Source organism: Podarcis erhardii (genome assembly GCF_964252035.2).
Source record: "Podarcis erhardii genome assembly, chromosome: 10".
Lineage (NCBI taxonomy): Eukaryota > Metazoa > Chordata > Lepidosauria > Squamata > Lacertidae > Podarcis > Podarcis erhardii.
The window spans coordinates 18585723-19579141 of record NC_138500.1 but is presented as its reverse complement, the minus strand read 5'-3'; the positions used below and the strand labels follow the sequence as shown (position 1 = coordinate 19579141).

General features: G+C 42.2%; 13 protein-coding genes and 6 long non-coding RNA genes across 65 annotated transcripts; 8 read left to right on the top strand and 11 right to left on the bottom strand.

Moving 5' to 3' along the window:
• Positions 1-7449: 7449 nt before the first annotated feature.
• KDM5A (lysine demethylase 5A) lies at positions 7450-50207 on the bottom strand. 7 transcript variants are annotated; one of them, XR_014160793.1, is made up of 30 exons: positions 49281-50206; positions 46407-46484; positions 45047-45169; positions 43104-43274; positions 42519-42653; positions 37729-37834; positions 36589-36677; positions 35322-35480; positions 34331-34450; positions 32618-32776; positions 31269-31450; positions 30238-30400; positions 29556-29675; positions 27572-27766; positions 27263-27444; positions 26901-27025; positions 25413-25563; positions 24021-24138; positions 22365-22720; positions 21476-21614; positions 19864-20043; positions 19273-19434; positions 17784-18335; positions 16533-16676; positions 15995-16154; positions 15467-15687; positions 14186-14596; positions 13632-13849; positions 11168-11230; positions 9191-9235 (listed from the first exon to the last, which is right to left on the bottom strand). XR_014160793.1 is itself a non-coding variant. In XM_081878781.1 (29 exons), exons 1-29 carry the CDS (start codon positions 49455-49457, stop codon positions 9023-9025), a joined length of 5151 nt encoding a protein of 1716 aa, XP_081734907.1. In that variant the 5' UTR covers positions 49458-50207; the 3' UTR covers positions 7450-9022. The 7 variants fall into 7 exon arrangements, 5 of the variants coding, with proteins under 5 accessions (XP_081734907.1, XP_081734906.1, XP_081734909.1 ...); XM_081878781.1 differs by lacking the exon at positions 13632-13849 and having other exon boundaries at positions 7450-9235; positions 24021-24135; positions 49281-50207; XM_081878780.1 differs by lacking the exon at positions 13632-13849 and having other exon boundaries at positions 7450-9235.
• A 10269-nt stretch (positions 50208-60476) lies between these two features.
• On the top strand, positions 60477-77839 carry CCDC77 (coiled-coil domain containing 77). 3 transcript variants are annotated; one of them, XM_081878904.1, is made up of 12 exons: positions 60477-60728; positions 61784-61839; positions 62753-62966; positions 63892-64034; positions 64992-65088; positions 68892-68964; positions 69093-69187; positions 71216-71364; positions 72302-72824; positions 74574-74699; positions 74824-74976; positions 76109-77839. In XM_081878904.1, exons 1-12 carry the CDS (start codon positions 60492-60494, stop codon positions 76253-76255), a joined length of 2013 nt encoding a protein of 670 aa, XP_081735030.1. In that variant the 5' UTR covers positions 60477-60491; the 3' UTR covers positions 76256-77839. The 3 variants fall into 3 exon arrangements, with proteins under 3 accessions (XP_081735030.1, XP_081735032.1, XP_081735031.1); XM_081878906.1 differs by lacking the exon at positions 60477-60728 and adding an exon at positions 60738-60889; XM_081878905.1 differs by lacking the exon at positions 60477-60728 and adding an exon at positions 60738-61023.
• Positions 77840-83055: 5216 nt separating this feature from the next.
• Positions 83056-154567, top strand: B4GALNT3 (beta-1,4-N-acetyl-galactosaminyltransferase 3). 3 transcript variants are annotated; one of them, XM_081878835.1, is made up of 21 exons: positions 83057-84087; positions 127759-127862; positions 129424-129504; positions 134265-134360; positions 135373-135463; positions 136627-136727; positions 137270-137337; positions 138925-139003; positions 139947-140013; positions 140507-140650; positions 140841-140950; positions 142191-142291; positions 143140-143219; positions 144076-144812; positions 144849-145117; positions 146882-147177; positions 148942-149095; positions 149536-149608; positions 150519-150672; positions 151391-151517; positions 152045-154567. In XM_081878835.1, exons 1-21 carry the CDS (start codon positions 83940-83942, stop codon positions 152148-152150), a joined length of 3186 nt encoding a protein of 1061 aa, XP_081734961.1. In that variant the 5' UTR covers positions 83057-83939; the 3' UTR covers positions 152151-154567. The 3 variants fall into 3 exon arrangements, with proteins under 3 accessions (XP_081734960.1, XP_081734961.1, XP_081734962.1); XM_081878836.1 differs by having other exon boundaries at positions 144076-144851; positions 144888-145117; XM_081878834.1 differs by having other exon boundaries at positions 83056-84087; positions 144076-145117.
• Positions 154568-155859: 1292 nt separating this feature from the next.
• On the bottom strand, positions 155860-208372 carry NINJ2 (ninjurin 2). Of its 2 annotated transcripts, none has more exons than XM_081879018.1 (4): positions 208041-208372; positions 160076-160307; positions 156891-157071; positions 155860-156631 (listed from the first exon to the last, which is right to left on the bottom strand). In XM_081879018.1, the coding sequence occupies exons 1-3, from the start codon at positions 208071-208073 to the stop codon at positions 156902-156904; spliced, it is 435 nt and encodes a 144-aa protein (XP_081735144.1). In that variant the 5' UTR covers positions 208074-208372; the 3' UTR covers positions 155860-156631; positions 156891-156901. The 2 variants fall into 2 exon arrangements, with proteins under 2 accessions (XP_081735144.1, XP_081735143.1); XM_081879017.1 differs by lacking the exon at positions 208041-208372 and adding an exon at positions 173668-173684.
• A 45250-nt stretch (positions 208373-253622) lies between these two features.
• WNK1 (WNK lysine deficient protein kinase 1) lies at positions 253623-364318 on the top strand. Of its 10 annotated transcripts, XM_081878767.1 has the most exons (32): positions 253624-255396; positions 289035-289207; positions 295157-295377; positions 297191-297348; positions 314069-314157; positions 315228-315447; positions 316744-317080; positions 319747-319934; positions 321948-322202; positions 323587-324795; positions 327308-327385; positions 329307-329450; positions 330454-330927; positions 332221-332496; positions 333158-333261; positions 334676-334838; positions 336073-336189; positions 337104-337250; positions 337569-337626; positions 337788-337925; positions 339014-340407; positions 342629-342712; positions 345295-345378; positions 346833-346902; positions 348641-348714; positions 349285-349928; positions 351608-351810; positions 353839-354018; positions 354888-354959; positions 358306-358347; positions 361172-361353; positions 361518-364318. In XM_081878767.1, the coding sequence occupies exons 1-32, from the start codon at positions 254614-254616 to the stop codon at positions 361830-361832; spliced, it is 8676 nt and encodes a 2891-aa protein (XP_081734893.1). In that variant the 5' UTR covers positions 253624-254613; the 3' UTR covers positions 361833-364318. The 10 variants fall into 10 exon arrangements, with proteins under 10 accessions (XP_081734897.1, XP_081734893.1, XP_081734896.1 ...); XM_081878771.1 differs by lacking the exon at positions 342629-342712 and having other exon boundaries at positions 253623-255396; positions 354888-354980; XM_081878770.1 differs by lacking the exon at positions 358306-358347.
• LOC309351387 lies at positions 255403-283094 on the bottom strand. The gene is made up of 4 exons (XR_014160813.1): positions 282946-283094; positions 278659-278766; positions 262676-262816; positions 255403-258806 (listed from the first exon to the last, which is right to left on the bottom strand). It is a non-coding gene; the product is annotated as an uncharacterized lncRNA (long non-coding RNA).
• A 700-nt stretch (positions 364319-365018) lies between the features above and the next one.
• RAD52 (RAD52 homolog, DNA repair protein) lies at positions 365019-384656 on the bottom strand. 2 transcript variants are annotated; one of them, XM_081878981.1, is made up of 12 exons: positions 384417-384656; positions 378211-378263; positions 377307-377408; positions 375002-375095; positions 372729-372796; positions 372147-372265; positions 371975-372050; positions 370390-370577; positions 368633-368766; positions 367383-367460; positions 366154-366363; positions 365019-365752 (listed from the first exon to the last, which is right to left on the bottom strand). In XM_081878981.1, exons 2-12 carry the CDS (start codon positions 378259-378261, stop codon positions 365691-365693), a joined length of 1182 nt encoding a protein of 393 aa, XP_081735107.1. In that variant the 5' UTR covers positions 378262-378263; positions 384417-384656; the 3' UTR covers positions 365019-365690. The 2 variants fall into 2 exon arrangements, with proteins under 2 accessions (XP_081735107.1, XP_081735108.1); XM_081878982.1 differs by lacking the exons at positions 378211-378263; positions 384417-384656 and having other exon boundaries at positions 377299-377408.
• Positions 384657-384803: 147 nt separating this feature from the next.
• Positions 384804-543456, top strand: ERC1 (ELKS/RAB6-interacting/CAST family member 1). Of its 12 annotated transcripts, none has more exons than XM_081878821.1 (21): positions 384804-384878; positions 395417-396236; positions 408358-408774; positions 416011-416085; positions 416558-416713; positions 417802-417885; positions 420170-420337; positions 429764-429931; positions 433315-433452; positions 435026-435166; positions 437110-437250; positions 439855-439890; positions 444529-444722; positions 461204-461339; positions 466920-467051; positions 472274-472327; positions 477412-477572; positions 507218-507362; positions 521088-521189; positions 530176-530364; positions 536714-543456. In XM_081878821.1, the coding sequence occupies exons 2-21, from the start codon at positions 395568-395570 to the stop codon at positions 536849-536851; spliced, it is 3444 nt and encodes a 1147-aa protein (XP_081734947.1). In that variant the 5' UTR covers positions 384804-384878; positions 395417-395567; the 3' UTR covers positions 536852-543456. The 12 variants fall into 12 exon arrangements, with proteins under 12 accessions (XP_081734947.1, XP_081734945.1, XP_081734946.1 ...); XM_081878828.1 differs by lacking the exons at positions 384804-384878; positions 536714-543456 and adding exons at positions 384981-385294; positions 523064-523130 and having other exon boundaries at positions 530176-530310; XM_081878817.1 differs by lacking the exon at positions 384804-384878 and adding an exon at positions 384994-385294.
• Positions 429595-430328, bottom strand: LOC309351390. Its single transcript, XR_014160816.1, has 2 exons — positions 430191-430328; positions 429595-429784 (listed from the first exon to the last, which is right to left on the bottom strand). It is a non-coding gene; the product is annotated as an uncharacterized lncRNA (long non-coding RNA).
• A 6678-nt stretch (positions 543457-550134) lies between the features above and the next one.
• On the top strand, positions 550135-680246 carry WNT5B (Wnt family member 5B). 8 transcript variants are annotated; one of them, XM_081878976.1, is made up of 6 exons: positions 634753-634890; positions 636563-636705; positions 662018-662157; positions 663362-663609; positions 671217-671509; positions 678694-680246. In XM_081878976.1, exons 3-6 carry the CDS (start codon positions 662027-662029, stop codon positions 679150-679152), a joined length of 1131 nt encoding a protein of 376 aa, XP_081735102.1. In that variant the 5' UTR covers positions 634753-634890; positions 636563-636705; positions 662018-662026; the 3' UTR covers positions 679153-680246. The 8 variants fall into 8 exon arrangements, with proteins under 8 accessions (XP_081735099.1, XP_081735101.1, XP_081735096.1 ...); XM_081878973.1 differs by lacking the exons at positions 634753-634890; positions 636563-636705 and adding an exon at positions 550135-550226; XM_081878975.1 differs by lacking the exons at positions 634753-634890; positions 636563-636705 and adding an exon at positions 552050-552353.
• On the bottom strand, positions 630444-634596 carry FBXL14 (F-box and leucine rich repeat protein 14). The gene has a single exon (XM_081879340.1). The coding sequence runs from the start codon at positions 633882-633884 to the stop codon at positions 632682-632684; it is 1203 nt and encodes a 400-aa protein (XP_081735466.1). The 5' UTR covers positions 633885-634596; the 3' UTR covers positions 630444-632681.
• On the bottom strand, positions 653463-658936 carry LOC309351402. The gene is made up of 3 exons (XR_014160829.1): positions 657844-658936; positions 654328-654427; positions 653463-653543 (listed from the first exon to the last, which is right to left on the bottom strand). It is a non-coding gene; the product is annotated as an uncharacterized lncRNA (long non-coding RNA).
• On the bottom strand, positions 672214-688290 carry LOC309351393. The gene is made up of 3 exons (XR_014160819.1): positions 688015-688290; positions 678673-678804; positions 672214-673518 (listed from the first exon to the last, which is right to left on the bottom strand). It is a non-coding gene; the product is annotated as an uncharacterized lncRNA (long non-coding RNA).
• Positions 688291-688520: 230 nt separating this feature from the next.
• ADIPOR2 (adiponectin receptor 2) lies at positions 688521-721098 on the top strand. 2 transcript variants are annotated; one of them, XM_081878984.1, is made up of 8 exons: positions 688521-688681; positions 699909-700144; positions 712424-712537; positions 713614-713785; positions 715041-715227; positions 715650-715837; positions 718809-719002; positions 719652-721098. In XM_081878984.1, the coding sequence occupies exons 2-8, from the start codon at positions 699977-699979 to the stop codon at positions 719775-719777; spliced, it is 1149 nt and encodes a 382-aa protein (XP_081735110.1). In that variant the 5' UTR covers positions 688521-688681; positions 699909-699976; the 3' UTR covers positions 719778-721098. The 2 variants fall into 2 exon arrangements, with proteins under 2 accessions (XP_081735110.1, XP_081735109.1); XM_081878983.1 differs by lacking the exon at positions 688521-688681 and adding an exon at positions 694080-694226.
• LOC309351405 lies at positions 706630-708101 on the bottom strand. The gene is made up of 2 exons (XR_014160833.1): positions 707989-708101; positions 706630-706978 (listed from the first exon to the last, which is right to left on the bottom strand). It is a non-coding gene; the product is annotated as an uncharacterized lncRNA (long non-coding RNA).
• A 1468-nt stretch (positions 721099-722566) lies between the features above and the next one.
• Positions 722567-886161, bottom strand: CACNA2D4 (calcium voltage-gated channel auxiliary subunit alpha2delta 4). The gene is given in 40 exon segments (XM_081879036.1): positions 722567-724267; positions 724763-724833; positions 726084-726096; positions 726099-726210; positions 730443-730560; positions 736235-736255; positions 737506-737561; positions 741398-741450; positions 744730-744805; positions 746557-746627; positions 747591-747653; positions 749934-749978; positions 754135-754149; positions 755713-755774; positions 804755-804832; positions 814097-814224; positions 823835-823930; positions 824777-824870; positions 827145-827242; positions 828748-828793; positions 829444-829511; positions 830847-830908; positions 835940-836011; positions 837683-837769; positions 839622-839696; positions 842964-843044; positions 844631-844708; positions 848550-848683; positions 849472-849550; positions 851161-851274; positions 853932-854021; positions 854835-854909; positions 858797-858947; positions 861868-861928; positions 864510-864641; positions 865703-865865; positions 869142-869201; positions 870677-870793; positions 881646-881727; positions 885977-886161. Coding segments are annotated over 40 exon segments (3321 nt in total). The 5' UTR covers positions 886105-886161; the 3' UTR covers positions 722567-724171.
• On the top strand, positions 763300-792573 carry LRTM2 (leucine rich repeats and transmembrane domains 2). 2 transcript variants are annotated; one of them, XM_081878985.1, is made up of 4 exons: positions 763300-763577; positions 785527-785680; positions 789081-789671; positions 791890-792573. In XM_081878985.1, the coding sequence occupies exons 2-4, from the start codon at positions 785614-785616 to the stop codon at positions 792345-792347; spliced, it is 1116 nt and encodes a 371-aa protein (XP_081735111.1). In that variant the 5' UTR covers positions 763300-763577; positions 785527-785613; the 3' UTR covers positions 792348-792573. The 2 variants fall into 2 exon arrangements, with proteins under 2 accessions (XP_081735111.1, XP_081735112.1); XM_081878986.1 differs by lacking the exon at positions 763300-763577 and adding an exon at positions 782425-782554.
• Positions 799322-833397, top strand: LOC309351384. Of its 3 annotated transcripts, XR_014160808.1 has the most exons (5): positions 799322-799789; positions 814353-814458; positions 823491-823583; positions 829028-829189; positions 831298-833397. It is a non-coding gene; the product is annotated as an uncharacterized lncRNA (long non-coding RNA). The 3 variants fall into 3 exon arrangements; XR_014160807.1 differs by lacking the exons at positions 823491-823583; positions 829028-829189; XR_014160809.1 differs by lacking the exons at positions 823491-823583; positions 829028-829189; positions 831298-833397 and adding an exon at positions 814899-817826.
• A 14304-nt stretch (positions 886162-900465) lies between the features above and the next one.
• On the bottom strand, positions 900466-936290 carry DCP1B (decapping mRNA 1B). 4 transcript variants are annotated; one of them, XM_081879868.1, is made up of 10 exons: positions 935893-936290; positions 934322-934460; positions 933742-933782; positions 931603-931730; positions 917960-918026; positions 913768-913903; positions 910947-911075; positions 907416-908261; positions 901380-901625; positions 900466-900589 (listed from the first exon to the last, which is right to left on the bottom strand). In XM_081879868.1, exons 2-10 carry the CDS (start codon positions 934355-934357, stop codon positions 900509-900511), a joined length of 1710 nt encoding a protein of 569 aa, XP_081735994.1. In that variant the 5' UTR covers positions 934358-934460; positions 935893-936290; the 3' UTR covers positions 900466-900508. The 4 variants fall into 4 exon arrangements, with proteins under 4 accessions (XP_081735994.1, XP_081735995.1, XP_081735993.1 ...); XM_081879869.1 differs by having other exon boundaries at positions 935897-936290; XM_081879867.1 differs by lacking the exon at positions 934322-934460.
• Positions 936291-993419: the final 57129 nt, after the last annotated feature.

Genomic DNA, 993419 nt, shown 5'->3' with positions numbered 1-993419 from the left:
TGCCAGCTAACCCCAGCAGAACCAAGAGATCAAGAACGGAAATTCCTAAGCTGTTTGAAAACATTGCAGTGTGTATTGCACTCACACAGGGGACATTAGAGAACTGCTGGATAACCACGCTAAATTAAGTTCTCACACACTTCAAGATATTCTTTATTGTTTAGACAGCTAAGCAGCTACCCTTGAACCACAGCACATTAAAGAAATTCATGACCTAAACGGTTCACACCTGCATCTCAAAAGCTTCCAAATTCTGAGCTCATCATAAATTATGATCAGTTAAATGTATTCAGTCGCACTAGATTAATCTCAGTTGCCAAACTTTTCCCCAGGAACCTTCTGTATTTTCTCCCTCCCCCCCCCCCACTCCATAAACAAAAACCAATGGCTATGCTAGCTTGGAATGATGGGAGTTATAGTCCAAAGAGGATGCCTTAGAACTGTGTCAACATCGTCATAGAGATACATTTGACAACATACAGTCAAAGAACTACACATTCCTCTCTCTGGAGAAATATATGTGAATCCACAGCAATCACAATTCTGTACCAGAATTCCCTGTCCATGTAAATAATTTTTCAAATAACTAACAGCACCAGTTTAGAGCACTAGTTTGCTGGAGAAAATTTCAACCAGTGCTCTTAATTATTTTGCCTGCAACTACCGTAAGTATGCAACAATTGCCAGTGGCGGTAGACATAAGAGAAATCGTAGAATCTATTGGCTCAGGTGTAGAGTTGGTGTGTTTTAATTTATTAGCAGCATGCTATATTTGCAATAAAAATAAATAAAAGCTAGAGGAGTCTAGTTTTGCTTTAAAATTCTGGCCATCTCACCCCCCCCACCTCGTATGACAGGTAGGAATGCAAAAGAAGTAGCAGTGAAAGACAATGTTAAGTGTCTCAGTAATTACAAAATAGTGAATAATATGTCATTACAATGGCAGGCTTTGTGGGTTAAGTCACTGAAAAGGGACCATGGTGCCTTACCATCACCCCCTCCTACTGTTCTTTAGTAGCTTCCTAGGTTAGCAAGAGTATACCCACTGAAATCAATCGACTTAAGTCAAGACAATTTATTTCAATGGGTTTTTCTTGGGTATGACTTAGGACACAACCCTGCCATTCCAGTTGCATAACCTCACAAATACACACATGGCAAGCAGGGGTGGGGTTTTTTTATACTGAAGATGTAATGCTTGTGAAACTACTTTTGCTGAGATTTGGTTCATCATCTGGAAATAGTGAGAATGTAGGACAAGGGTTGACTAAACCCCAAAGCCGAATCTGGCCTCTCCAGGCAATGTTTCTGCCCCCTCAAACCCCACCAATTTTGGTGGCAAGAGTAGATGGCAGTTGGGTAGATGAAGACCAGAACCCTAACAAGGCTGTAGATCTCCCTTCCAGTCATTGGATTCATTGATGGAGAAACAATCAGTATGAGTCATTTCAGTAGGGATTCCAAGTGCCTTTGTGTGTGTGCACATGCATACAAGTTTATGGGATGGCCACACCTACTGCTGATATGTGATCCTCCTTCCCTGAAGGTTGGGACAGGGTGAATACAGGCCACAGGCCAAAAGGGTTAGCCAACCATGCTGTAGGAAATCCTTGATTGCTCATCATCTTCCAAGGACCTTCCATTATCTTGTGCCATCTGGTGCAAGGCCCTCGCCAGTGCTTTTGAAAAAGGAATGCCAATACTTACCGAACCTAACTTGCCCCTTACGAATCAAGAAGTTAATTTCTCTTCTGCTCCTGAATCACTTTGCTCTACATTTTTACCATGTTTCCCAGCTTGATGTCACCTGCAAATTTCAAACAAAATACTCCCAGCTGTCCTTCTAACTAGCTAACGACTGAAAATATGGAACAATTTGGTTGCCCAAGACTGTGGGCTCATCATCAGACTTCCACTTGTCCCACCGCTTTCCCATGAGGAAATCTGATTTTTACAGCCAAATCGAAACCAACATCGATGGGGTTTTAGAGTGGATTGACATTTGCACCAATTCAGCACTAAAGAGTGGGCTTTCTTGGAGAAAATGGACCCATGTCTAGAAAGCAAAGAACAAGCAGGGAACTTTTCAGATCCCTGCTTTCTAGGCATGGGACAAGCAGAAGTGTGGACGAACCCTGTGCAAAGTCACTCCACTGCTTGTCAAATTGAAAGCCTACACCATCTTTCCTCTTGCCCCCAACTCCATTAATGCTATGCCTTACTACAAATTCAGGTGCCAGCAGGAGTCAGATAGATTACTCTAGGAACTCAGAAACAGGGCATTACTGTATGGCTATGACCCTCCCCACCCTTTGTGCATCCATATTGAGAAGCCAAACCACCTTCACAGGTTTAATTTCACTCCTGAAAAACACTTTTGAGTTCGGTCAGACTCTGTGTAAATGTATTGGGCTGTAAACTTCACAGGAAGTAGCAATTCACCAAGGAAATATTTCTTATACAGCTTCATCACATCAAATGGATTATTTAAAATGTTTGGATTTTAATACATCTACATTTTGTTCAACATACCAGTTGCCCTCTTAAAAAGTATTTAAGTATAGCCTTACTTTTAGCAAACAGACTTGGCCCCTATTTCTGCTTTCTTTGCCACCTTTAAACTACTCTCTTTTGTTATTAAACTATGCAGCATGGGGAAATCTGTACCCTTCCTAGGAATTGCTTTATTCCTTGGAGCCCAGGTGCAATATTAGTAGCTTTAAAAACTGTCCTCCTCAGCTTCATCTCTGAAGTTGGAAATGGCTCGTTGTTTTACATTTCTAGTCCAATGGCTGGTTCTATTCACCCCTTATCCTCACTTTGATCTTTCCTGACTTCACCATTTATATATACCATTACCTCCCCCCTTGGCAGTTAAGCCTTGCACCTGATGAGTGTTAAAAGTCTCTAGAAAGATGAACGTTCTCCCGAGAATGTTATTTCTGTTCCAGAACTTACCGATAATCAAGGGCACTAAGATATTCAAAGAGTGGCAAAGAGGAATCTCAAAATATGTCTGGCAGGGCAAAAAACCAAGGATTAAGTTTAAATTGTTAACAGAAGCTAAAGAAAGAGGGGGATTCGCTCTGCCAGATCTGAAGTTATACTATGAGGCAGCGTGCCTCTGCTGGGTGAAAACATGGATAAAATTGGAAAACAAGGAACTATTAGACCTGGAGGGGTTCGACAATAGAGCAGGATGGCATGCGTACTTATGGCAGGGGAAGAGGAAGCACAAGGGTTTCGCAACACATATTTTTAAAGGCCCTCTATTGGAAGTTTGGGAGAGGAATAGATTTCTACTAGAACCTAAAGTACCACACTGGCTATCCCCATTGGAAGTTATGAGCGTGAAAAAAGTAAACATGAGAGGTGATTGGATAACTTATGAACAATTGTTAACAAAAGTAGGGGGGACATGGAAATTGAAACCATAGGACCAGGTTAAAGGAAAAGTCTATGATTGGTTACACTATTTCCAAATAAACGAAATGTTTAGACAAGACGTTAAAGAGAGAGGATACGCGGATAAAGAATCTAAATTCCAGACTGAAATAATAAACAATGACTACAAAATTCTTTCTAAAACGTATAATATGCTATTAGAGTATAACCTGATAGATGAGGAAGTGAAGTCTGTGATGATTCATTGGGCAAGGGACATCGGCCATAATATATATTATGAAGAATGGGAGAAACTCTGGAAAAAAACCTTAAATTTACAGCTTGCATAACGTTAAAAGAGAACCTCATGAAGATGTTCTACCGTTGGTATATAACACCTGCAAAATTAGCAAAAATATATAAAACTTGCAATAAATGCTGGAAATGCAGGGAAAAAGAGGGATCCTTCTTCCATATGTGGTGGGACTGCAGAAAGGTCAAAGGCTTTTGGGAAAGTGTATATAATGAAATGAAAAGTATATTAAGATATAACTTTGGGAAAAAGCCGGAGGCTTTTCTGTTAGGCCTAGCAGGAAGTGATATAAAGAACAATGACAGTAAATTCTTCCAATATGCAACAACGGCTGCAAGGGTCTTATTGGCTCAAAATTGGAAACAACAGAACATACCGACGCTTGAGGAATGGAGAGCAAAACTACTAGAATACGCGGAGATGGACAGATTGACGGGGAAAATTAGATATTTAAAAGACCAAAGGTTCATTGAGGACTGGGGGAAATTTGTGGAATATCTGGAAAATATAAGTGAAGGTCAGATAACGCTAGTCGGGTTTAAAAAAGCTCTGTGAAAAGGTTGGAATATTGTCTAAAGAGAAAAAGAAGGAAAGAGAAAATAATGTCAATATAAGCTAGGATTTGTGTGAATTTGTTAAATTAGGGTATGGATGATTTCAGGGGAAGCTGAAGGAAGTCTTATAGAAAGAAATCTGTGACAACAAGGTGTAAACTGTTTTATTTTCTTGTTTGTTATGATTTAAAAACAATAAAAATTATGCGAGGAAAAAAAAAGTCTCTAGAAAATAAGAATTTTGATTGTTGCGTGGGAATGAGCCAGCTGTACATGTGGCAAAAAACGGAGCAGAATGATTCAAATTTAACTATGGCACATAAGATTTCTTACCCAAGTATATGGATCAAACATAAAGCTTCACAAATAATACAGTGGTACCTCGGGTTAAGAACTTAATTCATTCCAGAGTTCTGTTCTTAACCTGAAACTGTTTTTAACCTGAAGCACCACTTTAGCTAATGGGGCCTCCTGCTGCCGCCGCACTGCTGCAGCACAATTTCTGTTCTCAGAAATTGAAGCAAAGTTCTTAACCCGAGGTACTATTTCTGGGTTAGTGGAGTCTGTAACCTGAGGTACCACTGTATTCTGAAGCCCACAAATCCCAGTTAGCTTAGGTGTTTCTTGCTCTTCACCAACCCCTGCCTCACAGAAAACATTTGGAGCATGAACCATACTACAAAAGGTGCAATATTCAAGTGTTTGAATAGGTGTAGCGTACAGGCCATGGTGAAAAATGGGCTGTGCTTATTGAACATCTCCTAACCATTTGACATTAGACTACCTACAAGTTGAATATGTAGATTTTCATCCCCTTCTTCGCATCCAAAAGGAAAAATTGTCTTGTTTTTTTTCATCAAGAGGAAATTCTGAGAACTCTGTAACAGTCACAGTCCACTGCAGGAAATCATACACACTACTAAAGGGAGGCAGAAACCCTGACAGAATGATTTGTAAGCTATTTCTTAAAAAGCATACATGTCCTGTTCACAAGCTGAGAAATATCTCCGTGGTCAGACTTTTTAAATGAGAGAGCACTTTTCTCAAACTGCTGAAGGAGTCTGCCCCACACCCTTTCTATTGTTGGTATCATATTGCCCAGCAGGTATGTCTTGGTAGATCATCCGTAGCAGTGACCAGAGGAGGAATGACCACTGGGAGGAGTGCAGAGAAGCAGTGCCATGGTGCATCTGCAGTGGCACAACAGGATGCCTTCATCTGCCCCAGCTGCAACAAAACATGTCTTTCCCATATCTGTTTCTACAGCCACAGCAGGCGCTGTAACCTTCCAACAGTTTGACTTCATCCCCAAAGGGATGCTCCATTGTCTCCAGAGACAGATGCCAACCAATGGGTAAGTCATCAACATTTGTAGCAACCACTGGCCCTCCTAGACCTCAAGAGATGGGTTTTCTGACGCAGGACTGAGCTTTGGGGCAATCTGAAATCACCTGCCCCAGGCCAGAACAAGCAGAGGGGGTGGTGGTCTCTGAACCTCTCCCCAAGGCTTCACCGCTTTCAGAATCATCATAACTGCAGGAACTTTCATTGAATTTGCTTTGAACTTCAGAGGCACGTGAAAACATAAAGATCATTTTCAGGTAAGAGATTACCCTGCCTCATTTGCCAAAAGACAATGTAAACATGTTTCTTTCCCATTTTCAAATGAGTGTCAGCGATAGTCAAGACCTCCTACCCTTAGAGTAACTTAAGTGGGACTCATTAAATATAATAAAGCATTCACACGACTTTCCCTGAACATCTAGGGGAATTGTTGTACACTCTTACCCTCTTGTAAAGGAGGCTAGTATTACCCTATTACTTTGAGGAGAGACAGAAGCACACGCCAACAACAAACATTTGGCAGCCTAAGGTCAGAATAGAGAAGTCCTGGCTTAGTGAAGATCTTTGAGGACTTTGACATACGTCATACTCATAAATGCAATGGGCTTTGGAAGTAAAGTGAGAACACAAAGGCAATGTTAACTGAATAAACTGATGCATTTGGTCTGGTAGGGTGGGTCAACTAGGGTGGTGAATTCAAGGTAGGAAGGTTCCTAGGCTACTATTCAGGGTGGCTATATGGAACCTCTACACTGAGAGGCTGTATGTTACTAAATGCTGCGAAGTAACAGAAGGTTATTGCCTTCACACTCTTGCTCATGGATTTTACAGAGATGTCCAGTTGGCTGCTGAATGAAACAAGGATGGTGGGCTGGATAAAACTGTGGTCTGACTCAACAGGCCTATTATAGGAACTTGAAAAATTGAAACCAGTGCTGCAAAAGGGTAAAAACAGTCCAGATTGGAAAGCAGACTTAAATAGGCCATAAAACCAGGCCGATGCATAATGAATGCAGAAATACTGCAAATCTATACATTATGCACATTCAGTAACAAAAGAGGGGACTAAAATGTTTGTTTCACCTTAATGATTTCTTGGCCTGGGAAGACTGGAAAGTGTGGGGACAAACACCTCCTCAACTAACCCTATAAAGTCACGTTGCTTTAAATTTTCTTTGACAGTTTAATATCACAACTTTTCTGCTACCACTTTCTGTTCAGAAGTCTGTGGTAATCGAGTTGACTAGGTCTGACCTTCATATTGTAGCTCTGGCTGGTATTTGAGGCTGACCAAGTGAGAAACTTTGTTGTTCCAGGGATCAATAATCTGCTTTAGTTGTTCTTTGCAAATCACTACACTTTCTTACCTTGCAGCCACACAATTGAGAGGACACTTTGCTTCCGAAATCTTAAACTGCAATCCAGAAAGCTATATAAATGAATGGGGGAGACCAAGGAAACCCAGACAAGAGATTTCTTTGAAATGTCAACTATGATTGCATGAGCTGTTGAAGAGGAAAGATGTTTTTCAATTCAATTTTACAGCGGAAGCAGAAGTGGGTTGCCTGCCTCTTCAACATGTAGTGAAAACCTGAGAAACTTGTCAGCATTTTCCACTTCTTCACAAAGGAGTTAGAGGGTCAAGTTGAAATGCAGCTCAGGAGAACACTTGTGGGTGCTGTAAACAGTTTTATAAAAACACTAGACCCACCCCTTGACTTAATGAGAGTCCCCCACCCCGATATTATAGGAGGTGCATTATTTGCAGACGGAAACCAGCGATGTGCTTCAGGACAAAGATGCTTGATCAACGACATCTCCAAGTACCGGTTACAACAGAAGGGACACAAAACAGTCAAGGCAGAACACTACAAGATTTTTATCTTTTAGAAAATCCCAACCCCTGCATCTATTAAGACTGGACACTATAGTTACAACACTCCTAGAACTGTAGAAGAATGGAAACACAATAGATAATGGGAACGGGGGGGGGGGGAGAGACACCACCATGGCCAGTTTCAGCCACTCACAGAAAAGCCAGCAAGGATCAAGATGCCCTGCTAACAGAACAAACTCCAACATGAAGGTAGCACATGAAATGTTTTGTTTTTACCTATTTAAAACACAGGCAGCAGGTGGAGCAAGGATGTGGGGAGTAACTGCTAATTTCCTTGTACTACAAGGAAGGAATGAAGTTAAAAACCCAAGCCTGCAGGCAGGTTTTTTTGTATGTGTGTGTGAACCTCTCTCTTTTTTCTGTGCTGCTGGTAACCATGGTAAGTATAAAAACCAAAGAAAAATAATCTTTCTCTTTTTTTGTAGAACAAGTCAGTAGTCCGAGACATAGAAAAAAGTAAAAACCAGTCCTTTTTTAAAAATTGGTTTACTAAAACAATTGCCACCTGCTCCCCAAGTCGCCTCTCTTCCAGGAAAGCGGGGGGGGGGGGGGAGAGATTGAGCCAGATTTGTAGCCAAGTGTAGGGCTTTAATCCATAGAAACCTAAAGGCGAGGAAGCAGGGCTGCAATCTGTAGACTGCATTTTTAGAACTGTGAAACTACCGTTTGGTGATGCTGGGAATACTTGTGAGCTGGCGTTTTTCACAGAAGCATGTCAGTGTGGAATCGTGAGGAAGCTGGGCTACTCTCGGCCCCCATCTCCAACCCCATGCACTCGTGAAACCTACCATACCAGCTGCACCTTGCTTCAGACAACTTAGTGACAGGGTGTCAAGCAAAGCCTGAGACAAGGGGAAATGGCCACCAGTGCAGAGAGGAGTGCTTTGCCAAGGAAACATACCCTCAGCTACATGTTAATTTATACGGTGAGCTTTCCCCAACAAGGGGAGGGACCACCAAAGGAAGGAGGGCAAACACAAAATCAACGTCTGTTTCCAAAACCTATAGTTCCTTTGCCTTCTAACAACAAAACCAGGAGCTAATTTGTTTTTGTTTTTTTCCACCCACCCATCTCCCCCTGTGTGGTGCTCGACGCAAGTTCCTTGTCCACATAACATGGCCTAGGCACCTCTGCCCAATCAGCCCACCACTCAAGAGGCAAACTTGTGGGTTGCAGGATTCTCAACAATGACCCCCATTTGAACCGTTGAGGCAAAGCAGCTTAATCCGTGGGCCTCATATCTGCTCAGCCTGAAGGTGGTATCTATGCTTAGCCTCTTTTTTTCTTAAAGGAAACATGGGAGTAAATACACTGGCTGGGACTTCCAACAGGGTGGTATCTGCATAGCTGGGTCAGTACCCCTGTGCCCATGACATCCCTTTTGCGTAAAGGAAGCCAGCTATACGGGGCCAGCTCCGCTATAGGGCTGTACGTCCGCAGAAGTGGAGCATTTCCAAGTGGCTACATTAGCTTCACGCCGCCATCTTAGTGTTCCATTTCCCTTAAGTCCCAGGAAGACCAAGCGGCTGCTAACTCGTCTCCTTGAGGTCCTCCAAAGGTAGTTTGTAGCTCAGCAGGAAATGAGGAGGTGGTGCGTGTGTCGGACTGCCTGCCCCCTGCATCTGTTTCTTTGCACAGTTTATACAGATATAATCTTCACTCTCGGCCATTTCTGGCGAGACACCAACGCAAACTTGATGAAACCACTCATCACAGCCGCCATCGCACTGCACCCAGTCTACCTGTAAGATACAACAGACACGTGTTAGTGACATCGCAACGGAAGAGAAACTCACAAAAGGCGACAGAATTCTCCAGCTTAGCATTACAGAAGCTGAGAAACTGGAGTACAAACCTATTCAGGTGTCATTAAAGAAGCAAGGGTTAATACATTCATTCTTTACCACCAAACCGGGCATCTTCGGAGGAGAGAACTGCATCTGGCCCCAGACCTTCAGCCTGTCCATCAGGAGCAGCGTTAAGGATGCCAGAAATCAGCAGCAGATGCTACAGCACCTCATCAGTTGTTCCCAGGTAACTTCTGCTCAAGGGGACAGACTGAGGGGTGCAGAATACTTGGCTGGGAATTCACCAGGGAGGACGACTCCCTGGTTAATGCAACAGAAATGGGCAGGGAAAGTCTGAGAAGGAAAAGCCCCATTCTGTAGGATTTACCTGGAGACTTCATTTTTGAAACCAACATATCGCAGGCGCCTCTCATGGTTCAGATGTTGCAAGCATGTTTTAATTCTCATTCAAGTAACAAAGCAGGGTTTTCACAGCCTGCACCCAGAAGACTCAGAGATTCATACAGCATCCTAGCTTACATACAGTATGAGCATACATTACCTGCATAAACTTCCATAACACAGAGGGGACTATGATTCCAGTAAGTGGGCAATTAGGCTCTTGCATTTCACCACCAAGATACATGGCACTTTGCATAAAAAATAATCATGTGAAATGACATGAGCACAATCCCAGTTCTTGCAGTTAAGATCACAAAGGCCAGGGACATAACACAGTGGGAATTAGCTGCTGCTGCTATACATTTAAGGCTCACTTTCTAGATAATTACAATGTCCATTTGTTCAATATACTCCATTTCCTCCTCAAGAACATACGCACGAACACACACACACACACACACACACACACACACACACACACACACAATATTTCCAGTATTAAGGTGTTCCTGACAGAAACTGGCCCTTCCTGAAATCTGTGGTTTCAATGTCATGTACAGGCAAAATTGGAAGTAAAAAAGTAAAGGGAGAGTCCACAGCTTTATGGCATAATATATGCATATATGAAGACATTCATGTTCAAGCCTGCAGCAAATCCAGACCTGGATAGCTGCTGCCCGTCTAAGTAGTTGGGCCAAAGGTATCAGGCAGCTTCATATATTCAACTCTAACATAGGTATCAAGTTGAAACAGACCATCATCCCCTAAATTAGTAGTTGGCTTGATTTTCAAGTAGTATCGGATTTTGTCCCCTAAATTAAGTGCACTCTACTTTAAAAGAATTTAAAATTTATTGACTATCTCAAAGTAGCCATAAACCCAATTCAATCATATTATTGTAAACCTCCTTAATTCAAGTCTATTCTAAACACAGTTTGCTTCCCCTTTTTGCTGTTCTGAGCCAAGCCTACTTTTTTGTTTCTAGCAATGCTTTAGTCACTGATCAAAGAATTCCTGCTTGTGTTTTTTTGCCCATATGTGGCAGAGGGTTAATGGCCACCATGCAGTGGCAGGAGCAAATAAAAGAGGAAGCACAAGTGAGATGGAAGTGCTAAAATTATCAGTTAAACCAAAGGCAAGCCTGCTGCCATCAAAAAGCTTTGGTTCCCGACACTGAGAAGCATTTATTTCAGCAGTCAAAAGGATTTTAACTGAGCGTCTGACCTTAATCCTACCCAAAAAGATGAATGAAGTACAGTAAATTAAGATACTCCAACATTTGAACCCAATTCCCCCTCCTCTTGTCTCCAAGCAGAGCACTTCAAGAGTACTTGAGGAGGTGCTAATTCTGTGTCACTTCCTGCAATTGCTGGGGTCTTTTAGGGGTGCAGGGCTGTTGCCTCCAACCTGTCATGGTTGTTGGAACCGTCAGTGGGCAATTAAACATTTATTATCCATTATTTAATTCTGGATAAGGCCACTGACCTTGTGTGCGTTATGAGACCTGGCTGAGTAAGGCCTGGTTTTGGTCTCGTGCAAGTATCCAAACTGCAGTGGGGAGAGAGAAGTGTCAGTTATTGGTAAAGACAGTTATTGGTACCTTAGCTATGCATTAAGGTATGCGGTTCTTAGTTCATCGAATGCAAAATCTATTTCTGCAGTGCTGGAGGTTGGGCAGACCCATTATACTGGATAATTCAGCATACAAACCAAGGCCGGAGCTGACTTGAACTTCTTGGTCTCTGACAACCATGGGTCTACACTAATACCTGGCTCTGTTCATGCAACAGGGTAAGTTCTGGGGTCCATGATCTGCCCTAGTCTGAAAGCCTATTAGGCAAGGTGGGTGACACCACTGCCAACTTGGAAGGAAGATCCCTCCCTCGGGTGCCCTCACTGGGGTAGTAGGCCTTTTAGGCTGGTGTGCCACTGGATTCATGAAGCAAGCTGGATTCCGCAACTCTGGAGGATAAGCAACAGAGAATGGGTACCTGTCAATGGTCTGGCTGATGTGTACAACAGAAGGTTGACTTTAGCCAGTGTTACTCCCAATAGCCTTTTCATTGGCACTGTCTCCCTAGTTTAGGAAGTTGCTGCACGTGAAGGAGAGACCAGTGTTAACTCTTATTAATGCCAAAACTGACCAATGGACACATCAGCCTTCCCTCTTTGCTGCCACTGTATCTGTAAAGCATCATCCAGTGGACCTGTTCCAAGTGGCAAATTGCACCCCAAAAATAATGTTTTCTAAAATTCCTGCCAACTTGACTTTTGGTCTAAATGGCACAGAGACTGTGATTGTGGCCTTTTGATTGTTTCTCCCACAGTAGATGGGAATCAATCTCCTACAGGCCTTGTTACGACTTCCTTTGCAGCCTTTCAAAGTACTAGCCATGAGTATATGAACTAATATTCATAGAATTGCTTGGCTATTGTGTTCATTCTTGAGAGAAACCCCAAAGGCCAGTAAGATGGGATTGCTCACCTCCCTGCCTCACCCCCACCAGCCCTTCTTACAGAATCCCATAATGCACACCCACTATGTATGAAACCACTGGGAGATATCAGGTTTAGGGATGGCATTATGCATTCCTCATGTACCGATCGCTATACTTTTTGTCCAATCCAGGTTCTGCAGAGTCTATGCCTGATGTCTGACCACTGAGGATCAACGTTAATTAAAGCCCTATCTAGATAAGACTAAGGTGACCATGGTTAGCAGGTAGGAAGATGGGGGCTTGAGCTTGGTCCTCAAGCTTGTAGCTTTGCTGGGGGCAGCAAACAACTCCACCTGTTCCAGCAACCTCAGATTCAGACTTAAGGAACCATTCATGTCTTCATAGCTTTGAGGCTGGAATGTCATAAAGTGGCAGAATGGAGTCCACACATTACTGTGCTCCAGCATCTGCATCAACTTTCTTATTACCTGTGTCCTTCTCCCTCTTCAAGACCATGGACTCTCCTTCACTGGAAGTTTTTAAAGCAGAGGTTGGATGGCCATCTGTCATGGGTGCTTAAGATTCCTGCATTGCAGGGAGTTGGACTTGATGACCCTCACAGTCCCATCCAACTCTATTTTATTATTCTTTGACCACCACTTTCCACAGGACCAACCATTGGATCTTAGAACAAGTGTGCCATCTTAAGCAAAACAGTGCAAAACATTAGAATAAGAGAAATGTACAGAAACATTATTGATGGCTACTGTATGCCATGAAACTCTTTCTCCTATAGTTTGCCAGTGTTTAGCAGCCTCTTGGCACTGAAACTTTTTTTACTTGTATTTTTTTGGACAAGTGCACAGTGGGCTGGGCAAATATGAGTGGCAATATTAAGTTTATAAAGGAACAAATTAGCAAGGATGTTACACAATATCCTCTGACCTGAACTGGTGTGGATAGTGTGAGCGATCAGTCTAAAAAACAGGCAATTTATAGCATCTTCATGGTGTGTTCCCTAGGTCTCTGCAGCTAAATTCTGCAGCAAACCCCTGGCTTTTGCAGCATATGGAAATTTCTGCAGCAGCTTATGCACTTGTGCAGGATTTACATTTTGAGGCGTGTGGCTTTTTTGCAAAAGGAAAGCTTTATTTTTCAACAAAGAACCACACAGCCAACAGCAATCTGCATTGTTCACCTGCACAAGAACCCTCTGTTAGTGCATACCCTGTTTCCCCATTACTGCACATAGGCAACAGCTGGCATTGCCAACACACAAGTCAATCCTAGTTATGCGTGCACACACATGCATAGCAGCTTTGTGGAATGTTCTCTGAACAGAAGCAGCACAAAACTGTGATGGAGTTTGAGTGTTGCTTCCAGGAGACTGCTCTTGCAGAGCTGAAAGTAGAGTCCAAAGTTGCTGCAAGTGGACCTGAAAAAAGGTCTCCAGGGCGGAAGAGATTTAATTTGCTATAATCCGATCAGTTCTAAAAGCTCTGCAGATTTACCTCCAGCAAGAAAAGTGGGGCAGTGCAGCATGTGGCTTCCCTCAACCTGCAGACTCATGGCTCACAGGCTTTATGCAAGAGCTTTTGGAAGATTAACTTTCCTAGACGAGGACCGCACGGCCAGCTTAGAGACTTTCACTTCGATACACACCAAGGCCTGGGAATACAGTTCTCTCTCAAGTCTGGAATTAACTCCTGGGTGTCAGTCAGCAGGTTTTCTAGAGTGCCAGCAGGGAAGGAAAGATGAGGAGATGGGAAAACTTATCAGATGGACGCACTATTTTCAGATTTACCCATTTCTCTACTGCATCTCTTAAACTGCATCTGTCAACAGTCAGAATCCAGTTAGCAAGACTGAATTCTGCTTCAGAACAGCCTAAGTCATACATGCACAAATGGTACACACGCATAAAATTCCTTGTTCATTATTATCAAGCATACATTTGTATGGTTTCTACTATTTAAATAAAAATAAAATGACAGAATGCTAGACAGCCTGAAATCTGAAGCAGGCTTGCACTGAGCTCTGAAAAGGTTCAGCCAAGGTGACCCACCTTGTCCTTGCAGGGCCTCTGGCAGTTCTGTGCAGCGCATACTGCATTTTCATCATCAGACTCCTCAGCTCCTGACCAGTCATACTTGGAGGGGATATCCAAGATTTTCTTCTCCCTCTTTTTCTCTGTGCACTCTTTCACCAGCTCCACCTTGGCCGCAGCCGCCTTCTCACGCTTCTTCTTCCGCTCCTCCTCCTTGGCCAGTTTTTTGGCCAGTTTGTTCAGCTCCTTCGTCTTATCCATAGTCAGTTTTAGCTTCTTCTTCTTGGGTTTCTCCAACTTCTTCAGCTCTTTAGACTTCTGCTTCATTTCGCCAAAGAACTGCTCTGCTTTCTCCAGCTTGCGCTTGCGCTTCCGCTCAGAAGAGTCTCTTCCCCGCATTTTTAATGGCTTCTCGTCCATGCTGTCATCCTTAAAGAAAAGGTAGTTTGGACAAAAGAAAGGTTAGGAAGATGGACATATCACAAAGCAAAGTCAAGGAACTTGGATTGTTTAAATCCTGTAGCGATTCCAGAGAGCGCAACACATACTGCTGTGATGCTACTGCTCATTGTTGGAGTGGAGGCAAAATGAAAACTCTTCATCCGCCCCACAACATTTCAGTCACCACTGGGAGGGCACAAAAGAGTGTATGTAATGCATATCAATAAGCAGAATGTGTGCACATATACACAGAGAGAGACAGGCTACATGACCCAGAAAGGCAGGTGCTGCAGTTCTAAGTTTTCTCAATCGTATACAGAAAATGACCAGTTGGTCCATCAAGCTCATACTGTCTACACCAGAGCTCAGGAACCAGCAGCCTTCGGATCCAGCCTGCAGCCTGCCTGCCTTCCCTCTACAACAGATAGGCTTAACTAAAAAGCTCTCACACACACATGACTGAGTTTGTTTTCCCCAGAGCGAAACTGCCTAGTAAGGAGGAGATTTTTGATGGGGTAGGGAAAGAGATGAAAATGTGATGGGGTGGAGGAATGAGGCTTTCCCTGCAGGAATGCAACCCTCAACACAGAAAAGCTTCCCCACCCCTCCTCTAGCTTAACTAGGCAGGGAAGAGAAGGTAGTTGTTGTTCTAGCCAATTTTGTTTCGTCTCCTAGACCCAGAGCCACAGGCAGTCCTGCCTTCCTCAGTGGATGTGGAGGAAACAGAGGGGAACCCTACAGCATTAAGCAAGCATGTCTTGAAAAAGGACTTGGGGGAAGGAAAGAGATGGAAACTCTTCCTTTTGAAGGTAAGTTAAGGGAACTAAATGATTCTCAGTATGGAACATCCATCCTCACCTCCATAATATGGAGAAACCTATCCTCTGATGGTGGGTGTGTTGCTTGCAAGATCCGCCAGATGTGCTGGGTCTCATCCAGAGAAACCTCTAGGAGATCTCCGATCATCATTAAATCTTCTAGCTGTGATTTGGCTCCAGGAGACAGCTCTAGCACAGGAGGTTCTAAACTGCGAGGTACCAGGGGGCTTTTGCGAGGCTGCTTCCTTGGGGTGTTGGAGCCTTTTAGAGAGAAGCCAAAAATCACACCAGACAAGTCAATAGAGAATGGTTTAATTTTCCATTAACATAAAAAGGATTAGAACAGACAAGACTTCAAATAAACATTTCAAATGCTGTATTTCTTAGTAGCGAATGGCAATTATTTCCCTTAATTATGGCAGACTGCAAAGTCTCTTGAATGATCAAACACAGCAGTGGAAGCTAGAATTATAGTTAATTACTCAAGAGCCACAAGGCACTCAAGTGTTACATGTTACTGTGAGGTCAGACAATCCCTTAGATGCCCCATATATATAGGAAATGTTACCTTGAGAGCAGCTTTTGGAAGCTGATGAATATGCATGTTCAGCACAGAAGGAGGGGGCTGTCCACATGTGTGTTACAACTTCTTCAGATTTAATGGGAATTTCTTCATCACAAAACAAGTTGGGCTCCACACTGCTAGAGGATTTTACACTGGCATTGTCCTATGAGCAGAATGTAAGTGGGCATAAGCATAGAGTTATCTATTTTTGTGCCAACATATGTTAAGCTAGTGTGTTATAGGAACATGGGTTATGGTTTACTTTTTAACCACTGCAACAGATAGACAAGAGGGTCAATACCTCTCTCCAGATTTACGGGGACGGACATTGCATTTTTGCTCATTTCCAGTCAGTTAATTCAAATGCTAACTCTGCAGTAAGATTAAAATCCATTACAAGCTTCACGACACATCTTGGATCACCTTGATGTGTCAAGCAACTTTTACAGCTGTGAATGTAAGCTACAGTAAATTGGCTGAAGTTTCATTGAAGAAATAAAACTGACATTAATGGCTCAAAGATTTTTACTGCAGTGCTGACCTTTATGTCATAGCCAAATGCTTCCCTGATGCCTTCATCTGAATCTGTCTCCTCATCATCATAGTCTATAGTCTGTCGCGGAGATGACGACACACTACTCATTGCCCGGTTAAAGCCAGATTGCTGAAAACTAGTCAAGTGACCCTAAGGGGTGAAAAAGTATTAGGAGGTTAAAACTAAGTTAATTTAGAAGAATTCAACAGGTGGTCTCCTTTGCTTTGCTCTGTGGATACAATTCAGATCCAAAAATGTAACCTTCACATCTAAATAAAATACAGTATACTGTATTTTGGCAGAGAAAGCCAAAACAGAAAAAGGAGTGAAGCAAACAGGAGGCAGGATACCAAAATGTAAATTAGTAACTCTTCAAAGTAAAGCTATAATCCCATCAGTAAAACAATACGGGAAGTACACCTACATTCACCTGTCCTGATTGTCACATTTTACAATCTCTGGCTTTGCAGCTTATAAACCCCCTGCTGGTCACTGAATATACTTTATGTGCTTAAAGAAAACGGATGTGATTTGGCCACTTACCTACATTCGTAACAAACTTGAGTTTATTAAACTGTGAACCCACTCCTATTCAAACTGAACCTTATCACCTTATTTTGTAAGCCAGGGGTAGGCAACCTAAGGCCCAGGGGCCGGATGCGGCCTAACTGCCTTCTCAATCCAGCCCGCGGACAGCCCAGGAATCAGCATGTTTTTACATGAGTAGAATGTGTCCTTTTATTTAAAATGCATCTTATTTGTGGGGAATAGGAATTTGTTCATTTCCCCCCCCCCAAAAAAAAATATAGTCCAGCCCACCACATGGTCTGAGGGATGGTAGACCGGCCCACAGCTGGAAAAGGTTGCTGACCCCTGTTGTAAGCCTTGTGACTTTATTTTTGTAACACAAAAGAAAATGTGATCAGCTGGAATTCCAGAGTAACTGGCCATTGTCTGAATGGTGCACTGCAGCTATGAAAACTGAATATACATTTTTATAAAATTCTGTGCCTTATTGTTTTTGCGGTATTTTTGCGGAGGTCCTTATTGTGTATATCATTGTAACCTTCACTTGTAGGCCTTACAAGACACCTAAATTAAAAAAAAAAATCCCCAGAAGCTTTGTGTTGCAGGAGATGGGCTGCATTCAGATCAAACTAAGCGACAACTTTTCAAGTGTTCCCAGGAAGAAGCACTACATACACCAGAGAAACAAACTACATCCTATGTATTGCTTAGGCCCCGCCTTACCCCTACCTGTAGGTCAGGGTTGGCTGCGGCCTTTTGTAGCTCTGCGCTGATAATTTTCTCTGTTTTCTCCCGGGCAGCCTGTTCCACCATACGTTGGCTCAACACAGAGAGCTTGGCCAATGCAGAGGACAGTTCATCTGTAGCCAGAGCTTGCCGCGCTCGGTCCTGCCAGCTCATAGCCCGCTCTGTCAAGCACTGGAGTGCCTCCCCCTCCGGCAGTCTGACTGGCAGCTTTTGCAAGGACACAAGCAGAGATAAGATGGTCTCAAGGCGGGGTCTTCGCGAACGCATGCAGAGCGGGCATAGGAACTTGACTTCTTTGGCAGGCCAGCTGGAGCCTTTCTTTTGGGAGCTGGTTTTGGGGAGGGGCACACAGGTGCTGTGAAACCAGTCTTTGCAGAGTTCGCACTGGAGCATGAACCCACTGGCTGTTTTGCGACAGATGCAGAACTTGATCTCCTCAATGCGGTCCACCATCATCATCTTTGCCAGGTTGGCTTCCCTGAGGGCATGCATGGCTTCAATCTCCTTCTGCTCACGGTCCTTGAAGACTGCCACCTATTGGACAGGGAGAAGAACAGGTGAAAACCCTTCACTCAGCTCAGCTGCTATACCCCATTTTCTTCCTTTAAGTGGGGAGCTGAGGAGGCAAAGAGGCCACAGCATCAAACTATGAATCAGAAGATCCCTTGTTTGAATCTCATCTCTGCCATGAACTAACTAGCTGGCCTTAGGCAAACTTTTCTCTCCATCTCTGGCACATTATTACTGAACACAAAAACTCATGTGAAGCACTATAGAAATATATCATTTTTAAATGTGCAGAAGAAGCTTCATCTTAATTTCCACAGAATTTCCTATGAACTTACGTTTACAGATTAGTCCAGTATTCAAAAGCAGTTCACATCTCTCCACGTAATGAGGATTTACAGCATAATTATATCATTATCTTTATATGCAAATACATTTTATCATTCTTCCAAAATGCTTTCCATTTTTAACATAACTTTTAAAATTATGATTGAAAGCTTTCCATCTCAACACTGAAGAGACTTCCACTGAGCAAACAAGAACTATGTAGCATAGCTATTCTGTTTTATTTAATTTCAAAAAATTACAAACAACTACCTCTTTACCCGCCACCTAAAACTATATAGCAATGAGGCATGTTGCACCCTGGTTGGTAAGGCATTCCATTGGTGACCAGGGAATGCCCTGGTCCTGGATGAGCTGGACCTCAGGTCATGATCACAGCATGTGGAGAGGAGCCTACAAATGAAGGCAGACATTAAAATACCTAGAGACCCAAGCCATTTAAGGCCTTAGTATCAACACTTTGTCCTGAGCCTGGAAACAAAAGGAGTGATCAAAAATTGGCCAAAATACCTGCCACAGGTAACAACACTCACAAGCATTTATTGTTCCATGAAGTTAGTATGTAAGGGCCCCCCATAGAAGAAATCAAACCAAGTGCAGTGCTGTTATAGTTCCTTACCACAGTTGCAGTGTCTCTGGTCTCTTCTAGTCCATCTTCTAGCTCACTCAAGGACTCCAGGTCAAGTTCCTTCTCTTTCTCCTTCTCTATCAGCTCCTTGACTCTTTTTCGCCTGTTCTTACTGCTTCCATAAACACCAATGTCAGTTCGAGGGCTCAGAACCTGCAACCAAAAAGCAGACCAGTTATAAGACCACTCAGATTGAATGCTTCACAGAAACATTTCAGACAAATTTCATTTGAAATCAGATTTAAGTCAGAATTCTCCATTGGGACAAATTAAAATGATTTTGGTAAACAGTACTTAATTAGCAAGCTGAAACTTTTTGGGGTGGGGAATCAATTTCAGGCAAAGCAGACCCATTTTCCTAAAGATAACCCCTTAACATGGTACTGAAGTTCATGTATTTTCATCTCACTCATGTGCAGATTTAATGCTTCTCAATCAGTTATGCATTAAGACACTGGGAAGTGTTATGGCTATACCAGCGCCAAGCATCAGATAGAGATGGTCACTAGCCCCAGTTAACCATTTGAAGGCAATGCTAAGGCCATTTTTACAGGCCCCAATACAGGATTACCCACAACTTACCTGTAAGAGTGTGTAGCTCGAGTTCTTCTTAAGGAACGTTCTGCCTGTTCGCTCCCTCCAGGCACGGGCTGCTGCTACCTGTGAGTCGACTTGTGGCAATGCCTCAAGGCGGACGGGTATCAGGCGGCCTTTTGCAGACAGATTCTCTAGCTGTTCTAAATATGCATAGTTGCTCCCATTCTAGGGGGGGTAAAGAATAATTCTCAGCTAAACATTCCCACCACCACAGTAAACTGAACTTATGCCAACCTATGCAGCCACAGGTGGATTTCAACACTGTTCAATTATATTAGGATAAAATGGGTAAGTGCAATAAAATCACATATGAGAATTAACACAGCATGACACAATAAGAGAATAAAATTACAACAGTAAAATAAAAGCAATTCACACTAATAGACCTGAGAAAATAAAAGGGTCCATGTCTGCTGCCAAAAATACATTGGACAATGCCTTTTAGGAGAAATATTTACCCACCTAACCTGGCAATACTGACCACTATGGCAGTGGTTTCAGAGTTTCTTGCAGTGGTCTGGCCCATTACTTGCCACCTGATTTTTTTAAACTGAGAGGCCAGGGATTGAACCTGGGACTTTCTCCATCCAACACAGGTGCTGTGTTGCTATGCTATGGGCCCAACCCATAAAGTAAGGAGAAGGCCCTAGGCAATCTTCCTTGGGATGAGTGTCCTAAGGCTGGGGTGCCAAAATTGAAAAGGCTCTTTCCTGCCAGACCTCAGAGGGCAGAAGCATTTGGAAAAGGGCCTCTAAGGATGACCTTAGTGTACTGGCAGGTTCATATGGAAGGAAGTGCTCCCAAGCAGCCTATTACTCTACCAGCTCTCACCCATAAAGCACACACGTTTAATAATTTCCTACACATTTCAAGTTTCTATAATTTACTCCAAAAGCAAATTTTATAATTTGTACGTACATAATTCCAGAACATCTATCTGTAAATAACAAATGACTTCACTCTGCTTGTGAGGAACAAGTGAGCTTGTATGGGTGCATAAATATAAAATTGAAAACCTCTGTAAAAGGACCTGTTCAATTTTTGTTCAAGGAAATGCAGCTATAAGGCTAAATCTGAGACATAAGGGGCAGGGTGGATGATGCCACATATTTATCAATACAAATACAGCTCATTTAATTGGAGAAGGCTTCAGTATTCAAGTTGCTCCAACTGAGCAGTTGTCACCAGCAGTGACTATCCACCCTTACATACTGAAGCCAGTTCAGAGAACTAAAAATGTCAACTTTCATTCACAACTAAACACAATCACAGCCAGGGAACAGAATCCCTACCATTCTTCGCTTGAAGAAATTTTACAGTTTTATTCTATTTTTGCAGTGTATCGCTTGCCACCTTCAGCATCTCTATTGAGATGAAAAGGCAGGACATAAATACGGTAAGTAAATATTAAGAAGACACTGCAACGCATTGCCAGGATGCATCAGGATTAAAAAGCATGGAAATGAATGGGACAATCAATGAATATCAGATTTCAAAATGAAAAAACAATGCTGTCTTTTCAAGGAAGGAAGCAAATGCCTGTTGGAAAGGATTCAAGGATATATACACCAGCTGCATTGCTTGCTGTGAACCATACCTGAATAGCCTCCACTTTGGATGTCCAGTCTCGCGCTCGCTGCAGGGCTTCTCTTAGTGCCAGAACATTGGGCAAGTAAGCAGGGATGTTCTTTGCTTCATTGACAATGCTCTCCAGAGCTGCTATGCTTTGCCGAGGCCTGGGGGTGCAGGGGGGCACAACCTGATTAGCATACAGTCTTGCTTTCTTACCTGAAGGAGCATCTCCACCCCCATCGGTCTGCCCGGACACTGAGGTCCAGTGTCGAGGGCCTTCTGGCAGTTCCCTTGCTGCGAGAAGCCAAGTTACAGGCAACCAGGCAGAGTTGCACCCGCCCTGTGGAATGCCCTCCCACCAGATGTCAAAGAGAAAAACAACTATCAGACTTTTAGAAAACATCTGAAGGCAGCCCTGTTTATGGAAGCTTTAAATGTTTAGTAGACTATTGTATTTTAATATTCATGTGGAAGCTGCCCAGAGTGGCTGGGGTATAAATAATAAATTTATTATTATCATCATCATCATCATCATAAAGTAAGTCCTAGCTACCACGTAGTCATTGCCTGAACAGCCATCACCCAAAACTAACCCCTTCTCTGTGGCAGTGCATTTTTCAGCATTATTTATTCCATTTTTAAGGCTGATTATGAAAACTGAATATCATCAACAGGATTCAAAGTGCAGTTTTAGTGAGGCGCTCCCAAACCTATCTCTGAAGAACGGAATTAGAATGTGAATGCTTTGGTTTCATTTTTTGGCCATATGGCAGGCACCGCTCCATAAACTTATTAGAGGAGTCAGTTCACGTGTTGGGAGGCCAAGACTCGACTACAACTCATTGTGGCTTAAATGACACCGCAGTTCCGAGGTCCTGTAAACAAAGAGCAGAATGACCAAGAGTAATACTCGCCTTGCTTGCAGGCAGACTTTAGCTTTCTCTTCCCACCTCTCGGAAACTGTGAGCAGCTCCTGCAATTCAGCCATGGCCTTCTCTACCGCGTGGTGTGGGGCCAGCCCCACCCCTGAGTCAATCAGTTTCTTCATCACATCCAAGGTGACTCTCTGAGGATCTGAAAGGGTCACCCGCACCTCATCCAGCCAGCGTGCCTGCTGCAGCTCTTGCTTCAGGCGAGGCAATTCAGGAAGTTCCACATAGAGGCCAGTGCCCATGTCTATCAGCATCTGCAGCTTAGATGAGTCAGGGACCTCATCCATCATGGCCTCTTGAGCACGTTCATGAAACTCTTCAACATCATCCAGCAGGTTCTAAGGGAGTGACAACAAGGTGCTCATTCACTACAGTGATGGCAGCTGCCAGAGGGGTTGCAGACTGCATAACTAGTTACTGGTATGTTTGGGATGAGCTGAACGTTCAGAAATGTTGAGGTTCCAAGCAATGAGAACTGATGTCAGGCAGAAAAAAAGCTACAATGAACAGTTTATTGCAAGAAATGCTGCCCAGAATAACTGACAACATAGGAAGAATCGCTATTCTAAGTGCTTTGACTGGAATGGCAAGAAGTACTAAGACACTTGCTTCTACCTGTTGTGTTAAACCTGAAACCCCTCTCCATAAAACACTTTTCTTGACTATGACTACTGGAAACAATCAAATTCAGTCTCATTACTGTCCATGTTTTGTTTTCCTGGGAGGCTACAATGTCCAGCTCACTGCTTCCCCACTTTGAACAATTTACTTCTCAAACTATGAGAACAGCAAGCACTGCCAGGAAAACAATCTGCCTTTGTATCACTTTGGCTATATTTAGAGTACACAAAATGCAAATTATTTTTTGTTTAACATTAGGAAGATTTAAAGACCACAGAACTAAATGGAATAGTGTATTAAACACAGCCCCCGGGTTGCACAATTTTCAAACTTAGATATGTTCATTAATTGATTATCTTGCAGAACGTTCATTTCAAACAGGAAATGGAAGCTCTAAATCAGAGGCAGCTGATTTCCAGATGAAGAGCCTGATCCAGCTCCCTTCCCCACAAACCCCACTGATTTTAGTGGCAGGAGGTAAAGAAAAAAAGTAGAAAGTGCTAAGATTATTACAGTTCAGTGCCTTGATGGCAATCAAAATCACCACCTCATAAGATCAAACATCTGTTGAGCAGAAAGGGGTTGATAACACACCCATACTCCCTGCCACACACAGACACAGACACAGACACAGCTGAACTGCAAAGATCAGCTGAGGAGCAGGGGTTGCAGGCCTGCGCATGTCTGCATGTGCGGGATGAATACCCTTCAGTCACTTCCATTCTAAAGAGAACCAAAATTTAATCCAAGTACAGTGGTACCTCGGGTTAAGTACTTGATTCGTTCCGGAGGTCCGTACTTAACCTGAAACTGTTCTTAACCTGAAGCACCACTTTAGCTAATGGGGCCTCCTGCTGCTGCCGCACCGCTGGAGCACAATTTCTGTTCTCATCCTGAAGCAAAGTTCTTAACCTGAAGCACTATTTCTGGGATAGCGGAGTCTGTAACCTGAACCGTATGTAACCTGAAGTGTATGTAACCCGAGGTACCACTGTACAGCCTTCTCCAAAAACCCACCTTTACTTGCCGGGCCTGACTGATGACACAGGGAAGGCTAAACAGCTGCTGCACAAAAGCTTTCAGTTCTTCCACAGTCAGCTTGGTCCGTGTCCTTCCACTCTCTGGGGTCAGTCTACTATGGGGAAAGAAAAGAACCTTGTAAATCATATACACAGTTCCTGGACGGCAACAGAGTCAACAAACGGGCCAAGTTCAAGGTGTTGGTACTAGCATGTAAAGCCCTATACAGACCAGAACCAGTTGTTCTCTGGGGAAGTTTCTCCTGCAAATTCCAAACATCTCAGAAGCCCGCTCTGCAGTAATTTGGAGCAGGGCTTTTAATGTGGCTGCCCATTCTGTGGAACAGCATTCCTGTCAAGATGCAACAGGTGTCACTATCTGCAGTTTTTGGCAACTTTTTTTTGTTGCTGTTGTTCCAACAGGCTTTCCCAGCTGAATAAATAAGTCATTGCCATAAGTGTCTATTTTGTACCATTTTAGTTTTGTTTTAAATGTATTGGGTGTTTTTGTGTTTAACTGTTTTTTACTCTTTTATTGCACATCGCCTTGAGACGATTGAGACAAAGGCAAATGTGATTAATAAATTAACAACAACAACACATAGTAAATTTCCTCTGGTTACGTAAACAAATATGTTACATAAAATAGAGGCTGTAGGGGAGTTTGAGGCCTTACCATCACACACTCTGAGTTCAGATGTTAACTATGTAATAATTTAAAAGCTGTAGAGCCAAATATTTTATCAGAATTAATAGTAGTGTAGATTTTCATGTAAAAATACAGAGTTAAAGCTTGCCAAAATCTCTACCAATTTTCACCTCACAACAAGCACAAATATTTGGGGACAACATTGCTCAATGCTGTCACCATCAACCTAACTTTTGAAGGTGAAGTAACCAGAGCAGGGCCTTCATTAGTGATTTTTATTAACATGCAAGTTCACATGGAGGAGAAAGGAGTCCTTCAGGATGCCCATGTAAATATTAATTAGGTCTTTCTAGTTGAACCCAGAAGCAGCAAAATTCCTTCAGCATGAGCAAAATATGATCAACACCAGTTTGGTCATTTTTGAACACATTATTTCCAATTTGAAATGTTTCACCAGTTCCCTAATTCTCTCGCCATTGCAAAAGTTTTCTACATGCATTCTCTAGGGGGTAGAATCCTTCTGATTTGACTTCTCTAAACACTTTCCAATTTCTCCCCCCTTCACGACGAAACTGCATTTGCCACATCCCCCCAACCGCCTATCAAACTAATATATTCCATTTGAAAAGTGTCAATTCTGGCAAGGCATGCACAATTTATTTTGACAGTAGAATAAGCGTTTTTGGGTTGCTGATTTATACAGTTATGCCAAAAATCTACCTCCACCCTTCCTGGTCATACCTGTGCTTTTGTTTTTTGCTCAGAAGCAGTTGGGCCACTGAAGCACAAGTCTCTGCCTCTTTCACAGCATCTCTTAGCTTGCGGAAGAGGTCATTCTCTGGGTATTTCCTGTCTTCAGCATCCTCCAACATCACTCTCAGCTCAATCACATCTGCAAGAAATTAGCCAAGAGGCCATTTGCACATATACACAAGCACAGCAAACTACTCCCCACACCCAACCACGAAGTCCCCAAGAACAGTAGACTGAACACATTCAAGTTATCATATGCATAGCTATCCATTCGTTATGAGCTATTTCCTACATCAAGAAAGTATTTGCTCCTCACTTTAGTCAAGATGCCTCAATTCATGGCAGTATTTTAGCCTCGTTTCTACAAAAAAATTGTGTGAAAGGCAGGCTGGCAATCCAATACTTCCCCTAACTAATTAACCTTGACTATCTTGCCATATTGGCACTTTAAACAGAAGAATGTCTCACAAGGATGAGCACACTAGCTTGGTATCAGAAACCCTGCACACATTGTGTAACACACCCATCACCTTGCTACATGGAATCAATGTTAAGTATTAAACCTCCTCAAGAACAGAAAAAATTTCCAGGGTGATAGCCATCTGTTGTTTTTAAGAGTCAAACTACAAATTTAATTCTGAACTAGCTATCCCTTGCTGCAAATGTATGTCCCGCATGATCTAATGTTGAAAGCATTTGCTGCTTGATAAATGAGCAGCAACTGATTGGCTGCTTCTGGGCAACTGGTCCAAATATATATATATATATTTAATGAAACAGGAAGTCAAGCATGCAGTACTAAAAGGAACAAGTATTTCAGACGTCACAAGAAGTGACATTCCCAGCTGGAATGTCATATAAGCTTGCTTGGGTCATGTAAGCTTGCTCAGGTCAAATGCATACTGTCTCAATCTTATTTTGAAAGCAAGAAAACTATTCCCTCTCTGCAGGACATAGAGCCACAGTGTAGAAATGTATGGAAGTAGCTTCACATCCCAGCACAGCTTTTCTGACCCTGTAGCCCTTCTTTGTGTCACATTACAAGCTGTTCCTCTGAGCTCAGGGACACTTCCAAAGTATGTTTTAGTGTACATGGTTCTTCACTTGCCCGCATTTTGTATCTTCCCCACAAATCAGGCAGATTTGGCTGAGAGTGTGTGGCTGGTCCAGTGAGCTTCATGGCTGAGTGGGGATTTCAAACTGATCCTAGCCAAACACGCTTAATTGCTATGCCACATTGGCTCTCTGGAACTCACTGTGTTTGCTGACTTAATTCAGTTCTATGTTGAACATTTCAGTATTTTTAGTTTTAAATACATGTTTACATGTCTTAGTGAAGTATTTTGTGTAGCCTTCCCTGAAATTTATATATTGTTTTAGGATTTGGTTTTGCTCAAGTCCATCTCCCATTTGTGTTTCCAACCAATTGAAAATCTTCCTTAACAGATTCCAATAGGAAACAAAACTGCATCTAACCTTTCTTGTGGTTGAGGTTGGCCGACAGCGCATCTGTGACCCTGCTGACCCATGTATCATAGGACTGTGCTCTGACTTTCACTCCGTACAACAAGGAAGGGAAGTCCTCTAGTGGATACCGGTATCTGGAGATAAACAAGGAGGAAGAACTTTCAAATGTACTGTAACTTTCAAGTGTGTAGAAGCAACAACAACAACAAAAAATTGGGGAAGATGATAAGAACATTGTGTATTTGTCAGACTACTATGCACTGGATCTTTGAATAAGAGGGAACATTATTACTGTAAACATTTATCCTAGTTTAGAGGCAGGAAATAAGGCAGTATACAAAAGGAAGCAGGATGGACTGGGAAGATGGTACCTTAAACATTTCTTCTGCATAGAGCATGAACACAAATCATTTGGATGATATAGGCATACAAGTCGCTCAGGGTTACAGGAACACGTAAGAGCAGACAGGAAACAGGTGGTCCTACAAGCTGCACACTGACGCTCATCATCTGGAACCAGCTCAAACACTTCCTCCTCTGACATCAGAACTCCCTAATGCAAAGAAAAAGGGACATCTAACAAAGATACTGGTCAGGGGAAGACCTTTTGTTTCCAAGGCCTCACACAATCTCTTTGTTCAGTCCAAAAGGGCATGAAAGCAGAACTTCTCTGAACTCACCATCTGTATGACAGCCTCCCTTAAACGTGCCTCATCTTCTGTCATGAGAGTCATTTCTTTGCAGACCATGGCAGCCAGCCCCACATCCAAGCACTCTGGGTCGGCAGCCATCTTGAAAATTAGTTCCTCGTGAGAAAACACACAGTGACGCCTCAGTCGCCGATAATGGCTGACACACTGCCGACCTATTGGAAGCTAGAAATGCAAGAAGCGATAGTTTAGAACTATCCCCAGCTCATCTTGGGCTTCCATACTGGAGTTCATGAGAAAAACACGTTAAAATGGTCTCATTAAATGATATAGGCAATTATTATGAGCATTAAGTGTGTCACACTATCCAGGAGTAGGGTCTCCAGGGGCCTTGGGTAAGCCAAGCTCTTTGGAGTCAACTTGGGGGGGGGGATATGAGGGAATTGCTTGTGTGAGGTCTGGAACCCAAGGGCTTCATTTCACATGAAGCCAAAGGAGTCTCAAATAGCCTGTCTGAAATCAGCCTCTCCCCCAGAAACTCCAAGCCAACCACATAATTAGCTGGGAACAAAAAAAGATAAACAGCAATGGGGATGAGAAGCAAAAAACAAGAGGAGTGAGACTTGAAAGTCTCTCAAGGGTATACCATCTCCTCATAATATGTGAGAAACCAAAGAAGCTGCAAGAGCCAACATTTTAACAGAGGAAAATGATGTCAACATAGTAACAGAGTAAGAGTTAAGACTTACATTGCAAGACTTGAAGTATATCACCTAGTCTCCTGCCAACAGTAATTATTTCAGCCAAAAAACAAGTGAGGCAACCTTAAAGATCAGATATCCAAAAAAAGGAAATTTTGCCTCACTTGAATATGAAAAAGTAGAAAATACAAAGGTTCTTTCAGAATGATCAACTTTGCATTATATTGCAACATTGCATTATACCAATTTTAATTTTCAAGCTCTGGTTCTATTAAAAAAGAAGGTGTCCAAATGCAGAGCAAACAGACAAAAGGACTTTCCAAAATATATAGTATATCCATTTCATGTTCTTCAGAGTGGTGAATAAAGGTTTGACTTTGTAAGTCAGTACAGTGGACGCTCAGGTTGCGAACGTGATCCATGCGGGATGCGTGGGTTGCGATTCAGCGCTTCTGTGCATGTGCAAAGCGCGATTTAGCACTTCTGCGCATGCACAACCGCCGAAACCCGGAAGTAACCCGTTCCAGTGCTTCCTGGTTTCGGCGGTCCACAACCTGAAAAACACAACCTGAAGTGGCTATAACCCAAGGTATGACTGTACTGAACAAGTTTCAATTTCCCCAATATGTGAGATTTAATTTCGAAAAAGACGATTACTACACAGAGCATGTCAGAGCCTCTGGAAATTCTGCAAGGTTTCAGCTTGCATCTAAGCTAGATAAAATACCCAGGCTTTGGACTGCAACAAGTGTTGTGCTTAAAATTGGTTTGATGCAAGGTATTTTGACCATTCAGCCTTATGTAACTTATCATCATAGCATGGTGTAATACAGTATGATATGCATAAATTATTCAAGGGGCTTATACGAGTGGACACAGAGGTAACAATAGTGTTGTGTCTTTTGCTCAATCAAAAAAAAATACACAGACAATATGAGAAAATTTAAAAGCAAACCTTAAGCAATGTATCTGGATATGCTGGTTTAATAAAGTTTTAACGAGGTGTCTTAATACATGCCTGTCTAATGTAAACAGCATATTAGTATTTGGATACCAAACACCATAGAGTTATTATAGTAAGTTGCTTGTTCCATACTAATGGCAAGAAGCAAATTGGAGAGCTGCCAAACCTTACCAGCAAAAAGCTAAATAGCCACAACTGTATTTTGCCCAATGTAAAGAAAACTGCACCTTGAGCTGTAACCAAAACAATAATCCTTTTCAGATGGGTACTACGTGGATGCCTTTTAATATATAGCACCAGACAGTGCCCAGATAAGAGAAAAGCTAGGTTATGCCAGATGTATACAGACCCAGTCAGCAGTGCAGAAGTTCACAGCTTCAGCAAAATTGTATCCTTGATTAAATCCAGAGTGATAGGCACGTGGAAAAGTCACAACAAATTCGCCAGCACACTGATTGGTCCGGTACACCTAGAGACAGTAAGAAGTGAGAGATTTTGGAAAGAAAGCATCATTATCATATTCATCTTCATCTTTCAGAAATGGAGATTAACATGGCTGGTAGTAACTACTAATTCATGAATGAACTATGCTATCACCTTTTCCCTTCTCAACCACTTCATAGAATCTACCAACTGATGCAGGCTGCAAAGAAACTGGTTTTTAAACCTCAATCTTTTTACATAAGGCTCTTAGGGCATATCGCCAAAGGAGCATCTTTCCACTATCTACAAGTGAAATCACTAGTTGCCTAGATAAGGGTTAAAAGCGTTTAGAACACAATCTATACACAGTAGCTAGAAGGATGTCGGGGTTGATGGTGTTGAAAGCTACTTAAGATTCCACTGGGAAACCTTCATAGTCCAGTTCCTGGCACAGGTTTTTCAGACCTACCAAAGCAATCTCAGTTCCATAATCAGGCCTGAAGCTGGATTGAAATGAATCTACAGAGTGTTTAAAATGCTATTCCAAGTCATTCTGTGTGACACAAGACAAGTAACCTATAGGCAGGTAAAGGTTCTGCAGAACTTACAGGCACACCATGCTCCATTAGCACATTGGGGTTCATGATGGTTACTAGCTGGTGCAGAAGGTCAGGTTGATTCTCAAATAGTTCCGGAGCAAGCTCTCGCATTACTTCCTCCAGCTGTTCTGCTGCATGGGAGGGCACTCCATACCACGTCTTTGGCTCTCCCCTAGCAAAACATATCATCCATTACCACAAAGAAAGCACATTCTAGCATGAGGCATATTTTCCAACCCTAATCTACAAATAGGCCGAGTCTTCTAGAAGCAGTAGAAGTTTGCCAAGAATAAATTGAACTGGAAAACAAGATGCTTCAAGTCAAGGATGAGCTACTTATTTATAAGCCTGGTCTTCAGGTAATACACAAACAAGGAGGATGCTGAGCAATGGCAGGGAAACATATGATTGTTCAGAAGCTGACTGAAGAGGTTCAAAGACATTACTCTGGCCCGCCCCACATATTTGGAGTGTTTTGCGACTTAGACATATACCAGCTTCTCTCATTAATAACTGTCTTTGCATCGTTAAAGGTAAAGGTACCCCTGACCGTTAGGTCGTCGCCGACGACTCTGGGGTTGCACGCTCATCTCGCTCTATAGGCTGAGGGAGCCGATGTTTGTCTGCAGACAGCTTCTGGGTCATGTGGTCAGCATGACTAAGCCGCTTCTGGTGAACCAGAGCAGCGCATGGAAACGCCGTTTACGTTCCCGCTGGAGCAGTACCTATTTATCTATTTGCACTTGACGTGCTTTTCAACTGCTAGGTGGGCAGGAGCTGGGACCGAGCAACGGGAGCTCACCCCATCATGGGGATACAAACTGCCAATCTTCCGATCGGCAAGCACTAGGCTCTGTGGTTTAGACCACAGTGCCACCCGTGTCCCTTACTTTCGCCCTTACTGGACACTCATTATTGTATTCAATGCTCTTCTCCCTTGAGCAGAGAACTTGTGTAACATTCTAGAAAAGATAAGGCAAATAAGGGTGACACTACCTGGGCATGCACACCCACCCACCCAATGTGGCAGGGGTCCATACCAGTGAAGGTAGTTGATGGAATAACTCCAGTGATCCTCAATGTGCCAGCAGAAAGAAGAGAAGCACATTCCCACATAAAGCCAGGGCACCTTCATGCCAGAAATATCAGCATTGATGTGAGCAAGAACAGATTGTTCCAGGACTGGCATGTTGTTGAGGTTCCAACCAGAAAGGGCATACTCCTGCCAAAAGAACAAAGACGAGTTTGTAAAGGAAGTGGCAAGAAGACAACTAATATACCCCAACATAGGACAAGAACCAGTTCTTTACACTCTCCTCCTAGAATGGTTATAATCCTCTGCCACATTCAGGCAGTAAATAAGGTTCTGCAGGTGCTTCACCATCGCTTGAACCCTGGGTTGGGGCAGGAAGGCTGGGTGGGGTGGGGAGGCTGTAACTGATGGCAAACCTGACCTCCATCCCTTACACAGGTCAGCCCAACCTTCACTTACAGCAGGGGTGAAGAAACTCTGGCCCATGACACCATTTCCCCAAACCACATCCACCTGCCCCACATTTGGGGACATATGTGACACCAGGTGTGGGGAAGATAAGGACATGGCTACAAAAGTACAATTGGGAGCTCCCAATTGCGCCTTTGCAAGCAGGGTTCATTGGCACTGACAGCAAGTCCCACTGCGACTGGATGCAGTAAGATGCTCCCCCTCTGAAGAGGAAGGTTTTAAAAAAAACAGCTAAGGGAGTTTCAGCTAGCAGGAAAAGTTTAAACACTCTCCTTCTGCCTCTTTACAACACCAATTACCACTTCTAGTGGCATTGCTGCAAGAGGAGTCAGTGAAAGGTGTCATTTATCCCCCTACAACTTGTTGCTAAACCAGTAACAATAAAAGTGTTGGGGGGCTCTAAGTAAGCTGCCCTTGGTGGTCGGTCTAACATCCCACCCATCCTCACCATTCATCAGATGATGGAAGCGCTCCTGGCACACACATGTACTGGCTGGTGCCTCCATGCTAGTGATACTGCATCCAACATGCATATATAAGGAATGAAGTCATTCATACGGCAATGCACACACATTTGGACTAAGAACTCCGCAGAACTCAGTGACACCATAGGGCCACCCCCCATAAGGAGCAGGGGCAATAATGAGAGGGTACAAATATCTGTTCAGCCCCACTGCCAGCCTGATGAGCTAAATCAGCAGCAGTGGCCTGGCCCCAAGCTTTCTGACCACAATGCTCGTTGGGGCCAAGAGATATCATAAAGAATGTTAACTGTATGTTAAAACTGTTGCCTCTCAAAACTGAAATACCCCCAAACACATTAATCCTAATAACATATAGAGTCAGCTTTCTAAAGTGCATGCAGATTGTGTATCCTAGCCACACCTCCTCTTCCGGCATTAGCTTTCGCCTGCCATCCTTTATAGGGAAACCACTTCCAAAGTCCTTGGATGAAATGTCGGCTCCATACTCCACAATTACATCCTCCTCAATGCTGCTCACAAGTCGCCAGAACTCCTTCTCCACCAACTCAGTGGGAACCATCTGAAAGCACAGAGGGAAGAGCTTTAAAACTAGCAAGTTACATGTAAATAGAATGGAGCAGCACTTACCGCTTCACTGGTGTTCAATGCTTTCCCAAACCCACATTTAAAGCCGTTTTTCTCTCCAGACCAGTGCTGAGGAACTTGCAGTGTTCTGGGAAATGTTGGACTTCAATTTTCCCTAATCAGCCCAGCCAAAGCACAGGGAAAATGGAAATTGTAGTCCAACAACATCTGGAGTGCCAGGGTGTCCCCACACCTGCCTTACACAGGTGCAGTGAAAGTGGGAGGAATCACACTTGAATGCTCCCCTTCTTCCCACTAGGGAAGCAAGGGTATGCATGTTAGAGAGAGAGAGGGGGGGGGGAGGTTGTGAATTATAACAAATGCTGCTACTCTGCTCAAATTCTACATCTGGAGGAAACCAACCAGAGAGAATCAGTCACTGTGCTTGTTTTCTTGAAGCAACAGAGTGCTATTGCTACTTTTTTCACCACAGATCAAGGGTTCATAGGAAACAGAAAGATAGGTGGGCATTACAGATAATTTTTGTATGTGTGTCCAACTCCAAATTTCTGTAACATTCTTGTTGGATCGGAATTTAAATAAATGATGACATCAACGTAAGAAAGGATCAATCATGATTAGAATTCATAATCCCTTTTACGATCTACAATTTTTCTAGCAACTAAAGCCAATTCACGAAAATGGCAAAGAGTGGCAGGGGATGGAAGAAAGGACATACAGTATTTACGCAAATCTAATGCACCACTGAATCTAACACTCACCTCAATTAGCAAAAAAATGAAACCAAAAAAAGTATTTGCTTTGTCAAAGGTGTTTTTCAAGCTTGCAATCAAATCTAATGTGCCATCAAATAATGCGCACCATAATTTTCGCAACGTAATTTGGTCATACAAGAGTGCATTACATTCGAGTAAATATGGTAGTTTAGTACTACTAAGCATGCTTTGCATGTTGGAAGCCCCACATACCTAAAGAAGCAACAGGACTGGGAAAGAATTCTGTCTGGGGACCTGAGGAGAACCACTGACAGTTATAGAAGCGTCATCTCTGGCCTAGATGGGTCAGTGGCCTTGTCAGTAAACAACAACCTTGCTATGGAGTGTTTATAAAAATACCTGAAAACATTTTTTCAAAATTGAAGACAAAATCCAACTCCTAATGCTGCCAGAATAAAAGCCCAACTGGATATTAAAGAGCTTGGCACCTGAACTGCATCCATTTTCCTTCCATTTTGAAATGCAAGGTTTTTACCATGGATGTAGAGAAGGAAAAAGGACTCCATTGGGGCTCTCTGGCCTCTAAAGACACATTCCCCCATTTTTGTCCCATGAACCCAATCCCTGAGATCTCTACAGAAGAGGACAGAATTCTAAATTCTAAATTCTGCAACAACAAAAATAGAAAAAGAAAATTTAAAAAACCTATAAAATAGTTAAATAGCAAAGCTGTATGGGCAAATCTGAACTGCCTATAGGTTTTCCGACTACTAGTGAGAACACTTTGACTGCAACATATATTACATACTTACGTGGACTGGCATGTTGAAGTAATCAGACTTGAAGTTATCTGCCATCTCACCAAAGCTCTGAAGGGTGTACTCTCGAACAGCTTGTTCAAATCCAAAGGCCTCACGTGGTTTGTTACATTCCTAGAAAAGAGAAAAGGTGTTATTTGGCATCACAGAAAGCAGTTTAATCAGAGCATCCTGCAAAAATGGAATGAAGTTCCTTCATTTAACTAAATATAAGAAAATATTAAGCTTTCGGTTTTTTTAATCTGTCCAGGTAAGTTGACTTAGGCCAATGAGCAAATGCGGCAGTGTTGGTGGACAAGTGGACTTGCTTCCCAAAATACTGAGTATCTGCGCCTTTTGCAGTACACTGCTGTTGGGGAGAGAAAGACAAGGAAGAGAGCACAGCAAGCTGTACACAGCTCATCAGCGAACCTGGAATGTGACAAACATCTGGAGCAGGACCATTTGAAAGCAGGTTCCACTTCTCCATATTAATCTGTAGCTAACTCAGCTGTACAGGCAAGAACTCTGACAGAAGCTTGTTCAGCTGTTTTCTGGACTTAGGGCCTCTCCAAATATCATCAAGTCCCTACACAGAAACGCCTTCCAGATAGGAAGAATCATGAAAGATCACATATGACAGCTGCCCATGTCTCAGCAAGCCACAATTGACTGTAGCTACTACAAACTTCAAAACAGATGCATTTTCCTACTGTTAACGAAGAAGCCTTGTCTCCTGGACAAAATTCCTCAGAAGGGGTAAACCTTGGGTAGCTAGATGAAAAAGAAGACAGGATTCCTGAATCTCAACTAGTTGAATTGAAGAAGGAAGGTATTTCAGCAAGTGTAGCTCACATGCCAAGCTACAATTTCCAAAATTTCCTCTTCTATGCAACTAAAATGACACAGAAATCCTATCCTCTTTTCTTACCTGGCTACCTTAGTCGAACCACTAGTGTTTTGTGGCCTCAATGTTTCAAATACGCCAAAAACAAAAACAAAGTACCTCAGCAACGCATTTAGGGCATCTCCAGTCACCTTTGGGCACATCAGGCAAAGGGGGTATCAGGCAAAAAGTGTGGTAGCTGTCGTCACATCCATCACACAGCAACAATTTGTCCTCGTTGTTGCCCCGGCCACAGAACAGACAGACATATAGGTCAACCTATACAGGAAACAGCATCTTGAGTTTCATGTCTTCTATGCATAAGACAAACCTACCCCAATCCTTCATTACATCTAATGTAGCTGCATGCAGTGGCCTCCGCAAGGAGATTCTAAATAAGCCTCCACTGGAAAGAGGAAAGATGTCAATCATCATCCAAGGAAGCCACGGGCTCTTTACAGGGTTGGAATAGCATTTGCCAGGCACTGGCCAGCATGGGGAATCCCTGGTTGAGGAATTCATCTTTATGCTTATTTTTTGCTGCATTTTCAAACTACAGTTAACAAAAGCAAATTAACATATGACTTACCAATAACAAAATTCAGTGGTTAATACTACTATACACAACCCAATATTATTCCTGGGCTCACTGATTATAGCCAGGCACCTTTTTTGTATTTCCCCCCTAAAAAACATCTATTCTCTCATTAAATATAATCCTCAGTTGTGTAGTATGTAAAGTTATGTAAAATTCAGCGATATCATCTCCCTAATACTAATTAACACATGTTAGAGATGTCACATAATTAAGACTCATTAATTGACCCAAATTTCTCACATTCTGCTATTGGAACACTTGGAATGCATCAAGGTTACTCTGAAACCAAAACAAAATCTGGAGGGAGCTTGTTTTTAAACACTCATTGTACACATGCTTCTTCCATGAGATGCATAGACACAATAATGATGATCTGGCAGCTCTCCAATTAGCACAGATTTTCTCTGTATAGGCAACTGCAAGCAGTCTTGCTTAAAGACAATGCATAAAGCCAGGAAGACTGAATAACATTGCATAGTCTCAAAAACTAGTATTTGGTAACAAGTATCCAAGATGTTAGCTGTGATCAAACAGAGAACGCCTTGAAATTTCAAATTTCTCATCTTGTAGACCTCTCTCATGAGGTTAATGCAAACAGTTCCAAACTGTAGCCTGAAGAAGAATTAGACTTCTGCAACTAAAGGCTGGATTAGAAGTTGCTCTCAACCAAACTACAGCACTACCAGCAACTTTAATAAAATGAAGGTGTTTTGCTTCCTTCTCCCCTCATTCATCATTTCCCCAAGCCAGGTAAGAAGCAACTTATCAGATGCTCAAGAGCAAACTTACAAAGTTGACAGAAAGGGCCCCTTTCCGCTGCCTCATCTGCATGCCGAAAGCTTCCGACCTAGTACCTTTCCGCCTTCGAGGTACTTCATCTAGAGAGAGAATGTTATACTAGTTATATTCTCTGCAAAGATTTCACAGGGTCAGTCTGGTGTCTTGAATGGAGCAGCAAGCGAAGCATGCTTAGCAGTAAACCAAGGAGTCATCATTTAACTGGATTGCAATGGCACAACTAGGCACAGAATGTTTCCTCTATGGAATCGGGCAACTTGATAGCATCTTAAGAGCCCAAACCTTTTGTGTTTAAGGTGAGCAAAATTTATCACGATAACTGTAAAGCAGAACTTTAAAGCCTGTGAGCAATCTGTACCAAAGGAATGGAAACCAAAAGGACGTTGATATGATTCCTGAGACTTGGGTCACCTCTTCAAGGCCACTAGTCCTATCAACTCCACCACATATTCTACTCTTACCTTCACAACCTTCATTCCAAAGTTCCCAGTTACAACCTATTAAAAACTGGAATGTGCACATCACAAATTTTACCAGATGAAAGCATATAAATATATTCCTAACACCCCTTTTTTTAAAAGGGGGGAACACAGCTCAGGCATGCAAATGTGGAAGATCCATCTGGCCTGCATCTCACTAGCTCATAAGCAGCATGTCCACAATACGCACATTAGTAGGCTAGAAGGCTCACCTTCACTGAAATCCTTCCCCCCATAAACTTAACTAGGAATCACAGTGACATGTGAAATCTTTAAACTACCGTACATCATGTTCAATTATTTGCAAGGCACCAAGTTCCCTCAAGGTTTCGGCTAAGTACCACAGTAGTTTATTTCATGCTGGCTTCTAGTAGTGCCAGTTTTAACAAATATATAAAACTCTATAGCATCTGGAACTTACCAAAGGTTCTCAGTGAAGTGGGCATGCAGCTGCTATACAATTTTTGGAAAGGCTTGTGTCACCACTTTGCACCAGCAGCTAAATGATGAACCACCAGGCTCAAAACTCTATGTTGAAGAAGTTAACATACCTGTGATCCTCAGATGAAGGATGGTCATAGAAATTTAAAAAATAAAATAAAACAATAGCCTCGCTCCGCTTTAATTGCAGTGGCTCAAAGCTGCTGCTTACCTTCTTTTTCTTTTGCTCCCAAAGCCAATCCCATCATCTTTGGTCCTGCTCCAAAGATCTGGAGCTTCTTCAGTTCAGTGTTTCTACTCATCTCGCCTGCCTCTGCCTGAAAACAAGATCACATCAACTCACCATTAGTATTTACACAGAATGTAATTGCTCTCACAGTAGATGACCAGAGGAGTTATGGGGCTGGAGCAAACTCCTGCTCCACAGACATTGGTCTTTGCACAGTCACTGCCAAGAGCAGATACTCTGGAAGATAGTGTGGCTTTTATCTCTACCATCCTCATGTGTAACAAATTTCAAATAATCAATACATTTTACCTTGCTTGGAATGGCACCCAGCTGCAAAATGTCAAAAGCAGGAAGAAAATTAAAATTAGATCATATTTACTATCCCATTTCTACTAACTGACACCATCTGCTAATGCACTTTTTAAATTGTTCTGTAATGAAGAATAAAAACCTATCACATTAGTTATTAAATGACAGTTCCAACAATAAGGAACAAGAATAAGTGTTCATTATACATATTCAAACCACTTTGAGTTTTTAAAAAATCAAATAGTATATAAATTATAGGAAATAAATACTATTAGAATATAGAACTAAGTATATGTCTTTGTTCATGAGATTGAGTCTTGCAGGCTTGGATGCTCTCCACTACATGTCTCGATTTTTGACACATGCAACATTTATCTATAACCATCCTGCATCTTCTGCTACATTTCTAGTGTTTATTAAAATGGTCCAATCTGCTGTTCCTCAGAAATCCAGGAAAGGCTTTATCTTTCAACGGGCTTAAATCATTATTTTTTTCACATTTCCAAATTAAATTTTGTAACACTAAATAGTATCTCTCATGTTCCTGTCAAGTTGTTTAAAATTCAAAAGGGACATGATTCTTAGTGAATGGAGATCACAGCAGTGCCTGAACAAGATAAGGCAATAAGTAGAAAGTGAGATGCAGTTTTAAAAAGAGAGAGAGTAAGAGAGAAATTTCATTAGGATTCTTCATTTTACATGATATCTTGCTTAACTTGTAAATCAGCACTTGCTAATTGCAATCGCAACGTCTTCAGCAATACTGACTGTCTACCTCAAAGTTAGCCTTTAACAAAGCACTGTACGTTCCTTTTAACTGTGATCAGGTGATGGAGAGCATTAACTTGCACTCCCTAGACTCTCCCTTCTTACTCAACCACAGTTCAGGGATATGCTGGCACCAACATTTATTGCAATTAAGGCTAAGCAGATTCCATACTTTAAGGTTTCTTAAATCAGGATTTCTGGCTTGCTTAAGAAGTGTAACCATTAATCAAAATTTTGGAAATGAACCCTGGTTAATGGGGGATTGTCTTTAAGGCCACACCTTCATATCTCTTAACTATAGTTAAGCAGAAGAGATGATGGAGTGTGCATGACCCTGAAAGCTTGTTCTTGGTCACATTTAAGAATGCCTTTGTTATGCTATGCTGGCACTAAAATTGTGTTTTAGCTAGGTGAATCACAAATGATCTTGTTGGGAGCAAGCATCTCATTTGGAACAGGCACAATTGTAGCACCTGCCCCAATGTGGAGAGATTTTGTAGAAACCCTGTAACGTTTCTGAAAATGGGGTTTTTGTTTTCTGAACAGTTGTATGCTAAGCTGTGCACTGAAAAAGCTGTACCAAGATTCCAATATAAGTACAGAATAAACTGCTTTGAGTATTTCATAGGGTTTCCCAAATTGGTAAGAATGGTCCTGCCAGTCTAAAGAACCAAAACAGGCCTATTCCATCCGCATCCAGATATATTTTATCCACATTTCAGGAGAAATATGCTTTGCTACAAACCACACTGTATTAAGAGCAGGGAAGTTGAAAAAGAAGATCAAGAATACTTTTAATGTTGGTCCGGAGGGAAGCATTTAAGTAGAGTCTGGGGAAAGCCACTCTACTCCACAAAAGTACACTACTGGGAATGGTCTTGCTAATTTACATATCCAATTCCAAAAAAACAGCAGCAAAACAAGATGGACCATGAGAATTGCTTTGGAAGACTCAAAAATAAATATGTTTAAACCTTCTTAAAGAGTTGAAGGGAAAAAGAAACCAAATGTGATTATCCACACTCAGTTAACAAGACCAACAGTGGCAGTGGTAGTATTACTCAAGCATTTAAAGTACTTTATTCCATGTTTTGATTGCAGAAAACACATAGGGGATCCAGACTTTGTTGTGCTTAGAGGAAACTCACCAAAGTCAATGGGACTTAAATTAGTAATAACTCTCAAGTCCCAAGTGATCTCAATGGGTCTATTCTGAGCACAACTAAGTCTGGATTCAACCTAGGATTTGTTGCATGGTCAGATACCACCCAATGACCAAATCATACTCTGAGCAGACACACTGAAAAAAACCAACCAACATGAACAAAGTTCAGCAATTTCAGTGGGTCTACTCTGACTTGTATTGCATTCAAGTTAGAGCCAAGTTAGTGATGCCATTAATTTCAATGAGTCTACGTGGAGTATGACAAATGCTAGATATACTGTAGCCCTTTATTTTTCACTTCATACTGAGGGTTTTTCACGCTCATGGTTGAAATTATACATACAGGAATGCAATTCAGTTATTCTCTCAAAACACTTAATTCTGGTAACTGTGGCTTATAAACCAAAATCAATTTGAAAGTGATGTCTTAATAAGATATTTCTGTTTTGACTGTCCAGACTCCTCGCCATCTTCATTTTTATTTTTCAGAATTTCACACTAGGCTACACTTGAAGTCTTCAAGACATAACTAATGTTATTTCATTTGAACTTTAAGAGATTTGTATACTATATATCTATGCAAAAACCATGATTACAAAACTACTAAGGACTAGATAGAAAGCGTACTTTGAATGTATGTGCCTTCTACATACAGTATATATTTTTTAAAATTACTGTTTCGGTAACCCTAATAAGCTCCACAAGGCCTCCCCTATTTGGCCTCTGAGGCCATTCTGGCCTCAACATTCACAGATAAATATGTAGTTGATTGTCAAGACTTGCAAAGCACAGGCAAAAATGTGTCACCTAATGTCCTTATGATGCCAGGTAACTGGCAGGTCAGCAGTCCCACTAACCAGTCAAATTTGGCCTGTGGGAATGGAGCGGTTTCATCCAGTTCTTCCACCCCTGTATTAATTTGATACTCTTAGGACACTTGATATTTGTGGACTATTTCTGCTGCGCTAGCACAACCCTCCCTATTCCCATACCTGCACCAGAGCAAGTAGAAAAGTGCAAGCAAAAACCAGACATACCAAATATACCTGGGAACCCTTCATAGCCAAGCTACGATGTACCAAGTGCAGGCATAGAGAGAAAACCCATCAAATTATTCCAAGTTCAGTCAAGAAACTATATCCTCAATTATTATTTCAGCATCATTTAGCCTAAAAAATTAAACTATAATTGTCACTTCATACTTACTTGCAAATGTTAGAGGATTAACCAAAAAGCTAACTTTCCTTTAAAGCCAACTGACCAAAAAGCTACTAGAATGTTTTGTTTAATGAAGTACAGAACGTGTCTCTCCTTCCTTTTCATTCTCCTTTTGCATAATCATTTGTATCATTCTCAAATGTATCTGCAACTTAGTGTTTTTATGTTTTAAACTGAGCTATAGCCACCTCCCCTGTGAGCAATCACTCTTATGAGAGCTTTTAGTACCAGCAGAATGATGATGCATATGGCTGGTGAGTTATAATTGTAGCAGTTGTTTTTTTAGTTGTTAAACGATGTAATGAAAATTTTAATTGTGCTTTGTTTTATATGCTGTATTTTAACTTATTACATTCCCCACTTTAGGATTGCTGCTTCAGTGAAGAACAGGTAATAAATATTTTAATTAATTAATCAAAACATGAAGAATACTTACTTTAAACATACACAGAGTTTAACTATTAAAGAAAAAGGCGGTCAATGCTAGTTACAATTTTTCATATATTTATTTCACTCTGTTAAAAAAGAATTGGGCTTTAAAAGTAGTTTGTGTCATCACATGTTCTGGAAAAAAATACTCTTAACCTTCATGAAATAAAGTGAAATACTGAGAAATTTGAACGGAAGAAGTAGACATTGCTTAGAAAGCCTTTACTGCTACAAGCAATTTCTCCCCTTCAGTGTTAGGACTATTCTGAAGACTTCCGGCCACCACAACACACAAAAAGAAGGTTGTCTACAAATTAACTGAACCAAGTTCCTACATAACTACTAGTTCTGCTGGTGTTAGTGTGCATCAGCCCATCTCCTCATCCATACCAATACTAAGCATTTATACAGGACTTTAAGTTTTCAAGAATACTCAAAACAAGCATTTCATTCATTCTTATAAACAATCCTGTAAGGTAGACCAGTTTATCACCTTTGTATTACAGCAAGTGGGGAGCTGAGGTTAAGAGATAATGGTTTGCTTAAGGCCACACGGCGAGGCCACAGTCCAAATGAAACCCAAGGAACTCCTCAGCTTAGCCACCAGCTCAAACTGATATAAAATTCAGAAGCTGGCATGAACACAAGTCTTTTTCCTCTTAACATAGTAGGCTTATTCAGTGAGAGAAACGTTAAGTGAGGCCAGCACAAAGTGAGTGTTTTTATCTAGCATGCTCACTTTTGATCTTTAAAAGGATGGCTTCCTCATGAGAAGTTTTGAGTGAGCCCCCACGGCCGGACAAAGGCTGTTGCATTTCCAATGCATCTGCACTGGTGCAAAGACTAAAGCACTCTGTCTACTGTGGCCAAGTGATCTGGGTACCTGGGACTTGACACGTCTGGTTCTCTTCAGCACAACGTTCACTCTTGTACCCTGCTTAGGGGGAGACTGGGCACCAATGCCGAGGTCCTCAACCTCCACTTTTTCCTTAAGGTCCAAGTTTTGCTTTTGGATGCCCTAAAGAATCAGAGCACAGAAGGACACCAGGTTGGTTGGATCTGGGATGGCAGACTCTGGTTTTCAAGATGAGCAGCACTACTGGGAGAAAGGGCTACCAACAATGACACACTGCATTACAAATGTCATCTGGACAGAGTCACCCACGAAAACTGAATAAAACTGATTTCTCAAGTGCTGCTGCCTAGCCAAGGAAAGATTCCTTCCCATGTTTGATTCTTTTCCAACAAAGTCCTCATCCTATCAAGGTTGACCTCAAGCATAAACAAAGAAGTAGATACCATCGCAAAACCAGATCACAGTATAATACATATCTCTCTTGATCGTGATATAAGCAACTTGTTTCCATGAGGCAAATGCACAAGAGCACAAAACCTTGTGTTAGTATACAGTAGACAAGCAACATACTGTATCTCATATTACTCTCCTGCAAACAAAGCCATCTCTCACCATAAGGCTGACACCAGACTGGAAAAGCTCATATGGATATAAGATCCGTTCATAGTGTGACTTCAGCAGTGAGCCAGTTGCCTTTCCTGGTAAGTAACCAAGACGACTTGCAACTTTAGACCACTTCTTTTCTTTAGTGACCACTTCAAAGCCTCCTTTGCTGGCAACAATCTGAAATAAAAGTAAAACAGATATATATTTTTTTAGAAAGCTACATACAAGTTTCTTAAAGCATACAGGTCACAGTCCAAATATAAAACTTCACCAGATCCTCTACTTAATAACAAGGGGATAGTTGTTCTGCAGAATCAAATTCATTTCTCGCTCCAAAAGCTTAATGCATAAAGACGATTTGGATGCCTGAAACCAGACAAGAAGCAGTTCCCAAAGATGTTTGAAATAGCAGATTCTCACTAACAGCAGCCAGAAACTTGACTTTCCATCTTATGAAAAGCATTAATTTAACCTGCTGTTCAGTCCAGGTCAGAAGTCAGAAGAGCTGGAGATCAAGAATAGTGGCTATGCAGACACTCCCAGGAAAGAGTCTTAAGGCAACAGATTACTGCATGAGGTAAAACAGTCTGCTTCTTTCAAGTTGAAGGTGGCAGCCACAGCTATATTCAATTCTTAACTGATTCTTATCAATTTAGATCCTCAATGGCTTGATTAAACCAGTGTTTATTTGCCATGAAGAAGATGTTATGAGAGTAATACGGTCAGCATCAGGCCCAGAGAGCCTTCCTCCAACACCATATTTCCTCCTCCCCTTAAATTGTCAAGTAAATTTGAACAGAATTACAAGCCAATTGTAAAATTCCCTTCCCTGGATATGTACAGCTTTCTATTTGTTCAAGTTCACATCTAACAAGCCACTGTTGTGAAATACTACTCATCTCACTCAAAAGGGCCCATAGCTGTGCATACCGCAAATCTGTGTTCTTCCTTCTTGGCATTCAGGGAGGTGACAAGGCACTTTTGAGAAGGCATTCATCTGACAAATGAACTGCCATGAGACCAAAAGTGCTATTGCACAGTTGGAACTCTCTGCACTACTACTCTTATTATTAAACATTTTCTAAGCGTTTCACAATTAAGGAAAGACAAACCAGTCTCTGTTCTCAGACTCACAATCCAATAGTTAGAAGACAGAAGGGGAAAAAGTAGGAGAGGGGAAAGGAAAGCAGTTCCAACAAGTCCTTCACTTATTGATGAAAGGATTCAGGTTGGTCTGCCCTTTACCATGATTCCCTGAGAGGGAGGGATGCAGCCTCCCAGTGGCCCTTCATCCCCAGCTATGGCAGAAACCAGGCTGTTTCCATTGGTTTGTATTATACCAAGGTTGCAGGCTTTAAATAAGTTGTATGCTACGTGCAGCTTTGGAAAGGCAGGTTTAAAACATTTTATAAAAATAAACATTTAGTACTACAAGAGTTTAGCATGCTTTACAGGCACTTTTAAAACCAGAAACAATATTATTTAGCATTATTGTATTAATGATAGTTTTAAAATGTACTACTAGCTACCAATTAAGTCACAATTCACAGCTTTCTGCCATGATGCAATGCATATGCTATGAACTGGTATGGAAACACTAAGAAGCTGTGCAGTAGGAACCCTACGTGCCTGGAAGTTACGTTCTAGTAGAGTAACCATATTAGTCTCCTGTAGCAAGACCCAACAAAGAGTCTTAAGACACTTTCAAATAGTTAGAGTAATTTGCCTTGCTGATATAGAAAGCTACTGCACCCAAAACTCCTTATTGCTTATGTACCCCGATAAAAATCCATGGACTTAATATGGAGGGAGGGGGAGTTATCAATGAACACACCATATTATTCAAGCCATAAGCTAGAATATTTTATGATTCTCTATTACAGCAAGGAAAACATGATTTTATGAGAAACCACTAACACCCTACCAAAGGATTGTAGATTCACACTCACCTTGCTCAGTGAATAAAGATCTAGTATTTTTCTCTCCACGACTGGGATTTTTAATGTAGATCCTTGAAGTTCCCAAAATTTTGCCAGCTGATCTAAGAAGTCCAGCTTCACTCTAGTCATTGCCTATTAACAAACCAAGGCAAGGGACGTCATACAAGTTAGGTATGAGAGAAGCACAATACCCAAGGAAAATAATGGCAGCATGCTCACAGGCAGCTCCTCTATTTTGAAAGTCTTCAAAACTTAGACCAGAATATGTCCTATCAGAACCAAGGCCATTTCAACAAATGACAAATCTGGATATAAGCTTTCTACATTCCTACAACTCTGGTGGAGACTTCTCCTTTACCACTGGCAGATATTTCTTGCACAGCAGAAGTCAAGAAAAAATATTAGGAATGAGGAGAAGAAACAGATGAATCCAAGTACAATGAAAAATACTACTTGAATGCAGATGCCTTGCGTTTCCTCTTTTCAGAATTTTTAAAGTCTCTTGCAAGTTGCATGTATATCATTTAAGCATTTTCAAATCAAAATGCTGTGCAGTAAGAAATAAAGATATCGATGTAAATTGAAGTTTAAAATATCAGAGTAATATCCTCATGGAAGAGTTTCATTCACTATCTGAAAGCTGAGGAGAGTCTATGTCTCACTAGACTATTATGCTGGTATTAAGCCTAATTTCAGCTCTAACCTATTTACTTGAAAACAAGTTCTACTAGAATCATTGAAACAAATCCTATTCAGGCATTCAAGCAAACACGCAAACCTTGCAAGGGACACGGGGCTGTGCAATGTCCCCTATATACAATGACTGTCTGTTCCACCCCAATCTTCCTATAGTTGTCTAAATGTGTCTAGAATCCTCCTGAAAAGCAAACTTCCCTATCATGAATAAGGTTCTAAATGTATTCAGCCAAACATGCTTACAATCCCCCTTCAAACCTACTGGAAAGATCAAAAGCTTGGCTGGAGGGAGCAGGGGGAGCAGGGAGGGACAGCGTGTGTGTAGATGTTAAGCAGTGAATGTACTCCCTACACAGTTTGTGCCCTCATGCATTCTTCTGAGCACCTGAATACGGTTATAGTTTCAGGGGATGTGTTTTAAACTGGTGTTGTAAGACATTTCCAGTAGGTTGTAAAGAGCTCCTGCAATGATGCACGGTAATAAAATGAAATATTGCTCATAGACACTTGAAGTTAAATTAATCAAATCATGTAAATACAAATGATGGAAGGCTGAGATGTTCTAAACATTTCTTAAGACAATAACTTTGTACCTCATAAAAAAACCCCCAAACAAACAGGTCTAATGCTTTATATAGGGGTACAGATTTATGCCAATGGTTGGGAAGCTCACCTCTAGTTCATTCAAACGCTGAACTCGTGGCGTGAAACGAAAACTTTGTACATCACATGCAAAAGGAGGCTGCCAGTCCTAAAAAGAAAGGAGGGAATTTAGTTTCAAGATATAAGCCTTCAACGAATATCCAACACATCCCCATAGCTATTTCCCCAATATTTTATAAATACTGGATTTTTATTCTTACATGCAAGTTAAATCAATGCACACCTGAGAATATCTTCAGATGAATTAGAAAGTAAAAAGGCTTTTAAGAACAAGGTTAATTTATTTTAGAGCTGACAGGAAACAATCAGAATGCTGGCATACTTGAGAATGTATCTGGTTTAAAAAGGCCCTAATTCTTCCAATGTCTATAGTCATGTGGGTCACTAATGTATACAAGCAGAAGCAGAATCTGCAATCCAATAAAACCTTCACTCCTGCAAGGAGATGTTGGCATGAGAGGAACACAAAACTGAGAACAATATGCAAGGTAAACCCAAGGATTCATCATGTTGTAAACATGCTTAGACTCTGACTTCAGCAAATGCACTTCAATTTCTTGTCAGTACAGCAGTATGCCTCACAAGTTACAAGTCCATAGAACACTTTACTTGCCTGCCTGCCTACATCTCTCTTTGCCATTTATGGCCCAGTATGGCATGAGTCAACAACAGAAAAACCACTTGCCATAAGCAATCAAATTACTACAAACTTTTTAAGGCTAAACCTTTTAAGGCTAAACATCGAAGCATCTATAAGAAAAGAGATAAAATCACTTACAATGCAATATTTCAAAAACATTTAGAATAGCATACTGCTTAAAGCTTCTAATATTATCAAGCACGCAAGTAATTCATTGCTGAATGAAGATTTAAAGTATCTGCCAACGTAACCAGTTCACTATGCAGGTGCTGAGGCTGCTAGTAAGAATCAGAAGACATTTAAGCTCACCAGAATTTTGAGTTTTCATCTTAGAACCACAGCAGATACTACAAACAATCCAACGTATTTGATGTGGTCCTAAAATAGGCATCTACTTATAGAGCAACATGCCACAAGGCCAAGTAGGTGGATTCAAGAATAAAACAGAGGCAATAACAAAACAAAGGCTACAAAACTTAATGGCACCTTTTTTTCAGTATTTTAGTGAATGATAAGACTTGTTCCTGAAGTGCTTTTTAATCCTTATGTATTGCTACTACACTGTTTCAAAATTAAATGTTATGCTACTTTGCACTTGAGATTATGCTCTAACTTGCAAGTAAAGTGCATTGCAAATGCATGCACAATGCTGAGATGCAAAATTATATCTTTTTAGCTGAACAACTTTCAAGCAATGTGCTCTTTTTAACAGTATGCAATAGTAATCATCCATAATTGCAACTGAGGATTGTCCTGAATAAAACCATGTTTTTTAAACACAATATAGTAATAGAACTGAAGTTTTTATTATCACTCATCCCCAGTAAGGACTAAATGGGGCGCAACATTACTTCAGAATTCATTTCATTCAGTAACAAGTAACCGAAATATATTTAAAAATTAGTTAAAAGCTTATTGCCAGATCACTGATACTCCAAAACCATCGCTCAATCCACTTTAGAAACCCCTCACTATTGTGAAATTAAAAAGAGAAACCCAAATACCCAACTCTTTTAGTGACAGACAGGGTGTCCACATCTTATTCTGGCAACACTCCTTTTCCAGCACCTACCAAACTCAAGGTGCAAAAGCAATGCCAGAAAAAAAGCAGTTCTAATCATTGCTATTGCTTTTCCCTTTCTACAAGTTATTTGGGGCAGGGAGCTGAAAAACTGAGAATGAAAACTCCAGCACTTTAAACACCTCTTGAGATTAAAGGGAATGTGATGAGTAAAACCGTCTTTCATACAATGCCATGGAATATAACTGAAATATTGTACATTGAAAATGCAGTAACAAAGATGGAAGACAGGATCTAGATTGACCTTGGATGGTGAAGGGGAATTAGCAACATTCAAAGCAGGATGCAGCAACTGGATCCCATTTCCCAAAGCCAGAAAACGATTGTTCAAGGGGAGAGCAAGGAACTTTTTAATGTAAAAAAATAATAATCACCCATCATATGTTAAATTGATATTTTAGATTATTGAAGAAATGTACTAGAGAAAAATGGAGTGTAGGATAGAGGACTTTGTTAAATTGGTATAGTGTTTTCTGCTACTACCAAGTTGCCTCCAGATAGACAAGCAAAAAGGCATTTTTACTAGATCAAGTTACGCAGGAACTGCACACAAATTTTTGATAGGGAATTTTATACACCTCAAAAGGCTTAGGGGCCCTTCACCCTAAAACTAACAGAAGTTAGTCTTTGTGGCCTAGGTAACTTGCTCTATGCAAAACGTAAACATGGTAACCCTCCCCCAAAGTGAAAGTAAGTATTCTTCTTGTATTGATCATAGCTACTGTATCGTATATTGCTACAACACTGAATGGACCCTTAATCTTCAATACCCTCTCTTCCTGTTTTCCTCCTTTCCACCCACCCAGCTTTGCTTTTTTGAAACATCGTTACGGAATTACATAGCCAAAATTAAAAACAGGTCAGTATAACAAACAAAAATCAAGGAATCCAAAGGGGAAGTTGCCCCCTCGTTAAGGAAGCGCCATCCCTTGGGCAGCTTTCACGGGCGAAGAAGCATCACAGACCGTGGCAGCTGGTGCTGCGACCGGGCACGGGAGGCTGGGCCAGCGAGGAGATGAAAAGCCAGGGGAGCGACTTCACGGGAAAGCCGAGATCCTGTTCCGAAGACCCCACCCGCCCTCCCCACTACGGACCCCTTTCCAGGCCCTGAAGGGTGGACCCCACTTCGCCATCCCCCCTCCTCCTCCTCCTTCCCCGGGTACCTTGGGAGGCCGGATCTTGCAGATGCCCGTTTTCTCGGCCAAGGGCCGGATGCGGCCGATGAAGCCTAGGGGGTCGCTGAACTCCTCCCAGCTGGGCTCGAAGACGGGGCATTCGGGCGGAGGCACGAACTCTGCCACGTAGTGAGACCCGCCAGGGCCGTCGTCGTCCCCCGACATGGCGGCGGCGGCGCCGTCGACGGTGATGATGCCGCCGCCTCAGGGCCGGGGAGGGAAGGGGCTTAGCTGCTGCTGCGGCGGCGGCGGCGGCAGAGGAGGAGGCGGCAGGCGGGGAAGCAGGGAGGGAGGGAGGGAGGGCGAAGGGGGGAAAGGCGAAGGGGAGGCAAAGAAGCTCAAAGAGGGGCCTGGGGGCGGAGGGACATCCCGGTGCCCATCGAGGGGGGGGGCGCTGCTGCCCGCGAGCCCTGAGGCCCTCCGAAACAGGCGCCGGAGTCTCGCGGAGCCCGCGGCTGACGAGGCCTCTCGTTTGTTTTTGTTTCCCCCTTCGGGGGGTTTGTTGTTTTTTCTTCTTCTTTCCTTTTCCTCCCCTTCTTGAGGCTCGCCGGAAGTGACGCGTCTGTTAAAAACCCTTTCTTGCGGAAGCGAGCCGTGTGAGAATATCCCTCCGCGAAGTAGTTTATGTTCAAAATCATTAGTACCGGCCTTCTCTACCTCGGGGCTTGAGCCGCTCCTCTCTTCGCGCGAAGCACCGGCTCGTATACGCGCCAAGTTCGCGAGTCGCCTCCTTTTGCTCCTGCAACGGGTTCTAAACAGTAGGAGCAAGTTAGGCCGAGGCCCTTTTTTTCGGTTCGCGGAGGAATGTGCAGTGCGTTTTGTGTGATTAGGCTCACCTCGGCTAGAGAACTTCCGGAGCCGACTGTCCATGTACCCCATTCTCTCCGTGTGCGAACAGATTCTGCCCCGCCCCCCTCCGTGGAATCTTCGCAGAGCCCCGCCCGCCTCTACGAGCCTTAATGCGCTCCTTTCTCTCACCTTCCCCCCCCCCCCGCATCCACGGGCGGAAGCCGCCTCAGCTGCAGCGTCTCTCTTGACGTTTCGCTCCCCCACCCCGCGTTCGAAACGGCCCACCTGGACTCCACCCACTTATAGTTCCCACAGCAGCTGTCACTCTCAACATCTACCTTTCCTGCCCCGCCCTAACGGACGCCGCCGTCCGTTCTCGGTCGCCAGAGCAACCGTCCCTCCCCCCGAAGCGCCGCAGTTCCCTGACCCCCTCGGAGTCCCTCAGAGAACAATCCCTTGGGGGGCCTGGCTGGCTGTCTGAGGCGGTTTTAGCCATAGTGATTAATGAAAACGACTTTCCCAGTAAATAAACTTGCCAGCTAACCAGAAAAAAGAAAACAAAAACCACGAGTTCAGTGTTTTAAAATCGTGTACCTGCCACTTTTCCTCCTGCTGGCTGCAGTTTGAAATATTTTTTTAAAAACCTAGCCCTGCCTCTCGCTGCCTTGCACCAGCTGATAAAATATATTTTTATTCCAGTAGGCAACAATTTAAAAAATTGCTTTTCTTTTTAAAACCTGCAAAGGTCATTTTTAAAATCATTGTTGCTTTTAAATGTATTTTTAACGTGTGTTTTTTAGGAGCATTATTCCGATTTTAAATTTTTGCAAGCCAACCTGAGGGATGTGTAATCACTAGAAGATCAGGATAGATATAAATTAAAACAGGTTTCCCTGCCTACAACCATTTTAATCCTTGCAGCAATCTTGGCGAGGGCAGGATAGGCTAGGCGGAAAAACAGCAGCCTACTTTGCAGGGCGTGAGGTTGCAGCACCCATGTTTGCTCAGAGAGATTCTGAGTAAAGAGATTTTAATCTGGATGCTGTACATCCACTGGCTCTCTACACATCAAGCCTCTCTCCCCCAAAAAAGATTGCTGGGAAGGTGCTGAGAATTGTAGCTCACTAGTGGTAAATTACAGTTCCCAGGATTCTTATAGGGGTGCGTGTTTTGGCTGCCATACTGCTCCTACTCTTTTTACGTCATGTTGGTGTGCAGAACTTCAGCCAGTGACTTTTTCATAACAAGCATAATTGCATTATCCTCTTAAGGTCTTCTATTAATGGAACAATATCAGAGACTGGTTAAAAAAAAATAACAACAAACCAATAGGGAAAAAATGGAGGTACTTTGTAATCTGTAGAGAATTGGGGCTCACCCCTCACAAACAAAGGGAAAAATTGGGTTGTTTGAAATTTAGACTCCATAATACAATACCATCCCTCAGCATCATCCCACAGCTTTTAGCTTAATTGTAATTATAATCTTTTAATATCTTATAATATAATATTATAATATAATTATATATTTTTTAATATCTGTTTTTTACTTTGTTACAATGATAATGTTTTGGTTTGGTTTTGTGTGGGGTTGTTTTGTTTCGTCTTTTGTTTACCTCTAAGAGCTTCTATTTACAATCAAGTGGTACATCCTTGCTTCTGGTCACTCACTGCCTTCCAAAACCTGGAAACTAGAAGTGTTGAATAATAGGTAGATAACCTTATTTCAGGTTATTTCATATGGAATAAACTATGTACCCCTAGTTTTGTCATTAATCACCAACATCAACAAACTGTTGTAAACATGTATCGAAAGAAGAGAAAACAAACCACCTATATGCGTATGATTGTTCAGTCTCTTCTATTTTGTGGACAAAAGGGTTACTAATCTGCTTTTTCCAGGCAGCTCCACAACAAAAGTGGAGCAGAAGGGGGCGGGGACTGCTGTGATTCTGCTTTTGTCAAGGTCCTGAGCAAGAATTGGGAAGCGTATTTTCCATTCAATCTCATTATTTTATTTTAAGGATTTATAAAACGTCCTTCAAATATGTTTCTGGGGGACTTTCAAAAAACATAATGGCATCACAATAGAAATAACAGCAATTCATAAAGCAACAATTAGGACAACTAAACAAACACAGTATAAACCAATTGGGAAAATCCTGGGAAAATAAAAAGGTTGTTGTGTAATATAATATGGAAAGGTTGCCCTGTCTCACATTTATTCATTTTCATTTAATCTAAATGAATAACAAATAAATACCACCCCCCTGATTCTATGCTGACAGTTGCTAATAATGTTTAGGATTGCATTCTACTTGATTATGTACTGCAATAAATTCACAATTTATACCATTATGTAACCCCAGTGTTTACAGGAAGTTGGTTTGATGTGCTATGGCAAACTCTTGTCCACGATCCGCCTCACTGACTATTTGCCAGGTGGCAGGTGCTTGATGAGCCCCCTGTTTTCTTTTTACAGTCCCAGAAGGGCAAGAAAACCAGGAAATCAAACCCTTCATGAGTTGTTATACATAGCTAGTAAGCTGAGCTTGATTTGGTTCATGTTTAGGCCAGAGCAAACTAATGTGTTCATTGCTTTTTAAAATATACTATACTTACTTAACTCGATTCATGCCCATCCTTCAGCTGATTCCCTTTCAACAGCCATTTAACACCCATAAATCCTGCAGCTGAGGGTTTCCCCAACATGTAGAATCAGTGCAAGGAAAAGCTTAGATTCTGCTCTGCGTCCTATAAATTAATGCTACTGACTTATTGGATCAGTAATTGATTTCCAACGCTATTCAGGATTATTCTGGGAACTTACAAACAGAACATGAATATTACAGCCATTCCCTTGTTTGTGTGCAGCATCTGGTATTCAAGAAATATATTGCTTCTGAACATGGAGGTTTGATTATTTGTTAAATGTATATCACATCTTTCTTCCACGGACCCAAGACAATATTTATAAAGCTTCCAGGCAGTCTCCTATCTGGACACTGACCAGTATCCATTTCTGCTTAGGGTTAAACACAACATGAATTAGTCTAATGCTATCTGCTGAACATAGGGACGTGGGTGGCGCTGTGGGTTAAACCACAGAGCCTAGGACTTGCTGATCAGAAGGTGAGCGGTTGGAATCCCTGCGATGGGGTGAGCTCCCGTTGCTAGGTCCCTGCTCCTGCCCACCTAGCAGTTCGAAAGCATGTCAAAGTGCAAGTAGATAAATAGGTACCGCTCTGGCGGGAAGGTAAACAGCGTTTCCGTGTGCTGCTCTGGCTTAGTCATGCTGGCCACATGACCCGTAAGCTGTACACCAGCTCCCTCAGCCAATAAAGCGAGATGAGTGCCGCAACCCCAGAGTTGGTCACGACTGGACCTAATGGTCAGGGGTCCCTTTATCTGCTGAACACCTGCTGACTTCCTGCTTGCCACACGTCTAAACTAGTTCAAGGTTCTTGTCTTAATTTACAAAGCCCTTACCCTCTTGCACCCAGGATATCTTAAACACCACCTTTATATCCAGCCCAATTACTAAGATCGTTGGGGGAGTCTCTGTAGGTGGTCCCCCATGGCTCAGATACATAACTACTAAAAGTGCTATACAAATGAAATAAATAATGAATTGTTCACCTAAGAATATTTTCAGAATGCAACCGGTTTGGTATCTGGCAATGTTGTCATGGACTATTTGGATACAGAGGAATGGTGGGAGGAAGCAGCTGGGGAAGGCTCAGAGCCCAGGAAGTGGTGATAGGACAATGATGAGGGAGAAGGAAGTGTCAGAAGCTGAAGAGGTAGCAGGGCTTAGTGAGCAGACAGTGTTTATGGCAGAGAGAAGTCCAAAAGCAGACGCTAAAGCAGGTGAGTGGGATGAGGGAGGCCAAGAGGCAGAGATGAGTCAGGCTGGGGAAGGTGCAGAGGTGTCTCACCGTCCTGCTGCAACAAGCTCCCCTAGCTCCAGCCTGGTTTCCCAGAACCAAGAGAGGCATGAAGAGGATGATGGAGAAATTAGCGTCATACAGGCAGTCTCAGATTGCTTTGGGAAAACCCTGGAGACCCTTCAACCTCCACAACTGCTTCATAAGGGCACCTACCAAAGAAGAGCTGCTGTGCTTGTTTGACCTAATACTCCTGTGCAGATCCTTCCCCCCCCCCCCCAATAAAGAGTTAACTGTACTTACTTTGTTGCTCACCAGGGCAAGATAAGCCAATCCTGGCCTTACTGCACTGGTACCAATTAGGATTTTTTTAAAGTACCACTGTTGTGACGTGGGGTTTGTGATTTCAGCTCTCTTGACATAATATGCTGGAGACAGTTCTCTAGTAACACTTCTTTATTAAAGCAACAAGACTGAAGACTGAGGAGGGGAGAGCTACATTTATAGGGACAGGGAACAAGCTAGAAAGGATACATTTTGGAGGGAACAATATCAGGCAGTCACAGTCCTGCCTTTTGGAGGCAACCAATAAGACACAGGATCCAAATACAGCAGCTTAAATGAACCAATAGTAGCTGTACCCTCTGGAACCAAAAGGCAGTTACTTTACCCTAATGCAAATACAGACAATAATAATGCAGATATAAAATCCTTTGACTCAATACACAACACCCCTCCCCCCCTAGTGAGCACAGCAGACGTAATCTCTCAGGTACTGTGGGGTCCTACAACTTCTACTTGATCTCCTGACAACAGGTGTTGCCAGTTCCGGATTGGGTGTCACCTGTGGTAGGGGGGCTGCTATAGGGGTTTCGTCAGGAACAGAAGGAGTCCCAGACATCTCAGGGTCCCCTACCTGTACCTCGTCATCCTGAGGACTAGCAGACCCTGGTTCATTTGCTGAAGCCCCTGGTGATTGCACCTCTGGGCCATTTTCACTCTGGTCTTGCAGCTCTGCGTCGTTAGCCAGGGATGAATTATCAGACTCCTCCCTGCTGAGCGCCCGGCGCCTCAGCTGATCTATATGTCTCTTCCAAACTTGCCCATTTTCCAAGGTCACATAATAGGACACAGGTCCACTAGCCCGGGTGACCACACCAGCCACCCCCCGCGAACTTCGTGAATAGTTCCTCACCCAGACCAGATCTTCAGGGGCGAAATACCTTGTTGTGTCAGTCTCAGCCTGGGGGTTTGCTCTTGAATTACGGTTTGGCATTTTATCCGGGTGGACATAATCCAACACCGTTACCAATCTTCTACCCAAGAGCAGCTCAGCTGGCGACTTGCCCGTCGCAGTACACGGCGTCGCATGCTGCAAAAATAACATTCGCGCGATGCGAGCTGACCAGTTACCCTCCATTAAGCGCGCAATGGATTCTTTGGCTGTTCTTACCATGCGCTCCGCCTGCCCATTGGAGGATGGGTGAAAGGGCGTGGATGTGACCCCTCTTATGAAGTTATCAGCCAAGAATGCCCTGAATTCTTGGGATACCAAAGGTGCCCCATTATCTGAAACAATGGTCTCAGGTAACCCGTGGGTTGCAAACAGCTGCCTCAACACCTTGATTACGGCAGCTGATGCCATGCTAGGGACCATCGCCACTTCTAACCATTTGGAATATGCATCGACGATAACCAAAAAGACCTTCCCCTGGAATGGCCCAGCAAAATCTAAGTGCAGCCGGCTCCAGGGAGATCTGGACTGCTCCCACCAGTGAACTGGTGCTCTGGCCACTTCTGGCCACACCTCTTGGCATGCCTTGCATGTTCGTACCCATTGTTCTATGTTCTGGTCCATTCCAGGCCACCACACATAACATCGGGCTAGCGACTTCATCCTGACCATTCCCGGGTGTCCCATGTGAAGTGTCTCAAGAACCCTGTTTCTCAGTGGTGCTGGGATGATCACGCTATCTCCCCACAGGAGACAACCCTTATGCATGGATAACTCGTGCTGCCTTGTCGCATAAGGCCTGAATTTGTCTTCATGTGGACCACCTGGCCACCCCCTCCCCACCCAAGTGAGCACACGGGAGAGAACAGCATCTTTCCTCGTTTTCTCAGCAATATCAGTAGCCGTTACAGGAGCCCCCGGAAGTGTTTCCAGCATCATTATGTGCTCCGCTGGAGCAGGATCCTCATTGCTCCCGCCAGGAAGGGGCAATCGACTCAGCGCATCAGCGTGGCACAAACGCTTCCCCGGCACATGGGTCAAGGTGTACTGGAACCCGTTCAGGAATATAGACCAACGCAACATTCTGGGGGAGAGAATTTGTGGCGTTTGTCTGTTCGGGTTGAACAACCCCAACAGTGGTTTGTGGTCCGTTTCAATGGAGAAATGACGACCGTACACATAATCATGGAACTTTTTGATTCCTGCCACAGTTGCAAGCGCCTCTTTGTCAATTTGAGCATAGTTGCGCTCCATGGGCGACAACGTACGGGAATAGAAAGAGATGGGCTTTTCCGACCCATCCGGTTCCCTATGACTCAGCACCGCCCCCAGGCCGTATTGAGAGGCATCACATGCCAGGACCAGCGGCTTCGATTCATCATAATGAGCAAGGACGCTCTTGCTACTCAGCATTCCTCGCAAAGAGTCAAAAGCCTTCTGCTGCTCCTGCCCCCATCGCCACACATTCTTTTTCTGCAACAGTCTATGTAATGGTTCAGCTACCGAAGCTTTCTGGGGTAAGAACGAATGATAAAAGTTAATAAGTCCCAGGAATGACTGCAACTCCGTCTTGTTCTGTGGTCGTGGTGCCTCGATGATGGCCTTAACCTTAGCATCTGTGGGGTGGATGCCTGATGCATCAATTTTAAACCCCAAGAATTCCACAGTTGGCACCCCAAAACTGCATTTTTCCTTTTTTAGTTGCAACCCCACCTCCTTGAACTTGAGCAACACTGCACGGGCACGCGCAACCAGTTCCTGTGGGTCTTTTCCAGCAATCAAAACGTCATCAAAAAATGGCAAGACCCCCGGCAGACCTCTTAACAGGCGTTCCATGAGCCCTTGAAAAATCCCTGGGGCCACACAAACTCCAAATTGTAATCTGTTAACTCTGAACGCCCCTTTATGTGTGACAATAGTCCGTGCTTCCGCTGATTGTGGGGTTACTGGCAGCTGTTGGTAAGCTTGTGCCAGGTCAAGTTTGGCGAACACCTTGCCCCCAGCCAGTTTAGCCAACAGATGTGATACGACTGGAATGGGGTATGAGTTTCCCCTGAGTGCCTTATTGATAGTACATTTGTAATCAGCACAGATCCTGACTTCCCCATTTGCTTTAAGGGGCGTGACGATTGGAGTCTCCCACTTAGCGGAGTCCACGGGTGAGAGAACTCCCTGCTTGACCAATTTATCCAGCTCTGCTTCGATCTTGGGTTGCAGTGCAAATGGCACTCGCCTTGGTTTGAGTCGGATTGGGGCCACCCCAGGGTCCAATTTGAAGTCAACTGGGGGCCCTTTATAACAACCCAGTTTTCCATTAAAGAGACCAGCAAATTCTTTGCATAATGCCTCGCTCATCTCAGGGCAGGTTTGGATTGAATTAAGCCCTGATATACTCAGTCACAGGGCGGGAAACCAGTCAGTGCCCAGGAGACTGGGGCGACTGCCCTTCGCAATCACCAGTTTGAGTACCGCCTGTTTGTCCCGGAACTGTACTCTCACGGCACACATTCCCATGACATGGATGCGGCCCGCTGAGTATGACTGCAAAGTTGCCGGGAAGGGCTCCAGAGGGGGCAACTTACCCCTGGGGAAGAATGTCCTCGCGGTCTGGTCCGACACGATAGTGAATCCAGATCCAGAGTCCACCTCCATGTCGCACAGCTGACCCTCAATCTTCACCTTGACGTGTGCCTTGCCTTGCGCTGGAAACTGCACGACCCTCCCGTTGATCTCCGTTACGTAGTGGCAGTCCTTTAGAACATGGTTTGCTGTGGGCGATCTGCGATGCTCCAGTCTAGGTGCTCCTGTCGCTCCCAACATCGCCGATCTACAGACCCTGGCGATGTGACCTGTCTTTCCGCACGTCCAGCACATAGCATCCCGGAAACGACAACTCTTCCGCTCATGGTTTCCGCCACAACCAGGGCACCTGCCTCGGTGATCTTTGTGCACTGTGCAGGCCTGACGCACTGACTCGACCCCATGGACTGGGCTCTGGCTCGGAGTAGCCTCTAGCTCGTCCACGGCATGCACAACTTCTATCTGTGGCTTAGGGACCCTGCGACTGGCATCAAGCTCCTCTCTTTCATAATTCTCCGTGGCGGTGGCCTCCTTCAAGGCTGAAGCAAGGGTAACCTCTTCTTTAGCCACGATGCGTCTTCTGGCTTTCTTGCTGCTCAGACCACCGACAAACCGATCCAGGAGAGTCTCTTCCAGATCTTGGAAGTCGCAGTGCTGAGCGAGCTTCCGCAGTTCAGCTAGAAATGCAGATACAGACTCCCCAGCACTCTGCTGCCTCTTATGAAACTCCATCCGCCGGGCCATCTTGGTCTCAGTAGGCACTAAATGGCTTGTTAGGCAAGCAAGAATATCTTTGAGAGATGTCTCACTTAGCTTCGCTGGGGCAAGCAATGCCTTGGCCAGCTTGAAGGTCTCAGGCCCACAGTAGCTCAGGAATGTGGCCCTTCTTTTGCTGGCATCGGTGATCCCTTTAGCCACTGCGAAGAACTCGAAGCGTTCGACGTAGTCTTCCCACGTGTGGGGCTCTGATGGCTGGAAGGGCTCCAATACCCTTGGACTCTCCATTGTCCTGTGGGCAGGGTCGTCTTCTCAGCTGGCCAGTGAGTCTTGTTCTTAGCTACAATCCGGACTCTGAGGCAGGGCTGCGTTTAACCGCTCCTCAGCATTCCGGATCCCATCCTCGTCGCCAGTTGTTGTGACGTGGGGTTTGTGATTTCAGCTCTCTTGACATAATATGCTGGAGACAGTTCTCTAGTAACACTTCTTTATTAAAGCAACAAGACTGAAGACTGAGGAGGGGAGAGCTACATTTATAGGGACAGGGAACAAGCTAGAAAGGATACATTTTGGAGGGAACAATATCAGGCAATCACAGTCCTGCCTTTTGGAGGCAACCAATAAGACAGAGGATCCAAATACAGCAGCTTAAATGAACCAATAGTAGCTGTACCCTCTGGAACCAAAAGGCAGTTACTTTACCCTAATGCAAATACAGACAATAATAATGCAGATATAAAATCCTTTGACTCAATACACAACAACCACAATGTGTGTTGGAACAGTGTTTTGATAAATGGACTGTTGTCCACTTTTAAATTTACAGGATAGCCATGTTAGTCTATTGTAGCAAAAATTAGAGTCTTGTGGCACCTTAAATACTTGTAAATGTAAATGCAATAAACTTTCATGAACTATTTACCAGATGCCCAAAGGTCCTGAATTGACAAGCATCAATACACATGAGGGAATTTAGAGGATTATTGTTTTAAGTATTATTGAAGGTTGTTTGATTTATAGTGATTTATAGTGATTTTACTATTTTTGTTATTGTTCAGAGCGGTTTGGTAAGCAATGTAGTAAGTAAGCAATATAACCAACAAAGAGTGGGGTGTGATCCCATCCACGCTTACAGCAAATACAATGGGGCTTATTTCTGAATATATATTTAAAAGGACTTCAGTTATAGACTAGCTGATTTATTCCTGCATTGCAGGGCGTTGGACTAGATGATCCTCAGGGTCCCTTCCAACTCTACAATTCTATGATTCTGTAACAGTCACAATTCTGTACGTGTTTACTCAGAAGTAAATCAATACTAAACGGAATCTACTCCAAAGTAAGAATGTACAGGACTGGAGCAAGGAACACAGTCGGATTTATTTCCAAGTAAATATGCACAGAATTGCAGTGATAGCTGCAATCCTATGCACACCTCCCTAGGAATAAATACCATTAAACTCAGTGCCACTTTCTGCCGAGTAAGCTTATTAAAATTTGCAGTGTCATTGTCTTCCGGGGCACCAACCCTAGTTAAGTTTATTCAGAAGTAGATCCCACTGCCTAACGCCTAAGCGTTAATGAATTTTTTTTGCCTCTTAGTAAACATAGGAATGTGCTGTGCTTTTAAAAGTATCCCAAGGCTCTTAGTCAGGCATCCCCAACCTGCGGCCCTCCAGATGTTTTGGCCTACAACTCCCATGATCCCTAGCTAGCAGGACCAGTGGTCAGGGATGATGGGAATTGTAGTCCAAAACATCTGGAGGGCCGAAGGTTGGGGGTTCCTGCTCTTAGTTGATGCTGCAAACTGATTAACAGGGTGACTTCTCTGGAAATAAACGACGTAGTAATTTATTACTCACTTAAATGGGGATTTAATATACCAGAAAACGTTTTGCTTTGATTTATATTAATTCCCTCTTTGCTTTCGTTTTGGCGAAGGGTTTGGATTAACTTTTAACATGCCTCTATAAGCCTATCGCCGACTCATCGCATGTGCCGCCGCTTTCCTTTCTTCCCACGTTTGGGCTTCGTTTCCCCTTGTAAACGAGAGTTTAAAAGTATTGCTGGATGGCAAGAGAGCTGGGATTGGGCGAAAAGCTCCGACTCCGTTTCTTACAGCTCTTACGATTGGAGAATACTTGTAGGCGCGGAGGGGCCCTCGGCTTGGCTTTTTGGTTCGTCGGTTGAGAGGAGCACTAGCTGCGGCGCGAACGGGAGTGTTAGAGCGGTTAGTGTGTTTGGGGTGAGCGGCGGGGAGGCGCGGGATGGCCGAAGTGGGGCAGGAGCGGAGAGAGACACGATGCAAACTGCTTGCTCCGTGGGGCGGGTTCACGGTGCTTTGCTAGGACAGAAAAGAAGGGGCTCCTGTTTGATTTTCATCTTTAAAAGTTGGGGGGCGTCTAATTCAGATGACTAGGAGAGTAAAGATCCCCACTTATTATTATTACTATTACAGCGGGTTACAACCATTAAAACGCAATACTCAGAAGCAATGTAAAAGATCTTACAGCCACAGAAATCAGGTGGGTCCCCACAAATATGCCCAAGCAGGCAAATATACAGGTTTACAGCCAGCAGATTATTTGGGGTGTGGGGTTGGAGGCAACCAGCGTGTTGTGTTGCCTAGCAATTTGGGCTTGGGGAGAGTTGGGTTTAAGTCACTTTTTAGCTAAAAGTAACCCTGGACCAGTCGCTGTCTCTGAGACCACTCAACCTCACAGCTGTTTCAGGGATAGAAAGCGGGGTGGGGTGGTAAAACGGTTGCACCAGCCCTAGGTACGTCCCTTGCTAGCATCTGCTCATAACAACTTGCCATAATTTAAGCCACTTTTCCGACAGTCATATTACGGTACTTTATTTCTCTCTACCCCGTCCCATGACATCCTTCCTGTTTTGACTATCCCTGCTACCTTTCCCACTACTTTATTCCTTGGCCACAAACCCTGGCAAATTCCCAATTCTGTGTGGGTAGGCTGGTAGCAGACATTAGCCCCTGCAGAAAGGTAGGGGCCTTTTGGTTGAAATTCCTAGCTGTGTGTGATAGGATAAATGTAATAAATCATGTATATGTGCACTATCGTGTATGAAGCCTGTTACAAGTGCATAGTTTGCCATATCAGATTGAAGAATTTGGTTCTCAAACCACTTTCTTTGAGCACATGCATCTGTTTGTGAGGAAATAAAAATGGGCCACCTGAGAACCGTTAATACACTTTCTCTGAATCTTTGGCTTTATGCTTCTGTTACCAAAGAGTAAAAAAGGCATATTTGGCACTACTACAGGTGGTAGGAGTGAGCAACATGACTTCCTCTCCAAGAACACCCTCTGCCTCCAAAAGGTAAGTCAAGGAAATGACTGCTTGATTTCCTCTTCATTTGTATTAAGTATTATTAATATCTTTTCTTGAAGACCATCTGCCATTCCACACGTAGAGGTAGAACATTGTATTGTAGCTTGGTACCTGCCTACCCCTAAGACAGAGTTGTCCAACTTTTGTCGGTCCAAAGGCCACATTTCTTGTTGGCCAGCCCTTTAGGACTGCATAGGCCAAAAGCTGTGGCATAACCAAGGCTAAAGTTGGTGCGGGTACACCACTCTTGTGTATACACATGCAGACCACACACAACCAATTTTTGTCATTGTGCTAATTTCCCCCTTTTTCCTTAAATGAGCAACACAAAGGAAAGTATCTGTACAGAGGACAAGGTGAGGTAATTCCCAAGAGCAGGTGGAAATTCAAATACCCTGAAATGCCCATGCGTCTTTCAGGTGTTCCTGCATGTATATGCTGATGCATGAGTGTGGTGAAGTGGAAGAGCCAATTTTGGATGTGGAACAATGCCAATGTTGACACCTTTGGATGTTTGGGTGTGCTTAGTCATGCCTTTGTCCAAAAAGGTTTTACAGAAGGTAGGGGAAAGGTACCTTCTTTAGGAGAAATTGAGTTTCTCAAAAATCAAAGATGGATCACTGAGGGTCTTCTCCCAAGGTGCAATAATGCCACTCAGTTTTTGTCTAGTGGGAAAGAAAGTTTCAGAATCCTTTCCAGGTGTTTCATTTTCCCCAAAGGGAGCCTGCCACAGCTTTTGAGAAACTGGAGGTGGGATAGATTAAATTCAGGTCTAGATTTTGTGACCTGTGTGAAACCGTTCTGTGTTTTTATGTTATTGCTAACTGCAAGAATTGACGTTTGGTAGTCTTTATGACTTTGTAATAGAATTGTTCTTGTTATATTCAATCATGGTGTTCAGGTCAGCTGCCGGCCACGGCTCCCCCAACTCTAGTTTCCCATCACCTCACCAGAATGATTGTACTCCTCTTCCTTCAATCAACGAACGTCTGGCCTTTCTCCGCCCTTCCCGGCAACTGCTGGAATACTACCGAAAGAAGATTGCAGACTTTGATGAAGAGCATGAGGAACTGGTCCAAAGGCTGGAGAAATATAAAGCTTCACATGATGAGCAGGTATGGGAAAAGCAAAAGATGGGTGAATGGATCAGTTTATCCGGTGGTTGGCAAAGCCAGGTTTAGTATTTTGAATTAGGATTTAGTGTTTGCTGATATGCTTTGTTACTTGGTTTACAAAGAGAGTATTTGCCATCTTGGATTTTCTGGGAAATTCCAAGTGAGGAGTGTTGGTCCATTTTGAAAATACAAAGAGGAGTAAATGTGAATGGAGTGGGGCCTGGCAGTAGCTGCCAGAGTTATCTATAGCTCTGGGAAGGACCCTTAATACTTAATACTAAGTTGAAGTATTGAGCAGTGAAGTCTTTGTGCTGCTCAGTTTTAAAACTATAAACCTGGGTTTGAGTATCAAACCCTTAGCCTCATCCTAAATAAAATGAATTCTAATATGGCAACTATTAAACCAGTAGCTTATTTTATTGAAAACTAATATCAATCAAATATAGATGGGATGTAAGGGGTTGTACCTAATGTAGGGTCAGAAAGGCAAAATGGGGATTTTGCTGGTGTCCCTCCAGTGCCGCTGCCCAGCAGCTTCTGTGACTGAACTGGCAGAGTTGGTGTTGGAGAATCCCAGAATGTTAGTTTTCAATAGTGGACCATCATGTCATCCTGGAGTAACTTGGGTTGGGGTACAATAGTGCCACTCCTACTTCCAGGGTCACTACCAGGACTAGCATTGGGAAACTTATGTGGCCTCATAGCAATTGTCCTGCTGGGTTCCACAGTGCTCCGTTCTGTCTTTCGTACGATTTAATAGGTATATGAAACAGTTGCGAGTAGTAATCCGGGGATTTGGAGCAAAGGTTATTTCATCAGTGCAGTATTTGTTTCCCAATGAGCAATGAGAAACCCTGTCTCTGCCCTACCTTTGCTGTAACGGCTAGGTGATCAATAACAATATGCTTCCCTTTCCCCCCTGCAGCACAAATTACAATGGGAAATGCGTCAGCGAGAAGAAGAAATCGCAGAGCTGCAGAAGGCTCTGAGTGACATGCAGGTTTTCCTCTTTCAGGAGAGGGAGCATGTCTTGCGCCTTTACGCTGAGAACGACAGGCTGAAAATCAGGTTTGTTGCTTAGGTGGCAAGAGTGAAAAAACAGCCTGCAGAACAGAGGGGAGTGGCATGTTTGTGCCATTTCTTTTTAAAGTTACAGGGATTGAGATACTTGCTGTTCTCTCTCACATGAAGAGATCTACAGGGAAGAATGTGGTGCATGCTACCTATCCTAAAGTAGATGTGCTGCTGTCCCATCTCCTCTGCTGTTGTTCTAGAGGCTGAGAAAAGGGCAAGCAAAATGATAAAGAGGTGGAGCAACTCCCACCCAAGGAAATGTTGCAGCATTTGGCACTTTTTAGTTTAGAGAAAAGGCAAATAGGAGGTGACATGTTAGAAGTTTATAAAGTAATGCATATCATGGAGAAAGTGGATAGAAAAGAGTTTTTCACCCTGGACCCAGCTATACAGCTGCAAATAAAATGTTTTAAGCGTGTTGTAAAGTGCAATATACAAATGTGGCACTAGGTGGCGACAGTGCTCAGGTTCTGTTTGCAGGCTTCTCACAGGCAGCTGGTTGACCATGGTGAGAACAGAGTGCTTGACTAGATGGGCCATTGGGCTGTTACAGCAGGCTGGAAGGGCTTCAGAGACTATTTCTTTTCTTTTTGCTGAACTGCTGTGTTAGGATATGCAGAGCAGTTGGCAATCTGAGTCCTCATTTTGAGTAGGAAGGAGCTGCTATATGCTCCGTCAATTCTTTGTGGAATAGATGCAACATTAGTGAGAAGAGAGAAAGAAATAGGATAGGGGAAATTGGGGACCTTTCACTACACACTGTCTTTACATAAGATCTTGTTCAGCAGCCAGATTCTACAAGAAAGAGAATTTCTCCAGTGTATGCAGACAGACAGGCAAGCTATCTATTCCCACTTCTTAGATGTTTCCTGGGCTTCCACTAGTTAGCCTTAGGGGTGCACCAACTAGTGCCTTTGGGAACAGAAATAAGTCATTTTAAACTGATTTCAGAGAGCTGGAGGATAGAAAGAAGATCCAGCATCTTTTGGCTTTACTGGGAACAGACAGTGGCGAAGTTACCTATTTCTGCAAGGAACCACCTCACAAGGTAAGAGCACCTCTGTTAACCTGCAAGACATTTTTATTTCGGGTTCTTTCTAAACTGTTCTTTGTTGCCTCTGTGAGATATAAATTACATTAAAGGCATTGCCTTTGGTGGTTCACAAAGCATATTAACACAATAAAGTTCAGCAGGATGTGACATGTAAAGTAACAATAGTAAATCGTGACAGCAAAACAGTAAAGAATTGCAGCAATATATAGTGAAATAGCTAGAGTAAATTTCTGGAGTGGAAATAACTATATGCCATGCTACACAATCCTGTGAATGTCTTCTCAGAAGTAAGCGCTGCTGAGTTCAGCCTGCTTCTGGGTAAGTGTGCAAAGGATTGCAGTCTAAATCCCTAAGCAAAAGTAGGCTAACAGAACTATCCTTCTAAAATCTGTAACTGTGGAATAGCCTTCACAAAGTAACCCATTGAGCAAAGCCTAATAAATATATTGTGATACTGTAAAAGTTTCCATTGGTCAGAGCCCACTTTGTCAGATATGTAGCTCAACAGATCTGCAGTCTTTCCTTTTTTTGAAATTGCTTATATGCTGTTATTCATTTCTTAATCTTCTGCTTAGCGAAAACTAAGATAAAACAGTGATTGCTGTAGTTATTCTGCCTATACCCACTTCAGGTATCTTAAAAATTGAGATTGATAAATAGGGATTAGGATCCTTAATTCCCTTAAGATGCATTTTGCTCATGGGATACTCCCACTGGGGGAGGGGAGGTCATTTTTAACGGTTTCCCCCACATCCCCATGCGCACTGTGAAAATCTGCTGCAGAAGGTTTAGAAATGGGTACTAGGGGCTGAAATCTTGTCAGTAGGAACCCCCACTGCACTGAAGTTCCTCCTAAAAAGGGCAACTCAGGATCCAAGCCAGGTTATGACTGTAGTTAATATTGTTGCTATTACAATGGTACCTCAAAACTCGAAAGGCTCCATTCTCGAATGTTTTGGCTCCTGAACGCCAATAAGCTGGAAGTAAGTGCTCCGGTTTTCGAATGTTCCTTAGAACACTAACATCTGACGTGGCTTCTGCTGTGCAAAAACCTAGCTGTCAGCCAATCGGAAGCCGCGCCTCGGAACTCGAATGGTCTTCCGGAACAGATTACGTTTGAGTTCCAAGGTACCACTGTCATAAGAAGTAATTGGTGTGTTTGTGTAGGGAAGTTTTAATGCTTGATATTTTATTGTGTTGTTATATCTGCTCGAAGCCACCCAGAGTGGCTGGGGAAATCCAGTCAGTTGGATGGGGTACTACTACTACTACTTTTATTATTATTATTATTAAAAGTTTATTGATTTTACCCCATACAGTGGTACCTTGGGTTACATACGCTTCAGGTTACAGACTCCGCTAACCCAGAAATAGTACCTCGGGTTAAGAACTTTGCTTCAGGATGAGAACAGAAATCGTGCTCCGGCGGCGCAGCAGCAGCGGGAGGCCCCATTAACTAAAGTGGTATCTCAGGTTAAGAACAGTTTCAGGTTAAGTATGGACCTCCAGAACGAATTAAGTACTTAACCTGAGGTACCACTGTACCACTAAATCCAGTGCCTTACATAGTTACAAATTCCAGTGGGTAGTCTTTAAAAAGCAACAGTTATCTCTGCAAAAACAGCTACTTAATACAATCAGTGCAAATGATTTCAACCAGCTGTCTACCATTATTTGTTCCGGAGGTTTGCTTGTTTTTGATTTCGCCAGCAAGTATACACAGATGAGAAAGACACTTGTAACAAAGGGCTTGGTGTCCAGTTTCCTGATTCTGAGCACATTTACTTCCTTACTTCCTCAAAAGGTTTTAGGAATGCCCGAGGGGCCACTAGGGGCGCATCAGAAGGTGGCTGACAATAACATCTCTCCGACCCACAGGGGGTAATTAGGAGGCTGTGATGGGAGTAAATAGCCTCCCTATCCCCCCAAGATTGTGGGGGGGCTGCCCTTGCCTGCTGTGCCCTATACCACCCCCGAATTTGTGGGGATGGGAGCACTAGGCCCTCCTGTGGATCTCGGTGCTCCTGGACGCTGTCTCTGATCCACGCCGCTAGCTGCAAGAACTTCAGAAGGAACAATTAGGAAGAACGAATGCACATATTTCAAGGAAGGAGGGGGAGTAAAGACTGCTAACTGAAGAGTTCTCTGATAAACAAGACGAGTCGGAGGAACAAGAATCAATCATGAGAAGATATGCCAAGACTCGGTATGGCAAAGGGACTGGATGGGGGAGGGGGAAAAAAACTTTCCTTTCTTTCCTCTATGTGATTAAACAAGAATCCCCCCCCCCCACAAGTCAGAAATGCCATTTTAATGACTTAAGCTTTGGATTTACGACTGTGTGGAGATAAATTTTCTAACCAAAGCATGTTTTAAGAAGAGCGTGGAAGGTTTAAGAGCTCTGGAATGACGCAGTTAAAAATACCATCGCCATATTGGCAAGCTCTGTTGGAGGACTTGAGTCTGGGAGGAGGAAAAGAGCTGTTTTTATATTGTGGGTGAGACTCCTCAGTGGGACTTAAGAACGACAGATCCTGAGATTAATGATGGAAAGAGCGATGTTATTTATGAAAGTGATGATATATGGAAACCATCTTGATATGAGGATTGGACGAACGGAAAAATCCACACAGGATATAATTGGTGTTTTTCTGCTTAAGGAGATTATCAGAAGAGATCTTAAAGAAAAAAGAAAAAATATGCGAACAAGATGCGATGTGGAAACAGCAAGATAAGACTGGATAGAATTATGAACTTTATTTGGACTGATTTAGATATGAACGCAGTAGCAAGAAGATGATCGGAATCCCCCTTCGGATCTTGAAATATGGGTCCCCTCAACAAAAATTTAAAATTCGGCTTTGTAATTCGGAATTTATGTGATGTGATTTGATTTGATTTGATTGGTCGGTTAATAAAAATTATTTTAAAAAACAAAAGGTTTTAGGAATGCTCAGGCCTAACAAGGACATGCTACTAGTGTGGGGGTTATAATGTTAGAGCAAGAGCTACAACCCTGATCATTTGCATTTACCAGAAAAAGAAATTGACTCTGCAGGGCAGTAATGGTTTGCACATTCCTCCCAGGATGAAAAGGCAGCACAATGGGTTGTAGCTCCACCTGTCTTCCAAAAGCGGGAAATACACTCAACATTGTAGGAAGTAGGTATGGCTTAGGCCTCATCAACCCTAGTCAATGTTCTGTGTTTGTCTGAGCAACACCCCCACACCAAAAAAACCACCCTTCTCCTTTCTCTCCCACAACATTCCAGAGCACATCTGTGGAGCAGAAGGAGAAAAAGGGAAAACTTCCGTTCTGTAAGCAGAAGCCTGTTCTGCAGCCAAATCATCCCCCTCTACCTAATTCTCTGCCGTTCTGTGCTTCGCTTGTGACTTCATGGAGCACTACAGATCGGTGCATACAGACCCAGTCCTGTACATTGCAGTGCTAAAGGACCAACTCTTAGGACCCAGAACACAATATAGGGGGCAAGCTGACTCCTAATTCTGAAGCCCAACTCCAGCAGTGACACACCACCCATTTGGTGCTGTTGGGTGGCAGAGCTAGTTGAGACCTGTACACACAACATGGGTAGAAGTTCCCTTCTAGGAACTGGGCTGCTAGAGTAACGAAGCTGCAGGGAGAACTGAGCCACAACTTCATGTTGCATTCTGGGATTCAGTCATGTGCCTATTTTACTTTAAAATTCCTTTCCCTCTAAGGCTTTTTGCATTGTATTGCTACTGAAGCCTATCTCAAAAGCAGAGCAGAAAGTAAACTCCTTTTTTCCTTGCAGGCCACTATACCTCAAAAGCTAATCAAGGGCAGAGATTCACATGATCGAAGTGGCAAGCATACTTCAAAAGCAGGTAACTGAGAAGCTAAAAATTATCTCGGACATCTGAAGAGAGAGGCTATTGTGGACATGGGGGGGGGCATCTAAATAAAGGAGTGATATAGCTTTTATTTACCAATTCAACTTTTATTTCTGCTCTAGGTATAAAACTCTGTGCCACAAAACCAGCAGAAAAGGGAGAAAAACCAGAAAATGAGGATAGATACAAGAAAGATGAGCAAACACTCTTATTACAGGTAAGTGGCTTTGTGCAGCCCAGGTGGACTTCTGTTGCTTTTAGATCTCTAAAACCAAATAGTTCTTTCTCCGTGAAAAGCCAGCTTTGCCAATGATGGGCATGGTTTTATGCACATTGCCATCCATTGAAATCAGGGGAGCAAGTATTTAGGTCAGTGATAATCCCCTCTACCAGGGGTCAGCAAACTTTTTTAGCCATGGGCCAGTCCACCGTCCCTCAGACCATGTGGTAGGCTGGACTATATTTTGAAAAAAAATAATGAACAAATTCCTATAACCCAGAGATGCATTTTAAATAAAAGCACACATTCTACTCATGTAAAAACACGCTGATTCCCAGACCGTCCGTGGGCCAGATTTAGAAGGTGATTGGGCCGGATCTGGCCCCCGGGCCTTAGGTTGCCTACTCCTGCCCTGTACGATGAGCCATCCTCAGGGAGACAGAGACACCTTTGGAAGGTGAGAGGAAGAACTGCTCTGAACATTTCCTTTGACCCTGTGACCCTCCCCCAACTCTAGTGTACTTACTGCAAAAAAAGTGGTAAGCCAACTCAGGTGGGCTTTTAGCCCTTCCTGTTCATTTTGCGAAGTGGTACTCCCAGAGCTTTGCTCCAAAGTCCTGTCCCAACAGCACCACCGGGAAGAAAGGAGAGTAAACATTCCTTCCGTTAACTTTCTTCCGTTAAATTATCTTAGAACGCTAGCCAACAAGAAGTATATCATTGCTTAATTTTATTCATTAAATTTGTATCCCAACCTTCCTCCCGTAGGAGCCTAGGGCAGCAAACATCAGACTGTTAAAACAGCACAATTTTAAAAAAAATATTAAAACATACTTAAAGCCATTCTAGAACATTAACCCTTCCAGTGAGTTAAATGCATAAGACTGCTTCCTGTGTTTGTGTTTTTGTTCCTGTTGTCAGTGAGTAAGGCATTCCTGTGGTGTTTGTTTTCAGGTATGTACTTTCAGGCATCTTAAAACAATACTGTAAATTTATTTGAGACCCTATTCTTTCTCTTTGCTTATGATCTCATCACGCTCAGTTAAACTTTGATTTTTGCTTTAAATGCTCAGAGCCAACAGTAAAAAGAGAGAGGCCACAATATTCAGAGAAGAGTTGTCTGTTTTGCATTGGACTTCAAAAAATTTAAATCTTTCCTTAGGGTGGCTGATTGTGACAACACCCCCCCACCCCCATACTTGTAAGCCAGTGTAGCAACTCATTCATATGGTGATGAATCAAGTGCATTTGAGGAAAAGGGAGGGAAATGGGGGAAATGGCTCCAGATCACTGGCTTGTCATATGACAATTGCAGTAATCATGGTCAGTGAATAGCATGATCATTGAATTAGTAAAGGAACTTAAAAACAGAGTTCATTGATTTGGGTACTTAGCTGCCTTATTTCTCTTTCATTGTAGTGTTTGACTGCCCCAATCTATCATACGATCTCTTAGCTTTCCAATTGGTTATCAGTATTGCTTTTATATTCCAAGATTGACAGTTTAGGTAGGTATGAAGCTTTTTATTGTGCAAAACCTAGAGCTTCAGAGTTATTTTTATAGCTGAATAAGGCTGCTTAAAGTTGTCTGTTAAAAAGCAAGAACAAAAACCAAATCCAACATCAAATGCTGCTCTTTTTTTCCTTTTTTTGTCTTTTAAAAATGCAGTTGCAAGAACCTGACCGGGATTACTTTGCAAAAGCATTTTTTTAACCAAATGACTTCCATAATAGTCTCACAACAGGAACAAAAAAATAATATCCATGCTAGCTCTTCCTAAGGTCCATCTAGTTCAGCATCAAGTCTTCCATTGCGATGAAGAAAGAAAGTTCATATGGAGGGTATGACGCCATTTTTCTGCTATTCTCCAGCATCTAGCTGCTTTGGACGGGTTTCTAAGAATGTGGAAGTCGCACTTCTGAACATTATGGCTCCCAGTTATTCTTTGTGTATAGAACAATGTTAGCTGTTCTGCCAGAGGAAAACATAACAGAAAATTCTACCCCCTTTTCTGTACTTGTTTAGGTTGAAGCTCTTCAAGCTCAGCTAGAGGAACAGGCCAAGCTGTCCAAGGAACAAACTGAAGCATTGCTGGAGGACAGACGAATCCGTATAGAAGAGTCTCTGGTCCAGCATCAGAGGGACCAGGAGAAGATCAAGGAGCTTACTCAGAAGTAAGTGCAAGAAGAATGTGTCTTTGCTTTCAGTCTGAATACAAATCATTTTATTTATGTTATTTTACATACATTTCTATCCCACCTTTTTTCATTGTGGAACCAGTGGTGATGTACGTGTGGTTCTTAGGCAGTCGCCCACCTAGGTTCTGACCAGACCCAGACCTACTTAGCTTCAGCAAGATGGTCACCTCTTGTGCCTTCATAGCATATCAAGGGGACCAATAAAAACAAACCCTACTGTGATGGGCAGAAGTGCTGGTCAACTGTATTAAGACAGTGCATGGACCTCCTATTGGCGTTGATTTGATACTGTGTGAAGTCACAGGGTACTTTGTGTCTCTCGTAGCAGGTATAAAGTGGCAAGCATAACATAAGGTAGAAACCAGTCATACATTTGCACTGTCCTACTCCTTAGATATGAACTTGGACTCATTATATGCATGCATACAGGTAGCTCTTGTCAATAGAGCATCATATTTTTAATATGATGGTCCAGGGTTTGGGTCCCTACTCAGGTATGGGAGAGAAGCATGGCTCTGGGTGCTGGCTTTAATTTGAGGGAGGGTTCACAGCTCAGTTGTAAGGCACATCCTTTGCATACATATAAGGTCCCAAGTTAGATAACCGGATCTCCAACCAAAGGATCTTGTGTATGGTAAGTCAGGTGAGCTGCTGACAGTCAGAATAGACAATATTGAACTAGATGAACAAATGACTCCAATGTAAGCCATGGATCAAAGATTCTAATATAAGACAGCCTCTATGTTGAGGTCCCTCATAGTGGTTTTATGTGGGTCCAAAGCCAGGGACAGCTGCCTGTTGACAAAGTGAATTGCACTGTCAAGCCATTGATTCCCATCCCGATTTGTAACTGGGATAATGGAAGTGCAGGGGAAGAAACTGGTGACCGGCTCATTGTCATTCCTCTCTCCAGTTACCACAAAGTTCAGAACTTGCTGCACGAGAGCACCAGAGATTTTCTCCAGATGAAGTTTGACGCACGGGCAAATGAGAAATCCTGGATGGCAGAGAAGGACATGCTTCTGAGGAAGCTGGACAAAAGAAAAGCAGCACCCAAGTGGAGCAGGATCCGGCGGGACAGCGGCCGAGGTCGGGAGGACATCAAGAGAAGGCAGGACGGCGGCCGAGTTTCGGAGGACATCAATAGAAGCCAAGACAGCGGCCGGCGAGACAGTGGCCAAGGTTCAGGAGACATCAGAAGAAGGCAGGACAGTGGCCAGCAAGGCATCAGCCCTGGGCGGTGGGACAGCAGCCCGGAGCAGTGGGACAGCAGCCCGGAACAGTGGGAAAGCAGCCCAGAGCGGTGGGACAGCAGCCCGTACCGGTATTCTATTGGCAGAGTTTCTCCTGGCAGGAGGAAAATGCAAGACAGAGGTGCCAAGCACTTTTCACGAGCAGAGCATGAATGCCGTAAACGATACTGTGCAGAGATTAAGGTAACAGGGACTGCTATAACCTAACTGCGCTTTCTGACGGTTTAAACATATATTACCATGCAATGTCAACATCCCCTAGTGCCGTGGCACATTGAGATGTAGCCTATTATTATTATTATTATTATTTATTTATTATTTATTAAGTTTTATTTATACCACACCCTCCCCAGCCAAGACCCGGGCTCAGGGCGGCTAACACCAGGTATAAAACCAATTGATTAAAATACAACTTAAAAACAAGATTAAAATACAATGTTAAAATGCAGCCTCATTTCAGTAGAAACTCAAATCAAAAACTTTTTGGGGATGAAAATATCAAATCTTCACCAAGGCCAGCTATCCAGACTGGTCCTGCGTGGGCCAGAAAAAGCCAGTCCTGCCCTGCCAGTCATGTCTTCTTTTTCAATCCACCGTTATCAAGAGTAGCTTTTTCCTCACCACAGGAGTGGTACTGTGCTCAAGGCCTGATTGTGAACTTCCCACAGGCATCTGGTTGGCCACTAAGAGAACAGAAAGGTGGATTAGATTAGCCTTTGCTCTGATCTAGCGGGGCTGTTCACTTGGTGATGTAAAAGTTTGTATAAGATCTGCATCCAGGTTGTTGATTGGGGCCGCTTTTAGGGGACATACGTCTCCCTTGTTATAGCAGTTCCACTGCTGACTGGGTTTGTTTCCAGGCACAGTTCAAAGTGCTGGTTATGACCTGTAAAGCTCTGCCTATCTTGGGTCCAGGCTGTCTGAAACAACGTATTTCCTCATACAAACTTGCCCAGGTTTTGAGATCTTCAGGGGAGGCCCTTCTCTTGATCATGCCACCCCCACAGATAGGCTTGGTAAGGATGCAGGAAAGGGCCTTCTTGGTGGCTGCTCCCATATTTTGGAACTCCCTCCCTAAAGAAGCTAGACCGGCTCTCTCCTTGCTGTCTTTCCACCAGCAGGTGAAGACTTTCTTGTCCCAAAAGGCTTTTGGGAACTGATTGCTTTTAATGAAAGGGCTGGTCCTCTGCTGTTTTCATTGTAATTATTGGTATGTTTTTATAATTTTTATATAAGTATCTAGTTGTAATTCTATCAATTTTTTTAAAAAATTATGTTAGCAGTTCTTATTTTTATCTGTAAGCTGCCTTCTCATCAGGGAAAAAGGCAGAGTGTGTGTGTGTGTGTGTGTGTGTGTGTGTGTGTATTATAATAATAATAATAATAATTCCTGACAGGTTGAGAGTGCCTCTTTCCTTCATTATCATTAGTAGTTCTGTAATTCATTCATTCATTTATAGCATATCACTTGTCGCTGTTGTTGAAAGACTGAAAAATATGGGTCTGTTTTAGTGTGCAATGGAGGGGAAAAGGGGGTTAAGAATAGTCCTCAGACACACAAATAGTTATCTGTGTTCATTGTCCAGGCAACATACACACAACACCGAACGTAGTTCAGTTTGGTGCCCATTCTTCATTTGCTGCCTGTGCAAAGTTAACTTGTTGAATTCTAAAGCGTTGCAACTAGAGCATGTGAGCTAAAGTACTATTAGTGTCTCAAACCATCTTAACTTTAAAACAAGCACAGGGTGGTCCTGCTAATGCCCTTCTTTGTCATAATAGAAGCCACTAATTATTCAGGGTGATCTAGTTGCCTTCGTAGTGCTGTTTAGGAAGAAAGCAGTTCTGCATAAGGCCTCTCTCTGCTTTATAGCATTTTATAAGCCAAGGTTTATATATATATATATATATATATATATATCTCAATCACAGAGGCTACAGGAGCGATTAACACAGGAACAGCGGCTATCAAACATGTTCCGAGAGCAGTGCGTTTCCCTGGAAGAGCAGCTGGCTAAGATTCGAGAGGAAGGAGATGTAGGACGAGAGATCTTCAAGGTAATGCCTTTCCCTGCTGTTGTTAGGCTTAGCAACCACTTTGGCATGCTGTGATAGTCTCCTCCATCCTCTTTACTGCAAGGGTTATTCATGGGATCTGTAATCTTCTGTTTGCTTTCAAAAGGAGCGCTCAGAAAAGATGGGGAAGCGCCTGCAGCTGATGACCCAGCGCTATGAGGCCTTGGAGAAACGGCGTTGCATGGAGGTGGAAGGCTTTAAGACGGACATCAAACAACTTCGGCAAAGTCTGAAGGAGGTAGAGCGACTGCTTTTCAAGGTAAGTGTTGTTATGACCAGGAGAAGAACAGGACTGAGATCCACTAGGGTGGAACCTAGAGACGTATAAAAAACGCTGTGAAAATCCTTTTTTAAAAAATGTTTTGAAAAATATATTGAATTTGCCATAGCTCGCTATCGCCATCTAGCGTCACATTTGTATAATGCACTTTACAACACTCTTAAAACGTTTTGTTTGCAGTTGCGTAGTTGAGTCCTAGGTAGAATTAATTTTGAATGTTCAGACAGAGAATTCCTCTGGTGCAATATTCAATTCTGTTACAAGGAAGAAAAATAAACAAATACTAGCCCACAACTAGAAATCCTGCTAGCTGTGAATGGAGATGTTCAAAATTGATCTGGTATCCCTTTTGCTATAGTTTTGACTGGCCTTTTAATGAGTTTATGGGACAGGGATTATTGGTTTGCTTTTGTTCTATTATGCATTTTTGTGTTCTCATTTTTATTTTTATGTTGTGAACCATCCAGTTTTAAAAAACAGATAGAAAAATGGGGTGAGGGGAAGGCTTGGATAGCCACAAACCTTTTGGCAACCCAACACGGAGACCCACAAAAGCAGTCAAGAAAGCATTTTTTTAACCCTGTAAGTTTTTTGAAAATGACGAATTGCAGGAAGGGGCAGCAGTAGCCAACAGACCACAGGATAGCCAAACCACAATCTAGAGCAGGCTTCCTCAAACTCAGCCCTACAGCTCCCATGAGCCCTAGCTAGCCAGACCAGTGGTCCGGGATGATGGGAATTGTAGTCTCAAAACATCTGGAGTTTGAGGAAGCCTGATCTAGAAGATACCAGGTTGACTTAACCCTACAATAGTCTAACCTGGAGATAACAAGAACAGAAATTACCATGGTGAGATCCAGCTTTTTTCGGGAAGCGTTGTAGTTGCCATACTAGCTGAAGCTGGAAAAATGGTTCTCCGACTCAGTGTTGCTACTATTTTTTAAAGGACTCTTCTTCCTTTGAGGACACGAAGAGTGCTAGACTAAGGTGGAAGATGCATTTGATCCTGTCCATTATCTTCTTCATTTAGGGTGCCAATGCACCTTTTGAAAAATGATGGTCAAGTTGACTGAACCTTTATATATCCATCTGTTTTTGTTTCCCTCTCTAGGTGACGGCAACTGCGGGGCCAGAGCAAGACCTTGCAATTCTGCAGGAAGTTCGCCAGGGGAATAGGAGAACTAAAAAAATTCAAGGGGAATTGAAAAATTTAAAGTCAAAGATCTATGGGCTAGAAAATGAGCTCAGAGCCTGCTAATAAGAGACACGCCGGCCAACACCAGTGGCATATAGATAAAGGCCATTGTTGCAACAGCTTTCTCGTATCTTTATTTTGTGACACCACGTGGAGCTTACTGTGGCTCTAGGATGTACCTTTATACTCCAGGACTTAAGGAACCCATTAAACCTAATGTGAGGTTTGGAAGGAAACTCTCTTACTTTATTTTTATTTTTATTTTTTTACATGGGTTTAGAATTGGCTTCCTGCTTTTCTCAATGTCAGTTTATGCACAGATTGAGCTGGAGTCATTGGCTAACTTTTATGTTGCTCTTGCAGCTTGCAGGAATGTTTTCATCTGTTCTAAGAACGATGCAATATTCAGGCATCTCCAGAAACCAGCTCAAGTAGATCTCATACTATGTGTGTCAGTGGTTATTAAAAAGAGGGAAGCGACTTCCCTATGTCCCTCAGGAATTACTCTGTAACGGGTGGATGACAGTCTGTATGAAGAGAAGCCCTTGGTTAAATCCACACTTTTGGGCAGTATTCAGCTAAACAGTTGCGCAAGCAGAACACCTTTTACTCACACAGTGGAACTCCACACACTTCCTGCATATGTGCGTGCCCTGCACAATCTGCAAATCTGCTGTGTTGTGTTGTGTTGCAGGGCAGGAAGAAGATTAGGAACCCCAAATAATTTGCTTCCAAAGAAATGCAACTCGAGTCGGGTTGTATAATGCTGCTTCAGTCGTGGGAATCGCTTAGGTTTTCTTACAGAATTTCTTCTGCTGCAAGATAAACATTTGAAGTGTTATCAGGCAGCATCATTTGTCCCCTGCTATAGCATTAAACTTGACATTAATTTAACATTTCTCTTGGTATTTGTCACCAAGGCTTCCATTTCCTACCACCTCTGCAAGCCGAAATGCAAGTCTTAATTCAGGCAATTGCTTGCCTTTGACCAATATGTCACACTTGGTTTCCATACTTTTTCCTAGAGGGAAGTGCTTTCCATGCAGGAAATATATAACCTTTCAAGTGATCCTATCAGAAGTCTTATTCCTTTTGAGGTTTCTGGTCTCCATTCTCTTGTGGCTTTGTGTGGGTACTCAAAACAGCCATATCACATTGCTGCTAATGTGTAAACGCTAACATGCACCTCCAGACAGAATTCACAACAAAAATAACTGCAGCTGGAAAGTCTGTTTGCGCCTCGTTGCTTTCTTTAAAGAAAGCCAGCAGTTATAGTAAGCAAGAAGCTGAGAATGCAAAACAGCAGGCAGGCAGATGGATTTTGTTTTTCCCCCTTAGAAATCTGACACGGTAAGCAAGAGTAATGTAGATGAGACTGTTTGCACTGCAAATATTAAATGTGATGTGTTAGGTGCTCTTTGCCTGCACCAGTAACATAATAATATCAAAGCGATATTCTCATCTGGCTTGAACTGGCTTGTAATGATTTGGACATGCTTACACACAACAACACCTTGAGGATCTCTGAAGAGCAAAATGCTGTACAGTAATTGAACATGCCTTAGCCGTGTCTCTTTGTATTTTGTACCTTCTATGCTATACTTGTCGATTTCTTCAAATTTTATAATAAAATTGGAGTTGAAACACTTCTAATTAGATTAATTAAAAACACAGTTGTGTTATTCCTTACAGGAATATTGGGGGGAATCCAGTCAGATGGGTGAGGTAGAGAACCTATGGCCCTCCAGATGTTGGACTCCAGGTCCTATCAGTCTCGGCCAGCATGGCCAATGGTAAGAGATTATGGAAGTTGTAGTCCAGCAACATCTGGAGGGCTACAGGTTCTCATGTCTAAATTAAGTTCTGTGATCCTTCTCAAGTGCCTAGCTAACAAACCTGTAGGTTGCAATGCAAAGTCAATAAAAGATTGCACTAGCTAGTGTTGCCCAATTTCCTCCAAAAGGTAGAGCCTATTCCCAGCTTTCCTTTTCTCCCCGATTGCAGATCTTCCGAATCCGCTTGCTTAAAAGATGATACCAAGAATGCTTGTATATGATGAGATGACGTCCTGAAATGCATTTGTACTTATGGTGGAAATAGAGATGAGGAAATGGGAGGAACAGGGCAGCTACCATGAAAAGAAAAGGCTAAGACTTCAAACATAAATTGGCTCACGCTCTGAACATATGTTGAGCCAATAGCACAAGTGGATGTCTGTAGACAGCTGCCCCTAGGTGATTGGGATATGGGCTTGTGCAACTAACTCTTAGCCATAAAGACATGTGTGGAGAACTGAGGGCCAAAGATATTAATTTCTATAATGCTGGAATATGGTAATAGGTGAGTTTGACACTGGAACTTCACCATATGCATGGGAAGATCACCATATCAGATCATGCTGGCATAGCATTACACAGCTTTTACGTCTTCAGTTGTTTCCTTCCCACTTTCCAACATACATTTTAAAGATGCAAGTAGAGAAAAGTAATATAACTAGTGCCACAGGAAGCTGCCTTATTCAGAGCCAGACTGTCCATTCAGCGCAGTATTGGCTGCTCTGCCAGGGAGGAGAAGCTCCAGTGTCTCAAGGCTTGTTCACTGGAGATGCCAAGACTAAACCTGGAGCTTCTGCAATCTCCCATTTTGCTATGAACCCTTGCCTACCCTCTTTCCATAAAGTTAATCTAAACATAATTCCAGCCAATCCTTTATTTTTTTAATACACACACACATATCCTGTTTTACATCTGTCGAGAGTGGCTGGGGCAACCTGGGCAGATGGGTGGGATATTATTATTGTTTTTATTATTATTCAGGCCACTCTTCTGAGTCTTTTATGATACTCTGCGTCAGGGTTAAAATTAGTCAGCCCCAGAGCAAGGGGCAAAGTTTTTGAGTACATATCACCATTCTCACTAGATCACTTCTGAATTTTATAGATTCACACACACACACATAATGTTTAGTATTACTATATTTCTGTGTTTTTTAGTTGTGCTAATGTGTATTTTCATGAATGTTATTGATATAAAATGTTATAATGGTCTGTTGACTGCAAATAAGGATTCCTGTTTTGTTGTAACATAAAAAAGCACTAGGGGGCGCAGTCCCTCTGTTGTATTAAGCGGAGCAAAGGAACTGCTCTTTTCCTGCTTATTTATCCTATTATCGAATATAACATGTGTATGCACAGTGTGATTTCATTTGTAACTATTTTTAAACATGTGTGTCTCTTTAGGTTCCTTGCAAGGCTTTCTCCAAGTCTTCCTGGAGCTTTTGAGAAACAGATTTAATTCCTTTTGCCTTCCTACTCCAGCAGAACGCGGGTTGGGGAGGAAGTCATGCTGCGCTTCCTGGTCTGGGAAGACTGTTCATCTTGACAGCATCTCTTGTTGCTCGCTATCTGTGAGAGAGAACAATCCAGCAGCCCATAATGCCCTGCTGGCCAGTGTCCCATTTGTTTAAACTCCTGGATGGTTTTCTTATTGGGCCACAATGAAAGGAACTTCCTATCAGGCCCCAAATCAGCACAACTTTCGCCACTTTTGAAAACCCAGATGCAGCTCCAGATGTTGCAAGAGCACACTTGGATACACAAACCAATCCCACTGCCTGTTTTAACACATCAAAGCTTCTGCTAGCTAGGACAGTAGGTAGGGAAGAATTGCAATGCATTCTCTGTTACTTTATGCCAGGAAGATGGTACAAAACCACTGCTGCAGTAACTTCTCTACATCCACATTCAGCTTCTGGAGTTGTCTTCATGTTATGAAGTTGGAGTATCTTCAAATAGTACTTTTCCTTACTCTGTGCTCTATGGGGAAAGGGTGAGTGAACTTCTTCCGGAAGGAGCCCAGTACAACTACTTTTTAAAAAATATATATTTTATTATTAAGAAAATTAAATTAAACAGCTTCCATAAGGTTAAAGGTAAAGGACCCCTGAACGATTAAGTCCAGTCAAAGGTGACTATGGGGTGCAGCACTCATTTTGCTTTCAGGCCAAGGGAGCTGGCGTTTGTCCGCAGACAGCTTTATGGCTCATATGGCCAGCATGACTAAACCGCTTTTGGCACGATGGAACACCGTGATGGAAGCCAGAGCACACGGAAACACCGTTTACCTTCCTGCCACAAGATTTCCTATTTATCTACTTGCACTAGTGTGCTTTCGAACTGCTAGGTTGACAAGAGCTGGGGACAGAGCAACGGGAGCTCACCCCGTCGTGCGGATTCGAACTGCTGACCTTCTGATCGGCACACCCAGGAGGCTCAGTGGTTTAGACCACAACGCCACCCGCATCCTGCTACAAATTCCATAAAGCTGAGGCTGAAGGGGTTGTGCAGTACGTTAAAAAAGCCCTGCTGGATCAGACCAAAGTTCCATCTATTCCAATATCCTGTTCTTACTGTGGGCAACCAGATGACTATGAGAAGCCTTCAGCCAGGACCTGAGTGCAAGAGCAATTTTCCCCACTTGCAGTTCCCAGCGACTGGTATTCAGAGGCAACTTGCCTCTGATGCAACCATAGATGTTTTGACACAGAAGAAGGGGAAACAATGGGCAAGGAAGTTTATCCCTCTGGAGAAGGAGCAACGTGGGACTACAGGACCTTCCTCCAATGGCTGCACTGAGACCGCATCACTCACAGCAGGCTGCCCTCTAGTTTCCTCACTAGCACAGCCACAACAGAGAGCCAGTATGGAGTAGTGGTTAGAACATCAGACTAAGACCTGAGCGACCAGGGTTCAAATCCCCACTTGGCCATAAAGCTTACTGGGTGATAATGGGCCAGTCACCGTCTCTCAGCCTAAGCAACCTCATACAGTTTTTGTGAGGATATGGCCATGTATACCATTTTGAGCAACTTGGAATAATAAGTAAACCTGGAACAGATGTAAAGTGGGATAATCAGCCATTCAAGGAATAAAGCAGAATATATATCTAAATGAAATAAATAAATACAGCACCACGCTATTCACTTCCTTAGGTGTGGGCACCACTTTGCTCCTGTGCGTTTAGCATCTCAGTTCGAAACACAACCGGCTTTTAGAATACTTGAAGCACATGACAAATGCAGCTCCTCATTTTGATAGCTGCCACTCCCCTGTTCTTTGAGACCAGCTTTTATTAATGTTTCACTATGCCTGTTCCTAAAGCAGGGCTTTGCAGCCTTTGATTTTCTGTCCCACAATCAAGTTTTAGTTCATGATACTCACAAAGCCAGGGAAGAAGCACTGGGAACAAGGGTGAGAGCATCTCCTGTTCACCAAGAGTCTGTTGTAGAGGGCAATGCATTCCTTGGAGGCCAGATCTGCTGCCCCTGTGCATCCTACCACCCAGGGCAGTTGCCTCACCCCTGCCTGAGTACAAAGTCCCTACATTCAAAGTCACCACATAAGGAGCTCATGAGACAGTATGCCATCTCTTGGGAGAGAAGAAGTGAGCCTGAGACTGGCCCATCCTCAGTTTATATCCTGCTACTGCTGTGTGATCTGGGACGTCAGATCGCTAGTGGGTTTTTCCAGAGCTGTGTGGACAAGGCTTAACTTACAGCTTGTTGCCAAGTAACATGTCCAGGATGAATGGGTTTAGGAGCCAGCATGTCCCCTCCTGCCCGTTCCAACCCCACCACTCCCCTAGAATGCCCACTTGGGGAAATTTACACTGGCATAAGATATGCCAGTCCCAATGAGCAAAGCTGAGCCCTGGCTCAGCTGGGATGGGGTAGTTACACTGGTATATCCCAGCTAAGCCAGGATTTTGCCACCTGAGTCAAAGTTCCACCACATCCTAAGTCTTTCAGCCTAATGGTTCTGAGCTCAAGATTGCAGCCATAATCTCTGATCTTAGAAATACTTCACCAATACGCTGCAGCGTTTGTTTTAATTTGCCCCAATTTGTTTGCCTTGCTAATTTATACATTTGGGGGGGGGGAGGCTATATAAACAATTAAGTATATAACTGGGCTAATTACTACTACACTGTGGATGTGTCCATTGTTTGTGCATTTTCAAACATGCAACTCTGTGTCTGCTGTAATGAGAACAGCCAAACCTCTATTCCTGCAAGCAGACTTGGGTGCCTTGAAACCATACAGGTAGGCAGCATCCATGTCAACAAGCCAAGCTTATTAAAGACAATCAAATGATTGCATTTTAGTGTATTTCTTGGAATTCAGGGATATGAGGTTAACCTGGCTGCATCATGTCACCTCATTGACAGAACCCACATGATTTACATAGGAGACGTCACCAAATCCACCACCAAATCACATTGAATCCATGGACTGAGCCATGAACATCATGAAGCCAGTGCCACCAGGAGCAGATCTGTGGACCTGAAGCATGGATCCTCTGGATTTTTACTAGGGAGATCCACAAAATCTCTAATCACATCAGTAGCCACAGACTGCTCCACAAAAACCCCAGATCTGGTGATACATGGCACCACAGGGCAAAGAGACATGAATCCAGAGCAGAGATCCCTGTGAACCTGTTTATGTTTTATGTATCTTCTCCCCTCCAAATGAAACCCATAAAACCAAGGATTTGACTAAGGCTTCGTGGGGATTCCTATGAAAATTCAGTGGATCCTCAAGGAATCGTTTCCTGGATCCGAAGGACAGAATCTGTGCTTTCTATGACTCAGGTCATGGGCACAAATGAGATGGGATGGCTGCTGTTCTTGGATGACCACATATTAAAAAACCATGAGGATCTATGAGTCAACTAATTTTTGTGTCATGCACCAAAAGCCACAAGACCCTTGATTTTTACAGCTCAGCCTGTGGAGACTGTTGTGACCTGTGATTTGGTGGTGGGGACAGTATCCTCTGTTTTGTTTTGTTTTGATCACGTGCATTCAAGAAGTTGACTTGTAGACGACTAAATCCTCCTTAGAGCAGACTTACTGAAATCAGTGGTTGTGGCCAACTTTTAGGTCCAATGATGTCCATGAGTCAACTCCGAGTAGGACGTAGTTGGTTGGGTACAACCAGATCCGTGTTTGGGTTTGGTTCGATTTACTGCTTTCAAGGTATGGCGCGTTCTCCGCCAGAGATTGGCACGAAGGAATCTCGTTCCCCTCAGCCGGTGGGTTGGGTCGGCTGGGGCGGACAGGTGCAGGAAGGGAAAGAAGAGCCTCTGTAACCAGAGGAGGAGGCGCGCGGGCTGCCCTCGGAGATCCCTCCTCCCTGGAGAGACAGCGGGGTGTGGGTGTTGCGTTTGCGGGGAAAGGGAGAGCGTGAATGAAAAGGGAGACGACAAGCGGGCTCCGTGCCTGGAAAGGAAGGCGGGAGAGGAGGGCGAAGAAAGGTGGGACGAGGGGACTGAGGAGGGGACTGTGGGGAGCCAGAGCGCGCGGGAAGGGCCTGGACCGGCCACCCGAAGGAGAGGCGCGAAGGAAGGCGCGGAGGCAGAAGAAGGTGGCTCCTGGGCTCAGGGAAGGCGGCGCGTCACAGGGCGAAGAGGCTCCCGCGGCGCCGCCGGGGACCTTACCGTCCGGGCAGCAGAGGGAGCAGGACCAGCCCCGTAGTAGTCCGTTCCCCCCGCCGCAACCGGACCTAGCGAGGGAGGGGCGACGACGGCAGCAGAAGTTGAATTGGGGCAGCGGTGTGAGGCGAGGCCACTCACTCCGGCGACGCTGTTCCCGCTCGGCCGCGGGGAGGCGGCGGAACGAGAAGCGGCGGCGGCGGCGGCGGCGGGAGCAGCAGCATGGTCTTCCCCGGCGGCTTCGCCTGAGGCGGGATGAGGAGCCGCCCGTCGCAGCTGGGCAAGGTGCTGAGGAGGAGGTTCCGCCTCGTGCTGGTCTTCGGGGTGCTGGCCGTGGCGCTGTGCGCAGCCTACCTGGAGCTGGTGGTCTTGGCCGACGGCGGGGGACACCCCTTGAACCGCAGTGAGTGGAAAGGGGGTCGTTGGGGCTTAGGATTCCCACGCGAAGACTTCAGCCGAGTTTAAAGAGCTTAGAAAACAGGCGGGCGTAACCGAGGCGAGAGTGTCTCTGAGCGTGTGCAGAGAGCCTTACCCCGCTCCTCGGGCCCAGGGGTTCCACTGGGGATTAGGGAGAAGGGAACGCGGCTTCCCAAGCAGATTCGGACTCAGGTGCCTCCCCCCTCACCGTGTCTGGTCTGATGGGGGCGCAGAGGGAGACAGGTGAGTGTCGGGGAGCAAGGCAGACCGCGCAGCTTCTGCCGACCTCACAATGCTGCTCACTCTGAGGCAGATATCCTGCACGTGCCAGAGCTGCTGTTAGTGAGTTGGTTAAGGGCGGAGAAGTTTCCTGATCTAGAACCTAAAGGCCTAGATTCATAGGATGAGAGGGTCAGGAGGGAAGCACACCTCAGTTGTGATCCCAGGCGGAAATGTCTGGCTACCTGGAGTGCTCATTCCAGAGATGGAGTCCTTCACGCTCCCTGAAGCCCATCCTACTGCTCTTCTAGCCGGAGAGAAAAACCATAAGCAGGGGCGTTCTTAAGGGTTGGCCGCATGGCGCCTTTTCACCCATGCGCTCCCTGGGCTTCTCTTCCACTTCTTTGGGCCTTGGAGGAAGCCACTGGTGGGGTGTGAAAGGCAACAAAAAGCAAACTTTTTGAGTTTATGGTCCATGATCTGGGGGCTGGGGGTGTCACAAGGGATGGGAGGGCACCATCCAGGTCCTTGCCAAGGGAGCCAAGACATGCCTCTGACCATAAGGAATAGCCGTAGGGGAAGGTCCATGGTCAGTGTACTTTCATAGAATCATAGAGTTGGAAGGGATCCTGAGGATCATCTAGTCCAACCCCCTGCAATGCAGGAATATGCAGCTGTCCCATACTGGGATCGAACCTGCAACCTTGGCATTATCAGTGCCACACACTAACCAACTGAGCTATCCATGCTCAGGCTTTGGATGCAGAAGGTCCAGGTCCATTCCTCCAACAGGGCTGGGACTGTCCTCTGCCTGCAACCCTGGAGAGCTGCTGCCAGCCAGTGTGGACAGTACTGAGCTCGATGGACCAGTACTGTCCATCTGTCAACGACCTTGACAGATTAGAGAACTGGGCCAAAACAAACAAGATGAATTTTAACAGGGAGAAATGTAAAGTATTGCACTTGGGCAAAAAAAATGAGAGGCACAAATACAAGATGGGGGACACCTGGCTTGAGAGCAGTACATGTGAAAAGGATCTAGGAGTCTTGGTTGACCACAAACTTGACATGAGCCAACAGTGTGACGTGGCAGCTAAAAAAGCCAATGCAATTCTGGGCTGCATCAATAGGAGTACAGCATCTAGATCAAGGGAAGTAATAGTGCCACTGTATTCTGCTCTGGTCAGACCTCACCTGGAGTACTGTGTCCAGTTCTGGGCACCACAGTTCAAGAAGGACACTGTCAAACTGGAGGGCAACCAAAATGGTCAAAGGCCTGGAAACGATGCCTTATGAGGAACGGCTAAGGGAGCTGGGCATGTTTAGCCTGGAGAAGAGGAGGTTAAGGGGTGATATGATAGCCATGTTCAAATATATAAAAGGATGTCACATAGAGGAGGGAGAAAGGTTGTTTTCTGCTGCTCCAGAGAAGCGGACACGGAGCAATGGTTCCAAACTACAAGAAAAAAGATTCCGCCTAAACATTAGGAAGAACTTCCTGACAGTAAGAGCTGTTCGACAGTGGAATTTGCTGCCAAGGAGTGTGGTGGAGTCTCCTTCTTTGGAGGTCTTTAAGCAGAGGCTTGACAACCATATGTCAGGAGTGCTCTGATGGTGTTTCCTGCTTGGCAGGGGGTTGGACTCGATGGCCCTTGTGGTCTCTTCCAACTCTATGATTCTATGATTCTATGACCACTGATCTGATTCAGTCTAAGGGCTAGGGTTAAGCTCTGGACGTCTTAACCAAGCCACTATCTCTCGACCTCTGCCCTCAGTATCTGTAATAGTGTGTTAATAGTACAGACCAGTCCTATAGAGTTTTTGTAAGGGTTGAGGTAAAGGCTGTGTTCACATTACTGGCTAAAAATGCAGCTAAGTTGTTCCTTTCCTCAGTTTTGACCCAGCTTGTTATTTTTCTAAGAAATGACAGCATTGGTAGCAGGATAGATATGGATTGTGGCTAATGCCGTGTGCACACCGCTTCCCAAACAAGCAGTGGATGCAGAGTAAACAGGAGTGTGTACACAGCCAATGTATGTAAAATATTGAGCTCAGTAAGTATGTAAATACTGGCGTTATTATATGTGTTGGAACATTGCCGTTAGTCCCCGGACTAACCCATTTGGACAGGACTTGCAAAATTAAGGCTGAAAACCCTATGCCCACTTATCTGGGAGTAAACCCCTTTGAATTCAGCAGGACTCCTGAGTAGAACATGTGTAGGATTGCGCTGTAAATTTAAAGATATCCTTGGGGTTAAAATGCACCTTTGGTGAATCTTTCCGCAAAGAAGCTGCCTAGAAATCATGGCCAGAGAGCATGCAATTAAAGACGCATCGAAGACACAGAGAACTGTAGCCAAAAACGTTTTGCCCAAGGTTGGAGTTGTCTTCTTGGGAGCCAAATGTGCCTTTGGCTAAGGCTAAGACTTCCTCCAGAAAGGGGCTGTAATTAAAACCTGCCAACTGAAGACAAGAGATGAATCCTTTCTCATCAGGCAGTGTGAAATTAGTAGGTCCGGAAGAGGCACGTGTTGACAGTTTAGCCATAGGATATAGCAGAGCATGCAGGGGATGGTGATTACGATTTCAAACGTCCCACCACTCAGGACAACTAGAAGGATTTACTTACAGCTGGAATTGAAATGGGAGCATCCTATCTCCAAAGTAGGGGGAAATAGATAGTAATTTGCACCTATCTCTTTTTCTTACGTGCGCATCCAGAAATGTGGGTGTACTCAAATCTGACAGAATATAGTTGATTGATTCATGTTTGGTTATTTCATTTCTATGCCGCTTAATATATTAACAGTATGAGAGTTGCACAGAAAACCGAAGCAGCAACAGAGAGCTTAGAGGCAAAGTATTGCAAAAATACAGTTACATATAAAAATGTTACATTAATACAAAGTTACTAATATATATATGTGTGTGTATTTTAAAAGTTGCTTCATCCTTTCACACAGCCGCCCCTTTTCATGCATTGCAACCCTTTTAAAAATAGCAAAGCTAGTATCGTAAAACACTAGGGAGTAAGCCCATTGGACACAGTGGGACTTATTTCTGGGCAACTAATTATGTGTAGGATTGTTCTGCGCAGCTGAACTCGGACAAATTTCCTTCCTCCGTTGAAACAAGGTTGTCTGAAGGCCATAAAGAGGGCACCATAAATTTGATAGATTCTGCTGCCTCTGGTGCACTTCAGACTATCTGCCAAAACCAGCTTGCTAGAAATCTGGTTATAATGTAAATTCATCATGCTTTAGACTTAGTCAGATGGATCTTAATGACAGTTTTCCTGGGTTTTTTCAATCGTGAAGAGGAAGAAAAAATGGTGGTGGCTTAATCGGAGCTTGTCCATACTGTTATTTAATGTGGGCCTTCCTGTATTGCCATTGCCGTATTTTTCTGTCTATAAGACGACCCCATGTATAAGACGCCCCCTATTTTTGGGGACTCCAATTTAAGAAAATGGGGGGAGATACTATCCGTGTGTATAAGACGAGCCCAGATATTGAAAATTATTTTAGAGTAAAAAAAAATAGTTTTATACACGGGAAAGTATGGTAATTCTCTGTTGGATGTTATCCTCCAAATCACTGCATTCTCACACTTTCCCTTCCTTCAGTCTGGATTTTCTCATACGAGGGATACTCTGGAAAGGAGAGGGTGAGACCATCTGGATTGAGGGAGGGGAAAATGTGGGAAGGCAGAGATTTGGAAAAGAACATTGTATGGACAGTGGAGAATTAATGGAGGTACAGGAAGCTTTTTGTCCACATTAAACAACAATATGGATGAGAGCTCAGTGATCCTGAGTTAAAACCTCAAATACTGAATTGCTCTAACGAATGGTTCACAATGTATTTATATCGTCGGACAACTCCACATTGCAAAAGTGGGTTGACTGAATGTGGATTAACATGTGGATTGATCACAAACTGTTTCATAAACCAGTAATTCAAATCATGAACCATGTACCTTTCATTCGGTGTTGCTGGATAAAGTCCTCTTACAATGGGGGGAAACTGGTGGACACTTTTGCATCTTGCACTTGTCCACCAGTTAAAACAAGAGCCAGTGTGGTGTAGTGGTTAAGAGCGGTGGACTCGTAATCTGGTGAACCAAGTTCTCATCCTGACGCAACCTGAGGAAGGGAAAGGACATTGTGAGTCGCTTTGAGACTCCTTAGGGTTGTGATCAAGCAGGATATCAAATCCATGAGTTTGTACTATTGGTTGTGGCATAAGAAGAGTGTGTGCTGTATTTATTTACATATTCACATTGCGTGGCAGCAGATAACCTTGTTGCATTTACATCAAAGGTTAGCAGCGAACTGTAGCTCAGTAGCAAGTGAGAAACGTATTACCAATTATCTAATCCAAAACAGAAGGTGAAGGAGATTGAGGTTCTCCAAACATTTGAATACTGCACTACATCCAGACTTCATCCAGACTGTGTGTATGCAATAATGAAGATTGATTGTGTCTTGGTGAGAATGGGATCGAGGATTACTATTTCAGGCTCTATTAGGGTTATATAAGGGCAAACCATGATGGCTTAAAGAAAATCACAACAAAATATATTTTGGGAAATGTACACTTTTAAATTGTATGTTGTCCTCTAGGTACCTGACAAAAACTAGAGGAAAATTAACTTCTGTGTTTAGTTTATGATTGAGAGGGGAGTTTTTTAGTGGCTTGTGGAGGTAAACTTTGAGACTGCCAGTGCTACCCTACTACCAATAAAAAAATCTATTTTGAGTTGTAGTAATGAAAAATAAATACATTTTTTTCATTTTGCCTTCCTAACTCAGTAAAATTTCCACCTTCTACAGGTACAGGCATGCTCTATGTTTGTTTTCTGTTAAAAAGAGCTGGTCTCAGGCTGAAGGAGACAGAGGATGTTAGGAGTGGAGTTCTTCCAGCATTTTATTCATTCTCCTTTATTTTTGTTAAATATTTCTTTATAGTGTCCCAGGTGGAAAACCTAGTGACAACACATAATTGGGTACCAGCCAGCATTTATAGCATTGCCTTTGCTGATGCAATAGCCTCCTTCTGCGTTTGTTGTTCTGCATCCCAAAGGTAGATTTTTCTCCAGTAATTTTCCAGAGCTGGAAGTCAGTCTATAGATCATTATTTCCATCTCTGTTTGCAACAGAACACTCACTGTTTAACTTTCTCTGGAACGTACTTGTGGCACATGGGATGCGTGGGATCCCAGCCGGCTCCCCCCCCCCAAGCTTGGTGCTAGCATTCACAGCATCACTCTGGATTTATTACTCCTGTTAATGGAGGAATCCGAGGGCTCCCTTGGGCAAAAAACAAAGACACCAACCAGGACAATTTGGAGCAAAACAGTAGTCTGTAGGCTTGGCCTTTATTGGAAACTGTCGCGACAGGACTCCCACCCACAACAAGATGAAGCAAAATGGAAGCCCAGAACAAAAGAAGACCCCAACTTTTATTAGTTACTAATCCTCCAAACTACACCCCTAAGACTACATCACAAAAAGGAGGGGTTGAGGGAGGAGTTGTGGAGGTAACCTGAGTATCTTGTCACCTGGCTAGTTCCTCCTTTTCCCTCTCCCCATGAGTACTTTCCAGGTGACAAAGGGGAGTTTGCAGTTTCCTGCCCCCAGAGGGAAGAGCTGATCATTGTCCTTTGTTCCAGTCCGTGCTGAATCCACTCCTACATGCAAGTTCTTTGTGACCTTGATGGTCTTCTGTCTAGGACCATCAGGGTTGGCATAGCCACTGGGCAGGGCTCCTGTGTATGTGCTGGTATGCTCAAGGGATTATGGCTGCCCTGTATCAAACCTTCCCCATTTTGTAGTCCTTCCTTCATGGAGTAAAATAAAAGTGGAACGGTGCAGATCCGATGTATGGTTGATTTTCTATGAATTTATAACAGAAGCATAGTGTATGTAGTGTGTGTGTGTGTCAAGTTTGTACAAACTGAATGATTTGGGGGGGGTTTCCTGCGACACTCTGGATTATATTCTACTATGGCATTCCTACTTCCACTCACACAAACACCAAAAGACTGAAATATTTGCTTCTACAGTGGTACCTTGCAAGACGAATGCCTCGAAAGACGAAAAACTCGCAAAAGGAAAGAGTTTTTCGTTTTTTGAGTTGCTTCGCAAGATGGATTTCCCTATGGGCTTGCTTCGCAAGATGAAAACGTCTTGCAAGTTTGTTTCCTTTTTCTTAAAACCGTGCATTCACTTCGAAGAGCAACTCATAGCACGCGGTGTGGTAGCCTTTTTTGAAGACTTTGGTGATTTTTGAAGCTTTTCCAAAGTCAGTGCTTCGCAAGACGAAAAAATCGCAAGACGAAAAAACTCGCGGAACGAATTAATTTCGTCTTGCGAGGCACCACTGTAATGGCTTTTGTAAATGTCCTGCAGCATCTGCAATGGGGTCAACTCAGCACTGCTTCACATTTAACATTATGGAATAAGGGGAAGGATCCCATTATGAACTGATAAACTGTTTCATAGGTCCATGATTATCAGAAACAAAATTCCATTCTTCCACCTGGCTACCAAATGTGCCAGACCTCTAGCAAACACAGACGGCCCAAGGGAGAGGTGAAGTTGTGACTCATATACACAAGACCAGTATCCAGCCAGTATCCATCTTTTAAAATTGGGTTTGCCACTAGGAAATACTGGCAAGGGAGCAGGCATCTGTTTCCCAGTGAGAAAAGATGGGTCTCTGTGCCAGGTTTGGGGAGCATGAGAACTGCCTACAGCCCAGGTGCAAGAGGGCATGTAAAGCCTGCTGAATCAATTGCGATCGAAAGGCTGGGATTTTTTTAAAAAAGAGCTGTGTTTATATGCCAAATTCCCTATTTGATTTTTCAGTTTAAGATTGCTATCTCAAATATCTTTCTTCAGATCTATTTGCTTGTGAGAACTTGTCTTAATGAGTCTTGTAGCTACACCTTCCTCCTATGCTTGGTCCTGGATGACTCAGCACTTCTGCTGGAGAAGGTTGGACTGTTTGTATACATATGGAAAAGTTCAAACTCTTAATGCAAGTGTAAGAAGCCTGAAAGAATTGCTACCTCCACCCATTAAACACATCAGATGTTGCCGTCTGAGGAGTATTTTGAGGAGCCTGAAATGAATTTGGTCAAAAACAAGAAGCTCTTCTCATATGCTATATTACAGTTATATTTGCATTTAAAAAGCACACCTGCATTGAGCAAAAATGTATGTCTCCCTGACAAATCTGAGGGATTTCATCTGCACGACTGTCAGTGCGCAGAATGATTTGCAATAATCACTTGGCTTGTACTCAATCCTGTCAAACAGGTGATATTATTTGCATATTTCAGGAATGGGGATGGAGTGGGCAACCTGGCATTTGAACCTAGTAAGGCAGTAGTCACTGACTCATCCAAATAGTGCCTAATTTGGGCTTAATTGAAAAATGCCAAACATCTCTGTACAACTTTTGTCTTAATGATTGGAGACTTGGGGCCACTCCAAATTTCTTCATGGAAACTGAAGAACTGTTGTGTAATCTGCAATTAGATTGTCACATGTATTGGTTATGAGTTTACGTACTTCACTACATGTTGATTAGCAGGAAAAATACAGCCCATCGCAGTTTTTCTGCAAACCCCCCCCCCCAATAAAATTGGTGCATATGCTTTTGTCACACATGACAACCAATAGATATTGCCTGTTGTTGCCTATGCATAAGTGCTTTCCATTGTAGCCACTGTGTAGGGACATAATGGGACACACCATGCTTGCAAAGGTTCTAGCTTCAATGTTCTCTCCCGGCTTGAACATAAAGTCCCCCATACTGTCTAAGATTTATTTTAATCATTATTTACATCAGCATCACTGTGAACATGGCAAAAGCAATCTAGGATTGTCTTCGTAGCCATCAAAACCAAGGAACAATGTTGGTTTACAAACCATGGTTAGGAGCAAGCGCTGATTAGCTTTAACCATGATTGTAATAGAGGGGAAGGGAAACATTTCGATGTGAAAGGGATATGGAAAGCCACATGCAAAATACGTGCCTTAGTGTGCTTTAGGTTCCTTCTGTGCAGATTAACATCCTAGGAAACAATCGGAGGGTTGTGCACCCATCCAAAGAGCCTCAGGGGTAAACTGTGTTGTCAGCAAAATGACAGAAAAGAAAAGGGCCCCTGTCCAAACCTGCTCTCTTCCATCTTTCCACATCTTGTTTCCCTGCATTTTTTATAAGGTATATGCTATATTTCTCTCTGGCCTGTGACACTCTATGAGTATTGCCAAACTTAAGCATAGTGGCAGCTCACCTACAATACAGTCACACCCAGTATGCAAGTCAGTCTGTGGACTCTGTTATGAAGAAAACAAGAGCGCATCAGAAAGAGTGCTAATGACTCTTCTAAAGGACCCCGGGGGCTTTCTCACCCTCGAAGCAGAGCTTAATCACTGCTAACACTAAATGTTTTTATGAACTTACTTGCTAGCGCTTCCAATACCCTAAGGTAAAATAGTTTACAGGTTTCACAAAGGTAGAGATAGCCTTTTCCTTTCCTTTCTAGGTCTTTGTCCTCATCTGTATCATCTCATATCCCCAGAGTATATTGTTATGAGTTTGGGGAGAGGCCGACCCCCCATAATCTCTACAGTCAGTGGTTAGAATTTAAGCAAACTCATAAATTCTGGCCAGTTCTTCACTCACTTCCCACAATCCTTTCAGTTGCAAAGAGACATTTCGCTCTTTGCAGTCTAAAGGTAAATACAGTTTAAGGCAGCGGTTCTCAAACTTTTTTCCTCCTGGACCACACTTTCAGAATAAAATTTTACTTGTGCCATACTGAATTTTTTATTGGTAAGAAACACATTGGAAAACAGAAATAAACAACAACTAGCAATGCTTGATTTATAATGTAGAACACAATTACTTTATAATATGATCGTGGGACACCCAGAAAGTATAAAACAATGCAGCTACGTAAAAATGTGAATAAGCTCAGTTTGTTAGAGCATGGTGCTGATAAGGCTAAGGTTGCAGGTTTGATCCCTACATGGGACAGCTGCATGTTGCACTAGATGATCCGCAGGGTCCCTTCCAACAATTCTATTATTTCTATGATTCCCAAAATATAGTTCTAAATGAGTTAAGCCCTGTTCCCCCCCCCCCCCACACACACTTTTCTGCTTGATGAGCCTGTGACAGCTATTTTACATTTTCATTGCTTACATGCAGTGGTCCTGTGCAATCTCTCTTTTATTTTAGTGTGCCAAAATCGTGGGTTGTTGTTTTTTCAATTTCAAGAAAATCCAACACGGACTAAAACTTTTGGCCTTTCACATCAGAGGGTGGGGCGCCTTAAATGTGCTTCATTGAGTTGCACCCAGCAAATGTGCACAGAGCTGCACCCATCAGCCTTGTAGTACAGGTTGAATTATGATAGAACCCTCCCAGTAGCTACTAGAAGTGAACAAAGTGGAAGTACAGCAGTTCATTCACACAGCCTTCTGTGGTAGCTCAGAGTGCAATAAATAAATAAATCCCATTTGTGTAATATTTTACAGGTCATATTATTTCCATCCACTCAAAGACAGTTTTAGGGTAGTACCACCAGTGCTGTTGCACTGGGCACTGTCCTGCGAGGGGTGCCCCAAAATGCTGTAGAATGGACCACGAAATCCTCCTCCCCAATTTTTTGCGTTGCACAGGGTGCCACTGGAATTTGAGAACCCAAAGCCTGTAACTGCTCCACTTGTGGCCCTTTAACAAAGTGTAAACCCCATGACTCAGGGGAATTTGATGAATTACGGTAGTACTTGTATACTGCAGAGTTGACTGGGAACATCTCTGGAGAGCAATGATGTGTGTCAGGTTCACATTTATTTTCACAAGCAAGTTCAGGCAGGAGGATGGCATAGATTGGCTTCGTTTTTACTTACACTGCCGCTTTAACTCTAAGACTGAAGGCATGTGCAGGGCAAGGGTTGTCTGGGCATGTGAATGGGTGGGGATTAAAAAAACACAGCACTGGTTGGTGTCCTCCCCCCCCCCCTTACATCCTGGTATTTATCATGGCTTTGTTTCCCACACTCTTAAATAAGCAGCAAAAGTACTTGCGGAGTTTTTATTTTGATGATTTACACAAGGTCTACCAAGACTCGGGGGGGGGGGGCGGAATCAGAATTAATAGGATGAGGCTTTTAAAATTTTATTTGGCAAGCATTATGAATCAATGGCTCCAGGCAAAACTTGTCCTTGCTTTGTTCTCTCTGGAAAGTGAGAACAACCCAAAGGTGTTTTTTTTTTTTTTATCAAGACTTACTTATTATATATTTTTATTTTTTTCCATTTATATCCCACCTTTCCTCCAATGAGTTTGAGGAGGCTTCTATAGTTCTCCTCTTCCCCATTTTATCCTCACGCCAACCCTGTGAAATAAGTTAGGCTGAGGAGTGAGTGACTGTCCCTTTATCCAGGCATTTAACTCAGCATTGTAGAGTGGTGGCTAAACATAGCCATGTTCATGTAACTTGGTTTGAAGTGAAGCCCCTTCCAATACACCAGGCACCCCCAAACTTGGCCCTCCAGCTGTTTTGGGACTACAACTCCCATCATCCCTAGCTAAGAGGACCGGTGGTCAGGGATGATGGGAATTGTAGTCCCAAAACAGCTGGAGGGCTGAGTTTGGAGATTCCTGTAATACACCTTGAACACAGGATGTTGTGCCCACTGTGTGCACAGGTAAGACTAGCCCATAAACCTCCTCATACCCTCCAACATTTCTCTGATGAAAATAGGGACATCTTAAGGAAAAGCGGCATCAATTCAGAAACTGGGGCAGCTTCACCCAGTCAGATGGGCAGGGTATAAATAAATTAGTAGTAGTAGTAGTAGTAGTAGTAGTAGTATTTCTGAAAATCCAGGACTGTCCCTGGCAAATAGGGACACTTGGAGGGTCTGATGCCTGAAACCCTCCTCACACATTATTTCAAATTGTGGGTAGATCATCTGGACCCCTCTTGTCTTTCTGCCTTATACAGTGGTACCTTGGGTTAAGTACTTAATTCGTTCTGGAGATCCGTTCTTAACCTGAAACTGTTCTTAACCTGAAGCACCACTTTAGCTAATGGGGCCTCCTGCTGCCGCTGCGCCGCTGGAGCATGATTTCTGTTCTCATCCTGAAGCAAAGTTCTTAACTTGAGGTACTGTTTCTGGGTTAGTGGAGTCTGTAACCTGAAGCGTCTGTAACCTGAAGCGTCTGTAAGCCGAGGCACCACTGTACTGAGGTCTTAGTCTACACAAAGGAATGACATCTTATGGTAAGTAGTAAGCAGGGAACTGCCATGACATGAGGCCACCACATTGCTGAAACTAAGTGGGGCCAGGGCTGATCAGTGCCTGCAGAGGTGACTGCTCATCTACACTTTCTTAGGTTGCATGGCATGTATTAAGATAAAGAGTAAATGAATGAATGTTTGTTTGTTTTTACTATAAATATACTATAATAGGATCACCTTTGGACTTCCATACCCAGTCCTGTGCTTTTTAACTGTAGACTAGAAGAGCCATGGTTGAAATCACTGACAAGAAGTGCCTCGAAGTCTTTGTCTAGTGGGCTTCATTCCAGATTTCACACAGGCCAGCTTGAAGGCTCGGATCCTGCCAGCCCATTGGAATACTGTCTGCTTTGGCACTCCCTTGGGACTCTGTTTGCTGCCCAGATGCAACACTGTGCCTGGGGGAATGGAACAGAGTAGTTCTGGACAGCCAGCTCCCATGTATGACAACATCTTGGAAGCTCTGCAAAATTCCACAAAGTGGCCTTGTTCCAGATTTTCTACCACAGCAGAGCTCCAATGTGATGCTCAGATGGATCAGTCCTTAAATAAATAATAGTCAAAGCAGGTGTGAATATGAATGAAACATGAAGAGACAGAGGTTAAAATTTATTAATGTCCATTGGGTCAAGCATCAGGCTGTGTGTGACAGAGCATTAAAAACAGTACGAGTAATTTTCTTGAAAAACATTGAGACCTTACATACATTTGTAAGATTACTTACAGAAATGTAAATTGGAGGCAGGAAAATGGCACCCCCATCTTCATCTTGCAAACTTGCGAAAGGATCTTCACATGATCTGCTTTTCAAGTTTTTATTTATTATTATTGATTGTCACAGTCCCAGGGGCCCAGACCCCTCGGTGGTCATCCAGCCATCTTTTGCTTTTTTCAGGCACAGACTGGCCTTCCTTCTCGATCTTACCAGAAGAGAGAAGACCTGCTCTTCAAAGGGAGGGAGGGGGTGAAAGAAATGAACCCACCTAGCACCCTTTGTTGTTGTTTAGTCATTTAGTCATGTCCGACTCTTCGTGACCCCATGAACCAGAGCATGCCAGGCACTCCTGTCTTCCACTGCCTCCCACAGTTTGGTCGAACTCATGCTGGTAGCTTCGAGAACACTGTCCAACCATCTCGTCCTCTGTTGTCCCCTTCTCCTTGTGCCCTCAATCTCTCCCAACATCAGGGTCTTTTCCAGGGAGTCTTTTCTTGGGAGCACCCAGCAGTTACAATAACCTCATTTCCTGCCTTCGTAGGAGGCTTACAAGCAATCATCCACAGTCTGGATCTTAGCAGCCCCTTTCCAGTTCCACATTTCCTCAGGTGCAGCTATCCTGGCTGGTTGGGCTCCTGCGATGAAGCAGCCCATTGACCTGCTTCTTTACCACACCGGTGATTAGGCAGACAGCTGTATCTTCTGTTTCTGTTTCCTTTTAGGACAAATAAGGAGCTACAGCAGAACTGGATTAGTATGACTGCTGATAGCTTTTGAACTGAGTATGTGTCTGTTTTTTTGAGGGCGGAGGCACCTTTATTACAGGGGATGGAAATAAGAATTGGATAGGGCAGTTCAGAGAAAGAAGATGCGACAGTAAAGATATTCCAGTCCTCTCCTTCTCCCTTTCCTTGGTAATCCTGCCAACTGGCCCATATAGATCTTTGTTTTAACATTTGTTTTGGATGTTGTTGTCAGAAGCTGCCTTGAGTTTTGTGGAGGCAGAATATAGATAATAGTTCTAAATACATGAAAAAATGAAAAAAAATGCTGTCATGTTCAATCAGCCCCCTATCTCTTGACACTTCACCTTGTTGCACGAAAGGCAGAGCAAGGGAATCCCATGATGACATGTAGTGCAGGCCAATCAGATATGACAACTTCTTGATGGAGTTGGATTGCCTGGGGCTTATCTGTACCCCCTGGGACTGCCAAGTCATCTTTCTGCAGGGTTGAATGAAGCCCATGTCACTTTTCAAAGTACAGTCATACCTTGGTTGTCGAACGCCCTGGAACTTGGAGGTTTTGGCTCCCAAATGCCGCAAACCCGAAAGTGATCGTTCCGGTTTGGGAATGGTTTTTTTGAACCCGAACATCTGACAGGGCTTTTGCAGCTTCCGATGGGCTGCAGGAGCTTCCTGTAGCCCATCGGAAGCTTCACTTTGGTTTTCAAACATTTTGCAAGTCAAACAGACTTCCGAAACAGATTCTGTTCAACTTCCAAGATACGAATGTATTTAGGGGGAGGGGGTTATTGGTTTGTTTTGCTTTTGCTTTATTATGTATTTGGTATTTTCATTTGGTATTTTTGTGTTGTGAACCATTATTTGGTACTCTTCAGATGAACAGCAGCAGACAAATTAAATGAATAAAGTTTATAAACTTAATATTTGAGTATACTGACTGTGAAACTTGAATCAGAATATTTGTGCAGTGCAAAAAAGTGTGACAAATCAAACATATATAGATAATAAACAGGTCAAGGAGTTAAAACTTCTTGTTGAAAGTACAGTATACTCAGTGCAAACCCAGGTTTGTTGCTGTGCAATGCTTAAAATGGCCCCGAGACCTGCTTCAGGCACAGAGAATGCAAGCTTGTTTCCTTACTTTGTGGTTGTGGAAGTAGGTTTATATTTAGCCGGGCAGTCTGTGGGCCTTGCGGGCGGCTCGAAGAAAGAAATAATCTCTCCCAATCATTACCTCACATTGCCTAGCTTCCCAGAGCATTTAAGCTGCCTGGGTGGAAAACTGGGTGATAAATTTAGATGAGATATTTCTTGCCAAGAGCCATGTATCTGACCCGGCCCGGCCTGGTAAGACAGAAAGGGAGAACGACATAAGATCTCCTCTCAGAGAGGAGCTCAAAGTTCTCCAAGTCTTCCATGTTTCCAAATGGAAAAAGAGAGTGCCTTTCTCAAGGACATTGAGAGTCCCATAGGAAAGCTCTTGGGAACAGATTACTGCAGTGGTAGCCTTGTGTTTATAGTGGAATGGCCAAGCTATATCTGTCTTGCATAGCATGGAGTAAATACCTTCTCCATTGAGCTCCCTAAGTATGCCAGCAGGCAGCTGATATGCTTATGTGTGGAATGCTATAGGGCTTTCCTGAAAGAAACCTGACACAGATATAAAGGCCTGCAGTGGCTGTCCTGAACTTCCAAATATTTGGGAGAGGGAAAATGAAATGTAAGGAATCCCAGAGAGCAAAGTACCTGGATTCCCTGGAACAAAGCTTGGTTATAGCTCATGTTGTTGTTATTGTTTAGTCATTTAGTCGTGTCCGACTCTTCGTGACGCCATGGACCAGAGCACGCCAGGCACTCCTGTCTTCCGCTGCCTCCCGCATTTTGGTCAAACTCATGCTGGTAGCTTCGAGAACACTGTCCATCCATCTCATCCTCTGTCATCCCCTTCTCCTTGTGCCCTCAGTCTTTCCCAACATCAGGGTCTTTTCCAGGGAGTCTTCTCTTCTCATGAGGTGGCCAAAGTATTGGAGCCTCAGCTTCAGGATCTGTCCTTCCAGTGAGCACTCAGGGCTGATTTCCTTAAGAATGGAGAGGTTTGATCTTCTTGCAATCCATGGGACTCTCAAGAGTCTCCTCCAGCACCATAATTCAAAAGCATCAATTCTTCAGATCTCCCATGAAACATGTAGTTTGACCCATGGCATAAATCTTGTTCTTATAGTTTTCACTTGCAGCTGTTTGGGAACACTAGTTTATGCTCTGTCTCCTCCTCCATATTGTCACTCAGTATGCATTTCCATATGGCATATGGGACCTGCTTAGTCTTGGGCATATCATACGAAACCCCTCCTACCAGACATGTTTTGCCTTTCAAGTGCTTGACTGACACAGTCACACTCCTCCCCCCACCTCTTTCTCAGTCTCCGGCAAGGAGCACTTATCAAGCTCTTGATGGGTGCCAGATGTAACTAATGGGCTGTGTTCAACTTTGTGGAGGTCTGTTGTACATATTTAAAACTCGAGTCCATTAACATTCGCCCTTGAACATATGCATGTGGACTCATCCCTGTCCTCCAATAACAGAGTTTACAGATGGTTTTTACTGTCCCTGATATTTTTTGCTACTTTAAATAATCCCTTTTTTGTTTGAAAGCCAGCTGTGCAGTCCTTTATGCCAGAGCCAAACTTGCTGATGGGTGCAAGTGCAAGGGTGTGGTCTACTAGTCAGAGCAAAGGGATGGATGCCAACACTCCCAGCAGTCTATATTTGGCTTGGCCAGCAATGCGTTGTGGGATTTTAAAGGAAGCCAGTTTACCTCACTCTGGCTGAGCAAGTTTTTTGGGGGGGGAATGTTTTTTTTTTTAAATAAATATGTACTTGTTCATTCTTGGAAGATGCTGTGTTTTAATCTATGCTTTAAAAATGTGAAAGTTTCTTAAGCACAAGGGGACAGAATCGGTCGATGATGGACTGAAGAGATTCCACGTTAGACTGTAGCACCCTGCTTGTGGTTAACGCTTAGCTGGAATGAAATATTCAACGCAGCAATAGAGAAATTAAAATAGTAATTTATTTGTCAGACAAATAAATAAGAGGCACAGTGGTACATGGTTACCAAGCTCTGGCCTGGCCTCCTGCCATTCTGGCCAGCACTTATATTCCCTTAATCCAGCCCCCTTTGCTCCTCCTGTGGCTGCCTCTGTCCAATCAGCCTGGTTGAAATTCCTATTGGCTGTTTGGTAGAACCAATCACAAAAGATACACCCACAAAAGATACACCCACTTCCTTGCCCTTATAAGGGAGACAAAGAGCTATATATATGACATATAAGTAATAATATATCTTACATGGAATCTTAATTACCAGCTCACCTCTTGCCCTATTGCCTTCTAAAACAAATGGTTAATCTTACATTTTTATGTTCAACAGATGTCAAGGATCTTGAGTTTCACATCAACATTGAAAGATTTCCTTCATTTAAGGTTTCTAAACAAATGCCTGACAACTATATATCAAGACTGCTTGGATGGCGTCTTCTGTCTGGCAGGGGGGCTAGGCTCATTTGCCCCTCTGGTCTCCTATTGCAATATGACTCTATGAAATAAGAATCTAGCATTTCTTAAATCCTTTGCATAATTACATTTAAGCCAATATATTTAAGCTAATATATTTCATACATTTATCATAGGTAGCCTCTTAAAAGAATAAAGCTTTTCAAAGTAAAAAGGAAGAAACTCAGTAAAACACAGCTTTTAAAAGAAGCCTCTTCAGTTTACACTTCCCCCTTTCACTCTCCTTTCCAGCCAGCTGCTTTCCCAACATTTATTGCCTTTTAACTCTCTCAGTTTAAGAAAGAATGGCTTTAGAAAAAGACTTCCCCAAAAATGCTCTCTTTCTTTCTGCCAGCTAAATGTTTTTCCCCATTTGCCTCTGGCCTTAGAAAATTTAGCTCAAGGTTTTAACGTGAAGCTCCATGATATCATTTTACTATTTACCCATTCCTAATTGTGTTTTCTCAGCCTGCAAGGGCAGTGTATGTAATTTCCCCTTTTTATGACTTTGAGAATTGTTTTTCTACTATAAATCAATGGGGCCCCCTTGTCTTAGGAGAATGGCCAAGGTTTTCTCTGCCTGGCATGAAACATTTGAAAATCTAAGCCCATTTAATTTAGGAACCTGATCAAGATATAAGCCAATATAAGTCTTGATTAAAAATGCAGTCTATATTCAGATGCCACAAGACAGTAGGGAACAGGTGTTCTAAGACCCTCAACACTGTTGATAGTTTCTGGTTCCTCAACTTCAGTAGTTGAGAAATTACTCAAATATTAGCTGTGATGTCTGGAAAATATCTTTTAAAAAGCTACAGAATTTACCAGCTTCTTGGCCTTTATGAGCCTTCAGTCATACAACATGAAATGAAAACAATGAAAAGCTCGTTTTTCAAAGGTACACATGTTTACCATGGAAACCTTTAAAGGGTGACTGCAATATGTGTAAGGATGTAAGAAGACAGGGATTTCCGTTACAACCTGCCATCATCACAGTTAGAACTGCTTCTGTTCTGCTGCAGTTCTGTTTCCAGCAAATACTGCATTGCTCATTTCATTGACTGCTATTTATCCTAATTTATGTTATGAATTTAATGCAATTAATGATGTAATTTTTTCTCACATAATTTCTTTTAGTGCAAAGACCATTCATTTGAATATTTGTTTTAGTGCAAAGAACATTCATTTTAATAATAACATCAAACATTAAAAACATCTCCTGCAATGATTTTGCAAATTTTTTTGCAGATAAAATCGCTCAGATTTGGGAAGAAGTAGACTCCACTGTGGGAGCAGGGCCGGGGCGGGAGAGTGCTAGAGTTCTGTCTAGTCAAGTTGTGTGGGATCAATTCCAATCTGTTACCCCCGAGGATGTGGACAGGCTGCTTAGACGAGTGAAACCAACCACTTGTCTCTTTGATCCTTGCCCATCCTGGCTTATAAAAGCTAGCCGGGAAGGACTGGGCGACAGCGGTGTAGCGTGGGTTGTCAGCACCCAGGGCAAGGCAAGTAATTTGCGCCCCATAACCCGGGGCAAGGCAGGTAATTTGCGCCCCTAACCCCTAACCTGCCGCCGCTGCCAGCTTCTTGCTGCTGCCTGGGCTGGGGTATTCACAGTTCTACAAATCTTTGGCACTGGCTTGCTCCATTAGTTTAACTTGGGGGGGGGGTGAGAGAGAGATTGCAATCGTGCTATGTGCACCGAGAGGGGGGGGCACGGTTGCAACGCAGTGGGGGGGAGAGAAGAAGAGAAACTAGCAGGAGAACCTTGATTTCCCTCTGCAGCTCTGTGGGGAAGGAGGGCGCAGACTGGGCTCCTTCCTCGCCACAAGATCCTGGCTGCGGGGCGCAATTCGGGAGGGCTCGGCTGGCCGGGCCCAGGCCCCGCGGGGCTCCTCCGTGCTCCCCTCCCCCGGCCGGGCGGCGCCTGCAAAGGCTGCGGGTTCCGCTGCACCTCCGTCTCTCTTTCCACTGGTAGCGAGAGCGGGTGGGAGGAGGCCACCCGGGAGCCAGAACTGGGCGCCAAATAAGGAGAGTGGGGCGTGCCTGGATCCTGGCCTTGTTTGGCCCTTCCCCTCGGCCGGCGGCCCAGCCAAGCCCGCGGCGGCGGCGAGGCGATGCCCGCGCAGGGGGGCGCCCACCCCTCGGCCCCCGCCCGGCGCTGCCGCCCCAGCACCTGCCCGCTCCTCCCAAGGGGCCTCCTCTCCCTCCCACCTCTTCGCAGCAGTCCTCGCGGGGGGGACAGGCTCAACTCTCCCCTCCCTCTTGCGCCCCGTCCTGCGCGCGATCCTGGCCAGGCTCCGGCTCCAGACCTCCTTGCTGGCGCCTGCCGCTCCCCCTGGTCGCCCAGCCCGACCCCTCCTCCCAAAGGAGCTGAGCCCCGAGGCTCTTCGGCGACTCTGGAGGCGGCGAGTGCGCCCCCCCAGATGTTGCGCCCGGTGCGGCCGGCACCCCCTGCACCCCCCACGCTACGCCACTGCTGGGCGATGGGCTTCATGGGGTGGTGAATGCTTCCCTCCGTGAGGGAGCCTTCCCAGACCCGCTGAAAGAGGCGGTTATTAAACCGCTTCTTTAAAAACCAGCTTTAGATGCGGCCACGATGGCCAATTATCGCCCAGTCTCAAATCTTCCATTCTTGGGCAAGGTGATTGAGCGAGCGGTTGCCGAACAACTCCAGGCACGCCTGGAAGAAGCGGACTATTTGGATCCCTTCCAGTCGGGATTCAGGCCTCATCATGGGACTGAAACTGCTTTGGTCGCACTGGTTGATGATCTCCGGCGGGCTAGGGACAAAGGTGAGAGCTGTTTCCTAGTTCTGCTGGATGTCTCAGCGGCGTTTGATAACATCGACCATAACATCCTTCTGGACCGTCTTGAGGGGCTGGGAGCTGGGGGCACTGTCATACAGTGGTTCCGCTCCTTCCTCCTGGGCCATGTTCAGAAAGTGGTGGTGGGGGATGAGTGTTCAGACCCCTGGGCTCTCACTTGTGGGGTGCCTCAGGGTTCTGTCCTCTCCCCCATGCTTTTCAACATTTACATGCAGCCGCTGGGAGAGATCATCAGGAGGTTTGGGCTGGGTGTTCAGCAGTATGCGGATGATACCCAGCTCTACCTCTCTTTTAAATCAGAACCAGTGAAGGTGGTGAAGGTCCTGTGTGAATGTCTGGAGGCGGTTGGAGGATGGATGGCGGCTAACATATTGAGGTTGAATCCTGACAAGACAGAAGTACTGTTTTTGGGGGACAGGAGGCGGGCGGGTGTGGAGGATTCCCTGGTCCTGAATGGGGTAACTGTGCCTCTGAAGGACCAGGTGCGCAGCCTGGGAGTCATTTTGGACTCACAGCTGTCCATGGAGGCACAGGTCAAATCTGTGTCCAGGGCAGCTGTTTACCAGCTCCATCTGGTACGTAGGCTGAGACCCTATCTGCCTGCGGACTGTCTCGCCAGAGTGGTGCATGCTCTGGTTATCTCCCGCTTGGACTACTGCAATGCACTCTACGTGGGGCTACCTTTGAAGGTGACTCGGAAACTACAACTAATCCAGAATGCGGCAGCTAGACTGGTGACTGGGGGCGGCCGCCGAGACCATATAACACCGGTCTTGAAAGACCTACATTGGCTCCCAGTACGTTTCCGAGCACAATTCAAAGTGTTGGTGCTGACCTTTAAAGCCCTAAATGGCCTCGGTCCAGTATATGTGAAGGAGCGTCTCCACCCCCATCATTCTGCCCGGACGCTGAGGTCCAGCGCCGAGGGCCTTCTGGCGGTTCCCTCATTATGATAAGCAAAGCTACAGGGAACCAGGCAGAGGGCCTTCTCGGTAGTGGCGCCCGCCCTGTGGAACACCCTTCCAGCAGATGTCAAAGCGATAAACAACTACCTGACATTCAGAAGACATCTTAAGGCAGCCCTGTTCAGGGAAGTTTTTAACGTGTGATATTTTACTGTATTTTTTGTTTCCATGGAAGCCGCCCAGAGTGGCTGGGGAGGCCCAGCCAGATGGGCGGGGTATAAATAAAAAAATATTATTATTATTATTATTATTATTTCCCTATACAGAGCGGCCTCCAGATGTCTTGTAAAAGTCAGTTGTTTATTTCCTCGACATCTGACAGGAGCGCATTCCACAGGGTGGGTGCGGCTACTGAGAAGATCTTCTTCCTGGTTCCCTGTAATGAGGGAACCATTGCTCCTCTGCCTGGTTCACATTGAGGGAACTGCTACAAAGCCTCAGAGCTGGACCTCAGTGTCCAGGCTGAACGATTTAGGACTGGAAAGAACAGCAAGAGTGACTAATAATTGGTACTGTACTTGCTGGATTCAGTTCCATTCCGGACATGGCACGAATAAGCATTATTTCCACTTCCATTGGAATTCTCCAACATCCCTAGGGATGTGCCACCAAGGCCCAAACAATGGAGCTCTTTGAGTATGTGGATACGTTTTATTGTTCAGACTCTATGTCACTTCATTTTTTGATCGCTTGTGGCATTTAAGATTTGTGCTTGTAAGAGACAACACAAGTGAACCACAAGGAAAAATACACACAACATCCTCTTAAAGATGCCAGTGAACAAAGAGTAGGAACTATAAGCAGAAAGAGGCAGAAAATCTGAAAAACCCAGTGTAGACATGACGTTGTTCATATGCATATTTCTACAGAAATGGTTCCTAAAACATTTCATTGGAGGCAAACATTACATATGAGCTAGTCCTTAAAGAAGTGTGCTATTTGTTGCTTTGCTAGACATGCATCTGTCTGGCCAGATAATAGCTTCTCCTTCCCAGTTGCAACACCATGCAATTTTCATTCTAATTAACTAAGGAAAATCCTTTCATTTTCTTTGATGGAGACCAAGGGAGGAACCGTTAGGGTATTTATAACATGATGAAAAGACATAAAAATATCATTTTTCCAGTTTTCGTCCCAGACATTCTAATCTAAAACCAGAACCCTACAGTAGTTTTATATCATAATGATTTTTTAAAAAAAAACACACACCACATACCGAAGTTCTGTTTGTTGCACTCCTTTGGAATACTCAAATCTGTGCTCCAGTGGCTGGGATTGTACTGTGGAGAAGTGCCTCCCACACTGCTGTGTATGTTTGTAATGGAAGTCTGAGGTGACCACAAGACTTGCCTTGTACCTGCAGCATTTGGAAGAAGCCTAATCTGTTTTGGATCTACTTGTGTCATTTCATTCAGATTCATTATTAAAGTGAGATTCTGATCTGTTAAATCTAAAGCTCTGTTTTACACACACTATAATGGGGAATCTAAAAACGATGACAACTTTTTTCCTTTTCACATAAGTGGATGAAATTTGCAGGTAAACGAGCACCCCTGCCCCAAAGTAAATTAATTAATCAGGCAGATGCATCTGGGGGTTTTCGTGTAGAGAACCTTTCAATTGTTCGTTTGTTTAAAGAAAAGTCTTTCAGCTTAAAAAAAATAAATAAATTCTGAAGGAAGGATTTCCAACCCCTAATCTCTCAAGCTTTGGGCGCTTCTCCAGTCAGTCTGGTTTAATTTCTCAGAAAAAGAAAGTGGGCAATGCATTTAATTTCTTGGAAAAGCTGAGACCAGAGAACAACTCAGAAGCTTAGGGGGTCTCTGATCCACTTTAAGATGCCTTGAGACACTTTGTCAACAGCACAATCCAACTCAGCACAATCCAACCATGACTCAAATCACCCTGGCTCACCTTGCTCTTCGGGCTACACACTGAGCCAATGAACACTTCTAGTATTTAAAGGGAGCTTTAATCTTTGCAGTTGGGCACAGTAGAGGGGGGGGGGAGCACAGTCGGAATTGCAAATGTATCTGTTTGGCTTTGTGTTTTAAAATCCTTCATAATTGTCATTATTTGCAATTTATTTCTGCTCTTAGTAATAATAAAAAGTGAAAATCTTTCTCTTTAGACATTGGAGACAGGACAAGGATAATGGTACCACATTATGACATTTGCAATGTTCATTTCCGATTTCTTTATAAAGAAATCTGCCCTTTAGTATCTGTACATAGTTCATATTAAACACTTGCCTATGTTATCAACTTATGGTGTTTTTCTTCTACGTTTCCCCATTCTTCGGTGCTTGTTTGGATTATGTCTGCTGTGATCTGTTTGCATAGCAAGGCAGGCAATGAATAAGAAAACAGAAGTAGTAATTTTGCAGCTGTGTATACCAAAGTGAAATAACCTCCGGGAACCTTATTGTGCTTATGGTTTGCACAACCAGCCCAGCAAACTGACGTAGTGGGTGCAGTTTTCCAGTTCAAATACCACAACAGCCTGGCAGAGCAGAAGGTCCACACGCAAGCTGCCTTTTGCATTGAATATGCTGAGCAATTGCAACAAATGTCTGCCTTGAAGGTAAACTTGCAAGATTAGCAGCTTTTCTTGTGAAAAGTCTCCAGCAAACACCTGTTCTCTTTTTGCTCTGTGTAGTCCAGAGTTGCAGGAAAGACGACTTTCATGTACAGGCATTGATAGGTCTGAAACAGCAAGTAGCAAATGACCCATTATCATCTTGACTTGCCAACTTACTTGCTACTTCACAAAATCACCTTTTATAAGAAGAGCACTGAGCATAATGACTTCTTATCTTATGCCAAAAGCAGTGTGTCCAACTTCGTCTCCTTTGAAATTGAGACTGTGACTCTGAGTTGACTTATTGTTGTTGGCATGTTGACCAGCAAGTCTGACGCTATTTGAGACACATGAATGTATTAGTTCTACGCATTACTAGCCGTGAGCAGTGAATTAAAACAAAAAAAATCCAGCAGTAGAGCTGAATTTTCAGTTTCAGCTCAGATAATTCAGCACTATCAATAGTTTTAAGAAAAGGAAACAGCTGGAGTGTTCACACTACATACAGGTTTTGTAGCCTCAAGTATGTTTTGTAGCCTCAAGTATGTTTTGTTTTCAAGAATGAAGATGGCTGGCGTGAGAAAAATATTGCAAGAACAAATATTTATTGCATAGTTACTTAGCAGAATCTATGCACTGCTTGATTAAAGTAAAACCTCTAAGGAGTTTATAAGAATTAGTAAAATTTATTTGTTTGTGTATTGCTCATTGTTCACCATAAGGTCCCAGGGCAGGATACAGCCTTAAAAACAACATTGAAAACAATTAAAAACAACTTACAACCATAAAAATAAGGTGTGATAAAATTATAAATAGAAGTTAAAAACATTTTAAAAGATAATTAAAATTAACAGAAGAAAGAATAAGACACATCAACATCAATGTTTCTGGATAGCCTTGCCTAAACAAAAATGTTTTAAGCAGGCACTGAAAAGAGTACAGTGAAGGCTATTTATTTTCCTTTATTACCATAGGAATGCAGAATGCTTGTGCATGTAAGGGACATTCCACCCATTAAATGTACTAGAAATATTATATTTGAAGTGGTCGCTAATGTGCCAAGGGGAAAAAAAACATTTCTGGGGCCTGTGAATATGTAGCAAACTTGCTCACAGCATCATGCGTTTGGGCATGGCCCACAGCCTTTTCAGACCAGAATTTGGAACCTATAAAATTGCAATAAAACCAAATGAGGGTGGAGGGACCAACTGTTCTCTAGGTTTGACCATTTATGCATGCCAGACCATTAGTAAGAAGAGTTGCTGCCAAAAACCTCATGAGAAGTTCAGTCTGGAATAGTACCTTCATCATAATCACCACATTATAAGATGGGGGAGGGGGGACCGGCTGTGTAAACAAATCTTTAAATGCTCCAACTGCGGTTTCTCCAACTGGGGTGACTGTGGACCGTGGGCTATAAAGGGTTAATGAGAAATCTCAGCTCCTGAGGTTCTTTCTTTCACATTGTTTTCTGTAGGCAAAGTAGGTTGGTTGGTTGGTTGGTTGGTTGGTTGGTTGGTTGCTAGGCGTGTGCATAGTGTACTTCTGGCTGTGGTACAGTGAACATAGGCTTGGACTGTGGGCAAGTGAGCTGGCAACTTAGGAACCAGTGGCCATAGGGCTAAGTGAATAGTCAAAATCAAAGGGCAAGACAGGAGGCAGAACCAAGGCACAAATGAGGAGGCAAGTCCAAAATGCTAGCCAGATGTTGAGACAGAGCGATGCAGAAATCACTTGTTGCTCAAGTACTACGGAGGATTTGGTGGGTGTGAAAGAAGTACTTTAAAAAGTAATCTATCATGGCATTTTCAGCATTTGGCTTCCATGTATGTCCATGAGTTCTAGTGTTAGGAAAGAGGGAGTAAAACTTGTCTACATCAACTTTCTCCACACCTTTCATAATTTTATAATTATGTGAGTGTGAGCTGTGAAAATAGGCTCCAAACCATGTCCCTGTTTGTCTGCAGGCTCAGACACTTGTTCAGCAATTCCCTTCATGTGCACTCCAAAGTGGGGTGGGGTGGGGAGTTAAAAAGTGCAAACTTGAATCTTGCAGGGGCAGGGAGTAGAAAACAAAACACAACATTTTGCTCCAGTGTACTGAAACAAAAGTGTTGTGGATCTCATTGACTCTTAACATTGCTTTATCTGATTATAATTAGGCTGTACTAGGACCTGGGAAACCAGAGTTCGAATCCCCACTCAGCCATGATGATGCCCATTGGCTGACATTGGACCAGTCAGTATCTCTCAACCTATCTTACCTCCCAGGATTGTTGGGAAGATTAACATGGTGAGGGAGAGAAGTTTGCATGCCACCTTGATCTTCTTGCAGGACAGGTGGGATATAAATGTAGTAATGAAATTAAACATAGACAGTAGGTGGCAGTAACAGGGCCTCTTCTGAGGTATTGCAAATGCCCTTAAATTCTAAGAAGTGTTGCTGGAATGGGAGCTGTGTTCAAATCTTGTATGACTTGGCTATGGCCAAGTACTCTCATTACCAGTGCAGCCAGTCAATGGTGAGGGGGACGATACCAGTATTAAGATGTTGTAAAGGCATTCAGGATATTGGGCTGTCAGTGGGAAGCAGGCAGAAGGACAACAAACTAAGCTTTAATGAAACAAGCCATGGTTTGCTTGGTCATCTGTGTGGCAACTCATGATTTGTTCTCGACAAACCACAGTTTAGCATTGCGTGCAAACCTGGCCACTGTATGCATCCATGTGGCTTTACAAACAAAACAAAAAGACTGGAATGCATGTACAGGAAAGATTGGGGGCCACAAACAATAAATCTAGTGTTCTGTGTAATATCTGAAAAGTACTGCAGTCTTCTTTCTCTGAAGGGAGTTGTGACCTTTTGCTGCTAAATGTGTACCTCTTGTTTGTTTTTTTAATAAGAAAAAAGAATTTCACTCTAGGACAGTCTGGGTCCAGATGGTTAGATATCAAAGGTATGTGTAAGGGAATGTATTGTATGGTTGGTTGTTCTTGATATATTGTTAATCTGTTTTCCAGATGCCACTCTTATAGTACAGCAGGACCCCTAGGCTGTTTAGGCTAGTTACTTCCTGGGTCAGACCATGGGACAGATGCCAATCTGTCAAACCTTGAATGTGACTTGTGTGACTTCGGGAGGGGTGGGGAGGTGAAGAGAGAGAGACTGACAACACTTTAATGGCTAAGTGAAAAATGTAGCTGCGTTTTGTGTTCACAATGGATTTATTGCAATGTAGAGATTAACAGTGGGATGTGGGTGGCGCTGTGGGTTAAACCACAGAGCCTAGGACTTGCCGATCAGAAGGTCGGCGGTTTGAATCCCCATGACGGGGTGAGCTTCCGTTGCTCGGTCCCAGCTCCTGCCCACCTAGCAGTTCGAAAGCACATCAAAGTGCAAGTAGATAAATAGGTACTACTCCAGCGGGAAGGTAAACGGCATTTCCGTGCACTGCTCTGGTTCGCCAGAAGCGGCTTAGTCCTGCTGGCCACATGACCCGGATGCTGTTTGCCGGCTCCCTCAGCCAATAAAGCGAGATGAGCGCCGCAACCCCAGAGTCGGCCACGACTGGACCTTTACCTTAGAGATTAACAGTAGAGATTTTAAGGAGGCTGTGATTTCCGACCTGTCCTCTTCTCAAACAGCGCTGTTTCCATCCTGCTACGATTTGGGTTCCACTAAAACCTATGTTACCTGTCCCACTGTCCACTACAGCCAAAACTAGTGTAATTAACTGCATAATTTCAGTGCATTTCAGTGGAAGGGAAATGTGGAAAACAACACTATTATTTATGTAACAGTTGCCAACTAAAGAAGCAACTCTAGTGAATACTGCTTGTGTTCGCTTGCAGGATTTCTGTTCCTGACCTCGGATGAACGTGCAAATTGCAGCAATTTCCATTTCCAGAGGAATTCTCCCACATCCTTAATTAACACTGTCCATTTAAATCGGCTGCTGAATCAGGAGACTCAATAGCTGCAGATAGCTCAATAGCTGAAATCCTACTGATTTCCCCCTCTGGTCCTGTTATCTGCCTCTGTTCCCCTGCTGCAGAATGCCTAAGGGTAAACGGTCCCAAACATTTCTGCAGAAAGTTTCAATTGGTCATTCAAATTTAGGGTGAAGCAGTGAGTCAGAATCCAGGAGAAGCAATCTAAGGTATAAACAAATAAGGAACATGTGTCACAGTACAGCACAGGGCTGAAAGTGTTGCCTGCCAGCCTTAGAAGCATCCTCTTCCTGGTCCTTCATTTAACGTTTCTGGGAAGCTGCATAAATCAGGCTCCCAGTGAAAGCTGGAAGTGAGGGCAAGTCAGTGAAGTACATTTGCGTTTTTCCATATGATGAGCCAGCACTGAACTAGCTCAAGTGTGCAGAACTGGGTCCTGTACTTCTGTAGACTTAACTGTAATCAAAGTGGAAAAACTTGAGCTGTTACTGGCTGAGAACCAAACTAAGAAAGAAAGAAAAAGTCGTAATTGAGGTTTGATTCTCTGACTTCCAAATCAGCACACATTGCATAATAGAATGCCGTTTCTAGAAATGGATTGCTGCTTAATGAATCTTATTGCTGTTTTGGCCTTACGCAGTTGAATGCTCTATCCAAACCTGATTAAGAAAATTTGAACTGAGATTTGAACAAACAAACAAACAATATTTATTACGGCCATAGGCCCATACAGGTAAAAACAACACATAAATAACAGCTTGTGCACGTGGTGGGAGAAAAAAACAGCCGCTAAAACACCACCATAACAATAAAATACTATAAAATAGAATGGCATACTACGCCTTAGTTAGCTTGTAGTCCTCCTTGGCGTCGCTTTTGGGTAAGGACAGCGACCAGGAACCTTGCCACATTCAGGGTCGTATGAGTAACCTTATCCTGCAAGATTTGGGCAAGGTGGAATTTTGGTGGGGTACCCTCTAGTTTCTGTATGATTGATCCCAACAAATTTGCCCGTGGCACATTGAACAGGGGGCAAGTGAACATGATGTGCTGGAGCGACTCCGGCGTCTCCTTATCACATTCGCACGTGGCGGGGGCTTGGCCCTTTGAGAATCTATGTCTCAGGACGTTGGAGGGAAAAACGTTGAACCTCGCTTTGGTGAAGGCCAGTCTATGGGCAACAGTCGAAAGGGAGGAGAGGTATGATGGAACGCAGTAAGTTAAAGTGATACCAATGTTCTGGGGCGAACAAACACCTCCCCCCAGCATATAATTTCGCTGTAGATCGATGTCATCCAGTCTTTGGCGGATCAGTCTTTGAGCGGTAATTTGGTCTAGTTTTAGGGAATCTGAAGGAGAGATTCCATAACTCAGGAGTTTGGCATGAATTCTACTAGACCAAAGGCTAGAGAATTCATCTCGCCATAAGCATTGGACAAGGTAGTGGTTTGGTAATCTATGCCACAATGATAACCAATAATTGAAGACTTGCTTCCACAGGCAAGTTTCTAAGGATGCGATCTTCAGTTCTAGTCGCATGGCTGCGTTGCTTACGCACAGGGGGAGCATTAGGAGCCGACGCAGGAATTGATTTTGCAGTGTCTCAAGAGGAGCAAGATCTGTCATCACGGCCCAAAGCGGGGCAGCATAAGCAAGCGCGGCAACCACTTTTGCCTTGAACACCTTTAGGGCCGAGGGAACATGCAAAGCTCCATCCGAAAAAAAGAATCGGAGGAGCGCATATGACAGAGTTTTGGCCTTGTTAAGTAGGTGTTGAATTTGAGCTTTCCACCCCAAATTGTGTTGAAAAATAACTCCTAGGTATTGAAATTTTAGGACTTGCTCTATTTTTGCTCCACCAAGCTTCCATTCGTATAATCTCCGGCTTCTGGAGAAAATCAGAATCTTGGATTTAGCATGGTTGATGGTTAATTGGCTGAGATTTGAACACATTCTTTTAATTATGCAGTAGGTTGCAGACATGTGCATGCGTTCAACATACCGTAGATACCTTTGTATCTATTGAAAATTAGTAGATGAAATTAGCAAAGCCTTGCTGCTGCTGTGTGTATTTGTTCCCCCTTCTTTTGGAAAGCCAGTACATCAGGTCTACTGTCATGTGTGCTGTTAATTTGGAGGCCTAAGCCCCAGAAGGAAAAACCTAAAAGAAGCAATAGCCTTGTGAACAATGCATATTGGGGCTGTCTTCTGTCAGTCAGTGCTGTAGGAAAGGGAGTAGCCTAGAAAGGGGTATGAGGACAGTTCCCACACCCAGTGGAACTGCAACCTACAGAAGAAACTGCTAAAGAAGGTAGACAGAGCTCAGCCATCAAAGGTATGCCTTCCATGCTGAGTTGCAACATTAAAGGATATGACTTATCCATTATATAAAGCATGGTTTTCCTCAATAAGGCCTTTTATCATTTCACCTGCAAACATATTGGAATGGGACACTGCCTGTAATTCCAGGATGTTTTCGACTCTGTACATTCTCTCTCTGAATATCTTTAGCTGCTCAAATATTCTGTGTTTTCCAGGTGTCTGCCAGTTCATCGTACCCTTCACTCAGCCCTGCCTCCTTCCCCTACCTTGCAAATCTGAACCAACCAGTTGAACAAGATCTCCTTAATAGCTTCACTTACTCAACCAAGATGACCTTGTAGGGGCAACATCAAACCAGGAAGAAATGTCTGGGTGCCTGGTCAGTTCATGTAAAGTGACTGACTATAAATCTAGAATATGCCAATATGTAATGCTTTAAATTTGGTGCAACAATGCCTGCATTGCAGTATCAAATTAGAATGGAAAGAATTCAAGGAAAGGAGGGATCAAAAGCTGCTGGTCTCCCAGAAGAGCTGATGGAGAGGCTGCCATATTATGTTTTCAGATAATTGCTGTAGTGTTTGTCTGCAGGACAGCAGTTATCATTTCCTGAAATGTCCTGGAATGCTTGGTTGTTGTTGCTGACCAGTGTATAGGAAGACAAGAAAACTCCCACAAATTCTTCTGTACCCAAATTTGACTCTGTATAACATATAATCTGCATGCTATGTCCATCTTTTGAGGACACATTTTAGCTGGTTTGTGGTGTCTATGTTGCATGCTTTGTAACGTGGCATGACAGCTCCAGTTCTGCTGCCTAGTGGAAATAAATTTAGCTTTGTAATCTTGGCTACCATCTGCAAGCTCAGCATCCACAATATCAATCAACCTGTGGTTATATTGTTCTGGAGATTACAGTTATAGCAGGAACTTGACTACATAACTAATGGAAATGAATGACTACTTCACACTAAATAACTTGATTAATGCAGTTCACTTCTCTGCTTTTTATGTTAAGTTCTATTTAGGCCATTGTAATCTTAAAATGGATTTTCACCCTGCCTAATTTCATAAAATGCAAAATATTGTAAAAATAAAACTCATCTTATCAGGGGGTCAATTTGTTTTCTCCAGGTAGCCAAGTATATGAGGTTCCCCAGGTTAACATATGACGTTAACATTTGCCCTCCTCAGGTATTTGCATAAGAACAAGTTGATGGTGAACACAGAAAGCTGCATTATTGTACCTGAAGCAGCCTTTTGATGTTTGTGGAAGTCATTTTTGCAAGATGTGTTCTGTAAATTAAATATCTTCCTATATACATACAAAAGTAAGGCTGTCGTCGCACAGTCCCCTTTGGAAGATTTGTAGTGCTGTATCACAATCTTGGATTTGCATGAAGTCAGAGTGTGGAAAGGGGAGCAAAAGAGAAGGGAGGTATTTTAAATGATAATTTTAAGCAGCAGAGGTTGGAACAAAGCAGGGGGAGAGGAATACAGAGAAGTTTTAAGGATATGGGTATGATCGAAGGAGCTGTGAGGATATGAGGGGTTGAGTGTGGTGTATAATAGGTGGGAGGTTTGGTGGGGTATGCGAAGAACATGTGCCAGTACTGTTGTGATGTCATTGCTGTATCACAGTCAAAGCCTCCATTCCTTGCTAATCAATACTGATGGGCACAGAGGACTTTGTGCAGCCACATTCTACTTTGTAAAAACAGATAAAGAAATCAAGATTACAGTACTTGAAATTGTGAATAATGGAATCCTGTGAACATTTCTTGCCTCAAGCAAACCTTCTTCTACTCTGTCCCTTCATTAGGTGGTGTCTCTGTATTTTCATTTTGCCATACACATCATGACATCTAGTTGCCTTAATAGGCAAAAGCCCTGTGTTGCACAAAGGAGAAGGGAACAATGGAGCAGCTGTTGAGCTGAGGCCTCTGCACTGCCTTTTTATGGAAATCTGTTCCATTATTTCCATAGGAACTCTTGGGGTTATTTTGGCATCCAAGACATTAGAAAGGACACTGGGCAGCTTTGTTAGACAAAGGCAGCCCTCCTGGTTGGCTCTGGCAAATACCTGTGTCCCTTCCAGTGATAAGGTGGTTTCAAAAAGCACCCCCAAGCTATGTACCTGCTTTTTCAGAGGGAGTGCAATCCCGTGAAGAGCTGGCCTTTCCCTTTAATTCCTGGACCTGGAAACCACCCAGCCAAAAGATGCAAGTGTGATACATATCAGAGCATGAGACTCTTAATCTCTGGCTTGTGGGTTCGAGCCCCATGTTGGGCAAAAGATTTCTGTGGTCCCTTCCAACTCTACAATTCTATGTAGAATAAAGTAGTAAATGCAAATTTCTCAATGTACAGTAAGCACTTTATTTTCAGAAAAGTGTTCATGGCACAGGAATGGTGCCAGATGTTGGGGAGGGTGCTTGGCATGGGGCATGGGGGGGGCAGGACAGGGTGCAACTGAACTTGGCTGCTGTTCAGAAGTGACCCCACCACTGAAAAGCGTCTGGGGCTTGACGGGGAAGGCAGAGAATGGTGACATCCTGAGTCAGGCTGGTGAGAGGACTTTCCCTTCCTCTCAGGCCCCTGTTTGGTGCCTGAATGAACCAACTGCAGTCACTGGTTTCAGAAGTGAAGAGTTATGACAATAATTGCCACCATGGAGCCCAAACATGACTTCTTCTGTATTTATTGAGATTGTAGCTTTGTTGCAAAACGATGCATGGTGGACTTTGGCATTTAGATCTTAGAACTTCAGGTTTATAGGACACTTATAAATCTACAAAGCAGGGCCTGCCTGTCTGTGTTTAATTAATTCACATGTCTCTTCCAGAGTTGGGTCATCCTGTTTTACTGGCAGGAAACTGAGGCAGAGCAACACTGGTTTGCCTAAGACCACCTTTTTTGAATCAGTGACATGGGAGGCTTGGCTGAATTCTTGTTCTTCTACCGACTGGGCCAACCAGCTCCCTTGTAGATTCACTGCCTTGAAATTAGGAATTGATATGTGTAGTTGTAATAGCCTTGTGAACAGCAGGAGAGGAGAGATGACACCATATGCAGATTCTGCGTAAGAAACCCCCTGGGGCCTATTTCTGCGATGAAAGAGAAGTCCTGGCTTGCATACTCAGCTATTACTTTTCAGGTGCTAACACTGGTGGGAGGTTATTTTGCAGCCTTCTCTATTAACCATCTCTCTGTGTGGCATGAAAATCTTAGTGCTGTGCTTGGGTCATTGTCTGTGCCCTTATAACAAAGGCAGATCGCTTACTCGCTTGAGAAGAGGAGATGACGAGAAATGAAGGACCTGGCGATCATTTATTTATGCCACAGTGTTGCATTTCCTTTTGACTCTTCTAGACTTTTAAAGTCTGTAGAGAAAAAGAGAGAAGTGATGATGTTTAAATAAAAATGGCTGAGAAACTTGAGAGGGGTGGCAGGAAAAGGGCTCCAAAAATGGGTCAGTAAGGCATGGGTCTTATATTGCTGTGGAAGTGTTGCAGCTTGGAGACACAGGCAATATTACATTAATATGTATTTGTATGCATTTATGTTCAAATTCTTTGCCTGCATTTCCTTCCAAAGGCACTCCAAGCAGCTCACATGAAAAAATCTAGACCATATGAACATGTCAAGGAAGATTTGGTTTGGTAAAGAAGTCCAGAAACAGGGGTAAAAGCAAGGGAGTTACTGCTGAGAATGGGAGAGGGTAGCTAGGTAGTTTTCTACACTCTGGCTAGGAAGGAAAACTTTTTTTTGTGTGTTTTTTGTTGTTGTTATGAACTACTTCCAGTTGGGTTGATAACTTTTTATGGTAATGCTGTGCTTTACAGATTTCACAGCCATCTCCTTCAATTATCCAGGCTTGCACAGTGAGCCTTTGCCTGCTATTAGGAATCTCTCCCCTTTTCTACATCATTTGCAGATCCTTGGCCTCTGTCCATGTACCCAGCGATAGTCTTGGTCAGAGTTCCACTTCAGCTATATCTGACAAGACGTATGTCAGGTATGTTACGCCACTGGCTCCCCCAAAGCATGACGGACATTCAAAGGGGGAACAGAAGAATTTTGAATTTTGGTTATATATAAAAACAAAACAAATTCCTTCCAGTAGCACCTTAAAGACCAACTAAGTCAGTTCTTGGTATGAGCTTTCGTGTGCATGCACACTTCTTCAGATACGTATAGGTATCTGAAGAAGTGTGCATGCACACGAAAGCTCATACCAAGAACTGACTTAGTTGGTCTTTAAGGTGCTACTGGAAGGAATTTGTTTTGTTTTGACTATGGCAGACCAACACGGCTACCTATCTGTAACTGGTTATATATAGTTATACCCCATGTCATTTACTCCTTTGTTTTCATCCCAGTTGGTGCTCGATAATTGCATTTCCTCCTTGGAATGCTTTTCTGCTCCACATTCAGCCCCCTTAAAAAGCTCTGTAGTAAGTATCATTGTGGGAAGGGCTGTGGCTCAGTGGCAGAGCATCTGTTCTGCGTGCAGAAGGTGTGCAGGTTCAATCCATGGCAAGTCCAGGTAGAGCTGGGAATCTTCCCTGTCCAAGAACCTGGACAGCCACTGCTAGTCAATGCAAATTTTTGTTGTTGTTGTTGTTTAGTCATTTAGTCGTGTCCGACTCTTCGTGACCCCATGGACCAGAGCACACCAGGCACTCCTGTCTTCCACTGCTTCCCGCAGTTTGGTCAAAATCATGCTGGTAGCTTCGAGAACACTGTCCAGCCATCTCATCCTCTGTCGTCCCCTTCTCCTTGTGCCCTCAATCTTTCCCAACATCAGGGTCTTTTCCAGGGAGTCTTCTCTTCTCATGAGGTGGCCAAAGTATTGGAGCCTCAGCTTCAGGATCTGTCCTTCCAGTGAGCACTCAGGGCTGATTTCCTTAAGAAGGGTAGGTTTGATCTTCTTGCAGTCCAGAACAGTCTCCTCCAGCACCATAATTCAAAAGCATCAATTCTTCGGCGATCAGCCTTATAAATGGAAAAGTGCTCTGACTCAGTTGAAGGCAGTTTCCTAAGTATCACTTGGCCCTGCGTGGGAATTCTCAAGCTGCTTTATACCTTTCCTCTGATGCGTAGTTGTTCCTCGGCTATCCCTGAAATAAGAGCCTTTCCATTATCACTGATGAAAAAGGCACAGTGATTTTAAAATAAGCAACAATTTATTTCTGGCTGTTTGGCACTGCACAGGTTTTGAATCAAGAATGCTGACTATGGGACCCAGACATGCTCTCTGCTTATCTGTGGCAGCCACTGATGTACATTTCTAGAATGACAATTCCATTGTCTGGCAAGTGGGACTTCCTAGCTGCTCTAGAAAGCATTTCTTGGCAGGAGAATAAATGACAGCTGCCCATAGGAAACAATGGAGAAACTGAAGACTTCAGCAAAGCTATAACTAGGTAGCAGAAGAATGAAACACACACCCCTCAGCCACCATAGAAAGATAAACAAGAGGTTCAGCTTCTTTCTAACCTAGGTCTTACTTTTCATGGGGGGGGGGAATGAAATTTCTGCTGAGGGAGTGGTTTTTATGAGAGCTCTGCAGTGTAGTCCAGTGGTGTTATCCCCACAACCACCCCACATAATTGTGACATAAGTGGCAGGCAAATGAGATTGAGAACAAAATTGTCATAAGACTCTTTAGAAAAGGCTGTATGAATTGTCACTCTCTTGACACTTTGTTGAGGAAATGTGTAATCATAGATCAACATCAGAGTACAAATGCTTCAAGTGAATTTTTTTGCAAAGATTTGAAAGAACAGGTCAAGCAGTTAACTACTGGTTAATGAACAATACTGATTTCATCAAAGACTGTATTTGTGCATCTCTAAAGTACACTTTCAGGCAGCATATTGCAAATAATTTAGATGTACTTTTCTGATTATGGTTTTTGTCAGCGAAAATATTTGTGACTCAAAGAATTCATTATAAAAACCATGAATATACTCACTATTCTGTATAACAATCAGGATTGTTAAAAAGCACTTTAAAATGCTGCAGTAGGAGTAATACCTCTCCCCTGGCCAAAAAAAAAAATATCCCTGGTGATTATTTCAGATACCCAGTGGGAAACGTTCCACAATATAAAATATATCTGGTTGCAGCAAGCATAGCCTTGTTTGACACCTTCAGTCACCCTGCAAACTTAAAACCAGGACTCCCTGGAATGTACTGTGTGCTGTTCCCAGGCAAATGGGAGCTTTGAGGAGACGGGATGATGTGTGTGCTTGTGTGTCACAACACAGGTGCAATGGTCAGACCCCTCCCTGACAGCTCTGCAGCCCTGATACAGATCTTCCCTCCCCACGGCTGCTATTACACACGAGCCTTTGACAATTCTTTTGGGGATTGTCAGAGAAGCAGTACTTTGCAGTGGTTCCATTCCCATCAGTAGCGATGGTTCCAAAGAGTAGCAGTGGGAGACTTTTCCTCGGCCCTGTGACATTTCTGCAGGTTTCAGTCTTGTCTCTCATGCTGTTCTAGATGTGGAGCCATCGGGAACAGTCATTGTAGGATTGGGAGCAAAGTGCCATCAGTATGCTGATGACCCCCATCTGAGTGCTGAGCCATTGTCTGGAGGTGGTAGTGGGTTGGATGTGGGCCAATGAATTGCAACTGAATCCGGACAAGTTCTATGGTTGGATGGTTCTTCAATTCAGGATTTCAAAGAATGTCCTGTTTTAGATGGGGTTGCACTCCTCTCAAAGAAGCAGGCAACATAGCTTGGGAGTACTGTTCGAGTCATCTTTGTCCCTGGAAACCCAGGTTGCTTCAGGGGCCCAAAATACTTATGCCCAACTGTAGCCATTCCTGGACTGTAATAGTCTGACTAGTTACCCATATTCAGTGCACCTCCAGATTGGACTATTGCAATGAGCTCTACATGGGGATACAGTTGAAAATGGTCCAGGGGTTAAAACCAGTGCAGAATTTGACAGCCAGGGCACTAATGGATGTTCCTGGTCACATGCATATAACACCAATTTCAAAAGAGTTGCATCGAATACCAGTGGTATTCTGGGTCATGTTGTGGGTGCACAAAGAGATATAGATGTCAGGGATGAAAAGTATGAGTAAAAAGGATGCACTGAGCTGGTACATGTGAACATGTACATGAATGAAGATCACAGTCATTTCACTCATCATGTACTCCTCCTCCTATTGTGAGCTGGACCATAGTTGTTTTAACAATAGTGGTCCAAACCCAGCGTTCATGACTTGTCTCCGTTAGACAAACCATGAGCTGTAAACCCAAGAACAAGCCTATAGCAACACAAACTGGGTTTGGACAACCTGCTACACCAAATCATGGCTTAGCTCGGTGCAGCAGCAGGACTAGAGGAAGAATAAAGCCACTATGATCTCCTCTCTGGGAGTCTCCACACTTGTGCTAAGCCATAGTTTGAGATGCTTGGGATGGACAACTGATCAGCCACTTGCCCAGTCACCTGTAGCTAATACAGAAGAATGGCCTTTAAGCAACCAAGTGGGGAGCCAAATTAGTCTTCATTTTAAGATGCAAATTATTAATATAGGTATGTGTAGTCAGGTGATTGGAATACAAACTGTTGTGGATTTATCTGTGAGGCTGGTTTACAGACATCATTAATTTTTTATGTGTACTAAACTATGGGACCGAGTGCTTGGATGTGTAAAAATAATCCAATCACATCCTTTGAGGTGAAGAAAGATGAATTCCTCTAGGAATCAAGAAGCAGTCTGCATCACTTTCTAAAAGCGGTAGACTTATGGGAGTTAGACAATTATGCATTCGGCACTAAACATGATTACATCTACTCTACTGCTAACCTGATTGGTAGTTATGTGCTATTAGCAATGGCACTTGAACTGATTGTTCTTTCTAAGAGCTTAATTTCAATTTGTTGGCCGCTAACAAACAGTTGCTTTATTATGTCAGCCACACAGCCATGGATAGTGAAGAATAATCTTAGATTCTAATCAGATCCAGATAAGAAAGGGCATCTTCTGGCTAAACTTGTTTTTTCTTATCTAGTGATTCTGATCCCTGTATGGACCAGCTGCATATTCCTGCATTGCAGGGGGTTGGACTAGATGATCCTCAGGGTCCCTTCCAACTCTACAGTGCTATGATTCTGCTATGATTAGTTTTCACGCAACAGTTAGGTTGTTGGGTTATCCAAGCTTTGTGCAATTAATTTTTTTTCCTGGTACAGATCTGCTTTGTCACCTGAACTTGGCAGATCCCCCAGCACTTTGCAGAGCATAGCCCTTGCAAAGAGGCATTAATTTAGCACTTGGTCTCCTCTTGCAGCTGCTTTTGAACATGGAAGACCAGGGTTAAACTCTCTCCCAACCATAAAGCTCTGTGAGTAGCCTACCTAACAAAGTCATTGTGAATAATGTAAGATTATAGTTCAACTTACATATTAGATTAGTTGTTTCTACTTTGTACTTATCGTCTTCAGTGTATGAGTTGAACAAGCTCAGATATTGGTCTGATGTGTTTTCACATAACAAACTGATTCTTATTTTCAATGCATCTACTATGACTATCATTGGATATCACCCATTATTTATGGATATTGATAACTGTGTGTCGCCTGCACCAAAGTCCCTAGGCAACTTACAACATACAGAATAGGAAACACCATGAAAAATAAATAAAGATGATCACATAAGAGCATAAGTAACCCACTCTTGTATTATTTAAAGCTCTACGTAAAAAGCTTCCACATCTAAAATAACAACCCCAATTAACAGCACAGAAAATGATCAGCAGGATGAAGAAGCTAATTATAAAACCCAAAAAACTGTGATACTGTTAAAACTATTAAAACTACTAAAATTTACTGAAATGCTTCAGAGGGGCCACCACCATAAAGGCTTTCTCATTGCCACCCTCCACACTTCCCATAGAGGGGGCACCCTGAGGCTTAAGGACATCAAATACTGGATCCTGGAAATGCAAAAACATGGATCAAGTCATGATCAAAGCGAATAATTTATTTTTACTCTTAAAACAGAAAAGTTCTTTATTTCTGAAGACTTTTGTTAGGTTTTCTGGTCGTGCTGGAATTAAAGGCAAACTTCCCATAGGCATGCAGGGACTCTACTTAGTGGTTTTATCCTCATCCTCAAATTTAAACTGATGGTGCAGTTGGATTTTTATAAAGCCAAAACACCAATAAAAGTTCACTAAACTTTTTTTTAATGCAAGTCAAACCACCTAATCTGCAACACGTGGGTCTGGTTTTATATCTAGCTTTATTTATGTATTTAAAAACAACTAGCTGGCTACCCCACTCCCCTTTTAATTCTTATATATTCTGGGACCCGGTTGCTGATGGGACATAATTTTTTTCTTTTCTTTTTTGCATACATGAAATAAAAGAGTGAGCAATAGATGGATGTTGGCAACATAATCTTGTGTATGGTGCAACATGGCCTAGATATTGCTGCACCATAAAATCTAATCAGGCTCCACAAACCCTGCTCTGTCTTCTCTTAATGTGCTAGGTTGGTGACTACAGGGACATACTGGGAAGGGAGCCAGTTTTAATTACAGGATCAGGTGGAAAAATAAATATTCAGATAATCATGGCACCAGGTGTCTGACAAACACATCAATGGATTAATTGCTTCATCTGGTGCTGTTCTCTGCAGTTGTTTGGCTGAAATTGTATATAGCACTGCTGCTGTGTGTATGGTCAGAGGCAGGGGTGGACCGGCTGGGCCACTGGCAGAGGGCCCAGGACCTCAGGGCAACACACAGCGCCTGGAACTGGACACCTCTCCCTTCCCAGCCTCTTTCCATTTTTTATATAAAAAAAGAAGAGTAAGCCATTGGCACACACACACACACACACACAAAGCAAAACATGGCGCTGCTGTGTCCTCAGCCAATGAGAGCGAGCAGAGCTGTTTTCAGCCAATGGGTGGGGACTGAGGACAACTGAGTTGTTTTGGTCAGCGGGTGATAGGATTCTATGCTGCTTGCCTAACTTTCTTCCCTGTGATTCCTTTCATCATAGAAACCAGTTTGTTTGTTTTTTGTTGTTGTTGAGGCAGGTGCTTCCAATATTTATTTGTGTGTGAGTGCAAATATTAGTATTTCATGTGTACGTGGATCTTAAAGACACGCCTCCCCCCCCCCCCCGGCAAATTTCATGTATGCAGCAAAAATAAAGTCAATTTATTTTGCATTAAGAATCCACTATACAGTTAACTTTAAGGACCTAGGTATATAGTATGTCTGCTCAGCAGTAAGTTTTTATGTTTAATGGAGCTTATTCCCAGTTAAATTAAATGGGGTATCAGGGTTGCAGTAATCAGACCAGATTAATATTGCTTGGAACTGTTTGGCAGGGTTGGGGGCAGAAAATATGGCCCTCCATAGAACATAGATACATCACTGTTGTTAATGAAAGTAAAATTTGATGCCTACAATTCTTATGGGGAAACACCTCTTACTGTTACTTTTTGTAAGGATATTTATATATCTCCTGAAAAAGAAAAGGGGAATGCGGTAAAACTAGCAGTGCTGAAACATCTCTCTGCAGCAATATTTTGTGGACCTTTTTATTTTAACTATTATAAATAAAGGGTGTATTCTTTCTGATCTGGAATGTATGTGGAGTCGTGGATAGGGGTTTCTGACTAAAAATAGTGTCCCATTCCATGCAAAGCAGGCTATGGCGTGACTCCTACAGAGAGTCAGAGGTGATCTGCATGCAGTGCTACAGGGGGAAAACCAGACTTCTTGAAATTGTCTGGATAAGCCTTTATTAATTTACCCTGACATGATTTTTCATAGGGAGCAACCTCCTTTATTACATATGTCAAATATGCTAACAAGGTAATAGATGTACGTACTCTAAACTACATTGGAAGAGAAATCAAATTAACAGAAGGTTATTAAAGGACTAATATACAATGATTACTTAAACACCAAGCATTTATTTTGCAATGGAAAGATGTTCTATTATTTTGTGATACTCTTGTAACATTGCACTAGAAGTAAAAAGAAAAAAAGTGAATGAGATATATGTTAATTATATTTGCTCAGCTCTCCTTTTCTGGTACATTTCAGGGGCCTTCAAGGGAAAAATACTAGATTATAAATTGATAATATCTGACCCACTTTACCACTGTATGCATTGCATACACAGCATACATATAAAGTAGTTTGAAAGCACCCCACCTCAGAATCCTGGGAAATGAAATGTATACTTCGCAGAACCATAGTTCCCAGCACCCTCAACAAACTATAGTTCCCAGGGTTCTTTGGGGAGGTGCTTTAAAGGTATGGTGTGTATGCAGCCTCAGACGCATAAGAAATCCTCAAAGACTGAAGTCTCCTCTGGGGCTCACAGTCTGCAAATTCTTTTGGAAGGTTTTGGAAGGCATTCATCTCCACCCATTGATTTTTACAGTACACACTGGACCAGAAGGTTGCATATTCTTTTCCTGCCGTTCCCAGGAGCACATCTGGCTGGCATAATTCCGGTCATACAGCAAAGGTGGTAGCATTTTTAGATCAAAGGCAAGCCTAAGAAGCTTGGAAGGAGTTGCTTTCCTTGAACTGGCTGTTCCCCTTCTGATATAATGAAATCTGATGCCAATAATTTATTTCATAATGCATAATTGGTATTCCACGCCTTCAACATGAATGCGATTTAGTTCATTCAGTTGGTTAGCATAAGGAGAGGCCTGTTGGATCAGACCAAAGGCTCATCTCTTCCAGCATCTTGGTTTTCTTTTCCCCAGGGGCCAACTAGATGCCTATGGGAAGCTTGCAGGCAGGACCAGAGTACAACAGCCCAGCAACTGACATACTGCCTTCAACAGGGGGCAGGCTAGAGCATTGCCATCATGGCTAGCAGCTCCTTGATAGCTTTATCCCCAGCTATTCATTGCTTCACATGGCCAGGAGTCCTAAAGTGATGGTCAGGGACTGGTTGGACGCAGGTTAAATAAGCGCTCTGAATTTTGTCCCTAGTCCCATGTCCAACTGTACTGTGTTGCTGGAAGAGAGTGGTCTTGGCTTGCCATAAAATGCCTGTACTGTACTTTCAAGTTGTTTTAACCTATAATGTGGGTATCACAGTTCCCAAGCTTTAGACTCTCAATAATCTTTGTGCTTTTACATGGGATTAAGTCCCATGTAAACGATGAGGTGGGTTTGTAAGTAAATACACAGTGGATTTGTTTATATGGCACTTGATTATCTTTAACAGATGCACAGCATTTTCTTATGCCTTATATAAAGGGGTGAGAAAACACTGCCAGCACGACGGCCATGTTCAGACCCTCCAAGCATCCCTATTTTCCAGGGACAGTCCTGGATTTAGAGAATCCATCCCAGTTTCTGATTTGGCACTGGAATGTCCCACTTTTCTTTAGGACATCCCTATTTTCATTGGAGAAATGTTTTTGTTTTGTTTTTTATATTATATTTTTATTAGTTTTCAAATACAAAAACAAATTTATACATTCCATACATCTTAGTTACATCTTACTTCTCTTTTTTGACTTCCCTCAATTTGTCTGCCATTCCTTCCTATTGTTACTTTTTACACATTTCTGCCTTTTTAACCCTTTCCCCTCACAGAGCTTCCTTAAAGCTTACAAACATAATTTTATTATCACTCAGTTTTTGCATATATTGGATAAACTTTTCCCAATCTTCTGTAAATCTTTGATCTCATCGTATATTTCAACATATTCTTCAATTCATTATAAATCATTTCCCAAAAGCATTTTACCTTCTTACTTACATTCCCACCACATATGAAAAAGGTACCTTCTTTTTCTTTACATTTCCAACATTTGTTACTTATCTTATACATTTTTGCTAACTTCACAGGTGTTACATACCATCGGTACATCATTTTCATAACATTTTCTTTTATAACTGTGCATGCAGTGAATCTTAAACCATCTTTCCACAGTCTTTCCCAATCCTCCATTTGAATATTATGCCCTATATCTTTGGCCCAGTCGATCATAACTGATTTTACCTCCTCATCCTTCGTACACCATTCCAGTAATATCTTATACATTTTTGCTAAATTCTTATAATCGTTATTCAATATTTTTGTCTGAAATTTTGATTCTTTGTCAGGAAAACCCCTCTGATTTAAATCTTTTCTAAACATCTCATTAATTTGAAAATAATGCAGCCAGTCATTCACATAGTCCTTAACTTCTTCAAATGATCTCATTTTCTATTTCCCTACACTTTTACACATTAACTTCTCATATGTCACCCAACCCCCTGTCATATTGACTTTCTTCACACTTATCGCCTCCAACGGCAACAACCAATATGGAGTTTTTTGTTCCAACAAGTTTTTATATCTTTCCCACACTTCAATCAAAGACCTTCTTATAATGTGATTTTCAAAACCTTTATGTACTCGTCTCTTGTCATACCACAAATACGCGTGCCACCCAAATCTATTATCAAAACCTTCAAGATCTAACACATCCATGTCTTCTAATTTCATCCATTCCTTCAACCAACAGAGGCAAGATGCTTCGTAATACAATTTCAGGTCTGGCAGGGCGAAGCCTCCTCTTTCTTTTGCGTCCGTCAATATCTTAAATTTTATCCTCGGCTTCTTACCAAGCCAGATATACCTTGAAATTTCTCGTTGCCAATTTTTAAAAATCGCTGCCCCTTTGATTACTGGAACTGTTTGAAACAAGAATAACATCTTCGGTAGCACATTCATTTTTATCATTGCAATTCTTCCCCAAAATGAAAATTTCATTCGTCCCCACACCTTTCATTGGAGAAATGTTGGCGGGTATGGAGTTATCCAATCCCTGAGCCAAGGAGATAAGTAACTATGCAACTTTAGAAAACATCTGAAGGCAGTCCTGTATAGGTTTTTAATGTTTAATGTTTTATTTCTTTTTTATATATGTTGGAAGCTGCTCAGATTGGCTGGGGCAACTCAGTCAGATGGGTGGGGTATGATATTATTATTATTATTATTATTATTATTATTATTATTATTATTTAGGACGTCCCTATTTTCATTAGAGAAATGTTGGAGGATATGCATGTTTACTTGTGGGCAACCTTCCATGCAGTGCATGGCTAGGGTCAAAGGTTGAGAAGTGGGTGGAGCAAAGGATGTGACTCTTGTCTTTGCAGAGTAGGCTATGTTCCAGCCACACAAAAGCCTGAGTTTTCTAAAACAAACAAACGACACACACCCCACCTCTCACTGAGATGTTATGACTGTTTAAGGACACAGTCCAGCCAGGCAAAGGCAATCTGAGGATGGTGCAGCTGCATTTAACCCTGAGGCAAAGAGGTTTCCCATTTCTAGCCTATAGGAATTGTTGGTGCTTCCATAATGGTTGAGTTGCCATTGTTTTTTTAACCTGAAAGTTTATTTCCGCATTTTCCTTTTACCTTACAGGATATGGAAGCTGGAGTGAACTAGCTAAAGCTCTGAGGAACCAGGACAGCCCTATAGTGGATCCAAGCCTGCAGTTTTATCTGCCTCAGAAACCAGAAAATCTGGTAAGTTGAACTCATAAATCGTAGTAAGTGCTCCAGATTTAAAAGCAAACGAATTCAAGTCTCAGGTTAGTGAAAAGAAATGGGGTTGCAAAATCAAGTTTCATCAGTGTACAGTCTCTGTAAGTGTTTACAGTCTATGTTAATAGATAAGAACTGGATCCTGAATTGTTACACAAAGGTGTGGCTAAAATTATGCATTGCTTTTATTCTAAACAGTTTATGCCCCGCATACCTTAGACACCAGCTATGCTAATTACTCTCTTGGATACAATTGCAGTTGCAGAGGGCACTCTTTTAATAATTACAGATAATTATCAGGTATTTGCAGCAGGAACAAAAAGGGAGGCATTCTTTAAGGCTGTCTATCCACTCCACCCCAGTTACAGTAGGAACTCCCTGCCATTGCTGACTCACCTGACTGCTTTTCAAGAGCATTGGTAAGACCTGCCTATATGGGCTCAGTTTGTGTGATCATGGGAAGACTAAAAAGGTGGAGAAATCTCAATAAATTTTAGTAGGATGAATTCTTAATCTGTTCTGCCGAGAGTGTGTTTTTGGCATACTTTTATTACCTGCCCCTAACTTTTTATAGCAAAATGAATACAGTAATTCAATTCCTTAATCTTTTTATCTGAGCCCTGCATTGGGCAAAAGATTCCTGCATTGCAGGGAGTTGGACTAGATGACCCTCGTGGTCCCTTCCAATTCTACAATTCTACAATTCTGTGATTCTCTGATTCTGTAATCGCTTTTTGCCACCTTAACTGTCAGAAAATGTACTGAAGGTAGCAAGAAGAAGGAGCACTTGGGTGTATTTGGCCCAAATACAAAGAGTACACGCCAGAAGAGAATAAACAGGATTCAGCAGCTTGATTTACCTCTCAGATTTTCCTGGAAGACATATGGAGCATTCATTTTGTAGTCTAGACCAATGTAGTCCAGCCTTGTAGTTCAATAAAGCCTAGGGACCCAACTCCTATCACCCTCAGCAGCTTATCCAGTTGTCAGGGATAATGGGAGCTGCAGTCCCAACAACATCTGGGAACCCAGGATTGAAGAACATTGATCTTGGCTGCTCTGTCCACTTCTGAGGAAGACATTGACAAACTGGGGTGCTTACAGGGGAGACAACCTAGATGGTGAGGGCTTTTTGGAAACCAAGTCATAAAATAAATGACTGAAAGAGCATATCATGTTTAAGCTAGGATATGAGATTAAGGGGAGACATGATAGTTGTCTTCAAATATCTGCAGCGTTGTTCCATAGAAGATGGAGCAAACTTGTTCTCTGTTGCTGTAGTGGCAGGGAAGCAGGTTTCAGCTAAGATAAATTTTCTCCTCCATTTTCTTTCTCATAGACACACCCACACACCATCCACCCATCCTGTCTGCCACACTTTTATCTTCAGTCTGTGCAGTCCCCAGTGACCTCAGCATCTCTTTTATCTTTTGTTTTGAACAAGTTTTGATTTGCTTGTGGTCCACAAGCCACCAGTTGTCCGCCTCTGAGACATATTCTAGCCAGCCACACAGACTTATTTCTTGTTTTTCATTCTGTATAGGTTCATAGCAGAGTTAACAGAAGAAGCAACAATAAGACAGATCCTGCAACTTTGATTAACTCTGCCACCTGGAGGCCTGAGGTTAGTGTTCAATATAAGGTCTTGCAACTGAATTAATAAACCCATTTAGGTAAGATGCATTTCATACATTTAGTCCGTGTTTATTCAGAAAATGCCCAAATTAGTTGGAATTAAAACTTAGTGAAGTTTTATTTATAAATATCCTCTGGATTGTGCTCCCAACAAAAGATCTAATATGCAAGCAGCCATTAAGCTGTTTGTTTACAGTGTTTGTAGGATATGAGAGATTAAATACATCATAATAAAAAACTGTTAAACTTGTATAAAACTGAAAGTGTACAATTATGGCTCCTTGAACTCTGATATGCAACCCTTGAGCTGTCTGTGTCTATATGGTGAGGATGTGAGTGAGAGGCTTCTCGGTGGCTGCTCCCTTCCTTTCCAGAGAAGCTGGACTGGCTCCCTCCTTGTTGTACTCCTGCAAACATTTTTTTTATTCCAGCAAGCTCTGGGGAACCGACAGCTTTGACGGAAAGGGCTCTTGTGCTGTTTTTGTTTTACTATCTGTGTTTTAGTAGATATGTGGGGGTTTTTTACATTTCTTTAATTCCATAGATAGATTTATTACTTTTTAGCAATAACTTTTTACATGTTTTATCTGTGTATATTTTATCTGTCTTTATTTTAATTTTTGTGAGCCACCTTGAGTCCTGGTTCTGGGTAAAAGGCATAATAATAATAATAATAATAATAATAATACTTCTTGCCTGGATGGAGGATAAAAAGGAGCGTGTCTAGAGAAAAGCGTAATGTACAAAGGTTAAATTCTCATCCATTACTTTGGCCACTTTTGTATCTAACCCCGTTCACCGCTGGCATGCGGCTCTTGGCTCATAACAGCTCCCCATCCCTCCTTTCTTTGGTTGATTTGGAAGTGTGCCTTATTGTCTTTGTTTAGTTATTTGGGCTTAAAGGCTTTCCATCTCATTTTTCTGGATTTGGTGAAGTTGTGTTGATAAAAGTTTGCAAAGCCATGGCAAATGCAGTTCAAAATGGCAAGTGATTTTATTTCCACACACATCGACCTACAGTTTTGCTAATTCTGACAGAGACCCTTTGTAACCCAGATTCTTTTTACCAGTGATATCAGCTAACCTATATTGTCACTGATTTCTGTCAAATTTGGGGGGCAGGGTCACTGGGGCGGAGGAAGGGGGTGCAGTGGGGGCACACTGCCCTGGCTGTCTTCGCTGAGGGGGGTGACATTGGCACACCGCCCGCCCACGACTCCCAAGCCTACCCCAAGCTGTCGGGGGAAGTGGGGGAGCTGCGCCACTTTGCCAGGAGCATTCCCCCCTCCCCCCTTCGTTTTGACCATTGGGGGAGACTTGGGAATCACAGGCAGATGGTGCGCCGAATGTTGGCCATGGGTGGCATTCCGTGCACGTGGGTGGCTATCCCATGCCTAGGAGGGCACCTTCCACACCCCACACCCCTCGGGAGCGCGCCTGCCCTGGGCAGGGCGGGGCGGGCATATGCTTTGCCGCTGCATGGTCATCTGAGGCAAATCAAAGGATTATGAACTGAACCCTGTTCTGTTCCTGAATTGATTTTTTATTTTTTTGTTTTTTTGTTCCTCAGATTAATTTACCGTTGAAACATAGCAGTTTGTGGATTAAGCATGAGAAATCCATACCACTTCACAAATTAATTACGGGGGGTATTCAATACTTCTGTTGTATTGTCAGCATCTGCCTAAGCATGCTATTGCGCTGTGGTTCCTGCGGCTGATAAAAGGGCCCAGAAAGAGGATTGGGGATGGTTTTATTTCTGCATGTAATAGAGCTAGTCTTCGTTTGAACAGAAGATATGTGTTCCTGGCAATAAAAGGAGGTTTGCAACAACAAGGCATCTGTGACAGAAGAAGAGGTTTGGCATCTTTCTCCCACATAGCAGTTTTTAAGAATAGAAAACCAGAACGGGGATTGACCTTGAAAACCTGGTGCTACTTCACTCATGATGGTTGCAGCAGAACCCCATGTGAGTTTTTGCTGTTCTTCGTGCATCCAGGCCAGGGATCAGCAACCTTTTTCAGCCATGGACCAGTCCATTGTCCCTCAGACCATGTGGTGGTCCGGACTATTTTATTTTTTTTTGGAGTGGGGGAAATGAACGAATTCCTATACCCCACAAATAACCCAGAGGTGCATTAAAATAAAAGGACACTTTCTACTCATGTAAACACACGCTGATTCCTGGACCATCCGTAGGCCGGATTGAGAAGGCAATGGGGCTGCATCCGGCCCCCAGGTCTTAGGTTGCCTACCCCTGATCCAGGCTGTGATTCTGCCAAGCAAAAGTGCTCATTAGTACAGTGGTACCTCAGGTTACAGACACTTCAGGTTACAGACACCGCTAACCCAGAAATATTACCTCGGGTTAAGAACTTTGCTTCAGGATGAGAACAGAAATCGCACGGCAGCGGCAGCGGGAGGCCCCATTAGCTAAAGTGGTATCTCAGGTTAAGAACAGTTTCAGGTTAAGAACGGACCTCCGGAACGAATTAAGTTCTTAACCCGAGGTACCACTGTATTTGACCAGCAGCGGCAATTGTTAGAGAGCTCCCCAATCCTGTCCTAAGGGAATTGAGTTTTCATGGTTGTTCAGTGTTCAAGAAAGCTTGTGACTACAGGACAGTACAGACACATGTTGTTAAACTACAAGTCTTAAAGGTATTCTGGAACTGGCAGTTCTGAACTAGGATTTGTAACGGTAGTGCTACTGACCCTAGACAGTACTTGAAAGTGAACCGTTTGCTTGTTGGAACAGGCGGTACCTGCAAGAATTGATGACATTGCTGCCTTCTTTTTCACCTCCTCGCTATACCTGAGAATAGAAGAGGTCCTTGTTGCTGACATTTCTTAACAGATTTTTCACAAGTGCATAGTTTTGCATCCAAGTCGTGACTATAGAATGGCTATAATCATTGGAAGTTTATCTAGGGAGGAGAAGCCTGGATGTTCAGTGGAGAAACACAAGAGTCATATAAGCAAAACTGAGGGGGGGGGGATGTCATACGCAGCACCACAATGCCTCCATTCTTCTCTGGCTCAAACCTCCTTTTTGTCTAGTTTATCTTCACCTGCATTTACACATTCTTCAGATTGTGTGTAGCTGATTTGCCCTGGAGATATGGAACTGCCAAACAATAAAAAACAGAGCAAAGCTTTTTGTTTCCTTTATTTCTAGCAATTACAGACCCCTCCCCAAGGGGCTGCTTTCAATGCTGCACTTCTATATTTTGAGTTTTGCAGGATGGCAACCAGAAAATGGCTGGTTCCGTGGAACTTGGTCATAGGGAAGAAGGCAGCCAAAGTGGTGTCCTCCAGATGTTGTTGTTGGACCCCGATTCCCATCATCCCAGTCAGCATGACCAGTGGTGAGGGATGATGGGAGTCGGAAGTCCAACAATATCTAGAGGACCCTTTGCTGTCTACACCATAGCATAGGGCATTTTACAGCAACCAAGTCATCTTGCCTGATGCTAAGCAGTTCTGGGTGTGGTCAGTGCCTCTAAGGGTGACCACCTGGAATCTTTCCTTCCTCGAGGTTTCCAAGAGGAAAAGGACAAGGTATAAAAGTAACACATAAAACTATTTTTCTAGTTTGGGTATGGTTGCATCAGATGCACAAATGAGAGTGTTTGGATTTTTTTTGTATAGGGATCTTGAAATTCATTTTCTGGCCACTTCTCTTGTTTTAAACTTTTTTTATGGTTTTATGTTATTTTTATTTATTTATTAAATTCATTTTTTATAATGAATTTTTATTATTTTCTTCATATAATCCTTTTCCCAACAATCCTTATTATCACAATATAATCCCTTATTTATTAAATTTATATATTGCCCGTCATCCAAAGATCACAGGGCGGTTTTCAATATATAAACACAAAAAACCCACAGCATAACAGCAACAACAAAAAGCAATATCCCCTTCCCTGTTTGTTTATTGCTGTAAACTGCTTTGTTGTTTTTTTATCATATAGTGGTATAAGAATACTTTTATAAATAAATAAAATATGCCTTTTCAAAATATGGCGTATGGAAGGTGTTCCAAGCTCTCTGTCCTCCCCTTACCCCCATAGCTTTCTGTTTCAGCAATGTTTTGGCCTCTTATCTTTTCCTTGCCCTTAGTTCTCTTTTTCGAGGAACACGTCTGGCAGGAATAAATATTTGCTGTGTAGAAAGAGACGACCCTTTTGCAGCCCACGTGAGACTAGAGATTTATAGCCTCTCTTTGTTGTGCAAATCTACTTCTCCCTATAAAGCTGTTTACCCAGAAAGGGTTGGGCTGCAGGGCCTGGTAACCTAGAATTCCATTTTAAAATAAGTAGAAATCTCTAGGCCACCAATGTGCATGTCTAGTAATTCGAGTCAGCCAGCACTTCTGATAAAGTACGTGAAAAGACCTGTGTACACACCTGACTGTTAATACACCTGTTGAGTAAGCTTTAAATTAGGACTGTTGTCCAGCACTCATTTAGAATAGATCCCAGGCCTAGCTAGAGTTCTCTAAACCTTGGACAGGATAGAACTATGCAAAATTGGCAAGTGAAAGGCTTCATTCAATTTGGAACAGTTCTGGTTATTTCCCCACTAAGCCATAAAAAGCACCAGATGGGCAATACGTTCCTCTTAAAAACCTTTGGCAAGTCAACACTCCCTCTTGCTATACCAGGTTGCAAATGAGTGGGTGTGCCATATGGGCACCAGATCATCCGGACTGTGAATAATAGGAGTATCTCCTTATGCTTGAAGTTCCAGGGCCAAGTCAACCTTCATGTCTTTGAGGACTGGTGCGGTGGCTCCGTGGAACAGCTGAGGAGGAACCTCCACTTTCCGCTGCATCCCCACGTGAGTCTTTTGTATCCTTGTGCCAAATGGAGGGTCCTCTTTTCTTAGGTTCTGCCCAGCTTCCTAACCAACTGTGAGTCAGTGGAGGTTGGTCCCGTATTGGTGAATGGGACACTGTCCCTCCAACCTCACTCCACCTGCCTGCCTTCTTACCTACAACTTCTCAGGGTGTGGCTCCACCTACTGCTGGTCTCCCTGCCTTCCTCCTTACTTGTCCCAATGGGCACCGGCCACCGCTGCTACAGTCAGCAGACGTTTTCTGCAAATGCTATACACACTTAGCTAGGAGTTATTCCCATTGAATTCATTGGGATTCATTCTGAGTAGGGTTTTGACTTGAAGAACCACCAGCTTCATGGTTTGCTTGTTTTTAAGCATTGTAGAAGATACCTGGACACTGAAATTTACTTCCAGAGAGTAGCCAGAAAGAGAAAGAGAATGAGAGAGAATATCTGTTTTAGCAAGGGCTTCACTGCAAACTCATTCATGATCCTGGAGAAAGCTGAACTCCTGCCACCCAACTGCAAAGGGAGCGGTAGGAGCACACTTTGCTCCAGAGTCACAAACGGGATTTCACTGAACCCTCTGCTGACATGGAGCAAAAAACCTTCAGTTTAGCAAGGCCTTCGATGCAACCCCCTTTGTGATCCTGGAGCAAGGTTCTTTGAAGGTGTGCTGGGAATGTGCCTTCAAAGAGGTTTGCACCTGACATCATTGTGGGCGGTCCTACTCACCTGTCAGATTTGGCAGATGAGGGGTTGGGCAGATATAGGGGTAGGGCTGCATGTTTTTCATACTGACAAGGAAAACCCAAGCCTGTAAAACACTCCAGGAAATGGAGAGCAAGGACCAACCCAGGGCCATTCCTTATTTCAGGTTACTTAGCCTTTGCTCTTCATTTTCTGCTTCTGTGCTCCCTTCTCTACCTTCTCCCCATAGATGCTTCCCCTTCCCCTGCCTTCAATCCAATTTCATAATTGCATACTTGCTTTTTTCCCCATTACACTTTCAGACACGGACTACTCTGAAGAAACTGGCAGCATCTCCAAAGTGGACAAACTATGGGCTACGCATCTTTGGCTATCTGCATCCCTTCAGTGATGGTGAGGGAGAGACTGATATGGGCCCAAGTTGGAGGGAATCTGATGAAAACAGAAGGCTTTAATCCCGCACAAAACAACATTTTATGTTTTTTTATTTATTTCAGGTATTTATGTACCGTTTCCAGATTTTAGAAGGAGGTTCTTTCTTATTCGATGCTCATTTGAAAAGAAACTTATTGAGGTTTCTCACAGATGAGCAATAGGGAGCCTGAGACCCTCCAGATGTTGCTAGACTCCAAACTCCCTTAAACTGGAGTCAGCATAGAGCCAACGGTCAAGGATGATGGGAATTGTAGTCCAACAACATCTGGTGGACCATAGCTGCCTCCACCCTGTAGCAGAGAAAAGATGTGTGACACGCCTTTACAAAATCTTTTCCCATACTGCTGTTTCCAAACGTGTATAGCATAGCATCTCGACAAGTTTTCCGGAATTATTAGTGATACCTTGACCCTTTATAATAACTCATTTGATGAGAACAAGGGGGGCTGCTTGCAGTTTGCTTTCAGATAGCCCCATGCTGTACTTAGAAGTCGCAGCAATAAGGGCTTCAAAGTGTAGCAACCCCTGATGTCACTAGGATGTCAAGTGACTGTCAGGTGGGCATTCTAAGTGGCCTGCCAGGGGTGGGGAGATAATGAACTGACCTGCAGACTAGAAGAGCTTTGTCACTCCGGATATAGAGGTATTTAGCAGACTTCTTGGCAACCTTGTAAAACTCCCATCCTTTTGGGGAGCAGCCTTTGCCAACCAAGTGCCCTCCAGATGTTGGACAGAGCTTGCAGCTCTGATGGGAGCTGATGGGAGTTGTAGTCCAACAACCTGTGGTGGGCACCACATATAAATCCTGTTGGATAAATATATATATAACTAGATATTTCACCAGCAGTATGCATTCCAGTTTGTTGCAGTGCCCATGACAGGAGAGGAGAGTGCAACGAGAAAAGAGTAGGTCAGGCAAAGGAGAGCGCTTAGAACATTCCTTTCTGCTCTCATAGCACAAAACTAGAGGTTTATGTGTCTACATTCTGGTTCTCCTCCCCTTCCACCTTCAAAGGAGGGGTTAAGGCTTGCCTTCCATTGGAGAAGAAAGCCATTCTCTCTTTGCCTCCCAAACAGAATTTCCTAATGTACCAGTTAATCCCAGGAATCTCTCTCTCTAGGTGAGTTTCAGTTTGCCATTTCTGCCGACGACAATGCAGAGTTCTGGCTGAGTCCAGGCGAGAGCATCTTGGGCCTCCAGCTGTTGGCAAGTGTCGGCAAGGTACAGTACCTGAGGCCTGGTGGGGCAGCGGCGATTGGCACTGTGGCCAATGTGCAAGCCTAGCAATGGTGTCGCAATTGGCAGTGAACTCCCTTGCAAGATATTGGACATCTACTTTCAGCTTTGCTTTGCAACAGCTGGATACTGCTCTGCCTCGAGGTTCTAGAATGACTAAAAATACCAATCAACAGCACTGGATCCACAGGAACATAAGGCAAGCCTGCTGGCCTATAAGGCTAATGGCCCATCTCTTCCAGCATCATGTTCTCACGGTGACCGGCCAGATGTTTATGCAAAGCCTGAAAACTAGGTGTGAGCACTCTGCCCCCCTGCGATTCCCAGCAACTGGCGTTTAGAGGCATATAATGCCTTTTGACAATGGAGGTAGAACATAGCCAGCATATCCTTTAGTAAATTATTGAACACTTGCATTATTTAACTTGGGAAGGGCTCACAGCTGCTCAGTAAGCAAACAAGGAGTGTGTTGCAACTCCATCTGCTTGAGGAATAACGTAAAGGGGACTTTTTCTGTCTTTGTACAGACTGGGAAGGAATGGACGGCACCTGGGGAGTTTGGGAAATTCAAGAGCCAGAAGTCGAGGCCAGTGAAGTGAGTGAACTACTTAGCTGCTGCTTCTGTTTTGCCCAGCAGGCTGCAAGTCTACTCAGTTGTCACGGACCACCAAGGACCAATGCAGCCTCTTGCCCTGCATTAAACACAATTGGCATGCATTCTCCCATACTGATCTCCCAAGCTTTTAAAAACACTGTTTTAGAACACTGCAACAACGTGTGTGTGTGTGTGTGTGTGTGTGTGTGTAAGTTAAGGTTACCAGACATCCCCATTACCCAGGGACATTCCCCGGATTTACAAACCAGTCCCCTGACAAAATCCATCCATTCCGACTGAAGTTGAAAAGCTTCCCTGGATTCATTGAAAAAAATCTGGTAACCTTAGTGTAAGTAAATTAAGCTTTCTCCTTATCAGTAGTGTGCTGTGTGTCCTGCTTAAACCTTAAAATAACCTGAGAGTGCCTCCTGGTGGCTATTATCTGTATTTCCTAGAGACAAACTAATTTCTCTCTCTTACTTTTCTCTGATGAGATAAATTTCCCCTAAGATCTCAATAATCAAATGGCAACTATGGATTCAGTCAGCCAATGTTGTCCATGTCTAGGCTGCAATAATCATTTGACAACTGTGCCATCTGAAAATTAACCACCACCACCCCGTCTTGTGTTGCTCCGTTTCCCTGCTTTGAGGAACTGGAAGTTGTGGCTTCTGTAACTCTTGAGCTGCATGCACAGCACATGTTTGAAGCGCAGTCTCTTTTCCTGTGCTCTAGATGTTTCTTCTGCTTCTAAATAATCACACCCACGCCATACATGGCTTCCCCCACGAAAATATTGGGAACTGTAGTTTACCCTTCGCAGAGCTGCATTTTCCAATACCCTTAACAAACTACAATTCCCAGGATTCTTTGGGGGAAGTCATGTGCTTTAAATGCATGGTGTGTACACAGTCCAAGGGGCTGAAGGCTCCACTGTGACTCTTACCCAGGCAGGTGCTCTTGTATACTGCTAGCCAGGCACTTCAGCTGTGGTGTTGAAGTTCCTGCCTGGATCACCATTTCCTTAGTTCCTGAGAGAGACAGGAGGGTATAGAACCCAGGAACCCAACCCAGGCAGCTGGTGTGGCAATCTCAACTCCTGAGGCAGGGATGGTTGGATCCAGTGACTCCTTAGTTTCTAATCCTGCTGTTCCTCAAAGGACACTTCAAGTTATAGGTCTGGGCAGGTCTGAACTGTGACACTCCGTCAGTCTTTCAAATTGCACAGGTTGACGCTGTCAGCAATGGCAGAAAGTATTCCCTGCCCTCCATGGAGACTTTGCCATTAGACGAATTGACTTGTTCATTGCCTAATTTGAGCAGAGATGAAGGAAAACATAGAATTCAGTGGCTATATCCCTTAGCTGGAAGGAATAATTCATCGAAGGCTTAAATAGAAGTCCAACCCAGTTTGAGTTCTTGGAAGACATCACTGTACAGAACAAATGGAATCCACCCTCTTTTGGCCAAAGAGTAGATACAGTCTTGTAGTCCAAAGTGATGTGGCTACTTCAGTTTCCATGATTACTTAAGTGGGAAAAGATGTTCTGCATTAATAGTGTTTCTTTGTCCACTTCCCTCTCGCAGGTTGTCTGCCATGAGCAAGTACTACTTTGAGGTGCTACACAAGCAAGATGACAAAGGAACAGACCATGTGGTAGTGGCAGTGAGTAGTCAGGCTAGGGCTGCATTCAGATGGCACTTTATTTCATCATCCCAACATTTCCTTCCCAACTCATTTTTGCATTTTTATGTGATCTTTTCCACATGCTCAGAGAAGACCAATTAATTGGTCGCTTGAAATGTCTGACATACTCCTGAGTGTTTCATTGTTGTTGCTGTTTTTAATTTAAGAAGACTAGAAAATCATGTACATCAGGCAGATGACAAATACTAAATTCGATTGAGCAACCAAAACAGTAACTGCAATGTATTCTTCCAGTACTGTACATCTAATAATGCCAAAGGCACACACTAAGCTTTCTCAGAAGCAATGATCAAATTAAACAATGAGCAATGAGTGTTGTATTTGATAGTTTTGCTCATCCGCTTTCCCCTGGATATTCCTCCTTTGTGAAAAGCCTCACTATCTTCACGCAAAGTGTAATATATTAACAGGATCTGAAATTGGGAAAGGATTCCTTGACTTTGTAGATCACAATTGTATATTGTGTACCGAATTACCTTGCATCAGCCATGTATAAGTACAGAAGAGGTTGAGGCTCTTAATAGTTGTGCAGAAGAGGAAGTTTTAGCAAGGGCAGCCTTTTCTACACAACTATTAAAGGTACAGGAGCCCCCATGCTGTCTCATTTTGGCCACCAGACCTGTATAGCAGTCCACCAGGGCAACAAATCTCCTGGCTTTTCTGCTTTACCAATACCAATAGCAAACTTAGTTGGTCTCTAATGTGCTACTAGAAGGAATTTTTTTTATTTTGTTTCAGCTTTTCTGCTTGCTAGAGATCTGTTAAACCACAATATGTAAGCAGTGGACTTTATATAGCTTGGCAAACTCCTAGTCGTGTGGGTCTGTTGTATACAGATCTCTCTTTCCTTTCCTAGTTGTCAAATTTATAAACTTTGAATGCATCCGTCTTTCTTTTTCAGTGGAAGCTGAATGACCCAGAAACCAAGTTTGCTGTTATTGACTCTGAATCCCTCTCCCTTTATGCTAGTAAGTATCTTCCCCTCCTGCCCCCTGGGACTAATAAGGCCAAATGGGCTTTTTGTTGCTGTTGGTCTTCCTTCCTTCCTATCAACAGAAAAGCTTTGCCTCTAACCACAGCACATCCTAGGCAGATGCAGAAATATTGCACTATACCCTTCTTCACTTCATACCAGGTTTATTTCATAGGCTTTTGAGAGACACTGAGCTTTGAGAGAGGGCAGAAAATAGCCTGGGAGGCTTGTGAAATGGGACTTGCATGTAATTTACTGAAATTTGGAATTCAGGTTGGGTTGCCAGATTAGCATTTAAAAATAAGGAGCACTCTGAGCTGTGAAATCCCTTGAAGCTTGTTAGCAGTATGTAACAGAATTGACAAGAGTTAGAGTTGCATGAAGAAGAATATATCCAGCTGTCCTAAGAAGGTATATTATTCCTTCTTCCTTCCTTCCTACCCTTTCCCACTATTTCTCTCCCCCCCACCCACCCTAATGTGCTTTAGATGAAACGCTTTTGAAAATGGACGAAGTTGGTCACATCCCGCAGACACTGGCTACGAATCCAGAACAGATTGTGTACAATCAGGGTGCAAAGGAGCACTCAGCTGACATGCTCAAGCCTGACCCCCGGGACACCATTTATAAATGTAAGCATCTAGCTTGCTGCCAGAGCATAGGATTGCAGCCTTAGATGGTTTTGCTTGGGGCTGATCTAGAGCGTCTAGATACAAAAGAGAACAAGCTCCTATGTCTTTAATGGTTAGTAGGAGCTCTCTCCCGACTGCTTTACGCCGATCTGCTTCTGTCCTAGCCTCTCATTTATTTTCTGTTTCTCAGTGCCTCTCGTAAGGAAGTCGCAGTTGCGCAAGATCCTTCCAGACTGCCCTTACAAACCAAGCTACCTGGTCAATGGATTCCCTCTGGAGCGCTATCAAGGGCTTCAGTTTGTAAGTCTTAATTCTCAATTCAAGTCTTTGCCCAGCTTGCAGCTGCTGCTAACATTGAAGCTTAGGTTAAAGGCTGGCTTTCCTTTTACGAAGCTGTGTGTAGTTGTCCACAGTGGCATGTGAAGTTAGTGGATCTCTTGCTCCACTGTCATTTTTGTGTGTGCTTGCATGAACTTTCTTTCAAAGTGGTAGCTGGATGTGAGCTCACGTGGTGATGCCCAAGCTCAGTAGCTAAGATGGCCTCTGTTTTGCTTGCTCTGCTCCTCTAAGTTCAAATGTATCTTCTCCACTTATCTTGGGGCCTTAGTAGGGGGCAGTTCAGTTTTGGTTGCCACACATTTGATTGGCCGAACACCAATGGCATTCATTCTTTCTCCAGTTTAGGTGCTAACTGGGATAACTTGCCACATTGAGTTTACACTTTCTTTTAACCAGTTCACCCAGACGAGAACATTCCTGTGACATGAAATAATGAATCTCTGTAGTGCAGAGCTTTCCAAACTTTTCATGTTGGTGACACACTTTTTAGACATGCATCATTTTGCCACACAGTAATTCAGTTTTACTAGCAAACTGGAGGTTAAACTAACCACTTTCCAGCCCGCCCGCCCCCCCGGAGGAGCATGGGGTGTGTTCACATCACACACCTACACACTGCAGCCGACACATGAATGTGTCGTGACACATAGTTTGGAAAGCTCTGCTGTAGTGGATCAGTCAACATCTCAGACCTTAAATACCTTATGGGAAATGCAATTGATTATTTTGAGCAGTACTTGATGGTCATTTGAATAGCATAGATGCTCAGTTACCCTGAAATTGCAGCTGCTGTCATGTGCTTCACTGTTTGTTTCTGTTACAGAAGAGTTAAACCCAGGGCTTTAAATGTTGTTCTTGTTAGCATATATCAGCTACCTTTTTCAAGCTCAAAAATAAGGAAAAGAGCTTCTAAATGTTTACAGGTGGTTATCTCTCCTCCTTCGTTTTGGAATAAGTGACTACAAAATCAATAGCACAACCGTTGTCCCTGGTATGGAAAACTAAGCATCTCTCTCAAAATTCTACACATGTGCACAACAGTCAGTATAAATACATCTGAGGCAGGTTTATTGATTTTGGGGCTAATAGACCTGAGCTGTGCTCTGAAAACTTTGGCTGTCCTTGATCACACAAAATAGTCCTGAAGTTTAGTTTTAGTACTGATATTTTTTGTATGTGGACTCCTCCCCTCCCTTTCTAGGTCCATTTGTCATTTGTATATCCCAATGACTACACTCGTTTGACGCACATGGAGACACATAACAAGTGCTTTTACCAGGAAAATGAATATTTCCTGAACAGGTAAAGCCTTCCTTCTTGGTAACTGAACTCTGTTGCTTTGTCACTGGAAAGCAGGGGCTAAATTTTAGGAGAAAGGCATTTCTAAATAAAATATGTAAACTTTTTTTTTTTTTGCTGTAGAAAGTCTTTTCAGTAACTTGGTTCCTGCTAAACATGATGGGATCTGAGGGTGCCGGGTGCCTTCAGAAAGTCAAAAGGAATAAAAGAATAAAGACTGCTTCACACCGGATTATTTCCTACGTGTTTTTCTACATGGAAGAGAGAGATCTGTATTGCCTTATGCAAGCAGAATCTAAAGCTGCTATTGTTGTTTGTTACAACCAAGGTCCCGTTCACTGCCCTCACTTATTCAGTTAGCATTTATTATTTGTTTCTGTATCTAGCATGGAGTCCATGTCAGCTTACAGTATATTTTTTGTTTCTGTCACTCAGTCCATGTAACTATATAAATCCCTCTTCTTTTTATCTAAATATCTGGCTATCCAAATGCACAAGATACTCCCTGCCCAGAATATTTGTGCAAAAGAGAGTTCGCAGTACCAGTATTGCAAGAAATATTTTTAAAGAAGCTGCAAGATACTTTTGGAACTGAAAAATAAGTAGGTTGCATTGCCACAAGGTAGATTACAAGTGCAAGGGAATAGCATAAACATGCAACCTGCTACCTGCTACCAGCAGCCTGTAAGTAGTACAGTCCAAGCGGACTTTTACCACTTGATTCTACTGGTTGCATAAAATGACTCCCCTTAAGCAGAAGAGATGTTTAGCAGAGCAGAAATGTTGCATACTGGCTAAGCTTAAAGAGTGTGGCAATTGTAATGCCTGGGTTTGCTTTTTAACTCCTGCAGATTTGGATTCTCCAGGTATGTGAAAATGGACAAGCCAGAGGGGAGGAATTCAGATTCTGAGGAAACAACTAAGTTGCCAGGTATGGAAAAACCTGGAAAAGTTGTTTTATGGTTGACTAATGAGTGATAAAGAAGAGAGAGACTGCAATGGGCAGAATCGTAGGAGGTGGTTTCATATCTACATCAAACGAGGAACAACCAGAATGGGAAACATGGCTGAGTAAGATGCTTAGTTCATATGGAAGCATGTCCACCCCCCTGTTCAAAATGCAACAGTTATAGAATCATAGAATTGCAGAGCTGGAAGGGACCATGATGGTCATCTAGTCCAACCCCCTGCAATGCAGGAATCTTTTGCCCAATGTGGGGCTCAAACCCACAACCTTGAGATAAAGCGTCTCATGCCCTACCCACTGGGCTAAATGCATCAAAAGAGAAACTTGGGATGCCTGTATTTTTCACCTATAGGCCAGGGTATTGCTAAGTAGTAAAAGGACTTGGGGCACAGGTTCATGACACAAATTTGCATATGCTAAATTTTTATATATGGATGCATCTGGAAATTAAGATGATGGATGACTGGATGGTCACTGCTCACCAGTATTGCACTATTCAGGCTGCATAAACACTGTACCTTTAAAGCACATGAATTTCCCCAAACAGTCATGGGAACTGTAGTTTGTTAAAGGTGCTGGGAACGATAGCTCTGTGAGGGGGAAACACCAGTTCCCAGGATTCTTTGGGGGAAACCATGTGCTTTAAATGTATGGTCTGTATGAAGCCCTGGTCACCATGTAAGTGTTGGGATATTAGCTCCCACAAGCTGCCAGCTGCAGGATGTTGTGTTAAGAATTACTTCAAAATTAAGAAGAGAGAGCAAGAGAAAAACAACAACAACCAAGGCACAAGATATGTAATTGTGTTTGATCTTTTCAGGCTATGAAGGAGAAAATTTTGATGATGCTCAGTATGAAGACCCAGATGACATGCATCCTCCATTAAGCTCCTCCAGACCCAAAGTGAAAAGAGCTCCCATCCTGGCAGCGGAGTACGCCAATGTTTATGATTATTCCCCACTAAAGCCTCGGACTCTCCTGTCAGTGGCTGGGAAAGGTACACAGAGCAAAGCTGCTAAAAAGCGGGTAATGACATTGGTCAACCAGACCAACAATAAAACCATCCCAGAAATAAATTCACCAGTAGGAAGGCTGTATCTGAACAGCAGAAACCAAGAGAACTCTCCTCACCGTGACAGAAGTGCCCATGAGTTGCCAGCTACCAAGAGGAAAGGAGGAGATGAGGGCATGCAGACTAACAAAAGGACCAAAGGGATTGGAGAACAAAATCCCATCAGTCGCAGGGATTCAGCTGGAAGGATCCCAAGAGAGACTTTGGGTTTTAATGCAAATGGAAACATGGACCTGTCATCATTAGAAACCACAAAAACAAGGAGGCAATCCCAGGTGCTTGACAAAGGAGCAGGGAAGGCAGCCCTCCAGGAACAGCCTGCTCATGAGGACCAATGGCTTAACCAAGTAGATTCGTATATAGCCCAGCACAAGGCAGCAGATGCTGCAAATGTCATTTTAGGAAGAGTGGATCTGGATCCCCAGCCACCTGTCAGGACTGATTCTGCCCAGCCAACAGTGCACAAGGTGGAGGATGAAGAAAAGGTGGTGGTGGTTGAGGAACAGGAGGAAGAAGAAAAGGCGGTGGTGGTTGAGGAACAGGAGGAAGAAGAGGAGGAGGAGGTGGAAGGGGAGGTAAATGAAGAAGAGGAGTTTCGTTACATGCCTGCATTTGACCAACTAGTGAACTGGCAGCAGACTTTCAGGGCAAGTAACTTAGACTTCCAGGTGCTGCGGACAGACTGGATTGACCTGAAGTGCAACACTTCAGGGAACCTGCTGTTAAAAGAGAAGGAAGCCCTTGAGGTCACTCATGCATTCCTAAAGAAGCTCAACCAGAAGAACAAAGGGTAAGCCAAAAGTCACCTTGCAGACTCTGGTCCTTATTAAGGCTGGCAACTGCAGCATGGAACAGACTCTTTGGGTCTGGGTAGGTAGCTAAAAGTGCTGTCAGATCTCATTGTGAAATGAGGACTGAGTCACTCTTCATCCTTAAAAGGGATGTTTGGATATGTTCTTCTGTAGTCTTGGGGAGCTAGGAATGAGCTCTGATTTCATCTGGTCTTTATCTTTTGGCATTTTCACTGTCACATTGAGTGCCACAGACTTAAACTTGGAACCTTTTTTTAATTCACTGCATTTATATCACACCTTTTCATCCAAGGAGCTCAAAGTAGTGTACATGATTCTCTACCTCCTCATTTAATCCCCACAACAACCCTGTGAGGCTGAGAGGTAGTGACTGACCCAAGGTCACCCATGTCCAAGTGGGGATTTGAACTCTGGTCTCTCAGATCCTAATCCGACACTAACCACTACACCACTGACCTGTGATACCTTACTCTCTGTATCAACAGAGTCAATAGCTGGAGGGTGGAGTTACAAGGAATTGAGTCCAGGGTGCTGACCTTCAGCTGCTTAGGGCTGGACTAGTCTCCACTCAGCAGGTGCCCTTCAGATTCTACAGGGCCCCAGCTGTCATCATCCCTGACCACCAGCCACATTGTCTGGCGCTGATGGGAGTCAGACAACATCTAGAGGGAGTCAGTTTAGGGACAGCTGGGTAGACCTGGCCAATGCTTAGTCCTAGTCACTTGACAAGCCCAGAGGGTCCTAAGGCCTGTGGCCAGTATGGGATGGTTGCAAAGCAAGGAAGGGCTGAAAGGGGGCTGTCAACACTACAGGTTGGGAATCTGCGGTGGGCTTTGGGTCTGGACTGCTTGAAGACCACTGTAGGATATTAGGCAAGTTTGTTTGGGAGGCAGAAGTTGTCTTGTCTTGTTACAGAACTTGCCATTTTTATTTTAGTTTTGAAATGGTTGGTGGCTGAACATAGTTGGGGGGAAAACATTAGCATGGCGAAGGCTTTAGTATCTGGCTGATCTCTTGCAGTGAAAACAAAAATTAGGCAAAGGGTACAGTGCAAATGTTTTGTGCATCAGGCCTGTGGACCTGGTGCCTGGTGCCTGGTGCCTGGTCAGACACGGCCTAAGAACCTGGTGTGCAAATGTGGTACTGCATTAGAAAAGCCTGCTGGATCAGGCCAATGGCCCATCTAACGCAGCATCCTGTTTTCACACTGGCCAGCCAGTTGTGTGTGGGAAGCCTGCAAGCAGGATCTGAGCACAACAGCACTCTGCCGACCTGCAATTCCTCCACAAAGCTCAATACCACTTATGGAGAAGTATATCACCAAACTAAATAACTCTGTATGTGGTTTCCAAAAATTCATTGTACAAGAAATTTAACACCTTCTTAAATGATATTTACAATACCAAAATAATACACAACTCAATATCTCTAAGCCAAACCTGCAATTCCTAGCAATTGGTGTTCAGAGTTATACTATCTCTGACATTGAGCATAGCCATCACGGTTAGTAGGCATACATAGGAAGACACAATTCCTTCGTATAATAGGAGGACACCTTATACCAAGTCAGACCATTGCTCCATCCAGCTCAGTCCTGTCTGCATAGGTAGGGACTTCCCGAGTGTTCAAACTGGGAATGTTCCCAGGCCAATTCCTGGAGACGCCAGGGCTTGAACCTGCCACCTTCTGCATGCAACACATCTACTCTGCCACTGAGCTGTGGCCCTTCATGCCAATTTCAGGCGATTCCAACTGCTGTGCGTCGTCAATGTAGAGAAGCGGCAGGACCACCTGCGAGGCAGCCGCTACCTTCTGGAGCTGGAGCTGGTTGCACGGGATAAGCGCATTGTCCGTTTCTCAGAATACGTATTTGCACGGGACTGGCATGGTAGCAGCAGCGGTGAGGAAGAGGGAATTATGAAGGATCTGGCATGGGGCCGCCAGCGCCACTTGTTGGCCAGAAAAACTGAGCCAGCCCTCTGCTGGCCAGCAGGCTTTTCCTGGAACCATCGTGCCGTTGTCCACTTCATAGTGCCAGGTAAGCGGGATGTGATAGCTGTATGATCTTGTCAAAATAGCTGCAATGGAGAATGATGGGATTTTGACTTCTGCCACCTGTACTTCATCTGGTAGAGGTGCTATATCAGGGAGATGAAAAGTCTCAACCATATTTTCCCTTTGATTTTATATGCTGTATCCTACATTATAGAACAGTATTTTTAGTTCCCATCTGGGATGCAGGTGGCGCTGTGGTCTAAACCACTGGGCTCCCACTGCTCTGTCCTAGCTCCTGCCAACCTAGCAGTTCAAAAGCATACCAGTGCAAGTAGATAAATAGGTACTGCTGCAGTGAGAAGGTAAATGGTGTTTCCGTGCACTCTTGGTTCCGTCACGGTGTCCCATTGCACCAAAAGCAGTTTAGTCAAGCTGGCCACATGACCTGGAAAGCTATCTGTGGAAAAATAGTGGCTCCCTTGGCCTGAAAGCAAGATGAGCACCACAACCCCATAGTTGCCTTTGACTGGACTTAAGCACCCAGGTGTCGTTTACCTTTTATTTCGTTAGTTCCCATCTGGCAACCTTAATTTTTCTTCTTCTAACTCTCAGTGACTGGTTAATGCCCCATGCTCTTTCTTATATTTCCGGAAGAAAGACACAGCATATTTTTATCATGTAGCTCAAATTGTCACATATCCTAAAATTCTCCTAGGACAAAATATCCATCTTAAGGTACTAAAACAGAATCGGTCGTCATATTTAGCTATATGATTTTGCTCCAGTTTCAGGTAACACCTGTCGAACTAAAGGAAATGTGATAAGTGTGTTTCACAGGAGCACAGAAAAGCCATAGGTGTGGGCTTTGGCTCTAAGAATCCAGCATCCCAAGAACTCAACAGCTGTGTTGGTGTTCTGTTTTGCTTTGTTTTGGTTTTAAGTTATGCATGAAAGGAGCTAAGCAGAGGTTTTCCTCCAGAAAAATTCTACTGGTCAAGGGATGGAGTGTCTAGGTATTGAACCCCTCACAATCCTCATAACTATCAAAACCATAGAATATATATATTTGTGTGTGCATTTTTTTTACCAAAATAAAGAGCAGAATATTGCAAAAGGAAGTAAGTAGTGAAAACATGCTTAATTTGGACAATTCGTTCTTAGCTTTTGTCACAGAACTTGGGTTCCCTTAGCGCAGAATCAATTTGGATAATTATTTTGCACTCACAGCCCTGGGTTGATGCCCCAGTATCATAGAGCTATACTATTTAGAGAATTAAATGATGAAGCCTAGCAATTTTTTTCCTGATATTGGCCTAGATAGCCCACTAAAGACTCTGCCTATAGTTGGACAATACAAACTGGTCAGTGAAAGACTGATCCAGGAAAGCATACCTGCTTTCCTCTGAGCAAACTGCTTCATTATCTTCACTGCGCCTCTTTGTTTGCTGTATAGCAATAATGCTGTATATCTGTATTTGATAAATTAGTAAGCTCTTAAGTTGCCACAAGACTTCATATATTTTGCTGCAGCAGGCTGACCTGGCTGCTCCTCTGGAAGCGGCTGCATTTGCATTTGCATCTGTAGCTGAATAGGGATATGATGAGCAGCCTTATATTGAGTCAGACTCTATTCCATATAGTCTCGTGTTAGAGGTGTCAGCAATGGCATACAGGGACATGCCCATGTTTACTAGAACAGGAAGGAAATTGTGTATGTGTGTGTCTTGCCTTCTTGGGACACAACTCCATCCTTTAAAACCAACTCTGCCCTCATTCTGTTCTTCTCTTTGTTCCCGGTGCCAAACAGTGAAAAACCAGGCACGTTGGGTGCTGCAGTTCATTTCTGACATGGAAGAGCTGTTCAGGGTTACTAAGGACCCCTATTTCAACGTCATCATCACAGACTACAGCAGTGACGATATGGATGTAGAAAAGGCTCTGAAAAAGTCCTCATTGCGCAGGTGAGAGCAGATTTATTGCATTTGCGAACAGGAACATGGGCCAGCATATTTGAAGCATATAAGGGACAGATGCAATAATAATAATCCTTATTCATAGAATCTTAGAGTTGGAAGGCACCTTGAGGGTCCACTAGTTCAACCCCCTACAATGCAGAAATCTCCACTAAAGCATCTATGCCAGATGGCCACCCAACCTCTGTTCTACTGTCAAACAACTCTTACCATATACTTCTGTTGTTGCAGCCTAGAATAGCATTAACTGGTTTTACTGCTGCATCAGCTTGTGGTCTACTACAACCCCTAGATCCTTTTCACACATACTATTGGAAAGCCAGGTGTCCCCCATCTTATATTTGTGCAGCTGATTCTTCCTGCCTAAGTGTAGAACCTTACAAAGCCTTACTTTGTCTGTAAAAATATAACCCATTTCTTGTCTTCAGGTACCAATATTTGCGGTTAACGGGGAACTTTCAGCGCTCCGCAGGCCTGCAAGCTGGGATAAACCTAGTGAAGGTGAGTGATAGCTGGCTAGGGCAGATGCTGTGAACTACAACTCCCATCCCCCTGACCATTGGCCATGCTGGCTGAAGGTAATGGGAGTTGTGGTCCAAAGTGTATGGAAGGCAGCAAGCTGGGGAAGGCTAAGCTAAAGCGCCTCAGCTGCCAAATGTTAGGTAGTTTCGGAATGATTTAAAGGGGTTTAATATAAGGTTTTCTTTGCTCTGGAGCTTTCTCTATGAAAACCAGCTCTGCAGCACTCAATTGGAGCAAATGTCAATCTGCAGAAAACCTGAATTGACATTTGTTCTGATGGAGTGCTAAAGAGTGGGTTGGCGGGGGTAAAAAATAATCAGCCTTGCCTGCTCTGACTCTCTACAGCAGCCTTTCTCAACCTTGGGTCCCCAGATGTTTTGGGACTACAACTCTCATCAACCCTAGCTAGCAAGGCCAGAGCTCAGCGATGATGGGAGTTGAAGTCCAACAACATCTGGGGACCCAACGTTGAGAAACCCTGCTCTTGGGTTTCAGGTGGGATAATCCAAGCCTTATCTGGAGATGATAGGGATTGGGGCCTTCTGCAGGTAAGACAAGATGCTCTATGGCGGAATGAACATAAACCACATGGAAGTAGATGTAGATTGAACATTTGGGTTCATCTTTCTAACTGAAAGAGTGGTTCATCCGTAAAAAAAGTCTGCCTATAGTAGTGGAAACTCTTTACACACACACACACACACACAAATTCAGGTATCTGACAGGTTTGTTCTGCATATCAGAAGTTGTCTTGGAGCTGGAGGGTGTTGCATGATGTTGTGTGATGTTCACATCTTCCTTGAATGGGCGTTTCTGTGAGCCTTTCCCCACGCGCACAAGTGTACTGTGGATAACGATCTGACTGCTCCGTTTCTCTGCTTAATTACAGGATTCGCACAGCATCATTTTCCTGTGTGATCTTCACATCCATTTCCCGTCAGGGATCATTGACTCCATTCGGAAGCACTGTGTGGAAGGGAAAATGGCCTTTGCACCTATGGTTATGAGGCTCCACTGTGGTGCATCCCCAAAATGGCCTGATGGTGAGGTGCTGCAGGGAGGTTTTTTGCATAAAACCCATATTCTTCTGGTCATCTTTCTTCCTCATTATCACAAACAGATTTTTCTACAGTTCATAGTTTAGCCTTGTAGAGATGGTTAAAACAGCGGTTTCATAACAGAGGGAGGAAGGTCTAGGACAGACAAGGAAAATATTCTGTATAGAAGGTTTGGTAGAATCTTTGTCAGCCCAAAGTCAGCAGTCCTTTCTGGGCAACCTCCCAGGGCCCATGTGCTAGTGGTGGCTTGGGGTGGAGAGAGGCAAAAGTGGGTGGGGAAAGGAATGTACAGTACTTTCCTTGGTTGGCTACTTTTTATGCATAATCATGCATTCCTCTCTACCCTCCTTCCAGGCAAGTAAGAGGCAGTATCAGAATTCCAGGACACATTCCTGCCAGGCAAAACCATTCAGGGAGGGTGCAAAGCAGGGATCAGTGAGGGATGTGGCCTGGGGAGATTCATGAGGACTGCAGTTAGCCCTTCCACCCCCAAGTCCTGAAGTTCTTCATTCCGGCATCCTATTACTTCCCAATGAAGAGTGGTTGCAACTCATTAGGATGTGTGTGTGTGTGTAGTTGGATCTTTCCCTATTAATCTGTTACATGTCTGGACCAGTGGGTGCCACAGGTTAGTCTGAGAACTTTAATTTTTACTAATAAACCATGTAGATGTGGCTGATGCTTTTGTGTTTCGCTTTCATAGGCTACTGGGAAGTGAACGGCTTTGGCCTCCTGGGTATATACAAGTCAGATCTAGTTCGCGTTGGAGGCATGAACACCAGAGACTTTGGGGAAAAGTGGGGAGGAGAGGACTGGGAACTCCTGGACCGGTGAGTGAAGATGTGCAGCAGCAAACTGGCTTTGGGTTCTCTTCTCATAGGAACATAGGAAGCTGCCTTATACTGAATCAGACCATTGGTTCATCTAGCTCAGTAATGATGGATGAAGTCTAAGAGGAAAAGCACAATGTGGAACAACTAGCCATTAAAAGCAATTAACCAAACCGCTATTAAGCACTAAGTTTCATCCTCGTAAAAAACTTCCTCCTACACGCAAACAGAGCAATCTTATACATTCACTCAGAAGTAAGTCCCATTGGTCCAATAAAAACCCACTGCCACTGAAGTGTCCCCCTTACTCTTAGTTGGAGGGGTAGTTTCCTGTGGCTGCCATTCCTGTCCCAACTTCCCACCCTCTGGATCACTTGCTTAATCAGAATTTAGAGTCCCGGTTCTGATAAAGACCTGGCCCATGGTGCTTTAAAGATTCCCCCACCCTCCCAATCCAAGCTCCACAGAAGCAGGCAGTTCTAGTTAGCCTCTCATTCCAATCTCTCTCCTTCCCTCTCCTTCCACAGAATCTTTCAGGCTGGTCTGGAGGTGGAACGACTCTCTCTCAGAAACTTCTTCCACCATTTCCACTCCAAGCGGGGCATGTGGAACCGACGGCAGCTGAAGATGTGAGGAACATTTGCACTCGCAGTGCAGACTTTATCCAGGCATGTCAAGGAGAATCCTCCAGTACCACAGAAGTCAGAATATGAATTTAGGCGTTATGAGAAAATAAGTTCAGGCGCAGAACTGAGAGTTTTTATCTTGTGAGAAAAATGAAAATGGGAAGAAAACGATCCTACCTCTAGCGTCTTACATCCACGACAGCCATCTTTTTAAGAGCACAAAACCAAACTTTCTCACCAGCATGTCACAGATGCACTTCTGGGAAGCAAAAAGCACACATAGGAAGCTGCCTTCCTCTACGTCTTAGCCCAGTATTGTCTGCACTGACTGGCAGCAGCTCTCCAGGGTTTCAAGCAGGAAACATTGTCAGCCCTGGAAATGCCGCAGATTTAATACGGGACCTTCTGCATAAAAAGCAAGTGCTCTACCACCAAGCTATAACCCTTCCCCTTTCATCTTCCCCTGCATCATCCCTCTGCCTCAAAAGCCTCTTTTTGTGGTGCCTTCCTACTTCTTCCGAGGTTTTACTGAAATGCTTTCACTTCTTAGAAGCATAAGTAATGCCGCAGTTCTCTGGTCAACGGGTACAAATGAAAAGGAGTGCCTTCCACAGTGTGTTAGAAAGAGGAATATAGCCTCGTTATGTGTAGTGTGAGTTGTTTTTAATGATGCTTCCTTTTTTGAGATACTTGAACAAAAACTGTGTCCTGAAATCCATGCCTTTGGACCAAAGTCACTCTGATATGTGGGCTGTGTCTGAATACCTGTACATAAGCCCAGCCAGGACATACTAAAGGGGCCTAGCGGATTCTTCTCCTCACTTAATGCATATTGTGCTCTGCTCAGGTACAGCAAAAAGAATTACGTTGAAGCCTTCACCTTGTGGCTTGCCTGCATCTGTATTTCTCAATAAGTGGCCTCTCTCTCTCTTACCATTAAGCTGAGTCAAAACCCTGTTAGGCACAGAATTGTGTTTATCCTGACAGTCATATGAAATGGGGAAAACAGGGAACTGGAAATATGAACTTGAGACAACAACCCTTGAATAGCCTAGAACTCGAGAGATTAATGTACAGCAGGAATAAGGAAACTCTGGCCTCCCAGATGTTGTTGGGCTACAACTGCCTTCATCCCTACCTAGCAGGACCAGTGGTTAGGGATGATGGGAACTGTAGTCCAAAACAAGCTGGACACCCAAGTTTGGGAAACACTGATCCCTGACAACGGGCCATGTTGATCAGTTGGAGTTCTAACAACATCTGAAGGGCCAAAGGTTCCCCATCCCTCATTTACAGTGCAATCCTGGGCATATATTTTAGAAGTCCCATTGAGTTAAATAGCTTTTATACACTGTCCTCCCACCCCTTCTATTTATTTTGTAGTTTTAATGTTGGTTTGTTTGTACTCTGGTTTTAATGTGTTCCAAGCCACCCTGAGGCACGGGAAATAATCTTTTTTGAAGGACAAGATATATTTTGTAAAATTAATTGATAAATTAAAGTTATGGTTTTGTTACTACGTTTTGGTACTGATTATGTATGAAGACCAGGTGTCCTTGCATCAGAAAATATGTAAGAAAATGAGCAATCTATGTTGCAGTTTTGGAAGGAGTGGGAAGAAGTTGTGCTAACTGGAAGTCAGATTTGGGCCTGACACCTTCAGGAAACAAACCAGTCCTTAAAGCAGGTCACACAAAATGGGTAACAGCTGTGTGTAAAATGAGGAGCTGAGTTGGTTCATTGATGCAGGTGGGTTAAAGTATGTGTGTGTGTGTGTGTATGTGTGCCAAATGATAATGGGAATGGCATTTTCTGTCTCTGGAAACATACGAGTTTCCAGACTCCTTTCTTTTTTTAAGTCTTTCTTCACCCACTGTAACCCCACCCCCATGCAGCATAAATTTTTGTAGTTTTTCAAGCCTCAGTGTGGAGGAGGAGGGGGATGAGGCAAGGAAAGGAGGATGTGAGTGGCCTGTGGGTCAGTGGTTCCCCCAACCCAATTTAAAAACAAAGTAAACCTCTTTCTTCAGAACTATTATTTAATCCTGTTTAAAGGTGCGCAGATTTCATTGATTCAACAATATCTCTTTGACTTGGTGACACACAGATACATAAACATCAAACGTTGGATGTGTGTATTAGGATTGGGTTTTGCTATGAAGTCAAAGAAGGAAATTCTAAGGGCCTATGCTGAAAGGACTTACCTGTATGAATCTATTGTTTGTTTGTTCCAGTGTCATCAATGTCACCTTCACTGAAGTACCTCTACAACTTTTATAGCTTGTGTAAATATCTGAAATGTTCTTTGGTATATTTAAATTCACTTTTGAAATGTGTGCCTTATTGACGAGTCCCAAACCTTTTCTTACTTGCAAGAGGAAGCGTAAGTGCCTCCGTTTACAAATACAGTTTCCTTACAGAAAATGTGTGTGGTGTCTTTTTCTGACCCTCAAATGCCTGCTTGTAAAGTAGACCAATCTAATGTGAATTTTTTTGCATATGGGACCTGTCTCCTCTTCTGTATCTGGGTAGCTATGTACTATTCTATAAAAGGATATAAAAGAAAGATGTTTAGCGCTTAAGATTTTCATTCACAGTCTGCATTGAGTAATTTGATATATAGACCAAGCCACACCTTTGGATAAAATATACTTTAATAAATAAAGAGAAAGCAAATAGTTGGAATGTGCAAAAGATGCACCAGTTCTAAGTGGGATGACAAAATTGCAAGTCCTTTATAAAATATTGTAAGAGTGGCTAAGGACAGCATGGGAATAACTTTCAGAAGCAATGCACTGTTTACAAAAATCAAGGTTAACTTGTACAGCTTTAAAATGCTTTGCATTACTATGCATAGTATTATTGCCACCAGCAGAGGTTTATAATGCAATTTATTTTTTGCCACATGCAAGCTGATGGTCTGTATTTCCACTATAATCCTAGTTTTATACCTTTTGTGTGTGTGTACACACACAAAATACACTTTTTATTTTATTTAAATAACAGAATTTGTATACAGCTTAATTGCAAAAAACTAAGCAGCTTTACATAACAATTTACAGTCGTGGAGGAGCAGGACTAAGTACAATGAACCTCTGTGTGTGGAATTACCTCTCCTGCTTGGGCAAAACATAGAAACTATGGGAATCTTGGCTATTCAGGAGTTCCAGCAAAATAACAGGAGTTTCAGCTAGTTGCATCAGAGCCTCTGCACCACCACTGATTACTGGATCGGGGTAACATAATGCTCTTCATTTGATAATTGCATTTCTCAATGTTTTAGTAGCTGGGGCAGACGCTTCTCTGATCTAAAACTGGAGGTACACTTCTCATTCTTACTTTTAGGGTAATAACTGTCCACCCTCAGAGGAGCCAACAACTTGTGCTCCTGTGTGAGTCACTATTTGGGGCTGGTCATTCTGTTGCATCCCATCATTGAGAGCAGTTGGTCCCATTACACAACACAGAAACAAAGTCTCATCCGGAGACATGCATCCCACACTAATTCACTGCTCAGGTGGACGCCAAGCAAGAGCAGTGAATCAAAAAGAAACACAGTGGGCAGCCTCTTCTCTGGGTGGGTGCTGTGTGCTCATACAAGATGGCTTGGTCTGCAATGCTAACTCCACTCCCCTGGCAGCAAGCCCCACTGAATTCAGCAGGACTGACTTTTTAGCAGTTGTGGTTAGGACTGCAGCCTTAAATCATTTTCCCCCCTCCTGCTTTGCAAATCTGTCTTCATCTGACAACTTAGTGTCCTCTTGGACAAAATTTGAACTAGTGACCTAGCACCTGCCCTTTATCAATTGTGCTCATTTGTAATTCTCTTCCAATGTTTTATTTTGATACGGTTGTCCCTGTCGCTTATATTGACTGCTGCTGCCATTGATGGAGTACATCAAGTTGAATCACTGAGGGCTGCTCCTTTCCTGATGGGAGCTGGAAAGCTCTAGCTGAATGCAATATTCTGAATTGCAGAGGAATCTCATTACAACCAGGGGTTGGGAACATTTTTCATATAGTCCCTTCTGGGGCAGAGACAAAGAAGAACAAACTTTTTTTCATGTGTATGGTAGGCTAGTTTTTACACACACTCGCACTCACTGAAGAAGGGTGCAGAGTAGGGCCAGTGGGTGATGTAAGCTGGGGAAGAGAGGAGTGTTTGGCTGAGGAAGAAGTCTAACCTTGGGAGAGTCCGAGAAAGGCCTGGAGGGCTGCATTTGGCTCTCCGACCTGAAATTCCCCACTACTCCATTACAAACATCATTATGGGTTGAGATGAGGAGAGGCTGCTGTCAAGATCAGCTGAAAAATTATTCACCTCTTCAGAGCGGTAAACATGTTGCAGAAGTAGCCCACAAGGAGCAACTGACGTACTTGCAATAGGGTTCACCCAGGCAGTTGTGTATCTTAAATGGATCATCAAGTTTGAGATCAATAAGGCTATACGGAAAGGCATTCCAGCTATCTTCTACCATGTGCTCCAGCCTGCAAGGAAAAACAAGAGGCTCAGGCAGGTTGTGCATCTTACTGTTGATGGTGACAAGGATCAGTCTCCTCTGCTGTGGAACTGTCTCCCTAGATATAACCACCCTTTTCATATTGGAGGGGGGGGAGAGAAAGAGAGAAGAAAGAACTGCCACTATCCCACTTCATTACTTATGAACCGCCTAAGAATAATGATTGATGGAGTATCCTATGTCGAAATAGGCCTATGTCAAAGAAAAGAGACTCACTCTTTTCTTACCCTTTCAAGGCTTAGTAGATTCTCCGACCACCATAAATGCTAGGATAGAGACCCGTCTTCTGCACACCAAAAGCGGTAATGAAGATGTTGACAATGACTATGATGAAGACGAGGATTGTGGCAATGTTGTTGAGCAAATTCAGGCGCTGCTGCTTTGTCACATCGTTCAGGTTCATCCGAGCTATGAAAAACAAAAGACAAAACCAAGACAGAATTCAGAGAAAACTCTTCTGCTCGATACATTCTGCAGAAGGTGTGCCGCTGCCACCATTATTATAACTCTCTTAAATGTTTGATAGGCTTATATTTCTGTTCCTCCAATAAGGTAAGGGCAGGAAACACAGTTTTACACACTATTCCTTTCCTTCCGTCTGGGAGGGCGGAGCCTAGATTGACTCCAGCTACAAAAGCCGAGCTGCCAAACAGACACTTGGACTGGGGTATCGTTGCTCTTATTGATATACTGGTGTGTGTGTGTGTGTGTGTGTGTGTGTTATCTTTGTGTAGTTTTTGATGTTTTATTTATGACTACTTTTGTTATGTTTGTGTTTATATGAATGTTTTCATGCCAGATGCCATGAGCATGGTTTTAACTATGGAAAGGCAGAATACAAATAAAATGATGATGGTGGTGGTGGTGATGAAGCAATGCCTGGGTCAAACTCTTCCAGCAAGATTCTTATCTAAGTGTCATTTAAACCACAGATGGAATAGCTATGCTTCCCTTCTCTGCTCTTCAGCCTGGTGCAATGTTAGGATGTTGCCTGCCACCTTGAGTTGAAAATTTACTTATAAAAAAATAATCTGTGACCTAATTTTGCCCATGAGTACAGCTTTTTAGTCCTTTTCATATTTCCGTGAGTTTTCTGCCTGATTGCTGTGGTTTAGAGAAAAGGGTGGCTAATGTCCTTTAATGGTCGGTGTCCAGCTGTGCCAGCCACATCTTTCATTTGGAAAAAGCATGTTAAAAGCAAAGAATGGCCTGGGAAATGCCTCTCAACAGAAGCCAATGGCTAGGGAAAAAACTGAAGATTTTTCTGGAAGATAAAGAGAGCTAAAACAATTTTCTCCCACCCTAGCTCCAAGTGGGAAGCTGTAGTTTGGGAAGGATGGCAAGAGACATGGAAGCAGAGAGCTAGCCAAATCTAAAAAGGCTTGGACAAGGAGCTTTTAAGCATGGCTCTATGCCTGGAAAGAGCAAGGCAAAGGGTAGGTATGGATAAGCCTTAAAATTGGCTACAACCCTCAGGTTTCCAGGGATCTCTCCCACAAAAAAGAAGCTAAATCCTGCCCTTCTTTCTTGATGCACAAGTATACACCTGAAAAGTCAAGCATGAGTGTGCCAAAAATGTTCTGGAAAGCATGTTTATTGTCCAGGTTACATTCTTCACAGAGTCAGGACTTGCTGCCAGCCTTGCTGAAACCTGTGCTCAGTGGCAAAAAGTGGTTTTCTTACAGCCTTCTTCAGCCTGGTGCCCACGCCCTGGTGTTTTGGGCTACATCTCCCATTAGTTCTAGTGAGCTCAGCTGTATGATGCTGGGGCGGCTAGGAATTGTAGTCCAAGCCATCTAGAGGGCACCAAATTGAGGAAAACCTGCTGTGGTCTATTGCTTTGTGCAATGCCTTAGATGCAACCACCTCTTTAGTGTGGGCTAACTCTAAAACCAAAGGCAACCATCCAAAATGGCGAGGACCATTTAAATTTTTTTTTTAATAAAGCAGACTACATCCAGCTTTGCGAATCTGGTGCCCTCCAGCAGTTCTGGACTATAACTCCCATCAGGCCTAGCCAAGCTGGCAAAAGCTGAAGCAGATGACTATGAGACACACACCAGATATTTCCATTTTTAGATGGCTTTGGTTCTCTAGGGCAAGCCAGAGGCTGGAGGCCAACAGCAGCTGCGGATGCTGAGGAATGTTTGCGGTCAGGCCCCATAACGAGAGAAGAGATTCCATTGATGCAGCATTAGCTGTAGCCCAAGTTCACGACCCCTGCCGTTCCTTTCAATGCCAAACTCACAAGCGGAGAAAGACAGGCCTGTGTTTATAATGTAAGTCTTATCATGTAAGGGGACAGTGGGGCTGACCCAGGGTCGGGCCAGACAGCTCTGAAGACTATAGCCTTCTGTATATTAACTGTAGGGGCAGCAATGGAATGCGGGGGAGAAGGGAGGTGAAAGGGAGGAAGGGATGGGGGTTATAGCTGCAAATGATGGGGTTTAGGCAGGCGGGGGTGGTAGAGGCTGTGCAGGGCAGCTTGGGTAGAGCAGCCTTGTTTCCTACTTCAAAAAGGTGGCCCTGTATTCGAAAGCATCCTCTGAAGGACTGTCCGGTTGAAAGATGCAGAAACCTAAGGGAGAGCAAGAGGGGCCTGGAAACTGTCCATTAACAGTGAGCACCCGGACAGCAAGCTGAGAAGGCACATAGGCCAGCAGGTCCCTATTGTTTCCCTATTTAAATTACAGTAATTATTTCTAAGTTTTCATCTATACATTTTATAATTTACTTTCATTGTAAATCAGTGCTCCTTTGCTGGTGACACATTTATTTCTCTTTTTGCCATCTTGTTAAGTCGTTGCCCGAATCTGGAACGTCTGTGTGTGTGCTCAAACACTAAATGAGCATCCAACGTATTTCTTCCTAAGACCTATTTTTAAGTCTTTTGATTAAGAGCAACACTGGGCATTATGGAAATGAGATTCCTAACTGAGGCCTGTCAAATGGAGCATCCCTCAACACAGCCTTGAGAAAACTACATGGGCTCCTGGCCCTTACTTTTAATTCTAACTTTAAAATTACTTGCAAGATTAGATTACACTTGCTATCTTGTGAGCATTTTTTCTGATTTATTTGTGGGGAAGTTAGATGACGGTGCATCAAAGTAAATGTTATCTTCACTTTCCAAGGCATTTCCCCACCACTCTCCTTACCGGGGGGGGGGGGGTGTCCATATTTTGGGAGAGCATGTTTGTTCAGCCAGGCAGATTCTCTACCACTGAGCAGTCCCACCCCAGCTTCCTAATCACATGGCAATGTTTGAAATTTGGTAAATGACTCAAAGTAACATCTGAACTGCTCTGTCAAAAGCACTGGAGCACTGTGCTGTGTATCACTCTTTCTTCATATGATGATCCCTGGAATGAACTTTTGAAAGAAGCAAAGAGGGCTGCAGAAAGAGACTTACCTATAATGATCAGGAGAATCCCAATGACAGTTTGGAAGAAGAGAGAAATGGTGATGAGAGCAGTCAGGACAGCATAATATTGGAAGGACGTCCCCTGCTCCAGCACTGCCTTCAGTTGCGCAGCGTTGGCCATGAAGAGCGCCACATCCAGCATGCTCTCAGCCACGCTTTTCTTGGTGGCGTAATGATTGATGTTGATGATGTTTTCCAACCTGGAGCCAGGAATGGATGGCTAGAGGAGGAGAAAGAAAAAGGGATTATCTTAAGAATGTAAAAAGAGCCCTACTGGATCGAGCCAAAGGCCCCTCTAGTCCAGCAGCCTGTTCTAAGTGCCACCAACCAGATACCCGTGGGAAACAAGGAAGCAGGATTCAAGTAGAAGAGCACCCGAAAGTCCACAAGCAGCACACACTCACACTCTCTCCCACTTGGGATCCCCAGCAGCTAGTGTTCAGAGGCATACTGCCTCCAACAGTGGAGGTACAGAATAGCCATCACATCCTGTAGACATTGCTAACCTTCTCCTCCATCCATTTGTCTAATCCTTTTAAAAAAGCAGCAAGTTGGTGCCCATCATTAAAGATTCAGATCTTCAAATTCTACCATCTATTTTTAATAGTTATTACCTCCTGTTCTCATGGTGGCCATAGGGGGGAGCTCTGAGTAACCTCTAGTCTAGCAGCATTTGCCAGGAATGAATGGGCCAACTGCCCAACAGGATAGTAAATGTTGTTGAAAGGGAGCCAGAGCAAAATCATACTACTACTAAAGATAAATAAATATTTTGGGTACAACCCAGAGAACCTCACTGGGTTTACTGCAACCACATTCAAATAGTCACTGCTGGTTAATTATTACCTAGCTGGAAAAGAGGTCACCCGCATGACGGCTAATTGCCTTTGCAGCTTCTTACTATCTTATGGACTGTTTTGGTGCTCAGAGCAAATACAATAAACAGCAAACTGCCATGCCGGATATTTGTTAAAGGATGGCTTGCGCCAGAAACTAGGTGCAAAATGCAAGACCTGTGCTCCTTCACCTTCCCTCCCTTATAGTTGCTTTTAACCATTTGTCCTTGTTTCTATCTTTTTAAGTATATATAATCCCCTTTTAATTACTAGCTTTATCCCTTACCTGCTTTAAGTCTTATGTGTTCAGTTTATCTGTACGTTTTATCTTATGCTGGTCTGTGACCGAAATAAAGTTTGATACCGATTGAATAAACAGCAAACAACCCTGCTTCCTTACATCCCTACAGCAGGTCTCCTTATTAGTTGTTGTTGTTGCTGCTGCTCCATCGTTTCTCTCTCCAACAGCGATTTTATCCCCAACACAAACGTCTTGAAAACCAAAGGCAGTACAGTAAAGGGTCAGGGATGATGGGAGTTGCAGTCCAAAACATCTGGAGGGCACCAGATTGGAAAACACTGTGCTAAAAGGCAAGACTGAAATTTGTTCAGACATACCAGCTCAGCTTGCAAGGAATGTGAAGCCAAACCAAGGAAAGCACAGCTGCTTTACTCCCTGGACCCCAAAACCTGTTGCTGTAGCTAAGAAGCAGATCCTTCAAGTGTCCCTATTTTCTTTTTTTTTATATGAATATTTATTAAAGTTTTTAAATATAAATGCACAAATAATAAACACTCTTACTTCTGTCACAAACATAGTTTCATCACTTCTTTGGACTCCCTCACGTCTCCCGCTCCCATTTACATCATTAAAAGTTTTTTTTCCAAACAAATTATCAACTTGTTTACAATCTCATATCCACTCATTCAAATATAATCTAGTAATTCTTCCAAAAAAAATTATATTTTCTTTAGTCTCACTTATCATCAAATTTAAATCTAATTTAGTGGTGGCCAATTTTTTATAATCTAGCATCCTTCTTAACATTCAACCAAATTACAATGTTTTTGTAGATACATCTTAAATTTCTTCCAGTCTTCCTCTATTTTCTCTTCTCCCAGGTCTCGGATTCTGCCAGTCATCTCGGCCAGTTGCATATAGTCCATCAGCTGCATCTGCCACTCTTCCAGTGTGGGTAGATCTTGAGTTTTCCATTTTTTTGCGATGAGTATCCTTGCTGCCGTTGTTGCATACATAAAGAATGTTCGGTCCTTCTTTAATACCTTCTGGCCGACAATACCCAGAAGGAAGGCCTCTGGTTTCTTAGTGAAGGTATACTTAAATACCTTTTTCAACTCATTATATATCATTTCCCAGAAGGCCTTCACCCTAGGGCATGTCCACCAGAGGTGAAAGAATGTTCCTTCATTTTCTTTACATTTCCAACATTTATTATCAGACGAATGGTATATTTTGGCAAGTTTAACTGGGGTCATGTACCATCTATATATCATTTTCATTACATTTTCCTTCAGAGCATTACATGCGGTGAAGTTCAACCCAGTGGTCCACAACCTTTCCCAATCCTCAAACATAATGTTATGCCCAATGTCCTGCGCCCACTTTATCATAGCCGATTTAACCATTTCGTCTTGTGTATTCCATTTTAACAGCAAGTTATACATTCTAGATAGTACCTTAGTCTTTGGTTCTAACAATTCTGTTTCTAACTTCGATTTCTCCACCTGGAACCCTAACTTTTTGTCATTTTTAAAAACTTCTTTAATCTGAGCATAATGTAACCAGTCTCACACCTTATCCTTCATTTTCTCCAAACTCTCAAGTGTCCCTATTTTCTAGGGACAATCCTGGATTTACAGAAGCTGCCCTGGTTTCAAGGGTTTCAGAAGCTGCCCTGGTTTCAAGGATTTGATCCTGGAATATCCTGCTTTTCCTTAGGACATCCCTATTTTCATCAGAGAAATTTTGAAGGGTATAGAATCATGTGGCCCCCGAGCCAAGAAGATAAGAACATGACAACCTTTACATGTCACGGAAATAAACAACTATCTGACTTTTAGAAGACATCTGAAGGCAGCCCTGTATAGGGAAGTTTTAAAATGTTTTATGTTTTATTATGTTTTTATATATGTTGGAAGCCACCAAGACTGGCTGGTACAACCCTTTCAGATGGGCAGGGTATAAAGAAGAAAAGTATTATTAATTAAATAGGACATCCCTATTTTCATTCGAGAAATAGGGTATGGAATGGGGTGCAGGTCAAGGAGCACCTCAAAAGAACAGAACAAAAAAAGAGGGAGGGAACTCAGGGGCTCAATAAAGAAAAAAAAATATTTGTGAAGATTTTAAAAAATAAAATAGTGAAAACGTTGGGTTGCATCCATTGTGGGTTTTCGAAGGAATATTTGCAGAGACCTTTCATGGGCAGCAAAGGCCCTATGGCACAGGAGATACTGGTGGGCACCCATGGACATTGTGTGTGGGGTTACTGGTTTCGTTTGACCCTCTGTCTATTATCCTTTAAGCCCCACAAGACTGCTGCTTTTGCAGCAACTGACTAACATGACTACCCTTCTGGAAGCAGCTATCATAAACAAATATCTATCATAGGTTGCTCATATCCCCTAGGTTACTGGGAGTGGAAACTGCTGATGCTCACTTGCTCATCCCATGTTCAGAACAGAAATAAATCCAGTTAATACATCACTGCTGTTGTTTACAATCTGCAGATGATACGTGACAATACGTAATTGATTACTCACCTCCCCATCCCATTTGTATTGTGTTTCCTTTGCAATGAAACCAATGATGTGGAACAATGTAATGATAACATAATTAATTGCGCAAAATTTCACCACAGCAAACAGTGAGACGAATAAAGGGGTTTTTTTGTCGGAAGCCAAACTGCAGAGGAACAGAAACAGGGCAGCATATGACAAATATGGGGCAGGAAGGGAATCAATGCCTTCTTACCTCCCTAGTTACCAGTGTCATTGCCCACTTTGAGGTCTTTAAGCAGCGAGGGAAGAAACAAAAGGGCAACAGGAGAGCACGAGACAGAAAGACAGGGATCATGTGAATGATAAATAACCCTCTTTGAGTGTGTTTGCTGGCAGAGACTAGGTGTGGAGACACTTTATTAAAAGGCCATTAATTCCAAGCAAGTTGCTGTGGGATTCCAAATAAAACGCAGAAAGACACCCAGGCAATTCACACACAGGGAACAAAAAAGGCATCCCATCCACTGGGTGCAGGAGTCCAGGCATTTTATGATTGTACAATTACACTGTTTTCTGAAGGCTAGAGATACAGAATTTGTTCAGCACTCACTGAGGTCACCACTAGAACTTGAGCCAAAAGGCAAGAGGAGAAGAAAGAAGGCAAAACAGGCCCCTTTTTGCAAAAGCTTGTTCCTATTTCTTAGCTTAACAGAAAAATGGGGAATCCATATTTCTAAAACACATCTGCCACTGAATGTCACCAAATCTTGATTTCCCCCCACAGCTTTATCTGCCACTAACCTGTATTTAAAATATACGAACACACACATATTTCAGAAATCTGACATGTTTTAGGATTTGCAACAAGAATTGATGTAAACCACATTAAGCATATTACGGAAAGCATATAAATACATATAAATTGATATACTCATTGGCATTAAGAAGGCCATTTACATCAACAAGGTATTCACAACTGAGCTGTTCAAAAGCTCTGGGTTTGCCAATCTCAATGTTCAAAAGCCTCAAAGCCAAAATACTGTACTGTATTAACAGTCATGACATTTTAAAACATAATACATCTTCTGATATTCTCTTGCAATGCTTTCCATTTTCTGATACTTGGTTCTTTAACTGAAAGGTAAGATTTTTTAAAAATACGGTAGTTTAATCAGAATTTTACACTCCAATGAAAGTGCACTGCTAGTAAGCTAGTGTTAAATTCTAACTTTCAATCTTTCATCCTGTAAATGGCCCTGTATCAAGAAGTAATTCTTGACACATTTTTCATTCCCATGGCAACATATCACCTGTTGTTTACATAGCAGAAGGATGTGTCTAGCCACACCTGACCAGCAAGTCTAACACATAAACCCTCTCTTATTTAACCTCCAGTCTCATAACAGATGCACACAGGGATCAGTTGTGCCCCAGACTGCTTAAATAAGGGCTGAGTCTGCGAAGTGGAGCAAATTTGAAGCTCTGCACCAAGAACAGGTGGTACAATCCAACTGCATTGACTGCATTCTGTTAACATTTCCACCCATACCCGTTTCCTGAAATATGTGTGCCAGTAACCTCCCACTAAGAGTTATTGAAAGTTAGGAAAATACCACACTTTTTCTTTATTTAACTGTTTATTAAATTTGTAGATCACTTCCCAGATGAAGTCCTCAGAGTGGTTCATAATAAAATAAATGTCTCAAATGATTTGAAACATTTATCATATAAACTAGTTTAAAACAACAATAAAATCCAAGGCAAAAATCAGTAACACCTCTCTAATTTGAAACATACCAACTAATACTTGCTCAGGGTAGATCCTGACTATGCAAAAAAACCTCCCTAAAATGGCAATATTATTCACCAAGCGGTTTTCCTTCCCATGTTCTAAATGTGCAAAACTGAAGCTCAAATGTTCAAACTTCTCATTTTACTTGGGAGTCTTTTGTTTGAGATTTCACAAAGCTACACACTTCCCAGATGTGCTTTTTCAATGTTGTCCCCAGGAAACTGGGCAGGGAGGCAACGGGACAGAAGAGGCTGCTGATAGTGATCAAACGGGAGTCAAAGATTTGTTTCCAAATCTGAGCTTAACAGACAACATTCAAACTGTTAATAGATGCCCCTGCTGACACATTCCCTTCCCAAGTAACAACATGGAATAAAGGACAAGAATGAGATCTTGGCTTTGGCCCTGCAGCGTACAACGTTTAAAGTGCAGGTAAATCACGGCAAAAGGATGCCAGTGGACAGCTTTATGGCTTCCTTGGAACACTTCAAAAGGCACACAGTCATTCCATCAGAATCAAATGCCAATTAATTGTTTCTCATCCTTCCATCACACTCCCCTGATATTGTAATTGGGATTGCAGACAAATGTAAAAACAGCAAGTCTAATTTTTTTTAGCCTTCTAGGGAGTATTGCGGGTGTACCATATCAAGGCCCCAACTTTAAGGAAGTCCCAAAGATGTCTTTCCCCTACCAAGGAACCTGCGTTTCACCAAAGGATGGAGACAGAACTGGGTAACAGCTGGGTTTTATAATTTATGATATGGAGGAGGAGGAGGAGGAGGAGGGGGAGGAGGAGGGGGAGGAGGAGGAGGAGGAGGAGGAATTTGGATTTGATATCCCGCTTTATCACTACCCTAGGGAGTCTCAAAGCGGCTAACATTCTCCTTTCCCTTCCTCCCCCACAACAAACACTCTGTGAGGTGAGTGGGGCTGAGAGACTTCAAAGAAGTGTGACTGGCCCAAGGTCACCCAGCAGCTGCATGTGGAGGAGCGGAGACACAAACCCGGTTCCCCAGATTACGAGACTACCACTCTTAACCACTACACCACACTGGCATTGCATGCTCCTTCCCTGCAGTCCTGGGAGGGCAGCCTGAAATCTACACAGCACCCAGCAGAGCCTCGTTTCAGTGCCTTCAACCTCTTCCCCCTGTATTCTATCTTGCTTACCAGATGCAAACTCCATAGCTTCACCTTGGTCAATTTTTCTCCACTGACCCATCAGCTCTGTCTACCATCTAACCTGATGAGGAGTTCCTTGAACTCAGAGCTTGCGCACTATTTTGTGACACTTGGTTTGGTCTAATAAGAGGCTGCACCAGGTGACCACTCCAGGTGACTTCCTGATTTGCTGCACAAAGCTTACATGGTGGTTAGCCATTACTGATCAACCATTCTGATGTTACTGGGGTAGTTTAACAACAATGAGCATCCACCCTGCATTCATCCTGACTTGCTTGTGGGGTGTTTACACGTCTTCCTGCTAGTCATTTGTTCATCCCACATTTTCCCTGTCACTTGCCAAACTACAACAAAATCGGCTGCATATCCGGCACAAAGGCTTCATCTGGCTTTCCTTAGAGCTACAGCAGCAGCAAGCAACTGGGAAAGCTCATCAAATCCCAGTATTGCCATCTGGTTTAAATGCCTCTGGGATCACATTGTAATGGAAAAGTTTGCTCAAGCAAATGAAGGAAGCAGAAGGGCAGAGTTTGCAAGAAATGTTCTATACCACCTGGTATCCTTTTCTCAATTATGCAGATCACTCATTGGGACAAATTTAAAACATGGCTGACTTGATGAAATGCCTTTAAAGCTACCTTAATCTTGCATTGGAAAGATATATATTTGGCCTACAAGTTTTTTTAAAAAAATATTTAAGGGTTTTCTAGAATGTAACATTTCCCCCTAGTTAATTTTATGCTCCTCTACCAGCTATATTTTAGGTTTGCATTATCATATACATTTTAGTATTTTCCTTACATTTTTATCCTTACTATAAAGTACTGTACCCTGGGAATTTATTTTTGATGAACAGCATATAAATACTCAAAATAAATAAAAACACAAAAATAGGTTATTTGTCTGTGGTACAGTGGTACCTTGGTTTAAGAAGAGCTTAGTTTATGAACAACTTGGATTAAGAACACTGCAAACCCGGAAGTAGGTGTTTTGGTTTGTGAACTTTGCCTTGGAATAAGAACATGTTTCGCTTCCTGTTGAGTGTGTTCCATTTGTAAATTGAGTCCCCCACTGCTATGGGAAAGCATGCCTTGGTTTAAGAATGGACTTCTGGAACGGATTAAGTTCGTAAACCAAGGTACCACTGTATCTTCATTAGGCAAGTCTGTAGTGTCAAGAGTAGGCAGTATCCAATGATGCCTCCCTACTTGTGAAATAAGACCAGGGTCTGCCCATTCCACCCCCCAAGTCTCTACCATGACCCCTAAATCTGATCAAAAGGGTTCTCCAACCTGCTGGATCAGTTATGAAGGGTGCAGTTATATGGCGCTGCAGGTGGACAAAAAGAAATGAGAAACATATGCCTGCTTGCGCAAAACTCTTAGGATAACTCTTGCTTTGATGCAACATCATCTTACCTCCACACATACAAATCAGAATAAATGCTCATTAAATAGCCAACAGCCACCTAATCTCCCTGCAAACAAATCAGGGTGGAAGATCAATAAACAGGTCATCTGGAAGCACCCAGAGTTCACTTCTTAAGTTCCCGGCTAAAAAGAACAGTAGATTGCCAAGATGCAAGCTCCAGGAGACTGCTGTGCATTGCCTCCTCCTGGCTGACCTAAACCTGACCTGGGTCAGTCACGACCATTAAAAACAGGACATTGACACTCTGTGCGAGCCCAGTATTCAGTGTGTTAGGTTTCAGCATGACCTGGGATGGGATGGGTGTGTGCAAAAGCACGCAAAGATTCATGTCCCAGATACTGTTGCAAATAACCTTGCTGGGTGGTGAGCAGGGGGAATCATCGGGGCGCTTCAGCGTTAATGCAGATTCAGATTCCTTTTTAATTTATATTTATACATTTCTGGATATACTATAGCCTGCGATAACCAAGTATGCTCTTACAAAGACAACAGGTGCAATTGAGCCAAAATTAAGCACTTCTACATTCAACTGAGCTCAGTCAGAGAGTTAAGCATGTGCTTAACCCCTCAGAGTGTCATCAATGAGAAGCTCAGCGGTAAAGCGAATGCTTTGCATGCAGGAGGTGCCAATCCTGGCATTTCTAGTTAAACTGATCTCAGGAAGCAAAGCTGGGAAGGATTTATGCCTGAGACCAGGGAGCCATGGCCAGCTGGAGTGGACAGTGCACTGCAAGGCTAGGTAGGTCAGTAGCCTGGCTCAGTATAAGGCGGTTCCTATGCTTAACTATGAGAACCAGTTTTGCGTGGTGGTTAGAGTGTCAGACTAGGACCTGAGAGACGGGCTCGTTGGGAGGCCTTGGGCCTCTCAGCCTAACTTACCTCACAGGGTTGTTGTGAGGATGGGAAGAACCGCGTATGCCCCCTTGAGCTTCTTGGGGGGAAAGGTGGGATGTAAACACAATAAGCAAGCAAGTAAAGTTGCCTGGAAAATTATGGGGTAGGACTGCAGCTTGGTGCCAGAGCATCTGCTTCACATGCAGAATGTCCCAGGTTCAATCGTTCACAAGTGGCAGGCTGGCATTGTTTTTAAAAGTGCTGGTACCCATAGACCATAGCCTTTTTCTGTGGTGATTACTTCACCCACCCTCTGTGTCAGACCTTTACCTTGGATATCTTTCATCATGGATTGTCAAGACCAGAACGGATTTTTATGTCCAGCTACAACTGGCTGGGAGTAAAATCAGGTTTCCTTTAGTAAATGGAAACATGTTATTGTGAGGGGTTACATTTCCTGTCACAACAGTGGTGGAAAACGCCTTTGGGCAGGATCATCGACTGAAGAAGTGCCATAACAACAGGCCACAGTCCTCACTTAAGGCAGCCCAGCCGAACGTCACTCAACTCAGGCTGCTAGCTGGTTCCCAAATGCTTGGTCTGCACCACAATGGGGGCTGCTATGTAGGCAACTCTCAAGGAGTGTGTCCGCCAGGAGAGCTGGTTGTGGTTTCGAACAGTGGGCAGGTTGCCATGCCAACCCCACACACTTGTCGCCAATAACGTTGTGGCCTACTTGAACCCATTCTACGGGCTGCTGTCTCATCTCGGGACATGCCCTTGCACATTTTGCACAAACAATGCTTCCAGTTTACTTTAAAGGTACTCTTAAAAAGCTGCTTTTATTATTATTTTACTTTAAGTGCATAGGCTATATATCTTCAAAATCCCACATGCTTCACTGGTTTGGATGTGTGGGCGCTTTTCTAGTAGCACTTACAGTCCTTTAGGGTAAAGCCATTTCCCCTGTGATGCGTCTACAGAGATGGTGTTTTAGTAACTAAGTCTCACCTGCCCAAAATATGAATTAATCTCCTCAGCTGGTGTAAGTGGGGGTTCACCTCCAGGAGTGGCTAGGACAGGTTGCACACACTGGATAGCTCGCACTGTGAATAAAGGCAGATTAAGCGGAAACCTCAGCATGAGCAAAGAATGAGGACGACACATGCCTTTCGCGGCACAGTTATTTGAGACCAACCTGTCTCCCTGCTGCGGCCCACAAGAGACAACGCCAACTGTTCTTGAACGAGAGGAGCAGGCCTGCAAAAGTCTCAGAGGGGGGAGATTTCTTGTGAATGTGCACACACTCTCTGTCCCCCTTGTCCTTTGGCTGACATTGAAACACAATTCTGCTTCTCAGCTGTCTGGTTGCTTGGAACCTTCAGAAACTTTGCCTGTCAGATCAAGTGCACACTCCGCAAAGCCTCCTCAAACTCTGCTACCCCCATATTTTTTTTAAAAAAACCTACCATGTAGCACCTAGGAAAGCCTACGCTATTAAGGATGCTCCTCTTAATGCAGATCAAAGCAGACGTTGTGGTTTTAACACCAAGCTGCCCAACACCCACATACACACCTTTGCTTAACTTCCAGCCTGATAAAGAGCTCTGGATATCTTGAAAAGCTTGCTCACTATTTTGAGGTATTGGGGTCATAGCCACACCGTAAGTTGAAATCACTCCTATACAACTTCTTAATAGTCATGGCCTCTCCAAAGAGTCCTGGGAACTGCTGTTTGTTAAGGAAACAGGACAGTTAACCAAGCCCTTGTGTGGAGGAACATCAGACATAGCTGTCAATGGGCAGTTGATTGGTTTGGTAGACACACAATGTACCGTATTGGCCTGAATATAAGCTGCACTTTCCCCCCAAATTCCGACTGTGAAAAGTTAAAGTGCGGCTTAAATTAGGGACCTTACAAAAACTGGCTTTTACAATATCACTGCTGAAACAGACATACGGTAAAATGGAATGGGTGTCAGTGCCTGTGGAATTTTAAGGGAGCAGCTTATATTTGGGTATTGTCTTTTTTTCTTTTTCCCCTTGAATTTTAAAAATGTGGCTTATATTTGGGTGAGGCTTATATTCGGGCCAATACGGCACACAATGGTCAGATGAATCATTATCACCCCCATATAGTTGATTGGGGATAACAAGTAGAAATGGGTATGTGGTGATGATGATGATTTGGGGACAAGCCCCAAATGATGTCATTGCCAGTGGGGCTGCTTGAGGATTTCATTCAGATTTCACTTTTAAGTGAAGCAGCCTGATTTGCAGTTCCTGGACTAATGTGTGGATTGGAGCACCATTGCCTTTTGGTTTTCATCCATCTATGAATTTTGCAATTCAATTCCCAGCTCAAAAAAACAAAAAACCCCAAAATGCATATAAAATGTGCATTTTTGTTTTAGGATGGTATAAAAGTACATAATTTAGGCTAAAATGCATATCAAGTGTATTTTATAGTAAAATGAGTAAAATAAGTGCACATTTTGTGGGAAAACACAGTAAAAATAAGAATTTTAATGTGAATGATTTTACAAATATTCTCAGATTGATACAGAAATAGGATGAAATGAATGAAAATGTGTGAAACTGGCATTCACTTATCATTGAAAATGAGTGAATCTGATATCAGCTTGAACACTGATTGATATTGATTGAGCTTAGCAATGCTGAGAGGTGGTATTAAGAAATATTTTTTCTCTTTGCTTGATGAAGCCCCATTTTCTTAATGTTAAAGTAACTTCAAATGAACATGACCCTAAAAACTGCTTTGCAGAAGCTCTTGCGACTTGCTAATGCAGTTTCATATACAGTAGCTCCCAGGGGAAACCCTTTCCAAGATGAGAAGTGTCATGTGTACAAGGAGGATTACTTAGAATAATTATTTTAAAAACCAGGACACAGAAGCTCTATATATTTGACTCACTCCTATTTAGCAACCACAGCGGATTCCTCGCCAACAGTGCTTAAGGTAGGAAAAGACATCAAATTAGAAAGACCCTGAAATTAAAAGTAGGTTAGCAGGAAGCGGAGGGGGAGGCATATATTAAAAATTGAAGAGAAGTAGGGAAGTACAGGAATAAGTGCATAATTATTCTTACAAATATAAAAGTGTAAAGGTACGGTAACTAGTTTCCCAGGATTGCATGCCTTATGCCCCAAAATACCAAGAGCCAAGTCTAAGAAACATAAATGGCCTTTACATCTGAGGTTCAAGTAGTTCCCTTCTTACCCACAGTTATGATCCCAATTTGAAGAGCTTTTCTGTGAAATTTAGGTCCAAGATCAATGTTTCATCCAGAACAAAAGAGTAATGGATTTGTACAGAAGACAGCAGCAATTTGGGGGGTAGGTCCTTCTTTCATGCTGAGAGGACCTTGTGATGATCTAGTGACTACCTGTGACTATTAAGACATCCTAGCATGTGATCTTGAGAACTACTTAAGAATATTTATTTTTAAAACTAGTTCTTTCAAAAGAAGGAAGTAGCTTGAAAGCTACAATTTATCTATGGAAGTTGCTTGGCATTTTTTGACCACAAATTTTACCAAAATTACCAAAAAGGGCTGCTGCTGTTTCCATTGCCTCTGAATGCAGTCTGCCTCTAAATATAAGTTGCTGGGGCCCACAAGCAGGGAGAATGCTATTGCATTCAGGCTCCGCTTGCAAGCATCCCAGGAGAAGAAGAAGAATTTGGATTTGATATCCCGCTTTATCACTACCCTAACGAGTCTCAAAACAGTTAACTATCTCCTTTCCCTTCCTCCCCCACAACAAACACTCTGTGAGGTGAGTGGGGCTGAGAGACTTCAGAGAAGTGTGACTAGCCCAAAATCACCCGGCAGCTGCATGTGGAGGAACGGGGAAGCAAACCCGGTTCACCAGATTATGAGTCTACCGCTCTTAACCACTACACCACACTGGGTCTTGCCTTAGCTGCAGGGGGTTGGACTTGGGGTTCCCTTCCAACCCTACAATTCAATGGCCTCAGAAGGTGACAGGCTTTCATTCGTGGGAGGTTTTTCAAGAGGTTGGATGGCAACCTGTCATGGATTCTTCAGCCATGATTCCTGCATTATGGGGGTTTGGATCAGATGACCTCTTGGGGTCTCTTCCATCTCTATGACTCTATGGTTGGCCACTGTGAGAACAGGGTACTGGACTAGATGGGATTTTGGCCTGTTGAAACACGGCCTTTCTTATGCATTATGACAGTATCTTTATCAGGGGGAAATGAAGATACACGTAGCTTTTGGAGAAGGATGTTGCCTTTATGGCCTGCTTGTGGGATTCCCATATAGACATCTGATAGGCCTCTTTGTTTTATTCAGATGGGTTTTTTGGGATGTTTTACATTCAATCCCTATAGTTACAGAAAAATAGACAATTTTTTAATGCCTTCTGCAAAAGTGGAACATTTGCTTGCTTGCAAAGATGTGACATAGAAATTATGGGCAGTTTGCCTAAAGATCTGTCATTCTGGTGGGTGCTGCATTTTTGGCCACTGAGGCAAGATATGTCACACTTTTAATTATCTCTTTGGTTGGGACTACAGAAAATGTAATCAGCACTGCAGCCCCCTCACAAAGTTGCCAAACAATAATAGCTAGGGACCTGTATGAACCTGTTTTGCCTTTATTTTGTACTTTGAATACCTAGTCCTGAAAATCCTCATAAACTTCAACTATTTCTAAGGTTGCTTTTTAAGAGCAAACACACACACTAGGTGGAATGAAATATATCCCTTTTACCTCTTTGGTGGGCAAATGTGAAAGTGAGAATGTCTCCAGCAAAAGGCATGGGCTTGCCATGGAATGTACCTGTTGTCAAGCAGAGAGATATATGTTTCTTACACAACTGGAAAATCAAGATATACCCAGTGTATAAACTCTTGACCCATTCTGAAATGAGTGATGCTTTTCATGGCACTTGCACCATAGAAACCTTAATGCAATGCTCCCTGAACCGTTTCTCAAGTTGCTGCCTGTCCACGTGATCTGCCTGACAGGGAGATCAGCAAAAGGAATTATGTGAGGCAGGAGAATGGAACAATCTATGGGCAGTCTTTTTCTTCAAGCAGCTGATTTTTTTTTTTTAAACTCCACACTCAGACCAGCCCTACAATTAGACAGAGTGCAGTGGCCCCCTCAGGCAGCGGTCGCTGGAGGTCGCAGCAAGTTGCTGGGGGAAGAAAACTGAGTGTGCTACACAACCTGCCCTGCTAAGTTTGCTTGTTGTCCTTCTGTATGTGGAATGTGTGTGCATGTGAGGCATGATGCAGTACAGATGTGGGCACCCACTTAAGCATGGTCGACTTGCATGTGATCACGTATACGTATGGCACCATGAAATAAATAAATAAACAGAACCATACCAGGAAATGGTGGGAGAGAGATAGAGAGTCCGTGGGGCTCGCAAGAAGACACCCCCACCCAGAGCCCAAAGAGGACGTCTGTGAGGGCGGAGGATGCCCCAAAGAGATGGAGACGCAGCGGGGCTTTGTTTGGGCTGCTCAGCCTCCCTGCCTAACAGCTGGTGCATGGGGTAGCGCAGCAGCAGCAGCATTCCTGCACGTCCTCCAAAATAACTCAGGAAGAGCAGATACAGAACATACTTCTACCATTGGGAGCACAGCAAGGAGTGTGCAATGGAGTCCAAGTCTGCTTTAAACTGATGGGCTTTAATCATAGTAGGATCAGCCTCTAACACCACTTGAAACATGAGACCTTAAGAACATAGGAAGAACCCTGCTGGATCAGGCCAAAGGTCCATCTGGTAAGTTCAACTTCCTGTTGTGCTGGTCCCAGGGGGGATGAGGTACTATTACCGTAGGCCAAGATCAACAGGGAGCCGGACGGGGTAGCAGGAACGATGGTAGGGCAGAAGCAGGAAGCCAGGCGAGGAACCGGAACACTGGTAGGGTAGAAGCAGGAGTCCAGGCGGGGAACAGGAACACTGGTAAGGCAGAAGCAGGAGTCCAGGCGGGGAACAGGAACACTGGTAAGGCAGAAGCAGGAGTCCAGGCGGGGAACAGGAACACTGGTAAGGCAGAAGCAGGAGTCCAGGCGGGGAACAGGAACACTGGTAAGGCAGAAGCAGGAAGCCGGGCGAGGAACAGGCACACTGGGAGTGCCGAACAAGGACTGGGTAAAGCAGATACTTCACAACGACGTTGCTCCCGCAACCTGGGACCGGGCTGCCTGACCTTTATCTTCTTCTAAGGCCGGGGGCGGTCCCGGCCCCCAGAAGCCCCGCCTCTCTTGGCCTTAAGGCGAGCACTCCTCCTGGGAGACACCAGTTCCCTTCGCCTCTCTGCCCTAAGCCTCTGCAGATCAGGAGAGGCCGAAGGGTTACTGGGCCCCGGGGGAGGCTCACCTGTAGCCACTGAGTCTTCCAGCACCTCTGGGGCCTGAATGATTTCACCTGGTGCCTGCTCTTGAGTTTCCTCAGCAACTAGGCCTTGCCCCAGTTCAGCCGGCCCTGGAGGCGGGGACTCCTGCGCCGGCTGGGATTCCTCCGGATCACTCTCAGACTCGGAATCCCAGGCCATCACACCATCCCCCCTCCCAGGCCCCCCCCTCACTTGAGGGCCCGGACCCGGCTTGCTGGGATACGCTGCATGAAACTCCCGGATGCAGGCAGGTGCGTGGACGTTGACCGCTGGTTCCCAGGAACGGTCCTCTGGCCCATACCCCTTCCAGTCAATGAGATACTGCAGCCTTCCCCTGCGGTATTGGGAGTCCAGAATGCGTTCCACCTCGTACTCAGGCTCTCCCTGCACCAAGACTGGCTGCGGTCGGGGACGGTCCGGGTGGAACTCGTCGGGTGGGGCCACCGGACTCAGAAGGGACCTGTGGAATACCGGGTGAACCTTCAGGTTTGCTGGCAACCGGAGACGGAATGCCACAGGCGAGACCTGGTCCACGATAGGGAACGGGCCGGTGAACCGGGCGTCCAGCTTCCGCGAAGGTCGAGAAGGGTGGAGGTGGCGAGTGGAAAGCCATACCAAGTCACCGATGTGAAGTTCCGGCCCCACCTGGCGGTGGCGGTCGGCCTGGACCTTGTACGCCTCCTTGGCCTGGTGCAGCTGCTCCATCAACAGCTGTTGCTGGGACTGGAGCTCCTGAAGCCACTCTGTCACCGCAGGGACCGTAGATGCCGGCAGCACATCCGGAAACAACCGTGGATGAAGGCCATAACTGGCTTGGAACGGGGTCTGCTGGGTGGACGCATTCACCGCGTTGTTATAAGCGAACTCCGCCAATGCTAGGTGGTCGACCCAGTCGTCCTGCTGGTAGCTGCAGTAACACCGGAGGTACTGTTCCAGTACCGCGTTCGCCCGTTCCGTCTGGCCATCAGTCTGTGGGTGGTAAGCAGATGAGAGACAGACCTCTGTTCCGAGGGCCTGGTGCAAAGCACGCCAAAACCGGGACGTGAACTGAACGCCGCGGTCGGATACTACACGCTCAGGTAGGCCATGCAGGCGGAAGACATGCTGAAGGTACAGCTGCGCGGTTTCCTTAGCTGAGGGTATGGATGGGCAGGGGGCACAGTGCACCATCTTCGTGAAGTGGTCGGAGAAAACTAGAAGGCAGGTGCAGCCACGAGACGGGGGTAACTCCACTACAAAGTCTAGAGAAACTGTGTGCCAAGGACGTGGTGGAACCGGCAACGGCTGAAGGAGGCCGGGGGGTCGCCCGGTAGGCCCCTTGGCCCGCCTGCAGACGTCACAACCAGCGACGTAGCGAGCCACGTCAGCCTTTAAACGGGGCCACCAAAACTCACGGCTTACCAGATGGGTGGTCCGATACCGCCCAAAGTGCCCCGCCGCTGGAGCGTCATGGGTCATCCGGAGAACCTCAGCCCGCAGCGGCCCTGGTGGGATGTACAGGCGCCCGTAGTGCAGCAGAAGACCCTGATGCGAGACCAGCCCTGGATACTGAGGGCATGATCCTTCGGCCAGTTCCCGGAGTCGTTCCTGGGCCCAAGCGTCGACCCGCTGCTGTTCCCGCACCCGAGCCTGCAGTGGCTCGACCTCCTGGGTGGCCAGGAACGCAGCTGGTGGTAGGATCGTGGTGGGTGCTGCTTGCTGAACCGTGTCTGCGTTGTCTTCAGGTTTCCGGGACAGGGCATCCGCCTTCTGGTTTTGGGAGCTAGGGATGTAGCGGATCCGGAACTGGAACCGGGAAAAGAACAACGCCCACCGGATCTGCCTTTGGTTCAGCTTGCGGGTGGTCTGGAGGTATTCCAGGTTCCGGTGGTCGGTTCTCACCTCCACCGGGTGTCTTGCTCCTTCAAGATGGTGGCGCCAAACCTCAAAGGCCACCTTGATGGCCAGCAGTTCCCGCTCCCACACGGTATAGTTACGCTCCGCTGGAAGGAGCTGGCGGGAATAGAAGGCGCAGGGTAAGAGTGGCGCTTCCGGTCCGTGCTGCTGAGACAAGACGGCACCAAGAGCCGTACTGGAGGCGTCAGTCTCTACCACAAAGGGTCGAGAAGGATCCGGATGTTGCAAGATTGGCGCTCTCTGGAAACAGGCCTTCAACCCTTGAAATGCCTCCTCCGCCTCCTTGTCCCAGGAAAACGGCGTCTTGGGGCGCAGAAGCCGGGTCAACGGGGTGGTGCGGTGAGCATAATCCGCAATGAAGGTCCGGTAATAGTTGGCGAACCCCAGGAAACGCTGTAGGTCCTTGCGGTTCCGAGGTGCCGCCCATTCTCGAACCGCTGCCACCTTCCCAGGATCCATTTGCACCCCACCTGGTGAGAGTCGATGACCCAGGAAGTCCACTGACTGCTGATGGAACTCGCACTTGCTGAGCTTTGCATACAGACGATGCTCGCGCAAGCGCTGCAGCACGGTCCGGACATGGCCCTCGTGGCACGCCGGGTCACGGGAGTAAACCAGAATGTCATCCAAGTACACCACCACGTACTTGTCTAGCAAGTCCTGGAACACGTGGTTGATGTACCGTTGGAACACAGCAGGCGCGTTGCACAAACCAAAGGGCATAACCAGGTATTCAAACTGTCCGTACCGGGTCCCGAATGCTGTCTTCCACTCATCCCCGGCGCGGATCCGAATCAAATTGTAGGCTCCCCGGAGGTCTAGCTTGGTGAACACCTGCGCCCCTTGCACCCGCTCCAGTAACTCCGAAATAAGGGGCAAGGGGTACCGGTCCGGGATGGTAATTTTGTTCAGGGCCCGGTAATCATGGCAAAGGCGGAGCTCCCCACATTTCTTTTTAACAAAGAGCACTGGTGCAGCAGTGGGCGAGGTAGAGGGTCTAATGAACCCACGCTCCAGGTTCTTGCGCAAGAAGTCCTGCAAAGCCTCGCGCTCTGGCTCTGTTAACGAGTATAAGCGACTCACCGGTAGAGGCGCTCCGGGCTGGAGGTCTATGCCGCAGTCAAAGGACCGATGCGGCGGCAGCTGGTCTGCCCCCCGTTCCTCGAACACGTCGTGATAGTCCCGGTACTCAGCGGGGAGCGTCGCAGCCGCCTCCTCAGTGGGCGCAGCTGCTAGCATCTCAGTCTCAGCAGGAGAATTGGGGTCTGGGAAGTGTACAGTCCGTTTGACCCAGTCAATCTGCACATTGTGAGCCTCTAGCCAGTCCATCCCAAGCACCAGGGGGAACCGGGGCATGGAAGCAATATCCAGAGATCGTATCTCACGGTGCTGCTGGAGGCACAGGACCAGGGGCTGGGTCTCTTGAGTGACGGCGCCCGAACGCAGTGGCCGTCCGTCGATTGCCTCCACCTGTACCGGTTCTGGCTTGTTCCGAAGTGGCACCCGATGCTGGGCAGCAAAAGCAGCGTCCATATAAGAGCGGGTTGCCCCTGAATCCACCAGAGCATGGGTAAGAATCCATGGCCCTCCTGGAGGGTATAGATGTACCGGAACCATAAGGTGTTGTAATTCAATTGGTGCGGCCCCATTCTGTGCTGTTTGGGACCCCCGGTAGCTAGGGCCATCAGCTACTGGGGTTGGCGGTTTCCCTGCGGCTGGCGTTTTATTTGGACAAGACCGAGCGAAGTGTCCACTTCCGCCACAGTAAAGACAGAGATTTCCCTCCCGACGCCGCGCCTTCTCTGCAGGGGAAAGGCGTGGCCGCACTGCCCCGAGCTGCATAGGCTCCTCCGTTAAATCAGTTGTGACCGTGGGGCTGCTGGAAAAAGCTGGTGCCGTGAACTGGAAGTGTCGACGACCCCGGGCCTGACGACGATCCTCCAACCGATCGTCTATTTGTAGACACCGTTGAATGAGAGTGTCTAGCGTGGTGGGGCGTTCCATTGTGGCCAACTGGTCCAGTACCTCGTCTGAAAGCCCCTCGAGATACTGGTCCCGCAGTGCCGAATCATTCCAGGTCAAGTCCTGTGCCAGCAGCCGAAACTCCGTGGTATATGCGGCCACCGTGGACTTGCCCTGTTTCAAACGCCGAATCGCCCGGTTGGCTTGACTCCCTTTCTGGGGATTGCCGAACGCGGCTTCCAAATGATTGCAAAACCCCGTATAGTCTGCCAGCAAGGGGGAGTCTTGCCTGAGTAGCGGCAACGCCCACTTGGCCGCCTGGTCCTTTAACAAACTAATCAAAAAGTGCACCTTGGTGCGGTCGTCAGGAAAGTTCCGGGCTCGCCCCTGAATATACAGCTTGGCCTGGGCCAGGAACATGGGAAAGCTGGCCGGGGCTCCATCAAATTTCTCAGGCAAAGCCACTGGGTACTTGCCAGGAGCCGGGGCGTCGGCCCCAGGAGCCGGTAGGGCCTCCAAGCGTTGCTGAAGTGCCACAACCGCGTCACTGAGCTGCTGCACGGTGTGAGTCAAGGTCTGGTTCCTCTGGGCCAAATCCACCAGTGCAGCCGCCTGGTCAGCCATGGCCTCTGCCTCTTCCCGAACGCACCCCTACGAAGGGGGAGTGCGGGTATGGCGGGAGCAAACTGTGCTGGTCCCAGGGGGGATGAGGTACTATTACCGTAGGCCAAGATCAACAGGGAGCCGGACGGGGTAGCAGGAACGATGGTAGGGCAGAAGCAGGAAGCCAGGCGAGGAACCGGAACACTGGTAGGGTAGAAGCAGGAGTCCAGGCGGGGAACAGGAACACTGGTAAGGCACAAGCAGGAGTCCAGGCGGGGAACAGGAACACTGGTAAGGCAGAAGCAGGAGTCCAGGCGGGGAACAGGAACACTGGTAAGGCAGAAGCAGGAAGCCGGGCGAGGAACAGGCACACTGGGAGTGCCGAACAAGGACTGGGTAAAGCAGATACTTCACAACGACGTTGCTCCCGCAACCTGGGACCGGGCTGCCTGACCTTTATCTTCTTCTAAGGCCGGGGGCGGTCCCGGCCCCCAGAAGCCCCGCCTCTCTTGGCCTTAAGGCGAGCACTCCTCCTGGGAGACACCAGTTCCCTTTGCCTCTCTGCCCTAAGCCTCTGCAGATCAGGAGAGGCCGAAGGGTTACTGGGCCCCGGGGGAGGCTCACCTGTAGCCACTGAGTCTTCCAGCACCTCTGGGGCCTGAATGATTTCACCTGGTGCCTGCTCTTGAGTTTCCTCAGCAACTAGGCCTTACCCCAGTTCAGCCGGCCCTGGAGGCGGGGACTCCTGCGCCGGCTGGGATTCCTCCGGATCACTCTCAGACTCGGAATCCCAGGCCATCACACCTGTTCTCATAGGGGCCAATCAGATGCCCATGGGAAGCCCCAAAGCAGGACCTGAGTGCAACTGGGCTCTCCCCACTTGTGACTCCCACCAACCGACATTCAGCAGCATGCAGCCTCCAACAGCAGAAGCAGAACATGGCTAGCAGCCATTGATAGCCTCTTCCTCCAAAATTGATCTAACCCTCTTTTAAAGCCATCCAGGTTTCTGGCCACCACTGCCTCCTGTGGCAGTGAGTTCCACAGTTTACCTATGCACTGTGTGAAGAAGTACTTTCTTTTGTCTGTCCTTAATCTTCCAATATTCAGCTTCATTGGATGTCCTGGATTCTAGTGTTCTGCCAAGAGAAAAACTTTTCTCCGTCCACTTTTTATGCACCATGCGTAATTTTATATTCTTCCACCATGTCACTAACCTGCCTTTTCTGTCTTTAATATGCCCTTTTCCATAAGCCTGTCTCTTTTTCTCCTTCTCACTCTTTCTTCTATCTTTGCCTTCTCTGTATTGTTCTCTTCCCCTTTCCATTATTCTATTGTATTCTTATTTCTAAAAGCAAACATATGGGCTAACCAGCAGGTGGTGCTGGGTGGTAAATCTACACTGAGCTTGCTCTCCGCCCCCCGCCCCCCCCCCGCCCTGAGTAATCTTTCCTAGTGCATTAATCATCTGCTCTCCATCCTTGTCGGCCTAATGCACCGGCAGATTTCCAGTGCATTATGGATTAGATGTGATAACGCCTAAAAGGGGTCATATGTTATCAGGATAATATATCCCACTCCTGCAAGAAACCACAAAAGTGCATTTGTGTAATTCAGAGGCAACCTGTATTATTATTAGGACTTGAAAGCATGGAGGTTAAGAGTTCAGAAACCAACAAAAAATGTTCATTTATATTTCCAGACACTTAATGCAACTTATTTAGAGCAAAGGACCGCAGCTTTATCAAGGACTGAGAGCTACCCTGCCCATATAAATACATACACTAAAGAGGGCTCTTGGATGTGATCATTCTGTGCTGCATGAAAACCTATATTAGGATCCTAGCAGCACTAGAAAAGAAGAAACACAGGAAAACCAAGCCATGAAGAACATACAAGCGTCTTGAGGATCCCGCTTGAGGCAACAATGATCAAATTACACGCTGGATTGGGGCTGGGAGAGGAGCTGGCATGTGCTTTGAAAAATTAAGCCACCATCTTGGATGTCTCCACCACTCCTCGTCCCTTGGAGCAACCGAGGGCAGATGCAGCACTGATACAAGAAATCAACCTTTTTTTGTGTGGCGGCTCCCACACTTTTGTAAGACAGCACTCAAGTGTCTATTGCCACCAGGCAGGTGCTTTCATTATACTGTACTCTTTTTGCTGCCTGCAAAAAAACCCCACATTTTTTGTTTAAGCAAGCCTACTAAGATATATAAAACATTGAAATGTGTTTTACTCTGTTTTTAGTTTAGCACTGATTTTAATTGTTATTGTTTGATTGTTTGAGTCTTTTGAACTGTTTTTTTATAATGATATTTATTAGATTTTGACAAGAAAAAAGTTACAATTAACACACAAAAAAAGAAAACACCAGAAATATACAAAAAGCCAAAAATTTAACATAAAAAGAAGAGAACTGTTTTTACTGATAACCTGATTGTTTTGTTCCTTTTGTAAATCACCTTTAGGTTGTTTTTTTAAATAATCAGACAGTATATGACTTTCATGAAATAAATAAATAAATATCTTTTTCCTTCACCCGAGTTCTGATACAAGAAGGCATAAAGGAGGCCAGTGAGGGTGGCATAGCTGTCAACTGTTCCCTTTTTTTAAGGGAAATTCCCTTATTCCAAATAGGATTCCTCGCAAGAAAAGGGAAAAGTTGACAGCTATGGAGGGTGGCAGCGTGGAAAGCAGAGGTGCAGTCCAGAGAGGATTTTTGGCCTGGGGAGTGTCCCAAGAGCTAGATATAGAAGTCTGGAGGGCTGTAGTTATATACAAAGTATTGCAAAAATGCCATGAATCTCCAGCACTCTCTCCTCCAAATGTAACTGGCCCTTGGGTCTTATTGACACTCAAGGAAGTGAGGAGTATGAATTTTGGTTGATTATATGTATTGTGAGCTGCTTTTGAGGAGCATTGTTTGTGGGGAAGTGGCATATAAATTCTAAGCAGATCTAGAAAGTGTGAGGGCTTGTCAACTATTATTCTCAACTATTACTCTGCCCAACTATTATTTGGAAATCTAGCCAAAGTTAAGCACTTTGGAATTGGGATAACAGTCTGCTTAAATTTCATTTCCACTGAAATGCATGGGGCTTTTAAAAAGTTATTTCTATATCTAACTGATCAGGCAGTTGAAACATCTTTTTTTTGTCTTCTTCAGTTGAGCCAAAATGGACTTATGCGCATGCATTACAGAAAGTAACACACAAAGGTTCGTTACATTAGGGGAAATTGATTTGCAAAAAAAGTATATATTAGGCAAAACTGCAAACAAACATGCATATTTGGAGAAATTTGCATTAAAATGCTGGTGAATTTTCTTGAGGACCTCAAAAGAAAATTGTGAGCTGATGTGGAAATGTGGAGAACTGTACTTAAAACTGGGACAATGAGAAACTGAGAGAAACCAAATTAGATAGATTTCTCCATCCCTATACATCACTCTGTCCTCCAACAGAAGGAAACAGCCAGGGGTTTCAGGAAAAAACCCTACTACCCCACACCAAACCGGGGCAGTAAGTCACTTCATTCATTGATCCAGCACAGTAGCTGTCTCTAGGGATCCACACTGTAGACATTTTGAGCCTCATCTGGAGATGTCACAATTGAACCTGAGACCTTCTACATACAAATGACATGACTACCATTGAACAAGGGTTGGGCTCTATTCCCAGATTGCCTCTGTTCACCACAAGGAAAGGGAAGAACTACTTCCTCTCTAGAAAGTAGGGCAGAGAGAAATTGGGGCTCTCCTAGGATGACTTTGTATAACATGACTCTTCTAGTAGAGAATGTAGGCCCTGAGCATAAAATGCACATGTCAGGCATAGGCAAACTTGGCCCTCCAGATGTTTTGGGACTACAACTCCCATCATCCCAGACCACTGGTCCTGTTAGCTAGGGATGATGGGCGTTGTACTCCCAAAACATCTGGAGGGCCAAGTTTGCCTATGCCTGGCATATGTGAACAGTGCAGTGGAAAGACACTGACTTCTGAAAAGCACTCAGCACAATTCACCCCACAGGAATGCAATCTCTGAGCATGATTCAGAGCCGTTACAGGAAAGCAATGCTGCATTGCAATGCTGATCCTCTCCACTTCCTTCCCAATGGAAGTCCAGTATTCTGATGTGCAAATGTATGAAATTAAGGCATGGTTTACTTCTACAGGAGGGATGTGCTTATGTCTGAGGATCAATTCTGGATCTGCCTGAATCACTTAGCAAAGGGGAGGAGAGTCCAATTTGGACAGTGAAAGGAACAATAGGGGAGGGGTGCTGAACCTTCTCCCACCTGTGGCTTATCTCTTTGCAGTATCAGTTTCTCTCTTATCACATCTGCATCATACACTTAAAGCACATCTAAAGTTCACAGCCAAGTTTGGCCACCACTGATTTAAAGCATGAACCAAGAAGAGTTGGGTTTAAGTAAATGGACCCGCTGTCACTACATCTAGTTTGGACCTGAAAGTCAAACAACCAGTCTGGCGAGTCACTCTGGGTGTTGCCAGAAGATGAAAGGAAATTGGGAAACTGCCTATCAGGAGTAAGTAACTAGCTGTGTGGTTGGCACCAAGCAACACATGGAGCCTGGGAAATGTGGGTGGGTGGTGCTTTTTCTTTTCTGGTTTTGTTTTACCTTCCCAAAACCAAAGAGCATTGACTGAGCGCTGCTTAGGAAGTAGGTCAAGAGGAAATCGTCTCTCACTTCATATTCGTATCATTATTATTTTACATGAGCAAGGCAGTGTACTCCCCATCATTGCGGAGTGGAAACCAAAAACTGCTGATTCTTGGAAGGAAGTTTTGAAAAACAATGTGCACAGTCAAATATTGCCTCCAAGATGACATCTGCAAGTGATCTCCACTTTCAATTCCCCATTGCAAGTTTCCCCAGTAGTTAATTGAACAATTCAGTGGGGGGGGGGGGAGAATCTAGCGCATGATGCACTTATTCCTACTACAGTGAAAGCCAAACTTTGTCATGCTCCTAGGATGCAGACCAATAACTGCCCTTTGCCAGTGGTGCTGGAGGACTTACTGGAAACTCTTAAGGGCATCATCCATATGGAGCTGCAGTTTGCATCTGTTACTTTTCACTGAAACCAACAGCCCATTCCCATTGCCAAAATCCTTCATAGTGTGGACTGCTGGAAAGTACCCAGATCTTTGATTCACATTCCAGCAACATTTTTTTCTCTGAACGCTGAAAAAAATCATGAGGGGAAAAGTTAGTTTTTGCATGTGATCACCTTGGCAATGGTTGCATTTCTTTGCTCTCTCCCCCCCCCTTTAAAAAAAGACTAAAATGATTTGAGTTGTAGCTATTTAAGAAGAAGATCTACCGTATTTTTTGCCCTATAGGACGCACCGTCCCATAGGACGCACCTAGTTTTTTGGGGGGGAAATAAAGGGGAAAAAATTTATTCCCCCCAGCCGCGGGAACTCCCGCAGGGCTCCCTAGGCTGCGGATATCTGCCCAAAGCGCGGGGTGCACTGCTTGAGCGCGCCCCGCGGGCTCCCCAGGCTTGCTGATAGCTTCCTGAAGCCTGGAGAGCGAGAGGGGTCGGTGCGCACCGACCCCTCTCGCTCTCCAAGCTTCAGCGAAAGCCTGCATTCGCCCCATAGGACGCACACAGATTTCCCCTTCATTTTTGGAGGGGGAAAAGTGCATCCTATAGGGCGAAAAATACGGTAATTTGCTTAAGGTTGTAATTTGGAATATCTCTATCCGGAAAGACAATGATTTTTACACATGTGAAATTGGAGCAAACAACCCTCAAAGTGCAGTCTAGTTTCAGTAGCAGTAGCTGTTTCACCTTCAACTTAAATGGATTATAGATGTAAATGAAAAACTCGGGGTTCTCCAGATGTTGTTGGACTGACACCCATAGTGCCTGTTGATTGGCCATGCTGGCTGAGACTGATGGAAGTCCAGCAACATCTGGAGGCTGAGAGGTTCCACATCCTTGTCCTGCATCTTATACAAATATACATACAGTGTTATGAGGTTTTTTTTGGGGGGGGGTTAAGTAGGCTGTATGCTGAGACCCATCTTTAGCAAAACAGTATATATGCTTAAAATTTAATATATCAGGTCTGGTGTATATATAGAATTCTGTTGCTAAGTCTATCATTTCCATGTAGGGAGCTGATCTATGCATGCAAATTTGGATCACCTCCTTCCATGGAAGTGAACGGAGATCCGTACAGACACAAGAACTCTATGTGCATCAGAGAGCATGCACTCTTCCATGCACTCTTACTGTGAAACGAGTAAGTTCCATTGCACTCACAGGGCCTTACTACCCAGGCAGTGGCTTTGAACCAAAGCTCCATATCTATTCCGAGTCTGACCTACAGAACTCTGCCTCACCTTCCCACTGATTTCAGCACTGTGGGGCAGCACTCTCTCTCTCTCTCTCTGTGTGTGTGTGTGTGTGTGTGTGTCTGTGTGTCTGTGTGTCTGTAATTTGTAAGAGGTAAGGCTATGTGAGTTGGCTAAAGGCTGAAGGCCTCTCTGAGGACCTGATGTGATTATAGGGCAGATCTGCTGCCTTCTAAGAGTGCCTGCTGACTGTTTGCATCCACTTACGCTCTGTTTCTATATTTGTAAATGAAGCAAGCATTGCAAAAACAGTGCAAGTCTTCAGTGCTCTCTCATCTAAAGGAGGCCAAGCCTGGGTAGGACTGCCTGAGGAATTTGTCACCACTCGAGGAAGTGGGAAAGCAAGCAAGCAACAGAGTGAATCAATTAACTGTTAAGATCATGCTGTCCAAAAACATGGATTCTGAAATATACTAAGAGTATATTTCATGCTCTTTATTGCAACTTGTAAAACAGTGATTGAATTGCCCCCCAAACCTCAGGCTTTTATATACATTATTTACACAATGAGTCCCGTCTAATTGGCTGATTCTGCTTCCCTCCTGGAGCTTGATTGGTCTTTTCCTGCAGGCTAATCAGTTGTTGCATTCTAGGATCCTACTTGCCTATTGTTCTAGGATCCAAGCTTAGTACATAACAGATTTGTTGACCATACCGCTAAAGTGCTTCCTCCTGCCATGTACAATGCATTCAGCTTCTCCTTGTTTTCCCCACAACATCCTTAACAGTCTTCACCAAGGACCGATTTAACATGATTTGAATGTTTTAAAAGCAAAGAAAGAGAAATTCCAACATTACTGCTGTCTCATTTTAATACATACATAGTCTAATGTTGAATGCTGCCCTGAACAGGATGTTCTAAAGCTCATAACCTTAATTCTCTCTTATATAACTTTAATCAACAGACAGACAGGTCACTGGAAGCATGAACTGGTCAAGTCAGAGATATGGACGAATACTGCAAAAGTATGAATACAATGAAGCATGAGTCTTTGTTTACTTCGCCTCTCATCATTCAAGCAACACTTTATTTCAAAGATGCATTTTGTACTCAGAAATGCTTAGAAAAATAAGGCCAACTCTGTGTTCCATGGAACTGAAATTCAAACAACACCAGTGCCCACACAGCTTTCCTTTTCACCCAGATTTCCCCGTCCCCAGGCAGCCCCTCTTATATGAATAGTGAGAATACAACATTTCAATTTCAGATTGTAATGCTTCGTACTGCAATATGCACCACCATCATAATGATAATATGCATGCCATAAAAACACAAGTTTTTTTGGACCAATTCCAGAAACTATTTAAATCAAACAGAAAGAAGGGGCAGAAATGGTGAAATGGTATTAAAGATGCAATTAAACAGAATTGGCAAAGAAACAACATACAGAAACTCCTGGCCTGTTAAGCCTGGGTAAATGTCATTTCTTTTCAGACAATAAAGTAACTTTGTTTTAGCAAAAAAATGGAAGAGAGGTTTAATTCAGTTTGCATTTAAAGGTGAACTGACCTAATTTACATTTTCCAAAATAAATACAGAAGATGAAATACAATCATCCTTTGAAATTCACACTCCTCCAAATTTTGAAATGCAATTTTCCAGGAAAGTAATATTTACCCCCCCCCCAAAAAAAATGCTAGGGTATATATTAGTGAAAATTGCATGCTTCCTACTGCAATATATTATGGGGAATTGGTTTGCAAAAATGTGTCTATTAGGCAAAAAATGAGAAATTTGCATTAAAATACTGGTGAATTTTCATGAAGATTAAAAAAAAATGACAAAACATTTGTGGAGAATTGAGCATAAGACTGGAAAAATGAGAAACTGAGAGAAACTAAGATTGACAGGTTCCCTCATCCCTAGTACCGCAGGCACCATGCATGACTATTTCTTCATCCCTGGCGTTTGCTTATCTCTCAGTCATAACTGTCGCAATCTTTGCAACTGGTAGTCGTGTGTTCATTTCAACAGTATTGTTGCCACACTGTTATTTCCTTGACCTGCTAAAACATGTGGCTGGTTTCTACTCAGAAGCATCAACAGAAGTATAGTGTCCAGATCAAGGGAAGTAATAGTACTATCTTATTCTGCCTTGGGGTCTGCGCCCAGTTCTGGACACCACAGTTTAAGTAGGATATTGAGAAGCTGGAACGTGTGCAGAGGAGGGCAACCAAGATAAAAAAGACTCTGGAAATGAAGCTTTATGAGGAATTGTTTAGCCTGGAGAAGAGAAGACTGAGAGGTGATATGATCAGGACTTTTCCCCCCAGCTGGAACTCAGTTCCGGCAGCTCTCAGGTGGATGCCATTGCCATTCTAAGAGAACAAGCAAGGTGTTCATGGTGAGTTCCGGCACCTCTTTTTCTAGAAAAACAGCAGTGGATATGATAGCCATTTTCAAATACCCAGGGAAGATGAAGCAAGCTTGTTTTCTGCTGCTCCAGAAACTGAACCAATGAATGAAAATTACAAAAAAGAACATTAAGAACTTTCTGATGGTAAAAGCTGCTTGACAGTGGAATGGTCTGCCTCAGAAGGTGGTGGACTCTCCTTCATTGGAGATCTTTAAATAGAGGATGAATGGTCATCTGTCAAGGAGTCTTTCAGGGAGTTGGACTAGATGACCCTTGGGGTTCCTTCCAACACTATAATTCGGTGATCATGGGTAATATATGATTATTAATGAGATGCCAGCCATATGATGAGAAAAGGGTTGAACATTGTCAAAAGAGATGTCTCACCAAAAAAATGAGGACACTCATTTGCATGAAGGTAATTTATGCAAATTTAGAAAGAATTACTATAATTTAAATAAACAAAAAAGTACATCTCACCCTAACAGTGTGAGCAGGTAACCTGAGTGCTTTATCTGTCGGCTGTCCAGGTTCTCACTGTTAATTGATAACTTGAAGGCCCAATTACAGTGGTACCTCGGGTTAAGAACTTTATTTGTTCTGGAGCTCCATTCTTAACCTGAAACTGTTCTTAACCTGAGGTACCACTTTAGCTAATGGGGCCTCCTGCTGCCGCTGTCACGCGATTTCCGTTCTTATCCTGAAGCAAAGTTCTTAACCCGAGGTACTATTTCTGGGTTAGCGGAGTCTGTAACCTGAAGCATCTGTACAGGTGCCACTGTACTCTCCCTTCTTAGGGTTCTTTATATTTCAATTTGACCATCCTTAAAACAGAAGACATTTTCAAAAACTGCACTGACCTCTGATAGTCTTTCAAAATAGAGGGTCATATTCTGTAAAGTAGGGACCATGGTCACCCGTGAGAAGAATATATATGGAGACATGACCATATAGCTGGGTAGATGAGTGCCAGTCCCACTCTCTCTGACCTAGTCACAGTTAGCTTTTGGCCCACTTTTCTCAGCCTTGCCTCATGTTTCTTTAAATCAGCCTTAAATCACTAGGAGAACAGCATGCTGGACCAGGTGAGCTTTTGGTCTGATCCATCAAGGCTTATGAGATTTTGTGGGCAGCAATCTGCATCATCGCCAAATGCATAAGCTTATGAACACATTCAACTTTCCATCACACAGCCTAGGGAGTGTCCTTATATCATTACTGTCCAGTACAATATCTATATATAGATATATATAATCAAGAAGCAAGGGGAAAACTTTGTTTACCTTAATACATTAAACTATTATTATTAACAAGATGACTTTTATTAATAATAACAATAAACCTGCACTATTCTAGATTCCTACAGAGATAAGGTACCCTGCCAGTCAGGTGGATATCTGTTTATTTAGCAGGATCTTTCCTGATCTTTTCCTCTGCCCTTGAACTTGGCAGCATGCAGCCTTGTTTTTATAGGAACTCCTCAGGAAGGTTAAAACTATTAAAATGTATTCTGCAAGGGCCTTGCCTCAGATCACTCCAGCTGCTTTCAAACTATGAGCTGTCATAACAATTGGCATTTCCTACACCATTGTGTCCACTTGCCTGCTCGTGACTGTTCCAAAATTAACAAAATAATGTCCATCCCTACGACACGCACGCCTAATGCCCTGAATGCCAGCTTTACAAGATCTTGCAATGCTTTGCAGTGTATTTCACTGCGGATCTGAAATGTCTACTGTTCAGAACCTACCTTCCTGCCAAAAGTAGCTTCCCACCTGGAGAAAATAAGCAGCTTCAGGGAAAAGGGATTTATTTTCCAGGAAGGAAGCATGGAGGGGATTATCTCCCACTCCTTGCATGCCATGGCCTTGAACCTGTTTCCCACTCACTCTCACATGGTTTTTTTTAAAATAATAATTTTAAAAGCAAAGACAAACATGAAATTGCACTCAATGTAGTGAAGATAGCCCAGTTTACAGAATTTCTGCAAAGTGCACAGTGCCTTGGATCCTCCCCAGTCTCCCTTTCAATTCACATCCCTGCCTGTCACAATGACAAGCCTTTTGCTTGTATAAAATGCTCTCAGGTCAAAACTGAGCACGCCGCTTCTCTCTGGCTCAACAGCAACACCATCATGTGTCTTTCCCTCCCTCTATGTCCTTTCTACATTGATGGCTGCTGGAGCAGCACCTTTCCCTGCAGCTGGCCAGAACAGTGAAGTCAGCTGCTTCCACCGGAGCCAGAACACTTCTTGTTTATACATTGTGAAAATGAGCCTGGAGGAAGAGCTTTAAAGTGACCCATTCAAATGAAAGCTCTCCCCACCCAAAGCGTAAATACCTGAGCTCACCACAAAGCTGGCCCAGTTCCTAGAGTTTCACAAAATCCACTCTGTCAAGTAAAATCGCTACTGGCAGGGAGAAAGCGGTGCCCAAAAGACCACTAAGTCCTGGAGATCTGACTAGCCATTGGAGGGATATGTTGGGTGGAATTAATTTGCACTAAGTCAAGATCTGAAAGGGCTCAGTTCTGGCATATGAGAAAAAGAATGGAGCAAGGGACAAATGCTTCTTTTTGGCATGACCAGAGTTCCTTCCAACTCACTGATCAGGTTCACACATAAGACAAAGCCATGGTTTATAAACCATGATTTAATTTAGTAAACCAAGGTTTAATTTGATCATCCAAACTTGGCCTAGTGTCTTGACGATGGTTTCTTAACCATGAAAAAGCCACACTCCTAAACCATTGTTTGCTGCTTGTTTATAAACCTTGGTTTATGTAAACCATGGCTTAGCATTATGTGCAAACCAAGCCATTAAAAAAGAAATCTATTATCATGCTGGGGAAATATTTCCAACAGAACCATTTTTCTCCAGGTTCTTACAAACGTTAACCTTTTTTTTATCCTCTTGTCTTGAACCACCATATTTCATACAAAACAGGCTGTGGAGGATCTGTTCTTTTGCCAGCACTCAAAACAGATTAATTTGAGAAAGACCTGTATAAACCCCATTAGTTCTTTAAGTGAGCAGGGAATCAGAATTTTTTTTTTTTTCTTAAAGGCCTAACTCCTCAAAACATTTTATTTGGAGTCCCAACTAGTTTTTGTTTGGAGGAGCATGCTTAATCCCCCTGAAGCCTGGCCTTCTAGTCTCAAACAGTACCACCCCACGGCCATCAATTTCTTGCTGGTGGAGAAATCCTGCCATGGGCAAATGCTTCCTCGCTTTAACTTTGATGGAATGGGCTGTTCTCTCCACTTGTGATTCACAGCAATTAGGGTGGGGTGCAAATAATAAAATTATTATTAAAATTATTATTAAAAACAGAGGCACAGAGTGATGCAGGCAACTGATGGTATGTGGACAATTAATTGTGGCCTTCAATCTCATTGATTTAAATGGACCTCAAAGTGCACTTAACCTACAGATTGCAGCTACCTATGTGGACGTTATTTTCACCACTTAGGTTACGTGCTGAGGATAACATCCCCATAATGCAATCAGCAGAAAGTTAAGCGTGCTTTAGTGCCTATTCATATTCGTGGAGCTGAAGGGCACAGCTCCCTCTTATCCCTTCTGCGACTTTTGCTGCGTGTGGATCAAGCTGTCCTGTTTGCTATTTGGACTAACCTTTTAAAATATTGCTAAATAGGCCAGGGATCCTCATGGCTCGTACCTTCTCTCAGAGAGGCCCCAAAGCCGATGAGAAAAGAACCAGCACAGGATAATGACGTATAGTAGTGGTGTGTTTTTTGTGTGTTTTTTTTTAAAGATAAAGATTAAAAAGATAGATAAACCAGGGCGGGCTGGAGAGGGGGGTGTTTGTGTCCTGCCCCTGATGTGTTTATTTTGCCTGTGTCAGCTGACCTTGTTTTTCTGAGCTGCCCCTTCATTCATGGTCTCTCTGCAGCTGTGCTGACTCATAGGCTTTCAGCAGAAAAAATGGTGCCACTCAATGCAAAGGACCCAGGCATCACCAGCTCCCATTACAGCAGTTACATAGTGATGTCGCTTCTTCAGCTGCACAGTATCATGCTCTCCTTCTCAATGCCAACTGAGTGGTGGAGCAGTGGTTCAACTGTTGGCCTGGGAGACCAGAATTCAAATTCTGCTTTGGCCAAAACAAAGTAAAAAAATTCCTTCCAGTAGCACCTTAAAGACCAACTAAGTTAGTTCTAGGTATGAGCTTTCGTGTGCATGCACACTTCTTCAGATACACTGAAACAGAAGTGTGCATGCACATGAAAGCTCATACCTAGAACTAACTTAGTTGGTCTTTAAGGTGCTACTGGAAGGAATTTTTTTATTTTGTTTTGACTATGGCAGACCAACACGGCTACCTATCTGCTTTGGCCAAGAAACATAAGGCTGGCCCAATACAAAATTAGCTTCTGCTATACACCAGTGGCAGGGAAGCTCAGGGTTCAAATGTGGCCCTCCAAGTCTCTCTATGAGGGTTCTTCCCAGGCCAAATCCCTCCTCACACCTCACCCTCTCTCCCCACACCTTCCTTATTTCACTCTCTCATTGTGTTGCCTGGCAGGAATGTGTTGCTGAACTGTGATTAAAGCCTCTTGCTTGCCAGAATAGAGAGAAGGGTGTGTGCAGAGAACCCTCTGGCTTTTGTGTTGTGTTTTGTGAAGGCAGCTCTGTTTAAGGAAGCTTTTAATATCTGAAGGACTATTGTATTTTAGTATTTTGTTGGAAGCCGCCTAGAGTGGCTAGGGAAACCCAGCCAGATGGGCGGGGTAGAAATAATAAATTGTTGTTGCTGCTGCTGCTGTTGCTGTTGTTGAAATATAGCTGTACAAAAAGTAAGTGTTGCATCTGTTGCCCCGCCCATTTTCCCCTCTGGCCCCACCCACCGACAGAATGTGGTCCCTGGAAGGCTGTCCTCAGGAGTCCCCATGCCTGCCACAAATGTTTCCTTTAGGAAGTCCCACTGAACTCCATGGGACTTACTTCTGAGGAAAAACACAGAGGCTTGTGCTGAGAATTCGTTTGCTCTTCTGCTGCTTATGGAGACATAGATAATGAAGAAGTTGTTCCTCCCGCCCCACAAGAATGCAGTCATGATGGAGCCTGTTGTCACAAGATTCTGCAGCCTGATTGTCACCCTGGAGGCTAAATTAATCCCTAGAATAAATCTATTAGCTTCCGTGGGAGTTACATAATGGGTGGCTTTAACTCCTGATGGTAAGCAACCTGCTTTATTCAAATTTCAAGACAACTCAACAAACAAATTTACTCAAATTTCAAACCAACCAACCCCTGGCAGTACAAAAGGTGCTTGATTCAAATTTCAAAGATACCAAGAAACAGACATTTTGAGATCTGTCCTGCACATTGTACAGAGAGATGGTTGCTTATGCATGGGTTGGAACTGAAATCTGGCCTCAGGATTTTGGAAACGGTACTGGAAGGCCAGACAAGAGACCTCTTTACTATATATATATAGTATATATATATATTATATATATATATGCAGGTTTTGGTGTCCTCGGGGACACGAAACAGGACACGAAATTAATTTTGCAGATTCCAAATTGCTCTTTAACACGGAACATCACCACAAGAGAATAATCATGGAAGCCATCGAGATAGAGAAACACCCTCACAACATGAACAAGCGTGACGACACATCCCGCTTGCCAGACATCTGGAAATTAGCCCTCCCCACAAAAACTGACACCAGATCCAGAGGCACACAGAACGCCAACACCAATCAACCACACCAGACCCAAACCCAGACCCTCTCCACAGATGAATTACAGACACCATCCAGTAGCCAATCCATGGTGGCACCTCCGGATGCTGCACCCCCCTGCAATCCCTACACAGATCTGGCTGACACAAGCCACAAAACCACAGCTCGCCCCTATACACGAAGCCAAGCCAGAGCACAACTAAGTACAGTACAGCCATCTTCTCAGGAAAACTCTTCACAAAGTTCAAGAGGTCAAGACACAAAGACTTTAACAACTAATCCACACCTAATGACCCACCTAAGTGGTACTCAGGATATCACTCAAGAAATCACTCAAGATATCTCTCAAGTAATTAAGGAACAAAAGAAGAAAAGGCACACTAGCCTGGGAACTTCCTCTCTGCCCAGAACATTGGAGGCTATACACCACACCCCCTCTACAGTATTTATAGGAACTCAAACACTGAGATCCTGCTCTGTTCCAGTAACAAGAAGCCGAAAGCACCAGCCTGAAGATGACGAGTGAGACCTCGTCGAAACGTCGCCTAGACACCCCAACTTTTACACGGGAAGACACCCGAGGACACCAAAACCTGCATTCCTGTACCCGTGAAAATCTACATAGTATATATATATATATACACACACACACTATATATATATATATATATATATATATATATATATATATATATATGTGTGTGTGTGTGTGTGTGTGTATCGTTTTCACAAATAAGAAAAGTCCCAAAGAAAACCAGAATGCCACTAGGGACCATCTGTGGTCCCAGTCCCAGTTCCCCCGCCCCCATCAAACAACACAGAACTTTATTTTCTCCTGCAAATATAACATTACTCTGTTTAGACTCCGACATACACAAAGTATTTCAGATTAAAAAGCAACAGCCTCAAGCTCAAGCTGTGCAAAGGACCATACAGAAAAGAGACTGCATTATCTATGCAATAAGCAGAATTACTGTCTTCATTGCCCTGGTCAGGGGAAACCGATGGGCTGCCTGGAGAGGTGGAGTCGTTCTGAAACCTGAGAGGACATAATCACCCTGGAAAGCTTTCAATTTTCCAGGCCTCAAATATCTCACCACTGGGGGCAGCAAAGCACAGATTTGGAGGCTCCAGTGGGGAAAGAGAAGATAAATGTGAACTGTGTGCTTCACAACTGAAGTATTAAACAGGACCATCAAAATAGGAGGGTCATAAATTCATGATCGGAAGTTATTTAGCTGTACCACTGCCTAGAACAGAGTTAAGAAATCTGGTTCTCCAGATGTTGTTGGAATCCATCTCCCATCAGTTCATAGCTGTCAAGTGTCCCTTATTTGAAGGGACAGTCCCTTATTCCAGCGCCATGTCCTGCTGCTGTCCCTTATTGATGGATGTCCCTTAAATGTCCCTTAAATGATGTCCCTTAAATTTCAAAGGAAGCAGCTCCTCTCCCTCCCTCCCTGCCGGCCAGAGAGGAGGGAGGCTCCAACTGTGCTGCTTGGCTGTGTTGCTCACCCAATAAGAAGTCTAAGAACGACTGGGGGGTAGAGCTTGAATGCCTTGTGTGTGGCTAGTTAATGCAAGCTGAGGGGTTTTTTGAATGCTGGACGCCATTTTGTTGCACGTGCTGCTGCAAACTTTGCAGTGCAAAGCCAGGCCAGGGAGCCATCTTAAGTTGAGGCAGTATAGGCCTTGTGGTGCATGTGATTCAGATTCTATTCAGTTGAACCTCTGGTTACAAAGTTGGTTGGACAGTGTTCTCGAAGCTACCATCATGAGTCTGACCAGACTGCAGGAGGACAGGAAGACTGGAGTGCCTGGAACAGGTGAGGCTGCAGGTCCCTTAGTTTGGCTGCTGGTCCCTTATTTTCAAAACTAAGTTGATAGCTATGCATCAGTTGCAGCCAACATTGTCAACAGTGAGGAGCAATGGGAGCTGTAGTTCAACAATATTTTGAGGCCTGACCTAGACGGTCCTGATAGCATATTGTAACACTCTTGCTGGATCATGTCCATGGCTGTATTAGCTCTATACCAAAGAGAAGCCAAATACCGGTAATGCATCAGAGCTGAGCAGTAATGAGTAATAATTACACTGACGGCCTTATTTCTTATTCCAAACTTCACATTAAATTATAGCTTCTACAATACAGTTTGGTATGCATGAGAGGGGCAGAGCTATTTATATTTATTATTCACAGCTATAAGGGAAAATGCTGCATATGTTAGCAAATCATTACTTTCCATCATGCCTGAAGGTAGTAGTAAATAAATTTATAGCATTATTTGTAATCTTTGTCGCGCTTTTGAATAACCATCCTGGCTTTGCACTTCAAAATCTTACTTAGGGGGTCTTTCTATGAAACTTTCAACATGGTATCAGAAGTTTAGTTGAGTTTTAAATGGTTCTATCTTTTGGTTATGGCTCTAGGCACCACAGCCTTCTACAAAGGTTGTCAACAGCATTCCCTGTTGCAACTCCATTATTTTGATCAGTAACAGAGCAACCACTTTGTCGGCAAAAGGTCCTAAATTCAATCCCCAGCATCTCTAGGTAGGGCTAAGGAAGCTCCTGCCAGTCAGTGTAGACAATACCGAGATAGATGGATAAATGGTCTGCCGCAGTAAAAGGCAGTTTCTTGCATTCCTACTCTATGTCTGCGCACACACCTACCCTTTTTAAAAGAAAAAAACATTTCAGCATGTCCAATTTCTTGCACAAAGCATGCTACAGTTGATTTACAACCAGAAGACTAGCCATTCAAGTTCCCAACAATGTGTTTCACAATTTATTTCCCTATCCAATGACTGGCTGATGTGGAAGTATGTTGACAATGACTGCATGGTGCAGTTGAGCAGTGACAGATAATTGCTCAGCAGCAATACCATTAGCAAAATATAGCTCAATCAAAATGTCTGCATTCACTGTTGGTAGCCCACCAAGAGCATCCAAACAAAGACTTAAAATACTAAATTGCCCAAGTTCATTATTCTATCTAATCAAGCACTTGGAACAGCTTAATAAGCAATTGGCTCTAACTTAACAATGTTGAAGCTGAAGCCTTTTACAATTCTGAAGCATAGTTAAGAGAGTTTCCCACACCCTCCCATCATTGGCCTCAACTGATGGAAAGTTCAGCCTGATTAACGTAAGTAATAATCAGGTGTTGATGGTGACACCATCAGCTTCAGAGTGGAGATATCAAACAAACAAGAGTAGCACTGGTTGCTTAAAAAAGCAGCAGCAGCAGATAACTAAACCAGAGGCAAATATCAGAATGTTAGAGTTAGGGCCTGAAGAGAGATTTTGGTTTGGTCAAAGCTACCAAATTCATGTTTCCTGAAACAATACAGGAACTGAAACACAGTTATCCTTTGAAAGTCACACTTCTCCAAATTTTGCAATGCAGTTGTCCAACCAAATAATGTCTACCAAAATGTGTGTAAAAAGGAAAGCTGCATGAGAATGTGCATATTAATTTTTAAAAAATTAAAAGCATTATATTAGGGAAATTTGCATGCAAAAATGTGTCTATCAGGAGAAATGCGCACTAAATTGCTGATGAATTATCATGAGGACTTACTTGTTTTTACGTGCAAAGGGATGCAGAAATGTGGAGAACTGAATTTAAGATTGGAAAAATAAGCTGAGAGAAAATGTAACTGACAGATTTGCCTCTCATTGCACTGCGCACTGGCTCACTCCCTTGGCGAACAGAGGGTGAGGCTGGGCAGGGCAGTAGAGTGGCTACTTTACAGTCTTTTATCTGAAGTAGTCCTCTATCTGAAAGGCTGTCTGCTCCAAGTCTGGCTTATAGATATAGACCCATAAGAAGGGAGGGCAGCAAGGAATTAGGAGCATGGAAGTAGTCCACTTGTACAGCAGACTGGACAGGCACACAGCTCACCTGGTCACTGTCCCCACCATAGTGAGATGTACAGTATTGTGTTTCTATTTCAGTTCAATGGGTATGTGGAGCCACACGGGTGTGGCAGGAGTGTGACAGGAAGATTCAAGGACAGTCTCAGAATCATGTAAACCTTTCATTTGTGTTGATGAGGAGGTAAGAGTTTGTCTTGAATTAGACCCAATATAAAGGAGATTACCTGGCAAAAGCAAGCTGACATCTCTCACTGAGTTTGTATATGTACTTAAGGTACCTATGTAAGAGGCTTGTTTATAATCCTAAATTGGGAATGAGTCATGTTCTTATGTAGCTGCATTGTTTTATATTTTCTGGATGTCCCATGATCATATAATAAAGCAGTTGTGTGCTATGTTATAAATCAAACACTGCTAGGAGTTGTTTCTTTTTGTTTTCCAGTGTATTTCTTATCAATAAACATTTTAGTGTGGAGTGACTCGAGAGCAAAATTTATCCTGAAAGTGTGACCCAGAGAAAAAAGTTTGAGAATCACTGTTCCATGTAAATTACAGTGACTATTTACACATTTCCATCTATATAAATTAGCACAAGCAACGTTTATGCAAATCTGTGTCCTATTTCTGATTATGCATTTCCTCATATCTGGCAATGGCTAAGTGGCCATCCTAGGGCTAGTGCAGAGCACAGTGGTGGCACATTCTGGATGGTGGCAAACTAGATGTTATGGAGCAGATAGAGGGGCAGGAAACAACATGGTACCATGGCAGTTCCGCATCTGCTATCGTGTCTAATTCTACCCGCAGGTAAGGTCTGGATTAAGTATCTCTCAACTCATACTCTTGGCTCATACACGATACCTCTCAATTTTTCTCTCTCTATATGCTCCAGTTCCTCCATGCAGAGTGACTATCTATAGGCTCCCTTTCTCCAATATGCAGAAAAATGCACCCCAGGGTAGTTATGATGAACGAGCAAAGGACAATTTAGAGGATAGGGGAGAAATATCACAGTTCAATTATAGAACAAAGATCAAATTAGTGGCAACTTACAAAAAAAATCCCTTCTGTGCATATTTTCATGCCCCAAGCTCTCTAGCATCACAATGTTAGGCTATTTGTGGAACACTTTCTAGCTCAGAGTACAGTCACAGCACTGTGTGAGTTGCGGAACAGACATAACTTTTGCTCCACATCTTAAATCACCATTATATTGGCAATATTATCTGGCCCTGGCTAAAGAGTTTGGACAAGTTTCAGATACCACCTGGATACGTTCCCTTCCACTTCTTTCTCCCCTTTCCTTCTGTACTTACAGGTTATACAGATGACCTTTAGCTGTTGAAGTGTCCTCAACTGCACGGAACCTTTTGCAGAATATCCTTCAATCCTCCAGTGCAGAGGTGATAGGAGAACAACCCTTGCTGCCGAGTTATATGTGCTTATATGTTAAGTATACTTCTTTTACAAAATAATTAGGGCAGATATAACTCTGGAAAAGGGATGCTTACATAGTTGGATGAAAAAGATAGTATTTAATTTAAAAAATAAAAATGGAAGTCTTTTTAAGGGCTAGACAAGGATCGTGCACTGGAATGTTGCCCTAGGACACACTGAACCTCTAAAACCGTAGGCAAGGCACAGGAGGTGGAAACGTTCTGGTGGTGGTTAGTGATAACACAGCCATGACCCAATAGGCACCTACACCCACTACAAAAATACATTCTGTAGAGCACTTGCATTGGCAGTGGAGGTAGCATTGGCGGACCTTGGGCTCTCAAATTTCAATGGCACTCAGAGTGATGTTAAAATTCAGCACAGACACACACACACACTTCACACGCTGCCTTCTACACCATTGTTGTGGCACCCCAGCAGTTGGCGCCCAGTGCAACCACACCAGTCACAATACCCTAAAACCGCCTCTGGAAGTGGTACGCAGTGCTTTTTCTTCTAGAAAAATAGGTGATGGTACTCACCATGAAGTTCTTGCAGTAAGTGTCACACTTTTTAACAACAAAAAGAGGTGCCAGTAATGCATACCCTTGAGTACCCCCTGAAGAGAGGAAAAAAGCACTGGTGGTACCTATGGGAAGAAGTGGAATATTATGAAGATGTCTGGATTCTTTAGAACAGCGATGAGCATTCACCCTAATTTGATAACTGAGTGTTTATGTGTCTTCCGTTAATCACACTTTTCAGTGCTTTCCCACTGTCACACTTTCCGAAAAAACAGAAAGTCCATGTTTTATTGCACTAGCACAACAGGGTGCTTTTATTCATTCTAACTACACACTTAAATTTCAGGATGATTGGAATCTCCTGCTAGATAAGCAGTCCCAAAGTCCCCTTCCCTACTTCTCCAGTGCTAGAGGCCCAGTTCAAATCCTTCCACCCCGGGATTGCTTTTAAAAAGGTAACAGGAGATCTGATCATGGGCCTCCCAGGCCACATGCTCTTTGACCCTAAAAGGCCTTGCTTAAGTCTAACAGCAGAGGGGCAGGGCTTCATCAGTCAGCAACCTCAGATGGTCACATTTCTAGGAAAACCACTAAAAGAGAGCAAAGGGCTCTGTTGCACTAGAAAGCATGCATTAGTTGACCATTTCCGCACATGCCAACAAATGTGCTTTCAAGGTAAAGATTTTGTAACCACTCAGAAACCACTTTTAAAGTCACAGAAGCAGAAAAATGGAAGTCTCTTTCTTTGGTTACCAAACCAAACCCACTTTCTTGTCAGTGCCATGAAGGAAACAATATATATATGTGTGTGTGTATGTATCTGTTCAGTGCTTTCATCTTTTACTCTCTCTTTCTATGTATCTCTGCAGCCCTTTACATTCTGAATAAAGCCATGTGACAACAGGCCATGTGCATATTCTGCATCTAAATTTAGCAGCAAGAAGAACTGGATTCTATGACTTCTATAAATTATGCTAATTATGCTAATCTGCCTGCAATTTGATTATTTTACATGGTCTATTGGTTAGCCATGAGGCATGGCAAAAACTATGCAAGACAATCAAGACTGGGCCACAGCTATTGGAAAATCCCACAAGCCATCCTGACCTCTGAGGTTGACACTGCAATCTATATAAAGCCTACTCAGAAGTAAGCCCCATTGAATTTTGTGGGATTTACTTCTTAGTAAGCAGCCTTAACCAAATACAGGCGGCAACTATTTTGTGCGGGGATTCTGTTCTTGGCCCCTGTGTGTGTCAACACAGCACACACAAGCCCACCCTGTTACGACTCCACTCTGCCCTCTTCCGGGTCTAAAATGATCTGTGCATCAGCGGTCATGCATTAACTGGACATGCGCAAAATAGTTACCACCTGTACTCACTTTTAAGCTGACTTTCACAGCCTTAGGGACTAGAAACATGCAGAAATTTGCAGGATGCTGAATTCTGATCCTAGTACCAATTCTGAGCTTAGTTCCAAGCCTGCCTTTTCTTTGAAACAAGAGTGATGAACCTGAATCCCCACCTGATGTCACTCCAACTCCCATCAGTACCAGCCAGCTTGGCCAGCAGCCAGGGATGATGACAGCTCCAAACCAATAGCATTTGGTAGGCCCCATGTTCTCCATTCCCACTTTAAATCATAATGCCAATTACAAGCTAATTACAAGGTGAATTACAAGTTAAGATTCGGCTCTTGTGCATTACAAAATAGTGCACAAGTGTGTGCATTCACAGAGTACATGTGGTGGTGTCTCAGTTTCAGCTGAAACCGTACTTCAGAGAGTTAAGTGGAAGTTAACAAAGGGTCTTGCTACAGAAACTCTTCTTCCATGCTCAGGGTCAGCTCTAGACAACATACTGCTGAAGGCAGAGCAGCAAATGACCACCACCCCCTCCACTAATCAAGGGGCACACAGTACCCAAGGCCAATCAAGTTATTTTGGCACAGGGAAATAAATCCTGCATCTGCCTCTTTGCCATTCCCTGTCAGTAAAAATACAACTAAACATTTGTTGCCTTTTCATAATCATCTGTCTGAAGCGGAAACCTCCCTCTGCCTAATAGTAGAGCCAGCCCTGTCCATCATCGGCATATCCTGCTATCTCTTGACACGCAAAGAAAGCTATTATTGTGGCTTGATTCTGTGCAGTGTCTTGGCTCATATGTGTACAACACTGGCAAAGAGTCACCACCATGTGGGACAGTGGGGTCCAAGGAAAGATGAGCAATTTGATGGCACTTGTTCTGTTGGACCAATGCACAAAGGCAGAACATCTATCATCGCATTGTAGGATGAGTCAAAGGGTGTCCTTTGATAGATAACTAAAAACGAATGCACAAATTTCCAGCCAGAAATTACAATCATACCCATCTGGATTCTTGCAAATAATACAATAGTTTCTAAACAGTTTGTGAAAACAGCTTTCAGCTGTTGTGCTCCTACAAACTAGTTGCTAAGCTTTTATTCAATAGAAGGCAACGTTACTCACTTTGTGACCAGAAAAAGACGCTGCTTATTGATGAACAGGCTCACACACAACTACATAGGAAAATGAAAGCAACCACAAGATCAAACTAACAGGTGGAGTCTTAGCTCCAAGCAATATTTAACTCTACAATCACCAATTACTACACAAGTTGTTATTTCCTAGAAGGTACTTCCAGTATGTCAAAATAGGGTACTTAAATCATAAATGTACACTTCCTAGTTCCTGAAACTGATTAGTTCAATTTTCACATCAGGGACACAGTAGGATAAAAGCAAAATGATGAACAGCAGGGCAGCACTGAGAATGTTGCCAAAGGCATCATGGCTTAAAAAGGGAAAGTGGACTACAAACACATTACTTACTTACTTACTTACTTACTTACTTACTTACATAAATAAATAAATAAATAAATAAATGCACAAACAAAAGCACTCTATTTGTTTCACACAAGCTAAAACAACAACAACCAAAACAGAACAATAAAAGGAAGAAACATCCAGGGTTGGTTTCATTTCTGCTTTGGCCATGGAGAGGAACAAATGCTTCCAATTAATGTCATTTCAAATTTCAGACAGACGCTAGAGGTTTTGGTGTGATTGCATTTATGTCAGGTAACTGGCATCCATTGTAAACTTGATCAATAAATGTCATTTGTAGTAGCAGTAGAAGTAGTAGTAGTAGTAGTAGTAGTAGTAGTAGAATTTATATTCAGCCTTTCTGCACCACTGAGCCTCTTGGGCTTGTGGATCAGAAGGTCGGCAGTTTGAATCCCCGCGATGGGGTGAGCACCCATTGCTCTGTCCCAGCTTCTGTCAACCTAGCAGTTCAAAAGCACACTAGTGCAGGTAGATAAATAGGTACCGCTGCGGTGGGAAGGTAAACAGCATTTCCATGCGCTCTGGTTTCCATCACAATGTTCTGTTGCGCCAGAAGCAGTTTAGTCCTGCTGGCCATATGACCCGGAAAGCTGTCTGTGGACAAATGCTGGCTCCTTTGGCCTGAAGCGAGATGAGCGCCGCAACCCCATAGTTGCCTTTGACTGGACTTAACCGTCCAGGGGTCCTTTACCTTTTTACCTTTACCTAGTAGTACAATTTATATTCAGCCTTTCTGCACTTTCACTCTTCCGCAGGTAACTTACAGCATGCAAATAGCTTAAAAATGAAATCACATAAAAATTATGCTATGGATTGGTGAACATACAATAAGGAGAAGTGGCAGCAGGACCAAGAAAATCTAGGGGTTGGCAGTGGACCCCTTGAAGGGGTGTGGGCCTTGGCAGGTGCCCGATAACACCAGCTCCTGATGCTGGCCCTGCTAAGTGCAAAAAGCAAAGGTGTTTCTCTGTCCTTAGTTGGGTTAAAGGGAGAGCTGAAAGGTGCTTACTTCAAGCTCTGCTTTCAGCAGGGGTTGGCTGCACTACTGAGTTCCATATGACATCAAACATGAGTTCCATCATGTTTGATGTTAGGCATAGGGAAGGTGGGTGTGGTTTGAGTAAATGGCCTTGCAGGCCAAACTGGAGCCCATACTGGCCCTAATTACAACTGTGGGTCAAGTGTTCCCCGCTCCTGGGTTAAACAGAACAAATGGAAAGGCGGATCATTTCATTCATTCGTTTGTTTTTGTTTTTACAAAGCCGTCTTTATATTTTTCCCACATTACATCAGGGCTGAGGGAATGACTGGCTTGACTGGCCTGTGGGCCAGATCCGGACTACCAGACTTCTCCATCCAGCTTGCCAGGCCTCTCCTGTTAAGACACACCCATGCAAGTTCTCTGTCTGGCCAGCTCACTGTTTTTTTCTTTCCAAATACTGGGAAAAGCGGAGTCCTTTCTCAGCACCCGGTGATAGAAAGCAGGGAGTTGGTGATCCAGTAAGAACAGTTTGCAGCATTTCCTCTCTGTACACTGAGAGGCAGGAGCTTCTCAGTGCAGAGAGATGCAATTCAGTGAGAGAATAAGAGTGAGAAGGCGGAGGAGAAATAGAGGACAGGAAACAGTCTTTATTAAGTGTGTGTGTCAAGTGTGTCTGTGTGCTAAGTGTGTGTGTGTGCCTTTGTTAAGTGTGTACATATGCTGAGCCCCACCCACTTTTAGTCCAGACCAACCCACTCTTGGAATGCAGCCCCCCCCATAACTTTCCACCCCAGTAATGCAGCCCTTGGCCACCCCAAAAGAGCCTCTACCTCTGCATTACACAGACAAACATGCGTGGGCAAGATTGCTAGCTACACTTTGCCTGAAAGAGTCACTTTTCTGCGTTTATTTGCAGGGAAATAAGCAATGGCTCTTTTCTTCATTCTCTCCCTTAGGGAGAGGTGGCAAGCCTCTAAATGCTGGCTTTTAAGTTGTTGAAGGAGGTGGTTGAGACATTGGGGGTTGGCCTGGGCCTTCCTCCAGTTTCTACTTCTCAGCTCTGTTTCCTCACAACGTTTTCTGACTCACAGCTTCTCTCAATTCCAATTCAGGCTTCCTTGGAGGCAGCAATGCTTCAAAATACCAGTTGCTGTAAACCACAGGAGGGGAGAGTGCTCTTGTGCTCAAATCCTGCTGTTGGGTTTCCTGCAGGCGTCTGATTAGCCACTGTGAGAACAGGATGCTGGACTAGAGGGGCCATTGGTCTGATCCAGCAGGCTCTTCTTATATTCCTTCACATGAGGGTATTCAACAGGTTTCTGGGTCTGAGCTCTCTTTCATGCCCCAAGAAGTACTGAGCACCAATTTTTGGAACCATCCTTTGTGCCTTATGGATGTGATACCCAGGGGGTATTGTCCAACAGAAGACAGTCAGACCTGCTTAAAGCCAAAGTGAATTAACTCAGATCTATTCAGGTCCAGCTCCAGATCACAGGGGTTTCCCAGAATGTTCCAGTTGATGAGGTGTCCCCACAATTGTCCTCTTTGCAGTGGCAGTGCCCCTTATTCCCTCTTCTCTGTCTCTGCCACCGTTACTTTGAAAAACAAACAGCTTTATTACCATTGCAACAGTGGCAGCGGCAGCTGCTTCTCTGCCACCTCTTCCGCATCTGGTCTCTGAGAAGGAATCAAAGAGGGGTCCTTCTTCAGAGACAGGTATTTTGTGGGAGCCAACCAGGAGAATGCCTAGGCTGCTGCCCAAGTTTATTTTAAAGGCTTATTTAAAAAGTATTTGTAGTTGCCATAGGAAATCACACAGTGCAGGTGTTTTCCCGACCACCTTTGATTCAGTTCATGCTTTTCGAAACAATACGTGAACACAGCCATCTTTTAAAGTCACTTGGTTGCAATTCCCCAACCAAGTAATGTGGACAAAAATCCAGACACAAGAATAAAATGTGCATATTAATGAAAACAACATACAAAAACGTGTATATTAGAAGATAGTTGCATTGAAATATTGATGAATTTACATAAAGACTTTTTAAAAAATTGCAGACTATGTTAAAGTATGGATAACTGAATTGGGAAAATGCAGACGTGAGAGAAACTGAAACCAAGAGTCACCATCCCTCGTGCTACATCTCCCCTCATTTCTGGCACTAGAATGCTATAATACAAACAGTCTTAGGAATCCACAACAAATATTTTGAAAGCTCCCATCTTTTGGCATGTTAGCAAGTCATATATTTTCATGCACTGCCAATTATAGGAGGTCGCTGAAACAATGTTATCAGTATGCATGGCTAGAAAGACTAGGACAGGGAAATTAAAAAGGACTTCACAAGAAAAGGTGGGCTTCGAAGGAGGCAAGAGGGGTGAACATAAAAACCATGCTGGATTAAATTAAAGGTTTCTCTAGTCTAGCATCCTATTTCTCACAGTGACCAACAAAATGCCTTAGTAGATCAGGGGTAACCAACACAGTTCCCTCCAAATGTAGACTACAACTCCAATAGTCCCTCATAATTGATAACGCTGAGCGATGATGGGAGTTGTAGTCCAAAACATCTGGAGGGCACCATGTTGGCAATCTCTGATTTAGATGTTCTGATAGGGGCTTCAATGATTTGCCTGCTCTAGCTCCTTCAACCATTCCTTATAAGGCTTGGTTTCCAGACCCTTTGACATCTTGGTTACCCTCCTCTGAACATGTTCTAGCTTGTCAACATCCTTCTTAAATTGTGGTGCCCAGAATCCGACACAGTATTCCAGGTGTGGTCGAACCAAGGCAGAATAGAGTGGTACTATTACTTCCTTTGAACTGGACAGTAGACTTCCGTTGATGCAGCTTAGAAGAGCATTAGCTTTTTTTGCTGCTGTGTCACATGGTTGATTCATGTTCAACTTGCAGTCCACCAAGACCACTAGATCCTTTTCACATGTACTGCTAGTAAGCCAGGTGTCCCCCATCCTATATTTGTACATCTTGTTCTTCCTGCTTAAGTGCAGAACTTTACATTTCTATCTTTGTTATCTTGGACCCAGCTCGTTAAAGTCATGTTGAAATCTGATTCTGTCTTCTGCAGCCTTAGCTACCCCTCCCAGTTTGGAATCATCTGCAGATTTGATGTGCACCCCCTCAATCCCTTCATCCGAGTTGTTTACAAAGATTTTGAACAACGGGCCCTGAAAAACTGGCCACGTTTTTCCAGGATGATGAGGAACCATTAATGAGTACTCTTTGGGTTTGTCAGATTATTTATCCCTGTCTCTTTTTACATTAAGTTGCATTAAAACAAAATATTATTTCCTTGTGCTGCCTTAGTGTCCTTTCTCGTTCTGGGATTGCATTAACAAGGAAGAGTGGGTTATAACTATGGCAAATAAATAAACAAGATATAAAATACCTCAACATCTGTTAAGTCTTGCTGTGTGGTCAACTTTAAAAACTCTTAAAACTCAACTCTCTCTCCTTTGCTTTAGCGGGGTTTATTTTAAATAAAATGCAATCCATCTGCAATAAGCAGCCCATTCAAGAGACACCCAAGTTCTAGGAAGCGCCTCTCCTCAGCAAACAAACTCTGAGGAGCAGAAAAAGAGGAGCCTGAGAGGGCTGGATCAAGAGGTTTTGTTTCTCTAGGAACCCCAGGTAGGAATTTGGGTCCAGGGCTGTCTCGCTTCGGTGTTGCAGTGTTTATTTCTTTTTCCCCTCATGCCTCGGGTTGGGAACGTTTTCTAATCAAGCACAGAAGGGCTCTGTGAGGAAGGACAGAGAGAGATGGAATAACTTTTCCCAGCTTGTCAAACAGGCACGCTTGCCTCTCTCAAGAAAAGCTCTTTCTAAGCAGCTCTCCTTGTCTGGGACTCTCCTCCCTATCGGAAAAGCTTATCAGTCCTTTGATGGGCCCTGTTGGGATCTGGCTCCTGTGAACAGCCCAGAAAGTGACAGAGAGCATGAAGGAGGTGAGAGGAGATATATCCAGAAAGAGACTTCAAAGAAAGGCAGAGGGTGAAATAAAAAAAGAGACAAAGAAGTGACTGACAAGCATTAGGCCTCACTCACCAGCCCCCAACCCCTCCTTGATATGCCCAAAATGGACTCACATGAAGGTTGATCATTTCTCCTTCCGATCCCATCTCTCTTTTTTCTTTTTTTCTTCCCAGGTTTTCTTTTCAATCCTCTCAGCCCGGACAAGAGACCAAGTCTCTGCAGCTTTCTGGAGTCTCCCAGTGCCTTTGCTGGGTGGGAGGGAAAGCACAGCTGCTGGAACAGACCTGCTATTCATCTGCATGATGTGGGACTCTGGCCTGGGCTTCAGCTTTTGAGGGCAGGGGGAGGAGGAGAGGAGAAGGGGTGGTGGTGGTGGAAAAAGTGGGCACACGGATCCTTTATTGTCTCTTAAGATGCTGAATGGCCCTCCTGTCATCATAGCCATGACTACATGTCTCCTTGGCTTCTGGGCCCAGCTGAGCCCTGTGAGGTCACTTGCGCTGCGATGCCGTTGTGCACACAATGTACCAAGAGGCTCAAGGCACAGACCATGCCAGTTTTCGGCACACATCCTAAATGCCACCGGCTGTTACAGACCCCTTGTGTGCAGATGGCTTCTATCACGTATGGCTGTTGACACAGTTACTGAGCCTCTGTCACGCTCCTTGTTGACTAAGAAAAAAAAATCACATGTAGCTTATGAAGCCCTTTCCAGTCCATGATTATACTTTGGGGCTATTTCCAACACACCCAAATTTGGTTTGGGAATTTGCAATTAGAGTCCCCAGGTGCCAAGCTGAGAGTCATAGCCAAGAATGCAGCTCTGCTAAAGTATATCTTTAAAAAAATACTCTTCCACCACCTGCAGTAGGAAGCAGGGATTTAGTTTTGCCCCAGAGCAGGTGGTGAAAAGAGTAGCAGGCCAAGAGGCTCAACAGCGGAGTGGAAAATCACCTGCGGTGCCTGCAGAGGGTCCTGGGCTCACTCTCCAGCAGCTCCAGGTAAGTCTCGGAAAGATCTGTCTGAAACCCTGGAAGTGCAGATTAGGCGATACAGAGCTAAACTGAACCTATGGTCTGACTCAATATAAGACAGCTTCCCGTGTTCCTAGGGATGCTTACATATTATATTCAAGTTGTGTACAATCTGTGTACCTGTGTACAAATTAGTTGAGCTGTACCTCCTTTCACACAAACACTCATCCATGTGTATAGACAGCTTGCAGTTGTGTTCAGTGCAACATTTGAACAAGCCGACAGAGTCAGACCATTGGTCCACCTAGCCTAGTATTGATCTTTTCAGAGTCAAAAGCAGATGTCTTTCCCCCAGCCTTGCTTCCTGAGCTTATTTTAATTGGAAATACCAAGACTACTTGCAAGGAAAGCATGGGTTCTCCCAAGAAGAGATGCAGCGTCCTTTGCCACTTCAGTCCTTTTCGGTCATTGCATTTCCTGAATTTACAACCCCACACCTTCCAACACACAGTGTTTCCAGGGTGAAATGAACATAAAACACACCAGCAAAATGTCAAGTGCAGCAACAGCAGATAAAACAGCAGGCCTTATCTGAAAGCACAGCAAAACTAATTCACTAGCTTCCTCCACTAAAAATAGTATAGTCCAAAGCCTGGGGAAATGGTTGTGGTCAGGTGCTGAAATGACACCAAGGTAGGCACCAGGTGAACATCTCTGGGGATTGCATCCACTTTTTAAAAGTGGAGGCATTTTCTCAGGTTGACACCTCCATCCGTACTTGTCTTTTACTTGATGGGAACATTTTTGTGAAAAGGCAATACTTCTACATGAGTAGCATATTGCTTATTTAGCATCATAGGAAGCTGCCTCATACCAACATGTTTGCACTACTTTGTATTAGCTACAGTGACCCGCATTGGTTTTCCATAATTCCAGAGAGGGGCCCTACCTGAAGGTGCCAGGAGTTGAACCTGGGAACTTTGCATGCAGAGCCTGTGATCCTTTGACTGAGCTGCAGCTTTTCTGATACTTTACTCACAGTCTTTTATATCCCAAGTGGCAAACATATATAAACTTCTTGCAGTAAGCAATGGTTTACTGTGAACACATGGATAATTCCTGCTTCATGGTTTCCCACCAGCGAGCTGGAGCAACAGTCCTTGATTTAGCATTGCATCCAAACTGGGGATCATAGTTTGTTTTGTCAAAACAGACCATGTTTGATAAGCCAAGAACAAAGCTTGGCTTCAGATTGTGGTTTGTTGGGGGTGAAACAAATCATGATCCCCAGCGCAAACAGAACATTAAGCAAGGATCATGGTTTGTTGCTCCCACTTGAGAATGGGAATAATCTGCAAGGAGTTATCCACAAGCAGGTCATTATCTGCCGTTTCATAAGCCATTAATCATAGTTTACCATGACATGCAAATACAGCCATAGAGAAACAAGATATTGCTATCATACACCAAAAGAAACCAATGTATTAAAATCAACAAGTCAAACGCTATTGGGGAAAACAATAACAATGAGAAATCTCTAGTAAAAACCCACACAGGACAATGGCTGCTGGAAAATATGGATCTTTGGTGAGCAAAAGGAAACCAAGTTTCCTTTGTTATGCAGAGTGTTTCATTGCCTTGGCACCACCACAAAAAAGCCCCTGTTCCTCATGCCCACTCATAGTACTAAAAATTATGCTGAAGACACCCTCCCCCCATCTGCGGATTGATGTTTGTTCTGATTCAGCAGTAAACAGTGGGTTTTCCAGGGGAAAGCAGTGGGACAAAAGAAAAACCTCTTCAACCCATGCCTAGAAATTATTGGGGAAGCAGAAGAAATCATGAGACAAAGGGAAGTGTAGATGAGCTTTATCTCAAGGTCCTTGGAGGAAAAGGTGGGATATAAATATAACAAACCATCACCATCACAAGCTCTGATGGAATAACAAAACACAGCATGGTTGCCAACCGCAGGAAGGGAGGCTACGCAAGTGGGAGAGAATAAACTGGGGCACTGAGGACACACACCACACCACAAGAACTGTGGAACTTCAACCATTTCTAATATGATGTTTTCCCTACATCAATAGTACTTCTGTGTAAGAGAAAGCATGCAAATCACATGTAGATCATTATGATCATCTACAAGCCATGAACATTTAATGGCTGTTAATGCCTCTGTCCTCAATGATCCTTTCAGCAGCAATAGAGGGCTGCTCCTTTGCTCTTGAATGGGCAGTTGTTGCAGAAGGGGATGAGATAATTGCAGGTATTGGTGGTTAATTTTGCACAGATGGAGCGTTCTATGTGCTTAGATCAGGGGTGAGGAATCGAAGCCCGGAGACAAAATATGGCGCTCCAAGCATCTCTGTTTGCCTCTTTGGACTCTCAAGAGGCCACTACTACTCCTGCACTCCTCAGGCCATATCCCTCATTGGTTCTGCTTTGTACTCGCCTTAAGTGCCTTTGCCTGGCTGGAATGTAGCCTTGAACTCTAAAAATGCCTCTTTCATGCCTAGATGGAAAAAAGAAAGATGTACAACTAATCTTTTGCACAAAGGTAACATGCGCATCCATTGCTTTGCCCAATTTGCTTCTAGCCCTGCTCACCACTGGCCTAGAAGGGAATTTGGCCCTCAGACTGAAAAGGGTTCCTAACCCTTGGCTTAGACCCGTTGGCATCAGACTATCCAGGGTGCCTAACAGTATTCACTAGGAAATGAGCTATGTAGAGATGGAGTGGTGTTAGTGGTTGCTGCCTCATCCCAGGCACATAACGGGCTTAATGCCCTGGAAATTACACCCCATTATCATCATCATTATCATCATCATCATCATCCCACTCTTCGCTCTAAGGTCCCAACATTTACAACATTAAAACACAATATTGTATTTAATTTTTTTAAGACAACTCACAATCACAAAAATAACGTGTGTCCTAAAATATATATACTTCCAGTGTCACAAACGCCAAGTAATGGTTATAAATGGTTATAGATAGACAAACTTGCAGTTAAAATGTGAAAACCAATAGCTGCTGAAGTCCTCAGATCCAAAATTCATAGGACAATAGAATGATGCATCACCATACCAAGGAAAATTGGACTTGTCAATCACTGGCACTTTTTTCTAGAAAAAAAGGGGGCTGGAACTTCCCCCCTCACCTCTACTACATTCTCCCCTTGCCCCTCGTCCTCCTGTACACCCTGGCAGGCTGTTGCTGTGCTTGCTGTTTTTATTTTCTCCAAGCAGGTGGCAATGATGATAAAATACAGTGGTACCTCAGGTTACATACGCTTCAGGTTACATACACTTCAGGTTACAGACCCTGCTAACCCAGAAATAGTGTTTCAGGTTAAGAACTTTGCTTCAGGATGAGAACAGAAATAGCATGGCGGCAGCACGAGGCCCCATTAGCTAAAGTGGTGCTTCAGGTTAAGAACAGTTTCAGGTTAAGAATGGACCTCCGGAACGAATTAAGTACTTAACCCAAGGTACCACTGTAGTGATTTCCAGAATAGCCACTTTGGTCACCTGCTGCAGCAGACGCAGAAAAACAGGTTGCAAAACCAAACCTGGTCACAGATTTGGTGACAGAGGCTGTGAACCATGGGAGAAACGGCCACTGCAAACAAACTTCTGCCCACAAAGAACATCCAGTTGAAGGTAGACTGAGGAAACTTAACGGAGGGTGGGGGGGGGAGAGAGGAAAGCGTGCTCTGCTGCAAAGATGAGTGTGCGCCATCGGTCCCTCCCTCCCTCCACTGCTATCCACCAAACTTCCAACCCAGCCATGGAATCTTCTGCTGCAGCCTGCTTGCCCTTCCATCTCTCTCGTCTCCCATCCACAGAGTGGTGGCCATGCTGCTCCCGCTGTCCCAGGGTGCCTGGGCCAGGGTGACAGGAGGCCGCCCCCCCCCTTGCTCAGCCACCACCTCAACCAGAGCCAGGGCTTTTTTTGGCTGTGGCCCCGATCTGGTGGAATGCTCTGTCACAAGAGACCAGGGCCCTGCAGAACTTGACATCTTTCCGCAGGCCCGGCAAGACAGAGCTGTTCCACCAGGCCTTTGGCCAAGGCACAGTCTGAACCCCTCCTCTGGTAATCCGCACAGAACTCTAGCCCAATGGTTGCTATTAATTTTGTTTGAATTGATTTTAGAATGAATTGATTTTGGAATGCTGTGTTACTTTTATTGTTGTTAGCCGCTGAGCCCGGCTTCGGCTGGGGAGGGCGGGATATAAATTTTTAAAAAAATTATTTATTTATTTAATGGTACCCACCTGAGAGGTGCCGGAATCTATGATGATAAATGTTAAAAGTGAAAATGAATTTTTAAAAAAAGTTTAAAAGAAAGAGAAAGAGAGGGGGGTGCTAGAGCCGAGTTCCAGAGAGTTCCAGCTGACAAAAAGCCCTGTTCCTTGCTGTGAACACCTTACGCCGTGGCCTGGCTTCCCCTCCCCCTCCCTACTTGTTCCCTCCAGCACCATGACTTCCCTGTTGCCTCCTGCTAGAGCAGCCTCAGCATAGCCCATAGGGAGGAGCAATGGCATGGCCATGTTGGGTGTGTGAGAGAGGGGGAAGGAAGAGGAGAAGGGTTCTTGTTTTGGGAATTGGTTCGTACCAAGACTCAGGGCCAGAAGTTGTTGTTCGGAACTACGCTCCGGCGCACTCCAAGTGAAAAAAGCGCCGTCAATCACCATATAAAAAACCGTTGGGAACCACCGCTTTACAGTACCCAACATAAAAATGAAGTTATAATGACACTTATCTAACAGGAAAGGGAAAGAGAAAGAGAAAGATAATAAAGGATTTTGATGGTAATATTGTGTCACTGTAAGAGTCATGCTAGTTCAACACTGAGGTCAACTTCAGAAATATTTCATAATCTATGGCAATTTCCCTTTATTGCCTATGATTAACGTAGTTTATACTGGTTTTTATGGACGCAGTAGATGCCAAACTGCAGCTGGTAAAGATTAAATGCTTATTCTACAACTGTAGCTGGGAAATATCAGTGCCTTGAAAATTCTAAATATTTGAACATTCAAAAATCCGTAAGAATTTAAAGACACCATAAAGTTAATGACTTAAAGTCTTCCCCCATAATCTTTCTACATATTTTCTCATCCAGTTTTCAAACATTTAGGAAGGAACACAGAAAGCTGCCTTATACTGGTCCACATAGCTCAGTATTGGCTGCACTGACTGGGGCAGATTTCCATGATTTCAGACTGGGGTCTCTCCCAGACCTTCCTGGAGATGCTGCAGATAGGACCTGGGACCTTCTGCATATACTATCATATACTATATCCTATACTAAAATCCTGTAAACCCGGCTTTCTCAAACTCTGCCCTCCATATGTTTTTGGCCTACAACTCCCATGATCCTTAGCTAGCAGCACCAGTGGTCAGGGATGATGGGAATTGTAGTCTCAAAACATCTGGAGGGCCGAGTTTGATAAAGCCTGCTGTAAACAGTCATTCAGAATGATGGTTTGTCTACTAGGTTCCCCTCTTATGCATTGAATCCTCCTCTCCACTAGGGGCACAATAGTACAGGTCAGGTTTTTAATTTCTTATTGCAGCTTCAGGGGAGGAAACCTAAGAGCGCTATCTGTGTTTACACAGCTGACAGCTGACTAGAAGTGGGAAGTCATACAGTAGTATTTGAGGAGGGAGGAGGTTGTTGTAGATCTGTCCCCCTTCTGACTGTACCAAAACACTGCTGCCAACATGCATGGCTGGTTTGTTTACAGCCACTGTTTTCGCATGAGGAGGTGACTGCATAAGGTGCAAGGCTGTGAAGAAACATTGTATTTGAGAGTGGGAATGTGCATCATATACCATAATTAAGGAAAAGTCTGGCTGAGTGAATTGCTGGCCTTCAAAGAAAATCACTATTATCTTTTCTGGCTAAGAGTAAGAAAGGAAGCAGTACTATCTGAAACACTAGGTCATTTAAAGTTTTGTGGTTAAACCATAAATTCCACTAGGGAATCAGGAGGAAGTGAGGAATGGGTCAAGCTGAAATAAAGAGAGGGTAATAGACGCAGAGTCCAGCTTTAAATTAACAGCTAAAGATCATATGGTTAAGTGGCCCCCTCAATTCCTAGCTGAAATCTGCAGCTTTCTTTAGATTTTGTTTCCATCATGAAACAGAGTAAGCAAAGCCCGGAGAAATTAGAGGCAACTTTTGAACTGTGCCTTTCATCCACAGGTGAAGCTCTTCACAGACCAGAGTTTCATGTGACAACTTCTCATTGCGTGTCGAGGTCCCCAAGGCCACCCCAATAACTCACACATCACACAGAATTTTTTGTTTAAGGTTTTTGGCATAATTTTGGCCACAACTTTATTAAAATACAAAAATGTGAGTGGTTGCTTAGGCATTGGTTGCGACTATCTGCCCCCACCATGGGGGACAGACTGACATTCCGCACAATGCGAAAGTCAGAAAAGGGGAATACACTTGGGGGTAGCGACGGAGCAGGGAACCTGCCCTCAGCCCAAATGCAACCAGGAGCTCATTGCTATGGCCCGAGCCCCCTTGACAGAGTGGACAAGCAATAGTTAGCCCCCAATTCCTTTAACAGAATCCCTCGCAGCAGCAGCATTAGAGGGGCAGGCACAGCCAATCCATGCCCCTCAACCAACCAAACCATAAACCAATGCCTAACCGCAACCTTACAAGTTGTGACGATTTGCTACGCGGTAGGCAAAAACCAAATGGCCCCAGCCAATCAGCCAGATGGACAAAATTCCTACCGGGCCCCTGCCCCAAGAGCAGACGACCCCATAACAGGCATAGGAAGGTCAAAGCGAACAACCCTAATTCTAGGGAGGGAGGGACGGGCAATCCGATGCACGGGCGAAAAGAGGAAGCCCTAGCCTCGTGCAAGGAGTTTTAGCATTTCTGGCTGTCAATCAACAAATGGCAACATTAACTTATTCCCAACAACAAGGGAAGCCCCAGTCGCATCAGTGGCCAACGATCAATTAGCCCGCCCCCAACTTTGGAGTGTCCTGGCGGCCCCCACCGCAACACGTGCTCTCCATGGAGGAGAACACGCTTTGTGCAAGCCCAGCTGCATCCAACCTGATATAGGACAAGTGGTGGCAGAGTTCGAGCGTGTACTTTAGGGTTGAAGTCTGGAGGCTCACAGCCCAGGGCGGGGGGCAAACAGCACCAAAGTCAAAGTTGCAAAGGCAAACAAGACACCCCATGTGTAAAACTGGATTTTTGTTTAATGTAAATGATTTGGGGAACTTTTTATGTTTTGATGGCTTGCATTTTCAGAAATGCCCATTTATTTTTGGAAATGCAAGCTGTCACAACTTACAATGGTCAAGTTCCCCAAATCATTTAAATGTTTAAAATCCCCTGTTGTGGCTTTTAAAAAAAAACCACACTCATAGTGGGGCAGCCAAGACTTGTCTTGTTCAGATCCTAGAGTTAGAGTCAGGGTTTATCTAGCAGTTTCTTATCTGACGCCCAATAGCATCCATAGAAAAGTACCTAAAATGTCGAGATAGTTAATTATTTACAAAGAACAAATCCTTGTTGCATAATAGGGCAGTTTGAGTTAAGAAGTCATCCTATGGACAATAAAAATAATATTTCTAAGGATTACATATAGCTTCTAAATCATCTTTAATTGGAACCCTTTGCACCAATCCAGCCCAAAAATTCTAACATCCTAGAAAGCACTGCCGAATGCCTTAAAATAACAACTGAAACCCAAGAGGGGAGAGCTTCATTCTGAAATTGCTTTTCAACCTAACATAAGGTATGAAGGCTGTTTCTGCTGGGTGTCTACAGTGGAATACTCACACTTTGTTCACTTATTTTCAGGGGACATCTGTGTGATGTGAGCAAAACATCCCCACATGTTTAGCTTCCTCCCCACCCACCCCAGACCACAGACATTCCAACTTTTGTTGTTTTTTTAAGATAGTGGAACAACTGCACAATTTCCCCCATTATAAATGGCCTATTGTGGAGCTCTTCCAAAGGCAGCTGGGTTAGTTATGGCCTGTATAGATAGCGCAAGACATTTGTTTCTTGTGGTATGTCTCTCTCCTCCCTAGAAATCAACTCTGTAACTTTAACTCTTCTTTTTCCAGATAGCATTGCTTTTGTATCAATTTCAGACTATTGGTCGATCTAGTTCAGCATGGCCGGCCCACCCATGAGGCCGACTGAGACAGCTGCCTCAGACAGTGGAATCCTAAGGGGCTGCACCCCACCTGCCCCTGCCATGCCCCCAAGAGAAGCGAGGAGAAGTGGTAGTGGCAGATTCCAGCAAGATCTTGTGGAACTATCGCAAGATCTTGCATAGTTCATGCAATATTTTGCTGCTGCTACAGCTTCTCCTCACTTCTTTCATAGCAGCAGGGCACCCTACCTGCTCCCCTACTGCTACCACTGCCACCAGAAAAGCAAAGACAAGTGGCGGTGGCTTCCGGGTTCAAGCGAGATCTTGCGGATCTCTTGCGAGATCTCGCCAGAACCCAGAAGCTGCAGCCGTGTGACTCCAGTGAAGTGTGACTCCAGTGAGACTTTGGCAGGGCAGCATCTTCTTGTTTCCCCTCAGGCATCAAAAGAGAATGAGCTACAAATCAGTATTGTCTACAATGACTGGCTGAGGCTCTCCATAGTTTCAGGCAGGGATCTTCCCCCAGCCCTACCTAGAGATGCTACAGATTGAACCTTGGACCTTTTGCATGAAAAGCAGATGCTCTCCTACTCATCTATGGCCCTGCTGTTTTTTTTTTTTTTAAAATAATTTTTATTGGGTTTTTACATTTTATAACAACACACACACACACAAAGACAAAGACACACAAATACAATTACATACCCTAATTTTCTTTACCCACTTTCATTGACTTCCCCCCACCCCCTCCCCTTACATCCCAGTTCCAATAATTAATTCAGCAAGTTCTTACCTAACCTCTTAAACATATTCATATTGCTTTTAAAAATTTAATTCTTTTTGTTTATCTATATTCAACTTATCCAATTCTCTTATAATCATTAATTTCTTTTTTTTTTAAGGTCGATCTAACTTCCCTTCCACAAATTTTCCCTTTATTATATTAATTATAGGTCACATTGACCAATAAAACAAATCATAACATTTTATAATTCTATTCTCTCTCCCCCCCCCGCCCCGGTTTCTGTCCCTTCCCAAACAAATGTCCAAAAAACAAACAAAAAATAGTTCTTAGCCCGGATTCCTCACGTCCGAGGCGTCTGATTCTCTGTCAGTTCCTCTCTGCCAACTATATTGGTAGTCCTCTTTGTTGGTCTTAAGACCCCGAAGGAGTTCAGTCAGAGTCACATCATATTTTCTTTCATCCAGAATGTTAAAAAGTGTTTGCTGCGAAGAACCATCCAGTTTTCCATACTCAAGAGGAAAGTCCCAATCATGTTGCTTTATTCTTTTTAGTTTTAATATTCCAAGTACTCCAGGGACTTCCCTCTTCTTCTTTCTCATCTTTCGCAGATTTGTAATCCAAAGGTCTTCTTGCTCATACTCTAACAATGTAAATTCCTGGTTGGTATTTTCCACTTGTAGTGTCTGAACTCCTTCTTTCTTCTCTGTCAATTCCAAAGGCATCTCTTCCTGCTCAGCTGCAGAGTCTTTATCATACGTCTCCTTTGTGCATTCAACAGAGTTGTTTGTTTCAGAATTCAAGGTCATAAATACTTTACTCAGAGCCATACTCTGCTCTTGCAGGATTCCCACGAGAAAGAACATTTTTTCTATCTCCGCCAGTAATTTTCCCTCTGCAGCCATTGTAATGTCACTAATTCCCCCTAGGGGGCTTTCAGTTATTTAGTAGTCCTTTTCCAATAATCTGTTACTTTGTTATTATCAATACTTTGTTTCCAATCGCCTCAGTTCAAATGTATCACCTTTAATTCAAAGAGTTGTTAAATAACAAAATTCTTTACTTTGTCCACCCGTTTGACAGCTTCTTTTGACAGCTGTCAAACTCCTTTCACTTCTTCCTCCGGCACCCAAATAGGACACTCCCGGGTTTTGGGGGGGGATTACACACAAAGTTCCAAAGTTCCTCCCTTTCTCTCCAGCACAAAATCTTCTTCTATCGAATTTGTGAAAAACTTTTAAATCATCAAAACAGTATTCATTCCGCCTTAATTCTCCGTTCCTTGCTTTAAATCGTCTATAAGTAGAGGGGGTGCGGACTTCCCTTTAACACATCCCCCGATCGTGCCGAATTCACAGGATAAAAAAAAATTTTAAAGTCCAAATTCCACTACTCACGGGTCCTTTGTTATCCAGTCCAAATTTTGGGAAGAAAGTCAGCGCTCTCCAGCCATGGCTTGCGGCTTCGCTCCACTGAAGTAGCGGTCTACTCTCAGCACCACGCCACTCTCCGTACCCTCTCCGTAGCCTTTAAAAAGGCTCTTCGTGGGTCGGGGAGGGCGCTTAAGGTGCCCACCGAGTCACCAAGTCCGCAGGCATCCGCGCCTGCGGTTTCTGAGGGTCCCCGTGTCGCCGGCACGGCAAGACCCGTCTTCAGCAGAGCCGATTCCCTCCGGAGCTCGGAGGGAATCCGCCATTAGCCGTTCGCGCTAACCCGGAAGTCCATCTATGGCCCTGCTGTTTTAGCATTGGTGGCGCCCGCCCTGTGGAATGCCCTCCCATCGGATGTCAAGGCGATGGACAACTACCTGACATTCAGAAGACATCTGAAGGCAGCCCTGTTCAGGGAAGTTTTTAATATGTGACATTTTAGTGTATTTTTTATCTCTGTTGGAAGCCGCCCAGAGTGGCTGGGGAAACCCAGCCAGATGGGCGGGGTACAAATAATAAATTATTATTATTATTATTATTATTATTATTTTGTCAGGGGGTTCCATAGCCTTTGCTTTTAGCAGTGTGCTAGTATGGCTGTGTGATATACTGGAAGGAAAATCATATAGAAGAGTTTTTAATATTTCATTGCTATGATTATGAATGTATTGCAATAGATCTATGGTGCTAAATGTTTAGGTTTAGCAAATTTTAGGATTTAATTAGAAATGTATGTTACAACTGGGATATGTTATAAGACAGTCTCAAAGTGCATTAGAAGGGAGTAATGTAATGAGTTTGAGGCGTTTAATTAGCGTTTATATGTACAGACTGTGACTCAGAGTCTGAAGAATGTATAGTAATCAAGATCCATGTGTATGGGAATATGTGTGTGGACCTACTTCTGAGCATCAGCAATTAGCATGCATAGAAGTAATTAACCTAGGTAAATGTCCTAAGTGTGTACCAGCCTTTAATCTTAGTCAATCAACAAGTGGTTGTTAGGTGAGCCTGGAGGGATTAATCATTAGTACTTCAAAGCTTCAAAAGAACTGGGTATTAGAATGCAAAGGAATAAAGGGGGCTAATTTTTTTTAGGAACAGCAGAATTAGGAGAGATGGTATTAGATTTATATACCACCCTTCATCAGAAGATCTCAGGGCAGCTCACAAGATAAAAATGCAAGGTAAATACACAAATAAATAGTTAAAATGAAAACAACAAAGCAATACCTCCCTCCCACCAGCGTACCAAGAAGTGGCGAAAGAACCACATTTGTATGTGCCCTGGACACCAAGATAGGCTGCAGAGCAAAAAGTATGCTGTTGCTGCTGCTGCTGCAAGGATAAGCTAGCACAGTAAGGGGTGCTGCTTGTTGCACACCAGCCTCCATTGTTCCTAATTTCCCCTAGGGAAATTAGTTTGGTTTGTGGCCCAGAACCTTGCAATCAGGGCATAGATTGGGATGGCTTGTAATGCTATTATGCTATTTTATATTTTATATTGTTTTAAAACTGTAATCCACTATTGGAAAATAGTGTATTTTGCACAGCAGCCAATAAATTTATTAAATAAAAACTACATAAATTCCTGTTTCAAACTCCTCTGAACCCACTACCAAAAGCTGCTTTGATATATATCTTTCCCATTCTCTGATGCAAGCTACCTCCCTGCATTAGCAAAAGGCTTATTGTCATTGACAAAGTGGGCTTTGGATCAGTCAAATAACTGGATGCAAAATGTGCATTTCACCTGCAGACATTTCCAGATCAGAGGTTTCCCTTAATTGCTTTTGACTGCTTCCTGTTTGTCCCTCACATCCTGCCATTGATACAAGAAAGCTTGCGCAATGTGTTCCGCTTTCACATAATTTGTAATATTAGTACCAGATATTTTATTTTTGAAGATGCCTTCAGTTGAACCTTTGTAGTGCTGGATGTGTGAATTTCGATCTTGGATCTAGGTTTCCTATAGACCTAAGGTCACATATGGCTTTTACCATACTGTCATTTCGTTGCCATAATTAGAAATAAATACAGGGTGAACCAGAAATGCAATTTTGTTTCTTATGCACTGTCCTAGATTCTTCATTTCCCATTATTGAACACGGCACCCATGAACATCAGGTTTGCTTTAGGGTTGGTTGAAACCTTTGGTTTCCCCACACAATCTGGTACTTGCAATAACGCAAAAATGCTGTCCAGTCTCTGATCTGCATTTCCTCATTTGTTTCGCCCCGTGTGTTTGCACGTGGGAGTTAATACATCATTAAAGAGGTACAAAGCTTTCCACCATTAGACAGAACTCTCCCAGTGTCTCTGCTTTTGCCTTTGCCCTTCTAATTACTTCAAGAAGAGGAGGAGGGAAGGAGAAGCAGATGCTTTCTGTCTCTGTACAATCCTAGAGCTTTCATCTCAAGGACATCATCTCTTGTTCAGTAAGATGCACATAAATGTGCATGAATGCAATGGTACCAAGTCCATCTTTTCTCCCTCTTAATACAAAACCCAACAGTGCTCCTGACAGTCCTCCCAAGAGGGAGAAGAGTGTGTTGACAGCTGCTTTCATGAACATGGCACCTTCCAGATATTTTGGACAGCAACTGCCATCAAGCTTCGCCAGCACAGAAGGTGCCAGGTGGGTGACGGCTGTTGTGTAGGAACTGCATGGAGATTAGTAATAGAAAACAGAGGAGCCAACTGATGCTATGAATAATGAGGAGCGCTAGTGCAGACTCTGAAATTGAGCCCCCCCCCCAATAATTGGGATCAACATGGGGTCATGGAAGGTTTAAAGCAGAGGTGGGAACCTTTGGGGCTTTTCTGTCCTACCCCTGCAGACCAACTTTGATAGGTGGGTAGGACAACTCATCAGTCAATCACCTGGTGTCATTATGATGTCAGATGCCAAGCACTTAGGAACCACAGTGCAAGGGTCTTTTTCAGAGCTTTCTGCAAGGCAAGGATGAGCGACTGAGTTCCCCACAGGGAACTAAGCAATATAGCCAGTCCAGCAGAACTGAACTTCTCACTCATCAGCTGAAGTCATCCCTGCTTTATGTCAGGATTGGCTATGTGACTTAGTTTCCCACATTAGGTGTGACACCAGGTCGGTCTGCAAACTGGAAGTTTCCCACCCTTGGCTTAGAGAAGAATTTGGGAGATTTACAAGAAAGCTACTGTCTTTTTTCAAGAAGACAGAAGAACAACCGGATTGGAATTTGCTTCATTGTCTTGAGGAGCTCAGGTGGAGTTATCCCTTATGCACAAGTACACTGCATTTCATTTATTCTAAGGGCAGACAGAAAGCCACTAAAAAGGGAAGGGCCAGGCACATATTATGGTTGTTTTCATGAAAATGACTTCCATTCATCCAGCAATATCAGTTTCACAATGTGATAGGGTTATGCAATATGCCTTTTAGAGCACCATTGATTCGGGATTACAGCTTCAATGCCTTTGTTAAAATTTGCAAATGTGGCGGTAGTCTTGAATACCTAACCTGGCTGTCATGATCAACTCCTTCCAATTCCACGGGCAGAGAGTCTGTGCACACACTACAGTTTAGTGTGCATCCAGTGTGCTCTGTATGCCAGGTTTTCTTGTTAAAATATTGTGCACGCAGCATCAACCCAAATCCAGACATATCCTGTTTCCACAAGTTAGTGAGCTCCCCCCACAAACCAGCATTGTGTTAAGATTCCCGCTCTGTGATTGCAGTCATGGGTTTGTTGTCTATCACATGATGGTGTATGTTTTGACTCCACAGAGTGGGAAGTGACGGAGACAGGATGTTTGTGTTACCGTGTTCCATGAAGTGGGACTATTGTCCTTTGTTCTTTATCTTTGCTGTCTGATGCTAGAGAGAGAGGGAGAGCCATGTTGCAGTGCTCCATGTGTGTCTATATGTAAATAAAGTAGATTAGCCAAAATGCTGAGTTGCTGAGGTCTGTCATGCACCTGCGAACTCTGCAGATCCCTGAGGGTGCTGATGTCCGTTGGCATCAAATATCACTGTGATATTTGGGCAAAAGAAAGCTTTTGAAGCTCCCGAACAATCAACCAGGAGGGAGAGAACATACCAGTCGGGCATGTGTCTCTGCCAGGGTCCTACTCGAGAGTAGGATGAGCTCCTGAAACATTGGTGCAAAACAAGTTTTTAAAAGTAAATAAATCCACTTATGCCAGTCTGCATACCCTTCAACATGCTGAGTCCCCAAACCAGGATGTATGTCTTCCAGGCCATGCTCCTGTGTGAATCACATGACTCACACAAGAACACAGAGCCCAAAAGATGCACTTTGGGGGGGGGGGGCTGCTCTCACATGGGAAAAAATGGGGGGAGGTCCTGTTTTTTCCAGGATACTTGCAGGATATGCTCTGTGTGTGCAAATGAAAGTGCACGCAAACAGTACCGTTCTTGTTGTGGTGGTGCCCCACCATGGTGATGACACAGTGGGTGTGTACCACAACAGAACATCCCATTTCCTTTCTGCCCCTTAGGACTGTCACTTAATTTAATTGTTCATTCACCACCATCTCCAATGTAACCTTAGCTTCTGCTTTATCAGCAGGGCTGGGTGTTAAACAGTTTCTTTTAAAAATCCACTATTTTCTGAAAGTTGAATATATTGGAAAACTTGTACTTTAAAAAGTTTTACATTCTCACAATGGACCTCAGATTTTTCGAACTCAGGGTGGGTTGGTTAATAATGGGGCTGGGTGGGAGACACTTTTTTTCAACCTACTGTTTTGAGGTGGGATACAGATGTAATAATAACTAAAAGGGAGGTGGGATGCAGATGCAGTAATAAATAAATAAATAAAATAATAAACATTCCACAGCTGTTTATTTTATTTATGACTACACCATATTTCCCATCAAAGCAGCCCCCCAGACATTTAGCTCTTCTCCATTTTCTTTCCTTCTTGGGATCAAATTACAGCATTTGGGACATACATTTGAGGAATATTAGCAAGCCAAAGAGCATATGCATGTATAATATATTGAATCTAAACTCAGGATTTAAGTTTCTGACTAGCAAAGCAGTTGTCAAAACAATACGCTTCTTTTAATTAGTCTTCAGGGAAGAGAAATGTTTTGGATCATTTTTTGTAGCACTGGGAATTGTTCCAGAGCAGTGGCGTGCAGTGATGTTTTCAACAAGGAAAAATAATAATCTTCTAATCCCCAAGTAAATAAGAGTCAGTTTCAACTATCTGAGATGGTGGGTTTAGGCAGGACAAATGCTTTTGAAAACATCCTCTCATGAAATCTGTGTCCCACTTCACAACTTGCAGTGCAAACTTAACCATGTCTTCTTAGTACAGTAGTAAGTCCTATTGAATTTAGTATGGCTTAGTCTCAGGTAACTGGGTTTAGGATTCCAGACTTACCTCCTCAAGGCCGCTGCATACAAAATGGTAGCCATACAGAGATTGCTTTAAAATGTTCTCCTCAGTGGCTTCCTTTATGTTAGGGGTGGGGGTTCTGTAGCCCTCTGGAAGTTTTTGAACTCCCTTCAGTCCCAGATACCATGGCTAATAGTCAAGGATGATGGGAGTTGTAGTCTGGACTTACCAGGTATCAGAACCTGATGTGAAGGTTCAGGTTTTCTTTCCTAAAGGCAAGTCAGCAGCTGAGATTTTAATCCTAGTCTTTCCTTTGACTAGAATTTCATCCCAGGGACAAGAGTTGTCATTCCCCAGGCAGCCATTTTTTTAAATGCTGTCTCTGGAAAGGAAATGAACATGACATAATTTCCCTTCCCAGGAGGATGGCACTGAGGTTTCAATTTGTGTGGCACCAGCATCCTACAGCAAGCTGAACTTCTGGCTTGCCTTTAGTAAAAATACAAGGAAGATCACCCACTGCAGACCTTGTCTCATCCTGTATGTCCAGTAGTGGACATGCAGAAAGCCCAGGAATTTCTTGGAAACAGCAGTCTAACTGGTAACAATGAGGACACCTGGTCACTCTACAGGACAGCTACTTCCCACAGGGACCATTCCTACCCTTTTCTCTTTATTCTAACATTTAAACCACCCACTGTTTCCAAATATTCTTCCAGGCTTTGGATATTTCTGTCATTGTGGGGGAGAGTAATTGGCAAGTTGGCACAATAAATATTGTTGAGAACCACTTTGTGAAACTTTTTGTTTGAGAAGTGGTCCATAATATTTTTAATTAAGCAACTTTTTTTTTGGGGGGGGGAGGCAGAACCATATGGCAATAGCTACATTAATCGCAGTGCTGATGGTAAACTGTAAAGTCAACTTTGTGTGCCCTTAAAAGTGGTACATGCATTTTATACAGGATTGTTCCTTTTTATTCTTTTCATAATACTTGTATCTTACTTTCTAGATCCAAAAGGCTCTCAAAAGCACCTTATTGCTACAGGAAATTAATTACCTGTAGCTGTCAGTGCTTGGAATAAGCTAGTTTAACAAAGTTCATAAAATTCCCCAAAAATCTCTGAGCTGCTCCTGAAAGTGGTTCTCATAGTTGTTGAGTGAACTGAAAGTGAATTGATTTTGGGATAGATATTTGAATGATTTCTAGTTAACCTTCAACTTTATTCTCTTACATGTTGTCCTTACTCTATAGATTATTGGGGCCTTTAAGCTTAAATATAACAATTGTTGGGGGAAATAAATCAAACAATTCACATTCTGTTGTATGTGTGTTTTGATGTCTTCTTAGCTGTATCATAGAATCAGAGAGTTGTATAGAAGGGACTACAAAGGTGATATAGTCCAACCCCTAGAAAAGCCTTCTTAAGTATATCACAGGTGTGGGGAACCTGTAGCCCTCCAGATGTTGCTGAACTACAACTCTGATAATCCCTGGTCACTGGCCATGCTTGCTATGGCTGATGGGAGTTGTAGTTCAGCAACACCTGGAGAGCCAAAGGTTCCCAACACACAGGTATATTTCATACTTCAGCACAGCAACTTGTAACATTCAGAATGAAAATATTTTTGCTGAGGATCTTTGGATCAACTTGAATTGAACTGTGAACTAACCATGAACCAGTTTATTTTGTAAAGGGCTGAACTGAAACTAGTTCCTTTTAAGACATGTTATACTTGAAGTAGAACAAATTCCTTTTAAAAATGAACTTTACAAACTTTGATATTGGCCTCAAAACTGTAGAATTAGCTGTTAAGAATGGCTTGCCAATATACAGATTTACAGACATTTTGCAAGCGAGGGGAAAATATTTTTGTGCAGTAAATGTGCTGGCATTGGTTCTAAAATGTTTACTATGTTTTAAAAACATCTTTACTATACAAATTTTAAAGTAGATTTCGAATTGCACTTAATGTATTATTGTTTAAACAGTTCATACTGTTGTGAACTGCTCTCAACAGTGTAAGATTTTGCAGTGTAAGATTATGGTGCTGGAGGAGACTCTTGAGAGTCCCATGGACTGCAAGAAGATCAAACCTCTCCATTCTGAAGGAAATCAGCCCAGAGTGCTCACTGGAAGGACAGATCCTGAAGCTGAGGCTCCAATACTTTGGACACCTCATGAGAAGAGAAGACTCCCTGGAAAAGACCCTGATGTTGGGAAAGATTGAGGGCACAAGGAGAAGGGGACGACAGAGGACGAGATGGTTGGACAGTGTTCTCAAAGCTACTAACATGAGTTTGACCAAACTGTGGGCAGCAGTGGAAGACAGGGGTGCCTGGCATGCTCTGGTCCATGGGGTCACAAAGAGTCAGACACGACTAAACGACTAAACAACAAGATTTTGCAGAGCACATTCATCAGATGCCTGGAATGTAATCCTAAATTGGCAGGCAAGTGAGCAAAGTAGAGTGAGATCAGAGGGAAAGGAAATTCAAAAACAGCAGACATGTATAACTATTTAAAAAGGAAATAGTTATTTTGACAGTAGACAAGGGCAATGTTGGTGATATCACAAATAGCTTGACTAATTAACACCTAAGATATACATGTTTACTTTTATATCTTGATTATTATTTTTTAGTATATTTTAATCCTGTTTTTTAAAAGTATTTCTTATTGCTCTTATTATTGCATTCTGCTCTGAGATTTTAAAAAAGATGGACTGGATAAAGTTTAAATAAATAAGAGGCATATCAAAGAACACACCAAATGCTTCCATTAAAAGCTTGCTTAATATGTGTTCTTGCCGAAAATCACTGGATGTAGTCACTGAAAATAATGCTTTACATAATTCTTTTAAAGGTTATCTTCATTGATATAACTATAAGGTACTTCAAAGAGTGCTGTTGACTAGTACAGCAAATTAGTTGGGAGGCTGAGATGTGAACCAGGAAATTCTTGGTTCAGAGCTTCCCTATGTGATATAGCTCTCTGGATAACCTTAGGCAAGACATTTTCTCTTAGCCCTCTTAGCTATGATATTGGGATAATAATGATATTGCCCTACTAGTGCTTTTCTTCTAGAAAAAATAGGTGCCTGTACTGCAAAGCCTTGAGTACCCCCAGGAAAAAACCCGCACTGGCCTTACATTGCCTACTTGTTGTAATGCTTGGGGTGATCAGGTATGTAATGTGCGCAGGATACTCAAGTGCCATTTAAATTGTAGCCATTATTCTTGGAAGAATCTGCAGTCATGGCTAGTATGTCATTCTTGGTGGCACTGTATGCGAAGATTGACAGCAGCTTAGATTGAAAATGTGAGGGATGGCAGCATTCACAGTTGTAATTCTTGAAACTTTTAAGTGGCAGAATTTAATGGAGAGATGAAATATACATTGGTGGCAGACAGGAAATCTATTAGATCCAGACCCTTCAGAGTCAATAGGAAAAAATATAATTGTGTTGAAATGCAACACAATGCACAGAGATCATTCTGCTTACGGGTTAATTCTGTTCTCGATGTTAGTTAACTGTGTGTGTTGGTGTTGCTTAGCAACCAATTAGAGTGCCATGATCTTTAGTGAGGTGGCACACGCTCTGATTGGCTGTGCAGTTCTAAGGCAGTTTTCCTCTGTATGTTTTACTTTAATGTCTTCCTGCTCTGTACACAGCCCGGAGTAAGTAAGACAAAACTCTTCTGTTTCTTTCTCCTCAAATTATAAACTGTTTTTGTTCAGTTTTGCTCAATAAAGTGTTACTAGGATTTCATTTCTCTCTGGACTCCACCTGCGTGACATCAGTGGTTTCACTAACACACTGGAGGGTCTCCTTTATTCAAAAAATAATGCAGTGAGGAAGTCAGGCAAGTGTCAAAGTTGAAGCATTCACATTCCTGAAAATTGTGTTGCCACTCAGCAAAGTGGGGGTGCGGGAAGGGATGCAGGAAGGCAAAGCAAACCTGCAAGAGCCATCTAAACATCATATGAACCATATGAGAAAACATAACCTTTGTAAAACTTCCAGGTCCGGCCAGGCTCTTTAGCTAGAGCAATTCCGCGCTTTCCAATTCCGTGATAGTGTGGATAGTGTCATTATATAAGTGAGTCACTAGGTGGCGCTGGAGTTAATTCTGTCTGGGCGGAGTCAGGTGTTTTCTGCATCTATTCTGTTTTTCTTTAAGATACAAAAAAGTTCTTGTCTAGCTTTGTGACTGGTGAGTTCTCTAGGTCTACCACGGCAATTATACTCTAAAGACCTGCCTTGCCCTGTGACTCTTCCCATCTGAGAGCCTGCAAAAGATCCCTCTGTGAATCCCTTCTCAGCTGACAATGCTTACTCTTGAGTCTTCAGGACAACAAACTAAAGTGAGGTTAGGAACCAGAGCAGGCTCCACAGGAATGGCCATATCATGGCCTCTGTAAATAAAAGGAGCAGGGAGAGAAGCACCATAGTATCAAGTGTTCAGATGAGGTCATCCCTTGAAACTCTGCCAAACAACATTCCCTTCCAGATCTGTTGAGCCAGTGGACAAGTCTGCTAAAAATGTATGTCTTCCAGAAAGGGTGTTTTAAATTAGGCTGTCAGCTGACTCAAGACTGTATTCCCCTCTGTTGTTATTCTGAAATGCCCTTGCTTCTCCCATCCTCTCTGCCCACTATGTGAAAGGGGCTGCTGCCCCAGCAGCATATTAAACTGCTTTTCTGTGGGTTAGGGGCACCCAGGCACCATTTCCTAAATATCTGTATGTGATGCATAGCTTTTCAAGAGCTGCATCTTACATGAGAAAGAACACTTTTCTCAAGCAGGGCCCAAAGGAAAGAAAAGGCGTCCATTCATATGGTAATCCTCAGCGATCTTGCCTCCCCTTTGCTCTGTTTGCTTGTCTGAATTAAACAAGCATTGCTTCATCGGTTCCTGAAGTAAGTGTCAGATTGAGGTCGAAAGAGCTGCTGGAAAGCAGGACTGCTGAGGCTGGAGAGGTTGTTTATAGACCACCTAAGGTGACCCAAGCCGGCTCCCTCTTGTTTGTTTGTTTATTTTGTTTCCTTTGGCTTCGAGTGGTGTGGAAATGGAGTAGAAGGGCTACTACATTTCAAATGCTGGAAACTTTCAAGGACTCTGGGCTGGAACCCAGCATGGCTGCAAGTGTCGAAAGGCTGAATGTGACACTGGGGGCCCTCTGCCAAGGGTTTACTACTACTGTTGCAGATGGAGAGGTAAACATAAACTCAGATCCAAGAAGCTTGGACTTGGTTTGTGTATAGCAGAGGAGGTGGTGACAGCAGTCAATCTGGAGACCGATACAGAGATACAGAGAGAGAGAGAGAGCGTATTCCATGGTGGGGCCCAAAGCATGCCAGGGTGCTGGTAAGAACTACCTGGTGAAAGAAAGTCAGATCCACTCTCTGAGCTAACTTCAAGAAACATGGCTAAAGATACATACATTCCAGGTGGTGCCTTCAGACTACTACTATCCTGTGGGTGGGATGCTGGAGCTGTTTGCACAATTCAAGTGGAGTAAAGACAACCTGTTTGTTGAGCATTCATGCTGATTTCCTTGCATAGCTTCAGGCTTTATTGAGGTGTCAGAACCCAGGCAAAAATGTCAATAGGGCAAAACCAAAAAACAACAAGAGGAACAGGGACAGGGAAAATGGGAACTGTTCCCAGTAAACAGGGATTCCTGGGGCACATACGTAGACATGAATTTCAGTATTCCCATTAAAATATAGGTCAGAACCAAGATTCTTAACCTGGATGAGTATTAGGATTATGACCTAGAAGAGCGGAATAAAGCTCACAAGTTAAAGCAAGACAAAGGTACAATATCACATACAAGCTTTATCACTTAAAGGGGGGAGTTACGTCAATTCAGATGAATCCATGGACAACCTCTGCTGGAACAGTGTCATGATTTCTGGCCACCATTTAAAGCTGTGTCTCTCAAGAGCATTCCTGGGAGTTAATTCACCTTAAAGCTCAGGAATTTGCAAATTGAACCCTTCTGTGCCAAATAGCTCTGAGTCAGTCCAACTGTGGGTAACAAACTGAATAGTAAATGAGATAATGCTAGTCATGATCTCTTTTCCAGTTATGAACAACATAATGCTTGATTTATTTCATCATGCTCAGATGTGGGACAGGGTGGGGGCATGGGAAGACTTTCCTGTCAGGATAATTATCTGTTCATCTCACATAGCTCCGTTGTTGCAACTCGTTTTAAAAAAAAAAGATAAGATGTTTGCTTTTGTTGACCAATAAATATTAAATTACAAATTTTATCACAACAGTTCGTATTAAATGTTGCAGGGAGGTAAATTTAGATGAAACTTTCTAGTGATGGACACAATTCAAGGAACTGCAAAGAAAGCTCCAAATGCCTAGCAGAGCTTATGACTTTTTTCTTTTTCCAATTTCCTTGCAATTGAACAGATTACTTTTAAATGGAATAATTAAAAATACAGTTTGCTGCACTGTGTTTTTTAGGCATTGGTGGGGAGAGGAGGTGCTGCTGTTCTAAAGTTTTGCTAGACATGAACAAGTTCTTGAGCACAGCAAAAGGACTCCTCTGAATTTTGGCATGCAGCTGCAAATCCACCTGGGATGGTATAGTGCAGGAGTGGGCAACTTCAGGCTTGCAGAACCTACTTTATATTTTACTAGAATCCTGATATTCACCAACCAGAGCTAGATGTAAAAAGCATGCACTTAGAATCAAAAATACTATGAGCCCAGGAATTTATGTTAAGTGCCAGAACCAAACTGAGCTCATAGTCCTCCCCCACAAAACCCACTCCTGGTTATAGCCACCACCACCTGCTTTCTTCATCAGAAATACTTGCCAGTCTTCTTTAATTTACCCAGATATCTAACTTCTGCCCACCTGCGGTGTAGTAGTGGGTAAAATAAAATTAAAAATCAATGGAAATGTGTGGGCATGTTTTTGGGTAGTGGGTAAAATGACAGACAAGGATAGGGAAGAAGACCAAGAATGAAATCCCCATGCAGTCATGCAGCTCACTAGGGGATGATGCTGGCCTGGTCATAATATCTCTAGTGATGGTCACCAAATCAGATGGCTTTAAGAGGACTTCAGATAAACTAAAGGAGGGAAAAGTTATCAGTGGCTATTAGCAGTATGTCTCTGAATACCAGTTGCTGAGATTCACAAGTGGGGAGAGAACAGTTACACTCAATTCCTGTTTCTGGGTTTACCACAGGCATCTGGTTGGCCACTTGGTTGGCCAAATGCGTTAAGGGTGGATGTCTGGGGTAATAAACAATGGAGGAAAGGTTTTTGTAGTACACTGTACTGCCAGGGACAAACATTTTGTTTTACTGTGCTGCAAACAGCAAATCTATCCACAATCACCCCAAGGAGGAGTTCATGGATTCCACAAGTGGGCAATACTGATCTGGTACCTGCATGCCTGAATCCTCATTGTCAGAAGAGTCTTCCTTTTAAATTTAATCACCTGATGTCATATTACTTTATCTGATATTGAAAGTGGCCTGCAGAGTGTGGGTTAGATTTGTATTTAGGCTTTAAGGTATTGAGAGTTCTGTTTTCTAGTGTACGGGAAGATGCACTTGAGCAGTTAAAGAAAAGAGCACTGGGGACTGTTTGGGATTATTGCATTAGAGACTATTGCTATTAGGAAGGAATCTGCCATGAGAGTATGACATACATAAAGGAGAAATCACTGGGGTAATTTGAAAAATGGCTGACAAATGCTTGTGGAATGCAGGGCTCTATTTGTTGAATAAGAGCTTTTGATGTTCCTTTCTCATGGCATCATAAAAGCTGTCAGTGCTCCGATTAGGTAACTTTCCTAAACCCAACGTCTGTCACCATCTAACAGATAAGGATCTTATGTTCCATGTATTGCGTTTCCTGTTTCTGCAGTTACATTGTTGTTCGGCTCATGACACTTTGACCACTATGCTCTAGTCTGTATGTAGGGAAAAGAGTAAGATAAACATTTTTTTAAAAAAATCTAATTGATTCAGTAATGTTTTTTTTCACCCAGTGATGGAAAGGATATGAGGTGGGGCTGGGTGAAGCCTATCATAGTCTCTGACTGATGTCTACATTCACATAGAGAAGGCCAAAGTGTCACAGGGGCAAGTGCCTCTCCCTTGTCTCCCATTTATCTAGTGAATTTTGTATGTTATTTATGCATTGTGATGCCAGCAAGTGTGCAAAAGTAGCTGGGTAAAAAAATGAACAAAAGCCTTCAAGCTTCAGCCAAACAAACACACAAAATGGAGGAAAATGACTGCTATGCCCTTTGGCTATGATTCTATTACTTTTGTCAGTATTACAAATGTCCTCCAGATATACAATGGTACCTCGGGTTAAGTACTTAATTCGTTCCGGAGGTCTGTTCTGAACCTGAAACTGTTCTTAACCTGAAGCACCACTTTAGCTAATGGGGCCTCCTGCTGCCACTGCACCGCCACTGCACGATTTCTGTTCTCATCCTGAAGCAAAGTTCTTAACCTGAGGTACTATTTCTGGGTTAGCAGATTCTGTAATCTGAAGCGTATGTAACCCGAGGTACCACTGTACATGGATAGCTTTGGAGAGATGTGTTGTGTTAATTGTTGAATACAAAGGAGAGAAACTGGGGCAATGTCTTGGTGCATATACAGGTGTTTCACTGTGTATACACCATACATTTAAATAAAATACTTGGCTTCCCCCTAAGAATTCTGGGAACTGTAGTTTACCCCTCACAGGGCTGCAATTCCCAGCACTCTGAACAAGGTAAAGTCCCCAGGATTCTTGGGAGGGGAGTGTACTTAAATGTATGGTGTGTACACAGCCTTCATTTAGCTGACCACAGCTATTGATCTCTAGTTGTGTGTTTGTTTATTTGCATACCCAGAAGTGACAGAGACAAAAATCTAGTTTAACTCACCCCTGCATGCCATTGCCCTGTTTACTCTTCTTAGCCTAGAATTCCTGCTAGGAATGATTGATTAGCAAATATAATTGACCATGCCCCACCCCTAAACACTCCTTCAGGGTGACTTGCCCAGTTTCCTGCATCTGCACTCCTGCAAACTCCATCCAACAATAGTAGTTAAACTGTCTAAAACCCTGTCTAAGCCTTGTTGTTACTTCAGACAACTACAGCACAACTATCTTTCGCTTCCTATTCCTACAAACCATGAGCAGGACTGTCCACTTATCTAGTGACTAAATTTGTTCAGGAATCTAGTGAACGGCTTTGTAAAAACTTTTTGGAAGTCCAAGCAGGTAACACTTACCAGATTGCTCCTATCTACATATTTGAGGCTTGACACTTGTAAAGAATTCTAAAATGTTGGCAGAAGCCACACTGATTTACCCTCAGGAAGACTTGTTCTTCTGTGTGTTTTAACAGTTTGAGCTTTAACAGTGAATTTTACCAAATTATCTGGAATGGAAGCTAGGCTGACAGTTCTGTAATGGCATAACTTTGCCAACCATCCTGTGACATTGTGATCAGGGATCAGAGGTTTGCACCTCTGGTGTTACCTGCTCATTGTTGTTACTGCAAGCCTACTGCTGTAAATCTCAGTCAGCCCAGGGTTCTCTCACGCACAAGGCTATAGAAAATGAATGAGATTAGCTCTAGGGGCTGAGAAGAGAGATAAAAAGAGATGAGATATTAGCACAGATCTTTTTTTCAGATTATCCTGCAGCAAAGCATAAATTGAAAAAAGATCAAAGTGGTTGTGGAAAGGAGTGGTGCAGAAAATTAAAGGCTGGGATTCATTCAACTTTTTTTCTTTGCTGATAGAAAGGAAAGGAATCAGGATTTTCACATACGCTATTCAAATGATTTTCTGGGCCCATAAGTAGGCAGTGGTACCTTGGGTTAAGAACTTAATTCGTGCTCGAGGTCCATTCTTAGCCTGAAACTGTTCTTAACCTGAGACACCACTTTAGCTAATGGGGCCTCCCACTGCTGCCGTGCCATCGCCGTGCAATTTCTGTTCTTATCCTGAAGCAAAGTTCTTAACCCGAGGTACTATTTCTGGGTTAGCGGAGTTTGTAACCTGAAGTGTCTGTAACCTGAAGCGTCTGTAACCTGAGGTACCACTGTATTCGAAACCACCTGATATAATAATTCAGAGAAGCAGGTTTGAGCGTAGCCAGTTGCTTGATGAGAGACTACCTAGGAACCCCATACTCTGGTCTCCTTGGAGGAAAAAGTAGGATAGAAATGTCATATTTGGTTATGAAGTACCATGCAGACAGATAGCAGTGGTGTATTTCTTTGCGTATTTCATTCATGCTGACATTTCTATCCTACATCCTGTCAAAGTTTGCCCTGCAGACAAGAATGAAACAGCCTTATTGTATTTGACATATTTTTTTAAAAAATCATATTTACTGTCAAATCCTTTAATGAGTAATCTCAGTATTGCTATTTGACAAGTGCAGTTACTGAAAGCTGAACACTGAAATGCAAAATCACTAGTTTTGGGGAAGTTTTGTTCAGAGATCAGGGGCTCCATTTACAATTCTATGGCTTCACGCCAAAGCAAAGTGGTGCCCAACCTGGTGATAACAAGGGGGTAGCTTCAGCCCAAGATAGGAAAAGAGGAGACAGGGGAACACCTAACTACTTTAAATTAATCCAAATCTTCAGGGCCTAATGAGCTGCACTCAAGGGTACTAGAGCAGGCATGTCCAACTCTCATGAGACTGCGATCAACTCCCACTATACAGTATATAAACTATCAGTGATCTACCCATTGGAGGAAGGAAGATCCAAAGTTGTTGAGCTTCTTGCCGGGAGGCTTCACCAAAGTTGTTAAGCTTCTATTGAGGTGCATTCGCCAAAGTTGTTGAGCTTTTTTTGTTTTTTGTTTCATTTTTGGGGCGATCAATCAGGATCACACGATTGACTAGGATTGACCAGGGATGCCCCGTGATCAACCAGTAGATCGCAATCAGCAGGTTGGACATGCCTGTACTAGAGGGATTGCAAGCTTGGTGGATCAGGGGAATGCTGTAGATGTACAGTGGTACCTCGGGTTACATACGCTTCAGGTTACATACGCTTCAGGTTACAGACTCTGCTAACCCAGAAATATTACCTCGGGTTAAGAACTTTGCTTCAGGATGAGAACAGAAATCGTGCAGCAGCGGCACAGCGGCAGAAGGCCCCATTAGCTAAAGTGGTCCTTCAGGTTAAGAACAGACCTCCAGAACGAATTAAGTTCTTAACCTGAGGTACAACTGTATATTAATTTCAGTAAGGCTTTTGACATAGTCCCCCATGATATTCTTGTGAAGAAGCTTGTAAAATGTGGGCTGGAAGAGGTAATCGTTAGGTGGATTTGTAGCTGCTTGAACCAAAAGAGTTGCTCACTAATGATTCCTCTTCATCCTAGAAAAAAATGGCAAGTGGGGAATCTTTATAAACCACTTGGATAAAGAAATTTAGGGGATGCTCATCCAATTTCAGATGACACCAAACTGGGAGGGGTAGCTAATGCTGCAGAGACAGAATTGGAATTCAAAATGACCTGAACAGATTGGAGAACTGGGCTCAAGCTAATAAAATGAATTTCAATAGGGACAAATATAAGGTTCTACACTGAGGCAGGAAGAACCAGCTGCACAAATATAAGATGAGAACATCTGGCTTTCTAATAGTATGTGTGAAAATGATCTAGGGGTCTTGGTGGACCACAAGCTGAACATGAATCAACAGTGTGATGCAGCAGTAGCAGCAAAAAAAAAAAAAAAAAAAAAAAAAAAAGCTAATGCCATTCTAGGCTGCATGAACAGAAGACTAATGTCCAGTTCAAGGGAAGTAATAGTACCACTCTGTTCTGCCTTGCCATCTGCAGTATTGTGTCCAATTCTGGGCACCACAATTTACAAACGATATTGACAAGCTGGAACATGTGAAGAGGAGGGCGACCAAGATTATCATGGGTCTGGAAACCAAGCCTCACAAGGAACGCTTGAAAAAAGGAGACTGAGAGGAGATATGATAGTCCTCTTCAAATATCTAAAGGGCTGTCACATGGAAGGTGGAGCAAGCTTGTTTTCTCCTACTTCAGAGGGTAGGACCTGAACTAATGGATTCAAGTTACAAGAAAGGAGATTCCGAGCAAATCTCAGGAAGAACTTTATGACATTTAGAGCTGTTCAACCATGGAACGGCCTCCCTCGGAAAGTGGTGGACTCTCCTTCATTGGAGGTTTCTAAGCAGAGGTTGGATGGCCATCTGTCATGGATGCATTAGTTGAGATCTCTACATTGCAGTTGGACTAGATGATCCTTGGGGTACCTTCCAACTGTACAATTCTATGATTTTATGAGTATGCATGTAGCAGGACCTCCCAATGCCCTTCTTGTCACATTAATCCCTTGGGTCACCCTCTGCCCCAAAGCCCACCTGACAAAGCACAAGGGGTAACAGTAAAAAGTGAGCATTGCAAAAGTCCCCATGCACAAATGTAAGCACTTGGGGGCAGGGCGGGGGGAGTGTACAAATGTTATTTTCATCTTTGCCTACAAGAGGGAAGCTCTGTGATGGGAGCACTATGTTATATGAGAGCTCTCCCCCCCCCCCCCGAATCTTTTCATATGAGCTCTAAGAATTGAAGTGGCATTGACAGGGAGCTAAGCCATAGTATGGGGATGAGGGCGGCAGTTGGGGTAGAAGATCTGCTCTTCTGGCCAGTGTACTCCTTTTGCTTTTAAAACTGAACTCACCCACTGTTTCCTTCATTTTGAATGACTGGGTCAGTTTTGAGTGGATAAACACTCACAACTGCTGCCATCTGGTCTAGATAAGCCTTCAAAAAAAGGAAATGGCCAATTAAAGTTGTCCCCATCCTCCTCCCTGCTGATTTCTACAAGGGCAACAATGAGCTTAATATGGAGAAGGCTGACAGCAAGTGCCACTGGCCAGACTGGTTGTTAGTACAAAGACAGGCAGGTGAAGGCTGGCTGAAGGCAGATTGATTGTGGGGCAGTGCCCCATTTACCCCACTGTCCCCACTGTCTGCAATGTAGAAAAGAGGGGGCGAGGACATACAAATAAGTCTTGAATTGCAGGGTTGAATTGCCTTGTGGTGAATCTTTCATAACCTAGCTGAAGAGCCAAGATCCTTTCCATCTTCCATGTGGTTTGAAGAGATCTGTGCTGCAGATCTGCTCCATGAAAATGTAAGGTACACTTTTAAAACTATGCTCATTTTACTTTTCACAAATCTGGGGTATTAGTTTTTGCATCTCTGCTCCATTTCATTTGAAGTTAGGGAGAGGGAATCACATGGAGGGGTACTTTTAACATATTCAGAAAGGAAAATCCTGACATGTTGCCAATTAGTTTGCTTTTATCAAGAAAGAGCAGTTATATCATCATGACGTGGCAAAATTATTACAGCAAACTAAATGGAAATAATCAATGGAAAATTAAGCTCTGCTCTACTGTGGGGTCAAATCAGGATAAAGCAGACTATACTGAAGGAAGTTGGGAGTTGTCTCTTCTACAAGTATTGCCCTAGGGCCTAGGTAGGCAGTCTGAAAATTTTACAGGCAGAAAGTCTGAAATTCATTTCTATAGCTTCACATGTTCCTTACTTAGTGTTCCTTCCTGGTGTAATTTAGAGGCTTCTACATATCCCTGTGTTTGGCATCATGGATAAGTCTGTAAATGTGGGTTAAAACAAAGAGCTGCCTCATTCTTATATTGGTGAGTCACCAGTCCATGTATGCCAGTGTGAGACATCCTCGAAAGAACCATACCTTTTGAGCTAATTCAGTATAAGTTCTGAAAGAGATACAACAAGAAAATTAATTCCTGCAACTCAAGATTTGTGAGTGGCAGAAATTTCCCAAGGACTCAGGCTAGGAATGGAGGAGAAAGTCGACACAGTTCACATTTAAAGACAAAGCTACCTAATTTGCACCTTCTGAAAGAATACATGGACCAACACAGTCATCTTTTGAATTTGCTCAACTTCAAATTTTGCAATGCAGGTTTTCCAGCTCAGTAATATATTCATTTATTTTATTTCGTTAAATTTATATACCACTAGATTTGGGTGGGACCTCAAAGTGGTTTACAAAAAGATAAAACAATAAAATCAAGAAAAGATTATAGCCATACTTTAAAAATACAAAGGTTAAAATACTAAAACAAAATTACTTCAGCTTCCTAAGTATCTGGGTAGACTTTTCTAAACAAAAGTGTTTTTAGCAGGCATCAAAAAGTAATGTGTGTGAGGGTATAGTGTGCATAAAAATGTATATATTCGTGAAAATAATATAAAATTTGTGTTGCATTAGGTGGCTTTGCTAAAATGTGGATATTGGGCAAAACTGCATACAAGCATGTGTATGCTAAGAGAAATCTGCACTAAAATGAAGATGAATTTTCACATATACACATACATATACAGCAGCCATTTTTTGACTGGTGTCCAAGGTACTTCCTAAAAATTCCAAATACAGTGGTACCTCGGGTTACATACGCTTCAGGTTACAGACTCCACTAACTCAGAAATAGTACCTTGGGTTAAGAACTTTGCTTCAGGATGAGAACAGAAATCGTGCTCTGGCAGCGCGGCGGCAGCAGGAGGCCCCATTAGCTAAAGTGGTGTCTCAGGTTAAGAACAGACCTCCAGAACGAATTAAGTTCTTAACCCAAGGTACCACTGTATACCCAGTGGCAACCACTGTTTTCAGGCCCATGCAGAGGGTGGGGGAAAGCTGGGTACACTTACCCTGGACCTCAGAAGGCTAAGCTGGCCAGTGGGCCCTGCCATGGCCTGCCTGCTTTTTTGTTTGAGTTTATAACTTTATTCTATCAAGACTCCTGCCCATTTATTCAGAAGTTACAATACAGCTTTGTTCACTGACATATATTGTTCAGGTTCCTGAAGACCCCATGGATTTTGGAGCAGCAGCAAATATAGAGGGGAGGGGGTAGGTAAACACAGCATGGAGGTGGGTGGGTGGTGGTGTAAATTGCCCTCTCCCTAGTCATTAGATCAGTTATTTGATCAGCAGTGAGGGGGCAATAACACCCCACATCTGTTCTTCATGGAGCAGTTGAGGAAGGGTGCTGTGTGTGTGTCTGCCTATGCGCATCAAACCTCTCCATTCTTAAGGAAATCAGCCCTGAGTGCTCACTGGAAGGACAGATCGTGAAGCTGAGGCTCCAATACTTTGGCCACCTCATGAGAAGAGAAGACTCCCTGGAAAAGACCCTGATGTTGGGAAAGATGGAGGGCACAAGGAGAAGGGGACGACAGAGGACGAGATGGATGGATAGTGTTCGCGAAGCTACCAGCAGGAGTTTGACCAAACTGCGGGAGGCAGTGGAAGACAGGGGTGCCTGGCGTGCTCTGGTCCATGGGATCACAAAGAGTCGGACACGACTAAACAACAACAACAACAACAACATGCGCATCTTGTGTTTGTGTGTGAGACTGAGAGAGAACATGCCTGTCTGTGATGACCATACTGACCATTGGCATGTGACTCCTGTATGATGCAGCCCTCACACCCAAAAAAGGTAGTCACCCATGGACATTAACAAGCCAAGTCCACGACATGTGCAGTCTCATCCTACATGTGTTTATAGTCAATAGAGCCTACTTTCAAGGACGGACATATAGGCTTCCTATCCTATTCTACAGAGTGAAGCACTATTACAATATACCGTAAATTATATATATCTGGAGCTTATGCATCATGTATATTTGTATTTTACATATTTAAATACAGCTTGGAAGATGATATCTGAACATAAGGAAAACCCATCAATGCTTTTTCACCCTGAACAGTCTGCTTCTCCTCTCAGTTACGTTGGATTTATGCTGGAACCAGCTGATAAGATTGACTCTGATTTATGCTGAGAAGTGAAAGGCAATTCAGTTGAGTGTGATGCTGTTGATCTACCAGTAGCAGTTGTAAAAATTGCCTATGGTTACAGGATTATTTCTATGGAAACACTTGAGTTTAATCAGAGCTGCTTCTGAAATAAATGTCTCAATAATAGGTGTTAGTACATTATTTAAAATACTTGCACAGTTTCTTGTCACCTGTGTTTTAAAACACACACACATATACACACTTTGGCCTAGAAACTTCACAATGGTTTGACTCGAGTGCTTGACAAGAACAAGAACTACATAGGAGAGGCCTGTGACTCTGGTGTTGAAAAGTTTGCTAGCAATTAAATAATTTTAGTCACAAATTATTGCAGTTCTCAGTACACAGGAACCTAAGAAGCTTTCTTATAGTGTGTGGGGCCATTGTTTCGTCTAGTGCAGAACTGTCTACATTGACTGGCAGCTGATCTCCAGGTTTCTGGCCAGGAATCTTTTCCAGCCCTACCTGGAGATGCTGGAGATTGAACCTGGAGCTTTCTGCATACAAATCAGATGCTCCACCACTGAGCTATGGCCTTTCCTGTACTTACAAACACTGCAGTGTATACCATATGCAAGAAAAGCTTAGCTTGTGCAATGTTGACTTGGAGCTGTTTTGGCTCATTCTGAGCTGGTTGTGCCTATATGTACACCATGGCAGACTTAATTTGGCTTGTGGTATATCACGACAAAACACCTCAGTTGTAGGGTAGCAATAGGGTGCCCAAAGGTGAAGCTGGAGCTAACTCAGCTCATAGCGGCACAGTCTTCTGGGCACTCAGTTCTGTCAGAGGAACAAACTAGAAATTCTGGAAAAGTTGTTAGTTTAGCTTGTGGGTGTTTGTATGTGCTCATGTCTTCTAGAAAATGTTTTCTGTCACAATGCAGTTAAAGCTCATTAAGGCTCTGAAAAGGGCTCTAAGGCCTAAGCATAAACAGCCAGAGGAATGGAAAAGCCTGAATCAGGCCAATGGTCCATCTAGTCCAGCATCCTGTTCTCACAATGGCCAATCAGATGCCTATGGAAAGCCTGCAAGCAGAAGCTGAGTGCTCTCCCTTCCAGCTGTTTCCAGACACTGGTACTCAGAATAAGCATGCCACCTCTGACAGTGGAGATAATAATGGCTAGTAGCCTTATCTTTTATGAATTTGCTGTATCCTCTTTCAAAGCCATCCAGGTTACCTATCTGAGTCTCAGGTGGCTCACAAGTCTAAGTAACAGGCTTCAGCTCAAATTATACAGGACAATGGCCTGTTTGTTTAAATCTGCGTCTACCACAATCACATACGAGGAAGACATTGTGGAGTCTGATTTTACAGCAAAATATGTATGCTGGGAGGGGCCTATGGACACTCCTTCATGTCCTTGTTGTTGATTCCACCCCCAGCGTTTTCTTTCCAGCTAGGCAAGCTTCCTACATAGCAGCCCAGCATATATATTGGGGGGGGGGGGTGACATCAGGCAAACAGGTGTGGTGGGATAGCCAGGTGCAAAAGAGGGTGGGGTCCTGCACCTTTAATAGTTCTGTAGAAGCAGGGATTTAAGCAGGTGAAGCTGCTGTTATGAAAACTACATCTGCTGAAATTCTTTACACACCTGTTAAAAACCAACCAACTAACCAACCCACAGGTCTTCTACTCTCCACTCTGTGACTAAGGAATATTTCAGTTCACACTAATAGATGTTCTGCCATCTCATGTAGTTTAAGCCAACCATCTCTGTTTGTTCCAGTGACCCCTATTAACCAGTGGCAGTTCCTGTTTTATGTAACCTGTCCCTGGAAAATTACTGTCCCTATTTTATTTTTGTTGGAGGGATGTCCTGTTAAATTTGTCAATGTAAGTTAAAGTGACCAGATAAAAATCAGACCAGGTTCCTGCACTTTTAATAGTTGTATTGAACAAAAGGAATTTTAGCAGCAGTGGCTTACGTGAGTAAGATACACACAATTGCATTTCCATTTCTACTTAATTATTATAGGTGCAAGAGTTCTGTCCTATTTTTCACACAAAGCCTTCATTAGGAGATGTACTTCCCTGATTATAATAGCAGCAGAAGATAAGAACCTGGTTACTAACAAATTTGCCAATGTCTGTTCATACTCAGTAACAGAACCAGAAAATCCAGGAACAGCTGAACTTGGATACGTGTCCCTAGAGGCCTGGAGCTCTGTTACATGCATACCTTGGAAGACTCCATTGGAAAGCCCCACTGAACTGAGGCTGTACGAACCTTTAAAAAGCACTCTAAAGAACAGTAAGAACTGTAGTTTGCTAAGGGTGCTGGAAATGGTAGGTCTGTGAAGAATAAGCTACAGTTCACAGGATTCTTTTGGGGGGGAGGGATGGAATGTGCTTTAAATACATGGTGTCTGCACAGACTAAGTGCAACTTATTTTGAAATAAACATTTAACATGTTTTAGTATACTTTTACAATGTTTTGTGAACCACTCAAGAGGACTCATCAAAAATAAATAAGTAGAAAAAAGGTTGTCCATGTGTGTGTACGAAGTGTAAGGTTGTAGGTACTTGTTAGACTGTAAAGTATTATTATTATTATTATTATTATTATTATTATTATTATTATTACAGTATTATTATTGACAAAATTTCTAGACCGCCCTTCATCTAAGAATCACAAGAGTGGTTTACAATATAAAAACAAACAAATACACAGCATAGTAACAAACATAACAATAATAACCCCCTGGATTAAAAGGCCAAAGATTGTTTAATTAGCCAAAGGCCTGGGAAAAGGGGAATGTTTATGCCTGGCACCTAAATATATGTAACAAAGGTACCAGGCAAACCTCCTTGGGGAGCGTGCTTTGCAAGCAGGGAATCTTCTCTGCTGCCTTCACTGCCACTAGGCTCAATGATGAGCCCTCACCAGCATTCGATCGCATTCAACTGGAGTTTTCCTCCACTCACGTTCCTTTTTTTCTCCCAGCTTGTTTCCTCACCATAAGCTCTGGACTATATCAGTGAGCCAAACGGGCTGCACTAAGCAGGACAGGGTGCTCAGGGTAGAATGTGTCAATAGCCAGAACTGTTTGGATGTTCCAGAGGTTAGCCAGGGTTTCGACAGGAGTGCCAATCATACCAGACTCTCAGATAGACGTGTGTTCCCATTTTGTTTTGTATAGATTTGTCTGGTATGCAAAACACATACAAATATTCTGGCACTCATCGGGGTGCTAATTACATTTAATTGATTTTCTTCTGCTTAGACAGGCACACACGTTAAATAAGCTCTAGAGAAGTTCTGTGCCTTTAAGATTGTAGAGAAAAGAAAATTCAACAGCTGTGGTTCTCCCTTTTTCTGCAGCATAGTGACAGGAAAACATCACCAGATTTATTTTTATGTTACTTTGTTAAGACTATTATCTCACTGTGTAGGGCCAAACCCTCACAAAGCAGTTTACAAAAGGAGCAACTAGGATCAAAACATTAATACAATACTGCAACTATAAGAAGATTAGGCATTCTATGTAACATTTTGGGCTGATTCACACATACAGGCATGTTTATTATTCGGATGTCTGCAGCATCAAGTGATGACTTGCCTTTGTGCAGGACCTATGACAAATCAAACACACCCCAGACAGAACTTTCATATCACTTCAAATTCAGCCTCCTTCCATTGGACATCTCAATGTGGTCAAGGGATCCAAAGATTTTATCATGCATGTGCATGGTAAACTGGGCTTTTACAACAATAAAAGCCCTCAAGAGGGACTAGATCTAGACCCTTGCTTCAAAAGTGACATTTTCCCTATTTTTCTCTCTCACATCCTGACCACATCAGCTAATGCTTGCATTTATAAACTAGTTATTTACTCTGTTGCTTCTTTCCCATAATTTAAAAGCTGGATAGGATGCATGTTCTGACAAGTGACATTTTAAATTAAATTTATTTTAAAATCTGCACTAGCTGTTCGTATAGATGCAAGAGTTAACAGTATATATGACAGAGAGGTCTATGCTACAAGTATTGAATTGTTTATCAGCCATGTCTCTTCCAGAGAACTCTGTGAGTGTGGTTCTAGGCAGGAGCAATCATCAGCATCCTCAGATCTACTATTGCAAATAAGAGTGTCCTGGTAAAGTAATTAGTGACTCTCACTGGCCATGCTTGGACATCACTTTAAACCATAGGTTAGTGTGGTGAAAACAAGCCTAGGAAAGTCTTGGACTCATATGGCCTCTTACCTCTAGTGGGTATGTGAGGAGGAGATTGGAAAGTTTTGTGCCTATTTTTGATTAAGTCAGTTTTAACATTACACCCTAAATTTAAATTGAGTTAATCTTAACTCTGGGCCTGTGCTCAGGATGACTATTCCAACCCACCCGCAGGCAATTTAGCATCAACTAATCTGTGAGGGGAAAAACCCAGAAGAGAGGGAAGGAAATCTCAAGGCTGGACTTTCACCTTTCCTCACCAGACAATCTTCCACCAGCTGCCCTGTGGGAATGATCTTGATGTGTTACAGACATGTTAATTTTTAATAATAATAATAATAATAATAATAATAATAATAATAATGGTAATTGAATGTTACTTGTAACCATCTTGGTAGGTTTTACATCCTAAAAGGCGAGATATAAATATTGTTATATATAATGAGTCCAGAAGGTCTAAAGATGTAACACCATTTCTGGGCCAACTGCACTAATGCCAATGGTGTTTCTGAGCACAATTCAAAGTGTTGGTATTAACCTTTAAGACCTGAAGCCATTTGGGTCCAAGTTACCCAAAGGACTGCCTGCATATGAATGACCCTGTCTGTGATCTAAGATCTGTTTGAGGTCATGCCAAGGTCAGAAGACAAGATGGTGGCAGCTAAGCAGTAGTTGAACTCTCTTCCAGATTACATTTGATTGGCTCCTTCCATTCTGGCATTCTATAAGCCCTTATTAATTTATTATTGTCTTGTGAGTTTAGGTGATCTAATTCAGTTTCTCTCACTGTGTTATTTGTCAGTATTCACTCAATGCTTCTTATTCTGCCTGATAGTCTACTGTTTTTATTTCTCTCTATGCATTGCTTTGGAAGAGCCTGGCCTTGAAAAGGAACAAATAAATAACCTGAATAAATGGAACAAGGTGCAGGAGCCATACTCCCTTTTGCCTCTGGCTACCCTAAATTTATGGACACTTTGAGTCAGATTAGAATTTTGTTAGCATTAATAGCTACTGAATGGTTAGAAAAACATTGATATGTTATAAGGTAGTTAACACCTGCAGTGATTCCTGCCAGTTTTTACAGTCACATTTTCCTATTTTTCAAAAGTGCTGTTGTTTCACCTGTTTCTTTAGGCAGCGGGGGTGGGGAGTAATCCTAAAAGGGGAAACAGATTGACTTGATCTGAAAGGGAAAACAAATAAATCATGTATTCATAGATTTCTGAGCAATAAAACTTGCAAATTATTAAAACATGTTGTTAGAGCAAAAAAAAGAGTGAAGGAATTGAATTTATTACAGCATCTTTAATCAATTTACCGCCTGATTTTGCTATTTTCCCTTTCCCATAATAATATCTTATTTGTGGGCAGTATTTATTTAAGTTATGAGACGAGGTGCTCAGAGCTTCCTAGGATAGCTGGAGAGCTTTAAAGTTGCAATGTTTTTAGAGGTACTTTAGAGAAGCCATCCTGCTTTCTGATTTAATCCCAGAATGTCACACTTTTTCTTAGGATGTCCCTATTTTCATTGGAGAAATGTTGGATGGTATGGAGTTACCCGATTTCCAAGCCATCTGAAGGCAATCCTGCATAGGGAAGTTTTAAAAAAATGTTTTATTATTTTTTATATATGTTGGAAGCTGCCCAGTGTGGCTGGGGCAACCCAGTAAGATATGTGGGATATAAATAGTAAAATTATTGTGATGGAATGGGATGTCCCTATTTTCATCTGAGAAATATTGAAGGGTATGTGAGCCCGGCAGAGGGAAAACAAGTCTCTAACAAATCATTTGACTTACCCTTTTTGCTAGTGTAACTTCCAAAGGGTTTGGCATATTACTAAGCTGAAAGGAGTTTGGAATAGGAGTAAGTCTCCCCTGCCCAAAGCATCCTTTTTTCGGGCTTTACACTAGTCTCAGCTGAGAGTGCTTTGACTGAGCTGGAATGGAGGCATTATACCACTGTTATTTCTGGCTGAGCCAGGTTGAAGTAATTCAGTCAAGGCAGCCCCAGCTGATCCATTTATTCCCAATAGATATTGGGTTCATATTGGTCCCTTTAAAAGTGCAGCATTAAACAGTTATATTCTCCATTCCTTCATCTATTCTTTCCCTAATAGGGTTTTCCTTTCCCTGTGAATCTTGAGTATAGTGCAGCTGGAAAGTAAAAAGCTCTCTTCAACTTAATTGAGAAAAGAGGTCTCGACAAATTTGACAGAACAAGCATCCCACTCAGATACCCGAGGCAAATGAAAATCTAGAGCAAAAAGCTGTTTACAGCCCACACCCATGATTCCACAAGAAATATTCACTCTACAGACAAATACACCACAGGCATGAATGGGCATGAGGATTCTGTAAACTATCCAAATTGCAATTATTAACTGCTGTACAAAGGAAACAAGGAAGAATGCCAGTAAAGCTGCTGCTGTTGCCATTTTAAAATACAACGTAAGATGTAATGAAACAAATAGTTTTAATTTATCTCTGGTAAAGTTTTGTTTTTAAAGTGATTTGGCCACCATCAGCAGCTGCATATACTTTAAATAAATGTGCAATTTCTCAAGGGTGCTGGGAATTATTTCTTGTAAGTCCTTACTCCATGCCCACTGCCACATAACTACAGTTGTACCTTGAAAGTCGAACAGAATCTGTTCTGGAAGTCCGTTTGACTTCTGAAATGTTCAACTTCCAACGTGCAGCTTATGATTGGCTGCAGGAAGCCACACCGGACGTCCTGCTTCCAAAAGAACGTTTGAAAACTGGAACACTCACTTCCGGTTTTCGATCATTTGGGAGCCGAAACATACGAGTTCCGGGGCGTTCGAGAACTGAGGTACGACTGTACTGTTCTTCTATGTTTCCCTGGAGAGACAAAATCCCTATGAACTATAATGCCCTTACTTATTTAAATTGTCCTTCCACACAGCATCGTTGTCCTAAATTACATGATTTATGGTCAAAAGCTTAGTGGTATATAAAACAACAGTGTCTCATATATTTTACATATTGTTCTTGCATCTTTATTCTAGCTAAAGTCCTACCTTCCAACGGCTACACAAGCCTTAGTAACTAGAACCTTTTTGCTAAAATCTAAAAAATGCTGTGCCCCAAAACCACAGACTACAAGCCTCCTTCTATGTGGTTCATTCAAATTAAATTCTGTTTTATGTGTAACTTTCAGCCTCAATGCTTCCTAGAAAGAGGTATTGCTGCTTGTATTTTATTCCTCCCTGTTCTCCTGCCAGCAATACAAAGATTTAATGATCTATTTGTAGACTTGTCAGGTATCACAAGATCTAAACTGTTACTGCAGGCTAGGGCCATTAGAGCTGTTCCAAATTATTCTTACAGCCCATCAGAGTTTAGAAAGCTGCAAGGGAAAGCAGTGGAAAAGGTACTTCCTCCTTTATGGAAATGGGGGCAGGGAGAAAGACATTTCCACTTCCATTCATACATTCTTCTGCAATTACCATCCAGTTAGCACATGCACAAAGCCAATGAGGTGTAGTGGCTAGAGTGTTAGACTAAGACCTGGAAGACTAGGGTTCAAATCCTGGGTGACCTTGGGCAGTTCACAGTCTCTCAGCCTAACCTACCTCACAGGGTTGTTGAGAGGCTAAAAATGGGGAGGGAGAACGATGTATACCACCTCAAGTTCTTTGGCAGGATATAAATGTAATAATAAATAAAATTCCTGGTGATTAGCACTATTGGCCAACATTAGGGAAGCAATTATTTCGGATTAATGGAACTTCCTTCTGAGTTCTGAGCAAGTATGCAAAGAATCAGGCCACACATTTTCAGGTCATAAGCTTGCTCATGCATGTTGCTCATATCTCTAAAAACAACATGGAAATAATTTCTACATGAGTTGGGAGGTGGTGAGCATGTAGAAACAGAAAATATGTCTTTCAGATTTTAATGTGTTGGCAGATATGAGTTTGGGTTCAGAAGAGGCGTGACTGAACCATTAACCAGTTACAGCAACTATATTTCATTTCTGATCACGCTTCAGAAAATGCTTACAAATCAATAGTAAGCTTGGGGAAGGAAGAACCCCAAGGTGTGACAATGCCAAAATAATTTGTCTATGGATTTAAGGGTTACAGATCAGCATTGTGATAGCCTGAAGGTTTTTAGTATTTGTTTTACAAAATGTGTACACAGAGCTAACCTGTTAAAACTAGAATCCTAAACATCCTTGCTACAGAGTAAGCCTGATTAAACTCAATGAAGCTAACTTTCAACTGTATATCTCTAGGATTGCCTGGCACTGCCACTGCCACTGGCACTGCCACAATCCCAAGCAGAGTTAGGTGCTCCTAAAACCACTGCTTTCAATGGGCTTAGGCATGTTCTCACCTCTCGAAAAGGTACAGACTTGAATACAAAGGCTGGTCCTTGACTATGTAGCAGAGGTGACACACATGCAACAAAATATTATATCCTGAAACAGCTCACAGATAAATCCTGTTTTTAAATTATCATTATCATAACTTCTTCTCAAAAACTACTGTCTAAATGTGATTTACACATAAGAAAAAGCAGTTAAAAGCACAAAAAATGATGAGCTATGGTGGCTCCTTCAACAGGAATAATGCAGAAGAGGTGACACACGTGAACAAAATGTTATATTCTGAAAAAAGTTGCTATACTAGTGAATCCTGTTTTATTACCATTCATTTATTAATCTCCTTCTAAACCAATGCAATTTTAAAAGTTTAAAACACGAAAAAACCAATATAAAAACTGACCATCTTCAATTTATAGACTAATGGAATTCTTTGCCCTTATGAGTGTCTCTAATGCAGGGCTAGGGAACCTTTTCCAGCCCATGGATAGAACCTTCCTACATCCAACATATGGAGCCTGCTGGAGGACACGTGCCCGTTCTGAGTGGGGCCAAAGGCCAAAAAACATTGGTGAAGCAAGACCACATTCCAGTCATACAAAATTGTGCACACATAGACACCTTAGCATCCTCAAGAGGCGTTGTCACAGTTTAAAGACACTTTCCAGCTGAGCAAAAGCATGCAGTAGGACTAGGAATGGGTTTGGTTTAGGAAGAATCCTGGAAGGCCACATTTGTCCCCTGGGCCTGAGGCTCTCCCACCCCATCCTAAGGAGACAATCAATGGCTACTAGCCATGATGGTTATACTCTGCTTCCACAGGGGGAAGCCGTATCCTGAATACCAGTTGCTGGAAACCACAGGTGAGAGCTCTTGCGTTTGGGTCCTGCTTGTAGGTCTCCCACAGGCATCTAGGTGGTCAGTATGAGAACAGGATGACTGGAATAGATGGGCCGTTGGCTTAATCCAGCAAGCTCTTCATATGTTTGCCTCATATTACACAGAGCTGGTAAGTCTAGGTGACTTTTAAGCACTTGCTTTCTTATTAATTGTCTATTCTTCTAGTCAGTGTACCAGTCATCGAAAGAAAGTTCCAGTCAATAGACGTATAAAGAAGAATCAATTGTGCTTCCTTGCATTCACAGCCAAGTGTTTTTGGTTTTTGTTTTGCAGTGCTCCTTAAGTCATTTGTATTTGGCTGAATCACACAGATTGAGTTCAGAACTCAATATTTCGGATGCAGCACAAGGTCTGCTGATTTTTAAAGCATGCTAGTGTTATGAAGTATTTAATCAACACTGCAAAGCTGTTTAATATAATGTTAAAATGTTGCATATAATTAAAAGCTGGTTTTGAGTCAGTTCACAAAACAAAAGGCTTATTTACTCACAAAAGTCTAAGGGCTTCCTTGAGTTCATCGGGCTGCTCTTGTGAAGACAACAAAATATTTCTGAAAAAAAGAAGAAAAAACTTGGTATAGTTAAAACATTACACAAAGTGATATATGTTGTTTTCAAAAGTGTGAATTGGGTACGTACACCTTTAAATATGCATGGAATTGAATTTCTCCCCCATCCCTAAAAAGCAACAACAAAACCAAAACCAGAATTGGGCCAAATATATAATAAGCAGCATCTAATTCAGAGGTCATCACTCCTTGTGGAAAAGTGGACACACTTCAGATTTTGAGAGCGTGCTATGAGTGGCGTGGGGGTGGGGACTGGCACAACACAAATGGCTACTGTGGGGGGGGGCATAGCATAAAACAGAACAAGAGAGATCAGTCATTGCTGCTCTCCCTTCACCCAGAAAACTGTAATGTTTACCACAGGAAGTTAGCTGTCTTGCTAGCCCTGATTTTGAAGATATAGCTGTTAAACAATACCTCTGTTTTCTTCAATGGCAGTCTTAAACTGAAGTCTGTTCTGCTATCCTGTACCCACTTACCTAGGAGTAAGCCCTATTAAACACAAAAACTTACTTCTGAAGTAGTCATGAGTACCCCCTACTGTACATTAACTCTACAGTGCAGCTAATTATTAATGAATGCTTGGACATCACCTTTTGCATCACAGGAGACATTAAGCTTCTTTGCAAAGTTTCCATATTTTGCATTTGTCATTTGGAGTGAAGATTCTTTAACATTCACCTGCACTTGTTGTGTAGTAATATTTGCAGAAAATAACTGCTAGGAAGTTCCTGAACTCAGATGAATTCACCATAGGAATAATGCATTGTTGTTGTTGGGAAAAAGGAGCAAAGTACAGAGATTCCAAGGACCACAAGAAAATAAGAGTAAGCAGAAAAAGTTTACAAAAGTGGATGTGGGTGGGGAGACCCTAGGTTTAGGGTTTTCTGTGGCCTGGTGTTGAAATAGTTCACTTATCAATCTAACTTCACTAATAAACCAGGCATGAGCAGCTAGGCTGGCTAATTTCACTGAAATTGTTTAGAAGGCTATCAGTACATTTTGTTTCATAACTTACTTTCTAGGAGGGCTATAGAATAAGGTCCTACCTATCTTGACTATATATTTAAAGCAGAAACAATAATGGATTTCCCCAAAGAATCAGGGGGACTGTCATTGGTTCAGAAACCTCCGTTCTCCTCCAAGAGATAGAATTATCAGAATGGTATAACAGCCAGTCCCTCTTTCCAGGAAATTCTGGGAATGGTAGCTCTGTGAGTACAGTATAGGGGTCTCCTAATTCTCACTACCTTTAATAAACTACAGTTCCCATGATTCTTTGACAGAAACCATTACCTTTTAAAGTGGTCTGATACTGCTTTAAATGTATAGTACAGATGGGCCCTAACTTTTAAAATTATTTTTATTATAATTAAAGCTTAGATTCTGGGGCCCCTGCCTGCACACAACAATGAAGGCCCACAGTTGCTGAGTTGGTGACCCCTAATCAAATCAACCAATCAGTCCCCTCATAAAAAGATTATCATTTCATTTAGAAGGTATTATGGGAGAAACACCAGTGGAATGCCAATTCTGAAACTCAAATATTAATTAGGAGGATTGTTCCTGATTACACTAGGATATCACATCAGTTTCATTTGTAGTTTGCCACATGTGCTGATGGCTCAATTGCCCGTTTCACTGTGTAGAAATGCAGCAAGAAGCTGTTACTAGTCATGTTTTCCAGCCACATACACCATTAAAGACATACACATACATGGATTCATCCTGACTTAGGAAATTTCTCTTTTGTGAAGTGCAGAATATAAGCAGCTGCCTTGGGGCGGGGTTTACATGTTCTGCAAGGACTGTTTCTTCACTCATTACGTAACCTATGAGTTGGAGTAGTAGACAAATTCATGGAAGATAATAAGGCTTTTAGCCATGGTGTCTCTGTTGGAAGCAATATCTCCGAATGCCAACTGCTGGGAATCACAAATAGAGTGTGTGCTGTTGCCCTCAGGTTCTGCTTTCATGTTTCCCATAGGCTCATAGAAATTTAATAAATTAATAATAATAATAATGGTTGGAATTGGAAATTGTTTCAGCTGGGCACTGGACTGAAGGGGTCACTGGCCTGCAACAGCAAGCTCCTCTTATGTTGTTAACTAAACCAACAACCACCCAAAGCAAATCATTGGCCCGCTTAAGATGTACAGTGGTACTTCGGGTTACATGCGCTTCACGTTACATACACTTCAGGTTACAGGTTACGCTTCAGGTTACAGACTAACCCAGAAATAGTGCTTCAGGTTAAGAACTTAGTTTCAGGATGAGAACAGAAATTGTGCTCCAGTGGTGCGGCGGCAGCAGGAGGCCCCATTACCTAAAGTGGTGCTTCAGGTTAAGAACAGTTTCAGGTTAAGTACGGACCTCTGGAACGAATTAAGTACCGTACTTAACCCGAGGTACCACTGTAATACTAAACCATGTGAATAATCAGAAGTGAACTGGTTCCATATTTTGAGTTCTATCTAGTTTCAATCCCTAACAATAAACCTCTCACTTAATTTAAATCATAAAGTGGGTGAGTCTAACTGTTTACTGTGTTCCATGGAGCTTAATTCCAGGTAAATGTGAATAGAATTGCTTCCTAAACTAAAAAACCACGGACAGATTTAGCTTACTTTTAGGCTTTCTCACATAGCTCTCTAAAACCAGCGCCGGTGGCAAAATAAGAAGTACGAAACAATTCTCCTGAGAAGCTGGGCTGTATAAAATTAAGGAAGGTACTTGTTCTCATTTAAAGTTCACAGCTTCTGCTGGAAGTCCAAAGTAGGTGAGTTAAGCATGATGGGAAACTCCTTCGCTTCAGAAACAACCCACTGATAATGGCTCCTTTCCTCTCTCTCTCCCCCCATCTCCCTTTACTACGTACTCTCCTCTGAGGCAGCGAACGGAGCGCGCGTGCGAGGGGAGAAAGCTTCCAAGTCCTCTGTGAAAGGAAAACTACAACTCCCACAGTTCCCTCCAATTCCTCCTCAACCCTCTCTGCCTGCGGTGCATCACGGGATCTGTAGGCCGCGCCGCGGCGGCCCGCTTCTGAGACACCCGCGAACTACATCCCCCAGGCAGCCGCGAAGGAGAAGCGGCGTTGACGCAGGCGCGGTGGAGTGCGGACGGAAAAAGGGGGGCGTGGCCTCCGAGGCTTGCTGTCTCTGTGGCTCCCTGTGAGTGAGAGTGTGCGTGTGTGTCGGTTTCGGGTACAGTCGCCATTTAGCGCGGCGAGTTCCCCGGGGCTGGGAGAGGTGGCAGCGGGGAGGCCCATCCCCCACTCCCCTCAGGAGCCGCGAGCGAAAGGAGGACGGGAAGGAGCTGAGGCGGACGGGCGGGACGAGCTCGTCTTCCCTTCTTAGATTATAATATTACGAATTTCTGCCTCCTTCCCACACCCCGCCTCTCAGGCCAGCCACTCTCGCAGCGTGAGGCGCGCGGTGGCCTCCTCCTCCTCCTCCGGGTGAGAGGAGCGAACGAGGGAAGGAGGGGCGGCGACGGCGGCGGCGGGAGTCCCGGCATCGTGTGAGGGGACGGAAGGCGACTCTCCGGCGGCGGCGGCTGGCTCTCTGACTGGACCGGACTCGAAGCAAGGAGCGGGCGGCGGGGCGAGGCAGAGCGCGCGCGGCCCCGACAGGGAAGGGCCTCGGCCAGCCCCGCACCCCACCCCGTCGGCTCGGGGCCTGCCGTGGGCTCCCGCCCGGCTCCTTCTCCGCCTTTCTCCTGCGACCCCCCCCCCCGCTCCTCATCGGATCCCTCCTCATCTTCGCCGCTGTTTGCTGCTCCATGTCGGCCCCGCTGCTCGGCCCCCCGCTGCAGCAGGATGGATGCGGACACTGACCGCCTGCCGCCGCCGGCCCAGCCCGCTCTGCTTCCACAGCAGCAGCAGCAACAGCCGTCGCCGCTGCTGCCTTTCCTCCTCGCGGTGAGGAGCCTCCGGGAGCCTCCACTGCCGCCGCCGCCTCTTTCGCCGCCAGAGCAGCTCCTCGGCGCGCTCCCCGCCTTGCATTGACCCTCCTCGAGTCAGCTGCTGTTGCTGCTGCAGCAGCGGCAGCTGCTGGTGCTGCTCCTGCCTTCGCCGCGGCTCCCGCGCCTTCGCCGCGTTTCCCCCCTCCTCCGGCACCATGTCGGGGGGCGCTTCGGAGACTCCCCGCTTCCTGGCTCCTCCGCCGCCCCCGCCCAAGAACGGCTCCAGCTCGGACAGCTCCGTTGGTGAGAAGCTGGGGGTCGCCGCCGCTGCCACCGCTACCGCCGGCACCGGGGACCCCGAAGGCTCGGAAGGCAGCGGGGCCCGCATCGAGGAGTATCGCCGACGCCGCCACACCATGGACAAGGACAGCCGTGGCGCGGCCGCCACCGAGCACCGCTTTTTCCGCCGGAGTGTCATTTGCGACTCGAATGCGACCGCTCTGGAGCTTCCGCGGCTGCAGCCCGCAGCGCCTCCCCCTCCTGCAGCCGCCCGAGGGAGCATCCCGCCCGTGCTGGGCTCGCCGCCGGAGTCTGTCATCCAGGCAGCATGTGCTTCTGTCACTGCTAGCCAGGCTCCCACGCTGCTCCTGCAGCAGGCACCCCCTCTGCCTCCACCCGCAGAGGGGCAGCCTGGTCAAGAGGCGTTGGTAACAAAGGACGTTGCCCCACTGCTGCTGTCCAAGGAGGATGGAATAGAGGTCACCCCACTGCCCCCTACCAGTACAGCGGGAACCACTGCCGTTTCTGCCCGGGATCTGCAAGAAGAGCGGACTAAACAGCAGGAAGATATTGAGGAGCTGGAGACCAAAGCTGTGGCCGTCTCCCCAGATGGCCGTTTTCTTAAGTTTGACATCGAGATTGGTAGAGGCTCCTTCAAGACTGTCTACAAGGGGCTGGACACGGAGACCACAGTGGAGGTTGCTTGGTGTGAGCTTCAGGTAATAGAAAGGTGTCAGCTTGCCTTCAGGGTTAGGGTAGACAGGCACTCACTCCCCTACTGCCAAATTGATAGTCCCAAAAGAATGGCTGTATTCCTGTGCGTGATCCATGGAAGATTACAATTGATCGTGGCTATATATTAAATAGTCTCATTTTTGTGTGTGCTGTAAAGGTGATCTGGGAAGCATTGGTTACTCTTAATGGCCTGGAACCAGGCTCATGATACTGGGCTTGTGGTTAAGTTCTCTTCTTACTAGCCACAAGCTGTAGCCAAGGTTTATTCTTGGCTACAGCTCAACCATGGGCCAGAGTTTGGATAACACACTAAATGAAACTTTGACTTAACTCTATGTGGTGTGACAATGAGGAGGACTGGGGAGAGGAGCACAGTGGCTGTGAATTACTCTCTGGGAGTGTGTGGGCGTGGTAAACCATAGTTTAGTGTACTGGGTTGTGCAAATCACGCCAATATGTGAATCAGGCCTATATCTGCTAACATTAGATGATAGTCTCAACTTAAGATTTTGGTATATACTTTGGTAGCTTCACTACTCGGGCTGTTGAGTTTTGGTTCACATGTGCAACCTGTCAAATGATAGCAAACCCTTTTTAAATTAAAAAGAAGTCAGTAGGGAATGGTTTTATATTGACTAGGGCTGAGTCCATTGTACAATGTGGTGATAAAATATTTGGAAAATGAGAATTCTGTGGAGCTGCAAAGGCACTAAGTTTAGCACAACCCTGTTAAATTTGTGCAAAGCCTTCATATTTCTACTAACTGTGTACCTCAGCTTAATAATGATACTGCAGCATACATTGTTTATTATATGCTTGTGTATGTAACCCGAAGTAAAAAAATCTTTCTGATACGATATTTTCCCTGGAATAACTATCCAGAGATTTTCTTCTTGTTCCCTCTCCACATTTAATAAAAAATCCCAGTTACAGTATGTTTGGCTGTGGTAATGTGTGTAGGGCAAATGTGTAATATCAAACAAACTGTGGTCATGCACTAGAGAACTGTGACTATTACAGTTCACCAGTGTACATTGCATGCTTGTAGGAGCAACACTGCCTGTCACACTAGTGGTTTGCCCTGTCTGTTGTGAAGTGACTCTTAAAGTCTGCCTGCCTGACACATGTTAGGTCATGTTTAAAGTGAGGTAGAAATGTAAATTGGTATTGCTTCAGATATGTTTTATGGAATGGTAAGTGATTAAGGCTTCAATCCTAAGGGGTGCATTTGTGTGGATGGGAGGAGAGGGGAAGAATGATGGTGGTTCTACCACATTATTCTACTCCAAACTGACAGACTCAAGCTGGCACTGTGGAAGTGAGGGTGGAGGGATGTTCTTGAGTTCGAATGGGTTTATCCAATTCTTTGTGCATGTAGTTCCATAGGTGCAATGGGATTTCTATTTCCTCTCTACTGTCCATACTCCCAAACTCTGCTCTGGAGGATGCCCCAATCCTCCACAGCTGATTTAGAGGATGTGGGGGGTGGGGTGAGGTCTGGAGGTGACAGGAGAAGAGGAGGAAACTCCATTGTGCACACAGAAGTCAGTTGCGCCATTGTAGCTGCAGCATTGGAAACAATGAAATGAAGAGGAGATAGAGATCTAAATGCACTCAGAAGTGGACTGAATTTCCCTCCAGTTTGCGGGCATGTCATGGGACTGGAAGGAATCTGGATCATTCAGGTCCAAATCATTTTCTAGCATGCTGCTTTTTGACAATACTGATGCTGACATCAGTTAGGCCAGGGCTTTGAAGGAGCTAGGACCATAGCATTGCCCCCTTTGTGAACCAAATGAGGGTCATTATTGTATGTAGCTGTCTGTACATTGTCAGCTTTCTGGCTACCCCGTGTTTGTGCATATGGGTGCATGAATTGAAAGGATTGCAGGTGTTCTTTGAGTGAGCTACTCGCACCATCTTTGTAGTTAGGCAAGTAGTAATTCCTTCTTGATAGGTCAGTAGCAGTATTCCACACCCAGTTAACAGACATGAGTGGTAAGTGGGTAGGCTGGCAATTTTGGTTTGTCATTTCTTGTACTCCACAATCATTTCACAGTAAAGACACCAATAATAGTTCATATGAATTGAGTCTAAGAAAGAAGTTGTTGCATTGCGAGTTGAACAGTAAATACATGAAAGGTGCTCATTCTGCTTGGGGAAAAAAATCTGGGTTGAAAAATCAATGCTGATATTTTCCAGAGGCATAGGGGGCAGTCATATAATTTGCACTGCTCACCAGTGAAGTTGCTAGCTCCAGTATATGTTGAAAAAGTTTGTATGAACAGTGATATTAAAATATTTTAAATAAATATTAGATGCACTAAACTTCAGAAATGTAAACCAGTGATCTCCAATTAGCAAAGTACTGTGGACTTTCAAAACCCAAAGCCATGAGCTCCTTACTTTTGAAAATTTTAATATCTCTGTGGTAGTTTTTTTTTATGTGAATGGTGCCATGGACCTCCTGGGTATGTTACACAGACCTCCTGGGGTATGTAGACCACCATTTGGGAACCACTGATGTAAACAATACAAGTTGCCTTTCAGAGAACATCTTGTTAAGTCTGGCAAACTGGGTAAAGATTCTTCAGTTTATATTGGTTTGTTTCAGGGTCAGCATTTGAAACAAACTCATGCTCACATGAGAATTCAAAGAACTTGGAAGTTTGTTGCAGGCAGAATAGACCAAATGCAGCAGTGAGGAAGATAAATTAACCCATGAACTAATTAATTTGACTCCCCTATACCAGTGAGGATGGCCAAATACAGACTCCCCTGAGGTTTCCCTTCCTATACTTAAATTTAAAACTTGAACTCTACTTGTAATGATTTCTTTTTTACATTTTATTTAAGTGCTTGCTTAAATTGAGACTATCAGCTTAGAAGTAGAAGCTCTGTAGTAAGATTGTGTGCTTTGGGAACAAATTGGTTTAAAGTCAGTCTGATATTAGGGTTTGTCTGCACTAGTAAGTTGCCTGGTACTTATTGTGCTCTGCTTTGGCCTTAATCAAAATTGGAGCTTTTTATAGATTGAGGAAAACTTTCCTTTGAAGCAGGATTCAAGTGTGCAGCTTGACAACTGCACTGGAATAGCAGTTATGCCTGTTGATCACAGTGTAGTTTTGTGTGGGCCGGTTTGGGGTGCAGAACAACTTGTGGGGGTTGGATGTGCATCCAGTCCTTGAATTTATGCCAGGATGCACTTGCCCTTGAAGACTTTGAAAAACTAATGGTGAACCAAGAGTAAGTGAGAATTTTAAAGTGTTGTCAGAAGTTTGTATTCTGGGTGAAATGAACCTTGAAGTGGTTGATTTTTGTTTGCCATCCTCAAGTACCTTTCGTTTGAATGCATTATGCTCTCTCTTCCATGGATTTTTTCTCATCTTGAGTCCTTAATAATGTAATAGCAAATTTATCTGATAAGTATCAATATGAAATTAGAACAGTATCATCCCCATCATCATATTTGTATACCACTCTTCATCTGAAGATCACAGAGTGGTTCACAACATAAAAGTACAAAATGAGAACACAAAATACATAATAAAACAAAACCAAACCAATAATCCCCCTCCCACAACCCAGTTAAACGGCCATAGAATGTTAATCGGCTAAAGCCTGCTTATAGAGAAACATTTTCACCTGGCACCTAAAGATATGTAATGAAGGGGGTGCATTAATTAAACAGGGAGCAACCACAGAAAAGGCCTGTTCTTGTGTTGCCAACCTCCGGACCTTTCATGGAGGAGGCGCACCTTAGAAGATGATCATGGGGTCCAGGTTTGTTCATGCATACTTCCATGCTCATAAATTAACTGAAAAGGGGTGTAGAGAAACATGTCTTTGTAGGCAATGTTTTGGGGGGTTTTTTATACAAGGTGTTTGCAGTTCTACATAGGTACTGTGTTGGCCTGATGCAGTGAGATGCAACAGGCTTTTTGGTGAGTTCTTCAAGCAGGCCACACGCTGGATTTGATCTTTGGCATCGGTATAGATGTGATCATGTTTCCTTCAATGAAGGTGCCATGGTCTGATCACTATGCTCTGAAAGCCAGGATTGACGTTCCACCCCCACCCTGCTTGGGTGGCGAGCCAATTTGGGCTCGCCCGCAGAGGCTGATGGACCCTGATAGATTCCGTCAAGCCTTGCGGGACCTTTCTCCCCCTGGCGACTCATTGACTGAGCTTGTTGAGGCCTGGAATACCCAGCTCCTGGCAGCCATCGATGAGATCGCACCTAAGCGCCCTCTGCGACCCCGCAGAAACCGGGCTCCCTGGTTTACCGAGGAGCTCCGGAAAATGAAGCGGGACCTCAGACGGCTAGAGCGAGTATGGCGGGGTGCCCGTGACGGAGCTTCAAGAACATCTTATAGGGTTTTTATGAAAACCTATGAGATGGCAGTGAAGGCCGCTAAGAAGTCCTACTTCTCGGCCTCCATTGCATCCGCTAGCTCTCGCCCGGCGCAATTATTTAGTATAATTCGGTCTTTAACGTCCCTTGAAGGACAGCCAAATTTAAATAACAATTCGACACACAGCTGTGAGGCATTCGCGAGCTTTTTTGCGGAGAAGGTCTTGTTGCTCCGCCATGACCTCCCTGCCAATTTGGATACAATAAAGGAACTGGAGGCCCCTCGACTGTCCTCGGGTTCAGTATTAGACCACTTTGACTGGATATCCCCAGCTGATGTGGACAGACTCCTCCGAGCTGGAAAGCCCACCACCTGTCCTCTCGACCCGTGCCCGTCCTGGCTGATTAGAGCGTGTCCAGACGAGGTGCGGGGCCCCCTGGGGGATATCATCAATCTGTCTCTTGGCGCTGGGACATTCCCAGGGGAACTGAAGGAGGCAGTGGTGCGCCCGCTCTTAAAGAAAACATCATTAGATCCTTTAGATCTATCCAATTACCGCCCGGTTTCGAATCTTCCATTCCTGGGTAAGGTGATTGAGAGAGCGGTTGCTGAACAGCTTGGTAGGTTTCTGGATGAAACATCAGCTCTGGATCCATTCCAGTCCGGCTTCCGCGCTGGTCATGGGACCGAGACGGCTCTGGTCGCCCTAACAGATGATCTCCGCAGGCAGCTGGATCGAGGCGGGTCGGGGCTGCTGATTCTTCTAGACCTGTCAGCAGCCTTCGACATGGTCGATCACGAACTCCTAGACCACCGCCTTGCCGACGTGGGGATCCAGGGCACAGTCCTTCAATGGCTGCGCTCGTTTCTCTCTGGTCGGGGACAGAGGGTGGCGCTTGGGGGGGAATTGTCATCCCGCCACTCCTTGGTGTGTGGTGTGCCCCAGGGTGCAATACTCTCCCCGATGCTTTTTAACATCTTTATGCGCCCCCTCGCCCAGCTTGTCCGGAGTTTTGGGCTGGGCTGCCATCAGTATGCTGATGACACCCAACTCTATCTGTTGATGGACGGCCACCCGGACTCGGCCCCAGACACACTGATCAGATGCTTGGAGGCTGTGGCTGGATGGTTTCGTGGGAGCCGGTTGAAGTTAAATCCTTCGAAGACAGAGGTCCTCTGGCTGGGACGGGACGACTTGGGACTGAGGGGGCAACTCCCATCTCTTGCGGGGGTGCAATTAGTGCCAGCACCATCCGTTAAGAGTTTGGGTGTAATCTTCGATACCTCCCTTTCTATGGAGGCGCAGATTGCAGCTATAACAAAGGCGGCATTTTTTCATCTCCGCCAAGCTAAGCAGTTGGCTCCTTACCTCTCTCGCCCTGACCTAGCCACTGTGATCCACGCGACGGTCACCTCCAGACTGGATTATTGTAACTCGCTCTACGTGGGGCTGCCCTTGAGACTGACCCAGAAACTCCAACGGGTGCAGAATGCCGCAGCGAGACTCCTTACGGGGTCTTCGCTTAGAGATCACATTCATCCGGTGCTATACAAGCTGCACTGGCTCCCGGTGGAGTACAGGATCAGGTTTAAGGTGCTGGTTTTAACCTTCAAAGCCCTATACGGCCTAGGGCCCTCGTACCTACGGGACCGCCTCTCCTGGTATGCCCCACAGAGGAACTTACGGTCTTCAAATAAAAACACCTTGAAGGTCCCAAGCCACAGAGAGGTTAGGCTGGCCTCAACCAGAGCCAGGGCTTTTTCGGCTGCGGCTCCAACCTGGTGGAACGCTCTGTCACAAGAGACAAGGGCCCTGCAGGACTTGACATCTTTCCGCAGGGCCTGCAAGACAGAGCTGTTCCACCTGGCCTTTTGTTAGGGCGCAGCCTGACTCCCTCCTTTGGCAATCTTTTCAAGACTTTAGCTTATGGTTGCCATTAATTTTGTTTTTAACTCATTTTTATAATGTTTTATAATGTTGTATTGTTTTAGTGTTGTTAGCCGCCCTGAGCCCGGCTTCGGCTGGGGAGGGCGGGATATAAATAAAATTTATTATTATTATTATTATTATTATTCTTGACTGTACAGGCAAGTGGAGAGCTTTGAGGCTTAATAGTAATCATGATTATTTATGAAACTTTTACTAAATTCCCAGTTTCAGTATTGTCTGTGTTTATGGCAAGGTATAAATATTTTGGAGATGGTAGGATTTGAGTAGTCTGCAATGGAAAGGCAGTGAAATCCTTATTTGCTGGGGTATGTATGTGTGTGGGAGGGGGGAAGTAGGTTAAGTGTGTTGCTATACTTCAAAATGCTTTGTTTCCAGTCTGAATCATCTTCCTCTGTTTTGAGTCAGCAGCTTGTTCCCTTAGCTTTGATGGATGCCAAAAACTGCTTCATGGATTCTTGTTCACTTCTGAAAGTTCATGCAAATATAATCATGCAAATAAAATATAAAATTATCATTAGGCAGGTAAAACCAACCTACCAATTATCCTATTGGTTTCTGATACAAAAACTAGATTTAAAAAATGTTTGTGTATATAGTGGTCTAAATTTTCACTGATTTGACAGTTGCTTTTTCAGAATGTGTTCTTGAGTTTATAATAGCCTTCCTAGCTGAGATAGTATGGTTAATAGGCAGAAATCCTTTTTGCCTTCACTATACTTCTGTAGGGCAGAGGAAGTTAAGTATGCAATTGATTATTCATTAATGCAATTAAAGTGTTGGGTGTGGCCTGTGACCTCCAGTTAAGTCCCTCCTTCCTTTTCATTGAGTCAGTTCTGGGTGGGAATGCGGAGCAGATTCTTAATTCATATGTGCTGAAAGCACACCTGTGAAGTAATTAGCTCATTGTGCTAAGAAATGTTCTGGCATTGGATTGCTGTTGAGATTTCTGTTACTCACCAAGGAGCCAACCCTTTGTGTAGTATAATCTTGCACCATAAGAGGAAGTGTCATCTGTCTGATCAGTGGCAGGTTTATTCTAAGCATTTTTTCTTCCTCCACAAGTAGCCAGTACACTGCCTGCCCCTGAACTTTTCATAACTGAAAGAAAGAACATGAAAGAGGGAAGAGGAAATAAGAATTAACAGAGAAGGATGGGAAAGAAGAAAGAAACAACCAACAGAGAATGGAAGAAAGACAGGAAATTTGGGGAAATGAAAGCACAGTGAGGGAGCAAGAATAATAGAGATGCCTTAAAAATAATGGGGGATTAAGGAGGTCTCCCTTCTGAAACCAATAGCTGAGCATTGATTCCCTTCCCCCATAAATCATAATGAAGACACTGAACCCACACAGTAAATTATAGTTTTGGTGAATAGGATTTGCCCTCTTTTACAAAATGGCTACTGTCCCTGTAAAATATGTTTAAGATTCTATTTGCATTTACAGTCATAGTATATCAAAGGTTAATGGAGGATCTTCACAAAATGGCTGCTCAAAAACTGCAAAGTTGCTGCCTGTAACCCATGTATTATTTACAACATTGTCTGGAATAAGGTCCAAGACACAAATTTATTAATAACAATATATTTCCCTGTCCTTCTGATTGTCTGGAACCTTGTGCTTCTTGGCCTATATAGTTCACTCTGTGAAGGCTTCCAGTCTGTTGGCATTAGTGGAGGGAGGCCTTGTCTCAGTCTGGGAATTTCTCTGAGATGCTGCCTTTGATTAAATTGAAATTTCCAGAAGTCTGGCCATGTGATGTAAATCTTCTTCAAGGATTAGTTCTATAGGATAGGTGAAGCTCAAAATTAATAGGTATCCTGGGAATTGTAGTACGATACAACAGAGACCTGTCCTATGCTTCAGCTGCTGTTATAATTGAGAAAAGAAAACAGAAGTGTTGGAGAAGGGAGGACAAGGTGCCTGCACAAAGAACTGAAAGAAGAGTTGAGGACTTATACTGTGATTTACTAAGTTGCCTGTTGAAAGAGAACAAACTCTGCTATCAGGTCTAAGTTCTACTGAAGGACTGAGGGGAACTGTAGCTGCTGGAGACAGTTCTTGGACCACAGACTGCTGAACAATAAATCATACCACCATGTCTTTGGAAAGAGTTTCTTGCTGGCAAGGACAAGCACAAAGTTTGTGTTTGTAGGGATATTCAGCTGGGGACCAGGAGGAAAAATAGGTTATACTGCCTTCGTTTAACCCATATATCCCATTCAGTCACTTCAGTTACTAATCTTTAATACACATTTTAAAACTAAAGTTAAACCTGAACTTTTGCCCAAGACTAGTAGCACTTTGTACCAGAATGAAAAAGCATTAATTCAGGACTGCTGGTGAAAAACCAACTCCCATTCAGCACTGGCTTGTAGCATGCAACAGTTCACCATCAACACCACCTACGGTGGTACCTCATGCACCAGCTCCCAACGCAATATTTGCAGATATGTTTAAGGGATTTCCCCCCCAGAGGTTTGCAAATGAAATTGCTCAAAACACCCAGTACCACAATTTCATATATATATATATATATATATATATATATATATATATGTCAATTTCATTATGGGTCAGTAAATGCATTTGACTAGTCAAGTAGTAAGTTCCAGAATACTATTAATATAAGCTTCATTTTCTATTTCGTTTCACATTTTCTCATCTATTTCTTTTTAAGAAATAGAAACCTAATTCCTTATTAAATCCCATATGCCCAATTCACAAAAACTTATTTCACACATATTTTTTACATTGCACAAAATATGTCTAGCTGCACATTAGAACAAACCTTAATCAGTCACTTTCTAGTGAAATGTTCTGGAAATGTCAACTCACTTGGAAGGTGACATCTGAAAGCTAGTGGCACATAAGCAATACTTTACTTTGTTTAGCACTGTTATTCTAGAACTCTTCAAGGATTTATCTTACCAGGCACCCTCAGTACTCAACTACTTACTCCAAAACTTTGCTGCTTCTGTGATGACAGAGTAGCTAAGCCACTGGCTGTTTTTGGACATTCTGATGGACTATGGTTTATCATTACAGGAGTGAGTCTAGCCTCACACCTCTTCCTGTGCGGTAAAGGACTTTGGAAGATTTTCCTTCTGTTTTTGGTGCATGGCAACTTGCTGTGTCATCCAGACCTGACAAAAGAATGTTATGTCATTTCCCCCTTTCTGCTTTTTTGTAGTGATCGGAATGGACCGTGCCTTCAGGGACCAGTTCTTATTTAACTTATCATGCTGCTGTACCTAATTGTGCAGTATGTTAAATGCTGCTGCTTAGCATTTAAGTGCTTGCTACACATATATTGGACTTTTGTAATCTCTACAGCAACCCTTTCAGGGCAGTTTGGTTTTATACCTAGGTTGAGGTTGAGAGAGTGGTTTAAGGTCACCTTCGGAATTCATGGCAGAAGCAAGATCTGACTCAGGAACTTCCTGATCTGTAGGTCAATCTCAGCCACTATGCTACTTATCCCCAAGCTCCCTTTGTTTATGATGTAAGACAGATGTGAATTTAAGAGATAAATAGTTCAAAAATAGATGTTTGTTCTACATTGTGTGAGAATATGCATAATATATATCACACAAGATTACAATGCTGTTCTAAATTACTATGTGTCCGTAGTAAATTGCATATGTCATTTGTTTCAATTTTCTTTGTACAGTGTTGTTGCTTTGGAAAGGTTGCAGTATGCTTAACTAGGCCATGGAGTTAAAAAAAGATTTACCTGAAACTCAAAATCTCAAAGTTCTCTAAGTTGGGAGATCTCTGTGTAGAAAAACATGAACATTCAAGTTGCAATGTTTATTTTTAATATTAAGAAGTGTTAAAATTGTTTGTAAAACATGCTTTGTTAGGAGCAATGGAATTACCAATCAGCCTGGGGAAGAAATAGCCAAGTTAGCTTCCTTCTATGGAAATTTTTATTTAAGGAAGAATGTACCACATATCTTAATGTGGAAAAAATTCCTGACTATAGAAAGAATGTTCATCTACCCCCAAGTGTTTTTATTGACATTCTGATCAGTCTCCTTCAGGCTTGGAAATCAACTCTTGCGGTAGTTGTCTGCCCCAACCCTCCTCATTTGCCTTCTCTACACCATGTTCTGTTGGTACTTTTTGACCACTTCTTTCTACTGTACTGCTCTCTCTTCCTCCCACAGCATCCTTTCACTTCTGCAGATTGCCGAAGGGGGTGGCGGCAAATGCCATTTATGGAATGCTAATGTTGCCTATTCTTCACCTTGCCCGCAGCTTGCATGATGGAGTCTCTTGAATTATGGAGGCTGCAGATAAGGCTTTCTTGTTCTAGTCATATAATTCATTGATAGAAGGTTAGAAAGGAGATTGCCTTGTATCCAGTGTTCAGAATGTTTTTTGAAGACTATAGCCAACACACTCTTGCTTGTCCTTAGCATTCAAAATGCACAATGGGTTGTCTTTGTCTCTTATCTAGAAAGGAGGCTGGGTAGTTAAAATCTTAACTCGCCACAGGTGACCAGGCTAGCGGTCAGCAGCAAGCATGATCTTATTTTAAAGTATTGCTGTTATGTAAACCGACTTTTGCTGAAACATGACTACTTTGTTTACACAGAATCTGAAAATAGACTGCAGAAGTTTAATGATTTGAATTTCCAAGACACAGCTGATCTTAATTGATTTAAATTATTTACTGTGTTGTAAATTGTGCATTACCTAAACAAGTGTCCAGTACTAACTGGTTGCCATAAAAATCTTTTTAGAGAATATGCACCACTAACTATATTGTCACATAATGTTAAACCATGGTTTAATGCTATGTGGATGGATCTCATTGAGCTGAACAAAGCCCCTGGCTTGCATCCTCCCCTCTTCCCATGCAGCTGACTGGAAGAGAGTTGCCAGTTACTTTGTTAACGTGACTCTCACCTTGAGTAGGAACCAAACACGTAGTGTAAAACAAACAAACAAAATAAGCCAACTTCAAGCTATGGGTTATGAAGCTGACTTATTAAACTGACCAGCTTTTACTTTAAACCAGGATACCTTGTTTGTTAGTAACACAGCCAAGATTCATGGAAACTGAAAGTAGTCTTTGCAGCTCTCCTGGCTATAGGGATGAAGGTAGCTGGAGCAGTGTGTGACCCTATTCCTTTCTTCAGGCCTGGTGAGACTTTTCCATATACAGGCAGCCTCCCCCCCCCCCCCCGGTTTACGTGTGTTCAATATGTGTGCAACCATGCATCATGCTGAATCTAGAAGTGGCCCAAAAATGTCACTGAAATGCCACTAAACGTGCGGGCGGGGCGCAGAATGAGGTACTTGTAGGTTTCTTCAATGGGTTTCAATTATACAGTGGTACCTCGGGATACAAATGCTTCAGGTTACAGACACTTCAGGTTACAGACTCCACTAAACCAGAAATAGTACCTTGGGTTAAGAACTTTGCTTCAGGATGAGAACAGAAATCGCGTGACGGCGGCAGCAGGAGGCCCCATTAGCTAAAGTGGTACCTCAGGTTAAGAACAGTTTCAGGTTAAGAACGGACCTCCAGAACCAATTAAGTTCTTAACCCAAGGTACCACTATACATGATTTCACCGATGTGCATGGTGGCTCGGAATGTTACCCACGGATGTAAACCGGGGGCTGCTTGTAATTCTAAACTATGGTTTAGCATTACTGTGTGTGTAAATGTAGCTTTCGTATCCTTGTGAGGACACTTCAGGAAGATCATTCATTTGAAAATAAGGGCCACCATCCAATACAGTAAAACAGTCCAAGAATGTTATAAAAGCAAGGCTGATAATTTCTGGGTAAAAGCTGTATTTCTGGATTAGATATAAAATGGCCATGTTGTTCAGCTGATATTCTATAAATACCAGGGGACTTGCTCCAGTAATAAGTACAATAAATGATATATTGTTCCACATTTATAAGGCTTGACCTCAGCAGTCAAATATTCTCCCTCATCCTGTTTTTTCCCTCCTGTGTGTCTGCTAGAAGATCATGGATTCAGTCTTAAGAGATGCATACAGTTTCAACATATTTGTGTATCAGCTCAGATTTCATCTAATTTTTTTAGAATCAACCCTTAATTGTGGTTGAAATGAAACTGAGTATAAGCAATTTTGACTTTTAAAAAAACACACACACCAAAATTATCCACTCTTAACACATCTTTAGCGCATGGTTGAACAGCTATACGGTGACAAAAAGTGTTAGGGAATGTGCTCTACACAAGGTCTTGTGTTTGAGTAGTCATTAAAAAAGTTAAGATCACAGCCATTTTGGAGATGTAACTATCAACCTTAGCAGGTGTCAGATGCAGGTCTAAAATGGTTAACACAATCTATTTACTGTATACAAATGAAGCCTGTAGTCATGCATGTGCAACATAAAGTGAATTTGCAGTAATTATATCTGTGCTCACTTTTGTACCCCTGAATATAATGCCTGCTGTTTTGTTTTCATAGTTTGCCCGAAATTAAGAGTAGTTCTGAGTCATACTGAAGTAAAGCAAATTTATGTTACACAGTCTTGTCATCTATTGGGGGGGAGATATTTCCAAACTTGAAAGTTGGTTGCTATATTTCATGGAATACATTTGTATTTATATTGCTTTGCATGTGGTTGAAATGAGTTGGTCTCCAGTGTAAATTGAGGATTCATTGAGTTGTAATGCTGGTTAAGCCCTTCCTCCCGGATAAGTGAAAATAACTGATATTTTAATAGTATCTAGAATCATAGTTGGCAAATTTAAGGCAAAGCTGTCTCAATCAGAGTAGCAATGTGGGTAAATCTCTATGTAAACAGTTTATATAGAGAAAGTGATGCAAGGCAGCTGGTTTTCAGTGATGTCTATAGTTGTCATTCAGCTCACATTTAGAATGTACGTACAGTAATTGTAGCAATAGTGGATGCTGCAGTGATGTGCAGAAGTAGTAAAACTAAACTTTGGCTCCTTGCAGTTCAGAAATTTTACAAGCTTTTATTTTAATTTTGCAAATTTAATATTGTGAAGGTCTGGTTCACATGTCGCTTTAACATGTTACTTAAGCTTAATTGTGGTTTAAAGTTGAAGGTGGTTCATGGTGTGAACATTATAGGAGCTCCACTCTTTTCCCTGCTCCTGCTTTCCTTCCAGGAGATATGCCATGTTTGGGTTTAGTGTTGCAGTGCCTATGATTTGTTGGGAGCAGATTAACTATGAGCCTGGGTTTTACATAACTTGAAGCCAAACCATTGCTTGGCTCCTGCCAATGTGGCTATAGTGGTGGAGGAGCAAAGTGCCTGTAATATTTGGTTTGTTTACCATATTCAAATCTAAAAGTTGTGGGAAGGCTAGAACATCAATAAACTGTATTAACTCCGTTACTCTGACTGTGGTAAAATACATCCGTCAACAGAGTAGCTCTAATTTTGTCAATGATTAGATATAGGGTTCATAGTCATTGATGCCTGCTGAAGGGGAGCCCCACCACTGCATGTTCCTTGCAGTGTTCTTCTTAGTGTTAAACATGTGTTGTTCATATCTTCATTTTAAAAAATGCTTTCCATCTGATCTGCAACACATAGCTTTGTTTCTTATCCTTTTTAAATGGCGGATTTCTATTTTTTTTAGGACTTGGGAACTCTTGGGATCTGCTTTGCTGATGGAATAAACTGTGTTTTAAACGCAGAATTGAAATTTAGGGAACAACTCGCACCTGCCAATTTGTATCAAATTAAGATCAAACCACAGTGAGCTATACTTAAGATAATCTCTCATGAAATTGGCTTGCTCTGAAATATAAGATGACATTTATTTTTTATCTCTGTTTCTTCAATGCAGAATATAAGTACAGTGCCATTCTATATCACATTTTGCTTATTGTTCTAGCTGTCCCTTTCCCAAGGATATATTAGAGCTTTAAAAAATATAGGTAAGTCATTAAAATGGTTAAGAGCTTGGAGGACCTTGTGAGGAAGAGCTTTTGGGTTGGCTTTTTAGCATAGTGAACAGCTTAGAGATTGGCGTGTTTATAAAACTCCAAATGGTTGTGAAAAGCAGAACTTTTTCTTCTATTATTTGATCCAGCTTGCACGTAATGCTAAGCAATTGTTGAGTGCTACCTACACATGTTGGAATAAGCCTGCATTAAGCCAACCTCCCATCCGATACAGTCATACCTCATGTTACGTTCTTTCAGGTTGCGTCCCGCGGCGACCCGGAAGTACCGGAAAAGGTTACTTCCGGGTTTCGCTGCTTTCGCACGCACAGAAGCACCTGCGCAGATACGGCGCTTCAGATTGCGCTCTTTTCATGTTGCGAATGGGCCTCTGGAACGGATCCCGTTTGCAACCAGAGGTACCACAGTACTCATGTCTGGTTAGGAGAAAGACTTCTGAAAGCTTTAGTTTCACTTTCCACAAATCATGATTTGTGACTGCAGATGAACTTGAATTGTAGTTTAAACAAACTCTGGCTAGCTTCAAAGCAAGCCAATTTCAAACCATAGGTTATGAAAGCTCACTTATTTAGCTAACTAGAGTTTGGCTATGGGTTTACATGGGATTAAGTAAACAATATATATCACATATCCATCCTATAAGCCTTTTCTTACTACTCTCAGACTTCGAATTATTGAATCACTTATTTTGAACCAGTTCCTGGTATTTGTGTGTAAATAATCAGTTTTGTATTTTAGGGCCAGAATGTTAAGGTTTGGGTTTGATTCATTTCAGAAAACAATCCTCTTAACAATATTTTATTTTATTTGGAATTTGGAATTGGATTCAGGTTTAGGTTTAGTTTTGCTTTAAATAATTTTTTGTGGATCAGCTAGTTACCTGCCACATATGCCTATTGTCTATTTCAACTGTCTTACTACCTTTACAGTAAAGTCTCCAGGATTTTACATTGCCTTAAAATCAAGCTGGGGCATGTTCATTTGGATGAAAACTATATTCTGTGAGACATCATTAAACTTTCAGGCACTGTTAATTTGGCAGGTTTAACAGGACAGCCTTGATTCCTGGCCATTTTAAATTAAATGCATTTAACAGTGTTGCCAGTTAATGGTAACCTTGTAGTATGAGCTTGTGTTCTTGCCTGACCAATTGACCTGTGTTGCATTCTACCTACGTTTCACTTCTGATCATCTTGCCCTGCTTTGTCAGCAAGCTGCTTTTGGCCCTGCTCTTTTGACCATAATAAAACTTTGATTCTTGATCCTTGTTAGGACTGATAGCTCATAAATGATAAACCATAAATATTTCTATTAAAATCTGCAGTGCAGTCTGATTATCTTAAGGATTTGAACATTTACACTTATGTAAACATCTTTTAATAGCAGCTTTTTTGGTTTGTTTTCAGGTCTGATCATATTTTTAGGTCTTCTGAACAATTTTGTAGTAAATCGTTACATTTTGTAAATATTAAGTATCCTCTGTTGATTGTTCTTACTTACATTTTAATATGGACATGTCTGTCAAAGGCTGACTACCTTCGACTTTACTTAAATTCAGTTTGGGATACCTCTGCTTGTGAGTTTGCAAAGAAGCATTGTACTAACACATACTGCCATTTCTGTAGGCCTATAGATGCATGTGGCTTTTTTTTAAAGGCTGGCTTAAAATTATATTGAAATAATCTGTTTGACTTGGGCTGAAATGCACCCTGGTAAAGAGGCATGCAAGCTGGTGTGAAAATGTAAAGGTATTAAATATATTGGGTGCTTACCAGCTGCTCATTCTTTATACCCTGATGGGAAAAAAGTTAATTTTGGAAGAAGAAATGCAATCAGATTTTGTATGTATCATAAAACTTCCTGTGCCATATTTAGTTCTTGACATTGCCCTTTGTGGTTTTAGGTGAGCAGCACGTTGTGGTATTTAGAACTATCTTTGCGGGGTAAAACCTTCATCTTGCTCACATTTGTTTGCTTACAGTTAACACACTAACCAATAGCGTGCTGCAGTGGTTTGCACTGTGGAAATTGCTGAGGATGCATTAAGCATAGTCTCTAACTTTGGTGCTTTTCATTTGCATGTTGCCTCAGTTTACAGCCATTCTTCTTTGTGAAGCACTAGATCTTGAAGTGTTGGTATTTTTCTTTCTTTCACAGAATTTATTCAGTCCTCGCTTACTAATGAGGATATGAAAGCAGGATCTGATTAGCTTACTAACCTGTTTTTTTTAAAAGTCTGGTTTCATATTATGGTTAATAAATAGAGATGGAACCACTGTTTCCCCATTTGGTTGTAGCAGAAACTGTAGTTCAGAGTTCTAACAGGATCTAATACAGGAGTGGGCAGACTTAAAGTCTGGTGGGATCTATTTTACTTGAACCTTAAGGGTTCTGCTCACCTCTGGCCTAATAGATACATTGGTTTCTGCATGTTCCCATGTTACCTATCCTACCTGAGTAAAACAGACATTGTCTTTCAAGTTTTAAAAACACTTCTAAATCTTAAGATGAGAAGAAATCATATGTACCTCATAGAACTGGCTTGGCAATTATCTTGATGTTATGTTGAAGTAACTGTAGAAGCCAGGCAAAGTGAAGTGCTGTCTGTTTGACTGCAGAGCTGTAAACAAGTATGTGCATGAGCTTCTCTGAATAAGTATATTTGCTTTATACAGTGATACCTCGGATTAAGAACTTAATTAGTTCTGAAGGTCCATTCTTAACCTGAGGTACCACTTTAGCTAATGAGGCCTCCTGCTGCCGCGCGATTTCTGTTCTCATCCTGAAGCAAAGGGTTAGCGGAGTCTGTAACCTGAAGCATCTGTAACCCGAGGTACCACTGTACAGTACTCAATACAAGACTTGAAGATAAGTACAGAAAATGCACAGCATGCAGTAAACTTGCTCAGCTTGCTCACTTCCCCTTATTGCAGTTACAAAATTGCTCTGGAGGAAGTGGCTAAAATTGCTGTAGGTGAGTGTCTGAAATGAAAGTAAAATGTATGCAACTCTCTATCCTGTAGGTGATTGTTCTTTCAGAAATATGAAAATGAAACTTCCATTATCAGCTGTGTGTGTTATAATTACAGTTTTGACATATTAAATTCTAACCCAGAAGCTTCAGGGTTTCTCAAATGATTGAAAATAAACAGAAAAAACTATAGCAATACTGTATTTCAAGATGGTACTTCAGGAAAACTTCTGACAAACTTTTGAACAACTCAAATTACAGCATTTAAATGAGTCACTAGAGAGGCCAGCCCTTTGTTCAACCTTTATTGCACCTGTAGAAATAGATTAAGTATTTGCCATGTAAATGTTCGTTTTCAGGTTTCTACAAAGCAGGGAACAACCATAATATTTTTAATTAATTTAACAGGATTTATGTACCGCGTAATCATCAAAACTTCTATGCAATTTAGATAATTAATTCATTTTAAAGTTGCTATTATGAAATACTTTCTACTCATTTATTTAATAAAATTTGCATATCACTGGACTGCAGAAAAACAATCTTATCTCTGGGCTTCTATTCAGTAGATTCATAAAGGTCATGATATATAGATTTTGATATATGGCTGGATCTAGCTTCAATTTGGCCATGGCTTGCTCAGGGGCCTGTAATGTTTTTCCAGTCTTGGTATATTTCCAGTCTGCTTTCTTTCCATACTTTAATCTTAAAATTTCTCAGTTGCCTTCAGAAATGGAAAGTTTTTTTTAAAGTTTTCTTTAAAATTCTCTTTTATTCATTTTCATCTTTAAGCTGTTTAATGTGGTTGCATTAAGATACATCTTTGTTTACATAAGAACATATGACATGCAACAATTACATAAAATTAAAATTAAACAACTATAAACACTCAGATAAACGTTAATAAATATATTAACAAAGTTATGTTGAAGTGTATCTCTCAAAATTATTACAATTGGTACATATATGAAATGATATATAGTAATGTGTATTGCTTAGATTGCTGACCATAAGTAAAAGGTATTTTGTATCAATAAACTAAACAATTGTCATCTAATAAAGATGCCAATGAAGAGGTTTTAGGTGAAAAAGATGGTTTATTGATCCTAGATTCCTAAGCATGCATTTATTACATAGGATTCTCCTCCATAAACTGTTTTTCTCATCTCTTTACCTATACATAATAGGTTTTTGATGTTTGTCTTAACTGAACAAGATATTAAACATGAAAGGAAATTGAATAGTAGTTTTGATTTTAAAAAGCTAAAGCAATTAGACAGGCTAATTTAGTCTTGTCGTAATGAGTTTGTAGGTGTTTGCTTGTGAACCAAGCAAAGGCCAGCTAACAAAATCTGAGACTGCTCTGTATAGACTTATTACAGAACATTCTTAAAGCCAGTTGACACATGCATGCCTGTCATTTTTAATCTCATCACTTGATTACTCAACACTTGATGGCATGATCCTTTAGATAATCATCACTGCCTATTTATATTTTATTGAAAACTTGTGATTTTAACTAATCTCCTAGTTTTATTGACTTTTTTCCTAGTCAACCTATGCTTCAGCATGGAGGAAGAGTGGGATTCAAAAATACAAAATAATTTAATGAAGCAGAATATACACTGACCACTGAAAAGCCTTTTGTTTGAGGTGATATAAGGTGGTGGTTGATTTATGATTGCTCAGTCACATGCAAGGACAATGGTACCTTGGTTTTCAAGCATTATCCATTCCGGAAGTCCGTTCGACTTCCAAAATGTTTGAAAACCAATGCCTAGCTTCTGACTGGCGCAGGTGCCCTGGAAACAATAGCCGACAGCTGCATCGGACGTTCAGCTTCCAAAAAACATTTGAAAACTGGAACACTTACCTCTGGGTTTTCAGCATTCGGGAGCTGAAATGTTCAAGTACCAAGGCGTTTGAGAACCAAGGTTCCACTGTACTAGATTATACAGCTGTAAAGCCATTGAACATGAATGTGTTCAGTGCTCTATATTAGCTTGTTAAAAAACTATTCCCTATGTTAGCTTGTTAGCTTCTTGCTCTGTGTTAGCTTGTTAAGAGATTATGGGTTTTGTTTTTGTAAATTAATGGACTTAATTTAACTGCTCTGTGGCATTTTGTGTGTAAAATCTTTTCCCCCTGTCTTGTTGAGAGTTGAGTTCTCTAAAACAAAGCAAAAAAACACATTTCTACTTTGCCACTCTAAACAGACATAATTTCATCAGCTGTGACTGTTAATTTTGTTTCTTGTGGAAATTTAAATGGCATATGATTTTACTAAACACAATCAAGGTCTAAGGATTGGTGTGCAGTTTCACTGCTCAAAGGCTGTGGCTGTTACTTTGATAAAAATTAGAGACATCTGTTAGTCACAATGGTTCTGATACAGTTTTATTGGCAAACTATGAGGGAGGCTTAGTGCTGGAATGATGTAAGAATCCTTGGAAGAATCCTTGCTGCGGGGGAGAAAACTACTTTGATTCCGCCCCCCCCCCTTAATCATGATCATGGGGTTCTGATTATGTAGCTCCCAAACCATTTAGAAGGCTTAGTGTTAACAGATCTAGGAATCTTTCCCCAATCTCATGAAGTATTTATGTAGTTGTAAAAGTCTTTTTAACAACATGGAAAAGCAGAACAGGAAGGAAACGTCACATTTTTAATAGTCATTAAAATAGTTTTTGTTTCTTCTAAAAACTGAACCAGGGGAGGGACAAGGCTTGAACTTCAATTTGGGCACATCAAGACTTGGCCTTTGGAACCTATTTTCAGTGGTGTCTCTGTATATTCCTAACACTTTGCTTACCACTTGTTACCACAAGCATTTCCCACATATCTGGCATTATCCAGACATCATTCCCAGGCCAAAGGATACAACCTGCAGTTAAGTTTGAGCTCCTGTTTCTACCATTTCAGAATACTGGGAAGGAAGCAACACAATCCACTGGTATGAAGGATAGTTTTAATTAGTGCCCAGTTCCTGGAAGGTGTCTTTCAACTTCCCCATTCAAATAAACCTGTGTTAAGTCAAACTTACTTGGAGAAAAGGTTGGAAGCTTAGAAATTCCTGTTGGCTATGTTAATTCATTTTGCGTTACATGCACTGTTGAACATAATGTGAAATTAAAAGTACCATAAAAAGTTAAGTGCCAGGTAACTCCACTGAAAACGGCCTTTAATGGGAGAACAAGCATGGTCCTAAATCTACTTGAATGGTTCTTAGAGGCAATTTTATGCAAGCAGAAAAAAAGGATTTTTGCTAGTGAAATCTGAAAAATTTAATAGTACAGAGGTACCTCGGTTTACAAACTTAATACGTTCTGGAAGTCCGTTCTTAAACCAAAACCGTTCTTAAACCGAGATGTGCTTTCCCTAATGAGGCCCCCTGCTGCCGGTGCCCTTCCACCATTCGGATTCCGTTCTTAGACCGAGGTAAAGTTCTCAAACCAAGACACTATTTCCGGTTTTGCAGAGTTTGTAAACCAAATCGTTCTTAAACCGGACTGTTCTTAAACCGAGGTACTACTGTAGTTGCTTGCACTACTCCTGACATTTAGTATCATATACTGGGAGGCTTAAAACTGTTCCTTTCAAATGATTTTACATATATATTAGGGTGTGAGTTAGGTTTTTGTTTCCTAAAGTTACTGCTGTATTTTATTATTCTGAATAAAAACATGGTAATTTCTTTTTGTGTGCTCTGTGATTAACTATGGAGTTCTATGTTAGTATGAATTCTGTGCATGGCGAGCATTTTTGTTTTTACCTGCAAGAAACAAAAATAGATGGCTTATGTGGCTTTAATATGTTGGATGCTGAAATTTTGTGGAATATCAACAACTTTGGCTCGCTTCCTAGTTGCATTGAATTTGACCCAAATAAAAATAGCAGTGAGTAGACAAAGGGTGAAGGTTATTGGAAGAATTTTTTTATCAGTAATATTTTGGCATGGGCATTGCTCTGAATGATGTAGTAGCATACAGTGAAAGTGCTTCACTTGTGATAGTGTGTTCTCCCAATTGTGTTGTGCCAGCACTAAAATTATATCATTAATGCAATTCTTTTAGTCTGCATTTTTGTGTGTATCTTTAAATGTTTGTTACACAATGAGCCCAAGCGATAGTGCTAGAAAAAAAAGTTGAAATATAAAAAGAAGTAGTCTTGTGGTCGTGATTGACAGTGATATTCTGCATTGGTTAGAGCTAGTGGGTTAAGGTTAAGCCTGTAAAAGTTTGGATTGTAATGGGGGCATATAGGGAGGAAAAGCTGTTATATTTTGTTGAAGCTGCTTTGTAGCCGATTGTAGCAGTCTTGTAAATAAGCCCATGAAAGTTACCGGTACTTACATGTGGCAGGTGGGGAGGATAATTTCTAGCCAGGGTGGGGGGCTGGTTGAAGTGGGATGAAGAGCTCTGCCCCTTACACTTTTATGCATGGCAACCTGCATGATTTCTATTCTGTGTGTAGAGAAGTGATAGATTTGCCAGCCTATTCACTCAGCTGTGCAGTTCCTTGTCAGCTTATGGCTACTAGGCAAGTCTTAAATGTGCTGAAATATAAGGCTGGATTATAGTTAGGTACTTAATATATACTGAGCTCAATGTTCCCAGCTGAAGCTCTTGATTTTCTCATGGTGAGCAAACTGGCAGTATACCCTTTTGGAATAATTTTAAGTTAAATAAACCATAAGTACTATCTGAATTTGAAAATGTCTGTTGTGAAAATACAAAACTTTCCAGTTGAACTTGAAATAAGTCAGAATTGTAACTCGGGCACTGAAAGCTGCTTGACAGTAGCGTGTTTCTTTTGACTAAATCCACTTTACAGATTTAATCCTGTTGCAGAAAGGATTTTAATGAGACTTCTGAAAATATAGTAAATGTAGCAAATTATTGGAATAAAGTTGGAATAAGCAAACAAAGTTTTTGCAAATTGCATGTTGCTGAAAAATCACTTGGCAGAGATCCCATAGGGTTCACTTTTTCATGAGATGTGATATATAAATTTAATAATCGTAAACCTAACCTACATACATTGGCTGTTATTGGCATTGGTTTGGCAGGTCTTGTGGCCAAACGCCCATCGTGGTGTGGATGTGATGCCAACTCACAGAAGGCACTATCCTGGAAGTGTAGATGACCACGCCAAGCGACCTAAATCTTGTATTTTCTCCCTTCTCCCTGCTGGTGCTACTTTAAGTGGGTTGCTTCACATTACTTCATGATAGGGTGTGTCCTGGGTAGGAGCTGTATAGAAATTGTGATTATACACAAAACTCTGAGATTGTTGCTGCGGGTCATGTATTTTCAGTTTCTTGATAGGTAGACAAGCAGCGCTGTCTTATAGCTGCTGACACTGGGACTGGCTGTAGACTACCCTTTGCGGGAGTTAGTACCAGAGGTGGTGTTAAGAGTGGCAATGATTCATTGTGTATTTATGGTGTGCTTTAGCTGGCATTAGTGGGATGTGATCACATATTCACAAATGGTCTTGTGGTGTTTTAACAATGGTTATAGCTGCTGCTTCTGCTACCACTAGTGTTTATTCAGTAAACATTTGTGGTAGAAATTGTGCATCACAAGTTGTGCTGTTAAAATATGACTACGTAGATGAAGTCAAGTAGTTTGAAGCCTATAGATGTCTTTTTATGTTTCTGGCAAGATGCCTTTGTGCATAGTGATAAAAAAATGCACATCTAACTGCCTAAGATGTGATTACAAAGCCACCTATGTTCCAAATTTTTCCGAAAGTTTTATTTCTAGGATATTAGCCATGGAGATCAGATTAGCTTCCCTAACATCGCATAGGACATTTGTTGTGAACAGCATGCCAACTTTTGCATTCCAGTGTTATGTAACACTTTATTGCTTTTTGAAGGAACTTAGAGGACTCGGTTGTGTAACCAGTGTTGTAGAGATTGGCATGGTAGCAGTTTGACCTTCACATATAACGTTTCTTTTAAAAGGTATGGGATTTGTTAGCCTGCTTCATAATAAATGCAAAAGCTGACCTCTAAAATAATACCTCTTATTCCTTCTTGAAGTGATATATTTATACTATTTTGAAGTTGTAAAGGATTCTTCACTCTACTAACACATTCTTTTGCAGGATGGCCAATACTTTTCATCGTTCCTGGAATAGGAAAATACAGATTCAGTCATCCTTTTGAGCAGTGAACAGAATGAAAACTCATTAGCATTTAATACTTTGCTGCTTTATATCTGGCAATTTCAGTTTGTCTTTAAGAATATATCAATGCGCAGTTCAGAATAGTAAACACAGTGTGTCTAGAAACTTCTTAATTCTTTGGAATTTCAGAATTCTTTTTATTTCATACGCAATATTCAGCATAAACTTTAATTATTTCTCCATTTCTTAGCATGTAATATACACAGCTTGGCTGTGACAACTAAACTGCAATTTGAAAGGCGGGCATTGTGGTGTGGTAGGGCTGGTCATTTATATTTTAAAAGAGAAATGCTAATAGTGTTTGTTTTCATCTTCCCCATTTCTTCTCACATTGAGATTTGCAACTTGTCTATGTTGAATTATACCATCTTCAGAGATTCACAAAAGACTTAAGTGGGGCAGAAGGAAGGTAATAAGCAGTGTTAGAAATTAGCCAGGTGCATTTTGCTACTGGCGTGGGTCTAGTTGCGGCCACATGAAATCCATATTGTGATATTGGTTCCATAATTTTTGATCATGCATGCAGTATGCAAAAATCCCAGTGTGTTAAAAACTGTGAAGCTAGCCAATGCTTCTACTTAGCTCCATCCTTGTTTCAGACATTGTGACATAGCCATATATCACAATGTTGAAAACCAGATATCACCCAGCCCTAATCTCTAGATGCCAGGTTGGTGACTGATATCTCCAGCTTTCTTAACCAGGTAAGCAGAAGAGCTTATTTATGCATTTATACCCCACCTTCTTCTCCAAGGAGTACATGGTTTACACCCCCCCCCCATTTAATCTCTACAAAGACCCTGTGAGGTAGGTTTAGAGGCCCAAGGTAACTCAGTGAGCTTCATGACAGTGGGGTTTCAAATCCTGATTTCCCAGGTTTTAGTCCAGTACTCTGACCACTTCACCACACTGGCTTCCTAGAGTACTTCTGCTATGGGGCAGCTATATAAATTAAGTAGGTAAATAAATATGGGAAAATTTTCACTTAGAGAAGGATCTGAAATATTTTCTTTGAAGCTTGAATTTGTTTTATTCTGGATTATTTTATTTGATGTTTTAATGTGTTGTAAACAGCTTTGAGATTTTTTCCCTTTAAAATATTAAGTGGTATAGAAATGAAAATCATCATCATCACACCACTTTAAAAAAGGCACCTAGACATCCACTGTGGCAACCATAACCTAGGTTTAAGGTTCTGTTTGGTGATTAGCTTATATATTTGAGTTCCTAACACTGGTAATAAGATGTAGGGACTTGATTATAATAGGCTCCTTGAACCATGAAAACCGACAGAGTTTTGGTTTTGAATCCTGAGAAATATCCTCCAAACTGTTCTCATTCAGGCTTTTGAAAAATAGAATGGCGCAAAACCAAGGACAACATGTGTCTTAAAATACAAAGTAATGAGAAACAGACTTCTCTGTTGGTAAGACTGTGTATGAATAACATCATAGGTATCTTGCTGTATGGTGCATTTAGGTCATATTGTTCATCCTTAACAGTACTGACATTTCACGGTCATTCTCTTGTTCTGTCCAGCATTCTTGCAGAATAACCAGTCTTTTACTTTGAATTCTCTTTCATCCTTACTGCACTTCATGTTTTCTTGTTTACACCCCATTCAGAAATATATAAAAATGCTACATGGCGCAATAATTAAATACTTCACAGATTCAAAACCATATCCTTTTGGCTTCCTTATCATTAGGCCTTATACACAATTACCACAGCAAACCTCTGAGTTATTAATAACACCAAATGTCTCTTTTGGTTATGCAAGCTAAAAAAATAATGCCTTTGGACACATTAATCCACTAATCCTTACAACCACCCTGTAGGGCATATCAGTATTTTTAAAAACTCAGTTTGGAAGGACAGGTGAAAATGCATAATCTGTTTTTACTTGAAAGTAGTCAAGACAATTTAAGAGATTTAGAAGCAGGAATACAAACACCGCAACCACCTAAACAAGTATTTATTTATTTATTTTATGGATTTCTTCCTGTTAAATAACTTTGAGATCTTTCATAATAAAAACAACAACAATAAAAGCACATGAAAATAATTTCAAGCATTAAAAACAATATGACATCTGACATTGACTGAAATAAAACAGTAAAACCCACACTCAAAATCTAAAGCATACCAAATTGCAGCTTTCAGGCATGGGATATCGTACTGTGATGTAGAAAGAAGGCCTGGCAAGAATTAGGCTTTCAGGTGCTTCTTGAAGCATGAGAGAAATTGGTCTAGACCAGTCTCCCTAGAGAAGAGTGAGTTCTGGAGCTGTTTTACAGCTGAAAACTGAATTCCACTAGCACAGGAAAATTCTAAATGGGATTCTCTTTGCTCCCTACATGCAAAGGGTAAGCTTGTGCTGAGGCTCAGAGCTATCCAGTTAGTTTTTGCCTAGCTGTCAATTGATGGTAGCAGGCTTTGGGGGAAGAGGTTTTCCAGTTCTTTTTAAAATATTTATATTTTATTATGATGGTTTCAGTTAAATGAAATAAAGTGATACAGAAAAAGGGGGAAAGTGAGAGGGAGAAAAACAATAACAATGATACATTTAAAAACACAAATATACAAAAAAGAAGAAGCAATATACAATATTCCCATACATTCTTGTATAAATTGGTATAGTGTTATTGTCCTGGTGCTTATGTAAATGTTAATAGCCTACGACATTATGTATAAACTCATTCCAAATTTTATCGTATTTATCCATACAGAGTCTGTGCCTGTAAGCAGTCTGTTCATAAATTGCGAGTGATGTCATATCATCTGTCCATTGATGGAAACCTGTCATATCTTTATTTTTCCAATTCCTCAATATCAATCTCTTGGCCACCATTAGGGCACGGAAAATCCATTTCCATTGTCTCGTTGATAATTTCCATACTGCAGGTATATAGTTCAATAAAATATTCGCTGCTGTAAGATTTAACTTTCTGCACAGTCATAGTTACACACTCCAGCAATTTCTTCCAAAACTTGTTAAGTAAAGAACACTGTACAAACGTGTTTCAGAGAGGCATTGTCCTTGCCACATCTCCAACACTGAACTGTCTTATCTAACCCTTTTTTATACAACTGTAAAGGGGTCCAATAAACTCTAAATAAACTCTATTTTCTGTTGTATTAGTCTTAATTTTAAATCTAATGACACCTTAGGTATTGAAGCTAATACATTTTCTTTAAAAAAATGTGCTACTTTAAAAATGTGCTCTATGTGTGAGAGAGATGTCTATTATGTATTCTGGAAAGGTGCTTGCTATACATTTGAATATTTCATAATACATTGTGCCCAAATATTGCTAGATGGTTCCTGAGGTTAAGGAACAGGTTTCTGTCTGTGTTTGGATACAGCTGGACACTATTTGAATCAAGATGGTGGAGTGAAACTTTAAAAGCTGCACTGATTTTTTTGATTTCTTACAATTCCCAAGCAATGCCAGTTATGAGTAGTATATATTAATTGCTTAGTATGAATTATTCCAATATAAACAGTAGTTAGATCTTCACATGCAAGGCAAACTGTACCTATGAGACTAATTGGGACGTTGTTGAATTAGCCAGAAATTATAAACTTAAATCTAGAAGAAAAACATTGATTTAGAGTTCTAGTATGTTAGCTGGCATATTGCTTATATTTGAGTTACTCATAGGATAGGAGAACTGAGCAGGCAAACTGGTGATAGTTATACGTATTACTAAAGGCTATATTTGAAGATGGTATTTTCCTAGGGCAGCTTCCTTGTAAAGAGGAAATGAATACAAACAAAACTGAACATTGAACGGTGACCTTATCCAAAACTATGATAAGAACTGCATTTGCCCTGCACATGCTTCACTCACACTTCGGCTTTATGCATACAAGAGTTTGTAGTTGATTTCCTCACCTTGGTAAAGTGTAAAATATAGGAGCTGTTGGCACTAGCTTCTTGGCCAAGGTTTCTTTTTGTTTGCCTTCCCTTGGAACACATTAGTCTTATGTAGCCCCAGGGAAGGTGCGAGTGCGGGAACCCCAACAGTTCTCTCAGACTGATGTTTGTTTCAGGAGTTGGCATGTGCTCCCTGGTCTGGGTTTCCTTGCTTCTGCAAGGAATAATATCTGACACTGACCTCCTTTTGGAATCTGTACAGTTCAGTAATATCTTTTTGAAAACCACCATCTTGTTCTGCTGTTCTTGGGTTCATGAATGCTAGAATTTTCTCCTAGGCAACTGCTCTATTCCTTCCAGTCCCCTGTGCTTATGAGCAATGTGCACAGGTGTTAAACATCTGATTGTTTGTTGCCTAGCTACAGTTACTATAGTTTGGAATCCCATTGTTTTAATTATACTTTTTTTTAAAGTGTCTTTGTGTAGTTGCTGAAAATGCCATAGTTTGTAAATTTAAGCACTTGCAGAATGGCCGGCATTTTAATTATTTTATCTACTCTTTATCGTTTCATGTAAACAAAAACAGAATTTTGAAGATATCAGTTGCTATGCACTTGCATTTCTCATAGTCTTTGTAATAGCTGTCCTTTATAAAATATCAGTGTTTTCATCTTAGAAAACTGTAATCGGAGACTGTGTACTGTATTATGCATGTGTGTGTGCTTTTAAAATTATCTTGCTCATTTAAAATTTATAAGCTCTCAAAGACAGTTTAACTCACCCATGTGAATTAAGATCAGCTAGAAAGACTTTGCTCTGGGTTGTCACCATCATCTGCAATGAGGATATCGTCTGTTAGAAATGCCCCCCCCCCTGCAGTGACATACGTATTGTGACACTCCAAAGGGAGATTCGCCAGTCTTGCTCCACTTAAAACTTTAGGGGATTGGTTAAAAAACACAGTTGGAATTCAGAAAATATGATCAGTATTTATTTCTGGGACAAAAAATTGTCTTAATTTTGGAGCAACTATATTTCCTTAAAAACAACAACACTTAAATGTTGTTTTAACTGACTTAGTTGGTCTTTAAGGTGCTACTGGAACTGACTTAGTTGGTCTTTAAGGTGCTACTGGAACTGACTTAGTTGGTCTTTAAGGTGCTACTGGAAGGAATTTGTTTTGTTTTAACACTTAAATGTGTTTGAAAAGTTATATTGGTGACCCATAGTTGGCTTTGCTCATCCTCACTTCTATTTCCTATTCACCTTCATCTGCCCATGATGGCAAAGTCATTCAATTGACATCACTGCCCAGAGGGGGAGGGCAGATGTGTGTGAGCAGACTAGTGGCTGCTGACCCATCTTCCTTGTTTCCATTGCCTCTTGTTCTTTCCTGTTCAGAAGGAAATGGTGGATTAGCAGTCAGCAGTGATGAGGAGAGGAGGAGCAGGGTTAAAGACCCTGAAATGGAAGGCTTACTTCTGGGTTACGGACTTTGGAAGGTGCAAGGAATAGCTGACTCAGTGCCATGCCTGAATAACCTTGTTAGTGATAGGAGGATGCAAAGTGCCAACATGGACCTAGAGAGAGAGTTGTAGTATTCTGATTTACTAGTGGACACACAAGAGTGGTAGGAAAAATATTTTTTAGAAACAGCTCCTGTAAAAACCAGTGGGGGGCAAGGACTGTGTAAGCATGATTCCTTCATGCTGCCCGGACATGTTGGTGACAGAGAGTGGTGCACAGGGATAAGGACCTCCTGGAGTTGGGGGGCAGTTTCATTCTACCCACTCCTTTATATAGTGAGGGTGGATGGGACATGGTAGCCAAGTATGCAACTTGAACAATTGCTTTGTGGTTCTCTGCTTGTGAATAAAAAAAAATATGAAATGTCCACTGGGGAAATGGGTTGCTATTACCTGAATGTTCTATGAAGTTTCAGGGGACTGTTTATTTGGATCTGGAGCTAAATGAAGTTGACCAAGTTATAAGTGAAGGTTCTTCTAATCTTGATGCTAGATGGGAGAAAAATTTGAAGGAAGTCTAGCTGCTGGCCTGGCAGTTGTATGAATGTTGTTTAATGTGCCTCCTTGATACTTAAAAAAGTTACATGCAGAAAGGAAAGGAAAGTTAAGCTTTGGAACAGACAACTAAGCATTTTTATTTGGATGAACTTTTTCCAGAAGCTGCTTATTCATTTGTGTATTCACAATGTGTATTTTGTGTGAGTTACAGGTTGAGGTTTATGTTTTAACTCTTTCCTAATGGACACAGAGTGGTTGCAGTAACTGTATAATGGTATTGATAAAAGTGTCTTAGATAAAGGGAGAGAGAGATATGTAAACCAAGGTTGTAAGCAGAGAACAACTTTTGGAGTGTGTGTGCAAATTGCAGTTATGTTAAAGATTCTTGAAATGGTCGGATGAAATGGGGGAGGATGAGGAGATTTCACCCCTCCCATATCCAAGAATTTCCTGAGGAGCCTGCTGATTCTACAGAGAGGAGGAGCAATGTTCTGCTTTCTACTTATTCAGTGAGTGAATCAGCAGTCAGCGAGTGAGTCAGTCAGTGTATGGGGGGTGGAGAGAGAGAGTGTTAGAGATCGTGTCTAGAGATAAGGTTGCTGCTAAGAGCAGCTGCAGACTCTCAGTGTAGCATTGATTTATGCTTAGATCTTTTAGCTCTGTATATAGTTTTGTATCATAGTTGTAGCTATAGAATAAAAGGAAGATATTCTATAGAGCTGCTCTCCAAGTGGTTTATACTCTGCAAGACTCTGCAAAACTCTGCTGCGCAACGACTGTGAATCCGGTGCTCTCAGCTCTAAGCTGTGAGTCCACAGCACGGTGACCTGTCCCTGTGAGAAAGGTGGTCGCTGGCAGTGCTACCCAGCTCGCCTAGCCCAGTCGGGGTTGAAGTGCATGAGTCCAGTTGGTGCACTGGCTCAAGGGGCGATGCTGACAGAACTATCAATATAATTCGGACTATGATATAATGGGTTTAGTGCTACACATTGGGCATCTCTAAGACTGAATGCTGATTCCAATGTTGAATACCTGTCAAGTATAAATTGCCAAGAAAGGCTAGTTGTGGTTTGAATGATTCTTTTATTTTCTGTCCACATTTAGTGCCCTTATATTACAGAAATGCAAGTCACATGCTGGGTAGTGTTGCATTTCTGTTGAAACAATGTCAAAACAATTTAATGTGGGTGGAAAGGAATGAACAAAGCTAGCAGACAAGGCTTCATGCATCTGTTTCAACTTGCTAGGAAGGCAGTATTGTTGAAGGGGATGTGACGAGCCCTGGAGGTTTGCTATCAAGGAAATGCAGTGTTTATCCATTTTCTTTATTATCCTTTGGGATTTCATTTATGATTTGTTCTAATTATCTGTTTATAACTGTGAAAAAATAAATGCTATATAAGCCGTGGCCCACTCTTAGTCAGTACACAGCAAAGCACATGTCATCTTAATATTGTGGGGCAATTAAATTGAAATTGATAAGCGGTAGAACATGGTTGAAGACTTCCACATGGTCATGCAGATCATTTAAATGACCAGCCTGTGTGCTGTAGGGGTTTTGCCCTGATCGGTAAGGAACTATGTATTGTTAAAAAGGTTGTGTACCATCCCCAATCCCTGCTGAGCAGTAGCAAGATTCCAGGGGTTCCAGGCGGCTACCCAGAGTTGTGTTTCCTTAAACAGTATATTATAATACATTGTCAGCTGCAGTGCAATTCACTCCTTTCCCAAATGACTTTGGAGCAAAGTTAGCATTTGACACACCCTGCAGAGAACAGGGAAAGCATCTTAAGTCAAAAATTCCATGTTTACATCCAAAGGTTAAAGGCTTCCAGTAAGAAACATACTTAACTGGCCTGGTTTTGCTGTCTAGTCATCAGTAGTTCATTTTTAAAAATGTGTGCAAATGTGTTTGCTTTCTCATTTAAGTAAGTCTTTGAGGAATACTTGAAAATGTTACATATACTGCTTGTTGAATCCTTGCAATCTGAGAGAATTTGCAGAAGACCCAAAATATGTGGCTTACCAGTCAAGTCAGTTGCCCTCTTCCAAAAGTGTAATTTGCTGTACCAGCACTTCTAATAGCATGTTTTCTTCTGCTTTTAGTGCAACAAAAGTGAGATTAATTCTTTTGTCATGCATATGTTTGTGAATTTTGGGAAAGGATGGTAGTAGACGAGTTTACAGTACAATCACATATTCCACACATTTAACTTACATGATTGAACACCGGCCAGGTAAAATTGCACAACTGGAATGTAATCAAGGTGGAGAGCTTAAAAGCTATTTTGGGGCCAGGTCCACTGTGTGGAAAAAGCTTTTAAAGGGCAAGGGCTGCTCTGTGTACAGGTTCTAGAAGTTCTGGGCATGTTCTCTCTCTTCCCTTCCCCCATTAGCCACAAGGATGTTCCAAGGGTTTGGGTATACACAATTTTTGTGTATATGCGGAACCCTTGGAACCAAAACCCTGTGTAAGATGTGGTTATATTGTATTCTGTTTGCCATTACAAATCTGTTGCAAAAGTACTTTTAAGAAGAGAATTGTGGTGGTGGTGAAATTCAGGCTTTTGAAAGTTCTGTACAGTATTTAAATTTCTCAGATTAGGTTACTAAGTGTTTCTAAATTTGTAGAAAACAATTGCATGTGTTTTGCTTTTCAATCCAGGGTTTTCTTTACTCTTTTGGAATTCAGCATTGTTGAGATCGCCAGCCATTTTGAATACCAGTGGCTGGAAACCACAGGTGCCGGGGTGGGGGGGAGAGTGCTCTTGTGTTTGGGTCCTGCTTACAGGTTTCCTACAGGCACCTGGTTGGCCACTGTGAGAACAGGATGCTGGACTAGATGGGCCAATGGCCTGATCCAGCAGGTTCTTCGTATGTTTTTCAAGTAGCATTGTTACATTGTTGTGGATTACTGAGGCATTCCCTTTATGCTTTGTGTGTGAGCACATTTGCTTAAATTCTTGAATAGCAAGACTCTGAATTCTAAGATAACATTCAGTATTTCATGCTAAAAAAAGGACCTAGCAATCAAAACTGTCACAAGGGAAAAGAAAAGCAGCATTCAGTAGAAATACCCAAAAAATAAAAAAAATATGAATTGCATAAATTAGTATATAAAGCCCTTAACAATTTAGGACCAGTTTACCCACGAGATTGCCTTACCCTACATGTGTCCACTTGTCCTCTTCAATCGGCAGAATTGGCATTACTACAGGTGCCATGTAGAACTCGTCCCACATTTGTCAGAACTTGGTCATTTAGTGTGGCAATGCTTACACTTTGGAACTCCCTACCTATTGAGATCAAGCACCTTCACTGTGCTATTTTCAGTGTTTACTAAAACCAAATTACCTCAACACCTGATTCACACAATAGCACAGCAGAGCGGGAGGGAGGGAGACAAATTATTTTTGCTGCTGAGTGATTCAGGGGATCTGCAGGGTAGTGTAGCAGCAAAAGACACGTATTTTACAGTCGCGCTACCCTGCAAGACCCCCTGAATCACCAGGCCAGGCAGGTGGAGATGTTAGGTGTCAAAGGTGCTGCCTTGACATCTCCATCTGGTCGTAAGAGGCCAGTTTCAAGTTGCAAAATGTGACTAGCACCCAGCTGATTTCAAACCCTGGTCATATCTTACCCTGACTGGGCCTGATAGGAGTTGGAATGCTACAGCATCTGGAGGGTCACCACAGTTCTCTGTTATTTCTTTTATCATCCTTCGATAGTGAGTAATTTTAAAGTAAGGATTCTTTTATAGGGTTATGAGTAGTCATGCAGCATATTTTAAACCTTACAGAAACTAGAAATTAAAGTATTAAATGAGCAAGTTGTATTTTTAAACAAGGATGGTCTGCAGTGGTCAAGTGTGCATATGTTTGTAGGCGAAGTCTGATAAGTTTGCCATAAATTCAAAAGTAAATTCTCCAGATGGGTTTTTAAGGAAGAAGATAATCAAACTGCATGAAGTTCTGTAAAAGCCACACTTTTCTAGGGAAGAAGTAGCTGTTACAAGTTTATCTGGTCACCTGAGGTGTCTTTCTCCTTACTGGTAAAATTTAGTATAGCACAAGTAGACACCACTGACTTTCTGCTGTGGAGATAAAGAATGGAAAACTGCAGTGATGTTACATCACGTGTTGGCTAAGGGGTGTGTGTGTGCAGCTGGGCTTCTTCAGTCCTGTGTGTCTTGTAGCATCTAATCCTGCCCCAAGAGCCTGCATGTTTGTGGCCTTGCCTATATAATTAAGTTTGATTTGTTTTTGTTCCAGTTTTTCATATATGTTTTCTTGCTCCCATCTTTTAGGATCGGAAGCTGTCCAAATCGGAGAGGCAACGATTTAAGGAGGAGGCTGAAATGTTGAAAGGGCTTCAACATCCTAACATTGTTAGGTTCTATGATTCCTGGGAGTCTACTGTCAAGGGAAAGAAGTGTATTGTTCTGGTTACAGAGCTTATGACATCTGGCACATTGAAAACGTGAGTATAGGCTTGCCAGAGCCATACACTGATGATGAACATGGATATCAAAATTACCAAAAAAATAAATGAAAAGTTGTTTGGTTTTTGGGGCAAAAGCCTTGTAAAAGCCATTGGATATATATTTGGATATATTGACCATTTCTGAGAAGGAGGTTCAGAATGATAGCTACTGTGTACTCTTTGGGCTTTAAATTATGAAACCTCTCAACCCATTGTCAGTGCTGTACTGTGATGGAAGAAATGTTAATAGGCTTTGAGGTCCTACTTTGGCAAGCCATATCATGTCTCCTGTACAGCAAATGCTTGAAATTCCAGGCAAAATAAGCAGCAAGGGAGTCCTCTAGTGGTCAGTGAAGCACTCTTTGCTCTTCTCTATATTTTGATTCAGAATAGAATTATGTATCAAATAAACTATGGGGAAGGACCATAAATATAGCATCTGCCTTGTATGCCGAAGGTCCCAAATTCAATTCCTGGCATCTCAGGTAGGGCTGGGAGAGAACCCTGCCTGAATCCCTAGAGTGCTGCTGCCAGTCAGTGTAGATAATACTGATCTAGATGGACCTATGCTCTGGCTTGGTATAAGGCAGCTTCCTATTTTCATAAGTTCATGTAATATAATTAAGAAATTCTTACTTAATTAAACTGTTTTTAAAATAAGAATTCCTTAATGCCAACTAGTTTTTGTGTGGAGGTACACTGTGAGAAAGAGTATCTATCAAGTTTGAAATCCTCTTAAACGAATGGAATCAGTGAGTTACGGAAAAGGACTGTAGATAAGCTAGTCAAAGTATCTCAACTTGAGTTCTTTCTGAGGTCTACTGATACCCCAAAATAGGATTAGTTAAAAAGCGGTAAAAGGGTCAGTTACCAGTTCTGCCAGATTCCTTTTCAGAAACTGTGGGTTTGGAGACCAGTTGCCATCTTCATGCCAGATTCTTGTATTTCAGCACTTTGATGAATCTCTTTATTTCCCAAATCAAAGATAACAGGATTAATTGAATTTACCTGGGTTGTAGTCGAAATTTGGCTGTCCATAATGGAATTAAGTTTAAATTGTGAGTGGTTTACTTCTGTCCAGGTGCAGAAGCCTGTAATTAGTCTCTGTTGGCAACTTCTGTAGGCTTTATTATCGGCTTGCATGTGCAGTGACTGAGCACATGTAACCACCATTACAAAATATCTTATTTGAGCAACAGCTGTATCTGCTAGCATCTTCTAAAGCCCGCTTCCCCCTTTTCCCAAGTGAGCAAACCGTCAATCTTAGAAGTTATGGCTTAAAATAAACTTTAGTTAAACAAGCCCTCCTTCATAAGCCTGATTTAAATTGGCTTAAATTGACTAGAGAATAAGAATATAATAAAAGCTCTGCTGGCTCAGACCACTGGCTGATCTAGTCTAGCATACTGTTCTCACAGTGGCCCAACCAGATGCCCATGGGAAGCCTGCAAGCAGGACCCGAATGCAATAGCATTCTGTTCTCCTGTCAGCTATTACTACATTTCCTCTTTTGCATGCTTTCTTGATGTCCTTTTTCATCTCAGGATCTCCCTGAGCATTTAGATAAGGGAGGGTGATAGTACATACCCCATACTAAATTACTCATGGGGCCCAGTATCACCATCCACAATAATTTTGTGGTCAAGCCTGCCTCTGATGGGATTTCTAGTTGGCTTGATTCAATGTCCTCTTTGATGTACAGAGTGAAACCATCTCCAGTACAACCTTCCCTGTCCTTACTATAGAGTCTATATCTGGAGATAACAATTTCCCATTACCTCCCTCCATTCTACGAGATTCCCATTGTGCCCACTATATCAATGCTGTCTTTTAAGACCATGCACTCCAGTTTGTCCACCTTGGCTCAGAAGCTTCTAACATTAGCTTATAAAGATTTACATACAGTGTCCATCTTCAAGTGTCTTTGGCCTGGGGTGCTTTGGCCTCTCTGAATTGCTGACCTCTGCCCCTTCACCTAGTTCTACAGCTCCACAGTTTAAATTTTCATCATTCCCCCCCTCCCCCCAGCTTCATCTCAGGGGGCAGATTTGTTCCAATCAGCTCCTGTTAGCACTTCCCCTGTAATCAGTTCAAAAGCTGCTATGCCGTCTTTTCTCTTTCAGTGTCAGTGGTCTGCTTCCATTCTGGTTCAAGTGGAGTCCGTACCTTTTGTACAGGCTTGGCTTGCTGCAAAATGTTCCCCGGTGCTTATCAAATCCAAACCCCTCTTCCCACAACCAGCATCTCATCCACACATGGATTGCTAGCCTGCACCACACTAGCTGGTCCTGTGTGTGGAACTGGTAGCATTTTGGAGAAAGCTACATTGAATGTCCTGGCTTTCAGCATCCTATCTAGCAACCTAAATTTTCTTTCCAGGACTTCGTGACTACATTTCCCCCATGTCACTGGTGCAAACATGCACCATAACCACTGATTTCTCCCTAGTACTAACCACCTGTCTAACTGTGGGCAGTGGGCAACCTGCACCCTTTGCACCAGGTAGGCGGTTCACCATGCAATCTGTATGCCTATCATAATGACAACCATCTATGCCCCTAATTATTGAATCACCCACAACCAGGATCCATCCACCTCCTAGAAAAATATCCTTGGCACAAGAGGACACCAGCTCATCCAAGGAATGGGTTCCTTCTAATGTATTATTTTCCTCTACCTCAGAGCAATGACCTCCTTCCCTGAGACCCTCAACCTCTCTGACAGCTGGGGAGCTTTCATTCTGGGAGTGGGCTGCATGTTAGATCTTCATGAACCTAGAAGGCTGTTGCTGTGTTAGTCCTAGGAAATGATTTATTATTTTTGCAAGTTTTGATAAGGTAGTATTTATGTTACAGAAGTTCAGGATAAATGGGAAAGTAGATGATACTCAGCATTTCAGAGGTGGCTAGAAATGGAAATGCATTTAGTTATAGCGAGTACTTAAAAGATTTACAAGGACACTTGGAAGTGACTAAAACATTTGAATTAAAAGCCACATGTCACCCACATACCGTATTTTTCGCTCTATAAGACGCACCAGACCACAAGACGCACATAGTTTTTGGAGGAGGAAAACAAGAAAAAAAAATTCTGAATCTCAGAAGCCAGAACAGCAAGAGAGATTGCTGCGCAGTGAAAGCAGCAATCCCTCTTGCTGTTCTGGCTTCTGGGATAGCTGCGCAGCCTGCATTCGCTCCATAAGACGCACACACATTTCCCCTTACTTTTTAGGAGGGGAAAAGTGAGTCTTATAGAGCAAAAAATACGGTAAATTGAATTACAGGTGCTATTTCACTTCCTCTGATAGATTTCAGTGACCTGTAAGCTCATTTTCGTTTGCTGCAACATATGATACTAGTTTACCTGCCAATCTGTTTTAACAGAATTAGTCAGTACTGGTATGCACTGCTTTCAAATTCAGAACAGTGCTTTGGTTCATTGTTGCTTTCCCTGGGTGAAATGGGGGAAGGAGCATAACTGCAGAATGTCAACTCGGAATGAAAAGAAGTTTTTGTTGGAAAGTGAATGACAGCTATGATGTCACTGTAGCAACCACTTAGCTATTGAAACATTAAATGAAGGAGCTCAGCCAGGAAGCCTTGGTTACAGTGTAAACTTGCCTTTACTTGACTGATGGTAATTAAGCTAACAAATGAAAAGATTTTTATGTTCTCCTTGAGACCTTGATCCTGTCCAATGACAATATCTGCACTAATTTTAAGAATTTTAGAAACGTATTTTTAGTTGGCATATTCTGTATTGTGATTTTCTCCCCACTACCCTTTATCTAAATGTGAGTGAGGTGTCAGTGCTTCCAGAAGCATTTTGCTCCTCCTTGAAAATCTGGTGGGAAAAGTTATTTTTGTGTGCCTTGACAAGCCCATTGTCCTGTGAACAAACCTCATTATACCCCAGTTAGCTTCCAGGAAAATAATTTAATTTCTTAGTTCAGCCTTTAGCAATACCCCTTCCCCCCATAAACCTTTCCTCTATATTAACAGGCTTCCTCCTTTCCATGTAATGTTCAGTGTTCAAAGGTTGCTTCTCATGTCACCCCCCATGACAGGTGTTTGGGATTCTGTGGCTAGCTTGGATGCCATTATTATATGATCTTACAATAGATGCTTATCGTGATTATTCCACAACAATTCAGTGCATGTTCTGATCTCTACTTATCCACTTCATTGTAAGAGCATGTCTTGATAGAATAATTTGGACAGCTGCCAGTTCTGGATGATTGATACTAATCCCCATTGCTACAATTTCTGTAGTTCAAAAGGAGGGACTTTGAAATCACATTTCAAACATTAATCCTGGTGTGAAAACTGCCCTGTAAAAAGCATTTGAGAGATGGTTTCAGAGGGAAATTGGAGTTCAGCTTGGAATAAGAGTTGAGAAGAGGAGGATATTAGAAGGAAAGTATGAGTATGAAGGGCTCATGGGAGACTGGGAGAGGAAACTGCTGGTGTACATGTTCTGATTTGATTTCTTGGCTGAGATACCCTTTGAGTATTTTGCTGCTCGCATAATACCACTCAGGTTTTTGTGCCCATTGCACAAGATACATCTTAAGAGAGGCAGTTTGGCTCAGCTATAGTGTCTTTGCTTACATTCTTGGCTCTTAAAACGTACTTGTCTGTTGCCAATTCTCTTCTCTTAAAGGCTTTGGGCCCCAACTTTTCCTGCCAGGGATGCTGACTTTTCAAATATTATCCTAAGCTGGTATCACTTCTGAAGTCTCTTGAAAATGGAGCTTTTGCAGGAAGTGTAACAGCTAGGTTTTAAGCAAAATTAATTGATGTAAAGCTAATTGCTTAAAAAGACAAAAAAACTATTACAGCATGTACAGAAAACTGAATGGATACTTAAAATTATTTTATGAAGAAGAGAAACTGCTTTGAGGTAGTGAATGTGCTTATTTTGCCTTCCTTTTGAAAAACATATAAAGATGAAACAGGACGAAGGAAGAGTTTTCCTATGTGCTTTTCAAGACTTCAGGCAACTGATTAGAAAGTGGAGTAATTAGGAGGAAAGGAAAGAAAGGGGAATAATGATCTTCTAGGACAGGCATGTCCAACCAGTCAATTGCGATCTACTGGTCGACTGTGGGCTGTCCCTGGTCATTGTGGGATCGCAACCTGCCCCCCCCTACTATTGAGCAGCAACATAAATCTGAGGTGTCAATCCTTATGGAACCTCATAATTTGTACATGGGATCACCTCAAGAGTATTGTCAAATCATAGTCCACCTGTGTCACAGATGTGTTCTGTGATTTGATGGTAACTTTGTTGTCATGTTATGTAAAAATCATGAAGATACATGAGAATCTGTGCCTTGGGCATGTTTTTGTGGTGCTGGCAAGCACTGTCACTGCGATTTTTACTGTGCAACCTACTACTAAAAATGCTTTACCTCATATAAAATCATGCACATTAAAAAAGATTTGTTTTAATTCTACTGAATCTCAACTTTTACCCAGAACCCAAAGGATATGAAAGAGAAGGAGTGTGTGCTTATGTGAGCATGTGCAGATAAGGGAGTTAAGGAAAAGCACCAGAGGTGGGTTGCTCCTATACCACACACTCAAAATTTCAAATGTGCCCACAGGTTCAGAAAGATTGGTGGCCCCTGGATTCTAACTCATGAGCCAATCAGTTCAGTGTATTGATTTATATAGATGCTGCAGGTGTAGTTATTCTTTTTGTGAAGGAGCCCTGCTGTGCAGTTTCTATTACCTCTGAAAAGGAAGACTGGTTTTCAGTACTCCCAATACTTCTCTTTGCCCTATGTTCTTTTTCTGGAGGTGTGGAGTTTGGCTCATACGAAGCCTGCTTTTGTTACGAACTGTTTGTTTGATGGTTTGTAGTTCACTTGTGGCATTCCAACAGCATGGACTTCAAGATGAAGCTTGAAGCTTATTTTTATTCCTGTGGCTCTTTCCCTAGGTACTTAAAAAGGTTTAAAGTGATGAAAATCAAAGTACTGCGAAGCTGGTGCCGGCAAATACTGAAGGGTTTGCAGTTCTTGCACACGCGTACTCCTCCCATTATCCACCGTGACTTGAAGTGTGACAACATATTTATTACTGGCCCCACAGGATCAGTCAAGATAGGAGACTTGGGTCTGGCAACCTTGAAGCGGGCTTCCTTTGCCAAGAGTGTGATAGGTAAGCATCTGGTTTGTTTTAGCAGTTCTTACTTGAAAATTTGCCTAATAGAATTTTCCAATTCTCACAAAGCAAAAAAAGGAAATGAAAAAAGCTTCATCCCTGAAAATTCTGGAGTTTTAGGTCTCATAAAATATGGGTCCCTGATATTAGTATTCTCTTAAAGAATCTTCTCAAGGTGTGTAGGCTCATTCACTTAGCAGAACACTTGATAAAACCAAAGTATTTCCATCCTTTGAAATAACTGTTCTGAACTGGGACTAAGGGGAAGCACAGAGTTTTGAATGAAAATTCTTTTTTTAAAAAATACAAACCTCTGCCTTATACCTAAAATTTCTGGGCTGCTGCATTTAAGTACCCTACAATAGCTTTGTCAGCTGGTCTGAAACTATGACCAGATAATTGGTTTTAACAGCTCTGTTCTGCTATTTGTTTTGTGAAGGATGCAAGCTAACAAGGGAAAAGATGGTCCTTTTTAGTCTGCATCTGCTAGTGTGTGTTTTTAGAATGCAATCTACAGCTATTTCTGAAGTTCTGTTTTCAGAAGTTGTAATACCTGATTTTAACAATACAAATTCACATTTGCAAATATCTTGGCCTTTGTGACAATGAAACATTTCCTGCTTTCCAGCCAGTCTAGAAACAATTAATGTTAGTGGAAAGGGGAGAATATTCAGTGGGAAATGACCAACTTCCTTAACATAGCAGTCTCTTTTCCATATGTTATGATCAACTTTCAATTGGAAAACTGCCATATTCTGACTTTTTTGAACAATTGAATTAGTATGCTCCCTTTCAGTTAAGGCTGGAACACCACTGAATCATGGGAAGATGGATAGGGAAGTAAAAAGTGATTGATTGGTAAATTTGCATACAATCTGGTTTGTTTGCAGGAAATAATTCTCTGCTTATTGGTAATTTCTGGCTCTTACATATCTCTGATTCATATAGTGCAGATTTCTGTGAAATGGAAGGGTGCATTGGTTTGATGCATCAGGGATAATACACCTCCTACAAATTGATTTTAAAATTAGGATTTATTGAATCTCGCCCTCTGTGCCTATAACTCAATCTCTCTATATTTCTGAGTATTTTTGCCTGTAGGATGTCCCTCACTATTTCCTGTATCTGCAGTAGGCCTATAAAATGTACTGCAGGTGAAATGGTAAGTATGTAAAAAGGGCTCTGGTGAGTGGCCTTTGCAGAACATTTTTGAAAAATTAATTTTTAAGAAGCCTTTATTCATAAACACAGGGTTTTTCATTGCAAGGCTTTGTTTAAAGTGACACTAAACAGAAGTAAATGGAGTGTTACAGGTCAGAGACTAGCTGTGGACTCTTTCCAGTACTAATTTTTTACAGCAGAGGGCAGGCAGGGATGCTGAAACAAGCCTCATACCTCCTTTCTCACAAGGAGGAAAGGTAAGTGTGTCTAACAAGTATTTGGTTTGTAGTCTAGCTAGTCTCTTACTTTATTTTTCTCCGTTTATCTTCAACCTGGGATTCAATCATATACCATTATGAGTAAAATCTTCATATGTTCCCCCCGATTCTGTTCCATTATAATATATATAAATGGTGAACATAAAAACCTTTAACTGTTGGTTCCTCACTTCTTGCAAAGGCCTTGCAATGGAAGACCCATGGGATACGTTGATGAAACAGAGTGACTGAGGGTGTCCTCCCTCTTCTTTTTGCTTCCACTTCTTCTTTTCTCACAGGTCTACCCATCTACTCCCTTCTGCGGTGAGTAACGCCAGCAGCCTCTGCTCGCTTTGAGACATTTAGAGTCTGAATCGTTCTTTTAATTTAAGGTACCCCAGAGTTCATGGCACCCGAGATGTATGAGGAGAAATACGATGAATCCGTTGATGTATATGCTTTTGGGATGTGTATGCTTGAGATGGCTACGTCTGAATATCCTTATTCTGAGTGTCAAAATGCTGCACAGATCTACCGTCGAGTGACCAGCGTAAGTCTCCTATAACCATCTACAATTGTAGAGCTCCTACCACAGCTAACAAAAGATTTCTTCCTTCAGTGATAGAGGATGGGTAGCTTTGCAGGAGAGAAAAAGAAAAGAAAGCACACACTTGGGAAAATGTAGATGCTCTCTTTCCTAGCTCTACATGAAATGCAAGAGGTTGAATGCTACAAAAAGGAAGAGCCACAGCCCACACTTAAAGCTCAGGTAGAAATCAGTTCTTTAATCCTACTGTTCATTGGCATTCATTCAGGAAAAGTTGCGTAACCAGGTACTGTACCAAACTAAAATTGGATATTGGTGGAAATCTTTTGACCCTGTCAGTTTTTTCTTCATTACAAAACATTAACTTGAACATTAGCTCTTGATCTGAACAAATATGTTACAGAATGAAAGAATTATTATAGGCATGTGTTGCTTAACTAGGATTCTAAATACTTGTTTATACAAGCTGTAAGTAAAAGTTTAAAATACTTTTGCCCTACCATTCAAGGAAATATTATTTTCCGTTGGTTTCCAGTGGAAATATCCTTATTTCTGTTTCAAGTCTTAGCATGCTTGCACAAATATAGCTAAAGCTACCACCTTCATATGAGGGATAAACAGACTGGGGTAAGCTTGAGGTTTGTGGGGGTGCAAAAAATAAGTGGTGGGAAGAAGCTCCCTTCCCAAAAACAACACCCAGGGAGAATTCAGTGGCTATAAAAAGCATTAGTAAAATCCAAGATTGTAATGTAGCTGAGATTGAGCCCAAGTGTTTCGACCAGGTCCATGAAGATGGGGGAGGGCAGCTGGGTACACTTTCTCTGGGCCCTGGAGGGCTAAGCTGACCAGGGGGGCAACCCAGGACCAGCTGCTTTTTTATTTTTGAGTTTATAACTATAACAAGACTCCCACCCCAGACCTCAGATAAGCTCTGCATGGGGCTGGTTTCCACCCCATGTCCCCCCCCCCAATTGTTGGGAACCAAAATGGAGAAAACTACCCACCACATAGAAGCCTCACTGATGTGCATCTGCACGACTCATTTTTCTAGACTTGCACTCCTTAGAACAGTGACTCGAGCAGAAATACCCAGGAGATGGCCTCCTTCGAGTGTGGCAAATTCATAGCCTTGCACATGAATAGGAAAGCTTTCCGAGTTCAGTAGCAAAGTGTGCCTCTCATATTCAGGGGGAAATAGTGTGTCTCCACAATTAAGAAACTTTGGGGAGAACTTAATGAAAATGGATGCGGGTTTCAGCCTGTGTTCAGTTCAGTTCAGTTCAATAAACAGTGCCTTTTGATAGTAACTCATAGTATTAAAAAATAATTTATCAAAGCACCAACCAGTGCCAGTTGAGATAATTCCTCTGGGAAGGGGCTTCCTCACTCAGTGCAGCAGCACCATCACAGGCAACAGATTTTTTTCCATTTCAGTCACAAAGGAGGTGGGAGTTAAGGCTAGTCAGCTGGTCTCACCTAGGCCTGGATGGGACATGCGCTCCTTTGCAAACAGAGCCTTTGAATTATTCTGGCCTTTTCTTCCTTGTTGGTGACTTCACTGCAGCTGCCTCCCTGAGCCACCTATAGGATGTTGCATCCCCCACCCCGCAAACTCGTTCTCAAAAGTCCACCTTATCTATGAAGCCTTTGGCACAACCACATTATCTGTGGAAGCTAAGCCTAAGTGCAAATGAATTGAATACATTTTTCTACTTCCTTCCTCTATTGTTTTGCTTGTGTAGGATTTTAAACTTTTTGGGCAGGGACCAGCTGTCTTTTTTCTCTGTAAAGCACCATTCACACTGATGACACTGTGCAAGCCTACCTTTTAAAATAATAAACTGAATAGAATGCAGTGAACTTTATTATTAAAGTTTCTGTTTGTATTTTTTCTTTTAGCTGATGTTCTGTAGTACTGAAATTTTAACTCTGAAATTTGGTGTCTCTTATGTTGGTGACTCCAGGCAGCAGTGAGCAGCATCTTGTTTTGATGGTGGGGTTGCCTAGGGGCTTGACTCCCCACCCCCTCCCCACCTTCATCCTAGAATGGAATTTCTCTTGTCACCCTCATCAGAGGGCTATGAAATATGCACTAAAGTGGGATAAATTTGGACATACTGTGGGACCTTAGGGGGAAGGGTGGGTGATTAATAATAATAAGTGAGTGTGATTGTGCAGAGCAGAGGGAAAACTTTGGTATACTGGGGCAAGTTAGAAAGAGGAAGATCAAGCCTTGTATGCAGGCCAAATTTGGTTCAGGGTGGCATACACATTGCAGATTTAGGCATACCGGTAACCCACAACATGAAGGGTCAAGTTAGAAAAGAGAATCAGAGACTATAATCCATTTCATTTCACTTTTGCCTTTTAAATTCATTCATAGGAAATAGTGTTTCTGTAACGTTCCTGAAATAGAGAATGATTCTATTGGGTTTACAACTGAGCAGGACAAAAAGCTATTAAAGTTCAGCAGAAACAGTTTAAGGGAAACCAACTTCATTATTCGCATGTGCTAAATAAAGAGAACCAAAAGCAAGACAAAACTACCAGTAATGCAGCTGCAGAAATCAGGATAGTTATTGTTTCCCCTTTACTTTGTCTTGCCTCTCTGCATGAGTTTGTATGTCAAACAGCAAAGATCTGAAGATCAGAAATCAGACTTGTAACTGTACAGGCAAAAGTAATTTATTTTAATCCTTTGTGAATACAGTGAGTAATACAACTTCCAAGCTACTTCAGAAGTATGCAGAGCTCCTGGGGCTAAAATGTTAGGTATGCTGGCCTCCTGTATTTCCATACAAATGTGTGTAAAAGATCCAGGTTTATTGCTAATCTCCCAGGGCTACACTAAATACTTAACCATGAATGGATACAAGTTGTTTTGGAGTTTGGTACTTGTTAAAGGACAAACTGTCCTTGAGTTTCCTGCATCTTTTTTAACCTTTCAAACCTCTGCATGGAAGCTGTTTTTCAACGTCATGCTAAACCATAGTTTAGCATGAAGTGAATGAGCCTAGGTGAGCCTCAGGCTTGTATTCTCCTCTTCTCTCACTCAGCTGGGCAGAGGTTTGAAAGCTTTGGCTGTACTAGTTTGTTCCATCCAATCTGGTAAACATTAATGTTCCTTGAAACAAGTTGGCTTGTTTCAAACATCATAGTTCTCATTAAGCAGTTTGTTGATCTGGATGAAGTGACAAATAATGAAAAAGTGGAAGCATCTGTCTGCTCTCAGCTGTGTGGAGGAGGAGAGAGATCATGTATGTGTGAGACTAAGGCTCACCTAAGCTTGTTCGTGTCACTGAAGCTTCAGTATAGTGTAGGAGTGTGGAATTTAAGCCACTCCAAAGTAGCTGGACTGTCAACTCGCATCAGCCCAAGCTATTGTGGTTAATGGTAAAGGATGATGGGTGTTGTAGTCTAGCAATATCTGGAGTGCCACAGGCTCCCCATGCCTGGTTCAGCACAATGTCCAAACTTGGCCTGAGTCCGTTATATGGGACTAGCATTTTTGTTTCATAGCTCTTCTGGTGATGCAGGTTTTTCTGTATTTCCTATAGGATTGTTTTGTACAATTCAGCATTAATTGGTTCAGTGACTTAGATATTGCCCACAATGTGTGGAAAATAAGGTAGATTCAGATAATTGGAGTGATTTCAGTGATTCCAAGGTTTAGTTAATTGTATGACGTTATCTTCAATTGTTCACATAGGCAATAGGTTTTATTTATGGACAACTTAATATATACCGTATTTTTCGCTCCATTGGACGCACTTTTTCCCTCCTAAAAAGGAAGGGAAAATGTCTGTGCGTCTTATGGAGCGAATGTGTGGTCCCTGGGGACAAATCGCTGTTGCCCTGCGCTGCTGGGGTGCTCTTTGGGGGTGGGGGGAGGAGCCACGGTGCTCTGCCGGCAGCCTCCGCTTTCCCCTGAAGCCCCGGCAATGTTCACAGGCAGCGGGAAGGCTGTGCGCTCCTGGGCTGCATTTTGGGGGTGGGGGGAGGAGCCATGCGGCTCTGCCGGCAGCCTCTGCTTTCCCCTAAAGCCCTGAAAAGGTTTGCAAGCAGAGGGAAGGCTGTGTGTTCCTGGGATGGGGGGGGGAGGAGCCACACTGCTCTGCCGGCAGCCTCTGCTTCCCCCTGAAGCCCCGACAAGGTTTGCAAACAGAGGGAAGGCTGTGTGTTCCTGGGATGGGGGGGGGGAGGAGCCACACTGCTCTGCCGGCAGCCTCTGCTTTCCCCTGAAGCCCCGACAAGGTTTGCAAGCAGAGGGAAGGCTGTGTGTTCCTGGGATGCTCGTGGGGGTGGGGGTGGGGAGCAGCAAATTGCTGTCTCTCAGTGCCTCCTAATTCAACTGCAAAGGATTGCCTAACTGGATTCTGAGCTCCATTTGAAGTTTAAAAATATTAAGTTTGGGGATTTCTTCAAGTAGCAGTTTTGCAGAAATAGTCATAAATACATGCAAAGCATCTCCACAAACCAGTAATACTGAGCTCAGCTACAACTGAGCAGGCATCTGGCTCAGGAACAGTTTAAACTGCACAACTATAACCAGACATCCTGTGTGTTTGTGTGTGGACCATGTTCCTAGCAGCTAATCTTTATTGCTGAAAAGAGGCACTGATATTCCACTCCAAATCTATAATTCATTATACAAATTCTTACAAGTACAGTCCACCTATACCAAACCAAAAACATTGTGTTCTCTTGTTATTGAATGGAAGCTATTTATCTGCCCTCTTTTCCTCCTCTGTTCTTTGCTGAGTCACCCCATTTTGAATCTTCCTTTCAAAACAACCATGCCTGTTTTGAGAAAACTTCAGAGATTTAGGAACTGGAGCGCAATCATGTGATCTCTTTGCTGTTCCTCCATACTCCAAGCACTTCTCATTTGCACAGCCCTGGTTTCTCTCCCTGACTATTAATATTCTTGATTAATAACAGTAAAATGCTCAAATTTTAGTTTTTGTGACTGCTGCCAATACTGACTTCCCAGTGATAATGAAAACAGCTAAAATTATAATGGAATGTCTGTCCTTTTTCCATTCTCTTCAATATATACCGTGGCTCGCTTTAAAGCAGCAAAGTGGACAGGAGCCACCCACTTTGCTGTTTTCAATAGTTTAGTACAACATCTGAGTCAGATATTTTTTTTCTTGTTTTCCTGATCTAAAAACTTGGTGCTTCTTTTGGTCAGGTGCGTCCTATGGAGCGAAAAATACGGAAAATAGAACCATAGAATCATATCTTAAAATAACACATCTGTCTTAAAATGTTAGGCTTTATGTTTAAGTTCTAGGATTCATTCATTAAGAACCTCGTTATTTGAGATTTTCATCCCAATATTATGGATGTTTGCTCAGGAGGAAATCCCAATAAGTTCAGGAAGACTCCAGTAACCTCCTCACAGAACTAGTCCAGGAGGATACTGCTGTCGGTGGTATCAAAAAATTTCAACAGATTGAAAAGTAGGAGCCAAAGATGCATTCTCCTTGCCTTGTTCTTGGTACAGGTCATCAGGGCAACAGAGGCTGATTTAGTCACCAAACCAAGCCTGATTCCAGATAGAACTGGATCCAGATAGTTTGTATTCAAGGACTGCTTCTCCCCATATGAACCGACTCAAACCATGCTAACATCATCTGAAGCCCTTCTTCGTGTGCTTCTTCCATGAGAGGTCTGGAGGGTGGCAACATGAGGACAGGCCTTTTCTGCGGTGGCTCCCTGTTTGTGGAATGCTGTTCCCAGGAGGCTCATCATGAGCCTTCTTTACTTACTTTTAGGTGCCAGATGAAAACGTTTCTCTGTAACCAGACCATTGGCTGATTAAGCAATCTATGGCCTTTTAAATGTTCTTGTGGAAGGGGGCATTAATGGGTTTGTTTTCTTTTTCTTGCTATGTATTTTGTGTAATCATTTTGTGTGTTTTGCTGTAAACTGCCCTATGATCTATGAAGGGTGGTATACAAATTAAAACAAAATGAACCAAATGAATAAACCATATGAATGAACAAACCAAATGAACAAACGAACAAAAAACCCAAATGAACCAAAACCAAATGAAGAAACAAAATATCCTGCAGCTCCTTTGCCACCACCTTGCCCTAGAAGCGAGTATTGGTGACCAGGTGGTACTTATTGTAAACCTCTTCAAGAGTGAATGTGCCACTGCTTTTTTAAGACCAGCAAGCCCCACTTCATTGCACAGTGGCATGTTCTCCACACCCTGGACTGACCTGATCAGCCCCCCCCTCCCCCCTGGCTTTCATCAGCCAGAATGGGTAGCGTTCAAGAGAGCTTGTTCCATCATTGCAAGAGTCATGCCCACCTTCGCAGTTCACTGTGAAGAGCCAAAGGGGTTTTTAAAAAAATGAAACTCTGCAGAGGTCTATGGCAGTTTTAAACTATTTAAAGGTGGCCGAAACATGTTGAGTGTGTTTTGCTCCTGATGGCTCTTGAATCTGTACTATATAAAGAGACCATCTTATCTATTATGCTATTGCACTTTGTTATTATAGTACTGAATTTTGCTACTGACCCATGTCCTCATTGAACTTAGGGCCAAGATAGTGATATTTAAATATGTGAATGCATTTAACTTGCTGACTTCTCTCCCCCTCCCATTTGTTGTTGTTTAGTCATTTAGTCGTGTCCGACTCTTCATGACCCCATGGACAAGAGCACGCCAGGCACTTCTGTCTTCCACTGCCTCCCGCAGTTTAGTCAAACTCATGCTGGTAGCTTCGAGAACACTATCCAACCATCTCGTCCTCTGTCATCCCCTTCTCCTTGTGCCCTCAATCTTTCCCAACATCAGGGTCTTTTCCAGGGAGTCTTCTCTTCTCATGAGGTGGCCAAAGTACTGGAGCCTCAGCTTCACGATCTGCCCTTACAGTGAGCGCTCAGGGCTGATTTCCTTCACAGAGAGAGGCTTAGAAATGCAGCCTCTTGGATTAATCGTGTTGCTCTGAGTAAATCTCCCCTCCCCTTCTCTCCCACTTCCTCATTCGTCATCCCTTCTATGGGTGGCGCTGAGGGCCCTTTGCTTCTGAGCACTTTGCTCTCCTACTTTTAAGACTTGTTGGGTTCTGGAAGAAGGGGGGTCTGGAATGTTTTCTAGTAATAACATGTCAGCCAGCTGTTCCGGCTCTTCCTCTTCCTCCCTCTTCCATTATTTCCCAACTTCTCCCTTCATCTCCCTCAAACCCCTGTTGTAATTCTGAACTGTCTTCTTCTTCTCTGGAAGGGTCAGGCTGGAGAGGCAGTCTCCACCATTCCTCCTCTGCCCAGTCCGTGACACCACCAGAGCAATTGTCCCCTTCACCATTTCCTAGTGGTCTTGAGTTGTGCAAGTACAGAAGTAGCCGCTGTAATGCCCTCTAGAGCTGTTTGGAGTTGTAGTCCACAACACCTGGAGAACACAAGGTTGACTATCCTTGTCCTAGCTTATGCTGCCTGCTCAAAGTACAAAGCTTCCAATTAGGAGGTTCTGGGTATGCTGCACAGCTTTAGGATGGAATATAATCTGTTCTTTATGACAATGGTTGTTGTTGTTTAGTTGTTTAGTCATGTCCGACTCTTTGTGACCCCATGGGCCAGAGCACGCCAGGCACTCCTGTCTTCCACTGCCTCCCGCAGTTTGGTCAAACTCATTGTAGCTTCAAGAACACTATCCAACCATCTCGTCCTCTGTCGTCCCCTTCTCCTTGTGCCCTCAATCTTTCCCAACATCAGGGTCTTTTCCAGGGAGTTTTCTCTTCTCATGAGGTGGCCAAAGTATTGGAGCCTCAGCTTCACGATCTGCCCTTCCAGTGAGCACTCAGGGCTGATTTCCTTCAGAATGGAGAGGTTTGATCTTCTTGCAGTCCATGGGACTCTCAAGAGTCTCCTCCAGCACCATAATTCAAAAGCATCAATTCTTCGGTGATCAGCCTTCTTTATGGTCCAGCTCACCACCTCCCATAAGATGCCATTAATGCCAATACCTGCTTCATCAGTACTGCAATGTTTGTGGGGAATAATTAAATCTCTCCTCCCCATACTCTGCAGTTATGATCTCCCTGTGCCTTTAAAAACCTTTTTAAAAAGTTTGACTGTCATCATGAATTTAATGTTTTGTCTAGCTTGATTGTTGGCCATTTTTTTGTACATGTTTGCCTATATAATGCCACTAATTGTCTAGGAATGAAACTGGGCTGAATATATTTAGTCTGGTCTTTTAGAACGATCAGTTCCCACATGCGTTTTCCCCACTTAATGCAAACAGCTATCACAGATGAAACATTATAGATGGAGCTTCTGTATGACTGTACTTTCTACAGAGGAAGTTCACACATTTAACTGCAAGTCAACTGACAAGTCATCACAGGACTAGTTCATTTGCATTTTTAAAGTTTCTACCCCCTACGTTCAGTTCTAGCAATCAAAATAAGCTGTGAATCTGTCTCTTTAGTGGGTATTTATAAGGTAACATAGTGCATTTCATTCATCCAAGCAACACTTTAATGAAAGTATCTGCTGTAAAGTGTTGAAATAGGTATGGACTGTGGAGTCAAAGATGTGTAGGAGATCCTAAAATGGAACTATATTTGAGACTTGCCTGTCTCTACACTGCAGTGAAGGTAACCTCCCTCTGAACAAAATTACTGTAACCAATTCATAAACTGATTTGTGAATCCTCAGGGATCTGATGATGATTACTTGTTTGATTACTTGGATTTACTAGGCTAGGATATAATAACCCAAACACATCAGGAAAGTAATTTCAGATTCACTCCAGGGCCAGATCCACATTGCAGCCCTTTGCCTTTCTGAGGCAGCAGTGTGCCAGGATTAGTGCATTAGAAAGTGGGAGGATCTACATGGCATTTGAAAGGTTGTCACCCCCACCCACCCTGGGGCCATGCAAGTGCCTGTGTGCATTTGGGTAGATGGCCATGCACAGACAGTGCACCATTTGTCTCGTCATGAGCAGTACAGGATCTGCATCCTGCTCTAGCCCCAGTGGTCCCGGGAGGGAACCCCAACCAAGGTTCACAATGTGAACTCACAGAGTATAATTCCCAGAATGGAACTGAAATGTCGAGAGAGAGAGGGAAGATGGGGGGTAGAGGCAGAGGCAGAGGCAGAGCCAGCTATCAGAGGAATTCAGTGCCTCCTTCATAAGCACTGTTCCACGTCATCACTGATCTTCCTTCCACCTTCCACTGTGTATTACACTGCCAGTTGACCCCACTCACTACTTCATTCTTCACTGTTTGTCTTCTCTCATGCTTATGCCTAATTCCCCCTTTCACATACTGCCTCCAGCAGAGCAACAAGTTCAGCCCATCCTCTGGATATGTTTAAGGAAGTGCAATGACTAGCAGTGTTAATAAGTGAGAACTACATTGGATTTATGAAGATGCACATTGTGAAGTAACTCCACACCCCCCCATCATAATATAACCATTCACTTGATAGGAATAAACTGGAGAACAAAACTTCCCAAACGTACACTGGAAAGTCAAAGATGGGGATGAAGGTGGGGAAAGGAGAGTCAAACTAGTTGTGCAGGATAAAAGCTGTTATGATGAAGACAGTACTGCAGTGCTGGTTCACAAAATGTGGACTATGGTGGTAAAATTCAGTATCTCTAAGGCATGGAAAGTATTCTGAGAAATCCTGAAATACTGTATTTTTTGCTCCATAAGATGCACTTTTTCCCTCCTAAAAAGTAAGGGGAAATGTGTGTGCGTCTTATGAAGCGAATGCAGGAGGGAGGCAGGCAGGAAAAGCCCCCGAAAGCCACACACAAGCTCAGCGCGGCTCTTGTGGGCTTTTCCCCAGGAGGGAGAAGGGATTGACACGGCCAGTCAGTCCCTTCTCCCTCCTCGTAGAAAAGCCCGCAGGAGCCACGCGCTCCTTAAAGGGTGCGCGGCTCCTGTGGGCTTTTGTGGGAGGTGGGGGAATTGCCATAGCCGCGCGCAGCCTCTCTTGGTCGGAGAGGCTGCGCACGGCTAAAGAAGCCAAGACAGCGAGCGGGATCCATCCGGCAGCCCCAAGAAGCTCTGGGAGAAGCGGTCAGGCTGCGTGCAGCCTATCTGTTGCTCTTTGGGGATGGGGGTGGGGAAATAATATTTTTTCTTGATTTCCCCCTCTAAAAACTAGGTGCGCCTTATGGTCAGGTGTGCCTTATGGAGCGAAAAATACGGTAAAATGTGTTCATACCACTAAGTAGGGGTGAGTATTATGTGCATTACTAGGGCATAGCAAGCTGTAATACCGGTAAGAAAAAACACCATAATTTGGATTGGATATTGGTATTTAAAATTGAAGTTTAGCTGGGCAAGCTGTAGAGTCAGGAATGAAGTGCTTAAGCATGGATTGGGTAACATAACAGAAATTTGCATTTCATAAGATGCATGGAGTAAATTAAATTACCTTGCATAGTATTGCCTCAGGGTTGGGAGGAAGGGGTTAACTTTGTTTTCCATTAGGATCATGAGTTCTTTTAACATTTCCTTTAACGGTTTGTAGCAGCCTACATCTAGCTCAAACCAGTACTGAAATAGCTTAGTAAAAAAGTAATGGAGGTTTTTCAAAGTACCTTGCAGCTTGACTCTAGAGTTCATGGGCCAACATAATTAATGGCAAAGTCTAAAAGAAGATTAAAGCAATTAGAGTAAAATTCCTTTCAGACTCTATTGTTAATCCCCTTGTTTGGGGGAAATCCTAAATACTATTATCAGCTATCACTTCTTAGCACTTCCATGTAGGAAACTGCATGTAAATTGTGCACAAATAGTTGTGTGTGATCTCACGGGAGGGCAGTAGGCACGGGTTGTGGCTTCCTGATGTGGATACACAGTGACACAGATGCATATTCAATTAACTACATGTGATCTGAATGTGATCTTGCATGAGTTTCTTGTATATCTAAAATTGGAAAAAGTTTCCAATCTTCTTACAATCCCTCCCCTCCCTTAGCAGTCCTGCTGGCACGGCCACTCTTCTATCTTTTCTATGAAACCTGCCACTGCTATGCACCAACATGGTATCTAGCAGATTGGTGTCTTTTCAGTAGAAAGACTTGGATTGTTTTGTGGATGTTGTCATCTGAATACCAGTTAAAATGGGCATGTGATGAGTCAGTGTGGAAAAGCAATGTCATGTTTTGTCTTGCCCAGTAGCTTGGGAAGAACAAGGGGCTAAGAGTGTATTAAAGGTGCTCTCCAGCTTTGGCAGAGGTAGCTGATGTTCTCAGTTATATTCAGCATTCAAAATTAGCTGGGCCTTTTGCGACTGGATGGAGATGTTCAGGAGCCACCCTTGGCGCCTAGCATCTCCACCTTTCTGGGTGCAGTCAGCTGGTCTGCAGGGGACAGCAGCAGCAGCAAAATACACTTGTCTTTTGTTGCAACACTATCCCGGCAAACACCTGATTTGCACAGCAGCAAAAGATGTGCCTAATTTTGCTGCTGGGTAAATCAGGTGTTTGGTGGGGTACTGTGCTACCCTGCAGACCCCCTGATTTACCAGGCAGCAAATAAAAATAAAATAAATTGCTGCCAGGTGAATCAGGTGTTTGGTGGGGCAGAGCGGTAACAAAAGACGTGTCTACCCTGCAGACCCCTGATCTACCTGGCAGCATTTTTTATTTTTTACTGCAGGGCTGCCTGGTCTGGTAGTGGAGCAGCCGCCTACCCCAATGGTGTCTAGACATTTTGTTTTGGTGCCCACAACCTAGGTCCCAGGAGCCACATGGCTCCTAGCATTCATATCCCAGTTTCTAACAATGGTATTTTAGTGCTGCATGTGGTTTCCTTGTAAAACTTTTCAACAGTCCATAAGATAACTGGCAAAAGAGCAAAATGTAGAGGCATAGGTAAATGCAGGGACATAGTTCCATTATTTGCTCCCAGTGTGGAGTAAAATTAGAAAATAGGTTGTGTGACTACTTATAAAAAGAATACAGTAATCTAGGTAGAAAGAGGAGTTCTGTAGCTGCGTTTGACTAAGTAACATCCTAGTGGTGCTATCAGATTAATTAATATAATTGCTATAATGCCAGTCAAGTGGTTGTGCCTTAAATTATAAATTATAAATAGAATCATCAAGACACTTCAGTTTCAGCTACATTCTTTTTAATACTCTGCATGATAGAACAGGGAAGCTTGGACAGAGACTATTCTGGGTTTTGCAAAAGAAGATGCCAATTTGCCTGAAATAGCAGGGAAGGATGAAATGGGAGGAGCCCTAAGAAGGCTTACCTGTTCCATGGCATTTATTATTGCTGTGTGTCAAGGGGCTTGGCCAGTGGAAAACAGAGTTCTGATTTCTACAGGCTGACACAGGATGAGGGAAGGCAAAACTGTAGAGAAGACTATGCTTCCTTCAAAGCTTTATCCCTGCTTTCCTTCTGCTGTGCGTTAAGTGTGGACTTTAACAGTCCATTCTCCTTTTGCGTGCACAAGTCTCTCAGCATATTTGCCTCTGAGTCTCCTAATGGATCTTTCCAAGAGAGATTTTTGCCCAGTGTTTGTCATCATAAATTCACACTGTTGTTGTTCTCACACAGACTGTGGTAAAGAGGTAAGAATTTCAGTTATACTAGCTTGCATTCATTTAAGTCATATGATGGGAAATAGGGGGTCATGATGCTTCTGTAGAGAATTCTGTATAGATCTGTTCTATAACTACTTTCATGTGTTGGGTGCTATGCTGTGGCAGTCCTGACTTCAAAATATTAAGTATCTGGACTTAAGTATGGATGTAATGGTTTTGGTGCAAATTAAGTGGAGAAAGGACAGCTGAGACTCAGGTTTAGTGTGGATCTGTTTAGGAATTATGGTCTCCATGTGCATGGAAAATAATGTTGGCACAATTACCTAGATAATGCCTGGAAATCTAGATACAGTACTAGGACTTTCTAGGGCTTTCTGACTAGGATGAACAAGCACACCAGCAAACTGTGCAGAAGAGGGGGCAAAGGAATACATCTAGTATCCTTGATATACTAGATGATATACTAGATATGGGTTCTTGAATAACTCTTCTCATACACAAGTGAAGGAGGCATGGGGCCCAACCATAACTATGCACAAAATGCAGGTTTGTCTCTGCAAGAATGAAAGGTAATCAAAAGTTTCAGTTAATGTAATTTAATGGTGGTGCCTGTCTTGTGCGGTTGGAAGGAATAGGAATGTTTAAACGGGCTAATGTAAGTTAATTACACTTGACAAAGATATGGAGTATTAAGCACTCTTTATTTTGATAAGTGCTGTGTTAACCTATGCCACTTTAATACAGATACTATATTCTGGTGCTTGGTTGAGCAGTTAAGAATTTATTTTTGGCTCTGAAGTTGCTTTTCAGCATATCGTTCACTTGCCATTTTGAACTGCTGTGAAAGAAAGCTTAGTGCAAATATATTAACCCAGTTTTCAACACAAGTAGTGTGAAAGAGAGCTATGCTCACTTGATTCTAAAATGCTTTAAAAATAGTTAACACACAAAAATTTATGTAAGTGACAGAGTAGGCTATAGTTTAAATTGGCATGTAATAGCAAGCAGGAACTTCTGCAAAAACAGTGCAAAGACAGCAAATACTTAATCCAGGGGATTGCCTTGAAAGGAGGAAATGTCGTTATTATCCAGTGTACCATTTAACGTACTTGGAAACTAATTGATGAAAGAGGAAGGTCTGATTCACTTCAGACTTCCTTCATCCTGTTCCATGAATGCTCACTCTGGTGACTTTGGTTTCATTGTCTTGCTTCTTAGCTACTACACTATATTAGCTCAAAGATAACACAGAGTTTTTCTGATTATCTTTTGTTATGATTGATTATCTTTTATATATGCAAAGCTGGTATGACTTCGAGAATGGAATAAAGTATTTACATTATTTGATACAAAACAATTGTATATCAGTGAATCAGTCCTCTTTCAGTTGAAATATTAACTGTTCCAAACCATTCACTGGCCTTTATTGTGGTTAGTGAGTATACTTCGGTGTATGCTAATACAATACTGAGCATAGGTTCACAAAAATTATCAGCCCACAAGTTGTTACTAATCCTATGGTGGTCATTTAGGGTGTAAAATACAGTGGTACCTCGGGTTAAGTACTTAATTCGTTCCGGAGGTCCGTTCTTAGCCTGAAACTTTTCTTAACCTGAAGCACCACTTTAGCTAATAGGGCCTCCTGCTGCCGCTGCGCCGCCGGAGCACGATTTCTGTTCTCATCCTGAAGCAAAGTTTTTAACCTGAAGCACTATTGCTGCGTTAGCCGAGTCTGTAACCTGAAGCATATGTAACCCGAGGTACCACTGTAATAATAAACAAGCAACTTTATATTTGTCAATCCCAAACAAGTGCCATTGTTCTTGAGCTCTTATCATCCCTTACCGTTGCCCTTGCTGACTGGGGCTAATGGGATTTGTAGGGGAAAACATCTGGAAGGCAGCTAATTGGGGAAGGCTGATTTAAACCTTACCTGTCTAGTCACCTCGATACTACTCTGTAAGCAGCTCTTTTCACAGAATAAATAAGACCAAGTAGTTTGGAAGAATGTGCTAATAGATATCAGTGTGTCTCTTGCCTATAATAAGTCATCAAAGTTTGCACTACTAAGTCAGCATTATCTAAATCATGCTCTGCTAGTAACTGGAAGGCATACTTCGTATTATATGCAGGTACAATGTGTTGTAGATATGTGTGTTGACCAAATGTGATGTGTACTAGCTTATACATAACTAACACTGCTTCTCAATGTTAGCTTGACCCTCAAATGGCTTTGTGTACATGGCTGGAAGCCCTGAACAGTACAACATGTCCTTTACTTGCTCTCCCTCCCTCCCTCCTTCCCTTTGGTTTGTTTTTTAAATTGTTTCGGTGGACTTTTGAATTTGTATTGTAATCACTTCATGTGATCAGATCACAAGAAGGTAATTTGAATTCAAGACTTTTCCCTTGAATAGTTCTGCATGAAAATACATAGATCATAACTCTATGCAATTAAGTGTTCTAACTGATAAGGGCTGCCTGTCAGATTACTAACAGTTTTCCCCCCTTTTTGAGTTGTAGATTAAAATGTTTTATAAAAGTCTGTTATAACTTAGAACTGCAGCCTTTAATTAGGGATGCCTCATTAGTCAGTTAACATATATGTCTAAAAACAAGGGAAGTATCATTTTTATTCAAAATCATTTTGTTGTATTTGGTAGTTTTCCTTTAGTAGGTGAGCAACTGAAGAACAGGGTTTTGTTCTGTTTTTGCAATGCAATAAGAGCAGGGACTTTTCATCGAAATTCATACTTCTAAAAGAACAGGAACAATTCATCTGAGCCAACAGCCTTTGTTGATAAGGCACTAAAAGTGAGCTGGTAGGAGTAAATTTAATAGGGCAAAATGGTGGCTAAAAGCCCCTTGGAATGCCAGTTAGACAGTAGCTTGTATTGTATCGCAGTTCATGATATCAACAGTTTTTTAACTTTTTACATGGCCCCCAAATTCCAAGTTGGTTACTACTACTCAGATAATTTTACTGCTCAAAGTGCCAATGTGGATTGAGGTTTCAATCACCTGTGAATAAATGTTTATTTAGGAAGAGTTCTGAGACTGTTAGGTTATGTACAAAGGAACATGAAGCACAGGTCAAAGGGACCATGCCATATAAATTAGGACCTTCTTATGTGTGTTCAGTTCTGGGTTTAATAAATATTAATCTTGTAAAACGCACACAGTCCTATCCTGTTCTGTCACATCTGTTTTTCTGTCTCTCCCCCCCCCCCCCACCACCTCAAAATCTTTGCACTGTGGCTTAATGGTAAATATAGGTTATGCCTGGTGAGAGGAAAATCTGTTAATATTAATTTTGTGCTCGTTTATGTACAGAAAGATAGGCCATGGTGAAGGTGAGAGTGACCACTGGGTTTGACATAAGAGTAGTATGATCAGAAATCAGATCTTGGCCTGTTTGGATAAACCATACTAAAACTAACCACAGTTCCCTATTTGGAGGAAAAGACAAACTGCAGCTGGTATAAAATGGAAATGGATGTGTCAGAGGAGGAGAGAGGAGGAAGAGCAGGCTTGTACATACTAAACCATGATTTAGTGTTGCATCATTTTGGGAATGAGAAAAGAAAGGATAGCGATGGATATAATAAATGTGGCAATGTATTTGAGAGAAAACAAAGTGAATCTCATTTTGCCAATTAGGACCAAGATAGATTCTGGGTAAGTTGGAAACCAGTGGTTACTTTAGAGAAAGAAATTATCTTAGCATGCCTTACTTAATTGTTGCAGACTTCTGGCAGAGAGGAGGGCAATATATTTGTGTGTGTGTGTGTGTGTGTGTGTGTGTGTATGCTTGTTGGATTCTTTCCAGCATTCCTCTTTAAAAATGGATTTTTACGATTGCAGTAGCATTTAAAATATATAGTTTCACAAATACAAGTAAAATAAGAAAAGTTGTTTTTTCATAATTAAGTCTGGAAGTTCATTTGATTAAAAGCTGACATTTTCCACACTCAAATATAACTAATGCTTTGATCGTTGAATTGGAGAGAAATCATGAATCAAATCACCGTGGCGTATCTTGTGAAGAATAAAACTGTCCATATGACACAAGCATTGTGCCTCTATAAGATTGAATGTCACCAGCCATGCTAAACTTCATTAGAGATTTAAATAGACATTTTTGTTACCATATTTTCTCACATATTCTTCTGTATTTCAGGGAGTCAAACCAGCAAGCTTTGATAAAGTTGCAATTCCTGAAGTAAAGGAAATCATTGAGGGATGCATTCGTCAAAACAAAGATGAAAGGTAAATATTCATTCCATTTGGATGAGGCACTTCAGATATTACACAGTGCACAATAACAGTGGTGTGTACTCCTTGAACAGTCAGATAAAAATAATAAAGAAAGAGAAATGAAAAGGACTTTCGATTCCCTGTCTGTCAGTTCCATATAAAAAGATTATTCGAAGTATTCATTCTACAATAACATCCAGCTGTTCTTCCTTCTGCTAAGTGATACTTTCTCAGTCTTCAGACCCAAATGTCTCAAATTCATTAATTTTCCTTTCCACACGAAACATCTAAAAGGGGTTCTCCAATTATTATTATTGATAAATGTCGACAATAATTTTTTTCTAGCCCAGTGTAACAACTTTTCCTCCAGTAACTTCAACAACCTTTCTTCCATATTGAAAAATAATAAATTGTTTCATCTTTGTTCACACAAAAGTCTCCACACTATGGTCATATGTTAAGATAATATTTGATATTTATTTATTGTATGTTTGTTAATTCACACTCAGTTCTGTTATCTTCCGATCCTATTTTCTGTTGGCCGTGATTTTCCTTCCTAATTTTATTTTGTAAGTTCTTTCCATTTCTCACCAATATAGAAATAAAAATGAAGCTACAGGGAAACTAACAGAATATGAAAAGAGAGTAATAAAAGATAGTATAATGACTAAGGGATTGATTTTCCTTTTATACAAAACCCTTATTAAGATTTTGCCCTCAAAAACATTTTAAAAACTGATGGGAATTAATTTGGGATATAAACATTGAAGAAGATAAATGGAACAATTTATGGACAAAAGGACCATATAAATCTCCATCAGCAACTAAGGATTGATTGCTAAAAATTGTGCATGGATTGTATTTAGCATTCAGTATCAGTCATCCTTATTGTTTTAAAAAAGCAAGTCCCTTTAGAAATGGCATGGATATATAGAGTTTGTCTTAGAACAAGATTTAAATATTCTGTGGAATATGGGCAGCCCAATTGGAAAATGGAGGAATTGTTTGTGTATTGTACTATGTGATAACGTTCTCTTGTCTTTTCTATTCCCCTTTTATTATTTCCTTTCCGTTATGATCAGGTATGCTATCAAGGACCTTCTGAATCATGCATTCTTCCAGGAAGAAACTGGTGTGCGGGTAGAGCTAGCAGAAGAAGATGATGGAGAGAAAATTGCCATCAAGCTCTGGTTACGAATTGAAGACATTAAAAAACTTAAGGGCAAATATAAGGATAATGAAGCGATAGAATTTTCTTTCGACTTGGAGAGAGATGTCCCAGAAGATGTAGCACAAGAAATGGTATGTCATATAGATATGACAGATATTCCCACTTCTGCACCTATTTTGGCAGATTCCAGAGACATGGAATTGAACCCTGTCGCTGATCTTTTTTCTTTCATGATTTTGCTCACCCCAGTGCAGCCCAATTAAACTTAATACAGTGGGAACAAATGGTGTCTTCTTGTTGTGATGTCTTTCTCAGACAAGCCAGAATTCCATAGCTGTCTGAAAAACAGTAGCTGGGGAAAGCAGTCACACAATGTAAGGGGCTGAACTCTGCCACCCTTCTAATTTGAGCATACCTACAGAGGTAGCTTTGACTTTCATTTCCCCTTGCTCCCCCAATAGTTCCCTTGCATGCACATATTTTCAATAATGGATGAATCCCATATTTTTCTTAAGTAAAGAATAATCAGTGCACTTAAGAGTTGCTCTGCTTCATGGGTAGCCCATGTGATACTCTTCAGATGTTGCTGAACATAAAACTTCCAAAAATCCTTGCATCAGGGATGATGGTAGTTGTAGTCCAGCAGCACCTGGGGGCACATCATTGGCTACCCCTGCTCTAGATTATGTAGATGCAGTGGGCATTTGTTGAAACTTGCCTTTATGATTTCCCAGAAGGGTTAATTTGGGGGATTAACTACTACCATCCAGCTGTCAGTTCAATGATATTTTAACACTTCTTTCAAAAAGTTATATACTTTAGGGCACTTTTACCACATAGAGAAACACATCTGTCTATCTGCTCACTTGCCATTATAATTTTAAGCTGGATACAGTACTTACATTTCTACCCTCCAAGGCATAAAACACCACCAGAATCAGTTTTTGCAACAAGCTTCTCTCCAATAAATTAGAAGGGTGCAAATGTTGCTAGGTCTCATTCCTTAGCCAATTCCAAACTAACGGTTGAGTACTTCTGAACAGAAGGTTGATGCAGCTGCTTTGACCTTGCAGCTGGGGTAGAAGACACTGTATCCATCTTTTCCTTTCAAGGTGATTGCACTGACTGCCATATAAATGGGAAGGCAGATGCACTTAGTAGTATATGTGCTATCCATTACTTCATGTGAAGATATTATTTGGTTTATGATAGGATCTTATAATCTTTTTGCCTTGACTTTTTCCCAATAGTGCTCTTTCAGAAGACATGCATGAGCTTGCAATAGTTTAACTACTGCAACATGTATTAGCTGGAAATGCTGCAGCATTGGAAAGCTAACCATCTTGGCGCCTTTGATGTATAATTATAGAAACTTTTATTTTGCTTTATCATTGTTTATCTGATGGCATGAATCATCCACTTTTCAGGTTGAGTCTGGGTATGTCTGTGAAGGGGATCACAAGACAATGGCCAAAGCTATAAAGGATAGAGTGTCCTTGATCAAGCGAAAGAGGGAGCAGCGTCAGTTGGTGAGAGAAGAACAGGAAAAAAGAAAGCAAGAAGAAGTCAGTCAGAAACAGCAGACAGAGCAGCAGTTACAAGCGGGCACTACCCAGCAAGGAACTAAACATGCTGCACCTGCCACTGGTGTCACTCCCATCCCTGCTGCTTCAGCTTCGGTTTCCACACAAGTAGAGCCCGAGGAGCCAGAAGCCGATCAACATCAACAGCTGCAGTATCACCAACCTAGCATTTCTGTATTGTGTAAGTACATGCATCTTCTGACCTGTATTTTTGGACAGTTAAGTCAATACATAAAGCCCGGTGTGACTGAAACATGTCACTATACAATAAACTAGTCACCATCCTCCTGGGTCATCCACAGGCATTTATGATTTAGATAAACGTAAGTGGTTAAGATAGATGGCTCCACTGCTCTCTTGGTAGACCTCATCATATCAGCTGCTCCTTGAACATCTGAACAAGCAAGACCACCTTTAAGAAGCATACTTGCACTGAGGCTGATGCAGACAGTTCCCCAACCCAAGCTGCCCTTGCAACAGATGCAACCCCCCTTCCCTGGGAGAAATTTTCTTTTGCTCAGAATGGGAAGTGAAGTCACATACACACACACACAGCATTCATCACTTTGCCTGCAGACTAAATGTACCTTGGACTGACTTTGTGTAGATGTGTGACTGGTCCACTAACAGTGTTTACTCCAAACACTGAAGCTTGAGAGTCCTTGTAGATCTGTGTCTTGTGAATCAGCAGGATGCAACTATCACAACAGCAGTATACAAAGAGTTTAAACCCGGGTACAGAATGAGGATCCTGATGTAGCTCCAGATTTTGAGCAGACTTTCATTCCAGCTCCCATAGGTGGCTGATGTTGATCTTGACCTGAAGGTACTGTTCTTGGAAGAATTGTATAATGAAGGTGAGGGTGCTGATGACTTGGCCATGGTTTTGCTGCAGCCTGATTTCCACTTTCGATGGCTTTGAAGACAGCTCTCCTGACTAAAAAAAGCCAGAATGAGAGTGGCTGCTATCTGGAGCTTTATCTACAAGCAGAGAACCTTGACTTAGCCATGCAAGCATCAGCCCTATTGCACCCTAACCTGCCCATCAGGTTTATGTTCCATGTCCTGTCTTCCCTCTTTCTTCTCCTTCAGAACAGAAACTCTCATTCAGGAGGAGGGGAAAGTACAGGAAATTCAAGTGTTGTGGGACTAACATGGGTAGTGATGGTGTTTCAGGCCACAGTGGTGCCCTCATGGTGGCATTGTGCTTGGTGGGGTGGGATAGGGTAAAGTGGCAGTGAAGACAGAAGAGCTCTGGGTTGGTGATGCTGGCATGCATGCTGACCTGTGGGACTGCTGCAACCAACTTAGAGATCCTCTAACCTTGCTGGACTATTGTAGCAAGTTCACATTGCTGCCATCAGAAAAACACCACTGCCACACCACCCTTCCATCATGTGCCATTACTATGTTCAGGCATAGTTGAAGAGCCAAGCCTGAGACTATGTGATGCCTGTTGGAAAGCTATGGGGAGAAGTACCATTGAACATAAGACAAAGGGCCAGACAAAGGGACTTGGGTCAATAAATAAACATGGTACAGCTTGAAAAGGATTATGTTAAGGCCACCAGGGAAATACTGAAGATCCCTACACGAATCACAAATAAAAGTTAATTGCAGAGGCATATGAGGAAGGGGAGTTTAAGGGACTCTACCAAACAGTGGTCACATCAATGTGCTCTTCTGATGCTGAATTCAAGAGAGCCATGCCACTGTCCTAGAGAGGCAAGTGACTTGGTAGAAATCCATAACAGACACACTAAATGAACAACTGGCAGCTCTGCAGCCACCTATCCAGTATTCTCACTGCCGGGATACATCCTACTGTACGTTAGCAGAATCACGCACAACCCTGATTGAACACAAATCTTCTCTGAGTCAATAGATCATCCAAGGAAGACGCAAGAGCTACTGTAGATGTATATGGACCAGCTACTGTTCATTGCTCATTGTACATTGCACATTGGCTATTGAAAGGATATTTGAGGTCAGGAGCACCACTGCCTTGTAAGACCAGCTGAACTTTGAAATGATAATGGCTATGAAGATATGGGCCTTTCTGAAAACAGAGGCAGTCTGCTATTTGGCACATAATGTGGAAGAATAGGATGGTCCTTTGGGATGTCTCATGAGATTTAAGAAATGGTATAGGAGGAAATGTGGTGTCGAGAAAAAAACTCATGTTGACCCTGTACAAATTGGTCCTTAATGGGAGCTCATTGCATATCAGCAGATCATAACATCTATGGGCTGTAAAATCTTCAGAGACGCAATATGTTCTTTTGATTCCTCTCCTATCTGTATTTTGGTCCCTAAAAGCCAAATGTTTCAACCGTGTTGTATTCCAGTCTATGGATGGATGCCAAGGGCATGTTCATAGAGATGGACATTGGTATGTTCAGCCAATGTCACAATATGGCCATAACATTCTATGTTGTGAAGCATTGAATCTGGACTTCTTGATAATCTCTTCACTTTTAACAAGAACAGATTTGTTGCCATTTTGGGACTAAAATGCAATCAGCATTATCTCTGTACTGTGGAAATAAAAGGTGTTATGGACAGGAGTTAGGGCTTCAGGTTTCTTGTACCTGTCCCTGCTGCCTTCCTGAGGCACAACTTCGTTACTGCCATTATCCTTGCTAACATACTCAATCTGAGCACAGTTTCTGTGATTTTGTGTTGTAGGATTTGGGGGAAGTAGGAGGCATGTACTAGTGCTGCTGAGTGCTGCTGTCTCTACCTTAATTTTGTATAAATTTAAATGAATTCACAAGCAGTTCTGGAACTTTGACTCAGCATGAGTTCATGAGCAATTTAAAACCCACTTCTTTATGGTCTTTACAGCTGATGGCACCGTTGATAGTGGACAAGGATCATCTGTCTTTACCGAATCATGTGTGAGCAGCCAACAGACAGCTTCTTATGGTTCCCAGCACGAACAGTCTATCCCAACAGTTCAACCCCCAGGATATGCAGCTCCTATTGGCCAGCCACAATCACAACAACCGGGAGGATATCAGACGTCTGGAGTGGTAAGGCCAAAGCCAAAGTAGTAGAGGGAATACTTGCTTGGAATTCCTTTATTTGTGTAGGCTTTTAAAAAAACTTGTAGTCTGAGGTTTGAATGGAAGTTCAGATATATTTTGTGTGGGTAAAACAACATACACAACAAAGTAAAAATCCTTTCTCTGATAGTTCTCCAGGCGAGAGAGAGGGTATCTCATAGAAAGGTATAAAGGCAGCAAAACTTGGGGTGGAAGCAGCAATAAAATTCCCTTTCACTTGCTGATTTTGCCTATAGAGGTATATGAAATTCTATTTAGCCTGCAATGCTTAGTGTGTGAGGAAGTTTATAATTGAAAAGTTATGATGAGCTTTATGAAACAGCTGAGTGTATTAAGAGAACATATTGTGCAAGATTTTAATTACAGCCACAGAAGGTAAGGATTCCTAACCATTATAGAATGCTGCATGCGGACACTGCAGTTTTAAATGATCCCACTTCTGTTTTGCCATTTATTTATAGCTTGCATTGAATTGCTCATGGGCACAATTACCTTTCCCACTTCATGCGTTCATTTGTGTTACCCTTTATTTGGTACCCTTTTCTGGTATGTTTTCAGAGCTGACCTTGGGGGTCTTCTAGAAAAACTCTTTTACTCAGATCTTTTTACAAACCTTGCTGCTTGTGTAAAGGCCAAAAAAAAAGTAACTGTTCCTCAAGTAATTTACCTATATCTAGAGGATGCAGCCTTTCTGGTTTGGTTATCTCTGTTATTATGATGATATATTTCTGTAAATTACATTGGCAAGAGCTATCGTAGAAGATAATTCCTCATTGGAGGAAAATTCTTGCCAGTTTTTACAAACAGAGCATCTTTCCATTCTGTTCAAATGCACATATGAAGTTTTGTGCCCTTTTAAACACATGATCAATCACAACTTTTAATACTTTTTTGAAAGTTTATTTGAGTTGAGTTCCATTGCTGCAGTTCAAGGACATGCCTTGGATCAATAACCCATTAAGCAATCTTCACATGCCTTGCTTCAAGGTTGAATAATCATGGCTAACACCAGGGGAATACACTAACAGTTCTTCTGAGCAGACCAGGTTTGGATGATGAATTGAAGACTTCCAGAAAAACTTCCATGCAGACTCTTCTGGAAGTTTCAGGTGTCAGTGCAGTTTCATTGGGAAGAAGACTTCAAAAAAGACCGATCATTTTGGTTTTCCCCAAGAAGCTCTGGGGGAAAAATACAGAAGCATGTTTGGGGGGGATGACGATCTGGCTGCTGGAGGAACTATTACATTTTAAAGCAGTAATTTAGGTGATAATTTGTTTACAATGAGAAAAATAAACCAATGACCTCTGGGGTATAGGCAGATTGCAGCAACTATCTTCTCTAATAAACTCCTCTCCTGGAAGATGGCCTAATTCTAATTTTAAGACAGCTGTCACAATTAAAGTATTGCCTTGTTCCACAGTTTATGCTATGGTTGATTCCTGTTGTCTTGCAGTCCTTGACTGAATAAATAACTTAAGGTGGCCAGTCAAATCCTGTATTTAGGAAGCCAGTTCACTTTAGAATGAAATCTGGTGTCAGCAAAAATACTTGAAGACAGTTACACTAAATTTGGAAAGAAGAAAAACATCTTTGCACACACCAAGTTGCCAATTTCAAACCAATGTTCAAACCAATGTTCATTCCCTTTAGACTTCTAGAGGCTTTCAGTTAGGAAATGTATCGGTGCTGGGAACAGCTTAAACACATTTTTTATGGAACCAGGGTGACGAGAACATATGTCTACTTCCTGCATATATATAAACTATTTGACAGAAGTAATGGAATTTGACAGTCAAAATAGAACCTGCAGTCCTCTGAGGTGCTTATAATCCTCTTTATTGTACATGATGTCACTGTCAAGTTCCTTCATACCCTGTTTGTTCTGATCAGCATTGGCCCTTTGTCATGAATGTGTCTCCCTTAGTTCTAGCTCATTAGCCATGTGGTTTGTGTTCACTTCTTTTTGTTTCCTTCCTTAGCCTCAACGTGGCTGTAGCATGTCGGTTTGTCCTTCCCCTCTTTCTTTCCCTCCGCTGTCCCAAATCCCTCCCAGTGCTCCTTCTACTCCACCATCAGTGTTATGTGCACCTCTTTCTCCTTCTTACCTTCGGACTGCCCCTGAGGAAACTTTTGGTGAAAAGCTTTCCAAAGCCTTGGAGAATGTCCTGCCCATGCACACCGCCTCTCCACGCAGCAAGCGGCGTTCCAGCCTGCCTTCCCTCTTTCTCCACCCTGTATGTCACTGTATGCCTCCTGGCACATTGCAGATAAGTCACCACTAAATACATCCTGGCGACATTCTTCAAATTAGATAAGAGACAAAATGGGGACTGTGTTATCCTGTGCTTCTGGAAAGTTGATTCTTCCTCCTCCTCCAAAACCTAAGAGTTAATGTGCCTGAAGTTTCAGGGAAAAGCTGAAGTGCAGCATGCAGTTTAAATGAAATCTGCAAATTATATGGATTAGTTCTGATCTGATTTATACACTTTGATTTTGGGGTTACAGTTAATAATTCTTCAAATCATATGTATATGTAGCTGGCTAGAACCATGCCAGTGCCATTGAAAACCATCATGGGGCATCTGTGAATGCTTGCTGCCATTTAACAGGGGGGAAAGTTTCCAGCTCTGACCATTATGGAGAAAAGGTTCTGGTGAGCAGGCAGTATAAATCAAAGACGCAAATTGCTAGAAGCCTAGTTCTTCTGTTCTGCTCTTAATTTTTGTCCTGTGCTGCTTCCTTGTATACTACATTTCTCCGTTCCTTGTTCTTACTTCCAGAACTGATGCCAAAACTAATGTGACGGTCACTGCTTCCACTTGGGGATAATTGATTTCCTATTAATTTATTCTTGCTTTGATTGAAGTGATAAGTCATTAGAGCAGGAGAGGAAGATAGAATCACTTTCTACAGAACAGAAAAACACATTGCCTTCTATTCACAGAGGGTGTAGGACTAATCCTCACTCTGTACTGTTAATTGTGTCATATAAGAGTTTGCTCCTGCTTTTCCAGAATATAAATCAAAACTTTGGTGCAGTGGGAGAGAGAGATAAATAGTAAGTGGCATATAAGGGTGAAGTGGCATATAAGCTTTATACAGGAGTGCTATAATTGATCCCATTGATATTTGCTACAATCTTTTGTGCATGAATTAGGAGATTAGAAATCTCCTTGGTGATGCACTAAAATGTTCAACACTTAATTGATGGTACACGTTTGAAAGGACAGTGAGTTTCTGAAGAAGTTAATTTTTTTGTTTCCCCCCAGATTCACAACAGAATCTTTTCCTTGAAAGGCAACTAATTTTGATAGGAAATAAAGGATGTGTTGAGAAATAACCATTTTCATTAAGGAAAGTTGTCCAAAGTTTTTTATATTGACAGAAGGAGATGGGTGGAAAAGCAGCTTCTAACAAAAGCAAATACTCATATAGACACTGATATCTGCCAAGGATGTATTTAATGGATATGTATAACCCTTCAAAGCATTTTACGTGTTGACCATGAACTAGGCGTAGCCATTCTATAAGGTTACTAAAGAGAGCTGCCTATTGAGCTGAACATGCTAATATGCTTCTATAACGTGTGAATTACTTGTCTTGTTCATGTCAATACAGCCTCAATCCATGGTGCATCCGTGTGGGGGAACCCCAACGTTCCCAGATTCCCAAGTATTTTTTCCAACCGTTCATGAACGGCCAGTGTCTTTCTCGCCACCACCCATCTGCCCTTCACGGGTGGCCATTTCTCAGCGACGCAAGAGCACTTCCATCCTTGAAGCCCAAACCTGCCACTTCCAGCCCTTGCTCAAGACTGGTCAGAGTTTTGTTCTCCCTGTTGGTAGTCCAGCCACTTGGACACCAGAGGGACTGGTGACAGTGAGCAGCACAGCTGGGGAGCATATGCAGGCTAACCCTGGTTTTGACTCGGCTCAAGGGTTGAGTGATTACAGATCTGGACAAGCGCCTTCAAAGGATGCTACAAGCATGTTGACTCAAGAATCAATGTATTTAGTGGGCATGCACTACCAGTCCCAGTTGCCAGAACACTATGATACAGTGCCCCAGAATCCCCAGGGGACTGAGCAACACTTACAGCAGGCTCCTGAACAGAGAAATTTGCAAGGCGGCCCCCCGCAGAGTTCTACTTTTGAATATCAAACTGGGCAGCCATTTCTGGCAAGACAAATTCAGAACTTGAGACTGGATTCTGGAATGAATCCACCATCACCATTGTCTAGTATGTCAGCACCACTGAGTGCAGATGCCACACAAATGAATTTTCACCCAGTATTTGTTCCACATTCTGCACCTGCCATACTCACTCACAGTGGGGACGGTCGAGCAAGTTGTGTGTTTGAGTTCCATGTTCAAGCACCCAGTGCAACTGCAGGAGACGGTGCTGTCCTCTCACAGCGCATTTATAGAAATCGTCGAGGCTCCACAGATTTTAACCAGGAGGAGTCCCCTCAGACAACCGTACAGCCTGGTCGTCTTCAGCCTGTAACGGAAGAGCAGTGCAGCTACCTAGGTTCCGAGTTCATGGTGCCTAGAGGCAGTTCTGTCTTACAGAGCTGGCCAGAAGGTAGCCCAGGATACTCCAGTGATTCATCACAGTTGACTTCCTCAGACACTGGTGACTTTCTTTCTCCTCCTCCCACTGGGGTATCTGCATCGTATGGTTCAGGCTTGCCTCTGCCTGCTGCCCAGCTGACTCAGAAGGCATTTCAGGATTCACAGATCATCTTCCACTTCCCACAGGGAACTTCATCTCAACAGGCTTTCTCGGCACTGGCTTCATCAGGACCATCTACACTCTATCCTCAGGTTACAGGAACAAATGTTTCCAAATTACTTCGTTTTTCGTAACCCCCCCGCGCAACTTCATAGTGCAAAACTCCTTGTATTCCTTATCCTGTTTCGACCTTTCCTTAATCTCCTCACATCCCTGCAAATTACTGCAGTATTTGAGATTAGAACAGTATGGTGTGGTTGTTGAAGCTTCTGTGGTCCTAGCTTACTAGGTCAGCCCTCATTGTGATCAGTATATGTCATATGTATTGATGGTTGTCAAAACCTTGTCGTGTGAGCCTGTTTAATATGGTAACAAGTGCTGGTCATTTAACAATGTTGAAAAAAATTATTTTTTACTTATCTGATGCTCACTTGGATGCTCAGGTAAGAGAAACACAGACTGTTTCACAGCCTGAAGATGTACTAGACTGGATGAAGTAATAACCGTTCTTTAAACACAAACCAAAGCAGTACCACTCTACATTCATACTGTGCCAAGTAGTGCCATCCTTTCTTAACACATGCACTTTCTTGGTCTTATTGTAGGTTAGAGACACTGTGTTGTACAGAACTGATTAGAGTTGGAGGTTTTTCTGTCTTATTGTTGCAGAGGTCAACAAGTGTCAATCTCTAGGTCAAACCACCCTCCTGCGTGATGTGTGTTTTCTAACTGCCAACCATAGAGGGGTATTCATAAGCAGTAATAGCAGGAAGGTGTGAGAGTTTGGCTTATTCTGTCCTCACCATAAATAGGTAAGGGGACTGTCCAGCAAAATTATTGGCTGACCAGTTGGTGTGGTCTATGAAATAGATTTTGTGAGTCTTCAAAGCATTGCAAAAATGCACAAACCTGTTTGATTTGTAGGACAGAGACAAGGACAGAGACAATGATAGTGTGCTCCAAGGAAGACTTTATTACTCTATTTACAACTCCCTGGGAAAACTTGGTGTAGCATTGAAGAAGGACTATTCTGCAGTCATAAAACTGCAATAGCCTGGTTCATACATTATGCTAAGCCATGGCTTGTTTAGCCAAAGCATGGTTTGCTTGAATATCCAACCTCTCCAGAGCAGACCACAAGGTGAAGCTATAGTGGTGGTTGACTTACAAACGGTGGCTTGTTTTCTTCTAGAGTTTGACATATCTAAATCCATCAGTCTTGCCTCACTTGTAAACTGTTGCCTTCAGCCCTCGATTGTCAATATGAGGACAATAAGCTGACCTTCTTTACAGGTTTCATGAGATAATGTATGTCCAGTGTTTTAGTAAAGCACCATGCAAGTATTTAGTGTCTTAGAAGTAAATGTTTTTTTCTGAAAACAAAACCTCACTTTTTACTGATAGCAGCATTTCAGTAACAGTAACAGTAGTGAAACTAGTGATGTGGAAGTTTTATTCCTTTACTCACTTTATATTGGTGACTTGTAACTTGTTGCTTTTTCTGGGTCCTAGTAGTCTTTTTTAGGAACAGTAGTCACATTTTTTGTGGGGGGGCGAACAGTTTTTATTACTGAGACACGGGAATGCTGTATTTACAAGTTCCTTTGTGGATTTCCTTGGAGAAATCAGCAGAAGTTGAGAAATGTTTCTGTGGTGAAACTTGAACATAAACAGGCTAAATAGATTCCACAGAAGCACTTAATTCAGATCCAAAACTTACAGGATGAACCTCACAAGCTAAGTGAATAGTATTTTCTCCCACCTCTCAAAATGACCCCACAGCTCTGTCCCATGTTTCCACCATACTACCAGCGTATATAGAACATGCTTGTTTGATAACAATCTGACACCATACGTTCTTATAGGTTTGACTTGGCTAAATGAACCCCTCGGCTACCTTTTTTCTTTCAAATTCTTTGTGTAATTGTCCAAATATTGTATACCTTATTCAACCTTGTCACTGCAACATTACAAGCTTTAGCTCTGATTTTTCCACTTTGTAAATACAATTTTCCATTATATACTGAGATAAAGCCCAGAATGTGGTATACATTTCAGTATGCTGCAAATGTATTTTTCAAAAATGATCATTGCCATTCCAGTTTGGGTTGTTGGCTTTTCTTTTCTTTACATCCATTCATGATTATTGTGCCTTGCTTACTTATTAAAACTGGAAGTTATTAGCTGGAAATCAAAATTCCAGGACAAGTCTTAGTTATGATGCTTATTAAGATGAATTAATATTGGCCTAGATTACATATTGTTTGTAAATGCAGATGTTTCATGGAGCTAAACCAAACTACAGCTCATTGTTTCCTCTTGTGCTAGCGTAGCCTGATGCAGATCTTTGACAAACTGCAGGAGGATGAGATTTGCATTGTAGAAATGCATCATGCAGAACTTAGACTTGCAACTTGTATTAGATGCTACAAAAAGAATGCATTGTAAAACAATGCATTGCAATGACAGTACTTTGTTTGAAGCGTCCATATTGAATGCTGTTCTAATTCACTGGGGATGTTTAACTACAGGCCAGTGTTGTTCAGGTGCTTATTTCAGTATAGAAGTTGGCAAAGAATCTGATTCTCTGTCTTTTTCCTTTAGGCGCAGATGAAAGGGCAGCCATCCTCAAATGCTTCATCAGTTGGCACATCATCCCAGCTAATGCAGCCAAGTCAACAGGTAATGATGAGCAACTGTTTTTCAAATATTTTTGTAGGTTGAGGATATTCAGTGCAGTTATTTTTTTGTAGTGCTTTCAGTGTTTGACTCGGTAGCAGGTTGGACTACTCTATGGCTCTCCAGTTGATGCTGGACTCCAGCTCCCATCACCATGAGCAAATACAGGCAATGGTCAGAGAAGATGGGAGTTGTAGTTCAACAACATCTAGAGGACAAGAAGTCAGCTACCTTGTTTCTAGGTAGGAAAGGTGGGTCATTGTTAAGTTAACATATACTAAAGTGAATTTTGTACATTTTTTTCTGATTCCTTTGAGGATTTGCTGTGGAATTTGTTTAAGATTTATATTTTTAAAATTTTACTTTTCTGCTTACAAGTTATAGGTGATTATCATTCCTTTGACTTAGCTTGATTTATTCTGTATGTTTTCCCCATAAATGTGCCCAAAATAATATTTGGTGAAAGTTTGTTAATGTGTTGAAAATAATTAACTGTAGAAATCAGTGTCATTTAACAGTTAGCTTTCATCTTGCATGAGACAATTTCATGTGGTGTTCCTATGTAACCTTTCTCAAAAAGCTTTGCTCTGCATGCTAACTTTTCTAGTATTAGTATTTGGCAAGGTATAGATAGAATGTTCCTGGTTCCAGTGAACTATGATTTCAAAGAGTAAAAACAAGCAGTGAACTTGAGCTGTATCTCCTCTAAGCTCTGAGGGCCTTCTAGCTGCTCCCTTACTGCAAGAAGTGAGGTCTTCTTGCTTGTGGCACCCATCCTGTGGAACTTCCTCCCGTCAGATATCAAACGGATAAATAAATATACGACCTTCCGTAGACACCTGAAGGCAGCCCTGTATCAGGAAACTTTTATTGTGTGGTGTTCCATTGTGTTTCTGTATATTCTGTTGGAAGCCACCAAGAGTCCAGAGAGCTGGGGCAAGCCAGTTAGATGGGCAGGGTACATTATTATTATTATTATTATTATTATTATTATTATTATTATTATTATTATCATCATCATCATCATCATCATCATCATCATCATCATCATTATTAATTCTTCCTATGTCTGGCTTCAGAACACACTGTTTACTGTGTTATTTGAACTGGGAAATGGTGTTTCAAGATCTCCCTATGAACTTAGATTATAAGACATGTTTGGTTTGGGTTTCCACAAGGCCTTAAATCACAGTTTTCTGGTTTGAGCTTCCTGTTTTTTTAAGCCAAGTTCCAATGAAAGGCTCAACTTCACCTTTGTCTGAGTGCCAGTTGTTGATTCCCTTCCCACCATGCCCATGCTTGTATAGTGTCACCTCCCCGCCCCCGACCTTTAAGTAAAGGTAAAGGTAAAGGGACCCCTGACCATTAGGTCCAGTCGTGGCCAACTCTGGGGTTGTGGTGCTCATCTTGCTTTATTGGCCGAGGTAGCTGACGTACAGCTTCCGGGTCATGTGGCCAGCATGACTAAGTCGCTTCTGGTGAACCAGAGTAGCGCACGGAAATGCCGTTTACCTTCCCACCGGAGCGGTACCTATTTATCTACTTGCACTTGATGTGCTTTCAAACTGCTAGGTTGGCAGGAGCAGGGACCGTTCAACGGGAGCTCACCCCGTCACAGGGATTCAAACTGCCGACCTTCTGATCAGCAAGTCCTAGGCTCTGTGGTTTAACCCACAGCACCACCCACGTCCCTTGACCTTTAAGTAGGCTGTGCTTATTTTCAGTTGTTTCTCAGGAAGTTTGTGCTAACTCTACTTCAGTACTGTTGAACATCTTAAAACAAAATATTATCATTAGAATACACACATACACAGCAGGAATTCAGATATACCCAAGACAAGATCAACTGCTGCAAAATATTTCCAGATAAAAGGTGTTTTTGTCCAGTGTAAATAATCTGCTGTTGTTTTTTCTTCTATGACAGAGCACCCAGCCTTCAGCCTCTTCACAACAGACTGGGCAATACCAACTTCAGCAGCCTTCAGTTTCCAGTGGAGCTGCTTCATCGCAGCCAGTTACACAGCAAGCACAAATAATGTCTGTGCCTCAGGTAGCAGCTGGGACACAGGTAAACTACAACTTGCTAGCTCCTGGAAGGCTTCTGTCTGGACTACCTGAATTGTTTGCAGCTAAGCCCCCTTCATTTATGTGACAAAACAGGGTGTATATATATATATATATCTAGTTGGAAATGTGTTGTCTGGAGGAGTACAATGAAAGTATTAGGATAAGGAAAATCAGTGTATTAAATGGGAAGACTTAACCCATCAACTTTTGTCATGGTCTAAAATGCAATGCCTGATTTTGAAAAAGTTAGAAAACCTGTGTGTTGTTTGAGAGTGCATGTGTGTGTGCATAGTTTTGGGGGTTTTTTAATCAGTGTAGGAGGGCAGTGGCTCAGTATCCCAACACTGAGTGCTCTTCAAGATGAGTCTCCTTTTTTCTCCACATCTCCCTCCTTCACTCTTTGCCCTAGAGGCCTTTTGGTGACTCCAGATTGGTCCTGTAGATGTATATACTTTTGAATCCCAGAATACTAAATGTTTGTGGCAATTTTGCTTAAGTTTCCTGAAAAATTTCCTGTTGCATTTCTTGCTCTGCTTTTTGGCACTAACAAGAGTATCTCTATATGTTGGTCGAGTGGCTTTTAATTCCCCCTGACCTCAGGCTCCTACACCCATATGAGGGGTTATTAGAGGTGTGTTCTATATAAACTGATGCCATGCTATAATAATAATAATATATTACTACTACTACTCCTATTATTATTATTATTATTACTACTACCCCACCCATCTGGCTGGGTGTCTTGACCTTGTTTCTCCATCCTGAAATTCTCCTTTGATAACAAGGATAATTTCTCCAAAATGTTAAAGATAGGCATCAAAAAAGGCCACCCAAAACTGCTAATTGGAAGTAACCCTCCCAGCCACTCTGTCAAATATGTTCCTTCCCTGCTCCTGTTAAGTGTGGTGTAAACATTTCTCCCCTTTTCTTGGACTAATGCAATTAAAAGCTTGCTTCCTGCAACCTTTCTCCTTAAAGGTCTATCTTTTTCTTTACCTCCCCAGCTTCCTGTTTCCCAGCCAGTGCCGATCATCCAAGGTGAAACACAGTTACCTATGGCAGTGCCTTCCCTTCCTCAGCCTTCAGTTGCCCCTGTCATGTCCATTGGCTCTCATTTTCTCCCCATGGGCCCGCCCTTACAGACTCCCCTTCACCCACAGTTCTCAGTTTCTCAGATGCCCATAGCAACACCTCATGTGTCAGTGGCTCAGCCTGGTTTCCCAACTCTACCCATCTCCATGGCATCTGGTGTTAGCCAGCCATTGCTCACTTTGGCCACATCTGCTGCAGCAGCTGCTATTCCTGTGGGTTCAACTGTTGTCCCTAGCCAGCTTCCAACTCTTCTGCAGCCCGTGGCGCAGCTGTCCGGCCAGGTTCTCCCACAGCTTCTACAGCCATCTGTTCAGCCCATGGGATTGCCAGCCACACTTGGACAAACTGCTGAAGTACCACTTCCACCTACAGATGCTGTGTACCAGGTATTGTGGCAGTCAAGAAAGAGTCCCTCTCTTCTGCTCCTCTGGTGCTTTAGAGTCCGCTAAGATGTCCTGAAAAGTTACTTGCAGTCTTTGGAAGGAGATGCCAAATGGTTTTTCAGTATACAAGGGAAATTCCTGATTTCAAACCAACTTTGATTAGTAATGGTATTTTGTTTTCGCATTGGTAGTTTTACTGAGGAATGAATCGTAGAATTATAGAATTGGAAGGCACCCTGAGGCTCACCTAGTCCAACCCCCTGCAATGCAGGAATATGCAGATGTCCCATATGGGGCTTGAACCTGCAACCTTGGTATTATCAATACCACACTCTAACCAACTGAGCTGGAAGAGTAATGTTGACTGACATGTAAATGAGTGTCAGATCACTGAAGGGCCACAGTTTCCCCACTCAAATACCAGTGCAGGGTGGGGAGCCTGTAGCTCTCCTGAAGTTGTTGGACTACATCAGCCCCAGCCAGCAGGGCCAACGAGGCATGATGGGAGTTGCAGTCAAGCAACATTTGGAAGCTACAGGTTCTCCATTCCACTACTACCTTATGCTTGAGTGTGATGAGGGCATCTAGCATCTAGGTGTTTCATCTCAGTTAATAGATTCAAGCTATGAAATTGCCAGGCTGCAGTGATAATTTGCTGGAGTGCTGGCCAGGCAGTTTTGACTGTCAGCTGGAGCACAGCATAAAAAGCTTAACAAGACTTAAATTGTGAAAGATGCGGAAGCACCATGATATACACATGGCAAGCAAACAAATTTCCAATGTTCCAATTTTAGGGAAACATATTGAACTTGTCTTCAGTAGACAGCATAACAAAAATAAATAACAAGTGAAACCTCTCTTTTTGTCTCTGGAAAGAGACTGGCAAGCAGGCATTAGAAGAGATGGAGCCCTGTTGCTCTGACTTGACTGGGGCCTGGTCATCTGACAGCTTCTTTGCAGACCTGGTAACTTGATGGAGCATTTATAGTTAACAGGACGGGGAGGACCTTTTTAGTACACAGGTTGCTTTAAGGTCCCTTTAGTTGTGTGGTGCACTGCTGTTCCAGAGTGCATGATGGCTTGGGATTTAACATTGACCCCAAGGCAAGTAGGCTTTGTTCCTTTTTAAAATAAGTTACCCTGGAAGTTGTGCAACAAATCTAAGGAGTTCATGGCAGGAGGGAGTTAAAAATCCTATGCAGCTTGCCTTGCTTTCCCCCCCTTCCTATCTGTTTCATACTGTTTCCCCCTGAATTACCCTAAATTACAATAACTTGGCTTCCTCATTTATCGCAGGGCTTCCCACCTCGGCTACCAGCACAATATACTGGAGACTCAAACATTGCTTCTTCTGTGGCCTCTGCTTGCCTCCCTTCTGCAGTACTATCCCCTCCCTTACCCACAGATGTACTGGCTCAGCCAGGCTATCTTGCCGCAATGGTACAGCCTTATGTGGAGCAGAATGTTTTAGTTTCTTTGGGCAGTCTAGGCGGACAGGTTCAAGTGCCACAGCCTGCTTCCTGTTTAGCACAGCAGGTCTCATCTTCAGCTTCCCAGCAGACAGCATTAGAGGTAAATGGACTATGCATGTTGCTGTGTGTGTGCATTCTAAAAACTGAGTTTCAGGGCATGAATTTTGAATTCACTTCCATTTGGGGTAGCAAGCTGAAAAATCATATGCTAATCGTCAAAATGAATTTCTCTTACAGCAGAATGTGATGCCAATGTGGAGACCTTGTTGCCCCTGGCTATGCTGTTGGGAAGTGAGTGGGCCTCCCAAGATGCAAAACACTTGCTAGCACTTCTCTTCTGGCTAGTAATGCCAATCATTGTATTGAAGACATGCTGTACTCAACAGTCACTGGAAAAAAATCTCTCCTCAAACGTGTTCCCTGCAGCCTTGCTGTAGCTGGGGGAGATTTGAATGGACTTTGCACTCTGCATTGGCTTCTCTGTTGCACATTCTGCTAGTAAGATTTCTGGTTGCATGGCAAGCTGTAGTGCCACCATCATGTAGTAAATAAAATGGTTGACTTTCACCAGGCAACTTGTTTCAAATTTGCACGAAAACCTCAATTGGGGTTAAAAATTTGAAATGTTTAGATGCTTTAAGATGTTCTAGAGAGAACAGTGTGCTTTTCAGCTTCTAGTTACCTAGATGGATGGACTGTGATGGGGCTGGAAAAAGAGCTCTTTAACAAGATGCATGAAGGGAATGCTTTATCTTTTGCAGAGTACTTCTGGAGTTACTCAGACAGCACCTGCAGAGACTCAACCACAAGTGCAGCAGCAGCAGCAGCCTTCGCAATCAACCCCATTGGTTTCCTCAATAGATAGGTAAATAGTAAATTATTGCATTTCAACTTGGATAGTTATCATTACAGACATGGTGCTTCTGTTAATCTGTTTCTGATTTGGGCGGACTCTTCGCATGTGAACTCTTAACATCTGCCCTTGACATCTAAGCTGGGGCATGGAACTTGTTTGACTCCAGTTCCATCATCCCTGACAATCAGCCATGCTGGCTGAGGCTGATGAGACCTCTGGAGGGTCACAGGTTACCCATCTCTAATTGTAGCTGATTACTCCTTTCCTGAATTACAGCAAGGCTGCTCAGACACTAGTTGTACCAGGCTCATAATGTCCTAACTTAACTATACCTTACCCGTTGCAGCACCCTATTAAAAATGGCCTGTGTCTTTCCTGTGAGTGACTCAAAAGGTGACTCTTTCTTAAAGCATGTAGCATAGTGATTCCCAAACTTTCCCCCCTACAGAAAATTGGTGAGGGTCTTGGTAAACTACTTAATTATTTTTATGCTTGTTATAGAAATTGTAATGTGCTGCGGTAGATGCTGTATGTTTTTTTAAAATTGCATTTAATTGCTTCTTGTACTTCTTATATATTGTACAGTCATATCTTGGGTTACAGACGCTTCAGGTTGCGCATTTTCGGGTTACGGACGCGTCGAAACCCGGTAGTACTAGAACGGGCTACATCCGGGTTTCAGCGCTTGTGCATGTGCAGAAGCACTAAATCGTGCTTTGCACATGCGCAGAAGCTCCAAATCACAACCATGCCTGCGCAGACGCGGTGCTGTGGGTTGCAGACATGCCTCCCACACAGATCACGTTCGCAACCCGAGCACCCACTGTATGTTATTGTAAGGCAACCCTCCATTTTTGCAGGGTTATGTTCTGAGTTGCTGCACACATCCCTTGCGGGTTTGGCTCAATGCACATGTGCGCAGTTGCACATATATTGAATGTGTGTAAAGGGGGGGGGGGTTGCATGTATTACAATTTGAAGTCTGTGGAATTAAAACTGTAATATAAAATATAATATAAGAAATAAAAGAAGCAATGAACATACAAGTAATAATCAATACATTATGAATGTTTAAGGCAATGAAAAGTACTGTTTCCCCGTTCAACCACAAATCCACAAACATGCTGTGGATCACCTGAATGAAGGCCACAGACTACTAGTGGTCCACAAGCCACAGTTTGGAAACTCCTGATGAAATATACAAGAGAGGCATTTAATGACTAATTAAAAAACACATTTGAGCCTCATTTCACTAGTGCAGATTTAATCATCTTTATCAGCATGTAGTGGTAGGATTTTCTAAAGAGCATTTTACTTACATTCCTTGATTTGCTGAGAGTGATACTCAGCATGGAAAGGAAGTGGGGGGGGGGGGATTACAGGTAAAAAATGGCTGATTTTTTCCCTGTCTGTTTTTCTGTAGTGCACATTCAGATGTTGCTTCAGGCTTAAGTGACTGCAATGAAAGTGTTCCAGCATCTAGTGGTAGACATGAAGGGAGGACTACGAAACGGCATTATCGGAAGTCAGTGCGCAGCCGCTCTCGGCATGAGAAGACTACACGTCCCAAACTGAGAATTCTTAATGTGAGTTTCTTTTGGTGATACTGCACTGTATAGTGCTGAATTATGGTTTAGTGTTACATCTGAATCAGTCCACTGTGTTTTAAAACCTCTGTTTTAGTGCATAGTTTATTAAAACTCTGTTTATTAGAGTACGCAAAAATCTTGGCCTTAAGTGCTCTCCCCTCCCATTGTCCTGCATGCAAGGGGAGGAGATTAGAAATGTTGCTTATTAGTTAACAGCAAACTATGATTTGCTCAAACCAGCATTATAAAGTATAGTTTGATCCAGGTTTGTAGGTAAGCTTTGGTTTGCTATTGAGTAGAATCTAAAGCTTCATATCTCACTTTGCATGCAGAGGAAGGGGAGGAGGGAGTGTGTGAGCCAAGGGCTTGTCTCTGCCCCTCTTCATAACAACAAACCAAGGTTTCTCATTATATCTGAATTCAGTCACTGTTCTAACCTCTTGACAAATTGTTCTCCTGTGCTGCTTTTTCTGTCCTAAATTCTTACATTGGGTTATACTATTGTGTTTCTCTGTGTTTGTTTGTTTTGCTTAAGATGGCATATATTGAGTTGTGCAACTATTGTGTCCCCATCAAGCTTCCACCATATTTTAAGATGGTGTATGTATGTGTGTGAGGGGGGACAGGGGGACAGGGGGGGAAGAGAATGGCTTTATTCACACAGCGCTAAGCCATGGTTCATTTAACAAACTATGAGCTGTCACATAGACAATCAGACTGTTGCTTGTTTTCCCCAAGTTCACCTCCTTCCAGCTGCTCTCATACCTTTCTAGCTTGGTGAGCTTCTGGGGTGGAGAGGCCAGACAAATCATGGTCAAGGAAGGTGGTTAGTTCACACATAACACAAAGCCATATTTAAAAGAAACCAAGGTTTGCAAGTCAGTAACAAATCATGGTTTCAGATCCTGGTTTGCTGGCACTAAATGTACCATAAGTATACTACTCGCCTGTGTTTAATAAACCATGGCTTCATGTTATGTGTGAACCAGACAACTCTGTCCCCTTGTAATATATGGAATTTCACTTTTATGGGAGAAGACTGAATTCAACCCCCCATGCCCCTGAATGCCTTGTTCAGTCCATTTATGGCTGTGGGGAAAATCCCTGGTGGTTCTTGATAATTTCATCTGTGTATTTTCCTGCCTCTATATTGCTCCCAGCCCATCTACAGCTATCATTCTCTTCCATTGTGTTTACTTCTCATCTTGAATAACAGAATTGTCTGTTCCAGGTTTCAAATAAAGGAGACCGTGTTGTGGAATGCCAGTTAGAAACTCACAATAGAAAAATGGTTACTTTCAAATTTGACTTGGATGGTGACAATCCAGAGGAAATAGCCTCTATCATGGTAAGCAGTTCAGATGGAAGCTTAATTCTGTGTTCAAATATTAGCTTCAGTACCTAATATTTAATTACTACTGAATTTGCTTTCTCCAAGCGCTTGTTTTTAGCACAGTTCTTGTTGTAATGTGTCTGCTGAGTTTGCCACAGTTTGCTGGTTAACGAATGTCTGAAGTTGCTGTATGTAGGCTAGTACTTGCTTAAATCAAACAGTTGAAGACATGAATCAACTTCTTTCTCAGAACTATCATTTCTTCGAGCAAACAATTGTCCAACTGTTCTGCACTCAAGGGCCATGATCCGGAAGGGGCAACTGGCTAGCCCAAAAGCAGAATGCATATTTTTATTTTGGGGGGAAATCAGACCTCTAATATTTGTTTCCATAACTACTGAATGTTTGGGAAATTATATACGAAGTATTTAGTCTATCAAGTAACATAATGGAAGGCCCCCAGTAAACTCCATGATTACTGAGAATATAGCTGTTCATCCTCTGTTTAGATTGGTTATCCCTCCCTCTTGTTATCACTGCAAGAGATGCAGTCACGTTTGCAGAAGACAGAAAGCAGCAGATTTGGCGAGTGTCTCTGTGACCAAAGCTGGGCATAGTTGAGTTCACTATCTCACCAGTTTATTTTTTTATTTCATAAAATTTTTACATCGCTTAATTGTAGAGAGAGAGAGAGAGAGAGAGAGAAATGCCTCAAAGTGATTTACAAAAAGTGTTCAAACTAGTACAGTACTTGTAGATTGGAAGGCTAGTTTTCCTTTTTAGGATAGGAGAGAAAGGGCAGCATCTGTAACTGCCATAGTGCTGCATAGTTTTCCATTTGGTGCGTCCGCCTGAACTGCTGCTGTTACTTGCTCAGGTGAGTGGAAGGTGACATGTCTGTACTTACCACAATTCAAAATTTCATGCAGGTGCAAAATGAATTCATCTTGGCAATGGAGAGAGATTCATTTGTAGAGCAGGTGCGTGACATCATAGAAAAGGCAGATGAAATGCTCAGTGAGGATGCAAGTGGGGAACCAGAAGGTGACCAGAGCATGGACAGTATGCATAACCAGGTAAGGGTTTATCTTACTGTCTGCACTCATGCCTTCTGCCACAAGGTCTATGCGTCTTTCTACTGCTCTTTCTTCCAACAAGCAGTCTTGGCAAAAGTTATCTATCAACTTGAGCTAAAGTCTTAATGATAAAGAAATTATGAAAGCCATGAAACAACTTCTCCTTGGCTGTGTAAGTGGAAGGGAGTTCACAAGCTCCAGAGTAGGTTTACCTAGAACTAAACCAGAATTTACCATTTCACCCAGACATGGCCATCAGTGTATTTAGTGGTCGAATGCTGGGATTATGCAGAAAAATAATCATTTCATTTGTTGCAGAAATTGGATGGAGACTTCAAACAGCCAGATCCTGTGTCTTCTATGCCACAAAGAATAGGTAAGGGCTATTGAATTCTCTTAACAATCTTCTATTGCTGGTTTGTATTCTAGGTGTAGTATAAGACAGTCATGGCATGATTCAGGACCGTGTGGTAGATTGTACATAGCTCAGTAGGAAATTGCACAACTGTAATCCTACATTTTTCTCTGTTACTTTAGGTGTTCCTCCTAACTCATTGACGCAGGTTGTCCATTCTGCTGGAAGACGGTTTATTGTCAGCCCTGTACCCGAAAGTAGGTTACGAGAACAGAGATTTTTCACTTCTATCCCATCAGAAAGTGAGCTGCTTGATATAGGTGAGTTAATCACCATTCCCAACACAGCCTGCTCTTACCACTAACAGAATGTGTGGATTTCAAGGAAACAGTTTTACGGGGCTTGTATCAATAATGAATTTATTATTTGTTTCTAAAGGCATGTCTCTCTCCATGTGTACCTACCTGTGTGTTGGGTTCTTCTTCAGAGGCCCTTCTCAGTGTCTCCAGCCAAATGAGCTGCAGCCGGTGGCTATGGGGGAGAGAATGTCCTTGCCTGGTGACCACTTTGGTGTCAGCACCAGGCGAATGCATTTTTTAAAAAATCAAAACATCCAGGTGGTTTCATTTGCTGTAGCTTTAACATGTTTTTATTTCATCTGACTCTTTTGTATTTTTTTATGTTGGGATTTTGAATGGTTTTATTGTTTATTGTGAGCTGCATTGAGAACTTTATTGTAGGGTGGCTTGTAAATATTGTAAATCAAAGATGGGGAACCATTGGCCTTCCAGATGTTGTTAGACACCAACTCCCATCAGCCCCAGCTAACAGAGCCAAGGATGATGGGAGTTGTAGATCAGCTGCACCTGAAGGGCTGCAGTTTCCCCATCTTTGTGGTAAAAATATATAGGTAAAATGAAAGTAAACCTACCTTCTTTCTTTATTAGCATGGCATAAACTGTTGCCATCTATTTGAGTGTGCAGTACTGTGAAAGTTATACTGTTAGAAATAGAAAATTAGGATTCCTAGTCATAAAGGGGTATCTAGCTGCCTCTTGCATCCATAAGCTATCTTGCATATATATGCTTGTTTCCAGTACTTTATAAGCCTCGGTGACTTGAATTTGTGGTAGTTCACCGTTGCTGAAACCTGTGGGAGCAGGGGAATCAGAAAAACAACTAATTTTGCCACAGTGTTCCTCCTTCCCCCAAGTTTCCTTTAGGTAGAAAATGAAGATGCAGTCAGTGCAAAAATCTTTTGCTATAGAAAGTACTTATGGCCTTTGATATCTTTCAGAAATCGAAGTTAGGCCCATTGATTTCAGTGGGCCTACTCCGAGTAAAACTTCGTTAACTACCACCCAGTAAGTTTCTGCAGAGAAACTGACTTTGCCTCTCTTCCTTGCAGTTGCTGCTTCTCCATCTCATGGCCCTGGAATGAATCTCTCTCACTCTGCATCTTCACTCAGTCTGCAACAAGCTTTCTCCGAGCTCAAGCACGCTCAAATGACGGAAGGACCAAGTACAGCTCCCCCAGTTTTTAACCAGGCTGTGCCACCTTTTCCATGCCTAAGTTCAAGCATGAATGGGGGGCTGCCACCAACATCGGTGCCTGCTCCTTCTGCCTCAGTTCCTTCCACCACCGGTGTTTCTTTACCAGCAACAGAAAAAGTGACAGCAGGGCTTCCGTCGGGTGAAGAATTGCCAGGCTCCAGCTCTCCACCACCAGGGTTGCAGTCACAGTCAATTAGCGGAGTGCCTTCCAGCGTCAGTGCACCTTCTTCTTTGTCCACAACTGCATCCCAGGCGGCTTCTGCTGTTGGGGAAATTGTTCCTAGTGTTAGCACCCCTGCTTCTTTAACATTGCCACAAGCCGGAACGACAAGGCCTAGCATTACAATATCGGGAGTTGTGGCACCAACTGCGACATCTCAACAGGTTGGTGCTGGCAGTGCTGCCCCGGCCGTTTCTCAAACTTCAGTCCCTGTGTCTTCGGCACAGAGCGTGGTTTCACAGTCTTCTCAGTTGAACACGAGCGGCTCTGTACCCAGCCTAGCTGAAATGGTGGTAGTTAGTGTGTTGCAGCCAAGGTCAAAAACCGAACAGTCACCGGAAAAACCACAGCAAGTCAGCGGAGGTGGACTGCCCGCGCCTGTTTCTGTACCTATATCTTCTGCAGTAGCATCAAGCATATCTAGCTCCATCTCGCAGCCGTTACCCATCCCACCCACAGTTACCTCATCTAGCTTAGGTGCGGCAGCAGGTGCTGTCTCTACCCCAGTATTACCTGGCATTCTGCCATTGGCACAACCAGTAACGAATGTCCCTGCAGTCCAGCAGACTTTAATACATACTCAGCCTCAACCAGCTCCATTAGCCAATCAACCTCATACTCACTGCCTGGAAGGGGATGTTGACAGTCAACCCAAAGCACCCGGCATAGATGACATAAAGACTTTGGAAGAAAAACTCCGGTCCCTTTTCAGTGAGCATGGCGGTGTTGGAGCAGCTCACCCATCGGTATCCCTGGAGACATCACTGGTGGTGGAGACTACAGTTATGCCTGGCTTGCCGACCACTGCTGTTGCGCCCACAAAACCTGCGGCACCTGTTGCAAGTACCAGTATACCACCAGCCAGTTTGATTCTTGGTCCAACAGGCTTACCTATTGCGACTCCAGTAGCCACACCGGGGCAAGCAGGCACTCCAGTCACTTGTGTTACTACTACAACATGCAGTACGGCCTCAGCAACAGCCAAATCAGGGACACCTCCTTCAAAGCCACCTCTTAGCAGGGCACCGGTAAGGAATCCAGTGGTCTTATGAATGCGTTTTAAAATATCCTAAGCTAGGAGCCTTCTAAGACTGACCTGGAACATTTAGCTATTCCTTCCATGGTCAGTTCTGTGCATTTAGTGCTTTAATTCAGCTGTTCTTTCCCCCATTTGTTTGCATACCTCTTAAGTATTGGTGCTTGCCATGACCTCATTGTGTACAAAACAAGGAAGAAATAATGTATCACTAGCACCATGGGCTGTTTTCATTTCAATTCACATTCTGGGTGGCCAATAGCCATGGCAACTTCTTCAAATGCAAGGCAAACATCTGACCAACATTGAGACAATTGTTGCAGTTTGCAGCTGAGCGTCAATTTATTAAGATGTAACAAGAAACATGCATGTGGAGCATGCATGTACACATATTGTTAGCTGTTTTTGGGTGGGCATATGAGTTCTGTTTTGTGGCATGTACATTCAGTAAATAGAGGAGATTTTAAGTGCCAAAGTATGTAGTAGGATTTGTAGTCTGATGGCACACTTGACATATTAACTGTAGTTCTATGATAAACATGGGCTGTGCCATCGATATAAATTCTACAGGGGAAACTACAGTTGGAAAAGATTTGTGGTGTTCACAGAAATTTGTATCAGATTGTGTAGTCAATTGTTTCCTAAAACTGTCCAGTGTCAAAAGTAGATAGCACTAACTTTCAGTTCATTCATGTTGCCAAAAAGTACTGTACACATTGATTATTCCAGGCTGAAATTTGTACAGCTATGTGTTTTTAAGAGGGAGATGAGAGAGTGTTCAGAGATCCCACACCTTACCTTTTAAACTTTCATTTCTATTATTACATACGGAAGTCGCTGGAATGTTCTGTCTAACTTTGCTATGAGACTGATGTGCTTCATTCTACTGCCTCTTATCTAACAACCTTTTTGTAACTTAGCTGAGTTTTTCCTTGCATTTTGCATGTTCAACCTTCTTTTAATAAAACACCCAGTAGACTGCTAGTTTTTATGAATTCAACTAAACCCAAACATGCACCATCCATCCATTTGTTAGCTCCTTTTTACACTTTTGGTTGATCAGCCTTGCAAATAATTACAGTAACCGTAATCCACAAATACTTACTTTAGCTAGCCAGACCTTCTGAATGTACTTTCGCATCAAAGGATGGCTTGAGACATGCCATACTGCAAACTACTTGCATGGGAAGAGAGGTTTTTTCCTCTCAGTATAGCATGGTGTGTAAACAATAATACACATTCAGTAGTTTCTATCAAAATGGCTACAACAGATGCTTTGTTGTAGAATGGTAATAGGTTTCTAAGCATAAGTGCCATAAGATTGTAATACTAGGCACTGTGGATTTCTGTAATGTTTGCTGTGCCTAACTATGTCTCATGAATCAGTATCTGAGATAACAGTGTTATCTTAAGAATTGTTTGGAGAAGACTGCTAAAAGTATTTTCCTCCACTTGGGGCTATATCACATATGACACTATTTTATGCCGCAATTAGTCTGCTGGAAAACTAGGTACAGTATTACGTGTTACAAAACAAAATAAAACTGCCACATGAGTTTACAAGCTTCTGCGTAGAGTAGTTTTCATATAGGAAATTAACATGAGTAGAAAAAGGTCCATGTATGAAATGAGTATAAAGGCAACTCTGGCATTGACCTTTGAGAGCCTTTACCTGGTCTGGGTGGTAGTCAGCTAAGTTTTACTCAGAGTAGACCTGTTGAAATTAGTTGCTCCCTTAGTAACGTTCATTCATTTTAATGGCTCTATGATTCTGTGAAAACTTGGCTGTGTATTGCCTTGTTCAAACTGCCCTTAAATACAGGGGTTGATTGTGTTCCCTCTAATAGCTTTCGCTACACTTTATGTTTACAGTCAAATAACCCAGATCCCACTATCAATCCAGTAACAGGTAGGAGGGTAGGAAATCTGTACCAGGGTTAGTGAGAGATAAGCAGTTGCTAGGGAGTGAGCAGAGAAGGGGCAACACTATGGAAATGGGAAGTCAGAAAAAGGTGGCAAAGCGTCCCAAGTGCTGGACCATGTTTTAGCATTTGTGGTGGTTGAGTCAAAGCACATTGTCTCAAAATTTGTTTCTATTTTGTTAATGGTACTCCTTCAGTATTAAAGCTTCTACAGTGAATTTTCTTTTTTCCATATGATGTTACAATCTTTTTCTTCTGTGACTGAACTTGAATTTTACCATCTATTCATAGGGGCCACTGGTAGGTTCTGAACTTCCAGCTGGCACTCCAGCCAGTGAGCCGCTGCCACCCTTTCCAGGACCTACACTAACTCAGGTGCTATATCTGCTTCTCTTTTTTCCCCTTTTCAAAGAGCATGTTTAAATTAAACCCTATTGCATGTTATTTCTTTCTATACTTTTTTTTACACCGAGTAACCTTTCTTTTTTAGGGACGCGGGTGGCGCTGTGGGTAAAACCTCAGCGCCTAGGACTTGCCGATCGCATGGTCGGCGGTTCGAATCCCCGCGGCGGGGTGCGCTCCCGTCGTTCGGTCCCAGCGCCTGCCAACCTAGCAGTTCGAAAGCACCCCCGGGTGCAAGTAGATAAATAGGGACCGCTTACTGGCGGGAAGGTAAACGGCGTTCCGTGTGCTGCGCTGGCTCTCCAGATGCAGCTTGTCACGCTGGCCACGTGACCCGGAAGTGTCTGCGGACAGCGCTGGCTCCCGGCCTATAGAGTGAGATGGGCGCACAACCCTAGAGTCTGGCAAGACTGGCCCGTACGGGCAGCGGTACCTTTACCTTTACCCTTTCTTTTATAAAAATTGAAATGGTTTCTTCATTTAATACTCCTTTTTTCCTTTGAAGAATGCTGTGCCCCAATGTCCAAGCCCCACAAAGAAATAAAAGCTGCTGAACTTCATGAGCACTAGTTTAATGCTAATTGTACTTTCTTGGGGTTAGCATTGTAGACCCAAAACAGCTGGAGAGCTGAGTTTGAGGATGCCTGTTCTAAACTAACCTTAGTCACCTCATCAGTCAATGTTGCTATGATATTTTCATGGCTGGATATGTAAACAAACTCCTGAATAAATTATAGCAATTAAAGGTATATTTTTATACTTTTACTTAGGCCTCTCTTTCTGTTTTCATACTATTCCTTTATAACACAATGCTAACCATGCTTACGGGTGGCGCTGTGGGTTAAACCACAGAGCCTAGGACTTGCTGATCAGAAGGTCGGCGGTTCGAATCCCCGTGACGGGGTGATCTCCCGTTGCTTGGTCCCTGCTCCTGCCAACCTAGCAGTTCGAAAGCACGTCAAAGTGCAAGTAGATAAATAGGTACCGCTCCGGCGGGAAGGTAAACGGTGTTTCCGTGCGCTACTCTGGTTTGCCAGAAGCAGCTTAGTCATGCTGGCCACATGACCCGGAAGCTGTACGCCGGCTCCCTTGGCCAATTAAAGTGATATGAGCCCCAGAGTCGGTTACGACTGGACCTAATGGTCAGGGGTCTCTTTACCTTTAACCATGCTTAAGATGTTGTAGGAAACGTAAGATGAGGCACACTTTGGGTAAGTGTAATATCTCGTTTCCACAATGGCCTGTAATGGGTTTCATACCTATCTGGAGAGCAATTTCTAGGCTTTGTCCTACAAACATGATGGAAAGAAACATCTCAAAAATATTAGTCTGATATTATGTGGCATTGCATGCCTAATAGCAGATATTCTACTTCCGTCATAAGTTGATTGAGGTATGGAGTCATCAATACAGAGTTGTGTATAATTAGAGCCAGATTCTTACATTTTAGTACTTTGGGGAAACAAAATGAATCCATGGAGATGTTCTCCAAGGTCTGAAACAGATGGATGAAGTGTAAAGGATGAAATTTAATGAATGCACATGAGCTGGTTCCTTTGATTCCTAGATTATGGGGTAGATAAAACAACTGTGTTTGCCTATGAAGGCTAAGGACTGGTTTATATGGAGGTTTTTATTGAGGTGCCAAGACATGGATTGAACGGATTTGATTGTAGTTGATTTTGCATTGGTCATATAATAACATCATGTAGCTTGTTTGCTTTCAACAGACATCTACTGAGCAGTAAGGAGTGATTCTTTTGGAAACTTTGTAAATGACAGTGTGTTAAATGTTGGATGGGTAGAAAAATGTAGCCCAGAGTATTATGGGAATCTGACATCTCAACAGTCACCTGACTGGCTCAAGGATGCTTGTATTAAGGGTGAAATTCAACTAAGCTATACTCAGAGTAGACCAATTGAAATTAATGAACATGACTAATTTAGGTCCATTAATTTCAATGTTCTACACTGAGTAAAGCATAATTGAATACCATACAATGTGCCCATTTATCTCTCCTCTTATTTCCTGCCATATAGCTGTTGAAAACTGGAAATAACTGTTCTCTGAAAGTTTAGTGCATCTCAACTCTGGGTATATATCATGTAAGCAGCAGTCCATTTTCAGTTCACTTTATACACCTCAAGTAGGCTGTTGGCTACAAACATTTATCCCAATAAAGTAGTTTCCAAGGTGCCCACACAGGATTATTCTGAAGGAGGCTTTGTGTGTGTCTTAAGTGACTGAGGGCTGTGGAATACACAAACACACAAGTTCTGGACTCTTCACTAGGTTTCTTTAAAAACATGAAATTGATTAGCTTCCGAGAAGCTTGACTGCTGCATTGTATGTTGTCGTAAATGACATTATGGTGAAGTAAAGTCACATTCGTGAATGTTCTATGATTAAAAGATGATCATATTGTGGTCTTCTGCTTAATCATTGAATTTCTGATGTCACTTCAGAATTCTGTTGTAGAATTCACAATAGTTTAGATGTTACATGTATAGCAAGGTTTAAAGGGGCAACAGCTAACTGTTCCTACTTCCTGCAGTCCCAGCAACCTCTGGAGGATTTGGATGCCCAGCTGAGAAGAGCCTTGAGTCCAGAAAATGTTCCAACATCAGCTCCTGCCGGTGTAAGTTTTGCTGAACTAGTGACCAAAAAGTTCAACATGCCCATCTGCGTCTGCACTGCTTCTGTGTGATGGAAGCCCAGGGCAGAAGGGACATGTTTACTAAGGGCTTACAACTTGCAAGATTCATTTCCAGGGGCTGGAGGGGTGAGCAAGAAGCAGTTGGTTTCATTTGGCCCACCACAAGCTCTGGAGTACAAGTATTTATGTGGCTAACGAGGGAAGCAGGATTCTTTGCTTAGAGATTGGGAGAGGCAGTCGTCTCTTGCAGCTATGATGAGTGGAGGCACCAGGGACAAAATAGATTATTGGCTTAGAACAAAGGTGTCATTGGTTTATTGCCTGTTTCCATACTGTTTGTTTTGTAGTATTTTAATTGTGGTTGAACCTGATTCTTGTGTTCTTTTTTTAAATGGAAAAGCAGGAGTGGTCAATGCGCTACCCTCCAGATATTGTTGGCTACAACTTGCATCAACCCCGGCTGTTGGCCATGCTGGCTGGGTCTGGTGAGAGTTGCCCTCCAGATTTTATTCAAATCAATCATGTTTACTACCCCTTCAGTATAAAATAGGCACCACATACCTTATTTTAGACTCCATTTATACATGTAGAGGTCTATGTATTCCTCCGTGTATGTGCAGGCCCTACATCATGCTATGTTCCTCATAATTACATACACCATTCTCTACTCTTTATATATACCGTATTTTTCGCACTATAAGACACATTTTTCCCTCCTAAAAAGTTTTCTGTGTTGAAGTTTTTTGCGTGTGGAATAGTATTCAGTCATGTGAACCTCCACCTGCAGCCCAGACACAATTTTACCATCTCAGTGAGAACTAGCATTTTCTCCAACTATGAAAACAGGCAATGGAGTTGTATGGAAAACAAATTGTGTTATATGAAATATAAGGCCTGTACAGTGGAACCTTGGTTCTCGAACTTAATCCATTCAGGGAGTCCGTTTGACTCCTGAAACCATTCAAAAAACAAGGCGTGGCTTCCGGTTGACTGCAGGAGCTTCCTGCACTCAAGTGGAAGCTGCGTCGGATGTTCAGCTTCCAAAAAGCATTCAAAAACCAGAACACTTCTGGGTTTTCGGTGTTTGGGAGCCAAAATGTACGAGAACCAAGGTACGACTGTTATTAGCAACAGCAAAGCTGTTTTTTCAGGGTTTCCCCTCCCCAACTTTAAGATGCTGTGGTGTGTGCAGAATCATTTGAAACAGGATGGCCTTGCATATGCTAATACTGGATTTGGGAAGGCTGCTTAAGGAGAGGCCTTGGCTTGCTACAGTGGATACTCGTCAGTGCTTTGCTTTGGTATCTGAAGCTTAAGAGAATTGATGTGATCCGGTGAATAACTACGGGCAAATTAGTGCCCTGAATTTTTTTAAAAAGAAAAGGAAATTAGAATATTCTGGTGAACTTTATTTTGTTTGTTTGTATTTTTCATAGCCTCTGCCATCAGTGGCTTCTACAACGGTTACTGGAATGGCATCTGCACCAGAACAGCCTACAAATACTGGTAAGAACCTTTTGGAATGAACAATGTCTGAACAAGAACACTTGGTGTCTGCTGTTTATTATACTAGAGGTTTGTTCATGAATCCTGTGCTAAAGGATTATAATCTCAAAAATATTGGCTTTTGGAACTCTACCTTAAAACAAATGAATAATAATTAAAAACACCCAAGTGATTATGTGGATAGTTTGACACGGGGTGAAAGTACGATTGCTCTTAAGCAGTGACTAAAAGGATCTGTTGGGTTTATTCTTTTCCCAGTAGCTTTTATGGGTAGCACATTCCCTTTTGCTCTTTAACAATGATTTGATTGTACTGTGGTCACTCAGGCATTGTAAATATTCAGGCTGTGCACCAGATTTGGCTGAAGCCTGAACTGAATTGGGACAGTTAGGGAGGAGGGGAATCCCAAGTTGGGTAGAGGCAGCACCAGACTGAGCCAGGTTGGGCTGCCTGGAACAATCTGGGGCTGTTAGGGAGTGGGGCATTGGTTGGGATGCAGGAGAGGCAGGGAGTCTGTTTCTCCAGCAAACTCCCCGCAGGGAATGTGCTGGGGAAGCTGACCCCTGAAGGATTGAATTTTCTGGTAAGCATCTAAAACAGTATTCATTTTGCAAGTCTCTCTTGCTGTTGTAATCTTACCTGATTTCCTCCAGCAGACCAGCAGCTCCTTCTGCTGAAACCGAACAGGGATTTGCGTTGCCATACAAGACCCTATAAAGAAAGTGCCTACAGCGGGTCTGGCTTCTGCCGCCTCCATCCACACTACTCATTGCTCCCATCATCAGCCTCAACAAGTTCCCTTCCTGCCTATCTTACCCTTTAAGCAAGCACCAAGCACATTCCATGGATGCTGCTGGGTCTTGGGAGTTCAGGCTTCTCCCACCTGCGCCATTCCTTGCTGCTACCCAGCTGTCCCTTGAGGCCTTTCAAGTGGAACACACTGCATCTTCCTTGCCAGCCTCTGCTTTTGCAGCACCTCTCAGATGGTGAGGGAAGTGAGCGCTGTGTCTCTTTCCCCACTCATGAACAGGAGGTTTCAGTCCCGCTGACATTCGGGCCCTGCTCTGCCAGTGTGCTCCCTGTGGGAAAAGGTCTGGTGGAGCAGCTCCCAGCAGAATTAAATCCTGCCCTGGGATGAGGTAGGAGGAGATGCAGTTTGCTCCTTTCCTCTCCACTCCCCCAGTTGATTTGGGGCTAGATCTGGGCCTGGTGTTACCCACATTAGCCCAGGTTTTTTTGGGCTAATGTGGGAATGTTAGGAAATAGGTCATTGTTTTCCCATTGCAACTTTAGTTTTACACTAAAGTTATTTTCTCTTGTAAGAATTGCTTGCTCTTCTCTTCCAATAGGGCCTAATGAGTTAATATATTAGTAATTCCTTTAGGTTTCTCTTGGGTAGACAAGCAAAATTTCTGCTAGTAGAATCCTGTCATGTGTTGTCAAAGCCAATATGAAAATAATCAGTTTTTGTTAAGGAAATGTTCAAATGAGGTACCACATGCCTTTTTGTAGAAGGTGAATACTGCGTGTTCCCAAAACAAAGCCCCCACCTACCCCTGGTTAACTAGAAAAAAGTAAGATGACTTAACTGAAACTGTTAAAGCAGTTTTGTAACAGCTTCCTTTGATCTAATTAGAGGAACACATTTCTGATTGACTTTTCTCAGAGAATTTTGTTCACAAACACAGGGGGCAAAAAATTGAATTGCAAATCCTCTTCCCACTTTTCCCCATTTCAGAGTCTCAGGATGCAGGAAGCTGTTCCACAACTACCACCTCAGGAGTTGCAGTTCTTAAGATGGGTCGTTTTCAGGTATTTTACAGCATTTTGTTGTGTCTACCCTAGCTACTGTGTGACTTTTATGGTTCTTATTTTATAGACAGGGAGCTGAGACTGGGACAATATTGTACAACTGTTATGGCTGCTCTGGCCCATCAGCATCAACAACACTCTTGCTCTTTAAGCATTACTAGCATTCTTCAAAAGATGCCCATCTTGTCTCATTATCCATTTTCTGCTTTCATCTTGTGACTATGGTGTCAGCACAAGTTTTTATCAGAAAATGATCTAATGCAGTGGTTGGCTCCTTTTGGAGGGAGAACTGTTTAAAATTGTTCTTACTTTTTATGTGAAGCCTTGGCACAAACAACCCTTAGTTCCTGTGCCTTACTGTAACTGTAACTAATCCTATACATGTGAAGCAGATCCACATATTTTTCTGTTTAACCCTGCTTCCACTTTCTTTTCCTTTTTGTTCTGCATCCCCTGTGTCAAATTTCAGACTAAGCTGCTCAAGGCAGGAACCTATCCTCTTAGACTTTGTAAAGTGCCACTCTGTAAAGGTGCTCTGGCTATAATACTGTATGTCTCTATTGTCTCTAGGTGTCAGTAGCTGTGGATGAGCAGAAAGAGAGTGGAAGTAAGCCCAGGCACTTTGACACAAGCAGCTCAGATTCCTCATCTTTGTCTAGCAGCAGCAGCCCTGAGAGTACTCTGGTGAAGCCAACCTCCAGTGGGATAGCCGAGGCCATTGCTGTTACCTCTGCAGATGTGGTGGATGGAGTTTTTTCACACACTTCCACCGCCAATTTGCAGCCAACCAAGGTTGGGCGTTTCCAGGTGACGACGACAGCAACAGACCAAGTGGGCCGGTTTTCTGTGTCTAAAACTCAAGATGAGGTGACCTGTGTGGAGAGAGAGGCCCCTGCAATAGTCCCTCTGGCTGTAAACTCTGATCACGTTTCTTCTCCCATCAAAACGCCTAAACCAGGGCTTATAGCGAGAAGGCATTCTCTGCACCTGAATGGGCCATCATCTGAGCTGGAAGCTGCCTTCCTGAGTGGTGCAGCTAAGGAGCAAGATGATGGCTCAAGGAGTCCAGACTCTCTCCATCCACCTGGGTCAAAGATCAGTCTTCCAGTTCAGAGCCTTAGCAACTCATTCAACTCTTCGTACATGAGCAGTGATAATGAGTCGGACATAGAAGATGAAGACTTGAAGTGCGAGCTGCGCCAATTGCGAGAGAAGTAAGTCCTCTTGCCCCCCCCCCAACTTTTTTAAGAGGACATAATGAGTAGAAGCATGACTTGATTGAAAGCTTTATCCCATGTAGTGGGACTAAAAACAGTTATTTGCAGTCAACACTTGCAGGGAATTTGTATAGTGAGGTCTACAACATTTGTCCCCTGTTTTTCTAGTGGAATGAGTGCCTCCTTGCAATTGACATCTCCTTATTAAAGGATAGGCAGCTGGGGATGAGAAAATAGGGGCTTCTCTGAGAGTTCACAGCAGAGGCAAGATTTGAACTGGAGATGTCTGGGACACTGTTCAGTCTTAGGTGCTAAAAATGCATGAGCGGACTAGATGTCTAGCTCTTTGGTGTTTTATGAGTGGACTAAAGTACAGAGAGCTCCCATGCTTCTGGCTTTCTCACTTTAGCTAATTGCAAATTCAGGTGATTCAGTGTTGAGAATTTCATTCCTCCTGTGCTGCAGATGTGTGTGTTACATGTCACATGTCTGTTTACATTCCAGCACTGATTGTTAGAGTCTCGTGAGAGGAAATTGAGTTACACTGTTTCCGCTCTGTATAGCTTTTGCTTTTGCAACAATCTCTCCGAGGAAGACAGACAGAGAGGAGCCATGTTTTCTTTGTTCTGTTATGTTTGGTTTAATTTGCAATAAATTAGGCTTAGATGTTACTCCTCAAGGCTGAGCTTCTGTTTTGAACTCTGCTTGTCGTGTGTTCATGTCCCTGGATATGGACCACATCAGCGTGACGGGAGACCGGAGTGATGAATCCCGGGTGACGGTGCATTGGGGGGAGGCACCAGACCTCGGCGTTCATTAAAGAATTAGAGAAACAGTTCCAAAACTGCTTGGGAAGAACCTCTGGGCTTCCAGGATACTTTGGGCAGTTGAGCCAAGAGAGAAAAATGGATCTAAGCCAGGGGTGGGGAACTTGTGACCTTCCAGATGTTCTTGTACTCCAGTTCCTATCATCCCTGTCAACTAGCCATGCTGACTTGGGCTGATGAGCTTAGTTTATTATCTTTTTATTTCTTTAAAAAAAAAACAGACTCAGGGGAGGTTGCAGTGATTAAAACATAATGAAGCACAAGAAAATAAATCAACACAATTAAGTAAAGTATCAACCATCTGTCCATATATTAATATATAGGCCAAACCTTAACGTTCTTGAAACACATGGTGGTCCAAGGTCCCCCATTTCTGATCCAAAGGAACCAGGCTCATCTAGTATCAGTGAACTCTAGGAGTAGGCAGTTGGCAGTGGGAGAAAATGAAGGGCAGGGGAAGAGAATTTAACTACCGATGGTCCATGTGTTTTACAGTAAATGTCCACTTTTCCCACTTTCCTCTCCTCCCTGCCCTCTTTATATAGCTATAAAATCCTTAGTACAACAGGAGAATGCTGGGGTGGATTTTTTTCTCTCCCCTTTTCCTCCTGAAACTATTTGCTTCTCCCCCTTCACTAGCCTGCCCTGAACTGCCCTACACTGTTGCATGCTGTTTGGAGCACTCCTCTGAGAGGGTGGTAATCCACTGTCATACTGTGTGCAGCCATAGTTGTATAGGATAATGCCTAGATAAATAGCTTCTAAGTTGGGTTCACTTCTTGTCCATCCATTATTGGGATGATTTAGTGGTATGAAAAGTGACACATATTTCCTTTCCTGTTCATTTAGGCACCTTAAAGAGATCCAAGAGCTTCAAAGTCGCCAAAAGATGGAGATTGAACTGCTTTACACGAAACTGGGCAAGGTACCTCCAGCAGTAATCATCCCTCCTGCTGCTCCTCTGTCAGGCAGACGAAGAAGACCCACTAAAGGAAAAGGCAGCAGATCCAGCCGCAGCAGCTCCCAGGGTAACAAGAGCCCTCAAATTTTGGGTAAGACACTTTAGAAATGGCCATGGGTTGGGTAAGTTGGCTTTGTGTAGTGTCTTGTGACTTTTTGTTTAATATGGGCTGCTTAATATGGGCTCGACTGGCTACCATGAACTCTCCTGCTGCAAATTCTCCTTCCAACTGCCACTGATCTTTATCCCACTTCCTTCAAGGAGCTCAGAGTAGTGCACATGATCGCTGCCTCTCTCTTCCTTTTGTAATGTAGATTAAGCTGAAAGCAGGTGGCTGGCTTTCTGTTTCATAGTGAGCTGTATGTCTCACTGGCAACTTGAACCAGGGGTGGGGATATTTTTGTGCTTGGCCAGCCAAATCCTTATTTCCCCACGCCTGGTGAGCCAAATTTGACAGGTGTGCGGGGTGCCTACCTCTCAATCACCTGACGTCACTATGATGCCATGTGACATTGCACTTTGAAGCCCTTCAAAGGACACTGCAGGGCTGTTGGAAAGTGTTTTGCAAACAGCCCAGTGCTGCTCTTTAAACCTGGGGAAACTGGAGCTTTAAGTAGCAGCTTGAGGTTCTTTGTAAAAGGGCTTTCCAACAGCCCTGCACTGTGCTTTGAAGCAGCATGCAGCAGGGCTGAAGTCTCCACTCCTCAGCGGATGAGTGGGGACTTCCAATTCTGCTCTCTGCAGGGATCTCAGCAGGATTTAACTCCCCTCTCCATCAGCGGATGAGCAGAAAGTTAAATTCTTCTGCAGTTCCCTGTGGAGAACTGGTTTGTGCAGCTAACACAGAAGGCAACCCCATGCCCCCAACAATCATCTGGTGCCTCCCTGCCCATCAGTGTGGCAACAGCTGATTGGCAGGTGGGTGTGATTTTGAAGAAATAGCCTGCCTGGACAAATTGGGGGCCCTGTTGGACCAAGATATGCCTGCAGGTCAGAGGTTCCTCACCCCCAGAAACCCAGGTCTTCTCAACTCACGTTCAGCTGTCTTTATCCACAACACCACTCAAGTGTTACGCAAAACGTAAGCACCAAAATTGTATCCCATAGCCTTTTCACTGTGCGTTTTAGACTTTAGATAAAAACTCAAGAAGTGCTGAGGGATTGTATTGGGCAAAGCAAGGCTTCCTGCAGCATATTTCTGTGGGGGATGTGCAGTGAAGACATGCAGTTAAGGTGTTTATTGTTTACTGCCTTGTAGATTTTAATTTTAAGATATGGAATGTAAATATAACTAATTAGTCCTCTGTTACCGTACCCAGTAGAAACAGGTGGATGCTGAGTCTTAATTTGTGTGTATTGCCCTTGTTGACAGAGTATTCTTTCGATTGTTAGCCACAAGCAGCAGTGTAGCAGTCCTGTGAAAGCATTTCATTTTTTGGCCTGTGTTCATTTCTCCCATTAGCTGTTGCTGGTTTCAGCCTAGTTTAATAACTAAAGCAGGGGTAGGGAACCTCTGGCCCACAGGCCTAATCAGGCCTTGCATAGCCCCCGTTTGGCCTACAAGGCCATTTCCCTCCATGCCATGCTGACCTACCGCACACACAACATAATCAGATGTGATGTCAGGTGAGGGGCAGGTAGAGCCATAAACTGCATTCCCAGTTGTGCATTGGCAAGGGAGATTTGCTGTCATGCATGGGAAGTTCTATTGGCTGATATGTGGTAGTTTAAAGCCCTTTTTTCTGCAGGAATTGTCTCTGTTGTAGTGTAGTGCAGTTTATCCCTGCAAAAAGCAGGTTTGAAGTTGCTGCCTGTCAACTGATGAGTGGCAACTTCAAGCCCACTGGATTGTATTTGCTACCATGTTTCCTGGTAGCACAGCTGGTCTCTGCAGAAAGCAGGCACCCACCAGTTAAAGTGGGCCACTGGAGTTGGGGTAACCCACAACTAGCCCCCCCCCAGCTGGATCCAACTCCCTACCCCTGATCTAGAGTTTCCTTTTATGTGCCAGCAGAGGTCATCCTTAAGAAGTGAAATATGAACACTGTGCATTTGGGATGGGAAAACTTAAGTACCCATCATGTTGCCAGTGTCCTGATTTGCTTCCCTCTCTCCCTAGGCAATCTGTCTGCTCAGAGTGCACCTTCGGTCTTGCCCCAACAGCAGACCCTCCACCCTCCTGGCACTGTCCAAGAAACAGGACAGAACCATCTGTTACAGCCTCTGAAACCATCTCCTTCTAGTGAGAACCTCTACTCTGCCTTTACTAGTGATGGTGCCATTTCTGCGCCAGGCCAAGGTAAATGTTGTAGATTAGCAGCATGGAGAGAAACGTGACTGGGGGCTGAGGTGGGGGATTAAATATCCTGCTACATTTCAGATTATCTCCTTCATAGGATGAAGCTGTGAGGCCTGGGACACTTCAGCAAGTAAAATTAAGGATATGACAGTGAAGGTTGCCCTGTATGTTTTTGCACCTTCCACATCAAGGAGAGATGATGGAGGGGAAATCTTGAGGCAGATAGTGCAAAATGTCTCCCTGGATAAATTGGGAGCTTGTCAACTTTACTTGCACAAGTTAGAAGTTTATCATGGTCCCTGAGAGACCATATTTGAATTTGCAGTTTGCATGCATAACTTACTCATTTCTGACACACACATTAATGGTGTGGGTGGAGTGGCAGTATGTTGCTTCAAGACAAGGAGGTGGGTATATCAATAAAAGAATAGAATATGCTACTGCTTCTTCTAAGTCACCTTCCTAATGAGAAGGGAGCTTCTGCTCATTCCTTTTTAACCATATGAGCCCTACTAACCTGTACCTCATGTGTCTTTCAAGTTGTGCAATGTATTATGTCAATGTGTGCATTGGCTGTTTTATATCACTTGTGGCATGCAACCCTGTTCCTGCTGGATTAACTATTGGAGGATAGCTCTGTTCCAGTTGAGGAAACAAACATGATTTTGAGAGTGGGGGTGGGGGACAGAAGAATCCTGGCTCCTTGTGTCTTGCAAATGCTCCTCTACCGGATGTGAGGTTCTTTTCTCTCGTGTCTTGCTAGTGCATTTCACCACCAGCTTAAAGAGTTTTCTAACATCTTGTAGTTGTGTTCTGTCTCTCCTCTCTTCTCCTTGTTCTTCCCCTCTTTTATTTTTGTTTTATCACAGGGTGTGTGAAGTTTAACTGTGCATCTGAGCGGGTGACATTCAAGCCTGGTGGCAGGAGGACCCGATTTCTGAGTACGCCCTGCTTGGCTCTTTGTGTGTAACACCTTTACTCCTTCCTCGTCTTTTTGTTTTCTGCTACTTGGATCTGTTGTCACATGCTGTCCATTCACATCTGCCTTCTTGTGTCTCTCCAACCCCAGGGCTTGGCTGAGTTGCTCTTAAGTATATCCTCCAGAAAGCTGTCTTAAAAAAATTATTCTGCTGCTCAGCCAAAAGGCTACGATGATAGTGGCCTACGTTTTTCAAGTTTTAATGATGCTTTGGGTAGCAAACTCCTTTCCTCAGTTTATAGTCTTCCCTGTAGTAACTGCAGGGAAGGCCATGATGGAACCTTTCCTAGTGGTTCAGCTGGGGTTCTGTGCAGACCTGGGCCAGTTTGCATAACTCTGAAGAGGCACAGGCAGCTGTTTATTTGTTTGGGCTGAATGTGTATGTGGCACTGACTGTCACACTGCTTCAACATGCATAGCATCAATTCAGGGTTGAGGGCTGTGTCTATTGTTGAATTGGTGCTCACGATGGAACATTTCATAGAATTGTAGAGTTGGAAAGGTTCCCAAGGGTCATCTAGCTCAACCCCTTGCAGTGCAGGAATCTTAGCTAAAGCATCCATGGCAGATGTCTCCTGCTTTTCCACCAAAGGACTTGAAATCAAGACAACAGTCCAGGAAGCAGTGTGACTAGTTTCTACTTTTGGAGCTATGGGCATTGTACCTTGTTGTTACTCCTGTTGGAGGGAATTGCTAGCTTTTTTTGCCACTTCACCCCACCAGCTCAATTCTTAGCAGAGGAAAATGTTTAAGGTCCCTGTCTCTTGACTAAAATAGGAACCTGGGAAGGGATTATTTGTATTAGCTCATGAGTTGCATAGCGATATGATCAGCTTAGCATATGGGTGCCTTATTCAGGTTTAGACATGCAAAACCTACTTCATGCTTCATCAGTTTTAGATAGAAGAGTGACTTGTGGGAATGTATTCTTGAATGGGAAGGGCCAATGTTTGAGAAAGGGTATTCCTTCCCTCTTCCTGTGCTTTGGAAGGGAAATGTTATCCCTTAATAATTGGGATTAAGATGCTTCCAGCGTAAATATTTCTTGCACAGCATCTCATGTGTTGCTTGGCACTCTGTCCTTGCAGAGTATAAAAACATGTTCAGCCTGCTTTGCTGGAGCTGTGTATTGCACTTCTGAAATTAATGGCATTTAAAGGACTATAAGGCATTTAACAGATAATATAGACCTAATAAACAGATTAAAATTGTAGCCAAAGGAATTGAACTCTAAAAATAGCTGTTCTACATACATTTGATTGGGTCTGTCTCCAACCTCTACTGAACTAGGCAGGGCCATGGAAATAGGTGGAAATGGATGGGTCGGTTGTGCTGTGATTCTCCAGCAGTTTGACTTCACCCCTGGAGGCACACTCCATTCTCTCTCAAGACAGGCAGATGCCAACAACATGTGTCTATTGAATTGTGTGCTTATGCTGCAGATAGAATACTATTTTCCTGGGTGTGCAAATTGTATTCTTCTTCCCAGACTTAAAAAAACAAGCAGGATCTTGGGATCCTATTTTTGAAGAGCATCTGTCCATGTACACTGAGCAGCAGCTCAGCCACGCCGGGGATTTTTCTATGCCTGTACCTAATGAGCCGAGCAGCAGATTCCAAGACAGCCTTGCACAAGGACAGCTACAATGAAAATCATAAGATGATAATATTTGACTTCAGAGAAGTTAAAAGAAACTACCTTTTTAGGATTTGAACCTGCAGCACTGCTTTAGCCTCATCGTACTTGGTTTTTAGTTGCTTGGGGCAACTGGAGTACTCTTTAAGTCATGCATATTTATTCTTATTTAAAGCATTTATATCCTGCCTTTCAATCCATATGGATCTATAGGGTGGCTGGCCAGCACCCATCATAAAAACTCTTGCAGAACAACATGCAGCTCTTCTCCCCATCTCAGGCTTCTTAACTGGAAATCTTAATGTGGACAGTATAAGGCAGATCTGAAAGGATCTGCAACAAATAGTGATAAAGCCAGGACTAAGAACTAGCTTCTCCCAGAAAATATTGAATTGCAATAAAAGATTAATAAGAGATCAAGGAATAGTCATCCTTTATTATTGTGGTGGATAATTTAATAAATAGCAAAGATACGGCTAATCTTGCTGCACACTTGCTCTAGTTTTAATGTGGCTCTTGAACAGGAGGCACCTTTGTGAACTAAGATCCATGATGGGGAGACAGAAAATGCTACTTTGGTCTCTGGAAGTAATGGCATATGTGCAGTACCCTCTGCTGCATCCCTCAGTTTATTGCAGCTGTCCGGTAAAACAAGGCAGCACTTGTGGAAGCACGGCTTGGCTTGATGCTCAGTTTGTTTACAGGTTTCTTGTTTTACTGGATTTTGACCTGACATCCTATCACAGATTCTGGGATGGTGGGAAAAGGTTTCTGTTAGAAGTTAGAAGACTGGGCACAAATAACGGGTGGGTTTCTTGATAGCTGGACAAGAAGTAGAAGAGATTCAACAGGTCTGTCCCTACCTCTGGTGGCACTGATGTTCCAGAAAATAGGGAATCAGAGAATGTCGGAATTGAGCCATTATAACGTACTCTCAACACTGCGGGAAGTTTTTATGCCATTCCTTTTTCAGTCAGAAGGAGAAATCTGATCAGCTGGGCATAAATTAGAAGAAGAAGAAGAAGAGTTTGGATTTGATATCCCGCCTTTCACTCCCTTTAAGGAGTCTCAAAGCGGCTAACATTCTCCTTTCCCTTCCTCCCCCACAACAATCATTCTGTGAGGTGAGTGGGGCTGAGAGACTTCAAAGAAGTGTGACTGGCCCAAGGTCACCCAGCAGCTGCATGTGGAGGAGCGGAGACGCGAACCCGGTTCCCCAGATTACGAGACTACCGCTCCTAACCACTATACCACACTGGCTCTAAATTAAAGATTTAGTCCAGTGTTCAGTTCAGGATTTGTTTGACTTTCAGTTTGAACTGGACTGAAGCTTAGTTTCCTCCAGTCAGTAAGAGTACCTGAACTGTTGTCTGAGACTCACTCAGTCTAACTCACCAAAACCTACTTAATATTGGATGAAATGATTAGGCCACAATCTATACATGTGAGAGATACAGGTGCATAAACTAAATGTGAATATTGATGCAGCTCCTCCAGTTGCCACTGCGTGTCTTGCTAGAAAAGTCCTGAAAGAATCAAAAGCAGTGTCACCAAAGGACAGGGTCCTGTTGTATTCTCCCCTCTTTATAACCAGGCTATTTGTGCTGTTTGCTTGACACTAAATGTTTCTCACTGTTTCTCCCTAACAAAATGCTTTCTCTTTGTGCTTCAGGGAAGATGGTGAAAAAAGTCTGCCCTTGCAACCAGCTCTGTAGTAATTATTGCATTTTGGTTACTTCTGAACTCTGATTGCCAAGCTGCTGTGTTTAAGTTTTCCTCTGATCTCTGAAGCTTAACCTCCCTGAATCTGTCTTGAGCACAGCATCTGTCTCTTGTGTCCCTTTCTAACTTGTTTCTGCACTAACACTGCAACAGGCCTGGCCACCTCACGACGGCAGTTCCTTGCTGGAATGGCATGTTTTGACTATCAGTCACCTGTGTCCTCCTTGCTGATGAGGAATGATGCCAAAGTGTACATTAGCACAAGTAATTTTTGGGTCAGAAGGCAAAATCTCCCTCGTTCATGGGCTTTGTGTGCAGTGATCATAGTGGAAGGGGTTTGCCCTAAGCACTGATCCAATTTCAAAAGGAGCTTCCATATCTTACTAAGAGGAAGGGCAAGGACCCTGATGTCCTTAGAGAGTACCTGCAACAGGAGAAAGTGTCATCATCGATGAAGCGTCAGTAAATGGGAGTGAAGCAAATTGGCAGCGTTAAGGTGGGGAAGGGGCAGCGGCGTGTGCAGTGATGTGACTCACAGGGCCAGTTAAGCCTCTGCATTTGTTCAGTTGTATGAAGAGCCGAAATAAGTTTCTGTAACGTTTGCTGTGACTGAGCAAGATTGGAGGGAGGTTTTTTTCCCATGGTCACTGACCTAAGTGCTCGTCAGACTCTTCTTGATGGCTGGTTCAGTAGATGAAGTGTCTCGAGAACTGGCTTCATAATAAACCAGACACAAGAGTATTTTCAATACAGCTCACATTTCATATGACATTCCCTCTTATATTTTTTGTTTTAGAGGGTTCCTGAGACAATCTGGTGCATTTTCAATAGCTTGTAAAGTAAAAAGCCAAACATTAACAGACCCCATCTATCACTTCTGGGTTGAAACTCTCTCCCCACCCCCAATTACTTAGAGATGCAAGCAGGGCAGAGTCTGGGCACTACACTTACCAACAAGAGCTGTGTTTTCTGGCCATCAGGAAGGGGCTGATGGATATGTGCTGGTCCCTGCATGAAATTGTAGTCAGGAGAATGCACTGATATTTTATTGGTACCATGTATCAAGATTCTTACCACCACCACCACTTTCTAAAAATCTGTGTTGCCTGTTCCCTCTACTATTCTTCAGGTTGCTCATTTTTTTTTACTTAGATGTGTGTTTGTGTTCCAGTTTCTCTCACACTACATGGCTGAATCTTGTTGCATCACAAGTATAGTTTCCTTTGCATGTAACACAGTTACAATCTTATTACTATTAACTCCGCATTCCTTCCTCTCACCTGGGCAGAGGATTCTTCCTCCTTCCTCTTCCCTGCATGTGGATGAGCACCACTCCCATCTTATTTAGTAGTTTTTTGGGGGGGGACTGCTGCGTCTTTCACCACCTTGGCTAGTTTTACCCGCTTGTTTGTATTTCACAATGCAGTGGCACCTTGCTCAGTTGCTCTAACCAATTATAATGTTTTGAATTCTTGTCTAATCTGGCTTGGATTCAGGGAGGCCAGTTTTATCCCAAAGAATCAAGGGTCCAGTTAAGTTGCCAGTACCTATGACTTTGCTTCTGACAGCAAGTTCTTGAGCAGTGGGAATGGATTATCAGTTTTTAGATTTGACTCTTGTGCAGTGGGAACTCTTGGTTCCCTATTTGACTTCTTTTAAAGCTTCGACTCCATTATTTTGACAGTCCCACGAGCAAGTCGGGTGGAATTAATGTGCTACCTTCTACTGGTCTAATTGGTGTTTCAGAAGCTGTTTTGCATCAAGTTGTACCTTCACTCCTTCCTTGTGTTGAAATAGGAAGGCCTTTTCAGTGGACTTGAATTGTACTTTAGGCTTTCCCAGATGCACTTCTTGTGTACAGTCTTGAGCAATGCAATGGGCTCATTGGCTTCTATACATTGGAGACCGTGTCCTATCTCGGTGATCATGGTGCTTGTTACATAGCACATGTGGGGTTCTCAACACTCTTAAACTCTTGCATTTAGGTTGCTGCTTCCTGAATAACCATTTTGGGCAAGTAAAAACAACTCTTTCACACCATTCCACTAGAGATTTGCTATAGAATGGCCATCACAGCAGAAACTTGGATGCTTTGGATTTCCCTTCATTCTTAGAATTTGATCCTACCAGGTGCCATATTCTAAAGAGAAACAGTTCCTTGCATTTCTCTTTGCAGAGCTGTATAAAGTTCTGTATGGCGTGAAACCCAAATGTGCAGGTTCTCCTGGAAGCTGCCATCTGAGTTGGAAGCACCATTGTGCTTGGACAGTAAGCCAGCAGGTTGGAAGACATTGTGCTTGGACAGTAAGCCAGCAGGTTCATGTACATTCACGCAGATGGAAGTACCTGCCAGTAGCACAATGTCTCGTTCCAATAACGAGTCCCTGGGGCTTCTTAGTTTCCATCTGCAGAGCAGAGCAGCTGTCCGTGCTGAGTGAGTGGGCAGAGTTGGCAGTAGCATTAACTTGATATAATAGGTGCTTGTTGACAATGTAGAGGAACCCATTAATCATGGACCTGTCATTGATACCAAAAGCTAGTTCATTCCCCAGTGGAAAATGGCAACGTTGCAGACCACCCACTGATCTGGAAAATAACACACAATTACATGATTAACCTAATAGGAGTGAAACTGCTAGCTGAACCCTAAATCCCTTCCTCTTCATTATGTCCTGGTACTGAATTGTAGAATTCATGTGCATGGCTTTTTAAACTCTTGCTTTCTCCTATTTTTCCATTGTAGCTATAGTTTTGATGGCCTTCAGGAGCTATCATGCAGTCAGGTTTAAATGACAGCCATTGCTTTGCTCTTCTAGGGACCAGCAGTACAAACACTGTTGCGGGTACAGTGAACAGCCAGGCACCTCAGTCTCAGCCTCCTGCCTCTAGTCGAAAAGGGACCTTTACGGATGACCTGCACAAGCTAGTAGACAACTGGGCTCGCGATGCCATGAGCCTCTCTGGCAAGAAAGGAGGCAAGGGGCATGGCAATTATGAGGTAAGTACTTGCTTGGGGCTTTGTGTCTGGTCGTAGGCACTCAGCCGACTTACAAGTCATTCATGGAAGAATCTGACACATTTCTGAGGGAGAAGCCTCTAAGGACTGTTTTAACATTGTTTGGAAATTCTGAAATAACCTCTTGGGTTGGGTTTTGTTTTTAGGGCCCAGGAATGGCAAGGAAGTTCTCTGCACCAGGTCAGCTCTGCATCTCGATGACGTCTTCCCTCGGTGCTACACCCATCTCTGCTGCGTCAGCTACCTCCCTAGGTCACTTCACAAAGGCCATGTGCCCCCCTCAGCCATACGGTTTCCCAGCAGTGCCCTTTGTAGCTCCCTGGAGCGGGACAGGTGGTCCAGCACCGCAGCCTTTAGGCCAGTTCCAGCCCGTAGGTGCCACCTCATTGCAAAGCTTCAACATCAGCAACTTGCAGAAATCCATCAGCAACCCCCCTGGCTCTAATCTGCGGACCACTTAATGAGACCCAGGCATGCTGCTGGGTAGACTTGAGGGGGGAGATCGGGCCCTGAATCAACCACTAGGCTGCAGTGAACTGACTATTAGCGCCCAAAGGGAGGGGGTGAACTTCCTCCTCTAACCATTGCTCTCTGCTCTCCGTAAGAAAAGCCCTCCATTTTGAATATGGGGAGAAGAGTGATCAGGATCTTCCACGATGGGACATGCTTCCTCTCGTCTGTGGCAAGTGTGTAAAGATGAAAGCTACCACACAAGCCAAGGGCTTCGTGCTGTAAAATTCATTTGGCTTAAGATGCTGAATCTACATGGGTTGAGACGGGAGAATTGTTGTTAGTTTTAGCATGAATCTTTAGTATGCCATTTGTCTTGCTCTGAGGAATTAAGCCGGGGGTGGGGGGAGCTGTCCATTATTTCCATGTCTCTTCCTTCCGTCAGACCATCACACCGAAGTTCCTGAGCTGATGGGGCACACAAGTGGACTTGCAGAACAACCCGTGCTTTGACATAGGTCATTACTGCTTTAAGTAAAAGATATTAACAGCTTTGACTGCAGCATTAGAGCAATTTAAATTGTTTAGAAGACAAATTTTTTAAAAAGTTCCCTGCGGACATGTACTTACCATCAGTTTTGATGTGGAAACACTGTGATATATAAATGTTGTTGGACAACAGTAGTTTAAAAAAAAAATGAGTGGCATATAGAGGGTTAAACAGTTAAAAAGGAAAAAAATGGGGGGAAAGCTAGCTATATCCTGATACTTATTGGAGACACTTTAACTTTTTTTTCCTTTGTATTTTCATTGTATTAGATAAATGTGAATGTATAATTGTATAAATTAATGTACTTGAATACTTGTCTGTTCTCCCAGTATGCTTGCTGGATATTTTAGTGCCTTGGACTTTTATTGCTTCTACAGTTAGCATCACCTTCCCAGCAGACTTTCGCCAGGCAGAGGGAGGTTATTTGGATATAGTCACTGGAATACCAAAGGCATAACACATTGGATGCTTATACTGTAATAGTGTCGAGAGTAGGTGTTGGAGGGGGAGCTATTGCAGCTTTTGTGTCGGAAGAGTAAAGCTATGGAGCGGTGGGGGAAACTGATGTGGCTGATGCAGCAGCAGTGAGGGATTTATGCGGAGGTGCTGAAGAGAATGAACACAGTGACCAGAGTAGAAGCTGGGTTGAGAATAAGGGAAGTGGGGGGAAAAGAGGGACATCTTGGAAGGGGTTAGCACCTACGGGTGGGTTGACTTTTAAGCTATAAAGGTTTTTTAGCAAGGGTAATGTATGTCAAGGGATTGGAGCGATCACTCTGGAGAGGGAGGGTGTTTGCTGGGATTTGCTCCCCCCCCCCCTGCCCTGCCTGTCAATCCAATCCTGAAAGGCCAGGAACTCATCTTCCTGGTGCAGCATCCATTGCTAAGGATGGATACACTTGAAACAGCCAGCATCAAAAACAACTTTTTCTTTCTATGTCTAAAGGACTTAAAACTGGTACCAGGACTGTAACTAACTGTGTTGCCTTTTAGTAGGTGTACTATGTCTCCTACTCGCCTTCCTCTTTCTAACTCAAAATACTGGTTTCCCCGATCAAATGAAATAACTGCAACCAACTAGTATTACTTTGCATTGCAGCAGCAGGCTGTGAAGTCAAAGTACTTCTGCTTTGGACTTGGAAGCAGCTTTACTGCTTGGTCTGGAAGTCTGTTTTCTCTTTCCCCACCCCCAGAAGTCCTCTAAAGTTAGCAAGGACATTTGTTCTTTCTGTATTTCTTTCACTCTTTCCTCAAACATATGCACAAGTCTTTCTTTCTTTTCTTCCCTTCGCCTCAAGTTGAAGTTTACAGTGGTTTTGTCAGGCAGAGGTAGGATTTGGACCCGGTGGCTGAAAACAAAAGACGTAAGTCTAGGTGGCTGGGATTCAACAACTTTTCAGACTTAAATAAAAGTCCTCACAGGTGTGATGGGAAATTCAAGGTGAGGTTGATGTGCAGAAAGCAGGAAGGAGCAATGGATGAAAAGATGCCACCAAATGTTAGAAGATCTAGTCAGCTGAGTGTTGCACAAGGATAGTATTTTGGTTTAATATGTTTGAGGTCGAGTTTTCACTTAGTTATGCAAGTACTGGTTTTATTTACCATTGATTTCCCTCCTGTGGATGAAATAACTGAGGTCTAGAGGAATTAACTAATGCTACTGAACTGTTAAATTATTTTGTGTTATTACACTTTGAATACCTTTTTCCACAAGATCTGTTTCTGAATTACAGATGTTTTCTTTACATTATTTAACAATGTACACTGTAAAAAAATAAAATAAAATGAATTCAAACCTTGGGCTTCCCTGGCCGTAGTTAATGGTATGTTTTGCACTAAATCCAGGCATTGCGCTTCCTGTATGATTGCGCTTTGTGCTGCAGTTTGTTACCTTCTTTGTAGATATTTAATGAAATCATTCAAATAAACCAAACCTGCTTTTGTTGAGCTGTGGTTTTTCATTTTCGAATGGCCTTGGTTCCTCCTGTGCCCGAAGCTTAACAATTGTTAGTGAGCTCTTGTTACTCCCACTAGCATTATTGTTAACAGTCATTTGAGTCTGAAGGAGTGCAGGTGCCTTCAAACAAATATTTAAATAATACTTGAAAATTTATTATTTGGTTTCTGAGACTTATACTTTTTGAAAAGATCTTTCCACAGACAACACTTCCATAATAGAAATCTAAAACGGGCAATTTGGTAATAATCAATTTACACTGTAAGGTCGTGCCAGTAAACCACCTAAGATTGTTGATGTTGACCCATTAAGTGTTTTGTTGGCCTTGCCTCATTAAATTTAAATAATTTGCTTTTACCAAAACACACTGCAGAAAAAAGGATAGTCCTAATTACCCAGAAAAGTCCTCCAGCCACATATATAACTTATAAACTCTATATGCCAAAATACAGCATCTTTCCTATACTCTTCACTGGTTCTAAGGAGGAAGATTCAACCCAGGCAGCAACCATTTTGCACATTGATTCCAGTTGTGGCCCACACAAGCGCCAGCAGAACATTCATAGGCCGCCCCATTCCGGGTCCAAAAGGACCCAGGCGTTAGCGGTCACACATCAATTGGATGCATGCAAAATGGCCGTCGCTTGTATATCAATTCCGAACCTCTTTAGTAAGCTTCGTGTCCAACTATTAGCCTCCAACATTTTTCTTTATTTGAAAGAGAACAAGGGAAAAATGATAAATGTGTATGTGTGGCTGGTTCCAGTCTTCATACAGTGGGACATCAAATCTCACAGCTTTTCTGAATGAAAAGATTTAATTTAACCACTTTAATAAGCAGGATTCACATTGCATAATTAGCACACTGGCATCCTAGCCTTAAAAAACTTTTCATTCCACAAAAGTAAATTACTATTACTGTTACACGAAACTTGTTTCAGAGTACATTTTTAAAATGCTGTTACATTCCTTCAGCTTTGGTTCTATTTTTTTCCTTAGGAAAGGGCAAATAGTACAAAAATAGTTTGCCTTGCTTTATAAGATGCAGCCTTGTTAAAATGGATTCCTTCCTATTACAATAAAGGGTGTTAAGAATAAAGCAATGTTTTGTATTTGGATATGGAGTTACATCTGTTAATCTTAACGGGGAAAAATACTGGTATTCTTTTCTGAAGATACAGTTGATGGAAAGCAATGTTTAAAACTTTCAAATTCTGAAAAATCATGAGCACAACCTTTTTCCTGTTTAGTGCTTGATATAGTAAGGTCTGAAAAATATTCTCCATTCTGAAACTTCAGAGTGCAAATTGCGTTCTGAAACCTGAACAGATAAAGCACCACAGTCAAGTCATTCATCTTCTGCTATGCAGGCTCCAGCCTTCTCTTCTTCATCCCTTGGCTCCTCCTGTATGGGCTGCACTCAGCTAAAACAGGAAACAACTGTATGTAGGAGAACTTTCTTTACAAGTCTCTTACACAACTGAGATATTCCCTACTTTTGTTCTCTCTCTTCAAGAGACCATTTCTCCGAACAGTTTGCAAAGCCTGAACTTAGAACTGCATCTTAAAACACCTTTACTTCGACGCAAGTTGCAGCAATCTTGGAGGAGGCTTTGAGACCGAAAGCACCAAAAAAAGTAGCAAGAAATCTTTCACCGCTTGTTGCTGGGCACCGCAAGATTCAGAGGTAGCGTAGATGATTTGCAATTTGAGTGTGCTAAGCTAAAATAGATATACATGCTTGCCCCATTGTTGACAAACCACCACCCTATATTACCCAGTTTCTGCTGCTGTCTACATTTGCTTCTCCACCTCTTAAACTTACCTGGTATGTGAGGTCGAGGACTAGTAGAGGGATGCTGTGGTTTTGCATAGGGCCTCTGGTTATTTATCTTTTGTGGCGTTCTGCTGCGTGTCATAATGTCATACTGCCCACAAGGTGTGCCTGGGTTTTGGGCTGGCCCAGCTGCCGTGCTGTGACTGGTAACACTAAGGTCCGTGGCCTCCAAAGGTAAGTCCCAAAGCTCAGGGTCATCTGGAAGAAATTGAACATTAACAGTGAAGGGTTAGGCTGCTGACCATTCCATTCCATGTCTTGACTGCGACTGGATTAAAACTGTAACGGGGTGGAACTAGACATTGTGTCAGCAAACACGAAATCCCAAGCTTGGGTTTTGCAATGACATAGGAACACACCGGGGTGTGTGGGTGGGTGTGCTTGCTTCTTCTGTGTCCACTGATTTTGCCTTACAAAGAAAGGGCCTCCATCCGTTTCTCCTCTCAGATGGTGTTATGGAGGAAGGAGAATCTAGAAAAAGGATGCACATTTCTTCTTTGTGTGTCCTGTTGCCTGAAATGCTGCAAGAATGTGAACCAGCCACAGCAAGACTTACTAAAATGCACACTGTGGGCCTGTTTTTGGAAGCTGTAGTTCTTACAGAATGTGGCTACCAGTTGTTCATGGGAGCCAATGGATCAGAGTATGTAACACTGACTATATCAGCTGGTTCCTTTAGCATTTGGGGAGCTAAAGTGGTTATGTTTAAAGCTGTAAACAACTTGGGATCAGATAGTAAGATAAACTGCAGAGGCTCTTCCTGCAGATCTGCTGGTAAGGACTGGTGGGCACAAGAGATGGGGGGTTTTCAGTGGCAGACCTGTCCCCATGGATCTCCTCCCCAGAGGTGGTGCATTTTGTTTTCTGCTTTTGAACAGGTTTTAAAGACTTGGCTGTTGTAACTGAACAATCATAGGGACCACAAGGGTCATCTAGTCCAACCCCTGACAATGCAGGAATCTTTTGCCCAATGTGGTGCTCAAACCCATGACCCTGATATTAAGAGTCTCGTGCTCTACCAACTGAGCTATGTCGGTAGGTACCCCTGAATCAGAGAGTTGGAGGGACCACAAGGGTCATCTAGTCCAACCCCTGACAATGCAGGAATGGGACTCGAACCCACGACCCTGAGATTCTTATTTGTGACCCACATTAATAACATGTTTCCCTAAAAAGATGGTATAAAATACCTGAAAGTACCAACAACCCTCACCCACCTGCAAGGAACTCCTCTTCCACAGCTGGTTCCAGCTGTGCTGAAGTGCTGTGCTTAATAGCAGGAAGAGCACATGCTTCTGGAAAAGATAAAAAAGAAGCTTAATGTTACTGAGATTAGTGGAAGAGTACATATTTCTCTGGATTTAGACTATTTGCATAGAAATAATGCATAAGCTGTCTTCCTAGGCTGATAGGGGGTGGGGAAGAGACAGGATAGTGGTGGTTTTGGGCTTTATCGATAATGGAACAAATAATATTCTTCACAAGAGCTGTCCCACATCATAATGACAAAAAAGGACTTGCCAAAATGACCCAGCATGAATAAGCTATTAATTTCCATTTCATCCAAGGAATGCCAACTTATCTGAATTTGGCTCAATATGGAGAAAGATGGTTATTTCAACTATTAATAACAACAGATAGGTGTTGTTATTAATATGCTCTAACCTAGCCTGGACCCAGACTGATATACCAGCTGCTCTCCCCATCTCTATCACAAATCTGACTGCTGCACTGTTCTGCCATCTTAGTTGGGGCTTACAGATGAATTGGGCTTACAAACACCAACATTAAAACAAGTCCCTCATCTGACAATCACCTTATTAATGGGTTTTATTAATATTGCTACTTACTTTTATAGGTTGGGTTAAGGCACTATTTTTCAAAAATATATTAGGCCTGCCTGCTGATTATATAATTTTTTGTTGATTTGAGTTAACTGATGGATTAAATAATTATATCTACATTTTATGAAACCTTCAATAATAGGTGCCATTTTCACAATGCTAAATGAAGTGAGACGTAACTACTTAAGAAACAAAAGTTGACACCAGCATTGGAAGGAAATATCTTCTTTAACACATTCAGCGACATGGGACAGAAAAGTTTCTGCTGCCATTTATTTTGCCAGGAAAATTCAATCTCTAAAAATGCAGCACCACATGAAAACTAATGAATGGATAAAAAACCAGTCAAATGAGATAGTTTCAAAAATGTAACCGCCCCCCCCCCAGATGCTAGTCAAGGCAGCAGCAGCAGCAGAGTAAAGTTTGGGTTAAGCCCTCATTTTGACCTCTTTAAAGAGAGTCATATCCAGGGAAGACACACTTGTTTTACATCTCACTTTCAACTCTTACAGTGATACAGTTAACACGGCAGGAAAGAATTAGCCCTGTTACTTAGGTACTTCATCTGCCCATTCTGAGCTTCTTTGCAGTGCAGCGGATGCAGATTCTAACTAGCATTTTACCTTGACCTCTAGGTTCACAAGCTGGAGTAGTTGACTGGATTTGCTGTTTCTTCTGCATCTGCTGTCTGAACTGCTGCTGAAGTTGTTTCTGCCGCAACTTCCGGTGGTATGTTGCATCACACAGCGAGACCTCACTACAAGAGAATACAGGAAGAGGGAATGTTACCACTAAATTCCCCATTTCATAACCATACTTGCTCAGAGTAGACAATATAACCAGGATGTGGGGTGGGGGGTGACACTTTAGCATATATGGCAATAGCCAAGGGCTGTGTAACTACATTCACATGTAACTTGCATAATTTATTTAACTACAGACCTTCTCTTGCCTCAGATTTCCTATTCTGTCTACTTGCATGCATCCAGTGGTCCATAAAGCAATCCATAAAGGAAGAAGACTTTATCCTACAAGACTTGGCCTAAGGTTATACTAGGAGGTACTTCTCACAAACCAGTCTTTCTCCTGCCATCTCAGTGAATGAACACTAGTTTATAGTCTGCCCTGACTTTTAAAAAATTGTTCAGGGAAGAATTGAGATTAAACCTGTGGTCTGCAGATTGTACTCAAAGGAACCCTGAGCCAATCTTGCAGTTGTGTATCTGAAGGAAAGTTTATTACTTCCATTGCTCTCAGGAACACATACCTGCATGTACTAACCATTCTTGTACTCATAGCAGGCCTCATTCATTGGGGAGTCCTCCTAGCCCACCTTGGCAAAATCCTACTAAAGAGTTTAATTGCAGGTAGAAGTAGAAAGAACTGGTGGCTGTCTCCCTTCCAAGGTCTTTGATGTGTCAAGGACCGCCTTCATTTAGAATGCAGATTGCAACATCAGGAACTGATCTTCAACTCAGTACAAGCCAAGGTCTTTATTTCCTGAGCAAGGATACAGAAGCTGGTTTGGCTCCCGAGCACAAGATAGTTGCACAGACCTGGTACCCTGTTGCATTTCTTCAAAGAGTATGCTACTTCATGGGCTATTTAAGTCTCCAGTGTGCTGCACAGAGAAGTCACCTGTTCATCCCTGCACAGAATTTAAGTTTTTTGTATCTTTAGTCAAAGGGTGCTTCAATGTACGCTGCTAGCCAGAATCCTGATCTCTCTCCCTCCCTGGGAATTTGGAGCACTGCTTTGTTAAGCTCCTGGGTTAGAGACCACTGGATGGTGACAAGTTGGAAGAACAGAAAAAAATTGCACACCTCCACTGAAGATTATTTTCCTTACTTGCCAGCTTTCTTCAGGTCTGGATTCTGGCATGGAAATTAGGCCATGGGTTAGGTGCCAATGTGCTTCTCTTATTCTCACTGTGTTATCAGGGTCTGGTTTGAGGAAGGAAGTGGAAAGCATTTCCTAGCCCAACCAAATGTGTTCTTCTAGGGAAAAGAGCCTGCCTCCCAGTGGACAGGGAGGAAAGAATCTCAGTATTATGGACTACTGTCTGGCAAGAAACTAGAATTCATGAAGGTAAGCAAAATTCTCCATTTTTTGCTCTAGAATATACAAAGCATTAGCAATTAAGACTACAGTAAGTTCGCAATTTAAGCAGAGGTTATGTTCCAAGGAGTCAAAACACACTGTGTTAAATAGTGGGTGGGATTACCAAAGTCTTTTTTGCCCCAACCAGCCAGCCACTCTTTTTTTCATTGCTTTTATTTATTTTTGCCAAGCGAGTAAAGCTGAATAGGCACAAGTTAAATGTGCATAAGTTGCGGGCTTACTGTATAAGCTTACGTATCTAGTGTATTAGATCTCCAACCTGCTTTGCTGATCTTGTTCAGAAGTACTCAAAGAAGACTCCAACTGCTCAGTTTTGACAGGAGTCGCTGTAGAAAACTGCTGGTGGTCTTCGCTTGTCTTCTTCAAGCAGCTATTGTATCTTGCCTTTTCTATAGCAGGCTCAAAATCCTGTCTTTTAGCATTGCTCAAATCAAAATCTGGGGGCATCTAGTAATAGGAATAAAACAAACAGCCTTTCAGTAGCTACAAAACTTCAGAATGTAATGGAAACATTTCACAGACTCATCTGTCATGTTGCTCAGGAGACAAAATTGCTTTCCTGGAACACTTTGCCTGTTCACAACCAAGTTTCAGCCTGGTGCTGTGAACTTAACCAATGTGGTTATTTCTCTAACTTAGTGGAGATTTGTCATGTTTAGTAACCAGCACCAACTCTGTCAACATGTACTTTGTGGATCAGCTTTGTTTCCTTGCAATTCTCTGTGATGTTGATTTCCCCCCCTTCTTAAAGCAACCTAGGAGTTATTTTAAAACAGATGTAGAAAGAACAAATGAAGAAAACTGCAGATTAACAGCCTGGGAATGCTGTAGAAATCAGTAAACATGACAATTTCAGCCTATCTGCAGCTTTCAATCCATCACAGCCAAGAGCATACTCTGCCTTCTTTGATGGAATGCCAATTTAGGTGACACACACTATGGGCTGCAGTCAGCAAGGAATACTGTAGATGTGTGAAGGATGGGTCAACCAGAATGCAGAAGCTTAAATGATGATTCACTGGGGTGGGGTAGTTGTAGAAGAGCCCAGTTAGTAATGCTGACTGGAGATGAAGCTGTTTTGAGGAAAGAGAAGATAAGGACCTTTTTCTGAAAAAAGGATATAACACCTAAGACAGATTTAATTGAATGGTTTAGAGAGCAATCCAAACCAGTAAGGCTTTATAGACTGGTAGGGCTACTACTGCATCTGCAAACCAATCCAAGCCCCCTCTATCCCCAGCCCAAACAGGGCTCGGATTCATTCGTTGGCCATTCATCCTTGTGAAAACAGGCTTAAGGGCATCCTAAGAAAAATGCATTTTGGCATTTCACTATTAAAAATAATGAATCCCCGGGAATCTGCTCAGAAAATAATGTAACAATTCTGCAAGACAAGCTAGTTACTTTAGAAAGAGATCACTGTGAGGGGAGAAATGGTGCAATAAGAATTACAAGATGGGGGCTGGACTGTCCTATATAAAAAAAAGAACAACATAGTAAGCTCTGATTTTCAGTGTTCATTGGAAGGTACTATAATTTTCTGCTTGCTCCTGAACAGCTCTTGACTGGAAAGTGAAAACACACACACGAAAAATTATTGAGTTTTTTGAAGCAGAAAAAGTGTAAGCAAAGACACACACAGTAGAGATATGGTGCGTCAGAAAATAATCAGAAGAATTTTCAGCTGGAATATCCAGGCAATGAAATTACCTATTCAAGAAGAATGTACTGTTGCATGGCAGAATAAAGAATGGAGCCTTTCTTGTCTGTATCATCTATACTCAAAGCAAAATTTGGCATTTTTACTGCAGAATTCTAGTTTTTGGAAGTCCCAAGTAACACACCTGGCGAGGAAGCTTATTCACTGATCGCAAGTAGTCTTTGTCCAGGATGCAATTCCCAAGAGCGTTACCAAAGCACCTGAAAAAGGACGAGAGTTAGTCGTCTTTTAGAACACAGTTCCCCTTTTTCATTGTTTTCGGCTAGCAAAATGTCTTCTTGTTGATTGTCACTTACTTCAGTGCCCTCTTCAGTCCATCTGTAACAGCTTCCTTCCTTGCTTTTTCTAGGGACAAGGCCTTAGACTTCAAGCCTTCACTTACTCCATAGCCAACATCTTCATGGTATGAGCCATCCTGCAATTTAAGAATACGCAAGAAAAACAAAATGGCCATTTGGGTTTGACTGTAGTCATCCTAATGAACCTTGCCTGCAGTACATTCAGTTTTTCTGGAGTCTACAGGGACTCAAGTGTCAATCAAACCTGAAATATTATGCTAGTTCAAAGTATTCCAATCTTCCGCCAGATACAGCCTAAAAAATGGAAACCAATAGCATTTGGATACATGCATTGCAGTTTAAGACTTGTCACTGTTTAAAAGCAAATGCGTAAGTCAGGATTTTTTCCTACAGTATTTTATTTCATCTTAAAAAACAGGTGTGTGTTTTGACCAGTAACGGGTCTAATAAATATGCATTTTTGTTTGACAGGAAGTAACAACAACAGTCATATTGTTATGTACCTTTTGCATACTGTTCACTTTACTTTCATGGCTCTGAAGAACCAGCACCACCAACATATCTCCTGACCCCATTTACCTTAAGTTGGACTTTCACAAAGGCACAGACCCCCACATAGAACTTGCCATTATTAAGATCCACAAAATCTGTGAAGAGTAGAAACAAAAAACAAAAACATTTACTCTAACATATGGAGCTGGATGATTGGTCTGCCTATCATTACTTGTGCACTGGTAGCTAGGCAGTCGTAAAGAGATGTAAAATATAGGGAATTTAGAATATGGTCACAACACTATTGGCATGGATGCAAATGTTTGTCAAAGAAATTAACCAGAAAGGATACAGAGACATTTCCCAAGCAGAATGTTGGTTTCTGAACTAGAGGTTTTTGAGGATAATGTTCAGATAAAGGAGTACATGGACCCGAAAATTACCCTTAAGACATTACTGCATTATTGACCTTAGTGAACTGTGGGAATGCTGTGGACCCCATTTCTTTTTATTTCAGCAAAGCGTTTGACAAAGCTTAGTTTTATTAGCAGACTCGTTGAATGTGTACTGATAAATAATGCTGGATTCAGAGCTGGTTGGAAGCCATACTCAGAAGGGTATCAATGGCTTCTCATTAAACTGGGTGAACGATTTGAGCGAGGTGATGTAGGGCTCTGGGACTCTTCAACATCTGATCAATGATTTAAATGAAGGTGTGGAGGGAATGCTAACCTATTTGCAGAAGACACAAAGCTAAGATAGATCACTAATGCCATACCAAACAGGAGTAAAATTCAGAATGAACTTGGTAGCTTTGGCCTAGCTCCCCATTCTTACAAGATGAAATTCAACAGAGGCAAATGCTAAGTCCTGCATTTGGGGGAGGTGGGGAAAACAAAAAAACCCAAATGGACAGAGAGTCACATTGAGTCAGCATGTAATAGTAATGCAGCAGAAAATAGTAATGCAGTTTTAGGCTGCCTTAATCAAGTCATAACGTTTCCCATCAGCTTTTAAAAATATTTTTAAATCAAACAATTTCATTAGTAGTAATATTCTATGAGGAATTTCAGCTTCTGATAATCTGAATCACATTCAAGATGACAGAATCAGCCTCCCTAGGAACTGGTCTTTATTTTGTAAATCTCTATGACTCTATCCTCTTGACGAACTGAATATGTGCTGAGAATTGATAATTAAACATATGTAGGTTCAGAGTATTCGCCAGGATATTTTATTTTTTTAATGCACAGAATGCTACCAATTTCTAGGAGGGGATTAAGGTTTTGTATGCAATGGAATGAAAAAGTGAGATATTCATTAGCAAAGCAGATAAGAGTAATGTCAGGGATGACAATAGGTTTCAAAATATGAAAGTGCAAACTGGATCTTTTACCGAAATACTTTTTATGGGAAAATCTATCCCTACAGAAGGCAAGGTTATAATGAAGTATAACTTATAGCTTACAATATTGTGCTTTTGCCTTTCTGACAGCTCTGTAGTTTTTGTTACCTAATATCATTTCAGATCCTTAAGGTGATCTAGGTGAAGTTTTTGAGATGGGGGTTTTATTCTTCCAGTTGTTGTTACTGAGTTGAAAGACTTAAGTGTCTCCCCTCTGCCTTTTCCGTTCAACCTCCTGTTGCTAGGCCACAACACAACAGATCTTTTGAGGATGAGACAGCTGCAGCCATAATTTTGGGAGACGTTTCCCCCGCCTGTACAGGATTGCAGTTTTCAGTTAATTTTATTTATTTATTTAATGAAAACTGTTAACTGCTAGGGCAAGGATTCTTTTTTCTATATGTGTAACTGACAATACACTGATTTCTGAAATTTAGGGGGAAACCACTTCAATATGTTGTCAAGGTTACCCCATGCCAACTCATGCTGTGCCCCCCCCCCAACCGCCGTGGAAAATTCTGCTTCCAGGTGACATGTGAGAAGCACCTTTTCTCAAGATCTGGAAATTCATAATCATAGTGTGTTGCATCTAGCAGAGGTGCTCTGTTCATGGAAAACTCTGAATACTAACAGAAGATTCCATGAATGAATGGGCAGGGCACAAGGTTCTCACCAGTTCTCATTTATGCTTTCCATGCTACTTCCTACATAACTCTTGGAGGGGGGGGGTACCCCACTCCTCTAGAGCAGGTTTTTGAAGAAAGCAGGAGCCGAAGGAGGAATCAGGGGAAAACCATTGCTTTCTTCACTTTCTATTCATGAAAGCTGCTGCTGGATCAAAAACTTCCTTAAGTGGAACAATGCCATTATTTGCACCCAACCTCTTATTGTTTCACTCTTCTTAGGATAGTCTTTTGCATGAAGCAGCTGGAAGAAGCTTAAAATTGGTTCTCACCGACATTCTGCTGAGTGACAGAATGAGCCCAGCCATTGTAGCCAAACATTTCATTGGCCAGACTGATGACTCTGTGTCCTTCAATGTAGCAAACCTGAAAGTAGAAAGGACAAAAGTGACAAAAATTCTTCTTGATCGGTCAATCTCATTAAATTATTGCAGAAGCGACATCTACTTGCAACATGGCTTCCAGGCACTGTGTCAGACCAAGAATCATTGTAGCACCCTTCTTGTGGTTAACGTTTAGCTGGAATGAAATATTCAACGCAGCAATAGAGAAATTAAAATAATAATTTATTTGTCAGACAAATAAATGATAGGCGCAGTGGTATATGGTTACCAAAGCTCTGCCCCCTCCAGCCCTGATGGCCAGCACTTTTCCTCAACCCAATTTTCCTCAACCCAATTTTCCTCAACCCAGCCCCCTTGCTCCTCCTTTGGCTGCCTCTGTCCAATCAGCCTGGTTGAAATTCCTATTGGCTGTTTGCTAGAACCAATCATAAAAGATACACCCATTTCCTATTACCTTTTATGGGAGACAAAGAGCTATATTTCCTTCTATGCACAAATGGCAGACAAGTAACCATATATCTTACATTTGCCTCGACAAGGCACCTTAATTACCAGATCACCTTTTGCCCCTGTTGCCCCTGCATTCCAAAACAAATGGCTAAAACAAATGGCTCGTGGTATTAGATTCTATCTAAACAGAGATCTTGGGTTCACATTCTCACACACCATCAATGAAATAAGAATCTAACATAAGAATCTAACATTTCTTACTTTCTAAATCCTTTGCCTAATTACACTGAGCCAACAAATCTCATACATAGATAGCTTTTTAGAAGAAAAAGGCCTTTGCAAAGTAAAAGGAACTCAGTAAAAAAACAGCTTTTAAAAAAAGCCTCTTCAAATTACACCCCCCTTTCCCAGCCAGCTGCTTTTCCCATTAGCTCTCCCCAAAATTTATTGCCTTAACCCTTAGGAAAATATGGTTAGGGTCTGATGGGAGGCACATGGTATTATTTTCTGTTAAACAATAAATCTTACTATTTACCAACTCTTAATTAGTGTTTTTGCAGCTTAATTGTATTCTGTAATATGTAGGGTCAGTGTAACATTTGCTCCCAGCCTGTAATTCCCTTTTATGACTTTGAGAAACTTGTCTCCTGCTACTGCTATAAATCAGGGGGGCCCTTGTCCAGGAGAGCAGAAAGATAAACAACTGTCAAAGTACTTAGCCAGCTGGTTTCTGCCTGGCATGAAACATTTGCAAATATATCTTTAAGCTCATTTTAAAATACAGGCCTTGATCAGATGCCTCATCATCATATCAAAAGAAAATTGGAACACACAATATACCAGCACCTAGTATTTATAAGTGTGTTCCACGTTACAGTACCAAACAGCTAACCAAAATTAAAATTAATTGTTCTGAGTTTGAGATATTAAATTGATAAGAATTTATTAAATTTTCAGCTGGAGAATGCTTGCACAAGGCAGTGGTATGGAGCACTTGCAAGGAGATGGGCAAGGAAGCATTGAGCATCATGGTCAAAATTCTAGGGTTTATGATTCAGTAGCATAGCACACAAGATTTTCAGCACATTTGTTTTGAAATTATGAAGGCTATTACATGTGAAAAGAATCCTACACCCCACATCTGCCCTGTACTGCACTTATTTCTTTAAATCCCTAGCCAGTAATGGAAGAGCGGCTTTGAGGAAAGGTAGTGGGCCAGGGCTGTCCCCCTCTCCAAACTGGAGAGCCAGAAAGTACTTTCATTAACAAATGCTGATACCTCTGTGGACACCAGATTTGCCTCTGACTTGGAAGATTGCAGCATACAGCAAGCACTACTTGCAGATAACCCTACACCAGGTATGCCCACCAGGTTGATCGCGATTTACTGGTAGATCCCTGGGAGGTTTTGGTAGATTGTGTTTGAACACTGGGTCCCTTTCTTTAGTATTGGTAAAATAGAATCCGGCCCCACCCCCTCCCTTTGAGCTTAGGCTTGCATTCTCAAAAACCGTGGCTTTCCTCCTCCCTAAAAAGCTCAACAGTTTTGACCTGAACCCCCCCCCCCACAACGGGGGTAGATCACTGCCAGTTTTTAATTCTGTGAGTAGATCACAGTCTCTTGGGAGTTGGCCACCCCTGCCCTACACTATGGTGGTACTCCTGAGAAAGCAAGGGCGTAGGGAACTGCTGCCCAAAAGGATTCAGGGAAATATGCATTACCAACAGGCAATGGGTAATTTTCAATATCAAGTAAATAAAAGCTGTGTACACACTTTTGTACCTTCTGTCCTCCTCCAGCTTGCCGGCTACTGATGTATTCTGGGCCCAATCTCTGTCGCAGGGCAGCCTGGACGGCCTGGTACTCATCTGCTGTATATTGACACTTGAGCAAACCACATACACAATCATGGAAAGATCTAGTATATTCATAACTAATTTCTCCCCCTTTCTTGCAACTGATTTAGTTCAATCAGTCCCATCCCCCACAAGAACTTTTAATCTAGTTATACTCTGAAAGCCATATCCAAAAGAAAATATTGTACCTCACAGGGTAGCTCCTTCATTATGATAATGCCATGAATTGTTTAAAATGGTAACTACTTTGTTGCATGAGTTCCCCCAAGTTCCCCTCTGAGCGCTCTTAAGTATAATTCAGCCAAATCAGAAAGAAATCCCAGCTGGTAGATATTTTCCCAATACTTGTCACCAAACACCAACTGAATTAAATAGTAATAATAACGCTTGCATTGTAGTGTGAGATAAACAACAGCAAAAAGAGTGCAAAGAAATATTAAGAGTATCCCACCAGATTTTGGATTTCCAGCTACTCTCTAGGGAAATGGTTTTTATACAAAAACAATTCTGCTTTCTGCTTTAAAAAGGAGCACTTTGTACCATATTTTGGATATGATTCATGTCTCTTCTGCCTATGTAGAGTTTAAACCAACTACAGTTCCCCAAGTTTGGACGTAACAGGGAACTGTGGTTTATTTAAAAGAAGTATCTAACCGCTTCTCCATGCCCAGGGTAGGAAACATAAGAAACCAAGGTTTGTGCAGATTCACTCACATACTTTGAGGCCATGGTTTCCCATTATGTCTCAACTGGGCTGTTATCTATAGTAGATTTTGCATTGAACCCCACCAGAAAATCTCACACAAATCTGAAGGTGATGGTAAACTGACCTGTCCAAACCACAAACTGGAGTTAGCATTGCTGCTGCTGATTCCAGACATTCCTAAAAGAAAGTAATATGAACGTCAATATATATGATCAAAATAGAAACAGTTATTTACCAATTTTTAAATAGTCATATTAAAGACCGTATAGTTTGTAATAATCATATTAAGGTCCGTATAGTTAAAGCTATGGTTTTCCCAGTAGTGATGTATGGAAGTGAGAGCTGGACCATAAAGGTGGCTGATCGCTGAAGAATTGATGCTTTTGAATTATGGTGCTGGAGGAGACTCCTGAGAGTCTCATGGAATGCAAGACCAAACCTATCCATTCTGAAGGAAATCAGCCCTGAGTGCTCACTGGAAGGACAGATCCTGAAGCTGAGGCTCCAATACTTTTGCCACCTCATGAGAAGAAAAGACTCCCTGGAAAAGACCCTGATGTTGGGAAAGATGGAGGGCACAAGAAGGGGACGACAGAGGACGAGATGGTTGGACAGTGTTCTCAAAGCTACCAGCGTGAGTTTGACCAAACTGCGGGAGGCAGTGGAAAACAGTAGTGCCTGGCGTGCTCTGGTCCATGGGGTCACAAAGAGTCGGACATGACTAAACAACAACAATCCCATTGCGAATAGGCAGGACAGGATACTCAGTAGCAGGAGTATCAAACAGGTTTTGCTCTTACACCCCCCAAATGTTCTTTATGTGTCTAAATAGGAGTAAGGAGTAAGCGACAGCTATTCACTTCTACATGAGATGTGAATATAAGAATGTATATATGAGAGCATATATAAAGGGATAAATACACTCAGGGATACCCTTGAAACCTGTCTTTCTGTCTTGTTGCCATCCCATCTTAGATCCTGTCCCTCTTCTCAGCTCCAACCCCTATGCAGCTCTGCATCCTCTGCTGCTCAGCAGTTTCTGATGTTTAGCTGTGGGGGATCTTGGAAAGTCTGTAACCTCATATGCCTGCACTGCTCAGCAGGAAATAATTGTGCAGTGAGGGAAGAGTGGCATGGTTACGAGTTCAGCTCACGACAGAGTGAGAAAACTCTCTTCCTCCATCAGCAGCTTGCTGTGTTTTCACACGGAGAGAACTCCCTTTCTCAGTGGCTATCAAGGCAGAATTATCCTGAATTTGTGTGAACTGGAGGTGAAAAGTGTGTAAATGAGTTCATTTCTGTGGATGTATGAGTGTGGATCTGTGTGACTTTGGCTCTGCACTCCAGTGGAAGGTTACCCATGAAGGAATGCAGTCTTTTGATTGAAAACAGTCAAAACCTCTCAGCTAGTGTGTGTGTGTGTGTGTGTGTGTGTGTGTGAGAGAGAGAGAGAGAGAGAGAGAGAGAGAGAGAGAATGAATCAGCAAAGGTTATCTGCTTTAAACATGAAAAGACTCAGGGTACAAGACTATAAGTGGGCTTCCCATAGACATTTGGTTGGCCACTTTGAGTACAGAATGCTTGGACCATATGGGTGACAGGCTTCATCCAGCATGCTCTTCTTGTGTTCTCCTTTTCCTGCCAAGTGCTATTCTCTTAAACATCCGCATTTTCCTCTCATCAATGACACATCACAGCTATCATTAGAATGTGCTAGCATTTTTTAATTTTGGAAATGTCAACCCCGCTTCCTTAGTTTTTTGTTTTTACTACGAAATGTGCTTTTTTAGCATTCTGCAAGCTTTAGTATTCCAAATGCAACAACTTTTCACAGACCACCTATGCTTTTTGTCAAAACTTTTTACCATATTACATGACAGAAATACAGGTAAGATGTTAATTTTACTACAAAATTTTCCCATTCAGAATTATCATTATAAGTAACTTGTAACTTGTGTGCATTCAACTTGTGTGCATTCAGCTTTCCATGCTTGGTAAAAATATATTTTTTAATTAAAAAGGGGGCAGCCATCCAGGAAAAAAAGATTTGGCAATCCCATCCACAACTGAACCCAAAATGTTTTGAGTATATGCAATTTGGCTTGGAATGTAACCCCTGTGTAAATCAAGAGTCACCTGTAATTTAGCCCATCTATTCAATTAGTGGCAAAAGAGGTTGATGACCCACCACTTTAAATTGTAAATGGCTGAGATCCTGGCCTGTCATGCTTCACTTCTGTCTCAAAGCAGCCTTATGGGGAAACGGCTGACGAGGACCTATGGGTTACAAAATAATAAACAAACTGCAGAGGTAACCAGTGAGCTTCCAGTTTCAATTCAATACGCTGACACAATCACAGCTTGATTTGTGGAGTAACTATCCCCATGAATCCCTATGTTGGCTGTAATCATTAGATCAAGCCTTACTCATATTCCCACTATAGCAAGTGAAACAATCAGCTACAAGGAGGAGTTTCTCTGCAACCACCCACAAGATTGGAAGAAATCCCAAAGATAGAACAAGACTATGTGCTGGCATACTGAACGTGTTTTATTATTTTATTTAAAATATGTAGTGCACCTTTTCCCAAGGTGCCTTGCAATCAAAGTAAAGTCAAACACAATGCTTATCTATGGGTTGGCAGCTATGATTAATATGATGACCTGGGGGTTGAAGATTTTATTGGTAGGCTGTGGAAATTTACCATGAAGCTTACCAAATCTGAATTGTTGTTATACTTCTATATTATGTTGCTTTAGATGTTTTTATTCTTACGCAAAATGCTTTGATATAAGGAAAGTAGGTATACAATTTTGTTAAATAAATATATTCTGCAATAAGAAAAATTTAGCTGAGGATTTCCTACTGATGGGAATTTAAAAGCTCCTTGAATAATCACTTGGGTCATTTCCCAGAACTGACTAATAAAAGCTGTTGCCTGAAAATTTATGATGGAGCACAGTATCTTTACACTTGCATTTCCAGTAGTCATTATTTCAGAAGTCACCAGTCTAACGGGAAACATGGTACTCTTTAAAGCATAAGCCATCAGTTATATTACTTATGGGATAACCATAGCATTATTTTAAACAAAGGCAGTGTTGAAGCCATTAACTGAAAAGCTGTGTTCTCTTTTCCCCATAGCTCACGACTTGGTTCACTTCTGCCACTTGCAGTGCTTTTCTAATCTTTGGCTGTAGGTTTGGCTAATGTGGGTGAATATTTTGCATGATAAGGTATGAGACTAACAGAACAATTGAAACCCTCAATCCACTGTGGTTCACCAGCTTCCACCCCACTGCTGGTAGGGAAGTCACTCTGTTGAGAAGTGTTCCAATGTCCCTGCCCCCCCAAAAACAATATGCATAAGCTATCACCCACAACCAAGGGTGCCAACTTGAATAAAATATGGAGGGCAGGTAAGCCCCACCCCACATAACTGATCATCACAAGACACTGCGAACACACACCATTTGAATGGCAATGGCTATCAACTTGGGGGGCTAGCCCCCTCAAATATTTTGTTGGGGGGAGTGCCACAACATCTCCAGCAGAGGTAGCCAGCAGAAACCCATGAAATGTGAGGGCAATGGGCCAGATGCAGACCTCTTCGCTGCATCAGTCTGGGAGTAACAAAAACCACTCATACATCAAGTCATCTCACACTCATTGCCAAAGCATGCTCAGATAACATATCCGGTATTCTGTCTAACCACTGCTAAATGGAGTTAAACAAACCAAGTAATGGTTACAGATAGGTAGCCGTGTTGGTCTGCCATAGTCAAAACAAAAAAAATTCCTTCCAGTAGCACCTTAAAGACCAACTAAGTCAGTTCTTGGTATGAGCTTTCGTGTGCATGCACACTTCTTCAGATACACTGAAACAGAAGTTTCCAGACCCTTCTATATAGTGAGAAGGTGGGGAGGGGTATTACTCAGAAGGGTGGTAGGAATGGGTGATTGGCAGATAGCTGTGATGAGCCTGTTGACGACTCTTAACGACTGCAATAGGTCTTACAGGAGGAAGCAAGGGGTGAAAAGGTGAAAAATGGCTTTGTCATGTATAATGAGATAAGAATCCAAGGTCTTTGTTCAGGCCAGGTTTCTCCATGGTTTTAAGTTTGGTGATAAGTTGTAATTCAGCAGCTTCTCTTTCCAGTCTATTTCTGAAATTCCTTTGTAGTAAAACAGCTACTTTGAGATCTTGTAGAGAATGTCCTGGGAGATTGAAGTGTTCTCCTACTGGTTTCTCTGTCTTGTGATTCCTGATGTCCGATTTATGTCCGTTTATTCTTTGGCGTAAGGTCTGGCCTGTTTGTCCAATATAGAGAGCTGAAGGACACTGTTGGCATTTTATGGCATACACAATGTTAGACGATGAGCAATTAAATAGTCCCGAAATGGTATGTGTGATGTTGTTGGGGCCAGTAATGGTGTTGTCCGGGTGTATGTGGCAGCAAAGTTGGCATCTGGGTTTATTGCAGGCTCTGGTGCCAGTGTCCGTGTTAGGTCTGGTTGTAGTATTATTGTGGGTTAGGAGTTGTTTAAGACTGGGTGGCTGTCTGTAGGCAATGAAAGGTCTTCCTCCCAGAGCTTGAGAAAGAGAACTGTCATTGTCCAGGAGAGGTTGTAGATCTCTGATGATGCGTTGTACTGTTTTAACTTGGGAGCTGTATGTGATGACTAGAGGTGTTCTGTTATTTTCTTTTTTGGGTCTGTCTTGCAGCAAGTTCTCTCTGGGTATCAGTCTGGCTCTGTTGATCTGTTGTCTAACTTCATCTGTTGGGTATTTTAGTTCTAAAAAGGTTTGCTGTAGATCTCTTAGGTGAGAGTCTCTGTCTGTAGAATTGGAACAGATGCGGCTGTAACGTAGTGCCTGGCTATATACAATGGACTGTTTGGTATGTTTGGGATGGTAGCTAGAGGCATGTAGATATGTTTGTCGGTCAGTTGGTTTACGGTATAAGGTGGTGTCTATGTGCCCATCCTGTATTTTTATAGTAGTGTCCAGAAAATGTATTTCTTGCATAGATTGATTCATTGTTAGGTTGATTGTGGGGTGAAAATCATTGAATTTCTGGTGGAAGGTGTTCAGGGTCTGTTGTCCATGTGTCCAGATGATAAAAATATCGTCAATGTATCGCAGGAATCACAAGACAGAGAAACCAGTAGGAGAACACTTCAATCTCCCAGGACATTCTCTACAAGATCTCAAAGTAGCTGTTTTACTACAAAGGAATTTCAGAAATAGACTGGAAAGAGAAGCTGCTGAATTACAACTTATCACCAAACTTAAAACCATGGAGAAACCTGGCCTGAACAAAGACCTTGGATTCTTATCTCATTATACATGACAAAGCCATTTTTCACCTTTTCACCCCTTGCTTCCTCCTGTAAGATCTATTGCAGTCGTTAAGAGTCGTCAACAGGCTCATCACAGCTATCTGCCAATCACCCATTCCTACCACCCTTCTGAGTAATACCCCTCCCCACCTTCTCACTATATAGAAGGGTCTGGAAACTTCTGTTTCAGTGTATCTGAAGAAGTGTGCATGCACACGAAAGCTCATACCAAGAACTGACTTAGTTGGTCTTTAAGGTGCTACTGGAAGGAATTTTTTTTGTTTAAACCAAGTAATATTATACTACCATAAACTGAAGTAGTAGGAATACTACAGACTAGCTATGAGAATAATTAAGATTACATAATTCCCTCTTGGGAGGCTTCAGCTAAATGCATAGTTGTTGGCATCTGTCTGTCTGGAGAGACAATGGAGTGTGCCTCCAGGGGTGAAGTCAAACTACTGCATTATGCATAAACACATAGCTGAGATAATTTCATAATGGTTGCAAGCATATATAACTCTGGACATTCTCCCTACCACAAAGCTACTTTTAAATTAGAGAGAGAGAGAGAGAGTTATATTCCTTATAGATCTGTGTTTTTAACATTGATTTATATGGTTGAGTTGCATGTGTTTGTTAATCATTGTTGTAAACTTCGCTGGGATTTGCGCTGCAGAGCAGGGTTACCTCATAAGCCCCCTTACCCCACGAACTCGCGGCGGAGCCGAATATTAATTGACCCCACCCTCAAAGAGGCCACATTTCCCGGGGCCCCGTGAGACGATTTTCCTCTCGGAAACCCCAACGAAGGTTCGCCCTGATCAACGCGGCGTTACCATTTCGGGCGCCTAAGACAGAAAGAAGGCACGAGAGCGAGCCTCTTACGGGGGGCCGGGAAGGGCAAAGGCGCGCATTGAAGGAGTCGGGGAGACCTAACACCCCCCCCTTTTGTGTCAACTTGGTGACTTCCGCCCTCCAGTTACCTGCACGTGAACGGCGGGCAACGGCAGCCACCGCAGAACCTCTTCCCAGCACCAAATCTTCAGTCAGGGGCGCCGCTACGGCAAGCGAACGAAGGCAAACTTCCCGCCCGCGGCGGGCGCGCTTGCGCAATACCTCGCCCTGAGCCCGTGGGAGGAGCCTCTACGTAGCTCGCCCGCGCGAGTCAGAATTGGAGCGGCCCCGCCAGTGGTGTGTGGCGGCGGCGACGAGGCGGGGGGGGGGGACAGGGGGGCAGACCAAGAATCTGGGACGTGTCTGGGAAAAGGCGGCGTGGATTGGCGAGGGGAGGCGGGAACGATATTCGGCAGGCGAACGCCTATTGGCCAGGGGAAGGGACCGCCGCGCGACTAACGCGATTGGCTTCCGAAGGGCTGGCAGGGAAGGTGGGCGGGGACACGAAGCGCTACGGAGAGCGGAGGGGCCAAGAAGAGGGTCGTGAGCGGGTGCGCTTGGGGTGGTTGGCGGGCGGAGGGAGGGGGGGCGAGTGGGAAGGCTTGTAAGCGGAGCATGCTGGGTGTAGTACGAGTGAATCGATCGATCCCATCGACGGTCGCGTGAGGCGGGCGGGGCGGGCGTGTGAGGGAAGAAGAGGTCCTAAGCGTGTCGCGCGCGCCGGCGAAGAGCGAGGGGAGGCAGGGCTCGCGCCAGAGGAGAGGCGGGGCTTGGTGTTCGCCTCGCGCCGGGGGCGCGGGCGGGGAGCTGCTCGCTCGGGTGAGGAGGAGCCGGAGCGCCAGCCGTGAGGGGAGCAGCGGGCGGAGGAAGACCAGCCTGCTCGGTGCCGCCGCCGCCGCCGCCGCCGCCGCCGCCGCCACAGCAGCTGACAGACAGTGGCAGGGAGGCTCAGCCGACCCGGAGGCAGGTCAGAGAACTGGGCCTGTGTGCGGCGCGTGAGGTGAAGCCGACGGTGGTCGAGATGAGGGGTCTCGACGAGGGTCTGTGTCGCTGAGGGAAGGGGGGGAGGTCGGGTGGGGCCTGCCCGCCTGCCTCTGCCGGGCGTGTGGTCATAGTTGGCACCCCTTGACCCGGGGCCTATCAGCTGCTCCACGGAAGCGGGAGGGAGAGGCCCGTCCCCTCCACACGAGCCGGGCTTCCACGTTCCGGGAAAAGGTGCTCCATCCAGGATGCCTCCTCTTCCCCGCCCCCCACCCTAAACTGGCTCTGCCGAGGCTCCCTGCCGTGCTCAGAACCGTGGCCTCTCCCTCGACCCCACCCCGTTAGTATGAGGCGGCGGCGGGGAGGTGGACGAGCCCCACCTGTCAGCCTCGTCGGCAACAGCCAGTGAAATAATTTTTTTCTTTTGTTAGGGGGAGGATAGCAAAACGGATTTGCGGACATGGGCGCACCTATTGTTGCGGCTTCTGCCCGGCGCTGCAGCCCTTTTGCACATCCTGACAGCTGATGCTACTCTTCGATAGGTGGCTTGATAAATGCACAGTGGATCTTGTAGTCTTGTAGCCGTCTCTCTTATTCACTGCCTCATGTTAGCAACTGTTAACCTTGGGGTGGATGCGATCATCATCTTTTTCTGTGGCTTGGCAGTCCATTAGTGTAACAAGGTGCTCGCTTTTCGTTTCCTTGAGCGGGCTGATGGTTCAAAGAATGGCAAGGAAGCAGCCTTCTTGAGGAATATGGCATGCAATACAGGACCTGAAAATAAAAAATCTCTGGTATGGTGGCAAATTTATCCTTTACTGGAACGGTGTAGTAATAAAATATTTTCTGGAGCCTGTGCATAAGATGAGCAAGAGTTTTAAACAGTAGCTTACCTTTCATAATTCCATTTTGTCTTTAACTCTGATTGGATTGTGAAACTCTGCCTTGTTCTGGTAATTCCATCAAATATAATGGGATGGGGCTCATGCTGTGGAGGAGCAGAAATAGATGGCATTTCCTTGCAGGGGTTGGGATTGGTGATCCCTAATGTCTTCAGTTTTGTTTTAAAAATTATCATATGGAAGGATCTGTTTTGAAGTACCGTATTCTTCGCTCCATAGGGCGCACCGGACCATAGGGCGCACCTAGTTTTTTTGGGGGGGAAATAAAGGGGGGGAAATTGCACACCAACCCCTCTCGCTCTCCAGGCTTCAGCGAAAGCCTGCATTCGCTCCATAGGACGCACACACATTTCCCCTTCATTTTTGGAGGGGAAAAAGTGCCTTCTATAGAGCAAAAAATGAGTTGTTGCCATTGAAAATAGATTGGCTAGATGAATTATTAACCTACCTCAGTATGTGGCAGTTTCACATATTTAGAAATATTCACCCTTAGTTAGGAAAGTGTATAGTCTACAGGGTTTGTCCTAATCATCATATAATACAGTTTAAGAAGTATTGCCTAGAATTTGGCATAACTTATCACTTGAGATCATTTTTGTGCTGTACATGAACTGCTTCTGAGTATTTTAAATGGGCCATTTTAAAATGAAGCAGAATTACAGTCAGTGCAATCTCAAAAGAGACTTCAACACTTTGATTTTGCACAAACTGAGTTAGATGTTGTCAATATAGCATGTTTCTCTGGTATAACTTAACTATTTAGAATAGTTTTTAGGAAAAAATATAGTGTTTTCCTTTGTCAAACAACATATTGATATTTTATTGATTTATTAATGGTTTGCTGAACAAAAGAAATGACTTTTGTATATCACATAACATTTTTAAATTTAGATTTTAAAATGTTTTAGCTGTTGGTCTGATATGATTTCCCCCCCTTTTGAGTGATGAAGCCATAAATATTTTTTACAACAAATCCATTTTTTTGTAAAGTTGTATTGATTGTATCTTGCAGAGAACATAAGAACATTACTAGTTTTGATTATTCATAATAGAAGACACTGTGGTGCCTAAACACTTCTAGAGGCTGAAGTCTAGAGTGCAAAAAATATTAGAGGTGTTAATTTTTTAAAATTAAAGATCCAATAAAATAATAATAGCATGGTGTTAAAAAGTAATCTACAGCAACAAACACATTTAAAAAATAAAATAATAAGATAATAAATGGGCAAAACTGTTATATTCTGGGAGCCAGAGAAACCCATGTACAGAGTTCTGTCAGTACAGGGAGGGGTGGCTTATTTTTCCCCTACTATGTCATAATGTCATTGGTGTTCCTCATCCTAAATGTAATTTTTGGTATATTAGTATTATACTGTTCATTCTGCTTGTATCTACTAGGAATTGATAAAGGTACATGCACTGATAGCCTCTCCTGTACTGGTTTTGGTATTTTGTTATTTTTGTCTGGTTGTTGCTTTGCAGGGATGTGCTTTTAGGCATGTTCATCCATTACACAACACAGACTTGACTTCTCCACCCACAGCAATCCATTTTTTAAATAGTGAGTAAGAAGCAAGAATGCCTCTGGAAAGAAGAATCAAGTGACAGGTCTAGTTTGAATACGCCTTGCCTGATTGTGTTTAAGAACAAGCTGACAGTGGCATAATTAAGATGGTATTTTTGTGCACATCCTGAGAGCAAGCAAATACCAGTTTCAGGAGTTAGGAAAGTCAGAATCCATTTTCCAAGCATCATTAACTGCCTTAAGTTCATGTACCTAACATCTGATGGATAGTATAAGTCAACCTTCACCAGCTGGACTGGCTGGGGCCAACCAGAGTTGTCGAAAACATCTGGAGGGCATCATATTGGCAAAGGCTGATTTAAGGCATGCATGTTATCCAGAGCTGAAGGAAATGTGTACAGAACGTTTGAATAATGAGCACAAGACTGATTGTATTTTGTGATGCACTTTGAGTGAATGAGGATTTAATCCTTGCACAAACTCTGTAACTTAGGCCAGTGCTATCCACAATTGATCCTCATGTATAATCCAAAACTGTTGGGTGTGCAATGGGGCTAGACCTCTGTTAGAAGTGTCAGTTGGTTGCTCAAGAGCAATCAGGCAATATGCTTCAATAGTCTGTTTTAAAGGTTTCTTATTGGTGATAAAAACCATTAGAATGCAGAGCGCCTCTATTCGGTGTCTTGCTCATTCACTGGCAGAATCCGAGAGTGGGCGGTCCTTAAACCTTCCCCAGCAGAGTAGTTTCTTGACGCCCAGTCTGCGCCTCCCCTCTCTGCGCGGAAGCCTACTGCGCAAGGAAGGTGTGGGTAACGGGGGACCTCTCTCCTCCCCACTTTGCTCAGGCAAGGTGTCCTGGCACCGCCTCGCCTCCTCCGAGCCCTGCATCTCTCCACTAGAGGCGTGGCTTCCTTTCTCTGCCGATGAAGAGCTGCTTCCCACGATCTTTGGGGGCTCTCTGTAATCCATATGGCTTTTCCTCTCTCGCCCCTGAGCCGATGGCAGTTCCCTGACATCCTCTCTAAATAGGATGGTAGCTTAGTGGTAGAGCACCTGGTTTTCATGTAGAGTGGTACTCCAGGTTCAGTCCACAGCAGCACCCATCAATATCACCATCTGAAATCCTAGGGGGCCACTGCTAGTCCATGTAGACAATACTGATCTAGATAGATCAGCTGTATAAGGCAGCTTTGTCTGTTTCCTGTAGTTTGCATCTGATATGAGCTTTTGACTAGAGACTGCTCCTCTACCAGCTCTGATTCTAATGATTTGATTTTCTTTCCTTAAAAAACTTACCCCAGTTGCATAGCATAAACCAGTGAAGTGTGTGTGAAGGAGTGGGAAATCTGGGGAGAGCTGAAGAAAATCGTACTTATTGCAAGTAAGGTAAAGGGACCCCTGACTATTATGTCCAGTCGTGGCCGACTCTGGGGTTGCTGTGCTCATCTCGCTTTATTGGCCGAGGAAGCCGGCGTACAGCTTCCGGGTCATGTGGCCAGCATGACTAAGCCGCTTCTGGCAAACCAGAGCAGCGCACGGAAACACTGTTTACCTTCCCGCTGGAGCGGTACCTATTTATCTACTTGCGCTTTGACATGCTTTCGAACTGCTTGCAAGTAGTGTGGCTTTTAAAAGTGGGAATTATGCATGCACTGCATGATGCCCACAGCAACTGCTCCAGGTTTAAAAGCATATAATAGGGGTAACCAGTGTGGTGTCCTCTAGTTGTTGGACTTCAATACCCATTCATTCCTGATCATTGACCATGCTGCTTGGGGCTGATGGGGGTTGTAGTCTGACAATATCTGGAGGGCACCATGTTGGCTACTCCTGTATATTTTGGAAAATGCTGATAGGGTCAGGTCACTAACATTTTGTTGTTGTTCTTGCCCGTTTGCCCACAAGTCTCTTTCTAAAGATTAAAAGTTCCCAGCCATAACAGTCCCTGAATATATTTGCTACCTATAAGTAGTAAATACAGTAAGTATTTGGTAAAAGTTTAGAAGGAAGACAAGTGAGATAGCTTCTGATTTCTTCTCATGAGGGAAAATAGAAAGCTTTGTGGGATGTTTTAATCTGATAATTTATTGAAGGTCAAGCTGTTTTGCAGGGAAAAATGAGCTAAGCTTTGAGGAAAAATGGCTCTGTAGGTCTTACAGCAGGGTACTGATTTCTTTCAGCCAAAGGGCCTTGTTTCAGGGGTAACAAGCAAGAGATATTATGCGAGTTTCGGGTCACATTTCTGCTACTCTAAAGGAGGGCAAAGAACAAGCCATAAGTGGACATGGCCTTGTGAGTTCTGAGGACCAGAAAGGCCTGGAGGTATATATTTGTTTTTTTTTTTTTTTATAAAAATTTTTATTGGGTTTTCAGCTTTTTCAGACAAACACACACATATAAAACAAACACAAAACAAAACATCTGTAATTTCATAGTCTTACATTCATTACCTTCTTTCAGTGACTTCCCCACACCCCCCTACCCACCTTCCAATTTCATTAAGTATCTCAGCAAGTTATTTGTTCATTTCTCTTAAATATTGTTCATATCTTTCTTAAAATTTATCATTTTTCCATTTTTACTTATCATATCCCATTATATACATTGAATCCTTTCTCTAAGGTCGGCCTAATTTCTCTCCCACAAATTCCTCGGTCTTTATATTAAACCCAAAAATCATATATTGAACCAAAAATCATAATATTTCAGTTCTAGATCCCAGAGTCTTACCACCCTACACTCCCCTCCCTCCCCTACCCCGGTTTTTGCCCCTTCCCATATTTTTAACCCGGATTTCTCACATCGGAGGCCCTTAGGCCCCAATTAGTCTCTTTCCACCAATTTTGTTTATAGTCCTTTTTGTTGGTCTTCTCTTCTCGGAGGAATTCTGTCCCCAGTTCCTCATATTTTCCTCCTTCCAAATCAAACAGAAACAGTTTCTGTCCAGGATCAACAAATCTCCCCTGTTGCAGCTTAAAGAATAAGTCCCCATCAAACTTGTTCATTCTTTTATAGCTCGATATTCCAGTTATTCCAGGGACTTCCATCTTTCTTTGCAGATTTGTAATCCTTTGGTTGTCTTCTTCATTTCTTTTGTTCCCAAAAGTTACAGACTTTTGATTACTCTCTTCCTCCTGAACTCCCTCTTCTCCTTCTTCTTTTTCCCCCAGTTCTAAAGTTATCTCTTCTTCTGCAGCTGCAGGTTCTTTTTCCATCCGGTTAATTCCATCAACAGAGTTGCTTAGTTTAAGATTGAAGGTCATCAATTGCTCACTCATAGCCGAGCTCTGTTCTTGCAGAGCTCCCACCAAAAAAAACATTTTTTTTATCTCTGCCAGTAATTTTCCTTCAGCCGCCATTGCAATGTCTTTAGTTCCCTCCAGGGGGATTTCCATCATGGTTCTTTTCCAACAGTCCATTACTTTGTTGTTCAAAATTAGTTTGTTTCCAGTGAATTTAATATAACACTTTTAATCCAAAAATATATTTGTAGCACAGTTCCAGGTTTTAACTATCCGTTTGACAGCTCTTTTGACAGCTGTCAAACTCCTTATTCTTTCTCTCGGGTTCACACACAGGGCGCTGCCCGGGTTCGGGGGGGGGGTCAGCCAGAGAAAACAAAAGAAAAAAACCTCTGAAATTCCCCTCTCTTCACTCCAGCACAATTAACTTTTTTAATCCAATTTATGAAAGCTTTTTCTTTAAACACCACAGTTTTTCCGACTTAGTGTTCCTCTCCTTACTTTAAGTCTTTTGGTGGGGGGGGGGAGTGTGGACTTCCTTTTTGACACGTCCCCCGATCGTACTCGAATTCAGGAATAAAAACTTTTAGTGCCAAAATTTCCTTCTACTCACGGGTTGCTTTTTTCAGTCCCAATTTCAGGAAGAAAGACGGCGCTCTACGGTCATGGCTCGCGGCTTCGCTCCGCCGAGGTAGCGCTGAACTCTCAGCACCACGCCGCTCCCCAGTCCACTCCGCAGCCTTTAAAAAGGCTCTTCGCGGGTCGGGGAGGGCGCTTGAGGTGCCCACCGAGTTACCAGGTCCGCAAGCTTCCGCGCTTGCGGTTTTTAAGGGTCCCCGTGTCGCCGGCACGGCAAGACCCGTCCTCGACGGAGCCGATTCCCTCCGGGGCTCGGAGGGAATCCGCCATTACCCGTTCGCGCTATCCCGGAAGTCCCTGGAGGTATATATTTGGTCCCTATCATTGTCTTACAGTGGCAAGTTTATGTGTAGAACATCTATCAGCACACAGGCAGTTGCCAATCCGTCTGCTTCCTCATATCAGCCATTGAAGAGTACTGTATATCATGTGAATCTGCTTTCTCTCGGAAACTACAAGGGTGGTTAATTTTTTTTTAAAAAAGGTGTGACACCGTCTATAGTTCTGACATTCAGAGTTGTTTTCTATGGTCTGTGGATACTGGGATTTGGAAGGACAGTTTAAAGGACCTGTTACCATACTCTGGAATTTAAATAAGTGGTGTGCATTGCAAAGGTCACACTTGCATTTCTGTGCAGGAACTCCCACTTCCTAACACCTGCCAGGGTTGGCAGTTCCATGTCTGACTGTAGTTCCATGTTTTTCTTCTCTGTCTTTAAATATATTGTTAGGAGGGCAGAGATTCTTGCGTTTCAGCTAGTTTACGTAGCAGTCTTGTAACTTCCAAACACTGTGTATACTTGGTAAAGTAGGGAGACCTGGAATGATGTGAACCAAAATGTAGCAACTCTGTAAATGTTGTTGCAACATATATCCAAGGGAAGAATTAAAAAACAACAACCAAAAAACCCTTCTTTAATTTAGTTTTGTGGATATTAAGAAGTTGGTATGACCTCTCTTATTTTGTTTTATGGCAGTTGAAATATATAGCTGTGGTGACAAAGGGTAAAAGTGATGTGGTTCAGTGGGGCTTAAGTCATGACTAGCTTGTCCCATTGATTTCAGTAACACTAACTTAGACCCCATTCTTCTACACACTTATCTGGATGTAAGCCCCATTGAACTCAATGGGATATTGAGACTTCATTCTGATCAGGCAGATAAAGAATTGCAATGGCAGTCTAAATCTGACTCAGCAGAGTTCCCAGTTTGGCTTGTGAGGCTGTTTCCCCCAAACCACATGTACCTCCTTTCATCTCTGATGTCCAGTGAGAAATGTGTGGAGGTGTGGCTGCCAGTGTGTGACTGGAAACCTTAAAGTGTGCTTCAAATTGTGACATTGCTGATTTGCAGTGAGAGCAAGCCAGTTAGGTCAGTTGCACTGAGTTCCCCATGAGGAACTCAGAAGTGTAGCCAGCCACTGCAGATTATTGGAGCTTGAACTGAGCGCATTCCAGCCTACCTGTCACAGATGTTTGGCAGCGATGGGGACTGATTAAGATCTGGCCTGTTGAGCCAAAAGGGTTCCCCACCTCTCCCTGGTCTATATCCTTGCTGTGTAGTTTTTGGTGGGGTTTTTTGGGTTTTTTTAAAAGAAAAGATTTGGAATTGTATTGCCTGTTGTAATGGGTCAGTTTTAATGAATTGGGCCAATTCATTTAAGCAGCCATCAAAATTTCATCCCTGTTATATTACAAATCTGATGGGACGACCTAAATGGTTGTCCCAGATTTTTTTCCTCCCTTTTTTTTTGTGCTATGGAATAATTTTTCATTCTCTCATGTAATTATATATTTAGGGATCCCACCCAACCCCCATTTCATCGTGGCAGATGGTATGGCACCCACCACTCGTTTTGTTGCTGCTGTCAGGATGTGATTCATTTATTTTTTTGCCACTGATTTTAAAAATAGGATAGATTATGGAAATACTGAATTTCCTTTTTAAATTACTTGAACAGTAGGAGCCTATGTGGCTTTTTGGGGTCTCCTGCTCTTTCCCCACATGCTTTCCCCCTCCCCACATCCTAGGTATAAAGTATGCACAACTCGAGTTTTACCACACAAAATCTGGGGAAGTATGGTGAACTTCCAGAGGAAGTTGGTGATGTCCTCAATTTTAGTGGAACACTGTGATACTGATAAATTTTTACTACTATTCTGAATACCTGGTAGTTTTCTTATTAATTGGTTTAACAGTCAGTCGTCAGTCTGTTTGTACCTAGAGACAATGCAATCAGTGTCATTCCTTTCTTCCCAGTCAACAGATGTTCTGACCTTGTGATGAACTCTTCCACACTTTTTCAGCCATCTTTCAACAAATGTCAGACATAATTCTTCAAAGGAAAAATAACTGATTTTGATGGTGGAAAGGGTCAGTATAGAGACCCTTGTCATCCAATTCTACTATGCCACTCATCCATATCTTGTCTGCCAAAATCCATTTACCAACATAATTGTTCCTTTGCAGTCAGAGCATACCCTGTGACTCCTAGCTCTTTCTAAGCTAAACCACTTTCCCATGTCCTATTTTTGGGATAGGGAGATCTCCAACCTATGAGCTGAATCAGGCCTACCAGCCCTCTCCATTTGGTTTGTGAGGTGTTTTAGGTGAGGCCATCCCATCAGGTGTCGGGCAGGTAAAGACATGGCTGGGCCGAAGTGGATTTGCAGTCACTACTGGTTAACTCATCAAGGGCACCAGCACAACACATTGGAAGCCCAAACAATCAGGGATTGCATAGCTCAGTGTGACCCATAGTTATCAAACTTAATTCACTGGGGGTTGTCCTACCTGCACTCCCAACCCCCCTTGCACCCCAAACTTATTTCCCCTACATCCCGCCTGCCTAAATGTCTGTCACCCATGTCTGCTTCTTAAGCAACCACCACCGATTCCACACCCTTCTCTGCCCGTCAGACAGACTGCACACCCCACACCTTTTTACCCTGGCTGCTAATTTAAGGGAGAGGCTAATGTCAAAGAATGCACTTGCAACTCTTGGTAGGTCAACCCTTTTCCCTTTTAAGAGCATTGCTTCCCTGCCTTGATGATGTTGTAAGGACCAGTGTGGTAGGTGTGACTGCATTGGGAATCCCAGGGAATCTATTAAGATTCTGGGCATTATGTTTTATAGACCTGCTGAAGAGTAAGTCCATCCCACTTGTTATATTAAACACTAGATTTCCCTTCAACTAGCAGGGATAATGTTAACCTTTTTGCCTGTGACTGTTCATGGGCTCCTTTAGGCAGGAGGGCAGGTTATAAATTTAATTGATAAATAAAACCTGTAGTAAGGAAAGGGCATAGTTGGTATACCAATAAGCATTCCTTGCCACCAGAAGGATCTAGGAGTACCCCAAAACTATGCACCTGCTTTTTTGAAGAAACAGGTGCAGTTCTGTCCAGAACTGGTGAACTAGCAGACCTGGGAGCTGCTCACCCATCGATTCTCACCAGGATTCAGTCTGTTTGTTGGTCCTCATCCAGCTCACCATTGCATTCAGGTCACAGTCTCTCCTGAGGCATGACATGGTGTCCCAATTCTCCTAATGACCACTCCAGGAAGTTTCATATAGATATTAAAGAGCACTTGGGATAAGATGGTGCCCTGTAGCATTCCACCACACAACTGCAAAGGGGCAAACACATAATTTGAGGCCTGAACATATTGTTGAGCATGAACAGAAAGGGCAATCAGAAGTACCGGAGAGACATTTTTCTATTTGCATGTTTGAATCTTCACAGAAAATAAGGAACCAACACTTGTTGGAAACTGAATATCTTTCTTTCTCTTACAGATGATGATCAGCTCCAAGAAACTATGTCTTCAGAAATGAAAGCTTGTACCTACTATAAACAGTGATCGGCCTTAAGTAGACTAGAAACTATAGTCAAGAAACTTCAGAGGAACTCGTCCTTACCTGGTTACCTTGTGTCATAAATTCAATCATGTATGGAAGTGCTCGGTCAGTTGGTAAAATTGAGCCAAGTAGCCAGAGTCCTGGGCGTTCACCAAGGCTGCCACGATCGCCACGGCTGGGCCATCGTCGAACCAACAGCACAGGTGGCAGTTCTGGAAGTAGTACTGGGGGTGGCAGTGGCAAAACTCTTTCTATGGAAAATATCCAATCCTTAAATGCTGCCTATGCCACTTCAGGCCCTATGTACCTAAGTGACCATGAGAACGTGGGTGCAGACACGCCTAAAAGCACCATGACTCTTGGACGATCTGGGGGGCGTCTGCCTTATGGTGTTAGGATGACTGCTATGGGCAGCAGCCCCAACATTGCCAGTAGTGGGGTTGCCAGTGATACTATAGCATTTGGAGAGCATCATCTTCCTCCTGTCAGCATGGCATCCACAGTGCCTCATTCACTGCGCCAGGCGAGGGACAACACTATAATGGACCTGCAGACGCAGCTCAAGGAAGTGTTGCGGGAAAATGATTTACTACGCAAGGATGTAGAGGTGAAAGAAAGTAAACTTAGCTCCTCCATGAACAGTATCAAGACATTCTGGAGTCCTGAACTCAAGAAGGAAAGAGCCCTGAGGAAAGATGAGGCATCCAAAATAACTATTTGGAAAGAACAGTATCGAGTTGTACAGGAAGAAAACCAGGTTAGTAATCTAAAGAGAATTCTGCAAGGGAAGGGTAGATACAATTGTTTTAATGAATGTGTTTCAGAGAATTTCCCTTGGCAGTCTTGAACTTGAGACAAATTATTCTATTGATCTAGAGTCAATAGACTTCCAAGTAGCACCATGGAACATGCAAAAGTGATTTTTCTGTTTCACATTTTGTATCCACATTGCAGTTATGTTAACAGGCATGTTCAGAGTCCGTCTTGGGGGCCTAATCCGGGCCGTCGGTCTCAACGACTTCAACCTCATAAAAAAAAAAAGCTCAGCAACTTCAATCCTTAAAAAAGCTCAACAACTGTGGTTGGCCCTTTGGTCGGCCCTCATCTGGCCCTCTTTGAAAAAAGTTTGGACACCGCTGGCATAAGAGAACAGTGAAGTGGGGGGAGAGCATCCAGTCCTTTCCCATCAGTTCACTATTCCAGCTCAATCCAGTATAATTCTAGGATTCTTTGCGAGAGTTCTCTGTAAGGAAGTGAGCAGAAGATTTATATCTTTGTAACATGGAAATTGTTGGATGTATTGGGTACTAGGAATAGTTAGACACTTATTCAGCAAATATTCCTGGAAGTTTGTCAAACTGTTGTGTGACATATGGTTGAAAATTTAGACTCTAGATTTTAAGACTTATAAAATTATAAACAGTATGGAAAAACTGAAGAGAAACTATTCCCTTTCTCGCTGCATTTCAATTTGGTTAAATCCACTTGAATCCAGTGGCAGTAGATCCAACACATATCTAATGAAGTATTTCTTCATAATACACAATTTGTTTATAAAATTTGTTGCCGCAGGGTATATTTTTTAATACTAAGATGTACGTCTTGCAAATACTCCTTGCATTTTGTTAAGATGTATAGGGGACAGTTGATGAAAGACTTCCTTTGAAAGATAGTTAGAGTTTCTTTTGACAAGGTCAAGGTCTTATAATATTTTCAGAATAAAGCCTAGATTCATATTCAGTTGAATATATTTGTTTATGTAACCAAAGCAATTACCTTTCAAGTATCCTTCATGCACACAGGCTGGAAATACTCTTGGTGGTTTTCTACCAGGTGTAGATTGGAAATTTCTCCCTACTCTCACCTTTTATGTCAGCCTTCCAGGGTTTGTTGAAAGGTACCAGTGGCCCATTTCCCTGGCTGCTCCTCTGCATTCAAAAGCTTGTTACTAGAAGTGTACCCAACCTCACATGTCCCTACAATGAATGGAAGATCCACCTCCCCTAATTCCACTTGGTTAAAATGAAAACTATTTTATATGAAAATTTGAAATCTGCTAAACATAATGGGTGATCCTTGCTTCCTCACAAGTGCCTTTGAAATTGTTATTTAAGATTTCCTAACTTAGTGTAAGGTTTTTTTGTTTCTTTTTTATGCTATCTTTTCCCTCATGCCCATCCTTAATTTGAATTAATCTTTTGATTTTGAATCTAGGATTATTGTATACTTTTGACAACCAAATAATTTTTCATACTACATTATTCAACCGGGGGTGGAGGAAGTAAGGGGAAAACAGACAAGTTGTGGTAGCTGCCCCCTACCTGGCTAAAAATTAATCTGCAAGTGTTGGAGTTCTTGTCTGACAAGAGCTAGTGTTAATCAAGAGAATTGTGTCAGACCAGTTAGTCAGTCTCCACAATTGTTTGTCAAGAACCTAGGAGTAAGTGGTGTATTAAGGAAGGAGAGAGTGAATATAAACTGCAGGATAGTGTCTAGTTTCTTCATGTAGTTCCAAACTATGCATTCAGTATATCTGAAGAAGTGTACATGCACACGAAAGCTTATACCCAGAACAAACTTAGTTGGTCTCTAAGGAGCTACTGAACAGTTTTTTAATTTTTTAATTTATTTTGTATGCATCAGAATTCTCTAGTTCACAGTTCAGATAAGGAAAGTACAGGGTGATATGCATTGTTGAGAACCAGTATGGTATAGTGGTTAGAGTGTCAGACTAGGACCGGAAAATCTAGTTTTCAAATCCTCTCTCATCCATGTATCTCACTGGGTGACCGTTGGCCGGTTATACCCTCTCAGCTTAACCTACCTCACAAGGTTGTTGTGGGGGTTATATGAGGAGGGGGCAAACCATGTAAACCACTAGAGCTCCTTGGAGAAAATGCAATAAATTAATAAATAATGTTAGTCATACTTGGATTAGATCCATTAAAACCAATAAACTTAAGTGCATTGATTTCAGTGGGTCTGCTGTAAGTATGACTTAGTTTGATATAACTCATAATACATGGATAAAGGGCAAAATCTAAAAGAATGATTTTACATTTTAAAAGGACTGTCCCTAGAATTAGTGAACATTTTGTGGTTGATTAGAATTTTGGCTGTGAAAGGCCAACATTTTTTTCAAATACTACTTTGGAATCTGTCTGAAATGACACCTCTTGAAATCTAAATACTGTAGTAATTGGAATAAATAGGATGCTTTGGAACTTTGAAAGTGAATATTACTTTAAAAAATAGAATTGTCTTTGCATGTAAACATGTGATTGGTATGTGGGTTTGTTTGTTTTTTCTTTGCTTGTTGGATCACTGAAAACGTTTCTTACTTAATGAGAGGTGGGGGTATGCTGGCTTTCATATATCCTATTTCTGTCATTCCTTACACCCATTCTAATTATTCATTCAAGTAAACTGCTAGAGCTTTATTTTCTGAGCCCACTATAATTACTACTATAATGGTAGGACGGTAGAACTGTAGTCCAAAAAATAAATGGCACTATTTAAAAGCAATGCGGAATATGTAATGAGATACACAAACCAGGCACGCTAATTAGTCCACCTCTAATTAACTTGTTTTATGCCATCTATATCAGTTGTCCGTTTGTATCCTTTAGAGTAAATCTGATCAACCTAAATTTTATTATAAACAGATTTTTCCACCTAGGGCTTTGGACTAGGGATTTCTTTGAACTAAGTTGCGAACACATTTCAGCCTATCAGTTAATCTGATAATTTAAAAAATATATCTTCAAGGCTTTTGGATAATATCTTGGCAGAAATGCAAGGAATAACTGAAGGACACATTCCAGATCTTAACTGGTTACTATACTTGTTTCCTCTTAGATGTGCAAGGTTTGTGACTTTCTCAGTTCCAAACATGAGTGTACCAACAATATAAGCAAAAGTGAATACAGTGGTGCCTCGCAAGACGAAAAGAATCCGTTCCGCGATTCTCTTCGTCTAGCGGTTTTTTCGTCTTGTGAAGCAAGCCCATTGATGGCTTAGCGCTATTAGCGGCTTTTAGTGGCTTATCGGCTTAGCGGATAAGCGGCTTAGCGGCTTAGAAAAAGGGGGGGGGGAAACCCCGCAGGAACTCGCAAGACATTTTCGTCTTGCGAAGCAAGCCCATAGGAAATTCGTTTTGCGAAGCACCTCCAAAACGGAAAACTCTTTCGTCTAGCGAGTTTTCCATCTTGCAAGGCATTCGTCTTGCGGGGCACCACTGTATTCAGGGTCATTTTATATATGAGTTCAACCAGCTGATGGGCTGTGGGATCTGGGATGATGGGAGCCATAGCTCCAGGAACATCCCTATCCTAGAACCTTAGCAGGAACCTTGCCTTAGGACTTCATGCACAAGCACACAACACAACTCTATTGCAATTGCTTTGTAGAATTTGCAGTGTGCAGCAGGTCTGTACCCTGAGTTCCTAGACCCTGCTTGCATAATAGCTCATTTTTTATTGTGAAAGGTATCTTAATCCATAGTTTCAAAGTTATGGGGTTCCTTTCACACCCTGTTTATTTAGGAAAATGGAATAACTGCGATTAGACTAAACAACCCTTGGGGTTACTTCCATCTCCACAGCTATGTAATTCTATGGATGAAGCATGTAAAGTGAGTACAGTACATTGAGGAGGGAGGAAATAGTTTCTGATGGGGAAGGTGGTTTCGTAAAGCTGTAACTCTACAGAATCACCGCCTGGCTCATGAGTGGCCTCCATGGAGGATGTTTGAGGCTTCAGAATACCCCTTTCTGAACAGCTGCAGCCCAAGGCTTTAATTAGGTTGGCTGGTGTAGGGTAAAGACTCCATGGAGCCAGAATTTGATTTGCATGCAGTTTACATTGACTATTTTGGGGAGCTAAGAACACCCCTTTGTGGACAGCAGCATGAAAGCCCCAAGTCTTTGTTTTATGAGTGTTCCCTATTCTCCACTTCGTCAGCATGTATAGTCAAAATAATGCAATTACTCATCATTAATAGAAACACTGCTTTCCGATAACAGTTAGCTCTCAAAATTAGCTCTCAAGGGTCAGTTCCAGGGATTGGAAAGCACTTGCTGGATGCAGGCTGCAGCTGGATTTCATCTAACCTTCTGGATCTCCTTCTTTGGGCTGGCCCAAAACATTTTGCTGCTTAACATGGGGACAAGATGGCACCTCCACTATTCCATGGAAAAAAGCCAACCCAACTGATAGCTGGATCTTACTTCAGCACTGGCATTATGAAAAGTGAACCTGAGGACAGTGGGCTTCCTTCAGGCCACAGAGCAGGCTGTATGGCATAGAGAGCTATGTTCTCCAGCACCTCACAGCTGCCTCCTTTTCCTCAGTATCTGCTGCCTAAGGCAGCCACCTCTGCCAAGTGGTAGGGGCAGTCCTGCCTTCCATCCTTCCATTATTTAGCAGAGAACATCTGAGATGGGAACAGACTTTAATGTTGTGCAAACTGTTGCACCACCTTCCTCTACAAGAAGAGAGGGGAAATGTAAGCAGAGAGGTAGACGTTTATTTGCAAATACACAAAACATCATGTGTGGTTTTTGCAACTGCAAACATGCAGTTTATGGGATGCAGTTAAATTTTAAAGCTTGAGGCTTTGAAAGCAGGACTTTGCATTTCAACTGTACATTGAAGTTGTTTACATTCTCCTGGGATTACTGATTAGTTCTTGTTTTTTCTGTCACGACAGATTAAAGTGTGTTGGAAAGCTTTTAAAAGTCTGTAGAGAAAATAGGTGAAAATTGAGTGGAATTACTTTGAATTAAATATTTGCTTCTGTTTCCATTGGATATAGCTTTGTGCATCTGTTAAGGGTCTGTATGTGGGTCTGGCCCCACCTACTATTGGCCCTCTGCCCAAAAATATTTCCACGCCCATGTCCTTGGTGTGTGGACTCTGCCCCCCACCCCTGCAAACTGAACTGTCTGCTGCTCATGCAGCAAGGTAGCTTTTCCTCTTGTTGTTGACTGACTTGTCTTTACTGATTAAATTGGCACATGATCAATTATCTAGGCAATAGATTCAGTCTTTGCACTCAAAATGTCAGTTTGATTTCATTAATGAACAGTGCACTGATATACTAAACGGTCTGGCTATATTAGAAGATTCAGTTACCAGGGGTCCACAAGTTTTAATTTTCTTAAAAGGTAAAGGGACCCCTGACCGTTAGGTCCAGTCGCGGACGACTCTGGGGTTGCGGCGCTCATCTCGCTTTACTGGCCAAGGGAGCCAGTGTACAGCTTCCGGGTCATGTGACCAGCATGACTAAGCCGCTTCTGGCAAACCAGAGCAGCGCACAGAAACGCCATTTACTTTTCTTAAGAGGTAGCTATTACCAGCCTTTTCCTAAGTCTTTTGCATGTGACAGGCCTTGTTCTGCTTCTACCTTCTGTAAATTCCCAATGTGAAATGAAACAAGAGAAGGTCCCTTTCTTTGAGTTCTCTGACACAGAGAGATAAATAGGTACTGTACTTGTTTCACTCTTAGGAGCCTTTGCCGTAAGCCAGAAATGACATAATTCCTTTTCGTTTCTTCCCCGTTCCCCAGTGTTCATTGGAGGCATTGTGAGTTCTTGGCAACTTATAGAGAGCTCATGAAAAAGATCAGTAATACCATACAAGTTCCCCTGAATGTCAGCTAGCCTGAAAGTAACAGTCTTCCTCTGGTTTATATTGGCCAGTTGAAAGCAACTGAAAACAAGAATGGAAAGTTGTTTCCTGCAGAATACCAACAAGGTGTTTGTTACATACCTTAGTTATGCAGTCTGCCACTAGTACCTTCTAGCAGAATGCAATGGACACCCTCTGGTTCCATTAGGAGTAGGGCAACTCAGTTGTTCAGTTGTTCTTGAATCTTGGATAATTTGTGCCCTGAATAATACTGAGAGGCATCGCCTGCAAATCTTTTGCAGATTTTATTTCTCTGTTGTCTAAAATACTGTGCACATGAGTATTGCCCTGTGTTAATGTCTCTCTCAGAAGTACAGTCATACCTCGGGTTACAGACACTTCAGGTTGTGTTTTTTCAGGTTACAGACACGCCAAAACCCGGAAGTACCAGAACGGGATACTTCCGGGTTTCGGCGGTCTTGCATGTGCAGAAGCACTAAATTGCAACCCGCGCATGCGCAGATGCAGCACTGTGGGTTGTGAACGTGCCTCCCGCACAGATCATGTTTGCAACCCGAGCATCTACTGTATATTGTTACAAGGGTTGTGTGCTACACACAATCTCTGCTGAGCAGTAGCAAGATTCCAAAACATTACACCCAAATAATGTCCCTCTTTGGTCCTCTCATAACTTCAGTGAGCTTGGATCCAAAGCAGCAGTCAGTCATGGCCCCCAACTTCTCAATGTAGCCTCCTCAGCCAGCATTGCATGGCATCTGCCCTTCAGCCCCCCACATGCATGGAGCCTTCCCCACGTCCTGCTTCTCCTTCCCAGAAAACCCTTTGCCAAGCATCTCTTCCCCTTCTGTCTGCTCACCTGTCTTCTTGCTATTCCAAGCCTAGTTTTAAGAGGTGATAATTTTCCTGTAACCTGTAACGGCATTGCTCAGCATAACCTTGGCAACCTCCGTTGGCACAGACTCAAGGATTTCCATGTGATGAGCCACCAACAGCTTTCATCATGCTTAATGGCTTCTATCTCAGGTGAGACCCTGGCCTAGAAAGGAAGCTTAGCCTGTATTATTCCACTGGCCTGGCATCTTCTCTTCAGTAGTCCAAAAAACGGCTACATCCTACCCTTTCATTACTTTATAACATTTATTAACTCTATCAGTTATAGGTGCCCTCTGTTACCACAGATCTGTAACAGTATTATAGTAGAGGGTGAAAAGTAGGGCATTTAGCCATAGAAGTTAGATTCAGGAATTTTATAACAATATAAAATTATAAAAGGTGTTAAAATAAGAAAATATCTCTTGATACAAGCATACATTTTTCAAGTGAATTTTTCCCATCTTTGTAACAGAATATTTCAACAGACCATTACATTTGTTTTCCTCACGGTTCTCATTTATTCTTTTATCAGTATTTAGTCTCTCACACTTCAAGCTAGCAGTTTGAAACATTAGAAGTTGAAGTGTTCAGACTTCAGCAGTGGCTGGAAAGCTTGGAGATTAAAGGAGGGGGGGAAATACAAATCCACCTCAGCCTTGCATGCCCTCTCTGTCCCTTTTGGTTTTAGTCTGGAATCCCAGCTACCTTATATTTAGAAAAGATAAGATAATTTGTTCCACCCCCAAACACTCCTTCAGAGTTCCCCCATCAGTATCTTTAGAACTTGATCTCATCACCTGCCATGAGGCTCATTCACTTGAGCCAGAGAAGACAAACGGGATGCTAACCAGAACAAGGAAGGATAGAATCTGTGGCATCCTTGGTAGCTCTTGTGGGCTACATTTTCTTGTTTCTAAAGTATAAGCAGGCTAACATGGTTGTCATTTAGCAAATCACTTCTGTTTCCTTAATCCATTTAATATTTGTTTGCTATTCTTACTATTTCTAAGCACCATTCTTATTTTTCTGTGTAATTGTGGACCAGGAGGTCAATATTGGACTAGAAATACCACCGATTTATCGATTTGTGTTCTTTTTGATGCAAGGACCAAGTTGTTATCTCCCCTCCCCCAATGGTGCTGTCTTCCTTCAATCTCTTGAAAGGAAATAGCCTACATTTTTTTAATGTAATAATGCAAGTAAAAGGGATTTGTTAGATACGAAGTCTTTCAATCTTTTATGACTCTGATTAGTCTTCAGATCATGAACATCTGATTACACTTAATTTAATATGTAAGGCACACACACACACACACGGCTTATCAGTGGTGATTTGACAAGTTCCATGCTGTGTCTTCATCTGGCATCTGTACCAGCAGACGGTCTTGTCAACATAATGCTACAAAGTGTCCATATGTTGGCATATTGGTAATCTCCTCAGGTGTACTCATAGATTTCCCTCTTCAGATACTGCTGATTAGCATTTTGTCAAAGTTCCATGTTTGTCATTGAACTGTTGTTTGCCATCACTTTCCTTTATAGAGACTAGCCTGGATAAAAATAGATTTAAAAATATGATTTTTTAACATTTTGTTTTGGATTTTTAAAACATCAATTATATTATCTTTCAAACTAGCCTTCATTTTAAAATGAAATATAAATGTACTACAATATAAATGTTTTAAAGTCTTCTCTCAGTCCCTTAAAACTGAATTGATGACATCTTATCAAACAAAGTTAAAGCCTGTTTTCCAGGCAAATAACTGAACCAGAAGTAAATATTTGGTGACTTTTGACATCAGGCATTCTCAATATGACAAGAGCTCATACGTTGTACAAAGGCATGGTCAGAACTTGTGGACATTTACTGGAGCTGAATGTTGGGGGAGATTCAGGATAGATAAAAGAAAGTACTTCTTCATACAGTGCATACAGTTAAACTATGGAATTCACTCCTATAGAAGGAAGTGATAGCCACCAACCTGGATGGCTTTAAAAGAGGATTAGACAAATTCATGAAGAACAGCCATGGTGGTTATGCTCTGCCTTGACAGCTGGAGGCAGTTATGCTTCTGAATACCAGTTGCTGGGAATTGCAGATGGGCAGAGTTCTGTTGCGCTCATCTCCAGCTTGCAGGCTTCCTACAGGCCTCTGGTGAGACTAGGATGCTGGACCAGTTGCGCCTTTGGCTTGATCCAGCAGGGTCCTGCATCCTTACAAAAGTTTCACAGGTACATTGGGCTCAAAGAATCATATCTTCCAGAGCCAGTCCACTTGATGCAATCATTTAAGCAGCAATTGTTTTAAGCACATTTGGTGGACTTGGCCCCAAATAAAGTTGATAAATCAGATTATCACTTTGTCAACATTTTGAACCTCATGAACTATACATCCTTCTCAAATTGTAAGGAATATAATACCAGAAATACATTATTTTGTAAGCAATTTCTTTTGCTTTAACATCAGTTATCCACAGCACCAACACACATGTTGGACCATTGCCTAGTAGATACATTTAAAACAATTTCTGTTCATTTCATTTGAATGCCCTATGAAAGGATATAGGTTTGTACATTTTTATTAATCTCTTTGGGAAGACAATTCCAACCATTTTTCTAATAGTTACTGGGGAAATTTTTGTACTTACCTGATTTTTTCAATATAGTTCTCAGCTAAAAAATACAAAAATGTCTTTTTAAAACCCACATATTATAGAGTTAAACATGTTCATAAATGGTATTAATATTTATTAAATTTATTACCCACCCTTCACCAGCAGGTCCCCAAGCAGGTTGCATCAATTTAAAATTCAGAATTAAAAACAATTAAAACAAATTATTCACAGGAATAGGGTTATGCAAATATGGGGGACCTGCTTCCTGCCTTGCAGGCCTTTTCCACCTGACCTAGGAGGAAGGGCCCTGACTGACTGCACTTGCAAAAGCTAAGGCTGCTGAGGAGGCCAGTGACAATCTTGGCTGTGAGAACCTGCTTTAACTTATGTGTTTTTCGATACAGGGACTTTGTTGTTTTTAAACTGAAAGGTGTGGGATGTGCCCAATCACAGTGGTTCAAGGTAGGGTTGTGCCTCTGAAGACAGTTTGGAAACTTCAGCTGGTGCAAATTTGATGGCTGGGCTGCTCACTGGGGCATTTGTAGTTTTATGTTGCGAACCACCCTGTAATCTTCACATGAAGGGCAGTATACAAATTTAGTAAATAAAGTAAGAATAAATAGAACAAGTTGCCTTTGCTTCCTCTTTCCTGCATCCTGTAGTTACACTCTGTGGGATGTATAGTGATTGTATTTTCTATTCATGCACTGACGTGTATGCCCTTAAACCAAACTGAGTCATTTTCCTGAGCCTTACAGAATTGACAAATGTACTAGTAGTAGGCTACTTATATGCAGAATTTTTAATCCCTTTCCTTTTCTGCTGCCTTTGAGATAATTCAGCACAAGAACTTCTTTAAATGTAAGTTGATTTGTGGGATTGCCAGATAGATTAAATCCTATTAAAATCATAGCTTTGCTTCTAAATGAAGCTTTCAAATGCTACAGAAATAGCTCTTGTATTTCCATACAAATAACAGGTCTGATGTCCCAGAGCAATTATAAAGTTAGAATGGCAATATGTGTTGGAGTTGGCACATTCTACATCAGCAAGGTCCTGTTGGACACCTGACATTAGCTCCTTTGCTAGCTTTTCTGAGTGGGTGGAAACAGATTGTCAGCAGGGAATCCCTTTGGACAGACAGGTCTTTGCTTCAAATGTGCATTAAGCAGATTCTATTTTTTGAGAATGCAAACTGTTTTTAAGAGCAGATTAGCTAGATGTTTTTAAAAGAAACTGAAGACTTTTTAGTGTTTCTACTTCATTGTAGTATGCTTTAGGCATCACCCTTCCTCTTCCACCCCAAATGCTATTAAAAAAGAGAAAAAAATGGCTGCTCCTGCTTAACCAGCTTTCCAGGTATGCTTTTGACATGTTGGCTTCCACACATGCCCATTTTTTCAGTCATGAGTATTCATTGCTGTTCTGCTGCTTGTTTTCTATCTATACCAATGAGTGAAGCTTGGTGCAACGTGTCCATTTTCATGCATTTTGTTTTCTGAGAAAATAATATGGATGTATTGCACAAGGGTGAGATTTACTTGAAAGGCTGCAATCCTAAGCCTTATTAAATTCAATAGGACTTTCTTCTGAGTAGATATTGTTAGGATTGCAGTGTAAGGCTTGCACAAGGGCTCCTGCTTACTCTTTTTTTTTAATTAAAAGCCCAATATATGTCAAGGCTGGAGTCAGATGCAGGTCAGAATGAAGAGGCAGAGGCAGTTGTCAGTGAAGTTAGGTATTTATTCAAGGAAATAGTATGCAACTCAGAACACTTCCCAGCAGCTCTTGCCGCCATAGAGCAGTTGCCAGGACTGAGGATTTTCCCTCCCTCTGCACTGTTCTAAGTCTCCACCCCTAGATGTTTCACAAGCCGTCTCAAACTATGCCTATGCACATCAAGTCACTGTTCTGTTCTCATTATCCTGTGCATTCTTGGAGATCGGAGAGTAGGGGAGCTTGGCGCAGTAGGAGAGGTAGACTCCCAGGATTCTTCAACAAACTCTTGACACCCCCCCTCCTCTGTGTCAACCTCTGAGTCTGAAATGCTCACCGAAACCTGTTGCCCCTTCAGCATCTGACACCTCCCCACAATCTTCTCCCTCTGACTTCTCTGTGTTTCACCACCAATCTTCTGGCTCTGAGCTGTCCTCTTCTGGGGTTTCCCTTCGGGGTTCCCCAGGTGGTACCTACCACCAGTCTTCTTCATTCAGACAGTCACTGACAATTGGTGTACTGTGATGAGGCTCCAAGGTAATCCAGTAGGGAGAGTGGATGGTTGGGTACAGCTGCCTGAAGGCATCACAGGCAGATTGAACAGCAGTGTCCAACTCTTGCTTGCCCACTTCTCCTGCTCTGGAGCAAAAAAGGCCTACAAGGAGAATTATTTTTTGGTGTGTTGGCCCTGTGGTCTTACCTTCTCCTTCCCAATCCCCCTTTTCTTTTGTTATGTCTTTCTGTTAGACTTCTCTATTCCACAGGCTTGGAGCAGATTAGTGTAATATTCCCCAATGCATTGCTCAGGTTGCTGAAGATTTAGAAAGCTGCTTTCATACAAAGAACATGGGATTAAATGTTGTTATTTTCTTTGTTTTATAAGCCTGTCTTTTCATCATATTTCAATGTTTGGGGAAGCAATATGTTTGCTATGCAAAGGAGTTGGACCCCTCATGTTGTTCATTTCTTTACAGTTCCATTTTTAACATAGTGAATTCATGGATTTGGGTTTCTTATTTCCAGCATATGCAGATGACAATCCAAGCTCTTCAGGATGAGCTTAGGATCCAGAGGGACCTGAACCAGCTTTTTCAGCAAGACAGCAGCAGTCGATCCAGTGAGCACTTTGTGACAGAGCTTACAGAGGAGAACTTCCAACGGCTTCATGCAGAACATGAGCGCCAGGCCAAGGAACTTTTCTTGCTCCGCAAAACCTTGGAAGAAATGGAGCTGCGCATTGAGACGCAAAAGCAGACCTTAAATGCTCGTGATGAGTCCATCAAAAAGTTGTTGGAAATGTTGCAGAGCAAGGGGCTGTCAGCAAAAGCAACAGAGGAGGATCATGAGCGGACTAGACGGTTGGCCGAGGCAGAGATGCATGTGCACCACTTGGAAACCTTGCTGGAGCAGAAGGAAAAGGAGAACAATTTGCTAAGGGAGGTGAGTTGGGATTCACCCATAGAGATTCTGTTCTACTGTCTAACTTTATTACTTGCAGTTCAGACTTCTGTCTTGTCAACCCATGTTTACTTGAAATAATTAACTCTTAATAGTTTTGATTTTAATTAATTTCTATTAAATTAATTTTTTTTAAGAAAAATATTTTTATTAAAGATTTTATTTGGTTACAAAAGTACATAGAGACTATGTATGTTTCCAGATCATAAAGTCCTTTGTGCAGATTAGTTCTATTCAATGTGAGATCTGGATGTATACAGTATAAGGTTGGGGGGAAAGAGAGGTGGGAAGGGTATATTTAATTAAAAAGGATAAAAAAGGAAGAACAACAGACAATTTAAAATATTATGAAAATACACGGTAACATAAAAAACATTGCATTAATGCAAAGTTACTAATATATATATCAATTTCAGTTCATTTTCCTTCTGACACACCCTCCCTCTCAGCCTCCTGGTTCTCACCTGAGGGTCCAAACTCTCAGCTCACCCACAAAAGTCTCACAACTAAAAGAGTTACTGGAAACAGCGGGCATCACCTAGTCTCTTATCTAGACTTGCTTTTTCTGGGCAGTCTCAAAGTCGATGCTAATTCCTCAGGCTGCTCCCAGCTATGTCCCATTCAGCTGCACTCTCTACACCCAATTCCAGGTGCAGCAGATTTATTGAGTGTCCCTGGGGTTCCAATGGATGGGAAAAGAGCCCCCCTCCACTCACAACCCTTTCTTCACCCTATTTTCTATCCTACCTCTCCAGATGCTTTACTGCTCCATGGCAGGGCTTGCTAGTTCACTTTCCATCCTTGGCATAAGCTGTGTAATTAAAAACTATAATGGTTTTGGATGTTCCTTATGCCCCTCTGTTAAAGCATATAGTACAATTGATGATGCTGTATAAAATGTATAGAAACTGGCAATTACTTAATTGCAGATTTGCTTTCTGTGTATGTTAGGGGTGGCTGAGCTGCGACCCTCCAGAAGTTTTTGGATTCCTATTTCCCATCAGTCCCAGTCAATATGGCCAGTGGTTGGGAATGATAGGAGTTGTCGTCTAGCTACACATAATTCCATTTGGACCAAAGTGTACTCAGTACAAGGTCCAGTATATTCTTTGTGTGTGGATGTATGTGTGCAAACGACTTGGATGTTTCTGGCAGAAATATAAAAATAGTAAAGCTCCTTCCACAATAGCTAGAAAGCTAACATTTGAAATGTTGGGCTTTGGAGATCCACACACTTCTAGACCTGGACTTCAGGAGAGTAGATTTGTAGTAGCACCCAAGAACATAAGTCTAGATCAGACATACATGGTTGGAACTTGGTCTTCATGTACCTTACAATCCTCTGATGGGGGAGGGAGAATTACCAGTGGCAGCCAGGAACTTGTGCTTGCAGAGTGGCAAGCTGTATTTATTCTCTCTCTGTGTTTGTAAATACTACTAGTGTAACCATCTGAGGATGCTGCTATATATTAGTCCTGTGTGTTTGTGTGTAGTTTCATTAGAAAGCTGTAAATGAGCATCTACCTGTGTATAGAAGAATAAGGAGAAATATTGGCAGCAGTAATGGATGGTTGCTCTGCCATTTCCATGGAAACAGCCACTTTGCTATGAAGGTTATTTGAAGAAATCATTTGCTGCCTTGGTTGCATAGTCCAAAACACACTATTTAAAGTGAATAAGTATTGCACTTTATAGTATTGTATTCTTTATAATTTTTTGATGTAAATAATTCATAAAGTAATAGCTAAATGTAGCTGAATAACTTTAGGCAATAAGCACTCCTGCTAAACAAAGAAGCATAATATCGGCTAGACAGTCACTGCCAGAAAGTAAGGTAGAAAGCGATGTGTGTGGTCTGATGAAGGAATAAAGGACTAGGTTGATACACTAGTGTTCACACGTTCAGATTCAACTGAAAATTGAGCACAATAGAAAGTTTTTTTCATCCTAATATTTGTTAAACATAACTGTTGTTGTGTCCTATGATGCTCAGAGCTCCGCTGCATGCGTGCAAATTTTAGGTAGCTTGGTGAAGGAAATTTCAAGTAGGGCCTTTTGAGCAGGTATTGAAGGGTGGGTGGTAGGGACAATATATGAAGAAGGGCACTTCATATTAGCAGAATGCAAGCACCTTGAATTAGACCCAGTAAACAGGTGGTCAGTACAACTGTCACAAAACCAAGCGGATGTTTCCTTGTTGCCTTGTGTGTCTCAGCAGCTGAGCTTCCATGACAGAAGTTCTGAACACTTTTCAAGGGCAGCACAGGCATTAATTGAATCTACGGAAAACAGTTACCAGTATATTAATGACACCACATTACTAACAATTTTGGAAGCTCCAAATAAATATTGAACTTATTTTAGTAAGTTTTCTCTTCCAGTTAACTCTTCTTTTTTTGGGGGGGGGGTGAGGGGGAGATACTTTGGTACAATCAGCATTAAGTCCAAAGAGCATCAGGTTTGTCTTTCCTGCAAACGTATTCAGTGTCCAGAAGATGGTGGTGTATTTCCTACAGTCTCCCACCTTGTTGCTGTTGTTATAGAGGAATAATGTTTGACCTTGCTTAAGGCAAATGCAGGTTTAGTGGGAAACTATCCTGTAGAATATGATTAGAAATGCCCTCCAAATATTTTAATGATTACTTTTATAATAAGGATCTATTTAATTTTACTGGCTCTTCTTTGTTGCTTGAAATTCTTTTAGAAGCTGTTCTTCTCAGGACAATTAATTATACTTTTAATTAGAACTTTAATTATGGCTTAGCTCCTTCAATGTGAAGTCTGTTATCAAATTACAGGATTTTAATCTAGATTTTCTTTGTTCTGCAGTGCACATAGAAACCTTTGGGTTAGCTAGAAGTTCCTCACACATGAAATTTTGCAGCCTGAAAACAGCCTATTAATTATATTAAAGATTCCAAAGCCTTCCATTTTTTATTCTTCTTCAAGTTCAACATTATTGCTGCTTCCTTTACTCTGATTAATAAATTCAGTACAAATCATGAACTGCTATTTGCTCACATTCACCCAAGCTTACTGAAATGGGATGAGGAAATCTCAGTATTTGTTTATATGTACCATATTTTTCACTCCATAAGACGCACTTTTTTCCTCCTAAAAAGTAAGGGGAAATGTCTGTGCATCTTATGGAGGAAATGCATGATTCGTGGAGCCAAATTGCCCAGGAGCAAAAAGCAGATTGTGCTGCTTTTTTTTTTTTTTTTTTAGAAAGAGGGAAGGGGGTGTTGAAACAAAGCCGCTGAGCAGCTGATTGGCAAACGATCAGAGGGAGATAAGGGACTCTAGCGATAAAGGAGGCTGCCTGGGAGGGGGCAGGTAAAGACAGCGAACTTGCAAGGAGAGGAGACTGGAAAACAAGCAATGAGGAAAGAAATTAGAAGAAAAGGAGGAGCAAAAAACTGCTCCAGCTAAGGAAAAGACACTAAGGCAAACAAGAGGGAAGGGGGTATTGAAAGGAAGCTGCTGAGCAGCTGATCGGCAAGCGATCAGGGAGGGAGATAAGGGACTCTAGAGATAAAGGAGGCTGCCTGAGAAGGGGGAGGTAAAAGCACATGGATCCTCAGGATTTTTGCATTGGGTCACCCCAAATTCACCATCAGATCACATAGCATGTGTGTGGTCACAGCATGAACAACAAAAATCATACATCCACTGTTTCATTCAGAATTTTTTTTTTCTTGTTTTCCTCTAAAAACTAGGTGCGTCTTATGGTCAGGTGCGTCTTATGGAGCGAAAATACGGTATTTAGAATCTGTAGAAATTTTATATTGATAACCATTATTAGATTGCCACGTAAGAAAGAAGGGACATCATGGAACTTCAATGCTTGTTGCAAGAATTTAAAAAGGAGATAGGGCTTTCTGAAATAAGGGGCATCATTAAATTGCTGTGGATTTGGTGTTTCCTCACATTCCTCTCCCTTAAAATAAGCTGCTGTTTAGTCTCTTCAAGCTACCTGCAAATTGCTAAATTGAAATACTGTAATACTTGGAATTGAAATACTGCAGCTGGAGGAGGAGAGGACAGAGGATGAAGAAAGAGCTGTGAGTGGAGGGGGGTCCTTTTCCCATTCTTTGGACCTTCTGGGAAACCCCCTGAGTTTCTTGGACCCTCCCTGAGGCTGAGAAGGAGGGTGTGCCAGAAGGAAAATGGAACGAATATTGATTTATATCTACATTAGTATTAATGTAACATTTTTATATGTAACTGTGCATTTTGTAATATTTTGTTTAACTTCTCTGTTGTTGCTCCAGTTTTGTGTACACCACAGATACATTTTTAATATATTAAGTGGTATAGAAATTAAATAATCGATATTATAATTGTTCTCTTCTGAATGTAATGGCTTTGTTCATCTTCTTACAGCAAGACTGGACCAAAAAGGGGTTTGGCAAAGTTTAGGATCATTGGTATAGTTGCTTTACACCTCTTACACCATTTGTTTTGACAGTCTAATTGACCTCTGAGCTGGAAGTAAAGATATAACTGATTTCAGAATAACTCCAGTTGAGCATAAAGCTAATTTTATTACTATTGCATTCCAAAAATATATTTTAACACTGAATCAGAAACTTAATTTTACCTTAATTTTTTTAATGAAAACATTTGGATTAAATCAGACTCCACATTTAAAAACATAAATTACATTTATATATAGATAAACATTTTTCAAATGACAGTTGACCACTTGAACGGTAAAAGAAAGCACTTTCAGAATTCCATCATTCTACAATATAATGCTGAGGACACATATATTCTACGGCTACCATCTTTCTCCAAAAGTAAGACATCCCCCGAAAATAACACCTAATTCCAGTTTTGCCTCTCGCTGTAATATAAGGCATCCCCCGAAAATAAGACCTCCCCGATAAGGCCTCCCCCGAACATAAGGCCTCCCCGGAATATAAGGCCCCCGAAGCTAATGTAAGGCGTCTGACTCCTCTGGACCGTAGCGGCAGGCGCCACCGTGCAGCTCACTGATTGGCCGCAGCACAGCTGGAGCTGTTCAGGCAATGCGAGGTCTCTTTAAATCAGAGAGCCCGCGCCGCCGCCAGGACAAGCTGCCGCCTGCTGCTCGCTCTGCCCTCACGGAGTCTGGCTGACTCACAATTAGATAATAAATGTGTACCGTATTCTTCTTCATGGAAAAATAAGGCATCCCCTGAAAATAAGACCTAGCGCATCTTTGGGAGCAAAAATTAATATAAGACACTGTCTTATTTTCATGGAAACAGGGTAACTACTAAAAGCTTTCAATGATGGCATTGCTGCCATGATTTGTTATCATCATTTCTATAGCAGATAGGACATCTGTCCATTTCTTTGTGTCTAGCTGAATAACCAGTGTGTGCTGAGCAACTCTTGAGTCTCTAGCTGTGTACAGCTGGGTATCTGGTTGTTTTGTTAGGGGCAAACAGAACTGCGATTGGGGAAAATATACATCCCACCAATTAGGCAAACCTTATTTGGCTATCAGCAAGCCCTGGAGGAGAAAACAGAAGGGAAAGCAAACAAATGAAAAAATGCTTGTGGTAAATAATGGAAGGGGTCCAATGTACCTCAGTAGTCTAGTAAGCATTGTAAATAAGAAATCAGTGTTGCAAGATTGCACTATGAAAGTGTTACTTCCTATATCAAGATAAAGCCACTAAGGTAACATTTACTTCTGGAGTACAATGAACCCCTGTAGTGTTATGTAAAGTTTTTTTTGGGGGGGGGGAGGTTAACATGCAGGAATGAACAGAAGCAGTATAAAAGCAGTATAAAAACTTACTCCAATGCTCTTGAAATACATACAGAAAGTGAAATTTACATACATACATACAGAAAGTGAAATTTATGGTACTGACAAAATGCTGAGTTATTTTCCACATCCTATTTTGAGAAGTTGCTGGAGAGAGAATTGACCTCATCTAGTCTAGGCTTTCAGTAGTTTCAGCATCTCATTCTTTTCTTTAAGGATATGTCAGACTGCTGATAGGGCTTAAAAGTCAACACAAATCAGCTGGTGATAACTTCTAGACATGCTAGGATCAACCGCACTCTAGATTTTCCAATAAAATGTTTTCATACTGGAAACACTAGTGTTATTTCACAGTTACAAAATCTAACAATAAAAATGAAAGCCAAAAGAAAGGAACGTAGCAGAACAGACAGAAGTGTGCTTCCTGATTCCTTCTGTTGCCAGGTTGGTGTCATGGGTGATCATAGGTGATGTCCTTTGCCACTGATGACACCTTTGTTTTCTGCTTCTGTTTGGAGATTCCTTTTAGTCATTGCAGGTAGCAAATGGGGGGGGGGGTTTGCTATTCTGCTCAGTTTGACCCCACTGCTGCAGGATTGCAGGCAAGCAGACCACATTCCTACCCTTGCTAATAAATGTCACATGGCCCCTGTAGAGCTAGTAGCTGATGTGCTGCTCCCTAGCCATTTGTGGCAATGGTGCCAACAATAAGGTGTGTGGACCTAGTTGCCAGAATTTCTGACACCTTGCATTGTCTTAATCCCTTGTTTCCTTAACTCCTGTGTATTATGTGTGGAAGGTAATTACAAAAAACTGAAGGAAATACAGTATAATTGGCTTGTACTCTGTAAAATACAAAGAAGAATTGATTCTCTGGCACCATGCAGCCCTGCATTCAGCTTTTTTATGTTAGAAGTGCTTATTCTGCGATACTTACAGAAATATAGGTGCTCACTTTTACACCCATTGCGTGTTGACTGTTTTGATGAACAACCTAGTGAACGTTCTCTCATCCCTTGCTGTCTCTCTGGAGAAAGCTGTCGTCATCAGTAACTAGGTGGTTGCTACTCTGGGCGTGTAGGAGTATTATTGGCACAGATGCTTTATCAGCTTGTTAAGTACATACCAGATTGTTGCTGTTATTTATTAATCCTCTTTTTAAAAAGTATTTTTATCCTCCCACCAGAAGATAAAGTTTGAAAAGACCATATAAGGAATCATCTAGCTGAAAGGTATTGGGGTTTTTAAGTTGCTTCAGCTGCCTGCTGTTGAGTGTTAGTTGTTGGAAAGGCAGATGATTATAACCATTTCACTTGTGTGTAGATTTATTTCAGTGGACTGTAGATGTCTGTTGTTTGATGTGAAAGGTCATCCAAAATAGTTGGATAATGTTGCTCATGCTCTTTTGAGTAAAGTCTGTTGTGCTTAGCCTTCTTGTATTTCTTTCTGTACAGGAAATGCATCGTCGTTTTGAAAATGCACCCGATTCTGCCAAGACTAAAGCTTTGCAGACTGTTATAGAGATGAAGGTAAGAATTCTACAGTTACATGAAAGAGGAGATGCCTATTCAGAGCAAAGGGCATAATATTTCTTGTTCTTTTGCTATTCGGGTTTTTAAATTTAACCATAAGCAGCACACTGTGGTATATTAAACCACAGACATTCATTGACTACACAGGAGATAGGATTTTTACAAAGAAGTTGATGAGCAGAATGTGTTGAGGACCCCTGTCCTTTCCATCTCGCTTGAGAGCAAAGCTGCAACACCTTTTCATCCAGCCAGATTATGGAAAATGCTCTTTGCTCTTCCTACTACTGTTGGAATATTTTCAGGGTGTTGGGGCTTCATGTTTCAACAGATGGAAGATTTCTCCCTTCTTGTCTTTCTTCACTGACTGACAGTGTTCCTGTAGGAGGGCCTGTTTTTTGTTTTGCCATATTAGGGTGCTTTTACAATTTATGAAAAAGACTAATTTGCCCATTGTTCACTGTGTCTGAAGGATTCTAAGATCTCTTCCATGGAGCGTGGACTCCGAGATTTGGAAGAAGAGATCCAGATGCTGAAGTCAAATGGAGCCCTCAGTACAGAGGAACGAGAGGAGGAAATGAAACAAATGGAGGTGTATCGTAGCCATTCCAAATTCATGAAAAACAAGGTAATGAGTGAACACTATCTGTTAGGCAATGATATACTCCTCTAAGAAACTAATTAAACCAACTAATCACAAAGCAGATGAGGCACTTGCATTCCACCCTCTCTACTAGTGTATGTAGGTAAAGGTAAAGGGACCCCTGACCATTAGGTCCAGTCGCGGACGACTCTGGGCTTGTGGGGCTCATCTCGCTTTATGGCGGAGGGAGCCGGCGTACAGTTTCCAGGTCTTGTAGCCAGCATGACTAAGCCGCTTCTGGCAAACCAGAGCAGCGCATGGAAACGCTGTTTACCTTCCCGCCAGAGCGGTACCTATTTATCTACTTGCACTTTGATGTGCTTTTGAACAGCTAGGTTAGGAGGAGCAGGGACCAAGCAACGGGAGCTCACCCCGTCGCGGGGATTCGAACCGCCAACCTTCTGATCGGCAACTCCTAGGCTCTGTGGTTTAGACCACAGCACCACCCGCGTCCTACTAGTGTATATACACACACTCAAATTGTTGAAATGGAGTTAACTCTTTTTCATAATTTGAGTATTGTTCTTCAAACAGTAGTAATTTTTATTTCATAAACTGATGCAGAAGCACCACCCAGTCTCTTCTTGGGGAAATTAATCACAATTAAATGCAACACAAAAGGGCAGTAGACCTCAAAAGGCCTGATTATTATTTTTAAAGGAGATCCAGTTATTGATCTACTGCATAATAATCAAATTAAAAACATTCTGCATAGTCTTCTTTCAAATTTATGTATTTTATTTTCAGCAGTGTTTGATACTTGGCTCTTTAAGCCGGTAATTTTTTTCTCAAATTGTTCTCAATTACAACAGTTTGTCTCATTACCAAAAACCGGTGGTGTGTTCTAGATAATGACATGCCATCTTTGTTGTTATATGTGCAATATTTCCTGTATGCAGCTTAGGAAGAAGTGTTTTATTTTAGAGACCCTGCCTTTTTGCCAGGGTGGAGGGTTTGGCAAGTGTTGAATCTGCTGGCTGTTTTTTTGCTACGATTTGCCTCCGTGCAGACTGAGGACATTTGACAGGAAAACATTCTAATATAAAAGTAAGAGAATAATAATGTCGTGGCAGGTAGAGCAACTGAAGGAAGAGCTAAATGCCAAAGAGGCCCAAGGAGAGGAGCTGAAAAAGAGAGTGACTTCTCTCCAGACTGAGGTCTCTGCCGTAAGATTGACTTCTCTGTGTGCAGTGCCGCTTACTTGGGCTCTGATGGCTTTCCGGGTAGCTTACTTTGCTTACCTTGCACTCTGCGGCTGTGAAAAGCACTATAACTAACTGTAAATCTGCATCTGTCTTTAGCTTACTTATGGTTGATCTAAGTAACATCACAATTATAATCTACTTCAAACACCCAATTTTCATGACTTGAGCTAAGGTGCCATGCTATATTCTTAGATTCTTTCAAAGTGCTTCAGATGTTTCTGAGATGCATGTACTGAGCTCTTGAAAACGCACAGTAAAATGTTATGACTTTGATTGTATTCCACACTATATTTTGTCAGGCTGTGTATTTTCATTGTGTGAGATTAGGAGCAGAAATGCAGACCTTGTTATGTCCTCATTTCCTGTCCTGCCTTGAAGTATGTGCTGCACATTTAATCTTAAAACATGTCTGGATTGCAAGTTTTTTGACTTGTTGATGTATTTGGCTTCAGTTTCTAGGATGAAATGAAATAATATCTCTATGATAGATTCAACAGAGAAAATATTTTTCTACATGAAAACTGAGCTGTGATCTTACCCTGATTACAGGAGATTGTTGCTCTGTTTAAATAAATCTGATTTGAAGATTGTATAAATGCATACATCTTTTTTTAATGGGCTACCATGGTGCACCAGTGTATGAAAATATTTTGCAGTTAATGAAAAAATAATGTAAGAGAACAGGGAGGGGACCCAACCCATTTTTGGCAAAAGTACACAGCTCCCAATGTCCCTCTAAATCTATGCTGTAGGGTCCCACAGGGGGCGAGGAAACAGTTGGAAATTGCTTCCCTTCATGTTTTATTCATGGAAGTCTAACAGTCATCTGAGTGACACTGTTTACTACAATCTTAGGCCCTTATACTAAAGTTAAAAGAATACAAGCTTTGCCTGCAGGTTCATAATCTAATACAGACAATGACCTGGATTTTACTTAACACTAAGTCATAGTTTGTTCAACAAATCATAGCTTGGTTTGCAAAGTTTGGTTTGTTTGTCTCATGCCTTTGGAGCTTGGTGAGTGTCTGAGGTGGCCAAACAAACCATGATTAAGAAGGGTACTGGGTTCACATGCCATACCAATGGTTAAAACAAACCAAGCTTCATGAGCTGACAACAAACCATGGCTTCAGAACATGGTTAGTTGGTGGTAAGCAAACCATAGTTCCACAGAACTAAATGACCATCTCTGTTTCCGTTGAGACATGGCAGGCACTCACTATCTGTGCTTTCTGTGCTTTTTGGTTCATCCATCTAGAAAAGTCTGTTGAAACAATCTCTGTTTGAAGTGTTGTTTTAAAAATGGTACAAATCTTCAGTTGTTTTTGTACTGTTTGAAAAAATATCGTTAGGTTTTTATGATGTGTCTGTCAATTGCCTTGAAACATATGTAAACATGATTAATTAATTAATAGTTAAGCTGCTGGGCAGAGTATGGATGATCAAACAAATCATAACTAAATCATAGATTCTTCATGGTTTAAAGTTATGTGCAAACCAAACCTATAATTAATATAAATAATGTTTATAAGACAAAATGGGGAAGGAAGGGAGCCTTGACATTACTATTGGAACAAAGGATTTATAATTTGCTGAAAGCCTTGAGAGTACTCAAGAGTGATGTCAATATAGTTACTAGTTAATGTTTAAAGTACTACCTGGGAAATACATTGAAGTTCCCTCAATTTTCAAATGCATATTTTTTTCACATCTTTGCTAAAATATTTTCCTCAGTCATACATAATTGTAACACAGAGAAACACAGGTATTAAGTAGTAGGAATGTAGGCCAGAAACAAAATGATATTGGCACTCTTCAACAAAGCAGAACAGCTCCTTTTTAAAATCAATGTTTTTTGCTTCTGCAATTCACTACCAAGTGCTTTAAAAAGCTTAGGCAATAACTGATTGGCTTACTGTTTGGCCTATTATTTGTTCTTTCAGTTCTTGGTTCATCAGCAATTGTTGGGCCTCTGCCTGAAGTTGAATGTAGTAGTGGAATAATATGCATATTGGCTACAGTCCAGTTCTATTTTCATTTTACAACATTATTTTAAGACTGTACTTGCACAGGCGCATGCGCTTAGTGAAGTTTACTGTCCTTTCCGATTTCCTGAGCCAGCTTGGTGCCATGCCTTTGTGATAGCTGGAAATATTTCCGTAAATAGTTCTGTTTACTTTGACAGATTAATGTACAGTTTGATAACCTGTATTTTTCTCTTTGGTTCCTTCTTTAGATTGGTCAGGTGAAACAGGAACTGTCACGCAAAGACACAGAGCTGTTGGCCTTACAGACAAAATTGGAAACCCTCACAAACCAATTTTCCGATAGCAAGCAACACATTGATGTTCTGAAGGAGTCCCTCACAGCTAAAGAGCAGAGAGCTGCCATTCTGCAAACAGAGGTGAAGGGCACAATCTTGAATTATTGCTGTTTGTTAACTATAAGGGGGCCTTTTGAATTCAGGGATAAAATACAGAAATGTAATGCTATGGAGCTCTTGAGCATGGTATGACAACTTTCCTCTGTTTAGAGAAGTCTAAGCCTGATTTCTATGTATCAGAAATCAGAGTGTGACAGTTAAGTTTTTCACCTTAATTTCCACTGTAACAACTGCTGCATTAAAGAGGTAAGTTAATTCCCCTTCTTATAAGCACATAGAAAACTTAATGTTCAAGGATATCTTCAGGCACTTAGCAAATATATTTCTTTTACTTAACAGAACTTAAGCATTGCAGAAAAGGACATAAATGAGGTTAATAGCATAATAAACTTTATAAATTGCTGCTATTACAATTCTCAAATATTGATTATTGATGCTGAACTGAGAAACCCCAATTAGTTCATAATTGTCTGAATCGGCAAGGCTAAAATAGGGCAGCAAATAAACGGTTAGCTGGACCTCCCAAAATGAAAGGGGCTCAAAGGAAGGGATATTTACTCCCAATTTTTCCTTTCTAACCTTTCACAATTATCAAAGATTTCACCATTTTGAATACTGTGGTGTCATCCACAAACTTGTGAAGTCCTGACTAGGTCATTTGTGAATACATAAGCCCGCAACTTATGCACATTTAACTTGTGCACATTCAGCTTTACATGCTTAGAATTTTTTTAAATGGAAAGCGGGCAGGAATCAGCCGGGGGGGGGGGGAGACTTTGGCAATCCCACCCACATTTGCACCCAATGTGTTTTGACTATACACAGTTTTGGCTTTAGGCATGATCCCCAGAACATAACCCCAGCATAAGTTATAAGCTTACCGTAAAAAACCCCCCAAAATCCTGGTTCTGTTACAGCTCCTTGGAAAAACTCAGCTGCCACTCTCCAATGTGCCCATTTCCCGTTCTTTAACTAAATACAAATCCATAAAATATGTCCTGTTATCAGACTTGATTAACTGAGTCCCCAGTTGACAAGGGTTTGCTAAGCAGCTTCAGAGTCTATTTTCAAATCCTGGTAGAAAGTTATAGTTACAAACAGAAGGGAAAAGCTAGCATTCCAGTGGCTTTTAGTTTGGTTACATTATTGTTATCTGCTCGTATTGGTGCATTTGTATATATTTGTTATGCTTACAGCCTAAATGTATGTTCTGCAGACCATACTTTCTGAAAATAGCAGTCCTGTTCTATAGACCACACCTTCTGAAATGCATATATTTAAAGGTGTGATAACTTCTTAAAATGTTGAACTATGCAACTCCTTTTGTTCAATCACAATTAACATAGTCTGGAAGGTTTTCGAGTGTAAGCATATGGAGCTGTTTTGTATGAACACGTACTTTTATTGCTTCTATTTGGATAAATAAATATGTTAGCCATAAGAGGGCGCCAGTGTATTGGTTATTATAACACAGTACTTCACATTAGTTCCTAATGTTCATCAGAATGAACTAACTAGTTAGTGGCAGATGTTTATATTAAGAGGAAGATGAAAAAGTATGGCATAATTTATATGAATATTTCAAGCTTCATCAGAAAGCCTTTTATTAGTGAGTATTTTCTTAACCATGCACAATAAAATTGGTGTTAACCTTGTGCGCTGTATTAACAAAATTGTTGAGTGATATGGCTTCCTCAATAACTCTTCTATTTTGCATTTGTTACAGAAGAGTTGTTAAAAGTATAAACATTAGAGTGCTTCTATAAATTTTGCTTTATACCCTGTCTCAAAATACCATAATGCTTGCTTCATGTGGGATTAATTTGACTCTCAGTACTCAGTGCATTGCCCTTATAAATATTTGACTGACATAACACTCGGTAATATTACAATAGACTGTTCTACTGGATTACAATTTAGCATCCTTTTCTGGATTTCTTTGGAGAGAAGGTAGGGCAATCTTTAGGCAATGCTTTACTGCAGGAGTGAGGAACTGGCAAGCCACAGACCAGTCCTGTGCACAAAAACCTTTCAGACCCAATTGCCAACCTCTGAGCTCTCCGCCACTCTTCTCAGCCAATGGCAGGCCAGCAAAGATGTCCTCTTCTAAAAGAGCTGCTTGGACCAGTAATAGATAAAGCAGGCTAGAAGCACCTATCTGAACCTTCCCAATTTCCAGTGCTTGCAGTGTTCCATCCACCTCAACTTTCAGGTACTGCTTAAAATCTTGGTTCAAAGGCTTCTCTCCTCTTGCCTTAACCATTTCCCCAGTGAGACCAAAATGTTACAATAAAGGTAGTAAGGTAGCTGTATAGGACACCTGCAAAATCCAGTACAGTGAAACTTCTGTAAATGTGCTTGTTCAATGTGCATCCTGTGTACTGAATTTCATTTCTCTAACTTTAGTTGTATGCACAGTGAAAACATTACAGAATACGATGGTAAGACTGCAAATGTTTTTGCTTCTATTAGCCTAGTTTTGTTAATGACCTGAATGTATCGCTTCAGTGTCAGTAAAACTGGCACCTATAATAAGCATGAAATTATCTTAAAAATTGGTGCTCTGAGAATTAAGGTTTCCTCTTTTTCTGTCATATGGATATTTGTACCCTAAAAGTTAGAAGGAAGTTAGAGCAGAAGAAAGGAATCTAACCCAAAACACCATCTGACAGTATTAACAAATGCTCATGTTATATCATTTAAAAGTATAATCCATGTATACATTCACTGAACATTTTTTTAGTTTGAAATGCAATAACATTGTAGCAGGACACTTTTTTTTTTACTAGACCACATGACCAACAGATAGTATTAATAAGTGATGCATATTCTTTGCCAAGGAAACCAAATGTATGTGGGGGGGTGGGGGGGTGCCCAATATGCTGCTGAATGTGTATAATTTAATCAGTCCACAAGCAAGCTCTAGATTTTGCCAAAAGTTCCAATTACTGTAAGGACTGGAGTGAATGAAAATCATGAAGTAGAAAGTGGAAGGCTGCCAATTTATAACACATTACCAGTAGACTGGTTGTTGTTGTTGTTTAGTTGTTTAGTCGTGTCCGACTCTTCGTGACCCCATGGACCAGAGCACGCAAGGCACTCCTGTCTCCCACTGCCTCCTGCAGTTTCATCAAACTCATGCTGGTAGCTTTGAGAACACTGTCCAACCATCTTGTCCTCTGTCGTCCCCTTCTCCTTGTGCCCTCAATCTTTCCCAACATCAGGGTCTTTTTCAGGGAGTCTTCTCTTCTCATGAGGTGGCCAAAGTATTGGAGCCTCAGCTTCAGGATCTGTCCTTCCAGTGAGCAATCAGGATCAGTAGACTGGTAGTTGGTATCAAATAGGAATTGTTTTCTAGTAGCCAAAACCCAGGGTCTTCAGACACAAAAAGGCCAAAACAGCTGCTTTTGAGAAGTTATTTATTTTTTATATGGTTTTATATGTTCAGTAATAACCTGCCATGCAGCAGCTTTCTTACTTCTTATGCTCCATAACAGAAAAGTCATCACAGAGGACAGTCACATTTTTCTCAAAATGAAAGAGTTGCATGTCTGTTGAGCACACATACTTAGTCTATAAGCCTATTTAAATTGTTATAACAATAGTCATTCAGTGCATAGAACTGACCACAAGTCCTACATGGTGGTATCCCAATCAATAATTTCATGGGGTCTGAAAATATAAAGAGGGGGCAGCTACACACCATTGCTAAATGGTGTCCCTGGGTACTGCCACCTTGATCTTTATTTATAAAGCTGTTGCAGGAACATGAGTGTTGGGAGTTAGGAGGGAGAAGCCTCACTTTTACCAGAATAACTCTCCAAATTCCAAGCTCTTTTAAAAATGGTGTGCCTGTATTTTTCAGCCTTTTCTCTACAGTTATGCAGGCATGAAATATTTGTTTCCTTCGTTGAAAAGTGTAACATATTTGAGGCAACTGTTCCACTTTGATGCGTGTAACAAATAACTGTGGGTTTTTTGTTTTTAGTAAAAGCATGAAGCTAGGGAGATACCACTCTCTCTTTTTAATTGTCCACAGACATGTTGATATAAGAAATTTGCTTTAAAACTGTTCAGTTATTTTAAAGATGTACCATGGAAACCTGGTACATCTATCTTCTCTATTTAAAGCATCTGAATCCAAGGCTTGGCAGTTGACATCTGTAATACTGGGTCTGAAATGCAAAATGACCTTGTTTATCCTAAGGGCAGGTAGGTGGAGAGGATGTTGAGGTTAGTTTCAATATGTAAAGGAATCTTTATAAATAGTTGTAGAAACTTAAAATATTTTTGTAAATAAAGCAAAATAAAAAGCAACATTTATTTTGGAATAAAATGCTTCATCCATATACAATTTTATTACTATCCCACTGAGTCCTTTTGCTTGGCTCAGCGTTGGCAAGCATATGGCTAATTCAGTCTCTTGAAATATGGGTCTCCCCAGCACCGTAATGTCTAAGTTACTTGGTCCTTTGACCTTCCCTGTACCAACCCAGTGCCAAATGAGGAAATTTGTATGCAATAGAGAACTGAATCCAACACCCAAGAGGTTTGTTATTTACCTTGACTTTACTAAGCTATTTGAGGCTCTTGCCATGTAAGAATTTATATGTATTCCACATGATTTTCATATTTTCCAGTTCTGATCCTCTGTACACCTAGTATGGGAACAGTTTTCAGACACCTACTAGGGACATTTTGACATGCATTGCTTGTCTTATTGAAAACTCAGAACACAGATTTATCAACAAATGTTTTTTGCCTGAAATAGTCGTTAGAGCACACAAAAAGGACAAAGTGAGACAAACAACAATCTGACTTTTCTCCTGAGCTGAGCTCTCTAGTTGGCTGAACTGCAACAATGGCATGTAAGCTTAGAGGTCAGAACAGACAGAACTCTGGGTTTAGTTTATTAATATTAGCTTATCTGATTTCTCAGTATTCTCACTTGAAGCACACCAGGATAGCATTGAGGAGAGGGAGTTGGAATGCTGACTGGTGAGGAAACTGATTAATTGTGGGAGAGACAAACTAAATCAGCGAAGAGAGATGATCTCACAGCAGCTGTTGTGACCAGAGTGCTCTTCGTGGCCCTTTTTCAGGCATCCAGCCCCACAGCACCAGGGAAAGGAGGAGAAAGATGGATATTGTCCTGGTCACACCCAGACCCATGAGGATGAGTGACTGGATTTTTAGTTCTTTATTGGCAAAGCACTCGGGTACATCAGCTCCTAAGGTGCATGGGATATACACACCACTCGCCACTAACTTGCTGTCTAGGCAAGCTCCCTCCGCAGCCCTGTGCCCTGTCTCGGACAGTGGAAGCAGCAGCAGGGCCTCACCCCTCTCTGCTTTCTTAAGCCCCCTTGTCTGATGTGGTGCATGCAAACACCTGATGGCTCTTCCTTAATGGCAACTCCAACTGCTCTCATCCTTCATACCCCTCTTTGAGCATGGAGACAGCAGAGGGGCAAATGGAGGAGTTTGCAAAGGCCTGACTCTCCCTGGGGCTGTTGCTGGCTTTCCAGACTCTGAGACCTCCTGCAACTGCTCCTCCACATCCTTTCCCCTTGTGTCTTGCCACCCAGTCTCCTCCTCTGCTGGCGACTGCCTTACAGGTGGCTCCGAACCCCACAAATCACTGGCCCATTTCCCTGGATCCTCTTCCTCCCCACTTGCCTCCTCTGCCCATTCCTCAGGTTCCTGCCCATCCCTGACAGATATAAACAAACAGCTCTGTCCTTCCTTGGTCAGTGGAGGATCCTGGAGGAGTTCCATCAGCCATAAATATTTTTAGGCCATGCTGCTGCTCTGTAATTAAACATAAATCAATATCATAAAAGAAAGAAGGCCAGCTTTTGGTTAAAATAACTTTCCTAGTCAAAACTAGGAAGGCTGTTTCTTTGGAATAGCTTTTTGAGTACTGAGAAAGTTACACAATGACTTTGTTGAAGTTGGCACTAACCTGCTTGCCACAGAACTTGAGTGTTGGCATTCTGTGTGAGGCATCCATAAAATGTGTTGCTGTGTATAAGCAAGTGCATAATTTCTGCCCGCAAGAACAGGGTTAACATGATGTCTCTGTGCCTTGCCAGCTCTTAACAAACTGCTGAAAGCACATTCTGTAGTTTCTAAGATGAGACCTCATACAAAAATAAAACCAGGAGTTTTAGCCATCCCAAATATTAAATCAATATTGAGTTCAAAGTATATTTCCATTGCAGATATGAGTGTTTATTCATATACTTAAATTGATTTCTTTGATTGGAATTAGGTATAAATTAAAATGCTGGTTTTAGGGGGAGATAGGGAAATAATTCCTGACAATGAAAATGATTTTTTCCCCTAGGATCCAAAGTATGCTTGATATAAAGTTCTGGACATTCCTTCTGTAAGGCACCAAGTGTCTCAAACATGAGCCTCTGGTAGCAGGGCTCTGGCATCTAACTCCCTAGACACTAAGGGCAATTTGGAGATTAACTGTTGTTCTGCAGCACAGCTGTTGCAGGTGGTTAGAGGGTGTGCTACAACTTTCTGAGCCAACAGTTCCAGGAAACCACAGGAGGGCAGAGTGTTCCATCCTGCTTACAGGCATCTGGGTGGCCACTATGGGAACAAGATGCTGGATTACATGGGCCCTTGGCCTGATCCAGGAGGCTTTCCTTATGTAAGTGACAGTGTTGCAAGTTGCTAGGCTTTCTTCATATGCCTGCTTTATTTAACATTGCTCCTTACTTTGAGCAACTCGTTGCTCAGTGCTGGTTTGACTGCTACAGAATGTCTAGAAGCCAGCATGGATGTGCAGGACAGCTGACACACCTTAATTTTTTTTATTATTTTTTGAGAAGATAAATGGTAGCTGTTAATCGTGTTCCATTCTCCTGGACAGATGGTCCACCTTGATAGGTGAGTTTTTCAGGAAGCTGGATCAGCATCTTAATTTCTCAAGGCATCAACCAACCTTGAGTGCCTTTGAAGTAGGTTTTTTAAAATCAGATATTGCTTAGGTTTGGCCCTCAGACCAGCCTTCAGATCAGCTGGGAGCAGGCTGAAGAATATGGTAGTGGAGAAATACATGTTTTTCATAGCCAGAAAAGAACCTGCTCTCCATTTGGGCAAATTGATTATTTGTAATTATGGCTGATGCCTCCTAATATTTCTAACAAGGGAAGTTTTATTTCTGGACCTGGTCTCATTTCTTAAGGCAAATTTATTTTTGATTTGGCCAATTAGGATCCTTTTAAAAAAAAGGAGGAACAGCCCATTAAAGGAAAAACCTAGAGCATCAGCTGCAGTTAACTCGTTGTCTGATTAAACAGCTTTTCTGTATTTTGAATTGACCAAGTTTCCTTTAACATCTTGAGCTTGCACAGAGGGAACCAAAGATTCAGAATGCAGCCAGCTTACTCACCGTGACTGATGGCCTTGTAATGAATTCAGCTAATAAGCACCAAATCTGATACTGTCAAATAGGATTAACAGCCACGTTAGCTAGCTTGAACTGCTTCTGAAAGCCAAACCGATAAGGGTCAGTGGGTTTCTTTTGGGATCGTGAATGGCCTGGTGTTGTCACTCTTACTCTGCAGTGGTCTTCCAGGTTGTTCTTTTCTTTCTGGTGGCCATCTTGCCTAGTCGGAATTAGTGTTCAAACTGTTCTCATTCCTGCTACCATCCCCCCATTGACTTTGGAACATACATAGGCTGAGAAAACGGAACAAAATATTCTGCAAATTATCAGAGCTGCTAGAGTATTTATGAACTCTACATTATGTCACTTCAATTCTGCTGTTTTCTTTAATCCTTGTTCTCTAAAATGTCAATACAAACTTGGTGAGAGGGCATACTGACTACTAGATAGTGATGCACAGTAGTGGTTTTTTTTTTTTTTTTGTGGTGGGGTGCTGCTTTTCCTTCTTGGACTTGATACAGTAATATCATTTGCCCACACTCATTCAGTGTTAGCCTTGTCTCTCCCATTCATTTTTCCCCACTGTCAAAATGCAACCTGCAAGCTTCTTGGATCAGTGACTTACATTTTGCTTAGGTTGTAAAGCACTATGTACAGTGGTGGACACACCTACGTGAATTTATGTGGGATTATGTGCTCTCATTTTTTTCCAATGATATCTTTTTGAAAAATAAAAAGCCTACTTGCCAGCTGTTTTGAATGTTTAGAATTAATTTATATTAGAGTATTTAGGTCCATTATTAGTAATGGCATATTCATTTATTAGAATCGTTCCTAATACTTCAAACATCCCTTTCAGTATGAGTCTGACCCAGATGCTCACTCAGCTGTGGGGTTAGAACTCGTGTATACAGATATATCTATATAGATACACATTTTGCTGAACTTGTACTGCAACTTGCCACATAGGTGATGTTTGGGGAGACAAAAGGAAGGGAACATGTATTATTTATTTATTTATCTTTAATTTCCCAGGAAAATGTACACTGATCAAAGGGGCTGGGGAATCACAGGAGTTGAAGTTGTGAAACTCAGAACACCAGGCGGTTCAAAAGACACAGGAGTAATGGTCTTTGGAGCTGCTTCTCGCATTACTTTTTTTACACCAGGATATATACCACAGTGCAAGATATCTGTGTTTGGATTATGTTAATGGCATATTAACATTTTTTACCTCTTTTTTTACCTTTTTAATAGCATATTTAGATTTAAATTGCCAGCAATTGTCAGCAAAATGCAAGGAAGCATAGGACGTGTCCTTTTCAGATTAGCCTTTGAAAAGTGGCAGATTAAGCATACATTTACCAGGCCCAATGTATTCAAAGCTTGCATATATGTTGTATTTGGTAGTCCATGATGAAATACAAAAAGTTAGATGAAATATATCCCTAAAGCAATTCATTATTTATTATTATTTATTATTATTATTATTATTATTATTATTATTATTATTATTTATTGTATTTCATGCCTGCCCTTCACCAGAAGGTTCCAGGACAGGTTACAGATGATAAAAACACAATTGAAACAGTAAAAAAACCCACCCACCTATAAACCGCAAATCAGTAATTCATACATTACAGCAAAGCCACCTAAATCAGTTTTTCAATTTATAAAGACCAGGGTAAAGAGCTGTGTCTTCAGCTACCAACTGCTTAATCAACCAGATAACAGGTCAGCTGTTTTATTGGAAAGTGCAAATCTGCTTTTTCAACTGCTTTCTCAGTATACTGCTTTTTTTAATTAAAAAAAGTGGTTCAGCGCTCTTACTATTTACTTTTACAGTTCAGCATCTACTTTCTACTATAAATTTAGCATTTTTGATTCAAGATTTATGTTTGATGGGAAGCAGAGAGAAATAAACTTGTGAGCTGAATCTGGTAATACAGTTCAATTCTTTGTCAGCAGAGTTTTCCCTTTTTTAAAGGCTGTCTTGCTTGAAGGTAATTGGAAGTCTTGTTTCTTTTGACTGATTTCAGGTGGATGCTCTCCGGTTACGTCTAGAAGAGAAAGAGACCATGTTGAATAAAAAGACTAAGCAAATTCAGGAGATGGCTGAAGAGAAAGGAACTCAAGCTGGAGAGATTCATGATCTCAAAGATATGCTGGATGTGAAAGAACGCAAGGTTAATGTTCTTCAGAAAAAGGTAGGCCAGCCAGGTATACAAAGTTCTGCACTCCAACCCTTTTTGTCCGAAAGTGGTAATACCGATAGCTACAAAAGTCTCGTTTACTGAGGATTGTGGTTCAGCGTTCTGTTGCAGTGGGAGGTTTGGTAATGATAAACCTGAACAGAGTTTTAAAATTAGCAGAAAAGCAACACTGTGTTGATCAAAAGATCTTTCACTGTGTTTCTAATGCTACATTAGTCTTTGCAATGACTGGAATGTTAAATCTCATATGTACTCTTTTGTATTGCGAGTGGTGGAGTCTGCATAAGTTCCTGGAACGACTGTGTGATTGATACGAACAAATAATATGATAGTCAGGGAAGTGAGCGTTGGTGATTAAGCCTGTATGTCATACGCTTGTGCAATCACACACCTGGGTTCTGTAACTATGCAGAACAATTTTTGGCTACATTCTAGATCTTTAGCTATGGAAGTGTTGGCCCATAACTCCTATTCTTGAGCCTCCCCCTCAATCTGGATGTTCCTGAAGGGGCAGGGTGGGTACTTTCCTGCTCAGTTCTGTCATAACCATCATGACTGGAGCAGATTTGAGAAGGTTGGTTTCTTTTTCCTCCTGGAAAAAGATTATTAAGAATGCCTTTAGTTTACTCTCATTTCAAAATAGATTGGCTTTACCTAACATTTTTCTTTTTTGATAACTTAAGTTTCACACACTACAAATGATGACAATCAGTGCCATCTGGGCGAGGAGGACAAGTAGACTCATTCATGTGTGGCCAGAAGTTTGCATAACAGTAATATGGCCCTTCCCAACTTGATGCCTTTCTTCTGTTTTGGACTGGTGCTCCCAGCAGCTCAGTATGGCAGCCTTTTGTGACTCAGAACTTTTGGGGTGCACCTTAAAGGGGTGGTAGTCGACTTTTCTGTGCCCCTGTAGAGAAGCACCTCTAATATTTGTTGTTGTTGTTGTTTAGTCGTTTAGTCGTGTCCGACTCTTCGTGACCCCATGGACCAGAGCATGCCAGGCACTCCTGTCTTCCACTGCTGCCTGCAGTTTGATCAAACTCATGCTGGTAGCTTCGAGAACACTGTCCAACCATCTCATCCTCTGTCATCCCCTTCTCCTTGTGCCCTCCATCTTTCCCAACATCAGGGTCTTTTCCAGGCATTCTTCTCTTCCCACGAGGTGGCCGAAGTACTGGAGTCTCAGCTTCACGATCTGACCTTCCAGTGAGCACTCAGGGCTGATTTCCTTCAGAATGGATAGGTTTGATCTTCTTGCAGTCCATGGGACTCTCAAGAGTCTCCTCCAGCACCATAATTCAAAAGCATCAATTCTTCGGCGATCAGCCTTCTTTATGGTCCAGCTCTCACTTCCATACATCACTACTGAGAAAACCATAGCTTTAACTATACAAACCTTTGTTGGCAAGGTGCAAAGCTTGTAGAGTGGTGCAAAGCTGCTTGTAGGATGCATTCCCACAGTTCCTTGTGAATTTCTATGTCCATAGGCTGCTATTAACATAGGGTGTCATGCTTGTAAGGAACATCAATGGAAGCATTGGGCCAGATCAAATTGCATGCTGCCTCATAGAAGATGCTCTGTGGGAGTGTATGATTTGGAGTGTCCCAAGGCTTTTTGTGGAGTGAACATCTTAGCTCAAAGTGGGCAGAACTTTGGAGAAGTCACCCGTCTATCTTTATTCAATGTAATTACAAGACATTTACAAAATGGCAACATTAAAAATGCTTAAACCCATCAATTTTCCATATTAATCCATACATAACATTCCTGCAGTAAAAGCAATTTTAAAGAAGTTTTTATTACAATTTTTGAACAATAAAAAGTTAAAATGATCATTCTCTTCGCAGAAAAGAGCTCGGAATGGTCTTTAATATTCATAATTCAGTGGACAGTATAATATATGTGCTTTTAAAGGTTCAGTGCTTGTTATACTAGGATTGATGTCTCCCCCCTCACCCACCCTCTCTCCCAGCACACATAAACACTTATGTGTTTTTCAGCTTAATTTCCTGTATAAGATAAATTAAATGGGACAATAGTAGCTGGCTGGACATTCCTTGCATGAAATTAGCATAAAAGCCATCCTCTCAAGGGTTCCCCTGAGGTTTCATGTTACAGTGTATTTCTTGACTTTGTAACAAGTTACTGACTTGGAAAATGTAATTGAATGTTTGAATTAAAGCCTCTTTGAGAACCTGTGTTAAAGTTGTACAGCTTCCTGCTTGACTGACTTGCTGCTGCAGATGCCAGGATCATTCCCTTTCTATCTGGCTCCAAAGACACTTCAAATTATTTTTTATTCTCCCTTGGCAATATCTGTAATGTAGGCCATCTGATTAAAGATGTACAGCCTAAAGTAAATCTTGTTGAATTCACTGTAACTTAGTAACATGTGCATGTAGCTACAAATTAGCTACAAGATGGTTAACTATTAACCTATTTTAATTAGTAAATAAAATACTGCAGTATTTTATCAGGCTTAACTGCCACACTTACATAACACACTGTGTTTACTGAAATACTGTTCATGGTGCTCTTGAAGCTGCAAGGATGATACTTGATGAGTTTGCAATTGATGTGTGTGCTGCAACCAGAGCAGATATTCATATAAACTTTTGAACACTTGATGCAGAGATGTGGAAGAATGGAAATGATTCGTAGTATAGATTAGAAGGGTAAATGCAGTTTTATTAGCATATTTCCTTACGATACTGTATGTACAGATTTCTGCTAGGGGTGCCTACTTTGAATTATTTTAAAATTTACTGGATGTCATTTTCTGTGTTCTTCTGAATGGTACATTGCCTTCCACACATATCTCAAGAGAATCATTCAATAATGCAGGGTAGCATAAAAAAGGATGGGGAACTGGAGAACTGGGAAGAAAGAGGTAGTCTCAGTGAATTAGGTGGGAAGGCACAGCTGACTGGGCTTCCATCTTAACATCAATTATATATATATATATATATATATATATATATATATATATATAATATATATATAGGCTATGTAAGCCTGGAACTTCCCTCATCCTCAGCTAATGATTTTCCAACTTAATCTCTAAGATGCATTTTATTCTTATTAATATTACTATTAAATCATAATCTTGAATAAACAATTTACAAAACTTCTTGTAGCCCTATTAGCGATGTCAGTTGTTTACAGTTGTCTTTCAAGTACAACATAAATTTATTCCAGTCTTTCAAGAAATTCTGGTCCTGCTGGTTCTGAATTTTCCCAGTCAGTTTTCCAATTTGGCATATTGACTGGGCACCTCTAGTAAGGAATAGAATGCTGTGCAATCTTTCTAAAAACATGTTGCCCATCTGTTTCATGTTAATCTGATTCTTTAATTGATCTTGCTTTATTTAAGATTGAGAATCTTCAGGAACAGTTAAGAGACAAGGAGAAACAGATGAGCAGTTTGAAAGAAAGGGTAAAATCCCTGCAGGCTGATACCACCAACACCGATACTGCCTTGACCACACTGGAGGAAGCACTTGCGGAGAAGGTGAATATGAAAGAAAGACAACCTTGCCTAAACCCTGCCCCCCCCCAAGCCACAACAATGTATTCTCCTTGTGAAGAGTTTGTCCTATCTCAGGCAGGAAGATCCCATTTTCATTGGATGCTATCAGTTTAGCTTAATCAGGTGCTGCAGTTTAAAACACTTCCGATTGCATTTGGTATGTGTATTAATCAAGCACATGTTGACTTAAAATCTTCTGAAAACTGTTCAACTCTGAGCTTGGATATACGGCTTGAGAAATATATGAATTAGATAAGGAAGCTGGAAATGACTTCTAACCTGTGACGCTATGATAGTTGTGCAGCTCATCTGAGAGATGCTGTTTCTGTGTCATTTTTGAGATTCCTAATAATAATAATAATAATAATAATAATAATAAATTTTTTATTTGTATCCCACCCTCTCCAGCTGAGGCTGGGCTCAGAGCAGCTAACATCATAAAAACAACACAATATGCATAAAAACAGACATCAGTTAATTAAAATACAACTTAAAATTAATTCAGACAAGTTAAAATCTGGGCAGGTGGCAATTATCAGGTTGGAATTGAGAGTGGTTAGTTTCTGGCTGTAGTTTAGAATTAAACTGTAAGCTTGGTCCAGTGCTGCATTTGTTTATTGTAAATAATACAGCATGACAGGTTTATATTTTTAATCACTGTATGGCAACAGTTACCTCATAGTCACTTAGAGTGCTGGGTGGTGAAGTGAATTTTGCTGCGTGTTGAGTAACTTGTGTTTGCGAGCATCTCCTGGGCATAGTAAAATTATCCTTGCCACCTAGGAGGACACCACAGATCACAGGATTTCAGCATTGGTAGTCACCCCAAAATGAATTTATAAGTTTGCTTCTGAATTTAATCAGAGATTCTGTGTTTCAAAATGTCTTGCCTCTAATGTCTTTCCATATTTGTAGGTTGCATTTTTTATTCTGGTCTATTTTATTTCTGATTAACAGCCCATATAGATTAGTGCAGCCGATGGGGTCCCTTCAGATGTTGCTGGTCTGTAGCTCTCATTATCCCTGACAATTAGCTACCCTGTCTGGGGCTGATGAGGGCTGGAGTCCAGCAATATCTGGAGGATACTGTGTTGGCTACCCTGGCACTAGTGTCATCCTGGTGCAGCAATTGCACAAACTTCTTTATTTGGTGCTCTGCATAAGTTCTATTGGGAGGGGGACAGTGATGACAAGGGATCTGTTTAGCTTTATACTGCATGCTTGTGAAAACTACGTCAGAAGCAGCATTTCTGCTCTCTCACTTCTTCAGTTTCTATGAATGTCTTGTCTTTGTGACATGATTGGTGTGGATCTTGTTCTACCAGGGAAACGATTTTAGCGAAGACCTATCATGTGTTTAATTTGTATAACAACTATGTGTGTGAAAGGTTACAGAAATTTATTTAAGTCTGCAACACTATGTACCCTTGGGAACAAGACTCATTTGAACTCAGTGTGGCTTGTGTCGATGAGTAAACATGCATAGACCTTCTCAGAATTAAGCATTTGTCCAGCCAAATGGATTTCTTTTGACAGAGTGCTCTGTTTTTGTCAGGAACGTACAATTGAGCGCCTGAAGGAGCAGCGCGACAGAGATGAGCGAGAAAAACAGGAGGAGATTGACAACTATAAAAAAGATGTTAAAGACCTGAAAGAGAAAGTCAGCGCCTTGCAAGGAGATCTTTCTGAGAAAGAGGTTAACCAATATATATTATAGGCATATAACGTAAAGAATCTTCGTGTTAAGAAGGGTAGTTTTCTTGATTCTCTCAGCAATTTTATCCACTAAAAACTGAAATGTACAACACAGACATTCAAATGAATATGCATGGAAAATCAGATGAAGTTTAATATTGCTGATACCTAGAATGTGTTTGTTGATATTGGTGAAAACTGCAATTTACGGCTTATTTTCAACTTTTGACATTATCTTATTGCCTGGATTGGTCACTAGACATAGACATCAATGGATACTAAAACACTGAAAAATTTAATGTAACTGGGATTGAGCATAAGTGTGCCCGTCAGCAGAAAAGGGAAATTAGGGGTATTGGGAAACAGTAAAACAGTAAAACCTGAACAGGAAAACCTGAAACAGGTGATTGATGAGTGCAAATGCTCAGTGGGGGCACATTTGCAATCATTGCCATGCTGACTGACTGCTGCTGGGGTATGTGTGTGTGTACACGCTGGAATTTTGAAGAGAAACACTTCGCACTATAACATTTTGTTGCAGGACCCTACTTATCATTGACACTTGAATGCTGCTTCTGGTCTTCCCATGCTGATACTTATAAATCCAAAATCGAAAACCAAGCATGAGGGAGATACATTGCCAACTTGGGTTAACTCAGAGATATGTACAAGTGTGTGTGTATGTGTGTATATAGATATGCAGATAAATAGATAGATAGATATGCATGCAGATAAATATATAAATATAAATATATAAATATAAATATAAATATACACATCCAAAAGAGACCCATCTAGTGGCATGGAACACTGAGAATTTGGGGTGGTGGTGAATAATTGGGGAAAACTGACAGCTGAATAGGAGGGGGAATAGAATGGAGCAGTTGAAACAGGAGAACAGAGCTACAAACCAATGATTGGGAGTGATGGGAGTTACAGTCCAACAACAACTGGAGGGCCACAGGTTTCCTATCCCTGGACTACAGCAGTTTAGGAAGTGACTGTAGGCTACAATTGCACTTTTATTCAATTGAGAGAGAGAAAAAGTCAGATTTTATGAGTGGGGGAACAGTGAAGCTGAATTTGGGTGGGGGATGAGAGGGGAATGTTGTGATAAGTGAGTGAACAAAGCACAGCTATTCCATAGTAAATGGATGGTGTGAAAGTAGTCTTTCTGTTTTATGCCCATAGACATTAATGGCAAAATTTAATAATGAAATGTAACTGGGATTGGGCATTGTCCCTTTCCCCATCCCCAAAAATAATAACCCAAATGGAGGGGGGGGGATGAAAGCAAGCCAGTGATTTCTGCACATGCTCAGTGGGCACAGAATGCTAACTGACTGTAGGGGAGGAGGAATGGAATAGTAATAGCCGGACTCCTGAACAGAAGCACTGAAAAGGGGAAAGGGTGGAAGGGCTGAAGAGTCTTGTGGTGCCTTAAAGGGTGGAATAAGAGTCCAGTTCAACAGATCATAATGTGCTTTTACACTTGGCATATGGATTAAATAAAAAAATAATGCAGTCAGCTGGAAATGAAATCTTGTTATGTAAAATGGAAATGGATAAAATAAACTCTGGCAATTGTGTTAAAAAAATCAATATATATACTTCATTGGTTTCTATGGGCCCAAGACTCCTTGTTGTTTTTTATTCAGCATAGCTATCCCTTTTGGGACTGAGCTCAGTGACAGTGTGAAGTTAGTAGCTGATTGTTTTTCTTCAAATAAGACATAATTTCATCTAACACATTTAGAAGTACTCCCTTCCACTGAAAAAAAGAGGTTTTCATATATGATGCTTATAAGCCTCTAACGAAATGTATTGATCCAGAGCAGAAAACAAAATGTAATTGATATATAGACTGGGAACAAAATATTGGTGCTAGAGCTGAAAAGTATAGTTTTGTTCTTCATGCTGCTACATGTGTTACCTTTGTTGTAGACTTCATTACTGGATTTGAAGGAGCATGCATCATCTTTAGCATCATCAGGACTGAAGAAAGACTCTAGGTTAAAGACATTAGAAATTGCTTTGGAACAGAAAAAGGAAGAATGCCTGAAACTAGACTCTCAGCTGAAAAAGGTAAACACTAGAAACCTTTATCCTTTCAAATGGAAATTGCTGGTCTTTCTCAGACTTACCCTTCTTTTTTATCATTCCCTGCAAATATCCTCCTGCAAATTTTAGATAATAAATTATTACTTTGGGATCAACAAAGCATTGTCGTTCAAAAAGAGTGTGTAGGATGATTGCATTAGTGATTGAGGTTCATTTCAAGCCACTTTTGCACACAGCAAGAAAGTGACAATAGAGAATACATGTGTGACTCATGTCCTTTTTCCATGTTTTTGGGCATAGTACGACATAGCTCACACATTTTCCCTTGATGAGATGAAGAGAGATGCCAGTTCTCTCACACATCATATCCAGAAGTTTGTATCTTCCTCTCCCTGTTTCCTTGTATCATGCAAAGCAATACAGAAAGTAAATAGACTGATAAATTCTGTCAGCAAAATTCTAATAACTAACTAGGAAAACATTAGTTATTTGAATGGATGCAAAGGCATTTATAACAGAGCTAGTTCATAAAGTGTTGAGATGGGGAGGGGCTAAAATTCTACTGCAAAAGAGCATCTTAACAGGCATCAAAGTAATAAAACAGTTAAACTTCCTAAACTAAGGAGATGAGAGTTGTGGAATAAGGGAATGCATTCACATTGTAATTAAGTTAGGAAAAAAGCAGTTGAAATAACCATTAATTGGAGAAGAAGCATAGTGGAAGAGTAATCTTAATTAATAGAAAATATTTAATATTCATTTTTGCAGCTACTCACTGTGGAGATGCTTTTAAATATTTGTTTTCTGTTCCACAAGTCTTGGAATAAGTTTCATCTGAGATTTGTCTTCAGTTCTTAGTCCTGTTGTAAATCCTGTTTTAGTTTTTTAGTTTTTGAAGCATTTCCCATGCCTGGGCCTATTCCAGTTGCTTTAACAAAAAGAGATGCAAATAACCTGCTGGGGCTCTTCATGTAAATACTCCTGGTCTGAAATGCAAACCTTTCCCCCGCTTTTGGCTACATGAAATAATTAATTACCATCAGAGAGGAACGGAGATCAGCCTGATTCTTTCCACCTGCCAGAGTCTTCCAGCAACTAAGTCTGCCTCACTTCTCACCAACCAGTAGAATGCCATTTTAAATGCCAGGGCACAGTGATTGTGAGAAGGAAAGAGACTGATTTGGCTCTGCCGATGGATCAAAAACTTTGACTGTGCCCAGCCAGTAAATCTCAAATCTTTATGCACTAGCCATTTGGAGAGCGTTTGAGGTAAGATAGATTTCAGCCATTTGCTGGAATTGTCTTGGAGCCATTAGCAATAGTGATTGAGTTTCTCTTGGCCTGCTGTGATTCCCACAAAGTAAGCCACAAAGCATTCAGATGAAATTGTCAAGACAAGAATCTAAACTTCTGGAGATACTCAAACAAAAGCAAATGAAGCTGGCAGCAGTTATGGAAAGAAGAAACTCTCTAAAAAGGAGAAGCACCAGCAGATAAACTATGAAGAGTTTCAACATATCATCTTACAGTAGAATTGTGGGTGGTTGTAGTTGTTTTTTGCATTACATTGTAAGCTTTCACATGGGGGGGGGGGGACAGATTTATAAAGCTTGCATGTTGGGATAAATTTCTATCCTGGTCTTCTCACTCACTAACTTTGTGCAGTCAGCATTCAGAGCTACTGATCATGTGTGTTACCTTTCATTGACGGATTAGCTGTTACATTTTATATTTATAGTGCAGAGAATATGTACTCAGTGCTAGATAGAGCACATGCAAGAGTTCCTAGATTCAATCCTTAGTATTCCCAGGTTTGGCTGCAATCCTGGAAAGCTACTTTCAGTCATTGTAGACTGAGATACATGAACCAATAACCTCGCTCAAGATGTTACAACTTTCTGCGTTCAATGTCATTGTAGGAAGATTCATGTTCCACTATCACATTTGAAGTATGTCATGAGAGTGTTGCTCCCAGTGTATAGCTGCACTAGGTTTGCCTGGTCAATGAACCCTGTTGCTCTGTACGTTAAACATTAATATGTGTATATGTTCTAAATACAGCTGTTGCAACATTGAAATATTCATACATTCAGATACTGAGTAGATCCATCAAGTTATCTTTTACAGCATTTTTGAGGTATAGTACACTCGCATATTTAGGTTGCTGAACTTATTCAGCAGAGCTGACATTTTTAAATTGAGTGGGGGGGGGACAAGCCCATCAGGAGGTGAAACCTTTCATCCTATATTTATTTAAATGTTCAATAAAATCATAGCTCGGTGCTGCCTTAGTCAGCTTAAGGCTTTTTTCTCTAAGGAGCTTTCCAGCTGTTAATTGGTTTAAGTATGTAATGTATTGTACAGCCAATGGTTATCCAGACTTCTGCTCACTACCCGAAAGAGACATATCCAAAGACTGAAGCAGAAAAATCCATTAAAGGGAAAATAAAGACTGGATTTGGTTAAAATCTCTACTTCAGATTAAATCCTAAATCTACAATCAGCTCCTTTTCTCCTACAATGAATGTCTCTACATCTTTCTGTAGATTGTTTGTGTTACATTTTTCTCTCTCTCTTGCACTGTTCCTTTCCCCAATTCTTCCCCTCTTTTCCTGTCTTTCTCCTTAGCATCCTGAAGTCTTATTGAGTCACCCATCCAAGCCAGTAAGTGTTATGACAAACTGGAAGGCCATAGCCAACCCCATTTGATTGTGCTGTTTCTGCATGTGTAGTCTCTTGTGTCTTTGTATTCCGTTCCCAGGAGACAGTGAAAAATTTCAAGGCTGTCATGCCTAGGTCAGACAATGGATGTGGACTTTCCTTGTTGCTTTGTTTTAGTTTTTTTATTTAATCAGCTTATAGTTCTGCTACCTTTCTGCTTCTCTGCTTAGTTGCTTTTCTAATCTGTATTTATCAGATCCTATTTTTTATATGTCAAGTATAGGAGTGCTGTAACAAATTTGAAGGTGGTAGACTCTACTTCATTGAAGGTTTTTAAACAGAGGATCTGTCAGGGATTCTTCAGCTGTGATTCCTGCATTGCAGGTTATTGGAATAGATGACCTTTGGGGTCCTTTCCAACCCTACAATTCTATGTGTCTATGAAATCCAAAATCCTTGGGAGTGTATATTGCAGATCAGGAAACGTAACATGAGGATGCTGGCATGCTTAATGAGCAGAGTTAAAGAAGCTATCAGAGGCAAGAAGAGTTCCTTCAAGAATTGGAAACCTTGCCCTAATGAAGAGAACAAAGGAACACAAACTTTGGCAAAATAAATGTGGGCAGACAGTAAGGGATGCTAAAAAATAATTTGCACAGCACAATGCTAAAAAGACTAAGATCATCAACAACAAGTTCTTTCAATATATTGGTAGCAGGAAACCATCTAGGGAGGAAGTTGGACTCTTGGATGTGTGCTAAAGGAGGGTAAGGTGATTGCTGAGAAGCTGAATTAATTATTTTTACCTGTCCTCACAGGGTAAGATATAGGGCAGATCCCAGTGCCTGAACTAACTTTTGCAGGAAGGGAGTCTGAGGAACTGAGGCAGATAGTGGTGATAAGAGATTAAGTTCTATTTTTTTTAAAAAATAATTTTTATTAAGGTTTTCCAAATTAAAACAAATTAAATCCAATTTATAAACTTTTTCCAATAACTAGGACTTCCCCTCCCCACCCCCTCATGTATTCCAAATCTTCCAAATAAACAATTAGGTTCAACAAATTCTTATCCCCAAATTGCAATCATCCTCCATTACCCAGTTTAGCGTAATTCCCATCCCCCTAAGATCGATCTATTCCCTTCCACGAGTTTCCCCCTTTAATACCAATAAAAAACAACAACATAGAATTAAATAATAATTTTACAACCTTTGGATTCCAACTTTCCCTCCCCTTTTTCCCTGTTACGTTCCTCCTAGCCCTCCATCTCTAATATCTTCCTGGAGTTCCCACATTACATTAAACCCACATCCCTCTGATTCTTTGCCAGTCTTATTAATTGCGAATGTCCAATCATTTAATTACGAATGTCCAATCCTAAAAAAAGTCTATCGAGAAGAGGGTCCATTTCTTCTATCCAGATTTTTATATCCAGGAGTAGAAACTCCAATTTTAATTCCATAAGCTTGTCAAATCTGGATATCCCAAATATCCCCTTTCCCATTTCTGTCCAGTTCTTGTTGTTTCCTTATTCTTGTCGGCCATTCTCCTCCTTTTTGTTTCTCTGTTCTCCCACAGAAATGTTCTTTCTCCAAAAGTTTCTAATATCCCTGCAGAGGCTTGTTGTTCAGGAACAAAACATTACATCATGATCCTTTCATTTTCCAACAGATAGTTCCATTGTTTCCTATAGTGTGTAGACCTCTGTAGACAAAATAATGTTCCATTTCTGCAGTTTCCCAGGAGATTAAAAGTTCTATTCAACTGCACAAGTTTCCTGTCAAAAACACATGCAATATCCCTCAGCTCCTCTAGATGGATTCCCATAACAAAGTTCCCTTCCAAAGCCCATCCACCAGTCCAAATAGCTTGTTTATCCTTATTTAAACAATTTGAAACAATTTATACTCAACTTATATCAAATGTAACCGGCAAAGTCCATAACCAAGTCTCTGTTACATTCTTCCGTTTTGACAGCTCCTTGACGGCTGTCAAAACCTGTCAAAACCTCCGTTACTCTTCTCCAGGCATTTTCACGAATCGCTCCAGGGATTCGGGGGGGGGGGTTGCTTTTTAATACAAATTCCACTTTTCTCCTCCGGCTCAATCTTATAAATTTCCCTCGCGAAGTTGCTAATTCGGTGAAATATGGTTACTCTCGATCTTAGTTATCCATTCCTTTGTTTTGGCTCTTCTACAATTTAGGGGGGGGGCTGACTTCCTTTTTTCCACCTCCCCCGTTCGCTCCAAATTTTAAAAATTTGTCCCCTTTTTTTAGTCCATATTCCAATTACTCACGGGTTCTTCTTTTAGATCCAAATTTTCAATAGAAGAAGTCAGCGCTCTCCGCCGGATGGCATGCGGCTGCGCTCGGCAGGGATAGCAGAGAACTCAAGCACCACGCTTCTCCCCGGCACCCGATCCGGAGCCTTTAAAAAGGCTCCTTCACGAGTCGGGAGGGCGCTAACGGTGCCAGCCGAGTCTCCATGTCCACGGCCTCCTCTGGCCGTGGTTTTTAAGGGTCCCCGCATCGCCGGTGCGGTAGGACCCAGCCCCTGCCGAGCAGACTCCCTCCGGAGCTCGGAGGGAGTCCGCCATTCGGCGATGGCGCCAACCCGGAAGTCTGATAAGAGATTAAGTTCTAGACTTAATATACAAAAAGAAAACTGACACACTGCTGGGTCTGGAGGGCATCCACCTGAAAATTCAACTCAAATGTGAAAATGGTAATCCTATAACAAAAATATGTTGTGCCTCAGACCAGCCTTCTCCATACCTGAGGACTGGAAAGTTGCCAATGCGACACTAGTTTTTAAAAAGGAATTCAAGGAGGATCCTGGAAATTACAGACCAACAGGCTTAACTTTTTTGATAGGAAAACATGTGGAAAATATTGTTAAAGATAAAATAACTAAGCATATAGAAGAACAAGCCTTGCTGAAGTGTAGGCAGCATGGTTTCTGCAAGGGCAAGTCTGGTTTCATAAACCTACCTTTAAGAGTGTCAGTAAGCATATAGATAGAGGTGATCCAGTTGACATAATGTACTTGGACTTTCAAAAAGCATTCAACAAGGTAACACAACCAAGGCTTCTATGTAAATGTAACAGTCATGCAATACAATGAGAGGTCCTGTTGTGGATCAGGAACTGGTTAAGTAACAGAATAAAAGAGAGTAGGAATAAATGGACAGTTCTCTGAATGGAGTGATGTAGAAAGTGGAGCCCAAAAGAATCAGTACTGACACTTTAGGGATGAACAGTGAGGTGGCCAAGCTTGTTGACAATACTGAATTGTTCAGTTGTTAAAACAAAAAGAGATTGTGAAGAGCTCCTGAAGGACCTCTCTAAATTGAGTGGGCAGTAAAATGGCAAATGCAGTTCACTGTAAACAGTGGTAGAGTGGTGTATGCCAGGGTGAAAGAAAATCTTAATTTTATATATACGCTCATGGGGTCTAAACTGACAGTAACTGACCAGGAATGTGACCTTTGGATTGTCGTGGATAACTCTTAAAGTAGATGTTGACTCAGTGTGTGACAGCTGTGAGAAAGGCAAAGGGGAAGTAGGGGAAGACACAAGTGGGCAAGTTGATATTCATTCCCATTGAGAGCAACATTTATGCATTAAAGAAGAAAAGAATAAGAGAAGAGAAACTCTGGTGTAGATAAAATCAATACATGGAACAACTGCTATTTTCCTCCTTGAACTTTAGATTATGGAAAGAAAACCACCCACATTTAGTTTATATTTTCCTTTTAATAGTAATAAGTAATTTGCAACAGATGTGAACAGACTTCAGGCTAGTGAAATCTACTTTGGATTTTTTAAAATGCACAGCTTCACAGCCCCCCAAAGAAATTCCATAGCCACTGTCCCCCACTTCCCACCCCAAGAGAAGTCAATAAATGCATGAGCTAGTAGCAAAAGATGTGTGTTCGCGTCTGTGATCAGTGATGAACGTAACTTGGTGACCTTGGGCCAGTCACTGCCAGGGCCTAGCCTCCCCAAGACAGCGATCATGTCCAAAGATAGACCTGTCCTCTAATACCTGAAGCTTGCAACACTGGCAAGTGCCACTTCCAACTTTTTCTTGCTGTGAAAAAGTATCAACACTCTGCTCTCCTCCCACTATCCTGCTCCACTGCATCATTTCTTAGGATCATTGGGAAGTGACATATTGGAACAGGAGGCCTTCCTGTATTTTTTATTTTACTTTATCAGGTAGGTCATGAGTAACAGCAATGGGTCTGGGGCTCATTGGAGTGAGTTGCCTGACTGAGGTGTAGATTGCACATAGAGAGAAATGTTGATTAACAACAAGAAGGCAAGAAGTGGGAAAGGATGCCTGTCCCTCCCCGTTAAGCCTGTGCATTTGAGATGATTCTTGGAATGTGCCCTGGTTCCTGGCAAGAACATCTCAGTCATTGGCACTAGATAGAGAAGCAATAAGGTAAGAGATTCCAGGGTTAGCATGTTCTTCACAAGCTGACTGGTCAGTGTTGGATACAAGATGGTGGACTAGATGGAGCTTTGGTTTGATATAACAGGACTCTTGTGTCGTGTCTTGGGAACAGAATGTTTTCTGTTACAAATGTGAATATGGATACAAAGAATAACTCTTGGGATACTTTTTTGTGCAGGCTCATGAAGCAACATTGGAGGCTAGGGCCAGTCCAGAGATGAGTGACCGATTTCAGCAATTGGAAAGAGATGTGGCTCGCTACCGGGAAGAATCCAGTAAGGCTCAAGCTGAACTGGATCGTTTGCTAGAAATCCTGAAAGAGATGGAGAATGAGAAGAATGATAAAGACAAGAAGATAGCAGAACTAGAAAGGTGAGAAGGGATGGGGAGAGAAGCCCATTATTAGGTTTTCAACTTGTTGCCATTCAAAATAGGGCATTGGGGGAGTTTCTAAAAGTTAGTTAAGGATTTTTGCTTTCCCCCCCTGCCTATTTCAAAAGGTATGCTGATGTTTCTGGGATCTCTTTTAAATAGTAGGAGCAAAAGTGCAATTGTAGGAAATGATGGTAGCTCAGTGAAGCTGGCTTTCATTTAATGTACTGTACATGCATATTTGAACCTGACAAATTTATATGATTTACTATAGTACAAGTACCACAGATAATACTAAGCATTTTTAATATGCAACTTGATGTGAGGACTAATTCTGCCTATATGAGAACATGTTCTGCAGCCATATGAAATTAAACAAGAGAATGCCACTTAGTAGCTTTGAAACAGGATTTCCACTTCTTATATTATTATTACATATTTATTTTCACCTCTCCTTTTTCCCTGACAAAGACTCAAGGCATCTTACAGCTAAAAATGTTCTTCTTGGTAATACTTTCTTAGTAATGTGGTTTCCCCAAGCCCATCTTTTTCTGTGGATAGAAATTAGGTAGGACTTAATATCCCCACTAGATTTGAACAGCTAGCAGTTGGGTCACTGGAGAAGTCATGGGAACAACACCTTAGATGGAAAATGGAACAAAACTATTAGCCATTTATTAGGCTTTTAAAATTTATCCTGAACTGCAGTCGTAAACTCTTAGTCCGTTCTAAAACAGTGACATATAAGTATTACAGTTTGACCAACAGTTGCCTTGAAAGGTACAATATGGAGGTTCATTTCTTGGCGGTGCACTAACTTTTCCTCTTTTGCCAGAATGGGTTTCCTTAACATTATTTCATATGGATTCAACTGCTTCCCCCGCCCCAGCCCCGTGCCTGGGGGAGAAATAATCCCCCCCTTTATTTCCCCTCCCAAAAAAACTAGGTGCGCCTTATGGGATGGTGCTTCCTATAGGGCGAAAAATACGGTATACACCTAGTAACTTACCATAGGGAAGTTGGCTGATAAAAAATAGCTTTTCAAGCTGGAACCAGACTAGCGACTGCCTCTATATCAGGGTGCCACTCCATAAATGAGAGAAAAAGAGAATGGGGCACAGTTACCCCATTCAGGACCAGGGAATCCTCCACACCTGCCCGCCTCCTGTCCCCCAAAAACAGCACTTCTGTCTTGTCAGGATTCAACCTCAATCTGTTAGCCGCCATCCATCCTCCAACCGCCTCCAGACACTCACACAGGACCTTCACCGCCTTCACTGGTTCTGATTTAAAAGAGAGGTAGAGCTGGGTATCATCCGCATACTGATGAACACCCAGCCCAAACCTCCTGATGATCTCTCCCAGCGGCTGCATGTAAATGTTGAAAGCATGGGGGAAAGGACAGAACCCTGAGGCACCCCACAAGTGAGAGCCCAGGGGTCTGAACACTCATCCCCCACCACCACTCTCTGAACACGGCCCAGGAGGAAGGAGCGGAACCACTGTATGACAGTGCCCCTAGCTCCCAGCCCCTCAAGACGGTCCAGAAGGATGTTATGGTCGATGGTATCAAACGCCGCTGAGAGATCCAGCAGAACTAGGAAACAGCTCTCACCTTTTCCCTAGCCCGCCGAAGATCATCAACCAGTGCGACCAAGGCAGTTTCAGTCCCATGATGAGGCCTGAATCCCGACTGGAAGGGATCCAAACAACTATCAGACTTTTAGAAGACATCTGAAGGCAGCCCTGTTTAAGGAAGCTTTTAATTTTTGATGAATCATAGTATTTTAATATTCTGTTGGAAGCCACTCAGAGTGGCTAGGGAAGCCCAGTCATATGGGCGGGGTATAAATAATAAAATTTTATTATTTATCATTTATCATTTATCATTATACACCACATCGTGCAATGCACTGATCTCATCACCACTCAATATTGAGGGAGCCTGGCCCCCTCCTAAAGAACTTCAGGGCCCCCAAAGTGCCTGCAATCCTGCAAGTGTTCCACTATGTTCAATGGGGCTACTCCTTGTTCAATGTGTTTAGGATTGCATCATCAGAGGCTGGTTCTTAGCTCTTTTTGAACAGGTGAAAACACTTCAATAGATTAAGTTGAAAATCAAATGAAGAACGCACCCAATTTGTGAATGGCTTTGTTTTTACGCATCAAATGTGTTCACGTATCAAATGTCTGGCTTTCTAGTTCCTTTTACTAATTACTTGCTCTATTTATGTATTGTCATCCCACAGTCATCTAATGTTTCATTGATGTTTCTTTTGTGTTCTCCCTCTCTGTCTTTCCTGGTTCCCTTGGGTTGTTTTGTGCCTGTGGTTTTTTGGCCATGCCTTTTCTCAGAAGGCACGCTTCGCACAGAATATGCTCCCCCTACCAGGTGTCTGTCTCTCCACCCCAGCCTGTAGGGGGTTTTGTATGGGACTTTTTAGGAAAGTGAGTTTCTTACAAGGCTATTGTTTCTTGCTGGCGGAATGCTGCTTTCTGCTAACTGGCTGCAATTTCTGCTGGGGTTTGCTGTAGTCAGTGTGTGTATATCTGCCAATGTGCCACATTAATTGGATTTATGCAACATTTTTAGACCCTGGAATACAACTTAGAGCACTAGTTCTGCTGGTATCATATTATCGGCATTTTTGAATGACTTGTGTTTTGACCTCCTCTTCTTTTGGTGGTTGTATTTCTGTGAATTCCCACACTATAGCTCCATTACTTTCAGGCCATTTCAGTTTCAAGCTGTGTGGCTCAATTGTGCTTTCAAACCTATATAAAACCTGTTTTGTGTGTTTTTAAATTAGAATGAGAAAACTGAAAGATAACACACAACTCTGAAACATCTTGCTTATTTATTTAAATATTTATTTAATTTGTCTTTGAAGGCACACTGCCCCCATAATGTGGTTTACAGCTCCATTTATATATATTTTTTCTAGTACAGCACAATCCGACTGAACAGGAACTAAAATAAAAAATATATTTTGTAGGGTTTTATTCTAATTAAAAGAAAAGCACATAGTTGTGATAATACCCTGTGTCTCCTCATGGGGTATGGGGTCACCACTGAGCGAGCCCTGTTAACCCAACAGCTCTTGCTGGCAGGTCAGAGAACAGGGCCTTTGATACTGATCCCTACACAAATGCAGGCACATAAACCTGTATGAGCGTACTTTTCATTCTCTTCAGGGTGCCCATCATTCACCTTTCCTTAATAAGCTGTTTATAACTAGTTGCGGGCCTGGGTGCAAGTGAAGCCATGAGGGGTGGAGGCTGAACAGGCAGTTAAGATGTAAAATAAGACACAAGGCACCAGTGCTGGGATCAGATAAGGCCACAACTTTATTGATTACAGATTTATGCAGGTTTGGGCATAGGCATTGTGTAATCAACCAGCCTGCCTGCTGGTTCATGGATAAGAAGTAGGGTTTGGCCACTGTCGTGGGTCACCTATTGACATGCTTCATATCCAGAGACCCTCCATCCCCTGATCACTAGTAAGGATACTAAGTCCTTTCTGCACCTTTTGGGTATTTGAACAGGAAGCACCCCCCCAGGCTTCCTTGGGTGATACCCAAACCCCTGCCCAACTGGTGTAAGAATCCAACCCTCATCCGCCACTTGAGATGGACCCAATACTGACTGCCCATGTAGCTGTGACAAACTGCAACTGCAGCTCCAGTGATGTTCTGTTCAGGGAATCCAGTGAAGACTGCTTATCTTAAGCACACTGACTTAAATAGCCAGGGAGAGGACTGGAGGGAAGACTTCCCCAAAATAAACAGAATTTTAAAAATGCTAGTTTGAGGATTGTGTCATCTTTAAGCCATATGCTTAGCTCATATTGAAGTAGTGAAATGACCTGAAATTATTGAACTTTGCTCAAAGTTTATTTAGAAATGCATCACTTCCCTCTATGTACCATTTTCCTTCAATTTTGTAACACATTGTATCAAAGGTATGCACTTAACGTTTGGAGGCTGCTTCTCAACGTTGTAAGGAATGCGGGTAGCATGTGTGCTTGGAGAAAAATGTTGCTTGCAATAATGGTTGCATTATTTTGTAATTTGAGTTGCCTCATTCTAACTGATCTTGCTTGCTCAGGCCTGCTTTGTTTGGCGAAGTTGCTTGCTGTTTTGTATTTAAGTCAATTTCACTGATGTAGGTTTTTTAAAGGATGTTGCACATTTAAACAGAGTGTTTCCAAGCTGCTCTGCAATTCTAGGCATGTTCTAAATGTATAAAGCAACCAGCAGGGCTTTTGGCTAGTTGATGAACTGCCAGGTCACAAGCTTCCAGTGCCTGCTATATTTTTGTTGCCCGGTATTAAATTGGTATCAATGCAAAGTCTTGTAGAAAACAAACTTGGTAATGTTTATTTTTTCTCTCTGAGGTCTTTGACATTTAACTGAATAAAGCACATCTCATCAGTCATTTCTGGCCCTGTCCTTGATGTTGGCAAATGAAAAAAGGACATTTCTACAGTGGAAAAATAAATTTGGTCATAAATAATCTGAAGTAGACGTTTCATTGTCCTTTCCTGACTTCTATACTTTCCTTACCCCAATCCCTCTGAGATATTAGAGTAAATAGTAAGTAGCTGCAGTGTAAAACAGACCCAAAATCAGTAGGTTCTAAGCTGCTAACTTTTTTTGAAACACAGCTGTTTTAAAATCTGTTTTCTTGTTGTAAATGTATCTAAAGATGACAACTTGCAGTTGAAAGTTAACTTTCAGAGCAGCAGGTAACTTTTTAGCTGAATTGACTGGTATCATTAGTGGTGGTCTGTCAAGTATCGGATCCACTATGTTTCTAATCACGTTTCTTTTGAAGTGGCAGTCTTCAGTTTTTAGCAATTTGTATAGTTGGTATATTTAATCCATTGAAATGACTTTGAAATGAGGCAGTGCATCGATTTGAAAAATATGTGCATTACACCCATATCAACCTGATAGTTTTGGATATAACCTTTTTTAAGTAGCCTTAAACTGGCTTACAGTTATATATAGTAGAAAGCTCTTGAGTAAAACTGAGTAAGAGAGCAAATAATAATTTAACTTTTACTCAAGACATATTTTTGCTAGTAAGTCAAAATTCTGGTGGTCACTTCTGGATCCGAATATTTGTACTGCATTCCTAGAGTACGTTTAAGATAGAGCCAGTTCATAGGTTACCACGACTGTTTCTTGAACATTTATATGTTATTTAGTGATCTGTTTCTCACATGCATGATTGTCTTGGACAGGAGGAACAGTATATTGTTCCTGATGAGGAAGAGCATGATCTGGGTTGAATGATTGTCCTAAATAGCCATAATTTTAGCTTGTAAAAACAACACAAAACTTTCTTTGCAACTTGCTAAATCAAGAAGATGAAGAATAATGCTTCTTTGATTTTGTCTGTCAATCTCATATTTATCAGTGAAATTGACCATAGATAACTCTGAAAACAGGGTGTTAGAATTAAAGCAAAAAAGGCAATAATGAACTCCTGAGGCCCATGGCTGTGCAGTAACCTCCAACAGGTAGTCTTTAGCATGCCTCCCAGTCCATAGTGTTGGAGGGAACTGACTAGAAGTAGCATGTTCATTATTGTTTTTTAGATTGCACCTCACTATATAGACTTAAAATATAGCTGACTTGACAGCAAGCTTGAAAATGTTCTTAGGTGTTTAAAGAGTTCATACAAAATGATAAGTAGTTCCTGGATTTTCTTAAAGTTTTATGAGCAACACATGAAGCCTTGTGGTGTATTGATTTGCTTAATTTTGGCCTTCTTGTTGAGATAAATTAAGATATTTTCTTGGAATAAATTTTAAATCTGAGAGGGAGGCAGCCTGAAGAAAGTTGTCTAATTTCCCAGAACTGTCATCTTGCTAACATCTATGTTCCAGAAAATATTCTCTCAAGCAGTAGACAGTTGCTTTCCAGTTTGATCCCTGCAAACTTTGGAGTTGTCTTTACACTATTGCTCCAAGAAAGGAAACAAAATAATCAAAAAGAAGGCATTTTCTGAAGCACTCCTTATGTGTTGAATGGTGTAATCTAATTGGGTGGTTTGAACCGCCCTGAGACCTTTGGGTATAGGGCAGCATAGAAATTAAATAAAAAATTGTAAATAATTCTTTTTGTTGCTGGGAAGTTTACCAGAATGGAGGATTTTGGTTGAAAAAGCCTTGCCTTTCTTTCTTGTCTTGCTTTCTGATGCTGTGCTGCTCCTTTGTCACTTTTCTTGATGTCTTAACTTTGGAGTGTATCCTCATTAACCTTTTCTCTAACTTTCTCTTTCACATTTCCTACCCTGGATTTGCTGCTTGGTTCAGCCTCACTTCAAGGTCAGTATATATTAATTTAAGGTTTATTAGAGAGGTCCATCTACAGCTGAGGTAGTGAAACACTGAAACCCAATTTTCTTCTCTAGAAGACGGGCTAATAAATATCTTACTCTATATAGGAGAGCTGGACTACAGAGTAGTTTATAGCACAAAACTTGGATGTGCTGGCAGTAGTTACTGTTGTTTGTTCAGACATTAGCAAATTCTTATCAAAACGATGAGCAGGGGAGAGTGGGACAGTCAGCACATTGGCTGGCTTCCTCCAGTACTGTGCTGAGTATCTGCATTGTAGCCTCTGTGTCACCTCATCCAAGTTCAGATTCTCCATCTTCTGCCTGGTGAGGGAGAGACCAATGAGGCGTGAGTACATTGTATCAACAGTGGCTATGGGCCATCTTGAATCCGTACTGTCTGCGTGTTGCCACATCTTTCAAGAATTCACTTGTTCTACACCTTATTGATTTATCTGTGTGCACGAGCAGACATTTTGACCTGACATTAAAACTTTAGTCAATTTTATCATTTTGAACCAGTACCTGAAAATAAGAGAGTCCTGAGTGGTACTTCTCTTTGTAATTGGAAAATCAGTTGAATGGCCTACTATTGGAAGGCCCAAGAGTTTTGGTCGTGCGTCTTAATCATTGTTTGTGTGTGTGTGCGTGTGTGTTTTATGTCTTCAATGCGAAGTTTTAAATCTGCCCTATACTTACGGGTTGTGGCTGTTTGCAAAATAATCCCATTGTATGAGAGTAATAAATTAGCTGACAGTACACATATTTTTAAAATAAGGATTGTATGTGACATTGTTTTCAATGCTTATGCAAATATAGAGGGCTGCTTTGAGGGGGAAGTATACCATTTAGAGGCTAGTTTTGAACTTGTGCATACTTGCTTTATGTATGTTTGAACACTTGCAAAATTTTGAGTATGCGGGATGTATTTCTAAATTAGGATATTATGGTGTGCTGTGCTGTTGTCAGAAAGAGCACTCTGGTTGTTATGCCAAAGTTACACATGTTTCTTTTTTGGAAGTTGCAAGAATAATCAAAAGGAAGTTATTAAAGTTCCAAAAATATTTGTATAACCAAACTTACAACAAAAGCCTGTGTTGAGCTATTGATCAGCATCCCCACTGGTAATAACTCCACTTACCCATATATAGAGGAGGATAAACTTGGGAAGCAAGAATAACAGTAACACTACCTGATTTCATCGCCTCTAGTGGGAGAAAAATTAAAAACACATTGTTACAGTAATTCATATCCTGAGTGTGCCATAGAACCCCAGAAAATTTAGCATGTGGCTTTATTAATGCCATATGGGGGAAGATGGTGAAACATGGAAGACAGGGCTGGCAAATCCCAGTGTTCTTCTAGCCAGGTATGTTTCCAGTCAGGTCTGAAATAGTTTGGAGCAAAAGACCATAAAGGATAATTAAAAAAAAAAAATCCAAGCAAAACAGTGCTTTAATTTCTAGTTGGGTAAGAAGCCAGCAGGAAAGAGATCTTATCGCATTTCACCAGCTAGACATGAGCAATACTGAACATATGTTCGCCCTAAAGGCATGTGCCAGAAGTTTGCAATGAAATGGCATAATTGTCAAGGAGTTTTATAAAAAAGGAAATGGTGTAAAGGCTCTAATTTAAAAAGTCATCTCTATTCTCCAGAGAAAAAATGTTCAGCTGGTTTTTCTAAGTACAAATAGTTGCAGTTTCTAAGTCTGAAATGCATATAGCAGAATTAGAGTAACTTCTTATATCTTAAGGACAGCTACTGTACTGGCCTACTGATAATCAGCATTTGAAAGCCAAAGTCCTTTTAAATATTTTGATTTTTAGTTCATATTGCAGAAATGGTCTCAGTGCAACGCTAATAAACCTATCATGCTGAGTTTATAATGAAATAATTGTCTTGCAGCTAACTGGCCAAGTAAGCAGTCTTGCACGCGTGTGCAAATGCACATATGCACAAATTTTCCACAAGGTTTGAATATTCTGGTTCTGTGCTATCCTCAAATTCAACTGCTTCACAAGTCTTCTACCAGCTCTTAAAACTGAGTTTTAAGAAGTGGGTCATTAAATTGGAAATTGGCCCCTAATTTTCTGCAAATTTTCCAGGAGGTATGGGTCTTGCCATGACTGATGCCTCAACTCAAGCTAGCCAGGCACATGTCACCTAGCATACTAAACGCTTGCAAAATATTTTGGCAAAGAGCAAACTCTCTTTGATGTATGTATGTATGTAGGTATGTAACTGCTCAAAAGCTCAGGGGCAAAAGAGCCTTCACAGTTCTCCCCTCCACCATATTGGTAACAAGACCAGTGAGTGCAATATGACCTCTTTGTCATTCTGCCATAAAATCAATATATCATCATACCCCACCATCCTATTATTTAGGGAGAAGACATGCACAAATCAGGTGCCATGTTTATGAACTTCTTTGTGATGCCTGTGTCCCATGGGTGGTAGTAAGCCTATTGAAATTAATGGACTGACCTTAGTCATGTTCATTAATTTCAGTGGGCTCACCCTGAGTGAATACTGTCCCATGTTTCTTTAGGAGAAGGGAAATGAGCCCTCATTCCTCCTCCCATCCAAAGACTTCCCACTAAATGTCTGAAACAGGCCCCGGATTCACACTTGGAGGCATTGCCACAACTACATTTAAATTTGTCAACTCTAAGAACATAGATATGTCAATTTATTTCAGTACATGCCCGTGTTGCCAACAGTTTATTAAAGTCTTCAGTCATATAAAGTGCAAATCAATGATAAGATTATTGTATATAGCCCATATAAGATTATTGCATATATCCTTTATTTCCTCACTCTGCCTCAAACTGTTTTAAAAATATGTAATGGTAGGGGTTGACTGAGCCCCCTCTGGAAATAATAACAAATTAAACATACAAGCAAGACCAATAGCAGGGGTTGTGGATATATAGAGTACCGTAACTGCTTTTCTCTTCAATCAGCTTATAGCACGATATTAATTGCCTTATATGTCTGTATCGGGTGGCCTTCCAAATATTACATGGATCAGCCAGATATAGGACATACTTAGATGCATGCTTGTGCAGTCTTCAAATTCCAGCCAAAAGATTAGCAGCAAAGGACAACCTCAAATTCCACCCGTATATCCCAAACATTTTAGAACACTCATCTTGGGACAATATGAATTTTATTTCTATCTTTCTAGACTTTCCAAACAGTTCAGCAGTAGTTTAAAATGAAACATTCAACCTACAACACTCACCCAAACACCATTACAAAGAGATGTTTAAGTCTTCTTCAAGTCATCATTAACCTGGCTTTTGACACTTGAGATGTATATTTGTAGGACCCACCTTATTTTAATAAGTTGTTTTAGACTGTTTTTAACATTGTGCAATATTGTATTTTAAGATAATGTTGTGTTTTAAATGTTGTAACTCACCCCGGGACCTTAGAGTGAAGGGTAGGTACTAAATTGTAATAATAATAATCAGCAGCATCAGTGAGGAACATTGTCATATCTCCAGAGGAAGGATGTTCTGTACAGAGAAGGCCCTATCCTGTGTCACTATGTATGCACATCAACACACCCACAAAAAGGACCTTCCACACAGAACATAGGGTTCAACCAAGCAGCTATAAAAGTATTCAGCTCAAAGTCATTTATTGTTTTACACCTTAAGTTAACACCTTAAATTAGACCAAACAGCAAATGAACAACCATTGCAATTCTAGTCTAGCAGTGGCATCCTGCACTAGCTGCAGCTTCTAGACTGTCTTCAAGGGTAGCCACATACAGTGCAATACAATAGTTCAATCTACAGTGCAGTAGTACAGTATACAGAGTAGATTTCACATTCTTTATGTGCCCAAATGAGTATAATATTTGTACTATTATTTTAAAATCATTTTCAGATATTGTAGGGTTCAGCACATATATGCACATTCATTCTCTCCCTGTGTTGTTGACTGCTCACAATGCTTTTGAAAGCACCACATGGGAAATTATTTAGGGACAGGAGAGGTTGTTTTTTAGGGAAATTGATGGAGCACAGTGGTTTCATTTACCATTATGTAAAATGTTTAAATTACAATATATCGTCATGTTAACATATCCCAAAGTAAACAAATTATCCAGTGTGACATCATTAGAAAGATAATTGAGGTTATTATTCAAACTTAATTTATGTGCATCAGATTATTCCAGCAAATACAGCCTCCAGAGGGTGTTTTTTTTAAAAAAGACTAATAACAAATGATTTATGTGCACCTATTAGTGACAAAGTAGACAGTCATTATATAGCTTATAGAGTCCCCCTACCCCACTATAAACCATGTATGTTTTATGGTTTACCAAAACTAAACCAAAATGAGTTCCAGTGAATAGCACTTACTTATTTATTTCATTTTATTTATTTTCTCGCATTTCAATCTCACTTTCCTTCCATCATGGAATCCAAGTTGATGTATGTGTGGTTCCCAAGAGGTCACCACCCAAGCAGTAACTCGACCCAGACCTGCTTGGCTTTCACAAGGTGGTGACCTCGTCTACCTTCAGACCTTCAGGAACTTGGGTTCCTGTTATCGATCTCTGTGCCACTAATGCCAGAGGAGCATTTGCCAGCTTTTGGGCCCATTTGCTATCTTTAGGCATTATTAAAAGAAGAGGTTGCACAAGTACTCTAACCCGTCAGCAGAGAAATTGTATTGCTCTTTGTAGCACCAGATAAGAGTCTAGCTCACTCAGGGGCACAAGTGCCTCTGTAGTTTTCTCTCCACTCAAGAAATGTGTGATGCAGCGACAAGTTCATACCTTTCACAAGGCATTATAAAAGTCTTCCAGGCTTACATGGGGTCAGTCACCGGCAAAGTATGTGACTGTAAGGGATTCATTGTCCCCCTCAGATTTTCTGTTAGAGACTCCAACAATGACTGGCCCACTGCCATTTGAACAGTGAAGAGGTGTGCTCTAGTGAACAAGGATTCAAACTGTGGGCAGGGGCACATATACAAACCCCTCTCCCAACACATCATGCCCCTCTCAGCCCTTGACTGCATAGTGAAGGTCTGTGGGAGACTTCTGCTTGCATTTTCTTTAGCATAGTCACACAGAGAAGTGTGAACAAACCCCACTGCAGACCCACACAACATGGGGAGGGGCGGGAGAGGGAGAGCATATTGTGTAAATATGTTTGAGGTGCAGTTTGTGTGCACCTCCCTGTCCCCATCCATATTTGGAGGCTTTGCATGTTCAGGGAAATGCCTAAATAATTTTTTGCTTGATGAATTTCTCTTCTTATAGGGAGAGACTGTTCTGCTCACCCTGCATACTGATTCACATATTTGTTAAGAGTGGAAATGCAGTCTTTTCCACACTGTTTAACACTGAAAAAACTGGGCTCTACTCTGTTGTGTTGCTTTGGTAGAAATTCAACCTAGCTTTCTTAATTGCTTTTGCTGGATTTAGGCCAACTCTTCCACAGGTTTTTGGTTGTGATTTCTCACTGTTTAATTGCTTAAAAAATTGCCCAGTAGCACCTTAGAGACCAACTAAGTTGTCCTGGGTATAGGCTTTCGTGTGCATGTACACTTCTTCAGATACACGAAGAAGTATATCTGAAGAAGTGTGCATGCACACGAAAGCTTATACCCAGAACAACTTAGTTGGTCTCTAAGGTGCTACTGGGCAATTTTTTAATTTATTTATTTTGATTGTGTCAGACCAACACGGTTACCTACCTGAATGTTTAATTGCTTATTGAGCCTGGAGATGGGTTGGAACCTTCACCTTCCAGGAAGAGGATTTTAGCCTTTCCTTCCTGCCTCTTGAAGTAGGAACTGACCCAATACTGAGTGACCTGCTCATAATTACAATAAAAATTACCAAGGGAATGATTTCCTTATATATTCCCCAGTGGTCCTTCAGTGCTTGATATGTTTTACTAGTATAGCTTTTTAATGTCCATATTTGATGTCCATTAACTTCAAAGAGTCTACTACTAACGCTTCTAAAAAAAAAATTCTAAATAATCCTTTAAAAATGAACCACATGTAGATGCAGTCTGTGTTTCTCAAATGGCTGGCCTCCCAAAGGAAGGAGTTTTTTTTTGAAAGAATATGGAGGAAGGGACAGAAACAATTTGTCTAATTTTGGAAAAATAGTTAAGAATCAGGATTTTCCAAAGGATAGATTGTAACCCTTCTAGAATCATTAAAAGGGGAAGTGGGGAGTTGCAAATCCCTAATTACTGTAGAGAGTAGGTGCTGGGGGGAAGGTATAGGATCTGATTAGGTAGCCCCCAGGAAACTTTTCAGATGAAGATGTATAGACACAGAAACTCTAGTAAGTTTAGAAGATGATATAATTTTGTGAAGTTTGCAAAATACTGAGATTGAAATAATGAGAAAATAAGTACTGGGTAGAGTGGCAAGAATTAATCTGCTTCTTGATCTTACCTACACCTTTGAACTCTCTTGAGACCTATTTTAATGGTTAGGTACAAAGTTGACTTCTCCTATCCAACCATCTCAATTTTCAATTCTACTTCCCTTCCCCTTCCTCTATACTTATCTGTACATGGAATTTGTTTTTAAAACCTGGGTTTCCTGGTTTCAGGATATAAAATCCACCCACCCCTCTCTGAAAACCCATTTGGGGCTTCTTGCTGGCATACATACAACAGGCTAGTTATATTTTCATGACTTCTAGCAACAAGCACTGTTTTCATTGGCATTGGTTGCCTTGTCTTATAAATGCCATGGAAAAGTGAAGAGCAGTGTAAGAAAATGACGAGGACTTGTGGCAAGAAGCTCGCAAACAGAACTCCTAATGGACTGTTTGAACTTGCTAGCGTTCGTTTTAACAGTGCTACATTAACTCCTTTCAAAAGCATAATGATTTGTTTTAGCTGTTGAATTGTGTCTGAGGCATAAATGATGAGAGGAATTCATCTTCTCTTTAAATGACATCGCAGGATGGGTCTGCTTCTTATTTACTTTATAGGGGGGTTGCCTTTAAAAATGCCTGTTTTAATTTATTTTAACATAAATATTGTATTTATAAAAGGCATCCAATTAATGCTTTAGACACTGTTGCCTGTTCTTCCCAAAAGATACAGGAATGATTCCAAAATGCCATTTAGCCCTGGCACTAATGTTGAAAGGGACTGCACAGGTAGTTTTTATCAGCTGAAAAGAAGCTCAGAGGGAAGGGGGACAGAACTTTTGCAGGCCACTCAGCTGAGTTTGCTCCCTCACTATTTCCCTGCTTCCCGTGTTACCATAGAAATAGGCACTGTAGCAGTTAGTGCGTAGCCACATATGCCCTGAAATGTGAGGTGATGTGCACCTCACATGTGTTACCTGTGATCTTTACAACTATTCAAGAGTAAGTCTGATATGTGGAAAGGAATCTTTAAGCACATTTTATTTGTAGCAGTTAATTTACTATTACAATAAATTAGTGGTGTGGTGCATTAAAAAGTCTAAACTGGAAAATAATGCAAATAAAAATGTATTGCAAGTTAACATATATACACATTTTGTAAAGAAGTAAAACTATAGAACAGTGAACTATTGAAATAATAGTACAGTGGAACCTCGGATTGCAGACGTAATCCGTGACAGAGGCACGTCCGCAACCTGCAGCGTTCACATCCTGGAGCGCCGCGTCTGCGCCGGCGTGATTTGGTGTTTCTGCACATGCGCAAGCAGTGAAACCCGGAAGTAAACTGTTCCGGTACTTCCAGGTTTCCCACAGTCCGCAATCCGAAAACACATAACCTGAAGCGTCCATAACATGGGGTATGACCGTACGAAACAATAGCTCTTATAACAATGAGTCAGAATTTGAGTCGTAACCTGCTCTCTAACCTCTAAAGGTGGTCATTCTCCCTGAGAGTGTGTGTTGCAAACTACTTAATCTAGAGCATATATACTGAAATATAAACATTGGGATACATTGATTCTCTGGCCACATAGGAGTCTTTTTTAGGTGTAAAAAGAGTGTGATATAAATCTGACATTACACCTCCACTTTTCTTCCATAGATGGCATACTTGCAAAGAGAATGCTTCTCAGCCTCTTAAATGTCAAAAAGGCCTCTTAGGTTAACTGTTAGCAGAACAGATGGGATGCAGGCATGGCCTAATCTTCTTTGGGTCATCTACTGGAGCAAACAAGGTCAAAAGACTATCTAATCAAAGAGTATCCAAACGTCTAATATTCAACATAACTAAATAGTCATTCTTTGGCTAACAGTTTTAAAGCCTCTCTTATCTTAAAACAGCAGTTTGTTAAATTGCAGGCTACTGTTCTGTTTTGCTCATTCTTCATCTTGGGGGTGGGAGCCATTCAGAAAGCTTTTGCACGGTGGTTGAGCCACATAGTGCCCGAGTGTAGCACATAAGAGGAGCCTCTTACATTCCTACACAAGAGACAGGATGTCAAGGCCACTAAACACAATTCCTGGGGCCTCCCATGTGGGAACAATAATATAAAAATAGATTCTGAATAACAATGCCAAGGTGAAACATCTTTGAGACACTGAGCATGTGCAAACCCCGCAACACTACCCACTACCAAGGAATTCTCCTTTGCCTTAACACTATGAATTCTGTGGGTTGAAGAATAGCTTGAGGCTCTGGAGACAACTTCTAAGTGTAAAACAGCACTAAAACATTTATTTCCATGCACCTTAAAAATTACAGCAGGGACTGAGCTTGAAATGTACATCTGACCATGCTTATTTAGTGGTGGTATTATTATCATCAACAACAAAAGATTTGCAGGCCACTTCATAATATAAAGGTAATCAAAGCGGTTTACAGAATCAAAACAATAACAATATCCTTCAAAAAAAATGTAAACAATTTCTTCAGATATACAGTTGTTCCATAAACGACTGGGTCACTGCTGTGCACAAAGTGGGCAAACAGCTCTCTGGTCTGGCTACCCCTCCACGCCAGAATACACCTGGTCAGTTCAGGGTTTTGTATTCTGTGGCCTTCATCGCCTTCCCTGCTAAGGCCTTTTTAGGGGAAAATAGCAACCCAAATACCATACATACACAAGAAAAGCCTGCTGCTGGATCAAGCCAGTGGCCCATCTAGCCCAGCATCCTGTTCTCACAGTGACCAACCAGATGCCCCTTTTGGGAAACCTGCAAGCAGGATCTGAGCACAGGAGCAGCCCTTTTCCTTCCTGCGGTTCCCAGCAACTGTCATTCAGAAGCATCACAGAGCAGAGCCATCCTGGCTGGTAGCCATTGGTAACAATCCCCTCCATGAATGTGTCTTGTCTTCTTATGAAGCCATGCGGATTGGTGCCCACACATTTTGTTTGGCCTGAGACATTTTTTCTGCCTGTGGCAACAGAGAATCCTAGAATTGCAGGACTGAAGGGACCCCAAGGGTCATCTAGCCCACATTCCCCCCTGAAATGGAAGAAGGCAACACACACATTCACTGGTTCCATGGACAGAGTCCAGCTGGAGGGGAGGCTGGGTTTTATTCTAGCTCCACCGACTCTGGGAGTTGATGTGATTTCAAAATTTGCAGAGAACAAAGTTAGGAAAAATGGGTTTTAAGTGCTTATTCTCACAATGTTAAGTAAATAAACCAGAAAATAACACTTGCAACTGTATCTTATTTTTCCTACTTTAATAATTTCAATGTGGGGGGGGGTTGACAAAAACAATCTGCACTGGGTACCACCTAACTTTGCTATGCCACTGGGTCAACAACTCTGGGAAACGGGGGGGGGGACGCCGGAGGGATCTTTGCACCACGGTGCCGGATATGCTTAAGACGGCCCTGGAATTAACACCGTAGGCTTCATCTTAATATGTTCTCATCTTGTCTTTAAAAAAAGTCACCATAGTGCATATTCAGTTTTTGAACTCAAGCGCAGCCTTGGGGCCAGTTCTAGAACTGCATTGTTTAATTTATTGTGTGCAGAAGTATTTCATTTCATAAGATTTTGTCAAGTTTGGTCACTTAACTGAAAATGGGTTGCTGCAGTGAATAATGTGGCCAAATCTACGCCATTGCTGAAAATACAGAAGAATTGTTCTACCCTGCATTTCATAACTTCTGCTTTCAAATGTAGATTTGCACAAGCATTTGAATATTTGCTTTCCCCTTTACAGGCAAATTAAAGATCAGAATAAAAAGGTAGCAAATCTGAAGCATAAAGAACAAGTGGAGAAGAAAAAGAGTGCACAGATGCTAGAAGAAGCTAGACGGCGGGAAGACAATCTTAATGACAGTTCCCAGCAATTGCAGGTAACGTGAATCTGTATGTCTGACACAGGGCCATCTTCCTTGAGTTTTCTGCCTCAGTTGCTTCCTCGCTTTCAGACTTATTCCTAATAAAGGAGTTGCTTTGTGATTAAAGGAGGAGCTTTACCCTCACAGCATTCTGAGATTCTGGAAGTGTGTGGCCTATTAAGCTTCAACAGTTTGATCCCTTTTGTGGTAAGTGAGCAAATAGGACTTTGCTTCAGCCGTAAGTTACTGGAACAACATTATAAACTCGCCATCGATTTCAAGTTGGTTACAGAGTCTGGCTTCCGGTGCTTCTAAAGATCTTGCTTAATTGTTTTGAGATACTTGGACTTAGCTTTTGTTCAGTAAAGAAAACCTGAGAAGCACACATGTATCAGTAAGTATCCTTGGCGTTACAAAATTACGTTTCTGTTTATTTGGGCACGGATCATTTTCTTCAATTTCACACCTATTCACTGCATATTTCCCTCCATCTGTAAAGCCACTGACACAGTGCCATGTTGTCATAAGTGACTCCTCACGGAATATTTCACAGCATAAAGTAGGCATATTGTGACAGTCATCTGCGATACCAAGTTAATTTGCAATGGAAGCTGTGTTCTGATGAACATACTTTAGTTGAACAAAGTTCCCTGAGGGGTTAGCAGGTGAAATGTATTTACTGTTTTATTAATTTGAAACATGTTTTGTAGTAACAGAGTGATTCTCATTTCAAAGTGGACTATCCACATGGAATCATAGAATTGTAGAGGTGGAAGGGACCGAGGGTCATGTAGTCCAACCTCCTTCAGTGCAGGAATCCTGCCCACAGTCATTTCTGGGTGGGCTCAAACCAGCAACCTTCTGGTTAACAGAGATACATGGAGAGAGGGTGCAGGGAAAGGGAGACTGTGCACTTTCTCAAGGCCCTGTACAGATTACATTCACTATACTATCTGGAGCCTGATTGTGGGAGGCAGGAAGGGAAAGAGGCATGGTTCTGGTGTGTACATGTGTAAATAACTCCTCAAGCATTAGGGAAGCTGTTGCAAGCTAACGTGGAACAGGTAGAAGATATAAGAAAGGCTGGTGAACTGCTCATTATACCAGGACTTGTGCATCCATCATCCATAGCTTATACAAATTCCCAGTGTTCATTGGGCCTCTTGCCAATGTAGGTACAGTGAAGAATTCAAGGGACATAATTTATAGGTCAGTTTTAAGTGTTGCTACTTGTAAGCCTTTGCAAAGTAAGTGGAGATGTGGCTTTAAATGTCCTGCTCCATTTCAGCATTAATCTAATAATGACCATATGTTTTTCATATAGGTATGTAATGGCATTCAAATGTCAGTTTTCTCAAATATATAACAATTCACTTGAAGGTGAAATAAGTCCTCTTTGGTGGTCTTGTTTGGACATGTCTCTTCTCCATTTAGTAGCAGGTCCAGTTTAATTATATCAGTAGTTTAGTGTGAGTGTGTGAGTATGGGCATGTAGATATATATAGATATGTAATTTTAAAACATCAAATCAGCTTGCTCTGAATCCCATAAGGATGCAGTGAATCATAAAATCATATTTATTACAGTGACTAGGGGGATATTTGTCATGCCCTCAAGCTCAGTGAAGGAGCCAGCTTAGTCTCTGGCTCTGTACCACCACCTGGGGAATTGGAGCAGCCTCCTGATGCTGGTATTTCAGAGCCAACAGAATCTAAGGCTAGTGGCTCAGAATCCATGGAACCTGAGGCTGGTTGCCTAGAACCTGAGTTAGGACCCTCCCCTAAGCCTGACTTGTAAGAGAATCAAGTGCTCCATATGCTACCACACTTCCCCAAAGATGCAGGGAGCAGGCCACTAGAGAAAGGTGAACCATTTTTTGTCTGCAGGGTTGGCTCTTTAAGACACACAGTCTTTAGTCCAAAAGCTTAGACCTTGGGAAAGGTGGCCCAGAGCAAGAGATTTGTAAGGCCTAAGTTCACTTCCAACGGTGAGCTAATAAAGTTGCTCACTCAGAATATTTTCATTAAAATTCTGTCCCCACTCTTCTCCAGCAAGAATCCAGTCAGCTTATCCAACACAACTAGTTTTCCTTTATTCTCCTGGGAGCTAATTAGTTAAATAAAAAAGTAAGCACAGGGAGAAATAGATATACTGTAAGCAACCATTGCCGGTTTTGGGGTTAGTACACAGAAGCACCAATTTTAAATAATTTTGGCTTTTGTGGTTTTGGCTGGAATTAATAATTCATTATGTAGTGCTTAAAAATATGATCCCTATTTTCTTAAACTAGCCATCTGCAATCCAGCCAAATAAACAAGCTTCCAAGCTCTTACTGCACTGTCTGTAATAGGCATGTGGTTTGTCTCTTCCGAGTCAAATATCAAAATGTTCCTTTATACGGGAGTTTCTGATGATGGAAGCTTGACATTTGGAAAGAACAATAAGAGGATTGGAGGAATAAAACCAGCAATAATGACAATTAACTCAATTTACCTGGACTAAAAATGAACCAATTAAAATGGATTTATAATATTGTCCATCTTTAGTTCTCTTATAAGAGCTTTATACATGAGAGTTTGCTTCTCTAACAGGAAGATAAAAAACTGATCCCCTCTCTTTTTTCCTTCTCATGGCTTCTAGTAGGTACGTAGACAGTAGCATTTAGAATGAGATGTCACCTAATATGAATCAGTAGCTCATAATACTTATCATAAATATGAGGCAAACTCCAATAGCCCCCCTCTGGTTCTGAGTACAAAACAAGCTTCTGAATTTGCTTAATAATGTGCGTTTTAATTTTCATTTATATTTAAACCATACCCAGATACCAATTAGAGCTCACAAAATGATCATACTGACTCCTTCTGTTCCCACATAGTCTATTGGCTGCAAGGAATAGAATCTGGCAACTTTAAAACCACTAGTCTTTCATCCAGAGTTGCATTGAATTCTATGAAAAAACATATGGGAGCTTCCTCCACTGACATTGCCACTACCATTGAATAATCATAGGTTTCATTTTTAATAATAGGATGCAAAAAAGTGGGACACGTTCTCAGGTTCTGTTAAGCAAGGTGCTCTTTGTTACTAAGAAAACATCTTCCAGCATCATGAGTATGCATTGTACAACTTTCTCTTTGTTAGAGGCCAGTGTGGAACAGTCTTGGAATTGGAAGTTAGGGAAAATTTCATGTTCTACCCACCCACCCACCTCCAAAAAGGCATATCCTGGAAAAATAATGTATCACCAAGTTATCCTGGAAAAATAATGTATCACCAAGTTATAACTTAGGCACAGGAATGGCTTTTGCTTGATGATGATTTATTAATAGCTGCTTGTTTTGCTATACACATCTGTTTTGTTTACTAACTGCATTTGCTGAGCTTTTTCAGATTCATTGAATATTTATTTAAGTGATAATATATGAGTAACATTAATATTCAAAACAAAACAAATTCCTTCCAGTAGCACCTTAAAGACCAACTAAGTCAGTTCTTGGTATGAGCTTTCGTGTGCATGCACACTTCTTCAGAAGAAGTGTGCATGCACACGAAAGCTCATACCAAGAACTGACTTAGTTGGTCTTTAAGGTGCTACTGGAAGGAATTTGTTTTGTTTTGACTATGGCAGACCAACACGGCTACCTATCTGTAACTGAAACATTAATATTCAAAATATATTGCTACATTTCCATATTGATTACATTACAGTATTAAGATGGAATTGATTGTTGCACTACTTGATCATTTTCTGGATTTTCAGTAGAATTAGAATGTCCCACAGAGTTAATACTTTTGAATAGGGAAACTTACTACATGTACTTGAATTGCAAATGCTTGCTGCTTATCTCAGATGAAAAACACAGCTATACCTCCATTATACTATGCTTCCTTCTATGCAGTTGCTCAGATCGGCTTTAACCAGACACACATTCTTCTATAGAGTAGAAGTGGAGACACCACTGAAGATTCTGAATATGACAGTCTGGATTCTGACATAACATAGACAACCTAATGAGTATTTTCCATGTCTGCTGCAATTAGAACTGCACACTATAATTTTAGAGGACTGTCTGTTGCAGACTGGGTAGGGTAATTCTAACTCTAAGCACCTGTAACAACATTAGAAGGGTTTAATCAACACTGCTTCAGAAGATACAGAAAGTAAGCACAATGTTCTTGATGCTGGAGTAGCCAGTGTATGAAGATCATCTTCTTTGTTGGTACGTTCACTTGAGTAGCATCTGGACAATTTTTCCTGTGTTAGATGATGTTGCTTTCTCTTTTTTCTCTATTCCAATATGTGTGTATTAGTACTAACATCAAGATTTTCCTGTCCTCTCATCACAACAAAAGGCTTGTGTTCTTTTCTCATAAGTCAAGAACCTCTCTGTACAGAAAGACTCTGAGAGAACTGTGTACATTTGGCAGAACTTGTAGTAGTTTGCTGAGGTGTACCATCCTCACGAATACAAGATCTTGCAAATATCATGACCATTTAAATCTTTTTAGCAATTAACAAAGTGAATGGTGCCAAACCAGTCCTCTTTCCAGACAGACAGCACCACCATTCCTCAGAGTTGAAATGACAAATCAGAAACCGTGGGAGGATTCTTAGAGGATGCTAATTTACTGCTGCTTTATTTCTTAGTGCTTATTAGTTGCTATATGATATGCTAGTTGTGAACTTCAGAGAAGCCTGGCAGACCCTTCCTGATAATCATACATTCATGGTGGATGAGATCAATACTTGAAGTTGTGTGAAACTGGAAAAAAGACAATGTTCTGTCATTTAGTTGAACCTAAAACACTCCTTGGATAACAAGCAAGCAGTGGCAACTCATGTTTGTGTCTGAGTTATAGTTTCAGAAGCTGACAACATTCATATATTTGTGTAAAAACATTTCCTAGTCTATAGCCTAAAGATCTCTTGTTTTTTTACTAGATGTTTCAAACATTAAATGAGCATCTGATGTCGTATTTTGGTCTATGACAACATGTTTTACATATGTAAGAGATTTCATTCTGAAGAGAATCGGTTCCTAATGTTTCAAATACAGCTTATTTGACACTCTGGCCTTCGTCTTCCCATCTCGCATAGACCCTTTGCCATGTTGATTTAATCGGATGGTGCTTTGTATCACTCTCCATATAGAAAAAAAGGAGCTCTTGTCTCCAAGCAAATCACTAACTGCAAGTTGCACTCCTTCCAGTTTTCTATGCCTTGCCTGTCAGGTTGCGCGTGCCTGAGAAGAGATTCTGAATGCTTTCTGCTATACCACAACATCTGCGTACTAACCTGCTATGGAGCTGCATGTGAATCTGCATCTTTTGCACATAATCTGTCAACTGCTCTAGCTGCTCTTTACACAAACGGCACTTCTAGCACTGATCTCTTGGTTTGCTATCTTTCTCCTTTGCTGTGATGTTTACCTTCTCCAGCTCTGCCTTCACTTACAACTTCTCCCTTCCTCTATGCGAAGATTTGTGCTTGTGGAGTTACATCACGGGAGAGTAACTTATGGTTGACGTAGCACTTGGCTTGCAGGCTTTTTAAATCCAAGCTACTTTATCTGGTCTCCTATCATTTTCCAGGACAGTCTGCATAAGAAGGATGATCGAATTGAGGAGCTAGAAGAGGCACTCAGGGAGAGTGTGCAAATAACGGCAGAGCGTGAAATGGTGTTAGCTCAAGAAGAATCAGCCAGGATACAGTCTGAAAAACAGGTCTGCGTAATTATAGTCACTGCTGTTGCTATCTAGGCAACATTGTTAGGTATTGTAACTTGATTTGTTTAGCATTGTATCAGAGAATCCTAAAGCCCTTGGTAGACTTTTTTATTTAGTTCATTTTCAAGTAATTTCCCACCAGATATTTTAAGCCTCTTTGAAATCTGAAAATGAATCCTCTAAATAGTGCCTTCAAGTTCCACTCAGTAAAATATACCAGTATCATCAACAGCTATCATTAAACAGGTTTTTGTATCTTGCATTTAAGCCCTTTTAGAAACATATTCTGATAACTGCTGCTTCCCTCACCCATAACCTCCCCTTTCCATTGAAACAATGCTGACATTAGAAAAAAGATAGAAGTCACTTTTTTCATTCTAAAGATTTTCGCAGCTAAACTTCTTTAACATTTTAGTGCTTTTTGCACATTAGCCATAGACACTTTTTGAAAGTAAATAAAAGGATTTTGGATTCAAAATTATCAAAGATGCAAAGAACTGGATAAAATCTAATATGAGATTATCTTTCTTTGAAAAGTAAGTATTAAAGAAACCTCATGTGGACTGTTTCTATATAACCACAATTGGTAGTGGAAAATTATTCCTTGATCTCTTTTGGGAAAACATTTCATCATTAGAAATGGCAGTGCTACTTACACAGTTTTTAAAAGGATATTATTTTATTAACAATCTATGAGCTAGTTTCTTACTCAAAATAGGGTGCTCAAAGCAGCATACAACAAAGAAAAAGAACAATAAAAGGAAACAGCAAAAAAGTGATTAAATAAAATAACTGTGTAGCAGAGAAAGCATGAACAGAATTGACAACAAAACTAAGCAGCTTAAAAAACAAACAGTGGGAGAAGATCAAACAATATCAAAGGCATGAAGGAAAAGCGTGGTCCTTACCACTTGGCAAAAGGATAATAAAGAAGGAATCTGATAAGCCTTCTGAGGGAAGGGCATTCCACAGTGAGTGTGCAACCAAGAAGACTCTGTCCTGCATTTCCACCAACCACAGCACAGCATAAGACAACATCCTGTGTCTGTAATATTGGACTGATCTCTGCCACCTTGTTAAATATTGCACAAGACATACTCAAGGTTGCCCATTTCTCCACATCAGGTATCGGCAGCCAATCTGACTCTTCTCAAGATGACTCATCTATTCATAGTTGATATAATTTCATGGTCTTCTGTCGTGGTGGTGGTGATCATCACCATATGTGCCCTTTCAACAGCCACTGTACAGCATATAACAAGTTTCTGTACATTAGAGCAATGAGCAACAAAGTCCATGTGCTTCCATGTTACTTCAGCAGACATATGCAGCATTCTGCCGCGGCTTCCATGGCTGTCCTTCAGGATCTCACATGATGCAGCACCCTCCTCCTCTCTGCTGTTTCCACAAACCATTTTGATCTCAAGTGTTGACAGCTTGGAGTTCTGCATTGGCCATTGCTCTTTTGGGGGATGGCACAAACAGCACAGGAACACTGTAGCACAGGAGGACTACCACTAGCATCTCAAGCGCTTGTGCTTTGAAATAGTGACTCAGACAGTTTGTGGGAAGGTACCCAAGCAAAAATATAATGTAGTGGTTTATTGCAGGACTTTCAAAACAGTGTTTGCTTCCTTCTGAAAGAGTACTAGAGCAGTTCTTTGGGGAAAACTGATTGTTTTGACAGCAATAAATACATAATTTATTACTGGGGGGGGGGGGTTGCTCTGCGATGACAAATTATATCAGAGGACAGATTTCCAAGGTGTGATGGCCAGTGTGCTAAGGCAACTGCTTCTTTTTTAGCGGTAAGTATTCAAGTACTCTCTGTTTTAAAGACTAATGCATGGTATTGACGTACCAATAGAGCAAATACTTTAATGTAACAGCAAGAGCAGACAGTAAATGGTTTTCTTTATGCGCTTACTAGAGTGTTTCCCTCACTATTGATTCTCTAGTCCCTTGTCTCTATTGCACCATATGTACTAGATTGCATTTCATCCACTAGACAGGCTTAGTAAATGTTTCAGAATTGTTTTTTTAGCACAGCAGGTGTAACATCATCTCATGGTTGCTCTTCAAGCACACTTGCACCACCACCATCACCTGCAATGAAATTCTCACATAGAACATAGGCAAGACTGTTCTTAACTATAGATTTATTAATGTACTGTACAGCAGGGTTCATGTTTAATGTCAAGGTTCCTTGCCTGTAGATAAAGCTACAGATGGTGGGTACTCTCATTTTTGCCTTTCTCGGTCCAAACTCATGAAAGGTGGGTTTTAATGAAGCCATGCCCACAAATTATTATTATAATGCATATATGCAACAATGCGGGTGGCGCTGTGGGTTAAACCACAGAGCTTAGGGCTTGCCGATCAGAAGGTCAGCAGTTTGAATCCCCGTGACGGGGTGATCTCCCGTTGCTTGGTCCCTGCTCCTGCCAACCTAGCAGTTCGAAAGCATGTCAAAGTGCAAGTAGATAAATAGGTACCACTCCAGCAGGAAGGTAAATGGTGTTTCTGTGTGCTGCTCTGGTTCACCAGAAAGCGACTTAGTCATGCTGGCCACATGACCCGGAAGCTGTACGCCGGCTCCCTCGGCCAGTAAAGAGAGATGAGCGCCGCAACCCTAGAGTCGTCCATGACTGGACCTAAACAGTCAGGGGCCCTTTACCTTTTTATTTGAGGCATGTTGAAGTTTTCCCTTTTGGGCTCCTAACAATTAGTAAATTATAATATATAATGAACAAATCTCTGACCTCTAGTCAGAGTAACACATTTTTCCAACTGATATGTTTGGTCTGGTGATTGGGAAGACTTCTGATCCTGCCAACCGTGGCAGGGGAAATTGGTAAAAGGCTTACAAATATTCTAAACATTCTGCATATAATATAAAACGGGGGGGGGGTATAAAGCATAATGTAAGAGTTAAAGATATCTGGGCTCTGCTGTCACCCACTTCACATTACAACTTTGTTTGGTTTTGGCTGGAGAACGAACATTTCCGCTTTGGGAGATGTCCTTATTTCAGAATTAAAGGTGTTGGTGTAGTTTAATATGGTGCACTACAGCATAGTATGGCCTGAAGGATAGAAAAAAATGTAATTCCTTCCTTTGCAAGATGGGGGTGGGGGGGGGAGAGCTGAATGGGGTGCAGAAGTGGGAGATAAAGGTTGGGATGTTAGGAAGGGGGCTTGGGAGGATGGGAGTCAAGGAAATGGGGAAGGGTAAAGAAAGTGGCGCGCGTGGCGCTGTGGTCTAAACCACAGAGCCTAAGGCTTGCTGATCGGAAGGTCAACAGTTCAAATCCCCGCGACGGGGTGAGCTCTTGTTGTTCGGTCCCAGCTCCTGCCCACCTAGCAGTTCAAAAGCACGTCAAGTGCAAGTAGATAAATAAGTACCGCTCATGCGGGAAGGTAACCGGCATTGCTCTGGTTCACTATAAGCAGCTTAGTCATGCTGGCGACATGACCCGGAAGCTGTACGCCGGCTCCCTAGGCCTATAGAGCAAGATGTGCGCACAACCCCAGAGTCGTCCGCGACTGGACCTAACGGTCAGGGGTACCTTTACCTTCTTGCAGTTTAATTGTGCAAGCACATAGATATTTTATTTTTTTCGGTGTTTTGGAAGCCAGATCCCGCATCACCATAACTGGGCTGTTTTTATAAGTTATGGAGATAAGCCTCAGGTTAAGTTTTAAAGTATTTTTAATAAGCTCCTTTATGATGGGCAGGCCATAAATAATAATAATATTATTATTATTATTATTATTATTATTATTATTATTATTATTACTATTACTATTACTATTACTATTACTATTATTAATTTACTTGTGCTGGAAATTATTCTCTTAAGATATTGTTACCATTTTCTTTCTCCAGCAAGGAAGAGGGTGGTGCTATCTTGGCTGTAGCCTGCATTAGTGCATTGTTGAAGTGAGCCTTCTGTCTCAGGACATGAAGAATTGAGTGAAGTCTTTTGTTGTCACCTTTTCTGGATCTTTTTGTGTTACCCTCTCCTTTCTTAAAGCTTTGAGGGTTTGTTTGTTTGTTTTTAGATGGCAGGGGCTTTTGCTCTAAGCTATTTTTCTGGGCCTTGGAGCAAAGCTTAGAGTTTAAGCAGCCATCTTCTTTCCTTTGTGGCCATGCCTCCCATGTGTACATCTTTTCAAGCTGTTTTGGGGAAATTTCCTTAAAAAATAGGGATGGGTTGTAAGAGCAAAGTTGTGGTTCAGCTCTCCTCAATAAATATTCATATAATCACCTGTTTTCCCCTTTACATTTTTTTCTTCTTGAAAGTTTGTTGCGGAGCATTAGGAAATGGGGCCTGTTGCCAGGAAGGGGAAGGGGCAGGTCTGGTAAGCACCAGCAAGAATCTCCTATCCTTGTGACCAATTTTGGATTCTAAGTGCTCTTGTCTCGTATCTCTGTAGCAAGAAGATCATATGGAGCAGAATACCAAAATGAACTAGGATTAGATATAGCAACAAGCAGTGACTAATGCAAGCCAGGACTCTCAAACCCCCTTCTTCAAGTAATGGTTTCAGTTAGTAGTTTGGGTGGCATGGGTCTGGACTGCAAACAAATCAGTTAAGCTAAATCAATATTTAGTGTAGAGATGTGGAATCTGTGGTACTCCTGGATGACGATGTACTACAACTCCCATTATTGCTAACTGTTGGCCATGCTGCTTAAGCCTGGGAGGTGAGGAGAGTTGGGAGTCTGGCAACATCTGGAGGATCATAGGTTCCCTGTGTTTAGCCTTGTGACTAAATGCAGCCACTAGCACTGCTCAGTAATAGCTGTATCATATTATTTGTGTTGTAATTGCATCAAAAGTTTGCTTGCTTGCTTGCTTGCTTGCTTGCTTGCTTGCTTGCTTGCTTGCTTGCTTGCTTTTAAGGATGCACTATTCCCATATTTTCACTGTAAGGGTTCTAATTTTTCCAGGTGTTTAAAAGTTGTGTGAGAAACAGAAAATTGTGTGAGAAGCAAAAAGTGAAAATTGTGATGATGTGCACCTCTGTTTTTGTTTAGAGTCTGATGAATCCTTTAATGTATTAAAAGTGTTACCAGTCCTAGATTTGAATTGCTCTCTGCATGTTGGTACTACTTAAACTCTTTAATTGCTCTTTCTGATTTTAATTGCATGCTTTCCCCTCTTTCTTCAATTTACTGTTTTCCACCATTCTGCTTCTTGTTGCCTGTTGAAGCTATCAGATGAAAGAATGCACGAGACCAATCATTTAGACTGTAAATTGCTAAAGGTACGAAGAAGTCTCATTTCTGTTTACATTCCCCACTGTTCTGTCCAAAAATAATCTTTCTGCAAGCTAGTCCTGTGTAACCCTATGGCCTTGCTATCTTGACATCCCTGTTATTGTGACTGTTGGGAGGATATGTTGTGCTCTGATGGAGTGGCTTGGAGAGCTTGGAGTGGTTCCAATATTAAAATTCTACCTATCCCAAGCCATCAAAATGCCACTGAAATTACTCTTGCATCAGTTACGGCAAATGCTGTAACGAGCTTTAAGGCAAGAGCTTTCCATTGTTGAGGAGCCATCGCTAAGAATGGCTCTTTATATTACTTTGCAGCTCAAACTTGTCACATAGATAGTAAATGGAAGACAATATGTAGGGTTAGTTTCAAAGGTTATGATGAGAAAATGAGGCCAGGTACAGTTTTCCAGGGCTGAACACCAGAGCCTGTATAGCCTTTAAAAGTTTACAGCTCTGATATTAACTCTTGGTTTTATCCATTATCAGCTAAGATTTTGCCAAGTTGGGGCAGATCAGTTTCCAAGGCAAATGAAGATTTTGTGTGATGTAGGTGTTGGAATAGGGCTTGGGAGACGAGGGTTCAAATCAGCCATGAAACTCATTGGGTAACCTTGGGCCAGTTGTCTCTCAGGCTAACCTACCTCACAGGGTCATTTACCTTTTGACCTTTTGTGAGGATAAAATGGGGAGGAAAAGAAACATGTACTGTATACCATCTTTAGATCCTTGGAGGAAAGTTGGGATATAAATGTGATAAATAAAATGAATAAACAAAAAGCCAAGCAATTTAGAAAAGTGAGCATGGGATAGCGGTGGCAGCTCTTGCTCCTTTGTCCTTTCACAGGAACATAGGTCAGTGCCTTCTACCAACCAGGTCTTAATATGCATCCATCTAAACCAATATTGGCTACTGTGACATCACCTGCTACCTGTCCCTTTTAATTGGGAATGCCAAGGAATTAACCTGGGATGTTCTGCTGGTGAAATATGTGCTCTACCAAAGAGTAATGTCCCCTTCCCGAAAAGCATGGAGCAAGGCAGTTCCTAAAGCCTCTCCTGCATCCAGTGACTGTTCTGAATGCTAGTGGGGGAAATGGGGAGACCCCTCCCATTCAAAAATTCTGAATAAACAGAAGGGGCTTACCTTCTCTTCTTTGGAAGCTGTTTAAGCTGAGTTACTTCCTTATTGGAAATTGGCAAAATGAGCCAAAACATACTAGAAAACGGGGTTCAATACCTGGAATCAGCTTGCTTTTTTAAAGCAGGGATTCATTTTTGGAATACAGTACTATGGCTTGACACATTTCTATTTTTCCAGTGCATTTTTACCAAGCATTTCTGGAGTTTGTACCCAGGAGCTAATGCAAGTTAATAGTGGGAAATATTTTGAAGCTTTCCAGTGGGCTTTCAGTTCGCCAGTTAAACTCGCCCACAAGTCAGGCAATCTACTTACTAGATGTTGAGCTGCCATCTTCACACAGAGAAGTGATTATAACTTAAGTAAACATTTCACTGTTAAAGAGTAAAATAAGCTGCTGCTTTAGCCACAGGGCAGCTTCATCAAACTAGTGGTCCAGATGCCGGAAGGGATTGAAAACAGTTCTCCTACTGGTTACAATGTTTGATGCCAATATGTAGGCCTTGCAAAAGCCAGACATTCAGTTGTTTAGTTCCTCGTTTTCCCATGGCCTGGTTCAAATATCTCGTGGATTAGAAGACCACAGAACAACTCCTTTTCCTTCTCAGGAACACTTCTCCCATGCCAGCAAGGCTCTGTTTGTTATTTGCATGGCTTCCTTCATTTTTCTAGCACTCTTAACAAGCTACAGCTGCTAGTTCTCCTCTTCAGGTCTGGCAACTTAGGCAGAGTTGAAGAATGGTTTCCTCTTTTTATTCAGAAAAGGAATTTAGCTCCTTTATGGTTCACATAGGAGCAAGGGCATTCATATTGTCATATTATCCCACTCTGAAGTTTGCATTGATAACATACTTCTCTGTGCATGAGAGAGTCTGTTTTTAAAAATGACCTTTTTCTCCTTAAATAAAAAAAGATCTAATTATGAAGGAAATTGCCTTATTTGCCCTGTTTATATATTATTTATTAGATATTCTTTATTTTATTCCATGTGTAGGCAGACATAATTTCTGTATCAACCAAATAATCGCTTTGATCTTTCCATCCTGTGTTAATGAAATGTGAATTTCTCAGTGAATATTTCCTTCCTTATGAAGGACCTTCTCTTTGCCAAGTGATGGCCCATTAAACCTTAGGTCTGCCTAAATCACTTGTTGGTTCCTTGTACATTACTTCCAGCAGAGTGAATGTTCTGTTATGGGTCCTGGACCATGGACCACATATATTTTGATGGTAAAAGACCAAACTGGTCATACTGTACTTCATGTACGTTAGAAAGGGTGAAACCTGAGGTAAAAGCTCTCATATCATGTATGTCTTGGTGATACATTCTGTATTGCTGAAGTAAGGCACTTCTTTACTAAGCACCATGACCAGGAAGTATGCTTGTTTTAACATTTCCTTTTTATACCTTTTGTACATTTTACTTTATTGCTTTCTGCTTGCCACTATTTTGCTGCTGAATGTCAGTCCTCCTCTCTCTCTATTGTTTCCTATTTTTCTCTATGTTAATACCCCCAACGCTCTGTACTCTGGGGAAAATACAAAAAGTATTTCAGCTTCTGATTGGCTCTAGACTGCCATGCAGTGATCCATAAAATCAAAATTCTTTGGTCTAGTGTTACAAATATTTGCCTTCTGGTGTCTTTTCAACCATTGCTGATGCTTGAGCTGCTGTTATTTCTCTTACACAATCCAGTCAAGGAAGTGGGAGATATTGTATTGGGATTAGGCCACTCACTTGCTTATACTTTAATATTGGTAATAGAGCATCAATTAGCTAGAAATATATGTGCTTATGGAAGGTGATTTTCTTTTCTTTTCTTTTTTAAAAAACCAACCCCTGCAGATTATCTTTTCTGATTAAAACTGCTTGTCTGGTGTGTGTGTGTGTACACACACACACACACACACACATTGTAGTTGACAATCCAGTATATTTGCATTTCGAACTTATATGGTCAAAACACCTTAACCAATTTCCCTCCCCCTTCTTTCATTTGAATGTCACTTTAATTGTATTGTTTAAAATGTCTAATAAGAAACTTAAATATACCTTTTAAAATTGACTGAAGTTCTGCTCTGAATTACTCCTAATACTCTAGCCCATGGTGGCCCACCTTTTCATACCAAGTGGGCCGCAAGAGTCCTTCAACACAGAACCCACGGGCCACACACTGCCTTGCCACATACAGGGTGGGGAGTGCAAGGCCATACTTTGATACAGACACACACACAACCCTCTTGCTGCTTTCCCAAAGCCGATAAGCGAGGCACTGAGCTTTTGGAAGGAGGCACTAGAGCGCTCTCGCCTCCTTCCCAAAGCTGGGAAAGCTCTAATTAGGCTTCAAGGCAGCACAATGGCTGCAAGGAGGTGGGGCATCAAATGTTGCCAAGGACTGCTAAAAAAGGCCTAAAGGGTGTTGGACCATCCTGCTCTAGCCTGTCCCTGCTATTGCCCCAAGGTACCAAGTTACTATATGATCCTACAAGCGTTGACAGGAAGGAGCTGGAGTGTCCTAGGGTAACATAGGCATTGGTTTCTTTGTCTTGGTTCACACATCACATTAGTTAAAAACTATAGTTAAATGTGAATACGAAATGTACTAGTTCACACCACTGAAAATTCTTGCTCCTCTCTTCCTCTGCCCTTGCTGCTGCAACACTGCCAGGAAATAAACCAAAATCTGGCAAGTAGTAATGTCCAAACCTAGTCTTATGGTTTGTTTCTCTTCAAACCAACTGTGAGCTGTTACCAAGGTTTGTTCTTGGCTTACTTGTTCTTCAATAGTGATGTGGAAACTGGGTGTTCTGTATCTTAGGACAGAAGCAGTTGGAAAAAAACATATTGGCTGTAATATTTGACAGCATCTAAAGCATCCTAACACTTCCTTAGAAATACTGGACCTTCAGTGAAACTATAATCCTTTTTCCTTTTTCATTTTTTGTATCTCTGTAAAGGTTTATTAGCTTGTGATTTTAAGGAAACCATCTGGATGTGCTGGGCACTTCACATAATGTACTTCTTCGCTGTGCTATGCAACTTGGGCAATTAAAGTACATATTTAATCCCCAGCTCCAGTTTGTACTTTCTGTCTCCAAATGAGATTCAGCTTTGTGTTCTACTTGGAAAGAATTCTCAGTAATTTATGGACGCCTCCCTCCATCCCCCCCCCCAAAAAGCTGTTCTGTTTTTCTTTTAAGAATTTTTTTCTCAACTTGCAGAACGTCATTTGTTTTGGGGGACAAGGAGATTAAGGCAACACATCATGTAAAGGAATATATCAATATCTTCTGTACCTATAATTAAATAATATTATTAATATTGGGCTTTGGGAGGAAGTTTGTTTTCGTGCTGCCCCAAACTAATGCTGCTTTTAGTATAGGCAAGCAGGGTGTTAGTAACAGAGCTCTGGCTTTGAAGGCAGAAACTGGTTTATCAAATGGTACATAATAACTTCTACTTCAGGTATTCATGTGACTTAGACAAATCATGAGGGAAAGGGTTCAAGTTCTTGTAATACATACTGAAAAGTTACTTGATGTATGCTGTCTTGTGATGTTTATTGCAATATTGTGATAATGTTGAAATTAAGAATTATTGGTCTATAGTTATATTTTTTGTGATGTACGACTAAACAACAACAACAAAATGTGTAAATTCTCATATAAGCATAAAGACAGAACACAAAGACTCATTACCAGTGGGGCTTAAGTTATAAGATGTGCTTGTCTCTACTTTGTAATAACAACATTAATTTTACATTAAAACGTGGAGTAGAACTCAAATTCGGGGAAATAGTAAATGCAAGGCTGAACGGATCACTTGAGAGTCCCCCCCCCCCCATTATTAAGTAGCTCTGGTGCATTGCAAAGATTATTATTTTTTAATTGCATACATTCTGCTTCCTCTTTTATCATTCACAAACTCCTTAGGTGGAAGAGTTGATGATGGCTATGGAGAAAGTAAAACAAGAGCTGGAATCTATGAAAGCAAAGCTGTCCTCTACCCAACAATCTCTGGCTGAGAAGGAAACCCACTTGACCAACTTGCGGGCTGAGAGGAGGAAACATTTGGAGGAGGTCCTGGAGATGAAGTATGTTGTAATATTTCTTTCAGGCCTTTACTCTGTCTTCCAGGTCTTATATTAATTTCTGTTTGAAAGTGTTCCTTTATCACAGGAGTCATTGCTTCTTTTCTCCACTTTAGAAGACTAGATGGTGTAGTCTAAATGTGAAATGTTTAGGAATACAGGAGAATCTTACAGAAACTGGCTTCCTCCTCCCAACCCAGCCACCACCATCACATAACACCTCATGCATTCAAGTGCATTCCTATAAATGGATTCTACTATTTATATTGGCACTCAAGCACGTATGCACACCCCAGCCCTCAGCCCCCCCAGATTACAGTGGGAGATACTTGAATTAAATTATCAAATTGACGTGGAGACAAAGTAAATGCATTTAAGGCACAAACTCTAATTAGGAGGAGTGATGGGTTTTTGTGAATGGGTACGAACACCATATTGCAGCTAAGGAAGGAGAGAATGTAAGATTCTATTGGATTTTCCATTTTAAATTTGCCCGTTAATTCCTAAATACTTATAAGCAAGTTCCACTGATTTACTTGGAAGTGAGTACTTAGCAGTCTTCAGAGAGGCAGTTATCTATCTAGAGCTGTGTTGGCAAGCGCTGCCAGCAGATCATTAGAGGCACTTTTATTTGTATAGCCATCCCTGAAGAGAAGGAACATTTTTATTGGCAGAGTTAACAGTGATTTTGGTTTTGCGAGCCATTATTTATATTCAGCTTTCCTGTTAACATCATTGCCTTTTATTTTATTTTAGGGGTGGTGGGAGAGGGAGAGAAATTAAGATAGAAAAGAACAGTTTGTTCACAATGGAAAAAAGGTTTTGGGGGTCTTAGAGATGGAGCATGAATTACTTTATATTATGAATATTATATTCAGCAACCTGATACCTGGCACTAGGACACTAAGAGTCTGCTTTTCTTTAAAAGTTTTTTTTAATAACAAAATACTGTTGCACTATAAATTTGCCTGCTTTGAGAGCTGGTTTGTGAGGGGGAAGGGGAGAGTAACTCCTAATGCAGGAATCCAAAGCAACATGAGATATGTCTTATAATCAGTCCTCTAGCAATGTATTTGTCTGCCAAACTGCTCTGCCAAACCTTCTCATTAAAATGTATACATATATGCATGCTATGTTGCATATCCTGGAATATTTTTGAACTTGGAGCTTTGGAGCATTCACTAAAACCATGTCTCTTCATTGAAAACCTGTTGTTAACTAGTTAGTTACTGTTGTGAAATAGCTGAAACTAAAAACCAAGTCTCAACACTTCCCAAAGCCTAAGCCAAAAACATCTCAGAAACATTTAAATATTTCAGTCTGGCTGGTACTCGTTGTGGGTGCAACTGAATGTGGTTGTGTTGGTGAGAAATTATAAATGTGTGTTTTTCTGTTTCTTGGCCCTTTGCACTAGAATGCATTAAAAATGTTATGTATTTGAATGAGCAATAGCTATGGATGAGTTAGTTTCCTAACCTATACCAGTGAGAGTGACACATTAAATACACTTACTGGGTTTCAGCTTGGTTCTTGTGCAGTATGGAAGTTTAGAGTAATCAGAGGTGCAGTTTGCTGGGGTGTTGCAGTCCATAACAAAACACTTCTCTGACTTTGGGGTAGAAGGGTTGGCGTGGGTGTCAAGAACTGGCAGGATGCTGATGAGTGTGCACCAGGGGAAGGGGGGCTGGAGTACAACTTGGGAGAGGGGGGCAGTGGTTTGTAGGGACCTGTACCAGCCAGGAGGCAATAGTCAGAGGAAGGGTCAGCCTCAGAGCTGGAGGGTAGAACACAGGATGGGTAGAGAGAAGAGGAGGAAGAGACAAGTCAGGCAAATGAAGGGTCAGGTGCTCTCCCATCCTTTCCTGCACCACTGTCTCCCAGAACCAGAAGGTAATTGAAAAGTGATGAGCAGAGGAAGTTTCCACGCAGGTGCAGTCTCTGGCTGCATGCACATAGCCCCTCAGGGAAAGGTATATAAATTGGTGAAGGGGGAGTGGTCTCCTGTTGCTGCAATCACCCCATAGAGCCTGGGCCTGGGAATAACTGCCAAGCCATTAGATTGGTGTGTGTAGATAACCAGAGCTGGAGAAGCGATTCTAAGTGTTATCTTTGACAATAAATAGTCATGTGCATTCCTTTGGCTGGGAAGCCCCCTTGACAGTGGGTGGGAAGAATATATGTTTGGCTTCTTTTAATCAACCTTGAGCAAGGAGATAAAAATGCTGTATGCGTAGGGAATAAATGAATCAATTTTGTTTCAAACTAAAATTGGTAGCGGGTCTAGAATAACGAGTGAGGCTGTAATTGTTCTTGATGCAGTTACTTACACCCACCCTTCATTCTGGGGCCAGTGCTTAACTTGTAATTACTTTTAGTTTAACTCTTCCGCCAACCCTGTACATAGGACCTCCTGGGTTAGTTTCTACCTGTCTCTTCATTGTTATGGCTGGTTTCTTCATATGTTCCTTGTAAATTATTGTTCCCCTCTGTGCAAAAGGTGCAGTTTCTGCATTTTCTTTCAGACTGGGGGTCAAGAGATAGCATGTTTTTCTTACTTGGTGGGGGAGACGAGCGGTCCCTTCTCCTGATAAAGCTACAGATTCTTGTCCCTGCCTAATTGCTTCAGTGGGAAGCACCATCCAGTGGGATTGCTGACCAGCAATCAGAGAGTAAAGAAAGTAAGCATCGTGAATGGGTGGCTACTCATTAAGCCTTCCCCACTGTACCACAATTATGATTTTTCATTGGTTGGAAAGGTACTGCCCCTTAAATTCACATCAACTTGTGTAGGTCATTTTTTGTATGTTGATTTGAAGAGATTCTGAATTACACTGTAGGAATGGGAAGTACTGCATACCTTTTGAAATAGATCTGAGTAGCCACAAGTGCCCACAGTACTCCAGTAACCACAACCACATTTGATTACATCAAAGCTTTTCTTGTTCATGCAAGTTAACCTGTAAAAGTCAGAAAATATATTGTCCACTTGCTCTCTGCACTTTTCCCTGCATTTCAAATCACTTCTTTTCTTGGAGTTACTTCTGTTCTCTTTGTTTTTACATTTCAAGCCTCTAGCTGCTGGATAGCTCAGTCAGTAGAACATGAGGCTCTGACTCTCATGGTTGTATATTTGAACCCCATGTTGGACAAATGATTCCTGCATTGCAGGGGTTGAGCTAGATGACCATGGCGGTCATTTCCAACTCTATGATTCTAAGCATTTTTTTTTTGCTGTCTAGAAATAATTTTAATACTTCACAAATGAAGACTTGATCAATTAGGTATAAGTCTTAGCAATTGGATGGTTTGCACAGTTGCCAGTCTCTGTATCTTTATACTTTGCATATTCAGATACTAAGAGGATTACCATTTTAAAACATAGCAACTTGCACTTCTGATACATTATATCTCAGTTTTAAAGAACTATGAAATACTGTATTGAAAACCCCAACTTTGTTCACACATTGCTTAATCTGAGAAGTGAATGCTGATATGTGGTTTTCCCAGTTTAACACTTGCCTTTTGAAGCTACTTGCTGTTGCATTTCTCCTACAGAGAAATTAATCATTAGAGTTCCATGCTGTTGAGATTGGGACATTATGAAATGGTAGGTGTTTTGTAATTAAAAAAAAAATACAATTGTACGCAACAGTGGCCCTGTTTACACATAACACTATGCCAAACTATGGCTTAGTGTGACTGTGTGGGCTTCTGAGAAGGAGACTGAGACTTCTTTGTTCGTCCCTGGTTCTTTTAGTTTTGTGCGACATGGCAGCTAAGCCATGGGTTGACTTGGTATGTTGTCTGAATGTGGGCTTGTGGTTACAGTCTCTGCTCCTTAACTGTGAGCTGTATCCCAGGTTTGTTCTTGGCTACGGCATGTAGTTAAGGAGCAGAGATCTTTGCCACAAGCTCAGGTTTGGATGACATGCCAAGCCAAACCTTGGCTCAGTTGCCTTGCCATGCTGAGTTAACCAAGAAGAGCGGGGCAGCTGCAAGCTCTTCTACAGGGGGCAGCATGATTGTGAGGTCCTGGTAAAAACATATTTTGGCTTGCCTTGTTGTACAAATCAGGCCAGTGACAATTTAACCAGCTATTATTTTAGTTTAGGGCAGCTGCGCTGTGAATATGAAACTATATAGTGTTAATGGTAAATATGGAGATGTGGTTTTTCAATAAAGTGCCTGTAAATAAAACCTCCTTTCATCACTCTGGACAGATTTCTCTCCAACACATTTTTCTTTAGCTGTTACTAATGTGTACATATTTAATCCAGATCATTTGTTTTTGTACTCCACCTAGTCCATATATATATATTTCTGTTCCAAGCAGCTCTCAGATACTAAACTCTTGAGTACTGTGGCTCACAGTTACGTTATACTACACTTCATGATAAAAATCTCTGTATCTCATTATGTTTTGAACTCCATGGTCCCTGAGAATAGTCCTATAGAGAGAATGCACTATACTATCTAAATGAGCCATGACAGGCTTGGGAGCAAGACCAACGGCTGAAAAAGTGCACCAGGTGGTGTTAAAGGGGTTTGTTCCACTCAGTAATTGCTCAGGCTGTTAATGTTATAGTGAGGAGTGGGGAAAGGAGGTTCTTTCTGCCAATCACCTCCTGAGGATTTAACTACACTATATTCTTGTTTCCATACCATTTCAGGGGAGTCTCTCCCTCTCTCTCTCTCTCTCTCTCTCTCTCTCTCCCGCTCTCCTTTCCCTCCCAGTCTCCTTTCAGGATCTATTTTCTACAAGGGTGTACATGAACAGTGGGGCAGTGCTGTTAAAACTGGGTTCTCACTTTAGAGCGATGCTGGAAAAAGCTGGCACATCAATTCCAGTCGCAGGTTGTTGAGAATAAAACCCCTCTTATAATGTTTTAATCTAGTTAAAAACTATAAATATTTAAAGTGGGATGGAGGACCCTAGTCAGGAAACATTTTAACCAGAACAGATGTCTGCATTCCAGTCAGGTTTACACAACTTCAGGGTCATTTTTCCTCTCATATTATTAGATTATAAAATGCTTACAGAAATCTACTTGAAAAATCCCATCTGCTTGGAAGCATTTATTTTTGCATTAGAGTGCTGGGATACTACGTTTGGTACTGTTGCTGGAGGTCTGAAGAGTTCACTCTGGGTGGGCACATGTTCTTCTCTTTATGCCAACCTTCGTATAGAAAGGAGCTTTTGGGGAAAAGTGATTCGTTTGGGAGGCTGAAACTGTATTTGCATATACATTTTTAAACCTCAGCAATCAACCAGGTTCTTCCTTTTGTTTTACCTATTTCAGCTCAATCCTGAATAGTTACCTTCTCTAGCAGCTGGGTCATACCTCTTCTTCCCTTTCTCCCAGATGTGGAACATAAATTTTGCCTTTTAGCTGACGGAGGATGAGGATTAGGAAAAGGCAGGTCCAATTTCTGGAAAATAGTCCAGATACCTGTGCTCCAGTTAGGGGTGCCGTTTACCATCTTTGTCTGGTTTATTGGCTATGGCTGTATCTGAATAATAATAATAATAATAATAATAATAATAATAATTTATTATTTATACCCCGCCCATCTGGCTGGGCCTCCCCAGCCACTCTGGGCGGCTTCCATAGAAAGCAAAAATACAATAAAATATCACACGTTAAAAACTTCCCTGAACAGGGCTGCCTTAAGATGTCTTCTGAATGTCAGGTAGTTGTTTATCGCTTTGACATCAGTTTATCTTGAACACAGTTGTCCATTCATTGGTAACCTCAAGACTGGATTACTGCAGTGCGCTCTGTAGGTCTGTCCTTAGCCTAGTCCAGAAGTTACATTGTTGATGTGGGCAGATGGCCCCAAACAACTGGGGTCCAGGATACTCTTACATGCCACCTTGTTCACTGAGGGCTTGCGGAGTGCTGTTAGCCATCTTACGTTGCTCTTTTGTTTATGGAGGGAAGGAAGCAACATCTACTTATTCTTCTCTCCAGTGCTTTTTTTTAAAAAATGTTTACGGGTACTCTCATTTTGACTCAAGAAAATCCCAATTTTATAGTTCAAATCAGGAAAAATAAATACAGTAAATGGACAAAAGTACAAAGATTCACAAAATGTTTAGGGGTACCCTGCATACTCCCAGGGGGAAAAAAACTGCTTCTCTCCATCTTCAGCCCCAATCATACAGGCAACTGTACAAAGGTAAGAGACATACCTGTTGCTCTGCCAACTGGCTTCACCCAGTGCCTCTAGTTTCATGCACCCCTGTAAGATGGCCCACAAGGTAAGGTGGCCCTCGGGCTGAATAGGGGTCCCCACACTTGTGCTAATTGTAAGCAAGGTCAGTTACATTTATAGTTTCTTCATCCTCCTCTCTCCTTTTGTGAAATTTCCTGACTGTTACATACCAGTCAGTCTAGTTTATTAAAGGGGGACGACTATAAGTCACTTTTGATTTCTATCTGCATATGTTGTTAAGAGGAATCAAATAAATCCACCTCCATTTCAAAGCTGTGTTCATTTATTCAATCTAAGATCAACACTTTATTTCCACAGATGTCATGTACAGATGCCTGTAATCATTACTGGCAAAATAAATAATTCGTCCCTTTAATTTGCAACTTTGGGGATCTTCATGGACCTTGTTTGGTTTCACCAAACTATGCATGTTTTGCTTTCTTTTGAAATAAAAAGCATCACCAGTTCCTCAGGGTGTCATTCCCCCGTTCATAAATGTTCATAGCAAAACACTGATGCATATAAATCATGTTAGTTTACTGCATATTTCATTAAGTATAGTCACTCTGTTGTTTAATAGAAGTTAGAATAGTATTCTATCTTACTGCTCTATGTTGTGGATTTAATGTACTGTGAACAATAGTATCTTTGAGCAGTTCTAAATCCTACCCAGAAGACATTAACTTAGTTAAAAATGTAAAGAGGGAAATCCCAGCGGTTGTTCTGTTCATATAGTGCCCTGTGATATGTAAGTCATCATTATTTTTAAAGGGGTAATGTGACTTGGAGACGAGAACGAGGAGTTTATATACCATGTGCACTTTCAGAGTTCATTCCAAATTATTTTGTGAGTTAGACATTCTTTCTGGTGTTAATGTAGAAGTTCATTAGCTTTTGTTTGGGTTATTAAGGGTGTGTTGTGTACTATAATACTTTATGGTAGGTGGCATAACACAGGTGGGAAGATTAGACTGGCTTGCTACAAACTCCAATGCATTTTGCATGAAAATACAGTTTTATGAGCAGCAGCAGCAGCAGCAGCATGACAAGGCAAACATTAAAATATCATGCATGAGGGGGGAAATTAGAAACTGTACTTTTCAATGTATCTACCAGTCCAGTTTCCATTTTAGTAAAAAATACAGATTTATAATTTACAGTTTACATTCTTTAAAATTGTAAATTGTGAAACTTAGTTTTTTATGCAAGATAGCATCTTGTTGAGGAGTTGGTACTTTATTAGGGATCCAATATTTTATGGCTTCCTCCCCACCACAATCATCTCGAATTGCTGCACATTTGTTCAACTGCAGAAAGATGCATGGACCTTGTGAAGTATCAAGAAGGAAGTATCCTATTACAGGTTTCTATCCTGTGGCTTGTTATATCTGCCCTTTCAGTGTCCCTCAGACTTGACCTCTGACTCTGCCAGCAGATACCTTGAAGCTAAGCAACCAGAGCAGGAGAAGGAAGTACTATGCTGACCTTGCAGCCTTTGGCTGCTAGAATTGGAAGCTATTGTTTGAGTCTAGACTGCACAGAGAGATACTTGGGCAGTTGTTTGCTGGAATGATTTGTAAATATTTATGGCTGAAAACTGTTGATACTACTTTTTCCAAAATATCTACACTGTGTTTGGTTTTTATAGGATCTTTTGTTTATGAATCAATTTGTTCTGAGAGGTACCTTGAAGTGAATACTAGTTAGGCAGAAAACCAACAAGCCATTTGCCTTATTCCTGGAATTATATGCTTCACTAACTCTTAAAAGCTTTGAAGTTTTTGGATTTCTATTTTATGAATGGCTGGGAGGAATTCATTCATTCTGTTTCTGTTTTTTAAAAACTATATAGTTTCTCAACTATCTCTTTCTTTGGATTGTGATTGAATTGGTTTATACAAAGATTTTTGTGTCATATTTACTTCTTTGTAGAATGCTTAGTAAGTTTTCAGCTTCAGTTTTATACATATATGGCTGCTTCCTATTTTGGAATGTCAAGTGTGCAAATTTAGCCTTCCAGACACTTGGCAGTAACAATTCCCAAGTTGATACCTGCTACTCCAAACAGCAGACAGAGAATGGCATAGTCTAAGTAACTGATGTAAAACCACAATGCTATTGGGTACGACTCATAGTTCCTCGCTCTGTCCTAACCCTCTCTTCAGTTTAGCACCACAGAACTAAACAAACCATGGAGTAAACTGCTATCTGGACACAGTCTAAGAAACATATTCATCATCCCACTCATTTTTAATAAGCTTGAATATTAGCTCTTTGTTCCAAAGAGCAATAATCCTGTTTAGGAAGTATCATCCTAAATTTGGATTTCTGTTCTGTTTTGTTTTATTTTTACTTTTCTTCAAGCATGTTTTGTGCTGTATAATTCTTTTGCTCCTTGTGCAGTAAAAATACTGAGGCTTATTGCTCATTTTGTTTGTAGACATGAATAGTTAAGATCGCCTAAAATCTTTTGCTCTGAATAGAGACCAGCAGTTTGCTATGTTTTCACAGAGGTGGTCTTGAGTACCTCCATTCTTTGGGTTGAGTTAGACATTATTGATGATCTTGAATTGAAAGATGCAGAAAGATGGCATATTCATTTGAAGTGCAAACAAAGCATACTAATTCACGGACCTTGGCTTTGTAAAAATGTAGGCTGGTTTGCACTATAATTTCATAGCCTTTATGTCAAATGAAGCATGGCACAAACTGGCAAAAATCTATAGTGTTCGGAATGCAGACTGCTCTGTAATTCCCAGCCCACAAGATCCCAATGAAGGATGTAAATATAATACCAGAATTTGAATTAATCAGAACTACATTCAAAATACAATAAGTAAGCCTTTCATTGCCTACAAAGGATCAATTATGGTTTTGTCAGAGGGACACCAAGCAAGGCTTCTCTATAGCACATGGGGAAATCAACAGCATGGGGTAAAAAAGAATGGAAGCGTAAGCTCCATCCTGCAGATAAAGCTCAAAATCAGTAGTATTTAATGTAGAGCTGGATGTCATCTTCTGGAAGATTAATGGTTGTTTGATATAGAGCTATCAAATATATTTAGTTCATATTTGTCCAAAAATGAAGTAGCCTGCAGATACTAATAATCGGATAACTCTCTATTTACAGCGCAAATCACTTCAAGAAACTTCACTCCAAGGCTTCACTTTAGTGGTCTTGACCACTGTAGCTTATAGCTTCTTTACAACATGGAATGTATGACTAATATTTCTGCAGTGGGAGAAATGGAATGTATAGTGATGTTTCCAAAGCTGTTTGGTCTGCTGCACCCTCTTCAGTGTTGTTTTGCTTGCTTTTTACCCTTGGAAGAAATCATAGGTCAAAGAATCCCTCATGTAAATAGATGTAGCTCCATTGCTTGAATTTGACTTAATATTCTTGTTCATAGAAGTGTGCTAATGCACCTGAAATATGGACTAAACTAAGATCAAGTCCTGCTTTATGTCCAACCCAGGTATACCGATACCCTGCAACTGCAGGGGGGGGGGACTAATTCGGAGAGTTCTGTGCATTTTTTTTATCTAAGAGTATTCATTTCATATAGTGTGTATCAAAAACAAGCCTTTTATAGTACATGATTTTTTATTTTGTTTATATATACAGTGGTGCCTCGCAAGACGAAATTAATCCGTTCCGTGAGGCTCTTCGTATAGCGGTTTTTTCGTCTTGCGAAGCAAGACCATTGACAGCTTAGCGGATTAGCGCTATTAGCGGTTTAGCGGCTTTTAGCGATCAGCTGTTAAGCGGCTTATCAGCAGATCAGCTGATAAGCGGCTTAACGGCTTAGGAAAAGGGGGGGAAAGGGGGAAAAAACCCGCAGGAACTCGCAAGACATTTTCGTCTTGTGAAGCAAGCCCATAGGGAAATTCGTTTTGCGAAGCACCTCCAAAACGGAAAACCCTTTCGTCTAGCGGGTTTTCCGTCTTGCGAGGTGTTCGTCTTGCGGGGCACCACTGTATATATATAAAAACACTTTTTAGTCTTAACTATTTCTCATTTCTCCAAGTGGGTCTCCAAGTCTTGGTTAAAAGTTGTATTTTAAGAAGAATAGGTCAAAATCTATATGCAGAGATCACCCACACTGCCAGGGTGCTTGCTAGTACCACCTGCAGTGTCTAGGAAAGGTATCAGTAAATACCCCTCAAAAATCCACAATGCATGAGAGTCTGTTTATTCTTCCTGCTCAGTTCATCTTTACACTGGCTTGGCCACTCTTACATTGAACCCCTCCCCCCTTAATTAGGACCATATTTCATTAGATACCAGAATTGGATACCCACCTTCCCTTCCGCTCTGAACAGAGAGATGCAAATAACTTACCTTTGTGAGCAAGCATGGCTGTGGCTAATATATGCCTCTTTTCTGTCAATGGGTGGGGCATGCCCACACCATTCTGGTTTCCCTGCTTCTTTTTCCGCTCTTGAAGTGAGATCCATTGTATTTTGTACAATACCTTGTATCACAGGATTTGATGAGATGGTTTGGTATAACAGTGTTCAAAATATCACAAGAATACTGATATTGTGGGAGCGGAATTACATTTGTTGTAATGTGAAACACTCAAGTTCTCCTAGATTAGTGGCTTCAGCAAAGTGTTGTAGATTTGGGTAAAGCTGCCAAATTTTTTGGAACAATGGAAGTTGACTGGCTAGAATGCACTTGTATACACTATTGGTTATGATTCTGGCAGCAACCATTTGATGGATTTGTGATTATTTCTGTTTTAATATATATACATACTATCATTATTGTAGTTAACGCCATCTATAAATTCTCATGGATCATATTCTGACCTTTTATTCTGTTGTAGCTTGAAAATGAAGGCTTCCGCCTTCCCAAGAAAACAAAATGCTTTAGGGCAGAGTGCTTCACTGTAGCATGCAGCTCTTTGTTTTGCTTTGAAGCCAACAGGGTGCATTGCTCCTCTGCGTTTATTATAGCCAGTCTTTAAATTATAGCCCTCTCTTTTGAAGAAATGGAGTAGGGGAGCGTGAAAAAATAGGGTGATATTCTGGTAGTTCACAAATAAAAATGTGGGAAAGATATACTAATATGCAAAGTTAACTTTAGAGCAGAGTATAATTATTGATGAAGAAAGGAAGGAGGTTGAAACACATATTCAGAGCATTTAAGTAAGAAGTTATGATGGCCATTTGACTAGTCAGATGAGGGGCAGAGGAACAGACATCCAGGAGCTTTCCCTTCATCCAGTCTTCTGCCCCACCAAGGTGCCCGAGTTAGCCATATCAGTTCCCAATTGGGTCCACACATATTGCTTTTGAATTACAGGTCAAGTTCTCATGCAGGGCTTGATCCCAGTTAATCACACTGATCTGGTTTGCATCACTGAGACACGGGTGGAAGAAGGAGCTGGTGTCTGTTTTGTACAGTTATGTCTACCAGGTTTCTCAGTGGTGTAGCAGCATAGACCAAGTGGTCAGGGAAGAGGGGTTGCCATTGTCTGCCATGAGCCCTTGCCAGGTGGCCTGTTCAACAGTCTACTAGAAATGAATAATTGCAGATATATTGTATTAGCAGCAGTACTGGTCTGCAGGCAGGAAGGAGAGAAAATAATAACTCTGCAGGAGCAGGAAGCCTAGTAGAATGGTCAGCCCCTCAAAGATTAATGGATCCTGGTGGATTTCTCCTGACTGAGGTGACAGGAGCTTCCAAGGGATAAGGCTGTGGTTCTGCCAACATCCTGGCCAATCTGTAGAATACAGAGGGCCCAGGTAATGGAGCCAACCTCTTTTAAGCATCCTCTTCCTTCTTGCAGAGCTCAGAAAACTCCTTGGTTCACTGGGGAGCTGGAAGCAATGAAATGAAAAGGAAGACAGCTAAAATTATGGTGGAGAAAGACTCACAAGTCTTTCTGGACGCAACTAAGACCTCATATTAAGCCTATTATGTATGTGGCAATGATAATGTCACAAAAAGTCTTACTTGTCCACTATTATTGTGTCTACACCGTACTGTCCATTGAAGCTGTTTCATGTTGTGAGTGGCCTATTACACATTGGCCCTTGGAATGGGGACCAGTAGCATATATGTGCAGGAACAATAGACCAAAAAAACCAACAACAAAAAACTTGGCAGCTAAACATTTCAGAAGTTTAGGAATACTTTGTTTTCCTCTCTCATTCTCTTGTGACTGAAGTTCCTGGATTTGGGCACCAGAAATATCGAAAAGGAGCAGGACCAAATTTCCCCCCAGAAAAAGCAAATAATACATCTTTGGAATCTGATTACCCGTTTTCAGTTACATCTTGGTGGAGCTGGCAGGCTGGAGTCAGGTTGATGACCCTGTTAGTAGCAATAGTGTTTTGAAAAAACTCCCATCAAAACCTAGTAGAGTTGGCAAGAAACTTATGCCTGTTCTGCATTTCCCATTTTACTTAATTTCGTTTCTAGATTTTCAGTAATGTCCAGCTATTCTACTTCAATCCACTCTTCATCCTGTGAGTGATAAACTAACTGGTTCCTTTTGTAAATGTACAGGAATGTGCGTGCTTGCAAAAAAGGAGCAGATGTAGAAAACAACAAGAGTTATACAATGCACAGCAAAAACGAACAAGCCTATAGGCTGCTCAGAAGAGTCAGGATTTACCCTGGCACCTGAATTCTTTGGGTAGGCTCTCCTCCTAGCAGCAATGTCTATGATTATAATGGAGTATATAGGGTGGCAATCTCCCGGTCTCAAGCCACCAATGATTTCATTTTCATGTTCTAGTTCTAAAACTTAAAGCTCCCTAATGCCATTTTTTTAAAATGCCCTTTCCCACTGTGCCCCCCTCATTGTGGTGGCTGCATAAATGCTATGTGTTAGTCACCCTCTACCTTAACTGGCTTGATTGGCCTGATCAAAGCAGGCAATTGGGTGTAGAGGGTTAAACAGTGCCCATCTGTTCTGGATTTGCTGTTGCTGGAGGAGGCAGAAAAGCCAGGAATTAGTGAGTGGCTTAGTCTTTTTTCTCACCATTGGCAGCTGACAGAAATGCTGATGAGGTGATAATGAACTAAAAAGTCTGCCCCTTTGGCTGGGTGGGAAGGGAACCCAGACAGTGGGCAAGTCTCACTCTTGGCCTTGCCAAGATTTCCCCCTTTTTAATAGAATCTATCTAAGGCAAAAGTTAACAGGTATACTTTCCTGGATGCAGTCAGAAATGTAACTTGCCACCAACAGGTACTTGAAGAAATGCATGAAAATATATATCCACTGTGTTCTGCATCCATCAGCTGGAGTTACCAGACAGCTTGATCAAGCGGAGGCAATGAGGGAAGTGAGGTCAGCATGTGTGTTTATGAAAGGCAGATGCATAATGTTACTTTAACTACTGAATATATTTTGCAGAGCATACAGTTTACATTATCTGGATTTTCTGGAAGTAGTTGCAAGCAGTCCTTAATCTTTACATCCAATTGCCCCACATTTCCAATTTAATTTGCTGCATTTCTACTGCTACTAACTTTTTCATGTTTACTTAGGCCACAGCATACTAGGTGATGTGTGAAAAAATTGTGGTTAACATTGGCGATGTCGTTCCCTCAAAACATTTTGGCTCTTTTCCTGTTGTGTAATTTTCTGCAGCCTCAAATCCTAGCACTTTAGATAACTCCTAAGAGGTACTCTGTTTGTGTACACTTAGATTTGTATCCTACACAGCCTTCAAGGAGCTGAGGGTCGCTTATAAGAGGTTATTGGATTTTATCTGCATAACAACCATGATAGGCCAGACAGAGATAGTGGTTTGCCAAAGGCCACCCAGTGAGTTCAGTGGCTCAACAGAGCTTTGACCCCGGGTTTTCCAAGTCGCAGCACTAGTCATTGCATCATGCAGTATGACTCTAAATACCAGATGCCAGAGACGACTCTTGTCTTCATGCCCTGCTTATAAGCTTTTTGGAGACACCATAGTTGGAAGCAGTGAGATAGCCTAGATGGACCCATAGTAACTTAGGTCCAGGGTACCTTAAGCGCCACCATACCCTGTACATCCCAGTTATAGTGAAGTAGCGTTATTAGCGGTCTTCCATAGAAGCACAACTTATATCAATTAGAAGTTGTGCGGTATTGTGGGCCCAACTCTGTAGAACTCCCTCCCACTGGAATGCAGACAGGCGCCATCTGTTGAGTTTCAGGTGCCTGTTTTTTGAGGTTTAATTTATGTTTTAAATTTTGTGCATTGTGTGTTTTTATTGTTGTAAGCTGCTTTGTGACCTAGATGTTTGAAAATCAGAATATAAAATTCTAAAGCGCATGAAAATAAAACACCTACTGGCCTATGGTAAACAGTCTTATATAACTCTTTATTTTTTTTTTATTAGACAGTCATTTTAATGGTTTTCTTTTACTGTTCTTATGCTGTTTTATATTTTATATATTGTTGTATACTACCGTGTTATACTGTGTGAACTGGTGGTGTATAAATACGTTTATTATATATATATTTTTTAAATAGCTCTGGTTGCGAAGATATGCAGCATAGTATTTTGATCATCTGTCTACTTCTCCTGGCAGTCTACTTCAGCCATGAAATCATTAATGCCTGAACTTTGTTTTGGACATATTAGCTTCATTTCCCCATCCCCTGTCACTTGATCTTTACTATGTTAATATGCTGCTTTGCTTCACATTGGAGGCTATTGATGTCCCCCTGTTGTTGACAATGAAGCCACATGGGAGACTTGCACATTACAGTATATGCATTTGTTCCCCAGATGGCAAAAGGGGGCTTCCCAAATAGCAATATACAGTATAAGACCATGGAGCTGACATCTGAAGAAGGCAGCTTTCATCTTCACATTATGTCTTAACTGGTGTTTGACCCAAAGGAGTTGTCCGTATCCGGCACACATTTCTCTCTCCTTTCCAGTGCAAGGTAGATATGCAGTAAGCCAGTGAGGCCTGACTTGGGGAAGTAAGGAAAACTACATATTTAAGAAGAAGAATTAAGGAAAAACAGATGACTCTTAATTAAAAGTATTTGTCAGCACTCCAAGAGTTTATTTCGAAGAATATTGCCAAGCTTTCAGAGCCCCTTCATATTTTGCTTCCCGTGACATATTTCAAGGAAACCAAAGTGTGTTTTTAAACTTGATTATAGGTTAGAGAATGCCAAGTAATTATCTGCCCAGAAATCGCTTTTCTTTCTTTTCTTTTCTTTTCTTTTTTTATATAACTATGCGTGAGAGGAAAGTTTGGTCAGAGTTGCCGGTATAATTAACCATTTCAGTCTGGCCAAGTTTCTATTCACAAAACATTAGATTTCATCTTCAGTTGATTGCCCGCAGAGGGTACAGGATTGCATGTGAGGGTATGCTTTGCTTTGCATGTGTGTGTGTGTGTGTGTGTGTGTGTGTAGTTCTGGGCTCTCAGGGTGGCTTCTTGGAGTTCATTGAAACAGATGCTGTTATGACAAGTTTCTTAGTATCGCACTTCATTGTGAGTTGGCCCAGAACCCTGATCATTTGTATTTAAATTTTTATTTATTCATGTATCCATATAATATATCATATTTATTCATGTATTGGGACATGTAATCTGCTGTAGGCCATTAGGTTTAGTGAAAAACAAGCTAAAATATCCAGTAGCTGAACAAGCCCCACCCCACGCCTATGTAGATTATTACGCAGCTCCCCCAATGTTTATCAAGATGTTAGAGCAGGCATGGCCAAACTTGGCCCTCCAGATGTTTTGGGACTACAATTCCCATCATTCCTGACCACTGGTCCTGTTAGCTAGGGATGGTGGGAGTTGTAGTCCCAAAACAGCTGGAGGGCCAAGTTTGGCCATGCCTGCGTTAGAGGGATCTCTGGGAACGAATGCCAGCAATACATGTATCTTTCCCATTGTTACATAACTTCATTGTAACACAGCCATTCCAAGCCAATCATACGGGGCTATTCAGACATTACTTTTACCCAGAGCCGTAGCTGGGTGATCTTGTGCCTTTGGCAGAACCATCCAGATTGCGCCCCCTAGCCACAGACAAATTAGCTCTTATTTCTGCCTCCCCTCCAATCCTCCACCCATTCAATTCACTCTCTATTTAAAACATTTTCTTATAAGGCAATGATCAATATTTTTATTTATAGACATATTTATGGACATATTTTTAGCCGATTTTGCAGCGGGGGGGACGGACCTTGCCTGCAACCCTGGTGGGGGCCCACCTTACCACTCCCTAGCTCTGGCCCTGCTTTTAGCCCTGGGATTCCACAAGGGGGCAGATCAGGAAGCAGGCCATTCCCCAAACTATATTCCTAGAGATTTGATCTTATTGACCCTCTTTCTTATGCATTTGTTTCTGTGCACATTTGCAAAAGAGCATCTTCATTGCTTTTCAGTGCTCAGCTAATCCTGTTAATCGGTGATTGATACAGTTTATCCTTCCAACGACTAGTTGAGGGAGTGGGAAATAAAAATGCTGTTAAGTTGGTTGGAGGTGCTGCCAAAGAGCTCCAGCAGAGATTGAAACCTATTGGAGTAAGTGTTCTCTGATTATGCACAACTAGTAGCCTGTGTGTGGGGGGGGATTATTCAAGCATTTAAAATGCAGCCATTAAGACACTGAAGTTAGAAAACTGTGTGGATGTTACACTTTCTTATTTGTCTGTCAACGTTCTTAACTGTGCAGGATGATTTGCGAATTTGCAGGCTATGACATGAGGAAGGAAGGACCAGTTAATCCTTTAACAATCTCTCAATCTTCCTCTCTCTATCTCTCTCTCTCTCACACTATATATATATATATATATATATATGCTTTCGTAGATTTTCACGGGTACAGGAATGCAGGTTTTGGTGTCCTCGGGTGTCTTCCCGTGTAAAAGTTGGGGTGTCTAGGCGACGTTTCGACGAGGTCTCACTCGTCATCTTCAGGCTGGTGCTTTCGGCTTCTTGTTACTGGAACAGAGCAGGATCTCAGTGTTTGAGTTCCTATAAATACTGTAGAGGGGGTGTGGTGTATAGCCTCCAATGTTCTGGGCAGAGAGGAAGTTCCCAGGCTAGTGTGCCTTTTCTTCTTTTGTTCCTTAATTACTTGAGAGATATCTTGAGTGATTTCTTGAGTGATATCCTGAGTACCACTTAGGTGGGTCATTAGGTGTGGATTAGTTGCTAAAGTCTTTGTGTAAAAGACTTTTGCTAAAGTCTTTGGATCCAGAGGCACACAGAACGCCAACACCAATCAACCACACCAGACCCAAACCCAGACCCTCTCCACAGATGAATTACAGACACCATCCAGTAGCCAATCCATGGTGGCACCTCCGGATGCTGCACCCCCCTGCAATCCCTACACAGATCTGGCTGACACAAGCCACAAAACCACAGCTCGCCCCTATACACGAAGCCAAGCCAGAGCACAACTAAGTACAGTACAGCCATCTTCTCATGAAAACTCTTCACAAAGTTCAAGAGGTCAAGACACAAAGACTTTAGCAACTAATCCACACCTAATGACCCACCTAAGTGGTACTCAGGATATCACTCAAGAAATCACTCAAGATATCTCTCAAGTAATTAAGGAACAAAAGAAGAAAAGGCACACTAGCCTGGGAACTTCCTCTCTGCCCAGAACATTGGAGGCTATACACCACACCCCCTCTACAGTATTTATAGGAACTCAAACACTGAGATCCTGCTCTGTTCCAGTAACAAGAAGCCGAAAGCACCAGCCTGAAGATGACGAGTGAGACCTCGTCGAAACGTCGCCTAGACACCCCAACTTTTACACGGGAAGACACCCGAGGACACCAAAACCTGCATATATATATATATATATATATATATATATATATACACATACACATACATATACATACACACACACACACACACACACACACACACACACACACACTTTATATACTGCTTGGTTGTAGAAAAGACCTCAAAGCGGTTTACAAAAAAAGATAAAACAATAAAATCATTCCTTTAAAAATGTACAACCATAATTTTAAAAATACAAAAAGTTAAAACCACAACAGAATAAACAATAAAACTCATACAAATGTTCTAAACATCTGGGTAGGCACATATGCGGTAAGGCGATATTGTGGGTAAAAGCCTACGATAAAGCCTCTTGCTAAAGGCTTTATATACCAATAGTAACACCTTAAACTCATCCTAGTAGCAAATCTGCGACCAGTGCAGACCTCTGAACAAAGGTGTTCTATGCTGACAAGGTCTCACTCTTGTCAGCTATCATGCTGCAGCATTTTGTACTAACTGCAACTTCCTGATCAAGCACAAGAGAAGCCACATGTAGATTGCATTGTAGTAGTCCAATCTTGAAGTAACCAGTGCATGAACTACTGTGGTCAGGCTCCCCCAGTCCAGGAATGGCCGTAGTTGATAAAAGGCACTTGTAGCCACTGAGGCTACCCGAGCCACCCTTGAAAGAGCTGAATCAAGAAACACCCTCAACTGTAAACCTGCTCCTTCAGGGAGTGTGCATCCCCATCCAGTATAGGCAATTTGCCAGTTTCTCAGAAACAGGAGCTACTCACCCACACTGCCTCCATCCTGCCACGATTCAAGCTCAGCTTGTTTTTCCTCATCCATTTCACCACAACATCCAGGCAGTGGCCCAGAGACTACACAGCCTCTCCTGATTCAGATGTTAAGGAGAAATAGAGCTGAGTGTCATCAGCATAATGATGGCACCTTGCTCCGAAACTTCCAGTGACCACTTCCAATTGCCTCATGTAGATATTAAATAGGACTGGAGATAAGATAGTCCCCATTGTAACTTTCTGGACTCGGTCCTGAAGGTAGAACTGGAACCACTATAATACCATTCTGTGAGAGCAGAATGCTGGATTTGATGAGCCTTTGGTTAGATACAGCTGGGCTCCTCTTTTGTTATGTTGTTACAATGCTAAAATGGAGAGAGGGAGAACAACATATGCTGCCCTAAACTCATTAGAAGTAAGGCAAGATTTAATAAATATAAGAAAAGCTGTGAACATGTACCAGTATCTCTGAGTTTTCAGATATAGAATATGGATTGTGGTAGCAAAAGATGCTGAACAGAATTGGAAAACAGATTTGGACTGGATCCTGTATAATCATATCATATAGTAGACTTCTGGCAGTGGATATTAGAATGTTTCATGAAAACAAGGTACAACAGTGAAGGAAAACGGATATATAGGCCCCTGGAAAATAACTTGTATTTCATTAGGAATGTGCATTACATTCAGGTGCAGAGATACAAGCAAGCTGATTTGGGATCATCAGTAGCTGCCAAAGTTTCTTACAGAAATGCAGTTAACTGTATGAGAAAGGCATTGGTATTGGAATGAATATTGATTAAAAATTGCTATTTTGATTATTTGGCATTCTTTCTACATCATACACCAACCATTCTGTTTCTCCGTAACTGCTCAGTATTTTCCTTGCCACAAATATTAAAATTTCAAAATTAGCTCTACAGCTCCAAAGGCTGTTTCAGTTTATTGTTTCTGTCATCGAAAAGTACTTACCACAACACATCTTATGTTCTCTTGGGGGGGAGGGGAATCTCAGTACAGTTGCAGGCTTAAAGAGATTTGGAAAACATAGGACTGAAGCCTGCATAATCATATCATAAAGTAGAGTTCTGGCAAGACAATCAAATGATAATGAATTCAGCTATTTCATGTTTTTCAGTTAATGGGAATCTAACTGTTCTGTACTGTGGTTGGAATCACCTACCCCACAACATACTTTTTCCAACATACCATCTTATTTTGAAAGCCTTTCCACTCCTGTTGAAAAAATATAATGATTGTTAAGTCAACTATTGATTATTGTTAGTAGAATTGGAGCTCTGGAGTGCTAATACTTGAAAAGCAACTCCCTTATTTGATAGACAGTAGAGAAAACATACCAAAGTTTAAAAATGACTAATTTTCTTGTAGAATTGGCCTTCATTAAAAAAAGCCCCCCAAAAACCATGTGGAAATGTCTTAGGAATTCCAAGGGGAGATAAGAGTAAAACTTGAGTAGCCAGCATTAGTCAAATATCTGTCAGAACTTACAAAAATCCCAACCAATCTCTTTTATGATATTGTAGTTGAAACAATATTAAATTGCTAATGCAAGTTTATTCCCTGGCCACAACTACTCTGTTAACTGCTACTGTTCATGGAACTACTCGTTGTTGTTTAGTAATTTAGTCGTGTCCAACTCTTCGTGACCCCATGGACCAGAGCACGCCAGGCACTCCTGTCTTCTACTGCCTCCCGCAGTTTGGTCAAACTCAATGTTGGTAACTTCGAGGACACTATTCAACCATCTCGTCCTCTGTCGTCCCCTTCTCCTTGTGCCCTCAATCATCCCAACATCAGGGTCTTTTCCAGGGAGTCTTCTCTTCTCATAAGGTGGCCAAAGTATTGGAGCCTCAGCTTCAGGATCTGTCCTTCCAGTGAGCACTCAGGGCTGATTTCCTTAAGAATGGATAGGTTTAATATTCTTGCAGTCCATGGGACTCTCAATAGTCTCCTCCAGCACCATAATTCAAAAGCACCAATTCTTTGGCGATCAACCTAAGTCCAAGGCAAGATGAAGGATCCTCCAAATTCCCTTATACAGTGGTACCACAGGTTAAGTACTTAATTCGTTCCGGAGGTCCGTTTTTAACCTGAAACTGTTCTTAACCTGAAGCACCACCTTAGCTAATGGGGCCTCCTGCTGCCGCCGCGTTGCCGGAGCTCGATTTCTGTTCTCATCCTGAAGCAAAGTTCTTAACCCAAGGTACTATTTCTGGGTTAGCGGAGTCTGTAACCTGAAGCGTATGTAACCTGAAGCGTATGTAGCCTGAGGTACCACTGTACAACAGATAATGGGGTAATGTTAAACAAATAAATAGCTGCATTAGTGTTTTGTATTGTCTCATTTTTTAATGTTAAATATTTGTACAGCTCACGCATTCCTTCATCCAGTGCTTCCTGCAGTTGGACTCGCAACAAGGAATTAATAGTTCTCAGGTATTATTTGAGACTGAAAAGACAACCATGTCACCCTTCTGCTTGTCCTGTTCCTTGCCCACCAGCCTTGTGCTTTTCATTAGTGCAAACCTGGAAACTCTTTTTGAAACCATTGGCAAATATTTATGAAAGGGTCATTTTCAGGTTGAAGAACCTTTTCTTCGTCATATTAGGACATATTTTTTTTTGTAGCCACTATTTTAAAAGAGGATTAATCCACAATAATTTATACTTAGACAATTTTAATTCATGCAGAACAGTTTAAAAAAACTGCTAAGAATTAGACTCTTAAGTGTTTTGCAAGTGGCCCATAAAATAGTTTCCAACTTGATAGGGAGGAGTGGCCCATCAAGGCTAGAGATACAAGTGTATTAAGACTGTCTTGATCTGATAAGCTTTCCAAGGAACAAGAGTTGCAAAGCCACATGCTGAGTCCCACAATCTCTGTAAATCACAGTTGCTATATTTAAAATGTTCTGTTAGATTCATATTAAACATGGTTGTGAGGTGGGGAAAATGGATAAAATCTAATGTAGACCTAATTAAAGTTTTAATTAGCGAGCTACTCCCCTGATATTGTAATGTATAGGATGTATCTCCAGCTACAGCGATTATGAAATGGTATGCGTAGGTGAAATTCTGTTTTATGGTTTTTCACTTAAGTGAAAAAGAAGGTTTTTCTTCTGTTAAAGATATCGTATGTGTCTGAGTTCATGGGAAAGAGCACCATCTTAAATGGAAATAAAGTGTTGTTTTTCAGTAGCCATGACGGTGTGGGTTGGGCAGGATACTATTTATCTCTTTTCTACCAAAAGTAACTAGCTTTTCATTTTGTATATTTTGTGTCCTTCTGAAACACTGTTCCATATTAAAACCACAGAAGTTCCATAGTAAACATTCAAGTTGGTTTATAAATAAAAATATACAGTGTAATGAATACTTTAAAATGTGGATGGGAACACATGAGCCAAGAAAGTGCAGTTCTAATCTTGAACTTGCAGAACAAGATCAAAACAAAATAAAAAAATTCCTTCCAGTAGCACCTTAAAGACCAACTGAGTTAGTTCTAGGTATGAGCTTTCGTGTGCATGCACACTTCTTCAGATACACTGCAGTGTATCTGAAGAAGTGTGCATGCACACGAAAGCTCATACCTAGAACTAACTCAGTTGGTCTTTAAGGTGCTACTGGAAGGAATTTTTTTATTTTGTTTTGACCATGGCAGACCAACACGGCTACCTATCTGTTGCAGAACAAGGTAAGGTAAGCCAAATAAAGAACAACGAATTGTATCCAGTGCTGAGCTAGTGGAGATCCACTGGTGCAGCAAGACCTGTGTTTCCTTCCCCTCTGCACCCCCCTAAAATCTGCCCTGGAGGAGCCCCTAACCCCCAAGAGCTGAGTTTGAGGGTCCACAAAGGGAACAGGAAAGAAAGAAGTTCTGTAGCACTCACAGAAGTCCCTGGCATTGGATACATCCCATTGCCTGAAAAACCAATTTCCAAAGAAATCATTGGGGAGCAAAACTTTGGTGAGAAGTTATGAGAAACTATAATTAATAATGCTAACAGTCTTGTGTAAAAGCATCTGACTCTTTGTGCTCTATAGTTTAACCCATCAACTCAGAAAAATGGCAGCTGTGGTGTCATGAGAATGCACTCAATCTCCGTTGCAATGATAAAAGAAATGGATATTTAAGTAACACTTTTATACTGATTACAGGAGGCAAACCAATAAATACTGTATGATACAGCATGTTTATGAACAAATAACAATTAATGTACCAGTAACATTCAGACATCATATTCCATATCCTTCAAAATACGGCTTGAGTACTCCCTTCTCTCATACACTCACCTTAATATAATATTTTCATTAATATAATATCAATTAATGACTAGATAACAGAAGAAGACGCCTTCACCCCGGTATGGCTCCCCTTTATCACATACACAGCCCAACAGGACAATGACAATAATCCACCAACAGCATACAAATCAATATGGCTAACCTGATCCAAAACACCCACCCACCTCACTCACACACGAAAACAAAGATCACCACAGCCAATCACAAGCAAACAATCACACCCTAAGCCAACCCCAACCTCTCTCATCACCAAAGGAACACAAGTGAACAACACAAGCAACACTGACACCAAACTCTACATACATTAAACATAATAGAAACACCGCCACCCGACCCCACCCCCATCCATCCTCCCTCTCCCCACCCCCCCTTTCTTTTTTCTTTCTGTTTTCTTCTCCCCCTAATGCCTCAACAAATGAAACGGATTTGTAAAAATGTTACATGGAAGAAGAAGGAAAAAAAAAAAATGAGGCACTACACTTCTGTAAAACAAGAAAATCCTTAATAAAAATAAAAAAAAATTGAAAAAAAAAATTAATGACTAGATAAATAAATAATATTACAATAGAATTTCTGCATTGGGTGTTTGTTTTAGGAGCCCGGTAGCATGGGAACTGAGGTTAAACACAGTCTGAGGTGCATAAGTACATCAGCCAGTCTTCATTTGCTAGCACCAATGGAGACTTCTTCACCTTCTTAGAGGGACATAAGTAGGACGCAGCTTAAAGGTCAGGACGTGAATAAAACCAGGGAAAGATTTAACTGCAAGCACTTTCTGCTGAAGGGGGATGTGGTGGGAAAAGTCTTCCGCCCTGTGCTAAAAGGAATTACCTCATTTTGAGATTTGGATGCTTGGGGAGCAGCAGGATCAATAACTCCAGTTGGGGCATTGTGTTGATCTCCTCTTGATTCCTGAACCGCTTTACATTTCCCATGTCGGGAACCCAGACGTTTTTGGTAACAATTCCTTCCTGTTGCTTGCATGGTTCTGCTAGAAAGGCAAGAATTCCCTCTAAACTGTGGAGTTGGAGTCTCTCTGGGGTGCTTTAACTAAATAAAAGCTCAGTGTCTACAGGCCATCAGTCTTATTCTGTCCCTCATTCACCACTCCCATCACCCACCCACCCTCAAACTAATCAACCTGGCACTGGGCGCTTTGAAATGTTTACTGAGAAAACAGTTCTGTTTTGACAGACAGCAATTACAGCACCTGGGCTTAAAGCAGATTTTACAGCTCTTTTGGGGATGCTTTATGAATAGTCACCGTGAGGTCGGTGCAGATTTGTGCAAACAAGCTTTGAGGCAGAAATGGAGCCCCATTCTCTTAGCTACACACAACGCTTTATCTCACACACATCCCTTCTGGGAGAATCCTCATTTTCTCAGAATAACTGGAACCATCTTAAAGCTACTCCATACTCTCCATGTAAAGAGAACCTGTAATAGGAAACAACCTTAGGCTACCCTGCATCTGGGTGGTTTTGTTTTGTTTTTAACCACTTTTTTAGAGCCTGTATTACTTAGTTTCAGTACTTGTGACTTGTTGGACTAAAACCTATTTTGACTCTGACATAACTCCTAAAATGGAAATTCTGTAATAATCTTGTTGTCTAATCAGTTTTACATGTTGAATCTAAAAGGTAGATTGAGGTATGCAGAAGCTTTTATAAAAACTGTTTTTTTATTGTAAGCAGTTGCTTGCCCAGGCTTCCTGTCAATTCTAGGATTTGCCCTGTTTTTGTTCTACACAGTTGTTACAGTCTATTAGTCTTAACAATTAAATGAACCTCCATATGCCAAGACAGTGTAACTCTGAACACTTGGGGGCAAGCAGCAGAAGAGAGCTGTTGCCTCAATGCCCAGTTTGAGGCCTTATTTATGCATCTGGCTGACCGCTGATGGAAACTGGATGTTGGAAGAGATGGATTATTGGTCTGAACCAGCAGACCTTTTTATATTCCTCTGAAGGAGTTTTTTTTTTTATTTGATTTTGTTTAAGGCTATTTATAGAAGGGCTGCACTTTCTCAGTCTTCTGTCCCACACAGGTTATCTGAAAACTTGGCTCCTGTCATTAAAAACCTTCTCAGTCCTTTTCCCCCTCACTGCATTTGCTTCATTTCTTAAAATGTTTCCAGCTTTGGAAAGCTTGGGTTTCAAAATCTTCTTTCTCCCAGCTGCATTTCAGTGTTTGTCATAGTGTTCACAGTTTTTTGTAATAAGATCATTCAGGTTATCTTTATTGCCGCTCTGAACTTCATTCTTGGTTTCAAGAATTTGTTAACTCTATTTTTAAGTTAGCCTCAGAGTTTTTCCACAGTGATGTCCAGGACAGAAAATGTCAACGGCAGTTCTCTGTGAAAAGGTGTCTGTTTCTGTCAAGCAGTTACTGCTTTTCTCCCCTCACCTCGACCCCTGCTTTGAGCATGCATTGGCCTCTGTCTGTGTCTTCAGGAAGGAGAAGGGCTTTGGCCTATATTTGAGAACACTATTCTCTCTAAGGAACTTGGCAGTTCTGGAACCACATGAAAGCTATTAGCATCAATCCCCTAGGTAGGGTTTGTGGTGAACTCTGACTGCTGTAATGACTTCTGTATTACAACAAAGGCAACATTTTTGTAGCATGCTTCTAATCTTTGATAGTTGAGAAGAGGAGCAGAGACCACGTGCTGCTGCTTTTAACATCCCTGTCAGTTGCTGGTTACAACTAACCTACAAAGGCTATAAAATATGTGAAATATTTTCCTCAAACTGTGCCACCTACAATAAAGGGGTGGTACATTCATGAAATTTGTTTAGGGTTTCAATTAAAATTGCATTAAGGTTAACCCCCACTTTAAACAAAGTAGGGGAGAAACATTCCACATCCAAAATACTATATGTGCTATGTACTATATGTATATATGTGCATATATGTACTATATGCAGCAATTAAGATGAGATGTAACCCAAAATAGTATTGTAGGGGTTTTATTCATATATGAAGTTGATTTTCAGTTTGGGAGAAGGAATCATCAGGGCTTTGAGACCCCATTGGGCATTATTATCAACTGCATAAATAATCTCTGTACTATAAACAGTAATCTCTTAATACAGTTTTATTTTTACATTAAACTGGAATCATTATCCAATGCATTGCATTTGAATCAGCTTATAAGTAAGGTGTTTTGGGTCTATCTTTTTTGCAAGCGTAAGGAAGTTGAACTAGCAAGCCTAGACTTAGCTAAAAGGTAAAGGTAAAGCACCCCGTTCAGTAAATATTCTTGTCCTTCTATGGCTTTGAACGATATGCAGTGTTGGTCAGCATTGATAGCAATCACTTAGCAAAGAATTGTGAAATATAGCCTTTGTGAACAATATAATGGTTTGTGTAATGATCAAAAACCTGGGTTACTGTCAAAATATGTTCCTGTATTGATTTATAGGTGATGGAGATTAGTCTTAAAAAGTCAGATTCATAGCAGCTTTGTGATCTGTGCAGCCAGAGCATTCCTTATTCTTAAATTAGTATAAAAAACACACCAGTCTCTTTAATGGGGAAAATAACAGATCTAGAACAGGGAGAACATTGAGCATGTTAAGAAGTTTACTCCATCACCTTGGGGCCACTGTAGTTACCTCTGAAACTGAAATTCAGCAGCTCACTGGTGAGCAGAGGCCAGCAACAAGAAGCACTGGTAGGGCTGAGATCTATTGTTTCTAAGTGGTTGCAGGGCTGTCCAGGTGTCCTGATTTAAAAGCTGCTCCTTGAGACAGGAAATTGTATCTTGTTCTGAGGTTTACTGTAATAAAGTACATAGTCCTGAGGGATGGCGCTGCTGGGTCCATGAATCACTTTATGGGCAGGCTGCTCTGACCTCGGCCCAGTGATTTATTCATATCATTCCGCAGCAGGAATGGGAGAAATGTGACCAGCCAATGGTCTTGCTCCATGGATGAGCCTTTAACTAGGAGACCAATATATATTCTTGAAGCCAGATCCAAGATGCCTTTGCAGTATGCCTTAGGAATCTGTTAACAGGGGAATTCCTCAGATTTCCTGAATGTGCTTTGTGATCTGTCGAGATCTGAATGGCTTGCTTAAAAAAAGCAAAGGCTACAGACTGCTATAAACAAACTTAACTAGGGAGTTAAGCCTTAGGACTTATTTCTTAGTTAACTTACACAGGGTTGTATTGTTAGGGGAAAATCAGTACATTTCAAGTGCAGGGCTTCCAGTAATTCACTCTCAACTTATATTTCTGCCCAGGAATTATTTTGCACAATACTTGTGCTGCTACTGTTTTGTACAAGTCGAATAATGTGATGGTAGAGTTCTGATAGTAGAATAAATCTGCAGTTCATAGAACTTACAGTTGTCAGCGATAGGATAAGGACTTAAATCAGGGGTAGGCAACCTAAGGCTCGTGGGCTGGATGCGGCCCAATCGCCTTCTCAATCTGGCCTGCGGACGGTCCAGGAATCAGCATGTTTTTACATGAGTAGAATATGTGCTTTTATTTAAAATACAGATCTGGGCTATTTGTGGGGCATAGGAATTCATTCATATATTTTTTCAAAATATAGTCCAGCCCACCACATGGTCTGAGGGACGGTGGACCGGCCCACAGCTGAAAAAGGTTGTTGACCCCTGACTTAAATTATTAAAATAATTTACTCATTGAAAAACCTGTCCAAAACTGCATACCTAGTGTTTATTCATTAGTCATCTGTTGATGACAGCAACTTGGAGTGATTACTTACACCTGTGAAACTGCTGTCACAGATCAAATATTATAGACAGAGCTTTCATATTCCTTAACTAGCACCAGCTGAAACACATTGCTTTCAGTGACAGCAGTTGATACTTTCAACTGCTAATCGTCAAGTGGCAAAATATCATCAAATGGCATGTATCCATGTGTGGATCTGCCCAGATTAATATAAGAATAGACAGTAACTTTTCAAGTTCAATATGCATGACATGATAGCTTTCTGTGTGTGGCTGGACTATGTGTACACTCGTTATCTTTTCCTGCCCTTTCTTTCGTGCTTGTCAAATTCCTAGTTCATAGTTGGTATCATACACCCCAAGATTGGCATTCTTTTAATTATACAAAGCAATTTACACTTACATTCATACATACAACAAGCCTAGGTTAATGACTTTCATATCGGGCTACATATTGGTCTGAGAGGACAAGCTAATGCTTTTTTGCCATATACCTGTCTTAAGATCTAGAGTGGGTTATAGCTGTAAATCAGGAATGGCCAAACTGTGTGGCTCTCCAAATGTTGTTGGGCTACAACTCCTATGATTCTTGGCCACATTGGCTAACACTATCATGAGGGCCACAGGTTAGCTAATCTTGCTATAAATAATTTCAAGTATAAAACCAGTCAAGGAGTATCACATTTGGACCAGCATCCTTTAGTTAAATAATGTGGAAGGTAGTACCTAGGTAGAGAACTACAGTACAGTGGTACCTCGGGTTAAGAACTTAATTCGTTCCAGAGGTCCGTTCTGAACCTGAAACTGTTCTTAACCCGAGGTACCACTTTAGCTAATGGGGCCTGCTGCTGCCGCCGCACCACCACACAATTTCTGTTCTCATCCTGAAGCAAAGTTCTTAACCCGAGGTACTATTTCTGGGTTAGTAGAGTCTGTAACCTGAAGCGTCTGTAACCTGAAGGGTCTGTAACCCGAGGTACCACTGTACCAGCTGACAGCTTGCATGTTTATATCGTGGAAATAGGAGCAATCTTTAAAAAAAATAATGACAAAAGTTGGCCTGAATCATTAGACACTGTGTTGGGGATATAGTGACTAAGGTGCTGGGGTGGCGATTAAGGCATTCATTATCTCTTGTCTTAGCCCTGAGCAGTGATTCTATAGTCTGAGAATCTTGAAAGAAGAATGAGGATCAAAACATTGTAGCTATGGGAAAGCAAATACTGATTTATTTTATATTATACAGAATTTCTATAGAGATGTTGAGAATAAAAGCTGAGTCATGTGACCACATCATTACCTTTATTGTGGGGAATTTTTCTACTTAAGGCCTAGCTGCATATTGTACGGGGGGAGGGGGAGTAGTTTGAAGTGTACTGAGTTCACACCTTGAACTAGGGACTGATTGCAAACTTCTACACAGACTATTTGGGTTTATATTATCCATTTAGAATGCAGGTAGAGGTGGATAATTTGCAATTTGGAGAGGTCTCCCAGGCCTGGCTCCTGTTTTGACAGCCCCTTCAGCAAAGCATCCTCCAGTGGCCTCTCTTCTGTGTCATGGGGACGCAGGCAGACACAGACTGGAGGTAACAGCAAACAGCACCAGCCACACCCCAATAAGTGCTAGGTGGCTGTGTCTGGGAGCCACCTTCATTTAAATTTCCCACATAATACCACTCTTGATCATTGCATTGATCTAGCAGCTTGGCATTCATATGACAATCATTTTTAAAAGCATGATTTTAAAGGGGGACTTGGGGCAGGTGGCAGTAATAAACTTAAAAACTTGACCAGGTACAATTAGATGTTGTTGAATGTACGTGCAATTAAGCCATTCTCCTGTTCTTTTTCAGGCAAGAAGCCCTTCTAGCTGCCATTAGTGAAAAAGATGCCAATATTGCTCTGCTGGAGCTGTCGTCCTCCAAGAAAAAAACCCAAGATGAAGTAGCTGCACTTAAACGAGAGAAAGACCGCTTGGTGCAACAGCTGAAGCAACAGGTACGAGAATATTGTTTGATTCAGTATGTGAGTCTGCCATGCAATTTGCAGCTTGCCTTAGGCAAATCCCCTTGGCTACTACCTACTTCCTCACATGTCATGCCTTCCCCAAACTGAAAGCTACTACAACACATTTTTCCAGCTATGAAGGCTGACTCTCTTACTTTCTCAAAAAGAGAAAACGCCAAAGGTTAAAGGCAACCAGTTAGGAATCTGTCCTATAAATAGTTACGTGCAAGACTGAAGTAAGTCCTACACATTAAAAATCGTTGATCATTTTATTTTTCTCTGATATGAAACAAGTGCCTGGAGTCCACATGGGCTGTATAAGGACTAATAAACTGAAAGCTAAATCCAAATAAGACAGAGCTGCTCTGTGTGAATGGCCTTTCAGTCCAGACAAAGTAGCATTGATCTTGTTCTGGATGGAATCTCAGTCCATGTTACAGCTTGGGCTGGATTAAAATGGGTCTAGATAAGCAGTTTATTCCATGTGTGTCTGGGACTGAATAGGAGCATCGTGTCTGTAAGTGTCAGCTTAGCTTCCATGGAGGAATAAGAAAGTGTTTATTACCTGTAGTAACTCTAGGAACATCAGAAACCCAGCCTTATTTTCTGTAAGAAGTCCCACAATTTATTTTGAGAGAGTTATAGGCATGCAGGCCTATTATTAAGATGCTATCCTAGATTAGTAGATAACAAAGCTTACTGTCAGAAAAGTTCATGTACAACCTATGAGACATATGCTCTCCTCCTCCTTTTTCTAGCTAACACAAACATGGGAGAACTGTTTGAAGGAAAATTGATACTTCTGAAAGGCTATAGAAGTCACTTAAACTATTCTTGGTGATTTTTAGCTAAGTAATTCATTTGCCAGATAGTTAGCAGCAGCTCCCATCTTTGGACAGCCACTTTTGGGCCCCCAGCCATCACCACCACCACCATTTACTTCACTTTCACTCCTATTACAACTAAATTATTCTGTTGCCAAAGGCAGCAAATTGGAGCCAAAAAGCCTTTCCACCAAAGGTTTCTTCTAAAGCACTGGTACTCTGGTAGAAGTGGTTTTTCACTTAACATTTAATATTGAAATAAAATGTTTAATGTTTGCTCAATTAAGTTCTTTTTCCGATAGTTAAAACCAACATTAAAACAGGTCAGAAATCAACTTTACAGTTTTTGTAATATTCAGCTTTACTGGAAGAGTAATAAATACTGTCACTTTGCAGCAAGATGGCCATTCACCAACAAAAGACTTTGATACACAGACTTTAATGTAAAATACATATTTTCATTTCACCATGCTGATAAAATGCTTCTTGGCATTTGACATTTGACATCCATCCTCAACAATATGAGGAGAGGAAAGAATTCTAGTATTATGAGAATCTATGATCCTGCAGGCTTGATGCAAAAACCCAAGTAAAAGCCTTGAGAGTATTTTCCTATCATGAGCTTCTTAGGTTTTTATCCTGAAGAATGTGAGATTTGTAACTCTCACAGAAAATACTTTTTAATAAACAGGTGTCTCCTGAAAACCTCCTTTTATGTGGTGTTTTTGGCTGCCCTTCTATCAGTTGAATAACCTGTTCAGCATAGCATTATAGTTCCATTTTTATAGACTGAAGAACAAATCATATATGTAGTAGGTAACTTTCTAAACCCCTTAAAGCATTTTGTAACCATCAGTATCATTCTGCTTAATACATTCCACTTGATATGTGTCTAACAGCAATGGGGACAGGACAAGCTCTGTCTCATTTTCTAACCACCATGAAAGCAACAACTGAAGACCTCTGTCTATGGAGGACCAACACAATATATTTTCTTGCACAAGGCAAAGTACAAGATGGCACCTCTTTCAATTCCATGTACAGAAGCCAAGTGGGCTTGCAATTGGCTCTTACATCAACACTGGTGACAGGATAACATCCTCCACCAGACCAGAAGCAGCAGACCAGATTAGAAGGCCCAAGAGACAGGCCACTTGGCAACAGAGTTATTAAATAGTTTGGCAGAAATAAAAAACTGAGTTCAAGTTTTTCATCTGGCAGCGTGGGCTAGGACAGCATCTAGATTGCTCTCTCAAATCCAGCTCTTTGACATCTAATTTATCTTACAACTTAGCGTAGAATAAAGTTCACAAAGAAGTCAACAGGAGTTTTCCAGAAAATCTGTAGCCACAATAACCTTTGGGTTAGAGTACAGAAGCAAAATTACTCCTTAAAAATGCTTCACAACTTCTATCCCAGATGAATGGTAAGTAGCCAGTGTAACATCAACATTTTCAGAATTAGTTCTATGAAATGTAGACTTTTTCTTATAACTTCTGTTACCCAGTAAGTAGGTAGGTTCCATGTTGGAGATTCAGTTTTGCTGTGTAAAGGGGAGTTCATGCCTCATGAATCTGTTAATCTCTTCCCAGCAACCCCTAAGGAAAAAAAGGCAACCATGGATGAGAGCATATCATCTCGGAAACTGGTTAAAATATTAAGAGCCAAGAGTATTCATTAATTAAATAATAAAAATTAATGAGTAAAACAATGTATTTCTCAAACTATGAACAATATAAAGTGTGCATCATGAACGAACTGTTAATTTTTGCAAAAAACACAACAAAACTAGAAAACTCAGTTTGGTAGCAGCAGAAAGAAATTAACTCATAACATGACTAGCCTCTGCAAGAGTGTTTCAGTCATCAGAATGCATTAAAAAAGTTTGATTGAACAACTTAGATTCAGCAACCAAATATTGACTACCTATTTTGTAGCATTCTGTGATGATTCCTTCAGTTTCCCTATTTGCATTCCTCACACAGTATCAGATTCCCACCCACTCAACTAGCAGATTGGTTACTGTTAAAGAGAAGGGAAGAGTTTTGGCAAAGACATTCTGGTTCTTTAATTTCTCTGTGTGCTTGTGTTTAACTTTGGATGAGGAGAAGTATTTCAGAAAGAGGATATGGTATTAGTGTTGTTTTAATTTAAAGTTCCTAGTCTTTTAGTAGCAGGAATGGGTTTTAATATAGAGACAAATTCATAGCAAAATGCTTAGCATTGACCAGGCCATTCCAGTAAACTGAGCTGCCTGTTCCAGATTGACTTTCAGTGTTCATACTGTATTTCCTGTATCATTGAAAGGATGAAGTGCAACTGTCACCATATATTCTGGCCACAGTTTAACTACCCCCTCCCAGTAATTTTTCTTAACTGGTTCCTGGTGCCATACTGGTTGTGGGGGCTCTATTTGGATTTGGGAGGGTGAGTAGCATAGCTTCTGGAAAGCAGTACTGTTTAACAAAGTCCAGATGTGCTGATGAGTGCAAGCTGGTACACTTGAATTAGAAGTTATAGTTGAGCCCTGCTATATGTGTGGTGAGGCACTCATTGTGGAATTAATGTAAATCTAAATAACTTGGCCTGCTTATGTACAGTTTATCTACCAGATATGTGTCACAACATAGTTCTCAAATCATTAGATGCTGATTATAGTTTATCACCATGTAAAGTGCTGGTCTGCAGCTTAGCTTTGTCAGTAGAAGCCATGGGGAGATAGATTTTCCTGTGATGTCTTTAGTGCTTTAGATTTCTGAGGTTTCCCAGCAGAAGCTCTTCAAGACAAAAGCTGTCACTTGCCCCTATCTGCCTGCTAGTTGATATTTAAAGAATTCTCATAGCAGTGAGGCAAGCCTTTCTTAGGAAGAGATGTGGAACACAAGCACACTGATGAATCAACCCCAATGGATGTGTTTGGGGCAATAATAATATATTATAATAATTTATTATTTATACCCCGCCCATCTAGCTGGGTTTCCCCAGCCACTCTGGGCAGCTTCCAACACAAGGGTTGAGCATCCGTAGCTTGAGGACATCTGGACCTCACCAAATAGTATATTGCTTACTCCAGGTTTCAAATGATGGAACTTCTCATAAGCAATATTAGCATAGGTTCAAATCATAATCCCAAATATGAACAATGGCAATGGAAAATAAGAATATAACTGCACTGTTTTTAGGCAGATGGCAATTGACCTTATAGGGGGAGAGGGTCTGGCTTCAGAAAACAGTCTCCAACTCAGAAGAGCTTCACCAAAAAGAACTTCAACTCTCTGCTGCCAATAAGGTTTTTCTGTCTCATATTTGACTTGCGAGCACCACCTGTGCTCTCTTAGTCTATGTTTTCACACCATTAACTTTAAGTCTTTTTTTAAAAGTTTGGTTTTTTTTTTTAAGCAACAAAGTTACAGGCAGGACAGCTGGAAGTAACTGTATCAATGACCAGGACTGACCTATTTTTCAACAGTTGAACCAATCATTACATATAGCCACTGTCTAAACTAGTGGTTATTTTCCTATAGAGCAGTGTGCTGTGGCATCCTGGGGTGCCTTGAATGATGGTTGGGGTGCTGCAGGCAATACTGGCTTTTGCCCTCCTTCCTTCCCTCCCTCCTTTGATGCCCTCTCATGTCTCTGCCTCCCAAAGGCTTGCACAGCTGTTTGTTGCTGCAGCCCTGACTGCAAGCTCCATGGGTGAATGTTGGTAAGGGAGCAGGTAAGGGAGCCCAGCCAGCCAGTCTTCGAGACAAGTCCCAGGCCCCTATGAGACTGTGTGAAGAGGCATCTCTTTGGGCAGGGATGGGGTAGATCACAGACCAGGGACTGCAGCAGTAGCTGCCCGGAGGACTCCCAAGGAGAGGGGGCTGAGGGAACACTCCACAAGCAGTGGCGTAGCGTGGGGGTGCAGGGGGGGCCGGCCGCACCGGGCGCAACATCTGGGGGTTAGGGTTAGGGGGCGCAAATCCACGGGTTAGGGGGCACAAATTACTTGCCTTGCCCCGGGTGCTGACAACCCACGCTACGCCACTGTCCACAAGGGAGGGTGTATGAAAAAGGGTGAGAGGCTGCCAGCTCTGCAGGAAAGGGGTGACATAACTGGGCTCCTGAGCCCCACAGGGGTGCTGCAGAAAGAATGTAGTGGACTCAAAAAGGTTGAAAACCTATGCTCTCTAGGGGGTTTTTTTAACCCATTCATCTCTGTGATTTCAGTTTATTTTAGCTGCTGGGCTTTGTTTTTGTTTGACTGGCTTTTAATTCCCGCCCCCCAAATCTGATAAATATATAATAAGTAATGAAAATTATGTATAGCATTTGAGTGACCAATTCTCAATAGTTCTTACAACAATCATGTAAATGAGGTTAGTATTATCCCCTAATTTGCAGGTGTGCTGAGACAGAAAATATACTGGTTTTTCTTAAGGTCAATTAGTTAGTTCATGGTAGAGGTGAGATTTGAATCACAAACATCCAGATTCACAATTAATTTATTTTGCTATTTTGCTTATTGCCATATAAACAATAGACAGTCAATTAGTAGGCAAAAAAGTGTAACATTAACATTTAGTCCAAGTTTTCAGTCTGTTGCCTTGCATTGTCACCATCACAATGAAATTCTTTTCTTAGATGATGCAGACAGAACTTTAAATGTGAGGGTTGCCTTTCCAAAGTATGTTAATCTCCCCCACATGTTGGAGCTGTGGTTGCTTCTACCCTGAATTCATTCTTGTGGCTAACAAAATGAGATCATAGAATCAGCACAATTCTGAATCTCCAAAAGACTAAGAGAGATTAATTAAGGTAGTACAGAGGATATAGCAGAATTCGCATGAAAACTAGGTGCTTTCATTGTTTCTGTACAAAGTTTAGAGTTACCTATTTACTTAAACTTTGTTTGTTTGTTTGTTTGTTTGTTTGTTTGTTTGTAGTGTCTTGAAGGAATGTGTCTGGGATGTTTTGTAGATTTTTAAAAATAGTTTATTTTATGTACTATCCGGCTCTGGTATTGGTACTGATGTAGAGTAGGCTATAAATCTAAATAAATAAGTATATATCAGATTGCTGTCTTCCCTACCCTCTGCCTGCCCAGTCTCATACAGAATCTATCCTCTTTATATTTTGTGCTGAAATCAGAATCTTACATTTCTGCCAACTTCTGAAGTTTAAACAGTTTTTTAAATAAATAAATAAATAAATAAAAATCCTTATATGTATGCATAGTTAAAATGAGAAGGCTGTGCTCTGTGTGGAAGCAATAAGTAGCATGAGGTTTTTAAAAATCCATGTTGCCCATTTCTGCATCCCAAAAGGAAGCAGATTGGGTTTCAACAAGTTGTGCTTGACTGGAGATTGCAGAATCCATTGTCTGGGAGTCCTAGGGAAATCTGGATTCAGATCAGCTCCCTTTTAACCATCTGTTCTATCTTTCTCCTCCATTATTTCCAGATGTTTAAACTACTACAAAATTCTGATATAACTTTTGTTTCCTCTTCCACTCTCTATAATCAAACCTGACGTCCTTCCCATTATAGGTCTTCTGCCTTTTATGATTCTGTGGGGATTTTATAAACTTTTGGCTTTCCTGATCCTTCTCAGGACCCCCAGTTACTAGTAAATCAGCCAAGACTTCTGGCCTTTTTCTGTTAGCTCCTTCATTCCTACCTCTTCTTTTGCTTCTGTCTATGATTTGTGATACTCCTTCAGCTGGCTTGCTGGCCTTAGAATGACACTATCATCAAGGACATAAGACATAAGGCTGAGTACGGTAAATGATTTAGGTTTCTCTTGTTCAGGGGAGGTTGTTCACCACACACACGCACCAGATACAGTGGGCAGTTCTAATCAGAGAATGCTTCAACACTATTTTCCATGTCCTTTGCTTGTATATGCTGTCAGTGTTATATAAAAGCCAGTTCCAAGGGTTCCATCACACCTGAGTGTCACACTAAGAAATTTAATCCAAATTGGGATGGCTCTCAATCATAACTGTGCAACAGAATAAAATAAGGAAAATCTGGGACACAATTTGGACTGGAAGATAAAATTTGTAGCTTGCCTCAGGCTCTATATCCTCTATATGGGGATTTTTCTTTTGCCCTACCTATGGTAATGATGGGCATTAGGAAGGGGGCAATGTTTCTTAGGTATACTGTAATAGCCTTCCCCTTGCTTCCCTCTCAAACTAAGATATGTATTCAGGAAAGAGGTGGGTAAGGATGAAGGGAATGCCTGAGAACAAGTGACTTTCAAAAGACCACATATCCTCTCCACAAAATGTTACAGACAATTAACTGGTATGGAATAAATAAGAGATTGGCACTAAATGAAAGTCATTTACCAGTACAAATGTCTACAAGACATTTACTAGTCATCTACTGTTCAAATTGTATAGTAACCCTTTTATTATATACAAGTGACAGAGAAGGTGGCCGGGAATTATCTGTGCCTCTTTGTGTGACTATATATACGGTCACCATGTAAATGGACACTCAGCCAATGAACAAGATATGTTAATAGTATAGATGAGGAGTGGAGAGGCTGTTGGACCCCAACTCCCATCAAGCCCAGCCAGCACAGCCAGTGGTCCAAGATGATGGGAGTTGTAGTTGAACAACATCTGGAGGGCCATAGGTTCCTCATCCCTGGTGTAATTTAGCTAAGCTATTTTGTTTGTAGCCTTCCCTCAGTAAATGTATGAAAAGAGGAATTATCTGCCAGTTAGTGTCGTGTGTGTGTGTTGTTCAGCCTTGTGTTAAGCAGCAAGAACTAGCAACATTAAGAAAATACCTTTAAAATTTCAGGACATGTGCAAGCATATGTACTTCCAAGTTGTAAAGCCACTGTTGAAGGCTACTTGTCATGTGCAACTGTGTCTACTCAGATCCAGCTTAGGGAAACCTGTTCCTATGTGTTTGAGGCAGAAGCTGGCTGTGCATGCTGTATATTTGTAAAAGTTGTGGTGTAAAAAGCTTGTGTGTGTGTGTGTTTTATGTACCAAGCAAATGTGAAACACAATAAAATTGCAATAGGTGCTTTTTTGAAAAAAGTGGACAGCCCACCTGAAGTATTTGGGAGACTGGTGTGAATGATATCATGATTCTGAATCACTGATAAATACATGAGTCAAAAGCACAGTGAAGACAGTGAAAACTGTGCTCACTCTGCACACAAGACCATCACTAGTTGTCTTTCTAAGGTAGATCTGTAAGCAACCAATTTAATATGGCTGCCGCTGCCTTGCTTGCTACTCCAGAAATTAGGTTTACTGTGTTACTCCAGAAAAATATTGTGAAGGCACTTGGCAATGCTAAGGGAAGAAGTGAGGGAGGACTGTACTCCTCCTCCTCCTCCTCCTCCTCCTCCTCCTCCTCCTCCTCCTCCAGCCAACTTTGATTATTACTCTGCCAAAAGTAATAGCAGGCTCAAATAGTTTTGTTTCTTTAAATAATGTTGCTATCAGCAGTGTTTATATGATGCAGACAGGCGCATTCATGTGTGCACCCAGAACTGTTCCTAGGCTCTTGCAGACAGCCTGTGTTAAGCTGACACTGAGCAGTCCCCATCACTTTAGAATCCAGGAATTTACATCTATTGGTAAGCATTTTTTTCCCTTCCTAGGAACAGTTCCTAGAATTGGGATGGCGGGCTGGGAGGGGGATGATAGTATTTTCAGCCTACATATAACCCTTTGAAGGTGCAAGCAGATTTCTGGGTTGTATGGTAACACACACAAACAAAAGCTCTGGTGAATCTGTGAGTGTTGAGCACCTTAGATTTGCTGCCATTTCAGGCAGTTCAATAGCTACTGAAAGAATTCCTAGCTGCCTAAAAGAAGGTTGTAAAGCTGCAGTTGTTGTCAACACAATGAGATGGCAGTGTGTGTGTGCCCTCTTACTGGAATCTGAATAATTCACCCACAAATAGATGAAAGGAGAGCCAGGCACCATCTTTTTTGGTGCAATAGAAGTGGTGATGTAAAATTGTAATTGTTTGAAACCACTTTATTGAGCTTTTATGATAAACTTCTTTTCACATTGCCTTTGAGAAACTATTACTTTGTCCAGTGTTGCTAATGACATTGCCATTAGAGAAACTAGACTGCCCTTGAAGCTTCAACTATTGGACGTTTAAACTGCACTTTTCAAGTTTGCAAAACTGGAATGAAACCCTTCATAACTTCCATGAACTGGAATGTTGGTTAATGTGATTCTATTTTACAAATATTAGGGACGCGGGTGGCGCTGTGGGTTAAACCACAGAGCCTAGGACTGGCCGATCAGGTCGGCGGTTTGAATCCCCGTGACGGGGTGAGCTCCCGTTGCTCGGTCCCAGCTCCTGCCAACCTAGCAGTTTGAAAGCACGCCAAAGTGCAAGTAGATAAATAGGGATCGCTCCAGCGGAAAGGTAAACGGCGTTTCTGTGCGCTGCTCTGGTTCGTCAGAAGCGGCTTAGTCATGCTGGCCACATGACCCGGAAGCTGTACGCCGGCTCCCTCGGCCAATAAAGCGAGATGAGCGCCACAACCCCAGAGTCTGTCACGACTGGACCTAATGGTCAGGGGTCCCTTTACCTTTATTTTACAAATGGATGGTAAATCTTGACCTAAACCAAACTTGTGGTGCGCTGAACCAAATGTACATGTATTTTGCCTGTAAGGTATTTAATAAACCCACTGTTTTTGTAGTCACAAGAAGCAAAACTTAAGGGCTCATCCAGGCTTCCTTTTGTGCCATTTTTCTAGACATCTCCAGGTTTTAAAGTTGCCTGGAAAGCTCAGCACCAAAGAAAGTCTGGATGAGCCCTAGGTTCTTGGGACAGTCCAGTCCACACATAGCTCATCAGCTGCGTGGATGATAAACTGTGTTTGAAGTGGCTTGTTCCAAACTGTGCAGAGGAAGGAACATCCAGCACTCTTCCATCAGGCCTAGAGGCAGTTCCAGCTGATAGTCCCTGTTCGGCTAGTTAACATCTGTTGTTGATGAGACAAAACCAGGGTTAGGGAAATTGGTATATAGGCTGGAAACAGCTTTGGTGGATAGGCATGCCAGAATGGATCACAGGGTGATGGGTGCAGCACCTGATTTAGGGTGGTGCAGGTGATCCTCGCCCCCGGGCACCGAGCCAAGGGAGTGCAAAATACTACTACTAATATTTTTTTTTAATACCCTATGTTTCTATGGGTACCTACTGAGAAGATCCATTTAAAAAGCACCTGTACCAAAACTAAGAAATATTTGGAGGGGGGCACGAAACGTTTGTTCTTGCTTAGGGCACTATATTACCAAAGTCCACACCTGGATGGGTGAAAACTAAAAGCCTTGTACATAAATTGTATTGTACATAATTTGGAAGCACAATGTTCCTAGTATGTATATGAAGCTAATTATATTTCGTAAGCTGCGTTATGGAGGATTTGCCTTGTAAGGCAGCCTGTAAGTACTTCAAATAAATAAATAGAAATAAATAAATAAACTATCCAGTGGAGGTGTAATTGAACTGAGATTTATATATTTTAATCATGAATTCCCCAGCTCCCTTCAGTACCTTAGCACAGATGATATTCCTTAGGTGCCTATTAAGCAATTACTATAATTTTTTGTTCTCTTCTTACATTATTGCTTTACCTCATATTAGATGTAAATTTAGATACACGGCAGTGTAGCTGCAGCAATGGCCCATATTTTTGTATATGCTGCCTATCACTGAAGTATGTTTGACAGCTGAACTGTATCTTATAACTTCTACCTGAGAGTTGAGCTTGTACTTTTCAGTATAGTTGGCAGAATAACTCATGTTTTCGATCCAAATTGCCTATTTTCATTAAAGTAATTTACTTAGTGCTAGAAAATCCAGATGAGGAAATTGAAATTATAGACAACTTTACTGACACATCATTAATTTTAGTTTTGTTTAGATCTTCTTGCCATGTGTCTTTTAGAGATCCTTACTTCAGCAGTTTATTTAAAAAAAGAAGACAAGAAAACATCCTAGCAATTTTACAAGGTTTAAAATGTGTATGTGCATATGAAAGAAAAACCAACAAAGACTTATCCTGCTATAAAACATAGGCAGTGGTAGCAGCTGCCCACTGCTGCTGCTAGGGTGAAGGGCAGGGCAAGGCATCTAACAGCAGGTGGAGCTATGGTCACAGTAGGCAAAACACAGGTGGCACATAGACAGGCTTGATACATAGGGAGAAGAAGTCCACAAGGGGTGAAGGAGATAGAAATAGTGAGGGTAGAGACTGGGAGGGAGAATAAACAGGTTAAGAAGGGTTAGGGGGAAGCAAGCAATGTTAGAGGCTGAGTGGAGGCAGAAAGGGAGTAAGGCGTGCTGCCCTGCAAAAAAAATGAAGTCATTTTTTCCACAGTGTAGAAACCAAATCATCTTATCATGGTTCTCTGCCCCTGCTCCTTCTGCTGCTTCCCATCCAGTCTCTAAAGTGGTGTGTTGGCTAAGCTCCTGTCTCTCGGAACAGAACAGCAGGAGCAATGTGAGACGATGAAAGCATCCTGAATGAATTCTGAATATTCCAGGGTCACTAGTCAGAGTAAACTTGAGGAAAGTGTTTTAAAGTGTGTGTGCTGTGGATTATTGCTGGGTGTTGGTCTGGAATAAGACAGTTTGTGCACATTGTGGCAAATAATACTGTCCTGATTGACTGGATGAGAAATTGCTTGGAAAAATGCATTGAGTGGTCTCTCTCCTCCTGGAGATCTAGGGGGTTGCTGTCTGAGATGGCACAGTACAGTTTATAAAAATAAGTAACATCTGGTTTCTCAAAACAATCACGAATTTTAGGTATCCTTGTAACTTTTATTTTCCATTGTAACGTTATTATTGACCGGTTAGCATAAATTAATAAAACAGCAAATACTCCATTCAAAGTTATATATTGCTTCTTTCCTTTGTTTATAAATATATTTGTGTGTCAGCCTTTGGATTCTAGGTTTGGAGACTGAAATTACTTGATGTTTGTGTCATGCCACAAGTTGGGACTTCCAGTAAAATAGTTCTCATGTTTCCTTATAGTGTTCTGGAGCCCTCTTGAACAGTTTTCTAAACAATGATGGCCAGAATTATTTCCCACATCACCATTCCAGTCACATATTTTGCAAGAGCGTGAAATATCACATTCCTACATTTAATGTAAAGTCGCTTGGTCTTTTCCCCAGCTGCATCTGTTTTAAAAGACTTGCTCATAGCTAACCCCTTTGGAGATGTGTGGTGTGTGATTTTGGACATTATACCACCACATCTAAGAGTTTAAGGCAAAAGGTAGGGCAGGTGTTTTTTCCAGCTCTGTAAACAAGGACCGAAGTCTGAGAATGTTTATCACAGTGCTGTTTTTATTTCACAATGGTTAAGTGGCTGGTGATGCAACAAGCTGTAATTCAAGATCAAAAGAACACATCACTTCTGATGATTACTATGTTAGACTCCTGGAAACTTCACAATAGACGCATACAGTGGTACCTCGGTTTTCAAACAGCTTAGTTCTCAAACTACTTGGAACCCAAACACTTCAAACCCGGAAATGAGTGTTCCGGTTTTCAAACTTTTTTGGGGAAGCCGAACATGCTCCGATTTGAGTGCACAGTTCCGTTTTGAGCGAGTGGCTTGGCCCCAGCAGTGACTGCCGCTGCTTCCTTCCCTTCCTTTTCCTCTGCTGGGAGTTTGGTGACTCCTTGGGATGTAAGTGACTCCGGAATAGGTAGACTAGGAAGGTGGCGACTTTCCCCCAGCGCGCAGAGAGGCGGTGTTTGGAGGGAGAGAAGTATGCTGGGCAGGTTGACCTTCCTGCCCCCTTGCCTTCCCTCCCTCTCCCCATCCCAAGCCCAACCCCAAGTGAGGTCCAGATGAGGCAGTGTGGGTGCTGCATTCCTGAGTGGGGTATTGGGGCACTCGCACTGCACACAGACTCCAGCCTGCCCAGCTCAGCGTCCAGTGGCTAGGAGCACAGCCGAGGGTAGCCGCCTTTTCCTCCTCTCCACACTCCGGTGCTGCTGCTGCATCCTGGTGCCACCATGCCAGGGACACGCAGGCAGTGCCGCCCCGACTGGCTCACGGCTGCCACTTTGTCATGCTGCCCAAAGTGGAGATAGAAGCCCTGGGACTCGCCAGGGTGAATAGGGAATGTGGGCAGATGCTGGAAAACATTCAGCCCCCTCCCGCATCCAGTTAGCCACTTCCTTCCCCACCCCCACGTGCGCACCTGAGTTCAACAGCACTCTCTAGCAACTGGCATTTAGATGTGGCATCTTTACTTACTGCTATCAGATCTTAGTCCTAGGATTTGGTGGTTCTTCAGCTTCATTCCGCCCCCACATTCAACTACTGTCCCTCCACCCAACAAACAAACACTTCCTGTCAGAAAACCCTTGACTTTATTCCTCCCACTTGGGGGGTTCTGGCCTGTTAGCAGCCTCTTGTCCTTATTAGCTGCCCTTTCCATTTTGCTTCCTCTTTGCCAAGTCATTCACCCTCCAGGGCTTCTTCTGGCCTTACATACATTTCAAATGCCTTTTAAAAGTCTTAACATCTTGGTGACTTGGCACAAGGCCTACAAAAAGGGATACATCTCCATATGCTCATATACTTACCATATTCTTATAGTTTAATTTTTTATCAGTGATTTGCTTTTAGCAGATATGTCAAATGGCTTGTCCATACAAAAATGGTTTTTCCCTTAAAAAAGGTAAAGGTACCCCTGTCCGTACGGGCCAGTCGTGTCCGAAATCACTTGAAATTGGAATTAGATATTATTTCATATGATTATCTGTATATAATAGGAAATTTATACTCCAGTTCTCTTGTTATATTCAATACATTGTGTAAATCTCTTTTATAAATAAAACCCTGAAAACTCAGTATTCTTATGTCTCTTTTGCAGACTCAAAATCGCATGAAATTGATGGCAGATAACTATGAGGATGATCACCTCAAATCGTCATCTCATTCCAACCAAACTAACCATAAACCCTCCCCAGATCAGGTAAGAACCCTGCTCTTTTTCTTTTTACAGTGATGCTTTACTGGTGTGTACTGATTTGTATATCTAGGACCAGAAGCAGCTTTTCCAAAAGGGAATTAAAAGAATTAGCTTGTTCTGATTTATGACATGGATTTCCTTGCTCTGGTATTAAATTGGAATTCCTGTTAGCAAATCATTAGATTTCATTATTTCAGAAGGACTGGTCTAGCAGAGGTTTGGTGGCATATCATTCTTAGTATAACTCAAGTGAACAGTTATTTCAGATTGCTTCTTTCTATGGAGACCTCAAATCTGTGGCCTTATTGCTTGTTTGTAAGGGTGGCTGCATCCATGCGAGGAAATCCCAGCCTGTGCGCTAAATGATCATAGGCTGTTCCTGTACATGCTCAATGAAGCTTGTCCTAAAAGAGAATCAATTTACCATTTCCTATGCACAATTTAACTTCAGATGTCGCTGGCTGAACTGAGACGTGCTTGGAAACTAACAAGATGCTTAGCAAAACCCATATTCAGTGCAAGAGGACCTCCTAACTAGAAAGCTCTCGCCAGTACTGCAGCATTCACTAACTTAGTTAAAAATAATAATAAACCTTATCTGGTTACCATCTAGCTTGATAAAGTGAATACCTCACACATCTGCACCCTCTTGTAATTCTAAAACCAGCACAGAGGCATCCCATTTATATAAAAGTATGACTATGTTGTGCAATGATTAGGGGGAGAAAGGAAAAATGTAAGTGTGTTGAAAAATGCTTGAAATTGCCCACTGATGCAAAAATTATACTTCAGCCACTTCCAAAGGTGATATTAAAGGGGAGGGGAGCTTAGGGAGGCTTGGTATGTTGTGTGTGCTTTCCTTTGAAGGACACAAAGGAAAAAAATGAAGGAAGGGTCACTCTTAATTTTTCTCTCCACCACTTTCTATCATGCTAAGCTTTAAAATTAGAATCCAAGGGTCATCTAGTCCAACCCCCTGCAATGCAGGAATCACAACTAAAGCATCCCAGGCAGGTGGCCATCCAACCTCTGTTTAAAAACCTCCAGGGAAGGAGAGTCCACCACCTTCCGAGGGAGTCCATTCCATTATTGAACAGCTCTTACTGTCAGAAATTTCTTCCTAACATTTAGTCAGAATCGCCTTTCTTATAACTTGAATCCATTGGTTCATGGTTCAGGTCCTAACCTCTGCAGCAGAGGAAAACAAGCTTGCTCCATCTTCCATGTGACAGCCCTTAAGATATTTAAGAAGGTATTTATTTCAAAGTACAGCCACCAAAGGAATCATTGTATTCTGCTTTATTTATTTATTTGCCAAGGGGACGCGTTTCTCAAACCTGCAGTAGGGAACTGAGAGTCCGGCCTGAAAGCCATTTGAGGCTATCAGTAGTTGGAAACTTTCAAGCTACTGTTTGGAGATGTCAGACATAACATTTCTCATGATGGAGCAGCATTGATGTTGCAGATTAAAACAATGCTCTGCAGTTCTGACTTTCCTGGGGAATAAAAGGATATTTCTTTTGCACACTGAAAGGAGGCGAAGGGGCATTTCCTTCACGTGAAATATGATTGCAGCAGAAGGTAGTGATCATATGAGATGAAGGCAAACTGTCACATGTAGAGAAGTTCAGCCACAATTACCAGTCAGATGTGCCTTCAGCATATTTTAATGTTCAGAAATTAACTAAATCACCTAAGAATACTTACCGTGATTCAGGGTATTTGAAGATAGCAGAGTAGAAGATACAAGGAATTAGTGGCTATTTTTTCTCCCACTAGAACGTTTTTCTTTTGTGTGGTTTAAATACTAATCGAGTCTTTATTTCATTCCCATGCTGCTCTGGGGCTTTTCCCCCTTGTCTTCTCTCAACCAATAGGATGAGGAGGAGGGTATTTGGGCATAGCCAATCAGATGCTCTTAGTTCAGCCATTTTGTTCAGAACGGTGAGAATCAGCTTTCTTTACCAGTAGAAAAGTTTCCCATGGTCACTCTTGCATCTTGCTTCTGTGTGATTCATGAGGTTTGGGTGTCTTTCCTTTCCCTTTCTAATGTGGCCTCTGCATGTAAATGTTTTCCTACTTATTTGTATTTTTTATTTTTTTTTAATCTGTTAACTTGTTACTGTTTTGTGTCGTTGTGAGAATACACTCCCAGAGCATGTGATTGGATTTATATGCAAGCAGCAGCATGATTCATGTTGTAAGAGGGAATGTCGCCATTATACTTTAGCAGTACAGTTTAACCATGGTAGCTAATATTTACAATTAGAAAAAACTTTTGCTATAAAGCAAAACAATCCAGAGGTTCTCTTTTTAAAAGTAACAAATCACTCAAATCACTTTTCTGCAGGATTTGAGCACGATGAACCATGCTGCTGATATTGCTGCAAGATTGTTGGGTGCCCCCAGTTACCTACAATGTTTGATAAAGCAAATGAGGATTTGGAGAAGATTAATAGTAACTTAAGGGAAGAAATAGCTTTCCAACTTTTCTGCATTCTGCCTGATTTATTGTCTTGTTAAATATATTGTTGCATTGATCAGATCCTTTGTTCTAAGTCAATTATGTAGGAAACCCACAGCAATTGTGATAGGGCCAAAGTTTTAATTTTACAACCTGGGAGTTGAATTGGCACTCCCTTTATTTGGGAGGGGGGAATGATTTAATTCATGCTCATTAGTGATCTCACGCCCCTTTGGAGTCTTTCTTTGCCATGTCTTTGTGTTTGTGTATGGTGTTAAAACTATTCAACATGATGGTGAAGAGTAAGTATCATGCTGAAGAATGCCAGGGAGCTGGGTGAGCTGAGAGGTAAGTTAATGAGGGGGAAGTGGAATTAGCTTAGAAGGCAGGAGCAGTTCAGACTCATTTACATGGTAAAACGAAAATACTGTGGCAGATGTTGATTAAAGGAACTTCCATTTAAACACTGCAAGTACAAAGAGGATAAAATTGAGGAAACATATGTGCTTCTCTGTCAACAAAGTGTTCACTCCTGTTACTTTGGAAGACAAGAACTGACACAACAGATAAAAGGGTAATGACATCACTGGGGCTTTAGTGGTTGTTTGCAACTTATTTGCTGTGGTATAACTCTTACATTTGAAATCTTAATAAGAGAGGCAAAGGGTAGGACATGAGGATGCAAGAAAAAGGAAGAGAATATGAATATTGGAATGGACAAGAGAGAAGATGGAACATTGGATCCATTATTGAAGTGTGAAAGTTGAAATCTTTAGATCTTTCGTATACTATACAACATGTGTTGTGCCTTTGCGATGTGTATTGTTTGTACAAAGAGTTTTGTCAATGGGCCCTTGTATTTGGTCAGCTTTCCAGTGCCTTGCTGTAGTCACTCACTAGGACAGATCAGGTCAAATGCTCTATAGTAGAAAGGACTTGCTCCGTCTGCCTGGGACACCCAAGGTGAGCTTCCTTACCTGTGGCTGCAAGTAGTTAATAAACCATGATGCTGTATCTTCAGTCCAGAGATAAATGTATACACCATAGGAGTCAAGTCAAACCTTACCATAATAGTTCCTGATGTACTTCCTATTTCAGGAGGAAGTACCAGCTGATATTGAACGGCTGAGCCTGTACTAGTAAGAAACCCCTTAGCTCTTAGGTCCTGCAGAGGCCCATCTGGGGGTTGCTGTTCAATCCTGTCATCTCTCTTTGTGGTTACCATTTTTGTTATACTCCATGTGGGTAACTCATGTCCCAAGTGTTCCTTGCCTAGGCCCTTGCCCTCCTCCCTCTTATGCCTAGTTATATTCCTACTTAGGGCCTTCATTCTTCCAACTTTTTCACCATCAACCACACAGAAGCCTCTTGCTCCCCTCAACAAGTCCCCCCAACCTCATTCTCCTTACCAACCACTTAGGCTTGGTACCACCATTCAAAAAAATCAGAATTTACCTTTTATGTAATAATGCTCATTTAGTTACAGTCAACTAAAATTTCCTGGCACTTTGACGTCTGAATGAACATGAAAAGCCCTTAACACAATGTGTTAAGTAAAAAGGGTTTTGGTTTTTTTAATTGAATTATGTCTATCACTCAAGGACAAGTTACAGGTAGGTAACCGTGTTGGTCTGCCATAGTCGAAACAAAATAAAACAGTTCCTTCCAGTAGCACCTTGGAGACCAACTAAGCTTGTTATTGGTATGAGCTTTCATGTGCATGCATGAATAAAACTGAAAATGCAGTCTATTGGATTACTAAAAGGCATCATCATGAAAATTTACCTGGAGATGTGCCATGCTCAAGGCTTCAGCCTTCTGACATCAAAATGAGGATCTTGCCAAAGACTTTGAAATTAATTCCATTTCACTCCCTAAATTCACTAGGGAGAAGTGGTGGTTGTATACCTTCACATACCTTAATATGTCCATCCTCACTCTGTGGTTTTGTTTAAAAAAATGTTTAAACTATCGCTAACACAGAAAAAAGGCTTTAACACAGTATCTGACACATCTTAGAAGAACTGAGTCCCAGACTTTGTGGTTCATAACACATTGAACAATATGAAGCCACCTCATTACTGTCATCAAGAGATTCCTCTCCTGCACTCATATCCAAAAATGACTTTGTTTAAAAGCCATATTAGTTTACTGCCAGTTTCCAAAACATTTTGACAGTGGAGAAAATGTTGACACATAAAAAACATTATGTTCCCATGATCTGCCCTTCAGTCTGTATAGGGCAGTTCTCTTTTGCTTCACTTAGGCAGGTGCCAAACCACTTTTGAGATCAGGCCACTTTCAGAGAAGTGGAGCAAAAGGCAGGGGGCACGGTAATAGTAGTCTTGTTCTAGTCCCAGTTTAAATTTCAGTCATCTTGGAAATTCTTTAAAATTATGGTGTCTGAATTCAGCCAAGTGCACATTCAGTTTTCCATCTTCATCAAAGCATCTCAGTCATAAAACATTGTTCCACTGTTCTGAATTTGGTTGTGAAGATCAGAAACATTTTGTAAGTAGACTGCCAGTTGTGGCAGTTCTGTGATGTGGACAGATATCTATAGAAGAGTACATTAATTCACATTCTTTTTTTAAAAAAAATGTGATGATATAATGCAAGCTTTTTCATAGTCTCTTTGGAAGCTGTTTCTGGGAGTGTCAATAGAGAAAGCAGTGTTCATTCTTTTGTATCTTTCCCCAGGTTTTTTTTTTTTCTCCCCCAAAGTTTGGCTAGTTCCCAAGGTGAAGGCGGTGAGCTCTGGAAATCATTAATCCATGGGATTTGTTCATGGTGTATTAAAATTTCAGAAAGAATTTGCTTTATAAATATGATTTCCTGATTGACTCTGGCAGAAATGAAACCAGAAGAGATGGGACTGTCAATGCAGCCAAAATTCCTTACAGTGGTTTCTGTTGAAACGTTATGGGCAGGGAGGAAAAGTCATCTGGGGAAGTGACTGTTGTTGGTTTTGAACCTCTTGTTGAGGTTCTGCAGTGGATTCTTCCAAAAGATTCAGAACTTGCAATGGAAATTGATCATAGTTTTTAAGGATGTTCTTGTGTTTTCCTTTCCCCCTGTGAATAGGGAGAATCAATATAGCTATTAGAGATTCCTTTCCCAGGATCCATGCCCAGTCCAGCCCACATTTTGACTGTTTGTACCAGGTGCTGGCACACAAGGGACAGATTGGGATTCTGTTGATATTCTGTTTTGACAGTTTATCTGCCTGGGTTGATGGAGACTGTCTCAGATTTGGAGTTGAGGGAACCCTGGCTTGCTGTCTTGGGAACCTCAATATTCACATCAAGGTTTCCTGGTTTGAGACAGTGTAGGATTTTGACTGCCACAAAAGCCATCAGGCTATAACAAAATGCAATTGGCACAACCAAAACTATGTGTTGACTAGGCAGAAATGTGGGTTTGATTGTAGGGGATTTTTCATCAAGTGGTGGTCAGACCACTTCATATTGAGGTTTTGACTTTCAGCACCCATTTTCCTCTTTGGGGGTGGTTAGACCTATTAAGATAGTCTGCTGTCAGAAGCTTATGATGCCTGAAGCATTCCAGATTGCCATGGGGACTTTATTGTTGCCATGACTGACACTCCTGTAGAAGTTTTGCTCACTCTTTGGGGTACAAAGAAATATCTGGTCACGTGCTTTTAATTAGTCTTAGTCTTTAACTGTATTGTTTTTATTCTTGTAGTGTATTTGAGCGATCTTTTTTCTTATGGAAGTTAGTCAAAGTGAAATTTTTGTTCCTCAATCCAACCTGCATTTTAATAGGGTTAATAAATACTACTAGTTGGCCCAGTATTCAGCGTTGAAATGAAAATAACCATTTTGTATTGAGCCAACTTCTGTTTATGGTTTTTAAATAAATTCACTCGGTACATCGTGCCGATATTTTCAAATGCACTTATTATGTCATGTTTGACAGGTTTTATTGTTCTTTAAATGTGTTAAACTGGACATTGAATGAATACCACTAGCTTGGGCAAAGACAGGGATGGGCAGAACATCTCTTGTTAATAAAGAAAGGCTGTTTTAGAAAATATTCCCATACCTTGGATAAGCTCTAGAAAGCATTCAGGTTGCACAGAGTCTTGCAACCCAGCTCATCAGTCCTGTCCAGCTCTGCCTTTCTGCTTGGCAGGTGCTTTTTTGCATCCTCTTAAGATAAGCTCTGCAATTGCGGGAAGCACTGTGACTCTTGCTAAGTGGCCAGCTCAAATTAGATGTGGGAGAAACATAGAGATAAGCACGGTACTTACTGGTGGAGTTAATGCATCCCAAGGGAAAGAAATGAACTCTTCTGTGAGCTTTACTATTCTCCAAGAGGGCAGGATCAGCCCTTTACAAAATAAGCAGCAGTAATCAAATTAGGATGCTTTCAGCAAATGGCTTATCCATGAATAAAATGATCTTGTTTCCAACTTAATGGGTCCTGTTCCCATAATTTAGATAGTTTATACTAAAGGAAAAGGGGTCAGTATCATCATACAGGACTAACATTATACAGTACAGAGTGGCATCAGAAAGGAATTAGTTCAGCAAGTATTCATATTCAGTTGGATAATGATAATGCTACTATTTCAAAGGATACTGTTACAGTTTCCTTTCTACCTAAAGATGACCAGGAGACATGTCTACTGTACTGGAACATGCAGCCTTAACATACATAATCTTTTATAGGTATCTCTGTGGAAAGAATACTGTGTTCTCAACCAAACAATGCTTCATCCTAGTTCTACATTCTTGACCTTTGTTTCCCTATTTTAAAAGTGAATTCTAAATTTTATATCAACCCAAGAGGGGCCAACACTGGTCCCAGCCCTAATCTGATGTATGCTTTTTAGAATTTAGAACTGGTAAAAAGAATTATACAACTATCAAACCCATGACTGTAGAACTTTTCCAGTCAGCCACCCATTTGTATGAATTTTAGGTGTGCTAAATCATGTTTGAGGTAAATCAGCTGCTTCAAACAAAGGGAAAGGCATGTAATACATTTCTGGAGTGAAGGGTGAAGATTTTTCACTTCCTTCCCTGTCCCATTCAGAGGTCAGGCTCCTTAAAATCCTGTGTCATGCAAAAATTACACATTTGTAACTGGGAAAAGATGGGCCTGGATGATAGGCAAAAACTGATGTGCATAGTGAAGGGATGGTAAAGATTCTTGGGATAAGAATGACTTTTTGAATGCATTCTGTTGTAAACACAAGAAAATAAACATTACCAGACCACACCGTATATTGCTTTCAAGTTACCAGTTCCAGCACTCAAGTAAATTGAGAACTGCTGATATAGGGCTTCCATGGGGGGGGGTTTTAAATTACAGGAGCTTTAACAATGGGTGTACAACAAAACACACTTGCATTTTGCAGCGAACTTTAAAGAAGAATGGTGTTGCTAATGAATTGTTTCTCCTTTGTAGTGTTCTTATCTTGCTGGGTGGGACATAGTTTTACTTATCAGTTATACTGCAGGCCTGCTAACTTGAGGGGTTTTTGAGAAATCTTGTAGGATAGCCAATATTACTACTATTGTCTGCAGCCAACCACAAGCATTGTGTCAATGAAAATTTATTTCCTTTCCATATTTTTGCCTATCAAGTCATCCTCAACATCTTTCCAGTCCTGTAGCCCTTACAGCATTGCCTTTTTAATTTTAAATTTCCTGTAACAGAAGTAATATTCCATGCTGTTTCTTTTTACAGTGCTAAAATGTTAATCCTAATGTGCTATAAACAGGGTTCTACAGTCTTACTGGGGAAGGGATTTTGACACCACTAATCTGTAGCTTTCAGCTCCTCCTATTGCAGGACCATTAATCCATTCAAAGAGTGTTGGAAACATAGCAAAGGAGCCAGAACCGTTGTGTATGCAGGACAATGTTGAAAGTAGTCCCAGCACCTGTTTCTGTTGACTGGGAGATTATCACACTTCTATGTTCATTAGCAGAGTTAGAGGGTATGGTTGGAAAGATACCTTATGCCTGCTGACAAGCAGAAGGTGCAACCACAGATTTTGCCTGGATGTGAACATTTTGACAGCTAAAACTTCACCACAGGGAATCATTGCTGATGCAGGCCTTGTACCTTGTTTTTGTTGTTAGAGATTCTCTTTCTTATTCCTCAGTGTTTAATTGGTTGTAATCAACAGAATGTTCACACTCTCAATTTTCCATTCTCCAATTATTACTTTCAAATCCCTGTGCTCTTTTAGAAGGAAGCACATGATATAATTAAATAAATGTATAGCAGAGAAACTTTTTTCTTGAAATCTGTTAATTTGCTTAGGGGGGCCCTTTCAAGTGAAACAAACAGAATTATATGCAACTCTTCTCATGACTGGATTCACACGTTATCTTCTCATCTCCCCTACCCCACCATGCAATTTTTACATAGAGAGAATTTGGTTACTCCTCTTAGCTTTCCTCCAGTTTTCTATGTTATAATTAAGTAAATGTCCCATTTGCTTACGTATTTGTCAGATTATGATTGACTTGCATTCTTTTATTTTAGGTAATCCAGCCCCTTTTAGACCTTGATCAGAATCGCAGCAAGTTGAAGTTGTATATTGGACATTTGACAGCCCTGTGCCATGACCGGGACCCCCTGATTCTCCGTGGACTCACTCCGCCTGCTTCCTACCACCAGGATGACAACCGTGCAGCTTGGGAGAAGGAGCTGCAGAAGATGACTCTGGAGCAGGTAAAGCAACTTCTCATATATATATACACAATATGGGGCTATTTAATTCAGATGATAAAGGGTGAATTAAATTGTACATGATGCAGAGAAAGTGTATAGAAGTACATTTTCTTCTTCTTCCATAGCACCAGAACCTGGGATCATATAGTGAAGCTGAATGTCGGGAGGTTTGGGATGGACACTTGCTCATACAGTGTCCAGTTAGAAAATTAGCTTTCACAAGAAGCCACCAAACTGGACAGCTTTAAAAGGGGGCTTAAACAGATTCATGGAGGATAAGACTACCTGTGGCTACTAGCCATATATAGCCATACCAAGACATAATGTGTCTGAATGCCAGTCACTGGGTAACAGCAGCAGGAGGAGGGGCCTACTGTCCCCCTTGTCTTGTTTCTGGGCTTCCCATAGGTATATTGTTGGTCACTGTGAAAAATGGGATTCTGTAGTCTGATGTAGCAGGACTCCTCTTAAGTTCAGGCTTCCAGCAACCCTTCCATGCCTTCTTCTAGGATAGTATAAACTATGAAATTCAAGCTGGTCATCTCTTTCTCTCCTTCCGATTCTAGTTTTTCTTTTCCAAATGATATTTAATATTTTGTGGCTCCTGATAACTACTGATCACACTCGGTCCTCATTGGGATGTTGGGGGACTGTCACCTTTGAGAGTTTTTTTGGGATTGGAATTATTATTTGTTTTGCACTTCTGCAGAACCTGAGGTTCCTGAAAGTATGTTAATGCTTCTTCTTGGTTCTTAGCTGCGTTCTTTTGGCTCCAATACTGCCAGTATGGGGACACCAAGTCCAGTATGAAGCAGATGAAAGCCTGTCTCTGATTTTTCCTAACACGTTTTGTCTTTTAACGAGACAATAATAACTTATTATTTCCCTCTTGTTGAAACATTCAGAATCTTTAAATTTTTCAATTTAGAATTCAGACTTCTAGTTGATGTTTGTATTTAAAGAATAGCACAGCAACAACGGAACAGCAACAATAGCAGTAAAAACTTGACACGTGGAAAATCATCAAGGCTGATTTACCCACTGAATTTTCAAGGTAGAAGTGTCTGCATATCTGAACCAAAGAAAATGTAATGGTTTGATTCAGATGTAACGCCAAGCTATGATTTAATGTTGTATGCATGACCTTTGTAGACTCCTCCTTTCCCTCCTCCAGTGCAGCCCTAAGGAGAAGAGGGGGGAATTTCCTTTCTCTTTTCAGTTAACCACAGTTTAAGTCCAAATCCTAAAGTGGTAAATATTAGCTTATTTATTTAGCCACAGTTTGGATTTGGACATAACGCTAAATTTTGGTTAGAGTTTTTTTAAAATGAAAATAAAGGAAAGCTTCCAATCGCCACCTGCTGCACCAGAGGAGGGGAGGGGGCATCTGATAAACATAATTTAGCATTATGTCTGAATGAGACAATCAAATGAAAATAAAAACACACACCTTGCTGTCTTCCAAGATGGATACTGGAGATCTCTAGAATCTTGACTATTAAAGTGTTACGAGAAAATATCCCCTTGAATTATCTGGAATGAGATTTTGTATTTCTTTGCCTTGATTACACACTAAGTACGTGGGAGGGATTGGTGCTACACATATCGGGGCTGCTTTGAAGATATTTTGCTTGACATAATGTTATGCTTGATTTCACTGCTTGAAATTTACTCTAATATCTACTAATTTTTTGTAGCTGGTTGACCTGGAGTTGTGCTTGTGTTGTTTAAATGAAGCATAGTTATGCTCCTATATTGCTGTATAGGCTACAATCCAACAGAAATCTAGACATTCTTAAACTCACTGAGATTGGTGGATTTAAGCACACCTAGTTCTGTGTTGTTTGGATTGTGGCCAAAATGGCACAATTTCCTGATGTTTTTATGGATGAATGATTTGGAAAAGGTGGCCATTTGTTTGGGTCTTGAAGTATGGACATAAGTCCTAAACTTAGCCACACACATAATGTACTTTGCTGCTAGAAATGTCATACTTTGATTTTTCTTTCTTCCTCCTCCTGATAATTGCTAGGCAACTAAGTATTTAGCTCACCAGGGAGCATAGATCTGATTTTTAAATTTCCTTTAGCAAGTTACAAACATGAAAGTCAATTTCACCCCCACATTCTTTTTACTTTAACTCATTACCTTGAAGCTCCTGACCTGGTTTGGTACCTCTTCAGAGTTACTGTTTACACAAAGCTCTCATTATTCTAGCCCCTCATTTTGCTTACTAAAACAGCTGGAGTAGATTAAGTGCCTAGCCAAGAGTGCAAATGCACTGAAGTATTTGTCGTGTGTGTTTCTGTATTGCTCACATTGGAACAGACATATGTAAATAGATGTTTTACTTGTATACTTGGAAATAACATTTTATGTACCCTCTTTCACATCATAATCATTGCCCAGTTTTCACTCTTCTCAGGCAAAGCACTTGTTTAATTCTGTTAATTCTTCCATTACTTATATCGTACAGCAAAATCTCTGTCCCATAGTATCTCCAGCCTTTCTACTAATACTCATTTCTATCCCAAACATTTACCCCTCTTCTTTGTGTAGTCATTCAATTTATCATCCTTTCCCTTGTCAGCCTGTGCAGTAGTACCTTTCATCAGTTCTTGCTGCTATCTTCATCGAAATTGAATTCCTTATCTAATTTTCTTCCACTCTGCCTCACTGGCTTTGTTTGCAACAAGATGAAATGCTTAAATCATTGTATCCAAATTAACCTGTTGTACATTTTACTGAAATTAAATTATTGTACCAAAGGAAATTTAACTAAGTTTATTTCATCCGTGAGCTTGAGACTTTTTCTTTCATGATTCACGCTATTATATGCAAACTGGGAATATATCCAGTACTCGTGTACCACCAAAAAGGCATAAACTACTGGACATTAATTCTCTACCAACAGCAATAATCTGGTTTCTATAGCCTGGTGTGTTTTTGTTTCTCTCTTCCTCCCTCTCCCTCTCTCTCTCTTACACACACACATATCTTTCCTGGTTTTCATCTTTTCTGATGTTTGAACTTTTCTCCTTGCACTTTTAACTTTAAAACAATTTTCAAAAAAAAGAGGGGGAAAGCACTTCAGCAGCCAAATTCGCCAATAGAAGCAAGTCCAATAATTTGAAGGAAGAAAAGGTCTCTGAAGATAAATGTGTCTGAAATACAATCCCATGCATGAAGTGGATTTCGGATTTGTTTCTGTCTTCACTTATTGATTTGAAATAGTCCATGCTGTCCTCTATTGAATCCCTGAGGCAAAAAGATCCCCCCATCAAATTGCACCCACAGCTGATTCCTTCTTACTTAAAAAAAAAAAAACCCAACTGTAATCAGCTGTCAGCACCCATGTGACAAAACATTGGGCTGAGAGGGAGTATTATCCTGTAAATTCCCCTGGATCTCTCAGAAGTTTTGTTTGTTTGTTACCACTTATAAACCACTTAATATTTCAAAAAATTGCAAGTGTTGTACTATCTAGAAACCAAGCATTATATCATTAAACAAAAACACAATCTACCACCATCCTACCATGGTTTCCTCATGACTTGGGCTTCAGTAATAGTTAGGTTCTCAAATAGTTGAACTTCGTCACTGAGGGGAAATCATCGTAGGGAGAATTGTGATTTTGCATGATTTTGTTTAGGAAAGGAGAACTGCTTCTCATTAAATGTTGACAAATGTTCAGACATGGGTATGATTCATAGACACAACGGTTTCTTCAAAAAGTAATTACAATATTCACATCTGTCTCTAAGGAAATACCTCTGTATAGCAAGACTCCCAATCCATCTCTGGGTTTTGAGTCTCTCCTCAAAGGTAACAGTAATATGTTATAGAGCTTGACCTTATATTTTCATGCCTCCTCAGACACAGATGTGGCTCATAAGGATATTCCCCTCACTTCATGGTTACATTTCTAGGGAGGGACAGATCTTTCCCTGTTCACTAATGCTTCTGTGTGTGACTTTTGCCCGATATCCCATTCTTCCTGTCTTCAGATTTCTCATGGAGAATTTATATAATTAATTTCTGAAACAGCACATGCACAGGTTTCCTCTTAGTGCAGATTTCTATTGATTCAGATTAGTCTTCCACCCCATTCAGTTTGCCTTTGAATACTATATTACATTTGTACACTTACAGGAGATCATTTTTCTCTTTAAGTATATATTACCAAGTTGCCCAAATGTTTTGTTCCCGTTGTAGCAGCAGTAAGCAGTGAGTTCAGGATTGGTTGCTTTTCTTCCTAGGAGGGGGGAATGGGGGAGGTATTGATGGTGGATCGTTGCTGCTGGTCTTAAATGCTTACATGGCTTATATTCATGTAAAAGTCTCCAATGCTTTTTGCTCAAAAAGGGGGGTGGGGAAGCTGACTGACCTATGTGATAATGTTGCTGTAATTATTAAGATACATTAATAAATTGCACAATCATGGGGGAGGTGCAGTGGGTAATTAGCTTGTCACCATTAATTCATCTGGCTTCCACCTCTTAGATGCTATTTTGTGCTTTTCTTTGGTTGAAGGATCTCTGCATTCTAGCATTAAAAAGTAGATCCCACAATCCTGAAGTCAGTCCACTCTGCTTTAAAGTACATAGTACTTGCATACCAATTTATAATAAAATGCATACCATGCTTCTGGAAGATAAGAGAGATATTGGGAGTGAGATCAGAAATTCTTTGCAGGATTTTAAATGACCAGCCACAGGGTAGCCTATTTATGTATATAATAGATGTAAATATATGATAATTGTTTTAATTCTATTAATATTTAATTTTTTAAATTACTGTGTCCCCCCCCTGTGTTTTTAGTTGTTTTTATTTTATTTGTAAGCTGCCTTACAAATAATGGAGGGGAAATAGTGGAGTATAAAGAAATATATAATATATTATTTTTAAAATATGCACTGAGCCTTAGGAAACAGCAGTATTGGTGCAGGGGGAGCCCCTTTGGCTACTTTTAGTTAAGATGCATTACAATTAAGGATTATGCTGACCATTTTTTGACTTCTTTTGAAATATGGGTTTAGAGAGGAATGCCGCTTAATCTGTTGAAGATACCTTGGGTTAACTACCCACCAAAAGTGCACAGAGTGCCACCGTCCTATGCAGTATGAAGATGTCACATAGATCACAGCTATGCTGCTAGCTTGAAACAATGTGGTTTATTTTTTCCTGTGATATATGCTAAGAACCTGTCAGTACCTATACTCTCAAATTACCTCTTAACTATCTCTTGTCCTTGGTCATTTACACAAACCAGCATACGTGGAATTCTCATCATAGCTTGGAGTGAGGAAGGAAACCAGGGCTCTCAGTCATGTTTCCCCAGTCTATTGGTAGACTCAGGTGGAATCTAGACACATATAAAAAATGCTGTGAAAATGCTTTTTTCAAAAAACAATTTGAAAAATATATCGAATTTGCCATAAGCTCACCATCCCCATTTAGTTCACATTTGTATAATGCACTTAAAACACACTTAAAACATTTGCAGCTATATAGCTGAGTCCTCTGTAGATTTACACATGCAGACATCTCATCATTCTTCCCTCAAATGTTGAAAGCTACCTTTTTGTTCTCTTTACTTGCATCTTATCTAGCACACATTTGGAATCTGCACATGGCAATTTTCTTTCTGGCAGGATTGTTTGTATTGAATTAAAATTGCAGAGTGAGGTTAACTACTACCTTTTAAAAATAAATAGCCTGGGAGATGGTAGTGGTCATACAGTAATGTGGTAGGAACTAGGAACCCAAGGATATTTTGTGAAGATAACTTTTTGTGGGCAATACGTTAAGAACTTTTTCCCTTTATACACTGTGTTCCCCCCCCCCTTTTAATCCTCCTCTCCAATTTTCTTTTGCTTCATAATTTATCATCAAAGTCTTTACTCAGACATGCAAAGGGATGATGAAAACTAGGTGGTTTTTTTGTAGTGCTGTAAATCAGCTTGTAGACCTTTATTATGCAAAGGTACAGTAAAAAGGAGGGGATGCTTGTTTATGCATTAATAGATGTCTTTTCAAATGTTCTAAAACATTCCATCCAAGGTGCCCCTACAGGTGCAACTGCTCCGAGCAAATAAAATGTTATTCAGCAACTATGCTGTCCATTTTTTTATCTCCTGTGTGCTTGCATGAATCTTCACTGGAAAGCAACACCTGTCAATATGGTTGCCCCAGGCCAGGCATTATATTTTGCGTGTGGTTGTGTCTATAGGAATCCCCTGTTTGGTATACATTTGGAGGACAGACTAAGGACTAATTGCTGGTGTGACATTTTAATACACAAACATGTGTTTACTTAATTCTGTCCTTTTTCTTTTCTTTTTTGCAGCTTCACAATGAGCTGGAAAAAGGTGAGAGGGACAGTGCAGAGCTACAAGAGTTTGCCAATGCCATTCTACAGCAGATAGCCGATCACTGCCCTGACATCCTGGAGCAAGTTGTCAATGCACTTGAAGAGTCATCATGACCGAAGCCAGTGCTAGCCCCCTAGCAGCAGCATGCCTGGGGGCCAAGCCCGGTCAGTCCAAGGAGTCATGAGGATGCAGAATTGTGTGAAAGTGGGGAGGGGGAGAAAACAAAAACTTTTGGTGCACCTTTTTATAAAAAGAAACAAATGAACCTATCTCCGCTCTTCCAGTTTATAGATACTGATTCATGTCTGCATTCATCCTCTCACTGCCTTTCTTCTTTGGAATATGCCTCCCAGTTACTTTTCCTGTTGGCTTTGGGATACGTCTGCTCAGAAATTTACTGAGTTCAGTAAGCATGGAAGTGGCAATATATTGGACACAGGTAGTTCTGGTCATCCTTGAAGTGGTGGCAGGAGAACACTTGCCTTGATTTTATTTTTTTCAGTTAGTAGAAATCTTTGGCCTACCTTCCTTTATGGGGGAAGTTGAGTGTGTTCTGATAGTGGCCCACAGTTGGCCAGCATTGATTTAGCTAGCTCAAGGTATGCTGCCTATGTCTGCACAGGAGTTTTATCCTAAAAGCGGAAGCTGTTACAAGGAGATTGTGGGTGGTGAGGAGAATCCCTTGTTCTCTTTGGTAACTTCAATTGAGTAAGAATGGGAAACATGTTTGCTCTGGTTTTCTGCCTATTGTAAGCCTTGTTTTTGTTTACCAAAATAGCTACGAAATGCATGTGGCTGTTGGGGAAGGGTCCTCTTACCTGAAAACCTGGAGAGCCACTGCCAGTCAACACTACTAAGCTAGATGGCAGCTTCCTGTGTTTTCTTTAGCCAAGTTTCTTGCTCTTCTGGCAAATTTTAGTACCTTTTCTACATAGCTTTGCATTCTCATGTGAAGGGTGCTCTCTTTATGCATTACTTCTCATTTTATCTATTTCTGATTTCTTAGGGGTTTACTTTATAAGCTATGCCCAGCTCCAAGAGTACTAGATATGGTCGCCCCTACTGCTGTATCTTCTACAACACTCACCAAAGATTGAGTAAACCCAAAATAGTTTCTCTAAATGGCATCCTCTTAACGTATCCAAATTCACAGGCTCATAAATAGGAATCTGGCTATTTACTTGTTTTGCACTAATTGTGAAAATAAGTTTTAATCCAGGCAACATTTTATGCATAGTGTCATTCTTCAGGCATTCGCAAGAACAGAATTCTGGTGTCAGGTTATTTCTTCCTGAGAGGAACTGTTTTTGATGTTTCTTCTTGCAGATTTCAGGATTAATAGAACCTTTTGGAGCAAACATAGAAGAAAGAGTTAGGATTCTGAACTTAAAGAAATAAGAGAAAAGATCACTATTCCTTACAACGCTTTCCTAACTCGTTTACCTCTATAATGATTGCCCGAATCACCATGCTTGGCTTTTCCAGCTTAAGCAATTTACACATGGATAGGCCCATGCATTCAAAGTTTAGAAAGCAGACACTCTCTCAAAGCCTTTTTCTTTTCCCCTTCAACAGTATCCCCACTCCACCAGTGCAACTTTCCAGTTTGGCAACCCAGACCCTAAGACATTATTTTCTATATAGCAAGGAATAATTTTCTATAAAGTTACTGTTCAGTCATTAACATCTTCAACCCATGGACATTGAACCAGCCCCAGTATCCCCAATCAGGAGCCTCTCTGACTGAATCAAGAGTCCTCTAGGCACTCTATGAATCCTTTATTACTACTTTTTATACACATAGTTTCTGCCTTTGAAAATGAAAGGATGCAGTCACTTCTTCAAGATGCTCCATTTCTTCCTTTCATTCTCATGCAGGAGAAGGAACCTGGGGATACCTCAGAAAGGAGATATAGTATGAATAAGATTGGTTTGGAAAGGCAAACAGTGTTTCTCATGTGGATTTTCTGATGAGGAATTCACATTGCTATCTTATTTAGCACCTTCAGGACTTTGGAGATCCGGAATGGTAGTTTTAGAGCTGATGGCATTAATAGCCTGAGGCTGATGCTTTTTCTCAGAAAGGCGGGCGGGGGAGAGACTTGAATGTTCTCAAGGTTGAAATTGCCTTTACTGGAAGGCATGTAGACAGTGACTGTACATACCGTTGAGCCATGCCTCATACCAGAACCGCGCCTTTGCCCCCATTGTTTTGAGTCAGCACATTTTGATAGGAGCTGTTGTTTTGAAATCTCCCTTATAGCCTTTTCTTCTTCATCCCTAATTACTCACTGTAGGGATTTAATGCTGCCTGTAAAACCATCTCAGCCTTCAGGCCTAACATCTTCCCACCACCACCACTCCCAGGCTATCCTATTAAGTTATATGGCCGCGTCTCCAGCTGCCCTTGTTCCCTGCTGTAAAACAATCCACTCTCTCTGTGGGGGAAGCTATGGAATTTTCCTTATCAGCGGTTGAAATGACTTCTGCTTGTAAACCTCTTACTCAGATGCTCTTTGATAGTGGCTTTGGGGGCAGGGGTGTTGCTGAAATTTCGGGAGTGGAGATGGAGATAGTTGCTTGTGGTTGATACTTCATCCCCATGTGCTTCTGGCATTGTGCATAAATCGCATAAATCACAGTTCTTCATGCTAGTATTTTTGGAGCCTTTAACTCAGCTGCCACCATGTGGCTGTGCTACTACAGACACAGGAGCTGCTTAAGCAGAGAGATGCCATTCCCAAGGCAGTGTGTACAGGGCCCACCAAACTGAAATTGGGATAAAGCCCATTGTTTACACTCCACTCTACTCACAGCATGTGCTCCAGGGGAGGAGGGGATTTGTGAAACAGAGCCAGTTCCCACACTGGCCATTTGGTTTCTGTCACCCAGCAGCACACCTGCTGTTTGAACCCCTCCCTCTCCAAGCCCAAGTCTGGAGTATGCATCTCTTTCAACTCCTCTCTTATCCCACCACCAAGCACACAACTTTCCCACCCCATTCCATGAGCTCAGAGTCCTGTCACCCTAATGCCTGATCTAAGCTCCCAGTAAAAAAAAATGATCTAATCCCTCAGTAAAGTACTGAGAGAGAGAAAGAGAGAGAACAAACAAGATCTTATCTTGGAACAATGACCTGACTTTATCAGCAGTGTGCCATTGCAGATAATCTCCTTGATGCCATTTGGATAGAGGTCCTGTCTCTCTGCATTTCTCTAGGAACTGTGGAGCCTTAAATGCAAGGTGTTGGCCATGAATTGTTGTTGAACCTGGCCTGCTTCAACTTGTTTCCTTTAACAGAAGAGTGCAAGATAGTTGACTGCCTTGTGGATCTGGTTAACATTGTTAACGTTTTATGAGATACAAAATGCACAGATCCAAAAGGGTTATATGTGGCAATCTGACTGCCACTACACTATCACAGCTCTGAAAGATTTTTGTATCTACCATATCTGAAATGAGTGAGATCTACCACTTGTGTCCAGAAAATACAGCTCTGGACAGTTGTGCTAGAGACGTATCCTCACCTTCCTTGTTATTCAGTCCAGCTTTCAGAAATAGCCTCTTATCAGGAGATTCTAAAATCTCTTGTTTTACACTAGCAATGGCCATATACTTTTGTTGCCGGGTTATAACAAGGCTTGGTTGTATTTAAGGAATGTGATGTTGCTTTTTCAAGCTATAAAGATGCTAATATGTAAAAGGTGGTTATAAACTTCAGGAACCCCCTAGAGAGGGAGTAGTGGAGCAGTTTGTCTTAAATTTGGTGCAGTCATTAAAACTCCCTGGACAATCCAGGTAATTTCTTGACATCCTAACTGGACTGCTTAATGCTCCCAAGGAATCCAGATTCTGCTTCCAATCCTATCAAATCCAGGTGTTTAAAAATAATAAAATAAACAGCACTTCAGACTCTGAATTGTACAGTGACACTAGCTACTAATGTTCAAAGAATTAATAAGAGACACATCTTAGTGAAATGTCTTTTTCATGTTTGGGGTCTGCTATGATGATTGCCTTTTGATATTGCTTTCACTTAAAAAAAATGCCAAACTCTAAAAATCCAAAACCGAACGAAATGGTTAGAGTGTGTGCTATCATATACCATTGTATTTGGGTCTTCTCAGTGTATTTTAGAAGATCACTGTGAAATATGTAGCATGGGAGTTTTAGGCATCTGTTTTTCTCTATTCTAACATTCAGGGAGCATTCTGTTTTGGAAAATTCTTATATCTGAAACACTAAGTTAATGGAACACTGATTTCCTCCTATCTCACACCTCTGTGCTAGCAACCTAGCATGGGTTTGTGGAGTGACCTGAGTAAAAATGTCAAAACAGTTGGAGCTAGAAGGTGCTGCTTTGGAGAACTAAGCAGTAATAGTCATGGAAAACAGTTCTTGATTTAATAACACTGCCCCTAGTGGTGGGAGTGGAATTGGGAAGTCAGGCAATTGGTGGCTGAGAGCTGCCAGAATTGACAAGACAAAACTCTTCTCATGCCAATCACTCAGTCTTGTCAGTGCAGCAGGTGCTGTTTTTATAATACAATATTTTTTAACTTTTTTCCATTTGTAGAGGAAAGCCGTTATCCTTCTGAACAAAATGGCTGTGTCTGTTGACCTTTTTTTAAAAAGAAAATAAAAGCATTTCCAAACTTTTTAGTGTCAAAAGCGTAAACATAAGAATACTGACTTTTTTCAGTGTGTGTGGCGAGTGCTGTAACCCTGTCATCATTGGTATTTCCCCTTTCCTTTTTCAAGGGTATATTTTTTATTTTTTATTTTCCTGTTTTGTTCTCTGCTTGTCAATTATTGTCTGTGTGGTCCTCTGGCTGGGACAATTACCGACAATGTGTGTCTGTTGTCCAGTTTTAAATAAAAAAAAGATAGAAGTAGAAATGAAAAAAGTTGTGTATTAAAAATATAAAAAATTAAATGTATCATCCAAAGGAATTCAAAATATGAAAAGGCAAAGTTCTGGACAACTCCTCCCAGTTTTATAAGGAAATGGATTTTTTTAGGATCAAGGTACCTTTCAATTGCCTTTGACAGACCAAGGAAGACCAAACCAGTGTGGCCTTCTTAGCAATGTTATTAACTCCTGATTTTATCCCTCTCCCAATACTGTAATGTATGGATGACCTTTCAAAAACAGGAAGGGGCAGCATTAGAAACAACTTTTTCCATTGATATCTCTGGGGCTTTAATACTGCAAATTTAAATAGAAGGGATGCATTGCAGCATTTTTGCACACTCTTTTAGTCTCTATTTTTTACACACAAACTACTTAGTATTTCTTAATGCACCTTCATTTATGTCAGTTCCAGTTTATTTGTGTGTGGTTATTTTGTATGTACCCACTTTTGACAATGTGCATTCAGAATCTTACAACAAAGGGCTTGCCATTCTTTTCTGCACCAGTGGGATGGAAACTTTTGAATTTACTTTTAAAGGGTATGGCCAACATAAATCTGCATATCATAAATACTGTTGCTACTAGCCATATCTTAATTTATTTTACATGAATGTACCTTTTTTAAAAATCCTGGTAAATTTGGGGGATATCAGTAACCCTTTCAGTTTGAGGTTACCAATGTTCCTGTGCTGCTGTCTATTTAATTCATTGTCCATTGCTGCAGCAGAAGTAAAAGTTGAGAATGCTGGGATACATTTTTGTTAATATGGGATATAATTATTAAGCCAAGCTTAATTGATATTCTTCCTTTAATTTGTTTTTTAGCCATCTTTCATGGCTAAATCATTTCTCTCAATCATTTCACCTGGTAAATCTGGGTTTCCCAAATCTGGGTCTCCAGTTGTTTTTGAACTACAACTCTCATAATCCCTAGCTAGCAGGACCAGTGGTCAGGGATGATGGAAAATGTAGTCCAGAAACAGCTGGAAGCCAAAGTTTGGGAAACCCTGCTGAGTGAACCCAGGATTTGGCTTAATACTGGTTTCAGTGGGCACCTCTGAAATAGTTCACAGGTGTTGCTTTGCTCAGCTAGTCTTCTGTCCTTCAGTGATATTTGGTATGCTAGATCTAAGCATATTTATGCATATCAAAAGTTCGTGTTCTTCTTTAGGTTCCAGTTCCATGTAAGTAAATGGAGTTGTATCCAGAAGACGCTATTATCAACTGGCATGACTTAAAGCTGATGTAACATCATGTTCATTCATCCCTGCCAGGACAGTATTGCTACTTCCCTCTCATTTACCTCATGCTGAATTTAGATCACCAGGATCCGTTTTAACAAATTTTTCGTGAAGGCAGCACAGCGGGCTGTCAAAGGGAGTGAAAAATTGTAGGATGTCCCCAACACACACACACACACACACACACACACACACACACACAACCCTCTCACGCATACACTACAGAAAGTGATCTTTTACTACTTGGAAAGTGATGTGTTGCACTTTAACAGAGGAGGAGATGAGCTTTGCATATATAGTCTGGCATACTTTGAGTTCCTTCTGGAAGGAGCAGCAGCGGGAGATAATAGATGTCTGTGATGCAAGTGCGCACGCTGCCTTCAACTTGTATGTGTTTTATTGATGGAGTCATGTTACTGACAGGATAATGAATTGCAAAGAAATTGTGTTATATATTCAACTTTGCCTTGATAATATAAACCCTTTGTTCAGTTTTTTTTCTTTCTTTTTTTTTTATTCACAAACTAAGTTCATGAGGAAATTATAAAATTATTTAAAAATGGTGCTGTCTGCTTGTTGTTTTTAATTGCCTTTTAACCTTCCTCTTGCCACACTTCCTTCCGTACCCTCATGTGTAGTTGCTACACTGACTCCAAAGCATAAGATCATAAGAAGAGCCTGCTGGATATGTAGCCCAGTATCCTGTTCTCACAGCGGTCAGCCGGATACCAATTGAAGCCCGCATTCAGGACATGAACACAACAGCACTCTCCTTCTGATGCCCAGCAACTGGTGTGCAGAGGCATATTGCCTCCAGCAGTGGAGATAGAGCATAGTTGTCACAGGTAGTAGCTGTTGATAACCTTATTGGTTAAATTGTCTTGTTTAATCCAAGGGTGTGTTGTGTTTCTATGGAACTGTCAAAGGAGGGAATTGCAGCATTCGAGGACATGAACATCTCTCTTGGTACTGTCACAGTTGTCACACGACACATATTTAAAGTTCTTCTGGTTAACCATAGAGCTCCATAATTATTTTTCTTCCTTTTTTTGATGCTGTTTGGACCTCTACTTCCCTGTCCCCATATCTAGAAAAGTCCCAAGGTACTTTTCCCCCTTTTAGTACAATGGAAGAGATGCTCAGGATGGCATATCCAGTATACATGCAGAAGTATATAAAGGTTTGGTTTTCTTTCACTGTACTGCCAACCATCCATGCTACAATGCCCTGCCATGTGGTACAAAGCATCCTGCTCTTCTCCCCCCTCGCCCTCAAAAACACACACAAAAAAACTCTCCAGCAATGTTCTGCCATTTCAGGTTCATTTCTTCTTATTTTTAAATTCATTCTACTTTGATTATTGTGCATTTCACATCTTTGCATTCAAGGAAATTGCATAAGGGCTTTGTTTTGTTTTGTTTTCCTGATTCAGTAAACCAGAAAATTATTATGTCCTGATCTAAATAATTTGTCCATTCATTTAAATTGTAAAAAACAGTAAGTAGCAGATTTTAAGAAAAGAAAACTAGCAAAACTGGCTTTTCACCATATAAGACAGCTTTTTTGCTTTCCTTGCTTAGAGCTGCATCCTTTCTCATCTGCAGGTTCATCTGCTAGCCTGGAAATTCCAGTGCCAGCCCATCTCTACTTGCAACAAGACACATTTGGGGGCTTCTTTAGAACTGGGACTCCAACAAAATTGCTCTGCATCTGATTCTCCAGCACTCCCTGCAGTTTTAGCATCCAGGGCAATTGATCAATGTGAGCAGCAGTGCAGACTTTAAATCTCTGTTGTAGTTTGTATTAGGAGATAATGACCTTAGCCTTAGAAGTTCATGTATGCTTATGCCAAGGAGGAAGAACCTGAGGCCCTCCAGGTCACGCTGAACTTCAGCCCCAGATAGCATTGCCAGTCATCAGAGATGCTGGGATTTGTAATTCAACAGCATCTGGGGGGGCCACAGGCTCCCCGTCTCAGCTTTATAGGATTTTAATACCAATTTTTAGCAATAAAGCATGGGAAATGGCCTTAGGGGCTCAAAGAATCCTGCTGGAAACAGATCTATTGCCTTAATTCAATATCTTTTAGATTTATTCTGCAGATAGAGATCTCTGGGCTCATATCAGACCAGGGCTTGCTATGTTATCTCATAATAAATACCTCAGTTAGCTGGACAAAACTGTAAGTTAAATATAATGTTACATCTGAATGTGTCATTCAGAAAGCATGGGGGTTGCAGTTTTCAGTGGTATGCCCTTTCTGAACTTCTGAGCTGCTGAGGTTCAAGAGTCACAAATTCAGGAAGTGGTCAAAGCGTAACTTCATAAATGCCAAGGATTCTCTCCCTAGAACAGATGCCTGAGTCACTACTTAGAGGGTCTGTAACAATAACATTGCTTATGCTAAACAGCAAAGGTGCCAAATCTCTTTCATGTATTATCAGGTTACCATTTATGTGCCGGGCAGTAAAAAGAGTGCAAGATGTCCTGTGTTGAAACATCTGTGCCTAAAATGGGGGGAAAGGAAACAGGCATGAGAATAACAGTGATTGAGTCTCTGGTATACACTCTAGTTGAATTTCTAATATTATGTTCTCCCCCTGCCTGCCTCTCTGTGTCAGACCCTCAGGAGTCCTCAGGCCACACCCCTTCACAATACCTTTTTGTCTTGCTGGAATGTGCCTTTGAACTGTGGTGATGTCTTTTTTGCATAGAGGATGGAAAAATTGTGAGGTGGTGGGGGAGAGAACCTCTGGCTTTTGTATTTCTGGAGCTGGAGGCTGGAGCTTACTGTACAAAGGTAAGAGTCACATCCATCACTCTGCCCACATTTGCCTCAGGTCAGACCCACAGCCAACATGCAGCCCTTTGATGGTTGCTCATGAGGAAAAACAAAAGGTTCCCTACCATCACCAATGTTTTCCGTTATATCATCGAATCCAGGCATAGGCAAACTCGCCCTCCAGATGTTTTGGGACTACAACTCCCATCATCCCTAGCTAACAGGACCCAAAACATCTGGAGGGCTGAGTTTGCCTATGCCTGATCTAATCTGCTCTCACCATGGGGAAAAATGGGAGAGCAGGTTAAGAAAAGTCTGCTGGATCAGGCCAATGGACCATCTAGTTCAGCATCCTGTTCTCACTGTGGCCACCCCTGATGCCTTTGGAAAACTTGCAAGCAGGACCCCAAGCTGTAGTTCCCAGCAACCACTATTCAGAAGCATTACTGTCTCCTACTGTAGAGGCAGAGCATAGCCCCCATCATCTGTTAAGGGGTTTCTGCACCACCTTTCAACATCCAGTTTCAGCACAGTTTACAAAAAAAATACAGTAACCAAACAAAGCATGCAATTGAAATCTCAAAGGGCAATTAAAAGCAGCACTAAAAATCACAATATCAAAGCAATTCAAAAGCCTCCCTGGAAGAATAAGAAGGTGTTTGCCTAGCATTGAAAAGATGAGCATTCCAAGTGCCCTGACGAGAAATCCAGTGTCAGGACACCACAGCCTTATTATTATTATTTCATTTTTCCATGTATAGACTGCTTACTATCTGAACCATATGTGCCCCCTTCCCAGTCATCCATCACCTCACTTCAGACAGCAGGAGCACTCTGGGGATGGTATCATCAGATGAATATCAGTGTACAGGCAGGCTGGTGTAGGAGCAGGCATTTCTTCAGGAACCAGCAGCCCCAATTCATGTAGGCCTTTATAGAAAAGCCACCAGCACCTTGAACTGGAAACTGATCAGAGGCCAGTGCCTCTTAGAGCAGTCATTGGGGCGTGGGGGGCATTTAAAGAGGCAATACAATTTATCCCCATCCTCCTTAACCACGGATGACACAACAGTGCTGTGTTGGTTTCTTTTAATTCACAGGAGTCCTTATCTAGTATTTCTATGCTAAGAGGCACTGCAGCATTATCTCCATTGACATCATGATGGATAGCAACCTGCATATCTCACAGTTATTCATTAAGCTTGGAAATATAACCCAATGACTTAAAAGTACATTCTAGCAAAGCAATAGCAAGTTTCTTTGAGACAAGCCATTATCGCTGACATTGCAATTGCTTTCAGGCACAATTCTTGTACTATGGAGGACGGAGAGAAACCACACCTTTTTATGTTTCTGTCACATCACCCATTTATTTGTGCTTGCTTCATTTGGCAATAATATCTGTGGGCTTTAGCCTATGAGTTTGGCGTTGGAAAAAAGCAAGTGTTATAAAACAATGTGTGTGGGTTTTGGTTTTCTTTAATGGTATAATAAACACACATCTAGGTGGCATATACTGGAAAAGCAGCAAGGAACTGCCAGTCTTTGCTGCCATCTCATAGTAAATGAATGGTACCATGATAGGGGTTGCTTGCTTACCCTGCTCTAGTTGCCAGGAGCATGTTAATAGCAATGGATGTTGAATTTAGAGCTCCACTTTTATGCCATGAATTCATTATTGTGTCCAAGAGCCTGGGGAAGCAAAGTAGCAATGATTTGTGAAGTCCGTGTCCATGTGTAGGTTAGTTTCTGCAGACACCATTCAGCTCCGAGTGTACATGCCAGTTACACATTTTGGGTAGCCTTCAGACAACATACTATCAGTGGACTCCTCTTCCCTGTTTCCCCACTAGCCTATAACGGTATATTTTGTTCACTGTCTATACTGGTCACTCTGTAAATGGCACCATATATATAGTTAAGCAGTATTAAAACATAATAAATATGTAAACTGTAGAAACAGAGCACTTAAAGGGCACAAAAGAATCAGCAACATTTAATTCAAGACCAGATCAGCCTATAGTCATGATATAACAATATATGAGAGCTAGTGTGGTGTCAGGAAGTGAGAGCTGGACCATAAAGAAGGTTGATCGCCGAAGAATTGATGCTTTTGAATTCTGGTGCTGGAGGAGACTCTTGAGAGTCCCATGGACTGCAAGAAGATCAAACGTATCCATTCTTAAGGAAATCAGCCCTGAGTGCTCACTGGAAGGTCAGATCGTGAAGCTGAGGCTCCAATACTTTGGGCACCTCATGAGAAGAGTAGACTCCCTCGAAAAGACCCTAATGTTGGGAAAGATGGAGGACACAAGGAGAAGGGGACGACAGAGGACGAGATGGTTGGACAGTGTTCTTGAAGCTACAAACATGAGTCTGACCAAACTGCGGGAGGCAGTGGAATACAGGAGTGCCTGGCGTGCTCTGGTCCATGGGGTCACGAAGAGTCGGACACGACTAAACGACTAAACAACAACAGTGTGGTGTCATGGTCCGAATGCTGCACCAAGACTAGAGAGACTAGCTTTGGAAAGGTGATGTGAGAGCTCTAGGACCTTGGCAGAGCCTCATTCCTCCTTCCTAAAGCCCCTGCTTCCCTTAACCTGGCTTTAGGAAGGCACCATGATTTTAGCCTCACACACGGCACAATATTGCCAAGGTCCGCCACTGCCCATCACTTGGTTTCTTCACATTTGTACAACTGAATGTGTGGCTCAGTTTCATTGGGGGGGGAAAACATTGCGACTGATATGAAAAGTTATCTTGTGTTTCAGTCTTCATGCAAGCAAGTTAACTCTTGATGTTGTGGTCATCCAGTGGCATACATACATGTGTAAATTGAGCCAAAGTTGCCTAATCTTCATAAAAAAAGAAAAGAGAAAAAAAGATGATGCCTTGGAGTGCTTCCCAAAAACATGCAGTTTACATAAGCACCTCAGAAAAGCCACACTGAATCAAACAGAGGTCCATCATACAGGCCATATTCCTGTTGTAATAGTGGACAACCAGATGCCTATGAGAAGCCCACAAACAGGACTTGAGTCAATAGCACTCTCTCAACTTGGGATTCCCAACAACTAGTATTCAGACACACACTGCCTCCAACAGTGTAGGTAATACACAAACATCATGGTTAGTAGCCACTGACCGCCTCATCCTCTATGAATTTGTATAAACTCATTTTAAAGCAGTCTAAGTTGATGGCCACTATCTCTTGTGGGAGCAAATTCCAGATTTTAACTCTGCACTTGTAAATGTAACATGTAAATGATAAGTATGCTTGAATGGACATTTGCAAACATCTGTTTGTTGCGTTTACACTTTACATTTGTAGCTGTAGATTTAAAATCTCCTAAGGGTATACTTAACAGTGTAGTGTGTGACCATGTTTTTCCCCTTTACCAAGATTATCTTCATGTTGGAAAAACATTACATCTGTAGTAGCTCTTGGTTACCAATGGAATGTGTACAGTAAATGTTAATGCCAGCTAGTTTGGTCTATGTCTGAACTAGTAGCTGATGCTTAAAAGATAAGGTTGCTTAATGCTTTCAGTCATAACTTCACAAAACTGGTGGACTTCACTTCAACTCTTTAGGCTGAAATTTTCCCTTCTTATGTGCTTGCTAACATTCTGGAATTTTTTAGCAAGTCCTGGAGGCTATTTCTACAACCCAAGTCTAACGGTGTTTGTGTATCAGCTGTAGCCATCCTTGTGGAGATGATGAGATGACCTAAGCTTAGATTAATGCTGAAAGACCAGGCCTGTGGTCTAAATCCTTGTGTGCAGGTTGAAGGAAAGGACATAACAGAATGTGGGAGGGTGTATATGTAAAAATGAAACAGAAAAAAACTACAAATAAAGATGTTTCATGTTAAACTTAGCAATTTTTAAATATGTTATTCGGTGTAAGTCTCTTGGAGATCTGTTAGGTGACAAGTTACTAATAATTTTAAATGAATGAATGAATGAATGAATGAATGAATGATAAATGTTATGGCAAGTAGGAAAGGTGGGGTTGAAGGGGTCATGCAACAACAGTTTGGCAATATTAGTTGGGGTAAAGAGAGGGGATTAATTGGGTGGAAATGGGTTTCAGGGGATTACTAGCTCTATTTAAATTCATTCCAAAATTCAGTATACAGCGAAATTATTTTTACTGTTCCTCTAATAAACACTCTAATCTGGTGATAGCCCTGGATAACGGTCAGAGAACTCCATGGTTAAATGGTCTGAGCACGTGATATAGCAAAGGTAAACTGAGCATCCACATCACATGTTTAAAACACATGGCTTCCCCCAAAGAATCCTAGGAACTGTAGTTTGTTAAGGGTGCTAGGAACTGTATCCCTGTGAGGGTTGGCCTACAGTTCCCAGGATTTCTTGGGGGAAGCCATGACTGTTAAAGTGGTTTAAATGTGCCCTAAATGCATGGCATGGATGTGACTAATCTTTGCCAACCAAGTGATGGTTTGGACTGCAACTCCCATCAGTCACAGCAGTCTAAAACACCTGAAGGGCACCAATTTGGCACAGGCTGCAGTAAGACTGGTGAGTGATCTCAACTCAATAGTTGCCAAGTTTGTTCTCTTCAGGCTGCAGAGTGGGGAGGGCTAGACTGCCCCTTTCTCTTTTCTGCCTGGAGGGAGGCTAAAACTTCCTTTCTAATGCCAGAGAGCTTCTTCAAATGGAACTACTCTTGCCTTTATAACGAACCAGTGTGAAGACTGAGTGACTCCCTCAAAGGGACACCTGTTGACTCAGGTTTTCCCCTTACGTGTGCAGAAAAGGACAAAGGAAAGGTTGTTCAGACAAGCTTACATTTTTAACACTGAATGAACCTTATCGCCAGCCCCTATTCCCTTTGCGGCTTGTTTACAGCCTGCTTATTTCGGGACTGGCTGTGTAGTCTGCCATTGAAGTGTAATAATTATTCTTAAAGCTAAAAATTGCACCAAGCAAGTCTTGAATGTCTGCCCACTTTGGGAATTAGGGACACTCTCTGCATGCTGATACACTTATTGCCGTTCAGTGGTGTGTTTTGGCTTTGACTTTATTTGCCTTATTGTAACTGTGGAGATAATCAAGACAGACTGTTTACACAGCAACCCAGGGTTCACCAGAAGACTGCTGGATTGAGTCTCAGAAGGATCTCGCTGCTAGCAGAATTGCCAAAGTGGTATTTTCTCTGTGTTCAAAACTCAAGAGAAAGGGAAACCTTTGTGCTGTGGTTCTCTTTAATAATAATAATAATAATAATAATAATAATAATAATAAAGAAGAAGAAACGTCTGTTTTGGCAACTGCTGTGTTCCCAACCCTAGTGGGCCTTGGAACATAAGCAAGATATGCGGGGAACGGCCTTAGCTCAATGGTAAAGCATCTGCTTTGCAGGCACATTGTCCCAGATTCAGTCCTCAACATTTCCAGATAGGACTATGAATATCTCCTGTCTGAAGCATTGGGAAGCTGCTGCCAGTCAGTGTAGTCTTTGTATAAAGAGCTTCCTAGGCACCTCTTCCGTGCAACAAGGTGAGCGGGACTGGGGGAGACTGCAGACCAGTTGGGAGTCAGATCCCTGAACTGCCAACTGAGGCCCAAAGATGTGCAGAAATTTTAAACCATCTTGGCAGCAGATAATTGGGGGAGATGGGGTTGAAAAGCTATTGCTGTGTTCTTAAGTGACTAATCAAAGACAAAAAAGGATGTTCACCTAGTTTATATGAGGCTCATTCAGAGGAAGGATATAGCAAGTCCTTTGCATCATGGTACCTTCAGATTTTTGTGTGTGTTAGTATATTGTCCCACACAGTTGCTTTGTACTAAAATGCCATACCTCAACAGCTGAAACTCCCTTGCAGAAATACGTTCAGCATCTGCTTCTCTGAGCTCATTTGAATATTGGCAGAATTAGCTTTCACTCTTGGGAAGTTATTAAGGGGAAACAGCTTGGATGGGCGTTAATTTTCAGTATGTATAGCAGGCTAAGACCCAACTTTTATAGTCAAGATATAGGGGTGAACCTCCCCCTCTTCTTCTTTTCTCCTCCCACCCCACCTTTCTTTCTGTGCATGGCACCCATGACACATATCTATATATTAGCATGTTGAAAACAACAATACGCACACCAAAAAAGTCTCTCTCTGGCTCTGTTAGGAATTGAAAATGAAACCTAGAGGGGCTACCAAGCACTGAGTGCTAAATATCTAAATAGCTCTCCCAGCTTTCTGTTATTTGTTACTGCAGGCAGACTGCACAGTTCATTCCCATTTGTATCAAGGTAAGGCCGAGAGTTAGGCCTCATTTATGCCACACCATACATTTAAAGACTGGCCACTTTAAACAAACAAGGCTTCACCCAATGCATCATGGGAGCTGTAGTTCATTAAGGGTTTATTTCCCTCACAGAGCTCTATTCTTAGAGTTCCCTGAGAACAGGGACTGACTGCCAAATTGCCCTGGGAAACAGCTCTGTGAGGGGAATATTGGGGCCTCCTAACAGCTCCCAGCACCCTTAAGAAACTTTGGTTCCCAGGATTCTTTGGGAGAAGCCATGACAGTTAATGTGGTATAATAGAGGTCAAGCTTCCCAAAGGAGACACCATGAGCTGAAGGTTTAGGCCTCAGACTATCACCTCTGTTGGAGCTTAAGAAGGAAGTGAAGAGCAGAGCACAAAGGTAGGTCATTTTTTCTTTCCTTTGTTGTGTTAATGGTATATTCTGTGGTGCGGTGGGGGCGTGCTAGGAGAAATTCTCTGGGCCCAATTTCTCGCTTCTGTGGTGGGCATGAGGTGCTCAAGGAGGTTTTGCTAAGTGAGTGGGGAGGTGCGTTAGCAAGGCCTACATTTCTGCTCTTGAATATGTTCCGTTTTTATACACCCCAAGTACACTTGTAAAAGCACTTGGTTTGTGTGTTTGTTTATTTCTAAATCCCAGTTGCTGGAGCACTGTTACCAACACAGGGCACAGTTGTCCTTTTTTCTTTTGAATGAGAGGGATTTGCGGCTTTAGCTTGCATGGTAGTACACAGGGCCATTTAATTGTTTATATTGACAATAGGTGTTCGTTGTGCGGAGCCAGTTAGCTGATTGTGTAAAGCCAGAGAGATGTCTTTAGACACAGTGACCAGACCTGCACCCTCTCCCACAATATTAGAACTTGGGGGCGGGGGGGGGAGGGTCATCCCAGTCACACTGATAGACAAAGTAAAGCACATGAAGATTATTACTGTAAGAGGTGGCGGCAAGCAAGATGGTTAAAAGAAAATAACATAAGAGCCTGCTGGATCAGGCCAATACCCCATCTAATCCAGCACCCTGTTCATTCAGTGATGAGCCAGATGCCTGGGGAAAACCATAAAGCAGGACCCCAGCACAAGAGCATGCTCTTCTTCTGTGGCTTCCATCAATTGATGTCTCTGACCATGGAGGCAGAACATAATAGAAAATGGCTCTATATCAGCTACAATGATTATATGAAGCTCCCAGGTTTAGAGGCAGTATACTATTGAATTCCAGTTGCTAGGGGAATTCCAGTTGCTGGGGAGGTTATTGCCTTCTTGCCCTACTTCTGAGCTTCTGGGTCTGGATGCTAGACTAGATGAGTTCTTAGTCTGATGCAAGAGGGCTACTGTTATAGCCTGAGGAATACTCAGGTGCAGTCAGGGCTTCCCATACAAATTTGTTTGGCCACTGTGGGAACAAAGTGCTGGATTGGATGGGGTTTTGGTCTGATCCACCAGTTCACTTAGGTGATTAGATTGGGAGGCTGCTTTCCCCCACCATTCCTGAAAGACACTGCAACCGTTGTTGTTGTTTTACCAGATCTTTATTGCAGGGAGTTCAAACCTGTGATGACTCAAGGGACTGGATACCACATTTTGGGATTCACAAGGGGGAAGAGTGGTGTTGCACTTGGGTCCTGCTTGTAGGCTTCCCAGAGGCATCTAGTTAACCCCTATGAGAGCAGGATGCTGGACTGACTAGATGGGTCATTGGTCTCACTTGTGTAAAAATGATGACGGATAAACATTCTAGGCAGAGCTCTCAGATTGTTTGACATTACCTTTCAATGGAAGCAGATACTGTAATGGGTTTGGTATTGAATAGTGGGAAACTGAACTGATGTATTACCTATGATATTGGAAGGCTTGCCACTCGGAGCATCTGCTTTGCATGCAAAAGGTCCCCAGTTCTCATGGTAAGACTAGGAATGTCTCCAGTCAGAAAACCTGGAGAGCAGCTGCTGGTCAACATAGATAATGTTGAGCTACATAGACCCAAGAGTCTGACTTGAACTTTATTTCTGTTACCGAGTGCTGTTTCCCTCCTCAAATGCTGAGCAGGCCTGTATCTCTGTGTGTCAGGGTTGGAGTCAGGTGTAGGTCAGCAACAAAACAATAAATCACCTGAGGGCAGTGACGTTAACTCCTTATTCAAGGAAGCAAACTGCAGCCCATGCCTACTGGTCTCAGTAACCGTTTCCAGGCGGTCTTGCCCCAATGAAGCAGTTGTGAGGACTGAAGGTCCTCACTTTCTCAGTGCCCACTAGGATTTCTCCCCTCCAGGGTATTTCCAGGCTGTGTCTGTGAACAAGCACCTTCTACTCTGCCCATTTCATTTCTCTGTGGGTTCTAGGAGACCAGGATGGAGAGGAGCTGGTCACCGCAGGAGGGGGAGACTCCCTGGCTTCTTCATCAGCCTGCCTCTCCTGGCCCCACTCCTCCCTAGTCCCTGCTTTGTCCTCGGAGTCTAAACCATCACAGCCTCTTCCTGTTCACTAAACCATGTCACCTCTTCTGCTGCGGATGCCTCGTCCTCCCAATCTGCTTCTTCTCCCTCTATTCACTCATTGTTGTCCTACCACCAATGCCTGGGCTCTGACCCTTCTTCCCTGTGGGTTCCCTGGCTGGTGCCTCCCACCACTCCTCTGCATCCAGCCAGTCTATGACACTGTACAACATTGCAAAATGGAGCAGAACAAGAGGAAAACTCATTTTGGGTACCTCAAGGTGACTAAAGTGAACTGCGGTCGGAGACGGCTTTGTCATCTATTTATTTGAATTGGATGCAGCAGAGCAATGGAGAGAACTCAATGACACCACTTCCCACCTCTTTTCCTTTTTAAGTTTTCATTGTTGTCAAGACACCTTGTTCACTGTATTTCGGTATGACACTGCTTACTTTTCCGAGCATGTTTAGGCATGACACTAGTGTACAGTATTTGAGAATTATGTCACGGCAGAATGTGTTACAGTCTGCAGCTGTGCAGTTAAACGTCTGGCTGAATTGTTTGGGTATGTATTTAAATTAGCGTGCACTTTCCAAAGAAATATCCCCACTGAAGCCAGCCAACCAGATCTAATTTCAATGTTTGTCAGCTTTGGCTGCTCATAGTACTTCTGACAGTGCTTATATAAATACTGTGCTTTTCATAGGGAAAGGTCGGTGGATACGTTTCAATAGAATGGTGTGAGACAAAACGGACCCAAACATGACTATCGCAGGCCAATTGTCCTTAGCAAACCCAGCTCAGGGAGGACAAATGCTGGTGGTTTAATTCTTTGTTGCCAAACCATGTACTTGCAGTAGCTCCAAAGGTGCACATAATGCACACACAGGCTTCTGGTGACTATTTTCTGGTGACCCTGCCCTAGCTTGTGCTCCGAACTGGACTGTTGGGGCAACAGCATAACCACACCTCCACCCAAATTTAAGTACTCACGTCTGATGGGTCATGTACAAGCAACACGTGACTTCTCCTACACAGAAGTTGTCACTGTGCCTGCCACTTTAAACCCCTCCTAGTCCTGGGGGACAGCAAGGGAGGCATCCTGCCCATCCTCCAGCCCCAGCTCCTGCTCCTACTCCCCCAAACTCTTCCTCATCATTCAGCCTTGGCACAAAACCCCACAAATCACTTCCTCCTTCCGCTGCACCAGCCTCTGGCTCCGCTGCCTCCACCACACAATCCTCAGAGCCCTGCCCGCCCCTGACACCAACACCTGACCATTTCAAAGGAGAGTTGTGCCTTGATCCTCACTCTCTCGGGTGTTTGCTGAAAGGCTTTTACCTCCTGAGACAGAGACAGAGTTTCACCATTGTGAGGTCCTGGAGCAATCTGCCAATGCATGTAAGCATTTTTATTTTATTTTTAAGATGAGAATATTGATGCTGATTGCCACAGAGCTGCTTCTATGCCTGGTGAAGCGGGCTTTGTTCTTACAAAGACCTAAAACACCCAAAGCAGTTCTAGTTTGTAAATGAAGAAGCACAAGTGAGCACTTTAGGAGAAAATGTGGAGAGACAGGGCTGTGTTTGCATGTCTGCTGGAGATGGGATGCCTTTCCCACGTAATGCTGGAAGGTGTAAGCAGCACCAGTTGTTTTTGTTTACCTTTGGAGGCTTTCAGGTAAGCTTGAGATTTGCAACAAAGACAACTAAAAGCCTGAATTTGCATTTAATCCTAAAGTCAACATTCTACCTGATTCAGACCATGAACTGGGAGAGTGTGTTTGTCTTTTCTTTTCTTTTCTTTTGGCTTTGATTTCTTACAAGTTTGTTGTCATTTATAAGGATTTACAGGAGACCACGATGTTTGATAAGACAATTGGCAATAAACATGTGACAGTGGCACACCTGTCTGGGAAATGGGACAAGATTCTGAAGCAGAGAAAGGGGGAGAGAGTTTTTTTAGCATTTTCATTTGCTTCATGTATCCATCACAGCGTCCAAAGCATCTTTTGAATTTTTAATTATAGAAGTCTAAATGAATCACCACCATGAGTACAATTTTGTCATGCCATTTTAAAAAATGCAAGCGATTGTCTCAGTTTTACTCAGCTGAGTTTGGCCTTTGAGACAATGCACTGCTGTCTCCCATGGGTGTGAACACACACCACTTAAACTTTCCAACGAAAGGAACATAGCCATTTCTGGATAGTGTATGTGCGGCGCCAGGTTATGCATATTTTCTAAGATGTAAATTCCACTATACTCAATTGGACTTACTACCTAGTAAGTGTGTTTAGAATTGCAACTGATGTAAATAAAATCTGCTCCTTTTCCCTTATGGGGTATCCAAGAGCCCATATAGAGTCCTTAAGTGGGTTCCCTATTGGTAGGAGAACATAACAGAGGCCAACCAAAGAATATTGAGAAGCAAAGCAACTAGTAAGCCTGATCTTTATTAAACTGTTGCAGCAAGGTCCTCATCACATACAGGAGGGAGGAGGAACCCAGAACAATGATGTGCAAGCCCTTATAAAGACTTTTGAAATTGTCCACCCTGTAGCCCAAGACCACCCCCGAAACATCATACATACATCACAGAAGGAGGCGGTCTGCACCAGAAATTCTGTCTGTCAGGATATGTGGCAAAAGCCAGTGATTGCTTACTTGGGCAGCCTGGCCATTCTTTTGTGATGGTAAATACTTTAATTCTTGAATCCAGGTCACAGGCTCACCCTTAAAGTAATAGTTACAGATAGGTAGCCGTGTTGGTCTGCCATGGTCAAAACAAAATAAAAAAATTCCTTCCAGTAGCACCTTAAAGACCAACTGAGTTAGTTCTAGGTATGAGCTTTCGTGTGCATGCACACTTCTTCAGATAAGTATCTGAAGAAGTGTGCATGCACACGAAAGCTCATACCTAGAACTAACTCAGTTGGTCTTTAAGGTGCTACTGGAAGGAATTTTTTTATTTTGTTTTGACCTTAAAGTAATGTTGTCCACCTTTCCAGCGATACAGCCAATGTGCTGAAAGACATTAATTCAGCTTTGAATGCTCAATAATCTGCTTTGTACATGAAACATGTACAAAAGAGAACCATGTAGCCTGAGCTCCTTGGGAAAATGATCAAAATTGTGCCTAGCATTCAAATGTTGATGAAGAATCCACCTTGGAAACACTTATGCTGAGTTTCACAATCATATATTGAGAGGCAGTTGAAAGTATGCCCAAATGGGCAAAGTAACACCAAAGCAACGTTTTATGGTGCACCATCTTGATTCAGAATGGTGTCTGACATACAAATGTCAATGAAGACCACTGTCCCACCTCTTGAAACCTCATGCCAAGTTTAGTCACAATATCTCAAGAGGCAGCCGAACCCATAGAGAAGAGTTGGATAGGCAGACAGACAAATAATTTTCCAAAATGCAGTAGATAAAAAGAGCCTGATGGATCAGGCCAATGGCCCATCTAGTCTAGCATTCTGTTCTCACAGGGGCCAACCAGATGCATGTGGGAAGCCCAAAAGCAAGACCTAACCACAACAGCATTCTACCCACTTGTGATTCCAAAAAACTGGTATTCAGGTACATACTACCTCCAACTGTGGAGGTAGAACACAAGTGAACACATGATGTTCTTCCCTCCTTCCACCAATTTATCTTCACAACACCTTTGTTTTTGGAAATGCTGTGTCTAGTTGGAGTAAGTCTAGTTTTTCTCCTGGGACACTAGTGCAATGCAGAGACAGCTCTTGCAGTGAACCCTCTGCCCTAAGGATGGGAAACCTGTATCCCTCCAGATGTTGTTGGACTGCACATTCCACCATTGTGGACCAGACCATTGGCTGTGCTGACTGGGGCAGATGGGAGCTGGAGTGCAGCAACATCTGGAGGGCCACAGGTTCCCCTTCCTTGCTCTTCACCACAAGGTTAAAGTGTGTGTGGTGCAGGGTCTGAATTGGCTGAAATGCCACATCTCCAAATAAGTGAATGTGCCCTTACTAGTAAGCTAACCCCTCTGTTACTCAACAGCTGCCTTCCTCCATGCCTCTTCATGACTGTGAGCCAGCCATCTGCCCTGCTTTAGCTTATTCTGAACAATTTTTTGCAAACTCAGGGTTTTCCTGTAAACTGTGTGCAGCTATTAATTTGTTTGCACGTCTATACATTACAGGCATGTTTCTTAGAAACCAGCATGTCTGTGGGATATAATTACTGTGCTTTGCATTTGGTTCGAGTTCTAAATGTGGGAACATTTATTTTCTTCTGAGTAGAGGATGTATAATGACATGCACTGCTTTTATGAGCATGTGCGTTACTTTGCTAAGTTACTCATGAGGAGGTAAGCTAAGAGTTGTACTGACTCTCCCAAGCAAGTGCTAATAAAAGCACTTGCTCATACACCACTTCAAACTGTAGGTACTGTAGCTCCTTAAATGTCGGCTATTCTAGAAATAATGAAAATATATTTTTTGGAGGTGGATGTGACATGTTCACTCTTTTAGTATCTAAAATAGCCCATTTCAGTTGATTTGTTCTCTTCCTGTACACAATGGGCCGACTGTATTCTGTCTCCCACCTCTTCCTCCTCACCGTCCATCACTGTTGCCCCTGCATGTAGTAGCAACCTGACTATCCATGCTAGCAACTAAGAAACTTAATCCCAAAAGTTGGACAAGTCTTAACATGCAAAAAACTTCACCCTTTTCTAGCCTGTAACCACCCATGGATTGACTGAGGTGGGATTTGTAGTGGCACCCAGGAACATAATATCTATGATTATATAATGCCATCTGTATTGTTTAATGTTGATACACAATCTATAAGCATACATCTGACACCACTGTAGGATGAGAAGGTGTGGTTTATAGATCACACACAGATCTTCAAATTAGGGTTCAGCATTGGAACTCCTGTCCCAAATGAGTTATTCAGTGACCTCCCCAGTGGTTCTGTTTCTATCTCCTTCCCTTACTCTACAGATCTAGACCAGCAACCAAGTCTCCTTAATTCACCCACTTAATTCCTTTCCTTTATTGCAACATGCATTTGTACCAGCAATAGCAAAAACAAGCTGTAGCTAAATACTAAATGTTCTGTTCAGGTTCAGACTCTATTAGTGTCCTACCTATGAACACAGGATAATCCCTACTGGATCAGATCAAAGGCCCCTCTAGTTCAGCATTGGCAGAACATGAAGACAACAGCCATTTCCTGTTGCGGTTCCCCACAAGCTGGTACTCGGGACATACTGCCTCTGATCTGGAGGTAGTATACAACCATAATATACTGTTTATAAAGCTCAATGTAACATAGATGGCACTACATGAATAAAGAAATAACCATGGATAGTTGCTACTGATAGCCTTATCCTCCATGATATCTTCCTTCTTCTTTATATACATAAAAATGTAAAGCTGCCATCTCACAACCCCCAGTGTGGTGTAGTGGTTAAGAGCAGTAGTCTTGCAATCTGGGGAACCGGGTTCGCGTCTCCGCTCCTCCACATGCAGCTGCTGGGTGACCTTGGGCCAGTCACACTTCTCTGAAGTCTCTCAGCCCCACTCACCTCCCAGAGTGTTTGTTGTGGGGGAGGAAGGGAAAGGAGAATGTTAGCCGCTTTGAGACTCCTTCGGGTAGTGATAAAGCGGAATATCATATCCAAACTCTTCTTCTTCATTGGAGGATTTGTAATGACTTACTTCAATCCTGAATTTGCATGAACTCAGGGTTGGGAAGGGGAGCAGATGAGAAGGCAGATTTTAAAATGGTAGTTTTATACAATAGCATGCCCCACCTTACTCCTCTTTTTCTAAACTAAAGAGGATGACCTTTTTCAGACTGAGTCCCAAATTATGGGGGCCCTTGAAGGCATCTCAGAAACATTTTTGCATCACAGAATCACAACAGGGGATCCATGGGGTTTGTCAGTTTGTTTGTTTTTTAAACTCATCCTGTTCTTCTCATTAAACATGCCAACTCTTGAATTTGGTGATACCTTGCTTGATTTATGGTATTCGTTCTAGCTAAGCTTCTGTAATTGTGGTTTTGAGTAATCCCCAATGTTCTGGAAAGAGCTGACCCTCTTGACTTTCCCGCATTCTTAACTCCAGATCATTTACAAACAAGTTGGAGAGCACTGGTCTCAAAACAGATCCTTGGGGGACCTCACTGTTTATAACCCTCCATTATGAGAACTGTCCATTTGTTCCTACTCTCTACTTCCTGTTCTTTAACCAGTTATTGATCCATAAGAGGACCTCTTCTGTTATCCTATGATTGTTTGCTCAGGTGTCTTTGGAGAAAGACTTTGTCAAAAGCTTTTTTGAAAGCCCAAGTAAACAGTGCTTACTGAATCCCCGCTATCCACATGCTCATCCAAAGCCTAGTGAGACAGGAACGACCTTTTCAGAAGCCTTGTTGAGACTTCTTCAGCAAAACTTGTTCTTCCATATTCTTGATCATTTTTTAAATAAAGCTTTCCAACAATTTATCTAGAACAAACATTAAACTAAGCAGCCTATAATTTCCTGGATATCTATCTATCTATCTATCTATCTATCTATCTATCTATCTATATCTATCCATCTATCTATCCATCTATGTGAGAACATGAGAACAGGTCTGTATTATGTATTTATGTGAAATAAGAAGCTGCATAATTGCAAGTGCGGCAAAGAAGAACAGCAGTATGTTTGCTCACTTCCCAGTTCTCTTGGCAGAGACCAATCTTAGGGACCAGTTACATATTTTTGTTAGCAGATCAGCAATTTCACATTTAAAAACTCTCAGATGGATAGCATCTGGAAGCAGTGATTTGTTCATAAGAATTTTATCTCTTGTCACAACTATTTGTATCAGTTCTTCAGACTCCCTTTCTTTAGAAGTCAACTCAAGCACAGTATTTCGCCTACATTTTTTGCAGTGAAGACTAACAAAATTATTCATTTGGTTGCTCTGCAGTCTTCTTTTCTTACTTTAGCACACTTTTAATTCCCTTACCGTCCAGTGGTCAACCATCTTCCTATCCTTCTGAAGCCTTTAAATATATATTTTTGTTATTCTTAATTATTTTAGCAATACACTCCTGTAATAATACCAATAGCAATGCATATAGCAATGACAATGACAATACATTAATAATTCGGTATTATTATTTGCATCCTATTTGCATTTTTTGTCAGCTTGTATTACTTTTATCAAAGTTTATGTTCCTTTTTGTTCTCCTCATTGTAACCAAACTTCCATTTTCTGAAAGAAGCCTTCTTGTCTCTAATCTATTAGCTTCCTTGACTCTGCTCATTAACCATGCTGGCATTCTCTTGGACTTAGTGGTACATTTTCTGTTCTGGGGGTATCCATTCCAGCTGAGCTTTTATTATTGTGATTTTGAATAACATTCAGTGGTTCTGGAGACAGCTGACTTTCTTGAATTTCCCTTTCAACTTCCTTTATACTGATCTGTCGTAGGATTTTGTTTTTGTTTTTTTAAAGAAATACTATATTTTGAAGTAAAAAAATCTTGGGCCAACTCTACTAAAATCATACGCACTGTTGTTTTCCACATTATCAGAACATAAAGGTAAAGGTAAAGGTACCCCTGCCCGTACGGGCCAGTCTTGACAGACTCTAGGGTTGTGCGCTGATCTCACTCTAGAGGCCAGGAGCCAGCGCTATCCGCAGACACTTCCGGGTCACGTGGGCAGCGTGACAAGCTGCATCTGGCGAGCCAGCGCAACACACGGAACGCCGTTTACTTTCCCGTTGGTAAGCGGTCCCTATCTTATCTACTTGCACCCGGGGGTGCTTTCGAACTGCTAGGTTGGCGGGTGCTGGGACCGAACAATGGGAGTGCACCCCGCCGCGGGGATTCGAACCGCCGACCATGCGATCGGCAAGTCCTAGGTGCTGAGGTTTTACCCACAGCGTAGATTTATCTAATTCCTATTCTATGCGTGAGTATGTGTGAGTTGCCCATTATTCCAACACTCTTTTTGAGGCTTCTCTGATTTCATTCTCCATCTCAAGAACACCCTGAGCATTTGGGGGAATAGAGCGACAGCAGATCCCCATTAATCAAATTGAAAATTTTAAAAAATGTTGATGTTAATAGAACTGAACTTTCATTTCAGAAGGAAAGCACCCTAGATAACTGCTGTAGCATAGTGGTTAAAGACTAGGCTGTGAATCAGGAAGTCCTCGGTTCAAATCTTGCCTCTGCTAGGAAATAATTAGCTGGCCTTAAGGCAAGCCATTTTTTACATCAATCCCCTCACCCCAGTAGAAGCTGGTCAGTTTGGGAGAAAGAGGCACTGCCCCACCAACCTCATTCTGCTGTCAGCTAGTCATCATGTGGCTGCCTTCTGACACCCTGCCCATGGAGTGACACCGCCTGTCAGCTTCCTGCTCCTCCATATTCCTTGTAGAACTCATCAGGGGCATTGGGGCAAACCTGGAATTAATTGACTTTGCCTGTCATTTGGCTCTGGCACCATCTACTGTTGACCTCCCTGCCTTCTGCCCTGCCAGTCCCAAAGAGCACCAGCCACCAGCGCCACTGCTTCTTCCCTGTTTGCAGTATGAGGGATAATACTGAATTGCCTTACAGGGTTGTTTATAAGGATTTAAATGAGATAATGCATGTTAATTACTTTGAACCCTCGCAAGCGCTGTACAGATGTTAAATATTATTATTATAGGTTCTATTCAACTAAGTTCTTCTCAGGGTGGACCCACTGAAATAAGTAGCACCTTAGAGACCAACTAAGTTGGTTATTGGTATGAGTTTTCGTGTGCATGCAGACTTCTTCAGATACCCTGAAGAATAAGTATCTGAAGAAATGTGCATGCACATGAAAGCTCATACCAATAACAAACTTAGTTGGTCTCTAAGGTGGTACTGGAAGGATTTTTTTTATTTTGTTTTGACTACAGCAGACCAACACGGCTACCTGTAACTAAGTTAGCAATGCCCATTAACTTCAGTGGGTTTTCTTTGAGTAAGCCTAGTGTTAGATGCAACCCTGTTTATTACACATGTGGAGGGAAAATGCAACAACACCCAGTATATTAAAAAAAATAATTGTGGCTAGAGAGAGCCAGTATGGCGTTAGTGGTTAGTGCTGGACCAAGGACCTGCCCTGCCCAGCCATGAAACTCATTTGCGTGGCCTTGGGCTGGTCTCAGTCTAACCAACCTCAAAGGGTTGTTGTGCAGATAAAATGGGGAGGAAGATTGCCATATACGCCATCTTGAGCATATTGGAGAAAAGGTGAGATATAAATGCAATGAATACGTAGTATATAATCTATCTATCTATCTATCTATCTATCTATATATATATATACATAGAACATGGATTCAAGTATGATTAGGATCTACTTTTGCAGTTGATGAGCTAAATGTACACTGTGTGTGCAGTCTTGTGTGCTTAAACAGATAGACCTTGTCTTTTTATTTTTATTTTTAATGTGATTCTTCTTCCTCCATCCAGCTTGTCTTTTGGGGACACAGAATTGCAGTGGGAAGGGGTGGGACAGCACAAGGATTACCTTTGTTTGGAGGGGGAGTTGGGAGCCCAGTTTATAAGCACAAGAGCACACACAGTCTGGCCAACAGACCCTCAAGCTCAGGAAAAGTCAAAGGTCAGTTTGGAAAGTGATTTATCGCCAGCCATTCACTCATGGTTTCTGAGAACTGAGTAAAAGGCATAGGGCAGAGAGGGAGAAGGATATGAATCAGAGGAAGAAATGAAGACACAGATCACTTCTGTGTGCTGTTTAACTTTACAGGACTTACCCCCACAACACACACACTTAATGACAGCAATAAAAACTGGGACCAGCCTATGGCACCCACTAAGACTGTATTATGGCATGCCAGCCATCTTAAGTTTGTTAAAGAATCTGATAAAAGCCTAGATCAAGGGGTCTTAGCCATTTGTGTGCCCAGCCCCCTTGGCCAAACAAAAGCAGAAACAATACTCCCTTATTTGAACCGACGATGTATAGCCTTTTCTATACACAAGGCCTCACAAGAGCCTATCAAGCTGCCTTCTGTCAAGTCAGACTTTTGGTCTAGGTAGCCAAGCTCTGTCTACTCTGTATAGCAGTGGTTCTTCAAAGCCTTGGGTGGAGATCTCTCCCCTGCAACTTAACAGTTCAACCTAGTGCCTTCCACATGCAGGGTATCTGCCCTGTTACTGAACTATCCGTCTCGTCTACTGAAGGTGGGTGGCAATGCATTAACCACCAAGGCCGCATTTAGATTGGTTGCATACAGCAGGGGCCTTCTGAATGTTGTTGGACTGGACTCAGCCCCACTCAAGATGTTAAATGGTCAAGGATGATGGGAATTGGAGGGCTGCGACTTCCCCATCTCTGGCTTACACTCTCTTTTGCCCCATATCTTCTTAGCCCTAGCCACTATGCATTGGTATCAGTATCGGTATAGGTATAGGTATTGTAAGCCTGCAATTTATGCACATTTAACATTCAGCTTTATGCGCTCGGCAATTTATTACTTTTTTAAAAGAAGTGAGCAGGAAGGGGGGGGCATCTGGGGAGAAAGACTTTGGCAATCCCACCTGCCATTACACCCAATGTGTTTTGACTAGAAGTGATTTTCGCTTTAGGCACAATCCCCGGAGTGTAACCCCTGCGTAAGCTGCGGGCTTACTGCAATGTGTGTGTGTCCCCCCTGTACTGCTTCCAAAAATGCCTAGGCTTTGGCAGGTCTTCAGGGGAATGGAATTCCTCGGTTGGTGGCTACCTGCCAAAGAAGGCTCTCTGCTCATCCTTGTGGTCTTGATTTGGTAAGCTGAAGAGGGCATCCCCAGTCACTCTTAAAGGTCATAGTGGAGTGTCAGAAAGATAAGGGCAGCCTCTTGGGTATGCTGGACCCAGGCCATTTAGGGCTTTGAATGTCATCCCTAACATCTTGGATTGGGTCCAGAAAGGGATAGGGAGCCTTTGGTCTCTCATTCTGTTTTACGTACAGTGTTTAACTTATCCCTACAGTCCCAAGCATTGGTAACTTCAGAGCACTCTCGTCACTTATCAGTCTTTGCCCAACCATGAGACATATAGTACATCTGCCTATACAACATACACTTAAAGCGCCCCCACAAAGGTTGAGAAATGTAGTTTACCCTCCACAAAGCTGCAATTCCCAGCACCCTTAACAATCTACAGCTCCCAGGATTCTTGGGGGGCTGGATGTACTTTACATGTGCTTTAAAAGTATGGTGTGCAAACGGCCTCATCAGGAAAAACAGGTTATATGATGTGATGTGTACTTTGAGCAGTGTGAAAGAGTGCTTTAGATACTTATGCACAATTAACTCATGGAATTCATTGTCACAAGAGGTGACAGCCACTAGCTTAGACGGATTTAAAAAGGCAGTAGACAAATTCCCCATTAATGACTACTTATCATAGAATTGTAGTGTGGGAAGGGACCACAAGGATCATCTAGTTCAACCCCCTGCAATGCAGCAATCTTTCACTGAAAGTAAGACTCGAACCCATGACTTTGAGATTAAGAGTCTCATGCTCTACCACCTTGCTACCTCCAGGAGGCAGCTTGCTTCCAAATTATCAATTGTTGGGGGACAACAAAGGGTAGATGCTGTTGCCCTTATGCTTTACCTGTGGACTTCCTGATTGGCCACTGTGGGAAACAGGATACTGGACTAGAGAAGGCTTTGGGCTGATCCAGCTGGGCTCTTCTTATGTTTAGCATTTTTTTCCACTTCCATTTTGCTGCAAAAATATACCAAACTGACAGCGTGGGAAGCTGCCATTCAGCCTTTCTTGTGTACAGCTTGGTTATAGAAGCACGCCTGGTGGGAGCCTTAAAATAACCTCAGAAATCCAGCAGTGTAAGGACTTCTGTCTTGGATTTTTGGTCAAGCGTTGTGTGTTGTCAAGATAAATTCTGCCACTGCGTGGATAAAACCATATCTCCACACTCTTATACCTTGCTTTTTATACTACAGTTACTGCATCACTTGTTGAATTTCCTTCATTAGCTCATTCTTTTCATTTCAGTTGTCAAGGGACCAAAATATTTCCTTTCTGTTTTGCTGAGGAACGGGGGAATGCCACATATTAACTGGCAGACTCTACAGACTTTCTAGTAAGCAGAGGATGTGTGGCTCCACAGTTATAACAGAGATGGGGAACCTGGTGCCCTCTAGATGCTGCTGGACTGTAACTGCCATCATCCTTGATCAATGGCCATGCAATGTCTAGGGGGCCACAAATTTGCTTTTCTCTGTGTTAGAGTGCTTGGCTTTGACTTGTGAAGAAGGGTGAGTTTGAAGCTCTGTTCAGTCACGATGCTGACTAGCTGATTTGGGTCAAGTTACTCCATTCATCCAAAACTACCTGACACGGTGATTTACTTAAACACTGAGCCCTTAGAGAAAAGACAAGGTAAAACTGTAACAAATACACACACAGGCCTGGTATAACACTAACCCATGGTTTGTTTAACAAACCATAAGTTAACAGCAAGTTGTTCCAAAGACAATTTTTCCAAAGTTTTGTTTGTTTTGCAACTTCTTTTGCCTAGTGCCTTTGTCGTTTGCTGAGTGTCTGAGATGAGGTGGTCAAACAAACCACGGTTAAGGAAGGGTTCAAGATTCATATATAATGCAATGCCATAGTTAAAACAAACAAATATTCATAAATCATGTCTTCAGGTCATGGTTTATTGGCAGTAAACTAACCACAATGAAGCTGCTAAGCAGGGTTTACACATAACACTGAGCCACAGTTTAATAAACCATAGTTTATTAAATCATTATTTAGTGAAGTAGGCTAGAGACATATTTAACAGGTGAAACAGAGGTGTATGGTAACATTCCTTCTTCCTTTCCTGTAGTCCTTAATGAAATACTGGAGAATTCCTGTCTCAGTTATGTCAGTTATCAAAATTGCTTGCTATCAAAATTCATTGTGCGTTCCCTGCTTAGTATCATGGTAATGTATCTTTAAATCTAGAGAGCTCCACTTTACACAAATGTTTGCTTATCCAAATGTTTGGAATATTCTCAAGGGCCATTTGGATAAATGATTCTGTATTTGTAATTGCTTGATTAAGGCTAAGCCCAAAGAAAATAGAAACCCAGTTCTCTGGATTCTACAAGAGCCATACATTCTTGGCAACGTCACAAGGAGGCTGTTTGGCAATTGTGCCTAGTCTTCCCTTTCTTTAGATAAACATGGATGGAAGGGCAGGACAAAGCCCTTGCACTAGACAGAGCACATCCTGTTATCTGAATGGTTTGTGAAGTCATGTAGCCAAAGAAAGGGACCTCAACTCCTTGGTAAACCACATCCTTTGTACATATAGGAACCCAGATTCAATTTCCAGTTCAAATAATATCAAGTAAAAGGGTCAGGAAATATCTCTATCTAAGACTTTGGAGAGCCATTGATATTCAGAATATACAATAGACATGTAATTTTATTTTTCACAGCTGTTGGTTTTACTTATATTTTGATAATTTTTTAGGCTAGCTGGTTTTTAACATTCAAGTTTATGACTATTTTAATTAACGTTTTATAGTAAACAATTTAGAGGTTATAAATGATTAAGTGGTAACTAAATCCAGTTAAATAAAATAAAATAAAAATAGATGGACTATTCTAAGGCAAGAATAGCAAATACGATGCCTTCCCGATGTTTTTGAATGACCACTCTCATCAGCCAGCACACAAATGCATGTAACACCATCAGCATGTATACAACCATCATTTGGGGAAGGGCTGTAGCTCAGTAACAGCTGAGCTTTGCATGCAGAAGGTCCTAATTTAAATTCCCAGCATTTCCAGGTAGGGTTGGGAGAGAATCTTCTCTCAAATCCTGGACAGCCACTGCCAGGCAACTAAAGAATACTGGGCTAGATGAACAAATAGGAAGCTGCCTTATATCAGATTAGGTTCTACTTTTTCCTTGATTCCACTCCACAACACCAGTTATTCCCAAGAACTTCTTGGAAATTAAACTTCCCCACCTCACCCCACAGGTACACACATGCAGAAGATCCCTACTTGGGAACAAGAGAGGGAGTCATATGGAGGGCATCAGCCATATTATATTATACATACCTTTATATTTTGTATGTAAGATTATTGCAGTGCCCTGGGTCCTGGCATGCAATCAATGTGAACTAAATGAACTAAGCCTTTGGGATGCTGTGTGTCAGCTTGATGGACTGTTTCCTCCAGGTGCAGAAAGATTCTACTTCAGAGCTGATGAATCCCTGATAAAAGACAGAGAAAAGTCTCCATCACTAGAAATGTGGTTAAATATTCTGAAGAATTGTACTAGTTTAGTTTGAGTAACTCATGCTGTGGGTTGAATTCAAAGCAGTGCTAATGAGTCAATGTAAGCATTTTTACTTTCCTAGTGGAATGATCCTCATTCTCCGTCCCACCCCATCCCATCAGACTTCAGAATTGCCACCTCAAATGTTCCAGAATCATTTCAAATGAAGGGATTGTAAAACCACACACACACAAACATGCCTGCTTGACTTCTACCCATTATAATCCAGTAGGATGACAAAAAGTTTTTAATCCTTAGCTTGATCATGCCCACTGTGCTCTCAAGTCTTTGGGTAATGAGATGTGTCCTTTTTAATTTTCTTTACACATCTAGAGGGTCCTTTTTGCTCCTCATAGCTATGGTCTTGCAACCATCAAATGCTGGGTTTATAACTTGTACATCAAGATTAATTTAAGTTGTATCAATGGGGGAAAGCGTATGGTTTTTTTTTGTGTACACTGATTAAAAGAATGCCGGCCTGTACCAAATAACCTCAGTGTCTCATCACTGATGTTTCCCAGAACTGAGGCCAGACAGTTTGTCTTTCATTATGTAGTATTGTCTAAGAAACATTGTTTAACTGATATCGGATGGGAAACTGCGATGGTTCTGAGTGTTGTGCCTAGGGCATGGAAATTCCCATTAACCAAAGCAGTTCAAATTATATATAGCTAGTAAGATCTGTAGGTTACACAGCCCATCTTTCTCCTTGACTCCATCCCCCAAGGGTCAGCGAGGAAATCTTGTGGAGAGTACACCACTTCAGCTCCAGTTCCAAGAGCGAAGGACCACCCGTTCTACTACATCAGCAAACAAGATACCTCTGGCACTTAAAAAAGCATTAGTGTTAGGAACTGTCAGTCAGAATCCCACCCTTTTGTAGTCTGTCCTACATATTCAGGTCACATGAGCTTTTCTGCTCTGGGGAGGCTGACTGGTTCCCATGGAGTGGGGGGAGGAAGAAACTGGAAATGGGTTGTTTGCCAATTCAGATAAGGACCAGTTCTAATTGTTGATGGTTGGTTAAAAAAAAATATCAGCAACATGGTGGTGATTTAAAATAGGCCTTCACTTTGTGTACATTTGCTGTGATGGAGTGATGGGCTTTCTCTTCCACTCCCCCACCCCCCAGTTTCTTCAGTTTTGGAAAACTTTTCCATTCTTGGGAAACTAAACTAAGGAGGGGGACTTGTGTCTCTCCCGTTGTTGCTGGACTCATATCCCATCATCCCTCGGCCACAGGGTCAATGGTCAGGGCTAAAGGAAGTCAAAGTCCAACAATGCTTGGAGTCTACCTATTCCCCAGTCCCTATCTAAATTATTCTCAACCTTTCCACACCTTGATGTTGCCATTTCCCAAAGTAGGAAATGGGGTATGTAGGAGAGTGAATGTGTTATTTTACAGCTGAACGAGTAAATCTGTCAATTTCTGTTTCTCTCAGTTTCTGATTTTTCCATTCTTAAATTCAGTTCTCCATATTTTCAGATCCGTTTGTAATTTATTCTTATTTTTATCGTAATTATTCGTAAGTTTTGAATAGATTTTATGTACGTAGATGTCGGGCTCAGGAGCAGAGGCACAGGGGAGAGAGGAAATGGAGAGCGAAGGGGAAGAATCTGAGGGCAGCGTAGGGAGTATGACAGTGGCATGAGAGATTCCATGAGCTTCTCCAGCGAATCAGAAGATTCCCAGAGGGGGGCGCCGAGGGCCAGGGCAAGGGGGATCCCAGGGGGGATGCACCAGAAGCAAGGGGCCAGCGGGGACTCCCAAAGCAGCAGCGGGAGATCAGGACCAGCTCCCCCACCAGAGCGTAGTGGGGGGGAAGAGTCCCATGTATCAGGGCCAGCGTCTCCTCCAGCAGGGAGAGAAGATGAGTCAGGGCTGACCACGCCTCTATCGGAGAGTGAGGGAACGGAGGGGAAGTCAGGTCCAGCTAGCCTCCCCGAAGGGGGAAGCAGTGACAGGAGCAGTGTAACGGTCAGGAGAAAGGTTGCCGGCTGGGCGCACGCGCCAAGTTCGAATGTACAGGCGTGCGGGACAGCAGAAAACCCGGATTGGGAACCAGGTCCTAAAGCCCGCCGGAGGCAGGGGGAAGACTCAGGGGACTCAGCGTCAGAAGAGTCTAGAAAGGGCAAGACCCCAGCGGACAGGCGGACCCAGAGGAGGAAAGAGCAAAGGAAGAGGTGGAGCAAGGCTAGAGTCTTAAACTGGTGTCTGGGGGGAGGAGATTCAGACGGAGCTTCAGCGGTCTAGAGTTTGAGACGTAGAGCTGCGCGCCGCGGCTTTGAAATCGAAACTGAACTTCAATAAAGACTTTTGTATATAACAACGAACTGGCGTTGGTCCTTTGTGAGCTGGGACCTCGGGCAGCTCTGACAGTAGATAGCTTTAATTTTATTAATGTTTAATTGTTTATTTAATTATTGTTTTTTCTATGTTTTTTAGTGATTCTTGTTTTTATCTGTAAACTGTTTTGAGTCTTGTAAGGGGAAAAGGCAGGGTATAAATAAATATAGAATGATTATAATATTTTTTTTAAAAGCCGTAATGAAAATTCAACAGCATTTTAGTGTAAATTCCTCCTAAGCTATATGTTACTGTATACAGTTTTGCCTAGGGTAATTTATTTACAGTATATGTAACTTTCACAAATATATCCATTTTTGTGCAAATTATTTAGCTAAATAACTGTATCGTACTGCAAAATTTAGTGAAGGGGGGATTTCAAAGGACAGCTGTGTTTTGGTTCACATATTGTTCTGGAAAGAGCGAATCAGGTAGGTTTGCTTTTAAATGCAAACTTAAGTGACTTTTCCCCCTCATCCCTAACTGGGGCTCCTGTTTTCTCCCCACTATTGTAGGTCAGCTGTAGTGTTCTGCAACAAGTGCAATGTAGCCTTGGGTTGAAAAAGTTTCCCTTCCGCTGCAGTAGAAGGTAGCTGTATATCAGGTGTTTGGCCCTCCAAATCTTACTGAACTAGAACTCCCATCAGTTGCAGCAAGCATGGCCAGTGGCTAGGGAGAATGGGAGTCGTAGTTCCCAAACACCTGCTCTATGTGCTACATGACTAGAAGATAGAGTTTTCAGTACTATAAGGAAGTTCAAAGTTCTGTCATACATGAATCTACTCCTGGTCCCCCCCCAAAAAAAAATCTATCTTAATTTTGGAAGAAGGGGTTGGAGTTGGAAAACCTTGCCAATCTGCTGAGAAGCATGCAGAAATTGATTGGTAGATCCCAATCTCTCTTCTGTCCACCCCTGTTCCACTGCTACTGGTAGCCACTCTGCAAGGTCTCTAGCAGAGACCTTTTTTATCAGCCTATTAATCAGAGATTCTTTTAACTAGATCTGCTGAGATTGAGCCTGGAACCTTGTGCATGCAAAGTGTGTGCTTTACCATAAGCCAGGGAGAGAAACCAGGGGCATGCTGCAATATTACACATACCTTATTTCCTGAGAATCACAGGATCCCTTCTGGCCCCAACCCACCCAATCAGCCTCCAGAATTGTTTAGCCTTCTTGACATCTCTATCCAAGGTGTTCAGCAGGAGTTAACCTCATCCTCTGAAAACAATCCGATGCTATGTACTCTTTAAGCCATGTGCCACTAGCACATGGACCTTAGAACTGTAGAGTTGGAAGGGATCCTTGGGGATCGTCTAGTCCATGTAGAGACTGAGGATCCTTTTCTATAATTATTGGTCAACCATATTCCAGGCCCAGGTCACAAGGCAAAGTTCACACTCTTTCCCCACTTCTGTTGTTTCCTGGTTTCGCTTTTACAACCCATATGGAATTAGCTCTATGTTCCTGATGTGCTTGGGCTATCATTTCAGGAAGAATCCTATTCAAAGAACTGATAGCTGACTGGGTAGTCTAAGGGCATCAGCTGTCTACTCTGCCTACTATTCCTCAGTTGAATCAAAAGTTTTTAACAGCGGCCCTCTCTGTGTCTACAGAAAATGTTTTGTTAAGTTAGATTTGACAAGCATCTCACTCCTAGACATGTGCATATGCTGCAGATACTCTCAGGTTGCTTCCAAATGGCCTGTTCTCGATGGATGTTCATCCTGATCCGCTTGCAAAGTTTGAGGGAAGGTGATATACGTCTCCTATTTATTAAGCATTCATTCTGATTTGTTTGTGGGGATGTTATATTATTATTATTATTATTATTATTATTATTATTATTATTATTATTATATACCATCCTATACCCGCATTTACACTTTCCAGTGCATTTCCCCATCACTTTCTGTATGGCAAAAGTTCATTTAAAAAAAAAAGTGCTGAACCTCCTTCAATGCCAGCAAATTTTAGCTGTGCAATTAGAGCCCCATAGCAAAAACAGTGGCAGTTTGGAAGCAACCTCAGTAGCTTGCCCAAATGCTGCTACACTGTCATCTTAGGCTGGAGTGCATGCTTTTTTGCAATGCCTTTTGACTGCAGTGTAAATTATCCCATATTACACACAGTCCCTCCACCTAACTTGGCACAGTGCAACTCTTAGTCTACAGCAGTGTAATGATGATGGAGGCTATTGCCAACACAGCTGCAGAGTTCTGTGTTAATAGGACATCACCGCTTGCAATGCCATTGCAGTTTCATAGCTCTTGTTATGTACCTGTGCAGTGCCCTATCCTATACTAGGCTGTTTAAATTGGCTGTGGAAACCCTGGCAAGAGATCTTGTGAGCTCAGTGTGCTTTGGCAGTGAAAAAAGTGGTGGAAAAGAAAAGCAAATTGATAGAGGATAAGTCTATGAATGGCCAAGATTGGGCATCTGGCAAGACCTGCTTTTCAGCAAGAGGGTGAGGGATAGCAAAAGGCAGGTTGAGGTTGGTAGAAAGCATCTCGTTTGTCCTCATGGATGAGCCTCTAGTGCTGGTTGGCTACTGTGGGAAACAGGATGCTGGACTGGAATATGGAACTTTTGTTGTTGAACTACAAGTCCCATCCACCCCAGTAGGTATGGCCAATCTCTCTGCATTCCTGTGTTGCATCCCTGTATTAGACTGCTCTGGCAGTGCTCATCTTCTGTTCCCCAGCTTGCAGCATGGCTAATCTCAATACATTCAATACTCAATACATGTATTAGGTCATTCTACCTAATGTTTAACTTCAGCATGCCACGTCTACCTAAATTGTTTCTTGGCCAATCCTCAGAAAGCATGACAAATCTTTGGCCATCCTCTTCTTTCCTCAATCTTTTGAAAGTATTTGTAGACCCTTGAGGTATTGTGCTCCATCCTCCTTAATCTTTTTGTCCCTTTGGGCTAAGCATACGCAGGTTCCTTCAGTTGTAACATAGACTTAAAAACAAGATTTAAAATATATATACTTAGTGAAAGCACACAAACAAATTCAAACATTTGGTGATCATGCAAACAAGCTGTCTTAATCTTATGGATAGCCCCTTTGCTCTTACCCTGACAGCTGTGACTCAGCAGTGTAGGCCATTTTGGGGGTGAGTGAGACATAGGTTGTTGAGGTCCCCATCCCTAATGAAAATAGTCTCCAACCACTGTCAAATCACAAATCACATCTGTCTCCATTGACTGATCCATAAAAATCACAGACCTGCTGCTTTGCAGCACTTTTCACAGCTTAAAATCATGGATCCAAGGTACAGGTCCTCAAGGATCCTCATATTTTTGTACAAGGCATCACCACAATTCAGGACAGTTTCAGGGTACACAAAATAAAGTACTTCTTCGCCCAACACACAGTTAAAACTATGGAATTCACTATCAGAAGAAGCAGTGATGGCCACCAACTTTAAAAGAGGATAAGATACATTCATGAAGGAGAAGACTATTAATGGCTACTAACCCTGGTGGCTATGGAGGCAGTAATACTTCTGAATACCAGTTGCCAGAAACAACAGGAGGGGAGAGTGCTCTTGCGCATAGGTCCTACTTGTGTGCTCCCAAAGGCGTCTGGCTGGCCACCGTGAGAACAGGATGCTGGAGAGAGTGCTGACTTGGGAACCAGGGTTCAATCCCCACTCAGCCATGAATCTCACTTGGTGACCACAGGCTAGTCACTTCCTCTCAGCCTAACCTACCTCACAAGGTTGTTGTGAAGATAAAATGTGGAGGAGACGTATGTATGCCACCTTGAGCTCCTTGGAGGATATAAATGTAAATCATCATCATCCAGCAGACTCTTCTTATGCTGAAAAATACAATCAGTATATTTGTCGTCTTATGTATAAATTATGAAGAGGATCTGCACCTTGGATGATTGTAAACTGTAATCCGATGGGGTGTTTGTGGGGGGACCTCATGTAAAACCATGCAAATTCAAGAGGATCCATTTTAATTCACTGCAGCTGAAAAGCAAAGTGTGTGTTCTGTTATCTGTGGGGTGGAATGACTTGGAGGAGGTAGGGACAGATGCACTAGAGGAGGAAGTGCCTACAGCACTTTCTCAAAATTCCAGATGTGCCTGTGGGTCCAGAAAGCTTGGCAACTGCATACAGTTCTTAAAACTACATGATATTTTGCCCTACATGAAACTTGGCAATATTTAGCCAAGCTGCAACAGGCCCGTGAACAAAGTTCCACTCTCAGATGCCTGGGAGCCAAAGTGTTAAGTTTCTGCAGACATGCATGGAGACCAACATCCCATCTCATAAAACACATTTACCTTGGGGTGAGAAAACCTGGCACCAAACACTCGCTCCAGCCAGTGCAAAGCTGAGGCAATGTTTCCCTCTAATTAGCTGGTATTTGCTATAATAGCTATTATGTTTCTGGTTATAAAGTCCTGAGGACAATGGCTCCTTCTTTCTTTACCCAAGGGTTGGGGGGGGGGGAATGAAGGAAAATCTGGGTTACTATTCCCCCCCATTGATTCCCCCCTCCCTTTTGCCGTATCACAAAAGATAGGAGGTTCTGCCGAAGAGGGGACAAGGATGGAAAACATGTTAGGCTATGAAGGAAACTAGACAAAGCCTTCAATTCTCTTCATTTTTTATTGAATCACTAGTATTGAGGGTGACCCATTTCTCAAAAAATATCACACAATCAGCAGTTCTACCTTGAGCAAGAAGTGAGGCTTGGAACCCAGACAGCGTTTGAGTTGAGAGACTGATGGGAGAAAATATCTATCATCTATCTAATATCCAGTCTCCTTGATAAGTGCTCTTGATGATGATGATGGGTTGTATCCAACTAACGTTCACTCAGAATAGGCCAATTGAAATGAGTGAACCAAAGTTGTGTCCATTCATTTCAATGTATCTACTCGTAAGTATGAGTAGCATTAAATGCAACCTGGTTATAGAAAATAATTAATAAACTGTCTTCCGTATATGTAGTGTCTTATACCAGGGAAAGCAAAAATGGACAGGTCTCGCAAACTAAAATAGGCAATGGGGAAAGTGATAGAAGAACAGGAAGTTAAGGACAGAGAGGGAAGGAAATGGACAAATGACATCATATGTGTTTAAACCAGGGCTGGAGAACCTGTGGCTCTCCAATAATTGGACTGCCATCCCCTTCACTCTTAAATAGTCGCCACTGGCTTGAAGTCCAGCAACGTCTGGAAAGCCAAAGGTTCCCACTCTTGATACAGTGGATATTATTGGACTTCAGCTGGAAAGGCTGGGATTAAATTCCAGTTCAGCCATAATGCTCAAAGGGTTGTCTTGGGCAAGCCACTATATCTGAGCCCAACCTACCTCACAAGTTTGATGTGAGGATAAAATGGGACAACCCCATGTTTGTTATCCTGAACGACTTGGAGGATAGAAATCAGCACTGGCCCAAGACATTTTGCTACCTGAGGTGAAGGACAGGATGGCATCCCCATTTTATGTACAGAAACCAACTACTGGCAGCTGCATCTTACTTAAATCATTGGCAGCTGCAACCTTTGCCACACCTGAGGGCAGCAGGGTAGTTTAGAGGGTCCTGGACAGGCCATGTGGCACACACAGCTCTGTCCTCCAAAGAGGAATTGGCCTTGGAGCTGCCACTGCTGCTTCCCCCATCGTCTGCTGCCTGAGGTGTTCACTTCATTCTGCCTAACAGTAGAGCCGGCCCTGATGGAAATCTATATCAATAAATGTTATTGCAACACATGCAAGCATGTAGCTTCCAGTTCCAGCACAATTAGAACAGAAAGTAATTTTATTTGCAGTGCCCCCTAATTGCATTAAAAGTTGAAACTAATTACATCTCTCCTTAATTACAAATTATAAAATAAAGAAGGCGTTTAAAATCTGCACAGCCAATTGTAACAATAACAATGGTATGTAAACTTGCCAGCAACAATTAGAACACCCTTCTGCCTCAGGAGGCTGAGATCACCAAGAACAGTTTTTACCCTGGAAACGCTTGGCATCAAGTCTTGAGGTCTGTTTCTAGCTTATAACATGGCTAAAGAACAACAAAAATCTGAACTTGAATGCATGACAGAGGTGCTGCATGACGGGTGGGGAACCTGTGGCCTTTCAGATGTTGGACTACAACTCCCATCATCCCTGAGCATTATCCAAGTTGCCTGGGACTGAAGACAGTTGCAGTCCCAACAACTTCTTTAAGGGGCACAGATTCCCCACCCTTCTGCTATGCACGAAGGCTGGTATTAGGCAGTACAGAACTGGTCCAACTTAGCTAGATCACTCTTGAAGAGTTTTGGAGAAAAGAAAGGGGAACAGTAAAATGGGCAGAAAGAGAAATATACTGTTGTCAAACTCTAGCCACAAGGATGGCATATTTGTTTTGAACAAGTTAGTAATTCTTGGATTTTGGAAGGACATTCTGGAGAAGATCAGGGATACTACTGCCTACATTCATAATCCAAAAACTTCTTTAAAAATGTTGGAAGAGGACTGCGAACTGATAACACATGTCTGTTAATTCCAGCTAGAATCTGAATTGCAACTTTCTGGACATTTTCTGCTGTTAGGTCTATGTTGGATAGGCTTGGATCTGGACAATATCCTTGTTGACAAAACATGTCGGAAGACTGAAAGAAGGAACAAACAAATCCAAGTTTATTAAAAGATTTTATTCATCCCTTACTGGGATACTAATTTTCAAGGGGGCTGTTTTCACATCTGTAAATATCTATAATTCTCTTTAAGTCTTGGACACTATAAGAATAGCCTTGCTGGGTCAAGCCATCTAGCCCATCCTCTTGTTCTTACAGTGGTCACCCAGATGCCCATGGGAACCTTCAAGTAGGACTGTGTGAATCAATTACACACTTTTCATAATAATAAGGAAAGATGAATTGGAAATTCAGGTATAGATAGAGAACAAACATAAATATAACCTCTTCCCATATGTTCGCATGCTGGTAGCGCTCCTGTTGTGACCCACCTTGGATCAGGCTGTGACCCACTGGTGGGTCCCAACCTGCCAGTTGAAGACCAGTAGCCCATAGGGATGATTTGATTATCATGATGGCCTGAGGTTTTGATATATGCACAATAAATATATTTTTCCGTTGAATTTGACACCTGGTTGCCTCTTTAAGACCTGAGAGGCTGGTATCAAATTATGGAACCCGTGGATCAGGGTGCTTTTTATGTGTAACCTCCTCAGGAACTATCTACACAGAGGAGCAGATGTGGAGGCAAGGGCAGGGTTGGCTAGCTGTATTTGTTAATCACTGCACTTGAGCATAGATTGTTGTTTTCACTGTGTAAATCCTGGCACCACTAGAGTTCGGCATCCTGCCCAGTGCTTGGTGTTCTTCCCTTTCATGCATTTTACTATAATTTCACTCTGTATATATATATTAATCAGGGGAGTTGCCTCTCCAAACGCTTCTTGCTTTATGGAAATGTTTCACAGTACATGTGCCAGAATGCAGACGCCCAAGCTAGGTCTAGAAAAGCAGATTACTATTGTCAGAGAGACAATAAAATGAACGGATCAGCTCGTCAGCTGCCCAGTGTATTGCCTCATTGCTTCCATGTGCTACTCTTTTGGTATTCATGTCGGCTCTTATGTGTACGTTCTTGAGGCATAGATTGAAGTTATTTGTCTAGAGTCCAGCACTGTATGCCTTATACTGGTGGATTTCTAGATATAGCCACAGTATGTCTCTGATAATTTACCAGAAAGCAAGTGCTACTAATTCAATAGTACACTTTCCTGCAGGTGTTCTTAGGACAGCATTCTTCTTGTCACACACATGAGGAAGGGAACAGATTCCTTCCAGTCAGCACAAGAGGATAGACTGATCAGTGTCCCCTAATCAAAGATACGTGTATTTGTTTGTGTATGTGTATTGGAATTCCAGTTCCATCTTCAGGCAACATATCTGAACTACAGAACTGGAACCAGTGCAATTTGGCTAGAGCAATTTGCAAGTATTGGTGCAACTGCGGTTCCATGCAATTTGGCTGGTGCTTCTCCTTTAAATTTGGCAATCCCTGCTTCAGGCAGTGTCATGTTTCTTTCCCCAGCAAAGGGGAATGTTAAGTCCTAGGGTATCCATGGTGGGCAAAATCCTCTTGGGACACTTTTGATGAGTGTTTGTGGCACCAGCATCATGTGAGATCAATAATGCTTGTTGGAGCGACAAGAAAACAAATACAATTCCTATGCACCATCTAGGTAAGTTGAAGTACTTGGATGAAAACTGATACAGTGCCACAGGAGTCACTGCCAGGAATTCAAGCTGCAAAACACATGAATGTCCATAGAAAAGAATGCTAGTGTCAAAATTCACACTCACAATACAGTGGGGAACACATGGGCAGGAGTGCAAGGAAACATCTGCTTCTACTACAGTGGGGCCCACACATGGTAATAGATGTGCTCTGCTTATATTTTACAATCTTATTTAAAGATAGTCATTGATACCAGACAAAAAATCAGTGGCAAGTGAGATCTGAACAGAAATGTGCAGCATTCAAACTGATGCCACTGACAATCTTATCCATAAGTGAGGTAAGGCTTATTAAACTCAGGGGTACTTATTTCTGATTGAGGCTGCAAGAGTTAGCTGGCATAGCACAACTTAGTCATTTAACTTTGCTTAATAGAGACCACACAAGGGGTGAGTACTCTTGTACTCAGATTCTACTTGCGGGTTTCCCATAGGCAATGGGTTTCCCAGTGGTTGGCCACCGTGAGAACAGGACACGGGACTGAATGGGCCATTGGCCTGATCCCACAGACTCTTCTTATGTTTATGTTCTTAATATTAGGTTGACAGTTAGGCATTGAAATTCCTGCTCCATTATCATTGTAGTTCCTCATTTGTAGGCAGGTAGGCAAATATATTCTTCCACCTAAAATATTTGTATTACAATCCCAGCTTCAAAATGGGCAATTCCTTTGCTAGGGACACTGCTTGACTGCGTTAAACATTAGGGATACTGGAGTGCTTGTGTTTATCCTCAATTACTGCTGTAATGAGTAGCTAACCTATTTATTCTGTGTATGTTTAAGCTTTGATTGAATTGCCACAGACATTTCATTGCCATTTGACGCCATTGCATACAATCCTATCCACCGCCCACACATCTCCCTGTCAACTTATAGTTAATATCCACAGAAGCTTATGCCACAATAAATTTGTACGTCTTTGGTTAGCATCTGTTTGGAGTCAATGAAAGAGTGCGCCTTCAGGGGTAAAGTCAAACCATTGGAGAGTTACAGCACCTGCTGTGGCTGTAGAAACAGATATGAGAAAGACATGGTTTGTTGCAGCTGGGGCACATGAAGGTGTCCAGTTGTGTTGATGCAGCTGTACCATGGCGTTCCTTCTTTCTGCACTCCTTTATGGTGCCACAAAAGCATTGTCACCATCTGCTAGAGCCCCATTCTTCCATTCCCATCTCATCCCATCCCAGATCATGGATTCCCGGTTCCTGAAACTGTTGAAGCCTCCCAAGTCAGTTTTTAAGAGCCTGCATATCTGCTCCTGTGAAGTGAATAATGTTGGACTGCAGACGCCTGCTTTTCCAATGGAGTTGAAGGCACTGCAAAGCTCTAAAGCAGTGTGTACATCTGTGGATGCACATGGGCAGTGAAAGAGCAGTTCATCTGCCTTTTGCTCCTCTGAAGCAGCTGAGTCTACAACAGGGAGGAACAAGGGGTGAAAGGCACTGAGTGTCAACTTTTAGCATGTGTCTGCATCAAGGGACTCATATGGGGGGCGGGGGTGGTGGTGAGATGTGTCCTGGTGATGGATTGGATCGTATGTTAGTGGAAGGGACAAGTGGTGGGGTCAGGTGGTAATGGGGAACTCATTGGTGTTGAGAGTGTGCTAGTTTAATCGGTTGGGGAGGAAAGAATGTCAAGTATATGTGAGAACAGGAGTAAGCTCCAGGCTGGGGGGAATCTTGGAGAGTGGGGAATGAGGCAGCAGGAAGAGGGGGTGTTCCACGGAAGGAGAGGATGAGAGAGGAGATTAGTAGGGAAGACTGGGGAGAGCGAAGGGGTCAGGGCTTTAATGAAAAGGAAGGTCTATGAAGTTCCTCACGGGACAGCAGTGTCGCCACGCCAGCAAGAAGGGTGGCAATCTAAAGTGGCGAGGAGGGGTGACTCTCGGGCTGCGTTTGGAAGAGACAGGATGACAGCGAGGGCTATATACACGGTGTGTGTCGCGAGGGGGGGGGGTTGAGGGGGATTGCCCCGGGGTGGTGCCCATCGCCGGCGCTGCTGCCGCGCGGGGCGGGTAGGAGGGGGGGTGCTTGGGAGGGAGGGAGAGGCGGGCGCGGGGCGTGAGGGGAGGCGGGGCGGAGGTTGCTGCCTGAGCCCCCGGGATCGGTTCGGCTCGCCTTGCTCCGACCCTTTGCACTACAGTCGGCGCCGTCTTGCTGCTGCTACTGTCGCCGCTGTAGTCAAAACTCCTACCGGCCTAAAAGTTGTCTGGTGCAAAATCCCTTCTGCAGCAGCAGCAGCAGCCGCCCGAAAGAAAGCGAGAGCGCCAGCCATCCGCCAGCCGAGGGAGGGAGGGAGGGAGGGAGGGAGCGTCGGCGACGGTGGATGCCTATTGCCCCTGTTGCTGCTGCTGCCGGCCAGCCAGCCAGAAGCGCGCGAGCGGAGAGGGGCGCATCCAGCCCGTTGGAGAGGAGCGCGGGGGCGCGTCCCTGGTGGCTCCCGAGCTGACCTTGCCTGGCGCGGCGCCTTCCGCGCTGCCACAGGGCGACTCACCTGCTGCCTGCGCAGCGCCGGGACTAACTCGAGCGGGGCGAGGAGAACACCCACTCGCGCACACACACACACTCCGAGAGGCAAACTTGCCGCAGCCGTCGACGTCGCGGGGCTGGAAAGCGCACAGATGCAGGTAGGGGGCGCCCCTCGCAGGGCGAGCGCCGGAGGGCCCGGGCAGGCGCTCTTGTCACCGCGGGGCGCCGGGGGGGGGAAGGAGGAAGGAGCCCCGGCGCCTGGCCTCGCTGACTGGGAGTTGGGGGGGGGGGAGTGTGCGCGCCTTGCTATTTGTCGCCGAAACAAAGCTCCCTCTCCCTCAGAACCCGCCTTCACGTGTTCTTGCCCCTACGGAGACGCAAACACGTGTCCCGGCTCCCTTGGGCCCTTGCCGCCGCGGCCGGACAAGGAGCGGGTTTGTGGCGGAGGGCGGGCTTCGCGCTGGCTGTGGCCCTTGGCGCGCTGGCCGGGGGTCCCATTGGACTCGGCGGGACTTCACTCCTGCGGAGACGCCTTGAAAAGCTCGTCTTGGTTGGTGTCTCGGCCCGGGCCGGATTTTAGCCCTGCTTCAAGCGGAGGAGGAGAGTTCTCCCTTTTTTGAGTAGCGGGGAAAGAGCGTCTTGGCGAGCGGGGGCAGCGCGCTTCTGTTGCCGAGGGCTGCTCGCCACACTGGTGGGACTTGCTCGAACAAGGGTGGGTAACCTGTGCCCTTCCAGATGTTGTTGGGCTCCAGCGCCCATCGGCCCCAGCAGCGTAGCCAATGATCTGGAATGATTATTGGCAGCTGCAGTCCAGCATCCTTATGGAGGGTGACAGAATCCCCACCTACTAAACTAGGGGGAAGTTTTTGCAAGAGGGAGGTCTAGCAGGTTTGAGCTCCAGCAACATCTATTCTTTTAAGGCAGCACTTTCCCTTGAGAATAGCTCCACTGAACTCAGGGGGGTTTACAGTGCTGGCTTAACCCTGTCTACTCCTGGGGTGACTAGGATTGCAGTCTCAAGTCTGTAGGAAACTTACACAGGAGCAGTCTCCAAATCCTGCTTTTGTTGACGTGTTTCAGGGATTGCTGGTGGATGGGGAGGACTGGGGAAGCTTCGAAGCAAGAAAACAAATCGGATTGCAATGTTGAGAGTGAGGAAAATATCCTTTCTCTTCACTAACAGCCTTTGGAGTATTCATCCACCAAAGGAAAACCAACTTTCTCATACCTTGTTTTACAGCCTCCAGCTGTCTTTTGCCCTGGTACATTTACTGGTCTTGGGTGCTTTGCCATCCTGTCAGGTAGAGGATAGCTGAGTGAGCTCTCGGACTACTCTGCTGCTGCTGGGGCATCCCTTCAGCCTGTCTGCTGGAGCCCCAGACTCCGGGGTGAACAGTTTGCCCTGCACAGCCCCATTCCAATGCAGGGCACTTTGGGTGGTCGCTGAGCACTTTACAGTACTTTTAACGAGGTGGAGACTGAGTGCCTCATGGGTAGGTAGGAGCTGCTCACAACCTCGGGAGGGCAGCTGCTGTTTTCTTCAGAACCTGTAAGGGATGCTTGTGGCACTGATCCTCTCAAGACGCTGTGGAAGGAAGGTGCTTTTAAGTCTCTCTTTAAATTACTCTTCTCTCATCACCTGTACTTTATGGCCTGTCATTGGCAAGATAACCTTGGAAAGTGAGGCTCTCAATTTGTTTGTAATGAAATCTCAGAGGCGGAGTTCAGCTCTTAAAGCCTTTGGCAACCTGGTATCTTCTAGATGTTTTGGACTGCAAAGGGGCAGATGAGACTCCAAAGCAGCTGCTGAACCAGCTGCTGGATGCATTTGATGAGAGATTATGCTTGTCTTTGTGCCCTGTTTGTGGGTGTATGAGAGGCATCTGTGTGGACTAGATGAGCCTTTGCTCAGATCTTGCCAAGCAATTTACTGTTTTCTTTAAATGTATGGTGTTCACATACTGGAAGTCAGACTGAGCCAGAGGAGACAGTGACCGCCTGGCATGTCTGGGTTAAAAGGCTCTTGGGTGACATGACTGAGAGAGTTCTCTGTGTGAGGCCTAGGAGAAGTCCTGGCAGCTGGGGGGTTCTATTCTGCCTTGGTCAGACTCTACCTGGAATATTGTGTCCAGGTATGAGCACCACAATTTAAGAATATTAACAAGCTGGAATGTATGCAGAGGAGGGTGAGGCCGACCAAGGTGATACAGGGACTGGGAACCAAGCCTTATGAGGAACTGTTGAGGGACCTGGGGATGTTTAGCCTGGAGAAGAGGAGATATGGCTATCTTCTGATCTCAGAAGGGCTGGAAGATGGAGCAAGCTTGTTCAGAGGCTAGGAGCCAAACCAATAGCTTTAAATTACAAGAAAGGAGATTGTGACTGAACATCAGGAGGAGCTTTGACGGTAAGAGCTGTTCGACAGTGGATCAGACTCCCTTGGAAGGTAGTGGACTCACCTTCCAAGGAGGTTTTTAAGCAGATGTTGGATGGCCATCTGTCATGGATGCTTTAGTTGAGATTCCTGGATTGCAGGGGGTGGGGCTAGATGACCCTCAAGGTCTCTTTTAACTCTACAATTCAATGTCTCAGTTGCCTCTGTTGAAGACAGTTCCATTTGTTAACAGGTAGTGGCCACATGAAGCCAGGGCCGATGACACTGTTCTTAAAGCCAACTTTAGTTCATCAAGTTTTAACAAGATCTGGAGTCCTGCCTCTTTTTAGAGCTTAAAAGGAGCAGCCAGAAGTGAGGGAATTGATTCAGGATGGGGATCTTTTGATCAGGAAAATGGGCGCAAGGGGGAAGGTTAAGCACCCTCTTTTCCCCAGTTCCACTACCACAATCTAGCCTTTCCATTGTAGTCACAGCTGTTTTTGAACTTTAAGAAATATGCTGGGAGTTCCAGTCACAGTTATCCTGCATCATGCGTAGTTTGGTCCTAATCCATTGTGTTGCAAAAGGGAAATGCATCTGTTTGTAGTGCTGGCCAAATGTAAAGTGTACCAAAGTAACTCAACCACACAAGGCTAAGTGGATGTTGACTGTAAATCAGACTGGGGTTCAATATATACCTCTGTTATTGTCCTGTATTTACCATTATTATGTTCAAGTGATATTATTGTTGTTTATTAAATTTACATTCTTTAGGTGGCTTATAGAAGGTCAGACTATGGGACATGTGGCTTAACAATGCAAGTTCTCATACTCCCAACATACTGCTGTTCTTTTTTGCTGCACTTGTATTTATGCAGCTTCTTATTTCACACAGATACATAATGCAGACATATTAACACCTAGTCTCATAGATGATAGATAGATAGATATAGCACATGCATACATACATGTACACACGTGTGTGTATTTTATATCTATAATCTGCCTAGACAGGTGTATTTGTATTCTTGACTAATTGACCTAATTATAAACCATGTGGTTAACACTCCATGTGGGAATGTAACTATTCTTGACGCATCTATGTGCTGCAGGTGGAACCAACTTTCCTAAATAGGAATAACACGTAGCCTTGATTTGTTATTGAAGTTATTGGGGTGGTACACGATATTAGGGTCTTCATATCTCTCCCACTTATGCTCCTGATCTGTGTATACTCTTGCCTACGAAAAGCTCACACAACAATAAACCAGTTGAACCTAGTACTCAGTGAGGTAACAAACCTGTGTTTATGCTGTTCCAGTTTGGACTGCAAGTCTCTGAATCCTCCTCTATACAAAAATAGCTCTCTGCACATAGGAGACTAGTTGAGGTAGAAGCCTTCCACCAGACCTTTTTCTTGCTGTGTGGATTTTTTATATGGAGGAGGGTTTAATCCTATGAGGCTAGAACTGCAGCCTATAATGGTGCAAGTCCAGAAAACACGCTGCTTTACCATTTCACAGACAACTTGGCCTAAACCCCTTTAAATTGCCACACTATTGTTTATCTTGCATTTGTGTCTAGTCCTAGTCTTTTGCATCTTCAATTCTCCTGGCCTGCAGTCTGTTTTGTTCTCCTATAGTTGATGGCAGGCCAGTGTGTGTGGTGAGGGGAACTTTGTACATCTGTTGAGGGTGTGTCCTTGGTGGTTATGTAAAGTCTAGATGACCAGCAATTATAGAAGATGGGAGGTGGAGTCTTCTAGTTTCAGCGAGGTGCACTGTGAATGGAAGAAGACAAAGTCAGGTGGTGACTTCTACAGCAAGGGGGAAACGTCACTGGAAAACTTCTGAGATCCTGTTCTGCCTGAGGGTACCTTTGTCTAGTTGTGTTCTCCAGCACCCTTCCAGACTCCTATCCTGCCCTCTGTGTGTTGGAGTGTTGCAAAGCCAGTTACGTAAAAAAGGTATGGAGCTGCTTTGGTTGTGGGATGCGTTCTGGAAATCCACTGGTTTCAACCAAAAACACAGTGAAACTACTGGAATGAATTGACTATTCCAAATTTGGGCTTTTAAAATATCCATACTGCAGGTTAAATACTTGTAAAATTACTTTTACCTCTAAGCAGTGGATGTGTGGCAGTGACATGGTCTGGTGTGCTGATAATGTGTTCTGTGGAATCATACAGCAGTGCTTTCAATATCATGATAAAATGAACATTTTCTACAAGTACAGATGTTTGGCACAATAGTTGTGCAGTACTCAACCATTTGTTTAACATAATCCAGATTCCAGGCATCATTTTTACAGGTTCTGTCTGTAGATTTTATTCTTGTTTATGAATGAAATCCCAGCTCTTTTGTATTTTTTTCCGATTCCAATAAACACATGCCAAATCTGACTCAGTGCAACTTGTACCATAAGATAGGATAAAATGAGATCAAGTAGCCTGTGACCTGTCCACATATTCTTCTGTTTGAATAAGGTTGTATAATACTTAAGATAACTCCTGGCATAAAAATGTGGCAATGTGTGCATCATGCATTTCTCTGGCCCTGGGATTTGCCCTTCCCTTTTCACTTTCTATTTCAGGTGTGCCATTTTAGCATTCAAAGTGCACCTCTGCATTGTCCAACTCCAACTTATTGAATTGTGTGTATGTTCATAGATACCTTTTCTGTTTAACTTTTACATTTGTTTGGATTCCCATGCAATGAGAGGCCTTATTTTCGGGGGGGGGGTTGAAATAGGGTTGAATAGGTGATTAGCACAAGTTGCATAATGCATATTCGGCAGGAAAATCTTAGTGGGGCTTACTTCTCTCAGGTAAGTATGCATAGGATTGCAGCTTAAGTGACAGCTCCTCAAATGTCAAACTATGAAGGAAAAAGGAAGATAACCTTGCTTCTTTTCAACACTTTAAATATACTGTCAAGGGTCCTAATCCAGTAACCTATATGTGGAATGGCTGAGCTTGTGTAGCTATAACCTGACTGGAAAGTAAAGAAAAGCTGAATTCTTGCCAACCAACTTTTGGGTGGGAAAGTAGGGGTTTACTCCAGCCCCCTGCACCCTCTCCTCAACAGGTGATTTGCAGAATCCAGCATTGTTTACTGGGCTACACACACATTTCTGGCTCCTTTGTTGGGTTTGGGAATACACTTAGTTGCATTTTAATTCTCCATTCAGCCAGGAAAATATGTGTAGCAACTTGTCTATCATTCCAGCAGAGATAGGGCTAATCATTCTGATAAACACTTCCAAGAACTAGACTAAGTTGCTTTGTGGGACAGATCACACTCCCAGGCTGCCAGTTGCCATCCTTTTTGAATATCATATGTATATCTCATCAGTGCATACATATACTCTGTGCATATATATCAGCTTATGTAGTTCATGTCAAACTAAGGTGGGTTTCTTTTTCAATAACCAAGGGGCTAAGCGGCAAAAAGAGAGAGAAAGCAAAGCTGTACGTAGAGAAATTTAAGAATTTGGTACTGAGAAAATTAATGTGATTTTAAAAGGGGGGGGGAGTATGTGGAACATGGAAGTAAATGTGCCAACAATTAATGAAAGCAGGTTTTCATTTCTTCTGTCGAAGAAATTGGAATAGTATATGAAGAGGGAAACTTTGTGAGATCCAAGTGCCAATTCAGAGTAGGAGGCAGAATTGGACAGGCAGCCTGGCCTTACTCCAGCCCCAGATTTCCTGCGTTCCCAGGCTTCATCTCTTATGCTTCTGCGCCCAAGGGTATCAGAAAGAGATTCCTCTCTATTAGGAAGGAGTGCCTGCCTTCTTAGTTCATCTGGTAGTAGATGTAATACTATACAGCACATCTCCTTTGGCTGCCTTCAGACTTGCTCTGTGTTTCCATTTTGTGATATTAACCCTTAACAGTGATGTAGTTTTAAAGGTTTTGTGTACCCTTCCTCCTTTTCTTTCTTTTGGTATTCTCTACACTTTTGACATCCCTTCCACCCGCATTGGTTTGAGACGGTCTAAGCCACCTACTATGCACAGTAATTCCAGTTCCTGATTTTGCAAGGTGTGGGGTTTTCAAAATCAGACGGTTGTACTGTCTTATATTAGGCCAGGTCATGATAATGTTTCTGGTGAAAAACACTGATTTATTAAAATAAAAAATAAAATCTGCACTTTGCTTTTCACATGCTGTGTGCACTATCTGTGTGTTTCCCCTTAATGCATTGCTTTTGTTGCCAGGACATTGTATTTTCCAACTATACAAGGAACAATGGCCACTATCCCACCAATGTTAAACTTTTGTAATTCCCATTAATATCAACAGGGAAATTACTTCAAATGGTTGAGATTTATTTGATTGACTAAACTGCACCCAACTTTTAAAACTGGAACAATGTTATATTTTTCAATCCAATAATACATTCATCAAATATTGAACACCCTTTCTGAACACCCATGCTAACAGGTCCCCACTAGCTGCTTATTAGTGACTGGTTTTAAGGTCTTGCTATTTACATATAAAGCCATAAACAACTCTCAACCAGGTTACCTGAGGCAGTGACTTCCCCTCCATTGTCTGGCAAGGACATTTTTCAGGTTCGATTGGTTGATCTTAATCTTGCCATGACTCATTGACTTGTGACACAGAAATGGGCTTTTTCAGTGATGGCCCCAATATTATGGAATGCATTGCATGCTGAAATATGAGAGACCCCCCCCCCATCTATACTGGCATTCTGTGACCTATTGAAGATGTATCTGTTTTACATAGGTATTCCCTTCATCTCTTGATCTGAATCTCCTGTTTTAATTACTGTACTGTGCTGTTTGAATGGAATTGTTATGTTGTGTATTTTCATTGTGAATGGTTACATTTTAATGTATGTATGTAATTGATTTTTATATTTGTTAAATGCTTAGAAGCCTATTTTGGTTTTAGTGGAATATAAATAAATGAAATAATAATAATAATAATAATAATAATAATAATATGATGTATGATTGGGATTTCATAAATATCAACACGATATTGGTTGCAGTGCAATAACACACTTTACTAAGCATGACCTGCCACATTGTCTTCATCATCTCCAGTTATAAAGGCCTCTGAAAGCAGGGTTAGGAAAGGGGAAGGATCTGTGAACTACGATAAGGCACCAGCCTTAAGTGCATATAATCTTTCAGAGAGGCTCTGTGATGCCAACACTCATTGTTTGCTTGGACTTCCACAGCTGACTTACCATTGGCAATAGGGGGGGGGGACTTTTTAGTTGTTTTATAATGCCACTTACTGTTTTCGTCTATGCTAAATAATGCCACTATTATTCCAGTTAAGATGGGGGAGGGGGACAAGGAAAAAAACCAGCAACTGATATGAAAGCCATATGCCATATGCTGGAAGCTGCCCAGAGTGGCTGGGGCAACCCAGTCAGATGGGCGGGGTACAAATAATAAATTATTTATATATTTTGTTGTTGTTGTTGTTGTTGTTGTCATGTCCAATAGCAGTGAATTAGGCTTAACTAGACACTGAAGGGGATTGGCTGCCACAGACCTGTGTCTCCTCAATGTGTTGGAGAAGGATCATAGCTCAGTGAGAGAGCAGAGGTTTCCACTCTCACTGTGCCCCCCAGACCACTTGCAAATCGGTAAAGGTCTTGCTATACCACTTAATGAGTTTTCTGCCTAGCAGTTGCTTAGCAGTTGTACTGTTTTTTAATTATATGGAATTCAAACTCTCAACACAATAAAATGCAATAAGAAACAAAAGGATTTAAATTTAATACAATTTAAAAATCCTTCTAGAGGTGCATTTCCCCTTGATATGTTCTTCCTTTACTCTTGCTTCATCTTCGTTACTATTTTCTTGATCATTTATTAATTTGTGCTTTTTTTCAGTCTCCCTTCTTCAACCACAAATCCATTTTTAGACGTTGACTACTACTACTATTATTATTATTATTATTATTATTATTATAAACTAACAGCTCCCACTTTTCAATCACTCCATCTTGCGTTCACTCTCTCAGATTCTTCCCCTTCTCGCTGCTTCCTTCATTTCCATGTATTGGCTCCCCACTCCTTTCAAGTGCCCTGTCAGCCTCTTTCCCCCTCTTTTGACCTTCCACATCTTGCTGCCAGCCACAGCTGTATTCCTGTGAGACAGAGCCTTCTCCCCGCATCACTTCTGGTCAGTCCTGGCCAGGTTCCAAGACTGAAGAAGAAGCCCCTGTGCCCCCCATTCTTCACAAACATTTTTCACATGCACATAGCTCCGCCACTCCTCAGAGTTGCTTCTGTGAACCACCTGCATGAAACTGGTGGATCATGGGCCACACTTTGGGATTGGGAACCTCTGTGGTAGAGCATATGCCTTGCATGCAGGAAATCCCACATTCGTAACCTTCCCTGCCTTCTGACTTAGAACCGGCACAGAAGATAGCACTACCTGTTGGCTTCTTCCTTTGCAGCCTCAGTGTTGCCTTTGTAGAACTCAGCAGGGTTGAGGATGGGAACAAGCAGTTGGCTCTGCCTTTCAGAATCTGTCATTGGTTCTGGCGCCACCTACTGTAGGCCCCCCTGTCAGCCCCAGGGGCCACCAGCTGCCACTGCTCTTGAAGTCTTTGCTACTTGATTCACACATCTTGGCTGTCTGGCTAAGCCCGAATAGGTGCCAACACTCTTCCTTCTTGCCTGTTTACCTGTCTAAATTTAAGCTCTTCAGTCGGTATTCTGTGTCCCTGGTTGACATGTGGTCAGGCTCAAGTTGTGGTTCTGGCTGCTGCGGCTGCTGCTGCTGCTGCTGCTGAAGCATTTCCTGGCCTGTTGTGGGCTGACCATGGTTGGTTGCTCACAGCTTTCCTCCAACAGATATAACTTAGATTGCTTCCCCTGAGGATTTCGGCAAGCCTGTTCTCCCACTCTTATTTAGGCTCAGTTTACCTTTTACAAAAGGAGAAAATAAACCCTTGACAGTGCAAAAAAAACAACTAAACAGTTATCTGCCTCCAATTTGTGCTCTTTCTTTCTCTCTCTCTCTCTCTCTCTCTCTGTATGTGTGCCTAAACAAATACAGCACAGTGGGACCTGGAATCATCCCACATACCATTTGAGATCTATGGCAACTTGTGAACCAAGTCTGATGATTCCAAAAGAGACCTTGAGAAAATTCTCAAAGGGAGTAATGTTCCTTTTTTTCATGATCCACCACCAGCACTTAAGAGCTGAGGCTTGGCAGCTGTTTGACTCTGTGCCTATCATTTTGTAACTTGAGATTTTGTTTCCTTGTGCTGATTGTAGCTTTTGAGTTTAGTGGGCAAACCTTTACTGCTACTTCAAGGAAAATGTAAATGTTTTTCTGCTTAGATCTTCCGTTTCCTGGAGAACACAGCAACTATGTGTTTCTATTACTGCAGTCTGCCATGTGGGATAAGCTGTTTGATGCCTAGTCTGGTGTTGTGGTTAATGCTATGAATTGGCAATGAAGGCTAAAGCTGCTAGGAGTTGGACTCTAGTGACATCCGTGGAGGGCCACATGTCCCCCCACCCTGCCTTACAATAATTCTGTAAGGTAAGAGAGTATTCATGTCACTATATTGCAAATGGTAGACTGAGGCTGAGAGAGTTACTTGCCTAAGGCCACTAGTGAATTAATTGCAGAGGCAAGCTTCTAACTGGGACAAACTGGGACTTTCTGATTCACAACTCAGTCTCTTAACCATCATGCTACACCAGCTCACAACTATTAATAGGCGTCTACTCCTCCATGTATTTGTCTGATCCCCTTATCAAGTCTTCTGTGCTTGTGGCTGTCGCAATATCTTGCGGGGGGAAAGTCCATAAAAGAATTTTGGATCCTCTTTAGAGCAGGGGTGGAGAAACTTTTTCAGCTTGAGGACCACATTCCTTTGTTGGCAACATGCCAGGGGCCAGTGGTGGGTGGTGTCAGAGGCAAGAGTGGGTGAAGCAATGGCTGTGACTCTCACTTTGTATAGTAGACCTCTTTTTAGCCATGCAAATGCCATTGGTTTCTGTATCGTCACACACATCTCTTCATCCAGGCAAGCAGGAGTCATTATTGCTGTTCAAGCACATATTCCAGTTGGGCAAAAGCTCTTGAGGAAGGCACAGGGAACAGCCAGGAAGCGATGTGGCCTGGGCAGAATCCCAAGAACTGGATTGAGAGGCCTTGCCCTTGAGCCTGAAGTTCCTCACTCCTCTTGTTTTAGAAAAATCCCTGGGTTGGGTACCCAGGAACAGTTTTTTAAAATAGAGAAATCCTCTGAAACTCTTTGGAAAGTTTTCTGCACTGGAGCCAAAGCTAATAGCAGAGCACTAGTGTAAGGATTATTAGGGTGTTAGTGTGAAAGTGTCACACTCAACCAGGTTCCTATGCCATGTTGTGGCATTAGGATGGAATCCTACTGAATTCATGCTGTATATACGGTATGTATTGCATGGTGCGCATTTCAGGATAGCATAACAACCACTTCGAAGAAAGGATTAACACCCATGGAGCACGTTGTACCTCCAGATGCAGACACTACTACCAAAAGTTCTAGTGACAAATTTAGTTTCTTGAGATGATAAGTTGTAGGGTGTCCATGGTGCACATAATGGTATTAGTTTTGCTTTATATGTTTGGGTTTTTTTGTTCTGGGGGAGGGACCATAGCTCAATGGTACATATGCACTTTGTATATAGAAGGTCCCAGATTCAATCCCTGGCATGTCCCAGTTAACAGGTCTGGGAAAGATCTATTTCCGGCTGACACCTTGGAGAATCGCTATTGATCAGATTAGATAATACTGAACTCAACTGACCAATTGTGTAACAGAGTGTAAAGCAGCTTAATTTGCTTCCTTCCTTCTCATTGTCATTTATATTATGACACCGAAACCTGTTTCTTGTCTAGTCATATGGCTGTAAGGCAGGCAGTATACCTGCAACATCTAATGTAATCAGAGCAGTTCCACATGCTATAGTTGCTGTGGGAAGCACCTGTACTGTACAGTGTTTGCTGCAGAAAACATGTAAAATGTAGCCATCATATGCATTTGCACACCTATCTCAAAATCACTGTGTATGTGTCTTGGAACCTCAAATGGGGGCAGCTTTAGATGTTACAATTGCTCTGTAAAACATTGGTGCTATGTTGGTGTTTCCTGCAGTTGCACACATGCAAGATGTGAGCATTACACACCCACCCACACAAAATTGCCTGGGAACTTTGAGTACACAGGAACTGACTGACTTGGATTTGTTGCTGTATAACATGTGAAGAAGGCCTAAATATTTAGGGGGGAAGAAAAATACCTGTTATCATTGTTTTAGATATGGACCTGTCTAATTGTGCCCTGTATGCTGAGATGTACCAGCTTCCTCTTCCCAGTTTTTCAGTGAGTTTCTATTTGACAAATACTACCGTATCTCCCATGGGCATAGCCAAAGGGGGCAGGAAGGGGCAGCCCCCCAAATAAATAAAAATAAATAAAGTACTTAACTAAATGAGGTTCTGCCCACCTGTAACATAAAGCCTGCCCCCCTAACAAAAATCCTGGTTACACCCACGCTATATCCCACAGTAGCTCACGTCAATTAAAATAAAAGAATATCAGGCCCTGCTCTCAGATAGGTTTACAAGCTAAGAAGACAAGACACAAAAGGGAAGGAGAGTGAGGGGAATAGGTATTTAATTTAATTTAAATATTTAGAAACCACACTTCCATATAAAATATCACAACACAGAAATGGAGATCAGTTTGACAAAGCCAGAACAACATAGTAAACTGCAAGCAGGCATTTTTATCCAGTCTGGACTGGAATTTCCTTGCTAATGTTTTTGATTGGGTAAAGGTGATGCAACTATCTTGTGGCCCTTATCCTTTTGGCCAGTGGTAAAATGTCTTTCTTTTTGCCTTGGAAGTCCCAGAATAATTGGAACTGAGTGGGTTGGGGTTTTTGTTGGCAGGGATGGGAAAGTCAAGAACCCTTCAAACTGGGGGACTTCCGGGTTAGCGCCTCCGGCAATGGCGGAATTCCTCTGATCGGGAGGAACTTGCTCCGTGGAATTCAGGGTCTGGTCGCCACAGCGAAGGCGGAGACCCACTAAAAATCGCAGACAGGAGAAGCCTGTGAATGTGGGATTCGGCTGGCACCTTTTGCGCCTCCCCTACTCGCGGGGAGACCCGGTTTCGGGGATCCGGAGCGATGTGGGGTGAGTAGCGCGGTGCTTCGAATTGACTGCTTCTTTCACGGAGTGAAGCCGCATTGCTGTTGCCAGAGAGCGCTGACTTTTTCCTGTGGACAATTTGATTCTAAACAACTACCCGTGAGTAGAACGGAAAATTGGATTTTTAAACGTCTTAATTTGGCACCGAAACGGGGAGGTTTCAAACAGGAAGTCCGCCTTCCCCTTTTGTAAATAGATTGAAGCAAAGAATTTGCAAGCTAAAGTCTTGGAAAGTCCTATGTAAAGGATTAAACTTCCATCGGCTAAAGTCATTAAACCCCCCTTGGAGGCAGGAGAAGAGGGGGGAAATTTTGGATCGCGTAAGCCTGCAGGAGAGAGTGAAGAAAGTTGGATCACCAACGCTCTGAACCTGGAAATGGACTGCTAGTAAGACTGACGTTTTTTGGGAAAGTTCATTGACTGGGACAGTTAGTTAAAGAAGAGAAATACATTGTTTTCATTGTCTCCTTCTGCGTTTAAAAAGGAGTAAAAGTAGCTGAAAATTGAAACTAATTTTACTGCTTGAACTGTGCTTAAAAGGATTGATACAAACAGAAATTGTTTCCCTCTAGAGGGAGCCTTTGAAATTGTTACAAGAGTTGGGCTGGTGGAATCTCCAGCTGCAAGAGAAAACCGTGAGATTGACCTTGGATTGCTTGAGAATGTCGACAGAAGAAGCCTTAGTGATTGCACTATGCAAGATAAGTGAGTCATTGGAACAGCTCCACAAGAAGATGGATGTGATGAATATTAAAATTGATATTTTGGGACAAAAAGTGACTAATTTGGGACAAAAAGTGAACATCTACACAGAAACGATTCAGGAACCGATACAGGAATCTACTTTGACATGCCAAATGGTGGAGAAAGCAAGGGAGAAAGTTGTGGTTGTTGAACCTAAAGTAATACAAGTGGAGAGGGAGAGAGCCCCAGCCTTACAGAGGCAATTTGATGATTACAAGTTGTTGCCCTCTATGATTGAATTCAGAGAAAGTCAGATTGGAACGCTGCTTGGACTGGAGAAGGAAAGTTGGATAGATCACCTCATGCAGGGATTTACTGACCTTTGGGATCTGGACCTGGGTCAGGAGGAAATTGGAGTTGGGGGGACCTGCAGATTTGGAGGGACTTTGAAACACGTCCTGAAATATCTTTTGGATTTTAGTTTTAACCACGGAGATGTGGATGACATGTCGAGAAGGAATAACAACATTGTTAGGTTGGAGCTCACCCGAAACCTACTCTTCAGCATCAAAGAAAGGAAATTAAGAACAAGATCAGCAGAAGACAAAGTAAAGTGTATGTATAAATACGAAGAAGATTTGCAGAAGGGACCTGGAAAAGAGTTAAGAGCCTCGGACAGAAGATCACCAGGTTGATGGACTATATGGAATTGACGGAAATGACTGACAGAATTCGAAACCAGGGAGAAGAGACTGTGGAAGAAGATTGGAAAAAGTTTAAAGTTTATTTATAGAAATAGGGTAAAATTAATGAGTGTTAGAAAAATGTTGGAATGAAATTATATGGCCTTAGTAGAAGTGTTATAAGGAGTTAAGCATAAATATTATAGTATTAATGGAAATAAGGTTAAAATAAGTTAAGATATTTATATGACAGAAAATAGTGAAAGATGGAAAGGATTTGCTGAAACAATTAATAGAAGTGGAATACAAAAAGGGAGGTGAGAGGAAGTCGATGAAACAAGGGAATGAAAGATAAGGCATTGAAATGGTATGATGTATGTTTTTAAAATGTTTTTGTTCTGTGTTTAGTTTAATGCGTTAATGTGTGGTGTATTGTTTATGTATTGTATTGTATTGGTTTTTCTTTCTTTTGTTTTTTCCTTCTTTTTTCTCCTTTTCTTTTTCTTCTTGTTTGTAAGGTTTAAAAGTAATAAATATTATTTTTTTTAAAAAAAAGAACCCTTCAAACTGCTTTTTCTCTTGCTGATAACTGAGGCCAGGCAGGCGTTTCCTTTCCCAGAGCCAGATTTTCATATAGTTTCCCCCAAAGTTCACCATGAAAACTACTGTCTCAAGAGCCAAAAAGCTAGCATCTTGACCTCCAGATGCCAGAAATCCTCCAAAGCAATGTCATGTCCAGGTTTAGTTGGACCTAAGCAAACGTTCAATTTAAGAGTGGCTTTGGATGTTAAGAAATGCCACCTGCTATATGTGAAATCCTGTCTGTATTCAACTGGCAGCACTTAACGATCACATTTTGAAGGGTAAGTTGTACAAGAGCACTTGTGCAGGCCGTGCTTGTACAACGTAAGTTCCTCTTCAAATGTTTCAAAAAGTGCTGCCAGCCAATTCAGAAGACACTAGACATCTAGATGGCAGCACATCTGGAGTTCTCTGAGTGTCATAATGTTGTTTGTGTACTGCTGCAGTATTGCAGCTGAAGTGGATATCTAGTCAATTGTACCACAGCCTGATGATTGTCATCTTGTGGCAACATGAAGATGGGGTTCTGCATGTTTATTTTAATGTTTTGATGAAATTGTTTTATTGTGTATTTAATTATGTGGGGTTTTTTGTAATCGGTTGTATACTTGTGAACCGCTTAGAAACCACCTTGGCAATTAATTGTTATATGAGTGAGTGAGTGAATGAATGAATGAAGTAGTGTCGGCAATGACAAGAATCCTTCATTTTGTTGCAGAGCAAATCTGCAAGGCATATAAGCAAATAACTGCATCTGTAACCTGACTCCATCAGTCAGTTACTCTAAACTCATTTAGGGAACAGAAACTTCTGACCTTTATGTGTTCAATCAAAACTAACCACACCAGGTGAAATTTCAGGTACCATACACTTACAACAAGAGATTTGGATCAAGTATTACTTGACTAGAATAGTAATGTTGGGTCCTAAGCAAGGTTCCTATGGGGAAGATGGTGGCAGTGGCGTAGCGTGGGGGGTGCAGGGGGGCCCGGCCGCACCGGGTGCAACTTCTGGGGGGGGGCGCGCTCGCTGCCTCCGGAGTCGCCGAGGAGCCGCTGCCTGCCATGCCGCCCTGGCTGCTTCAACCGCATCCGACAGCCGGCTCGAGGCTCCTTCCGGCCGGGTCTCCCGACGGGGCGCTGCGGGCGGAGGCTCCGGCACCAAGCGCCACGCCGCCCAGGCTCGGGTCGCTGTCTGGACGCACGCAGCCCGCCAAACGCGCCACCGGCGGCGAATGAAGCGCCCAGCCGGAGCCACCTGCGCTCTAGTGCCTGCGCGCCAAGACCGCCCACCCGCCCCGACGGGGCCCGCCCACCCGCGCCGGAGGCCGGCCAACGCACTGGCCCCAGAGGCGCCCCCTCCCCGCGCCAGAAAGAAGCCGCGTCGGGGCTAGCCGGGCCGGGGAGGGAGACCGAGAAGGCTGCGCCGCGACGCCCAAAGACGCGCGTCTGGGCGCAAAGGGGTCCGCAGCACCCAGACGCGGAAGGGACCCTCTCCCCCTGACCTGCCACTGAACTGCAATTCCCAGCTCCCTTGGCAAATTCCAGTCCCCAATCCCCAAGATGCTTTATTTGAGGCAGGGGTCCTTTAATTGCAAAAACAACACCACGGAGGGCAGCAGTCACCACGGAGTTTGCCCCAGAGTAGAGCCGTCAGTATTAATGACCATGGTTAGGGGTTAGGGGGCGCAAATTACTTGCCTTGCCCCGGGTGCTGACAACCCACGCTACACCGCTGGATGGTGGGACTTAAAAAGGTACAATTAAGCAGACAGGAAGTGAGAAAAATGTGCCATACACTGCAGTTGAGTGATTCTGCATCAGGGTTGTATTATTCCAAAACTGCTGAACGTTTGCTTGCCTCACTGTTGGTCTCGTGTGATTTGGGCACTTGACTTACAGCCCTGAATGCTGTTACAGTGGTACCTTGGGTTAAGTACTTAATTTGTTCCGGAGGTCCGTTCTTAACCTGAAACTGTTCTTAACCTGAAGCATCACTTTAGCTAATGGGGCCTCCTGCTGCTGCCGCGCCACCGGAACACAATTTCTGTTCTCAGCGTAAAGCAAAGTTCTTAACCTGAGGTACTATTTCTGGGTTAGTGGAGTCTGTAACCTGAAGCGTATGCAACCCAAGGTACCACTGTAGTTCAAAAGCCTCACTTTTTGTCTTACAAGTTGCTACGCCTGCCTGCAAATAAGAACTTAGGGTGACATGTGCAATGCTGCACAAAATTAAGGTGTTAGAATTGCATGGCAGAGATGCTACTTGGAATTAGCCATTTTTTATAAGATCCATGTCCTGGTCATTTGTCACTAGACTACTGCAGTCTTCTGCTCTGTAATCCACCATTGTTTCACCTTGCCCACCCCCCTCAGACCCAACATTGGCTTCTTCTGTCCACTCCCAGATCAGGCACAAGCTTTTCATATTTACCTTCAAAACCCTCCACAGACATGCAACCCGATCCTTATCTCTTAGCTATTGTGTGCTGCTGATACATCCCTGCCTGTGACCTTTACTTTTCCAGTTTCATGACTCTCACTTATCCAGAGGTTTCCTGCTCCCTGAAAAATCTTTCTGCCTTGCCACTCTGTATGCCAGGAACTTCCTCCAAATCCCTCTTAAGAACTCACCTGTGCTGCAAAGCCTTTGGAACAAGCCCCTAGTTCCAATACCCTGAAGTCACAATTTAAGTAAACATATATTCTTCCCCTATTTATCCCTACCTCCATTTCCCTCTGTTGTTTCCCTGTTTTCACATTATGAGCCTCTTGAGGACAGGGACCTGCCAAGTCTGTCCTTTTACAAAGCACCATGGTGCAATGTGAATGAGTAGGGTTGTCATATTCCCAAAACTGAAAATCCGGACAAAGTTGTTGAGCTTTAATAAAATTAAGTGCCTTCACTCTGTTCCCCTCACTCTCACCCCTTCCCATGAAGTTTGTACAGTTATTGAGCTTGTGGAACCTTGAGCACGAGGAACCTTGAGCCCCCCCCCCCAAATGTTGCTGAGCTCCAACTCCCATCAGCCCTGGCAAGTATGGTCAGTGACCAGGGATGATGGAAATTGTTGCCCAGCAACATCCAGAGGGCAAAATGTTTCCCACACCTGATGATAAACTGTGCATAGCTATGCTGCTGTCAGGGCAGGACTTCAGGGCAGAGGTCCAGGGCCCCACTTTGCAGAATGGGTAGGCAGGCCACCAAGTGCAGCTTACCACATGTTGAAGTAAGTAAATACAGATTTTCATTTGTATCATGTCTCATCTATTTTCAGTGCCAGGGCTTCACCCTGGAACATGTGAAGTCACCATGAGTGAATATGTATTGCTGAGCAGGTTCAGAGTTCATTTCCTTTACCATTGAGCAACTGTAGAGAGCCTCAACGCGTCCAGGGTTACAGTGGTATTTCCAGGTAGAAACCCTGAGCATCACTTTTGGAACATAAGCCTTCTCCTTTAGGGCTCATCCACACTTTGGTTTGTCCTGTCATTTCTAGGCATGGGTCTGATAGGTTTTTATTTTCTCCTGTCACTTCTCCCTGGAAAACTTGCTGGTTACTGCTGAATCAGAACAAATGTCATTTGGGATTCTGTGGATTGATGCAGTAAACAGCAGGTTTTCCCGGGGAAAGCTGCGAGAGAAAAGGAAAAACCTATTGGACCTGTTCCTAGAAATAACAGGAGAAGCAGAAGTGTGGACAAGCCCTACATTTCAAAATTAAGCCTCGGACCAGGTCCAGTTTTATTCTTAAAAAGCCTGCTGCAGGTTCTCTTCATACAACCCCAAAAGACTGAAAACTCTGTAAGTGAGCTCTGGTCTCAGTTTTCATCAGCTTTATAATCTTATCAACTTTAAAAACAAAACCAGATGATTAGCCAGTTTATTTAAATTCCTTGCTAAGAGTTGGTCAACCTGCTGTGCTTCTCACTGCACTTTGGGAAGGCTGTCCAGAGCTAAATATAGCGGAGCTTTCTCTGGACTGCAGTGTGGGTCAACATGTCACTCAGTAAAATTTACATGGAAAGTAAGGTGGGCAGCCAGCTCTTATTTTCAGCCTTAGGATTGTGTGTGCTGGTAAGTCAGCTCTCCCCAGATTTCATATTTAGACCAGCAGCTTATTTTTTCAAGGGAGACTTCCAAGCCTTGTATGTCTAAACACACACAATATTTACTGTCGCTAACTATGAAATATATAAACTGTTGGATTTCCTTTCCACCACTACTTTAACACTCATATCCAGAAGCCAAATTAAAAGTGGTGGGACAGATAGTTAAAATGCATGTCTGCCCCGTTCATAAATAGATAGTATGGGGAGGTCTGCTCTTTATGTAAAACTCATCCTCCCCTTCTCTCACGGTACTTTGTGTCGCTTGGTTGCTTTAAACCATGTTTCCCCAACATGATACCCTCTGGAAAAGGCCAGCCCAAGAAATTTTGGCACTATTTCCTCCTGCCAGGGAAGAAGGGGTCAGGGTAGATCTACATCATGAACAAAGGGAGGGGGGGAGAAAAATAGGATCAACAATGGGATCTGTTGCCCAGGGTGGACCCTGTCGCCTGAGATAGTCTTCTCACCTCACCTCATGAGCTGATTTCCCCCAAACCACATGTACCTGCTCCACATCTGATATAAACATTAGTGTGAGCACATGAGCACATGGGTTTGTCCAAAAGGCTCATGGCTTGTTCTGGAGACCTAAAGCACAAATCCACATTCTGGTGACACACTAAACCAAACATGGCTTACCCCAGAGTAGAGCAAAATGTCTGACCAGGAGCAAAGCAGCCATGATATCCTCTTCGGGAGTCCCTATACTGGCATGTTCAAACTAAGCCATGGTTTCACTTAGTGTGACATGCAATCCAGGTCACACTATCCCACTTCTCCTAGTTTTTTACAAGGTTTGTAAGCAAGCAAGCAAATGGGGGAACTTCTGCCATTTCTACTTTCCAGTGAATATATTCTTTTCAAAATTCTCAATTGTATAGACCAATTCATTAAGAATAAATTTGTTACCCATGTCTGCTAAATGAAACCTCTCTGTTCAGAGACTGTATATCTCCAAATGCCAGTTGCTGGAGACCAACAACAAAGGTTGCCCATTGTCTTCATGCTTTGTCTTCCAGGGCATCTGGCGGGCAATTAGCTGGAAACAGAATGCTAACTAGATGGACCTATGATCAGATCTAGTGGAGCAGTTCTTTCATTTTTGCTGTCCAAAGTTTAAATTGGGTTCAATGGCCATTTTGAATTGCCCACCAAGTTGGATGGCATTAAAAGGGGGTTCAGCAAGTTCATGGAGGATAAGACTATCAATGACTGCTAGTTATGATGGCTGTGTACTATACCTTCAATATCAGAGGTAGAATGCTTCTGAATACCTGTTGCTGTGAATCACAAGTAGGGAGAGTGCTGTTGTGCTCAAGTCCTGCTTGTGAGCTTCCCATAGGCCTCTGCTTGGTCACTATGAGAACAGGATTCTGTACTATCTGGGCCTTGTTCCAGCAGAGCTTATATACCCTTTATCGCACTGATGGGAAGCTGTCATGAGAACCTCAGTCTGGTGCTTCCTGGGTGGTTCATGGTGATCTAGCAGTTTGAGATCTACTGACACCCTTGAAAGTGATGAATTTCAGAAGTATCAGACTGAACTGGAAAGGATCAAGGGAGAATTAATATGTGTGCTGGGTGGGGAGACTCTTTATCTCTTGGTAAAGCTGTGGGAATAAGAAATCTCCTTTAGAGAAGGAGGAATGTTGTTTGGACTGACATACTTGGAGTTACCTAATTTAGATGAAACTTGAGACACTAAAGATATGGGGGACATGAAACTGGACCTTACACTCCCATCCAAATAATCTGCTTACGGTAACTGTAAAGCCATGCAGATTGTGCCATCTCTTAATATTGTTGATAGGTTTGTTCTTAAATAATATTAGCTGGTACTTGTGCTAGAGATTTCGTCAAATTTTAATTCAGTTTTCAAACTAAGGCAGAGTTTCTCAGACTTTTCAAAGTTGTTATTTGTTTTATTTTATTTAATAATATTTTTATATGGCTTACATTAAAAGAAATCTTGAAGTGGCTTACAAAAGAAACAGTTTGCAGAAGTGTTACTGGTGACCCTCCCTCCCCTGGATTTTTTTTTCAGCCACATATCCTGAGACTTGAAAATATAGTGATTGCCTGTTAAAAATTACTGCATACCTAGAAAGTCAATAGGTAACTTAAGAATAATACTGTAATTTGGTTTACTATACATATTATATTTGAAGTTTAATTCTGTGTGAAAATAAACTTTTTGACCTGGTACACAGCTGGGTGTGTTTCTTGTGGTTTCTCCAAAAAAAACAGCACCCTAGCCTGCAACCTGCTTTGGGTCACAACCCACTGATTGATAATCTCTGAATTCAGGACTAGAAAGGCTATGTTGGTAGAATAACCCTATCTGGATCATGGACAAGTTTAAAATCCCCAAATGCCTTAAATATGATTGCTAAACCACACCTTGACAGATGGACTCAGAACAGTTGCTCAGATCTCAAAACCATACTATGGCAACCTCCAGTGAAGAAAGATGCCTGCACAAAACATCAGCTGAATGAAGGTTAGAAAAACTCAGCTTAATTACAAATAGTTTGAATGCATCAGTAAGTATGAAGGAATCTGCTTTGTTCTCTTATGCAGCAGCCTCTGGCTTATAAAGGGATGTGATGCTGCCCAGGCAAGTTCTATGGATGTGTGGCTTGCTGGTTCCACAAGAGGCAGACTCCTGTCATCTGCTTTAGCTTTGATTTCTTACATTCTAAATTGTGCTGAAGAAGACTTAATTATTACTGAGGCATGAGCATTCAGGATGGGAAACCTGTGGTCCTCCAGATGTTGATGGACTCCCATCAGTCCCAGCCAGCATGGATGCTGCTCAGTGATGATGGGAGTTGTAATCCAACAACATCTGGAGGGCCACAGGTTCCCAACCCATGACTTAGGGACTCTTGTTCTGATTCATCAGCAGTGCTGGCTCCAGGTTTTGGGAGACCGCTGGGCAAGGTGCCCTCAACAAGCTCCCCTCTTCTCCAAGGCATCACTGCCCGTTCATTTGCCTTCTCCCTCTGGACCCAATCTGAATAGTTGTCCTGGGAAAAGTGGGTGGAGGTTTCTCCATCTCCATTGGCTTGATTACAGAAGAGGGCAGGTGAACAGGCAGCAACAGCAAGGGGCAGGAGTTGCAGGGCCAAGAGGCACCAGAGGGTGTCAGTGTGCCCTCAGCAGGGATGTTCACTTTAACATGTGCTGTACTGTACAGTGCCTATCTGTGATGCTGACCCTGTCCAGTGAGAGAATTCCTTATATCTTTAGTCCAAGGGTAGCTAAAACATTAGGACCACAATAGAAATGGACAAACTGCAGCCTATCTATTACATTAGAACTTTTGCTATGTGTAACCGATGAGTTGCTTGCTAATTAATAAGCTGTATGGAGTATGATTCATGTTTGTCTTTACACAGCACAGTCTTTGGTTTCTTAGTGACTTCAGCGTTCATACTCCATGGTCAAACCATTATCAACAGGGTGCCTTTCAGCCCTGAGTTATACCGTATATGGGTAATGCAGTACCATGTATGGAATAATTTGAGAGAATGTATATCCAAGTGTATATCCAAGTGCTCATTGTACAGCTTGGGAATCACTGCTAAGAACCGCTCTTTCTCAAAGACCCTCCCTTTTCTTTTGGGTTTTGTTCTCTTGACTCATTGTGTTTCTTTCGTCACTCATCATCTAAGTCAGGGTGGAAGGGGCTACCCAGTCTATGTATACGCTTCCAAGGAATGCCCATGAGCCTGCAGGAAGTGGCTTTGTGCTGCTTGGGTGGGTGACTCAGCTGGCGATGGCTTTTACCCCCCTGTGTTAATACTGACTCAGCATCCCTTTGTGGAATTATATAGACCCTGTGCTGCTGGAGCCCTCCCTTTCAAATAGTAAATAAAACTAGGGATCAGGGCAATTAAAATTCCAAGGGTGTTTTGTGACCTGGCCAGATTCCAAGATGAATTATAGCTCTAAATGCTTTCTAAAGCTTTTAACAAGATAATAGTTTGGGGAGGGGAATCTTTTTATCCCAACAAGCAGCAACAAATAAAAGTGTCCTCTGTAATATGAGAGCAGTTTTGAAATTGGTTATTTGCAGGCTTTGCGATATCTATATGGACAGTACGATCAAGACGTCAAGGTGCTTGCGTGTGGTTAATAGTCTTAGAATTCAGTGTTCAGCAATCAAAATCCTTGGTGCCTGGAACTGATATAGGAGAAATATGATTTTTCTGGTTCAGTTTTGTTGTTCTGGCTGTGTATTTTATATTCTTGTGTGTCAACCACTCTGTGGTTTTCTAAATTAAGAGCAGTACTGATCTAATAAATAAAATAGACCCCCATTGTCAAAGGACTGGGGGCGGGGGGGGGGATATATTCTGTATCGCAGCCTTGGCCAGCAGGTGATCTCCAGTTACCGATATTTAGGACTACAACTCCCATCAGCCTCAAGAAGCATTGGTGCCCTGGAGAGCTTGTGAAGTCTGCTGTAGTGAGTAAAGAGAGAACATATTCTCTACTGCTTATGCAGAGAACATGGGATTGCCACACTTATAATTCAGGAGTGTATACTGCTAAGTGGAATGTCACATAGGTTTTTTTCTAATAAACACTTTGTAATGCATCTGTGTTCAATGGGAAGGATATCTCTGGGGCTTAAACCATCAATTGCTAGAGGCTGCAACTGAACCTCATCAGCTAACTGAAACCCTGACTATTTTCATATGTACTGTTTTTGAGTCTTCCTTCTGCTCTTAGGGTGTATATATGTAAGTCAGCAATGCAAATTAAAATGAACTTGTAGATTTTGCCAAAAATCTTAAACTAAAGCTTTTTTTAAATCATGTTTTTAAATTGATTGATTTCAACCTTGCTGCCAGTTTTATGCCACACAACAGATCTATTTTATCAGAAGTGCATTTTTAACCTCTCCCTCCTCCCTCATAATTTGTTCTGTTGAGTTGTACATGTCTATTGTGTTATTATTATTAAACTCTCCCTTTGGTTATTATCAACATAATATTACATGCTATGTTTTAATTTATTTCATTTATATCCCACCTTTCCTCCAAGAGCCTCAAGGCCACCTGCATGGTGGAAGGGCAGGAGAATAAATAAATAAATTTCATGAAGAAGCTACATGCTCCATTGACTTCCATGTAGATGGACTGCACTTTCAAATGTTAAAAAATCAGCTAAATTTTGCACATGAAGTAAAACTCAAGATACAGCAGGGATTCCTGTTTTCAGTGCTGACTTTCCCTCTCCAGGCTCCTCAGCCACAGGCTCAGGTAACACATGCACACTAAAGATATCCCAAAGCATTGTTGTAGAGCCCCCACTTTAATCTATCTATCTATCTATCTATCTATCTATCTATCTATCTATCTATCATCTATCTATCTATCTACTGTATCATCTATCTATCTATCTATCTATCTATCATCTATCTAGTTTTATTTATTAAATTTGTATACCACCATCCATAGATCTCAGGGCAGTTCACAATGTAAAATGCAATATAAAATGCAATATAATGTAAAATGCAATATAAATACATAACGAAAATAAAAACCACAAACCGATAAACCTCCCTCTCCCCCACCATCTTTATACATTTATATAAAAATATGTACCTTGTTTGTTTGTTTTATCTCAAGGTGGTTTTTGGGGAAAAGTTAATTCACAGTTACATTTCTGGCATAGTGAAGGGGAAATTGTAAGCACTTCTGAACTGTCCTTGCCATCTCTAACCTATTTAACACTCACTTTAAAACAACTACAGCACCAAACTATATACAGGGTTCCTTGGCCTTGATGTATCAAATGTTCCTGTGGGCATCAACAGAAAGACCAAATCACATTATTATTTTTTAGAAAAGTAGTCATCATGAGGAGCACTGTCACTTTGATTTAATAGCATTTTGCCTAAAGGATTCCAGTATGGTTTGCCAACATATATTCAAAAGAGGCCATTAAGCTGCTCAGATGTCTGAAGCCCTAATAATGACAGTAATCTTATTCCTATCACTTTACTGGCAAGACACTGTCTCAAACTATGTCAGTCATTTCTAACATGTTTGTAGATACACTGCTGACCACAGGCATACAACGACTTCCAAATGGCAGCTGGTTTTTAGCAGAGGTCTTGTTTTGAATCATTTCCACACCTCCCGCCTCCCGATGGGACGGAGCCACCAAAATATTTCAGTGTGTTCAAACTGCAGTAAATTTGTCAGCACAGATCTGAATATAATTTCTATGTAGGTGATAATAGGTCACTGTGGTCTGGAATGTTCTGGACAGATGCAAGTTGAATCTGCTTCAGGGTTGCTAAACCATAATAAACACCAGTGTCCTTGGAAAGAAAGTGAAGTACGGTAGAATGCTCTCCACAATGCAGTTTAGGAAAAACTTTGCAAGGCAAAATATAATTACCACTGCAGGCATTTGGCCTTCCTAATGATCACTCCTCTCCACTCATCCCAGCCATGAAAACTGACTCTAGTTCTCATGACCGCAGGCGGTCAAGTGTCCTTATTTCTCTTCTGAATGAGAGAGACCACTTCCTAGCTTCATTCTGTAGCCCTGATTCAGGTCTGACTCAGAGAGGAAGCTCAGGCACCAGTTAAGTCAACTACATCATCACTTCCCCTACCGCCCCCTTAAGTTTAACTTGGCCACTTAGCAAGATCTGGACTTGAGGCAGCCAATTAAAGCAAGATAACAAAAGAGCAACGCACAGTGATGGCAGAGTTGATTGGGTTCTGTTGTTATTTTCTTTAATAATTGGGTCTTGGGTTGAACATCTCTCAAACGTAAAACCTTCACAGAATTGGCAATGACTGTATAGTTTAAAAGTCTCTGTTTGGCCAGTGCTGACTACACGCTTACACAATTATCCCTGGCCTGGAAAAAGATCTAAACCACAATGGCTAAGTATAGAGGTTTCTAAAATATCTTCATATATACAGTGCCTGAATACACAAACACAATCAGCCTCTCTTCTGCCTACAAGAGCAATATTTTCCATAGGATTCATATTGACATAGGTTTTGCCCCTGCAGTCCTGCTTATCTACAAAAATAAAGCCTCTACCATTGCATGCCTGTCCTGAACCCCACATCATCTCTGTCTGAAACCCAATATAAGCAGTGGGTGGCTTCTGCCAACCCCATCTAAGGTGTAAAAACAAGCGCTTTCCTCCTCCCTGGTTCAGTAACTTTTAACAGGGGCTCATTTAAAGATAATATATAGTAGCTTCAAAACACCATAGTCTGAAAATACAAATAATAGGATTCACACATCAAGATTTCAGAGAATCAAAATAGAATTCATCAGAAACAAATGTATCTCAGTGTTGCAGTTGATTGCAGGCTGAATGCAAGTCAGCAGTGTGACGTAGCTGCAAAATGAGATAATGCTATTCTGGACTGCATTAAGGATGGTACTAAAGGTGATCAGGGATGTGGGAAAGACGTTTTGTAAGGAAAAGCTGAAGGAATTGGGTATGTTGAGCCTGGAAAAAGAAGACCAAGGAAAAAGAAATGGGGGAATCTTGGTTTTGGTCAACTGAAAAATACCGAAGACCTGGATTCTAAAGACCTGTTCTTTCAATTTTAAATAAGAACATGTTACTAGCCCCTCTCGTCTCCATTTGAAATGTTTGCAACTAAATGTCAAAATAGAAGAATCTTGTTGTAACTTTTTTTCAGACTTTAAATTCAGTGGGTTGCATCCAGACTCCTCCAGACTAAAGTTGAATTTATGTTCCATTAAAATTAATGGAACAAGTTTCAGTCCTGATGTAAGTCCCGTTGATTATGTTGAGATCTTAGCGCAACTTACTTGGGCTGCAATCCTTGCCATGCCTACTCAGAAATATGTCCCACTGAATTCAGTGGTGCTTACTCTCAGCTAAGTAGGGTTAGAATTTCAGCCTAAGTCTAGATTCAACCCAATATATTTAAAATTAAGCATCTCTGTGAAAACATGCCTCCCCACCCCCCTTAATTTACTCCAGTTGCAGAATCTGAATGGTCTGACTGCAACAACTTTTTAAACAACTTTTTAAAAATGCTGAATTCCAGACCTGGCAGGTTATATTTTGTAATGAAAACTGAGCTCCTTTAGACCTCTGCTACTTTCCTGCATGTGAAAGTACAGATGGGTCCTTTGAGGTTTGTTTGTGGTGAGACACACATCCCTAAGTGCATAACGTAATTCAGCTGAATCTTGGCCAAGGGTGGAGATGGCATATGATTAGATCTCTGGATAACTGTCAGAGACTGGAGTTAACCTGAGCAGTGAGTCCCTTAGCTGCAAACAAGCTCAAACCTCCATTCACCTAGCAAGAGCTGTGCTGCACATGAGCAGCTTGTGTGCCTGTATCGTTTCTCTTGCACTATGCCTTTTGCACAAATGGACACGTAACCTTTTCCAAAGCTTGTGGTTTTGCAAGCAGCACTTTGTGTGTGCATGTCTGAATGAGCGAGATGCATAACATACTGTATTAAGCACTGAGAATAGCATCTTGGCCCATCGGCAGTTCCCATACTGTGGGAGTGGTGATCTGAATTCAAGCCCAGGTTGTGTGCCTTAAGGAGCAACACCTGGGTTTATGCTTGAGCTGTGAGTTTTCCCACAGACGTAGGTGGTACTTGGATGTTTCTCCTCTCTGTGCTATTATGGTGCTTCCCTCAGGAATGCTATGGCCATGGGTTATAAATACTGGCATCAAGTCAGGACAGGGGAAATCCACCCAGGTTTTGGATAATGAGGCCTTCTTCTCCCTCTTTGTGGGGCCCGCAGACATCTATGTATGTTTTTGTGGTTGACAGAGCTCTGAATATGGGAACTTCTGTTTTCCTCAGTAAGGAGCAAGTCTGCTGTGAGCAATGGCTCACATAAATACAGTATTTATTTACTAATTTTTACATTATTTATGGGGGAGATCTGAACTCTGCCTCAGCATCAGTCCCCATCTGTAATATCTAATAAATAATCAAACAAACCTAAGAAATAAATAAGTTTAAAAATATTTTAAAATGTGTTGGGGAGGGTGGGTTTATTGGCTGTTTTTTATTATTATGTATATTTTGTTTTTATATTATGATTTTATGTTGTAACCACCCTGAGACCTGCAGGTACAGGGCGGTATACAAATCTAACAAATCTTACAGGGTTGTGGTAAGGATTACAATTAGATAATACATGTGTAGTGTTTTGAACATTTGAAAGTGCTCCCATCATCATCATCATCATCATCATCATCATCATTCCTGTCTTCCTGACTATATTTTGTTGTCTCTTCCAATGTTGGCTTTTTTGTTATATCCAGTCATTATTCCACTTGACTTACTAGCAAGCTGGATTCTGCAGAGTGAACACCATCAGGGTTTGAAAAGCAAGTAAACTTCAGAGCCAGCCTGATAACATTTTGGGGTTGGTTTGTTTTTTGCTAGTGACCGCAACCTTGGACTAGCCAGGCTCTACCTTGGCTCTCTGCCCATTTCCTTTCCCCATGACTTTACCTCCATGCCAAGAACAGCTGTACCTGCTAAGTATTTGCATGTCAAGATGCTGTTAAAACTCCAGGACCAGTTAAAAATCTGGCAACCCTCACTTCAGCCAGTGGCCTCTTTAAACTGGAGTTCTGACTTCTGTTCACTGGAGATAGAGAAGTGAGGCAGTTGAAGCTAGGATGCTCCATTTCTCAGCTGCAGTGAAGGAGGGTTCTTGCTGAATCTGTTTAAAAGCAGCACAGATCAAAACACAAAGAGGGGATAGAAAGGGAGGAGAAGAGCACTAAGCGCCTCCCATTCTCTCCTGATAATCCTTTAAAAATAATTGCAGCCCCAAACTTCTGGCCTCCAGCAAATTTTCCACTCCATTAGAGGCTTTTGTGAAACTGGGGAAAGAAACCCGCAGACTTGCATATTGTGGTGTTGCCTGAAACTTCCAGCTGGGATTTTTTTCCATCAAAAGGGGATTTTAGTAAAACCATTATAAGGGGCTTAGCCACAGAAAAGCATCTGAGCTGTGAGACAGGGGTAGATTAGCATCAATGGGCTTGTTTTTTGGCACTGCAGACAAGGGAAGCTGCACATGTGAATTCCCTATACTGTAGTGGGTTGCCTTCTTGCCAGGTGAGTGACTGGGGTGCACTGACATGCATATCCTGCAATGGAAGGGAACTAAGAGTGTGTGATGGTTCAGACAGGTTTCCTGGTCATGGGACAGAAGCCATTCCCTTCTGGACCCTGTTTTAACGCCCTGAGTAAAAATAACAGGACACTTGCACCACACTGATACGTATATATTGCTGGGAATTTGAGTGCTTATTCAAATCATGGGTAGGAATGTTAATTAACTGTTGAATTTAAACCATCCTAAATAAAGTTAGGTCTTCAATGGGAACACCAAGTCCCCTTCTAATGTTACCTATGCAGATCAATAAAAAATTGCATAACACGCAAATTTGCAGTATGCTTTTTTCCTGTTGTTTTAATGCATGCCCTTCTAAAATGTGTTTGGGGGTTATTGGCTTGTTGTTGTTTTTATTTTGTTTATATATTTCGTGGTTTTATATTCTGATTTTATTCTGTGAACTGCCCTGAAGCCTGTGGGTATAGGGTGGTATATAAATTCAATAAATAAATAAAAATGTGTGGGATTCTAGGTCTGGTGTTTTATGGTTAGTTTCTTAAAAAAAGAACTATAACTCTGATGTCAATTTATATATGGAAACTAGAGCGAAGGCTGCACTGGATGCTGTAAACAGCCGTGAATGTCCAGCAGTACTCTAGACTAGTCTCCCTTTAATGCTGATTCCCCCGAGATATAGAGCTATAGCTGGATCTTCTGGAAGAAGAAACTAAATCAGATTTAACACCCAATTGCTACAAGGAAAGCACAACCACACAGTAAGACACTTCCTGAGTTCCTGTTCCAACAGTGCTCATGAGAATGTACTCTGTCATTTTGGAAATATGCTATTAAAGTGTTTTATATATTTGGAGCTCTATAGTAACTTGCTAGGCTTTTAGGCCATTTCATGTTTTGGATAATGTAGGTTTGCCCAAGGTTAGGGAAAGTGTGGCCCTCCATGATGTTGTTGGACTACAGCTCCCATCATCCCTGACTGTTGCGTCTGGAGATTTATCTCTCTTTCTCGATAGTATTAACAAAACTTCACAAAGCTCTCATACGTAGATTTATTGACGATAATCAAGGCACATGTAGAAATATTATTCACATTCCAATAGGCTGTTCTGTGGCTCTGAATGAAGATGGTTAGAAGCTTTTTATGAAGTTCTCTGTGGAGCTCACAAAGTGAGTTCACCCTTCTTCTTGGGTTTGCCATAACTAGACTGCCACAAGATTACAAAGAAGTAAGGGAGATATTTTCCTGCTCTCTGGCAAAGCCAATAAAAAGTAGAATATTGCTGTGCCTACATTTCCCAACCTGCCTTGGGGTCTAAAAAGGGGCAGCATTGTTATTCCTTCTACCTAATACTAATACACACATTTGCTATCACTAAATAACTGAACTCTGTGGGGGCAGACCACTGACCACTGTCTGTCCTGGCTGGGGCTGATGGTTGTGGGTGCCCAACAACATCTGGAGGACCACAGATTCCCTCCCCGTGCTGTCACCTATGAATTATCATTTCTCAATAACAATTAGTCTTTGCCACAATGCGTTGTACTATTTTTGCTGTAATATATTGTGGCTACCAAATTATAGAAGCAGTTATAATGCCAGAAATCCCTTTATAGCCTTATGGCATTTTCCTTTAAGTCAGGGGTGGGGAACCTGTGGCTCTCCACACTACAGCTCCCATCATTCCAGGCTATTACCCATGCTAGATGTGAGTCCCAACAGCATCTGGTTCCCCAGCCCTGTTTTAAATTAACCTAGCTTCTCAGGTATGCACATAGCTGAGCAGAACTGGTAATGTAGGCAGTGTGACTTTTATGCATGTGTGGCATAAAATAAAAGGTATGCTGTCTGAAAGCCCAGGGGATTAAAACCTTGCTGTAAGGAAAGCCAGCGTTTACATGCATTTGTCCCCCACTCCCGCTGGCAGAGGTTGAACCGGGAGGAGCCTGAGGTTTTCCTCTTTGGCAGCTAATCTCTTGCAGGTGTGGTTTACAGACATATGTATGAAAGGGAAATATGCCATCTTTGGTATTAGGAAGGCTGTGTTAGAGCAGCAAAATTTTAGGGTCCTACATTCTGTTCCAGGCACTGCTTCAAACAGTATGACTTTAGGCTAGTCTCTCTGCTTCTCTGGCCTTGTGCTTAGGATGGTGCTACCCTGCTTTGTAATGTGCTTTTAAAAGCCAGAAAGGGAAAGGATTAGATGGATAATACTAATGCATTGCTAAAGGCTATCCTCCTTGTAGTTCTGCTTTGTTGGAGAAGCTAGGTTAAAGGCACTTCAATGCTGCCTTCCCCAACTTGGTGCCCTACAGATTTATGGAACTAACTACATACAACTTTAGCAACTCCATCAGCCAGCATGGCTCATGGTCAAGAATGATGGAAGTCCAACATCTGAAGGGCACCCAGTTGGGGAAGGCTGTTTTAGTGACATTTAGTCAAATGTCCTGTATACCAAACTGCAACCACAGTGGTGTTATTTGATCGTCATGTTAATGTTTTAGTATAGCTGTTATGATATTCTAACACTGTACTGTCTTCTTTAGTATCATGTCACATGGTCTGTGACTGAGCATTGGTATTCAGCCAAGTTAAGTGGTTTGCTCCCTCTTCTGTCTCTGACATCATAGGAACTACTTGGGACAAGATTGGTATGGCTCAGTTTCCATGGAATGTTGTGCCTAATTTCCTACAGTTGCTCCTAAAGGCACTTTAATTCTCATTTAAAGGAAGGAGCTTGATGTGGGTGGATTCCAAATGTGATTTTTCCCAGAGCTGAGGCAGTTTGTGTGTTTGTGTGATGAGAAGTAACTCACAGGGCCAGTATGGATGCAGCATTGTTGTCTCCCTTGTAAACCAGTTTGTGAAGCCAGACATGATCGCCCAGGTCTGCATACTCTGTCCCTTACACACCAGCTGTAGTGTGGGAATCCTGTCTTGTTTTCCATTACATCTGGAAATTTGAAGCTTTGGTTTCATGTTGATTAACTAACCAGGATTTTATGTCAGGATCTGCTGTGTTTTTTGAAGCCAGCAATGTGTACATACAACCAGCGATGGGAACCCTGTGGCCTCCTGAAGTTGCTGTACTCCAACTCCCATCATTCCTGACTGTTGTTACCTATTGGCTGAGCCAATGGGAGTTTGAGTCCTACAACATCTGATGGGCCACTGGTTTCCCAGCCCTGCTGCATGCTGTGCCCAGATGTGCACACATCAGATTTAGTCTACAACTGAAGGTATTCTCAGAGACAAATGTTTATAGCAGGGATTGAGAATGTGTGGCCTTCTAGATGCTGTTGGACTCCAGCTCCCATCAGTCCCAGCCAGGAAGAACAAGTCAGGGATGATGGGAGCTGTAGTCTGACAGTGTCAGAAGGGCCACAGGTTCCCTAGCCTTGGTTTATACAGTGAAAGCTCTTTTAATTTTTTTATCCAACAGGTCAGGGGTGAGGAACTGGCAATCCTTCACAACAATCAAAATCTGTAACCACTGAAGTATATTTATTAGATTTTATAAATATATTGCTTTTTAAAACCCTACAAATGATGCTCCTGAGGAATAAAAACAAGTAGTCTGCAAATGGGTGGGGGGTACTGACCTCTCCTACCTAGTACCCTAAAATGATGCTGTTGCTTCCTTGCAAGAACTAGAAAGTGCGGTGTGATGGTGGCAGGAGTTCACTCCAAGCCAGAACCCTCTTTTTGGCTGTCATGCTTTAAAAGCCTAATGCTGCAATCATAGATATAGCTGGTCAGGATATAATAAATCACTATGAACTCGACGGGCTTAATTCTGAGTGGGCGTGGTTAGCCAGGCTGTTTTTACACGTGACGCCAAAAGCGCGTTTTAGTCTGGAATGAATCGCTTGTGAGGATGGTTGGTGCGCCGCCAAAAAAAAAAGTCGAGAGTGCCGTTAAAAACAAACAAACAAACAAACAAACAAACAAACAAACAAACAAACAAACAGAAAACGGTACATTCTCGCCAACGCGGGCTTTTACCACCTTCGAGAGAAACCTATTTCAGGCGTCACTTGTGAAACCGGGCCCCCAAGCACGGCTTGCGTCGCCGGCCCCCAAACGGCGGGCAATGCTGCCGCCTACTGGCAAGGAAGGATCCCTGTAGCGGGGAGCTCGGTCTTCGCCAGCCGCGAGAGGGGCTGCTGAACGCAAAATTCCCGAAGTTGCCTCTGGCTGCAAACCACGAGGCAGGCGGGCGAAAGCAGAGCGAGTCGGCCAGAGCGGGAAACGGGATGCTCGGCTGGCCTGCCGGGGAGGCTGGGCTAATACTTTCTCCGCTTGGCCCTGCTTTTGATCCTCTTTCAGTTTAGTTCCTGTGCATATTGCGCTCCATGCCCGGGCTGCGCGCGCCTTCCATGCAGAGCCTTCTCCTTTACAGGCTAGCGGACAATGGCATTCTTTCTCTCCCCTGTGTTTTGGAAGATCATTGTACGTAGCGCGGTTAAAGCGGTGCCTGGGGAGTTCTGCGCTGGCCCTGAACTCCGGGCAGTGATCGGGAAATTCAGAGGGAAGACTCGCGTTTCCCAAGTGGGTAGGTGTGTCTCCCGCGGCCTCATTGACGCAGGCTGTGTGAGACCAGAGACCAACGCAGACTTTATGGCTTTAACACCAAGCCATCATTTCCCCCGCTTCTCCACCCACCCTTGCTTTGGTTTAACATGCAGCCTCATGAATTAAAATAGTTTTCAGTTAATAATCTGCCTTTTAAATAAATCAGATTAGCACATTACCCAAAACTCAATACATGTGCCTTTTTGATACCCTGAAAGATGACTTAGAATTTAAAAACAAAAGCTTCAATTTGTTATGCTGTAATGAAACGTCGTGGAGACCCATCAAGTAAAAATTGATAAACACTGACAGAAATAGGCCCTGACTGAATACCAGTAATTAGCAACGCCCCAGATATTTCTATAAGACTTCCAGCATGCAAAAATGACCTACTGTTTTAATCTCTAGCCTCAAAAACAACCTCATGGGATAAATCAAGGGGGTGAGAGGCCTTTTTTCACAGCCAGTAGGGGAAACACAACCCTTTATGCTCAGTGCTACACTACTCTTACTTCACATCCTGTCAAAACAAAACAAATTCCTTCCAGTAGCACCTTAAAGACCAACTAAGTCAGTTCTTGGTATGAGCTTTCGTGTGCATGCACACTTCTTCAGATACACTGAAACAGAAGTTTCCAGACCCTTCTATATAGTGAGAAGGTGGGGAGGGGTATTACTCAGAAGGGTGGTGGGAATGGGTGATTGGCAGATAGCTGTGATGAGCCTGTTGATGACTCTTAACGACTGCAATAGGTCTTACAGGAAAAAGCAAGGGGTGAAAAGGTGAAAAATGGCTTTGTCATGTATAATGAGATAAGAATCCAAGGTCTTTGTTCAGACCAGGTTTCTCCATGGTTTTAAGTTTGGTGATAAGTTGTAATTCAGCAGCTTCTCTTTCCAGTCTATTTCTGAAATTCCTTTGTAGTAAAACAGCTACTTTGAGATCTTGTATAGAATGTCCTGGGAGATTGAAGTGTTCTCCTACTGGTTTCTCTGCCTTGTGATTCCTGATGTCCGATTTATGTCCGTTTATTCTTTGGCGTAAGGTCTGGCCTGTTTGTCCAATATAGAGAGCTGAAGGACACTGTTGGCATTTTATGGCATACACAATGTTAGACGATGAGCAATTAAACATCCTGTGTTAGGGGTTAGGCTGCTGCTACTGCACAGAGAAGCCAAGAGGATATCTGGGGCACCAATGCTTTTAGAGAACCACAGAGTCTGAGAGATGGTAAAGGGGAGACTGGAGCACCCAGCTCTTTGAAATGCAAGCAGCTGTGCACGAACCAAGAGTTCCACAGCACCTATTGCGAGAGCATAAGGCAGGGGGTTGCCAATCTTTATAGGCCAGCGGGCATATTTGGAATTCTGAGAAAGTACTGTGGGTGCTAGTCACTAAATGGTTGCTGGGATGTGTGTGTGACGAATAAAAAATGGATGCCACATCTAAAAGAGCAGAAAAGAGGCAGGACTACAAGCAGCCACCCCATCAATGAGAAAGCCAACTACATCAGCCTGTGTTGCTCTGTCTCACACAGAGACAAGTTATTTGCACCTCTGTTCAGAACAGATGGGTACAGAGGGTGTCCAATTCTGGCACCCAGTGAAATGTGGCCATGTTTAAGAGGGCTTGTTCAACATAGGAGAGGTTGGGCCAGTACAGACAGGAACTGCACAGGAAGAGCAAATGGTCTAATGATTTGTGGATGGGGGTGGGCATTTTCTGTGCACCATACCTAAGGGCTGTTCTACCACCCATCTGACTAGATGAGTCTTTAGGTAATCAAACATATAAAGACCAGTTCCTGTGTTCTGTCATGCCTATCATTAGCAAGAGATAGAATCCATGGTGGAGATTGGCAGCTAGGAGGAGGCTTATTTTAGAATGGCTTCCATTCTATTATGTGTGGGCTAAAGTAAATGGTGTTGCAGTCAGCAGGACTTGTACTGCCTTCCCCAGCTGAAACACACTGACAGCAATGTTTTCTGGAGATAGGACAGGACTTTTATTTTGTATTTCTTGTTAGAGTGAGGAACCTCAGGCTTGGGGGCCAAATGCAGCCCTCCAAACCTGTCCCTCAGAACTCTCTCAAGGCCACACTTTGCATTCCAAATGTTTTGCTTGATGGGAAATATATAAATGGTTCATTTCACTCTGTTAATGCCCTGTGCTTTTTCTCAATGGAGGACAGGGAGGGATGTTTGAGAGTGTGTATAGAAGCTAACCTATTGTATAAAGACAAAATGTTCATGTGTTGCGCCACACACGTTTGTCTCTGGCCCCACCAAACACTGGCAGATGGCTCTCAGAAGAGAATATGGCCCTCAGGTTAAAAAAGTTTCCCCATCCCAAGATTAGACCAAGGATAGCAACAATTCTTCTTCTTCTTCTTCTTCTTTGGCAATTACTCGTAGCCGAGTAAGATTGTCTTCCATAAACACGGTTTTAACAATGAGTCTGTAAGTGACTGTGGAGGCCAGTTCTGGACCCACACATCCTTCCTCAATGGGGACATTGGTTCCTGGGCAGGAGTTGATCACAGTGTGGATTTGCCAAGTGTGCCTTCCTCTTAGTACATTTCTCCCTTGCGTTCTGAGTTCGAGTGTCTTCAAAGTCCATGACACCTTTGGTAAAGGCTGTTCTCCAACTGGAGCGCTTGCAGGCCAGTGTTTTCCAGTTGTAGGTGTTTATACTACATTTTTTAGATTATGTATATGTCACAAGTAGGTCTGTGCTTGCCTTGATCCTGCAAGCTGACTTGTTCCTTCACTCCGCAAGAATATACTTTTAGGGAATGGGAAAGTGGAGCTAGGGAGTTCTTTAGCAGAGCATTTTTTTCCCCACCAGAGACAAGGGCTACCAGTCCTAGAATCTCCAGTGAGAAATAGATGCATTACATACTATTTCTGCTGGAGATTCTAGAACAGGTAGCCTCAGTCCTCACCAGGAATGGACTCTCAGCTGAAAGAATCCTCCATTGCCTTTGCATTCTCCAAAGGTAATTTATTGGGCTGGGGGCAACCTGGAAAGGGGAAGCTGGTGGTGGGGGAGGTATGTGCATTGTGAGTTTCTTTGAGTCTCTTTTAAATGTTTGATTAGAACTTTCACAAAAGCACAATTCCTAAGGGAGCAATGCTTGTGCATTCCTAGCAAAATATGTTGGTCTGGATGGATGTTGCTATCTGCTTTGTCGGGAGTGTCTGGCTTTGGATATTTGTGACTGGAAATGGATTCTGAACTCTGCCCATGCACAGCTAATTATGGAAATAATAGAGAGTGAAGGGATGTCATCCCAGAGTCTGGGCTGGGGTGCCTGGAAATACTTTATTTCCATTTATCGAGTGAAGCCAGCTGGTGCCCTGTGCGCATGTGCAATTATAATAACTCTACAACAATTAGGCTCTGGCTTTTGAATGAGCGGCTCGGGGGCTGTAGTCCATAAATCACTCAGCCCATTTCTCAGCTGCGCCCTTCCTGTCAATATCTGTTACCAGTGACTGTTACCACCTGCTATCCTTCTTGAGCTTGCCTTCTGCTGTTGCCATTCTATGCCATCTTCCTTCTGTAAACAAGTCCTATTAGGATTTGTTTTAAGAAGTTTTGGATTCAGCACATTATAAGTCCTTCCTAGGCTCCTGTATCATATGCATATTCTCTCTCTCTCTCTCCTGTTTATATTTTTTGGAATTTAAAAACTGAAGAGAACAATAGAGATTGTCTTCTCTCCTTGGAGCTAGAATTTGTTGTGGTCCTGCCCTATTAGAGAAAAAGTTAAATTGAGATTACAATTTCACAAACATTGGCTAGAGAACTGGGCCAGCTCTGCCATAAGGCAAAGTGTGACCTGCCTCAGGTGGCAATACTGGAATATCTTTAAAGGTTAGAAATGACCCATTATTTAGTTTAGAATTACGGTATATTGTTACCACCTTGGGGGTATCACTTATCTGCCTCAGGAATCACAATGTACTGTATCATGAATCAGTGGCACAACTCCGGAGCAGAGATGAAGCCTTGGATTAGAACTGCACCAAAGTATGAAGCTTGGGGGAATGTAGTTTACATGAGAAAGGTGAAACCTTTTATTCCACTAACTTTTAAAATCTTCAGATCAGTTGGACTGTTGGGGTGCAGTTGGTCTACAGTGTGCAGCCTTCATGAGACTTTGTTGTAGTAAAGGCTTTTGGCTCAGTTGTTTTAACTGTGTATCCTAGACCTTGGAGAGAGAGAGAGAGAGAGAGAGAGAGAGAGAGAGACTCTATTGGGAAAAAGATAAAAATACATTTTGAGATTATTCCATTTAGGAGCATAAGAAGCTACCTAGCTCAGTAGAATATACTACATTCACTGTCAGCCGTTCTCCAGAATTTCAGGACAGGATTTTTCCCCACCCCTATTTGGATATTCCAGGGAATGAACCTAGGTTCTTTTGCATCCAAAACATGTGCTACAGCCCTTCCTTTTGTTCCAGCCACCAACAGTGGCTGTTCTTAAATGCAAAGTACACTCTTTTCAGGTACCAATTTATTAGAATGTTTTCCCCTTTTAGCACTTTCCCCAGGAAATATATATAGAACTGTTGATCAAATCAGTGTGAAATCTTAACAAAGCTATTTTAGGCTTTTTGCATTGGGTCTTGTTTTTACCAACTAGATTTGATTTAATTTAATTGGGGAGGGGAAAGGAGGAGGAGGGAAATGCATTAGCTACATTGCAGAACAAATGTGGGAGAAATCTAACTCCTTGTAAAAAAAACCGAAACCTCACCTCTGTCTCCCACCCCACCCCCTCCATGCAGCTTTTGAGGCTAGAGAATTTGACAGGAAGGACTCTGGCTGGACACTGCAGGGAAGCATTATGCAATCATGCCAGCAGCTTTGGCACAGCGCCTAGAAGACATCCTTAGGGGTCTTCAAACATAGCCTTAACTATTCCAGTAGAGTTATCGATTATCTTTTCTTAACAGACAGCAGTATGAAAGAGCAGCTGCCTATAGAAGTAGGCTTTGCTGAAGGGAGGGAGGCAGGAAAAACACAAAGGCCCCACTTTGCTGGAACCAGACTGTGCCTGTTCCTGAGAGCAGCAGATTTTGCAGAACACATTCCTTTGAAATGCTAGCATTGAGGTGCATTGACTTCTATTTTCAAATCTTCACCCCCCTCCTTTCCCAAATGCCTCCAACTTGAGGCAAGCACGTGCCTCCTTAACTCCTCACTGCCTATCTAGTTCATCATGAAACATGAAGAAACTCTGTGCATACTGCAGTCTCTTTGCCTGTATAATCACAGGAGGGGTGTCCAAAAGAAAGCAAGGTCTGCATGAAACAATCCACACACCCCATCCCGTTTTGTTGTTGTTTAGTCATTTAGTCGTGTCCGACTCTTCGTGACCCCATGGATCAGAGCACACAGGCACTTCTGTCCTCCACTGCCTCCCGCAGTTTGATCAAACTCATGCTGGTAGCTTCAAGAACACTATCCAACCATCTCATCCTCTGTTGTCCCCTTCTCCTTGTGCCCTCCATCTTTCCCAACATCAGGGTCTTTTCCAGGGAGTCTTCTCTTCTCATGGGGTGGCCAAAGTATTGGAGCCTCAGCTTCACGATCTGTCCTTCCAGTGAGCACTCAGGGCTGATTTCCTTAAGAATGGATACGTTTGATCTTCTTGCAGTCCATGGGACTCTCAAGGGTCTCCTCCAGCACCATAATTCAAAAGCATCAATTCTTCAGCGCATCCCGTTTTAGACATATAGAAAAATATAGTGTGAACCAGCATTCTCCAATTGCTTGGAGTTTTGCTATCTACCACCTGCATGGAGGTAATAATAATACATAGCATTTATATTAACACTTTAGTGTAGGTTAAATGCTTTGAATACTTCCTCCAAGTAATTCTTACAACTACTCTATAAAGTAGCTATATTATTCCCATATTGCAGATGCAGAGTGGATCAGGGCTGAGCAGTTGTGGTTTGCTTAAGGCTACTTCATGGCTGCAGCAATAGTTGAACTGAGGGTTTCCCAATGCACACTTTTTAGCCTTTAAACTGCACCCGCTCTCAGCAGGTTTAGGTAAGTGAACACATTTTGGGGCTCACTCCATCTAACCTTGTGGCTACATGCTTTACAAGGCTATTTACCTTGGAATCCCAACCAACCAAATGGGAGTTTCACACAGCATCAGTGCTCAGACATACTTCTCTGACTTCCTAGCCCCAAACTGGAGCAGTTTCCGCTTTTTCTGGGCATCAGACAATGCAGAAGTATTTCAGCTTGGAACAGGTCAATATAAAAGGTTTCTAATTTTTGTTCCTATACTCCACCCCGTACAGCCAAACCAAGTTAACTTTGGAATTCTGCATTGCCTCACATGTCCGTTTAGTTGCAGCAGCTGGACGGCAAATTTTCTCCCTTATTCAATTAGGAAATAATATAGTGAGAGCTTGTTCTCATCCTGGTTGGGGGAAGGTCAAGGAAAAATACAATACTTTGCAGTAAAATCAAATATGGTGGGGCCTGAGATCATACTCTCTGACACCCTCTAAGAGCATGTGCGAAAGTAGCATTATTGCAGCTATAATATAATGTTCTTTTTTAAAGTATTTCTCCAATAAAGAAAAACAAATGCAGTTCTTTGTTGTGGAATACTATTTGTTAACTGGATGCATAATTGGTTCACAAATTAAATAAAATTATGAACTATGGCTACAATCTATATGCTTTCCTGGGAGCTCCATTAATAACAGTGGGACTCACTTCTGAATAAACATGTATAGGATAGTGATGTAAAGGTAGAAGATTTTTCACCACAAAACATTTCAGATTTTTAGCTCAGTTTGCAATGCCAAATCTTTCCTTGAATATATAGACATATCTGTTCCTTATACTACCTGTGTCATAGCACATTGTAAAGGCTACCACGTTGTTCAAAATCATGTTGGGAGCTGCTAAATTTTGCATTTCCCTTTTGACATTTAGATTTGTAACCTTATCCTGCAACACTGCACTTTAGAAAAACTCATAGGATTACTTCCATAGACTCAAAGAGAACCCAATGCTAATAGAAGTACATGACACACTTTTGGAGGTAGTGAGGGGACCTCCCCTGTGGTGTCATGCTCAGGAAAGGGACTGATATCTGAAGTAGCAAGACATCTCTCCAAAATCCTGGTGCAGCACTTGGTTCTTTTGGTCACTGTAGTGCTTCTGCAAATAAAAAAAAACCTTCCTCCCTGCTGCTTTTCAGGAAAGAGCATCAGTGGTGGAGCATCTGCTTTGCATGCAGAAGGTAGCTATGCTTGGTAAAGAGACTTGTAGGCCACATTATACAATAATGTTTCTCCTTAATGGGATGTGGAGAGCTTGTGCATGGGTGTTCAACAACTCTGGACAACACAGCCACAGCCTCCACTGGAAGGACTTTCTTCCCTGCCAGCCAACAAGCTTGGCAAGTGGGAACCTGCTGGTTAAGTGCTCATCTTTCCACTCATTCAGAATTTCTTACTGAATTGACAGCCTGGTGGCCCAATAAGCAACCACCACTTTCATAAAGAGATACTCTTGTTATGCACAAAGGAGAGAGATCCTTTGGTTTTAGCCTACAGTTTATCTGTCCCTGTTGAGGAAGACTTCTGCTCCAGGTCCAGTGGCGGAGCTTCATGCTCCGGCACCGGGGGGGGGCAGAGAGCAGGCAGGGGCGGGGCTGGCGCACGTCCTGGGGGCGTGGTGCGCTGCCCACAGGGGCATGGCGTGCGTCCTGGGGGCATGGCATGTAGCGTGGTTCGGGGGGGCAGCCATGATGGCACCCCACCGGGATCACGCTGCCGGGGGCAGTGCACTCCCCCTGCACTCCTATTCCTCTGCCAGTGTCTAGGTCCACTGAATATGTCATATGAAGGAGAAAACACTAGGACTGGCCACAAAGCTTTCTGACTGACTTCTGGCAAGGAAATTCAAGCAGAAATTGTGCTCCTTTTGGCTTTCAGCAGGGCCTACCCTTCTGGGTAAATAACGAACCAGTCCTTACTTGAAGAGATGTTTTGCTCCCAGGCCAGCTTTCTGATAGGGGCATAATCTGCCATCCCACGCAAGAAGCATGCTCCTCTCTACTGCCAAATTGAAGGAGAATCCAGTTTGGATGCCAGGAAGGATGTAACTCCTGAACTAATCCTGGAAAGGGAACAATATCAAGCATGGGAGTTCCCATTTTTGGCTGCCACCAGATCTATTTTATGGAGGTAGCTCTGTAGCATGCCAAAGCCCAGAGCAACAATTTTGGGCAACACTATTTCAGTTCCAATATTAACATGCAAAATGACAGGTGGAGCCGAGCAGGAGGGAAGCACAGAGCTCTCTTTCTCAAACAGACCTGCTTTCTTTTTCTGCTTGATGATTGAGGTTAAGTCTCTTCACCCAGAGTTTTTTCAGCTGAGAAAACAGGTGCTAAAGCATCTGGAAAAGTGGATTAATCATCCCAGGAGTGATACACTTTTTAATTGGGTAATGACCCTTCTATCACAAGAAGCAGAAAGCTTTTTCCCTTTCAAACTTCCATTAACAGATCTACTGCCACTCCAACAACCTATGTAATTTTGGAAGGGGAATAGCTTCTTTTGAGAAACTACCTGACGCTGGCCTGGTTCATAAGCAACAGGCCACTGCCTATGTTTACTTCTTGGTGCTTGAAACGGTGTTTAAGTGTCGTAAGGATCCAACATTACAAGTCAGGTTGCAGAGAGAGGTTATTTTGTTTGCTTGCTTGTTTTGTTTTACTATGCTCCGACGCCTCCAGTGGGTAAAACGAGTCTTGCATTGCAGGAGGTTGGACTCAATGACCCTTGTGGTCCATTCCAACACTACAATTCAATAGTTCTTTGAAGTCTGAGGCTCAGGAGAAATGGCCTTCCTTTCCTGGCACAGCTTCTCTGTGCTTGGCTTCTCCCCCTTCAGTTGGTACTGCAGCAAACACACTGCTGTTGAGCTGCTCTTTTCTGTCCCAAACCTGCCTGGATGTCAGGCCTAGAAGCAAGAAAATGCTCATCTGCTGTGACCTGACCTTGGCATTGCTTGGCAGTACACAATGGTATTCTGAAGCCCCTTACAAATGGCATCCAGTAGTATCTGGAACCCACAGACACCAAGACAATAGTGCAAGAACTGTAAAAAGCAACTTAAAGGGTTTCCTGGTGTGTCTCCCATTTTCCCGCCTTTTTTTACTTCAGGAATGCTACTGGTGACAAGAGTGGTTGTTGCCCTAGCCTGCCTTTCCTTCTGATTGCCTCAGTGAGGCAGAGCAGGCATATGGAAGGGTGGCTGTCATCAGTCCCTCCTTTCCTGAGGGAGCAGCCCTCCTTCCCCTTAAAAGTATATACAAAGGCCTAATAGCAGCACTGAGGCCTAGCAAGTTTGGCAAACAAGGTGCTAACAGTATTGTTAGCAAGTTAAAGGAAGTTCCTGGAAAGTCCCTCTGCCACCTCCTGGAGTGTGAAAAAGTAGCATAAGCCCCTTGTGGAATCAGCAGTCCCTTGTGGCAGTGCATAAAATGGCTGCTTTAATTTAAGTGTAGCCAGAGACACTGATATTAAAAGCTGATTTTATTCCTAAGAAGCTCGTGTCTCTCACTTGAGGGACGCTAGAGAACACAGCTGAAATCTCATTGCAATACTAGATGGAGAGGAAGGGCAGCCCTGGTTCTTTTTTCTGCAGGGAAACCAGTTCCCTCTTTTGTGAGGTGCAGCATTGGAATGGGACAGAAAAGTCCCAGTTTTTCAGGGAAAGCAAAACAGTAGAGAAGAGCAGCTCTCCAGAGGAAGCAACTCTCTCATTTCAACTCATGAGGCACAGGGCTGGTGTGTTGCAAGAGCCAGGCAGCATCACCAAGGCATGGCCTTGAGGTAAGAATAAAATGGAGAGGGGTGGCAACTGAACTCCCTCCCCTCTTAAGCAGCTGCCTGTCTTTTCTTCTGTAAGTAGGAAGTGGCACTGTTGCTCTGGGGCTTGAGACATTGGAAACAGTCCCATAAGGGTTTCTCTCCATATGCAAGCTTTCCAGCTGGTGGAAAGGTTACCACTCCTTGCCAGGTGTTTCGAAAGTTGAATGTGGGAGGCTGCCTTGTGCTAAGTCAGATCATTGCTCCATCTGACTCAGTGTTCTCTATGCTATCTGCCAGGGGTCGCTTCCAGACCTGCCTGGAGATGCTGGGGAGAGATCCTGGGACCTTCGATATCTAGGGCAGCTTTTCTGCCACTGAGCTACAGCTCTTCCTAAAAAGACAGCTGAGCATTTTTGTGTGTGTTCATGCATGTGCGCACACAATCTGGCACAAAAACAAGTTTGGGCAATGCCCTCATACTTCCCTGAATACTAGCACTTCTGATCATCAGTTTACTGAATGGTAGAGTACAACCCAGGGGTCTATAGATCTTCTGAAAGTTAGATCAAATACAGGCCTGACAAGAAGAGAATTCCCTTGCATTTATCACCAGAAGTTTCAGAGAATCAGAAAGTTGTCCCTGAGAAAAGAGATATCACACATGGGCACAACTTGAGGTAGCAGTACCTTATTTCATCAAGGGGTTCTCTTTGTCAAATTTCCGACCCTCCTCCCTCAGAAACAGAGAGCAGTGGACTGTCTGGTGAATGAAATCAGAGTTTTAGAACTTCCTCCTGTGGAGTAGATGCTTCCTCACCCCAAGCATAGAAGGCACAGAGCAGGACAGACAAGTTCAATTCTCAGTGAGGATTTTCCCACCTTTTATCTGAAGTCATTATACAGTAAGCCCACAATTTATATGCCTTTGGGTTGTGCACATGCAGCTTTATGAGCATGGCAAAAAATAGAAAAGGGTGGGGTTCTGTGAACTCAATGTTTTGACTATACACAATTTTGGCTTTAGGCGCAATCCCCGGAACATAACCCCTATGTAAATTTGGACTGATTGCAATAGGATGAGGAGCTTGCTTCTGATTAGAGAGCTGATTCCTCTCCCAAGACTTCTGAGGTCATTGAGGCATTTCCAAAGGCAGTAGCAGAAAGCCAGTTAGGTTCTCCAGGTGGGTGCAGTTTAAATAAGTAAGCAAGTAAGAAACGGGACACGGGTGGCACTGTGGTCTAAACCACTGAGCCTAGGGCTTGCTGATCAGAAGATCGGTGGTTTGAATCCCCGCGATGGGGTGAGCTCCCATTGTTCGGTCCCTGCTCCTGCCAACCTAGCAGTTTGAAAGCACAGCAAAGTGCAAGTAGATAAATAGGTACTGCTCCAGCGGAAAGGTAAACGGTGTTTCTGTGCACTGCTCTGGTTCGCCAGAAGCGGCTTAGTCATGCTGGCCCCATGACCCGGAAGCTGTCTGCGGACAAACGCTGGCTCCCTTGGCCAGTAAAGCGAGAGGAGCACCACAACCCCTGAGTCGTCCGCGACTGGACCTAACAGTCAGGGGTCCCTTTATCTTTAAGTAAGTAAGAATTGCCCTAGAGTAGTTTGGATGGGCTCCTAGAAGGTCATGTAGTTGCACTGATTAGTTGTCCGTAAGAATGATATAAATTGGCTAAAGTTTCTGCCTGTGGCAGTGGATATAAGTTTAGATGAACTACCCTTGTCTGCTTCCACCTTTGCAACTGATAGCGTGAGGTTTAATGCCATTATGGTGGCATTAGTTGGTTCTCTGTCTTCCAGGTCTTACTGTTATTTGGCTTAAAGACCTATTGGAATGTACACCTCAAAATTCAGTTCCTTGTAAGGTTTGTGTTTATGTTGTTTGTTTTTCCTTGTAAAGCTGTGGTTTCTGCCCATTGGCATAGATATGCTCTTGGATACTATGTTTTTTTCTACCTGCAGTTTGGCAGCAGATGGGGTCAGGCCAAATGTATCAATTGCAGCATATGGCCATTTCACAGTCTAATAGGAATTATCCATTGCTAAGTGAGCTTGGTTTGGGCCATGAAAATAATTCAAAGAAATGGGTAGCTCAAAGTCACTATTGAAGCTTGCAATCACACCTGGTTTCACTAGTACATACAGATGAATCCTATAGAACTAGATCAAGTCCACCGTCACCCAGGAATAAGGAAGGACACAAGCTCAATGCCCAATAGGGACCCCTTGGCCTATACAAAATGTTCCCTTGCCACAAACTCCTAGTCTGCCTGGAAAAATCTTTCACTATTGGGGTGCAGGGGAGAACTTTCCAGAAGTGGGGTTGAGTACACATTGCCTAGCATATAATGCCTAGGCTTGGCATCTCCTCCAAAGGGGTATGACAGCCCTCTCCATGCATAGAGCATCTATCTTGGCTGCCATAGATCCAACACACCACTAAAAGCCTCCATGACGCGCTCAGTGGGTGAACCCTCCATTTTCATGTGACATTTGCCAAATTATCTTTCCATTGAAGGGTCCTGCAACAAGTATTACAAAGTGTTTTCTCTCTCTCTGTTTTGGGAATATTGCTATTGGATAGCCCTTTGTTGTCTGCTGAACTCCCTTGACTTGAGAATGGAAGCTTTGTTACCAAGTGTTGTTCTGGTCAGCAACCCCCTCCCCCCCATATTAGTACAACCAATCATGGAGGGTGGTTCACATCATCTTCTGTGCTATTTACCACAAATTTTCAATAAAGGACACTGTTGAGGTTTCCTGTCTCTCCATATTATTCTTTACTACTATTCTGCTGGCAACAAATGTAATCTGCCAATGGCCTTTTGTTTGTAGGAAATTTCTATGGTTAAGTCAAGTCCCGAAACTAGAAGGTTCCTCCTCATCAGGAAGGACAGGTTTTTTCTGATTGGCACTGCCTTCTTCTTGAACAGGCGTTAATCCTCTGCTCCCTGCTGACCAGAACATGACTCCAACTTTTTGTTCTCCCCTGGTCAACTGGTATTTTGTATCTAGTTATTTAATGCCTTTTTAAAATTATCCATTACTCTGGGTGAGTTGGATAATGGCTTCACAACCAGCACAAGAGTCAACCAGTCAGCTTTGTGCACAGCCACCTTTTATTGGAAACGGGGGAAACTTGTGGCTCCAGTATGTGGGAGTTTCGTCTAATAATAATAATAATAATAATAAAGGCGAATGAAGGGAGCACATGCTGTGCAAATGAGAGATGTCTGTACATATCCAGGTTTTCAGAACAGAATGCAGTTTGTTTGGCTTCAGATATTTGCATATATTATTCCAGCCAAAGCTAGAAGGTACCAACCATTCTCTTACCAAAAGTTGTCCTTTATCTTGGCAGACATAAATTCACTCAGCCATAACTGACTAGTTGTCCTTGTATAAATCCTTCCTATTCCTCAATGGAAACAGACCATGTTCATGTTGGAACTTCTGGTGCAAATGGAGGCCTATGGCACATAATGGAAGGTTGAAATTGCTCTATAGAAGAGTGAAGTATAGATGGTTAAGAAAACAAAAACAAACCCACAATAGCTAATGTTCTTAATGTTCTGAATCCCAGGAAAATTTTAGTTTCAGCTCTGGTTTTTCAAAACTTGCTACCAGTCTCTTGCACCAAAGCAAGGTATTAGGGAACTTGTATCCGTTACATAACACAGATTCCACTATCACTGCTTACCAGTCAAGCTTTCTTATTTTAATAGTGTTCATTGCCTCTTCAGTCATGAACATATTATAAATTATAAAAAGAAAAGGCAAAAGTAGGAGTAAACATAGAAACAGACCTTACACCTCCCTCCAAGTAAAAGAAGATGGATGTAGTGTCAGGCTCAGTTAGATCCAATTGTGCTGGCTTTTGCCAATGAGAACAATGCCGCTTGTGTGACGAACTCCCAGCAGAAAGCATGAAATATTTTAAATAAAAGCAGCAATAGCCATCTAGGTGCTAGCTTCCTCTTGAGGGCACAGTGGAGGTCCAGTAAAACCTTACTCTGAACAGGAAATGCAAGGATGGCCTCCTTCCAACCCCAGGCAGAAATTTAATCTTGTTCCTTTCCATGTGTTAGAACATGAATGTATTTCAGTGTTGAAGGAGAAACTGATGTTGCCGGTTCCACTGTAGCTGAGGAAGTGCCTGTCTTTCTACTGTAGTTGTTTTATGGACAGTTTACCTGGGGTACTGTTAGCAGAGAAGCCAGCTAGTAGAGAGGGCAGTTTGAATGGAAGAGTGGCCTGCAGCAGCCCTGGAAGTGCTTGAAATGCAAATGTACAGGAACTCCAGACCATCCCCCACCCCCGCCCTCCACATGGAGGAAAAGCAGCTTAAATACAGCCAGGCCTGGAGAGGAATGTTAAAAAGAGGGAAAGAAACCACCCCTCCTCCCTTCCATAGGGACCCTCACACAGCAAGATTCAGTATGCATGACTGAACAAGCAAGCAAGGACAGCTCCTCTTTTAACTTTCCTGAACAATGGCTGCTGCTCCTTCCACCATTTCACATTCTCTCTACCCCCCCCCTTTAATAAGAAAAGAAGGGGAGAAAGCCATGCTGCATGACTTAGAAAGAAAAAGCTTTGTTTTATGCTCGATAAGCACTGCTTAACCCCCCACTACAGTTTTGAAAAATCCTCAGTAGAAGTTTTTGCAAAACTGTCAGGCCAAAAGTCACTGATGAGTACAAAAGGGGGGGGGACCTTCCCACCCCAAGGCTATTTTTAACATCCAAGTTTGGCTTTCACTTTATTTTCAAGACTTGGATGATTCGCATGGTTTCATCCTTTTGCCATCCAAGTTTCTAGTTATCCAGATTCACTTGATATTTAATGCAGCAACTGAGGATATTGCCTCTGTTGAAAATGAAAAACCAAACATTGCTGTACTGTTCTCAGCATCTGTAAAAAAAAACTTCTTATAACTCTAGTAGCAATAGTGATTTGCCCAACACTGAACTGAAAGCTATTACTGGACAGGTTCAATTACATATTACATGTAGACAGACTAGGATAAGCTAGGACTAACAGATCCTTCCAAATGGAACCAATTGCTCAGTTGTGAACTTCTAATTCTGAAGTTGTTTAGCCTCCTGTACTAGAAGGACAAAGCATTCCAACTCCTTTGATTCACTGGACCAAATTGCTTACTGACAGAGGAGACAGGGCAAGAGCTTTGCGATGTGTCTCTTCTCACAACTTTTGATCAAATATACCTGCCTTTTAAAAAGACAAAGACAACACAGATACAACTTTTTTTTTCAAAAACATACTTCATATTTCCTCTTTTATTATATAAATATCAGTTTAACCTTTTACTGTAAGAATATAAAATGTTTTAAGAGGATCTTTATTTTATACAAATTCACAAACAGTACATTTATTCCATGGTGGGGTTATGTGTCTGGGCTTGTCTGAATTCCATTACCTGCAACTGTGGAGGATTTGAAAATCTGCTCAACTGCCCCTTCTTCCCCCATCATTTTTGCATTCTTCAAAGCTGACTTATTTCTCCTTTTAAAGACAAGTAGTCAAGAAGTGGCTTTAATTTAATGAGAGAAGAGAAACAATAAATGAAACCAACTTTTCCCATTCATGTTACAACTACAAGTCAGTCCAATCTGCTCTTCTTTCTACTTCCATATAGGAAGCTTCTTACTTGACCTAGGTAATTTGAGAGAAGGGGAGGTGGGGATTTGCATAATATATATATTCAAAGAAACGGTGTTTCTATTTCACATCTCTTTTAACCATAGCCCAATCATAAGTTTGGATGTTTACATGTTACAGCTTTTTGTGCTAGAAGAGTAGAAATGCAAGAGCATCGTTGGGTCCCCAGAACCTTAGTCAGAGAGGGAGAGGCACAAAGATGATGTGTATGTGGGACACAGGGGGAAAGAAACCCCAACCAGCCTCCCCCCTTGCAATCATAAACCCAAGAGATTATCTTTCCAGTCTAGGCACAAAATATTTCAGTCTCTTATCTTTCTTATAAAAACTCCTGGGGGAGGGGGGTTGAGAACAAAAACAAAACAAAACCCCAAAACCCGAGGTAGCCAAACATTTATATAGAGAATATATTAAGCAGTAAAAGTGTACTTAAAAATCCACAAGAACAGCCACTTCAAATGTCTTTCAAAATTAGACTATGTATGAAGATGAATACTGAAGAGAAGAGAATGAATAAAAAAAGCTGAGCTCACCCACAAGACTTTTCAGGGAAGGGAAGCTTTGTAGAGTAGTTTTGTTTGTTATGTGTTTCTAAATAAAAGACAGTCACAGTATTTCTAGTGAAAAGTACAAGTGAAGATTAATTCCATCGTTCATACACCCTCAATTCTCCAAATGGAAAAGATGTGTGGTTGGATATGTTGTTAAAAGTATATATTATCCCAATCTACACACAAAAAAAAAGGAGGGGAAAGATGGAGTAAGGAGGGAGAGAGAGGTGGGGGGGGGGCAGAGAATTATAAAATGTTGAACAAAGGTGACTTCAACCTCTAGACTGAGACTGCAGTCTTATGCACATTTACCTGGGAGTACAACCTACTGAAAACAGTGGGATTTACTTCAAAGTAAATATGCATAGGATTATACTGTTAACTGGCAGCAAAGGAAAGATGGTGATGGGGTTGGTTGGATACAGCATAAAATGAGTCCACGGGAGAAATACTGTGTTTGATGTCTCCTCCCCGTTTTCTGCAAGCAACAGTGAGAAGTATGAGTGCACTTCAGTTGACACTCCATTTATAGTGCTGTGTCAAAGAAACATCACCTGCTCAGGAGAGAAGTCTAAAAAGCATGGCTGTTTCTAGCCTCAAGCACAAGGTGGGGGGCAGGAAGAGAAAAATAGAAGTATTATGGCCCAGAAGAGGTAGTATGATAGGGCTGGGAAAGACTCCTGCCTGAGTTTCTGGAGAGCTGCTACTAGTCAGTGTGGATAATACTGAATGAGATGGATCAATGGCCTGACTTGGTATAAGGCAGCTTTCTATGTTCCTGTGATATCTATAGCTTGTCTACATACCATATAAAGAAAGGGGTGGATGACTACAAAAAGCAAACTAGGAATGGGTGAACAAGCAATAATGGAAAAGAAGTAGTAAAGAAAGAGACTTATGCATGCTCAATAAAGAGCCGGTCTGCAGTAAATAACAACAATGGCGGGCTAGGTTTTCTTCTTCCATCCCTAGTGCAGAAGGGGGGTGGGGGGTGGAATCAGATTTGGAGAAAGGGGCTGTATTCATCCCCAGTGCATAAAGATTGAGAAGCTGCATTCCCAATAGAAAAAGGTAAGGACAGTGATACTGTATCCATCCACAGTGAAGGCTGATATAAGAGTGCAGTTGTCTCCCACTGGTGCAGGGGAGGGAATTATGAAAGAATGGTGGGTTTTCCCTCTTTCCCACCTCCACTGCTATGGCAGGTAATTGAGGGGGTAGACAGGCAAGTACTGAAGATACTTTCCCCCACCCTCCAGGTTTGGAGTCGTATTTCCCCCACCTCTTCCACTGCAGCAGTCAGTTGTTGAGTCCCTCCAGAGGAGTGGGGATTTCCAGGTGTCCCCTCCTCTCACCTGACTTTCTCGCTCTCAGTCATTTGCCAAAGTCCCAGGTTGAGCACCTTGAGGCAGGGCAGTTGAGTGATACGCTCCAGGCCCCGTTTAGTTATGCGGGTGCAACCATAGAGGTCAATGCCTGTGAGCTGACTGAGGTGCTCTGCGATGAGCTCCAGGCCCTTGTCGGTGATGCGGACGCACTGGCCAATGTTGAGAGTGCGCAGTCCGTGCATCTGGCGCACCATACGGTTGATGCCCTCGTCGCTGATGTGGCAAGAGCAAAGGGAGAGTGAGCGCAACCCATCCAAACCCTGTGCAATATAGGCCAGGCTTTGGTCTCCCACTTTGTCACAGAAGGAGACGTCCAAGCCTGAAAGACGCAAGCTGCCCATTGCCAGATGCATGATGCCCGTGTCACTGATATTGTCACAGGAACGCAGGTTCAGGGTGCGCAGGCTGCTCATGTGCGACAGGTGCAGTAGCCCTGCGTCTGAGATCCCCCCACAAAAGCTGAGGTTGAGCTGGCGCAGCCGAGTGAGACCCCGCGCCAGATGCTTGAGCGAGAGGTCGCTGAGCTTCTGGCAGTCCTGCAACGTGAGCTGCTCCAGGCCCAGGCAGCCCTCTGCCGCACTCCGGGTCATGCCTGCCAGGTGCCCAATGCCCACATCAGAAAGGTGGCGGCAGGAACGCAGGTTGAGGCTCTTGAGGCGCTGCAAGCCCCAGGCAATAAGCAGGAGGCCGGTGTTGGTGATGTTGCTGCAGCCGCCCAGCTCCAGCACCTCAAGACCCTTTAGGTACTGGGCAATGCGGCCCAGGCTGCTGTCGGTGATCTGCTTGCACAGGCTTAGGTTCAGGGCCCTCAGCGAGCTGATTTCTGCCACGAAGGCGTGGCCCAGCCCGTTGTCGGTGAGGTTGTAGCAGCCGCTCAGGTTGAGGCTCTCAATCTCCGCCATGCCCTGAATCACGTAGCTGAGGCTGCGCCGCAGTGATAGGATCTGCACCCTCCGGATCCCCCTGGCCGCCAGGCTGGGGAAGAGCGATGGGTTGGCACGGCGCAGGTGCAGCTTGGCCTCTACGCCCCGCCACACCGAGCGGTGGTAGGCGGCGTCCCTCCAGGCCGTGCACACCTGCGCCACCCGGCCCTTGTCCCGCACCTCCAGGTACCCGAAGATCATGGCCAGCAGCTCCGGGAACAGGCACGAGATGTGCGTCTCCATCGCCCGGGCCCGGCTCGCCTCCGACACGCAGCCACCCGGGCCCGGCGGCGGAGCCCGCCGCTCCCGCCGGGGCCCTGACGCGGCTAAGGCTGCTCGACCCAGCCTCCGGGCCGCTGCCGCTGCTTGGCAGGTCTTCGGGGGGCTCTCCTCGCCGCCGCTGGCTGCGCGCTCTCTTTCTCGGCGGCCGCTTCCGGCTCGGGCCTCACATCGCCACCGCCAGGGCAGGCGAGGCGGGCGGCTCGGCCTCTGCTGCTCCGCCGAAGGAAGCTGGGCTGCGAGCCCGGCCTCTGGCGCGCAACTGCCCTCGTCCGTCCCCGCCTCTATCCGCGCCACACCAGGCAGGCCGCGTTGCCGCCTCGCGTCTTTCCTGGGGCGGCCCCGCGCCGCATCGCGCTCAGTCCCGCGGGCGCTTTCTCTTCCCCGAGCGCCGCCGCCGCCGCCTCCTCCTCTTCGTCCTTTGTCTCCCAGCCGCCGCTCAGGCAGACCCCGCCGGCGCGAGCGAGGGAAGGGCAGCCCGCTGCCGAGCTCTTCCTCCTGCCGCCCTCGCCGCCGCCGCTCTCGGGAGACCCGCCTCCCGCCTCGTTCGGCTCGGCAGGCTCCGACTCGCGCGCTCCCTCGCTCACTTGCTCGCTGGCTGCCAGGCCCCGGCACCGCGCTCAGGCCGGGCGGGGGAGGGGACTGGGCAGGAGGAGGAGGAGGCTGCTGCTGCTGCGCCGGGCCGGGCTCTGCTGCGCCACACCTCCCCGCGCCGCCTGCGCAGTGGTACGATCCGGAACACTCGGAGCCGTCGCCTTGACAACACCCCCCTCTCTTCCCCCTCCCTCCCGGCAAGCCGGCAGGGTTAACCCTCGCGGCGCCGCTCTCCATCGAGCCAGGCTCCGCGGGCCTTTCGCCGAGCGTGGAGTGCGGCGTGGGGCCGGCCAGGGGTTGACCCCAAGAATAGTTTAGCAGCTGGGAGGGGGAATCCTACCTGCTGCTCTCGCCGCAGCGCCGTGGGTGCGCTAAGGTTAGGATATGGGAGCGTCGCCGTTGCCCGCGAGAGAGACTTAGCTGAAAGGGCAGGTGTTAAATCAAGAGTGGGGAGAAGGGGAGTCTAAGCTCCCTTCCCTCCCTCACTTGGGGCTGCCTGGAGATGGGCGAGAAAATGTTATTTTAGTAAGGCTAAAACTTTTTTGGGGGGGAGATACCCCAAACTGCTCTTTACGCCTCACCCTCGACTCAAGGCAGTATTGTTTATTGTTGGTTAGCTTTAAATTTAAAAGAAAATATTGGGTACAATCCCTATTAAAAAAATAAAGTTGAAGGTATTCAATTAATTTAATTAATTAAGCTGTTAGTGTGCATTACACAAACCTTTGCAGTGGTCTTTGAATAAAATAGCACACAAATCTTATATTGTTAATGAACAATGCAATCTTTTCTATATGTCTACTTGGAAGTAAGTCTTCTTGGGTTCAATGGGTCTTTACTCCCATTGTAAGTAGATATGGAGTTGCAACCAAAATAAATGAGAAAGCATGTATCTAAGCTGTTACTTTGAAGATGTGAGTGGCACTAAATATTTGTTTCACAGGGGGCAGCTGTGGATAAAAATTCATGGTTAGATGGTTAATATAAACATGAGGGGAAATAATGCCATTTAAATAACTGCTGCTTTCAGCCTTACATGGACTTGTTGAAAGTAAGGGACTTGCTTTAGGGTTTGACTTGCCAGATATCTCTAGACCCAAACTCCAATATTATCTGGCTCTAGACTTGTATGAGCAGGCAAATGGCCCAAACCCAGATAGCTTAGGTAAAATTCAACCTGTTTGTGCCCTTGTATCCTCTAAACATCACATTTCACACACACACAAAAAACCATCACATTTCACATAGTAACATTCCACACAGTAGTACAATAGCTCTAGCAAGAAAAGTTCCTCCCCGTTCTAAGCTGCTCTGCAATGTCAGCTCAGGCATTTTTGTGTATGTCGGTAATACTTTTCAACAAGGACAAAATGCAATTTATTTCTTTCTTTAAAACACATTGCAGATATAGCCTCTCATTAAAGATATTTCCATGTGTGACTGCTGCTGATACTAAACTGCAGTGGGGAATATCCCATTGATTGGTGGGTTCATATCAACATCCATTTGCCAATTGGTAACTTACCATGGGGTCCAAATAATGACTTGGATATCTGCTCATCTGCACTGGCCTGACAAAGAGGGAGAAAAACCTCACCACAAAAACTGCATCTCATCAGAAAGCAGGAGTGCTAAGAAACTCCATGAATTATGTCCCAATGAAGCGATACTGAAAGCAAAAATGTTGGTTTGCATTACACAAAGCTACCCAAATAACATTTCAATAAAAAGTACTTACCACTTTTCTCAATGGTTCAACATTAGAAAATACAAGTCGACCTGCAACAAACTGTTGTACTGTATTGTTTAAAGGGAGTGTTCCTTTGCAGAGTTCCAGCCAGTTACCTAGCCATGTCCTCCAGGATGCTCCTATCTCTCTCCCCACCTCCTTTTCCCAGCTGACACTCAGTTCTGTGCCTATTGAGAATGCTCAATTCCCATTGGACTGTTTGTGGGTGAGGGTGGGTGGATTGTACTGCTGCAACCTTCTGAGGCACCACTGATGCTCTTATTTCTCAGAGATGCCATTTTTGCTTTGTTTCTATTAGAACACGCCACATTAGTTCACTGCCTGGGTCCAACTGACTGAGAAGTTCTTCTGCAGAAGCTCTAGATCTCTTGCACAGCTCCCATTAGTTTTAATGGGGTGCACACAAGATATCTTCCCGATAGATTGTGAGCGCTGAATAGAGTAGGTATTAACTGTAGTCAGCAACATCTCTTTAAAATTATGTAATCACTTATCCCTTCGGGTTTCATAGCATTACCTGTGTATCTATGGTTGTTATAAAACATATACTTTTGTAAGGCTATGAACCTGCTACAGCACATTTTAAACTTTCTATTTTAAGAAATACTCATGAGTCTTGACTAAATAAAATTATTCCCTCATCCTTCCAAGGTTATTCCAAAAGGAAGGCTTAATACAGATATAATTGTGGTATGATTAGAGTTGTGTTTCAGAACACTTATGAGGAATGAACTTAAATTCTGAATTATATCTGCTTAGGATCACATTTGATGGCAATGTCTTAAGTATTAGCTTACAGTGGTACCTCAGGCTACAGACGCTTCAGGTTACAGACTCCGCTAACCCAGAAATAGTACCTCGGGTTAAGAACTTTGCTTCAGGATGAGAACAGAAATCGTGCAGCAGCAGCACGGCAGCAGCAGGAGGCCCCATTAGCTAAAGTGGTGCTTCAGGTTAAGAACAGTTTCAGGTTAAGAATGTAACCTCCTGAACGAATTAAGTTCTTAACCCGAGGTACCACTGTATTAGTGAAAGAGACTTAGTAAGTTGGTTACCGAAGTTTTTCTCAGGACTTTGAGACAGCAGTCCTCAGAAAATGTATGGCATCTGCATAATACCAATTTGCTGAAATGGATATTTCCATTTCTGTATGAGGCTGAGGTAGAAGTCCCACCTCAGAATCCTTTGTTTGGCTGGATCCTAAATGTACTAGGAATCCTGTTTGTTGCATTCACTCTAGCATATCTGCCTGCTTGTAACACCATTATTTCTGAGCAATAGCTAGCTTTGTGTGTTGTTTTGGAATTGTATGCAGCTCTCCGTATCTTTGGTGACATTGATTTTCACTGGGGTTGGATCAGTATAAATAGAAGAATGCAATTCTATATAAATGAGAAATATTCCATGTAAACTGGCACACTTGAATTTAAGCATGCTTTAAAGTCAAGGCTGTAGGAATAAACCAATTTAAATGCTTCTATACTGTGTAAAGTTGGGATTTTACCCTCGGGCTGTGATTTTACCACTTGGGTTTGGAATCGAGCCATGGAGGTTAGGCGGAGGGACAGTTTGGGTAGAGCTGATTTATGGAATGCATGCTTTATGAGAGCTCTGAATTTAGATCAACTTGGGTGAACCCTCATGCCACTGTTCAGTACAAAAAAGGTAGTGATGGGATAACTTCACTCATTGCTAGGATTGGCATTGCATTAATGTTACTCATTACTGGCACAAGATCAAGGGTCTTGAGCAAGTCAGGCTGAACGAGGGCCAACAAAATCTTTATGTTGGACTAGTGCGTGTTGCTTCTTTACAAATGGTGTGTGTGCTTTACCTACCATACCCTATATTTTCATCTGTTGGTAAGCTTGATTGCTGGCAGTAGTTGTATTAAGAAGCAGCCATGGATAACTTCTAAAGGCATTAAATTATTTTAAATGGCTTTTTAATGGGGGGGAAAACGTTTCTATTGGTATGTACCACATCAGTTAGGGCTAGAAAAATGTATTATATTAGAACCTTGGGGCTGTAACCTCAGCCTCAGCTCTGCATATCTACATATTCTCGATAGATTTATTGATATCAAAGAAGCAAAATAATGGGTGAAACCGAAGTGTGCCTTGGGACAGGGAGTAGATATAAAAATCCCCAGTATAACAAGCAAGTGAGTCATTCTATATGCTAAATGGAACGGTGAAAAACTGCACTCCCTTATTTGTATCTCATGGGAGATAAGGGAGCAGTCCTAACCCATGATCTGTTCTGCTGCTTTGCGTGTTAGGATTTGGCAGTGGTGTGTCCTCACCTTACTCTGCTGGGGGTGGTGGGCCTTTGCTGCCAAAGGTACAGTCTGTTTTGGAGCTACCATCAGCATGAATAATAATGGTCAGTGAAAACCCAAGTAAAGAGGTCTATTGATGCCTCCTGAATAGGAATACTGTAATTTTCAAAAACAGAGAGTGGATACAGGCAGCTCTTAACAGTAACCTATCCTGATATACACTGAATAGTCCTGCTGCGTGCTGAAGAAAACTTAACCCATCTTCCAAATTTCTTATGTTTTGCTGTTACTCTTATTTTTATTGCGAGTTTCCACAACTTCCATCAAGAAGCAACAGCTTTTGTATAGTGGTCAACTTTGTCAGCTGCTGGACTTTTTAAATTTCCCAACATAGTGTTGCTCAGGGCATTATGGAAAAATTAAATTGCTGACACTGGTCCTCAAGGCCAACTAAAAACAATCTCATACTCTCTCTCAACTCCTCTGGTTCTCCATGCAATGCACCAGTAAGTTGGGGTTCTTTACAGGTCTCTTAGCCTTGGCTGTTACCACCTTCTGGAACCAGCCCTGGCTTCATCCCTTCCCTTCAGCAGCTTGTCTTTCTGTTCAGTGCTGCTGGTGAACAACAAATATAATACAGTGCTGTATGACCCCGTTTGACCAAATGCCTGCATTGCATTTAAATCATTCAGGGGACCAGAAATTTGAATAAATGGATTCTGTAATGTTTCAAGGGTGGTGGCGATTTCACTCAATTTTATGCCAGACTCACTTATGTCTACTGAAAAGAAGTAGGGTGGTTTTACGTCCACCTGATAAGAACTAGGATGGCATTCCAGCCTGACTTGAGCACTGGGATTCTATTTCTGTGGTGTCACAATGACCTGGCCAGTGTTCTGCAACCTTGGGTACCAAGATATTGTTGGGCTACCATTTCCATCATCCCTGACCATTGAGTAAACTGGCTGGGGATGATGGGAGTTGTAGTCCAACTACGTCTGGGAACCTGAGGTTGAAGAACACTGATCTAGACATATAGGACAAAATTTGGGATGATGACTAAGGTTCAGGTGCCAATCTTTTATGGGACACAATGCTAGCTGCTTACAAGATATCAGACAATAATTGTCTCTCTATTTACCAATGCTTATCTCAAGCAAGGAGTAGAAGGCACTCTCATTTCTGTGTTTCTGGGTTTCAGTCTTTGACCTTTAATTCTATGCTCTCTCTATGAAGAAGAAAGCAATTTTCATAGGAAAGTTGGCTGGTGGGAAAAGGATTAAGAATCTAGTCGCTCTCCACACTGCTTCTCGAATAAAATTTGGAGCCTCCCAAATCTGCTATTTTTTTAAAAGAAAGGTTGGTTGAAACTAACATGCATTTGCAACTTGGAAGACTAACCCCAGTGTATGGATTCATATATATCTTGGTCTTGTGTTTACCATATGTTTAATAGGAATAAGGAAAAATGATCTGTAATAGGATTTTGTTTTATCCAAATAGCAGCTGTTTGCAATTTTTCTGAGCTTCCAAAAAGTCAGAAGACAGATGGGGCAGTTAAAATGTACATTATCAGTGCAGTTTATCACGGAGACAAACATTTTGAATACCATGCTCATCATGACCTGAGCAGCATTTTCTAGGTTCCAGGCAAACTAGTTGTATTGGCCCTCATCCCATTAAAGACACTAAACAATGTAATAAAAATCATATTAGTTCTGAAATTGTTAGATTTGAGGGGATCAGATAGTCACTATGGCTTTATGACTGTATCTGGCCTCCTAGGTTGTAAATCTGCAGTAAGAAGCGTATTCTGCAGTCTTTGAGAAGTTGAGTCTCAAGCCTCCTAAGAGAGGTCTACAAACGTTAGCTGGGCTTAGCCAACTGTAGCTAGCAGAGCTTACCTTTCCCACTCCCACTTTGTGTGCCTTTCATTTTTACCTGATGTCCTGGGAAAGAGTTTTATAGGAGAGAGGCAGCTGGCAAAGTCTTTGGCTTTGTTCAGACAAATCGCTGGCGCTTACTGACTTTTGGGCCCTGTGTGAATGAGCCTGGAATATGTCTTAGACGCAAGTGGTCCTTTTCCCCCATGAATGCTTCAGTTCCCTCCTGTCCTGGTTTGTGACAAACCATAGCTGCTCATTACATCTGAACATAAACTGTGGTTTAGGGTTTGTAAACCAGATTATGCCAGGGCCAAGCCTGTATGTCTGGGATGGAGAACCTGTGGCCCTCCAGAGGTGGTTGGACTTTCTCTCCCATCAGCTCAATGCATGGATAACGGTCAGGCATGATGGGAGTTGAAGTCCAGCATCTGGAAGTCCATAGGCTCTATTTTCTTGTTGCATGTTATGGTAGGATCTCCTTCCCTCTAACTCATGATATTGATGCTGTCACAGCAAGGCACCGTTTTGAAAGAGACATGCTCTCCCTTCCTCTATTGCTGATGGACCCCCCCCCCTTGCTCTGTTCACTATCTAGCCCTTTGAAGAGCTCTGGAGAACTCAAAATCTTGCACACTATGTTGTGATATTTTGGTTAACCTAATAAAGACATTGCCCTAGTAGGGATTTTGAAAGAATTTTGTTATTCCCATGGTGGGAATATGCAGTAGGCTTTTCCTTCTGGTTGCCAGAATTAAAATTTCTGGTCACCAACACTTGTATTTGTGGGCCCCTGCCTCCTAGGTAACCTGAGGAATCAGATGAGTGCATGGAAAGGATGGTTCTGTTCTAAAATTGGTTGTAACTGGTTTCTGTAAATCTTATAAGATTTAATTACGTCTGGACAGTGAACAGCTACATTGGTAGAAATACGTTCACTAAAATTACTGTATTTTTCCATGTATAAGACTACGTTTTTCCCTATTTTTTAAAATTTAAAATTGGGGGTTGTCTTATACACGGAATGTTTAAAATATTTATTTCTTAATTTTGGGTGCAAAAAATAGGGGTTGTCTTATAGACGATGAAATACGGTATATACAGAACTCTTCATTGTCACTGCCCCCTCCATGGCAAGAGGCCATGGAGTTCTTTGATAAGTTGTGTCTTGAATACGTATATTCTACCCTCAAAACTCTTTACCGAGAGTTTATTTCATATGCCATAAATGTTTTTGGTAGTAATAGCTATACACAATTGAAGGTCTAAGTGGTAAATTGCATTTCACACAAATATTGTAATGTTTTTCACCTGCTTGGGAGCTGTTAATCCAGTTTCCTGGAATAACCACTGATATTCCAACCCCCTGGGTAGTTTCCAGATGATAAAGTTGTTTGTTCTTTCCCCTATTCAAATTACACTGATGTTCAAAGGGAATGGGACATTATTTATTGGCAGCTATTTGAAGGAATCAACTTAGTTTAGATTTGAGTAATTCAGGCTGAGTGTATAAAGCCTTCACACATACTCTGTTATACTACTTGTGTGGCCATAATGAGGTAATCAGATAGTCTCTTCATTTAGGTTCCAAGATAGAAGCACATTATTAATATCAATGGAATTAGTCCTAAGCAAGTGGTTTTAGCGTATGGACACACTTAGAGTTGCAATACTGCCCCTACTTACCTGGAAACAAGTCCCATTAAATCATGTGATGCTTACTTTTGAGTAGACACACATTAGTCTCACTGTTAAGTGCCTTACAATATATTTTCAGAACCATATTTTATTGTATTGTATTGTATTGTATTGTATTGTATTGTATTGTATTGTATTGTATTGTATTGTATTGTATTGTATTGTATTGTATTGTATTGTATTATGTTATTATTTTATTTATCACTTCACTTCACTTCACTACATTGTCCCATTGGGCCTTAGAAAGGACACGGAAATATCCACAGCCAGCATTCATGTATTAATATGTAAAATCAACATTCAGAGACAAGGGACGCGGGTGGCGCTGTGGGTAAAACCTCAGCGCCTAGGACTTGCCGATCGTCAGGTCGGCGGTTCGAATCCCCGTGGCGGGGTGCGCTCCCGTTGTTCGGTCCCAGCGCCTGCCAACCTAGCAGTTCGAAAGCACCCCCGGGTGCAAGTAGATAAATAGGGACCGCTTACTGGCGGGAAGGTAAACGGCGTTCCGTGTGCTGCGCTGGCTCACCAGATGCAGCTTGTCACGCTGGCCACGTGACCCGGAAGTGTCTGCGGACAGCGCTGGCTCCCGGCCTCTAGAGTGAGATGAGCGCACAACCCTAGAGTCTGTCAAGACTGGCCCGTACGGGCAGGGGTACCTTTACCTTTACAACATTCAGAGACACTTGTGTTGGACTCCTTTCCTGTCTTAAAATTGTTGACTTGTATTTGTCAAAGTACTTTAAATGGTTATGCAGCTACTAGTGGTGTGTATGGCTTCATGGTGGCCATGCACCAGGATCCCTACACAGTTGTGTTCATTTTTCACATATAGCTGTTTTCATATCAATTGAAAACCTAACTAGTGGTGCAACCCAACTGAAGTGAAATACTTTTGTAAACAATTAATCTGTGTGGGAGAGTTACGCATGTGATATGCAGTGATCCTATGCATGTTTTCTCAGAAGTAAGTCTTACTTAGTTCAGTGGAGCTTACTCCCTAGTAAATATGCATAGGATTGCAGCCTACATTTAAAGAAATGGGACACAGGAATACTTAATTTTGGCTGTCTTGTGCCTGTAGTGAGTAAGCTGAATTCTTCCTATCGCTGTTTGTCTCTCAAACCATTTTTATTCCTAAAGAAATCTGGGAGAAGGAAGGTATCCTACTTACCGTATTTTTCGTTCTATAACACGCACCAGACCATAACACGCACATAGTTTTTAGAGGAGGAAAACAAGAAAAAAAATATTCTAAACGAAATAGTGGATATATGATTTTTGTGGTTCATGCTGTGGCCACAGAAATGTGATCTGACAGTGAGTTTGGAGTAGCCCGATGCAAAAATCCTGAGGATCCATGTGGATCCATGCTTTGTAACCACAGAGGAGGGAAGGAAGGGGAACCATGGATCCTCTACTCACGACTGCAGCAGATCCCCCCCGCCACCCGCAGGCATTCGCTCCATAACACGCACAGACATTTCCCCTTACTTTCTAGGAGGAAAAAAGTGAGTGTTATGGTGCAAAAAATACGGTAATGGAATTGAAATTAACTTCCTAGCTGCAGTTAATGTCTGCCAATAGGGCTATTAGCTGCTTGATTTCCAGGGAAATGATGGTATCGTGTCTACTGAACTGTACAAAAGTAAACTTTACAGTTTCTAATCTCCCCCCCCCCCCATGTCCCCTGTTAACTCCTACTTAACAACAGCTTCAGATGATCCTTAGTAAAAAAAATAAATCATTTTAATTGTTTTCCCCCTCCCACAATCCTGTCCCCCCCCCCCAATCTAAAACATTTATTTATTTAATCACTTCTAGGCAACCTTTTAAGGCACCCCCGTCTCCAGGCATCTTACATAAAATCACCATAAAATACCACATTTCAGTAAAAACACCCATTTAAAACACCAATCCAAAACAATATGCAGACCAGCAGTACACCATTATGGATTAGCTAAAACAGTTTCAGACAATTTCAAGTCATCATTGCCGTAACTCTTTTAAGAGAAGGCAATCTGAAATAAGTGGGTTTCGAAGTCTGCTCTGTTAGAACTGTATTTGCATCCCTTGGGAGGGAATTCCACAAACATGGAGCCATACCCAAGCTAAAAAATCTAAATCTCCCACCTCTTGCTTCCCACAAAATGCCCTAGTGGGGGTTATTGGATGGGCTACCAGGGAGGCAGACTGCTGGGGGTGTTGGTGGAAAGAGACAAGAAACTTTCCTCCCATGAACTTGCTTAAGGTAATTTACCGTATTTTTTGTCCTATAAGACTCACTTTTTCCCTCCTAAAAAGTAAGGGGAAATGTGTGTGCGTCTTATGGAGCGAATGCAGGCTGCGCAGCTATCCCAGAAGCCAGAACAGCAAGAGGGATTGCTGCTTTCACTGCGCAGCGATCCCTCTTGCTGTTCTGGCTTCTGAGATTCAGAATATTTTTTTTCTTGTTTTCCTCCAAAAACTAGGTGCGTCTTGTGGTCTGGTGTGTCTTATAGAGCGAAAAATATGGTATATTGGGGGTGATTTTTCCTTTGCCAGCAGCTCCCAAGTGTGCCATTGGTCAGAAGAGCGCTTCCCAGAGACACATTGCAGCTGGCATGGGGAGGGAAAGGAAACGTTCCTTCACATTGGAAGAGCCTTATACTGAGTCAATATTGTCCCTGCTGGCTGGCAGTGGTTTCAGCCTGGTTTCAGCCAAGGGACATTCTCAAACCAATTTGGATTTGCCAGTGATTGAGCTTGGGACCATTTGCATGCAAAACAGATGCTCTACAGTCCTTCTATCAACATTTTTAAGTTGGTTTATCTTAGGATCCAAGCCCTTGCAAACTAACCATTGAGAAGGACTACATATGTAGTGAGCCCTGCTGTATCTCTGCTCCTAACAAGCAGACTCATAACCTATCAAACACCAGCCATGCCTCTCTAACTGCTGTCCATGCCTCTCAGAAGGTCAGTGCTTCTGTCTGTGACCTCTCCTGCCACTACTGCTGCAATATTTATGAGGATGATGAATCTCTGTTTGGGACAATTCATCTGAGTCTCTGCTTTACAGTGGATAAACTAATCTGCCAAAATGTCGGCTTATAATTGAGAAGAGTTTACTTATGCTAATAAGTTCTCTCTCTCTCTCTCTCTCTCTCTCTCTCTCTCTCTCTCTGTCACACACACACACACACACACACACACACACACACCCTACACCTCCAACAACTTTTCATAGGATCCATTAAACAGGATTTTAATGTTTTGATATTGCTTTGTGCAGCATGAATTCTGTACCACAAACAAAATAAATAAAAGCGGCAAACTACACAAGAAATTCTAGGTTTTTGTGAGTGGAATGTGTTGCACAAATAGAATTGGCTTACAAAATTTGTGAACTCAGGACCTGTATCCCCTTGTATTTTTTTTTTTTTAAGGGAATGTGTGTGACCCTGAGTATGTGCAAAATGATTTCACCTCTGAAACCAGGTACCTTGAAAAATGTTGTTGTTGTTATTGTTGTTGTTGTTGTTGTTGCTGTTGCTGCTGCTGCTGCTGCTGCTGCTATGTTATGTTAGTAGCATTAAACTGTTATAATGATGCATTAATATGTATTCTTCCCGTTGTTGCTTTTGGCTCATTTATGTGGGAAGGTGGCATACAAATTAATGAATAAATGATGGAGGAGTTATATCCCACACTTCTAGTTAAAATACACTGGTCAGCGCAACCTACAACATATACAAGAAGAATGTCATAAAAACAATCTAAAACAATTAGAGAGAGAGAGGATTAGTGATCGAAAAAACTGGGGGAGGGATTCTGCCTCATAAAATAAAAGTCTGCTGGATTAGAAAGGACAAAGTGCACCTGAGCACATGTCTTGCATGAAACATTTTACATATGCTCAGGTGCTCTGTGGACACACACAAATATTGCACCACATATAACTCGGGAAATGACAATAAAAACTCAGAATAGGTTGTTATTGATCAGGCAGATGAGATTCTGGCTTTGCCTAAGAGCCTAGCTTGTACTTGGTGGGTCTGTCTACAATACTGAGTTCTATACAGTACAGTGACTTAGCAGGTGGGTGAATGGCATCTCTACCACAGCAGGAAAGGTGGAGGTGACAAATGGATTAAACTACTGTATCTTCATCCTAGGGAAGTGCAACTTTCTATCCAGACTTGTCTCAATCGTACCTTTGGTTATAAAGAGACATAGTGGCAAAGAGACATGCACTGTCCCTGTTCCCCTGTCACAATGGGATCTCACCCAAAGGAAAGAGCAGGCTAAGCGATTCAAAGGCAGGATTTTTGTGATACTATAAAATAAATAAATCAGAAGCTCCTGCAATACATGCAGTTCTTTTTTAACTATTAACTCTGCCTTTCTGGAACTGTGCCACCAGTATATTTTCAGCGATTAGATCACGTTCTAAAATTGGCAATGCACTAAAATTTGACAGAATCCTGCCTCCTGCCCTATAAATATCCACTCCAAAGTCATATCTCTTAGGAAAGAGAGAGAGAGAGAGAGAGAGAGAGAGAGAGAGAGAGAGAACCACTTTATGATGATGATGATGCTATGGAAGCTTGCTGTGCAAATTGTGGTCCTGGTTAGAGCCCAGGGTGAGAGAACAAATAGAAACTCCAGAGAGAAAAGATGCCAAATAGAATTGTCAACAAGCCAGAGTCCTTGGCCAAGAGCAGCTCCTTTAAGTAATAGTCCAGAAACTCTCGAGATACGGTCGACTGTACCTTTACAAAATGCGCAAGCTATATTTTCTGCTGTTTCTACTGTGTATGAAAATATTTTGGAGGGGAAAATATTTCATGGAAACCTGGCTCTTTGACCTTTAGGTGTGGAAAGAGTTTAGCAGATGGATGCCAGCATGGTGTCCAAAAAAATGCCATCGCTGTCTGTAAGCATTTATTTTAGGGAGTGTGGTAGACATTGGTAGAATAACTGACTGTTATGGAAAGGAGGGGGCACCTAACCCATTCAACCTTACTCTGCAGGCAGGAACATTCCTGATGTCTCAGTATGGATTTGGTGCAGTGTTAGCCCCTTTGCCCCTTCTCCAAAAGTCTTACTTGGAAACAATATGATGCACCAGATGCATTTCCAGCAAGACATGTTGTCATTGTATGTTCTTCTCCTGCTCCCTAGTCAACAGGGCTGTCACCAGACATCTTGGGGCCCTTAGCACTGTGTCATCAGTGGGGGCCCACACCCAGCACACCCCAACACACACACACATCTCCTCATTGTGATCATTCTTTCTTCTTCTGCCTCTGCAGCATCATGTACCATGCCTGCCAAGCCCCCAAGCAGCCCCAGCTGTAACAAAACATGCCTCTCCCTTATTGGTCTCTACGGCCACAGCAGGCGCTGTAACCTTCCAACAGTTTGACATCACTCCCAAGGTGCACCATTCCGTTGTATTGCGCGACAGAAGGATGCCAGTCAAATATAAGAAATAGGCAGCTGTTAAACTTCTACCTGTCATGCAGCTGTTGAAGGCATAGAATCTCTATGAAGCCAATCCTGAAAGAGTAGCCATGCTAGTCCTTTGCAACAATGCCAGCTTAGGTGTCTTGTGGCTTTTTGAAGTTTTAACTGGTTTATTGTGGCATGAGCTTTTGTGTTCTTGAGCTCACTATGGACCCATCCACACTTAAGTTTGTCCTGTGATTTCAGCTGCTATTTGGCTTGCAAAGGAAAATCTACATATGAACGAGGTTCCACATTTCCCCTGGTTTAATTTCACCATCACCTATCTTTTCCTATACTTTGGATACTTATCATGGTAGCTTCAGCCCACGGCCCACGGCTCTTCCTTTTTTAGTACAAAGTTGTTCTCTCTCCCATTGTACGTGTCAGCCTCTCAAATGTTTTTAAATGGCTCATGCTGAGTTTTGTCACTTTCAGGCCTTTTGACCTTGTCCACCTCACTTAGCTCCCCTGTCTTTTACATGCCTTGTGAGTAAAAGAAAACACAGATAATATTTGCCCACTGTTCATAAAACACTTTTAAGTCAGCGTATGGAAGGCATTATATAAGTGTTAAGTATTTTTATGACGGGTTTATTACAGTCCATCTTCTCTGGCCCCGACATGTCTGAGCCAGGTAACATTGCCAGCATTTTTTTAGTTGTTTTTGCTTTCTTTTTCTCCTCCTTCTCCTCTTCAACTGATCTTAGCCATCTTGCTTTTCACTCTGTTGCCTTTGCTTTCTGCTTTTCTGGCTCTGCACCCCAGAGACAGCTGTCAGAAAGCTGCTGAAGACCATCAGGTATATCTTGGCATTTCCTGCTACACAGCCTCTGACCTTAGTGACAGCGATCCCTGCAACAGTGCTAGGCTACAGAAAACCCAAGAAAGCAATAGAACAAGGCAGTGCTTAGATCACTGGGAAAGGCAGTATGAAAGTGGTACTGCCTGGGGGAAAGGTTGGGGCCTCAGCAGTGGTGGAGAAAGCCTCTCTGGCACTGAGGGGCGGGGTGAACTGCACTGCAGCGCACACACGGTGTCCGCATGGACTGCACATGTGTGGCACCCATATGGACAGTGCTCAAGCAGCAGCCCGTATGGACACCACACGTGTGCCCTCGTCTGCTCTACAGCTGGGGGAGGGAGGCAGCAGGCCATCTTGTCACCCCCCCCCCCGGGTGGCACCCTGGGTGGACCGCCCCCCTGCCCCCCCTTCAATACCCCTGGGCCTCAGAGTCTTTCAGGAGAGCAGCTGCTGCACGCTTCAGGTTGCAATCCCTGTTCTCAAGGGAGGAGGCCTGCAGAACAAGCGTACATGACTTGTCTCAAAGAATCCTGGTACAGTCATACCTCGGGTTGAAGTAGCTTTGGGATGAGTATTTTCGGGTTGCGCTCCGCGGTGACCTGGAAGTAACGGAGTGTGTTACTTCCGGGTTTCGCCACTCGTGCATGTGCAGACAGTCAAAATGACGTCATGCGCATGCACGGAAGCAGCGTATCGCGACCCGCTGACACGGGTTGCGTTCGCTTCATGGTGCGAATGGGGCTCCGGAACGGATCCCGTTCACATCCAGAGGTACTACTGTAACTAGATTGCGAAGAGTGCTGGGAATTATAGCTCTGAGGGGCAAGCTACAGTTCCCAGGATTCTGTGCGGGGAATCCATATCCATGGATACATTTAATGTATGGTGTGCATATAGCCTAAGTAAGCTCTATTGAACTTTGGAAACATGCATAATATTAGGGAGCAACTGGGACTCGGTTCTCCCCATGGTTTAAAACACATTAATAGGAAATGCACCCATACCAAATAATGTTATTTCTTAATTTCGCAAAATTGATATATTGTTCGATTATAAGAAAACCTCAAAGCAGTTTACAAATATGGTCAAATTTGGGCCACAGAACAGGTGGTGGGGTAGCCTCTCCCCTGCCACCAATGCTGTTTCTGAAATTTAAATCTTCCTTGGTAGAGGAAACTACCCTTTTGTTCCACAGGGGAGGAAATAACAGCTACCATTTCCCAAAGATAGTAGACTATTCATGTAGGAAAGAGTAAAGCAAGAGAAGCTGGCAGGAAAATTATAGTACTTCACCATAGCTCCCTAGAGTAGTAAATGGGTTATTAAAATCGTACCCAGATATGGAGGTAGTAGAATATATTTCTCATATTCTTACTTGATTTTTGAAAGTTAATAATTCTATAGTCTAGGTGGGATATGGACTGTGCTAATCTTCAATCCAAACATGGCTAGAGAAGCTACTACATGGAGCATGATTCTTGGTACAAGCTTTAAAGCATTCTCAATTTAATGGTTTCATGATTTGTCCTTTTACTTGAATTAAAATTACAATCACGCACATTCTGGGAGACAAGTTTCAAAACAGATGACAATAAGGAGGAAAAATGGCAGCTGTTGGAATACCACCACTCAAGTGTTCTCTAGATTACATCTTTTGGGGTGTCCCCCTCCCCTTTATGGTTCTATTCATTTCTTTAGTTGCCTAATAAAACCTTACCTGCAGCAAATCCTTTATCTAAGGTCATAAATGCAATCAGTAAAAGAACTTATCTTGGAGAAGGATCACTTTCGGATTTTAATTGGGTTACAGCTGTCTGTAACAAACAAAACCCTGGTGCTGGGATCATACTGATGAGTCTCTTGTATTCTCTGAGTCCTTTGCTGCTGGCTTCCAAAAGAAATGAGAGTTTGGAATGGAATAGGGGCACAACTGCTCTGACTCGCTATGGTCATTCCTATGTTCCTAAGCTTCTGGCAGCCAATCCTAAACACTTGCGCTGGCATGTCTTCCTGCATTTGTCTTGTAATATCCAGTGCCAAAAAAGTGATTTTGAAAAAAAGTTATTAGGCAGTCAGATGTTTCTAGTGAAACACAAGGCTATTATTATTTTTGCTGATCCGTGAACCCCTTGTTTAACCTCATATCCTTCAGCCCAACTTCTGTGGAGATCAAGTACTTGCAAGAGCATTTGCTGTTAATTCTGTTTCCATTTCTGCCCTCACCTCTTCCTGCTGTCTCTCCCTACTGTCAAATGTTAAATTGTATGCTTCTAGTGGGCTGAGACCTTTTTCTCTTTGTGCTACCATGTGAAAACCACTCAACTGTTGTGTATATCAGTGGCACTACAGTGGTACACATCCTTTGTCATCTAGGATTGGAGCAGCAATACCTCTCTGTGCCTTGTGTTTAAACATCAGTAGCTTTTTTCCATATTAAATGCATCAACATTTTTTGTCCAAGACTTCAGTCTTTTTAATTTGTTAAAAGTTACAGTACCACACTGCCAGGAGGTACTGTTGTTCTGTGTTAACATATTTTGAAAAGCTGGATGTGTTATTATTATTACATTTTTGAATTATATTATTAAATTTTTGAATTGCTGCCCATGAGGCATCTGGAGGTGATTTGCAATATAATGAAAACATATAAAGCATTTACATTAAACCACTCATCCAAGGCAAAAAAAAGTATTCATCTTCATCTCAGGAAACAGGTGTATAGCTTTTCTTTACATGGCTGTGAAATAGGGTAGGGAATCTCATGCCCAGGGGCAATGGGTGGGGCAAATGCAGTCTTCCATGCTTCCTTATCTGGTCCTTTAGACTCTCTCCAGAGCCCAGACCATATACTTCTCACTGGCCCTACTTTGTGCCTCTTGAGTGATTTTTCTTGCTTGGAATGTGTTCTTGAACTGTGATAATGGCTCTTGTTTGCCTGGATGGAAAATAGAGAGGAGTATGGAATCCTCTAGCTTTTGCATGGTTGGAACATGGCACACACTACAAAGGTAAGAGAATCACATCCATTGCTCTGTACATTTTTGCTTCTGATCCCACCCACCACTGCCATGCGTTCCCCATGTTTCTCATGAGCAAATGTGGCCCTAAAGGTAAAGGTAAAGGGACCCCTGACCGTTAAGTCCAGTCGTGAACGACTCTGGGGTTGTGGTGCTCATCTCGTTTTACTGGCCGAGGGAGCCGACATTTGTTCGCAGACAGCTTCCGGGTCATGTGGCCAGCATGACTAAGCTACTTCTGGCGAACCAGAGTAGCACATGGAAACGCCATTTACCTTCCCGCCGGAGCAGTACTTATTTATCTACTTGCACTTTGACGTGCTTTCGAACTGCTAGGTTGGCAGGAGCAGGGACCGAGCAATGGGAGCTCACCCCGTCGCGGGGATTCAAACCGCCGACCTTCTGATCGGCAAGCCCTAGGCTCTGTGGTTTAGACCACAGCGCCACCCTTGTCTACATGTGCCCTGCCTTGAGCTAAAAAGGGTTCCCCACACCTCATGTAAGGCACATATCCTTCAGCTGGAGAATAACACTCAAGAGTCTGATGAACCAGACAATAGCCTGTTTCCAACCCAGACCTGAAATGTTGCTCCATTGCTCCTGATAACAACCCCAGCTTTAAAGAAACCCTTTAGATTTCTTCTGGCCACTCTCCAGTTCAGACAAAAAAGATGGATGGAGCAGGAGACACCACTTTCATATGGTGGCTATTTGAGTGCAGCAGGAAACAAAGAGGAGTCCCCAGAATGAGCCAATGTGTAGACCAGGGGTCAGCAACCTTTTTGAGCCATGGGCTGGTCCACCATCCGACCATGTGGTGGGCCGGACTATTTTTTTTTGGGGGGGGGAATGAACGAATTACTATACCCCACAAATAACCCAGAGATGCATTTTAAATAAAAGCACGCATTCTACTCATGTAAAAACACCAGGCAGGCCCCACAAATAACTCAGAGATGCATTTTAAAAGCACACGTTCTACTCATGTAAAAACATGCTGATTCCCAGACCGTCTGTGGGCCGGATTTAGAAGGCGATTGGGCCACATCTGGCCCATGGACCTTAGGTTGCCTACGCCTGGTGTAGACCCAGAAACCTTCCACTCATGGAAGAAAAGATTAAGAGGAGAGGTTTCCCTGCTAGGTGCAGCATGCAAGGAACTCTTGTTTGCAACCTGTCATGCAAGCGCTTTTCAGTTTATTGCTCCGTCCATGTTATCCTTGGTATCAGTGCTGAATTCTTCACTGATGTCACAGAAGGGCAGGGCACATAATCTGTCTCCTTTGGAGGGAGAAGATAAGAGGGAACACAATCAGACTTTGGATAAAAGGAACTTGTAATGAAAGGCTTGTGAAAATAGAATAGAATAAAATAGTAGCTTCAGGACAAATAGCTGCTTGGGTTTGTGTTTGCATTTGCATATGTGCATGAGTGTTGTGATTTAGGGTTATGTTTAGAGTAGACCCACTGAAATAAATGAGATGACTAAAGTGGCATTGATTTCACTGGGTGCATGACATGGGGCCCTGCGTGATCTGATTTCTTTCCGCAGGGCCTGTAAGACAGAGTTGTTCCCCCTGGCCTTTGGCTTAGAATCAGTTTGATTCCCTCCCCTTCTTTCTTTTTCCTTTCTCCTCCGGTGAAGAGGCTGCATCCTAATGTTTTAATGTTGTATTTTAATCTTGTTTTTTAAATTGTATTTTAATCAACTTGTTTTTATTATTGGTTGTTAGCCGCCCTGAGCCCGGTCTTGGCTGGGGAAGGCGGGGTATAAATAAAATTTATTATCATTATTATTATTATTAGGGCTGTGTACACAAGACATTTTATTCTCAAAACAATGAAGACTGAGTACTAGGGTTTTTTCTCCCTGTAGTCCACACACAATCTAGATCTACAGTAGTGCATTTTTTTGTCTCTGAAGAGTCCTTCTTGAAAAATGTGTTCTATATGGAAAATAAAATCTCATTGCAGATTGATTCTACATTACCTGGAATATGTCCACTTGAAAACTGATAAAAACAGATGCAGGTGGTATCCATATCTTTCCAACGGCTAGACCTGTACCAAGACTGCAATCACCACTTCCTTCTTAACTAGGATGGGGGCTGGGACAAAATGGCATGGGAAACCTAATCAAGGCGAGGGTTTTCAAACATCTATCAAGTAACCACACCCAACCTTGTGGACCTCAGGATCTAGAATCAATCTAGATTGAAACCAACATGTTGAGGATAAGTGTGAATGATTTTAGATTGAAAAATACCACTTTCTTAGGCTGTGTTCACTCTGTTTGTAGCATAAGTCTGGATCCAACCCATAGTTTTTTTACATCTTTCCAGATGAAAGAATGTTTGGGAGCCCTATATGTTGGCAGTGATTGGTGGTGGTGTCACTCACTTCAGCCTCCAGTTCCTCCTCTGAAAAAACAGAGGTTTAAGTGAGTCCAGTGGTGGTGGTGGTTAAAGACAAATCATTTAAATATTTCAGACTGGACTGAGACATCTGCACTCTTCGATTTCTATGGCTCTGCTCTGAGCTCTCTCTTTTTAATTATTATTAACTCCCAAAGGTTCAGTCACATAAATACCACGTTAAGAGGCTTAATGAAATGCAGTAGTACCTTGGGTTAAGAACTCAATTCATTCTGGAAGTCCGTTCTTAACCTGAAACTGTTCTTAAACTGAGGTACCACTTTATCTAATGGAGCACGATTTCTGTTCTCATCCTGAAGCAAAGTTCTTAACCTGAGGTACTATTTTTGGGTTAGCTGAGTCTGTAACCTGAAGCGTCTGTAACCCGAAGTACCATTGTACTGTACTTCAGTCTTAGAAATAACCACAAGAGAATTGGTGCACCATGAGAGGAATTCCTGTTTGCGCTCTGTTGTACCATCGTCCTATGGTTTATTGCTCCCTCCATGTTGTCATTGGTTTCAGTCCCTGAATTCTTCACTGTTGTCAAAGATGGGCAGGGCACATCATCTGTCTCCCTTGGGCAAAGAAGATAGAGGGAATACAATCAGACTTTGGACAAAGGGAACTAGTGAAGAAACACTTGTAGCATGATTCAAAAATTCAAACAGCAGCCTCAAGGCAAATAGCAACTTTGGTGTGTACATTTGCGTATGTACATGTGATTGTCAGTGGTGAAAATGGCAAAGGGAGGAATTAAAACCATCCCCTCATGCCATGAATCCAATCCTGATTGGGGTCCTCTGTGAGTATTGCAAGTTAAAAGAATACTCTAAGTCACAAAATTAAACAAAATGTGACTAACATGACATCTAGTTCATTCCAAAGAAGTTAGTTATACTGGAGTCTTTGGAGAGATTCAATCCTATGCATGCTTGTCCTGAAGCAAACTCCAGTTAATGAAGTCAGTGAAGATCCAAAGGTTCAGGCTGTAAGGCTACTTTGGAAGTAAGCACCATTGGACACAAGACTTTCTTCTGAGGAAACCTACACAAGAGAGGGCATTCCAAGACAGGGGTAGTCAATGTCGACTCCCTGTCTACAACTGCCATATACCTTGGCCATTGGCCATGCTGGCTGGGTGTGATGGAAGTTATGGTCCACAACATCTGAAGGCAGCATGTTCTACGTCTGAACATTAACTAATTTATTGATAGGTCTCTTTAAAGCAGGCTTCCTCAACCTCGGCCCTCCATATGTTTTGAGACTACAGTTCCTATCATTCCTGACCACTGGTCCTGCTAGCTACGGATCATGGGAGTTGTAATCCAAAAACATCTGGAGGGCTGAGGTTGAGGAAGCCTGCTTTAAGGTTATGAGAGGATGAATGGAGGCTTCTTTGTTTGTGACAGGTGGCAGGCTCAAGGCTGGGACAGGAGTTCTGGGTGACATGATGACCTCCAAGAGGTTGTTCTATGTGTAGAACCAAGGCCTTTATTTAGACTGGAACCCTTGTATAGGTGCCATCAAGATTTGCCAGGATTGTTATAAGGTGAAGCAAGGCAAGGTTAAGTCATCACCTGCAGGGAAAGAACAGCTAAATAATGTCACTTACTATTGACAGAACTGTAACCTGACTATTTACATATTTATTCATCTATGTCTTGCTGACTCCATTGAGGCAGGCACAAAAGAAAATGTGCATAGGATTGCTGCAAGGATTGTGGCACCATATCAAGGGCTCCTTAACTGTCTCATAAGGAACTTGTTGTGCTCAGCACCTCATATTTTCCCAACACAGTTTCCCCTTTCAAAACTTTATCATTCAAACTATGAACTGGAGCTCAAGGTACATCATTTAGGCTCAAAGTCCTCAGTGTTGAAGGGTCCCTGCTCCTGAACAAGATGTTTACAGTTTTGCAGATCTCCCAAACTCTTTCTTGTGGTCCAAGAAGGCTCCCTTGTGTCCAGCATCCAGAAACCAGATTCTAACCCAGTGTGTCTCTGAATGAACACATGCATGCAGATGCCTATACCTGGGACCGGCTGGCAATGCTTTTCAGTGACGTTGTGCCATCTCTGTGCCGATTCGGCATTTATTATGGAAAAACCATCCATCCGCACGCAACTTCCTTCCTCTCTAGACAGGCAGGCAGAATTTTCCATTCTACCCATCACTTCTTTTTAAGAAAAGAAGAAATCTTAACAGAAATACACCATTCCCCTCCTCCAGCACACATATGTAACAAACAAGGTTGGAGAGCTGGAAGAGGTATGGTATATAAGATGGGAATAATGCAGCCCTGTTTTTGTCAGTTGCAGATCCTGCTGTGCCTAGATAGTGTGCTTTGCTTTCCTTCGGAGAGCCAATCATACAAGGTATTTTTTGTCCCAAGGCTCATTCTGGGGCTGGCAGGTCTCACATCTGCCTGCCAGGTGTAACAGGCCATCAGGATCAGCAGGTACATCACATATGAGGCAGTGCAGCAAGCACAGCTTTGGTGCAAACAAACACGGCAGCTTTGCTGTAGCAGCTTATAGGAATCTGAAAATAAAAATGCTTCAGCAGCCCCTGAACTCTTGAGCTTTGGTGATTGATGATCGCTGCTGGTGTTTACGAGGATATCTATGAAACGTAGTTGCTTGCATACCTTGGATCGTAAACCGATCGGTTGCAGACCAAGAATCCTGGAGAGGGAAGCTTGGCGGGGGAGAAAGAAGGGAACCTTTTGGGACCCAAATTATTGCAACAGAACTTTGGCCCCAGGGCTGATCTACATCTGTGACATCTTCCTGGAGGAACCTGGTGTGTAGAGACCGTATATATGTATGTGTGATGATGACCCAACCTATAATCAGCATGATGGAGCAGGGATGCTATTTAAGATGAACAGGAGGAACCACTGATCTCATTCCTGGGAACAAAAAGACTGCTCCTAAACACCAAGGGTCAAACTACACTTAAAAACGTAATAGCAGCCTCACATGTGTGTATGTGCCAGTGTGTTTGCATGCAATTTAGATCTGCACTGCTGTGCTGGGGAAAGGGGAAATTAACCCTTTCCACTTAGTGTTGTTTCCCAGTTGGAATCCCTTTCCCACAGCTATTACTTGCTCCATGGAGCGAAATATACAGGTCTCAATACGATATGTGTGTGCATTGCCCTGCAGGGAAAATAGCATCTTCATAAGCTTTAAAGAGGAAAAGGACACAATGAAAAGGTTGCAAAAATTCCTTAAGCACTGTGGTCCTGATTAAAATTAAGAGCAGTGTGGTGTAATAGTTAGAATCCTTGGCAAACTGAAGCGCATTGGGTGACCTTGGCCAGTCCTGCCTCTCAGCTTAACCTACCTCAACAGGGTTGTTGTGAGGATTAAAGGAGGAGGGTTGGACCATGCCCACCACCTCGAGCTCCTTGGAAGAAAGGTGGGATATAACTGAAAAAAACAAATAAATTTCATCTCCTGTGATTGCTAGTAATACTGGAGAGCTGTGACCCTCATTTGCCCTTGGTCAGACAATGTGATTTGTATGACTTGTAGGCATCATCTTCAGCCTCTCTTTTTAGAAATTAAGGACTAGGGTGGCCATGGGTCCTACTTTAAAGAAGACAGTCTTTTATTTCAAGGTGTCCTCTATTCAAGCAGTGTGGAATTGGATCTACCTTATACTTCAAGGTAGTTGTAGCCGAGACAGATGTCATATATCCTTCTGCAATGTCCTTGCAGCACAGCATTTTCACAGTTTAAACAAGGAAAGAGTTGCCTTTGGGGGTTTAATTTGAAATGAGGTTTACTTGTGTCAGGTTTTGGGAAATTTTTCTATGCCTGTGTTTCCCCTGGAATTTGTGCATGAGGCTTGGGGAGGTTCAGGCTTTCAGGTCTGCTTTGGTTTTTTACTAGAACCCTGAAATCCACATGGATGTTTGATCTATAGACTCATCCCCAAAGCAAGATCATAAACAACAACAATAATAAAAATACTATGTCTCACCTGTAAAACATCAGTTTCAGCAAATAGTCCTTTTCAAGCTGGTGTTTCATCTGATGGCTCATTCCCAAAGTAAGTCATCACTTGATTCCACAGTCATCATTCATAACTATGAGCCAGCAATAAGGCTCAGAAGCAGCACCCATTTTCTGTGCTGCAGATAAGCTGCGAAGATGAGGGTGCCTTTGAGCATGTGCAAAGTGCAATGCCACCTAAGAATCACAATTTGTGCCCATGTGTGTAAGATGGGTCAGCTTCCGGATTCTCAGGCGAACTTGAGCCCCAAAACCTCTCATTGTAGAAATGAAGCACAGGATCTGTACCAGTTTAGAGACTGGAAAGGGAGTATTAGGAAGTGATGCAACAGAATCTCTGGCCACGGCTTGCCTGTGGGTTTGAGGATCTGATGTTTGGACAAGAGGAGAGCCTTTGAAGTTTTGCCTGAAGTTCCCTGAGCCGGCTCTCTCCCCTCCATAAAGCCATTAGGCTCTGGTGGTGCCAGCCCTATCTCTTGCTCCATCTTGGCTGCTTTCCCCCACCCTCACTTACATACACAAACCTCCTGCCCTAGGGGTTGGAAGGAGGGGCAGGACCGTGAGTGAGCGGGGTTATTACAGGGAGTCCTTTTGAAGAGGAGGTTTATTTTCGGGAGGAATTGCGGGGGAGCTGTTAGTCCCCTGCCATAGAGGCCAGGTCATTTCCGGGAAGGCTCTGCATGACAAAGGAAGGAGGTTTCACTCCCTTTGATCTGCCTTCGCCGGACCATGCGTTGCACACCTGCTAGCGAGCCGCCACCATGCTCTCTGGAAGGGGAGCAGAAGTGCCTCTGGGGCGCCCCCTGATGGGCTAATACCAAATGGCTTGGAGCCATCCCTTGGGGCTGAGTTAAGCCCCACCCCGCAACGATACTCCATCATTGTCTTCATCAGCTGCCTCTTTATAATGTGTGAAGCCTTCTCATTCCTAATCAGACTATCTAACCGGGTTTTATCAGTTTTCTCTCTCTCTCTGACAGTGCATTTCCCAAACCCTGCTAATAACTAGAGATACCTGGGATTGACCCTGCATGCATTTGGCTGCAAACCCTCCCCCTTCAATATTCGCACAGTGCATTCAGAAGTTAAGTCCCATTGAGTTTAATGGGATTTACTCTGTGGTAAGCATAGGATTGCAGCCACATCTGAGGTAGGAAAAGAAGGGTTTGCCCCCTCTTCCCTATTCGTTCAGTATACTACTCTGAGCAATTGGTGTGCTTGCATTATCTCCCACAATCAAAAAGTGCACCAGTGAGCATATCTGTTGTTTTACAAGGAAGGGATGGGGAGCCTGTGACCTTTCAGATCAGCCTTGCCCAACCTGGTGCCCTTCAGAAGTCTTGGACTGCAAATCCCATCAGCCTCAGACAGTATGGCTAACTGTCAGGGATGATTAGAATTGTAGTCAGACAACATTAGGCGGTCCCGAGGTTTTATATGCCTGATTTCAGGGCGAGTAATGGGTCTGGTGCACGTTAAAGGTCTATGTAAATTTCCTGCTATGGCAGCAGCCCTAAAGGTCTGTAGGATCCAGTAAAGAGTTCCCGTTCAAAGCTGAGTATGGACACAGTCATGCACCCTCCCTAAACTAAGTATGAATTCCAGTGTTGAAAGTGACATGACCATTGAGTGCCCCATATCCATGTCTCTGCTGGTGGAGCTGAGCTCTTTTGATGAGTTACAGCCAAATTAGTGGATTGCCCTAATTTGGGTTTGAGCTGACTTAAAATGTCACAAATGATCCTGTGAAACCTGCTTCCCCCCACCCCCCATGCAGCTTCCATAAGAGTAGTCATGCTAAAATAGCTAAAATAGTGAAGTATTGTGGCATCTTAAAAACTAGCATTTATTGTGGCTGAAGCTTTTGTGGGCTAGAGTCCACTTCACCAAATGCATGCTAAAGTGAACTCTAGGCTACAGAAGTTTACACTATAATAAATTCGTTAATTTTTAAGGTGCCACAAATCTTCAGGTACTTCTGAAGAGATGTGATGATTTACAAAACCTTTGAACACAGTTTTCTAAATGAGTCATTTTCCACAATAGTCAGAAAGCCCATTTTTAAATATAATCTATCTATCTATCATCTATCTATCTATCTATCTATCATCTGCAGAATTTGTGTTACTCTTGACACAATAAATCTGTTGATAATTAAGGTGACCTAAGCCCCTTTCTTTTGTTTTTACAAATCTTCAGATACTTCTGAAAGGGCAGAAATGATTTACAAAACTTTCAAACACAACTCTCAAAGTGGATGATTTGCCAAGATAGTCAGAAGGCATGTGCTGTTGTTTTTAAATATATGCAGAAATTTTGTTACTCTTGACACAAAGGGTAAGAGATAACAGGAGCAGTAACACAATCTTATGCAGCCTTCTTGACAAAAGGATGTTCCTTCCAGTATGAACGAAAGGGGGGTGGGGTGGGGACCATGAAAGACATCTCCTCTCCATCTCCACCCTCCAGTTAATTTTTAAACAAGAGTTGGCTCATACTTTCCTGGAAGTTTTGCCTATTGACTTGAAGAACCTACCCATCCCCCCCTTGGCTAACCTGGTTGTGCATGGCAGCAAGGGAAGAACACTCTGCAGGTGTTCAGACATTCTCTTTATTATGAACTAATTAATTGTGCTGACGTTAAAATATCTTCCAGGGACGATCCTTTGCCCCCAAATTAAGCCTTGCCAATGGGATCTCTTTGAAAGGAAGTGAGCAAGTTTTCTAGCGATCTGGTCTGGAAAGATGATATCCTTCTAGCCTCCTTCTCCATGTGTGTGTTTTGGGATGGAGTTGATGATTAGCCATGAGAGGAATAGGGGAAGTTTCTCTGCTCTCTCTCTCCCCATTTTAGTGTACTGCTCTTCTTGTTTCTCCTCCTCCTCCTCCTTTACCTCCCTTTTTCTCTGCAGGAGGTCAGGCCTGCTCCAAATGATCCGCATCACACAATCCAAGAGATGTGATGCCTCAAAGCATTTTGGCACACAAATGCAAGGCTCCACCTCATCATCCCTTGCAACCACTGCAAAAAGAAGCCTGGGTGCAATTTCTAGATTGCATATTGTCAAGCCAGGTGCGCCACTGTCTAAGTATGTTGCCATGCCAAGCAACTGCATGAGTTGCTTTTGTGTAATCGGGTCAGCAGCCCTTGTAGGATTTAAACTGAGCCAGGGCTCACCCCAGAGTCTCCTTTCACCACTGTGATATGCCTAGTAATAGTAAGCTGGAGACGAAGACCTTTCCAGGAAGATAGAAGGCTTTGAGAATGCCAGGTGGTACCAGATCTGCCTTGTATCCATTTCTCCATCTTCTGGGACTGTGTTAACCATTGCACAGTTCACTAAGAGGAACTTAGCTCAAATCTGCTCACCTCTGGGGGGTTAACCACCTGAGGGAAGAGCAGCCCCGAAGTGCTCTTAAGCATTTTAGCCTCAAGGAACAAGAAAATACAGAGTTAAGGAGGAAGAATTATGTGTAAGTCAAAAGCTGGCACAGCTAACATTTCAGCACCTGCGTCCAAAAAGGGATGCTGTGTAACTTGAAAGCTTGCTGCAAGACCAGCCGGAAAGTATGCCTTGATTTGAAGGGCCCCCGTTAACCTCCCCACCTTTTCACACTTTGCTCATTTTTAACTAGTACCAGACCTCTCCTTTTTGTCGCTACTTCCCCTCCCCGCCCTACCCTTTGATGCATGCCCTGCTTTATGAATCATCCCGCCAGCCCTCCAGAGGAATTCCCTCACTTGCTTTGTGTCTCTCTCTAGTCCTCCTAGCCAAGAAGTGAATGCCTCTGAGCATGTGCAGTCTGTAAGTGGAATCTACTGCCACGGTTCGTGCCACCCACCGACCTCTCCCATCTCCGTGGGTGGGTGGAGATGCAGAAGGGTGGGCGGCCTGGGAGAAGATCTCCGGCGCGTCTCCAAGCCCAGCAGGTCTCCAGAGACGCCCTGCGCGGTGGCTGGGGAGAGGGGGCGGCGGAGAGCAAGCGAGCGGCCAGCCTCCCTGCTGCTGCTGCTGCTGCTGCTGAGATCCCTCCTTCCCTCCCACCTCGCCGGAGCTGCTGCGCCCCCCTCCCTCCTCCTCCTCCTCCTCTCTCGGGCTGACTCCCCTCCTTTTCATTCCCTTCCCTTCCTTGTCTTGCAGGGAGCCCTGATGTGTCTCAGCCTAGCCGGGCAAAGACGCGGGAGCCGCGGGAAGCGCACCATGCCCGGGACGCGGCTGATCCTCAGCCTGACTCTCCTCTGCGGCTGCACGCAGCTTCTGGTCGAGGCCAGCTCCTGGTGGTGAGTGAGACCCAACGGGCGATGCCCGACTTACTTTTTCTCCCCTTTGTCCCGTGTTTGCGTATTTTTTGGAGGGGGCCCCGAGGAATGGTGAGGGAAGAAGCCAGGCACGAAAAGGGACGCCTTCTCTCTCCAACATCACCAGCACCTCCCCACTCACTCCCCGGGGACGGATAACGCACGTGGAGTTTCCTCCTGGCCTTAGTTAGAGGCTGTGTTGGGGACTTGGGATTTTGGGGAAGTCGTTTAACTGCCCCTCCCGTTCCTGGTTTTAACAGCATCTTTTGCAGACTCTCTCTTCAGTTCGCCACTCGGAAGACACCCAGTGCGCGCGTTGGGAGCAGTGTGTGTTGTTGGCGCCTTGTCTTTTCTGCAGCAAAAATCTCTTTTTCGAAAAAGCCCCTTTGAAAGTACTTCTGATAAGTAAGGGGAACGGACTGAAAAAGCACATTTTCCCCTCCAAACAGATGCGACTAACTAGCTACGCTTCCCTCTCTTGGCTTTTTCGTTTTCTCCTTTGCGTCCATCGTTGTCCTGCCCGACTAAGTGACACCCTCAGTTCCGAGCGCATCTCCTGGAAGTTAGTTCCGTTGTAACCAGTAGGAGTTTTTACTTCCAAGGACTTAAAAATTGCCAGCATTTGTGGAGAACTCGCTTGAAAGGGGGTAGGGTCTATGTTGTGACTTTCTGTCACTTTCTGGGCAGTGCCTGGCACTCTTCTGTTATTAAACCAAAAGTCCACATGGAGACTGTTTTTTTCCCAAAGCTCGGAGCAAGGCAGGCATTTCCTGATGAGAGACCCTAAACTGGTGTTTGGTGGGGTGGGTGTGTGCTGTTGGTTCCTGATCAGTTGTAGGAAACTGTTGGTTCTCCCATTTAATTAATTCCAGAAGTGTGGCTGTGTTAGTTTATGCATCCGATGTAGGAGGCTAAAAGGGGGGGGGGTAGTTAGCTACTTTGAATCCTCTTCCCCAATTAGGGAAGTCTCTGCCACTTGGCTCTTAAGAGGTTTCTTTGTGAGTCCCCCAAGCAGGGTCTCCCCCTTCCAGCCCTGTCCACATTCTGTTGGAAAGACAAAGCCTCAAAAACCAAACTGTGGCTGCAAGAGACAGACAGGACAGAGAGAGACACAGAGTTGGCCTGAGATTGGATTGATTGATTGATTGATTGATTGATTCATCATGATGTTGGTTTCTCATTCCAGGTCATTGGCTATGAACCCAATCCAGAGACCTGAGATGTACATCATTGGCGCCCAGCCTGTGTGCAGCCAGCTGCCAGGGCTTTCCCCAGGGCAGAGGAAGCTGTGCCAACTTTACCAAGAGCACATGGTGTACATTGGTGAGGGGGCCAAGAACGCCATCAAGGAGTGCCAGTACCAGTTCCGGCAGAGACGGTGGAATTGCAGCACAGTGGACAACACGTCTGTGTTCGGCAGGGTCATGAGCATAGGTAAGCGAGGGTCCAGGATGGAGAGGGTGGGGTGGTGGTTCTAAGGATCATGGGAGATGTGATGGAGATGAGAAGGTGTGGACTGGGAGGCATCAAGAGCAACACCTGGGGGAAATGGGGCTCCCAAGAGCAGAGGTATCTAGAACAAGAGTGATGGATGGGAAACCTGCAATCCTTCATAGGTTGCTGGACTCCAGTTCCCATCAGCCAGCACAGTCCACTGGTCAAGGATGATGGGGAGTTCAGGAATCCACCTAATACTCATGGGAAAATGTGGCGTGATTTTTTAGAGTAACCTAATGAAACTTGTAACACATGGCATGATAAAAGTCTGTCATTTCATCAGGACAAGTTATTTGTTGTTTACTGTTGCAATAATTGTTTTCTCAAAATTTATCTTCTGTACCATGAAAATAAATAAAAACTATTTTTTAAAAGGATGATGGGGAGTTGTAGTCCGGCAACATCTGGAGGGTCACAGACTCCCCATCATTGCATTAAGAGGCTGGGTAAAGCAGTAGAAGTGAGTGAGGTCCACCATTAAGGCTAGAGCTACTTTGAGGATATCATTACCTGAAAATATGGAAGTAGGAAGGCGATTTGCACACGGGTGCAAGCATGGTGCACCAATGAGAAGAGAGATGGGTTGTAGGTGGCATGAGTATCACATGCAGGATGGAGCAAATGGTGTTAAAAAGTCATGGGAAAGCCAGTTTGTATGAGAGAGGTGGGGGAGCAGGTGGAAAGTAAAGGGGAGCCAGCTAGCTTCCAGGTAGCACTGGTTGGAGAAAGGAAAGGAGATAAGATTAATGCCAAGGGGAAATGGTTGTGGGTGGTTTGTAGAGCCAGGGAAACCTGCATGGAAGAAAAGGGTGTGATTTCATATAGTGCTTGATCAAGTGCTTGAGGAGTAGCAAAGATATAGTGAGAGATACAGTACTTTCAAAGACCAATCAATCCTTAATTCTGCTGTGCCCAATTTAAAGTCTACTCCTCCCTCTTTCAAAGTATCTAAGCATAACAGATCTCACTCTTGCCTCAGGCTTCACTATTAAATAAATTCCTAAAACGGGCTTCCTCAACCTCGGCCCTCCAGATGTTGTGAGACTACAATTTCCATCATCCCTGACTGCTGGTCCTGCTAGCTAGGGATCATGGGAGTTGTAGGCCAAAAACATCTGGAGGGCTGAGGTTGAGGAAGCCTGCCCTAAAGCATTGATCAAAGATATACCATGAGTTACAGCTCACTACCTTTTTGAATACAAAGGACAAATGGACTGATATGGCAGTATAGAAATGCTTTTATAAACAAATAATGCAAGTGAAATCTGCAACCCACTGATCTCTCTTCCTTTAGTTTTCTCTCTCTGTTGTCGGATTACTCAGATAGGGAAGCCTTATTTGGAAATTCCACTTCATTGTCTTACAAAACCCACAGACCATTTGTGCCCTACTTGCCTTCTCTCATCTCCAAAATATGACATGCAGTCCCTTTGCTTCATTGGGCAAGGAAGGAGGGGAGGCTGAGCAATCGCTTTGCTTTCTTTCTCCATCAGTGGAATCCTGGAACCTGCCCACCATGAGAATATGGGGCATCTCCAGGGTGCCATCTGCCCTGCAGTAAAGAGGTTCATTGACAGGCCATTTCAATACTTGAACTGAGGTGTGAGGTGGAGACATTGTTCCAAACCCTTTTGAAATGCAACCCTCCGCTGGCAAGAAATGGGGAAATCCGGGCTCAGGTTTGATGTGTCCACTGTGAGGATAATAAAGGAAAGGTGTTAAAAACTACAGCCTCCTTTTCTCAGGGTTTTCCCAGAGCTGGAAAAGGCCCCTTGCAAGGCAGCAATATATTCCTTCAGAAATTCTCCTTAACATTCAGAGGAATTGAAGTATGTTTTGAGAAAAGGTGGTTGTCGCCTTTAGAGTATTTATTTCTCACTGATAAACCTCCTCTTTGTAATCAGTTTCCTGGTTTAGGATACCTACATTTGATTGGATGGCTCTCATTGGTTAATTAAACATCAGCAATAATGGGCCATGTTTTAATTTTGAGGATATTTTAGGAAAATGCCAGTTATCTTAAAATATCTTGCATTGTTCCCCAATAATTAATAATTAGACTGAAATCCTATAGCAGGGAATAAGCCCTATTAAGCTCAAAGGGAGTCACTTCTGCTCTGTGTAGATGTGAGCAGTTAATCACTTACATCCAGATTCCCTTCCAGACAATGAGCTGAAAGTGGATTAAATTCACAATAAAAATATAGCCAACCCCATAAAGCAATGCAACAATATTATAACCTATACACCACACACACTTTTTGATTAAAATAATATTTAATGAGTGTGTGTGTGTGTGTGTGTGTGTGTGTGTGTCTGTTTTTCAGTCCTCTTAGCATCTGTACTTTAAATTCAAAATCTACAATGGCTAGGCTACAGATTACAGTGAAACCTCTTGCTGTACTTTCTATTCCCCACAGGGACATTTACAAGTGAATGTTATAAATGTTTACTCTGAAGCAAGTCCCCACTGAGTTCTGTGATTACAGCATACCTAAGATGTTTTCAGAGTCTCTTGTCTCTAATCCCATTGGAGATAAGTAGATCTAAGCGTATGATCCTAAGTGCATTTGCAAATGAACATCAGAGGTCATCTATATTGTCAATTATTCAAATAACATTAGGTTACACAATGTTTTCCTTTAAGTTTCCATAGCTCAGTAGTACAGCATCTGCTTCACATGCAGAAGGTTCCAGGTTCAATCCCTGGCACCTGAAATATCCCCTGTCTGTGGCCCCGGAGAGCAGCTCTCAGTCAGTGAAGACAATACTGAACTAGAGGGTTGATAGTGTTGAGAGACAATCTTGTGCAGTAGTTAGCATGTTCAACTAGAACTTGGGAGACCAGGGTTCAGATGTTCAGCTGTGAAGCTCGCTAGGTGAGCTTAGGCCATTCACTGCCTCTTAGCCTAACCTTACCTCTCAGTGTTGTGGATGAAATGGAGATATGGGGAGGGAGAGGCAAGTATGGTTACCTTGAGCTCTTTGAGGGAAAAGTGGGATACAGAAATGTAATAATAAACAAACAACAATGAAACACGTTTACAATAAATTATACATAAGATTATTTATTAGTTGTTTTATTAATTAAAAATATTTATATACTGATTTTCTCTTAAAATGTCCCAGCTGGTTTACAATAAAAAGTTCCTCATTATTTAATCATAAAAAAATACAATAATGCAATTTGATCAGCAGAAACTCTGACTGGCTGAAACAATTCATATAATTCCTGTAAGCTACATGGGATATATGTGCATAGCAGCCAATGCTGATTACCTAGGAATCCACATAGCAGACTGGGGATTTTTCCAGCAAAATGAAGGTGTGTGTGTGTAGGGCTGGTACTGTCCATATAAGCCTAATGTAAATAAATGCATGCACATGGGTTTTGCAAGCCATTCTTGTATCACAATAGAATCTTGCAAAACCCCTGTGTGTGTGAGTATATATGTATCTACATACAGTACTTATACGATGTCCTACAACAAGTTCTCAGGGTGGCTCAGGCCAAGAAGTAAAACAATTAACAATTCAATAATGGTTGAAAGCAAAGAAGTATAAATACAGCATAAAAAACAGGCATGGAGGATAAGACCAGCTTAAAGTTAGGACTGATTAAAAGACCTGATGAAAATGAAAAGGTATTTGGCTGGTGCCAAAATATCACCAGAGCCAGTGCCTGGTGAGCTTCCTTGAGGAGGGTGTTACAGTGGTACCTCGGGTTAAGTACTTACTTCGTTCCGGAGGTCCGTTCTTAACCTGAAACTGTTCTTAACCTGAAGCACCACTTTAGCTAATGGGGCCTCCTGCTGCTGCCACGCCGCGCCACCGGAGCACGATTTCTGTTCTCATCCTGAAGCAAAGTTCTTAACCCGAGGTAATATTTCTGGGTTAGCGGAGTCTGTAACCTGAAGCGTATGTAACCTGAAGTGTATGTAATCCGAGGTACCACTGTACTTAGCTGGAGTGTCATCAGGGAAAAGGCCCATTGCCACCTTTGATGCCTCACTCAGAAGGGAGTTCTTGGGAAAAGCACATCTGAAGAAGATACTTCCAGAGGAGCACATTCTTTTGCATGTCTCCTCTAGAGATGGTGCATGAAATAAGGTGCATAATTCTCTGTGGTGAGAATTCTTCTTTAAGAGCTTCCACGTGATTACATGCACCAGGAGTGGGGAACCTTTTTTAGTTGTTGTTGAGGGCCACATTCCTTAGGTCAGAACTTTCTAAGCTCTTCATGTTGTTGACACACTTTTTAGACATGCATCATTTCGCGACACAGTAATTCAGTTTTACTAGGAAACCGGAGGTTAGTTTAATCCCTTTCCAGCCCTGGGAGGAGTGTGGGGAGCATTTGTGTGACACACCTACATGCTGCAGCCGATACATTAACATGTCACAACACACAGTTTGAAAAGCTCTGCCTTAGGAGTTAATTTGTCAGGGGCCTGGGCCGCATTGCCATTTGTGAACTGGACTGAAACCAGCAGTGGTTGAGTACTGAGTAAAAAATGAGTTGGGAAACACTTTCTGCCCTCTCTTTTCTCACACTCTGCTACCCACTTTCCCCACTCTTTTCTTCCTCACCCAGCAGGCTACTGGGGAATTATTGCCAGACCCAAAGGTCTGAGCTGATCTCCTACAGCGGAGTTTTGAAATTAAGTCAAGGGCCACAATTAACCCAAGGATTGCAGGTTGCCCATCTGTGACATATACTCCGCTTGAATGTTGCACCTTGCTTAGCTGCTCAAAGAACTTAAAACAGTAAGGAGAGCCCTGCTGTATCCGACCCAAAGCCTGACTTTTTCTGTTCAACATTCTTCTTTCCAGTAGTAGCATTCTGGGAAGCTGACAAAGTAGGATATGAAGGCAACAGCACTTCCCACTTGGTTTTTCCTGAGAACCTGGTAGTTACAAACACACTGCCTCTTTGTGGCTAATAGCCGTGATAGGAACTCTTTCAAATCCCTGAACAATTTCAGTGTTTATTTTACTTCCAAATATCCCGCAGGACATATTTCTTTCCTTTGCCTTCTTGAGGCAGCCGAGAATGAAGCAGAATGGTAGGAGCCACAATAAAAATGTGACGTGAATACTTACAATTTAGTGTGATTCAGCCACTGCAGGAGGGCTGTGTAGTGCCAATAACTGAGCAGATCCTGGCTTATATGGAGCCCAGCCTGTCCTTTGTTGTATCCAAAGCATGGAGTCAATAAGAGGTCCCAAGGGAAGTCAACTCAAAGGAACAAGAATGAGAGGATGTCTGATGAAGTAAAGGAATCATAAACCATCTGTCTCCCTGCTGTCATTTCTACCCAAAGATACCAAAACCTTGAGTAATCATAAGGCATATCTGAGGGGAGGAGTGACACATTCTCACTCCTTTTAAGATCAGCAAATTCAAACAACAACACACAACTAAAGTGGTTGCTCTGTCCATAGCAACAGCAAAATCCCAATATGGTGCATTCTTGGGCGCCAGTGCACATACAGAATTATGCACAAGCTGAGATTGCTCCCGTACACAGATAGTGATTCACCCACAAAACTTTCCCTAACATTCATCCAGGGCAGCTCCTGCTCATATGGAGCTCTGTGCACAAACACGTAACTTTGGATCTGAATGCTAGTGTCAATATTGAGTAATACTATTATTGTGGGATATTTGCCAACTGGTTTCCTGTTGGAACTGGCAGGAGACATGGAAGTTAGAATTTGGGGCGAAAATGGGCTTGGCGGTGTCAGATCTGGGTGTCAGATGTGTGTTTAAACCCAGATCTGCCACAAATCACATAGACAATGGGCTGTGTGTGTGAGTGTGTGTGTGTGTGTGAGAGAGAGAGAGAGAGACCAGATTGAAGGAGCAATTGTTGCATGAGGGTGGGAGCTGGTTGTTACCCTCTCCTGTGGCATACAAGCTTGGTTCATTTTTCACCACTAGTTTCAGAACCCCCGGGGGGCAGAAAAAAAGTCTGGGGAGAGGGACTAGGGGGATGTAAATATATGGGTTGGTGTGGGGGAGACTTCAGTGTGGCTAGAGTGGTGGATTCAGAGATAGACCCAGGCTCAATCCCCCCCCACCCTTGAGCTATGAAGTTTGGCCTATCTTTCAGTCTAACCTAACTCACAGGGAGATGGAGGAGAGTACTGTAAGATCGTACTGGAGGAAGGATCTGGACAAAATATATACTAAGCTGGACCAAATCCCTTCCCACTTACTTTCTGTGTGATTTTCACAGATGCACGTAAGCAAATGGATCTGTTGTTGTAAGTTCCTGTGGTTTCGCCCCAAAGTAGCCTGGTCAACCTTCTGGTCTTAGAGTAAGATGGAGGGTGGGGCTTATCATTATCTATAAAGGTTGTCTGTGGAATTGTCTGAAAAGAGGGGAGAGGACTCAGTGAGAACATAACAAGAGCCCTGCCAGATCAGAGCAAAAGCCCATCTAGTCAAGCATCCTGTTCTTACTGTGGCTAGACAAGTGTGTGTGGGAAGCCCACAAGCAGGACTTGAGTGCAGCAACACTCTTCTAATTTGTGATTCCCAGCAACTGGTAGAAGAGCATGAGAAGAGGCTGCTGAATCGGGCCAAAGGCATCTAATCCCAACACTCTTCTCACAGTGGAAAACGAAACAAGGGACCCTCCAGACATCCTTTTTATTGCTCATTTGTGATTATTTATGCTCAGGATGGTATCAGGGCAGTTATACACAACCCTATTTTCAATACTGCAAAAGCTTTGTGGCAGACATACAGCTTCATTTCCAGTTGGTGCATAGCTTCTTGCTGAAATCCTGTAACTTTTCATACCACAAATGTTCCAGGGTTTTGTTGTGGTTGTGCTTTAGTACAAGAGTGCCCCTTCAGACGGCAATCATGTGGTAACGTTGGAGAAGCATTGCAGAACAACTAAGAAAGTGGAATAACTTGTAGACGGTCCAGTATAAATCCACCACCAATTTACTGTTATTTTATCAATGGCATGTTACGGAATACACCTACAAAACAGAAAAAGGCACCAGTCCAGAGATGCCCCAAAAGAAACTTGACAGTCCTTATATTAGCTAAGGTAGAAATTAATTTTGGGTGGTGTGCTATGCAAATAGTCAATAGAACCCAAATTGAGCTATTTTACCTAGCAGTTGAGGGGATTTTCCTTCAGAGAACAGAGTCTCATCTTCAATTGGTACAAAATTCTGAACTTGCATATGTTTTCTTAGAAGACCTACGGGTATAGGGCAGTATATAAATAATAATAAAAAGTAAGCCCTCCTACATACGGTGCATACACTGCATACAGTGGGACTTACTCCCAGGTAATTGTGTATGATTGCAGATGCACTGAAGGGGTTGGAACTGAGAACTGTTGTAGGTGATTCCCACAGTGAACTTACTTGCATGGAGGGATGATGGCCTGGACAATTAAATGTGTGAGCAATACAGAACTGCAGAAGCTTGCGTTGCAGTATAAATCCCCAGACCCTCAGAGCATCTATTAACTGAGATTTATGTATTTTTGTAATCTTCCCATTCTCTACGCCAGGTAGCCGAGAGACCGCATTCACTTACGCTGTTAGCGCTGCAGGGGTGGTGAATGCCATCAGCCGTGCCTGCCGTGAAGGAGAGCTCTCCACCTGCGGTTGCAGCCGGACAGCCCGGCCGAAGGACCTGCCCCGAGACTGGCTTTGGGGCGGATGCGGGGACAATGTGGAATATGGCTACCGTTTCGCCAAGGAATTTGTGGATGCCAGGGAGAGGGAGAGGAACTATGCCAAGGGATCTGAGGAGCAGGCCCGCACACTCATGAACCTACAGAACAACGAAGCCGGCCGCAGAGTAAGATCCTTTTTTAGCACTTTCTCTTTCGGGAAGAGGCAAGTTTAGAGGCAAGTAACCAGTGTGTTGCATTCTTAAGAATGAGACCAGTTTATAAGACCCAACAGTTTATCTGAACCTAATAATAAATGTCAGTAAACAAACCAAAAGCACACGGTTCAAGCACCTGAATGCTAATTATTACACTGCCTTTTCCAGTGATCATGGAACCATTCCTACCTGTCATGCATGCATATCATTAATAATAATTTGTAAGATTAGGAGTGGCAAATATTTATGTCCCACTCTTCTAAAAGGACCTAGAAAAATGTGCAAAAAATAATAAAAAAAATGTGTTCCTTGGACACTGACAATTCTACTGCTAGGGTTGTCCCCTTTTTGTGAGAGAGAGACCTCCTCTGCTTTAACAGCTGCATGGCAGGCAACAGAAGTTCAACAGATGAAACTTTTCTCCTGGCATGGAGATGGTAAGGTGCCACCTGTTAGGAACATAGGAAGCTGCTATACATTGAGTGTCACTATGGCTCCATCTAGCCCAGTATTGTCTTCACCGACTGGCAGTGGTCTCCAGGGATTCAGGCAAGGGTGTCTCATACCTGTACCTGGAGTTGCTGGGGTTGGACCCTGGGACATTTTGCATGTAAAGGAGATGCTCTCCCACTAATTTATTTTGCATGTAAAGGAGATGCTCTCCCACTAATTTCTGTTGTGAGATGCAATTGTCAACATGTGAATAACTGCAGTTGGATCAGGAGACCTAAACACAGGGCCCAAACTCTTATGAATTGGAAATGTGACACGAATTAACTCAGAAAATAGAGGGGCCAGGTCTGTTGAATGAAGGCTGTGTATGTGTATCTTCAGGGCTCATGTGTCCAATTTCAGCTTCTGATTCATGTTTTCCTGATGCAAGGAAACAACATTTTCCGAGTGCAGTTATTTGGCTGAGAACATGTGTAATATTTTATTTTTAAAAATGCATTTTAAAGAAAAATATAAAATCTGCTTCTCAGTTTAAAACCTTCTTGGAGCAAACTTCTCAGGCTGATAGCATTCTTTCACCCCCACCCTAGCTAGTGCGTTAATTGCAATAATGAATGATATGTGGAATGCAGTTGCACAAATGACACATGAAGATATGGACTTGTCAGGCTGTCGCTCCACCTAGCCCATTAACATCACTAGTGATGAGTGACTAACTGCCTGTGCCATTTTTGCTATTAATGTTGCTGCTTCTTTTTTTAAAAGATTCTAGCTGTGTTCTGTTTAATTGTCTCTACACAAGTGAATTTGCCTCCCTCAGTTCTTCCTGGATTGGAGACCAGGTCTTACTGCATGGGGTACCCTTGATCACTAGGGAGCATCTGAGCACTTCCTTTCCCCCTTCCTTGGTGTCTGCAGCTCAACTGATGGAGGACGAATTCTGTCCCACTTCAGTTCTCAGGAAGAGCCATAAGGGGGTGGGAATGGAACTGAATTTGCTTCAGTTTTCGACACAGTCCTGACCCCATCGCTGCTCCACTGCACTCTTGAATTTTTTAGGGCCCCAAACTTTTAGCTTTATTGCCTGTTGTTTGTTTGTCTTTGACGGTTATCTTAGCCTGCCCTTTCCTTCCATCTGTCTCTTTCTCCACTTGGTCTCTCCTTATCTGTCTCCCTTTGGCAGCCCTGCCACGTTGTTTACCCGTTCAACATGTAGTAGACCTCAATCATCAGCCACTCCATCCAGTGCCAAGCAAGGCTGAGAGGAGGCTTGGCTAATTAACCACATAGGAATTAGCCCGTTGATTCCCTTTACATCCTACTTCTTTACAAAGGAAGAATCAGAAAGGAATTTGAGGTGGAGGCCGAAGAGGGACAGATTTTAAACAAATTCCACTTGCAGATTGAGTCCAGTTGGTCTATGTTTCAGGTCCAGACATCTTAGCTTCCTCTGGAAACTTGTACTCTTCACATTGTTTACATAGCTCAGTCAAAATCTTTCTTCAAATGGTCCAGCTCATAGCTACCTGCATTTCAGCAAAGAAGATACACGAGGAAACCATTTCTTTCTTAGCACCAAATATCCCCCTTTAATGTAGGCATACAGAATTGTACCGGCATCACTTTGAAGCAAGTGCTATTCATCACAGTTAGATTGGTATCCAGGTAATCAATTTAGGATTGCCTGATATAAATAGCAATTGTTTGTCTTTAGAAGAGAGCTTCCATGCCACATCTGGCTCTCAAGCCATGTTTTGATTGATTAGACTGCCATGCAGCTCTTGGGGGGAGCTCTTGTTTAAAGTTATTGTTAGGTCCAATTAGCTAGGACAGAGATCAGAATCCGCTTATTCTTAAAATTGGCTCCCATGGGCTTTTTGTACATGACTGAGGAAGGCTGTCATTTAAAGAGACAGTCTGCCACCATTACATCTGGTTTGGCCTCTAGATAATGGAAGTAGAATGCAGAATTTGGGTTTCTATCTCACAAACTTCATGGAAAGCAACTTTAAATTCCATAATATCACTCATTTTGGACCTAAGACTGAGGCTCAACCAGCCAAGTCTTATTCAGTGTACATTGGCATTGAGATGGTTTTCACAATCTCAGCCTGGTCATACAGCATGGTTACTGTCACTGCTAGGGAGCCTCACCTTCCCACCTTCCACTGTAAGCGAACTGTGTGCTGTTCTTATGTGTGTCTTCCTGCAGCCATCTGCAAAAATGCACATATTTGGGCATGATGTGGAAGTTAAACCTCACACTTGCCTCTTTGCTGTGGCTTTCATTTTATACTATGGTTCTAGCAGACTCACCTGCCCCTAAAACTCCATATGCTCAGAGTATATAGAGAGCTCATTCTGAAACAGAACAATAGTAAAATATATGCTAGACCTCAACATTAAAGGCCCTCCAGAAACATTTGCAGCCATATGGCAAGGCTTTCACATTTGTTGAAGCAGCAAGGCCCAAATTAACCTTTAATCCTGCATGGTGGATCTCCTCAGATGCCAATTCCCCCTCTTCTATCCCCTCCAGTCTCTTTCATTTGCACATTATTTATTATTATCTTCCTTTTTTATAATAATAAAAAATGCTGAAATCTTACACATTTTTCAGTTAAGTACTGAAGGATGCTATTGTTGGTTAGGGTGTGGCGGCGGTGTGTGGGATTACACTTTAATTTTCCTATATGGGAAAAAGGAAGCGTGGCTTCTTCTCTTTTCCTGATAATGACGATTAATTAAAGTTCTCCCCCCAAAGGTACCGGGGCGTAAGCCTTCCTGGAAGTGACATCCTTGGCTTTTGCTACAGAAGCTCCTCATAATCATCTCACATGTGCAGGGGCTGTTTGTGGTTGTACAGTTCAAGGGAGTGTCATTCTGCACATGCTTAAAGGCACTGAGTTAATGAATTAATCAAATTACTTTTCTTAGTAGTATCTATCTATCTATCTATCTATCTATCTATCTATCTATCATCTATCTATCTATCTATCATCTATCTATCTATCTATCTATCATCTATCTATCTAATGAAGGCTCTTTGCAATGCTTAATTAATAGCAAGATAAACAAAAGGACATTGAAATAACAAACAACAAAGGACACCACTGCAGTATGAACAGAAAAACAGAATCCATAATTGCTACCAAACTCCTGCATTCCCCCTTAGGCCCTCTGGAAAAGATGAATTTTAACAGTGCAGTAAAAACAGAATAGTGATGGAGGCAGGCAAGCTTCTTTGGGGATAGCATTCCGAAAAAAGGTGCTAGAACCAAAAAGGCCCTGTTTCTAGTGCTCAAACCTACCAAACTTCAGAAAGCGAAGGGTTACGTAACAGAACCTCAAGTGTTGACTAGAGCATTCAAGAAATTTGTCCTTTGCGGGAGGATGAGGAGATTTGTATGCTGGTTCTAGACTGTTGAAGGCTTTTAAAGTGAGAACCAGCACCTCAAATTAGGCTTACAAATGAATATTTTAATTTTGCAACCAAAACAGCATTGGAAATTGGTTTCATGACAAAGCAATGGTGAGACCTTCCTCAAATGACACCCTAAATGTAAAAAGGCAGGAGGAGAATATGCTTAGGTTTCCTGGCTCTGATACAGTTGTTGGACTGAACTCAACATAAAATAAAAAAATCCAGAAGTATAGCAGAATATTTAGAAAGGAAAGATAGTTGTTCTAATGCTTTCTTAAGCCAGGAGGCTCATCTCCAAGGCCTGTCAATATTTCTTTATATAGCAAAAGAACTCTTTCCATGCTTGCAAAGCCAGAGTGCTCTGCTGCTGTGCAGCCTTTTGGATGTTCTTTTTTTGTGCACAGATATTAGTTCCAAACCCACTTGGATTGGGCCCCAAGTGCTTTATCTGCATCACTCACCTATAATTAGAAATTGGTTTGAAGACTGTTTCCATCATCATGGTTCTCTCCGTGATGGACTTATCCCACCATAGTTAAGTGGAGCAGATCATAACTTTGCCAGAGAGAGATTGTTTCCGGATGTCTCTGATACTGGCTGAGTTCTCCTCTTTCCTGAGGGATTTTTTTTTAAAGACTCCATGGTATTCACTCACATTTGGATTGACGTCAATTTTTTTTTTGTTTTAAAAACCTGTCATAAAGACTCAAAGTTGAAATACAGATTTTTAAAAGATGCATGGCTACCATGAGGGTAATAGATTTTATTAAGCAGTAAGCATCCAGCAGCTCACCATGAATCTCTCATCTCTGATCTTACACCAGGCAGACACATTGAATTTTGTAACATGCCTTGTAGGGTTTGAGCGGGGGGGGGGGGAGTGTTGTGTTAAAACAGACAAGAATTCTGTGGTTCAGGTACTTTATTTCTTTGAAGGTGCTGCTTCACGCATCAGCCTTCCAATTAGGTATACATAAATTACTGGTGCAAACAAAACTGTATACAGTGGTACCTCAGGTTACATACGCTTCAGGTTACAGACGCTTCAGGTTACAGACGCTTCAGGTTACAGACTCCGCTAACGCAGAAATAGTACCTCAAGTTAAGAACTTTGCTTCAGGTTAAGAACAGAAATCGTGCTCCGGTGGTGCGGCAGCAGCGGGAGGCCCCATTAGCTAAAGTGGTGCTTCAGGTTAAGAACAGTTTCTGGTTAAGAACAGACCTCTGGAACAAATTAAGTACTTAACCCGAGGTACCACTGTAATGTATTTATAGCAGACCTTTCTTTCACGATGGTGGTGCCTCACGGTAGCCTATGCAGGATTTCCAGGGGTTTTCTCATCTAGTCACTGACCATAAATCTTTGGGGAAAGGCATGTGCTTTAAATGGGCTTTAAATCTATGGTGTGTATACGGCCTTAGTTTCAGCAGGGTTGTTGTACCATGTACCTTCAGAGTACTAAAATGCCTACTAATGGATCCTCTGTATTATTTAACCATTTGTGGCACATTCATAGCTGGGAGGGAAAGGACCAAGGCATCTGTGTCTGATTACTTGGAGGCATTTTTAACTCACCACAGGTGATCAAGCCAGTGGCTCTTTTCAAGCTTCATGTGCATCATTATCACTCTTCTATATAGGGATATTTTTCATCTACTGAAACTTCCTATCTTGGTCAGTTTGCTTTTTCATAGGAGTGGATTTAACTTTATTCTCAGGTTGGCTTTGTATGTACAGAATTATCTCAAGGCCATTGTACAAATTACATAGCAGAAAACCTGGGTTTGCACAGTGTATGCTTGATAGAATTGACTCAGATTAATGTATCTGTACATTTTTCCGAATGTATTATTTGTCTCCCTCACAAATTACATTTTTAGATGCATGGTGTTTTTTATTATATTAAAAAATCCTTACACTAAAAATATAATGATGAAGAATATACAGTGGGGGAAATCTCTCCTCGTTTAGATCATTGGCTCTGAAGTCCACATTTTCCACAGCAGACTTCAGTTTCAGAGGCATCCAACTTGTGACAGGCATTTTCAGATATTGGAAAACAAGTTTCAGTCAACGTGCTTGCACTCAGTTCTGAACCTTGTCTTAACAGCAACTCAAACGACATTCTGTAGCCACTGTTACAAAATTCATGGACTGTTATACTCGTTACCAGCTTTTCAAAGCTAGAAAAAAGGAATTCAGTAATGGGAAAATGGGAGTAGACAAGTGACTGACCACCAGGTGGCGAACAAGATGCAAATACATAGTTGCTGCATTCATGTGCTTGTTGGCTTGTGGTGTATATTCTATCTCTCCCAACACCACCCTGGCTAAACTAGACATAAAGGTCGCATGATGCAACTTGGGTTGTGCCAACTTCCTGTAAAAGTATGTTCCCTCACCCACACACAATCCCATTGTTTGTTCCCTGCTGTTTTACTCCGAGTGGGAGTTGCATCCATTATCTGACAAACATCCATCCGAGAAAAACAACAACAACATGTGGGCAGTTTAAAGCCCTTACAATGCTGCTTACAAGGAATATAAAAATATAATGCACATAATCATATAATACAACCTCACCATTACATTGAATAACCTTTTTACACGGCAACATAATCTAGTAGCAAGACCAGCACCATGCCATTAAAATTAGCTAAAACACTTTAAAGCAATTTGGGGTTCAGTTGGGTGGGTGCACCAAAAAACCTTTAAGAGAAAGTAACTTGAAATAAATGGACCTTCAGAGCCTGTTTTAAGGTCTGTATTGGGGGAGATGTGCACACACAACAGTCCTTGGGAGGGCCAGCAATGAAAAGGCCCTGTCTCAGGTACCTGCCAACCCAACTGATCTTACAGGTGGATCTATGAGTACAATTTCCTAAGGTGATCTTGGGGTCTGAGCATTTCTTGTAAGTTGCACTGATAAGACTTGGATACACTCTTCCAGGTAACAGAAAATGGACAGGAAGCCACCATGCTTTAAAGTGTTAGATTAGGTTTAGGAAGATGCAGGTTCAAATGCCCATATAGCTGTGATGTTCATTATATCAACCTACCTTACTGGACTGCTGTGAGAATGGGCGCAGTATAAGAAAATAATACTGGAAGGAATTTGTTTTGTTAAGAAAATAATACTTAATGATGATGATGATGTAAGCCCAGTGAGGCTTGCTTCTGTGCACAAAGTTGCACCAGTTGCTGCTTACGTTGTGCCAGATTTTAGTGCTGCTTGAACACTTTGTCTGACCCCACCTTACCTTCTTCCTTCCGTAGGCAGTGTACAAGTTGGCTGATGTCTCCTGTAAGTGCCATGGTGTCTCAGGTTCCTGCAGCCTCAAGACCTGTTGGCTGCAGCTGGCTGACTTCCGCAAAGTGGGAGACCTCCTGAAGGAGAAGTACGACAGCGCCGCTGCCATGAGGATCAGCCGCAAGGGCAAGCTGGAGCTAGTGAACAACCGCTTCAATTCGCCCACTCCAGAGGACTTGGTGTACGTCGACCCCAGCCCCGATTACTGCCTGCGCAACGAAACCACAGGATCCCTGGGCACCAAGGGCCGGCTCTGTAATAAGACCTCAGAGGGTATGGACGGCTGTGAGCTGATGTGCTGTGGCCGAGGCTACGACCAGTTCAAGAGTGTGCAGGTCGAGCGTTGCCACTGCAAGTTTCACTGGTGCTGTTACGTCAAGTGTAAAAAGTGCACAGAGATTGTCGATCAGTACGTCTGTAAATGAAGGGCCCACAAGAGTTACAAATCTATATTATATAAATCTATATAAATCTATTTTATATATTTGTATAAATAAATAGATGGTGATGACGATAATAATTAAAGACATTTATTTAAGAGACTTTTAAAAATCTAAAATGTTTCCATTAGAACAGCTAGATGGTTGGGCTACTCCTTTGTTATTTAATAGGGGAGCAAAGCAGGGCGGGAGGGGGGAGGTATTTGTTTGCTGGTTCCCTCCCAACCGTGACACAATGCATCCAGGATAAAAGGGATTCTTGAGGGTCCTCGAAAAGGATCTACCTACAGCTCCTTTATCACAAAAGTCGGAGGATGGGATATGTTCCCATTCACCTTGGGTGTGTTCTGTGCCTTTTTTGACACAGCCAAAGGAGTGCCCTCCACGCTCAGGTCAATTTCCAAAAGGACTGTGTGTCATTTTCTGCTTCTTGTCAAAACACACTGTGGGATTCCAAACTACAAGGCAAATTACCTGTTTTAGATATGGGAAGAATGATTCAAAAGGCAGTGTCCGTACCTGCTGTGGTTGATGTTTGGATTGAAGACAGACTGTTGCACAATGGCAGATGGTCCCCCTGCATCAAGCGGGAGAAGGAAAACATTACCTTTGACCTAGAAGTGCTGCTTAACCCCTGTATATCCTGACAGAAACTCCGGCATCTGATTCTCCTGCATTTTGTGGAATGAAGAAGGGCGGCAGCGGAAGTGGAGGGGGCTCTGCTGAAGCTTTGGAAAGGCAAAACTGTCAGAAGTGGCTTTGCTGGTTGGTGGATTTTCTCTTCTGTGGAAAAAGAATTGTGTGGTGTATTGATCTAACCTCAGGATACATGACAGCTGGTGACTGATCTCTTGGGACTACTTGGATTGTTTTGGGAAAGGGGCTTATTCGGCGTGTCTCTGGACTTGAGAGAAAAACAGACATGATTCGACACAAAGGATTCAACAAACACAGCACCTCAGTCTCTACATGGACTCAGATGGTCATGGGTGTCACAAGGGCTTTTTCATCCCCCTTGCCTCTGACCTAGATGTACAGTTTCTCTTTTAACATTAAATATCCCTTGTTCTTGCCCTCTCCCCTTGTTTTTGTGAGCACATTTGTTTTGTGTTGCTGCTAATGCATTTCACAGCACAGGGACTTTCTGCCAAGTTGGACTCCTTCCTGGTTTATAACTTTTATTGCAGTCAGACCCAATTCTTGCGTTATTTTTTGATATGGTCAAGTCACCAAGAGGTGACATTTCGAAAGAATTATGTCTGTTGCTGGAAGACCGTTTGATTTGTACACTTCCTTGTGTGCTGAGAGCTGGTTTTCACCATCCCAATGACGAGTTATCTTGTTACCATTGACTGGCAACAATGTAGCAAGTGCAAGTCATAAGCCAAAAGAAGAATCAAATATTTCCTTAAAACTATTGTCATTGCTTCTGAAATACAGCATTAGGAAGTTCAGGGGAAATTCTGGAACATTACTCCATTCTTTTCTCATATCCACAGATAGGCTAGACTGGATGAAAATGGGCCAGAGCCATTTTTTGTTAAGGCAGAAGTGTGTAGGGAGGATGCCTTAGAAAAACCTAATTGGGGAGGTGAGCAGCTGTATGTTTGCATCAGAGTAAAGAGAATGATGTGGGACGCAGGTGGCGCTGTGGGTAAAACCTCAGTGCCTAGGACTTGCCGATCATATGGTCGGCGGTTCGAATCCCCACGGCGGGATGAGCTCCCGTCTTTCAGTCCCAGCTCTTGCCCACCTAGCAGTTCAAAAGCACCCCTAAGTGCAAGTAGATAAGTAGGTACCACTTTATAACGGGAAGGTAAACGGCGTTTCCGTGTGCTGCGCTGGTGCTGGCTCGCCAGAGCAGCTTTGTCATGCTGGCCACATGACCCGGAAGTGTCTCCGAACAGCGCTGGTCCCCGGCCTCTTAAGTGAGATGGGTGCACAACCCTAGAGTTGGACACAACTGGCCCGTACGGGCAGGGGTACCTTTACCTTTAAAGAGAATGATAATAGGTGATAATTGCAATAGCCTCCCCCACCCCACCCCATCCTGCAAACACAAAAACCTAATCTGCTGCAATTAGTAAACCAGCAGAACTAGGTGAGAACCTTTCTCCATGAAATCTAGTTTTCCATATGCAAGGGTTGTTGTTGTTGGTATAGAGGAGTACAGACCTTAAAAGTCCACATGTATAGAAGCTATCACAAATGTATTCCACATGTGCTGCTTGCAGACAGCTTGGGTGGTTTCCTCTTGGTATCAGCGATGCTGTGTTTGTCAAGATGGCAATAGAGCAGGGTGAGGGGACTAGGTTGAGGAGAGCTCCAAGGCAGTGGCAGACCTGCAGGCATGAGGGTGCCAACCCCAACCTTGCCACCACCACCTCATCCTGCCCCATCCTTGTCCAAAGGAGCATTACATGGCTGCCATGAGGATGTTGTTGCTTCCACCCCATGAGTCACTGCTGGGCTTTGTGAGTACAGTGGTACCTCGGGTTACAGACGCTTCAGGTTACAGACTCCGCTAACCCAGAAATAGTACCTCAGGTTAAGAACTTTGCTTCAGGATGAGAACAGAAATCGCACAATGGCGGGGCAGCGGGAGGCCCCATTAGCTAAAGTGGTACCTCGGGTTAAGAACAGTTTCAGATTAAGAACGGACCTCCGGAACGAATTAAGTTCTTAACCAGAGGTACCACTGTACTGTGTTAAGCTTGACTCAGCTGCAGGAAAGTTCTGTTTTCTAAAGGCCATGAATCCTGCATGTAGTTTGTCAGTATGACAAACACACGTAAGTCTAAACAAAATAAAAAAATTCCTTCCAGTAGCACCTTAAAGGCCAACTAAGTTAGTTCTAGGTATGAGCTTTCGTGTGCATGCAAACTTCTTCAGATACTTCAGACACGTAAGTCTATTTTGCCATGTGTACACATAGCAAGTAGCTTGAGGCGGACAGGGGCAAAGAGAAATCTTACATCCAATGAAATACATATTTGCATTTGTCACAGGCAATAACATATATGTTGGATCCATACAATTTCCTTATGCTCCCTTGGAAAGGGATCACTCTTATCTGCTCTGCATGCAGAAGGTCTCAGGTTCAGTCTTTGGTATCTCCAGTTTGAGGAGGTCAGGTTGCAGGTGATTTGATATTTTTTTTGCCTTTGACCATTGAAAGCTGCTGCTAGCCAGAGTAGACAGAACTGGGCTCAATGAAGGCCTGGTTCCTATGTTCTATACTGGAACGTTTGCCATGCATGAAATCTTCCTGAGCCTGACTTTAGGCTCAATTAGAGTTCTTTCCCCCCCAATTAAGCACTAATTATCAAGTATATGTAGTCATCCTACGCCTGATAGCCACCCCGTGGAATACAGGGTCATGAGCAATTGTTGTTTTCTTAACTTCTTTGCCAGTGAGCGATGGATGAAAAATGTTTGTTTTTTCAGTACCTACAGGGGTCATTTGTACTTGAGCAATAGTCACAAGGCCCAGCCAAAAACTGGAAACAATTACTGACAATATTATTTGCAATACTTGCTTTTTAAAACAACTTTTATATTTTTAAAAAAACAAATTGCCAATAGAAATAATCAAGAGCTCTGTAAACTAGAGCTCTGTAAAATACAACTCAGGATTTTTACAAGCTCTGTTTTTCTCCAAACATTTTTAGTCATATTTTTTTTACCATTTCTGCTACTAAAGTTGTCAGCAATGCATATATTTCATAGGCAACAGATTTGAAGGGTCCAGAATATATAAGAGGAAGAGCATTCTGCTTGCAAATTAACTTGCTTTAAAAATACTGTTCAGTTTTTTAAAAAAAATATTTTAGGGTTTTAAACAAATCATTAATCCATACATTTGTTGGCATCCCAGAGAGCTATTTCTTGGAATACACCAAATGACCCAGATTTATGTTCTTTTTATATAAAATCCAAAGCCAAAGGTACAATAATTCAAAGTGATGAAAGCTGTTTTCCACCCATGGAAAAACTGAGAGGATAATGGCCTGATCTAGCTCCCTTAATAACAAACCAGTAATTGGAACGATCCCCAAATCCCATGAAATCTGTGCGCTACAGATGCTTGGAATACAGTATCCTTTTTTTCTAAAAAAGAAAAACAGTGTTTTGGCTGCCTGAAAGGTGTTTCCTTCCTTCATATCTCTAACCTTTTATTGTGCAATGACTGCATACTGGCTTGTTTCACACACAACACTAAGCCAAACCATGGGTAAGAATGAATATATAGGTGTGCAGATGCTTTCAGTGAAAATTCTGCTGCTTTACTCCTTTCTTATTCCTGCCTGCTGCTCTACCTGAACTAAACATGCTTGGCTTAGCATTACATCTGAATCCAGTTATGTCATCTGTCAGTGTTACATGTGAACTAGGGCACTGTATATTTGTTCTGAGGTCTAGGCTCTTTCTAGATTTTTGGTACAAAGTGATATTTAGATATGCTGGACGATTATGCCCCCGTCTCTCATTCTGGGCTATAAAGAAAATCCCTGGAAATTTTGGACCACAGGAGAGGAGAATGATCTGGAGAATTGTTATCCTTGGGATAACATACTGTATTCCCATTTCAACCACTAAGAAAACAGCAAGGTATCTCCTGATAAACCCAGTTTTTTGTATTTCTTAATGGAAAGCGTGAGAAATGCTCAGAGAAAATGAAAGGAGTTTCCAATATTCTGCTAAAAATGGTATTATTCTTTAAAATGTTATGGATACCCATCTTTCCTCCAAAAAGGACTGGCATTTTCCTTGACAATAACTAGGCTAAACACAGTGACTTGCCCAACAACAGTCTGTAAGCTCATTGATAGCAGGCAAGATCTGAACAGAGATTTTCCATATCCAGCCTGAAAGTCTAGACACTGTATTACACGTTACATGTTATCTAAATTGCAGTAAGATAGAAAAGACCAGGAGGCACTGTAAAGAACATAGTGTTGACACAATCTGTATCCATAGGGCCTACACTCGAAAAGTACACATGGATGGGACAAAGGTGAAATGTGAGGGGGAAGGCTTTGATGAAGGACTACCAAAGATGAGGGTGGGTGTTGAAAGTTTTAACAGGTAGTACAAGGTGGGTTAATCAGAAAAAACTTTGTAAATGAAAAGGTTTTGAAGGGTTTAAAAGAGAGGTGGGACTGGCATTTGTTACTGCACTGCAAAGAAGGGGGAAAGGTGCTTGAAACCAGAGGAGGCCATATAGCTAAGAGGAATAGGTAATTTCTCAAATGGATGGATAGATAGTTGTAGATTTTAAATAGTGCTCTGGAGTATACCCAGTAAGGCAGAATTGCATATGACTAAATAAGAAGTTTTGAGCTTTTGCACCAAACCAAATCTCTGCTGCTCATACAACAATGGCTGACCATCTTTGCTTATTTGTACCTCACATTCTATATATTGAATTGGGGGCAAGGCATTTCTAAACTGTTTATTCCACTGTTGTGAAATGTCGCAACACTATATGCAGACTTATTTGGGATTGCTAGGGGCATGCTGCCAAGGCTGGAGCCCTCTGGCAAGTAATTCCATGTGGAACCCACCATGGGTTTGAGAGTGAAGGTCTGCAGGGGGGAAGTCTCCTGCACTTGAGGCTTCCACGATGTTTAGAACCCATATTATGCAAGGTTCTAGATCACAGAGGGGGGTCTCCATGAGTTCCCACTGCAAATCTTCACCCTCAAACTCATGGAGGGCTCTACATGGAATAAAGGTGATCCACCATAGGGGGTGGGCCTTGGCAGCCTGCTCACTCTCCCAATGCTCTCCCTTGCATGTTTCTTTACAGGCAAGTGCAGTAAATGCACAAATAGGGCTTCAGGGGTAGGTACCTCTGAGTAAATAGCCTAGGCTCAAACTGGAAAAGTGCTGAGGGAATTATTTGCTAGTAAATCATCTTCCATTTGCCATTATTATCATCCCCTGGCTGTGAGAATGATGTATACTGGATAGAACTATGTTCAGGGCTGTCTCAAATCAATTTGGTATCACAAACATCTGCTCTGGATTGCACTACCTGTGAAGTTTGCTTTCCCAAACCTTGGACTGTTCCAGATGATGTTACATTCTTTTGTGACACTCAGTTGCATTGCTGTCCCATTGACTGCTTGGCTTGCTTGAGCAACCCAGTCAATTCTGGCTCATTTTTATTCAATTTTGGTTTGTTTGTTTTGTTTGGCCTTTTTCTGCTTCCGCTGAAAGATCTTGAGCATGTGGAAGATTGGTTTGTACTGCTGATGTAGAAGCTCCAGCTTTATTGCAATACAATAATACTAACACTATAATTTAAGTGTACACCTTATACCTTTAAACAACATTCAAAGCACATTCTGGCCTTCAAAAAATTATGGGCACTGTAGTTTGCTAATGGTTGCAGGGAATTGTAGCTCTGAGGGGTAAACTACAGTGCCCAGAATTCTTTGAGGGAAAGAATGCATTTTGAATGTGCTATAAACTATGTACACAGTATATGTTCAAACTTAATAAACGCATATCCTATATATTTAAGATAATGCTATAAAAATGTGTGATCATAGATTTATTTTGTTATTTGATTCCCCACACAGTGTCATCAGTGAAACTGTATGTTGAGAGATACAGAGCAGGAAAAATGAACTACTCTTAAACACAATGTATGGTTGGACTATAGAATTCACTACTGCAAGATATAGTGATAGCCACTAATTTGGATGACTTTAAAAGAGGATTAGACAAATTAATAGAGGAAAGGGCAACCACTAGCCACTAGCCATGATGCTGTAATATCTCCAGTATCTGATGCAGTATGCCTCTCAGTGCTAACTGCTGGGGATCATGGGAGATGGTTAGTGCATTAATTTCTTGCTTGTAGGCTTACCAAGAGTCATCTGCTTTGGAACTGTCAGAACAGACCAGAAAGGCTTTTGGGGCGATCTATTTTAACATAGGGAGCTGCCCTACCTGAGTCAGACCATTTGCATACATAGCTCAGTAGTGTCTACAGCAAATGGCAGCAGCTCTCTAGAGTTTCAGAGTGCGGTCTTTTCCAGACCTACTTGGATTCTGTATGCAAAGCAGATGCTTCACTGCTGACTGCTGAGCTGTGGCCTATTACATTATTTAATCCAATACATTACAATATAAATTCAAGACTTAAATCCTATAAATATCACACACACATGAAGGCAAGTCTTCAGTTTCTGAATAAGTACCTAAGAGAGTCCCTTTGCTGGAGGTCAGGTGTATCAGCTGCCTCTCAAAGTCCCAGTTTGCCATTGGAACCTCACAATCAGGCCACAAAGGCAAGACTGCCCTCCCACTGTTGTTGTTTTTCTATAAAAACAGGACATGTTCATTCCTGAAATACCAATAAACCATTTTTGTTTTAAAGAGCACAGTATTTAAATCCAATTTTATGTTGCTATACGAGGTATGATGAATCATGTTTACTAAATCTTTGTGGTTTGCATGGCTTGGCAGGAATGAGGACAACGGCTGTAGAATTCTAAGCATGTTGTCTCATAAGGAAGTACCATTCAATGTAGGGAGATTTAGGATACTTCCAGATGGGGTCTTTATATTGCAGACAGATCATTCAGATCTGATTGTTTTGTGTGCATAATTTCCATGTTAACTTCAATGCATTTCCTTTTTTCAGTCATGGTATTTGTTGGTATTCTGCTGTTTGCCATCCACATTAGTGGACTGAACTTGATGGGGTTATAGCTACTCCTTCTCCATCTTTCACTGCCTTCTTCCAGTCTGGGAATGTATTTTGTACCCATGTGCACACCTTTAAAAACAAACAAACAAAATTAGTGAAAGTGAACAGAAGCAGAATTACCAGTCCTTCATTATTAAGCTTTACAATGGGCAAAATGGAGTTTTATGCTTTTGGGGAGGGGTTGGGGGAGGGATATCAATTTCCATCACTTCGCGCCCCTCCCCTTTTCTTAATATACTGTACTGAGGTTTTGGGCAAGAGTGATATAGCTATATTCCTCCAGTAATTTGGTAGAGGCATGTGAAAATACTATATTTAAAATTTGCAATAGGCTCCCATAACATTTAACATCACAAGCACACATTCTGTCACCCAAAAAACCCACAGCAGCTTTGAAATATTGAAATGAGGTCTTATGCAAGCTATATCTATACTACATATAGATATTTTAAAATTTCGTGAAGTAATTCCCCATATGTAGTGTGTGGATGAAGAGCAAGGTTGCTGAAATTTGGATGTGGCAATCAGTGGAAATTGGTCTCATTTGGTCTTGGGACTGTCTGTCTGAAAGCATAATTACTGCCTGGTAAGGATTACAACCTTCCAGTGCAACATTACACATATCTACTCTTGACACGCTCAAGGTCGCTCACAGCATGTGCAGTTTTGCACCTTAATCTCACATCATTGCAACATCCACAGTTGGGCAATACTATTTACTGGGACAAAACAAAAAATATTGACGACGGTGTGGCAAACTTTTGAGTCCTCCAGAACTCTTCACTGGGCAAAGTTATTACACAAAGCAGAGAAGTGTGTGTGCCTGATGACAAGTTCTGGAGGACTCGGAAGGTTGCGATACTTTTGTGACATTTTGGCTACTCCCCCACAAAGCATCGCTCAGCTGATTTGGAAGGGTCCCGCCAATAGGGCTACCTTTGCTTTTTATATTCCTTAAACCCCAGCATTGTCATGACTGCGAGGAAAAAGTAGGAGTCTCCTGCTGCTGCTCTAAACAACATTTACTTGGGAAAGAAAGTAATAAAATTAAACACAAGCTTTGGCAACCGTGTACATTGCTGGCCTCAAGCTATATACATACTGTACAGTGATATACACACTTTTCTTATCAAGGAGGATATATTATACAGTAATAGGGACCAGTATTGCCACTTTCCCCTTCATCTGTCGCTGCCCTGAGGTCCTTCCCACTCCTCCTTTTGGAACCTCGCCGCCTTCCTCGTACTTTGAAATCAACAAACCGCGCGAGCGCGCCGTTGAAAAACAACCCCGCGCGACTCCGCTCCTTCCGTAAGCAGCGCTCACCCATTACGCACTTTGCGCGGCGGCGGCCGAACCAGAACTAACGCCTGTCGCGAAGGGGCGCTTTAAGAACCCGCGACCTACTTTCCTACCAATGCGGAGGCGGCGCCTTCGGTTTCGGCAGGGTCACGCGCTCAAGCCACCCGCCTCCGGGAAAACTACACGTCCCAGGGTGCCCTTGGGCTGAGCCTCCCCGCCCCTCCTCCCCCGAGCACGTCCTCCCGGCGTGGCGGACGCCTGCGCGTCCTCCGATTACGACGCTCCGCCGCCCATTGGTTCGCCGAGCCTCTTGCGATGATGACGCGCTCCGGGGCAAAGGGGAGGCGACGGGAGAGCTGAAAGAGGTGGCGAGTGAAGGCGGAGGGGGCGGGATTCCCGGAGGCGCCGGCGGCACCGTGGGGACTCCCTCCCTCCGACCCCCCTCAGCGCCGGACACAGCTGGGCAGCGGAGTGAAGGCGCGCCCGGTAAGCCGGGCTGAGGGGCTGGGGGGCTCCGGGTTGGGGCTGGGGCGCCCCCTCAGGAGCGGGCGGCGGGGCCTCGGCCGGCTTAGGCCGCGGGGTGGGGGGTGCGACCTCCCACCTCCTCGCTTAGGCCGCCGGGGTCGTGGTGCTCGCGGGGCGCTCTCTGCCGGTTGACCTCGATTTCCTGCACTTGAGCCCCTCCTCTTGGGCGCTGCTGCTGACCTTGGGCAAGTCACTTATCGCCTCTTCTCCCACCCGGGGAGCTGTTGTGATAAGTGGCTGCGAACGCCTCTCGGCCTCTCGCGAAATGCCCAAGAGTTTTACTTTTTAAATAAATGACCAACTCCCTTCAGTGTTGTATCCTGTAGCTAATACACCTGTATAGTTTGAGTCTTTGGGTATGCTGAAGTAATGGAATTATTAATTAACATGCAAACAGTGGTATTTTTTAAAAAGGCTTTTCTGCCGCCCTAAAGACGCAAAACCAGCGAAGTTTTGTGGCGCCTTTTTAAAGGGCTCACGAATTTTATTACGGTGTGTGGTTTTGTGGCCTGTTAGTTGATATCTCTGGAAGTTTAAGACGAAAAGAAAGCACTTAGAAACCAAGCAACTCCCTTCCCACTCTCCTACCCCCCCCAAAGTAACCAAGGTTATCATCCTAAACACACTTAACACACTGCCCCTTGGGCAGCCTGGCTTACTTCTGAGTAAACATGGACCTGCTCTTGGTTTTCCCCACACATTTGGGAAGTCTTAATTGTTAATATCACTTTAGGAGATGGCTCCTGCTTCCCAAATGGTGACAACACTTGAGGTGAAAAGCACTGGTCATGTTTTTGTAAACTGCTTCACAGCTGTTAGCAGAATTTGAGGAAATGAAGTGTTAAGTAGTTTTGAGGGCTTCCATTTCAATAAACATGCAGAGGGCTACTTGTGAATCTCAACATTTCTATTGAGAATGTCAGTTGTCTGGGTATTTTGTACTGTACACTAGGAGTAAACTTGGACAAGAAAAAGAAACTGATAAAATACTGATGTGAGAAAATACAAGTACAACCAGAGAACTATTTTACTCTGGTGGAGAGTGTGCTAGGCTTAAAATGTAATTATTGTGGACAAGGCTTGGTATCAACAATTTTGTACTTGTGTCTGTTGGGAGAAGGTACAGCTTACACATTTTTGAAATATTTGTAAATGACAACTGTTCGCATGTATTTTATATTTGGAAATACTGCTTTACTCAGAAATCTTAACACACCTGGCCTTTTGTAAAATTGGTTCTGCAATATTTTCTTGAGAATGTGCAAAACTAATGTTCAAAGCCTGTGTACTCCTTGGAGTAAGTGTAATTGAACTTAACATGAACAAGTATGTGTATCGTAAATAAGAGGTTAATCTACCTAGTTATGGAATCTTGAGCAGATTATAGAATAGTAACTTTTTGGCTTCAGTGGCAAAAAAAATAACGACGGTTTGGCACAGCAGAGACCAAGGCTACAATCGTTTTCAGAAACTCAGAGCAGTGTACAACCAACTTCACCAAAACAAAATAAAACAATATTTAAAACCTCTATATTCTCATATATGAAACATAGTGTATCTGAAAAGTATAGTGTCACTCAAAGGATTGACAAAACAGAAGTTAAATAATGTCCTTGCAGTGGCTTGCAACATTGTTCTGGTGGCTTTTGTCACAAACAGTTAACCTTTTTGGTGGCTTGTATCCATCACTGTTTGTTGAATTAAATCTTAGTGGCTCATAGAAAGGCCCAAATGTGGCCCTGACTTCAACAGTCCTTGCATTCACATATAGGTTTAGGATTCTCCCAAAGTGGGCATTAATTATTTATAGCTTTGTTACCAAGAAACATATTCCTTGTTTATAAAGAAACTGCATAAAGGGTAACTTCTCATCTTAACACAAAAGTAGTGGCAGGAAGTATGAGTGACTCATGTCTCCCCTCTTCTTACACTTTTTGAGTAAGTAGACTTATTATTTCTCCTATCACGCGATGCACAGCTCCACAGTAGCAGTACACAAGTTTGATTGCATAGGAAGTTGTCACTTGTGTAAAAACATAAAAAGCTATCCTAAGTTGTTTACAAACCACTCTGTTAATAAGGCTAAGTGACTGTATTCTGTTCTTAGTGGAAATCATATCAGCATATCATTGAGAGCCAAAATTTTAACAGGATTAATGGAACAGCAAAAAATTGGTTTATGATGAGTAGTTAAATCAGGACCAATATATATATACTGAGCAATATTGTGAACTTTCTTTACCATAAAGACTGGAGCTCAGAAGAGCCACTGCCAGTCAGTGTGAACAGTACTGAGCTAGGTGGGTCAATGGTCTGACTCTGTATAAGGTAGCTTCCTGTATTCACAAGTCATGTGAATTATTTTTGTGTCATGTTTTCACTTACCTGCCATGTAATACTCAGTGTCTAATGCGGCTGATAGGTAACAAACCAACTTTGATCTTAATCTTATGTTCCCAGTTTCTCCTAGGGGCGAAGAGAACTAGAAGTCACCTGCTTCCTGGCAGGTTTTCATTTGTCTTAGAAGGAATATATTCTCTCATCTTCGGCTGCTCCTTAACAAGCACAGGGCTTTTTCTTTATCCAGTTTAGCTAACACATCTCTTTCCATCCCTGTTTAATACCAGAGTAGCACTGCTGCAGATCCTTTCAACTAGGATGCTTGCATGGCCTGATCTCTTTTTCCAATGGCAGACCTCTCTTACCACTGAGAGGGAGCTCCAAAAACATCCTTTGGCATTTTTCAGAGACTATAAGATTGCACCATATGTGTTACATATGTTTATTCACTGCTCAGACTGTTAAGACTTACAGCTGAGAGATTTCATCATGTGTTCCTTGGTCAACAGTTTGACTCAAATGACAGAGTCAATCAGATGACCTACATTCTGCTGACCTGAAAAGGTGTGGAAGTGAAAAGAGAATATATATTAAGTATTTTTAGTGAGAAAGTGAAATATTGCTAAGGATTACTATATAAGGATTCCTATTAATACCTGTATGCCTCTTCACATAGAGGGCAGGCACCCCAAGGGCTGTATAATCATTATTTTTATTATTACTCACCCTTCACCAGCAGTAGATCTCCCAGTCCACCTATGCAGAGGGATGAAGGTGATCTTCCCTGGTAAGTCACCACATTGCAGGGAGTGGAGCAGGGGAGGCTTTGGGCTTGCTAGATACAAAGCCCTCCAGGTCTCCCAGAACACAGGAAAAGTAAGTGAGGCCTGACTCTAATGTATTATTTCAGTCCCATTGGGAGCAGTGGGAGAGAAAATCCATAAAAAGTGGCTTCAAAGTTAAGAAGGGGACCCCCTCTCTCCTGTATACACACACACATTGTGCCATGCTGGTATGAGCTGGGCACAGCTTTTGATTGGGCAGCTTTTTCACCTTCACATCTTCCCCTTCTGCCTCTCCTGCATTCCCTTTGCTCTGTTCATTCATTGTTAAGCAGTAACTTGTGTATGCATAGCCAGGGGAAGGGAGTGTTATTACACAAGAGTGTCTAGAACAGTTTGCCACCAGTATTGAAGACTCTTTGGGACAAATTTTAGGTGAAAGGGTTGTTGACTTTAGTTGCATAAAGCACTCGAAATGAGCTTGCCGAGCACTATTTAAAAAGCTTGCTTACCAATGTTTACAGTGCACTGGACTTCTGCCTGTGTGTTGCCTCAATTTTTAAAGAGGTGTTTACATTTCCCTTTGGAAATAAATCCTCACCTGCTTTAAAAAGTAGTAGTCCACATTGGCCAGTTGGCATAAAGTATTCCACTAAGAAATTGCAACTCAGCTATTACTTGTTGCATGTTTATGGATCCAAGGCTGTTCGGTCTGAGTTCTAGCCCCTTCTCTGCATTCTGAGATGTCTTGAGTACTTTATTTCTGAAGATGTCCAGCCTGCCATGTCTACCTCTTAGTTAACTTGGATGTTTCAGAGTTGAAATAAAAGATCTAATAAATGTTTAAGTTAAAATAAAATGATTTTGCTTTTGCCAGCCTACAGTCCTACATAAACAATAGGTGGAAACACATAGTTCAATTGTATGCATGTTTATCTGTAAACACCTGGTCTTTGAGCATTTTTGCATTGGAAAACTTACTCTTGTTTCACTGTCATGGGATTGTTGTCAGAATGATAGTTAAGCTAACAGCAGAGAACTCTGCCAGAACTAGTAGGCCTCAAAGAAATATTGGTCTCTCCTCTTCTGCCCCCTCCCCATTGCTGAACCACTGGCAAGGAATTACCGTATTTTTTGCTCTATAAGACTCACTTTTCCCCTCCTAAAAAGTAAGGGGAAATGTGTGTGCGTCTTATGGAGCGAATGCAGGCTGCGCAGCTATCCCAGAAGCCAGAACAGCAAGAGGGATTGCTGCTTTCACTGCGCAGCAATCCCTCTTGCTGTTCTGGCTTCTGAGATTCAGATTTTTTTTTCTTGTTTTCCTCCTTCAAATACTATGTGCGTCTTGTGGTCTGGTGCGTCTTATAGAGCGAAAAATACGGTATATTGTACTAATACGAAAAGTCAGAAGAAACCACTATATTTTTCTACCCTAGGTAAGTAAAGGAAGTGGATCATGCTGCTGGGCATTCCCTGAAATTTAGGCAATGTGGTGTAATTGTTAGAGGGCAGTCCTACATCCATTACTGCCTCATCTCACTCATCCTACCTCATGTGGGTAGTATGGGCATGCATGGGTCATCCCTCTAAAATGGATGTAGAAGTATTGTCCTTAGAACAGCCCATCTTAAAATTCACAAAGACTACAGTCTATGTTTCTAAATACAGCTCTGAAAGGAGACTCACTTCACTGCAAAAAACCTCTGTATTTAGGTAAGGACATATTCCCACCACACTACTCTTTGCTGTTTTGCTTTGACTGCTCTAAAGTATTAATATATACTTGAACATTATGCAACAGATATAGATATCTTCTCTTCCTCAATCAATCCTGTTTGTCAGGTTCTACCTGTGTCCTTGGAGCTGGGTGAGCAAAATAAGATGTCCATAGATTTTCAACTGAGTAATTTTCAGATATGGGTATTATATATTTGGTTGGCTAAGCTCATGGTTTACAACAGAAGCATCTTTTGGATTAAGTAAGCCCACATTGTACAACTAAGTAACCAGTTTTACAACAATGTCACTTTTAATTACTGTATAGCACTGTGGTGGTGTAATTAAAGTAAACAAATATAATAAAGAATTGTTGGGTACATGCTTACAGCACCTTCAGTTTGAAGTGTAGCCCTATTAAAGGTGCTGTGATATTTAATGGGCATGCCGTATGCAAATTGAGATTAAACTTGTCCAATATATTGTAGGGGAAAAACAGCTTGGCATCCAATGCACTTTTGCTGTAGGTGGAGTTTTGGCTTTTATCTCCTGAAGGATCTATGCATGGGTTGGTAATCTCTTCCACTTGGTGAATGCCAAGATCAGTTTTCCCTGAACTGGGTTAAAGAACAACATCTTGCCTGTATCTGTTTGTCAAGATAGCAGGGGTAAGAAACTCTGAAAGTTCTACTTGCCAGGATGTGTGTAGCATATAATAGATGAAACACTTGTGTTTCATATTACCCTTATGTCTTGTTTTATTGGAGTTTAATATTCAGTCTGTGGTTTAATTTCTTAAACTGTAGTCCTTTGTATTTACCATGAAATAATTTTTGTTGAAATTGGTATAATTTACTTCTCAGTAAATGTGGATAGGGTATGATTGTTAAATGTTTTACCTAACACTTAGTGCAAACTGCAGGATAGGTTTGGTAGCATTGTGGATCTTATTCATTTATGAAATCTTATTTGTATACTTCAAATATTTAAAAGTTTTGAATTGCCAGAGAGAATTTTTGTATTTTGGCCTTTTGGGTTATGTGGTGTAGGATAGTGGCATTTTCTCCTTCTCCAGCATGATTTTTCTTATTCATTACACCAAAAGCTACACTACTACTGAATATCTAAGCCTCAAAACTTGTAATGCACATCCATTTATGTAGTATGTAGACAGCCTTTGACTTATTTGTATATCCTTCAAGGCCATTAAATGTTCAGTAGGGAGTAAACATGATTCTGTAGTGCTCTGAGCTGGATCAACTATCCTTAGTTTTCTTTATTCAACAATCTGAAATGCTTCGCCTTGCATAGTTAAATAAGCTTTGGATTCTGACATATATTAATTCTATGCAGAGTCATAGTAGGACAGAACTACTTCAGATTGAACATTCTGTGGTTGCACAGACTTTTGAAGCCTATTCCAGGAGTGTGTCTGTAGATTTTATGTATGGTTTGTAATATGGGATTTGTAAATAGTATTTATATGGTAATTGGGCTGTGCTCTCAGTTGCATTTCTTGAAAAACTGGTAGGGAAATTAATGGGGAATGGCTTACTCAGTTGTTTCTTCTGAGCTATAACAACAACAACAACAACAACAACAACAACAACAACAACAACAACTTCATTATTTCTACCCCGCCCATCTGGCTGGGTTTCCCCAGCCACTCTGGGCGGCTATATCTACGATATCTCCCATACTTTGAATGTCTAGCTTTATAAATTGCATGCCACTGGATAGAAGTTTAAACTTTTAAATCCTGGCATTATGCTTGTCTCCCTTAGTGGTCACAATCTCTCATCTGCTTTACATGTAAATGTACCGGTACATGATTGGACGTATGCATCTTTGAGTTGGTCTGATGGATTAGCAAATGGATTTTAAGAGCCCTATGTTACTTGAAGAGCATAGACAACTGCCAAGGACTTACTACCCACAAAATGCTCTAGCTTTCTTAGAGTACAAATAATAATTGTCAATATCATAGTTCTGTTTTTTATGATAATATTATTTCTTGGAACTCATTGAGCCAAGTTGTAATCTTTGCATTAAGGCCAATGTGTACCCATGTAAAAAGCCTCCTTGTCTTTTTGTGTGTGTGTCCTCTGTAGCAAAATGCTGCTCTAAAAAAGGAAATGAGACAACGTTGCATTCTTAAGGGTTGACTTTACTCTGGCTTATGTGGTACTTCAGGCTCTATTATTCTGAAAATAGTCACGTTTGTCAACAGTTCAAACATGGCTGTGACCAGAGTGCTATTCTTAACCTTAACTGTCTCTTGACAAATACTTTTCCTTCAAACTTCTGCTCACATAATCATATCTGAATGGAGTAAATCTTTATATTTGTTTCATGCTTAAATTAGAGTTATTACAATGTTAATTATAGACTGCTGTGCATTTGTCATGGAAAATGTTTATGCCACAGGTTTTGATCGAATGGTAAATGTTGTGCCATGACCGTGTTATGTCTGCCCTGGTACTTAAATGAAATAGGTTCTGTGTTTAGCTACAGAGAGTAGTAATACAGAACTGCAACCACTCTTAATTGTAAATCTCAACATTTACCAATCATATAGTTAAATATCATCCAATGGATAGCATGAGTTCAAGTATAATAACATTCTGGCCCCCCCCCCCGTATTTGTGTCAGCACAGAACTATTGGCATACTGAAACAGGAGTTTGGGTTGGGAAGCAAAGAAAAATTGACAGGATTTGGGATTTGATACCAGACAGCCAGAGTAGTTCTGAAGGCTAGATGAGTGATTCAAAATTATAGTTCTTTTGCGTTTTTATGATTATAACTTTGACAGCCTATATTGACTCTTGCTGCAAATATTTGTACTAGAAGGCTAGGAGGGATATATTTTGATAGATACACAATGGACTATCTTTCACTGTGACCTCAAACATTTATATACACAAAACAAGAGAGCCTGAAACTTCTGAGGTGGAGGTTTTCAACCTTTTTGAGTCCACTGCTCCCTTAACCAACTACATGCTTGCAGTGGCACCCCTGTGGGGCTCAGGAGCCCAGTTATGTCACCCCTTGCTTGCAGAGCTGGCAGCCTCTCACCCTTTTTTGAATACCCTCCCTTGTGGAGTGTTCCCTCCATCTCCTCTCCTCTCCCCTCTCTTTGGGAGACCTCTGAGCAGCTTCCACAGTCCCTGGTCTGTGAACTGCCCCAAAGAGAGGTGCCTCCCAGAGGCACCATTTGCCTGTGGAGCTTACAGCCAGGGCTACTGCAATAAACAGTTGTGCAAGCCTTTGGGAGGCAGAGATGCGAGGGGGCATCAGAGGAGGGCGGGAAGGAAAGGGGGACAGAGACCAGTGTTGCTGCGGCTCCCCTAACCATCATTCAAGGGACCCCAGGGTGCCACGGCACACTGGTTGAAAACCACTGCTATGAGGAATATTGTCAGGCCATGCCTGTGAATCTTCCATTGGGGTCATTGCTCACAGCCATGCCATATTTATGCTGCCTAAAGTGCATTTTTTTTAGTGCACCAATTGATTCTTATCTTGATCTGGAATGTGCATATGGGATTAATGTTCAGATAGCATCACTTAATATATTTTCAAGAATGCCCTTCTTCAACTGTAACATTATATTAGAATGACATTATATGGTTCACCCTGTACCAATGGACATGACTTATACTAATATTAACTTGTGTATTTATCTTTGTGATTCAGCCCTCTTCCATACAAGATTCTAATTGTCTGAGAAATCTATTATATAAACCACATATCTTATCTCTTGTGTAACTCTGCTGCATAAAAAGTACAAAGGGCAGACCTTTTGCAACTCTGAATTTGCAAACCCAAGTTATAACTAAAATTAGCACATGACCTCACACTTGTAAGCAGAGCAAACACAGTTCTATATCTGATTCCACATGAAAAAGCTACTAGTCTATAATGGCTACATTGCTGGACAGTCACACCCTTTAATTGCTGTATATGTCTGAACCAGTTGTTCAAGGTCTGTTGCTGCATACTCTGAAGTTGCTCTGGTTGCATCACTGTGGTATTAAGATAGGTAGTTAGTTGAGTTTTAAGATGCTTATACTCTCTTCCCCTAATGGTCAATAACGGCAGTAACTGTTAACAGAAAGTAGGGAACAGGAAAGCATTTTTGTAACACTTTTCAATGCACATTCCTTCTACCAATCATACAAATTTGTGGAAAGGAGAGCTGGTGTTTTTCTAGCCATGTGTTTCAGTTAACATGGGTGATGTAATCTTACTTATCTTCTGATACAATCCTTGGTTGTATAACTTAAAATGACTGTGGCACACGGAAGAGCATTTCCATGACCAAAGGTGCATATGTGCTTCTAGTGCTAAAGGTTAAATATTGTATGCACCTCTATTTACTGCTGACATTATCTGGCAGAAAGGTAATAACTAACAAGAAAGCCCTGAAATGGAATGCTGAAGGCTTTGGATCCAAAGTTCTGCAGATCTCCAAGAGATCCTCAGCTACACCAGCCCTGGTGCTGTCATAGTGAAACTCGACCCACCTTCCGCCCTGGCCAGTGTGAGTTGACAGGGCTTGAGTGTGTGTGTGTGTGTGTGAGAAAGAGAGACAGACAGACAGACAGACAGACACTATACACTACTAAGAACTGTTCTGTAAATAATCTCCTGGCTCTCAAAAGAAACCTCAAACATGAATTATAGAGTTGGAAGGAACCCAAAAAATAATCTAGTCCAACCCCCTACAATGCAGAAATCCTGCCCATAGCCATCCTTGGGTGGGTGGGCTTGAGCCACTAACCTTCTGGTTAACAGCCAGGCACACTGGCTGTCCATATTGCCATTGCATTTTATCAGAGGCCATGTTGTATGTAAGTTCTGTGTTGGAGACAACTCTGGAATTTTACTAGTCCCTGGACACCTTTTTCTTTGTTAATAGTTTGTTGTCTGCCTAGGCAATTTGCTGTTTGAAAAACTCAGCTATTGTGTTTATCAGCAGTTTACAGGTAACAAAAAGCAGCTGTTGGGGACACACATTCTGTCTGCTGGAGTCTTGGTATTACTGATGTCTCTTTGTTAGCAAAGTGTTACTTCCCCCATTGACAAAAAGGAACTGTACACATTCTCATTGTTACATTGAAAGTGACCTCAGATGGGCTCCTCTCCATAAAGCAGAAAGACCTAGGAATGCTTGGTATTAGTATGTCAGGCATTAAAGTTTCCTCCAGGAGACTGGTCTTTATTTGCAGAAGAAAGGTTGATGGTTGTTGTTTTTATATAAAATAGTTAAGCATCTTGGTGAATTGCATGATTCTCTAAGGGCTCTCTGCTTTTTGAATGTAGTGCATGCTGCTGCTTTTATTAGTGCTCTGGTTACAGTAATGTCCCATTGTTAGAGCATTTGAACATTTTATGTAGAGCCATAAGACTTGAGAAAAAACTTAAAATACAAAAGCTGTCCATCAATGTAAAAGGCCTTTTTCTGTATTTAGTTTTTTATTCCAGTATGTTAATACAGCAAGCCTGCAATGTACACACATTCAGCTTTATGTATGACATGGCAGAAAGGGGGCAGGGTTTCAGGAATAATGGCTTTGGCAATCCCACTTGCTACTGAACCCAGTGGATTTTGACTATAGGCAATTTTGGCTTTAGGTGTGATCCCCAGATCATAGCCCCCATATAAATTGCAGGCTTACTGTACACAAGAACAACCTTGAACAATGGCTAGGTGTCTTCCCTGACTCATCATTAAAATTGCCCTGCCTGATTAATCTGTTAAAGCTTCTTACTAATTAAAGCTTGAAGATTAGTTACCAGCTATAAAGTCTCTGCAAAACCTTTGTCTTCCATTTGTGACATGCACATACAATACAGAAGTGGAGACCATTCAAGATAATTGTTTAAGCTTATGTCAGCTGAGTACAAGATTTTCCTATCAAAATGATGACATTTACAAGTATTTCTGACTAGTTTTTGGTAGTCTTCACTCCCTTTAGGAGGTATATAAGACACATGCTTTGGTGTGTTGACAGAACCTTGTGCTATAACCTCTGGTCTTGTGATCATGCTTAACTGAGAAACAAATGTCAAGATAGGGTTTGCAGTGAACAATATCCACATTGTTTTGCAGTGGATTGGTGCTACATATTAAAAAGCTCTGTATTTAAATTGAATCATGGAATTGGTAATTTTTACCTTTCATAACACCAGAGATGCTCCTCTAAAGCTTATTTACTTCAGTCCTAGGGAAATGTGAATTCTCCATGATTGGCTTTCAGCATCTTCAAAAGTGACTATAAGTTGGATGTTAACGTAATTATAGGCTGGCATGTTTATCAATGACAGTTTTGTTTCCTTTTTCAGGACTAGCCAATCTGCCATCGCTTCTTGCCGGAGAAAATAAGAACCTTTCTTGAGAAGACCCTGGTCTCATGAACGAATCAACGGATCTCGGGAATGGCAGCATTCTGGAGCCAGCACTACGGCTCAGGAAGGGACACATGCCCGATCCTGCTGGGCAGGAAATCCTTGATAGTGACCAATCCAGTGAGCAGGGGCCCCTCCTAGTAGAGCCACCTGAATCTTCTGAACTGGAAAAGGTAAATAATAATTGGTACTCAGAAATCTAGCCAGGGAGTTGCATCAAACCTCCTTGAACAACTTAGGGATAAGTTAACAATTATAGGGGTATGGTTCTTATCAGAGAAGGCAATTCCCAGGCCATTAAGGGATTTTAAAAACAACTACACCCCAGCATCTTGAATTTATCCCAGAAATGAAGAGATAACTAGTGGTTCTGTTACTGTGTGTGTCAAATATGCTTCATGTTGGAGAATCTTGACAAGTCTTACCACTGTGTACTGGAGCAACTGAAGTTCTTGAACTGTCTCCAGGGACGACCCTGCACAAGAATCTCAAAAGAAGGTGAACTGATTACCAGGGCTTATAATAAGTTGTAAGGGTTTTGAGAGGGTTTTGAGAGAGGGCTACAATCAGTCTACCTCCAAAGTTGCTGTAAAGTCCTCTGTCACAGGCAGCTACCTAGGAATCCAAGAGGATTGTTGGATCCAAGAGTGTTTGGTTTGGCCTCCACATATGAACACAGGGTGCAAGTAGAACAGTACCTCCTTCAGTTGTGTGATTGGGAGAAAACCCAAGAAACAATAACCCTTCAATTTAGCTTCTTTGTATCAGTTCTAGTTGATGTACCAATATATAAACACACACATAAAGCAGTCCAATGATCCTATCCTAGTTTTTCCAACACTCAGCCAAGTGATTTAGAAGGTCTGTTTACTTCCAGGCAGGAGTGTTAATGGTATCATTTAAATCCATTGCTAGGCTGATGGTTTAGCAGTCAGTATCATAATGACTATAAGGTGCTTTATAAATGTAATTGGCTTTCTAATCATTACAGGAAATTCCCCTTTTCCTCCTTCCCCCAAATCAGAAGAGAACATATATTTTTGTATGATATGTAATTAAGTATAAGAACTTTTGTAAGTTCACTCTGACTTTAAGTTCTGTTTGGGACCACTGCTAAGGTTTGGGTGGCATAATACATTGGCATAAACAAATATTACATGTATGTGGAATTGCCTAAAAACTTTGTAAAGGAAAAAAGGTAACTGGCTTCAGGTTCTGTTTCTAACAATATGTCTAATGCCAGTGCTTTGATGTAGGGTTCATTTAAAGCCTGTTGTGCAACTTCTAAGAATGAAAATAGTTCACTGGCTGATGAACGATTTTTAAGAGTCTGTTCTGTGGGTAACTGTTATCTGGGTGACTTTAGATTGCTGAGCTTTGAAGCTTTAAGGCCAGAGTATATATAGTACTTCCTGCCCACCTAGCAGTTCGAAAGCATGTCAAAGTGCAAGTAGATAAATAGGTACTGCTCCGGCAGGAAGGTAAACAGTGTTTCTGTGCGCTGCTCTGGTTCGCCAGAAGTGGCTTAGTCATGCTGGCCACATGTCCCGGAAGCTGTCTGCGGACAAACGCCGGCTCCCTTGGCCAGTAAAGCGAGATGAGCGCCACAACCCCAGAGTCGTCCGCGACTGGACTTAATGGTCAGGGGTCCCTTTACCTGGTAGCTGGTACCTGGTAGTACTTGGTAGCTTGTACTTGCTAAAATGAATACTACTAACACAGCTGTAGTAGTGTAGATTTATATGACTGGTTTAAACAGAATTGATCTGGTAAATACAGTGGTCAGTGACATGTTTTGGCTGCATTCCTGTCACACTTGGTGGTGAAAATGGACTGGATGTACCCATCCTTACTAATACATTTTGTGCAGGTGCAGAAAAGAAGTGGCTAAGAGCACAGGAAATAAGCACTGAATTAGTAGTTAGAGAAAGCAAACTTACACAAAGGAACAGATGCTTCAAATGGAGGGGGCAAGCTTTTGGTTTGTGGGATCTACTCTTTCTTTTTCTTTTACCACATCCAGTCACTACTGGGAGTGGCTACTTGGCGACAGAGCTAGAAAAAACAATCTATAATAAACAATTCAACACTGATAGAATTAAGACTATATACATATATAAATCTATTAACATTATACAAATAATTACGATAAAAATAGCACGGTGCTAGCTCTTTCATTAAAAGTAGTCATTTCCCAAAAGCCTGTTGGAACAAGAAAGTCTTCACTTGCTGGCGGAAAGACAACTAGGATAGAACCAGTCTAACTGCTCTAGGTAGGGGGTTCCAAAGTCTGGGAGCAGCCACCAAGAAGGCCCTTGGTTTTATTAACACCAAGCTCTAAAATTACTACATAAAACCTGGTTACAGTGATTATTATTGTTTATATTGTTCTAAGTGCAGAAAGGACACCTTTTAGAAGTTCTCACCAACCCTCCATTCTTGGATAGATCCTCCCCACACTGATTAGCTCAAGTGAAAGTATCTGATACTTACTAGTACAAAAGGAAAGAATGAAAGCAGGCATGCGTCATTTTGATATTCTTGCAACCTAATCCTATGCATGATTCCAACAGGCAGTCTCAGAACAGAACCATTATTATTAAATACTGTTCAGGCATTTTCAGAACCTCGGTCTTGTAGATCTGCTATACTTGGAAGTGTCACAGGATTTTCAAGTGAAAATAATGCTCAGAACCCTCCTTCCCCCTCCCTCGCCTCCCATCTTGCACACAAATGAGAGTAAGCTGCCTTGAATTCAGCACAACCTACTACTGAATGAAATACATAGGATTGGGCACTCTTAATCCTCTTTCTCTTTCCTCCCTCCCCCTTCATTATCAAATGAAAAATACACCATTAAGTAAGAGATTCTGGATCTACGATTTTAGTAGGCAGCCTCGGCCGAAGTGAGGGGTTACAGAAGGTTTTCAACTTTAGGAAGGAACATCAAATCAAAAGCTGCCTTATCCCTGGCCCATGCTATTATGTTGTCTTCCTCCTTGAAAATTTATCTGCACTGCTTCCTTTCTTCACTTTGCCACTGCATAATCACTTTGTGCTGCTCCTTCACAGGCCCGACCTAGAATAAATGGCACATGCACAGTGATTCTAGCTGCTGCTGATCCTTCCCATAGAGACTTGAGGTGAATGGGCTAGTCTGTGATAGTAAGGCAAGCTTGTGGGAGCTGGGTCTAAAGTGGCCCTCTAATTCTCCCAATTGATCTTGCCTATCCATCTTCAAGACAGAAATATTAACCGTAAAGCATTATGAGTATTAACAGTGTTGTGACAATGCTAGACCTGTTTCCTTTAAAGTGTCTGTTTGGGGGGGGGGCACATCATGGTGATGAAAAGCCCTTGTATCAGAATTTTTTATCAGCACCTTTTTGTTAATTCCAACAATTGGCATTTTTTCTGTTAATGTTCTGGCACTTAACAAAACACTCTTGAAAAAGGAAATGTCAGTTATTCACATTGCGTGTCTAAGCACTGTGAAATGCATTTGTATTTGGTACTGCTTGTGTGTTCAGTTTCTTTTTCTATGGAGAAATAGTTTGGCAAGTTTTTATTCTGAAGCGTGTCATGCTCAGCATGTTTACTTAAAATACGTTTTGAAATCAGCAAGGCTTCCTGTTTTAAAGCTGAGTGACGCTTATTGGATCACAGTTACCCTACCTTGTGTCTGTTTCCCTCTGACGGAGGAAAGCACATCTTTTCCACAGTGGTATTGGAGTACTTCTCCAAGAAAGAAAGCCTGTGGGGTGCCAGGTGATAATTCAGACTGTCTTCAGGCATGCAAATGATAGTTGGATTATTTATTGTACACATTTTTATTTTCACTGTGGTGAGTGTAATCTTCTAGAGGAACCTTTGCTAACCTAGTGCCCACTTGACATTTTGCCCAGTCAGCATCCTGGCTGGGGCCAATGGGAAATTTAGTCCTAAATGTATGGAGGGCACCAGGTTGGCAAAAGTTGCTCTAGTGAATATTCACGTTTTCTTAAGCTGTTGGTGCTTTTTTCTGCCCTGTGCCGAACTGTCTGGCCTCCTTCATGGCATTTATCTTCCTTTGCCCTTTGCTATTTGAATGGTTGGAGTGTCTTTGTTCTCCCTGCTGTTCTTCAGTCACTGATATCTCCTAAAGAAATGGTTCTCACTGTGACTTTGTTAAACTGACACAATCAAATGCATGTGACTTTTATCACCTGATGAATGGGCTTTTTATGTACAGCCCTGAAAACCTGCACTTGACTCTCTCCCTTTTTTCTATAATCCTCCAATGACAGAGAGGGAACAAAAGGCTGTTTTCTTCACATTCCCCCTCCCCCAGCCCTCTGCTCTTGATTGATAGTGGTTTTTGTCTAAAAGTTCCTGCATCTGTGGTGCTCTGTGCACTTGCAGTGTGTGGCCTAGAGGCGTGTGTGTGAAATTTTGGGTCCTTTGCTCTGAAGCATTTGGTACTGTGCAGAGGATAATGAAGCGCAGCACTTGACTCTTCAGTCAGTGGAAGGCTTCTTCATGGCAGATACCCAGCAGGAACATTTGTCAAGCAGCCAGGGCCTCCATGACTCTTGAATTCAGCTGTTTGACCTTTGGGAAAGAATCCATTAGTAAGCCTACTTTGAAAGTGAAAAAACTGTGCTCAAGCATAGTAAAAATGGGAAGGAAAAGAATAGAAACCAAATAAAAAATACTGACATGAATACTTAAGAACAAGGGATTTAGAGTTCATCCTTAAGGAAAGGCATTGGAAACCTGTTGCTTTCTTTTGCATCCTGGTGTGGAAGAGGCAGGTCAACCTGCTGTATGCCATTATATTCTTTGTTTGTTTGTTTGTTTATTACAACTATTTCTTTTTAGCTCTTTGTGCTTTTACTATCTAGTTTTGTGTTTTTATATTGCTATAAACCGCTGTGATACATTTTTATGGTACAGTGACATATAAACATTTTTCTTAAAAAATAAATAATAAAATGTAAGAGACAAGGCACGGCAGCTACTCATCTTTGCACCTTATTAAGGTTTTGTATTTCTGTAAATAACATGCTCAGACAATCCTTCTTTCCCTGCCTCTACACTACATCCCACAATCTCTCAATTGCCATGTTTTCTACTTTTTTTGGTTATGATAGGACAACTTCTCCACTTTTAGATCCTGCTTTTGCATTGTTTTAATATAGTGAACTGGTTTTGGAAAGTAAACGCTTAGAATTGTCCCAGTGTCTTGGATACAGCAAACGCAAGTTCCATATATGCCCTTGGTATTTTTTTCTCTTGTTTCTGCTTCTCCTCTGTGCTTTCTTTTACCCAACGAGTGATGAGCTATTGCTGCCTTCATAGCAACAAATATTACTTTCTAGGATTCCCTCCTCTCTGAACTTTAAAAATAATTTTTAAAGGCCAGTATCTGAAAGGTAATCATGTGTAGACACAATGCATGGTTCTGCCAATTTATTGGCCTCTTGAGGGAAGAGGCAGCCATTTTAGAAGTAAACAGGAACTTACTCTATAGAGGTCGGTGGCGTTTTGTTTTTTAAAAAATATTTTAATTAAGTTTTCACATAATACATCTTAAAAAGTTTTCAGATAATACATCTTAAAAAAAACAGGCAGGTGGAGATTTGGTGGATACCCTTTTGTCATTATTTTTACCAGGTTTGCTATGCACTGTCCTGGACTTTTTCACTCAACATAGAAAGTTGTGTAGTGTGATGTTGCTTGTGTAGCTTAGTCTAAATTGGCAACTGGTCTTTTGCGACTGGATGGAGATGTCCAGGAGCCACACTTGGTGTTTAGCATCTCCAGCTGCCTGACTGCAGTCAGCTCGTCTGCCGGGCACAGCGCAGCAAAAAATGCACCTTTTTTGTGCTGCCTGGTAAATCAGGTGTTTGGAAGGATAATGCAGTAGCAAAAGACACGTCTTTTGCTGCTGCACTACCCTGCAGACCCCCTGATTCTCTTGGCAACCCCCCCCCCACAGCGGAAAAAAAAGGCAGCTAGTCATTTTGTGTTGGTGCCCACAACCTAGGTCCCAGGAGCCACATGGCTCCTAGCATTCCTATCCCAGCTTCCAACTGCTGCTCATCAGTTGCTTTTATAAACCATAACTTGTTGAGATCCTAGTTCGATTGTAGGAGAAAGACAAGAAGGCATTGGGTTCATTTACTCCTGCAATGTAAGAGAGGTTACACTGCATCAAGCAAATAGATCACAAATAGATCATTTTCTGGCAGCAGGTAGAAGGGGGAGCTAGCAAAGGTATTTTGGCAATTACTGGTGGTGAAAGCAGGGTTTTCTGGAGCAGTATAATTTCTTATGTATCTTGTTTCTATTTAGCATGCTTCATAAGCCTGTTTTCTCTCCTTTCCCCCATATTCCCCCCCCCCCTTTGCATATGAAGTGTTACTTTACTTAGCAAGTCAAATGCCAGGCAGCCTGTCACTCTCATGCACAGCTGCTTTTGGAATTAGCATATGGACAAAAGAGGTGGGGAAGAGCCTTCTTGGGCAGGTGCTGTTCTTCAGTCTGCCCAGTGTCAGAATGCCCTAGTCATTTCCCAGATAAGATGCATACACAGCCATCTCTTGCATTGCTGTTGAACACCAGCAAACAGATTTGCTGTGACCTGAAATATGTGTGAACACGCAGGAAGAAAAAATTATTTGCAGCAAAGGAGCTCTTTAATATGCCTGCTTAAGCCCAGACACAAATTATCATAAAGCTTGTGATTTGTAGGCTTTAAGAAGAAAAAGGAAAGAAAACCTGAAATATGTAATAAGCTCTCCCATGATCAGAGAACAGTTCTGATTCCTGTTAACACATTCCAGAGGGGTAGTGGAGTTTCATGGCTGCCAATGAAAAGCTTATGCCACAATCAATCTTTTAGCCTTTAGGTTGCCTCACGAGTTTGTTGTATCTTGCAGACATCATATTTTGATCAGTAGATCCATTGTCCTTTTTCTTCATGAGACAGATCCCTCATGACTTCTGTTAAGTTGCATTTATAACTGAAGGAGACCAGTTAATGTGTGATATACTAATACAAGGGCTCTAACTTCATTCTGTCTCACAATTACCCCCCTCAATGTCTAGCGCCTGCCTTTGCCTGTACTAAGCGGCTATTTATTCTTTTATTTATTTATACATAACCTGCCTTTTTCCTGACAGGACTCAAGGCGGCTTACAGATAAAAATTAGAACCACTAAAAACATTGAAAAAATAATAATGATAAAACCACAAAACCTTGATAGAATTAAAACTATATACGTATATAAAATATATTAAAACCATACCAATAATTACAATAAAAACAGCACTGCACCAGCCCTTTCATTAAAAGCAGTCAGTTTCCAAAAGCCTCTTGGAAAAAGAAAGTCTTCACCTGTCGGTGGAAGGACAACAAGCAGGGAGCCTGTCTAGCTTATTTTATAAGGAGTATGTGTGCACTCCAGTCATGCCAGTTCTCTCCTCTTCCCTATTTCTTACAAAGGGTTTCTGGACTCTCATAACAACTCTTATCCTCACTTCATCCCTCTCTACTCTTTTTGTTATGCCTTATCTTTTCCATTATTTTTCATCTTGTTTGAATTCTGAATGCCTTTGTCCTGAAGGCAGGGTGTTCTTTTGAGTGATGTTAGTGCTTAGTCCCATGATGGCTGTTGTCATGGGCAGTTTTTTATACTAATGGGAGTAGAGTTGTGTCCTCAGTCATGCCATGTGTGGGGAAGCTATCTTGATTGGTATGGTAATGCCCACTAACTACTAGAGTATCATTTACACCACACCCACCCTTTTCTACAAATCCTAAGCGTTCTTTTAACTAAAACAAAACAAATTCCTTCCAGTAGCACCTTAAAGACCAACTAAGTCAGTTCTTGGTATGAGCTTTCGTGTGCATGCACACTTCTTCAGATACACTGAAACAGAAGTTTCCAGACCCTTCTATATAGTGAGAAGGGTTTAACTATATAGTTTAACAGTCTTTTAACTGTTAAACTTTGCCTGACTTGTACCAACCTTTCCCCATGAGTTTATTTCTCCAAAAAAAGCAGTGAGACTTAGTTGATCTTCTGCAACTTGCAGCATTTAAAAGACTTAATAGTTGAAGGTCAGTATAGATCACTGTGACCTTGAACACCAGTTCTGAAGACAAAATGGCTACACTCTGCATTTGACTTCAGAATAGCAATTAACTGCATCCAGATGGTCTGCTTGCAGAGTGACATGTTGCCCACTTCACCTCTATTGTGATGAGGCTGCAGAGTCCCTGGAACCAAACATGCCCATGTAGTCATTTGGCAGCCAATCAAAATATCCTTGTGATCAATTAGATGAACAGCTTCCTTCCAGAGTCACATTGCTGCAAGATACTGCAATCTCTCTTGTAGGCTTGAAATGTTTCGCTTTGCTTCTCTTCGCCTCTTCCCGATGAACCGCATTGCAATAATTTATCTGCAAATGCAGTATTTGGGGAAGAGAACATGGGTGACCTGTCTGTTCCTGACTTTACTATTTGTACACTTAAACAACCTACCTCTCTCGTTTTTGCCTAATAATTGCTTTCTGTGGCTGAAAGGAAGGAACATGTATCTGTTAGGTATTGCCATAAAGACCAATGTGAGTTTCTGTACTATAAATATCCCCAGATTAATAGGTCCCCAGATAATATGTCCCCAGACAAACTATGGAGTAGCTGGCTTAACATTATGCTCAAAGTAGTGCTTGTGGCTTTATGCTTTTCAAACAAACCAGCCTAAGGCCAATGTTTGTTCTAGGCTTCCTGACTATGTTTTTTTGAAGAGAAACAAATCACAAGTGCTGGTTCAGATCCAACACTAAGCCAGCCTTCCAGCGGTCTGTTTCTCCACTCATAAGGGAGGAATGAGGTAGAAGAGCTTGAGCTAGGTACACCGGCACAAAGTATGAGCATGTTATGATCAAGACAGACAAACTCCACTTGGCTTAGCAACATGTGTGAATACGACCAGTATGGTCCAGTTTCAAAAACTAACAAGCCAGTAGAAAATGGGTGAAATCCTCCACAATTGAGGTTATGGGCTAGGTGTTCAGAAACTAGAAAAACTGTGGGGGAAGGGATACTCTGCTGGCCGAACTTGAAACCTAGGGATAGCATATTAAACTTGGTTGTAAAAGGGTGCATCCTTGGTAGACAAGCTCATTGCAGTCTACAAACTGTGTTAAAGGGCTTTAATACACTTGTGGGGAGTTACTGTTTTAACAAATGTTGACAGCTAGATCCAAGTGCGTAGAGCAAAAGAACCATCTGAATCTTTAATGATGTGAATTGCTGTAGCTGCTATTCAGGCAGGTTTTCATGCAGAGTATGTGGAACCATGCTTCCATATAGTATAGAAAACTGCTTGTTTGCTTAGGTCCTCTTTTTGTTGTCGGATCTAGTATAGTGAGACCCAAAGTTTGTGCATTATTGAAAGTGCACAAGGAATCTCCTTTCTTTGAAAGCTCTTTCTGGGTTTTAACTGTTTTGAAGTAGATATATGTTTAAGTAAAATTGCAAGCCTAAACAGCTTCCTTAGCTGTGAATGAGGGGAAGTGGAAAAGGCTCAGGAATTGTAGGCAGGGCAAACAAACACACCCTGTCCTTTCATCTCTGCTACACTGCCTCGCATATTTTAACCAGGAAGATGCCTCTTTGTTTGATGGCAGCAATCCGTTCAGTTTATCACATACAACTTTTGTAGAATAACTGGCTGCAGTTTTAGGCAGCACAATGGACTCAAGTTCGTATATTTGTATTTTCTGTTAAATTCTGAATTTTCTCAGTAAGCAGTGTGCTTGAATAAGTGTGTGCCAAGTATTCTAGAGTTGCATATACATTCTGATGGGTCATTAGTGACTTTCGAGTGGGTCTCTTAACCAATATAAAGCCTTACATGGAGGTGAGTTCTAGCATGCGTAAATGATGATGTATGGATGCTGGTGTGCTGCTTTAGTGTGAGCAGCTTTGAATAGTACAGAACCTGTAAGCTGGGTTAGTGACCTACTCCAGTGACCATCTTAAGACCTGCTTGAGTCACTTACGTAGCTTCTCTGTTCATTCTTGCAGGAAACAAAGGGAAGGAACTGTACCCTTTTCATTTATGTTTGAACTGTTGCTTTCTCCCAGATCTCTTTTAAAACCAAAAGCAATATATTGACAGATGGGAAGATTGCCAAACTGGTGAGAAGGAGAGAAAGTAAACTCACTAAGAATTGATCTGCCTCTTTTCTCTATTCTTCCTCTTTACCTCCACCACCCCATCTCTTGATTTTTAACCTAGCAGCTTGGCTGTGTTGCAGGTAGGTGTTTATTGTGGAAGAACAGATCCTGCTAAGATCACCTTTGGTGAACATTTGTATGTACTTTCAATGATCTCGGATTAAATTATTTTGAATTATAGGATTTTGTATTGGTGATTCTGAATTCTCAATGGACTCAGGTCCTTCTGGCAGGATTCATAAGCATCTGATAGTCCAGTGTAAGAATGGAATGCTGGGCTACGTAAGCCTTTGGACTGATCCAGTAGTGCTCTTCCTATGTTGATTAACTTGATTTTTTTTATAGTGAAAGCATAGTTAGCAAAGTTTTCTCTGAACATTTAGTAAGAAACATTCTTAACACTGTGTCGGAGCAAAACAGTGCTTAAGTGTCTAATCCATATTAAATAACATTGGGAAAATAACTAAGGATTTGTTTTCATTTATGATAGTCAATCTGAAATAAATTATTTGCTCCCTTAAAAAAACCTTTGTATATATAGGGCTTTACCTTTGACTGTCCTTTAAAGTGCATGGTGCTTCTATACAGTATAGGTAGGATTTTGATCTTGCACTACAGTATTGTAAAACTACATTAACGGGCAGAAGATGCATAAATGACTGGAAAAGGAACTCTTTCTGTGCCAGCCTCAATGTGAGCCCCCTCAATTAAAAGTTACTAATGTTGGCTGGTACAGATGAGAATTGACTAGGTTTCCTGGGTCATTGAAGAGGCTCTTAAATGTTGGAAAGGGACTATCCAATGCTCATATGATTTGCCTATAGAAAGTTCCATTTTTAGTGACCAGCATTTCCATTTAAAGACTCACATTATTAGACTGGGAAAGGCATCTGCCTGAGACTCTAGGGAACCCCTGATAGTTGGGGTAGACAACACTGGGCCCAGTGGCCCAGTTAAGTCTACTGCAGCTTCATGTGCAATCTTACATTTAGGCAATTGTAAGATGTTTGGGGGGAAAGCAAAGAACAATAAAAAAGAGAATCAGTTTACCATTGACAGATAGTTGAACTGACTTACTTGGTCTTTAAGGTGCTACTGGAAGGAATTTGTTTAGTTTACCATTGAGTTTGCCTGACACTGATTCTTCCTAAAACATTGTTGTAGCTAATAACTGGATTCTCATAAGCAAAGGCATGCAAATTGTGTTTGTTTAACAGTTCTTTTCTAGTAAATAGGTTGGTGATTGACATAATCTGTGCAAGGGCAACAAACTGCAAAATGCATTCATGCTGTGTTAACCGCATCTTATTTCACATTGAAAGAAAGGAAAAAGCATGATCAAATTCAGAGTTTTGTCTATCTTTCTAAAAGGGAGTAATAGAATCATAGAATTATAGAGTTAGAAGGGACCCAGAGGGTCATCTATTCTAACCCCCAGCAATGCAGGAATCTCAACTAATGCATCTATGACAGACAACATTCCAACCTCTGCTTAAATACCTCCAATGAAGGAGAGTCCACCACCTTCTGAGGGAGTCTCTTCCACTGTCACACAGCTCTTACCCTCAGAAAGTTCTTCCTGATGTTTATTCAGAATCTCCTTTCTTGTAACTTGAAGCTATTGGTTTGGGTCCTAGTCTCCAGAGGAGACAACAAGCTTGGAAGATGGCTGTTAGATCTCCTCTCAGTCTCCTCTTATCCAGGTTAAACATACCCACTTCCCTCAACTGTTCCTCATCAGGCTCGGTTTCCAGATCCTTTGTCATCTTGGTTACCCTCCTTTGCACACGTTTCAGCTTGTCAATATCCTTCTTAAACTGTGCTGTCGAGAACTGGACACAGTACTCCAGGTGTGGTCTAACCAAGGCAAAATAGAGTGGAACTATTATTTCCCTTGATTGGGACATTATATTTCTGTCGATGCAGCCTAGAATAGCATGAGCCTTTTTTGCTACTGCAACACAAAGTGGCAGCTATACCTAATAGTCTCTTCCCTTCCATAGCACAAATTGGGGACCACCAACTCCATTGCATTTTGCTCAACAGCATTGGCTAGAGAACCTAATTCTGGAGTATGCAGCTAGAGAACATTTTTCTTTTGAACATTCTACACTTGTGTGCTTATCTGGCTTCATATTTGATATAATTCTGTGTTAAGTCACTGAAAGCAAAACTTGTTTTTGCTTGTTATTCAACAATTCTTTTATGTTTCAGAGTTCTGATCATGTTGGCAGCGATGATGCAGCTCATGAGGATGAAGGATTTATGGGGATGCTGCCTCTCCAAGCTCACCATGCCATGGAGAGGATGGAAGAGTTTGTATGTAAGGTAAGAGGCTGCAAAGCAAGTGCCCATCATGCTCTGGTGTGCTTCACACAGCTGTTGGGTCCTTTGGCTAGCAGTGCGTGCACTTCTGGCAACAAAGAGCCAAGTCACAGTGGGTGGCCGTCAAGGAGTTCTGTTGTCTTGGCTGATGCTGCCACTGTGCGTGTTGGGATCTTGCGCTTCCAGTAATTGGATGAATTAGAAAGTTTAGCACGATAGGGATTACACGTTGAAATGTAGGATTAAACATGATGGTACAACTGTTGAGCCTCTTTTTTGAAACATCTGTGGAAGTCCAAGCAGAATAATGCCCTCTGCTTCTAGTGTTTCTGGGTCAGAGAACTTTAATTTACAAGGTCACCTTTTTCCACCCACACTCCTTCAGGCCTTTGCAAATCTTTGTTTGGAGATTACCATTTGTCTCCCTTGTGTAGCAGCCTCATTGTGTCCACCGTCCCAAGTGAAAAAAGCCAGTTCTATTGAAATGCCACCCTGGACAAATTCATTGTGAGCTGTGTAAATATTACTGGTCTTGACTTTCCTTGGCTAATTTTAAAGGGAAATAGTTTATGCTGGTGTCTGGCTCTAACGTCAGAATCAGAACAGAGAATATTATTTTTACCTTGTTTTGCTGCTATCTTTTCATAATTGGAAGGATGACCTTGGAAATGCAGGATTTATTAACAAAATTTCTACAAATATATGAACCCCAACTTTAATGAAGCTCCATTGTTACCATCTTTCTTTTTTCCACCTATCACTGAAGTTGCAGAATATTTGACTTTGGGTGATTCATATTTTAGAATGGCAAACATGCTCCCAAACTTTCATGGAGGGGTGCTTTGGATTGGCTTTTCTTTGCTTTCATGTGGTACACTACAGGGAGCAGTTTTTTCAGTTTCCTGAAACGTCATACTAATTTCAAAATTATTTGTGATGGTAAAGGTGCTGTGGATTTTGTGGAAGAGTGCAGTGGCTGAATTATTCTCTATACTGCTTTTTCCATTTGAAATTTAATGTGTATTTCCTTGGGAAACTGCCACAGGAGGACTAACACAACCCCTCCTTACTCCCTTTAGGTGTGGGAGGGCAGATGGCGCGTCATCCCCTTTGACGTCTTGCCCGACTGGCTGAAGGACAACGATTACCTGTTGCATGGGCACCGCCCACCCATGCCCTCTTTCCGGGCTTGCTTCAAAAGCATTTTCAGAATACACACAGAGACCGGCAATATCTGGACACACCTACTAGGTATTGACTTGGATGTAAATGTCATATGAATTTATCTTTTATAACTAATAACTGAGTTAAGAAGCAAAGGAAATAGACTTTGGAACTTACTGCTGATCCAATAGCAAGAGCAAGATTGCCTGGAGCACATCTGACAGGACTCTACAGGATATGTTGGGCAAGAGTTTGGGGTGAATTATACTTGCATAGATGGATCCTGGACAAAGGGTTGCATTGGGTTGCAGTGACTTTCCCCTTCAGTAATCTTACTAAATGCCTGTTTGGTAGAATAACTTCTCTTTGTTCAGCACCAACTAACTTGGTTTGAATTACTCAGATGTGCAAATTCCCCCTTTTCTGTTTGTGTTGTACTCCCCTCACCCCATCACTGATAATGTTTTGAGGATGCTCAGATTGACTTGGCAGATCTACATGAATCCTCTTCCTGTTGTCCAGAAAGATAATTCAGATTTCTGCTCCAACACTGCTGTTCACTAATAGCTTTTAGGAAGAAAGTGTAAACACTTTGGTATGCGTGTGCTGCTCTGAGTCAAGACCTTGGTCCAAGCCTTCAACCTGGGACATCTGAATTGCAATGCTGCAGAAAAATTGTGTGCTTTGTACTTCTGTGTGGCTTTCTCACAGCAGCATTGCCCTTGAAATAAGCTTAATTGCCTGTGCTTACTGGACCTTTCCTGGCTCTTGGGACTAATGATGAAACAGGCCTCAAATTAGCTTCAGTTGGCATTGCAGTGACCATATTCTGTTTGGCTCGTTGGGGAGGACGGAACTAGAGCTAAGCTTGCATACTTTAAACATTATTGTCAGCAACTGTTTTGCTTGGCAGAACATTTAGGTTGGAATAAACCTAAAGCCCTTTGGTTCATTGATTGGTCATATTTGTGCCAGCCCAAGCTCTGTATGCTACACCACCCTGCCTCATAATACTTGGGAGAAATAATGCAGACAAACAGCAAATTGAATCTGTTTCCAGCTTTATATCAGGCCACCCATTCCACCATGTTCCACTCCATGCACAGCACACTAAACCACATTTTAACATGTGCATAATGTGGCCAGGGGTTTCCCAAAGCTGTTCAAAGTATATGTAGTACCTCACTCAATGATTTGCAAATGTTAAGTCAAATGATCTACAGAAATGTGACAGATGACATTTCTCAAGTGTACTGAATTTGCTGTGATGCTTTTTTGGGGTTCTCCCGCTACACATGCACAAACTTCGGCGGTCTTGTAACATTTATTTTTCTTTGTTTAGGTTGTGTGTTCTTTCTGTGTCTGGGCATCTTTTACATGTTCCGGCCAAACATGTCCTTTGTAGCACCTGTACAAGAGAAGGTAGTGGTTGGAGTGTTCTTCTTGGGAGCCATTCTCTGCCTCTCCTTCTCATGGCTCTTCCACACAGTTTACTGCCATTCAGAAGGTGTCTCAAGACTATTCTCCAAGTAAGTATTGTAGTGGTTCAGTGTGACTTCAGAGCCGGAAAATGTATGTGAAGCACTATGAAAATTGTCAGTGTATTAGCTGTTGGGTCCAGGCTGAGGAACTGGAATTTGCCTAAGAGCTCTACTTCAGCCATTGATAGGCTGCCCATATTCCTGACATTGTGGTTAGCAGGCCAAGATTAAAGAATTTAGATCAGAGCTCTTCTCCTAAGGTTTGTCTGCCTTTGCTAATATTTTGAAGTTGCTGTTTAGGGGTGGTCACAGTAGGAACCTTATTAACCACAGAAGTCTTGCACCAGAAGCTGGACAATGATGCAACTAGGTTAGGCTTGTTGGGTGCTGTGGAGGCTGTGCAATCAGTGAGCAGGCTATTTCATGTGACCTTCCTGAAACAACTTTCCCCCTCTCTTCCCTTGCCTTAGACTGGACTACTCTGGCATCGCCCTCCTCATTATGGGCAGTTTTGTCCCATGGCTCTACTACTCCTTCTATTGCAACCCTCAGCCCTGCTTCATCTACTTGATTGTCATCTGTGTCCTGGGCATCACAGCCATTATAGTTTCCCAATGGGACAGGTTTGCAACCCCCCAGTATCGAGCAGTACGAGCAGGTAAGACTCAAAGGATCACTTTTAAAATGCTTTCCTCCACATGAAGGGATTTGGTCTGAAATTTTATTCCAAATTGGAACAAAGTGCTGAACTTACTTATGCATGGTGCTATTTTTTTTTAATGTAACTTTGAACGGAGTGTGCGCGTGCTCATAGATTAAAAGTTTGACACTCCTAATCTGCCAGTCATATTTGCATAATGTCAGGTTCTAGAGAGGTAGCCATATCTGTCTGCAACAAAACTTCTTTAATGTTCCATATTCAGATTTATAGCGACACAAGTTTTTGTGAGTTAAAGTCGCCATCCATGATGTGTTGCCTTCCATTAGCCATGCTTATGGCGTATTTGTGTATATTTGTGTACAGACAGATATACAGTGGTACCTCCATTCCGGAGGCCCGTTCGCAACATGAAAAGTCTGCAACCTGAAGCGCTGTATCTGTGCGCAGCGCAATTTGGCGCTTGTGCGCATGCACGAAGTGCGATTTAGCGCTACTGCGCATGCGTGAGCGGTGAAACCCAGAAGTAACCCTTTCCGGTACTTCCAGGTTGCTGTGGGATGCAACCTGAGAAAATGTAACATGAAGCAAATGTAACATGAGGTATGACTGTACATACAGCAAAATGTAGTCCCCAAACAGGCCTTGAAAAGTTTGCACTCTTCATTCTTTATGTGTACAGAGAATCCACTAGTTGTGGATAGTTAGTACTTCATGCACCTTATACATGGGCATCCCTTCATGGATACATAATAAATTGGTTGGTATTTAGATGCCACAAGATTCCTTGTGCCTGCATCATGTGTGTTTTAATTTGCACTGTTCTCCCTCCCCCCTTTTTTTTGTATGATTAACTTGTAGTACTCATTATGTGACATCTTGTTTGGATGACAATAAGTTAAGGATTCTGGCTGTAAATGCCAAGTCTGTTCAATGAACACAATTTGTGAAAATGACTCATCAGCTTAGCTGGATGCCATCTTTCATAATGGCTCTAAATTCTGGCTAAGTCTGAGGAAGCTAGAAAGTCAGGCAGGAGGATAATTTAGGATAAGATATTGTTTAAAATCAAAACCCTAAATGCATCTTCTAGTGCAGTAGTTTCCAAATTTTGTCATGAGGGAACTGAAAGAAAAAGAATCTCCTAAGGACGAAAAACATCTGCCAGCAGGGAAGCTGTTTGCTGTTACAGACATACACACATTCAGCATTTTATTTGTATGCCACCTTTCTGTAGTTTAAACCATGCTTAAGGCAGCTTACAACATGAAAAAAATAATAATTACATAGCAAAAGTAATTTTCAACCATAAATAAAATTTCAAAAAGTACACATCCAAATTGAACATTTCCACATAGATCATAAGATCTAAAATAAAATGCAAAAAATTATATCAATAACAGCCACACACACCCCTCCAAACAGAACACGCTAAACAACGCCCCAGCCCAACAGTCTGTTCAGTCGCCTCAGTTTTTGTAGCTGGAGTCAGGGCCCTGCCTTCCCTGGCCAGGTGGAAAAAAGGCCAGTAACAAGGACTCCTAGCCAAGATGCTTATTCCACCGCTCCGGCCTGCCTGCCTGCCTGCCTTTCCATTCCATCTTTACAGGAGGATGGAGACTTTGTTCTGTCCATCTCTGCTTTTGGAAATGATTAGGTTTTTCTGATACTCCAGTGCAGAGGATGCTACTTGCGGAATCTCTACAAAAATTGCTGCTCTGGGCTTTGTCTCCTTCCATTTGGGGGGCACACTTGGAACAGTAACTCCTGTAGCAGTGCATGGGAAGGACTCCTCTGAGGGAAGGTGAAATTCTTGCACGTGTGCATGCGCACGCACACAGAATGTGAATGTAGTCATGAATTCAGGGGGGAAAGTCTCATTTGCCTGCTGGAAGTTTGAAGAATTTGTTCTAGAATATTTCTGTACCTTCCAGGAAGTTGTAAATTTATACAGAGGATCAGGAGATGAAATATATAGCAATTGAAACTTAGTACAGTGGTACCTCTGGTTACGAACTTAATTCGTTCCGAAGGTCCGTTCTTAACCTGAAACCATTCTTAACCTGAGGTACCACTTTAGCTAATGGGGCCTCCTCCTGCTGCTGTTCTCATCCTGAGGTAAAGTTCTTAACCCGAGGTACTACTTCCGGGTTAGCGGAGTCTGTAACCCAAAGTTTGTAACCTGAGGTACCACTGTACTGGGAATACTATTTTGCAAATATTGAAGGTTTTAATTATCGTGAACTGTCAGTTCAATCTGTGGGCTGGAGCAGACAAAACACCTTTGAAGTTTATTCTTCCACGACTGATGTAAGTGCTGCACTTTTTTGGTCAGTCAGTGGTACACGAAGGCCAAAGTTTCTTTCTGCCACTCACAGCCCACTGGCAGGGAGTCTTTATTTCAAGGCTTGTGCTACAGTCTCTAGTGTACTTAGAAAGCTAGAGGTATATTAACATATTTCTACAACAAAAAGAATTTTGTCTAATTAAAGAAATTATAGTTGGTTGATTGCAATTTTAAATGATCTGCATAATAAAAGTCACTTGAATAAAATGATGACTTTGGAATGGAAAAGCATACTTTCTTTATCTAGTATTTAAGTGTTGTGTGTGTATCTGTGTGTTTGTGTGTGCGTGTGTGCACACACACACATGTATGTGCTGCAGCAGGCATAGTATTGAAGGAGAATATGCCTCCTGGTTGCAACAGAAGAGAGAATGCCTCTTCTAAAATGACATTTAGCACTATGATTAGAAGTACATAGAAATTATTATTTTTTAAAAATGTGTTCCCAGATTGATCAGGGGCTCCTCTCTAGTTGACCAAATGGGTTGTGGCCCTAAAAACCAACCACCCAAGTAATCTTCCTGCTCTGCTTTGGGATCCTGAGCTTTGGCAGTTTGCCCTCATCTCTGCCACTGCTTCTCTTGTGTCCAAGGCTGAATCTGTCCCACTTCCCTTATCTCCTAGGAGTGTTTCTGGCTCTGGGCCTTAGTGGGGTCATCCCCACCCTGCACTTTGTCATCACGGAAGGGCTCCTCAAGGCTGCCACAATGGGGCAGATAGGCTGGCTGGCTCTCATGGCCTGCCTGTATATCACTGGCGCTGCACTGTATGCTGCTCGCATCCCGGAGAGGTTCTTCCCGGGCAAGTGTGACATCTGGGTAAGTATGGCTAATAGATGGCAGGCACATAATAGGGAGGGTGAGAGGCATTAATGCCATCCCTACTGCATATCTGCAGTGATGGATCACTGTGGTCTGTGGCCGAGCTCTATAAAGACACAGTTCTATAAATGCCTCTTACTGCTCAGTTCTGGGCTAAAATGGAGCCCTGCTGTGCAACTGCTAACTTTAAAACCCTGTGAAACTCTGCAACCTTCTCTTGGTAGGCATTACAAGAATGAAAAATATTTGCACTGTATCTGCCTTGGCACATCTGGCTCCCAAGAGAGGGAATGGTGCACAGCTGCCAAAATACAACCATTCTGATACAGTGCTGTTAATGCTCTGTCTTTGTTTGTTTATGTGTATGTGAGCATGTATCTTGTCCTCTAGCCAGTTATGCCAAGTTGACTGGGGCTGGGTGGGTTTAAATTGGCACCTCTTGGTGCTTGCATAGCCTGTTCACACAGAGAAACAAACAATGGATTCCTAGGAAGCAAGATGGCTTATTCTTTGGCTGGTTGATACTTCACAATCTCTACTTAGTAGCCAGTACCACCTGTGATGCCCTCCTTTGGTGACTGTACTGGAAAATGGGAGTCTCCTTTACCTAAGGTGAAACGGTGTTCTGTTTTTCTTTCTCCCATAGTTCCACTCCCACCAGCTGTTTCATGTCTTTGTAGTGGCTGGTGCATTTGCGCACTTCCATGGAGTTTCAAACCTTCAGGAGTTCCGCTTCACAGTTGGTGGAGGCTGCTCAGAGGACGAGATGTAGTAAAACTGACCACTTGTCCAAGATCGTAACCAAAAAAGCAGAACTGTTGGAGCAGTCAGTCTACACCTGACCCAGGATGGTGTAGAAGCTTCGCAGGGATTCTAACTAAAACTTGGAAGAGAAATTCATACCTCAAGCATTGGAGTGAATTGATTCTGAAGACCTGGAAGTTCTTAAACCCTAATTTATTCCTGGGGTCTACAGACTAAGCTACAGAAAGCCCTTTCTTAATCAGCTTCTGTTCAATGCCATATTTATTTGTAGAAAAACAAGAGGGGTTGTCATGGGGAGATGGCTTAGCATTTTTTTTTCTTTTTTAAAATCTAGCTTGATTAAGATTTGTATCTTGTTCAGGTAAGTTGATTTTTAGATGCTCTTTTGGGAGGAAAAATGTAAATAAGATTTCTAACATTCTGTTTAATTGAAAAGTTTATATAAATGTTTTAAAATTGTGTGGGAGGGGAGGGTTTTTTGTATAGATAGCAACATGCAAGTACCACACACTGTTTCAAGTTTGCACGAACCCTTTTAAGTGCAAGAGGGCCAGGTGAAACCCCTGCAGCATCGGGTTCTACAGATTCTTCCTAATGTTTGGGGATATACTGGACAGCTAGACCCAGCAGGCTCAGTCTGCACACAAGGGTTCAGGGTAAGCAAGTGTGGACAACCTTAAATCGGGCTGACACTTGGGCCCCTGTACGTTCAGAAGGCAAAGGCAGGAGACATTGTGCAGCTGAGCTCTGCTCCCTTGGCAGGGAGTGCCTTCTAAGATCTCTGCCATTTTGTGGATAGTCTTTAGGTGGTCTTTCTTTCCACCAGCCTTTTGCTGTGTTGGGATTTGATGGCTTAAGGCACAATATGGTATGTATCTCGACCTCTTTGGCAGTGGGGTCTCTTGTCAGTGTTTCACCATTCAGTTGGGCCTGCTATCCTTTTTTATCCAAGTGCAATTGTTAGTGTCAGGCATCTGCCTTCTAGTTGAGAGACAGTAGGATAAGATGGTCTGCAGGGAGTGAGGAGGAACATATGAAAAAGCAGCCTAGACTAGCTGTTAATTCATTCTAGATTATGTTGTGTGCTGCTGAACTACAGTAGCACTAAGGTTGCCCGGTATTAAATTCCACCAAGCTCCACTTGGCTGCAATGTAACACTGCCACTCCTTCTTGCTTCCTTCTGGTATATAAGACAACGCTGCGCACTGGGCTTTTTTCTTTCTTTAAAAAGAACAGCTTGCAGAATCTGCTTGGATATTACATTTTTGCCTCTCCTCAAAAGAGTGCTTGGTACCCAAGAGAAGCTTGTTGTCTCTTTAAAAACTTCCCCAGATAGCTTAACTGCTTGTGGGGTAGTGTACATTCTGAGAAGGGCAAATTATCACTAAGCAGAATACTCAGTTGGGCAAGAAGTGTAGTTGCTGTTTTCTCCTGCTAGCCTGGTGAGGCATGTCAGAGATGGAGATAAATGTTTTGACACAGTGTAGAATTTGTGTTGTTGAATACTCACAGTGGGGGCAGTTCCTTTGGCCCATAGTATAATTAACTACAAGTGTTGGGAGATGATAGAATTTGTCACACTGCTTTTTTGATTATTAGAAGGAAGTTGGTCTTTAGTGTTTAGACCTACAAGAAGTGCTTAACGGGTGCTTGTAGGCAACTTCAGATGTGTATATCCTGGGTAGGATCCTGATGTGCTGAATGCAGATAGGCCAGAATGGCACCCTAACGCTCTGATTGTTCAATCCCATACTAAAAAAACAGAACAGTATTAATTGAACCCCTGTAATGGAACAGGAAGGCCAGTGATGATTTAACCTTCCCAGTGGTAAATGTAGCCATCTGTAAGAAGGGTGGCTTGCCTGATGGGGAATGTGCTAATACATATCAGACTCAGATCTACCTATCTGAAAAGCATTTTTTCTAGATCATCCTATGCTCACTCCCAGAAAGGGTTTCTCACAACCTGGTCCTACAGCACACAACCTGTACAAAAACACACCCTCCACTTATTCGACCCCTTTGGTCTCTGTTTAGGACATTTTTTTGTGTCCCAATAAGAAAAACTGCTTAGCTGTGCACTTTTCCGTGGTGCTTGCTGAGACTTCTTCCCAGGTTGGCACCTGAATGCCTTACTCTCAGCAATCGGAGGTTCGCTTGCTTCCTTTGTGTGTGCAGGTTTTCAGTGTAGTATAGTTCAGAGTTACAGCTTTCTTTTCCCCATTAACTAGTGGCCTTGTTCAGTATTTTCTTTTTTAAAAAATTGCTTACTGTTGGAGGCGACAAAGCACATCTTGGACTTTGAAGATTGGGGTCTCCGGGCAATGGGATCTCATTACTTGTTGTATTCTTAACTTCTAATAAAAAGAGCAAATGCAGTGGAGGCTTGATGGGTGTTGTCTTTTTGGTCTCATTCATGATCATATAAGAACTGGATAGATGTATAGAAAAGTATGGATGGGAATGTGGCCTGGAAATATAGAAATTGGTTTGTGTTACATTTAATGGTGAAAGCTGTTCTTCCATGTTTTTGAACCAAGAGTAGAGAACCATAACCCTTCCCGATGTTTGGGGTTTTTTTTTACACTTTTTTCTCAACACACCCTGTGCTCATATATTAAGGTCAGTTTGACAATGTGAAGCTCTTACACTATACTGGAATATTGTAAATACATCTAAGCACATTTACTTGTGAATGTAAGTGTGGGTCCATTTTCAGCATAATTCCAGTATGACCTGTGATGGGATTTTGTGGCATATTGTGTATGACAACCAAGAAAGACATGAAACAAAAATATAATGAAAATGTCATATTTTAAAAAGAGGCCAAATGTCAAACACATTTTACAAAAACAAAAGCAAAAGTTCAACAACTTCTGTACTGTCACAAATCTCCCTTAGGGATTTGAGAGTAGGACTTTCTTATTGAAATGCTAGTCATGTCAAGGAAATACATACCAGCAGTCCTGTAATATGGCTTCCTTCCTTTCTCAATTTCTGAGGTCTTAAGGTCTTGGCTATCCAACCATCAGCCCACGCCTGGCACGTAAACTACTGGGATCTAGAAACAAAAACTTGGTGTGGTGAAAATTTTGCCCATAGTTTCGTTCATAAGGCAAAATGGCTTTCAAAAGTTGAGAGAAATTTCACATTGTATTAGCACAGCTCTGAGGGGTTACTTTCTTCCCTGAAAACTGATAAAGATTGTATTATACAGCTGGTGCATCCATGAAGCCGTCAGCATGTCTGGCAAAATAATATTGCAGCATACAGTAGGAACTGGAAGGTGACAGTCATATTTCCTGTGCATCTGTAGACTTCCCAAAAGTGTCTGCTTTTAAACATTTGCGTCTAACAAAGCTAATGTGCACACTTAGCCTCGCCATGTTTAATTTTGTAACCTATGTAATTTTGTAACCTATGCAAGGGAGTTATGGCTAAACTCCTTGTCCAGCGATGTGAAGCTGAGGGAACTTGAGAGGTGTGGACAGAAGGAATATTTCTAAGGCTAGAGTTTAAGTTTGCCTTAATAACACAGAAACATAGGTAGAAACATTATTCCTTTTAGCTCAGTACTGTCTATACTGGCTGGTAGTAGCCATCCAAGTTTTCAGATGAAATTCTCAACCTGCAACCACGTCCCATAATGCATCATGCCTCTTGAAATAGAACACATGGAGCTATTTTCACATTAAGCTGATAAATCTAATCATTGTCTGAATCAGCTATTTTAGACGAAAGCTCTCTGTGTAGCCTTAGAAGAGCTTAAATGTCTGCAGTAGGCAGAGTTGCAGGAACTCCTTGCCGGATACAGGAATCCCTGCCAAAGCCTGGCTTGGCAATATTGTTCTCCAGTTTCTTGACAATAGAAATGAATCTCTGTTGATGACCATTATCTTCTTTAAGAAGGTGATATTCCTGCCTCTCCTGCAGAACTGCCCAGGTGTCTGTTAAGTTAAAAGGGGATTATGAGATGCTTCTCTTTAGCAGATAGTACTGACTGTTCCCATTCTGCAGCTAGGGTAAGTTACAGGTTAAGTCCATCCATTTGGCAAATGCTATCCACTGTTCCAGGCCTTTCCCCCACCAGTGTAAACTTTTCCATGCTGCTAAGGCAGGGAGGGTAAGCTGTGAGATCACACAGCTTGGTGAGCCTGTTGGTCCATAGCCATAGGTGCCCCACCCTCAGTTGCAAGCTCCTTGAAGAAGGGAAGCCACACTTCCAAACACAACACAGCTAGCAAGTTCCTTGGAGGATGCAGCCGAAGAAGTTCCTGAGCCTCTGTGGCATTGTCCACATGCTCTGGCATGCAGCAGTTGTCTTAAGTGCCCAAGTAGCATGGTCCTCAAAATAGAGCATTTGCCTTTCTGGTCCAAAATAAGGACTTTGATGGGCCTTGTCACCGCAAGAGAAGAGCTGTGGTTCCCAGAGGAAGGAAGAGCAGGGCTAATGAGGCAGAAATCTCTGCCGCTCCTCCACAGTCCTGGGCGTTTTCCTGAAAAACAAAGCAAGTATGTGGTCAGCAAGTAGAATTTAGAGGGCAGCAAAAATTAAAGCCTAGCTTCATTTTAACTTGGGCCAAATGATTGAAACTTTTTTTGCAATGGGGATGGCCAAATCCACCTCCCGATAACAATGGATCCATTCATAGGGCTGGCAGGATAAACTGTGTCCGTGCAGAATATGCGTGCTCATGAGTGCCTACCACACGGCAAGGAACCCAATGCACTTGGCTATATGTATAACGTGTGCACAGGCTTGCTGCATACATCACATCAAACACACACTGATGGACAGGTGGGGGCACTGGGCCCTATTTTTAGGGCCTCCACATAGGCAAACAAGTGAGGCAGCCTTGTGGTGGTTAAAAATGAATCTATGGACTGACATTTCAAAACCCAGCTTATTTTATTTAGGCCAGCACATTATCATGGCTGCTGTGGGGCAGAACCTACTTTGTCAAATGCAACAATTCCTCAACCCACCTTACCTCAGGATGGAATGCATGGCAGGTATCTGGTCGCCGCCTCAGCTTCTGGGAGCGCATCCTGTCACATTTCACTGACGCATTATGTGCAGTGCTGTTAAGGTTAATAGCAGTTTGGGGAAATGGTGAAAATCAGAAACAATCCCATTTATGGAGGAGCTGTGTTGTCCCACAATTCCAGTTTACAACTAGGCTGTACAAGTCATAAGATGTATTCCCATAGAGGTGCCCTTGATTATGAAGCTACTGCAAGGCCTCTACTCACATGGAATGCCATGCACTCATTCTAGCATAAAGGGTGCTGTCAGAGGCAGGACATGTCTCAAAATACTTATGCTACACCTGGTAAGTAAAGGTAACGGTAAAGGGACCCCTGACCATTAGGTCCAGTCGTGGCCAATTCGGGTTGCGGCGCTTGTCTAGCTTTATCGGCTGAGGGAGCCGGCGTGCAACTTCTGGTTCATGTGGCCAGCATGACTAAGCCGCTTCTGGCGAACCAGAGCAGCACACGGAAACGCAGTTTACCTTCCCGCCAGAGCAGTACCTATTTATCTACTTGCATGTTGACGTGCTTTCTAACTGCTAGGTTGGCAGGAGTAGGGACCGAGCAACGGGAACTCACCCTGTTGTGGGGATTTGAACCACCAACCTTCTGATCGGCAAGTCCTAGGCTCTGTAGTTTAACCCACAGCGCCACCCGCGTCCCTACACCTGGTAAGTAGGTGGGCTCAGTTAAGATCAGCTAGGATTTTTGAACATAGTTTAATCTGAACACTGCTTAAATTCTATTGAAACTAGTGGGAGTTAATTTTCCCATTGATTTCAACATGATTTTAGTTGGAATGGAGCCATCATGGGTGGCTGCAGAACCAAGCAGCAGCTTTCAAGGCTAGTGATCACACTTAATGAGCAAGCTCCACTCCAGGAGCAGTTAGCCAGGGGTAAGACCTACTGGAAGCAATGGGACATAAGTTAGTCACAACCACCTTGAGTAAAATTAGGGCTACAATCTACATATTTTTTCCAGCACTGTTGCTGCAGAGCTAAAATTTGTCTACTGAAGGAAAAAATTACTGTTATATTAAATGTGTCTTCATAGTTTCATGTGTATGTCTTTAAATGAAGTTCTTCCTTGCAAGTTTTTTAAATAACCACTCTTTCCCCCACAAACATACACTCCACTGCCCCAATGTAAATCTCCCTGAAGCCTGTTGGTGTCCTGTGCATCTATGCCATGGTTCTGGTCCAGAACATGAGTCCCTGCAACTATAAAAAGCAAACACGTGCCCACATGGGAAGAAGTACAACCCAGTACAACCTCTACCAGAAGAAAGATATATTTGACTTCTTTAGGTTGCAGTAGGACAGGTGGAAAGTTGCTGCAGTCACATACAGCATCCACAACCAGGAGCAGGAGATTGCTGTTGGTAATTTGCTGCACCACAAACATCCTGTAAGGGCGAGAAGATCCCCCCACCCCAAGAGACTATGGTCAGAACAGAAGGTTACAGAATACTCCCCTTGCCCCTTCCAGAGGTGTCTTTTTCCAGCAGGAACTCAGTTCCGGCACTTCTCAGGTAGGTGCCATTGCCATTCTAAGATAACGAGGTGAGTTCCAACACTTCTTTTTCTAAAAAAAAATAATAGCACTGCCCTGCCCTTCCCTTCCCTTCCCTTCCCTTCCCTTCCCTTCCCTTCCCTTCCCTTCCCTTCCCTTCCCTTCCCTTCCCTTCCCTTCCCTTCCCTTCCCTTCCCTTCCCTTCCCTTCCCACCACCACAAACAAGCACATGGTTCAAGCAATAGGAAACAGCAAGAATTAAAGCAAATGGGAAGGGGGCAGAGGAAAATGTATTTAGGGAAAATGGGAATACTGTTAGGGAATATTCAGAACTGAGTTGAAGACTGCCACTTTCAATTACACAAATACAATTTTATTGCATTGGAGGCAGAATGGTTGAGAAACTTGAGCTGTGGGTTATAAAGCAGGGACAAATCCTTGTGTACTGTGGACTAATCTGTTAATACTGTAGTGCAGCTCTTGTGTAAATGGATTGATATGATACTTGACTCTGGATGGGAATGCATCATCTACATACATTGTGTGTGTGTGTGTGTGTGTGTGTGTCCATGCACAATTCAGAGGTTGTAAGTTTCTGAGTGTTCATCTTCAATGTACTCTGCATTATGAGCATAGTGCTCATGCATGGAAGGGCCTGCCGAAGAACTAATTATGTATGTATTGAAGCACATTGACTTAAGTACACCACAGTTATGTGTGCCAAAGCAGGATTGCAGTTTCAGAGTGTGTGTTCAAGCCAGTGTAAATGTATGTACAGGACTGACCTGTGTATTAAAGTGTACGTATTAAACCCTATACAGCTATGCATGGGAGCCACATTCAAAGAATGACTATAAAGTCCCATGTGTGGCCCAATACTGAGGGATCAGCTGGTGACGTGGACAGACTCTGCTCACATGACACTGGGGCTACAACATTCTGTGTCTGCTCCCTTCTCTAGCTATGAATATGGTGCTGTATTTTGGACCGCAGGCTTGAATTCTCATTTATTGTATATGTGTCATTTTCATAGTTACTATTAATTATTTTCTGACAACATAAAGTGTTCATGTGCAAGTAATATGGAAAATGCACTCTAAGCATGCCTACAGCCAGAAAAACCAATAGTCCTCTACTGCCCTCTGCTGGGGACTATGAGTGGTGTGTACTTAGCTAAAACTGAAAAGTTCCATCTTAATATTTAGCACCTGAGTTTTAGTTCTTAGATCACCTCCTGTGGGCTTGTGGAGGCTTTATTCAAATGGCCATCTCTGCAAACAGAATCCTGCCAGCTGTACCCAGCTGGGTACCATGTCTGAGTTAATGGAATCATTTAAAAGCCGCATAAGAATAAGAATAGGAATACATGCTTCATGGGCATAATCCTAGGGCTGGTCCAAATGTTACATTTGAGTGATAAGCTTTTCCTTCAGCAACACTCCCTACAGAAGTGGCAACATCTAGAACAGTAGTTCTCAAACTCCACACCCCCGGTCCACTTGAAATTTGCTTGGGGAACCACTTAATGATATTTCTACCTGCTGTAGCAGTTGCAATTCCACAGAATTCAATTTGTAATATAATAAAATACAATATTAAGAAAAGAAAGAAAGTGATAACAATGCAATTAAACAGTGGTGTAGCGTGGGTTGTCAGCACCCGGGGCAAGGCAAGTAATTTGCGCACCCTAACCCTAACCCCCAGATGTTGCGCCCGGTGCGGCCGCCCCCCCTGCACCCCCCACGCTACGCCACTGCAATTAAAAACTGACACAAAACTAAATGCAAAGGATGTATGATTTCCCATCTTCAGCCACAAATTCACAGACACCTTGAGAACCAATTGTGGTCCACAGACCATACTTCAGGAACTCCTGATCTGGAAGCTTCCTACCTGCTTCAACCACCCAAGGGAATGAAGCATCCAACTCCCAGCACCATAATTCCCAATGGTGTAAGTGTGGGATGCTGCAATAAGAAGCTTTTAGATATTAGAGCTGTGAACATTACATGAAAATACTAATGTCTGAATTAGTCCTTAGCTTCCTTACAATAATCATGTAAGTTAGATCAGTTAGGGGGCAAGAGGGGAGGGAGAGAGAGAGAACAATTTTCTGGAGATCACTTGCTGAGTTCATGCTGAGCTAAGAAATTGTCCCATGTGATTTACCCATTATGCTTATACCAACCATCATAGGAATTGCTTCAGAAACTATCTGGTATTAGTAGCTACACAGGAGAGACATGTGTTGCTAAGAGCAAGGCTGAGCTTATTTGCACAAGACAAAGTATTCAAATCTAATTTGCTCCTAGTATGGTGTACCTGCAACCAATGCCCTGACAGAAGGGCTTATTTCAGCTGGAACTCACCAGAACTTAGTTTCAGCACTGCTCAGGTGGGTACCCTTGCCATTATAAGAGAACAAGGAAGGAATTCATGGTGAGTTCTGGCACCTCTTTTTCTAGAAAAATAGCACTGCTTGACAGTATAAATGAGAGAGGAGAAAAGATAATGCCTAAGGCAGGGCTGACAGTTCTCAAACTCACTATAGCCAGACTTGAGTCTGTCTGTTTTTTGGAAACAGCATCAAATGCTCAGATATTCTGGTGCCAGTATTCAGTGTTTAGGCACACTGAGTTGTTTAATGTTGGCAAAGTAGAGTTCTTACAGGTAAACATGCCTCTCAGCCCTTGCATGCAGTTTAGAATGAGTGATGTAAGTTCTCTAAATGAGGGACAATCTCACATGGGAAAACACTCTATGGAGAGCTTTGTGTGAAAAGAAGATTGCCTTGAAAAGAAATGGATGTTGAACAGAATTAACTTATCTGTGGGCCCTTATGGATATGAATTATTTGGAACAGGAATGTTCTACACTGAAGCAAATGCCCTAACCTATAAAGAAAAAAGCAGAAAAAAAACATGATCATTGTCAGTTTTGCCTATCTTTCTAAAGGGAATTCACAGAACCACAGAATTGTAGAGTTGGAAGGGACCTCAAGGGTCATCTAGTCCAACCCCCTGCAATGCAGGAATCTCAGCTAAAGCATCCATGGCAGATGATCATCTAGATAAAGGTAAAGGACCCCTGACAGTTAAGTCCAGTTGGGTGCTGGTTGTGGCGCTCATCTCGCTTTACTGGCCGAGGGAGCCGATGTTTGTTTGCTAAGATAGTTTTTCCGGGTCATGTGGCTAGCATGACTAAGCCGCTTCTGGTGAACCAGAGCAGCGCACGGAAACGCCGCTTACCTTCCCGCCAGAGCAGTACCTATTTATCTACTTGCACTCTGACGTGCTTTCGAACTGCTAGGTTGGCAGTAGCTGGGACCGAACAACGGGAGCTCACCCCATCATGGGGATTCGAATCACCAACCTTCTGATCGGCAAGCCCAAGACTCAGTGGTTTACACCACAGCGTCACTCGTGTCCTCTGTTTAAAAACCTCTGAGGAAGGAGAGTTCACCACCTTCCAAAGGAGTCCATTCTACTGTCAAGCAGCTCTTACTGCCAGAAAGTTCTTCCTGATATTTAGATGGAATCTCTTGTAATTTGAATCCATTGGTTTGGGTTCTACCCTCCAGAGCAAACAAGTTTGCTACAACTTCCAATATTCCTTTAGATATTTGAAGATGGCTATCATCTCTTCTCTCAGTCTCCTTTTTCCCAGGCTAAACATACCCAGCTCCCTCAACCATTCCTCATAAGGTTGGTTTCCAGACCCTTACAAGGCCTGGTTTCCAGTGAAGAGTGTGGCTGAGGAGAGTTCTAAGGACCAGACAGAGAGACTTGGAGGGCAAAATGTGGTTCTGGGTCTGAGGTCCCCCACCCGTGCACTAGGCAAAGAGTGTGTTCAAGGCAGACCTTTGTACCTGGCAGGTTCATGCAGAAGGAAGTGGTCTGTGAGGGACCTGGGTCCTAAGCAATTGTCACTACTATTGTTACTAACGGACACTTGAATTGAGGTTGGAATAGTTCATGGTTGCAGGCAATTCAGAAGAAATTGTGGAAAATAAGAGGCATTGCAAGGATAACAAGGGACAGTTAGTTTGCTTGGAGATCAGACTAACCAGAGACAATTGAGAGGCACAGGTAGGAGAAAAGGAAGAAAGAGAGCACATTTCTTACTTCTGACAGTCTCCGCATTCAATAATCCCATTGGTCTCTTTGATGGCAGGTTCATATACAAACACTGGGTATTCTGTGTCACATGGCTGTAGCATGTCGTGCTTCTTGTGCTTGTGAGCTGAGATGGGGAAAAAGAGGCTGAGTGAGAAAATCAGGTGAAGGAAACAAATGAGGTGTGGAAAAAAGAAGTGGAAAGATGTTGACCCAAAAACGAAGATTACTGGCAGCCACTAGGTGGTGTGGGAGACTCAGTGTATGAGGATGCCCTAGAAGCATGAATATGGCCACCCTTCAGCCAATGGTCGGATTATGTAGCTATCAGTCTGACAGGCTGTTTACTGCTAGAAAGTCAAAACACACAAACAAGTGGGAAACCACTTGCAGTTAGTTCATGGTTAGAATCAAACCAGCTGGCCAAGACATTACTAGGTGGCTCATATGGGGGAAACAGGAAGACTTTTTACTAACGACAGTGACTGCGTGAAATATAGCGGGCTGAGCTGGGCTAGTACAGCACCAATCTTTAGTAACTGCAGCTAAATACCTAAGAAGGAAGCTTTACTAGAAAGAAAGTCCACTATCCAGCTCCCACTAGCCCACATAGGAACTGACTACTTGCAGTGGAAAGATCTACATTTTGGGGACCCTGAAGCTTGAACTGTTACGGGGGCCCTTCGGCATCAGCAACAAAGCCTGAGTAACCACTGTTATCTTCTTCAATGGGGTTGTTCCATGACAGATCACCAAACCTTTACAACACCTGTGCTACTGACTTTCAGACTTTGGAATTGTTGAAATATATACAAAAATAATAACAATCACTTTTGAAGTTTTTGGAAAGCTGAAATCCAAAACATTTAAGAAAGCATGAATATTTTTTTAAATATTTATGTTATTAACTGAGTGTACAAAACTAGCTTAATTGTGTTGCATGTCAACATTTTTAACATTTAGGTGCATTATTTATTATTTTAAAGAAACACCAGGTGTCATTGTGACATTTTGAAAGACAATGTATGATGTTTAGATTTGAGGATAGCTGAGATAACGCATGGATATGTTTGCACAGAGAGAAAAATAATCACCTGCCAGATAGTCAGGGAGTGGGTGAACTGGTTGGTCATCAATAACAGCAGAAGTTTGCATTTGATAAAACTAACAGTGGGGCTGCTGTTCTTCAAACAGAGAAATGCTCAAAATGCTGTTGGACATTTGCATCACACTGGCCTGAGGGAGAAAAGCTGTGCTGGCATTTATTCTCTTGTGCGATGACGACAACTCAGAGACACAAAGATACTGCAAATGTCACACAAACACGTATAGAGTCTGTGTCACTCATTGGGAGTTGAGACAGTGACAAATATCCAAAAAACACACCTTTTTCTAGTTTGTTTTTAATCTATCAATTTTTATCTCCCTGCCCTTCAAGGAGCTCAGGATCCTCTTATCATCACAACTCCCTTCTCAGGTAGGTAAAACCTGTGAACTCTTGGAATTGGAATCAAGCAGGTGGTTGAACTTGTCCAACACTCTAACAATCCTGGCTCTTTCACAAATCTGTGACTGTAGCTTTTGTGAAAATTGCAGTGCTCTAATCTGGACACAAAGCTTGCAACACCATTGCACACAAAATGAAGACTTGTGTAGCCCATCTGTCAAGCACCAGTGAAGCGGGGAGAGAGAATGGGACTCGCTTTTCCTTGTTGCTTCCTGCTGGGAAGTGAGCATCAGAGCTCCTATTGCTTTGTCACAATGGCACCTGTCCTTCCTGAGGGGTTTGCAAGTGACTGAATCTCTGCTTCAGTGAAACCATCACTGACAATCTGATTCCTCCCGTTGCTTTTCTTTGCCTGTAATGTTCTTCACCAAGTTTCCCTCAACGTAGCTATGCAGCAGATTCCCTGTTCTAATCTTTCAACTATGAAGGAAGCAGCAGGCTATTTTAACACAACCTCCCTCAACTGGGATTAAAACCGAAATAAATTTATGCCAGATGGTGCAATGAGTATTGTAAACAACACCTATTTGTTTTCCTAGGTCTTATTAAGTTTCCATGCTGTATAGCAAGGATTTGTCCAGTCCTGCATATGTCACCCTGATGTTTTGCAATACCCCCTGCCCTAAATTGGTTGTCTTGTCTAAGGTCTTCTAGATAAGATTCGAACCTGGAACCCCTCAACTCACCAACTCCCAAGAAACTAATAAAGGCAGCTGATTGGACAGCTTGACTACAATGTGACAAAATGTAGGTGGACAGGAGTCTTAACCACAGTGCAACCCTGATTGGGGGAGCCAGATTTAGCATCTGTATAGATAGACCCCACATTTAGCACTCAATATATTTTCTAGGTTTCTCTTCTAGTGCAGTGCACCTTACTAAAACCTAGAAATTACCCAACATGGAAAATATGTGGCCTATCCAGGATGCAAAACTGTGAGTTACAGCTGTGCAGTTACATGTCCACAACCAGCTCACTTTGCATATCCAAACTTGGATTCTCCCTCTCCTCAAGGTAGAACTGCATTAGTATCATGTATGGAAGGGAAGATCCACAGCATGCTTTCCATCTTCTTATTGCGTTTCATTCACAAATAACATTTGCTCTTGGAGCCACAGAGATTCATTCTGTTCAAACTCCCTTTTGTCTCTCTGTTAAACCACACTTTAACTGGATCGGAAGTGAATTTCCTCATACCCCAAACAGTTCCTTGGACACAGAGCAATAACAGCAATAAATTGAGCCTGGGGAGAGGGAACAAATCCAGTCAGCTTCAACAGCGCAGAACACAGTGAAGCCACTGCTACATTTGGGGCAGGGCATTCCCTTCCCCCCTCACCCCCCAGTTTCATTCCACAGATGAGCATGAATTAACACCTGAGCAGCATCGGCAAAAGGGAGCAAAATGTCACTGCCATCCTGATATTTGCAGTCACATTGATCCGGAAAAATAACAACAGAGATAGGTTTTAAATTGCTGGCATTTCACTGTCAGCAGGGCAGCCCAAAGATATTTTTTTTCTAGCCCAAGCAGCCGTCCATGTGTCCAGAGATCGGCACCTCTGCACCATTTAATGATATAGCAAAGGGCCTTGAGTTTCTGTATCTCTGCTTTCCTAAATCATATATTATTAAATATACAAGACCACTGAGTGGTTTACATAAAACACAGTAAAATTGTATGAAATCTCTCTCACAGATTGCTAGATGTTACGGCACATGCACAGGCCAGCTGCTCCCCAGTGGGGGGCTGGTGTCTATTGGGATAGACAGGCTGTAAGGCATGGATGCCAACAGTAGGAGGAGCCAGAGCTGATGATAGGCAGAACTAATTCTAGTTTAACCCCAATCCTCCTCCATAGAAGGGCAACAGTGGCACTTAGAAGGAAGAAACCAGCAGGCAGGGCCAGCCCCTGGGCTGGTTGTAAGAAAGAAGGCAGTTGGGAGCTGGTTGCGGTTGGTAGGGCAGTGCCCTATTGGCCTAATAGATCAGCGCCCACTGCCTTCGGAAGCAACCTGTGCTCCCTTCTCTGTCTTTCAGCCCTCATGGGGAAATAACTAAACCCCCAAATATTACTCTCCACCAGTTACTCCTATGCTGCTGTCCTACTTCCCCAATTCCTCCGAGGCTTATAATCCACCAGCAAGAGTCTGGAGGATTGGAGCTTCTTAGCCCCACTGTCTGTCTGTCTGTCTGTCTGTCTGTCTGTCTGTCTGTCTGTCTGTCTGTCTGTCTGTCTATCTACCTATCTACCTATCTAATCTATTTATTTATTTATTTGAATTTATATACCGCCGTCTCAGGGCAGTTCACCCTTACCTACCTGTAGCCCATCCTGGCTGATTACTGGCTGGGCTACTCATGAGCAAGCAACCAGTTTAACAACTTCTTCTCCACAGGAGCTTTAGCAACTGCTGATGTTTGGAATTTGGGAAGGAAATACTACCTCTTGCCAGGATATCATAGAGAAGGTTTTTTCTCTCCTTGACTAAGGGCAGGCTGGTGCTCAGCTGACCTGGGAAGTACCCTCACATGCCCCAGATCTTACATGTTGAAGCTTTAGTGACATATTGGAACATGGGAAGTTACTGGACTATCTAGCTCAGTATTGTCTACACCAATTGGCAGCAGCTCCTCAGGGTTTCAGCTCAAAGCTATTTTCAGCCCTACCTGGGAAATAAGAATTCAACTTGGTGTCTTCTTCATGCAAAGCAGGTGCTACACCACGGAGCTATGGCCCATCCCCTGTTGTTGGGTTTACTGGTAGCTAATAATGATGACAAATGGTGTAAACGATGCAAAGAGTTTTAATATTTATCTTGGTTAGCTATATCTTATTGACATAAGGGCAGCTCCCATATTTCTTATTTCTATAGACAAGCCATTTATCAGCCAGCCTTTGTCTGAATGGTGGAGGGGGAATAAAGGGCTAGAGCTGCTTATTCAGCCAACCTGTAATCATATCTGCTTCTCTAACATAAATAAATTATGAGTAAGTTGAATGAACTTATTTATTGAAGTTGCTCTAGCCATCAGAACCTGACTATCTGCAGTTGTCTGAATAATACAGTTTTGCTGGATTTCCAGTTGAGTGATTACCACCTGTCCTCATGCAATTCTGCAAACAGACTGAAGTTTCTTTCTGATAGATTCTTGCCCACCTCTAGCTAATTATCTCTACTTGCATTTTGTACCTACTGAGAATGCAAGAATGTCCTCTCGTGTTTCTTTCTGAGCTCCATATTTGACCTGGATCCTCTGATTATTATGGATCCTTTTAGAGCAACCATAGTACATGGGAGCTCTGGTTGGGGCTCAACTAAGGTTACATCCCTTCCTGCATGAAGCAACCACCACCATGTCTTTTCTCTTGCACGAGTGGCACCTCCCTAGTCCACCCTTCCTCCTTTCTTCATCATCCTGCTATTGTTGGGTTTACTGGTAGCATGCTAATTATCATGCAAACACTTAGGCCTGGCCTGATTCAATTACCACTCATGAACAATTGAACAGAGGAAATAACTCCTTGAAGTTCTTACTCTACCTCTAGACCTTGGGATACCAAGCATTATTTGAGACATCAGGCACCAACTCCAGAAGCAGCACCTATTGGTCTGGCCTAGTATGACAGATAGCAAGATCAGATTGTAGATTAAAAGCACCATAGGAAGGCCTATGCATTTGTATAATGTGTAAATGTATTGAGAATGAAATGGGGGGGGGGAGAGGGGGTAGAATAGAAGATGGAATGCTGATAAACCTTGCAACTTTTCAAATACTAATTTGTTCCTTTATAATGGACCAAGCTTGCTGTAAAATATTATTAATATTGAAGGGCAAGATTTGCAAATATCAATATAAGATTCACTTTAGCAGTGTACAACAGAATTCTCCACCCATTGCCTATTTCCCAGTAAGAACTGCTGCCATGCAACCTTAGTTCATTTCAGCAAGGCTTATATGGGTGAACCCACATGCTTTGCACAAGCTGCTGTTGTTTGCACATATTGGCACATCCCTAGAGCTTCTGTACATCTTTATATTCAAGGTTACAGCTGGACCAGCAAGCGCAGAAACTTGCAGTGAAGTATGCCAATCACAAAGTGAGTGGTAGCCCAATAATTAAACAAGTAGTGATATCTCTGTTTTCAGCTAGGCAGTCGCAGCTAATTCCTGAACAGCTGTGATGAGGGAAAGGAATTGCCCCCAGTTTTCTGGGCAAATCTGCTTGGGTGTTCTCCTGTTTCCAGAAAATGGAGATCTTTTTGCTGCACTATAATGATTCTACTTACCATGATGGAAAACAGCCTTGGCTATATAGGTTGCATGGCATAACATGTGATGCAGATGAATCCATGATGATGATCACAAGATGGTGGTAGAATTCCATGGTGAAGACACATGAATAGGAAGAATGGGAAATGAAGAAAGAAAGAGGAAGAATGACATGGTGGTGAAATGAAGAAATAATTGTTCACAATAGCAACAATGAGTGTGAGACTACTCCTTAAAGTTCACCTGCCTTTACAGTTAACTAAACTGCTGTTTCATGAGAAATATGTTTTATTGTCTTATATCATTCCTTCCTTCACATAAGCCTATGTGAAGTGAATGTGATTTACTTAAAAATACGAGAATATTTGACACTGAAAGCTTTGGCCTGCACACTCCTAAATGTTTAGGAGCAGGCAATGCTTTCAGAAACAAGTACAATATTGGAAGTACACCCTGGACTAGAGAGAGACGGCTATTCTATCTGGTTAAAATATGTGTAAGCAACATAATGTATGTAACCAGCATATTACTGTTGCCAAACCCTAGCAGCCAATACCATAAGTAACATTTGCTGTATGAGATTGTGCTTTTGAAATGATTTCTGCCATTTATTATTATTTTTAAATGAAACGTATTAAGAATTAATTATATTTAGAAAGTTCTTTCTTTCTTTCTTTCTTTCTTTCTTTCTTTCTTTCTTTCTTTCTTTCTTTCTTTCACAAAAGACTGCCTGTGTTTTTCTACTTTTAGCTTACATTGCTGTTATGTTTCAAAAATTATCTCCAAGAAACGGAGGACAGGAATGGAAGGAATAAAGCTTCGTAATTTTAAGAGCTCATAGACAAAGCGACACTTGCTCAGAGCGCATGTGATCCACAGACCACAAGTTACCCACATTGCTGTTTTAGACACTGTACCACAGGCTTTTAGGGGTCTTAACACTGACACCCTTCCCTGCACGTTCCAAGCAAAGTACATGTAGATGAAAGAACTGGCCCACTGCTTCAGCAAATAGTTGTTAGTAGTCTTTCATCCACCTCATGGGATACCCCAACACAGACCACATATATGAGCCGACACAGTTGACAGTGTTATTAAACCTTGCCAGTATATTCTAGGGTGTCTCAATAAAGGTGAAATGGAAGCTGGCGAATAGATTCTCAGTGCCAACAGGGTGACAATGTCTCTGGATTGTGCTAAATTGCATTCGTATGTGTGATTCCTTCATCCAAGCCCAGTGGCTGCAAAATTTGTGTGCTGTGAGCTGGCTGCATTCCCACATACTCACCATCTGCCAAATTGTCTGTGTGCCAGAAGCCAGATATGTTGAACTCCAGAAAGAATCTGTCAAAAGACGGGGGGGGGGGGGAGAGAGTAAGATGTATTTTACGCTAGCCTGGAAGGGCAAAGGTGTTATGCAGGCAGACAGTCCCTGTGATTTGCTCTACTCTGAGCTTTTCGTCTGTAGGAGCAGCCTAGAACTTGCCTTGCTGTTTCTTTTTAGTTCACACCTGAGCCAGTTACTTTAAATCTTCCTTTCTTACTTTTCAGAATGGTTAATTGTGCCTTAATCCTAAAATAAATTACTAGCAATTCCTGTGGCAAGGCTGTCATTAACACTGTGCTCCTTGTGGCTGGGAGGGAAATATACTCGGTCACCTTGAAAGCCATCTGCTCCGCGACGGTGGACGCTGGTATTCAGTGCCCAGTGACAGCTGCGGAGTGTGCCTAGCAAGTTAATCTCTATGAAGAATCTTGGAATATGGCCCTTGTCTCAAGTTCAAAGGTGTTTGAATCTAACACTTCAGTCTCTGTCTAGTATAATTATTGATTTCCACTGCACTACCAAGGAGGCGCTGCTGGTAGTCCCTTCATTGAGTACTTTCTAAGGTGGGGGGTACAACACACAGTAAAGCCTTCTTGGTGGTGGCTTCCCATTTATGCAAATCCTTCCCATTGCATGTTTGGTTGTCTTCCACTTTCTGTTTATTCATATGGCAGCTTAAAACATTATCTATTGTTACAGGCTTACAAAACATAGCAGAGCGGAAGCCTTGTTTGTTAAGCTCTACTGCGCTGCTGACCTTTAAATGTTGTTTAATAGTATTTCATGGCTATATTTTTGTTCAGTTTATTTTTAATATCCATTTGCTGGGTGTGTTTATTTATTTTTTAATGTGCTGACAGCCATTCCATGTTCTACATGAGGGGGAGCATGGTATCTACAATGTATATTGGAAAGCTGCCTGTTCTCTATATATTTGGACGCCTTAATAGATCATAACCAAATTAAGCATGATCAAAGGCCAGGTTTTAACCTATGTTTGTATGCAATTGGGCCTCATTTTGAATCAAGATGGAAAACCAAACTTTTCAAAGGTGCACTGTGTTAGCCACTGATCACAAAATGACGCCGATTTTTTGGGTTTCTGAGAACTTCCGAGCAATGCTGGGTATGAGGTTGTTAGTAACAAATATATTAATAATAAAATATCAAACATACTCATGAATCTGCCTTTCTTCCTGAAACCCCACCTCCCACAATGTGTCACCTTGGCAGAGATGGCAAGTTAGGTCTACTCCATTAACATATTTTCCTAATAGGAACAGGATTGCCCCCCCTTTATGTTTTCAACAGAGCAAATTATTCAAGTTCATTAGAATTTGAGAAGGGAAGGGTAAGTCTGATACTTGTTGATTTACATCCATGTAGATACTCACAGATACTTTGTTGATTTACATCCATGTAGTAGAACATAAAAGTGTTAATGTTAGTGACATTGGCTCACTAACACACAAAGCTCTTCCCCAGGGAAAAATGTATCATTGCTGGGCAAGCAAGTGCCTGTGCCTGCCACCTTCTGTTTATGACATCAGAGTTCCTGCTCCCCAGTGCAGCTTCTTTCCCACGCTTAACAGCCTTAATAAGCAGGTTTGCATATTATGGACTTCCACTTGAAATCAGGAACTCTGGACCCCTTTACTGGCCCTGTTATATATGTTGTACTGCTATGATTTTGTACAAATCGGTTCCCCATGTTTTCGCAACTGGAAGGTGGAAATAATTAAACTGCCTACTTGATAATGCTGCTGGAAGCCTCTTGGGTACCACAGGAATGAAGGCATGACACAAATGCCTCTGCTTCATACAATGGCAGGATTTTTCCTCTTAGAGCTCTAATGCACTAATCCCATGTGTGTGATGCCTGCAAATCACATGGCTTGTATGCACAAGCCATTCTCCTTCTTCATGTAGTCTTTATCTCGAACTGGAGAATTTCCAAGGTCAGCACAAGCAGCAGACTCCACCCAAGAAAAAGATGCAGAAACATGGTAGCATCTTCTGTGGTGTGCGTGTGTGTTTCCTGTGCTTCTTGTATTTGTGCTACAAAGCATTGAACCAGAAGTGAAGGAGGCTCACATGCAGATATTCTCTTACTAAAATAGGGCCCAGATGTTTTATTAAACAGGCCCAGTGGCACAATTTTGTCTCTGTTAATGTGACTCATTTGACACTTCCATCCTATGAACCGAAATCTCCCTTTTACCTGATTATTCCATTGTGATGCACTGGCTTTGGTACTCATTGCTACAAAAGACATTTTTACAACACAAATCTGTATTGGATTTACTGGTATTGTCTCCCCAAAATAATTCTGGAAGTTATCTTGCTGGGAACTCTGTACATGACTCCTAACCTTTCAAAGAATTATAGTTCCCTAGGGAGAGGGAATGACTATTAAAACAAGTTTGTGGCTACAGACACACTAACCCATTTGCTGCACAAAAATGCAGTTTTTCTCAGTCTGGAATGGTTCATGCTTATGCTCAACATGCTGCTTTCAACACCTGGGATAGCTGAGTCAGTAGAGCATGAGACTCTTAATCTCAGGGTTGTGGGATCAGGCTCCATGTTAGGCAAAAGATTCCAGCACTGTAGGGGGTTGGACTAGATGATCCTCGTGGTTCCTTTCAACCCTACATTTCTATGATTCTAGATTGATTTAATTTCCTGCTGCCCACAAGGGTAGATGTGGTTACTTGGTACACATCTGAAAACCCTCCATGCCCTTTCCTCCCTGCATATGTCCCAGATGAATGAAGAAGCAGTGATTGCGATTTTGGTATACTTCCACTCACAACATCATTGGAAATATGTGCATACACATATATGCAAACACCACTGTCTGTTTTCAAATGGGCACACTGTGGGGTAATGCAGAATCAATATGCAAGGAACTTTTATTTTCTGAATGAAACTGGTTTCTCAATAAGTGATTTCAGGGGCCAGAAGCATGCAATACATGGTCCATATTGTGTGCGGACTACATAGAAAAAACAAGTACTCATTCTCCATTGATTTTAGAATAAAATATAGTATGTAAGTAACCTGCCTGTAGAAACGGGTGTGTCCTAAGTTTCATGGAACTGGAAATCCATTGATGTCTCTCAATTCTACATTTTGGAATAACAGGACTATCTGTATAGCAACTGCAACTTTCCCAGCTTCTGCTTCTAAAAGTTAGGACTGTCAATTGCTTCAGGACTGTTTTGAATATTTTCTTGTTTATTCGCTATTATAGTCACATACCGGAATTTTAAAACATGTTTGTGGCAGTAACATCAAGCCCCACCAATTTAAATTTCCTCATATCTATTAACGAACACAAGCATTAGTTGATTAATACACTGATGTAAATGTACTAAAGCTTGCAGTTATAGTTTCTACTTCTAGAATCATAGAATCATAGAATCATAGAGTTGGAAGAGACCACAAGGGCCATCGAGTCCAACCCCCTGCCAAGCAGGAAACACCATCAGAGCACTCCTGACATATGGTTGTCAAGCCTCTGCTTAAAGACCTCCAAAGAAGGAGACTCCACCACACTCCTTGGCAGCAAATTCCACTGCTCTTACTGTCATGAAGTTCTTCCTAATGTTTAGGTGGAATCTTCTTTCTTGTAGTTTGGAACCACTGCTCCGTGTCCGCTTCTCTGGAGCAGCAGAAAACAACCTTTCTCCCTCCTCTATGTGACATCCTTTTATATATTTGAACATGGCTATCATATCACCCCTTAACCTCCTCTTCTCCAGGCTAAACATGCTCAGCTCCCTTAGCCGTTCCTCATAAGGCATTCTAATGATATTTCCCTCCAGAACTCCAAAATGTTTGTACTCACATGAGGAAGTCAGTTATCAGCCACTTTAGTGCTCCCAATAAGGCATAAACTGGCTGTTGAAAAAGAAGAAAGCCAAAGAAGAGGAGTATTTTACAGAGCCCACAATTCCAGAAGCCAATCTACAAATTAGGAGGCAGATTCTAAGAAGCAGCAATATGCATACAAGTCAGCCTACTACCAATAATAATTCTGAACCTCATCTTTGGAAAGGTTGGAAAGCTTATCGGGAATTCGCATGAGTCTTTGAAGACATAATTACTTAACTGGCTCTCTTCAACCGTAATAGCCTAAATAGCTCGTAGAAAGAAAGAGCTAAAGCTATTTGTGCGACTAAAACTTTAGAAAACATTTTTGTTCTAACGGTGGAAAATAGTGTTTCCACTTCAAACTGTACACAAAAGCAAAACACCACACAAACCTTGTTAGTAGGAGTGCCTAATGCAATAAGGCCTCTAGCATATAAACTGGTAGGTGCTACACAATGCAGAACAATTTTAATATCAGGGGATTTCTAATCCTCATGATCATGCTGAAAATGTGGATAGTCTCTTCTGAAGGATTTAGGCAACTCTGCTTTGGAGCAAAGGTATTATTTTTCTTTTGTGGGAATATGACATGTGAGGTATATTTGTATATCTTAATTCTAATATCATTCTCAACTACAGTGTTGTATGAACTCAAAGCTATATCTGAGTAGAAACCTAATAAGGTCAAAGGTTCAGTCTGTATTTTTTGTTCTCTCCATTAGTGCTTTCTTCTTATAAACAACAATGGTGACATTTCCAGGGATTACTTTTTTGTTTCATTCTGTCAGGCGAGCTAGTTTCCAAACAGCAGGGAGAGGGAACCTGTGGCCCTCCAGATATTGGACTGGAGAAGACATCGGATTTTAGCTGTTATATTTCCAGTTTCTTCTCATGACCATCACTCCAACTCCCCCCCCCCCCTTTTTTAAATGTCTGCTCATCTCCAGCTCTCCTCACAATTTGTTTATTTATATGATTTATGAGTTAATTTCCATGCTTTTGTACATGCTCAAAGCAACATTCAAAACATTTCTTAAAGCACCTCATTAAAGTTATATAAACAAACAGACATGATAGAGTGAGATTCATAAAACGATGAATGAATTAATGATGAAAGCTATTGGACTGATATCCTTGTCTTTTGACAAAAAGGTACCAAAACATAATTTTAAAAGAAACGATGAGTTACTCAACCAAATCAGGTATGCCTCATTTACATAGTTTTATTGTAAAAGCTCAATTTGAATGTTTTGGTTTTAGAATTTGGAGGGTTTTCTGTAGCATTTTAAGATCCCTTTGGCCAAGTGCTTGTCAGTGCTTGTCAGGTGGAGTGGCAAGATCAGAAGAGCAAGGATGGGCCGCTAGATGAACCTTAGCAGGAACCAAGGTCAAGCATTTTGCTGCTGTAACCAGACACAAGCCTCTCCAGGAAACTTTAATAAGTAGTAGGACCCCTCCAGATGGGTGGGGGTTTTCGGGGGGGGGGCTATATTCTGTACTATGCCATTGACACAGTAATACTGCATTAGTGGTGGGTTTATACTGGACCATCTACACATCATTCTGCTTTATTACTTGTTCTCTAATGCTTCCCCAGCATTACCAAACATTATTGCTATCTGGATGAGCACTCTTGCACTATAGTGCAGCAAAAGCGGGACACCCCGGAACACTTGTACTGTATTATTAAAAAGTTACAGAATTTCAATAGGAAACTATGGGACATGCACCAACAGGGAATGAAGAAGTATGTCCATCCCAAAACTTTTACCACAAACAGTATTGTAAATGGTATCGTGCATATCACCACCCCAATACAATGAGAAGCAGAAATAATTCTGGATGCACAATAAAAAAAGATGTCTGAAGAAGCCTTTAGGCTTTGCCATATGATAAATTCTGACATTTTGATGTTTAAGAAAGGCTTGCCTTTACTGGGTTTCTTAGTTTTACTTGATGGTGACAAGCTAAACCACTGCCTACCATATTCAAGGCGCCAGGTTCAGGACCTGTGGTGAGCTTATATTGTTTTTACTCAGAGCTGGAAAAGCACTACATTTTCACATATCCACCCATCTCTCCTTCAAAGGACAAGGCTAAATCTCCTAAAGGACTAGAGCTAACATGGGTGATAAAAAGCCTTTTCATTTGCAGTAACAGTCCAACTGTAATTAGTGAGTGTTTCCCTATTTAGTTAATACAAATTTAATTATGTAATGCCAGATACAACTACTTAGTTAATCCAACTCTAACAAACAAATCCTATTCTGATCAATTAAGGGTGCCACAACCTGAAACTTTCCTGGCACAGAACTAGTAGACAGCAACAATTTCATATAGCCAAAATTGGCCCCAGAGTGCTCCAATGCAGGATTAATTCAGAGTTCATTTTGATTACTGGTGAAAGATGCAGCAGGCATAAATTGAGATGGGGGGGGGGGAGAAAAGGAAGGAAAAGTTCAGCAACTTTCCATCCCTAGAATGCATTGTCTCTGGTATCTTCCATCTTTAATACACATGTACTGCTATTTGGTCAATACATGTAGCATGAAACAGATCCCAGGATCAATTGCAGAATGATGGGTCAATTTTTACCTGTGCCTTTCCCCATTGAATTTTGGAATTGTTTTGCTTGGTCTGCTGACTCCGGCTAAATGCATGTGTGAAACAGAGTGGAAATTACTTACTTTGGGAAAGGAAAATTGGAGACGGCTAATTGGTTGCTGGATCAGAAATATATTCTCACTATGCAAGTGCCACATTTTTCTGAGCACATAGGCTGTAGGTGAAGGAATAGCAGCACTCTGGACTTGGGTTTAAATCATCATCTTTGTTGTGACACCAGCAAAAAGATATTAGTGAAAAACCAGGAAATCTCCTGTCCTGTAATAAACAATTAAAATCCCCTTCCCAGTCTGCCTTCACTGGCGTCATCAGATAAATGACGTAATTGTGTCCAGCCCCCACAATCAGAGTACATGGAGAAGAGGACATGAGGGAAGACGTGCCTTGGCTTCTTCTTCTGTCCTTGCATAGTCCTCAAATAAGAGCACAGGAAAAGCAATCAGGCTTGTAGCAAAGACAAGGATGATAAGCACGATTCCACCCTCAGTGTAATCAGCAGGGGAAGCAAAGGCACTTCTGCCCTCACACCGCTCTCTGCTGCACCCCATGCCTGGCAACGATGGTGAGGCATGGGATGGTCTCACCCTGGAGCAGAATGACTTAAAGAACTGGACCAATGCTGCTCTAATATATTTTATTCCGTGTTTTATGTATTATGTAGAAACGCTTACAGATACTTACACTGAGAAGAGGGCGTGCACCACTATGGTGGTGGTGGGGCATTTTACACATGGCTTGGTAATCGTACATTTTCACCCTGCAAAAAAACCATAAAAAACTGACAAGTGGGCCAATGTGTTCAACACACCAGCTTAGCCCAAGAGTCCACCAGTCTGCCTAGCCCACTACTGTGCACTCTGATTGTATAGTGGTGCAACGGAACACTGTGGCGCCAGAAGCAGTTTAGTCATGCTGGCCACATGACTTGGAAACGCCGGCTCCTTCGGCCTGATGCGAGATGAGCGCCACAGTCCATAGTCGCCTTTGACTAGACTTAACTGTCCAGGGGTCCTTTACGTTTTTAAATTCTGATTGAAGGTGACTTTCAAAGGTCTAGCAGTTGTTTTGCCCAGGTCTACTATGCGAGATTTTTAGTGGACATGCCAGGAACTGCACCTGAGATTTTCTGCATGCAAAACATGTGCTCTGTCACATGCCCTTTGCTCAACATAGCTGCAAACACATTCATTTGTCCTGCATGAATTCTAGCCTGGATCTGTCTTCACACAGGGAACAGCCATATATCCTCATCCTAATAATTTAGTTTAGTTTGTGCTTAGCATTGGATTAGCACAACAGGATCTACTCCCATACAGTGTTTGATTGACTATGTGGTATCTGATGAAGAAACTTCTTACTGATGTCACAATATGCCCCTACCCTATGAAAACTTTGTATGCGATTTACTCGAGTTACCTCAGCTGCTATTTTTACTCATGCCAAGGTCCTGAAAGCTGCTTTTGACAACTAGAAACATCATAGCAACTATTCCCAGCCAGCTGCAAAGCCCAACAGCTGCATTTCTTCCCCATGGCCAGGTCCAAACTGGACAGGTTTGTGCTCTTCCAGACACATCTGGCTGGGCTCTCAGATTTCTTTATGCCATTTGTGTCTGACTCTGCATCCCTCTGTATGCTACATCAGCAACATGGGAACTGCTTCGGAACACATGGACATAGGAAACTCCTTTACACCATGTCAGATCATTTTGCTCATCATTGTCTGCACTGACTGGCAACAGCTCTCCAGAGTTTTACACATAGGTTTTCACCAGAGAAGCCAGGGGTTTAACCTAGAACCTTTGCATACGAAACATGTGCTTTACCAATGAGCTGCAGATAATGTTTGAAAGCCTGTGACCTGTACTATGCTGTACAGGGAAACATTGGATGGGAATAGCAAACACAGTTAGCTTTGCTCACATGGTTCTGGGCTCCCATGCTGTTCTGGTAACATATAAGGGCCTCCAAGTCAGGAACATAAACGGCCTAGATGAAGCCACATGAAATTGTATTGCTACACAGTAATGTAATGTTACTTCTGACATTTAAAAAAAGATATGTGCCTGTATTTTTGTGTATTTGTTTGTTTCAACATGCATTCTTAGAACACAAGCAGGGAAATAAAAATAGGTAACATTTTGCATTCGTTCACATTGTGCACAAACTGTGTGACAGTGGATATAATCAGGAGTGATTCCTGTTACCGCAGCAATGCTTTTTTTGGCTGCTGCAATCATAGAATCGGTACTGGCTGCACCCATTATTATGCAGTTCACACATTACATTTGCCTATGTGAGTACGGTATGTACCTGGAGATGCTTGAATCTTTCTATGGATAACAAATGTGAACAAGTCCTAACAACTGAGGCAATGTTCCACACCCCACTGTCTTCATTCTCTTTTTTAATGTTTAGCTGTGATAATTCTCAATGGGGATAAGGCATTTTGCTTCAACCAGGCTCTTCTCTGAAAGGAAATCAATACAGAGGAGATAGTAATACTTACTGTTTGAACATTCCCATGCTTATAAGCTGGGTCATAACAGAGCCATCCACTTCTCCCAAAAATTTGCTGGTCTGCAAACACAGGGAGATAAAGAGAGAAAAAAGCAGAAACTATAGATAAACTTCCTCAGCTTTTTCTCAGTCCAGCTAATCCATCCCCACTACGAGTTTGAAATCCTATACTTAATATTGCCACTATCATAAAACAAGCCCTTTAAGCAGGCGGTGCTCTGCTATGTCCTCAGGCTGTTTAGCAAAGAGGGGTTTAGAGAAGTGTGTGGCGCCATGGTCAATAAAAATGAAATGCAAATCTTAGCTCAGCCATGCACTCACCACGTGGCCTTAGACAAGTCACCATTTCTCAGCTTATCATCTAAACTATGGGGATAGTAATACAGTACAGGCGTACTATATGGTATGATGTTGTAAGGATGAAGCAGTGCCCACTATCCATGAAGATAGTGGGTTCCGACGAGCTCTTGATGAGATCTCACAAGGTTTTGGTGAGATCTTGCTGGAAGCTGCCACTGCTGCTTCTCTGCCACTGGAAGTGGTGGCGGGGTGAGCAGGGTGCCTGCAATGGGTGTCACCTCTTGGACTTCTGCCTTCTGCTGCTTGTCCACCTGATGGACAAGCCCGTCCTGGCTGGAATGTAGCCTATTGTGCAAGAGTTACTTTCATTGCTCCACCCACTATTACCTCTAGGCCTGTCCAGTGTTGGCATGCAGCCTCTAGAAAGTTGACCATGAGGTAATGTGGCCTGGTTTAAAAGAAGATAAAACTCAACCCTGAGTTCCTTATTGGAAAGGTAGGGTGCAATTATAGTTAATAAATATAATTATCTTGGGAGATTCACAAATTTGCACGAAGTCTAAAAAGTGATTAGTGCACGTATTCACTGTTCTTTTGGGGGAAAGCCTGAAGTCCCCTTGCTTAAGCCTTAACAAAAGAAATCTGCAGATTTGTCCAATTTGCTCCTCCCTGCCCCCCAGCTCTATAAACAGGCTTTATAAGTAAGCACAGAAAACTTCTTACCTGTTTGGAGGCTTTGGAAACGAGTATAAATCCATTATTATCAATGAGAAAGCAGTTCAGATTCTGAAGAGAAAAAAAGAATGAGGAAGGAATTTCAGCTATAGAGAAGACAATATTGCCTAGTATGAAAGCTTCTGCCTTACCCTGTGAGCTGCTATGATTCTGCTTCCAGTTCTAGTGGTCTTATGTAAGCCATTACCGTTAACTCTGGCTCCGGTTTGCTCCCACCACTGGCTTTTGAATCCATGTACACACAATGTTACCCACAACAGAAAGCTAACCACTTAGAGATTTCTAAACTTAATTTTATTGTTTTACAATCAAGCAGTATATAAATTTTGTTAAATAAATCAGATAAATCCTGTAGTTTCCTGAGAAATACAACTGTTTGATGTGTTTCCCCATAGACTGCCATTAATCTGAAAGGAAACTTATGCCACATTCGTTTTGCAATTAAATTGAGCTGTGTACACTTGAGACATCTATTATATTATTTATTAAATTTGCATATTGCCATATACCCATAGATCTCAGGGCAATTACAATGTAAAAAGCACAAAATACATAACAAAAACTAAAAGCAGCCCAATAATCTCCCCCTATTGCGCATGCACAGATGAGTTTCATGAATAGGAGCTTGGGGAAGTGCTATAGGGGCAGGTCTGCACGTTGGGTGAAGACATCCCTGTCCCCTCTGTGGTGTGTACAACAATCAGCAAATGTGACTTGACATGCAGTGTGTGTGGGTGTGTGCCTGGGGAATGTCCTTGCTGTGTTTTAAGCTGCTAATGTGTACATCACCTAAGACTCTCTGATGTTTTGTTATTTCTGTGCTTGCTTACAAGTTTCCTGAATTTGATATCAGAGTACTGGTTGTACTTTTGCACTACTATTGTAGGCTTACACTCCATACTGTTTCCCCCCCAAAGTAAAGCATATTTGGGGGCTCATGCGAGGCTATCCCAGAATCCTGTTCCATTTGGCTTCATAGAGCTCATGCAGTTCTGTCTAGACTCTGTAGCATTCTTTGTAGCATCTTTGGGGCAAAGTAAACACAGCGGTGTACTGCAAGGTACAAGTCCGGTAACTCATTAAAAAAGCAACTGCAGGCTAGAGAAATGAAGTAGATGTTTTTCTGGAGCTCTCTAGCTTTCTCCATACTCCAGCACATGTTTGCAATTTGGTCTCAGGTTCCTCTGCCCCTTTGAAATCCAGCTTGCACTTCTGGGAGTTCTTAGTCCACATACTGCTTAAGCCTGAATGAACACTATATTCACATGCTTATCTTCATAATTAGTCATAGCTGTGGTTCTCACAATGTTTTCATAACAATTAATTAAACTTAATGACACTCTCAATACACAATTGATATTTGGGAATAATATGGGGTACTGCAATTCTGTAAGCTTTCTAAATGGATTCCAGAATTATTATGAAAGTCCAAGTCCTTCCAGTCCACATAAAACCCTCAAGAGGTTTTCATATGCCATTTTTCAGAGCCACATTGTCTTATCAGAACCTTCAAAGATGTATTTTTAAGGCTTCTTGCCTTGAGTGCTGGTCTGTAACTGAGGAAACAAGAGGTTCAGATCCTTGTTTAGCTAGGAAGTTTGCTAGGTAACCGTGGGCCAGTCCCGTCCCCCCCATTCTAACATACCGTGGAGACTAAAAGAGAATGAACCATATGCACCTTTGCATTTCTTGAGGAAAGGATGGGCTAAGAATGCAATAAAAACTAATGCATTTTCTTTTTCTCACATTTTAAACAGCTCTGAGAGGTTAGGCTGATTAGTGGTCAGTAAATAATTTACATGTATAGAGCCACCTGGGTTCAAATTCTGGCTAGGGACCAAATGGGACATGATGAGGCTGTACTTTATCCACATCCCTACTTCATGGGGATCAGGTCCATCATTTACATGGGTAAAACATGTGTAGAGGAAAGTGGAAATCTGATCTCCCTGCTCATCTTATCTCTCTGCGCTCTTCCGCTTTACTCAATTTGTCCAGCTCATGTCTGGTGTCAAAAATGAACTAGGAGAAAACTGCTTAAAGCATAGAACACGGGAAGTTTTTCTCTCTTCCCCCTTGCAAGGAATAGACCCACCTACTTTATTTCTGACGGTTGCCCTACCATATCTGGTTTGGATCTCAGGCAAAGAGAATGGCCCTCAGCAATGAACCATCTCTTTCCCCATCTGTAAAAAACAAAAACTAGCCAAGCAAATAAAAAGCAACAGGGGAATAATAATGATTCTGAGTCACAGAACCCTCAAGTTACATTTCCTCAATTATAGGTCTGAACAATTTTTAAAAAAAATAAAAATAAAACTAGCAACTTACATCATTCTGACAGTTCAAGGGACACAGACCATCCACATCACTGCACTGGAATACAAGAGGAGGAGTTAAATAATGTCTCACTTTAGACTGCATTTACCTGGGCATCATTAGGTATTTTTACAGGAGTAAGGAGCAGGCATGTCTAATTCAGGCAACATTTGCACATCATATGCTGGTGTGTTACATCCCCTTCAGCTTTCTCCACAAGAAGGATCATTTTAAGTAAGCCTATGAAAGAAGTGTCCCAGTGGTCTTTTCAGCTCAGCTTCCTAGAGTGGCAGTTGTTCTTTATGTGAATGTGGTTATGCTGTATTTTATCTTAAATTGGATTAAGCTACTTCACCATGCCTTGTTCACCATGACTTTTCTGAAATGTTTCCAACTGAGACATACATATGCAGATGTACAAGAAATATGAGCCTAGGAGTTTGGAACAAATACCACTCCCTGGTGTTTGCTTCTTATGTGTTAGATACATGTTTGTTGCTTCATATGCTGTGTTCAGTGTGGAATGATGACTATTTGGTGCATCAAAGCAAATTTCAGTGTAGGTAAACATGACAGAACCAGATGCCCTTGATAGTAATAGTAAAGATTGTTGCACAATGGAGAAAGCAGTGACAATGTTGGCTGCCTCTGGTTTTCTGGTAACAGTTTGACAAATGATATATGAACATTGTATAGTGTCCTCGGGCACTGTCCATTTGCTTCAGTTGAAGATCTGAAGTGAACCAAAGTTGACATGTGTCACAGCATTGAACCTAACAATACATGGAGGGTTAAATGGTGAGTAAGAAAATATTGTTGGTCCCTGTGGGTTTCATAATTATCATTCATTCTGTGCTTACTGATTTGTCCAGTACAATTCTTCCATGTGTGTTTCCTGCCATGCGTTGGATGATCAATCTGTTGTTGGAAATTACTGGAGGAATATGTTGTGAGGGGTTGCGTAAACTGTGAGTTTTATGTTGGTTGGGAGATTTTAGCATGCTACACATTAGTTTTTTATTACCTTATCTTATGGTTATTATGGGTATGGATATTGCATGTTTATGTATTTCTTAATGTGAATCTTCTGAAAGTCGGCTTCTTGTCCATGTATGTATTTAGATGTATTTGGATTTTTGGTATTGCAAACTGCTTCAAGATCTGTGGATACTAAGCAGTCTATAAAAAGGTAAAGGTAAAGGACCCCTAACAGCTAAGTCCAGTCGCGAACGACTCTGGGGTTGCAGCGTTCATCTCGCTTTACTGGCCAAGGGAGCTGGCGTTTGTCTGCAGACAGATTTTCTGGGTCATGTGGCCAGCATGACTAAGCCGCTTCTGGCGAAACCAGAGCAGTGCACGGAAACGCTGTTTATAGAGGACCTAAATCAGGGGTGGGGAACCTTCAAACTGCGAGGCCTCCCAGTGAAGGAAATTTGGAACATGAATCATTTTTTCAAAAAACAAACAAACACCCAAAACCATGCCCATCTGCCAATCAACTGATGTTACTCCAGTTGATGGGCAGGGGTGGGGGGTTGATTCTATGTTAGCTGTTCCCCTGCTATCAAATAGTGTGCACAGCAGAAGCAGCAGGTTTTAGCTCTTTCTCATCAGCTGATAAGCAGGGATTAAATCCTGCTCAGTTTGGCTGCATGAATCTATTTCCCTTCTGGGAAGAGCCACATGCAACCAATGCACAGCATGGGGCTGTTTGAAAGTCCCTTTGCCAGCAGCTCTGTACTGTTCTTTGAACCTCCTTTGCACACATACTGTATACAAAGCAGCAGGTTTTAACTCCTGTTCATCAGGGATAAAAAGGTAAAGGGATCATTAGGTCCAGTCACGGATGACTCTGAGGTTGCAGCGCTCATCTCAAGGGGGTTAAATCCTGCTCAGCTTGGCTGCATACACCAAAATCCCCTGCTGGGAATAGATGCACATGACCAAAGTGCAACATGGAGCTGTTTAACAGCCCCTTTGCAAGCAGCCCCACTCTGTTCTTTGAACCCCCAGTTTTTGAACGTTTAAAGAGCAGCTCAGGGCTGCTTAAAAAAGGGCTTTCAATCAGCTTATGCTGCCCTTTGAAGTCCCAACAACTGGGGCTATCACAGTGACATCAGACATGACATGAGGATGGTTCTGCCAAATTGTCAAATCTGGCCAGCAGAGGGGGGTGGGTGGGAATAATATCTGCCTGTCAGCTACAAAACGTTCCATATTCCTGCACTAAATAAATTGATCTGTCTTTTTCACTTTTCTATTCTTTTTTTTTAACAGAGGACTGTTATTATCTAAGATGCACAAGGGAGAAGCTGATGAAAATGTTGTCTTTTTATTAAAGAACAACAATAATTGAAGAAATCATGGAGCTTCTTAATGTGGATCAGTCATTTTTTAAAACATGCACATTAGCCCAGGAATCACATGCCTGCTCTGTGGTTAATGGAACAGATTGGGAAAATCTGTCAATAAAAGTACTGCCAAAGGCACCCTATTGCTGTCAATCAAACCAGCAAGTATGAAGACACATAGATGATTGAGTGATAATCACTGGGATTTAATGGGAGAGCTCAATTTTCTTTCTTTTGACCCAATTAAGACATAGAGGAAAGGGAGTGTCTATCTCCCCAAAGCTGCTTACTCCTCCATCAGGAGGCCAAATCCCAGTTAAAATATATTTTATTAGTAAATGAGCAGTGTCCCCCAATTTTACAGAAGGGACACCAAAAAAGAAATAGATTGAAATTTTCTTATATGAATTGCTATATAAACCAGGAACACTGAAATATCCACAGAAGTATTTATTGTTATGAGTTTGCATGGTCAGGTGGAGTCCCCCAAACCTTGGGTGGCCCCCATGTGGAAACCATGGTGCCTCATTTCCAAAATGAAACATGGGTAAGCACCTGGAACCTCGCACCGCTTGGAGATTGAGGTGTTGTGCAGCTCTTTTGTAGAAGCCTGGGAGAGGGTAGAAGTAGCAACCCCTTAAAAAAAAAATAGCAGGCTATTTAAAGGTGGGGAAAAGAGCCCTGTCAGCTCTGGTTCATTGTGCTTGTGGCAAAGATTCTGCCATATGTTTCTATTAAATATAGACATTTTCTTGATTTGTACTGGATAAAATAAGCTGTCATCCTGACTGTAACTTTCTTTATTGCCTTGTCATTGTGCATTAGAGCAAGAGGTTATGGTACCCTGACAGCTAATTTGAGATGTAGATTCAACTCAGCACCAACTGAATCCCATTCTTTGATTAAGCTGCACAATCCTGTCAGACAGGAATGCAAATATTTCCTGGAGACAAGAACTGATTGTGATAATCAGATTCCCACTAGTCTGTTTACCCTTCCAGGGCCCACCTGCATATTAATTAAGCTGGTAGGCTGTAGAAATTCCATTAAATGCTTATGATTGGCTTTGCATCATATGGAGTGTCATATCTATCACAAAGACAAAAAAAAAATCTTTTTTTCTCTCCCCGTATTAAGAAAATAGTTCTCCTAGGTGTAGACTGACATCCTGAAAGGGAGGCAGGGGTTGGGTGGGCAAATGTTTTTGCAGTTAAAAAAAAACTTCTCCACCTGGTCTTCTGGAAGCAATGTCTACTCTCCACAGGCAACTAAGCTGATTAGTTATGCCCCAGCCTCCACTGGCACAAAGGAGCAATCAGATGGAATACATTCTGAAGAAACAGATTGGTATTCTGTTCTTAGAAGCCATGTCTTAGAAAGCAGGCTAAATCCCTAGCTCTGGAAAGATCAAACTTCACCTGATGATGCAGCAACAAGGCTAGTAACTATTGTGAACTTATTTGCAAAGTTGTTTAGAAGTTGCACAGGACTGAATCGGACCGTGAGCTCAACCGCATCAGAATCAAGGCTTTGTAACTCTAGCTGCTGCTCTAGGGCTGCTGGGGTGGAAAAGCTTAAAATGTACTTATTCATGAAATATGTTAAAGCTCATCAGCCTCTGATGACTTCATAGGTATCAAGCCATTTCTGAACCTTCAAACTTTTCCCATTATATGACTCAGACTCTTTAGTGCTTCTTGGCAACTTGCTTTGGTTTGTCTGCAATATTTAGGTACTCTACATATAAATGTATTCAACCCAACTCCTGACACACAAATGACACATGACTATCAATGTTTTATGAAGCACACACAGGAAGGGGCTTCTGGGAAATCTCTTGGCCTTCAAAGCTCCTTACTTACATCAGTGTCATTGGGCTGGAAGATGGTAAATGGAACCATTGACACGCAGGTCATTGCAGAACATGGAAGGGAAGTGGAAAGAGGAGACAAAATGTCCATTAGTAACTCCTTATTGAACCATTATTGACTGCCAGTGAACCAAGAGAAGGCTTCTTACACATGAATGGGTGCTGGAAACAGAGCCAGAAATGTGAGCAAGTTTCATTTCAGCACCCCTCAATCATCACTTTCTCATTCCCAGCTAAACTTTATATAGTGTATAATAATGTATAACTGCACACATGTAAGGAGGCTGATAATGCCAAGTTCTTAAACTTATTTATGACACTTCTCCCTCTGGGAATGAAGTTTTAGCCTCCATTTATTCTCAACTAGACAGTCATCTTTTGGGCTGGTGGGGGGTGGATCTAGTTCTCAGTGTGCACCTTTCCCTCAAATGTCTGTGATTATGGGATGAATGTGGTTGCTGTTGTGGTTAATTTAATTTTTCCTGCATTCACCTTAAGGGTGGGTTACAACAACCTAAAATACAACATTAAAAACAGTTTAAAATGACTTACAATCACAAAAATGGGGTGGGTCCTAAAAATATACATCTCAGGTGTCAAATGCCAGTGTAAAAAAGGGAGTTCCACAACAGGGACTGCCACAGAGAATGTCTTTTCCCAGGCTACCACCATTCCAAGCTTCTGGGGCAACGAAACTATCAAGAGGGGCCCCTCTTCCTATCTTAACACCCAATAGGATCTATAGGAAAGGAAGCAGTCTTCAGGTATTTGGGGATTTAAACACTGGTGTGGGCACGTTAAATTAAGCCCTAAAGTGAACTGGCAGCTAATGCAACCAGTAGTACAGAAAGTGCTTACAACCACAGTACTATTAGATTGTATCAACAACACCCTTTTAAATTCAGCCTTAAGAAAATAGTTTGAGGCAGAATGAATCGCCATTTAGATCGGGGTAGGCAACCTAAAGCCTGGGGGCTGGATGAAGCCCAATCACCTTCTAAATCCAGCCCACGGACGGTCTGGGAATCAGCATGCTTTTACATGAGTAGAATGTGTGCTTTTATTTAAAATGCATCTCTAGGTTATTTGTGGGGCATAGGAATTTGTTCATTTCCCCCTCCAAAATATAGTCCGGCCCCCCCATGGTGGACCGGCCCACGGCTGAAAAAGGTTGCTGACTCCTGATCTAGATTAAGCAGAGACAGCATGATGGAGTGCAGTGCACTCAGGATGGTAGAGGGGAGTCGGTAAACTTTCTGCCTAAAACCAAACAAGATTTTGAAGGGCTGAATCGGTACAAACATAATTCCACAATTAAATGTGTCAGCTGCAGTGGATTTAATGCCATGCCAGGCTTGTGGTGTTCTGTTAACATGACGTTCTGAGAACAGACTGGCAGCTGATGCAGCATTGAAGTTGTCAAAGGATTAGCAAAACGTGTCATTTAAAAACTAATCTATTGCACAAATCTGTTTAATAAACATTTTAGAAAGGATTTTGTGGAAATGTGGAAAGTAAAACATCACCATATATCACCTTCTGTTTTTGTACTATACTTCAGCATTTTTACCTGCTGTGTAGCCATCCAAAACTTACGCTGAAGAAATTCTAGTTTAATTTGCACACCCACAGCTATGGAAAAACAAACAAGGAGGTTGGGGAGAGAGAGAGAGAGAGAGAGAGAGATGTTAGGGAAAGAAACTAAATATTTCCATGCAGTCACCAGAAGAAATCGCACCATTTCCAAGTGTAAATGACAGGTAAATGCTGAGTCAGAACATAAAGTGAGAGTCAGGGGTTTAACAAGGTGATGCAAACGGAAGCATCAACTGCTGTGCTGAAGTACAGACACCTGCCTCCCACTAAACACTACCAAGATACAACAGGCTGCCAAAACACTTTCCCCTTGGGTTGCTGCAGATTATAAAAGCCATCTGATATAATCATGATTCAAAAGTGCAATATAGGAAGACTCTTAGGCTGCAAACAGAAGATACAGTAATTCTTAAAGAGAGCTGAAAGTGGCAGGAGACAGGTATTGCTTCCCAAGTTCTCTACATGTGTTTTGTTTGTTCCAAAGAAGCCTTTACTCCAAAGGCTTTTGGAAAATGTATAAAAACTCTGCAAAATCTTTTTACCAGAGGCAAAAGTACACAGTAGGAGCAGTGCTTGCATTTTCAAATTACCTTCAGTTCTTGGAGAGGGGAATCTTTCTCATCTGTTGTCTGCCTAAAGTCATCTCGTGTGTTCATGGCAGAGGTAAGATCTGAAACTGAGATCTTGGTTCACAGATAAGTCCCCTGGCCTTCATGCCACACTACCCTTGGAATCTGATGTTGGAATGCAGCTTTGAAAGCGTGAAAACCATAGAGGAAAGAGTTCTGTGCTATGCGTACATTGAACCTGGCAGCCAGCATCAGGGGCAGAGTACATCATTTTTGCTCTCGGAGCCATGGTGTCAGTGTCCTTCATGTCATGTTTCTACTGCTGGTACATCTTAGAGCATTCTTATAATAAAACGAATCTGACTGTTGTGGAATAAGGAAGGGAATTATTTCCTACAGCTGCCTTCTCCCTGAATTCCTGAACATGCACAACCAGACAAGACACAAGATTCATCTGGGTCCAAGTTGTAAAGATGTAATGGAAATAGAAAAGAAGAGACTGAATTTTTCTCTGGCATTATTGGCTCAATATTCATTGAGTTACACTGAAGAGGCAGCAGTGAGGATCTTTACAGAATAATAAAAGGCAGGTTTCAGCCTGAGTGCTAAGCAGGAGCCAGCAAAGAAACACCACAAGCCTGGCCCCATGGAAAAGAATTGAGGAGCCTGGCTAGAGGTGAGAATAACCATGAGACATACTCTCCTGTCACTTTTACAGTGCAAATCTATACATTTTTACAGCCACTTTTACAGTGCAAATCTATACATCCTGTGTTTCCTCAAAACACAGGAAGATGGAGAACTCCTTTGTACCTAATTCATCAAATTGTCCACTTAACTCAGAACTGTCTACTCTGACTAGTAGTGAATCTCCATATTCTCATGGATCAAGATTGTACCTGATCCTTATTTTTAATTGAAGTTTTTGTGTGGCAATTCTTGTAATAATACAAATAAAAGGACATTAAAATAAAAGAATAAAAGGGAGATTTAAAATACGGAAGGGGGTAGTAGGTTGAGGTGTTTTGACCATTTAAACTGGAAAGGCATCCATAGCAGTGACCAAAGGAGGAATGACCACTGAGAGGAGCACAGATAGAAGAAATACCATGGGGCATCTGCAGCAGCACAACGAGATGTCTTCATCTGCCCCAGCTGCAACAAAACACATCTCTCCCATATTGATCTCTACAGCCACAGCAGGCGATGTAAGCCTCCAATAGTTTGACTTCATCCCCAAAAGTGCACTCCTACATTGTCTTCTGAAATAGACGGATGCCAACAACAATTCTACTACTATAGATCCATCCTCAGGGATCTATCATGGCCCCAATGGGCCTTATTTCCAGGTAAATATGCACAGGACTGCAGCCTATGTCACTCCTGTGCCATTTCTCTTTTTTTGACCCAGTACTGGTGAGGTGGATTGCAAAGGTGAAAAAGGTAAGACAAAAGACAACCCAGTCTAAAATTATCAGCAGTTGCTAAGCTGGAGGGGTAGGATCTATTTATCTTTAATGGAGTGGGCTCACGTAACTCTTTCAGTAGTACAGTAAAGAAACTATCAAGTCTAAAAAAAGTAAAATAAAAATAAAACATTAACTTTAAAAATAGGCTTCAAGATGGCACAGGTATTTTGGTACAAGAAGGAGTATATTATTCACCAGCGAAATTGTAGAAACAATAGGTGCATGCAACACAGGAACAATATTCAAAACAGCAGTGCTTATTGCTGTGGAGTTGCTTGTAAAAGGAATAATTACCTACATTTCTCCAGGACCTGGTTCTAAACATTTTGAGGGCTGGGATACTGCAATCACCACTACCCTCCTCCTCCAATTTTACTAGTTCCTGAGCACTTACCCATGAAAAACCCATATTATTTGGTAAGGACCTGCAACTAATATCCCTCTGGTGCTATTTGATGGGAAAACATCATAGGCTGTAAATGAGGCTGTTTGCAGATTTGGTTTAAAAGACATTCTGCCTTTGTACACAGGGTAAATTCCCTGTTATCCCTTGAAACCATTTCAAGTGAGAACCATTTCCTTTATCACAACTAGATCATATCACTGGCCTGCAGCTTTCTTACAACTCTTTAGTGGATAATGCCAGAACAACAAACCTTAGAAGAACATGAAAGCACTAAGCATTTCATGTTTTCACCAGAAGAAATATAAATCCTGGCAGATTGTGCAAAGGGAATGAAAAACATGGCAAAGAGGGGGGCCACCAGGTGGCACATTGGAAGATGGCCGACAATAACATCTCTCCGACCCACACGAGGTAATTAAGAGGCTGCTATGGGAAGTATGCAGTCTTCCTACCCCCCCAAGGATATGGGGGGGCTGCCTTGCCAGCGGTAGTCACAATGCACCCCCCGATTTGAAAGACGGGGGTGAGGATCATTTGGCACAAGCCCTCTGTGAAGTCGGCTCTTCCTGAAGCCGTCTCCAATCAGCGCCCCGGTTTGCTTCAGCACGGAAAAATAATTGGAAATATATAATTGGAAAAGAAGCTGAAGCACATACATCAAACAAAGTTCGAGAGATAAGGCTGCTGATTAATGCATTTCTGTGATTGGAGCGACGGGAGGAGACAAATAAATCAAGCGATGAACCACCATTATGAGACTGGTACGTGCGGAGCGAAAAAAGAGGGGGGGTGGAGGAAAAAACTTTTATTTTCTTTGCCTATGTGAGTATTTATAAACCTCCACCCCAAAGAGACGAATTGTTGCCTTTTACTAATCGGAAGCAAGAATTTAAGAGCTGTGTGGAGTGAATTATTGATTGAAGAGAGGACTGGTAAATATCGGAGAGCAGAGGAAAAATTCTATGACGCAGTTTTTAATGGCGTCTTGCTAAGACAGGCTTGTCGAAGAAAAGCGAGGGGAGGAGGACCAGGGTCATTGGAATGTGAATGATGGATTGAAATGTGATAACCTGGCAGAGCCCCTTTGTGAAATACGTGGCAAGCTTGGGAAAATTAATAGGACAGACCGGGGATAAATTTTTGAAGAAGGGGAGGAATGGCGGCTGTCCTTATGAGATATGACTTTTGGACTGTGCAAAACCCACGCAGATGTTGTTTGTTTCTAAACCGCTTGTGAAGACTATCAGAGATCGCAAAGAAAGGAATATATGATAACAACAAGAAGACGAAGAAAGTAATAAAGAGACTATCTGGACAGATCTGGATAGAACTGTTTGATAAAAGCAGGAACAGAAGTGATGTTTTGATCCTCGTTCAGAGCTTGATGTATGGGTACCCCCAATAAATTTAAAAAGTTGGCTGTATAATTTGGAATTATGATTTGGAAATAATGTGATTGGATTGGCCTGCTAATAAAAATTATGTTAAAAAAAGAAAAAGAAAAACATGGCAAAGAAGAATCTGTTTTCCATCCATCCTACAGAATACACAAGTAAATCCCACTGCATTTAGTAATTAGCAGGAGGGTCAATACAATACAGTTATGTCAAAAGTGAAGATTACTAAGTAGTTAATATGCTTCATATCAACAAATGGAGAAGGTAGATAAATGGTGGGGGGACGACAGGGAAGTTTGTGTGCGAGTGGAGTGGGAGTAGGAAGCAAGCCAAAGTTCAGGGCTAGCCATGTAGTACAATCTTGTACAGCAATTTGTACTCAAGCTACCGATACCAGATATGGCACTTGTCACTGTTCGGGCTGCATGCATTTATGCATAGGGTGCATGCGTAAGAGCATAGGAAAAACCATGCTGAATCACAGTGACAAACCAAATGCCAATGAGAAACCTGCAAGCCAAAGCTGAGTGCAACAGCATTCTCCGCACCTGTGATTCCCAGCAATTGGTATTCAATGGCCTCTAACAGTAAGCTTCCCTTGGATTAAAAAGCAACTTACCATGTGGAAAGGAAGGCAGGAAGAAAGGAAGGTGTTCGAGAACACAACGAAAAGCCCCTTTCAGTACACCAAACGAGCTATATGGATCCTAACCTATATTATACTGTATTAGTTCTCTATCACTTGCAGCTTGTCCTTCAAAAACATGCAGAAATGGAAGAGACGCATCTTCTTTCCTAGTCACAATTTTATGTAATTTAAAAGGGACACATTACGTAATTTAAAAGGGTATCTCTACCCAGGTAGAAATGTTTGTGAGAGAAGCCAGATATAGAAGGCCTCAGATCAGGGATATCCTGCTAGCAGCTTGTGGGCCAGATCAATCCCCAAAAGCAGTTTGGAACTTGACAGCCCTATGTAACTTAAATGACGACATGGGGTAACCTTTGCCAAGGGTTGTAAGGAAAATGTTTTCAAAAGGTGTGAGTCTGAGAAATTGACATTTAAGCTCTCTGACTCACATTTTCTGAATTTATTTCAATAAATGCTTCAGTAAAACATCTGCCCATATGTACTTCTTGAACAGCAAGATTAACATATGAGAAACGTGGGGAGGTAGGATATGGCCTTTTCCATTGTGGCATGACAACTGTAGAACGCCTGTTCAGGGGAGATGCCAACTGTCTCCATCACTGCCCAGAATCTGTCAGGCACCAAAGGATGTGCATTTCAGTTGGCCTTTGGGGGTATATTGATTTATCTATGTAAATATAAAAGCTTGTTAGCCTAGCATCAATGCTTATGACCAATAAGGAGGGTCACCACTCCTAGATCTTTCTTTGGTGGCAGAGTAAACCAATAATTTTGGAAAGGAAGATTTCATTACATGTCCCCTAATCTGAGTAGGTTTCAGTTGGGATCTTTTGGAACATAGTAGGCTAATGGGAGCCAGTTCTTGGCACCACCTTCACAAACAATGGTTTTGTAATCTTGGACCCTATTACTGCAACCCATTTTTTCATGCCATCAGGATCTTGTCCATTGTCTCACTGGTTTCAGACTACGGGAAGGAAGGAAGGAAGGAAGGAAGGAAGGAAGGAAGGAAGGAAGGAAGGAAGTTCTGTTGTGCAGTTCCATTTCTGAGACAGAGACAGACAGAGACAGAGACAGAAAAATGGCTTCTTTGCACCATAATGGCTAAGAAAACTGGTCCCAGTTACTGTAAGTTAATTGACAATGATAACACGTACAAATCCCTCAAAATCTGAACCCATTATGCCTTCTCGAAGGACTGCAAAAATTAGTTACTTAGCCTATTCACACTGCACATAGTTAAACTTCAAAATTTGCTGCCACAAGATATAGAAATGGCCTCCAGTATGAATGGCTTTGAAAAGGGATTAGACAAATTCCTGAAGACTAAGGCTATCAATTACTACTAGACATGATGACTATGCATGACCTCCAGTATTAAAGGTATTAGACCTCTGAAGCAGTGTTCTAGTTGCTGGGGATCATGGGGAGGGGAGTACTGTTGTGCTATTGTCCTGCCTGTGGAACCACAGGTATCTGGTTGCGCACTGTGAGAACAGAGTACTGGAAGAGATAGGCCTTTGGTCTGATCCAGCACAGCTTTTCTTATGTTCTTATGGCAGTGGTAATTTAAATTTCATTGGGTGTTTTGTATTGTATTGTTACCAATCGTGAACCTTGGAATGCAGCAGGATAAAAACTGAACTTAATGAAGTCTTGCTGCAGAATGTTTTTCTAATTTTACTAAGCGTGGCAGACCCGAGACAACTGTTTGAAAATAATTTTCACTTTGTCCATGCTGCAAACTCTATTCCTTTCTACCTGGTTCAATACACTCCTGTCTTCATTATTCTGCCATGGCAGTTGGTTTGCCTAAAAAAAGAGGCATAATTTCATAAAGGAGGACCTGAGAGTAACCAGAAAGAGACCTCTTTTGATCTATTTTATCCTTTTAGTAAGTGAAAAATGTCTGCCCATCAAGTGCTTGTCATATTGTTGCTGAATGTCTAAGAGCCATTATACTTAAAAAGTAACTTCAGAACAGTCTAAAAATAATTAAAAATGGAAGTAAAGCAAATACAATCTAAAAAAAAGGAGAGGTGGTATTGGAGGGAATGCAGTTAGAGCAGATAGGATGAAGGGTAATTCTTGCTGGACTAAGCTTTGGGGAGGGAAATCGAGGACAGAGGAAAGATGTTTGACAGAAATGAAAATTTGCAGGAAACAAAAAAGGACATAATATGAAAGATTTCATAGAGGTAGCTGAGCAGGTCCTCCTGGACTGATACCCAATCTACACATTATGCAGACTGAGGTGACTGACTAGGGATGGAGGAATTATAGCAGGGTGTTTGTACAGGAATCGTATTTCTTCATATTGTGTCGCTCAGCTCTCAGTCTCATCCTTATCCAGGGATGCTGGGGATTGAACCCAGAGCCTTTTGCATCCAAACAGATGCTCTACCACTGAGCTATGACCCTTCCACCATAGGCTACTCTTTCTGCCAAGCTGTTGTAGCTGCTAGCTCTTTATCCAGAGTCAAGTTTCAGTCCATCTTGGAGACAAACTATATTTTCTCCTTTCTGCTTTCCAGGTTGCCAAAGAGCCTGGGTGCTGCCTTCCACTCTGGCCCCTTAACCCCCTACTCTGTGCCTATTCCAAACCCTATTGAAAAACTAGCAGGCAGGCAGCCAACTCCTTCACTTTTCACTGTGTTTTTTATTGTGCACAATTAGTCTCCTTTCTTCCCCATACCTCCTGCTGCTTCATAACAAGGGGAAGAAAGGAAGGAGGATGCTTAAATCCCTCCTGATTATCTGCTCCTGCTTCTCAAAAAGGGGTGAAGGGAGTTCAAGCAATACAAAAGCACCTGCTGTTTCCCAAGGAGAAGATGAGGATAATTCTGAGCTTTCAAGCTCCTGACAGACTCTAAGACTGTAGATGTTTTGAGAGTAGATTCTGCTTGCTTGTCTGGGTCGGCTCCTTCTCACTGGGTGAGCCTGTGTGTCTGAATGTGCATGCATGCTACCCCCCCTCTCTCACTCTCTCTCTCTCTCTCTCTGTGTGTGTGTGCACTGCTGCTGTCATCACAGATGTACCCCCAGCTGTCACTCCACCCTGCTCCATCTCTTCCTCTCTCTTTCTCTCTCCTCCCCACTTGGCGCTTTCTCGATTATTCAGCTGACTGCCGTCCCTATTGCACACAGCTATCTCCCCTTTGCTCTACTGCTGCACTTCCGATGGTTCCAGAGTCTTGGCATCATGCAGGGCGAAGGGGGATGATGCCGAGCGGCGCTTTACGAGCGCTTGCCTGCCTGCCTGCACATCGCTTGCACAGAAACGTTGGGATACCCACAACAGGGTTTGGCAACTCTAAAGAGACTCCATCCCAGCCAGCAGAGAACTGTAAGTAGCGGATCTTGTCTCTGTGGTACCATCTGACCGCTGGGAAAATTGCTTCCACTTGTCTGCCCTTTGCCATTCTGTCCAGAGGGTATTCACTGATTTAGAGAGGGATTTACGAGGCTGATGGATCAATCTCCCTCACTTTCTGTGTGCATGAAAAGGCAATTCTGAGGGAGAACACAAATGACCAAAGCCACGGGCCAGTCATTTGATTGACAGAGTGGCAGGTGATGATGAGTCCAGTGCAGATAGTTGTGGGTAATCAAAGTCAGATGCAGAGGGCTGGAAGAAATAGTGCCTGCCAGCCAGTGATAAGGCATAACGCTTCCTCAGTGGCAAAGATAGTTATAGCCTCAGAGAATAGGCACCGTGAGGGTCAGTAGTTTGGATCGCCGTTGCTTATTCCTACCCATCCCCCTGAATACTGGATCTTCTTGCATTCCCATCAAGAACAATTTCATATGGAAATTTGCCCAGAAATAGAGGGGTGGAGGGAGGAGAGAAGTACCACTTTAACTAGTGACAGTTTTATAGGCACAATTTCTAGACTGAGTTGCTTCTTTAAAAGAAAGAAAGAAAGCTGGGCAAAACAAAGATACGGAGAAGGAATACGAAGGAAGAAAAAACGAGTATGTTTGTGGACTAAGAGCTTGTCCATAGAAAGTTCAGATGCCAGCAAAGAAGATTTTAATGTGATAAGGCACTTTCTCTTGGATTTGTTTTTTTGTGCCCCTGTTCTACTGATGCACCGCATGAGAATCATGCTACAAAACATGAACCAAGAGATGCCATGCTGCAAGAGGAGCCAAAAATAGTTGTCTCATCCCTTCCCCCCCTCCCACTGCTGCCCTGGAGGCTGGTCCCGGAGATCAGTGAACCTTTGTGAAGGTGTCATGCTGGTGGAAGCAGGGGGAGGAAAAGGGCACAGGCTACCTTTTTGTAGTTTTTGATACATAGGAAGGATTTACTCAGAAGAAAGCAGGAGGCACTGAGAGGAAAAGCAGGGAGAAAAAGGGGGGAGGGCTTTCTAATCATTTCCTCTGTGTGTGTCCGCCTGTGTGTGTGTGTGCGCGCGCAAACAAGATCAGAGAAATGTGTGTGCTGAATGAGACAGAGCGCACACATGCATCTCTTATTCACAGCAGCCTGCCACAATGCATCCATTTCATTGCCTGTCTTTATTTATTTTAAAATTAAAGTAGGAATTGTTTGGACCTCAGCTGATTTCTAGACCTACTTACCATGCAGCGTATGGAAATGTTGTTCTATGGTATTGCAATTTGGCATAATAATAATAATAATAATAATAATAATAATAATGATGATGTTTTAGACCCTCACCCACTGAGAGCCTCATTCTTTCTATCTATCTATCTGTCTATCTGTCTGTCTATCTATCTATCTATCTATCTATCTATCTATCTATCTATCTACCAATCAGAACAACCCTGTTAGGTAGGCCAGTATTATGATAGCCATGTTATGTGAGGTGGACGATAAGGTTAAGAGATAGTGGCCTCTTTTAATGGGCTCATATTTCAGATTGAAACGGGGGTTTCCATATTACCCTCTTCACCACCAGTAAAAGGCTGGAAAGTCAGTAGTAGGTGGAGCCAGAGCCAATTAATTCTAGTTTTGTCTCCATCTTTCTCTCTGCTGAGTTTATCGAGGGCAACACTGAGATTAAGGAGGAGGCAGCCAATAGGAAATGCTACCCACTGGATTGGTTTTAAGTAAAAAGGCAAGTGGTTGAGGGCAGACTAAGGTTGGTGGGGCACTACCCTGTTTGCCACAAGGGACAAGTCCCTCCATTGTTTACCATGCCACCTTTCAAAAATCTGGATCTGAACTTTCCCCATACTTTGAGAGAGTTCTGGTAACGGGTTCTGTCCCGTTTTAGTCATAAATCTAGTCGCAAACAGGATCAGTATATCTTACCCTCAAATAATGCTCTGCAACTTGTGAATTTCAGGGGAAAAAAACTTAGGAGTTGGTTCAAAGCTGGGGAAGCAGGGACAGATGCTGTCCAAGGTGCTGTTATACAATAGAAAGGGGGATACTTTGCACACTATAGAACACATGGACAGATTTGTCACAAAGGTCAGAAAACTAGGGCCTCCTCCTCTTTTGTCAGCTGAGGTCATTCCAGAAGCAGAGACCACTTTGCTCTGAAGCTTTGCTGCTAGGGTCCATTTTGTAAGACTGGATTGTTCTGCAACTGCCGAGAATGAACCATGTTTGCTAGTGGATTATTTCAAGTGAGTGAAGGGCCCGAGGGAATTGTATCCCAGATTGACATTATTGCAGACACTATAAGCAGTCACCATTCTACCCAAGGCAGTTAAAATAAATCCAGATAAAGGATCTGCATGGAGGAAAGCCCAAACAATTTTGTTGTCTCCTAGTAGCATACACTTGCTTTCCCTCTGAAAACTGCCTGCCTACTAGTGCACTGAATTAGGATTTATGATTCCTTAATAATAAGATGTCTCCCTTTCAATATTTCAAACCTCCATTAAGTTATTTTCTAAGCCTTCTGCAGCACTCAGATACTGTGGTAGGAGGTGTGAACATGTCAAAACTCAAACATGGAATGGTGGGTGATGTCTAGATGAAAGCATATGGTATATGATGACAGTACTGAGGGAAGAGAGGAAGTCAGTTATCACATGTGTGAAGATGTAATAACCACATCAGCACCAAGCAGCCCCTCTGTTCCCCGAAGGCATAACATAAATGAGGCCCTCTTTTGCTTATTTTGGTACCAGGGTGCAAATTCTTTTCCTGGGTACAATTTGTCCTGCTACAGTCTCTCCACTGGAGCCACAGTCCTAAATTGCCCTCAGTAGCACCCACCAGAAACTTAGTGATGAAGAAATAACTCCACCTGCAGCCATTTACAGCAAAATCCTACGCATGTTTACTCAGAAGTAGTTGAGTTCCCAAGTAAGTGTGTACAGGATTGCAGCCTAAGTCTCTTAAAAGTAGACAAATCCTTCAGGACTGGCAAACTGGGAGCATCCACAAGCATTTTATATACTTCAATCTTGTGGAGTCTCAAAATATGAGACCTGGATACCTTGGCCAGTTTACAAAGCATTAGGAATATAGGATACTGCCTTACATTGAGTCTAACCATTGGGTCCATCTAGCAAAGCACTGTCTGCACTGACTGGCAGTAGTTCTCCAGCATTTCAGGCAGGGAGCTCCCGCAACAATATGTAGAGATGCTGGGAGTTGAACCCAGGAGTATTTTCCATGCAAATCATGCACCACTGAGTCATGGCACTTCCCCTGAAGGCATGGGCTGTGAGGAAAGAGGAGCCATTCTGATGAGCCATATGGCAGCATTTCAAAGCACTTCCCACTTCCCTGATGGTCTCTTAATTGTCCTTCTGAAGCAGTTGGCTTTAGTGTGTATCACATGGGTTCTGCACGGGCATCTCAAGGAACACTCTGGGGGGTTAGAATGTCCCCTGTGGAACCTGCTGGAGATGCTTAAGGCTTCTTCCGAGTTGTGGCATGCAGTGTGCTTATACCACAGCGGTAAATCAAGTGAAGCAAATTCATGAAGCTAATTGAGGCAGAAAGAGGAATAAGCAAAAGTCCTTTTCAGAGTTCAGTATAAATATAGTGCAATTTAAGGAGGAGGGTGAGCCTTCCTCTGGGAACTTTGCTAGCAGCTGTAAATGCAGATTTAAAAAACCCCTTAGGAATGAAAAGTGGCTGCCATATTATTGTTGACATCTTTTGCTATTCCGTATCTTGATGTCTGTGGTGATGACTTTATGCGCAAAAGCCCCCACAAAACACAGAGGCAGCTATCCAGTTTCTAACAGACTTCAAGTCTGAAGTGTGGCCCTTCACTATTCGCTCACTCTTCCCAAACCGCCTTTCTCCTTGGCTGGCAAAATGGCTCACAGCTTTTCATATGATGATAACTCTGATCAGATGGGGGACAGGAAAAGTGAGGCCAATTGGACTAGGGTGAAGCATACTGGAATTAAGGATTGATAAACTAGAAAGCTTTCAAAGTGTCAAGATTCTCATTGTTCTGCTCCCAGGAATGAAAGTGACATATGTAAGAAAGAACCATTTGGGCCTTTTTCTCTTGTAATTTTTGGTAGGAAAAAAATTGTACAGCTGCCCCTCAAATATGCAGAAGCCATGTATCCTTTTAATGATGCATTTCTGCTTACAGGGATATTTAAATTGCAACTCTGTCATTGGAAAATGTTATGTTTAACACACACCCCTGCTAGCACACTCACCAGATTTATGAATGCTTTGTAGAACACAACTGTTTCCCAGCCACTGCACCAGTATCTGCACCATTTTAGAGTGTTTAATTATCAAGAATTTAATTGCTCCCACATGGCCTCACTCAAATGTGTGAGCTTTTATCTCTTTTTCAAAAAGGTGAATACCAGCTCCTTCCTCATAGCCCTACCATTTTGTGGCCATTTGCTTTAAAAAATTGATTATATTTATTTTCGTGGGAGGTTGATGCTATCTTTCTCCAGTGCTGTGATTCTATGTTGACTGAGATTCCCTTCCTTCCCTCCCCCAAAATCTTCCTGGCAGCAAGTCTTCCGACCATGCATGATGTAGGATTAGTGACTAGCACTTTGGCATCATGATGTTTATGCATATACTGAGGACAATTTTGTTTAAGAAAGCTTTATGTGACCCAATCACTTATCAAACATTAAGTTTAGATCTGTAGAAATTGTTGTATTGCTTTTAGACTTTGTAGGAATTGTTGTATTGCTTTAGAGTTTATGGAAATGGTTTTTTTATAGAACTTGCAGGTTTTGTATGTGTTGCATTTCATTTTTATCTTGTTGTATGCCACTTTGATGACTTCAGGCTGTGAAGCAGTTCATGAAGTTGTAAAATAAATAAATACTGTAAATCTAATACACATTTCGGAAAGTTGTTTGTTTGTATCTGGACACCTGTCAAGATATCACAACCAAATTTTGCATGGTAGTTCCTGAGACCAAGGAGAAGGTTTTCTTCTATGTTTGGATACATTTGGATCAAGATGTCAGACTGAATTTTTCAGAACTGCATTATTTTAACCACCAGTTTAAGAACAGCTATGATTGTTTGCTTTCTTGGAGTTCCCAAGGTACAAGATATGAGGTTGCAGGTAATAAAGAATGGCCTATCACATGACTGTTTCAGGGTAGGGGCTAGTGATAATACAGCAGTATGGAAAAACTCTAAAGGTTTTAGTGGTCTATTGCATCATGCTTTGTGCTGTTTTAAACCAGCATAAACAATAGGCTGTACACATCAACAGTTTTCTTGTGATTGCACAGCATGGGTTCTGTAGTCTAAAGGCATATAAGTGCTTTGCTTGGGAGAATGAAAACGGATTGGTGTGAAAAAACTAAAATGTCACAATAATTGTTTGTTTGGTGCAAGAAAGTGGTCAAAATATTTCAAGAATCCATGTAAATAGACGCGAGAAATTTGAAAGAATATGGATATATTTAATGCTTTTTTGTTTAAGGATAAGTGGATTCCTCATAAGTACTATGTCATATTTCAGAATGGCTGCCCAAGTTTCAAATCAGAATTCAGAAGCAATGCAGTAAGAATATTTGTTGGGAATGGGGGTTGGAAGTCTTGTTTTTCCCAAGGCTCATATTGGGTCACCACCACTTTCTGATTCATATTCCCTTTCTTGCTGTGATGACTTATGGTACATAATAAATATTCATTTGTTCTCTGATTTAAAAACCACACTTTCATATCTACTACAGAAAGGGTCCACACATAGCCACATGCCATTTCTACTCCTATCTATGCCATCTCATTCTGCCATCTATGCCTTTCTGTTCTGCACAGCAGTCAGTGTTCTTTATGTATTGCACCGCACACTGGAGATATGCTAGCATGAAATGCCACATGCATAAAGGGAACAGGTTATATGAAGCTTTTCTGACTCTGGAATTGCTTGGCCCCCTGTATGATTTAATAAGAACAGGCAGGTGTTGTCATGGAAATCTGCTTATTTGCCTCCAAGCTCAGACACAGTGCCAGAAGTCGCAGCAGGAGTTTTCTAAACAACAAATGTGCCACAGGGCAAAGGTGTGGTCTAGTAGACTGAACACCAGGCAACAAAAATGAAGAGATAAAGTATTTTAATCTAAAATCTTATATCAAAGTTGAAGCCTAGATTTAGGCACTGCTTGAACCGCCTCTCCCTTTTCTCACACTGCTCCTTCTTTAAATCTGTCCTTGTCTTCATGAACAATAAGTGTACTCCTGATGTACATTTGAAGACCAATTTCCTGCAATGCACCCCGTGGCAGACCTACCACCACTATCTGGATGCAGTCTCAGTGTGGCAGGTGTAGCATGCCTTGTCAAAGGAACCCAAAATTCCAATCCCCAGGGGGTTGGACTAGATGACCCTTGGTGTACCTTCCAATCCTACAATTTCTGTACTCCCACACACAAAGGTAGCTATGTTACTTACACAGTTACTTAAAGAAAATTTTTGAATTGCAGCTAGTGCAAGTCCTATAAGCTGGGGTCATATTACTTTTTATATTCTATGCAGTCAAGAGCAAAAGACTGTGATAAATAAATGTTGAATTGTAGCAATACAAGTGAGACTGAAATTTTCATCCATTGCAACTTTTCAGCACTTGTCAGTTCTAACATTCCCACTCAGTTTTGGGAGCTGAAAAAAATTCTGCAAAGTCATGGAGTAAGATGGGCTGAAGTCATGGCACAGAAATCTCCCTGTCTTCCCCTACTCCACCTCAGACATCCAGCCAAAAAACAGAACATCGTATTTTAAACACTTGTTGGTCCCAAAAAATGTTTCATCTCACTTGCTTTACATTGCTCAAATAATTTTATCTAAAATAGAAGAAAGCACCAGTAAATGGTAGACCGTTACTTTCAGAGTTCCTGAGGCTTATTTCTTCTCATAGGTGTCATAATCTAAAAGCCACAATTAAAAGTCATTTCACCACATTCTTCCTATTCCCCCCCACTCCGTTTTTGTTACACATAGCATTAAACTAAAGAAAAGCCTCTTAGCATTTGCAGAGCTGAGAATTTAGTACAATTATGTGGGGAAATGATATAACCAGAGCTAGGGTTCCCAAGCGACAGCCCTTTCTCCTAACTGCAACGTGCAATGCCACCTCATCCCCCAAAGGAAGAAATGTGGGAAGGAATTGCATGTGTTCAAAGTCTCCCAAATAAATTCATGGGCAAATATAGAGTGTGTGCTGTGCAAAGAAAGCTGATCTCTCCATCACTTCTGCTGACCTCAGAATGGACACAAACCTTCTGTCAAGGGGCTAAACAAGGGGGGATTAAATCCCTGAGCCACTACTGACTACACGATTAACCTCTGCAGAAAATTAAAGTGCCTATGGAGAAGACCTTTTCCTCTGCAGCTGAGAGAGACAAAAATTGGGATTTGGATTAAAATTGGCAAGGCTGGTGATAAGCTGCCACCCACATGCAACTGTTCCTGGCTAGAACTGAAAACGGTTTCTCCAATCTCATATGGAATCCCTCACCCTGATTCACATTGGGTATTATTTTTTTCTCCATATTAGGGATGGAGAGAATTGTATTTCTCTGCACTGAACAGGAAGGCAAGCAGTAACTTGTCCAACTCAGCTGCCTCTGTTCTACTAAACAATATATACATGTGCTCTATGCTAGCGCTTAGAATTAGTGCTGTCCTGTTACTCTGGGTTTCAGTCACAACAGAATCTGTTATTCCCAATCTGACTCACCCACCATCTATCACAGCACACTGGATTAGTCCTTTTTGCCCTGGTAAATGCTTCTTTATCACAATTACTCTTCAGGAGCTGTGATGGCCACCATTTTGAAAAAGCCTGGGAATCTCTGGAATCGGAATCCCTTTATCTTGAAAGAGTTTCAGATGACAAACAGTTGTAACCAGCCTTTTATATGCCATGGGGAGTACGTTTCAGCAGGCTACTTCTTGGAGACAGTTTAGATAACAGTGGAAGAAGGGGATGCCTCCAGACTGACACTATTGTGGACTGGGATTTAAACGCATACCGGGAACTTTAGGCTTGTTGTATTAAAGTGATTAAGCCGTTCTGTTGCCCTAGTGCAAGAAATCCACTTTTAAAAAAGAATGCACTGAAATGTAGAGTGAACAAATTATTAATAGGAAGATGTATAAACACTGCGTAAAGAAATGATGATGAATGCAGGATGAAGGCTCATTGTCACACACTGTTCTCAAGAACAAATAAGAATAAAAGGTCAATAAAGACAGGTTATAATCTAATTTCCATGCAAGCTTTGTACAAGCAAATCAAGATGAAAACTCAATAAACAAGTAACCTGGAGGAGCTCAGAGTGAAACAAGAAGACTTCAAATGGACACTGATTTTCAACCTAAGTCTGGAAGACTCTCAAGACTCCACATTGCAACTGATCTGACTTATTTTTCTGATCTTAGATACCTCCAACATTTCCTCATCACTGTTCTGGTTGGGTTTCAAGGAGGGAATGACAAGTCTTGAATGGCAAGATTTTGTAAATCAGTAGTAAGGCACTGTGGGAAGGATTAGTGCCATTTCTGTTGTCTTTTTGGCACCAACTGAAGTCTTTCCTCTTTCGACAAACCTTTTAAGTGGAAATCTTTCCTGGTCTCCATCTGCATTGGAATTGCTTTTAGGTATTTTTAGACATTTGAACTGTTTTATCACCTCAGTGTTTCTCACCATGGGCTCCTCTGGGAAGAAGGGTAGGATATAAATTAATTTTTAAAACAAACAATAGAGAGAGGGAAGCAGACACAAAAAACACCAGCTGCCCTCTCTTGCCCCAGGTGGTCTGTTTATAGTTTGCTTGGTTTTGAGTGTATTGCTTTTAATGTATTAATTGCAATTCATTAATATTTTGAGCCATTCTGAGGACTTCACTAAAGCACGATCAATAATCCACCCAGTCAGTTACTCAGTTATTCAATAATCCATATGATGACCATGGAATTGCAATTGCTTAGGGAGAGTTAAATATTGGAGGTGTCAGGCTGAACACTCATAGCAGAGGCCCTAAAAATTAATTGCCATGTCAAATCTTAAATCATTTGCATTCTACTTTCCACTTCTTTAAACCTGACCCTTAATGCCAAAGGGTTATAGAGTGGCACAAACCAAGAGTTAATACGCAATCATATGTTCCACAACTGAGAGCTGGCGCTAAAAAAGTCTCAGAGTGAGCTCTGGCTCAAATTATGGCATGAACTTAGATGTAATTTTTAGAAGACTGTAGAAATGCTTGATATGGTGAGGATTGTCATTTCTAATTAAATGCCTTAGCGCAATGGTTTACTGAGCTAATGATGATGTTCATGCTTAACATGAGCATATGGACTGCTAATTCAAAGGTAGAACGGATCAGAAACTTCCCTCCTTCAAGCATTCCCCTGGGAGCGGAACTGGGAATGCAACTCACAACAAACAGTTTCTCTGGCAGATTCTGCATCTTCATTCATTTGGAAGAACATCTGGGAATGACTTATAGCTTTGTTGAAAGCATCACAAGAGATTTTTCCATGGATTCTGGCTAGTTCATAGGTAGGTTTTGCCATCACACTCACCAACGGTGTTGTCACCTGCATGGCACTGCCAGTGTCAGCACAATGCTCCTAGGGGGGCCCAACTGATGGTGGGAAAGGGGAGGGGAGGCATGGTGGACTCTTCCAGGACGTGTGGACTCTTGCAGCTGCTCAAGTATACTGGGTGCTTTACACTGGGCCTGATCTCATCACTGGCTTGTTGCTTGAGTATTGCCAACAGCACTGATATAGTGCATTAAAGTGCTTCAGCTATATTTCCCCAGCAGTCTTTACAATAACCCTGTAAGGTAAACCAGTACTGTTATCCACATATTACAAATAAGGGCTGAGAAAACGGTGCCTTACTTAAGGCCACCTAGAGAGTTTGAGGCTGAGGTGAGTTTTGAACTAGGGACTTCCTGGCTTGGAGCTCATATTAAGTGGCCCATTTCCAAAAATAGGAAGATAACATTTATTTATTTAAAAGTCTAGTCTCCTTTCCAGTGCCTCAGTCTTGGGACACTTAACAATTTAATGAGCATTAATACACTTTGTTTAGGGATAATTTTTTAAGAGTAGCCTGGTTTTATAAGAATGCTTATTAGTTATAAATTGCCTCAAGCCTGAGGGACAGGAAAGGAAGCTAGACATTAAAGCTTATCAGTTTTTATTTAAATACCTATTAGCTTTAAATTGTAAACTGCCCAAAGCCTGAGGGACAAGTGAGGAGGCTGGACATAATAAACCTTAAATAGTCCCCCCAAATAGCTCATATTAAGCAATACTAGTGGGTACTATATCATGTTGCTTTGCCTGTTCATGAGATATTACACCTCTCATTGTAACAGGTTAGGGTAAGACCACATGAATCAAATGGCCTTGCCCAGAAACAAGGTAATCCAGTGGCGTAGCGTGGGTTGTCAGCACCCGGGGCAAGGCAAGTAATTTGCGCCCCCTAACCCTGGATTTGCGCCCCCTAACCCTATCCCTAACCCTAACCCCCAGATGTTGCGCCCGGTGCGGCTGGCCCCCCCTGCACCCCCCACGCTACGCCACTGAGGTAATCAAAGTATTTCAGTGATGCTTTTCAAAATACAAGCCAAGCAGCAACTTCACAGAGCCCAGTATTATGGAAAACAAATTCTGCATTAGTACTAGAACTGTCACAGCGACAGCTACGCTTCCCCAGCAAGCAACCGATGCAACTAAGCCAGGCCTGCACAACTTATGATCCACCATGCCAAATGGAACCCACCATTAATGTATCCTTTAATGCGAAATGATGTACTTAGGGTTGCTGCACCCCAGCCACCCAAATTTGGAAAGCCTAACTTGCACATTATGCAAACTGCTAGCTAATTATGCAAATCTAGCACATTCACTTAGCATTTTCCTCTAATAGTTGTGCATTTGCTCCTGGCACATACCGCAAAAACTGGGGAAGTTGGCTCATGCCATGAAAGAGTGGTCTTTCTCATTTGTTCTGCCTCCATTTCCTTTCTGAGTCTGAGAGCCCAACAAATTCTGCTGGGGACAGACATGACAGGCTTGTGCGTCCTACTGTCCCCTGCTTCTGCTGCTTCAACAGTACATGCACCTGCTCCTCAGTCATGCAAAAGGAGAAAATGTGACCATTTTAGCTTATTCACTGCCCTCTTAAACCATGACCCTTCTGCAGTTATGCACCAAAAACAAAGCCATCTCTCTTTAGGAACCATCCAGACTTCCTTTTGTGCCATATTTCTAAGCACAGGTCCACTTTTTAAAGCTCTATGTCAGAGCGTGTGTTTTTTTTTGGGGGGGGAGCACTTTCCCTGTAAAAACCTACTCTTTACTGCTAAATCAGAACAAACAGCAACCCACAGGTAACCTGAATTGCAGCAATCTACAGATAACCTGAATTGCCTTTTGTTCTGATTCAGCGTTAAATGGCAAGTTTTCCTGGGAAAAGCAATGGGTCGGGGGGGGGGGAGTGCTCAGATATGAAGCTTTAAAGAGAAAACCTGTACCTAGAAAGTGTGGGGCAAAAACTAAGTGTGGATGAGCCCTGTGTTTGTAAAGCATAGCCTTGGTCAGGAGGAAATCTGATGGCTTCATAATTAGCAGAGTAAAATGTTGGTAATAATTGCATACACCTGTAGTACAGAGTAACAGATTTCAGCCAGCCTTCAAAATAATTACAAACCAGATACTTTGACTTGGATTTTAAAATGAACTTTGTACCTCTTTTCTAGTTGTCCATCCATATCCCAATCATTCCACCAATTGTGCCGCATGCAACACATCCCACAAGCTCCAGCAGAGAAACATATATCATACAAGCAAGAGACGTGTGAATCTTACCCTATCACAAAGGTTTTAAAGCATCCTTGGCCATATTCTTTAGACTGGACCACAATATAAAATACTGCACGGGTCAATGGGGACGGGGACCAGACTATATTACTTATTTCCACACACTTGAAACATTGAAAGTGTAGCACATAAATCTGGAAGGGGCATGGAGAAGCCTACCACATTGGACTGATTCCTTGTAGGAAATTTTGGCCCACAAGGACACCACCACCTGTTGAACAGTCCCACCTTTCTGAACCAAAATCTCTATCTTCCCCAACTTGGTGCCCTCCATGTGTTCTGGACTACAACACGCATCAGCCTCAATCAGTACAGTCAATGGTCAGAGATGTAGAAAGGGATACTGAGTAGTTTTAATTATGGGAATATATTGCTACTCTAGGAGAATTTTATTTCAAATCACATTGTTTTCCACCATGATTCAGCTCTGCTTCCCCACTGGTCAATTGATGTCTATCACAACAGTAACAACAACTACAACAACAACTTATTATTTATGCCCAACCCATCTGGCTGGGTTTCCCCAGCCACTCTAGGCAGCTCCCAACAGAATATTATTAATAAACAACAACAACAAAACATCAAACATTTAAAACTTCCCTAAACAGTAGTTTCCCCTTGCTGGCTGCAAGGCAGGAGAGAACATTATTCTTATTAAACAATTGGACAGAATGCTATCTGCACATTTCCTCCTCTTTGGAATGACAAGGATATGTTATATTTAAAAAATGAGAGAGAGGGCTCTAGACAAGCTGATGTCCTAAACTAGCACCAGGTAGCACACATAGAATCTAGAAAAAACAAAGCCAATATGCAGGCTACACTGCTATTCTAAATGCAGTGTCATGTGACAACATGACGTTCTACTGCTTCAATTGAATATTTTACAACTTCTAATGGAAGTAGGAAATAAGTAACCATAAAACAAGGAATCACTGAAATCAAACATTTTAAGATTAAAAGACAGATTATCATTTTTGGCCGCATTTGTCAGGGCAGACCTCTAACTGCAGCATAGACAAATTTATTCATAAGTCACTCGACAAGAGTGGGTTATTATTTTTTAGCTAGGCATTATGTTTTAACATTTTTGTTATGTGACCACAATGGTTTGGTCTGGGCATCCTAAAAAAACACTCTCCTCTAGATTACTGCCCACCACAGTGATAACCCTAAGATGAAAAACAGACCCCACTTTTAATGTGTGCATATCTAATACAATATTGTTATGTTCATCATATCTATCAAGACTGCATTTTCTCTCTTTCACCTTCTCTTTCTCCATCTTTCTCTACCTCTCTCTTTCTTATCTCCAAAAGAGGTGCTTAATACACCTGGCATGTCCCATCTTTGCTCAGGCAGGGTCTCCAGCTGGACCATGATCCAATAATCGAATACCAATGCTTAGACACAGTTAATGCTGTTGGGCAGTTGCCAATGGCCTGAGCCCTCAGGACGACTGTTTACCTAGCCACTGACTAAAAATGCTGTCTATAGCCACTTGAACTCAACACTCCTCTGAGTGGCTTCATTTTAATTTCCCCACAATGTCTCTGAAGCCCTGACATAACATTGCTCCAGAGTTGAGGTGGATAAAGCCTGGTTCTTTGTCAGTGTCAGTTTTGCCATTCTATTCCATCATGTTTCCACCTCAATCTGTAATTCTTTAAAACCTCTTTAAAATGTGTATTGTTTTTAATGTCTATTTTTCCCCAAGATACATTTTTGTGTGTATTTTACCCTAAAATATTCCTTTTTACATCGAAAGATTTATTTTTAATACATTTATTGGTATGTTTTTGAACCAAGAATTCTATTGCAAACTTCAGAGAAGTTTGAAAATGTCTGTATATGCATGGGAGGAGGAAAGAGAAAGAGAGAGAGAGAGAGAATATGACTGGGAGATAATCTCCTTAAAGCATCCTCTATCATTTGCCAACTCTTCAGCAGAATTCTTAAAAGGCTACAGCAACTGAGAAAGACTTTAGTGTCACTGATGTGTGTGAATAAGCTCTCAAGCACTCTGTGATATTGGCATATGTTTCAGTCCTTATGAGCTACATTCCTCTAGTCTAACATACATACACTCGGCACCCTTGACAAATTCCGTTTACTGCTGTAATTCTGGAGGCTAATATAATGCCACTTTGAACACAGAGCTCCTGGTTATCTGGTTATCTTTTGTTGTTTCTGTTGGCATCTGTCAGTCTCAAGAGACAATGGAGTATGTCACTGGAAGTGAAGTCAAATTGCTGTGGTAGCAGCAGCTAAGTGACCTCCCTGAGGTGCAAGCCTGGGCAATGTGTATGATGGCCCTGGACCCACCTCTTGGCCTCGCTGATGTGGTCCAAAGGCAATCAGAGCAATACGTTTGGCACCAGATAGGCTGCAGGAGATGCCATAAGTTGTACAAGGTGCCACCCAACTGTCTTAGGGACTCCACTCTGGATTTGTGTAGGGTTTACTCCTCAGCTTTTTCTTCTCCTAAAGATATCCCACAAGACAGAAGCCACCTTTTTGACAGTTGGACCCACTATTGGTCTTGTCCACTCAAACTGCTGGAAGCTGTCTTTGCATGCAGGGGGAGTCCCTAACTCACCAAGGGTTTGAGACCCATCAGCTACCCTTACCTGGTTTAGCCAGCCAGTCAAAGCGATTTCCCGAGGTGTGGCTGCTGTTGCACATTGACAGCTTCTAGGAGCTACAGGTGAAAGATGAGTGCAAGAGTGGCTATGTTTCATGCCTGTTTTATCTATGAGGCATTATTCATTTTGTGTTACACACCCACGTGTGTGTGTGTGTGTGTGTGTGTGTGTGTGTGTGTGTGTATCAAACTGGCTTGCGCTTCCAGCTTGTGTGTAAATCCCTGAAGGTTTATAGGCTCACTGGATCAGACAATGGGAGAGATTTACCCAATGGAGATACTGCAAGGGCACAAAAGGTTAAAAACTGTAAAATATTTTAAATATGTTTATTTTTAATAATTGAAAATGGAACACTAACACAGAGAACAAAGTTTACTTGCAAAACCAGAGGCAGTAGAGGTCAGCAACGTAACTGAGAATGATCGATGACTCTAGGAATTCATGAAGGACACAAATGTGAACAGTTATTAGCTAGGGTGCCCACAGCAGCCAACCTAACATTTTGAATATCTCTAATATCTAAAATTGTTGAGACTGAGTGGAGTTGACTTTTTAATACACTTGGCAGCCAAAATTCAAATATGCTGTGCTAAGACAAACCACAGGTCAAAGTGATCTGACCATTTTTATATTCAGGAAAGAGGAATCCAGAGAGAGAGTCCAGAGACTAGATATGATGAAGCACAGAAACTAGAATAAGTGAAGATTATGATATCAGTGTTGACAAATATAGACATTACATTGTACTGATAGAAATATGTGGAGGAAAGTTTATGCATGTGTTATAAACACATATGTTTGCAAACAGGCATGGATTATATAGAGAGCCTGCTGACATGCACACATTGAAAGCACATTTTGTAAAGGATAATACGATTAAGATAATGAAAAACCTATCTCAATTGCTAACATGAATCTTCATGAGGGTTTAAAATGCATATTAGGACAGCAGATCTATTTGTTTAAACCCAGGGCTCCACCCCACTCCACTACTGGGCTCCACACACACCTATGCCCACACAGATAAATCTAAGCCGAGTTGCCTGGTTCATTTACTCAGAAATAAATCCCATTTCTTTTAAGGGAGGGTACTTCTACATAAGATGTTTATGATTTCAGTCTTGCGCTGTACCTAACTTTTTCCAGATTGATACCCTGTGTCTGTTCAGGGACATGTGACTACACACTTAAATGTCACTGCACAGTAATACTTAACTACATGCTGAACCGTTTGAGATAGCAAAACAGGTTAGGGCTTTAAAGCCACAATCCTATGTTTTGGAGTGTGTAGTTCATGCTGCCAGGGGCGTCTATTTGTATGTTTATTTGTGGGTTGTTGTTGCTTTTTTTAAAAGACTGCTGTTATTTTCTGTGATGTTTATAATTATTTTGCTCTCCCTTTTTGCTTATATTTATACATCACCTTGAGACATGTATGTGGAAGGTGATTAATAAATAACAGCAGCAGCAGCAGCAGCAGCAGCGTTAGCCTTGATTTATCAGAACCTAATATCTAATCTAGACATTCAAATCCCAATGAGGGTCAGATGTACTTTACCACATGCTCTGCGTGGTTTAATCTGAAAACCCACACCAGCAAACACAGGAACATGGGAAGCTGCCTAATAGTGATTCAGACCATTGGTCCATCTAACTCAATACTATATACCAGGCACATCCAACAGGTAGATTGTGATCTACCAGTAGATCACCGGACGTCTGTGGTAGATCACTGGCTCCCCACAAAGAAGCTCAACAACTTTGACCTGAACCCCCCAAAATGGGGTTGATCACTGTCAGTTTTTAACTCTGTGAGTAGATTGCAATCTCTTGGGAGTTGGCCACCCCTGCTATATACGCTAAGACTTGGAAACACCAAGGATTGAACATGGGACCTTCTGCTTGCAAAGGAGATGCTCTACCACTGAACCACAGTCCTTCCCCAAAGAGAGAGGAGAATTATGAAGAGTAGCAGTCCTTTTCAAACCAAAGACCCACCTTTAACTGAAACTTACAACATGGGACCCAGTTCTCTAATCACACATATTCATCTTCCTGTGCTTGCTTCTCATTTGCCAGGTATCAGGAAAGTATAGAAAAGGAAACCTTGGTAAATGCAATATGCATTGTAAATGCAACCAAGGTGTACCTGCTACAATCCTCTTTTATGCACTGTTCCCCACTTTTCCTTACAAAAATCCCATACAGAAAAAAGAAAATGGTGGTTATGATTCTGCTGTGACCCACCCGAGATCAAGTTGCTCATGACACACAAGTCCCTCCTGACCCACAAACCGAAGCGCAGTGGTACAGAGGATGCTTTAGGGTGAGGACTAGAATTGCTATCTCTCATTTTTTCTCTGACAATGGATCTGTTCCTTTTAACTCATGGGGAGTGAACATGGTGCCCTCCCATTAGCGCTGACCATTGGTGAACATGGTGCTGGCTGGGGCTAATGACACTGTAAAACAAGAAAACCCTAAATAAATAAATAAATAAATAAAGAATTAAAAATGCAACATCATCTGGAGGGTATCATGTCAGCTACCCCAACTTGCCTTCAGTTTGTGAGATGAGCAGGAATTCAACAGACACAGTCTCCCTCACTGATCTAGAAAAAGGGTGTGCTTGTTGAATTTCTCTCTCTCCTACTATTGTTAAGAGCACAAAGACTCTATGTTTCTGGAAAGAAACAACTAAAATAATTAAAGGTATTTTTCTTCCAATAGATACATTTTGATGAGGCGTCTGAATGATGTTGGTAAAACAAAAATATTAAATAGATCTTAAACTCCCAAACCACAGCACAATTACTTCTCAGACGAATAAAAAATAATATTGGTTATATTTTGCCTGATTTTACCCTTCTGAGAGCTACAATTCCAAGCACCTTAGCAACTACAGTTCCCAGGATTCTTTGGTAAAAATCATGTACTTTAAAAGTGCTTTAAATATATGGTGAGGATGTGATCTATTAACTCTACATGCAGACCTTTTCAAAGTAGTATAATAATAGTAATCATGAGTGATAGATGAAATTGATGATGGATGTAAAAGTCTATTAATTAAAATAAGGGAATATTATCATTCCCAAATGACTGCTAATTATGTATAATGCATTCCCAAAAATGTTTCTGTTGTAGTTAATCTTGATGTTGAAATAGATCTTAACATTTTATTTTTTTAAAAAGGTAGCCTCTTTCAGGAAAAAGTTTCTTAAAAGGGGATGGTACTCAAATTGGTCAAATCCTCTAATCTAGAAGCACACACAGGGATGCCCACACATATGGAAAGAGGGAGGGAAGAGAAAGAATGTGATGACTTTTGTGATGATTCAAAGGTATAGGAAATGCACTTTGCACATGCTCAGAAGCAACTCCTTTGCTGTTATTTCTTCATAGATTTCCATCTAGGTCATGGCATTGAACACAGATTTCAGGGTTCAGCGGCTGGGGGGGGGGGCAGCTAAAGCTCTCCACATGGCTTAATTTGAGCCAAGATTCATCAGACTTTAGCTCTGGAACCCGTATTTAATGCTAGTACACAGCCTCGGGGCATATGTAGTAAGAACAGTGCCTCAGTAAACATGCAAAATGCCTTTTCTTTAATTCCTGCACATCACCTGTTTTTTGTTTTTTGTTTTTGCACTTGACTGGTAAATATTAGCTGTGTGAACTGACATTCCAAAGAAAAACATTGTGTTCAAGGTGTTGCAACCGAGATGTGTGATCTGTGACAGCCCATTCACACAGACAAGCCATCACGATGCCACGAGAAATGTGGATATGTGCAAACCAGCCCTAAGTAAGAACAACAGGCAATTTACATAGGAGTCAGGGAAAGAGTTTTGAGGTTAAAAACTGGCATGGCTCCCAGTCAAGCTCAAGTGCTTCTTTTTAGTTTCTTTTTTTAAGAAATATGTTTTCTGCCTTCACGTCCTCAGCACAATCAGGTAGCAGCATTGTTAAGTTGTCCTTTTGAAAGGTGTACGTCTCTTTGGTTGTACTTGAGCCCAGCCGTACAGGTGGATTGCTGATAACATCAGAGCAGCAGCTGTAGAGCAAAACCAGGCTGAGCGATGGGGGTGGGAATGAGAGAGGCAAAGAGAGTGGCAGGCAGTTCCTAATACCTCAGGGAGGGAAGGACAGGATCATTCCACAACAGGATTTGAAACTGATCAACTCTCCAGCCCAGCCATCCAGCGCAGCCTGCTAAGTCTCTGTGGCTGTCAGCTTAACTCTGCTGCTGGTTCCTGTGGGGTAGGGGAGTTAAATAGGACACAGACTCGGAGAGGAGCAAACCTCTTTGCTGGGAGTCAAGGAGGCAGAGAAAGAGAGGAAAGAAGGTGGAATTTGGCCAGAGCCCAGGCTGATAAGCAGAGCATCTCCAGGTAAGTGCTCCTGCTGTGTCTTGGCAAAAAGGGGGAGAGGGAAGGAATATATCCAGAGGATGCTCCAGCGGCTGGTTAAAAGCACTGGGAGCCCTGAGCTCTGGCAGGCGCAAAGGGGTTTGAGGCTTTCCCTTTTGCAAGGAAGTGCAAGGAGAGATTCCAACTCTCTCTCTCTTTTTTGGAATGTGGTTTGTGTGTGTGTTTTGTGGGGTGGGGGGAGGAAGGCAGATATTTTGTAAACGCTCTTAATATCTTTCACCTCGGCATCCTCGTGTCAGATTATCTCTCTCAACAGCTTTCACGAATCACACCAAATCCTCTCGCCCTCTGTGCTGTGTGATTTTAAGAGCCTTTGGGAGGATTTGATTGCCCATCAAAATAAATGAATGAGGGGAGGGAGGAGGAAAGGAAAATGATGGACACGGACTGAGCTTCGGGCATATTATACAAATCTAAAAATAAAGCCAAAAGGGAGACATAACATTTTCCAAGAGCAGGCGGGGAGGAACTGGGAAAAGAGGGAGGAGGGAGGAGAAGCCGGATTTTAGTGGGCATTCTCGCCCTTTCTGAGCCAATAGTGGGTGGGCTGCAAAGCTTCCCCCTGAATAAATCTGAAAAAGCAGCAGGAGGAGCGGTAAATGACGCTTCCAGAAACAGTGACCCCTCCTGCCCCTGCCTTTGGTAGCTAAAGGGCAGGGGGAGAACCTGTTGTCATGGTGGCTCATTATAATCACCAGGGGATAAAACTGATTATCTTGGGGGTTTCTAATTAGGATGCTCACCTCCTCTGACATACAGACACTTCCTTTAGATTAAAATGTAATTCCTGCACCCCCCCCATACCTCTGCTTTCATTTGTTTGCTCTTCAGCTGCTGCAAAATTAAATCTGTATAAACCACCAGCACTCTCCCCCCAAAATTGGAGATGGGAACTCCTGTTGCAGGCATCTCCCCCGCTTTGTCACCCAGAAGGGATGAGGGGGAAGGGAAGCTTAGCAGCACAAAAGAGCTCCAAGCATGTCCCTAGGGGCATGACTGTATGCATTTTGTGTACTTATTTTCTCCCAGTGGGTTCTGAAGCCCTGATTTCAGTACAGCACCACAGCTGACTACACGGAAATTGGTAGGCTAGGCAATACATTTGCGGTTCACCAGGTCTAGTCTTCCAACTTCTTCCTAATGCTGGGGACATGTGAAGTAGCCTTGGATTGAATAAAGTAATCCTAGCACTGGTTCACACAAGCCTGTGCATGTGCATCTCTTGATCATAGCTGTCAACTTTCCCCTTTTCTTGAGAGGAATCCTATTCGGAATAAGGGAATTCCCCTTAAAAAAAGGAAAATGTTGACAGCTATGCTCATACACCTGAAAATCAGATGACTATCTGAACTAATTAACAGCATTGTATATGAAGTGGCATGAAAGGTCTGTGATGTTAAACCTTCAACAGCCCAAGTCACACATGCGTGTCATCACTTGATGCTGTGGACATCAGATGGTGAGCATAGGAAATGTATACCACCAGACCGCTCTCCATCTATCTCATTGTCATCTACATTTACTGGCCACAAGGCTCCAGAGAGGAGTCTTTCACAGTCCCACCTGGAAATGCCAGGGTTTGAACCTGGAACTTTTTACATGCAAAGCATATGCTCTACCACTGAACTGCACTGTGAACCAGCTTCTAGGGTGTCTCTAAGAACATGAAGAATGGCTTTCTCTTGCCAGTGAGAAGTTACACACATCTGGGATTAGAGGCGGGATGTTCAGGTCAGAAGATTTAGCTTCTGAACAGGCTTAAAACTGGCACTGGGATTTCTCTTGTTGCAAACTAACGGAGGCAACCATGACTCTATACAATGAATTTCTACTACATTTAACCATGATGGTACCATTTATTAATTGGGAATATTTATATGTCTTAGGGGTGTGTGGGCATCGGACAGCATTTGCAGTGGGGAAAGTGGGGTGATGATTAGGAGGATGTCCTCAACCTAGCTAGCAAGGAACCTCCAACAAGCAGTTCCATGTGTGATTTATTAGTTCTGCTCTGAACTTAACACACACAGGAAACATGTAAAGCAGGCACAGGGAAGATTCAAGAGTTTCCTAGAGGGAGCAATGTTTTTCCCCACAGAGCAGAAGAGGGATTGCATCGAATCAATAATGCCAGAAATGGAGTGGAAAGAGGCTACTTCAGGCCTTTTTGTGCAAATTCCTCCATAATTGTTTCTTGTTTGTTGCACATAATCTGCACATCTTCCCTCAAGTTTACTCTTTTGTTGTAGCAACATTGCATTTTTTCTGCTATCAAAACTGCAATATTTCGTAAATGCAATTCATTGCACTTTATGTGTGGCGACAAGGAATGTTGGACACACAAATTGGATATCATTTGTTATGTGATTAGTAATTAATGATGCAATTTAAACCCCTCCCATCTACCTTTATGCATTTCTCTGCTAAAAAACTCCAGTACACCTGCACTGATATAGCCAATTTCAAAGCAATGAACAATTCTTGTTCGTTATCTAATATTGCTTTCTGATTAAGGTCCATTAAAATGTGGTTTTCTAATATCTATGGGTTGGCAGAGTTCTTTCAGCCTTTTTTCTACACTCCCCTGCCAGCCACCTCATCTCATCTTTTTGGCCTTCCCCTTCACCAGCAGTTGAGAAGCACTTCCAAGATGGCACCATGCCTACTCTGAGCATTCAGATTTCCCAGAAAAATTGTTCCAACTTCCCTACACTTACCTAGCAGAATTTTGGAGATGCTCTTCCCTCTGCCAATCCTCAGTGAGCACATTTTATTTTATTTTTTTATTTTATTAAAAAAAAACTTACTAAAGATGTCTCACCTTGCCTGATAGTAAAGCCAGTTAATTTCAGTGAGGTTTCTTCCAGACCTATATATAATTCTGTTAGACCCCTGATAGCCATATGCTCTTTTGTTCTGCTTTTACCTTCTAGATTCGTCAGACTGCTGTTCATTCCTGCAAGAAAGTGTGCCAGCCTGGCTGGCAGGCACAAGACACCACGGGGAAAACAGTAACCATCATGCTGTCTCTGAGTGGAGGCTACTGGTGGAGCAACAGGCTTTCCCTGAGATGGAGGAAAACTAGCTGTAAGTACTGCCCAGGTTGTTTGCTAAGCAGGAGGCTGTCCCCTATTTCTCCAGTGAGGGGAAGGGAGAGTGTTTTTATTTCAATAGTGAGTGTAGTGCTCAGATTTTTTCCCCCTACGAATGACAAGAAGTGTAATGCCGAAGGAAGAAGCAACGGTGCTTTCACATGTTGCAGATAATCATAATCAGTGGTTACGGGTTGTGATTAGAACGGGCTTGAGAGTGGCAAAAGAGTGGGTACCAACTTGCTCTTAATGCCTGAAGGATGCCCAATATGCAAAGGAACCTCTATCACCTTCCACAGTCAGTCCTGTATATGTTGGTATCACAACAACCCACAAAAGTTAATATTTTTGCCCTCTTAAAAATATAACATCCATTATTTTGCAGTATAGAGAAGGCCAAACACTCATAGGGAAAAATTAATGATGTGAGGACCTGTGATGCACATCTCAAAACCATTTCAGTTCATGACAGTCATGTCATATGTTGACCAGGCTATTCAATTGTCATAGTCACATTGCAAAGGACTATACTTAAATTTTAAGTTGCTCTTTCCTATGTTACAGACCACATTAACTATATTCACAAGCTTTACAAATGTCAAAGTCCAGATGGTGTCATTTGTGAAGTAGCCTATATTGGCCCAATTCCATTAAATTACTCATTGCGGTGATTCTTACAGTATGAGGTTCAAGAAGTTGAGTTAAGTCATACACTAGGAAAAAAAGTGGAAGCAATGGTATGTTGATGTGTTTCGTGTAATACTTGCATGCACATACCAACATTTCTTTCCCACTAATAGTTTCCAAAAGAGCTCACATTGTTCGTCTTCTCAGTGAACAATCCCTGTGGGGCATTAGCTTCAGACTTTAAAAAAATGTGGATATGACAAAGCAGGAACAACAGAAGTTTAAGATAGGCTAACAGCACAAACCTATGCAGACCTACTTAGAAGTCCCATTAAGTTCAGAGGGAACTATTCCTGGATAAGCAAGTATAGGACTTCAGTCTAAGTGTACTCCAGTGGAACCACCAAGCCATCTCTGCAGTGAGTTATGAAGAGAGTTATTTTTGTTAATGAGGATACATGCAGCTAAGCTAGGCAGGGGGTATAGACTCACACCAAAAAGAAAGACTAGGGGTCAGAACACAAGACGCCGATGATATTTACAGAGGAAATTATTTCCTTTTGCCTAAGAGCCTTGCCTTTGTTATACACCCTTGCTTCCTAGATTGCCATTATAAATTATTTACTCTAAACGCCACTGAGCCCAGACCTAATCTTATATTCCTGGATCATCTTACTACAGTCCTGAACATCTCACAAAGTAACATTACCTTTTCTTGACATAAGATCATAGAGTATGCTGAATATTTCACTTAGACTATTGTTTCGTAGTTAATGCTACTTTTCATGAGACAAAAAATTCCTACCTGCTCTGCTGAGCATTCACAGGCACACTGCCTTTTGAGACCTGAGTAACCATACCTGTATCCCTAAATAACCACACCATGACCTTACATTTTTGCCTAGTAGATATTGTTGGAGTTTCCTTCAGGAAGACATGTAACATTGTCCCCCTGCCTCTCTCAGCCATCATTATAGTAGTAGAGTTGTGGTGTAAATTAAAATTCTCAGGAAATTATGCACCCAGATGTCTGGTAGGGGTAGCAGTACTAATGGTGGTTTCCCAGAGGTGCTCAACTAGGGGTTAGAGCAGAAAGGATGGCATTTGCTAAAACAGACATAGAAGAGTGTCACCTATATAGCCTTACCTGATACATTCTCACCTTTCCCTGTACACAAAGCAGCTAAATGTGCTCTCATCATCACAGATATCACTGTATAATTAATATGGTACTTCAGTCAAGCATCCAAGAAAAGCAAGATCACTTGCACAATTCATGTCACTTTCCCTTCCCTCTTGTTCTTTCAAGCATCATCCTACATCCATAGAATGAGATACTCTGAGTGGAATTAAATACCTCTAGACAGAGAATACCAACTCTGGTGCCAACAGGATCTGTTTTCTGGGTTCATGGCATCCATTGTAACATCTATGCTATTGACCCTGGCCTCTTCTTAGTAGAAAGGCTGCTGTGAGGCCAGAGAACACCCCCACCCTCACCGCCTATTGCTTAACTTTTGTTAGGAGAGTTGGGGTAGAAACTTGAATCAGCATCTGCTGGACCTGTATAGATGTCAATTCACTTAACTGAGAGGAAGAAACTTATTAAGAATCCTTCAGATTACAGACTTTGTTTGGAACCTGAAATGGTTCAACAAATACCACATTACTTAATACCAAAGACTGTGTGGGAAACAGGTATAAGATTTGGATTTAGCCCTTGAATTAGGTATCAGTATTCAGGTCCATATGCATATTCATTGGTTTTGGATTTAACCCAAATTCAAAATGTACGATGTGCTTCGAAAATGAAAGCAGTTTGTAATGCTTTTTTTCAACTGTAGATCAAGGGCTGCTGACTTTGGGAACATTTATTCACCTTTAAGTTATTAAAATCAGGTAAAACCATCTAGTTTTAAGATTCTTTCATTCCACGGAGGGAAGCAGATGGAAGAGCATTTTCTTTGGGGGAACACACCTTTCAAACCTATTGCCGGCTTTACTTCATCCTTTCAGTGCTTATTTGTTGACCTTCAGAAAATTGTGCAAGGTTTCTCTTTTCAGGCTTCATTATTTAGGTCTTAGATATGTAGTATGGATTTTAGTAGTTCATGTGTAACTAGGGTCTTTGGACACTGGCTGCAAAATGCTAAATACCTTAAAATTTGTACTGGGGTCAAAATCATCTCTGTCCACCACAAATCCTGTTCTTAAGAAAACACAATGAATTGATAATTTGCTTTCTAAGTAACAACTTAAAGGTTTCCAATTAAATATTATCAAAACTATTCTGATAATTTAGAAAGAGTTAGCAATTTTCTATACTAGCTCTGAGTTGTTCTTCCATCACGCTTGGCTTTATTGTATCTATTATATTGAAGCACACTGGAATCAGGCAGCAAAGCTCTCTGGGAATATGCTGACCTTTCTCCCCCACCATACTGTAAGAATGTTTATTCCTTAGCCCTGCTAGCTCATAAAAGGCTAAAAGGAAGTTCACACTGTGGGAATCCATCTGGCAGTACAAGGATTCATCCATGAGGAAGCTCGTTTGGTTATCAGTCTAATCACAGACTATTAAGAAGCTATCCTATATAGGGTCATACCAACTGGGCACAAGACCACAAGGTAGATTCTTCTCACTAGACACGAGAAGACATTCTAAATCTGGCTGCAAAGGAAGGCAAAAATCTTAAGTGAAACTGTGCATACAGTCTACCAGTGATGATGTTTTAATACATGTTCTTTCCCCCTCTTTTATTTTGCAGTGCTTGCCTGTTGGCTTTCATTCTGTGCAGCAGAGTCCCTCATTGCTTGCCCCTCCCTTTGCAAATGCAACAGCGGTACCCTAGAGGTGGACTGCAGTGGCTTGGGCCTTTCATCAATCCCCTTGGACATTCCTACAAATACCAGGACCTTCCTTTTCCTCAACAACCAACTCAGCATTTTGCCAGAACAAACTTTTTCCAATTTCTCTGCCCTCCAGAGACTGGATCTTTCCAACAACTTCTTAGACCAACTTCCTGAGAACATTTTCAGAGATCTAGTAAACCTCACTGAACTACAGCTGAGGAACAACAGCATCAGGAGCCTGGATAAAGATCTTCTGCAGAACACTGTTCTTCTGCGTCAGCTGGACCTCTCCATCAATGGGCTTGCTCAAATCCCATCAGGCATCTTTGATGACCTGCCCTCTCTCCGTTGGCTTTCCCTCAGGTCAAATCGCCTGCAGAATTTGGACAGGGTGACATTTGAGCCTTTAGTTAGCCTGCGACAGTTGCAAGTGGGGGACAACCCCTGGGAATGTGACTGCAACCTGAGAGATTTCAAATACTGGATGGAATGGTTCTCTTACAGAGGTAGGTACCACTGAGAGAGGTCCAAATCTCAACATTGAAGGTTATGCACTCCTAGTCTTTCCTGGCTATAAAGCGCTGAAAAGGAGCAGCTAGACAGAAAAGAGAGAGAAGTTGGACTGATCAGGCTGACCTAAATTCTAATTCTCAGATATGGAGAATGGTCACTATGCATTATAATCCTGCCGTATTATGTTACAAAGTCGCATGTTGTAGTTGGAGTTGCAGGTTATCTTCTCATCCAAATTTCTCTTTGCAAATGCTGACAGTTGTCCAAACTTTCAGAAGAGGATATAATTGAAGGGATCAAGATGAGGAAGGGGTCAAGCCCATCTGATCATTTTGGAGTTTCTGGATTCACTGGCTGCAAATCACTACAGTGGGAAAAAGATCAGGGGAACGTGTAGTTGCTAGAATGCAAAATGAATTACAGAATGCATTCAGATATTTTCCTTGATAAGGCAATTTCACTGGTGCTAAACACCAAACAAAGCAGAGGGAAGGTCATTGGTCGTATTGCGCAGTTTGGATTTTGACCTTAGTACTACCAATTATGTGCAAGATTCCCACAGTGGACTTTGACCTCTGCTCTCTCAGTGGGGATTTCACTGTTTCAATAGAGCCAGTGCCCAAGCAACCATAATTTTATATCTAAGTTCTCCCATCTGGGGGGGAAATGGCTCAGCAGCATATATGTCAATGATGATGTGTTAATTAACAGTAACCTTTGAGTCAATTAACTGTAGTATGTTGTTATTACTGATGGAAAATGTTAAATATTTCTAACTGCTGAAACACTATAACCTGAGCTAAAAGCAAGAGCTTTAATTGTTGGCTACCCTTTTTGATACAGGCAAGTTCCTCTCCCCCCCTCCCTCTCTCTTTCTCCCCCTTAGTAATGTCATTGATTGTTGTTCAAATTCTTTTTCCAATTCACCTTGTGAGTCTGATTTTGGGCCAAGGGCAAGTTAAACATTGTTATAAAGTGTTAGTAGACAGGAAAAAAGCAGCAGCAATGTATAGGACATTCGTCTTACATTGTGTTGAAACAGAAAGCAATAAAGGGCTAAAGGTAGCAGGATCTCTTAGGGTAGCAATCAATATCTGTTTTGCTGATGGATACAGAGGACTCTTGTTTAGCCACACGTTAGGGGACTCTAATCTACTAGAAGTTTCAGCCTATGAAGGCTTCTGAGTTTCATGGACAAAATCTCAGTGACATCAGTTATGCACTATCAACACTGCTGGTGATTATAAGGCTGTGGAAAAAGAATAGCTAAGCTGGTGTTTTTCAGCATATTCCACAAAGACAATTATCCCCATAACTTGAGACTGTCTTGGGTCTCACACTTGTCACCTAGAAAAATGCTTCCGTTTCCAAACAGAATGTTCTCTGTGCAACACATTTCTTGACTCAAAATGGCCAAATGCTTAGTTAAAGAAGGGGTGGGTGGGTGGCTTTGTTGTTGGCATCCATCTGTCTAAAGAGACAATGGAGTGAGCCCCTGGGAGGTGAAATCAAACTGCTGCATTAGCAGCACCTAAGTGACCTTCCTGGGGTGCAAGCCTAGGCAGTATGTATGGAGGTCCTGGGCCTCACTGATGCGGTCCAAAGGAGAGCAGAGCACCAACTTGGCTGCAGGTGATGTCAGAGGTGTACAAGGTGCCATCCAACCATTTTAGGGATTCCACACTGGATTTGTAGGGTTTACTACTTAGCTTTTTCTTCTTCCGAAGATATCCTACAAGGCAGCAGAGGCTTAGGATCACAGTTTTACTTCTAGATGGGCTATCTTCCTAGGTTGATGAGTCCCATCTGCCCCTCACTTCCCTCTACAGCACATACAGAAACTGCCTTCTTGATCATTGGTTCCACTATTGGTCTCATCTGCTTTGCATACAGGGGGAGTCCCTAACTCACCAAGGGTTTGAAATCCATCAGCTACCCCCACCTGGGGTGTTGGGGGAGGGGTACTACCATTATGCTCCTTCTGGGGTAGTTTGTCCACCTTTGGTCCCCAACCTGCACTCAGCCATCACCTGCAGCTCCTAGAAACTCTCAGCATATGACATAAGCTACACCCCGGGAAGAGGGAATGATCCCTGTATATTTAAGTGTTCAGTCACAGCAGCTGCATTGAAATGAATTATTGCTCTGAGCATGATGTGATCTGAAACCAAAATAAGGTACTGAATGTGCTTCTTTTTTCTTATGGGACAGGAGGAAAGATAGACCAACTGGCATGTACCCTGCCTAAGGAGCTACGGGGGAAAGATATGCGCATGGTGCCCATGGAGATGTTTAACTACTGTTCCCAGCTGGAGGATGAGAACAGCTCTACCGTACTGGACAATATTGGTCCTCCTTGCAGTAAGGGAGTCCCGACTGCTCCCAAGCCTAAAACAACAACTCCTGAAGCAGAAGAGGATCCCAGTGTGGGTTGCCCCCAGAAACAAAGATACAGGCCTGTCAGTGTGCGTCGAGCCATTGGTACAGTCATCATAGCTGGGGTGGTTTGTGGCATCGTGTGTATTATGATGGTAGTGGCAGCAGCATATGGCTGTATCTATGCATCTCTCATGGCTAAGTACCATCGGGAGCTGAAGAAGAGGCAGCCATTAATGGGTGACACAGAAGGCGAACATGAGGAACAAAAGCAGATTTCCTCTGTGGCATGAATACCTTATTGGAAATTAGTGGCAGAGGAGAACAGGATATGAGAGGCCTATGGCTTGGGCCTTTCCACATCTTCCAAGACATACAGATGGACTGTGCTGCTGTTCCATTCATCCAATTAGTAAAACATGCTTCTGGGTTCAGAACACCTGGCTCTGGGTTCAAGTCCCTCTCACTTGCCTCTGTCCTCATGTACTTCCAAGTGAATAAACTGTAGTCAGACCTCAAGTGCTTATCATTTTTCCTCTTTGCACAAGACTCCCCACAGACGCTCATTTATGGGGAAGTTCAGCCAACCCAGCACTATCTTGCCTCTGCTTCAGTTCCTGACTCCTTCAGAAACTCCCATACCACCACAGAATCTTTTACCAACAAAACAAGCAGCCAAAGGCACTAAGACAACTCCTGTGAAAGTGTCTTCACAGGTTGAGTCACTGATATTACTGCATGACAATCTACTCCTTCCCATTAGCTGTATATTCAGAAAAACCCAGTTCACAGCCAGCCCAGAACTGATGAAAGGCCTGTAACTGAGTGCACAATATCCACAGGGAATTTGACTTTCCTGTTTTCAACATTACAAAGGAATTAATATCCTTTTACATAAAAAATACGCATTGCGTATACTCACTCTGTTGTGTAGTCTAGTCTACACAACAAAGGGTGCAGACAAATAAACATAGGCTGATCACCCACATATATACACAGACTTATTCATATACACACCTCTTTCCTTTGCATACCATCTGTAGATTACTATTTGTAGAGCGCTATAAAGTGTGCCAGCCACTGCCTAATACGGATGATAATTTATGATCCCTGCAATGAAGGACATTAAAAAGTATTTGAAGAAGAAGCAAAGGTGAAATAAAGGAAGGATGGGTCGTGACTATTAAAAGGAGAGTTACTTTGGGAAGGCTAATGTGTATCCTCCAAAAGGGAAAACATTTTTTCTGGGATATTAGAGAATTAATCTGAAAGGCTCTTATAGTCTTTGTGGCAGAAGTGGGTCTCTGGAAGGGATTTAAGAGGAGAACAGCCTTTCTGATCTCCTTAGAAAGAGTATTTTGAGGACTTGGGTAGTGGTGGGGAGGAGTATGGAAGTGGTTTTATGGAAACAATACACACTGTAGGTCATAACCAGAATAATTAATGTGGTTATATGCAATATAACACAGTGTGGGTCAGATGGGGAGAATTGGACAAAATGATTTAGAGCCATGAATAAGACATCAAGGAGTATCAGTGTAAAATGTAGAGAGAGGAGATGCTGTTCAGGGTCAATGTTGATCAGCTCTTCATGCAAACACTCTACTGATATAGGCATGTACGAATGACACTGGTGCATGTAAGCAGCCATGCAAGAGTCCTACTCAAAAACAGGGAGAGTAGCATTAATATTCTCTGCAGCATCCATGCATATAATACACACATACACTCAAGGAACACAAAGATGCATACATGAGCACAAGCATGCATGTGCACATACACACTGAACACACATGAATTCTTATGCAGGGTATCTTTCCCAAGCTCAAAGCATATCACATTAGCCTCATTTCTTTTCAAACTGATGGCAGGGAGGAGGGAACCAACATAAGGACTCATTTTATATCACTGAAAGTGGGATAAAGTGCTGTCTCCAGGGGAGAGCACATATTGCCATGGTAACCTGCTCTAGCCCGTCACAGCGGGTATTCCTGGGATAGGAAGATGACACGAGAGGTCGTGCAGCCGCAGTTTTTGTGGATACTGTGATCCTTGCAGTCATGAAAAAAAATTGGCAGCTGGCCCAGATTCCAAGGTATCTCTCTAGCAACTCAGGAGCAGAGCCCAACAATCACCTTAGTTGGGCATGGAGCAGGTCTTCAGAATTCTTCCTTCTTTTGTCGTATTCTTATGCCTTTCAATGAGCTCAAGTTCTTTAACTGTTGCTGCTGGTTTGAGTAGAAGCAATGCTTACTTTCTTTTAATTCATCCCCAAATCTCCTGTCAGCAAACAAGAACACTGTGAAGGACTCAAGATTACATCTTGGGAGCAGTAATTCAACCCTCTACCATCCTATTAGCAAAGAACTACCACATCCCAAAAGAGGGAATAACCTTCAGACAGAGAGGCGTGGCAGGAAAAAAATTCTCATGGAACATTAGAGAGGAGACGGTGGGAAATGAGATTCATTCATTTATTAAATTTGTATCTCCTACCTTTCGTCTCAAAGGAGCCCAGGGCAGCAAACATCAAAATGGTAAAACAACACAATTTAAAATGGTATCCAAAGGGTGGATATGACTATGGCATCTAATTTTAAGATCTGTGCAGAAGGTCAGCACCAAGGTAAGAGGCAAATTCCAAGAATGGAGGATAGACTCTTTCTCTCATTACGTACCATGTATGTATTGTAGTCCCTCAAAGTGTGCAACTCCACTTCCGCTTTATCCCAGACTGATGGGCAAAACTAGGCTACTAAAGACTCTAGCTAATGTATGTATGTATGCCTGTATTGCTCCTACTGCATATATACCCAACAAACTAGCACTGGCACTCTGCCTGCTGGATATACAATTCCAACCTTACTGTCTCTATAATCTTCCCAAAGGAACGTACCTCTGTAACATACATACTGGACAGCACAATTATACTTGAAATTGGATTTTTGTCAGAGCTGTATATTTATAGATCTCTATTTTACTTCTAAGAAATAATTATGACATGATTGCACAGAACAAATGATGTGTGCATGTGTGTTTAGAGGATGAGAAGAATTGAGGAGCGCAAATTAGGTGGTGGTGGGGAATCCCCTTCCTCTTCCATTCCCTAGTCTCACCTTTGGCAGGTTTCCCTTTGTTGCCAATTACATTTTCTGTTTTCCATGTTGTGAGTTTAATTACAACTTTAAACTTTATTCCAATTTATCATTTGATATGGCATAGGGTTGGCCCTGATACTTCCACATTTAGAAATCCACATCTGAAAAGGGGAAGTAAGTGAAGGGACAAAGTAAGCATTTGTTGAGAAAAGTAGGGGTGTTGAATGGATAATGTTGGTCCCAAAGACACTGGAGTATTTGGGTAGTAAAATGGGCTGTTAAGAATGCAATAAGCCAATATAGGAAGTGTCCTCTTTCAAGCTACTGGGAAACTGTGCCTTCAGCTGTAATCAGAAGGTCTGGAATGATCTTGTTACATTATTTAGCATTCTTGAACTAGGGCTGAGGAAACACTATAAAGTCTCAGAAAATATGCAAAATGTCTTGCATCCCATCATCTTCCATTCACATAAAACCACAATATATACCTGTTGAAAACACAGAGATTTAGACCGTCTGATTCTTATATGGCTGCTACAAGTATATATTCTGGCTGTGGGCAGTATAGATAATCAAAAGAAGAAAGGGTTTGGATCTACCAATTTCATAATACTTATTCCATTTGAAAAAGAGGTTCACTTGTATAACATTTCAGAACTGCTGTTCAAGTGAACTGAGAAGATGAATACCTTAGCAATAGGGCCCTTCAGCAGAATCAGTATACTCTTTCTACTGGTTAGAGATCAGCATGCATACCTGTACTAAACTACCTATGTATAAGACCAAAATACTATCAGAAGTACTGTATTTTTCGCCCTATAGGACACACTTTTTCCCCTCCAAAAATGAAGGGGAAATGTGTGTGCGTCCTATGGGGCGAATGCAGGCTTTCGCTGAAACCTGGAGAGTGAGAGGGGTCGGTGCGCACCGACCCCTCTCGCTCTCCAGGCTTCGTGGACCTCTCCGCAAGCAGCGGGAACGCTCCCACTGCTTGCGGAGAGTTGCCTGCATGCTGAAGCCTGAGCTCAGCGCGTCCAGGCTTCGCGGACCTCTCAGCAAGCAGCGGGAGCCAGCGCTGGGCTCCCACGGCTTGCAGAGAGCTGCCTGTTTGGGGGCTGGGGTCGGGGGAAGCTCGGGCCTCCCCCGCCCCAGCCCCGCGCCTGGGGGGGGGGAAATAATTTTTTCCCCTTTATTCCCCCCCAAAAAAACTATGTGCGCCTTATGGGACGGTGCGTGCTATAGGGCGAAAAATACGGTATATGCATGTGTAACTGTTATGCTGAGATTATTCGGGAGTTTAGTGATATGCCATCAGTGTTAATATTTGTATATACAAGACCACAGGGCACTTCACAAATGGCACAAATAATGCCTATTAATGTGCCACTTGAAAACTCTCTTACTGTGAGGATCTAACATAGGGAATAGCCCTAATACTCCATAACTTTCAAACTATCCAGCTATTAATTTTAATAACCAGACTGATGTTTGTTTCTCTGTAGGTATCAGTAGGCCTGGTTTTGAAAACACATGCCAAAGTGCCGTCACTGAAAATGAAGCAGCATAGCTCTCCTGTGGGCTTGACTGGTGCTGATCAAAACAGATTGGAAGATAATTAGAAATGAGAAAGGGATGCAGTGCAAACATTCATAATGCATGCACCTGTTAACATCACTGCAGAAATCCGGCATACAAGAGGTTTAAGTAAAAAATTCTACATCACTTGTGAAAACTCCCTTAGTATGCTCCAGGCTATTAGGTGCAGCCAGCAGCTGACAGCTAAGGAGAGACTACCCTTTAAAAAAAATGTTGGCAAAAAGCCATAATGAAGGACAACCTAATTCCTTTAGTAAAGGTGGATATAGACAAGAATGTGCTTTCCTGTGCTGGTAGGTCAATACAGCAGCCAAGGAAAGTTTAGCTCCTGGTACAGTCAGACTAACCCAAGAAAACAAGAGGTAGGCACAGTTCCTCAGGGTGGGGGTCTTGAAAGGAGGACAGATGGCAAATACAATCCTTTTTTTCTGTTATAATTTAAGGAAGAACCAGTTTTTAAAAAGCAGCTGAAGGTATATTATATTTCTGGCTTGTTGTTTTAGAAGAATAATAAAGAATGTATTTTCCTATGCAACTCATGCTTTACGTTTGGTTTGTGGAAATAACCTACTGCTCTGCAAATTTTCTGCAAGAATGAATGAGTGCAAGAGATTCTCTAACATAAAGGGGAAATACTCAAATACACAAAAAAACAGAAGGGACCAGAAGTGAGGCTAAGGCAATTGTGTAATTTGGGTTGGATCACACCTCTACAAATCTTACACCAAGCGGGGTTGCCAGGTTAGTTTGCTGGAGCAACAACAAAATTCTTGTGGCATTTAAAAGACTAACAAATGCATTGTGGCATATGTTTTCACCAAGTTCATTTTATGAGATATATGATTATCCTCAGTTGGCAGACAAACTCATCAAGCATGAATGTGTGTGTGTGTGTGTGCGCGCGCACACACACACACACACACACACACACACACACACACACACACCCTAACTAATGATAAACATGCCTATGATGAAGGAGACTCTACTCCATGAAAGCTCACACAATAAAAGTCTTTAAAGTGCCACAAAACTCTTTATTTATTATTATTTATCTAATACTTCAAAACAGGGGTAGCTAATGAATTGGGCTCCAGATGTTCTTTGACTGCAATTCCCATCATTCCAAGGGCAGATAGGAACTGTAGCGTAGCAACATCTTCAGGGCATTATGTTATTTACCCTGCCTCCAAGACTTCCTAGCCATTAACAAATCACTACCTTAATTTACCTATGAGTTAGCCTTACCTCACATGTGCCCTCTTGACTGCTTTGATAGGTGGAACTGGAACTACTACTGGTGCCACATAATACCCATTCTGCATTTGTAAGAACTAAATTATTTAGTGTGGTAGCATGTACACTTTGGAACTCCCTGTCTATTGATATTCAGCAGTCTCCTTCGCTGTATTATTTTCGGTGCCTGCTAAATATACAGTAGTACCTCGGGTTACAGACGCTTCAGGTTGCAGACTCTGCTAACCTAATAGTACCTTGGGTTAAGAACTTTGCTTCAGGATGAGAACAGAAATAGCACGGTGGCAGCATGGCGGCAGCCGGAGGCCCCATTAGCTAAAGTGGTACCTCAGGTTAAGAACAGTTTCAGGTTAAGAACGAACCTCCAGAATGAATTAAGTTCTTAACCCGAGGTACCACTGTATTCTTGTTTAGGCCAGATGCTTAGGAGCGCTGGTATGAATTTTAATCTCTTTTAATAGTTTAACTTTTGGTAGGTTTTAAAGTATTGAAAATTTTCTTGATTTTCTTGTTTTATCTTTTTGTAAACCACTTTGAGGTTTGAGAGGTTTTTCAAACAATCAAGCGGTGTATAATTTTTATGAAATAAATAAATTTAAGCGCAAGGCCCTTCACATAACGGTGCTCCATTCAGAGTTACATGCCCAGAAACATCTAGCCATTCTGAACTTACTACATCATACCAGCACTAAACCTGTCATCCTCATCCATGTGATCCTCTTTTTTAGGGGCTTGTTCACGGTGCCCTTATGCTATGCAACTTTTACAGCTCCTTGGATCTGCATCCCCGTCAACTGGTGAACTGGGCATGCACTGGCTGGCTTGTGCTCCAGAATTCTTCAGACCTACTCAAGCTGCATCCAAGCAAGATCATGTTATGTACTGACCATGTGCTGAGGGCAAGGCATTGAGACTCCTAACTCACCAGGAACTGCTCATACAGTAGCAAAACAGGGTGCCACATGGCCTCTGCAGCAGAAACTGTGCAGGTTAGCCCATAAAAACCTATCCTTGCTCCTGGACGTTTAATACCTTACAAGCTCTCTTCCTACCTCTCACAACCTTAGATTGGTAAGAAACGCATATACAGACTGTGTCCACTGCGCCTGACTGGCTAGGGAGCACTGTGCAAATTATGCTTTCACACCTCTCCCTTCCAGCATGTGATATTGCTTCTCCCCCCCCCCTTTTTTGTCTCCATCATCATAATCTCTCTCTCTTGCCTCTCCATGAGCAGCTGCTCTTCAGATATTCCTTTCTCTGATGTTCTCAACTGTCACTTCTCAACTGTCATAGACTATCCCAAGCCCCCACATTCCATCTGCCTTCTAAAAAGGTAGCTCTCCTCCACAAGCAGGGGCTTTTCTCTGGCCATTCTTTCTCTTGACACAAATCCAGGTCATCTGAGACGGAGAGGCACAGCGGAGCCTTTGCGCCAGATCCAAATTTAGATGCCGGTTTGGATCTAAATGACTTAGCCTTTAAGGGTATTGTAAGCCAAGGGTGTGATGTAAATGAAGAAAACGACGTGTATTTGATGAGGAATTGAAAATATGTTCCTTCAGGCACATGCTCCCTAATGTGAAGAACTTGAATCGTTTCCAGCACTTTGTGGAAGTAGTACAGAAACCCTACCAGGAGGGCGCTTGGCACAGGACAGCTCTACTTTGCTCTCCATTTCACTGCATGTCAGACTGTACAGGCTGCTGAAGCCTTTGCCAGCAGGAATGAAGACATATAGAAGCCAGAAAGAGCAATTCAGCTGAATTTCCAAAAGGAGAAAAGTAAGGGCTGTACACTCTCTTTCCACTCGCTGCTGCTGTTATTTCCTTATCTTCTGACCATAACTCTTTGGGGAGGGGCTATGTCCCATGTTCAATCATTGGCATTTCTAGTTAAAAGGCTCTTGGGTAACTGGTGATGGAAATTCATATTGTGAGGATTACACTTCCCAGCTCCCACTGCCACTGAAGTCAGCAGTTTTTACATTATGCACTGGTATCGTAAAATAGCATGGGTTGGGTTTCTGAGCGGAAATGAGGAGAGGGTGTCAAAGAGGGAACAGAACTAATAACTGTGCCCAGGGCTCACTTGCACAACCATGATTCACATTTCAATACAAAGCACTACAAAATTATTCCGCTATTGTAGTAGTTTGTGCAGTTATTAGAATCCAAAAAGCCAGATATGCCCATCACAAAAGCACAAAGGGAAAAGCTATAAACTGACTGCAAATTAGATCCACAGATCATGCAATTTCCAAGGCAATGCACAAAACCCCTAGTATCCAGGTGCTTATGTAAGAACTCTACATCCATGACTTTTTGAAAATGTTAGGCGTGGATGTGACCAACAGCTGCGTCATGCAGATACACTAATCAGAGAGAATACATGAATTTGTTACTTTGAACCTGTCTCAGAGACATAATACAAATCTGAATACACCTAATCTCTGGATATGGTCTTCCAAGTGCTTGACAACCCTCCTGTTTTTTGTACTCCCAGGCAAGCAGCGAAAACAGGTATTCGCAGTCCCTGGTGTGCTCTTGGGCTTTATTCAGTGCAGGGATTTACAAGTTGAAGACACTTGGCCCTGGCACAGGGCATACTTTTATCTTTAAACCAGATTAGGACAGGACAGTCATTCAAACAGAACTCCTTCAAACAGAGGACTGTTGTCTGATAGCTCTTCAAGGAAAAGCAAGACACATGGTCTGTAAAGCAAGACACATGGTCACTCTATTTCTGAATACCAGAAATACTACTAATACTGCTTTTGAGGTAGGATGCTTGAGAGGATGATGGCTGTCCAGTTGTAGACACTCTTGGAAGAAACTGATTATCTTGACCCATTTCATTTTGGGTTCAGGCTCAGTTTGGGACAGAATCTGTCTTGGTCACCCTGATAGGGGTCTTTACTCAGGAGAGGGACAGAGGGGAAGTGTGACCCTGTTGCTTTTTCTTGATCTCTAAGATGCTTTTGATATTATTGAGCACAATATTCGCCTGGATAACTGCACCGAGTTCTGCCTAACATTGGGGGGGGGGGCATATGCGTGGTGGTTACCCAGATCTATGCCCTCAAACATGCCAGGAGCCCAATATGTTCACAATTCCACCAAGAATTCATAGTTATGTCAACTTGTGCTACTGAAGTGGGCTCCCTTCACAGAGGAACCATGCACACATATGTACACACATTTCAATAGGGTTGGAGCCATGCATGAGTTAATACCAGTGAAAAGAAGGAGAGGAAATTAAAAGTGAAAAGTTGAAAGCCTAGCACATGACTCTTCCTCTATCACATCTGTGAATCCTGGAGCGTGAGAGTAATTGTCTGAAATGAGTCAGACCAAAGGCACAAGGAAACAGTTGCTATAGCAACCCCCCTCGCTGCTCTAATTCTGCGTAGAATTAAAACGTTATCAAATGATTTAGGAGGAAAGGGGGGCAGCTCAAAATCTATGGGCACCCCTCTCAAAATGTCCTGCGGTGTTGTGAGCCTCCTCTAGGACAAAGCCACGGGCTCTTTTCCCTTCAAGCACAACAGCAGAAGTAATGCAGAGACAAACCAGCAAGGAGAGCATTGGATAGATAACTCTGAGCTCGACAGCGTCAGCTGTATGAGAGATTAAACCAACTCCTTGGCTGCAATTTCAAATCTGGAATGGGATTCAAGCCAGCAGATTGGAGATGTGGAATATTTCCTTGGGAAATCCACAAGTATCAGCAAGGCATTTCCAGTATAACTCTCACACTGGCACAACTCCATCCCAGGTGAGCTCAAAGCACAGGAATGAGGCACAGCATAGAAACTCTAAAACAGCATATTCCTCCTTTAAAATCAAAATGAACTCCCACTTAGGCTTTTCCCTATATGGTGGGATAAACAAACCAACATAATGAATAATTAACTTTGTGTTTAAAAGGAAATTATTGTGAAACTTCCAATACAGTTTTCTATATAAATATCTGTGCATAAGCTTGAACTACCACAGCTAATTACAATGTCTCCACCTCTACTTTCCCAACAGTTAACTTATACGGTAAATGGAGAGAACAGAAACGGCAAAGCCAAAAGGCTGCTCAGCACCTGGTCTTTGCTGGAACTCAGCCCTGTTGTCATGTATTTGCAGTTAGTTAACCTAACTATCCCACAAGGCTATGTCTGCACGAATGGCTCCCAATGGAGAATGTAGTGAGAAGAAGGATTGCAACGAGCCCTTTAAATTGGGACCAGTGGATTTTCTGCACTTGTGCCAAATGCACAGAACCTGCACAATGGCTTGTGAATATGAAGCAGGCCTTCTGACTTTTTCTTCCGTTCTGTACCTCTTTGTGCTGTGTCACAAGCTACTTTGAAACATTGTCAGGTACTGTGCAAGGGAAAATAAGTCAGAAACTCCTCTGTGTGCATGTAACTCACGAGACTGATGGTTGTCTTCAACTTATTGAGTGATTAAAAAAGACCCTTTGATGCAAACAGAGAGGTGGTTTGGGGAACAGCAAAATACAGTGCCTTAGAACTCCTTTGTATTGGGAAGGGCAGATCCATCTATGAAGTGCTTTGAAGTTTTAAGCCATGGCATGCAGATCATGGTCCTATAAGAAGCAGCAACCAAAATCAACTCTTTAAAGCACACAGACACATAAACAGGAGTTTGTTCATGTTTGGAATTATGATTAGATTCCAAGCAAATAACTCACTTGAGGAGAAGGTCACGCAATAAGAGAGACATCATATATACACAGACCAGGGAGACAGCAGAACTCCCGCACAGATTCCAGCAGTTTCACTGGGACTTTAAATCTGTCAACAGCTGCGATGTAACTACAGCAGTTTCTCCCTAGTGAAGCATAATGCCTCAGGTTATTGACTCACATGAGAGAACAGTCAGTAACGTTATCTAGAGTGGGGTTAGGAATTCCTCATATTATACAGATTTATGTTTGTCATATGTAGAGAGCTGATTTAGCCAGCGAGAGACTCTAGGCTTATACCTCTGGAGACAAAATAGCCCCAATTAAACCATAATTAATAATTATGTCTTAGTTAATGTTTGCACAGTGATCAAAAGCTGTTAGGTACATTACAGTAGCAAATAGGCTTCCTAATTCACTGGGAAAGATATGGTTTAGACTGCAGAAGCTCCCTTCATGTGGTTTCCACCTAAAAAAGGCCACAGCCTAAACTGAGCTACCAGTACAGAAAAACACTCAGTATTCAGGGACATACACAGAGGCAAAGATGACATATTTGTCTTTTATATTCTGTCCAGAACATAACCAGAAGCAAATATTTTGCTGCTTATTGCTAATAAAAAATTGATATTTAATGCTCTGCCCCTTCTTGACCACCCTGATCCTTAAGCTTCTATATCTGGTTCTAGCCCACTTTTTACATGGTCCTAAGCAAAGTGTAAGATTTCTCCAGAGGTCTCTGTTCACATCCTTTGGCTTCCTTCTTCCCTCAACTCCATGCTTCAGTTCTTACAAAGAAATGCATCTAAGGCTGCATTAGTATCAGGAGTTCACATATGCTCATAATGCAACTCCCTTCTTTGAATGCTACAAATACAAAACAAACCAGCAAAACATATGACCGATTGTTCATTTGACTTTTAGCAATTTTCTGAAATGTCACTATCAGCCAATACCTTTTCCTCCAGCCACCTCGCAGCGCTCACTCTCCATTCTCTCCAAAACACCTGTCTCTCCACTCAATTCTCTCCTGAACTCACCACTCACTGCTACCATTATAAAACCTCAGACATCAGTTAAACCACTTCAAGGACATGAAGAAGTTACATGAACGCCCCCAAACTACACATTGTACATCCTTAAAAGACTAAGCCATCACAGATTCACAAGCATTGAGAGCTTTTAACATGGCTAAGCTGAACAGTCTTAGGTTTCAATTTTTGTTCTGAAAATTGCCCATTTGATAAGGTGTAGAGATCATTCATGGAAAACTCAATTGTCATTTGTTCAGATTGAGTGGTAAACAGTGGGTTTTCCGAGGGAAAGCAGAGAGCCTATCTATCTACCTACCTACCTACCTAGTGCTATTTTTCTAGAAAAATAGGTGCCAGAACTCACCATGAACACCTCCCTTGTTCTCTTACAATGTCAATGGAGCCCACCTGAGAGGTGCCAGACCTGAGTTCCAGAGAGTTCCAGCTGAAAAAAACCCCTGATTCATTCTATCTTTCTTTCTTTCTTTCTTTCTTTCTTTCTTTCTTTCTTTCTTTCTTTCTTTCTTTCTTTCTACACACTGCTTGAACACAGACCTAAAAATCTCAGACCTGTGCCTAGAAAGCGTGACATGAAAGGAAGTGTGGGTGAGCCCGGAACCTTTAACTGAAAAAGCAAACAGGTGAGGCTTTAGAGGCTGCTTCCCAGTCCTTCTGCCACAGAACTGTACAGCTTCCCCAGGTATGTCCCTTTAGGGCATTTGCAGGAACTCTATAGTCCTGAAAATTAGCAGACTTTTTTGGTGAGTGGGCATGTGCAGAAAAAGTGGCAAGAAACAGATATGATGTTTTGCCAAACACAAAAATGACAATAACTCTATACATGTGACTTTGTCTAAGGCCTAGTTTTAAATAGACGGATTTCAGACAATAAATTCTGTGACAAGTGATGGGTCACCTACCAGTTTGCAAAAGAGACAATTTCATACTAAATGAAGTCTTTCCCTATCCTTAACCTCAACCCTATGCCTCAAGTATATTGAAACAAGTTCCTACCTGCAGCAATTGCCGTCTTCCCACCTACAGTCACAGCCACAGAAGTGCTCACAGTTACCGCCTCAGGCAGACCTCCTTCTGTCAAGACATAAATGAAGCAAATTTAGTACCTGACCCTGTATCCCTAAGGAAGAGGGTCTCAGAACTGACACTCACAAAACTGCAGTACAGAGAAGGCTGAGGTTTAATCTACACAAACAGCACAAACCTGTGTCAAGACTCCAGGCTGCAGGTGGAGATTCACTTGAGTGATTGCTCCTTCAAAGATTAAAAAGTCCCTACACATGTCTAAGATGTCACAGAGACATCTCCATAATGTGTGTGTGTGTGTGTGTGTGTGTGTGTGTGTGTGTGTGTGTGTGTTTATTAACTCAAAATACTTATAGGCTGACTTTCCAGGCAACGGTGGCTTGCAACAATAAAAATGGCAAAATATCGACAGTACAACCATAAAGCCATCAGATCCGTCCCAAGAAAACAGCCAATAAAAATACTGAACCAGCAAATTAAAACACTTTCCACAGCAATAAAAAAATAAATTAATCCAGGTGTAGAAACGTTTTTCATGAGGAAGCATTCATTCATGTTTGCCCATCCTTGTAATCTGAAATGGTACAGCCGAGATACAGCTTTAATACTCCAGCCACTGTTTGTCTGAACCGAGTCTCTTAAAATCCTCAGAAGCTGCTCTGTGCATTACTGATCAAGAAATAACAAGACCTCGTCACCCTTAATTAGCATAACAGGATTGCTTAGTTTTCAAAAATAGGGAGCTACAATCATAACTGAATTTTTCAAACCAATAAAGATTCCAAACAGCATGTTAAAGAAGGATGTGAAGAACTGGGAATGTGCTCCTATTCAGAAAGTAGCATAGAGAAGATTCTCTGTGATAGCAACTAAAACATCTGTTTCTACATTTATATACAGTGAACTGTCAAATTGCCTATGGAAGTTTATAAGCAAAATGCATCATGAATCGCTTGATATATTCATCCTATTTCCTGCTATGGGACCCCAAATATCCTCAGCAGGAAACTATAGACAGTGTGAACTATGTTCCTAATGAAATTTCACAGTCATAAATACCACAGGCTTTAGCGGAGAGGGATGTCTATAGGCCCAAGTGGTTGCTAGGGACAACCATGGAATGTTCATTCAAGTGGCTGCCGCTCCTAGCAAATGCAGTTAAGGCCTGTAGACTTCTGGTAGTAGCAGGTACATTTCTATGATATGCATGACCCATGGGCAGCCCTGCCACCAAATGATTCCATGTGAATGTCTTGCCTTGTTACAAAAAAGGACTGCTGCAATTGTGGCATGTGGCATACATGTGGGTATACATGCAGTTCTGATTCACTCACACTACTTCCTACAGGCAAATATAAGCAAGCTGGAGGTTGTTCACATTGATGTATTACCCTGGCAGGGCTACATGCATGAGCTAACCCAGTAAGACAACTTAAAATGCTCCATAGTTTCTCCTGTCACACTAACAAAATGTTAGTCAAGATTTCAGTCCATTTATTCAGTGGTTAGATTAATTCAGCCTGGAAGAAAAATGTTAGTTAATATTCAGTTTATCAACAGAGCGTCAGGTGTTTTTGATATTTGAAATATGTGTGACCTACCAAAGGAGCAGATAGGATTAACTGACCCTGTAAGGGGTGATGGCTGAATTCTGAAAGAACTGTTTTGACAGTCCTAAAGGTCATTTAATTTTGGATTAATTCAATATTTTAAAGAAATTTATGGTCTCTCATTTGGGACAAGTGTTGCACAGCCACTTTTATCACAAAAGAAGACTACCACGCCAGTGAAATACTGGTACTCCAGAAGGTAACCACCGCATTGTTGCATGCCACCACAATCCCTGAGCATTGTGAAATTGCAGGAGTTCCAGGTGTTTACCCAGGGTTCAGTTTCCTCAGAATGAGAGTCAGTGGAGACCGTGGTATCTTTAGGATTTATTATTTATTTACACATATATACAACTTGAGCCTACACTGGAGAGGCTCACAGCATTAACATGTCTCTTCTTCACAGGCTTCAGCCTGCAGCCTGCTTATTGCTCAGCTCTCACACACCCCTCTGACAATTGTCCTTCCAACCAACTGCCAGGTGAAGTAGAGGGGCTCATCCATTTGTTCTCTGGCACAGAGCCACTTCATTTGTTACCTTAATGGCCCATACTTAAGGGGCCATCACCTTGCCAAAAAGCTGGCCTGGCTATTCCAGCAATTGATTCCTTGCTGGATCCAAGAATTAGAAGGGGACTCAGGCATAAAGTCTAACCCCCTGTGCCCCAAAATCACAATAGTAGATTAGAACCTGTTCTCTCAAAGAACAGATAGAGTGGACAACCTAATACTAGACAGTACTGTTTCACATGGTGTCTTCACATGCTTGAACACACCTCAGTACATAAACATTCCCTACACATAGAAAACTATTCGGTAAAAAGTTAGGATGGAACTTCTCTCTCTGACATCTAGCTTGAAGTGCATTCAATTATGCCAGGCCCCAGCTGCAGTCTGAAGTGCTACAGTCATGAAACTGGTTCACTTCCTCATCTGCTATTTGAGAGAACTAGGCTTGTGAATCAAGTGTAGGCAAACTTGTTTATATTTCTTTGTGCTTTACAACTGTTCCATTTTCTGTGTTAACAGGGACATTCTGAAGGTCAGGATTTCTGGTCACATCACACACAAACACATGTTTTTATTCCTTCACAGTATATTGCCGTACAGAATGTTCTGCCCCAACATAAGGGTTTTCCTTTCTCTTCCCCCACAGTTCCAGAACTTGTCATTTGCTTTTTATTCTTGGCTCCATCACCAGTGCCCAATGTGTCCTGAACATGACTTTGCAGCTTCATTCATTTTTAGCCTCAAGTCTTTGTGCAGATTGAAACAAACAACAAAAAACCTACAACAACACTGAAATTAAGTTGATTTGTGGAAGAGCATTGCACAGACCTAAGGGAGCACTTGTTCAATTCAAGGACTCTCCTTCTGGATAGCATTCATATGCCTCAACCATTATCCTTGTGGCATTCAAAAATCCTCTCTCTCACACTCATACACTTCTGTGTGTTTTGGGGACAGACAAAGGACACCAAAACCCTCCAGCAGAATGCCACGTGACTTCCTGCAGTGTTATACGTATAGATACAGCACAAACCCTAAGGAAATGAGAGCTTTTAGTTCACTTGCTGGACACAGCACTAATTCCAACTTCTGACCTTACCTTCTACATGTTACAGCTCCGGGGGGAAATGATCTAATAAGAATAGCATGACATTCTCCCTCCCCACAGGCATATGCATTCTAATATCATGTTCATTACCACATGGAGCAGGAGACAAATGTACTCCTGCAACCTCAAAAACCAGCTTGTCCCTGACACACAGTCTGGAAAGAGATTGGAGTGGTTTGAAGAAGTCCACAGATGTCTATGTGACATCTGAAGGCAGCCCTGTTTTGGGAAGCTTTTAATCCCCCCCACCGGGTATTTTTGTTGGAAGCCACCCAAAGTGGCTGGGGCAACCCAGTCAGATGGGCGGGATATAAGAAATAAATTATTAGTAGCATTAGCATTAGTATTATTAGTGTTCATACATGTTTCTTTTATCCTAATGCAAATTCTAGTCAAGCATGTCCGGCAGCTTGAACTGAAAAAACATAAAAAGCCCTGCAAAATTTGTTTACTGAGGTGAAATTCGGATATGCTACACACCCACTTCTGCCCACAACTTCCTCTTGCTTCTCATCAACCCACTCCCACATGGGTTTAATTTCTACATCTAGTTATTAACATTAAAAGGTGTCCTATGCACTTATTTCCAAATCATCTGGGGAGGTATTTGCATAAATTGGTCTTTGTATAGGGTTGGGAGATCCTGTGGTCAATATTATGAAATGGGCCCAGAGACTAGTCATACCTACACTGATTTTAAGTTCTGCTAAAGAATGAGTGTTTGAGAGAGATTTTGGACAGCCCCAAATATCTGTCACCCAAGGTCAAAGCACACCTGCATGAGTTCACTAAACATTTGGTTTGTGTATAAAGTAGGGTCAGTACTGTATCACTAAATAGAGGACATAGTGAAACCCCATCTCCCACCCCACCTTACTTACTAACTGTAACTTAGGGTGGGGAACCTATTTCAGCCTGAGGGCCACATGCCTTTGTGGACAACATTCTGAGGGCTACATGCCAGTGGTGGGCAAGGGTAAGAGACAAAAGAGCTAGGAGAAACCAATGTAAATTTTATGTTTGCAATGTAAGTTAATTTCAATACACACTCACATACCTTTCTGTATCCTCCATCCGGACAGGCCAGAGACATTATAAGGATTCAAGGGCACATTCCAGACAGGCAAAAAGACAGGGGACAATGCAAGGTGCAGCCTAGGAAGAGGGGGGTTCAAACAAGAGCCAGACGGAGATGTCACAAGGATTGCATGTGCCTCAGGTCTGAGGTTCCCCACCCCTGTCCTAACTTACCTCGGAAGCGAGCCAGCTGATGAAAAGTGTTCAAGTAGCAAAGTATGGGGAAGTGGGCAGATTTTGTTCCCCTTCCCCATTATATTCAGCTTTATAATGAAACCAGCAAGCAAATAAATATATCTGGTTTGTCCCTCAATTCCACTACAGAAAATGTGAGCAGAGCCTCTGTCGTTTATTGCCATTTCAAGGAAATCAAAGCTGTTACCCTGAAGTACTTTTTCTGTGGCAAAGTTTAAGCTAAAAACTAATTAGGTCTGAGGTAGCAGCAATGCTGAAAACAGATACCAGGTGCTGTGGGGATTTAACTACACTATGGCATCACCTGAGATCTTATAAGGGCTTTGAGAATGTCAGGTAGTAAGAAAACATGAGGTCAGCAACTGCTAAAGCAGGGGGTAAAGAACCTATGTTGGACTTCAACTCCCATAAGCCCCAGGCAACATAACCAATAGTCAGGGATGATGGGAGTTGTGGTCTAACAACATCTTGATGCCCACAGTTTAGCCACTTTAAAGGCGCAAGAGCCACAAAAGCCAAAGCAAGGCTTCTGATGGCCAGATAATCATCATCATCATCATCATCATCATCATCATCATCATCTTTATTGTCATTGCCCCCTCTCGGGGACAACGAAAATTACTTGGCTGCTCCATCCACCCAGGTAGGGCACTCCACACAAAATCAGAACAACTATAAAAACACTAATTAAAACAATACAGTATAATACAGCAAGGAAGATTAGATGACTTTCAAAGTCCAGGTTTCCCATTCAGGGCCGAGATCGCTCTGAAGAAGCTGTTCTTGAGAACAGCTGGAAAAGAGTGGAGTAAAGGTAAGTGTGGATAAGTCCTTAGGGAAGGGAACAGATGAAACTGCAGAGATAAAAGGCACAGAAGTTGAAGGAAAAATAGAGAGAGGAGGCCCAAGTGCAAACATTGTTCATGAAGAAACCTTCATTTCCAGGTCCTGGTCCCTTGCAAAAGAGCTACCCAAAATAACACATTAGAACAAGGGAACATTAATTTTTGGAGGTGTTTGTATCATATGGAGTGTGTGGTGGGAAGAAAAGTGCCTCCTCCCATTCTGGTTATATATTCCTTCTCTTAAAGCATAGCTGGGGTAAACAGAATTGGCAAATGTTTGATTTAAAAATTACCAGTCTGGAAATGCTAGCGAAAGAGCCAGGCTAGGACTTGCAACACATAGAATGAAAGCTGGCAACATTAGTATGCCCATTATATAACATTAATACAGCTAATCAGTGGAACCTGATTATGATCAGGGGCTAGAAGAGCCTGACAGATCAAGGGTGGAGCCTGAGAGGAACTGGGCTGGGTCAACAGGAAATAATATTTAAAAAAACAAGGAAACAAGCAAACCTTTGTCTAGCCTTCTATTGTTTATTAGTATTTCTGCCCCAAGGCTTCCAGAGCAGAGCTTTACTAATTGCAGCAGGTCTATAAAGGATAGCTGACAGATCTAGGAAGCGCAAAGGGGAAAACAAGGAAGGAGGGAAGGGCTGAGCTTCTTTATCTCCATTCCACTCACCACCACATTCACATCCTGGTTCACATTATTTTTCCCAGTCTTGTTTTCTTTGCTCAACTGCTGTCTTCTCTACCCACCCACCCTCCCACTACAATGCCAAAAAAAGCTTTGCAGCTAAAGCATTGTGCATTGTGATGACAGTGCCTGAATGCAGAAGAGGGTTGAGCAAAAGTACATAGTGGTTTCCAGACCACATAGATTCCCCCCATTCTTTTGTGGTAGTTGTCATTGCTGTTCATTGACATCATCTATTCCTCCCCGCCCTCCACAGAAGTGATTCCATGAGAGCACTTTCTGAAACTTTACTTTGCACTGAAACAGTGAACCCTGAAGTCAGAAAAAGCATTGGCTGATGAATATGCCCCTCCAACTACAGGTGTTTTCATTCAGTGATAACCAGACCCGGAAGGAGAAAGGGAAGAGGAGAGGCTTTCTACTGGCAATTTCCCATGTATAACCTTGGAGCAAACACATGTCAAATCGTTAACTGATTGATACACTGGCATGTGTAATTCCTCTTCACAAAGCTGAGAGTCCCCCCTTGTATCCTTCCATTACCTTAGTGTAATTTTGACTCACCTGCTGTGTGATTAATGAAAGCATATGGCACAAATTTCCCTCAGAGCTCTTCTGCACTGGGCTAATTTTGGCTGCCTTAAAGTACCCTTCTGTATGTCATTTTTCATGGTGAAAGAATCCTGCATCACTACACCGCTGCGGCAAAAGGGTGAGATTTGATGATGACCAACATAGCCTTCATTTAGCAAGTGAGATGAAATGTACACCACCCAGCTTGTGAGCAAAATAATGAAAGCCCCATTCTCATCAAAACAAAGTAATAACCTCATCTCATCTCTGCAACATGCTGACAGTTATTCAAATTATTGCAATGATTAATAGGTCTGACCACCTGTCTGACATGCATACAAGTGTTCTCATGGGGGTAGGATAGTGCTGACTGCCCCCACCTTTTTGGTGTCCAACCTTCATGAGTTCCAAGGGTGTCTCTGCTCTGAGGCCTCAGTACATATAACAGAAAATTCATCAACATCCTAAGCGCAATCTGCTCTTCCTTGTTTTTGTTGCAGGTTGCACTGTTGAAACCTACAAATGTAGATCCCTGTGCTGGCAGGACATTAGAATATATGGAGGTTAAGGGGCAGCAACATGTCAGTCTCCCATCAACAAGACAGTGCTACAGATGCATGAGCTGCAAAAAGAACTCGATCCTTATGCCAGATTAATGTACACAAAGCACTCCACTGCCGCCACCTTCCCTGCCCATACCTGGACACATAAACTTTACAGGAGAAGTGGGGTGGAAACTGATGTGAACATTGTCATTTGCCCATGAGGGGTGTCTGGAAGCGTAGTTCTAGTCCAGGCACCCCCAAACTCTGCCCTCCAGATGTTTTGGGACTACAATTCCCATCATCCCTGACCACTAGCCCTGTTAGCTAGGGATGATGGGACTTGTAGTCCCAAAACATCTGGAGGGCTGAGTTTGGGGATGCCTGTTCTACTCCATTGTCTGTGTGACAAATGGATGCTTGGAGTGTCCATGCTACCACCTCTGCCACTGTTGCCTGTCCTTCCACCCAGGTAAGGTTTGTGTTGGGCTTGGGCAGGAAAAGATGGCCAGTGCTGGAGGAGTAGAAGGGTGTTTGAGGGTTGGGTCATGCAGTCCTTATTCATAATCTGTTAGTGGGTGACATCAAGCGGGGCCTCACCCTGCCTGACCTACTTATGAGGAAGCAACAAAGGTGTTCACTTTTGTAAACATCCTTATTCAAGTCCACACAACATCCTTTGTTTGCACAAGGCTATAAATCCTTCACAAATACCTAAACTCCAGCTTTTCCTTTAAGTTATCCTCTCTTGCCCCTCTCTTTGAGATGCCTTCAATTGTCCCAAGACAGTAGCATCCTGAAGACATTCAAATAATGAACAAAGGAGGGGGGGACTTTATGCAGTCCTGTCAGGAGCCACCTGTGCTCCTGCACCCTGAGCCTGACAAGACTAGAACCACAAGGAGGCAACACACTCTGAAAGACAGACCTTGGTGCTTGTACGTTTTGGCTCCCAAACACCAAAAACCTTCGGGTTTTCGAACATTTTTCAGAAGCCAGACGTCTGACAGGGCTTCTGCTTGAGTGCAGGAAGCTACTGCAGCCAATTGGAAGCCACACCTTGGTTTTCAAATGTTTTGGAAGTCGAACGGACTTCTGGAACAAATTCTGTTCAAGAACCAAGGTACGACTGTACATGCCAAAACACCATCACCAGAGGCACGGTACCCTTCGGCAGCCAAGGCCACCTCCCTCTTAGTCCTACTCAGTAGGGGGTAAGCACTAACATATGCTCTGGATAAGGGCCCTTCTGAGCTCCAGGCAGAAGTGGGGCATGATACTTACTGATGCAATAGCTCTGTGAAGACGTTTCCCTTGCTGAACCCAGTTGAGGCCTCCTTCTTCAGAACCTGCACCTACCGCTGAGAACTGACTGGACCACTCCCTGGCTTGTCCCATACTCCTTCCTCAGAACCTGAGACTCCTTGCTCTGTCAGTAACTCTTCCTGCTGCTTCCCACACCACTCAGAATTTCACAGCTAGAAGTATCCCTGCATTTGATTTATGCAGATTCCTTTGAAGGTCTGCAAAGAGTTAGTGCACTTTTTTTCAAACTTTCTGGTTATATGAATTGGACCAAACAGACATATAATTGTATATATATATATAGTCCCTATGTACGCTTTCAGATAAACATATATGAGTTGGGTGTGGGGCTTACCACTGTGGTACCCATCACAGGTTCAGTATACACCGCTGAAAAGTTTTAAAAAGCCATTGAGACTTTTTTACTCATTCCTTAGCATCATTAACAGAGGGAATAAAAATTTCAGAAAAGATTTGTGGGCTTTTCCTGTGTTTTATGGCCATCTCAGCAGTTATTTTAAAACAACATTTCAAGTTCCAGGTCTTCCAGGTGACCACAAAAAAGAGAGCTAGAACTGAATATTTATATACACTATTAACTTTGGATCCAACCTTGTGTGCTCTAGGAGTAAATCCCATTGGTAACAATGGCCAATTAAAAGATGTTTGAATGGCTACAAAAACAAAAGGACTGTGCCTCCAGTGTGTGCTTGCTGTTTTTCTGTTAGTGGGCTAAAGCGAGGGTTGAAAATATCCTAATTTTCTACTCATTCACTTGAGCTAAGAAGCTGCCTACTGACTGATTTGGCTTCAATTGTATTACAACACATGAATTACGCAGAGTTACCTGAAGGGTCTTCAAAAGGAATGCTATAAATGAAGCTTCCTGGGGGATGTTCAGCTGCTCGGCGGTACCAAAGTGGGAAGTGGTCCATGGTGAAGATGCTCTCCTTATCTTCACGGGTCAAGAACTTCCTGGAAGAAGAAAAGCAAAGCATCTCTTTTTCCCCTCATCTGAAAGGCCTACTATCGTACTTCAGAATGTTCTTCAAAGCATTATGAACATATTTTTTTAAAAATTATCCCGTTCTCATCTTCCACAGCCCATTAAACTACATCAAATGCAGCTGTTTTTAACCAAATAAAAACCAGCAGGCCAGCAGCACAAGCGAGAAGACTGGCAGAGCAAGCAAGCAAGCAAGAGTACAGGTAGGTGACGCAAGTGGGCCTTCCTATATCCTCCCTATCATTGCTGCCACCACCACCACCCACCTGCCAGCTTCCTTGTTTGTTTGCATGCATGCACAACAGGGCCAAGGAAGCCCAGGGTCCAAGTGAGTGAGTGGGGTTGAGAGTTGGCAAGGGGATAGGTGGGGTTAGTGAGCAATGCAGACAAGGGCAGCTGCCATATGTGTGTGTGTGTGTGTGTGTGTGTGTGTGTGTGTGTGTGTGTGTGTCCTTCCTTTGACAAGTGGGGTCAAACAAATGTTGGCAACAGTGAAGAAAGTGAACCAAACTTCTGTATCAGTCTTCAACAACGCCACATTCCAGGTAGTACTGAAGGAAGACAGAATGTAAATTGTCATGTGCTGTTTCAGAGCCCTTCCTCCTTTAATTTAGTGACAAAATAAATGTTTTTACTCTTACAGTTTTTGGAATCAATGCTACCCACAACTGGAATCACCAAGGAAACAGAGAAACCATGCACTTTAGGCAATACACAGGAGACAAAATGACCCTGCAAAATTCTGTTAAAAGTTATTAGTTACTTGTTATACCTACAGGTGAGCTTAGCCTAGGACCTGTCCTCTTCATTTTGTGCAAGCAATTGAAATTACAAAACATATCTAATTTAGGCCCATTCATTTTAATTGATAATAGACAAATCACTCACATCCCTTTACATTACCTCAAATTGCATTGAGGTCAATAGAATTCTACAGATTTAAAAACCCTTTACAAACCTGAAGGAGGAGAGGGGTTGTTGTTTTTGAAATAAAGCAAAACTATTTCCCTCTCCCCCCCCACACCCATTCCTATTATTTTGTGCAAAACTCACCAATCCAACCTTTAGGGTCACTGAGACCCCAAGTGCATCTGCCAGTGTTTACAAGCAACCTATACCCCCACTTCAGCAAGTGGCCAGATTTAATGGCAACTTTCAGTCAATATCTTTGCAAAATGTGTTGTTAAAGGTTGCTCTCAATACTTCCAGGACACAGTGTCACTGGCCTCCTTCAAAATAATCAATGTAGTCCTCAGATTTTATTATCTGCTTCAATACTGAACTACCAATGTGAGAAACAAGGTTGCCTTGTGCACAGCCTGTATAATAAGTTTACCAATACTCTCCCCAATGCTTTGTGCCATGTGAGAACATAACAGTGGGCGAATTACTAGCACCTTTCAAACGAAGATTCCCAATGAGACAGTATATGCCTTCCAAACTCACTAACTGGAATATAATTTTGGCTGTGCTGCAATGGGCACAACAGGGTCAGAAGAACTACACCCAGTTTATTCACCCAAGTCTCAGCAATACATGCCTGGTTGGCTCCCTCATCCTTGATCAAACCATGAATGAACATAGTCTTATTATGTACCAACCTGGCATTAAGTAACCTGGTCAGATGGCTTGGCAAGAAAGCAACCAGACAGAGAGAGGGTCATAAGAGGAGTTGGTCTGCAAACATCCATATGCTCTTCTTCACATATGACTTGCCCTCTACCCAGTGCTGTATCTCCTACTGACCATAATCACAGGGATATGGGGAACCCTTATTATATTTTCCTCTGTTCTGTCCACTCAAACATCCTGCATGCTTCCATTTTTCTTATTCTGTTGGCTGATCTCCCCACCTCTTTTAATCCTCAATTTGTTTTTAAAATATCCTACATATGGGCTCTAATTCATAGGGTTAGCTGACGATTCTGTTCAGTGGAGCCACTTCCCTACAAACCTTTACATATGGTAAGAGGCCCATTGCTGTCCTCTCCCTTTAGCTGTCCCTTGGGTCCATTCGATTAACATGAGGTGTGATATTGCAGATGATGAACTGAAACAGTGATTTCCACTTTCACAGCTTAGTCTAAGGGTAAGGGACCCAGCTCAGTGGTAGAGCATCGGCTCTGCAAGCACAAGGTCCCAGGTTCAATTCCTGGCATCTCCAGGTAGATGTGGGAATGTCACAACTGGAAACCCTGCCAGTCAGTGTAGTCAGTACTGAGCTAGATGGACCAATCATCTGACTCGGTATAAGGCAGCTTCCTATGTTCCTAATGCATTTGCCCTATGCACAGTTACCTGGGAATAAGCCTCCCTTAAACAACATGTGGTTATTTCTGGGTAAACATGCATAGGATTGCCCTGCTAGCCTTTTATGCTACACTAGCTCCTATTCATCTTCGGTTACTGTTTTCACCACACTGCCTCCCCTTCCACCCCCAGAAACAGCATGCCTAATGAGCCACCGCAACTATAACAGGAGTAGCTACAGGGTGAAACAAACCACATTGACGATGTATGTCATGTCTTGCTTTAAAGGACCCTGAAGCATTTTTTAAAAAAACACACCAAACGAACTGTATACTGGTACAAGTGTGACTTTATCACCCATTACAGAACCACTGCAGAGAGGTACAGAGCTATTCTTTTACAGCTCACAGCTACACTATGCAAACACTTTAGGACATATAAATTGTGCCTACCTGGGGAGATTTAGAGAGGGACACGTTAAGCTCTCAGGCAGGTCTTTGGCTGTGTAAAAAGGTTTATTTCCACATTTTCCCCATAAAGTGCCCTCTGCTATTTTAAAAGCACACAAAGCAATCAAGAAAGGAGATCGGAACAAAATGTCCAAAACATTTTGCTTCAGTAAAATGCTGATATGTGAACATATAGCAGAAACTCTTTTATCAAATACTGAGTTGCAAAAGCTGTTGGGTATCCAGGATACTAATGTTTATTATATGCATTGAAGTTCCAATTATCTGTACCTCTGGCTGTCTGAAAGTTCCTCCAGATGACCTGTTTATTGAGCATTCATCCTGATTTGCTTGCACAAAGCTTACACAAAGGTTAAACTATGTCCAGTCTTTATTGAGCATTTGTTATGAGGAGGTCACATGACAATTAGCATTCATTTTTAATTCATTCTGATTTGTCTCCATTGTCATTCTATATATTTCCATTAATATTTCATTTATCCCACACACTTTAGTGCATTTTCCTCATTGCTAAAAAGTAATTTTATTAAAAAGTAGATTTGTTGCACCATTGCATCAGAGCACTTTAATTGCACAAACCTAAATCTCTGGTATGCACTTAAATCTCTCTTACAAAATATTGACAGTGATTTGTATGTTTGTAAGCCCTTGAAAAGATAATGACTTGAATGCTAAGCATGTATATTTGAGGACAGCATTCCATATTTAGAACACAATGGAAAAGGTCCTGTCTCTGACAGCCAACCCACCTAGCTTCTGAAAGTAGGGAACCCTGAGAAGGGCTTCAGCTGCAATCAGGAAACAGTATTTCATGGAAGAGGTCTTTCTCATCGCCTGTTACCACATCCTTTTTTTTAAAAAAGTGGTGATGCCAAAGAATAAACCTGGGACCTTCTGAATGCAAAGCGTGTGTTCTATTACTGAGTTTTGATCTGATACTCGGATCCCAGGCCTTTTAGGAGTACACACACACACACACCAACATTAGATGGCCTACATGGAACATCATCTCAGTTTCAGATGGTGCAATTAACTCAGGCATGACAAGTACATTGATTATTGCACCAACTTGGGAGCCTTAGAAGAACATGCTTAATAGGACAAAACTAATACAGTTTCAGTCTTGCAATTCACAGCACCAAGAACCTGATATTTCTTTGAGTGTAACCTGTTTCCAGAATGAACAGAAATCGGACATTAATGATTCTGTAATACTCACTCCGCTTTTCCATGCGGGATCAGATTATACAATGGATCCTTATAAAACATCACATTAGCAAATATCTTACTAGGTAGTGTGGGGCACATTAAACTTTGGCCCAAAGGAAGTGGTAGTATCAAGAGTGCCACCCTGTGAAACGTATTTTAAAGATAAACTTGCTTATATCTGCTGGGCCCTTGACTTGACTATTAGAGGAGTCCCAAGAGGAGTCCAAAACACTGTCCAGTCCTGCTGTGTTGGATGAGTTAATAAGGCTGTAGACAAAGTGCTTGGTTTGGTGTGGGACACCACCTGTATTCTTGCCCCTCATGGAGAATAAAAAGTAACAGGAAGGGACAATTGGCTGGGCTAGGGAGGTGATTACTGCCTCCTTTAGAGAGTGGTCCCTGCCGGCTAAAAGGAAGCAGTGGTAGGTCTTAGGAAACCCTTCCTGGATTCAGAAAACCTACAGTAAGTAATTACTACCAGACAGTAATTTCCTGTTCTTGGGCAAGGTCCTTGAGTGGCTGCAGGACAGAACCAGGCTCTCTTGGATGACCTGCATGACCTCTGTTGGGAGAGACAGGGAGAGTGTGTCCCCGTTAATTCTCTTTGAATTCTCAGCAGCTTTTGACCATGGTATTCTTCTGGAGCAGCTGCCTGAGTTCAGAGTGGGCAGCTCTACTTGCGATGGTTCCAGTCCTACTTGGATGATTATTTTCAGAGGGTGGTGTTGGGAGAATATTGTTTGGTCCCATGCAGCCTTTAGTGCAGAGTTCACCAAGGTTCAAGGTTCACTTCTACATGAAACCACTGAGTGGGATTATCCAGAATTTTGCAGTATGATAGCTATTTCTGTCTGAGGACCATCAACACAGCAAATTTCCCTAACCCAAAAAACCAAACCAGCATGTAGGCAGTTGTACACACTGGGATGCAACGTGGTGCAGGGCAGGCTGAAGTTTGGCTAGAGTCTGCTGCATATAGGAGACACATGGGATGCACATGAGTTTCCACATTATTAGATGTGGTCCGTTGTTCTCTGCCTTCTGTTGGTGCAGTAATTCTTATTTCTGCATTTAGATTGTGCCCATCCAGCAACAGCCCAAGCAAGCAGATTAGACTGAAAGTAAAGCTTTTTTGGAAAATGGTAAACCTAGCAAAAATAAAATAAAATAAAACCAACCACTGCATATATCTCATGTGGTACTAGACCTCAGTCTACCAGAATCTAAGCCCCTTGGGCTGAAAGTCCAGATTGTAATACTTTTGCCCCACCAGATGGAGCTGTTGTCCGCACCAAAACAGCCGGGTTGTTCACGTGCAATGTGTAAAGGGTAAGAATGCAGAAAAGATGATTAGTTGTTTTTCAGTTCAACAGGGCTGAATTGGAGTTAAGCCTGACACACAGAGACAAAACCAAAGCGTGGAGGTTGATCAAGTGCTGCTTTGCGGAGCATGCTCCACTGTACAAGACGTTTGTAAATTCTTGCAGTGTAGATGTGTAGATTTTTCGCCGCACCATTGGTAACCATTGCCCAAAAGCAAGCCATTGAAATGGGAGCAGTGGAAACTCCTTGTATCCACCTGGCAAATAGGTAAATGCAAACTGATTGCCACAATGGAGTACTCTCCATGCAGTTACATTCTGAGTGGCAAGCACACTGCTTATTCAGGTTCCATTCATGTACACATATACATGCCCTAGAGATAATTAATCACCCTGCTAGATCAGACCAATAGCCCATCTAGACCAGCTTCCTGCTCTCATAGTGGCCTAACAGATGCCTAGAAGCAGGACCTTAGTGTTACAGCACTTTCCTCCTGTGGGTTCCAGGATTTGGTTTTCAGAAGCATACTGCCACAGACCATGCAGGCAGAGCATAGCTATCCTGGCTAATTGCCTTTATAGCCTTATCCTCCATGAATATGTCTAAATAAAGTCTAACCCTCATTTCAAGCCATCCACCTTGCTGGCCATCACTGCCCACCTCCAGTGGGATTGAATTCTATAGGTTAACTATGTGCTGTGTCGTCCCACATTCAGCTTCAATGGATGGCTTTGAGTTCTAGTGTTATGAGAGGGAGAAAAATTGTTCTCTGTCCACTTTCTCTGAAACATGCATAATTTTATATGCTTCCATCATGTTGCCTCTTACCCGCCTTTTCTCTAAACTGAAAAGTCCCAAGTGTTGTAATTTTTGCTCATAGAGATGTGCGCTGCTGCCACATATGTGCCTCCTGAGCAGGTTCTTTCTTCTGATTTTTTTAAAAAACGTATCAGGATATTGAGCAAGGCCACTAAATTCCACGTGCATAAATTTAGAAGAGTAAAGGCACTGCAAAGAGGGACATCTCCTGTCCCAGCCAGGATGTCTGGTCATTTCATGTGAGAGCAGCTGTAGCAATATCTGTTACCCGAGGCATCCGGTTACTAACAACTGCACCATGCATGTACTAACAGATATTGCCACAAGCAAGTGGAAGGGATCTGGTTATGAGAGTATCATAGCAGCAGCAGGTGTCACATGTTAGCTCAAGAAGGTAGTGTTACTTCAGACAATGGATGTAGCAAGAACACACTGAGAGGCTACACTGTGCATCCTTTCACTAAGGGAACAAGGCTGGCGATTTGAACCAACAGGTTGCCAATTATTTCCTTGTGGCCTTTGGCAAAACATTATTTGGGGGAAAAGACTGATGCTAAAAATAAAGCATGCCTGGAAGACATGCTCTTGGACACAAAGACACAGTTTCCCTTGTTCTCAGAGTCAAGTGCTCCCGTGGTCCCTATTCACCAGGTATAATACCTATTTTCTGCTGCCAAATCACTGCCCTTGTTTGCCCTGTGTTGCCTTTCAGAGTGGCCTTTAAAAGTATTGTTAGCGGGCAGCATTGCAATTCTTCAAGCGTTAGCATCTTTCCCAGTGTATCTAGATGTGGGGACAGAGGCATCTTGACTCTAACCACGCCTGCATGTAAATGAGCACAGAGAGCAATGTGTCTTGTAAACTACAGGGTGTCGATGACAACTGTATTTTTGAACTGTTAAGCAGGATACATTGTAGGAGAAGGAAAATCCAGGTTCACATCCCTCTCCAGCTATGAAACTATGAAATGGGTAGCCCTGGACCAGTCCCCATATTATAATAGTGTTAGCTGGGATCTTGGAGGCCATGTAGCCCAAACCCCTGCTCTGTGCAGGTTCTGAAATGGAAGATGCAAGTCAGAGCCAGCCACCTATAAGGCAACAACCTCGGGCAGCAGGACCCACAGGGGTCTCCAAGGAACGTATCACCTGCCACTGCAGCAGCAGTAGCAACAATAGCTGCAGCACAATCCTTGGAGGCCAGATCTGATGCCTCCTCAGCAGCACTCCCATGCCACCCCTACAGTGGCCTCTCAGCGAATAGGAGGCTCTGCTGGTCTCCTCCCACCCCTAGGAAGGAAACGTTGGGGGATGTCCTCTGGGTCTTCTGGGTTCTGCACCCACCCAGTATAATTCAGAGCAGACCCCTTTTCCTCCCATGACTGCCTTTGATTCCCACTTCAAAAGTCTGCTAATGTTGATTTACTTCCCCCCTTGTTCCTGGTGTAGATCTTCACTCACCCCTTTTTCCCTGTCCAAGGTGTGTGTGCCATTTTGAGGTTCCTCTCAAGTGCCAAAATGTCCTAGGCCAGCCCTGATGCAAGTACAGAAAGACTGACAGATGGCCAGTCAACCTCTGCTTGAACACCCCCAGTGAAGGACAGTCCACTGCTACATGACACAATTTGTTCCAAAGTCATATAGGGGTTTATCTTGCTTCCCTGCAATTTCCAGCATCTACCTATTAGTTTTAGTCCTGCCCTCTGAAGCAGCAGAGAACAAGCCTGCTCCATCTTCCACGTGACAGTCCTTCAGATATTTCAAGAGAGTATCTATCCTTTCTCCCTTAATTCTTCCATTCTCCAGGCTAAACAGGACACAGTACACCAATATATCGGCCTGACCATCTACTAAACTGGACACAGTACACCAGACTATCAGTGAATCTCCCTTCACAGGGGTTTACACTTCACAGCTAACTTTACAGGGTTATTTCTAGGGTAAATAAGGGAGCAACCTCTTATGCTACCCGGGATAGTAGGATAGAAATATAACAACAACAGGCAAGTATATCTCCCACACCCACACATATATCTGCTACTGCAGACTAAATAAAGACAGAAGTTGGAGGACCACCTTCAACAATGTGAAAAATGTGAAAAGGCCTTTAAGCACTGACTTTTGGATGGCAAAGCGGGATGTTATACAGAGTGTCTTTATTTTTGTCTGTGAGATGGCAGAAGGTATGCAGCTGTGTAGAGCAAAGATTAACATATAAGCCATGCGGCCATAGCATAATATACATAGAAATAACAACATAAAATGGGGGTGGGGAGATAAAAGTGTATGTCGTCCTGGGCGAATACTTTGAGAGAATGTATATTATGCTATGGTCGCATGGCTAATGCAATAAAATCAAAATCAAAAACAGTGGTTCATTAACATATAAAGTGCTGCTCTGAACAGAGGTACACTCATCCTGGCACTCTGAAATGGCTAGTCTAACATAGCCTTGGCTTTGGATTGAGGAAGGAGCCACAAGTGTGGCTCTCATTTGTTCTCATTCCTCGCATTAGGGGGACCCACCCATCTGGTGTTTTATTGTGGGTGTATTCTGCAACAACAGTGCATTAGTGCTGGATTTATTCTGCTTTCTTTTAATTGAGGGGCTATAGCACAACAAAAGTGGGACAAAAACTCCCCAGAACATTTGTGGTTTGAAAAGTTATGAGGTTTCAGCAGGATGTTACAGGATATGCAGTGACTGGGAATGACCGCCCCAAAACAATTGAAACTTCAAACAGTATTAGAAGAGGAATTGTGTATGACTGCACTGATAGCAACATGAGCACAAATAAACATGAATACAGTATGCAATAAAAAGAACATCTAGCGTAGCCCTAGGTAGGGATACCCATGTGAAAGCCCAATCATTGGTTGGATCAAGACAAGCGTGTTTGTCAACCCACACAATTTCCTGTGCACTGCAGAGGGGGATGAGAAGGAGTCCTAATGTTTGAAACAGGCTCTGGGGCCAAGCAATAGTCAGCCCTGAATCAAAATGAAGCCTGAGCCTTTGGGGGACGTTTACACATTCCCAAAGTGATCTCAGATTAGTCTGAAGGAGAAGGCAAGGGTTCCTGAGACTGGTTTTGTAATAAGTAAAACCAACAAACACGCAGCAAAGTAGTGACTGGGTTTTAGGTTGGCTCCTGATTTTTCCAGGGAGACAGCAATCATCTGCTGCTAGATTCTCTAGATCAATGTATAATGTTTGCTGGTTTTATGCATCCTGAAATCAAACCCAAAAGCCATGTGGTAAGTCAATATAAGGAAACTATCAGTTTGTAAATTGATACCCTTTGGATTTCAATATTTGCAAAAGATTAAGTAGCAGGGTTTGACAATGACAGGAGGAGTTGTTGAGAGGAAAGGAATGGTTATTATACTTCCTGTGCATTTGCTGAATGATCACTCCAAGTACATTCATTCTGATTTCAGTCGTCCTAAGCTACACTGAGGGGCAATGGAGGAGGAATGTCTCCGAGATATGCATCCGGAGGACTCACCTGTTAGAAAGTTTCTCAGTTCCAACATAGAGAGCACTCCTTATAAGACCAGCCCGAGTTCCCATAAAGGCCATATCCACCCCTCCTTCAGCCTCACTGTTGGATGCAGTTGCACAGAAAGAGAGAGACAAAGATATATAGCATTAGGTTTCTGCAGAACCAGTTCAATATACTTTGCACCAAACAACCTGAGGTTAGTGGGGCATAGAATACAGCTTTGCGTACAAAAGACCCTAGGTTCAGTTCCTACCATCTCCAGGAAGAGCTGGGAAAGGCTGGAGAGTAGCTGCCAGTTAGTGCAGACAATACTGTGCTAGATGGACTCATCTGACTCAGCATAAGGCAGTTTCCAATGTTCCTATGCAATAACCGCACACATGTCACCACCATCACCACTTTCCAGTGTTACAGAGGGCGATGGGATTCTATTCTTGGCCTGCGGAACTGCAGCTTTCATATTTTCTTTCTGTAAGAAATCATTCCCTATGAGGAAAAGCTAACTCTCCACCCCCATCATTCAGCCTGTTCACTGAGGTCCAGCTCCAAAGGCCTGTTGGCAGTTTCCTCACTGCAAGAAGTGAAGTTACAGAGAACCAGGCAGAGGGCCTTCTCAGTTGCCGCACCCGCCCTGTGGAATGTTCTCCCATCAAATGTCAAACAGATAAATAACTACATAATTTTCTGAAGACATCTGAAGGCAGCCCTGTATCGGGAAGTTTCTAATGTTTGATGTTTTGCTGTGCTTTTATTATGCTGGAAACTGTCCAGGGTGGCTGGGGCAACCCAGTCAGATAGGTGGGGTATAAGATGGTAATATTAATAATAAGAAGAAGAAGAAGAAGAGGCCCCACATAGAGCACATTAAAGTAGTCTAGTCTGGATTCAGCAAGAACATATTTAGATGTGGCAAAACCTGCCTTAAATTATGGAGCATGCACTTACTCAGACAGGTTGAGTGCTAATGTTGTCCAGTAGGCTTCCATGGGTGCTGTTACTACAGCATCAAACAGCACCTCTTGAACTAATTCTTCATCGCCTGGGCATGAGAACAAAGAGAGAGAAAGGAGAAAGATGAAGTGCAAAGACTAAGTAAGGTTTTATTACGCTTTTAATACCTTCTTTTGTTATATGTGTGTACATTTATCGACCCTAATGCATGGTTTGCATGCATGGTCTTTTCCTAATTTTATGCTAGGATCTAGGAATCTGTATTTATTCACCATTTGTAGAATTTGGTACAAAGCACCCGCAAACTATCTCACATATTAAGGTAAAGGGGCCCCTGACCATTAGGTCCAGCCGTGACCGACTCTGGGGTTGCGGCGCTCATCTCGCTTTATTGGCCGAGGGAGCCAGCGTACAGCTTCTGGGTCATGTGGCCAGCATGACTAAGCCGCTTCTGGCGAACCAGAGCAGCGCACGGAAACGCTGTTTACCTACTGTCTTTCCATTTCTCAATTTTCCAGTCTTAAGTTTAGTTACCTCTTTTTTAAAAAAATCCTTTTCAGTTGAAGTAAGTCACACAAAACAATACAATAAAAATAATTCAAATACAAAAAAGTAGTGCAGTACAGGTAAAAGAGACTTATTTAGCTCTCCACATTTTGCAGCAATTTTTACAATCATCATGAAAATTCACCAGCATTTTAATGAAAAATTCTCCTTAAAACACATTTTTATATGCTGTTTTGATTAACGTACACATTTTTGCAAACAATCTCCACTAATATAATGCATTTTATATTTTATTTTCACTAATATATTCATTTTTAATGCACACTTTCTCCCAATATATGCATGTTTAAAAACCGCAAGATTCGGTTAGCATATTGATTAAGAAAGTATAAATTTGATAGATTTGGCTTTAGAAGTCTAATTTAGAATTCCACACCATCTAAAGAGTACCATATTGGATGTCCCTGTCTGGCTCAAACAAATAGGTGGCTTAACTCAGAGTAACTTTCTTCTTGTTAATGAGGCATATTTACCTCCCAAGTCCTACTTCATTCAAGCCTCTGGAGAGAGGTTTGCTCTCCAGAACATCCTCGCCTAGAAAAGGCAGGCTACTGGGCTGATAGGTTGAAGCTAGATGAAGAAATCATAACTTAGTGGTACAGGTTCTGTCTTCCATACAGAGGGTTCTGGGTTCAATCCCTGGCATCTCCAAGTAGGTCTACCTGAGACCCTGGAAACCCACTGCCAGTGAGCACACACAGTACTGAGTTAGATGGACCATTGGTCTGACTCAGTATGAGGCAGCTTCCTATGTTCCTATGAAGGAGGCAGATGTGACAGTGGGAGACAAAGGTTAAGTTAATACATAAAGAGAGACAGATACATTAATAGTTGCTAGCAATCAAAGCCATGATAGCCGAAAGCTCAACTTTCATTTTCAATGAGCAGCATGCCTCTGACTAACCGAACAAAGCTGGGAGATTAATGAGAAGAGGTGGATGTCACCATCTGCCTAGGCATGGGCTGAACCTGCCAGTTCCAATTTGCAGTTAATTTGAAAACCAAGGCAGGGTCAGAATTAATTATGAGTAGGCAGTGGTGCCATACTGATTACATCGTCAGCATACAGTGGGGGCACATAGACCTCACAGCATGTTGTACCCTGGACAGCAGGAATCCTCAGGTGAGACAGAAAAGGGGGGAATGTGGAAGAAGACATGGCAGGACTGTGGCTCTCCATCATACAAGGATTTTGGATGTGGCACACAGGTTAAACATCTTGACTGCCCCAGTGCTTCATTCATGCTTAATGCTTTTGTACTCCACTTCTGCAATTATGGGATCTGACCTCTCTTGAATAGCGACAATGTCACACATAGATGAAGTAACTTGCTATCATACGTAGGGAAGGTGGAGAAATTAATTTCATTTTGCATTTAAAGCCAAACCTACCTAATCAATGCATTCTGAAACAATACATGAACCATCCTTTGAAATTCACACTTTTGCAAATGTTGCAGTGCATTTCTCCAGCCATGAATACTGTAGCCATATACTGTAGTGTGCATAAAAATGCACTTATTAGTAAAAATAATATACAAAAATGCATCATATTATGGAAACTTGCTTTGTAAAAGTGTATACTAAGGCAAAATTGCATACAAAAATGTGTTCCATTAGAATGTTGACGAATCTTCATGAGGACTTTTTTTAAAAAAAGGAAATCTGGAGACCTGAACTTAAGAGCGGAAAAACGAGAAACTGAGAGAAACCGAAATTGGCAGATTCTCCCATCCCTAATCATAATAAGGCTTCACATTAGGATGTATTCCAGGAGTAATCTTTCAGAACTCACATTCCAGGTCAGCTTCTTCTCCTGTGAGAAAACGGATCACGGCCTCTAACTGACTAAGCTTCCTGTGATCTGGATCAATATCTGTAATGCAATAAATCCTAGAAAGAAAGAAACCAAAAATGTGATTCAGAAGTTCCTTTGGACAACTTTTCTGCACTCATAAGAGGTGTCCTGGCAAATCTGCATGCTTGGGATGGAGCTCAAACCTCAGTTGGAACAACTCCCATGATTTCTGATCTCCAGTATATACTTAAGAAATGAAGACAGTTGCCATGGCTAAGACCTGCCAGCTCCGGACCCAAGTGTCCACTACTCACAGTAATGGAGATCCTATGCCCTAGGGCATGGGTAGGCAAACTAAGGCCTGGGGACCGGATTCGGCCCAATCGCCTTCTAAATCCGGCCCGCAGACTGTCCAGGAATCAGAATGTTTTTACATGAGTAGAATGTGCCCTTTTATTTAAAATGCATCTCTGGGTTATTTGTGGGGCACAGGAATTTGTTCACATTTTTTTTTCCAAAATCTAGTCCAGCCCCCCACAAGGTCTGAGGGACAGTGGACCGGCCCCCTGCTGAAAAAGTTTGCTGACCCCTGCCCTAGGGCATGTTCTGTGACTGAAAAATTGGTCCAGAAAGTAACATCAAAACCATCCTTTGCACCCATATCAGTGCATCAGGAACAAAGAATATTACTTGGTTTCTAGGTCTATGCACTTGCTCAAGATGCATCACTGCATAGATATCTGGAAGCAAAGGCAAGAACTTGAATCAAATTGCTCCAAAAATATAGCTCTGAACTTCAGCTACAAATTATATCCATGCTAAGTGGGTGCAGCTCAACAATCAATCATTTGAGGATATCAGTGATGGAGCTGGATTAGGGCTACTGTAGAGAATGTTTTGATAAGAATAAAAGATTACCGAGAAAACGTACCGTATTTTTTGCTCTATTATACTCACTTTTTCCCTCCTAAAAAGTAAGGGGAAATGTGTGTGCGTCTTATGGAGCGAATGCAGGCTACGCAGCTATCCCAGAAGCCAGAACAGCAAGAGGGATTGCTGCTTTCACTGCGCAGCGATCCCTCTTGCTGTGATTCAGAATATATTTTTTCTTGTTTTCCTCCTCCAAAAACTATGTGCATCTTGTGGTCTGGTGCATCCTATAGAGCGAAAAATACGGGTAGTTCTAACAAGGGGGGGGTGGAGTTGTGCAGTTTGTTTATTTAGCATCTAGGAAAGTTAGGCTCCTCACAAAAAGTTTAAAATAACACAGTGCAGTTATTTCATGGGATCCACATTGTTCCTCAGGATACAGACTTACATAAACAAATGTTGCTGCCTGAAGACAGGGCATTGGTTCATACAGGGCAGCAGGCAAAAATAATTTCTTTTCTCCAACACTGCTAAGATCCTTTAACTGGAGATTCCAGGGACTGAACACAAGACCTTCTGCATGCAAAAATGTCACCTGCCACTGAGCTTTGGCCCCTTAGATGCCAGGACCATGTTTTCTCAAGGCCTTCAATGTAAAGTCCCCAAAGCCAAGCAGCAGCTCGTCTCCTTCCCAGGTCCCCCCCAAATTAGAAGAATTCCTGCCACTTACCATTCATTGGCTAAAGTCAAGTCTGGCTGCAGCAGATCATGTAAACCTGAAACCAAAAAGCAAATGGTGCAATAAAGACTCATTTATTCACAGTCTTATGAATTCCTCTGTATGCTCAACATGTTGTTGTATCCTGTGTTTCCCCCAGGAATTGAAATGGGAGGGTGAATTTTCAGGGGGTGAAGATAAGACCTCTAGAACTCAGTGAATGTGAGCTCAGGCTGTGGGGGTGTTTAAATTATTTTCCCTCTTTAGATCACAACCCGTTTCCTGTTTATAGGTCATCCTGTTTGAATCACATGGTTTAGATGTGTTATAAAACCATGGGTTCTAAAATTCCACATTCTGAGAAAGGGGTGTGGCCCAGGAAAGGTCCTGGGGGTCAGACAGAGAGTCCAGGAAGACCATATCCCACTCCCAGGCCTTAAGTTCTTCACTACAGGTACATATGAACCAGTTTTTATTTGGTTAAATTGGGGAATGTGTTCCCATAATATATATTTCGGGGATTTAATTAATAGGCTTCTATTGCCAAGCTCCTGATTCAAAGAGGGAAACAAATACTTAGGAGATGTGGCACTGTTGTGTGGCAAAGGAAAGAACAGTTTGAGATATGAACCCAGCTGTGTTAAAACAAGGCAATGTTCCATCAGTTCTCCCTGTGATTGCTTGATGAAACTATGCCATTCATCCTACCTTCTTCCACCGAAGTGTCCCCAAGCAGGATGTATTCACCATGCCCTCGCGATAGAACGACTCCCAGACTGTGGATTAAGAGATGAAAGAGAAAATGTTTTCCAGCAAGGAGACTTGCAAAGGCCTGTATTGTGTGGTGGAACTACTACTGTAATAAACACCAACTTACTTGCACTGAAAATTTCTCCTCATTTACACATTGCTGAATTAACATTCTAAAATGTCAAACTTGGATTTTGATAGCGTAAGTTGAATGCTGCCATGAAAAACTGATTTTTAAGTAGTGAATCATCACTTAAATTGAACTCTCATTACTGAAACATACATTGTGAAATTCCAAATTACAGGAATGCAACTAACCAGTAAAAGAACTCTAAGGCTAGAAAGGACCTGAGAATGAACTAAGTCCTTAAAAGTAACAGCATATGGTGCAGGCCTTCTAGGAATGTAGCACTTTGGGACGTCATTGGGAGAATATATGACCAAGTGAGGCCAGCAACAAAGTGTTGCAGGATAGAGTAATCCTGCTCAAGACAGCCACCCATCCCCATTTCCAGGATACTCTATTTCATAACCTACCCAGTTTTCCATCCCTACTCCCCACCTTAGGTCAGTTAGTATTTTGTGGCCACTGGTCACACCCACTCTTCATTGAGCTATTTCCCAATCCTTAACACTTAAAAAAAATATGTTTTGTACTTCTCCAAACTTTGATGGTTTCCCCAAGCCTGCAGCTGCCTCCCTCTGGTGTGTGGATGATGCCAATTTGACTGCAAACAGAGTTGGATATATATTTATGTTCTCCTTTATCAAAGTCCTGCTGTTCATTGAAATATATGAAGTGTCCGTCTCTCTGAGGCCCAGGCTTTCATTTTAAATACAGGGAGAGCATGTTATCTTCCACCTATATTTGGTATAGTCCAGGAAGCGCTATAGTACATGATATATCTGAACATGTAATTCGGTCCTAAAGCAGGTCTTCCTCAGATTAACCTCACCATTGAGACTACCGTGTGCTTAATTAAAAGCAATCTAGATGTCTCCACAAGTGAGCCAAGGCAAGTGGTCTGACTGTGCAGATGTCTCCCACCTCCTAGCCCATATAAACATGGACAATGCTTATTAAAATGAGATGTGCTGTAGATGAAGTCCACCCAGCTATCAAGTGCTGCATTTTAGATGCCCTTTTCTTTTATTCCAGAGGTGCAGAGGTAAGTTGTAGTCACTTTTTAAAGTTCTTAAATTAGTATAAATCAGAGGTGGGAAACCGGTGACCCTCCAGATGTGGTTGGATCAACCCCCATGGGCATAACCAGTGGTCAGGGACAGTGGGAGCTGCAGTGCAGCAACATCTGGAAAGCCACATGTTCCCAACCCTTGCTCTAAGGGACCGTCCCACTCACCTAAAGGGTGTGCCGCTGATATCAGTAAAGAAATAGTCATTAGTGAGGAAGAGAACCCGTTTCTGGAAAAGAAGAGAGAGAGAAATCACAACCGGAAGTGTAGTTTTGTCTCTTAAATGTGACCACTGGTCATGTCCAAATAGCGGCTGCATTTCAACAAGGATAGTCAGGATCTCTCCAAAGGTCCTGCTCCGTCACCTAAAGAGTGTTGTCTTCTTATTGGAGGAATTTAGAAGCAGGATTATTTTCTTGGGTGTTGCTTTTTTGGAACACCAGACAGGAGTCACTCCATACATGCATTAAAGAATCTCAAGACAAAGACAATCCCCTGGTTAAAGAAAACTTAAATCTTATGGATTAGAAGTGATTAATTAATTTGGCATAGCTGAATTGAAAAACAACAACTGAATAGTATTGAAGAAAAACACAAACATATTTCACTTTTTTTTAGGCGATGCACCAACAGGTTGCAGCAGGTAGCATCTGAGAAGCACTTCTCCCACTGTCACAACACTAGAATTGCTGAAAGTTGGAAGATTCAGGACAGAAAAAAATAAAGTACACTGAAGGGATTGTGACAGTTTAGTTCATGAGACTTAAGATCTACTTTGGGAGAGAAGCAGAATCCTTCCAGTAGATCTCATTGCAGCAGTGACTCTGATGAGTTATTAAATCCATATAACCTTGCTCCAGGACTAGAGGCATCCACACCAACTGCCATGGGAAGCCCTCAGACCTCCAGTTAAGCAGCCCTGCGTCAAATGCTTGCCCCTTTGCTAACTCGCAGGTTGATGTTCTTGCGGGCCCTTTCCAAGTAGGATTATCTGTGACAGTGAGGTCTCAAACCTGTTGCCAGCTTGCTCAGACTTCTCTTGCAGGTGCACACTAGCGACACAATATGTGCTGGAGACGGACAGGATTAGAATGCAAAGACCACCGACAGCAAAATCAGTGGGCAGATTGCTCCAGCCCTGCTTCAGTACACCTCAAGTGTTGCAAAACCCTCCAAAGAGCCTTATCTGTGCCAGACCTGCCATAACTCAACAGATGGGCTAGATGGAGTTACCAAAGGGATTGGAGACATGGGAGAGAAGGTAGCAGAGCAGCAGGATCAGAGTCTCTGTCCTTGTAGCTCACTTCCACTATCACTGCAGTCACATGAGACTGTCTCTCTCTCCTCTCTCTCCACCATTGCCCCTCCTCCTGCCTGCTAAGCACTAATCCTCAGTGTACTGGAAATCCATCTGGCACAATGACAGCAGGCATCGGGGGGATCGAGGCAGAACTGTCCATGCATCACAAAGATAGATTGCTGGCTGCCAGCTGAGCATTTCAAAAATATCTTGGCTGACTTCATTAACTGGCCAAGCATGGACAGCCCAACCGCCCTGAAGGTTTGTGTGTTGGCTGCCCAGAATCAGGTGGCTTCCATATGTTCAGCCTGCAGGGCAGGGGAAGGGAAATGCCCACCTCAACTTATAACTGTAAAAGATTCAAGGCTTCCCTCTGTGTGTCCGATTCTTATTCCTTTTATTGCATTTGGGTCACTTTTAATATTTTACTCTCGGATTCCTACCCTGCCATAAAAACATATTGGTCCATCACTTTTTCCAAAACGCTTCACAGCGACTTACAAAATATTAACATACAGAACTTACCAAACACTTAAAATCCATTAACAGTGAATAAAGCATAAGAATAATAAAAGTGTTCAGCCACCCATAAGCATAAAAAGGACAAATTCTAGTCCACTAAAACCAGGCAAGAATCATTCCACATTAGGATACACTTGTGAAGTGTAATAGATGCCAGGATTGTAACAGGGCTTTCCCACCTCATTCCTTCCAGCTCCTGAAAAGCCACTTGGTAATTCCTCTGGCATAGTGTGGGATGTGTATGTGTCCCGGGTGAGGGTGAATCCCAAAATGAGACATGCACCCTTTTTATGCAAGTGGAAGTGCCTTCCTTTCACACAAGGGGCTGCCTTGTGTGTTCAGGTCAGTATTTCTTAGCATAGTCTCCTACCTCACAAGGTTATTGCACAGATAAAATAGGACAGGAAGAGAAGTCATTATATTTAAAGTAAGAGAAAACAGTAAAAAAAAAAAAAGTAGGGAAATGAAGGAAAATGAAAAATGACTGATAAAAATAGGCACTATTAAACATTTTGTATTAAGAAATATCCATTTGAATTGCTGAGAGAAAATTATACTGCAGTTTTATTTTAAGGGGGGGGGGAGTAAGTAATAAAATATTTGTTTTTAAAAAGCATTTCTGAGTAACTCTTCTGCCAGACACAAAAAGTGACAAGACACTCTCGACTATAGCAGGACATGATACAGTGCAGGGGTGCCTATGAAAGAAACAGATAAAACTTGATTTCATCAGATTTTCCCCACTCTGCCAGTTTCCTTTTCCCTGTTGTTTTTGTCTGAGTACTGATGTTAACTGGTAAAGTACATGAACTCTATATCACGCACACAGATTTACACAAAGGAGTCTTGCAATCTCAATTCCAATATTTAATTAATAAACGCTAAGGGATAAGTGAGCTATTTTGTGTAACTTGAAAGTCGATTGAAAGTCTGTGAGCACAGAACAAGGGCAAGCAAAGGCTGTGTGTGTGTGTGTGTGTGTGGAAAAGGAAGAAGGTGAGAAAAGGCATGGAATAAGCTCCCATGGGACCTTTCTTTGCTAACCTTTAAAATGCTTTTTCATTGTGCTCTGAGAGAAAGAGAAAAATATACCGTTAGCTAATTGAATTTATGGCGGATCCAAAAGCTGAAAGAATTGCATTGCCAACCTGCATAAGAAAAATGTATAGGAGCTATAAAAAGGCTAGTAAAACTGGGTAAAGACAATTGGTCTATTATTATTATTATTATTATTATTATTATTATTATTATTATTATTTCCCACCTTTCCCCCCCAATGAGCTCAAGGTGGCATACATTGCTCTTCCCCCTCCTCATTTAATCCCCACAACAACCCTGTGAGGAAAGTTAGGCTGAGAGGCACTAACTGGCCCAAGGTCATCCAGTGAGCTTTGTGGCTGAGTGAGATTTGAACCCTGGTCTCCCAGGTCCTGGTCTGCACTTAGCTTTCAGGAGAGTTGAAGGTATCTTAAACAATGCTTGATGTATGGACTGCCTCCACAGCAGATCTCAGGTCATAAGAATATTAATCTGGGGAGAAATGTTCTGTCAAGAGGTTTAACCAGAGGCGGCAGTAGGGCACACACACCCGGCAAAAAAGCATGTGTGTGGCAGTGGTGGACACTGGGCCTTTAAATTCCAGCAGTGCCCTGTGTGATGCCAAAATTTGGCACACCCACCCACCTTCTTGCCTTCCATTGTTCATCAGTGTTGTGGCACCCAGATTAAGGGAAGTAATAGTACTGCCACTCTATTCTGTCTTGGTCAGACCACACCTCGAATACTATGTACAATTCTGGGCGCCACAATTTAAGAAGGATACTGACAAGCTGGAATGTGTGCAGAGGATGGCATCCAAGATGACAAAGGGTCTGGAAACCAAGCCTGATGAGGAACAATTGAGGGAAGTGGGTATGTTTGGCCTGGATATGAGGAGACTGAGAGGAGATATGACAGCCATCTTCAAATATTTAAAGGGCTGTCACACAGAAGATGGAGCAAGCTTGATTTTTCCTGTTCTGGAGGGAATGACTCAAACCAATGGCTTCTAGTTAAAAGAAAGGAGATTCCGACTAAATGTATTTCTGACAGTAAGAGCTATTTGACAGTGGAACAGATTCCCTGGGGAGGTTGTGGACTCTCCTTCATTGGAGATTTTTAAGTAGAGGAAGGATGGCCATCTGTCATCTGCAGGGGGTTGGAGTAGATGACCCTTGGGGTCCCTTCCAACTCTACAATTCTAGGATTCTATAACATTAGCTAAATATTTTTGACACTGACTGGCAGCGGCTCTCATGAATTATAATGTTCTGTGTTTATGCGTCTGTAATACTTTAGTGTAATTATGTTACGTAATGTAAATTACAGCTTATTAAGAAATAAGCAAGTCCCACAACTATTGTGTATCTCAAGGTTAAAATGGGCAGAAAAGGGCGAAAGAAACACGCAGGCTGCTGGAAAAAAATAATATTCAAAACAAAATCCATAATAAGACAGAAAACTCTAAGGAGCAATAACAGGAAAAGACATGATGGTAGGTAAGGGATAACTAATTAGGTCCCTTTAAAATGTCATAAGGCAATTAGAAATGAAACATTGTATTGCACCCAGGGAGCTTCATGACAAATAACTACAGCAATACAAATTTGCAAGAAATGATTCAATTTCACACAAAAACTGCGGTTCTGCCTCCTGAATAATTCTAAGTAGGATTTGAAAGAAGTATTGCATAGAACAAAATTATGTTAATTAGTAAAGTAATGTAAAGCTGGAAACACCCTCAAAAGTTCACTTAGTTTGACTGCCCTGCACTGGAGCAGAATATGGTTTCCTCTTATGGCTTCCATTTCCCTGGGGTGATAATGTTCTGCAGGTCCTTTGTGAAGTAGAAAACAGAAGGAGGGCCATGGTAAATTTTTCATTAGCAAATTTTGAAATTAATGTAAGTGATGCACAGATACAGAGTCAAAAGAAATCAAACTGCATAATGTTGTGTAGTGATTGAAGGACATGTTACATAGAAGCTTGAAGACATAGGCCCTGATAGATCTCCTTTGGAAGTGCATAGCAACATGTCAGGGTAGACTGGGACACATGACTTTTCAAAAACAGCCATTGTTGCTTCTTTGTCCCAGTAACCCCGGGAGCATAATCTTATTTGCTCCCAATTGAGTCTTCTTTATTCCACCAACTTTTGGAGAACTTTCTCAGTAACATTTTGGTTGGTTGGTAAAGACTGTGGCTATAGGATTCATTTTAGGTAAATCTTCAGGGGGGTTTTTTTAAAAAGAGTTTAAATTTGTGACTTTTATGTATTTTTTTTAATACTTGTTTTGAATTGTACATTTATTGCTACATTTATGATTTTATGTGAATTTGCTTTAATTCTGTGCAATTGTTCCAAATGCAGGGTACCAAAAGAAGAAATTATATACTCACCCCTTTATCTACAGGCACCTTCACATCCATTGAGAGGTCACCTGTTTCCCCATTGATCATTGCTGTTCGTAGCTGCAGAAGGGAACAGATTTGAATTAGTGCCTCCAGCCAGGATTGCGGTTATCTGCTTTAAAGTGGCCTGCAATAAGCAGGAGCCTTTGACATAAGCTTTGCTTTTCTCCCCCTTTTAGAAGCACATCTTTAGCTAAGCATAGCGGACAGCAGGTTAGGATGAGATAATTTTATTGATCTCAGTCATCCTGGGATGCAATTATCACTTTACAACATCTGATTACTTCAATTAAGCATGGGATCTGTATCCATCAGGGCTGATTCATACTTTAAGCAGCAGTTGTGTTTGCCAAGTGCACTGCTGTCTGCTGTGAACAGGTGAAGGGCAGCAAGGGGACACAAGCCTTGATGTACTTTTTTGCCAAAAGAACTCCTCTGATCACACATTTTAACATGAGTACCTTATTATATATTAAGACTGTTGATCTACCTAGCCCAGAAATCTCTATTCTGAATGTGGGTGGCAATCTAACACCAAGCGCATATATTCTTTTACTGGAGAGGCCAGGGACCCAACTTCTAACCCATGTAAAGGACTTTGGCCTGGCTTATTCTCAAGAGTATAAACTCAAATATACTAAGATATGAACTAAATCTCAATTTTGGATCTTTTCAGGTATCCTTTGCATGCTACAACTTTCGGAGGTTATCCATACATCATCATCATCATCATCATCATCATCATCATCATCATCATCATTATTAGAATTAGAATTAATATACCACTCTATACCAGGAGGTCTCAGGGAAGTTCACAGAACAATATCAAAATATAAAACCACAAAATATATAATCAAAACAAAAACAACAACCCAATAACTCCCCCCCCCCCAAAATTAAAAGGGCATAGAATGTCAATCAAATCAAACAAGGGCCTGGTTAAAAAGGAATGCTTTTTCCTAATGTCTAAAGGTGTATAATGAAGGCACCTGGCAAACTTCCCTAGAGAGAACATTCCCGCTCTTTCCAGGCATAGGTCCACACTTTAAAGTTCCATGCCCAAGCATTGGGGTTTTTTGCTCCAGAGCTTTCCCTCCCCAAAAACTACTCTTTAGGGCTCAATCAGAGCAAACATCAGTTTGGGTTTTCTGCAGATTGCCATTTGCTCCGATTGAGCTTTAAAGAGCGGGTTTTCACTGGGAAAACTCCTGAGCAAATAAAGGGTGCTTGGACATGGATCTTTAATGTGCAAACCGTGTCTGGAAACAGCAGAGGAAAGTAAGTGTGGAGAAGCCCTTAGTCTAGTGACTAAAAGAAACCTGGCCTTTTAGTTGTTGTGCACCACAGCGATGGAATCACCCCACTCTGCAGCCCCTGCAATGGGCTTACCTGGCCCAATCTTTTGTTTTCTTCTAACACACCATAAAGGCTTTCCTCTTTCCAAAGGCATTTGTGAACATAGGAGCATAAGAAGCCGCCTTATACCAAGTCAGACCATTGGTGCAACAAGCTCAGTATTGTCTACATTGACTGCAAGCAGCTCTTCAGTGGTCCTACGGAGAAGATTCCCAGGCCTACCTGGAGATGTCAGGTATTGAACCTTCTGCATGCAATTCAGATGCCCTACCACTCAGCTACAGCCTTCCCCAGTAGTTTTACTGTGACCTGCTAAGAACCCACTTTGGTGGGAGCTGAAGGAGCATGCTCTGAAATCCCCGTTTAGACACTTACAGTTTCATCCACGTCTTCCCATTCCACCTCAGAAAGATCAACACTGTTGTAGTTTGGTTTGGGCTTTAGCTTCTTCCCTTCTTTATACTGCAGTTGAGAAGTGAGATAGAAAGCATTCCTGAATTGCTCTGCTGCTTAACAACCCTGAAATATACTCTTTTCAGTTTTAGAGAAACGGTGTATCTTTGCTAGGTGATTAGATAATAGAGAGGCACATGTCTCTATTCCCTAAAGTATATCGAAGCACGTTTACTGTATTTTTGCACAAGGAATGGTCGCTCAGTTGGTGTGAAGGACCCAGGCATTTTTCTTCCATCTAGCCCGTATCTTTAGGGAAAGTCACCTTTGCCCATCATTCAAACCACAACACACACAACCACACAACCCTAAGCTGCTACTCTCATCCAATATAATGCAGCCATTACCCTTAATGCTAAAAAGCAGAAAGGAAGCACCTTCTTGCCAGTTAAGAAGTTCAAGGACTTGAAGGACTTCATTTGTTTCACATTTGTAATGAACTAGCCTGCTTTGCAATTCCCGGACTAATACAGACAACAGCACTTCAGTTTTTCCACATCTACAAATTTTGCAATATAATTTTTGTCTCCCCTCCCCTCTCCAAAATCCATATTAAAATATGGACTCTTTTAGGCTGAAATGCATATACAAATGTGTATTTTGAACTAAATTAGATATCAAAAAATGTGAAATTTTCTGCAGTAATAATAATAATAATAATAATAATAATAATAATAATAATAATATGATGTTCTAACAGACTTATACAGTAAGCCCACAAATTATGCACATTTAACTTGTGCACATTCAGCTTTACACTGGGGGTGGGAGGGCAAGGTTCTGGGGAAAATGACTTTGGCAACCCCACCCTATGTGGGATTGAACACTATGTATTTTGACTATACACAATTTTGACTTTAGTCACAATCTCCGGAATGTAAGCCCTGTGTAAATTGTGGGCTTACTGTAAATGAACACATGTAAAACTGACATGGGCCAGAAACAGACTGACCTGTCCATCCCTATCTGGTCCCATTTACTGCCCAGAGAAGGAGCAGTTGCAGGAAGATTGCTTCCTCCCCTCCTTGACAAAAAGAATGCTTAACTCAAAATGCTAGTTGCCCTGAGGTTTCAGAGCAGGAAGGAAGCATAATTTGGTCTCATTGATCAGTCAGAGGACTGAGCTTTGGTGTTTCTGTGTATGAGTTTGAGGTTGTCCTATTAAATTATTATTATTAATTATTAACCACCTTCTGGCGGTCCCCTCACTGTGAGAAGTGAGGTTACAGGGAACCAGGCAGAGGGCCTTCTTCGTGGTGGCGCCCACGCTGTGGAATGCCCTCCCACCAGATGTCAAAGAAATAAACAACTATCTGACTTTTAGAAGACATCTCAAGGCAGCCCTGTTTAGGGACGTTCTTAATGTTTGAAGTTTTATTCTGTTTAATATTCTTGTGGCAGCCACCCAGAGTGGCTGGGGAAACCCAGCCAGATGGGTGGGGTATAAATGATAAATAGTTTAATTATTATTATTATTATTATTATTATTATTATTATTATTATTATTATTACAACCTGTTGCAAGATGCCTCGAGAACCACAGGAATGAAAGGCAGGGTACAGAGCTTCAAAATAAAATAAATCAATTATGAATGCAGTGTGGAATGTGGCTGTGTGGCCATGACATCACTAGTGATGGGAGATAAGATTTTTTTTCTCCCCATTGTAAACATGCCATTTTGTGCAGTTACTTTTATTTGAATAGACAGCCACCACTCTCACATTCCAAACTTGAACTCAGAGACAGCAAGGAATGATAGTTGTAGCACAGTAGTCCCAAAGCTAAGAATGGTGTGTTTGGGATGATATCACACTGCACTGGATCACGTGAACCAGGTCTTGGTGTTTCTGGGTCACTTACCAATGGCCGGAGGTCCGGGTGAGACAAAATGTAGCCATTGTTCGTGTTCAGAAAGGCGTATCCATGGACACCCAGCTTTAAACCAAAAGTATGATAACAATTAACTTCATTAACATCCAAGCCCCTGATGCAGTGTTGGCATGAGTGAAGTACTTATGCATGACAACATCCAAGGCCTTTAACTGAAGAAATGCATGGATAATATTGATGAACTGATAGTGAAAGTAAAGGAACCAGGCAAAATTTGAAAATACATCGATTAGGAACATGAGAAGCTGCCTTGCACCTGGTCAGGTTATCTGTTCATGTAGCCCAGTGTTATCTAGGCTTACTGGCAGTGGCTCTCTGCAGTCTCAGGCAGGTGTGTTCCCCATCACGCACAACCTGCTTTTGTTTTTGTTTTTCAAAGAAACTGGAGGGTGCCAGGAACTGAATCTGCATGCAAAACATGTGCTCTGCTGCTAAGCTATGGTCCTCCAGGGAACCTTAAACAGAACTGAATGCATTAAATTTCACCTGGCAATTCAATCATATCCTGTTTCAGTCCCCAAATACTTTAATGTTCTTACAATATGTCAAAAGAGTGTGATGAAGTATCAGGTACATGCAAGTATGCACTCACTCACATATTCATGCACAAATGAATCTCTGGGGTTGCACCATATTTTCTACTTCAATTACACAGGAGTTGTGCACATTTAGACTGACACACAAACCAAGCCCTTAAAAAATGTCTTTAGATACAGAACTGATATTTTCATCTGATAGTTGCAGACCTTCCGTACTATAAAATAGGAGCAGGGAACATTTTCTCTGTAGAGGGCCACGTTCCCTAAGAAGTAATCTGTTAGGGGCCAGATACCAGTAGTGGGTGGAGCCAGACAGGGACAGGCATTCCCTTTCTTCTCTCTTTGCCTCTGCCATCTCTCCCCCCCCCCTTCCTTGCTACATGATATTAGACCAAAGACCACTGGTTTCACACCCCTGCTATAAATGGTGGCAGGGAGCAGGAAAGAAGGTCGCTACTTATCCTTATTTTACTGAAAAGGATTTAAGTTAGTAACTACCTACATTTCCTACCAGGTCCCTCATTCAGTTATTTAGTGTTCCCAGAATAGTGTAATCTAAGAATGGAAGAACTGCCTTTAAGAATCAGATGAAAGTCCATGTAGCCCAGCAGTCTGTTTCCAACAATGACCAGTCAGATATCATTAAGGAGCTCTTAAGCAAGGCATACAGGGACGCGGGTGGTGCTGTGGGTTAAACCACAGAGCCTAGGACTTGCTGATCAGCCCAGTAGCCTGCCTTTTCTAGGCGAGGATGTTCTGGAGAGCAAACCTCTCTCCAGAGGCTTGAATGAAGTAGGACTTGGGAGGTAAATATGCCTCATTAACAAGAAGAAAGTTACTCTGAGTTAAGCCACCTATTTGTTTGAGCCAGACAGGGACATCCAATATGGTACTCTTTAGATGGTGTGGAATTCTAAATTAGACTTCTAAAGCCAAATCTATCAAATTTATACTTTCTTAATCAATATGCTAACCGAATCTTGCGGTTTTTAAACATGCATATATTGGGAGAAAGTGTGCATTAAAAATGAATATATTAGTGAAAATAAAATATAAAATGCATTATATTAGTGGAGATTGTTTGCAAAAATGTGTACGTTAATCAAAACAGCATATAAAAATGTGTTTTAAGGAGAATTTTTCATTAAAATGCTGGTGAATTTTCATGATGATTGTAAAAATTGCTGCAAAATGTGGAGAGCTAAATAAGTCTCTTTTACCTGTACTGCACTACTTTTTTGTATTTGAATTATTTTTATTGTATTGTTTTGTGTGACTTACTTCAACTGAAAAGGATTTTTTTAAAAAAGAGGTAACTAAACGTAAGACTGGAAAATTGAGAAATGGAAAGACAGTAGGTAAACAGCGTTTCCGTGTGCTGCTCTGGTTCGCCAGAAGCGGCTTAGTCATGCTGGCCACATGACCCAGAAGCTGTACGCTGGCTCCCTCGGCCAATAAAGCAAGATGAGCATCGCAATCCCAGAGTCGGCCACGACTGGACCTATTGGTCAGGGGTCCCTTTACCTTTAAGCAAGGCATGAACTATCCATTGCTAGCTCTTGGTCCTTGGGTTCAGGTTTATATTGTCTCTGGGCACAGAGGTTCCATTTATGTACTATTATGCCCTCCTAGGGAGGTCACTTCGGTGCTGATAATGCAGCGATTTGACTTAACTCCTAGAGGTGCACTCTATTGCCTCTCGAGACAGCCAGATGCCAACAACAAATTATGTGCACCCCAGTTCTTAGTTCTTAGTATGTATCTGGTTTGGGCTTCTTTTGGACGGAGGTTACAGGGGACATATGGCATTCAGTACTATCTGCATTTATTTACAAATATACATGTCAAGCAATGATGGAGATTCAAAACTTAAACACCCCAGCTGATGTTCCAAAAGCTCACTGCTCTGCAGTTAGATTTCAGGGGAGCAGGGGAGTGAAAAGAGTGTGACTTGCTCTCAGCCTGACACTGTGTGCTCTTTCTTCCAATACAGACCTGGCTCAATGCATTCTTTAGGGGAGAAGGCACCCAGAATAGTTGCTGGGTGCTGAGCAGTTTTTCCATAACTATTCATAAGTCCAAATCTCTGTCCAGATATACCTTGGGGAATCTACACCAGATATGCCTCAGGGAATCTACAAACTTAGAATCACTAAGTTGGAAAGGACTCCAAGAGGCCATCTTGACCACCCCAATTTCATAACAATACCAACAGCACTTTCAGTTCTCCAAGTGTTGGTCCTTATGTAGCAGAAATGAAATAGTCCGTGCATAAGAGGGAGGTTTCAAAAGGATTAGGATCAAAAGGATTAGGATAACCCCTAGGTCTGCAGAAGTAAAAAATTTTTTAGAAAATAACATTGATTCTATTCCCGCAAAACAACAAATGCAATCTAGTGAAGAGTGAATGTGCTCAGTGGCCTGGAATGTTGATTGATTGTTGGGGTGGGAAAGAGAGAAATGGGTGGGAGAGAGTATGGAATGGTGAATTATCAAATCATCACTAACTGACAGGAACAGCAAAAAGGAACACTCCAACTAAAACATTTTGTTGCAGGTCCTACTTGTAACAGCTAATAGCTTTTGACAGAGTTAATCTCCATGAATTTTCCTAATCTATCTAAACTAGTGACCATCTCAACAACTTGTGGCAGCGCTGCCTGTGAACAGATGCAGTACTCCGTAGGGTGGCTTTGTTATCAATATCAGGACATTCTTCTGAGATTGCCAAAACTGTGTGATAACAGCTAGACTATATTAGCTTGATTCTTACCTTGTATCGTGGAGCCAGCTTAAGGAGTTCTCTCAAAGGAACATCTGAGCCTACCACACCCAGGAGAATGCCATGAGATCTCTGTAAAATAAGAAGAAATTAAAATTGACAACATGCTACTCCATTCTCCTTGGGTTAATTATCATTTCCCCCATCCCCACCATCTGGTCTTGCAGAGTTGCTGTTCATTTGTGTGACAAAGCATACAGACCGCGGTGATGAAACAAGGAAGGGCAGACTGGATTAACCAGTAAACTCCCTATGGTATAATGCAGAAGACCAGGTGGATGAGAGTTACAAATGCAGCAGGAACAACAGCTCAGTGGTACCACACATGCAGAAGGTCTCAGGTTCAATACTTAAGGTCTCAGGTTCAATACTTAAGGTCCCAGGTTCAATACTTGGCATCTTCACTCAGAAAGATCAGGCATCAGGTAATGGGAAATACCTCTCTGTCCAAGACCCTGGACAGTTGCAACCAGTCAAAGTAGACAATACTAGATGCTCAAATAGTCTGACAAGGTATACGACAACTTCCTAAGTTACCTATATAGCTTTGCTGCTTCCTCCCTTGTCCATTTCCACCAAAGAAAATTTGTTTCCACCCAACTTCTCATTTGTTTTGATTTTTAGATTTCTGTTCTCTTAACCAACAAAACTGCTGGTCAATGGACAGAGTTTAGTGCACCAGGGCAATACCCCTGAGAACAAGCAAAAAAGGGAATAGCCATCTCATTGTTGATCAACTAGTCAGAGTTATACTGCCTCTGAACAATGAGATTTCATTCTTGGCTGTCAAGACTAATATCAAATAACAGGCCTATCCTCCATGAATGTTTCTAGTCAATTTAAAAAGTCATGGTAGCAACCATTGAAACATCCCGTAGCAAATATCTTTCTGGTCCCCATATTAGAACCGATACTTATTTATTTTACTGACAGCACAAGCCCTGTGCCCCACTGTTCAATGTGGCATAGTCCTAGGTAAGCGTGCATAGAATTGCAGCATTGCAGTGTAATCCTGCGCCCACTTACCCATATGTAAGTCCCACATACACTGTAAGAAAATCCTATTCTGCTAAGGTGAGGAAGAGGACATTTCTCTCCGCATTACACCATCTGCCCTGGATAACAGAAGTCATCTAGAGCACGGGACAGCAGACTTCAGGTTTATTGGTTCCACTTTTTTTTTTAACACAATAAGTCCAAGATCTACCTACCAACACATACCCTGTGGCAGCCATTTTGTGACTGGTGCTCCTTGTACTTTCTCAAAATTCAGAATGTGCCCGCTGGTCCAAGAGAGTCAGAGGGCTTACTTATCCTTTATATAGTTTCACTTTTGCAAATCACAACATTAGCCAAAGGTGGATTCACAGTAGTGCGAGCTGTTCAGTCCCACCAGGTGCACACCCTCCTACTTCCTTCCTCCTTCCCAAAGCCAGGCAAGTGTTTACTGAGCTTTTGGAAGGAGATAGGAGGGCTCCAGCACCCCACCAGAGCCTCATGCCTCCTTCCCAAAGCTCAGCTTAAGCTAGTGCCACAAGTGCTGCAGGGAGGGTGACAAAAAGCCTCACACAGGTGGCATATTATGAAGATCTGCCATTGCATTAGCCTTCTCTCTGCTTTCACACTGAGAAGTATCTCCCTGAGAGCATCATGCTTACCGTTTCATTCTTCTTGCTGAAAACTGGCATAGCCACCGTTGTCATGAGCAAGAGGCTTTGGGCTTGAGATGCAAAGAGCTATCAGATAGAAAACAAGGAGCATATTAGCAAGTGGGACAGCAGTAAGAGCATAAGCCACCACTGGAAATGCAGCAGAAAAAGGGTACTGAAAAGCGCCCTTTAAAAAAAAAAAAAAAAAAAAAAAGCCTAAGGGATGCTAGAAAAATGGTCCATTTAGAGGAGGGTGAAAAAGGTGCCTTATCAAAGATGGCAGGGAGTATCCAAAACAGTGGAATATAATATTTACTAGTGAGGACGCTTATACATGTCCAGGTTAACATGGCATCGCCTGAGGCACAAAGTCATAGCCAAAGCACATGATAATCATAGGTGCATGAACAATATATACAATGTATTCTAAAAAGACTTAGATAAATTAATGCAGGTGATACAATGGGGATACATGGAAACCAGGGGAGAGAAGAAGAGCACACAGGGCCTACCCAAATGTGAGACATTTACCAGAACCTCAGATAAACAGGAATGGCGATCACACAAGGATAAACTGACATGGCACTATACAGAAGACAGTGAATTTGGATAATTGGAAGGTTGAAACAGATAATGTAGGGTGTGCGCGCATGAAATGATTACAGTATAAAACACTAAACATAGACATCACAAATAAAACACAGACACACACATGGTATCTATTCTCAGGAGAAGCAACCCATTTGGCCTGGTACAGCTGTTCCCCTTTAGCAAAGTCAAGAAGTGGTCTATTATCACCATTTCACAGCATGGGGGTCCTTGAGAGCCAACCAATCAAAACAGCAGCCAGATAAACCAAATGCTGGAATTTTTTAATCAGTTGGCTGACATTTATTTTGGAAAAATTATGCAGCAGAAATAAGCATAGTTTAAACATGCCGCAGTACATGGTATATGTATATATATGGGTGTGTGTGTATGGGTGTGTGTCTATATATATACATGTATATATATATATATATATATACAAACCTGCAAACTATCTATCATATATACACACGATAGATAAATGATAGATAGATATAGTGTGTGTGTGTATAGTATATATCAGAAATGAAATGGAATGAAATGAATGAAATGAAATGAAATGAAATAAAGAGACTTCCTGTACATAATCTCAAACAATCAATGTTTCTCAGACCTATGGAGAGCCTTTTGTAAGTATTCACATCACCTCACATACATTATCCGTGTAATCCTGACTCTGCTATTTTAAGGTGGGACAGTCTTAATATAGATGACTTGTTCAGTGAGCTTGTCCAGTGAGCTTGTAGTCAAGTGGAGATTTGTACCAGAGACTTCCAGCCCATGGGCCATGCTCTGAAGTTCTACTCTACAACAGCACATCACAACCTCACAAATACATCCAGAGCTATCCATATCCTTTCCATGCTGTACAGCTCTATTGCTGCTGTACAGCCAACTTTCCCCCACTGTGGATGTATGGTTTAGTTACAGCTAGATAAACTAGTACAGAACATGTACTAATGACACCCAGAGAAATAGTTGGTGTTCACAGAACACAAGGCAGATTGTTACCTCCTCAGATTGTGGCAGCTAGCAAGAGATGTGGGTGACAAATGAATGTACACATTAATGAATGGACAGACAAATGAACACACAAACTAATGATACATACAGTAAGCAGCAGAGACAAATGCAAGCAAGAAATGTAAGAGGCGCAAGCTAATAACCCAGGAGCTAAACCATTCTGAAACAGTCCAAAGCAAAGACTGATAAAACACAATGCAAGTTGCACAGCTGACAACTTCCAGCATACAGTAGGCCTGGCAAAACAAACTACCATGAAAACTTCATGTCCAATCTCACATCAGAGAATAAATAGCTATGCACCTTTTTAGTGACAGCTCTGGGTTTGACAGGGACCCTGTGCCCTCTAGTTGGCCTCCTCCCCTCCTCCAGTGATGGGCCCATCTGGCAATTGTGGGCATGTGTGGACAGCAGCAGCACATGAAGATGTGCTCCAACTAGTGTCAGACACCTGTCTTTAGTCATCATTTCTGGGCCAATCTAGACCTGATAGTACATGCATTTAATGTGCATTTTAAGTATTTAATTCAAGAATCTGCTACTGAGGGGTCAGATAATTATCAGGATCACAGTGGGCAGGAAGGAGGAGTTTCACCCTTTCCTCCCTTGCTTTTCGCACTGGGGGGGGGAATTGCCTTCAGAGGAGTGATTCTAACTGCAGCAGGGGAAGAAGGGGTTAAGTGTTCCATTCCCAGCTGCTGTGATCCTGATAGATATCACCCTGTTCCAAGAAGATATGTTATTTTCTGAAAGCTAGCATGCTAAATGCATTTAATATCACATCTACTTTAGCCCTTCATTCCCCACAATGCTTCCAATATAGCACTACTCCATGGGATTGTAATACATGAGCAAGGTGGTACAGCTCTGAGCAGTGGGCTGGGGAGGAAAAAGTAGAGGATCTATATTGGGGCCTAGTGTGGCACTGGGGACCTGGCAACTGCCCAAGGATGCCGTAAGCAGATGCCTTATATGGAACTGAGGCAACATGTACAAAGCACATAAACTTGGCCACATCATCTTTTTTTGTTTTCTAGTGGCCACCAAGAAGAACATCAACTCTGATCTATTAGTGGGGTTCACACTAAAGTGTTATGGTGCACACTTTGCATCAGTAGGCATATACTTATGGCCAAGCGGCAGAAATACATCAGTGATGGGGAATCCTTTACAGCTCAAGGGCCTCACTCCTGAGGAGAAACCTCTAAATGCATCCTGAATTTCTTTTTGTGCAAAATTTGAGTGGGAACTCTACTTTTTGGTCACAGAAGTCCCCACTGCCAAAGAGACAAGGTACTATACAGATTGTCTCTTTGGTAGCAGAAACTTGCAGGAAAGCAAAAAAATGAATCTCTGTTTCTATGTGTTGTTCCTCTACTCCTCAAACTTAGCCTTGCTTTGGATCTTGGACTAAGTCATTAAGGACAATACTTGACACCTTAATGTATGTCAGCTCCTCTGTGTGACAGATAACAGACTACAGCACTGAAGCCCCACTGGGCTGGAGGCTGAATGACCCATTTCCTGAGCTGAAAAGCTAATCTCTTTTCCTGTTGATAATCTTTTATAAAGTGTCTCTGCAGAGTTCACAGGGGACAGAGATACCACTTAAGTCAGGGGTGGGGGACCTCCAGCCCACAGACTTAATTAGCCCCATATGGCCTGTGAAGCCTGGCCCTTGACCAAGTCATGCCTAGCTACCCTCCACCTGATGTCATATGATGTCAGTTGTGGGGCAGGTAAATATGTGTTAAAAGATTAATTATAGCAGACTACTGGATCCTTTCTGGGCCAAAAGGGGGTTTGCAGCCACCACTGATCAGCAGTGCCTACAAAACACCATGCACAGTGCTTTGCAAGCCCCAATCTGATAATCAAGGCTTGCAATGAATGAACTAAGCAGGCAAAAAATTGTGTTATCAGTTGATCGGCAGATGTACAGCTCTGCTCACTTGTCAAACCTGGCCCATGCAGGGTGAGGGACATTGGGATCTGACCCATTCACCAGATTCAGTTCTCCATTCCTGATGTAAGTCATGCTATGCCTGGATCACCATGGAATTCCAAGGATATCACATAGAAGCAAAAAGCAGCTAAATGACATCTGTAGAACCTTTTCAAAAGGCAGTACTGTTAATAATCAGCTGCTGCTGCTAACTACTTCCAACTTATATATGTATTTTATGTTGTAAACTGCCCTGTGATCTTTGGATGAAGGGTGGTATATAAATTTAATAAATAATAATAATAATTCAGAAAACAACTCTAAGTGACCTTTGTCTCTCACCCACCTTAAAGCTTTTCTCAAAACACTTACCGCACTGTCCATGTAGGCTTCAGTCCATATGATGTCATGATCGTGGTTGATAACCATTGGTCGACTGAGTACATGCAAGTATTCCATTACATTCTCCTGGACGTCAGCCAAAGTTGATATCTGTGTGTAGTACCCTAACACAAATAATAAGTATTCCCGCCCCCAATAAGAGAGTTAGCTTCCTTGAATTCCATTTCTGAATCTGTATTCTACTGATTGGAGTTTGGAGTCATTGCTTCAGACTCCAAAACAGGTTTTACTATGTAAAAACATGGCAAAATCCTATTTGCATGCGTGCACTGAAGTCTAGCACAAGCTGGAGGACATTCCAGAAAATCCAATGAAGAGAAGAACATGCATTTTTAGAATAAATTGAAATAGGTACAACTTCTTGTTTGATTGCATCAAAAGTTACCAATCTGAAGATGCCCCTTTGTGTTCTTACCTCTATCATTCTTAATCCTAGTAATGGGGAATTTGTGATCCTTCAGCTGTTGTTGGACTTACAATTCCCAGCACCCCTGATCTTGGACCATGCTGGCTCAGGCTGGTAAAAGTTCAAATCCAACATAATCTGGAGGGTCACAGGTCCTCCATTCTTGCTTTACCCCATGCCTCCTAAGGTCCTTCATCCCATATATCTTAGCCAAACTCTATACAGTATCTAAGTTGACTACAATTTAAGAAGCAAAAAAATCCCAGCCCCCCTTTATATCTGACTCAATCCTTCTCACAATTCTAAGGCACTTGGCAACACAGGCTAAGTAGCAGACATATCTCGGAATCCATTCTGTCTACTGCCGCAGCTTTGGAGCTTTTCAGACTCAAAGTAGGCTTGTAGGTTATACAAAGGCCAAGGTCTAAGAATGGATGGCTGCAGTTTGCTTATGATAAATGACTTGCAGCAAAGGATGTTATTTACCTTTGTTGTTACATGCTATCCATTTCACATTCTGTGCAAAGCTGACTTCCCTCCCGATAAGATATGTAAAAACCCGTACCTGTGAAGCAAAAATGCAGACATTGGAATTAAATGTAAAATAGCCTATTTGTCTGACATTCAGTAGAAATACCTTTTCTAGATCTCACAGCTGTAAGGTGGAATGGGAAAGATATGCAGTATTGTACGTTTTGTATACTGACATTATGCAATAGAGTTCTCTTGGTAAAAGTATGTGAAAAAGAGTTCCTGCTAGTAAAAATATCATTTTTGACCTATTTTGGAAAGATCAAGGGTAAAAAGAAAAGGTAAGCAGTACTTATGGGAGATCTTAACATCCTTCTACCAACAAATACATCAGTTGAAGAAGTATCATATTTTCCCACCAAACAATAATGCAGCCTTGCTGTGAAATGCTATTATACCCACATACTAGAGTTTGCTATTTGGAAAACAGTTGTAAGTGATGTCACAAGTGACAAACCCATGGGTAGGCACACTAAGGGCCAGGGGCCGTATCCGGCCCAATTGCCTTCTAAATCTGGCCTGTGGATGGTTCGGGAATCAGCGTGTTTTTACATGCGAAGAATGTGTGCTTTTATTTAAAATGCATCTCTGAGTTATTTGTGGGGCCTGCCTGGTGTTTTTACATGAGTAGAATGTGTGCTTTTATTTAAAATGCATCTCTGGATTATTTGTGGGGCATAGGAATTTGTTCATATTTTTTTTCAAAATATAGTCTGGCCCCCTACAAGGTCTGAGGGACAGTGGACCGGCCCCCTGCTGAAAAAGTTTGCTGACCCCTGGACAAACCCAATGCTCAGACTATTTTGAAATGTTAAAGTAATGAATTTCCCCCCAGTTATAGGATGCTATCCAATTAACACATCTTGCCAGTGCAAAGATTTCCACTTGCACAATGGAACTCCACCCTAATCTACTCCGGCGCACCCCCCCCCAAATATAATAATCTTGTGACGCTCTGGAACAGGTTTAGGGAGGAAGAGTCGGTGGAGAAGAGGGCAAGGAAGTTCCTCTGCACCAGCAGAAATCCTTGAGCTGATGGGACATGTTACTTGGATACTGTTCATAGACACTGAGCACTTCCTACTTTACTACTCTAATTTTTATAAGCTGTAGTTGTAATAATATTGTTACTATTGTTTACTACAGGGGTCTGAAACCTCAGGCTCTGGGAAAGCGCCTTTTGCCATGTTCTTAGAACTCTTCTCATGTCCTACCCCTCACTGGTCCTACTTTACACCCTGAGCACTTTCACCTGGCTGGAATGTGTCCTTGAACTCTTGACTGCCTGGATGGAGAATACGGAACAGTCTGTGGATGTGTATAGAAACTCGCTCCCTGCACAAAGGTAAAATTTACATTTGGTGCTCCACCCATTTTTGCCTCTAGCGCCACCCATCATTGGCATGTGGCTCTTGGAAGGTTGCCCAGAAAAATGCAGCCCTCAGGATGAAAAAGCTTCCCCACCCTTGATTTATTATCACTTACCCAGGAGTAACTCCCATCAAATTCAGTGGGGCCTACATGTATAGAATTGCATTGCTGGTTAACACCATGTGCTACTCAGTACCTGGTTAGCAGCTCCTGATTCATTCCACACCAATCTGTCCTCTTTACTCTTTAACATTCAGCACTTAGGAAACAAACCTTACGATCGGGCCAGTTGAACTTTTCAAAGACATATTCGTAATCTTCCATAGCTCCATCAGTGATCAGCATGATGGCTTGGTTACAAAGACCTCCTTGACCAGCATTTCTGAACTGGAAATAGAATGGAAACAATAGTGATAATGATTATCTGACTGGTACAAATGGGGATTAAATGAGTTTACTTGAAAGGTTCAGGGTTAGGAATACGGGTCCATCTAACTCAGTATCGTTTACTGACAGCAAATGACAGCGTCTCCCCAGCCCTACCTGGAGATGCCAGGGATTGAGCATGTGACCTTTTGCAAGAGCTATAGCCCTCCCACATCATTTAAATTATGGCCTTATTTAAAAGCCCTTAATTATGACCTAGGGGAAACTCTGATCAATTACAGCGAGAATCTGCTCAGAAGCAGAACCTTAGTAAGAATCCTCATTATTCAGAATGCATTTCCAAGGGATCTAGATCTTAATTTCTAAAATAAGAAATGCTGTTATTTAAGTTTTATGAGAAGCCAGGCATTTGTCTTAAAAACCTTTTAACCAACCTTCTTGTGGTGAGAGGAACACACTTTGCACATGCCCTGAGGCACACTTTGTGGTTATTTCATATGAAGCAGGCATTTGCTCCGGCATGGACAGTAAATCCTGGGACTCAGCATTGGTAAACCCTCGCTTGAATGAAACTCTGGTCCAGAGTATCATATTGTTACTAATTTTTGTGCTGTGCATAATCCATATGCCTTTTCTCAAAGTTGTGCTTCTATTGGGTGGTGGTGGAGGGTTTAGATTAAAGTGAAAGACAATTATTTTGTGCCTATGGAAATATAGGAGCTCCCCAAATTTCACCTACCCTAAATTTGAATAAATTGTGGCTTTTAGTGGATTTTCAGCTCACTAGTGCCACCATCATTATCAACACTGGACTGTTTTTTGTCCATTCCCTGATACAGTTTCTCAGTAGTACAACTATGCTGCTTGGCACTAATGAGATTTAATCATCATGGCATATCTATTTTTAGCTGAAGCACCACTTGGTAGGGTTACACATATGATGGTTTGGATGAATCCTATTATTCTGGTGCAAAGCAGAGCAATTGCATCTCATTCTCGTTGCTTCAAATATCTCCAGTCTAACCCTTTCCACCTCTTCTGTCATTTGAAAAGCAGACTCAATCAGTCATTCTGTACTCTCAAACCATTGAATAATTGGCATGATGCTGAAATATGAAGGACAAAGTTCTGATTAAATGCAACACCTAACACAGTGGCATCATTGCCGAGGAAACAGATTGGGGTCACCTGTTCTCGAGGGAGCTAACAATCTCATGATTTACTTTCTGATACTACAGACCACAGCTATAACCCAACAGTGGAACAGACTTCCTCAGAAGGTGTGGACTCCCCTTCACTGGAGGTTTTTTATGTAGAGGTTGGATGGTCTTCTGTCATGGATGCTTTAGCTGAGATTCCTGTATTGCAGGGGGTTGGACTAGAACATGGGTTGACAAACTAAGGCCCGTGGGCCGGATCAGGCCCAATCGCCTTCTAGATCCGGCCCGCAGATGGTCTAGGAATTCAGGCAGCCAGCATAGCGCGTGCACGATGGTTTTGGTGACTCAGCCAGGCTTGGGAGTCATAAGTGAGGCGGGCGGCTGCTCAAGACAAGCCCCTTCTCCGTCTGTCACGCACATGCAGCAATCTTTTCTTCTGGGGTTGGGGTGGGGAAGAGGGAAAAGGAGCCACAGTTCGGATTTCCACCATGGAGCTGCCGGTGACTAACCTCAGGAAGGGCAGTTGCGGCGGCAGATGTTCAAAGGCGCCTCAGGAGCAACGCCTGCCAGTGTCTGTGGCGGCAGTGCTCCCCACCAGAGGAAGTGGGGAGTGCCTGGGCGGCTGCACTCCGAAACAATTCTACACTCTGCTGGGGAGGCCGCTTCTTAGCTACAGGGTTTGAGCCATGGAAAGGTAAACAGCCACCTCCACCTCGTCTTCCCTCACACAGGGAAAAGAACGTTTTTGCTTGAGCGGTGCCAGCCTGAGTTAGCGTGGCCAACGGCTTTTCCCTTCACCCACACATGCACACACACTCTCCAGGGCTGAGAGGAATGGCGTGCTTACTTCAGCCCCCCCACCCCCACCCCACCTGACTAGAGAAATAATAACTGTCAATGCGTAAAATGCAAAGAAAGCAGCGTGGGTATATGAGGGAACACCCCCCCCCAAAAAAATCACATTTGTGCAATGTTGGGGTTGGTCCAAATAAGGGGTTTTGCCAAAAATGTCGGTCATAATCATGACAACATATAGTCCGGCCTCCCACAAGGTCTGAGGGACAGTGGACCGGCCCCCTGCTGAAAAATTTGCTGACCCCTGGACTAGAAGATCCTCAGGGTCCCTTCCAGGTCTACAATTCTACTATCCTTCTTTGTCATAACAACACCACAATTTCATTACAGTTAGAGTCAAACACTTAATAAATGTGTGTGTGTGTGTGTGTGTGTGTGTGTGTGTGTGTGTGTGTGCCTACGTTCCTAAAATAACACTGTCCAAATATGTTGACATCATTTTCTCTTGCTGTAATTTTAGCCAACATGCCCATCAGCAGCTTTTGGTGCTGTCACAGAGGGTTTTTGTCACTGTTATCTGGAGAACTTCCTTCTCCTCCAGTGCATTGCCATAATTGCCACAATGCTGCAGGACATGGAATGAAGGCAACATGGAGAGAGAAAGGGGGGGGGGGAGACCTTTATCCCCACAACATTTCTTACCTCCCTCAGGATTCTGAAGGATTCTGTCAAGGCTTTATTCACTGTCCCAACTCCTTTTGCTTGCAACTCATCCACCAGCTGCTTGAAGTGCTAGGCAAAGAAGGAAGAAAGATATTCTCATAGCATTAGACAATTTAGTCTCCTTCAACCTGGTGCCCTCCAAATATTGTTGGACTACAACTCCCAATCACTCTGATCATAGGCCATACTAGATGGGGCTGATGGGAACTGTAGTCTTGGGATGGAAAAATCTGCCTAATTTGGTTCTTGCAGTTTCTCATTTTTCCAGTCTTAAATACAGTTCTCTGTGTTTCTGCAGCAATTTGTGAATTCCATACTTTAAAATTCTTATGAAAATTTTAGTGTTAATTTCTCCTAATAGACACATTTTAGTGTGCAGTTTCAACTAATGCATAGATTTTTGCAAAATATATAATCCTAACACGTATATGGCATATATGTGTGTGTTATTTTCACCAATATGTTCATTTTTAGCAACATATTCCCCTCATATATGCATTTTTGTTAACATTGTTTTGTTTGAGAACTGCATCGCAAAATTCAGTGAAAATTATGAAGGATAGCTATGTTTCGATTCTTGTATTGTTTCAGACACTTCAAATTTGATAAATTCAGCTTTAAATGTGTACTGAATTGAATTTCTTTTCCATGCCTATTGCAGTTCAAAACATCTGGATTTTGCCACCAGGTTGAGATAAAGAATAATGCACAATCATTATTTATCATTATTAAATTTATATGCTTAATATTTAAAACAGTCTCTAAGTGGTTTATAAAGTAGAAAATTTAAAATTATTACACACACACACACACACACACACACACACACCAGTTCACACTCAATAATGCGCCTAAATATGTCCCTAGAAGTCCAGTACTTACCTCCCTGTTATCTCTGTCTGCTTGAACCAGGATCCCTTTGAAACAGGATTCAACATAATGAACATAATCATTATACTGTAAAGGCAAAAAGAGGGGGTGGTAGAGTGACTAGAAGAAAAGGAATCTTCCTTAGAGAGTTACAAAGGTTTCAAGAAATATTGTTATGTATAAAGAACAAGCATCACGGCTTTTGAAAGCATACATTTTAAAATGCAAGATTCCACAAAATACCTCCCCATGCTCTTTTGAAACAAATCAAGGCATAGATTCACACTAGACATTCCCTCACTAAAATGCCAGCAAGAAGTGGATAGCCTTGGTTGCCAATATCCTGTTGCATTCCATAAAGTAAGACTTTACCTGAATTTTTAAGTTCTTGGTTTGCTCTTACTCCATCCCCCACCCTCACAAGACTGAGCCAAGCCCAGCAAAGCTTTAGCAGGCAATGCTTGCTAGGCCTGATGGGAGTTGTAGTACAGCAACATCTGAAGGGCCAAAGGTTCTGCACCACGGCTTTAAAGTGACACAAAACTCTACTGGTTTTGCTGCAACAACAGAGTACTATGGCTATCCCTCTGGAGACTGTAAAAATAAGATGCTGCCCATATGGTGCCAGAATTATTCAGGCAACATTTCCTGCCCTCTTTCTTGATTTTCTTCAGTGTCTCCCTTTGTTCACCGCTTATTAGACAGCAACTCCCACACCTGCTTTAAAGGCCAAGGCATTTAATTATGGCACAAGCCATTATGGCACTTGAACTCAGTTCATCACAAAAGCTTCTGCCATAATAACATGTGTTAAGTACTTAAAGTGCCAAATGAGAGACTCGAATTGCCACTTCATGTGCAATTTACTATGGCCCACTGGGATCTTGTTTGCTATGAAAAGCAACATAGAACATAGATAGATATAGAGCAGGCATAGGCAAACTCAGTTCTCCAGATGTTTTGAGACTACAATTCCTATCATCCCTGACAACTGGTCCTGTTAGCTAGGGATGATGGGAGTTGTAGTCCCAAAACATCTGGAGAACCGAGTTTGCCTATGCCTGATACTTTATAGAGATATATAGATATACAGTAGATGATAAAGACAGCATATGTGTTCTAGGCAGTATTTAGTACAGTGGTACCTCGGGTTAAGTACTTAATTCGTTCCAGAGGTCCATACTTAACCTGAAACTGTTCTTAACCTGAAGCACCACTTTAGCTAATGGGGCCTCCTGCTGCTGCCACGCCGCTGGAGCCCGATTTCTGTTCTCATCCTGAAGCAAAGTTCTTAACCTGAAGCACTATTTCTGGGTTAGCGGAGTGTGTAACCTGAAGCGTATGTAACCCGAGGTACCACTGTACTAAAATTTAAATACCTCACCCTTCGTTAATAACAGCTTACAATGAAAATTAGGTATTATGAACAGGGCAAACACAATATTGTAATAACCACACACGTCTAAACTGAAGAGAGGGCATGTCAGTTTCCCAGGGTGGACACAGGGACGATTTGCTGCAGATAGCTTTGTCTCAAAGCAAGCTACTTATGTAACAAATAAGGATATTTCTGCAAAGTGGCTTACTTAAGGACAGAGATTTGTAGCCTCTCTTGTGTTTTTCCTCAGCAAAAAAGAATAAAATAAAAGTAGGCAAAGGATTGCATCAGCCGTGACCATCAATCTGAGGTTGACTACCCAAAGGGTTTAAATACATGCTCCAGCTGGTATAAAAACCCACAGGCTTTCAGCTACATTCTAATGACATGGCACTTTGCTTTTCCCTGTACACAGAGTGGGTGCATTTTGCCAGAGCACCTGATCAAGTGGCAGTGTTAACTCCCTGACAAAGTCCGCAAATCGGGATTATGTTTGCAGCCTTTGACACCCTAGATACCTCAGCTGTCCTGCAGTAACCCTAGGTGGTGGTGTTTAGAAGGGACTCCTTTTACTGCTGCAGCTAAAAGGAGAGACAATTAGTCCTGGTTGGGGATAGGGAGAAATTGACTTTGGCTCACATTGTAATGCAAAGCTGCCTAGTTTGTACTTTCTGAAATAATATGTGAACTGAAACAGTTATTCTTCCAAATTCACATTTCTCCAAATTTTGTGATGCAGATTTCAAACCATACAATAGGGACAAAACATTCATGTGAGGAGAAAGTATGCATACATTTGTGGAAAAATAACATAGGAGATGCATTGTATTAGAGAAATTCGCTTGCAAAATGGTACAAATTTGTGGGGGGGGGATGTATACATGTTGTCTTCCCTTGCTAATGGACTGGATGAGAGCCAAGAAATGAAAGCTCAATCTAAATAAGACTGATGCACTGTCAGTGGGTGGTTTAGTTACAGGTTAAATTACAGTGAGCGGCCAGAAACTACTCAGGGGCATGGTAGGGGGGAGCAGAGAGATGAACTGGTGAGTGTGGCTAGCCTTCAGACACAATTGTGGGTATCCTTTCCTCTCCCATTCCAGGTCTGTCTCTCTCTCTCCACCCCTGAGCTCACCCAAATGACCAGTTAGCCATTTAGTCAGTTATTTTTGGACAGCGGAGAATGTGATTGTTCTGTTGTCTTTTAATCCTATGAAAACTGCTCTTGAGAATAAATACTCTGCCCGAGCCAGTTCAAAGTCTTAATCTGATCGCAGCAAGGACTATTTTTAACAGCTGTCTTCTGTTTCTGGTACTGATAACTGAGACTAAAGATAACTTTAAGTAAATACTTCTAAACAATTTCTGTCTGCAACAAATGCAAGACTTGAAAAAAAATTGTTGATACTAGGGACATATCTGGGCATAGCATTCTTTGCAAAAAATGGGGGGGGGGGAGCAAGCAATACAATCAAGAAAGTCCCTTTCATGAAGCATGAGGGCAATCTTAAAATTTCATGTGATTATATTTTTGTAAGAAAGTGAAAGTATCCAGGTATGGCCTTCCCTAGAGCATACCACAGACAGGAGTGGTCCACAGGTTGGACTGAGCAGGTCATGCTTCATATCTAACAGAGAGAAAGGTCATGGGACAATTTCTCTAGGCTCTTCTAACCAATCAGTGAATGGCGGTTGGAACACAAATTGAAATGGCTGGAAGCTAGATCTTTTGATCTTTGTGAATTCCTATAGGAACTAACCTGATCCACACCTCCTGGGATAATGTGCAACCCTAACCATGTTAGGCGCTGTGGGTTAAACCACTGAGCCTAGGACTTGCCGATCAGAAGGTCGGCGGTTCGAATCCCCACGACGGGGTGAGCTCCCATTGCTCGGTCCCTGCTCCTGCCAACCTAGCAGTTCAAAAGGACGTCAAAGTGCAAGTAGATAAATAGGTACCGCTCTGGCGGGAAGGTAAAAAGTGTTTCTGTGCGCTGCTCTGGTTCGTCAGGCTGGCCACATGACCTGTACAGGGAGCTGTATGCTGGCTCCCTCAGCCAATAAAGCGAGATGAGCGCCGCAACCCCAGGGTCAGCCACGACTGGACCTAATGGTCAGGGGTCCCTTTACCTTTACCTTTAACCATGTTTACTCAGAAGCAAGTCCTCCTGAATTCAATGAAACTTACTGCCAGTAAGTAGGGAGCAGTACTGTGGTCTTAATTATCAAGTGGCTTATACCCTTTCTGAACAGTCTGAAATAGATATTAGTTCAAAAAAAAAAAAATGCATCTAGAAATGCCAGTTTCAATAAAAAAGAGATTTATAAATATATATTTTGAGAGAAAATACATGTAGAAATATGGATTTAAATGTGAAGTTTTGTGCATCTTAAAAGTCTGGAGAGTAGTGCAGAAGAAGGATGGAACAGGCACACGCAGGCAAACAGCAGCAAACAGCAGCAAAAGGGACATGGGCCAGAAATAGATTGATCTGCTCATCCAGTGCCAACCCAGAGCTCTTTCTCAAACTAAAATCTAGTTCCATTGCCTCCGAGGGAGAGGGTGTTTACAAATGAGGAAGGAGTTTGTACTCACGGCAATAATATTAACAAAGTCATTCTCTCCCAGCGTGTCCAAAATTGTGACAATGGTGTGTTTGGCAATAGACAGGAGCAAACCCTTCATGCTCCCACTGATGTCCACCACAATGACAATATCTTTGGGTGATGTAGCAGCCTGGATGTACCTTGAGAGGAACAAGAAAGGGAAGCAGTAAATATCAAGTAAGTGTGCAAGAGTAGCACTAGTGGGAGGTTCCTTGACCATATCAGGCAACAAATGATCCAAGCCAGAAGAAGTAATCTGAATGTATGGTAGAATCAGAAGAATGTATTGATTCCTTTCCTATTTAGCGTGGTGATCTAAGGATGCATCCTCTGAATACATGGCCCTTTGACACCTGCAGCATGTGTCTTCAGGACCCATCATATCTGTATTTCTGTCACTGTAATTTGTTTTAACTGTTTTTAATACTGAACTGTTCGATTGTTGTAGTCATCCTGGGACCTGCTGAAGGACAAGTAACAACAACCAAACAACAACAATAATAACATCCTGCCTTAGGAAAGGTGGTGCATAGATTCTAACAAACCCAAGAACAATTTTAAAAGAACAGATTAAAGCATTTGGGGCTTCTTAATTTAGAGAAATGACCAAGAAGGATAGGATTATGCAAGGCGTGGAGGAAGTGACAGACATAACTTTTCCTTCTTCCCTCATAATATAAGAACTTGTGCTAAATTCAGAATAAATGAAAGAACATATTTCTTCACAACCCACATCTTTAATTTATGGACATTGCTGCAACAAGAAGGGGTGACAGCCACCAGTTTAGCTGTTTTTAAAGGAGGATTAGGCAAATTTATGCAGGGTAGGTCTAACAGCAGCCACTCATTACACAGACAGTATGCCAGTTACTAGGAAGCAACAGCTATTGCTTTCAAGCTCTGCTTGTGAGCTTTCCAGTAGCATCTGCTTAACCTCTCATTCCCCAGTCTGGCACTCTCTGGATATTTTGGACTAACTTCCATCACCCTTCGTCAGCATGGCTGTGCTCACTAGTGCTGATGACAATCACACTCCAACACATCTGTAAGACATTTGGTTGGGAAGGTTGTCTTTAACCATTGTGCAAAAGAGGATGCTAGGCTGCTTGGGCCTCTTGTTCTTTTGATCGATCGTATTTTTAAAGTATTGGTTTTTTAAAAAACATTTATAAACCACCCTTCACCTGTAATGATATCTGAAATATACTCATCAAGTTGAGAGTGGATTTCATGCTCTTTATTCAGCTCATAGTGGTGAGGAGGAATGAAAGTTCCCCCAAAGTATCTGCTTTATATATATTATTTACCCAATGGGCTGCACGTGATTGACTAATTTTGGAATTCTCCTGTAGGCCAATCAGGTTGTGGATTCACTTCCATCTGGAGCTGGATTGGGTGGCTCCTGCGGACCAATCATACTACTGCATTGTTCTAGGACCAATCAGACTGCTGCATTCTGAATCCTATTGTTCTAGGACCAATCAGACTGCTGCATTTTGGGATCCTATTCAACTCAGTACATAACAATATCCGTGTGGAATACAACACATAAAATCACATAATGCACTATAATAAAACCACAAGGCCCCTTCCAATAAAAAAGGAGCAGTGAAAAACCCAGAGCAGGATCAACTTCACACCTAAACCACAAAAATGCCTGAGCAAACAGGCTGATCTTAACTTGGTGCCAAAATGGTGAAAGTGACAATGCAACCCGGTGTTCAGGTTAAAACTGTAAAGTGGAAGGAAAGGAGGACCTTTTTCTGCCTCCCCATTTGCAGCCACTCTCTGAAGACTGGAGAAGAGACCCAATAATAATAATAATAATAATAATAATAATAATAATAATAATAATAATAAATTATTTCTACTCCACCCATCTGGCTAGGTTTCCCCAGCCACCCTGGGTGGCTTCCAACAGAAGGTTAAAAATACATTAAAACATCAGTCATTAAAAACTTCCCTAAAAACAGAAGAATATCAAGAATGGGCAGGGGGTGGGCAGGGGAAGGACGAGACCATGTGAAAAATGAACATACTATTTTAGCTGCAGTTCATTCATTCAGCTTTGTATTCTTGTTATAAAAAAGCGTGCCTAGACATTCCACTGTTGCACCCATAACCTAGGTTTAAGGTGCCATTTAGCTCCTAGCTTTCATATCTCAGTTTCTATCACTGTGCCAACCACACTTCTAAAGAAAGGGTGTTCCACAGGGAGGGTGCCACTACTGAAAAGCCTTGCTCTATGTAATCACCACATAATGTACCCCATTCAATGGCGGAATAGTCACAGGTAGATGATATAGGGAGAGGCAAATCTTCATATGTGTACACATAAACACTTGCCTTGACTGTTAGGGAGCAATTTTAGCACTCCCTTTGGAGACAGTGACAAGAAGGAGAAGTTAAAACTGAATAGAGAAAGTGTCACTGATAGTATCTAGAACAAATCTCAGAGGGAAGAAAAATTGGAAGGAAGAATAAACTTTGGGTCCCTCCAAATCAAACACAGGAGTATGAAATCTTTTCAAAATCTCTCACCAGCAGGGGCGCCGAGTTATAAAAAATATTGGGGGGGCGGGGGCCCATACCGACTTATAAAAAATATTGGGGGGGCCCAAGACCTCCAAACCGCTGCTGCTGGGGGAACGAAAGGGGCGAGCCCCGGGCTGCCCCGACCTTAAGTGAACCTGTGAGGGCCCGCCCTTTGCGGCAGCCGATTGGCTGCCGCCGTGGGCGGTGAATATTAATGAGCTAGGGGGAATCCCCGCTTCTCGCGGGGCTGACGCCAGCCCCGCAAGATTGTTGATGGGTCGAGAGCCCGCAACCCCACCCCCTCTCTAGATCGGGAGTGGCTTTGTTTTAACTCATTACTGAATGTATTTTAAAAGGTAACTATCGTCAAACAAGGAAAATAAAAAATACCAACATAATTTTGTGATTTTACAAAGCATAATATAATAATTTTCTTAAATTATTGGGGGGGCAGAGCCCCCCCAAACGAATTTTTGAGGGGGCTCGGGCCCCCTCAGGCCCCATGGAGTCGGCGCCTATGCTCACCAGCCTCGATTTCGGCAGTCGAAGGAGAGGACCCCATTTTCATCTGGTGTCCATTTTATTCCTGTAGAGACATCAAAACAATTTTGCTGTGGATCTGGCACACACAGGAAAACAAGCAGCCATATTACGTAAGCATCAAAACCTTAACTAGGCCCTTTCCCAGCATTACAATATTATAACAGTTGCTTATTGTGGGATTTCTCTACAGAGTGAAGCAAAACACAATCCAAAAACCTTGAACTCTCTATCAATTGTGCAGAAATCTTAACTGCAAAGCAAACCAATACTGTATTCTGAGGCTGAAATCCTGTGCATATTTACTTTGGAATAAGCCTCATTGACATAAATGTATGAGACAGAGGGTCATCAGTCATGGGCAGGCTCCTAATTTAATTAAATTCATCATTATTACTGTGTACTCACCCTGCCTGAACTGCAGGGAATGGGCACAAACAAGACAATTTATTTTGTCCCATTTATTTTGACTAGTTTATAGTTTTCTCCCATGGACAACATGAATATTGTGGGTGGTGTTGGTAGACCAGTTGATGACTTTTGTGCCTGTTGTAGCAGTTGTAATAGGCTCTGCTAAATGCTGTAATTGAATTTTTCAGACCACCTAAACAAAACTTGCACATCACCAGTGGTCCAAAGAACACAGTTCGGGAACCCCTGATTTAGATGTAATATCTACATTTTATGAGTGTTTTCCAAGTTTGGTGGGACAAACTTCCAAGTCAATATGCATAGGGGATCACACCCTAAGGATGCTTAACATTGGCTATGTGGGGTTTCAGACACATAGCACTCAAGTACAACATTCCTAGAGTGAACATGCTAGTGGATGCTTTGTACCAGCCAGGAGTCTAACTTCCTGTTATCTCCTGAGCTGTGACAATTTTCCTCTGCATGTGAATTGAGGGCATGTGAGTGTGTGAGGCCTAATCTGGGCAAGGGAGCACAGCTCCTTCCTTTTGCTCTTCTCCATTTTTGCTTTTACATGTGTTAGAAGAGGTGATGGCCTGTCTGCAGTCACTTAGGAACTAACTCCCTTATGGGATAGTTCCACATGTGTACAGTGGAACCTTGGTTTGCATATGTCTTAGTTTGCATACATTTTGGATTACAAACACGTCAAACCCAGAAGTGCATGTCCTGGTTTGCAACCTTATTTTGGATTACAACCCTTTTTGGGTTTTTTATTACGAACTATTTTTTTTTGAAGCCCCATTGGCGAAAGCACGCCTTGGGTTACAACCTGCTTTAGTTTACAAATGGACGTCCAGAATGGATTATGGTTGTAAACCAAGGTACCACTGTATATAGTTTTGTAACCTAAGTCTGCCTTCAGGGATCCAACTGTGAACTGAATGATTGTGAGTAAATTACATTTATATTGACTTTAATAAGACTGCCATGTCTATTCTTTTTAAGAGGGACTCAAATGATCTTGCAACAAACAAACTGCTGTGTATTAAAAAGAGGGATGCACTCTGCTAAGTAAAGGACTTGCTAATGCAAGTTGGGAAGGATTTTATTAAACAATATATCCTCTCCTGCCTCCCTGAACAGTACCATAGGCTGGTGTATTGTAGCATCTCTGAACTGATTTTGGTTTAGTGTACTCCTTTTCTTTGAATAATTAAGGGCCAAACTATATGTTATGGTCTGCCCCTTGAGGGCACACATTTTCTTTCAGAAATTGCATGCTAGGTATGGGCCAATGATTCAGTTTTTGTTTCTCCCAGTTTCTCATTTCCCAATCATATGCTTAGTACTTCACATTTCCATATGTTTATGAATCATTATGAATCCATTAGCATTTTAGTGTAATTTTCTCCTAATGTACACCTATTTCTCTGCAATCTTGCCTAATACACACAATTTTACAGAGTGATTTCCCAAAATATAACATTTTAAAATATGTTATTTTCCCTAATACAGTGGTGCCCCTCAAGACGAACGCCTCGCAAGACGGAAAACCCGCTAGACGAAAGGGTTTTCCGTTTTGGAGGCGCTTCGCAAAACGAATTTCCCTATGGGCTTGCTTCGCAAGACGAAAATGTCTTGCGAGTTCCTGCAGGTTTTTTTCCCCTTCCCCCCCTTTTTTCTAAGCTGCTAAGCCGCTTATCAGCTGATCCGATAAGCCGATAAGCCGCTAAAAGCCGCTAATAGCGCTAATCCGCTAAGCCGTCAATGGGCTTGCTTCGCAAGACGAAAAAACCGCTAGACGAAGAGACTCGTGGAATGGATTAATTTCGTCTTGCGAGGCACCACTGTACATGCATTTGAATGCATACTTTCCCCTAATACATACATTTTTGTACATATTACTTGGCTGTAATGGAAGGGTTCATGTATTGTTTCGGAAAATGTGAACTAGGTACGTTCACCTTTAAATGCAAACTGAATTGAACACCCTCCAAATCCCTATTGCAAGTACACAGCCTTCCAGCAAGATCAGAACCTGGTGTGGAGTGTAGGAAAGCTTTAGCCCTTGCTCCTTACTGTGCTTGCAATCCAAATCTGGGGCTGTGAGCTCACATCTTTTATTTTCATGGGGGTTAAGTTTCATTCAATCCATGTGCAGTTAAGCCTGAAACCTTTCTAAGAAAATGCCAGATAGGCATGAAGATTTTTACCTGGATAGAGTCTGAAGAATCCTGTAGAGCTGCCAAAGTATTGCCAAGTGAGAGTTGGATCTCTTTCAAAATTGTCCACAAAAACAGCATTCAGTGCTTCAGACATATAAACCCCATTCAAAATATCAGGGTCTGTGACAAAAAGAGGGAATAAGGAAACAATAGTAAGAAAGGGAAAGAAAGAATGAGAAGGAATAAAAACAAACAAACCTATAGAGGATACAGATGCACCAGCGTCCTCCGCCAACAATATCTAGCCAAACTCCCCTCTTCTTTCATGAGGACTAGAAGCCTAACAAATATCAATGTATCAAGATGCCTTATTCTAAGCACAGTGGTACCTCGGGTTACATACGCTTCAGATTACATATGCTTCAGGTTACAGACTCCGCTAACCCAGAATATTAACTCGCGTTAAGAACTTTGCTTCAGGATGAGAACAGAAATCGTGCTCTGGCGGTGCGGCGGAAGCACGAGGCCCCATCAGCTAAAGTGGTGCTTCAGGTTAAGAACAGTTTCAGGTTAAGAACGGACCTCCGGAATGAATTAAGTACTTAACCCAAGGTACCACTGTACATCTAACATTAAACTAACTTTTCCAGTATTTTCAATGAGTGGCACCTGTTTTCCTCAGGCTTAGCTGTAGGTCTTTCCTTGCCCAGCTTCCGGACAAAATCTAACCAAAGAGCTGGTACTGATGAAACCCAGCTAACTAGGGACAAATTGCAGGTTACTCTGAGAGAACTATAATTGATCTCCCCATTCGCAATCAATTTTATTTTTGTTTTTTTGCCAAGTTCAGGTGTATGTGTGTTCTTGCTAAATAACTTAAACAGTAAAACAGCACAATGATTGGGGATGCTTAACAATTCCCTTCCTGTATCATTTACATAATCCAAATCACCCCTTCAAGCAGTTTTTGCTCAGAGAAGGGGAAGAGTCTATTGAATGTCAGCCCTCCTGCCTGCCTTCCTTCCTTCCGTTTTTGAATCCAGTTACCCAGCCGGTTATTTTATTACTCACCCACATATGTGGGTCACAAGGATTCATATTTTCCTCCCATAAAACATACATGACACGCAAGTCTATGGTCAATCTTTTCCTCTCTTCCTAGAGTTGCCAGCTAAATTTTGATACTTTATCTCTGGCTCTATTGCTGCCTTACCAATAGAATAAACACAGAAATACTCTACCTTTGTTGTAAACATTAGTTGGAAGCTGTATGTCACTTAATGTTGTGTTCACCAGCAGGTTATTGAAGTGCTCATTTGGTTCCAGAATGAATTCATCACCAAGCTCCACATAATTATCTTTATCATCCTTTTCGTTAATGAGAACGGCATTGTAATAATTAATCTGGGGATGAAGAAAAAAAATAGAGAGACAATATATTAGATTTCAGCACCTAAATTTCACGTTGGCACGACCTCAGTCACCCTAGACACACATTCATTTATACCTTAATAAACCCCTACACAAGGCTTTAGAGGGACGTGGGTGGCACTGTGGGTTAAACCAGAGTCTAGGATCAGAAGGTTGGCGGTTCGAATCCCCGTGACGGGGTGAGCTCCCGATTCTCGGTCCCTGCTCCTGCCAACCTAACAGTTTGAAAGCACGTCATGTGCAAGTAGATAAATAGGGACTGCTCCGGCAGGAAGGTAAACGGCGTTTCCGTGTGCTGCTCTGGTTCGCCAGAAGTGGCTTAGTCATGCTGGCCACATGACCCAGAAGCTGTCTGCGGAAAAACGCCGGCTCCCTCGGCCTATAGAGCGAGATGAGCACGCAACCCCAGAGTCAGTCATGACTGGACCTAATGGTCAGGGTTCCCTTTACCTTTACCTTTACACAAGGCTTTACATCACAAAATCACACTAATCCACAATCTTCTGGTGCAAAAGCAAAAAATAAAAATGCGCAAAACACCTGTTCACCTGAGGCAAACTTGCAACAGTCCCGAGCCAATCCAAGGATTCCAACCCAACCAAATTCCAAGATTCTAGATTCCTAATTCCAATTAAGCTTCTGGATTTTACTTCTGGTTACGTCAGTGTGCATGTCGTACTGAGTATGCTTTATGTATGTATATGTAGACTGTGAATGCAGTGTATGCTGTATATGTATATGTGCCATTTATCTAGAGTGGCCACACCCAACATTGGCATGTGGCCTCCAGAGACTAGGCCAGAGAGGGAATGTGGCCCTCAGGCTGACAAAAAGTCCTACCCCCCCCCATCTAAGGCCATGTGAACAACTTTCTACTGTTAAAAAATTAAGGTTTCATTGATATTAAACAAAGACCCATATACAACATTCAGCAGTCTTTCCCTAGAAGTGAATGGATATTGCATATGGATTCAAAAGTACGCCTCTGGGATTTTTTTGCTGTTATGCTTTGTTGTCATTCAATGATGAGATAAGCTAGACTGCTGAATATAAACCCCTTCTATATAAACCATTAAAGGTACAGAAACCCTACCCCTTCTTTGAACTTACGATAAAGGAATAAGCTGCACATCTCCTGCCTGTGCTGCACATTCCATGCAGGCACTGGATTTTCCACTGACCTACATTCTCAGGCTCACTTTATATTCTGCTGGGTTTAACACTGATGAATTTGTCAAACATACAGCTGAATTTCAATCCTCTAGACTGCCTCGGCAACACAAAATGTCTAAGTAATTGGCAGTTTTGCTAACTGGCTGCCTGCAGATGCAAGGTGGCATACTGGGAGATCATTAGATGCCAAAGTTTGAGTAGCAAGGCTATTGATAATTGGGATGAATGATGAACTGTATACATTTGTATGCCCTCTTAAAAGTGATCTCTGCTCTGGCTTCCTGCCTAGACTCTCCATATAGTCCACATACACCTTGATAGTCTTTGATAGCTAACTGAATCCTCTATTTGTATTGCATTGACTTAAATGCTAAATTAGGGAGTGAGGTCTGCATCAAGGCAACTAAACTCAAAGGCCTGCTTAATGCCCCTCTTTTTTAAAAAAATAAACAAACATAAATCTGCTGTCTTGACAACTGAGCACAGAGAGACCTTGGGTTGATATCGTATAAATCTTTTCAATACAGGAAAAATATGAATAATGATAAATGCCAGAAATGTTCACAAGCAACTCTGGCCTATGCGATTTGAAAATGCTCTGTTACTTAAGCTCCTGTGGAAACGATTTGCGGAATTAATTAAGCTACAACGCTGATTTAATCACCTTATTTTGAGATGCATCCCTGTGAGGTAGTAGGTTTCTGCTGAACTCTGGATTGTTTACAGCAATGCTTGTAGCAAAGCACATTATTTTACAGTTCTGGAAATCATATTCTATGCCTATAATTGGAAGACTGGGTTGAATATCTTTTAGATCTGCCCATTAAACAATGAATCATGTTCTACAGGAGAGATAAATCAGGAGAAACTTAATGCAATTTGGCAATCGTTACGAGAATTATTCTCTAATTGATTATTATTTGGCTGGAGGAAAAGGTTCCCCTTCCCTTTAATGTTTCCTCATCACTTCCTCATCAAAAAACTGTCCATTAGCCAACTAACATATTCTACTGGGAAATGCTGACTGGGTGAAGGAATGAGGCTGTGGAGTCTTGCTAAACTGGGAGATATCAAAACTGTTTTCTCTCTGTACTACTGAAAGTTGGACTAATCTCCTGTCAATTTTCATTAAAGTATTAATACCAAAGCGGTGCCTTGTATACATCTGGTGCAGGAGCTTAGAGCAAAAATATTTCAGGACCCAATACTAGCTGCATACTACAGGTGGAAGTTGTATGCAGGCAAAAAAAAAAAAAAAAAAAAAAGGTAAATAAGGGAGCAGGAGGCGCTGAATGTTATATAGTATGCATATGGATGTTTACAAGTCACCCTTGCCCAGCCCAGCAAAGTAAGACCTACCAAAGTAAATGGGACCTATGACAAGTAGATTTGCACAGTATTGCATCTTTATGGAGAAGGACCATCAAATTCATGGCTTCCACATGACAATTTAAGACCAGTCCACACTGTGTGGAAATGCCATTCACTTTTGTGTGCCTTTGCAGAAAAGGCTAGCTAGTGATTTCTGGCAAATGTGGCAAGGCATCTAGTGGCACGCAAACTATGCTTGCTTGGGGATCTGAAGAAATCCTACAAATGCCTCACTCAGTGCCTTCTCCCACAAGGGGCAATACTAGAAAACCACCAATATATGGCTGGTTGGTAACACCTTTTTCACCTGCGCTATAATTGAGACCTCATTTTGAATGCCATAACACTTTCACCAGTGATTTCCACAAATTAATAGGATGTTTAGAATTCCAGTCCAAAGAGTTTTAGCAGGCTCACAACAAGTGGAGCAGGCATCCAGTGGAGAAAACTGCACTCCTAGGATAGCCAACATGGTGCCCTCCAGATGTTGAGGCAAGGCAATTCTCAGCATGTCTAGGAATGTGATAGGTCCAGCTCCCCTGTCTGAGGCGCTCATGTGAATGAATGTTTCTCCATACGAAGAAATTTTCTCTGCATACAGAAGTAAATGTCAGGGACAGTTCAAGGCCTAGCCTTCTTCCAAGATCTATGTTTCTGTGTGTGGAGGAATTTGGAACAAACACTTGCAATAAATGCATGACTTACATCCAATGAGGAATTGAACTCGTGATACAGATCTGCATCTTCTGCCGCCTCAACCAAACGCTGTAAAATAAATAATAAAATGTGAAGTGATGCTCAAGACTTTTCCAAAGTATTACTCAAAGGGAGGAAAACAAATCTAAAATAATGAAGTTTAGGAGAACCACATTTTCCCCCAAGGCAGGTTTCTATGTCTTTCACAGTTGGATGTCACATTCAGCTTTATCCAAAGTGGAGATGTGGTGGTGAGAAAAGTATCACCTGTTGAATTTCTGCCTGTCATAAGGTGTCTAAAAACATAGCACGCCTGTCAGATGGAGAGGGCGGGAGTGGAGAAACCATAGTAACCCTACTCTTGGTCTCCATATCTTGCCTAACCCAAAAGAAAGTGCTGAAGGAGTGTTTTTTTCAATGTATTTTTATTAAAGATTTTCTTGATTTACAACGGTATGTGCAATGTCTCCCTCTCATATTTTTCCCCCCATGTAACATTCCCCCCCCCAGGAGTGTTTTAAAGATCAATAGACATCCTTCCTGCTACAAGGTTAAATTTAGCTGGCTATATTCACAGTCTTTCCTAGCCAGCTCCAACAGTTCCCCGGACAGCCTTTCAGGCTATTAAGCACAATCTTTATTGGGGGGGGGGGGATATAGCAGAGAAGCAATGGGGGGGGGATGCGCATTTCTTTTTGGAACAGAACCCAGAGGAAAAACAACCATGCAGTCCTTCATCTACTAAGTCTACAAAGATGGAGACAAGAGGGCTGTTACCACGGTCACAGAACCAATGAACCAAGAACAGTCTGCCTGGGTTTATTAAAGCAGGATCAAATAGCCATTTATAAACCTTGCCAACAGCACCAACTAAGCCAGCACAGTATTTTTATTTTGTAACTGCATAGGTAAGCCACATATTTCAGTTGAAAAGAAATTATACACACAGAGAGACACACAAAAATGGGTGCTTCAATAAATAAATATAGACGACTTTGGGACAAAACTACAAATAGCATGAGAGAGCTATGTTTTCTTTTTAAAAAATTATTATTATTATTATTATTATTATTATTATTATTATTATTAATTCACTTTCTCACCCACCCTTCACCATAAATTCCAGAGCAGGTTACAACAACTGAAACGGGGACCTTCTACATGCAAAACACATGCTTTGCTTGCTACAGTGTCTTTCTTCTGGAAGGCGACTAAGGAAATCTGTTCCTACATGATTATTTATTAAGTACCATGTACACTATCTCCTCGCCACACCCTGCAGCTTTGAGGTGTGCAACAAGTTTAACTGAGAAAACTATAAAAATTGAAAGATTTGAATAGGTCAGGCTAGACAAGAAGTTGTTGGACTACAACTTCCCATCATCCCTGACCATAAGTCACGCTGACCATGAGTCACGATGGGAGTCTACCAAAATCTGGCAAATGCTATACTGCCTACCCCTGGATTGGAGGATGATCTGTTTTTATTACTTTTGTTTCTTTTCCTTTTTCACTCTTGCCTGGGGAGGAATTTGAATATTTACCTCAACAGCTTCTACTTTTCTCCCCAACATGCTTTGCATCTCTTCAGAGAACTTCTTCACCAGCTCCAAGCCATCCACCTCTTTGATCTTCAGAGTTGGTTCCACATCTTTATACTTCTATTAAAAGCAAAATGAAAACAAAGGACTCAATTTCTCAAGGAATGTGATGGGTCGATTATCACTGAACTTGGTTACCACAGCTAGTGTGTGGTTGAGATTTCCAAAAAGTATAGTCTGGATTGAGTAAAATAGCTTGTGACTCAAGAGAATTAAAAATGCTCTAAATAAAATAATTCACCTGAGGTGCAAACATGACCTAAAAAAAAAAAGACCTGCCAAAGTGCCCAAGAACAAACTCCACAACAGACCTATTGAAGTAAATGCATGGCCTAAGTAACTTGAAAGCCACAAATAATTTATGTTTATTGCAATTACTTGCTGACATAAATTATGTGCTCAAAAGCAAAAGTTAGATTTTCAAAAATTAGACCTTGGGTGCATCTGAATATCACAGGGCAATTTACAACATAAAAACACAAAAATTCATGCTATAAAATAAAATAAAAACAATAACCCCTCCACCCCCACAGTTTAAAAGGCATAGATTGCTTAATTGGCCAAAAGCCTGACAGAAAATGGATGTTTTTGCCTGGAGCCTAAAGATATGTAACAAAGGTGCCAGGCAAGCCTCCCTACATAACAGCCTAGCTGCTGCATTCTGCACCAGCTACTGGAACAACTTCAAAGGTCACCTCACATATGTAGATTACACTGCAGCAGCCCAACCTCAAGACTGCCAGTACATGGATCACCATGGCCAGGCTATTCCGGTTAAGGATGACAACAGCTGGTACAAAACAATAGCTAGCAAGAGATATTCCTTACCATGGAGGCTACGTGATGGATCACTGTTGGTTATGGGAGCATCCCTAGACTATATGCCTGCTTCTTCAAAGGGAATGCAACCCCATCTCAGAACAGGCAGCTCATCTAATTCCCAGACCTACGCACAATGCCTCTGTCTGTATCTGTCAAGATGCAGCCACTTACTGTATCATCTCACCACTGCCTCCAGGTACTGCTCTAGAATCTGCACAACCATTCCCGAGTCAGATGACAGAGAAATAGAGATGGAATGCTGGGTGTCATCAGCGTACTGGTTGTACTTCACTCCAAATCTCCTAATGATTATTCCTAACAGTTTCATAAATGTGTTGAACAGTGCTGAGGACAGGATGGAATGATCCAGCAAAACTGTTATGGTGCTGAGGAAGAGCTTCTCAATGCTACTCTCTGGAAAAGGCCATGAAGTTAGAAGTGGAACCACCATATTACTGTGGCTCCAACTCCAAATCTTCATATACAGTGGTACCTCGGGTTAAGTACTTAATTTGTTCTGGAGGTCCGTTCTTAACCTGAAACTGTTCTTAACCTGAAGCACCACTTTAGCTAATGGGGCCTCCAGCTGCTGCCGCGCCGCCGAAGCCCGATTTCTGTTCTCATCCTGAAGCAAAGTTCTTAACCTGAGGTAGTATTTCTGGGTTAGCGAAGTCTGTAACCTGAAGCATATGTAACCCAAGGTACCACTGTACTGTAGTCAATGCAATGGTATCAAAAAACCACTGGGAGATGAAGGAGAATTAACAGGGTTGCATTTCCCCTGTCCTTCTCCAGATAACTGTCAGGGTGATTTGGCCTCAAACCAGGTCTGCACCTAGATGAGAGTGGGTCCAGATAATCAGCTTCATCAAAGTGTTCCTCATGGTTAGTTGACAGAATCTATCCACTGCAATGTCATCACACACATGAAAAACCAGCCACAAAATGCTCTAATGGGCTTCCACACCAGTGGGCACTGCAGAAGTACATCAGGTTATTTTTGCTTATCAGATTTTCCATGGTCAAAACAAAATAAAAAAATTCCTTCCAGTAGCACCTTAAAGACCAACTAAGTTAGTTCTTGGTATGAGCTTTCGTGTGCATGCACACTTCTTCAGATTTCTTATCTGAAGAAGTGTGCATGCACACGAAAGCTCATACCAAGAACTAACTTAGTTGGTCTTTAAGGTGCTACTGGAAGGATTTTTTTTTATTTTTTTTTTGACTATGGCAGACCAACACGGCTACCTATCTGTAACTAGATTTTCCATGATAAGGGGAAAGCCAGATTACATGTAATAAAAAATAAAAAATGTGGTGTTGCCACTTTGGTGATGTCATCAGGCAGATGTAGTGAAAAACTTGCATGCACCACTAATTTCAAAATAAATTCTCATCTGGAAGCACTTCTAATGTTAAAGAATATTTAAGAATTTTGCAGGCTCTCTATATATGGACAATTATATTACCTGTAATGATAATTTGGAGGAATAAGATGAGCAATCAAAGATCCTGCCATTATAAAGGCTCATTCATTCATTAGAGAAAACTGTGGAGCATATGTGGGGTAAGAAATGCCTTGAGGGTGGAAAGGGGAGGAGGCAGCCAGACAGAAATAGAATCATATCAACCCCCTAGTAGGCATGCATAGAAGCTGCCAGCTTTGCTTGGTGTGATTAGCAATGCAAGGGCTTTGCAGGATTAAATACAGCCTCTGCATCCATGCTGATGCTAGTGGAGCAGGGAAGAGGAGAGGGTGATCACAAAGGTTAGCCTGGTAACGCTGCAAAGGAGAGGTGTGCATGGACCAGAGACAGAAGGCCTAGGGGTTAATGGGAAAGTTCACGATACTCATCATCTCACATCATCTGCTGCCTAATCCACTTGATTCAGCAGCCAAATTTTGCTGACAAATATGCTCAGCTCTGCTACTCTAAGAGTTTTAATTGTGCTCCTCCCCTGTGAGATCAAGAAATCCCACCTAGGAACGCAGATGAGAATATCTTGTGTGCCTTCTGCATAGAAATGTCTGTCTGTCTGTCTGTCTTTCTAGATCAAACAACCTCAGAATTCATTAGCAATAATGACACCGGAGTGATTCAGGATAGAACAGGCATGAAGATAAATAAGCAGCAAGACTTTTGTATCTCACAAGCTTTCATTCTTTTCTATAAAGGTGTGTCATCCAGATGTACATAATACATTCTGTGGTAGGCTCACAATGGAACAGTGCCCACCACATTTTGTTCAGGCAAACACACGAAAAAAGAAAAACTCAGACCTGAGGCTTGCTGGATGACCTTGGGGCACCTACTGTTTCTCAGCCTAACCTACCTCACGGGATTGTTGTGAAGATACAATGGGAAGTGGGAGGACCATGTATACCACACATATATGGGCCTTGCTATTGTTTACTTGTTTATTCGGGGCCAGGGAGGAATTTTCTGCAAACAAACTGGCCAACTTGCAAGTTTTCACTTACCTCATAGCAACCGTCACAATTTTGGGGGATAGGGCAGTGGACCAGATCCTTAGTTGTGGGGGTACCCTGTTAAAGGGTCCAGGATTGGTGACACTGTCCAGGAGTCCTTAAAGGGACAGATGGGCCAATATACCTCTCCCAATGGTGATCTGTGTGGGGTTGTGGGACCTAATCCATGTTGGGGTTGACTCTCCAGCACAGGGTCCACCCCTCTTGGTTCTGATCAGGCAGAATGCAGGTTGCTTGATGCTGGATACATGCCCAATGCCTTAGCCAAACCTACCCTTTCCTGTAATCATTAAAGTTGTGGCCTAATTCAACCCAGTATGTTTCCTCTGCCCATTCTTTCAGTTGTCCCTGCACCGCCTGTGGGCATCATGCGCTTGTGACAGCAATTATACCTTTAATAGCCAACCTAGATTGCTGTCTGTGGGCTCAGACTACATTTCACAGCTTCTGGCTTCTTACTACTATATTTTGGAAAAGTCACAGTTCATCTACTATCTCCATGCTTAAGTTATAAAGTGTGGATGCGAGCAGAGAGAAGCTAAAGCAGAAGCTAGGTCTACATCAAATGTTTCACTGCAAGTGAAAGTTGTGTCATAAATTGAAATAGTTCCCTCCGATCCCCACAGGAACCCTACTCTCTTTAAGTTCCATGCATCATTATACTAGCTGTCCTTCACTTTATATGTGATTATATAATTCAGACATAGATTTAAATAACTTGGTTTGCTATCAAATTTAGTTTGGGCCTGAGAAACAGCTTAGCAACAGAGAACCTGGTTCAGTACTCTGTTGCACATTCTTGGGTCAAATTCAATTTCTTGAGGATGGAAACATCACACTGGGCTCCGTGGGAAAAGAGACGAGTTGATGCTGCATGAAACATCTTATTGGTTTCTCTGTCAGCTCCTCTGATAGTTATAGCAGTAAATGGATTTGTTATAAAACAGAAAAATGATTTGTTGCTTGCAGCATCCAACTCTGATGTTCACAGAGAAATGAGGACAAGTGCAAAGAATGATATATGCTACTTTCCCCAAACCACCTAAGTGAGATGGCTCATTCCCATGATGAAATTTAGTAGCAAGACAATGGCAGAGAAAGTGAGTGATTAGCTTAGGAAAGGTGGTTTGACAGAGCAATATTTCCACCTAAAGCTTTCCCCTCCAAGCAATAACAGACACAACTGCAGCACTGGAAGATTTTGACCGGACTCACGTTCTCTGCAGCATTGATTCATACACAAGTGGTATGCCATCCTCCATAAAGCTGCACACTCATATCCCTTCTCCAGAGTATATTGCATCAAAGGGCAAACAACCCTTGGGGGACATTTAAAGCCATTACAACACTGAGTCAAAATAGAACCATTTTTATACAGTGTTATAGACTCATAGAAGAGGCGGCAAAGAGAAATCATTTCCTCCCTCAAAAAGGGCACGTGTTGCAGTGCAACCTGGCAACCAAACCCTGTGTTGTGGGTGGGTACAATTGGATAGCCACAACACCCCGTTGGTAGGTCCCTCGATGCTGGGTTTAATCAGGCCAATGGGATGCTAGCCAAATGGATCGAGGGACCTATATATGCCCATGCACGTGACCCTGAGCTTCCTCTTTGAGCCAGTGCATCGGAACACCTGCCCACCTCTCTCTATATTTAGGGCTTGCACTTGACCTTGCTATGCCACCGTGTGTCATCTGTCGTTGGGACAGGGGCACGGCAGGAATTTTCCCCACTTGGCTGATTGGCTGTTGTTATTTGGGTTTCATCTACTGCATAGCAAATCGTCACAATTTGTAAGTTTGCGGATAGGCTCTGGTTCAGGTGATAGGGATGGGGGAACGCTCTCGCCATCCCTATGAGAAGGGTATTCCATTAAAGGAATCCAGGGACTCAATGGTTTGGTCAACCCTGAGAGGGGTTGTGCCTGTGCCTGAGTCCAGGGGGACATATGGGTGGTGGACTAGCCTGAACCTGGCTTTCCACTGTTCCAGGTGTTCACCCTAGGCTGACCTATGCTGGTGCCCTGGGTCAGCGCTACCTGCCACGGTGCAGGGAGCTAGTCGAACCAGAGCCTATGGAACCACTCGATGTAATCAATAAAGTTGTGGCCTAAATTCTGCCCAAAACCAAACCAAAATTTGAGTCTTGTCTGAAATGATTTAAGGGGGAGATTAAAAGGTCTAAACACACAAAAGAAACATCCTTAAAAGCCACAGCAAAAGGATAAAGTTCTGCCTCCTTGGGTGCACCAGGTTTAATTGAGAACAGCAGATATAGAACAAGAGCTATAGGACTTCCAGTCCACACAAATCCCAACAGGCATCTGCACATTTCATGGGGAAAACTAATGATCTATGTAAATAATGAAATACCAAGAACCATTTGTCAGACGAGTCCTACAGGAAAGCCACAAGAATTCATTTCTCACTTCATAGCAAAAAGGTACACTTCCAATGAAGATAAGTTAGCACCTTTGGCACTGGTTAGCACTGTAACATCAACAGTGCTCCAAACATCCAGTCAATAAAATCTATGGTTGAGCTGAAATGGGTGGGTGTGTTTCATTAAATTGATCACACCCATTAACCCACTTACCCTTTTCAGCAATATTGAGAAAGGGCAACTTAGAATCAGGGGGGGAAAGTTCCCTCATTCAGGGTGAAGCCAGTAAACATTACCCTCACTCTGATTTGGATTAGTGGTGTCATCATACAGGCAGCGACTGCATCACAGCAAACCCAGAAGTGACCCTAAAACGTCATTAAAAATCACAAAAAGGGGCAGGGTGGGGGCAGAGTGGGGGAAGAACAGGGTGTTTGCAGGCTTTTTCACTGGGTGTTCTGGTTGTACGCAATTTCACGCAAGTGAGCAATGACCCAAAATGTGACCCCTTCACAAACCAGGAGTTGCCTGTATAGCTTGTTTGCCTATAAGGCACTGTGATGTCATCAGACTGACTACCAATTACTAGAAACCACAGGATGGGACAAGTGGAAAACCTACTTGCAGGTTTCCCACAGGCATCTGGTTGGCCATTGTGAGAACAGGATGGGCCATGGGCCTGATCCGGGAGGCTCTTATGTTTTTATTGTATGATTTCTTATTTCCTGGATCAGAGGGCAAGCAAGAATAATAATTTTATTTTAAAAACAAGCACTAGAGCAGCTGCCAAGAGGGGACAATATTTATATACTGCTTGATTGTCAGAAAACCTCTGAAGCATTTTACCAAAAATGTAAAATAAAATATAAAAATTCTCAGTTATTTAAAAATATTCCAAAGATGATTTAAATCAGCAATAAGTAAAAAGAGATAAAAACACATGTTACTTCTCCATATCTGGAAAGGGTTGCCTATTAAAATAAAAATGTTTTAAAGAGGTGCCGAAAATAATACAGTGAAGGCACCTGCCTATGTCAATAGGCAGGGAGTTCCAAAGTACAGATGCTGCCACACTATGAGTGCAGAATGAGTGTTATGTGGCATCCATAATAGGGTCAATTTCGCAGATCAAAGCAGTCAAGTGCACATATATGGGATAAGGTCATCCTGCAAGTAAACTAGTCCAAGATCTTAAGGGTTTTAGATACTAATAATAACACCCAGTGCTTTTTTTTCTAGAAAAATGGGTGCCAGTACTCACCATGAAATTATTACACGTACTACACTTCTTAACAAAAACAATAAAGAAAGAAAGAGGTGCTGGTACTGCATACCCCTGAGTACCCCCTGGGGGAAAGGCACTGATAAACCCTTGAACTTGGCCCGATATCAAATGAGCAACCAGTGCAAATGTCTTAGCAGAGGTGTTATATGCTAAACAGATCTGGATAAACAGAACTGAGTGTCATCAGTGTACTTGCCCCAAATCTGCCAGGAGGCCAAAAAACACTCTCCCAGCATTAGTCTCTGGATTCAGTCCTGTTGGTAGGATCAGAACCACTGTAATAGTGCTCCCAATTCCCATTCCACAGAGCCAGTCAAAGAAGATTACTATGGTGAGCAGTATCGAAAGAGAAGCAGGAGCAAGGTTGCACCCTCCTTGTTCCACTTTCTTGTAATGGTCATCCATCAGGGTGACCAAGGGTGACTCAGTCACATGGCCAGATCTGAACCCAGATTGGAAAGGATCTAAATAATCCATGTCATCCAAGAATGCTTGCAGCTCCCCACCAAAACTCTGTCTACCACCCTCAGAAGCCCTATGACTCTGACCTTGTTGGCTGAGGTACTCCTGAAAACTTGCCAACAAAAAGTCAGTTCAGCCATCATAAAATCTATCAAAAGAAGCATGATGAGAGACATGAAGCTAAATTAGGAATGGCGAAAGGGCATAAAGAAAAAGCAGATTTCAAAGGTTGTCAAACCATCCATTTCCTGGATTGTGTATTTGGTTTCTCTTCTGCATTCCAGCCCACATTAATTAGTGTTGGTGTTGGAAATGTCATGATGCTAATTACTTTTGTATCTGGGGCCACTGTGGAGCTGCCCAGATGTACTGGTCAAGATTAACATCCTGACTAGGCATAAATTAAATTTTGATTCAGTTATCATTACAATCTTATGCATGTTTCCTCGGAAGTCCTACAGAGCTCAATGGCACTTTCTCCTTAGTAAGCATGTTTAGGATTGCAGCCTCAGACTACCTATTGTAAAGCATATTGGTCATCATAAAGATAGATTACTCTTATTAAACTCTTAGTAATCACTAAGAATACCTTTGCCAAGCTTGAGCTATAACAGGGAATGTACAATAGATGTGTTTTATTCTACTTAATGAGGAAATTAACCAATGTCATTGAAATGAAAAATGGTATTACTACTGGGGACAATCTCTCTCTCTGTGTGTGTGTATACACACAAACACACAGCAAGCTCACCACATGGTGGTATTATTATTATTATTATTATTAATAATAATAATAACTACAGGAAATGAAAACTGAACACATTCTAGTAAGGATTAAAACAGCTCACCAATTAAACATGCAGTCTACAGAAAAATAAACTATAATAATGATACACTTCTACTGAAGCAGATATAACAGGCATATGTTGTATTATTGAAGGCAATTAATTTACAGGCAAAATAGTGCATATGGCCTGCATGAAGGGAAGTGCCAATCATTTGCCCAATCCTTCTTTGCTCTTTATTTTTTGTTCTTATGCTCTCTCTTCCTGTACCATCACACCCCATAGCAATTACCTATTCTCTGTCTTGGGTTGGGGGGAGAATAAACAGTCCATAGAAGGTGTAGGAAAGTGTGAGATGGAAAAATACCAAATCATGCCACACCAGCAAAAAATATTTATTAGTCTATGCATAGGATCTTTGATAGCCTGTTACAAAACTGCAATGTACTATGGAATATGACCAACCAAAACATTGTTTGTTTGTTCAATAAAACCACAACTGCCATTTTTAAACCACATATGCTATACAACAGACATTAGTGCCATTATACACTGCTGGTGTGTATGCTCCCATTCTAGTGCTGAGCAGGATATTAACTTCTCAGCACACTCAGAGAAGCACAGCACTGCCCCAGCCTGCTGCCAAAATGCCTCCAGAACAGTGACAATGAGAGACAGATTGGACAATATTTTCATCTCCCAGCAGTGTAACACTGTCAAGCACATGGACAGCTGACTACCGCTGAAAAACATGGTAGGATTTTCTAAAATATGCTTCACATGAGACAACACATTTTTTAGTGACACATGTGAAAACCACCTAAAACAGTGAAACAGAACCTGTGGCCTCTCATATGTTGTTGAACTTGCCTCCTCAACATCAGCCAGCACGGTCAAGAATAATGAGAGTTCTAGGCTAACAAGTTTTACACAGCCATAGATTCCCCATGCCTGTATCTTAAGGAATCTGCACAATCCCAAATGAATCAGGCTATCTATCTTGTATAGTTACCATAGTAACTAAAGGAGCCCATTCCAACTCTCAGAGGTTTTGCGAAATGAGTTGCTTCTCTGCCCATAAAACCTCTTTCCCTGAGCATGTGGTCAAAAGCATGCCTGCCTAAAGGCCAGGATGATAATTTGTCAGGTTATACTTTGCTGAAAGCTATGTGTATTGGGGCAAAAGCGGAGATTGGGGGGCAGGCAATAACTGTGTAATATTGATGCAAGCAGCATGACAGCAAAAATGTTACAGAGAGAAGCCAAAGAAAGAGCACAAGGCAAATACCAATACTTCACTGGGGAAAGACTACAGCTTTGGGAACTTTTTGTTTATTTAATTTTGCTAGGTGCTTGTTCCACATACTTTTCTTATCCTAGGTACTATCTTAATAATTGGCCCCAAGAAAATGTTGCATGGCTAAATAGTACAAAACTGCTGAGGTGAGCTAGTCAACACTGTAATGCAGGTGTCCCCCTTCTCTTGGAGGTGTTGTTAGAATAAAAGAACAGCCTGCTGGATCAGGCCAGTGGCCTATCTAGTCCAGCATCCTGTTCTAACCAGATACTGTGGAAAACCTGCAAGCAGGACCTGAATACAAGAGCACTCTCTCCTTCTATGGTTTCCAGCAACCAGGGGCATAGCTAGCTGCTCCAGCACATGGAGGGCAATTCACCCAGAGGGGCGCCACAGCGAGCTGCCCACAGAGTCCGCCTGGCAGATGCAAGCCCTACGCTGCCGTTTTGGGCAGCACAGGGCCCCGAGCCACTGCGTCACTCCTAGGAGAGACGCGTGGCTCAGGTAAGTGTGCCATTTTGTCACCCCCTCAGGGATGACACCCTGGGCAGATCACACCTCCCTTCCTATGCCCCTGCCAGCAACTGGTATTCAGAAGCATTGTTGTCTCCAACTGTGGAGGCAGAGCATAGCCATCATGGCTAACAGCCATTGATAGCCCTCTCGTCCATGAATTTGTCTAATTCTTTTTAGAAGACATCTAGATTGGTGGCCATAACTGCCTCCTGTGGCTTAACTATGCACTGCATGAAGAAGTATTTTCATTTATCTTTCCTGAATCTTCCAGCATTCAACTTCATTGGATCTCCACATGTTGTGGTGTTATGATGGAGGGAGAAAAAGCATTTTTATATTCACAAGCTTTTGAAAGTTTGAGATTACTGTATTATAAGATGCTGCAGTACACCATCTTGAATATCCCATAGAAATGTAAGGTATTAAGTTGTGAGTGGACGGAGAAGACGGCACAGAGATTTCTCGAAGTGGTTCTTTATAGTAAGCTGGAACTGAACTGAACTGAACTGAACTGAACTGAACTGAACTGAACTGAACAGCTCAGCCGGCCTGCTTTTATAGGGTGAGAACTGCAATACATAACATAAGGCATGAATGTTTAAAATAAATATCAGAACAAACATTCTCTTTGGCACTGGCGATATGTTGTGAACCTCTCAAGTTTAGAAGGTACAAAATTTTGAAAAGAATCAAAGCTTATGAAGACTAAATAAGTATCCTAATACTTGCTTTTTCTGAAATATGTTTTGAGAGAGAGAGAGAGAGAGAGAGAGAGAGAGAGAGAGAGATGAAGAGTGTATTTGCACAAAAGATTATAATGAAGGATATTTGCACTTCTGTGAAAAGTATATGTGGCCGATATACCACTTACCTTTTGTAATAAAAGAGAGCCAGAATACTTTGTGACTATGTAATATAAGTCCCCACCAAAGGCATCAGCCCAGGACTTCACTCTACAGATGGGGAAGAAAAAAAGAGAGTCAGTTATTTCCATGTTTGGCAGCCAGATGAGCAGTTATGATGCATCTGGTCACTTCAAATGCTGCAATTTCCCTCCGCCAATGTTGACTTCAGATTTTGAGGGACCCTTGAGCTAGATTCCCTCATTGGGAATTGCCATTGCCGCCTCTACCCATTTGCCTACCCTCTTCCTATGAGTCCTAGGTGGAGGCTGCTTTTCCTTCCTGCTCTAGTCACTATTTGGAGAGGGGCATGTGGACCAAGCAGCAGGAGCAAGTTGGAGGAATATGACCAGGGGGTTCTAGGGTTCAGCACTGGGGGCCTTGATGCAGTGTGGATCTTGATAGGTACCCAACAATACAGGCAGCCCCTCCTGATACCAGCCCTGCATTTCTGCCAATACAAAGCAGCAGCTCAGAATGAACTGTATTCTCCTATATATAATTTTGAATAATTTAACAGGCAACTGACTATAGGACTAACGTTCCACATGTCTAGTAAGCAGGGTGGTTTTGCTGGCTTGCTTGGATTAATTAAGTCAAGTTGTCTCCACACCAGGAATGGGCAGCCTGTTGCTTTCTTGATGTTATTGGACTCCAACTCCTGCTAGCCCTAGCTGGACTACACAGGGAGTTGGATTACTGATGTGTAAAGCAGGGTTGAGGAACCTCCACATGTTGTTGGATTACAAGGGGCAGAAAAGTAGCAGTTCAGAAGAGTTGGTGACCAGAGGTTCTATGCACATCAGTCACCATGGTAACAGTTAAGGGAGACAGCTATGAAACTTAATCGCTTTGCCATATTTCCATATTGTTGAGTAATAACTGGATGGAATCAATGAAGTTTAAACAGGAGAAAACCAGTGTATGACTTGTGTTCCATGGCTGCAATCCTGTGCACAGTTAAGCTTCTTAAATCCCTTTATTTCAGTAGTTTTTAAACAGCCTTACTGTAGGATTGTAGCCAAAAATTTTGAAACCTCCATTTCTGAGGCTAGGTTGTGTTCCTGTGTAATATTTATCCTTGGAGGCATAAAGCTGTTCTTTGTTTAAACAGTCCCATGACACTGTACTGTGAATTGTTTATTTCCTTCCAGCAACATATGCCAGCACTCATATAAGATGTGGGGGGAAAGTGCTTATTTTCTTACAAGATTGTGATCAATTGTACATTTACTGTAGGTCCTTGGGACAGCGTATTGCGAACAGTGCAAGGTTTGGTTTCTTCCTGATGTGTTTGTAATGTAAATCAAAGAGCAAGGGGGCTTCCGTATTTACACCTCAAAGTGTGCATGGCAAAGATAAAGAGGGCCTTATTGGCTCTAGTTTTACCTCCTGTTGACGTCCCTGCCTTCTGCCCTACCATTCCCATTGGGCACTAGCCACCACTGTTTGAGAGTATGAAAGAAACAAAGCAGAAAAGGAATATAAGGAGCCAGCTCTCCAAGCTAGGCCTATGAATGAGGTCACTTTCTTGTTTTGACCTGGCTGAAGCTTTTGCCACCATGTACGAAAAATGTCACTTGTGAAGCAACCTGAGGGTACCAGTACTTCTGCCTTATAAATAAATAAATAAATAAATAGGTAGTTGTTTGTAAAATTCCATGGGCAGAGTAGGAGGATAAGAAGCACCTGCTTATAATCCCTCTTCTTCCCATTCCCTTCCCCACCTCAATCTATTTCTCTGTATTCCTATCATGCAACCTCCTTCCCATTATGTGCCACTTGCATTTCCGCTTTTTTGGGTAATGTGTGTCAACAGGAAAAAGAGAGGGTATAAAATTTTCATATGCCAATTTATATGTACAGATACGAATTTAGAATTAATTACTGTGATCTGAGTAAAAAATACAGTCATCTTCTGTGGATGACTGTGGTCACATTGTGGTTGTGGGCTTACAACAACATAACTTAGGTGCCTGCTCACTCTGCTGTCCAGGTGTCAACGGCTGCTGGACAACTGAATAATAATAATAATAATAATAATAATAATAATAATAATTTTATTATTTGTACCCCACCCACCTGACTGGGTGGCTTCCAGCATATACAGTAACATCATAAAACATTAAAAACTTCCCTATACAGTGGTACCTCGGGTTACATACGCTTCAGGTTACAGACTCCGCGAACCCAGAAATAGTACCTCGGGTTAAGAACTTTGCTTCAGGATAAGAACAGAAATCGTGCTCCGACAGCGCAGCAGCAGCGGGAGGCCCCATTAGCTAAAGTGGTACCTCAGGTTAAGAACAGTTTCAGGTTAAGTACGGATCTCCGGAACGAATTAAGTACTTAACCCGAGGTACCACTGTACAGGGCTGCCTTCAGACGTCTTCTAAAGATTGTATAGTCACTAACTTTGATGACTACTTGTGCTCCTTTGACCAGACAGCCCTTCAAACAGAAAACTCCTTCAAACAAAGCAAGGGATGGAAAACTCAGGCCAAGGGGCTGAATGTGGCCTTCCAAACGTCTTTCTCTGGCCCTTGAGACTCTCGCTAGGCCATGCCCCACATTCGTCCTCCCCCTCCCCTTCCCCTCTTTTTTTGCCTAGCTGGAATATGTCCTTGAACAGCAACAAAATCTGTTTCTTGCCTGAAGAGATTATGTTAAAATTTCTGACTTGCATGAGGTTAGACTATAGCCTATTGTACAAAGAGAAGAGTTGCATTAATCGCTCTACGCACTTTGTACACCTGGCCTTGCCTACAACCAACATCCAGTGGCCCCTGAAAATATTTCCCAGCCCCTGAAATAGAAGACAGCCCTTCAACAGACCTTGAAATATAGGGGTGCTGTTTGTAAAGCGAGACACATGTCCACCCTGTGCCTAGAGTGCTGTAATGCCACCTGCTTTTCATTTTTTTCTCCTCTTTGCTACAAGGGAGGGAAGGCTCGGGTTGTGTGGCTAGGCCCAGAAAAAGACAGAAGTGAAGAGCTTTCCAGTATGGGCTTCCCAAAACGGCTGAAATTGCTTCAAGACCCTTTCAGACAACCTCACTCACCAACCCCCTCACCTTCAGCCAGCCAGCTATAACTAGGCCGGAGTGGTGGCAGGAAGGGAGAAGCTCTGATCGGTGGTGCTCATTTTAAACCCGCTAATTAAGGCAGGGCTGCATCATTTTTATTTGCCTTAGGCCTTGGGGTGCCAGCTTCATTGTGACATTATACTCCAGCATTCACAACCACCTTTCTAGCTTTATAGATTTCAGGAAAGAAAAGAAAGGCACAGCAAAAATTAGCAATGCACTCTGTGGAAGCCTTTAGGAAAACAAGGGTTTAGGACATACTGTAGTAAACGAAGCAGGGTTGGTAGCTGTTAGATATTTTACCTGCCCACTGTACCCTCAGGTTCGGTATCAGGTGTTTACTTGAATAATGGCTGCAAGCCTCACCATGTCTACTCAGAAGTAAGTCCCATTGACTTCAGTGGCGCTTACTCACAGGTATGTGGGGCTAGGATTTCTACCTCAATCAAATATGGTGACTGGGGGCAGCAGGGGGAGGGGAGGTTACATTTATTTCTGTTTATCACACAAGCTGACCTGTTAAGTCTTTCCCCTGATCCACCATGCTGCACTTTCTGAGCCACACCTGATTCTTAGCAGAGGTGGGATTTTTTAATTTTTTAAAAAATAACATCTCAGCTTGTCCTGCATCCTGAGGCAGGATGACTTCACACAGAGCACCCATAACCCCCTCCCTTCCTTATTTTGGCACACTAAGAGCAGTTATAGATGCTACAGCCCTATACAGCCAAGCACATGCCTGGTTACTGCTGGGTAAGGTTGACAATTCAGGGTGATAATACCCAAAAGGGAGGTTGTGCAGGACATGTGCAAATCCAAAGCTGGCACACATTCCCTGCACTCCTTCATTTCCAGAATATTCTTGCACCAGATTACCATTTTTAATAAGAAATTGGTGATTTCAAGTGAGTAAAATGAAAAACTCCTAAAAGAAAAGTACTTTTTTGAGAAGGGTACAGAAAGTAAGATGCATGCCGGTAGGCCAGTGACGCCGAACACCAGATTCAGGATGACCATATTTAACCTGCACTACACTTGTACATTGCATTCATATCAAGCAGCATAAGAAGTAAATGGCAGGATGGGAGTATTTTTGTTCTTGAAAGGAAAGAGAAGGCCTACCTATGAGATGGTGCATTAAACAGCAACAGAGGTAGCTTGGGAGACAGCAAAGGGCTAAGTAACACAAACAAGCAAAAGGGAAGGCCACTTACGTTTCGAGTGGTATCTTTGTCTGAGACCTGGTAAATGGCAGGAGGCAGGCGAGTGAGAGAAAAAGCCACAGGAGGCCACCTGGCAGCATCCTCCACACCAAAACTATCAGCAGCAAGATCAATTGCATAGACCGAGGGATCCTTGACCTTGTTTCCTTCCCTTAGGATGGTCCTCCTGGCATCAGGTAGGCAGCCCCCAGCATGGTGTTCTGCTGGGGTAAGGGTGGGAGAGCGAAAAACGGGGAATACCTAAGCCTTCATCCTATCATAACTGTGTTGTGGCATCGCTTCTCTTCCCCACCCCTCTCCAAACAGGCTACAGCTCCCTGAAGGAACCGGCACCTGAATCTGCTGGGTTCAAGTCAGATGGGGCGACTCAAAGAGATCCACCACCCCATGGCTGCGAAGGGCAATAGTGGACATCCAACTTCTGTGCCCTGCAGGAATGGCAGACTGAGGGGAACTCTGGAAACAGCAGAAGCAGCAGTATCTACGTAATCCACTGCCGGCCCTTTAATCCCCTCGTAGAGCAGCAACAGCAGCAGATTTAGGGAACTGGAGTGGGATAAAATCAGCTAGGATTACTCTGATTTCCGAAGACAGGCATCAGTCTGTCCAATCAGAGCTTGGAACAGCCAACTCCAAGCCCACAGCATCACGACTTCAGAAATAAAAAAAAGCCTCCTGCCCTTTGATCCCTGCAGAGCATTTTTCATGATATCATAGAGGGCATCAGCATATTTGTCTACCATATTTCCTGCTCTGCCCTCCGAATCAAATTTAGTTCTTTGTATCTGGCTCCTTCTCCTTGTTAGTAGCTTAGTTTAGTTTATTAAATTTCTTGGATGCCTTTTTGAATAAAAAAAATCCAATTGTGTCTTACAGCAATTAAAATACACAAAAGTTGTATATATTCTGAACTAACAAGCCTGTTCTTTTTGAAATCTATGCAGTCCTAATAGGATCAAAGGAAAGAATTAGAACATGGAGCGGAAACTTATCTTGGCTGTCCGTCATATCAGAATTTTCAGTGGCATATTATTTTGTGAATTATAGTTATCTAGATTCCAGTCTAGAGACACACATTCATTGGCAACTGTTCAGGGACTGTATGGCAGTGCTGGGTGGGTCCAGATGTAAAAGTGGGCAGGGCGACACATGTGACCATGTGACTTGCATTGCTGAGGAGTAGGCAAAGCTCAAGCCACATAAAGTCAGTAGTTTCTACAACACACATCTCTACAACCTGGTAAACGGAAGACATCATCAAAGTTCAATAATGTATTTTAGTCAGGCCAAAGAATTCAAGGTCAATGTGGAGTATGGTTGATGGCCTGGTGCAGGACAGAATCCTAAGGGGCAGGAAGGAAGGTGTGAAGGACTATTTTTTGCTCCCAGGGTTCAGATTCCCGAGCTAACTAGCTTAATTCTCATACCTTGCAAGGTATGAATCACACTCCATGGATACCAAAAAAGTAGAGTACTGTTCTCACCCATTTCCAGCTGGCAATGAAGTGCAGGGGTAGCAAAATGTTAGAGTATTAGCTTCCATGTAAATAAATTAACACCCTTGGTAGATGAAGGCTAGAAACCATGCCAGGTGACCTTTCGGTCAGCCCTTAGAAGAAAAAATATATATGTCCCAGGTGTATACAAAGGACACTGTTAGATTCTAGTACCAGTGTGCAACACAAGGCTTCCCTGAATCTGTTGGGTCTCTTCCTGATACCTCATGCTCACTAGGTCTTTGCAAAGGCCTTTAAGACAGTGTCTTCAGAGCACAGGAAAGGGTGCATATTATAGAAAGGGCCTGGGGCCCTCATCACAACCATCATCACTTCATCATGAGGGTTTTAATGGGGGGCAGGTGTCAGTCAGCAACTGATCTATGCTATGCAGGTTGAAATGTTTCAAAAGTTCATTGTATTCAGGTCACTCTGGGCATTGGCATGCACATGACCTATATAACCATAATTGAACAGCACATCTATGGGAACATCCAGGGCCTCAGCGAGACCCACAACCATCAAGGTTAGGTCAGGCTTTTCTACTCTCAAAGGTTCTGAATGATACTTCTGATCATTCTTGTTTCTGTTGGCTTTTAATTTTGTATTTTGGTTAAAGGGAATATATGGTAAAATATAAGGAGAATTCCCTGGATGTTTGAGGCAAGTACTCTTTGGTGATAGAATCTCAGCAGAGATTTAAAATCACAAAACATGCAGCAAAGTAAAGCATAGAAATATAGACTGTTTGACCTTTTAAATATCCCCTTCTAAGTTTCTTCCAAAGTTTCTGAAATATACTCAGAGTCGAGAGTGGATTTCATGGTCTTTATTCAGCTCACAGTGGTGAGGAGGAATGGAAGTTCCCCCAGGATGTCTGCTTTATAGACAGTATTTACATAATGGGCCCCACGTGATTGGCTAATTCCGGGATTCTCCTGTAGGCCAATCAGGTTGTGGATTCACTTCCACCTGGAGCTGGATTGGGTGGCTCCTGCAGACCAATCATACTGCTGCATTGTTCTAGGACCAATCAGACTGCTGCATTCTGAATCCTATTGTTCTAGGACCAATCAGACTGCTGCATTTTGGATCCTATTGTTCTAGGACCAATCAGACTGCTGTGTTTTGGATCCTATTCAACTCAGTACACAATAGTTTCCCACTTCCCTTAGCATAGAAAGAAACCACACATTTGGCAAGTTAACAAATGATTTACTTACTCTTCAAAGGTCAGATTCATGTGCTTTTCCATAGAGCAGCAAGAAATGGCAGGCAGCATAACTTGGTTTCAAAATGGTAAATGCTTCTAAATTATTTTTATAGAAAGACAAAGATGGCTTGCTAAAGCCATACAATCTATACTTGGAGCATCCAGCTTAGACATCCTTGTCGGTACGGTTCACATAGTGGAAAGGAGGATGGTGGAAAGTGAAGAGGGTGGAAAACAAAGTATTTTGTAGTCCTTCCTCCCAAGGTAAGGGTGTGTGACCTAGCTAAGCCTCGTAGGACAGCTTACTCTATGCTCTTAACCCCTTCATGCATAAATTAGAGCTAAGCATGTTGGTTATATGAGGCTGATTTATCCCAGTTTTATTATTTCAGTTCTTAACCACTGAGTAGATGTACACACTCCCTATCTGTCACATCCTTTGATCTTGCTGTCAGATGCAGACCACTATCAGAACTGCTTTTTTTGGTGGGCTCAGGCTCACCAGGCCTCAACATATGCAACCAGCCCAGTTTCCAAACCATTTCAGTCTTCTGATTTCATAAGGCTGTTAGCCTAAAATGCTGTCAGCTTTTAAAGTGACACATGACTCCACATTTTGCTGCTTCTGCAATAGACTAATGTGATTACACTTCTGTGGTTTGAAGGAGAATTGCTATTCTGTGCTGTCTCTGTGGTTGCACAAAAGACAGGATTCATGTTGCTTACTAGTCCCTTGCTCATGCACTCATTTACAGTCCAGAGAAAATTAATTTTGAAAAATGGTGGTTGCTGCTTTGTACTTTGAAGGCTGTCTGAAAGGCTGAATGGAAGAGTAATGGTTCACAGCAGGAGGCTGAGTTAGTGGGAAGCATCAAGGGAGTCGCAATAGTCATCAGTATGAAATCCCTCTCATTTAAGTTCGTCATCAGTCTTTTGGAAGGGAAAAGGAAAATGCATGTTAATGAAATTCAGACATGAGAAGAACTAAAAACATCATGCATAACAACAGAGAACAGGAAATATAATACAAAAGGATTTAGGATATGATTAATCTAAATGTATGCATGTCTAAGCATCTCTGAAATTATCAGTCTGAGTACCTCTGAAACAAAGGAAACTCCAGCTGACTGCAGGTAAAAATGAAAATAATTTCTGTACAATGGCATATGTATTAATTAGTTTGTTAGTGTGGCTTGAGGAGATTCAGGGGCTCTGTAGTGACAGCTTCTAAACTCCTCTGCTTAAAGAGTGAAATTATTTCACTAACTGAGAACCTCCTCCTGTTACCTAACACCACTGACCCAGGAAGTCAATCACACTTAGGAATGATTCACACATTACTTTATTTGAGGGGTATGTAAACACAAGGAGGTATAGACTTGGGCATCACAGACATATACTCATTAGAAAAGCAGGATTGGCTATGCCTTTCTGAGGGAAGTAACACATGGCAGACCCAAAGTTGCTACCTAAAGTAGTCACCATGGGTCATGTGTTTTCTCCATCCTTGCATAGTTTTACTTACCCTGCCTATGTGTGGCATTGTCATGTTTCCTAGTCTCTGTTCCCCATCATTGGCTGCTTGCTGATGGCAGGCTTGCAGATGGGGCAAGACGGGAGTCTGTGATGAGGAATAAGGATTGGGAAATGCATAATCTGACAATATTATAGGAAGGGTAGGTAAAACAGGTTCATATCTGCAAGAGGGACACTGCCAATAATAAACTCACATTTACCACCACATGCTATGTAATGTGTAAAGGGGCTCTTAGCAGCCATGAAGCAAAACCAGCTGGACACAATAGTGATCGAAATTTCCAAGGATTAAAGCCACGTCCAGTGGCAGACTACAGAGAATGCAAGATATGTAGAGCAGGGGTGGCAAACTGATCGCCCCCAAAATCCAAAAATTAGTGGAGGGCCACAGGTTCTCCATCCCTGCTCCACACATCTCTGATCCAACTCCCGGTAGTCCAGCTCCCATCATCCCTAGCCACTGGCTTTGTTGTCTGGGGCTGGCAGATAACAAACTTGCCTACTTGAAATGAAGCTCTCAATCTCAGGGTCATGAGTTTGAACCCCACATTGGGTGAAAGATTCCTGCATTGCAAGGGGTTGTACTAGATGATCCTAGTGGTCCCTTCCAACTCCATAAGAGCAAACGACATTTGTTGTTGTTTAGTCGTTTAGTCGTGTCCGACTCTTCGTGGCCCCATGGACCAGAGCACGCCAGGCACTTCTGTCTTCCACTGCCTCCCGCAGTTTAGTCAAACTCACGCTGGTAGCTTCGAGAACACTATCCAACCATCTCGTCCTCTGTCGTCCCCTTCTCCTTGTGCCCTCCATCTTTCCCAACATCAGGGTCTTTTCCAGGGAGTCTTCTCTTCTCATGAGGTGGCCAAAGTCTTGGAGCAGCTTCACGATCTGTCCTTCTAGTGAGCACTCAGGGCTGATTTCCTTAAGAATGGATAGGTTTGATCTTCTTGCAGTCCGTGGGACTCTCAAGAGTCTCCTCCAGCACCATAATTCAAAAGCATCAATTCTTCGGCGATCAGCCTTCTTGATGGTCCAGCTCTCACTTCCATACATCACTACAGTGGTGCCCCGCAAGACGAATGCCTCGCAAGACGAAAAACCCGCTAGACAAAAGGGTTTTCCGTTTTTCAATGCGCTTCGCAAGACGAATTTCCCTATGGGCTTGCGAGTCCCCCCCCCCTTTTCTAAGCCGCTAAGTCGCTAATAGCCGCTTAGCCGCTAAGCCGCTAATAGCGTTAATCCGCTAAACCGCTAATAGGGATGCTTCGCAAGACGAAAAAACCGCTAGACGAAGAGACTCGCAGAACGGATTATTTTCGTCTTGCGAGGCACCACTGTACTGGGGAAACCATAGCTTTTTCTATACGGACCTTTGTTGGCAAGGTGATGTCTCTACTTTTTAAGATGCTGTCTAGGTTTGTGATTGCTTTTCTCCCAAGAAGCAGGCGTCTTTTAATTTCGTGGCTGCTGTCACCATCTGCAGTGATCATGGAGCCCAAGAAAGTAAAATCTCTCACTGCCTCCATTTCTTCCCCTTCTATTTGCCAAGAGGTGATGGGACCAGTGGCCATGATCTTCGTTTTTTTGATGTTAAGCTTCAGACCATATTTTGCACTCTCCTCTTTCACCCTCATTAAAAGGTTCTTTAATTCCTCCTCACTTTCTGCCATCAAGGTTGTGTCATCTGCATATCTGAGGTTGTTGATATTTCTTTCAGCGATCTAAATTCCGGCTTGGGATTCATCCAGCCCAGCCTTTCGCATGATGAATTCTGCATATAAGTTAAATAAGCAGGGAGACAATACACAGCCTTGTTGTACTCCTTTCCCAATTTTGAACCAATCAGTTGTTCCATATTCAGTTCTAACTGTAGCTTCTTGTCCCACATAGAGATTTCTCAGGAGACAGATGAGGTGATCAGGCACTCCCATTTCTTTAAGAACTTGCCATAGTTTGCTGTGGTCGACACAGTCAAAGGCTTTTGCATAGTCAATGAAGCAGAAGTAGATGTCTTTCTGGAACTCTCTAGCTTTTCCATAATCCAGCGCATGTTTGCAATTTGGTCTCTGGTTCCTCTGCCTCTTGTGGGCTGTGAGGGCTGGTTTTGACCCACTGCATCCATTATGACCATTTATTTATTTTTTGCAAGTTTTGGGGGAAGAAAATAAGAAATGAAATAGAACCCTCTAGTAAAACAAGATATATTTACCATAACATATAACTTACTATTTTAAAACTCTTGGCTCATTTTTTATTTTTTTATTGTTGTTTTCTGATAACTGTATGATTTTCCTCCAATTTATGAAACAAGCTTCTGTGAATTCATACCAATACCCATTGGTAGGTGCTTCCCCCACTATAATCTAAATTTAGATTTGCTTAAGCAGTCCAGGATAAGGCAAGCATTTTCTCACCCGAAGCATTTTCAGCTGAGGATATCCATTGTTATTCTTAGCAGCAGCAGCAGCAGCAGCAGCAGCAGCAGCAGCAGCAGCAGCAGCAGGATGCCCAGAGAGCAAAAAGCGGGAGGGGGAGGGGGAAACACCAAGCACAGATCTGAGACAGTAAAGCAGCATTTTCCATCATTAACAGAATTTTTAATATATTTTTTTAAATAGAGCAGATGTTTCATTTTTCTCTCCCTTTTTGTAGGGTAAATGTCAGCTTCCTCCTCCTTTCCCCCATCACATGCTGTTAGACAGATTCCCTCCTCTCCCTCCCTGCTGAATCATTTGCTCCCCTTATCTAACAGCCATGCAAAGTGCTAAACCTAATCTTTTCACTTCACGTCAACATAACTAAAAAAGAATTTGATTGCTAAGGGAGAATGCATTAAAAAAAGAACGTAAGGGAAAGAGATTAAGATTCACTATATGGGAGTAAAATAGATCCTGGGAGAGAGAGAATGAAATTGTGTTTACTTAGTGTTTCTAGGCCTGGCATTAGGGCAAGTGAGGAGCGTTTTGTGTCATGGAAGAGCCGTATTGGGCAGCATCTAAATGTTGTGAATAAGATGAGTAATAAACAATTAATGTATTGCGATTTATGCTTACTCCTGTGGAGATGCCTGTGGGATTTTCTGCTTCAGCATCCATCTGCCTCAGCTGCAATCTTATGTATGCTTACTCGGGAGTAAGCCCCATTGAACACACATGCTGAAGAAGCATTTATCTGTGATCAAGTTCCAGGAGTCTCTCGCCTCAGTTACCAAGGTACTTTTGCATTCACAGTGCATGGCTTTTCTTGGTGTGCAGCTGTGAGAGCTGAAGATATGGAAGTTGAAAAATGAGGAAGCTAAACATGTTAGGGGGTATGTGTTTATTAAGCACTTAAATGACAAGCAATGCCAGGGACAGTGCATAAGGGTGCGATGCACTCAGTTTCCATACCTAGCACAAACTGCCCAAATAATACTAAAACCCCTCCTTCTTTAGGGCCAGAATCTCCTCTTTTTCACCTTTATCTTCCTGTTTCATTTCATCCTTGTAAATACTGTTGAAGTATCACTGTGTCTTTTATCAATTTCTGATGAGTCAGATACTGACTTTTTATGTAAACCACTTGTAATTTTTCTCATCTGACAATTTCACAGGGCTGGAAGGAGTCCTTTGGTTGCCTTTAAATATTTCATTCAATAATGTAATGTAATCATTTATGATAAATTGTATTCTAAGAGAAGGGTATCTTGGGGTACAGCTAAACCTCTGGATTTTGCCTCTATTTGGTGACCATTTGCTACTTGTATGATAGGCCAATTATGGGGATGGCAAGTCCCAATGAAATACGCCTTTATTTTGTATTAATAACATTAGTTTAGTTTTTTCCTGTATCAGATTCTGGATCACTGTGTAGTCTCTTGAGAATGTACTATATTTTGAGCTAACAGCTGTGAACCCAGGGGGAGTGTTACACTTCTTTTATCTTATTTTTTAAAATTTTATTTCATATTTCTTACTGAACTATTTTAACTTCATGATAAAGTTTTTATTTTATTTTTTTAAGCAATCGTTTACCCTACGTTCCTTCTTCTACAGACAATGCAAAACAGTTAGTCTGGAGTCCCAACTCAGAGAATAGTGGAATTTTATAATGAATGTAAAGATAGAAGTTTTCTGTTTTAAAGATAGTCAGGTCCTGCTTTTACGTTTGAGCCCAACACTTGCACTTATGAGCCTATTGATGTCAGCACTATGGGGACAAGACTCACAGCAGTGTTCCTGTAATTTGGCGACCTTGCAAAGGATTTGACCTTGCTCCTCAAAGCTATGGAGTGCACACTCTCAGCACAATCCGTGTTCAATATTTCATCAATGAAAATATATTTACAATTTTCCTCCCCCGTCCCCCAACATGAGGGAAAGAGAGAGAACTTCAGCTAAGTATCAGAGACAGTGGAGATCCAGTTAAGTGTGCCAGTCCAGGTAACTATTAACACTTTATTAATCCCTTTGGGCTTTACTCACTAGACTCCTCTGACTTCTAATCAGAGCTTTCAAATTGACCAGATCAATCATAAGTTTGGACTGAGTTTGAAATAGACTATCTAGAAACCCTCCGAGAAAGCTTAATTGGCTGGCAACTTGATTTGGCAGGACAATACAAAATACTCCGGCAAAAGGAAATGAGAAGAGCACCCTACTCATTGCAGAACACACTGAAAGCAACTGCCAATCTGACTGACTTCCCTTTGACTCCACTAAGTCACCTGCCCGAAGAAGTAACTTCTGCAGAGTATTTTTCTGCTTGGTGCTGTAGAATTCATCCCCAATATAAATCAGATTTATTCCAGCCACACAGCAATAATTTGTTTCATTCAACGGTATTGTTCCAACAATCATTAGATCAGCATATATTTCAGTATATCTATTATACCAGTGAGCTCACTGTACTGGAGAGCTGCAGGTTTGTGACCTGATCAGTATTGCCAAGTCTCCTAAAATCTCTATCTGTTGCTCACTGGCCTTTAGTTTGTCTGAAGGCTTTGTGTGCTGCCTCAGTTTACCTAGTTTAGTCTGTCGGGCCCTAGTATGGGAGACTCTGCAAGCCTATGTTGCAGCTGCTATTAATTCGGAGGAGAGATGGAGAAGGATGGGCAAGGAACCTGCAGGCCCCAAAGAAAAAGTTTTGTGCCTGCCCTGTGATATTTTTCTAAACTGAGAGAGAACAGTGAATCATCACTGTAAGAACTTAGCAGAATCAGGTCTGAAGGGCTGAGCAAGAAGGCGCTCAAGGACAGAGGAAAACTGGAGCTGCTGGACTTCTTGCAGTTCCTTGCTGGCTGGGACAAACACAAGCCAAGGTCTTTGACAGACACTGTATTTTTAGTCAGATATGTGGGTGTGGGTGGTTATTCTGGGTTGTTGTTTTTTTAAAAAAACCCTATCTATACCCCTCAGATGTAAACCTGCAAACACTGAAACGCTAATAGTATATGGTTTCAGGAGTTGTTCTGTTTCCTCTATGAAACAGAGCAACTTCCACTGACCAACTATAGTGAATTATAACAAATGTAAAAGGATGTTATTTCTCAAAAATTATTAGGCAGTGCAATTTTTTAACTATTTGGTGTGCAGCTCCTGGCTCAGAACCAAGAACATACTCAGGAAAAGGCACATCAGCATTCCTTCCTCTCAATCTCCAGTCACAGTTTCTATTTTCCATCAAGTCCCTTATTAGTTTAGTCAGCTGCCAGTTTTCATACACGACCCATCTTTTTCTGCATGGGGCAATGTCTGCTTTGAAGGAAAATGTTCACATAGATTTACTCATCTTCTTCTTTTGAGCCCCATTGAAATGCCCTTAAAGGATTGGAGCAGTTTTTTTGCTGTGCATTTGAAAAACATGAAATCCTAAGGTTAGAAACCCACTGAAGCACCCAAGGATGATGTTAACATGAATGTGAGCCAGAGGTTTCTTCTGCACTTCTGATTGTTGAAGCCTGCAATGTGCTGTGCAGTTGACTGACAGGGCTTGAAGTGTGCTATGTATAGGGCTTCACAGTGCTTTGCAAGACCTGACAATCAGCAGATCGCGGGTGCCTTGTGTGTTGTGCCTTTGCACACGTGGTTTGATTTTACAAACCGTGCAGGCAAAAATGGGTCCCCTGACATCATGGTGATGTCAGACAAATGGCAGGTGTGCAGCGCCACCCACCTGTCAAATTAGGCCTAGTCGTCCTGTGCACATGTATGCATTGGACTATGGCATAGAGTGACAGCTTTAAGCTCAGCTTGCTTGGGCAATGTCAAGAAGTATCCAGATGTTTCATAACGAACCCCCTTTTTTCCCTGCCACTGACTGAAAACCACTCTGCTTGCTAAATCTGAAAATCCACAAGAATAAAAAGCGTTACCTGTCTTCCCTGGTGCATTGTACAAAATGGATATTACAGCCTGACAACTTCTAAGCTACTTTACATCAGCAGAGGAGCCAAGATGCCAGAGCAACCCAGCGCTGATCCATTTTATGCACAAATAATAATCTTGATAGAACGCTGATCTGCAGAATTACAAAAGGTGTTTAAAACTCTGATCTTCCTTGTTCACTCTCAAAGGCTGTGTTCAGTAAGGGAATGAAGAATAAATCAAGGAGAATGCAATAATGGCTGAAAACAGACAAGCTTTATCCAGCAGAGAGCTCCTGCTTGCATAATTTAGACAGGCAACCCCCTACAACAAGGCTTTCACTATAAATAAATTCAGATTTACTTGTTTGTTTCAGCCATTGGGCACAAGAACAAAAAAGTACATATTTAGGATTTGAACAGCAAAATGTTAAAACCAGGACACGGCATGATGGATGATAAATAAAATCAAACTCAGTAGACTAAAAAAATAGGGTCTTAAGGAAATAATAGATTGATGCCAAATGAAAATAATTAACTTGTCAAACCAGGTCAACCTGAATAACAATAGATAATGTGTATTCAGAAATGTATTTGCATGATCTGGCCACAGCAAGATCACTACTTCTGAATCATTCAGAATTTGCTAAGATCTTGTTAAGGATGGTTGGGACAACCCCTAGTGGAGCATAGGGTGTCTGTGCACACCATACAATCAACTTATTTATTTGGTACACTTACACTTAACCCTTCCTCTAAGACACTCATTCAGTGAGATAGATTTCATAAATTACCGTATTTTCTGTTCTATAAGACTCACTTTTTCTCTCCTAAAAAGTAAGGGGAAATGTGTGTGCATCTTATGGAGCGAATGCAGGCTGCACAGCTATCCCAGAAGGCAGGAACAGCAAGAGGGATCGCTGCTTTCGCTGCACAGTGATCCCTCTTGCTGTTCTGGCTTCTGGGATTCAGATTTTTTTTTTTCTTATTCTCCTCCTCCAAAAACTAGGTGCGTTTTATGGTCTAGTGTGTCTTATGGAGCGAAAAATACGAATATGGTACCACATATACAATTTAAAGTGTACTTTAAAATTCTTACCTTGTTTATTTTCTTTACATCTATGTGAGGTTTAAAAATTGAAGTTGACAGCCGGCAAGAAATCAAGAGGTGCTTGCATTTGAATTCAGATGTCCTTGTGCAAAATCCAGAATCCGTATGATTGGAAGCAGAAAAATAGTGAGTAAATTGCACTAGCCAAAATACCATAAAGCAAACACTTAAAGCCATTAAGCCTGTTTTTTTAAAATGAAGTTTATAAATAAGGTAGTCTGGAAAATAACCAGGATGCTTTCAGAATGTATATTTGAATTGTAAATATACTGACATAAATGGCATTAAAATCAGAGATGCTGCTTTAATACTTCACTGACATTTCAGTGCCATCCTCATAGTTTAATGCATACACAGCCTCACAGGAAATGCAACGGATACTAAATGTGAGAACCAAGACATTAAGCAAATAAACTTTCCCAGATCATGCCTGTCAACCCAAGCAGCAAAATCCCGTCATCTGAAATTAGATTAATTTCATGCCACCAGACTTCCCAGTTTTGAAAACCTGACAACCAACTTCTTTGGCAAGCGTAGAGATGTGTTGGGCCCAAGACTGCAGATGGGGTCCAATTCCAAGAGAAACAGACAAGGGTTAGATGGGCAGAAGACTGGCTGTAAGCAAGGCAGTCTGCTTTGCAACTCAGTGTAGCAAGTTGCTCAGGTGGAGGTGTTAGCTTGGAAGGAAAGGTTTTATAGTGGATGGTGTGACTCCACTGGCTTGAGAAGTCAGCTGAAGAACGGAAGAGATTCAACAAGCTATATATAGAGGAGTGGGATATTATGGGAGCCTGCAGGTCACTCGACTTTCTGGCTTTGCTGTAGCAGGTCCCAGAACCTCAGAAGCAGCTTCTGGCTGGATCAAAGCACCCCTTAGTTCCTTCCTCGTGACAAATTACTGGCATTACACCTCTTTGTAAGGTATCATCCCCATCATATTCAAAATTACTCTGGCCAAATCACCCAAGACCCAGCCAAGGTCCTTGCCTTCATAGAATCATAGCGTTGGAAGGGACCATTAGGGTCATTTAGTCCAACCCCCTGAAATACTTGGTCCAACATGGGGCTCGAACCCACAACCCTGAGATTAAAAATCTCATGCTGTATCAATGTCCTTCAGAATCTTGCTTCATTACCTCTCCACTTTTGTAACCCCCAAAATGCCTAGGACTTTGCCAGCTCCACGACCCTCAGCCATCCAAGGTCTCCTGCTGCTTCAAACTATTCTGCTTTTTCTCCCTTTCTTGCCCCTTATGCCTGAAGCTGTATTCTAGAAACCTGTTGTGATGTTAATGGTCTTACATGACAAAATCAGGTGCATAATCCTGTTTGACAGATCTAAACTAAAAAGGCCACACTTCACCTCACCTTTTCATGCAATTCTGGTGCCTTGCACTAAATTACAGAACATCTTGTGCATTGTGCTGTACTTAAAATCTAACACATTTTTTAGGAAAGTTAGATTCAAACTTAAAAACCATAAAACCGTAAGGTTTTCAATTCCAGAATCTTTTAGCCTCTGTGATAATAAAATGAATCCAACACATAATCTGTGTAAATACATTTTATTTTCTTTACAAATGGGTAATTGAAACTACTGTCCATCTTCTGATTGAACAACACAGTGGAAATGAAACTATTCATTCATTCACATTGCTAGTTTTAATAAAATGCTTAAAAGTAATGCAGTCATCCTGGAGAAAAGCACACAGAAGTTATCACAGTCTAATGAAGGCCTATATCTACATCAAAGGAGGAAAACAGCTAGAAAGAAAAGACTCTATAAAGAGTTATAATGTAATCATCTACTCCTTGCTATGAATGTTCTGGTCACAAAATAGAAAAATATTTGCTTACAAAATGAGGTTTTGTTTTTTGTTTTTTAAAAAGAGGAAAACCGCCTCTTTCCTACATAGTAGTCTGCATGCAGAGAACTTAGGGTGTGTTGCAGAGAACAAGAAAGGAAATGGAATGCAGAATCCTATCAAATTCTTGGTATAGACAAGTCGTTTTGCAGCGGCTGACACAACTCTGGCATGTAAGGGGAAATTGTAACATGAGAAACCAGTCTCCTGTCGGCAACTGACATTCCTTCCAAAGGATGATGACAGCCTCTGTTGTGGTTTTTCATTTGGTGCGGGGGTGGTCAGTAGAACTGGAGGTGGTATGGATGTCCAAGGCATACGCATTCACTTCTTTGCCATCAAACAGGTTTAAAAACAAAACAAAAAACCAATGTACAGATTGTGTGAACAGAGACAGTAGAGGGATGGATGTCCAAATCACTGGCAATGATGACCACAATGTTATTTTTAGCTCTTTGAAAAGCTATCTGCTTTCCCTAGCCACAGCTTTCACAATAGCTTCAAAGTTTTCTACTATAGTCCAAGCCTGCCACCTGGTGGCCGCCAGCAAGTACCATCCTTTGTAAACAATGTAGAGTAGTAACTTCCACCTATGGTAACTAATGATTCCAGCAAAGTACCTTGGCAACTAATCTCTAATATTTTTCTTTTAAAAAACACAAAAAACAGATGTATTATTGAAGAGAAAATATAAATCTTTATACATGCTGGTATCCAGCCTACATAAGAAAAACACTATAAAGGTATCTTAAGTCTGTTGTCATACTGTGACATCACCCTACCCTCTGGAAGGCACTATCCGTTCCCACCCACTCACTCCTCAGCAGAGCACAGACTTGCCAGCGAGCATCATTTAAAGCTATGCAGAAAGCCCCAAACCCCTTGTTTTGTTTGACGGTTATTTTAAAAAGTCAAGTTCAGGATATGAGATGCATTTTAATTAAAAAAAAAACGAAGTTTCACATGGGTTTTTTCAGTGCTGCTTTTCTCACGCTGACAAGGTACGCATCATAGATGATGTTTAGGAAGTTGTCGTCATTCTGAAGGGGGAAAGGCATATACTTTGTTAATAATATGAATTTTAAAACCACAGAGAAATTAAAACTCCACATTTTTTGAACCATTGTGTTCATTAATGCACTGGGAAATGCAAATTTAGATCCTATGAAGCCCACTGAGTGGTCTTGAGCATGCCACCCACTGTCATCCTAATTATTCTCCTGGGTTTTTGCTGAGGCTAAAATGTTGTTCTACGCAACTTGGAGCAAAGGCAGGATAAAACTACTTCTACAGTCAGTGGTAGCTCTAAGCAGGATCCTCACTGCTGGCTGTCAGAATGAACAACATTTGGGCACAGATCAGCAACTCCCAATTGACTGCAGTGCATAGGGAGCTGATTTGTTGCATCTAACCTGTTTCAGACCTTGTGAGAAACTAGAGCTGCTGTCAATGGTCTGGGCTGTAGCTACTGACAAGACAGCTGCAAACCGGGGGCTGTTTTTTTCCAGGGCACACAGATGCCTAATTGTAGACTTACAATATGGTAAGTCTTATTTTCATAATAACCAAACTGGACCATCAGCCAACTTAGGCAAAATGGAGAAGTAACCTGGGTCACAAAACAAAACAAAACAAAACAAAACAAAACAAAACAAAACAAAACAAAACAAAACAAAACACTCAGTTGAGGATTATCTACACAACAATGCTGTATGCTTACTGGTGACAATTCATTCCAACTCTCCGCTCGCTCTCATCTCCTAGGGTGACAGATGCAAATAGTTTTTAAGAGAGGACAAGGACAGATGAGAAATGTAATGGATGCTTTACCTGGATCAGATGTAGTAACGTTTCCTGTAGTTGTAGCTTTGTCAGTGAGCTGCTGTTTGTAACAGCAGCTTCTGGGTTCTGCACAGACAGGCTGTTAGTGGAACTAGAAACAGCTTCTTGGTTCACGACGGGCAGCCATCCACCTTCACTTGGCTTTGGCGGTGCTGGGGCAGACTGACTGAACACCATCGGGGACATCAGTAGTGAAGGAGCTACAGTAGCAGGAATTCGCTGCGGTGAGATGACCTGCTCATCACACACAAGGACATCACATTAAATTACACATCAACCACAGCTATACAAAGGAATCTGAGGTGGCATTAAAAAACTATCTGCCAAGCAGCTTACTGCCTTTCTGGAAGGTGAACTCAACCCTGCTGGAGCTGGCAGTCATCCTAGCAAGGCAGAAAAATACTCCAGGGTTGAGGGTGATAGGGTCACTTCCAGTTTGATGTGCCACCAAGCAGAGAGTTGAGGTGGCTCTTGCAGTCCAGAGAACCTGAATAGCCATTGTAAAGATAGTGAGATGGCGCCAAGGGAATGGACCCAGAGCCAAAGAAGCCACCCGAATGAAGAAAGGCTGCTTCTTGGAGACTGAATCATTCAGACATAGGTTAGATGTAAAAGGGTGGGCAGCTAGAATTAAGAAAAGCCTGAACAGTTTCTCAACCAGACGGGCCAAAATAGATTCAGGGTTGCAGAACCCATGTGTCAGAACTGTGTTGTTGCTGCACCCCGACAGAAAAATTATGCTAGTTGTGGCTTCTGTTGTCACAGCAGTGGTATGACCTGTCAGCCCTAAATGGCCAAAAAGCTATGCTTGGGGTATGTATGTATGTATGTGGCAAAATTTCCCATGCAGATCTGAAATTGGCCAACTAATTCTTTGGGTGGAGGGTAGCCCTTTAAGTCAGGAGGCTTGTCAGGTTCTGCCTGAAAAAAAGACCCCTTATTTATTTGTATACACATATTCTGTGTCCCCCCACCCCCGATGGTATTCAAGGCAGCTTACAGTTAAAAACAAGAACTGCACAAAACAGAAAATTCAATCATCAAAACACAATGAAACATTGATAGAATTAAAATTATTAACATATATGAAATCTGTTTAAAACATACCAATAATTACAATAAAAACAGCATGGCACCAGCCCTTTAATTAAAAGTGGTACCCAGATTCACCCTCCCTACCCTGATGTTTCTCTTCTAATGATTCCATGAGGTTTTTATTTGTTTATACAAGACATTATCTGCTCATGTAAAGCCAAGTGAGGCTTTAAGCAGGGCCTGCGCTACAAATCGGTGAAAGGCTGCTGCACTAATGCCTTCAGTTGCTTAAGTTCAAGATTCCAACATTAAAGCTAAATAAATAGATGCTGGCAGACAAGAACAGACGGTACACTGATGAACCAGTTGCTGAATCTCGTCTTTGCTAAGCAGGGTGATTAATTAGAAATCATTAATTCATTTTATCTAATGGCTGGGAGAGCTATATATCACCTGTAGTTATACATTTTGGCAGCCCCATACATTATGAACAAGCAGCCTGTTTTGAAGAGCAGATTGCATATTGCTCCACATTACCATGGTCAGCAAGGTCTAAGGCTTCAGTCTCTAAGGCGAAGTGTAATCCCGCACACATGTACAGTGGTGCCCTGCAAGACGAATGCCTTGCAAGACGAAAAACCCGCTAGACGAAAGCGTTTTCCGTTTTGGAGGCGCTTCGCAAAACGAATTTCCTATGGGCTTGCTTCGCAAGACGAAATGTCTTGCGAGTTTTTCTGACTTTTTTCCCCTCCCCCCCCTTTTTCTAAGCCGCTAAGCCGCTTATCCGCTAAGCTGATAAGCCGCTAAAAGCGCTAATCCGTCAATGGGCTTGCTTCGCAAGACGAAAAAACCGCTAGACGAAGAGAATCGCGGAAGGGATTCTTTTCATCTTGCGAGGCACCACTGTATAGCAGATTTGCAGGCTTTTGTTGACAATGGCCATGCTTTTAAAGGAAAGTAATACTTGTATGCAGCTTAAATAGCTGGATAAGCCTCTCTTCTCTGCCCCAAGGCAGATATTTCAGAATGTTATTTTTAGGGAATTCCTTCAAGGCCTAGGCATTAATTATGCTTGAAGAGACTAACAGACATGGAATGAAACACTTTATTATAACAACTTGGGCTGGAGGCAGGTAATAATTTTAAAGAAACTGGAAATATCATACATGCATAACCCAGATGCAGATGTAATGTTCCTGTTCCCCCCAAAATTAGACAGCCTTCCCCAGCAAAGGAGACTTCCTTGTTTGTTAAATGGGCTTTCCTATGATGCAGGAAACTGTGGTTTAAGTACTCCTTGTAGACCAGGCTCAAATCTGTGATGTTCTTCCCACAGGAATTTGATTGACCACTGTGAGGAACAGGATGCTGGACCAAATAGGGCTTTTCTTATATTCTTACAACTAAGGAAATATCTGCAGCTGGGCATGATAGGAAGAAGGTGTGCTTCAGCCCATCCTTATTTCTACTCCAACAAACCATATTTATTGGTAATTGGGAAGGTCACATTTGAATACAGCCATAGGTTTTGATTAAAAGGACCCCTTGTCTGCATGGAAAGCACTCTTTCTCCCCACAAGTGGAGTTGTTGTTTGACTTCTCTGACCCACAGGAGTCACTGGGCATAAGTGGCTGCAACAAGAAAAGGGAGGAAAGCCCCATTGCACAGACAAAACTCCAATGGTTCTTTGGGTCCAAACCATAGTCCTGCTGTCTGACTCTAAACTGGTTTTTTATCAGAGCATGCCACAAGCAGGAATTCTACCTTTAAACCACCTACTTTCAAGATCTTCCTCCAATTTTCTGCCCTTTCCTCTTATTTTGGTTGCACCTCTTACCTCTTTACAATTAATGCAGCTTTGGGAATGCCTTCCTATCAACTTTTTTTGGTGAAAAATCATTTTCTCTGTGCATAGTGGAAACGGACTGCCTAGGTATGCTCTTTGAGCAGCTCAGACTTGATCAAGATTGTGTTTTCTTTGGGTTGATTCAAGTACCACTGTGTTCTGCTTTTCCTAATTGCTTTCGTAACAAGTATTTCCCCTCCACTGAACCTTATACTGCAGATTACAGCTTTGAAGCCAGATGGAGATGCATCACAAGCCAAATCGAAATGAGACCAATAATATGCCGAGTCCACTGCTGAGGAAGTACAAACTGCAGATTCCAGTTACTGAAGGAACTTATGGCGAGTCCTTTAAATACACATTTGTTCAGTCCCACCACCAATATTCAAGATGTTGTCTAGGTGGCAAGCTGCACCCAGCAGACCCTATAAAACTTGGTCCACTTGAAAGACAGTGGGAGCAGATGAAACGCCAAAAAGCAATTCTAGGGAACAGACTTTTGGGTGCGTTTATTGTCAGGTTCTGCTTTGATTCGCTTTGCCTGAGCATCTGCATGTGTGACTGCGCCAATACTATTTGACTGAAATGTCTGTCCTTAGTTATGGTGACAAATAAGTCTTCAGCTGGCAGCAATACACTATAGTACGGATTAGCAGCAATGCTCATCCGGAAGACTTTACAAACTTAACTATTTCTGTAGAATAGACACAGGTGATACTGCCAAAGTCTGAAGCAAGAACTTCCTCATTTAGAACTTTTAGGCCAAACTTCTCTGAAGTTTGAGCTTGCTTGCTATTGGCTCAGCATACCAGCAGCAGCCCTTTCTACCACTGTAGCTGTAGCCTTCATTAAGCACCTTTTTTATGGGCACTGAACCCTGACAAAGCTTCTGTACTTTTATAGTTCTATAGTAGAATGTGGCAACAGACAAAACCTACTATATAAGCTATATAAGGAGACCTGGGAAATGGCATCCTAAGAAATGGCACCCAGGAAACATGGCAACCACAATGCAAGCTGGCAGTTAGGTTAGTGGCTGAAGGAAAGCTGTCTTTGCATGTGAAAACGTTATGGCTGGCAAGTAGCGGCACACAGGAAAAAGCTTTAAAAACCAGTGGGTTTCAAGCTTCAAGGGAGCACTTAGTCCTGGGACAAGAGAACTAGCAACTGGGGGTAGTGTTCATGCCGGTGAAGAAATCTGCTGACATATGTTGTGAAAGGATGGCATAATGAAATTGGCTGTCCGGGGTAATTTAAAAAATTAACCTCTGTTCCTGCTGCTGTCTCCATCAAAACTGATGGCTCTTCAATGAAAATGTGAGCCCCTGGGAAATCTGAACTCCTGGTCCATTTGTGTTTGACACCCATTTTTAAATCTCAACCCCTTAACACAACCACAAAATAAAGACCTGAGCAAGACCTAAGGAGACAGCCACAGGCTCAGAACTTAGTTATACCCATTATACTATAGAGCCAATTAAATTTGCTGCAGTTGGCAAGACATGCTTTCTTTTCCCAATAAACTGGTGTCACTGTGGGCAGGTTTAGCCTCCACCAAGTAGTTTCCCAAGGATATTGCTTTATTTTCTCCTATGTAAGTGAATGGCCCCTATCGACATCTGTAAGAAAACATTAAGAGCTGCAATATGGGATACTGTATTGGTGGAAATAAAGCCTGTTTTCCAACCCTGGGCAACCCAGCCCAGAAAGTCCCCCCCCCCCCGCAATGCACAGACAATCTCTCAGTTCCATCACAATACTGTGCAATAAAACATTCTCTTCCTATGGATAGACTTTGCCGTCCACATTCAGCATAACATCAGCAAGCTGATTAAAGTATCACATCATGAACCCATTATCAAATTCTGTCCCAAATGGTTGTTTTTCCATTTCATTTTAGTCCAAATGTCATAAGCATCATCCTCAGACACAGGGTCAATGAATCATCAAATTCCAACTTTTCTTGTTTTGATACCTCCTGCACTTTCGCACTTTCTATTAGTTCAAATTATAGAGCCTAACAATAAGCTCAATTTCCAGTTTTATTTAATAGTGTGCTTGGCTGCAGTCTATGGAGGAGAGGCTGGAGGAAATGGCAGACTGCACAACAAAAGCAGCAGCCAAAAGCCAAGCCCCCACAGCTGCACAGATCCCATTTGCCCAAGTGAGGGATTTCCAAGGATTATTAAAGGGATCATTTAACTTTGGAAGTGGTGGGGGTGATTTGTATTATAATTTAAAAATGCATTTTCTTGGATGCAGCTTGACAACAGCAAAATATGCTAGTATATCTGAAAAACCCTTTATAAACAAATCAAGAAATCAAGTGCTGAAGGTCAATGGGAAAGCAAAACCATATTCCATAGGGGCACAGCTATGGAAACCAAGATTCACTTGGGATTAGTAGTATCAGTGGATGTGCAGGCAAGGGATCTTTAGCCTAATTGCCCATCCCAGCTGTATTCCTCCTAACCACCCTTTGCCTTAGGCTTCACTCAAATGTTGGCATAAGGAGAAATAGCTAACATGCAGTTGGGTGGAGTCCCAGGTATCATTGATGCAATGATGGAAATTACCTGTGACCAATCAAGCCACAGAAGCCTTCTTGGACGTTTGGCATCCAAAAATATTTTGCAAACTGGAACAGTCACTTTGCAGTGTTTGGGAGCCAAAATGTTCGAGGACTAAGCTGTTCAAAAACCAAGGTACGACTGTACTAGCTATGGTCTAACAATGCAGAGGGCATTCAGGTACAAAATGTCCACTTTCCCCCCTTGAAAAGGCATGCCCCACTTCAAGAACTTTTGAATCTGGGAATGACTTGACATGAGGTTCACCCACAAAGGTAAAAGGTTTTTGATTTGTTGGGACATTTGCTGGTGAATGGAAGCTGCACACAAAAAAACCACTTGGGATTTTTCAAATCTACATGCTTGACAAAACTCAAGCTAAGTCCAAAGGGTTGTTAAAATGAACTAAGGAGCAGTGTTTGGACACCACTAGTATGGACCATGAACTAGTCTACAGTTCCCCAATGCTAGAACTGAGAGGTGGTTTTTGAATGTTGAAAGTAGAAGAACAAGCAGCCTGTTGATCCAAGGTTCTCGGACTCTAGGTTCTATCAAATCTATTGCTGGTTTACCTGAAAAAGAGGAGGCTGCTTTTCTGTGTTTGAAGCTTTGTCCATCCAGGAATCCAGAGGTTTTAGGGTGGTGCTGCTCTGAGTAACCACAGGAAACTTGGCTGCCAAGGTTGGCCGACTGGATACATGCAACTGCTGCTCCTGTTGCACTATCTGAAGTTTCTTTAATAACTCTTGTGGTGAAATTACTCCAGAATTTCCAGATTGGTTCCCAGAGAGAGGAAGGGACTGTCCGGGAAGCTTGGATTGTTCTTTACCAAGGGCTGGAGGTCCCAAAGTCTGACCTGGGAGAGAGCCATTGAAATACATGAGATGAGGCTGTGTCACATTCTTTACCTGGGCTCCTGAGGAGACAGCAGGAGCCCTGGTGAAGACTGATGCAGCAGAACTCGCTGGTCCTACATTGCTGGGCTCCATTTTTCTCATTTGTCCTGACTGGCTATGGAGTTGTTGCAGCAGGCTACGTGTGCTGGCGGCATCTTGGACTGGATGAGATGTCCGAATGCCATGAGAAGCCACAGGCTGGAAGAGTCCCGTGAAAACCTCCCCTACCGAAGGGACGCTGCCGTTCTCACACATCCGGTTCTCAGGGAGTTCGGAGACCGGGTGAAGCTCTGCTCCACGCACCATCAGTTTCTGAATGGCTGGGCAAAGCTGCTTCTCTGCTGTGGGCGAGTGTCTTCCAGGTTCCTCATAGGACAGAGAGCGCACCACCCCTTGCCTCAGAGGAAAGTTTTCTTGGTGAATTTTTTGTGACTGCTCTGAGGTATCTTGGTATATGTTAGACTTTTCCTGCTTTCCAAAGAGCGTTGTGAGAGATAAGTGTTGTGGTTCAGGGTCTGTGTTCTGGTGGGGGAGCGGGGAGGAGAAAAGAAAGCCAGTTTAATTCAGAAAAATAAGGCAAAATAAAGGTTTGGCTAGCAGCATCAAAGGAAGAGAGAGAACAGCAGATGCCACTGTACGTTCTCCGAAAGCTGAACAAATGGCTTTTCTACAAACAATTGGTAAGATCACAGACGTTCTGTTTGTGGCAGAAATATGAGTTTGGAACCAGTTGGTGGGAAGATGGTTGGTGAGGACAGTTATAAGGAGAGAAGTGGTGGACAGGGGACAGCTCCTCCTATATGCTTCTTCTTCAGCACACACCACACTTTCCTGACACTGCCTCACAGCTTGCTTCAGTAAGTGTTGGGTCTCTCCCTCCCTCCCTCCATCATCACTCAGCAGCAGAACCTTTTCACCTCCGGTGAACTGTCTCGCAAACTACCGTTTATTTTATTTACTGTATGATTCTTTATCTGAGTGTAGCAAAGGGTGTAAGATTACACAGAACTGCACAAAAGGTCACAATACAGTGGCACCTCGGTTTCCAAACATCTCCATTGATGAACATTTGGGTTTCGAACACCGTAAACCCGGAAGTAAATGCTTCAATTTTCGAACATGACTTGGAAGTCAAACGGCTTCTACTGAGTGTATATGTTATTTTTCTCTATTAAATTTGCAGACCGCCCTTTGCGCCTCAGTTTTCGAAAGTTTCAGGACTCAAACGGTCTTCCAGAACGGATTACGTTCGAAAACTGAGGTACCACTGTATAGCAGAGCTTATCTACCTGTTTGCTGACTGTATGTACTAAATTATTATTAACAACTCACACCTGGTATATGAAGCTTCATTTCAACAGTTTTCTTGCATCTTTATGTGGGTGGAGGAAACGGGTTGAATTTAGTTTTGTTTAATTTACTTTTTATTTCTATGGCTAGAATCATTTTGGTCCAATTTCGCATCTTAGCTTTACAAAGCAATATACCTAGAGTACAGCCTGAAGATATATGAGGTCACCACCTTACTGAAGCTAAGCAGGTCTGGGTCTGCTCAGTGCTTGGATGGGTGACTCTTGGCAGCCATATGCACAATGCATGGAGTTCCACGGCAGAAGAAAGATGGGACATAAATGTAAGAAATTAAATTTAAACAAAAGAGTTCATACTCTGGATTTCTTAACAGTTAACTGATCTACTCAGTAATCAAGAGCACACACCCTTATTTAAGAATGTAAGGTGCTTTGGTGGGGATCAGACCAAGATCAAACTTTTCCAGTATTTGTTAAAAGAATCCTACAAATCAAGAGGCAAGAGGTGGTCTGCTGATGGAGCACAGTCTTCCTTCTACCTATCTCTGAAATATTGCACACAAACAGCGTTGCGTGTTGTTTCCTGATTAAGGGCATAAAATTGGACAGCACAGATCTGTCAGCTTTGAACACGATGTGTGATTATGAGCTGTATCTTAGTCCTCCCAGCCCAGTGTTCATGAATATCGTACACTTTGCAATGGGCTATAAAATATCATTCCTATGTAAACAGAATTGCATTACAAAATTCCATTAAAATTGCATCCATTGTAAGAAGAATTGAAAGGTTTTAAGAATCAAAGGGGTACTATGAAAGGCAAGCATAACTCCTAATGCCAACACAGGGAAAAAGCAATCACTAGAAGCCTACAGGTGCTCTTATTAATGCTTTGGATTCAACGTCTGTAAATCATAGACAGTCATTACTGAAGGAGTTTTAAGAGCAGCAACAGAAATGGTGCCCCTCTCAAAATACTAAAGGGGGAAAAAGAGGGCAGCATCAAACACAAAGGTGGAGGGGGGAGAGAAAATATAATTTTATTAAATGATAAAATGCCCTTATAAACTAGTGAAATGCTTGATGCATATCAGTTCTTCACTAAACTGCATTGGGCATTTTGTTGTCTTATAAGATGAGTATGTTTTTCAGGGGCACTGAAAGAACAACAACATCCAAACAAACAAACTATAATACAAATTGTTATATAACATAATCACCATGCCCCTGAATTATATGCATTATGTTACATAGCCTCGTTCTCAAGGGACTTTCTGTCCTAAATTTCAAATGGAATACTACCAGACTGCTGAGGGTAACTAAGCTACTGACTGAAGTGGTGGTGGTAAAATTTTGTTTGTATTTAGAAAAAAACACCCACTTTAACAGTAAGCCCATTTCTCACCCCAAAATTAATTGATTTCACCTGTCCCCCAAAGTTGTTGATGTTCCCTCTTTCTTTAGGGGATGAATAGTCCTGTGAAGGGGGTGAGGTGATATTTGGCCTAGCATGGCCAAGGGCTGCCCACGCCTCTCTGTTCAGCCATTCCAATAATACAACCTTTGCATTAAGAACGCTGTTTATTTTGTAGTAATTGTTTTCTGAAAGCTGTGTGCTTTACTGATGCATACAGTCAAATATACTTGAGCCCTCATCCAGACTTATTTAAAAATGAGTTCCAAAAAGCAGCGTGACTACCTGTGGTAAAGATACACACCACCACAACAGGGTAATGAAATTGTGGATCATGGCTGGGTTGAAAGCAAAACTGGATGTGATGTCAGAGGTTCACCCAGCAAGGTAATCTTTTTTTATTGCACAGAAAGGCTCCTAACACAGACTCATAAGCCTTCTAAACTAAGAAGCTTAGGGTTAAGAAAGTAAATACAATAGCATACCTGGACTTGTTGAGGAATACACTGGTGCTGAGTTTCACTAGGCTTCACTGGGATTGGTTTGATCAAGTTGGGGTTGTCATATATAGCAGATGAACTGGTTATCTGTTTTGGCTCTGAGCACATTTTACACTGCAACACACAAACAAAAATAATGCTACATTAATTCTTTTTATAGAAAGCAATTTTTATTTTCAATCTCTCCCTCACCGTGAAAAAAAAGAATACAGTACAGTTAAACTTGAGAAGAGAAAACAGAACTGACAAATTGACAAATGTCCATGAGGATCAAGGGTACCTGAAGGAAAGACAATTGGATTTTCTAGGAACATGAGCCACATGCAATATAAGTGCAGGAAATATCCATACGAGGGATTTTATACAGATCATCTTCCATTCTAAGCATCTCTTCACTCTGCTTTTAACCTATATTTCATGCAGACTAAAGGCTAGACTTAGATTTAAAAGGGTAAAAGACATTAGAAAAACAAAACAAAAACAGCAGTGGCTTCAGGTTATCCAGATAGCACATGACATTTGATATAACGGTGGATTTTTGTCCCTGACAAGGCTCTTGAGACATCAAACATATTCAAAATCATAATAAAAGAAATGTAACATAATAAAATAGTAGAATAGCAAAAGGGGGAAAAAACCCCAGAATCATACCCACCAGTAAAATTCAACAGAATAAAACATAGTTAAAAACCAGCTACAGTAGACTGGGCAAATTAAAAACAACCACTTGGCCCACAAAAGAAATTATGCTGGCACTGGCAAACTTCTCAGTTCCATCAGGATCTGGTATGGCTGGGCAACCTCAGGCGGTAGAGGATCAGGAAAAAGAAGAATGGGGGGCTTGTAGGTTGGTGCCCAGGAATGGAAGATGGAGGTCCTCTCCTTGTGACTCCAGATGTAGCACTGGGGCGGAGGAGAGATGTGCTGGCTCTCTTCATTGCGCCTGCTGCAGAGTCCCATTGGGGAGTGAGAAGGACCCTGACCAGCCAGGGGGAGGGGCTGAGCAGGAGGACTCAGTGGGGAAGATGGAGTCAGAAGGGCAAGACACAGTCTTATCACAGAGAAGGCGGCACCACCTTTGTAGGTGGGATCAGACACACCTGCCCAGGCTAAGCACCTATCTGAATGCAGTATCAGGAGGTGAGAGTGTATTGAGAGTGATCTCACTCCGCCTCATATTTAAAAGCTAGGCACGAGTGGTGTGACAACCGTAGGACATCTCTGTTGCTTCTGTTCACTTTTGCATCTCTTGCCTTCCACATGTACTTTGGAATCATGACTTCTGGTCTAATTGCCTGCTGCTGAGCCTGCACCATTATTAGTATGAATAACTATCTTTTCTTTGGAAGCTGCTTTAGACCATCGGTCCATCTAGCTCACAATTGTGTGCATTGACTAGCAGCAGCTGTACAGGATTTCGGATGGAAGACATTGACACCAGCAAGGAAGGGAGTGTATCTAGCTTCAGGTTAGACTGGTGGAAACTATTTATTTATTTGAATTATAAATACTTTATACTTTCCTTTGCTGTTCTACTAAACATCACTAGAGAATGTGAAGTGATAAAAAGCACAAGCTAAATAATAATACAAAAGTTTAAAAAATGAAAAGCAGTTATCACAACTGAAACAAGCAGCAGAAGAAGCAATAATCAGTACAACAGCAATTGAGAAAACCAGTAATGGACTTCATGTTTCTTTGCTTAGTGATTATCCCAAACTGCAGTGTAAAGATGGTCTATACAAAAGCTGATTCCATCACATGGAATTCAGTCACAAAATGATAAAATGTAAAATAGCTATTTTGAGAAGCGTGGTGGTCCTGATGTGCAGTGGCTTTTGATGCAAATAAAACTGTAAAATGTGTCACCTTTGCTTAGCCTAATGTACATGATCTCCAGCTTTGAGAGGACAGCTATTCCTATATCTCAAAGGGCTTCCGAACATAAAATTCTCTATGATAGATTATTTTCTTAGCAACCAATTATGATAAAGAAATAGAGGGATGGGGTGGAATAAGAAGCAGACATGGACTGACTCATCCTTCAAACAAATGTTTTCTAAAAAAGAGAGAAAAAATGAAACCACTTCAGTATGTGTGTAGTCTTCTACACAATCTTTTCTATTGTACATTAAAAGGGGGGGGGGAACAATTAAGTACCAATCATTGTTCCTTCGGAGGGAATGTGACCCTATCTGGAACAAGTACTTGTCTATCTTCTAAACATGGGAGCTACCCAACCAAAGAGACTCTGCCTTCTCAAGATTCAAACACAGTTCATTGGCCCTCATCAGCCCACCACTGCATTCAGACCTTTCACAGCCTCTCCTGATTCAGATGTTATGGGGAAATGGAGCTACGTATCATCAGTGTACCGATGACATCTTGCCCACAAACCCCTACTGACTGCCCTCAGTGGCTTTGTATAAATGCTAATAGCACTGGGCCCTGCAGGACCCCACAGCACAAGTGCCAGGGGGCCAGGGAGTATTCATCCAGTGCTACACTCAGAACGCAGCCATGAAGGTAAGGACAGAACCATCATAATATGGTGCCTCCAATACTAATTCCTCTGAGTCAGTCCAGCAGGATACTGTGGACAATAGTGTCAAAAGCCACCAAGAGATTGAGCAGAAGTAACACAGTAGTGCTCCCCATCTCTTTCACAATGAAGGTCATCCATCAGTGCAACTAAAGCTGATTCAGTTCCAAAACCGAGTCTGAACCCAGACAGTAGTGCATCTAGATAAATCTAGTCTCATCCAAGAATACTTGCAGGTATTGTTTTATACAGGATAGGCCTCACCTTGGTATATTCATCTTTGGCTTTGTTGAGCATCCGTAGGATATCCACTTCTTTGCTGTCACCCACATTCAGGCTTACTGGGGAAATTCCAGTGCCAGCACCCTGCTGTGCTTTCAGTTGTTCTTGCTGAGTTAAACTGGAAATGAAGGGTGAAGTTAAAAATGAGGGAGAAAATGGAGTTCAATTCCAACTGCTTCAAATCATTTAGCAGACATTAAGAATGGTTCCAAGGTTGTTGTTTTGGAGGAGAAGGGCTATCTCATAAGGTTTGCCTGGGTTGATAATGTAATTTCTCAAATTTTGTGCACACTGGGCCATAAAAGACTTAAATATCCCCAACACAGTCACAGATCGTCTGGCTGGGAAGTACATTAAACCACAGCTCATTTTATGATTGCTGGTGATGGTAGGGTGGCGAATATACACAAACAAGTCTTTAACTGCTAGTAAATGACCAATTTCCTGCCCCAGCTGTTTTATAATTACTGCAAACTGCTGATAATTCTAACACACAGTCACTTGGCTGAACTGCAGTGCAGTTTTAACTAGATGAAATGCTGCTATTATAACCCACTAAACATGGTTTACAATCATACAAATCCTCACAAACTAGTCTTTTACTGAAGAAAATTAGCAGTCTGAGAGACATTTAATCACCAAAAACTGCAGGGAGAGCTGATTAGCCACAGTTATCTTTCAATAACGTACAGTTGTTTGAGATGACAGCTTGCTTCTCCTGAAATCTTGTATAAATTCTTTCTTGCTCCTGATATTAACCACTGTGGTGTTGTTCACCATGACAAAGGCACCACTGCCACACAGGGATTGTCAATATAAGGCACTCCACTCTCTTTCCTCAGATGCTTTCATGGGCCACATGTCAACTTTGTCAGTCTCCCGTTCTAGGCTGAGGCTCCCAGAGGCTTTCTGATCAGGCATGGAAGCAGTTAAGGACAGGCACCAAACGGTCAAGATTGCGGATATTTCACTGTGGGCTGAATACAACATGTGACAACAGATATCCGAGTCACTGATGACAGAGCGCTTAATGTGTTGCTTCTTCCAGCATTGCAGCAAGAGATTTATGTAAAATCCACCTTCATAGAGGTCAGTGATCCAGGAGCCCACAACTCTTATCCTCAAGAGTCTTTGGACTCTACTTTTGATTGGATATTTGATGGGTATTCTATGTTAGCAGAAAGGAGGGGGAAAGATCTGTAAATAATGGGGCCCCAAATGCCACCAAAAGCAAGGAGTAACAAAACCTGTTTTATTGTCTTATTGGCCTTTAAGGTGACACAGGATTATTTCTTTTTTTTTGCTATAGCCGATCAAACAGACCTATTCCTCTGGATCATGTATTGGTCATGGCTCAATATGCTTCCACTCCCCGCACAGGCTACACACTATGCTAGCTATGCTAATATTTGTTTTAGATGACTGTTGCCATATCAACTTCTTATGGATCAATAACTGCTTAAGAAAAGGAAACAGACATTTTAAACAGTTTAAAATAAGGAGACAAATTATCAATAAACTACCCAAAGGTTCTGTACTGGGAATGCTACCTTTTATTCATAAACATTCTTAAGTCAGGGGTAAGCAGTGAGATAGCCAAGTTTGTTATCTGGGCTGTGAAATGCAAAAGCAAATTGAAGAGTTCCAGAAGAATCTAGCTCCAAACCGAGTGAATGATAAGAAAGCTTCACACAGCATTTAATGTACGCAAGGGCTAAGTGATGCACACTGGGGCAAAACAGAACTACTTTGTACATATGGAGGTGGGATCTGAATTGACTGCAACTAACCCAAGAAACAGAACTTGAGGTTGTGGTAGGCAGTTCACTGAAACTGTCAACTTTCTGCGCAGTGGCAGTGAAAAAGACAAGTCAATATTGGGAATGGAAAATAAAACTACCAATATTACAATGACTTTTATATAGATCTACTGTGTGACTACATTTGGAACATTAGGTGCAGTATATCTCAAAAATTGTATCACAGCACTAGAAAAAGTTCAGAAATTTCCCCATGAGGGAAGCATTTGCACACTTCTGATGCAGTGGGGTGGGGAATACAACTGAGGGGAGATATTAGAGATTTTTAATATAATTACTCTGCTCCTTTCAATTGCTACACAAGAGGGATACATGCCTATTTCTTTTTTCAAAAAGACTATAGCTGCAATTAAATTGTGTTAGGGAAATGTTAACTAAATTTGTGATCTGTGCATACTTCTGTAATGTCTAATAAGCAGTAATGTGTAGCTTATAGTTTTCTATTGTACTTCACTGTGCATGTGAGTCAGGATAGGATAAAATGGTAGGTGATTGTTTTTAGAAGTATTTAAATATTTTTAGAAGTTTAATTGTATTAGTATTGATATGTTTTGCTGCCCTCTGGCTCCTCTGGAGGAAACTTTGGGGTAAAAATCTAAATAATAATGCTGAGAAAGAGGAGCTCTGACTTTCCTAGAGTGAAACATCTTCTCTCTTTCTCTACAGCAGATGGACTCTTTTGTACATCCATTTCCAGGTCTTGTAGAATTTCCTGATCAATGCCTAGCAGGAGAAGTAAATCTGTAGATCGTTTCACAGCAATCACACTGTAGTGTAACTGGGCAAAAACAAAGATTGGCTGGTCCATTGTTATGCCCAGGCAAATTTAACTCCCCTGATAAATCCTCTAAGCTGCAGGCATCTGGTTAGAGTTAGAATTTTGATGATAAATTGAGCATACCTATACCAGATTCTACACTAGACTCCACCCAAGTATCTTTAGAAAGTTACAGCCCAAACATCATATGTATCACCAATTGCAAGAGCATGGCATTAGATACAAAGTGAGTATAAAAGTAACATGGGAACCAGAATACAGTGGTGCCCCGCAAGACGAAAGCCTCGCAAGACGGAAAACCCGCTAGATGAAAGGGTTTTCCGTTTTGGAGGCGCTTCGCAAAACGAATTTCCCTATGGGCTTGCTTCGCAAGACAAAAATGTCTTGCGAGTTCCTGCGGGTTTTTTTTCCTCCCCCCCCTTTTTCTAAGCCGCTAAGCCGCTTATCAGCTGATCCGATAAGCCGATAAGCCGCTAAAAGCCGCTAAGCCGCTAATAGCGCTAATCCGCTAAGCCGTCAATGGGCTTGCTTCGCAAGACGAAAAAACCGCTAGACGAAGAGACTCGCGGAATGGATTAATTTCGTCTTGCGAGGCACCACTGTAACTGGAATGCCTCTGCAAGTGGCCTAGCTACCATTACCACAGATGGCTACAGGATTACCAAAGAGAGAGAGCTTACCTCAGTGGTACAGTATTTGTTTTGTATGTAGAACACCCCAGGTTTGATCCTTGGTATCTCCAGGTAGGACTGGGAGAGACCCTGTCTGACACCCTAAAGAGCCACTGCCACCTCAGATTATGGCCTGGAGGACCTCTGACCTCAGCAATCCAGATAGGATCCCTCAAACTGGTACCTAGCTAATCCACCCCGTGGTGGAATTTCATCATTCAGGGCACTTAGAAAGAGATGCTATCCATCAGTGTTTGGATATTATAAAACTAATATATTAAAAATACTAAGACCTGATCTCTATATACTATAGTAAGCACATTTATAACATTTATTGAATGTGTATGGTCCTTGGCTTAATTGTATAATCCAGGTTTTACTGAAGGCACTAACCTGTTTCAGCAGGTTAATCTTACAAACAGTCCTACTTCAAAGCAGTAGGGAATAAAGTTGCATATTTTTCCATATACCAGGGCAAGTGAGATCAATAGGAATAGACTATACAAAATAAATTGCAAAGTATAAAAATAAATTACAATTTACAGACATTTGCCTGTGATTTATTTCCTCCTCAGTCTTTATCTAATAAGAGCTTTCCTCCCAATGAAGTAAACTTTCACTGAACAATTCCAAAATGCGTTAGTCCAAATTAAAATATGCTTCACAATGCAATCTTATGTAGTTTTATTCAGAAGTAAGTCCCATTGATTTCAATAAGACTTACTGCTATTTAAGTGTGCACAGTACTGCAGAGTCAGTTGACTTTTCTGCTTTAATGAGCCCATTTATGCTGTTAATATAAAGGGGGTTAATCTTAAACAGATTCAATATAATGAACAATGCTATAACATGCAAATGATCACAAATAAAATCCTCAAAGGGCTTCCTTGACCACCAGCACTTACTTTTTCATGAGCTCTGCAATTCTTTGGCATTCTTCCTTATCATAAAACCAAATTCCATAAATGGACACTGTAAATGCACAACAAACACAAACAATGAACAACACATTACAATGCTTTCCAGCACCCTCTGGCTTTGTAAAGGTTTCAAAAGTATTTTGTAAGCCTTAAACAGTTGCATTTTACCTTCCCCCTGTTGCTATATGATGCACATATTTGGCTGCTCCCCATACCTTCCAGTGTTTCTGTTCTGGCTCTGTACCAATGCACCAGGTCCTTCCAACTTCTACTTGTGCAACACTGTCCGCAGCCCCATCCATGAGGTCTGCATTTATTTATTTTTATTAACGTTTTAAAACGTTACATTTGGACCTTTGACTGCTGGAAACTAGCCCCAGTGCCTTGAATGAACAGGCAACTTTCACCCATCTGCATGGAATGGAATTGGGGATACTTTCTGGAGTGCTTTCAGAGTGATCAGGTTATGTGGTCATGATTAGTTGGGGAATGTTGATAGAGAGAACAAAGTATATGCAATGTTATAAACCTTCTGTTATTGGAGTAAAAGACAGACTCCCCTTCTATCATCGCTTTGGTAAACTGGAAATCCTGGAATAACTGAAAATTGATGTCTGTTAAGAGATTTGTTCTGAACATTTGGGGGTAAATAATCACTATAAATAGCAGCAATGTTTAAAAGACTGCACCCATTTTTACAGAACATTTTCTATCAATGTCCCAGATTTTTGTTTTACTTGTCTAAATAAAGCATTTAACACAATAGATTGTAGTGGGTCCAGGACGCCTGTATACATAATTCAGGAGGTGTTGTTGATTTTACATTGTGACAATATGTCCACATTTTATACAGAAAAAGGAAATTAAATTTTGAAGCACAAGCCAGCAAGCCCCACCCCAGAAGTGTTTAGCAGAAAAATCTATTGAAGGTGATAATGAGAGCTATTTTAGGTCCCAAATTAAGGAGTGATATATGCACTTATTTTCATGCTGAATGTGAAAATAGCATTTGTCCTCAGACCATCTGAATACAGAACGTGATGTCACACCTTCTGCAATGCAATTTTAAGTGCACTCAATAGTTAAAGTTAGGTTTTTGAACATCAAGTGCCTAAGCACATTAACTTGAAGGTTACTTCACTGGAACTCAATTCCAATTAGGTGGCTGTGCTATATGTTTGCTATGAAGTAAATTGGCATGGAGTTCAGTTGCACTGAGTTACTGCAGCATCTTCCTGCCCAAACAAGGAATAGTTCCACCCCCACTGATGGTGGAAACACACCTGCAGGCACATAGATTACCATAATATATTTCCCTACAATTCTTGCATGGTCTCCAATTTTGTAATTTGCCCTCATGAAATCAAAACCAGATACAACCACATCAATGCACTATTCAATCTCCAAAGGTGTAATTTCTATCTTAGTTTCAGCACCCAGGGGCTAATTTATAAAGCAAAGTAACCTCAGGAGGAATTACAGGGAAATATTATTAAATACACTCGCTCTAATTCTCAAAGGAGACTATAGCTTTGCAGTAAATCATATGCTGTACATATGAGACCCTAACTGAAATCTACCACCTCAAATTAAGTGTACATCCAGACAAGATCAATTGGTCATTTGCTGTCATGGTGCTCCTTTGGGAGTTCTCAATTTGAACTTTCTCCTCCTGGGAATTGCAGATTTGGGCTTCATATATTCTTTACTTGCCTATATTAAATGCTGAATTTGTGCAAATGCATTCAAACACATCCCAATAAACTTAAGCTTGTTTGCCAAGTCAGAGATGTTATTTTAGGGCTAGCATTATTTTTAATTACCTAAAGATTGTTTTAATTTGCACTTCATATTTAGATCACAATTTTTTATTCTATTTACATCATCATATTTTATCACCATAAATGTTTCCTGTGACATTTTTTAATTCAACAAGCAACAAAGAGAATGTTTCCTACTTTCCCCCAGCTAAGCATTCTTTATTTTCTCTTGCTGTGTATAGCCAACATGTTTTTCCAAAAAGAGACTTGCTGACAAATGAGAGTGCAGCTTGACAAATGAGTTTTCAGTAATGAAAGGATGCAATTTCGCCTTTGAACAAGACAGTGAATAAGGTTAGGGTTCAATCTCCTATTTTGAAAGGCTGCGCTGCAGCTTGTGTCATATGACCCAAGACCCGGTAACTGAGTACTGTCACGTGCAATTGGTCCTTTCTTGTTACAAACTGCAGAACAGCTTGTGCTTACTGTCTTGCCTTCCATGGTTTATGAAGAGCTTTAGCTGCACATGCTGTTCAATGGATTAGGGCAAAATACACTGTTTAATGTCAAGGCTCTCCCCTGAAGTCAATGGGATTAATGTGCAAGTGAGCAGTCTGAAGACTACAGACAAGAACAATTCATCTTAACCTGTGAAATACACCAACAGTGTATTGCTTCTCTCTTTTTTAGTGTATACCTTCACTACTTAACATTGCTTCATTTTAGGGTCATTTCTAACATAATGTTTTGAATTTGCGAAATGGCTTTTTAAAAGCATTGCCTGAGTGCTTAAGCAGAAATTGTACATGGGGCTGAAGTATTTTCTATATCAGTCTGTCAATGCGATTCTAAATTTCTGCGGCATTCCTGTTCTTCAGAAAAATTACTTGGATGATTAATCGCTTCAAAATGGTAATCTGTGCACAAATCACTTAATTGCAAACTATTCCAATGCAGCTTTTGTGTTACACTCTGACTATTATATGAACAGACTCAGGGATACCAACTTGAATAAAATACCGGGGTACCGGGGGGGGGGGGAGCCCCGCCATGCATAACCGATCAGATGATGTCGCACACCATACCATTTGAATGGCAATTCCCATCAAATTTGGGGGGGGAGCCAGCCTCCTCAAATTTTATTTTATGGGGGAGGGCCCCCCGAAGGGATCTTGGTCCCTAGGAATTGGCTCCTATGAACAGACCTACAAAGAATCCACTTCACACAACTGTTCAACAATATTCTCAATTCTTTATTAGTCCTCTTTATGCTCAGCAATAAATTCTAACTAAAAACTGCAAGAATGCTAGTATAACAAAGAGGCCTAGAGCTTGAGCTGGAATTCAGGAAGTCACTGGTTTAAATCTCACATCAGAAATGAATTTACTGCGCAGTCTTTGGAAAGCCACCACATCTCAGCCTCAGCTACTCACCCTACATCCGTAATATGGGAACAATACTGAGTCCTGAAGAATCACAACGGGATAGCACAAACAGATGAACACAATAAAAACGTGGTTGTGGGGTCCAAAATAGTGCAAGGGAACGACTTCAGTGAAAGGATCCCAATGCACTTTGAGCAAAAGCTCTCCCCAGGGAAATATTTTAATATTCCTACACAACTGGATAATTGTTGTTGTTTTTTAAATGCACTCTGTTAAGCCTGAACTTTTTCAACAAGTTTAAAACCATAAAAAGCATGAATTGATTTGTTTATTTTTATCATAACATAAAGTGTCAAATGCAAAATGCCTTAAGGTACACAGAACTAGAAAAATCAACATGAGAAGTCTCTTCACTTGAAAATATAAATGTGAAGGATATCACATTTGATGAACTGGTACCCCACATGACCTGCAAAGGGCAAAGGACTGGAGCAGAATGCATTCCTAACAGTGTCAGACTCAAGTCCCGAGAAAGCAATAGCAGTTTGTCCAGACCAGCAAGAAAACCCATCTTGGAAGCTGTAAAAGAGGCCAGAGAATATCAACTTATTTGCTGGACTCCTGACCTATTGTCTAAGGCAGAGAGTCTCCCTGCAATTCTCCCTTTGACTAGAGTGCAGTAGTGTTGCATAGGCCAAATATACCTGCCATCTCCTTATGGCACCAGTTCTCAATTCCTCTCTTATTTAAATAGATCAGAAAAGAATACATTTTGAACTGCTTGCTCTTCATTTTCCTTCACGGAGCGTTAAGTTCACCAAGTGCAGCACATGTCACTTCTATTTCACATTAGGACTCCCATGTGACACCACACTTATGCATGTTCATTGAATCTGGTCGTACCTGCACACGTGTTATTTGGGCAAGAGTTGTTATATACTTAAATATCACAATCCAAAAATGATTGCCTAAACCAGATGCCTCAAAACAAATTAAATCCATCTCTTGTGACAAGTTATGGATTGGATTAGATTTATTACCAAGAGTGCAAATCTCTCTTTAGCTCAAGAAATCTGTGGTTAACTTCTGCTTGGAAGAAAAGGGATTTATAATCCTATAATGGTGTTTAAGTTCCCTTAACAGTGCCCTGGCTGCTTTCATAAAAAAAATAAAAATGGCTCAAATGCCACAGGATTGCAGGCTCAGAAATGCAAAGTAGCACTTTAAATGAATGCAATACAGATAGGAGTGAGTGGGGTTTTCAACGGTATCTTGAGCACAGTGTGACCCAGTAAGGAATGCGTGTTTACAATAGGGCAGTCTCCTGGCTGGGACAGACTACTAACCACATGCATAGTATCGAAATATAAAGTTAAGGCAACACCATCACTTAAAGCATGTTGCCCCTGAATGATTTACAATCCCAGACACAAAAACAAGCTTATTCACTCATCAGTCTGTGGAGCCATTTGCAATCTCAGATTAATTTCACTGGAAAGGTTGCATACTTATGGGGTAAACTGCATTCCTTTCCTTTTAAGGAGATGTTATCCGGGAGTTATTTTTTAATTGCTGAAAAATGTTAGAAGGCTAGTTTTCAGGGCTGGCACTGAAACAGGCACTTTATCACATTGCCTATAGATGAAAGGATCTAGACACGCACTGCAAAAATATGCATCAAACTTGCATTGCATAAGACTCGTGTGTATCACCGTTTTGTAACTCTATTGGCCTGGTTCTCATTAAAAAAAAAAAATGTAATTCATTCATTTGATGAAAAATTCTCTCTGGGTGAAGTCCAGAAAGTCCAAGAACCCCTTTAGAAAGACATATTCCTCCAAATACAAGGGTACATTATCAGAGACAGTGGTGGTGATGTATGAAAACCAGAGACCTCTATGACTCAGGGAGGTGATGAACTGACAGGCAGATGGAGCCCATTATCCTCACTTCTCAGTCCAAGTTTTCCCTGTAAAACTAACAGAGGAGAAGGATTTTAAGCAAGCACAAGGCACACACCATAAGAAAAAGACTGGGAAGAACTGAAAAAAAACAAGGAGCGACACACAAGATATCGCTCAGATTGTAAAGTGGTTTCCTTCGGTCTGCCTTTGGGAGTTTTAACAAAAATGTACAATTTTTGCAAATTTTCCAGCTACTAGGTTTGAATACTTCTAATGAAATTGTCACTGCCACGCAGAGTTCACTTTTGCCATCTATCCATTTGGACTGTGAAAATTCATTTTGAAGAACAGGATGTTTCAGACCATTGTTCGGCAAGCAACTACAGCTTATCGTCCACTTCCTACGCACCACCCAGGGGAGCCTGGAGTGAAGTATACTGGCAAGATGGTCCATGAAACCCAACTCAGTTGCTTCTACATCACACCTGGAGGTAAGGACCCATAGTAACATGATATACAAAACTCAATGAAACGATAACTGTATTTTATGATATCTGAAAAAAGAGAGTGAATATTTTGGTATCTGCAGGTGAAATATTCTAAAATTCTATTTCTAAATTTATAAGAAAGGTCTTTAGAACTGAGACTTCCCAGAGTACTTACAGAGACAGGCAGTTTCAGAAATAAATATGCCTAAATAATTTGGCAGAGAACTGATGTCTAGCTTCTTAAAACTGTGATAACAAGACTGGTTTCCAAATGCTCACTGTGTCAGAGATTTTTGTTTTCTAATTTCTCATTTTTCAAAATTACTCAGTACATGGTCACAAATAGTTTTGATTACTTTTAAATGTTTGCACAAAATCAGAAAACCTCTCATAATGGGTATATAATAACAGTATGGAACAAGAACAGTAAGCCACTTCAAATGTCTCCTTTTTCAAATAAAACTGTCCAGTCTACTTGGAAAGGCCTATTTATCTCAAAGAAATGTCCAATGTGGCCACAGTTGGCCATATTTTCTCAACAAAGTATGTCCAGACTAAACTGTACTGTCTATGTTTTGAAATCCAGAAAGGGAACCTCTGGCACTGTACAGTGTAGTGCATTAGTCTTTTTATGAATTCGGAACCATCCATACTAGCAGAAAACTCAAAAAGTGCCTCTCATACCACCCCTCAGATTTTACCTCCGAGAGTGGAGAACCATTGCAAAATCAGCACCAGCCATTGACAATCTGCATAGCATTCTTATCTTAAGCACTTCATTCCACCTCTTCTCACATGGCATAGTTTTGCTCTGATACAATACTGAATATTAATGAAGATGGATACTGTAATGAATTGGTATTTTTGGTGTATCAGAATGATCTATCAATGGTTCTCCAACAAGTGCTGGGAGCCTAGGTCAAAATGTGCTGAAAGTTTAGATAAGACATCCAATGGAGAAGACTTGTACTAGAGTACCAAGAAATCTATAGGCAATGAGTATAATGTGGATATTGTTTGCTTTGTATACAGTTCTACCTCAGAGCAGGAAAGTGGTTCTATACCAGCAGCTTTAAATATGTGTTCTAGGGGAAAACAGGCTCCGCAGGAGGTTCTTCAAGTGGCAAGCCACCCTATGAAATATGATATGTCATATGATGGTCTATACATAAAAATACACAGTACAGCTGGTGCATGACTTAAAACTGAAACAGGTCGTCTTTCTCTAAAAGCACACATTTATAAATCTATGTTTCTATACCAGGGGGGAAAGTTTGCTGTAAGACCAACAAGTAGCAAAACTGTGGTTTTCAGACCTGCATAACAAAAAAGGCTGAGCACACTGTTGTAACAGTTTGATGTCACATTATTCAATTTGCCCTGCAATGTCATCTCAGTTTATTTCCGCCCATAAGACCCATAATGTAATATTTACCGAATATGTAAGCCACTAATCTAGACGACCTTTTGGAACTTTTCAACAGAGTTCTGTGATAGTCTACTATAACAATATAGAATTGTTTGCACAACACAGTTGAAGTAAAGTTCCTGTTCAGGGAAATTATATACTAGTAACCCACACTATAATACTTCTCTTTACAGCATGGAAGTATTTTACTTCCCAGGAGCAAAAGTTCTGTCCCTTGCCATTACTAACAGATCTCTGTTTCATTTGATACCTACAGATACACATGTATAATGAAACCAAACTGACTTCAAATACTGCCTAAGCGAAGGGTTAGGGTTTCATTTAGTTGTTTAGTCCTCCTACTTGACTTTCAAATTTCTGTTATTGCTAGAATTATGCTTGAATATATCAAGTGCTCATTTTTATATTACACAGAATAGTTTAACCAGGGCTAAAATGTATACAAAAATATGTTATTCAAAATAATATACAACAGAAAGAATGTTATGTGAAGAATATAAGTACTAGCCAATTTAATGGAAGGGCAGAAAGAGGTAATTTTCTTACAGTGAGCACTAATTTTGCTTCTAGGCTATAGTTAGCTAGTCCAAGCAAATAACTATTATTGAATCTATGTCCTACAGCTGAGGTTATGAAGTGTATTTACCCCTAGAATAGAACTACTTTTGAATTGGAGGGGTAGGGAGGGGAAAGCATCCAGTTTAAGAAAAATAGCAAACAATTATTTTATGTATTTAAAAGCAAAGTTGTGTTTGGACCATCATATTGTGGCTTATTAAGACAAGGTATGAACAAGCCTTTTGCCCATGCAAACAGCCCCTTTGCTCCTTCACAGTGCCAACCATCTACCCAGAAAGTCTGCAATTAACCACAATTTCTTGTTCCATCTATACTGGGAAACTATGGTTGCCAGCTTTGGAATATGCCAGCATCCTCAACCATAGATCCCAGCTTGTTCCAAAGCTGGAAATTTAGAGTTCAGACACAGTTGGCAGCCATAGTTTAGACCAGGGGTAGTCAACCTTTTTATACCTACCACCCACTAATGCATCTTTCTTGATGGTAAAATTTCCTTACGGCCCACCAGTGCTCAATGGAAGGAGGATTCAGCTTGTGCCGTAGAACCCCCTACCGCCCACCTAGAATCCTGAAACACCCACTAGTGGGCGGTAGGAACCAGGATGACAACCCCTGGTTTAGACGAAAATGAACACTGTAGTTAATTAGATACTTCCTGGTTCATGCCACAAAGGGAGGAGCAAAGGAGCTGAGATAATATATTCTGAACTGGGCCATTATATGAGGATGAACTAGAATAGTCAGCATATTTTAGCAAGTATCCAATGGGTATGGAGATGTGAACAGGTTCAATTATCAATCACATTTTGCACCCAGGGCACTTTGAGCTAAAATCAAGCACTTTCAAGTCCCGTTGATCTCAGGGGGGAAGTTCAATGCGTGGCTAGTTTTGTCCTACTGAAATCAAATGGGACTTTAAAAAGTAGTTCAGCTCAGATGGATCATACTTTTACTTCAAAACATTTTGTTTCCTATTTTTTTATAACGAGACTTGCTATAACAACTATTCATAGTCCACTCTAACGAAATCTAGAGAAGACTGAAGATTTGAGAGGAACAGATGACATGGTAGACAAAAACCACTGCTGATGTTGGCTGGTTAAGGGTGTCATAATGTCCAGGGTTCCTACCCAGATGGCAAGCAAGAGGAACAGAAATGAATGCTTTTTACAGAACAAGGAGGGGAAGGAATTTTCTACTTCTTGTTCTTCAACAACTGTAGCAGTTATTTTGTTCTCAGTCTTGATCTTGCATGCTCCAGAAAAAGACACCAAGATTATCCATGGCAACAGCACATGTGCACACTTAGTCAGAACAACAGTAATGTCAAGCTATGCAGATAAGAGCTTAATTTGAGCCAAGTCTCACATGCCTTAGCCCAGCCTTGCATTTAAGAATCAGTTCGGTAGCCATCGGCAATCAGGAATTCCATACAAGGAAGTGAGCAGACTGGGAAAGGAGGGATGGAGCCCTCTGTCCTTCCTATGTGTTTAATGTGAAACGAAACAGGCAGCTGAAAGAGCGCAGCAGAAATGTGTCTCTCTCTTCTGCCTCTGTTAGCCCCCAGCACACTTGTAAAAATGTTTGAAGGCTAGTAACTTTTGAGGGCTTGTTTTACAAAGCTGGCAAACATTACTCCTCTTTCCTTCCCAATCGCTCTCAACTATTGGTGTTAATGCCTTATAAATTCACTTGTGATGGAGGCATTATGGCCTTTGGTTTTCAGGCAAAGCCCAGCATTGCATAGAAAGGGGCAAGGGAGGAAACACCATAAGCAACTGCACTCTCTGGAACCTGGGATAACACTAGCATGGGGAGGAGGCGCAAAACAAGCTCTTCTGATGTGGCACAGGGATTCTCGCATTAGTTCAGCAGCATAGGAAGGAACAGTGCTGCAACTGGCATGATGTAAGGAGGAGACGGAGGTTAAGTAATGGTTCAGAATGCATTGCAGGCTTCCCTAAACACAAAGAGAGGCACAAACTTCTCTCTTTTTCCTTTTGCTATTTAAATATGGGATGGCTGGGACAGGAAGCAGTGCAGAAAGTTAAGAGTCTTTGTGTTGTGATACTAATAGTTAGCAAGGGGTGGTGTCAAGGGCACTCTGTATTATTCTAGTTTGGAAACACTAGCTTTCTGTTTCTTTATTTTTTATTTCTCATTGTATGTCAGGTTTCTACCCACTAAGACTGCCAGATAGAGAATCGGTGAAAGTATTCCTTTAATCCTCTAGCTTGGAGGAGGATTTTCTCTGGCCCTCCTGTGATGCAATGTTGCTGTCTTATATTATTTTGCTCACTAATTGACCTAAGGCATCTTACTTTATTTTGCTGAATAGTTTGCTGTTTAAATATGCTGTCATCTACAACAACAACAACAACCAAACAAACAGCCTTATATTTAAACACTACCCTTTGACACACACATCAAGCTATTGCAAGTGGGGCAGAGCTCTTCATCAGTTGAGGTCAGCATGGTTATGGTCACTGACTCGACCTCCAGTTGGTCACATCACCAATGCTTACAGGGAGGTAGAGGCGAGGAGGCAAGGTGGAAACCAGTTCACTGTGTTGCAAATTCACCAGCAGGAATGCCAGATTTGTCTCCAACAATGGACCTTGTCCCTCCCCCTCTACTTCCTGTAAGCAGCAGCAATGCAACTGACAGGTCGGATGAGAAGTGCCGTTCCACCATGCTGTCTGCTACTGCTCTCCATCCTTCCTGTGCCAGCTGCAACAGGTTTCTTTTTTAATATAATTTTTATTAACAGGCCAATCAAATCACATTATTTCCAAATCACATTAGTTCCAAATTATACAGCCAGATTTTTAAATTTTGTTGGGGGTACCCATACTTCAAGCTCCGAACGGGGGTCCAAGCATCACTTATATTGCTGCTTTAATTAGACAGTTCTATCCAGTTCTGTCCAGATAGTCTCTTTATTACTTTCTTCATCTTCTTGTTGTTATCGTATATTCCTTTCTTTGCGATCTCTGATAATCTTCACAAGCGGGTTGAAAACAAACATCCTCTGTGTGGGTTTTACACTCTCCAAAAATCATATCACATAGGGACAGACGTCATTCCACACCTCCGTAAAGAATTTATCCTCGGTCTGTCCATTAATTTTCTCAGGCTTGCCAAATATATCAGAGGGCTCTGCCAGGTTTAGATCACATTCCAATCATCATTCACATTCCGATGATCCTGGCCCTCCCCCCCCCGTCTTTCTTAGACAAGCCTGTCTTAGCGAGACACCATTTAAAACTGCGCAGTTCTCCGTTCTCCGATGTTTACCAATCCTCTCTTTGATCAATAATTCACTCCACACAGTTCTTGAATTCCTGCTTGTGATTAATAAAATGCAACGATTCTTCTTTCTGGGGTGGAGGGTTATTAATACTCACATAAGGCAAAGAATGGTGGGACGCGGGTGGCGCTGTGGGTAAAACCTCAGTGCCTAGGACTTGCCGATCGCATGGTTGGCGGTTCGAATCCCCGCAGCGGGGTGAGCTCCCGTCTTTCGGTCCCAGCTCCTGCCCACCTAGCAGTTCGAAAGCACCCCTAAGTGCAAGTAGATAAATAGGTACCGCTTTATAGCGGGAAGGTAAACGGCGTTTCCGTGTGCTGCGCTGGTGCTGGCTCGCCAGAGCAGCTTCGTCACACTGGCCACGTGACCCAGAAGTGTCCGGACAGCGCTAGCCCCCGGCCTCTTAAGTGAGATGGGCGCACAACCCTTGAGTCGGACACGACTGGCCCATACGCGCAGGGGTACCTTTACCTTTACCTTTAAGGCAAAGAAAAGAAAAGTTTTTTCCTCCACCCCCCTTCCGTTTCACTCCAAACATACCAGTCTCTTAATGGTGGTTCATCACTTGATTTATTTGTCCCACACGTCGCTCCGGTCACAGAGATCCATTAATCAGCAGTCTTAACTCCCAAACTTCGCTTGATGTATGTTCTTTAGCTTCTTTCCAATTATATATTTCCAATTATATTTTCGAGCTGAAGCGAACCAGTGCGCTGATTGGAGAAAGCGTCAGGAAGAGCCGACTTCACCGAGGGCTTGTGCCAAGTGACCGGGCACCCCCTTCTTTCGATTCCGGGGGTGCATTATGGACACCGCTGGCAAGGCAGTCCCCCCCATCTCCTTGGGGGGGCCGGGAAGGCTGCATACTTCCCATAGCAGCCTCTTAATTACCTCGAGTGGGTCGGAGAGATGTTATTGTCGGCCATCTTCCAATGCGCCACCTGGTGGCCCCCCGCCAGCAACAACAGGTTAATAACTTATGGGCTTATTTATATGACTACCTTTGCTGTATGGTTTCAAATCCAGGCTGATCCCTGTTTATGATTAGTGCTTAATTCCTTTAACCATGATTAAGAGCAAGGGTAGCATTTGTGCCCAAGAGAGGAGATTTGTGGAGGGCAAATCATGCATTCCCATGGGCATTCAACTATGGGAAAGAGGGAGCATAAAGATTGCATCTGCATTAGTCCCATGTCCAAAAGTGCTCTGATTCCCAAGTGTACAGAATCCCTGCTTTCTAAAGAGTTCTTGGGACACGACATTTTCTCAAGGCCAACATGTAAACTGGAAGAGAAAAATCAGTCCTTGATATCACTATATGGTGTGGGTAACCCATATGTGTACAAACACAACAGAAAACAACCCAGCTTTTCTCATCCTCTTCAAGTGTTTGTTATGCCTATGATTCTAATTTGGTATTTAAAACCTAGAGAATGCTGTAATCTCTTAGGCAGATGGATTGTTTATTAATATGCATTTGTGAAAGCACAACAGAACTACAAGCTGTTCAGAGTTGCTAGATGCTAGTGTTACATAAAGAACTACTAACTACAAATTACATGCAAATATTGTTTAAACGAGCCCTAATGCCACATTAAAAGGCAGGCAGGCAGGCAGGCATGGGACAGGGAAATTTGGGGGGGGGGAGTATATACTCTTTCCACTCCCTGCTTCTTCTCTGCCCAAATGCCCGTGTCACTGCTTTTCCCACCATGGGGTTCTAAACTAGCGCTTGTCTCATTATTTTGGCAAGCCTGCTCATGACTCATGCAGACTATTCTGTAGGTTGGGTTGCTGGATAAGACACATGGCTGGTGTACTAACGAAATTTCATTGTCACGATAAAGGCTGGCTCAAGACATTTTCCTCCCTGAGGAGGAATAAATTGCACCCCATACACCCCGACAAGTTAGAGGGCCTAGTACCCAAGGCCAGCAAAGTTATTTTGGCACCCGAGGCAGAAAATCCCATTAGAACCTTTTCCTGGCAGTAAAAATACATGGCTACTACTACTACTGATAATAATAATACTAATTAGAATAACTAACAATTTGAAACCCTTTTGTGACATCTAAAATCAGCAGCCTGAGGCATCCAGCCTCGTCAGCGTTAGAAGGCAGCCAAGGCAACACAGTCATCCTTCAGGACAAGTGGGAACCTTTATCAGCTGAAGAGCAGAGTAAAAATCCTTCAAACAAATACCTATAAACTGAGACTACTAGAAAGATATCAGCATCACTGATTAAGCCCTTGCTGCTATAAACATGAGCTTATCACATATCTCAATGGGAGTTATTGAGCCCACCTGTATGAACATACCCATTTTTTGCTTGTGCTAGAGAACCCAGGAACAACAGGGGTGAAGAACTGGATCTGGCTGCGGGCCGTATCCTTATATACCCTATCTCTCACAGCAGTCACCTGACATCACAATGACATCAAATGATGGAGCACTTTGGAGTCCTAGCAAAAGTCAGGACACCAAAGCACCATCCTGGGTGCTTGCAAATAACCCGCTGCAGTGCTTTGAAGTGCCACTGATCAACTCTTTGCAAGCCTCTTCAAGGAATAGCTGGATATGGAGTTTTCCTTGGAGAACTCACTAGTGCAGCCAATCCAGGATTTTCAACTGCTTTCTTGAAAAGCAAGAAACTTTATAACTACTTTTTCAAGTTTTGAAAATTTCCACAGAGATTTTCAAGAAGCAGCTTGGAAGAAGCATACTTGGAACCCCAAGAATGAGTTTAGTTAATGCACGAAAGTGTTACTCACATCTGGCATTTCTGTAAAGCAGAAAAGGGTCCTGCAACTGGAAATCCAGATCTTTAGTTATGGGTTCTGTCCGATTTTCCATACTCAGCCTATTCATAATAGTGAATCCATACTTCGGTGAAGCTGATCTGAAAAACGATCAGAAATAAAACCCTCCACAGTCAATGAAAAATAACTGAATGAAATTATATTTTAAAACACTTTGTTCTACAAGTATGGCTATATTTTTTACTAAAGTATCTCAAAGCCTAAGAAAAGACTTGGCTTGGGGGGGCAACATTTTTATTTTTTACCAACTTCAGTACAAGTCAGACACCTCTTCCTCTTAGAACGGCACCCTCTCACTGTTATAATCAATCTCCTCCTCTACTACTTTAGAAATTTACATATCTTATTTTAATTCACTGCTTCTGCAGTTTACCTGCAGTTACCTTATTATTATTTAAATACAAAAGATACAGTTTGTGAGGGCTAAGCAACAGTGCTCCTAACAAGAGCTCAGCTAGTTAAAAACTAATATATGAAAGAACAGTTTTAAAAAATATCTGAATCTCTTGTGCATACAAAGCAGTGTGCCCAAATGTACACTTTAACCATCAGAGGCCTGCTCCACTTTAACAGTGTCGTATTAGTTGGACTCTTTACATTATAACTTCCTTTTTATGATGAAGCAAGAATGGGCACACTAAGGAAATTCGCTACACAGAGGGCCTTCATTGCCATTTTTAACCTTTGCCTTTTTTAACCTTTTCAACACATGGTTATTAAAATGGGTACATGTAGAATGTTCCAATTTTGAATTGTGTTTGATAACAGTGAAAAGACACTGGCTTAATGTGTGGGAGACATTCCAAGTTTGGTAGTTCTCCAAGGATGTCTCTGTACCCTGAAGCCACTAGGAATGTGCATTACAGGAAGGGAGGTGACAGAAAATGAAACAAAGAGTGGAAGTGATAGAAAGCAGCAAACATGACAATAATCTGAGAATTATAAGATTTGTTTGTTCAGTTCATTTTACTTTTATTCCTAACAGAAGGCTTACTTTCAACATTTTAAAAAACACACTTATTTCTCCCCTAACTTGCAGCACCAGCAGGTTATAAATAAAACTGTCTTTATAAAATGGTTTCCAGAAATAGATGCAGAAAAATACTCTCTTATCTCTGTTCCTCATTTACTTTTTGACAGTCTGAAGTGGTTTTTAAGAGTCTGAATTGTGGAATATATGAATTTGAACTGGAAAATATTCGGTTCAAATCTCTGGAATCAACTTGCCAGGTATTACTCTTTATGCAAGCCACTATTTTCTTGGTCTCAACTGCCTTTAGGCTATACAAGAATAACAACACAATAAAGTCCGTTCGACTTCCAGAATGTTTGGAAACCAAAGCGTGGCTTCTGATTGGCTGCAGGAAGCTCCTGCAGCCAATTGGAAGCTGTGGAAACCCCATCGGCCGTTCGGCTTCCTAAAATAGTTCGCAAATCAGAACAGTCACTTCTGGGTTTGTGGCATTCGGGAGCCAAAACTTTCAAGAACTAAGCTGTTCAAAAACCAAGGTACGACTGTACTGACCTTCCTTACAGGGTTTTCAGCGCTTTACAATTTATTACTACTATTAGTAGCAAGCTTGTGTTTCACATTCTTCTTATTTTTATTATTATTTAGTTCATTTTTTTTCAAAATATAAGAAATATATAAGAAGGTTCTAAATATTATTTGTAAGGAAGATCTAGTAAGTTTAAAAGAGGGTGTGGTATCATAAAACTTTGACATCGGAAATATTTGCCTGATACTTTGTTTAGTCTGCACAGAAACCTCCTCCTTACACCTTGTTATAAGTTTTTCACTGCCTTATTATCTTAGGAGAAAGGTATGGGGAGTCATTCTCTTCATCAAGGTTCATCAATCTGCAGTATTTAAAAAATAATAATTCTACACTTATCATGTTAACATCAGACCAAGTATCTTTAATTTCCAATATATGTTTTCAACCTTCATAAGTGATGAAGAGTTTCATGCAATTCAAAAACTTGTACCTCTTGATCCAGTCAATGATATCACTTTTCTGTGCTTCTTTTTTGTAGCATGAGAATGGTGTGAATTTAAAACACTGATATTAAAATTAATAAAATTCCCACCTTGTGTAAACAAACAGTGTTCCTTCCACATCAGTCTTTTCCTAAAATCAATTAAAAATGCATAATTTTAAAGACAGAATAAAAGCCACCTAAGTGAATTAGTGCAAAGCATAAGCAGACAAACAGACAAAATTGGGGGCTGTTTCAAATGTTACAGGTGATGAAATGTGATTTTAAAGGATCAATTGAACACTGGCTTTCTGGTATGTACATGTCTTTTAAATCACTGTATACATTTTTCTAAGCACACATTTACAGTATTCCTCCCCCCCCCCCCTTTTAACATGTGCTCTGTATATATGCACTAGAAACACAAGCCTTTTCAATGAAGAATTAGGCCCAGATGCCAGCTCATTTGTCATAACACAGCTGCTTTCCCATTTTGGGGTAGAAAATGCCTCCTTTCCTAAACTAACAATCCTGTTTGCCAGGGTCATATTAGACACTTTATACAAATTGCCCTACTGTGGCTGAAGCAAGAGCAGACACTGAGTAGAAAATAAAGCAAAATTATCTCTGTATTTTTGGATAATGTGAAACTCCATTTTCATGCAATCTAGGCTCTAAACATATACTATACCATGGCTACAGCAGGGCTGGCATCAGGAGTCTGCATGGCTAGTAAATTGCTGAGGGCTCACGCTTCCATAAGGTCTCACTGCCAACACGTAATATGCTACTGTCCAGTATACTGCCCAGGCATCATTCTGGCCAACCTCCTTTAAAAAAAGAAAACTCTGAACTTCCAGGACAACCAGAGCTGTGTTTGTGTGCCTTCACTAAACTAAGCAGCCAGTCCACAGAGCATGAAAAGACGTCTGGCACCAGGCCCATGCAAAGCTTGTCTGAGGCCCAGGGAAGGAGCCTTTTTCATAAGATGTGCCACTGAAGTAGGGGCACCAAATCTGATCTGACACTATACATTAGTATGCAGTAATGCAGGTCCACAGGTATGGTTGCTTCACCCATGGCCGTTTCACCCATTAAGTTGGCTGGGAGGCACATTCTTGGCAAGACAGTGTATGTCCAGCAGGCCTCTGGTGGAGGCCGCAAGCCAGCGTAGCCCTCCAAAGCTCAGGACAAATGTACCCAGCTACCCCCTGCCCTCTGCACGGGCCTGTCTGGCACCACTGCAAGCTGCTTTTGTTGGGCATGCTGGCCAGGGAGCTGCACCTGGGTCTAGTCTTTGCTGTGCTAAACTGGGTGACCATAGCCAGGCAGTTTGAGGAGACAAAAGAGGAAGCTACTGCAGCTTTCACACCCTTTGACGGGCACACTGGCCCAAGGAGCTGTTGCTTCAAGGAGCTGCTTGTCTCAGTCCAGTGCCTACTAGACCAAACCAAGCAGCCAGCCCAGGGGAGAAGCAGCAGCAGCAGCATTGCACACTGCATTTTGAGCATGCTGGCCCAAGCAGCTGTTTCTCTTAGATCTGGTCAAACTCCAACACTAATTAAAAAGCACATAAACAATGCAATCCTGTCAATGTACTGTATACCCGTAAGTAAGCCCCACTGTGTTTACTGGGGTACAGTCCCAGCTAAGCACTATACTCAGAAGTAGGCCACATTAACTTCAACGGGACTTCATCCCACGTGCGTATAGGACACCAGGACTGCAGCCTTAGTTTCTCCCCAAGCATCTCCAATATTACTGTTCTCTCCAGGACCTCATTATGAGGTTAGTCCTATTATAACCTCATTATGAGGTTAGTCCTATTATAAATGCAAGCAAGCTCGGTATCGACCTGCTCTAGATGCATAGCTGTCAACTTTTCCCTTTTCTTGCGAGGAATCCTATTCAGAATAAGGGAATTTCCCTTAAAAAAGAGGGGAAAGTTGGCAGATATGTCTAGATGTCATGCTTTACTCGTCCATCCTCCCCTTCCGCCCTGTTTGCCCGGGCTGCAGTCACGCATCAGCCGCTTAAAGCGCATGAGCGGAAGAACAAGTTAAAAAGCCAGGGAAAGTGTCTCCCACCGAGTTTCATCTGCGCAGACGCTTTAAGTACGATTTCGCCAGCCCAGCCGGCCCTGCACTATAGAATTTACGGCGCGAGGATGACGCTGGTTGATTTAAAGTGGCAGGTGCTTTATTCCATCTCTGCCCCATTTCACCACCACCCACCACCCCGCGATGACACTCGGTTCCTCACCCACTCATTGGCTCGGTGCCCGAAAGTGTAGAGCGCCACCTGGCTGGCCACGTCTACGATGCTGCAGATGTAGGGGTCGTGCCGCTGCAGTGCCGCCAGGCTGATGTCCAGCCCCTTGCCCAGTAAGGCGGCCCCGGCCACCGCCGCAGCCATCTTGCCTCCGTGAAAACAACACTTAGAGCGCGGGACAGACACGACTAGCCGAGAGCCGAGAAGAAGAGAGAGATGGAACGCGCCGGCCTGTTCCCTCAGCGCCACGACCGGGGAAAACCCAGTCCTGGTGATCGAGCACCGAGTCCGGAGAGCGCTAGATTGTTGCCACTGGCAACAGGTCATCTCAAAGACCCTCGGCCTGTGGTTTATCCTTTAGGAGACCCACGTTAAAAAGAAAGGGAAAACGCGAAGAGCAAAGATGCTGCCTGCAAAAAGCTAAAATAAAACCCAAACTCAACAACGGGTTTTTTCCTTTGTTTTTTTTAGAATCTAGGAAGTTGTTTTCATACTTCTGTGTAAAACAAGAAATGAAACCACAAACCAACAATTGGGTTATTGTATCTCACATTACCTGCCAGTCAGTGCCAAATTAAAGCATTTAGCAAAATAAGGAGAAACATAGTCACTATTGTTACTATTTTTATTCAAATAGTTTTAAAAATTACAAGGCAAATTCATAAAATATTGAGGAATCCGGTTGCCACCTTTTTAAAAGAGGGACTTCCATGATGTTAGCAGGTGCATAACATGCACAAGTTCAAAGGGGAACATGCTTACTACTATGGGGGGGGGGGAACCCTTGTCATAAGTCTACCTCTCATACAGTGGCTAAAACCACAGGAAACATGACACACACCCTTCAGATTAAGATACCTTCAGTATCGGATAATGAGATTTGGGGGAAGGATATATACTGGTGCCATATTTTCAAACTTTCTTGCTATGACATGGCTTTAACAGTAATAATACAGAACATCCATAATCTAATAATAATAATAATAATAATAATAATAATAATAATAATTAATAAATAAATAATTTATTATTTATACCCCGCCCATCTGGCTGGGCCTCCCCAGCCACTCTGGGCGGCTTCCATAGAAACAAAAAATACAGTGAATAGAGTGAATATTTATTTTTAATAGCATTTTTAGATCCGAAAGTGTCAAAAGTTTTGACAATTGCATAAATTCAAATTTCTTAAAATGACTCACCCTTCCAGGAGTGCCATCTCACTGTATTGTGTAGGCCACACCTCTTCCACAAAACAATTATTTTTAATATTAAGCAGCATCAGCTTCAATAGCAAAGGTGAGTTTTCTTTAATTGTCTAGCCACAACATCAAGGTTGTGGGAAGGGGATGGCTCTAGATTGATTTGAAATATCATTTTTTTAGCTTAAGAATTTAAAAGGATTTATTTGCCTGCTTTGGGGGAAAAGTGGGGCGAAAGAGATGAAATATTTCAGGTGTTATGGGCCCAATGTGTTTAAAATTTATATTCTTCCTCGGGGCTCTTAACAGCAAGACTACTGTATTCTCTAGTGTGTTCTGTAACAAAACAAAGTGTGTCCCTTATGAAGCTATATACTTTACAATGTATTGGATCAATAAAATATTTATTCTTTATACCATTGAGATTTCGTCACACCCCCATTCTACCCTGTTATTGGTATCTTCCCTTATTTTTCTCATTTGCCTGCTTTTCCACTCATCCTGCTCATTGTGTGCTGAGCAGCAAACAGAGTAACTGGCAGAACAGTCAGATGACAGCTCAATCGATCATGTAGTTTATTTCAGTGGGTATTGTCTCAACTCTGATGCTGACATGTGACAAATTGGCACCATGATTCAATCCTGGGTTTCCATTTTGAATTCAAGACCCTTCCTTTCCTCTCTTCTCTCATTACTTGAATTAAACATTTTATCAATAAGTTTCTGGCTAAATCAGTTTTTTTAAAAAAAAAAAATTCAAACAAAATGCATATATTAGTTTATCTTTTATGTAAATATGCAACAGTACCCTCTAGTGGCGTATACATTCAACCACTCTGACATAAAAAGAATTCTGTCTTACGCTTATGGCCCTAGCAGAATGAAACTTTCATACAGTTGTTAACCACACACTGCCTGCCACAGGTTAATTTAACCATTTGACAAAATTATGGCCGTACTGGGACAAAGAAATGATACACTATTGCAGTAATTTTGCAGTAATGTCTTGCAAGCCTGAACAGCTTGTGGCATGCCAAGCAATGAATGGTGGCTCATTTTTGTTGCCAGAAAATATGGTTGATAAACACTTTAAAAGCCACAACATGTGGCTTGATATGGTGGGTAAGATTCTTTTTTATTGTTAGAGGCAGTACTGATTAGTGTAAAAATCCTCTTTCTACAGAGGATTCCCACAAACTTACCTTTCTCAACCTTGATGTCTGGTCTCAAGGAAATGAGGCTACAACTTTGCTGCTGCTAAACAGGTCTGCATCTCATCTGTCCCTAGTTTGGAGTTCTCATGAGAAGCACACATATATGCCACTTTGGGTTCCATGGTCGCAAAAAGGCAGGGTATAAATGTAACAAAATAAATTTTAAAAATGTACTGCATTTTGAAGACAGAATCTAATTGTGCCACAACTATGCATGACCTCGGGTTCCTGAGTGGTAAGATTTCCTCCAAAACCCTCCTAGTCTTCCCTTGTAAAAATTATTTAATATGTAAATATGAAGGCCACTATGCCCATTGCAAAAATAAAGCTGCATTACTCAAGTGTGCTGAAAAGGAAATGAAAAAGAAATACCATCAGAGCTGTTTCTGATGGCAAGGGGAATATATGCAGGCAAAAAGGTAATTGTTGCAATCTGCTCCTAATGCTGAATTCATTATGTTTCTTGACAAATTAAATATGATAACCAAGCAGTAAGGACATGACTGTGACATTTCACTTGAAAAGTATATTTCTCCTCAACACGGTTGATATAGCTGTGGTAAGAAAAATATATTAAAATAATTGCTTTGAGTCATCTTAGAGTTGGCAGCCTTCAAACCAAATTTTGTCCCCTATCTGTCCTGTTCCCAGTTGTCAAAATAGGGGTGTGGATGAGCAGTATCTATGACAATGGAACTTGACAGCTGGCTATTTCAGGGATGAGACAGGGCAGAGTGGTCCTTCAGTAAAAACACCAGGGTTCTTGAGCTATAGCTCTCAAAATGTAGGGGAAGCTTTCCAAAAGTGGAGTAGGCATCTGCTATGGAAGATGCAAATAGCTTGCTACCTCTACACATCTTTCTGTCTGAGCAGTTTTTAAAAAGTGAGATGGAGTATCATCTTTTTTATTTCCTGGTCAGCAGAACTGGAATGGTCCTATGGCCACGTCAATTCCTAGATGAACTAACAGTTATGGAAACAGGTAAAGCAAGCAACCATTTTTTAAAACAGAAACTTGGATTGTGTATGACCTCTCCTTTGGAAACTCAGATGCTTTCAATGTAGCCCCAATCCTTCCATCTATTGGACTGAGACCCTCAGGGTAGACTAAAGCATAACATAAAAAGACTAAGAATCCATCTATTCTAGCATCCTGTTTCCACTAGCGGATAATACTAGATGCTTCTGGGAAGTCCACATCATCAGAACACAACAGCAGCTAGACAAACTGCCTTTTGTTTGGCCTTGCATCTCAGCTCCAAACACTTGTGTATTTCCCAGCAATGCAACCCAGACTTGTCTCACAATGTAACATTTGGTTTCAAATGTTGTCCTGCTGCAGGAGTTGATAAATTATCCATTCAAAGCACCTATGTGCTGGTGCAGCAAGTCTTCACTGAGGAGACACCAGCTACCATCATTGTCCCTGCTCTCTTGATTTAGGAAGGCTTGTGTTGTGACAGCATGTGAGAACTCCCATCCTACAGATACTTTAACTGATTCATTAATCAGTCAAAGCAGACAGTAAATCAACTAAAACAATCTTTAATCAATTGGCAGCCTTACTAAAAATATCAATAGGCTATCTTTTTTTAGCCTGACTTCCTTTTCAAGTTGACAATGGACACTTTGTTACATCTCCATGAGTGTTGGAACTGTGATTCATAATTGTGTATTTGCTGTGAATACTGATATGGCATGTTGAAAATCCTGAGATCTTTTCACAGACAAAGAGTTTTAAGTTACTACCTTGTTAAGGGACCAGGCAAAAAAAATTGGACCACACCTGATCTATCTTAACAAAACAATAACCACAAACACACACAAACCAACAACTAAAACCTCCACACACAACCACAATATAAGGCAACAGCAGGCATCCTCTCAATAAATTAATGAAAATAATCCATAAAAACTGGGTGATCTGCTGTAAACTCCTTTTGAGTTTTAATTGTGGGCCACTTGAATTTTGAAGGAGAGAGGAAAGAGTTGTAGAACACCCTGAGATTTACTTCACAAACTACTTTCTTGTGTTTTCTTTTAACCTGTAGACATAAATATTTTACATGTACACCTACAACATTCATGCACACACTGTAGAACCTCACTACCTGTACAAAAATAAGAGCAGAACTGGGAAATGGGAACTGGCATGGTGAACTATGAGAACTGCATTTTGAAATTTGAGAAATAATATTCTGGACAGACCTCATTAATCCAACCTGGCTACTGGTCCATCCTGGGCAACAGCAAGGGCTATACAAGTATTCTTGTTTAGATTGTCCAATATTGGTATTCCTGGCTCTGGTATGTTTCTGTGTGCCCTTCAGCCCTGACTCTGGCTCACCTTTGGCTTCTTTTTTATGGCTCAGTCTTGTAACACCATGGCAAGTACATGTTTGGTTTTGGACAGTGTGCAAAGTGGTACTGAGCACTATTCAGAGACATATTTACATTATAAAGATGAAGGTGGTACAGTTCAAAACTATTTTAGACAGTAAAGGTAAAGGGAACCCTGACCATTAGGTCCAGTTGTGGCCAACTCTGGGGTTGCAGCGCTCATCTCACTTTATTGGCTGAGGGAGCCGGCATACAGCTTCCGGGTCATGTGGCCAGCATGACTAAGCCGCTTCTGGTGAACCAGAGCAGCACACGGAAACGTCGTTTACCTTCCCGCTGGAGCAGTACCTATTTATCTACTTGCACTTTGACGTGCTTTCGAACTGCTAGGTTGGCAAGAGCAGGGATCAAGCAACGGGAGTTCACCCCATCACGGGGATTCGAACCACTGACCTTCTGATTGGCAAGCCCTAGGCTCTGTGGTTTAACCCACAGCCCCACCCGCGTCCCTATTTTAGACAGTAGGTGGATAGAATTTCTTATACTATTGGGAATGGTATCTCTGCAGGGTCTCCCAACAACTCTTATCACCCTCAACAAACTACAGTCCCCATAATTCTTTGGGGAAGCCATGTTAAAGTGTAGTGCTTCTAATGTATTGTGTGGGTTGTGACCTTTTATTTTTAAATGCTTTCCCACATTAAAAATAAATAAATCCTTATGTAATAAACCAGCACATCAGGGAAGGTTTAACTGATGCTCAACTTTATAACATATGGATCAACTTATTATATTATAAAATATGATCATCAATAAATATAATCCAAACCTGAAGTCTGGATTGATACATTCCAGAATTATAATATCTCAATCTACAAAATTATGTGTAGGAATTTTCACAGCAAGTTCTGGTTCAAAATTGAACACGATCTCAGTTAGATTTGAAGGCTGCTCCATACATGACATTTTCTCCAAATGGATGGCTATATATGTTTATATTGCACACATGTGCGCGTACACACACAAGTATTCAATTTTGTAATGACTACCCATATTCAGAAACTTCTGCAGAAGTTTCTACCACTTCATGATTTTCTATGTGGGTAAGGTTTACACTACCCAGCTACTCCTGGGTAGGGGGGGGGTGAGTGAATTAGATTCAGTGAACAGACAGTGAGAGAATTGAGTACTTGCAAAAATATTTTTTGGATTAAAAGTTGAGGATATCAACAGCCCCCAAATATCAGTGGGCAGCTGACAGAAAAGTCTAGGCTTAACCTATTTGTGTGAATTTGTTTTCCCTGGTGTGCTTTGAATGTTTGGCAGTCACTTCTCCTTCTCCACTGTCTGATTTTTTGTCATTTTCAAGTGAGGCTGTTGCTGTGATATGTTTGCTGTCAAATGGAATTTACAGCCACATTATCCTGCCTGACAGCTATAGCAAGGAACAAGGATCTCCTAAGAAGAAACTTCCATCCAAAGGGCATAAGGCTTCTCATGTTTCTTTTGGCTACTCTCTGGCAAGTTCCCAATTCTATTAGTTTCATCATCGCTGCAATTTAATCTTTCAAAAAAACAAGAACAAACTGAAATTGTAGAGAACCTACTACTCTGAACTTCAAGAAAACTTATGCAGTTTTTAGACAACATAAGTGGGGACAACAGCTTGGCAGGTCTCATTGGCACCTACAAATTCTTGCTAAAATTTCCGTTAATTTTAAATTGAATTGCTGACATTTGGGATCACTACAGCAGTCTTTTTCCTTATTACTGGTAGCAACTAGAGGCCCAATGGGCCTAATCTGGCTGCTATTTGGTCCACCACTGAACAATGAATAGAGCCTTTTAGCTTTGCATGTGTAGGTCGCCAGACCACCCCTCAAATAATTTCACACATCACACGTAATTTTAGTTTAGGTTTTTGGGCACTATTTTGGCCACAACTTTATTAAAATACAAAATCAGTGAGTGGTTGTTTAGACATTGGTTATGACTATTTGTCCCCCCGCCAGGGACAGAACTGACATTCCGAGCTCCGATTGGAAGCCTTTTACCTTTGCCCCAACTCTTTGCAGGTGCAAAACTCTTCGCAGCAATCTCTCACTCATAACATGCATCGTATAAACCCCCAGTTATGAATGCTTTGTCCTTTGCAGTCCTCACCATAGATCAGAGTGAGAGCTGGTTTTGTTATCTACATGATCATATCACACAAAAACTCGGGAGGGGGGTGTTTCCTGCTGTTTAAAACTAAACCATTTTAGTGGGAACCAGGTCTGTCCAGTGCACAGAGAACTAGAATCTGGGTTCATATGCCATATAATCATTGTGTAGTCACTATGGGGTCATTCACTCATAAATTCAAATAGCTAGCTCCTAAATCACCTGATGACTATCAGCCAAATATGTGAGTTATCTGCAAAGCATGGAGTTTTAACTGTCGTAACCTCTATATGAATCCACTGGGAGCTGTCACCAGGACGTTTAGAGTGTAGCATCACCAATATGCAAATAACACCCTGCTCTGTCTCTCTATTCCACCTGAATCAGAAGAGGCAACTGAGGTGCTACACAGGTGTCTGAAAGAGTAATGGGCTGGATGTGGACTAATAAATTGAAACTGAATCCTGAAAAGTCTTGCTGGCAAGGAATGCCTGTTTCCAGCTCTGGACCATTTGGGACAGAGATGACTTGGCCATGGTATTCCATGCTCTGGTAACTTATTCAAGTCAATGCAGAGTTGGCTTTATTGGGATTTTTGTAGTTGTAAATGGATAAGTTAATACTGGTTCCCACAATACTGTTGTTGTGACGTGGGGTTTGTGATTTCAGCTCTCTTGACATAATATGCTGGAGACAGTTCTCTAGTAACACTTCTTTATTAACGCAACAAGACTGAAACTTGAGGAGGGGAGAGCTACATTTATAGGGACAGGGAACCAGCTAGAAAGGATACAATTTTGGAGGGAACAATATCAGGCAATCACAGTCCTGCCTTTTGGAGGCAACCAATAAGACAGAGGATCCAAATACAGCAGCTTAAATGAACCAATAGTAGCTGTACCCTCTGGAACCAAAAGGCAGTTACTTTACCCTAATGCATATACAGACAATAATAATACAGATATAAAATCCTTTGACTCAATACACAACTGTGACACAGTACAATGATGAACTTGGTTGCCATGGAAATGTTTCTAGTAAAGCAGGAATTCAAAGCTATCTTAAAAGAACGCTAAACGTAGCACACATAAAGTATTATGCATTATTTATTTATCTATCAAGGTTATATACCATTCGGTTTTCAGGCCAAACCATAAGAGTGTGCATCTTTTTCATTGGTATCTGAAGAAGTGTGCATACACACGAAAGCTCATACCTAGAACTAACTCAGTTGGTCTTTAAGGTGCTACTGGAAGGAATTTTTTTATCATCTTTTCATCAGTTTGCATGCTGAAGGTACACCCAAATTTCAACAATCCAGTTTGGAGAAATTGTCTCAGCACATGAAAGGGATTACCGGTACCTCAGAGACTGTAACCGCAATACATGCATTGAGATGATGCTCATGAAGATGATCGTGCCCAAGGCCTCTTTATCATTATTGTACATGTCAGCTAAATATCACTCTTCCATAAGACCTCAATATTAAAATTTTAAAAGAAAAACCAATAGAAATTGATACTGCTCTCCACAAAACCCCCCACAAGCCTCCCATTTTTGTGGAGCATGACAACTGAGGCTGGTAACATTTGCTCTTGCACGTTTCCTAGAAAAATGGTTGCTGTTTTTAAAGGTGCATAAACACAGGTACAAAAGTACTTGCATGCATGCCTAGAACAGAAAAGGTGTGTGTGTGGAGGAACTGACTGAAAGGAGACATGGAAACACAGCACAGTTGCTTTCCACAAGCTCCACCAACTGATGTGAATGGTGAGCAGCAGAATGGCAATCCATGACAGAAAAACATGAATGTGTAGATGTTAATATGTCAAATGCCCACCGGGGGGGGGGGGTCTTTATCACGACCAGTGCTTTTTGTTCTAAAAAAATGTTTAGGGGTACTCTCATTTTCCTACTCATATTGAAATACTGCCCCTCAATGAGGCCAAAGTTAGATTCACAAAATGTTTAGGGGTATGTGTACCCCTGCATACCCCCAGAAAAAAAGCAGTGATCATGACCTTCTTCTGGAAATAGCTTTTGTCTTGGAATCAAACTGGAATTAGTTCAATACATTGGCCTTTACATTGCTGGATCCTAGGAAAAGAGGAAGAGGAAAGGAACAAAAGTAAATTGAATCATTGCACAAACATAAACAGGTAGTGAACAACTTTATTGCCGGTATTTTGTATTTATTCAATGCAGCCCTGCTACTGGATGTAAAACCTTGCTTGGTAGAAAAAGATGACAGACTGCTAAAATTTGACTTGGTATATTGACAGATGGTGCACAGTTATTGCGTCCAATTTCAATGGTAGCTATATTCAAATAGTGTTTGGAGTGCAGCTTGTAAAATGTACTGGAGTTTCTGGTTCACCTTAAGTTATTGCAGTACTTACAAGCCAATCCTCACACATGGTATAAGGCAAATTTTCCTGCTCTAAACAACCCATCACCAAGAACTTCCAAGCTGCTAGATTGACCTTCTGTCCAGTCTGGGGCAAATAATGGTAAAAGCATAATAATCAGCTAAACAATGGCTGCCCTTTAATCGTACCCCCTGATTTGACCCTGTATAATAGTGTTGCACAACCAATATTATAATGAGGCTCAATAATATTTTGTTACCTCAAGGCAGCTCCTTAAGTAGTAAATGGTAAGTATAAGTATTGTTATGGAGGAGGAAATAATTTACCAGTACAGTTCACCTTAGTGTGACAGCCTCACTCTTCTTGTTTTAATCATGACCACTTAGCACAACACCCTCCTATCTGTGACTATTCCATTTCTTTAAAGAAACTGGGGGCATAATATCATGCAGTAGTGAAGAGTATCTTTTTGTTCCAATACATTCGAGAAAGCATAAATGGTTCTTCTTCCTGATCCTCCATTTTATCTTCCCAACAGTTCTGTGTGGTAGATTAGGCTGAAAAAGAACCAATGTGGTGTAGTGGTTAGAGTACTGGACTGGGACTGGGAAAACCCAGGTTCAAATTTCCACTCAGGCCACAAAGAACTCTGGGTGGCCTTGGGCTAGAGTCAGCCCAGCCTTCCTCACAGGGTTGTTATGAGGGTAAAAAGCAGAGGCAAATCATGAATACTGCTCGCTTTAAAATGAATAAACTTGCTGTGTTGGAGGCAGGCAGTGGGGTTCAGGCAGGGATTCTTGCAGTAAAAATAGGTATTATGAATATATGTCCTTTTGTTCATCTATGAAATATTGGAGGGTGTGTTAAAGCCAGATGATTAATCCAATAAAGAAGAAGGAAAACAATCATAAATTGACAACCCTACTTTCAACCTGCTCTAGTGTAAAGAAAAATAATAACAGAAAACTGCATTGTCCTAGAAACTAAAATGGACAAGAAATAATACTTTCTTGTAGCCTAATATACTTAGGCATTTTGTTAAATGTATTCCCATATTATGGCCATTTTAAATGAATGAAATGACTTTTCTTCTGGAGCCTGACCTTCATTTAGCACATCCATTTTGCTGTTTGAAGGAAGAAGCATTTGGAGTTTGCCAGCTTCATACTTTTATCAATCTCATGTCTGTTCTAAGACAGCCAGGACCTGTCTGCAATATGGAGAGGAACATAAACTGTTTAGATAAATGCCAACTTTTTCTATTTCATAATATAAAAAACACTTTCAGCCATAGAGCAAAATCAGCTCATTCTTTATATCTGATACATAGCTTATAATATACAGGATCAGTATCAGCTACACCAGATTCCCACTTCAACTTTCAAGCAAAAAGGCCTCTAGATAACACCCATTCTTATGAATAATTATCTAAGCCAAATATTTGGAGATTGCCCCACTCTTTATATGACTATTAGGTTTGATAGCCACCTGGCTGACTATGGGCGAGAAAATCAATAGCCACAAAAGCACATCCATATTGATTTATTTTCCCTCTAATTTGCTATTTTGGGGAAACCAGCTATTACTAGGATAATATTGTATAAAGATTCTCAGGCAAACAGACTTGCCATTATATCTGGATTGAGAAGTTTCTTTTCTGATGAATACTATGATCAATGTCGCTAATTTATTGGAGGGATTCCTCATCAAGTTGCTTCCAGAAATAAATTTTGCAGCAGCCTGGGTGCTTTGACATGGGGGCCTTATACTGCAAACATGTCATAAAGGTCCAATTTTTCTGTATAGGACTTCCACACATTCCCATTTTTTAATTGATAGATATCCATCGCTATTCCACTGATTACTGTCTACATCAGCGGGTGGAGCTTGGCAGAATGTATCTGCACTGTGGTTTTGTGTCATTCTTTCCCCGCTCTCTACTCACTTTTACTGTTCTGGGCATGTGCACAACTATTTCTGTACCAATGTAGCACCCTGCTTGTGGTTAACGCTTAGCTGGAATGAAATATTCAACGCAGCAATAGAGAAATTAAAATAGTAATTTATTTGTCAGACAAATAAATAAGAGGCTCAGTGGTACGTGGTTACCAAGCTCTGGCCTGGCCTCCTGCCATTCTGGCCAGCACTTATATTCCCTTAATCCAGCCCCCTTTGCTCCTCCTGTGGCTGCCTCTGTCCAATCAGCCTGGTTGAAATTCCTATTGGCTGTTTGCTAGAACCAATCACAAAAGATACACCCACAAAAGATACACCCATTTCCTTGCCCTTATAAGGGAGACAAAGAGCTATATATATGACATATAAGTAATAATATATCTTACATGGAATCTTAATTACCAGCTCACCTCTTGCCCTCCTTGCCCTATTGCCTTCTAAAACAAATGTTTAATCTTACATTTTTATGTTCAACAGATGTCAAGGATCTTGAGTTTCACATCAACATTGAAAGATTTCCTTCATTTAATGTTTCTAAACAAATGCCTGACAACTATATATCAAGACTGCTTGGATGGCGTCTTCTGTCTGGCAGGGGGGCTAGGCTCATTTGCCCCTCTGGTCTCCTATTGCAATATGACTCTATGAAATAAGAATCTAGCATTTCTTAAATCCTTTGCATAATTACATTTAAGTCAATATATTTAAGCTAATATATTTCATACATTTATCATAGGTAGCCTCTTAAAAGAATAAAGCTTTTCAAAGTAAAAAGGAAGGAACTCAATAAAACACAGCTTTTAAAAAGAAACCTCTTCAGTGTACACCTCCCCCTTTCACCCCCCTTTCCAGCCTCAAAATAAAATAGGAAGAAGCTTCTTCTTCTGCCAAGCCAGTTGCCTTTCCAACATTTAACACATTTTAACCTTTTTAACTCTCTCAGTTTAAGAAACAGCTTTAGAAGAGACTTTTCAAAAATGTTCTCTTTTTCTGTCAGCTAAATGTTTTTCCCCATTTGCTCCTGGCCTTTCAACCTTAGAAAGAAGATCTGGCTCATTTTACTGGGAGGCACATTGGTATTATCTTACCCATTCTTAATAGTGTTTTTTCAGCCTTGGGGCAGCATATGTAATTCTCCCTTTTTATGACTTTGAGAATTGTTTTTCTACTATAAATCAATGGGGCCCTCTTGTCTTAGGAGAATGGCCAAGGTTTTCTCTGCCTGGCATGAAACATTTGAAAATCCTTTTTAAGCTCATTTTTAAATACAAGCCTTGATTGAAATATATAGAAGCTTTGATAAAAATGCAGGCTTATGGTTAGGTGCCTCACCTTAGTGGGTGTACCTTTAATATAACATCCCAGAAAGTGTGCAAGAGCAGATACTACCAGTTGGTAAAGTGGAGGCTTGTTATTTTCAGCAGGGGATGGTATTCATTTCCAGTTTGTTTGTTTTTTTAATTAATACTGAGGTTTTGCAGAAGAGTAATATTTACCTAACTAGTTTAATTGTGCGCATTGACGTTTGCTCCGATTCAGCAGTAAGGGGGAAGCGGAAGGGCAAACAGAAAACCACCCAGACCTGTGCTTTCTAGGCATGGGCAGGCCCATGCACAGGGCGGGGGGAGGGGTAGCCAAGTACATTTGCTCTGGGCCTCAGAGGGCTAAGTCAGCTGCTTTTTAGTTTGAGTTTATAACTTTATTATAACAAGACTCCTGCCCTGAGCCTCAGGCAAGTTCTGCTTGAGCCTGGGTCAAGTGGGAGTGTGGATGAGCCCTTAGAGGAAGTGTCTGCATAAAACTATAGGTGGGTTTGGCATCTGGCAACTTATGGAGAGTCTAGCTGTGCACCATGGGGCAAAATGAGTACAGTGGTACCTCGGTTTAAGAACAGCCCTGTTTACAAACTATTCGGTTTACGAACTCTGCAAAACCGGAAGTAGTGTTCCGGTTTGCAAAATTTACCTCAGTCTAAGAACAGAAGCCGAAAGGTGAAAGGGCACCGGCGGTGGGAGGCCTCATTAGGGAAAGCGCGCCTCGGTTTAAGAACGGTTTCAGTTTAAGAATGGACTTCCAGAATGGATTAAGTTTGTAAACCGAGGTACCACTGTGTGTAACTTTTATTTTTGGAGAGAGAAGCAGGGCAATGTAATGTACTATTATTTAGAGATGGAGTGAGTAACCTTTTTTTCTATTATGGGCTGCATTTCCTCAGGGGTAATTTGTTTGTGGTGGTGGGTCATTTTCTCTCTCTTTCTCTCTGCAACCCTCTTTTTGATATCTCTTGATATCCCCCCGCCCCCAACTTTCTACCAATTCCTACTTCTCTCTCTCTCTTTTCTTCCTTCTTCCTTCTGCCGGCTCATCAGGCTACCAGTGGAAGAAGTGATCACTCTTGCCAGAGGTCATTTCCATGTACAGAAGCCCTCCTTTCCTCTCGCCACAAATACACAATTATTTTGAAACTGAAGATATCAGCAACTGCAATATGTTCAGGCCAACCATTTTCAGAACATCTAGACAGTCTCCATAATGTTATAAGTATGGCACTGGACAGTCCATTAAATTATGTCCGACTTGCCTTGGTTATGGGACTTCCAAAATAGTGTGTCATCTGTTTTCATCATTGAGTGTATTTGAGGCTAAAGGGACATGGAAGAATCTATTCTACAAGGTAGTTTACTAATCACTGTGTTTGTTAATACTGTCAAGATAACCTGATTCTAGGTCATGGTTTTGTGGGGAGCAGAGCAGCTCACTCACTGCCAATACTGAGAGTCAGCTCTTGGCACAAGCAGATGATTTGCAGATAACTGGAAGAGTACCACACAGAGAGTCATAAATGATTCACCCAAAGGGGACACAGGGTAAGGCAAAACCCAGATGAGATGCAACCCAGAGAGATGCAACGACAGGACATGTTCAAACCTGCTTGAGTGAAGCCCTCTGTGGAAACTCTGTGGTGGGGCTTTTTATGTTACTCATTGGTGTTAGAAAAACACTGAACACATTCACACCTGCCCTTTTTCAATATTATTCCATAGGTATCAGGGCTGAAGCATTAAACTTCAAGTTAAATTAGCCCTGGATCTAATTAGTATCTAAATGCGAGGGACCCTTTGAGCTTGAGACCCCAGGCCAAATGGCCTTCCTCCCCAGGTGGAGTGGATGCAAAGCCTAGCAGGACAGCTTACTCTATGGCCTTAACTCCTTCATGCATTAATTAGAGTTAAGCATGTGATTATATGAGGCTGGATATATCCCACATATATGAGAAAAAAATAGTTGTGAATGAATGGTGTGTATGTTTTGGCCCTGAACCAAGGGAATTTGGTTCTTGACAGGGGAAAGCTTCCCTATGTCTACCCTAAGGGCATCCAATGGGCCACTTTTGTAATAGAATACTAGGATAGTTGGGCCTTTGGTCAGATACAGCAAGGATGTATTCCATGGCTACAGCTTCATGCAGTAGAAAAATATGCGCCTGCGATTGTGGAAATTGTTGCTAAGGAGCTGCTGGTGTAATCGATGGACATTCCATTTTATAAGACATGCTCTCCGAGTACATCTCTGAGGGCACTAGGAGAGCATTGTCTAAATAAGACCAAATTGATCGTGTGGATTATATAAAACAGTAACCAGTTCTGTAAATGGATGAAAACAACATTGCCCAAATGTTTTCAACAGTGTACCCTCCTCCACTGCACAGATGCCTGCTGCTGAACATTTCCTGCTTTCCTAATGGACAGAGTATGTTGCTTTCCAAAGGAAAGCCACCGTCACAAAGTAGGACATTTGTTCATCTAAAGAACCGGAGGAAAACAGCAGCTTCCTGAAAAATAACAGTTTGGCTAATTGGGTCACCCTGGGAGGGGGTCAGATGCCTGCAGATACCTGGCATGCCTGCTGAGCTTCTGAGCCTCTGCAGCTGATCGTTTATATTTTCAGATTGATTTTTTAATAAAAGCCTTTTGAGCTTTTGTTTCTCAATGGTTTCTCCCCGGACTTGTCAACTTAAGTCAAATATGAGATGTTTCATACATTGGTTCCCAATGGTTTGGATATGTTGTTGGTGCCAGAAGAAACCCAACAATGGATGTAAATTATTAATATCTCATTCATAACTGATAAGAATTTTTGTAAGTTAACCTTAAATACCATAAATAGTTGTTGTTTTTGTTACTTATAAGATTATGCATAAGATTTTGTTACTCCTAAGCAACATTAGGGGGCTATGAGGACTTAAACAAAATAAAAAAACTTCCAGAGTACTAGCTGTGTTAATCTGTTGTAGCAAGAACAACAGAGAGAGTCTTGTAGCCTCTTAATAGCTAGCAGATTTATTATGGCATAAGCTTTCAAGGACTAGAATCTACCTCATCAGATGCATGGAGTGCCATAGTGAGATGTTGTGTGTGTGTGTTTATTACATTTATATTCCACTTTTCCTCCATCATGCTCAAGGTTGTGTACATGATTCCGTACCTACCTCAATTTTATCATCACAACTACCTTGTAAGATAGTTTATGTAGAGACAGAATTATTGGCCAAAGACCATGCAACAAGCTTCTTGAATGAGTGGGGGATGGAACCTCATTTTCCCAGGGTCTTAGTCCAATATACTAACCATTAAAGCATTACATCACACTGGCTCTCATATATATCAGGCATGGGACAGCATGCCAGTTGTGAGCAGAGCCTTAAGCAGGCAGTGATATATCTCTTATTTTAATACAATAGGCTCCATTCTGTGGGATAACCAGCCTCATATAACCAACAATTCTTAAGTCTAATTAATGCATGAAAAGGTGTGTTGGTTTGTTGGTTTGTTTATTGCACTTATATCCTGCCAGACTTAGCCTAGGTCACTTCCCCTGACCTTGGGATGAAAAGGGTAGTCAACTCTGTTCTTTCCCCAGTCTACCTAAGAAGCTTACTGTGTGAGGAGGTTTGAGCTGGTTGCTCCAGCTCAACTGCATGGCTCTCGTCAGCTATTCTTGAGTTCTTATACCAAAATTTTAGGAACTTTCATCATTTTGTAACTAACTTAAGTTTTACTGCTTGTGCAACTTTTCTGAAGCACATGGACCTGAACTTGGAAGAGTTTGTAAGTACCGTAAACTGATTTTTTAAACTTACTAAACATGTGGCCTTTTTCCTATGCTAGGGGAAGAGCGAAACTTTGGACAAAAAACTTTTTAAGGGATCAGTTTGGAATTCACATGAAAAGGCATATTTTATAGGTATAACAGCCTATACAGTGGTACCTCGGGTTACATACGCTTCAGGTTACATACGCTTCAGGTTACAAACTCCGCTCACCCAGAAATAGTACCTCGAGTTAAGAACTTTGCTTCAGGATGAGAACAGAAATCGTGCTCCGGCAGCGCAGCAGCAGCAGCAGGAGGCCCCATTAGCTAAAAGTGGTGCTTCAGGTTAAGAACAGTTTCAGGTTAAGAACGGACCTCCGGAACGAATTAAGTACTTAACCCGAGGTACCACTGTATATAAAATTTGCACCAACACATTCAAGCCACATCAAAGCCAGAGGTTTCTACACAGAGAGATCCTGCACATAATATTTATATATTCCATCTAGGCAAGTAGCAGGCATTATCACTGTTCAAGGACACATTCCAGCCAGGCAAGAGTCCTCAATTAGGGTGCAGAGCAGGTCTGGCAAGTGTCTCAAGGGCTGGGCTGAGCAGGGGGACTGAATTGCTGCATTTAGCTCATGGGCTAGAAGTAGCTTACACATGATGTATAGGTATGGGGAATGTTTGTTATTCCAGCTGTTGCTGAACTACCATTCCTCTCAGCCCCAGCAAGCATGGCCAAGGGCCAAGGATGATGGGAGTTGTAGTTCAGCAATATCTGTTGCAGAGTATAGAATAGTGGGTTGTATCCAAGGCTAATCCTACACAGAGTAGACCCATTAAAATGAATAGCCAAGCCTAACACCATTTCAGTAATTTCAGTGGGTTTACTCTGAGCAGAACTTACTTGGATACAGCCCATTGTAAACACTGGGGTCAAAGTGCAAAGTGTGTTTGCAAAAAGGACGGTCTGTAATAATTCAACACAAGCTTAAATATGCAAAATACACACCTTAGTATGGTTAAATATAGTAACAGCTGTTGTGGGACAGAAAACCACTGCCACTGTTCAAGTTCAAACGAATAAAAACAGAAAGATTAATTTTGTCTGATTAAAATAATTTTAATTGATCATATATCTGCTCTCCAATCGGTGAATCGGTCATCAGTTATGGTATATTTAAATAAGTGTGTTATCAGCATTTGTGCCTTTATATGTTATGCTAAAACTGTGAGTGACAACCTGACATTTAATAAGCAAAGATTATCACTCTCTGTTGGAAAGAAAGGCCATTTCTATAATTTCCTGTTTCATTTCATATATTCCATTCACACAACCTCAACCAAATAGCCACCTGTGGCTGACAGGGATGGTTGGAGGTAAGGGATCTCTGCAAGCAGTCTCTGGAATGGGGTACAACAGGGGTCGAGTGAGACTGAGGTAAACCAATGGTAGGGTCTGGGAAGGGGTTAATCAAGAAGGAAGGTGGGAACAGCCAGGGCAGGGCAATGGCTGCAGGATATAAGGGGTGTGCAGAAGCAAGAAGGAAGGAGGACTTGAAGAAAGTTACCAAGGAAAGTGAACTGGCAAGGTCCAGGACAGTTGATGAGGAACATTGAGCATTCATCCTGATTTGTTTGAGGGGAGATTAGACAACATCATCTATTTATTGAACATTCACATTGATTTGTTTGTGGAGAGGTTAAAGGATTTTGCCTCAATCAAGTGTTATTCCATCACTTTCCTTATTGCAAAAAGTCAAACTTTGGGAGAAAGTGAAGTTGTTGCCCAAGCCCTCAAAACAGGGATAGCAGAGAAATTAAGATTCAACTTGCATTTAGAGATGAACCCTCCTAATTGGCAGCTTCTGAAACAATATGAGAACTGAAACACAACCATTCTTCAGAATTCACACTTCTCAAAGTTATACAATGCTGTGCTCCAACCAAGTGAACAAAAAATGCCTATACTGCAATAAAGCACCCCTTGAAATGCACATATTAGTGAAGATAACAAAGATGCATTATTTTAGGTGAAGTGCCTTGCAAAAATGTGTGTGTTTGGCCAAATTACATATCCATGTTTATATTTGGAGAAATTTGCATGCAAATCCTAATGAATTTTCCCGAGGCCTTTTAAAATAAAATAAATAAACTGATGTGGAAATCTGAAGAACTGAAATTAAGATAAGGGAAAACTAAGAGAAACCAAAATTAACAGATTTACGCATCCTAACCTCCAAATCACTTATTACTGCACAACTTACAGTCCATGGGACTCTCAAGAGTCTCCTCCAGCACCATAATTCAAAAGCATCAATTCTTCAGCGATCAGCCTTCTTTATGGTCCAGCTCTCACTTCCATACATCACTGCTGGGAAAACCATAGCTTTAACTATATGCACCTTTGTCGGCAAGATGATGTCTCTGCTTTTTAAGCTGCTGTCTATGTTTGTCATCACTTTTCTCCCAAGAAGCAGGCGTCTTTTAATTTCATGACTGCTGTCATCATCTGCAGTGATCATGGAGCCCAGGAAAGTAAAATCTCTCACTGCCTCCATTTCTTCCCCTTCTGTTTGCATACCACCATTCTATAGTGCTACGCCAAGGGTGCTTTACAAGCTGAAGAAACAAAATCTACAACCAAAATTAATATTTAATTAATAATTAAAGCTTCCTGCACTGATTCTCAGCAATGTAAACAGAAGCCATTCTTTTCAGTGTTTGGGTGCATGCTTCATTCATGCTGGGTAGGAGATGCAGATAATAGAAAAATGCATGGCCTAAAGCAGTTGTGCTGGCTATGAAAGATGGGAGTTGTGGTTTAAAATGTCTGGAGGGCAACAAGTTGAGGACAGCTGCCCTAATGAAGGTTTTCCTACTCTGAGAATACCTTTCAATGGAGAATACATAGTTCTGCTTGAAATGCATCTCCCTTCTCTTTCTGAGCCTTTGCACACAACTGGAGAACTAGAGTCTGGCAACCTGATTCTCAAGTGAGGGCAATGCCTGTTCAGGCATTGTTAATAACTGTTACTGGGCCAAGTTGGTCAGCAGTTATCAGCTTCATCATAATGTCAAGGAACAGTGTCAAGCCAGTTATGAAGCTCATGCTTATTCATACATAAAGTTCCAAGTTCAGGACTTCCGGAGGCGGTGTGAACGGCAATGGCTGCCCTCTTCTAACTGCGAAGAGGGAGCTCCGCGGAAACGGGTCGTCCACTACGGCGAAGCGGAGACCCACATCGGAAAACCACAGGCAGCAAGAGCCTGTGGCCGTGGGACTCGGCGGGCGCCACAAGCGCCCCCTGAAACGGAGAAGGGACCCCGTAAGGGGTCTCTGAATGTGGAGGGGGTATCGCGGCGCTGTGAGTCGATCGCTATTCCTGTGGAGTGAAGCCGCATAGCCGCTGTCGGTGAGCGCTGACCTTTCTTCCTGGAAACATCTAACTTTGAAAGCAACAACCCGTGAGTAAGAAAAGACAGTAAGAATTGGAAAATAATTGTTACAAATTCGGCCGAAAGCGGGAGACTGTGATGGCCTGGGATTCCGATTCAGAGGATGAACCAGAGGAATCCCAGCCTGCACAGGAGTCCCCGCCTCCAGGGCCAGCTGAACTGGGGCAAGGCCTAGATGCTGAAGAGCCTGCACCTGTGGCAGAGCACCGGGAGCTGGCCCCAGGTGAAACCCTTCTGGCCCCAGAGGGGCTTGAGGACTCAGTGGCTACAGGTGAGCCTCCTCCAGGGCCTAGTAAACCTTCGGCCTCTCCTGATCTGCAGAGGCTTAGGGCAGAGAGGCGAAGGGAACTGGTTGCTCCCAGGAGGTGTGCTCGCCTTAAGGCCAGAGGAGGTGGGGCTCCTGGGGGCCGGGACCGCCCCTGGCCTTAGAAGAGGATAAAAGCCCAGTCAGCCCGGCCCCAGGTTGCGGGAGCAACGTCGTTGTTGGCTTTGGACCTTCCTGTGTTCCTGATACCTGCTCGGCCTCCTGTTCCTGACCATCCGGTGCTCCTGTTCCCTGCTCGGCCTCCTGTTCCTGACCATCCGGTGTTCCTGTACCCTGCTCGGCCTCCTGTTCCAGCGTTCCTGTTCCCCGCCCGGCTCTCCGCCTCGGACCTCGCCCCTCTTCGTGTGGACTCAGACTACGCTCACGGTACCTTTCCCCCGGGTCCAGCACAGAGACGTAAACAGGAAGTCCGTCTTCCGCTTCTGCTTAAGATCTAAAGCAAAAGACTTTGATGTCTGGAGCCTTTGAAGAGGCGTTAAAAACAACTAATCTGTGCATCCATTGAAGCTGCTTTTATGCTAAATCAGGATTTAACTTCTTTTAAGTGACTTATTTCTTTTATGGACTGTGTTTTACCTCTTCCTTTGTAACTTATAATTTTATTGAGAAGCCCAGGTAGTGGATCTGCCTGAACAACAGAACTGTCAGAGTGCAGACTTGGATACTTTGCAATTTGGGTTTGCTACAATCTGATTTTCTGTGGACTTGCTACACTGAAACATCTTTTCTGGCACTTGTTAGAGACATTGTAGTGCTTTCTAAACCAACTCTGCTAACTGCAAGAAAAATTGAAGGTTCTTTTGGATTTTAATTGGACGGCGGAAATTAATTGGATTTTAACAATTTGGCTTTTTCCCTCAAGACATATTCGAACTCCCTCTAGAGGTCTTTGGATTTACAGTTGTATGTGACTTTGCCTTCTCTTTCCTTTCCTCCTATTTGACTGTTTACTCTCTGGGCTGCTGGATTCTCATGGGAACAACTTAGTTTGACCTTGACTTGTAGACAAAACTGGAATGAGTGGCACTGGAAGAACAAGAGCGGCTAAAGCGAAAGCTAGACAAACAACTTTAAATTTAACTTCACAGCCGCGCAGATCATCTGTCCCCACTGTTTTGTCGGCAGAAGAAGTAGGAATTGTGCAACCACTGCCGGAAGATATGGCTGCAGGAGCATCTGGCTCAGTATTAGAGAAAATCTTTGAAAAATTGGAAGCTTTGGACAAGAAAGCGGATGAACAAACGGCTAAGATTGAACAAAATACAGCCAGTGTAAATAAATTAACTAAACAAGTTGCTTTGAACACTCAATCAATTGGAAAGTTATTTGAGACCACTGCAGAAAAATTGGCTGAGGAAGCCAGCCAAAAAGTTGAAGAATTAGAACAAGAGGTAAGACCACTGCACAAACTGGTTGGTGAACAGCAGGCGTATTTGTCTATGATTGAATTGCGGAATCGGAAGAATAACTTGAGATTGAGGTCAATACCAGAACTTGAACAAGGGAATTTAATTGAGTTCCTGACAAAAGAATTTTCCAAGTTTTGGTCTTTGGAGGAAGAAAAGGACTTTAAAATTGTGACTGCTTTTAGGCTTGGAAAATCAGCAAGGAAAGATAGGCCCAGAGACTGTTTGATTATTTTGAGATCTAAGGAGGAAAGAGACAAAATATTAGGCCTACATTACGGAAAGTCACTGGATATTTCGGACAATAGAGTTGAAATTTACAAAGATATCCCTAAACAACTTTTGGACCTTAGATCCACCTACATTGAGTTAGTAAAATTGCTGAGGAGCAACTCAATTGTTTTTAGGTGGGAATTTCCCCAAGGATTATCTTTCACATTCAGAGGGAAGAAGGTTAAAATTAAAACAGCCGAGGACAAAGATAAATTTTTGAGTGTTTACGGAGAGGACCTTCAGAAAGGGATTGAGAGACCTTCAGGGTCTGGACCATTATTTGTACCCCCACCTTTGGGACCTGAAGACCTGGAGAAAAAGATACCACCACCAGAGGAATAACAGATTTGTTCAGGATGTCTCTGCAACTTCTAAGCTGGAATATTAATGGCTGCAATTCCCCGGAAAAAAGGAGAAGAATATTCCATATATTGAGAAAAGAACAATTGGACATTATTTGTTTGCAAGAAACACATGTGACTAGGCTCCATAGGAAAGTGTTAATAAATAAAAGATTAGGACAAGAATTTATCTCTTCGGACCGAGTTAAGAAAAGAGGAGTGGTGATATATGCAAAGGAGAGCCTTTCACCAAAATTCTTATTTAAAGATGAGCAAGGAAGAATTCTGGAAATTGAGATACAAAATCAGGGAGAAAAGTTTTTGATATTAGGAATCTATGCACCAAACGAGGGGAAATCGGAATTTTATAAGAAGCTGCATGAGATAATGCTGGACTATCTGGACTATGATAACATCATTATGATGGGCGATATGAATGGGGTGGCGTCAACTAACATGGATAAGTCTCAAAGCCAAAATGTGACAAAAGATGGCAGACTACCTAAATCTTTTTTTGAACTGACTGACAATATGGACTTGATTGACATCTGGAGGACAAAGAACCCCCTGGGAAGAGAGGGAACATTCTTTTCTGAAGCCCAACTGACATGGACAATAATCGACCAAATATGGATAACTAGAGGTCTGGCACCTAAGACGAGAAAGGTGGAAATCTGCCCAAAGACCTGCTCCGACCATAACGCTATAAAGATGGACATGAGACTAATCCCAACCGGCTCCTTTAGATGGAAGATGAATGACAATCTGTTTAGAGATCAGGAGATTACCAAAAAGGCCCAGAAAGCTTTGAAGGACTACTTTGAGATAAATTTGAACTCCACGGTGGAAAAAAGAATCATCTGGGACGCAAGTAAGGCGGTTATGAGAGGGTTTCTGATACAACAGAACGCTGTAAAGAAAAGAGCACAAAATGAGAAAAAAGATAAGATTTTGGAGAAAATTAAAGAATGTGAGAAGAAGCTAAGATGGAAACCGAAGTCAAAGGAGATTTTGAAAGAAATTAAATTCTACCAAGCACAATACTCCAAACTGATAAATCAGGAGGTGGAGTGGAAAGTTAAGTTAATGAAACAAAGATCATTCGACTCGGCAAATAAATGTGGAAAACTGCTAGCATGGCAGTTGAAAAAGAGACAAAAATTAAACACGATCACCAACCTAGAGACTGAAGGAAGAAATATTCAGAACCCTGTGGAGATAAGGAAGTGCTTCCAGAGATACTTTAAACAATTATACACTCAAGGGCCGCAAAATGAGGCTGAGATAGAACAATTTTTGACAAAAAATGGACTACCAAGGTTGTCTCAAGAAAATAGATCAATCCTGAATTGTAAAATAACACGACAAGAGATTGAAGTTGCCATTCAGAATATGCAATTGGGCAAGTCTCCAGGACCAGATGGGCTTACCTCCAAATATTATAAGGTACTGAAAGACTACTTGATACATCCACTAATGGAGGTTTGCAATGAGATTATGGAGGGGAAGAAAGCACCGGAAACGTGGAAAGAAGCCTTCATCGCATTGATACCTAAATCAGAATTGGAAAAGACACAACTTAAGAATTACCGCCCCATTTCCCTTCTAAATGTGGATTACAAAATCTTTGCAGACATTTTAGCAAACAGATTTAAAAAGGTTTTAAGTGAAGTGATTCATAAAGACCAGGCCGGCTTTCTCCCAGGAAGACATTTGTTTGCTAACACAAGGAACATTATTGACATTTTGGAACTTCTGCAAACAAATATTAATACTAGAGCAGTGTTAATATTTATAGATGCGGAGAAGGCCTTTGACAACATTTCTTGGAAATTTATGAAGAAAAATCTGGAAGGGATGGGAGTGGGACGGGGATTTGAAAATGGGATAGATGCAATATACTCAGAACAAAAGGCTAAACTGATAGTTAACAATGTGGTGACAGAAGAGTTTAAAATCAAAAAAGGAACACGACAAGGTTGCCCTATTTCCCCACTGTTATTCATTTCGGTCCTGGAGGTGCTCTTGAATATGATTAGAGGGGACCGGTTGGTGAAGGAATTCAGGTCGGAGTGAAACAGTACAAACTCAAGGCTTTCGCAGATGACCTAGTTTTGACCTTACAGGAGCCAGAATCTAGTACGAAAAGGGCATTACAATTAATTCAAGACTTTGGTCGGGTGGCGGGTTTTAAATTAAATAAGCAAAAAACTAAGGTATTGGAGAAAAATTTGACAGTTTCAGAGTCAGAAAGGTTTCAGAAGGAGACAGAGTTAAACGTGGTTAAAAAAGTAAAATATCTAGGGGTGAACATAACCGCAAAAAATCTGAGCCTTCCCTAAGAAACCAGAGGCCTTCCTTTTGGGCATTGTTGGCCAGAGGGTGTTAAAGAATGATCGAACATTTTTTATGTATGCGACAACAGCAGCAAGGATACTTGTCGCTAAATATTGGAAAACTCAAGATTTGCCCACGCTGGAAGAATGGCAGATGCAACTGATGGACTACATGGAGCTAGCAGAAATGACTGGCAGAATCCGAGACCTGGGAGAGGAAGCAGTGGAAGAGGACTGGAAGAAATTCAAGGACTACCTACAAAAACACTGTAAATTATATGAGTGCTAAGAAGGATGAGGGATTTGAAAATAACAGGGCACCATAAAATTTGGTGAAAAGATTATGAGAATGAGTGAATTTTATGAGAAAAATAAATTTTGAATAAATATTATGGTAAGATTAGATATTTAAGACCTAGATAAAAATATTCAAAGTTAGGGACAAAATATTGGAAAAGTGTACAATGAGAATGGAAATAAGGTGATAAATTGCTGGTTAAAGTGTTATAAATTTGGAAAGTAGGAGCGAGAGACGTGAGGAAGTCCAAAAATGAAGAAAAGTTGGTTATTATATGATGCTAAATTTTATGTTTGTTTTTCTTTTTTGTTTGTTTTTTGCTACGCTGTTTTCTTTTTCTCTATTGTAACAAAAAAATTCTTAATAAAATTTAAAAAAAAAAAAGTTCCAAGTTCAATCCCTGGCACATGGAGAATGCCTCTAAATATCATTTGCCGGGAAGTAATAGCTGGAGACAGCTGTTCCCTTGATGCCCTGATTGTGGGTTTGCAAGATTCTTCTGGTTGGCCCATGTGGGAAACAGGATGCTGGAAAAGATATGCCTTTGGCATGATCCAGCAGGACTGGTTTATGTTATTATCTCAACTAGCAAGGCTAGGAAAGGCTTGGAGTGCTTGCTTCCAGTCTGAAAAGATAATACTCAGCTAGGAGAACCAATCTGTTTTAAGGTAGTTTCATAGGTAAGAGTAATTTTCAGGCGCTATTACATAATGTAGGAAGAACAGGAAGGATAAATGACCGCCCTGGTCACTTTTTTCTTTTCTTTTCTTTTTTCTATCCAGAGTTTAACTTTTGCATCTTCCTTTGTACTCAGTGGCACAGGCTGAATCTTCCTGTCCACCTGCTTTGTATAATACATATAACATCCCATGAAGCCACCCTGAGCTGAATGGGCAGCATTTTTCTGTGGCGATATCCCACACAATCACATTATGTGAATACTGTACTGTACTACAGCATGTGAGCAGGACAGGGTCTCCTGTCCTTGGCAGGGTGACAGTCAGGTAGGAAAGACTTGTACCATCAGCCCTGACCATGTGGTCTGGAATGTTTGCACATCAGAATAGTATGGAATACTCTGGGAAGCAGATCCCGTATGCCTGTGAATGAAACTATTGCCCCAAATCAATATATTACATTAAAGTTGAATGGCTTGTTTGAATCCAATGCTTGGGACCCCCGCCCCCCCGCCCCCTTCATATTTTTCTTTACAAAAGAAAAACAAAAACTGTCACAGGAACCATAAATTTAGACTGGGACAACAGTGTCAAAGGAGGATGGTTTATTTATTTAATTTCCTGTGCTGCTTTACCACTGACTATCACCCCTGACCCCACCAAAAAACACCTCTTATTTGTCACAGGATCAAGTCTGGGATGGAGGATAGGTGAAAACAGCATCAAGAGCAGACAGGCAGGCTAAGGGAAGATCAAGATCTGAAATTCAGGGAATGGTGCTGGCTTAGGACTAAAGTTCACAGAGTTAAGATGCAGGCGGAACTAAGCAGAAATGAAGTTTCAAAAGCAAGCAGGCAAGACAAAACAAAGGAAATCACACTTCCCATAAGGCACAGTCAGCTTGTTTTGAGTAAAAGATGTTAACCAGACAATTAGTAGCCTCTTCCTTTTGCAGAGTACTGTACGTTGAAGGCAGAGATCAAAGAAGCAAGGCAGCCAAATTAGTCCTAACGGTACATAGGAGACTGCCAGTTACAGCTGGACTATTTGTCTATTTAGCCCAATATTGTCAACTTTGAGTGGCTGAGGCTTGCCAGGTTCTCTCCCATTTTATAGGTGATTTTTGTGAAACTTTTTTAGAAGTTTTTTCCCCAGCAGGCATTGAATTGCCTTTTGCTGAGCAGGTTGATGCAGAAATTTAGCAGGTGAAACTTTTTCTGGCATGGAAATAAATAATATGATTGCAATGAGTTTCACTTGTTTAATTTTAAGTGTCAGGCTGCTTTTGAAAACACAGAAGATAGGACAGAAAAAACGCTGGTAACTCTTATAGGCAGGCAACATTGTTTTTGAAAACCTCCAGATATATGGGTGATGGGACTGCTAAAAGAGTATAATCAGAGAAAGAGAGAGAAAGAGACTAATGGTGTGCACATACAGTTCTCTACTAGACATCAGGCATTGTTTCATGTGCTAATTTCTGCATGTTTCAATAATAAATCACCCTGCACTCCATGAACCTCATTTCCACCCAGCTGTGAACATATCAGCTTGCACAGTGTCTCACAGATGGAGGAGGAAAGACATGGAGAGATGTGAGCACAAATGTCCTTATTTACTTTGCCTGTTGGCTTCAAAGTTGAAGGTGGAATAAAAAACAGAATTTATATAACAAGCGTACAAATAGTATATTTTTAAAGGAAGAGATTGATCTTTTAGCTTTTCATGTGACTTCTGCATTTATGTGACATACTGTGGAATTCTAAGCTTGCAAAGTTAAATGGCACTTAATGCAACCTAAGGCTGTAACTGTATGCTCACTTACTTTGGAGTAAGGCCCATTTAACTTAGTGGGCTTCCTCTCAAGTAAATATGCATAGAATATAGATTTTAGGCTGCAATCCAAGCTCCTCTTCTCTGTGAGTAAGTCCCATTGAATTCAGTGAGACTTTTGAGTAGACATGGTTAGGATTGCACCCTAAATCCCATTTAGCTGCAGTAGGACTTGCTTCTGAATGAACATAGTATTGCAGAGTATGCTTGCAATCTTCTATGACTAGAAACAGCAGAAATGCATTTGAAGAGACAAGGTCAGTGCCATCTAAGTGTCCCTGGGAAAGCATTCTATAAGCAGGGTGCCACCATTGTAAAAACTTTATGTATTGGGTATTAAATCAATTGAACACATGTGATTTACTTTGAGTAAATGTAGTCAATCGAAAAATCGCTTTGGAGTTTTCCTAAAAATAGCTCAACAACTTTCGGGTTTTTACTTTTTGAAATATGTCAACCCTAGGTGTGCATAGGATGAGGCTGCAAGATGAGTGCACATGGAATATACAAAACTGCAGAAAAGGATTTTAGAATGAATAAATCAAGTCGATTTATTGTATTGCATTTTGTATCTTTTCACTACTTGGGGAGCCTTCCGACCAAAAAAGTAGAATACAAATAAACTTTATTACTGATGATATTAATAGGGTTGCTCCCTTGTTGAAGTTTGAGTGTCGGCCAAATAATTTGCTTAGCCCCCTGGCTTGTAACTTGTTAATCAATTAAATCTAAATAAAGGTGCTTTAGTGTAACATTTTCAATATCAGTATTTTTTTGAGATATTGAAGGAAATTTAAAACAGGGCTTATCCACACTTACCTTTTGCCCTATGCTTGATAGGCATAAGTCTACGTCCTGGTCTGTGTCCAAGCACTTTTTTGCCCTGCAAAACTTGCTCTTGAATGCTGAGTCGAAACAAATGGCAATTCGGGTTTTCTGTGGATTTTCGTTTGCTCTGATTCAGCAGTAAAGAGTGGGTTTGTGTGGGGGAAGTGCCAGGGCAAAAAATAAAAAATAAAAAGTGCTCAGGCAAGGAGTTTTAAAGCATGGACCTGCGCCTAGAAATGCAGAGCAAAGGTAAGTGTAAACAACCCAGTCCTAAGTAGAGCTGGGTGTGCAGAAGTTTATTCAAATGTGGACAGCATACAATTGAGTTGACAGCTTAATAAAAGCTACTGCTCAATGTAAAAAATGCCAGGATTTTCCTCTTTGCATTTCCTGTTATAGCAACACACTGGAATGACAACAGTCACCAAATTTGCCCTTACTAATTAATCAATTAAGCTTTCATTTATGAATGCACAGGTTTAAAGTAATTAAACTTTGTAGCCAGATAAATTAACTCAGCATTGAAGCACATAATTCAGTTACTCTTGCTGCTTTTTTCATCATCTCTATGAAAATAATCTCCAAATTCTAACTTGATGGAGTAGCTACCTGTACAGTGGGACCTCGGGTTAAGTACTTAATTCGTTCCGGAAACTGTTCTTAACTTGGAGCACCACTTTAGCTAATGGGGCCTCCTGCTGCTGCCGTGCCGCCAGAGCACGATTTCTGTTCTCATCCTGAAGCAAAGTTCTTAACCCGAGGTACTATTTCTGGGTTAGCGGAGTCTGTATCTTGAAGCGTATGTAACCTGAAGCGTATGTAACCCGAGGTACCACTGTATATAGTTTGGAGAAGGGGCCAATTCATCCAAAGTTCATTTGAGCGCAGAGTAAGAGCAAACTATGAGGAGGTGCCTGAGGTTTTTTTTGCCTTGGTCACATGCCCCCTATACACAAAAGCAGGTTTGGTTTTTTTCTTTCTATTAGAACATATCCACACCATTCATTTAAAGCACATGGCTTCCCTCAAAGAATACTGGGGATGGTAGTTTGTTAAGGCTGCTTGGAATTGTAGCTCTGTGGAGGGAAAACTATAGTGTAGCACCCTGCTTGTGGTTAACGCTTAGCTGGAATGAAATATTCAACGCAGCAATAGAGAAATTAAAATAGTAATTTATTTGTCAGACAAATAAATAAGAGGCTCAGTGGTACGTGGTTACCAAGCTCTGGCCTGGCCTCCTGCCATTCTGGCCAGCACTTATATTCCCTTAATCCAGCCCCCTTTGCTCCTCCTGTGGCTGCCTCTGTCCAATCAGCCTGGTTGAAATTCCTATTGGCTGTTTGCTAGAACCAATCACAAAAGATACACCCACAAAAGATACACCCATTTCCTTGCCCTTATATGGGAGACAAAGAGCTATATATAAATGACAAATAAGTAATAATATATCTTACATGGAATCTTAATTACCAGCTCACCTCTTGCCCTTCTTGCCCTATTGCCTTCTAAAACAAATGGTTTAATCTTACATTTTATGTTCAACAGATGTCAAGGATCTTGAGTTTCACATCAACATTGAAAGATTTCCTTCATTTAATGTTTCTAAACAAAATGCCTGACAACTATATATCAAGACTGCCCGGATGGCGTCTTCTGTCTGGCAGGGGGGCTAGGCTGGTGGCTGACTTAATTTCAGGATAAATACAACTCTTACAACCATATGAAATAAGAATCTAGCATTCCTTAAATCCTTTGCATAATTACATTTAAGCCAATATATTTAAGCTAATATATTTCATACATTTATCATAGGTAGCCTCTTAAAAGAATAAAGCTTCTCAAAGTGAAAAGGAAGGAACTCAATAAAACACAGCTTTTAAAAGAAGCCTCTTCAGTTTGCACCTCCCCCTTTCCCCCTCCTCTCCAGCCTCAAAATAAAATAGGAAGAAGCTGCTTCTTCTGCCAAGCCAGTTGCCTTTCCAACATTTAACACATTTTAACCTTTTTTAACTCTCTTAGTTTAAGAAACAGCTTTAGAAAAAGACTTCCCCCAAAAATGTTCTCTTTCCAGCTAAATGTTTCTCCCCATTGCTCCTGGCCTTTTAACCTTAGAAAGAAGATCTGGCTCATTTTACTGGGAGGCACATTGGTATTATCTTCCCCATTCCTAATGGTGTTTTCTCAGCCTTGGGGCAGCATATGTAATTCTCCCTTTTTATGACTTTGAGAATTGTTTTTCTACTATAAATCAATGGGGCCCTTCTTGTCTTAGGAGGAAAAACATCTTGCCAAGGTTCTTTTAGGCAGCTGGTCTTTTGCCTGGCATGAAACATTTGAAAATCCTTTTTTTAAGCTCATTTTTAAATACAAGCCTTGATTGAAATATATAGAAGCTTTGATAAAAATGCAGGCTTATGATTAGATGCCTCATTCCCCCCTTTCAAGCTCAAGGACCTTCATCCCAAGTGTCCTTGATAGCTTGACCTTCATCATATTCCTGAGGTAAAGCTCTGTATAGGGCCATGATATGAGGTAGAGTTTCATTTGAAACCATCTTGCTAATTGTACTTCTAAAACATGAAATGATACATGGCATCATACATAAAACCAATACTACTACTGTCAAGAAAAACAAGCAAGACAATAGTATCCCTTTGAGTCCTGTGACATTAGGTAACCAATTGGTGAGCCATCCCATATCCCATCCTTCCCATGTTTGTACTGGGACATGTGCTATATTCTCCATCTTTGTGGCCAACACACGGATTGCCTCACCATTATCAGAAATGTTAAAGCAACAGGCATTCCCTGTCAAGTTCAAGACTCCACATAGGCCTCCCTGCCTGGCAAGTACATAATCCATTCCCATTTTCAGCTGCAAAATGGCGGCTCTACTTTCATCCAACTGTTGTGCAATAAGTCTCAAACTCTGGGCCGTTGCATTGGTTACAAGTTCCACTACTGCTTGCAATCGAATTATTCTGTTTAGATTATAAATAGGATCCCGTGCCCCTTGTATGAGCTCACCAGGATTCCAGGAGGCAGGATCATAATAGGCTATAATGCGCTCTGGCGGCCAATCATCAGTACCGCTCCAACTTTGGGTACTTCCTCCTGCTATATGAGAAATATCAGCATTCCTTCGTGTTCGCCTGGCCGAACTAGTGGGCATAATCCACATTGGTGGTAATACCCAACCCAAGAAACAAGTCCCACTCCATTTGGAAGGGAGTTTCTTGTATGCCCATTCTCCACATATCCACCACAACCATCGGGTCTGAGGTTTTTGGTACGGGGAATACAGAAGGCGAAATACCAAAAGGGGTAGAGAGTTCACAGTGCAGTATGTTAGATTGCCTTCTTCTGTCACAGTTATGTTCCACACCACTTTCCATGCATGAATAAAAGGAGGTGCACAGGGCAAGGCATTCCGAGTTCGATAGGTAGTACCGTGTGCCCAGGTATGACTATTCTTCTTATAATCCCAAGTATAGTGACAATGAGAAGAGCCTATCATGGGAGAATCAGCTGCATCTGATGATTTATGTACACAGAATTCCCCTTGTACAGGTATAACTCGTAATGGTTTAGTTGAGTTCCATCCGGGGAAATTCTGTATTTCAGTTTGGTGTGGCATTTCGCTTACCATACCAATAGCATCTAATGGTATCGGTAATAACGGCATACCTCCCTCTGAATCATCTGGCCCAAGAGAGCAAACAAGGCAATTGGTCCTATTTGCAACATTAGCTACCATTTCAGCTAAACCTACCCACATATTGTGGTCATGGCTGAATCCATATTTAGCCAATTTGGTCAGATTCAAGGACCCTTCCCCTTCCCAAGGGATCAGGATTAATAATAAAATCATGTTGATGTCTAGTATATGCATTCCTTCCACAAAAGATTACCTTATAGTGATAGCAAATAATTATTAGCCCCAATATAATTCCCCCAGTGACAGAAATGGGGAACCACCAAGACCAAAACATATATCCCGAGGATCCCCAATGAGTAATATCTCTGATAATTGTTCCACAAGGGGGGGGCAGTCAATCAATTGTATTAGAGAATCTTTCCGTTCACAGTCGCTGGTTCAGACGCTCCTCAAGCTTCAGGCGTGCGCAGGTCAGCCAGCTTCCAGGTTGTGGCTGCAGCAGGCCGGTCGTCAAATGTTGCCCGTGACCTAGCCCGTTCCCGGTAGGGCTAGATACAGGGGTTTTTGGAGAGAGTTAGTTTTAAAGGATTAGAGGGGTCACCTTTGCACGTCCAACTGCCTTCAGACTTCTTCAAACGAGAGTGATGAATCCAGGGGGTCACCTCAGCTACCTTCACCGCTGTTGGAGTAGAGAGCAAGACGGTGTAAGGTCCACGCCACTTAGGTGCAAGTGGATCACGTTTCCACTCTTTCACCCATACGCTATCGCCAGCCTGGAACTGATGAATCGGCTCGGCAATGCTGCACGGCGTGCGCTCGAGGGCCCACCTGTTAAGAGAAACAAAAACACGGGAGAGAGATTGCACTTGTTCCTGTGTCACATGGTCTCCTATTTGTTTAAGGTCAGCTGGAATATCCTGAACAAAGGAGGGCGGTCTCCCATACAGGAGCTCAAAAGGTGACAACTTAAGTCTTTTTGTGGGTGCACACCGAACACGAAACAGTGTTATGGGTAACACATCTACCCATCCCAATCCCGTTTCCTGGGTTAATTTTGCCAATTGGGTTTTCAGAGTCCGATTCATTCTTTCAGTTTTCCCTGAACTCTGAGGCCTATATGCTGTATGCAGTCTCCATTTTACTTGTAGGACTCGACATACATCTTGTACTACTTGATCAATGAACGCTGGCCCATTATCACTTCCAATGCATCTAGGTAATCCAAACCTTGGGATCAATTCAGTGAGGAGTCTTTTAGTTACCTCTCGTGCCTTTTCAGTTCGGGTGGGAAAAGCTTCAACCCATCCGGTAAGAGTATCTACAAACACAAGGAGATACTTGAATCCCTTAGAAGGGACCAGCTCTGTGAAGTCCACAATTAGGCTTTCCATGGGGACGTATCCCACATGCTGAATTCCAGGAGGTTGTACCGGTCCCTGCCTGGGATTGTTTTTAGCACAAAGAACACATTTCTGTGAAATGCAAGTTGCTAATTGTGATAGATTAATAATATACAACTTCCGACTGAGACTCTCTCTAGTTGCAGTACCGCCAAGGTGAGTAGATTCATGATAATTTCTTACAATTGTGCCTGCTAGATGATGAGGTACATAAATCCTATTGTCCGGCAGGATCATCCAACCGTCCTTCACAACCGCTCCTTCCTGTTCAGCCCACTTCCTCTCTTCTGGGGTATAGTGAGGTTTAACTTCTTCTGGAACTACCTCTGGTATGAGGGCTGCTATAAATCCTCCCACAGGCTTTTGGGCTGCCTCTCGGGCTGCTTTGTCAGCAGCATGATTTCCTCTGGTTATTGGATCCCTTCCTCGTCCATGACCTTTGCAGTGCATTACAGCAATCTGTTCTGGAGCCCATACTGCTTCTAACAGGATTTCTACTTCAGGTCCATATTTCAAGGCCTTCCCGTGGGCTCCGATTAGACCTCTTTCTTTCCATAGAGCTCCATGTGCATGCAGGGTTAAGAAGGCATATTTTGAATCAGTATAGATGTTTGCCTTACATCCGGCTGCCAATTGCAGAGCTCTAGTTAAACCTATAAGTTCAGCCTTTTGTGCTGAGGTGCCAGCAGGCAAAGCTTCAGCTTCCACAACTTCCTCATTGGTGACCACAGCATATCCTGCCCGTCTGGCACCTTCATGCAGGTAACTGCTACCATCAGTATAATATACAACATCTGGATTTTTTAATGGCTCATCTTTCAGATCAGGTCTACTGGAATAAACTTCATCCATTATTTGGAGACAATCATGTGATTCCTCATCATCTACCTCTGGTAGGGGCAGCAAAGTCGCTGGATTGAGCATATTCACTACTCGTAGATGAATCCTGGGATTTTCACACAATAGGCCTTGGTATCTAGCCATCCTTGGGTTCGTTAGCCAATAACTACCCTTATATTCCATGAGTGTCAGAACAGCATGAGGTACATTCACATACATCGTCTGGCCAAAGGTAAATTTATCAGCTTCTTTGACAAGGCTCGCAGTGGCCGCTACTGCCCTTAGGCATGGAGGCCATCCTTTTGCTACTGAGTCCAATTGTTTAGACAAATAAGCTACTGGACGGTTCCAACTTCCTAATCTCTGGGTCAGGACTGCCGCTGCAATCCCATTCTGTTCATGTACATACAGCTGAAAGGGTTTTTCCGAATTAGGCAATCCAAGGGCTGGTGCCTCCATAAGTCGCTGTTTGATAACTAAAAAGGCTTGTTTCTGCTCAGGTCCCCATACGAATGGGTCCTTTTCTGCACCTCGAGTGCTTTCATGTAAGGGCTTGGCCAGACTACTGAAATCAGGTATCCATAGTCTACAAAACCCCGCTGTTCCCAGGAATCCCCTAAGTTGTTTTCTTGTGGTAGGTTCCTTGATAAGGCAAATAGCTTCTTTCCTCTCTGGTCTCAATGCTCGTTGTTGGTGTGAGATGTCAAAGCCCAAATATTTGACCTTTTCTAAACATAACTGTGCCTTTTTCTGGGAAACTCGGTAGCCAGCTTCCCAGAGCAAGTGGAGCAGTTCCTCTGTCCCTTCTTTACAGGTATCAAAATCCTTTGCAGCTAGTATAAGATCATCCACATATTGCAGAACCACCTTTTCTCCCGGTATTGAGGGGTAACTTGTTAGATCCCTCGCCAAGGCAGTGCCAAATAAAGTTGGGGAATTTTTGAATCCTTGGGGCAATCTTGTCCAGGTTAGCTGGCCTTTTGTTCCTGTCAAAGGGTCTTCCCACTGGAAGGCAAATATAGGTTGGCTCTGTGGTGCCAGCCGGCAACAGAAGAATGCATCTTTCAAGTCCAATACAGTAAAAAATGTTGCTTCTGGTGGGATCAAACTCAGCAAGGTATATGGGTTTGGTACATTTGGGTGCAAGGTCTCGATAGCCTGGTTTACGAGCCTCAAGTCCTGCACTGGCCTATATTCATCTGTCCCAGGTTTTCGAACAGGCAAAAGGGGTGTGTTCCATTCTGATTGGCAAGGCTTAAGCAGACCATATTTTAATAGGCGGTCCAAATGTTTCTGGATGCCCTCCGCTGCTCGCCGGGGTAAGGGATATTGCTTTACAGATACAGGGGTAGCCATAGGTTTTAGGGTTACTACAATTGGAGCTATATTCTTAGCCATTCCTGGTGGGCTATTTTCAGCCCATACTCCTGGTGGCACCTGTAGAGTTCGGAGGAGCTTGTTTAATTCTGTATCCAATGTGGGTTGGACTTGCAAGGCTGACATTAGGCGCCATGATTGTTCCTTAGGTACTGAGAGGGTAATTATTCCTGCTGCTTTTGATGGCAGTTTCATTTCTGGACCTCGAGGAGTGAAAGTGATTTGGGCCTGCAATTTGGACAGCATATCTCTACCTAAGAGAGGTATTGGACACTCAGGTATATACAAAAACTGATGGGTTAAACGATGTCCCCCAATCTGGCATTCCAAAGGTTGGAGGAAAGACCTCTTGGCTGACTGTCCAGTGGCACTTTTAATGACTACACTTTTAGATGCCTTTTTCTGCAATAGTTCTGGGAGTACCGAGTATTCAGCCCCAGTATCAATCATAAAATCTATTAAATGGCTCCCTAATTGAATCGTGACCGTGGGCTCCTGGAAGCCTAACTTTATGGAGTCCGGTCGTTCCTAGTCTTGGGTAAAATCCTCTTCTGCCAGTCCAATGAAATTGTCTCTACTCCGTCCCTGTCCTGGTCTCTGATATCTTCCATCTCGGATCATTCCCCGTCCCCGTCCCTGGTTTCTTGGGCCGGAGCCGGAGCCTGGGCCTGGGCCTGGGCGTACTTCTTCCAACCTCAGGGGTTCAGGACACTCCCGCTTCCAATGACCCTCCTTCTTGCAATTTGCACATTGATTCCTTCCCAGTGGTGGATTCCTTCCTCGCCCTCGCCCTCCATTTAAGGGGCGGTGGTCTTGCTTCACTGCTGTGGCTAGCATTACCATCTTTTCCTTCTGCCACTTCTTCTTCTCTTGTTTCTCAGCCTCATCCCTATTCCGATAAACTCGGCGTGCAATGGCCATAATTTGGCTCATCAGCATCCCTTCCCATCCTTCTGATTTCTGAATTTTCTTACGAATGTCAGAAGCGCACTGGGCCACAAATGTAGCAGTAATCATTCTACTGTTTTCAGGGGCTTCAGGGTCAAAAGGAGTCCATATACGATAGGCTTCTTGCAGCCTCTCTAAAAAGTCTCCCGGACTCTCATTTGGTTTTTGTTCTACTTCTGAAACTTTAGACATATTAGTGGGCTTCTGGCATGCCCTGCGGATACCTTGCACAAGTGTCTGGCGGTAGGTGGTGAGTCTGGCCAGGTGAATTGCATTGTTTGGATCCCAATTAGGATCTTCCAAGGGAAAGTTATCTTGGAGATGACGGTCAATATTATAAATATTTCCCGCTCTGGCCTGCTCACGCAAATATATCTGTGCCTTTTCAATTATGTCTCTCCTTTCCTCAGTGGTGAACAGAGTATTTAGGAGCTGGCGACAATCTGTCCAAGTAGGGCTATGAGTATTTACTATTGAAGTCACCAAGTCCATCATAGCCTGAGGTTTTTCTGCAAAAGATGGGGTGTGTGTTTTCCAATTCATCAGATCTGTAGTTGTGAATGGAATATATTGCAGGGTCGAAGTTCGAGGTGGCCGTGGTCCGGGTTGCCCATTAACCAGTGCAGGCTCCTCAAGTGCATCAAATACTCTTCTAAGAGGGGCTACTACGTGATCTTTCTCTTCACTTTGCTCTAGGGGCCTCAAATCATAGGGGATGGTATCTGTCGCAAGGCGTTCTTTTAGCAGCTTTATACGCCTGGCTGTATTGCTTGCTGACCGAGCAAGGTCTCCCTGTAACTTCTGTAACATTTCTCTGGGACTTGGATGTACAGGGGTTTGGGGTGGGCAATCAGTTGTTCCACTAAAGGAGACTGTAGATGGAGGTCTATTAGGAGTCACAGGTGGAATAACCACTTCTGCTTGGGCTTTATTATAGAACTCCAATGCCTCCTGAAGATATTTATCATAATCTATCAAGGAATCAAGCTCTGTGACTCCACTCCCATTATTCATTCCAGTTTCTTGCCTTGGGGTTACAACTGGTGGAGTGTTTGGATTAAGCTCCCTTCGATGTGGAGCATAGGGTGGAGGTGGAAGCACCTCTTCCTCTGGCCCCTCAAAAATGGGTTTGAGTTTATTTGGCAAGATTCCTTTCCTAGCTTCGGCTTTTACAGCCAATAATTTGCATCGTTTGACTTTGCATTCCCTTATCCATGGAGGATTTTTATTTAATGTGCTCAGCCAGGAATCTATATATGGAAATTGTTCTGGGCACCCTCCAGTTTCTTTGGCGATATCAGTCCAAAGTTTGCTTACTAAATTTATATCAAAGGTTCCCTGGGATGGCCATCCAGTAATTTGTTTTGGCCATTCTAGTTCACATAACGTTCTCAAGCGCTCTGGCATCATTTTGACTCCATATGCCCCTGAGAAGGCTTTCTTAAAATTATTTAACATACACTCAAGAGGTGTATTTTCCCCCTTTGAACCCCCAACTCCCATTGTATGGCCCTGTGAAGTATCCACTCAGTCACTCACAGACGCGCTTCGTGGGTTTCCTTGCCTAGTGAAGTCGCCTTACTAGGAACCGAAGTACTGCCCACTCCACACTCGGGTCAGCTACAGATTGCTCTGTACTTTCTCACACATACAATGCGCTGGATACTTCACCACACTCTACCTCCCAATCCTTCCCTTTCCCTACACCAGATCACCATCTGATGTACCCAACCACCTAGCGTACTCAGTTTCCCCTTACTGAGACGCAGAAGTTTGATCAAGACTTCTCTTCCTCCCAATTAATTGGAGGGCCAAAAATCCCTTTGTGCACTTACCCTTGGTTGGTTCCCTGTTTCCCCCGGTCCGTCGCCGCCAGTGAGCAGGGTATCAGACAGACGAGTCTTCTGCGTTCCCCCTGGAAAAAATTACCAGTGCGCGCTTTGGGTAAGCAGTTGTCCTCTCTCTTGTACCCTGCCCAGTAGGGCGAAGGGGCTGCGTTCCAGCAGACCACTTATCCGAGTCACAGGGCACCATAAAATGTAGCACCCTGCTTGTGGTTAACGCTTAGCTGGAATGAAATATTCAACGCAGCAATAGAGAAATTAAAATAGTAATTTATTTGTCAGACAAATAAATAAGAGGCTCAGTGGTACGTGGTTACCAAGCTCTGGCCTGGCCTCCTGCCATTCTGGCCAGCACTTATATTCCCTTAATCCAGCCCCCTTTGCTCCTCCTGTGGCTGCCTCTGTCCAATCAGCCTGGTTGAAATTCCTATTGGCTGTTTGCTAGAACCAATCACAAAAGATACACCCACAAAAGATACACCCATTTCCTTGCCCTTATATGGGAGACAAAGAGCTATATATAAATGACAAATAAGTAATAATATATCTTACATGGAATCTTAATTACCAGCTCACCTCTTGCCCTTCTTGCCCTATTGCCTTCTAAAACAAATGGTTTAATCTTACATTTTATGTTCAACAGATGTCAAGGATCTTGAGTTTCACATCAACATTGAAAGATTTCCTTCATTTAATGTTTCTAAACAAAATGCCTGACAACTATATATCAAGACTGCCCGGATGGCGTCTTCTGTCTGGCAGGGGGGCTAGGCTGGTGGCTGACTTAATTTCAGGATAAATACAACTCTTACAACCATATGAAATAAGAATCTAGCATTCCTTAAATCCTTTGCATAATTACATTTAAGCCAATATATTTAAGCTAATATATTTCATACATTTATCATAGGTAGCCTCTTAAAAGAATAAAGCTTCTCAAAGTGAAAAGGAAGGAACTCAATAAAACACAGCTTTTAAAAGAAGCCTCTTCAGTTTGCACCTCCCCCTTTCCCCCTCCTCTCCAGCCTCAAAATAAAATAGGAAGAAGCTGCTTCTTCTGCCAAGCCAGTTGCCTTTCCAACATTTAACACATTTTAACCTTTTTTAACTCTCTTAGTTTAAGAAACAGCTTTAGAAAAAGACTTCCCCCAAAAATGTTCTCTTTCCAGCTAAATGTTTCTCCCCATTGCTCCTGGCCTTTTAACCTTAGAAAGAAGATCTGGCTCATTTTACTGGGAGGCACATTGGTATTATCTTCCCCATTCCTAATGGTGTTTTCTCAGCCTTGGGGCAGCATATGTAATTCTCCCTTTTTATGACTTTGAGAATTGTTTTTCTACTATAAATCAATGGGGCCCTTCTTGTCTTAGGAGGAAAAACATCTTGCCAAGGTTCTTTTAGGCAGCTGGTCTTTTGCCTGGCATGAAACATTTGAAAATCCTTTTTTTAAGCTCATTTTTAAATACAAGCCTTGATTGAAATATATAGAAGCTTTGATAAAAATGCAGGCTTATGATTAGATGCCTCAATAGTTCCCAATATATTTTGTAGGAAGCTTTAAAGGTACAATGTGGATGAGACCTCAGATTTTAAGACAGCTGAAAGTAGGTTGAGGGAAGCATCCAGATTTACTCAGATTTAATTTCTCCCATTTGCATTGTTTGGCCAAGCAGCTTGTACAGGTCTTTGAAATAATATGAAACCAGTTTACGGGAGACAAAAGTGGAGTGAGATGAGGGTCCACACAACAATCAGCTTCTGACTGCTTTCTCTCTTTCAAACTGCCTTCAGCCTTGGATAAAAAGTACACATTCATCTGTATTTTTTAAATGTTATTTCGCTCTAGTGTCATGGGAAGAGCAAGGTTAAGTAAGGTTGTTGATGCCAAATTAGAATGAAATTGCTCTATATTGTTCTTTCCAATATATTGCTCTATTTTGTTGGGTTTCTGGTGGACTTTTAGGTGCAGAGCCCATCCAGAATTTGGCTTGCCAGTTACCTCTGACATGTATTTTATATCTCCAGCTATCCAGTTCAATTATATTTTAACACAAGAAATGGGATATGATAGGCTTAAATGTAGCACTGGGGCTAATCAGATGTATTTCCATTGATTTTAGGTGGGATTATACCCAGTTACCCAAGGCTCAGTATGGCCTTATGTCTATCAGAGCATACAGTGAAAGGGATAATAATTTAATTCCAACTGGTTAAGTCAGCTAACTATTTGACTAGATTGTTTCTAATTTTTGTTCTTATTGTATTGTTGTCACTGAGTCAAAACCTCTGCCAATTAAAAGCGTGGTTAGTTTCATCTTGGTGTGTGTGTGTGTGTGTGTGTGTGTGTGTGTGTGTGAGAGAGAGAGAGAGAGAGAGAGAGACCTATTTGTTTAAATGCAAGACAGGAAGTCCACCCACACAGAAAGGTGGGCGGGGACCAGCTGGCAGTTGTATTTTACTTCAACAGCATTCCCTGCTGTACCTGAGGGCAGCAAGTTAGCTTAGGAGGTGTTGGTGTGGCCTACATGTCCCCTCACTGCTGCTACCACCCTGTTCTGCCCTGGAATCTAGGCCTGACCTGGTATCAGGCATGCAGCCCTCAGAAGATGAATCCCCCAAGTTGATGACTTTGAGAAATTGGGGGCGGGGGAGGAGACTGAATCCAGTGCTGATATTCCCCTGGGACTTTCTGAGGAAGGAGTGGAGCAATCCCTGCAATCCTTGATAGCGCAGGCTTCAGATCCAGGCTGAAAAGTGATGTCACTGTAGGAGTCGTTGGCCTATGTATGAGTAAGTAGTCTATTTGTGAGTAAGCAATCCTTGATACTCCTTCACTGCTAGCATGTGTGGGTTTGGAGGCCAGAGGATATAAGGCCTACCTTCCGAGTCTCCCAGTTGCTGGAAACAGTACAGGTACTGATGGCTTTATGTTCTGTTTTCTGAATGAGATTGTCTCTGGATGATGTTTGGACAGAGACTGATTCTCTTTGCTTGACCTTGTTTAATTTGGATTTGTCCTCTTTGGTGAATGCTTGTATCTTCTGATGCTGGGACCCTAGTCCATGAGGGAATCACCTGGAGCATGATGCGGTCCCTCATACACCACCTGAGATGGCTGCCTAACAGTAGAGAAGGCCCTGTCCCCCCCCCCCCAAAAAAAACCTGTTCTCCTCAGCTGAGCTCTGATACTGGCTCAAGAGAGAATAAAACATTTGGGGGGTGATGAGAGCTATAGAGAGGAGTGAGCTTTCTCATCTATGCACTCTTTTTGTTCTAAGGGTCTGGTGCACGTGCAGCTAGCTGCATGTCCCTCACTTCATACTGTGAACGGGGCAGATCTGGCTCTAATCTGGTCCCCTGCTTTTGAGTTTGCCTGCAGCTGCTCTGGTATGTTCAGTGTGAGAATTAAACCCATCTATTATGACTGTTTGGTGTCCCTGATTTTACACAGAACTTACAAAAGCAGGCACAGTTCACTGCTGTTTATTAGCGACCTTGTCTTCTTCTCTGAATTATGGGCAGCTGCCTTTGATCACAGGGACCTGCTAGTCACACTTGTGATTCGGTCCTTTGGCTTTTTGTTTTTGGCAGGTGGGATAGTAGTGAACATTTCCTAGGTCCCACTACAGCCATAAATTTGGGCAGAAAAAGAATGAATTATGGGTGGTGAAAGCTCAGGCACTTATGGAAGCAGGATTGCTTTCCCCCTTTCATTTCAAAAATAGAATCTGTACTAAAGAAGATTGGATGCAGTACTCCAGTCTGAAAAACAAAACCTAGGATTTTTTCCCCTACAGCAAGCACCTCAAATCTGATAATATGAGAGAAACATTCTCACACATACCCCCATTAAGACGTGTCTAGTTAAATTATAAGACAGAGCACTTTTGAAATATAAAAATAGAGCATGTATTGTTTCTGTGGTAGGGATTAATTGTTTCATCCCTTGTTTCAGAATAATTCTAACACACAATCAAGCACTGGCATACTTTTCCTCTATCAATAAGAAAGAAAGCCAAGAAAGAAAATATTGTTTGAATCACAAAGTAGACATGCAATATTATATTTAGAAGTTTGGCTAATATAAATGTCTCTCTTATGCAAAGTGAGAAATCATCTTTGTTTCTTGTGGAAAGGCATGTGATTTTTGGAAATCAAGGGATGCCTTGTATTTATAAAATTATTAATACAGTTTATCTGATTCTTCCTCCAAGGATAAGTGGGCAGTAGACGTGCTGGGGATCTGGATCAAGGGGGCAGAGCCCGCAGGGGTGGCAGGCAGAGGAGCAAGAAGAAAAGGGCAGCTCCTGGGGGGCTGCTGCAATCTCTTCATACTGTAGTTTGCAGCACCACCTGTCTGCGGCCAAACAAACTGTAGCATGAGGACGTTATTACATTTTTATTACTGTATATGTATAGACAGAAATATGTGAACTCACAGGTGTACTGTTTAAGCCAGTTGTGGCCTGTGTTGCTGAGAAACAACACCAAATATTTTGCACATGGTTCCATAGATACAAATCTGCATCTTATAAATTAACATGTTTAGATGTAAATGTAGAATTCAAATATCAGAGAGGGTAAGGCAAGCAAACTCATTTCCGACCCAAATTATCATAAAGTTATTAAGTGAGTTCATATTCTACTGTGCCACTCCTAGATGTAATGGGCAGGTCAGGAAGCTACATCTGGTTATGTTCTGTACAAGGGCCTTAATAGTGACAGCCACAAACAATTTGCTGCCTGAAATGGAGCCCAAGTGGTATGCTTTTCCACCCCCGCCAGGGCAAACCGTTTTTTAAAAAGGTCTTACAGTACCATTCTACCAAGTCCTGATTTCATCAGTTCCCCACCAACACGTCTGTTGTGCTGTTGTCTGAAGCACATTGCTTTGCCTTCTTTCTTGACAAGGTTAGCCTTGAGCCTTAGCAAGAAATAAGAGATAAAGCAGGAAGCTTTCCAAGGGCAAATAAGGTAGAAAAGTAGAAGCATGATAAACCATGTTATTATTAACAACTCTATCCTGACAAATTATCATGCTTAATTGTGCTTAAAATATGTGCTAAGAAGACTGTGCATCAAGGAGGACAAGACACTTAATCTTTCTGTTTCAGTCTGCATGCTATGCAGCTGATTTATTCATCCTGCATGAATTCAGAGTATCTGTCTTCATGAATCTTCCCTTTTGTCAAACCGGCTGCAAGCTTATGTGTATTTTCTAGTGGGCACAGTGTGTTAAATCCTGGACCTTGCTTCTGCCAATGTTCCCCCTCTAAGAAGCTCAGCCAATGATCACCAGATACCCTTCTGCTCCTCTCTTCTCTGTTACATCAGGACAGCCCATCTAATCGCTGTCAGGGACTTCAATACCTCCACCAAATCACTTACTACACTACAATATGGATTCTCCTAATGCGACTCCATTCTCTTCTAGACTATGGAGTTTCTTTCTTAGACCTAGCTTTAAAATGTTTGATTTGGAAAATACATAATTCAACAGACTGCGATTTTTATAAAATTCCATACCCTTACTTCACCATAAGGTCTCAGGCCATGGGAAGCTGCATTTTACTGAGTTAGATCATTGGTCCATCAAGCTTGTCTACACAGTGAGTGGCAGCAGCTCTCCAATATTTCAGACAGTGGTCTCATCCAGCCCTATCTAGAGATACTGGGGGTTGAACCTGGGACCTTCTGCATTCAAAGCAGATGCTCCTCCATGGACCTAGAGTCCTTCCCAATTTACAACAATCATAAAAAATCATACAATCATAAAAACAAGTAAAATAGTTCCAAGGTCAAACAAAACAGAAGTATGTCCCACAGAAACAACTGTCAGAGGTCCGGGCAAACAACAAACAAGAGAAGCTCTACAATGAAGATGTGTGTCTTCTCTCTCCTTCCCTCTCGTTTTTCTGTATTTTCTGGTGCCAAAAGATAATTGTTGCATCCATTTCTCTTTCTCACCATTTGTTCAACTGTTGGCTAACATTTTTGCATATGTCTGTTTTTCATTTGGATGGCAGAAGTTTGTGATCCATTTTATTCTGTTTTCGGCACTTTCCCCTAAGGAATACATTTTATTTTAAGCCTTTGAAGCCTGAGTTTTAAATACTTTCAGTATTTGGCCCAGTAAATACCATTGCTTGGCTTTCTCTAGCAGTAGGAAATTTCAAGCAGCCTTCACAGAGGCAAAAGGCATGGTAGGATAATAGTATCCTTTGAATAAGCCATTAGCAGAGAGTGGATGTAGTACAGTAATCTATCTATATCTATCTATCTATCTATCTATCTCTATCTATCTATCTATCTATCTATCTATCTATCTATCTATCTATCTCTTATATCCTGCACTTCCTAATAAAAGAACCCATAGTGGCAGTGCTGCCTTAAATCATGTGTGGTTGAGAGCTGAGTTAAAAATGTAACTTCTGCCATAGAGTTGCTTTGGGAAATTCTCTCTTTTTCTCTCCCCTTCCATTCCTCATCTGTAAAATGAGAATTAATAATGAGCTATCTCAAAAATTTGCTGAGAGGATAATAAGTTAGTTTGCATTCTACCTAGCAGCATTACAGGAACAGGTGACTTAGTGTATTTCTGGTTTTTATGGAAGCCGCCCAGAGTGGCTGGGGAAACCCAGCCAGATGGGCGGGGTACAAATAATAATAATAAATTATTATTATTATTATTATTATTATTATTATTACAGGAACCGGCGAGACAACATGACCCACTTACTTGGCCTTGCTGGATCAGCTGCCATTTGGTTCTTCCCCTCCCAGAACTGTTCCCGTTATAGGCCTTTCCACTTGGTCATGACAGTTATGTGGTTATATGAATTTGCTAATTTTCATCTTCTCTTTCTCCCTCCATTTTTGTATCAAATCTGTTAGATTGTAAACCTGTGGCCTGTCCCTGTGTTTTAATATTATTATTATTATTATTATTAGTAGTAGTAGTAGTAGTAGTAGTATTTTGGGGGCTTTTCTTTCCCCACTACTTATTTTACCTCAGAAAAAAGGCTTGCCTGGATTGATGGCTTGTGAAAAGTGGGTTTTTTCAGGCCCAACAAAGCTCATGGCAAATGGGTGAGAAGCTGACAAGCAGACCATACTGGGAAGATAATGTTTTTTGCATCTACCAGTAAGTCTTTTCTTCTCATTCTGGAGATGCAGTGATGAGAGAAGCTTCTTTTGGGCAGAGCATCTGCTTGCATATAAAAAGCCCCAGGTTCAATTCCCAGTAGGACTGGGAATGTTCCCTGGCTAGAACCTTGGAGAGCCACTGACAGGGCAGACTATATTGAGCTGGATGGACCAATAGTCTGTCTCAATATAAGGCAGCTTCCAACTGACAAGGTGGGTATAGAGCATGGGTAGGCAAACTAAGGCCCGGAGGCTGGATCTGGCCCAACTGTCTTCTAAATCCGGCCCGCAGACGGTCCAGGAATCAGCGTGTTTGTACATGAGTAGAATGTGTGCTTTTATTTAAAATGCATCTCTGGGTTATTTGTGGGGCATAGGAATTCATTTATTTTTTATTTTTTTCAAAATATAGTCCGGCCCCCCCACAAGGTCTGAGGGACAGTGGACCGGCCCCCTGCTGAAAAAGTTTGACCCCTGGTATAGAGGCATAGCGACTGGAGCGGTGGTCTGAGCCAAGGGTTCTGGCTTCTCCCAGTGCTGTTGACTCCAGCATGTTTCCTCCCTGTAGAAGCTGCATTGCCACCTCTGCATCCTTGTGTTTGGCTGCTTATACTGTACTCTAATTCAGTTGAGTGTGTCATTTATGTAGCCATAAACTGCAAAAGCCATTCACAAGAGTTGAGGTATTATCAGACTCTGGAGGAACCCTGAAGTTTACCAAAATACAATCATACCTTGGGCTACGAACACTGCGGGTTGTGCATTTTTGGGTTGCGGACCGCGCCAAACCCGGAAGTACCGGAATGGGTTACTTCCGGGTTTCAGTGCTCGCACATGTGCACTAACACAAAATGATGTCATGCACAGAAGTGCCAAATCACGTCACACACGTGCGCAGATGCAGCACTTCAGGCTGCAAACGCTGCGGGTTGCAAACGTGCCTCCCGCACGGATCATGTTCGCAACCTGAGGTATGACTGTACAAATTCTTTTAGCGGAAAACCCGGGGGGCGTGCTGTGGAAGACACTCCCCAAAAAACAGTCCAGTGAAGAAGCTCAGTCCCCATGGAATGCTGTCTCACTGTTGTTGAGAGAGAGAGAAAACTGAAAAATGTGGAAGTTTTTGAAGTCAAACCTACAGTAACAATACATATCTATACTAGTTAGTATGTGAAGGAGTTAAGGACCACAGAGTTCTAAATTCTTAGACTCTATGGTGTCACATCCCCTTTTCTTCTGGTTGAATCATGTAAACTGAGCAGACATGTTAGACTGGTGCTCCATGCCCAGACTCCAAGTTTGCAACCAAGAATACATTATCTGTGTTGTTTCTGCTGTTGTATTGAATGATGCGTGAATGAGACATGTGATTATTGTAAGTAAAGCATTTAAACTTACAAACGTTGATGGTCTATTCACTCTGATGGGGGTAGAGGTGAGGAGCACAATTTTAAGTGCTTCATACTGGGACAACCTATATTTCCCATGCTTTGTAAACGTTGCATAGTTCTGTGTTTTAAACTCTGCTGGGGGCTCTTTTGGCCAAAGAGAGAGTCAAGCCCTGCAAGCTTTTTGAATTCAGGTAGTTAGCCATTTTTCTTTCATAGTTAGTTCCCCACACACATGGGACTTCAGGATTATCTGGTGTTCCCCAGTTTTTCTCAACAAAAACTGAGTAGGCAGATGAATTGAATGGGGTGACTGTAAAAGGAAGATACATTTGTGGTCTGTACAGATCATTTCCTTGTTCACATGGAGAAACTATTTTTAAATGTCCCCATGGACAGATGTGAGAGCTGCCCATAGAAATCAATGGAGAGACCCAAGATCTGAATGTAGCTGGATGAAGTACTAGTGTCTCTTGTCCAACTCCTAAGAAACAGAATACTGTAGTACATAGTACAGTGGGCATAGAGTGCTTTACTGTGGGGGAAGAGGCATAAAATTAGGAGGAAGGGGAATAGAATGGAGTGGCTCTGCCTGTTACTCAACTGTTAAACAAATTTGGAGCTTATTCAACAATAGAAATAGTAGCTGCAAGAGCCTAGAGATTTCCACCACTCTTGCACAACTACAATTACTTGAATTCTGTAAGAAAAACTATGGCTGTTTAGAAATGCATTTGTGGTGCAGGTGACTAGTTAAGGATAACTGCTTGGATCATACTGTGGTCTTGGAGTTCACATCCACAGCACCAAACAGTTCAGACCATGTTCTTTTTCTACCACCCATCCCACGGTGATTGCTTTAAAATTAATGTCTTTTAGAAATTTTTGCATGGTATGTTGGGAGAGGATTTTGATTTATTTAGTACATAACAACATTTTGGGTTGCCTCATTATGTCTCTTGAACAAAACAGCTCTTTTTTCTTATTGCATGCTTCCAACACTTCTATAACACTTTTTCCAAAAGTCTCTGTAAATGGGGCTTCGAATGTCCTCAGAGAACAATTATTCAAAGTAGCAGTGTAATAAAACGTACAGATTTACAGTCAATGATTTAACCAGTCCAATTAGGGACTGTGTAGCAGCTGCTTGTGGTGTTTTGATGATGATTTTTTAATGGTAACAAAAAGAGTTATTCTGAGCAGCTTTATTGCAATTTTATTTCAGTGAACGATTTAAAAAGAATGACTCTAGGTAAAAATGTTTAGTGCTGCAATGGCAAAATGCAACCTGCTGGTTGAAATGAAAAATACGTGCCACATTTACCAGAACACCCTCATATAATTTTTTTCAAAGAAATCATTGTTCATCTTAGTGCAATTGGTAATTTTAAAGCAAAGAGGATTTGTATAGTATGGCAAAAGGAATAGGGGGTTGTTGGGGTTGTTAAGACTTCTAATGGTAACACTTTTTTAAAGGCAAATATTGATTGAATTGGAAACAATGTGAATTTATTATGACACTAATCCAAATTTACTATGATGGAAATCTTTAAAAGGTATATCCAAAAAGCAAATTGAGGGTTGTGATTAAATTGGGATGTTTGGAGGACAAATGTAGTTCAATTCACATTTTAAGGTGAGCATGCAGTTCGAAAGCACGTCAAAGTGCAAGTAGATAAATAGGTACTGCTCCGGCGGGAAGGTAAACGGTGTTTCTGTGCGCTGCTCTGGTTCACCAGAAACGGCTTAGTCATGCTAGCGACATGACCCGGAAGCTGTACGCTGGCTCCCTTGGCCAATAAAGCAAGATGAGCGTCGCAACCCCAGAGTCGGCCACGACTGGACCTAATGGTCAGGGGTCCCTTTACCTTTACCTTTATACCTAACTTGCACTTCCCCAAACAATACATGAAATGACTCACAGCTATCCTTTGACATTTGCACATCTCCAAATTTTGTGATGCTATTCTCCAACCAAATAATGTGCACACAACTGAATATATATGGGGGAAAGTGCATAAAATTAGGGAATTTGCTTGTGAAAATACATTTATTTAATGTAATTTTTCCTAGTATATGCAATGTGTACTAAATGTGTATTATAAGTATACAAAAATGTTGATAATTTTAGTGAAATTTTTTTAGTTTAAATTCTAAGCTGATGTGGAAATGCGGTGAACTGGCTGAAAAAAATCACAGTTTTGTCCATCCATAGCAGTATTTGGTACTAGAAAAAAAACGATCCCTGGTTTTAAAAAAGTGATGTTTGAAGCATATGTTATCATCATACCTGAAGTCAACATTAAGTGAGAATAATTTGGAAAGTCTTCCACAGCAAAATACGTGACACCTGGCACGTCACAGGTTAGAAAGAAAGCACAGGTGCCAATCCAGTATTATAAATCCTGGCATGCACTACTCTGGCATTGAATTGATCTTATGCTGGCAGGGGTTCAGAGCATTAAGTAGCTGATATTCTCATGCCTAAAGTGACACACAGTGGTTAGAAGCCAAGTACTGCTGCAGCACAACCTTCATTTATTTCAATCAGAGGCCTCTTTAAGCACCTTTTGAATGGCAGCTACATTATTCAGGGCAGAATCCATAGGTTAGTGGGAGAGCACATGCTTTGCATGCAGAAGGTCCCAATCTAGATAACAGGAGATGGGGAAACCAGAGCAGCCAGTACTGGGCTTGATAGATAAATAGTCTGGCCTGTGTTCTTTATGCCAAAACAGTGCACTGATACACATACATTAATTGCCTAAGCAGTCAGAAGTTACAGGGGTGAAGCTTTTGCCTGTAATGGGTTTCTTTTGGAAGGAGGTCATAGGAAACTTAATGTGTTTTGTAATATGTACATTTATTTAGAAATATACAGGTTGAGGGGTGTATGAGGTATTAGGTGAGGGGGAGTATCTCTGATGGGGGACATGTTGTGCTCCTTCTGGGGTAGTTTGTCTGCCTTTGGTCCCCACCCTGTACTCATTCTAAAGTACATTCTGCTGGAAAGGTTGTAATCCATTTTGCATCAAGAATGCACTTCTCAAGCACTTGCTGAATACATGCGTACACAGAGAGCACTTTCTCAAGTCATCTCCTATTGGGCAAACCTACTGACCTATAGGGCTGTACTACTTCCCCGCACCACATTTAACTTGCCTATGAATGAAATGGACAAAATAGGAAGCAGCACAATAACTTAGCCACCTCTGTAAACCAATATAGATCCTCTGTCTATAGGTACGTGGTACCTCTGGTTACAAATTTAATTCATTCCGGAGGTCTGTTCTTAACCTGAAACTGTTCTTAACTAGAGGCGTGCTTTCAATAATGGGGCCTCTTGCTGCCGCTGCGCCACCGGCACACAATTTCCATTCTCATCCTGGGGCAAAGTTTTCAACTCGAGCTTCCAGATTAGCGGAGTTTGTAACCTGAAACGTTTGTAACCTGAGGCATTTGTAACTTGAGGTACCACTGTATATCAAAACACCAGTTTCTAGCCCCTCTCTTTTAAGAGAATGCAAAAAATTATTATTATTATTATTATTATTATTATTATTATTATTACTATTATTACTATTATTATATTTATAAGAAAGAAAAGGTCTGTGGAAACACCAATTGACAGGAGGGTAATAGAGAACATTGTTGAGCACTAGTTTGAAAACATGCTGACCTGTACAGACAACACAGATAGTAGCTGCTGCTTTAGATTATAAAGATGCAAGAACAGTTGTAAACTGTTACGTACATAAGATAACCCCTGTGTGTTTCAAAGGCTATGTGTGTATGTGTACACAGCCTCTTTCTCCCAGCCTCATTCACTAAGTGCGGGTTGAATAGAAACATCATCTTACTATGATCAACATTTAGGAAGTTGCTTTGGAGTTTGGTAATCAGTCTTGTAGGTTATATGACCCTGGGAAAAATTCACTTTAGACTGAAGGATATAATTGAAACCAGCATGTCTTGTTGCCATACAATAATTGACTGGAATCAATAGAATATGACTCATCTAAAGTAGATACAACGTGGTCACACAGGGAAGAATAATCATAGGCATCAATGTAGTAGAGGGAAGGAATACTGATTAAGGAATAGCATCACAGAAGGGGTATTGTAAATTATATACTGAGTCTGAATTAACGGTGCTCTATGCTGTCATGAAAAGAGGGCAAACATTGCAGTGAGCTGAATTAGAAGAACCATGCAGTCACCAGTTCTTTTTCTATACTCATCCCTAGTTAAACAGGACTAGGTTAAAGTTGCAGTAGTAGCCACCAGACAGGCCACTACTGTAAAGTTATGAAACCAGATCAGATTTTAGTGGCATCTTCAAAGCGCAAATGGACAGCACTGATCAGGAATAAACATATTTAGCTCCATAGTCTTCAACCTTTTCAGCAAATTCATTACAAATGTATACACCCTCCCTGTTCCTTGATGTAGATTTACTTCCAGGCTCAGTCAAGTAAGTAAAGCAATCTAAATAACCCTAGTCCATCTGAAAGATGGGTTCTAGCCTACCCTCAAGCTTGCCACATTTACCCACCTGCAACCTTTTCCCCCTTGAGGTCACATCACAGCCAAGCCTAAAGCTTTGCCTTCTGACTATGAGTTGAGGGGCACCATTCAGCCAATCACAGTCCCAAAGTATTGCTATGGCCAGCAGGTTGCTTCTCTCTCCAGGCAGAAAAACAATGTGACAGTAAATCTGTATGTTAATGAAGCTGTTGGCTCTCAGTTCTGGTTGTGCAGTTTTCCCTCCCTCCTGTTGGCATGATGGCAATCCAGCCCCATTGGCAGGTCTACTTTTCTGGTAGACCCAAGAACCAATGCATCTTTTCTGAACATCCTCAGAATTGTTTCCTTAAAGGTCCTCATGCTACAGCAGCAGGGCCATGAGGCTACTGCCTCAGGTGGCAGGGTCCACCAGGTCAGTAGATTCCAATGTATAGTAATATAATAGTACATTAAAAAACTGAAGTTATTAACTCACTTATGCTCATGCATTTAGCTCCATCATATTTTGAGGCATAGCCATGTTTATGTAGCTGAATGCAAAGGGCCCCCAAAAGGACTACACACAGGGCTGCATAGACCATTAATCTACCACCGCTCCCAGATCAGTGGGTGTAAGATTGCAGCCTAAATCCCACTGAGTTAAGTGGGATTTACTTCTGAATAACTATGGTTAGGATCAGGCTGTTCTTGTCTTTTCCTACAAACACACACAGAGATGGCCAGTTTAATGACATTACCATCTATTTCCCAGGATGCATAATTTGTCTTCTCTTTCTGTGTGTATGAAACATTTATCCTCTTGTGGTGCTATAGTATAAAGCATAACTTCCCAAAAGAGTGTGAAGATAATCTACTAAAAATAGGCCTAGGAAGATAAAATATGCAGTAGCCATATGAAAAATTGTTATGGAGAAGACTATTTAAGGAAGCGAAATGATGCTTGGTTTTAAAAACACTTTGTGATAAAGATCCTTCCCTTGCATCTGCATTTCTTGTTTCTCCAACTATCACATGGTTCCTCCTATCACCTGGGTAGATGTTAGTATAGGAAACAGGAAACAAGGTGAGCAACTGTTGATTTTGTATAATGGTAGCTCTGACTTTCATGCTGAGCCCATGTGGAATAACAAATGATCACACACACACCCTGAAAGATGTTCTTTTAGGGTGATTGGCATTGTGATTTAGAACACTAGTTACTGTTGGCATCTCTGCCTTCTGCATTACTAGTTCCAATGAGCACAAGTAATCCCTGAACTCAATGTAAAACTTAATCCACCAAGAAGATTGTCTTCCTCTTCTAATAATTCTGATTCATTCCCTCCATCCCCACTTCTGCAAAATTCTTGCTTATCTAGCATGTGGTTGCAAAACATAATACTACTACTAATAGTAGTAGTAGCAGCAGCAGCAGCAGCAGCATCCATCACACATCAAAAAGAGATGTTATGCAGCACTCAAAAACAATACATTTAAAAAAATCAAAGATAAGTCAATGACAGGTAATGTAACCTAACTAAAAGCATGAATAAACTTGCTGCTTATTTATCGTATATTACAGTTACAAGTTTCAAATTGGTCTTCCAACCACATCCACAATAAATGAATGAGAGTTGACCATGGTAGTTCTAACAGAGTTTGCAAAGCAGTGTTTCCTAACGGAATGTACTCCAATAATTTATTTTATTGATTTATTACTGTATTTTGTATTTATATACTATAAGGTAATAAAATTAACATAACAGTTTAAAATAGTAAGAAATTGCTAGTTGATCAAACCTCTTCCTTAGTCATTATGAAATGTGACAGAACGTTGAGTGCATGGGATACAGAACATTAGAAACTGCATTTATATTTAGATAAAGATGATGAGTTGGATCCAAACAAAACTAGTTACTATTGAAACCAATGGAAGAATTGAGTCAAACTAACTTAACTCTCATTGATTTCAAAAGAATAAAAGTGAGGTTTTACATGCCTGCATAGAAGTAAGCCCCACGGGTACTTCTAAGCAGGCATGTAAAACATTGCACAGTAAGATGGATTCCTGTGTATAGGATTGCTGCCTAGTTTGGGCTCATTCCCATATTAATAAGACTATGGCCGTATCTTTGTTAAATTAATGGCTTGGTAAATCTAGGCTATTCCTGCCCAAAACTGAGCTTCTTTACCATGACAGATTCACCTCTGACAGACTGACATTGCTCATCACCTAGTTTGAATACAGCATTGAAGTTCAAGGTATTGGAAAATAGATTCAGTTGATTATTATTCCACACTGTAGTGCATTTTCCCCTCATGTTCCTGATGTATTTTTTAAGTGGGTATGTTGCACCATAGCATCAAAGCTCTTTAATTCATTTTAATTATGCAAACCTAAAATTATCATAGAATTGTAGAGTTGGAAGGGACTACAAGGATCATCTAGTCCAACCCCTTGCAATGCGGGAATCTCAGCATGTAGTCCCCCATCCAATTTGAAACCATATTAAACCTTGCTATTGACCCACCCTATAAAATAGTGATAGTTGGAAAATGACCTTTCTCTCCATTTCATCCACTTCAGGAGGTGTCATTTTAATAATTATTGATTCATTCACACTTACTTGTTAAGATACTTGCAAGCCTATACTTATGTTCAAGGTGGCAATTTTTTTTAATGGGAATAGACAATTCGATTGTATTCTATAAGAAGAAATGTTACAAATCTTTCAGAAGCATATATTGTGAACAATTCAACACAGTATTGCATTACTAACAGCATTTTTATTCTACCTTTGCTTCAAGCAGCATATTGTGGCATATTATCTCACTTCCCTTCACCACAAAACTGAGAGGCAGGTTAGCCTAAGAGGTAGTGTCTTGCACAAAGCCACCCGGTTTGCTTCAGAGCTGGAATAATTTGAATACCTATCTCCTAAGCTATGTCCAACACTTGTGTTAACTACACCAAACTATATCTGCCACACTTTAATAGACCCAACCAGTCAGCCACAACAACAACAACAATAATAATATATTATTTATACCCCGCCCATCTGGCTGGGTTTCCCCAGCCACTCTGGGCGGCTTCCAACAGAATATTAAAATACAATAGTCTATTAAACATTAAAAGCTTCCCTAAACAGGGCTGCCTTCAGATAATGAACATGACAAAGTAGAAGGTCAAAGGTCAGTGATAATACGGACACTGCTGTTCTTTTTGGGTGGAATTCCATAAGGTACTGGCAATTCAGGTGACACAATTAAAGTCTGTTAGTGTTCTTGCACAACAAAGCCGCTTCTCCCACAAATTGCATTTTTTTGCAGTAAGGAAAGTGACAGGAAAATGCACTGGAAAGTGTGGGGGGATTATTATTATATATTTATTTATACTCCACCTTCTTCCCTGACAGGGGTGCCATGTCAGGGGTACCATGTCATCTAACCTCCCTGCAAACAGAATACAGTAGAATGAATGCTCATTAAACAGCAAATATTGCCATGTCTCCCTGCAAACAAATCAGGATGAATGCTCAATAAACAGGTCATCTGGAAGTACCCATAAATGAATAGGTGCACACAATAATACCCTCTCCAGACAGCACGATATGAGGTAGCACACAGCAGCGTGTTCCTATTTCTATTATCAAAATTAGCATGAGGTCATAGAAGTGAAAGCTGATGTGTTTCATTTCTTAAGGTTGCTGGCTAGGTTTCTTTTCTTCTTTTTTTTTGTTACCACATCATGAATGCACATTTGGCTTCACTGTGTAACTCTTTTATTGTAGTAAGTTACTGACAGAAGAAATGCTGAATCAGGCAACTTTAATTTTATGATAAAAATTTCCTTGGGCTAAAGTAATTAGTGCCAACTTCATATATATATATATATATATGTGTGTGTGTGTGTGTGTGTGCGCGCGCTTTCTGTGCTGTTTTTCTACCAAGTCTTGTTTGCAGTAATTGGACTCAATAGTGTCCCATGGTGGGAACTTTGGCAGGCAGAGGCAAGAGGACAGGAGAGAGATTTCTAGATGGAAAGGACAGCTTGCACATGTGCCTGTGTACATATGTGATTTGGCTGGAAGATGACATCAGACTAATGCAGTCCATAAATTTGTGGCTTCCTGAGCCACATAGGGAGAAAGTTTTTTTAAAAAAACTAAAAAACAAAAACACCACAAAAGCCTGTTATTCCATTTAAAAAAAAAATGATGTTGAAGGTCTGGGGGAGATAAGAGTTTTCTTAAAAAAACAACAGAAAAGTATATCTCCATGACAAAATGAGAACGAAAGTCATGTATAATATAGAATAGTGTCACACTCAAGTTGTGCTTACATATCTTCTTGGCCACCTGAATAAGCCTTAAGGCAGGGGTGGCTGCCTTGTTGCCTTCTAGTTATTGCTTGACTACAACCCCCGTCATCGCTGACCATTGGCCATGCCAGTCGGAGCTGATGGGAATTAACATTCAACAACATCTGGAAGAGAACACATTAGCCACCCCTGCCTTAAGGTGCTACTGTCATAGGCCACTTGACCATGTGAATATCAAAGAGAGAGGAAATCACATTTTGGTGATGTAACTCAAATTGTGTTGTGGAAGTTATCCCCCTCTATCTGGGAATAAGCACCACTGAGTAAACATGCATAGGATGGCACTGTCAGTGTCCTCATAATTACCTGTTCCTTCCTGTTTATCAGCATCCCCGAGCAATGAGAACAATAATCTCTTCTTGGAAACAGCCCATATTGCTTGAACAGAAAGATGTTTTGGCTCTAAGCAAAATGCACGTCTCTTCTATCCATGGCAACACTGGGCAGTGTTAAGGGCCTTTTCCACTTGAGTTTTCCTCGTGTGGGATGCTGCATGTGCATGTATGTTGTCCATGTGACTGTTACTGCCTCATAGGAAGCTGTGCCTTTTTAGTGATCAGGATGGTAACAGTTTTCTGTCTCTAAGGCCATGTGTATACCCTTAGAGAATTGTCATCAGATCATCATTACAACCACCATCCTGCTTAAGTTCATGATCCTGGGGAGAGGTTTCTGAGTGTACATTGCAACTATTCAGGGCAGCAAAATACCTTGATGGGTAGGTAGGAAAGGATAGGAAGAGTGGAAGTGCTGAGCAAAGAACCAATGGGGAAGAGCAGGCAGGAGTAACAGAATAAATAGCAGTTTAAGAAGCAGAGACCCAAGTGAGGGTGCTTTTTTGGGGGTAGTATTTCATATTCTTTTATTCACATATAAAACCTTTTCAGAGCAGCTTCCATTCCAGATAAAAACCATATGAAGTCAAATGGCATAAATGGTGGAAGAGGAAAGGCAGAGGATTGAGGGAAGAGATTTAGAAGAAGTAGGGATCTGCGGAAAGGGGAAGCCAGGGAGAATGAAGAGCTGGAATAAATTACTGCAGAAGGTTTAAGGTCAGGAAGAAATGGTGGGTTCTTGGTAGGAAGTATGTGCATAATGAATAAATGTGGAAGCCAGAAAACAGGGAGCCAGGGAATGTAGCTAGCTCTAAGAAACTGGGGAGAGTTTCCCACATTTCATATTGTTATGCCTGCCCCCACTCCAAGCAGCGAGATGTTCCAGGGGTACAGGTTTGCTTTCTTTGGAAGAAAGGCATATTACTGTTTGAGGGTAATGTTTGAGGCTTTTCAATATAGACAGATGGGTAAAGGTTGAGCATAGATAGAGGCCTGGCCAATACATTTTTGCACCTGTGGGAAAATGCAAAATGGTGCCTCCCTCCCCGCCAGGGAAAAAGGGGTGAGTGAAGATCTACATTGGGAACAAGGGGGGGGGGGAGAGAAAGTTCTACACCTGGATCTGCTGCCCCTGTGGATCCTGCCACCTGAGGCAACAGCCTCACCTTGCCCCATGGGAGGGCCAGCCCTGGATGAAGCCACAGTTTAAACACTCCATCATACATCCAAATATGCCATCCCACATCAGAGCTCCACAAAGTGTATCCTTTAATGCTGTTAATTTACAGAGTTAAAAGTATTAACCACACATGATATTAAATATGGCACCTGCAGTGAAACTGGTGTTTTAACAAAGATTAAAGCCAATTGTGGAATAACGTAAGAATTGCAGTAACTGCTCTGGTTCGCCAGAAGCGGCTTAGTCATTCTGGCCACATGACCCGGAAGCTGTACGCCCTCGGCCAATAAAGCGAGATGAGTGCCGCAACCCCAGAGTCGGTCACAACTGGACCTAATGGTCAGGGTTACCTTTACCTTTAAGAAGAGCTCACCCCATCGTGGGGATTCAAACTGCTGACC

Coding starts and splice junctions, on each gene's coding strand:
- KDM5A (XM_081878780.1), bottom strand. CDS start 49,457: ATGTCGGGGGACGACGACGGCCCTGGCGGGTCTCACTACGTGGCAGAG. Junction 42,654..43,103: donor AGTCTGGTGTCAGCCTTATG/GTGAGAGATGGC, acceptor CTGATTCTTTAG/GGCATCCAAAAGCAAAACTT. Junction 31,451..32,617: donor AGCTAATGCCGGAAGAGGAG/GTGTGGCTAGGA, acceptor TTCTTTTGGCAG/GAGTATGCCCTTTCTGGTTG.
- CCDC77 (XM_081878904.1), top strand. CDS start 60,492: ATGTGCCGCCGCTTTCCTTTCTTCCCACGTTTGGGCTTCGTTTCCCCT. Junction 62,967..63,891: donor AAGCTTCACATGATGAGCAG/GTATGGGAAAAG, acceptor TCCCCCCTGCAG/CACAAATTACAATGGGAAAT. Junction 71,365..72,301: donor ATCAAGGAGCTTACTCAGAA/GTAAGTGCAAGA, acceptor TCCTCTCTCCAG/TTACCACAAAGTTCAGAACT.
- B4GALNT3 (XM_081878834.1), top strand. CDS start 83,940: ATGAGGAGCCGCCCGTCGCAGCTGGGCAAGGTGCTGAGGAGGAGGTTC. Junction 143,220..144,075: donor GGAAACAACTAAGTTGCCAG/GTATGGAAAAAC, acceptor TGATCTTTTCAG/GCTATGAAGGAGAAAATTTT. Junction 145,118..146,881: donor CTCAACCAGAAGAACAAAGG/GTAAGCCAAAAG, acceptor TGCCAATTTCAG/GCGATTCCAACTGCTGTGCG.
- NINJ2 (XM_081879018.1), bottom strand. CDS start 208,073: ATGGGATCGGAAGGAGAAATGATCAACCTTCAT. Junction 160,308..208,040: donor GAGAAATGATCAACCTTCAT/GTGAGTCCATTT, acceptor CTCCTCCTCTAG/CCATCCATTCCTGGCTCCAG. Junction 157,072..160,075: donor GATTCTCCTGATCATTATAG/GTAAGTCTCTTT, acceptor TGTTTTTCATAG/CTCGGATGAACCTGAACGAT.
- WNK1 (XM_081878767.1), top strand. CDS start 254,614: ATGTCGGGGGGCGCTTCGGAGACTCCCCGCTTCCTGGCTCCTCCGCCG. Junction 255,397..289,034: donor TTGCTTGGTGTGAGCTTCAG/GTAATAGAAAGG, acceptor CCCATCTTTTAG/GATCGGAAGCTGTCCAAATC. Junction 322,203..323,586: donor CTTCCCTCTTTCTCCACCCT/GTATGTCACTGT, acceptor ATGTCAATACAG/CCTCAATCCATGGTGCATCC.
- RAD52 (XM_081878981.1), bottom strand. CDS start 378,261: ATGTCTGGAATCAGCAGCAGCAATGCTAACTCCAGTTTGTGGTTTGGA. Junction 372,051..372,146: donor GGACTGAAGAGGGCACTGAA/GTAAGTGACAAT, acceptor GTCCTTTTTCAG/GTGCTTTGGTAACGCTCTTG. Junction 366,364..367,382: donor GGAAGAGGAGTTCCTTGCAG/GTGGGTGAGGGT, acceptor AATTTCTTCCAG/ATGACCCTGAGCTTTGGGAC.
- ERC1 (XM_081878821.1), top strand. CDS start 395,568: ATGTATGGAAGTGCTCGGTCAGTTGGTAAAATTGAGCCAAGTAGCCAG. Junction 408,775..416,010: donor AGAACAATTTGCTAAGGGAG/GTGAGTTGGGAT, acceptor CTTTCTGTACAG/GAAATGCATCGTCGTTTTGA. Junction 461,340..466,919: donor ACAGTTCCCAGCAATTGCAG/GTAACGTGAATC, acceptor ATCATTTTCCAG/GACAGTCTGCATAAGAAGGA.
- WNT5B (XM_081878970.1), top strand. CDS start 581,172: ATGAAAAGGAAGGTCTATGAAGTTCCTCACGGGACAGCAGTGTCGCCA. Junction 581,316..662,017: donor CAGCGAGGGCTATATACACG/GTGTGTGTCGCG, acceptor CTTGTCTTGCAG/GGAGCCCTGATGTGTCTCAG. Junction 662,158..663,361: donor GTCGAGGCCAGCTCCTGGTG/GTGAGTGAGACC, acceptor TTCTCATTCCAG/GTCATTGGCTATGAACCCAA.
- FBXL14 (XM_081879340.1), bottom strand. CDS start 633,884: ATGGAGACGCACATCTCGTGCCTGTTCCCGGAGCTGCTGGCCATGATC.
- ADIPOR2 (XM_081878984.1), top strand. CDS start 699,977: ATGAACGAATCAACGGATCTCGGGAATGGCAGCATTCTGGAGCCAGCA. Junction 712,538..713,613: donor TGGAAGAGTTTGTATGTAAG/GTAAGAGGCTGC, acceptor TACTCCCTTTAG/GTGTGGGAGGGCAGATGGCG. Junction 719,003..719,651: donor CGGGCAAGTGTGACATCTGG/GTAAGTATGGCT, acceptor TTTCTCCCATAG/TTCCACTCCCACCAGCTGTT.
- LRTM2 (XM_081878985.1), top strand. CDS start 785,614: ATGCTGTCTCTGAGTGGAGGCTACTGGTGGAGCAACAGGCTTTCCCTG. Junction 785,681..789,080: donor GAGATGGAGGAAAACTAGCT/GTAAGTACTGCC, acceptor TTTATTTTGCAG/TGCTTGCCTGTTGGCTTTCA. Junction 789,672..791,889: donor GGAATGGTTCTCTTACAGAG/GTAGGTACCACT, acceptor CTTATGGGACAG/GAGGAAAGATAGACCAACTG.
- DCP1B (XM_081879867.1), bottom strand. CDS start 936,228: ATGACCTGTTGCCAGTGGCAACAATCTAGCGCTCTCCGGACTCGGTGC. Junction 918,027..931,602: donor GCTTTACAGAAATGCCAGAT/GTGAGTAACACT, acceptor GTGCATTTACAG/TGTCCATTTATGGAATTTGG. Junction 901,626..907,415: donor AGCAGCCTCCTCTTTTTCAG/GTAAACCAGCAA, acceptor TGTGATGAGCAG/GTCATCTCACCGCAGCGAAT.